The 1153433-nt window shown below is 44.8% G+C and overlaps 2 protein-coding genes across 12 annotated transcripts in view; one reads left to right on the forward strand and one right to left on the reverse strand.

The window, feature by feature from the left end:
- The first annotated feature begins 59423 nt into the window (after positions 1–59423).
- On the forward strand, positions 59424–538150 carry PAPPA2 (pappalysin 2). Of its 9 annotated transcripts, XM_068239635.1 has the most exons (28): positions 104934–105174; positions 107079–107195; positions 118914–118959; positions 131887–132075; positions 142704–142844; positions 155112–155237; positions 188813–190660; positions 281224–282265; positions 302050–302195; positions 315108–315401; positions 328348–328540; positions 331006–331127; positions 333360–333852; positions 353778–353906; positions 355619–355710; positions 355797–355993; positions 366677–366766; positions 370968–371103; positions 411793–411997; positions 414355–414493; positions 421928–422102; positions 426353–426566; positions 462268–462430; positions 488092–488224; positions 492568–492677; positions 506108–506179; positions 534061–534159; positions 537501–538150. In XM_068239635.1, the coding sequence occupies exons 7-28, from the start codon at positions 189964–189966 to the stop codon at positions 537648–537650; spliced, it is 5091 nt and encodes a 1696-aa protein (XP_068095736.1). In that variant the 5' UTR covers positions 104934–105174; positions 107079–107195; positions 118914–118959; positions 131887–132075; positions 142704–142844; positions 155112–155237; positions 188813–189963; the 3' UTR covers positions 537651–538150. The 9 variants fall into 9 exon arrangements, with proteins under 9 accessions (XP_068095735.1, XP_068095736.1, XP_068095730.1 ...); XM_068239629.1 differs by lacking the exon at positions 155112–155237; XM_068239632.1 differs by lacking the exons at positions 118914–118959; positions 155112–155237.
- Positions 538151–641576: 103426 nt separating this feature from the next.
- Positions 641577–1153433, reverse strand: part of ASTN1 (astrotactin 1) — an 842387-nt gene continuing 330530 nt past the window's right edge. Inside the window, exons 3-24 of one of the 3 annotated variants that reach the window (XM_068239639.1) lie at positions 1073583–1073770; positions 981062–981458; positions 953122–953295; positions 886957–887064; positions 878117–878266; positions 869318–869485; positions 861556–861640; positions 860355–860429; positions 858114–858251; positions 857544–857694; positions 809481–809647; positions 804015–804209; positions 788933–789060; positions 746689–746793; positions 744317–744505; positions 729579–729850; positions 713023–713156; positions 671560–671711; positions 667147–667282; positions 666511–666611; positions 653821–654004; positions 641577–647861 (exon numbers count right to left, since the gene is read on the reverse strand). In XM_068239639.1, coding sequence (XP_068095740.1) covers positions 647624–647861; positions 653821–654004; positions 666511–666611; positions 667147–667282; positions 671560–671711; positions 713023–713156; positions 729579–729850; positions 744317–744505; positions 746689–746793; positions 788933–789060; positions 804015–804209; positions 809481–809647; positions 857544–857694; positions 858114–858251; positions 860355–860429; positions 861556–861640; positions 869318–869485; positions 878117–878266; positions 886957–887064; positions 953122–953295; positions 981062–981458; positions 1073583–1073770 — 3635 coding nt within the window. In that variant the 3' untranslated portion in view covers positions 641577–647623. Of the gene's footprint in view, positions 647862–653820; positions 654005–666510; positions 666612–667146; positions 667283–671559; positions 671712–713022; positions 713157–729578; positions 729851–744316; positions 744506–746688; positions 746794–788932; positions 789061–804014; positions 804210–809480; positions 809648–857543; positions 857695–858113; positions 858252–860354; positions 860430–861555; positions 861641–869317; positions 869486–878116; positions 878267–886956; positions 887065–953121; positions 953296–981061; positions 981459–1055565; positions 1055608–1073582; positions 1073771–1153433 lie in introns of those variants that run through there. The other 2 variants (XM_068239641.1, XM_068239640.1) reach the window with 2 other exon arrangements.

The raw sequence follows: 1153433 nt of genomic DNA on the forward strand, positions 1-1153433 counted from the left end.
GATTGGCCCAATCACTTGACAGGCAGCCTATTGGGCCAATCAAAGTGCGGGGATAATGTCCTTTAAAGTGATTGGACCCACAGGGGCTCAGGGCAGGACGAGTGGAGCTCTCGTTAATGCCAATTATCAGGCATAAGTTCCTAGCGCTCGCTATGCTACTCTGATAAGGCATGCTAACTCTGATAAGGTGCGTTAACTCTGATATCAAGCCCAGAGTGTGGTATTAAAACTGCAAATGTGACAGTATGATGCAATGTGATGCGTGAGACTCTTTTCTTTGCTACTAATGTTCTATTCATTGTACGTACTACACGTACAATGTATTATATCATAAGTTGTTTTTTTCACTATAGTGTCACTTTAAAGACAGTAAAGCAATAGACATTAAACCATTAGAGTGAAAGTTTCAAAGCAAATAGATAGTTATTTGTTCCCATTTTTCAGGCTGTTCGTATCTTCGGGTGTTTTGTAAGTTGGGGATCACCTGTATTTGTAATTCTGCTTGAAACTAGAGCTATGTTGATGATGTCTAGATCTGTCCAGCCCAAGCGCCTATAAACTAATGTACGTGGCGCAATCATGCCTATATGCAGTCTAATGATAGTCTAACAGAGCTAAGACTGCCAGAGGATTACCAAATGTGGTTCAAGATCCATGCAGAAGGACAGACACCAGGGGAACGGACTACAGACCCACAACATTACTAAAAGTTAGGTGTTGTAACAAATATGAGAGTTATTTGTCTCTATCTTTGAGCAGAGAGGAAGTTCTGAGTTCAGGTCTACTTTAAAATCAGGGTGTAGGGCCTTTTTCCACTACACAGCTGAATAAAAATCGGTAGTGATTTTTAAATCGCTAGGGTTGCTACTTTATCATAGAAATCATGAGAAGTATTTACCACCATAGTGGTTTGATTTGTAAATCGCAATTGCTTTCTGGAGCGATTTTAATAGAGATAATGCAATGCAAATGAAAAATCGCAAGCGCATAACAAAATCAATGAAAAATAGCAATCGCTGGTGTTTGTGATTTGTGATTGCTAGTGGAAAAGGGCCATAAATTTGCTGAATCATTGTGTTATTGTGACACAACCACAATGGCACTCATTTGAATATAATTTTTCCGCTCATTAACCACTTGCCGACCAGGGGATATTACAGTGATCGGTGCTGCGTGGGCTCTACAGCCCGCAGCACCGATCAGGAGTGCAGCAGGGCGATCAGACTACCCCCCTTTTTTCCACACTAGGGGGATGTCCTACTGGGGGGGTCTTATCGCCGCCGGCTGCATTTGCTTAGCAGGGGGGCTCTTCAAAGCCCCCCTCCGCAGCGTTCTCAGCCGTCTCGCCGCTCCCTCCCTCTCCCTTTCCCTGTGAGCTGCGCAGGACGGATTTCCGTCCTGCGCATTGAAGGATAGGCTTCAGCCTATCATATGCCGGCGATCCCCGGCCAATCAGAGGCCGGGGATCGCCAATATGCCTTACGGCAGCAGCGCCAAATGATGTAAACAGCGGGGATTGTGTACATTTTGCCGACATCGAGCGGCCGTTTCCATGGTAACCCGCAGACGACCAGATTACGCCAATCGGCGTTAGCTGGTCGTCAAGAGGTTAAAGGGGCACTATGGTGAAAAATTTTAAAATTTAAAATATGTGCAAACATAAACAAATAAGAAGTACATTTTTTCCAGAGTAAAATGAGCTATAAATTACTTTTCTCCTATGTTGCTGGCACTTACAGTAAGTAGTAGAAATCTGACAGAAGCGACAGGTTTTGGACTAGTCCATCTCTTCATGGGGGATACTCAGGGATTTTTTTATTTTCAAAAGCACTTAGTGAATGGCAGTTGCTCTGTCCAACTGCCAAAAAACTGTGTAGCGAGCAGGGAAGCTGGCCAGCATCATTGATGAAATCCTTGTCGCTTCTGTCAAATTTCTAGTACCTACTGTAAGTGCCAGCAACATAGGAAAAAAGTAATTTGTGACTCTGGAAAAAACATACTTCTTTTTGTCTATGTTTACACATATTTTAAATTTTACAATTTTTCACCATAGCGCCCCTTTAATGTCAGAATTTTTGATGGAATTTATATTGCCATGCTGAAAGCTATCAATCACATGTATGTGTTTATAACACAAAATTTCATTTTTGAATGCGTGAAAATAAATAGATCTGCAGATATCATAGACTATGAATGCCATTTGCAGTAACGGATCTTTGGCAGGAACAGATTTTTTGCAGATAGTGATCTTTTGTGTCTGTACAGCATCTTTGTGTGCAGCATCTTGCAAAGATTTTTTTCTGATGGGGAGTTCAGCTCCATAGAATAGACTGTGTAGGTATGGCTCTCATACTGCATGGAAGCAGTGGCGGCTACAGCTTCAGATTTTTGGGGGGGCTCAAAGGGGGCACAAGGGCTGGCAGGCCGGGCTTGGCGGGGGTAATTTAATTGGGCGTGGTCATGATGTCATGTGGGCGGGGCTAACTGTAATGTAGTTGTACCAGCTAACGTAGTTACATAAAAAAAAATTAAGTAAACGCACATAATGACAGATAGCCTTTCACCAGTAAATGCACATAAGAGTCAGCTTTTCACCAGTAAATGCACATAATGACAGACAGCGTTTCACCAGTAAATGCACATAAGAGACAGCTTTTCACCAGTAAATGCACATAAGGACAGACATCTTTTCACCAGTAAATGCACATAAGAGACAGCTTTTCACCAGTAAATGCACATAAGAGACAGCGTTTCACCAGTACATGCACATAAGAGACAGCTTTTCACCAGTAAATGCACATAAGAGACAGCTTTTCACCAGTAAATGCACATAAGGACAGACAGCTTTTCACCAGTAAATGCACATAAGAGACAGCTTCTCACCAGTAAATGCACATAGACCGCTTTTCACCAGTAAATGCACAAAATGACAGACAGCCTTTAACCAGTTAATGCACATAAGAGACAGCTTTTCACCAGTAAATGCACATAAGAGACAGATTTTCACCAGTAAATGCATGTAAAGACAGACAGCCTTTCACCAGTAAATGCATGTAATGAGAGACAGCGTTTCACCAGTTAATGCACGTAATGACAGGCAGCGTTTCCCCAGTAAATGCACATAAGAGACAGCTTTTCACCAGTTAATTCACATAATGACACAGCGTTTCCCCAGTAAATGCATGTAATGAGAGACAGTGTTTCACCAGTTAATGCACATAATGACAGACAGGATATGTAGCCAGGCGTATAGCTGTCCCCAGTATATGTAGTCAGGCTAGTGATGGTGGGCTGGGGGCCCCAGGGCACCTTAGGCCTGGCTGGTGGTGGGCTAGAGGCCTTAGGCCTGGCTGGTGGTGGGCTGGGGGCCCCCCAGGGCAGCTCAGGCCTGGTTAGTGGTGGTTAACTGGGGGCCCTGTCCCCCAGAGCAGCTCAGGCCTGGCTGGTGGTGGTGGGCTGGAGGCCCCAGGGTAGCTCAGGCCTGGCTGGTAGTGGTGGGCTTGGGGCCCCAGCTCAGCTCAGGCCTGGCTGGTAGTGGTGGGCTGGGGGCCCCAGGGAAGCTCAGGCCTAGCTGGTGGAGGTGGGCTGGGGGCCCCAGCACAGCCCAGGCCTGGCTGGTGTGGTAGTGGGCTAGGGGCCCCAGCGCAGCTCAGGCCTGGCTGGTGGTGGGTAGGCCTCAGGCCTGGCTGGTGGTGGTGGGCTGGGGCCCCCCAGGAGGGTGCTCAGAGTCAGGCCTGGGGGTTGGTGGTGGTGCTGTGCCGGGCTGTGCTCAGCTCAAGGCAGCTCAGGCCTGGGTGGCTGGTGCAAAAAAAAAATTGGTAGTTGGCTGGCTGGACAGTGGACACCCACCCACTTGAGCTGCCTTGAGTCGGAGTTTCGAGTCCTGCTGTCTGCTGCTGCTGAGCTCTGGCTGACTGGCTCGGCTGAGTCCGCTCCAGTCCGACTCCCGAAGTGGCACGGAACGTCGGACGTTTCCGGTGCTGCTGTCTACCGTGGGTGCCTGGTTGGGTATGACTGCCTCTTCGGCCATCAGCGGTCAGCGGCAACTTGCTGTCTGAAGCTGTGCAGGCGGGCAAGGAGAGGGCGCTGCACGCAGTGTGTCATGTGACGCTGGACGTCGTCACGGGACACACATTTATACGCCACAACGTACCCTTATCCCTTGCGGGCCGCACTGCGTGGCTCAGCCAGCACCCAGGCCAGGGCGGTGACTGATTGCTGGTGACTGCGGTGACTGATTGCCCAGGCTTGGCTCCTTGTGTGACAGTGTGCAGGTCGAAACTTGCGGCGGCCACGGTGGGGGGGCTTTAGGGGGGGCTAAAAAGTCGCCAGCTAGGGCTGAAGCCTGGGTAAGCCCCAGTGTGGCACCGCCCCTTTATCCCAATCAGTAGCTGATACCCCCTTTTACATGAGAAATCTATTCCTTTTCAGAAACAGACCATAAGGGGGCGCTGTATGGCTGATATTGTGGTGAAACCCCTCCCACAAAGAAATTCTGAGTACGTACTCTTGGCAGTTTTCTGTCTGTGAACCTTGCTGCATTGTGGGATATAGCTGTTTACAGCTGTTTCCAACTGCCAAAAAAGCATGCAGCAGCTACATCACTTGCCCACAGTAAAAATGTCACCATGTAATAAGTGTCAGAATGTAAATCAGAGATTTAAAAGATTTTATAATGGGCAAACACTGACTAAATCATTTATACATAATTATTGTAAAAATGAAGCACTTTTTTATTACATTATTTTCACTGGAGTTCCTCTTTAACTGCCAAAATATAAGATACCAGCCAACCTCCCTACTCACTTGCACACTATTTTGTCAGTCAGTTAGACTTAGCATATGCCATTCAGGAAATGCTTTTGAAAACAAAGAAAACCCAGAGAATCCTCCAAGAGGAGATAGACTAGTACAAAACTTGTTGGTTCTGCCAGATTTTTACTGCTTACTTTTTTGCTGGAGTGGTCCTATAAGCTCTGACAATCAAACAATCCTTAAAAAACACAATTTCATATTTGTATCTACCAGAATTGGAATCAACCTATTGGAAGGAAAATAAAAAGTAATGCCATTTCAGTCAGTAGCTTAAATGTATTTGGTTTTCTTTGCAAGAGTTAACTGGAGTGAGCTGCGAGTACCTTCTCCAGTGGATCATATTTAGTTTCATCACTCTGCCATGACATGCTTGTCTGGATGACCCTTCACAATATAGCTCATAGCTTCCTGGATTTTGACTACTCTCTGCCTACCACCTGCACCAGTGTTGCCAACTCATCCCTTTAATCACTGACATATATGAATTATACAGGTTTTGTGGCTAGGTAGGTGCAGTTAAGGCACTGATTATGTGCAAATAGCTCCAGAACCTGTATAACGTAATGTGTCAGTAATTAACCACTTCACCACTGAGGGGTTTTACCCCTTGAACACCAGAGCAATTTTCACCTTTCAGCGCTCCATCCATTCATTCATCTATAACTTTATTATTACTTATCGCAATGAAATTAACTATATCTTGTATAGCTATAGTTATAGTTACAGTGAGTCTGTTTACATGCGACCTGTAAGCGTCCGGAAGGACGCTTACAGGAAGCAGTAGGAGGCTGGGAGAATCACAATGATTGCGCTGTTTCTAATAGAAGCAGCGGATCATTGCTGGGGCTCAGATCAACGAACGGGAATGGATTTTCCCGTTCATTGATCTCCGGGCGAGCGGGCGGCGGCGTGCATGAGCGGCGGGTGCACGCGCACGAGCGGCGGGAGCGCGGACCGCGGCGGTAGCGCGGAAGGAACGGATTTCTCCGTCTCCGGGGGTCAAAGGATGGAAAAAGGGACGGAGAAATTCGTACCGCCGGGGGTAAAGTGGTTAAAGGGATGAGTTGGCAACACTGACCTGCACCGATCTCTGCCTTGATTTTGACTACTCTCTGCCAGCTGCCTGCACCGACCTCTGCCTGGATTTTGACTACTTTCTGCCGTCTGCCTACACCAACCTCTGCCTGGATTTTGACTACTCTCTGCTGGCCGCCTACACCCACCTCTGCCTGTATTTTGAGTACTCTCTGCTGGCCGCCTACACCCACCTCTATCTGGATTTTGAGTACTTTCTGCCGGCTGCCTACACCGACCTCTGCCTGGATTTTGACTACTCTCTGCTGGCCGCCTACACCCAGCTCTGCCTGTATTTTGAGTACTCTCTGCTGGCCGCCTACACCCACCTCTGTCTGGATTTTGACTACTCTCTGCCGTCCGCCTACACCGACCTCTGCGTGGATTTTGACTACTCTTTGCCTGCCGCCTAAGACTGATAGCAAAGGTAAAAAAGTCCGAAACGAACCACGCTTCATTGCCTCATAGCTTCATTGAGGTACACAGACTCCTTTACGATGGCCAGGTAATGATCCAGAAGGAGATAGAAATTGCCAAGATGGATAAATAACATATAAACATGTATATGCTCTGCTAATAAGCTAACTTTACCATGACAAGGTTCTGCTTAAAGAGATCCTGTAAGGAAAAAAGTGCTCCTATGGGGTACTTATCTCAGGGGAGGAAAGCCTCTGGATCTTAATGATTCTAATGATCCTCTTGTGTAGCCCCAATCCAGCTCTGGCACCCCCCAAAAATCAACTGACAAGATTTTGGTGGATGTGCGCAGGCGCAGTAGTGCCTGCAGCACATTGAGATATTTTCCTTTGGGAACCAGCGCAAGTGCAGTACCACTTTGGGCTCTGGAGAAAATAGCGAAATGCCTGCACAGTAGAGCAGGACCGAGTAGTCTCAACTATTTCCGCTGGAGCCCGAGGGTGAAAGCTGGTACTGCATCTGGGCTGGATCCCAAAGGTAGATATTGCCATCTGCTGCAGATCAAGGGAGCCAGCGCTGGATGGGTGCTTTACAGGAGTAAGAGGGAAGCCCTTATTAGTGGGGATGCTCATTCGGATTCTGCAGAAATGCAATTTCCGAAATTCCGATCGGAAATTGCATTTCCGCATCGGAATGCGGAAATCGGTAATGCAAGTGCGGTAGGCGGATTTCCGCCGGAAATCGCAGAAATTTCCGCCGGAAATCGCGGAAATTCCGCCCGAGTTTAACATTGATTTTCTCAAAAACTATAAGGTCTTTTTGAAAACTTTTTTTTGCATGTTGTTCACAAGATTCAGTTTAATAACCCCTGAAAATGGTGTTTCTAGGACTTATGGGGGCTTTGCTATTAACCGCTAAAGTCGGCAGATTTTTACTGTAATGTAAAATGCAGAAAATCTGCTTCTGCCTATTTTCTGCATTTACATTACAGGAAAAATCCGCCGACTTTAACGGTTAATAGCAAAGCCCCCGTACGTCCTAGAAACACCAAATTTTCAGGGTTTATTAAACAGAATCTTCTGAACATGCAAAAAAAAGTTTTCAAAAAGACCTTATAGTTTTTGAGAAAATCGATGTTAAAGTCGGGCGGAATTTCCACGATTTCCGGCGGAAATTCCGCATTGGAATGCGGAAATTGGTAGCGGAAAGCGGAATCGGTATTTGGCAATGGCGGAATGCGGAATTACCGTGGAATCGGAAATTGGCATTTCCGACCATCCCTACATTAGTCTCCAGAGGCTTCCCCCTCCCGAGGTAAGTACCCCCCAGGGGCATTTTTCTTTATTACAGGTTTTCTTTGCAAAAAAGCTGTACATGGACCTTTTCATATTCTGTTGATATGTACTGTATATGGGAGAGAGATCCAACTATATTAGATAGTCATATCCTCTTGGTGTTCCACCACAAATTATCCAGTATATTTTTATGAGGATATATCAATTGCTTTGTAATGAGGCATCCGTATATTTGGCATTAGTCTATATCAGTCACTTTCCTTGTTTCAGAATCCCTGGACAAGTTTAGTGATCATGTATCTGCAGGTCATGTGACAAAAAGGTGTATTTAGCAAAGTATTGTAACTTTGTAACAATTGGCATAAACCTAGGCAACGTTCAATGTTACCAGAGTACCGTGCAATATGCTAGTACATAGCGCATGGTACCTTGGCCAGGGTACCAGGAGCAACATGGCAATTTACCATACTTTGCTGAATACACTCCATAGCTACAGAAGATGGTTTATTATTAATGGCCTAAGAGCCCCCCATGGTATAATTCTATTTTATAATGCTGGCATGAGCCTTATTGGATGCACAATCTGTGTACACAGCAAGAACTATCCAAAAACATGAAAGCTTTTTGGGATCTGAGTACATTTCAAATTGCTACCTTAAAGCACACTGAGCAATGTTCAACATAGCAGCCAATTATGGTGATATCCTTCTACAATGTAAATGTTATTTCCTGTGGGTGAGGAGAAAGGTGAGTACACCAGGAACACTTTTTTCCGATCCAATACCTAGCCAGACATGTTATTTTCTCTTACTGAAAGACCCTAATAGCTTGCCTGTGTTAGTCTTGGCTCAGGAAGCAAGGGTATCGTAAAGAAACAAACCCTTGTAATTTTGTGGTGTGCAATCTACATTCTAAGGATATTTGGGAAGGACAAAGTTTATGTACTCTGTGGTCATAGTGGATGCAAAAAAAAACAAAAAAAAACACAGTTTGGTTTCTGTCGTGCCCTTAATGCAAAACAACACAGGTGAAAACGCAGCCAATATGGGTGCAATTACGTGTCGCTGTCCAAGGTGCTAAAAAGACTGTCCATTGTCATCAGCAGCTTGGGAGAAAAGGAGAGGAGGTGATCAGAACTTTGTACAAAAGCTGAGATAACTCAAATACACACGCTGTTTAATTTTACAGTGGAACCATGAAGAGGTTAAATTGAATCCTCCATCCACCCCCACATTCCCTCCACAAAGTTAACCTTGACTTTCTTGATTATAACATTTGTGCCAAACCTTTGTTTTCTTTTTCTTTTCCCCTCTCTCGCTCTTGTATTCTCTCCATCTTCTCTCTGTCTTGAGTTTATCCTGCAGGATATTGCCAGAGCTATGCCATATTTCATTTCATATTTGTTTTCTGCCTTCAGCTCCTTCACTGGTTTAGAGCCAGAAGCAAAACCACCAGTCCTGCCAAGCAACATTGTTCTCTGAAATAATAATAATAAAAAAAATTAAAAATTGGCTAAAACACCTCTATCAATTTCTTTCCACATTCTGGGTTGCTTCGCCTGTTCTATACATTTCTCAAATGGTTGTTTATAAAATGCCCATTGCAACCAACTAACCAGGCATACATTTAGTTTATGCACAAATGGGTTTGGGTGGTAACTGGATAATAGTAATACCAGTAACATTATATTACTGATCCTTTCCTATTCTCTCACACTAACCCTCCTATTCTCTATCTCTCACACTAACTTAAAGAGAATCTGTACTTTAAAATTCTTACAATAAAAAGCATACCATTCTATTCATTATGTTCTCCTGGGCCTCTCTGTGCTGTTTCTGCCACTCCCTGCTGCAATCCTTGCTTGTAATTGCCAGTTTTAGGCAGTGTTTACAAACAAAAGACATGGCTGCTAACCAGCATGTGATAGGCTGAGAGAAGCTCAGTCTGTGACCCATACAGAGCCTGGAGGGGGCGTGGAGAGGGTGTGTATAGCTTCTTCCTATCACAAGCAGAGCAGCACATTCCAGCCTGAGCCGACAAAGCTGACAAAGGAAAGAAGATTAGATTATATAACAGAGATAATACAGCCACTGTGCAACTAGGAAAGGCTGCAGTAAGACAGACCACATTAGAACAGGTATAGGAACTTATAGGATAGAAGAAATAAGGCTGACATTTTTGTTACAGAGTCTCTTTAACTATTGTAAACACCTAACACTAAACTTCCTACTGGTACAAGTAACACTATCTTTCTAATGGCTACACCTAACCTTAATCTTGCTGGAACACCTAATGCTAAGCTTCCTTAAAGGACAACGGAAGCGAGAGGGATTGCTTTTAAGCAATACCAGTTGCCTGGCTATCCTGCTGTTCCTATGCCTCTAATACTTTTAGCCACAGACCCTGAACAAGCATGCAGCAGATTAGGTGTTTCTGACATTATTGTCAGATCTGTCAATATTAGCTGCATGCTTGTTTCTGGTGTTATTCAAACACTACTGCATTTAAATAGATCAGCAGGACTGCCAGGTAACTAGTATTGTTTAAAAAGAAATACATATGCCAGTCTCCATATCCCTCTCACTACAGTTGTCCTTTAAAGTGGATCTGAGATGAACTTTTACTCATTGCATAATTGAGTTCCTTTCCATTTGTTCATAGAGCATTCCTTAAGCAAAACACTTTTTTTGCTTTTGTTTTAACACTCTAATTCCCTATAAACTAAACAAGCCTCGCCCACAGTTTTTCAGAGAGCCTTGGCATTTTCAGACAGCAGCAAGGGCTCATGGGAGCTCAGTCTGGGCAGGAGGAGAGGGAGGTATTACTAGCCAGAGATTTCAGAGGCAGAGGAGAGGAGGGAGGAGGAGGGGGGGATTAGGTTTTTCACAGAAGATGCAGATAAGCTTACCTGTTTGTAATGTTTACAAACAACATGGCTGCTGTCATTGTATCACAGGAAGAAATAATCATATTCTAATGAAGCTGTTTGCAGCTAGATTTGCTGTGTAAACTATCTAAACTTTAGATAGGATATATAGACAAGTTACTTGTTATAGTTAGTTTTTCATCTCGGATCCGCTTTAAGCTTCCTGCTGCTACGACTATCGGTAACATTCCTACTGCTGTGTACTTTGTTTTCTGGTTGAACTCTATGGACGTATGTCTTTTTTCAACCCAAGTAACTATGTAACTATGCCTAAGGGCTTATTCACAGTGGGACATTTTCTTAAAACGCAGCTTACCGCACTGCAATTATAAGCCTTTGGGAGGTACACAGTGTGACTTAACCACTTCAGCCTTCAGTCGTTTTCACTTTATGCATCCGAGCAATGTTCACCTCCCATTCATTAGCCTATAAATTTATCACTACTTATCACAATGAACTGATCTATATCTTGTTTTTTACGCCACCAATTAGGCTTTCTTTGGGTGGTACATTTTGCTAAGCGCCACTTTACTGTAAATGCATTTTAACAGGAAGAATAAGAAAAAACGGAAAAAATTCATTATTTCTCAGTTTTCAGCCATTATAGTTTTAAAATAATACATGCCTCCATAATTAAAACTCACGTATTGTATTTGCCCATATGTCCCGGTTATTACACCATTAAAATTATGTCCCTATCACAATGTATGGCGACAATATTTTATTTGGAAATAAAGGTGCATTTTTTCCATTCTGCATCTATCACTATTTACAAGTTTAAAATAAAAAAAAAATATATAGAAATATTTCATCTTTACATTGATATTTAAAAAGTTTAGACCCTTAGGTAAATATTTACATTTTTTTTTTTATTGTAATTTTTTTTTTTTTATATTAAACATTTTATTTGGGTATTTTTGGGAGGGTGGGATGTAAACCATATTTTTTTAATGTAATTGTGTGTTGATTTAAAAAATTTTCAGTTTTTGTTGTAGTTTTACTTTTTGGCCACAAGATGACGGCCATGAGTTTGTTTACATGACGTCACTCCAAGCGTAACACACGCTTAGAGTGACGCATCGGGGGGGGGGGGGGGGGAACAGCCAGAAAAGGCGCAGCTTCCGAGAGAAGCTGTCGCTTTTTCAGCGGGGGAGAGGAATCAGTGATCGGGCACAATAGCCCGATTCACTGATTGCCTGGCTAACGAACCGCGGGCCGGGAGCATGCGTGCACGCGCGCGATCGGCCGCGGGACCGCGCGGTAGCGTGCATGGTTCCTGGACGTAGAAACTACGTCCAGGAACCAAAATAGGTTATGGAGGCAGAGCTATGAGCCGCAGCTCTGCCTCCATGCCCGTCTATCAGCGGATCTCCGCCTCTCCCTGCCCCTCTCAGTGAAGGAAGGCTGAAAGGGGCGGGGAGGGACGGCGATCAGCGCTAATAGACGCGCTGAGAGGCAGAGCTACAGCCATTAGCTCTGCCTCAACAGGAAGCGCTCCCCGGGCACCACGAAGGGGATTTGGGGGGTAAAGACCCCTCGTTCTGCCGTGGGATAGCGGCGCTTTAGCAGGGGCAAACATGCCCCTGTTGAATATAAGGTAAAAAGCTATTTTTAATCTCGCTTCAGAGTCTCTTTACGCGTCACATTGTAACGTGTAGCGTTATGGTAACACACTGCTACAGTAGGTTACCTTTAAACACACACATTACCAGGTACAGGAAAGCATACTTTTCATTGCCTGTATGCTTTACAGTACCTACTGTATGTGACGGTAACGCAGCGCTAATGTGCATTACCAACCTTTTTTTGTGTTGCGTTGTAATGCTGCATTGTGACTTTAACATCGTATTACAACGCAATGTACAATATTGAAAAGAGAGAGACTGGCACTAGATGTGGATGACAGGATGCTGGGTTCACCGGATAGTGTACTCCATGCTTCAACGTGCAACTCAGAGACAGTCAATGCAGTAATCAATAGAGAAGAAAAGGAGGCACTGTTGTTGCAAAAAGAGGTACCTTTCAATCCATGGTGCAAGGACACACCACGGTGTACAGTGGGGGTGAAGGAAGACCCGACAGCTGCCTCACCTAAAACAAAAGCCTCCTTAGAGGCCAATCAGAGGAATGAGAGGTTCCTCTGATTGGCCTCTGAGGAGGCTTTTGTTTTAGGCAAGGCAGCTGTTGGGCCTTCCCTCACCCCCACTGTACACCCTGGTGTGTCCTTGCACCATGGATTGAAAGGTACCTCTTTTTGCAACAACAGTGCCTCCTTTTCTTCTTTATTGATTACAACGCAATGTACCACTGTGAATGTAGCCTGACACTTACCGCTACATGCTTGCCGATCGTTAGGCCAATCCTAGACAACCGTTACTACTGCTATTATGCTTGTGCCATTTGCCAATCATTACAGTTGTCACAATACCAGTTACTGATGGTCATATTAAGCCAAATTCAAACACCCAGGGACAAGGGCGTAGGGGCCACGGTCGCAGCAGTCGCCTGTGCGACCGCCCTGGGGTTCCCCTTACGTGCTGCCGCTGAGGGAGTCATCAAATACTCACTTGCCACGATTCCAGAGGAAACTTGATCCTCCGCCACATGTGCTGTCAAATGAATTTGGGGACATTGACTACTCAATTCTAACAAGAAAGCATCTAGGGTCGAACGCGGCCCCTCCCACACGCAAAAAATATAATCTATAAATCTAAGCCAGCATTTAGCATGCTGGCAAAAAACGGCACTACTGTATACGAAAGCCTCCTCATACTGGCCCATAAAAAGATTTGCGTAGAACGGAGCCACATTCGACCCCTTCGCCGTCCCCCTACGCTGTACCAAAAACTGTCCCTCGATCAAAAAGTAATTCTCTTTGTAAAATTATCTTCAGTAATGCAACCACAAATACCCTCTGGGGGCTAGATAGGTCAGAATACACCATGAAATACCATTCTATAGCCTCCACACCTCCATCATGAGAGATGGAGGTGTAGAGGCTCTCAATGTCAAGGGTCACCAACAAAGAGTCTGCAGTTGATGCTGGTAGCTGTTTTAATTTGTCAATAAACATATTGGTATCTCGCAGATATGAGGCGATCAATTGAACCAACGGCTGAAATAGTCTATCTACAAATTGAGCCAGTGGTGCATCCACATACATTTTTTATTAAATAAATACATATTATTACATTTAAAATTACCTGTTTACCTCCCACACCAAAAATTACCCAAATAAATTTTTTTATAAAAAAACAACAAAATTACAATTAAAAAACAAACAAACAAACATAAATAGTTACTTAAGGGTCTGAACTTTTTTAATATGCATGTCAACAGAGTATATTCCTATAATTTTTTTAATTTTAGACTTGTAAATAGTGATGGACCCAAATTAAAAAAATGCACCTTTATTTCCAAATAAAATATTTCGGCATACATTGTGATAGGGACATAATTTAAACGGTGTAATAACCGGGACAAATGGGCAAGTAAAATACTTGGGTTTTAATTACAGTAGCATGTATTAATTTCAAACTATAATGGCCAAAATCTGAGAAATAATAAATGTTTTCTATTTCTTTTATAATCTTCCTGTTAAGATGGATTTAGAATAAAATAATTCTTAGCAAAATGTATCACCCAAATAAAGCCTAAATGGTGGCAAAAAAAAACAAGATATAGATCATTTCAGTGTGATAAGTAGTGTTATTGGCGAATGAATGGGAGTTAAAGTTGCTCGGATGCATAAGGTGAAACAACACTGTAGGCTGAAGTGGTTAAAAAATAATATAATTAATCCCTTTCAAAGCCCCTGCTCCAATTACCAAGCAAACAGATGTTAAAGGGGATAAAACAGTAAAAAAAATCATAAATAGTTGCCTTAAGGACAGAGAACCTAAAGTAAAAAAAAAACAAAAACGAGATGAACTCACCTGGGGCTTCCCTCAGCCCCCTGCAGACGATCGGTGCCCTCGCAGCTCCGCTCCGATGTCCCAGGACCCGCCGGCGAGCACTTCCGGTTTCGCCGTCACCGACCGACAGGCATGGGAACACGAGTGATTGTTCGCGTTCCCAGCCTGTATATCGCCCCCTATGCTGCTATTGCGACCTCCTGGCCGCAATAGCAGCATAGGGGGCGATATACAGGCTGGGAACGCGAACAATCACTCGTGTTCCCATGCCTGTCGGTCGGTGACGGCGAAACCGGAAGTGCTCGCCGGCGGGTCCTGGGACATCGGAGCGGAGCTGCGAGGGCACCGATCGTCTGCAGGGGGCTGAGGGAAGCCCCAGGTGAGTTAATCTCGTTTTTTTTTTGTGACTTTAGGTTCACTTTAAGGACTTAGCTTTTTTTTTTTTTTTTAATGTGTATGTCATGATGTCATTCCAAATAATATATTGGTGCCATACATTGTACTAGGAACATAATTTAAATGTTGTGATAGCTGGGACTAATGGGCAAATAAAATGTGTGGGTTTTATTGATAGTAGCATTAATTATTTTAAAACTATAGGGGATGGATTTGGAGAAATAGTGTATTTTATTTGTATTTTTTGTATTTGCTTATAAAGTGCACAGAAAATAAAGTAATTACTGAAAACAAGTATCACCCACAAAAAGCTTAATTTGTGGCAAAAAACAACAACGATAGAGATAATTTACGTGTGATAAATAGTGATAGAGTTATTGGCGAATGAATGGGAGAAGCGCTGACAGGGGAAGACTGCTTCCGTCCTTGAGGTGAAAACACCTGTAGGCTGAACCAGTTATATAAAAAAAAAAGCTCCAACATTTGAACCACAGATGCAGCATGCTCTATACTGTATAATAATCATAATAAAAATAACAATGCAGTACAGACATGATGATGAGTTGATACATCCCATTTGCAGTGCATTTGCACCGAAGCCCACGTACGCTAACCCTCAACAGCCCTTTCTCGCAAAATCTGTTTTAAATCACAAGTAAATCTAAAATTGAAGTTGTTAAATTCTGAAAGCAAACATGTTGTTTAGTGTAAATTCAAGGTGTTACTTTTGGCACTGTACTTTTAACTTGAATGTACTGTTTCATAATTGTGCAAACATGCACCTGCACACTTATCCAAACACATTTAATACCCCAGCCTCTGGCCTCCTCCCTGTCTAAAAAGAGAGGTCATAAAATGATGTGTCATGTGAAAGACTACTTCTAGTGAGACATAGAGAGTCTGTAATGTAAGGCTTTTTATTACTGCTGCACGAACCATACAACCATTTTTGTGAAGATCTCAGAAGTTATTTGGCCACCCCTACAGGGCCGATTCTAGCACACACACAGGGGCATACCTAGAAAGCCCCGGGCCCCCATGCAAAAAAAAATTCCGGGACCCCCCCCCCGTGTGTTTACACAGGAAGTTCCATAAAGCACTTAGTGATCGGAGACCGGCCAAAAGGAGGTATGTGCTCAGCTTGCCTGCCGCCAATGATTGCTTGCAGGAGAGGAGCGCTGAGAGGAGAGCCCGAGGTGAGGAAGGGGGGGGAATTTCCCCCCTCCCCACCGATCTGTGATCGCAGCTCTCCTCTTATGCTGCGACCCCTCCTGCCCCCAAAAAGTCCCCGAGCGGGCCCTAGGGGGGCCCGGAGCCCCCCCCCCCCCACGACGGCAGGGGTCGCATCCCCTATTGTTACGCCAGTGCACACACACGCAAGCACACACACACACACACTAAAATATATACACCATGTACCATATAGGGTGGGTGCATAAAACATGGTGTCCCTGAGATACAAACAACCCGCCGATCCTGACACATTTCATTGCACACTCCCTTCCTGCACTTGCCCAGCCCAGTGTGTAAATTAAGAGTATAGCGCAGCAGAAGCTGTGCTCTCACGTCACTGCTGGAGTCCAGTGCTGTGCCTCCCCCTGTCCCCTCACCACTCGTCCTAGTGCCCAGCATCTCCTACTGCATATAGCATCATTACACGTGACATGAGGAAAGTGAGGTGCCAGCACTAGAGGGAGCAGGAGGCAGACGGGATGGTCGCACAGGCACAGCCCTGGGCTCCGTCAGGGATGTGAGGGCACTGCTTCTGCTTTGCTATACTCTGTGTTTACACACTGGGCTGGGGAAGCGCTGAAAGGAAAGGAAGACAGGAAGCAAAGGAAGACAGAGAGAGGCACAAAGGGGGACAGAAGGAGGCACAAAGGGGGACAGATGGAGGCACAGTGGGATAGAGGGATGCACAGGGGGAAGAGGCAGCACAATGGGACAGAAAGAGGCACAGGGGAACAAAAGGGGGCACAGGGGCCAGAAGGAGTTGCAAAGGGTGACAGAAGGAAGTACAAGGGGACTGAAGGAGGCACAAAGGGAGACAGAAGGAAGCACATTGGTGGACAGAAGGAGGAACAGGGGGATCGAAGACAGCATGGGGGACAGAAGAAGGAACATGGGGACAGAAGGAGACACAAATGAGGACAGAAGGATGCAAAGGTGCCAGAAGGAGGGGCACAGAGGGGTGAACGGGGCAGAGGTGGCACATGGGGACTCAATGTGGCACAAGGAGACAGAAAGAGGCACAAAAGGGGACAGAAACAGGCACGGGACAGAGGGACACACAGGCGGACAGAGGAACTCAGGGGGGAGGGGGGAAGGTGGCACAGGGGACCAAATGAGGGACAAAGGAATACAGAAGGAGGCATAAACACCCGCTGCGGTGTGGCTTTGTTTGGAAAGCATGGCTTCATTCGGGGGTTTAGCTTAAGGGCAGGACTTAATTAGGACATGACTCCCCCAGCACCAATGGCATCTGGCCTGGAATGCCTTTGCTTAAAAATCGCCCAGCACCCCCACCTGCAGTGCCACACTCTGCCCCTGCTTGGAATCCAACAATTAGGCCCTGTCTGCCAAGCTGGGGGCAGGGTGAGGTGATAGAGGGGGAGATGGCCACAGCTTCGGAAGAGTCTAGAAAAAAAATGTCATGGGCTGAAGTGGGGTAGGAGTTTCAGCCAATAAGGAATTACGAACGGTTGAGAGATTAACCCTACCACTCGCCGATGCTTGCAGCAGTAATAGAGAGCCTTGCATTGGAGGCTCTCTGTTTTTTACTCTTTAAAGAGAAACTGTAGTGAATGTTATGAATAAAATTGCTTATTTTTTTACAATATTCATTCAAAAGTATTTATTCAGTGTTTGCCCATTGAAAAATCTTTCCTCACCCTAAAGATTTTACATTTGCAATAAATCTGCAGTGAGTCTACTTACTGCTTTCATGGAAGCAACATCCTGTGTTTACAAAGTAGCTGTGTCTGCCAAGGACTTCAGAATTTATGTGCTGACACAGCTGTGCTGACACAGCTGCGAGATCAAATTAAACTTGTGATTAATTGAAGATGAGAGGGTAATTAGACAGGCTCTTCTCTCTAAAAACACACAGGGTGCATTTCTTTCTGTTTTCCTTGCGTCCTGTGCAAGAGTTCAGGTCCACTTTAAAGTCCTGCTCTGGGCCCAAATATTTTTCTAGTCGCATGACAGCAACTTGGCTGTTTTTGTCTGTAACCTTTCAAACAGGCTGCTGACAGCATCCTTCCAAAAGAGCTCTATTTTCTACCTGCTCCTTTGCTGCCTGAATAGCATGATGCTGCCTCCTGTGCCTTCTATCAACTCATTCAGCTGGACTACTTCAAGACTGCAGTTTTAACATAGGATTTTTAGCTGCAGAAACCTCGCAAACAACAGTACCATTTGGACACTAAATTATCTTTCAGATTGTTCATTCAGATATGAGCCTGAGGGGACTTTAAAGTGTACTCGAGATGACATGTGACATGATGAGATAGACGTGTATATACAGTAGCAAGCAAGCACACAGACACTTATGCTGTGCTCCTTATCTTTTTTCCCTGCCTGAAAGAGTTAATATCCAGCTATGCATCTGACAGTTTTTCTCCAGGCGGGATCCAGTCGGACTCACTGATAACAATTTATAGCTATAAAACACTTTCCTAAGCAGATAACTGGGCTTCTGACTTCAAGGGTAAGATAAAAAGATCAATAGTTTGTGTATTTTCACTCTGGAACTCTTGAGATACTGCAATTGAGCAGAGACTATAAAACATTAAATCTGCTTTATCAATGTTTATACCATAAAATAAAACCTTGAGAGGACAGATCCAATTGTTTATCTCAGTTTATTTTCATCTCTGGTTCACTTTAAATGCCCACATAATAAGCAGAAATAAAGTTTTTGCAACTAAACAACACTGAAACGGACGCCGATGTATTTATTCTGTAAATATTAATAGTATATTTTTACTAATAGTAGAAGACCTTGTTGGTGTTGGTGTAAGGCCATGGGCAGAGCTATCCTGAGAAAGGTACTTCTAAGAAAAAAAATAACTTTTGACTCACAAGGGATGTTGGAAACAAGTGACTCAGACCATTTATTTATCCAGGACAACCTAATTTTATTACAAAAATGTCTCACAGCGCATGACCGCAATCCCATGACCAGTGTCAGTAAACATTCAGCAATATACACTGTGGTCCGCTATGACCACGCCTGGACTTCACAATGTTGACAATAGCAAACATGTTTTTAAAGGAATACAGTCCATGTTTGCTGGATGACGTAATGCCCTAGTTGAGCGAGTTACCGCAGAGACTTGGGCCCATATGCAATTCCCTTTTCTCCTAAGTAATATTTTCACAATTTACCTATAAAAATTCCATTTAAGCAACCAGCAAGCAGGATACTTAGAATAATTTTGACAGTAATTTGCCATTGACTTATTGACTTAAGGAGACTCTAACGTCAAAAAGATCCCCTGGGGGGTACTCACCTCGGGTGGGGGAAGCCTCCGGATCCTAATGAGGCTTCCCACGCCGTCCTCTGTCCCACGGGGGTCTCGCTGCAGCCCTCCGAACAGCCGGCGACAGAGCCGACTGTCAGTTCAATATTTACCTTTGCAGGCTCCAGCGGGGGCGCTGTGGTTGCTCTCGGCTCCGAACTACACGGAAATACCCGATCTCAGTCGGGTCCGCTCTACTGCGCAGGCGCCGGAAACTTGCGCCTACGCAGTAGAGCAGACCCGACAGCGATCGCGTATTTCCGTGTAGTTCGGAGCCGACAGCCGTCAGAGCGCCTGCGCAGGAGCCAGGAAGGTAAATATTGACGTCATTATTCTCGGAGGGCTGCAGCGAGACCCCTGAGGGACGGAGGATGGCGTGGGAAGCCTCATTAGGATCCGGAGGCTTCCCCCATCCGAGGTGAGTACCCCCCAGGGGATCTTTTGATGTTACAGATCCTCTTTAATGGTTATATTTCAATTGCAGAGTGCTGAAAAGTGACAAAAAGTGAATAATTATCTCCTAGGAGAAAGCGCCTTATCTGCGGCTACTGGTACTGCTTGGCACAGCTATTTGACCTCAGGAAGTGGGTAAGTACCCACGAAACGCGTTGTCAGTGCAATAAAAGCTCTTCTATTAAGTGAGTTTTTCTTTCTTGAGGTAAGCCCCCTCACCTTTTTTCATTTTATTTTTTTTCTAAAAGTATTTTATTACTCCTGGGCCCCCAATATCTTGTCCTAGGAGAAAACTTTGGAGGAAAAGTAAATTAAAGAGACTCTGAAGCATTAGTAAAAATTGCTTTTTACCCTATATTCAACATTGGCATGTTTGCCCCTGCTAAAACGCCACTATCCTGCGGCAGAATGAGGGGTCTTTAACCCCCAAATCCCCCCCTGCGAAATCCACAACCAACTTGGTCGTAGATTTTGCTGCTCATGGAGGCAGAGCTAATGGCTGTAGCTCTGCCTCCATGCGGGTCTATCATCCAGCGGATCTCCGGCTCTCCCCACCCCTCTCAGTGAAGGTAGACTGAGAGGGGGGTAGAGGCGGCGATCAGTGCTGATAGACGCGCTGAGAGGCAGGGCTGCGGCCATTAGCCCTGCCTCAACAGGAAGAGCTCCCCGGGCACTACGGAGGGGATTTGTCATTTAGAACTTTGATTCACCAAACAGTGGTAAGATTGATGTGTGCTGGCAGCTCATGGCAAATGCACTGGTACTGGTACTAATGTTTGGTGAGAACCATCTGTTAACCTCCCGTGCTCCCCTGTGATTAGGCAAATCCCTATCTAACCTTGGCACCCACTCCACCACCGCCATCACGGAATGTATGTATATGCGTATGCTTAATCTTTATGCACTACGTGACATCACCCCGGTATCTATATAGCATGTATCTGAAGCAATAAATCAAGTCATTTTAGATGGATGGTGCACACTGCTGCTTCTTTGATACAAAATTGTTGCAAGATCCTTCTTTCCTGTCTTCTTTGATTTCATGTGGAGCACACAATTATGACATAATTTGATTACATGGAAATGTGAGAACGGTGAATGTACATTGGCCCAACCATTTCTACGTACACCAATCCTCTATGCTTGGAATTGCAAGGGAGTGCCACACTATACTGCTTCCTTGAAACCAAGTTCCGTGCTCCCCTGTGATTAGTACCAGTAAAATTGCATGGCAATCTTACCATGGTTTGGAGAATCAGGTCGCATGTTACTTGTCACTTCAGGTTCCATTCAACAGTTGTCCCCTATTGACCCATTTTTGCTCCAGTTTACTTTGAATTCATCTTGATAAATCAGCTAGAGTCTACAATCACCTGCCATGGACACACAAAGGTAAAAATTGTCCCTTTATTCCTTTATTATGTCTTTAAAGCAGTAGGATTAGCCATACTATGACAGGGAAAAAAAACCCATATGTAAGTAGATAAATACTTGATCTACTTGCATAACACATGTATTGTACTGTCCACGTTTTGATTTCAGTGAATTCTATATAGTAAATAAAGAGAATTCTGTTCCTGGTGGGGGCCATGTCTTTTGCCCACAGTTTAGGCTAAATCCTGATATTATTTCTGCCCTTTACTTTTTTCTTTTCTCCTCCAATCACTGAGTCACCTCAGCCTTGCTTGTAAACACAAGTCAGCAGGGGATCAGGTTTCAGATAAGCGCTGGCGGGGAAATAAAGGGAAGAGGAGGAATATATTATAGATAAAAAGAACCCCCAGCATGCAACTTTTTGGCAACGACTACTAAAGGGCCAGTGCTCCTTAACCACTTTCCCCACCACTACAGTATATCTACGTCAGCTGTGGCACTCTCCAAGCCACAGCCACGTAGATATACCGACCTGCCTTAAGCCCTTTTGTGCAGGGACAGGTGCGCTTCAGAGCGCACCCCCCGGCACTGTCGGTTGCCTTACTAATTGGCAAAAGGGAACATGTTCCCTTGTAGCCAATTAGTGACCCCCCCGCGGATGAACGATCACCGCTGTAACAAACAGCGTGATCCTTCATCTCCCCCTCCTCCGTGCACAGATGGCTAAAAAAATGTAAATAAAGCCGCCTCTCTCACCTTACCTCGTTCCAGCGATGAGCCTGCAGCCTGAGCATCCGATCCCAGCTCTGAACTCAGCCGCATATTGCCGGTGACCCGGGTCCCGGCTTGATGACGTCATCAAGCCGGGACCCGGGTCACCGGCAATACGCGGCTGAGATCAGAGCTGGGATCGGATGCTCGGGCTGCAGGCTCATCGCTGGAACGAGGTAAGGTGAGAGAGGTGGCTTTATTTACATTTTTTTAGCATCTGTGCACGGAGGGGCTGCCTAATGGGGGGGGGGGGTCATACATCTGGCTACCCACACTGGGGGGGGGGGGGGGGTTGGGGGTGCAAAAAACTGCCAGGCATCTGGGTAACTGGGGGGATGACATCTGACAATGGGGGATCATTTGATTATCTGGGGGAGGGGGTAACCTAATACTGGGGGCACATCTGGCTATAATTGGTGGGGGGGGCAATTCTGGGGGTACATATGGCTATAAAGGGGGAAATTTTATCCAGGGGACACAACTGCCTATAATGAGGGGTGCCAATCCTGGCGGCGTTACTGTCTCTCTGTACTGGGGGGTGGTAGATACATGGGACACATCTGACTATACCGGGGTGCCGATATTGGGGTCAAATCTGGCTAAACTGGGAAGGTTGGGCTGATACTCGGGGCACATCTGACTATATTAGGGGGGACATTAACTGGTGGAATGGTTTTATAAACTGTGGTACTTTTTATTTTTAAACTGGAATTGTTAAAAACTGAGAAATAATGCATTTTTTTAATTTGTGTTCCCTTTTTTCAATTAAAATGCCTAGAAAACAAAATTGTTCTTGGGACTAAATACCCCCCATTGAAAGCCTGGTTTGTCTTGAAAAAAACGATATATAGATCATTTAGGTGTAGTGAGTCACTACACCTAAATGATCTATATATCGTTTTTTTCAAGACATAGTGAGTAGGGATAAAGTTATTGCTGATTGAATAGGGACACCGCTAAAGCGTCAAAACTGCTCTGGTCAATAAGGGGAAAACAAGGTCTGGATGCGAAGTGGTTAAGTATGTGATAACTCCAAATCCTAACAGCAGAAAAAGTTTTGAAAGCAGGATTAGCATCTTTATCACTTAATACACTCAGACCAGTTGCTGTTGAAATTTGATTTTTATGGTGACGATCCTGCTTTAAACCTATGCCCTGATTTTATGCTTCAGATGTAAAGTGTACCTGAGACGGGGGTGGGGGGAAAATGTATACATACCTGGGGCTTCCTCCAGCACCTACTGACCTTTTGCTTCCTCGCTGTCCTCCCAGGCCATCTCGAACTGCTGCTAGGGTCCACTGAAGCTTCTCCAATCGGTGCATGCGCAGTTCAGCTGCGCGTTCGCTGCCATTGCGCTCTCATCACCAGAAGCATTTTGCTCCCTGACCAGAGAAACTTCAGGTCCCAGGTATGTATGAATTTTCCCCCTCCGCCATCTCAGGTTCCCTATAAGCAACTAAGGGCCTGATACAGGCCTGCGTTGCTATGGTGACGCGAGTCAAGCTACCCTCACAAGTAGTGTATTGCGCATTACCATAGCAGTGTGTGCGTAACCACGGTAACGTGTGTTGTGTTAAATGCATAAGTGCGCAGCAGGTCCAATAGGATGTAAAGGGTACCTGAAGCCAGGGGGGGGGGAAGTTGAATACTTACTTTAGTAGAGGGAAGCTTTTGGATATTCCTGAGGGTTCCCCAGTCTCCCTATATCCCTTAGTTCCTGTGCCTGGACCCTTTTTACAATGCGTGAACCCTTCATAAACATTTTTGTTGTTTTTCTTCAAATTCTACTAAAAATAGAAAACTATGTTGTTTGTAGCAAATGATCATATGTTTGTTTTCAATTTCCAACTCACTCTTCCAACATACTGGAATTCGATAGCTAAATGCAGCACAACTATTTAAAAAGCAAAAACAAATAAAGTCCTCCTGCGTCTAAGGGAATTTACTACTTAATATTGCTATTTAGCTGTTATTGACCCTTCTAGAGATGTGGCTTTAATACTAAAAGCATGGGTGGTGACTTCATTCTCAGCTACAAAAACCTCTCAGTACTAGTCCATATAACACACAAAACAGTTATGCTGTTTAGCCAGCACAGACAATCTTGGTATTGTGCTATTAAAGCGAACCTGTAACTTAAAAAAAAAAAAAAAAGAGTTAGATACCTACCCAAGTAGATGCTGGACAGGACCCTGTTTTTATTTGTGGCCTCGCAGCGAGACATCTATGTGCAAGCGTGGCCATACTGCTCATGTGCACAGTAGTAGGAGACACTTGTGAATTAACAGCTTTGGTTACTGTACAGCTTCCTCCAGTCTCAATTTGAGTTCAGCTCTCAGTAGTCAATGTTATATCAGCAATGGAGGTCAGGACCCAGAATGCAGCTGGAGGACTTCAACAGCAGGGGGCCCAGAAGATGTGGTGGCAGAAATCAAGAGGAAACAGGTACCGGCAAAGACATAGAACTCAGAAATGGAAAATATTACTGTCCCTCTCCAGCACATTTCACTAACAGTATTCTGCATTAGGGAGTCGCAGGGAACACTGGTAGCCTGACAGGACTTAAAGTGGACCCAAACAGTTGTGCAGTACACATTGAAAAGTCTTCAGTCCACATATACGGTAGCTTCTTATGAAACTCACTGCTGCTGTGTTGTTTGTTTAGCCATATCAAACTGGCTTATCAGTAGCTGTGAATACACTGTAGGACCTCTTCCAGGATCTCTCTGGGCTGACTCTTCATACATAAACACTGAGGCTTAACCATTTTCAGTGTCCCCTGGAAAGTGAATCCAAGTTAAAGCTTTATTTAGTTATTTATTTTTTTAGCATTTCCATAAATTGTAATGAATATTTTTTTTTCCATAAAGGTTATCATGTGGTGGCTAATCTTTTAGAGCAGAGAGGAAGTTCTGACTTTAGTTCCACTATATAACGTTTCTTGAAAATAAATATGTATATGATAAAGGGATTATATAGAATACTATGCTATCTAGAGCTGTGTAATCTGGTCTTCCATTTACAAATGTAACTTGAAAGGTTAAGCTTCAAGTAAGCATAAGGTCTGTAGGATCACCCTAACTTGTTACAGTTTACTAAAATGTTTTTTTAATCCTACTGCAGTATTATTTTATTCATTCCTTTAAAGGACACCTGTAAGGATTTAAAAAAAAAAAAAAAAAAAGTTTATCTTACCTGGGGCTTCTACCGGCCCCCTGCAGACATCCTGCGCCCACGCTGGAAAAAAACCATCCTCTGGTCCCCCGCCGTTGCTCACTTTCATTTATCCCCAATTTTAATGTCACTGCGGGGGGGGGGGGGGGGGGGATGGGAGGGTTTGGGGGTAGAAGCGGGGGGCACTACTGGGGTGCTATACTGGGCACTACCTACCTATACTGGGCACTATACTTGCTATACTGGGGCACTACCTACCTATACTGGGCACTATACTAGCTATACAGGGGCACTTTACTAGCTATACTGGGCACTATACTAGCTATACTGGGCACTATACTAGCTATACTGGGCACTATACTAGTTATACTGGGGCACTTTACTAGCTATACTGGGCACTATACTAGCTATACCGGGCACTACCTACCTATACTGGGCACTATACTAGCTATACTGGGGCACTTTACTAGCTATACTGGGGCACTATACTAGCTATACTGGGCACTATACTGGCTATACTGGGGCACTACCTACCCATACTGGGCACTATACTAGCCATAACGGGCACTATACTAGCTTTACTGGGCACTTTACTAGCTATACTGGGCACTATACTAGCTATACTGGGGCACTTTACTAGCTATACTGGGCACTATACTAGCTATACTGGTGCACTTAACTAGCTATACTGGGCACTATACTAGCTATACTGGGCACTACCTACCTATACTGGGCACTATACTAGCTATACTGGGGCACTTTACTAGCTATACTGGGCACTATACTAGCTATACTGGGCACTATACTAGCTATACTGGGGCAGTACCTACCCATACTGGGCACTATACTAGCCATACTGGGCACTATACTAGCTATACTGGGCACTACCTACCCATACTGGGACTATACTAGCTATACTGGGCACTATACTAGCTATACTGGGCACTATACTAGCTATACTGGGCACTTTACTAGCTATACTGGGACACACTAGGGGAATAAGGCAACCAGCATTTCCTACCCCGGCTTACATGGGGGTCAATCCTTTTTTACTGATTTTTTAGGTAAAAGTGGGGGGGTCGGCTTATATGTGGGTTGGCTTATATGCGAGTATATACGGTATTTTCTTGCTTGCTGGTTGTTCAAAACGCATTTTATTGACAAGGTATCACCTAAGAGAAAACTCAAGAGAAATGGTAAATTGCATATGGCCTCCAGACTCTTTCCCTCCCTCTCTCTTATATCTCTGTAGACATTTCTCTCAGGCAAGACATCCTTTCTGTTGTACTGCCTCTTGCATTCTCTGTTGGCTCCTTTTCATTTCTTTCTATAATTTGTTCTGTATTTCACAAAAGCCCAAAGAGACTTGATGGCTTCTGAGGTGGAGTCTGGGGTTTGAGATGTATGGAGCTGCCATGTTTTGCTATATTTTGGCCAATGCCTGGCCTAACTACTAAAGCATAGCTTGCAGAAAAAGGCAGCTGGATCCAACCAAATAATAACTGTCCAAACACACAAGGCTCGAAATAGCTTTTGAGGCGATAGTGGGGGTTTGACTATGATCTGCTGATGGCAATTCCCTTACAACACATGCTAACAGTTTCATCTAATAAACATATACAACACAATTCAGTAAAGGAGATCACTGACTGGTTGTTGCTATATGCTGCAAAAGTCACCAAATTAGAAATACATTTTCATTAGACTACACTGAATTGTTGTGGTTATTGGTTTGCCTTGGTCTACTTACATTGCTTTGCCCTTGTTAACCGCACCAGTCTGTTTTTTCACTTTTGTGCCGTGGTCAATTTATGTGTGTGAAGAGATGTAACTGTTATGATGTACCTCCTGGTAGACTTACCAGGAAGCCACTTGAATTATGTGATTCAGGCAGCAAAATCTTGGGGACGGCGTTTGGACAAACAGTTTGGACTACCAGGCACCTGCCTCCTCTTGGCTCTTCCTCCCGCCTTCCTGGCTCACACACTACCCTCCTCATCCACACATCTTTGAATCCCCATCCTCAATTGACCGGTGGCACCTGCCTTGACCAATCAGGCTGGCACCAGGTGGCCAATTACAGCCACCTGCTGCTACTTTCGCTAACTGTTGCTGATGGTCATTGGACCAATCACTGTACTCAATCAGTAGCATTGACCTATCAGCTGTCACTGCTACTGGTCGAGTGCAGTGATCGGCCTAATGATAGTGCAGTGGTTGCCTAGATTATACTCCTGGATACTAGTCAGTGTTTCAATCATGTTTGGTTACGGTCACCACTGTTAATGTCTTAGCACTGGGTGTCTGCAGGGGGAATCTTTTATGGCTTCTCACAACCTCTATTAGGAGAGGTGGAAGCATTGGTTGACTGATAGCGCTGAGAGCACCTTGGCTGCAGTATTATCATCAGAGTTAGGAAGTGCTTGTACTGATACTTTTTGGTTTTTTTAGACGTGTCATAAAGGCAAGCACCCTCTGGTCAGAAATGTAAAACCAGACCTGACCGTTGCGCAAGTCAAGACCAGAGTTGACTTATTAATGCATATTGACTACTTAGCTCATCTCACTAGGGACCCTCTACAACAGCATGAACTAGACTGGGAAGATTAGATAACATCCAGGTGCCTTTAAAAAATAAAGGTGTTCTCCCTTTCCTTCCTTCCTTTTTACCCCTTGTGTCCTTTACCTGTAATTGGATGACAAGAATGGGGTAGTAATCAATATTCATACACACATGTACAAACAGACACATTTTTGTTTATGCTGTCACCTTTTCAACAATAAAAAACAAAATTATAATATTCTGTACAATTGATCTTGAAATGAGGACTATTTATTTTTTTTATATCTGATAAATTCATTGAAGTAAATACAAAACTACATAGTAAATCAAATATTCTTTGATTTTTTTTTTTTTTTGCTCTATCATGAAATTGAATTGTAATGTGTGTGTGGCCAGCATGAGACAACATCAGAAAATTGGCTATTCAAAATATATATTTACTCATAACAGAGAATTTTAGACTACTTCAAAAGGGGTTAGGATGACTACAAAAGGGGTTAGGATGACCAGCATACAAAGATGAACAGAAGGTAGGTATCAGCTAGGATTAGTTGTTAAAGTACCGTAAACCTGTGACATTTCAAAATCACAAAACCGAATACTTACCTCAGGAGAGGGATCCTACAGAAGCTTAGCCCGTCCTCCTCCGCCAGGCCATTCCAACAATGAGACCCTGGAAGCTTTCAGGTGCACTGCCCTTGTGCAGTAGCATGGAGCCGCTCGGGCTCCACCAGACAAAGCCAAGCATTTTTGGGCCTATACTACTGCACAGCGCAGATGGCACGCACATGCACAGTAGCACAAATCTGATTGGGCTTTGGCAGAAAAATCAGTGCCTGATTGGGTCCATGCTTCTACGCATGCAGGAGCGATCGATAAGCCCTTGTTGATGGTTTTGAAGATGGGACAGCGCTGAAACTGTCCAGAGGAGGAGGCAGGCCCGGCCCGCTCATGAGGCGGGGTGAAACTTTTGCCTCAGGCGGCATCTTTCTAGGGGCGGCACCCGCCCGTCCTTGGGTGCGGGGAGCCGGCCGCCGAGCTGGAGGGGTAGCGGGCAGGACGGGGGTATTGGGCCTAGCGGCGGGGAGGGGGGTCGGACCCCCCCTCCCTCGCCTGGGTCCCCCGATCTGCGCTCCCCTCCAGCCTTACATAGTGAAGCAGCCAGCCGCTACTCGTAAGAGGCACGGGCGGGGAGGACTCACCTCTTCCTCGTTCCAGCGTGCGCTCCACTGACGTCACTTCCTGCAACGCTGCAGGAAGTGACGTCAGTGGAGCGCACGCTGGGAAGAGGTGAGTCCTCCCCGCCCGTGCAGCAATTTTTTTAGAAATTTGCCTCAGGCGGCAAAAAGTGTAGGGCCGGCCCTGGGAGGAGGAGAGATGAAGCCCCTGGATTATCAGGAGACTTCCCTCTATTGAGGTGAGTACCTTTTTAGGGAACTTTATCCCTACTGTACAAGTACACTTTAAAGTGAATTAGAGCAACAAAGTTAGATTCTTAATTCATGGTGGGAAGCCTCTGGATGGTGGGTTGTCCAACTCCAGTCCTCAAGGGTCAAGGTCCTTACATATTGGCACAGCTCAAATTCTTTGGTAGATCTGAATCAGGAAAGGTGTGGTTCATCAAGAAGAACACATTTTTTTCATTTCTCAGTCCTTTCTAAACACTGGCATAGAGCTTTTGAGGACTGGGAGTTCGACACGTGTGGCTCTAGAGCAGTGATGGCTAACCTTGGCACTCCAGCTGTGACAAAACTACAAATCCCATCATGCCTCTGCCTCCCCGAGTTATGTTTAGAGCTGTCAGAGTATTGCAATGCCTCATGGGACTTGTAATTCCACCACAGATAGAGTGCCAAGGTTAGCCATCACTGCTCTAGAGACTTATCAGATCCTTCTCAAGCACACTGTTCCAGACCTGGGTCCCTCCAAACCTAGTCATCAAAAGCTTATTGAATAGGTTTCTTGTGTGGCTGCACTGTGGCCACAGCTCCGTACAAGTCTATCTAGACTGGGCATGCAGGAATAACGTCCAGTAGAACAAAGTGCTCATGCACAGAGGAAAAAAGCAGTGTACAAGTGGCTTTTTTCTACTAGGCATGCATGGACCTTAACAAGATGCAGCTAGCGCTCCATTTATAATATTCAATTTCTCCACCAAGGTAGGAAGAATGCACTGTCACCCTGTAAGGTTGTGGACTTACCTATTTGGCTAGACTACCATTACAGCAATCAGCCCAAGTATATCTGGTATTCAGTAGGCTCCTCACATCTCAAATTGATCTCTTCGATGTACAAAATCAGCACATATAAGTACAGTACGCAGTCAAAAAAGTTTTCCATTGTGACCTCCCAGCAGTCCACAGATGACAGTAGTTTGTTGACGAATAACACCCTGTGAAGTCATCTGGGGTGATCCCCACCACGTTAGCTTGTTCCCCTTCCAACTACCTCCCCACACTGTGGTCTGTTACAACCTCGTAGTTCTTTGCGCCAAGCTCTTCCTTATCAGTTTTGTTACTGCCACACATGATGGGTCAGTGTTTCTGATGCTGAAAACAGGAAAATTATTGTAAAAGTGTGTGTGCTGAATAATTTACTGCATTCTTCTTTATGTCACTACAGTGCCCCTTTAAAGGGAAACCTAGGTGAATGTGAAATGGGGACTGCCATATTTATTTCCTTTTCAAGATTGCAAATTGCTGTTTAGCCTGAACAAGCATCCAGATCAGATGTTCTGACTCAAGTCTGACTGGAATAGCCACATGCTTGGGAAATATCGGGCATTGCTGTCTATTGAATATCTGATGTTTTTTGTACATCTCAGAGGACATACAGGTCCTTCTAAAAAAAATTAGCATATTGTGATAAACTTCATTATTTTCTGTAATGTACTAATAAACATTAGACTTTCATATATTTTATATTCATTACACACAACTGAAGTAGTTCAAGCCTTTTATTGTTTTAATATCGATGATTTTGGCATACAGCTCATGAAAACCCAAAATTCCTATCTCAAAAAATTAGCATATTTCATCCAACCAATAAAAGAAAAGTGTTTTTAAAACAAAAAAGTCAACCTTCAAAAAATTATGTTCAGTTATGCACTCAATACTTGGTCGGGAATCCTTTTGCAGAAATGACTGCTTCAATGCGGCGTGGCATGGAGGCAATCAGCCTGTGGCACTGCTCAGGTGTTATGGAGGCCCAGGATGCTTCGATAGCGGCCTTAAGCTCATTCAGAGTGCTGGGTTTTGCGTCTCTCAACTGCCTCTTCACAATATCCCACAGATTCTCTATGGGGTTCAGGCCAGGAGAGTTACCAGGCCAATTGAGCACAGTAATACCATGGTCAGCAAACTATTTACCAGTGGTTTTGGCACTGTGAGCAGGTGCCAGGTCGTGCTGAAAAATGAAATCTTCATCTCCATAAAGCTTTTTAGCAGATAGAAGCATGAAGTGCTCCAAAATCTCCTGATAGCTAGCTGCATTGACCCTGCCCTTGATAAAACACAGTGGACCAACACCAGCAGCTGACATGGCACCCCAGACCATCACTGACTGTGGGTACTTGACACTAGACTTCAGGCATTTTGGCATTTCCCTCTCCCCAGTCTTCCTCCAGACTCTGGCACCTTGATTTCCGAATGACATGCAAAAGTTGCTTTCATCCGAAAAAAAGTACTTTGGACCACTGAGCAACAGTCCAGTGCTGCTTCTCTGTAGCCCAGGTAAGGCGCTTCTGCCGCTGTTTCTGGTTCAAAAGTGGCTTGACCTGGGGAATGCGGCACCTGTAGCTCATTTCCTGCACACACCTGTACACAGTGTCTCTGGATTTTTCTACTCCAGACTCAGTCCACTGCTTCCGCAGGTCCCCCAAGGTCTGGAATCGGTCCTTCTCCACAATCTTCCTCAGGGTCCAGTCACCTCTTCTCATTGTGCAGCGTTTTCTGCCACACTTTTTCCTTCCCACAGACTTCCCACTGAGGTGCCTTGGTACAGCACTCTGGGAACAGCCTATTCGTTCAGAAGTTTCTTTCTGTGTCTTACCCTCTTGCTTGAGGGTGTCAATGATGGCCTTCTGGACAGCAGTCAGGTCGGCAGTCTTACCTATGATTGCATTTTGAGTAATGAACCAGGCTGGGAGTTTTTAAAAGCCTCAGGAATCTTTTGCAGGTGTTTAGAATTAATTAGTTGATTTAGATGATTAGGTTAATAGCTTGTTTAGAGAACCTTTTCATGATATGCTAATTTTTTGAGATAGGAATTTTGGGTTTTCATGAGCTGTATGCCAAAATCATCAATATTAAAACAATAAAAGGCTTGAACTACTTCAGTTGTGTGTAATGAATGTAAAATATATGAAAGTCTAATGTTTATCAGTACATTACAGAAAATAATGAACTTTATCACAATATGCTAATTTTTTGAGAAGGACCTGTACATGACGGTGTGTAATGTGAGAATGAGCCCTTAGGACCTATTTCCAAATTACATCCAGTCTGACCCTAATACTATATACTATTTTAGAGCCACCTCTTTCTGAGAACTCATAAGATATACAGTCACTGGTAAACAAATAGTCAATTCTTTATGTACAGCAGCCGGCTAATGAGATTCAGCAAACTGCTGGCCAATTAACACACGGCTAATCAGATTCAAAATCAATACGCTGCCAGTTAATTAACTGTCAAATGTTTAATCTGATTAGCGTACTGCAGTTTCATCACAGTCCCTGCAAATTCCAGATCTATTCACATTGAGATTTGCATATTCTTTAAATTACCTGCTCATCACTAATCTTCACAGGTACCATTTATTCTGGTGTATAAGACGACTGGGCGTAACTTTTCCAGTTAAATTATAGAGTTTAGGGTATACTCTCCGTATAAGACTATCCCTCTTTCTATAAAAGATTTATCATAGGACATAGGTAAACAAGACACGTATATAATATTGGTATTGTAGAAAAGATAGTGGCAACCGGCTTTACTGTGTGCTGCAGTCATCCGGGGAGGGAACAGAGATCGCGCTGTGCTAGGCAAAGCTTGCAGTTCCCTGTATTATTCCCTGTAGCTTTTTGCGAGCAGCCGCTCGCGTGAGTAGCAGAGCAGCTTCCTGGCTGTAGGGTCATCTGACCAGTGACGTGTGCGCTCCAGAATACAGTGTGTTCTGCCGGCAATCTCTTCCAGCGTGAGTGCACAGTGTAGTACACACGTCATCAGTCAGGTGAACCTTGAATCAGGAAGCTGGTCTTTTACCCGCGTGAGCGGCTATTCGCAATATGTGATGCCTGCAACATTTCCCCAATGACTGCGGCACACAGAAATTTAAGGTCAGCCTGGCACCCGGCGTATAAGACAACCCCTGACTTTCCAGAAGATTTTCAGGGGTTAAAAAGTAATCTTATACGCCGAAATATATGGTATATATGAAGCTGCAGAACATAACTAACCAACATCAAATATTTTTCCTTCCCCCCTCCCAGGTAGCAAAGCCATACTCACACCAACACCCACAAAATGCTACCCCCTCCACCTCATACATAAGACCCATAACCCTCTCCCCACCACTACCATACACATACTAAGTACTATTCCCCCACTCCCAACTTTTGAAACTAAGCCATAGCCCCCAAAATTAAACCCCCCCCCCCCCCCCCCACTTAAACAATACCTCTCCCATATCTAATCCATAATCCCTCAACATTACATACTATTCTCCCCACACACACGCAAATACTGGTAACCAGGAATAATTCCCTCACCCCAAGAATTAAATACAATTCCCCAGTAGCTAACTCTTATATCCCCCACTCCATATTAAATACTACCCCCTGTACACAAACTATAAATCCCAAACATTGAATACTACTTCCTCTCCCCTTTGACCAAGCCATTACCCCAACACAATAAATACTACCCCCCCACCATCCCCACAATCATGTCCTACTTTCCCCACATGTCTTTGTAGCCAACATATAAACCACACCCACTCTTTATTATTTTCCCACAGTAGCTACGTCATAACCCCCCAACATTAAATACAATCTCATCTCCCCCCACCTCATAATCAAGATATAACCCCTCAACATTAAATGCTACTCCTGCCTCCCCCCCCTGTAATCAACTCATAAACCCCCAACATTACACATTATTCCTCCCCCTCCCTCTGTAATCCCCAACCCCAGTAACTAAGCTACAAAACTATAACCCCAAACATTAAATAAAAGCCCTGCCCCCTGTAGCTAAGCTATAAACCTTGAACATTAAAGTTTAGTTCAAAATATTTAGTTCCACCACTCTGACACATACAAAGATAAATAAACACTCCTTCAAGCCTATGAGCATTTCAGTGCATGATTTTCAACCTTTTGTTTCCATAACTAGGGTTATGCAGGTGGCAGCCATTACTTCTGAGCTTAGTAGGAGGTTTTAGATCATGGGTGTGTTTGTCATCAGCTACCCTCCCTCACAGGGGCATCATCTATGTGAAATCTCACACAAGCTTAAATCACCTCCCCTGTGACATCATCAGGAGCAGCCTGTCTTTTATTTTTTGTTTTTATCTCCTCCACCAGTTTGCTGAAAAAATCCCGGCAACATGAAAGGAAGGGAGGGGTTCCTCCAATAAATGTAAAATATTTTATATTTGTCATCATGCAGCTGAAAAAAGGCTGCTATTTTTCATTATAATTTAGAAAATAGATTTTATTTCTGAAATCTTGTATTTTTAATTTGGGTCCACTTTAAATACAATCTCCATCCCTAGTAACTAAGCTATAACCCCCCAACAACAACAAAAGAAGACAACTCCAGTACTAAGCAATACAACTATAATCTATTAAATATTATTTCCTCTCCTCTGTAACTGAGTTATAACCCCTCCAAACACTAAATACTATTCCTCCCTTCCCAACCAAGCCAAATCTTGCCTGTCTTAAATATTACTCCCCTTCTATGTCCTGGTAAAAACCTCCTGCATAATTTGGCATCCCTTTTTCCACCCTACCCTACAAACATAAATAAAACTATTTCTCCTTCCGTGTCCTCCTGGCACACCCTTAACAAAATTACTGTGCCCCTGTCCATTACTTACTGTAGCCGCAATCCCAAATAAAGTAAAAATGTTCCATCCTCTCTAGCAGCTTCGCATTTTCACAATGACCGGATCTGCTCAAATGCAATCACTTGCATCAGTGTATTTCTGACTAGTCTGCAGTCAGTTAGGTTCAGAAGTTGATTGAAATTAGCAAAAAGCAGGTCCGCTTTTAGGCATAGGCAAACCAGGCAGATGCCTGGGGTGACATCTGTGGGAAGGGGCACCACAGAGCTAGTCTTAGCACTTTGTATGGAATTCTTATTGCCAACTGCTGATTCCAATAAGAAAGGGATGGATGGACTACAGACATACTGTATGTACTATGTTAGCTATGTTCCATGGTATGTTCATATATTGTGCACTTGTTGTACTGTTATCTTTTTTAAAAATAAATCATCTTTAAAAACAGTATAATGTTTATAAAGTGGATACACACCCCTCAAAACAAAAAGGGTATGTAATATGAGTTCAGTGAGTTTGGTCCATTGAGATGTATAATGATGTTATCCATTCAGTCGTATCCGACTCTTGGTGATTCTATGGGTTAGCTCTCTCTCTATGCTGTCTGATCTTGTACCATTTCTGCCAGTTGCCTTAAAGAGAACCTGAACTGAAAATAAAATGTCAAAATAACCATACACAGGTCATACTTGCCTCCTGTGTAGTCTACTCCTTAATCTCTTTCTCCTCTCCTGCATCCCATTTGTCCACTGTGATCAATGGATTTCTCCGTCCTCCATTTTAAAAATGGCCATTACACCCTAACAGCTTCCTGGTCAGTACACTGTTAAACTGTAATATCACCCACTTGAGCCATAGGGAAACATGGGAATTACCTTGCACATTCAGTTGTAACTGACAGCTGCTGATATTTAACTGACAGCAACTGGTATATTTCAGTTCTGACAAAAAATTGGCAGAACTGGAAGGGATCACTGTAAGAAGAAAATGGTGAGCTTCTGAGAGGAATTGACGGTGAGTATGTAATATTCTTACTCGGTGAAAGTGGTCAGAAACAGAGGGACATACGTGTCTGTTTTTCTAGAATCAGCTACTATATAATCACAAAGATGCACCAGATATCTATAGTAAAAAATACAAATACTTTATTAATCAAAAATTACAAAAAAGTGCTTTAAAAACAGCATGGGATGGCCACCCCGCCACAGCCTATCACAATCCTTCCACATACACCCACACACAAGCACACCACGGCCGTATGTCAGGCACGCCAGAGGGATCTTATGGTGTATGATGAGGAAATATATACGGGACACCAGTCCCAAAATAGCTCTATAGATTGGCACCTCCACAGCCAGGTATTGGTTAGTTCAGCAGGCTCATTTGCAGCTATGTCATGTGTTTATTTTAAATAATTTTCCTCACTTCAGGTTCCCTTTAAGCTCAATCCTGTGTCGACTTTGATGGTGTCAAGCCAACACGTTCTCTGGCGGCCTTGTCGCCTTTTGCCACTGAGCAGTCCTATCATTAGGTTTTTCTCTATGGAATTTGATCTCATCACATGGGCGAAATACAGTATGTAAGTCTGAGTCTGGTGATCTTGCCTTCCAGTGACATGTCTGGTCTTATACGTTCCAATACTTCTTTGTTCATCCTCATCCTTGCTGTCCATGAAATGTGAAGCAACCGTCGCCAGCACCACAACTCGAAGGAGTCGATTCTTCTTCTATCTGCTTTTCTTAGGGTCCAACTTTTGCAGCCATACATGGTTATGGGGAAAACGATGGCATGAACCAGTCTACATTTGGTCGTAATGCTAATGTCTTTGCTTTTCCATTTGGTTCATGCTTACCATCGCGATTCTGCCGCAGGTTATCCAACTTTTTGTTTCATGACTACAATCTCCATTTCGATTGATCTGAGAGCCGAGGAAGGGTGAATTCCTGCACACACTCAATCTTTTCATTGTAAACAGCTATCTTGATGTTGCTGATGTATGTATATTGAGATGTACATGGCCTGGTAATGATTTGTGTATCCTTTACAAACTTATTTTGAGAAACAACATTATTTCTATGTAAACTATTTCTTATTGGTGCCCACAAAACTAATTGATGTAAGTTATGATCTCACTAGATTAGGGTACGGAGAAAAATGATGCCATGCCTGGGGCACCAAAATGGTCAAAACAGCCTGCTCTTTTGCTGGCATGAATTAGGCTCTCTTATATTCGGTCTATCAGCTAATACTGTAGAAATGGTTAAAGTCAGCTTAAAGGACCACTATTATGAAAAATTGTAAAATTAAAAATACATGTAAACACACACATATAAAAAGTATGTTTCTTCCAGAGTAAAATGAGCTATTAATTACTTTTCTCCTATGTTGCTGTCACTTTTAGTAGTTAGTAGAAATCTGATGGAACTGACAGGTTTTTGATAAGTCCATCAATTTATGGGGGAATATCAGCATTTAATTTATTATTTACAAAAACTCTCCCAGAAAAAGATCTATACAAAGACGCAGGCTGCCCCTAGATCTATTTGCACACTATTCTGACAGTTGAACTGAGCAATTGCCGTTCACTAAGTGCTTTTGAAAATAAAGAAAACTCTGAGAATCCCCCATCAGGAGATGGGTTAGTCCAAAACCTGTCAGTTCTGTCAGATTTCTATTAACGATAGTAATGTAATTGCGCTCTTGACAAAACAGTTTATGCATCCACCTCTCCCCCCTTCATGGACTCACTCACCAGGGGTTGAGGTCTCAATAAGACCACTCTGCGCCTTCAGGGTGTATGGCCCCCCATCACCTTACGAACTCACTGTTGCTCTTCCTTATCAGGTGCAAGACTGATCCGTGCCTGGTTTGGTCCTTGGAGTTATAGGGCATGCGGGGAGAAAAACACAGGAAGACCAGCCTCCTATAGTGTAATTCTGGTTTATTTAATAAAAAGTTTCCATAATAAAAACCGATAAAAAATGAGCCAGCACTAATCGGTACAGGTATGATTTAGGTGCAATCAAATCCTGGGTGGCCACCAATGACCCACGTTTAATCTCGGTGTAAACCGCCGTGCGCTGCTCAATGCCGCTGAGACGCTAGACCTTAATAGATTTCTATTAACTACTGTAAGTGACAACCACAAAGGAGAAAATTAATTTATAGCTCATGTTACGCTGGGAGAAATGTACTTCTTATTTATGTGTTTTCATGTATTTTACATTTTACAGCTTTTTTTCAGGATAGTGGTCCTTTAAGAAAAAGAAAACTGAAGGGACTCAGATTTCGTCCCTAATGATATTACACATCCCATGCTAAAATCATAATCTGAAAAGGCACTTTGAGCTCTTCAAGTTCAAAGACAAACAACGATCTCAATTTCCTATGCGCATCCCAAAGAGCAGCTCTAATCCTATTGATAAATAGGGGTCTATGACAGCAATTTGACAACGTACAGCATGTCCTCCCTTCTTCAAAGCGTCCCTTTGGAGCTGCAGACTGGCGATCGATGCCAGCTCGTCACGACTAAAAGCTTCTTCGAGTGCAGCAAGGGGCTAATTACTAATCAATCTGTTTCAAGGGGTGGGGAAAAGTAATTGAACAGTAATGCACAGAAGGAGTCGGGAGTGTGAATAATCTGCGCCGTGTCTCAGACCCCACTAACAAATTCACATTGAGAATCGTTAGATCACCTCAAAAGAACTTTCACCCCACAGTACCTCCTTTTCCCTGTGGCTGGCGGGCTCGTGAGCAGTGTGGGGTCCGCAGATGTATAGCGCTGTTAAAATAACTCACGCTCTTCAACAATGCTTCCCACTGCTAACTTTGCCTGGGGGGCTTAATGTTGTTTTACTGGCACTCCTGTGTAAGAAACACATAAATGAACTGGGGAAATTATCCCTTAATGACTTGACTACATAGGCAAACAGTGACCTAGTCTGCAAATTGCCTAACAGCCTGTGTAAGTGAACCATAACTAAAGGGATTTTAAAGGAAAATATAGCGGGTTTTGGTCAACTGTGTTTACATTTTTTGGAGCTTTTACAACTTTCAAGCTGCGGTTTTATTTTACTTGTTTTGCAGTTATTTGTATGAAAAGTGTTACTTTACAGAAATAAAAAAAAAATTACAGGAAACCTTTAGGAAGTGTTTTCTTGCTGCGCAGCGTTCCATTTGCCTGCCCATTGTTCTGATGCCCTGGATTTCTGAGTCATTGAAATAGGACAAGTATGCAGGTCAGGTATTCTGAATTCCTTGGCTGCATGTTTGTTCCAATGTAGTTGAAAAGGAAAAAAAAAATGAAAAATACACACGCCCTGAGAGTTAGGTTTTGTTTTTTTAAAATGAGGGATAAAAATTGCATCATCCTAGAGGTGTCCATTAACCCTTTTGGGGACCAGCTGCATAACCCCCCTTAAGGACCAGGCCATTTTGCATGCGGGGGGGGGGGGCACATTTGGGGGAGGGTCAGCGGTCCCCACAAGGTTAATGATACAATATTTTCCTCAGATGCGATCTTTCACTGCACTTTTTCCAGTCATAAGTCATTGGAAGGTAATTATCGATTGTTCCCATAAACCGGACAATTACAGTTTCTCTCTTCAGAAAAAATCGTAAAATCCAACTTTCGTATCGATTACATTTTCTGTTCCGATCGACCAAAGAATTGTTTTACATTTATTTTCGCCACACACTGCACAGTTTTCTGTACAATTTAATCATAAAAATTGCGTCAAAAGATCCCATCTGATTAAAAAAGTGTACTGTTAACGTGCACCTTAAAGAGACTCTGTAACAATTTTTTCAGCCTTAGTTCTTCTATCCTATAAGTTCCTATGCCTGTTCTAATCTGCTCTGGCTTACTGCAGTCTTTCCTAACTGCACTGTCTCTGTAATAAATCAATGTATCTTTCCTCTGTCCTGTTTGTCGGGCTAAAGCTTGATTGTGTGGAATGTGCAGGGCTGCTTGTGATTGGTAGAAGCGATACACACCCTCTGCAGGCCCCCTGCATACTCTGAATGACTCATACACTATGCTTAGCTGAGCCTATTAGAAGCTGGTTAGTTTGTTTGTAAACACTGCCTAAAACTGTTAATTACAAGCCAGGATTGCAGCAGGGAGTGGCAGAAACAGCACAGAGGGGCACAGGAGAAAATAATGAATAGAATGGTATGCTTTTTATTGTAAGAATATTAGAGTACATATTCTCTTTAAAGCCTTGTACTGCAAACTCTTCACTGGTTGCCAGTAAAATGGAGAATCAATTTTAATGATCCGAGATAAATGTTTAATCATTGCATAATTGTGTTCCTTTCATATAGTTTATAGGGCATTCCTCAAGCCAAATACTTTTTTTTGTCTTTTTTTAATACTCTAATTCCCAATTAACTAAACAAGCCTCGCCCACAGTTTTTCACAGTGCCTTGGCAGTGTAGCAAGGGCTTATGGGAGCTCAGTCTGGGCAGGAGGAGGAGGAGGTTACTAGCCATTGATTTCAGAGGCAGAGGGGAGGAGGAAAGGGGAGTGAATTTACACACAGGGAAGCTGATAGCATCTCCAGCCTCAGCTGGGCACAATGTGACAAACAGAACATGGCTGACCTCATTGTATCACAGGAATAAATAATCATAAACTTTTGAAGCTGTTTGCAGCTAGATATGCTGTGTAAATCGTAAAAACGTTATCAAGTCGGGACCTGACACTTACGTCAGAGCGAGCAGGGATGCCGGCCAGAGCTGAGGGGAGCGACGACCGCCGGGGGAACATCAGGAAGGTGAGTGGATCCTCTTGTTCCCCTCAGACCGCTGCTGCTCTGTTAGTGATCACTATGATCCGCCGGCAATTGTAGTTATCACGTGATCAGGAGCCAATAGTGATGGCTCCTGATAACTGAGGGAGATGTCAGCTGTCATATGACCGCTTAATCTTCGCTCTCGGGAGCGAACGATCGCGTCGAGAGCAAAAATGTCAGGTGGCATAAATCCTACGCAGCATCAGGCTTAGACAGCCACAAGTGCGGCATAGGATTTACCATCAGCGGTCCCCACAAGGTTAATGATACAATATTTTCCTCAGATGCGAACTTTCAATGCACTTTTTCCAGTCATAAGTCATTTGCAGCTAGATATGCTGTGTAAACTATCTAAACTTTAAATAAGATACAGTGGTGTGAAAAACTATTTGCCCCCTTCCTGATTTCTTATTCTTTTGCATGTTTGTCACACTTAAATGTTTCTGCTCATCAAAAACCGTTAACTATTAGTCAGAGATAACATAATTGAACACAAAATGCAGTTTTAAATGATGGTTTTTATTATTTAGTGAGAAAAAAAACCTCAAAACCTACATGGCCCTGTGTGAAAAAGAAATTGCCCCCTGAACCTAATAACTGGTTGGGCCACCCTTAACAGCAATAACTGCAATCAAGCGTTTGCTATAACTTGCAATGAGTCTTTTACATCACCTGATGAGTCAAATGACGAAACGCGTAGGGCGGAGCTTAGGAGTCACGTGGGACGGAAGGAGGAAGTAAGCGGGGACTGTGGCGTACAGCGGAGATCCGACCGCGGCGGTGCTGACACACACAGATAAGCGCTTATGAATTGAAATCTGGTACGCATGTTTTAAACAGTGTTTTAGTAATAAATGTAAAAAGTTTTTACGCTATGCGAGTCCCGCTTTTTATATCGGAAGGTCCTGAATTGTTGTTGCCCAGGTTGGAGGGCTTATATGTTTGAAATTCAAGAAGCAATCTGGTGAGTGAGACTCACTAAGGGGGTGAAAAGTATTCCCCTGTGTGTCCTCTGTACCTGGGTGGAGGCTATCTTTTACACAACTGTGTGAAGTGAATCACTGGGTGGTTCATGATAAGCAATAGTGCACTATATTCGGATTCTTTACAGGGAAATCCTATACTACGCTGAGAGGTCAGGATTGTGATCGCAACTTTTTTTTGTGGACTGGACTTGTTATAGTTAGTTTTTCATCTCGGATCCGCTTTAAAGATAAACTCTGACCAAGAATTGAACTTTATCCCAATCAGTAGCTGATACCCCCTTTTACATGAAAAATCTATTCCTTTTCACAAACAGACCATCAGGGGGTGCTGTATGGCTGATATTGTGGTGAAACCCTTCCCACAAAGAAATTCTGAGTACGTACTCCTGGCAGTTTCCTGTCTGTGAACCTTGCTGCATTGTGGGAAATAGCTGTTTACAGCTGTTTCCAACTGCTAAAAAAGCATGCAACAGCTACATCACCTGCCAACAGTAAAAATGTCACCATGTAATAAATATCAGAAGATTTTACAATGGGCAAACACCGACTAAATCATTTATACATAATTATTGTAAAAATGAAGCACTTTTTTTATTACATTATTTTCACTGGAGTTCCTCTTTAAGATCTGCCTGCTGACAAATACCTAGAGGATCTATTGGAACATTGGAACTATATGTGCCTCCGTGCACCCTCTGCTCTGCCAATCAGATGAATCTGGTTATTCCCAATATCCACTTAAAAACATTTGGTGCTCGGGCCTTTTCCTATGCCACCCCTACTCTATGGAACTCACTTCCACAATCAGTACGAGAGGCTCCTTCTCTGGACAGCTTTAAAGAGAAACTCCGACCAAGAATTGAACTTTATCCCAATCAGTAGCTGATACCCCCTTTTACATGAGAAATCTATTCCTTTTCACAAACAGACCATCAGGGGGCGCTGTATGACTGATATTGTTGTGAAACCCCTCCCACAAGAAGCTCTGAGTACCGAGGTACTTCTGGCAGTTTCCTGTCTGTGAAACCTGTTACATTGTGGGAAATAGCTGTTTCCAACTGCCAAAACAGCAAGCAGCAGCTACATCACTTGCCAGCAGTAAAAATGTCACCATGTAATAAATGCCAGAATATAAATCAGGGATTTAAAATATTTTACAATGGGCAAACACTGACTAAATCATTTATACATAATTATTGTAAAAATGAAGCACTTTTTTTTTACATTATTTTCACTGGAGTTCCTCTTTAAGAAAAGGCTCAAAACCCACCTCTTTTCCTGAGCCTTTGAGATTGGAGAACACAGGGTTACAGCGATTTGAGTCCCCAGGGAGAAAAGCACTATAAAAATAGTATTGATATTATTATTGTACACGCGTTAGATCATACATGTCAAATTACATGCCACTGGGTCTTTTCCCACACAGAAGTTTGTCTCTAATCTTTTCCAACAGTTTTTAGTATTTGATATGAGAAGGGATATACACATTTAGGTTTTTTATGGGGGGTTTTGTATTTTGTATTGTGTTTGTGTTATAAATTTTTTTTTTTTTCGGGATTCACATGCACCCAAGAGTCAATCTTTTTTGAATAAATAGTTGTATGTCATATTGTTGACATGGTGCATGTGAATATTTAATATTTTCTATTTTGATTATTAGTTATTACAGAATACATTTTTGGTCCTATAGATCCCTAGTCTGTCATATTTAAGGAATCTTTCTTACTTTTGTATTTGAGTTTGACACCTCTGCGATAGATTAAACTTGGCTGAGGCCAAGCAACCACCTCAGTCTCCTTGAGTGATCCGCCCGGTGGATTGACACAGCCAAGCACTGGATTTGGTTCTGCCCACTCACCTCGCCTGTTCTGTGACGCCCTTCATGTGCCACTCCTAGGTGCTAGTGATGCATTTGTACAGCTTCTGTATAGCTTTGGCCCTGCACTGTTGCCTGAGGGATTTAGTCACGATTTCTGCCAGGCAGCCTCCACACCTCCCAACTTAATGAGATGAGAAAGAGGGACACCTAAGCCATGCCTCTGCCACACCCCTAATCAAACCCCCACCACTCATTCCTAATCACACACACCCTTCCCCAGAAACACCCCTAGTCATGTGTCCCATAAAGATTTCATAAGAAAAATGCTTTTTTAAAGTTCAAACTACATTGGTCCTTTCTATCCTGGTTCATTTTCCTTCATATTACCAATTAAAAGTATATACATTTAAATGATGGAAATAAAGTTTAGAGTCAGTTAAATACATTTTCAGTAGACAAATACATATATTTACATAGATCTGTACATCAGTCCTGAAAGAGGAACAAATGAAAAAGAAAGCGGGGCAGAGGGATTCACCGTATTTCCCAAAGAGTCCCTCTAAGAAAAGGACAGTTGGGAGCTCTAAATATGCCTTGTATGTGTGGTAGAGGCTAAACTTTTCTCACTTTTGCAATAACGAATTTGCATTGAATAAAGTGTAAGTTTAAATCTGCAGCTAGCAGTGGTGGTTCCAGCTCTGGATTCTTGGGGGGATCAGGTTGCAATCCGGATCCGGTTAGTGCTGCTGGGGCCCACTGGGGCATATAACAGGACAAAAATATAATCTGTTACCGATGCATCCGGACTGGATCCGGACGGAACGGATCCGGATATCTGGTCCGTTTTGGTAAAAAACGCAAATGTGAACTGGGCTTTAGCTAGGTAGTACTATTGTACTTTGTATTTATAATGCAGCTGGTGCAATATAGTCAGAGTTCTATGGTTTTTTTGTTTGCCTGTTTTTTTGTCTTGTTTTGTTTTTTTTAGTTTGGATCCACTTTAATCTCAACCAGACTTGCTACTTGGACCCTGCCCAAGTTCATCATACAATACTCTGGCCTGTTTGGATAGGCATTTCACAAAATAGTAATTCAACTGTACCTTGCAAGCAGGGAGGTTTCCTATTTCTCTAAAAGAAGGAACCATCATACCTTTTCTCAAAATGCCCTCAATGGACCTAGATGGCATGAAAAGCTACAGCCTTGTCTTCAATCTTTTTCTTTTAGGCATTAATTAACATTATTGATAATGCTTCCTACTGAAGCCAGGATCTAAGGAAACAACATCATTGACCCTCTACAATCTGACATCAAGAAACTTTGCTATTTTCAACCTACATGCTAATACATGTTAATAAAAATTCATCCAACAGCATGGCCTAACATACCACTGTTATGCTGATGACTCCCAGCTATGCTTAGCCTTCAAGCCAGGTGGGATGAATCATATGCAGTGGCTTAACAAAAGGGGATGCAAGGGATGCAGCCGCAGGGGGGCCAATGGGAGGAGTGGGAGGAGAAAAAGCTACAGGGACCCGTGGGGTAGAAACTTATTTTCCCTTCCCTGGGTTACTGACAAATAAGGGTGCAGAGAGAAAAATATTTCTGCTCTCTGCACAAACGTTCTAATGACTGCATTTTGTCAGTAGACAAAGATTAGTAGACAGTCCCTATTTAGTGTGCAGCAGGGACTTGGGAGGAGAAGCCACAGGGGGTCCCTGGAGAGACTGACAACTAAGGCCTTGGAGAGAAAAAGCTTTCTGCTCTCTGCACAATTGGTCTAATGATTGCATCTGTTCAGCCACTGATGATGAATCATGCAATGATTTGTAGAGAGTCCCTATTCAGTATGCAGCGGGGTCTTGTGTACAAAGCCCTGGCCCCAAGCTCTCTACCCCTCCCCAAGTGTTTGTAGTGATGCTGCCGAGAACGCTGCAGAACCAGTTCTGCTCTATCAGAGGTGGACAGAGTAAGTGTAGTATGAAGCTGGAGCTGGAGCACACTTTTCTGTCAGTTTTCTGTACACCATGTGTGTCTGTATGTGTGAAAACATGCATGTTTTATCACAGGAGCTAATGTAATTGATAGAGAAAATGTGTGCAGTGCTTTACTGCTGTCAGTTTTTATCTGCATACGGAAAACACATTCAAGTGTGCACTAGCCAATTGAATAAAATTGATCCTCAGTTTACCTGTGCAGAAAGTTGGGAGGGGAGGGGGCCGTGGGGGCCCCATGCAAAGTTTTGCAGGGGGGCCCAGTGATTTCTAGTTACGCCCCTGATCATACGTTGACAAAACTGAGGTGCTTCAGAAAATTTCCTCATTCAATCAGCACCACTGAAGATAGGAAGCTCAACTGTTATTGACCTTGTATGCAGCCTGGGTGTACTGTTAGCGTAAATATGGATGAGCAAAACTTATGCTGGCAACACACTTGCAAGATTTCTTCCAACTGTTCACAAAAACTTCAATTAGTTTCTTAAACTTGCATTGAAGTCAATGGTGCCAAACTTCTGACATCTTGTTAAATGCAAAGTCACCACACATGCTATAATCACTAAATCTGTTAAGTAAGTTAGGGAGAATAGTGGGAACAAATAAAAAAAGACCTTTTTTCTTTAAATCAGTTTTGTGTGGGGACGTGGCTTTGTTTGGGGGCAGGGCTTAGTTCAGGGACAGAGCATAATCAGTGGCATGATGCCCCCCCCTCCCCCCGGGACCAAAGGCACTCCAGGCAATGACCTGCAATGCCTACTCCCTGGAGGTGTCCAAAAGCTGAAAGAACACCTGGTCTGGAACATGATTATGCACTTTGAGTTCAATGGGAGAAATTCACTTTACATAACATACTCAGACGTACGTGTATGTCAGCACTCGTATTATTTAACCACTTGCCGACCGCCCACAGCGGATGGGCGGCGGCAAAGTGGTGCGCAGAACGACCGCAATACACCCATCGGCGGCGGGTCGTTCTCTGGCTGGGGATCGCACGCTCATTGCGCGCGCATCCGCCGGCAATAGGCACCGCCCACCCGCGACGTCAACCCGCCGGCCGTTCGGAAGCGCCGGCGGGTTGTTAACCCCCGATCTGCCGCATACAAAGCGTATGATACGAGGTATGATGATATGATATGATGATCGAGGGACCACCAGGGCAGTCTGCAGCCCTCCCTGTCTGCACCCAAACACACTGATCCTGCCCCCCCCTGCCCTCTGATCGCCCACAGCACTCCTCAGACCCCCCCCCTTCCCACCCCCCAGACCCATGTTTGTACCCAATCACCCCCCTAATCACCCATCAATCACTCCCTGTCGCTATCTGTCAGCGCTTTTTATTAGGTTAGGTCCTAAACCTTCCCCTGGGGGCTCCTGATACCCCCCCCCCCACACCCTCAGATCCTCCCCAGACCCCCCCCCCCCCGTGTACTGTATACATCTATTCTTCCCTGTAATCACTCACTGATCACCTGTCAATCACCCATCCATCACCCCCTGTCACCACCTGTCACTAACTCCCATCGGATCAGACCCTAACCTGCCCCTTGCGGGCACCCTCAGATCGCCCGCACCCTCAGATCGCCCGCACACCCGCCCTCAGATTGCCTCCGAAGTGCATTGTTTACATCTGTTCTCCCCTCTAATCACCCATCAATCACTCCCTGTCACTATCTGTCAACGCTATTTTTTAGGTTAGGTCCTAAACTGCCCCTCTGGGGGCTCCTGATCACCCCCTCCCCCCACACACCCTCAGATCCTCCCCAGGCCCCCCCCCCATGTGTACTGTATACATCTATTCTTCCCTGTAATCACGCACTGATCACCTGTCAATCACCAGTCAATCACCCATCAATCACCCCCTGTCACCACCTGTCACTAACACCCACCAGGTCAGACCCTAACCTGCCCCTTGCGGGCACCTGATCACCCGCCCGCACCCTCAGAACGCCCGCAGACCGCTCTCAGATCGCCTCCGAAGTGCATTGTTTACATCTGTTCTTCCCTCTAATCACCCACTGAACACCCATCAATCACTCATCAATCACCCCGTCACCACCAGATATTTCTCCCACCCAGCATGAGTATGTGTAAAAATACACCCCAAAACACATTATACGATTTCTCCTGAGTACGGCGATACCACATGTGTGACCCCTTTTTGCAGCCTAGGTGCGCTAATGGGCCCAAAGTCCTATGAGCACCTTCAGAGCCCGTTTCCACTATCGCGAATCCGCATGCGTTGCCCGCATGCGGATTCGCACAGTCAGTACAAGTGGATGGGACTGTTTCCACTTGTGCGTTTCCCCGCACGTTTTTCTGTGCAGAAAAAATCTGCAGGGTAGGGCCCTCAGAATTCGCCTGCGTGTGGAATGCAGGCGAATCGCACGCAATGTATTTAATAGGGAAATCGCATGCGTTTTCCCCATGCGTTTTTGCCGCGATTTCGCATGCGATTTCGCATAGGTATTAGTGTTAATTTACACAGGCAGTGACATGGTTAAATTCGCATACAGCCTTACCTATGCGAAATCGCGGCAAAAAACGCATGCGGAATCGCACCCGCATGCGATTTGCCTGCGGTGATTCGCCGGCGATTCCGCAACGCTATAGTGGAAACGGGCCCTTAGGCTTTACAGGGGTGCTTACAATTTAGCACCCACCAAAATGCCAGGACAGTAAACACACCCCATAAATGACCCCATTTTGAAAAGTAGACACCCGAAGTATTCAGAGAGGGGCATGGTGAGTCCTTGGCAGATTTAATTTTTTTTGCGTCACAAGTTAGCAGAAATGGAAACTTTTTCTTTCTTTTTTTTGTCACAAAGTATCATTTTCCGCTAACTTGTGACAAAAAATAAAATCTTTTATGAACTCACCATGCATCTTAGTGAATACTTTGGGATGTCTTCTTTCCAAAATGGGGTAATTTGGGGGGTATTTATACTATCCTGGAATTTTAGCACCTCATGAAACATGACAGGTGCTCAGAAAAGTCAGAGATGCTCCAAAATGGGAAAATTCACTTTTGGCACCATAGTTTGTAAACGCTATAACTTTTACCCAAACCAATAAATATACACTGAATGGTTGTTTTTTTATCAAAGACATGTAGCACAATTAATTTGGACACAAATGTATATAGAAATTTTACTTTATTTGAAAAAAATGTGAGCGCAGAAACTTAAAAAAATATTTTTTTTTGACAAAATTCATGTCTTTTTTGATGAATATAATAAAAACTAAAAATCGCAGCAGCAATCAAATAGCACCAAAAGAAAGCTGTATTAGTGACAAGAAAAGGAGGTAAAATTCATTTGGATAGTCGGTTGTATGACCGAGCAATAAACCGTTAAAGCTGCAGTGGTCTGAATAGAAAGAAAAACTCTAATTAGAATAGATAGGTAATATAATCTCTTACCCACCCTGTTTTAAAAGAACAGGCAAATGTTTGTGATTCATGGGGGCTTCCATCTTTGTCATGTGGGCAGCCATCTTTTTGGTTGAAAGGAGGTGACAAGGAGCAGGAGACACAGTTCCAACTGTCCTGTGTCCTGATTACCCCTCCCAGCTGCACATGCTAGGCTTCAAATGTCAAATTCAAAATGTAAAAAAAAAATAAAAAATTGCACTATAACAGCAGAACGAGAACAACATCATCAAAATCCCATCATGCTTTGCACAGCATCAGGGGGAAAAATCAGGGGGAAACAAAGTTCTGATGCTGTGAAACTGTTAAATAAACACCAAGCCTTTTCAGTGCTGCTGAGTCGATTTTTAGTCCGGAGGTTCACTTTAAGTGGTTAATAATGTACACTTAATTTTCAGTGTGCTTGCCTTTTAAAAAAGTAAAAGATCTCGGTGAACTCCAAATATAAAAATTATTTTTTTCCATAATTTTTTTTATTTTACGCATCACACATATCAGTGAGTATGTCTGCCATGGATGTCAAATCACGTCAGAATGATTAAAACAGGACTCGGTTGATTTGTTGCAAAGCACAGGCTGTTTCAGATAAGTTTGGAATGTCTCATAGCCTGCATCGTGTGTTATTCTTAGGAACTCCTGTTTGTTCAACTGCAAGTTTGCTGGGGATTGGAGTTTCCAATGTACCTACTAACTGGCAACGTACCAGGATGATGTTTACGGAGTCTACTGGAAAACTCTAGTGAACTTCATGGGAGAAACAGATCTGAGGTAGGAATTTTTCACGTTAGAATGTTACGTGGATGTTCAGATTGAAAATGAAGTTTCTGGATGTTAGCGGGAATGCAAATTTACTGCTGTCTGCTTTCAAAACATCTGGCTTCATTACACGCCTATGTCATGTTTAAAGTCCATTTACCCATAGCTTCCACAAGAAGAATTATGATCGATGAGGCCTACGGTGACTGAAGCCAAGTGTAGCTTATAGATTCTGGATCTCCTAAGGGAAAAACTATTCTTAAAATAGACAAATGGTTAAATCTGAAGTTGTCTTCTTCATCCTGACCTCCCTGCTGCTCCAGCTATGAAAGGTAAAATGCAACCTTCCCAGACACACGGCAACCTATTGAGATTACTAGATTACTAGATTACTAGATTGAAAGCCTTTGGGCAGGGTCCTCCTCCTTTTGTGTCCTACCTGATCATGCACCTCTATTACTGTGCACCCATGCTATGCATCTGAGTGAACTTAACTTGCCTAATCTCCATGCTCCTCTCCAGTGACTGACTAAGCATTACCTTGTATTCATACTGTGCTGCATGATTTGGTCTAGATGGTTGCCCAATGTACCTGATTGGGCTGAAGCCTCAATGCACCACACACAAAGAAAAAAAAGTATGGTATAATGAATTGTATGTGTAGTACAGATAACGAATAGAACATGAGTAGCAATTTCAGTTATATAACTTTTTTTTCATAACATTGCATCATTCTGTAATATTTGCCATTTTAAGACCACATTCTGTCTTTTAAGCTATACAACAAAGCAGAAATAATGACCCTTTGTACTTTCCTGCAGTAAAACCTTATCTCAAGCTGTCTCTCACTGTTTCTTGGCTGTTTCAGATCTAAACAAAAGTAGAGTGCTCCATAGTGTAATAACTTCTGAATGTTTTATTCATAAAGTATAAGTTCTATTTACAAGATAAAAACTTGTTAAAATCGCATATCTCAGTAGCCTGGCTTGCAGTCCCAATGTCTTTTTAGCCTCCGTGTGTGGCCAGCAGTGCGGCGTCCGATGGTTTGGATTCGTAGCTCGAAGGAAAGTGGGCGGATCCTACTCTGTACAAGCCTCCAATGTATTTAAGGACAGGAAGGAGAATGGCTGCCAGCATCTGGATCCCCTAGGAGGTGAGTAAAAACACTGCTGCGCACCATTGCTCTGCATTGAGCTCCCGGCGGCCAAGCGTAGCTCGGGGTTACCGCCAGAGAGGTTAATAATGAATTTTGTATTGAGCATATCTGAGCCTGGAATAGTTGTCCCTCAAACGGATATTTGTTTAGATAATTTATTTGGTAACACAATAGGGGAGATGATATTGCTTAATGTTTCTAGTTCCTTTGAGCTGCCACAAAGGATCCTTGAGGGCAGCGGTGTAACTAGAAATCACTGGTCCTCCCTGCAAAACTTTGGATGCACCACCCCCCACCCCAAAACCAGAAATTGGAAACCGCAAGGCAGGCTATTAAAAAACTAACAATATAGGTGGCCAGTTATAGGTGCCCCCTGTATAGGTATCCAGTTATAGGTGCCCGCTGTATAGGTATCAAGTTATAGGTGCCCCCTGTATAGGTATCCAGTTATAGGTGCCCCCTGTATAGGTATCAAGTTATAGGTGCCCCCTGTATAGGTATCCAGTTATAGGTGCCCCCTGTATAGGTATCAAGTTATAGGTGCCCCCTGTATAGGTATCCAGTTATAGGTGCCCGCTGTATAGGTATCAAGTTATAGGTGCCCCCTGTATAGGTATCCAGTTATATGTGCCCTCAGTATAGGTAGCCGCTGACTTTAATTCCTGAATAGCGCTGCTCCCCCTTCCTGCACTGCGTCTCTCCTGCCCCTAAAAATGGCCCTGGTCGGGCCCCAGAGCTGTGGGACCCGCCACGCTTTTCCTCCCACGGGCCTCCCCCGCGGCTGCTTCCATAGAGGGAGTAGCAGATATGACCCGAATATGCACAATCCGTAGCAGAAATGACCCCAATATGCACAATCCGTAGCAGAAATGACCCCAATATGCACAATCCGTAGCAGAAATGACCCCAATATGCACAATCAGCACCACCTGAAAAAGAAAAGAAAAACCCATTTACTCACCTACAGCCAGAAGACCTTCTTTCCCGACCTCCTGTCCCGACCTCCTTGTGGCGCGCAGCGCCCGCGCGCCCACGATCCTCTTCCTTCCCGACGTCACGAGACTTCCTGCCTGCATGCTGAGAGCAGGGCTACGGGAAAATGGCCGCCCGAAGCCATGCACTGCAGACTTTTCGAGTCTGCAGAACAGGGCTTCGGGCGGCCATCTTACCGTAGCCCTGCCTGCTGCTCCGGGCTGCCGCTGTGTGAACTGACTTGGCGTCTTTTAGACGCCTGAAGTCAGTTCACTCCAGGGGTTGCTTTGGGGGTGCTTGGACAATTCTAGGGGGTGCTCGAGCACCCCCAAGCACCCCCCTGGCGCCGCCCCTGTCCCCCCTCAACAGTGCTGTCAGGGTATATCACACAATTCTGAGATGGGGTCATTAATGTAATTGTTTGCTCATGACACTATGATGTATTTACTTACTGATGATCTTTCTCAGCGCAATCTGCTTGTATTGACTCCTCTCATTACTTGATCTGCTGTCAGTCTTGTGTATGCTTTGTTGTCAACTTTTTGTATTGCTCATTCTTTGTGATACTATTGTGAACTTTTGTATATTTTATATTGCATATAAAACTTTTTGCATATTCACTTCCTGGTGTGCGAGTCAACATTTTATCTAACCCTGGTTGAGAAAGCTTGGTTTAGAGGGATTTTTGTTTTGCTCATATGGTCTCATACTGCACACTGGCTTTGACACTTGGCCTTGATAAAAAATAAAATATATATATATATTTTTTTAGATATCTGAATTTGCAGACTCCACCTTCTAGCTTTTGAACACCTTCTTGGCATTAGAGCTTGTTGGGATATAGAGTGGAAACCAACGATGTGTGCTGATTCCGTTCAACTCCCACTTCTACTACTGTATGTGAAGCACTGTGCAGTGTAGTGAGGACCCATTCAATATGATTGAATGGACCTGTATGTCCACAGTGTCAATATACATGACTCAATAGGCTTGCGTGTCCAGTGTATTAAAATGCTGACAAGTCCAGGGCTGGATTTCCGGAACGGCCACAAAGGTCCGGGCTTTGGGGGGCTATTGGCCAATTTGTGGATGGACTTGGAAAACCATTAAAGGGAACCCTAAAATAAACAAAATGTAAGTACTTTCATATATAACTTCATTTCCCAAAAATGTGAATTCTCTTGTTTGTTGTGACTTTTTTTTTTTTTTTAGCTCCAGCTGCTTCTCAATTACACACCTGCAACAAGCTTGCAGCCTGCAAAGTCTGATATGATAGGAGCATGATCATATAACCACTGTCTTTTTCAGTTTTTAATGTCACCTGGATGTGAAAGCTAAAAATCACTGTCCAAGGAACTCAGGTTAAAAGTCGTGTGTGCAGGGGTATAAAAGAGAGCTCACAAGTGACCTCATGCTAATACCAATTGTGAAGGCCTAGAATGTACACCAAACTCTGCCTTGTTTTGAACAAAACAGAGCATTTCACTCTGCATGACGTCCCCAGGTAACATCTGCCAGACCAGGCCTTAGGGCCTGTTTCCACTAACAAGTGATGCAAGTGCAGCTATCTAGTAGCTCCCCCCCCCCCTCCCAAATTCAGCTGCCAACTAAGTTCACAAGCGCTGCTCCTTCAACACTGAACACAGTGTTCACGATAGCAGCAGGTAGCCAGGTATACACCAATAGTAGAAAAGAGACGGCACACCACTGGCTCTGCAAACTTTGCTGTGTATTGGCGAACAAACACTACATGTTACGGATCATCGATCCTTCATCAGGTGTATAACAACAGTGAAATGAGTACAACCTCATATAAATACACAATCAGGTTTGAGCCACCACACCCTTATCAGCTCCACCCACCAAACCATTTGACCCCCTGATCCCAAGTACATAGTTTCATTATAATTAAGTCCCATTAAAACAACCTGGTCATATGGCACTCCATATTGGCTACCAAAAAAATGTCCATCAAGACTGACCGTACTTTCTGGCACTTCCCCTCGAGGACTGCCACAGAACCACCTGTGAAAAAACATGGGGTTATAAATAACAGGCCTATTATCTACGAAACGCATCCTATATGGCACTTTGTGACCAACTATTGGTATAAGTAAGTTACAAGAAACATTTTAGAGGCAGCCTTTCATTCATGCCTCTAGGAGTCACTACATCCAAATTATGGATCCACCTTGATTCACGTTGTTTTAATAATTTCTCTTGATTTCCTCCTCTTTTGGAGGTAGCGATAGCCTCCAACACACACCACCTCAGTTGCGCAGCATTATGACCCGCAGAAAAAAAGTGTCTAGCCACTGAGGTATCGTAACTTTTTCGTTCACCCTCAGCATACCTAGTGATGGCCCTTTTGTGTTCTTGTATGCGGGTCCTGACAGCTCTAGTGGTCTCTCCCACATACATGAGGCCACACGGGCACTTCAGCCCGTATACCACCCATGTAGTGGAGCAATAGTGCCTGCCTTTAATGGGAACCTCTTGACCCGTGTGTGGGTGACCAATCTTCTCCCCCCTGATGATGCCACTGCATACATTGCAATTGAGGCAAGGGTAAGTCCCCGCCCTCCCTGTGGTTGTGTTTACAATACTGGGGGAAGTGTCTGTGCGTCTCACCCTGTCATAAACAGTCCTACCTCTTCTTGTAGAGAAGAGAGGCTCCTCACCAAATAATGACCCTAACTCCCTGTCATTTCTTAACATAGGCCAAAATCTCCGTACTGTTTTTTTGATGAGCTCTGTGTTTTTGCCCAAATTCATAACAAAAGGGACCCCTTTCTGTTGCCCCCTATGGGTTTTGCTGGTTAACAGGGTAGACCTACTAATTGCCTTTACTTCATCATTGACTGCTGCGAGATGGTGTGCGTTGTAGCCCTTCCGTGTGAACTTGGCGGTCAATTCTTGACCAGCCTTCACGTAATCCTCCTCTCTGGTGCATATGCGTCTGGCCCTGAGGAATTGCCCCCTTGGTATGGCTTTGACCACATGTCTTGGGTGGTGGCTATCAGACCGCAATAGATTGTTGCGGTCTGTAGGTTTCCGAAACAACTTGGTGGCAAACCGACCGTCAGCAACACCAAGGGACACATCCAAAAAATTTATAACATCCCTGGATACTTCCAGGGAAAACTTAATCGTCGAGTGCATTGCGTTAGCTTCATTCACCATCTCATGGAGCAACTCCTCTGGACCCCTCCACAGAAGTAATACATCATCGACAAACCGGAAATACTGATAAATATATCCATTAAACTTTGGATTACACAAAAACATAGTGCGCTCCAATGATTCAACGAATATATTAGCAATAGAGGGAGCAGCCGGAGATCCCATGCTTGCCCCTTGACGCTGTATGTAAAAATCATTGTGGAACCTGAAATAATTAGACTTGAGAATGAGTTCCAAACAATCTAACAAGAAATATACCATCCCATTAGGGAGACTGGTTTCTAGTAGCTTATCTGCAATGACAGCAATAGCCTCTTCCTGAGGTATTGCTGTGAAGAGGCTTTGGATGTCAAGACTGCAAACTATGATATCACTTGGTACCTCATTCAATGCCTCCAGCCTCACCAATAAATCCGTGGTGTCTTTTAGGCAATGAGGAAATGAATTAACAACCCTTTGTAAATGCATATCCAAAAAACCTGCCAACGGGTACAATACTGACCCCCTACTGGACACAATTGGGCGCCCAGGGGGGTCAGTAAGCTGCTTGTGGACCTTCGGTAATAGATATAACAAAGGTATACTGGGATGTTCAACTGTCAAGCTCTTGGCCAGCTTTGTATCAATCACCTCATCCTCCACTGCTGCAGACAATAACCGATCCACCTTTCCTTTTACAATCACAGTAGGGTCCTCGTCACATTTAATGTAATGTAATTCATTCTGCACCTGTTTGAAGCCCTCTCTAAGATAGCTACTAACATCCTGTATCACAGTTGCCCCCCCTTTATCTGCCTTAGTGATTATAATGTCAGCATTATCAGCTAGCCGCTTTAAAGCTGCATTCTGGGTTGCAGTTAAATTGGGATGGATGTATCTGCTACTGTCCCAGTTCCTAATGATTTCCTGTCTGACCGCTTTTTCAAAGTTTTGAATGGCTGGAAATTCCTCATCAGGGGACCAATCAGACCGCTGCGTGTACCTAGACAATCTATTGTCAGTCCCACTCTCAGGCAAACTGTCTTTGAAAAAGGCCTTCAATTTTAGCCTCCGTATAAATCTGAACCAGTCCACTTCCCACTCAAACATGTTGTCAAGATGGGTGGGCACAAACCCCAATCCTTTCTCCAAAACAGATAGTTCCATTGGGTCAAGATTATAAGAGGAAATGTTTATGATGTTGCTCACCTGGCCTAGGTTCTTTTCCTCAGCTGGTAATAGTCCCTCTGCTGGCATGCGTTCGATCTGCTGGGGGCTGAACTGGCTCCTCTTTGCCCTGCATCTTCTGACGCGCCCCCTGTAATGGGAGCGCGGGCCTCTCGAAAATCCTGCTGGTCGGAGTCATCAGTCATAGACTCTGCAGTGTCCCATCCCCTTTCGTACCGGCTTGGCCGACCTCTCTCTCTACCGCCTCGCGGCTTGCCTCTACTCCGGGTTCCTCTGCGGCGACCTCCGTATCTCTGTCCGTATCTCTGTCCGGAAACCGGAAGTGCGTCAGCTCTGCCCCGTCCGCCCGGATACGCTGCCTTCCCGGAACCAATGTGTTGGTTCCCCTCAGCTTCACCTCCGGATACTCCTCTCGCGGTGGGGGCCCCGCCGCGCACTCTCCTCCTCTCATCTTTCCAGGAGTAAACGCGATCTGCACTATAGTCATCGGCATCGCGTTTCAACTTCATCTGTTTCCTTGCGGCCAGCGTGCGTTTTTCTGCGTTTATACTATCCTCAATCTCCAGCAACATCTCATTGTATTCCTCCAGGTTAGTGCTGTTTTTTAGTTTGTCATCTGCGTTACTGATCTCACCTCTGAGCTTGATAAGGTGAACCTGCAGTCGTTCAATGGTTAGCACCATGACGTCTATGCTGCACTTATTCAGAATTTTTGGTAGCCAATATGGAGTGCCATATGACCAGGTTGTTTTAATGGGACTTAATTATAATGAAACTATGTACTTGGGATCAGGGGGTCAAATGGTTTGGTGGGTGGAGCTGATAAGGGTGTGGTGGCTCAAACCTGATTGTGTATTTATATGAGGTTGTACTCATTTCACTGTTGTTATACACCTGATGAAGGATCGATGATCCGTAACATGTAGTGTTTGTTCGCCAATACACAGCAAAGTTTGCAGAGCCAGTGGTGTGCCGTCTCTTTTCTACTATTGATGTTCTATGCGCTGTACAGGCAGTCCAGCTGAGACTAGGCACCGGCTAATGTGCAGGTACTTCACAGACCTGAGATACCGTTTATTCATACTTTCACTGGTTGAGCCAGGTATACACCTAGATTTTATTACTAGATAGTCAGATGTAGCCCCAATAGTATTTGGTAGCCAAATTAGGCCCCAAAATTTGGTAGTCCCACCCAGTATAGTTCACCAGATGTGTCTGCCCCCTATACTGTAGCATTAGGTAGCCCCCTCAGTATAGGTAGCAGATGTGCCCCCTCTCTGTATAGGCGAGTTAACCAGTTGTGCTCCAGCATTAGGTAGGCCCTCCAGTATAGGAAGCCAGATATCCCCCCCCCCTCTGTGTAGGAAGCCAGATGTGCCTCGGTATTAAATACACCCCAGTAAAGGTATCCAAATGTGCTCCCATCAATTACTTCTCCTGTATAGGCGACTGATATCCCCCAGCATTAGGTAGGCTCCCAGTATATGGAGCATATGTGCCCCCTTTAGCATAGGTAGCCAGCTATGCCACCAGTATTATGTGGCCCCTTTCCCCACAGCATAGGCAGCAGATGTGCCCTTTCACCAGTATTAAATAGTTTTCCCAAGTATAAGTATCAGATAACCCTCCCCCCCCCCCTTCCCCATGCAAAGTCGTGAGTGGAGGCATGAGAGGATACTTACCTTTCGGCATCCTGCTCTATCAGCCATGTATCCAGAATCCCCTCTACCGCTACAGCAGCATTGCTCCTTGTGTGACATGCCAGTACATACCGGTGGGTCACATGAGGCCATTTAGACAGAACACTGGATAAGCAGCTGGTAGATAGCTTTTGTCCCTGGGCACAGAGAGGTGAGAGATGGGGGCGGGGTTGGACCCTGCTGGTGCCCCTGACTAGGTGGCCCCCTGGCCCTGAGCAAAGGACAGCCATGCTGCCAGAGAACTGCAAGCTCTGTAGCCCGCACTAGCCTCAAGAATCAAACACGAGTGTATTAATGTACAGCATGCATATGTGCAAAAGAGTTAAGTAGCAGGTTCAGTAACTTATCCCCTAAACATACCAATATGAGTCAATATTGGGTCAGAAATTGCGGTGAGTGAACCACAAACGGGTTAGGAGATGGCCTGTTCATATAGGAGGGAAGTGACCATTGAACTACCTAAGGAAAAGGAAGGATTGCTGTTTGTTGGAATAGTGGTGCAAGTGGAATTGAGAGGACTGGTTCACACTGGCCGTTGCTGAACTCTCTATGCCGCGAGTGCAATTGGCATTTTTTAGGATATAATATACTAGATGTAGTTTTATGGACTGGATTTAAGTGGATAGTATATGCAAACTGTGAGCGCTACCTCTTGAGAATTGAATTTAATTGTATATAAGAGGAGGAAAACCAGTTTGTGCTGATATCATTATAGCTGTGAGCGCATACTTCTTTTATAAATACCAATATGAGTACCTGACAGCAGTAGCTTACCCCTACCTGATCCCCCCTACCCTCTATTGCCCTGAAGCCAAGCAAGTGTCTGAATCAGGAATCACTTGTGCTAAAAGTGCTTCTTTTCTGACCCGGTTAACTTTCTGCATCATTACAATTCTCACTCAGCTCAGAAACTCCCTTGTCCAGTACTGCAAACTCTGCACAGCCTGCAGCCAAGTCTATTCACCGTACTGCATTACACACTGGCTGCTTCCACTTCACCACAATGAGAGGTGACTCCAGCCAATACAAGGCAGAAATGTATCGCAATGTCACAGCCAACCCAGCACTCCTACACAGCCACTAACGTCTGCGGGTTCATAGGTCTAGAAAGTAACTGACGGCCGCACTGGCACAGAATAAGTTAAAGGATAGGTGTTAGTGTGTGTGTGTGTGTGTGTGTGTGTGTGTGTGTGTTTGTGCACTGCACGGGGCCAATTACAGCCCCGATCAAGTGAACTGAGGTCTCTTTGGAACATTAGACCATAGGCTTAAGCTTACGTTTCCTTATGCCTAGAATCTCTTCTGCCCATACCCCCCTCCTCTATTAAAATCCTATTCAGATCATTCCCCATGGCCAGGAATCCTCGACTCTGTTCAGCCTGTGCTAGTGGAAGATTTTGAGCCAGTACCCTGCAATGGGCCCCTAGCACTTGCTGGCAGAAATGACTTGCTCTGATCAGCACAGATAGTACTTCAGAGGGGGAGAGAAAAAAAGGGAAAAACAATGAGGGGGGGGGGGGGGGGGTACAGGGTAAGGAATACAGGGTGAGAAGTGAGGGGGGAAAAAGTCTAAAGAAGACAGAGAGGAGAGGAAGAGGTATGAGAGCGAAAGGAAAGGCAAGACGAGGAGAAGAGAGAGGTGTTCAGAAGGCAAAAATGTAAAAGCTGAAATATAGACAAGCACAGGGCAGCACGTGGATAAAATGTGCTATCAGAAGAAGAGCCAGCAGTAAAGAAGGAAAAATAAATCATGACAGTATACTGTATGTCTACAATGGGTGGATGAATGTAGAAAACAGCAGAGAAGGTGAAGGTAAGAGTTACAGTACAGGCCTGGATCTGTGTATGGCAGCAAGTACCTTCCTGTATATACCATCTAACAATATGCTCCTGCATCTTCCCATTCCTCCTAACCAAGCACTTCAGTCTGCAATACAGATGATCAGACTTAAAACAAACCTGAAGCAAAAAAACAAACAAACCTGAATTGTATTTGTAGTACAGATAATAAATAGGACATTAGTAGCAAAGAAAAGAGTCTTATTTTTATTTTCAGTAATATAGTTTTTTTTGTAGCATTGCATCATTCTGTCATATTCACACTTTAGAAATCACACTCTGTATTTTAAGTTATGAAACGAAGCAGAAATAATGACCCTTTAAACGCTCTTGCAGTAAAACCTTATCTCAACCTGTCTCTCACTGTTTCTTGGCTGTTTAAAGAGAAACTCCAACCTAGAATTGAACTTTATCCCAATCAGTAGCTGATACCCCCTTTTACATGAGAAATATAATGCTTTTCACAAACAGACCATCAGGGGGCGCTGTATGACTGATTTTGTGCTGAAACCCCTCCCACAAGAAGCTCTGAGTACCGCGGTACTCTGGGCAAACTGCCACAATGTAACAATGTTCACTGACAGGAATTAGCTGTTTACAGCTGTCTCTAACAGCCAAAACAGCTAGGAGCAGCTACCTAACCTGCCCACAGTAACAATGTCACCATGTAATAAATGTCAGAAAGTGAATCTGGGAGAGGAAAGATTTTACAATGAGCAAACACTGACTAAATCATTTATACATAATTATGGTAAAAAATTAAGCACTTTTTTAACTACATTATTTTCACTGGAGTTCCTCTTTAAGTGCTTCAGAAAACAGGACTGTATTCGACCCAGTAGCTCAGAGAAGCTCTTTAAACATTTCTGCCACTTGGATGTGAGTCTCATGTCCGCAGCAGCAACTGCTACCGCCGCAGGGACACGCTTGTCACGTCCCTGCACTTTGCTGTGCTATGCGGGAGATTGTGTGGGCAGATGCCCATGATCACGATGTTACCGGGAACAGGGGGGATTGGCTGCAGGGGAGAAAAGTTCCCTGAGCCAATCCGCACATGTCAGCCGAGAACGATCACTGTTTTATTTCAAAAACAGTGTTCATTCTGAAATATGTTATAATTTAAGTAGGCCTCAGTTATTTGGACTGAGTTAGTCAAAAAGGCTTGATGAGCAGACCTGCCCTTTAAGGGGATTTTCTCTTAGAGAGAAAATCTGCAGTTCTGTCAGCAGAACTAGAACATACCAAGAAGCTGTTCTATGGACCAGGCCGCAGGTCTCACTGACCGGGGCATGTACCGCCACTAGAACAATAAACATCAGCCATGTTTTGTAAATATCCACATTCCTGCATGTATGTCAAATGCCTCATTGATTATTAATCGAGTAGGTGTGTATGATGACACCACGAGTGGGTCCACCACGAGTGGGTCTGATTTAGGGGATGGTGAAGATGATGTCATATTTAACTCTTTCCTAGTCGGTATTAAAACCGAGGTGGGCGATCAGAGCGCACTCGGCTTCTTACTTTCGCACTAGCTCGCAAGGCTGACTGGGACCTCTAAGTATGTTAATTCCTTTCTGTAATCTGATATAATGTATGCTGTACATAGGTAGTCTAGTGTAACTTAGGTTAGAAAGAAGGTACCTGATTGACTTCAGCAGGAAGTCTAATCAAGAAGCTTGTAACGCAACATGAAGATTGGCGTGGCTAGGATATGATGAACTGTGTCTATCTGTATTTCTGTTCTTGAATAAACAACCTAAACTTTGAAGAAGCCTGAGAAAGTCTATCTCCTGCTTGCTGTGGTGAGAGTCAAGTGGTCTCACAGTCTGTGAGACGCAACTGTAAGAAGTTAATGGTGTCGAAGCAAGGTGATATAGAACAGTTTATAACAAAATAGAGCTGCCGCACTTCCTACCGCGCTGATTTCCACCGCCTTCCACCGCTGATCGTTAGATTTATGAATGAGAACAAAGTTCTCATTCATTAATCTCCCCGCAGGCCACCATGATCGCAGGCATCCATTGATGCCTGCGTCACTTCCCTAGTTACAATGTAGCAACACATTGCTTCCTATTGTGTACTTATTGTACGCTAATAGGAAGGACATCTTGTGGCCAAATAGTAAAATGACACCTACTGATTTTAGGGAATAAATATTTTTAGATGTATGTCAAGAGGGCATATTGTTATTAAATTATGGGCTAAAAGTTAATAATGGATGTAAAACTGAGAAAGTGCACCTTTATTTCTAAATAAAATATTGTCAACATACATTTTACTAGGGATATTGTAACGATTGTGGAACTTTCTCCGTGATCAGCGCACAACGCGTGCGCTGACACGGCGGAAATCCTCCACAAGCGTATATTTGCAGGCACCCAGCAAAAGGTGCTACGCACCTGTAGAGGGAAATTCCTGTCGGGAAATGGCGCTGGGGAGTGCAGAGGAACCAATCCTCTGTACCTCCACAAGTGCCAGACAGGAATTGTACGAAGCGCAGAACGCAATCGCAAGAGAGGCGATTGCGAATGAGATTGAGCAAAGGGATAGGTTGTATGTGTGTGCGCCAATCCAGTCGCCACCCCGCGACCGCGCACACACAACAGCAGATACGAAATAGGAACGCGATCGCGAGAGGTGCGATCGCCAGACGTGACACAAGGCAGATCAGAATAGAATACGAGGGTAGCAAAGGCACAGCAAATACAATAAGGAGATACGGAAAATAATAAACGCTAGCTAACCGCGAACACCGCACTCATTCGCAACAGTGCACGCGGTTATGCGCGATCTCCACGTGATAAGCACAATAGAGACAAGCACGCCTAACTAACCATTAACAGACAAACATGAAACAGAGGACGCGAGCGCTTGCTTAACGGTTACCTCACCGAGCCTGCAGCAAGCGTAGCGGACAAGACAGACACACGAAAACAGGGACAAACGAGAGATAGGATCCACAGCACTAGCGAAAAGTGGCCAGCGTGATCCAGGTACAGAGTAGCAGAACAGAAGGATCCCCAGCGCTAGCGAAAAGTAGCTAGCGCGATCCCAGAAGACAGAACAGAAGGATCCCCAGCGCTAGCGAAAAGTAGCTAGCGCGATCCCAGGAGACAGAACAGAAGAGATAGCTGGTAGCAACCGCTGCACCAGCTATACTCCAAGAACAGAGATCAGAACCATTTCCTGTCGACCACCTTTGGGGCAGGACAATGGCAACAGGCAAGACAAGACAGAACAGGCAATACAGATAATACAACCTGACTGGGCTAGAAGGGGAGCCTAAAGCAACCCCCAGGAATTAACTATACTAGATAGCAATGGCTGACACTCCAGCAGTGTCCATCAGGAACAGAGCATGGAAGGGAAATGACCAGCAAAGCCTTCTGGGAAACATAAAGCTCTTATAGTGCCAGTCATCAAAGAAGGCAGGTAGGGGATTTGCATAACGAATGTATGCAAATTCCCCAGCAAGAGAACAGACCAGAAACTTGCAATGGAAAGACAGGTCTCTGTTCCAGAGACCTGCAGCCCACAGACTAGAGGAATGGACAAACAGCTGTCTGCCTGTGCAGCCAGCTGAGCGGATCATCACAGTACCCCCCGCTCTAGGGATGGATTCCAGACATCCCTCAAAACTGGTATCATCACAAAACTCTAACTGAAGACTCATGAAGGTCGGGGCAGCCCGACAAGGCCCAATTCCAGAGTCAGTCCATCCGAAACCGACCTCATCGGAAGCAGAAGCCACAGAAACATGCCCATCAGCACTACAAGTCTCAGCGTAACACCCATCAGGACTGTGGACACCAGAGAAGAAGCCATCGACACCCTCCAGACAATACCCACCACCTTCCAAGGAGCGTCCAAGAATACCAAACCTGCCGCAATACCTGTTCGAAGTGTCCCTTACAACACCAAAGCCATTGCTGATCGTATTCAGGGCACCAAGCAAAACCTTTCCCGGAATCTCCCAGAACGCCTTGAAGATCCCAAGAAGCCAGAACGCTCACCAGGCTCACATGGAGAACCACCAAGAACCCCTATGGAACCTATGATCATTCCAGACTCAAAATTAGTAAGACACCCATCAAGATCAGGACTTTCAGGGACCACTTCCGGGCATGCAAGCAGGCAGGCTATATCAGAACATGTCTCCACTGAGGAAGCATCTGAGTACGCTGGTAACCGAGGCACACTTGGGCTGTCTGGGTCACAGAGCACATCGGGGTACACCAGTACAGGAGAAACCTCAGGACATGTCGGGGAACTGCCAACCTCAGAGTCCGACACGACAAGACCAAAACCAGTACCGGGCAGAAAATCATCACGAGTAAAGGTCACAGATACTGGTCTTTCAAAAGAAGACTCGGACTCAAATTCAGAATTTTCTGTAACTGTAATATCATCATTGACTACACATGAATGAAGCTCCACAAGAGCTGCAAAAGTAGTCAGCAAGGCAGCAATGCCTACTGAAGTGGGCAACACCTCAGAAGGACCTGGGGGGCAGGAGACATCTCCTACAAGTTCTGCACCCTTTGGGAGGAACTCGGAGACCTTCAGATCATCAAACAAGACCTCAGGAACATCATTTTTCAAGTTGTCTAAGAAGGATTCTGTACTATCCATGTTACAGGGCAAAACTGGAACTTCACTTTGAGAACAGGGCAGATGTCCCAGGGAAGGTTCCACCATAAACTGAGACTGAATTTCATCATCATGAGTGGAACGTACAGGAATATTCACTGGACCACACACTGATTTCCTAACTTTAATCTCGCTGCACCCAGAACTCTGCGTAGCAGTCAAACTAGCTTGCAACTCCAAAACTGCAGAAAGACAGGTAAAAATAGCAGCAATACCTAGACGAGCCTCTAGGGGCAGGGCAGGAGATATTGTACAAGGCAATATTGACTCATCCAGAGTACTGGGTGGAGAGTCAATACTTTCTTCAGAATCAGACTCGCAAATGTCAATGCAAGTGGACATCATGCCTTCATTCATGGTACAGGGCAGGTTCAGAGAAAGCTTCTCTGGACAAGGCAAAGAAGCTTCAGCATCAGATTCGCAAAACCAAAGCGCTGTCTCACTCTTAGATTCGGCTAACAATGTAGAATCCGAGGAGTCAGAACGCAAAATTTGCGGATCCAAGATCGCTTTAGGTTGCGAAACCGGAAAATTTATACTTACCTACCGGTAATTTTCCTTTCCTGTTGAATCTTCATGGCAGCATACTACGGGGGTTAGTCCCGCCCACTAACCCTGCCAGGACCAGTCACTATAAATTTTTGCTGCACCCCACCCTCAGTGCTTTTTGTTTCTAGTACTACATTTAGACTGTTGAATTTAGGGTGGGTCCCTCGTATGCTGCCATGAAGATTCAACAGGAAAGGAAAATTACCGGTAGGTAAGTATAAATTTTCCGGTTTCCTGTAGAATCCATGGCAGCATACTACGGAACTTAACTAGAACAAAAAAAATGGGAGGGAGTCAGAATGTCATGCTTAAAGAAAAAGAAATAAATTTATTAATCATTCCATCATTAACCTTGCATGTACTAGAAGATCATTTGAACATATGTTTTATACAAGATTCTACTCATAAGTCAGGTCCCTGTTGTCGCCAGGTGTGTTAAAGAAAGTACTGTCCTCCCAAACTGGGCCGTAGAGGATGCTCCCGGATCTACCCTGTAATGGTTGATAAAGGTGTTGGCTGAGGACCAGTTTGCTGCTCTACATATCGTCTCTGACGAGACTCCTGCCAGAGCTGCCCATGAGGTGGAGATTGCTCTGGTAGAATGTGCGGTTACGTTTTCAGGTGGTTGCTCCCCTGCTGCTCTATATGTCTCTTTAATTGTTCTCACGAGCCATGAAGCGATCGTTCTTATCGCCGCAGGTTGACCTCTGCGGTAGCCTGTGGGTATTACAAATAACCTGTCTGTCTTGCGTATCCCCTTAGTTTCAGTTAAATATCTTCTTAGCAGTATTGGTATGTTTAGTGAATTTGGTTCCGCCGCTGATTCATCAACAAATACAGGTAAATTCCACTCTTGGTTGAAGTGAAAGGCAGATGAGACTTTTGGAACAAACTGTAGATTAGGTGTTAATGTCACTCTGTCAGGGAAGAATTGAAGGTGCGCCGGATCGATAGTAAGAGCCTGGATCTCGGATACTCGGCGTGCAGAAGCAATTGCCACCAAGAAAACAACCTTGAGCGTCAGGTTTACTAAGTTGCAACTTTCCAGAGGCATGAAAGGTGCTTTTGACAGTCCCAGAAGCACTGTGGGCCAGTCCCACTGTGGATATTGGTTACGTCTAGGTGGTCTCAACTTGGTTACCGCTCTGATAAATTGTAACACCAAAGGGTGGACTGCCCATCTTTTATCTGTTAGTGCGGAAATGGCCGAGATTTGGCCCTTTATTGTCCTCACTCCAAGGCCCATGTCAAGGCCTACCTGCAAAAATTCCAATATAACCGATATTGGTGGGTCCATTGGATCTATACTTCTCTGTGTCATAAAGGATGTGTATTTGTCCCACACTCTATGGTATGTTCTATTTGTAGACAGCTTCCTTGCTCTCAACAAGGTTTCGGTAACCGCGACAGAGCATCCTATTTCCGCCAGTTTCCTCCTCTCAACTTGCACGCCGTCAAATTGAGAATTTCGGGATGTGGGTGGAGTATCCCCCCTTGGCTGAGCAACTCTCTGGGACACGGTAGTTTGAACGGAGGTTCTACTAACAGTTCTTGCAACAGGGGGAACCATGGCCTGCGTGGCCACCAAGGAATGACTGCTAACACCGTCATCTCCTCCTTCTGTATCCGCTTGAGAAGATGGGGAATCAGTGGTGTTGGTGGGAACACATATGCGAGAGTGGAACTCCATGGTGCAGTTATTGCATCCCAAGCCTGGGCTTGTTTGCAGCGAAACCTTGTTATGAACAATGGGCACTTCGTGTTCTGTGGCGTTGCCATTAGGTCTATTTGTGGTTTTCCCCACTTGTGGCAGATCAGTTTGAAGATGCGAGGGTTGAGTGACCACTCGTTGTGATCTATCCAACCTCGACTCAGGGTATCCGCTGTCAGGTTTTGAGCCCCTGGTATGTGTATAGCTGATAGTAATATCAGGTTCTCCTGCGCCCAGTTCATAAGTGGTGCTACTTCCCTCAGTAGTGTTCCACTGCGAGTACCGCCCTGATTTCTGACGTAGGCCACAGCCGTTGTATTGTCCATTCTGAGGGTGACCGATTGTCCCCTTACTTCCTCCGCGAAGTGTCTGACTGCGTTCCACGCTGCCCGGATCTCCAGTATATTGGCAGGTGTCCCCCTCATGGGTGTTCTCCATTTGTTCTGAACATATGAGTGGCCTAGATGAGCTCCCCATCCCCATAGGCTTGCGTCGGTCGTGATATATAACGGGGTTTGCTCCCGAATTCTGTGATGAACCTGCAGGTTGCTTGCTTGTTTCCACCATTCCAACTCGTCTCTCATACATTGTAGGATTCGTATCTTCTGTTCGTAATTCTGTCCTGTCCACTGATTCAGAAAAACTCTCTGTGATCTCCTCATGTTCCATCTGGCCCATTTGACCATAGGTATAGCTGCCACCATCGTTCCGATTATTCTCATACACTGCCTTGCTGTCAATATCGCTACTGTGTCTGCCTCTGATATTCTCTGGATGGTCGAATCTATCTTTTCCTGAGGCATTCTGATTGCGTTGTCTACTGTGCTTATCTCTGCTCCCAGGAAGACTAGAGTTTGTGTTGGCACAAGTTTGCTCTTCTTCCAATTTATTAGCCATCCTAGAGCTTGTAGGGTATCGAGTAAGGTCTTCCTGCTCTGTATGAGCTTGTCCTCTGAGGATTCTATTAGCAAGATGTCATCTAAGTAGTGATGCGTTCGCAGGCCCTCCTCCCTCAGGGCTGCGATTACGTTTACCAGAATTTTCGTAAATGTTCTCGGTGCTGTGCATATACCAAAGGGCAGTACCCTGAACTGAAAATGGAGATCTCCTATAGCGAATCTTAGGAACCTCTGAAACTCTTGGTGAACAGGTATGTGTAAATACGCGTCTTCTAAGTCGACTGCTAATAACCAATCTTCCAGGTGAATTGAGGGAATTATGGATTGTAACGATTCCATCTTGAATCCTTCTTGTAGGATATAACTGTTCAGTATTCTCAAGTCTAGCACAGGCCGTAGCTCTCCTGACCTTTTTGTAACGAAAAATAAAGGGGAGTAGACTCCCTTGTTCCTTTCTTCGTACGGAACATGAATTATTGCTTGTTTCTTCAGCAATTCCTCTACATATGTCTGAAGTACCTGCAGTTTGTCCTGCACTGTAGGTATTCTTGTGGACACAAACAAGTCTTCTGGTGGTTGGGTTCTGAAAGTCCAAGAGTGTCCCTCTTGTAATGTCCTTGTCAACCACCAATTTTTGAACTTTCCCGCCCACAGATGGGCATAGTTCGCTAATCTGCCCCCTACTGCCTCTCTGTGAGCGGTCGTATATTCAGAAGGATTTCTGATCCTGAGTGCCGGTGTTAGTGCGTTTCTTATTGTATCTTGAGAGGGCTGATTGTGTGCCTGCCCATTTGCGACGAAAATTATGAGATGATCTATTCGATCTGAAGTCTCTTTGTCTGGATTGGAAGGGTCTTTTATCCCCCGGCCCCTGTCTTCTTAGGCGCCTATCCTGAGGGAGAAGCCCAGACTTGCCTCCTGTTACCCTCGATATAGCGGAGTCCAACTTGCTTCCAAATAAATTCTGACCGTCATAGGGAATTTTACACCACGTAATATGTGAATTGGGGTCGGCTGACCATGGCTTTAACCACATAGCGCGCTTCATAGTAACCGTATGGAGCATGGCGCGGCCAGAGCATCTTAACACGTCGAATGCGGCCTCGCCTATGAAATCGGAAGCAAGTTTAAACTCATCGAGAGCAGAACAGATAGTCTTATTGTCTACTCCTGCCTGGACTGCCCCCTCAAGATTATCCGCCCAGGTTCTTATGGCCCTTGCCACGGATGTAAGTGCTATTGCCGGTCTGCAGGCATTTCCCATTGCAACATAAGCCCGTCTAATGTCCTAAACCATTCTCCTATCCAATGGGTCCTTAAAGGATACCGAGTCTTCAGCCGGGAGGGTAACATGTCGTGCGAGCCTGGTTACTGCCGCGTCTACTACTGGTGCCCCTTCTAGTTTATTAATTAGTTCATCCTCCATGGGATATAATTTCCCTAACCTATTCGCCAATGGCGGTTTCCTGTCCACCTTGGACCATTCCTCCTGAAATATGTCCTTCACCTCTTCCATAATGGGGAAAGATAGTACCCTCTTTTTGAGATGCGGGTAATACGTCTTAGATTTGCTAGGGGGTTCCTCTGGCTCCTCCCATTCTATCGCCTCCCGGACAGATTTCACGAATGGGGGCACAAGTGCGAAATCAAATCCTATTGCAATATCGTCAGTGTCTTCAGTGTCGTCTATTGGGGTATTATCGTCCTGATCTGCAGGATTTAGGTTAGCATCCGTAGAGGTACTAGCTTGTTCCTTAAGTGTCTGCTGCACTATATCTTTAATAAGTGAGGGGAGATCCTGATCCTGAGGTATTTCCTCTACTGGAAATGCAAAAAAAACAGTCCGAGCAAACAAGTTTCCCCGGCATTGTCTTGTGTCCACATGCCCAACACTGATCGGCGTCAGGTTGTTTACAGGGTCCTCTTCTACTCTGTGTCTTCTGAGAAGACTTGGAATATTGAGTGGATGAGGAAGAGGTTCCCGGGTGTGGTTCATTGCTGAAAAACACATAAGAATATATTATATTCTCAGTGTGTGACTGAACCTCCTTAAAAAAAAAAAAAAAAAAAAAACTATCTATAAGTATCTAAAAAACGCTGCCTACCTAGGATCATGAGGCTGATCTGTTTGCTGGGAAGTCTGATCCATGATTTACACAGACCACTGAAAAACAGAGGATATACACATATCAAAAACTGCTATTTTTCCTGTAATAAAGTGTGCAGGGATAAACCTCTAGTTCATCATACCTGTAGCGTTGCTGTAGCTGTGTTTGGGAGAGAGGAAGGGATGCAATACAGCTGTCCTAAAAACACAGACATTACCACATTAGGTCATACTCTACACTCCTTAGAAGCATATGAAAACACGCAGGGCTGCATAGCCCTTCTCACCAGATCCACGTGTGCTTGCTCCGTCTGTCTCCCCTGCTACAGCGTTAGTTCCCAGTCGTCGCTGAGCTAAATGGGGATGTGAGGTCGGCGTCCTAGGTCACTTCCTGTTTACCCGGAAGTGAAGGCTGGAACGCATAGGGGAAGTCCTCCCTGAGCAGTGACATGCTGGAGCGCATCCTCGTAGCATTGGCTATAGCGCGGAGAGCAGGGTCTCACCAAGTTGTGCGGACATGCTGATTTACAGCATATAGTCTTCCTGCGCCCCCGAAAAGATCAGCAGAAAAGGGGGCGACTTCCTCTGACCTCTTGCCACCTTTAGTGGCTCTGGTCAGAGCTTCGCATAGCGGAGGAAACCATGCGGAGGCTGCCAAGACAACAGCAGGTAGGCAGAAAGAAAAAAAACGAGAAAAAAAAAAAGAGAGAAGAAAAATCTCGACTAGTCCTGGCTAGGACGGGAAAAAAAAAGCACTGAGGGTGGGGTGCAGCAAAAATTTATAGTGACTGGTCCTGGCAGGGTTAGTGGGCGGGACTAACCCCCGTAGTATGCTGCCATGGATTCTACAGGAAACTGACGCTTCCATATCGCAAACCTCCGCGATCTGCGGAGCAGACTGCAAGGCATCTAGGACAGAAACACTGGAGCAACTGTCATCAGGCAACAGGCCTGCACAGGTGCAAACAGAATAAGACATAGGCCTCGATTCATAAAGCATTTCCGCATGAGGAAATGCAGAAAGCCGCTCGCTTTACCGACCACACAGCAAAATATGTATTCATAAAGGCTTTTTCCGCATGAAAAGCCGACATCCACGAGCAGAGTGATCAATCACCGCCTTGCGCGGTGATTATCACAGCAAAAGTAACAAATGTCAATTCATAAAGATTAGAGGTAGCGGTATGCGGACGGGTATTACCGCTACCTCTGATGTGGCGAGAAGCGTGCGGAATCCGTTGCAGTGAATGGGACAGACCTCCCAAGCAGCTGCAGAGAGAACACCGCACGGAGGGATTCCGCCTGCTTCTCCGGCTTCCGCATGTCTCCCGACAGCCTAACGCCTGCCTACAGCGGAGTATCTCCGCACGCCTGTCACAACAGGAAACATTTTTATGAATTAACACCCTGAAGGCGGAAATACCGACAGCGGTGTTTCCCCGCTCCACTTTCCCCGCTCGCAGGCTCTTTTATGAATCGAGGCCATAGATTCATTTGCAAAAGAAGTGGCGACAACAACAGGAGAAACTTTATTAGACACATCAATAATTTTCTTAAAGTTGCATAACTTAGGAATTTTCCCCATGGCAGGCTCACAAACGGACGATCTTAGAGAACCTGAGGGAAAAAATCTGTCTTCCTTAGACACAGGACCACACAGACCTTTTGCAGCCATACGTGCGGTGGCGACATCAGACCGCACTGGTTCAACTTCCACACAAGCAACTGCTCTGAACGACTTGCACTCAGACTTCAAACACTCAGTTGCTTTGGGAAAGGGAATGCATTCAAAACTCACTTTCTTTAAATCCAGAGGATTGGAACAATCGTCCGCTGACAATGTGTTTTTAGCAGATTGAAGCGCATGTAGTTCATCCAAAATCATTCTCCACACGTCAAACAGCGGAGTCACAAAGTCAGAGATACATTCACCAGTCTTGATTAAAGTGCACGCAGACTCAATGCACGCATACAAAACTGCTTCGTTTTTAGAACGGTAATGATTGCAAAACGATCTCCAATCACATTCCAATTCATAGACCAGGAGCTCGATCTCCCATTTCTCAAACGGGGGCTCCCATGCACACTTAACAAAGGATGAACAATCATTGTGCGCACAGTCTACAGATGGAACTGGAGCAGGAACGGAACGGGAATCTTTTACCTCTTTATTGGGATCAATTAATTGGTGTGTGTGTAATTCATCCAAAATGATCTGCCACACATACATCACCAGATCCACAACACACTCGTCACATTCATCAGAATCAATCAAAAGGCACACAGAGTCAAGACAATCGTTCAGGACATCCGCGCTTTTTGCGATGTAAAAATCGCAAAAGGCTTTCCAATCCAAATCAAATTCCTCCACCAAAGCCCCGATTTCCCATGAGGCAAATGGCGGTTCGAACAACCCAGTATCTAAATAATCTCCATATGGGTGGGGATCAGGAACGAGTACAGATTTTTTAACTGCTTTAATATAGTGTGCAATCCTACCTATAGCAGGATCCACATAAGCTTTGGATTGGGGCAAAAAACCTGGAAACTGATCAGCAGATGCATTATAAACATCATTATCATACTGCATGGTTTTGCCCATTTCAGACTTGACAGAAATAACCTCTCTATCTGTGGTTGCCATGGGCAACGGATCTTTCCGCTGGGAAGCCTTCCTAGATCTTTTACGTTTAGACTTAGAGGCTTTGGATGGCTGCTTTATGGATGAAAGAGCAGATGGAACAGCTGATTGAGCTGCTGACAACAACTCATTAAGGGGGTATGGTAATTGAGGTAATCTCAGCCAATTGTGAATTAAAAAGGCCAAGAATTCCAGGGGTCTTTGACTCAGGGTGGTATGATCTAACACATCATAACCCCACATTGACATTTCGCCCCCCAACAGAATGTAGACCATTTGGGGGGCCCAGGTAGACACTGGGGTGCATTGGAATTCAGGGTTCGCTAACAGTTTCGTACACCCAGACAAAAATTCGTCTGCTGATTCAGGTTCAAGTTTTTTAAATCTCTTAAAGGTACAAGAGCCATATTCGACAAAATCGTACAAATCGGAAATTCCGTCTACACTGGGGTTTTGGGTTGGGCTGGTCATTGTGTAACGATTGTGGAACTTTCTCCGTGATCAGCGCACAACGCGTGCGCTGACACGGCGGAAATCCTCCACAAGCGTATATTTGCAGGCACCCAGCAAAAGGTGCTACGCACCTGTAGAGGGAAATTCCTGTCGGCAGATGGCGCTGGGGAGTGCAGAGGAACCAATCCTCTGTACCTCCACAAGTGCCAGACAGGAATTGTACGAAGCGCAGAACGCAATCGCAAGAGAGGCGATTGCGAATGAGATTGAGCAAAGGGATAGGTTGTATGTGTGTGCGCCAATCCAGTCGCCACCCCGCGACCGCGCACACACAACAGCAGATACGAAATAGGAACGCGATCGCGAGAGGTGCGATCGCCAGACATGACACAAGGCAGATCAGAATAGAATACGAGGGTAGCAAAGGCACAGCAAATACAATAAGGAGATACGGAAAATAATAAACGCTAGCTAACCGCGAACACCGCACTCATTCGCAACAGTGCACGCGGTTATGCGCGATCTCCACGTGATAAGCACAATAGAGACAAGCACGCCTAACTAACCATTAACAGACAAACATGAAACAGAGGACGCGAGCGCTTGCTTAACGGTTACCTCACCGAGCCTGCAGCAAGCGTAGCGGACAAGACAGACACACGAAAACAGGGACAAACGAGAGATAGGATCCACAGCACTAGCGAAAAGTGGCCAGCGTGATCCAGGTACAGAGTAGCAGAACAGAAGGATCCCCAGTGCTAGCGAAAAGTAGCTAGCGCGATCCCAGAAGACAGAACAGAAGGATCCCCAGCGCTAGCGAAAAGTAGCTAGCGCGATCCCAGGAGACAGAACAGAAGAGATAGCTGGTAGCAACCGCTGCACCAGCTATACTCCAAGAACAGAGATCAGACCATTTCCTGTCGACCACCTTTGGGGCAGGACAATGGCAACAGGCAAGACAAGACAGAACAGGCAATACAGATAATACAACCTGACTGGGCTAGAAGGGGAGCCTAAAGCAACCCCCAGGAATTAACTATACTAGATAGCAATGGCTGACACTCCAGCAGTGTCCATCAGGAACAGAGCATAGAAGGGAAATGACCAGCAAAGCCTTCTGGGAAACATAAAGCTCTTATAGTGCCAGTCATCAAAGAAGGCAGGTAGGGGATTTGCATAACGAATGTATGCAAATTCCCCAGCAAGAGAACAGACCAGAAACTTGCAATGGAAAGACAGGTCTCTGTTCCAGAGACCTGCAGCCCACAGACTAAAGGAATGGACAAACAGCTGTCTGCCTGTGCAGCCAGCTGAGCGGATCTTCACAGATATAATTTTAACGTTACACTAACCAGGACAAATGGCCAAATAAAATGTGGGGATTTTAAAGAGAATCTGTACTGTAAATTTCTTACAATAAAAAGCATACCATTCTATTCATTATGTTCTCCTGGGCCCCTCTGGGCTGTTTCTGCCACTCTCTGCTGCAAACCTGGCTTGTAATTGCCATTTTATGCAGTGTTTACAAACAAAAGACATAGCAAGTGATAGGCTGAGAGTAGCTCAGTGTGTGAGTCATACAGAGTGTGCAGGGGGCCTGGAGAGGGTGTGTATAGCTTCTATCCAATCACAAGCAGCACAGCACATTCCAGCCTGACTGCTTGAGCCTGACAGACCTGACAGAGGAGAGAAGATTAGATCATATAACAGAGATAACACAGCCACTGTGCAACTAGAAAAGGCTGCAGTAAGACAGAGCACATTAGAACAGCTATACGAACTTATGGGATAGAAGAAATAAGGCTCAAAATTTTGTTACAGAGTCTCTTTAATTATGGTAGTATGAATTATTTTACAACTATAATGGCTGAAAACTGAGAAATAATGATTTTTTTTCTTATTATTCCCATTATAATGCATTTAGAATAAAATAATTCTTAGCATAATGTACCACCCAAAGAAAGCCTAATTGGTGACGGAAAAAACAAGGTGTAGATTATTTTGTTGTGATAAGTAGGTATAAAGTTATTGGGGAATGAAAGGGAGGAATGCTGAAATGTGAAAATTCCTCTCGTCCATAAGGTGAAAAATGCATGCGGGCTGAAATGGTTAACATAGATAACAACTGAAAAACATTTCCTGTACTGGAAAACAATATGAGACCCTTTTTTTTTGCTACTAATGTTCTATTTTTTAGCTGTACTGCCCATACACCTCATTATCTCATAAGTTTATTTATGCTTCAGGTTTGTTTTGAGAATTGTATAACTATTTTCTTTCATTTCCAATTTTGGCAGTGGCATTATAGAGGCCTGGATTCCAGGAAATGCCACAAAATGGTGGTAAAATTACAGTGAGCAGGGAGAGGTAGCCTGGCATTACCTAGATAATGCAGAGCTTGGGGATGTGCGCTACCTTGCTGTCAGAAGTATTGGTAAAGCTGCTGATGTTGTGGGATTGCACCTTCATTTGTTATACAATATTTCATATGTGAATTTTAAAGCTAAAGAGGAGAAAATGATGTTACTTTCATATGAAAGTTTTTACTAGTGCGAGTTTAAAGGATTTCCGAGGTGACATTTGACATGATGAGACAGACATGTGTATGTACAGTGCCTAGCACACAAATAACTAGGCTTTGTTCCTTTTTTCTCTTTCTCTGCCTGAAAGAGGTAAACATCAGGTAAGCAAATAACTGACCAGGTCAGGACTGGTTTGGACTGGGTCAGACTTCATTGATAAGTAATTACAGCCATACAACACTTTCCTGTCAGTAAATGGTTTCTGAGAGCAGGATACAAAGAGTCAATAATTAATACATTTGAGCGCTGGCATACTTCAATAAAGGTGTTATTGGGCAGAGACAATGAAACAGTAAAAACTAAATTTAAATATAAAATAAATCTGTAGGATATCTAAAAAAAAAGTCATTTTTAGGAGAAGGGGGATAGATACAATTGTTTTTCTCATCAGTTTATTTTCACCTCGGATGTCCTTTAAAGCAAAAGCAAGCAGACTTAAAGTCCAGCTCCAGGAACCAGTTCTTAGGCTTGTATAGTAGGGAAAGGGGTTAGAAGGCTTCTGTGTCCCCTTCAGTAAATTTCCTTTTAGTTCTTGTCTTGGAACCTCCATGGTACTTATGGGAATACTAGTGTTCCTTCAGTCTCCAAAATAATAAAACCAATGCAGTGGCTCCACTTCTGCCCAAGTAAATACAATAAAATAAAAAGTTTAATTTGTTGCTGTCTCTGTCACTAACAGTTTCCATACTTCCTGTCAAAACTGAAAACATAGGAAATTCTCACAATGGACAGAAGTATAAACCCAAAAGATATTCTAACCTATTTCCACAATATCAGAATCTACTACTTTTCTGGTAAAGAGGTTTTTTTTTCAGTATTTTTATTCACTTTTTTTTTCCCAACAACAATAAAGGTATAACATTATACTTGTTTTGTGCCATATTAGTACATTCTTCAGTCTCAGACTAATATATTATGTGTGACATTCTGAAGTTTACTGTTGCAAACAGACAGCGCTAAGTGCAAGTTACTCCTCTTGTCACCCATCCCAATGCTCAGGGGCAGTTCTTCCGTGAAGTAACATGAATCACGTGCTTCAGGGCAGCAACAATTAGAGGGCAGCAAGAGGTGCATCCCTCCCCAAATGTCCCCCTCCTTGCACTCCCTGTCTCCCTCTTACTAGATGCGCGGTGCCTCTTCACTCACCTGCTCTTAGTGTTCCAGGATGTGATCTCAAACCGCCTGTCCAGTGTTCTGTATCCATGGCTACAGCAGTGTCCCATGTGATCAGTTACATGCTGCTGGGTCACATGAGGCGCCGCTGTAGTCGGAGAGGAAGCAGGACTTCACATGTGGCTGGTGATCCCATTGCTAATCTGCCGAAAACGGGTGAGTGATGCGGTGCCGCTGCAGCACATACCCAGCATCCTGGAGATCAGATGCTGCCAGTCAGCAGGGAGGAGATGCTGTTTTGAAGGAAGCAGAGGGAGGTAAGTGTAGTGCCATTGCCTGCAATGCACAGCCCAAAATGTCTCTCCGGTCTGGCTTTGCGCACATAGGTGGTGTGGTGGGGGGGCGTCCTCACGATGCATTATTTTAGGCGGCAAAAAGGCTAGAGCCGGCCTTGTCAATTCTCTTCCTCCTTCTCCCCTGTGCTGCCCCCACATGTCTTTACATATAAATCAGCATTAATGCAGAAGAGGATTGCCTTTATAGTAAATGGTTGCATGAAATTACATGCAAACATCCCAACTTTTTGAAATAAGAAACAGAGATACATTTAACTACCTAATGACCGCCTAATGTCCTGGAGCTGCAGTTTACCAGGGAACGGTCATGCGCAGGTGCGATCGTTCCCTGCCGGTTCACAGAGATCAGCCTGCTAGCAGCGATCGCGGCTAGCAGACTGTTTAGAGCCGAAAGGGGAAAGTATTCCCCTTTGTTTACATTTATACAGCGCTGCAATCTCCTGCAGCGTTGTATGAGGGACACTCGGCTGTCCCTCAGAGCAGCTCTGATTGTATGTCCTCTCATAGGCTGATGCCTATGAGAGGCGGGGATGAGTGTCGATCGCCGTCCTATGGCGATTTCGGACAGAACAGGGAAGTGGGAGGCAGAGGGAGGGAGGGAGGGAAAAGCTTCCCTTTTTTTAATAAAAAAACAACAACACAGGATCGCAGCAGCGATCAGAGTCCTCCAAAAGAGTGTCCTATTACGGACAATAAAAGGAGGAAAAATCCATTTGTGTGCTGATTTGTAGGGCTGTGCAGCACACTGACAAAGCTGCACAGCCCTATGTTGTGAAAAATGGCCTGGTCACCAGGGGGGTGTGAGCCTGTAGTCCTGAATGGTTAAGACATGCCCCTGCCAGACCTAATCATGCCCACACCACATTCCTGGTTATGCATGCTGCAAAAAAATGAATAAACCAAAGATGTAGTTTTATCATTCGAAGCGCATTGCCTCTTTCTATAATCATTGGTTTTCCTTCATATGAAAGCACACCTGACCCAAATCAAACCCACCCAGGGTAAGCACAGAGGTATATTCATGCTGGATCCATAAGCCTCTGTGTATCTTCTAATTCTCCCTGGTCTCCGTAATCACCCCTTTTTAAATGTTGACTTTTCTTTTGGCTAAAGATACATTTTTAGACAGGAAGAAGCAGGCTTGTCATGCTGTTCCCGCCAAACCAGGGCTGGATTGCCAACCAGGCAACAGAAGCAGTCGCTTGGGGCCCCATTCAGAGTCAAAGGGGCCCTATCAGCACATAATCCAGCCTTCGCCATCCTAACAAAGGACGCCGCCCGCTGCTGACTGTCTTCAGAGCCGGGCTCTCCTCCTGGGTCCCTCTCCTGCTACTGTGCATTCTGCCGCTGCCCGCTCCTCCCTCCCTTCCACAGAGAACCACAGCTGCAGCGGGCAGGAATGATAGCAGCAGATGACAAACTCACCTAGATAGAGGTCCCATCATCCGAAACCCATCTGTCTCCTCTACGGTGCCGCCACTTGCTCTGAACTTCCTGATTTTCAGATCAGACAGGAAGTAGGAAGTAGTAATAGTAGTAGTAACAGAGCAGCGGCACTCTAGAGGAGACAGATGGGCTCCGGATGACTGGACCTCTATTGCTTGGATCGCAATAGGTGAATGTGAGTCATCTGGTGCTGTCATTTTTCCCCACTGCGGCTGCCCTTCTCTGCAGGACTACCGTATTCACGGGGGTGGAGGCTGCATGGTGGATGTGGCTGTCTAGTTTGGGAGGAAATTGGTAGTTCGGGTTTTGGCGGGGGCGTTATGTAATTCTGTCTGGCAAAATTTTGCGTAATTACGACTATATATGAATTTTAGATATGATTATTTTCATGCCAAAATTTGTGAAATTTTAATTTTTTACATTTAATTATGATTATTTTCATCACACATTTTCGTGTAAATCACATAAATTACGATTTTGTGTTACTCGTAATGACCCAACATTAGAAGTAACCCAAAATTAAATACAATATTGCAATTTAGCGCAAATTATTACACAAAATGAATTACAACAAAATTAATTATACATTTTCTGAAAATTCGGAATTACGATTTTGTGCTGTAACTTCAAGTTTTGTGTTATAATTACACAAATGCGAAATTTCAGCTCATCGCTACTCCTAAATCATGTCTTTGATTCTGCCCCCAGCAACCCACCTTTGTGAGTAGCCCTTATATTATTATATTGTTTTCAGTGTTACTAACGCCATTTAGGCTCCTGATTTTTGTTTTGTCTCTTCTTTCCAGGGTGCCCCGACACCCCATCCACTAGGTAGCCAGATGACTCCCTTAATCCCTTTATTCCCCCCCCCCCCCCCCACCTTTCAGTATAGGTAGCCAGCTCACCTTCACACCGCAGCAGCCATCAGTGTCATTCATTTCTCCGCTCGTCTCCAGTGCAGAAGCTTCCTCTTCCCCTCTGTCTCCAATGCTGCCCAAGTCCATAGCCACCGACCACAATGCAAATGTGAGAGCAAGGTGGCCACTGCACAGGCCGCTGGCAGCAGAGTACCTTGGTCAGGCGCTCGCCTGTTCTCCCTGCATTGCAGCATTTGCAAGTTTGCAAATGCTGCATAAATTCAGCCCGCTGCTTTGGTGCCCTTGCTCCTGTGGTGCCCTAGGCCATGGCCTAGGTGGTGGCCTTGGCCTAAATCCGGCCCTGTGTATGGTGCAACATTGAAAGAGTATGTTTTCTTTGCATTTGAGATCATTGATTTGTCTAAACAGTCCGAATACTTTGCCTTCAGCACTGTGGGCAGCATTTTTTCACCATGTCCCAAGTAGATTTATTATTATTATTACGGTATTAGTCTGAGATTGTGTTCCACTATACATATATTTATCAACTTGAGCAGTGGAGTTTCATTTTCAATACACCTTGCTGTATTGATTCAGCTGGTACTCAGATTGTTCTGCTGTAAGCATTTTCCTATGTCATCGATTTTGTTAAGCCTATGATCTATTGACGTTTATTACGTTCCTTATTGTCACACTTACTACCTTAAATTTGTAATCACTCATAGCTAGTCACCCTCTTGAAAATGCTATGAGAACTCTTTTAACAGTAAAGAAAATATCTGACAGAGGCTCTTTCATGTTGAGGGGAGCCACACCCACTTCCTGCTCATGTCAATATGGTCATGACCACTAATTTGTATGAAATAGGGGACACAGCAGGAAACACTATCCACGCCACCAACTGCATTAGATTTAGGAAACGTGTGTGACCAGAGGTGGTAGGCAAAGCGAGTGCCTTGCTTACAGCCCAGCGGGCGAGGGTCCTGGTGCTCAATTTTAGCATTAGTGTTCCCCCTGGTGCCCCTATTTCTTACAAATTACTGGACACAACCAATTTGCTGCAAGCAGGAAGAGACCTTGGTCTATGATGGTCTATGGTTTCCTGCTGGGTCCCCTCAACTAGACTAGTCCAAAAATTTCTATTAAGGTTGGCAAATTTAGAGATCTCGGTTTTGCTACCACCTAAAAACATATATGAGACCTCACTTTTTCCTGTGTTGGTCTTGTTCCTGTGTCCAGTCTGCCTACTGTACAAAGTTAGTGTCTGGGTGGAGAGCTACATGTTCTTCTACAGAGACAGGTGTCATCTTGACTGGGGACCTGGCTTCAGATTTTTTCACTTTCTTAGCTAAGAGAGCAAGGTAATGCTCCCTACACTCTACCCACTGGTATTGTGGAGTGCTCTGCCATTCAGAAAGTCCTACTGTGCACTTCTGGAGTAGGTGTTCACCTCTGTCCTACCTTCTACCTTTATCCTACCACATGTGAATCAGAAATAATAGTCTCTTCAGGGATTTTGAAGCTGTCAAAGGTTCTTGGATTGAACTTGGTCCTAATGGTGTTAAACTGAAGAAACACTATGGCTATCATTCATAAAGGAGCTGTCGGTAAGGGGAATCAATGCGGGAAAACACCGCTGGTGGTGTTTTAGACTTCTGGGTGGGCATTCATAAAAATGTATCCATGTGCGGTAGCAGTGCGGAGATTCCCCGAACTAGGCAAGCGGTAGGCAGGCGGTAGGCTTGCGGAGACACGGAAACTGCCTAGTTGATACATTTCTCTGTGTTCCGCTCTGCTGCAGCTGCCTGGGAGGTCTGTGTGTCTCCATTCACTTACATTGGTATCGCCACATCAGAGGGAGCGGTACTTCCCGACCTCACACCGCTTGCGGTGATCTTTATGAATTAACAATTTGCTACATTTGTTCCGATAATCACCGCACAAGGCGGTGATTTATCACTCTGCTCGGTAGTGTCATTTTTTCATGCGGAAAGAGCCTTTAAAATACGCAATTACGCATAGTGCAAAACGTAGTTTATGCGGATGCTTATGCCCGTATGCAGAAAATTGTACGCATTAATTCCTCTTTAAATGCTTATCCCGGGACGCGAGTAACGCATTCGTAGTTCACTACGCAATACACTTGTTAACTATGCAAATGGCGTAGTTTCTGCTCATCCGTGATTTGCAAGACGAAAAACATCTTTAGGCATTTTTGAATGTTCACATCTATACATCACATACATAGTTTTGGCGAAGATACGCCTTTAGATGTTGTGGCGTATGGAGGCAAACGTTCTGAAACACATAAATGCCTGGAATAGCTGGCACAAGCATTTAGCTTTTTTCAAAAATGAACAGCAGTCTATGGGTTAAAGCTCCTGTCCACCTTCACTTTTTATTGAGCTAATGCTTCTTTCCATCTATCTTATTCTACTTATGTGGGTTAAGTATAACCAACTAAAACTATTCCTGAATATATTCAGGGTCCCTTGACATCCATCTATGCTATCATGCTAAAATTCACAACTATACACAGACCTTCCATAGTAGAACCTGTCCTCTCTCCCCCTGCTTAGACCTCTCTATCATTGTGAAGAGCCAAAAAAAGGAGGGAATCCAACAAAGGCAAGCGCTCAGACAGTACCAGAACCAGCAGTGTAACAATACGCATATGCGCAGCTCCAAAAAAGTCCTCTGGTCAGAGACAAGCAATCTGTATATGTAAAGAGAAGAGCGCTATATAGTGCATTAAAAGTGACACCTGGATGCCCGCACCGCCGGCCACACAGGACTGCAGCGTGAGGCAGAGGGGAGCCTTCCTTTCTATCTTGATACGTGTTTTCTTACTTACATCTTTTAAGTTTTATTCAGTTTTTATGCAGAAAATAAAATCACTTTTAATGCACTATAGAGCGCTTCTCTCTTTACATATGCTCTCTAACATTGTGGCTGTCTTCGGATGGTAGGCTCTGGAGCTCGATAGCATTATATAAATGATGCTAGCGAAGGGCTCAGTGTAAAACGTGTAATGTGGTCCCTGGCTTTTGAGCTATACTGATGTTGCTTACTCACAAATATCTGGGCATTGCGTGCTGGTATTAAAACATGCACATTTATATTACCTATTAAGTTGTGTTTAGAGTGTTTACTCCAAATTGTTGAAATGGCTGAAAGTCACATGGAAGGTGTCAGAGGATCACTTTCAGTCCAAAAACGATTGAAAGCAAGACTGTGCTATAATAAATAAATACTGTATAAAAAGTTAAATGGAGATTGGAGATGAGAGAAATCCAAGATGGATGTACTTTGGCCAAGTCAATAAAAAAATGGATGACATGACAGCCAATGTTCTAAAATGCAAAGCAATAAAAACTAAAAATAAAATTAGAGTGAGCATTAAGACTTTAGAGATATCAGTTTAAGCAAATAGCAAGCCCTGCCTAGAAATAAGCCTTCCCTTGTCAGCAGGCACTTGTCAGCGGCTGGCTTCAATCCAGACAGCTTTTTATCACCTGCATGATGGATGTTTGCTGAGATCCATAGCCTGGATTATTGACGTTGCACCCAGACTTTGGAGACAAAAATTGGATTTGCCTCACGAAAAAGAATATGTGGCTTGCTTTGAACGTCAGATATCATCATTATTTTCACATTTTTACTGACAAGTCCATTAAACCTTGCTTTCTGGGCTTCAAACTCTGTTTCAATTGAAATACAAATTCTTGCTCAGGGTTAGGATTTTTTGTTTTTGTTTTCAAGGCTGACTTAAAGGAACACTGTAGGGGGGTCAAGGGAAAATTAGTTGAACTTACCCAGGGCTTCTAATGGTCCCACACAGACATCCTGTGCCCACGCAGCCACTCACCGATGCTCCGGCCCCGCCTCTGGTTCACTTCTGGAATTTCAGACTTTAAAGTTTGAAAACCACTCCGCCTGCGTTGCCGTGTCCTCGCTCCCGCTGATGTCACCAGGAGCGTACTGCACAGGCGGGCCAGTATTGTCTGTGCCTGCACAGTACGCTCCTGGTGACATCAGCGAGAGCGAGGACACGGCAACGCAGGTGTAGTGGTTTTCAGACTTTAAAGTCTGAAATTCCAGAAGTTAACCGGAGGCTGGGCCGGAGCATCGGTGAGTGGTTGCACGGGCACGGGATGTCTGCGGGGGACCATTAGAAGTCCCGGGTGAGTTCAACTCGACCTCCTTACAGTATTCCTTTAATTACTAGTATATATAGTATAAAAAAGAAAATTGACAAAAATTAAAGAGGCACCACAACGATATATAGTAGTATGTAAAGGATACCTATTTGTACATCAATTATACTGGTTTATTCATAGGAGGTAATTTTTATATTCACTTTAAAATACGTTTTCAGCATTTTACAGTTGAAAAAGTACCCAAAAGTTGGGGAAAAAAGTACCATCAACATTTTCTTGCTTGCTGGTGGTTTAAAGGGCATTTTTTGTCAAGGTGTGAAAATATCACCTAGGAGAAAACTTAGGAGAAAAAGTGAATTGCACATGGGCCCAGGTGTTGTTTCTGCACACTTCGGAACACACAATAAACAAACATTCAAACAAAGAGATGCACTTTAAGAACAATAAAGATGTAGCCACCTGTTTAAAATGAAGAATGTAAATTAGAGTGAGGATAGATTTTAAAATGGGCAAATACTGGCTAAATAATGTATACATTAATATTGTAAAATGTTAGCAATTTGAATGATTAAGTTAAGTTCCTCTTTAAAGTGGATATCCAATGTACAACACATATTCAATGGATCCTCTTCTCCTGTAAATGTATAATTACCTGCCGGGTCTTCCTCTTGTGAATCAGTCTTGGGGCTCTTTGTCCGCCAACATCCAGTGCGTAGCTCCACCCCATATGAAACATGGCATCAGGTTTACTTTAACTTGAGTAGAGAGAATGCCATCGCGTTTTTCAGCTGGGGTGGGGCTGTGCGCAAGAAGTCAGCTGACAGGGAGCCCCAGGCTGATTCACAAGAAGAAGGTAATTATAATTTTACAGGAGAAGAGGATCCATTAAATATGTTTTATATGCTGGATATCTTCTTTAAAGTAAACCAGAGATCAAAAAATGTGTACTTACCTGGGGGTTCCTCCAGTCCCATAAGCATGTGTGAGTTCCTCGCCATCCTTCCGCGGTCTGCTGTTCAGCTGCGATCAGCCCCAGTGACTGGCTCAGTCACGTCAGTCCGGGTCTACTGCGCATGCGCAGAAGACCCAGACTGGACCCGACTGAGTCAGTTAACAGGGCTGATCACGGCTGAATAGCAGACTGCGGGAGGACGGCGAGGAACTCACACGTGCTTATGGGGTGGGAGGAAGCCCTGGGTAAGTATCAATTCTTTATACTTTTTGATCTCTGAAGTCTCCAAAAAATGAGGTTGGGAGTGATTGATGGAGTTTTCACAGTTACACGGCCGGCCGTGTCTGACGTCACTGCTACTGAGAGTACTAGGCTGCTATACACCTGCGGAGGAAGCGTGGGAGCGAGATCTGGGTGTCCAGAGACAGCTAAGGGGAAACAGGATGCCATCACTCCTCACCTCGGTACCTGGACAGACCCCGCTGCTAGGATGTATATGATACGCGCTGTAACAAGACGACACACGTGAGTGCGCAATTTGTGCGCAGGTGAGCTATCCTTGTGCAAGCAGTATTACGTTATGATGGTTTTTATGTTTATGTATTTTATGCTATGAAGCTTTTATCTGGAGTATTAAAGAAGCATTGAAGAGTCTACAGTGCCAGTGGTGATTTAAACACATATGCTAGATCCCTGATGTTTGAGGTGGTGACAATTCGGTGAGCGCAATCTGCATTGGGGAGAGGAGACACGAGTGCTGCACTGTTTCACTATCACCAGGGTGTTGTGTGGATGGTTTATACAGAATTACGCTATGTGTACTATGATTTTCTTCTTATAGGAAACTGGGGAGCGCAGCTCAGTGTTGTAAACTTTTGGAATCCTGAAAAGATGAAGCAGCGATCCCACCAGTAACGTTATTGAAATCTGGAGTTTATGCACTTGTGTATTGAGACTGTTTGGCTGCAGTAAGGTCTGAAAGGACATTAAGAAGCTTGGTGCTAGCTGCAGCAAGGGTTGATAAAGTCAATGTGGTTTTGAGGATAACTCAGGAACTTATTCTATATAGGCCTGAATATCCCTGATACCATCAGACTCAACAGAGGTATTATAGGCAGTGCAGCCCTGAAAGACATTTTCATTGTAAAGACAGAAGAAAATCTTGCACTTAATACTTAATATCTCAGCCTTAGTTTGATCATTCATAATCAGGTTTCCTTCCAAATCTTGAAAAAAAATAAAGGAAACAAACAAAACAATGTAACTCCAAGTCAATCACACTTCTAGTGGAATCAAACTGCCCACTTAGGTAGCAACACTGATTGGCAATCAATTTCATATGCGGTTATGAAAATGGAATAGACAACAGGTGGAAATTATAGGCAATTAGCAGGACATCCCCAATAAAGGAGTGGTTCTGCAGGTGGTGACCACAGACCATTTCTCAGTTCCTATGCTTTCTGGCTGATGTTTTGGTCACTTTTGAATGCTGGCAGTGCTTTCACTCTAGTGGTAGCAAGAGGCGGAGTCTACAAACCACACAAGTGGCTCAGGCAGTAGCGTCCCTACCATAGGGCGGCAGGGGGCACCCCGCACCGGGTGTCGGGTGCCCCAGGGGGTGTCATCAGGCCTCCCACAGAGGCCTGTGCAATGTGCAGGACAGGAGGGGGAAGCAGCACGGAAAGGAGGGGTGGCGGGGAAAGCGGCGGGGAGGGGGGCCGGACCCCCCACCTCCCTCACCTGGGTCCCCCTCCTTCTGGCGCTTCCCCCTCCTAATTGGCAGCAGCGGGCAAGAGGACTTACTCACCTCCTTCCTGCGTTCCAGGCGATGGCAAATAGCGTCATCGACCCGTGACGCTGGTCTCCGCCTTCTCCACCGCTCACTGTGCTTCCTGATTGGCGGAAGCACAGTGAGTGACAGAGAAGTCGGAGACCAGCGTCGCGTGAGGATGACGCTATGCGCCGCCGCTATCGCCAGGAGCAGGTGAGTGAGTCTTCTTCGCCGCTGCTGCTAATTAGGAGGGGGAAGCGCCAGAAGGAGGGGGACCCAGGTGAGGGAGGTGGGGGGTCCTGCCCCCCTCCCCGCCACCCCTCCTTCCAGGCTTTCCTCACACTGGGGGCAACTAAACTAGCTATACTGGGGGCAATTATACAAGCTATTCTGGGGGCAATTATACGAGCTATTCTGGGGGCAATTATACTAGCTATTCTGTGGGCAACTGTACTGGCTATACTGGGGGCAACTAAACTAGCTATACTGGGGGCAACTAAACTAGCTATACTGGGGGGCAGCTATACTGGGGGCAACTTAACTAGCTATACTGGGGGCAGCTATACTGGGGGGCAGCTATACTGGGGGGCAGCTATACTGGGGGCAGCTATACTAGCTATACTGGGGGCAACTAAACTAGCTATACTGGGGGCAGCTATACTGGGGGCAGCTATACTAGCTATACTGGGGGCAGCTATACTAGCTATACTGGGGGCAGCTATACTGGGGGCAACTATACTAGCTATACTGGGGGCAGCTATACTAGCTATACTGGGGGCAGCTATACTAGCTATACTGGGGGGGCAGCTATACTAGCTATACTGGGGGGCAGCTATACTAGCTATACTGGGGGCAGCTATACTGGGGGCAGCTATACTAGCTATACTGGGGGCAGCTATACTGGGGGCAACTATACTAGCTATACTGGGGGGCAGCTATACCAACTATAGTGGTGGGCAGCTATACAAGCTATACTGGGGGGCAGCTATACTAGCTATACTGGGGGCAACTATACTAGCTATACTGGAGGGCAGCTGTACGGGGGCCACTATACTAGCTACACTGGGGGCAGCAACACTACCTACATTGGGGAATGCAGCTATGCTGCCTATCCTGGGGGCAACTATACTAGCTATATTGGGGCAACTATACTACCTTCACTGGGGGCAACTAGCTACCTATACAGGGGGCAACTGCTAGCTACCTATACTGGGGGCAGTGGCAGCACCGGGGGGGGGGGGGGTGCTTTGGGTGCTGAAGCACCACTTAAAATTCTCCAAGCACCCACCAGCGTGAACTGACTTTCGGCATATAATAGATGCCGTATCAGTTCACCGCAGCGGCAGAGCAGGGCTATAGTAAAATGTCCGAAGCCCTGCTCTGGAGACTTTGGGAGTTGCTGGCTGCAGAGGATCGTGGGAGCTGCGCACTGGACGGAGGCCGGAACAGGAGCTCTGCTGCAGGTGAGTAAATGTTGTTGTTTTTTTAAATTTATATTAGCAGCCAGGGGTAGCGTTTATGTTCTGGCCAGGTCTGCTACACGATTGAAGTGTTTTGTGGACAGGTCTGCCACACGATTGCATGTATTTTCTGGTCAAATCTGCTACATGATTGCATGTATTTTCTGGGCAAATCTGCCGACATGATTGCATGTATTTTCTGGGCAAATCTGCCGACATGATTGAACGTATTCTCTGGGCAAATCTGCAGACATGATTGCATGTATTTTCTGGGCAAATCTGCCGACATGATTGAACGTATTCTCTGGGCAAATCTGCACACATTGCGTGTATTTTCTTCAGAAAACCTGCACAATTATGTGAATTTTCTGGGGAAAGGGTCACCAAAACTTGGGTCCACTGTCTTTGCATTGCACTTTTAAAGGGAACCCGAGGTGAGAATAATATTGAGGCTGCCATATTTATCTCCTTTTAAGCAATACCAGTTGCCTGGCTGCCGTGCTGGTCCTCTGCCTCTAATTCTTTCAACCACAGACCCTGAACAAGCATGCTCGTTTCTGGTGTGATTCAGTTCACTACTGCAGCCAAATAGATTAGCAGGGCAACTAGTATTGTTTAAAAGGAAATAAATATGGCAGCCTCCATATCACTCTCACCCGGGTTCACGTCAAATTACAGTTAGCTCCGCCCTCATCCGGTCATGGCCACGCCCATTTTTTGCCGTGTTATAGCGTCACCCATTTTTTGCCCCTTTACTTTTTTTTTGGGGGGGGGGGGGGGGGTGTCTTATAATACCCAGCACCGGGTGTCAAATGCCCTAGGTACGCCACTGGGCTCAGGTAGCGCAGCTCATCCAGGAAGGCACATTAATGTGAGCTGTGGCAAGAAGGTTTGCTGTGTCTGTCAGCATAGTGTCCAGAACATAGAGGCACTACCAGGAGACATGCCAGTACATCAGGAGATGTGGAGGAGACCGTAGGAGGGCGACAACCCAGCTGTACCACCGCTACTTCCACCTTTGTGCAAGGAGGAACAGGAGAAGCACTGCCACAGCCCTGCAAAATGACCTCCAGTGGGCCACAAATGTGTATGAGTCTGCTCAAATGGTCAGAATTAGACTCCATGAGGGTGGTATGAGGGTCTGGCATCCACAGGTGGGGGTTGCGCTTACAGCCCAATACCGTGCAGGATGAGAACACCAAGATTGGCAAATTTGCCACTGGTGCCCTGTGTTCTTCACAGGTGAAAGCAGGTTCACACTGAGCACATGTGACAGACGTGACAGAGTCTGGAGATGCCATGGAGAATGTTCTGCTGCCTGCAACATCATCTAGTATGACCGGTTTGGCAGTGGATCAGTAATGGTGTGGGGTGGAATTTCTTTGAGGGGGCCACACAGCCCTCCATGTACTCACCAGAGGTAGCCTGGCTGCCATTAGGTACCGAGATTTGGGAGCCAAATTTCCCTGTCCCTCTTTCTTCCTCATTTCTCCCTCTCTCAGGACTGATGTACAGATCTTTCTAAATAAAGTGGGATGCGAAAGTTTGGGCAACCTAGTTAATTGTCATGATTTCCCTGTATAAATCGTTGGTTGTTACGATAAAAAAATGTCAGTTATATATATCATATAGGAGACACACACAGTGATATTTGAGAAGTGAAATGAAGTTTATTGGATTTACAGAAAGTGTGCAATAATTGTTTAAACAAAATTAAGCAGGTGCATAAATTTGGGCACCACAAAAATAGATTAAATCAATATTTAGTAGATCCTCATTTTGCACAAATTACAGCCTCTAAATGCTTCCTGTAGGTTCCAATGAGAGTCTGGATTCTAATTGAAGGTATTTTGGTCCATTCCTCTTTACAACACATCTCTAGTTCATTGAGGTTTAATGGCTTCCGAGCATGGACAGCTCTTTTTAACTCACACCACAGATTTTCAATTATATTCAGGTTTGGGGACTGAGATGGCCATTTCAGAACGTTGTACTTGTTCCTCTGCATGAATGCCTTAGTGAATTTTGAGCAGTGTTTAGGGTAGTTGTCTTGTGGAAAGATCCAGTTTTTCTTTCTTCTCCATGCATAACACCCCTTGTTATGCCCAAATAACTCAATTTTAGTCTCATCAGTCCACCACAGCACCTTATTCCAAAATGAATATGTTCCTAACTGTGGAAACAGACAGCTGAAATCTCTGAGACAGCTTTCGTTATCCTTCCCCTAAACCATGATGGTGAACAGTCTTTGTCTTCAGGTCATTTGAGAGTTGTTTTGAGACCCCCATGTTGCTACTCTTCAGAGAAAATTAAAAGAGGAGGGAAACTTACAACTGACCCCATAAATACTCTTACTCATAATTAGATTCACCTGTGTATGTAGGTCAGGAGTCATTGAGCTTACCAAGCAAATTTGAGTTCCATTAATTAGTTCTAAAGCTTTTGGAATCTATAAAATGACAAATGTATGCACCTGCCTAACTAAACAATTATTGCACACTTTCTGTAAATCCAATAAACTTAATTTCACTTCTCAAATATCACTGTGTGTGTCTCCTATATGATATATTTAACTGACATGGTTTATCATAACAACCAACGATTTATACAGGAACATCATGACGATTAACAAGGTTACCCAAACGTTCACATCCCACTGTATATGCATTTTTCTACAAAAAATGTGTTTAATAGATTCCAGATTTATTCCCATCCTTTAAATTGATATATTTCTTCATTTAAAATGTTATTATGACGGAAAGCTAGTGATGAAAGTAAGGACCAGTGTGGTTTGAACTCTAAAATGACATCTTTTGCTTATTCATTTTTAGTAGTATGCAAAATTATTTTAAAAAGAAGCTGAAAAAAGTATCTCCTAGGGAAAAAAAAGTCAATTGAATATTGGCCAAGGAGAGATAATTCGGGACATAAATAGATGAGGGCCCATATGCAATTCACTTTTTCGCCTGAGTTTTATCCAAGGAGGTAATTTTTTATCTTGTTAAAAAAAATTCAGCAATTTGCAATTAAAAAAGTACCAACAAGTAGGTGAAAAATATTATAAAAATTATTTTGAGTATTTTCTTGCTTGCTGGTGGTTTAAAAGGCATTTTATTGACAACTTTTTCACCACCTTTTTCTCCTAGGTGATATTTTTATATTTGTCAATAAAATGCCTTTTAACCTCCCTGGCGGTGCATTTCTGTCAGAAATTAGGAGTCAAAAGCGGTACATTTTTTTTCATGAATTTTAGGCCTCCGATTTTTTAAGTCTTAACTCACCAAAATACATCAGAATAAAAGTGTGGTAGACATTCTGCATATAAATAAAAGTCAGGAACACAAAATTGTTGAAGTAAATAAATGTATCAATAATCTGAAATAAAACTGTATAAATAAGGCAGCAGATTATGCAGTATGTACATATATACTCCTAATACACCTCCCGTGTGTGGTATATTTTAACCTCCCTGGCGGTTTATTTATTTTGCCAGGGAGGCTGCAATGTGTTTTTTTTTAAATTAAAAAAAAAATATTTCATGCAGCCAACTGAAAGTTGGCTGCATGAAAGCCCACTAGAGGGCGCTCCGGAAGCGTACTTTCGATCGCCTCCGGCAATCGAAAGTAGCGGCCTATCTTGTTTCGCTTTCCTCGTCGCCATGGCGACGAGCGGAGTGACGTCATGGATGTCAGTCGACGTCCTGACGTCAGAGCCGCCCGATCCAGCCCCTAGCGCCGGCCGGAACTGTTTGTTCCGGCTGCGCTGGGCTCGGGCAGCTGGGGGGACCCTCTTTCGCCGCTGCACGCGGCGGATCGCCGCGGAGCGGCGGCGATCGGGCAGCACACGCGGCTGGCAAAGTGCCGGCTGCGTGTGCTGCTTTTTTCAAAACGAAAATCGGCCCAGCAGGGCCTGAGCGGCGACCTCCGGCGGCATACCCCGAGCTCAGCTCGGGATTACCGCCAAGGAGGTTAAAGCAAGGAATTGCACACAGGGCAACATCACAGTCTGGACAGTAGAATCGTGATTCTTTCCTGATTCTTTTCCCCTTCTCGTCGCTTTTGCTGCAGCACACATGACATGTCCTAGTTGGGGCATTTTTTTGGGGAGTTGGTGGAATGTATTCCATAAAATGGCGGCCAGTGAGGCGCTCCGGATTTACCACATAAGAGGCACGGCGTCCAACTCTGGCATCTGATGCAGTCTGGTACCTTAGACAGATACATTCGCACAGTTTCCAGATGAAGTCAGCGTGCGTCACTGGCCTGTCACTTCCCTGCTTGTGCAGAATGTATGCATTCCAAATGCTTTGTTCCAGTAGGTGCCGGAAAATCTTTTTATAATACTTTTTCTGCTGTTTCCTGACAGCAGGATAAAAGGTCACCGCCTGGTCAGCTTTGTCCACACCACCCATGGTGTGGTTATAGTCCACCACGACCTGCGGTTTAACAATATCTTTTCCTCCTCTCGTTCTGGTGGGGACAGTGGAGGTGTCATGAACAGTAGAGAGGAGACAGACGTCTTTTTTGTCCCGCCACCGGAGGGCTAACATCTTCCCTTTCTGCCAAGCAGCTATGTCCCCAGTCTTCAGCTTCTGCTTGGCAAAGGCCGACGGCATCTCCTTCCTGTTAGCCCTAACAGTGCCATAGGTGTCAGTCTTATGCTTTATAAGAATCTCAGACAGTTCAGGGGAGGTATAGAAATTATCTGTGGTGAGACAGTAGCCTTTGTCCAACAAAGGCTCCAGAAGGGACAATACAGATGATGTCGCCACTCCAAACTCGCTAAACCTGGGACAAAATTTTGTGCCTTTTCCCATATACAAAATAGTATTCCAGATGTATCCGGTACTTGACTCGCATAGAGTGTATGATTTTATCCCAAAGCGGGCCCGCTTGGAAGCAATATACTGGAGCCAGCTCAGCCTCCCCTTATAGGCCATCAGGCTCTCGTCCATGCTGATGTCCCTCTGTGGCACATACGTGGTTATAAAATTTTCCACCACCATCTGGTAGACCTCCCAGATTTTTTTTTAGTTTTGCAGCAGGGTGGGTCGACTCCTCAAAAGTTTCATTGTTAGAAAAGTGGAGAAATTTCATTATAAGGGAAAAACGGTACTCGGACATAACTGTACCGAAGAAAGGGGTTGCAATGATCTTATTCGTGCTCCAGTACCATTTCTGCAGGGGCTTCCCCACCACTCCCTACAGAATGATCAGGCCCAAAAACAGCCAAATATCCGCTGCTGTTACCGGCTCCCAGGTCCTGCTTCTGGAAAGGGTCCTTGAGGAGTAGCCAATTGTTGGGTGGCATAGCGATTAGTCTCCTCCACTATACTCTCAATAACCGCCTCCGAGAAGAAAAGCTGCAGGTATGCCAGGGGGTTGCACTCGCACTCCTTCTTCAGGCCAGGCTCCCCAGTAAAAGGGAAACGTGGGGGCGGTGGCGGAGCCTGAGAAAGGTCGATGGGATACCAAACCCGGACATCACTAACTTCGCTGGTGATGGAGTCGCTGTCGCTATCTGGGTCGGATGACAGATCCCCAGGTGCGTCGCTGTCACTGGAGTCCGCCAGTGACTGCAGATCGCTGTCCTCCAACTCCGCCAGCGCTTCCGCGGTGAGACGCCTTCTGGAGGATGATGCCATAGTAAATCCAGGCAGAGGTCGGTGCAGGCAGCAGGCAAAGAGTAGTCCAAGTCCAGGCAAAAATCGTCAACGGGTAATCAATCAAATTCAGGCAGAAGGCAGAAAGAGTAGTCAAAGTCCAGGCAAAAATCGGCAATGGGTAATCAATCAAAATCCAGGCAGAAGGCAGAAGGCAGAAAGAGTAGTCAAGGTCCAGGCAAAAATCGGTAACAGGTAGGCAGAAATCAGATAAGATAAGCACTCACAAATCACAGCCAGCTCCTCTCCAGCTCAACAGCCACAACTCCTCTCAGCAATCCAGGAAGCAAAAGGCAACATTGCATTGGATACAAAATCCAATTGTATCCAATACAATGCTGTTTTGGCCCAATCAGAAAAGTTTATTTTATTTATTTTTTTTATACTCCCTCCCTCCCTCCCCTCCCTCCCTCCCCTGTGACCCTACGTTGCCCCTACGTCATTGACTCTGCCGCTGCTATAATGGGCTAATTGGCCGACGGGTCCCCTAAGATCAGAGCGGTAATGGGGACTCCGGCGGCCGGGTGGAAGAAGCCTGGGTCCCGCTGATAAGCGCTGATCGCGCGCGGGACCCAGGAATTGGCTGCAGGCACTTTTTTTTTATCTCCAGCCTCCCTCCCCGATGACTTCTCGCCACCCGCGACGTCACGACGCACCGCCGATCCTCCCTGCTAATTGGCCGCCGGGTCCCGGAAGATCAAAAGGTAATGGGGACTCCGGCGGCCGGGGGGAAGAAGCCTGGGTCCCGCTGACAAGCGCCGATCGCGCGCGGGACCCAGGAATTAGCTGCAGCCATTGATTTTTGCCCAAACGAGCAGAGCTCGGGCTTACCGCTCCTGACATGTGTCAGTCAGCCCGAGCTCTGCTCGTGAATACCGCCAGGGAGGTTAAGCCACCAGCAAGCAAGAAAATACTCTTATAATACTCAAATAATTTTGGTAATACTTTTGTACTTACTTCTCAGTACTTTTTCGGTTAAAGGGCAGGAAAATTATTTAAAATAGAAGATGAAAAATTATCTCCTAGGAGAAAACATAGGAGAAAACTGGAATTGCATATGGGCCAAGGGGCAATTCACTTTTTCACCTGACTTTTCTCCTAGGAGATAATTTTTCATCTTCAATTTTGAATACGTTTTCAGCAATTTGCAAAGGAAAAAGTACCAAAAAGTAGGAGAAAAGGTACTATCAAAATTATTTTGAGCATTTTTTTGCTTGCTGGTGGTTTAAAACGCATTTTATTGACAAGTTTCAAAATATCACCTAGGAGAAAATTCAGGTGAAAAACTGATGGCCCAAGGTGTGAAAATATCACCTAGGAGAAAACGTTCTCTTGAGTTTTCTGCTGGGTGATATTTTTATACCTTTTTACACCTTGTTGATATAACACTTTTTAAACCACCAGCAAGCAAGAAAATAATCAAAATAATATTGATAGTACTTTTTTACTTACTTTTTGGTACTTTTTTTTTAGTTGAAAAGTGCTAGAAAGTTAATATAAATCGAAGATGAAAAATCATCTCCTAGGAGAAAACTCAGGAGAAAAAGTGAATTGCATATGTCCCAAGGAGGGATAAATCATGAGTAAAGACAAATAAAGAGAGGTAAATCATGACATGAACAGATAACTAAGGTGCAATTGCACAAGATGAAAAAAAAACAACAACAAAACATTAGGAACATTAATCTCTTGACATTGTACATGAGTTATAGGGAAACTCAATTGACGTCTAGTTGCCAATGTCTATGCAAGGTTAGCCTCGCACAGCCACAGACAAATCAACTGAGCACTGCAGAGAAGAAGCCAGGCGACTTGTGAGTGAGATGCAGTGCTGTGGAGCTGTCTTCAGCACCGCCAGGATGGCTGAGCCAGACAGAACCATACCAGCCTGCATGGTGCATGACATGGAACACATTCTGCAGGAGAGAGGCAGAAATCTTATACCTCTCATGCAAAGCCCTCAACCATGTCAAGTACAAGGGGTACAAGGGGCTCGTCCTCACATAATGTTCATTTTTTTCCCTTTAATAATCCTTACATTTTGCTACTTTCTACTAAATCGAAAGGGAGTAACAAATGACCCCCTTTACCTAGGAGTCTGAGAGTCCCCTTATTATTAAAGGAGCTCTCTGATTTCATTATAAGTGCCCAAAGGACCTATCCTCACATGCATGGGTGTAATTACCCCCTACTCCCTAATCGTGAGGTGCAGATGAGCCTCTTGCCCTTAACACAGGCAATGTTTTGTGGGAGAAAACATGCTCCTCTTCTGCAGAACCCCTCCATGTCATTGACTGTGTGAACTTGTATAGCTCAGTCTGTGTTGTCCAGGAACTAGGGGGAATATGTTTATGACTAAAGGACTTGCTGAGACACAGTAAGCAAAGAGGAGTAGTAAACAGATCATACTGAAAATGGGAAACTGTTAGCACTGCGGTTCCGCAAGGGTAAGGACTGGGTCCAGAGATATTGGATTTATTAATGAGAGCAATTTTGCTATCTTTACAGATGATATAAAAGTTATATAGAACTATCAAAACCCAGCAAGATAGTGACACAAAAGTGACAAGTTAAATTCACCATGAAAATTGAGCAGTCTTTACAAAAGCTGGCAAACTTTTTTTTCATCTTTCTGTGGGGCCCAGCTAGGAGATTTCATTTGACAGCACTTGGGGAGTCACATGCTTGCTAACTCTTATCTAGAAAGGTCAACGATACAAAGGTCTCAAGATGAGATGAACCAGAAAATTATCTAGTTCACAGTAATTGTATTGCTGTGATGTCAAGGGCGCCCCGGAGACATCTAATTAGGAAAAAGCTTTGGTAGATCTTGTATGTGGTAGGAAGAAAACATCAAACCTGCCATTATAACAATTCTGGGTCTTATGCTGGGAATACACGTTTCGTTTTTGCCTTCGTTTAAACCTTCGTTTCGATTGTGCCTTTTGTCCTTTTCGATACCGAAATAATCGATCTTACTGTTAATATCACCACCCACGGTTTCATTTTTTTTTCGATTCTGATGGTTTCGTTTTTCCAATGATCGAAGGCTGCAAAGAAACGAAACGTAGTACAGGGACGGACGGCATAAACGAATATATAATCGATCTGAACAGCCATCAAGCCTAACAATGGCTCGATTAGCTGGATAAAGAGAGATAATATCAAACATGTTCGATCACTAGTCGTTCGTTTTTGGGGTCTATTAATCGAAACTATAATGAGATTATGACTATTTTCACATACGTTTTCAACACTCGATTCGTTTACTGAACGAATCGAAGGCTAAAACGAAGGCAAAAACGAAACGTGTATTCCCAGCATAAAGCAAAGATTTTATCAGTGGACATCTATCAACTTTTAGTAATACAAACATAACAAATACACTTGTTTTGAATTTCATATTGGAACATTGTTAGAAAAATACAGTTATTTAACTTGATTATGTTAAATAGCTTGACACCAGAATAAACAGGAAAGTGTGAGAAAACGCGGAAAAGCTGCCGCGTGTGTTCAGAACAAGGCGGCTGATTCCGCGTCCAACGCGGCGGTTTGCACGCGTAGGCCTACATCTACCATTATGGCTGAACGAGGAGAAACCGCCGCATGCCCTGATAGCGGTGCGGCTGGTTCCGCGTCCAGCGAGGCAGGTGGTACACAACACATGGCTGGTGTGGCTGGGACTGATAGTCCACACAGGTTCAGGAGGACGCGCGCGCTGAGAGACAGAACTTTTATGACAGCCAGAAGGGAGTCAGCTGACCAAGCCGATCAGCTGATGATTCAACCAGTTCCCATTGGTCCAGCACTTAGGGGAGGCGCTGGAGAGCGCTGTGCTATATATACTGGGTGCTGGTCATTCTCTGGTTGTCTGCCGTTGCGATCACTACGTGGAAGCACTTAGACCTTTTGTTAGATTCTGTGTTACCAGTTGTTATTTCCAGATTAGTTCCAGGGTGTTGATGATCAAGGACCTCACACCCAGATTAGGGACTTGTATTACCAATCTGTTATACTTCAGACTAGTTCCAGGGTGTTGATGATCACGGACCTCACACCCAGACTAGGGAATTGTATAAGCATTCTGTTAAACTTCAGACTAGTTCCAGGGTGTTGATGATCACGGAGCTCACACCAAGACTAGGCATTGTTTATTATCTGTTATGACCTTCTGCTTTCCTGACCACTCTTCTGATTACTGATTTGGTACTTCGCTATATCTGATATTCTGTTGCCAAACTCTGCATGTCTTAGGATTACTGAATCTGTCTCCTGTCTTTGTACTTATCTGTCCGTGTGTTGCCAACCTGGCTTGCCCGACCTCGAGAGCTATCTCCCTACCTTAGAGATAGTTCACAGATCATTAGTGACACTCTCCTATTGGTGTCACTAACGCTCTGGTCCATCCATCTCCTGGCCTGGCTCCTCCCTTCGGGAGATTCTCAGGTTACTGGAAGGCACTTGTTCTCTTTTGCAGTATAGCCTACTGCTCTAATACCTGTTCTCCAGGTATTGCTCTCAACGTATTTACTGTTGCACCAAAACACTCATATCTCTCTGGTGTCCAGAGGTTAGTGATATATCTGATTATCGGTGATACTGCAGATCATCAATAATCGGGTATATATATGTATTGTTGGTGATACTGCAGATCACCAATAATCAGACCCTCTCTGTGTTACACCGATCGTTACAGAAAGTTAATAAGAAGTATTGATAGTATTGTCATGGTTGGAATAAAGAGACTGAGATGTTGCCATGTCCCAGTTATCCAGAATTCAACTGACCAGCAGTCTAAACCAATCAGAACAATTCGCCAACAGTACTCACAGTGGTAAATGCCAACTTCTTAGGCTGTATGTGGGCTGTGCTGTGCTTAAAGACTGAGTTCCACAGAGCCCCAGAGGTCAATATACTTTCAATTACTGTATTTAAACATTTAATACAGAGTTCATGGTATGTATATAGAGTGGGGTATAGTACTGTGTTAGCTATGCCTATTTTTAACATTGAGTCTGAAACAAACAGAGAGCACACACTTCTCCAGCATCAGCCAATTCCTTTGTCGGGTAGCCAAGACTCTCTACTGTATCTCTTAAAATTGATATCACTTGATTTTAAGGCAAACCTCTAATACTTGCAAGTTTGTCCTGGTATGACAATGTTTTTTCAGTATGGCAAAATCTGAGGATGAGGACATGTGCTAGCTAAGTGGATTGTGGAACCCATGTAATATGAGACAGATTAACCTTGTAAATTTTGCTTGAAAAATACCTTGTCTGTGTTAATAGGAGAGGCAAAAAAGCCAGAAGGATCCATAGATGGAGCACCCTTGGCAGATGCACAATGTTCTCCATGCGATTTTGGAACAGCCTTAATGTGAGACTAAACCCTATCATCGGCCTGGGAAAATGTTTCCGTTAGAAATGGAGTGCCTTATTGTATTGATGATATGATAAAGATCCTCCATTTTGCAGAAAAAAATGATTTGCTTTAACATGTTGACAGTACAAAAGGTAAAGTGGTCAAACAGTTCCTAGTACCACATTGCCACTGCAGATTTGTGTTGGACATGGCTCACAAATACCCTATGGGAGGACAACTCATGGCAGAAAAGACACTTCCAGAGGTTTGTCTGGCCTAGGATTTATGCAGAGATGGACAAATACTGTAGATTTTTCCCAGAGTGTTAGTTGATGTTATAGCCCATTATCAGCGTCCCCTATCAGGTCACCGGTAGCAGGTCGAGTTGTCATTCATCTCACCCTGCACCAAAGTGACCAAGCGGCCAAGTGCCATGTACGCTGCCACCCGTAATGGGTAACAGACTACTTGGTGACTCTACATGAGATTCTAGCCAGAGGTTAGGGCAGGCAAGTCAATCATAATGAAGTACCAGGGGGCAGGCAGGAACATATTCAGGACAAGGAAAGTAATCAGGAATCACTCTCTTATTGCCTCCTCTTCCTCACCCCTTAAAAGAAACCCAGGACTTAAAAAAAAAAGGTGATATACCCATGTAGAGGAAAGCTTCTGGATTGTCCAGTGACTTCCCAATCCTCCTTGGTGCCTATTGCTGTGCAGGATCCCTCCAAACATATTCTACAAGAGCTTGTCAGATATGTTCTCCTGGCCACGTTCCCCATCGTGTACGAGCATGGTTGTACTGCGCATGTATGATTACACAGTACGGACGAGCTCATACATAGGGCCTGATTCACAAAGCGGTGCAAACAGTTAGCACGCTGGTGAAAAGCCCTTTATCATGCCTAAACTCAATTTAGGCATGATAAGTTTAGGTGTGATAAGTTTAGGTGTGATAAGTTTAGGCGTGATAAGTTTAAGCACCAACTGGGTTAGCACCGCAGTGCACAGCTGATCAAAAGTTTTGCGCTAGCAAAGTCTGGTGCACTTCGCATAGAATTTAATGGCGCTGCTTTGCGTGCTGGACTTTGCGCGCGATCTAAACTTATCTAAACTTATCATGCCTAAACTTATCACGCCTAAACTTATCATGCCTAAACTGGCTTTTCACCAGCGTGGTGCAATGGTTATCACTTCTAAAGTCTCTAACTGGGTTAGCACCGCTTTGTGAATCAAACCCATAATGTTGAGCATGGTGGCAAACTAGAAGAGGGTCCTAACCAGCGGCATTAGTGTTGAGAAGGACGCAGGATGACTCTGGACTATCCTGAGGTTTCCCCTATGAGGGTGAGTATTTTTTTTACAGGTTCACTTTAAAGAGAATCTGTATTGTTAAAATCGCACAAAAGTAAACATACCAGTGTGTTAGGGAACCTTTCCTATTCCCCTCTGTCACAATTTTGCCGCTCCCCACCGCATTAAAAGTAGTTAAAAACTGTTTTAAAAAGTTTGTTTATAAACAAACAAAATGGCCACCAAAACAGGAAGTAGGTTGATGTACAGTATGTCCACACATAGAAAATACATCCATACACAAGCAGGCTGTATACAGCCTTCCTTTTGAATCTCAAGAGATCATTTGTGTGTTTACCTTCTGTCCCCTGCAGCTCTCATGCACTGAAGTGACAGGCTTCCTGCAGACAGCTCTGCCTGTGCCCCTCTCTGTAATTCCTAAGTATGTGTCAGCCAGCTCCTTTCACAGCCTAACCGAGGAGGATTTTTATCCAGCTCTCTTTCACTGATAAGCAGAGACACTGCTGGCTTATGTAAATAACACACACACTGAAGTGTGCATAGAGGGGCCTGAAGAGGGGTGTGCATAGCAGATTAGCACGGAAGAGTTGGCAGCCTTCCAGACACAGGATGACAAGTCCGACAGGGGAAAGATACATTGATTTATTACAGAGACAGTGATAGTAGAAAGTGCTGCAGTAAGCCAGAGTACATTAGAATAGGTTTAGGAACTTGTAGAATGGTAGAACAAAGCATGACATTTTTGTTACAGAGTCTCTTTAAGAGCAATGAATGAAGCAGGGAATAGGAGGGTTACAAGATGGAACATTGCACCATGCCTGCCACTTCCTGTTAGAAAATTTGACTTTAGTCATAGGTCAATTTTTTCAACAGATGATTGCGGGGACTGGTAGCAATGAGGAGAGGAAAAGACAACGCACAGACTTATGTGGATCCAACATGAGCATACTTTTGTGCTTACCTTAGGTACATTTTGCCTTGGGTCAGGTGTGCTTTAAAGGGTCCAGGGAACAATAAAGGTATTCTTTTATTGAAGGTTTGGCCCCCAAAAAAACCCAAAACAGTTTAGGGTTATGAAGCTAGCCAGGAGAGCTAGCCAGGCGGAGATATGCCCTGACCCCAGGTTTTGTTTACCTGTGCAAGGTTAGAAACAGGTGTGCAATATATAGCCAGCAGGCCTGTGTGAGCTGAACTTTCTCCAGTCTGTGTATGGACATTGAGAGGACAAGAGCTCTCCTCTGCTGGTACTGTGAGAAGACCAAGCTCTGTAGATGGGCTTGCTTTTTCAGTAGTTAGGCAAAGCTACAAGTGAGTTGGCTAGAAGTTGCACATCTGGTGTTTATTTTTCTGTTTGTTATTTCAAGGCAACTTGCAAAATAAACTGCAGGCAGCAGCCTGAGCACCAGTGACTAGAAATGGTCAATGAGATGATTGTTATTACTGTTGATTTTCATAGTGCTGACATCTTCCACAGTGCTTCTCACAATCCGGTCCCTACCATAGTCATAGTCTTATGTCCCTATGATAGACTAAAGCTAGGTACACACGCACAATTACTGTCATCTTCAGGAATCAAGACTCAATCTCTCGGGAGACAGTTGAGGCAGAGATGGATTAAGGTGTAATGGGGCCCTAGGCAAGGCAACAGCATTGGCTCTCCTTGGTTTGAACCTGGTCATTTTGGTAATCTGGGATAGGGCTGATACTCAAGAGTAGATTGCAGCCAGGCCCCTTGACATCCACCAGGCCCTAGGCACCTGCCTAGGTTGCCTTTGGATGATCCGGTCCTGAGTTTGGGGCCAAGTGCTGTAAAGGCATGCCTTCAGCCCAGAGGCTAGTGATGGGTATGTTGCTGTGGAGTAGGAAGGAGGGACAATGAGGTGGAGAACAATATGCTTGGGGGTCAGGCATTGTTGCCATTAATCTGGTGTGTGTTTATATATATATATATACAGTGGTGTGAAAAACTATTTGCCCCCTTCCTGATTTCTTATTCTTTTGCATGTTTGTCACACTTAAATGTTTCTGCTCATCAAAATCCGTTAACTATTAGTCACAGATAACATAATTGAACACAAAATGCAGTTTTAAATGATGGTTTTTATTATTTAGTGAGAAAAAAAACTCCAAACCTACATGGCCCTGTGTGAAAAAGTGATTGCCCCCCTTGTTAAAAAATAACTTAACTGTGGTTTATCACACCTGAGTTCAATTTCTGTAGTCACCCCCAGGCCTGATTACTGCCACACCTGTTTCAATCCAGTGCTGGGCCGAAATTACGCATGAGCGTAATTACGCATCGTAATTCAATGTAAATTTACGCGTAAGCGTTACGCGTAACTTACGGTCTTACGCGTAATTATTTACGCGTAAGACCGTAAGTGGTATCGTAATTACACTGTCTACCGTAATTGCTAGGCATGCGTAATTTTACGAACACTTACGCGTAATTTTACGCGTAATTACTAACGTAAAATCTCCCATTTTCTAAGAGTAGCCAATCAGTCAACATCCTAAGCAACCAATAGTATCTTCTCCCGCCCTTCAGTATAAGCGTACGTTTTGACGCATACGAATGATATGTACGCAATAACTGTCACATTGACGGCTATTGCGTACATATCGTCCGTATGCGTCCAAAAATACGCATTAATGGTTATTACGGCACTACGCGTAACATCGTAGTGTAAGCGCCTTCATTACGGTATCCTTACGCGTAATTGCGTAAGTTTACGCGTAATTACAGTGATGTACCGTAGATAATTTCCTACGCCGTAACCGTAATTGCGTAATGCGTAATAGCATAAAATTACGCGTAATGATCCGTAAGCGTAGATTTTTCCATTACGAGCAGCACTGTTTCAATCAAGAAATCACTTAAATAGGAGCTATCTGACACAGAGAAGTAGACCAAAAGCACCTCAAAAGCTAGACATCATGCCAAGATCTAAAGAAATTCAGGAACAAATGAGAACAAAAGTACTGTAATTGAGATCTATCAGTCTGGTAAAGGTTATAAAGCCATTTCTCAAGCTTTGTGACTCCAGCGAACCACAGTGAGAGCCATTATCCACAAATGGCAAAAACATGGAACAGCGATGAACCTTCCCAGGAGTGGCCGGCCGACCAAAATTACCCCAAGAGCGCAGAGAAAACTCATCCGAGAGGCCACAAAAGACCCCAGGACAACATCTAAAGAACTGCAGGCCTCACTTGCCTCAATTAAGGTCAGTGTTCACGACTTCACCATAAGAAAGAGACTGGGCAAAAACAGTCTGCATGGCAGACATCCAAGGCGCAAACCACTTTTAAGCAAAAAGAACATTAAGGCTCATCTCAATTTTGCTAAAAAAACATCTCAATGATTGCCAAGACTTTTGGGAAAATACCTTGTGGACCGACGAGACAAAAGTTGAACTTTTTGGAAGGTGCGTGTCCCGTTACATCTGGCATAGAAGTAACACAGCATTTCAGCAAAAGAACATCATACCGACAGTAAAATATGGTGGTGGTAGTGTGATGGTCTGGGGTTGTTTTGCTGCTTCAGGACCTGGAAGGCTTGCTGTGATAGATGGAACCATGAATTCTACTGTCTACCAAAAAATCCTGAAGGAGAATGTCCGGCCATCTGTTCGTCAACTCAAGCTGAAGCGATCTTGGGTGCTGCAGCAGGACAATGACCCAAAACACACCAGCAAATCCACCTCTGAATGGCTGAAGAAAAACAAAATGAAGACTTTGGAGTGGCCTAGTCAAAGTCCTGACCTGAATCCTATTGAGATGTTGTGGCATGACCTTAAAAAGGCGGTTCATGCTAGAAAACCCTCAAATAAAGCTGAATTACAACAATTCTGCAAAGATGAGTGGGCCAAAATTCCTCCAGAGCGCTGTAAAAGACTCGTTGCAAGTTATCGCAAACGCTTGATTGCAGTTATTGCTGCTAAGGGTGGCCCAACCAGTTATTTGGTTCAGGGGGCAATTTCTTTTTCACACAGGGCCATGTAGGTTTTGAGTTTTTTTTCTCACTAAATAATAAAAACCATCATTTAAAACTACATTTTGTGTTCAATTATGTTATCTTTGACTAATAGTTAACGGTTTTTGATGAGCAGAAACATTTAAGTGTGACAAACATGCAAAAGAATAAGAAATCAGGAAGGGGGCAAATAGTTTTTCACACCACTGTATATATATATATATATATATATATATATATATATATATATATATATATATATATATATACATACATACATATACACAGTGGGGTGCAAAAGTTTGGGCAACCTTGTTAATCGTCATGATTTTCCTGTATAAATCGTTGTTTGGTAGACCATGGCTAAACATTAGCTATCAAGAGGGTTTCAGGGGAACGATTGGTAAACTGGCCCCACAAAGCACTATTAAACTCCTGTTGCAAAGCTGATAGTAGAATATTAGAATGTTACCAATAATCGACCATTTGACATCACCAAGGCCCACATTACCTTTTAAAATAAATATTGGGTACTATTCCGTTAGCAACTGAGCTAAGTAATGTACCGATTCATGTTTTTACTGGCCGTCTCGCTGCGGCCAAATGTATCAAAAGTAAGATAATTAAATTAAATTAAGCCGGCGGCAATGTAACAGATGAAGCTGCCGGCTTCGGCTCTGCCTCCTCACCTCCCCCTGCCTCGGCAGCCGAGTGTCCCCGAGAGTCGTTCGTCGCAAGAAACAAGCAGAGCGGGGAGGCTGCAGACATTGCTTCTGCCAGCACCCGCTCTGCAGGAACGGCAGGATTACCTGCCGCGACGAACGACTCTGGGGGGACACACATGTCCCTGGCTGCCAGTATTGTATAGGAAAGAGGCAGCGGGAGGAGAGAGAGCTGAAGCCGCTGGCTTAATTTAATGAAATTAACTCACTTTTGATACACTTGGCCGCAGCCGAGACGGCCAGTAATCGTTACATTGCAGCAGTGATCCTTGCTACACATTCACCACTATGAAACATGACCAGATTATCCAGTAGCCAACCAAGGCAGCTACTTAGGGCTTGGCTGGTTTCTGGGGCCCTAGCTGCAGGGCACTGCAGATCAGCTGCCTTGTTTTTAGAGCAGATAATACAGCTCATGCACCCACAGTATGTGGTTAGTTTTTCTTTAGGCCAGATACACAGTGCACTGTTGCACAGTGTGTGTAAAGCATGCTTTCAGCAGGCTGATGCTACTGGATGAGTGTCCATCACTCATTTCCTGTTAGCACTGCACTGAGTTCCTCAGATGATCTCTGGCATGAACCCCTGCAAGCACACTGTCAGCTCCTGGATGTATACAGAGACAGTCTACTTCCATTACAGGAGTGACACAGGAAGTGGTGTGATGTCGCTCTGATCTCCTCCCTCTCACCCAGACACCCACAGCTGAGTCCACTACTTGTGAACTATACTAAGTCTGTGGCAGGAAGCTGAGAGTGGTCCAAGAAGTGATTTAGCAGCAAGCAGTGCCTGGAAGAGGCCAGAGCCAGCAGCACTCCACCACAGCAAGCCATGATTGATGAGACCCCTCAGTACAACACTGTGCTTACAGGTATGCAGGGCACTATGGGAGCTCTGTGTTTATGGTTGGAGGGAGCAGGCCAAAAGGAGGAATAGGGCAGGGAAATGTGCACAACAGCACTCAGGATTGTTTGTGGGGTAGGGTGACCAGGTACCTGGAGCCTAAGTGCCACCATAACCATAACTCATAGGCCCTGCAAGCAAAACGTTCATAAGACCACCAAGCTCTATGTCCTGTACACCCAGGACTAGCTTGTAGCCCCCACCCCTAATACTATATTCCCCTGTATTACAGTATTACCCTCTTCTCAATGAAGTCATGCCCCTGCGACACTGCAATTATCCCCCCCTCCCCCCTGGGCTTGATTTTCAAAAGCGTGATAACTGATATCACGCCTGGGTTTTGCAGTCATCACGCGGTCTGCCGCTGCGCGCGTAAAGGATTGCATTCGTGCATAAACGACGGTTTGCACGCAATAACATACGCGTTTGTGAGAATGTATGCGTCATCACGCGCAAACCTTCATTTAGCACAGCGAACATAATTCTTTACATGTGCAAAACTTCACATTCGGCAGATCGCGTGATAACTGCATAGCACGGTCGTGATATCAGTTATCATGCTTTTGTGGATCAAGCCCAATGAGGGAAGTTATGGCACCAGTTTTACAATTAACTTTACAGCACACAGAGGATCTCAGCTCCCAACTATCCCTCTCTGAGAACACTGTCCCTCTGACCCTCTTTCTCCCTAATTTGTCCCTCTTTCAGGACTTATGTACAGATCTATGTAAACATATGTATTTTTCTACTGATAATGTGTTTAATTGACTAAATGTTACCCCCATCCTTTAGATTGATCCATTTCTTTTTGTATGCTAATATGAAGGAAAATTAACCAGGATAGAAATGACCAGTGTGGTTTGAATTGTAAAACAACACATTTTTCTTATGAAATCTTTATGGTGTGCGTGACTAGGGTTGTGCCAGGGGCGTGGTTAGGGGGGTGGCAGAGGAATGGCTTAATTGTCCCTTTTTTATCTCAAAAAGTTGGGAGTATGCCAGTATGGCAGTGGTATGATGCCAGCATCAGACTACCACTGGAACAATGCTGTGTAGACACAATAAGAGGTAAAGTGGAGCAGAAAGGAAGAGGAGACCTCAGTGCCCTGTGAGAGGCAAATATTAAATTGGTGCCAGAGCTTCCCTGTGTGCACTGCATGGTGGTTACTGAGGGGGCGCCAGTGGAGAAGCCTACCAGGTCCCCTCTTGCCCTGACCCACCAGCAGCCACAGCGCCTGATCTTTCAGAAATTATGCCACAGCTAGGGATGCTCATTCATGATGAAATGTCCACATAAGAACTTGGAAATCAGATTTAATATACAAAATTAGGAGGGACTGAGAAGTGCAAAACGCAGACCCCACTAAATAAACATGTAAATTACATGTTTATTTAGTGGGGTCTGCGTTTTGCACTTCTCAGTCCCTCCTAAGGCTCATATATATATTTCCTCCCTCTATACCCTGGTTGCCAAAACAGGATCCCCTTATTCTGTACATGTATGTCTTGGGGCCCGATATAATACACACTACGGCTATCCAGGGGCATGGACTAAAGTTATAATATATATTTTCTATACTGTATGGATTTTAAGGTTTACCCAGGCATGCCTTAGGGACCCAACTGGTGTATGCATATGCGGGCGCGTGGATACGTCTATGTGCCCACATACCGCTGGGGGGACACATGCCATGATTTTAATTTATGTATATTTTTTTTCCCATAAGGACATATGCTTTGCTTTTATACATTATTGTTGTATTATGAAGTTTTGTATTATGATGTTTTTTAATACCAACTATTGACTGGAATATTATTGTACAATGTTTTAGCTGTATGTTTGTTCTGACTGTGGCCATATTGTATCTTAAGGCACATCTATAGACCTGAGGAAGCGGCTCGGCCGCGAAACGCGTTGTCACTTGTGCCCGAATAAAAAGCTTGAAAAACTCCAACCACCACTGTGCGTATGAGTCCTACTGTTATAAGGTAGGAAAGGCAGTACCTTATTCCAATTATTATTTAAACTTACAGTCATAAGTCCACGGGCGCCTCCCATCCTTTTTTTCCCAGTTTATCCTACCCCTGTCTAGGGGAGTGCACACTTGGAAGGCTTTTCCAGTGGCACATTTTTTCTGTGGAGCTGCGACCAACTACACTGCTAGAAGCAAGGCCGAGTGAGGACGGTACTTCCTCACATGCGATCAAAAGTGGTTGCATATATATAGCAACCCAAACTTTGTGAGTATATTTCCTCCCACGTGCACATATATTCTGGTGTCCCTTTGGTAATACACCAGATCGGGCTCCTGGTCTCTCTGTGTCTTTTTTTGTCTTTTACAAAGAACCCACTCTAAGCATTACTTTGTACTCATACTGTGCTGCGTGATCTGGTTTGCATGTATTCTTGTATTGTCTTATTGCTGTATGTCACCCCTAAATATTGTCTATAACCTTAACTAATGTCCAGCGCTGTGTAATATGTTGGCGCTTTATAAATGCAATTAATAAATAAATTATAAATAAATAAATGACCGCAACTTGGCAATATTAGCCCACTCACGGAACTTGGAAGCATTGGACCAATCAGAGAATGCAGAGTCAGTTCAGAAATGTTTGGCCAATTAGAGAATGCAAAAAATTATCAAATCAAGACTACTTGGAAATCTGTGGGATCGGTAATCGACATTGGTGGAAATCGTAATTTACGTGGAATCAGAAATTGGAATAGGTTTGCAGAGTTCTGCTAATTGATCTCACTAGGCTTAAACTATACAGTTTGTAGTGGAGCAGGTAAACAATTTATCTTCCACATACTGATTGTTAACCTGGTGTACCACCAGTAGCAGAAATCTTGTCTTATATTGTTCTCACTGCTACTACTGCTTAATACAGTACAAAGCCATGCCAATGTCACTGCTGCCCCTGCAGTCACCCCAACACCCTGTTACCATTAGTTTGTGAATGTAGTGTGATAAAACGCGGAAAAGCCGCCGCATGTACTGGCGGCAAGGCGGCTGATTCCGCGTCCAGCGCGGCGGTTTGTCCGCAGCAGCGTGCGTCTGGTGTTGCTGGGTCTGTTAGTTCACACAGGTTGAGGATTACGCGCACGCGTGCTGAGAGGCAGATCTTTTATGACAAACGAGGAGGGATCAGCTGACCAGCTTGGTCAGCTGACCTCAAGGCAAGTGACTATTGGTCGATCACTGATGGGTGGCGCCAGAGAGCGTTGCGCTATATATAGTCACTGCTGGTCACTTTCAGGTTGTCTGCCGTTGCGAACACTTACGTGGAAGCACTCAGACCTCAGTCAGATCCAACAGTGTGTTAGAACCAGGAGGACCTGGGAATTCACACTGAGCCAGATTACCTCTGTTATTATTGTGTTATCATTCTGTTATACTTCAGACTAGTTCCAGGGTGTCGAGACCACGGACCTCACACCCAAGACTAGGGACTCTGTGTTATCATTCTGTTATACTTCAGACTAGTTCCAGGGTGTCGAGACCACGGACCTCACACCCAAGACTAGAGACTCTGAGTTATCATTCTGTTATACTTCAGACTAGTTCCAGGGTGTCGAGACCACGAACCTCACACCCAAGACTAGGGACCCTGTGTTATCATTCTGTTATACTTCAGACTAGTTCCAGGGTGTCGAGACCACGAACCTCACACCCAAGACTAGGGACCCTGTGTTATCATTCTGTTATACTTCAGACTAGTTCCAGGGTGTCGAGACCACGGACCTCACACCCAAGACTAGGGACCCTGTGTTATCATTCTGTTATACTCCAGACTAGTTCCAGGGTGTCGAGACCACGGACCTCACACCCAAGTCTAGGAATACTTTGTACCATCATATTATACTCCAGACTAGTTCCAGGGTGTCGAGACCACAGACCTCACACCCAAGACTAGGCATTGTTGATATCTGTTATGACCTATTGCATTCCTGACTATCCCTCTGCTTTCTGATTCAGTACCTACGTATATCTAATTACCTGTTGCCAGACCCTGCTTGCCTTGGATACCGAATCAGTTTTCTGCCTTTGTACTTTGTCTGTGTGTTGCCGACCTGACTTGCCCGACCAAGAGAGCTATCTCTCCCCTTAAGAGATAGTCTCCAGAGCTGCTAGTGACGTCCACCTTTCAGGTGTCACTCACTCACAGGCCCTTCCTATCTTCACCATGGGACTCCACCCCTTTGGAGGTCTCAGGCTGCTGGAAGGTTTTTGTACTTCCCAAAAGGCGGTATCGCCCGTACTGCCAAAGACCACCTGCTCCTCGGGTGGTCTTACTCAAAGTCATTACTGTTGCACCAAACACTCACACTATAAAGGTGTCCAGAGGTTAGTTATACTTGGATTATCTGTGATTCTGCAGATCATAAATAATCAGGTATAATCTGTATTCTTGGTGATACTGCAGATCACCAATAATCAGATTCTCTCTGCTGACACCGATCGTTACAGAACGGCAGACCAAAACCAAATGGACGCACTTAACAGCCGTCTTGATGCACTCACCACTACGGTGGAGAATTACACCCGGGTGCTGGACAGTCATCAGACCCATATCAACGCTTTGTCTGGGTCTGTACAAGTCTTTCAGACGGCTGTAAATACAGTGTGATCTCCTCCAAGTACAGACTTACGTATGCCTGTACCCGAAAGGTTTTCTGCTCACAGATCGGACTTTCAGAATTTTAGAAATCGAGTGTTATCGTACTTTGAGTTGAGACCTACCTTGTCGGGAACCGTGGCACAGAGAATCACGTTCATTAAGACTCTGTTGTCAGGGGATTCCCAGACCTGGGCATATGGTCTTCAGATAGGGAATAAGGCCCTAGCATCGGTTGAGGAATTTTTTAAAGCTATGGCTATAATTTATGATGATCCGGACATCGCCTCTACCGCTGAGCGGATGCACTCACCACTACGGTGGAGAATTACACCCGGGTGCTGGACAGTCATCAGACCCAGATCAACGCTTTGTCTGGGTCTGTACAAGTCTTTCAGACGGCTGTAAATACAGTGCGATTTCCTCCAAGTACAGACTTACGTATGCCTGTAACCGAAAGGTTTTCTGGTCACAGATCTGACTTTCAGAATTTTAGAAATCGAGTGTTATCGTACTTTGAGTTGAGACCTACCTTGTCGGGAACCGTGGCACAGAGAATCACGTTCATTAAGACTCTGTTGTCAGGGGATTCCCAGACCTGGGCATATGGTCTTCAGATAGGGAATAAGGCCCTAGCATCGGTTGAGGAATTTTTTAAAGCTATGGCTATAATTTATGATGATCCGGACATCGCCTCTACCGCTGAGCGGAAGCTCAAGACTTTGCGGCAGGGCAAGGATCCGGTTGAAGTTTACGCAGCTGAGTTCAGGAAATGGGCAGTTTCAGCTAGATGGGGGTCATTTGCACTTCTGGACTGTTTTTTGTCAGGCTTGTCAGACGCAGTATCTGATCTAATGCTGGGTCATCCAGAGCCGAAGTCTATTGATGAGGTCATTTCATTAGCAGTCAGATTTGATCATCGTCTACGGTACCAGAAACAGACTCGGGGTAGGAACAATGTGAGATATGTTTCTTACGCCTCTCCTCCACCCGTTTCACCTCCACCGGAACAGATGCAGATTGGTCGGTCGAAATTGTCCTGGGTGGAGCAGAATCGCAGAAAAACTGAACAGTATGTATTTATACTGTGCAGAGGAGGGTCACAGAGTGCAGAATTGTCCCAAGAAGTCGGGAAACGCTGCCGCCTAAGTGTAGTCGGAGGTAATACCCTAGGCGCGCAGTACTTACCTCTAGACGATAAACGTTTGCTCCTTCCTTGTACTGTATCTTGGGGAGATCAAACAGTGACCACCGAGGCCTTCCTAGATTCTGGCTCAGCAGCTTACTTCATGGATTACGAATTCGCTAAGAAATTAGGGATTCCTATTTCTCCTCTGAATCAACGGATTCTGGTCACTGCAGTGGACGACTCTGCTCTGCAGAGTGACTACCCTCTGTCTCAGACCCCAGAGTTAAGGGTTACGGTGGGGGTGTTACACAAAGAGAATTTACAGTTTCTGGTTTTGCGAATGACAACTTCCACGATCATTCTTGGCATGCCATGGTTACAACTTCACTCTCCTCAGATCAATTGGGCTTCAGGTCAGCTAACAATCTGGTCTAACCATTGTCATCATCATTGTTTAGCGAAGGTAACCTTGGGTAACACCAAGATTCAAGTGGAGGGTTTGCCAGGTCAGTATTCAGAATTTTCAGACGTGTTTAGCCCCAAATCAGCAGATAAACTCCCTCCTCGCTGTCCTTTTGATTGTCCCATCGATCTCAGGTCTGGTTGTATGCCCCCTAGAGGTCATCTCTATAATCTGTCTGGGCCAGAGAAATTGGCCATGCAAGAATATATCCGAGAAAATTTAGCTAAAGGTTTTATTCGTCCCTATCGGTCACCAGCAGGGGCAGGGTTCTTTTTCGTGAAAAAGAAGGATGGAGGCCTCCGTCCATGCATCGATTATCGGGGCTTGAATAAGATTACGGTAAAAAATCGTTACTCTTTGCCTTTAATTGACGATTTGTTTACCCAGGTCACCAATGCTAAGATTTTCTCGAAGCTGGATTTAAGGGGTGCATACAACCTTGTGCGTATCAGGGACGGTGATGAATGGAAGACGGCCTTTAACACACCCGACGGGCAATACGAGTACCTGGTGATGCCCTTCGGGTTGTGTAACGCTCCGGCCGTCTTCCAAGAGCTCATTAACGAGGTGTTCAGAGAGGTGTTGGGCAAATTCGTCTTGATATACTTAGACGATATACTGATTTTTTCTTCCAACCTCTCAGAACACAGGAAACATGTTGGGTTTGTGCTTCGGAAGTTAAGACAGAATATGTTGTATGCTAAACTGGAAAAAAGCATTTTCGAAGTGACTTCTGTCGCCTTTCTGGGGTACATAATCTCGACCTCTAGCCTCTCTATGGACCCTGGAAAGATTTCTGCTGTCTTGGAGTGGCCTCAGCCTGTGGGACTGAAGGCACTCCAGAGGTTCCTGGGGTTCGCCAACTACTACAGGAGGTTCATAAAGGGGTACTCTACGGTGATATCGCCTCTCACCAGTCTCACCAAGAAAGCGGCAGACACTCACCACTGGTCCCCAGAGGCCCATGCTGCTTTCTCCACTCTGAAGAAATTGTTCTGTTCTGCACCCATATTGAGACATGTAGATGTCACCTTTCCCTTTATCGTGGAGGTCGATGCCTCAGAGGTAGGGGTAGGGGCTGTGCTGTCTCAGCGTTCTGGGTTGCAGGGGAAACTTCACCCCTGTGACTATTTTTCCCGTAGATTTTCACCCGCAGAGAAAAACTATGATATAGGCAACCGGGAACTTCTAGCCATCAAGTTGGCCTTCAAAGAATGGCGTCACTGGCTAGAAGGGGCAGAACGCACCATTACAGTTTACACTGACCACAACAATTTGGAGTACATTGAGGGCGCTAAGAGACTTAGCCCGGTGGTCGTTGTTCTTTTCGAGATTCAGATATGTAATCACGTATACCCCTGGTAGTAAGAACATCAAGGCTGATGCCTTATCCAGGTGTTTCGAGCCCAAGACAGCGCAGCCCTCAGCCCCTGAGACCATTATACCGCAAAAAATGGTCCTGGCAGCCACTGAGACCTGGAAAGACTGGACTGTCACTCTGAGTCCATTCCAACAGGATGTTCCTGAGGGGAAGCCTGAGGGGGTTTTGTTTGTGCCCTTGCCTTTTCACCTACAACTGTTGCAACTGTTCCATTCCCACAAGAATGCTGGGCATCCTGGGGCCACTAGAACCCAGGATCTACTTGCTAGATGTGCTTGGTGGCCGTCATTGGCAACAGACTGTAAGGAGTTTGTGAGAGAATGTGCAGTGTGTGCTAGAAGCAAACCTTCTCGTCAGGCACCTGTTGGAACATTGCAGCCTTTACCAGTTCCGAGTGAACCTTGGACCCATTTGTCCATGGATTTTGTGGGCGAACTCCCCAGGTCTGAGGGCATGACGGTCATTTGGGTGGTAGTCGATCTATTCAGTAAGATGGCCCATTTTGTCCCTCTGAAAGGACCTCCCTCGGCCCAGGAACTGGCTGATCTCTTCATCCAGTACATTTTCCGGCTGCATGGCATTCCGGAAAATGTAGTGTCAGATCGGGGACTCAATTTGTATCAAAATTTTGGAGGGCATTTTGCCATCAGCTTGACATGGATCTTTCATTTTCATCAGGCTACCACCCACAGACCAATGACCAGACCGAAAGAGTCAATCAATCCCTGGAACAGTTTCTAAGATGTTATGTTGCAGATGCACAAACTGACTGGGTTAAATTTTTGCCGTTTGCAGAATTTGCACACAACAATCTGAAAAGCTCCTCTTCAGGATTTTCCCCATTTCAGGTGGTGACCCATTGCCAGTAGCTTCTACTCCGTTTCCAGCCCTGAAGAATTGGCGGAGGTCCTTGAAGCAAATTTGGGGGATAGTTAAGACAAATTTGGGGAGGGCTTTTCAGAATCAGAAGAAACAGGCTGACAAGAGACGTTCCATAGAGTGGGAATTCTCTCCAGGGGACTTGGTCTGGGTGTCCACACGACATTTGGCTCTAAAACAACTGTTACCCAAAGTAGGCCCTAGATTTGTGGGTCCTTTTCCAGTGACCAGAAAGATCAATAATGTCACTTATGCCATTGATCGCCCTACCATATCAAAAGTCAGGATCCGCACCGTCTAAAATGGGTATTTATTAAAGCTCTTAAAACATTACAAAAATGTAAAAAATTGTGTGCCGGGTCACCATTGACACACGGCGTTTCGGATATGCTCCTTCTTCAGAATGGTTCCAGTACACACTCGCCCTACCAGCATGCGTGGTGTGAGATCATTTCATGTGTCCTTGCTCAAGCCGGCAGTGCACGTGGATTCCGCTCCCCCCCCCCCCCTGTGTTGGTTGATGATCAACCTGAGTATGAGATTGAAAAGATTCTGGACTCACGGCTTGTGCAGAACTCCGTGCAGTATCTGGTTCACTGGAAGGGATATGGCATAGAGGAGAGAACTTGGGTGCCAGACTGTCGCATGCACGCAGAAGAATTAAAGAAGGAATTCCACAATCTGCATCCTGGAAAGCCTGGTGGGAAGTGTCCGGAGTCCACTCCTCAAGGGGGGTACTGTGATAAAACGTGGAAAAGCCGCCACGTGTACTGGCGGCAAGGCGGCTGATTCGGCATCCAGCGCGGCGGTTTGTCCGCAGCAGCGTGCGTCTGGTGTGGCTGGGTCTGTTAGTTCACACAGGTTGAAGAATACGCGCTGAGAGGCAGAACCTTTATGACAAACGAGGAGGGATCAGCTGACCAGCTTGGTCAGCTGACCTCAAGGCAAGTGACTATTGGTTCATCACTGATGGGTGGCGCCAGAGAGCGCTGCGCTATATATAGTCACTGCTGGTCACTTTCAGGTTGTCTGCTGTTGCAAACACTTACGTGGAAGCACTCAGACCTTAGTCAGATCCAACAGTGTGTTAGAACCAGGAGGACCTGGGAATTCACACTGAGCCAGATTACCTCTGTTATTATTGTGTTATCATTCTGTTATACTTCAGACTAGTTCCAGGGTGTCGAGACCATGGACCTCACACCCAATACTAGGGACTCTGTGTTATCATTCTGTTATACTTCAGACTAGTTCCAGGGTGTCGAGACCACGGACCTCACACCCAAGAATAGGGACTCTGTGTTATCATTCTGTTATACTTCAGACTAGTTCCAGGGTGTCGAGACCACGGACCTCACACCCAAGACTAGGGACTCTGTGTTATCATTCTGTTATACATCAGACTAGTTCCAGGGTGTCGAGACCACGGACCTCACACCCAAGACTAGGGACCCTGTGTTATCATTCTGTTATACTTCAGACTAGTTCCAGGGTGTCGAGACCACGGACCTCACACCCAAGACTAGGGACTCTGTGTTATCATTCTGTTATACTCCAGACTAGTTCCAGCCAGGGTGTCGAGACCACGGACCTCACACCCAAGTCTAGGAATACTTTGTACCATCATATTATACTCCAGACTAGTTCCAGGGTGTCGAGATCACGGACCTCACACCCAAGACTAGGCATTGTTGATATCTGTTATGACCTATTGCATTCCTGACTATCCCTCTGCTTTCTGATTCAGTACCTATGTATATCTGATTACCTGTTGCCAGACCTTGCTTGCCCTGGATACCGAATCAGTTTTCTGCCTTTGTACTTTATCTGTCTGTGTGTTGCCGACCTGGCTTGCCTGACCAAGAGAGCTATCTCTCCCCTTAAGAGATAGTCTCCAGAGCTGCTAGTGACGTCCACCTTTCAGGTGTCACTCACTCACAGGCCCTTCCTATCTTCACCATGGGACTCCACCCCTTTGGAGGACTCAGGCTGCTGGAAGGTTTTTGTACTTCCCAAAAGGCGGTATCGCCCGTACTGCCAAAGACCACCTGCTCCTCGGGTGGTCTTACTCAAAGTCATTACTGTTGCACCAAACACTCACACTATAAAAGTGTCCAGAGGTTAGTTATACTTGGATTATCGGTGATTCTGCAGATCATCAATAATCAGGTATAATCTGTATTCTTGGTGATACTGCAGATCACCAATAATCAGATTCTCTCTGTGTGCTGACACCGATCGTTACGTGTAGTAAGTGAATATACCCCCATTTTGAAGTCCAAGATAGTAAAGATTGTCTGCTAGCTCCTCTGCAGTGAAAGAGGTGGAAATGATGCCATATCGGCATTTGTTATTGTGATGACTGATGTGGTGACAGATCCTGACCGCTGTCCCCCCAAGTGTGAAATTTACAGCGACTCCGGCCTCCTCCGCTGTCACCCCGTATGGCACCAGGCACGTGTGTGATGTCACCACTTGGTGCAAGCCCCACAGGATCACTCACCACATGGTACATACGCCACGTGTTGGCACTCGTGATAATGATGGTCACGGGGATGACAGCGGAGGATGTCTGGAGTCGTGCCAGTGAGACAAGTGAGAATTTACAATAGGGAAGGGCATTTTACATTGGAGGGGGGAGGGGGGAGCAGCCAGGCAGGTGGTGGCATCGCTAGGCCAGTTCTGGATAGATGTCATGCATCCCATTCAGCTGCAGTGAGCAGAGGCAAGGAGCACAAACGCAGCCTAAAACTTATGAGGGGCATAAACAGTAATGTCCAAGGGGATTATTGGCTACCTATTTGCTGTAATCTGGTGGTGGTGGGGGCACACAAGAGCTACCATATACAAACATCTAGGGCAGCCTTTCTTACCCTTTGTACCCTGGGAAAACCCTTCAATTCATTTTTGGATCTCAGGGAACCCCTGTATTAGCGGAAGGATTTATTTTATTGTTGTCTTTAAAATGGATGTGGATAAACACTTTTTATTATTGAAACAGTCGGCATTCTGTGTTTATCCTGTACAGTGCACCTATTTCTTGCCCTCCATTATTGGGCTTCCTTTTGTAGTTGTCTGGCATAAGTGTTTATTTGATTTCTCTATTTCCTCTTCATCTGCTGTACACATATTCCTTGATCTGGCATTCCAAGTGTCTGTTCATGATTACAGCATAGTGGTAATGGTTCATGTGATCAATTGTGCCAGCGATGAACAAGTAGTGAAGTTAGAATTCAGGATGGGTAGAACAGTGTTAAGAGGACACAGATTTAAGAGAGGTAGTTTTGAAAGATTCTCACCCTGCCGGCTCAGTCCACTGTCACCCGAGGGAAAAATGCCAGCATTGCCAGGAAACCCCTGAAAAGTTCTTAACCACCCTGGCGTTCTATTAAGATCGCCAGGGTGGCTGCGGGAGGGTTTTTTTTTAAATTAAAAAAAAACTATTTCATGCAGCCAACTGAAAGTTGGCTGCATGAAAGCCCACTAGAGGGCGCTCCGGAGGCGTTCTTCTGATCGCCTCCGGCGGCCAAAAGTGACACGGAAGGCCGCAATGAGCGGCCTTCCGTGTTTTGTTTACTTCGTCGCCATGGCGACGAGCGGAGTGACGTCATGGACATCAGCCGACGTCCTGACATCAGCCGCCTCCGATCCAGCCCTTAGCGCTGGCCGGAACTATTTGTTCCGGCTGCGCAGGGCTCAGGCGGCTGGGGGGACCCTCTTTCGCCGCTGCTCGCGGCGGATCGCCGCAGAGCGGCAGCGATCAGGCAGCACACGCGGCTGGCAAAGTGCCGGCTGCGTGTGCTGCTTTTTATTTGATGAAAATCGTCCCGGCAGGGCCTGAGCAGCAGCCTCCGGCGGTGATGGACGAGCTGAGCTCGTCCATACCGCCCGGCTGGTTAAGGAACCCTGGCTAAGAAAGCCTGATCTAGAGGCACCAAGACTATCTAATACTTTGGGGATGGGGGGTGCCAAGGTTAGCTAATACTGCAATTGGAGGGGTGGCGTCCAGTTCTAGACTTTTTTGCTGCCTGAAGCAATACATTGTGAGGATGCCCCCCCCCCCCCCCCATCCCCCCACAATGTATTTGTACATAACCAGACTGGAGAGGAGAGACAATGGGTTGGGAATTGCAGGCATTCGCACATCTCTTACCCCCTCTGCCTTCTCTGAGACAGCATCTCCTCCCTGCTGGCCCGCAGCATCTGATCCCCAGGATGCCGAGTATGTGCTGCACCTGCGCTGCATTACTCACCCACTCTAAGAAGATTAGTGATGGGATCACCAGTCACACATGAAGTCCTGCTTCCCCTCTGACTACAGCGGCACCTCATGTGACCCAGCAGCATGTAACAGGTCACATGAGGCACCTCTGTAGTCATGGATACAAGACGCTGGACGGGCCATGGGAGCCTATAGGCATAGGCAGTACAGGCCATTGCCTGGAGTGTCATTGGTCCAGGGGTGCACCATGTTGCTTGATTAAGCCCCATCCCCAAATCAAGCCCCGCCCCCAGACTAAGCACTTCCCCATAGTTGTTCTGTTACTTGCTTCTGCTGGATCTACTTAGCGTAAGATGCAAGCAGCTGCCACATCTGTGCCTTGTGCATCCTTTTTTCCCCCTTTGTGCCTCCTTCTGTCTTCTTGTGCCTCCTTCAGTCCCTCGTGCCATGTCTGACCCCCTGTTTGTCCTCCTGTCTCCCTTCTGTCTCCCTTTGTGCCTCCTTCAGTCCCCCTGTGCCACCTCTGTCTCCTTCTGTGCCCCTTTGTGCCTCCTTGTGTCCCCTTTGCCTTTATTTGTTTTGTCTCGCCTGGGTTTTCTCGCCTGGAGTGACAAAATGGCTAGAGGCGCCCCTGGGACAGGCGAATGGAGATCCCATCGATGGAACGCTGAGAGCAGGTGAGTGAAGCAGCGCCAAGCATGATCTAGGGAGGGGGAGACAGGGAGCGCTAGGAAGGGGGCATTTGGGGAGGGGAGCCGCCTCTTGCTGCCCTCTAATTGTCGGTGTCCTGAATGGTGGGCATCAGAAGGTTGCTAAGACAACCCTTATACTAGTAATTTGGGCTGGGGATAGTGGTAGCCCCATCTAAAGGTTTGCAGGGGTGTTTGGTGATTTCTAGTTATGCCTGTGCAAAGTTGTGTTGCATAAAGCACAATAGAAAGTGAAGTACTCAGTAGTGTTGTGTTCAGTAATCACAGATGCAGAGTAACCGGAACGAAGTTTATTTGCAGGATTCAGCAGCTCTCTACAGGCCAGATGTATGAACACCACTCATAGGTAGGCCGAGTCCCATGACTGAATTTAATTACAATATTTTGATGCTATACAAGAATTAGCTTTAAAAGTCATTTTGCAATAATAATTAAGAAATGACTTATTGTTAATGATTGTTATGCTGAGTATTAGTTCATCCTCATCCCACAAATAGACACACTGTTCCCAACTGTTCTTATTTTATTGGTTCTTCATAAACTATTTGGATGAATGAAAATGTGTCATTACCATACCTTTATGAAAGCCTATTAAACGTTTATACCGTTGGTTTTAGAACTAATTGCTATGTTTTATAGATAATACTTTGTAAACTAGCTAAATACTGTTTCAATGTTTAAGAGAAAATAAATAATTGCTTATATTGTGTTTTTCATGTAACAGTGAACTGTGTAGAAAGAACAAGAAAACCTTCCAAACAAACTACAAAAAACAAAACTAAAACAGCCAATAAAAAAGGTGGTATGATGAAATAATAGAAGCGATACTCACAAGCCCTAGTTGCATATAAATGACCAATAAATGTGCTCACTCAGGTAAACCAGGAACTCCACCAGAACAGATTTACGTCAGATAAGCCTAGTGGCACAGATGTCCTGACACCCTAGCCTTCACCCTCCATGAACCTGCAAACACCCGACGAACCGCACCGCAAGTGTACTGGCTGGACCAGCTGTCAAACCTCCCTTATTTCCCCTGCCCGTCATAGGTCCCCCATAGTATTGGGTAGCTAGAGGTGCCCCTGACTGAAGTGAGAGCTGGTCAGTAGAATGCTGAGACTTGAGTAACCTTTCATTTACCCTCTGCTCGGGATTCTGCATAGGAAAGGAGGGAGGGAGGCACTTGGGAGGGGAGTGAGCTGCATTTCCGTCATTAGGCGCCTGTAGGCATGTGCCAGCAGTGCCTTATGGTAAAACCAGCACTGGTTGCCCTCCGAAAGGATATAATGTGGAAGAGAATAAAATATCAACCTTCCTGCCAGGGGTGTAATAACAACACACAGGGCCCTTCAGCAAAATTAGCATGGGACCCCCTGAGTTCTTAAACTCCCCCTGCCACTCCCTCCCGCTCCCCCTCAGCATGTACACCCCTCCCCTTCCCCCTCCCTATCTTGCAGTGATGCTCCACTGCTGAGTTTGGGCTCCTCCATTGTTTGTGGCAGTCGCATGCTCTATGATTGCATATACTCCAGCTCCCAGTTGCAATAAGAAGACTTACGTCCAATTTTCATCGACCCAGAGATCATTCTCCAATTAATATAGCCTGTGTATAGCTGAACTATCCTAGTGCGACACCATATTTAATATTTTATCATTTTAATAATTAATCTGCATTCAGTAAAGTTCCTCTTTATGTCATTGGCCCAGAATGTGCATGCAGATCAGATGCTATTGGTGGCCACACACCATGCAATTGTCTATATTTCTTTTCAAACTGAGAATTCCGATCAATTTTTTCTGGTTGGTTGTAACATTTAAAAAAAAAAAATCTGACCAATATATCACACCCACGTGTTCAATTTGTGAAAAACTGTGAAAAACGTGCATGGGTCTATACATCAACAAACTGACAATCTACCCTACACCATTAAAGGCCAACTGTGGTGAGAGAGCTATGGAGGCTGCCATATTTATTTCCTTTTAAGTAATACCAGTTGCCTGGTGTGCTGCATCCCAACACACTACATGCAGTGCGTTACTGCAAAAACCATGTGTTAACGGTGGCAGTAAGCATACTTTTCATTGGCTGTATGCTTGACTGTATGCGACAATGCATGGATAGCGTGTGGCACGACTTTCCCCTTCCGTTGTGTTCCTACGTTATTACAGGAAGTGCAGCACAACACCTACTGTGAATGTAGCCTTAAAGGACAACTGAAGTGAGATACAAGGGCGTTGCTAGGGTCCTAAGAGATCGGGGCACTTTTGGGCACTCCAGCCAAAAAAGGGTGTGGCCACACACCAGAATGTAGGTGTGGCCATAGGTGGAGCCACATTTACATTAACATAAAAGTGGTCTAAGTAGGCCTGCCCAGCAAACTGTTGGATGAAGCCCCCTCTCCATTAATGCAAAAAAAAAAAAAAAACACTAAGGGGAGAAGCCCAAAAGAGAAGATGTTTGCAGAATCTGGCCACAGGTGAGTAGAGTTTGACTCTCCCTGGGGGCATTCGGGGCACCCCAGAATAGATCCGTGGCACTTGCCGCTAGTGTTGGGCGAACAGTGTTCGCCACTGTTCGGGTTCTGCAGAACATCACCCTGTTCGGGTGATGTTCGAGTTCGGCCGAACACCTGATGGTGTTCGGCCAAACTGTTCGGCCGTATGGCCGAACTAAGAGCGCATGGCCGAACGTTACCCGAACGTTCGGCTAGCGCTGTGATTGGCCGAACGGGTCACGTGGTTCGGACCCGAACGCGCTCTGATTGGCCGAATGGGTCACGTGGTTCGGGTGAATAAATACCCGATCCACGTCATTTCTCCGCCATTTGTCTGTGGGTTTAGCTTTGGGTAGGCAGGCAGGGTAGTTCTCTCTCCAGCCAGGCTAGCCAGGGTCCCCCGGTCATTGTGTCGCTGCTGGGAATAGTAGTACACCGCTCACCCACACTATATAGCATTGTGTTTACTGCCACTCTGTGTGTCTGCTGGGAACAGTAGTACACCGCTCACACTGTATAGCATTGTGCTCTGTGTCGCTGCTGGGAACAGTAGTACACCGCTCACCCTGTATAGCATTGTGCTCTGTGTCGCTGCTGGGAACAGTAGTACACCGCTCACCCACACTATATAGCATTGTGTTTACTGCCACTCTGTGTGTCTGCTGGGAACAGTAGTACACCGCTCACCCACACTATATAGAATTGTGTTTACTGCCACTCTGTGTGTCTGCTGGGAACAGTAGTACACCGCTCACCCTGTATAGCATTTTGCTCTGTGTCACTGCTGGGAACAGTAGTACACCGCTCACCCACACTATATAGCATTGTGTTTACTGCCACTCTGTGTCTCTGCTGGGAACAGTAGTACACCGCTCACCCACACTATATAGCATTGTGTTTATTGCCACTCTGTGTGTCTGCTGGGAACAGTAGTACACCGCTCACCCACACTATATAGAATTGTGTTTACTGCCACTCTGTGTGTCTGCTGGGAACAGTAGTACACCGCTCACCCTGTATAGCATTTTGCTCTGTGTCGCTGCTGGGAACAGTAGTACACCGCTCACCCACACTATATAGCATTGTGTTTACTGCCACTCTGTGTCTCTGCTGGGAACAGTAGTACACCGCTCACCCACACTATAAAGCATTGTGTTTACTGCCACTCTGTGTGTCTGCTGGGAACAGTAGTACACCGCTCACCCACACTATATAGAATTGTGTTTACTGCCACTCTGTGTGTCTGCTGGGAACAGTAGTACACCGCTCACCCTGTATAGCATTGTGCTCTGTGTCGCTGCTGGGAACAGTAGTACACCGCTCACCCACACTATATAGCATTGTGTTTACTGCCACTCTGTGTCTCTGCTGGGAACAGTAGTACACCGCTCACCCGCCACTGTATAGCATTTCTGTACTGCCACTGTACTGCTGCCAGTCAGCGTGTACTTTAAGGATAAGTGAAATGAGGAAGAAATCCTGTGAAAGAGGGAGGGGCAAGGGAAGAGGTGTTCCCCCTGACGGTTCACGTACAGGCCACAGTGGAGCACCGAAGAAAACCCACTCAATACCGCCCATGTGGTCCAGGAAATCAACCCTCACCAATCCAAAAGAACAGGGCCAGATAATTAATTGGATGACCTCTCAAGCGTCCAGCAGTGGGTTAAGCAGCACCAGCACATCACGCACGAGGTCCGAGTCCTCAGCCAGTTACAAGGAGCCAGTGGGCACAAAGCTGACACAACCGGCAGCGACACCACGCACACAACTGCCAAATAACCAGTCCGAAGAATTTCCTCAGGACACAATGGGGTATTCGCAGGAGCTATTCCCAGCCCAACAAACTTCCACCTTTCAAACGTCAATGGAACAGCCAGAAATTTTGTGCCCGGATTCACAACCATTGACTGTGGGAAATGCACCGCGCACTGAAATGCAAGGCAAGTCCGAGGAGGACTTTGAAACCCAAATCCCAGAGCAAGTTGGGCAGGAGGGGTTTCAATTGCAGGAGGTCGGCCGAGAAGATCTTGAAGACGACGTTGGAGTGTGCTGCGCAGAGGTTGTTGTGGGGAGCTCTACTCCACGGCGGCGGCCCACAATCACATATGACGAGTTTGAGGAGATGGAAGAGGAGGAGGGTATGGACAATGTTGACAGAGACCCAGATTTTGTATGTGAAGGAGAACATCGCCGTCGTAGCAGCACAGATGAGTCTGTTGAAGAACCCACTGCTGCACGAGTTCGCCTTGTGCCACAAGGTAGGCGGCGTGAAATTTCAGGCACCACAAGCGTGGAAGTTCAAGTGAGATGCAAAAGAGGCGCAAACAGAAATCGCCAGCAAGGCAGGTGCTCCAAAGTCTGGCCTTTCTTTGAAGACTGCAGTGAGGATGGTACCATGGTGATTTGCAAGGTGTGCAAGACCCGCCTGAGCAGGGGGAAACATATTAACAACCTCTCCACCACCAGCATGACCCGCCACATGGTATCCAAACATCCCACTCTGTGGCCGCTAGGACAGGGTACCAGCAACACTGCCTCCCTTGGGGTCACCAGACTCACCACCAGACCCTCCTCAGCAGCAGCAGTAGCCCAGCCATTGCGTGGTTCACAACAACATTTACAAACATCAGACGACGCTGACACTGTCACTTTCCGGAATAGTGCTCTTGAGGTCTCCCAGTCATCAAACACAACAACCAACAGCCGTTCAGTGTGCAGCCCTACGGTTCAGTTGTCTGTCTCGGAGATGCTTGAGCGCAAGAGGAAATTGCCAGCAAATGACCCCCGGGCCGTGGCACTAACAGCCAGCATAGCCAAGCTTCTGGCCTGCGAAATGCTGCCATATCGAGTGGTGGAGACAAACAGCTTCAAGGGCATGATGTCAGTGGCCATCCCACGTTACGTGGTTCCCAGCCGCTACCACTTTGCGCGCTCTGCAGTGCCTTAGTTGCATGAGCACGTGGTCAGCAAAATAACCCGAAGCTTGAAGAATGCCGTTGCCTGCAAGGTTCACCTCACCACTGACACCTGGACGAGTGCGTTCGGTCAGGGTCGATACATCTCCCTTACCGCGCACTGGGTGAACCTTGTGGAGCCTGGCAGCGATTCCTCACCTGCTACGGCGCGGATGTTGCCCACGCCGCAAACAGCTGTACCGCCGTCCCTCCCACTGGATAACAACAGCAGCACCTACCTCTCTGACTCCTTCTCCTCCAACGCATCTCAAAGCTGTACCTCATCCGGAAACGCTAACCCAGCAGCAGTAGGATCGTGGAAGCAGTGCAGCACAGCTGTTGGCATGCGCCAGCAAGCGTTGCTGAAGCTGATCTGCCTTGGGGATAAGCAGCACACAGGGGAGGAAATTTGGAGGGGAATAAAGGAACAGACGGATTTGTGGCTGGCACCGCTGGACCTGAAACCGGGCATGGTTGTGTGTGATAATGGAAGTAATCTCATTCGCGCTTTAAGGTTGGCTAAGCTGACACACATCCCTTGCCTGGCGCACGTGATGAACCTAGTAGTTCAGCGGTTCCTGAGGACATACCCAGGCGTGGCCGATCTTCTGTTGAAGGTGCGACGAGTGGCCAAACATTGCAGAAATTCCAGTACTGCTTCGGGGGCACTCGCCAAGATGCAGGAGCGCTTCAATCTCCCCCACCATCGCTTGCTGTGTGATGTCCCTACGCACTGGAATTCTACGCTGCACATGCTAGCCCGCTTTTGCGAGCAGAAGAGTGCAGTGGTCCAGTACATGACGGCGCAGTACCGAGGCGCATCCGGACAGCTGCCAAGCTTCTGTGGATCCGATTGGGCCAACATGTTGGACCTCTGCCAAGTCCTCCAAAATTTTGAGCAATCCACGTTGCTTGTGAGCAGTGACAACTCTTCAGTCAGCATTACCATACCACTGCTGTGTTTACTGAAGAAGTCAATGTTGAAAATCAAGTAAACAGCTGTCATGATGCAACTGGGGGAATCTGAAGGAGAAAACGATCAGCGTGATGGTACCAACATCAGGCCATCCGCCTCAGGAAACGCTGGCCCCAGCAGCTATGACGAAGAAGAGGAGGAGGAACAGCTGAAGTTGGAGCAGGAATTTCATGCCACCACTGACGAGGGCCAGAGCGGTGCACGTTGGACTTCCACAATTCAGCGCGAATGGTCAGCAGAAGCAGACCAGGAAGAAGGTGACGACTATGATGCATCACAACAACTATCACAACGCTCACAAGAGGATGATGAGGATTCTGGCAGGACTCTGGCACACATGGCTCAATTCATGCTAGACTGCATTGAACGCGACCCACGCATTGTGCGCATTCTGGACAACACCAATTACTGGGTTTATACCCTTCTGGATCCACGGTACAAACACAATGTTCCAAAACTGCTTGAAGAAAGAGTCAGACAGGTCAAAATGGAAGAATACCAGCAGGCCCTTGTGGAGACTTTAGAGAGGAGATTGACATCCTCCCCTCCTCTAGCCAGTTGTACGCCGACAGACTGACTTCTGCAAACCCAGGACGACCAGGAGGGCAGCAAACAACACAAGCCGCAGCTAGTGCCCAAAAGGAAATGGTATCGGCAGTGTGCTTGGAGTGGGAAAATTTTCTGACACCCATGCAGCAGCCCACAGAACAGCAAGCGTGCAGATCCACCTCCAACACCGATCGCCTGGAGAAGATGGTCAAGGACTACATGTCAGATGGCGTAGCTGTGTTGAACAATCCATCTGCACCCTTCAACTATTGGGTATCGAAGCTAGACACCTGGCACGAACTGGCAATGTACGCAATAGAGGTGCTGGCTTGCCCGGCAGCCAGCGTTATGTCGGAACGCTGTTTCAGTGCTGCCGGAGGCATCGTCACATATCGGCGTATCCGCCTCTCCACAGAAAATGCAGACCGTCTGACTCAAATTAAAATGAATCAATCCTGGATTGGAAACGACTATGCAACACTCCAGGACCCCAACCAAGTAACATGAACAATGACCATCTGTGATGGGTTAGCGTTTCCGGTCCCTGGTTATTGAACCTCTTATCTGTATTACATTTATGACTGCATGGCGGTAAAAAGCATGCTATCCGCACGCTTCTTGTCCTCATGCAAGGCATGGGTTGTTGTGTCTGAAAGCGTGGCCTTCTCCTCCTGCGCCTCCTCCTGTTCCATCACGTGTGCTGCTGCTGGGTTAGCGTTGCCGGTCCCTGTTTATGGAACCTCTTATCTTTATTACATTTATGACTGCATGGCGGCAAAATGCATGTTACCTGTGCAAAGAAAACAGACATTTCCCGCATTTAAAAGACAGTTTTCCCTTTGAAACTTTAAAATCGATTTTCTCAAAAACTATAAGCTCTTTTTGCTAATTTTTTTTCCTCTTGTACCCACTCCCAAGGTGCACATACCCTGTAAATTTGGGGTATGTAGCATGTAAGGAGGCTTTACAAAGCACGAAAGTTCGGGTCCCCATTGACTTCCATTATGTTCGGAGTTCGGCGCGAACACCCGAACATCGCGGCCATGTTCGGCGAACGTTCGCGAACCCGAACATCCAGGTGTTCGCCCAACACTACTTGCCACTGATCTTTGGGGCTAGCAACTCCCCTGGTGAGATAGATATGGAGGCTGCCATATGTATTTCCTTTTAAGCAATATCTCTAATACTTTTAGCCATAGAGCCTGAACAAGCATGCAGCAGATCATGTGTTTCTGACATTGTTGTCAGATCTGAGTGAAGCAGATTAGCTGCATGCTTATTTGTCATGTGATTCAGACACTACTGTGACCAAATAGATCAGCAGGGCTGCCAGGCAACTGGTATTGATTAAAAGCAAATAAATATGGCAGCCTCCGTGTACCTCTGACCACAGTTGTGAGAAAAATCTACCACAAATCTAAAATTGATCAGAAAAATCTACCACTACCATTTGATTTATCTTGAACAAAATGAGAAATTTGATCAAATTTCTTGCTTGAATAGGAAAAAAACGTTCGATTTTTCTGTACAGCCGATTGTTTTCATCAAATTGGTGTAAATTTGGATCTTTTTATTTGTATGGTGTATAGCCACCTTTGGACTCTGGGCTTATTTTACTGGCTGCATGCTTGTTGCAGGTGTGGCTCAAAAACCTCTAACTCCAAAATCATGACCGCCAGCCAACTGGCATTGTTAATAAAAGAATGGAGATAGCAGCCTCCGTATTTCTCTCAAATTAGGTTCCCTTTAAAGAGAGTCTGAAGTGTAAAAAAAACAACCAAATACTCAGAGAGGCGCTCGGCTGTGATACAGACCGGTAGTAGTTCCTTTTCTCCGTTGATTGCCTGATGAATTGGGACTTTGTCCGTGAAACACGTTGCATACTGCAGCTACAATTAAATGTTATTTTTGTATTAAAATAACAAATCTCTGTCTGTTTGTCCCCGAGGGAGGTAAGTTTACCAACTTCCCCCTTTTCAACTGCTTTCAGACATTTTTATTCTACATTGGCACCTCTGTTCATAAATTTGTAAATACTCACCTAAGGAGAGGGAACCTCCTGGGTCCTATAGAGCCTTCCCATTCCTCCTACGGTCCCTGTGCTCCACTGCTGAATCACCCGTTAGCAGTCTCTGACCGATGGGTCGGAGACTGCTCACTAGTACCGCTGCTGAGAGAGGCTTCGGCAATCTTCAGCAAACTTTGTGTGCAAATACGCATTCTCACGCATGAGCAGTACGGAGAGCGGCCCGTCAACAGGAGCATTTGAGCTCCCGAAGATTGCTGAAGCCTCCAGCAGTGGCAAAAGTGAGCAACCCATCGGTCGGAGACTGCTAAGGGGGGATCCAGCGCTGGAACGTGGAAAATGTAGGAGGAGCAGGAAGGCTCTATAGGACTCAGAGCCTTCCCTCTCCTTAGGTGAGTATGTTTTTTTTTTTATTATTTACACTTCAGACTCACTTTAAGGCAGTGGGTGACTGAGCTTTCAGGATCCCACCCAGCCATTAGGTTTAAGTACATGCTGAACCACATTCCTACATCCCTGGAATGAGAACCAAGCATATGCCCTAATATGTCCATGAAACAATGGCCGAGGGAAATCGCCCGTCTGTCCTTGCAGCCAATTTGTTCCTGTGTGTCCACAATTAACAACTCTATCTGCTCCCACGTAGATTGGACAGCTTCACCCTCAATGGCAGCTAAAATAAAGCATCAGACCCATAAAAAAAAACAATCTGGTGGGAAATAGGGCAAAACACTTGGTTCGCCGCGTGAAACAAACATTTCTGAGCAGAACATTTTTCAGACATGACCGTTCCTCTGTGTGTAATCATTTCAGAGCATAATGCCCAGTTCATCAAGCTCCAAACTTTCTCACTGACAATCGCCTCTCATAACATGCTGGCGGGGCCAAATCCACTGTTTACACGAGTTATGGCTGGTGTTTTGCTATTAACTTTTAATGAATCCTCCTCTCTGCTCTTTCTTTCGAGTAATTCCTCGATAATGTTAACAGTGGCTTTAAAAAAAGCCTTCCCCTTGTGCATCCATCACCATCTGTCCAACAGATGAACATTACGGCTGACAGCCCTAGAGAGAACAGATATAAAGTATACTTTCATATATAAATAGTTTACATGCTATTATCCTAAAGATGGATCGTTTATGTACTGTTAGAGAAAAAAGCACCAGGGTACTTAGAAGAGGAAATGCATAAATCACTGGTAATCTAGCAGCCAAATGTAATACTGCTTTGCTAGAACTATTATGTATTAGTTAGGATTTCACAGAGTGAACGGAATGCAAGCAGGCACAGGTACAGTAATTATCAAAATACTGGTGATCAATGCACAACACTACTCCAGCAAAATCTTCACACCAGCTTTGAACAGAGGGAAGGGTTGAGGGTCACGTAAATTTGAGCACAAGAGGGACAGAGTAAATTTGGTGCAAGTTGCGAGTTTGATATCTCCCGAACCAGGGCAATCTGGCAATTCCCGGCACTCGGCAACTCTCAGATCCACTAGAATAAGGTGAAAAAGACAAGAAAAAGAGAGCACTCTGAGCAGTGTAAGCAAGCTGGGCAATTGCCCTGCAGAGGACAGGTCTCACTTGGTATTTGTGTGGCTGTGTTGGTAAGAACAACCTATGACAGCAGTTGTCCTGCTTTGGACAGCCGAGGACTGGGCTCAAGCTGGTATACAGAGTAGTGCATCAACCACAGGATCCACCAGCAGATGTCAGAAGGCAGTGGGTGCTTGCTTACACTGCACAGAGCGCTCGCCTTTTCTTGTCTTTTGCACCTCACAAAGATAATTTGGGCACCAACCGAAGTGCCCATGTGAGAAGCCTATAATAGCGTTTAAAACAGTACATTTGGTGCCTGGTAAAAAACAGCTGGTGCCCTTCTATAGAAACTGCTGCTATAAATAGCTGGGCACCCATATTTGCTTTTTTTGCATAGACACCTATGGCGGCGCCCATTAGTGTTAGGTAAAGATAGGGGAAGTTAGTGTTAGGAGGAGGTGAGGGGTGGTTAGTTTTAGGCATATATAGAGGAAAGTTAGAGTTCGGAGTAGGTGAGGGTGGTGGTTAGGGTTAGGCATATGTAGTGGAACGTAAGTGTTAGGAGTAGGTGGGGGAGGTTAGGGTTAGGCATAGGTAGGTAAGGTTAGTGTTAGGAGTGGGTGGGGGTGGTAGGGGAAGGTTAGTGTTAGGAGTAGGTGAGGGGTAATAAGTGTTAGGCATATATAAAGGAGAGTTAGAGAGGAGAGAAAACTCAGGAGAAAAGAATAATTGCATATGGGCCCAGGGGCCATAAATCGTGGAGTGGAGGAGCACTCAGTAAAAGGAGAAATTCCTGCGTGCCCAAGTCAAAGGTCACAGTACCAATGAGGCCCATACAGCATGCATACAAAAAGGGCTGGCACCACAGAATAAAAATAAGCTCTTTATTTATTGTATGTAAGCTTGTAAATAGTGATGGACGCAAATTGAAAAAAATGCACCTTTATTTCTAAATAAAATATTGGCGCCATAAATTGTGATAGGGACATAATTTAAATGGCGTAATAACCGGGACAAATGGGCAAATAATTTACATGAGTTTTAATTATGGTAGCATTAATTTATTTTAAACTATATTGGCCAAAAAACTGAGAAATAATGATTTGTTTTCCATTTCTATCTTAATCTTCCTGTTAAAAGGGATTTAGACAAAAATAATTCTTAGCAAAATGTACTACCCAAAGAAAACCTAATTAGTGTTGGAAAAAACAAGATATAGATCAATTAATTGTGATAAGTAGCGATAAAGTTATTGGCGAATGAATGGGAGGTGAACGTTGCTCGGATGCATACGGTTTGACACTGTATGCTGAAGTGGTTAAATACAGATGTTTTACTATAAAAGGGTAAAATATCAGTATCAAATACCAATATTTTACTATGTTCAAACCTAACCCTACTCTCACACAGAACCCTCCCCCCTGACACCTAACCCTTAACCCCCACAGCATAAACTACCTACTTAACGCCCACCCCTTAACTCCCCCCGCACAAACTACCTCCCTAACGCTTAACCCCCTCCCCCCCGCACACACTCCCTGCCTAGTGCCTAACTCTTAATCCCTCCTCCACACAGACTACCTCCCTAAGGCTTACCCTTCCCACCCGCATACACTACCTGCCTAATGCCTAACCCTTACCCCTACACACACACTACCTGCCTAAACCCCCCACACAGTAGCTACATAAGGGCCCATCTCCTCTACCTCCAGTATGGTGCGCTGCAAAAAAAAAAAAACCTGCAAATTCCCGGGCGTCAATATAGGCGCTTAATAAAAGTATATGCATTTGGGCGCCCGCGGTGCCTGATATATATAGCCCAAATTTCCGATATTTAACCTTGGCGCCTATGGTAGCGTCCAGATAGTCCACTTGCCGCATGCACCATTTTTTTTACTGTCTTGGAATAACACACCTGCATCAAGCATGCAGCTTATCGGGTCAGACTTGAGTCAGAGTCTCTGATCTGCATGCTTGTTCAGGGTCTATGGCAAATGTATCAGAGGCAAAGGATTAGCAGGACAGCCAGGCAATGTGCATTGTTAAAAAGAAAAAGATGTGTCAGCTTCCATATCCCTCTCAGCTCAGGTTCCCTTTAAATTAATTTTGTTGGAGAGATTTGAAAAGTATTATGGAAAGGATCACCACCGGTAAATGTTAATCTTTTCGAAGGGAATCAGGAATTACAGCCTCCATATATCATTGACACATTTACGGTACATTTAAGAAAAAGAAGTTCTTTAAAAAATTCATAAACAAACCATATGTTCTTTGAAGAGGACCTTTTAACCAAGGATTGAAGTTCATTTCAGTCAGTAGCCGATACCCCCTTTTCCACAAGAAATCTTTACCTTTTCTAGATTAGATCATCAGGGGGGTCTGTGAGGCTGATATTGTGGATAAACTCCTCCCACAGTGTGATGTCATGACCGTGGTCTTGATAGTTTGCTGTCTGTGAACCTTGATTCGTTGTGGTAAATAACGGCTTTTTCCAACTGCCAAGCAAGCAATATCTCCCTCTCAGTAACAAACATTCCGTACAGATCACCTGGCAGAAGTAAAGATGTCACTACCAGTGATAAATTTCAGCATGCAAATCAGGGAAAAAGGAAATGGGCATTGACTAAATCTATAAATGAATATTGTAATTAATAACCATTCTTATTTCATTGTTGTTTTCACTACAGTTCCTCTTTAAATGGTGTGTGTATCCCATGGTTTTGTTTTCCCAGAATTCCATACCTCCTGGCTGATCTGGTCCTGGCGGGACTGGCTGGACTTCTGTATGTTGGAAGAGGCGGGACTATAAAAAGGGATCCTGGTTGGACTTAGCTCTAGTTTGTTCCTGGTCTTAGCAGGATTTGGATGATCAGAGCCGGGCTTTACAAGTGTCCCAGTCTGGCACGTGAAATCTTTGGAAGGTAGGATGATTCGATGATCACATTACCTCAGTGGTTCAGTAATCAGCTAATAAACGTCCATATAAACTTACATAGGCTTATGTAATACCACGGACTTCCATTCCATGCTACTGAGCACATCAGACAGCATTGCAATTTCTGCCGTTTCCCAAACAAATATTGTTTTTTATAAGGCCGTAGTGCTAACTCTGTGCGCAACACGTCTTTCTCTCAGAATGGGATTCAGACCAACCATGGCGGAGTTAGAAATTCACATCATTTATCTACTAGCATATTTTTTTTCTTCCTGGAAATCCATACAAGTATGAGGAAAGCAAACAAACTCTCAGAGCAAACTGAACTGAGGACACGATTAGAAGAATGCGCAAGTGCTGAAACGTTTGCCAGGGTGCCCTTGATGTGCTCGGGAAGACTGTGCTATAGGCACGGTTCATGCAGGCAGAATAGACAGGAATGAGTACAACAAAATGATTTGAACATCTGGGACATCTTCCTTGGAAGTTACGCTGTTCCCTGCTTTGTTATTAGATAGGCTGTTGTATTGACAGTTCATTATTGGCTGCTGGATCACTGCGCTAACAATACAGAGGAAAGGGGAAAAACTAACAAAGTCCAAAAAAATAAAACCTCCAAGCTGCATAGTGCTGGCGCTTAAAGCAGACCTGCAAAAGCTTGGACAGTTCTGATGCACAAAAAAAGGAAAGAAAATACGCACGTTAGGCAACTGTAGGGATTAACCACTTCGGGATCACGCTGTTGGGTATCTACATCGGTAACAGTAAAAAAGGGCACAGGAGGCTAGTGGACAAATCGGGCGCCGCCATTCACTCCCATAATAAATATCGTTTAATGGGCGCTCGATAGGAAAAAAGGGCGCCGGAGAAAAATAACGTTTTAAAAGCGGCGCCCGGAGACTTAATGTTTTATTACTGCTTCTCATGATTACACATTATTTATTGATTTATACATTTTTTAATATTATTTTTAAACGAAAAACAGTACAATATTTTTTTCAAACATTATTTTTAAACGAAAAACAGTACAATTTTTTTTTTTTACATTATTTTTAAACGAAAAAACCGCACAATATGTTTTTGAAACTTTATTAATGCTTATCACAGGGGGGTCTTAGGTTTAGGCACCAACAGGGGGGTCTTAGGTTTAGGCACCAACAGGGGGGTCTTAGGTTTAGGCACCACCAGGGGGGTCTTAGGTTTAGGCACCACCAGGGGGGTCTTAGGTTTAGGCACCAACAGGGGGGTCTTAGGTTTAGGCACCAACAGGGGGTCTTAGGTTTAGGCACCAACAGGGGGGTCTTAGGTTTAGGCACCAACAGGGGGGTCTTAGGTTTAGGCACTAACAGGGGGGTCTAGGGGTTAGGGGTAGGTACAGGGGGGGTTACTTAGGCACCAACAGGGGGGGTCTTAGGTTTAGGCATCAACAGGGGGGTCTAGGGGTTAGGGGTAGGTACAGGGAGGGTTACTTAGTAATTTTTTTTTAAACGTTATTATACGTTTCACTATTTAAACAAAAGATTTTAACGGTTTTACAATTGCCGATTTAATGCACATTATTTAATGATTTATAACTTTATAAAACATTAATTTTAAACGAAATACAGTACAATACATTTTTAAACGTTATCCATGCTTATCGTTAAAAACCCCGCGCCCTTTTTTCCCAGCGCCCCTTTTTAACGTACGCATCTACATCATGTTTGTGGATGTTACTTTCTGATGCAGATTTTTCCCAAATCCGGATTTATACTTTTTGTGCCCCTAGGCCAAGTATGTTGTGGCTATCCTTTATTGTGCTGCACTCCCCCTCCCATTCCTTGTGCAGCCCCTTCTTGTATTTCTATCATCTATGTACAGCATCCCCTCTCTTTCATGAACAGCCCCCTTGGGCATCATTTTCCCTTTCCATGTGTTGCTTCCTATTTTCAGCCTCGTATGTAGTAACACATCTTTCATGTCCAGGTGACCCTTGGCTCGCAGCCGCCCAAGGCCTCGGTCTTTGCAGCCTTTTCAGAAGTCCGGCCCTGGTGGTCCCTCCTCCACTGAGGCAGGGGTGAGCAGCAGGGCACAGCGACAGCGGGACCGCTGCTATGGTTAAGGTCAGTGTGAGGCACATTTATTTATGGAGATTAGTCATAGGACTAGTTTTTAGGGTTAAAGATAGTTTTAATGGTTAAAGCTAGCATTAAGGTGGCCATACATTATTCGATATTGTGGGCCGAACGACCTTTCGATCTGATTATTTTATCAGATCAACAGAGAATCGGTACAGCAGCATGGCAAGGAATTGGTCTGAAGGATCGATCGGGAATGCTGGAAAATCTCGGTCACAAGGGCTTGATCGGTGAGCAATGGTAACGGCGTTTGGCAGCTCAGTGATCACCGGGCCCCCGTGTCCTTCCAAGTGTATATGTGTCCCCCCCATGCTTGGCTGCATTGTTAAAGGCTCACCTATCCGTGTGACAAATACACATATCAAGCTTCAATCTTCTGGAAGTTGCTGGGCAGTGTAGTGTGTTGGCACTGCAGGTAACAGGCTTCTCTCTGATCAGATTAGATCAGAGAGGGATTTATCTAATGGTCGATCTGGCCATACATTGAGTGATATATGGCCACCTGTACAAGGCCGATTTATACTTTTTGTGCCCCTAGGCTATGTATGATGTGACTCCGGCGTGTACAGGAGCGTCCCTCCCATTCCATGTGCAGCTCCTCTTCCATGCGTTTCATCCATGTGCTGTAGCTCCCTCTTTTATTAACAGTTCCCCTGGACATCAGCTTCCATTTTTCATGTGTTGTTCCCCATTTTCACCCTCCTGTTTTATACGTAGCAACCCCTCTTTTATTTTCAGGTGCCTGATTGGGCTGCAGCCGCACAAGGCCCAGGCCTTTGTAGCCTTCCCAGAATTCCGACTCTGTAGGCTTACAACTAACATACACTTTTTTTTTAAAGATTGATGTTCAATCTGAAAAAGCCATCTAACTGAATGAAAATATATGAAAAACTAGGGCCACTTCAATTGATTTTCATTCAAACATTGATCGAGCAAGACCATTGTTCTATCAGTTCTACATGGGTGGGACATCTGATGGCATACTAAGAAGTAAACAGGGATATCAGTCAGATATCAATCATTTACCTGATCTAAAGCTTCATAATGGTGTATGGTGGACTTAAAGGGGAACTGAAGAGAGAGCTATATGGAGGCTGTCATGTTTATTTCCTTTTAATCAATACCAGTTGCCTGGCAGCCCTGCTGGTCTATTTCTCTGCAGTAGTATCTGAATAAAACCAGAAACAAGCATGCAGCTAGTCTTGTCATATCTGACTTTAAAGTCTGAACAACTGAAACACCTGATCTGCTGAATGCTTGTTCAGGGGCTATGGTTAATAGTATTAGAGGCCGAGGATCAGCAGGGCAGCCAGGCAACTGGTATTGCTTTAAAGGAAATAAACATGACGGCCTCCATATACCTCTATCTTCAGTTCCCCTTTAAGGGCAAAGATTAGTATGAGGATGAAGGTCTAAACCACGCATGTCAAACTCCGGCCCGTGGGCCAAATCTGGCCCTCAGAGCCATTAAATTTGGCCCCCAAGTGGTTTCCCCACTGTGCATTATGTTTGGCCCACTCTAGACCACCAGAGAAGCTATATTGGAGTTGAAGCCATAGAACACCAGGGAAGCCATATGGGGGAAGTAGGGGGAAAGCACTAAACACTAGGCAACTGTACAGGGTAGGGTGGGGGGCACTAGACACCAGGGAACTGTATAGGAGAGGGAGGACCACTTGACACCGGGGAACTGTATAGGGGAGGGAGTAGAACCACTAGACACCGGAGAACTGTATAGGTATTGGAGGGGAGCCATTAGACACCAGGGACCACTTTATAAAGGAAGGAAGGTGGCTACTAGTCATTGAGGTTGGCCGGCGACTTGCTTCCAGTGTTCAATTTCGGCCCACTTTGTATTTGAGTTTGACACCCTTGGTCTAAACACACCTTCAGTTAAAGTTACTTGTAAGGATTCTGCCTCTTAAGGCAACACTGTGAGTAACAAGCGCCTTACTAATACATCTCGTGTATATAGCCAGGCGACCTGTGCTGTTTCTATGGAGACAGCAGGTGGGACGATGGATGGCACATGGTAAAGCTGCTTCCGGTGGATGCCAGGTGGCTCGGATCTATTTATTGTGTGTTGGAGGCTTAGGCAACAGGGCAATAAGGAATCAGTGTTGTGAATCAGAGCTGCCCCAGTCTGCATCCAGGCATTGGCCATGCACCCACACTAGATTAGAACCATTTTTTACAGTAAAGATAATAAATCAGCAGGCAAGAATGACTTTAATGTTCATAGTGTATGTTGCTACTATGGTTTAGTTCGGCTTTTTGTCTGTTTATGTATATCTATATGGAGCCAGGTGTCCTAGCTCTGAACTGCTACTACTCTCCGCTATCCCTGTTCAAGTAAATGGTGCGAGTTTAAATATTAATTGCTCTCTCCTGCCAACGAGGTATAATGCACTGAACTTCTGCTTACAGTGCTACACATGAAGCAGGATTGTTGCAGGTAGTCAGGGCCAGCGCTTCCATAGAGGCAAATGGGGCAATTGCCCTAGGGCCCCAGAGCCTATGAGGGCCCCCCAGGGTGCCCCCTCCAGCTATGGTGACCCATGAGAGCTGGGATGATTTGGTTCCAAAGTGCGCATCAGGGTGGCCCCCCAAGAACTAAAATTCTCCATTTATCTCCATCATCAGAAATGCTTTTATTGCATGTACATTTAACCCATTAGCAGCTTTAATTGGATTATCTCGTTTGAGATAACTGCACTGCTTTTGACTTCAGTCAGCAAAACTTGTGAGTAGAAAATATAGAAACTGAAAGCAGAAGTCCTCTGTTATTCTCCCACACTGCACCTTAGTGACAAGCGACTATAAATACATATTTAGCAGTACTAATTAGAAGCAAGAAAATGTAACAAAGGAAAAAAAATCTGCTCAAAATAAATTGGCCTGGAGCACTTGCAAGTCTCTAAATAAATTGGCTGCTAAAGGGTTAAAAAGGCTGCCCAGTAAAATAGGCATGTGGAAATCCCAATAGAAGAATATAGAGATATAATAGCATCCCTCACTGTAACGCTATTCTCACACTAACCTACCCCACCTGCTCCTAACACTAGCCTCCCCCCCATATATGTCTTACACTAACACCCTCTATCTACCAGGATAACCTGGTGCCTTAAAGGGAACCTAAATCCTAGGGAAAAAATGAGTTTCCCTTACCTGGGGCTTTTACCAGCCCCCTGCAGCCATCCTGTGCCCTCAGCATCACTCCTGGATCCTCTGGTACCCGCCAGCAGCTAATTTTGTTTTTGCTGCGCGTATCATTACACGTGTTACTGCGGTAACAGGACGCTATAGCAGGTGTCAACGCGTATTAAAATCCGGCTATATTTTAGCTGAGTGCCTAAATCCCTATCCCGATGACTAAACTTTTCTCTGCTTACAACTGTCACGCATTGGCTGTCTTTGGAAAGCTGCTTTTTGGTGGTCTGTATCATGCAAAACAGTGCTGGGTGGATTGTAAAACCTGCGACCCATCCTCCTTTACCTTACTGGTCCATAGCATTCTCATAGTTCTTTATAGTAGTAGTGATGGTAGTGGCACTGGCAGTAACACCAGCAACACTAGTATTCTACGACAGAATAATTAACATGTTATTGAATTGATAAGGCTACTTTCACGCGGGCGCATTGGCCTCAATTCACTAAGCTTTATCAAACACTATCGAACGTTTGATAATTTACCTCATGGGTAAAATCTAATTTTGAATTCACTAAGGTGTTGTAGATTTATTGAACATTTTATCGATAAAACATTCGATAAATATATAACACCTTATTGAATTCAAATATAGATTTTACCCATGAGGTAAATTATCAAACGTCTGATAAAGTGTTTGTTAAAGCTCAGTGAATTGAGGCCAATTGTGTTGGAAAATATAATGGCATTGTGTATTGATATGTTCACAGTGGCGTGTTAGCAGTGAGGTGGAATCCATAGGCATAACTCGGTGAAATGGAATATGGTACCGCATAACATGAGTAATAACAGTTGCAATAAAGCATACTTTTCATGGACTGCAGGCTTCACTGTATGCGTCGCACAACACGCATAACGTGCCAGGTGACTTTTCCACTCCACTTTGTTGCCATCCTGTTCTTACAGGGAATGCAAAGCCCCAGCGTGATAGTAGCCTGAATCTCTGCCCGCCTGATTCATTCATGTCACTTTTGTGTAAGTATGCAAAAAAAAAATTCTTAAAGAGGAACCTTAACCAAGGATTGAACTTCATCCCAATCAGTAGCTGATACCTCTTTTCCAACGAGAAATCTATTCCTTTTCTTAAATAAATCATGGTTGACATTGTGGTGAAACCCCTCCCACAGTATGATGTCATAACCATGGTCCTGACAGTCTGCTGTCTGTGAACTCATTGCATTGTGGAAAATAACAGCTGTTTCCAACTTCCAAGCAAGCAGCATCTCCCTCTGTGCATAGGACTCTCAGTAAGGAACATTCCGTACAGATCACCTGGCAGAACTAAAGATGCCACCACCAGTGATACATTTCAGAATGTAAATCAGGGAGAAGAAAGATTTTGCAATGGACATTCATTGACTAAATAATCTATGAATGAATATTGTAAAAAAAACAAACAATTTTATTCATCATGTTATTTTCACTATTTCCCCTTTAAAGGACGACTGAACTGAGAGGGATATGGAGGCTGCCATATTTATTTCCTTTTAAAAAATACCAGTTGCCTGGCTGTCCTGTTGATCCTCTGCCTCTAATACTTTTAGCCATAGACCCTGAACAAGCATGCAGCAAATCAGGCGTTGCTGACATTATTGTCAGATCTGACAAGATTAGCTGCATGCTTGTTTCTGGTGTTATTGAGGGCTCGTTTCCACTATCGCGAATCGGCATGCGTCCAACGCATGCGGATTCGCACATGTAATGCAAGTGGATGGGCCTGTTTCCACTGTAGCGTTGTTGAGGTGCGTTTTTTTCAGCGGTGAAAAAACGCACAAAAGAGCCGCAGAATTTGCCTGCGAGTGGAATGCATGCGAATCGCATGCGAATCGTATGCAATGTATTTAATAGGGAAATCGCATGCGGTTTCCCCATGCGTTTTTGCCGCGAATTCGCATGCGAATTCGCATAGGTACCAATGTAAATTCACTCAGGCAGTGACATGGTTAAAATCGCATATACCCTCACCTATAAAAAACGCATGGGGAATCGCATCCGCATGCGATTTCATCAGCGGTGGAATCCAGGCGATTCCGCACCGCAATAGTGGAAACGAGCCCTCAAACAATACTGCAGCCACATAGATCAGCAGGGCTGCCAGGCAACTGGTATTGATTAATAGGAAATCAACATGGCAGCCTCCATGGTCTTCTCACTTCAGTTGTCCTTTAAAACACATCTTCACAATATTGTGTTACCCACCGAAGGCGTGCAGACGTCATTATTTAGTGCATGAACCCACTTTACATTTTATTGCAGCTGCTGTGCAATGTCTGTATGTAAGTGTTGTGTATTTATTTACTACAGCTAGCTATTCTTCATAACGTAATGCATTCATTTTAATAGCAAATGTATAGCCGGTAGATGTGAATGCACTTTGGAATGCAGAGCACAAAACAAATGTATTCAGATCTGTTTCCAGCATGTTGGCCATTGTGGTCTCCATTAGCATGTGCTTATCTTATACAAATGTATTACACAGCGCCTGCACCGCATGATGTGTCCATATCCCTATGCCTGCCGTCATTAATGTCTGGATGTAAATGCACATGATGTATGCAGAACAGAGCAGCAGAGGCACTTGCAATACATTAACCTTCCTGCTAGAGCATGGCAGGAGCCCCACACATGCAAATAGAGACTTTCTTAGGAAGGTTATTCTTCAAGTCACCCCTTCTGAGCCTCACCATAGGTCATAGAGATTGCCCTTCACTGTGATAGGTTAAAAGGAAGACAGCCGAGAGCTGGGCAGGGGTGACTGCATGAAAGTCAGGAACTGAAATGAACCCTGGATTCCCAGACTGCTTCGGCATTCTTGAAGGAAGCTGAAAACACCTCTGAACTCAAACATAGGCAAATAGCAGCGCCAGTATATTGCTAATTATATCCCTGAATTAAAGGAATACTGTACGGGGGTAGGGGGAAAAATAGTTCAACTTTCCCGGGGCTTCTAATGGTCCCCCGCAGACTTCCTGTGCCCACGCATCTACACAGGGATGCTCCTATCCCCGCCTCTGGTTCACCTCTAGAATATCTGACTTTAAAGTCGGAAAACCACTAGGCCTGCGCAGCCATGTCCTCGCTCCCGCTGACGTCACCAGGAGCGTACTGCGCAGGTGCAGACCGTACTGGGCCTGCGCAATACACTCCTGGTGATGTCAGCGAGAGCAAGGGTGCGGGCGCGCAGACGCAGTGGTTTTCCAACTTTAAAGTTGGAAATTCCAGAAATGAACCGGAGACGGGGCCCGGAGCATCGGAGAGTGGCTGTGTGGGCACAGGATGTCTGCAGGGGCGGATCAGCTGATTTTGGTGCGCGGCTCTGAGAGCCGAGCGCCGAAACTGGGCGCCCCATAGCAGCAATGCTATGCTGCGTGGAGCGTGTAGCGGTAATTCGGGGCTCTGGCAGCTGCCAGACCCCGAATTACATCTCCCTCCGAGTTGCGACAACTTGGAGGGGGAATAGTATTTAACGCCACCTCAGAGTTTAGTGGCACCGATGAGAGCCGTCATTCGGCTCTCAATGCGCCGAACTGTGTGGCGCCAAATTAATATGCACCCCTGTAGGGAGTAGGGATTAGATTGTGAGCTCCTTTGAGGGACAGTTAGCGACAAGACAATATATATATATATATATATATATATATATATACACTGTACAGGGCTGCGTAATATATTGGCGCTATATAAATAATAAATAATAATAATAATAATATATATATATTTTCAGTGATATAGCTTTATTTAGACATTGCATCATTCTGTCATATTTGCAGTTTAGAAACCACACTAAGCTGTGCAGAACTAATGACCCTTTGCTGCAGTAAAACCTCAAGCTGTCTCTCACTATTTCTTGGTTGTTTAAGCTATTCAGAAGACAGGACCGAGTTCCACCAAGTTGGTCAAATAGCTCAGAGATGCTCTTTTGCATAGATAACAACTCAAGTGTTTTAACTCTTCCTGTACTGGAAAACAACACAAGACTTTATTTTCTTTGCTACTGATGCTTTATTATTTATCTGTACTACACATACAATTCATTATCTCACAAGTTTATTTTCACTTCAGATTTGCTTTAACCCTCTGGGCGATACAATTATATCGCCCAGGAGGTGGCGCAGCACTATTTTTTTAAATTTTTTATTTTTTAAATCATGTAGCGAGCCCAGGGCTCGCTACATGATAGCCGCAGCGCAGCGGCATCCCCCCACCCACCCCGATCGCCTTCGGCAATCAGAGTAAGCAGGAAATCCCGTTCAGAACGGGATTTCCTGCTGGGCTTCCCCGGTCGCCATGGCGACGGGGCGGGATGACGTCACCGACGTCATGGACGTCGTGACGTCGGAGGGAGTCCAGATCCACCCCTCAGCGCTGCCTGGCACTGATTGGCCAGGCTGCGCAAGGGGTCGGGGAGGGGGACTGCACGGCGAGCGGCGGCGGATCGGTGGCAAGCGGCGGCGATCGGAAGTTACACGCAGCTAGCAAAGTGCTAGCTGCGTGTAACAAAAAAAAAAATTATGCAAATCGGCCCACCAGGGCCTGAGAAATCCTCCTGCGCGATATACCCCGAGCTCAGCTCGGGATTATCGCTCAGGAGGTTAAAATGAACACATCTAATGCCCATGTTTTCATGTGGGAAAAATCTCCCGGCTTGCAGCATTTTTGGCACATTGCATGCATTACCACTAGTGTTGGGCCGAACAGTTCATGACGTCACGCACATGCGCAGAGAGTGCCCGGCAACGGGAGCGCGATCTAGGACGCGCTCCGCCGGGCCAGCGCAGACGTACTACTCCGGGTCATTGCGACCCGGAAGTAGTAAGAGGCCCATGGATTTAGAGATGTTCGCCGGCGAACGGTTCGGGAACCGTTCGCCACATCTCTAATTACCACTGTTTTTTTAACTATTATGAATAAAAGCCATTGCTTTTCAGCATACAAACTTGCGTATGGGGCAGAAGAACACATGCGAAAATACATGTGCATTTTTCTTCCATACAAGTGTGATCTCTCCTTTAGGGCCCATTCACATGTAAAATCACAAAATGCTTTGCGCTAATCACAAAACGCCTGCGATCGGCGCCAATCATGACAGTGAGAACACTGCCATAGGATAACAAAGCTTTAAAACACGCTAGCGCTTTAGCGATTACCGGGAATCGCCCGCTAATCACATAAGTGTGAATTGGGCTTATGTTTATATCAAATCTACTGTTGAATCTGTTAAATTGTATAGTGTTTGGGCACCTTACACAGAAGTGGGGCTCACAATCTGATGTTCTTGCCACATTTTAGGGACAATGCTTTGAGGAGTGAATGGACCGGCCAGTATGATTTGTGCTTGTGAAAAGAAACCAGAACACCTGAAGGAAACCCACGCAAACATGGGAAGAACATACAAACTCCATGCAAACACTGTCCTGGCAAAGAATGAAGGTGAGTGCACTGTTACTGCCACTAAAACTAGGCTTACCTTTTCAATATATCGTTGACTAGAAATCGATCAGAGCGTATCAATTATTTCACCACCTTGAATACTCAAATTTCAAACAGTTTTCAAAGCGGCCTTGAACTCAGAACTTCCTCTCTGCTCTACAAGATACGCAACAGCAAAATAACTTTTAGTTTCAAAGTCTTTTATTGTGAAATCAATAAAAACGGTACATAGTTAGCCAAAGGGAGTCGACACCACCCAACATGGGCGGGGCGACTGCATAAGAAAAAGTGTACAAGATTACAGTCATTACATAATTAAACTGTGTATAGTACATATAACAAAATTGTTTAGCAGCAACATTTCTGGAAGGAATAAGAATGTAAAGAAACACGGTGCATTCGGTAACATTTGGGGGTAACAGGCTTGATAATGGTAAAGGATATCATAGAGTAAATATGAGATTCAGTTATAGAGTCATAATATCATAATAGGAGAAACAGAGGTACACTGCCTGGGGTCACCAATTGTCATTATTGTCATGTCTATAGTTTTTAACTTGAGCCTCCAGCGTGTGTATATTTAGAAGTAAACTACGCTTCCAAGACTGCTGATAGACTGAGGTTCCCTCTAAGCTCTATCCATGGTTCCCAAATATTTATGAATTGATCCATTGTATCTCTAATTAAGGCATTAAGGCGCTCACACACCATTATGTGGTCAATTCTTTGTTCCAATACTGCCAAGGACAGTGAGGGCTGCAGCCATTGGGAAGCTATATAGGTTTTAGCTGCTACAAAAATATATTGTAAAAGTCTGTGCTGTGGGTTTGTGAATTTTGGGGGCTTTAGTCCCAACAGGTAAACCTTAGGGTTTTTGACTACACGGGGAGAGAATAGGCTTGATATTTTCCTGATTAGTTTTGACCAAAATAATACGACTTTTGGACATGTCCACCATGTGTGGAAGGTAGTCCCATTTGCAGTGCAGCCTCGGAAGCATTGCGGGGGGTGAGTTGGGTCAATTTTGTGTAAGCGTACTGGATCTAGATATGATCTATGCAGGAGCCTAAGGGCCCTTTTCCACTAGCAATCGCTAGCGTTCACGCTGAACGCTAGCGATTGCTGAATCGCAATTACCGGCGATTCCCCGACGTTCGCGGCTGCGATTTTGCTATGCTATGCACTGCATAGCAAAATTGCGGCAAATATCGATCCGCCGCGCGTTCGCATTCCCGGCAAAAAACGAATCGCGGTAGTGGAAATGACCTACCGCGATTCCTATGTTAAAAAGCAAACCGTAGCGATTGTAAAATCGCTAGCGGTTTGCGTTTTTGCGCGATGAACCTATGTCTTTTTCCCAGTCTAACATGTATGAAAATTTATAATCAGGGGGTGGCTGGTTAAAGGTACAATATAGAAAAGACAAGATTCCTTTACGCAACGGGTCATGTAGGCAGATGTTCTCAAAAGAAGATTGCTGTATATCTTGAGCTAATGATGTTAAACGTTTGTAGTAGTGGAAGATTTGGGAGGCCCTGAAATATTCTAAAGATGGCATATTTTTTTCAGCAGTGAATTGGTTTAAGGTACAGAGTTTACCTCTTATCATCAGGCTTCTGAGCGAGGTTATACCATTTAGCTGCCACCAATGAAAAGCCCGCAGGTCATGGCCAGGTAGAAAGTCTGGACTTTGGAGAAATTCTGTTCGTGGGGAAGGTTGGGATTGCAGGTTCCATTTAAAACGGTGTCTGCGCCAAATAGCCAGTATGAAGGCAGATATGGGAGAGTTAGTAGCTATATTAGCTGGGAGAGGTGTTTTTGCCCACAAGGCCCCTTTCCAAGAAATTGGGGATAGAAGGGCGTTCTCTAAGGAAACCCACAATGGTGTGTGAGGGCCTGCATAAATAAGTGGGAGGGAAGCTAATTGAGAAGCATGAAAATATCGTTTCAAGTGCGGAACTGAGAGACCCCCATCCTTCCTGTGCCAGTGCATAACTTTTCTTGAGATACGAGGGCGCTTATCTCTCCAAATAAATTTGAATAGGGCCGTTTGCAGTTTTTGCAAGTCTGGAGTTTGTACTTGAATAGGTAGTACCCTAAAAAAATATGTAAGTTTTGGTAGCCACGTCATTTTTATAGCTGTTACTCTTCCAAGCCAGGAAAGATGGGGGAAATCCCATTGTGATAGGAGGGTCATAAGCTCCTGCACCAGAGGTCTATAGTTCCATTTATACATTTGGGAAACGTCATTACATAATTTAACGCCCAGATATTGGATGTAGTGAGGTTAAAATTGAAATCGAAATATTGAGGCCATCATTCTACCCATATCTTTGGGATAGTTACAAAACATGATTTCCGACTTATCAATATTGAGATGTAAGCCTGATACCAGGCCAAAAGAGCGAAAGGTCTTCAGGAGATTAGGGATCGAAATCATAGGATTGGTGAGGGTAAGAAGGACATCATCTGCAAACAGACTCAGTTTTGCTGTGAGAGGAGGAATGGTGTATCCTGAAATATCAGGGTGTAATCTAATGTATTCTGCAAAAGGCTCCATAGCTAACGCAAAAATGGCAGGTGAAAGGGGACAACCCTGCCTTGTGCCCCTAGAAATATTAATAGGTTGGTAAGAAGTACCTGGAAGTTTTAGGGTAGCTTGGGGTGAGGAGTATAGTAGTGTGAGCCAGTGGAGGAAGTTCCCCTGCATACCCAATCTCCTGAAGACCTCAAACATGTAAGGCCATGTCACAGTATCGAAGGCCTTTTCAAGATCTAGGGCCAATAGCACTAAAGGTGCCTTGGTCCTCTGCGCGTGCGCAATAATATTGATGTTTCTTCTTAGATTATCGGAGGCCTGTCTGTGTGGGATGAAGCCCACTTGGTCCCTGGAGACTAAACGGGGGAGAAATTTGTTCCAACGGGCCGCTAGCATGGTTGTCAGGATCTTATAATCTATGTTTAAAAGGGAAATGGGGCGGTAGTGTTTTGGATTAAGGGGATCTTTGTGAGGTTTAGGTATAATAGTGATTGTAGAGGCCAGAAATTCAGAAGGAATATGATTTAGTTTACGTAGTGAATTTAGGGCCCTAGTTAATGGGGTAATTAGGTGTGGAAGACATTTTTTATAATATAATGCCGAAAGGCCGTCTGGACCTGGAGCTTTATGCAGTTTGAGTTTTTGGATAGTTTTAGTTACTTCTAGTTCAGTGAAAGGGATATTGAGGGACACTAAAGCTTCTGAGTTAATTACAGGAAGGTGGACACGATCCAGGAACTCATTTATTTTATTAGGGTCTTGCTGTACGGGGGGAGTATAAAGCTGGGAGTAATATGAATGGAAGCAAAATAACTTTTAAAGAAAAACATTTATTTGTTACAGCTGATACAAATCCTGCAATAAATATGAAGTGTGTCTATTTCCTGTATTCAGGGAAGCAGACATATTGTTAACATCCTGTGTTTACTAATTAGCTCTCTGCTTTGGTGGCTAGCTGACGCAGCTGAGGGATCAAATTACACTTGTGCTTAGTCACAGATAAGGGGGAATTAGGGAGGTTAAACTCTCTAAATACATACATGGGGCATTTCTATGTTTTCTTTCTGCCCTGTGCAAGAGTTCAGTTCCACTTAGGCTACTTACACACCAGGACGTTGCGTTTAGGGGACGTTATAGGGCACATAATGTGCCCCTAACGCAACGCCTGATGGTGTTGGAGCAGGACGCTACCAAGAGCCGCATTACAAGCAGCTCTTGGTGCGCCTGCTCTGTCGGAGGCACTGCGGAGACCACGTGAGCGGAGCTCTCCGCATCACGTGGTCCCGCCAACCAATCCGCGGTCACTCCAGGATGTAAACACTGCAAGTGCAGTGAATAATAAGTAGCCATGTGCCTGGCTACGTAGCGGCCTCTCCCCGCCTCCTCTCCGCCCATAAAATGAAAAAAAAACCCGCGTGTAAAGTACTGCATGCAGTACGTTATGGAGGCGTGCTGCATTACAATGTAACGCAACGTGGGCACTGTGAACAGCCCATTTATTTTTCATTGCTGTGCATTGGGGTGCGTTACAGGCTCCTCTAACGTGCGCCTGTAACGTCCCACTGTGAAAGCAGCCTTAAAGGAGAAATCTTTTTGAATTTTAGTTGAACTGCTGCCCTTGCTGCTGCCCTTGCTTTGTACAAACTGATGACTTCAAATTCCTCACAGCTCCATGCTGATCAGCACGATTATCAGCCTGTTCTGCTCACGTTTCAATCGATATTCATTCAAAGTTGAATTAACTGGGTCCTAGCTTTTAATACATTTTTATTTGAGTCAATGTTATTATTAGATCAATCGTGGTTGGGGTGTCTTGGCACCCTATGGGAAAAAAAAAGATACAGGAGACAAAAAAGGGAGCCCGATAGTGCAGTATGTCAATAGTAGGTGTGTGGAGAAATCAATTGATTGAAAGGGCTACTCACAAAGGAGGGTTGCAAGGGGCAACCGACCACAGGAAGCAGGTGGAGACCATAAACCCGACTCCACTCGGGGTGGTCCTGGACGGACCTGGTTGCGGTCGCTCTCTTAGATGAAAAAGGATGCACAAAACATTAACCGTGGTAAAACAACGGGTGTTCTGTCACCACCCCTCGGACAAACATGTACGGGGGTATAACTATGCACAATAAGGGAAGAGGCTCCCTATGCTACATGATTTCTGTCATTTGGCACTGTATTGGCCTGAGGAAGCGGGCTCAGACCCGCGAAACGCGTTGCCTGTGCTCAAATAAAAATTCTTTTGTAAGTTTACAGAGATTTCGTCATTGAGGTAAGATACCTCATTTTTCTTTTTCGTTTTTAAACTGGTTTTAAAAGCTTTTATTCAAATCAGGGCGCCTCTTTCCCTTATTGTGCATTATTATTAGATCAGACAACTAATGTAACTGATTAATAATGTTGCATGGTGTATTCAAAACTTTAGCCACTGTCCAGGGTGTGTAGCTACAAATCATGGGGCACCCCTGCAAAACTTGATGGGCCCCAATATTTACACCCTTTCCCCAGCCTACCCCTAGTGACCCTCATATAAGTGTAGGCACAAAAACACCTGTTCTGAACCCCTTTATCAGAGGGAGCCCCCTTAAAGCTCTGGGCCCCCCTGCGGTTGCACTGGCTGCTCCCTTGTGACCCCCCGCTGACAGTCCCTGGATGTCATATGTGTAAGATTTACATGTTCTCCAGGGAAATTGCAGCTTCTTAAAGTGGAGGAAACCATCAGGCTGGTTTCACATTGTGGGGATGTGTGCCTTGTAAAAACGGAATCTCAATGCAAAGGAGGGGAAAGACGTATTGCAGGGTACGTGGGCTTTGCATACAGTGAAGAATACAGTACATGAAAAGTACGTTATGCGGAACCGCAAAGCATGCCTTGCGGATTCTGTACCGCCGCCCAGCTAAGGCGCCGATGTGAACATAGCATTACAATATAAACGCATTGCATTAGGAATGCAGTTATATCAGAGCAGGGACAAGGTCCTCCAGCATCCAAGGCTGAGACACCAAAGTGCGCCCCTCCATCCATATCACCCCAGCCGTCACACACTGATTGCTATTAGACTAAGAGGGCCACAGGGCCCACAACCTCCCCAACACCTTAATATCTAGTTATCTGACTTGCAGTCACTGCTATGTATCCCCTTTTCTTATTTCTTTCTGCTTCATACACAATTAGGAATGACAGCTGAATGAATTGTGCGCCCCCTCCTACACTGCGCCCTGAGGCTGGAGCCTCTCCAGCCTATGCCTCGGCCCGGCCCTGAGTTATATTGTCCGACGCAACACAGTACAACAATCCAGTGTGAAGGTAGCCTTAGGGCCCTTTTACACTGGGGCGTTGCGGCGTCCCCGAGCAATGAAAGTCTATGGGGGAGTTCACACTCCCCACGTTGCAGTACGCTGCGGCGGAAGTTCCCTATCTAACGCAAGCGCATATCTACTTTACCGCACAGCACCTGCGGCGGACCGAAAGTCATGTAAGTCTATGTTGACGCGGTCTTTTAAAAAAAAAGTTGGCAGCAGTGCGGCACATGCGCAGAAGCGTATTTGTTTCAATACGTTTCAGCGCACTTCCGTACACCCGAAACAGGAAGTGATCGCAAATGAGCGTCACTTCCTGTTTGGACCCTGGCCAGACGGGGATTATCGCTACTAGCTAAACTGCAGTGTGATACCGGCCTGAACGTGGCCAAACACTGGTCAATATTTTCCGTCGCTATCCAGTCAATTGAATCTGCTAATTGATGCCACAAATGGTGCACAATTGATTTTTGGTTGAAAAGGGTAGATCTAGACAGGAAAAAGATATCGGCGGGCAGGTAAGGAGCTCGAGGGTAGTGACTTTTTTTTTTAATGAAGCGCAGTGTGGACAGCAGAGCTTACGTTCACTTGTCACTTCCTGTGTCTTCTCTACAGCGGCGAATGCTTCTCCTTGTCTCTTCTCTCCTGGGGCGCCTGTGTTTGGCCTCTAGCGGTCAGGGTCGGAGCTACTATAGAGGCAAAGGGGCAATCACCCCAGAGCCTGTTGTCTCCCTCCCATCTTATCTATTGCTCCCCGTGGCCTCTGCTGAGTCTTTGGCACTGCTTAGGTATTGCCAAAGACTCTACAGGGGCCTCAGAAAGCAAAGGTAAGTTGGGAGCTGATTTTCAGGGAGGGACAAAAGCTGGCTCAGGAGGGAAATTTGGCTGCAAAAAAGGGCCCCTAATGCCGCTTTTTGGACGGAGGGATGCCTGTTGGGGGGCCCCTGGGCTAATTTTTCTCTGGAGCCCTATTCTTACCAGCAGCGTACAGTGAACAGGATAGGTTCTGTAAAAAAAACTCTCCATGTCAGCTTGAGTCTATGTAGGTGTTAAGTAAATCAAGGGTCTTATCTACAATATTTGCCATAGATACCTCACAATCCTTGCATTATCCCTTGTAATTAATGTATCTGGATGACTCTTATATTTGCAGAAAATCTCTCTACCTCCTTATGATTGTATGTTTTATTGTCAGTCAACAGGAATAGAGCCTAAAAATGGCTTACAAGCTGGAAGATTACTGTTTTTTTTTTTTTAAATCAGCCAATAAACTACAGTAAAGCTTTTTTTTTTACAGACAGGAAGTTTTTAATCAGGATAATAATCCTGATTCAAAACTTCCTGTCTGTAAAATACAAGCTCTCTAGTCTCCAGCAATGCTTATCTACTAAGATAAGGAATTACACACACAGTGTTTCCCTCCCTCCTGCTTATTCACTTTCCCCTTGCTTTTAGTGTTGTCAGACACAAGGCTTGAATGATTTGTCTGTGATCTGTCCACACAAGAGCAGCTTGCTAGCAAGAGAGGACTAAAGCATGCCAGCAAACTAGTTAAGTACATCCGTAGGTAACTTTTCTTCAATAATAGCACCATCATTTGGACAATCTGCTCTGCTCAAAAGCATCTGAGTTCTCTTTGTGATGTTTAAAGAGACTCTGAAGCGAATAAATGTTGCCATTTTTACCTTGTAATTCGCTTCAGGAGTCTCAGCAGAAGTAAACCGCCGCATCCCCGCCACAAATCGAGGGCTGTAGACCCCCCAAATCCCCGGAGGGCAATCCTGGCAGCGCTTCCTCAAAAAGGCAGAGCTTTCAGCTGCAGCTCTGCCTCTCGTGATGTCAATCACCGCTGATCGCCCCCTCTCCCTGCCCCTCTCAGTCTTCCTTCACAGAGAGGGGCGGGGGGGAGGCGGAGATCCGCACAGCGATTGACGTCAGGAGAGGCAGAGCTGCAGCTGAAATCTCTGCCTCTCAGGGCAGCATAATCCACAACCAAGTTGGTCGAAGATGTTTGCCCCTGGATTTCGGGGGTCTAAAGCCTTCGTTTTGCGGCGGGGATGCGGCGGTTTACTCCTGCTGAGACTCCTGAAGTGAATTACAAGGTAAAAATGGCAAAATGTATTCGCTTCATTGTCTCTTTAAATTTGGTCCCTGTCATTGCTGAACTAGTTAGCCTTAATTTTATCACCTGAGTTAGTCAAAAAATATCTAAACCTCATTATACAAACATCGATTTTCACCAGCCAGCTATCGTGCCCTCTTTGTGCCTTCCCAAAAGTTTGAAGCTGGAGCCACCACTGAATTTTGGATACCTGGAGTAAGAGGTTTCATAAACTGAGGAGCCAGAAATCGGATAATTTTTGTACCAACTCCACAGCCCTGCGTACAACCGAGTGCAGAAACATTTCTAAATATTTAACAAGTCATTACAAAGCAGGTCTGGCTCAAGTCAGGTTTTCAAGTGAGCCAGTAATGGCAGCCCCCATACTTCTTTAATACAGCTTTAAGTGGAAACTTGTCGTATTTGACTGGAGTTATGACATAACGGAAGGAATGATACGCTCACTAGAGTTTGATGATTTACTAGAAGTCGGGATTTTAGTACTGCGCTATAACGGCTATGCCAGTTGAAAGGAAATGAACAGAAGCTACTGGCTAGTCTTGAATGCCACCTTATCCCCGCCTGCAATATTATGTCCTGGTTAAGGCATCAAATAAAATTCTGGCCGAAGCGCCGCACACCAGGAAAAGTAACACTCCTGCGTCATTTTGGCCGTCATCGCCGGTGATGTCAGTCACTGGAAGTTCTCCCATCAAAACGCAAGTTAAGCAAATATTTGTCGAGTGCCTCTGTGCGCCAGTGTACAGCTAATCTAAACAGCAATGAAAATAGAACCAGCCAATCATTCATTCCGTTTTCTCTTTTCTTTCTTGATATTTCCAAAGTGGAAATAAATTAGGAACTGTCACTGAGAGGAGGAAAAAACCTAAACAACAACATATAAAAATCCTAGCCACAACACTAACCAACAAACTTAACGGATGAAGGATCAGGAGCACAGTGGTCAATTAAAGTGGACCTAATCTCTTGCACAAGATGGTGGCGTAGTGGTTAGCGCTCTCGCCTAGCAGCGCTGGGTCCCCGGTTCGAATCCCAGCCAGGTTAACATCTGCAAGGAGTTTGTATGTTCTCCCCTTGTCTGTGTGGGTTTCCTCTGGGCACTCCAGTTTCCTCCCACATCCCAAAAAAACATACAGATAAGTAAATTGACTTCCCCCTAAATTGGCCCTAGACTATGAAACATGCAGTACATGATACATCATACATAGATATATGACTATGGCAGGGACTAGATCGTGAGCCCCTCTGAGGGGCAGTTAGTGACAAGACAATATACTCTGTACAGCGCTGCGTAATATGTCGGCGCTATATAAATACTTAAAGACAGAAGAAAAACGGAGAGAAATGCACCCTGTATTTAGAGTGTTTAACCTGTCTAATTTCCCCTCATCTGTAATTAAACTGTAATTTAATCTTTCAGCTGTGTCAGCTGGCTACCTCGGCAGAGCAGCTAATTTGTAAGCACAGGATGCTAATCCTATGACTGCTTTCATGAAAGCTGGAAGTAGACACACTGCAGATTTATTGCAGGAGTTCTGTAAGCTGTAACCAAGAAATGTTTTTCTAAATTGTTAACCTCCCTGGCAGTCTATTAAAACCGTCAGGGGGGCAGCGCAGCACTTTACATTTTTTTTTTAAAGCGGCATCCCCCCACCCCCTCCGATCGCCTCAGAACGGGATTTCCTGTTTGGCTTCCTCCGTCGCCATGGCCAGCGATCGTCATCGAAGTCATCAACGTCGTGACGTCATCGGGGGTCCTGATCCACCCCTCAGCGCTGCCTGGCGCTGATTGGCCAGGCTGCGCAAAGGGGTCTGGGGGGGGGCGGCGCGGCGGGTAGCGGCGATCGGTTTGTACACGCAGCTAGAAAAGTGCTAGCTGCATGTACCAAAAAAAAATTATGCAAATCGGCCCAGCAGGGCCTGAGAAATCCTGCGCGGTGTAGCCTGTACTGAATTCGGGCTTACTGCCAGGGAGGTTAATATGCTGTTGTGTTTCTTTTAGAGCAGAGAGGAAGTTCTGAGTTTAGGTCTGCTGTAGCAGAAATTAAAGGACAACTTAAATGAGAAGAATATGGAGGCTGTCATATTTATTTCCTTATAAACAATACCAGTTACCTGGCAGCCCTGCTGATCTATTTGGTTGCAGTAGTGTCTGAATAACACCAGGAACAAGCATGCAGCTAATCCAGTCAGATCTGACAATAATGTCAGAAACACCTGATCTGCTGCATGCTTGTTCAGGGTCTATGGCTAAAAATATTAGAGACAGAAGATCAGCAGGACAGCCAGGCAACTGGTATTGCTTAAAAGCGAATAAATATGGCAGCCTCCATAGCTCTCTCACTTCAGTTGTCCTTTAAGCACAGAATGAAATGAAACTGTGCGGGAGGTAGAGGGAAGTGCGAGGAGACAGATGGAGTAAAGAGATGCAGTGTGGTGGTGAAGCAGGTCTGGGATGGGATGTCAAAACAAAATTACAAAATGAGGAAAACACTGAAATGTTTGAACATTTTTTTGTTGTTCGCTTTAAGCTGCCAAAAATGTGAAAGTGAAGAGTGGTGAGCTTGGGAATGAAAGAGGGAGAGAGAGAAAGGGGTGGAGAGTACGAGAGAAAGAGAGGGAGAGAGAGAGGGAGACAAGAGACTAAACAGCCCGTGATCTTGATGTGGAAGCGATCAAACTTGTTATGAATGGATTAGTAGCAACAGCAGGAGAAGCTACACAGCCGGATCACGCAGTGCCAACCTAGGTAATATAAGCGCTTGCGAGCCTAGGTAAGAGCATGCTGCTGATTTTATGAATGGGGTGCTGTCCTCCCAGTCTCAGCTGACTGTCTGTGAACTGGTGACCCTGCATCTCTGTCCTATCTCACACTTCCAAACCACACCAGCAGCTCCTTCTGCTTTCTGTTTTCTCTCTACATTTGGGTTTATCCTTGATCCCCCCCTAATCCTACCTCTATCCTCTCTGACTTTATCCCCCCTTGTTTCTATGCATTGCGTTCAACTACTCTTCGTGGAAATTCGCTTCTGTCGAATTAAAGAACAAGTGTTCAAAGCTTCGCCCTCACCGGGGGAAACTTTACGAGAGGCGCGTTACCCTCTCGCTGCTGCAGATCTGATTGCAAGCTCTTGGGCGCAGAGACGTCCACAGCCGCCCAGCAGCTCACACAGGTGGAACTTTTTTCTTCAGCAATTTTGTTCTTTTTTTTGTTATGTTGCCAATGTAAAACGATCGCCTTCCACCGCAATCCCCATATTAGCGTAGCAGCGCAATCGAAAATGACTGGTTCCCTTAATCAAATAAAATATATTTTTTCTGTCAACTCGATTAAATGAAAAAATCGACTAGGAGATAGAATGCCTGGATTGCCACGTGAGTGGGAAGCCAATCAATGACACCAGCTGTATAATACTGATCTGCGCTGACAGGCAGTTACCTCATGTAGGTAAATGGGAGCCGCACAGCAAAGCCCTCTATTGAGATTCATATTCCACACAAGTGAAGTGACCACTCTGTTTACCCTTTATTTCCATCAAACCTATAATTGCTCCTGCCTGAGTCTACTTTTTCTTCTTCCTTCTGTTTGTTTTAGCAACACCTCCATGTGTCCGTCTTTCCAGTATCTTTTTTTTTTTCACTCCTCTTCTCGCTCTCTTGCCTTTTTTCCTGGTGGAGAATGAATAAAGTAGTACAGTATGTGCAAACGTACATCAGAGCTATGCGTGGGGGTCTGAAGAGGGGCACAGAGACTTTATTTTTGTACTCTGCAACTGTGGCTCGTCCCCTGTTGCAGGACAAACAGGTGTGAAAACAGACATGCTCTGTGGAGATCTGAGGAGCCCTCGTCAAAACAAGTCGTGAGGGAGCGTTGTAAATAGTGATTTATTAATTTATTTTTAGGGCAACAGAAGGGATTACATCATCTTGATATAAAAAGCCCACCTGAATAGAGACCTGCTGCAGGGAGGGAGGGGGGGTGTCATAGCGAATAGGGAGGAGCTTCAAACTGACAAAAAAAAGGGGCGAAATGAGGAGAGGAGATCCTAAGTATGAATTGGAGGAAGGGGGGACATAAAAAGGGGCGCCTGGAGGGGGCAGAAGGGAACATGAGAGGAAAACTGAGATAAAAGGGGGCACAGAATCGTAAGACGTAGAGGAGTCGAGAGAGAAGCTTGTGAGAGAGTCCACCTAACAGGAACCCCAGGTAGGTCACTAGACACGTGCAACTTTGTGTGCAACATGATGCTGAAACAGATACACGGCCAGACAAATGAGATGCGCTGGCTGTCTACTCATTTTCCAGATGAAGAGAGCCACTAGAGCTTATTCATGTGCAGTGTGTCCTTCTGACAGCATTGATCCCCGGCTGTCGGGCTGTTTAAGAGCTTATTAAGCAACTGATGGAAGCACTTGGCTGACTTTGTCCCAGGTATGTGGAGCATGTTCTTGTGCCATTGCTGAGAGATGTTCTGAATGTGCATGTCAAGGATGGGAGCAATCTCTATGTAGGGTCTCGTGTTTTTTTTTAAAGGACACCTGAAGTGAGAGGGATACGGAGGCAACCATATTGATTTCCTTTTAAACAATTCCAGTTGCTTGGCTGTCCTGCTGATCTATTTGGTTGCAGTAGTGTCTGAATAACACCAGAAACAAGCTTGCAGACAATCTTGTCAGATCTGACAATAATGTCAGAAACGCCTGATGTGCTGCATGCTTGTTCAGGGTCTATGGCTGAAAGTATTAGAGGCAGAGGATCAGCAGGACAGCCAGGCAACTGGTATTGCCTAAAAGGAAATAAATATGGCAGCCTCCATAGCTCTCTCATTACAGTTGTCCTTTAAAGCAGCGATAAGATGATGTAGAGGGCAGAAGGTCTTCAGCGAGGGACCTGTTTTATCTGCGCTGTCAATCTGTTATTGCTGTAACCTTTCAGGGGGTCTTCCGTTTACAGTTTTCTATGCCGCATAATGACAAGCAGAGTGAATTCGGCGTAGCCCCATTGTAAATTGTTTATATAGTCCTGTAAAGTGACTGGGTCACACTTGAAGCAAGATCAAAGTGTTGCTGAGCCGACAAATGCCATATAGAAAGCACTCTTGACGTTTTAAATTAATGATGCTTTTTGCAGAGTAATAAGCAGTGGAAAATCAGAAGTTTTCATGCTTTCTATTTTAATCTTTCACTTTGTGGCAGAAAGCTACAAAGGGTCGGGACCACTTGACAAGGATCTGCGCCCGGGTGAACGGAGTTAAGTAATCGAGAAGGCTGAACCCACAATGAATTTAGCACCATGGTGTTAATCTGACAATGACAGAGGAGAGCAAAAATGTTCCTTTAATCACTGAACTAATGGCTGCCCAAGTGCTCTTTATATGGGGATAGATTGCTTGTAAAAAGTGTTTAACTCGCATTGTTTACTAACCTGTTTCCTTTTTGGACCTGCTCCTTTTGGGATGGGATTGAGGAGGTTGCAAGATCCAATCATGTTGGTTATTTTAGAGGTGTAACCAGTCACATGACGATCTGCCTTGTTGTGAGTGACACAAGACAATAATAAAGGAAGGACTTTTAAGTTAGCAGATAATGCAGGACTTGGGTTCGCTGTAGCTGTAATTTGGCAGATGGCGTACTAGGAGGTATCAGTCTGGGTACACTGTCTGCTGGCTGCCTGGAACGTTCAACAGCTGAAAGAACATTTGCTGGAATCGTAAGACTGCATTGACTAATTTACTACATAAGTGACTATGAGTTCATAGCATTGTTCTAGGGGAAGCACAGGGGGACAAAGTAAACAATACTACAAATTCACGGACATAGCTGAGAAGCTATTAAAGGGACATGTGACATGATGAGATAGACGTGTGTACAGTGCCTATTACACAAATAAATATGCTGTGCTGCTTTTCTTTTTCCTCTTCCTGAAAGAGTTAATATTCAGCTCTGCAACCGACCTTTTTTTTTCTAGTCGGGACCCAGTCGGACTATATTGTCCCTCACTCATAAGGCTTTATAGCCATAAAATACTTTCCTGGCAAAGAACAGGGCTTCTGAGAGCAGTGGATAGATTAAAAAAAGGTCAATAGTTTATATATTTTAGCACTTTGAGACGGGGACAGACTGTTTTATTGAGCCGAGACAAAACAATAAATCAACTTTAAGTTTTTAAAGGTAACATAAAACTGCCAAAGCTCGGGTACACAACATCAGATACTTACTTAAAGGAACTCTATCAATCCAAGTGTTCTAAAAGGACAATGTACAAATAATGTCTAAGTAGCTGTGTAAACATTTTCCTACTTTCCATGTTAAATATCAGAGGCAAAAGCTTTAATTCATTGTGTGAAGATTTTAGCTACGTTTGGAATGTCTCATTTGCAGAGGTATGAATCTCCAAATATCTCTGCAACTTTAAAGTCATTTTTAGGAGGAGGATAGATACGATTGTTTTCTCATCAGCTTATATTCAATTAAAGTGACACCGAAGTGAAAAAAAAGCAGCTTACGATGTAATGATTTGTATGTAGTACTGATACTTAATAGAACATTAGTAGCAAAGAAAATAGTACCATATTTGAATTTTTAGATATATAGCTTTTTTTACAACATTGCATAATTCTGTCATATTTGCATAATAATAAGCAACACTCTGCATTTTAAACTATAAAACAAGCAGAGCTAATGACCCTTTCAACTTCCCTGTAGTAAAAATCGTATCTAAATCTGTCTCTGGCTGTTTCTTTGATGTACAAATGCTCCAGAAAACAGGACCCAAGTTGGCTTGCAGAGCTCATAGAAGCTCTTTTGCATAGATAACAACTGAAGTTTCTTAACTCTCCCTGTACTGGAAACAATATGAGACTCATATCTGTGCTACTAATGTTCTATTTCTTAGCTGTACTACACATGCAATTTGTTATCTCATAACTTTATTTTCACTTCAGATCCCCTTTAAGTTTCACTTCAAGTAGCATGTGAGGCAAATAGAAAAGTGATTGAAATTGTCCCGATGAAAACGAAGGTAAAAAGTGAATGATTAGAAAGCTTGTCCATTCATTCACCTCTTGAACATCTCACTGCCCTTGCAGGGATGAACTCCGTTACCTTATATGCACTTTGGGATACTTGCTCATGTCAGGCTTGCCGTTTTCCAACACAATAATGGTGGGGACTTGAGGAAAAGGAGATGCCATCAGCGGTGTAGCAATAGGGGGTGCAGAGGTTGCCATCGCATCGGGGCCCTTGGGTCAGAGGGGCCCCAAGGGGCCCTCCCTCAACTGCAGTATTAGCTCTCTATTGGTCCTGTGCTCATAATAATCACTTCTATAGATACTTAAAATAGTGGTAATCATTGACAAAGTGCTCCCCATCTCCTTCTTGCACCTCTGACACTGTAGTTGCCATTGGCAGGTTTTTGTGCGCCGTATCAATTGTTATGTATAGAGTGCTTGGAGGGCCCCATTGTAAAACTTGCATCGGGGGGCCCACAGCTCCTTAGCTACGCCACTGGATGCCATTAGATGCGTCACCTGAAAATGACAACAAACACCTGACTGTTGGTACGCCGCTATTTTCTTCCAACACACGAAGTTACGTCATCATATTAAATGAAAAAAAATAGTCTAGGTCTTGCCCAGAAGTGTTTCACTTCTGATATCCGATCTCCTCACCCAAACGCATTAGCGGATGAGGTGAATTTCACCTTGAGCCTAAATTTAGCTCATCTGGAAGTTCTCGTATAACCGTCAATTTACTGTTGCCTGGTACAGCAATTGGCGATCGTGACAAGTGACAGTTATAAGATTGATCACTCTACAAACAGCTTTAACGGCTATAGCCAAACAGCCTGTTCTGTTCTATGGAGTCGCTGAGCAATAGTGATCACATTATCCATATTCACAAAGTATTGGTAAAGTTGCTAAAGATGTAAGTGTTAATTACGCTGACGTGTTAGTGGGCGTTATACAATTAGCACAATCTGGGCAGCACATTGGCGTAGTGGTTAGCACCCTTGCCTTGCAGTGCTGGGTTCCTGGTTTGAATCCCGGCCAGGGCACTAGCTGCACAGAGTTTGTATGTTTCTGCATGCCTGCGTGGGTATCCTCCGGGCACTCTGGTTTCCTCCCACATCACTAAAAACACATAGATAAGTTAATTGGCTTCCCCATTGATTGGCCATAGACTACAATACATACACTACATGATACATACATAGACATTTGACTATGGTAGGGATTAGATTGTGAGCCCCTCTTATGCTGGGCACACACGGGGTTGAGGCAGGCTTATCAATCGAGCCGCTAATGGCTCGACTGATAATATCCAACAGGTCCGATGACCCGCCGGATAGATTCCCCGCTCGATCCCCGAGCAGGGATGAGCAGGAATCAATCCGGACGGTGGCGGGGACGAGAGGGGACACGGCGGGGGTCGATCCGGCGGCTAATCGAGCCGCCGGGTCGACCCGTGTAGCATTAGGGACAGTTAAGTGACAAGACAATATACTCTGTACATCGCTGCATAAGATATTGGTGCTATATAAATACTAAATAATAATAATCTGCATTACCTAGGTAACGAGAGTATTGTTAAAGTAACGCATGCTACCATAACAACGCTCATATTGACACAACCTGCACTGCCTCATTACAGTAAAATTGCTGTGCGCTCCCTGCTCATGGCAAATGTACCAATGTTTTGTGAATATGTCCCTTAGTGATTTGGCACTGTATGCTGCTTAACTATGGGCTACTACTGTACTACTACTGTGCTACTACTGTACTTATGCTAGATCTCTTATTTTTTTGTATTTGTCCAAAGTGCATGTGAATATGAACACGGTATGAGAGCACTGCACCTTCAATATGCAGACACACTACGCTCATACTGAGATTGTCCTGCATTCACAATTTTACAAACACATTGAAACGCCAGTGAAATTGCCATCCTTGTTAATTGCAGCCGAAGTCACAACATGTTGTAGTCTGAATAATGCATGCTTCAAGAGACACCTCAGTCACACAGAACAAAACAGTCATATTGAGGCCAGACTAATCATCTCATTAATGGTAATGTTTTAATTAAATCCAGCACTAGCTGTCCACAACCCACTGTACTTTTTATATGATAGCAACAATAGGCATACATGCAAAACGGTAAGATGAATGATATTCTACTATTTGAGCAGTTGTAATACCGATAGTAAAATATTGGTAAAGGTTACTGTTATTTTACTATCGCTAAACCTAACCCTATTCTCACACAAGCCCTCCCTCAACTGATGCCTAGCCCTAACCTACCGACCCACCAATGCCTAACCCTTTCTGACCACTCCACAGATGTATAACCTTACCTGACCTGCCCACAATGCCTAACCTTTCCGACTACGCTACAGATGCCTGATCCTAACCTACCCCACCACACCGATATCTAACCCTTACCGACCCCCCTCCCATGCCTAACCTTAACCGACATCCCTGCCAAAAACCTTTGCCACTATATATGATTAATATCGGGCACTGCAGAAGTTTGGCATCCCATATGCTCCCATGTTAGGATCAGCTATTAAGGGAAATTTGGGTGGTAGAGGTGCTCAATAAAATAGCAGGCACTGGGGCTGCCTGCTGCACAAGCTAAGGCTTCAAATAGTGGATGCCCAAACTTCTGCAGCACCTTCGACACCCACATTTCCTGTTTCCCAACAGTAGTTATGTTTGATGCTTGGGGACTGCAGTATCTGAATCTATTTTGTACATATTGTATACAATGAACAGAGGCGCCAAAAGTATAAGATTAGATTAAATGAGCTTAAAAACCAACTTAAATGGCAAAATTGAAGGAGGAAGTGGTGGTCTTACCTCCCTCAAGCAGACACGACAACGACTGCGATTCAGACAGTCAAACACATTTATTAGGAACTCCAAAAAGAAATGCAACGCATTTCGCAGGTTCAACCCCGCTTCATCAGGCAATATAGGGAGGAGTATCAAACAATCTGCACAAGGATTCAAATTAAGCGCCTCTGGACAACACAAACTTTGTGCAGTACAAATTACACTATTGGGGCTCTTGGTGTTTCCTGTTTTTATTTTGTACATATGTCTGCCTGTTCATGACAGACTCTAAGTTTCAATTGCACTATGGTCTATCCTTGATTGTGCACACCCGCCGTCAGTGACTCAGCTGTCATGTGACCAGGACCGGATTTACCATAAGGGACTGTAGGCACATGCCTACAGGTGCCTGATGGAGGAAAGGTGCCTCACTCCTCTCCCCACACACCTCCTTCCCTAAGTCCTGATGAGAGTGTAAATGAGAGGTTACTCACCCTGCTCTCGGCATTCCACTGACAAGATTTTCCTTCAGTCAGAGGCGTCTCTAGCTACTTAATAGTGAGGTCCTTCTAGCTACCTAATACTTGGTGGTACCTCTAGCTACTTAATGTTGAGGGTACTACTTCCTGCAGGCTAAAGGCCCATACACACGTCGGATGTTTGCGAACGACCCGTCGTTTGAACGTTCCGTCGTTCGCACGTTAAATCCGGCGTGTGTACAGACTATCGTTCGGGTGATAAGACTGGTTTTCACCAGTCTTATCACCCGAACGATAGTCTGTACACACGCCGGATTTGACGTGCGAACGACGGAGCGACGGAACGTTCAAACGACGGGTCGTTCGCAAAAATCCGACGTGTGTATGGGCCTTAATGCTAACAGGAACAAGTAAGTACCTATGATATGCAAGAGAAGTAAGAGAGAGGTGACAGTTGGGACAGCCAACACAGTTGCACTGCAGTTTGGTAGGGGTTTGTAGGTTTATGGAGGTGCCAGGACATCTGTGCCTATAGGCTCCGGTGAGGTAAATCCGGGCCTGCATGTGACAGATGATATATTCTGGATAGCAGAGATCAGGAGGCAAGCTCACTGGCCCCTAACGTCATAATCACTATGACAACATGATTGATCGTAATGATCCCCTACTGAGGTACAATTGCCATGCCTGCCACATTAAAGTTGGCTGAGGCTGCCAATAACGACCGCCTCAGCCAACAATCAGGCGTATGTACGACCCTCGAGGATACACGATGACCAACCCGCGAGCGATCCGCTGCAAGAAATTACTTGATCACAGCAACGCCAATCCCATTGTTCGCGACTCGGAGTTATATATAATATCTGAACTCCTGCACTGATAATGCACCCTCGCCGCCTGTTATAGCAGCAGCCAGAGGTCCGCTATATAATAACCCTAGCTCCCAATTTACATGTAGTCTATGGTAGTCCCTAATTGAATGAATGGGCTGTGCACCAATATTTTGAAAATTTCGAAAAAGGAAATTTGGGTGCTGGAGGCACTGTGGAAGTTTGGGTGCCCCGTAGGCAACCATATTCATATCAGCTATAAATGGAAGTTTGGCCACTGTGGCCATCTGCTATTTGTAGCCATAGTTTGTTTAGTGGGCGACCCCAGCACCCGCTGTTTTATATGTTGTCACAGGAGCCCTAGTGGCTGACCGCACTTAGCCTTCTAAACGGTGCCAGCGCACAGATCGTGCGAACTCTGGTCGCAGTCAATGCGCAGGAACCGTTAAGAATTAGCCGCAGACAACTCGGAAGGGAGCCTGTGAGACACGGGTGATTACAACTTCACCCACTGGTTCAGAGTAAACTGCCACCACCGCGGTTACCATGGGACCGTGGAGCCCACTAACTGACTGACTAGTCCTGCGAATAAAACGGTTAAACACACGGTATTCTGTCTAGCCAACAACAAACAAACAGTAGCGTATCTTCAGAGACCCGGGATCAGTTCTGTGTGTGCTGATAAGCAGGGTAGCGGACAGTGAATGACTTGGAGAAAGTCGTTTATTCACGCAATATAAATAATTAATATATACAGACAATTATTAAAATCACAATTATTAAAACAGTAATAGCCAGTATAAAAAAATAAAAGAAGGGAGAAAAATACTTAGTTCCTGGAAAGATGTCCTTTTTGTGGGAAAATCAGAGTTCTGGGTTTCAATCTGAGTTCAGAGTTCAGACCAGGTGGATGCCAGCATATCCTCAAGCTGGCACCTGATGAGGTCAAGATGTTTCAGTGTGGAGGACACTGAGTTTGGCTCCTCTGCCATTCTTATGCCCCTGATTCAGTAGGAGGGAGTGAGGGCGGGCCCACACCCCCCCCTTAGAACATGAGATGAGTCCTCCCCTTGTCCTGGGGCCAGAAATCATGCCTTAACCATATATGGGCTCTATCTCACAGAACCGTACAGGTCAGGGCAGATTTATTAATATTTTCAGGTCTGCCTCGATGTACCCAGCAGCCTGATACCAAACATGAGGGGTGGGACCCTTGTGGTATCAGCAGGGCACTTCCGAACTGCCTAACTGGCAGTCTTTCCCTCAGGATGGTCTGAAATTCCTTCAGAACCAGTGCCAGATAGGGTCAAGCCTGCTCTGTTAGTTTGGAGGGTCTGCCAGCCTGGCAACACAGAAAATATGATACATATAGCAGTTTATGGAATATGAGAGACCCCTGGGATTTATACCAGGTCATTCCCAGGCAAAGGCTCTTTGAAGTTGGCAGCAGCAAGCCACATGTCGGCTCCCTGCTGGGAAAAGGAGTCGGAGTGTCTGAGTTTCCTCACTCTAGATTGGTTCTGTCATGGTGCTTGTCACCTTATACCTGATGGATGGGCCATCAGCACAGCTTGAAGCCAGGGACTCTCTGGGCCCAGGCTCATTAGCATATCAAAAGAGCCATCCAGCCTGTAGGATGGTGCTCTCTCTCTGCTAAGAAAAGGACTTCAGCTGCCCCTACACACTCAACCCAGATTGTATCGATTTGAAGCGTAATCGATGCAGGGAATCGAGTGCGATCGCTTTTTCTTCACGGGCGGTTCCAGGACGCGCCTGCGGCCCCGCAACTGTCCGTGACAGCACCCCCTGGGGAGAAGGCAGATAGACATGCATCAGCAAGATGTGTGGCGGCGCCGCTAACCTGGCTGACGGGCCTCGAGTTGCCGGTACGGCGGGAAAACCTATTGGAGCCTGTGGCTCGGTTCCCCTGGACCGGTCGCGGTCTGCTACCCTCAGGGTTGACCCGACATGGACCGTTCTGGACAGGGCGTTTGCGCCTCTGCAGTCGGACGTGGTGTCTGCCGGGACTGCTGACAACGGGCAGTGGGTTGGTTAGGTCAACAGCCAGCCCACGCAGGGTTCCCCTGCTAAGTGGCTGTGGACCTAAGGGAACCCCGCGGGAATCCCTGGACCTTCCCAGCTCCTGACAGACGGCACATGCCCTGCAGTAGTTTGCTACATCCCTGTTCATCCGGGGCCAATAAAACTGGTTCCGAATACCGGCAAGTGTCTTGCGGACACCCGAGTGCCCTGTCAGAGGATTACCATGTGCGGATTTCAGCACATGTCCCCTGAACGCACTCGGGACCACAAGCCATTTGGTATTCGCGTGGGATCTACCTGTAGGGGGCTGTACAGACTCACTGTACAGTCTCCCACCTTCCCAGTACACCTTGAAAGCGGCCCCGTCTGCGAGGGGCTCAGCGGCTTGCTGCCTGAGCACCTCCAGGCTTGGGTCACGTTGTAGTGCGGCTGAGAATACGGCGCTGTCAGTTTCAGCCAACTGGCTCATGTCACACGAGGCCAGCGGCTGAAAGGTCTCATCCCTGCGGTCAGAGGAGGGGGAGGAGGCCGGAATCCCCTCCACCTGTTCTGAGCTCGGGTTCTGAGCAGTGCAGCTGCGCGGTACTGCTAGCACAGGTACACTGTCAGAATGGCACAGACGGACATTACTCAAATCATCATTGCATGCAGTAATGACATTGACAGGTATAGACATTTTTTCATTACAGACAGGTTGTACAGTAAACTCAGGTACAGTTACAGCATCATCACAACAGACAGTCTGTACATCAAACTCAGGTGCCTTTGAAGCAGGCACTAGTGAACCTGGTACCCTTGAACTGGGCACATTCAACCCACCTCCCCCTGGTGCTCCCCCAAGTGTATAAAGTACCTGGTGGTGGGTGGAGAGTCCGTCTCCTTCCGTGAGCGACAAGGCGGTCGTGGCAGGTTCATAGTAGGACACAAGCTTGCCCAAATCAGTCCCCAGCAACACAGGGACTGGGAGATCCTTCATAACCCCAACAACCCTTTCTTGGATTCCTCCCACTCCCCAATCCAGCTTCACTGTTGCGTGGGCTATGTGAAAAAGGGTGCCCTCTACTCCAGTAAGGGCAAGGGATCGGCTGGAGCTGATGCTCTCCTTTGGCACAAGGTGTGAGTGAACTAACGTGATGTCAGCTCCGGTGTCTCGGAATCCGGTGACAACTTTGCCGTTCACTCTAACAAGTTGCTGCTGGTCGGTTCAGTCGCGGATTTCTTTTCCGCGGGCAAACAGGACAAAATCTGATGATCCAGGCTGTGGTTCGCTGGCGCGTTGCCTCTGCTGTGGGTGAGGTACAGGTGATGCAGATGATCCAGGTGCGGGTGGTGTCTGTCTCCGCTCCGGACAGTCGAATTTCATGTGTCCGGGCTGGCGGCAGTAGTGACAGGTGACCTCTCCAGGCGCTGCAGGCCTGGGTGCAGCAGCTGTGCTGGATGGCCTCTGTGGCTGACGGCTCACAGGGGCTGGAGAGTCTGCCGAGGTATTGGGCTGACCTCCTCTCCAGCTGGATGGGACAGTTCTGCGGGTATCAGCCACCCGGGTAGTTGCAAAAGTCTCAGCAAGGTCTGCAGCGACAGTGGCTGAAGCCGGCCTGCGTTCTAGCACAAACTGTCATACATCAGCAGGGCAAATGTTCAGAAATTGTTCGAGGACTATCAAGTCCTCCAGGACATCATAAGACCCTTTGGTGAGGCCTAGTGTCCACTGGCGGAGTGTGGTGAGCAAGCTGCTGACCACATCTCGGTACGAATCAGAAGACTTTTTCTGCCAGGCCCTGAACTTTTTCCGATAGGCTTCTGGCGTCAGCTGGTACTTAGTAATGATAGCGTCTTTTATAGCAGCATAATCATTATTCTTCTCCGCAGGCAATTCTGCGAAGGCATCAAGCGCTTTGTAGCGCAGCAAAGGTGTCAGATGTCTGGCCCACTGGTCTTGGGACAGACGATACTGACGGCATGCTTTTTCAAAAGACCGCAAAAACAAGTCAATGTCTGTGTCTTTTTCAATATTAGCAAATTTAAATTTTGCACTTACGGGTGGTGCAGTTCCTTCAGCAGGGAGGCTGGGCGGTGAACTCCGGCTGGCCTGTTGAACCTTTGCCATGTTGAGCTCATGCTGTCGTCTCTCCCGCGCCTCTGCGGCATCCCTCTCCGCGTGGCGTTCAGCAGCAGCAGCTTTGCGTTCTGCAGATTGGCGCTCCTCACGCATGTACTTGTCCAGGTCAGTCTCCATCAGCTTTTGTAATGCCTGCTGCATTACCGGGTCAGCACCCATGGACAGTCCAGTACTGGCCGGTTCCAGGCGAGTACTTTCAGAAACTCTGGGATTGGGGTCCATACTGACAGTCTCTGGCGTAACTGTTGCAACAGGGCCCGCAGGATGCTCAACCTCTGTACGCCTAGGATCTTCAGCCTCTGGTTCCCCTTGATTGTCAGATGGGCTGGTATCCACCTCAGCGGACACTCCCGGCTCCTGCAGTTGCTGGGTATCCCATCTGGACAAGTCTGCTATCAGGTCCTGTTGTTTCCTGCGGCCGACGTCAATGCCTCTCGCTTGGCAAAGATTTTGCAGGTCCGACAGGCACATGTTCTGGTAATTCCTGGACATTTCCATGCCAAATAAAATAAAACTTTTGGGGAGGGGTACTGGCTACACAGTCTCTCTGTATATATAAAAAATATATTGCCTTCCAGCTACACCAACGAATTAGTTCGTTTCTTGATAGCGCTAGCGCTATCTTAGATACTTTCAGCACAACACAGATCCCAACCGCTGCCTAACACTGTCACAGGAGCCCTAGTGGCTGACCGCACTTAGCCTTCTAAACGGTGCCAGCGCACAGATCGTGCGAACTCTGGTCGCAGTCAATGCGCAGGAACCGTTAAGAATTAGCCGCAGACAACTCGGAAGGGAGCCTGTGAGACACGGGTGATTACAACTTCACCCACTGGTTCAGAGTAAACTGCCACCACCGCGGTTACCATGGGACCGTGGAGCCCACTAACTGACTGACTAGTCCTGCGAATAAAACGGTTAAACACACGGTATTCTGTCTAGCCAACAACAAACAAACAGTAGCGTATCTTCAGAGACCCGGGATCAGTTCTGTGTGTGCTGATAAGCAGGGTAGCGGACAGTGAATGACTTGGAGAAAGTCGTTTATTCACGCAATATAAATAATTAATATATACAGACAATTATTAAAATCACAATTATTAAAACAGTAATAGCCAGTATAAAAAAATAAAAGAAGGGAGAAAAATACTTAGTTCCTGGAAAGATGTCCTTTTTGTGGGAAAATCAGAGTTCTGGGTTTCAATCTGAGTTCAGAGTTCAGACCAGGTGGATGCCAGCATATCCTCAAGCTGGCACCTGATGAGGTCAAGATGTTTCAGTGTGGAGGACACTGAGTTTGGCTCCTCTGCCATTCTTATGCCCCTGATTCAGTAGGAGGGAGTGAGGGCGGGCCCACACCCCCCCTTAGAACATGAGATGAGTCCCCCCCTTTGTCCTGGGGCCAGAAATCATGCCTTAACCATATATGGGCTCTATCTCACAGAACCGTACAGGTCAGGGCAGATTTATTAATATTTTCAGGTCTGCCTCGATGTACCCAGCAGCCTGATACCAAACATGAGGGGTGGGACCCTTGTGGTATCAGCAGGGCACTTCCGAACTGCCTAACTGGCAGTCTTTCCCTCAGGATGGTCTGAAATTCCTTCAGAACCAGCGCCAGATAGGGTCAAGCCTGCTCTGTTAGTTTGGAGGGTCTGCCAGCCTGGCAACACAGAAAATATGATACATATAGCAGTTTATGGAATATGAGAGACCCCTGGGATTTATACCAGGTCATTCCCAGGCAAAGGCTCTTTGAGGTTGGCAGCAGCAAGCCACATGTCGGCTCCCTGCTGGGAAAAGGAGTCGGAGTGTCTGAGTTTCCTCACTCTAGATTGGTTCTGTCATGGTGCTTGTCACCTTATACCTGATGGATGGGCCATCAGCACAGCTTGAAGCCAGGGACTCTCTGGGCCCAGGCTCATTAGCATATCAAAAGAGCCATCCAGCCTGTAGGATGGTGCTCTCTCTCTGCTAAGAAAAGGACTTCAGCTGTCCCTACACACTCAACCCAGATTGTATCGATTTGAAGCGTAATCGATGCAGGGAATCGAGTGCGATCGCTTTTTCTTCACGGGCGGTTCCAGGACGCGCCTGCGGCCCCGCAACCGTCCGTGACATATGTTTACTGGCATACATATCTACTGGCATAATATTGTGTAGTGCATAGCAGTACATAGTAAATCATCTGTATCAAGCCAATATCATTTTTTATCTATAGGAGACCTTAACGTCGCATCAAACGCAACGTCCAAGTGTGAAAGAGCCCTAATGTTAGCCATGGGGGAAGGGGTGGTTAAGGCTAAGGTCAGTAGACGGAGGGTGCAGTGTGAGAATAGGGCTAAATTTAGATGTCATTGCTGAAAGAAACCCTTTTCGGCTTCACCAGAGGCCCTTTTTTCCTCTTTGTCCTTTTTGCATATACAGTATGCGTTAAGAGTGTTTAGCCTTAAATTTACTTATTTTTAGGACATTAGGCTAAACTTGACTGTTTTGTTTGACTGACTCATTTGCACAAATAACAACTCTAGTTATTTAGCACTTGCTATACAGAAAAACAGAAAGGGACTTTGGACAATTTCTTATTAGGGCTAGTACTATATGTACCCATGTTTACCTCATCATGTCACAGACCTGAACTAAGAACTTCCTCTCTGCTCTAAAACATAAGCAACAGCATAATAACCTTTTAAAAAATGTTTCTTTGTTACAGCTGATACCAATCCTGCAATAAATCTGCAGTGTGTCTACTTCCTGTTTTCATGGAAGCAGACATAGGGTTAACATCCTATGTTTACAAATTAGCTGCTCTGCAGAAGCAGCCAGCTGACACAGCTGAAAGATCAAATTACAGCTGTGATTAGTCACATATTAGATTCCACTTTAAGCACACTTAAGTACACGGATACATTAAAGGATGTACAGGCATTGAATGACTGACATCTAAATGATCAGGAAGCAATTCAATGTCTGTAGGACTGCAAAAACTCTGCCTGACCTCTCATCCTTGAGACCGCTAAGGTAAAAAAGCAATTGGTGCTGTTGCAGTTTCCTTGCCAGTTGCTGCAATTTTCCTCTGAGAAAGATCTCCTGCTCTGAACGCAGCTTTACTAATGAAAATGGATGCAGTTCATCAGATGCATTCATATGTGTACATCTACAAGACATACAATCCATTAGATAATGTAGGCCAGTTACATTTATCACTGCAGGCTCTCTTCAATGCTTTATGCCTAATGTGCGATATGTAGGGTTCTTCTTAGGATACCGGCATACAGGGCCAGATTTGTACTCTTTACTGCTCAAGGCCACTGTCAGAAGCTCCCCCCTCCAGTATAGGTAGCCAGATGACCTTTCCCCTTTCCTCTACTATAGGTAGCCATATGACCCTTCCCCTCCCCTCCTCAAGTGTATATAGCCTAATGGCCCCCTCCCCCCCTTCCCTTAAAGTGGACCCAAACTAAAAATACAAGATTTCAGAAATAAAATCTATTTTCTAAATTATAATAATAAATAGCAGCCTTTTTTCAGCTGCATGATGAAAAATATAAAATATTTTACATTTATTGGAGGAACCCCTCCCTTCCTTTCAAATTGCCGGGACAAAATCCGGCAAACTGGTGGAGTAGATGGTGTCCGGCAATGGAGGAATTGCTAATGGCTGCCACCTGTATAACCCTGGTTATGAAAAGAGAAGGGTGAAAAGCATGCACTGAAACGCTCATAGGTTTGAAGGAGTGTTTATTTATCTTTGTATGTGTCAGAGTGGTGCAACTAAATATGTTTAATTAAAAAAATGTTTGGTTTGGGTCCGCTTTAAGGAATAGGTATCCTGATGACCTCTTCCCTCTAGTATAAGAAGCCAGATGACCCTTCCCACTTTCCGTATGGATAGCCTGATGACCCCCTCTCTCCAGTATAGGTAGCCTGCTGACCCTTCCCTTCCCCCTAGCATAGCCTGCTGCCCACCCGCCCTTGATCCTGTGGTGCCCTATATGGCCTTGGCTTAAATCCGGCCCTGCCGGCATATAGAAAAGCACCTTCTAGACTTATGACTCTCATCTTATTTTAAGGGTTTCTTGTGAAATATTTATACATAAACATTTTTTTTAAATTTTAAGTGATTTTCATCCAGACACATGAATTCTGCGCAGTAGTTTGGCAATAAAAAGTATACAACAAAGATGAAGTGATTGCAGTGTGGTGGGTCTTAGTGACGTAACACACTGCATGCATCGGGCAACTTGCACATATCATATACCCCAAAAGTGGTAAGTATGCCTTACTTATTAGATTGCACTACAGCTATAACACGCAGCACAACTTCTTGGGCGAGGTGTGGTGGGTTTACAACCACACCAAGTATAAAAGGAGCATAAATGGTGATATTTTTTGCAAGCAATCATATTTTTGATAAAATCATTAAGATCAAAAGAAAAAAAAATATTTAATCGACCCTCAGCATTAAAGTAAACCTGTAGTGAAAAAAATTGCCCCTACAGGGTACTTACTTCGGGAGAGGGAAGCCTCAGGATCCTACAGAGGCTTCCCCTGTCTTCCAACCAGAGGGGATCCAGTGCAGGGACCCCCAGAGATGTCCTTGTTGGCCACTTGTTGGCGTGAGCGCATGTGCACTAGTGGCTTCCTGCTTGGGCTCCGGCGGAAATAGCCAATCCCGATCAGGTCCGCTCTGCTGTGCAGGCGCAGTCACCTACTTCTGCCGGAGCCTGGGTGGTAAGCAGCTAGCGCACCTGCGCACAGCAGCAAATAGGATTGTTGTTGGTTTTTTTGTCTAACCCAGGATCGGCTGACTCAGGAGGAAGGAAGGAGCCACTTTAGGATCCAGAGGTTTCCCCCTCCTGAGGTAAGTACCCCCCAGGGGCTCTTTACAGGGTTTAACTGTAAAAAGTCCTTAACTTCTTCGCGACTGCTCCGCGCCAATTAGCGTGAGCAGCGCGGCAGCCCCTGGACCACCCCATGCCGATTGGCGTGAATGGCTGTGGGCGGAGATTGCAGGGGATCGCACGTTCATCCCCACTTGAATGATGGAGCGGAACTCCGTCATCAGTCTCCCAGCAGCGGTCGCTGCTGGGGACTGATAGACAGCGAAACCACCGTCTATTAACATTGTACAGTGCTGCGATCTAAGGCAGTGCTGTACTGGGGACCGCCGTTTGACACGGCTGTCCCCCTGGGAGGAAAAAAAGTGATCCGCTGTCATAGGCTGAAGCCTATGACAGCCGATCACGCTGATTGGCTGGCGGGGGGGAAGGGGAAATTTAAAAAAAAAATAGGAAACTGTATTTAAAAATAAATAAATAAATATTTATAAAAAAAAATAAACAAGGCAGGAGGAATCAGATGCCACCAACAGAAAGCTCCGTTGGTGGGGAGAAAAGGGGGGGAATAATTTGTGTGCTGAGTTGTACGGCCCTGCAGTGAGTCTTTAACCACTTAACGACCGCCTAACGCCGATAGGCGTCGGCAGGTCGCAAGTGGTTTCCCATGGAAACGGCCTCTTGATGTCAGTTCCCGAAGGGTGTCTCCGTGAACAGTCTGCGAGCCGCCGATCGCGGCTCGCAGGCTAAATGTAAACACAAATCCCCGCTGTTTACATCATACGGCGCTGCTGCGCAGCAGCGCCGTAAAGGAGATCGGCGATCCCCGGCCTCTGATTGGCCGAGGATCGCCGGCAACTGATAGGCTGAAGCCTATCCTAGGCGGCGCAGGACGGATATCCGTCCTGCGCAGCCCATACCTAGAGGGAGAGACACGGAAGGGCAGAGAGGGCAGAAATCGCTGTGGAGGGGGGCTTTGAGGAGCCCCCCCCCCCCCCGCAGCACGCAGAGAGCCGGTGGCGATCAGACCCCCCCAGCAGGACATCCCCCTAACGGGGGAAAAAGGGGGGAGGTCTGGTCACCCTGGCTGAAACCTAATCTGTGTTTTGGGCTGGAGAGCCCACGCAGCACAGATCAGTCGGAGAAGCCCTGGTCCTTAAGTGGTTAAAGCTGCAGTGGCCTATTTTGTTAAAAGTGGCCTGGTCAATAGGGGGGTTAAACAACGCGGTCCTTAAAGTGAACCTCCGGACTAAAAATCTACTCGGCTGAACTGAAAAGGCTTGGTGTTTCTTTAACAGTTTCACAGCATCAGAACTTTGTTTTTCTTACCAAAGCATCAATTTTAGCTGCATTTTTAGCTAAGCTCCACCCATAAAAGAAAACTGCCCAGGCTTTTTTCCCTGATGCTGTGCAAAGCATGATGGGATTTCCTATGTCGTTATTCATGTTGCCTAGCAACTGGTAGGGGTGATCAGCACACAGGACAGTTGGAACTGTGTCTCATGCTCCCTGTCACCTCCTTTCAACCAAAAAGATGGCTGCCCTCATGAAATCAAACATTTGCCTGTTATTTAAAAACAGTGGGGGTAAGAGATTATATTACCTATCTATCTAATTAACATAACTAATGTAACTTAATGACAGTATGTTTGTTTAGCTTTAAGTGGTGAAAGGGTACCTGAACTGGCATGTGACATGATGAGGTAAACATGGGTACATATAGTACTAGCCCTAATAAGAAATCGTCCAAAGTCCCTTTCTTTTTTTCTGTATAGCAAGTGCTACATAACTAGAGTTGTTATTTGTGCAAATGACTCAGTCAAACAAAACAGTCAAGTTTAGCCTAATGTCCTAAAAATAAGTAAATTGAAGGTTAAACACTCTTAACGCATACTGTATATGCAAAAAGGGCAACGAGGAAAAAAGGGCCTCTGGTGAAGCCGAAAAGGTTTTTTTTCAGCAATGACATCTAAATTTAGCCCTACTCTCACACTGCACCCTCTGTCTACTGACCTTAGCCTTAACCACCCCTTCCCCCATGGCTAACATTAAGTCCATGGTCACCTAAAGCTGAAATCTTAGTACCCAGTTAAAACTGGCATATTGGATTTTGAATATCTTCCCAGTTACCAATATGTCTCAGTGTCTCACAGTGTAATTTTCCAGCTATATTTTTACATCACAGCCCTGCATCAGCACCATCATAAATGAGTCACTCTTGTGTTGTTGGACAGGATGACTGTACAAGCTTTAGCAAACACCATGGGTGGGGTATAAGGCGGAGCTAAGCTCAGTGTCTTCACTATTAGCTTCACTAAAAGATGCAGTAAGCCAGTGGGTGAATCAATCTGTCAATATCAGTTCCAAACCAAAATATCATTCTTAGACTGGTGAGCATTGTAAACTTAACTCCAAATATACAGCTGAAATGCAGCATATATAAAATGAATCAGGTAAATATTTTTTTTTTTAATCTGTTCAGACAATTCTCTCATTCTGTGACAGGTTTTATTTCAGTTGATATGTGGGTTGAATTGGAACTTTTTTTGTTTGCCTGGAATTAAAGCTCAACTGTAATAAAAAAATATGACTTTCACTGCCTATTCAATTCTATGCAGAGCCTGGACAAGGTCCTCCAACACCCAAGGCTGGAACACCAACGTGCGCCCCGAGATCCCTCCCACCCCAGCCGTCACACACTGATTGCTATTAGACTAAGATGTGCCCCAGGACCCCCAACACCCCCTTCCCCCAAAACAAAAAATTTGGCATGCCGCGGGAGCGGCTGACCAGCTTCTACACCGCAGCCATTGAATCAATCCTCTGCTGCTCAGTCATTGTCTGGTATGCTGGTGTGACGGCCTGCGATAGGTATAAACTGCAGAGGGTCATAAATGATGCAGAGAAGATCATCGGATCTCCACTGCCACCTCTTGATCTCCTTCACTCTGCTAGGATGAAGTCGAGGGCCACTAGCATCTCTCGCGACCCCTCCCACCCTGGCAGCAGGTACTTCGAGCTTCTCTTGTCGGGTCGCCGCTATAGAACTATCCCATCCAAAACTACCAGGCGCAGAAACTCCTTCCCACAAGCAGTACATCTAAACTAATGGGGGACTCCCATTAGCTGAAGATATCCTCCCAGCCGCTACCAGCTTGGTTGGAATCTGAACTGTCCTTAAATTTCTGTGTCATGTGCAAAGTCCGGCCTGGGGGCCCGCGGAGCCATTTCTGGTGGCCCCCAAAGCTCTCCCACAGGCCGTAGCCATAGCAGGAGCCACCTTGTATTGCCATTCTGCCTCCCCCTTTGTTCTCCTGCAGGTTATCAGCCACCACTGTAGCAGTAATTGCCACTGATTAGCAGCTGCCCCTATGCCAGTAGCATTAACAGCCACTGATTAGCAGCTTCCACTGTGCTAACTGCACAAAGTATATGTTTTTTTTTCTATGGAAATGTTTTATTTGACAAATTGTCACAGGCATAGTGTACCTAACAGCAATCAGTAAAGATTGTGTTTAATTTCGCTAGTTTGGCCTTCTAGCACTCTTAAAGGGAACCTAAACTGAAAAGGATATGATTTTTTCCTTTTAAAATAATACCAGTTGGCTGACTCTCCTGCTGATCCTGTGTCTCTAATACTTTCAGCTACAGCCCCTCAACAAGCATGCAGATCAGGTGCTCTGACTGAAGTCAGACTGTATTAGCTGCATGCTTGTTTCAAGTTTGTGATGCAGCCACTACTGCAGTCAAAGAGATCAGAGTCTCATACAAATGCTAGACGTAACTTGGCCAAGATGGCTATTCGATGCTGTCTCAGTCAAGCATTTCCCATGTGTACAGGTTTCTTATGACATTTCTTAGATATATGGCACACTGGATCTCTAAGCAGCACCCATGAACAAGTGACCCCAGTCTTGTTGCACTCCCCCACCAGGAATCCTCTACAGTGCACCATCGTCCCTCCTCCTCCCTCAATCAAATAATGCATGTTGCTGGCCTGTAGCTAAGCCACATGTCTGTACAGCACACATGCTCTGCAGAGGTGCCCTAATACTCAGAATAGTTATGGGAAAAATTGATTGTGCATGTGTATGCACTGCAAACCTGGAACAGCTGGGAGTTGTGAAAAGATCAAGGTTCTTAAGCCTGATACACAATTTCAATTATGATTGGTCAATCACTGACCAATGTTACCACCTCCATGTAATATGAGGGTCCACAGATATTAAATACTATGAATAGAATGTGTAGGTAAACCCTCATATTATATGTAGGTGGCAAAATTGGTCAGTGATTGGCCAATCATAATTGAAAGTTTGTACCAGGCGTAGTGTTGGTGGGTATATGTGATGCTGATGTACTATCAAAGAAAGCAATTCACCATAGTACCTGGATAGTATACTGGTCAAAGCCAGCACCTTTAACACAGGAGACCAGGGTTTGAATGCCTGTACCTGTTTAGTTAGGTATCCTTGAGCAGGACTCCCTAACAATCCAGGATTGGCTGCCGAACACATCCTTAAGCTGGCCACTAACGGTCCAATTTCTAGTGAAAAATTGTTAGAGCGATCAGAAATTCTGATCGGACGAAAAATCGTTCACTACACCATCAACTAACCAATCATTGCTTCCTATCTATCACGACCACCAAGAAAGTCCAAATTTTCGTTCGACGAAAATTCATTCGGGCGACATTTTTTTTCACTCGTTCATAATCGATTGTGTCCACCAATGGAGATTATTTACAACCAATCCGATCAGAATTTCTGATCGCTCGAACGATTTTTCACTAGAAATTGGACCGTTAGTGGCCAGCTTTGGTGGCTCTTATAGTGGACTGGAATTAAAAGAAAATATAATACCAATTACATAAAAACATGATCAATATTAGTACTCTAATGAAAAGAAACTTACTGTGGGGCGGTGCTGGTCTCCCATCAGATGTCTCTTTGGGTGGTGGATCAAACAATGCTGGCTAGATATAGCAAGTACTGGTGTAATTCAGGGTCGACCAAAAACTAGGAGGTCGGTGAAGGGAGATGAGGTAGTGGAATTCCAAAGGCTACGGTATAGAACCCCCACAGAAAATCAGTGTGCCTGGAAGCTTTAGGTGGCAGCTCCACCAACAGGATCAGGTGCTGAAGGCTAATAACATGTGCACATTAAAGACCACCTCCAGCCAAAAAAAAAAGGTCTGAATGGCAATACATACACTCACCTAAAGGATTATTGGGAACACCTTTTCAATTTCTCATTAATGCAGTTATCTAATCAACCAATCACATGGCAGTTGCTTCAATGCATTTAGGGGTGTGGTCCTGGTCAAGACAATCTCCTGAACTCCAAACTGAATGTCAGAATGGGAAAGAAAGGTGATTTAAGCAATTTTGAGCGTGGCATGGTTGTTGGTGCCAAAGGGGCCGGTCTGAGTATTTCACAATCTGCTCAGTTACTGGGATTTTCATGCACAACCATTTCTAGGGTTTACAAAGAATGGTGTGAAAAGAGAAAAACATCCAGTATGCTGCAGTCCTGTGGGTGAAAATGCCTTGTTGATGCTAGAGGTCAGAGGAGAATGGGCCGACTGATGCAAGCTGATAGAAGAGCAACGTTGACTGAAATAACCACTCGTTCCAACCGAGGTATGCAGCAAAGCATTTGTGAAGCCACAACACGCACAACCTTGAGGCGGATGGGCTACAACAGCAGAAGACCCCACCGGGTACCACTCATCTCCACTACACATAGGAAAAAGAGGCTACAATTTGCACGAGCTCACCAAAACTGGACAGTTGAAGATTGGAAAAATGTTGCCTGGTCTGATGAGTCTCGATAGAGTCAGAATTTGGCATAAACAGAATGAGAACATGGTTCCATCGTGCCTTGTTACCATTGTGCAGGTTGTTGGTGGTGGTGTAATGGTGTGGGGGATGTTTTCTTGGCACACTTTAGGCCCCTTAGTGCCAATTGGGCATCGTTTAAATGCCACGGGCTACCTGAGCATTGTTTCTGACTATGTCCATCCCTTCATGACCACCATGTACTGATCCTCTGATGGCTACTTCCAGCAGGATAATGCACCATGTCACAAAGCTCAAATGAGTTCAAATTGGTTTCTTGAACATGACAATGAGTTCACTGTACTAAAATGGCCCCCACTGTCACCAGATCTCAACCCAGTAGAGCATCTTTGGGATGTGATGGAACAGGAGCTTCGAGCCCTGGATGTGCATCCCACAAATCTCCATCAACTGCAAGATGCTATCCTATCAATATGGGCCAACATTTCTAAAGAATGCTTTCAGCACCTTGTTGAGTCAATGCCACGTAGAATTAAGGCAGTTCTGAAGGCGAAAGGGGGTCAAACACCATATTAGTGTGGTGTTCCTAATAATCCTTTAGGTGAGTGTATATATAGTCTATGCACTGTGTACAGTTAGATGAACATATAAAGATTGCATATGGTACACTGTCTGTCTGCCTAGATTAGATCACATGGACATGAGGGGTGGATTTATGACATCAATCCCCCAGCCAGGGCCGGAGCTACCATAGGAAAAAATAGGCAACTGCCCCAGGGCCCCAGAGCCTTTAGGGGTCCCCAAGGTGTCCCTCCCCATGTTAACTGTTGCTCCCCAGGGTCTCTGCAGAGTCTGTTAAGTTGGGAGGTGATTGGGGTAGGGTCACCAGCCAGCTCAGGAGCCAGGAGGGAAGTTTGGCAGCAACAAAGGGCCTCTAATGACGCTTTTTGGTCTTTGTTGGGGGCCCCTAGGCTAATTTTGCCCTAGGGCCCAACTGTTACTTGAACCGGCCCTGCCCCCAGCATCCTTTGCACCTATGATTTGGAAAGAAAAAAAGGCATGGGCCCAACTTCACAGTGGGGGCGGGGATTCCAGGACTTTATGTGGAATACGGACCCTGAGGGTGAGAAAATCACACTTTATCATGTGTGATTTTATATATCTTATCAACTTATTAGGTTTAAAGCAAACTGTAATTCATAATTTAGGTACTCTTTAAACAAATTATTACTGAAACCGAAGTGAAGGAAATCCAGACAGATCTTACTATAGGTCTTCACGGATGCCTTGTGCTCCACTGGGAGTAAAAGTAACAGATCAAGGTGATTATGCATGAAAAAAAAGGAATACAAGTATTATTGTACTGTTTGGATGTGGGTATTTCCATATGCTGGTTGGTATGTGTCAATGGTCACCTAGCTGTTTCCTTCAGCCACTCCTCCCAGAATATGCCTATTAGCTGTGGTAGAGTACACATACACAAGTTTTTTCTTCCCCGTGATATCATATGGCTCTGAGCATTCTTATCTTTTATAAAAAACAAAGAAAGAAGATCCAGGAGGCGGGCTATAGGAGAATCTTTGAATATCACGGTAAGCTGTCCAGGGTACTACTACATGAGTCATGTGTGTCTCCCCCTGGAACCCACTGCACTGGGTACCATGCCTCTGCAGCATGTCATGGGGGAGTGATTTATATTCACATTTTTTTTAAGAACTGCAGATAGTCTATGCAGATCATAGACTGAATGCATTTTGCAGGAACAGATCTTTTGCAGATACTGATCTTCTGAATGTCTACAGCATCTTTGTGTGCAGCATCTTGCAACGATTTTATCTGATGGGGAGTTTAGCCCAATAGAACAGACTGTGTAGAGTATGGCTCTCATACTATATGGAAGGTGGTAAAATTGGTCTGTGATCTTTCATTAATCTTTCAAGTGTGTACACAGCTTTACAGGAGAAACATTAATGAGAACCCGAGGTGGGGTTCTAACAATGAAATCCCCATACAGAGGCTGGGTCTGCCTATAGAGCCCAGCCTCTGTTGCTATTCAGATTCCCCCTAAGCCCCTCCCCCCCCCCTGCGCTCTGCGAGACCCCATAAATTACAGCCGCGCTGCTCACATGCAGCTTGTCAGAGCGGGTCTGTGTTTACCTCTGTAATGCCAGTCTCGCCGCTCCCCCGCCTCCTGCATCGCTCCAGTCCCCGCCCACGTCCTGTCCCTCCTCGCTGATTGGAGGGAAGGGACGCGGGCAGGGACCGGAGCGATGCAGGAGGTGGGGGGAGCGCCGAGACTGACAGGAGGAGGTAAACACAGCCCGCACAGCGCGGCTGTGATTTATGGGGTCTCGCAGAGCGCAGGGGGGGCTTAGGGGGAATCTGAATAGCAACAGAGGCTGGGCTCTATAGGCAGACCCAGCCTCTGTATGGGGATTTCGTTGTTAGAACCCCGCCTCAGGTTCTCTTTAAACTAATTTCCCCAACTATGTGACATGACTCAGGTTAATAGTTAAAAATGTTTGCAAACCAGACAATTTTTAACAAATCCAGAGCAGGTTTGCAGGATTACATCTGTCCTCAGGCTCAGAAGGATATTTGAAAATTAGGTCCCATGCATTACAATTTGTTTATGTGCATTTTCTGTGCAGTTGCTCTGTCAAGCACATCATGCACATCTGACACGTTTATGAAAAGTATTCTATTAGTCTCAGGGGAAAATGCACATTACTGTAGTGCTGAAAGCTGAGTGTGCCAAAAATAAGTCTGGAAACATTTCTGGATGTGATAATGTGTACAGTTCATGCATTTCCCATCAAAACTAATGGGACACATTACAGAAAATAGCCAGATGCACTTAATGCTTCTCAAATGTGTGGTAGGTAAGCAGCTCAGCTACTGTATAGAAGAGCAAAGAGCTGAATTTATTACAATTCACCTGGACTAGACAACTTAAAGAGGGACTGTCGTGAAAATAACACAGTGAATAAAATTGCTTATTGTTTACATTAATTTATAGATTATTTGCGTACGTTAAAAAGGGGCGCTGGGAAAAAAGGGCGCCGGGTTTTTAACGATAAGCATGGATAACGTTTAAAAATGTATTGTACTGTATTTCGTTTAAAATTAATGTTTTATAAAGTTATAAATCATTAAATAATGTGCATTAAATCGGCAATTGTAATAAAAGTTAATCTTTCGTTTAAATAGTGAAACGTATAATAACGTTTAAAAAAAAAAATTACTAAGTAACCCTCCCTGTACCTACCCCTAACCCCTAGACCCCCCTATTGATGCCTAAACCTAAGACCCCCCCTGTTGGTGCCTAAGTAACCCTCCCTGTACCTACCCCTAACCCCTAGACCCCCCTGTTAGTGCCTAAACCTAAGACCCCCCTGTTGGTGCCTAAACCTAAGACCCCCCTGTTAGTGCCTAAACCTAAGACCCCCCTGTTGGTGCCTAAACCTAAGACCCCCCTGTTGGTGCCTAAACCTAAGACCCCCCTGTTGGTGCCTAAACCTAAGACCCCCCTGTTGGTGCCTAAACCTAAGACCCCCCTTTTGGTGCCTAAACCTAAGACCCCCTGTTGGTGCCTAAACCTAAGACCCCCCTGTTGGTGCCTAAACCTAAGACCCCCCTGTTGGTGCCTAAACCTAAGACCCCCCCTGTTGGTTTTTTCGTTTAAAAATAATGAAAATAAAATTTTTTTTACTGTTTTTCGTTTAAAAATAATGTTTGAAAAAAAATATTGTACTGTTTTTCGTTTAAAAATAATATTTAAAAATGTATAAATCATTAAATAATGTGTAATCATGAGAAGCAGTAATAAAACATTAAGTCTCCGGGCGCCGCTTTTAAAACGTTATTTTTCTCCGGCGCCCTTTTTTCCTATCGGGCGCCCATTAAACGATATTTATTATAGGAGTGAATGGCGGCGCCCGATTTGTCCACTAGCCTCAGGCGCCCGAATTTACTGTTACCAGATTATTTAGTCAGTGTTTTCCCATTGTAAAATCTTTCCTCTCTGATTTACATTCTGAAATTTATCACTGGTGGTGACAGCTTTAGTTCTGCCAGGTGATCTGTGCAGAATGTTCGTTACTGAGAGTTCTATGCACAAAGGGAGATATCGCTTGCTTGGCAATTGGAAAAAGTTGTAATTTCCCACAATGCAGTGAGGTTCACAGACAACAAACTGTCAGGACCTTGGTCATGACATCACACTGTGGAAGGGGTTTCACCACAATATCAGCCATACAGACTCCCCTGATAATCTATTTGAAAAAAGGTAAAGATTTCTCATGGCAAAAGAGGTATCTGCAATAGCTACCACCGCACAAAAAAGTTTGAACAGGCCTCACTTGCCAGTATAAAAATGTACTTTATTGTGAATGAAACAATCAAACAGCGTGTAACAATCTCCATATATAAAAACCATTAAAACACTTTAGGAGCCTCAGAGATTTGCACAGCACGCCCCCACTTCACTTCAATATCCACTCCATCCATACATGCACACGCCATTCATACCACAAAAGGGAAGTGCATGCACTTGTAGTAGCTAACAGAGCTCTGAAAAATAATGCACGTGCTGATCAAAAAACACTATTGCTTGCAAGACTTATAGGTTTAACAGAGTCCAATAGACCACTGTCTCCAGAGTTAAGAATATCCATTTGTTGCTTGTGTCCACAGACTTTAAAGAGAACCCGAGGTGAGTTTGAAGAATATTATCTGCATACAGAGGCTGGATCTGCCTATACAGCCCAGCCTCTGTTGCTATCCCAAACCCCCCTAAGGTCCCCCTGCACTCTGCAATCCCTCATAAATCACAGCCGTGCTGACAAACAGCTTTTCAGAGATGGCTGTGTTTATGTCTATAGTGTCAGTCTGCTGCTCTCCCCGCCTCCTGCAGAACTCCAGTTCCCGCCTGCATCCCTTCCCTCCCTGCTGATTGGAGGGAAGGGACGGGGGCAGAGACTGGAGCTATGCAGGAGGCGGGGGAGAAGCTGAGACTGACACTACAGATGTAAACACAGCCTCACAGCACGGCTGTGATTTATGAGGTATTGCAGAGTGCAGGGGGACCTTAGGGGGGTTTGGGATAGCAACAGAGGCTGGGCTGTATAGGCAGATCCAGCCTCTGTATGCAGATAACATTCTTTAAACACACCTCGGGTTCTCTTTAAAAGCCAGTACTTAGCACAGTATGTGCATCACAGAACCAGTCCAGTCTCCATAGTAAGCAACCTCAATGGGTAACATAACATTCCGAGTTAGTAAGCCTAGATAAGCAGCATAGCGTAAAGTTAGTGTCTCTTGCATACACAGAGTCGGAGTCCACAACAGTGGCAGGCATGCTCAGGGGATCTGCATGTCCCCGTTTTACTCGTTCCTACAAGAATATATGCGGCATCTCCGTTTTAAGAGTACTCACAAGGCAGCACGACTGGCTGTGGCTGAAGGCGGTGGCTGATGCTGTGGATCTACCCGCTCGCGCTCGTAATCAGCGCACCGGCGGGGATCGTACACAGAGCGGCGTGGAGTTGGCGTGATGGGTGAGGCCGGCCTCATGTAGCTCCTCCCACCAAAAGGGGTATCTGCTACTGATTGTTGTAATGAGGATGAATTCTTGGTTAAAGTTCCTCTTTAAGGCCTTCATATACTGTAGATTTTTTTCAATACTGTAGATAATGATACCTCCAAATTATTTGGTATTTTACATTGAGGGACCTTAACCTTAAACTGTTGTAGTATCTTCCTGCACAATTTTTTAGGCAGGAAACACACTTAACAGTTTTTGTGCACATTTTCTGCACAGAAAAACTGAGAACTCATGTTAATCAATGGGCTAGTTCACACTTAATATGTTGTTCGCACGCAGAAAAAAAAACTGACATTCTACATGATGATTCTGCACATTTTGTCAGTTTTCTCTATCAATTACATCAGCAGCTGTGAAAAAACGTGCGCGTTTTCCTGCATAGAAACACAATTGGTGTGCAGAAAAAGTACGCAGAAAAACGCGCTCAGAAAACTGAAAGACAAGTGTGTTCCCTGTCTCAGAGTGGTGCACTCCTCCTCATCTTTACTTCTGACAAATTCAGCCTCTTAGGGACATTCTCTTTCTTTACAAACTTTTTGGAAACAGGTTGCTAACAATACATTTAAAATAAGCATAGGTTTTACTTGCAGAGACTCTGAAATCTCTAAAAAAAGTCTTTTTATTTCATAAATATGTTTAATATGTTATCCCTAACTAAACCGCCGCATTCCCGCCACTCTAAACTATCTAAATCCCCCTAACTCGCCCTCCCTCTCCCCCGCAAAATCCACGACTTTCTTGGTCGTGGATTTTGCTGCCCTAAGCGCTTCCGTGTGAGGCAGGGCTATGATCTGCAGCCCTGCCTCACATGCGTCTGTCAGCGGCGGATCTCCGCCTCTCCCCCGCCCCTCTCAGTGAAGGAAGACTGAGAGGAGTGGGGGAGAGGCAGAGATCCGCTGCTGACAGACGCGTGTGAGGCAGGGCTGCAGCTCATAGCCCTGCCTCACACAGAAGCGCTGCAGATAAGGGAGGGGGTATAGTTGTTCAACTGGAGAGTGACTACAATAGGGAGGCACTTCACCTCCTAAGTGATGCCCATACGTATAGACATTTGAAAAGTGATCCAGGTAAACGTTTTGGAGAGGAGTTGGAACACTTATTAAAGGAGGCCCATCAGGAAGGAATTCTAAACAAAAAGGAATTTGAATTTGTGAGTATGCCCCATCCCAGGACGGCGATATTCTATCATCTCCCAAAGCTGCATAAAGGTTTGACTGATCCCCCGGGGAGGCCTATCATTTCTGAGGTGGGGTCCATCACGTCCAATCTTTCCAGGTACGTGGACACCTTCCTTCAGAGATACGTGAGGTCCACTCCGGCCTTTTTGGAGGATACCAGGCATGTCTTGAACATCCTGGATGGACTATCATGGGAGGAAGGCTGGCTGTTGGCCACCCTTGATGTAGCCTCGCTGTATACCGTAATACAGCATGAGGAAGGTTTGAAGGCCGTAAATCATTTTTTGAATCTGGACTCGACTATGAGGGAAGAACAGAGAACCTTTATCTTGAATGGAATAGAGTTCATATTGACCCATAACCACTTCAGATATGGGGAGGATTTCTACCTCCAGACGAGCGGGACAGCTATGGGGACCCGGTTCGCGCCGGGATATGCAAATCTCTTCATGGCCCATTGGAAGATGACCCATGTATACGGGCATGGGGGGCCCGGCGCGGATCTGGTCCTCTGGAAAAGGTTTATTGATGATGTCCTGCTCGTCTGGAGGGGGTCAGAAGAGTCCCTAAGAGAGTTTATAGATGAATTGAATTGCAATGCTGTGAATCTGAAATTCACGTCTGAGATTAGCGATAAAGATATTAATTTTTTGGATATTAACATATATGAGGAGAATGGGAAAATAAAAACACGGACATATGTCAAGCCCACAGATGTGAACAGCTATATTTTAACCACGAGTTGTCACTTTCCCCCCTGGCTGAACACAATACCCAAGGGTCAGTTCATACGTTTAAAAAGGAATTGTGCTGAAAACGACGAATATCAGAGGGAAGTGGAAATACTCTCAGTAAAATTTGACGAGAAAGGCTATACTGATGGCATTATTGAGGAGGCAAAAAATGAAGTGGAAGGTATTGAGAGAAAAGATTTACTCATTAAAAAAATTAGAGAAGATCCACAGGATTATACCTTGAGACTGAATTTGAAGTATGGTCCACGTAGTGGAAAGGTGCGCGATATTATCTCCAAACATTGGACAGTCCTCAGGCAGGATAAATTATTAAATGAAATCCTACCCGCAAAGCCTCCAATTACCTACAGGAGGTCCAGTAATATAGGCCTTAAGGTGGCAACAGCAGCTAGTAGCTATATACATACCCCAAAAGTGGAGGGGAATGGAGGGTTTGTGAGGTGCGGGAGGTGTATTAACTGTAACAAAACTAAGAGCTACAAGAAGATAACGGAAGTAAAAGAAGGGGGTGACACATTCAAAATTAGAGAATTAATTACATGTGACACTAAAGGGGTAATTTACTGCCTGATATGCCCATGTAACAGGAGATATATCGGTCGCACCAAGAGAACACTATCTAGCAGGATTGGCGAGCATTTAAATAATATTGGGAAGGGATGGGAGGGGCATCCACTGTCCAAACATTTTAGGGATTATCACAATTGTAGTACACACGATGTGGTTTACTTTGGTTTGGAGGTGGTACACAGAGATATAAGGGGAGGGGACTACATAGCTAAAATGTCGCGACAGGAGAGCAGGTGGATATTTAATTTAGATACTTTAATACCCAAGGGGTTAAATGACGAAATGGAACTCTTTGGTTTTATGAATTAGTATATTTCTTGTTGATATATGAGCATTTTGGTTCCCCAGTGAGGTGCTGGATCCCTTAGTTTTTTGAAATTTTGAATAAGTGATATATAATGATTTTATTGAATAGGTCATTGAGGGGTGTGAATTGTTTATTCTCACTGGAAGAGATTCTGTGACGTACAAAATGGAATTGCCTATAGCAACATGCTATTTAATAGCGATGAAGTGTGGAGAGGAGTGCCACTTTAAAGAGACAGGAGGGGGAGGAGTTAAGTGATGAACATTGCCATATAAAGATGGCGACTTCCAAACCGTCCTATAGATTCTGATGAAGACGGCCGCGCCGTCGAAACATGTTAATCAAGCCGCACGTTGTAACTGTGTAGGGGCGCCCCGCATTAGTACAGAGTGACCTTCCGCGATTATCACCAGCTACTTATCAATTGCAACATTTAGAGAGGTATCCGAACGGTGAAGCGCAAGGAAGTCATTGTGGCAACTGGGTTGAGGCGCACTAGGAAGTGACGCCACTACCCTTAGGACGAGGAACCGGAAGCCGACCATCCAACCTGGTTGCGCAGTAGCGTTGGACCAGAGCAGCTAACCGCTGGAGCGGCACTGCGAGTTACATCTCCGGAGTGACGCTGGAGATTCAGAAGAGAAAATCCAGGTTGGAGCAAGTGTCCCGGGCCAAGGACTTTCCGGCATCATTGGAAGTGGTGAGACTCGCGGCAGAAGTCCGCCATATACCTATTATTATTGCGGTAAGAGGTCCGCGTTGCACACTACTTTCCGCTTGTTTATAGCATTGAGGAACTAATATCAGCTGGAGAGCTGTACAGTTTGTGAGACCCTCTATTTCCTAATAGGGATTATTTTAGCCAAACAGCCCACAACCATTTTTGTGGACCTATTCCCTAATCAGGTTTTTTTAGCTAAATTGTTTATAACTAAAGAATTTTTTATGTGAAATCACATCAATTATTCATTTTTAAGGGGAACCAGCATGCTCTTTGTGTGAATGTATGGATGTGTGGATGAGGTTGAATATACGAGACATAATATGTATTAATTGAATATGAATTGTAACATATGTATTGATTGAAGACTTATTGTAATAAATACGTTTTTAAACTATTTAAGTCCAGCGCACGTTCTACTGTATTGTAATATCTTCCTGCACAATGTTTTAGGCAGGAAACACACTTAACAGTTTTTGTGCACATTTTCTGCACAGAAAAACTGAGAACTCATATTAATCAATGGGCTAGTTCACACTTAATATGTTGTTCGCACGCAGAAAAAAAAACTGACATTCTACATGATGATTCTGCACATTTTGTCAGTTTTCTCTATCAATTACATCAGCAGCTGTGAAAAAATGTGCCCGTTTTCCTGCATAGAAACACAATTGGTGTGCAGAAAAAGTACGCAGAAAAACGCGCTCAGAAAACTGAAAGACAAGTGTGTTCCCTGTCTCAGAGTGGTGCACTCCTCCTCATCTTTACTTCTGACAAATTCAGCCTCTTAGGGACATTCTCTTTCTTTACAAACTTTTTGTAAACAGGTTGCTAACAATACATTTAAAATAAGCATAGGTTTTACTTGCAGAGACTCTGAAATCTCTAAAAAAAGTCTTTTTATTTCATAAATATGTTTAATATGTTATCCCTAACTAAACCGCCGCATTCCCGCCACTCTAAACTATCTAAATCCCCCTAACTCGCCCTCCCTCTCCCCCGCAAAATCCACGACTTTCTTGGTCGTGGATTTTGCTGCCCTAAGCGCTTCCGTGTGAGGCAGGGCTATGATCTGCAGCCCTGCCTCACATGCGTCTGTCAGCGGCGGATCTCCGCCTCTCCCCCGCCCCTCTCAGTGAAGGAAGACTGAGAGGAGTGGGGGAGAGGCGGAGATCCGCTGCTGACAGACGCGTGTGAGGCAGGGCTGCAGCTCATAGCCCTGCCTCACACAGAAGCGCTGCCCGGATTGCCCCCCGGGGAGTTTGGGGGTATTTAGTTTACAGCGGCGAGAATGCGGTGGTTTAGTTAGGGATTTTTGAAATAAAAAGACGTTTTTTTAGATACTTCAGGGTCTCTTTAAAGTGAATAGAAACTGCATTTAAAAAAATGAGACAGATACGTCTTCGGGAGGACACGGCTCCCGAAGACTTCCAAATACCCTTTCGGCAGGGGATTGATACCGGGGGGGGGGGGGGATGTTGCCAGCACAGGATAGAGAGCACCGAGATAGGTGACAGAAGGCTCTATATGACCCAGACCCTTCCCTCTCCTTAGGTAAGTATTTGCTTCATTTTTAAAAAATGCGGTTCCCATTCACTTTAAATAGAAACTGTATTGAAAATAACAATGAATAAAATTGCTTATTTAATCACAGTTTGCCTGTTGTAAAATCTTTCCTCTCCCCCATTTAAATTCTGAAATTTATCACAGGTGGCAACATCTTTAGTCCTGTCAGATGATCTCTGTGGAATGTTTGGTTACTGAGATTTCCAAAGCCAGTAGAAAATATACCTGTCTCCCATAATGCTGTGGGTATCCTGAATATTTTACTGCATTCTACTGTATGTTGTTACAGTGCCTTTTTTAAAAAATTCCCATTTTCAGCCTTTGATGTGTTGAATTGAATATGGAGTTTACATGATTCGCAAACCATTTGTTCTAGTTAAATTTTTATACAGCTGCCCAACTGTTTTTGAACTTTTTTTTGTATAGCACACAGTGAGAAATAGTCACTAAAGGCCGGTAAAACTTACCTATGCATATAATGTATTTAAGGTTTATTGGGTATTGTGCAACGTACGTAAGGGATGTTGTACAAATAGCGCAACCCATGTTACATACACAACATGCATGCTGCTTTTATACTGCGTAATATGTTATTTAATCACATTGTTTGTATAACACCCGTTACACTCTTAGTGGCAACACACTCATTGGTACAACACTTTGCAAACAGTACGACATTACGCGAGGAGTCTTTTTATACCAATATACTTTATTGGTATTTTTTATACCAATATACAGTGATGTGTACAGGGGAAAAAGTTGTGTGATCATAAATGCCAGACTAAACAGGTGGCTCTTCAGTTTTGATTTAAAGTGAAGGTACGAGCCCCCCCCCCCACCCCCCCAAAAAAAGATCTACTTACCTTTGGCTTCCTCCAGCCCCTGGTAACCTACGTGTCCCTCGCTGCAGCTCTGGTGTTCTGGGATCCCTTCCGTTGCGAGCACCTGTGCAGAACATTCCAGACCATGTGAGCGCGATCATGAGCAGTGCAGCCACGCACTCGCGCAAAAGATGCCGACCTCTAATGGAGGGGATCCCGGGTCACCAAAGCTGTGGAGAGGAACAGATAGGCTGCCAGGGGCTGGAAGAAGGCCCGGGTAAGTAGACTTTTTTTTTTGGGGGGGGGGGGGGGGGAGCTCACACCTTCTCTTTAAACTTATCTAGGGCTGGAGCTGTCTTAATTACGTTTGGCAAGACATTCCGTAAGGTAGGGACTGCATGAAAGAAAGCTTTCGCTTTAAGAAAACTGATATGTTCAATTTAACCATAGCAATGTAGCATTTCCCTGTTTTCCATCATTTGAAGCTTTGCATGTGGTTTCGTTATTGTTTTACTTATTTAATTATTTCTTTGCTTTTCAGGGAATTGAAAGAAAACAAATGAAGAATATGTAAAATTTAGACTAACAGAGGGCAACATCAAGCTAGTGCAGCTCCCGGCCGGCCAAATCTCTTCTGATGGTTTTCATCTTGCCCTTGTCTCAAGTAGTAAGAAGTCTAAACAAAACAACGTAAACTGCACTCATCCTAAACATCCACAATTCAAATGGAAAAACTTCATTTAGATAAACAGGAATGATTGCTACGGCTGCAGGCGTCTTCGCCCTAACTCCACTGCTGATCACCTAACAGTCTAACACATCATTTAGCTGTACCTCTCTGATATGCTTGGAAGGACCAATTTTACTCAATACTTCCTGTGCCTCATGTTAGAATGTACTGTCTCAGTACTGATCTCTCATTCTAGTGTCAGCGTCTGCATATTTGTTCTAACATAACAGTTGCAGCCCACTTTAGGCCTCCTAGCTACTGTTTCTGCACACCTGCTCGTTCCTTGACCTCTCTGTGTGTCGATATTCAGTCAGCTTTAAAATAACACTGTATGTTCTAGCTAACCACTGGCCCCGGGAACAGAACTCATCTTACGAAATGAAGAGCTGAGAAGAAAGCAAAGACATTTCTTGCAAGAGATCTATACGTGAAGTTTGCAAAGCGGAGAAACATGGTCTTAGCAAACATTTGCTAGACACATGTTACGTGTCCTGGTTAAGCATCTGGCTAAGCAACATATGTTAAGAATCCACTGCGGGCCATAACATCACATCGACATCAAGCAAGAATCTTTATCCCTCAGCTCCTGCACTACGCACACAGATTAGACTGCTAGTGCGGGCTAAGGCCTAGAAAGAACTGTTAAAGCGCCCGGAAGAAACAGAAAATGTAGACGCAAGAGAGGAGATGAACCACTAAATGCATGGACAGTGCCGCTAAATTTGAAATTTCATAATGGTAGACGTCCAAGTGAAGACAGGAAACAACAGCTTTCTCAACAACATGGAGGTCATACAAGAACGTATTGATGCAGAATGAGGCAAGGAATGCAAACATTTTACACAGGCTATTGACATGCTATAAGAATAAGAGGTAATTTTTGTTGTTGAGAACCCTTTCCTAACCCTGTATGCAAGATCGCTCACTTATTGCATCAGAAAGCTTTGGTAGTGCAAGCCAAGATGCAATGCTTGGAGATACCTCTTTTGGCTTTATTTTTCTTATCATGTTGGGCAAGACCCCGTAAGATAGATACTATCCTTCAGCAGAAGCAAGAATTGGTGTTAAGAGCTGAAAACCTCAGGTTACTTTCCGTGAAAGAACCCTGCAGACTTACTCAGCACAGAACTGCAGCAGGCCTTCATCACCAACCTCAAGAAGTCTATTCCTCGCAAGGAGAAGGCTACAGAGAGGAAGACTTGGACTGTGATAAACTTGGATCAGATAGATGCAACTTTGAAATACAAATGAGAGACAGAACTGATGATCACACTAGGGGCATGTTATCTAAATTAGAGGACAACCCTTACTGGAATAGGACTTATTATAATAAACAATATAGACATACTTCAAAAAGACCCAACAAAGATATTCTTAGAAGAAAACCTAGAGCCGTAAAAAAATTACATACTAAGCAAAAAGCAAAAAAGAGAAATCCCAGAGAATCCGAGTTATACGGCTCACAAAGATTATCGAATTTCTCTGTACTGTTTGCACTTCAACAAAAGAATCCTGTTGAGGGTACTTTCTACTTTCATAGCGCACATAGCCAACTGGTGTTAAAACCAGAAGCTGGGCAGAAAATACCTCAAGAAACTTTCACTGTAGAACTGTGGGTGAAGCCAGAAGGAGGACAAAATGATCCAGCAGTCATAGCAAGTAAGAATTTTTTTAAATTCCCTGTTCATTAAACATTGTATTATGGGAACTATTAGGGGCATAACTACAAATCATAGGACCCCCCAGCAAAACTTTGATGGGCCCATGTTCATAATGTTCACACCCTTTCCCTTGCGTACCCTGGTAACCCTCACAATCTGGAGGCCTATCTTGCAGGGTCATAACGTGTGGACATCGTAATCTTCACACCCATAGCAAGTGTAACCACACCTATAACTCTTGATCTGAAGAATGAACCCCTTTATCGGAGGGAGTAAAGTAGTAGTTGGGACCTGCCTACAGCTTTGGGCCCCCCTGCGGTAGCTGGGGCTGCTCCCCTCTAGTTACGCCCCTGGCAACGATCAAAGTGGGATGTCAGTCTCAGCAACATCTATACCGCTATAATCCCTTACCAGCCAGCTAAATTAAATTATACTTATGCTTGGTCCAGACCATGCAATCTCTCGTCAGATTGATGGGTCCAACCGATAATTTCCGACATATCCGATCTGCTCCTGATCGATAACTGGATCGATTTTCAGATAACTTCTGCACAAAATCAATCTGTTATTATTCGGGAGCAGATTGGACATGTCGGAATTTATCGCTTCAACCCGTTGATCTGATGGGAAATTGCATGGTGTGTACAAAGACAAAGAATTAAAGATGAATCAAGTCCAACCAGAAAAAAAAAATAAAAAATGTGGCAATTACACTTTTTTTCATTTGATGGCTTTATTATGTGCAGGTACTGTGGGATATATTCAGCGAAATGCAGTTTGCCGGTACTTACGCCTGTTCCATTGCATATGTTGTGTGACTAGCCTAACTAGATAACGCCAGCTTTGCTCCCCAGGATTAAACTTCTTCCCAATCAGTTGCTGATACCTTCTTTCCCACGAGAAATCTTTTTTTTTTCATCAAGGACTTCTGTATGGCTGAGATTGTGGTGAGACCCCTCCCACAGTGTGATGTCATAACCAGGGCCGGCGCTACCATAGAGGCAAAGGAGGCAATTGCCCCAGGGCCCCATAGCCTGTTGGGGCCCCCAGTGGCTACAAGCGGAATTTTTTTTTTTCAAAAAGACCTTATGGTTTTTGAGAAAATTGATTTTAAAGTTTCAAAGGAAAAAAATACACATTTAAAAGCCCACCGACTTTAATGGTTAATAACAAATCCACCTTAAAGGCTAGAAACCCTAAATGTGCAGGATATGTTAAGGAGATCATTGGGAATAAGAGGAAAAAACTATTTTTCAAAAAGACCTTATAGTTTTTGAGAAAATCGATTTTAAAGCTTCGAAGGAAAAAAGTATACTTTTAAATGCGGTAAATGTCACTTTTAGTAGCAAACCTAACGGTAGTGTAATTTTACATGTATCAAAAGAAAGAGCAATCAATTTCCTGATGGGGTTTCCAGGGGGTCCATACGCAGTCGCAGCGCTTTGGCCAGGGATCGCTATACAGCTGCAATATGGCTGTATGAAGATCCCTGGCATTTTTTCCTATTTTCCCATTTTTTTTTTTTTAATGTTTAGAGTGTGGGAATTTTTTTTTTTAAATTATGTGGGGTCCCCCCTCCTGAAACTTTTTAACCCCTTGTCCCCATGCAGGCTGGGATAGCCAGAATGTGGAGCTCCGACCGATTGGGGCTTCACACCCTGACTATACCAGCTGCAAAAAAAGGTCCCTTAATGCCGATTTTTGTTTCGGGGTATCTGTTGGGGGGGCCCCAGGTTTATTTTGCCCTGGGGCCCCATTGTTGCTTAAACCGGCCCTGGTCATAACCATGGTCCTGACCGTTTAAAGATAAACTGTAACCAAGAACTGAACTTCATCCCAATCATTAACTGATACCCCCTTTCCCATGAGAAATCTTTTCCTTATCACAAACAGATCATCAGGGGGGTCTGTATGGCTAATATTGTGGTGAAACCCCTCCCACAGTGGGATGTCAGGACCATGGTCCTGAAAGTTTCCTGTCTGTGAACCTCATTGCATTGTGGGAAATAGCTGTTTACAGCGGTTTCCAACTGCAAAAAAGCAAGCAGCATCTCCTCCCACTGACATCACCTGCCAGCAGTAAAAATGTCACCATGTGATAAATATCAGAATGTAAATCAGGGAGAGGAAAGATTTTACAATGAGCAAACACTGACTAAATCATTTATACATAATTATTGTAAAAATGAAGCATTTTTTTTATTACATTTTTTTTCACTGGAGTTCCTCTTTAATGTGTAAACTCGTTGTATTGTGGGAAATAACAGCTGTTTCCAACTGCCAAATAAGCCATATCTCCCTCTGCGGAATGTTCGTTAACTGAGAGTTATATTCACAGTGATGCACTTGCCCCTACTAAAGATGTTACTACCTGTTATAAATTTTAGAATGTAAATCGGGGCGAGGAAAAACTTTACAATGGGCAAACACTGACTCAATAAAATAGGACATTTTATTCATTACGCTATTTTTGCTACAGTTTCTCTTTAAATTAAAAAGTACGGTAAGTTCAGCAAACTACATTTTACCAGTACTTACACCAATTCCACAGCATGCGTTGAGCAAAAAGGCTAACTTTGTAATGCAAGCTTTGCTAGCATAATATGCATTATACTTGCAACATACACGTTAATTACCTACGTAATCCAAGTTGGGCTATAAATGCTGCTGAACTAAATAAGGAGAGTTAAATCAAGAGTTAAGACGGATAAGGGGACAATTTTAAAAGTACTTACACCAGTTATGTAGTGTGAATTGAATTGCGCAAATAATGCAACTCATCTTACCTAAGTTGCACAAGTAGTGTAATGTGCGATATTCTAGCAAAGTGCACTTCCTAGGTAGTGAGGATTGCACATGTGCGCTATGTAACTGGCGAAGTACTGGTAAAATCACTGTGTGCTGCTTGCAAGTGGTTACTTTACAGGCATTTGCTGAATATGCCCCAAGAAGAGATAAATCACGAGTTAAGTTGGATAAGGAGAGATAAATTAAGAGTTCAGACAGATGGGGAGTTTGATTCACATAACAAAATAGCTGTGCACAGTAAGTGCAATTTACTTGATACTTGCAACCATGCGCAAATAGCGCAACTCACGTTACTTAGATAACACACAGTTTGTTAGTATACTGCACATTATGTCACTTGCACACCAGACTTTTACTACTTCCAAGTGAATCAACTCCAATGGGGGATAAATAGGAGCTTAATAGGTTAGGTGGGATATGTTCTGAAATACATTTTGTGAATTAACCTTTAAGGTGTAATTCTTCTCCCCGTTTCCGATTTCCTGTTGCCTGTTTTACCTGCATTGTAGCTGCAGTCTTAAATGTGATGTTAGCACTTTGCTAGAGCTCTATGCTACATCTCTATCCTGTGATGCAGTAGTTGCTATGCTAAATGATATGCAGCTGATACATGCACTCATTTATTATTCATGATGTGTACATATAATTAGGCAATGTTTGGCCATTAAAAATATATGAATTGCTCTCTAAAACATGCACTTTATCTACAGAGGTGAGCCACATAGTGTCCACCAGGCTTGGATGTGCCTGTCAATTGTGTATTTTTTTTTACTGTGCAAATCAGCTAATATCTATCAAGCAAGGTAGTCATTAGTTTTTGTGTCTCACGTAAGTCTCACGGCTGCGGCTGCTGCTGCTACAGCCGCAGAAACGTAAGACTAACATCCGTGCCGTTTGCGGGGCTGTGCGCGCGATCCGAGGATGGAAGCCCACGTTCATGATGGTCCTGGAGAAGGGGGTTGGTGGCAGGGGATTATTCTCAATAAAATGCATTTAGAATAAAATAATACTTAGCATAATGTACCACCCAAAGAAAGCCTAGTTGGTGGTGAAAAAAAGAAAGGTATAGATCATTTTGTTGTGATAAGTAGTGATACAGTTATTGGGGAATGAATGGGAGAAGCACTGAAATGTGAAAATTCCTCTCGTCCATAAGGTGAAAACAACCCGCAGGCTAAAGTGGTTAATCAGCATTTCGGAGTTTGACAACCATAGCATACCATTGTCTGTTAAAGAGGACCTCTAATAACACCCCCCCCCCCCCCCCCCCTGCAGGGATACTTACCTCGGGAGGGAGAAGCCTCTAGATCTTAATTAGGCTTCCCCCATCCACCTCTACCCCTCGGTTCCCGCACTGGATCCCCCTGTAACCACATCCTTGTATGGAGGTGCTATCTTGCAGTAGCGCCTGCAGTATTTACCTTCCCCGGCTCCAGGGCAGGCTCAGTAGTGGCTTTCCAATCAGGCTCAGGTGTAAATAGCCGAGCTCGTTAAGGTCCAGTCTACTGCGCAGGTGGCTTGTGCCTGCACAGCAAACGGAAAGCCGCTACTGCGTCTGCACTGAAGCTGGGCAAGGTAAAAATGTACATGTCCACTGTTCGGGTGCTGCCAGCGCTGCAACCGAGGGCAGAGGAGGACGGGGGAAGCCTCATTAAGATCCAGAGGCTTCCCCCTCCTGAAGTAAGTACCCCCAGGGGATGTTTTTATTTTTACAGATACTTTTTAAATTTCTACACAAGCTTACCTCATTCTGCCTTATAAAGTACTCCTTAGGTGATCACCTAAATCAAATACTATTTAACCTCCTTAGCGGTAACCCCGTGTGTGACACGGGGTAAGCCGCCGGAGGGTGCCGCTCAGGCCCTGCTGGGCCGATTTGCTTAATTTTTTTTTTGCTGGACGCAGCTAGCACTTTGCTAGCTGCGCCAGCACCCCGATCGCCGCCGCCGCGCGCCCGATCGCCGCTATCCGGTGCGGCGCGCGGCCCCCCCCCCCCAGACCCCGAGCGCTGCCTGGCCAAGCCCTCCAGGAAATCCCGTTCTTTGAACGGGATTTCCTGATCGCCTATCGCCGGAGGCGATCGGCGGGGCTGGGGGGATGCCGCTGAGCAGCGGCTATCATGTAGCGAGCCATCGGCTCGCTACATGATTTAAAACAAAAATAATTAAAAAAAAACTGCTGCGCTGCCCCCTGGCGGTATTTTTCATACCGCCAAGGGGGTTAATGAAGAAAAGTCTAAAAAACACTGATTTAATTAACACTCTTCTCTTGCAGTGTGACCAACTGGTTTTCAAAACACTGCTAGAAGTACATCTAAGATAATTGTGGTTTTTGAAATAACTATTGATCATACAAAAACAGGTGAAAATAAAGGTTTTGGGTGGGGAAAAGAAAGGCACAATCCTGGCATTAGTGGCACAAGGAAAATGTGAGTGTCATGTTCCTTCCATCCTTAAAATTTCTAAAAGGGCAGTACACAAGAACAAAGTCAAGCAGCAGACGCCGGGGACAACAAAGCTGCAGCCAGGCAGCGGGGGGGAATTAATCAGCACTGAGAGGTCCATTTGAAAGACAGCACATCTATAAGTTATTGGAGGCTGGTGCAGGATTCCTAGGCAAACGTAAATTCAAAGAGCAAAGAAGGAATCTGCACACATACTTTTTGGAACATCAAGTGAGCTTTCTTGTCCCATCACACACGTGCAATATCTGACTGTAAAACCGTTGATCGTTTCGGGGCCTATATGGTGCCCTTTGTCAAGGCAAGGGGCAGACAAACGTTCCAAAAAGGCCAAAAACTCGGTGTGCGGATTCCTCCTTTGGACTCAGCTCTGAGAGGGATGTGAGCAATTGAAGTGCCACTCAAAAACTGTAGGCTGAAATCAAGTAGCCTTTAAACACAATGGCAAACTAAGACTTAAGGTGAAGTACACATAAAGAACAGGCTCCTTTAGGCAGGGCTGAGTTCAAGCACAACCAGAAAAAAAACCTTCATCAGTGAGAAGCAAAGAAGAGTCAAGCTGAGGTTTAATAAAGACCACAGAAATTGGACTGTAGAGTATTGGAGTAAGATCATCTTCTATTATGTGTTGTTTTTCATCTTTACCCCATGCCTGGCCATCTAATGGTGGCCATACATGGTACAATTTTTTTCATACAATCTTACCAATTATATGTAATATAAGGGAACTGCCTAAATTATCCTTTCAATATATTCACTTAATTTACCCTTATACTACATAGAAATGGTAAGATTGTATGAAAAAATTGTACTATGTATGGCCACCATTATAGTCAGATGGAGAACTGGAGAATATCTCACACAAACTGTAAAATATGGTGGAGGGTCAGTGATGACCTGGGTGTGCTTCAGCAAGGCTGGAATCGGGCAGATTTGTTTGTCGTTGTGAGGGATGCAGGAATTCACATACAAGGGTATCCTAGAAAAATTAATGCTTCCTTGTTCTAAGAGTATGTTCCCCTACTCAGAAGATTGGTATTTTCTGCAGGACAAAGCTCAACTGAGCCAGTACATCAGGTTCACAAAATCAAGAGTCGGTCTTGGTCTGCCCGATGGACATGAAGGAAAAGATCCCCCTGCTGTATGACCTCTGCTTGATTGAATATTTATTTGGCTAAAAGCAGCTGCATACAATATAGGAGCAATGCGTTTCACACTACGTGCTAACTCATGAAATGCATTGGACCCTTTGTACCAACATTTTCACATGCACCTGGTGCGGATGTGAAATCCCAGTGGAGGGCATGCCAAAACAGACAAAAGCTGCAACTGTAATTTGGGTTTTTATACCAAATACTGTTTTCTGAATGTTCTTTAGTCAAACATTATTGCAATTTTGAACATGGGTTTTTTTTTTTTACTTTTTCAGGTTCTGCAAACATTGCTTAATTTCTCTCATTCTGAAGTTGTGTCACTTCCTACAGAGCAATATTTTGGGGGGGAAATCAGGAGAAATATTGTCAGCAGTTCTTAAAAAAATAAGACAAAGCAGTTCAGCTCAATAACTGTACCAGCAAAAGATAAAACCTGAGAAACTGATCATATTTGCAGTGGTCTCTTATTTTGTTTCCAGAGCTGTTTATGCTGGATAGGTATTCTACAGAAGTCGCTATGTACTGTATGTATCCACTCAAGCAGAGTTCACATGTATTAAAGAGACTCTGTAACCTCAAAAACATCCCCTGGGGGATACTCACCTCGGGTGGGGGAAGCCTCCGGATCCTAATGAGGTCTCGCTGCAGCCCTCCGAACAGCCGGCGACAGACCCGACTGTAAAATCAATATTTACCTTTGCTGGCTCCAGCGGCGGCGCTGTGGCTGCTTTCCGCTCCGAACTACACGGAAATACCCGATCTCAGTCGGGTCCGCTGTACTGCGCAGGCGCCGGGAACTAGCACCTGCGCAGTAGAGCAGACCCGACGGCGATCGGGTATTTCCGTGTAGTTCGGAGCCGACAGCCGTCAGAGCGTCTGCGCAGGAGCCGGGAAGGTAAATAATGACATCATCTTGTACGGAGGGCTGCAGCGAGACCCCCGTGGGACAAAGGACGGCGTGGGAAGCCTCATTAGGATCCGGAGGCTTTCCCCACCCGAGGTGAGTACCCCCCAGGGGATCTTTTGATGTTACAGAACCTCTTTAAAGAAACACTGAAGCGAAAGAAAATATATGATATAATGAATTGGTTGTGTAGACGGATAATTAGAACATTAGTAGCAAAGAACATATTTTCATATTTTTATTTTCAGTTATATAGTGTTTTTTTTTACAACATTGCATCATTCTCTAATATTTGCAGTTAACACACTACTCAGCATTCTAAATGATTTTACAGAGTAGGCCAGTGAACTATCGACCTGTGTTATGCATAGAAAAAGAAAATACAATGACTGACAGTTGAGATAACAAGCTTCAGAAGACAGAGCTCTCTGCGACTTTGAAAGTCGTGGAGCTCAATGGCTCTTTTGCATAGATAACAACTGGAGTTTTTTAACTCTTCCTGTGCTGGAAACAATATTAGACTTAGAGTTAGGTCTCTGCTCCTAATGTTTTATTTCTTAGCTGTATTACACATACAAATCATTATATCATATTCATGTCTCTTTAAAGTTTGCATGCAAACTTGGAAAAATGTGTTTGCCACAAAAGTAATGGACTTTAATTGTGTCATATTGTACGTCTGATTGTGTTTCAATTTGTGTGTGCAGATTTGCTGTGTTCAAATATTCATATGCATGTTTGTAGTGGCTGGATAGTGTAATGGTTAAGCGCTCTGCCTCTGACACAGGGGATCAGCGTTTGAATCTCAGCTCTTTCTGTTAAGTAAGCCAGCACACGTTCAGTGAGGAGACCTTGGGCAAGACTCCCTAACACTGCTACCGCCTATAAAGCGTGCCCTAGTAGCTGCAGCCCTGTCGCTTTGAGTCCGCCAGGAGAAAAGCACGACATAAATGTTCTGTGTCTTGTCTTGCATGGGGTTTGGAAGTTAATTAGATGTATTTTTTATGTCAATTAGCTTCATTGGTATTCATGCAGAATTCACATAGCAGTTTTCCAAATAAAAAATTTGCAAATTCGCACACAAGATTTGTACAAAAAAAAATTGCAAATGCAGAATTGTGTATGCTAAAGAACTGCATGCTTTTTTTCTGCAATGGTAAGTGCGAATTCTACCTAAAGGGAGTCTTTCAGTAGGAAAAGTCCCCAAAAGTGACTTAAAGTGGTCTGAAAGCCAGCATTTCCTCTTAAAGCAGGTGGGAGGTATGTCCACCGATTACACAGCATGGAGAGACAAAAGGGGAAAAGAGCCCTGGCGAAAAGGCCTTACAGTCTAAAGGTTTAAGGTATAGGACAGTAGGTAAAGGAAAATTGTGTATTGGGTGGTAAAGATGGTGGTCAGTTGGCAGTGTCCTAGGTAGGAGAGTATACTTGCCTGAAGAGGGGAGTTTTCAGATTGCGCCTAAAAAGAGTAAGTGTGGGTGAGTGGCGGATGTGTTGAGGGAGAGGATCGAGAGAAGTCTTGTAAGTGGGAGGGGGAAGAGGACAAAAGGATATTGTTAGTAGAGCGGAGACTGTGTGTAGGATGGTATCTGAAAATAAATTGATTTAGATAGGAAGGGGCTAGGTTGTGGTGGAGAGCTTTGTGGGCGACAGTAAGGATTTTAAATTGTATCCTTTGTGTAACTGGCAGCCAGTGAAGGGACTGACAGAGAGGGATTGGGCTGGAGAAGCGGGAGAAGAGGTGGATGAGTCGTGCAGCAGAGTTCTTGATGGACTGTAACGGAGCTAAACGGTTGGCAGTGAGGCCGCAGAGCAGAGAGTTGCAATAGTCTAGTCGTAAAATAATCAGGCCATGCACCAGAAGTTTAGTAGTGTCCTGTGTGAGAAAAGGGCGGATGCGGGAGATGTTTTTTTAGGTGGAGGTGATAAGAGGAGGATAGTTTGTCAATGTGTGGTTTGATTGAGAGACTTGAGTCCAATATTACACCTAGGCAGCGAGCCTGGGGGACAGGTGTTATGGAAGTACCATCAACAGAAATAGTGATGTCAGGCAGAGGCATTGAATTGTGAGGTGGAAAGATTACTGTTTCAGTCTTGTCCATGTCCAATCTTGTCCATTTCAGTCTTGTCCAATCTTTTGAGTTTTTGCTCTAAAAGATTATTTACAGCATAAAATCTACTACCACAAAAACATTTGTAGCAGAACAGCATTCAAACAGTTAAACACATCACTTTTTTTCTTCAGTGGAAAGCTCCTTGCTTCAACGGGCAGCTTCTGGCCAGCTTCTGCTGAAGAGGTGATAACAATTTCTGTTTACATTACATTTATCATATACATTTAGTAAACTGTCGAAACTGAGCTCTACTGAGCTGAGAAGCAGAAAGAGCTGAGAAGTGATCACTTGATAGATTTTTATATATAAATTCAGCAGCTATGCAACAACATGCAATGGCAGCTTTCAGAGCAGATAAACTGTACTTTGGTAATTCAAAATTTGTAGACAAGCAAGATTACTTGTGCACAGACGCAAATATGATAAATGTATGGGTAATAAAAAGTAGGAAAACACATGTTTATCGAATGTTATGTCAGAGTTTTATCCCGCTTTAAAAAAATCAGACCAAGGCTGAAGAAAACTACACCACAGTTCGGATGCCCAGAAGGAAGTGGAGAGAGGGCTGTAGGGGCATAATTGCATTTTATCTTTCCACTACTTGGGGAATGTCTATGCTCTTAAGGTTCCAGAAAGAAAAAAAGAAAAAGAAAAAGAGAGCAGATATTTTCAGTAATCGCCTCAGACATGCTCCAATCATGTTGAGCTCCCAGCCTGCATCCATTGGTTCACTCATCTCTGCTACATAAAATTCATCTGCTAAAGTGCAGAAATAAATAAATCAGAAATAAGTGTTGGTAGATCTAACTCTCTGTAGGAAGGTATGTGTTTATTTGGAGTTAGATTCTGGTATCGAAGGATATGGAGTCCACCTGGAAACTATTGGTCCCAGAGCCTGCTGTCATGCCGCTCCCACATTATGGAACTCCTTACCTCTGCAGATCAGGACAGCTCCATCTCTGGATGTGTTTAAATCCAGACTGAAAACCCACCTGCTCAGTTTGGCGTTTGCAGAAATATAATTTCTGTTGTGTTCAGGGCAGTTTCTAAAATGCACCCAAGGCAAGGGTGTAAAAATTGCGCCCCCCGCTGTGGAGCCAGGTATAGGTGCCCGCAGTATAGGTTAGCCAGGACTAGTTGCACATAGTATAGGTAGCCAGCTACAGGTAGCCAGGTGTATAGGTGCCCTGGTATAGGTAGCCGACTATAGGTCCCCCCAGTATAAGTAGCCAGGCATCGATACCCCAATATAATTGCCCCCAATATAGGTTAGCCAGGTAGGTGCCTCCAGTATAGGTAGCCAGTATAGTTGCCCCCAGTATAGGCTAGATAGGTAGGAGCCCTCAGTATGGGTTAGATAGGTAGGTGCCCCCAGTATAGGTTAGCCAGGCAGGTGCCTCCAGTATAGGTAGCCAGTATAGTTGTCCCCAGTATAGGTTAGTGCCCCCGGTATAGGTTAGATAGCTAGGCACCCCCAGTGCAGGTTAGCTAGGTGGGTACCTCCAATATAGGTAGCCAGAATAGTTGCCCCCAGCATCGGTTAGATAGGTAGGTGCCGCCAGCATAGGCTAGGTAGGTGCCTCCAATATAGGAAGCCAGTATAGTTGCCACCAGTATAGGTAGGCGCCCCCAGTATAGGTTAGCTAGGTAGGTGCCCGCAGTATAGGTTAGATAGGTAGGTGCCCCCGGTATAGGTTAGATAGGTAGGAGCCCCCAGTACAGGTTAGATAAGTAGGTGCCCCCAATATAGGTTAGATAGGTAGGTGCCCCCAACATAGGTTAGATAGGTAGGTGCCCCCAGTATACAGTATAGATGGATTACTTGTTACTTGCACTTCTTCTCACTTGCTGCTGTGGTTGAAGCAAAATAACTGGGGTGAAGTATTTCTAATACGGACTAACACAGCAGTCCAAACTTGATAGAAGTTGTGTATTCAAGATAACTTTTGTTCCTTAATAAAAAGCAATCCAAGAAAATATGAGGGTCGTCCACAACACAACAGCTGTTCACTTTTACCTGCCATGCAAGGTATTCTTTCTGTGCAGTTTAATTTGCTTCTGTCACATTATTCTGTTCTCCCTCTGCACTGCTTGTTACATGACTGCAGAATGCCAGTAACTGTTTGTTCAGTAGCATTACCATGAAGCCCCCTCAATTCCTTCAACTCAGGTGAGGAGTGTGATACTGCTACATCAGAGAGATTGAAAATCTTGTAAAAAGATATGACAAATGCTTAAAGAGAGACTGAAGTCTAGCAAAATACATATTTTTCTTTTTAAAACCTCTTTAACATCAATGCCCTAACTGAAACGCAGCACCCCCACGGCTGAACACTCAAGAAATCACCCGAAAGTCACTGGGGCACCTTGCGGGGAGCGCTTCAGTGCTGATCGCTGCTTCTCCCCGCCCCACTCAGTCTTCTTTCACTGAGAGGGGCGGGGAGAGGCGGCGTTTAGCACAGATTGACGTGCATGGAGGCAGAACTACAACTACAACCCAAAACTCTGCCTCCCCGGGCAAGTCTTGGATTTTTGCCCGGGAGTTTTAAATAAAGGTGGTGATCATATGAAGAAATAGTCAGAAGATGCAGTTTGTCTAAAATAAAATAAATAAAATGTTTCTTTAAAGAGAACCCAAGGTGGGTTCTAAGAATCCTAATAGCAGACAGAGGCTGGCTGTGCATATAATCACCAGCTTCTGTTGCTATATTTCGACCCTCCAGGGCCCCCCTGCGCTCTGCTCTGCCCCGCCCCGCATAAATCACAGCCGTGCTGTGGATATGCAGCGTGTCACCAGCCGACTGTTTACAATTGCCTATCAATCTCCGCCACTCTCCCGCCTCCTCCATAGCTCCGGTCCCCGCCCGCGTCCCTCTCCCTCCAATCAGCGGGGAGGAAAGGGACGCGGGCGGGGACCGGAGCTATGGAGGAGGCGGGGGAGAGGCGGAGATTGATAGGCAATTGTAAACAGTCGTCTGGTGACACGCTGCGTGTCGACAACGCGGCTGTGATTTATGGGGGGCAGAGCAGAGCACAGGTGGCCCTGGAGGGACGATATATAGCAACAGAGGCTGGTGATTATATGCACAGCCAGCCAATGTCTGCTATTAAGATTCTTAGAACCCACCTCGGGTTATCTTTAATTTATTTATGGAAAACGCCTGTTACTTTCCGGACAACCTAAGTATGTGAGAATAGATACAAATACCGTATAGTCCGGCGTATAAGACGACTGGGCGTATAAGACAACCCCCCAACTTTTCTAGTTAAAATATAGAGTTTGGGTTATACTCGCCGCATAAGACTACCACTCTTTCAATGCACACCACATAAATATTTAAAAAACATCATATACTGGTGCTATGTATGCACTGGTGCTGTATTGTATGTGATACCCAATATATAACACTGTATAGGCAATTGACTGGTTGGATTGGTCAAATCTCCCTCTCCCTAAGTGGATTGGTCAGCTCTCCTTGTCTACGTGCTTATCAGAGGTATGGTATGGAAGAATAGATTGCGCTGTGCCCATAAAACACGCCTCTTTCACCCGTCTGGCCCGCCCTTGTATCCTATTTACCTCCTTCTCTGCCTCTCAGATCTCACACATGTGCGCCTGTGCCGCTTCACTACAGTCCTCAGCAGGGATGAGAATCGGTAACAGGACAGGTCGCATCACCCGGCATCAATGACACCTGGCGTATAAGATGATCCCTGACTTTTCAGATGATTTTCAACGGTTAAAACGCCAGAATATACAGTATGTAGAAACTTAGAAGTGTTCCTAGTGACAGCAACATCAAGCTGTATAACTGATGCTCACCTTCCAAAGGTCAGCACACATTGTTGAGCAATTTAAGAAAAAAGCATCCCCTCACTAAACAAACAATTCTTTCATTTTTTTCGGGACAGCCTATTAAATTTATCGAATTGGTGTAAAATTGGGTATTTTAATGGTATGGTGTGTGGCCACTTCAAGGCAAACCTTCTTAAAGAGGACCTCCAGGCTGAAGTACAAAAACCTGCAGCCTTGCTGTAAGAAAAAGTTATATTCACCTGTGGTGTGATGTCCCACGAAGCTGTCCCGAAGACCCCGCATCACACCACTTCCGGCACCTGGCCCCGCCTTCTCTCTCCTAGGAGAAAAAAACGCCTGGCTATTTAAGGGTCCTGTGTCCCCTTGCAGAGCTGGCACAGTGGTGCATTTTTTTTGTAAATCTCTCACCTGTCCATGCGACAAGTCCATGCTTCTTGGCAGCCGGCTCCTCTTTACTTCCTGTTTCCCTGCGCGTCATGCAGGATTGATGTCAGCCCCACTCGACACTTCTGCTGGGCTTGTCACCCCTTCCAAGCCCGGCAAGGGGGGGGCAGCAGCAAGAAAAAAATTGGCTTCAGGTGGCAAATAGTATAGAACAGTGGATTGTATTTCAGTGGATTGTCAGAAAAGTGCTGTTATTTTTGCAGAAGAAACATCATTTCTCTGGCAATCTCTTGATCTTCACTTTTTATTGAATAGGCCCCTGAATTTCACCTGCCTTGACTTCCGCCATACCTATTAAATACAGCTTCCTTGTTTTAAACTGCATCTCCGGTGAGGTAATGCTGGGTTTCACTAATGTAGACAGTTTATGTTATAAGCTCCTGCTTTTGATCTATGTTTTCTTAGGTGAAGATTAGATTTGTAATTAAGAATGCACTCCCTTGATTAGCTTTGTTTATGAAGGCCATCTAACCAGTAGATGCTGTATTTCATTTTGGACTGCTTTGGCTCCTAAACTGTGTTACTAATGTGTAATGAGCCGTTAAATGAGTGTACTCTCTCTTTCATGTTGTATCTGTACCTTACACTTTGTATTTTATATTGAAATCAGATCAATAAAATATACAGCACAGTCCCCATTATCCGGAATTCAGGCAACCGGAAGTCTCAATTAACCGGCATGCCTGAGGAAGATAACGTCAACAGAAATTTTGGGGATTTCAGGGCATTGTAGGACAGAATTAACTTAAAGAGGAACTCCAGCCTAAACAAACATACTGTCATTAAGTTACATTAGTTATGTTAATTAAAATAGATAGGTAATATAATCTCTTACCCACCCTGTTTTAAAAGAACAAGCTAATGTTTGACTTCATGATGGCAGCCATCTTTTTGGTTGAAAGGAGGTGACAGGGAGCATGAGACACAGTTCCAACTGTCCTATGTCCTGAGCACCTTTCCCTGTTGCTAGGCAACGTGAATAACAACAGGAAATCCCATCATGCTCTGCACAGCATCAGGGAAAAAAAGCCCGGGCTTTTTTCTTTGATGGGTGGAGCTTAGCTAAAAATGCAGCTAAAAATGATGCTTTGGTAAGAAAAACAAAGTTCTGATGCTGTGAAACTGTTAAAGAAACACCAAGCCTTTTCAGTTCTGCCGAGTAGATTTTTAGTCCGGAGGTTCACTTTAAGGATAACTTTGGGCTAGGCGTCCTGCAACTCCACGTGGCCTGATGCATGTAAGGTGAAAAGCTGGGAGAAATACACAGAGGATGTCCAAAAACCTGCTGTGAGCTGTAGGATGTGTAGCAGATGGCGCCCAAAGGATTGTTAAGTTGTTGCTGCTGAACGGAGGGGAGATGTGCTATTTATCCATTTGCTCAAGCAACCAGCAAGCACATGTATCCGGCATCAGGCAATCACTTTATGATATACTCCAATGTGCAATGCGTTTTGCAGGTGTGACCCTCTTCTTCAGGCAGAATAATGTGTAACTGATACCAACCCTTTAAAAGCAGAGGTGCTTGGGTTTTAGACTGTTTTTAGTGAATGTTAATCTTTTAGGCTCCTCTATTGCATATTCTGTCAAGCATCAGTTTACTGTTCATCCAGAACCTGTGTCCCAACCTGCTGCCCAATCAGACTATGCCAAGTCCCAGACTGCTGCTCAGTCATATTCTGTCAGGTTCTAGAATCTAGCCTCATGTTCAGACACACTTTGCCAAGTTTCTGTCCGTTGCCTGGTCAGACTATGCTTAGTCCCTGCCTGCTCAGTCAGCAGATTCTTTCAAGTTCCAGCCTGTTTGCTTAGCCTCTGTTGATACTCCACCTTCTGAGTTATTGTATCCTGATCTTTTGACCTCAGAAATTCTGCATTTTACTCTTCTAACTTCAGAACTCCTGAAACCTGATTAGCTGGTTACTGAGATCTTGCATCTTCCTACTCTTGTTTCTAAAGTGTTCAGTGTTTATCCTCTGGCTTCCAACTTCCTGAGCATACAGTAGATACTCTGGCTTCTAAATTCCTGCGCCCAAATCCTAAAGGATTTCATGCTCACCTAGATCCCCTGGTTTCTGAGTTCCTCGCCACAGACTTACATTACTTTCGGTCCTACTGACTTCGCCACAAGTTGACGCATAACCGTGCGGTAACTTAGGTTTATCCAAGCGTCGGGGATGCAGCGAAAACATCACTTCCATCACATTGCGTCGTACAGCGTCAGTATGAAAGTCTCCATAGACTTTCATTGCCCTGCGGTGGGGGGTGGTAAAATTACCACACCGCCCTAGTGTGAAAGGCCTCTGAATTGACAACTTCTATTGCTGCTATTTAGACCTCGCAGACTCTTGCCTAACATTACCATAGTTACATAGTTATTTGGGTTGAAAAAAGACATACGTCCATCAAGTTCAAGCAGAAAAAGAATTTCTGTCATTTTAACAGCCTCCTTCTGATTCTCCTGCCCACCCTCAATAGATGGCATCTGCCACTCTTACCAGTCTCACTAGATGATTATGGCAGCTCCTGCCCAACTTAACCAGATTTCTTTTGCTCCCCTTGCTTAGCCTCACCAGATTACTCCAGCTCCACTCCAGTCTCCATGGACAACTCTTGAACCTCCCACTCAATCTCCTTTTCCTATGGTGTCTTGTATTGTTCTTGTATTTGGTATTGTTCTGGTCTTTCAAGGGCCTGTATTTTGCAGTATTCCAGTTCCATTCTTGGGGACAAGATTATTCCTATCACCATTCTTTCTGGTAGTGCTGTAAGAAAGAAAACAGTCCTGGCCCAGAATTTGCAATCTGCTAAGGAGTCATGTGTCATGTCTCAGAGCTCTTAACCTGTACTGTTAGGACCTCCTGGCTGAAAGAGACCTCTCTTTTTCTTCTTATTAGGTATCTAAGCTTTTACTAATAGAGTCATTATTTTAGGGTCCTGCAGTGCCAATGGCTGGGGATTAGGATGTCTTAGCTAACCCTGGTAGTGGAGTTTTCTGTGTGGACTGGTGCAGCCCTGTTGCTACATAAAAGATACAATGTAACTCGTGCCATGAGCATTGCATAACTAATAGCAGTGACTGTTCGACTTATTCATTTGAAATGTGACATGTGGTTGCACTACTCTCCTCTGTTTTCCCTTCAAGTCACCACTGATCTATACATCTGTTGTGTAAAGGACAGCTTTTCTAAGCTAGACATCCACACTGACAACAATGTATTTAATGCAATTGGAAGGTGGGGGATATGTTTAATACAGCTGCTGCTGTATTTGGGTACTGAGTGAGGTAGATGGACTGTCTTATTTTACTCTTTTTTTATTTCTCACAATGCAACAAGGTTCGCAGACAGCAAACTGTCAGGACCTTGGCCATGACATCACACTGGGAGGGGTTTCATCACAATATCAGTCGTACAGATCACCTGGCTGAACTACCTGATGATCTATGTGAGAAAAGGTAAAGATTTCTCATGGGAAAGGGGTTATCAGCTACTGATTGGGATGAAGTTCAGTCCTTGGTTAAGGTTCCTCTCTAAGCAGCAAAGCTGGGAAGCAGAATAGACTGGGAAACTGTCCATATGCTTTAAAGAGGAATTTTAACCCAGGATTGATCATCATCACCCCAATGAGTAGCTGATGCCCCCTTTCTCATGAGAACTATTTACCTTTTCTCAAGTAGATCATCAGGAATGTCTGCGGGACTGATATTGTGGTGAGACCCCTCCCACAGTGTGATGTCATGACCATGGTCCTGATAGTTTGTTGTCTGTGAACCTCGTTGGGAAATCACAGCTTTTTCCAACTGCCAAGCAAGTAAGTAATATCTCCCTCTGTGCATAGAACTCTCAGTAACGAACATTCCGTACAGATCAACTGGCAGAACTAAAGATGTCACCACCAGTGAGGCATTCCCGAATTTATAAGAGGAAAGATTTTACAATGGGCAAACACTGACTAAATAATTGATAAATGAATATTATAAAAAATAAGCAATTTGTTTTATTGTGTTATTTTCTCTACAGTTCCCCTTTAATGGATTGTAGAGGATGAAACCAGATGGTCAGTGCTAGGTGAAATGTTCTATGTGAGATTATTGTCAGATTATTTACTTTCCTGAAGAAGTAAGACTTTGGGTTGCATCTGAAGATTTTATTGGCGTGTGAGCGTCCAACATATTGAGGGAGCTTTTTTCCCAGAAGGGAAGAGACTTGTTGGAAAATCCTGTATTCAGAAGCAGGAAGTAATGCTTACAGTGGATACGAGACAGAAGTGCCCAGAACTGTTCACTTGGCGTATGTGTGGCCATTTTCTTTTTGAATTAACAGATTGTGTATCTTTTTATTTTACTGTAAAAACTCCCAGCAATAAAACATATTGTCCAATTTCATCTATAGTCAGCTGTTACATGCTATAAAGTCAGTGAACTAGTTAAAACTTTGTGGCTCAAAACGTTATATTTTAATTGTTTACTCCTTACACGTGTAAAGACAACAATATAATATTTTCCAAAAAGCACAAGCTAGACACATGAAATGGTTATTGGCCCTATCCTATCCTGTTCCTGCTGTGTTCCAGTTTTAATGGTACAACAATAAAACTTTTAGACAGCTATCCTTATTGAGGGAATGGATTATTTTTCTTCATAATCCCACCATAAAACATGCTCAATTTCTTGTTGTATTGCCTGAGAACTGTTTTTTTTAGCTTGCCTCTGTGGTCAGACAATCAACCTCATTATAGAGAATATTGTTAAGAGTGGGATAGACCTTCTTCAGCACTGTTCAGACAGTTCCCATCATCGACAGACCAAATCAGTAAGGTGCTTACTGCATCCAATTAAGACCCAGTTGATGAGGTCTGACAAAATAGTCAGGGTTCCCCTTAACACAACATCTTTAAAGGGACACTTAAGTCAAACAAAAAAAAATGAGTTTTACTCACCTGGGGCTTTCAATAGCCCCCTGCAGCTGTCTGGTGTCCTCGCTGTCTCCCTCCGATCCTCCTGGCCTTGCCGGCAGCCACTTCCTGTTTCGGTGACAGGAGCTGACAGGCTGGGGACGCGAGTGATTCTTCGCGTTCCTGGCCACAATAGCGCCATCTATGCTGCTATAGCATATATCATATACCATATAGCAGCATAGAGGGTGCTAATGTGTCTGGGAACACGAAGAATCACTTGCGTCCCCAGCCTGTCAGCTCCTGTCACCGAAACAGGAAGTGGCTGCCGGCGAGGCCAGGAGGATCGGAGGGAGACAGCGAGGACACCAGAAAGCTGCAGAGGGCTATTGGAAGCCCTAGGTGAGTAAAACTCATTTTTTTTGTTTGACTTAAGTGTCCCTTTAAGCCACCAGTGCCTTTCAAAAATGCAAATAGATTTGCCTCTCCAAACTGTAGGGAGAAGGAGCACTCACATGTATTTTTTCAAGGTGTGCCTAAACCAGTGCCCTGGTATCGTTAGGCTCCACAAATCCAGTGAAATCAAAAGAGGTCGGCACCACCAGCATTATAAAAACTCAGTTACATTTATTAGTACGAGACAAACACATGACTACTGTATGTGAGTAGTAATATATAAACAAAATTGCTTACCTGAAAGCAGTAAACCACTAAAATTAATTTCAGTATTCTTTACCAGCACTGGAAACAACACATTTGACGGGTCGCCGCCTGCTTCATCAGGTTTAATACTGACAGGTGCTCCTACTGATAGATTACTTCATTTTAGAGACACTGGTCCATATGCAATTCACTTTTTCTCATGAGTTTTCACCTAGGTCAGTGATGGCTAATCTTGGCACTCCAGCTGTGACAATGTTAGGCTTGGTGGTGTATTCTCCACAGTCAGCATGCAACACATGAGCTGACGTGAAGGAGGTACACACACTAGCACAAGGAAACAGGCTATCCCTAGTATAGTGGAGGGGAGGACTGACTCCAATAGGAGATTGTGGCGCACAGAGCCGGTGCAGATCCGACAGCCACAAACAATACTTTCGCGATAACGTCTCAGCGCAAGGTAGCGCTGAGCGCATAAACCAGAACTGAGGAGATCAGGACAGGTAGACAGAATGAACGCTTGCTAGCTAGCCGCTACTTAGTGACAGCAAGCATCCACAACAAGACAGACTGGAATGAGGCAGCCAATGCGTTGCAGCGATGGCGTGCCTCACAAAGACAGGACAGGATAGTCAGGAAATAGCAGGATCAAGATAGATGAACGTAACACAGACAAATATACAATAAGTATGTTTTCCTAGCGTATTACAATTACAGCTATCAATGAAACTATTTGTAACGTCTGACTAACATATGTATATATCGGCAATGAACCGATATATGACATAAGCAGGAACACTGACTAGGACTGGAGCAATACAGGGAACAGGACTCAGAAGGATTCGCTATCTCTTCACAAAGATGAACGCAATCCACAAACGGTAACAGAACAGGATTCAGAAGGATTCGTTATCTCTTCGCAGAGATGAACGCAATCCACAAACAGAACCAGGAGCAGGATAACTAACTCAGCACGGGTGATCACGATACGCGCAAACTACCAAAACGTGCTGGAAAGCTGACTAACTGAACACAGGATATAAACAGTTCGTGTACGTATAGATCAGCGACACTGATGTATCAACGTAACACGAATACAAGGAAAATAATAAACGTGCTGGTATGCATATATATTGGCAATGAACCAATATATGATGCAAGACCAGCAAAGTATCTTTAGAACAAGAAACACGATCTGGGGCTGAAGCAACAGCAAGACAGGCTTAAACTGAAGCTATGATAACCCGAGGAGTCCTGCAGGAAGCAGATCTTTATACTGAGGTCATCCAATGGGAGCAGACATGCAGATTCCCACACAGGTGAATGATAATCAGTCACAAGCTGACAGCAGGGAAAGGCAGACAAAGCTATGCAGCTTGCATGGAAAGAGATCAGAACTGCCTGAGCTGCAGCACTACTACTGCCAGTAGTACCTGCTGCAGCAGTGATCATGACAGTACCCCCCCCTTAAAGGCGGATACCAGACGCCTCTCAAAACTGACATTCCCAAGGAGACAACCTAACTGATAATTCATGATGACCGGGACAGCCCGGCAAGACCAAATTCCAGAATCAGTCATCACAAGACTGGACCCATCAGAACCAGAACCTACAGAACCATGCCCATCAGTACTACAAGTCCCAGTGTGACACCCATCAGAACCATGATTTCCAGAAGAAAGCCCCCCGAAGCTCTCTGAGCGATACCCACTCCCTTCCAGGGACCGTCCAAAAAAGCCAAAGCCTTTGCAATGCCCACCGGAACTGTCTTTACCAACACAAAACCCACTGTTGAACCAGTCCAAGGTACCAGGACAAGCTTCCTCAGAGATCTCCCAGAACACTTTGAAGCTCCAAAGAGATCCCAAAAGGTCAGAACGCCCTTTAGGCTCACATGGAGAACTATCAAGAACCCCCATGGAACCTATGGCAATTCCCGAGTCAGGGTTACAAGGACAAACATCAAGATCAGGGCTTTCAGGGACCAGAACCATCTCTGGGCATGCAGGCAGACTGGCAACATCAGAACATGTCTCCCCTAAGGAAGCATCTGAGTACGCTAACACCTTAGACACACTTGGGCATTCTGGCACACAAAGCACATCTGGGCACACTGGCACAAGAGAAACCTCTGGGCATGTCAAGGAACTGTGAACCTCAGGGTCAGCCAAGATAGGACCGAAACCAGGACTGGACAAAAATTCATCATGACTAGACTTCACAAGCACTGGACTCTCACTAAAGAATGCAGGAACAGACTTGGATGTTGCTGATTCTAGCAAGGTTATTAACAAATCAGGTTCAGGGGCATAAACAAGACAGGACAAGTCTTCTGATGTATGAACTGAGCTAGATAGGGATTCCACAACTTCCTCTGGACTGGACAGAGACTCATCTAGTACCTGGGATTGGGGCTCCAAAGTAGCTGCAAAACAAGTCAATATTACAGCATTCCCCACTGAACTGGGCAAATCTGAGGAATTCACTGGACAGGAAGGGAACTCCGGAATCTCTGCCACACCGGCCAGAGAATCAGAATTTTCCAAGATACAAGGCAGGGTTTTAGGAACGCTCACTAAATCAGACTGAAATTCTGAGACTTCTGTTATTTTGACCAGAGAATCAGAATTATCCATGTTACAGGGCAAGACTTCTAAAACATTCAGAGGACAGGGCTGGAGTTCCTCGGCTGTTACAGCACTGGAGAGGGACTCAACAATATTGGTTAAATCAGACTGTGTACAGGGCACGGTATCTAAGACACTTGCTGACAGGGACAATATTTCAATGACTTCTGCTTCCTTAGACAAAGATTCATCAAGTTTATTTAGAGTGGACTTTAATTCTAAGACAGCTGCTAAACAAGTGAATATTGCTGCAACACCCACTGAGGTAAGCCGTGCCTCAGAGTCTTCTGCTAGAGGGTTTGAAGTATCCAAAGTACTGGGTGAAGCATAGGACTCTGCGACCCCAGCTTCACTGTACAGGATCACTGAACAGTCCATATTGCAGGGCAAAACCATGGAAGCACCTGCTGGACAGCATAAGGATTCTGTGACCTGAGCTTCATAGGAGAGATCTACTGCACAATTCATGGTACAGGGCAAATTTACTGGAACATTTTCTGAACAAGGGAATAATTCTGTGACCTCAGGTTCACACAGCAGATGCTCTGAGCTATTCACGATAAAGGGCAAATTTACTGGAACATTTTCTGAACAAGGTAATAATTCTGCGATTTCAGGTTCACATAGCAGATGCTCTGAGCTATTCACGATACAGGGCAAATTTACTGGAACATTTTCTGACCAAGGTAATAATTCTGCGATTTCAGGTTCACATAGCAGATGCTCTGAGCTATTCACGAAACTAGAGCGAGGTGTAGAAACAGGAAGATCAAGACACAATGTTTGCGCATCTGAATCACCATTCAATTGTAAAATTGGGAAATTCAGATGCTGGGGTTCTGAGGTTTCTAGACAGGATTGCTGGGACTCAGAAGATAATGTAATGCATCTATTGGCATCTGCTGGATCAGACAGGAGCTGAACTTTATTAACACAGGTAATTTCTGCAGAAGTGTTTGCAGAGGCAGGCAAGATTTTTCTGATGTCTGTTTCACTAAACAAAGAGTCATGAGTACTGGCTAGGCTGAACTCAGAAGTCAGCAGGACCTCTGGATTCTCTGCTGAGAAATTTGCGCAGGGTAAGGTTAAGAAAGTATCAGTGGCTTCTGTTTTACTGGGAAGTAACACTGAGTTATCCATGGTACAGGGTGGAATTGCAGGAACTTCAATTTCACACAAAAAGAGCTCCGAATCACCTGCTGAATCAGCCAAAAGGTGCTGAAGCAGGCGGGTCAGAACGCCAAATTTGCGAATTCGGAGTCACATAAAAATCATCCAAAATCGGTTCCCACACATCAATCAATGGAGCCACAAAGTCATACCTACACACACCAATCTCTATTAGGTTATAGGCCGACTTAATGCATGCATTCAATATGAATTCACTTTTTGCACTGTAAAATTGACAAAATGAACTTGAATCATTCTTCCATTCACAGACCAGGGCTTCCATCTCTCCCTTCTCGAATGGGGGATCCCATGCATACTTAACAGCTGAACATTCAGGCTGATCACAGTTTGCAGATATGATTGTGGCAGGAACATGTATTGGGTTAATTAGCAGGTGATTGGCAGATTCCTTATTCTTAAGAATCTCCAATACCTGTAGCAAGTGTTGAACTGTAGTGTATGCAAACTTCCCTTGCTTCACAAATAAGTTGATTTGTTCAATACTCTGTAATATCTCCTCATAATCATACTCAGATAATTCTTTTAAACAAAAATCTTTATTTTCCCTAGCCAGGGATGAAAGTTCATTAGTAGTTTCATAAGTCCATTTAACTCCCCTGAAAGACATTTGCATTTCATTATCCGTTAATGGCAGAATCTCATTACAGGTCTGATGCGCAGTCGCTAAAGATAACGACTCTGCAGATCGGACACATTTCTTTTAACGTTTGCGTTTGGCCTTAGACCCTGCTGCCTTTGGTGATTTATTCAAAGCTGCAGGAAAATTATCAGTAATACTCTCTGCTTGCTGATCATTTTTGCAAGCAATTGAAGGAGTAGCTGATTGGCCTGCTGCCAGGAGTTCATTAAAAGGGTAAGGCAAATTAGTTTTGCGCAGCCAGTTATGGATCACAAACGCTAGAAATTCCAGCGGTCTCTCTTTCAAATTGGTATGATCGAGGACATCAAAAGCCCACTGAAACAATTCCCCTTTAAACAAGATATAACTTAGCTGGAGTGCCCAGGTTGAAACAGGAGTCGCTTGGAGATCGGGATTGGCCAGGAACCTGGCACATTCAGAGAAAAACTCATTTTCTGTTTCAGAGTTAAGTTCTTCAAATTTCTTAAAGGAACAGGAACCATAATTAACAGTGTCATACTTTCTGGGAATCCCCCCCACAATGGGGATTGGTAATGGGGTTATCATAATGTTAGGCTTGGTGGTGTATTCTCCACAGTCAGCATGCAACACATGAGCTGACGTGAAGGAGGTACACACACTAGCACAAGGAAACAGGCTATCCCTAGTATAGTGGAGGGGAGGACTGACTCCAATAGGAGATTGTGGCGCACAGAGCCGGTGCAGTTCCGACAGCCACAAACAATACTTTCGCGATAACGTCTCAGCGCAAGGTAGCGCTGAGCGCATAAACCAGAACTGAGGAGATCAGGACAGATAGACAGAATGAACGCTTGCTAGCTAGCCGCTACTTAGTGACAGCAAGCGTCCACAACAAGACAGACTGGAATGAGGCAGCCAATGCGTTGCAGCGATGGCGTGCCTCACAAAGACAGGACAGGATAGTCAGGAAATAGCAGGATCAAGATAGATGAACGTAACACAGACAAATATACAATAAGTATGTTTTCCTAGCGTATTACAATTACAGCTATCAATGAAACTATTTGTAACGTCTGACTAACATATGTATATATCGGCAATGAACCGATGTATGACATAAGCAGGAACACTGACTAGGACTGGAGCAATACAGGGAACAGGATTCAGAAGGATTCGTTATCTCTTCGCAGAGATGAACGCAATCCACAAACAGAACCAGGAGCAGGATAACTAACTCAGCACGGGTGATCACGATACGCGCAAACTACCAAAACGTGCTGGAAAGCTGAATAACTGAACACAGGATATAAACAGTTCGTGTACGTATAGATCAGCGACACTGATGTATCAACGTAACACGAATACAAGGAAAATAATAAACGTGCTGGTATGCATATATATTGGCAATGAACCAATATATGATGCAAGACCAGCAAAGTATCTTTAGAACAAGAAACACGATCTGGGGCTGAAGCAACAGCAAGACAGGCTTAAACTGAAGCTATGATAACCCGAGGAGTCCTGCAGGAAGCAGATCTTTATACTGAGGTCATCCAATGGGAGCAGACATGCAGATTCCCACACAGGTGAATGATAATCAGTCACAAGCTGACAGCAGGGAAAGGCAGACAAAGCTATGCAGCTTGCATAGAAAGAGATCAGAACTGCCTGAGCTGCAGCACTACTACTGCCAGCAGTACCTGCTGCAGCAGCGATCATGACAGACAAAACTACAAATCCCATCATGCCTCTGCCTCCCTGAGTTATGCTTAGAGCTGTCAGAGTATTGCGGTACCTCATGGGACTTGTAGTTCCACCACAGTTGGAGTGCCAAGGTTAGCCATCACTGACCTAGGTGATATTTTCAAACTCGTCAATAAAATGCCTTTTAAAACACCACCAAACATATACTCAAAATAGTACGTTTTCACTTGCTTTTTTGTACTTTTTCCATTGCAAAGTGCTAAAAATTATTATAAATCGAAGATGCAAAATTATCTCCTAGGAGAAAACTCAGGTGAAAAAGTGAATTGCATATGGGCCACTATATTAATCTGATGAAGTTGGCAGCGACCCATGAAATGCTTTTTTTCCAGTTCTACTAATAAAGAATATTGAAATGATACGTTTTAGTGGTTTACTGCTTTTAGATAAGACATTTTGTTTATATATTACTACTCACACAAGTTCCTTTGGGGCTCCTCTTACTTCTCAATGATAGCCCCACTCCCCAGGTGTACTTGGGGGGTGTGAGGATCCGCTCGGCTGCCTGCGCAGGCAGGCAGCCTTTTGACCACTGTTCAGGTCTGCATTCTGTAGGTCTCTGGAAGAGAGACCTTTTGTCAGTTTGGCAGCTTGCTGCTGAGGAATTTGCATACGTTTGTCATGCAGATTGCCTAGCCACATCCTTTGTAGGCTTGCTCTATAGATACCATGTGATATCACAGATCTGCGCTGGTCATAACGGTTAGTCCTGTGGTACACTCCTGAGTGTCAGCCTTGCTCATTGTTTGAAGATTAGTCTAGAGTAATTCCTGGGACTGCACTAGGCAGGTTCCCTAGTGCAGTTAGGATTGCATATCTGTTTTGTTTGTCTGTTGCGATTGTCCTGTCCCAGCGGTGGTCGACAGGAAGTCGTTCTGATCTTTGTTCTTGGAGTATAGCTGGAGCAGCGGTTGCTACCAGCTATCTCATCTGATCTGTCTTGCCAGGATCGCACTCGCCTTGCGCTAGTGCTGTGGATCCTTCTGGTCTGCTACTCTCTTGCTGTACTTGGATCGCACTCGCCTTACGCTAGTGCTGTGGAACCTTCTGTTCTGTCTTCCTGGATCGCACTAGCCTCTTGCGCTAGTGCTGTGGATCCTATCTCTCACTTATTCCTGTCTTCGTGTATCTGTCTTGTCTGCTACGAACGCTTGCTGGAGGCTCGGTAAGGTAACCGTTAAGCAAGCGATCGCGTCCTCTGTTTCATGTTTGTCTGTCGGTGGTTAGTTAGGCGTGCTTGTCTCTGTTGTGCTTATCACGCGGAGACTGCGCATAAACGCGTGCACTGTTGCGAATGAGTGCGGTGTTCGCGTTTAGCTAGCGTTTGTTATTTTCCTTATCTTCTCACTGTATGATTTTCTGTGCCTTTGCTACTCTCGTGCTCTGCCTTGCTGTAGCCTTGTGTCACCTCTGGCAATCGCCTCTCTCGCGATTGCGTTCCTACTTCATATCTGCTGTTGTGTATGCACCGTCGCGGGTTGGCGACTAGTTTGGTGCACACACATACAATCTGTCCCTGTGCTCTCTCTCCTGCAGGGCTATCTTGCCCTGCGTTTCTTCCCTTCGTGCAATTCCTGTCTTGCGTCTGTGGCAGGGCAGAGGAGCGGTTCCTCTGCACTCCACAGCTCCACCTGCCGACAGGAATTTCCCTCTACAGGTGCATTGCACCTTTTGCTGGGTTCCCTCAAATTATACATTTGTGGAGGATTTCGGCAGTGTCAGCGCACGCCTTGTGCGCTGATCACGGAGAGAATTCCACAATCGTTACAGGGGGTTAGTTGAGTTAGAGTCCTTTGGACTTTCTAACTATATATTTTCAAGAGAGCGACCCAACTGCTGACTGACGACTCAATACCCGAGTGAGGATGGGATTTCCTCACCCGCATGATACTGTGATAGCTGGTTTTGCAACCCACCTTCGTGAGTAATAATACTTATATATTATTCACATCCTTTGCTTAATATACTATACCATAAGGGGCTCCTGTGTCTTCTCTGTGTTTTTCTATCACTGGAAGTTTTTTGGGGATTCTCACCAGAAGCCTGTCGTGGATAATAAAGTCAGGTGACACAACATCAATGGCATTACAAACCCTTGCATATTTACATACAGTATATTTGCCTTTCAGTGCCTGGGTTGTGACTATATTTTTCCGACCACTAGCTACCCAATGTTTTTGGGATGGCACTGCAGTGGGCTGGCTGCAATTTGCAGAATTTGCAGAGCTGGTGCCCTTTTGTTTCAGGTTCCATCACAGATTCTGGTCTATATTTTGACTAAATAGGAAAATCCCACTACGAGGAGTTTTTCTTTCCTTGGTTTGAAAAATATAGGCTATGATTTGCTGTGCCTTTGCTACTCTCGTGCTCTGCCTTGCTGTAGCCTTGTGTCACCTCTGGCAATCGCCTCTCTCGCGATTGCGTTCCTACTTCATATCTGCTGTTGTGTATGCACCGTCGCGGGTTGGTGACTAGTTTGGTGCACACACATACAATCTGTCCCTGTGCTCTCTCTCCTGCAGGGCTATCTTGCCCTGCGTTTCTTCCCTTCGTACAATTCCTGTCTGGCGTCTGTGGCAGGGCAGAGGAGCTGTTCCTCTGCACTCCACAGCTCCACCTGCCGACAGGAATTTCCCTGTACAGGTGCATTGCACCTTTTGCTGGGTTCCCTCAAATTACATGCTTGTGGAGGATTTCCACAGTGTCAGCGCACGCCTTGTGCGCTGATCACGAAGAGAATTCCACAATCGTTACAGTATGACCAGCCAAACCGAAATTCCCAGTGTAGAGGGAATTTCCGATTTGTACGATTTGGTCGAGTATGGGTCCTGTGTCTTTAAGAGCTTTAAAAGGCTAAACTCAGAGACTAAAGCGGAATTTCTCTCTGAATGTGTGAGGTTTTGCCTGAATCCCACCTTTCAGATTACTGATCCGTCTACGTCGGCTCTTCAGTTTGCCTATGTGCTCTTAAAAGGCAATTTGTTCACCTGGGCGTACAATGTGTTGAAAGACAATTCTTGGAATGATAATCTGTATCAATTTCTTACATTGATCTTCTCTCACTGGTTTAAGCTGCCTTGCTTACCACCTGCTCTGTTTGGGTCTATAGCTGTTAATGAGTCAGCTGATCTATCCCTTCCAGGCAAAACCATTCAGTGTGATAATCAGTTCAATGTTTCTCTTGCCACTTCAGGTTCTAAACAGCAGACTTGCAAAGTTGCTAAAAAGAGAAAAACTAAAAATCGCAAGCATCTGAATAAAACACTCCCTAATGATGTTTACAATGATGTTGCTCAGTCTCCGGGTTTTTTGCCCCAATCCAAAGCTTTTGTGGATCCTTTGATAGGCAGAATTATTTTCTATATTAAAGGAGTAAGAAAGTCTATGCATGTACCTGACCCCAACCCGTATGAAAGCTACTTAGATACAGGGTTATTTGAGCCCCCATTTGCTTCCTGGGATATTGGGGCCTTGCTGGAGGAATTTGATTTTGATTGGAAAGCCTTTTGCGATTTTTACATCGCAAAAAGCGAAGATGTCTTGAATGATTGTCTCGATTCTATGTACCTTTTGATTGATTCCAATGAATGTGACGAGGGTTATGTGGATCTGGTGATTTGTGTGTGGCAGACGATTTTGGATGAGTTGCACACACACCAGTTAATTGATTCCAATAAAGAGACATCGGTGTCGGATGATTGTTCCTGCCTTTCTGGGGTAAAGCATGTGAGTCTTGACTTTGTGCGATCTGAAATGAATGGGAGTACCACTGTGCTTGATTCCTGTGCGAATCCTGAAAGATTCTCTCCTGACTGTGTGCAGTTTGAATCTATGCGATCTGATGCCTGTTTCTCGGATGTTCCTGCCGATTGTGATCAGCATGAATGTGCCAGTTTTCTCAAGGATGTGTGGGATCCCTTGTCATTTAGAAACAGACCTTTAAGATCTTCCATCTGTGATCCTGCTATGGGGAAAATTCCTAAATTATGCAGCATCAAAAGTAAAATTAATATGTCTAATAAAGTTTTTCCTGATGTTGTCTCTGACTCCTCGGATTTGACATTGTTAGCCGAATCTAAGAGTGAGACAGCGCTTCGGTTTTGCGAATCTGATGCTGAAGCTTCTTTGCTTTGCCCAGAGAAGCTTTCTCTGAACCTGCCATGTACCATGAATGAAAACATGATCTCCACTCGCACTGACATTTGTGAGTCCCTTTCTTGTTCTGAGGAAAATGCTGATTCTGCACCCTGTACACTGGATGAGTTAATATGGCCTTGTTTAGAGTCTCCTGCAGTGTCCCTAGAGGCTTGTCTAGGTATTGCTACTATACTCACCTGTTTTTCTGCCGTTTTGGAGTTGCAAGCTAGTTTGATTGCTACGCAGAATTCTGGGTGCAGTGAGATTAAAGTTAGGGAGTCAGTGTGTGTTCCAGTAAATATTCCTGTACATTCCGCTCATGATGATGAAATTCAGTCTCAGTTTATGGTGGAACCTTCCCTGGGACATCTGCCCTGTCCACCAAATAAAGTTCCAGTTTTGCCCAGTAACATGGATAGTTCAGAATCCTTCTTAGAAAACTTGAAAAATGATGTTTCTGAGGTCTTGCCTGATGTCCTACAGACCTCCGAGTTCCTCCCAAAGGGTGCAGAACTCGTAGGAGATGTCTCCTGCCCCCCAAGTCCTTCTGAAGTGTTGCCCACTTCAGTAGGCATTGCTGTTGTGCTGACTACCTTTGCAGCTCTGGTGGAGCTTCACTCATATGTAGTCAATGATGATATTACAGTCACAGAAAAATCTGAATTTAAGTCCGAGTCTTCTTTTGAAAGACCAGTACCTGTGACCTCCACTCATGATGATTTTCTGCCCGGTACTGGTTTTGGTCTTGTCGTGTCGGACTCTGAGGTTGGCAGTTCCCTGACATGTTCTGAGGTTTCTCCTGTGCTGGTGTTCCCCAATGTGCTCTGTGACCCAGAAAGCCCAAGTGTGCCTCGGTTACCAGCATGCTCAGATGCTTCCTCGGTGGAGACATGCTCTGATATGGCCTGCCTGCTTGCATGCCCAGAAGTGGTCCCTGAAAATCCTGATCTTGATGGGTGTCCTCGTAATTCTGAATCCAGAATAGTCATTGGTTCCATAGGAGGGCTTGATAGTTCTCCATGTGAGCCTGGTGATTGTTCTGCCCTCTTGGGATCTCTGTGGAGCTTCAAAAGGTTCTGGGAGATTCCGGGAGAAATTTTGCTTGGTACCCTGGATAAGATCAACAGTGGCTTTTGTGTTGTAAGGGACACTTCGAACAGGTATTGTGGCAGGTTTGGTATTTTCAGACGCTCCCTGGAAGGTGGTAAGTATTGTCTGGAGGGTGTCGATGGCTTCTTCTCTGGCGTTCACAGTCCTGATGGGTGTTATACTGAGACTGGTAGTACTGATGGGCATGTTTCGGTGGCGTTTGCTTCCGATGAGGTCGGTTTCGGCTGGACTGACTCTGGAATTGGGCCTTGTCGGGCTGTCCTGACCTTCATGAGTCTTCAGTTAGAGTCTTTTGCAAATATCAGGTTAGAGGCTCGTCTGGAATCCGACCCTGGGGGGGGGGGGGAAGGGTTGTACTGTGAGGATCCGCTCGGCCACATCCTTTGTAGGCTTGCTCTATATATACCATGTGATATCACAGATCTGCGCTGGTCATAAGGGTTAGTCCTGTGGTACACTCCTGAGTGTCAGCCTTGCTCATTGTTTGAAGATTAGTCTAGAGTAACTCCTGGGACTGCACTAGGCAGGTTTCCTAGTGCAGTTAGGATTGCATATCTGTTTTGTTTGTCTGTTGCGATTGTCCTGTCCCAGCGGTGGTCGACAGGAAGTCATTCTGATCTTTGTTCTTGGAGTATAGCTGGAGCAGCGGTTGCTACCAGCTATCTCATCTGATCTGTCTTGCCAGGATCGCACTCGCCTTGCGCTAGTGCTGTGGATCCTTCTGGTCTGCTACTCTCTTGCTGTATTTGGATCGCACTCGCCTTACGCTAGTGCTGTGGAACCTTCTGTTCTGTCTTCCTGGATCGCACTAGCCTCTTGCGCTAGTGCTGTGGATCCTATCTCTCACTTATTCCTGTTTTCGTGTATCTGTCTTGTCTGCTACGAACGCTTGCTGGAGGCTCGGTGAGGTAACCGTTAAGCAAGCGCTCGCGTCCTCTGTTTCATGTTTGTCTGTCGGTGGTTAGTTAGGCGTGCTTGTCTCTGTTGTGCTTATCACGCGGAGACCGCGCATAAACGCGTGCACTGTTGCGAATGAGTGCGGTGTTCGCGTTTAGCTAGCGTTTGTTATTTTCCTTATCTTCTCATTGTATGATTTGCTGTGCCTTTGCTACTCTCGTGCTCTGCCTTGCTGTAGCCTTGTGTCACCTCTGGCAATCGCCTCTCTCGCGATTGCGTTCCTACTTCATATCTGCTGTTGTGTATGCACCGTCGCGGGTTGGCGACTAGTTTGGTGCACACACATACAATCTGTCCCTGTGCTCTCTCTCTTGCAGGGCTATCTTGCCCTGCGTTTCTTCCCTTCGTGCAATTCCAGTCTTGCGTCTGTGGCAGGGCAGAGGAGCTGTACCTCTGCACTCCACAGCTCCACCTGCCGACAGGAATTTCCCTGTACAGGTGCATTGCACCTTTTGCTGGGTTCCCTCAAATTATACGTTTGTGGAGGATTTCGGCAGTGTCAGCGCACGCCTTGTGCGCTGATCACGGAGAGAATTCCACAATCGTTACAGGGGGATAGTTGAGTTAGAGTCCTTTGGACTTTCTAACTATATATTTTCAAGAGAGCGACCCAACTGCTGACTGACGACTCAATACCCGAGTGAGGATGGGATTTCCTCACCCGCATGATACTGTGATAGCTGGTTTTGCAACCCACCTTCGTGAGTAATAATACTTATATATTATTCACAACCTTTGCTTAATATACTATACCATAAGGGGCTCCTGTGTCTTCTCTGTGTTTTTCTATCACTGGAAGTTTTTGGGGGATTCTCACCAGAAGCCTGTCGTGGATAATAAAGTCAGGTGACACAACATCAATGGCATTACAAACCCTTGCATATTTACATACAGTATATTTGCCTTTCAGTGCCTGGGTTGTGACTATATTTTTCCGACCACTAGCTACCCAATGTTTTTGGGATGGCACTGCAGTGGGCTGGCTGCAATTTGCAGAATTTGCAGAGCTGGTGCCCTTTTGTTTCAGGTTCCATCACAGATTCTGGTCTATATTTTGACTAAATAGGAAAATCCCATTACGAGGAGTTTTTCTTTCCTTGGTTTGAAAAATATAGGCTAATCCCTTTTTGGGCATTTTTATCATTTGGTCTGAAATAAATGGATTGATCTCATTCCAGTTGGCCTACTAACATGGCTTGCCAACTCCCGGAAATGACATTCTGGCCGCATGTTAGTGCTAATACTAGTTCATAAATCTGCCCTGGCTGTGTGTGCCACATAGGCGCTGTTTAAGCTTCCAGTTTTTGTGGACTAGCCCAAAGAGCTATCTATCCATAAACAATATTGTATGTCGGTCTAGCGTGCTGACGCTTTGCGGATGAGGCATTTACTTGCACAGCAGCAAAGAGTCTTGGGAAATTTCATACAACTGTTGACAACCATGGGCCCCCGGTCCACAGTTTATCTCAACGCAGCTTCCAGGTTTGCCAATTAAAACCCGATGCTTGAACACTGAAATCAAAGAAGCCATAGCTGCCTTTGCCACACCACAAGGCAACGCTGCACTCATTCATATTTGTTTCAGTGTGTTTTGACAACCAGAAAAATTAATGTGACAGAACATAGGAAACAGAGAATGTGTATGCCAGCCGTCTGTCAAGCAAGAAGCTCGCTCAGGCTCCACATCAAGTGCTAAGAAAATAGCAGTAGCCATACCCTGGTCGCTTAGGCATTAAATGGAAGCAGAGCCATAACTGTAAATGTCATGAACTTACAGCAGAGGAAGCCAGGAAAAACCACAACCTATTTATGCCTGATTTTACAAAATGAATTGGAGCTGGCGTCAGATTTCAGGGCTCACACTTGTTTCTTATGTTAAAGGAAACACGAGGTGAGAGGAAACTGATGAGATAAACAATTGTATTCCCCCTTATTTTAAAAATGAATTTTATAGCTATCCGGAAAAAAAGGTCCTAAAGGACAAAGCCCTAGAACTTTCAGTTCAGGACCATAGTCTTACACCCCCCTAGTGACCAGGCTAATTTTTACAATTCAATGCTCTGCAGTTTTAACTGCTTGCTGCAAAGCCATACAACTAAGCACATAAAGTGATGCACCCTCGGAGATTTCTGTTGGTGGGCTCTGATCACTGGTGCAATGTTTATTTTTTTTTTATAATTAATTTTTTTTAAAATAAAATTGCCTATTCTTCTATTTATTTTTCCCCTCCCCCCCCCCTCACCTGCCAATCACTGTGATCCTCTCTCATAGGCATCAGACTATGAGAGGGGATAGGGATCGGAGCCTCTCCAGGGGACAGCCGAGTGACACGGCTCTCCCCATTACAGCGCTGCAGTAGATTGCAGCGCTATACAATGTAAATAGAAGGTAGTTTTGCCGTCTAACAGTCTGCTAGCAGCGATCACCACTGGTAGACTGATGACGGAGCGGGAATGTGCACGCGATCCCCTGTAAAACCCCGCCCCAGGACTTGATGACTTTTGGCTGGGGCTGCCAACTTCCCGACGCCTATCGGCGTTACACTATAAGGCTTCTTGCACACTACATGCGATTCTGATTTTTTTATATGATCCAATTTTTGATACCGATTAAAAAACGTAGCAGCATGCAGTACTTTTTTAAATCTTAATAAAAAATCGGATCGTTTAAAAAAATCGTAATCGCATGTAGTGTGCAAGAGGCCTAAGCTTTATTAGCAAAAATGTTGTACAAACAGGGATCATGGTGTGAGCCATGGCCCTAAAAACCACAATGGATGTGCGTGTAATCAATCAGTATTTTGGGGGAAAAAACAAAGATAGGGGTCCTTGTTGATCCCCCACCACACCTTAGTGATATCGGTGTGGGGTGTAACTATCTACCTATGACTCTCTGATAGCGCACATTAAAGTGAGAAAGCCTAGTGAAGAGTGGGATGTCTGGGCAGTATTTGTGCCTGTATGAGACTGTCAGACCTCTAGCGCTGACTCCTCACATATGAAAGTCTTGTAAATGTCACTAGCCAGGGTAAAAGGCTGCAACTTCTATCTAAGAGGTGCTAAATACATACTGTATATAAAGTGACAATACACCCACAAACTCTCTATGTTTAGCTATGCCACAGTTTTATTTAATTTTTAAATCTACATTTTTACTGTTCAATAAAAATTTTCTCTGCTCAATAACACACTCATCGATGTATGCCAGAGTTTAAATCTATGATCTAGAATCAGAATCACTTTTATTGGCCAAGTACAACAGATGCTGTACTCTGAATTATTTGTGGTTCGCATGGCATAGCCAGAGTACATAAGACAGGCATTTACAGATGTGCAAGACAGACATTTACAGATGTGCAATAGTATATATGACCTTTACATTGGCATTTGCTGGAAATTTATAGTCAGAGCGACCTGTGGGGCCAGCATTTAGTCATTTAGCTCAGGCTGTGGGGCAGTACTGACCCAAGGTGCTCTGAGGGTCGGGTGAGCAGCTGAAAGGTTGAGCTGACCAAAGGGAGTGGGGTCATACCAGAGGACGGAAATGACACGGGGAGGCTGGTGTTCAACAGCAGAACTGCTTGGTTGAAGGAGTTCCTGCGCCTGCTGGATTTGGATGGAATAGTTCTATAGTGGCACCCAGACAGAAAGGCCTTGAAGTAGCGACTGCCTGGGTGGGAGGGGTCACAGGAGATCCTGGTGGTCCTCGTCTTCATCCTAGCCGAGTGGATGAGATCGAGAGGTGGCAGGGGAGATCCAATGATCTTCTCTGCATCAGTAATAACTCTCTGCAGTTTATACCTGTCGCTGGCCATCGCACCAGCATACTAGACAATGATTGAGGAGCAAATGATGGATTCTGTCGTAGCGGTGTAGAAGTTGGTCAGCAACTATTGACCCTTTTTATCTTTTTTGCTGCTCTCAGAAGCTATTTTCTGCTAGGAAAGTGTTTTATAGTTGTAATTCTTTATCAGTGAGGGTTACGCTATAGCCCGAACCAGTACTGTCCTGGAAAGAAACTGTCATTTGCATACCTGATGTTTAACTCTTACAGGCAGAGACAGAAAAAAGCAACACAGCTAAGTTATTTGTGTGCTGAGCACTGTACATACACATGTTTATCTCATCATGCCACATGTCACCTTGTATATCCTTTAAAGAGACTCTGTAACAAAATTTTCAGCCTTATTTCTTCTATCCTTTAAGTTCATATACCTGTTTTAATGTACTCAGGCTTACTGCAGCCTTTCCTAGTTGCACAGTGACTGTGTTATGTCGGTTATATAATCTAATCTTCTTTCCTCTGTCGGGCTCAGGCACTCAGGCAGGAATGTGCTGCTCTGCTTGTGATAGGATATAAGTTATACACACTCTCTCCAGGCCCCCTCCAAGCTCTGTATGACTCACACACTGAGCTACTCTCAGCCTATCACATGCTGTTAGCAGCCATGTCTTTTGTTTGTAAACGCTGCCTAAAACTGGCAATTACAAGCCAGGATTGCAGCAGGGAGTGGCAGAAACAGCACAGAGGGGCCCAGGAGAACATAATGAATAAAATGGTATGCTTTTTATTGTAAGAATTTTAGAGTACAGATTCTCTTTAAAGAGAGCCTGAGGTGGGCTCATAAAATTAAAAACATTTGCTGTGCAGATCAGGTAGCCACCAAAACCGCCGATCTCCGCCGCTCCTGTGGGCTGCACTGGCCCACATTCACTTTTGTGACCTCTGGGTCACGACGCTGGAAGGAGAGATTGTGTCTCTCATTCACAGCATGCAGGGAGGCGGGGGAGTGGCAGGGGGCACAGCCAGGGGGAGGGAGCTGCCCAATGGCAGCTCTGAAAAGCCTGCAGGAACACCCCTAGTGGGCTTTTGAGCAGGGAATCCTTCCTCCCCCCATGTTTACCTCCGGGATAGCGACAAATAATGTTGTTAATTTTGGGGGGGCCATAGCGCAGCGGTGGGGGGGGGGGGCAGAGAGCGATGGTGGGGGGGGGGGGAGAGAGCGGTCGGGGGACACAGAGGCATGTCGTGAGGCAGAGAACATGCCTCTGTGTCCCATCTGCCCCACCCCCCACGAACTACCTCACGTTCTCTTTAAGGTTATAATATAATGAGTTCAGTTGTTGGTCAAACATTCTGTCTCCTTACCAGTCAGGTGACTGCATTGAAACTGTCTAACTGTCTACTGATAGACTTTTTCACTTGTCCTTGTCATTTTGTAATTGAAGCTAGCTACAATAGTATTAGGAATGCACGAGGTATGAGGAAAAAAGCTGAAATTTGTATGATTTTATTGTTTTTTTTTACATGGAGGAGATGCAAAATCGGAAACATGAACTAATGAAAAAATAATCCTGAATTGAGAACGGCCCACTGACTTTCATTATTTGTGCAGAAGTGCACAATTTACGCTATGCAACAAAATGCGTGCAACTTCAAGAAGTGTGAGCTCTGCCTAATGGTCCGCATACATGGTATACAGTTTTTGATTTTTTTTTTCCGATTAGATAATTTTGTTTGATCATTCCGTTAGATCGAAAAAAATCACATGGTTGTTTTTGAGGTACCATACACGAACGGTTGATGTGTCAGAAAATCTGGAAAACATTATTGAATATAAAGCTTTTTCCAACATGTCCGATTGAATTTTTATTTTAAAGAAACGGGATAACTGTTCGTTTTTCTTGATCGAAAAAAAGATTATTTTCGACTTTCATTCGATTCGATCATTTTGGTCAGATAAATGGGAAAATCAAACGTTTTTATTGTACCGTGTTTGGGCACCTTAAGTGTGATCCTTATTAGCAAGGAAATATTATGAATAAGAAAAAAATAAAAATTTGCCAAATTAAATTGGCCCCAAGCACTTGCAAGTCACTAATTAAATTGGTGGATAAAAGATTATATGGAATAGGGATAATTGAAAGCTGGCGGGAACACCAAGGAGTGGGGACGTCTCACTGCTGGAGTCCAAATGAAACCAGCTGTTGACGCAGGCAATGAGATCCCTCCTAGAATTGAAATATTACTTATTTTTCAAAGTAGACTTCATAGACTTCATATAGAGAATATCACCTTTCTGAGGTAGAAAATATCCCCAATATAGAAAAATGTTCTGTACTGAGAACAAATAAGTAATATTAATACAGGATATAGAAGAGAGAAATAGCAGATATGGCCATTCCCATTGTTACCCCAGTTTACACTAATGAGTTTCTTAATGCAACACTTTAATTTCAATTAGACCATGTCACCTATTCTATGCATCCCATGAGCTTATCATTTATTTTTTTAGGACTGTTTCTGATTAAAACAAGGACATTATTCTTCTCGATGAATAATTCAGAGGCTATTGATCAAACTTTGAACATTTCAGAGAAATTAAATTCCAGGTCGCTGTACTTTCTTGAATACAACAATGTCTCCAATAAGAGATATAGCACTCAATTCAGCCTAAGTGCAGGACAGGTATTCCACATATACAACAGTGCTACTAAAATATAAATAAGAATGAGCTTTTAAAAAGATTTGACACATTTTTTGTGGAAATTTCATTTATTACAATCAGTGATAAAATGTTGATTTACTATTTATAAAATCGGTTAATTATGAAATATTTTATAATTATTATTTGGAGGCAGAATGTAAACCTGTGGAGCAGAAATGAATTGTTATAAACTTATCTGACGCTGCTGCCCTTGGCTCCACTGGCGTTTCTGGGCAGCGGCAGAGGCTGCTTATTTCATTTCCATCTGACGGCATCCCAGGCTCCCCTGTGCATGTGAGTCAGCGCGGCGGTTCCGGCCGTGTCTCTAGGTGGGCGCGCACGATTCAGAGTAGCCTTTATAGGCTAATGAGGTGGGTGTGAGGCGTGTCAGCTTACGTAATAGTCAGCTGACACTGAATTCCGCAGAAGCGCTGCTGATTGGCTGGAATTTACGGGGGTGTGGTTCTGTACTTACCTCTGTATTTAAGTTCTGACTTGTCAGTTGTCCAGTGTCCGTTATAGCTATCAGTTCGCTGAGCGCTGGACCTTGCTTTACTACTGTGCCTAGTCAGCTGGCTTGCAGAGCTATATATATATGCAGACACTGCAGATATATATGTACTCTAGTTACTGTAGATCAGTATTGTATTTGTATTTTGTAATATCTGTTATCTACCTTATTCTTCTGATATATTATATTCTGTGTATGACCCGGCTTGCCCCTCACTTTGATTTTGTCTCATTCTTCTTGTACTGCAGTCATCTGATAATTGTTATGATCTCGGCCTGTTAAACGACTCTGTCTCTGCCTTATCCTTTGGTACCTCTGTTTCTGATACGTGTATGACCTTTGGCTATTCCTGACTTCCCGATATCTTACATTCTAAGTATCTAGTGTTCAGGCATTACACGAATAGTGCTAAATATATTACCGTGTATTAGTGATGCTCGGATACCCCTTTTTATTATTCGAGTTTGGTCGAATTCGAATAGTAAATTATTCGTGTTCGGTCGAATATTCGAATCAAATTTTTTTTACTATTCGATTCGACCTCGGACTTCGAGCTCACTATTCGAGTCGGTATTCGAGCTCATTATTCGAGCTGACTATTCGAATTGGCCTTAAATAGCTTCCAACACTTGTTTTGAGGGTGAATGATGCAAGAAACATCTTTTTTTACAAGTAACAACAGCAAGTGAGTATGTGGGGATGTTCCTTTAAAAAAAAAAAAAAAGGTGGAAAGAGAAGTTGTGTCCAAAAAGTTGTTCAGTACTGTATATACTTCTTCTTCTTCTTTATCTTCTATATCTTCTTCTTCTATATCTTCTTCTTCTATTTCTTCTTCTATATCTTCTTCTATATCTTCTTCTATGTCGTCTTCTTCTTCTTCTTCTTCTTCTTCTTCTTCTTCATCATCATCTTCTTCTTCATCTTCTTCTTCATCATCTTCTTCTTCTTCATCTTCTTCATCTTCTTCATCTTCTTCATCTTCTTCTTCTTCATCTTCTTCTTCTTCATCTTCTTCTTCTTCATCATCATCTTCTTCTTCTTCATCTTCTTCATCTTCTTCTTCTTCATCTTCTTCATCTTCTTCTTCTTCATCTTCTTCATCTTCTTCTTCTTCATCTTCTTCTTCTTCTTCTTCTTCTTCTTCTTCTTCTTCTTCTTCTTCTTCTTCTTCTTCTTCTTCTTCTTCTTCTTCTTCTTCTTCTTCTTCTTCTTCTTCTTCTTCTTCTTCTCCTTCTTCTTCTTCTCCTTCTTCTTCTTCTTCTTCTTCTTCTTCTCCTTCTTTTTCTATATCGTCTTCTTCTTCTTCACTTATTTCTCTTTTATATTTTTTTTTAAAGAAATGCAGCTATTTTTGAGCGTAATAAATAGCTGGTGGCGCATGCATGTTGGAAGCGCCATTATATGTGCTCCCTGGCAGTGGAAACACACAGACAGCAGAAGGTAAATTCAGCAGCAGGAGGAGGAGGATGATTGTGTGGCAGCAGGCAGTCAATGAGGCAGGCAGCGAGACGAGACATAATAGGCTGTGGTAGCTAGCGGTGGTACCAGGCCGTAAATACACAGCATGAGGTTCCAGACAGCGGTCGTGAAGCCCACATCATGTCCAATACACAACTGGGACAACACAGTTTTCAACCCGGACACCTCTAAAAATAATATCACACAGTATTAATAAAAAGTATATATAATTTTTTGGTTTTTTTAAAGAAATGCAGCTATTTTTGAGCGTAACAAATAGCTGGTGGCGCACGCATGTTGGAAGCGCCATTGTATGTGCTCCCTGGCAGTGGAAACACACAGACAGCAGGAGGTAAATTCAGCAGCAGGAGGAGGAGGATGAGTGTGTGGCAGCAGGCAGTCAATGAGGCAGGCAGCGTGACATAATAGCCCTGGTACCTAGCGGTGATACCAGGGCTGTAAATAAACACAGCAGGAGGTCCCAGACAGCGGTCGTGCAGCCCACATCGTGTCCAATACACAACTGGGACAACACAGTTTTCAACCCGGGCACCTCAGAAAAATTAAACCTTTTTTTTTTTTATGGTTTATTTGTTTTGTTTTTACAACAAATTACACAGACAGATATAGCTATTGTTTGACGTAATAGCTGGTGGCAGAGTGGCAGCAGAAGTTAAATCTGTGTACCCTGGCAGTGGGAAACACAGACAGACAGCAGAAGGGCAGTACACAGCAGCCCACTGTAGGTGTAAAATGTGTGGCTGCAGGCGACGTAATAGTCAAAGTGAACCAGGCTGGCTTAGTGAGCAGGAGCCAGGAGGTGGTAAAGAGTGGTAAGGCACATTAACGATGGTTCTTCCGGTAGCCAGTTCATGTCCCCCTCTCGCCGACAACAGGGGCCAGGAACTCGCCTTCCACCCATGCCTGGTTCATCTTGAGAAACGTCAGTCTGTCCACAGACTTGTGAGACAGACGTGAGCGTTTCTCGGTGACCACGCCACCAGCTGCACTGAAGCAGCGCTCGGACAGCACGCTGGAAGGGGGACAGGACAGCACTTCCAGGGCGTACTGCGCCAGCTCGCTCCAGATCTCCAGGCGCTTGACCCAATACTCCATGGGATCAACAGGGGCATCGCTGTCAAGCCCGCTGTAGGACCCCATGTAGTCAGCCACTATTCGGGTCAGGCGCTGGCTGTGACCGGAGGAGGATGCTGCTGCATGCACCTCCTCTCTAGTCACTGCTGCCGGAGCCTCTACAGTCCTGTAGAGCTCGTTGCTGAGAGACAGCAGGTCTGTGGGGCGCTTGCTGCTGGATGCAGGCACCTGCTGCTGCCTCTGTGCTGGCTGGACAGTGGGGGTGGAAGGCTGGGTGAAGGCTTCCTCCAAGCGCTCAACAAGGGCCTGCTGCAAGCTCCTTATTTGTTGCGCTGGGTCTCCTCCTGCAGGCGGCAGGAACTGGCTCAACTTCCCTTTGAGGCGTGGGTCCAACATCATGCTGATCCAGATGTCCTCCCTCTGCTTCATCTGGATCACCCTGGGGTCCTTGCGCAGGCACGTCAGCATGTGCGCTGCCATTGGGAAGAGGCGGGCCACGTGTGCTGGCACATCGACGGCAGTGCTGTCCTCATCCTCCTCCTCTGCCTCCTCAGCCTCATCCTCTCTCCACCCCCGCACCAACTCAGCTGCGCTGTGCTGATCCCCCTCATCAGCAGCAAGGTCAGGGACCTCCACCAAGTCCTCCTCCTCCTCCCCCTCAGAGGTGGACTGTGCAGCTGCATGACGCTCCTGCTGGTCCAAGGCTGCTGCTCCCTGTTCCAGCAAAGCATCGAGGGCCCTGTTCAGCAGACAAACCAGGGGCACCCACTCGCAGACCATAGCATGGTCCCTGCTCACCATGTTAGTGGCCTGCAGAAAGGGAGCCAGCACTAAGCACACCTGCTGCATGTGCCTCCAGTCATCATCGGGGACGATGGACGGGATGTTGCTGATCCTGTCCCTTCTCTGAGCGGCGGACACAGTGGCCAGGGCAAGGTACTGGTTGACAGCGTGCTTCTGTTCAACCAGACGCTACAACATCGCCAGGGTGGAGTTCCAGCGAGTCGGAACGTCAAGGATCAGCCGATGGCGTGGCAGCTCCAGCTCCTTTTGCACGTCTTCCAGGCTCGCACAGGCTGCAGCCGAGCGCCGGAAGTGACGCACAACGTTCCTTGCCGTTTCCAGCAGTTCGCCCATCCCCTGGTAGGTGCGCAAGAACTTCTGCACCACCAGGTTCAGCACGTGGGCAAGACAGGGGATGTGGGTCAGGTTTCCCCTGTCTATTGCAGCAACCAGATTGGCCCCATTGTCGGCCACTACCTCTCCGACTCTGAGGCCTCTGGGGGTCAGCCAAATCCTCTCCTGCTCCTGGAGTTTGGCCAACACATGGGTTGCCGTCAGTTTGGTCTTCCCAAGGCTGACCAAGTGCAGCAGCGCTTGGCAGTGGCGGGCCTTCACGCTGCTGCTGAGGCGGGGGGTTTGGCCAGGTGTGCCGGAGGATCGGAGGAACCTGCTGCAGTTCCCCTGACCCTGCGGGGTGGCACCACCCACTGTGTTGCTGCTGCTGCTGTGCCCGCTGCTGCTCTCCCATCCTCACCCCCTTCCACCAAGCTGACCCAGTGGACAGTGAAGGACAGGTAGCGGCCTGTCCCGAAGCGGCTGCTCCAGGAGTCTATGGTGACGTGGACCCTTTCACCAACCGCGTGCTCCAGCCCTCGCTCCACACTGGCCATCACAAAGCGGTGCAGTGCAGGAATGGCCTTGCGGGCGAAGAAGTGTCTGCTGGGGAGCTGCCGCACGCGACGGCTGCTGGGAGGCAGAGCCCTAACCACCCCCTGGAAGGACTCGCTCAAAAGGCTCTGGCGTGGCCTTTTGCTTGCACGGGAATCAGCAGACACAGCAGAGGAGGCCACTGAGGACTGGCTGCCAGAACAGGCCTCAGTGTCGGTGGCAGGAGTTGCAGAGGGGGGAGGAGCACTGCGTTTCCGCACTCCTGCTGGTGCTGCTGGAGGAGCAGGAGGGCGGGTGGCTGCTGTTGCTGCTGCTGCTGCTGCTGAAGGCTGTGCAGTGATGGGTGTGGTGCCACTGCCAGCACCAGATGCCTTCAGCCTCTGGAACTCCTCATGCTGGTGGAAATGTTTCGCAGCAAGGTGGTTGATGAGTGAGCTGGTGCTGAACTTTAAGGGGTCTGCACCTCTGCTCAACTTCCGCTGACAGTGGTTGCAAGTGGCGTACTTGCTGTACACTGTGGGCATGGTGAAAAACCGCCAGATTGGTGACAAAAACAACCCCCTACGGCCTGGAGCCGCTGCTGCCTGTCTCCCTGTGGTGGTTGGGGCGGGGGCTTGGGTGCAGCTGGTGGTGGTACTGGCAGATGCTGCTGCTGCTGAGCCTGAGACACCAGCAGGCTGTGGGACCTGCCTACTGCTGCCAATGCTTGCAATGATGCACCTCCTTGCAAGGCCCACAAGCGCATCCTCCTCCTCCTCAGAGCTGCTGATGACGACATCCCCTGGAGCTGGTGGCACCCAGTCTTTGTCTGTCACCGTGTCATCATCATCCTCCCCCTCCTGAAACATGTCCTGCTGGGATGATGACCCCCCAAACTCCTCTCCTGATGCATGGATGGGCTGCTTGACTGTCGCCACAGTCTTGCTGTCCAATCCCTCCTCCCCCAAAGTGCCCATCAGCATCTCCTCCTCAAAATCGCCAACAACAGCAGACAATACCCTGATGGTGCCTGGGGTCAAAAAACTGCTGAATGACAGGTCGGCGACTGACGGTGAACTTGCCTCCTTCCCAGGCCCTGCTGGGCGGCTGCTGCGAACAGGGGTGGTGGTGGTGGTGGTGGTGGTGGTGAGGGTGGAGGCCTCGGATGCAGAGCTGATGGCGGGCTGCTCATCCTCTGTCATCAGTTGCACCACAGTGGCTGCATCCTTTTCCTCAATGGGACGTTTCCGACCCGGCTGGAGGAAAATCGGAGCAGGTGCTACACGCTGCTGCTGCTGTGTCTCTGCAGCGTGAGTTGCAGATGCTCCTGCTGGGCGGCGCCCAAGGCGTCCACGGCCAGTGGCTATAGGAGGAATGTTAGCCACTGACGCTGCTGCTGCTGCTGCTGCGGAACTGTGCATGGTGGCGCGGCCGCGGCTTGCCACAATGCTGCTCCCTCTCCTCCTGATTCCCTTGCTGCCCTTCCCCTTGCCCAAACCGCGCTGGCTGCCACTTCCAGACATCTTAGATGTTTTGGGCGTAAACACAAAAGTTTTTAAAAAGGGCGGGTGAAAAGTGGGGTACTTTAATGGAGTGGGTTGGTGGGTGAGGTGACACTAATCACTAACTGATTAGATCGCTAACTGATTAGTACAGTACAAATACAAAATACAATAATCGGTAATCAGTAAGTGTGAACAGTGAACAGTGAGTGTGTCCCCTAGTACACTAACTAGAAAATACAATAATCAGTAGTAATCACTCAGATTCAGTAGAAGGAAATAGAGTGTGTGTACACTACAGACAGTGAGTGCACGCACGCGCACACACGCGCAGGAGCTAGCCTATGAACAGTGACTGAGTGAGTGTCCCTACCCTAGTACAGTAAGTAAGTAGTAACAGTCAGGAAGTACAACTAGAAATTACAATAATCAGATTCAGTAGTAATCACAAGGAAATAGAGTGTGTGTACACTACAGACAGTGCACGCGCACACACACGCAGGAGCTAGCCTATGAACAGTGACTGAGTGAGTGTCCCTAGTACAGTAAGTAAGTAGTAACAGTCAGGAAGTACAACTAGAAATTACAATATTCAGTAGTAATCACAAGGAAATAGAGTGTGTGTACACTACAGACAGTGAGTGCACGCACGAGCACACACGCGCACACACGCGCAGGAGCTAGCCTATGAACAGTGACTGAGTGAGTGTCCCTAGTACAGTAAGTAAGTAGTAACAGTCAGGAAGTACAACTAGAAATTACAATAATCAGTAGTAATCACAAGGAAATAGAGTGTGTGTACACTACAGACAGTGAGTGCACGCACGCGCACACACGCGCAGGAGCTTGCCTATGAACAGTGACTGAGTGAGTGTCCCTACCCTAGTACAGTAAGTAAGTAGTAACAGTCAGGAAGTACAACTAGAAATTACAATAATCAGATTCAGTAGTAATCACAAGGAAATAGAGTGTGTGTACACTACAGACAGTGCACGCGCACACACACGCAGGAGCTAGCCTATGAACAGTGACTGAGTGAGTGTCCCTAGTACAGTAAGTAAGTAGTAACAGTCAGGAAGTACAACTAGAAATTACAATATTCAGTAGTAATCACAAGGAAATAGAGTGTGTGTACACTACAGACAGTGAGTGCACGCACGCGCACACACGCGCAGGAGCTAGCCTATGAACAGTGACTGAGTGAGTGTCCCTAGTACAGTAAGTAAGTAGTAACAGTCAGGAAGTACAACTAGAAATTACAATAATCGGTAGTAATCACAAGGAAATAGAGTGTGTGTACACTACAGACAGTGAGTGCACGCACGCGCACACACGCGCAGGAGCTAGCCTATGAACAGTGACTGAGTGAGTGTCCCTAGTACAGTAAGTAAGTAGTAACAGTCAGGAAGTACAACTAGAAATTACAATAATCAGATGCAGTAATCAGTAGTAATCACAAGGAAATAGAGTGTGTGTACACTACAGACAGTGCACGCGCACACACACGCAGGAGCTAGCCTATGAACAGTGACTGAGTGAGTGTCCCTAGTACAGTAAGTAAGTAGTAACAGTCAGGAAGTACAACTAGAAATTACAATATTCAGTAATCAGAAGGAAATAGAGTGTGTGTACACTACAGACAGTGCACGCACACACACGGTCACACGCAGGAGCTATGAACAAACAGTGACAGTGAGTGTCCTAGTACAGTTATATAACTACAATACAAAATACAATCACTCAGTACTAGTAAAGGACAGCAGAAATACTGGTATAGATGAGAAATAAACTAACAGAGGACAGGAGAGAACAGCTGAGCTGCCCACACAGGCAGGCCCTGAGGCCTAAAGTTGTGTAAGCTTGCCTGCAGCAGCTGGCTCTCTAGTAGCACACAAGCTACTAACTAAAATACAATGTCTATCTAACTAACAACAATATAGGTGTATATAGGAGGTGTATGTGAGCAAAAACGCTAGGTGAATGACCACAATAAAGCTCTTGCTAAGCCAAAGCACAAAGGAGCAGATCTCTCTCTGTACAAAGTCAGGCAAGGACGGAAAAACCGAACATGGCGGCCGCTATTTATAGGGTAGGGGCTGGCCAGGGTCCCCCTCAGTGATTGGCTGCCATCAGAGGGCCTGGGAGCCCTCTGATTGGCTCTGAGGACATCAATCTGGGCTATGACGCTATTCGAGCTCGGTATTCGAGCTCGAATAGCGCTGTTAGCTCGAATAGCGCGAATAGTGAATGTGCTATTCGAGTTTACTCGAATAGCCCATTCGAATATCTCCAGCTATTCGGAGCTCGAATACCGAGCTCGAATAGCTGAAAAAGAGCTCGAATATTCGAGCTACTCGAATATTCGAGCTCTGTTGAGCACCACTGCCGTGTATTCCGGCATGTAAGACGACTGGGTGTATAAGCTGACCCTCCAACTTTTCCTGTTAAAATATGGAGTTTGGGATATACTCGCCGTAAAAGACTACCACTCTTCCAATGCACACCAAATAAAAATAAAAAAAACATATACTGGTTCTATGTATGAACTGCATTAGGTAACTCCAGTTGTTTTTGAGATAAATTACAAACAGGTGAAATATAATCCAAACCAATTAGCCAATCCCCCATCAGATTAATTTTTTGGGGAGCGTGGAAAGGGAAGGCGGAGAAAAGCTCTATGCAAATGTTAGCATTGTTATTAATTTTTTAAACTTCTAAGGTAAAATAATCATAGTTAAATGGTCTTACAGCAGATGGACAGGAATTTCATCTCCTGGCTTCCTTTAAATAACATACCACAAATGTTCTATGAATCTGCACGGGTGATCACTGCTGCTCTTCTGCTGAATATTACTGGAGAGGGTGTAGCTATGGGTGCCACTCACCCTTCCTATCATTGTTACCTTTAGAAAGGAGTGGGGCAATGCCTTCTACTTAACACCCCCCCCCCCCACACACACACACACACACACTGACACACACGCCTCCCAATATGACAACAGTGTCACAACAGGGCTTGTGGAATGCAATGTGAAAAGTTGTGTGACAAGATGTCCCTTGTCTTCTTCTTCTTAAAGAGAAACTCCAACCTAGAATTGAACTTTATCCCAATCAGTAGCTGATACCCCCTTTTACATGAGAAGAAGCTCTGAGTACCGCGGTACTTTTGGCAGTTTGTTACAATGTAACAAGGTTCACAGACAGGAATTAACTGTTTAGAGCTGTCTCTAACAGCCAAAACAGCTAGGAGCAGCTACATAACGTGCCCACTGTAAAAATGTCTCCATGTAATAAATGTCAGAATGTAAATCGCGCAGAGGAAAGATTTTACAATGAGCAAACACTGACTAAATCATTTATACATAATTATGGTAAAAAATGAAGCACTTTTTTTACTACATTATTTTCACTGGAGTTCCTCTTTAAAATTCCTGGCCTGTTTTTAAAGGAAGGAGCAATGTCCGAGGGTACAAGAGTGTTTTCTGGACAACTGAATCTAGAGTTAGTGTAAGGAGGGGTAGATGTGATACTACCACTAACATTTAAAAAGTGTAAGGTCGGTATTTGGGATGGTCAACTAAATGCAAATAATTCTGAGTTGATGCAGCATATTATTATGCAAATTTGGAAAATAGACTTAGATTATGAAAATGGATTTTGACATGTTTTCTTAGGGCAGGTTTTCTGCCATTAAAATAAATATATATTTTTAACTGGGCATTATTATTTTAATACTTTATGAGATAATAAGTAAAGAATTAGAAAATTACCTTTTATACTTATTTGGCTGGGTAGGGATAGTGATCTGGTTGTATGTGGTCCAGTGTTAGCCATGGATAGTCATGGAGAGTGCCCCGGACCTTTCCAGATCCTAGCAATGGCCCTGGCTTTGAATACGGTTGTTTTAGTTCCAAAACACGAGATTCCAAATTCAAACACCAAAACTTCCCCTGATAACCACCACAAAGCCACATGTTAGCGTCTGTGAATGTGTACACGGCAGTGGCTGATAACTTGTGGCTGAGAAGTGGTAACCCCATTGCTTCCCAACTATCCTTGTGAGCTGTCTTTAAATACATTTCCAAGGCTAAAGCCCCACCTGATAATTAGGAGCGAAGTGCCACCATCAGGCATGGGGCTGCATAATACTGATGCAGAGGAGAAGAAAGTTCACACTCCCAACTGGCAAGGAACGTGATCGCTCATGGGCACACCAAGTGGGTGAGTATTGTGATAAAACCAGGACATGGTCAAGGTAACTCAGTGTACTGCTGGAACCCGATTTCACACAAAGCATCCCGATGCAGCTTCTATGGCCAGAGTCACCCATCAAAGGCCCGTTTTTTAACTTTATAAAGTTCTGTCACTAGTTTCATTAATTGAAACTAGTGACATGGTTTAGAAAAAGGAAAAATCGCTCAACTCTTACTAAGACCTGGACAGTGCCCGGCCCAGGACAGCCAGTCCAATATAAACAGTGAAGAAGAGGAAGGTCCGCACTATGTCTAAAAAAATGCAAAAACTTTATTTTGGACGTATCCAATAAAATTGACCGGCAATCACAACATGCTTACATGTTTCAGACCAATGTGGTCCTTAGTCATAGCCAGAGGCATAGCTAGGGCGTTCAGCGCCCGGGACAAAGACTATTAATGCGCCCTCTAAGGAGTGTGCGCCACGCCAAAAAGGGGCGTGGCCACACAGCAGAATGTGGGTGTGGTAATGGATGGGGCCAAATATACATGACCTTAGCAGTGGTGTAAAAGGTCTGCCAGGGAAGTTTGAGCTCTGCCATAGTGTTCCCCCCCCCCCTCCCCCCAATATACATGTAATCTGACAGCATTTCACCAAAAATACATATAATTTGTCAGAGGTTCCTCCAAAATACAGATAATATGGCAATAGTTCCCCCAAAATAGACATAATCTGGCAGCAGTGGTTTCCCCAACATACATATAATCTGGCAGCTGTTCCCCAAAATACACTTAATCTGGCAGCAGCGGTTCTCCAAAAATACAGATAATCTGGCAGCAGTTCCCCCAAAATAGGTGCCCCCAGTATAGGTAACCAGGTCTATAGGTGTCCCCAGTAGAAGTAACCAGGCCTATAGGTGTCCCCAGAATAGGTAGCCAGGTGTATATGTGTCCCCAGTATAAGTGGCCAGGTGTATATGTATCCCCAGTATATGTAGCCAGGTGTATATGTCCCCAGGGGTATAGGTGTCCCCAGAATAAGTAGGCAGGTCTATAGTAGTCCCCAGAATAGGTAGCCACGGGTATGAATGTTCCCAGTATAGGTAGCCAGGTGTATAGATGTCCCCAGTATATGTAGCCAGGGGTATATGTCCCCAGTATATGTAGCCAGGGGTATATGTCCCCAGTATATGTAGCCAGGGGTATATGTCCCCAGAATATGTAGTCAGGGGTATATGTCCCAGGATATGTAGCCAGGGGTATATGTCCCAGTATATGTAGTCAGGGGTATATGTCCCCAGTATATGTAGTCAGGGGTATATGTCCCAGTATATGTAGCCAGGGGTATAGCAGTCCCCAGTATAGGTAGCCAGGGGTATATGTCCCCAGTATATGTAGTCAGGGGCATATGTCCCCAGTATATGTAGCCAGGGGTATATGTCCCAGTATACGTAGCCAGGGGTATATGTCCCAGTATATGTAGCCAGGGGTATATGTCCCAGTATATGTAACCAAGGGTATATGTCCCAGTATATATAGCCAGGGGTATATGTCCCCAGTATATGTAGCCAGAGGTATATGTCCCCAGTATACGTAGCCAGGGGTATATGTTCCAGTATATGTAGCCAGGGGTATATGTCCCCAGAATATGTAGTCAGGAGTATGTGTCCCAGTATATGTAGCCAGGGTTATATGTCCCAGTATATGTAGCCAGGGGTATATGTCCCCAGTATATGTAGTCAGGAGTATATGTCCCCAGAATATGTAGTCAGGAGTATGTGTCCCAGTATATGTAGTCAGGGGTATACGACCCCAGTATATGTAGTCAGGGGTATATGTCCCAGTACATGTAGCTAGGGATATAGTAGTCCCCAGTATAGGTAGTCAGGTGTCTTTGAGCAGACCAGACTAGTGGCGCAGAGCTAACTCCGGCGGCTGCAAGAGTAGCGGTAAGTCCCCGCCTGCTGCAGCCACCGACACTACACTGTACAGAATTCTGGGAGATGAGAGAGAGGGGGAAGGGGAGAAGGGGAGCCCTAAGGTGAGGGAAGGGGCTGCTGCTGTGCCCGCTGCTCCCCATTCACTGCGCTCCCCGCAGGCCAGGGATATATATATATATACAAGGAGTGCAGAATTATTAGGCAAATTAGTATTTTGACCACATCATCCTCTTTATGCATGTTGTCTTACTCCAAGCTGTATAGGCTCGAAAGCCTACTACCAATTAAGCATATTAGGTGATGTGCATCTCTGTAATGAGAAGGGGTGTGGTCTAATGACATCAACACCCTATATCAGGTGTGCATAATTATTAGGCAACTTCCTTTCCTTTGGCAAAATGGGTCAAAAGAAGGACTTGACAGGCTCAGAAAAGTCAAAAATAGTGAGATATCTTGCAGAGGGATGCAGCACTCTTAAAATTGCAAAGCTTCTGAAGCGTGATCATCGAACAAACAAGCGTTTCATTCAAAATAGTCAACAGGGTCGCAAGAAGCGTGTGGAAAAACCAAGGCGCAAAATAACTGCCCATGAACTGAGAAAAGTCAAGCGTGCAGCTGCCAAGATGCCACTTGCCACCAGTTTGGCCATATTTCAGAGCTGCAACAACACTGGAGTGCCCAAAAGCACAAGGTGTGCAATACTCAGAGACATGGCCAAGGTAAGAAAGGCTGAAAGACGACCACCACTGAACAAGACACATAAGCTGAAACATCAAGACTGATTTTTCTAAGGTTTTATGGACTGATGAAATGAGAGTGAGTCTTGATGGGCCAGATGGATGGGCCCATGGCTGGATTGGTAAAGGATAGAGAGCTCCAGTCCGACTCAGACGCCAGCAAGGTGGAGGTGGAGTACTGGTTTGGGCTGGTATCATCAAAGATGAGCTTGTGGGGCCTTTTCAGGTTGAGGATGGAGTCAAGCTCAACTCCCAGTCCTACTGCCAGTTTCTGGAAGACACCTTCTTCAAGCAGTGGTACAGGAAGAAGTCTGCATCCTTCAAGAAAAACATGATTTTCATGCAGGACAATGCTCCATCACACGCGTCCAAGTACTCCACAGCGTGGCTGGCAAGAAAGGGTATAAAAGAAGAAAAACGAATGACATGGCCTCCTTGTTCACCTGATCTGAACCCCATTGAGAACCTGTGGTCCATCATAAAATGTGAGATTTACAAGGAGGGAAAACAGTACACCTCTCTGAACAGTGTCTGGGAGGCTGTGGTTGCTGCTGCACGCAATGTTGATGGTGAACAGATCAAAACACTGACAGAATCCATGGATGGCAGGCTTTTGAGCGTCCTTGCAAACAAAGGTGGCTATATTGGTCACTGATTTGTTTTTGTTTTGTTTTTGAATGTCAGAAATGTATATTTGTGAATGTTGAGATGTTATATTGGTTTCACTGGTAAAAATAAATAATTGAAATGGGTATATATTTATTTTTTGTTAAGTTGCCTAATAATTATGCACAGTAATAGTCACCTGCACACACAGATATCCCCCTAAAATAGCTAAAACTAAAAATAAACTGAAAACTACTTTCAAAAATATTCAGCTTTATATTAATGAGTTTTTTGGGTTCATTGAGAACATGGTTGTTGTTCAATAATACAGTTATTCCTCAAAAATACAACTTGCCTAATAATTCTGCCCTCCCTGTATATATATATATATATATATATATACACACACACACACACACACAGTGGGATGCAAGAGTTTGGGCAACCTTGTTAATCGTCATGATTTTCCTGTATAAATCGTTGGTTGTTACGATAAAAAAATCAGTTAAATATTTCATATAGGAGACACACACAGTGATATTTGAGAAGTGAAATGAAGTTTATTGGATTTACAGAAAGTGTGCAATAATTGTTTAAACAAAATTGGGCAGGTGCATTGTCATGATCGCTGCTGCAGCAGGTATTGCTGGAAATAGTAGTGCTGCAGCTCAGGCAGTTCTGATCTCTTTCCATGCAAGCTGCATAGCTTTGTCTGTCTTTCCCTGCTGTCAGCTTGTGACTGATTATCATTCACCTGTGTGGGAACCTGCATGTCTGCTCCCATTGGATGACCTCAGTATAAAGATCTGCTTCCTGCAGGACTCCTCGGGTTTTCATAGCTTCAGTTTAAGCCTGCCTTGCTGTCGCTTCAGCCCCAGATCGTGTTTCTTGTTCTAAAGATACTTTGCTGGTTTTGCATCATATATTGGTTCATTGCCCATATATATGTATACCAGCACGTTTATTATTTTCCTTGTATTCGTGTTACGTTGATACATCAGTGACGCTGATATATACGTACAGGAACTGTTTATATCCTGTGTTCAGTTAGTCAGTTCCAGCACGTTTTGGTGGTTGCGCGTATCGTGATCACCCGTGCTGAGCTAGTTATCCTGTTCCTGGTCCTGTTTGTGGATTGCGTTCATCTCTGCGTAGAGATAGCGAATCCTTCTGAATCCTGTCCTGTTTTCGTTTGTGGATTGCGTTCATCTCTGCGAAGAGATAGCAAATCCTTCTGAGTCCTGTTCCCTGTATTGCTCCAGTTCTAGTCAGTGTTCCTGCTTATGTCATATATCGGTTCATTGCCGATATATACATATGTTAGTCAGACGTTACAAATAGTTTCATTGATAGCTGTAATTGTAATACGCTAGGAAAACATACTTATTGTATATTTATCTGTGTTACGTTCATCTATCTTGATCCTGCTATTTCCTGACTATCCTGTCCTGTCTTTGTGAGGCACGCCATCGCTGCAAACGCATTGGCTGCCTCATTCCAGTCTGTCTTGTTGTGGACGCTTGCTGTCACTGAGTAGTGGCTAGTTAAGCAAGCGTTCATTCTGTCTACCTGTCCTGATCTCCTCAGTTCTGGTTTATGCGCTCAGCGCTACTTTGCGCTGAGACGTTATAGCGAAAGTATTGTTTGTGGCTGTCGGATCTGCACTGGCTCTGTGCGCCACAATCTCCTATTGGAGTCAGTCCTCCCCTCCACTATACTAGGGATAGCCTGTTTCCTTGTGCTAGTGTGTGTACCTCCTTCACGTCAGCTCATGCGTTGCATGCTGACTGTGGAGAATACACCACCAAGCCTTACATGCATACATTTGGGCACCACAAAAAAGAAATGAAATCAATATTTAGTAGATCCTCCTTTTGTAGAAATTACAGCCTCTGAACGCTTCCTGTAGGTTCCAATGAGAGTCTGGATTCTGCTTGCTTATTTTGGACCATTCCTCTTTACACAACATCTCTTGTTCATTCAGGGTTGATGGCTTCCAAGCAAGGACAGCTCTCTTTAACTCACACCACAGATTTTCAATTATATTCAGGTCTGGGGACTGAGATGGCCATTCCAGAATGATGTACTCGTTCCTCTGCTTGAATACCTTAGTGGATTTTGAGCAGTGTTTAGGGTCATTGTCTTGTTGAAAGATCCGGCCTCGGTGCAGTTTCAGCTTTGCCACTGATTCCTGAACATTGGTCTCCAGAATCTGCTGATACTGAGTGGAATCCATACGTCCCTCAGCTTTGTCAAGATTCCCAGTCCCTGCACTGGCCCCCACAGCATGATGGAACCACCACCATATTTTACTGTAGGCAGCTGGTATTTTTCTTGGAATGCTGTGTTCTTTTTCCTCCATGCATAACGCCCCTTGTTATGCCCATATAACTCAATTTTAGTCTCACCAGTCCACAGCACCTTATTCCAAAATGAAGCTGGCTTGTCCAAATGTGGTTTAGCATACCTCAAGTGGCTCTGTTTGTGCTGTGGGCAGAGAAAAGGCTTCCTCTGCATAACTCTCACATACAGCATCTCCTTGTGTAAAGTGTGCTGAATAGTTGAACGATGCACAGTGACTCTATCTATCAGCAAGATGATGTTGTAAGTCTTTGATGCTGGTCTGTGGGTTGACTCTGACTGTTCTCACCATTTGTCGCTTCTGTCTATCCGAGATTTTTCTTGTTCTGCCACTTCGAGCCTTAGCTTGAACTGAGCCTGTGGTCTTCCATTTCCTCAATATGTTCCTAACTGTGGAAACAGACAGCTGAAATCTGAGACAGCTTTCTGTATCCTTCCCCTAAACCATGATGGTGAACAATCTTTGTCTTCAGGTCATTTGAGAGTTGTTTTGAGACCCCCATGTTGCTACTCTTCAGAGAAAATTAAAAAAGGAGGGAAACTTACAATTGACGCTCTTAAATACTCTTTCTCATAAGTGGATTCACCTGTGTATGTAGGTCAGGGGTCACTTAGCTTACCAAGCCAATTTAAGTTCCAGTAATTAGTTCTAAGGGTTTTGGAATCAATAAAATGACAACAGTGTCCAAATGTATGCACGTGCCTCATTTTATTTAAACAATTATTGCGCACTTTCTGTTAATCCAATAAACTTAATTTTACTTCTCAAATATCACTGTGTGTGTCTCCTATATGATATATTTAACTGACATTTTTTATCATAACAACCAATGATTTATACAGGAAAATCATGACTATTAACAAGGTTGCCCAAAATTTCGCACCCCACTGTATATAAACACCTCACAGTCACGGTGGGGCATCCCTAGGGACCCAGTGCCCGGGGGCACATGTCCTACCCCGCCCACCCCAAGCTACGCCCCTGGTCATAGCACAAGCTTGTTGCAATTGCTGGTCAATTTTATTGGATACGTCCATAATAAAGATTTTGCATTTCTTTGGACATAGTGCGGACCTTCCACTCCTTCACTAGTGACATGGTTGCTGCAGCCTTCATAATTATTATGCCCTCTTTTAATAAACTGCAATACGCAGCCTAAATAATTGCTTCTTTTTTCCTCTACTGTGTTTCTTAATACGACTTTGGCTCACTACTCATCTCAAGTAAACACAAACAGCCTCGGAAAAGCTCTTAGTATATAATAGGCTTCTGTGCTCAATAGCACATAACATGCTAATAGCTAGAGTGCAGCCTTCAGTTAAAGGTATCAAGAGGCTGTATGTCACTAAGTGGCTGGAGTCTTTCATCGACTCAATAGCTACAAGTAAACAATGTTTAACTAACCCTTATTACAAAACACTAATCCCTGAAATGGTGAAAAAATACTAATACAAGCATATATTCATTACTACGATGCAATTTATAGGCAGTCATTACATTTTTTAATTAAATAATGATAAATTACTTAGCAGTGATCATTGAAGGGACAAGAAATGAGGGCCAGTTACAAATTATGAAGGGTTCAGACTCTTCTCTATCTGGCAGAATGGTTTTATTTTTTGCTGTCACTGTCCTAGGTAGTTCTAGTACTAGTTGTGTAACTACAAATCATGTGGCCACTCAGTCAAACTTTTATAGGACCCACCAATGTTTACACCTTTTGCCTTGCCTACCCCTGGTGACCCTTCCACTTAAGGTGCCTGTCTTGCAAGGGTTATAAAACAAGTGCGGCCATCATGATCTTCACACCCATAGCAAGTATAGACACAAAAACACCTGATCTGAAGGATGGACACCTTTACTGGAGAGAGTTAAGTAGTAGTTGGGGCCCCCTTACAGCTCTTGGCTCCCCCTGCGTCTCTGGGACTGCTCCTCTGTAGTTATGCCTCCGACTACTACTGTCGTGTACAGTGGTCAGGTCATGTTAGGGTAAGTAATATTCTATACATGTACACTGTAGTACTGTCATGTACACTAGTCAGGTCATGTTAGGATAAGTAATATTCTATACATGTATACTGTAGCAGTGTTCTCCTCAGAATTTTTTTCCAGCCGGGTGGCATGAAAAAGTAGCCGGGTGGCATGAAGTAGTAGCCGGGTGAGGTGAAATAAGAGAATGCAGGGCCGGCACTTCTCTGCATAACTCTGCTTACAGCATAGGAGGAGGTGAGCCGATGACAGCCGGGTGCTCACCAAAACTAGCCGGGTGGAGCACCCAGGTAATAGAGCCTGGGGAGAACTCTGCTGTAGTACTGTCATGTACACTAGTCAGGTCATGTTAGGATAAGTAATATTCTATACATGTATACTGTAGTACTGTCATGTACACTAATCAGGTCATGTTAGGATAAGTAATATTCTATACACGTATACTGTAGTACTGTCATGTACAATAGTCAGGTCATGTTAGGATAAGTAATAGTCTATACACGTATACTGTAGTACTGTCCCGTACACTAGCCAGGTCATATTAGGATGAGTAATATTCTGTATGTTTATACTGTAGTACTGTCATGTACACTAATCAGGTCATATTAGGATGAGTAATATTCTATACATGTATACTGTAGTACTGTCATCTACATGAGTCAGGTCATGTTAGGATAAGTAATATTCTATATGTCTGTACTGTAGTACTGTCATGTATACTAGTCAGGTCATATTAGGATAAGTAATATTCTATACATGTATACTGTAGTACTGTCATGTACACTAGCCAGGTCATGTTAATATAAGTATAGTAAGTACATATACTGGGACATATACCCCTGCCTACATATACTGGGACATATACCCCTGTCTACATATACTGAGCACATATACCCCTGACTACATATACTGGGCACATATACCCCTGCCTACATATACTGGGCACATATACTCCTGACTACATATACTGGGACATATACCCCTAACTACATATACTGGGACATATACCCTTGACTACATATACCCCTGACTACATGTACTGGGCACATATACCCCTGACTACGTATACTGGGCACATATTCCCCTGACTACATATACTGGGCACATATACCCCTGCCTACATATACTGGGCACAAATACTCCTGACTACATATACTGGGACATATACCCCTGACTACATATACTGGGCACATATACCCCTGGCTACATATACTGGGACATATACCCCTGGCTACATACAGTGGTGTGAAAAACTATTTGCCCCCTTCCTGATTTCTTATTCTTTTGCATGTTTGTCACACTTAAATGTTTCTGCTCATCAAAAAACGTTAACTATTAGTCAAAGATAACATAATTGAACACAAAATGCAGTTTTAAATGATGGTTTTTATTATTTAGTGAGAAAAAAAACTCTAAACCTACATGGCCCTGTGTGAAAAAGTGATTGCCCCCCTTGTTAAAAAATAACTTAACTGTGGTTTATCACACCCGAGTTCAATTTCTGTAGTCAGCCCCAGGCCTAATTACTGCCACACCTGTTTCAATCAAGAAATCACTTAAATAGGAGATATCTGACACAGAGAAGTAGACCAAAAGCACCTCAAAAGCTAGACATCATGCCAAGATCCAAAGAAATTCAGGAACAAATGAGAACAAAAGTACTGTAAAGGTTATAAAGGTTATAAAGCCATTTCTAAAGCTTTGGGACTCCAGCGAACCACAGTGAGAGCCATTATCCACAAATGGCAAAAACAGGGAACAGTGAAGCTGCCTGCCAGGTTTTCCGTATTTTGGGGAACTGCTTCCAAATTATGTGTATGTTGGGGGAACTGCTGCTGCCACATTGTCTATTTTGGGGGAACCACTGCCGTATTATCTGTGTTTTGGAGGAATTTCTACCAGATTATGTGTCTTTTTGGTGAAATGCTGTCAGATTACATCTATTTTTGGGGGATACACACACTACGGCAGAGCTCAAACTTCCCGGGCAGACGTTCTACATCACTGCTAATGTCATGTATATTTGGCCCCACCCATGACCATGTCCACATTATGCTTGACCACGCCCATTTTTTGGCATACCCGTGAGTCCACTCACCTCTTTTTCCAGGACTAGACCCCTGTCTGGGCCCCATAGCAAAACGAAATGTATGCCGCCCCCCCCCCCCCCCACGACCTTCCAACCCCACGGACCTCGGACCTCCCACACAAACATTTTGTGGGGAAATCTTATTTCCCCACAAAATGAAACCAGATTGTCGGCAGATTTCCCTACAACATGCAACCAGATTGTCGGCAGATTTCCCCACAAAATGCAACCAGATTGTCGGCAGATTTCCACACAATATGCAACCAGATTGTTGGCAGATTTCCCCACAAAATGCAACCAGATTTTTGGCAGATTTCCCCACAAAATGCAACCAGATTTTAGGCAGATTTCCCTACAATATACAACCAGATTGTCGGCAGATTTCCCAACAAAATGCAACCAGATTGGCGGCAGATATCCCCAAAAATAGCAACCAGATTGGCGGCAGATTTCCCCAAAAAATGCAACTAGATTGATGGCAGATTTCCCTACAAATTGCAAACAGATTGTCGGCAGATTTCCACACAATATGCAACCAGATTGTCAGCAGATTTGCCAACAAAATGCAACCAGATTGGCGGCAGATTTCCCCACAAATTGCAACCAGATTGGCGGCAGATTTCCCAAAAAAATGCAACCAGATTGGCGGCAGATTTCCTAAAAAATGCAACCAGATTGGCGGCAGATTTCCCCACAAATTGCAACCAGATTGTCGGCAGATTTCCCCACAAATTGCAACCAGATTGTCGGCAGATTTCCCCAAAAATTGCAACCAGATTGGCGGCAGATTTCCCCACAAATTGCAACCAGATTGTCTGCAGATTTCCCCACATAATGCAACTAGATTGTTGGCAGATTTCCCCACAAATTGCAATCAGATTGTCGCCAAATTTCCCAACAAAATGCAGTATATGTAGCCAGGTCTATAGTGGGCTAACATTAATTACCTGGAGGGAGGGTGGTTGAGCAGGCTGGCACACTATTTGCGGAGCAGGCACTGCACTAAGTAGGCAGTTAAGTAACCGGGTGGCAGGGTAGGCAGATAGGTAGACGGGTGGGAGAGTAGGCAGATAGGTAGCCAGGTGGGCAGTTAGGTAGCTGGGTGGCAAGGTAGGCAGATAGGTAGAGGGGTGGGAGGGTAGGCAGATAGGTAGACGGGTGGGAGGGTAGGCAGTTAGGTAGCAGGGTAGGCAGATAGGTAGCTGGGTGGTAGGGTAGGCAGATAGGTAGCCAGGTGGGCAGCTAGGTAGCTGGGTGGCAGGGTAGGCAGATAGGTAGATGGGTGTGAGGGTAGGCAGTTAGGTAGCAGGGTAGGCAGATAGGTAGCTGGGTGGCAGGGTAGGCAGATAGGTAGACGGGTAGGCAGTTAGGTAGCAGGATAGGCAGATAGGTAGACGGGTAGGCAGTTAGGTAGCAGGGTTGGCAGATAGGTAGCTGGGTGGCAGGGTAGGCAGATAGGTAGCTGGGTGGCAGGGTAGGCAGATAGGTAGCTGGGTGGCAGGATAGGCAAATAGGTAGCTGGGTGGCAGGGTAGGCAGATAGGTATCTGGGTGGCAGGGTAGGCAGATAGGTAGCTGGGTGACAGGGTAGGCAGATAGGTAGCTGGGTGGCAGGGTAGGTAGCTGGGTGGCAGGGTAGGCAGATAGGTAGCTGGGTGGCAGGGTAGGCAGTTAGGTACCTGGGTGACAGGGTAGGCAGTTAGGTAGCTGGGTGGCAGAGTAGGCAGATAGGTAGCTGGGTGGCAGGGTAGGCAGTTAGGTAGCTGGGTGGGCAGTTAGGTAGCTGGGGTGGCAGGGTGGGCAGTTAGGTAGCTGGGTGGGAGGGTGGGCAGTTAGGTAGTTGGGTAGGCAGTTAGGTAGCTGGGTGGGAAGGTAGGCAGTTAGGTAGCTGGTTGGCAGGGTGGGCAGTTAGGTAGCCAGGTGGGAGAATGGGCAGTTAGGTAGCTGAGTGGGAGGGTGGGCAGTTAGGTAGCTGAGTAGGCAGTTAGGTAGCCGGGTGGGAGGGTAGGCAGTTAGGTAGCCGGGTGAGAACGTAGGCAGTTAGGTAGCCGGGTGGGAGGGTAGGCAGTTAGGTACCTTGGTGGGAGGGTAGGCAGTTAGGTAGCCGAGTGGGAGGGTAGGTAGCCGAGTAGTTTAGTGGGGTAGGGGCCCGACTCCTATCCCCCCTGCCTCAGCTGGGGTCCCCCGTCCATTTATCAGCGGTGGGAGAGGTGAGGGAGGGGGGCCCCCGAGGTGAGGGAGGGGGGCCCTGGCCGGCATAATTAAAAAAAAAAGTCCTCTCAGCAGCGGGCCCCCTGTGACGTAGGGCTGCCGCGGGCCCCATAGCAACGCTATGTTTGCTATACACATTGCTACACCACTGTGCCTGCGTCTGCTTGAAAACCTGAGTGCTGCATTGGCTGCAATGTGAATTTGTAGTCCATCCTTTATTTCTGAATGTGTAGGATGATCTGTCTATCTTCTACCCAAGCAAATTCTTATTCTATTTGGTGACTTTAGTGATTAATTCTTATCTGAGTAACAGTCTGCAAGAAAGGCTTTCTTCTAATTAATTAAAAGCAATTTATTAGATCAATGTAAAAAATTCTTGGTCTCTTTTAATTTGTTTGATCAAGAATTTGAACACTCTAATGAACTAATGTTTTAATATTTAATTATTACAAAGTCTTCTTTGCAGCCTCTCTAACCACTCATTGATTTTGTGTTTATACAGTATATTTAAATTTGTGCCTGGAGTTGAGGTTTAAAAAGGGAATTACATTCCGGTATAGTATACAAAACTTGATTTTCCTACTTGTTATTGGCCATAAAATAATCCTATTGGCATTTGTCCTGAAGTAATGTGATCTGTGTAAAAATCACAGGTCCCATATGCTTAGAGTACAGCATTGCTAGTAATTTTCATTAATATTTTATCTCATCAAACTTATTCTAGAATTTGGAAACTTCTGTTTGCTAAGCTTACAGACCTATTCAGTCATTGAATACTGCAGAAAAAAACTTCTATGTGCTGTGTTTGCTTTATCAACTGCAACTAGTGTGTCAGTGAAAAACTGGGGCGCTTCCATGACAGTGATAAGCTTCCATGGCATGTGATTGATAAGCTTTAACCAAAGTGAAACACAGTCTATAAAACCTTTCTGTAACTGTTTTGAAATAATGTAGATAAGACAACAGGCATATACTGGGCACAAATTCATAAAGGGACACTGTATGGGGGTCGGAGGAAAATGAGTTGAAGTTACCCGGGACTTCTAATGGTCCCCCACAGACATGCTGTGCCCGCGCAGCCACTCCCCAATGCTCCGGCCCCGCCTCTGGTTCACTTCTGGAATTTCGGACTTTAAAGTCTGAAAACCACTGCGCCTGCATTGCCGTGTCCTCACTCCCGCTGATGGCACCAGGAGCGTACTGTGCAGGCCCAGTATGGTCTGTGCCTGCGCCGTGCGCTCCTGGTGGCATCAGGGGAAGCAAGGACACGGCAAACCAGCTGCAGTGGTTTTCAGACTTTAAAGTCTGAAATTTCAGAAGTGAACTGGAGGCGGGGCCGGAGCATCGGTGAGTGGCTGCACGGGCACAGGATGCCTGCGGGGGACCATTAGAAGCCCCGGATAACTTCAACTCATTTTCCCCCGACCCCCTGTAGTATCCCTTTAAATTAATTTAACCGGTTATGGACCAGGGTAGTTGAAATCTATGTCCTAAGCCTGCCAGGGCATAGATTTCAACTTCCGCATTCTGCACGTCCGCTGTTCCCATAGTTTGCGCCAATAGTGCAACGCTGCAGCCCACTCGCTCTGCTGTCACGGTGACGGCAGAGCTCTGTATCTCAGCCAATTTAATTGGCTCCTGACCTTGTAATTACTATGAACCAATCACAGTAATTATAATTTATAAAGGGAAAGGGACAGTGAGTGGAAAGCTGCTAGTGCGCCTGCGCTGTCAGGCAAGTGTAAATACTATTGTCGCTGGAACAAGCAGTCTGAGGAGGACAGCAAAGCCTCATTAGGATCCAGAGGTTTCCCCCTCCCGAGTTAAGTATCAGTTGTTTTATTTATATAAAATTACAGGTTTCCTTTAAGCCTCTAACAATGCAGGGAACAGCATGACCTCTGCAGTAAAATGGGATCCCAGTTAAATAGCCCATTTCAATTTACCAACCTTTAAATTTTAATTTTACAAATATTCTGCTTCTCAAGCACTTTTTAGGAAAATAGAAAACAATACCTCTCTTGTAGAATGCTAAGTCTCCCGAGCGTAGTGTAATTTGCCACAATTACGAGAAAAAGTTGGATGACTTAGCAGCACTCTTGAACAGCTGCATGTGGAAACAGAAAAATGTTGACAGCAGTAGTAATCCTGCAAAACAGCGGACTGGGGCATTTGTCCCAGGTAGCAGGAAATCAATCCTAAAAATGTATGTTTTCTTCCTGCCATTGTGTAAATTACTGGTTTCTGCTACGGTGAAAGTTCAGATGGAAAATAAAATGATAATATGTGTGGGATAGCAATATACTGAGCTGAAATCCATCTTTACGTTTCTTTGTGTAAAGACTAAAATGGGTTCATTGAAGTCAAAGTCTGAAGAGAATCCTAAGGTTCACACATGGCCAACAGTACAAAAAGATGAAATTTCCCATCATAAGTATAAAGAGTAACAATCACACTCACTCCCCAATATGTACTTTTACAGAGGCAGGTAAATATCTCCAATGCTATAGATAGATTGATAATTCTGGTAAGTAGTGATTCGCTTTTTTGACCTCAGTCTTTTCAGTTCATGTAAGTATAGCATCCAGCTGAGTGCGTGTCCATTGAACACCATACAGATTATAGTAGTAAGCGTAAAAAGTTAAAACAGAACTCCTGCTGAATCTCTTCCCGGTTTTCCTGCTGTGTCTACCTTTATAGGGAAAATATCGCCATTGCTGTCCTAGGTTTTTTTTACAGGTGCCGTAACAGTAACTATAAAAACTGTCCTAGATAGAAGTTTAGAAGATTTTATCCCATGGCCCTCTCAGAGCCCCTCAGACCCCCCCCCCCTACCCCCTCAAGATCGTTGCTGTCATATTCACATCCAGGTTGTTGTAGGCAAAATATCGCCATTGCTGTCCTAGGTTTTTTTACAGGTGCCGTAACAGTAACTATAAAAACTGTCCTAGATAGAAGTTTAGAAGATTTTATCCCATGGCCCTCTCAGAGCCCCTCAGACCCCCCCCCCCCCCTACCCCCTCAAGATCGTTGCTGTCATATTCACATCCAGGTTGTTGTAGACATTAGTCATCTAGCTTCAGCGAGTAGAATGAAAGCCACTAAAACCAAATTCTTCTAAATTTTTGTGGCATTTGCGTTTGGTATATATTAATTTTTTTTTTAAAGCTAGTTCTTTGTTTAAAGAAGCCAACTAATTTTTCTTCGGAGGTGGTTTCATCCTCTTTTAACAATAAAGTTTCAGTTATCTACAATTGAAAAATTTCCAAAAAGTAGGACAGAAAGTACTGTCAAGTATTTTCTTGCTTTTTGCAGGCTTAAAGAGAGTCTGAAGCCAATTGAAATACTTGTTTTTACCTGTTATTTATGTTAAGGAATATAAGGAGTGCTAAAATGCCGCATTCCCGCGGCAGAATGAGGGCTTTATACCCCCAAATCCCCGGGGCAAAAATCGGGGAGCGTTCCTGGTAGAGTCAGAGCTTTGCACTGTAGCTCTGCCTCTACTGAAGTCAATCTCTGCCGATCGCCGCCTCTCCCCACCCCTCTCAATCTTCTTTCACTGAGAGGGATGGGGAGAGGCAGAGATCCACACATAGATTGACTCCAGTAGAGGCAGAGCTACAGCACAAAGCTCTGCCTCCCCAGGCAGCAAAATCCACGACCTGGAAAGTCACCATCCTTGGAATGGAACATCTGTTTAGAAATGTCCCCTGCATCAGGCATGTCATAAAAGTATAACTATTATATGTCCATGTTCTGTTTAGTATATATAATTATTTGATTATTGTGTAATTACTGATCCCAGAAGTTACATGACATGGAGGCTGCTATCTTGGTTTCTGCAAATTGTAAAAAAAAATATGAGATTACTTGCATCATAACCAACTTTTTGTTGCTCTAAACAATTTTTTTCTGCCTCTAAGGGGGTTTCACACTTCTTGCTTTATGTTATAATGCCGTTGTTCATCAGTCAGTGATATTGTATTGGGAGAATACAACAAGCAAATAGAGATGGCCCGAACGGTTCCAGGCGAACTTTAGGTGGTTCACATTCGCTGGCGAAGGCGAACTTTTGCGGAAGTTCGATTCGCTCCATAATGCTCCATTGCGCAGAACTTTGACCCTCTACATTACAGTCAGCAGGCACGTTATCACCAATCAGACTACACTCACTCTTGCAGCCCCACCCCCTCTTATAAAAGGCAAGGTTCTCCTGTCGTTTTACTCACTCGTCTGCCTACAGTAATTAGTTAAGGGACAGCTGCTGACAGACTCTGCTAGGGAGAGTTTAGTTAGGCTCTTGTGGCCTTGTTCTTAGCTGATTGTTATTCCTTATATTACCCTCTCTCCCTCCCCTCCCCCCGGAGGGAGGAGGGTCTCGTCTTCCAGGGAATTGTAGCATTTCAAAAGCCAGCTTACATACCGTGGCTGGGAATTAAACTCAGGTCTGAGCGTGTGGTAGGTAACTCACTAAACCACTATACCACCACCAACACTACATGCTGAAGCCAGCCTAGCATGACCATTATGATCAATCCAAGAGAAAAATTAGCTTGCTTAAGGATTTCTATCATGTCAAAAGCCAACACACATTGGCTGGGAATAGAACCCAGGTCTAAGTGTGTGGTAGGTAACTCACTTAAAGAGAAACTCCAACCTAGAATTGAACTGTATCCCAATCAGTAGCTGATACCCCCTTTTACATGAGAAATATAATGCTTTTCACAAACAGACCATCAGGGGGCGCTGTATGACTGATTTTGTGCTGAAACCCCTCCCACAAGAAGCTCTGAGTACCGCGATACTTTTGGCAGTTTGTTACAATGTAACAAGGTTCACAGACAGGAATTAGCTGTTTACAGCTGTCTCTAACAGCCAAAACAGCTAGCAGTAGCTACATAACCTAGCCCACAGTAAAAATGTCACCATGTAATAAATGTTAGTATGTAAATTGGGGAGAGGAAAGATTTTACAATGGGAAAACACTGACTAAATCATTTATACATAATTATGGTAAAAAAATGAAGCACTTTTTTTTTACTACATTATTTTCACTGGAGTTCCTCTTTAACCACTATACCACCACCAACACTACATGCTGAAGCCAGCCTAGCATGTACCATTATGATCAATCCAAGAGAAAAATGAGCTTGCTTAAGGATTTGTAGCATGTCAAAAGCCAACTCACATTGGCTGGGAATAGAACCCAGGTCTGAGTGTGTGGTAGGTAACTCACTTAACCACTATACCACCTCCAACACTACATGCTGAAGCCAGCCTAGCATGTACCATTATGATCAATCCAAGAGAAAAATTAGCTTGCTTTAGGATTTGTAGCATATCTAAAGCCAACTCACAATGGTTGGGAATAGAACCCAGGCCTACCGCTCTGTAGGCTGCTATCCTAACCATTATACCACCAACACTACATGCTGAAACTTCTCCCTCCAAAAGACACACATACATCCCCATAAAATCATTCAACAGCAACTGCATGCACAGTCTTTGTGGTAAACAGTCTGTGTGGCACAATTGGTTAGTGCGTTTGGCTGGAAACTGCAAGGTTGGTGTTTCAGGCCCACCCAGGCATAGCCTTGCCTTTTGTGTTCAACAGTTGTCCGAAGAGAATACCAGATAGCCAGGTAGATTCATCTCTCTCTCTCTCGCTCTCTCTTTCCCTAGTAGGGATGGTGACCGCTTTCCGCGGAATTGTATTTTCCGCAATTTTAGACGGAAATTGGTCATTCCGTTCTGTGAATGGAATTGCTTTTTCAATCTGGCGTAATTCCGAAATTCTGTGAAATTCTGCTGGTATCCGTTGATGGTTTTAAGCTGAACATTCACTTCAATGGCATCAAGTCCTTGAGAGAGAGCTAATTTTTCTCTTGGGTATATCACAATGGTACACGCTAGGCTGACTTCAGCATGTTGCATTGTAGTGTGTTGTGTTGGTGGTATAATGGTTAGGATAGCAGCCTACAGAGTGGTAGGCCTGGGTTTGATTCCCAGCCAATGCGAGTTGGCTTTGACATGCTACAAATCCTTAAGCAAGCTAATTTTTCTCTTTGATATATCATAGTGGTACATGCTAGGCTGGCTTCAGCATGTAGCATTGTAGTGTGTTGTGTTGGTGGTATAATGGTTAGGATAGCAGAGTGGTAGGCCTGTGTTCTAGTCCCAGCCAATGTGAGTTGGCTTTTGACATGCTACAAATCCTTAAGCAAGCTAATTTTTCTCTTGGATTGATCATAATGGTACATGCTAGGCTGGCTTCAGCATGTAGTGTTGGTCTTGGTATAGTGGTTAAGTGAGTTACCTACCACACACTCAGACCTGTGTTCTATTCCTAGCCAATGTGAGTTGGCTTTTGACATGATACAAATCCTTAAGCAAGCTAATTTTTCTCTTGTATTGATCATAATGGTATATGCTAGGCTGGCTTCAGCATGTAGTGTTGGTGGTGGTATAGTGGTGAAGTGAGCTACCTACCATGCACTCAGACCTGGGTTCAATTCCCAGCCAAGGTATATAAGCTGGCTTTTGAAATACTACAATTCCCTGGAAGACAAGACCCTCCTGCCTTCGGGAGGAGGGAGGGATTCCTGGTGTTATAAAGCAGTGTAGGCCTGCAATTGAACATTCAATGAGATTTCTGACCTTAAAACACTGCTTTGTATTAAATCCATTTTTTTTCTGGGACTTTTGATGTGTATTTCACTCAACCATGTCTTCCTCCATGTATTACACCCCTTGAAACATCTTTTCTATCATTTTTGCAGTCAGCAGAAATTTTTCAAAATTTTAAAATTTGCCTCCCCATTGAAGTCTTCGAAAGTTCACGAAAATCGGACGTTCGCGACATCTCTACAAGCAAAACAAAATCCCTGTAGGTGCACCACAATCACCCCCACAAGTACTATTTTATACTCCGGGATATGATCAAAAACTCAGGAAACCAAAAGTTGCAAAATGTACTTTTTTTTTTAATATTCCAAAAAGTGCAGAAATGTGTATACAATAGCTTCAATCGCTTCAATAGCTTCAATCGCGTGGTAAAGTGCATATAATTTGTAGAAAAGCCAACAACATCGATTTATTTCGGGTCCATGACCCTTCTTCAGGCCTTTATACGTACAATGAATATCTACAAAATTTAAAATACAGTACAATTAAAAAATACAGTAAAATACCACAATGTACTAAGGTTATAGTAACAAGGTCACCACCTTAGAGGAGAAAACGCCCAGGAAAGTGTAAACAGAGTGAAAACTAGAAAAGCACCACACGCAAACAGCGTGAAATGGAAAACACTGAGAGAGGATGAAACGCAGTGAATAAAATGAAGTGTTACCACATAGTGTAACCCAGAAAAAGCAGAGTAAAACTGTACCTGCACAATCTAATTATACAACAGCATCTCATCTGGACAACAATTAAGCCAGGTTACATTTTGCAATTTTTGGTTTCCTGGGTTTTTGTTCATACCTCTGAGTATAAAATTGTTCATCAGTCACACTGCAACGGTTTCAAAAAGTGGCATCGCACCTTAACAGTGCGGCGCTAGCAAACAGTGAGGCGTAAATTACCATGAGCGTAAGCCTCCCTGCCAGGGCGTTGTCCTGTATCGCAAGAGTATCCATTGCATTGCAACGCGAGCCATGTGATAGCCCAATAGGACTATTATTGCTTCTGCATCTCTATGCACTGATTTTGTGTGACGTGACGCAACGGCGTAAGTGTGAAAGGAGCCTAATGTTCACATTAGTTGGTGATAGGTGGGAGGAAACAGAATTCAAAGGGTTAACTTTTGCCGTTAAGTTAGCAGTAAATCATCAAGCATAAAATGGGAAACTAGGAGAAATGGGGTTCATAGAGACAAGGTATCTAGCTAATCATAATTAAGAGGTTTACATAAAACACATTCTTATTAGAAAGGACATTCAGACTTCAAGTACATTGTAAGGAGGCACAAGACAAAAAAGTTAGGTAAAATAGAGTTTTCTTTCCACAAAATAGTGGACTCCTGGACCACATGACAGCTTACCACAACTATCAGGGCTTACTTCAATCATTCACTGTCCAGAAATGATTACATGACAGCTTCAAGATGAGAGTGTGATTCTCAGAACATAACGTTAACAGCATGATATCCTAAGTACAACCAAGTAATATAAAAGACTTTCTTGCTTCGCTGCTCCTGAATGAGCCCAGTGAGATGTCTAACATAAATTAAAAATATTAGGAAATACCTGAATTTTTAATGCGGAGCCTGAAGTAACAAGTCAACTTACTGGGCTATTGTTGTGTGGACTACAAATTAACATTCTGGTAATTCTGAGCTTTTAAATTATTTGAGAGCCTTCTCTAGACTGCTTTAAAGGATACCCAAAGTGACATGTGACATGATGAGATAGGCATGTGTATGTACAGTGCCTAGCACACAAATAACTATGTGGTGTTCCTTTTTTTCTTTCTCTGTCTGAAAGAGTTAAATATCAGGTATGTAAGTGGCTGACTCAGTCCTGACTCAGACAGGAAGTGACTACAGTGTGACCCTCACTGATAAGAAATTCCAACTATAAAACACTTTCCTAGCAGAAAATGGCTTCTGAGAGCAAGAAAGAGATAAAAAAGGGGAATTTCTTATCAGTAAGGGTCACACTGTAGTCACTTCCTGTCTGAGTCAGGACTGAGTCAGCCATTACATACCTGATATTTAACTCTTTAAGGCAGAGTAATAAAAAAAAGGAACACAGCATAGTTATTTGTGTGCTAGGCACTGTACATGCACATGTCTATCTCATCATGTCACATGTCACTTCGGGTATCCTTTAAAGAGGAACTGTAAACAAGGACTGAACTTCATCCCAATCACTATCTGCCACTCCTTTTCCCATACAAGATCTTTAACTTTTTCTCAAATAGATCATCAGGAGGGTCTGTATGGCTTATAATGTGGTGAAAACACTCCCACAGTGTGATGTCAGGACCTAGGTTCTGACAGTTTCCTGTCTGTGAACAGTGTTGCATTGTGGGAAATAACGTCTGTTTCCAACTGCCGAGCAACCATCTCCAGTATATCTATATAAAAAAAAAAACATTTTAGCCTATCGCATTCTTAGGGGGTGTGGTTATAGATAATGGCAGTTGGTGCTCTCTAGTTTTTTTTCATGTCAGCCAGTAGTAAAGATGATGATGTGCAGGCTGAATGTGGATCAAACAATATGAACAAATTACATGGCGAATATCAATCATTTCTTGATCTCTCTTCTATTTTTAACTTCTCACTTTGCAATATGTTTATTTATTTTTCCCCTTTTTGCTAAAGTTCTATCCATGCCAAAGATATTGTAATTCTCACTGATAATTAAACTTAATTAAAACTTAGACAGTGCTTTCTGTGACTTGATGTCTATGTGGTGACAGAACTTTTAATCCATAATGGGTGATGCCTGTTGATTCCTCCTATGCTTTCTGCAGATGTATGCAATATTCATAGACCTGGTTTTGAACTTACTTGTACGTGTAGAGCGCATATATTCTGGTAGCTGGAAGAGATCCTTTTTGACTAAGTCCCGTGCTTTCCGTAAGGCTCAGTTTTCACAGCATGATAAGTGCACACAGCTGTTTTTGATTCCACCTTTTGCTCCATCGTAGGAGATTAAAGGAGAGAGGACACTGACTTTCAAATCTTTATTTCTGTACTATAACAAACCCCTGTCAACATGGTCACTAGTAAAGATGGATGTCTGGACACTAAAAAACTCTTGTCCTATTAGTCAGACACTTCCCGCACATCTGTCTTCTACAAGCAGCTCTGAGGACAGAAATCTGTTAGCACACAGACAGCACTAAGGATGGGTTATCATTTTCCCAATTCGAGCTATATTGAGAAGGCAAACCTGCTTTGTGGTTACTGGTTCTATGGTTAGGCAGTCTATGATCATTTAAATATGCATTTGCTCCATAGAGTGCTAACTGGAACATGTTGCCCAAACTCATACAGAATACTGGTCGAGACATTTAACCACTTCAGGACCGCAGGCTTACATCCCCCTAGTGACCAGGCCATTTTTCACAATTCAGTGCTGTACAGCTTTAACAGTTCGCTGCACAGCCATACAACTTAACACACAAATTAATCTTACCTCCTTTTCTTGTCACACACAGGACAGTCTTTTGGTGGTCTCTGATCGCTTTTACAATCGTTAGTTTTTTGTTTTTTTTATTTATAAAAAAAGTATCCTTTTTAAAAAACAAAACACAAAAAAAACCTTATTTCCTTTAATCCCCCTCCCCCCCTCAATTGTCCCTGAACAGCAATCGGCGCTCAGTCCTATGTCTACAAGGCATAGGACTGTGGCAAGTACTAGATTGTGCGTGCATCTGAGGGACAGTCAAGTGACAAGGGAGAGCCACAGCGCTGTTTACATTTAATTAACATTACCTTTACATTTGTAGCTATGATCAGAAGCCTGCCAGCCGCAACCGTGGGCTGGCAGGCTTACCACTGTGGCTCCCTCTCTCCCCCTGCCAGGGCCGGTTCTAGCAACAATGGGGCCCTAAGGCAAAAGTAACTTGGGGGCCCTGTCGACCCTCCCTTCCAACCACTGTCATGGGTTACCATAGCTGGAGGGGCACCTTGGAGGCCCCCACAGGGTCTGGGGCCCTGGGGCAATTGCCCCCTTTACCTCTATGGAAGCACCGGCCCTGCCCCCTGCAGGAAACGGCAGTTGAGCGAGCGCTTGTTCCCTGCAAATCTTGCGCATCGCGAGGTGGCACAATTCCGCTTTAGGTGGTCCTGGGGGAGCCACTCTGCGGCTGCAATTCTGCGTTAGGCGGCCGCAGAGTGGTTAAGGTATAGTGTTGGTGTTTGAATTTGGCACTACGTGGTTTAGAACCCAAACACACATTCTGCACTATTTCAGCTCCAAGCTGCAGGATAGTGTGCGCTTCACTTACTGTAACTATGATGCTTCCTCCTTCCAAGCTGGATGGAGGAAGTATCGGAGTTAAATTAAAGCAAACCTGAACTCAGAACTTCCTCTCTGCTCTAAAAGATACGCAACAGCATAATAACCTTTAAAGAAAACTTTTCTTTGTTACAGCTGATACAAATCCTGCATAAAGCTGCAGTGTGCCTACTTTCTGCTTTCATGGAAGCAGACCTATTGTCAACATCCTGTGTTTACCAATTAACTCTCTGCCATGGCAGCCAGCTGATGCAGCTGAGGGATCAAATTGCAACTTGTGCTTAGTCACAGATGAGGGAATTAGACAGGCTAAACTCTCTAAATACAGACATGGGGCATTTCTCTCTGTCTTCCTTCTGTCTTGTGCAAGAGTTCAGGTCCACTTTAAACACACCCTGTCCTGCTGTACTTTGGTCCTGAACCACGTACAGTAGTGCCAAATTCAAATACCACCACTATTGAGAAACCTCAGGGAGGGGGGGGGGGGGGGGAGGGAGCACAGGACTGCCAAGAGTCCAGTATAGTGTGACTTGCATTACGTGAGTAATAATAATTGCTGGAATAAAAGGTGCTCACAAATCCGGGTTGCTGAACCAGCAACCACCATCAATGCATGTGGGGAACATCCACCATCCACTCGGGCATGTGGTCCCTCTCAGGTCCTAGGTCACTCATCAGATGAGATAAATAATCGACTGTAAAAAAACCTCCAAAGGAAGGTGAGACTATAACAAGGAGGTGGAGGCACCCAGGGTGTGCTAAAATATTTAAAAAATATTTAAGAACAGTTGAAAAAAAAGGGTAAGTGATTTCATACCTCAAGGAAGAGAACCATATATGGTGCAAGGTTTATTGCACAAGGTAAGGATTACGTGTTTCAAGGGTTAGATGCAAGGCTTTCTTGCGTCAGTACTAAAAGTTCCTATAGCAAGCACCCAATTTTACCACCCCCTGGTGCCTCCACATCCCCTTTACAGAATACTGGGGGCTATAAGAGCGTAACTCAGTACCCCTGTGTCCCAATCCAGATGATTCAATTTGGGAAAATATTGTATATAATTTGAATTAAATATCAACTAGCTGTCCAGTGGACTGCTACAAAGCCCTTTAGTAAGCAACCTTGCCAACAATTAATTTTTGCAGTCCCACTTCAAGATCGTTTTAAAGAGACATATGAAGGCTGACATTTATTTCCTTTTAAAATGCACATTGCCTGTCTGTCCTACCGAGCCTTTGCCTCTAATACTTTTAGTCATATACCCTGAACAAGCATGCAGATCAGATGTCTCTAACTCAAGTCTGACTGGATAGCCAATGCTTGTTTCAGGTGTGTGATTCAGACAGATGCAACTGTCCAGAAAGTTGATGTAACGATTGGTGTCAGCACGCAGAGAGAATCTGATTATTGGTGATCTGCAGTATCACCGATAATACAGATATAGTGCTAACCTCTGGACACCTATAGGTATGTGAGTGTTTGGTGTAACAGTAATACTTTGAGCAATGCACCAGCAGTGCTGGAATATTGCTCGGGAAGGCACAGGAGCCTTTCAGCAGCCTGAGGCTCTCCAAGGGGAGGAGTTAGGCTGGAGGTAGGTAGGACCTAGGAGTGAGTGACACCCGAAGGTGGATGTCACTATCTGATCTGGAGACTATCTCTTAAGGGGAGAGATAGCTCTCGAGGTCGGACACGCCTGGTCGGTAACACACTGACAGGTAAAGTACAAAGACAGAAGGCTGATTCGGTATCCAAGGCAAGCAGGGTCTGGCAACGGTATATCAGATATGCGAGGTACTGAATCAGAAGACAGAGGAGTAGTCAGAAAAGCAATAAGTCATAACAGATATCAAACAATGCCTAGTCTGAGTGCGAGGTCCGTGGTCTCAGCACCCTGTAACTAGTCTGAATAAATACACAGATTAACAGTACAAGTAAACTGGCTAAGTGTGAATTCCCAGGGCCACCTGGTTCTAACACACTGTAGGATCTGACTAAAGGTCTGAGTGCTTCCACGTAGTGATCGCAACGGCAGACAACCAGCAACTGACAAGCAAGTTGTATATATAGTTGCAGGACTCTGCCGCCCCGCCCGAACCACTCAGCCAATCAGGAGTCCAGCAGGAATCAGCTGATCATCCTGATCTTCTGACACATCTCCTGCTGGCATAAAGGTCCTGACTTCTGGCGCACGCGTGCGTAGCTCTAAATCTTTGTGAACTAACAGGCTCAGCCACACCAGCTGCACGCTGCTGCGTGCAAACCGCTGCGCTGGCCGCGGAATCAGCCGCCTGACTGTTGTTGCATGCGGCGGCTTTTCCGCGTCCCGCTCTGCCGCCAGACACACGCTTCCGCGTGCAAACCGCCGCACTGGATGCGGAATCAGCCGCCTGCTCAGTAGCACTCGCGACGGCTTTTCCGCGATCTCTCACAGTTGAGAAAGATTACCTGGCAACTGGTATTGTTTAAAAATTGAAATAAATGTGGCAGCCTCCATATCCCTCTCACCTCGGGTTCCCTTTAACCACTTGCCGACCGCACGCTTATACCGTGCGTCGGCAAAGTGGCAGCTGCAGGACCAGCGACGCAGTACTGCGTCGCCAGCTGCAGGCTGATTAATCAGGAAGCAGCCGCTCGTGCGAGCGGCTGCTTCCTGTCAATTCACGGCGGGGGGCTCCGTGAATAGCCTGCGGGCCGCCGATGGCGGCTCGCAGGCTAAATGTAAACACAAGCGGAAATAATCCGCTTTGTTTACATTTGTACGGCGCTGCTGCGCAGCAGCGCCGTAAGGCAGATCGGCGATCCCCGGCCAATCAGCGGCCGGGGATCGCCGCCATGTAACAGAAGACAGCCTGTCACTGGCTGCACAGGACGGATAGCGTCCTGTGCAGCCCAGATCTCCCGGGGGAGCAGGTAGGAGAGGGAGGGGGGAGAATGTCGCCGCGGGGGGGGGCTTTGAGGTGCCCCCCCCGCAACATGCCTGCAGGTAGGAGCGATCAGACCCCCCCTGCACATCATCCCCCTAGTGGGGAAAAAAGGGGGGCGATCTGATCGCTCTGTGTGGCCGCGGATCTGTGCTGGGGGCTGCAGAGCCCACCCAGCACAGATCCAAACAAACAGCGCTGGTCCTTAAGGGGGGGTAAAGGGTGGGTCCTCAAGTGGTTAAAGGGTGCTGAACAGTACTGACTTTCATTTTGAAGTAAGAAAAATGTATAATGAACTGCTAAAGAGATGTAAACTTAAATCTATATTTATGAATTTCACTACATTTGTGAATTTATAAGTCAGTGACATAGTTGGGAGAGTCAATAAAGATCCCATGTAACCAGTCAAGATACAATTAGAAGAGATTTTGTCTGTGTAGTTCAAAACTAATAATAACCAAACCCAGAATCCAGATACAAAACAAGTGAAATATCTAATTGCCCTGTACACATTATGCTACAGCTCAACAGAAGGAACATAACAACATGATTAATGTTAGTAAGCTGGTCTCTGTCAACTGTTCCCTGAAAACATGTGTTTTTTTTTTATTTTCTGAGTCACTGTACCCGAGGCAGATGCTAATGAAAAACATACCCACGAAAAAGGGATGCCTCTGGATCTATCTGGAAGCCGTGTCTTCTTGCCCCAATCATTTCCACGTGTGAACACCCAGGAACATAGCCCAGAAGAGTTTGTCAGATATATTATCATGGCCACACTCCTCTCCTTGTACGACCACCTGCACAGAGAGCATAGCCGCTCATCCATGAGCGGTGCTGTGTTACTACGTGGGAGCAGCTGTACTTGCACAGGTGCAGCGGGTGGTTGTGAACCTCCAGGGGGTCCTGGGCAGCAGCGATAGCCTTGTGGAGGACAAGAAAAACCTCTGAAGGATCCAGAGCCTTCCCTTATTGTAGGTAAGTTTCATTTTCATCTGCCTCAGGTTATCTTTGATAGAGTATTTAAAAATGTTCTACCAATGGCAGTCAAGCTATTATGACTATAAAAGAATGCATTCATGAGAATAATTGCTTGTGCACGTGTTGCTGTGCTGCTTTCAGTAACGTGTCTCAGTATGCAATACACAAGAACATCAGGTGCACACAGTATTTTCTGATGGTCCACCTGCATTGCGGGCAGGGGCGTAGCAATAGGGGCTGCAGAGGTTGCGACCGCATTGGGGCCCTTGGGCCAGAGGGGCTCCGAAGTTATCTTCCTCAACTACAGTATTAGCTCTCTATTGGTCCTGTGCTCATAATAATCACTTCTGTAGATACTTTGAATAGAGTGATCATTAACAAACTGTTCCCCACCCCCTTCTTGCACCTCTGACACTGTAGTTGCCATTGGCAGGTTTTTGTGCGCCATATCAATTGTTATGTATAGAGTACTCGGGGGGCCCCATTGTAAAACTTGCATCGGGGCCCGCAGCTCCTTAGCTACGCCACTGATTGCGGGGCAATGGGAATATGTGCACAAGCATTGCTGTGGCATGACATGGTGACACAAGCATTTTTCCAGTTTAATTAAAATTAACTCTCTATTGTAGCCTGCGGACATTTATGGTCCACCATTGCTGAGCCCAGGGCTGACCCTCTGCAGACGCACCCAGTTACCTCTTCGTCTCAGTGCCTGAATCCAGACATATGTATTACCAGCTGAAACAAAAAAGAAAAACTGCAACAAACAGGAGAGCTGCTTTTGTTTAACTTCCTAAAATCCTCAAAGAGTACTTATTTGACCTGAAAGTAACAGTTTTCTTTCCTCTGTAAAAGTGCAGCTACAGCTTAACTGGTCCAAAAGCTACAATATTAGTTAACCCTTGGTTTGTTGCAATACTTAACTTGTACCACTAGAGGGAATTATTGCTCCAAGTATCACACTTTGAGGGATTCACGTCAGCAAATATTGTTTTTTTTCTCTGCTTTTAGCTTTTAGAAGAAAGGGAATCTAATATAAGCAGTAATGAAGCAAGGCCTCTATTCTGTGACACTGGTATCTATAGCTTTGAAGTGACCTTTTCCCGACTTCTATTTATGCATGGAAATTGACACAAGTCCCCGGCTTGTTAAGACATCATATTACTTCGACTGCCAGCGAGGTCCTGTGGGTTCTGTGGTCCACGCAAGCAGACGATTGGAGGGAGGTGGGGGGGTACTCTTGGATATCTTGACATATCGTTACTTTCATTTTGCAGGCAATAATATTTGTCATTGTCTAATGTGTTTCAAGCTCATGCTTTGGTAATGCTGCTGTTCTGTGAGGGAACCTGCAGGGGGCAGTGTTTCTTTTCGTATCTCTCTGTGTTTCGTACATTTTTAGAATCTGCTGCTATGGGTAAGTTTTAAAAGGACTGTATTTTTTCTTTTAGATCTAATAGATATTAACGCTGCAGACTTTCAATATAATTTGTAAGACAAATAATGGGCACTGCGAACATCTGTAGCATGTAGGACAATGACAAAAAATAACTTGGCTATTAGAATAAATCAACTTAGCATGCCTCAAAATGGTAAAAGCACAATTTGGTATGCATTATCTCAAAGTAATGTTTTTTCTGTTGTTACATAGGTGGCTTAGGCTCGTTACTGTAGTTGAACGAGAAATAAGATTAACTGAAACTTGCTGTTTGAGATTAAATAGAATCTCATGTACTTACAACAAAGATGTACTAAAGCATCCCTAAACTGCACAGCTACCAATAAAGCAAATGTAACACATTACTGATTTTGTCTGTTTTCCCAGCGCAGCAGCCTGTGTATCGTGTACAGTACACAGTATTCCATCACTACTGCTGCTGTACTCTGACAGCTTCCCACCTCTCACCTGCTGGCCACCCATGTGCTTTATCCACATTTACACTGAGTGGCTCAAAAATTTGACACACCCCTTATCTGAACGTAAACCAGTCCAACAGTGACGTAGAGTGACGTTACAATGCAGAGTTGCTTATATAAGGAACGTTCAGCTTCGAACAATGTAGTTATCATAGAAGTTAATGTCAAAATGGGTAAGATGAAAGAGTTAAGTGACTATGAATGAGGGATGATCTTCTGTGCAAGAAGAACTGGTGCTAGCATCTCTGAAACAATGACTCTTAGTATTTTCTCGCCCAACAGTATCTTGGGTGTTTAGAGCATGGCAGTTGAGAAAAAAACTTCAAGCAATAAGGACTATTATGGTTGAAAAAGGCTGGTGGACAAGAGGCGAAAAGCAAGTAGCATGCAGAGTCCGCAGCAACAACTCAACATATTACAGCTGAATTCAATGCAGGTACATCACAAAGCATATCCAAACACACAACAAGATGGACTTTGCAAAGAATGGGCTTTAGCAGCAGGAGACCATCAAGAGTGCCTTTGGTATCACTGAAAAAATAGGAAAAGATGACTGATGTGGGCCCTTGTCACTGTGCTCAATTGGTCTCTGAGGAACATCAGATTTTAACATGCTTCCATGGCCAGCTCAGTCCTCTGACTTCAATCTTATTGAGTATTTGTGGGATTAAGTCAAAAGATCACTTCAAAGCTTGGACATGCAACCATCCAATCTGACCCAACTTAGAGTTGCCATTATGTCAGCATGGGCCAACATTCCTTAGAAACGGTATCAGCATCTTGCTGAATCCATGCCAAGAAGAATATCGGCTATGATCAAAGCTAAAGGTGGACCAACTCGCTATAAGAGGGTGTCTCCATTTTTTTTCGCCACTCAGTGTATTTGACCCCTGTTCTATGCTGCTATGCATCTATTAAGCTATGCACACTAAACTCCACTGATGCGGCCAATATACAGTGGATTGCAAAAGTATTCGGCCCCCCTGAAGTTTTCCACATTTTGTCATATTACTGCCACAAACATGAATCAATGTTATTGGAATTCCACATGAAAGACCAACACAAAGTGGTGTACACATGAGAAGTGGAACGAAAATCATACATGATTCCAAACATTTTTTACAAATAAATAACTGCAAAGTGGTGTGTGCATAATTATTTGGCCCCCTTTGATCTGAGTGCAGTCAGTTGCCTATAGACATTGCCTGATGAGTGCTAATAACTAAATAGAGTGCACCTGTGTGTAATCTAATGTCAGTACAAATACAGCTGCTCTGTGAGAGCCTCAGGGGTTGTCTAAGAGAATATTGGGAGCAACAACACCGTGAAGTCCAAAGAACACACAAGACAGGTCAGGGATCAAGTTGTTGAGAAATTTAAAGCAGGCCTAGGGTACAAAAAGATTTCCAAAGCCTTGAACATCCCACGGAGCACTGTTCAATCGATCATTCAGAGATGGAAGGAGTATGGCACAACTGTAAACCTACCAAGACAAGGCCATCCATCTGAACTCAAAGGCCGAACAAGGAGAGCGCTGATCAAAAATGCAGTCAAGAGGCTCATTGTGATTCTGGACGAGCTGCAGAAACCTACAGCTCAGGTGGGAGACTCTGTCCATAGGACAACTATTAGTCATGCACTGTACAAAGTTGGCCTTTATGGAAGAGTGGCAAGAAGAAAGGCATTGTTAACAGAAAGCATAAGAAGTCCCGTTTGCAGTTTGCCACAAGCCATTTGGGGGACACAGCAACCATGTGGAAGAAGGTGCTCTGGTCAGATGAGACCAAAATTGAACTTTTTGGCCAAAATGCAAAACGCTATGTGTGGCGGAAAACTAACACTGCACATCACTCTGAACACACCATCCCCACTGTCAAATATGGTGGTGGCAGTATCATGCTCGGGGGGTGCATCTCTTCAGCAGGGACAGGGAAGCTGGTCAGAGTTGATGGGAAGATGGTTGGAGCCAAATACAGGGCAAACTTGGAAGAAAACCTCTTGGAGACTGCAAAAGACTTGAGACTGGGGCGGAGATTCACCTTCCAGCAGGACAATGACCCTAAACATAAAGCAAGGGCAACAATGGAATGGTTTAAAACAAAACATATCTATATGTTAGAATGGCCCAGTCAAAGTCCAGATCTATATCCAATCGAGAATCTGTGGCAAGATCTGAAAACTGCTGTTTACAAACGCTGTCCATCTAATCTGACTGAGCTGGAGCTGTTTTGCAAAGAAGAATGGGCAAGGATTTCAGTCTCCAGATGTGCAAAGCTGGTAGAGACATACCCTAAAAGACTGGCAGCTGTAATTGCAGCAAAAGGTGGTTCTACAAAGTGTTGACTCAGGGGGCCGAATAATTACGCACACCCCACTTTGCAGTTATTTATTTGTAAAATTTTTTTGGAATGATGTAAGATTTTCGATCCACTTCTCACGGGTACACCACTTTGTATTGGTCTGTCATGTGGAATTCCAATAAAGTTGATGCATGTTTGTGGCAGTAATGTGACAAAATGTGGAAAACTTCAAGGGGGCAGAATACTTTTTCAACCCACTGTAGACCGCCTTTGGCAAGAATCGTGCATGCATCTGTTGTGTGTACAGCAGCCGCCAAATGTTGTGTAAAGAATGAGTGTGGCGGATCCTTAGTGACACCTGAGGAACCCTTGATTGTATTGTTCACACCGCTAACCCTGCTCTGCGATAAACTACTCCATTGTGTGCCACTCATCGCCCCCTTGCCTCTCTCCATAGCAACTGACGCTTTGCTAGCCTGTCAACCATAAGCTGGCCCCTGAGGTATCGAGACTGCCGGGTAATAAGAATTGCAAGTGTACATTTAGCTTTGGAATTCCTGTCTGTGACAACTCAACAGAACATAAATGGATATGCAGCCAGCGAACCCGGTAAAAGCTCCCTGGTAATATTATCATTGCGTAGGTGGCAATGGTAATAGCTGTGATTAGCGGCATTAGAGGAAATTCCAGCCAGGCCAGCATCTGCAAAGAGTTTGTATGTTCTCCCCGTGTCTGCGTGGGTTTCCTCCAGGCACTCCGGTTTCCTCCCACGTCCCAAAAACATACAGATAAGTTAATTGGCTTCCCCCTAGATTGGCCCTAGACTATGATACATACACTACATGATACATACATAGACATATGACTATGGTAGGGACTGGATTGTGAACCCCTCTGAGGGACAGTTAGTGACAAGACAGTATACTCTGTACAGCGCTGCGTAATATGTTGGCCCTATATAAATACTTAAATAAAAAAAAAAATTTGGGTAACCAAAGGCACCCGTTTGCAGCAATGATTATAGCCACGATTAGGGCATTAGGAGGATATTAGGTGCACGGAGGTGCCAAATAAAATAGCACCTAAATGTCCTAAATATGCTGCATATTGTGAATTTTCAGCAGAGGGGAGTTAAGCATTAGGCACACTAGAGTGGGGAGGGGTCAAGGGCTAGCCACCCCAGGGGGGTTAAGGGTTAGGCACCGCTGGGTGATATGGGGTTTAGTGTTAGGCACTACCTAAGGGTTAGGGAGGGTGAAGGGTTAGGCATTGGTAGAGGGAGGATGAAGGGTTAGGCATCAGTAGAGGGAGATTTAAGGGTATGGCATTGGGAGAAGGAGGGTTAAGGGTTAGATATTGTTAGAGGGAGGGTCCTGCGTGAGAGTAGCATTAGCTTAGGTCATAGTAAAATATCGGTAAAGATAACCAAAATAGTACTACTGCCAATTTAATTTTTTTTCCCCAAGAGCCTTTATTACATGTACTCTGTTGATTAGACCAGATGAACAGATCATAGATATTTGAGTAAAGCTTTGGAGATGGAGCAAGAACCAGGTAGAGGCAAGTGAAGCTGGTAAAATGTAATGCTCTTGTGAACACAGTACTCAGGCTGCTAGGAAGGGGAATGTTTGTGAACTGGCAGTCAGCACACTCAGAGATGTCTTCAGGAGGGCAAAATCAATAATGCAGTACAATTGCATTATTAATGTAGGGCTGATTTAATAGATTTATAAGTACTTGCACATTGCCTACAGTTTTTAAGCGCAAAGCCCCATGCAGGTTAAAATTAACGATAGTACACCAACTGATTATATCAGTATTACTAATATCAGTTCAATCAATACAGCTTTTCAAATAATTCAGAATAAAACCAAGTAAACATATCAGTGCGGCATTATTGGTAACTGTGCTGTTTTTCTTTATTGTCTATATCCATGTTGACCTTACTGATTCTCTCCCCAAAGACAAAAAAGTATTAAAATGCGTTTGCAGTCAGATTCTAAGTATCATTTTTCTAGTGCAAGAGCAAAATGAAATCTGTAAGTGCACTCACGTCAAATTTTGAATACATCAGAGATATTGATTGAACAGATTCATAAACATATTGCAACAGTAGAAAGCTAAGGTGTGGACCAACTATGTTACCAAAACAGCTGACTACAGGTCACTTAGAGGAAATCTGAAGTGAAAATAAACTTATGATATAATGCATTGTATGTGTAGTACAGCTAAGAAATAGAACACCAGTAGCAAAGATATGAGTTTCATATTGTTTCCGGTACAGAAAGAGTTAACAAACTTCAGTTGATATCTATGCAAAAGAGCTTCTCTGAGCTCTCCGACCCAACTTGGGTCAAAGACAGTCCTGTTTGCTGAACCACTTATACTTCAAAGAAACAGTGAGTTGCAGCTTCAGATACGGTTTTACTGCAGGGGAGTTCAAAGGGTCATTTGCTCTGCTCTGTTTCATAGTTTAAAATGCAGTGAGTGATTTGTAATTGCAAATATGACAGAATGATGCAGTGTTATAAAACAAAAAGCTGTTTAAACGAAAATAAAAACATGAGACTCTTTTCTTTGGTACTAATGATCTATTTCTTCGGCAGAGGGGAGTTAAGGGTTAGGCACCCGAGGAAGTGTGTGTGTGTGTGTGGGGTGGGGGGATTTTACTATACATTGTAATGATCTGCGGTCGATTTCCACCGTCAGCACATTCCAGGTGCGCTGAAGCAGATGGGAATCCCCACAATCACGGAAGGAGTGTACCCAGTATGTGCAAATACATATGCAGACGGAAAGTCCAACCAGCAGGTGGAGCTGTGGAGTACAGAGTAGCAGGTTCTCTGTACAACCACAGATGTCAGATTGAAATTGCACGACTTGAAACAGAACAGAGTAAACAGAAACAAGATAACAAGATAGTAGAGAACAGGAAAAGAAACAGACTATGAATGTCTACCAATCTAGTCGCCCCCCGGCGACGATAGACATATGAAACAGACCAGAGTGTGAAAACCAATCGCACAAGAGGCGATTGCTATCAGAGATACAAGACTGAGTAAAGACAGAGCATAAAGGAAGATACAGCAATAGGTACAATGTGAAGGCCAAGGAAAATAGCAAAGCACTAACTAAACGCGGTCACCGCACGTTATGCGCAACAGTGACAAAACATGTTAATGGCACGGTCACTGCACGATAAGCGCAACAGTGACAAAACGTACCAACCCTGACTAACAAATGAAGACAGAAAGTAAAGACAAACAGACAGTGAGAACGCTTGCTAATCGGTTGTCTAATACCAGACAACAGCAAGCGTTCCTTCCCTGCAAGACAGACAGATGGAGTAACCAGTAGCAACCGCTGCCAAGGTATACTCCACGACACAAACAAGGGAGGTCCACCACCTCTAACGCTAGTGTAAGTGCGACCAAGGAACAGGACTGAACGATTCACTACCAACCACCGCTGGAGGTAGTGCAATCGCAACAACAGGACAAGACAAAACTAGACAGAACAATTCGCTACCAGCCACCGCTGGAGGCAGCGCAATCGCAAGTTCAGGACAAGACAAGATAGACAGAACGATTCGCAACCAGCCACCGCTGGAGGCAGCGCAATCGCAAGTTCAGGACAAGACAAGATAGACAGAACGATTCGCTACCAGCCACCACTGGAGGCAGCGCAATCTCAAGTTCAGGACAAGACAAGATAGACAGAACGATTCGCTACCAGCCACCACTGGAGGCAACGCAATCGCAAGTTCAGGACAAGAAAAGATAGACAGAACGATTTGCTACCAGCCACCACTGGAGGCATCGCAATCGCAAGTTCAGGACAAGACAAGATAGACAGAACGATTCGCTACCAGCCACCACTGGAGGCAACGCAATCGCAAGTTCAGGACAAGAAAAGATAGACAGAACGATTCGCTACCAGCCACCACTGGAGGCAGCGCAATCGCAAGTTCAGGACAAGACAAGATTAGGCAGTACAAATATTACACAATACTAACTGCACTTATAGAAATGCCGAATGCACTCCCCAAGATAAACTGCACTAGAATATAGACAATACGATCCAAACAGGCTGAGGCTCAAGGTCAGTCTATCAAACAGAACCTATGACGAGCCAGGAACTCTGGGAGGAAGTGACATTTATACTGAAAACCTTCCAAGGAAGCAGACAAGCAATTTGCATGACAAGTGGATGCAAATCAGTCCACAGCAGCAAGCTGACAAAAAAAGGCCTCTTTTCCTGGACTGCATTATGCAACCTGCATAAGAAACCAACCAAATGTCCAGGGAAACACGGCCAGCAAAGCTGATTCTAACATACATACAATTCATTATATTATACTTTTTTTTTTTTAGCTACAGTGTCACTTTAAAGCCAGCTCAGGTACTGAATGGACCAGGGCAGAGTCCATTCAGGTTCTTAATGGACCAGGACACTCAAGTATGACAGGACACAGGTCAGAATTAGGGATGACAACAGATCTGGTTATGGAAGTGTCTGTGCACAAAACTGGGTCATTAAAACCTGGACACATAGGATGGAATCTAAGGAAAAAATTTAGCACTCTTCAATTATAAGCAGGGTGTCGCTTGCTTGATTAAGATCACACCAATCTTTTAAGAATCCTTTAAGATATCAATTTCTAACAGTTAAGCAGCGCTCTGATCTAAATACACTCCAATCTGTGTCTCTTGCACATTTACAGAATTCAGAAAGATCACCCTGCAAGAAATATATGCTACATATATTGCATGAATCCATCTGGGTATAAGCACCACCATGTGATAATCACACTGCAATCCAGGGGTGTGCCCACTCCAAACACAGGAAAAGACACAAAAGGGGTACGTATGGCAACCCCCCCCCCCCCCACAAGTAGATTGTGATCACCGTATATCCACTTGTGTAATTGCTTATAAGATCTGGGCAGGATAGCTTCAATCAATACCTTAAAACATAATAGGAACCTCTATAGCGTAAAACTGTATTTATTATAAAACCAATCCCCTTTTTAAAAAAAATGCCCATGCAATGTATAAAGGAAGAGATCAGTTTATCTGGGTACAGTGCCTCCGTCCGCTGCGGTCAAATCAGCCAGCACACCTCTACCAGCCCATCCAGTGCACGTGTACGGGGCCGGATTTAGGACAAGGGCACCACAGGACTGGAGCAAGGGCACCAAAGCAGCAGGCTAAACTGGTGCAAGCTTGCAAATGCTGCAATGCAAGGAGATCAGACGAGCGCCTTACCTCAGTACTCTGCTGCTAGCCGCCTGTGTAGCAGCCATCTTGCTCTCTGTGCACGTTTGCATTGTGGCCGGCGGCTATGGACTTGGACAGCATTGGAGACGGAAAGGAAGAGGAAGCTTTTGTACTGGAGATAAGTGGAGAAATGAGTGACACTGATGGTTGCTGCGATGTGAAGGCGATCTGGCTACCTATACTGAAAGCGATGTGGGAAAAGGAGGGATTAAGGGAGTCATCTGGTGTACCTAAACTGGAGGGAAAGATGGGAGGGGTCATCTGGCTACCTATACTGGGGGGCTCATCAGACTACCTATACTAGAGGGAATGGGGGGAGGGGTCATCTGGCTACCTATACTGGAGGGAAGGGGGGAGGGGTCATCTCACTACCTATTCGAAGGGGGGCGGCTGGTGACAGTGGCCTTGGGCGGTAAAGAGCACAAATCCGGCACTGCACGGGTATCTCACTCCCGGGTATGACCTTGCATCCACATATCAACGCCCATAACATTTATATTGCACTTTTCTCCTGGTGGACTCAAAGGGCTTGAGCTGCAGCCACTAGGGTGCACTCAGTAGGCAGTAGCAGTGTTAGGGAGTCTAGTTCGGGATTTCTTATTGAATACATGCTGGCTTTCTGAACAGGAAGTGCCGAGATTTGAACCCAGGTCTCCTGTGTCAGAGGCGGAATCCTTAAACATTACACTATTCAGTACATGGATTTAACAATTACATTGCGCTTTTCTCCTGGCGGACTCAAAGCACCTGAGCTGCAGCCACTAGGGCGCACTCAGTAGGCGGTAGCAGTGTTAGCATACCTCCCAATTTTTTGAGATTAGAAAGAGGGACACTTAAGCCACGCCCCTGCCACACCCCTAATCACACCCCCGTCACACCCCTAGTCACGCATACCAAACAGATTTCATAAGAAAAATATGTTGTTTTATAATTCAACCCACACTGGTCCTACCTATCCTGGTTCATTTTCCTTCATATTAACATTCTAAAATTAGTAATATATCAATTCAAAGGATGGGAATAAAGTTTAGAATCAATCAAACACATTTTTTAGACGATAAATATATATATTTACATAGAAAGAGGGACAAAGTCCTGAAAGAGGGACAAATGAGGAGGAAAGAGGGACAGATGGACAGGGCTCCCAAAGAGGAACTGTCCCTCCGAAAGAGGGACAGTTTAGGAAGTCTAGCCCAGGACATCTTATTCGATAGGTGCTGGCTTACAGAACAGGAAATTATGAGATTTGACCCCAGGTCGCCTGTGTCAGAGGCAGAGTCCTTAACCATTACACTATCCAGTATATGGGCCATGCACCTTACGTGCCCAGGAGTATTCTGCGTAAGCCCAGTCACAGTCTTAATGAACTGCGATTGTGCAGAACTCTCCAAGCCAAGGGACCGCTATTGAGGGTGTGTGTCTGGGGAAGCCCATGCGACTGAGGCGAGTTGCGGACTTTACGGGGCTGACAGCGGCACAAGCAAGGGGACCAGGAGGATGGCTAGGAAGCAGAAGCCCCAGGTAAGTAAAAATCCTTTACAGCAGTTCATCTCATATACACTTTTACATTTCAAAAGCTTTCAAGGAAATCTCGTACAGTTAGCCATTAAAGGTATTACCTAAAAAACTTTTTTTGTTATGTCTTCGAATTATAATTACTAACACTAAACCACAGACACTGATGCAGGAGATCCTTTCACCTGAACCACTTTCTCCCTTAGGGCTCATTTCCACTATAGCGAATCCGCATGCGGGCACTGCATGCAGATTCGCATACTCAATGTTAGTGGATGGGGCTGTTTCCACGTGTGCGGCGGCGGCGTTTTTCGGTGCGGGAAAAATCTGCACGACAGGGTCGTCAGATTTCGCGTGCGGCAGGAATGCGGGCGAATCGCCGCTAATGCATTCAATAGGGAAATCGCATGCGGCTTTGTCATGCGGATTTCCCCGCGATTTCGCATGCGATTTCGCATGAAAGGCAATGGAACTTTACACAGGCAGTGACATGGTTAAATTCGCCTGGCTCCTTGCCATGCGAAATCGCGGGTAAATCCGCATGGGGAAACGCAGCCGCATGCGATTTCTTCAGCGGTGGAATCCAGGCGATTCCGCACCGCTACAGTGGAAACGAGCCCTTACCCTCCTATGCTGTTGGGAGCACTGAGGACCAGAAGGTGGATGCTTGCCTCCATCCGGTACCCCAGGTGTACCCAGTCAAAGTCAGCACAACAATGCTTGCAATTGCTTATACCATTCACACAGAACAGATACAAAATACATTTTAAAAGAAAGGAACTTTTATTCTGAAGAACTGTCAAGACCGCTTGGCAACTGCTGTATTAACGTCTGCCATTTAGCAACAAAAGCAAGCTTCAAAAGTTGACAGGACTGTACTTTAGTGCTCCAGACACTTGGCTACACAGAAGAATCTCTTTCTATTGAACTTCAAAATAAGACATAAAACTGAAAGCCTAACTGGTGTCAGCCAATAGATCCAAAAATACAGCATATGTAAAAAATGACAGGAGAACATGTAAAGCACGTAAGCATTCTGTGTTCATGGTGTGCTGATCCCCCCACCTCTCTCTCCCCCATGGAAGCTGCTGTCAACAGTTTCAAGCAGTGATCCAAAAAGAGGTATCTCAGAAATTACTGTTGAAGATGTTGAGGTGTGATAATAACTCTCTATTATTTCCGTTTTAGTCCAAAATGGGCTTAGAACCGATTTGCCCTCACCCGTGCTACTAAAATAAATTAATTAATTAATTTCTCCAAAGCAGAGCAAATCCAATCCATTATCTCTCTATAGAGCCATATCAATCCCTGCCATGCACTGAGAAGGACCGACTGTCTGAAACAGGCTGTCTGCATGTGGGGTTGGTGTGGTGCTGTAAAATTTAAAGCTATAGGCTTGCTATGAACCAGCGGTTCTGGATGTAACCCTGGCTTTAGGGGCATAGAGATCATTTGCATATTCAGTCGTGGTGCATTGTGGGTAACCTTAAATCTGAATTATTGCAAATACCTTCTGTTCTAAGAAGGCAAACCACACTAAGCATTATCTCTGCGGCTCCCTCTTTTGCTTCCACGTCATGTGTCCATCAAGCATATGAACAGGACAGTCCAAGGTCAATGGCCCAGTACAGACGGCATAGGACATTGGATCCCAGGTCGTGAAAGGCTATGGTGAAATCTATCATATACAGTATATTAATTGAATAAGCTGATATCAAAATATGTACTGTATATAGAAAGCTGAGAAATAACCTTATTGGCTAAAGGAGAACATAAATATAAGTGTGCAAAATATTAAAAAGGCTCCATGTCAGTGCAGTTATTTGCCCGAGTACCATTGTCAACCTTTCATTTTTGTATATCCAATTGAAAGGCTCTGCACTTTCTCAGTACCAACCCCTCCCTATGTAACACCTTAATCCCACAGTGAAGAACTGAAGGGAGGTTAAAGTACACCCAAGGCAAACCTCAGGTCAAAAGTCAAATACTTGGAAACCTCTGGATCCTGTAGCGGCTTTCCATGCCATCCTCCGGTTGTTGCTATAGACAAGAGCTTGTTGGATTTTAAGCACAAGCGTGGCCGTACTGTGCCTACACAAGCTCGGACACACCTGCGCATTAAGCTGTGGCAGCGCGGACTCCAAACTAGTGACCATGCTCCTCTTCAAACACAAGCGCGACTGTGTTGCACAAGTGGCTTCGTGCACAAGTGGCTTCATGCTACGTGTGCACAAGTGGCTTCGTGTGCACAAGTGGCTTCATGCTACGTGTGCACAAGTGGCTTCGTGTGCACAAGTGGCTTCATGCTACGTGTGCACAAGTGGCTTCGTGTGCACAAGTGGCTTCATGCTACGGCGCCAATGTGGCCCTTCTCACGCATGAAGAGGAGTGTAGTTACAGTTTGTGCGGGACGATCTGGGGCAACGGTGGAGGTCCAGAGGTTGGCATGGATAGTCTCTGGAGGATCCACAAGCTTCCCCCTCCTTAGGTAAGTATTCGTTTTTTGACCCAAGGTTCCCCTCAGGTTCACTTTAAGGATGCCCTGCCCCCTCACCGCTCACAATCCCTCCACCACATCTCATAAGCTCCCACACTGCTATCCTCCAACTTGCTCAGTTTGCTACTATGCCTTATGCAATACGTGCCCCCCTTGACTTCAGATATCGTCTCATCAGTCCTACAATGTGCATAATGTGCATCCTGCCCACCACCACGTCAGTCTAGTCTTGATTGACATGGCAGGCATGACTATATATAATGAACTGTGCAGCACTTATATATGTCACAGCAATTTTCTTCATTTTGCAAAGGTGGGATTTCATTTTAAAGAATGTGTTGAAAGTACCCTTTCAGTCTACACTGTAGTAAAATATGTTTGGAGTATTCTCATGATACACCTGTCTTTCCCCTTCTCTCTCTCTCTCTCTCTCTCTCTCTCTCTCTCTCTCTCTCTCTATATATATATATATATATATATATATTTATACTCTATATACAGGCAGTTCCCTACTTACAAAGAGGTTAGGTTCTGGGGCATTGTTTGTCAGATCAATCTGTATTTATACACAGGCTATGTAGCAACACTTATCAGAACCTTGCCACTAGATGGGCTACTAACTGTAACCTTAAGAGGAGAATTCCTCTCTACAGAAAATAAACTTACCGTTTGTCCCAAATCAACATAAACAATTGTAAAAACTGTAGCCAGTCTTATGCAGCACAAATATCAGATACCTGTTTTGTCTTTGTGCTTCCCATGGCTATGCTGGACTGAGTTTGGCTTTCTCTCTGATAGAACACCAAATCCCATAGTGCATTTGAAATGGCACCTCAGAGGTCAGAGATCTGGGACTTACATTGATATTATAATTGACTTTCTCAGACACACACACACACACACACACACACACACACACACACGCACGCACACACACACACACGCACGCACGCATACACACACACACACACACACACACACACACACACACACACACACACACACACACACACACACACACACACACACACACACACACACACACACACACACACACTGTAGATAATAAATACCATGTATAACATATGTCACTATTAGTAAGACAGTCCTATTTTGTGGGAATTAAATCTGCTTTTCAACAAGCCATCACTGCTGCTGGGATTTCCACACTGTCTTTCTTCCACTTAATTTGTGAATTACAGTCACTTACATACCTTGACATTGTGAAAATGTGCACAACATATGCCTTAACCGGTTTCTAAAGGAAGTACAGAACTGGAGGCAAAAAAAGTGTCAGTTCAGAAGACAAATTGCCAATTGTCATGCTGTTTTGACATGCTAGGAAAATGTTTAGAAAATCCTGAGATTTCTGTCGCTTTTTTTGCTTTTTAATTTTCAGTCGGCAAATGCACTTTTTAGAATGTGTTGATTAGGTCCTTGAGAAAGTAATGATAGCATGAATCCTGCAGACTACCTGCAACTGCATGATATTTGTGGTTTACTGTGAAGAGATATATTTTTTTTAATGCAGTTAGTGGGATAAAAGTCAAATCTGCATTATTACACAGTAATGTCTGTCATTGACTTTCTGATGGTTGCAGGTGAAGATAATTTTTCTTCATCATGTACATTAATGACAAAATGCAATGTACATATTTAGCTGTGCAAGTTTCTTATTGGCTGTCCTTTTTTGTGTCTTCTACCAGGCATGTTTGATAATTGCTCTCATGTGGTGAGTGACCGTGGTTGGTCTTTCGGTATACGTCCAGTTGTGCTTGGTTCTAAAAGAGATGCTCGCTTCTACTTCTCACTCCGGACTGACCGATCTTCAGATGCTACTATATTGCTGTCTCCACGGCCCTACAGCCCCAGAACATGGACTCATCTAGCTGCCAGCTACGATGGACAACAGACGTTGCTTTATGTTGATGGCGTACAGGTTTCCAGAGCAAAGGATCAAATGGGTCCTCTTCATAGCACGTATATATCCAAATGCAGATCCCTCTTGATTGGCAGAGACAATTCAGAAACTGGTAACCACTATCGAGGTCATCTCTTCTCCCTATATTTGTGGTCAGAAGTTAGGAATCAAAGTCAGATAAGGATGGAATCCTTGAGGAGGTCATCTCAAACTAGCTTCTCATTATTGTCCAAGAATATCTGGAATATTTACAGAGATGGGGTGACTCCAGAATTTATATCAGGGCTTGTGCCATGGAAGGCCATGATTTCCTCCATCATGCTCCCTCTTTGTGGGAAAACCCTATGTGATTTGCCAGATGTGTCTGCAGGGTATAACTGGTCTGGAGCAAAAGGAGAAAAAGTGCTTCACTACCGGGTGGTTAATTTATTTGAAGATGATGGTTCTAGGCCACTGGTAAGTGTTGAACAAATCAAGAGGCAACATCAGGCTTTATGTGATGCCTACAGTCCACATGGCATTAATTGGCAGCTTAATGTGGTGGAAATTCATAACTCCAGCTTACGAAATCGAGCGGTGCTCCCTGGTTGTGAGCCAGGAAAAGTTGGAAATGAACACTGTGATCCTGAATGTAAGCACCCCCTCACTGGGTATGATGGTGGTGACTGTGGCTTCTTCAGGCCTTGCAGTCCCAGAAAGAAGGGTGATGGAGTTTGCCATCTTGAATGCAACACTGGAAGAGATAACTATGATGATGGAGACTGCTGTCTTACTAAGCAACCTGGAGATCCTATCAAGACCTGCTTCGATCCTGATGCACAAGGGAGGTAAGGAAGTTCTGATTATTCAGCAAGAAAGGACAAAAGCAGAATTATATACAGTATATACTGACTGAGGTGCCTTAAGCCTAATGCCAACTTAAAGGACAACCGAGGTAAAAATAAATAAATGAGATAAACAATTGTATCTCTCCTGCTCCTTCTAAAAATTACTTTTTTTAGTTATCCCACAGTTTCATTTTATAGTTAAATCTCCTTTCTAAGTTTTTACTGTTTCATGGCATCTTCTTAAAGAGAACCCGAGGTGGGTTTGAAGAATATTATCTGCATACAGAGGCTGGATCTGCCTATACAGCCCAGCTTCTGTTGCTATCCCAAACCCCCCTAAGGTCCCCCTGCACTCTGCAATCCCTCATAAATCACAGTCAGGCTGCTGACAAACAGCTTGTCAGAGCTGGCTGTGTTTATCTCTATAGGTTCAGTCTGCTGCTCTCCCCGCCTCCTGCAGAACTCCAGTCCCCGCCTGCATCCCTTCCCTCCCCGCTGATTGGAGGGAAGGGACGGGGGCAGGGACCGGAGCTATGCAGGAGGCGGAGGAGCAGCTGAGACTGACACTACAGATGTAAATACAGCCTCACAGCATGGCTGTGATTTATGAGGGATTACAGAGTGCAGGGGGACCTTAGTGGGGTTTGGGATAGCAACAGAGGCTGGGCTGGATAGGCAGATCCAGCCTCTGTATGCAGATAACATTCTTTAAACACACCTCGGGTTCTCTTTAATGACACATTCATTTAAGTATGCCAGAGCTAAAATCTAGGAACTATTGATCCCTTTTATCTCTTTTCTGCTCTCAAAAGCTATTTACTGGCAGGAAAGTGTTTTATGGCTGCAATTCCTTATCATTTAGGGTTATGCTATAGTCTGACCCGGTCCCGACCTAGACAGAAACTGACACTTGCATACCTGATGTTTAACTCTTTCAGACAGAAAGAAAAAAAGTAAACACAGCAAAGTTATTTGTGTGCTTGGCACTGTACATACACATGTCTATCTCATCAGAGCCGAGAGAGATTTAATCCCAGGTCTCCTGTGTTAGAGGCACAGCCCTTAGTTATTACACTATCCAGCCACCAGTTATAAGCATCTTCAGTCAGTTACCTGAATTTACATTATTATTCCTGTGCCTGTACAGCTACTCTTAACCTTCTGGCCGATACAATTACATCGCCCAGGAGGGGGCGCAGCACTTTTTGTTAAATTTTTTATTTTTTAAATCATGTAGCGAGCCCTGGGCTCGCTACATGATAGCCGCTGTGCAGCGGTATACCCCCACCCACTCCGATCGCCTTCGACGATCAGAGTAAGCAGGAAATCCCGTTCAGAACGGGATTTCCTGCTGGGCTTCCCCGGTCACCATGGCGACCGGGCGGGATGACGTCACCGACGTCATGGACATTGTGACGTCAGAGGGAGTCCCGATCCACCCCTCAGCGCTGCCTGGCACTGATTGGCCAGGCTGCGCAAGGGGTCGGGGAGGGGGGGGCTGCGCGGCACGGCGGGTAGCGGCGGATCAGCGGCGAGCGGCGGCGATCGGAAGTTACACGCAGCTACCAAAGTGCTAGCTGCGTGTAACAAAAAAAAAATTATGCAAATCGCCCCACCAGGGTCTGAGAACTCCTCCTGCGCGACATACCCCGAGCTCAGCTCGGGATTATCGCCCAAGAGGTTAATTTCCTTCTTCTTTTATTTACCTGGCCTGTATATCCACTCCAGATCTCCTGCTCTGGTTACCTAGATAGAATATCTGGTTTAGTTGACACTTGATATGTTTCTGGAAAACCAATATTGGCCTGTAATATGCCTGTGCTTACCTGAACACTGCCCTGACTTTTGCTTTGCTCTGTGTTTTTCTTGTCCATCTGTTGTCAGCCCAGACCTCAGCCTGGGTCAATTACTGCACTTTATGCCTGGTGCAGACCATGCAATTTCCTGTCAGAAAGACTGTCGAATAGATCGTTTCTTACAGGTCCGATCTGGGTTCTGATCATTTTTCTGATCAATTTTCCAATCACTTCCATACAAAGTCGATGAGAAAAAAATTCGGAAATTAGATCATACCTGAAGGGAAATTGTATGATGTGTATGAGGCATTAGACTTTTTTTTACACCTCAGAGTCACCCTGTTCTTCCGTTTTCCAGTGGGGTAGTTCCAGGGGTGCTGCTAAGGTTTTTGTGGCCCCAAGTTGCACATTATTTGTGGCCCTGCCCCCCACATCAGAGACCCCCTTCTCACATTATATAATAAGTAGCCAAAGGTGCCCCCCATATAGGGAGCCCTCCAGTATAGGTACCGTAGGTAGCCAAAGGTGCAACCCCCCCCCCCCCCCCAGTATAGGTAACCACCCCCTGTATAGGCAGCCAAGGTGTCCCGTCCCCCCGTATAGATAGCCACCCACAGTACAGGTAGCCAAAGGTGCCCCCACCCCATATAGGGCATTGGTGTCAGCGCATAGTAACCGCGTGGCACACTTCAAATGCAGTAAATAAGCAATGACCTCACTTCGGCATCTGCAGTGTACTCCGTGGTCACTGTGCTGCACTCCCTCTGTTCACTTTGTTGCTAATCTAAGGTCTTTATGTGAGGGACGGGAAGCCAGGGACGGCCATACAAATCTCAGACAGGGTGGCCCTGGCAGCATGGGAGACCCCTGCTGTGGATGAGGCTAGTTGCACCCTTAGCAGTCCATTGTAGGGTGCTCAAACCTCAATAGAGTTGTGACATCACCCACCACATTATCACATTTCTGGGACACAGGCACCAACGCAATTAATAAAAGTGTGGACGAAAATGGGCGCCCTCTACAACCACCGGCGGTTCCAGTGCCTACTATTTAGCGGGCAGCCCCGAATAGCTGTGGGGGTGTTAATTTGTTGCCGGGAGGAGGGTTATTAGTTGCCAGGGAGGAGGGTTATTTGTTGCCTGGGAGGGAGGTTATTAGTTGCCTGGGGGTAGCTTCTTAGTTGCTCGGGGGAGGGTTATTAGTTGCTGGGGGGCGAGTTATTAGTTATCCAGGGGGACGTTATTAATTGCCTGGTGGAAGGTTATTAGTTGCCTGGGGGGAGGTTATTATTTGCCCGGGGGAAATGGTCATTAGTTGCCCGGGGGAAGGGTTATTAGTTGCCTGGGGGAGGGTTATTAGTTGCCCGGGGGAAGGGTTATTAGTTGCTGGGGGGCGAGTTATTAGTTATCCAGGGGGACGTTATTAATTGCCTGGTGGAAGGTTATTAGTTGCCTGGGGGGAGGTTATTATTTGCCCGGGGGGAGGTCATTAGTTGCCCGGGGGAAGGGGTATTAGTTGCCTGGTGGAGGGTTATTAGTTGCCCGGGGGAAGGGTTATTAGTTGCCCGGGGGAGGGTTATTAGTTGCCTGGGGGAGGGTTATAAGTTGCCTGGGGGGGGTGGGGGGGGGGTTAGTTGCCTGGGATGGAGGGTTCTGTTTGAAAGTAGGGAGAGGTTAGGTCATAGTGACTACTGTATTATAGTCACTATATAAAGCAGGATGTAGAATATCGGTAATTCTACCGATAATGTACCTTCGCTATTAAATTGTTATTTATCTTTTTTTCCTTTAATTAGTGCACGGCTTTTTCAAATGAATGCCACAGGCGCTGTGTTCATACTACAGTCCTGTGGCGGGGCAGGGGGCTGACAACTGGAGTCAGGGTACGCTATCGTATATATATCACCAATGATGCATACAGGGAACCCGATTACCCCCGAGCAACCTCAGACCACACTAGCATTTATATACACACATGAAAACAACCTAAACAAACTATTTGAATGCCTAATTTGTACATTGTAACTGAGCCTCAGTCTTGCATGAAATGGGTGTCTATGACAAATATGCTGACACTTTGCTGTTTTCTTTCAAGCCAGATGATATTTCACTGAGTTTTCACATTTATTAAATTGAATGCATGTATTAATTCTGCTGAAGCCAAAAAAAAATAGATTAATCACGTCAGCAATAGTTTTCTGGCCAATTGCTGGATGTTCAACAGGTTCTGCATAACAATAAGGCCTCTGGGTGTGATTAAAGTGGAAATGCAGCACCTTGTATAACTATTCACTTCCCTTTGGACTTTTCTACATTTTGTGCTGTTACAACCTGGAATTAAAATGGATTTTATGTCAGTGATCAACACAAAATAATTCACAATGTTAGGGTGGAAAAAAAATTGAATTGTTTTCAGAATTATCTACAGATAAAACCCCCTGAAAGGCTTTGGTACATCCCTTGAATAAGCTCTGCTGCATCCTGTCGCTTTCACAAGCCACATCATTTTTTTTTTAATGGAGTGCTTCTTAGGAATTAAAGGGGTTCTCTGGCCAAAACATTTATATTAGCTGTAAACAGGGTTATGAAGATTTAGAACAGCTGTATCAAGTCTACCAGAGACGGGTGATTAGGAATAAAATATACATAGTTGGGTCTTCCATTAGCCCCTCCGGCCTGATCACTCCCACGGCATCCTCTTCTCCCTCTCTGTTCGCCCGCTACCGGCCCCCGGAAAATCTGTCAGTCTGGGCCAGTCAGCGCATGCGCTGTCCGGCCAGGCACGCTCCCCTGTCTTGCTTACATCACTAGCGCAGGCGCAGGACACTCCAGGTGATGTGCACATGATGGGAGCACGAGTGCGGCTGGGCCGCTCATGCACAGTTGGCTCTGGGCCGGAGGACTTTCCGGGGCTAATTGCGGGTGAACGGAGAGGGAGAAGAGGATGCAGTGGGAGCGATCAGGGGGCTGGTGGAAGCCACAGGTATGTATATTTTATTCCTAATCCCCCATCTCAGGTTCCGTTTAACTATTATTTCTAGGCTGTTGTTAGCGTACACAAATGCGTTAACTGTCGACCACAACGACCGATAACGACCTTTTCAGCGGACGCTCGTTGTGTGTGCACATTGGTCGCCGATCAGTCTTGCTCGGGCATTGTTAAAGTGTACCCGAGATGACACGTGACGTGATGAGATAGACATGTGTATACACAGTGACACGAACACCTATGACTGTGTTCCTTTTCTTTTTTCCCTGTCTGTAAAGAGTTAATATGCAGCTATGCCAGTTGGGACCCATTCAGACTACAGCTCCCCTCAGTGATAACAAATTACAGCTATAAAACACTTTCCTAAGCAGATAATCGGGCTTGTGCCTGCAAGTGATAGATAAAAAGGTAAATAGTTCATGTATTTTCGCTCTGGGACTCTTGAAGCACTGCAATTGAGCAGAGACACTAAAACATTATATCCACTTTGTAAATGTTTATACAGAAAATAATACTGCAGGATTCTAAAAATAAGTCACCTTTAGAAGTAGGAGGACCGATCCAATTGTTAAGTTCATCAGTTTATTTTCATCTCGGGTTCACTTTAAGGGTCTGTCCTGTCGGTATATGGAGGCTGCCATATTTATTTCATTTTATGCAATACCAGTTGCCTGGCTATCCTGCTGATCTTCTGCCTCTAATACTTTTAGCCATAGACCCTGAACAAGCATGCAGCAGATCAGGTGTTTCTGACATTATTTTCAGAACTGACAAGATTAGCTGCATGCTTGTTTCTGGTGTTATTCATACACTACTGCAGCCAAATAGATCAGCAGGGCTGCCAGGCAACAAATATGGCAGCCTCCATATCACTCTCACCTCGGGTTCACTTTAAAGGACACCTGAAGTTAGAAAGATATGGAGGGTGTCAAATGTATTCCCTTTTACAATACCAATTGCCTGGCATCCTGCTGATCTTTCATACATCTGTAGTGTCTGAATCACACATCTAAAAAAACCATGTGGCAAATCCAGTCTAGTCAGACTTCAGTCAGAAACGTGATCAGCATCACATGACAATTTGCATTGTTTAAAATAAAATACATACTGTATATATGGCACCCTCCATATCCCTCTCACCTCAGGTGTGTCCTGTAAGTTTTCATAACAATCCTGCATCTACTACAATCAGAAATATCAATTTTGAGTGGAGTCATCCCTTAATAATGCTGATGTAGCTGAGCAGATTTCAGAAAACGGAGATTCAGACATTTGAGTCGAGCAAACGCGATCTCTTTATTTGTTTTTTCCTTATATATATATTACAGCGCACGTAGAAAGAATTCTTGCGATTTCAGAACTATGCGTTTGGTGCTCCATGTGCCAGGTTGGCAAAGCTGGCTCCAGGAAGTCTGCTGTTGATTCCATGGGGTTGTGGTGAGATTAGGGGTTGGGCTCTGTCCCAGCACCCATTCTTATAATTCCCTAGAAGGAGGAAGAAACAGCATCCAAAGAATGTAGTAATAGAAAGAGAATAATGAAAGTCTGACCAATTCTGATACCGCTGCAGTAACATTAGACTCCGCAGTGGGCCTCCTGGAGTCTTGTATGAGCAACGCTAGCCAGCACTGGGGTTAGACAACATAAAGCTTGGGCTATAAAAGGAATGAGGTACTCTAATCCTTAATGCTAAGCAAGTGCCAGTAGAACACAGAACATGTCATTATTTTATACTACAAATATGCTGCAGATTTTCAGCACCATGGCCATATTTTATGAGAGCTGTGTCACAAGGGGTCCATACCTAGAGCAGTTTTGTTGCACCCTTTATTTGCTGCAACATTATTTTAATGAAGTATCTGAGCTTGTATGTAACCTGCCACATGCCGCGCAGTTCCCTAGCAACCACAATTTTTAAAGAGGAACTGTAACTAAGGATTGAACTTCATCCCAATCAGTAGCTCACACCCCTTTTTTTCATGAGAAATCTTTATCTTTTCTCGAATAGATCATCAGGGGGATCTGTGTGCCTGTAATTGTGGTGAAACTCCTCCCACAGTGTGATGTCAGCACCTAGGTCCTGACATCACACTGTGGGAGCCTTGTTCCATTGTGGCAAATAACATCTGTTTCCAACCAGAGCCGGGACAAGGTCCTCCAGCACCCAAGGCTGAGACACCAAAGTGCGCCCCTCCATCCCTGCCACCCCAGCCGTCACACACTGATTGCTATTAGACTAAGAAGCGCCACAGGGCTCACAACCTCCCCAACACCTTAATATCTAGTTATCTGGCTTGCAGTCACTGCCATGTATCCCCTTTTCTTATTTCTTTCTGCTTCAAACACAATTAGGAATGACAGCTGATTGAATTCTGCGCCCCCTCTTACACTGCGCCCTGAGGCTGGAGCCTCTCCAGCCTATGCCTCGGCCCGGCCCTGTTTCCAACTGCCTAGCAACCAGTATTTACCTCTGTCTATATGTACTGTACAGTATATCTATAAAAAAAATAAAATAAACATTTTTGCCTACTGCATTGTTAGGAGGTGTAGTTGTAGATAATGACAGCTGTCTGTTTTTTTTTCTTGTCTGCCAGTAGTAAAGGTGATCACGTGCAGGCTAAATGTAGATCAAACAATATGAACAAATTACATAGCGAATATCAATAATTTCTTGATCTCTTTTCTATTTTTTAACTTCTCTTTTTGCATATATTGATTTATTTTTTCCCCTTTTTTGCTATAGTTCCTCTTTAAAGCGGAATATAACCCTGCATTTCAACTTTGCTCTAAAACATTATTTACAGCATATTATATGCAAAAAGCATTTTTTTTACTAGACCAGCATTGGAAGGGTTAAACACAGAGGTTTAAAGTTCCATGGAGCGATATGCAGAAGTTCAGATTGTTACATTCTATTTAGTTAAATGTATCTATTGAGAAATGTTACACACTCTTTGGCTGTCCTCCAGCTCTTTCTCAGTCAGAGAGAGTGAGTCACATGCCTCACTTAGATACATTTATGTAAACAAAATGTATCTATGTCAGCTTCGGATGTGTCTGCAGAAATCTCCAGGAACTTTAAAGCCCTGTGTAACCCTTCCAATGCTGGTCTAGTAAAAAAAATGCTGGTTGCATATAATATACTGTAAATAATGTTTTAGAGCAAAGTTGAAATGCAGGGTTATATTCTGCTTTAAGCAGTAAGTGCTGCCAACTGCCTGTAATATTCTATTTATAGCTGCCAATTGCCATCCGGGAGCGACACAAACTTGTGTTGAAAATTAGGAAACCCTACAGTTCACTATAGATTACTAGCAAGAGACATTTGTTGCGGCCACTGATCTCTCCTACAGGCTTCCAATGTGGCACAGCTACACAGTTTTGAGATGTGAACTTTATGCTAGTTTAGCAATCGAATGGTATATTGACATTGTTCTACGAGCCACATAACTTACTGTAGATCTCCTCTTTTCAAATTGTACAGACACCAAGGGCCTATTGCAATTCACTATGGACTTGTATCACTCCGGCATTACATCCGTTGTGTGCCGATGGCTGTCGGGACCACTCATCACTTGTCCGCTGCCTCATGGAAGAAACTGCTCCTTTTGCCAATGCAGTGGCTGATCATGCTACTCTAGAGCTGCCTTCCACTTTGAGTAATACGCATGCTCAGTGCGAACTTTAAACAAATTATCCCAAATATCTCCATAGCCACGTCTCCTACACTCCCTACATTTTGAACTACCTCTGTGCCAAACTGCAGCCCCCAAAACCAAATGGTTCCTGAGACAGAGTAAATAAACCCATCTCGGGAACCAGCGGGGCTGGGAAACTGTAATTTAAAACAAAGGTAGTTCAGGACCCCCCCCCCCCCCCTCCATACCGTCAAAATTTTGGGGTGTGTAGGAGGCATTGCTCTGCAGATATTGCCAGTAAAAGAAGAGCAAATCTTGCAGCGCAGGATCATACTGCGCATGTGGGGCAGTGTACATTTTAGAATACCACAATCAGACACAGCACCGGCTCTCTGACTACACTGTATGAGGAGCCCCAGCAAAGGCATCTTTGAGCCTCCTGCCTGGGCTTCCCTTTGGTCTTGAGTTTAGCCAATGACAATCCTGCATGTGGAGGATTTTCAATGTTTAGTTTACATTAAACTGATATAGGATAACACTAATAATGAGGAGCCCTAACAGGAGGCTCAACGATGCTTTTGCTCTGGCTCCCGGCACAGTGGCTGGTCATATGGATGTTGGTGGGCATGTTGGCCCATCTTGTCTGGTTCCTGTGTGTTGGGGTCTGGCAGTTTGCATACATACGTGTTACCTGGCCCAGTGTAAGCATTGGCGCTGTAAGGTGTGTGAACTTGTGAAAAGATGTCTGTTTTCAGCATTGCCTGTGTGTTTGCTCACTTGCGTGTACATGCTTACATGTGACGTGTTACCCGATTCGTGTCAAAAGGCCTATTCAGTCTGGGAAGTGGCACTCCCGTGTATTTCAGCTTGTTGTGGATGAATGCTCTTCTACCTGTTCTTGTGTTTGGATGTTGACCTTGACCCGCCTGACTACCTCATCCATTGCTAACCTGTGCTGTGTATGATGACTGCCCGATTTGTTACCGACTTTTACCTGTCTTGAGAACCTGCCTTGTTGCCTTTCCCAGAGACTGATCTGTTTCCAACTTCTGCCTGTCCAAGAGCCTGATTTGTTGCCGATTTCAAGAGCCTGGTCTGTTACCGACTTATGTTTGTCAGAGAGTCCGATTTGTTGCCGAACTCCTCCGATCCTCAGACCAACCTGGCTGCTGAGACATTGCAGTTCCAGGCTCAGTTTGTGGGAGCTCTACAGTGCCACTTTAGTGTCACGCCGGGTCATCATGCCATTGGTCCTATGAATGCTCCTGCCCCTTGTTCACTGGAGGGCTCTGTTTAAAACCCAAATCCATCAGCTGAGAAGCCACAAGAGTTGCAGTCCTTACTACATGATATGGAGGTATATAATATGATGATAGATTTTTAAAGCTCTGATTCACTATCACTTTCTACATTAGCCTACACAGAAAAGAGAAGCAGCACATGATTATGACCAGCAAATTAGAGCCTTATATGTTTATCACCTGAGGGATTGCACCTTAAAATTATGTTACTCTAGCAACGCAACCCTTTCCTAGATAACCTGGTTTGTGCTAATTGCGAACACTTGCTTCATAGTCTGCGTAAGTAACGGTAATATTTCTGTATGCTTTCTGCACACAGCAACTTTACAGATATTTAGTGAAATGTGGTCTGATGTTCTCCACATGGAGAAACTGAACTGTAGTTCCCCTTTAAAATGAGCTTCTCTGTCCAGCAATCAGGATCTCTAGAGGAACAATACGCTGAGGCAGAGGTGTTTTTGTAAATCTAATAAATGCAAAAAAACAAAATCAAATGTCTTTCTGCTGAGCGGAGAGAGAAAGTTTTATTGTGGCACAATGTTATTTACAGAGTTTACCTGCTCTTAGTCCTGCACACAACATATAGTTAGCTCTTACCTTGTGCACTCAGAATTCACTTATCTCTGACAGAGCTGCAGACTGTGCAGTGTTCCTGCTATTAAACTCAAATCCTGCAATTTCCCTTTTGAATTAATGGGCGTTGCTAACACCAATGAGCAATTGATGAAGCTGTATGGGTTCTGAAGCTGTGCTGGCCACTAAATACACCACAGGTACTATATTTGCTTGCTAATTGAATATGTAATAGCTCCTTTTGCTTACATAGAGAAGGTGGCCCTACAATACAATAGATCCAAGCTATGAGACTGCAATCCCTCTAGCCACAATGTCAACTTGATATCATGATATTGATTTTCATACTTTAATCACTTCAGCCCATGGGTTGTTTTTACTTTAATGATGCAAGCAATTTTCACATTTCAGCACTCCTCCCTTTCATTTGCCAACAACTTTATCCGTACACACCTAAATTATCTTTTTTTTTGCCATGAATTAGGCTTTTTGGGGGTGATACTTGTTTTCAGTGATTACTTGTTTTCAGTGATTACTTTTTTTCTATGCATTTTAAAGGGGAAAGTGTGACGATAAATGCCACTACTCAGATAACTGATTATTGGTGATCTGCGGAATCACCAAGAATACAGACGCTATACTCGATTATGTGTGATCCACAGAATCACCAAAAATACCAGTATAGCAAGAACGAGAGCAGAGCGTAAGTGTGTGTCTAATGCCACCGTAACTCTAATGGTTATACAGGACCTTGCCACAGGAGTTGGCAAGGAACCCTCAGGACACCAACAGAACAGACTAGACACAAGGCCCCCAAGTGGGGCTGGAAGGTACAGACAGAGAAATACGGTTCTAACGGTCACCTGTGGAGCAGGTGATTCAGACTTGACTGCAGTCTAAGAGATACAAAAACACGGCTCTAATGGTCACCTGTGGAGCAGGTGATTCAGACCTTACTGCAGTCCAAGAGATACAAATAACACGGCTCTAATGGTCACCTGTGGAGCAGGTGATTCAGACCTTACTGCAGTCTAAGAGATACAAATAACACGGCTCTAATGGTCACCTGTGGAGCAGGTGATTCAGACCTTACTGCAGTCTAAGAGATACAAGTAACACGGCTCTAATGGTCACCTGTGGAGCAGGTGATTCAGACCTTACTGCAGTCTAAGAGATACAAATAACACGGCTCTAATGGTCACCTGTGGAGCAGGTGATTCAGACCTTACTGCAGTCTAAGAGATACAAATAACACGGCTCTAATGGTTACCTGTGGAGCAGGTGATTCAGACCTTACTGCAGTCTAAGAGATACACATAACACGGCTCTAATGGTTGCCTGAGAGAGTGTAAGTGTTAAGGTGTGAACAGTAATACTTTGGGGACCGCCCCTGGAAGACAGGAGCAAGAGCAGATAGGAATACTGCTCAGCAACAAGTTCCTTCCGTAGTCTGGACTCTCCACGGGGATGAGTCAGACGGGGAGAGGGAAGGACAGAACGTGAGTGACACCAATGGGGAAAGTGTCACTGACAGATCTGCGAACTATCTCCTAACAGGAGAGATAGTTCTCGAGGTCAGACAAGCCAGGTCGTAAACACACGGACAGACAAAGTACAGAGACAGGAGGCAGATGCAGAATCCAGAGACTAGTCGAGTTTTGGCAACAGAGTATCAGAATGACAAAGGTACAAAATCAGAGTTCAGAGGAATAGTCAGGCAGGCAGAAGGTCATAACAAATAATACAGTTCAATTCCTAACGCTAAGGTGTGAGCTCCGTGATCATCAACACCTTTGGAAACTATGCTAGAACACAGATACAATTAGTACTTTAAGCTATCAACAGAATCTGGCTAAGTGTGGAACCCCGGCTCCGGCCGGTTCTAGCACACTTTGGGATCTGACTATGGTCTGAGTGCTGACACACAAGCGTTCACAACGACAGACAAAGACAGAGTAACAACTCCAGGTTTAAATACTGACAGCAGATTCAAGCAGCCCCGCCCGAGCGGCTGAACCAACCTGCAAAGAAGATTGACAGGTGGAAGTCAGCTGACCACAAAGTCAGCTGATCTGTCTCCTCTGCCCATAAAGGTCCTTTAGCTCCATGTAAAAGTCCTTTTGCTCCATGCGCAGGCGTGTGGACCCAAGCTGCTGCAACAGAGATCCCTGTCCCAGCTGAGTCGGGAAGCGACACCCGGGATGGCTTGGCCAGAGAGGTGACATCAGGTGTGAAAGCAGCTTCGCTGCTTTCCACCACAGAGGTAACGTTTTAGATCGTAACAGAAAGCCAGGAAAAAAATACGCTATTTCTCTTTTTCCATCCCCTTTGGTTTTACAACAAACAATGCTACTATAGATAAAACCGGCATATTTTGTTTGCCCATTAGTCCTGGGGCTTTCACAAGATTTATATTATGTTCCTAGTACATGCTTTTTTGCTTTCTGACTGTACCTTATAAATAATTATAAGCTCTTATTTGCAAAAATAACCGTGCTATACCCTCATGACATACATATTAAAAAAGCTGAGTCCCTAAAGTAACTATCTATTTATTTTTTGTAAAATGCTGACACTTAGCTTTGCTGATTGTAGTCATGTTCATTCATTCCCAGGCACATGTTCCCATTCATCAATCTCCCCCGTATAAGTCCCGCTGTGACTGACAGGATGCACTTGTACGTTCTGATTGAGTTAGGAAGGCTCAAACTGGATGTGTATGTACGTCCAGTTTGAGTTAAATAGTTCAAAATTAGGTCTGTTTCAAATACAAATGTATTCCGAATAGTGTTGATTGTAATGGATAATTGAATTTTTGTGTAATTTTTGCAATTACTAACTTGATTGTAATTACGATTTCACATGTAATCTTAATTTTACGCTAAATTAAGTTCACCAAATTCACGAATGTATTTTGAAGACATATTTGCATAGATGAGTATATGTGTGAAAATGTATGGGCATACATGTGAAAATTCATTTTCACCAAATGCATTGAAGTCAAAGGGCATGAAAACTCTTATGTGAATTATGAGTCAATGCAAAGTTACTCTTCTGATTACATGCAACATTAATTTTGCAGTAGCTGCTTTATAATGTCATCATTAGGAATTTCGCTGCAAAAATTTATGAGCGAAATGTGAGCTTATCTCTAATTTTAAATTCAAGGCTTGCCAAGGACAGGCTGATGTTTCACACATGGCCACATCTGGAAGGATCTAAATTAATGATGAATCTGAATGATCTGGGGGCAGCCTGGTGGGATGATAGATAACACTCTGGCCTTGCAATGCTAGGCCCTAGAACCCCTGCCAGGGCACTGTCTGCACAGAGTTTGTATGTTCTCCCCGTGTCTGAGTGGGTTTCCTCCCACATCCCAAAAACTTACAGATAAGTTAATTGGCTTCCCCCTAGACTATGATGGACATTTGACTTTGGCAGGGATTAGTCTGTGACAAAAATGAATACTCTTACCTATAGTTTGGTTTGCAAAAAGACCTCTGCCCATCAAGTCCAACCAGGAGTCTTTAACGGCTGGTTCAGAGGGGCTTCTGCGTTTACCACTGCGATGGACAATGCCCCCATTGGGAGCATTAATCTCAATGTGTTTACCATCTTTTACCGGTGATTGCACGAACATTGTGGTCCATCAATATTCCAGTGGAGCATTCAGGGGCGGTTGCATTTGGCGGTTCGATGTCCCCTGTAGAGCTCAAAACGGAACAATGGGAATCAATGTGATCTGATGCCAAACTTTTTTGTCCTTGGTTGCAGAAAAGCATTTAGCATTGGCAAAGTCTGCACTACGATATATGTCAGCGCTATATAAATAATAATAAAATATTAAAATCTATTAACAGATTGAGCTGGTAATGGAATGCATAGCATCAGCCCATTTGATTCATTCTAATCATTCTGGCATGGTGGACCGATTAAAATCAATGTTCAGATATATCGGACCAATAATTTTGCGTCAGAATTGTCATTCATTTCCATTCCATCTGTGCAGATTCTCTGGTAGCCTTAACTTCTGTGATGGTCCAAACCCATGTTTAGTGTTTCACCTATTCCTGTGAAGGAAATCTGACTTGGATCACTCCTACTGTAAACATAGTTCTTGGCATCACTACTTTGAAAAAGCTGCCTCAGTGGAAATGTGTTATTCAGTGGGAAGAATAAGCAGCAGTCTGCCAAAAAAACCCGCTACTTCTGTATAGTTTTCTGCTGTCCATGTTTTGGAAGAAAAATCCTTAATTTGGAACTGAATCCCAGTGTCCTGCATTTCCTCCTCATTTGTCTCCTTTCGGGTCTTCTACATTGGCCCACTTTAATAAGTTCTGTCTCACTGCGATAAGTATCTACTGGAGTTTTTAAAAGTGTCAAAGCTATACTTTTTTTCCGCTAAATTTGTATTATTATTGTTCATTTATAAAGTGCCTTACCAAACACACAGGAGATACGCACTTCCCAAACAGTTCTCTGCTGCTTATATAAAGCCTGCAGGCTGCTTGTAAGCCAATCAAGAAGTGCACACACACGTTACACCTAGTCTGCAGTAATTAATTTAAACAGAAGCTGAGCAAATTCAGCCAGTTGTTGGAGAGGGTTTCAGTTGCATATAGACAATGGCTATATGGCCAGCAGGGGGCACCAGTGTGCAGGATATACCCTCTCATCTGCCCCCCTCCTAACTAAACTGCATGGGAATCTACAATAAAATTAAAAACAATAATGGTGCACAAGCCAGCCTGGGGCCCCAGGAACTCTCACTGCCCGGGGCCCCAGAACCAGCATGCAACACCATATGTGAGCGCAGCCAAGCCCTGGATCTGCCACACCCAGGAGCTTGTCCCCAACTGCTCTGAGACTTACCAAACACACAGGAGATACTCACTTCCCAAACAGTTCTCTGCTGCTTATTCAGCCAGACGCTGGTGCCCCCTGCTGGCCATATAGCCATTGTCTATATGCAACTGAAACCCTCTCCAACGACTGGCTGAATTTGCTCAGCTTCTGTTTAAATTAATTACTGCAGACTAGGTGTAACGTGTGTGTGCACTTCTTGATTGGCTTACAAGCAGCCTGCAGGCTTTATATAAGCAGCAGAGAACTGTTTGGGAAGTGAGTATCTCCTGTGTGTTTGGTAAGTCTCAGAGCAGTTGGGGACAAGCTCCTGGGTGTGGCAGATCCAGGGCTTGGCTGCGCTCACATATGGTGTTGCATGCTGGTTCTGGGGCCCCGGGCAGTGAGAGTTCCTGGGGCCCCAGGCTGGCTTGTGCACCATTATCATTTATAAAGTGCCAACATATCTTCTGTAGCTCTGAAACAAATTAATGTTTTACAGCCACAGACAATAGACAAGCAGGATCAAAACAGGTAAAACATGGAGGTGTAGTGCACCTTGTAAGATACTAGCGACCTAATGGTGTAAAGTCCAGTAACGTTGGCATGCACAGGGAGCGTACAGCAGTTTTAAGGTTACCAGATCAGGGGGAGCACTCGCTGTTAACTTTTAGCACCGTGTTACACCACGTGTTACCATAGCAACCTGCACTGGTAACGGTACACTTGACGTGCGCCCCAGGCCTTGGTTTAGCAATCCTTAGGGTTTTGCGCAATTTTAATCAGTACACAGAAAACTCCATAAATGGTTACAATCTGAGCAAATTAAAGTGAAATTTAAGTTATAAAGTGATAAGATAAACATTTGTATCTATCCGCCTACTTTTAAAAATCTCTTTTTGATAGCCCACAGTTTTGTTACCTTTAAAAACTTTAAAAAAAACATCAGCTTTATTGTTTTGTCTCAGCTCAATTATACAGTCTGCCCCTGTGTCTCAGTTTGCTCAAATGTATGAACTATTGACCTTTTTTATCTATCCTCTCCTGGTAGACAATTGGGACTCTGAGAGCAAAATATTTTATAGCTGTAGTTCCTTATCAATAAGGGACACTATTGTCTGACTGGATGCAGACTGGAGAATAACTGAATATTTCTTTCAGGCAGAGAAAGATGAAAAGCATCACAGAAGATTTATTTGTGTGCTTGGCACTGTACATAAACATATATCTCATCCGGTCCCATGTCATGTGTCCCTTTAACCACTTAAGGACCAGGGGATTTTGGTGTGATCGGTGCTGCGTGGGCTCTCCAGCCCGCAGCACCGATCAGGATTTAGCCAGGGCGACCAGACTTCCCCACTTTTTTCCCCACTAGGGGTATGTCCTGCTGGGGGGGGGGGTCTGATCGCCGCCGGCTATTTCTGCGTAGCGAGGGGGGGGCTCCTCAAAGCCCCCCTCCGCAGCTATTTCCGCCCTCTCTGCCCTTACCTGCTTCTCCCGCAGGCTATGGGCTGCGCAGCACGGATATCCGTCCTGCGCCGTCTAGGATAGGCTTCAGCCTATCAGATGCCGGCGATCCCCGGCCAATCAGAGGCCGGGGATCGCCGATCTCCTTTATGATGTGAACAGCGGGGAATTCTTCCCCGTGTGTTTACATTTAGCTTGCGAGCCGCGATCGGCGGCTCGCCGGCTGTTCACGGAGGCACCCTCCGTGAACTGGCATGGAAAGGCCGCTTCCATGCTAAACCACTAACAACCCGCCGATGCCTATCGGCGTTAGCCAGTCGTTAAGTGGTTACAGTGGACCCGAACCCTTGCACAGCACAAAAGGAAAAAATATAGACATGCACCCTGTATGTATTTAGAGAGTTTAGCCTGTCTAATTCCCCCTCATCTGTGACTAATCACAAGTTATTTGATCTCAGATGAGTCAGCTAGCCTGCCATGGCAGAGAGTTAAAGTGGATCCAAGATAAACGTTTACTCATTGCATAATTGTGTTCCTTTTATATAGTTTATAGGAAATTCCTCAAGCCAAATACATTTTTTTTGTTATAATACACGAATTCCCTATAAACTAAACAAGCCTCGCCCACAACTTCCCCAGAGTGCCTTGGCACTCTCAGCCTTAGTAGCAAGGGCTTATGGGAGCTCAGTCTGGGCAGGAGGAGGTCACTAGCCAGATATTTCAGAGGCAGAGGGGAGGAGGCAGGAGGAGAGGGGAGTGAAGTTTTCACAGGCTGAGGGCTGGAGATACAGATCAGCTTGCCTGTGTGTAATGTGACAAACAGAACATGGCCGCTCTCATTGTATCACAGGAATAAATAATCATAAACTGTTGAAGCAGTTTGCAGCTAGATTTGCTATGTAAACTATTTAAACTTTAGATAAGCTATATATACAAGTTATCTCTGCGCTCTCTCTTCTTATATAATATAAAGCAGTAAGAAATCCCCTTGCGGGTACAGACTCACCAGATCCAAACGGTCAGATTGACCAAGTCTCGCATTCGGGGGGGTGCCCCCCTCTCCCCCCCGTCGCCTCTCTCGCTCTTATGTGATGTCTCCTGCTTCTTCCGTCTGTTATATGCTCCAGGCAGTCCAGTGAGGGGGAGGAAATGCAAAAAAGAGGACCCCCCTCTAATAGTGCATTACTCCTTTTATTTAAAATTGTTTAAAAACAAAACAGCAGCAATCGGAATAAGCAGCATCTATATACAGGCATAAGCTGGTAAGGGGACTTCCGGGTGGCTGCCTCACTCACCGCCGCTGCCTCTTAGTACGCCGCAGCTGCATGAAAAAACCCGCGCTGCGGCTCACATCCAGTGACGCCGCTCAGCTCCAGTGTGGTTGCGTACGAGTCACACCTTACGTGTCCACGCGCCTGCATCACTCCCAAGCTCTTCCCTATGCGTTTCGCTAGTAACAGCTCATCAGGGGCGCCTGATGAGCTATTACCAGCGAAACGCGTAGGTCGGCATCACGGGATGTGGAGCTGAGCGGCGTCACTGGATGTGATCCCTAGCGTGGGTTTTTTCATGCAGCTGTGGCATACTAAGAGGCAGCGGCGGTGAGTGAGGCAGCCACCCAGGAGCTAAGTCCCCTTACCAGCTTATGCCTGTATATAGATGCCGCTTATTCCAATTGCTGCTATCTTGTTTTTAAACAATTTTAAATAAAAGGAGTAATGCACTATTAGAGGCGGGTCCTCTTTTTTGCTTTTTCTCCCCCTCAATGGACTGCCTGGAGCATATAACAGATGGAAGAAGCAGGAGACATCACATCAGACCCCCGAATGCGAGACTTGGTCAATCTGACCATTTGGATCTGGTGAGTCTGTACCCGCAAGGGGATTTCTTACTGCTTTATTTAATATAGAAGAAGGGAGAACGCAGAGATTACTTGTTCCTTTGGATGTTCCTTTGGATTTCTGGCCTGACCTATCTGGCAAATCCTGCAGCACCCCGATTTGTACTAATGAACTTGGATGTAGAAAGTTGTGAACTTGCTTCTGTTAGCATTCAATGCTGACAGGGCCTAGCTAAAGAGGACTTTTAATTTAGCTATCTGAATTGCATTTAAAACAGCATACCAATAGCTGTGAGCGCTGAATGTGATTGTTGGTATATTAGACAAGTTACTTGTTATAGTTAGTTTTTCATCTCGGATCCGTTTTAATTGGTAAACACAGGATGTTAACAATATGTCTGCTTCCAGAAAAGCAGGAAGTAGAAAAACTGCAGATGTATTGCAGGATTTGTATCAGCTGTAAAGAAATGTGTTTCTTTAAATGTTAATTTGCTGTTGTGTAATTTATAGAGCAGATTAGCAGTTCTGAACTCAGGTCTGCTTTAAAGAGACTCTGTAACAAATTGTTTATCTTTATTTCTTCTATGCTATAAGTTCCTATGCCTTTTCTAATGTGGTCTGGCTTACTGCAGCTTTTCCTAATTGCACAGTAGCTGTGTTATCTCTGTTATATGATCTAATCTTCTCTCTATAGTCGGCACAGTCAGGCTGAGGCAGTCAGACTGGAATGTGCAGGGCTGCTTGTGATTAGCTAGAAGCTGTACACACCCCCTGCAGGCTCTGTGTGACTAACACACTCTGCTTAGCTGAGCCTATTAGAAGCTGGTTAGTTTGTTTGTAAACACTGCCTAAAACTGGCAATTACAAGCCAGGTTTGCAGCAGAGAATGGCAGAAACAGCACAGAGGGGACCAGGAGCACATAATGAATAGAATGGTATGCTTTTTATTGTAAGAATTTCAGAGTACAGATTCTCTTTAAGGTGACAATTTGAATCTGCACAAGTAACATCTGGAACAGAATTTGCATTGTGGAATCATCTCTGTTTATAGAACTGGCCTCTTGTTACCTCTGTGGCATATTCAAAGTTAATAGCATTGGTTCTTTTTGGCTTCCTGACAGCCCTTTTTAGACATATTTATTACTGTTGCATGACAGCATATTGACTGTTTTTCCACTTGACATTGTTATCATGATCAATAGATACAGACGGAGAACGTCAATTTCTTTGTGCTCATGAGCAAAATGTTTAATTGCATAAAATAAATATTCTGCAAAGATGTTGAAGTACGTCCTATGCTGCAACTATTTATTGTGTCTCCTTTCTGTCCCCCTAATAGGGCTTATATGAGTGTGAAAGAACTGAGGGATGCCTTGCAGTTGAACAACACCATGTTCCTGAACATTTTTTTTGCTGGTTCCGCGGGGGAGGAGTTAGCTGGTACAGCCACCTGGCCATGGGATAAAGATGCTCTTACTGTGCAAGGTAAGTCGGATGTTATCGGTATATTTTATTTGTGATATCCCCAAACCCTGCTCATCCAATCTACTCTGTTCAAGACTGCTGAAGACTTCTATGGGTGTTTGATATTACACGAAAAAGAGATTATAATAAAAACAAAAATAAAGCTGACTTTAGATGGGTCTAGATTTCTGCATAGGCCAAATAGGTCCAGGCTAGGGCAGCAGGTGAGCCAGGGCGGCAGCTAACTATTACACATTATTACAGTAGAATCCTTTTATAGTAAACTTGAAGGACTAGGGAAAGTAGTTTACTATATCAGAATTGGTCATGCATTGTTTATTTATACAGACACATTTGCTGGGACCTGAGGACGGAGTTTACTATATCAGTGTTTACTATAACGAGATTCTACTGCATTCATTTTATTTTATCATTCATCCAAGCTTCCCTTTGTAAGGCCTAGCAGATCACCTGCCTTCCTTCAGTCTTTATACCCCAATTTAATTTCACGCTCTTCACCTATAGACAAGCCCCCGCGTGAATGGGAGACAGAAATATGTCTACCCGACTGCGGTTACCCTCAGGACTTAGGCCGCTTTCCCAGTGCAACGTTAAAGTCGCACATTAGAAAATGTTTTAACGTGCAGTAACGCACAGCAATACTAAGTCTGTGCAACATTCACAGTGCACACGTTGCGTTTGTGTGTAACGTGTAGCATTATTAGAAAGTGCTGCATGCTGTGCATTATACACGTTATTAACTGCGTTGGTCTGTTTGCACATGCTCAGTAATGACCTGGAAGCATACTTTTGATTGCCTGTATGCCCTACTGTATGCGACGATCACGGGGCATAGAGTTGTGGTGCGACTTTTTGGGGGCGTTGCGTTGTTAGTTTGCATTGCATCAAAACGCAACGTCCCACTATGAAAGTAGCCTCAGAGTGCAAGGTATAAGGACTGAGGCCGAAAAGGCAGAAGTACTACTAGAACCAAACTAGCAGACACAGGAGGCAGTAAAAGTCCAGACAATATGAAGTCAACAATCAGGTCAAAGACAATTTGAGGTCGGTCCAGGCAGCAAGGTTCAACACGAGTATTCAGGCAATAGGTCAGTCCAGGCAGTAAGGGTGAACACGAGTAATCAGGCAAAAGTCAGTCCGGACAGCAAACAGGCGAAGTCAATAACAAGTAGAGGTCGATATCCAAAGGTTCAATCAAAAGGTTATGCATCTGCAATACAGGTAGCATCCAGCAGCCAGCAAGCTAACGCTATCACAGGCAATGTGATACTGAACCAGCAGAGTTTAAGTATGGTCAATCACCCAATCAGTGGCTGGCCACTAACACAGCAACCAATCAGATACACACAGTATAGTCCTGCTAAGCATCAGCTGACACTGTGTTACAAACCTGCCTGAACGTCAGCTGACTAATCGTGTCAGCTGACAATATACCCTCCGGCGCCTAATGGAATAGGACGGGCGCCTGCCGGAAAGCGCCACCCACCCTCTACTAGGAGATGTGTGCGCGTGGTTGCTATGGACGCGCCAACGCGAAGAGCGTACTGAGGCGGAAGTGGAGGAATCTGTCCCTGTCTCCGCGGTGATGGATACCTCACGGGATCCCAGAGGTAAGTTGCGGTTGGCACATTATGCTTTGTTCATGTTTAGTGATAGAGTAAAGGTGGCCACACATGATTCAGTGTTGGGGGTATTTGACCTGAGAGATCTGATTGATTTTTCTGCTCTCTATTAAACCAATATACCATACATGTATGATCGATTTTTTTTGGAAGTTACCCCCCCAAAAAAGAGGATTGAAAAAAAACCATAAAATGTATGCTTTTATCATGTGATTTTTAGTCAGATATTTGTAGAAAAATTCTGAAAAATCCCATTTTGTATCAGGCCGGGCCATTGTGGCTCTTCCAGAAATCCAGCCCTGCACTTAATGCTCTTGTGGGCCACATAAAATGGCGAGGAGGGCTGGGTTCGGCCCGCATGCCTAGAGTTTTCCACCTGTGTACTAGAGTGTCTTGCTCCTACAGTAGTGATTGATATTTTCATATTTTGAATATTATTTAAAAAAAAATGAATACACTGTATATATATATATATATTGCATGCATGGCTTGTTTGAACCTTATTCCTATCATTGAAAATTTCTGGGTATTTTTGCATCTCAAGACACGGCAAGCTCCAGGCAACTCAACAGATGAAGACATTGCATTTTTAACAAGTAGATTCAATGAAATCTATTCATGTTATCTAACTCCTGTGGCTTTTTTTATAGAGCCATAAACTTCATGAAGCTCAGTCTACATATGTGCGTTTGCGACGTCAGAGTTAAGCAGCTCCCATTGTCTGTTCTACATTTTTTAAAGAATAAACAAATCTCAGCATCAGTTTTAATATTGTGTTTTTAAAAGAGTTACAAATAACCTTGCGTTAAAGTGCTATTTGCATCATTGTCAAATGTTTATATATCATTTTTCATGTTGTGTTTGGTATTTTAAAAAATACTTATTTTTGCAAAACAATTTTCTTGAGTGTTCTAGTATTCTTTTGTTTGGCTATTGAAATACACAAAAGAGCATCACTTAGAGGTAGTACAGTCCGCGGAACGCTGAGGGGCATTATTTGAGCCTACTGCAGGCAGCATCCTAGGCTGTCTATTTTTAAGTGCGTCTGAAGAGATTCATATTCTCAAATAGATGCAAATGACTCACAAAGCCCGTACCAACGCTCTTCAAGGTAAATGTAACAGAAGAAGCCTCATTTTCCGAGCTTCGGTACTAAGCAGCAGGGAAGCGACACACAAAAGCACATTGAAGTGCAGCTGTCTAAATTTGCTGTAATTGAATGGAAGGAAGGTCTGTAGAGCTATGAAAAATATCTAATATCCATGTTTATTTTTTTTTTAAGTTTTCAAGTCAAATCCAATCAAAATATTTATCACCATTTATCATAATTGTAAATTCTGTCTTAAAATCTTTACCCAGACATTGTTAAGACCACACACACCTTTAGTCAGGTCACATTAACAATTAACCCTTTATAATCCTATGGCGGACTATGACCGACATTGGCATTTTCCCCTACAGCACCAATGACGGCTGTAGTCCAACATAAGAAATGTGGCTGTCACTAGATGGCGCTGTTGCTGATAAAATCCGGCACAGCGTCATCCGTGTCAGCTCAAAGTGTCGGACAATGGCCTCAATTCCCTAAGCTTTATCAAACACTTTATCAAATGTTTGATAATTTACCTCATGGGTAAAATCTAATTTTGAATTCACTAAGGTGTAATATATTTATCGAATGTTGTATAAAACATTTAATAAATCTATAACGCCTTAGTGAATTCAAAATTAGATTTTACCCATGAGGTAAATTATCAATCGTTTGATAAAGTGTTTGATAAAGCTTAGTGAATTGAGGCCAATGTCCGACACTCTGATCACAGCTGTCCATCTCCACCGCCCCCCCCCCCCCCTGCCCCCGCCACCTTCCCCACTGCTGGTCATAAGGGCATCGCTGCCAGAACTGGTCTTGCACAATATCCCCTATGTGGGACACTTTGACCCCTCCATCAGTATGGAGTGCCACATAACAATGAAATTACACTAGCATTCATGCAAGGGGGCATGGCCCCATCCTTCTGCCACTGATGCCAGTTATAGAGCCTCCGGGCCACCGATTACCCAAGCCCCCCCCAGCATCCTGGAAAAATAATATGTATGAATAGATGGGGGGAGGTTAGTGTTAGGAGTAGATAGGGCAAGGTTAGTGTGAGAATAGGAATAAAGTGGGGGATAATAGAATATCGGTACAATTATCAATATTCTACAACCTATATTATCACGCACCCATTTTACCTTTATAAAAAAAATGGTCTTGCACCGGATACAAGTATGCACATTATTTTGCATAGACTGCATTAAATTTGCATGCAAGTCATAATTATTAGGAGCTCATTTACCATCCCTACTCATTTTCCGTATATGGGCTAATCCATTTAGTAGATGCAGAGTTGGACACTTCCCTATCAGGGCCTATGTAAAGAATCCTGTAGTGTAACTGTGCTTTGTGTGCATACCTGTAAGTAGTGTATGTATTAGTATGCCAAAGGTGAGCTGGCTGCTGCCCCTCTAATTCCCAGCTATGTAAAATACTAATCCCCCTCCAAGTCATACCAGCTCATAGAGAGGCGTAAATTGTTGTTCGGCGGTTGCCAGAACCCTGAATTACCCTTGCGCAAGGTGCGCACTATAGCGTTAGTGCTCACCTGCTTCAGTGTAAGAAAGCTAGTATAAGGCTAACTGTCTTTCATTCCTTTAAAGGGGCACTATGGCGAAAAATTGTAAAATTAAAAATATGTGCAAACATATACAAATAAAAAGTATGTTTTTTCCAGAGTAAAATGAGCCATAAATTACTTTTCTCCTATGTTGCTGTCACTTACAGTAGGTAGTAGAAATCTGACAGAAGCGACAGGTTTTGGACTAGTCCATCTCTTCATAGGGGATTCTCAGGGATTTATTTATTTTCAAAAGCACTTAGTGAATGGCAGTTGCTCTGTCCACCTGCCAAAAAAACTGTGTAGCGAGCAGGGAGGCTGGCCAGCATCATTCTTTAGATCCTTTTTAGGGAATATCTTTATAAAGAATAAAAGCCTTGCTGAGAATCCCCTATGAAGAGATGGACTAGTCCAAAATCTGTCACTTCTGTCAGATTTCTACTACTTATTGTAAGTGACAGAAACACAGGAGAAAAGTAATTTATGGCTAATTTTACTCTGGAAAAAACGTACTTGTTATTTGTCTATGTTTGCACATATTTCAAATTTTACAATTTTTCACCATAGTGCCCCTTTAATGTATAGACCTGAACAGGGTTGAAATTCGTTAATAAATAAAGCATTTGGAACTAAAATGATGCTAGTATCTAAAATACAATACAAAGTGTAGCAAGGTTTTGAGCAATCCAGACTATAGACCCGTAGCGGTTTCTGTTCTGTAGATAACAGAGTAGATCTTGCCAGGGCAATACTGTAAGGGAATGCTAAGTTGAAGAGCCTGCCTTGATCAGTCAGGGTTGTGGTAAGATATTTTGAGGTACTGTACCATTGCAAATGTCTTTTAAAATATGAAAGCCTCAGCGAAGGCCATTGTTGGACATGCTGTCAATTTCACCTTCAGTTCTGAGCAGACTTGTGAAAAAAGCAGAGAGGCAATTACATGAGAACAGGAGATCGCGTCTAACTGTGGACTACTGTTGCTATAGTTGCAAGGTGGAAACATTTCAATTGATTGTGCCAGGAATCATGGCAGGTTACAGATTGACTGTAATGAATTATAAATTACAATGAATTTCTATGACACTTATCTATAGCATATTTAATGAGAAAAGTAACTTTTCTGGATGTTCACCTGCATGTTCTACTAGAAGTATTCCCAAGTCCATTAGTAGTGGAAAGCTTAAGAAAATATTAATTTTACTTAAAGATTACGTTTAATAGTCCAACTAAAGCCACTCTTTAATCTAAAGCTTGCCATACATCTGTCAATATTGCAGCCGTTCGACCATCCAATTAGATTATTATCGGATAAAAATCGGTGTGACAACAAGCCCAATCAACAATTCAAGCAATATCGGGCTAAAATTAGTTGAATGTAAAAATCAGACATGCTGGGAAATCTCAGGCCGCCATGGTTGAGCGGGTTCGCATTGGTAATGGCATGCAATATCACAAGGAGGTTAAAATATGGCGCCCGATAAATAGCGAGCACCTAGCGCCCGCTATTTATTGGGCGCCATCATTTAACCTACTTACCACTAATCATGTCTTGTAATGTTGCCGCCTATGGCAGCAAGGAGTAGATACACTTAGGTAGGGAGGTTAGGGTTAGGCAGCTGGAGTAGAGTGGCTAATGTTAGGCAACGGGGTAGAGTGGCTAGTGTTAGGCATAGGTAGAGGGAGGATTCAGTGTGAGAGGCAGCGGTATAGCTATACATTACGTGGTCCCAGGCGATCAAATCTCCTTTACTTCCTAGTTAGTTTGCATTAGTCCTGCATCCATGCGGCTTCAGTCCCCACATGGTGATTGGCTGGCTGCAGGACTCCAGCAAACTGACAAGGAAGCAGAGGAGGAGACGTGATTGCCCGGGACCAGGTAATGTATGGTACTGTAGATGCTGGTAATTACATCTTAGTACTAATGTTATTTAAAATGTTAGGACATTTCTAAAACGTTAAATAAACTCAATAGCAAGATGTCATTATCGGCACGGCATCAACCTTTGCCATTATTTTTCGGTGCCTTTTTTAAATGTACACTTAAGCTAGGGCGCATAGCAGATGTGGTAGAAGGTGATGGCAAAGGGCTGTCACGAGGGCCATGATAGAAAGAATAAACATTGAACTAGCACTTGCACCTGTCCTCTGCTCACTGCCTGTTTTGTCATTGCTAGATCTTGGTGGAGTGGTGAGCAGGCGTGCTATGTGTGTAAGTTATGCTGCCGAGGGAAATAGGAAGTATGTGTATCCCAGATTGCATGAGAACTACTCCCCACCTGTCCATTTACCTCATCTGTATAGGGGGGGGGGGGGTGAGAGCAGACTGAGTAATGTGATTCAGGGCAGCAGACTGTAGGGGGCAGCATCATCTCTACACTCAGCTAATCTTTTTTCACTCTCCCCCTCTGCTCTGTTGCTTCTGCTTGACTCACAGAGCACAAAAAGTCCCTGTGTGGTTTTCGCTGGTCCAGGTGAATGGTGCTATAATGTTGACAACCAGGGGCGTTGCTAGCCCCAAAGATCAGTGGCACATGCCCCAGATCTATTCTGAGGTGCCCCGAAGTCCCCCAGGCAGCAGGTGGCAGTACTCACCTCTGGCCATTTGGTCTTCAGATTCTGCAGACAACTCCTCTTCTGGGCTTCTTTCCCTTCTCCACCACAACACCCAGCATGCCCCAGAGAGGCACCACTGCACCCAGCATGGCACCACACAGGGCATCTATGTGGGCCTACTAGGTGCCGAGGTGCCATGCTGGGTGCTTTGATGCCTTTATGGTGGTATGCAGGGAGCTATGGTTATTATATAGGTGCATTCTGGGAGTTGTGGTGCCTCAGTGGGCGGCACATGAGAGCAGGGGAGGGGGTCCACTAGAAGGCCTGGGAATGCTAATGGGGGGGAGCAGGGAGTGCCAGACAACCTGGCATCAGGCCAGCCTGCCCAGCAGAAAGCCAGACCAGCCAGCACAGGAGCCAGGTAACTCTACCTAGTTATGTTTAAGTGACACTGCCTATTTATGTCATATGCTGCATTTTTTTTGTATTAATGGAGAAGAGGCTTCATCCAACATTTTTCTGGGCAGGCCTTCTTAGACTGCTGTTAAGTTCATGTAAATTTTGCTCCACCCATGACCACACCCACATTCTGGTGTATGGCCTTACCCATTTTTCGGCTGGAGTGCCCAAAAGTTCCCCAGATCTCTTAGTATCCTAGCAACGCCCCTGTTTGACAATGTAAACCTTAACCTGTTATATTGTCTTTAAAGAGTAACTGTCAGGCTGCAGAAGCTAATTTAAACCTCTATTCTCCTGTGTTAAACAGTTTAGAAGGAAGCCATAAAGCAATTAGTGAAGATAAAAATCTCAGTTACCTTTGATGTGTGCTTATCAGCAAGTCTGTTACAGAGCCATAAGGACGCAAGCCGCATACTAAACTGCAAAGCATTCTGGGGCCCTCCCCTCGGCTGCTAATGAGACGGTACAGGAGCTTCTAAACAGTCCAGCGTGTAGCACTGATAAATATCCGGGCAGAGTACACTGCAGGAGTCAGCTATTGTTCCTAGCCACATGGCTCATTAATATTCACTGCACACTGTGTTGTTCAAGTAGGAGCTTATCTGTGATCAGGAAGCAGGCAGGACATGACAACACATTTGACAGAAAAACATGGAGCCTGCCATGAGCTGTCAGGAGCATCTATCTCTGCATATACTATATACAAATTCTGTGAAATCCAAACGTGGACAGTGAAATGCATATGTAATGTAAGTACAGCCAATCTTTAGCTACTGATATATGTGTTTATTTTCTCTGAGACCTTATACCTAACAGCTCCTCTTTAAAAGCCTTTTCAATAAAAATTTGATACAAAGAAGGGTGACACTGTTACATTACTGTTGACTACGCCCATGTCATGGTCATGGCCAATTTACACTTTACAAACTCTATACTCAACCTTTTTCCTTGGTGTCCCAAGGTGCCCCGGATCTTTTAGAATGCTATCAACGCCCCTGTTGGCAACAACTGCAAGTGGATGCTCTCTTCATTTACTTATTATATACAAAGCTAAACTATAGATAATTTGAGATTATTTTCCAGTAGAATACATTTATAATATAATAAACAAATATTTCATGTTTACCATTTGGAGCCAGCACTCTCAGGCAAATACATTGATAAGTGTACCAGAGACGAAAAAATAAAAAAGTTTTATACATACCTGGGGCTTCCTCCAGCCCCATGCGCATGGATCGCTCCCACGCCGGAGAGATACGTAGAGGGCGCACTTCTCTTGCGCAGACTGGCTGCGACTGAAAGTAGATATGGACCCGGTACCGGAGCTGCAGACAGAGGAGGACGGCGGCGTGGGAGCGATCCGAGCTTATGGGGCTGGAGGAAACCCTAGGTTTGTATAAATTTTTTTTATTTTTTCGTCTCTGCTTTCCTTAAGGGCCAGTTCACAAGGCTGGCTGCCGGCAGCTAATTTTTTCGTCATCATATTTTGAGCCCCTGGAGGGATACCATAAATGTAAGACTTCAGAAGCTGCCTGCAGCATCTCAGAAAATTTGATTGAACGCAGTGCGTGTGCAATCAACTGTGACGCTCCCATTCATCTCAACACGCAACGCACTGGTTCCTGGCACTAAACAATGGGGACGGACACCGATACAACCGGCCCTAAGTCATTATTTATAGCCTGGTCTGACATCAGGAAATAGCACTTTTCTGAAATCCCATAATCAGATTTTGGTTTTAAAAAATTAAAAACTTGAATCGAAGGAATCGATCGGGGGTCAGTGTCGAACTGGGAGCTGGGAATGTTGAGGAAATCCACCTGCTGGCCAAGCAGCAGTAACCCTGTGTTATCACTCCCAATAGAAACCTGCAGCAAGTCTTCACAGTGAGCAGCATCACCTGATTACTGCTGCTTGGCCAGCAAGTGGTTTTCCTCAGCTTTTACAACTCCCAGTCCGACACTGTCGGAGGTGGCCACGTTGCAGAATCAATCTCTGACAGATTTGATCACTATGTTTAAATCAGACAGATATCTATGTCGAAAGTCAAGTAATGTTTGGGAACCTTTAAAGTGTAATTTACAGTCCTGGATTATTAAACCATGCAGTGAAAAAATGGAACACAGGCTAGTTCTAAGTAGGATTGAGCCCGTACATACACAGGCAAATCTCATCCTGTCACACGTCACTTAAAGTGGACCTGAAACATGCACAGGACAGAAGGAAAACATAAGAGAAATGCACCCTGTATGTAGAGTTTAGCCTGTCTAATTCCCCTTTATCTGTGACTAATCACAAGTTGTATTTTGATCCTGCAGCTGTGTCAGCTGACTGCCATGGCAGAGAGGCTAATTTGAAAACACAGGACCTTAACAATATGTCTGCTTTCATGAAAGCAGGAAGTAGTCACACTGCATATTTATTGCAGCTGTAAGAAAGAAATGTTTCTCTTCAAAGGTTATTATGCTGTTGCCTATCTTTTAGAGCAGAGAGGAAGTTCTGAGTTCAGGTCCGCTTTAAACTACTGAACTATCTCTGAGCACACTTCTGCTCTCTAATCAGAAAACCCATAAGGCTGTGTAATGACTGCCCTGTGTATTTAGTATTTGTTTGCAAAACCACATTGAGTGGTCTACTTGTAAATGTTCCAAAAAGAAAATGAGTAAGATGAAAGACCAATATGCTTTCTCTTTGCCAGCCCGGATAGGCATCTGGCAGGACCAGCCCTACCATACAACTCCTGTGTACAAATCCTAAGTGAGGGATCACATCTATTACCCACAAATCCCGGCCCAAGTGTCACTCTGTCCGTTTGTTTTGTTTTATGAGGCGTCTCCCTAACATTCATTTTTGCTTGGCTACTTGCCGCAAGCGGCGGACATATTCATTACGCAGCAATTGTTTTATGCCAGCCTGTGCCCTCTTATTCAAGAAGCGAATAGGAAAGTCACAGAAATGTCTCAGCGGGCGAGATAACGGCCAAAACAAAAACCCTGGGTCTTTAAGCACGGAGTAAACGTCCCCCCACCGTAATAAGTAATGGTTATCTAAGTGCCTGGTGATTTATTTGGCCGTATTCCTCAGTCTTCTTTTAGAAATGTCCCTATTTAAATTATAGACGGGCTATTTAATTTCACACATCTAAAAGAAACACTGACTCTTGTGTAATTACAGCTGGAAGGGAAGTTACTGGAATATGACCAGATCAGTGGACAATGTAGAGCCAATTTAATTACATCAAGAGGAATGGATGCTCGAGACATTAAGCATTTGATCGCGGTTAAAAGTCGCTTTGTATTGGGCTAAATGACCATCAGGATGCATCACGCCGAACTAAATGAAACTTCAAAGTCATACGTAGCGTCCCTATCTGTTTTTATTAGCGCTCCGGTCGGTTCAACTATGAATGGACTGTCATGAGTAGCTTGTTTCTGATTCAGATCATGTTTTGCAGAACCTGTTTGGGTAGGCGCCAGTAGGAATAATCTACAGACAGGTGGCCAAGTGTAAAATGAATGCTTGAACGACTGCTTGAGAACGGAAGGACGAAGTGAATTACTTAGACTGGCTGAACACTATTTCATCCATTTTTACTTAGCGGCACACCAGGCTCCCCGCAGGGCCGCTTCCATTGTCCAGAGGCCTGTGCAGGGCAGAGTCACAAGAAGCTAAGAGGCATGACAGGAAGAAGGAAAACAACCATAAACAAAAGAAAATGTATGTTTCAATATATAGTAGACACACATTTTTTCTTTTATCTTTTTTTTTTTTGCTATACGATACTAACAGTCACATAGCATAAAAACTGCAAAAAATAATGTTTTAAAACAAGGTTTTGACAGAAGCAAAAAGGAACTAAACACAAAGATTGTTCTGTTTGTAATCATTCTAAAAAGGATACCAATATGCCCAGAAATGCACCTGTGATGTGAACTTGAAGTGAGAAGGATATGGAAGCTGCCATATTTATTTCATTTTAAATAATGCCAGTTGCCTGATGATCTCTTTGGCTGCAGTAGTGTCTGCATCACACACCTGAAATGATCTGATGCATGCTCCTTTATGGCTAAAAGTAGGGGCAGAAGAGCAGCAGGACAACCAGGCAGCTAGTATTGGTTAAAATTAAACAAATATTTCAGCCTCCATATCCTTCTCACTTCAGATTGCCTTTAAAATGGACCTGTAAGAACAAAATTGCCCCTATGGAGTACTTACCTTGGGGGGAAGGGAAACCTCAGGATGCTAATGAGTCTCCTCCCGTCCTCTTGAGCCTCAGGAATCCAGCGCTGGCTTTCCCCAAAATCCCTTGACAAGCTCCAACAAGCTGTGCGCAAACGCAGAAGTGTGCAGCAATATTTACACTCTGCGCTCCTCCGCAGGCGCAGCATCAGCTTTCCAATTGGGCTCAGGCGTGAGTCGCCTGTGCAATAGAGCGGACCTGATCGCGCTTGGCTATTTCCATCTGAGCCCAATCAGAAAGCCGATACTGTGGGTGTGCAGGAGCGCAGATTGTAAATATTGCTGCATGTGATGTTTGGGGGCTGGCGGCGCTGGATCCCGGAGGGGGCAGGAAGCCTCATTATTATCCGGAGGCTTCCCTCTCCCGAGGTAAGTACCCCCCAGGGGCAGTTTTTTTCATTACAGACAACAAGCAAGCAATGCATGCAATCCTAAGTGAGGAAGCACATGTATGACCTACTAAATCCTAACTAACTGGTTTGCGGTAGTGGGAACAGCAAGATAAGCTTTCTATGAGAAAGCCCATGTCACTGTGATTCCCCAGTCGCCTGGGTTTTGACAATTGAATTGGATTGCATGTAGTGTGTACCAGGCCCTAAAAGACAAATATAATTGCCAATCTAATAAATTAGTACTATCACTTGTGTCATTTTCAGGGGCAGATTATAACCCATTCTTCTCCCTTTGCTCCATAAAGACTTCCTTCTTGCTATCCAGACGATTTGTTCATGTTTGATATAATGCAATATGCTTTGCTCTAAACGTGTGTACACATGCGCGATCAGTGATGCTCGCAATCTGAGCAATTATTAGGGAGACACTGCGAGGAACAGCACTTTAGAGACTTGTTGCTTGGATAAAACCAAGGGAGGGCCCTATCACACCAAGGGCATCCTGATTTGATTTTCAGAACGTTGTGTTTTCCTGATCGCAAGGTCAGCTCCTTTAAAATGGTAATTGTGAGAATACGTTCACACTTAATGCATTCCAATTTTTTTTCCAAAAGGCAATCGCTGGCTTGCTGCATCTTTCCTGTGTTTCGATTGAGGCCAACATAGAGAAAATCGCCAAATGTAGCAAAATAGATTTTCTTTGCAACTGCGTTTCGTTTTGTGATTTTTGGTGTGAAAGAGTCCTTACCTAATAAAACACCTTCAATTAATTTATTAAAGGAAGGTGTCTCCAGAAGGGAAATAGAGCAATACTAAAAACACCATTGTGTTAAAAAGTTACATTCCTGCTTATACTGAAAATATTAAATACGGTGATTAGTTTGAGTGATGACACATGAAATACTACATTGTTCATATTTTAAGGTCTGTGCTGTGAATAAACCATAACTTTGAGAACTTCCTCTAAAGACCTGTTCTTGTTCTTTACAGGGGGAGTGATTTTGAATCCTTCCTATTATGGAATTCCTGGCCATACCAACACAATGATTCATGAGGTGGGCCATGCCCTCGGGCTCTACCATGTTTTCAAGGGTGTGAGTGAGCAGGAGTCATGTGATGATCCCTGCCGTGAGACTGAACCATCCATGGAGACGGGGGATCTGTGTGCCGACACTGCACCCACCCCAAAAAACAAATTTTGTCGTGATCCTGATCCAACCAATGACACTTGTGGGCCAAGATTTTACACTGGAACGCCATATAACAACTATATGAGCTACTCGGGTAAGAAATTAGAATTCATTTCTGCAGTATGATGGGAAAGTGATTTTATTGTTCTACTGAATGCCTATAAATGCTGTTAGGCTGGATTACTTATTTGCTTTCTTATGAGCACTTTTGTCAATGCATTTTTCTGTGGTCTTTACAAAAAAATGAATAAAAAAAAAAATAGGTGTACATTTGTATTTGGAGTGGTTGATTTGGGGGCAGGCATCACTCTGACTTTGACGCACACACAGCCAGTCAGTCACACACACACACACACTCTAAAGCTCAGTACTCATCATTCGAAGGGTCCTGCGATGGCCCCTTGATGATGGTCGTCAAACGACGCCTCTTCCTGCCAGCGGGTATGCATGATGTCACGCGACGCTACATGACGCGAGTGAACGAGACTTCAAGCGATCACGGTACTTTTTGTGGGAGCCGCTGGGGATGTTAGCGATCCGATCTGCCGTGGCGGTCATTATTGCGGTGTGACACTAAACGACGTTCGCGTGCTCGTGTGACCCAAGTCGCGATACCGCAGAAACTACCAATCGGTGCTCAAAAAATCGTTAGGAAAATTGGCGGCAAAATCGACGCGACGTGGTTACATAGCTTAACTCCTATCTAACACCTGACTCAAATCCTCTAACTTATTTCCTGATTAAATTCCCTTTTTTATACCTAAGCTTAACATCCTTAACATCCTACCCTTAGCTGAGAAAGCCAATCTTCTCCAAGGCCAGATTTATACTTTTTTCCGCACCTAGGCCAACTTTCTTGCAGCTTCCTTTCCATGCGCAGCAGCCCCCTTCCCATGTACAGCCCTCTCTTCCATGTCTAACATTAATGTACAGCAGCTGCCTTCAGTTACATACAAATCCTGTGAGCAGCAGCTCCCTATTTCTATGTGTTGCTTCTTATCTGAAACCTCTGTATTCCATTTGCAGCCTCTTCTTTCATATGCAACAATCCCTCTTCCGTGTCCAGCCGCCCCTTGGCCAGCTGCCACCCAAGGCCTGGGCCTTGGTGGCCTTTCCAGAAATCCAGACCTGACCTCCCCTACCCTGACCACAGCACTAACATTCGTAAATGATGCCTAACTCTGACTGACAACCATCTCCAAATTCCTTACAGTCCTGCACTGAATCCAAGCACTGGGTGCAAATTCATGAAAGTTACCATTTTGGCTACAAAATAGTGAAAGACTCACTAATCAAGAGAGAAGTTTAAAGGGACCCCGGCTCAAAATCATAGATAGCCACAGAAAGTACACAACCTGACAGGATAAAAAGCCTGAGAGCAGACTTACCTGAGGTTGTCTCCATGAGCCCCAAAGCTTGTGGGGTACAGTCAGGCGTCAGGGGGGACCACTGCAAAAAAATCAGCCTGATGACTAACATATGAGTAGCTCAAGAGGCTGGACAGAAGCAAAGAGCAAATTTCAGAGCTCACAAATGAACTCTTCACAGTCAAACACTTGTACATGATATACTCCTCGGCACCACTCCAAATCTGCTTTGTAAAAATCACGTCATTCCAGGATGTCTTATTTTGTGAACACCTGTCTCTAACTTATTCTTTTTTTCTTTTTAGCTCTAAATAGTTTTAGGAAGGGGTGGTGGCTTAACTAGAAATAATGAATAATGAAAACTTTGATGGGACCCCCCCCCCCCCAATGCTCACTTCCCTTCTCTTGCCTCCCCTTTGTGCCCTTCAGGGCCTTGGGGCACATCCCACAAGGGTCATAAAACAAGTGTGGCCTTCATAATCTCCACACCCATAACAAGTGCAGCTACAAAAATCACCTGATCTGAAGTATAGTCCCCTGTATCGGAGGAAGGGAAGATTAGTAGTTGTTCCCCCCCCCCCCCTCCCACCCACCCACCCCCCCACACACACACACACACACACACACACACAGCTCTGGGCCCTCCTGCAATCCCAGGGGCTGCCCCCTCTAGTTACGCCCCTGGAAGGAGGTTATGATCTCTTTTAGGGTGTCAGTGCTGTCTGTTCTTTAATTGGAGAAAGGTTCCCTCATTTCCTTCTCTGAATGGTTTGGAATTTACTGGAAAAGAAAATAAAGGTCAGCAATGGATACCTGATGGAGCCTCTTTTTTCCCTCCTTTTCTACAACATTAAAACCAAGGTTTTTTTTTATCCTATTGCTGTCTGTATTCTTGTTGGAGGGATTGACTTCATCTCCTGGCACAAAGCTTAACCACTTCCCAACTGAGGGGTTTTACCCCCTGACCACCAGAGCAATTTTCACCTTTCAGCGCTCCTTCCATTCATTCGTCTATAATTTTATCATTACTTATCGCAATGAAATGAACTATATCTTGTTTTTTTTGCCACCAATTAGGTTTTCTTTAGGTGGGACATTATGCCAAGAATAATGTTATTCTAAATGTGTTTTAATGGGAAAATAGGAAAAAATGTGGGAAAAAATTTATTATTTTTCAGTTTTCGGCCTTTATAGTTTTTAAATAATGCATGCTACTGTAATTAAAACCCATTAAATGTATATGCCTATTTATCCCGGTTATAAACCCGTTTAAATTATGTCCCTATCACAATGTTTGCCGCCAATATTTTAGTTGGAAATAAAGGTGCATTTTTTTCAGTTTTGCGTCCATCCCTAATTACAAGCCCATAGTTTATAAAGTAACAGTGTTATACCCTCTTGACATAAATATTTAAAAAGTTCAGTCCCTAAGGTAACTATTTATGTATTTTTTTTAAATTGTAATTTGGGGAGTGTGGGAGGTAAGGAGTTAATTTTTTGTGTAAAACAAGTTTATTTGTGTGTAAAAAATGGTTAGGGTGTAGTTTTACTATTTGGCCACAAGATGGCAACATTACAAATTAGTTTCAGGCGACCTGCAAGCGTCCTTCCGGACGCTTGCAGGAAGTAGAAAGAGGCTGGGACTTTGTTATTTTTCACAATGATCGCGCTGCTCAGTCGAGCGGCAGCAGATCATTGCGGGGCTGAGATCAACGAACGGGAATGGATTTTCCCGTTCGTTGATCTCTGGGCGAGCGGGCGGCGGCGTGTTTACTAGCGGCGGGCGGCGTGTTTACAAGCGGGAGCGCGGACAGCGGCGGGAGTGCGCAGAGTACGGATTTCTCCGTCCCTGGGGGTGAAAGGATGGAAAAAGGGGCGGAGAAATCCGTACGCGCGGGGGTAAAGTGGTTAATATATTCTCCAAAACATAGAGACAAACAGTAATCTCACTACTATTATAAAAGTGAAAGTTTGGATGTTTGTTACTCAATCACGCAACAATGGATTTGAATGAAATTTGGAACACACAAAGTACATTACCTGGAATAATATATAGGATACTTTTTATCCCCATAACCCAAAAGTGGGCGGAAACAAATACAAATTTCACTGGGAAAATGTAAACTGCAGCCATTCTTACACTGTTTATGGCTGGGTTCTCAAACTTTGCACAGTTGGTCACTGGGTGACTGGGATTTATATTCAGAAAAGTGGGTGGAGCCTACAAAAGCCAATCAAAATTCACCTATTGATTTTCAAGGGAAATATTGAATGGCACAAGCCGCAAACCTGGTACAGTTGGTCATTGGTTGACTGTGGTTAAAATGAATAAAAGGGGGTGGAGCCACAAGCAGCCAATCAGATTTGTTACAATGCAAATTATTGATTCCAAAGACCGCAAAGCTCACAAACTAGGTCATTGAGTAATTGTGTGTTAGGGTTAGAAAAAGTGAGCGGAGCCAACACCAGCCAAATACATACCCGGGCAATGCCGGGCCATCAGCTAGTACAAATCTAAAAGTCATTTTAACTCTATTCTATGCTGCCCAATCTTAAAATAAGTGTTTTGGCTTGAACGTTTTTTCCTCTAGGAACCATGGACAACATTATGACATGTCTAATCGTCTCTGAATTCTGGATTCTAAAATAAGGGCCTAGCTGATAAATGTGTAGTGACAGGTGCACTTCAAGGATTCATACGTACTGTGATCTGCTTTTAGGCCTGACAGTTCTTTTCATGCAATTCTTCACTGAAGATCGCCTTGAAATGCTCATTGTTATTCTGCGCATTTTGCTGTAAGTCCAAGCACTGACCTTCATTCGAAAGTACACACATTTTTAAAGAAAATATAAACTTCCTTAAAAAAATACCCTTCAGGATAACTAACTATACTGCAAAGGTTTTAGGAGGCATAACAGCACCCTGTTACCATGTGACAGTCCACAACACTGCTGTGTGACATAGGTGAGCTGATTGCACACCTGAACAGAGAGTGATAACTGGATGTGTCTACACATAAACGGCTCTGAGTTGATGCAGAAGACATTTGGGGTCGTCTGTTCAACAAGGAGTGTGGGTTATTATGGCTGTAGCTAAGGACATTTGAATTAGCTGCAGGCTAAAATGAAAGGATGATTTTTAATATGTTTTATTATAAATGGATTCTGTAGCACTGATTTATGTTACAACAATTTTTCAAGCAAAGTTTAGCTTTCCTTTAAAGGACAACTGAAGCGAGAGTGATATGGAGGCTGCCATATTTATTTATTTTTAAGCAATACCTGTTGCCTGGCTATCCTGCTGTTCCTCTGCCTCTAATCCTTTTAGCCGTAGACCCTGAACAAGCATGCAGCAGGTCAGGGGTTTCTGAGATTACTCACAGATCTGACAAGATTAGCTGCATGCTTGTTTCTGTAGTTGAATAGACCAACAGGGCTGCCAGGCAACTGATATTGTTTAAAAGGAAATAAATATGCCAGCCTCCAAATGCTTCTCACTTCAGTTGTCCTTTAACAGTCTGACTGCACATGCTTTGTAAGGTTTTTGGTTTCTTTTGTCTTTTGCATACATACTGTATATATTGCATTTTATTGTAAAAATGCAAGAACAAATAATTGAATGGAGAGTACCAGTATACAGTGTAATGTGTGTGTCTGCATAAAAATCTTCTCTGAGGCCTCATTCACATTGCGTTCTGATCATGTTAGCGTTCGCGTTGGGCGTTTTTTTTTAAGCAATTTTTTTCCCTTCCTGGCGATTTCTGTTTGTCGGACGTTTTTGGTAAGCGTTTTTCTAGGCGTTTTTGCAGAGGGATTGCGGTTTTTGATCTCTTGAACTCTTTGATGCGGAAAATAATAAATACAATGTATTGATTCTTAAGAACGCGAACACAATCACTGCACAAAGCGATTTTGTGAGCATTTTGCGTTTTTCCTATACCTTCCATTGAGGCAAAATCGCCTCAAAAATGGTACATGCAACGCTTTTCTGAGCGGATCGGTAACTCAGATGTGAACTCTCTCATAGAGAATCATTGCACAAGCACTTTCTGGGTGATTTTGAAAAATCACAAGCGCTTAAAAAAATTACAAAGCGCCTCTAGTGTGAATGAGTCCTGAATTGGGTTACCTCAGCAATATTTTAAAATAACATTGAATCCTATGGAACCCAACACATTGTTAGATTTCTAACTTGAGAGTCAAATGGGCAAGATTGAAGTCTCAGATAGTTGACAAAGCATCCAGTTCTTCTGCTTGATGCACATGGGAACCTGGGGAAGAGTTGCTGGTATTGGTTGTTGTTCTAGATTGCCATTACTTTGATCTCTGTGGTTCCCCAACATTCATGGATTGGATGAAAAACATCTGATTGTAGCTCTGTACATATACCAGTCCCACTTTTATGGACCACACATGTACACAGTGTGCAAAGTAGGTAAAGCTATTTTTGTGGCTTGATCCAAAATAAAGTCAGAGACAGTCCTGGCTGGAGTGCGTACATCAGGTGGCCAGGGGGTGAGTAGGCAGGAGCTCTGGAAGTGAGCACACTGAACTAAAGTAGCCTCCATCAACTTGATACCTGTTAGAAATAAAGAGAAAATAGCTATAACAAGGCAAGACATGAAAATAAACCTCACATAAACTTAAAAATCTTCAATTTGACCGAAATTGGTATTTATGATAGGTTCAGATTAGAAGGCATAAGCATATGGCCATCAAGACCAGCAGAACAGAGCTCCCCTGAATGAGGTAACCAAAGCGGACTTCACAGCACGAGAGCCTGAATCTGTGTGGAGGAGTGCAGGACATCACTTAGGCAGCAGTAAAATGTTAGGCCATACAAACATACTGGTTCCTTAGAGGAGAGGATTGCCAGAGCCATAGCAATAGGTGATGCAGAGGTTGCGACCGCATCGGGGACCTCCTTCATCCATCTTATTAGCTTTACATTGGTACCACACTGGTAATGAACAACTCTAAATGTGCACTGAATAGCAATCATCCTTAACAAACTTTGATTAACCTTCTTTAACATTGCAGCTGTCCCTTTTTGAGGCTCCATATCAATAGAGTTCTTGGAACCCCATGTCAAATTTTCATTGGGTCTCCAAGCTTCCTAGTTACGCTGGCAGAGGCATAACTACAGGGAGACCCAGAGCTGTAAGGAGCCCCCAACTACTACTTCACTACCTCCAATTAAGAGGTCCATCCTTCAGATCAGGTGTTTTTGTGGCTACACTTGTTATGGGTGGGAAGATCATGCTGGCACACTTGTTTTATAACCCTTGGAAGATTGGCCTCCAAGTTGTGAAAGTCACCAGGGTAGGCAAGAGAAAAGGTGTGACTGTGACCATTGTGGATGGGGGGGGGGGACATCAAGGTTTAGCTGGGGGGGTTGTAGTTTCACCCCTGCTTACCACACTATCTAACACTAAGATACACATTTTTCCTGGTGTTGAGCTAAGATAACATATCTCCAGAGGCACCGACCTTGGCATACAGCAACTCAGCAAGAGAATGCAAAACACCATTATTTCTATTAAACCTTTGTGGATTTTTAATACGGTGCTAAATAAATGAAGAAAATAAAGTTCTTTTTTTATTTTGTTAAAATCCGGAGTGTATTAATTCCCTGAGAGATTCAAGATGAAGATAATGTGTACAAAGAGTAAAAGTGACACTTTTATATACTGGAACAGTGAACCCCGTGACATCGCTGTAGATCTGAAGACGGACTGCACAATAAAATTGTTTTCATTACAGATTCCCGTTAATGATACACAATAAGCAATAATAGTTTTCATTACCTCATGGAGCTATTATGATTTGCCATGCTGTGTTACTAGATAGTCGTTTTTTTTCATTCTGAGTCTGGTTTCTAGTCCTGCATTGCTTTATTTTGGAAATGGGAAAATTCCTTGCTTTGCTGTAAAATACTTTGTGAATAAACAATGTTGCTGCTGTCTTTTCCGAAAGTTTTAAAGTACATTAGAGCTGAAAAGTTAAAGGACAACTGAAGCCAGAGGGATATGGAGGCTGCCATATTTATTTACTTTTAAGCAATACCAGTTGCCTGGCTACCCCGCTGTTCCCCTGTCTCTAATACTTTTAGCCATAGACCCTGAACAAGCATGCAGCAGATCAGGTGTTTCTGGCATTATTGTCAGATCTGACAGATTAGCTGCATGCTTGTTTCTGGTGCCATTCATACACTTCTGCAGCCAAACAAACCAGCAGGGCTGCCAGGCAACTGGTATTGTTTAAATGGAAAAAATATGGCAACCTCCATATACCTTCTACTACAGTTGCCCTTTACATACTCTACGACCATGTCACGCCGATGGGCGTGGCCACGGCGGAAGCCCCAGGACCGCCTAAAGTCGATTGGCGTAAAGTCCTGGGGCTGCAGTTTGCAGGAGATTGCGCGCAGGATGCACGCGCATCTCCTGCTTGGTTGATCGGAGTGGAGACTGTTAGACGGCGACACCGTAGATCGCAGTGCTGTACTGGGGACTATGTGCTCAGAGGTGATCGGCTGTCATAGGCTGAAGCCTATGACAGCTGATCACAGAGATTGGCTGGCAAGGGGGGAGGGAGGGCTGGTAGGGGAGGGAAAAAAAACAAAAACACAAATTTATTTAAAAATAATCACACAAATATTGATAAAAAAAAACATCTGGGGGGCAATCAGACCCCACCAACAGAGAGCTCTGTTGGTGGGGAGAAAAGGGGGGGAATCACTTGTGTGCTGTGTTGTGCGGCCCTGCAGCTTGGCATTAAAGCTGCAGTGGCCTGTTTGACAAAAAATGGCCTAGTTACATAGTTACATAGTTATTTTGGTTGAAAAAAGACATACGTCCATCGAGTTCAACCAGTACAAAGTACAACTCCAGCCCAAAGTACAACTCCAGGCTTTAGTGGAGTAAAGCCTGTGGTCCTTATGTGGTTAAAGGGAATCTGAAGTGAAAATAAACTTATGAGATAATGAATTGTATGTGTAGTACAGCTAAGGAATAGAGCATTAGTAGCAGAGATATGAGTCTCATATTGTTTCCAGTACAGGAAGAGTTAAAAAACTTCAGTTGTTATCTATGCAAAAGAGCTTCGCTGAGCTCTCTGATCCAACTTGGTTTGTGGACAGTCCTATTTTCTGAAGCATTTATACATCAAAGAAAAAGTGAAAGACAGCTTCCGATAAGCTGCGGTAAGCAATCTTTCTGAGGGGCTAAAGTTGCACTGGAGGGCAGAATAACAACACAGAGTTACCAGATAGACTGCCAGGGGCTGGAAGAAGCCCCAGGTGGGTAGTTCTAATTTGTAACATTTCAGTTCAGACGTCGTTTAAGTATAGCCCTTACTTAATAATTAAAATAGGCTGTATTATACATTTCTCACAAAGGGCCATATCCTATTCAAGGTGATAAGTAGCTTGCAGATGCGAGCTACTTATCACCTTGCCATCGCGCGAGGATTACCGGCAAATCCTATTGCCCATATCCTTCGCGCGATGGCCGATCGTTAGGGAGCATTACTCAGGCGAAAGCCTGAGCGATGCTCCCTTTTACCGAGCGATGGGGAGTGAGGTTTACGCTGTGGTGCTGTCCATCAGCACCACGGCCTCACTCCCCACACATGCGCACTGGCCCGCCGCCATCTTCCGCCGCTGCATCTGGGGGTCTCCTTTAATAAGGAGACCCCCAGAGCTCCCCGTCGGGTCGCCGCACAGTTTAGAATCCCCCGCGCAGCTCTGCACCGGCACCCCTGCATACATACCGCCGCAGATCACCCGCCGCCTCTCGCCGCAAAATCCGTCGCGTAATTACAGTGTATCTAACACTGTAATTACTGTCGGCATAGAAGGAGCCCGGGCAAAGCATCTTTGAATCTGCAGCCGGGGCTCCCCATTGGTCCGCTGTCTGAGCCATTTTATTGGTTTAGACAGCGGACCAATGGGGAGCCCAGGCTGCAGATTCAAAGATGCTTTGCCCGGGCTCCTTCTATGCGGACAGTAATTACAGTGTTAGATACACTGTAATTACGCAACGGATTTTGCGGCGAGAGGCGGCGGGTGATCTGCGGCGGTATGTATGCAGGGGTGCCGGTGCAGAGCTGCGCGGGGGATTCTAAACTGTGCGGCGACCCGACGGGGAGCTCTGGGGGTCTCCTTATTAAAGGAGACCCCCAGATGCAGCGGCGACGACGTGCGTTAGCTAGTTTAGACCTGCTTTTTGCAGGTCTAGGCTAACGCTCATGTCTGCCGGGAAGCATCGCTTCCCGGAGACATGATAAGGGTGATTGGATTCGGTGTTAAGAACTCGCTGGGCGATTATATCGCCCAAGCGAGTTCTTTTCCGCCTGGGGGGGTCTAAAGTTTTATTAGATTAGGCGATGCCCCCATCGCCTAAGTTAAGAACTCGCCAGTGCTTAGCGCTGGCGAGTTCAGCAATAGAATATGGCCCAAAGAGTTCTGAGAAGACAGCAAAACTTGTTGTTTGCATCTAGCGGCAACACAGAGCCCTGACTGCATTTCTGCAACTTGCTCTGCTAACATATACATGACAATACTACTACATTACCTATAACTTTACAACACCATTACCTTATACCCACTGATTTCAGTCCAGTTCCGAAGCTCTCCGATTTTCCAGCAAGGCAGTAGCTTATGGTGCCCATACATGGCACAATTATTTTTCATCCAATCTTACCATTTCTATGTAATATAAGGGAATTGCCTCAATTATTCTCTCAGTATATTCACTTAATTTACCCTTATACTGCATGGAAATGGTAAGATTGAATGAAAAAAACTGTACCATGTATAGGCACCATAAAGGTGGCCATACATAGTACAATGTTTCATTTTTTTTTTATTAGATAATTTAGTTCGATTATTCCGTTAGATCGAATATAAAGATTTTCCCAGCATGTCCGATCAGATTTTTCTCAAAAAAAAACGGGATAATCGTTCTAATTTCTTGAACGAAAAAAAATATTTTCAACTTTCATTCAATTCGATCATTTAGATTGAATAAACGGGAAAATCAAACATTTTTATTGTATCGTGTATGGGCACCATTAGACTGCATTTCTACTGAGTTTCTTGTGTTTACACAGGATTTGGAAGCAGCATTAAATGCTTGTTAACTGAAATATGCAAGTTATAATTTCATATTTGTATACTATTATAGTCAATGCATTGCTATTAGGGCAAGACAAGGAGTGAAGGCAATACAGTACTACTTTTGTGTATGTGTTAGTATTTTCTTAGCATTGGTAATAAGCATGCTGGCAGGATCACTGTGTTTGTGGCCTATGTAATATAACTGTATGTAAACAAATGGTTTATCTTGCCTTTTCATATCTGCTTATAGCAGTAAGATCTATAATTCACTAAATTTGCTTCATTGAGCAGGAGAAAGTAGTAAGCTTCCAATGAAAAATAAGCACTTGAAAGTATATTTTCTTTTATTGCTACCATAACTAAAAAAAAGGCATGCCTCTGCGCATAGAATGCCATTTTCTCCATTACTTCTCTTAGACGCACATCACCGGAGAAAACATTGACCTGTTCCTAAAGGGTCAATGTTGCCTTGGCAAAATATACATCACTTTGTTGTTCCAGCCATCCAATCTCTGCAGCGGCAGGGTGGTCTGTAAACAGTGCAGTAGATCTGAATTTCCTATTACTAGTCACAGCAGGCACACGAGTACTTGTGCAATTATTGGAGGCCCTTTCCTAGAACTACAGCTACCACTGTTGGGGGGGGGGGGGGGCACATGCTTCTATTGGCTGATCCCAGATCACTAATAAACCACATGATTTTATTATGGCTAGCATTGTGGTAACCCTTTCACTGCCTTTGTAACCTATAGATATTCATTCCTTAGTCTTTGTCACCCATACCACTCTATTGCCCTTTTTGTGCCAACCGTCCATTTGCTTTTTTTTTTTTCTAGCAAATGCTGCACAAGGCCGTGGCTTGGGAGGTGGAGTGTGTTGATGGGTGGGGTTTAATGTACTAGGATTTGCATCTTCAGGCTCTTGGCATTCAAGTCTCTGTGATGTTTTTTTTTTGTAATCCCAAGTGGCTAATGACAAGGTGGGACCTCACCTGAGCACTTATTATAAGATCTTGCAGTGATTGGTGCTGTCCCATTGAAATAAACAGACATAACCAACTTGTGTTACATTAACACAGTTTTGTAATGTGGAATTAGCCAGACAACTGTTTAAACTTTTGACTTTAGTCATACTTTACTTCTTTAAAGAGCAACTGTCAGGCTGCAAAAGCTAATTTTAACCTCTATTCTCCTGTGTTAAACAGTTTAGAAGGAAGCCAAAAAGGAAATACTGAAGTTAAAAATCTCTCTTACTTTTGATGTGTGCTGAACCAATCGTGTGTTTTTAAACGTTTTTTTTTTCAGCTCTAGGACATAGCGGACAGGTGAGCGGTTAGGGAGGGACCCCTGTGGGAGGGATGCCTGCACGGGGCGGTCCTGCTAGCGACGCAATCTTGCGATTTGCGTCCAACTGAAGCCTCCCACCTGAATGCTAATGGCTGCTAGATGTGGTATGGCAGGTAAAGGGTGTATGACAGTGCATCCTGATTGGCTGACGAGCACCTGCTGACGACTTAAATGTAGCTGGATGCATGTATTGCTGTGTTCTATTGCTTGTGTGTGTCGGATGTGTGCTGAACAGCAAGGCTGTTATTCCCAATCCCTTAAAAGGATGAGAGACCGCATACCATACTGCAAAGCATTCTGGGGCCCTCCCCTCGGCTGCTAGTGAGAAGTTACAGGCTCAAGTTACAGCAGCTTGTAATGCAGTCCAGCTCACAGCACTGAAAAATCACAGGGCAGAGTATACTGCATGAGTCCGCTATTGTTCCTAGCCACATGGCTAATTAATATTCACTGCACAGTAGTGTTGCCCATTAGGACATTTTTTGTGAGTCGAATCATCAGGAAGCAGGGAGGACATGGCGACACAATTGGCTTCATAGGAGACAGACAAACATGGAACCTGCCATGAGCTGTCAGGAGCATCATTTTCTGCAAATACTATATAAAAATTCTGTGAAATCCAAACGTGGACAGTGAAATACATATGTAATGTAAGTACAGCCAATATTTAGCTACTGATATATGTGTTTTTTTTCTCTGAGACCTTATACCTAACAGCTCCTCTTTAACACCTGTATAACATGAATATACATTGTTTGCCTGGTCTACAGGGTATGTGACCAAGCCCGGATTTATACTTTTTGTGCCCCTAGGCCAAGTATGTTGTGGCTCCCCTTTCTTGTGCTGGAGTGCCCCTCCCATTCCATGTGCAGCCCTCTCTTCCATGCGTATCATCCATGTATTGCAGCTCCTTTATTTAAAGAGGAGCTCCCTTGAGCATCATTTTCACGTGTTGCTCCTCAATTTCAGCCTCTTTCGCATCATTTGTAGCAAGCCTTATTTCATGTCCAGGGCTGCCCAAGGCCTGGACCTATGTGGCCTTTTCCAGGAATCCAGCCCTGTATGTGACTGCCTGGAGTTACGTATGACTCCAACACATACTATCACACGATCATGAGCTACACGCAATCTAGCTTGTTTATTTAACTGTCTGTCCTTTAGAGCCAAGATCTGTAATTCATTCTGCCTCATTTCTTTCTATGTCAGATGACAACTGTGCCAACAGCTTCACGCCTAACCAAGTTGCCCGTATGCACTGTTACCTCGACCTCAAATATCAAGGCTGGACCCGGACGCAGCAACCGTCACCTGTTCCTCTGGCGCCAACAGTCATCAGACAGAGTACAGGTTCCCTCACTATTCACTGGCTGCCTCCTATCAGTGGAGAACTCTATGAAAGGTAGCAGATGCAGACTGTTTATTATTATTGTTATTATCATCAGTGTTGAGTTATATATTATCTTCTGTGACTCTGAAGTAAGAAACAAAAATGGATATACATTTATAGAACATTTGGTACTTGTCTTTTAATAGCGCTGTTAGATTCCAATGTGATAAGATTAATCATTTTTTATTAATTGGAGATTTTCAGTGACAAGAAGTCTGTAATACCTTGTAGAATTTTGATAAATACCATATTTTTCAGACTATAAGACGCTCCTGACTATAAGACGCACCTAGATTTAGAGGACAAAAAACAGGGGAAAAATACTAAACCTGGTGCATCCCTGGTGAAGGAGCATCTTGTGGATTATGCCACCTTTGTACCTCAAGCCCTTTTGTACCTCTCGTGTCTCTGTGTCCTCCTCTGTCCCCCTAGTGTCCCTCATGTGTCCGCCTCTCTCATCCTTGTGTCCTCCTCTATTCCCCTTTGTGCCCCCCTTGTGTCCTCCTCTATTCCCCTTTGTGCCCACCTTGTGTCCTCCTCTATGCCCCTTTGTGTTCTCCCTGTGTCCTCCTCTATGCCCCTTTATGTTCTCCCTTGTCCTCCTCTATGCCCCTTTGTGTCTCCCTGTGTCCTCCATTTGTCTCCCTGTGAGCTCTTCTGCATGGGCACAGTACAGGGAGTCCCCAACATTGTGGCAGGTTAAAAGGTCATATTGGCAGGCGTTCACAAGTCAGGAACTCCCTCCATTTGGACTATAAGACGCAGTGACTTTTTCCCCAACTTTTGGGGGAGAAAAAGTGAGTTTTATAGTCCAAAAAATACAGTACATTGTTGACAGCAGTGAAGTATTGCTGCTAATTACAACCCCATAAAGTACAATTCTAAGTGTTGTCTTGCTGCATTTCTGTCTTTTTTTCTGCCCTTTTGTGCTTCCCCATAACTTTTTTTAATAGTTTGTGTATATACATTAGTACTTGTGATCCCCTTTAGAGTGCAGAAATCAAACACTTTTGATTGTACTTCTGCCATATGAGCACCATGAATCAGAAGAGATGGTAGAAAGAGCTGGAAGAAAATGGCTTTCTTATTTTCAACCCACTAGCAACTTTAATAGAGCTATCTCGTTTGAGATAAATGCACTGCTTTTGACCTCAGTCGGCAGAATGTCATGCTGTAAATTCTTGGAATGCTTACATCTCTCTCTACTAGCAGAAAAAAACTAAAAGCAGAAGTCCTCTGTTATTGTCTAAATCTGTCCCTAGTGAAAAGTGGCCATTCATGCACATTACAGCAATACTAATTGGAAGCAGGTAAATATAACAAATAAGAAATAAAAAAATGTGCTTAAATAAATTGGGCTGGAGCACTTGCAAGCATCTAAATACATTGGCTGCTAAAGGGTTAATAGCTTCCATTGTTTTTCAAAAAGTAGCCGAGTGAACCATTGTTGATTTTCGTGCCATATCCACTTATGGGAAAATACATGTCCTGTGCTTTTCGTACGCATGATTTTGGCAACTTTTGCAATCATACTGTCTCGGACAATTTTTACAGAGAATATACGTATGCACCTTTACCTGGCCCCCCCCCCCCCTGGGACTCAGTCATGGGAAGGGCGGCCCGACTTCTCCCTCCCTTCCTCTCCCCTGGGCTGCCCTCAGTGCTCCCCCCTCCGCTGCAGAGTAAGCACAGGAAAGCCTCTTGTATTGAGCAACTCACTTCCCTGCTGTGCTAATCGCCATTCACTTGCCGCTGGTCTCCTTTATATAGCCGCTTATACACACTGTTAATCGGGAAGTAGAGCGTGTATCAGCTGCTTTGCAGAGGAGATCAGCGGCAAGTGAGTGGCAATTGGAACAGCAGGGAGGTGAGTTGCTCAATACGAGAGGCTTCCATGCGCTTTCTCTGCAGCAGAGGTGGGAGCACAGAGGGCGGCCCCTAGGAAAGGAAGGGAGGGAGAAGTCGAGCCGCCCTCCCTGCGGCTGAGTTCCAGTGAGGCCGCAGCCCTTCCCTTTATCACAGTGCCCCCCTCCTCACAGCACTCAGGGTGGTCACATGCCTTGCATGCCGCTAAAAACGGGGCTGGCTCACAGACAGGAAACTGCCAGGATCTCGGTCCTAACATCACACTGTGGGAGGAATTCACCACAATATCAGCCACACAGACGCCATGATGATCTATTTGAAAAAAGGTAAAGATTTTATCAGTTACTGTTCTAAGTGCTAGAATTCTGAGACAGTTATCGCAAGCCTAGTGGGTAATTACATTTTAACCAATCCCATTAGGAAGTGATATCCTTATAAAAGTGGTAGCAAGATCAGGATAATGATATAGCAGATAACAGCAGGGTAGACTAAGGAAAGGGTCAAAATAATGAATGAAGCACATATTATGTGGTGTATTATGTCCTTTTAAGCACAACAAAACTGTATCTAGTTATCTAAGACTTGAAAGAACTTGCCTTTATCTTCTGCAGAGAGTTAGGATCTATGTGTGGGTTGTGTGCAGCTGATGGGTCTTTCCAACAATATGCTCACCAGGCTTCCTCCCCTCGTGTGTGCGACAACTCCGGATACTGGACTCCAGAAGAGGCTGTTGGTACGGATCTTGCAATACTCACCATTCTAAATAAATGCTGAACATGATTTACAGGTACTGCTTTGTGTGCAAACTAGTTTGTAGCTATGGTTTTGTAGCTATGATTTTGCCTAGCACAGAGCTCTGGTGGGCTGGTCTAGAAATGTTCCCCTTTGTAGAATGATGATATCCCAATATGCCAGTTTGCTTAGGAGCAGTGTGTTACTTTCTATTACTCTAAATTACTCTAAAATCCAAGATTTTGTCTATAGCATCCATCTACTCTCACTCCATAGCATCCACCTCAATGTGTTTCATAACTGAGCTAGGATAGGACCAGCATTAGTGGTGCAAACTGGGTAATTGCCCTAGTCCTGCATGCTTTTTTAGAAGTTCTGTAAATAGCCCTAGTTACTGTTATTGCTTGAGGGTCTGTAACTGTTGCAGGGTGGGGGGAGGGATGGTGGTGGTTAGGCTGCTCTTGGCTGCCTCTGCTTGTATGTGTGATGGGGGGTGCCTGTGCTCGTTCCCCTATAGTTACCGGAGCCCTCCTAGAGTAAAATTATCCACGCAGCAGTCACAGGAATACTTATGCAGTAACAGTAGCTTCCAAGTAGCCACAGGGGACCTCATTCAGTCAAAAGAAGCTCACCGCCAGTTTCAAGAACCCCCCAGATATAGTCATATGGGTTCACAGAAGTTTTATCCCAATGCCATTCACTGTAGTCTGTGTCCTAAAAGCCACAATGTAATTCTCACAGTAGTCACATGAACACCTTTGAAAAAGTCACATATGGCTGCGTAGTGCCCCAGTCTTTACTCCCAGTCTCTGTCAGCAGTCTCATATAGACCTCTGTCACTGTTATTGGCAGTATACCCCCCCCCCCCATCTCTTTTTAGTCTCTTTTCAGTAGTCAGTCCAGTTCACCAGTGTTTGTTAGCAATGTGATAAACTGGAAAGCTGCTAAACATTTTAGATGCACCAGCAAACTGGAACACACTTTGAAGCACTTGGAAAACTGAGGTACACTATCAGGGCCCTGAAAGTTACAGCACATTATGGGTCACTGCACAGCTGAGGCATACTGTAGGGCAGTGTTTCTCAACTCGGTCCTCAAGTACCCACAAGAGTGCATGTTTTGCAGAAAACCACAAGCAATTATAGGTGAGGTAATTAGTGTTTCAGCAGTACTAATTAACTACCTCTGTGGTTTTTATAGGCTAGCATCCTCCATTTGCTGCATCTGTTTTGAATGCAAGTTGTGTAATCTGTACAGCAGGAGACATTGGCAGTGCTTCTAGACAGAGGCTGTACCCGAATTACCTACCAGCATAGATGTGCAGAGCTCTAGAATATGGACAACATTACACAACTTGCATTCAAAAGTTTGATGTCAAGTTGTGTAATCTGCCCGTGTTTTTGGCTCTGCACATCAGTGCTGCTGATCAAGTAGGGTGCAGCCTGCATTTGGAAGCACTGCCAATATCTCCTGTTGTACAAAAATGTAAGTCTACTTATGGCTAGCTGCATCCATATGTATCAGTTTGCATTCAATGTATATAGATTAGGATTTAGTGCATAGTTTTGCATCTGATTTGTATTCAAGATTAGTACCTAAATCCCTGGGGGGCGCTGGACACCTCTTTTGGCTTCATTTCAGTTGAAACCTGATTAAGAGTACTGCCAATTTTTCCTTTTCTGTCGGTGCATTGGCTGCTCTTACTTGGCTTGCATTGTCAGTTTGTTCAGACTGCAGTTGGATGGGTCATAAGCTAGCCATTAATGATCGTTTGTGCCCACTAGCACTGCTATCCAATTTGATCAGATTAGTGGAATTGATCTGAAATTCAGATCAATTTGATCGATATTACTATCTAAACAAAGAGTCGACTGTACAAAGAACCATATCGTTAATAGCCCCTATAGAATATACTTGCCAAGATGGTTGCAGCCTAAGCTTATAAAACCTGTGTTGGATGAGGTAACTGATATAGGGACTCCAAACTGAATAGTTTAAAAGAGATTTATTTTGATGTCAGCTATTTTTATACTGAAGGAAAATAGAATCTCTACGACTGGGTGCCTACACTAGTCTGGTAAAACATTTGTATCCTAAGTTAGATATTAGGTCCTGATGACCACCAGTACTAAATTTGGCTAACAAAAATGTGTTGATATATTTTGTGTGTGAAAGGCCACTTGGCACCGAGATAATGTACAGCCTACGTAACATTTATCTTCTCTTGGTGTAGGTCCTCCAGATGTAGACCAACCTTGCAAGCCAAGTTTACAAGCTTGGAGCCCCGAATTGCACATCTTTAACACCAACATGCCAGTCCCTTGTACTCCACCACTAGGATGTATGCTGGAGTTGCTTTTTCTGAAGGCCGTTCAGCCCCAGAGCCTCACCATCTGGACAACTTTCCTATCTCCTAACATATCCACTCCCTTGTCTAATATAGAGTTAGTGACAGAAAATAATGACTCATTGCATCTGGGAAGTATGGAAGCCTACTGCGATACCCCCGTGACCATAAGACTCAACACAGACCAGAATGTAACTGCAGTCCGTATTTACACGTTTGATGCAAGAATGGAAATAGATGCGGTTCTTCTGGTGTCCGTACCTCTTAATCCCATGTGCTCATCCTGCAGGCCTGTAAAATACCGGATCAACCGAAATCCACCTTTCCTGAGAGATTTCCACCTCCCAAGGATGCAGACTGAACGCTGGTTTACTGACACGTGAGTACTGGATGCACGTGAGGACATTGGGCTTGTTTTGTTAAGGTTTTACAGGGCTGGAGAACACAGTAGAACATAATCTAGCAACCTTGGCGTGTATTTTCTATTAAGTGTCTGCTTATTAAAGGCAAAAGTGAGCGACTCTCACATGGGTTTTGGTAGAACATAGTAAGGTATGATTTATGTGAGATGCAATTATGCACAATTTTGTGCATATCTGTTCATTTATTAGGTGAAGGTATCGATGATATTGCTTTGGTCTGCTCAGGATGTTTTTGTAGAGCTTCTGGGTAGGAAATCAACCAGACACTATCATCATCCACATGCATAAGGGGGATAGACCAGCCATACTGCAGAGGGGGAGGAGGCATTGTGTCTCCATCTAATTGAAAACTGGTTGGATGTAGCTGGCTGGTATGTTTTGTTTTTGGTGAGGACACAAGAGCATGCTTGGACTTTGACAACTTTACTTACAATGACATGGTCTTGATGTTGTGTGGTAGTGCACATCAACATTTTATTGAGTGAGTCTAAGATTACCAATCCTTCATTTTGAAAGGTACTTGGTGATGCTGCTCACAGAACACCATTACAGGTACTTGGGTGAAATCAAAACTAACAAAAGCCTAACAGGGAAAGTGTGTCTAGATTTCAGGCTCTAGAGAAAGGCCTCACCTTGTTGTCGAGTATTCCTAGAAGAAGTTGGCACACCGTCAATTGCTTTGGGTGCTTGACAAAGTGGCATAGTCAGTACCACAACATCAGAACAGTTCGCAAGGATTGTCAGCACACCACTTGTTACAGCACACACTTTATTGTGCCAGTTTAGAACATTGTGGAAACTGGCATAATAAAGTGTGTGCTGTAACCAGTGGTGTGGTGACAATCCTTGCAAACCAACCTGGTTGTCGAGGCTGGAGAAACCTACTGTATATAGGTTTGCCAGCTGTTATGCTTATGTCCCTCTTATGCTGGGGACCTAGTTTGCATGGTTATCCTTGCGGTCTTGGATGGTGATCCGGTTGGGATTCCATGATGGTTGTTTGGAACATGTATACTTTTTTTGTTCTCGGCTGTTACAAGCCTGAATCCCCGGCTATGAGTGTAGTAGGAGATAGAGAAAAGCTAGCAAAGCAAGGTGCTGTTAACCACAACGATATGCAAAGGCTGTGTTTATTATAGCACAGTTATGTTCAACTTAAAACCAGAAGCCCATTTCTTGTAGGTGTTCCCCTTTATTCATTCTATTGTACTTGTTGCCCTGCCGTGCTCCTTTAAATAAACCAATGTACATTTATGGCACATGCTGTTTTAACTTCCCGTTTTTCGATCTCTTGTATTTGAACAGCACTGAAGCGTGGATATGGGAGTCACGGAATGTCCTATGATACATTTCTAAAACTCCTCCAGGGTAGAGCACCTGACAAGGCAGAGGCAGGGGGGTTAACACATCGGAGATTGTAAGAAATGGAGAACATATGACAGAGACAAATGCCAGCCCATTATTAGACTGATGTGAATGACTAATGTGTCTATGTATGAGGAATAGTGTAGGACACAGTGGGTGGGGATCTGGGATGAAGATAATAAGTCATTATCCTTGAAGCTAATGAACCATACTGAAGGTGGGTGGTATATTTTTTAAAATAAATTCTGTGATTAATTTCATTTGAAAGTGGTAATTGCATTACTTCTCCTAAATAATGCAGCTTAAACTGCAGGCTGGAGACCGGGATCCGTAAGATGTACAGCACGATAGAATGCTTTTCTTGACAATTACTGAATATAAAACATGATGGCTTCACTAAAGCTAGCTTAGACTACCTGTAGTCTTCCTGCATGTTAGAAACTGGGCAGGAACACCTCGTCCAATTCTTCTGCCGCTACTGTGGAACTTCTAGTAAGAGTAAGACGTATATCTGGCAGGGTTTATACTTTATGAAATTTAAAGGTACCATTATTATTTATCTTTGAAAGTGACGGATGTTGAAGAGCTCTTGTCTTCAGGTTTATTGATGTCATAGTTTACCAGTGGAGGCAAGCAGGAGACGAAGACGAATTTATCTTAGCGGCGTCAGGATAAAACTTTATAACTTATTTTTGTGGTGTGTCTGCAGACCTTGGTTTCATTAGATTAAACAAAACTTAAACTCTACAAAACATGGAAGGAGTTATCGCGGACTTCCTTTTCAAAATGGTACATGTCTAGAGGTTGGTAGGTCCTCAGAATTACTAAGAAAAATATGTAGATCAGGTACTCATGACTCCGCTGGCTGCATGCCTGTTGCAGATATGAATTTCATAGAAACTGAAAGATCAATACAAAAGTTGGCCATCAAACTTATTTTCTTAAAAAAAAATAAAGATGGCAGCCTCCATAGTATCTTAGTTCAGATTGTTTTAAAGCGAACCCAAACTGAAAATTCAAAGTCAAAATAAACATACATAGATCATATTTCTCTCCTGTGTAGTCTACCCCTCAATCTCTTTCTCCTCTCCTGCATTCTGTTAGTCCACTGTGATCAATGTAATTCTCTGTCCTCTATTTTAAAAATGGCAATGACCCTATAACAGCTCCCTGGTCAGCACACTGTTAAACCGTTGCTCACTTGAGCCATGGATATTACCTTGCACATCAGTCGTCCTTTTAGCTATTACTGACGGCAACTGATATATAACTAACAGCAACTGATATATTTCAGTTCTGACAAAATCCTGACAGAACTGGAAGGGATTGCTGTTAGATAATGTTTTCCCCCTTTTTTCAATAAAATTCATCTTTCCAAAGCAACATTTGTTCCACAGTTGAATGGTTAATGGTAAAATTGTGTAGCTGCATGGTCCATTGCAGTCATGATATTGCTGTGTCTTTCTACTGGAGTTTAGTTTTTGCTATGTCCGTGGAGTACAACCCTTCACTGTTCTTCTCCATTTATGTCACCAGTTTGCTAAGGGTGATCAGTGGTACCAATATGCACATATGCAGTGGCGTAGCGAAGGCATTCTGGGCCCTGATGCAAGGTTTACAATGGGGCCCCCCAAACACTCTATACATAGCAATTGATACGGCATGCCAAAACCTGCCAATGGCAACTACAGTGTCAGAGGTGCAAGAAGGGGCTGAGGAACAGTTTGTTAATGATTACCACTATTCAAAGTTTCTATAGCAGTAATTATTATGAGCACAGGACTAATTAAGAGCTAATACTGTAGTTGAGAGAGGGCCCCTTCGGGGCCCCTCTGTCCCAAGGGCCCCGATGCAGTCACAACCTCTGCAACCCCTATTGCTATGCCCCTGCACATATGTTCATTGACTCGGTCACCAGGGCAAACTCAATCTAGAGTATATTGACGATTGCAACCAATCAGACCTTAGTGTAAAGGTCATGCTAGGGCATTATGGGACAAAAGGTCACTGTTGACGACCATGCATAATAGTTTGGGAATGCACATTGGCAGATGTGATTGCAGAGGGCAACCTTCTTTCCCTAGTTAGCTGCAGTTTATGTGAGTACTTGTGCCACCCACATACACATTTTATCTGGAGGGCATGACCAATTTTCTCTCAAAGGACAAAAAGCAATAAGAGGTTCATAGGGATGGGGGCAACCCTAATTCTCTCCCCGTGCCCATATAATGGTTACCTTATTTCCTGTAGTTTGAATTAGTTACAGTTGTATGCAAATATTTGGCCACCCCTGACAACTACTGTGGTTCATAAACAATAAATGTGTCCAAAAGTGTTAATGCAGTTACTTCTTATTTTACAAAGGCCTCATTTGTAATAGTGTTTATGTAGGTGGAAAACCGCAATGTTTTACCACCCTCTAAAACCGTGCACTGTTAACCATATGGCCCTACACATGTCTGAATTTACAGAATGGAATGGCCCTTAAAAAACGTATGCTAGAAAATCGAAATTTAGTGACACCCACCTCAGTAAGCATTGCAGCTTGTGAACACCTTTTGTATCAAGAGTTTAAGTTCTTGCTGTAGGCAGTTCGTCCATAGATTACTTCTGATTCTGAGATATTTGTGGCCCTTCTTGGCTATGCCCACACAATTCCAATCACATTTAATTAAGGGAACTGTGAGGGATATTTCAGATACTTCAGATTGCTTTTTCTTCAAGTAGCTCAAGGTGGATTAAGCCAGAGTTTAGGATCTGTAATGTCTTACTGTAGAAGTAATTTCATTTTCAGCTGCAGAATCTTGACTGATGATTTAACATAGACACAGTGAATTTGTTGACATCTGCTGAATCTATTCTTCCCTCTTCTCATATAATATCTGCCACATAGCCTCAAAAAAAGAACAAGCCCACCACCATGTTTATCAGTTGGCAAGGTATTTTTTCAACCAATGCTGCTCCTTTGTTTCACCAAATAAGACCAAATATTTCTGTAACGATTGTGTAACTATTTCCGTGGTCAGTGCACAGGATGCGCGCCGACACTGCAGAAATCCTCCACAAGCATATAATCGGAGAGAACCCAGCAATGGTGCTATGCACCAGTATAGGGGAATTCCTACCGGCAGATGGAGCTGTGGAGTGCAGAGGAACAGATCCTCTGCACAGCCACAGATGCTAGATAATGATTGTACGTAATGGGGCAGCAAAGCAGGGCAAGATAGCCCTTAAAGAAAGAGAGCACAGAGACAAACCAAATGTGTGTTCCCCAATCTAGTCGCCACCCGGCGACGGGGAACACACATCCACAGAAACAAAGCGGGAATGCAATCGCAGGAGAGAGGCGATTGCCAGAAGTGACACAAGGCAGAACAGAACAGAGCACGAGAGTAGCAAAGGCACAGCAAACAACAATCAGAAGGTAAAGAAAATAACAAACACTAGCTAAACGCGAACACCGCACTCATTCGCAACAGCGAACACGTTTACGGTGCGGTCTCCGCACGATAAGCGCAACAGAGACAAGAACGCCACCCTGACTAACCAATGACAGACAAATGAACAAATAACAGGAACGCTTGCTAAACGGTTTACCACAGGCAACCGCAAGCGTTTGCTCCAGACAGACAGACGAATGATCAACAGGAATAGGTCAGATAAGATCCACCGCTCTTCCGCCAGAGCGAGTGCGATCCGGGTTCAGGGATAGGACAGAAAGGATCCACTGCTCTTTCCGACAGAGCGAGTGTGAACCAAGTAGAGAAACAGAACTAGCATGATCCATTGCTCTTTTCCATCAGAGCAAGTGTGATCCAAGTAGAGAAACAGAGCTAGCAGGATCCACTGCTCTTTACCACCAGAGCAAGTGTGATCCAAGTAGAGAAACAGAGCTAGCAGGATCCACTGCTCTTTTCCACAAGAGCAAGTGTGATCCAAGTACAGCAACAGAGCTAGCAGGATCCACTGCTCTTTTCCACCAGAGCAAGTGTGATCCAAGTACAGCAACAGAGTTAGCAGGATCCACAGCTCTTTTCCACCAGAGCAAGTGTGATCCAAATACAGGAATAGGCCTAGCAGGATCCACTGCTCTTACCGCCAGAGCGAGTGCGATCCACACGGCAAGACAGACAGAAGGAGTAACCAGTAGCAACCGCAGCTACGGTAAAACTCCAAGACATAGACTAGAGAGACACACTGCCACTAACGCTAGGGCAAGTGCGATCCAGGTACTGAACCAAACGATTCACCATCGCCAACCGCTGGCGACAGTGCAATCGCAAGGACAAGACAAGACAGGCAATACAGATAATACAACCTGACTGCACTAGAGGGATGCCTAGTGCAGTCCCCCAGAATACTCTAAGATAATCTTTAGCAATAAATAGCAAGGCTGACACTCCAGGAGTGTTTTAGCTGTAACAAACCATCATGACCAGCAAAGGATTGTGGGATCACATGGTATTTATGCTGCAAGCCTTCAAAGGAGGCGGCTAGGCAATTTGCATGACAAATGTATGCAAATTCCTCAGCAGCAGAGCAGGTCTGAAACTTGCAAAGTGAAGACAGGTCTCTCTTCCAGAGACCTGCAGCCCACAGACTTGAGGAATGGTCAAACAGCTGTCTGCCTGTGCAGCCAGCTGAGCGGATCATTACAATTTCAAATTCAAAAGTGTGTTTTGAGTTTTGTGCTAAGATTTCCTTCTGAGATATTTTTCATGCTGATCATGTTTGTGAAAGCTACAATGCACTGTTGAATGGTCCACCACCAGACTTGTGTCAGCCAAACCTGGCTGCATGCCCTTGGCACTTAACTGAGGGTCTGTTTACTGGCCAGTGCACAGGCAGTTTCCTCTAAAAGTTTCCTTGTTTTTCTTGATCTTACCTTGACAGTCTTTTTTTATAGTCTTACTGCTTTGTAAACATGGTTTAGTCTTATTTTCAGATCCTCACTCAATTGCTTAGAGGAGCCTATAGAGGTTGAGTGACAGCCAAAAGATTCAAGTATTAGTAAATTTATTGAACTTTGCTGTTGTAAGCAGGTGACAACTCTGAGTAGTTACAGTAGAGTCCCTTGTTACTAGCCAGCAGTCTCAACCAACCAGCACAAATTGCCGGCAGTACTCACAGTGGTGAAGGCCAACTTATTAGGCTGTTTGTGGGTTTTGTTGTGCTTAAAGACTGGTTTTCACTGCTTCCCAAAGGTTAGCATACCTTAAATTACTGTATTTTAACATTTAAAGTGGATACAAGATAACATTTTAAGCATTTCATAATTGGGCCCCTTGCATATATTTTATAGGACATTCCTCAAGTCAAATACTTTTTTTTTGTTTTCATGCCCTAATTCCCTATAAAATAAACAAGCCGGGCCCACAGCTCCTCCAGCATCTAGGCACTCTGAGTCCCATGTAGCAAGTGCTCATGGGAGCTCAGTTTGAGGAGGAGGAGGCTTTTCCCGAAGGAGGAATAGGAGGCGTTACCAGCCGGGAGCTGCTGAGATTTCAGAGGCAAGGGGGCGGAGAGAGGAGTGGAGCTTTCATAAGCTGAGGGTTGGAGATACAGATCAGCTTGGCTGTGCAAAGATGACAAGCAGAATATGGCTGCTCTCATTTGATCACATGAAAAATTAATCATATACTGTTGAAGCTGTTTGCAGCTAGATTTACTGTGTAAACCACCTAAACTTTAGATAAGATATATAGACAAGTTTCTTGCTATAGTTAGTTTTTCATCTCAGATCCGCTTTAATACAAGGTTCATTATATGTATTTAGAGTGGAGTATACTATCATGACAGACACATGAATAGTTCTGTGTTAGTTATGCCTTTTTTTAACATTGAGTCTCAAGCAACCAAAAAGCACAATGATCCGGCTTCAGCTGATCCTCATCGGTGCTGGATGACCGAGACTCTATTGTACTAAAATCTAATAAGATAGTGTACTTAGAAAAAAAAGCTGATGTAAAATCGACTCTTTTATTTGTTTTAATTTGCTTGAAATAAAAGTAACTGTGCAGGTATGCTTGCAAATATGATGCTTTTGTCAGCACACTATTTCCCACCATAGTTGTTCACTTAGAACATTAACCAAGCATGTAATTTGGCGTGGGGTACCAAGCATGTGCATAAAATGACAGAAGCGAGGAAGGTCGGCACTTGCCCATAAGACTTCTCTATTAAAGGATGTATCCAAAATAAAACTCCATACACATCTAGACAGCTATGATAAAGGACTTGTTTGTCAGAAACATATCAGCCTGTTTGTGTGAGCTGTGTAGATGTGTATGGAGTTTTATTTTGGATACGTCCTTTAATAGAGAAGTCTAATGGACAAGTGCGGACCTTCCTCGTTTCTGTCGTTGATAAGTGGGCGTTGCTGACCCGGGCGAGCACTGTCCTGGAACGGAAAGGGGTGAAGCGGTCTTCCACCTTTTACTATTTGCATAAAATGGTATGCGAGAACTGTGTTATTATTATTTAGTATTTGTATAGCGCCAACATCTGCCACTGTGCCACAGCACTGTACAGGGTATATTGCCTTGTCAATTAAAGAGACTCTGTAACAAAATTTTCAGCCTTATTTCTTCTATCCTATAAGTTCCTATACCTATTCTAATGTGGTCTGTCTTACTGCAGCCTTTCCTAGTTGCACAGTGGCTGTATTATCTCTGTTATATAATCTAATCTTCTTTCCTCTGATGGCTTTGTCGGGCTCAGGCACTCAGGCAAGAATGTGCTGCTCTGCTCGTTATAGGCAGAAGCTATGCACACCCTCTCCACGCCCCCTGCAGGCTCTCCATGAGTCACATACTGAGCTCCTTTCAACCTATCACATGCCATGTCTTTTGTTTGTAAACACTGCCTAAAACTGCCAATTACAAGCCAGGATTGCAGCAGGGAGTGGCAGAAACAGCACAGAGGGGCCCATGAGAACATAATGAATAGAATGGCATGCTTTTGTAAGAATTTTAGAGTGCAGATTCTCTTTAAACTGTGAAAATAATGTAATAAAAAAGTTCTTCATTTTTACAATAATTATGTATAAATGATTTAGTCAGTGTTTGCCCATTGTAAAATCTTTACTCTTCCTGATATACATTCTGACGTTTATCACATGGTGACATTTTTACTGCAAGCAGGTAATGTCAGCGGAAAGAGAAGCTGCTTGCTTTTTTTGGCAGTTGGAAACCGCTATAAACAGCTGTTATTTCCCACAATGCAACAAGACTCCCACAGTGTGATGTCAGGACCATGGTCGTGACATCACACTGTGGGAGGGGTTTCACCACAATATCAGCCATACAGAGCCCCCTGATGATCTGTTTGAGAAAAGGAATAGATTTTTGGGGGAAAAGGGGGTATCAGCTACTGATTGGGATGAAGTTCAATTCTTGGTCACGGTTTCTCTTTAACTGTCCCTCAAAGGGGCTCACACTTTAATCCCCATCATAGACATTTGTCTATGTATGTATCGTGTAGCATATGTATCTTAGTCTAGAGCCAATTTAGAGGGAAGCCAATTAACTTATGTGTATTTTTTATTGTGTGAGGAAACCGGAGTGCCCGGCGGAAACCCACACAGATACGGGGAGAACATACAAACCATGTGTAGATTGTGCCCTGGCCGGGATTTGAACCGGAGAGTACTAACCACTACGCCGCCGTGCTGCCTCTTGTCTTTATCGGCATGTTCACGCTTCTTTTAGCCTTCTTCCCCTTCTCAATTCTTCTTCTCTCTCTTTTTTGTAGCCTATATTTGTTTTGTAGATTGAAAAGATTGTTTTTTGTTTTGTTTTTCCACAGATTTTGGTATGTATGTCACCTTTAAAAATATATACATATAGCGTGCGCTTTCTTGTGTTAGTCCTTTAATGACACGCATATGCTGACATGTCAGCTGTAAACAAATGGTTTGGTAGCACCTGTTTCACCCTCTGTCACACACCAGTAGGTACATTCATGTTTTACATAATAAATGTTGTCATATGCAATAACTTTAGAATTGGCAGTGACTTTAAATGCACCGCTGAGATACTTAACCTGTTTTGTGTGCATTGTAACCACAGGGTATGATTTTATTTTACTTGGCACTTCATCCCTTGCCATCTTTAAATAATACTCCCCGCAGCTCTTGTCATTCTTTCATCTTTAAATGCATTTGTACAGTTAAGTACATCTGTAACACAGAATTGTAAATGCACAATAACCGCACAAAAAAGTGAGTGGTATATTAGCTGAATGCCATCCTTTTGGATCAGGACTATTTTAGGCTACAGAGAATTTGTCTTCGATCCATTAGGCATACGATGAAATGACTCAAGTTTATGGCTCTATAAACAGACCATATGGTCAGAAGATGCTTTCAGTTTATAAATGGCTAGATCTGCACTCTATGTTAAGAAGCTAAGCCATTTGTTTTCATATAAAAAGATTCATGTTTGGCAGTTTCAGACCATGGGATCAGCGGGTGCTGCGTGGGAGAAGTTGCTTTATCGTTATCACAGAACTGTGGGGGTGATTCCCATTTTTCTTTTTTCTTGAGTTATCTCATCTTAGTTATTGTTACTCAAGGCTGTGCTCCCACTTGAGCTGAGAACATTTTTTTTTGTCCATTCTCCGCTCATCTCTAAGCTGCTACCGGATGGCTCCTATTTTATAAACAAGAGCCGTTCACACGTGTCAGTCTGCAATGGATCCGGGAGATCTATTGTGGTAAGCAAGCAGCACTTCTGTGCAGTGCACGATAATCCCAGGCAGGGCGGATGCATTCCCCCATATAGCCTATGGGGGTAAAGCATCTGCCCCGGGCTCCAGTCTGACCACGAGTCCTGCTGTCAATCGTCACCACCCGGTCACTGTACACAGCCCGGTGGTGGGCAGAAGCATGGGGATGTCCATTGGGCTACAAAAGACCAATGGGAAGCATCAGCAACAGAGAGAATTCTCATTGGTTCATTGTGGACCAATAAAAAGTCTCCCTGTTGCTAGGGAGAATTGGTCTATTGCATCCTATGGAGAGCCCCATGCTACTGTCAGCCTGCAGGCTGAGCAGAGAGGGACCAAGCGGAACCGATCGGCGGAGGGACACGTGAAGGGTAATTGCAGCGGGTGAAATGGATGGGCAGGTGCAGATGGTGCAGTGTTTATGCAAAATGGACGTAGCACATACCATGCCCGTTTTGCATCCTCTCAGGTGTGAACCAACCCTAAACTATAATGAGAGCTTATTCTTGAGATTAACTGATAAGTAGAGATGCAATATGAGATAAACAGTTAAGGAGAGATAAAACATGAATTAAGACATATAAGGAAAGATGAATTGTAGGTTACTAAGTAAGGTGAGACAATTCTTGAGATAAGTTTTGTGAACTAACTCTATTTCATTATGTCCCATCATTTCAGGTACAATTGCATCCTCAGACATAGATTTAAAAATACCATCGAAAATGAATAATCGGAGTGCTCAAATGTTACCCATCTGATATGCAGCTACTACAGTTAAAAGTCTTGTTTAAAATTCTGATCACATAACAAGAGGAAGCTTGGTTGAGGGACCTGCTTTCAAGCCCTGTGGTTGTGGCTAGGGGCTGGATTGCATCATCCTGCAGTGGAGACTGCAGGGGCTAATGCTATGTACACATGCTTGGTACAAGCAGTTGGAAAGTATGTCTCTCATTGAGGGACATCTGAGCTGTCCAGCTTTGTAAAAGAGTAGGTTCTATGTAAGCTGTCCACACTTATGAGAACTGTCACCATCAGGAATCAGGATTTGATCTCTTGGGCAACAGTTCAAGTACTGTACAGATGGGTCACTAGCCTGCAGGCAGACAACCTGTTCTGTTGCTAAGGAGGTGGTAGGAGGGATAGACACAGCACAGCAAAGTGGGAGGGGTTAGGAGATTGCTCTTGGGTTGTACTTGGTAGATGCGATTAGGGATCGCTTGTAATTGCATTAGGGCTTCCCTACACATCTCAGTTCAATATAGGTCAGCACGGGTCATGATAATTCAAATGTTGCAAAACAGCATCACGTAGCATTGCACCATGCAGAATCTTTAAGCATGTTAGTTGTCACACCATCGCTGACAATAAAAATAAAGGCTTACCAGTCAAAATCAACCCACCTTACAAGAAATCCACAATATAGAATCAAAGGTCTCTCTCTGCAGGTTTCAGGATAAAGGTCCCTCCGGATCTATACATGCTAGACTCTCAGCAAAGGATTCCCTGACCAGCCACCACAGCCAAGAGCCATCTAGCATCTGTACGAACCTTTAGCATTGTGCTCTTTTCCTTTGTAAATCAGATTTTTTTTTTGACTTTAAAACAAAATACAATTAGTGTAACGGTCTGAAAAGCGCAGCTTAGATCTGCATACATTGACAGTCATTGGAGGTCTGCATAATACAGTGGCTCATTGAAAAAAAAATCTCTTCATGTTTACTTGTTCGCAGCTTCAGTTATTGCATTAGTTTAGGGTCTTGTTGTTACTGTTTATTTTCACCTTTGTTAAACACATCATGATATCCAGAGTTTGCCACATTCCTCTGCTGCTCCGGAAAGGAGTCCCTGTAGCATGAAGAAGGGGATTGACAGACAATACTAAATAACCATATGGTGCATATATGCCCTCACTTGTGTATGTGTCAGTACGCCGCCGGTCAGTTGGGTGCAGGGCGAGCTGAATGATGGCTCACCCTGCAGCCGCTGAAATACATTTCCGGAGGCATAAAATATTACCCCCGAGTTGCAGCAAATCATGGGGGAAGGGTTGACACTTAATTCGGAGTCTGGCCATCGCCGGCACCTGAATGACAGATCTGCGGGTGCGGACTATAGCATTGCACCTATAGCCACACCGATATCAGGCACTACGCTGCGCCATCTCGGTGGCAAAGGGACCTGCTTTGCTCTCACCTCCTGAGGACACGTTAAAGGGGCACCGTAGCTACTTACAGTGGAATGAAATACATTATTCAGGATAGTCAATTTTGTATTAGTTAACTTGGCTTCAGCTTCAGAAACATTTCCTATATCAATGTATATTGGCATTACAGAATATCCAGATAGTTCATGGTGACCCAGAACCACTAGGAAAGTATAGGAAGCTAAAAGAGACTGAAACGCACCCTCTCAGGGATGCTTAGCCTAGGCTATTTAGTTATATAGCCTTCTGCCCCAGAGCACACTGGGAGAGCAGGTGTTGTTTCTGCTTACTTCCTAACGCACATGACAAAATATAAAAAAGTAATTGGAAAACATAAAGAAATGTGTCTGCACGGGAGAGGGAATAAAATGTGGGAGCTTAATAGAACATGGAGGCGGTAGCATCAAAATCTAGTTTTGCTTTGTGCAATTAGGAAACCTAAGGCCGGCCCTGCAATTATTAAGTTGTTATGATGCAGCCGGTATGTAACATGCAGCTTCCTGCATCACCCAGGTAGTCAATGAGCAAGGCCTGCAGGAGGATTGGTCTTCTGGCAGCAAGGGATGAGTTATGGTGGTAAGTATGGTTCCTTTTGCAGGAACCAGGAGCATATGGCCCCCAATCTAAAAAGTTTGAACATCCTTGGTTTACACTGACAACCTTACAAAAATGTAAGCAACATACATTTGTTAAAGTAATACAGTGCACATGAGGTAGATTTAGCAATTATTAAGATAAGTTTGATTCATCCACCAATAACAGACCTGGCAATTATGCAGGCAAGCAAAGTTTGTGTCAAAAATTCATCACCAAAACTACACTTACAATCCCATGATGGTAACTGTCCATTACCGAGCTCATTGTCATTCACCTGTGTGGTGTGAAAACTGTCCTTCTTACAGGGTCTATGCCTCCCTAACTCTCTGCTCGATACATTCACAACACATACACCATTGCCGTGGCAACATGGTAGTTGGGTTGCTGTTCATCTTTACTCTCTAAACGTAGATCAATCTAAACAAGTTGGGTTGTCAAAGATCACATGTTCCATTGTAGCTACAGGTGTCAATTAAGGCTTTTATTTAAGGAAAAGGGCAGCTTATGTTGCACATGCTGGTTATAGTGCATTTCTCTCTGGACATCGAAGTAAAGCTGCCCAGTAATGATACAATCTTGATTTTACAAAAATATGTTTTTCTTTAAAGGTTATGCGTTGGTTTATCTTTTAGAGCAGAGAGGAAGTTCTTAGTAGAGCAGTTTCGGTCCACTTTAAAGTGAACCGGAGGTGAAAATTAACTGATGAGATAGCATTTGTATCTATCCTCCTACTCCTAAAAATTACCCTTTTTGAGGTATCCTATGGGGTTTTTTTTATGTTTAAACATTTCAAAGTAGATGTAATGTTTTATTGGCTCAGTGGCAGTATCTCAAGAGTCCCAGAGTTAAAATACATGAACTACTGACATTTTCTTATCTATCCCATGTACTCACAAGCTATTCCCTGCAGGAAATTTTTTGATGGCTGTAATTCCTTGTCAATGAGGGTTACATTATAATCTGCCAAAGGTCCAACAAAAGAGAAGTTGTCACTTGCATGCCTGAGGATTAACTCTTTCAGGCAGTAACATTAAAAAAAGGAGACAATCTGGTTTTTAATGTGTTTGGCACTGTACATACACTTGTTTATCTCATTATGTCACGTGATGCCTCGGGTATACTTTAAGGTATACAGGCGAAACTTGAATATCATGCAAAAGTCCATTTATTTCAGTAATTCAACTTAAAGGTGAAACTAATATATGAAATAGGAACCCTTTGCAGGTGTTTTGGATTAATTAGCTGATTAGAGTCCAGAATATTTAGCCTAGAATATTGAACATTTTCACAATATTCTAATGGTCTGAGATTTTGATTTTGGGGCTCTCATAAGCTGCAATGCATAATCATCAACATTATAACAAATAAAGGATTGAAATATCTCGCTTTGCATGTAATTAATGAGCCTGTTTCATATATTAGTTTCACCCTTTAAGTTAAATTACTGAAATAAATGGACTTTTGCACAATATTCTAAGTTTTCAAGTTTGACCTGTAAACCAAAGTTGATGAGTTTCTAAGTTCATGTTTTGATTTGGAATAGAATATGCCGTGTTTCCGATGCATTTGCAAGTATGGAAATAAAAGCTATTGTAGGGATTGTCAACTTTATGCACTTTTTTTAAACACACTGCTATTATTCGGAGCACAAGTGTATACCGGTAATTCTATATGTGGTGTTGATGAGTTTGTTATGTTGTCAGACTAGATCTTGAAGGGTATGATAATTGTTTTTACGCTCGCTGTTATAGTTTTTATCTACGACAGTTTTTCTAAGCTGATGCGTGTTTTTATGGAAAGTAAATACAATGTATATATCTTTAATGTCTATTCCTTTAACATTGACTAGATAGTGTTATATAGGACCTACATTTTTACTTCATTGTTTCTTTTTCTTCCTCACAATAACTGCCTTTGCCCCTTTTTCTTGATTCCTTCACAAGTTTTTTTCCTGTGTCCTCAGAGGGGAAGGCCTTTTATACTCTGCATGGTGACTTGCCATTGTTTGCCAATGTTTCATTTCATCCTTTATCTTGCAAAGGCTCATTTCCTCACAGACAGAAGAAAGTAACAAACACTGAATATCCTCTTGTCTTAAAGGGATCTGAGCAGTAAATTACAAAAAGATATAAAACAAACCTCTCCTATGCTCCTTTCACACTGTGCAGGTTATGTTGTGATATGATTGCATTGCAACGGAGCCGAAAAGTCGCATCACGCGGTATCATTGCGGAGCGACCATACAGTGAGGTATACAATACAATGAGAATATGCCTAACTTCCAATGTAAATGCACACGGTGCCTTGTAAACGCACTGCAAGCTGTGTGTGCATTACCCTGACTGAACACGCTACATCAGAATCAATGTGATAGCCCCATAGGAATATCATTACATTGTGCTGTGACGTGAGGATATTGTCCACTGCGACACAATGAACATAAAGTGAAAGAAGCCCAAGGCTGAGGACATCTCCGAAGCATGCAATGTGTCAGCCAGGAAAGCACAACACTACATCACCCCCCCCCCCCCCCCCCTTTTCCCCTCCCAATAGCACACACTATTTAAAGGGGGATTCATTTTATATATTTTTGTAACTTGGTCCTCAGTGAAAATAAACATAATATAATACTGAAAACTAAAGGTAGCCTTGTGGCTAAAAGATCCACCCATCTCTTATCGGAACCCCATTAAAGAGGGATGGATCCCTTCCATTGGCACTATTATATACACTCAAGGATATAGCAGAAAAACTCAGAAAACCAAAAATTGCAAAATATACTTTTTCTTTTAATAGTCCAAAAAGTACAGAAATGTGTATACAAAATCTTCAAACACGTGGTAAAGTGCATATAATTGATATATGAACTATGTATGCAAATGTGCATATAATTGATGAATTGCAAAAGTATATTTTGCAGTTTTTGGTTTCCTGAGTTTTTCTGCTGTATCCTTGAGTATACAGTATAATAGTGCTTGTGGTGGTGATTGTGGTTCACGTACAGGGATTTTTTTTTTACTCTACCATATACAATATCACTGATCCCTTTCATTGCACATAGATTTTCAATATATTTCAGCATGAACTCCATTGAAATCGATCAAACGTTTCAATGTCAATATACTGCCATTACTGACCTGCCCTAAATTGATGGTGATTTTCTTGCATGTCCAACCGATAATTCCAATCTATTTTCTGTAAGAATCAACCAAAATGATGATCTATTTTACATTATGGGGTATATATTTCCGGCAGATTTGGACAGTGTGTTCTGTCGAGAATCAAACTAGTGTCTGGTACACACAATGCAATTTCCTGTCAGAGAGATGGGGAGAATAGATAATTTCCGACATTTGCTTTCCATAAAAAATCGAACAGAAAAACGATCAGAAATCAGATCAGATTGGTCAGAAATTATTCGACCCGTCTATCTGATGGGAAATTGCATGGTGTGTACCAAGCATAAAAAAATCTATAAATGTTTGACTACCTTAATAAAATAACTGTCTGAAGATGTGAAAAATTAAATATAATGAGACAAAAGGGAAAGGAATGCAGATGTTTTTTAATGTAAAATTAGTGGCAGCTCGTCAAATCATAAATTAAATTGCCATAGGCAACATTATATTATGACACGTGGATATATACATGTTATTTTATGGGCGTAAACTTTTAATGCTCTAAACATTAATGCCCATTAACTATGTAATGACTAAAATAACAGGAGCGTAAGCAGGTAACAGGTGCAATATTTTTGCCTGCTTAGGCTTAATGTGCTTGCTCCCCCAGTGGTAAGAATGTGGTAAGAATGTCTGACTGCAAGTCAATGGCATTGATTTGACATGCTTTGTTGTACAAATCTTGCAACGGACATGTGACTTGCAAATGTCGCAAGTCAATGGAAATTTTACTTTCTTATTTCAAATGCCAAAGTTTGCATGAGAATGTGCTGTTAAGTACATACAGTTTTATGTTAACTTTATTGGTATGCACAGAAAACTCAGAATGCAAAAATTTGGATTAAACCGCAAACAAACAAAAAAATCGGATGCAAAAGTTAGCAAAAACGCAAAATCGCAATTGTGAAAAAAGGGTGCAGAAATGGCAGGGATAAAGGCCTATTTGCAGTGGGTGCCGTATCCGTTTCCAAATCTGCTGTTACAAAGCCACAGCTGAATAGATATATCCGTGAATACAGCTGGCACTATTTTTTGGGGGGCCACACACAATTCAGATGCAGCCTATTGATTGCGATAGGCTGTGATTACACATCCGAAATTGCATGCAAAAAATGGCCGCGATTTGCTACTAGTGGAAATAAGCCCTAAGTGTGAAGGCACCCTTAGTTGTATAGAATAACGTGCATAACTCCATGCTTTAGAGCATTAGGCCTGGAGCCCCTAGCAGTACGTTACTAAGCCGTTACTAAGTGCTCGTGATTTTAAAAAGCACAAGCACATTCCTAATGTAATGCAATGGGTGTGATCCCACTTGAGCGATGTGAATTTATAATAATCCCCCATAGCATTGCATTAGCAAGAGCTTTACAGATCCGTAGTGCTTAGAAAAGGCTACTAGTGAGTTTGAGCCCTAAGGCTGTTTAGTGAAACCACTTAAGGACCGGGCTATATTTCAGAAATCTGTGCTGCGTGGGCTCTCCAGCCCACAGCACAGATCAGCAGGCACGCAAGGGCGATCAGACTTCCCCCCCTTTTTTCCCCACTAGGGGGAGGTCCTGCTGGGGGGTCTGATCGCCGCCAGCTGTATGTGTTTAGCGGGGGGGCCTCCTCAAAGCCCCCCTCCGCAGTGATTTCCATCCTCCCTTTCTTTCCCTCCCTCCCCTCCTCTCTCTGGGTGGCACAGGACGGCGATCCGTCCTGCCCCGCCTCTGATAGGCTTCAGCCTATCAGATGCCGGCGATCCCGGCCAATCTGAGGCCAGGGATTGCCGATCTCCTTTACGGTGCTGCTGCGCCGTATGATGTAAACACAGGGGATTTCTTCCTCGCGTGTTTACATCTCCCCTGCGAGCCACGATCGGAGGCTTGCAGGCTGTTCACGGAGACACCCTCCGGCCATTTTCATGTAAAACAACTTACGCCCTGCCGCCGCCTATCGGCGTTAGGCGGTCGTTAAGTGGTTCTCACAGTGCCTCACTTGCATGTTATGCTGGCACTCAGTATACTATGTATGTCTGTGTATCTCTAGCGGATGTCTGTGGCATAATAACAAAGTTATGTGACTAGTGTCTTATCTAAATGAAAAGCAACAATTTTTGGAAACTACGCTCCACCACAGACATGCAAGAGCTAAAGACACTAGATGGTGTCAGAAGGGCCAATGATACTGCTTTAGTGGGCAATTCTCACTTTGTAGAAATGCTTACCTGTCGTTTTAGCAGATTAGACAATATTGGCGCCTCTGGGAATCCGAGGAGATGATTCTAGCCTTCTGGCGCACAGTGGATCTGACAGTTACAGAGCAGCAGTCATAGTCATACTTTACAACCACAAGGGAAAACAACAAAAATGGCAAAAACACCGCTCAGAATGGTTATTCTGTTATAGTTCTCTCTGGCTGTGACCCGAACAACGATTTCTTGTACAGATTTCTACATGTAACGCCTCACGTTGCAGCATTGTAGAGTGAGGAATATCAGGTGCTCCCCTGAGAAACGCCTGTCCACATCCAGCTACACAGAAATAAAACGTGGAAGGCACATTACAGATATACTATCTTCTGTTTCCTACGCTTCTCAGTATTATGTCTGGCTGCTTCCCTTAGGACTCTGGGTTTTCTTTGACGGTTTATTCCGGTGTTGGGTAGATTGGTCTCTGTGAAACTGAATCTGCAGTGGGAACAAGTAAACTCTCTGTGACCCAGTACTTTATAGGGTCTCCATGAATCCAAGGAATATCAATAGTTTGATGAGATAAACCTGTGTAGGTACAGTGCTAAGCATACAAATAACTAGGCTGTGTCTCTGTTTCTTTCTCTGCCTAAAAGAGTTAAAATTCAGGTATGCAAATGACAGTTTCTCTTCTATCCAGTCGACTACTGATAAGGAATTACAGCCATAAAACTCTTTCCTCACATAGGACAGCTTATGAGAGCAAAAACTATTTCTCATAGACTTTATCTCTGGCATACTTCAAAGAAAGTGATATTGAGCAGATACAGTCAGGGCCCATTCACACTAGAAGCGCTTTTCTGAGCGTTTTGCGATTGATTCGCGTATTTTAAAATCGCTCCCATTCATTTTCACTGAAATCGGATACGCAATCGCAAAATTGTGATTTTTCCACGATATTTACTGCGATTTTAATGAAAGTGAATGGGAGTGATTTTAAAAACGCTAATCGCAAAACGTTTAGAAAAGCGCTTCTAGTGTGAATGAGCCCTAATAAAACAGTAAAAGTAAAAGAAGATTTAAGTAGATTTAAACATAAAATAAAACTGAGATATTTAAAAAAAGGTCATTTTTAGGAGAAGGAGGATAGATACAATTATATATCTTATTAGTGTATTATTATTTTCACCTTGATGTCCTTCAGGCATAAAATAAAACTTTGGGATATCTCCGTAAGTCATTTTTAGTAAGTCATTTTTCTTAATAAGTAATTTTTGGGAGTCGGAGGATAGATACAATTGGTTATCTCATCAGTGTATTTTCACCTTAGTATTCCTTTAACAGTGCATTTAAATATACTGTCAAGTGTCCATTGTAAATGCTTACCTTTATAGACTTTATTATTTTGTTGTCAGCGGGTAAGAAGGTGATTTTCAGCTCCTCTGTGTTGCAGAACGGTCACGACCACGTCACTTGCATAAGTTGGGGTGTCATGTTTTCATCTAATAATTATTAGATATAGGTAAAGCCAGTGCTAAGAATGCCCTACTCACTCATCAGGTGCAGTAATACGCAGATCTCGCTTGGTGACACCAAAACAAATAAATCTGTGCTAATATGTGCATTTCTTTACCCCTACAGGGAGGTGACCCCTGGCCAGAAGTACCAATACCAAGTTCAGGTTGTCACTGGGAAGGAGCTTGGAGAGCCTTCACCACCCCTGATTCACATACATGGCGCCCCTTTCTGTGGGGATGGAGATGTGAATGAGTAAGTCAGACAAGACTGATAATACATACCTCCCAATTTTTTGAGATGATAAAAAGGGACTCTTAAGATACCCCCCTGCCACACCCCTAATCACACCTCCACCACACCTCTAATAATGCCCCTGGCACAACCATAGTCATGCATACCATAAAGATTTCATAAGAAAAATATTTTCACATGCCACTGGTCCTTCCTATCCTTGTTCAGTATCTTCGTATTAACATATGCAAATAAGAAATATATTGATTTAAAGGATGGGATTAAAGTTTAGAGTGAATTACTGTATATACTCGCGTATAAGCCTACTTTTTCATCACAAAAAAAGTGCTGAAGAGTTACCCCCTCGAATTATATGCGAATCGGTTGAGCAGAATGGATGGTGTAGTCTGATTTGTTACTAGCAGAGGAGCATAAGGATTGTGCACTAGTAATCCTGCTTTTGCCAGCTGGCTCCTTGCTGTGTCCATGCCCCCACCCCCCTCCCCTGAAACATGGTGTGCAGAGGACTCTGCTCAAGATTACCTGTGTCCCCTGGCTTGTGGAGCAGAGCGTGCAAGCAACGTGTCAGCGGTGCAGCAGGATTCTTCCTGTGTGGCAATTTCTGTATCTCATATCCATGACCCCATCTAGTGATGTCTTGAGACACAACTATCATCCTTGTGGCACATCTGGCTATTAGGAAAGGGTGCTGACTTGTACTGGGGCTCATCTGGCTACTGTGACGTGGGCTATACTTGAGGATGGAGCTTATAGGTGAGTCAATCGCTTTTTCCTGATTTTTGAGGGTAAAGTGGGTACCTCGGCTTATACGCGGGTCGGCTTATATGTGAGTATATACGGGTACACACATTTTTCAGAAGAAAAATACATATATTTACACAGATCTGCACATCAGCCTTGAAAGAGGAACAGAGGGATATGATTGCCAAAGAGGGACAGTGCTGGCTCTGCGGAACACTACTGTTTACACTGTGCTGGTTAGAGAGGGATGAGCTGCAGGATGTAGCTGACATTTTTTACATGGGGGAAATAATGAGAAATCCAGATATTCCAGCTTGTCTGCTCACATCACCCCCTGCACTGCACAAACAGAACGCTAAGGTACTCACAAGTGGAAACTACGTGGGGACAATTCCATTAGTGCGCTGTGTTTGCAATGCGATTTTTCCCGATCACAATTTTTGCATTGCAATCGTGCCATACATCTGATGGAACGCTGTGCAGTCATGGTAGTGAAAAATATAAGAAAGCCTATTGCACTATTTCATAGTGGAATACAGCCCTAGCGGCTTATACTATACATACTGGATTTGACATGCCTGCAAGGCTGGATTTATACTTGTTGTGCCCCTAGGCCAAGTATGTTGTGTCTCGCCTTTCATGGGCAGCAGTGCCCCTCCCATCCTATATGCCGTCCCCTGTTCCATGTGTATCAACGATGTACTGTAGCCCCCTTTTTCATATGCAGCAACCCCTCTTTCAAGCTCAGTTGCTGCCTCGGGCTGCTGCCACCCGAGACCCGGACCTTTGCGGCCTTTCCAGAAATCCAACCTGCATGCCTGTATCCTAGAAAATAGTGAGATATGAATCATACACGTGTGCTGCATTATTGATCCGTACGATATTGATTATTGATTTTAAATACACAGTATGCTGATGAATTAAACCCGAAATGTACTCGGTGTTAATAAAGGTGTGTTTTGTGAACACAGGGAGCTGGGAGAGCAGTGTGATGATGGAGCCCTACAGGATGGAGATGGCTGTTCTCAAAGGTGCCGACTGGAGCCAAACTATGTATGCAAAGGTGCGAGCAGTACCTCGCTTCTAGCAGAAGTGAGACGCCACAAATACAACTGACCAGTTTTATCTCTATCACATGTGTTTTGACAGGACAGCCTAGCCTCTGCTACGTAACCAGTGAAGATACTGCTGATGGCTCTCCTGATGACAACATTGAAGTGTCTGTGAACTGCCCTGGGCAAAACTCCCAGGAATACATTGATCAGTGGGCATCTCAGGCTATAGCTTCACATGAAGATCCTAGGAAGTGTCCAGTGTCTGTACTTATAGGGGAACCAGCACAGAAGGTAAGTCACACATTTATCACAAAACTTAAATACAGTACACATAGGTGATTGCATTCAATAGTAAACTTGCCTTAAAGGACAACTGAAGTGAGAGGGAATATGGAGACTGCCATTTTCTTTTAAGCAATACCAGTTGCCTAGCTATCCTGCTGATCCTCTGCTTCTAAAACTTTTAGCCATAGCCACTGAACAAGCATGCAGCAGATCAGGTGTTTCTGACATTATTCACAAACACTGGTCCACATGACAGCCCAGGGGCCCCAGGTCTCTCTCACTCACTGGGGCCCCCAAACCACCATGCGACACCTAGAGGGAAGTGCGGGCAAGCCCTGGACCTCTCACCTCCAGGGAACTCACCCCACCACCTCTAAACTGAATGCCAACTGCAACAAACACAATTGCTAACTTCCAGTCAGAGCAATATCCTGCCTCTATCTGGCCAGCAGACGCTAGTCAGCCAATCAGGTGCACTGTCATACACCCTTGACAGTGCACCTGATTGGCTGACTAGCGTCTGCTGGCCAGATAGAGGCAGGATATTGCTCTGACTGGAAGTTAGCAATTGTGTTTGTTTCTGACATTATTGTCAGATCTGACAAGATTAGCTGCATGCTTGCTTCTGGTGTGATTCAGACACTGCTGCAGCCAAATAGATCAGCAGGGCTGCCAGGCAACTGATATTGTTTAAAAGGAAATAAATATGGCAGCCTCCATATACCACTCACTTAAGTTGTCCTTTAAAACGTGGGCCTGAACTCTTGCGCAGGACAGACAGAAAACAGAAATGCATCCTGTGTGTATTTAGAGAGTTTAGCCTGTTTAATTCCCCTTCTGTGTCTAATCACAAGTTGTAATCTGATCTCTCCCCTGTGTCACATGTTTGCTAATGCCAATTGCCAGAGATGGCAGATAAGCCCATTTAAAAGCACAGGAGGTTAACAATATGTCTGCTTCCATGAATCATAAAAGTAGAAACAGTGCTGATTTATTTTAGGATTTATATCACCAGTAACAAATAAAATCTTTTTTGTTTAAAGGTTATTATGCTGTTGCGTATCTTTTAGAGCAGAGAGGACGTTCTGAGTTCATGTCCGCTTTAAAAAGGAACTGTAGTGAAAATAACATTTTGAATAAAATTGCTTTTTTTTTTTTCAATATTCATTTATAAATGATTGTCAGTGTTTGCCCATTGTAAAATCTTTCCTCACCCTGATTTACATTTTGAAATGTATCACAGAAAGGGACATCCTGTGCAACTCTGTGGAATGTTTGTTTCTTAGGCCTCTTTTCCACGGACAGTTCATAGGCTTGCTGCTGCCTTGTAACTGCTCACTCCTGCCTGGTAACTGCTTGCTGAGCACACAGCTCAACCATTAGTGGAAAAGAGGCCTTAGAATTCCAAAGCCAGTGAGAATAATGCCTGGTCTCCCAGAATGCTCTGGGAGAAGAATTCAACATAATCCAGGCTAAGCATCACTGAGAGGGGGTGGGGCTGCATGCCAATATTATGCAATATATAGATACTAGCCTGTTTCCAAACGGGCTAGGTCTGTCATTTCTTCGCCGCGCGCATCCACCGCGCGCACATGATGCATGCGCACGACCGCCACAAGCACGTGATGTGCACGCGCACGCCGCACACACATGCCCACCCTTCTGCCCCGTCCTCCTCCGGCTCTCGGCAGTGTCTCTGCGTCTTGTCCCTGCAGATGCGCAGGGCAAAAAAGCACTGACACAGGGACAGACGCAGGGACACTTGCATATTATTATAGAGGATAGGAAGTGTCTCTGGTGCTGAAACCAGGAAAATGAACGTACAAGTGGGTATCCTGAATCATTTACTGCATTTTACTATCACTATGATGCCTCTTTAACAAGTAATGCTCAAAGTTTGCAATGACTATATTCAATATAGAAAGTACCTGTGTGGCTTTTTAATTTGACTTTCTAATTTCGCTCCAGAATCGCTGGCAAACCGCTGCAGGTAACGCGTTTGCAACTAGCGATAATCGCAAAATGCCTTCTATCGCGCAATGAGAACACTGCCATAGGGTACAATAGTTAGCGGGAATCGCACGATTCCCGCTTAGGTGTGAACAAGCTCTAATGCCGCATTACTGTTGCTTAAAGTAGGTACAGTAATGCTGCTGCATACAGGCATGGAAAAGTATGTTTTCCTGTACCTGATAACGTTTGCATTTAGAGGTAACTAACTGCAAGTGAGTTACCATAACGCTACACGTTACAGTGCAATGCTAATGTCACACTGTGAAAGTCCCACAGGCTTATCAGTGCAGTGCGATAAGCTGTGTTATAAGAGTTTATAACGCAGCTCCACAATGTGAATGAGGTCTGACAGAGATCAGCTTGTATATTACAACAAAAGCAAAATCTGTTATAGAAGTACATTACATTATTGATAAATGGCTTACTACTTGGTGCAAGCACACTTAAAGAGAAACTCCAACCAAGAATTGAACTTTATCCCAATCAGTAGCTGATACCCCCTTTTACATGAGGAATCTATTCCTTTTCACAAACAGACCATCAGGGGGCAGGCACGTGCAGAGGGGGGTGCTCGGGCGCTCCAGCACCGCCCTTTGTGGGGCCCACTGCTCTGGGCCCTTCTTTCTTATTGAGTTTCCAACTGCATGTATTTGCACTGGCTGTCTGTTATTTCGGGCTGCTTATACTTGTGCCTCATTTGTTTGCACGAGCTGATACAAAATGTATACATTTGAGCTGCTAAGGCACCTATACCAGCCCCTTTTCTCCAGCCTGAGCCTGAAACAAACTGTGGCTCTATGATTGGTGCTGGCACGGAAGCTCCGCCCTCCCTCTCTGCTTGTTTGCACTCTGATTTGTTGCACCTCCAGCTCTCCCTAGAACCGTATAGCTACTCCCCCCCCCCCCCACGCGTGGCAGTGGACCGGCTCTTGGAGTGGTTGGAGGAAGAGGCACAGTCAGTGCAGGAGGTATAATCGAGCACACAGCAGCCTTGTCTGACCCTCATCAGTGTCATTAGGACCTTCTGAACTACGCATAGCCCCCAACCGTCCCGTTTTCGGTGGGACAGTCCCGATTTGGGGGGCTGTCCCGCTATCCCGTAATGACCCCCCAGTGTTCCGGGCGGCTGGGGGGGTCAGATGTGCAAAAAAAATGATCGAGGCGCCAGCCGGCGGATGCGGTGTGTGGGATGCGGGTCTGGGATAATATTGTCCCTCCCTCCGAATGTGCCCCCCAGTGTCCCCCTGTATGTAGAAATTAGGAGCGCAGCGGAGCGGGCAGTCTTACCATTCCTCCTCGTACCGGACATCTTTTGCTTCCATCTACTTCCTGTGAAGTCACAGGAAGCGGAGAAGACCAGATGCCCGGTACGCGATAAGGAATGGTAAGTGCCTGCCCGCTCCGCTGCGCTCCTAATTTCTACATACAAGGGGACACTGGGGAGCACATTCGGAGGGAGGAAGGGACAATATTATCCCAGACCCACATCCCACACACCGCATCCGCCGGCTGGCGCCTCGATCATTTTTTACCTCCTCACCCTGGGCACCCTCACCCTTCTCTCCACCCACAATTATTTTTTTAATAAAGGAGATATATATATATATATATATATATATATATATATATATATATATATATATATATATTATAAAATGATTGACTAGGGGTGTGTCAGGGGGTGTGGTTGGGGTGTGTGTCGGGGGTGTGGTTTAAGTGTCCCGCTGTCTCATCTCAAAAAGTTGGGAGGTATGCGCTACGTATGCTGTGCCCCGATCCCCCTCCTCTCTCTCCTCACTAGAGGCTGCCAGCGTGTTCTGCAAGGAGACTATTGCTTTTGAAGAAAACTGACAACTTACTGAATTGCATAGGGTGGGGGTTCCTGGCTGCGGGAGACACTGCTAGCACAGATCACACAGGCAGAAATCATGCAGAGAAGAGAGCCTGCTTAGATGCCCCTCTGACTAGCCTTGACCTGGGGTCACTCAGTCATCTCTCCTCTGGCCATTTGTCTTACCACAGCATTCTTAACCCTTAAGAGGCAAATACTAATTATGCCTCTGGAAACATGGGCCAGCCAGTCCTCACTGAGCATGCTGAGACTTGCGGTTCCTGAGAGTAGTGTCAATATTTATAACTGAATGAGCTGCAGCTCCTCGATGATCTGACAGGGCATGCTGATCCTCATGGTTCCACACAGGCTCCATTTGTCATAGGTTTGAAGGCAAAAACGAATGTTATTTGTGGCAGAAAGCAAGACAAACTTCCCAACTAACACTAAGCCCCTTTCCATAGGCTTGTGATCCGATTCAAAAGCGGATTCACAGCAGTTTTCCGATCGCTACAGCGACCAATAACATGTAAATCGCGGTGCTATCGCCAGCCAGCGCGATTCTCGTTGCAATCGCATTACATTCCCGACAGCTGTGAGCTAAACAATAATAGTGGAAATAACAGTTTCCATGATTGCAATCGTGCTTACTAATGGAAAAGGGCCCTTACATGTCTAAAGGTTAATAAGCACAATGCAATTTTTGTGTCAGACAGATCATTCAATCATTTCCAGCATGTTCGATCTGCTTTGCATGATCAAGATAGGGATCAATTTTGAGATCAGTACTGTACAAAATCGATCCCTTTCTCAATTAGAAGCAGATTGGAATTATCTGATGCAAAAAGTGCTGTAAAAGACATCAGTGCTATATAAATACATAATAATAATGTGGTAGGACATTAGACTATGACTATGTTAGGATTAGATTGTGAGCTCCTCTGAGGACAGTCAGTGACATGACTATGTACTCTGTAAAGTGCTGCAGAAGATGTTAGTGCTATATAAATACATAATAATAATATGGTAGGACATTAGACTATGGTAGGGATTGGATTGTGAGCTCCTCTGAGGACAGTCAGTGACATGACTATGTACTCTGTAAAGTGCTGCAGGAGATATCAGTGCTATATAAATACATAATAATAATAATAATATGGTAGGACATTAGACTATGACTATGGGGTATGGTAAGGTTGTGAGCTCCTCTAAGGACAGTCAGTGACATGACTATGTACTCTGTAATGTGCTATATAAATACATAATAATATGATAGGACATTAGACTATGACTATGGTAGGATTAGATTGTGAGCTCCCCTAAGGACAGTCAGTGACATGACTATGTACCTTGTACAGTGCTGCAGAAGGTGTCAGAGCTATATAAATACATAATAATAATATGGTAGGACATTAAACTGACTATGGTAAGATTAGATTGTGAGCTCCCCTAAGGACAGTCAGTGACATGACAATGTACTCTGTACAGTGCTGCAGAAGATGTCAGTGCTATATAAATACATAATAATAATATGGTAGGACATTAGACTATGACTATGGTAGGATTAGAGTGTGAGCTCCTCTGAGGACAGTCAGTGACATGACTATGTACTCTGTAATCTGCTGCAGAAGATGTAGGTGCTATATAAATACTGGATAATTATAGCCACACTTTAGCCCCACCCACAACTCTTAAGTGTGCTGCTGACCCCTTTTCTGTTCAAAATTTGTTTTTTTTTGGCTTTTTGACCGTAAAAAGTCCTGTCACTGCAAGGAAAGGGGGTTTGGGGTAAGGTTTCCTACCACTTGTTGGTACTACTGTGCGGGGGGGGGGGGGGGTTTAGAAATGTGAGCACCCCCCACTTAAGGACCCTCTGCACGGCCCTGTCAGGGGGTGCTGTATGACTGATATTGTGGTGAAACCCCTCCCACAAGAAACTCTGAGGACCGTGGTACTCCTGGCAGTTTCCTGTCTGTGAACCTTGTTGCATTGTGGGAAATAGCTGTTTCCAGCTGTTTCCAAATTCCAACTGCCAAAAAAGCATGCAGCAGCTTCATCACCTGCCAACAGTAAGAATGTCACCATGCAATAAATGTCAGAATGTAAATCAGGGATTTTAAAGATTTTACAGTGGGCAAACACTGGCTAAATCATATATACATAATTATTGTAAAAATGAAGCACTTTTTTATTACATTATTTTCACTGGAGTTCCTCTTTAAGTATTGGCACACTTACATCTTAAAGCGAACCTGAACATACATACACATGTCATGCTTACCTCCCGTCTACTCATCAATCTCTTTCTCCTCTCCTGCATCCTGTTTGTCCACTGTGATCCATGGAATTCTCTGTCCTCCATTTTGAAAATCACCATTACCCCATAACAGCTTCCCGGCCAGCACACTGTTAACCTCCCACTTGAGCCATAGGGAAATATGGACATTACTTTGCACATCAGTTGTCCTTTCAGTTATAACGGACAGCAACTGATAATTTTGAGTTCTGACAAAATCTTGTCAGAACTGGATGGGGTCATTGTTAGAAGACAATGGTGAGCTACTGAGAGGAACTGACGGCGAGGTTAGTATGTACTATTCGTTTGCAGGTACATCATGTGTTTATTTTAAATAATTGTACTCGGTTCAGGTTTAGTTTAAGGCAAAGTAAGTCAAGAATAGGTTAATTATCCTTTGAGACACACATCTGAGTTGTGAATGGTTAGAGTATCTATTGTGTGAAGGCTGGGATTCAGGCAGTGCTTTGTGCTGGCGTAATGACAAACAGGGATTTTTGCTCTCTTGTCTTCAAGGAAAAAGAGGTGAAAATGTGCCTGAAGCCTGTGTGACAAAAAACATTTATTTTCTCTCTGAAAAAAAACCCCAACCACATGTAAAAGTATTTCTCAAACTGTTAGCAGCAGAAATGTTGGCGTCTGCTACATTGCAAAGCGATTATCACCCCGCCTATCACCTGGGTGACACATTCCCGCTTCTCTCTGCTGTCGCTGCAGCATTTTCTCTCCGCTCGATTGTAAAACACAATTCAACTTCAACTTGAACTAGGCAAATTTGCAAAGTGATTATGTTAATTAGTGTTACCTTTGAAACTAAATTTTACAGAACTATTGTGAATATACCACATTTACATGTACTGTAATGCAGGTAATCTGAGTAATGTAGGTTGTCATCTACAGTATTGATGCTTTAAAAGGAACCTAAACTGAACGTAAAAAAAAAGAATTTAACTTACCTGGGGCTTTTACCAGCCCCTTGCAGTCGCCCTGTGCCTTCGCCATCACGGAACGATCCTTTGGTGCCCCGTAGCTGCTCAGTTTCGTCTTCGGCGACTCAGGCAGTGGAAGGCCAGTGCGTCTGCGCAGCCCTGGCAGCGCACGTCCTCAGTCACGCTGCCGCCGCTGGGAGCGTCCTGCATGTGCAGGGGGCTGGTAGAAGCCCCAGATAAGTTGCTTTTTTTTTCCTTTAAAGTGAACCTAAATCAAATAGAAACCGTCACCGCCCCCGAGCGTTCCCCCAGTACCTCGCAGCGCCCCTCTTTCATTTGGATGCATGACCCTAGTCTGTGTACCTCCTGTTTTCACTCCTGTGGATAGCTCTGCGCATTTGCAGTACAGGGAAATCTCTACTCCGCATGCACAGAATGCTCCCGGCAACGGACGCAATTGAGGACGCGCACTGCTATGGCTGTGTATGCACAGTGTCCGTTGACGACTAGCCAAGCCGCCCGAAAGAGGGGCGCTGTGGGGGACTGGAGGATCACTCGGTGATGGCACAGGCACGAGGCAGTTGTAGGGGGCTAGTAGAAGCCCCAGGTAATTTAAAGTCATTTTTTTAAGTACTTCACTTCACCACTGAGCGGTTTTACCCCCTGAGCACCAGAGCAATTTTTACCTTTCAGCGCTCCTTCCATTCATTTGTCTATAACTGTATCATTACTTATCACAATGAAATGAACTATATATTGTTTTTTCCGCCACCAATTAGGCTTTCTTTAGGTGGGACATTATGCCAAGAATTATTTTATTCTAAATGTGTTTTATTGGGAAAATAGGAAAAATGTGGGAAAAAATTAATTATTTTTCAGTTTTCGGCCATTATAGTTTTTAAATAATGCATGCTACTGTAATTAAAACCCATGAAATTTATTTGCCCTTTTGTCCGGGTTATAAAACCATTTAAATTATGTCCCTATCACAATGTTTGGCGCCAATATTTTATTTGGAAATAAAGGTGCATTTTTTTCAGTTTTGCGTCCATCCCTAATCACAAGCCCATAGTTTATAAAGTAACAGCGTTGTACCCTCCTGACATAAATATTTAAAAAGTTCAGTCCCTAAGTTAACTATTTATGTATTTTTTTTAATTGTAAATTTTGTAATTTTTTTTTTAATTACAAAAAAAAAAAAAAAAATGGGGAGTGTGGGAGGTAATGAGTTAATTTTTTGTGTATAAGTAATTCATTTGTATGTGAAAAATGTTTAGGGTGTAGTTTTACTATTTGGCCACAAGATGGCAACAGTAACTTTTTGTTTAATGCGACCTCCAAGCGTCCTTCAGGACGCTTGGAGGAAGTACTAGGAGGCTGGGTAAGGTTTTTTTTTCCACAATGATCGCGCTGCTTAGCGGAAAAGCAGCAGATCATTGCGGGGCTTAGATCAACGAACGGGAATGCATTTTCCTGTTCATTGATCTCCGGGTGAGCGGTGGGCAGCGTGTTTACCCGCGGGAGTGCGCGCTAGAGCGAGCAGGAGCGCGGACAGCGGCGGGAGCGCGGAAAGTACGGATTTCTCCGTCCCTGGGGGTTAAAGGATGGAAAAAGGGACGGAGAAATTCGTACGGGCGGGGGTAAAGTGGTTAAATTTCGATTTACTGTAGGTTCCCTTTATAGGTTGCCATACATCTAGTGATTTTGCTTCGAGCAATTAAGCGCCACTAGCCGAAAAATGATCAACTAGCCTACACACTATAAGCGATATCCTATGCGATTGACATTAACTAATCGATCTGAACGATGTTATGCTTCTATGCTCTGAATCCAATCATCAATTCTTTGTTGTATTAAATCACGTGAACAGTAGCCGATTCCTTTACAATCGACTGATATCTTCCATCCTGCTTAATCGACAAATTGACGTGGTTGACCCAGATATCAGTCAGTTATTGTCAATAGTACTGGAACTCACTCGATTCTACCACAAGTCAATAAAATTATTGAATTAGTTGGTGGCTCGGGCTGCCAAGTCTCTAAAGGCTTTCTCAGCCATGACCCACCCATCAACTTTATCCAGAGAGGACAGGAAGCAAGCTGTACTGCTGTTCCAAGGGCATAAGAGCCTTGAAAAAGATATAATGTCCACCTCTTGGCTTCTGTACACTGTGTATATTCATTTGTCTACATTTTAGTTAGTGACACTGAAGCGAAAATAAACGTATGATATAATGAATTGTATGCGTAGTACAGCTAAGAAATAGAGCATTAGTAGCAAAGAAAAGAGTCTAATATTGTTTTCAGTACAGGAATCGTTAAGAAACTTCTGTTGTTATCTATGCAAAAGAGCTTCTCTGAGCTTATACATCAAAGAAACAGTCAGAGACAGCTTCAGATAAGGTTTTACTGCAGAGAAGTTGAAAGGGTAATTAGCACTGCTTGTTTTATAGTACAAAACACAGAGTGGGGCTTGTAATTGCAAATATGACAGAATTATGCAATGTTATAAAAAAAATAGCTATATACCTCAAAATAAAAATATGAGACTATTTTCTTTGCTACTAATGCTCTATTAATTCTGTAGTATGCATACAATTCATTATCTCATAAGCTTCTTTTTTATTTATGTTTTTTGCTTCAGGGATGCCTCTAAAGGAATACAATAACAATCAGCTGAAAAATTCTAATATGACTAGATGCTATTCTTCCAGGCTTGGTTGGTAGCAGGAGATTCGGAGACACAGACAAGGTCATAAATGAGAAGGGATGGTCATTGAGATGCAAATAATTCAGAATAGATGAAGCAGCGAACATTTTTTATGCAAATTTAAACAGCTTGGAACTGGACTAATCAGATTCCACCTTGGGGAGATTCTACCGGTCTGTGTTCATGCTGCATAAATGTAATAACAACATTTGTATAATCCTACATCAACTTGGAATTATTTGCATTGCATTAATTATCCCTATAAGTGATCACTAGAGATTGGATAATGGAGGCGCTCAAGCTTGAAGAACCCCAGCCGCTGGCACTTTGCTGTCTTAAATCTGAAGAAGTGGGACAGCCCCACGAAACGCGTTATCCTTGTGGGTTTTTTTTAAAGTGTGTGCTTATAAAATTTAAATATTCCTGGTATGTATCTTCGAGGGAGTTAAGCCAACATTACCTCTCCTTTTAAACTGTTTTCTTTTAATTATTTTATACCTTTTTGGGTATCCCCACCTAAGAATGTAATAATTCTAAGGTGATGCAAGATTATGCAAATTTTGTGTGCAGATGTATGCAGCTTGAAAATGAACCAATCACATTCTGCCAAGAAGGAATTGGATTAGTGCATTTTCAATCTGCATATAATTGCATCCAGAATTTGCATAATCCTGCATCAACTTTGAAGGATTTGCACTTCTTTGACCATCCCTAGTGATCACATTAATTGACAGGACAAGGCTTTAGCTATTGTAGTTCACAAACTTTGTTTGAGACAGTATGATCTGCTTAGATTCACTTGCCTTTGTTGCCTCTGCATAGAAGTGCTTGAAGAGAATGTTAACACGCTGGCATATATGATAGTGATGAAAGATGATCTTTTAGACTTGCATTCCTTTTTTTCCTTTAGAGCTGTCTGCCTATCAGTGGGATATCTGGATCTCAAGTGGCTGGTTGGTTCCCTTGTAATGCGTTTGCAGAGCAAAGTGTCTGGGTAAAGGTAATATAGCCGCTATTCATCTTGCCTCTTTAACATCACAACACTTTCTTTTCTTTAACTTTTAACTAGAAGACGTCAGATTCTGACAACTTTCATTATTGAGACTACAGGCTTAGAGGAGGCATGGCGAGATTTCTGTAGGAACAGTTTAGGTGAGAAGAAGGCTTCTGTATACAAGGTCTCCAGTCAAACTTTTCTTTTTAGTTTTGGATAAAGTGAGGATAGATTAGAACATCTGTCACACATGTGTGTCCCCTGTTGGGGCAATTTTACATTACTTCCTGTTCTGTCTGACCTGTCGCTATGGCAAAAAAGTGACCAGCATCCAGATATATAGAAATGAAGACTTCACAGTTGTTCTAACACGGCATTTCTTGCTATTAAAATGCTTTTATGGTTGCGTGCATTCCCCTTAAAGTGGTATGAAACCCAAAATTAAAAAAAAAAATGTCAACAAAACCTAAAAAGACTGGTCTAACATCACTTGAAGGCATATTTACACTTCAATTCAGCTAATTGATAACATTGTGAGTTTGCTGAACAACTTAGCTGATTGTCTTGGAATTAACTAATTGCTGTGCAAGCTTTTCTGCCTTCACCCTGGGCACAGCAGAAGCTTTTCCAGATTGTTTACCCAACTCAGTACACTTCAGCACAATCTGATCCTTTTTTTTGCATAGTTAATCAATTACTGTCAATTACTGTAAAAAGTTAGAGTATTAACCCTTTCCGTAACTTGGAAACCGATTATTTATTTTTAGCTATTAGCTGTGGTTATTGCTTTAGCGTTTTTAGACCATATATGAAATTTGAAATTTTAGTTTCTTCCCACTTTAAACAGCATTACCCAGTTAGGGAGTAATCAATGTTTTTTTTGCAAAGCTCTGGTGGTAAAAGAATAGGTGCCTGAAGGGAAATTTTGTTAAAATGTGTTTGGTAAGTTTTTAACTATTATTTCACATATCTAACCTTTATGTGTGATCAGTGAGAATGCGTTCCTTCATGTGACTCCCTCAGTATATAAAACAGCGGCTCACCGCTTCCAGTGAATCTTCAGTCTGTTGGAGTGCCTGCTTTTTCCATTTGTAAATTCTTTATTTAGTAGCAACAGTTTTCTTCTCTCCCAGAAAACAAAAAAGGCTTCAAAGATGATTGCAAATTCAACTGCTATTTTTAGAGTGCTAATTTGAAGGTGACATAAGGAATCCGACTGGTGTTTATGAGTAGCGAGGTTATATGACACTTGAGAAGAGATCAGCAAAATGACTTCTTTTTATCTTTAGCGTGTGAGCTCTGGAAAGTAAAACCATTCTCTGACACTACCACAGTTTTCCTCTAGAAGTGTTAACTTGTTGTTTCTTGGTCTATATACTTACTATATAAGACGCAGCAAGGCTCCGGATTACTGCCCGTCAGCTACTATTTTTTCAGAAATGGCAGCTTCCTTTTTTTTTCCCTTAAAACTTTTATTTAAAGTGGAAGTCTTGCCAAAACGTTTTAATATTGTCCAACACAAGCGAATTAGAGCTTATTCAAAGGTTTTCACTGCTGTCTGCAGGGCCGGGCTGAGCCAGAGGCAAGAAATGCTCCAGCCTAAGGGCACAGTGTAGGAGGGGACACACAACTTACTCAGCTATCATTCCCCTATTGTGTTTGAAGCAGAGAGAAATAAGAAAAGGGGACACATGGCAGTGACTGCAAGCCAGATATCTAGAGATTAAGGTGTTGGTGGGGTTGGGGGCCCTGGGGCGCCTCCTAGTCTAATAGCAATCAGTGTGTGACAGCTGGGGTGGGAGGGATGGAGGGGTGAACTTTGGTGTGTCAGCCTTCTGTGCTCGAGGACTTTGTCCCGGCTCTGGCTGTCTGCATCCCCCATAGGAGAGGGGGGGGGGGGGACTATCTCCAGGACTAATGGTGGGCGCTTATGTTACAATTTAAAAAAAAACTAGATTCAATAATTTTCGATAGTTTTTTTTCACTCTAATGAACATTTAGTTTCTTCTAACCAATGTACCACACAAGTTTGTTCAATTTTGACACAAACACAACAAAAACGATCGAAAAAAAAGATATAAATTAGATGCAGTAGTATATAATTTTTAATTTATAAATGTGTATTGGGTGACCTGTGCCATCACAGCTGTGTATAAAGGCACACAACACAAACAACCTTAGACAATTTACCTGACATGTTCCTCATTTATTATTATCAACAACACACATTTATTACAGTGAAGAAATGCAGTACATTTTATTTAATGTGTTGCTTCAACAAATAAAGTTTCTTTTTTTATATATAAATTTAAAATTATATTAACTTACTTTCATACAACCCACCACACACCAATCAGTTTCTGACAAAATTGATCTGATTGTTCCAACCTTTCTGATCGATTTTAATTAAAATTAAAAAAAATAAAATTTATTGATTGAAAAAAAAAAGTAATTCTCACAATTTTCCCTGAATTGATTGTTTTAATCGAATTTGGGTAAAATCGAACAAAAAATTGTAACATGTGGCCACCACAAGGGTAATGCACTTGCAATGACATCTTATTGCCGGTTTTTGTTGCCTGCATTTTTATATCTGCAGCATAAAAACTGACAGCTTGCTGCTTTATTTTGCTTGCGCCCTGCATTTCACTTTCAATGTACAGTATGCCCATAAGCAAGATGTTAGTGTGAACATAAACTCATGAACATTGGAGGATGTGTGTTCCTGAGTTGCACAGAAAAGGCAAGCGTGATCCCTAAGTGGGTGAATTACAGAATTTAAAGCAAACCTATGAGATCCACAGGTCAAAAAGTTATATGCTTACCTCGGTAGATGGAAGCCTCTGGATTGTCCGTAGGCTTCTCACATACTCCTCCTGACCACCAATCCAGTGCTGGGATTTTCAGAAGGTTGTGCCCATGCTCCTGTACGTGAATGAGCGTGACTGCACCGCACAGGTGCAGGACAGTTGGAAACCTGTGCAGTAGCATGGAGCTGCCGCTTAGCTTTCCCTGCCGAGCCCATTCAGCTCTGTGCTACTGCTCCGGTGTGAGCCGTATACGACTGCACAGTGTGACCAAGCTCCATTGACAAGCCCTTGTCGAAGAGCTTTAGGGGTCCCAGCACTAAAATAGTGAGGTGGAGGGAGACGGGGCAGCCTCTGGATTCAGGGGTGTAACTACAGGGGAGCAGAGGGGTCCAGAGCTGTAAGGAGGCCCAAAATACTATTTTGCTCCCACTGATAAAGGGGTCCATCCTTCAGACCAGGTGTTTTATGAGTAGACTTGTTATGGGTGTGAAGATTGTGATGGCCACACTTGTTTTATGACCCTTGAATGATGTGTGAAAATTCAGGGGCCCCATCTAAGCTTTTCTGGGGGCCCGAGCAGGGCTGGATTTACCATACGGCACTGTAGGCATGTGCCTACAGGCGCCTGATGATAGAAAGGCGTCTCGCCCCCCTCCCGAAGCGCCTGCCTTCCACCTTCCCTTTGCAGAGTCCTGATGAGAGTGTAAATGAGAGGTTACTCACCCTACTCTCACCATTCCACTGAGGAGATCTCCTTTCAGTCAAAGGCACCTCTAGCTACTTAATACTTGGGGGAACTTCTAGCTACTTGATATTGAGGGTACTTCTGGCCACCTAATACTAACGTGCCCATGTAACTACCTATGATGGATAAGGGAAGTAAGTAGAAGTGACAACAGGGACAGCCAGCACACTTGAGGTGCAGTTTGGTGGGGGTTTGTAGGTTGATGGAGGGCGAAGTCAAAGGTGCCAGGACATCTGTGCCTATAGGCTCCTGTGAGGTAAATCCGGGCCTGGGCCCGCGATTTGTAGTTACGCCCCTGTCTGTATTATCCAGAGCCTTCTATTTACTTATGTAAGTTCTGTATGCATTTGGGAACTTCTTTGCCTTCAGGAACAATTTAAGGAGTTGGAGATCAATCTCTGATGCCCAAAGTGGGATTTTTTTCCCCCCGATTTTAATAGATTTCCTCTAACCTCCTGTTTTGTCTTTGGAACAGGAAGTAAGAGGAAATGTTCCTGAGTAGCATACAGACAGCATGAATAATATACCGGAGGTTCTAACCCTTCTCTGCGCTATTCAAAGCATAAAAAAGTGAGCTTTTCTCTGTAAGTACATAGATCATGATTTTAAATATTAGCTGTTGCCTAATTATAATTTATCTTCCTGCACTTAGGTGAGTTTTGAAAAGCCAAGCCTCGCAGATTCGCTCCGCATCTACTTCGCCCATGATGGCAGCTTTCCTGGCAGCACCTCGAAGGCCATTGTCAGTGCTTATCTGACTGATGTGACGGGACAGAGCCATTCACTCGGTGAGTCAAATGGATAGAAATCACCATTCATTAAACCATGTCACTTCAGAGCAGGAAGAATTGCAGCTGCCAGTACACTTGCTGCCAGTCACTAATATGACAATACATTTTCCTGCGTTGGTATAAATAATAGGAGCAATAAAACTCTGATACTACTGGCACGGAATGGGATTGCCAGGGCATTCAATTTGCTTTCCTTTTCAGCTGTAAACTTCTTTGAACAGAACCTGTTGAATAGGAACACACAATAGGGATAAAGAGGCGCCCAGATGTGAATAAAACAAAAAGTTTAAAAACAATAATAAAAATGAAAAAGGTGAGGTGGCTTATCTTAATGCCGACCGTCTCATAAGACAAAAACGAATTTACTTAGCAAAGGAAACGCTTTTCACGCGTCACAGCCCGCTTCCTCAGGCCAATAAAAGTGCCAAACAAGGAACAGTCAGGAGCATTAGGCGCCTCTCTAAAATATGCACTTGATGGAAATTAACGTAAGGCCTGTTTTAGAATGCATGCTTTTTGCAAATTGGTAGAACTCATATTTTACTATGTAGATCGTGCTGCCCCAATCCCACTATGGGACTGGGGCCTGATTCTCTGCGATTAGAAAAAGTGTTGCTTGCTGTAGTTTAGTGCATTTGCCTTTCCATTCAGTGTTATTGAAATGGGATCTGCAAATGCACTACAAAACATTTGGAATCACACTGAAAAACCACATGCATTTCCGATTTGAGTTTTGTAGTGGAAGCACCCTAGACTGTCCAACTTGTACTGCATGGACATAGTTTATTTACTGAGTAGTAGGACTTTTAAAGTATTCAGTGGGATTACTTATCAGTCACACTGGGTACTGGGTCCAGTGCTCTTCAATGTATTTATTAATGACCTAGTAGATGCAGTAGAAAGCAATGTTGCTATTTTTGCAGATGATACAACATTGTGCAGAATCATCAACTCTCAGGAAGATAGTGACATATTGCAACAGGATCTGGATAGGATGGCTATATGGGCACATAAATGGCAGATGAAATTCAATGTTGAAAAATGTAAAGTCATGCATTTTGGTTGTCCCAATGGTCTAGCACCATACAAAATAAATGGGATACAGTTGGGGACATCAAACTTGAAAAAGGACTTAGGAGTACTCATCGACAACGAGTTAAATAGTCGTATTCAATGCCAAGCCGCTGCCACTAAAGCTAATAACATTTTGGGATGCATTAAAAGGGAAATACAAACTTGAGATGCTAGCATAATATTGCCCCTGTTTAACTCTCTAGTAAGGCCACATCTGAAATATGGAATTCAGTTCTGGGCACCTCATTACAGGAAAGATATTGCAGTTTTAGAGCAGGTGCAGAGACAAGCAACAAAATTGATACGAGGGATGGAAGGTCTCACTTACCAAGAAAGATTAGATAAACTGGGTTTATTTAGTCTAGAGAAAAGACGCCTTAGAGGGGATCTAACTAACATGTATAAATACATCAGAGGGCAATATAAAAGCTTGGCGGATGAGCTTTTTGTCCCTAGGCCTTCTCAAAGGACTGGTGGACATGATCTGCACATGGAGGAAAAAACGTTTTAGCCATTTATTTAGGAAAGGGTTCTTTACAGTAAGAGTGATTAAGATGTGGAATGCATTGCCACAGGAAGTAGTTATGGCAAATTCTATACCTGCATTTAAAGGGGGCTTAGATGCTTTCCTTGCATTGAAAGACATCCATGGCTACAATTACTAGGTATTGCCCAGTGATGTTGATCCAGGGATTTTATCTGATTGCCATCTGGAGTCGTAATTGGAGAAATTGGGAGACCAAAAACCATATCCTCAATGGTGCGCCACAACACCAATAATATAACCATATATAAGTACAAGGATATATAGTAAAAAAAGTATTTTTGAAGAGAAAAAAGTTTCAAGATGATCTTAAATTTTAATGTATCAAAAAGTTATTTTGTAAAAACAGAGTTCACAAATCTTAAAGCCAATTCATCTTTGCAAACAACATCCCATTATCAAGTACCAAAAACATATGTTGAAATATGCAATTGTTTAAAAAGGCTCTGGCCTTCTGGAGTCGGGAATGATTTTTTTTTCCTTTTTGGGGCTAATTGGAGCATGCCTTGTAAGGGTTTTTCGCTTTCCTCTGGATCAGCAGGGATATGTGAGGGAGCAGGCTGGTGTTGTCCTTTGTTCTCTGGTTGAACTTGATGGACGTATGTCTTTTTTCAACCCATGTAACTATGTAACACCATAGCTCCAAACTTTCCCTGTTTTGGAGGGACAGTCCCTCTTTGGGCACTCTGTCCCTCTGTCCCTCTTTCCTCCTCATTTGTCCCTCTTTCAGGACTTTGTCCCTCCTTCTATGTAAATATATATATTTCTCTACTAAAAAAATGTGTTTGATTGACTCTATACTTTCTTATCCTTTAAATTGATATATTACTAATTTTAAAAAAGTTAATATGAAGGAAAATGAACCAGGATAGAAAGGACCAGTGTGGTTTGAATTATAAAACAACATATTTTTCTTATAGAATATTTGTGGTATGCGTGACTAGGGGTGTGCCGGGGGTGTGATCAGGGGTGTGGCTTAAGTGTCCCTCTTTCTCATCTCAAAAAGGTGGGAGGTATGGTCACACTGCAAGCTCTGAAAAAGGACAAGAGCTGGTGCTGACTGGCACTTTTAGCAGCTGCTGACTGGCATTTTAATAGAAGTTAAAAGACAACCATCAAAGTAATCACTTAGTCTAGAACCCAAGAAATGAATCACCTATGAATAGTAATAAAAGACAGAGGTAGTAAAAGGCTTTCTTTCTTTATGTTTTTACTAATATACCTAAAAGATGGCATTCCGTAACGATATTGACGGTGGCGGACTGAGGAACAGTGTATGGTCACGGGGTGGGGGGGGGGGGGGTCGCTCGTGGAAACAAGAGTGGAATAATCTGCTGCTACAGAATGCTACTGCTACAGAATAGTATGAGGAGCCCAGAGACAACCACTCTCGCTCCTATTCTGGCCAGCAAATTGTTTATTAGAGGAATGGCGCTCCCTATGTAGTAACATGATCAGATGTTAGCCATTGACATAACTGTCACTGTGAGCCATCCAGCACCAGACTTGTTGAGGGAACTGTCCTCACTGCGAACAATTGAGTTTACAATGTCCCAGCATTTTGATACAGTAGTAAAGCGCCACTTAATTTCCTAAAATTACTTGCAGTATGAACTAACCCTCAGCGATTACAATAGCTTTAGCCAACAGCATGCAGACATCTTGGCAACTTGACCCATCCCCTGCCTGCTTTCCCCCCTGGTCAGACAGCTGTGTGTGAAAGAGAAGCTGCGACATGATCCACTGAAGACATATGGCTTTATTTATGTGTTATTTGTTTCTTGTTGTTGCTGGTGGTAGGACATTGTCTTGAACGTATCATGTTTTATAAGGTCGTTTGGGACTGTTTTGGAGGTGTTTCCTGAAGACCTGCAGATTTTATTGTTCCTGCTGTTATTTGTGTGATTACGGTGGTGTTTAGTGAATACCCCCACAGAGATGGGCTCTGATATTCTGACCTCTGTATGCTCTCTGGGATCCTGTTTCATCACAGACTAGCTGGCAGCAGTGAGAAGAGAGCAGAATATGGAACAGGACAGCTTTCAGAGAACAGGAGTTGGACTGTGATCAGCCTGCAAGAGAAGGCCAGGGAATTAGGCTTGAACTGTACGGGATTATCCACAGAACAACTAATTGAGAAGCTGCCTGCAAGAGGTTTGCCTCCATGAAGGAACAGATCACAGTGACCCACAAATGTAGCAAGTGCACTGCCAGGCAGAGCCTAGCGGGAGTTCTCATTACAGTCAGTGGATGTACTGATATGAAGAACAGATGATATTACTAGGCTCAAAAGCTAGCACATAGGACACAAGGGATGCCATCTGAAGGCAATTGAGGCTAAAAAGACCTGCAAGCCCAAATCTCACACTAATGGGGAACTAGAGAATGTACCAAGGAGTTCAAAAGTTTGAATGAGCTCACAGTAAATGATAGTGATGGCTTTTTCCAGGATCTTGTGTTATTCATTTGAATTACTGTCCACAGAATGATTCTGCCATCTAGTTGGGCTACTAGAGTGAGGTGAAACGGCAGCTTATAGAACTATAGACCATAAGATGACATAAAGATTAGGAGTCTTCCAGGGGCAAAGTATTGGAACTACAAACATACAGGAAATAGTTCCATATCTTGTCATGTGATGGGGAAAGTACTTTTATCTGAGCACATAAAATTAACAACGCATTTCACAGGTGCTTGCCGACTTCCTTAGGTCAGTGAAAAACAGGTGCCTATAATAGATTGTATACATAGTCTTAAGAATTATTATATAAAAACAGCATCTAATAATTCTTAGAATCTGTTTCTATAATAATTTTTAGAATATGTATACAATATTATAAACACCCGGTTTTGTCACTGACCTGAGTAAGTGGGCAAGCACCTGTTAAACGCATTGTCAATTTTATCTGCTCAGATAAAATACCTTTTTTCAATAGACTAGTTTAAATTCTTCAATATAGGTAAGATTATCTCTTTGTAAGACCAACAGCTTTATTAGCCTATCTTTCATTTATGGGTGCCCCCTCCTCCCCTGTTTTAGTGTCTCCTTTAGAGACAGGCCCGGCCCTAGACTTTTTGCCGCCTGAGGCAATTTTTAAAGAAATCGCCGCCGCCGCCCCCCCCCCCCCCCCAAGCCGTTGTTGTGGGGGGCCGCCCGAGCTGGAGGGGATAGCGGGCAGGATGGGGGTATTGGGCCTAGCGGCAGGGAGGGGGGTCGGACCCCCCCTCCCTCGCCTGGGTCCCCCATCCTCCGCTCCCCTCCAGCTTTAAAAAGGTCCGTGCTGTGGCTGCAGCTATTCGTAAGAGGCAACGGGCGGGGATTACTCACCTCTTCCTCGTTCCAGGCCAGCGTGCGCTCCACTGACGTCACTTCCTGCGGAAGTGACGTCAGTGGAGCGCACGCTGGAGGGGAGCGGAGGACGGGGGACCCAGGCGAGGGAGGGGGGGGTCCGACCCCCCTCCCCGCCGCTAGGCCCAATACCCCCTTCCTGCCCGCTATCCCCTCCAGCTCGGGCGGCCCCCCACACACATGGACGGGCGGGTGCCGCCCCCCCAGAAGTGCCGCCTGAGGCAAAAGTTTCACCCCGCCTCATGGGCGGGCCGGCCCTGTATAGAGATGATAGTTTTTTTAGTTTGTTCAAAAGAACATTTGGAGCTTGACTGACCAGTTCTTGTTACAGACCTGAAAAACCAAGTGGGGACAGTAAATTTCCCTCCTGCTCTGACGGTGATTGCAAGAACTTGCAACCCTCAGTGGCGTAGTAATAGGGGTCTCAACCGCACCGGGGTCCCCTCTCTAAACCACAGTATTAACTCTTTATTGTTCTGTGTTGTTAATGATCACGTCTTTAAATGCTTTGTGCCTGATGCACAAAGCGGTGCTAACAGTTAGCACACTGGTGAAAAGCCCTTTATCATGCCTAAACTCAGTTTAGGCATGATAAGTTTAGGTGTGATAAGTTTAGGTGTGATAAGTAGCAAAGTCTGGTGCACTTCGCATAGAGTTTAATGGCGCTGCTTTGCACGCGGGACTTTGCGCGCGATCTAAACTTATCTAAACTTATCATGCCTAAACGTATCCTGCCTAAACTTATCACGCCTAAACTGGCTTTTCACCAGCATGGTGCAATGGTTATCACGCCTAAAGTCTCTAACTGGGTTAGCACCGCTTTGTGAATCGAGCCCTTTGAATGATAATAATAATCATTAACAAAACTGTTCCCCATCCCCTTCTTGCACCTCGGACACTGTGGTTGTCCTTGGAAGGTTTTGGTGCGCCATATCATTTGTATAGTGTGCTTAGGGGGGCCCAATGCAAAACTTGGATCGGGGCCCATAGCTCCTTAGCTACACCACTGGCAACCCACCTTTGTGATTATATACATACAGTACAATTTGCTTCGCAATTTTCTTTTCTGAATCTTATACAATTCTGTACCATTGGACTCCTGTTCTCTTTTTGTCTTTTAGATAAGCCTGGGGTTGTTACAACCACAGGAACCATCGACTTAAGGTATCATTTGCCTAGTTAACAGCTCTACTCTTTTACCATGTGCCGCACTAAAAATTAGTAAGGGACTTCAGGCAATTTCTCAGTACTGCTAGTTCTATATGTACCTATGTTTTTCTTACTATGGCCTCAATTCACTAAGATCATGCTGGAGATAATAAGGGAAGAGAAAACGTACCACCACACAGTAAGAGAGTTATCTTATCTCTTCATTCCTTAATTTACCTCCTCTGTAGTTAATTTACCTCCTCTGTAGTTATTTTCACACGCAGTTAATTAACAGCCTGTCTTTAACTCTGGAGTTATTTTAAGGATTGAAGAGTTAACTTTAAGACAGAAGAGTTAACTTTAGGTTTGCCTGAGGTAAAATGTTTCCTGAATACGACATGCCTGCCTCATCACCATGGTGACCACTCTAGAAACGTTATTAAAGACAGGAGATAAGCTTAGTGAATTGAGGCCTATGTTGCATATCACTTGAGGTGTGCTTAAATGAGTATCTGAGGCAGAAAAAAAAAAGATACTTATTGTAATGCTCCGCTCAGCTGCCTGCGCAGGCAGGCAGCTTTTTGACCACTGTTCAGGTCTGCATTCTGCAGGTCTCTGGAAGAGAGACCTTTTGTCAGTTTTGCAGCTTGCTGCTGCTGAGGAATTTGCATACGTTTGTCATGCAAATTGCCTAGCCACATCCTTTGTAGGCTTGCTCTATATATACCATGTGATTCCACAGTACGTTGCTGGTCATAAGGGTTTGTCCTGTGAAACACTCCTGGAGTGTCAGCCTTGCTTATTGTTTGAAGATTAGCTTAGAGTAATTCCTGGGACTGCACAAGGCATCCTTGCTAGAGCAGTTAGGATTGTATTATTTGTATTGCCTGTTCTGTCTGTCTGTCGTGCTTGGCTCACACTAGCCTCTAGCAGTAGCGGCTGTGGATCCTTCTGGTCTGCAACTCTCTTGCTATACTTGGATCGCACTTGCTCTGACGGAAAGAGCAGTGGATCCTGCTAGCTCTGTTGCTTTACTTGGGTCGCACTCGCTCTGGCGGAAAGAGCAGTGGATCGTATCTCACACTTATCCCTGTTTTTGTGTACCTGTCTTGTCTGTTACGAACGCTTGCTGGAGGCTCGGTGAGGTAACCGTTAAGCAAGCGCTCGCGTCCTCTGTTTCATGTTTGTCTGTCGGTGGTTAGTTAGGCGTGCTTGTCTCTGTTGTGCTTAACACGCAGAGACCGTGCAGAAAACGCGTTCGCTGTTGCGAATGAGTGCGGTGTTCGCATTTAGTTAGCGTTTGTTATTTTCCTTATCATCTCATTGTATGATTTGCTGTGCCTTTGCTACTCTCATGCTCTGTCTTGCTGTAGCCTTGTGTCACCTCTGGCAATCGCCTCTCTCGCGATTGCGTTCCTACTTCATATCTGCTGTTGTGTATGCACCGTCGCGGGTTGGCGACTAGATTGGTGCACACACATACAATCTGTCCCTTTGCTCATTCTCATTCGCAATCGCTTCTCAGGCGATTGCGTTCTCACTCGGTTTCCTCTGTTGTGTGTCCACCGTCGCAGGTTGGTGCACACACATACATTCCTCCTCTGTGCTTATTCTGTCTTGTGTCGCTGTTAGCAATCGCCATCTCTTGCGATTGCCTTCTCACCTGATCTTCATGGTTGTGTGTTCATCGTCGCAGGGTGGTGATTAGATTGGTGGACACACATACCCTCTGTTGCTTTGCTCTCTCTCTTTCAGGGCTATCTTGCCCTGTGTTTCTTCCCTTCGTACAATTCCTTTCTGGCGTCTGTGGCAGGGCAGAGGATCTGTTCCTCTGCATTCCACAGCTCCATCTGCCGACAGGAATTTCCCTCTACAGGTGCGTTGCACCTTTTGCTGGGTTCTCTCAAATTATACGCTTGTGGAGGATTTACGCAGTGTCAGCGCACATCCTGTGCGCTGACCACGGAGAGAATTCCACAATCGTTACACTTATCTAAGAAGAGGGAAGCCTTTGGATCTTCCAGAGGTTTCCCACATCCTTCTGGAGACCAACACTGCTGCCCGGGTCCCTCTTAATGATCCCAACTTGCACCTATGCAAGTATGGCCGCGCCTGTGCAGTAGTACAAGCAGCTTCAGCATTCTGCGCAGGTAAGATTGTACTACCGCAGGCCCAGTATAGCCATACTCATGCATGGAGAGGTGAGCGGCTACAATAACACATCCGACAAGATCTTGTTAACTATGTTTTGGGGTCAATGCGTGGCAATGGTGGGAGCCAGGAGGACATGGTTCCTCCAGGGACATCCCTCTTAGGTAAGCATATCCATTTTTTTATTTGCCTCAGGTTCCCTTTAAGGCCTAAATTACAATAGTTGCAGGCAAATGCATGCAGATATTCTGAAACCTTAGACCACCCCCTGCATCAGCATGCTCTTCTCACCTAGTCAGAAAGCTGAGATGCACAAATGAGGATCTAAGTCTTTACTGTTGAATTCATTCTTTCTTTGTTGCTGGGGTGGGATTGTTTCTTGAGCTTATTATTTTTATATGGACATTTTAGACGGTTTTGGATTTGATTCCAAAGCCTGTAGATTTTATTTTTCAATACATTCCCCAAGGATCTGGGTTCTGGTGTCCTGACCTCGGAGTGTTCTCTGGCCCTCTATTTCATCACCGGCTGGCTGGCAGCGATAGGACGAGAGTAACTGAGAATGCAGAGCAGGAAACCATTCCCACGAGAGTTGTGACCTCTGAAATTGGACGTTGTTGTTGTATTTGTGTTTTTGTGTGCTGTTTGGGATCCTATTTCATCACATGCCGAACTGGAGCTTTAACAAGGAATAGCAATCATGTGAATGATCTGGCCCTGCTTACGGGTCATATTATTTTTCAGCACTTGTTTAGTGGACAGGACCCAGCCTAAGCCAGTGACACAGAGCCTAAATACATCTTCTTCCATAGCTGGAACCTCTCAATGTTAAAGCGGAATATAACCCTGCATTTCAACTTTGCTCTAAAACATTATTTACAGTATATTATATGCAACCAGCATTTTTTTTTTTTACTAGACCAGCATTGGAAGGGTTACACAGGGCTTTAAAGTCCCTGGAGATTTTTGCAGACGCATCCGAACTTGAGTTAGATACTTTTTGTTTACACAAATGTATCTAAGTGTTTATTGTGACTCATCTCTCTCACTGAGAAGGAGTTGGAGGACAGCCAAAGAGTGTGTAAAGTTTATCAATAGTTACATCTAACTAAATAGAATGTAACTATCTGAACGTCTGCACGGAACTTAAAACCTCTGTGTTTAACCCTTCCAATGCTGGTCTAGTAAAAAAAATGCTTTTTGCATATAATATACTGTAAATAATGTTTTAGAACAAAGTTGAAATGCAGGGTTATATTCCGCTTTAAAACAGAAGCACCACATAATCACTACTTCTACATTTACATTTAGTTATTGTTATATTCAATGGGACAAATGGACACCTGGGTGGTGTAATACTATAGTAAATTGTAAATGTTTCTTCTGTTCCTCACTCTTACAAGTACTTTTCTTAGACAAACATGAGTCTTACGATCTGCAATTAAGTCTCAGTGAGATTTATGCTGTTATGACTGCAGTCTGACTGTCTCACATACATGAATGTACTCTTTCAATGTTATTTAGCTTCCATGCAGGCAAACCTAGAGCTATTGAACTTATGTTCCTAGCACTCAGGTGTTTTTCTCAGCCACAAAGAGTTTTACAACCTCCAAATGCTTATCACTTATGTTACAGTCAGACTGCAGTTCACCTGCAGAGAAGTGGTCATTTACAGCCCTGAATTCTTAACCATTACAGTAAGGAAAAAAGGAATACAGCTTGGTTCTATGTAGGACTAGGACTGTAAATACAGATTTGCATATGTGGTATAAGCCTCTTCGGGTAAATTTTAAGAGGAGTATTTGGAGCTTAGAAACTTATACAATTTGAAATGTTTCAAGTCTCTAAAGTCCATAGAGGAGAATAAAGCAGGAGGAAATAATAAAGTATGCTGAGATCTGGAAGTGTACCCACGGGCATGAGGCCATCTGTAGTCAGCGCCGGATTTATACTTTGTATGCCTAGGTCAAGTAGGTTGGGCCTCCCCTTTCATGTGCAGCAGTGCCCCTCCCGTGCCATGTGTAGCCCCCTCTTCCACGTTTATTGTTCAGGTACTATAGCTCCTCTCTTTAATGAACAGCTCCCTTGGTCATCAGTTTCCCTTTTTCATGTGTTTCTCCCCATTTTCAGCCTCCCATGCATATGTAGCAGCCCCTCTTTCATGTTCAGGTGCCCCTTTGGGCTGCAGCTGCCTTTGCAGCCTTTCTAGAAATCCGATCCTGTCTGTAGTCTGGAACTTTTGACCAATCTGAGAAGAAGTTCACATCTGCAGCCAAACTCTTTGCCATAATTTTACAGTGACAGAATGGCAATTTATATAGACTGAAATCGGAACTAAAATGTAGGGTAGCTTCTATTATGGCAGAATGCAAATTGCATGTCTCTGCAGGGTCAGTAATGGAAATCTCACACAGTAAACCACAAAGATAATCATGAAACTGGAGAGAGAACTCTTTAAAGTATTAAGATGAATATAAATGACAACTTGTCTTCTTATTAAACCTATGTGTGAGAACACTATAATGAGAAATTACATTGGGGAAATCGTTAGATGTCATAAACAAAAGACAGTAAAGTAATGGAATTATTCTATACGCCACAGTTGAAGGGGAACATTCACAGTAAACGTTATCTGTTTTTAGCCCTGCTTACTCTCACCACTACATCATGAGACAAACGGCTATATTACTTGTAGTGCACCTGTATAAGGATGCGAAGCAGGAAAAAAGGGCACTTGAGTCCTTTCAGAAAAAAATGGCCCTGCCATAGGCGCCCATAACTAAAGACGCATTTTGCGGCATAACTGGGAAATTTAGGCACATGGCAGCGGCCACTAGCGCCGAAATGTACTTTCTTTGCAGCAAATTGCTGGTTTGATAATGGCTGCGATATGCGGCTATAAAGGTAACTTGAGGCGCCTCATTAGCGGCAAGAGGGTGCAATATTAGCTGGCAGGCTTGGGGAAAACCAAATTGCATTGCATAGCGGGTGCCGAAATTGGGCTCTCTTTAATTCACCCTCTGCTGCAAAGCCGCAATTTGCGACAAAGAAGGTAAATTTAGGCGCCGGGAGTTGCGCAACAGCAGGCACCACCGTGCGCCAAGATTTCTGTATTTTGCCGCAAATTGTAGCTTTTACAATAGGCGCCTATGGTGGCGCCTTTTTTCCGTAAGAGCTTCTGCACCCTTTTTACTGTTTTGCCCCCTGACACCCACTAAGCCTAGGTTGCCTTGTGGATAATCCTGCTCTGCTACTGAGTGTAGCTTTGTCAACCTGTCAACTAATTATCAGTCACAAGAGCAACAGTTTCTTATCTCTTCTTTGTTAGTAGAAAAGAAGGTGGCTTTAAAGCCCATACACACACGCTCAACAAACGTCTTTTAAATGCACAATTATCAAACAACTTTTGTTGTTGAAACAACCAAAAAAGTTGTTTTCTATTGTTCAAACAACTGATAAGATGCAGCTGAAATCAATCCAACAGTTGGATTGATTTGAGCTGCACCTTATGAATTGTTTGAACAATAGCAACATTTTTTTTTGGTTGTTTCAACAACAAAAGTTGTTTGATAATTGTGCATTTAAAAGACTTTTGTTGAGTGTGTGTATGGGGCTTAAAGGGGTTCTGTTGACCTTTTAAAAAACAAAAACTGCCACTTACCTGGGGCTTCTATCGGCCCCCTGGAATGTCCCATGCCGTCCTCCTCCGATGGTCCGTTCCCTGCTGCCAGTCCCAGTGTAATTATTCGTCTAACTAGACGAATAGGAGTGTGACTGCATGGCCATGGCCGCGCGCGTGCTCACTCCCACACGCGTCAGCGGGAACTTACTGCACAGGCACAGTACAAAGTTTTCCATTGCTGCGTCTGCACAGTAAGCTCCCGCTGATGCGCATGTGCGCGACCACGGCTGCGCAGCCGCACTTCTATTCGTCTAACTGTTGGATTGATTTGAGCTGTGTCTTAAAAGATGAACAGAACTCCTTTAAGTCCTAATTATTAACTTCTTTCTGCACAGGATGTTGATTAATGTTAATCAGCACTTCTTTGTGTTGAGTCTTGTGTTATTTAATTTATTTATTTTTTAATTTCTGTCAGAATGTACACATTACGATAAGTACACAGATGTGAGGATGCAGGAATGAACTGACAGTTTGGCATTGTACCTTGTGTCTGGTCTGCCTCTACCCAGCAATGCAGTTGTAAGGGAGGAAGCTTGGTTGGGTAAAGCAAAAGTGATCTGCCAAGAAAATTCTCAGGGCTGGGGGAGATTTACCAACTTCATATCCTGTTGATGCCTTTCACTGGCTCTGAGGTAAGCAGGAGGAAGCCTGCTGACGGCAGGAAATACCTCTACTCACACTAGAACGTCACCAAAGATGATTCAAAATGATAGTTTTGGTAGACTATGGTAATTTACTTTGGTAAATTATTGTGTATGTAGCTATCATTAGCTGTAAAAAATACACATTTTTAAATGTGCCCTGTCTTCACCTCCACTTGGAAATTCAGTCAGAAATTATCTTGAACCTTTGTTTTTAGTGACCTAAGTGACAGCTGTTTACACCATATACAAAGCTGGAGTGTAAACCTGAAAGCAGATATCACATTTTTCTTTTATGATTGGTAATATTTCTTCTGATAAAATATTTACAAAAAAAAATCAATGTGTAATACAAACCTGCTAAATAAATAAAACAAAAATGTAAAAAAATAAATACATTTTTTTAACACCATGGTTGCCATAGATTCTCATGTAATCAGATAGACAGGCGGGTTGCATGTTGTGTTTACAATGTTATACTGTATATAGTTTAGGGAACGCTCCTTTTTGACATAAAGGGCAGAAAAACCATCCTTCCCAGGGCAGTCCACATCACCCAAACCGAACAGCCCATCTAGCTGCTGTTTGTATTATCACTGAGAAAACTTGCTTTCCTCCCCTGCCCAGTAGAAACATCTATTTCTACTTCCTGTCCCAGTGACATGTGCCCTTGGAACATGTAGTGAGTGGGAATCTTTCTTATGGGAACCAGGAACCACATTTGCAGCAATTAAAGAAATAGATGAAATATATTTATTAAATGCATATATACAAATAATTCCTGTGGCCAGGTAAACTCACAAAATAACAACCGATCCCTAACTGGTGCAAAGTAACAAAAAACGAATAGGCAACAATATATACACGTATATGCAGCTGGGTATACAATACACAAACAGGAACCAGGGATATTGAGTCAGAACCAACATAAGCAGATATATATTACAAATCAGCAAGTAAAAGCTAAATCTAGGATAAGCCTAAGATCAGTTTTTGGAAATCTCAGGAATCAGGCAACCAGCAACACACAGAGAGAACCACAGTATCCTAGCAGTTTGTTGAGTGTAATCCATTATTATATAGGGGCCAAAGAGGTGGTCTGCTGATGGCAGGGTGCTAATCTGTGGAAGGGCAACTGCTGGTGGGATGTGGAAGTCCAGGATTGTTCACAAACCAGGCACCGCCCATAGGTGAGGCAAGGAACTGCAGGCCAGTCAAGGATAATGGATAGTCACCTTCTGGACGGGACAGTAAAAGTTCAGCAGTTTGGCAAATAATGTCACCAGCAGCTAAGACAAAGCATTCCACAGTTTCTAACAGAGGAGAAGTGGCAACGCATCCTAAGACCAGGCTGCATCTGAATGACTTACAGCAGAGGCGTGCAGAGCCATCTAGAGGCAACATACACACCTTGTATTCAAAACAGATGCTACAATTATGCACTAGAGCCCTAACCTTTGATAGAAACAGAGTGCAAACATAAATATCAAATAGAAAGCAGCTAGCCAAAAGATAAAAAATTTTTTGGACAGCAGGGAGAGGTGGCAGGCTGCAAATGAATGACTACCAGCATTGGTGTGCAGAGTCTACTTATAGACAGTGTACACACCTTGCCTTCAAAACAAATGCACCAAATTAACATTCATGGAGAATGTTAGCTTCCAAAGTTTCTAGCAGCTTCTTTTCGAGTGTTGAATGGTTAGAAACCTAGAACGTCCATCAAGGTTTTAATGTTGACGATGTTTTGTGTCTTTGGGGAGATTTCCTCTCACATTCAGTTCTCGCGCCTAGGCATTGGTCATACAACTAGTACTTAAATGCCAACGAGAAATGATAATGTATTATTAGTCTTACCTTATTAATGTTTAATCTGGGGGTTGAAGTGTGTTCTTTAGCATACTGTCGATCTCGGGACACAAAGCTGCAAACTCTTCTTTGCAGAGCAAGTGTTGTACAGCAATCAGTACCCTGTGAGGTGAATGGCGGTGAGAGGTCACTGCACCTTCTTCTTTGTTGTACCTGTAAGGATCATATTCTCCTTGGTATCCTGGCGCTTTTCTCTGCTAGCTGGTCTAAAAGATTCAACAGCTTCTGCTATTTTCCCGCTGAGCCTCACAAGCTTTTGTGTAGCTTATAAAGATGTTATTTACCGAGGCCAGCGGGAGTTGTTTTGCAACATGTATTGTGATTCCTTATGCAGTTTGCTAAGGAAATGCTTTAAACTCGGAATGTTCTATTAGTCACACATCAAGTTGCCAAATGTCACACTCGGCATATAGAAGTCAAATAACCCTCTTTATATGCCTTTTGAGTGTTTACTTTATAAAGAGGAATGTTGGCTTGCTATTTCCTTCATCGGCAGAAAAGGGGGAGCTGAGAGATATGTCTGCAGAAAGTTAATGCTGAGGTATCCACTCAAGGCTATAGCTGCAAATCAGCACACTTGTATCATCGCCTGCATGTTTCAGTACTTTCAGACATACCGTACATATGAAATCAAGCTCTTTTTATCTATTTAAGGAGGCACCGCAACAATGTATAAAAAAATGTACTAAATCAGTGGTCCCCACCTTGTCCTCAAGGCTCACATGTACTGTTGGGGGGCCTTGAGGACAGGCTTCAGAAACTAAGTACTTAATTATTCATGATACCACATTTTACATGAAGTATCCTGGTTTCAGCATCAGAAACCCTTTATATGTACCCCCTTATATTTACTGTATGTATTGCTATATATTGGGATGTAGCCTTGACCTCCCAGTGATGTTTAGCCTATGCTATGATGTTACAGAGCCCTCTCCACCCAGTGCACTCTGGGACACAAGGTGTTGTTTCTGCTCACTTCTGAACGCACAACAAACAAACATTCCACAGTGGTTCACCTTACCAGCAGTAAAGATGTCACCAGCTGTGATGAATGGAGAATGTAAAGCAGGGTGAAAAAAAGATTTAACAGTGAACAAACACTGACTAAATAGTTTCTAAAGTTATATTGTAAAAAAAAAAAAAATCTTATTCAGTAAGTTTTATTCACAAGTTCCTTTTTAAGCATAGGGCCTCCTGTAAAATGCGTTTGCCTAGTTCCCACACATTAATAAAAGTCAAGAATGATGTGATATGAATCCATATTGACCTTTGGATACATTTGAAAGATGGTTGATCAGTGACCAATCTGAACCTCTCTGGTCAGTTTCACACTTAAGCTGTGCATTTTGGTGCAATGCCCTTCCCCCTTTGCATCGCACTACAAAGCACAAAATCACAAACATATGACCCTGTGGCAGAGTCCACCGATAGGGTCATATGTATAGCGCTGCCCCCACATCCCTTGCTTAGTGACATACTCCCCACTGGACAGGATGTACATAATTGGGATTCCCAGGGATCCCTGTGGTATTTCCACCCTTGTGTGCATGCGCGCTGCATCGCCAACCTTTTTAAAAGGTTTGTGGCGCCTACTGACTTACATTACTTCAGCTGCCGTCCGGTGGTAACCCTTTGCGGCGGCTCGGCAGCGGAACGTGATGCGGTTAGTGTGCTAGGCCCCATTGCCTTACATTTCTTTAAAGTTACCCTGTGGGAAAACAGGATAACACAATGCACACTTGCCATGCAAGGGGCCTCTAACAACCATAGGAGAGCATATTGAATTATTGACCACCTGCCTGAGAAGGTGATGGCTGTATAATTTATCATCCCATCTGTTTTATGTTTGATTATGATGAGAAAATATCACCAGACCAAATTAGCCATCATACCCACTGCACAAGATTAGATCTAAAATGAGGTCTTGATCCACTGCTTTGTAAGTTATTATAAAGATTTTGGCCCATATCCTATTAACGTTTATCTCGAGTTTTCTCTGCAGAGATATTTTCACACTTTAACAATAAAATACCTTTAAAGTTTCTAGCCATCAGGATATGACTCAAAATAAGCGTTATATTACTTTTTACCTACTTTTTAGCTTTTTTTTTTTTTTTTTACTATGTGCTAAAAACTTATTTGTAGATAAGATGAAAAATTATCTCCTGGGAGAAAACTCAGGAGAAAAAGTTAATTGGATAAGGCCCTTTGTATTGCTAGAAAACATCAGTTGAAATGCAGCACTAATTTATTTTAAAATAGACTTACCGGTAAATAAATCAGTAATAGGCATCTGAAAGTAAGTGGCGCCAAGCCAGCCATAGCTGGTAGATGAGTTGTAGGTAATTTTATTGGCTGACTAAATATATTTCGGAGAGCAATCTTTAGAGAACACTCAGTTCCCTTCCTAGGGCATAATAAACTAAGATTGCTTCTTAAATATATACAATTATAAAAGGTACTACTGGCAACAAGCTAAATACGCATTTGAATAACTTGAATTTCTGCTATGGAAATTGCTGTAACTTGGATTCCTATTATAGGATTACATTGTAATACAAAGTACACGGGGTAGCTAAGAAGTTAGTGTACCTGAAGTGATGTGCAGCAGGCTGAAATTTCCCCTTCTTTCCCATTGTAATGGTAATAAAGTTATTCAGGGGCATAAATCACTGTTTCTCTGCAGTCAGGGAAGTTTCTGTAATTCTCCATGGTAACTGATCTGTATCAATACTAGACCTTAACTGTTGATCACTGCATCAGCGGTAACCCACCATTGTCTTGTATTGTTTTAAGAGAAATCGTGACCAAGAATTGAACTTCATCCCAATCAGTAGCTGATACCCCCTTTCCCATGAAAAATCTTTTCCTTATCACAAATGGATCATCAGGGGGCGCTGTATGGCCGATATTGTGGTGAAACCCCTCCCACAGTGGGATGTCAGGACCATGGTCCTTACAGTTTTTTGTCTGAACCTCATTGCATTGTGGGAAATAACTGTTGTTAACAGCTGTGTCCAACTGCCAAAAAAGCAAGCAGCATCTCCTTCCACTGACATGCTGTCTGTGGTGTCTATAACAGTTCATCAACTTCTGAGTAATAACAATGGACTTTTAAAGAGGAACTGTAGTGTAATTAACATAATGAATAAAATAGCTTATTTTTTACAGTATTCATTTATAGATTATTGAGTCAGTGTTTGCCCATTGTAAAATCTTTCCTCTCCCTGATTTACATTCTGAAATTTATCGCTGTTGGTGAGATCTTTAGTCCTGCCAGGTGATCTGTATGGAATGCTCGCTACTGAGACTTCTATGCACAGAGGGAGATATTGCTTGCTTGGCAGTTGAAGAAAGCTGTTATTTTCCACAATGCAATGAGTTCACAGACAGCAAACTGTCAGGACCATGTTCATGACATCACACTGTGGGAGGGGTTTCACCACAATACCAGCCATACAGACCCGCTGATGATCTATTCCAGAAAAGGTAAAGATTTCTCATGGGAAAGGGGGTATCAGCTACTGATTGGGATGAAGTTCAATCTTTGGTTACAGTTCCTCTTTAAGTGGTTATGGCTTGATCTAGTCTAAACACCTGTCAATCTTCAACCTTGGCCAGTAACAACTACTACTTTTATTGCGTTAGCAACTGCACTGAGGAAATGGGGGTGTTCCGGATTCCATATCTCTGGACAAGAACACCTCACTGATAGAGTATACATTACAAGACTATTATTACACATTAATCGCCTCAATTCACTAAGCTTTATCAAACACTTTATCAAACGTTTGATAATTTTCCTCATGGGTAAAATCTAATTTTGAATTCCCTAAGGTGTTATAGATTTATTGAACGTTTTATCGATAAAACATTCGATAAATATATAACACTTTAGTGAATTCAAAGTTAGATTTTATTCATGAGGTAAATTATCAAACGTTTGATAAAGTGTTTGATAAAGCTTAATGAATTGAGGCCATAAGGTCTTGAGGTTTATGCTGAGTGAAGTACATTTATAAAATTGTTTTACATTTTAGGTTTAGGTTGGCTTAAAATATTGCAGATGCCATCCTGATTTACGACTTTAAGCATCATTTTTTCAAACGCTTGGGGCATTGTTTTCCAAGCCTCCAAACCTCAACACATATGACTTGACCTTTTCTGATGTACACTATTACACAGGCAGCTATACCACACTGTTATGATTAGCATATGTGTAATAGCGAAAAAAGGATATTTCAAGTGACAGTGAGCAAAATGAGACATTTCAAATGCCTTCCATATGCTTGACTTGGGAGAGGAATGCGGTTTCACAGAAATCCTAGAGAAAAAAAAAATTGGACAATGTTTATACTTTGGCATATTGGGAAACTCAGGAGGCATGAACTGCCCAATAAATTCAACATTAATTAATAAACAGCAGAATCACAATTATCTCAGAGATTCTGGAGAAAAGTCAAGTTTCCGATGTGATAAATAAGACCTAATTATGTCTGTAAATAGAGTTGCAAGGTTGCACTTCTTGAATAATGTGCAGGGTCGAATGGTTGCTTAGCAACCTCCCAGGTACAGTGTATGCTCCATGTCATAGGTGTCACAACATGGTCTCAGATATTTTTTAATAATTAAGTCCTGCCATCTGGAGGAGATATTTTGGTTTGATTAGTGTCACATGTTTAGTTATATTACTTAACAGCTCGTGAAGGTGTTTACAGATATAAATGCAATAACAAAACGCCATGTCATTGTCAGTAAATTGCTAACATTGGGGAGACATCTGTTCAGTAGGAAGAGTAGTAAGTCCGGATTCTCGTTTACAGGTTCATTTCAAATAGCGTGCCAAAAACTGGTGGGGAATATGTCTTCCGGCTCTTCACAGCCCAGAGCAGCTCATTATGGGACTCCTGTATGAAATCTGTTCTGAAGAAAGTACTTTCTTTCTCTTATTATCCAGTCAACTTATTAGGATAATTTTACAGCCCTCATTGGAACTGTACCATGCAATCTGATTGGGAGATAATGTAAACAATAATTTAATTTACTGAAAGTGGGAGTTGTGAGGTCTAGAAGTCACTTAGGGCCTATTTCCACTACTCACGGATTCTGGATGCGATTTTCTGATGCAGATTTCCCATAGGCATTCATTGCAGTCAGTTTTTCTGCATCCAGAATCCGTGTGTAGTGGAAATAGGCCGTTGAAGAGGAACTTAAACCAAGGATTGAACTTTATCTACATCTCATCTACAATCAATAGCGGGGGGGAGGGTGATGTCATGACCAAGGTCCAGAAAGTCTCCGGTCTATGAACCTCGTTGCAATATGTGAAATAATGGCTTTTTCCAACTGCCAAGTAAGCAATATCTCCCTCTGTGTATAGTACTCTCAGTAATAAACATTCCGCACAGATCATCTGGAAAACCTAAAGATGTCACAACTCGTGATAATGTAGATCAGATAGAGGAAAGATTTTACAATGGGCAAACACCAACTAAATCTATAAATGAATATTGTAAAAAATAAGCAATTTTATTAATTATGTTATTTTCACTACAGTTCCTCTAAGAACAAAAATATAGGCGCCACATCTGGTATAGTGCTTATAGGCCAACAAAGGGTAGAAAAAAAGAATATAGAGATGGGTACTAAAAGCCCCCCTCCACCTAATGCCTAAGCCTAAACCCTCCTACCTGTAAGTGTCTAAAGTGGACCTTCTAACCCTGACGCCCAAACTGCCGCTAGTTGTAGTTCTGCGATCAGCTACAGCCATTAATTCTTTATTATTTAATAGCTGATTGGCAACTAGCCACATTGGACGCCCAATAGGTGTGAGTAGACTAAACACAGCTCACCAGTGCCTTGGCTATAGAGGCACATTTTAATGCCCAGATTTAATTGTTTTCATCAGTTAATCATAGGTTTAGAAATCAAACTACAAAGGGAAAGATAAGTCCTTTGATATTCTGAATTACACAGATGCAGGATGCATTGAACAGAAGCGCTGCACAGATGGTGATCTCTCAGCTATCTAAAAATCCTAGTGCAGACCACTTCTGTGTGGTCTGGCAAAAGTAGGCACAGCCACAACAAGCAGTGACCGTAGCCAATGACAGTTTCCTAGTAAAAGTGCAGCCCAAAGTCATTGGTCCCGTGTTTCCTCCCCAAATATGAGTAAAGTGACACTCAAACAAGTAAGTAGGATGTGTTCTCACCATAAATCATATCTTCAGATATTTTGAAATACGTGCCCACCATCACCAAACAAGAGAATCAGGTCTTACCAGCCAGAAACAACCCATGTTATAAGGTTGTATACAGGGGTTGAGCAATCAAGAATGCCAGCCCCGGCACTCCTGCAGCCTGCCTAGAAGTGATGAGCGGTCTGTAGTTTGGGGACAGAGCTTTCACTCAGGAAACCAGCACCACCACTCCCCTGCCCGCTCACAGCCACCAGCTCCCCCATGTAAGGACACCACTTACAAACAACAAGAACAAAATGAATATACCGACAGCTAAGCTGTTGTCACCCCCTTGAAGGTGCCACTAGGGGCATGGACCCTCAAGTGCCTTGCTTGAGATATGGCCCTGGTAGGGTATTTCTGTGGTGCTATTCTATCGCCATTAAAGGAAACGTGGAAGGTGCCATTGCTGACTTTCACATAAAAGTGCTCCTGCAAGTGTATTGGACCATTTTGATTAGTTCTCAGTCACTAACCCAGAATATGCAGATCAAGTGTACTAACTTCTCTCTTACTCAGCTGTCTGCATTGTAGCTGAAGATGTATAAATTAGAATCTCACCTTTTTGTGTTTTGGATTTTGTTACTGATCTATTCATATTAATTCTGTCACTGTTATTACCGATCTTGTACTTTGTACTGATTCTGTATTCTTTCCCAACTCTGCATTATGTATATTGGTGTACAGTATATCACTGTCGGTATTATTTTGTACTCCATGGAATATGTCAGCACTTTATAAATTAATAATAAAAAATAATAATATGAAGCATTTTTAAATGGAGGTAGATATGGTAGCCCCACGTTGCTATTAGTGATGACCACACATTTTGCATAATAATCATTTTACATTGTAACAATAATCTCCAAATTTCGCATAATATTAATGTAATTTTGCGCCAACTTTGTCAGTTAATAGCAAAGTCCCCATACATGCTATTGTCACCAAAATTGCTTGCTAAATCAAGGGGAATAATGGGAACAAAAAACAATTATTCAAAAATACCTTGTATTTTTTGAGAAAATCGATATTAAAAATGAAAGAATGTTAAAAAAAACATTTATCCACTGGAAACTGTTGACTGCTTTTCAACCTACTCAAAGGGGGGAGTTTGGTTGGTAGGTCCACATTCTGATGAGCGAAGGGCTTGGCACAAACACCGTTACTTTTACTTTTTTAAATTCAAGTTCTTTTGCTTGGATTGAGTGCACAGGTCAGTTTTTACAAGAGTTGACATCAAATGAAGCAAAGCCTTGCCACGACAAGGCCTACTTATTAAACAGAAAAAGTGATCCGCACTAGTTCAAGCTGATCCAGAACTTTATTAGAAACGTATCATAGGTCACATCTGACCTATGATACGTTTCTAATAAAGTTCTGGATCAGCTTGAACTAGTGCGGACCACTTTCTCTGTAGAATATATCTCTTGGATTTAGTCTCCAGGTACCAGCACTGTTCTTTACGGGGGGTGAGCGGTTCTTTTAACAATTACTACTTATTAAACTTAGTTTAAGTCATTGAAGTTAAAGAAAAGTGAAGTTTGGACTGGATTTTTTTTTAAAAGAAGCGCAACATGAATTTATTTTTGAAAAAGGTTCTTACTGCAGCTATATGTGCATGACTGAGTGTGTACAGCTTCTAGTTTACTAGCCTTTGAGCAAATCCCACTATGTTCTGATCTGTTTCAGGTGAGGATTGCAGTCTTTTGCCGCCTACTAGCAGTTTTTTTGATTAAAGAAAAAAAAAGATCTTTGGTGCACATTTTGCAATTTTTGTATGCGTTTGCACCTAAATTTTCATTTTGCAATTATTCTGTGCATACCAATAACTAATTTACATGAAAATGTGTCTAACTTCAATATTGCTCAAGACATTTTGTCACAAATACACAATTTTGATGCGATTTTTAGGCATTGCTGTTCGCTTGCATTGAAGCATGAATCACACATTGCACACAAAACAAAAGCAGGCAAACGTGATTTTGGCAAAGTGCACGTGAATTTAAATAACCCTGCTTTATGTTCTCCTGACTCTTCTCCCATTCTGATTCATTTTCATACAATATCCTCTTTTTTAGGAGACCCTTTAACCCACAGAAAGCAAAACAGTGCTCAAATGAAATTGTCCCAAATGAAATTAATTTTGTATTACATATACCATCTACTATGCAGTACTTTTTCACTTGTTTCTGAAAAGTTATTTTGTAGCTAAATTAGAAAATATCACCTGTGAAAAAACTCTTTTGAATCAGAACTATATAACCCATGTAGCATTTTTTTAGGCATCCAGCCTAGTCTGGGTACATAATAATAAAAATGAAAAGGAAAAAATGCAGTTTATAATCCGTTGGTTGCCCCAGTGTAATTATATCTGTCTTTTGCTTGTTATTGGGGGACTGACGGGCTTCAGACGTCTCACTACTGAGCCACACGAAAACTGTAAAAAATATATATTTTTGATATATCCAGCTTACTTGATTTTTTGTTTTCCTCCAGCCAAAAATAATTGATTTCCCAACATTATTTGTTTATTTTCTACTGGAGAAGTGAATAAAGAGAACCTCGAGTTATAGTTCCAGTTACTCTCTGAGCCATGTCAACCTGAACATTACTGGGATCTGAATACCATACTAAAACAATATAACAATAATGAAGAACAGAGGCACCAACAAGGTAAAAACAATTCTTAAAACTTTTAAAATTGCTTAGGTGGACTCACCCCCCGCAAGCAGACACAAAAACTGTGCAATCCAATTTATTGGTACACTCCAGGGTTTTTTTGCAACGCGTTTCGCAGGTTTATTCCCGCTTCCTCAGGCAATAAAAAATAGGAGTACACACAGTACAGTCTCATGGTCACGATAAGCGCCTCTGCCCAGAGGCGCTTATCGTGACCTTGAGACTGTACTGTGTGTACTCCTATTTTTTATTGCCTAAGGAAGCGGGAATATACCTGCAAAACGCGTTGCAAAAAACCCCTGGAGTGTTCCAATAAATTTGATTGTTTTGAATACACAGTTTTTGTGTCTGCTTGAGGGGGGTAAGTCCACCACTGCCTCCTAAGCAATTTTAAAAGTTTTAAGAATTAATTTTATCCTGTTGGCACCTCTGTTCTTCATTACGTTATAATTGATATCCACCCCTGGTGGAGGGGGATACCCCTTTCTTTCTCCTGTCTACAGAGAGCGACTTCTTAATCCTGAGTGAGGACAGGCTAATCTCCTCACCTGCCTGTACAGTGGTTTTTTGGAGGTAACCCTGGTTTGTGAGTATATATTATACTCGTTTCATTTACCCAATTGTCAATACTTACTACCCTATATTGGGCTCTCGGTTCTCTTTTTACATATACTAAAAAAATACATCTTTTAGAAGCACCTACAGTATACATTTCTTTACATTACCAGTCACTAGAGGAATCTCTATAAGTACACCCTGTATGGGAAAGTAACCTGAGAAGCAAGGAAAGTCTTGGCCTTGAACTTTGTGCTTGGCATAGTTTGGAATGTCAACACAGTCAAATCAGAAAGAGCCAGAAAAAAAATGTTCTCAAGGTCATTTTAGTTGTGGTTAGATTGTTAAATCTGACACCGCTGTTGATAAGTTTTCTCTGGTCTGTTCCTTATGTTTTCAATTTTTAATCCAATAGATGTAATGGGATGCGGTTTCTGTCATTTGGTAATTCTGGGTTGAGAAATTGTTTATTTCAGTAAGAAGCAGACTCCACAATTCTTAGCATTTTTCTGTGCTGTTTACAGACTGTTGTTGCTTGAGTCAAATAACACTTATATTTTTTAGCACAACATGAAGTTTATTGTTTTTCAGCATGGGTAATACGTGGTCATTTTAATCCCAAGGACATTCAAAGGGACAAAGCACAATGTGGAGGGCTTCTGCTCAATAGAATCGTGGCATATGCTTTACTACTTGGACTTTTAGGATTCTTTATGAGACTCCCAGGGGCCCTTATTCAATTCACATTTTCTCCTAAGTTTTCTTCTAGGAAATCATTTTCTGTTAAAATAACTTTTTTGCACTCTACAACCGAAAAGGTACTATGCGGAAAAGTATTGTCAAAAGCATCCTGGGTATTTTCTTGGTTGCTGTTGTCTTAAATCGGAATATAACCCTGCATTTCAACTTTGCTTTATTACATTATTTACAGTATATTATATGCAACCAGCATTTTTTTTTTTACTAGACCAGCATTGGAAGGGTTACACAGGGCTTTAAAGTTCCTGGAGATTTCTGCAGACGTATCCGAAGCTGACATAGATACATTTTGTTTACATAAATGTATCTAAGTGTTGAATGTGACTCATCTCTCTGACTGAGGAGTTGGAGGACAGCCAAAGAGTGTGTAACATTTCTCAATAGATACATATAACTAAATAGAATGTAACAATCTGAACTTCTGCATATCTCTCCACGGAACTTTAAACCTCTGTGTTTAACCCTTCCAATGCTGGTCTAGTAAAAAAAAATGCTTTTTGCATATAATATGCTGTAAATAATGTTTTAGAGCAAAGTTGAAATGCAGGGTTATATTCCGCTTTAAAGTGGACCCGAACTTTTGCACAGGACAGAAGGAAAACATAGAGAAATGCACCCTGTGTGTATTCAGAGAGATAAGGCTGTCTAATTCCCCCACATTTGTGCCTAATCACAAGTTGTAATTTGATCCTTCCCGTGTCACATAACTGCCTATGGCAGATAAGCAGATAAGCCCATTTCAAAGCACAGGCTGTAAACAATATGTCTGCTTCCATGAATCAGGAAGTAGTAACTTTGATTTTAGGATTTGTATCAGCGGTAACAAATAAACGTTTTTTGTTTAAAGGGTATTATGCTGTTGTGTATCTTTTAGAGCAGAGAAGAGGTCTGAGTTCAGGTCCACTTTACCAGGTATTTTATTGAAATCTGTGAAAATATCATGTAAGTAGGAGAAAAATTGTAAATGATTGTATAACTGTAATGCTGGGGGGTCATACTTTCTGACCACCCAGTGCAACAAGGCTAAGAGCTGGATAATGGAAGAGGTTACACAGGCTGCCCAGAGCAACTGCAGCTCTGGGCTTCCGATATCGCTACAAATAAAACACAATGGCAGCGCAGTGTGATGTTGCGCTGCCTTAGTTCGCACTGTGCTGCCTTAGCAATAGCAAGTATTCAGACAGGTACAAGACAGGACTATAGATTGGAGCGTAACTAGTAGCAACCGCAGCTCACAGTCACGTCCACAGAAGTAGAGCAAGCTGGCTAACAACAGTCACCAGCAAGCATCCACCCAGGCAAGACTACAGGATAGAACGTAACTAATTGCAACTGTAGCCTATAGTTATGTTACCAGAAATTAGAGCAGCAGGAATACTACAGCTACAGTCACCAACGTGGTGATGGCAGAATTCAAGCTATCTGGATAATGGACTTCAGTGATCCACCGCGGATGCAGAGAACGTCCATCAAGCATGGAACTAGGCAATACACAATGATAAGAAAAACAACAAACGGCTCAACTAACGGAGAAATATATATTAGCAAGTCTGCATATATATTTATCAAGAACTAGCTAAAGCACAAGTAAAAAGGTCGCAGAGAACTACAATAACAGAAGTGAATGGATGCAGGTATGCAAATCTCCACACAGCTGAATGGTAATCACTCAATCCTGAGCTCGCTTGATTACCATTTGCTAGCTGGCTGTGAATGCAAAGGACCCCCATAAGAAATACATGCAGAATTATGTAACAACATGCATGCAGGAAATCCAGGGCTATCTGGCTGCAGCTCAGCTGCAACAAGCAATTGGTGGAATGATGACAGCATCCTGAGCTGCCCAGAACTGCAGAGCGATTGCAAATGACAATGTGACCCATTGCAAATGCACAACCGAATGCAAGCAGATAAGGCAGAACTGTCCGTTTGCAGCTCCACTGCAATGAACAGAACACGCTACAGGAGGGATACTTACAATAACATGTATAAATCCTCACCATATTTTAACTTTTGGCCTCAATGGCTGGTTTCACAGTGGGACATTAAAGTCCCACGTTACAGCAGCCAGTAACGCAGCCTAACTCACACCACTGTAAAATCAATGTGCTGTTCACAGTGCACATGTTGTGTTACATAGTAACGCAGCACGTTAAAGCAAAGTGCTGCGTGCTGTACGGTATACTGGGCTAAGCCACGTTAGACTGTTTGCACATGCTCAGTAATGTTGGAGGAGGAGGTCTCCCCTCCTCCTCCGCGGCCAGCCACATGGCTAACTAATATTTCACTGCACTGTGGTGGCTCGTGGTGGGACTGTAGTGTTGTCCGGATCATGAACGAATCATCCGGATCATCATAATGAAAGATTCGGTTCACAGTGGATGTCTGTCTGGAAGAAACAGGAACATACAGAATGTACAGTGCAGGGAAAGTCCTGTCCTGCTAGTCATTTCACCCAGTCTGCTTCCCTAGTAAAATGATTCAAATGATTCGGTTCAAAGATCCAGATCTTTTCAATGATCCGATTCAAATGATCCGAATCCTTAAAAAGATCCGGACTTCCTATCACTAACCTGGAGCGGCTGCTTTGAGATCTGCATAACGCAGCTCAATCTGACGTCCAACTTCAACACCACCATGCGTTGCGTTAGGGGCACGTTATGCGACCATAACGTCCCCTAAAACGCAACGTCTTGGTGGGAAAGTAGCCTAAAACACACCCTTTTTATATAACTTTATAGTACTACCATTATAAAGCCCTCATTTCATGTAACGTTTTCTAAATGCCTAACCTCCTCACCCTAATTCTTACCTCTATCTTTGCACTATCCTTCCACTATCCTATCGCCAACACTTACCATCCTAAAACTACTCCTAACCTTAACCTATATCCTGTTAATCCAATATCCGGTGCTTAAGTATATAATAGACCATTAAACCTGAAATACCAATATCTAGGCGTGTGTACAGCAGCACCCGACCAGCAACCATTGCCTGGCCAGGTATCCGACAGGTGCATCAACTCAGTCAAGAGATGGCCGACTATTTTTAACTTACTGCTGCCCCGCCCGCTGCATGAGATCACGTCTTCGCCGTTTCCCCAGCCATCCGCCTTCCCACATTGAAATAGCACATAGTCAGCCTGCATATTAATATGTCAGTCTCCATATGTCTCTCACATCCTGGTGAAGACCAAAGACGTCATGCTTAGAGCGACCGTTCTATAACATACTTAACAGTGTTTCTAAGGTGTTCTTAATGTTGTTTGTTGGCATCCATCCATATCTAGGCATTCATCAGCTTCATTCAGTATATAAGATTTATTGGCCTTGCCAGAAGCGACCCTGAGCTGTGAAACATGCCTCAGGCTATCCATAATGAAATAATGTTGTTACAGCAGTGGCGGGATGCAAATGCTCTATTACTTGATCCTTTTTTTATGGATATAGATTGAATAAGGTCATTGGATAAATGTTTTTTTCTGGTGAATGTACATTGTGTGTGTGGCTTTTTAAATGGTTATTCATAATGGATTATGTATATGTTACGGCCAGAACCCGTAGTGTGGCCACTTCGGGTTCTGGCCGGCCACTTCGGGTTCTGGCCGGCCAATGTGCGAAGTGGCCGCAGCGCAGTGGCCAATGTTAGAAATGTTATGTTTACTCCGTCTCTCTGCGGCCAAATTTATTACAACTTGCTTAATTTAATTAAATATAGCCGGCGGCAATGTAATAGATGAAGCCGCCGGCTTTCGCACTGCCTCTCTCCTCCCCCCCCCCTCTCTCCTCTCCCCGCCTCCCATACAATAAGTAGCAGCCGGGGACATGCAGCCGGAGAGTCGTTCGTCGCAGCAGGGCAGCAGAGCGGGGAGGCAGCAGACATTGCTTCTGCCAGCACCCACTCTGCAGGAACGGCAGGATTACCCTGCCGCGACGAACGACTCGGCTGCTACTTATTGTATGGGAGGCGGGGAGAGGAGAGTAGGGGGGGGGGGGGGGAGAGGAGAGAGGCAGTGCAAAAGCCGGCGGCTTCATCTATTACATTGCCGCCGGCTATATTTAATTAAATTAAGCAAGTTGTAATAAATTTGGCCGCAGCGAGACGGCGTAAACATAACATTTCTAACATTGGCCGCTGCGCTGCGGCCACTTCACACATCGGCTGGCCAGAACCCGAAGTGGCCACACTTCGGGTTCTGGCTGTAACATATACACTATTTTACTACTAACAATTCCAATTTGGATATTAGGTTTTGGACTTTATTTATGCAAATTATGTATGCAAAACTATGCATCATGAAAACAAGCCAATCAAATCCTGTTATGGTGGAATGCTATTGGTCCATTTTCAAGCTGAATACATTTGCGTACTCATGCATTTCATTACATAGTTACATAGTTAGTTTAGTTGAAAAACGACATTCGTCCATCAAGTCCAACCAGAAAAATTAAATATCCCAAAACTTTGGTTTGGCGTGCTGGTGAGCAATTTAAACTTTATCCACCAAAAACACATTCTAAACAGGCCTGAAAAAAAACTGATGAGATCTGTATCCTAAAGAGGATTTTCCTATGTGTGGCTGTTTGTTTATCAATGTGATTCTGTGAACATATCGTTACATGTTTCTTGTGTATAGCCAGTTGACGCTCGGATGCAGTTTGGCACAAAGTTGCCTTATCTCAAGAATGACACATTGAATTATTCAAAAGAGGAGTGCAGCCTTGCTTATCTAAATTCTACTGGATAACAAATTGGCTTTAGCTCACAATGGAGTATATACACTATATAGTGGTGACACGGCCATGTGCATACAGTGCACTGTAGTTTTACAGGTATTTAAAGCTTGCCTGACCTTAACTACATTACCTAAGATAAGAACAGAGGTATGTTCATGCTAGATCCATGTACCTCCTGCATTGTCTGTTCCTCACCTCTTTCCTCCTAGTCCCCATAATCACTCACTAATAATCACTGAAAAACGATACTTTGGCCTACAGTTACATTTTCAGACATGAAGAGCCACAAAGGGCAGGCTTGCTGTGATGTTCCCTCCTCTCACCCTCCCATCTATTCCTCTTAAAGTGAACCTTAAGTGAAAAAAATGCCCATTTATGAACCTGGGGCTCCTTCCAACCGCAGAAGTCCTCCTGCTCCCTTACCGTAATTCTACACTCAGTTCTTCCTCTGCTGTCCCCTTCTGTAATCCGGCCAAATGACGAGTCGCCTGGCCACTGCACATGTGTGGTGATGGCCCAGCACATCCTATATCGTGCTCCTAGCATGCTCACTAGCTGCTTACTGCGCATGCACAGAGCACTCCCAGGTACGAAAGCACATTGCAGGAGGTGTGCGGTACAAGGCTGTGCTTTCAGAGTTGGAGGGGGGACACTGCAGGGAACAGCGGAATGTGGTATGACGTTAAGGGACCAGATAGACTTCAGGGACTGGAAGAAGGCCCAGGTAAGTAAATGGGCAATTTTTTTTTTCACTTCAGATTCACTTTAAGCAGACGGGGTGATAGGAGGAAACAACACAGCAAGCCTGCCTCTCTCTGTCTGAAAATGTAACATTAGCCAAAAGTTTTGTGTAGAGTGCTTGGGGGAGCCCAATGTAAAACTTGCACTGGGGCCCATAGCTCCTTACCTATGCCACTGGTTGCCCCCCCCCTCCCCTCCACCAAGCTCCCTGAACATAACAATTGATATGGAGCACCAAGACCTGCCAAGGACAGCTGCAGTGTCAGAGAGGTGTAGACTGGGGAGGAGAACAGTCTATTAATGGTTACAACTAATCAGAGCACATATAGAGGTGATGATTACCAGCTTAACACCAATAATTAGCAAATAAAGTGGTTGAAGGAGGGCCCCTACTGGGCCCATCTGGTCCAGGGGCCCTGGTGCCGACGCTACTGCTGCATCCCCTATTGCTACGCCACTGATTATAAACTTAACATAATCAAAACTATCTAAAATAACCAAAGCAGTAATATTGTCAGTTACAGGCACTTTTGTTGAGGTTTACTGGACTTTAAAACTTCATAAAAATTGCTCAATTAACTGAACCAATAAATATAAATAAACAGTATAAAATACCTAGCTCAGTCACTGGACTCAAACTATAAATCAAAATCAGTAATTAGCCCATCCACTATGATGAGTGACTTTAACCCTCTAGTACTCTTGTCTATTGCTGAATACACACCATGCGTTTCCGCGTTCGATGCGTCCGTCGATACGCGTCGATTCGATTATTTCTGACATGTCCGATTCAAGCTTCGATGGATCGTTAGGTCGATTTGCCATACTTTACATGGCAATCGACCTAAAAATCATCGAAATTCGTTCGGCAATGCTCGGAAATAATCGAATCGACGCGTATCGACGGACGCATTCGACGCGGAAACTCATGGTGTGTATCCAGCATTAGACAGATAAAAGGGCGGGGGGCCAGGTGAAAACTGCTCACTGCACAGCTTGAAGAAAATATCACCATGAAAACTGCACACCCGGTATATAAATAAAGCAATAGTCCAACCTGATTGGGTCAAAGGGGGGACCACCCTCCGCAAAGAGTATCAATCTTCACACTGCCTGCTCACAACCAGGTAGCAACAGCCTTCCTGAGGTAAATTCTCCACAGCAACATCTTAAGAAGCCTGAAAGGAGAAAAAATAACAGCACAGCAAAACTAATAGCCCAAACTGGATTTGGTTTACCCGCAATACAATCTCAGTAATCCCATGAGTCCCTCACTCCATACTGTCGCTCACCCTCCTAGGTGCAAACCTAAATTTTCTTTTCAGTTATATAACTTTTTTTTTTTTTAGAACATTGCATTAATCTTTAATATTTGCAGTTTACAAACCGCTCTCTGTATTTTAAACAGCAGTGCTAATGACTATTTGAACTTCCCTGCAGTAAAATCTTATCAAAACCTGTCTCTCACTGTTTCTTCAATGTATAAGTACTTCAGGAAACAGGACTTTCTTCAACCCAAGTTGACTCAAGTTAGGTTGAACTGTAGTTTCTTAACTCTTCCTGTACTGGAATACAATATGAGACTCCTTTCTTTGCTACTAATGTTCTATTTCTTAGCTGTACTACACATACAATTCATTACAGTGTATCTCATAAGTTTATTATCGCTTCAGGTTGGCTGTAAATCTTTTTTTGATATACCGGTAGCTTGGAACTGAATTGGCCATCTCTACACACCTGAGCAGTGAGCAACACTATCCAAAATAAGCAAATAGATTTAGACGAAACTGGACTTTAAAAGAGAGACGCCCATCAGGAAAGTGGAAGTTATTTCACTTAGCGTGCTTTAGTCGCCTTGACGTGTGTCATATTGATTCATGTGATGTGTGAATTTTAATGATAGGTCCACTTTGCAGCAATTTTTTCCAGTCTGGCCCCAGATATTAATAGGCATTTCCTCCGAGGTTTTGCACCCCGAAGCAGTAGACTTTTGCTAGTACACAGTCCAATTACTGGCGGAGCCGTTGTTGTATGAGGCACTCTGGGGGCACCTCAGGAAAGGTGTTAAAGCACAATATGAAACCGGCAAACTCTAAAAACCAGATTCCAGGCCTGTTATCCTGCTTCATGTCATATATTCTCTTTGTTTACCATTCTGAGAGTGTAATTATTTATCATGTTTTGTTTTCTACATGCCACACTGTCCTGCAGCATCAAATTAAATCAATATCATTAGATGTATGCAATAAATCATGCTGTATCAGCGCTCATTGTGCAACTGACAAAAATGTTTCAGAGGCTTGTTGAGGAGTTTTATCAAAATGAAGAATTATAAATAGAGGATTGTCAGTTGGGAAAAATCACAATTGTTCCGCAAAAGTACAGCATAGTAAAGATGAAACCGGAAAACTTCTAAAAGAATAAGCTGCAATGTACCAGAAGATGTAAATAATGGAGACAGCGCTTAAAGAGAAACCTTAACCAAGAATTGAACTTCATCAGTAGCTAATACCGCCTTTCCCATGAGAAATCTATTCCTTTTCTCAAACGGATCATCAGGGGTCTCTGTATGGCTCATTTTGTGGTGAAACCCCTCCCACAAATGATGTCAGCGCCTCACAGCACTAAGGTACTGACATCACACTGTGGGAGCCTTGTTTCATTGTGGGACATAACAGCTGTTTACAACTGCCAAAAAAGCAAACAGCATCTCTTTCCAGTGACATCACCTGCCAGCAGCAAAATGTCACCATGTGATAAATGTCAGAATGTAAACTAGGGAGAGGAAAGATTTTACAATGAGCAAACACTGACTAAATCATTTGATACATAATTATCGTAACAATTAAGCACTTTTTATTATAATATTTTCACTGGAGTTTCTCTTTAAAGGGAGCGTTAAAGAGAACCTGTACTGAGTAAAAATATTTAAAATAAGCACATGAGGTAACTTCAAATGAACATTACATAGTTACCTTGCCATCAGTTCCTCTCAGAAGCTCACCATTTTCTTCTGACAATGATACCTTCCAGTTCTGACAATATTTTGTCAGATCTGAAATATATCAGTTGATGTCAGTAAAATATCAGTTGCTGTCAGTTATAGCTGAGAGGAAAACTGATGTACCAGGTAATGTCCAGGTTTCCCTATGGCTCAAGTGGGCGATGTTACAGTTTAAGGCTCCCTGCACACTGCAAATCCGTTTTCCGATTCCGATTCCGTTTCCGATTCCGATTCCGTTTCCGATTTTCCTTGAATACATTCAACAGAAAAACGGATCAAAAAACGCAGCATGCAGTTAAGATTAAAAATCTGAATCGGAATCGGATGTAAAAACAGATTAAAAATCTGAATCTGAATCTGATTTGCTTGCAGTGTGCAAGAGGCCTAACTGTGTGCTGACCAGAAAGCTGTTATGGGTAATGGCCATTTTCAAAATGGAGGACGGAAAATTCCCTTGATCACAGTGAACAAACAGGACGCGGGACAGGAGAAAGACACTGAGGAGTAGACTACATGGAAGGGAAGTATGACTTGTGTATACTTATTTTGACTTTTAATTTTCAGTTCAGGTTTTCTTTAAAGCTGGCCATACACTAGGCTGATTACCCGCTGATCGACAGCAGATTCGATCACTGGGATCGAATCTGCTGTCAAATCGTTCACGCAACACGCTAACGATTTGACAGCAGATTCGGGATCGAATCTACTGTCAAATCGTTCACGCAACACGCTAATTTTCGATCTATTTCGGCCCGAAATAGATCGGTCCCGTCGATCGCGGCGTGCGGAAAATTACCGTCGATCGCCGCGGTTAAGAAGTGCATCGCTAGCGCCGTACGACCGACGCAGGTATACATTACCTGAAGCTGGCTTCCGGCATCTTCTCCGCATCACCTCCCGGGTCCTGGCTGGCATCTTCTCCGCATCAGCTTTCGCATCCCGGCATCTGGCATAACTTCCTGTGTCACTGCAGTGACAGCGGAAGTACAAATAGAGGGCGCTCTATTTGAACTTCCGCTGTCACTGGAGTGACAGAAAGTTATGCCGGATGCCGGGATGCGGAAGCTGATGCGGAGAAGATGCCCGGCGGGAGCCGATGTGGAGAAGATGCCCGGGACCAGGCTTCAGGTAATGTATGCGGGGGCCCGAGTGGCGACAGCTGCAGCACAGCAGATGATGAATCGGTTTCAGGCTGAAATCGATTCACAATCTGTTTGCAGTAAAGGCAGCCATACGATACCTCTCTGATCAGATTCGATCAGAGAGGGATCTATCTGTTGGTCGAATCTGATGGCAAATCGACCAGTGTATGGCCACCTTAACTCTTGCAGAGGACAGAAGGAAAACAGAGAGAAATGCACCCCGTATATATTTAGACAGTTTAGCCTGTTTAATTCTCTCTTATCTGTAACTAGTCACAAGTTGTAATTTGATCCCTCAGCTGTGTCGGCTGGTTGCCATGGCAGAGATCTCATTTGACGCAAAGTTTCCAAATGGGAGTCTGGATAACACCCTTTGAGGTGCGATCAGGCAGCCATGTTTTAGGCATCTCAAGAAATCCACTGTGTAGGAAAGAGAGAGAACGCTCTAAAAACACCTGGATTCAGATGGCTGTCGGTGAAATACAGCCTGTGTACGCTTGTGTCCCTGGCTTTTCAAAGGGACACAAGCGTACACAGGCTGTATCTCACTGACAGCCATCTGAATCCAGGGGAGACCTGTCTTGGACAGTGAAACGTGCTTTGTATTTACTGTTTTTAGAGCGCCCCCTCTCTTTTCTCTTTTCATTTGTAAACACATCCCATGTGTCTGCTTCCATGAAAGCAGGAAATAGACTTCCATGAAAGCATGGAAATAGACAAACTGCAGATGTATTGCAGGATTTCTATCACCTGTAACAAAGGAATGTTTTTCTTTAAAGGGATACTGTAGGGGGGTCGGGGGAAAATGAGCTGAACTTACCCGGGGCTTCTAATGGTCCCCCGCAGACATCCTGTGTTAGCGCAGCCACTCCCCAATGCTCCGGCCCCGCCTCCGGTTCGCTTCTGGAATTTCTGACTTTAAAGTCAGAAAACCACTGCGCCTGCGTTGCCGTGTCCTCGCTCCCGCTGATGTCACCAGGAGTGTACTGCGCAGACACAGGCCATACTGGGCCTGCGCTGTGCGCTCTTGATGACATCAGCGGGATCGAGGACACGGCAACGCAGGCGCAGTGGTTTTCTGACTTTAAAGTCAGAAATTCCAGAAGTGAACCGGAGGCGGGGCCGGAGCATCGGTGAGCGGCTGCGCCAACACAGGATGTCTGCGGGGGACCATTAGAAGCCCCGGGTAAGTTCAGCTCATTTTACCCCGACCCCCCTACAGTATCCCTTTAATGGTTATTATGCTGTGGCTTATCTTTTTGAGCAGAGAAGAAGTTCTGAGATCAGGTCCACTTTAAGACAAACATCTTTGCTTACTTTTCTTTCTGATTTGCTTTCATAAACGTTTCCAAGATAGAAATACAGAATCGGGAGTACACAATGAGCAGCCTCAACATTACACCTGCTGACTAGCACACCTGAACTCAGAACTTTCTCCCTGCTCTAAAAGATAAGCAATAGCATAATCACCTTCAAAGAAAAACCTTTCTTTCTTGCTGCTGATACAAATTCTGCAATAAATCTGTAGTATGTCTATGTCCTGCCTTCATGGAAGCAGACATAGGGTTAAACATCCGGTTTTCAAATTAGCTGCTCTGCCAAGGCAGCCAGCTGACACAGCTACGAGATAAAATTACAGTTGTGATTAACCATAGATATGAGGGTATTACATCAGACAGGTTAAACTCTCTAAATACATACAGGGTGCATTTCTCTGTTTTCCTTCTGTCCTGTGCAAGAGTCCAGGTCCATTTTAAACAGACTGAAGCGAGGGAAATATGGAGGCTGCCATATTTATTTCCTTTTAAGCAATACTAGTTGCCTGGCAGTCTAGAAGATCCTACTTCTATGAGAAATCGACCCAAAAAATGATTGGAAGGAATATCGGACATGTTGGAAATTATTTATAGAACCCATCTATCGAGCGGGTGTATTCCTAGCATAAGAGAGCCACAACGACACAAGATTAGCTGTAGATTTTTAACATAAACTTTAATGCCGGGAATACACCATACGTTTTTCCGCTCGATAGATCATTTCCGACATGACCGATATTCCTTCCGATCGTTTTTTGGGTTGATTTCTCATAGAAGTGAATGGAAAAAGATAAGAAAAACGAGCTTAAGGTTAGAGAATCAAGCGCAAAATCGAGCGGAGAATCGAGTGGAGATGAAAATTGAGCGGAAAAACGTATCGTGTGTACCCAGCATAGCAGTATTCTCATTCACAGGGGCGTTGCTAGTCCCAAAGATCAATGGCACGTGTCCCGGATTTATTCTGGGGGGCCCCGGGTGTCCCCCAGGCAGAGGATGGCAGTACATATTACCGGCCGCTTGATCTCCAGATTCTGCAGTCATCTTCTCTTCTGGGCTTCTCCCCCTAGTGTCTGAGAATGAATCATAAGCTATAACTCCTAGTGTCTTATTCTCAGATACTAGGGGGAGAATCGCCAGCTACAGAGGATATCTCCAGACTTGGAGAGCAGATGGTGGAGATGAGTAGTTCCTCCTGCTGTGCTACTCTGCTGGAGGGGGGAGGAACAGTGAGGACACACACATAAAGATACATGCTCCCTTCAGGCACCACAGTGCCCCGCATGGCACCACACAGCACCCAGAATGCCCCATATTTTTAAGTGACACTGCCTATTTATGTGATATGCTGCATTTTTTTCTGTATTAATAACCCCGTGTGTGACACGGGGTAAGCCGCCGGAGGGTGCCGCTCAGGCCCTGCTGGGCCGATTTAAATAATTTTTTTTTTGCTGGACGCAGCTAGCACTTTGCTAGCTGCGCCAGCACCCCGATCGCCGCCGCCGCGCGCCCGATCGCTGGTATCCGGTGCGGCGCGCGCCCTCCCCCCCCCCAGACCCCTGCGCTGCCTGGCCAATCAGTGCCAGGCAGCGCTGAGGGGTGGATCGGGTCTCCCAATGACGTCCCGACGTCGGTGACGTCATCCCGCCCCGTCGCCATGGCGACGGGGGAAGCCCTCCAGGAAATCCCGTTCTTTGAACGGGATTTCCTGATCGCCTATCGCCGTAGGCGATCGGCGGGGCTGGGGGAATGCCGCTGAGCAGCGGCTATCATGTAGCCAGCCCTGGGCTCGCTACATGATTTAAAAAAATAAATAAAAAAAAAACTGCTGCGCTGCCCCCTGGCGGTATTTTTCATACCGCCAAGGGGGTTAATGGGGGGGGGGGGGCTCATTTAACATTCTGCTCGACAGGCCTACATAGATCGCTGTTAAGTTCATGTAAATTTGGTCCCACCCACGACCACACCCACATTCAGGTGCATGGCCACACCCATTTTTTGGCTAAAGTGCCCAAAGTGCCCCAGATCGCTTAGGATCCTAGCAACTCCCGTACTCCTTCATGAAGGCAGTAGTGATGGCAGAACAGACCATCGGGAGAACACTTCCCTAGGAACTTCCGCCGTTCGCCACAGATGTGAACAGTACGGGCCATACCCGCCCACCCTACACTTTCCCATAGGACCATTTTTGACAGTACTCCCCCCCCCCCCCCCAATAAAAGGCGCAATCCTGGTGGCCATTTAGTCAGTGTAGGGAGAGGAGCTGCTGCTGATACAGGGACAATGTTAGATAGGCTGTATTGTGATATTGAGCTATGTAGCTGCTTGTTAGGTGCTCTGCTTTATGTAGTCCAGTGGCTAGGGTCCCCCAATAGTCCATTTGAGGGCTCTTCCCGACCACACAGGCTGCATTTGTGATATTGTGCTGTGAAGCTGCTTTCTAGGTCCTCTGTTTCTTGTTGTCCACCATCTAGGGGCCCCTCAGTAGTCCATTTGAGAACTCATCCTGACCACAAAATTATTTTTTTGTATTGACATTGACCCTGCTGTACTGATATTTTGTTGTTGCATTGTGGTGTGGTGTGTGTTGTAGCATCACAACACTCGTATACAGTGTAGTGTGTGGCTGTCCGCCTTACCGTTATATCCTGCTGTCACTGGGCATAAGTGATTGATACTTCTCATTCAGCTACACCAGTTTGCGCCAGTTCAACGACACCACGTGACATTAAAGCGTAACCAAGAGCCCCTGTCACTGTTTTCCTGTTGTGTGCTGCAGACCCTCTGTATTTATATATTTCTTATGGAGTCTGAGGACCTCCAGTGCTGCGTGCATGCTTTGCATAGAATTGCATAAAATTTGGTTTGTGCTGCTCACCCCTTGGTATTTATTTACTGCGTGACATTAAGTGATGTTACACGACAGGCGCGATCACGGTACTTTGCGCAGAGTTATTGGCGATCTTAAAGATCCATTGTGACAGTCGTTAGCATGCATCACTAAACATCATTCGCGCAATCGCATGCCTGTACCCACTTCTCTGCTCACTGCTCAAAAATCCACTGGTCAGAAAAATCATCAGGAAAATCTTGTTGTGGGTACGGGCCTTTAGGTTGCAATGCAGATCCTCATACTAACCTAGCAGACAGCTTCCATCTTGTTTGGTATGGAAGTGTAACGCTGGCCATATAATGTAAAAAAAAATCACCAATTTGACGTAATATTAATCAAAAGCAAAATTGAATAGTGTGTAGCCAGCTTAACTCTGTCAGGGGGTGCACAGAGGAGATCACAGTTGTGACAGGAAATGTGGACACCAGAGGCTCCATAGACGTTTGGGTGCTCCATAGGCACCATGTTAATACTGGCTTGTAACAGAAATTTGGTCACCAGGGGAGGTACCCAAAATGCAAACTGCAGCTACAAATAGAGGGTGCCTTGCAGAAATTTATCAGGTGGCGGATATTAACTTAGGCACCTGTAAGTAAATTTCAGTGGTGCCCGATATTTATTGTTTATAGCAGTGAAGGCAACTCGGTTATCAGCAGGTTTGCAGCAGGGGAGGGCAGTTAGGGCTCTTTCACACAAGCTATCGCGTGCACAAAACCAATTTCGTGTATGGGTTATAAATCACAGCATGGCATCAGGAAGTTGCAGTTTGACGTGTATCAGCGGCACTAGTTGTAATTCACCCGATGGGAAAACGCTGCGGTTGGACGATTAAAATCTCCCAGCAGCGTTACAACATAACGCTCCGGAACACTTTGTCAAATGTGAACAGTAACATGAAAGTAAATAGACTTTCATATTACCTTTCTTACAGCATTCTAGGTGTGTTCCATCAAAACGGATGGAACAGCTCCTAGTGTGGAAGAACCCTTAGGGTTAGGCATGGGTGGGTTTGTCAGTTAAAGAGAACCTGAACTGAAAATTAAAATTTAAAATAAACATAAACATGTCATACTTACCTCCAATGTAGTCTACTCATCAATCTCTTTCTCCTCTCCTCCGTCCCATTTGTCCACTGTGATCTATATAATTCTCTGTTCTCCATTTTGAAAATGGTCATTACCCCTAACAGCTTCCTGGTCAGCACACTGTTAAACTGTAATATCACACCACTTGAGCCATAGGGAAACATGAACATTACCTTGCACATTCAGATGTAACTGACAACTGCTGATATATAACTGACAGCAACTGGTATATTTCAGTTCTGACAAAATATTGTCAGAACTGGAAGGGATCACTGTAAGAAGAAAATGGTGAGCTTCTGAGAAGAATTGAAGGTGAGGTAAGTATGTAATATTCATTTGCAGCTACGTCATGTGTTTATTTTAAATAATTTTACTCAGTTCAGGTTCCCTTTGAGGTTAGGCATCATTGGAGAGGTAGGTTAGGGTTAGGCATCTATGGTGGTTGGTTAGGGTTAGGCATCAGAGGGGACGTAGGTTAGGGTTAGGCAAAAGAGGGGACATAGGTTAAGCATCTATGGGGGTTGGTGAAAGGGCCCTTAGGCATGGGTAGGGGTGTCAGTTAAGGTTATGCATCATTGGAGAGGTAGGTTAGGGTTAGGCATCTATGGTGGTTCGTTAGGGTTAGGCATCAGAGGGGACGTAGGTTAGGGTTAGGCATCAGTTAGCATCAGTTAGGCACGTCCCGTAGGTTAAGCATCTGTGGGGGTTGGTGAAAGGGCCCTTAGGCATGGGTAGGGTGGCGGATAGGCTTAGGCTTCGCTAGAGGGAAGGCTCGTGTGAGAATAGTGTTAGGTTTAGCGATAGGAAAATATCGGTAAAATTTACCACTGCCTAGTAGTAAAACGTCAGTAATTACCAATATTCTTCCAGCAGCTATTTCTGGCTCCCAGATTTCCCTCATGCCCATTTTGCATGTACACAACAGTGGGTACGATGAGAAATTCATATCATCCCAGGGACTAAACCATCTTGTAGGTCAGCTCTGCTTAGCTTTAGTTCATGTATTCCAACACTAGAAGGACTTGAATCTAATGCCGATTGCAGAGAAGCTACATATGGAGCTAAAGCTGTTCTGTTTTTCTAGGAACGCACGAGCTGTCATGTCAGAAGAATCCTCTGGTTTTGAATGCGTTGCATAGCCCTAGGAGCCCGATGTATGAAACAGACTCAGTCATACTGTACTTCTCTTCCTCCAATGTTGGAGTGCTTGGAGTAGCCTTGAGGTCCCCAGCTGGTGCCAGCCGTTCAGGCATTGACAGCGATCAGACAACATTTGGACAAGGCTGCAGGTACTGAATATGACATTTTTTATAACAGATTTTTCACTGAATAATTCTCAGCTCCAGGGTTTGTTATATCGTTAAATAAGTATATTTAGATGCTGATGTAAAAAATGAGAAAAAGACCCTCACCAGTTACTCACTGTAGCAAACTTCCATAGCTGCAGGCTATGTTTTTCTCACACCACACTGTCTGTGCCTATTTCATGCAGGGCAATGATGCTGAGCCAAGCAGAAGCGGAAACCACAGAGCCTGTTTTTAGTTTCAAATGTTTTTTATTTGTCAGAAGACAAAAAGATAAGCATAGTAAAGACATTTACATTCCCATGTGGGGAGACTTACATAATATAGCTTACATAGTAAAAATTACAAGACAAACAGTAACATTAAAGGTGGTAAACATATCAGGCAGTCACAGATATCAATCATATCAAAAATTCACAGGAGGATACAGCAGGTAGGATATACATGTTGTAGTTCATATGTCCATGTAAAGGGGGGAAAAGGGTATCAAATAGAAAGAATGCAAGGCCTGAGGCCTGTGTTATCAGAGAATGAAAGCCAAGTCTGACAGCTTTTTGTAAATGTAAATGCCACAAACTTCCCACCCAAAAATGTCCATGAACTGCTAACTCGCTGCACCCCATCCTGTGTCCCCCATTCCCCCTGCTTTGGGAATGCCTGTATTGAAGCTTGGTCATGCCAATAAAGCTATCCCTGATTTGATTTGTGTACATTGTATCATTACCTATGGTCAGTAGTCTCTCAGCGATCATAATATCTATAATAATGGATTTTGTCAATTCTAAAGAGAGGGTGGGTTGCTCCCACTGCCTTGCTATATGCAGCCTGGCAGCCTTGGCGATGTGTTGAGCCAATATATGTGGCGGGAATTTTCATTCCCATGGTTTATCGGCAAAAAGGAGTATCATGGGGTCAGGAGGAAGAGATAGGTCCAACACTGTACTAATAAGGACAGCCACCTCAGACCAAGCCTGTTTTTAAGGTCTTCAACTGAGTATATATTATTCTGGCGCCGTTCAGTTCGGCCCAGAGAGAGGCGAATGACGGCTGCCGCTAAACTCCCGGCGGTGTTAAATACCATTCCCCCTCCTAGTTGGCGCAACTCGGAGGCGGATGTAATTCGGGATCTAGCAGCACTTACGAGAGGAATCGCTGCCGGGAGACTTGGGCGCAGGATACAGCCGGTATGGCTTATCCTGCTCCTGCACAAGTTCCCGATGAAGTTAAATACTATTCCCCCTCTAGGTCGACGTGGATAGTGGGGAATGAAATAATTATAGTGTTTTATAAGTAACTTCAGCTCCGTCTTCTGATGACGCTGAAGTTACTCACTGTGCTCTGCTATAGCCGTAATTCCTATTACGGTCTATGGTGGCGCCGGCTGCGCCCAAATCTTCCTGCGCTGGATTGGAAGTGTTTGCTGGTATCTGCCACAGCTGTTACCGGAAAAATTGCAGCCTCCCCAAACTTGTGCTCCATTTGGCAGAATGGACCAAACTGATCCGTTTGAACAGAGAAATTAGCCTGCATTGGTTTGGAACCGTTCTGTTTGTTATACTTAACAGACCGTTTTTAATTCCAGTGTGAACCAACCCTAAATAATTTAGAAATGAATGTAGTAATATATAAGCAATTTTAATCATTAAGTTACATTCAGTAAGGTTCCCCTTTAGCCACCAATTTATTTAAAGGCTAGCAAGTGCTCCAAGCCAATTTATTTTAGCACATTTCTCTGCTTCTAATTAGTACTGCTGTAGTGTGTATTTATGGCCACTTGTCACTAGGGGGCAGTGTGAGACAATAACAGAGAACTTCTGCTTCCAGTTTCTATATTTTCTGCTAGTAGAGAGATATCAAAGCATTCTAAGAATTTACAGCACAACGAGTTCTGCCGACTAAGATCAAAAGCAGTGCACCTATCTCAAACAAGATAACTCTATTGAAGCTGCTTATGGGTTAAGCCTCAATGGATATGTGGGTAGGTTTAGTTAGAAATTTAGGCTGAATAGCATGATTGCTTTCAGGATTTGTCTTGTTCAGTTTTGGATCCATTTGCCCTTTAAATTTTATAAGAAGTACAGGTCAATCTATAATTGATTCTTTAGTAAGGAACACTGCATCAGATACTATATACTAACAATTTAATGATGGAAAACAGCATTGGCTGTGTGCAGAGGAGTCAGTATAACCTTACTTTTACTGTAGTCAAATCAATAAAAAAAAAAATTAAACCTAATTGGTTGTTTTGGGTTAACGCTCTTTGCACAGCTTTAATAAAAATTTATAGGATGTCTTAAAAATCTGTTATGAGCTTACATGTTTTTTCAAATCCATCATCCAGTTCATGCTCCCCTCTGCATGTGACACACGGCTCAACTCACTGCTCTGTAGATGCGGATGGCGTAACTCAGTGCTCAGTGACATGCGATGAAGGTCGCGTTCTTCACGCTATCAGTAAGACAGGACGTAAACTCTTACAGGTAAGATAATCAGAGTCTTGGATGCTGAAAACGTAACGCTTGCTTGCTATTCTTCTTATTAATAAATGCAGTATGTGCTTTCCTAATAAAATGTTCTTTACTTTATTCCCTCCATATTGTGTTGTCTATTTTCAGGAGTGCACTAGGCATTTATATATTCAAAAGAGTCTACAAAAATGTAACGTCTCCAGCTAGCCAATAAAGACAAAAGCAATTACAATACCTTGAGTATAATAAATATGCTAAATATGTGTTTTAACACCATAAAAACACAACTACACTCCTCTGCCTCTGCTTTCCCTTGCTGTAATGTGTGAGGAGAACCTGTCTCCTCTCTATGACTCCTTCACGACAAGTAATTAGAGATGCCACTGGTCATAGAGTCATAGAGAGTAGATGCTGTGTGAGAGAGGCTGAAGAGCAGTAATGCTTGCAAATTTTCCCCAATTGTCTTTATTCTCACACATATTAATCAGAAAGATTCACGAATCACTCCGAGGAGGTTGATTCACAAAATCTCGGTAATGATGCTGTGCACAGACAGAGCATGGGAGTATTAACCTTTTTTCCAGCCCCAAGTATCAGAAGTGCCACGAGTTATGCTATAAGCGCGACCCGTGGTACTCGAGTAGCGTGACTGTTGCTATGATAACGCTTGTTACTAACAAGCATTATTGTAGCAACGGTCGCACTACTACAGTAGTCAGTAGTAGTCAGTCGTGCTCATAGCCTAACTCACGGTCAGGAAGAAGGGTAATGCTGCCGTGCCTTGTTTGTGTACAGCAGTATTCAGTGGTGTATCTAGAGGGGTGCAGGCATGGCTCCTGCCATGGGCACCACAGCACCAAGGGCGCCATGCCTGCCCCTGTGCTACACCGCTATGGCTGCCCCTGTGACTCAAGTGATTAATTCTGTTATCTGGGGAACATGGCTACTTAATTTATGTAGGTAGAGCTCACTTGACTAAGTGTTAAAAAAAGAGGACAGAGAGGGAATAAGAAGAGATATTTCCCAAAAAGTAACTTCAGCAATATCCCAAGCCAAAAATACAGACAACCATAACACATGCATGGAAGAAAGGATGCTGTTTCAGTGTTTGCCATAGGCTCTATATTATCCAGATACGCCTTTGGCAGTGTTACCACGATTTTGTGAATCAACTCCCTAAAGAGCAAGCAAGGCTATATTTTGTCCTTTGTCTAGCAACACTACACTACTACATACTCAGTATACCCAATCTGATTGACTGATATGGGTAAGTCAAAACTGGTGTTTGTTTCTTTAGGAGACTTGCTACCTCAATACATGTAGCCGATAGTGGCTGTGGCTTGATGTAACTGTGCTGTTGTAACAACTAACTGCTGCTAGGTGGCAGTCACGTCACTCGTAGAAATAAAGATTCCAAGTTATAGATTCTGGCAAAGCCTTTTGAGAAATTGTTATCAAAGGTGCCCACTGCCCACAGACATGGGTGACCAGAAGAGAAGGTCCAGCAATTAAATACATGTTCTTTAAAATGAATATTGTGGAAATATTCAGGAAGGAAGTGCACATTTATACTCTGAGCACATATTAATGGAGACAGTGTATTTTTAGGGTTCCTGTCAAGATCAGGCAGGAAAATCCCTCATTCTCACAAGATCAGTTAGTTCTTGGTGTCTCCTTACTTCATATAAAACCATATAGACGTGCAGCATCACCTCCTCCATGCCTTATTAAAAGGAACCCGAGGTGAAAGACATATGGAGGCTGCCATTTTTATTTCTTTTCAAACAATACTAGTTGCCTGGCAGTCCTGCTCATCTATCTGGTCAGTAGGGTCTGAATTAAACATATGTAACAAGCATGCAGCTAATCTTTTTGTCAGAAACGTGTTCTGCATCCTTGTTCAGGGTATGTGGCTAAAAGTACTAGAGGCAGTGGACCAGCAGGACAACCAGGCAATGAGCATATTTTAAAAGGAAATAAATGTCAGCCTCCGTATCTATCTATCTACAGTGGGGTGCGAAAGTTTGGGCAACGTTGTGAATCGTCATGATATTCCTGTATAAATCGTTGGTTGTTGCGATAAAAAATGTCAGTTAAATATATCATATAGGAGACCCGCACAGTGATATTTGAGAAGTGAAATTAAGTTTATTGGATTTACAGAAAGTGTGCAATAATTGTTTAAATAAAATTAGGCAGGTGCATAAATGTGGGCACTGTTGTCATTTTACTGATTCCAAAACCTTTAGAACTAATTATTGGAACTCAAATTGGCTTGGACCTACATACACAGGTGAATACAATTATGAGAAAGAGTATTTACGGCGGTCACTTGTAAGTTTCCCTCCTCTTTTAATTTTCTCTGAAGAGTAGCAACATGGGGGTCTCAAAACAACTCTGAAATGACCTGAAGACAAAGATTGTTCACCATCATAGTTTAGGGGAAGGATAAAGAAAGCTGTCTCAGAGATTCCAGCTGTCTGTTTCTACAGTTAGGAACATATTGAGAAAATGGAAGACCAAAGCCTCAGTTCAAGTTAAGGCTCGAAGTGGCAGACTGCGAAAAATCGGTGAGATCAGTCAGAGTCAACACACAGACCAGCACCAAAGATCTACAACTTCATCTTGCTGCAGATGGAGTCACTGTGCATCATTCAGCCATTTGGTGCACTGTACACATGGAGATGCTGTATGCAGAGGAAGCCTTTTATCTGCCCACAGCACAAACAGAGCCGCTTGAGGTATGCTAAAGCACATTTGGACAAGCCAGCTTCATTTTGGAATAAGGTGCTATGGACTGCTGAAACTAAAATTGAGTTATTTGGGCATAACAAGGTGCATTATGCATGGAGGAAAAACAACACAGCATTTCAAGAAAAACACCTGCTACCTACAGAAAAATATGGTGGTGATTGGGGCTGTGTGGCCAGTGCAGGGACTGGGAATCTTGCCAAAGTTGATGGATGCATGGATTCCACTCAGTATCAGCAGATTTTGGAGACCAGTGTCCAGGAATCAGTGATAAAGTTGAAGCTGTACAGGGGCTCGATCTTTCAACAAGACAATGACCCTAAACACTGCTCAAAATCCACTAAGACGTTCATGCAGAAGAACAAGTACAATGTTCTGGAATGGCCATCTCAGTCCCCAGACCTGAATATAATTTAAAATCTGTGGTGAACCAGAATCCAGACTCTCATTGGAACCTACAGGAAGCGTTTAGAGGTTGTAATTTCTTCAAAAATGTACTAAATATTGATTTCATTTCTTTTTTGTGGTGCCCAAATGTATGCACCTGCCTAATTTTGTTTAAGCAATTATTGCACACTTCATGTAAATCCAATAAACTTAATTTCACTTCTCAAATATCACTGTGAGTGTCTCCTATATGATATATACATAACTGATATTTTTAATTGTAACAACCGACGATTTATAAAGGAAAATCATGACCATTAACAAGGTTGCCCAAACTTTCGCACCCACTGTATCTATGTATCTAGGCTATCAGACCCATGATGAGATCAACATGGTTGCATGTTGTACTATTCCTACGAATTACTTTTCTGGGGTCACTTTTTAATTTTTAGTACAGTAAGTATAAAAAAGTGCTGCTATCTATGCAAAAATTGAAATTTGTGAGCCAGGTGACACATGACAATTTTTTTTTTTTTTTGCAGGGTTTTTTCTCTGGGCGACAAAGAGGAAATTCGGGTGCCAGGCGGTGCCTGTTAATTATCGTATTTTGCTGTTTTTTTTTTTCCAGTTCTTTATGCAGAGGGACTTTTAGGGTTAAAGGACAACTGAAGTGAGAAGAATATGGAGGCTGTCATATATATTTCCTGTTGAACAATACCAATTGCCTGGCAGCCCTGCTGATCTATTTAACTGCAGCAGTGTCTGGATCAAGCATGCAGTTAATCTTGTCAGATCTGACAATAATGTCAGAAACATCTGATCTGCTGCATGCTTATTAAGGGTCTACGGCTAAAAGTATTAGAGGCAGAGGATCAGCAGGGCTGCTGGGCAATTGGTATTTCTTAAAAAATAAATATGGCAGCCTCCATATCCCTTCATATACCTTACACTTCAGTTGTCCTTTAAATGTCAGGAAGGGTGTTTGTGCAAGGGGAGGTAGTGGTTAGGGTTAGGTGTTGGGAAGGGGGTTTGTGCAGGTGAAGGGGGGGTGGCGGTTAGGGTTAGACCTCAAGAAGGGGGTTTGTGCAGGGGGTCGGTTAGGGTTAAGCCCACCACCAGGGGGTCTTAGTGTTAGGCACAAGGGGGGTTAGCAGTAGACATTGGTAGTGGAGGGTGTGAAAGTAGGCTTAGGTTTAGCTATAGTAAAATATCAGTAACAATTACCAATATTTTACTAACACTTTAAATAGTAGAGAATCGGTAAATTTTTATATATATAGATAGCGCTCGATTTTCCATGGCACTTGAAATATGCATACGCATCCTTTATAACTAGAAAGGTTTCTCAGACTCAGAGCTACTTATTTATTTTTGTCAGGAGCTGAATGAACAAGGTTTTACCTCACACTGATTTGGCTGCTGTGCACACTTCACAGTCAAAATTTAAAGGGAACCTTAACTGAGAGGGGTATGGATGTTTCCTTTTAAACCATACCAGTTGCTTGGCAGTCCTGCTGATCTCTTTAGTTGCAGTAGTGGCTGAATCACACACCTGAAACAAGCATGTAGCTAATCCAGTCTGACTTCAGCCAGAGCCCCTGATCTGAATGCTTGTTGAGGGGCGGTGGCTAAAAGTATTAGAGACACAGGATCAGCAGGAGAGTCACGCAACTGCACTGGCGTAACAATAGGGGAAGCAGCCCCTGCCGCCGCAGGGGGCCCAGGGCCCCCCTGGGGCCCGCTCATGGTCGTTTTGTGGGGGGCAGGAGGGGTCACAGCATGAGGGGAGAGCTTGGTAGCACGTTGGTGGGGAGGGGGGACGGTCCCCCCCTCCCTCACCTCAGGCTCTCCCCTCTGCGCTCCCCTCCTGCCTCTATGTAAGCGTCAGCAGCGGCAGCTATAATTACCTCCATCCACCACGGAGGTTGCCGATCTGCAAGGGCTTCATATTACTTCCTGTTAAAACAGGAAGTGATGTGAAAGTAAAGTGAAGCCCTTGCAGATCAGCGACCTCCGGTGGTGAATGGAGGTAATTATAGCTGCTGCCACCGCCGCTGCTGACGCTTACATAGAAGCCGGAGGGGAGCGCAGAGGGGAGAGCCTGAGGTGAGGGAGGGTGGGGACCATCCCCCCTCCCCACCGACGTGCTACCAAGCTCTCCCCTCATGCTGCGACCTCTCCTGCCCCCCTAAAATGGCCATGAGCGGGCTCCAGGGTGGGGGTGGGGGGCGCTCAAATTCTTGCAGGGGGGCCCGGGGACTTCTAGTTACGCCCCTGCGCAACTGGTATTATTTTAAAAGGAAAAATCTATATCCTTCTCAGTTTAGGTTCCCGTTAACCTCATACAATAAAAATAATATCAGACATCAGTACATTTTCTACTGCCAATACAATTTATTGTATTTTCAGTTCAGGTTTGCTTTAACTGATTCAGACTTGAGCCACAAAACATGATCTGTATGTTAATTTTGGGTCAATGAGTCATAGTATTAAAGGCAGAGGATAACCATGACCCAATCATATGGCCTTTGTAAACAGAATGGTGCCTTTTATATTCTGTCAGTTGAGATTTCCTTTTTTTCAATTTTTGTTCAATTATTCCGTTAGATCGAATGCAAAGATTTTTCAAACATGTCTGATTGGATTTTGTTTGTTTTTCTTGATCGAAAAAAAAAAAAGATTATTTTCAACTTTCATTCAATTCGATTGTTTTGGTCGTATAAACGGGAATTTTTTTTTATTGTACCATTAGCCAGTGAAGGTCAGCTTTTATGGATGCAATGGCTAAAAGGTGACATCACCATTCCAAATAATGAATCCTAACAAATGCCTGCAGTCCTCTTCAAAGACTGTTATTAACACCAGTGTTTTGTGGGACACATAGGACTCCACAAACAGTACACAATACACTTTAAGTCATAGGCCCAGAGTCTTACCTAGAGGGAAGTAGCCCCATGATCGCAGGGGGGCCTAGAGCTGTGGGCAGGGGGGGGGGGGGGGCAACTACTAACCTTCCCTTCCTCCAATACAGGAGACTATACTTCAGATCAGGTGTTTTTGTGGCTACACTTGTTATGGGTGTGAAGATGCTGATTGCCACACTTGTTCTATGAGCCTTGTGAGATTGGCCTCCAGGCTGTAAAGGGCACCAAGGGAGGCAAGGGAAGGGTGTGAACAGGGGCATAGCAATACAGGTTGCAGAGGTTGCGACCGCATCGGGGCCCTTGGGCCAGAGGGGCCCTCCCTCAACTGCAGTATTAACTCTCTATTGGCCCTGTGCTCATAATAATCACTTCTATAGATAATTTGAATAGTGGTAATCATTAACAAACTTTTCCCTACCCCCTTCTTGCACTGCTGACACTGTGGTTGCCATTGGTAGCTTTTGGTGCACCGTATCAATTGTTATGTATATAAAACTTGCATCGGGGCCCACAGCTCCTTAGCTACGCCACTGGGTGTGAACATTGAGGGGGCCCTATCAATGTTTCGCAGGGAGGCCCCATGACTTGTAGTTACGCCACTGCATTGGCCCCTGTTTGGATGTCTGGCATTCACTCCGTAATGTACCCTGTGTGAGGCACATAGCAGAATGAGTCACGGAAATCCAAGCCGGAGCTCATGGCTTAAAGCGTATTTTTGTCCTTGATAAAGGGCTCCTATGTGTCCCCAAAACATAGGAGTAAAAAAACAAAATGTTGAAGAAGAGTGCTGGCTTTGTTATTATTCTCCAATGGTCATTGTGGAACCACTGAAGTTTCTTGCTGTGCAATCATAACTTACATTATAATGCACCACATTACACACAGTGTAAATCACTCTTACAGGCCATCCTATAATCAGCAGAGACACTACAGAATAAAAACTTTAATGTATTGTAACATACAGAGCATATGAGTTATTCTTTTGAATTCAATTTGAGTATATACTGTACATATAACTTGCTGGTTGTTACATGACTACATCATGTGTATTATAGCATATTTCTCAGTGTAAAGCAAAACACCAGTCAGGAAAGTCTTCTTTAGATCTGGTAAGGAAGTGTAGAATGGTTGTAACCAGTGATTAGCAAATTTGTTTTTCACAAAAATGATGTTATTTTTGCATTCTAACTTAGTAGTGACATCCAAAACGGTCAGGAAATGTTTCTCAAAGATTTTGGGATTCAAAAGCATACAGTGTTTCTAGGAATTACCTATAGCAGCTTTTTGCATCCCTACAGGACCAGTCAAAGGATGCAAATAAAAGCAAAGGTAACGGCAGAGTAGTGTGTAATTTGCCTCTGTTGTCTTATGTAATCTCATCCAGGATGCAGTACTTAAATGTTCTTCTGGGAGATGGAACCAGACAATAACCTGTGTGCACATGGATTGCGGAGCTCCTCCTACTTCACTTGTATTCCATGCCAGCTTTACCTGCCCAGAAGGAACAGCCCTGGGGAAACGGTGCTTCTTCTCCTGCTTGCCACCTGCAAAATTCCAAGGTACCTTTGTATAGAGATGTTGAGACCAGTTTACAAAGTCTGGACCATAAGTGGAACCAGTCATTTTATAAACTCTGGACCATAAATGGAACCAGTAAATTTATGAAGTCTGGGCCATAAGTGGAACTAGTCAGTTTATGAAGTCTGGAGCATAAGTAGAACCAGTCAGTTTATAAAGTCTGGACCATAAGTGGCTGGATGGTGTAATGGTCAAGGGCTCTGCCTCTGACACAGGAGACCTGGGTCCGAATCTCGGCTCTGCCTGTTCAGTAAGCCAGCACCTATTCAGTAGGAGACCTTAGGCAAGTCTTCCTAACACTGCTACTGCCTATAGAGCACGCCCTAGTGGCTGCAGCTCTGGGGCTTTGAGTCCGCCAGGAGAAAAGCGCGATATAAATGTTATTTGTCTTGTCTTGTATAAGTAGAACTAGTCAGTTTATGAAGACTAGACCACAAGTGGAACCAATCAGGAACCTACAATAATCCCCAAATCACAAATTGTTTACCCCAGGGGCATAAACTTTGAAGTGGCTCTCAATTTTCTAACTTAAACCTAAGTCCTGCCTATTGCTGTGCTGAAACTGCTTAGCTGAAAACAAGAGCTTTGAGGCCTTTGTTTGCACTCAGCTTTTTGCAGGTGCACAGAGCACAGAAATTGATTTAAGAATAATCATAGGTCCATGCAGGCACATGTTAGCGTTGTTCAGCTGTCCATTTGTCAGACTTGACACAGTGCTCACTAATGGTAAGGCTGTAGTCAATGTAGTTTAACCAACCTCCCTGTAGAGGCTCCTCAGAAACAAGTCTGTGGGAAGTTCTGCCTGTGTAATCTGTTGTCAGAGTTTCCTGGTACTTCCTGGTACCACAGAACCTAGATTCCCTGTCTTTCCACCTGTCTCTGTTTCGGAATGGGGCTATAATCATGTGGGTGACCTGACACAAAGAACCTAGTTTCAAGTAAGGTGGATGATGGATTGTGGCTTTGAAGGTGCCACTTTTCTCTGTATAAACTAGTCAATAATAACAGATGATGGTATCGGCACAACAAACTGCAGCCAAGTGGAAACTGAGTTAATCGCAACACTAGGCAAAGCATACAAATTCAAGAATCAGTAGGTTCCCCGGTGCAGCAGGTACGTCTTACCACCTCTGGCTATACATAAATAAGGCAATAGATACACTGATTCAATGATCTGATGATACTAGCCTCCAACTTGTTCCTATTAGTCTGCTGCCAAAACTATCCTCCTGGCCTGCAAGGTTCCTGATAATGCTTAGTAGGCATCTCAATACAGCCATCCATGCTCTCCTAGCATGGACAATCTCTGGCTACTCCTCCAAACACAACGAAGCCAAGGATGGCTTCCCTGGGCTGCTAGTGTGGGAGGAGACAGTTGTTCAGAATGCACTTACAGATGGAATCATGCACAAACAGTTGCACTTCCGAGATTGCTTCTTGTTTATTTAGCATATGAAAGACTTGGTTTACAAAGCATTACCGAATTCAGTAATGCAGCAAACAGCAAAAAAAAACTTGCTGAATTTAATAAACATTTTATCAAATGTGAATTCACTAAGGCTGTTACTGCATGGCAAGCTGAAATTACCGACCATTAAATTACTTGTGTGGTAAACACCTCTAGAAAAGTCAATTCACAAAGCATTCGGTAAAACCAAGTGAGAAGTGAGGTATTTCTCTCCAGGCTGCAGTTGTCATTAACCAACAAACAGCATTCCATAAAATGACAAAGCAAGGAGCCAGCCAACAGAGGGTGTCACCGCATCCTGCTACTCCCTCCATTGGTCCACTGCTGGGTGGGACAAGTTTCTCTCCCTGAGTCAGACAGCAGAGAAGAGAGCTGACACAGAGGAGATTTCCCCTGCAGCCATTTAGATTTGAACCCTTTAGACTCCTGCTCCAAGATGCCAAGGAGGAACTGGTGAAATCATCCATGCTTAGTGTGTCTTATGTTTATTGAAAGTCCATGTAAACTCAGGCTATTAAAAAAATGTTAAAGGGGAACTTCAGCCTAAACAAACATACTATCATAAAGTTACATTAATGATGTTAATTAGGTAGCGCAAGAGCTGCAGCCACTAGGACGCGCTTTTTAGGCAGTAGCTGTGTTGGGGAGACTTGCTCAAGGTCTCCTACTGAATAGGTGCTGGCTTACTGAACAGGCAGAGACAAGATTTGAACCCAGCTCTCCTGTGTCAGAGGCAGAGCCCTTAACCATTACACTATCCAGCCATCCTGTTTTAAAAGAACAGGCAAATGTTCGTGATTTTATGGGGGCAGCCATCTTTTCATGGGGCAGCCATCTTTTTAGTTCAAAGGAGGTGACAGGGAGCATGAGACACAGTTCCAAATGTCCTGTGTCCTGATCACCCTTCCCAGCTGGGCGCTTGGCTTCCAATCTCAAATTCAACATTAAAAAAACCATATCTGCACAAAAACAGCAGAAGGAGAACAACAACATCAGAAATCCATCATGCTTTGCACAGCATCAGGGGAAAAATGCCCGGGCAGTTTTCTTCTGTGCAGTTAAAAATGAGGTTTGGATAAGAAAATCAAAGCTCTGATGCGGTGAAACTGTTAAAGAAAGACCAAGTCTTTTCAGTGCTGCTGAGTAGATTTTTAGTCTGGAGGTTCACTTTAAGAAAGACTAATAGACAGATTCAGAGGGACTAGAAGGGGACATGCAAGTCTAAAGGAATGCTGGGGATGCCTCTTACTATTGTAGTGCTGTCACAGCACAGACGTGGGGAAACATCACTGTAGCAGAACACAGCTTGCTGCCAGACCTACTGAACAACTGTTTAGACTTCTACTACTATGGGTCTTAGTGAATTGAAGCCATGTTTTTCAGTAAATAACAGAACTACTACCGCATGTGTAAAATCTTATTGAGTACTAAAACATGTTGATCTTAGAAAATCAAGCCCAAATGTGTTTTCCCAACCCAGGGTTCCGATAATGTGCTTTCCTTAGCGAAAGCCCACTCAACATTATAAGGAGCTTTGCAAGCCAGGAGGATAGTGTCTCCAGCGGGATGACAGGAATCATATGGAATCCAGTAACCCATTGAGTCAGTATATCTATTGAATTATTCATGTACCGCCAGAGGTGGTAAGACTTACCTGCTGGCCCAGGAAACTTCCTGTTTTTGTACGTCTATAAATCATCATCCACATTAATGCAGAAGCTAGGGTGTAGCTGGGTGGCCATGGGGACATGGCTACACTTCTCCAATACCATGAAGTACTACAAATATAAATTCCTGATACAGCTCCCTATCGTTTTTTTTTTAAATTGGCACTATAGAAAGAATGTTACCACTGCCTAGAATGCAGCCTTTATAATACATGATGCAATAAATAGATATGTCTTTATAGAAATTCAATAAAACGGATTTATTGTACAGAGAAGTTAAAAGGGTTTATTTTTGTTTTGTTTTTGTTTTTTAACTCAGGGGAAAAAAATCTGAATGAATTTCCCATTTTTATCCATATAAGTTAATCGGGAGTGGCTTATTTTTGCACATGTATTGTATTGTATTGTAGTGTGTTATATCATAATCAGTGCTGCTCGGATACCACTTTTCACTATCTGGATCTAATTTGGATCCGGATACCTAGATATCCGATCCGGGTCGGGTATCCGAGTTTAACATATTCCAATCCGGATCCGAATCGGATATCCGACCTCAGTATCTGGCCGGATCCGGATAGAGAACCGGAAGTTACCTGAAAATGGCAAAAAAACCCTTTCGGAGGTCTCTCTCTCTCTCTCTCTCTCTCTCTCTCCCTCTCCCTCTCTCTCTCCCTCTCTCTCTCTCTCCCTCTCTCTCTCTCTCCCTCTTTCTCTCTCTCTCTCTCTCTCTCTCTCTCTCTCTCTCTCGGCCTGGATGCCTTCGAAAGGCATTTTTGCCATTGAAGGTGATTTTGGCTTGTGCTCGGGTATCTCAACTAACTATCCGCCCGGATTTCGGATTTCAGATATGAAATCCAAGTTTGCTCGGATAGTCTATTCGGATTTTAAAAAATATCTGAATTGCTATTCAAAGTTCGGATAGAGGAAAAAGTTCAGATTATCTGGGAAGTTCGGATATCCGGAATCCGGATGAGCACCACTGGTCATAATACTGTTTGAATGTCAACGTTAAGTTTTCTCCTTCAAGCTTTGACAATTCCTGTTCTTTCATTGGGTAAGAAAAATGACCAGCTATTGTCTCTTCTGTGGGTTTCAGGACAGAGCCAATGGGTGACCTGTATGGAGGATGGTCTTTGGTCCCTTCCAGAGGGCTACTGCAAGATTGAATGTGATGCTCCTCAACCCATTCCTAATGCGAAGCTCATCACAACTCATTGCCAAAGAGACAACCATGATGTGGGATCAACGTGCAGATATAGGTGCAAGCCTGGCTACTATGTGGCCGATGCACCTGAGCGAATCACTAGGAGGTTGGTCAAATTATTTTGTACTTTAGTAATTTTACCACCAGCAAATAGTCCCTGTACTTCAAATAGTGCCTCTAGAGTTTTTGGCCCTTATTCAATTCATGTTTTCTTCTAAGTTTTTCCTAGGAGATAATTTTTTCATCTTCTTTTTAAAATAACTTTTCAGTACTCATCAATTGAGCAAGTTACAAGAAAAAGCAGGTGAAAAAGTTCTGTCAAAATTATTTGGAGTATTCTCTTGCTTGCTGGTGGTTTAAAAGGCATTTTATTGATAAGGTGGGAAACTATCGCCTAGGAGAAGACTTAGGAGCAGTGGTGCTCAGCAGAGCTCTTTTTCAGCTATTCGAGCTCGGTATTCGAGCTCCGAATAGCTGGAGCTATTCGAATGGGCTATTCAAGTGAACTCGAATAGCCCATTCACTATTCGCGCTATTCGAGCTAACAGCGCTATTCGAGCTCGAATACCGAGCTCGAATAGCGTCATAGCCCAGATTGATGTCCTTAGAGCCAATCAGAGGGCTCCCAGGCCCTCTGACGGCGGCCAATCACTGAGGGGGACCCTGGCCAGCCCCTACCCTATAAATAGCGGCCGCCATGTTCCGTTTCTCCGTCCTTGCCCGACTTTGCACAGAGAGAGATTTGCTCCTTTGTGCGTTGGCTTAGCAAGAGCTTTATTGTGGTAATTTACCTAGCGTTTTTGCTCACATACACCTCCTATATACACCTATATTGTTGTTAGTTAGATAGACATTGTATTTTAGTTAGTAGCTTTTGTGTTACATAGAGAGAGACTCAGACAGCTGCTGCAGGCTTACAGCTTTAGGCCTCAGGGCCTTGCCTGTGTGGGCAGCTGTTCTCTCCTGTCCTCTGTTTATTTCTCATCTATACCAGTATTTCTGCTGTCCTTTAGTACTGATTGATTGTATTTTGTATTGTAGTTATATACTGTAACTGTACTAGGACACTCACTCAGTCACTGTTCATAGGCTACTAGCTCCTGCGTGTGCGTGCACTCACTGTCTGTGTACTGTACACACACTCTATTTCCTTCTGAATAGTTATATACTGTAACTGTACTAGGACACTCACTGTCACTGTTCATAGGCTACTAGCTCCTGCGTGTGCGTGCACTCACTGTCTGTGTACTGTACACACACTCTATTTCCTTCTGAATAGTTATATACTGTAACTGTACTAGGACACTCACTAACTGACACTGTTCTTAGGCTAGCTCCTGCGTGTGCGTGCACTCACTGTCTGTGTACTGTAGTGTACACACACTCTATTTCCTTCTGAATAGTTATATACTGTAACTGTACTAGGACACTCACTCACTGACACTGTTCATAGGCTACTAGCTCCTGCGTGTGCGTGCACTCACTGTCTGTGTACTGTAGTGTACACACACTCTATTTCCTTCTGAATAGTTATATACTGTAACTGTACTAGGACACTCACTCAGTCACTGTTCATAGGCTACTAGCTCCTGCGTGTGCGTGCACTCACTGTCTGTGTACTGTAGTGTACACACACTCTATTTCCTTCTGAATAGTTATATACTGTAACTGTACTAGGACACTCACTGTCACTGTTCATAGGCTACTAGCTCCTGCGTGTGCGTGCACTCACTGTCTGTGTACTGTACACACACTCTATTTCCTTCTGAATAGTTATATACTGTAACTGTACTAGGACACTCACTGTCACTGTTCATAGGCTACTAGCTCCTGCGTGTGCGTGCACTAACTGTCTGTGTACTGTACACACACTCTATTTCCTTCTGAATAGTTATATACTGTAACTGTACTAGGACACTCACTGTCACTGTTCATAGGCTACTAGCTCCTGCGTGTGCGTGCACTCACTGTCTGTGTACTGTACACACACTCTATTTCCTTCTGAATAGTTATATACTGTAACTGTACTAGGACACTCACTCAGTCACTGTTCATAGGCTACTAGCTCCTGCGTGTGCGTGCACTCACTGTCTGTGTACTGTACACACACTCTATTTCCTTCTGAATAGTTATATACTGTAACTGTACTAGGACACTCACTGACTGTCACTGTTCATAGGCTAGCTCCTGCGTGTGCGTGCACTCACTGTCTGTGTACTGTACACACACTCTATTTCCTTCTGAATAGTTATATACTGTAACTGTACTAGGACACTCACTCACTGACACTGTTCATAGGCTACTAGCTCCTGTGTGTGCGTGCACTCACTGTCTGTGTACTGTAGTGTACACACACTCTATTTCCTTCTGAATAGTTATATACTGTAACTGTACTAGGACACTCACTCACTGACACTGTTCATAGGCTACTAGCTCCTGCGTGTGCGTGCACTCACTGTCTGTGTACTGTAGTGTACACACACTCTATTTCCTTCTGAATAGTTATATACTGTAACTGTACTAGGACACTCACTGTCACTGTTCATAGGCTACTAGCTCCTGCGTGTGCGTGCACTCACTGTCTGTGTACTGTACACACACTCTATTTCCTTCTGAATAGTTATATACTGTAACTGTACTAGGACACTCACTGACTGTCACTGTTCATAGGCTAGCTCCTGCGTGTGCGTGCACTCACTGTCTGTGTACTGTAGTGTACACACACTCTATTTCCTTCTGAATAGTTATATACTGTAACTGTACTAGGACACTCACCCACTGACACTGTTCATAGGCTACTAGCTCCTGCGTGTGCGTGCACTCACTGTCTGTGTACTGTGATGTACACACACTCTATTTCCTTCTGAATAGTTATATACTGTAACTGTACTAGGACACTCACTCAGTCACTGTTCATAGGCTACTAGCTCCTGCGTGTGCGTGCACTCACTGTCTGTGTACTGTAGTGTACACACACTCTATTTCCTTCTGAATAGTTATATACTGTAACTGTACTAGGACACTCACTGTCACTGGTTATAGGCTACTGGCTCCTGCGTGTGCGTGCACTCACTGTCTGTGTACTGTACACACACTCTATTTCCTTCTGAATAGTTATATACTGTAACTGTACTAGGACACTCACTGTCACTGTTCATAGGCTACTAGCTCCTGCGTGTGCGTGCACTCACTGTCTGTGTACTGTACACACACTCTATTTCCTTCTGAATAGTTATATACTGTAACTGTACTAGGACACTCACTGTCACTGTTCATAGGCTACTAGCTCCTGCGTGTGCGTGCACTCACTGTCTGTGTACTGTACACACACTCTATTTCCTTCTGAATAGTTATATACTGTAACTGTACTAGGACACTCACTGTCACTGTTCATAGGCTACTAGCTCCTGCGTGTGCGTGCACTCACTGTCTGTGTACTGTACACACACTCTATTTCCTTCTGAATAGTTATATACTGTAACTGTACTAGGACACTCACTGACTGTCACTGTTCATAGGCTAGCTCCTGCGTGTGCGTGCACTCACTGTCTGTGTACTGTAGTGTACACACACTCTATTTCCTTCTGAATAGTTATATACTGTAACTGTACTAGGACACTCACCCACTGACACTGTTCATAGGCTACTAGCTCCTGCGTGTGCGTGCACTCACTGTCTGTGTACTGTAGTGTACACACACTCTATTTCCTTCTGAATAGTTATATACTGTAACTGTACTAGGACACTCACTCAGTCACTGTTCATAGGCTACTAGCTCCTGCGTGTGCGTGCACTCACTGTCTGTGTACTGTAGTGTACACACACTCTATTTCCTTCTGAATAGTTATATACTGTAACTGTACTAGGACACTCACTGTCACTGGTTATAGGCTACTGGCTCCTGCGTGTGCGTGCACTCACTGTCTGTGTACTGTACACACACTCTATTTCCTTCTGAATAGTTATATACTGTAACTGTACTAGGACACTCACTGTCACTGTTCATAGGCTACTAGCTCCTGCGTGTGCGTGCACTCACTGTCTGTGTACTGTACACACACTCTATTTCCTTCTGAATAGTTATATACTGTAACTGTACTAGGACACTCACTGTCACTGTTCATAGGCTACTAGCTCCTGCGTGTGCGTGCACTCACTGTCTGTGTACTGTACACACACTCTATTTCCTTCTGAATAGTTATATACTGTAACTGTACTAGGACACTCACTCAGTCACTGTTCATAGGCTACTAGCTCCTGCGTGTGCGTGCACTCACTGTCTGTGTACTGTACACACACTCTATTTCCTTCTGAATAGTTATATACTGTAACTGTACTAGGACACTCACTGACTGTCACTGTTCATAGGCTAGCTCCTGCGTGTGCGTGCACTCACTGTCTGTGTACTGTACACACACTCTATTTCCTTCTGAATAGTTATATACTGTAACTGTACTAGGACACTCACTCACTGACACTGTTCATAGGCTACTAGCTCCTGCGTGTGTGTGCACTCACTGTCTGTGTACTGTAGTGTACACACACTCTATTTCCTTCTGAATAGTTATATACTGTAACTGTACTAGGACACTCACTGTCACTGTTCATAGGCTACTAGCTCCTGCGTGTGCGTGCACTCACTGTCTGTGTACTGTACACACACTCTATTTCCTTCTGATTACTGATTGATTATTGTAATTTCTGGTTGTACTTACTGTTACTACTTACTGTACTAGTAGGGACACTCAGTCACTGTTCATAGGCTAGCTCCTGCGTGTGCGTGCACTCGCTCACTGTCTGTGTACACACACTCTATTTCCTTGTGATTATTACTACTGATTATTGTAACTTTTAGTTGTACTTACTGACTCTGTTACTACTAACCTACTGTACTAGACACTCACTCAGTCACCTCGCCCACCAACCCACTCCATTAAAGTACCCCACTTTTCACCCGCCCTTTTAAAAAACTTTTGTGTTTACGCCCAAAACATCGAAGATGTCTGGAAGTGGCAGCCAGCGCGGTCTGGGCAAGGGGAAGGGCAGCAAGGGAATCAGGAGGAGAGGGAGCAGCATTGTGGCAAGCCGCGGGCGCGGCCGCGCCACCATGCACAGTTCCGCAGCAGCAGCGTCAGTGGCTAACATTCCTCCTATAGCCACTGGCCGTGGACGCCTTGGGCGCCGCCCAGCAGGAGCATCTGCAACTCACGCTGCAGAGACACAGCAGCAGCAGCGTGTAGCACCTGCTCCGATTTTCCTCCAGCCGGGTCGGAAACGTCCCATTGAGGAAAAGGATGCAGACACTGTGGTGCAACTGATGACGGAGGATGAGCAGCCCGTCATCAGCTCTGCATCCGAGGCCTCCACCCTCACCACCACCACCACCACCCCTGTTCGCAGCAGCCGCCCAGCAGGGCCTGGGGAGGAGGCCAGTTCACCGTCAGTCGCCGACCTGTCACTCAGCACTCTTTTGACCCCAGGCATGATGAGTCAATTGTCTGCTGTTGTTGGCGATTTGGAGGAGGAGATGCTGATGGGCACTTTGGGGGATGAGGGATTGGACAGCAAGACTGTGGCGACAGTCAAGCAGCCCATCCATGCATCAGGAGAGGAGTTTGGGGGGTCATCATCCCAGCAGGACATGTTTCAGGAGGGGGAGGATGATGATGACACGGTGACAGACAGAGACTGGGTGCCACCAGCTCCAGGGGATGTCGTCATCAGCAGCTCTGAGGAGGAGGAGGAGGATGCGCTTGTGGGCCTTGCAAGGAGGCGCATCATTGCAAGCATTGGCAGCAGTAGGCAGGTCCCCCAGCCTGCTGGTGTCTCAGGCTCAGCAGCAGCAGCATCTGCCAGTACCACCACCAGCCGCACCCAAGCCCCCCCCCCCCCCCAACCACCACAGGGAGACAGGCAGCAGCGGTTCCATGCCGTAGGGGGTTGTTTTTGTCACCAATCTGGCGCTTTTTCACCATGCCCACAGTGTACAGCAAGTACGCCACTTGCAACCACTGTCAGCGGAAGTTGAGCAGAGGTGCAGACCCCTTAAAGTTCAGCACCAGCTCGCTCATCAACCACCTTGCTGCGAAACATTTCCACCAGCATGAGGAGTTCCAGAGGCTGAAGGCATCTGGTGCTGGCAGTGGCACCACACCCATCACTGCACAGCCTTCAGCAGCAGCAGCAGCAACAGCAGCCACCCGCCCTCCTGCTCCTCCAGCAGCACCAGCAGGAGTGCGGAAACGCACTGCTCCTCCCCCCTCTGCAACTCCTGCCGCCGACACTGAGGCCTGTTCTGGCAGCCAGTCCTCAGTGGCCTCCTCTGCTGTGTCTGCTGATTCCCGTGCCAGCAAAAGGCCACGCCAGAGCCTTTTGAGCGAGTCCTTCCAGGGGGTGGTTAGGGCTCTGCCTCCCAGCAGCCGTCGCGTGCGTCAGCTGAACGGCTTGCTGGCACGGGCCATGTGCTCCCAACTCCTGCCGTACACGCTCGTGCAGGAGGGGAGCGACATTCGTGCGCTGCTTGCTTGCGCAGCCCCAGACTGGCAGCTCCCCAGCAGACACTTCTTCGCCCGCAAGGCCATTCCTGCACTGCACCGCTTTGTGATGGCCAATGTGGAGCGAGGGCTGGAGCACGCGGTTGGTGAAAGGGTCCACGTCACCATGGACTCCTGGAGCAGCCGCTTCGGGACAGGCCGCTACCTGTCCTTCACTGTCCACTGGGTCAGCTTGGTGGAAGGGGGTGAGGATGGGAGAGCAGCAGCGGGCACAGCAGCAGCAGCAACACAGTGGGTGGTGCCACCCCGCAGGGTCGGGGGAACTGCAGCAGGTTCCTCCGATCCTCTGCCATCCTCCGGCACACCTGGCCAAACCCCCCGCCTCAGCAGCAGCTAGAAGGCCCGCCACTGCCAAGCGCTGCTGCACTTGGTCAGCCTTGGGAAGACCAAGCTGACGGCAACCCATGTGTTGGCCAAACTCCAGGAGCAGGAGAGGATTTGGCTGACCCCCAGAGGCCTCAGAGTCGGAGAGGTGGTGGCCGACAATGGGGCCAATCTGGTTGCCGCAATAGACAGGGGAAACCTGACCCACATCCCCTGTCTTGCCCACGTGCTGAACCTGGTGGTGCAGAAGTTCTTGCCCACCTACCAGGGGATGGGCGAACTGCTGGAAACGGCAAGGAACGTTGTGCGTCACTTCCGGCGCTCGGCTGCAGCCTGTGCGAGCCTGGAAGACGTGCAAAAGGAGCTGGAGCTGCCACGCCATCGGCTGATCCTTGACGTTCCGACTCGCTGGAACTCCACCCTGGCGATGTTGGAGCGTCTGGTTGAACAGAAGCACGCTGTCAACCAGTACCTTGCCCTGGCCACTGTTTCCGCCGCTCAGAGAAGGGACAAGACCAGCAACATCCCGTCCATCGTCCCCGATGATGACTGGAGGCATGTGCAGCAGGTGTGCTTAGTGCTGGCTCCCTTTCTGCAGGCCACTAACATGGTGAGCAGGGACCATGCTATGGTCTGCGAGTGGGTGCCCCTGGTTTGTCTGCTGAACAGGGCCCTCGATGCTTTGCTGGAACAGGGAGCGGCAGCCTTGGACCAGCAGGAGCGGCAAGCAGCTGCACAGTCCACCTCTGAGGGGGAGGAGGAGGAGGACTTGGTGGAGGTCCCTGACCTTGCTGCTGATGAGGGGGATCAGCACAGCGCAGCTGAGTTGGTGCGGGGGTGGAGAGAGGATGAGGCGGCAGAGGAGGAGGATGAGGAGGACAGCACTGCCGTCGATGTGCCAGCAGACGTGGCCCGCCTCTTCCCAATGGCAGCGCACATGCTGACGTGCCTGCGCAAGGACCCCAGGGTGATCCAGATGAAGCAGAGGGAGGACATCTGGATCAGCATGATGTTGGACCCACGCCTCAAGGGGAAGTTGAGCCAGTTCCTGCCGCCTGCAGGAGGAGACCCAGCGCAACAAATAAGGAGCTTGCAGCAGGCCCTTGTTGAGCGCTTGGAGGAAGCCTTCCCCCAGCCTTCCACCCCCACTGTCCAGAAGCCAGCACAGAGGCAGCAGCAGGTGCCTGCATCCAGCAGCAAGCGCCCCACAGACCTGCTGTCTCTCAGCAATGAGCTCTACAGGACTGTAGAGGCTCCGGCAGCAGTGACTAGAGAGGAGGTGCATGCAGCAGCATCCTCCTCCGGTCACAGCCAGCGCCTGACCCGCATGGTGGCTGACTACATGGGGTCCTACAGCGGGCTTGACAGCGATGCCCCTGTTGATCCCATGGAGTATTGGGTCAAGCGCCTGGAGATCTGGAGCGAGCTGGCGCAGTACGCCCTGGAAATGCTGTCCTGTCCCCCTTCCAGCGTGCTGTCCGAGCGCTGCTTCAGTGCAGCTGGTGGCGTGGTCACCGAGAAACGCTCACGTCTGTCTCACAAGTCTGTGGACAGACTGACGTTTCTCAAGATGAACCAGGCGTGGGTGGAAGGCGAGTTCCTGGCCCCTGTTGTTGGCGAGAGGGGGACATGAACTGAAGAACCATCGTTAATGTGCCTTACCACCCTTTACCACCTCCTGGCTCCTGCTCACTAAGCCAGCCTGGTTCACTTTGACTATTACGTCGCCTGCAGCCACACATTTTACACCTACAGTGGGCTGCTGTGTACTGCCCTTCTGCTGTCTGTCTGTGTTTCCCACTGTCAGGGTACACAGATTTACCTTCTGCTGCCACTCTGCCACCAGCTATTACTTCAAAAAATAGCTATATCTGTGTAATTGGTTGTAAAACCAAAACTACAAAACCATTAAAAAAAAAAAAAGGTTTAATTTTTCTGAGGTGCCCGGGTTGAAAACTGTGTTGTCCCAGTTGTGTATTGGACACAATGTGGGCTGCACGACCACTGTCTGGGACCTCCTGTTGTGTTTATTTACGCCCTGGTATCACCGCTAGGTACCAGGGCTATTATGTCACGCTGCCTGCCTGCTGCCACACTCACACTACTCCTCCATTCCTCCTGCTGCTGCTGCTTTCTGTCTGTGTTTCCCACTGCCAGGGTACACAGAATTACCTTCTGCTGCCACTCTGCCACCAGCTATTACGTCAAACAATAGCTGCTCACATAATTACTCCTCCATTCCTCCTGCTGCTGCTGCTGTCTGTCTGTGTTTCCCAACGCCAGGGTACACAGATTTACCTTCTGCTGCCACTCTGTCACCAGCTATTACGTCAAACAATAGCTATATATATGTGTAATTTGTTTTACAAACAAAACCAAAAAACCATAAAAAAAAAAAAGGTTTAATTTTTCTGAGGTGCCCGGGTTGAAAACTGTGTTGTCCCAGTTGTGTATTGGACACGATGTGGGCTGCACGACCGCTGTCTGGGACCTCCTGTTGTGTTTATTTACAGCCCTGGTATCACCCGCTAGGTACCAGGGCTATTATGTCAGGCTGCTTGCCTGCTGCCACACTCACACTACTCCTCCATTCCTCCTGCTGCTGCTGCTGCTGTCTGTCTGTGTTTCCCACTGCCAGGGTACACAGAATTACATTCTGCTGCCACTCTGCCACCAGCTATTACGTCAAACAATAGCTGCTCACATTACTCCGCCATTCCTCCTGCTGCTGCTGCTGTCGGTCTGTGTTTCCCACAGCCAGGGTACACGGAATTACATTCTGCTGCCACTCTGCCACCAGCTATTACGTCAAAAAATAGCTATATATATGTGTAATTTGTTTTACAAACAAAACCAAAAAACCATTAAAAAAAAAAAAGGTTTAATTTTTCTGAGTTGCCCGGGTTGAAAACTGTGTTGTCCCAGTTGTGTATTGGACACGATGTGGGCTGCACGACCGCTGTCTGGGACCTCCTGTTGTGTTTATTTACAGCCCTGGTATCACCCGCTAGGTACCAGGGCTATTATGTCACGCTGCCTGCCTGCTGCCACACTCACACTACTCCTCCATTCCTCCTGCTGCTGCTGCTGTCTGTCTGTGTTTCCCACTGCCAGGGTACACAGAATTACCTTCTGCTGCCACTCTGCCACCAGCTATTACGTCAAACAATAGCTGCTCACTTAATTACTCCTCCATTCCTCCTGCTGCTGCTGCTGTCTGTCTGTGTTTCCCAACGCCAGGGTACACAGATTTACCTTCTGCTGCCACTCTGTCACCAGCTATTACGTCAAACAATAGCTATATATATATGTGTAATTTGTTGTACAAACAAAACCAAAAAACCATAAAAAAAAAAGGTTTAATTTTTCTGAGGTGCCCGGGTTGAAAACTGTGTTGTCCCAGTTGTGTATTGGACACGATGTGGGCTGCACGACCGCTGTCTTGGACCTCCTGTTGTGTTTATTTACAGCCCTGGTATCACCCGCTAGGTACCAGGGCTATTTTGTCACGCTGCCTGCCTGCTGCCACACTCACACTACTCCTCCATTCCTCCTGCTGCTGCTGCTGTCTGTCTGTGTTTCCCACTGCCAGGGTACACAGAATTACCTTCTGCTGCCACTCTGCCACCAGCTATTACGTCAAACAATAGCTGCTCACATTACTCCTCCATTCCTCCTGCTGCTGCTGCTGTCGGTCTGTGTTTCCCACTGCCAGGGTACACAGAATTACATTCTGCTGCCACTCTGCCACCAGCTATTACGTCAAAAAATAGCTATATATCTGTGTAATTTGTTTTACAAACAAAACCAAAAAACCATACAAAAAAAAAAAAAGGTTTAATTTTTCAGAAGTGCCCGAGTTGAAAACTGTGTTGTCCCAGTTGTGTATTGGACACGATGTGGGCTGCACGACCGCTGTCTGGGACCTCCTGCCTGCTGTGTTTATTTACAGCCCTGGTATCACCGCTAGGTACCAGGGCTATTATGTCACGCTGCCTGCCTCGTTGACTGCCTGCTGCCACACACTCATCCTCCTCCTCCTGCTGCTGAATTTACCTCCTGCTGTCTGTGTGTTTCCACTGCCAGGGAGCACATACAATGGCGCTTCTAACATGCGTGCGCCACCAGCTATTTGTTACGCTCAAAAATAGCTGCATTTCTTTAAAAAAAAAAAAATTGAAAAGAGAAATAAGTGAAGAAGAAGAAGACGATATAGAAAAAGAAGGAGAAGAAGAAGAAGGAGAAGAAGAAGAAGAAGAAGATGAAGAAGAAGGAGAAGAAGAAGAAGATGAAGAAGATGAAGAAGAAGAAGAAGAAGATGAAGAAGATCAAGAAGAAGAAGATGAAGAAGATGGAGAAGAAGAAGATGGAGAAGATGAAGAAGATGAAGAAGAAGAAGATGATGAAGAAGAAGATGAAGAAGATGAAGAAGAAGAAGATGAAGAAGAAGATGAAGAAGATGAAGAAGAAGAAGAAGAAGATGAAGAAGATCAAGAAGAAGAAGATGAAGAAGATGAAGAAGAAGAAGATGAAGAAGATGAAGAAGATGAAGAAGAAGATGAAGAAGATGAAGAAGAAGAAGATGATGAAGAAGAAGAAGATGAAGAAGATGAAGAAGAAGAAGATGATGAAGAAGAAGATAAAGAAGAAGATGAAGAAGATGAAGAAGAAGAAGATGAAGAAGATGAAGAAGAAGAAGATGAAGAAGAAGATGAAGAAGAAGAAGAAGAAGATGAAGAAGAAGAAGAAGAAGAAGACAATATAGAAGAAGAAGAAGAAGATGAAGAAGATATAGAAGAAGAAGATATAGAAGAAGAAGAAGAAGAAGATATAGAAGATAAATAAGAAGAAGAAGAAGAAGAAGTATATACAGTACTGAACAAAATTCTGGACACAACTTCTCTTTCCACCTTTTTTTTTTTAAAGGAACATCCCCACATAATCACTTGCTGTTGTTACTTGGAAAAAAAGATGTTTCTTGCATCATTCACCCTCAAAACAAGTGTTGGAAGCTATTTAAGGCCAATTCGAATAGTCAGCTTGAATAATGAGCTCGAATACCGACTCGAATAGTGAGCTCGAAGTCCGAGGTCGAATCGAATAGTAAAAATTATTCGACTCGAATATTCGACTGACCTCGAATAATTTACTATTCGAATTCGACCAAACTCGAATTTTAAAAAGGGGTATTTGAGCACCACTGCTTAGGAGAAAAAGAGAATTGAATAAGGCATCACGCATACCCGCCAGCCGAAAGTTGGATTAGCGGAGCACTCGTTGTCAGAGAGACGTCGCTGGATCCATCTCCCTGCATCACTAGGTGAGTACTTGCCTTAAGTGTAGTATTTTTTTTTCTTTGCGTGTGTTAGATCAAAGTCAGCTGAGGCAGCCAGTCATGACCACTTCTGCTGATAATCCGGCGTGTGTGCAGCATGTTCCACTGCCACCTGGCAAGCGAACCGCCAGGCAGATCATCTTGGCAGAACGATGGCCGATAGCTTTGTTCTCACTGCTCCCCCTGTCCACCATGTGATGTCACATCTGTGCTCCTCCCCCTCCTTCTTTGCATTGCAACAGAATGCATAGTTGACCTGTAGGCTGACTATGTATCTGTACAGTCTCAGCCCAGCGATGTCACCCGAGAGATCGGTTCCCTATACCTTTTGGCCAACATCTATTGTGTATGGGCCTTTAGATTATGATGGACATGTTACTAGAAGGGACTACCCGAGGTGACACGTGACACGATGAGATAGACATGTGTATGTACGGTGCCAAGCACACTAATCACTATGTTGTGTTCCTTTTTTTCCTTTCTCTGCCTGAAAGAGTTGAGTGGCAGTTCCTGTCTGAGTCAGGACTGAGTCAGACTACAGTGTGACCCTCACTGATAAGAAATGACAACTGTAAAACACTTTCCTAGCAGAAAGTGGCTTCTGAGAGCAGGAAAGAGATAAAAGGGGTGAATAGTTGATAGATTTTAGCTCTGGCATACTTCAATGAATGTGTCATTGAGCAAAAACAATAAAACAGTAAAAACTTAAAAAGTAGTTTTAAATATAAAATAAAACTGGAATATCTTAAAAAGAAATTTTTAGGAGAAGGAAGATAGATATAATTGTTTATTTCATTAGTTTATTTTCACCTCAGCTGTCCTTTAAGCCCCTCTGAGGGATATATAGTAACAAGACTACACACTATGTGAAGGCTGCTGAATATATAGTATTAGCTCTAAATAAATACAAACAAAAAGGAAACCTGCTGAATATATTAGCTTTTAAAAATGAAATATAAATAGGCTTATTATCAAGTATATACAGTATAGTGAGGTATGTGTAAAAGGTGTAATAAACTTTAATTAAATTGTGTTTTGAAAAGCTAATAGTGTCACCAGCGTCTGACCTTAGCACTTTCTGTAAAGTTAAGGTGGCCATGCATCAAGAAACCTGGCGGCCGATTGACCATTCGATTCGACTATTATTAGGGCATCAAGTTTACGCATTCCCGTGCCTTATGACATCATGGAGAATATAAATAAAATATGAGATGTCTTTAATACATTTTTTTCAGTTGTTAGATTGAACAAATACTACCCAATACCATTATCATTTCTCTGGCAGAGACTGAGCATGGAAGAGAGCTTTTGCGCACTAACGCTAGTATTGTTCACAGTGGTGTGTTGCAGTGTGGTGTATTGCTGCAACATGGAACATTGCACAGCATTGCACTTCCGGTGTGCGGCATCCCATTGCACTGCATGGAGTGCGTTACTGCAAAACACGCACTTTGACAGTGACAGTGAAGCATACTTCTTATTGGCTGCATGCTTCATTGTATTTGGTGCAATATGCAGATAATGTGTGGCATAATTTTTCTTTTCCGTTGCGTTCCAGCTATTACAGGGAGCGCAAATCATTGTCCACTGTGAACCTAGACAAAGTATTAAACCCCATTCACACTTTCCATTGAAAAATGCAATCGTAATCAGTGACTTGTCAGCGATATTGAAAACGCTCCTGAAAAAAAAAATCTATGTGAACTGGCCCCTAGCTCTGACCAAATAGGAATTGTTTTTGAATAAATATGAACGTTTATAAAGTTTTTGGGCACTGCAGTACAAAACAAACCAATTTTATCAGCCATAACGAGAATGGCCTTCTCACAGGAGGTGTGCTGTACTTACCAGTGACAGTTCCAGACTCTCACAGCAATTATGCCAACTTGTACTTATGCTAAGCATTTCTCACCTTTCACTGTAACATCTGCACTCTACACAAATTTAATTCTCTCCAACCTACTTCCATCTCTTCCATGATACCAACTGTTATAGCTCCTGAACGATTAATAGCACATTAACACTTGCAGAATGAGATTTTTTTTTTAAACTCAAACTTTAACTCTCTTGCAGTGTCACACTAATATAAATAACTCCTCTTCCCACCCACCTCCCAAGCCAACTGTCTGAGCGTGTCAGGTTTTATTTCATAGAGTTATTTATTAATCACTCTCAGATGCTGTCAGTTACACTTATGGAACTTGCTGAAACAAAAGAACTTCATAAAGCATGATTATCGCTGTAATGACTTCACATATTATCTAGTGTAACAATAGAGGTTTACGTAACTCGGTTACCCTTTGGGCTTTTGTGAACTTTTGACTGTAGCCTTACCTCTTGTAAAGTCATTTTTATCTCATGCAATGAGGCTAGGTTTAGACTAGGTCCACAGTAGGGCTGCACGATTTTAGGGAAAAATCGAAATTGCGATTTTTCTCTCAGAAATTGCAATTTCGATTTTTTTCCCGACTTTTTTCAAAACATGCTTTTGCACTTTAGGGCAGCGGGGGGTGGGGGGTGGGGGGCAGTTCATGTTGATGATCTGGTGCAGCAGCAGCTTTCATAGTGCCCGCACTGCCCGATTCTTTGATTATTGATAACTGTCGCAGCAGCAGTGTGCAAAGTGGTTCAGTGAGTGGTCTGTGTGAATGGAGGGTTGTCTTGTGAGGATGTCTGAGGTACCTCGGGGACCCTGAGGTTTTAATTGCTTTTAATATTGGTTGCTGTGTTTTTTTGTATCCGGAATAAAGCATTATATATTTTTTATGGATCTGTGAGGCCTCTGTGAGCTTTTTGGAAATTTGTTGTTTAGACTTGGTGCTTGAGTTTTGAGGCCCATGGTGAGCTGGCTATTTAAGAGAGCTGAATGCTCCCCAGGATATTTGCAAACCTGGATCCATGTTTTGAGGGCTGCTTTCTAATAATTGTTGAGTCACAATGAAGCAACAACCTTATTATCTTCGATGTGCCCCCCCCCCCCCCCCCCAGACACTCATATAGCCGGCGGTCATTGCTTCGTTGTAAAATGCAAGCCCCTTCACCGCGGCAAGGTAATGAACACGAAGGGGAATTGGCACATGTGCATGCCCTTTGTTTTGTTGTTGCAGCCGCCCGCAGTGCAGCCAGAAAAATTAGGCAGGCATGTACACACACCAGAAAAATTATTATAGCGGCTGCTGCTAGCAGAGGCCTTAACAAATCAGGAATCCACCTGGAGTCCTGGACCCTGTTGGTGGTGGCAGAGAAGGCAGTCAAGCGGCCTGCGGGCAGAGGTGCTGTGTGGGGAGCGACTTAGTCTTGGGGGAGGCAGTCACACGGCGTGCAGGCAGAGATGCTGTGTGTGGGGACTGACTTAGTCTTGGGGCGGGCAGTAGCCCTCCGGGATCCATGCCTCATTCATTTTGATAAAGGTCGGGTACTGAACACTTTTGTGACTTAGGCGACTTCTCTTCTCAGTGACAATGCCTCCAGCTGCGCTGAAAGTCCTTTCTGAGAGGACGCTTGAGTCAGGGCAAGACAGAAGTTGAATGGCAAATTGTGACAGCTCTGGCCACAGCCAGGTCAAGCCTGTGCACCCAGTAGTCCATCGCTGCTGATACTGTCGATGGTTCTTTCTCTACCATTGTTAAAGAAAGCGTACGGCCGGGGAGTCAGGGTTCGATTCCGGTCCGGAGTTGGAGCCTGAGAAACAGCTACCACCACACATCCAAGGAAGGCTGCAGGCATGGCATGCAAGTCCCGAGGTAGTGACAAAAAATAACAATACAGGAGGACTTTCGAGGCCCTGCTGTATATGACACTGATCGACTTTACTACCTTTAATCTGTTATGGAGAATCTGTTATGGAGGGCAAGTCTGCAATCCATTCAAGTGAAAGGTATGCACTGACTGCCAGGTATAATACAATGTGCAGTCACAGATGCAGTGAAAGGTATGCAGTGACTGGTATTACAATACAATGTGCAGCTGTCACACAGGTGCAGTTAACAGGTATGCTCTGAGTGGTATATTACACAGTGTGCGGTCACACAGGTACTGTGAACAATTATGCAATGACTGGTATTACAAATGTGCACCTGTCACACACAGGTATCGAGCAGGTACAGTGACACTGCGTGCGCTCACATAGGTAGGTGGGTGCACTGAAGTAAACAACAGGTAGTAGGTATATGCAGTGATGGGTGTGAGGATATATGTGATGATGATGATATGTGCGGTAATATGCAGAACATAGCAGCCACATGATATCGCAGCTAGTTATGATGTTGGGATAATAGGGAAGCATATGTTTTATTTTTCTGCCTGTGTTACGTGTATGTCTGCTACGAGGAAGCTGTTACCTTGGGTGCTAGCCTGGGGCAAGGAAATGGCTCATTAGGACACTAGCTGTCACCTTTGATCTGCTGTCTCAGGTGTGATTGTCTGTGAAACTACATTTGCTTTGTGTTCCTGGGTTAGCAGGGAACTGCTAATTAGCAGCCACTCGAGGAAGCTAACACAGGAATGTTTGAAATTTGCATATGGCAGCCTGATGGAATGTTCAAAAGCCTCACTTCCCAATCTTTTGATGTATGGACTAGACCTCTGGAACTGTCAACGTTTACCTGTGGGAATTGGATTTTGAACAAACACGGGATTGCTTTGAAGTCTGCGAAGTGTGACAGGAAAAGCCTTGAAATTCGATGTCACAATCTGGGAAATTGCGTTAGTTTTGGGGACGGAACAGTACATGCCCCAGGCCACCCAGCGCACTATAAAACTTCAGCTAGGATAGTCACAACTGGTAGTCTTTGGAGATAGCACAACGCTAGGACTAACCCGGTTCCTGACCAGAAATTGCGTCCTCCCGCAAACAACGCTCAGATCGATATGCTGGTAAAGTTTTTCCCTTTTATTTTTGCAACTTGTCTTGTGTGTATCTTTGTAACTTTTATCATTGTAATTTTTACTTTGCTTTTGTAAATCTTTTGTATATAATATTTTCTGCATTGTTCCACTTTTTTCCTGGAATATTAAATCGTTATTTAATAAGTTTGACTTCTGCTCTACTAAACTAACACTCATAGCCTAGAAGAGACTGAAGTGTAACTGTGTATAAGTCCATGCCTGATTGTACATTTGGGCAACCCTACCGTATGAGATTGTAATTGCATTGTGTGTATGGGCACTGTTGTGCTCGACAGCAGAGTGGCTAACAGTATCGTTCGGAACGACTGTTAGTGGTTTTGCTGCACTACAGTGTAACTTGCATTACAAGTCAGTGCCTTATTGTGCCGTGTTACTGTACAACTGTACTGTGTGTGTGTGGCGTTCCTGTATTCGGCCTAAAGGGCAAAGCTGACCCGAATACGAAAACGCAGATTGCGTGCTGAGCACTCGACAACCGAGTGGACGTGTCTAGCAACAGCTAGTGGTGACAGTAAGAAGCGTTTGAGGGGTCACAACCTTGTTTTTAGCTTGAATAAGGCTGCACCCCACTTGACCTGGTCAAACCCGCAGTCGGGAACCGTATACGCAGGCGTGCCGCGGGCCGGTTCTTGACAATGGGTATTAAAATGTGCACCTGTCACACACAGATAGGTACCGGACAGGCACAGTGACACTGCGTGCGCTCACGTAGGTGCGTGGGTGCACAGTGAACAACAGGTAGGTACATATGCAGTATTGAATATTACAATGTGCACCTGTCACACACACAAGTAGTGACTGAATGTGCTGGGCCTGGCAGTGGCACACACAGTAGGAATTACCAAGGCTGTCTATGCAACACAAGTGTCAGTGGGACTAGAGTTGGGCCGAACAGTTCGCCGGCGAACGTGGTTCGCGCGAACTTAGGTGGTTCGCGTGCGGGTGTCGCACGCGAACGTTTTGCGGCAAAAGTTCGCAAAAAATCGGTTCGCCCCATAATGCACCTGAGGGTCAACTTTGACCCTCTACATCACAGTCAGCAGGCCCAGTGTAGCCAATTAGGCTACACTAGCCCCTGGAGCCCCACCCCCCCTTATATAAGGCAGGCAGCGGCGGCCGTTATGGCCACTCGTGTGCCTGCATTAGTGAGAGTAGGGCGAGCTGCTGCAGTCTCTCATAGGGAAAGATTAGTTAGGCTTAACTTCTTCCTGGCTGCATACCTGTTCTGTTCAGTGAGCCCTCAGCCCACTGCATACCTGTACTGTGATCCTGCCACTGCATACCTGTTCATTGATCCTGCCACTGCATACCTGTTCATTGATCCTGCCACTGCATACCTGTTCAGTGATCCTGCCAGTGCATACCTGTTCATTGATCCTGCCACTGCATACCTGTTCAGTGATCCTGCCACTGCGTACCTGTTCAGTGATCCTGCCACTGCATACCTGTTCATTGATCCTGCCACTGCATACCTGTTCAGTGAACCCGCCACTGCATACCTGTTCTGTTCAGTGAACAGTTTGGTGTGTCAGTGTGAAGCAGTACCTTAATTACACTACCTGATTGATGTATACACATGCAAGATGTTTTAAAGCACTTTAGGCCTGTCATTTAGCATTCAATGTGATTTCTGCCCTTAAAACGCTGCTTTGCGTCAAATCCAGATTTTTCCCGGGGACTTTTGGCATCTATCCCACTCCGCCATGCCCCCCTCCAGGTGTTAGACCCCTTGAAACATCTTTTCCATCACTTTTGTGGCCAGCATAATTTTTTTTTTTTCAAAGTTCGCATCCCCATTGAAGTCTATTGCGGTTCGCGAACTTTAACGCGAACCTTCCGCGAAAGTTCGCGAACCCGGTTCGCGAACCTAAAATCGGAGGTTCGGCCCAACTCTAAGTGGGACACAAACACACACAAAAAAATAGATCACAAGAACAAGATTAGCTCTCAAAAGAGCTGTTGTGGGGTGCTTTTTTAGCAATAAGAATCAGCAAGGAGCAAGCTAAGAAGCCTACAAGAGCCTAACCAAGCTTTCCCTATGAGAGTCTGCAGCAGCTTTTCCTTCTCTAATTAATGCAGGAACAGGAGTGAGTCCAATGCCTGATGCTGCCTGCCTTTTATAAGGGGGGGGAGTGGCTCCAGGAGGGAGTGTAGCCTAATTGGCTACAATGTGCCTGCTGACTGTGATGTAGAGGGTCAAAGTTGACCCTCATGATGCACTATGGGGGCGAACCGAACTTCCGGAAAAGTTCGCGGTTCTCCGCGATCGCGAACCACAGAAGTTCGCCGGGAACCATTCGCCGGCCAACCGTTCGGGCCATCTCTAGTTACCATCTCATACAGTAGGTTCAGTAAAGCATACAGGCAGTGAAAATTACGCTTTCCTGTACCTGGTAACGTGTGCGTTTAGAGGTAACGCACTGCAGCAGTGTGTGACCATAACGCTACACGTTACAATGCAACGCTAACGTTGCATTGTGAACGTCCCATAGGCTTATCATTGCAGTGCAGTAAGCTGCGTTATAACATTTTATAACACAGCTCTGCAACATCCCACTGTGAACCTAGCCTTAGAGAAATGATTATAGCTGTCCTAATGCACTTGCAGCAACACAAACTTGAGTACTGAATGTAGTATATTTTTTCTTTGCACTAACATTTTATAGATGTTCTTTCAAGAGATGCTTTCTCTCTTCCTGTCTGTATCTCTCCAAGCTTCTCCATAAAAAATGAATTGGTTGTGCTGATAAATAGCTCATCATTTTTCAGTATAACAATAAACAAAAATAGTCTTCCGCAATAAAAACACTTTATTTGCCAATTAGCAGAGTAATGGGTCAGGTAGCTTGTGCAAAGACTCAATCAAAGTTTTATAGCGATATTCATACGGGTTATACAAAATATGCATTTAAATTGATGTATGCAATTTTTCACACATAATTATGTAAAAATCCAGATCTGACTTATTTGACTTGCATGTTTTGATTATTTGTACTGTTCATGTCAAATCTGGTTAGGGTTGGTTCACACTATGGGGTTGATTCACTAAACCGTGCTATTACAAATAACACACCTTATCAAAGTTATCAAGCGCCTTATCAGAGTAGCACAGCGAACATTGATAAGGCGTGTTAACTTTAATAAGGTGTGCTATCTTTGATAAGGTGTGAAATCTTTGATAAGGTGTGATATTTTTGATAAGATGTGATATCTTTGATAAGTATAAGTATATTAAGTATATTTGTCATAGCACGGTTTCATGAATCAACCCCAATGAGCGATTGCAGTCAGTTTTCTGATCACCAGCGACCGACAAAGCACACAATAGTGTCACCCTATGAGGGTGTTCTCACTGCAGCATTTCAATTTTAAGAAAAACGAAAACGCGCTGCCTGTACCATTTTTAGGCCTGGGACCCACTACAAAGCGCAAATCACTATCGCAATCACTAGCGATTTGTGGTAGCGTTTTGCAAGCGATTTTTGGAGTGATTTCCCTGCTCCTACACAATACATTAGGATGGAAACGCTCCCAAAATGATGCGTGTCCTTCAATTGCGATTTGCCTAATCGCAATCACTCTAGTGAAATCTACCCCATCCATTTACATTGGCAGAGCGTTTAGGGAGATCACTAGCGATTGAAAATGATCCCTAAATGCTCAAAAAAAGTGCTCTAGTGGGTTACTGCCCTCAGGGCAATTTTCCTTAAAGGAATGTGCAAAAACGCACATTCCTTTAAAAATCACTCTGAATATCAGTTTGCAAAATTGCATTTGGTAAACGCTTAGTGATTGCGATTCCATTTTTGTATTTTGAACTAGGCCTTTATAAGATGCAATTTTTTACAGGTTAAAAAAAATCTACTTCCACCATGGCAAAAGTTGATTGGTTCAAACTACAGCTGCATACATTTGCATACAAAAATTGCTTAATCCTGTATCAACTCAGAATTATTTACTGTACATCTCATTGATCTGGGAGAAATCAACATTTTATGTGTCTATACAGGTATTTAAAATGTTACTTTTTTCACAATAGTTATCCTTTAACTAACTAACCAACCAATAAGCATTTCTGCTATTTGCAATATTATTTCATAAAGCAGGTGGAACATTTGACAGCTATTCTCAGGTGAAGTCCACAGTTATCAAGGATAAGGTCACTTTGACCACACTTCTTTCAAGTAAGGCAGCCAACATGCCTATAAATAAATTAGGGCCAAGGTAATCAACATTGAATTTCCAGTCACATACTGTTTGTGTCTATGATAAAGGTATACATTTTCATTTTATATCCCTCGTTAAAGATTGGGCAAAGTAATGTGTAAATCACTTCAAATTATGAAGTAACTTGAGAAAAAAATAATACAGTTCTCAAAATGTCTGGCAAAAATACCATAGATGCAACTGGAATAGCTATAGTTGGCAATATTGGTGGGACGATTTTTGCTCCCCTGCAAATTGTGCTTACCCATTGTCATTATGGCATCAGCCACCTATGGAAAAGGACTCTTTTCCAGAGGAGGCTGTACTGCACACTTGCAGGGCCACAAGCTCCCAGCCACTAGTGCCATTTGTCCGCAATTACATGCAGCTGAATGGCAGCATTTGGTAACACCACGTGTATCAGGTGTGACACAAGGCAATGTTAGACAGCGGCCACAAACTCTCACATGCCGCATCTGAGGACGGCAACCCCTGTGCCCAGATGCAGCTTCATGGGGGACACCTGTCTACTGCCCATGCTATGCAATCAAGTGTTTATGGATGGGCAATCCATCTGATAAATTTCGGGTGCCTGATACTGTGGCATAGGGCCATAGGCAATGCCCCTGCAATAGTCAATAATCCAATGTATCAGCACACCGTTTTCCAGAAACCACGCTCTTTATTGAGCCATATGTTTCCTCAAGAAAATAGCTGACAATTGTTTCGGGGGCCATGCAGGTAGCATGGCCACCGGACGATGTATACATTTGAATTGACTGATCAATTAACCATTTTTCATATACAGGGTGCAACAGGAAGAAACAGGGACAGGTAAGTCCATATTGATACAGTAGCGCTGAGTGCATTGTGACATATAACATGGTAGTTATTCCTTTTTTCATTGCAAGCTTGGATAAAGTTATGTGCATGTTTACTATGTAATGATGGGAGATGACATAACTGCTTTGGTCATGTTTAGGGTGGGGTATTAAGGATTATGTAAGTATATTTTATTTGACAATCTTGGATGTTTGTAACCACACGCCTTGATAAAGGGGGACCTTGCATTGCCCCCGGAAACTATTGTCGGGTATTTTCTTGTGGAAATAAATGGCTCAATAAAGAACGTGCTTTCTGGTAAATGGTGTGCTGATACATTGAATTCTTCACTGCCCATGCTAAGCGCTGGCAAATGCCTGGCCAGTGAATGGGAGCAGCTGACAGGTGGTAAATTCACCACCTGTCAGCTGCTCTCCTGCACCAGCCGTGCATTTGTTAGAGCCCGGTACTGGCCCTAGACAGGCGTCCCTCCATGGAGTCAAATCTGAGCATGGCCACAGTGACGCTCAGTCTAGATGTGTTGTGGTTCTCTGCTGCCCTGTTACACCACCGAGTGTCAGTGATTGACACGCGTGGCATTACAACCACTGCAATTCAATTGCATTTAAATTGCACCCGAATTGCACTGGCAGACAGCAGAGGGGAGGCGGAACTGCTTGGCAAGTGGGCAGATTAGTCGTCCTTCTGAAAGAGGCCTAATTCGTAAATAAATCAAGGAATGATTGTTCATCACTACAGCCAATAAACTAGTACCTTCCCAAATATGTGTGGCTGAGGTCCACTACAGGCAATGGAATTAGGAATGGTCGGAAATGCTGATTTCCAATTCCGAGGAAATTCCGATTCCTGACTATGCCAATTACCGATTCTGCAGATTTCCAATTTCCGTTTTTACGATTTCTGATTTCCAGTTAGTCCTTTTTTTTTGGTAGTTTTTTGCATCTTCTGATAGGCCAAATACCACTGACTTGAATCTGCATTCTCTGATTGGCCTAATGCTTCCGAGTTCTGTGGCTGGGCTAAAATTGCCGTATTTAGGCAGAAATCCAATTTTCATTTTTCGATTGGAAATGCCGATTTGGAAATGTGGAAATTTAAATTCCGCAAAATCTGAATGAGCATCCCTAAATGGAATACTTCACCTGGGAGTTAACGTTAAAAAGTAACTTATAAGCTTTTTGTAGTTGGTAGACTATCGTAGTAAAAAAAAACAAAACACAAAATATTCTTGGCTATGGGGTGCTTTCTTAAGTTCTAAGAAATACCGTAAGAACAAATAATAATATTCACATCAGTTGCACAATCACACACCTAAGAAGGTGGGCACATAATCTTCAAATTTCATGCAGGCATAAATTCTAAAACTAATAAAAACAAATACATTGCAAAAAACATCTTAGGCTTAACTCCCCATTTAATCACAGTGGTACACGGAGGCTTCATCTGTAATTGTAGAATGACTTCCTTTGGTGCAAGATCCTGTTTGGACCCATGCCTAACTGAAGATTTATTTTTTCGAAAATACATCAATGTAAATCACTCATCTTGTGGTGACAATCAAAGAATTGTCTCTCCAGCAATAGGGCATACTTGGTATCGTTATCTCTTTCGAGGTGTGAATAGATGTTCTTTGTTCATTAAGCTTCACTCATTACATTCAGGACATCTGGCCAACATACACATGCACACTGTTAGATGGATAACAATCATTGGAGTTTACTCAGTAACCTACAGTAAAATTGCTGTGAGCAGGGAGCGCAAAACAATTTTACAGGTAATCCTCACAGATGATCAAGAACTAGAATTAAAGAAGGAAGAAAGAAGTAGGAAGTGACTGATTAAAATCAAAATAAAGAAAAATGTCCCCCCCCCCCCAATAAAGTTTTTATTCTACTGCTGTACATTAAATAGGTATAGGGTCAAAATTGACCCTATTTACCTGGATGGGGCAGGACATCTGGCGGTCCCCTTACTAAAGTGGGATCCTCCATTCTGCATAAGCCCGCAAGGACATATACACACCCAGCTCCGGAGGTGGAGAAGAGCACCTTGTCCATGATATGGACCAGGGCTGTGTAGCAGAGGGGGGCCCCCAGATGTCCTTCATTTTCCATGGAAAATAGGTATAGAGGGTACGTTTTCCCAATACCTATTTAATGTACAACAGTAGAATAAAATCTTTATGGTGGATGTCTCTATTCTTCTGTTTTCATCTGTCACTTCTTTCTTCTTTTACGTCTTTCTTCCTTCTCCTTTAATACTTGATTTAAAGGTCTTTGCCCAATGGTCTCCACCACTCGGCAGACATCTGCACTGTATGTGAGGCATGTCACTTTTGGCTGCTTGCTGCCCTCGGTTCCAGCCATGATCTCCGCCGCTGCTATCCTCTTCTGTCTTCTTCGCAGCCCCAGCAGAAGCATCTTTGAATGTCCCTGTGATGATCCGCTCAGCTGGCTGCACAGGCAGACAGCTGTTTGTCCATTCCTCTAGTCTGTGGGCTGCAGGCCTCTGGAACAGAGACCTGTCTTTCCATTGCACGTTTCTGGTCTGTTCTCTTGCTGGGGAATTTGCATACATTTGTTATGCAAATCCCCTACCTGCCTTCTTTGATGACTGGCACTATAAGAGCTTTATGTTTCCCAGAAGGCTTTGCTGGTCATTTCCTTTCCATGGTCTGTTCCTGATGGACACTGCTGGAGTGTCAGCCATTGCTATCTAGTATAGTTAATTCCTGGGGGTTGCTTTAGGCTCCCCTTCTAGCCCAGTCAGGTTGTATTATCTGTATTGCCTGTTCTGTCTTGTCTTGCCTGTTGCCATTGTCCTGCCCCAATGGTGGTCGACAGGAAATGGTTCTGATCTCTGTTCTTGGAGTATAGCTGGTGCAGCGGTTGCTACCAGCTATCTCTTCTGTTCTGTCTCCTGGGATCGCGCTAGCTACTTTTCGCTAGCGCTGGGGATCCTTCTGTTCTGTCTTCTGGGATCGCGCTAGCTACTTTTCGCTAGCGCTGGGGATCCTTCTGTTCTGCAACTCTGTACCTGGATCACGCTAGCCACTTTTCGCTAGTGCTGTGGATCCTATCTCTCGCTTGTCCCCGTTTTCGTGTGTCTGTCTTGTCTGCTACGCTTGCTGGAGGCTCGGTGAGGTAACCGTTAAGCGTCCTCTGTTTCATGTTTGTCTGTCGATGGTTAGTTAGGCGTGCTTGTCTCTATTGTGCTTATCACGTGGAGACCGCGCATAACGGCGTGCACTGTTGCGAATGAGTGCGGTGTTCGCAGTTAGCTAGCGTTTGTTATTTTCCGTATCTCCTTATTGTATTTGCAGTTCCTTTGCTACCCTCGTATTCTATTCTGATCTGCCTTGTGTCACGTCTGGCGATCGCACCTCTCGCGATCGCGTTCCTATTTCGTATCTGCTGTTGTGTGTGCGCGGTCACGGGGTGGCGACTGGATTGGCGCACACACATACAACCTATCCCTTTGCTCAATCTCATTCGCAATCGCCTCTCTTGCGATTGCGTTCTGCGCTTCGTACAATTCCTGTCTGGCACTTGTGGAGGTACAGAGGATTGGTTCCTCTGCACTCCCCAGCGCCATCTGCCGACAGGAATTTCCCTCTACAGGTGCATAGCACCTTTTGCTGGGTGCCTGCAAATATACGCTTGTGGAGGATTTCCGCCGTGTCAGTGCACGCGTTGTGCGCTGATCACGGAGAAAGTTCCACAATCATTACAGAATGACCAGCCCAACCCAAAACCCCAGTGTAGACGGAATTTCCGATTTGTACGATTTTGTCGAATATGGCTCTTGTACCTTTAAGAGATTTAAAAAACTTGAACCTGAATCAGCAGACAAATTTTTGTCTGAGTGTACGAAACTGTTAGCGAACCCTGAATTCCAATGCACCCCAGTGTCTACCTGGGCCCCCCAAATGGTCTACATTCTGTTGGGGGGCAAAATGTCAATGTGGGGTTACGATGTGTTAGATCATACCACCCTGAGTCAAAGACCCCTGGAATTCTTGGCCTTTTTAATTCACAATTGGCTGAGATTACCTCAATTACCATACCCCCTTAATGAGTTGTTGTCAGCAGCTCAATCAGCTGTTCCATCTACTCTTTCATCCATAAAGCAGCCATCCAAAGCCTCTAAGTCTAAACGTAAAAGATCTAGGAAGGCTTCCCAGCGGAAAGATCCGTTGCCCATGGCAACCACAGATAGAGAGGTTATTTCTGTCAAGTCTGAAATGGGCAAAACCATGCAGTATGATAATGATGTTTATAATGCATCTGCTGATCAGTTTCCAGGTTTTTTGCCCCAATCCAAAGCTTATGTGGATCCTGCTATAGGTAGGATCGCACACTATATTAAAGCAGTTAAAAAATCTGTACTCGTTCCTGATCCCCACCCATATGGAGATTATTTAGATACTGGGTTGTTTGAACCGCCATTTGCCTCAAGGGAAATCGGGGCCTTGGTGGAGGAATTTGATTTGGATTGGAAAGCCTTTTGCGATTTTTACATCGCAAAAAGCGCGGATGTCCTGAACAATTGTCTTGACTCTGTGTGCCTTTTGATTGATTCTGATGAATGTGACGAGTGTGTTGTGGATCTGGTGATGTATGTGTGGCAGATCATTTTGGATGAATTACACACACACCAATTAATTGATCCCAATAAAGAGGTAAAAGATTCCCGTTCTGTTCCTGCTCCAGTTCTATCTGTAGACTGTGCGCACTATGATTGTTCATCCTTTGTTAAGTGTGCATGGGAGCCCCCGTTTGAGAAATGGGAGATCGAGCTCCTGGTCTATGAATTGGAATGTGATTGGAGATCGTTTTGCAATCATTACCGTTCTAAAAACGAAGCAGTTTTGTATGCGTGCATTGAGTCTGCGTGCACTTTAATCAAGACTGGTGAATGTATCTCTGACTTTGTGACTCCGCTGTTTGACGTGTGGAGAATGATTTTGGATGAACTACATGCGCTTCAATCTGCTAAAAACACATTGTCAGCGGACGATTGTTCCAATCCTCTGGATTTAAAGAAAGTGAGTTTTGAATGTATTCCCTTTCCCAAAGCAACTGAGTGTTTGAAGTCTGAATGCAAGTCGTTCAGAGCAGTTGCTTGTGTGGAAGTTGAACCAGTGCGGTCTGATGTCGCCACCGCACGTATGGCTGCAAAAGGTCTGTGTGGTCCTGTGTCTAAGGAAGACAGATTTTTTCCCTCAGGTTCTCTAAGATCGTCCGTTTGTGAGTCTGCCATGGGGAAAATTCCTAAGTTATGCAACTTTAAGAAAATTATTGATGTGTCTAATAAAGTTTCTCCTGTTGTTGTCGCCACTTCTTTTGCAAATTAATCTATGTCTTATTCTGTTCGCACCTGTGCAGGCCTGTTGCCTGATGACAGTTGCTCCAGTGTTTCTGTCCTAGATGCCTTGCAGTCTGCTCCGCAGATCGCGGAGGTTTGCGATATGGAAGTGTCAGTTTCGCAACCTAAAGCGATCTTGGATCCGCAAATTTTGCGTTCTGACTCCTCGGATTCGACATTGTTAGCCGAATCTAAGAGTGAGACAGCGCTTCGGTTTTGCGAATCTGATGCTGAAGCTTCTTTGCCTTGTCCAGAGAAGCTTTCTCTGAACCTGCCCTGTACCATGAATGAAGGCATGATGTCCACTTGCATTGACATTTGCGAGTCTGATTCTGAAGACAGTATTGACTCTCCACCCAGTACTCTGGATGAGTCAATATTGCCTTGTACAATATCTCCTGCCCTGCCCCTAGAGGCTCGTCTAGGTATTGCTGCTATTTTTACCTGTCTTTCTGCAGTTTTGGAGTTGCAAGCTAGTTTGACTACTACGCAGAGTTCTGAGTGCAGCGAGATTAAAGTTAGGGAGTCAGTGTGTGGTCCAGTGAATATTCCTGTACGTTCCACTCATGATGATGGAATTCAGTCTCAGTTTATGGTGGAACCTTCCCTGGGACATCTGCCCTGTTCTCAAAGTAAAGTTCCAGTTTTGCCCTGTAACATGGTTAGTACAGAATCCTTCTTAGACAACTTGAAAAATGATGTTCCTGAGGTCTTGTTTGATGATCTGAAGGTCTCCGAGTTCCTCCCAAAGGGTGCAGAACTTGTAGGAGATGTCTCCTGCCCCCCAGGTCCTTCTGAGGTGTTGCCCACTTCAGTAGGCATTGCTGCCTTGCTGACTACTTTTGCAGCTCTTGTGGAGCTTCATTCATGTGTAGTCAATGATGATATTACAGTTACAGAAAATTCTGAATTTGAGTCCGAGTCTTCTTTTGAAAGACCAGTACCTGTGACCTTTACTCGTGATGATTTTCTGCCCGGTACTGGTTTTGGTCTTGTCGTGACGGACTCTGAGGTTGGCAGTTCCCCGACATGTCCTGAGGTTTCTCCTGTACTAGTGTACCCCGATGTGCTCTGTGACCCAGAAAGCCCAAGTGTGCCTCGGTTACCAGCGTACTCAGATGCTTCCTCAGTGGAGACATGTTCTGATATAGCCTGCCTGCTTGCATGCCCAGAAGTGGTCCCTGAAAGTCCTGATCTTGATGGGTGTCCTGCTAATTTTGAGTCTGGAATGATCATAGGTTCCATAGGGGTTCTTGGTGGTTCTCCATGTGAGCCTGGTGAGCGTTCTGGCTTCTTGGGATCTCTGCGGAGCTTCAAGGCGTTCTGGGAGATTACGGGAAAGGTTTTGCTTGGTGCCCTGAATACGATCAGCAATGGCTTTGTTGTTGTAAGGGACACTTCGAACAGGTATTGCGGCAGGTTTGGTATTCTTGGACGCTCCTTGGAAGGTGGTGGGTATTGTCTGGAGGGTGTTGATGGCTTCTTCTCTGGTGTCCACAGTCCTGATGGGTGTTACGCTGAGACTTGTAGTGCTGATGGGCATGTTTCGGTGGCTTCTGCTTCCGATGAGGTCGGTTTCAAGTGGACTGACTCTGGAATTGGGCCTTGTCGGGCTGTCCCGACCTTCATGAGTCTTCAGTTAGAGTTTTGTGATGATACCAGTTTTGAGGGATGTCTGGAATCCATCCCTAGAGGGAGGGGTACTGTGATGATCCGCTCAGCTGGCTGCACAGGCAGACAGCTGTTTGTCCATTCCTCTAGTCTGTGGGCTGCAGGCCTCTGGAACAGAGACCTGTCTTTCCATTGCAAGTTTCTGGTCTGTTCTCTTGCTGGGGAATTTGCATACATTCGTTATGCAAATCCCCTACCTGCCTTCTTTGATGACTGGCACTATAAGAGCTTTATGTTTCCCAGAAGGCTTTGCTGGTCATTTCCTTTCCATGGTCTGTTCCTGATGGACACTGCTGGAGTGTCAGCCATTGCTATCTAGTATAGTTAATTCCTGGGGGTTGCTTTAGGCTCCCCTTCTAGCCCAGTCAGGTTGTATTATCTGTATTGCCTGTTCTGTCTTGTCTTGCCTGTTGCCATTGTCCTGCCCCAATGGTGGTCGACAGGAAATGGTTCTGATCTCTGTTCTTGGAGTATAGCTGGTGCAGCGGTTGCTACCAGCTATCTCTTCTGTTCTGTCTCCTGGGATCGCGCTAGCTACTTTTCGCTAGCGCTGGGGATCCTTCTGTTCTGTCTTCTGGGATCGCGCTAGCTACTTTTCGCTAGCGCTGGGGATCCTTCTGTTCTGCAACTCTGTACCTGGATCACGCTAGCCACTTTTCGCTAGTGCTGTGGATCCTATCTCTCGCTTGTCCCCGTTTTCGTGTGTCTGTCTTGTCTGCTACGCTTGCTGGAGGCTCGGTGAGGTAACCGTTAAGCAAGCGCTCGCGTCCTCTGTTTCATGTTTGTCTGTCGATGGTTAGTTAGGCGTGCTTGTCTCTATTGTGCTTATCACGTGGAGACCACGCATAACCGCGTGCACTGTTGCGAATGAGTGCGGTGTTCGCAGTTAGCTAGCGTTTGTTATTTTCCGTATCTCCTTATTGTATTTGCTGTTCCTTTGCTACCCTCGTATTCTATTCTGATCTGCCTCGTGTCACGTCTGGCGATCGCACCTCTCGCGATCGCGTTCCTATTTCGTATCTGCTGTTGTGTGTGCGCGGTCGCGGGGTGGCGACTGGATTGGCGCACACACATACAACCTATCCCTTTGCTCAATCTCATTCGCAATCGCCTCTCTTGCGATTGCGTTCTGCGCTTCGTACAATTCCTGTCTGGCACTTGTGGAGGTACAGAGGATTGGTTCCTCTGCACTCCCCAGCGCCATCTGCCGACAGGAATTTCCCTCTACAGGTGCATAGCACCTTTTGCTGGGTGCCTGCAAATATACGCTTGTGGAGGATTTCCGCCGTGTCAGCGCACGCGTTGTGCGCTGATCATGGAGAAAGTTCCACAATCGTTACAGTCCCACTAGGGCACCCCATCTGTCCATTAGGTGGACCAATAAAAATCATCCTGAGTTTTCATTCTTCCGATGAGAATCAGGATGATTTTTGTTGGTCCACTTAGTGCAGAGATGGCGAACCTATGGCACTCGTGCCAGAGGTGGGCACATGCTGCATCTCACCACTGCCACTATATTGCAGAGTTGGGGTTTTTTCTTTTTTTTTTTTTTATTATTAAAATAAATAATTCCCCCCTTATACCTTCTCCCCTTTGAAAACCTCTAGTCTAGTACAGCGTAGAGAGGCAGGCAGGTGAAAGAGGACTATATTTTCACCTGCAGCCTCACTGCACATTGATACCTCCCTGTTCACCTCCTGGCAGTTAACGTCTAGTTCTGCCTGGGAACTGCAGCAAAGACAGAGGCACACTTGAGTAGTTAGTAATTTCTGCATTTCATACATGGAGTAATTTCTGCATTTCATACATGAGGTAATTACTGCATTTCATACATGGGGGTAATTGCTGCATTTTAAAGGTAGAGTGGCCTTTAATGTATGAGTTGTTTTTTCTTAACTAAAACCCAGTGTTCAGTATAAATTGCCATCTGACACTCTGTGATAAATAAGAGGATTCTGGGTTGCAGTTTAGGCACTCTGCCTCTAAAAGGTTCTCCATCACTGGCCTAGTGCATTGGGGAACCCCAGCAGGACATTGATGCTTCTGCTAGTGCTCCAAGTAAGACAGAAGAGGACAGCAGTGGTGGTGATTAGGCAGCAATGCCAACAGTGCCTGGCATATATAGTGCCAATATTGGGTTAATGGCTATGATGAACATGAGGTGTGTGCACAGTTCCCAGGTAGTGTGGCAGCAGTGTCGTCGTGCTGAAGGTCAGCACCACAACACAAGACCTCACTCCCCACCGCCCAGGATATGCCATCAGATTCGACCAACAGATAGATCACTCTCTGATCGAATCTGATCAGAAAGGGATCGTATAGCCACCTTTACTGCAAACAGATTGTGAATCGATTTCAGCCTGAAACCGATCACAATCTGTGGATCTGTGAATCTGCTGTTCCGGCCCGCGCGAGTCCTCTGGTCTTCTTCTCCGCTCCGGGCTCCAGACCGTTCCTGCAGCTACTGAACTTCCTGTCCAGGGGAAGTTTAAACAGTAGAGGGCACTCTACTGTTTAAACTTCCTGCCGGGACAGGAAGTTCTGTGTAGCTACAGCCAGTCCGGAACCCAGCGCGGAAAGAAGACAGCGGGGACAAGGGGACTCGCGCCGATCGGAACAGGTAATGTATACCCGATGTATTGCGTCGTTCGTCGGGCATTTGAACGATGCTATCGACGCACTCCCGACCCGCCGGCGATCAAGAAAAATCTTCCGCACGGACGTATCGACGGGAATCCGTGGGAACGATCAATTCCGGATGGAAATCGATCGTTCTGTCAGCGGTGTGTGCGGCGATTTCACAGCCGATTCAATCACTGAGATCGAATCGGCCGTATATCGGTGGGAAAATCGTTAGGTTTATGGGCCCTTGGAGTAATGCTCCTCGCATTCGCCCATTGCACAAGTGAAATTGGCAATTGTACAGTTCAATGCTCAGTACAGGCACCACTCAAACTCAAATATAATTGTAATAAAGTCCCACGTATTCCACAGCATAAAGTCCTTTTCCTCCTCTGCAGAAGTTTTCAAGGTCCCTCTTCTTGCATATCACAGTACACCTCCACCACACCTCACCAGATGTGATGGCCACCAGGGTCTAGTAGTGTGTTGGGGATAATCCCAGGTCACCCCCGCCCTCCACGATCTGATACAATCTACTACCTATTCCACCTTCAATACCCCACTCATGGCCAATGTGAAAGCCTCAAATAAAAACCTCTCATAGTGTAATACTGTAAAACTATTTATTAGTATAAAGGGTATTGCACTCACATAAAGTCACCTGTAAAACAGCGTAGAGTTTTATGTACAAGCTCTCCACTGAAAAGTGCAGAGTTCATACATAAAACTCTACGCTGTTTACTAGTCATTTTGTGTAAGTGCAGTTGTTAAAAAGAGGAGGAAAAGCGCCACCAGCAAGCAGACTGATGGTGCCCATAGACTACGTTGATTTCCTGTCGATATACAACAGATATGTTCACTGTGATCGAATCTGCTGTGAAATCATTAACACAAATGTTGACTGATCGACCGATTTCCATCCGAAATCGATCGATTCAGTTGATGTGTCCAGGCGGAAAATTTTGCTCATTTGCCGGCAGGTCTGGAGCGCATCGTTAGCAGCGTTTGATTCGGCGACGACCAATGCAGCAATAATATCACCTGTCCACCGATGCGAGTCCCCGGCTCCGTGCTGTCCCTTTCTCTGGCTGCATTTCCTCGATGTAGATATTGAGATCAAGGGGAGTAACTTTGAAACAGATTTGTTTTTCGCAAAAGTGCAGATAGGAACAACTCACTACTGGCTAATAGTTGTCACCCACCATCTCTGATCAGGGGACTTCCAAAAAGTCAATTGATTAGAGCCCGTAGAATTACATCTAGTGATGAGAAATATGTGGCACAATCTAGGAGGATGGTGGGTGAGTATGTAGATTGGGGTTACCAACGTAAGGAAGTGGAAAGAATAGCAGCTGATGTAGCTAGCATGGATAGAAAGGAGCTGAGAAAGAGGAAAGAGAGAAAAGATGATTACCAGGAGGGGGTACAATTTATATTGACGTATGATAATCATGCAGCAGACATTAGACGATGTCTGTTGGGTGCCTGGGCAGTGGTGGAAACTGACCCATTGCTCTCTAGGGTATTTTGTGCCCCCCCTAAAATGGTTTTCAGGAAGGGGAAAAGTGTCAGGGACCAGCTAGTGAGGGCTGACCTAAAGGATTCGAGGAACGCTGATGCCGCGTTTGTCCCTCGCCGCAGGGGCACTTTCCCATTTATGAATTGCCAGAACTGTTCCTCAATTATGCTTGGTGACTATGTCACACATACCACTAAGGGAACAAGAATTAACATCAAAGGAAAATTTTCGTGTACAACGTTAAATATTGTTTACTTGCTGAAGTGCCCCTGCGGCATGGGTTACGTGGGCCAGACTACTAGGGATGCTAGGAGGAGGATAAATGAGCATAGGAGTAGCATTAGGAATTACAAAAAGGAGGATAATGAAAAATCCAAGGATAAATTTGAATCCCCTGTGGGTCGTCATTTTTTCGAATGTGCTGGAAAAGGTGTTCTCGCAGGAGGGTGTGGACCCCCAAGCCTCCTTGTTGCACAGGGAGAGTAGGTGGATTGATGACCTCGGCACTTTGGCGCCAAATGGCATGAATGAGGCATATAATCTAAAATGTTTCCTGTGATAATAATAATACAACGTGGCTTGTCTCTTTAAGTGTTGTGCCCGCCCCTTAGTGGGGTGTGTTTTAATTGTCTATATATGTGATTGTTGCACAAATACTTGGTAAGCACTTGATAAAGACCATCTGGTCGAAACGTTGTGCTCTAGCACTGTGGTTCTGCAACTAAAAATTGGCCAATTGGCCTAAAATCCAGGTTAAGACCCGGTCTTTCTTCGTTTGGACCTTTCTCTGACTGGCCTTCTTCTCCATCTCCTCTTCACTTCCTGTCCCATCCTGTGAGAAGGCGAAGTTCAAACAGTAGAGCACTTGTCACAGGACATGAAGTGAAGAGGAGATGCAGAAGAAGGCCACCCAGAGAAAGGGACTGCACGGATCCCGGGACTCGCACCGGTGGACAGGTGATATTGCTGCTGGCCAAAGGAGCACTAAAGGAGGAAGGCCTGGGGGCATCGATTTCATGCTGAAATCAATTCAAAATCTGTGTGCAGTGTATGGGCTGCCAAATGTGCCTCTCGATCAGATTCGATCAGGGAGGGATCTATCTGTTGGTCGATCTGGTGGCAATTGACCAGTGTATGGCAGCCTTAAAGAGAAACTCCAGTGAAACAATGTAATAAAAAAGTGCTTAATTTTTACAATAATTATGTATAAATGATTTAGTTAGTGTTTGCCCATTGTAAAATCTTTCCTCTTCCTGATTTACATTCTGACATTTATCACATGGTGACATTTTTACTGCTGGCAGGTGATGTCAGTGGAAGGATATGCTGCTTGCTTTTTTGGCAGTTGGAAACAGCTGTAAACAGCTATTTTGCACAATGCAATGAGGTTCACAGACAGGAAACTGCCAGGACCATGGTCCTGACATCACACTGTGGGAGGGGTTTACCCACAATATTAGCCATACAGACCCCCCTGATGATCCATTTGAGAAAAGGAATAGATTTCTCATGGGAAAGGGGTTATCAGATTGGGATGAAGTTCAATTCTTGGTTATGGTTTTTCTTTAAGATGCAAATGGAGACAGCTAATGCACATCAGATATTGTGTATTGCTAAACTGGCAATTGTATTTGTTGGTAATCCTTATGGGATGTCCAGGTGATATGTAGTTCACATGATGCAAGCTACTTATCCTCTTAAATAGGTACAGGCCCAGCACGTTTTCCCATTGAAATACGATTGAATTGAGTGCGAATGATGTGTAATGCGAACAAGTAATGCATGTTGCAGAAAAATCACAATGCAGAAGTTGCTAATGGTTTTACAAATCACGGTATGCCTTTGGAACACACATGTTTAGCAATAGATGATTTTGCTTTACGTGAAAACACATTCTAATTTGCCAAACCTAAACCTTGCCTTAAGGGAACGTGAGGTGAGAGGGATATGGAGTCTGACATCCCTATTTCCTTTTAAACAATGCACATTGCCTGGCTGTCCCCTGCCTCTAATACTTTAAGCCATAGACCCTGAACAAGCATGTCTATGACAAAGCTATGACAAAGATTTGTGACAAAGATTTATCTAAGTCTGTAGGCATGTGATGTAAATCCGGGCCTGCCTCCGGGTTCATTAGTTCCTAAGTGAGGCCTAATATGTGTTTTTACAACTGGATTGCAGGGACAGATTAAGGTGAAATGGGGCCCTAGGCAAGTAACAACTTTGGGCTCACCCTAGATGGCCACCAGTTTTTTTTCTGTAAGACTAGGCAACTTTAGGCTACTGCATACATTGCCTTGTGGATCCAGCTCTGTTGGATTTCATATAATTGGTGAGCAAGGGTTTTTTAGTTGAACCCCTAGAAACATCTTGATTGTGTGTACCTAAGTTATCCCAATATCAAAATACCTGTGGAATTTTCTCATTTTAAGTTTCCTTTAACATTTGTATTTTGCAGGAAGTTCCTGAAAATCCACTGTCTCCAGACTGGCCTTTGGGCTGTTGGGCACTGCATTCCTATCCTGTGTGACCCCTTACCCATCATCCTCCAGGGAATGTACAACTGTACCCGTGGACTAGAAGTGGACAGCAAATGTACCTTGTACTGCGGATCTTACACGGTATGGTTCACTAATAGGGAAGAGCAGATTGATCCCAATTTAATAATTTGAACTACAATGGGCAGAGCTGTAGATATTTATAAATCCTGTCCTGTATACCAGGGGAACCATTCTATGTTCTTTTGACATACAACAGTTAAATTTCACATATCTAAAGGCATGTGTACCAACATCTTCAAACGTGGACTCTTCAATCAATGTCTTGGTTAAAGCAGATGGAATTCCTGGTTTATAGGGACAAGGTAGTGGAAGAGGCTCATAGGGCCAAATTTATCAAGAGTGTCTGAGACAAAATATTGGCAGGTTTTTAGAAATTCATGCAGAACTGTCTCAGGCATCTTAAGAAATCATTAGATAGAGCATATTCCGTCTAAAACTGTTGTAAAATAGGAGGAGCTAGGAAAGTCTCTCAGACAGTGCAGTATGTGAGGGGAATTGCTGTTGCTGAGGTAACCAACACCTGCTGTATTGATAGCAGCAGGCTCTGAGGAGGAATTCAGCAGGGGGAAGGAGCACATCACAAATCATATCTAGCCTGCTCTCTGTAATGATTTATATCCTGCAGTTCTACATCTGTAGAACTGCTATTAAGCACTTCTTAATCTGTGCCAGTTTAGGTATGGATTTGCACTTTTATTAACTGTAGTGCAGCTCTAGAAATTAATGCTAAATTGCCACTATTACCTAGGATTTAAGAAGGTTCTTATTATCATGCAGAACTGTTCTCCCCGCTGGTTAGAACAGATTAAAAAGAAATAAACTGTTGGTAATGCGTTGATAAATCTCCCCCAGAGAACTGTATATGCACTTTATACTTTTAGTGCCCCTAGGCCAAGTATATTGTGCCTTGCTTTTCACGTGCAGCAGCACCCCTCCCATTCCATGTGCAGCCCCCTCTTTCATGTGTATCACCCATGTACAGCAACTCCTTTCTTTCATGAACAGCTCCCTTGGGCATCAATTTTCCCTTTTCATGTGTTGTTCCCAATTTCACCCTCCTCTTTTATAGCAACCCCTCTTTCACATCCAGGTGCTCCCTTGTGCTGCAGCCACCCATGTCCTGGGCCTTTTTTGCCCTTCCTAGAAATCCAGCCCTGTGCTTATGGAGAAGAGAAAAGAAAGGAAATAGGGAAAAAAGCCAACAGTTACAGAAATAACTAGTACATCTACAGCAAGATGATTTCTTCTCACCCGTGTTCGCACATCATTTTTAGACATCATTTTGCTAGCATTAGGCATATACAATTGACGGGGCTTTAACTTTTAGTGTTAGCAATGTTTTTTTTCTGACAGGGTGGCAGAGAAATATTCATCGTTTTCTGTAATGAGGGTGTTAAAATGCCTCTCTTACCGTTCCTTTTCACGTATCATAATTAAAAATAAGTGACATACAAGAAACACCATCTACATAGCATAGACATATAAGCACCTCAAAGACATTATACAATGTAGTACATATAGTAGAATGTAATACATTATTCCATTTTTTTCTGAACAATTTGTAGTGATTCATAGCAACTCTTATTAACAAACAACAAAAGATAAGGACAAGTGTTACTTTTGTCATTAAAATTTGATTGTTGGCACAAACCATGCTAAACCAGAGTTTTAACTCTAGGAAGACAAAAAGTCTTAAAGAGTAACTGTCAGGCTGCAGAAGCTAATTTAAACCTCTATTCTCCTGTGTTAAACAGTTTAGAAGGAAGCCAAAAAGGCATTACCGAAGATAAAAATCTCTCTTACCTTTGATGTGTGCTTATCAGCAAAGCTGTTAGACCCAAGCAGGACGTAAGCCGCATACCATACTGCAAAGCATTCTGGGGCCCTCCCCTCGGCTGCTAATGAGACTACAGGATTGAGTTTCAGCAGCTTGTAATCAGTCCAGCGCATAGCACTGATAAATCTCCGGGCAGAGTACACTGCAGGAGTCCGCTATTATTCCTAGCCACATGGCTAATTAATATTCACTGCACACTGTGTTATTCAGTACGAGCTTTTCTGTGACCAGGAAGCAGGGAGGACATGACGACACATTTGGCTTCATAGGAGACAGACAAACATGGAGCCTGCCATGAGCTGTCAGGAGCATCAATCTCTGCATATACTATATAAAAATTCTGTGAAATCCAAACGTGGACAGTGAAATGCATATGTAATGTAAGTACAGCCAATCTTTAGCTACTGATATATGTGTTTATTTTCTCTGAGACCTTATACCTAACAGCTCCTCTTTAAAGGGAACCTGAAGCAAGAGGTATATGGAGGCTGCCATATTTATTTCCTTTTAAGCAATACCAGTGGCCTGGCTATCCTGCTGATCCTCTGCTTCTAATACCTTTAACCATAGACCCTGAACAAGCATGCAGCAGATCAGGTGTTTCTGACTTTTTTGTCAAATCTGACAAGATTCGCTGCCTGCTTGTTTCTGGTGTGATTCAGACACCACTGCAGCCAAATAGATCAGCAGGGCTGCCAGGCAACTGGTATTGTTTAAAAGGAAATAAATATGGCAGCCTCTATATACTTATCACTTCATGTTCCATTTAAAGAGACTCCGTAACAAAAATTGCATCCTGTTTTTTATCATCCTACAAGTTCCAAAAGCTATTCTAATGTGTTCTGGCTTACTGCAGCACGTTCTACTATCACCATCTCTGTAATAAATAAACTTATCTCTCTCTTGTCAGACTTGTCAGGCCTGTGTCTGGAAGGCTGCCAAGTTCTTCAATGTTGTGGTTCTGCTATGAACTCCCCCATCCAGGCCCCTCTCTGCACACTGCCTGTGTGATATTTAGATTAGTGCAGCTTCTCTCTGTTCTATTATCTTTTACAAGCTGGGTAAATCCTCCTCTGAGCTGGCTGGGCTTTCACATAATGAGGAATTACATACAGGCACAGCTGTCTGCACTCTGCAGGAAGAAATAGCTTGACACTTCAGTGGAAGATAGCTGCAGGGGGAAAGAAACACACAAATGATCTCTTGAGCTTCAAAAGGATGGCTGTATACAGCCTGCTTGTGTATGGATGTATTTTCTATGTGTGGACATACTGTACATCAATCTACTTCCTGTTTTGGTGGCCATTTTGTTTGTTTATAAACAAACTTTTTAAAACTGTTTTTAACCACTTTTAATGCGGCGAGGAGCGGCGAAATTGTGACAAAGGGTAATAGGAGATGTCCCCTAACGCACTGGTATGTTTACTTTTGTGCGATTTTAACAATACAGATTCTCTTTAAGCTATATATCAAACAATAAGTTATAATCCATATCTATTATGTAAATATTGCTTTACACACACACCACACACACACACACACACACACACACCACACCACACCACACCACACCACACCACACCACACACACACACACACACACACACACACACACACACACACACACACACACACACACACACACACACACACACACACACACACACACACACACACACACACTATATAATATATTATAATTTATAGTATATTGGTTGGTAGCCCCACCTTCCCAGTGATGTTAAGCCTAGACTGCCTTTTGCCCCAGAGCAGGGTGTTGTTTCTTCTTACTTCAGAACACACAACAAACAAACATTCCGCAGTGATTCTCCTTGCCAGCATTAAAGATGTTGCCACTTGTGGTAAATTTATGAATGTAAATCAGGGAATGGAAAGATTTTACAATGAGCAGACACTGATCAAATAATTTATACATGAAAATTGTAAAATATAAGCAAATTTAATCATTAAGTTACATTCAATAAAGTTCCTCCTTAACCACTTGAGGACCGTAGGCTTACACCCCCCTAGTGACCAAGCTATTTTTTGTTATTTAGGCCACTGCAGCTTTAAGTCCTCGCTGCAGGGCCGTGCAACTCGGCACACAAGTGATTTCTCCCCCCCTTTTCTACCTACCAACAGAGCTTTCTGTTGGTGGGCTTTCATCGCTCCCAAGATGTTTATTTGGTGTTTTTTTTTTTAAATGTATTAATAAATTGTACTACTTATTTTTTTAAACCCCTCCCTCCCCTGTCAGCCAATCAGCGCAATCGGCTGTCATAGGCTTTACGGATCGCTTTCCTGCCTCCAGAGGGGACAGCCGTAAATAGCAGTGCTGTACACTGTAAATAGACTGTAAGTTTCGCAGGCTAACAGTCTCCTATCGGCGAATGGCGCTGGGAGACTGTCGACGGAGCCGAGCTCTATCATTCAAGTGGAGATGTGCGCGCGATGTCCTGCAAATTCCCGCCCCAGGACTTGATGACAACTGGAGTTGAGGCGGCCGTTTAAAGGGCACGGTCAAGTTAATTCCACGTCGCCTAGTCTTAATAAGCCAACCAGCAGGCTCGCTCCTCCACTCCCTGTAGCCTGCATGCTTCCTGGAGAGTCGCCCTATCCATCCTGATGGGAGGAGCCTTGAATGGCAGCTCAGCTGAAAACTCCCTATTCCAGTGCCTAATTGAAAAGAATGGTGAGTGGCAGCTGAGCCAAACCCACTCCCATAGACCAATAGGGCCAGCAAATCTAAGACCAAGGCTAAACTACAGCACAGTTACACAATTATGATTTTTAAGCAGAAAATGACAGAATTTATTCAATTTTTTATACATTTAACTGATGTTTAATTATTATTGGAGGTACGAATAATAACATGTTGTTAAGCACTTTTCTCCTGTGGAACTCAAAACACTGGATAGCTAAGGAGGGCTGCAGCCCCTCAGAGTAAGCTCAGTAAGCCAACCTGGCAGGCATTAAAAGCATTTGCGATGCTCACCTAAGGACATACTTTTAATGTACAGATTTCAGCTAGGCACGAACTGGCGCGCGTGTGCGTGTGTGTGTGTGTGGTGGGGGGGGGGTGGTTGGGATATTTCCCCTCGGGCTGCCTTTCCCTAACACAATCATGGCTGGTGCAGTGCTGTGGTTACAATTAATCAGATTAGTTCTGCATGGCTGCCCATGGCCACTCGATTCTTAGCACTAGGCTTAGTCGCCTGGCTGTCATCATGATGTATCTGGGTGGCACTGACTGCCACTGTGGTGCACACTTTCCCCTCCCGACTAGGAGCCTTTAGATTGTTGCAACCAGGTGCCAGCACACTCTGGACCGGTAAGCATTTGCAATCATTGGCAGCGAAGTGACAAGGTGCTGCCCTTGAGACTGAGAGCAAGGGGAGTGGGGAGCGGCTGGGACCTTTGCTGCCTGGCACAGCCATGATTTTTTAACACTGGTCTCCTACATCAGATGTCATGTTCTTAAAGTGTAACTGTCAGGCATAAAATCAAAAATCAATTCTTTATATTTATCTTGTAAACAAGTAATAAGGAAACTACCCAGGCAATGGAAAAAAAAAGTTAAAATCACTATTACTTTTCTTGTTGATAAATGATCATTCCCCAGTTCACCTGACTTTTATTTGGTACACACAAAATGTGGTACACAAAAAGGAAGTTGCAGGGCATGCTGGGTTGTCCTTTTTTGCTTCTCTACTTTCCCCTCAAACTTAACTAATGCAGCCTGATTGGCTGAAGCCTCTTTCCCTCCTGTTTTCCCCTCCCACCCCTCTGTTCCTCTCTGATTGGCCAATAATTCTCATCCTGATACAATGCACTTTCTATAGTGAAAGGCGGGCAAATCAGGCAGAGGAGAGTAAGGGAGGAAATGACATCAGGATTGGCTTCAAAATAGCCACAGTTAAAATGGGAAATTATAAGGATTTTCTCTTTTTTTACTGTAGAAAAATCACTAAAATCAAAACATGGACAGTGCAATACATTTGTTATGTAAGTAGAGCAAGTATTTAACTACTTATATATGTGTGTTTTTTTCTAAAATAGTATGACTGACAGCTCCTCTTTAATACTCTGATGGGGACATTAAACTGTTTTTGCCTGTAGAGGAACACTCAGCATTATCACATTGGCATCTGCTAACACTGGGTGTAACTAGCTACAGCTACAGCATGCTGACTGAGAAGAAGAAACTGCTGCAGTCTAAAATGAGAATTTCAAGGTACAGGGAGTTTCCAGCTTACATCAGTGTTCTGTTCTAGAATTGTGTGTAATGTAAGCAATGTATTTCCACTGTAGACAATGAAAACCTATAATTGCATTCCATGTGCATATTTTTACTTGAACCTACGTCTGTCAATACAGATCATTGATTGTAATGAGAATCCTGCAGTACAGCCCTACAGTGCATGTCAAATCTCAGTGAATCGCTGGAAGGTACCAAATTACAATGACTCTCTGTCAGGGGCGTCTCTAGCCATTTTGTCACTCCAGGCGAGAAAACCTGTGACGCCCACCCCCCCCTGGGTTGCCCCCCTGATGAAAAGAATTGTAACGCAGCAATGTTTCTTCATGAGATAAAAGTAATGCGGCAATCTTTCACCAGAAAATAATCATAACGCAGCAACGATTCGCCATAAAATAATCGTAATGTGGCCAGCATTCACCATAAAATAATCGTAATGCGGCAGCGTTTCCAGAAAATTATTGTAATGTGGCCAGCGTTCACCAGGAAATAATCGTAATGTGGCCAGCGTTCACCAGAAAATAATCGTAATGTGGCCAGCGTTCACCAGATAATAAATCATAAAGTGGCCATCGTTCCCCAGGAAATAATCGTAATGCGGCAGCGTTCCCCAGGAAATAATCGTAATGTGGCCAGCGTTCCCCAGGAAATAATCGTATGTGGCCAACGTTCCCCAGGAAATAATCGTAATGTTGCCAGCGTTCCCCAGGAAATAATCGTATGTGGCCAGCGTTCCCCAGAAAATAATCGTAATGTTGCCAGCGTTCCCCAGGAAATAATCGTAATGCGGCAGCGTTCCCCAGGAAATAATCGTAATGTGGCCAGCGTTCCCCAGGAAATAATCGTAATGTGGCCAGCGTTCCCCAGGAAATAATCGTATGTGGCCAGCGTTCCCCAGGAAATAATCGTAATGTTGCCAGCGTTCCCCAGGAAATAATCGTAATGCGGCAGCGTTCCCCAGGAAATAATCGTAATGTGGCCAGCGTTCCCCAGGAAATAATTGTAATGTGGCCAGCGTTCACCAGGAAATAATCGTAATGTGGCCAGCGTTCCCCAGGAAATAATTGTAATGTGGCCAGCGTTCCCCAGGAAATAATCGTATGTGGCCAGCGTTCCCCAGGAAATAATCGTAATGTTGCCAGCGTTCCCCAGGAAATAATCTTAATGTGGTAGCGTTCCCCAGAAAATAATCGTATGTGGCCAGCGTTCCCCAGGAAATAATCGTAATGTTGCCAGTGTTCCCCACGAAATAATCGTAATGTGGCCAGCGTTCCCCAGGAAATAATCGTAATGTTGCCAGCGTTCCCCAGGAAATAATCTTAATGTGGCAGCGTTCCCCAGAAAATAATCGTATGTGGCCAGCGTTCCCCAGGAAATAATCGTCATGTGGCCAGCGTTCCCCAGGAAATAATCATATGTGGCCAGCGTTCCCCAGGAAATAATCGTATGTGGCCAGCGTTCCCCAGGAAATAATCGTAATGTTGCCAGCGTTCCCCAGGAAATAATCTTAATGTGGCCAGTGTTCCCCAGAAAATAATCGTATGTGGCCAGCGTTCCCCAGGAAATAATCGTAATGTTGCCAGCGTTCCCCACGAAATAATCGTAATGTTGCCAGCGTTCCCCAGGAAATAATCTTAATGTGGTAGCGTTCCCCAGAAAATAATCGTATGTGGCCAGCGTTCCCCAGGAAATAATCGTAATGTTGCCAGCGTTCCCCACGAAATAATCGTAATGTGGCCAGCGTTCCCCAGGAAATAATCGTAATGTTGCCAGCGTTCCCCAGGAAATAATCTTAATGTGGCAGCGTTCCCCAGAAAATAATCGTATGTGGCCAGCGTTCCCCAGGAAATAATCGTCATGTGGCCAGCGTTCCCCAGGAAATAATCGTATGTGGCCAGCGTTCCCCAGGAAATAATCGTAATGTGGCCAGCGTTCCCCAGAAAATTATCCTAATGCGGGCAGTGTTTCACTAAACCTGTAAAAAGAAAAGTATTTACTCACCTGCAGAAGACTCCTCTCCCCGACCGACGATCTATCTGCAGCGGCGGCGACCACGTGTGACAGGCGGGGGGCGGAGGTAGGGGCGACGCCGACGTGTCAAACTAGCGTGCGCCGATCGCACGCTCTGTACAGAGAGGGGGCGGGTAGAGGGGGCGGACCAGTAGGCGGCGGCATCGCACATAATACCTAACGTGCGTGCTGCTCGCTCTGAGGAGGAGAGGAAGGGGGCGGACCAGTAGGCGGCGCCGGGCACAGGCTGAGCTGCCTGTCACAGCCGGCGCCGACCTGGCTGAAAGAGAAAAAAAAAAAAACACGCACAGAGCGGCGAAAGAGTGCCCACTACCACCAACGGCGCCATAGGCAAAAATCTATAGTTGCCTAATGACACAGACGCCCCTGCTCTCTGTAGAGCACCAAATCTTAGCTAATGGCCTTGATTCACTAAGAAAAATAGCACGCCTTATCAAAGTTAGCACGCCTTATCAGAGCAGCATAGCGATCGCTACGAATTCGCAGGGGCTCAGGGCAGGACGAGTGAAGATCTCGTCATTGCCAATTAGCAGGCATAAGTTAGCTATGCTACTCTGATAAGGCTTTTTAACTCTTGATAAGGCATGCTATTTGTCTTAGTGAATCAAGCGCAATATGTGCAGAGTATTATGTTCCTGTGAATCTGTTTAGAGTTCCAAATCTCAATGGATTGTTCTAAATACAGTTAAAGTGTATGGCTCTTGCTGTGCTCAGATGTTACTCATGGGGGGGGGGGGGGCTGTTCAGTGCCGGTACCGAGCGCTAGCAAGTGCCTGAGCCATTGCACTAGAGCAACTGACAGGTGGTGAATTCTGCGCTTGTCAGTTGCCCCTCTGAAAGAGGCCTTAACGTAAACGCACTGAGTAATTTATTGCATTCTACTATATGTCGTGACGGTTATTTTTGAAATATTAGGAAATACTGATTACTCACCTGATTTATCATAAATTGTAAAGTGTATGCCTGCCTAGCATTCTAAGAGTCCAGCAGTATTGTGGAACATCTGAACACCAGTTGTGTGCAGATCTTCCAGAAACAAGAAAAAACTCTGACATGACAATGTTTGAGGGCAGACCATTTAGACCCCCATTTGCCTGCATGTTTAAGCACCTCCTTTTTCTTCTTTGTAATGCTGTGAACTCCATCTTTGAAGCATTTTATAAGATTTAGTAATCAGTAAGAGATTACAAGGGCTCTTTCCCGACCTTGAGGTTTGGTGCAGCGTGTTACAATACATCCATAGTGCTTTGCCTGTGTTCGGAAAAACAGCTCAGCTCGATTACAATGACACGGTAACCCCAACTTTGCAGCTAACTTAATATTCTTGCCTATCTTGCGAGCAGTTTACCTTAAGTAGCGATGAGCTGGATGGCTCCTGGGTTTCGCAATTTTGCAGGTGCAGAAAATAAGATAATACAAAATGTGTTATTTTCCCAAATTGCCTATCCAGCACAAATGGTTATTTTTCCATATTGTTCGGGGGGGAAAAAAGCGCAGAGGATGCTTTGATCATGTCCTCCACGTACAGCACTATGTAAAAATAGCTGTTCTTGTGCTTCGATAATATAGCTAATTTTTGATTGTGTGCAGATATTATAGTCACATTGCATTTTAACAGTGAAATGTAATTAACACCTAATTAAGTTGATTATCTGTGACAGTGATGAGAGTGTTGGAATAAATTTGTTTTTCACACCTTTTGTAGAAGTGCTTACTTCACAATGTGCCGAACCAGATCTTTAATTGAACTTTGTGTCCCTTGTCATTTAAATCTTTTAAATTGGATTACAAGAGGTACCATTTCACAGAAAAAAGTATAACATGCAATTCAGCATATGGACTCTTTATTCTGTTAGTTGGAAGCATACTACAATTTCTGATCACCCGTTATTGAGATTAAAACAGCAACCAGTGATGCAATTCAGGATATTCGTTGTGGCCACCTGCAATGTTTTTCGAACAGTAACAGGTGCCAAATTGAAAAGGGCACTTTGGTCACAAGCGGTAAACGTTAACACCATATTGCTGATGTGTTATGACATACCGGTCAGCGGTTTTGGTACATCGGGGAATGAAAAGTGGTCATTCAGAGAGGAAGACAGACACTTTGATCTGGGAGGGAATGCTAACACTTGTTTTCAGTAGTGGAAAATCTTCTTAGATGCTAAGGGACCAAATGGACTCCTTTACATTTCTTAACCCTTTAGCAGCCAATTTATTTAGAGACTTGCAAGTGCTGTAGGCCAATTTATTTTAGCACATTTTTTTATTTCTTATTTGTTACATTTCCCTGCTTCTAATTAGTACTGCTGGAATGTGTATTTATGGCCACTCGTCACTGGGGACTCAGACACTTTGCAAGTGCTCACTTGGAAAGGTCCCAGAAACATTGTGCTTTTGTACTGTAGCACTCTTTCAATAAATGAGTCTGCCTTGGCCCAAGTCCAGATGGAGACCCAGTTGCTTTTTTCTTTTCCCAGCTTTATATCCCCAATTTACACAGAGAATCCTTCAACCAATCCTATACATAATTCCAGTTCAGATAAACACAGCCCCTCAGCACTAGTTATGCTGAGCGTAACGCTTTGTTTTAGCGAAAGGGCAATATTAGTAACATGATTTATTGGTGGACTCTGGTTAATTTTTGGGGCTAGACTCAGGTTGAGGATAGGCTTATGGGTAGATTCAGGTTAAAGCACTCCTGAACTTAGAGGGATATGGAGGGGGACACATTGATTTCATTTTAACCACTTAAGCCCGAAGGGTTGAAATTTTTTTACATCCGAGCAACTTTCACCCCCCATTCATTTGCCAATAACTTTATCACTACTCATCACAATTAATTGATCTATATCTTGTTTTTTCCGCCACCAATTAGGCTTTCTGTGGGTGGTATATTTTGCTAAGAGCCACTTTACTGTAAATGCATTTTAACAGGAAGAATAAGAAAAAAATGGAAAAAATTCATTATTTCTCAGTTTTCAGCCATTATTGTTTTAAAATAATACATGCCTCCATAATTAAAACTCACGTATTGTATTTGCCCATATGCCCCGGGTATTTCACCGTTAAAATTATGTCCCTATCACAATGTATGGCGACAATATTTTATTTGGAAATAAAGGTGCATTTTTTCCGTTTTGCGTCCATCACTGTTTAGAAGCCCATAATTTATTAAATCATATTGATATACTCCTTTGACATGAATATTTAAAAAGTTCAGACCCTTAGGTAACTATTTATGTTTTTTGGTTTTTTTTTATTATTGTAATTTTTTTTTTTAATTTAAACTTGTATGTGGGTATTTTTTGGTGTGGGAGGTAAACAGGGTTTTTTTTAATATCTTTATAGGTTTACTCTTAAAACTTTTTTTTTTTGGGTGTAATTTGCTATTTGGCCACAAGATGGCCAGAATAAAAAAGTCCTGGGAACGATCCATCTCGCTCCCAGGCAGAAGAAAGGAGACCAGAGCTCAGAAAAGCCGCAGCGTCTGAAGAGACGCTGTCGGCTTTTCTCCAGGGGGGTCCGATCAGCGAAAGGGATTTATAATCCCTTTCACTGATCGGTGGGCTAGCGGCCAGCAGCGGGGGCGCGCACGGGGGGGCCCGCGGGCGCGCGCGCGACCCGCGGGAGTGCGCGCAGCCCAACTGGACGAGAAATCTCGTCCAGTTGGGCTTAAGTGGTTAAACAATGCCAATTGCCTGGCCGTCCTGCTGATCCTCTGCCTTTAATACCATCTAATTAGCCGTAGACCCTGAATAAGCATACAGATCAAGTGTTTCTGACTTAATTCTGACTAGATTAGCAGCATGCTTGTTTCAGGTGTGTGGTTCTGACACTACTTCAGCCAAGGAGATCAGCAGGACTGCTAGGCAACTGGTATTGTTTAAAAGGAAATAAATATGGCACCCACCATATCCCTCGCAGTTCGGGTGTACTTTATTGGTAAACTTTAACTGTTTTGATACTCCTTTGACTGTAAGTTTTGTGCAGCAAGTTTCCCACTAAGTTCTGGCTATGACTGAGCTAAAGGGGGGCGGTTACAACTTAGTGGGATCAATGTACCTGACCCTCCTTTAAAGCCATATAAATTGGATGAAGCAAAAAAGTTATGGTCCATACAGCATCTTCAAAAAAACAAGCAATCTTTATTGTAATAAGTTAATATACATGCTGGTCAGGTAGCTACAGCCTGCTGTTTCAGGACTTTTACTTTTGGGTAGGTCATAAAAGGGCAAGAGTCCCGAACCAGTGGGCTGTAGCTACCCGAACAGCATGAATTTTAATTTTTTACAATGAAGACTACGTGTTTTTTGAAGAAGCCATGCGGACCATAACTTTTTTGCTTTGGATTTAACCCTGATGGTACACAGGGCTGGTCATCGCACTGCTTGAGCATTTGATTCCTGTGTGCTGTTCCCAACTCCATACTATAGAAATTAGAGGCAGCATCTAGAACAGTTACATGACCTTATTTTCCTCTGGAGACCCCATATGCCCGTGCGTTAAATAGTGAAAGGGAGCTATTTCTGACTCCCTATTTATTTAGTGTTGAAGAAAAGTAAAAAAAAACAAAAAACCCTTTCTTACCACCACCTACTGGGACCACCCATCATTTGCCACTGGAACTTTGTCTCTCTGCTTTTTTCCACCAGGGCACACGCCACACACTGCTCCTTCTTCATGCCAGCTCGTTGGCTACACTGTTCAGGGAACCACCAGCAAAGGATCTTTGAGCCTGGCTTCCCATTGGTCCAGGCTTTTAACCAATGAAAATCCTCCTTCGACAGTTTAGAAGACCAATGAAAATCCTCCTCGGGGAGGATCCTCATTAGTTAAAACCCTGAACCAACGGGGAACCCCATTGGGAAGCTGAAAGCTGCTTTTACCTGGGTTTCCTAAACAGTGTAGTCAGAGCTCACCGGCAGACACACCTCACTCCTTATTGCTTGGCATCACTTGGGACACAGGAGTATCACTCAGGGGAATAACTAGTATTTGAGTTATATTCTTTACGCTCCGGCATTGCTCAGGTGAAGCTGGCAATTGAATTTGCTGGTAAATCCTGAGCAATGTGAGGTGATAGGAAGCTTGCACATTTTGAGCTTCTTAGCACCTCAAATTGCATAAGGCTCTTTGGATCTAAATAAGGTAGATAATATGAATGACATGCTTGATTTCGGGTCATTTTGTTCGACTACCCATAAGAAAACGTGCATTATGGAAAAATGCATGTCTCTAAAGCCATTTATAGAACAAGTCATGATACCTGAATACCTGAGAGCACTCTTATTCTAAGGCACTAAAAGGAAATCAGCTTGACGCTAGTGCAAGTGGTGTAATTGCTGTGGAGCTAGTATGGAAGCTGGGAATTTATTGATAGCTGTTTCAGCAAGAGGCTTCAAAGACAGGTGTCTAACAGGTTCATGTTATTCTGCAGTTCCCTGTTTTGTATATTGTTCTCATCCAGGCATTGTTCTGAGCAAGATTCTTTGGTTTAGCTAACATATTCATCTTCTTGTGTCAGGTAAATAAGAAAAAAACCTGTAGAGAAATGTTGAGATAGCCAAGCTGAATAAGAAGGAAAATTACGTGTTTTGGTCATTTGTGATTGGATAAGGCCCAAACTCTTGTCTCAGGTTCTTTATAGGAATTTCCTGTCAAATGCATGCTTTCCCCCATTCCTCATTCCTCCTCAGGCCCAATAGTAGGTGTATGAGCAGCAGTCAGAACTCAATACTAAAATTAGTGGTGGAGGCGCCCTTAATGAATAACAATAACTATATGCTGAGCAGTGAGAAGTGTATGTCTTACCTTCTCAGAAGAATAAACCAACTAAAATAGAAAAAACATGTATCGTATTCATGCACGTGCTTGTAATACGTGGTTTATTCTTCTGAGAAGGTAAGACATACACTTCTCAATTATACCTCAGTATATAGTTGTTATTATTATTATTCATCACAGGCACCTTCACCAGTGTTTAGTATAGATTATACCCTTTAGGGCTCAAATAGTCATGAGGATCTTTTTTAGCCTCTACACTGTCCAAGGAGAGCGACCAACCAACATCTGCAGCAACAGACCTGGGATACCGAGCTGGGACGGTTTAATTATCTGCAGGCTCTGACGGTGGTTGCAGGTTCTGTGAGTATAATTACGTAGACTTATCTCATATACCAACCTACCCAGAAATACTGCACCGTTGGGCTTCTGGTTTCTCTCATCTTACAGATACTTGGAAGTTACGGGTAACCATCAAGAATTGAAAATCCTAGTCAGAACTCAACTTACTCAACTTGCATGCGGGTGGGAGGAGAAGTAGGCCACCACAGACTTTGGCAACAACCCCTCCTCCTTGCAGTCACATGGGTCGCTGGGGTTGTTACATCCCTGTCTGGAATATTGACCTTGGACTACAATAGGATCATACAGTAACATAATATCAGGAACAACAAAGGGAGGGTTTGCATATTCAGCAGTGATGTACTGTGGGACACCTCAGGAGCTCACGCCAACCTGAATAATCACACATACCATCTGTTTTAAGAAGGCAAATTTCTGCTTTACATAGCATTTTAGTAAGGAGGATTTCAGTGAGAAATGTCAGCACTATTTTAAAACACATACTATACAATACTAATTTCCAGGGTTTGAAGCATGAAGCTCGGCCCTAATATAAATTACTGGTCCGTACATGGCAATTAACTGACATTGCACCAGTAAACATAGTTAGTGAGTGGCTAGACAGGTGATATTTTGACATTGCTGACACTAGTTTTAGATACAGTAGCTCTCAGGATATAGATTAGTGGCTTGGACACTTGTGCATAGAAATAGCCCTGGAAAGGATAGTTTTCACATTGTTATACTCTAATGCTGAATTTATGATATTTTTTGGGATGCCTTTATTAAGGCTGAATTTTTTCTGCCCTTAGGCTAACTTTCCCTTTTCTCCCTATCCATGCATTACAGCGCCCCTCCGATGTGCAGCCCTTTCTTCTGTGTGTAACATTCATGTACAGCAGTCTATCTTTCATGTCCAGCTTCCTTGAGCAGCATCTCTACTCTTCTATATTCTGCTCCCCATTTGCAGCCTCCCTTTTCCATTTGGAGGGTTCTCTTTAATATTTAGCAACCCCTTGTCAATGTCCAGCCACGCCCAAGGCAGCGGCCGCCCAAGGCCCAGGCCTTTTTTAGCCTTTCCAGAAATCTGGCCCTAGCAGTTACGTGTCTGTGATGTGCCTCTGGATTTGCAATGCATTGGTACTGGCAGCAATAAAAGTTGCAAGTGGCAAGCAACAGAACAGGACAGGACTTGTTGCATTTACAACAGCAAAGCCACAATAAAAGCAAGGTTTTCCGCTCCATAAGATCCTATTCAAAATGCAAATACTAATCAAGAACCTTCAAAATGGCTTAGAAACACATGTGAGAAATACATTGCATATTTGAAAATATGAAAGCACATGAGCAATATCCACCATTGTCTGTAGTTTTCCTGCCCCCTGACAGACACCACAAGTACAGAAACTTATAATGGGGCCAATTAAACAACGGCCTTCATCTTATTTCATCTCGCAGGCTATGTTACCCTCTGGCAGTTTATTGATTCTTAGCTACGTGTTTGGAATCCAGTTGAGACCCATTTAAATGGTGTTCTTTTATATGAATATACACCATGAGTGAAAAAAGGCACGTTGTAAACCATAAGATCAACCCATTTATAGAAGTAAAATCTATGAAAAATTGACAAGAGACAGAAAGGGAAATAGTCCTGTGGACATCTCTTGTCTCTCCGCGCAGAAACCGCATCCTGTTGTGTAAGTGTTTTTAATAAGTCTTGCATGCTGTCTTTAAGTCTATTTGCTTTTCATAGCCTATTGTGCCCTATTGACTCCTGACAAATGTGTTCAGGATTAATGTGAAATGCTGCTGCTGCTAGACTCAATCCTTTCTGCTAAATGCCCGCTATTGCCACCTGCATTTTTCCAATCCTGACATTGACAACATTTAACATAGGTGATTAGTACAAGGATACACATCTTTAAAAGGTAAAAATACCCACTGTCATTTTGCAGGTTGATCCACTTAAAAAACTCTACACAGTTCACATGGATTCCTCAAGGCATTTAACTACTGCAGATGTTTCCTATGTGCCCTGCCCAGAATGCACTTAGTACCATAAGCAAGGGTTGTACAGACTCATTGTACAGCTTCCCATCTTCCCAATACACCTTGAAAGCAGTCCCATCTGCAAGTGACTCTGAAGCAGGGCCAGATTTACCATAAGGCACTGTAGGCATGTGCCTACAGGCACCTGATGATGGAAAGGCGGCTCACTCCCCTCCCCTAGCGTCTCCCTCCTTCCCTATGCTGAGTCCTGAGCAGAGCATAAATGAGAGTTTAGTCACCTGGCTTTCGGCATTTCATGGATGAGATCTCCCTTCAGTCTGGGCACCACTAGATACTTAATGCTGAGGGTACTTCTGGCTACCTAATGCTCAGTGAAACCTGTAGCTACCTATGACGGGTAAGGGAGAAGTGACAGCTGGGCCAGCCAGCACACTTAAAGTGCGGTTCTGCGGAGGTTTGAGGGTTCCTGGAGGGCTAAATTTAGGGTGCCAGGACATCTGTGCCTATAGGCTCCTCTGAAGTAAATCCGGGCCTGCTCTGAAGCCTTTCTTCTGAATGCCTCTTGACTATGGTCACTTTGTAGGGATTGCATGAATGCAGCACTATCAATTTTAGCCAGCTGTACAGCTTCATACAAGGTTGGCAGCTGAAAGTCATCACCCCTGTGGTCAGGAAAGGGTTGGAGGACAGAACCCCCTCATGCTCCCAGCTCAGGTTTTGAGTAGCGCTGCTGTGAGTCACTGCTAAGATGGTTACAACCTCAGAATGGCAGTTATAAGCATTATCCAGGTCATTTCCTCTTGCATGTACAACAGTGACAGGTTCATCAATGTAAAAAGCAAATGGCCCAAACTACAAAAAAAAAAAAAAAACTATGCCAAATACATTTTTACCTTCCTAAAACAAGAGGTATTCAATAATTCAGCTTCACATGAGCAGCCTAGAAGCCACTCCCATCGTTCAGTCCTGGCCAAAAGTTTTGAGACTGTCAAAAATATGAGACAAAGTTTCACAAAGTTTGCTGCTAAACTGCTCTTAGATCTTTGTTTCAGTTGTTTATGTGATGTACTGCAATATAATTATAAGCACTTCATATGTTTTAAAGAGAAACTCCGACCAAGAATTGAACTTTATCCCAATCAGTAGCTGATACCCACTTTTACATGAGAAAAATAATGATTTTCACAAACAGACCATCAGGGGGCGCTGTATGACTGATTTTGTGCTGAAACCCCTCCCACAAGAGGCTCTGGTACCGTACGGTACTCTGGGCAAACTGTCACAATGTAACAATGTTCAGACAGGAAATAGCTGTCTGTTAAAGCCAGACCAGCTAGAAACAGCTCCATAATCTGCCCACAGTAACAATGTCACCATGTAATACATGTCACAATGTGAATCTGGGAGAGGAAAGATTTTACAATGAGCAAACACTGACTAAATCATTTATACATAATTATGGTAAAAATGAAGCACTTTTTTTATTACATTATTTTCACTGGAGTTCCTCTTTAAAGGCTTCTATTGACAATTACATGAGATTTCCGCAAAGAGTCAGTATTTGCAGAATGGTGTTGGCCCTTCTTTTTCTGGACCTCTGCAATTCGACTGAGCATGCTCTCAATCAACTTCTGGACCAAGTCCTGACTGATAGCAACCCATTCTTTCATAATCACTTCTTTGAGTTCTCAGAATTAGTTGATTTTTGTTTGTCCACCTGCCTCTTGAGGAATGACCACAAGTTCTCAATGGGATTAAGATCTGGGAAGTTTCCAGGCCATGGACACAAAAGTTCAACGTTTTGGTCCCCGAGCCACTTAGTTATCACTTTTGCCTTATGACACGGTGCTCCATCGTGCTGGAAAATGCATTATTCTTCACCAAACTGTTGTTGGTATGTTGGAAGAAGTTGCTGTTGGAGGGTGGTTTGGTACCATTCTTTAATCATGGCTGTGTTTTTTGGCAAAATTGTGAGTGAGTCCACTGCCTTGGATGAGAAGCAACACCACACATGAATGGTCTCAGAATGCTTTACTGTTGGCATGACACAGGACTGATGGTAGTGCTCACCTTTTCTTCTCCTGACAAGCCTTTTTCCAGATGCCCCAAACAATCGGAAAGGGGCTTCATTGGAGAATATGACTTGGCCCCTGTCCTCAGCAGTCCATTCTCCATACTTTCTGCAGAAGATCAATCTGTCCCTGGAGAAGTGGCTTCTTTGCTGCCCTTCTTGACGCCAGGCCATCTTCCAAAAGTCTTCGCCTCACTGTGCGTGCAGATGCGCTCACACCTGCCTGCTGCCATTCCTGAGCAACCTCTGCACTGGTTGCACTCCGATCCCGCAGCTGAATCCTCTTTAGGAGACGATCCTGGCGCTTGCTGGACTTTCTTGGACGCACTGAAGCCTTCTTAACAAGAATTGAACCTCTTTCCTTGAAGTTCTTGATGATCATATAAATTGTTGATTTAGGTGCAATCTTAGTAGCCACAATATCCTTGCCTGTGAAGCCATTTTTATTCAACGCAATGATGGCTGCATGTGTTTCTTTGCTGGTCACCATGGTTAACAATGGAAGATCAATGAGTTCAAGCATCACCCTCCTTTTAACATGTCAAGTCTGCCATTCTAATCCAATCAGCCTGACATAATGATCTCCAGCCTTGTGCTCGTCAGCATTCTCACAGCAATGAGATGCAGTGGAGAGGTTTTTTTGGGATTCAGTCAATTTGCATGGCAAAGAAGGACTATGCATATGCAATTCATCTGAACACTCTTCAAAACATTCTGGAGTATATGCAAAAGCTATTATAAAAACTTAGAGCGGATCCGAGATGAAAAACTAACTATAACAAGTAACTTGTCTATATATCTTATCTAAAGGTGGCCATACATGGTACAATTTTTCAATTAGATAATTTAGTTCGATTATTCCATTAGATCGAATATAAAGATTTTTCCAGCATGTCCGATCATTTTTCCCGAAAAAACGGGATAATCGTTCGAATTTCTTGATCGAAAAAAAAATATTTTCAACTTTCATTCAATTCGATCATTTAGATCGAATAAACGGGAAAATCGAACATTTTTAGGTGAAGTATGGTGAATGGACTGCTGAGGACTGGGGCCAAGTCATATTCTCCAATGAAGCCCCTTTCCGATTGTTTGGGGCATCTGGAAAAAGGCTTGTCAGGAGAAGAAAAGGTGAGCGCTACCATCAGTCCTGTGTCATGCCAACAGTAAAGCATCCTGAGACCATTCATGTGTGGGGTTGCTTCTCATCCAAGGGAGTGGACTCGCTCACAAGTTTGCCAAAAAACACAGCCATGATTAAAGAATGGTACCAAACCACCCTCCAACAGCAACTTCCTCCAACATTCCAACAACAGTTTGGTGAAGAATAATGCATTTTCCAGCACGATGGAGCACCGTGTCATAAGGCAAAAGTGATAACTAAGTGGCTCGGGGACCAAAACGTTGAACTTTTGTGTACATGGCCTGGAAACTCCCCAGATCTTAATCCCATTGAGTAGCAAGGGCTACTGCCAAGGCTCTCTGAAAACCTGTGGGCGTGGGGTATTTAGTTTATAGGGAATTAGAGTATTAAGACAAAAACTAAAAAGTATTTGGCTTGAGGAATGCCCTATAAACAATAGGAAATGAACACAATTATGCAATGTGTAAAAGTTCACCTCGGATCCACTTTAAGCACCAACTTTTCTAATTTTTCAAATATTTTTGACAGTCTCAAAGCTTTTGGCCAGGACTGTACATTACTGTAAATCAGTGAGGGAATATACATATGATTCCTTTATGCCCATGAAAGAGAGAGTAAAGAAAGAATAGAGGCCAATGTTTCCTAGACAGTGGCTTTAATATTTCATATGTACTTGATCACAAGAATAATGTTAACCAATAGGTCTGAATGTAGTAAGTAGCTAAACATTTACAGTATGGATTACTTTAACCACTTGAGGACCCACCCTTTACCCCCTCCCCCCCCTTAAGGACCAGCGCTGTTTTAGCTGATCTGTGCTGGGTGGGCTGTGCAGCCCCCAGCACAGATCAGGGTGCAGGCAGAGCGACCAGATCGCCCCCCTTTTTTCCCCACTAGGGGGATGATGTGCTGGGGGGGTCTGATCGCTCCTGCCTGCCTGGGTGTTGCGGGGGGGGGGGGGGGGCACCTCAAAGCCCCCCTCCACGGCGAAATTCCCCCCTCCCTCTCCTCCCTCCCTTCCCCGGAGATCCGAGGCTGCACAGGAACGGATCTGTCCTGTGCAGCCTCTAACAGGCTCCTGCCTGTCATGTGACAGCGATCCCCGGCCGCTGATTGGCCGGGGATCGCTGATCTGGTACAACGCTGCTACTGTTAGCAGCGTTGTAAGAATGTAAACAAAGCATATTATTTCCGCTTGTGTTTACATTTAGCCTGCGAGCCGCGATCGGCGGCCCGCAGGCTATTCACGGAGCCCCCCGCCGTGAATTGACAGGAAGCAGCCACTCGCACGAGCGGCTGCTTCCTGATTAATTAGCCTGCGGTCCTGCAGCTGCCACTTTGCCGACGCGCGGTATGAGTGCGCGGTCGGCAAGTGGTTAAGCATGGCAGCCAGGAGGGGGATTAGAGGGAGGCCAACAATGGCATATTTCTGTTAGCAAGGGGTTTTCACTAATTTTTAAACCCTAATTTATTGCTAAAGTTAAACAAGAAGAATACTCTCTGTGATACATTAAAGTGGACCTGAACTCAGAACCTCCTCTCTGCTGGAAAAGATAAGCAACAGCATAATAACCTTGAAAGAAAAAAATATTTATTTGTTACAGTTGATACAAATCCTGCAATACATTTTCAGTGTGTCTACTTCCTGCTTTCATGAAAGCAGACATAGGGTTAATTACATCCTGTGTTTACTAATTAGCAGCTATATATAGCAGAGGAGATTCCAGAGCTGACACAGCTGAGAGATCAAATTACAGTGGTGATTAGTCACAAATGAGGGGCAATAAGACAGGCTAAACGCTAAATACATACAGGGTACATTTCTCTGTTTTCCTTCTGCTTTGTGCAAGAGTTCAGGTCCACTTTAAATGTTTCCTTAGTGTGAATGCCAGGATCATAGAGCATACCGTTCACCATTTCATAAAAACTGTAATGACAAGAATTGAATCAGAATATTGAAATTATTAATAAACATAACTGAGTCATAATGGATGTTATGTAAATAGAAGAAAGAAATAATGGCGCAGTCATCAAGGTCAGGAGGAGACTGGCGACAAATGCCATCTGCATATCTCTTCCGTCCGACTGTCACATTTAGTGATAGTGTTCCTGTAACATGGACCACTTAATAACAGCAGGAGGGAGGTGTTCAGAGCGATATGATTTTAATATAACAGTTTTAGCACTCAAGTGTCACCACAGCATGATATATCTGAACTGTGGGATAATTTAGTGCTTTTTTATCTTCCTGTCATCTAAAGGCAGCCGAGAGTTATGTGAGACGATATTGATGTTTATATGCGGCAACCTCTAGCGTCCTGTTTTAAAAATGAAATTGCTGAACCAATAATATAGCAACACATTGATATACCGAGATGCTTGTCACTTAATGTGTTCTGTTTACAAAATACTATAAAGGACTGTTTCACCTTTTTACTAATTGTATCTAATGGAGCTCTATTCATACAGTGGGGTAGCTAACAGGGAATGCAGAGGCTGCGAGTGCACCAGGGTCCCTGGACCTGAGGGGCTCACATTGGGCCTTTGTCTTGTTGCTGCATTAGCTCTGTATTTGGGAAGCAGGGTATTTGGGCGCCTATTAGCACGAAAAATCTGAGCGATGTCATAGGGTTCCATTACATTTATCGGCAAGGAAGGGAACTTTGGCCACCCATGGCATCTGATAAATATCAGGATTCGGGGCCTACGGCGGCACCAATATTTTTCTCGCTAGCGGGGCAGAAGTTTAGGCATCAAGAAGGGTGTATGTGCAAGGGGGGATGGTTAGGGCTAGGCATCAGGACAGGTGTTTGTGCGGGGAGGGGGGGGGATTAGGGTCAGGCATCAGGAAGGGTGTCTGTGCAAGGGGGGATGGTTAGGGCTAGGCATCAGGACAGGTGTTTGTGCGGGGGGGGGGGGGGAATTAGAGTTAGGCATCAGGAAGGGTGTCCGTGCAAGGGGGGATGGTTAGGGCTAGGCATCAGGACAGGTGTTTGTGCGGGGGGGGGGGGAGATTAGAGTTAGGCATCAGGAAGGGTGTTTGTGCAAGGGGGGATAGTTAGGGCTAGGCATCAGGACAGGTGTTTGTGCGGGGGGGGGGGAATTAGAGTTAGGCATCAGGAAGGGTGTCCGTGCAAGGGGGGATGGTTAGGGCTAGGCATCAGGACAGGTGTTTGTGGGGGGGGGGGGGGAGCTTAGAGTTAGGCATCAGGAAGGGTGTCTGTGCAAGGGGGGATGGTTTGGGCTAGGCATCAGGACAGGTGTTTGTGGGGGGGGAGGGGGGATTAGAGTTAGGCATCAGTAAGGGTGTTTGTGTGTCAGGAAAGTTAGTTAGGGGTCAGGGGGAAGGGTTCTGGTTGAGAATAGGTTTAGGTGTAGCTGCTGTAAAATATCGGTATGTAATACGGATTTTTTACTATTGTTTTTACACTTTAATTTTAAAATATCTGTATTAGATACCAATATTTTACTATCAGGATTACTATTTTATCCATTATTTATATAGCACTGACATATTGCACAGCGCTGTACAGAGTATATTATCTTGTCACTAACTGTCCCTTTCACAATCGAATCCCTACCATAATCATATGTCTGTGTGTATCTCGGGCCAATTTTTAGGTGGAAGCCAATTAACTTATCTGTATGTTTTTGGGACGTGGGAGGAAACCAGAGTGCCCAGAGGAAGCTCACTCAGACACGGGGAGAACATACAAATTCCTTGCAGATGCTGACCTGGCTGGAATTTGAACCAGGGACCCAACGCTGCAAGGCGAGAGCGCTAACCACTACGCCACCATGCCGCCCACATTTCTGAGTGCCCTTTTTTGATGTATTATGTGTTATTTTGTGCTGTAGTAGTAATGATCACCTCTGTAGTGGTAATGATCACCTCTAGAGTCTAGGGCAACAAAAAGTGAATTTTTATTGCCCTAGACTTTACGGCCTAGAGTGCCACAGTCTGGTGTTGTAGATGAGGTCTCAAGGGGGAGAGGTTTCCCAATAATTCTCTCTGCTGAGCTGGTGACACTTTGGATTTTGTATGTATCGCTGGCTGAAGAGCCGGCATACCAGAGCACAATAGACGAGCAGTGGACCGACCGTCGATGGTGGCAGAGTAGAAGGTCCCCAGAAGTTCCTGGGCCATGCCAAACTTCTTAAGTTGGCGAAGGAAGAAGAGACAGTATGAAACAGCAATCAAGTAAAAGTGCAAAAGTCTAATTTAAATGCTCTAAATAGCATAACATATTGTATGATAATTCATGGCAATCACAGAATTCACACCAGCCTTTGTGAAAGCCTAGTTACATTCATCTTAGGAACACATCACTGAAAGTGACCTGGAAGCCAGAAAATGTGGGTGCCCGCGATTGGCGGAAGTTTGGGTGCCGCCATAGGAGCCCCATATAAATAAACGTTATGGAGGAAATGTGGGCGCCTGCAACACTCGCGCACTATTTGTAGCCGTATTTTGCACTGTATTTTTTGTTGATGGATTGGCAGTGGGGGGTGATTAGGCATGGGGGGGGGGGGTTGGTTAAGGTTAGCTGTAGGGGGACCACAGTTACGTTTAGCCACCGGGGGCGGTTAAGGTTAGGCATGAGGGGGGAGGTAAGGTTAGGTGTCCAAGGGGAGTGGTTAAAGTGTAGCAGAGACAACGTAATACAAAGAATCAATACTTACCCAGGGCTTCCTCCAGCCCCGTAAGCACATCTGAGTCCCTCGCCGCCCTCCAGCGGTCTGCCGTTCAGCTGCAATCAGTCCCGGGACCTGCTTCAGTCACCTCAGTCGGGGTCTTCAGCACATGCGCTGACTTCCTGCGGAACCCCCGGGTAAGTATTGATTCTTTGTATTACCTGGTCTCTGGTTTACTTTAACCTTTTGCGGACCACCGTATGTAAATCCTATGCCGCACTTGTGGCTGTCCTAGCCTGATGCGGGGTAGGATTTATGCCGCCTGTCGTTTCCACTCCCGACGCGATCGTGCACACCTGAGAGGGGACTTTAAGTTGTCTTATGACAGCTGACATCTTCCTCAGTGATCAGGAGCCATCGCGATTGGCTCCTGATCACGTGATCACTACGATCGCTGGCAGATGGTTGTGATCACCATTAGAGCGGCGGTGGTAGGGGAGAAGAAGAGGATCCACTCACCTTCCTGATGTTCCCCTGGTCATCGGCGCTCCGCTATGGTCGGCATCCCCGCTTGCCCTGACATAATTGTCAGGTCCCGGCTAGATAACGTCATCAAGCCGCGACCCGGAACTTAGCGTCAGTACGAGCGGGGATGCCGGCCAGAGCGGAGGGGTCCGCAGCTGCTCATCGCTAGAGCCTGGGAGGTGAGTAAAGGCTGCTGGCTACAGGGGGGACACCTGGCTACACCATGGACACCATGCCCAGTTAGCCCTACCAGGGATCCGGCTACCTGACCCCCCGCCCTCCAAACTAGACTATTTCTGGGCAGCCTAATTTCTGGGCACCTTTTCTCATGTATGCCAGATGAGATTGTATCTAGTATAAGCCAAGTTTCCTAGGTACAGGAGCACAAAATCACTTATAGCTCTATATCTGCTATTACACAAACCTGAAGTGTAATATTTAGGTATAAATATTTTCTAGGCAGTGCTGTTTGAAGGTGGATGCTTGCAGGATAGGGGACTCATGCGTGGTTCAACTGATCAACACATATCTGCATCTAGGGAACTGGCAATCAGACATGTTAGCAGATTGACCACAATTCATTTCAAACTGGTCATTCCAATTCAAAATATTTTCATCTCAAAATGGTAACTAAAAGATACAAATCCAACATTGGTGAGACAATCTGTTCCACGCTAAAAACATGTTGCAGCATTCTTCCCTATGCATATCTAATTTTTTAAAGGACAACTGAAGCGAGAGGGATATGATGGCTGCCATACTTATTTCCTTTTAGGTAATACCAGTTACATGGCTATCCTGCTGATCCTCTGCCTCTAATACTTTTAGCCATAGACCCTGAGCAAGCATGCAGCAGATCAGGAGTTTCTGACATTGTCAGATCTGACAAGATTAGCTGCATGCTTGTTTCTGGTGTGTTCCAGACACAACTGCAGCCAGATAGATCAGAAGGGCTGCCAGGCACATGATTTTGTTTAAAAGGAAATAAATATGGCAGCCTCCATATCCCTCTCACTTCAGTTGTCCTTTAAATGTTATAGATGATATTCCTTGATGAGTTACTCATATAGATGTTTATTTTTAGGTGACTACAGTGTGCAGTAAAGACGGTACCTGGACAGAAACACTAAGCCTCTGTGAAGGACTTCAAGGGAAGTGCCCACCACCCCCAGAACTCAATGACATCAGCTACACTTGTGAGAACGGACACAGCATTGGTAATGATGGAATTTTACATGCATGTTTATTGCTAAGAACAATGTCTTTCCATGGGCTGTATATGTTTGATTTTTTTGTGTGAGTTAAGTATTTCACCTAAAATCACATCAAAATGATTATTTTTTAAATAAAATTAATCCAGTCAATCAGTTTCATTCTTTGAAAGGAAGAGTGAACTTTTACTGTGAACCCTTCAAACATCTGGTTATGGCAGAGAACGTTGTATCACCAGCAATTTTGGCCAATTTTACCACTTCTATGGAGTATGAGAGTTTTACCTACACAATCTGTTCATAGTTTTCAAAATCTGTTGACCCTCAAACTACAGGTGGTAAGATTGGCTAATCAAAATAGAATGTGTGTATGCACGGTTTGGGGACATCTTTAGGAACAATCACTGAGCAAAATATAAACGCAACACTTTTGGTCTGGTTGGGTGGTCTCAGACGATCATGAACGTGAACAACATGTTGGATGTGGAGGTCCTGGGCTGAAGTGGTTACACGTGGTCTGCGTTTGTGAGGCCGGTTGGATGTACTGCCACATTTTTTGAAATGCCTATGAAGACGGCTTATGGTAGAGAAATGAACATTCATTTCATGGGCAACAGCTCTGGTAGACATTCCTGCCGTCAGCACGCCAGTTGCATGCTCCCTCAAACGTTGCAACATTTCAACAACTGTGGCATTGACAGGGCCGTTTCTAGACTTTTTGCTGCCTGAGGCAAACTTGGAGGATGCGACCTTCCCCCCCCCCCAATTTGGAATTATTGCCCAACTCCCAACAATTTGCACCACTTATTATAGTTTTAGTGCAACCCCCAAAAAACACGCTCAGTATAGGTAGGTAGCCAGGTATAGGTGCCCCTATATACCGTAGTACGCCAAGTATAGATGCCCCCAGTATAGGTTATCCAGGTAGGTTCCATAACTCCCAACTTATAGAGGCAGGAAAGACGAACATTGCAGCAAAAACTGGGCATGGTAATAAAGTTACTGTGGGTGGCGCCAAATATACATGGGCAGCGGGTCGCAACCAGTGCTGGTCGTAATGGAAAAATCTACGCTTACGGATCATTACGCATAATTTTACGCTATTACGCATTACGCAATTACGGTTACGGCGTAGGAAATTATCTACGGTTCATCACTGTAATTACGCGTTAACTTACGCAGTTACGCGTAAGGATACCGTAATGTAGGCGTTTACACTATGATGTTACGCGTAGTGCCGTAATACCCATTAATGCGTATTTTTTGACGCATACGGACGATCTGTACGCAATAGCCGTCAATGTGACAGCTATTGCGTACACATCATTCGTATGCGTCAAAACGTACGCTTATATACTGAAGGGCGGGAGAAGATACTATTGGTTGCTTAGGATGTTGACTGATAGGCTACTCTTAGAAAAGGGGAGTTTTGACGTTAGTAATTACGCGTAAAATTACGCGTAAGTCTTCGTAAAATTACGCATACCTAGCAATTACAGTAGACAGTGTAATTATGATACCACTTAACTGCTTACGCGTAAATAATTACACCTAAGACCGTAAGTTACGCGTAGCGCTTACGCGTAAATTTACATTGAATTACGATGCATAATTACGCTCATGCGTAATTTCGGCCCAGCACTGGTCGCAACTGATCATGAGAGAGGTCTGAAAGCAGACATGGGGGACCCGGCGAGACTCTCCCACTGCAGGAGGTGGATGTTGCTTGTTTCAAGAATGTAAACCAGCAGCGGCCAGGAGGGAGGGGAGTGGGCGGGATGCCACCTGAGCAAGCGGTGTCACCTGGAGTTATGGGCGGCCAGGGGCTGGGCATTGTGCTGTGTGATCAAACTGCACATTTCAGAGTGGCCTTTTATTGTGGCCAGTCTAGGGCACTCCTGTGAAATATTTATGCTGTCTAATCTGCACCTTGACGAGGTGGGATGGATTATCTCGGCAAAGGAGAAATGCTCTGTAATGCTAGGTACACACGATGCATTTTTTTGGCCGATTTTCCGTCCGATCGATTCTCCGCTTGATTTTCTACTCGATTCTCTTATCTCAATTTCCATTCACTTCTATGAGAAATCGACCAGAAAAATTATCGTAAATAATATCGGACATGACGGAGTTTATCTATCGGAACCAAGTATCTGCCGAGAAAAATGTACGGCGTGTACCTAGGGTCCTAGGATAACACAGATTTAGAAAGGTTTGTGAACAATATTTGAGAGTAATGGGTCTTCTGTGTATATAATCCTCTTATCCTAATATTTGTATAGCAGATTTGATAGTCGCGCTCATAAACAGTCCATCATATTTCAGCAGTAATGCATAGATCCCCCCCCCCCCTTCATAGAGCAACTCACCGGAAGGTGCGGCCTAATATCGACCCCATATCGCTTCTGGGGTATAAGGCCACCCCACTGCCTCCAACCGGCAATCACCAACAGCTCACTGTCGTCAGGATGTGTAGGCTTGGCTTGTCCACATTTACTGCTGGGGTTGGTGACTCCTGGAGGCTCGACACTTTTGCTGTTTGTTTTAGAAGGAAACAATGTTTCTGGGTCTTTTACTGTGACGTCCAGCAGAGAAAGATTGTTTTGGTTTGTCCACAGCAACAGTCCAACATTTGGGAGATGGATAAAAAATCCCCCTTCAGATCTGTGTACAGAGAATCCCCAGGTTGGCTTCTGCCCAGGTGTGTGCTAATTACCAGCCCACAGCAAAGGTGTCAAGCCTCCAGGGGGCACCAACCCCAGCAGCAAATGTGGACAAGCCAAGCCTACACATCCTGACGACAGTGAGCTGTTGGTGATTGCCGGTTGGAGGCAGTGGGGTGGCCTTATACCCCAGAAGCGATATCGGGCCAATATTAGGCCGCACCTTTCCGGTGAGTTGCCTTATGAAAGGGGGGGGGGAACCTATGCATTACTGCTGAAATCTGATGGACTGTTTATGAGCGCTACTATCAAATCTGTTTAATGTACTTGAAGATCTGCATGCATCTTAATAGAGCGATCCGCCCATGGAGTGGGTGTCAACAGTCCTATAGTATCGACTTATCCATATATCAATTGTAGTTCATTCTATGATATATATGTACAGTTCAATCAGTGACTTAAAATATAGGTCGTACAAAATGGACTCATCTATACGTCACTGGTGGTTCACTTTGTGACATACATATACAATTGAGCGCTGCTGTATTTTTTTAGTAATATTTGTATGGCGTTTTTCTCCTGTTGGACTCAAAGTGCTCAAGAGCTGCAGCCACTAAGGGCACACTTAAAGGGCCACCCTGAAGTAATAGGAAGTCTTGCCCAAGGACTTCTTACTGAACACTGTAGAAAATGTTTTGGATCTTGGAGTTCAGCTTATGCAAAATGGGAGCAAAGCTGAAAGTGTTGCGTTTATATTTTTGATCAGTGTAGATAAGTGAACATTTTATAAACGATGCTTTGAGTCTATGTAAAAATAAGTAGTTGGCCTAGAAAATACTTTGTTTTATTGTGAAAAAAAATTAAATTTTTGTTATACTTGTAAACTAAATAAGGATTTCAAAGGGTGTGACAGGAGATAAACATGTGAACGTATAGTGCCAATCCTGCTTACAACTTGCTTGTGGTCACTTTTTTATTCTTTTATTTTTCGATTGCACGGCTTAATAACCCAGTTATTTATCTTTGCAGTCAGACTGCAGTGGCAGCGATTAGGCAGGCCGGTCATCATCTTTGTATAGATTGTTTCCAGTGATTGCTTTTGTAAAGAATAAAAGTAATACTATGTATCTCCTATGAGGAGATGGACTAGTCCAGAATCTATCAGATCTGTTAGATTTCTGCTACCTAAAAAGTTATTTATAGTGCATTTTACTTTGGGAGAAATCTACATTTTATATGTATGTATTTTACATTTTATAATTTTTCACAACAGTGGTCATTAAAGTAGAGAAGGCAGCATTGCGGAACTGTCATCCCTTCCAAGAGACCCTTATTAGTTTACTGAGAGAACTGAATGATGCACAGCATTTCTCTTTGACTGTGGTTGGCCATACCTACTGTGATTGCTTTTGAACAAGAAAAACTCTGCACACACTAATAATTATTAAGACTTCAGCATTATTCATAACAACTGAGTCATGTTTGGAAATGTGGGCCTGCTGCATTCCACAATCATAGCTGATGGATGTCAAAGTACCTGCTGTTGCCAGACCGTGCACCAGAAAAATACGCCTTTGCAAATATGAATCATGGCTGGTGGCCTGTTTGTTTTATTTTTATTTTTATCTGTTTTTTTTTATAAATAAATTCTATTTAAAAGTGTTTCTTCATGTTATCTGCCCATAGGAGCTAATTGCACAGCCTCTTGTGCGTCTGCAGCCAATGACCCAGTGATTCTACCAGAGAACATGCAGGCTGACGCTGTAGAGCACTGGATGAATCCTACCAAAGTGCAGGTATGCGGTGAAAACAACAGGTGATGACATGAAATTCTATTCCAAGAAGGGACTAAGGAGCGGAGATCCAGTGGAGATGAGATATATTTTAGAATGGTTTATAGCTGGCACATTGATGATATACATACCGTGTTTTTTGCTCCATAAGATGCACCTCACCATAAGATCCACCTAAGCTTAGAGGAGGAAAGCCAGTAAAAATATTCTGAACCAGGTGCGTCTTTGGGGTGCAGGGGGGTCTTCTGGAGGATCTCTCACTAAGCCGTCTCCTACCCCCAAGATGACAGTTCTCCCCATACAGAATAGTGGCAGTGGAGGGCACTCACCTATGTGGCTGGTGTACTCCTTCCTGTCTGTGTATTTCTATTCCTCATCACTGGTGCTCCCTCTCTGTGACCTGACAGAATGTATGTGAGTACGCACATGCTGCTGGGTCACAGAGAGGGGTGCCAACAATGATGAACACAGGAGGACACAGGCAGGAAGGAGCGAGCCAGCCGAACAGGTGAATGTTACTAGCTTGGGGTTGGGGTGGAGAGAAACAGCTTTGGGGAAAACCCCAAGATAAGGAAGATAAGCAACAGCATAAGAACCTTTAGGTCGCATTCACAGTGGGACGTTTAATGTGACGTTAAAGTCGCAACGTGTCTGCGTTAAGAGGTATCGCACTGCAAGCAGTGAGTTACCACAACACAACATTTTTTAACGCGACTTTAACCTTGCACTGTGGCAGATAGGATTAGCATTGCAGTACAGTAAGCTGTGTTACAAGTCTTTATAATGCGGGACCATAATGTCCCACTGTGAATGCGACCTTAACCACCTGAGGACCGGAGGCTTTACACCCCTTAAGGACCAGACCCTTTTTATCCATTCAGACCTCTGCAGCTTTCACGGTTTATTGCTCGCTCATACAACCTACCACCTAAATGAATTTTGGCTCCTTTTCTTGTCACTAATAAAGCTTTCTTTTGGTGCTATTTGATTGCTGCTGCGATTTTTACTTTTTATTATATTCATCAAAAAAGACAGGAATTTTGTCAAAAAAATTATTTTTTTAACTTTCTGTGCTGACATTTTTCAAATAAAGTAAAATTTCTGAATACATGCAGCACGAAAAATGTGGACAAACATGTTTTTAATAAAAAAAACAACCATTCAGCCTATATTGATTGGTTTGGGTAAAAGTTATAGCGTTTACAAACTATGGTGCAAAAAGTGAATTTTCCCATTTTGAAGCATCTATGACTTTTCTGACCACCTGTCATGTTTCATGAGGGGCTAGAATTCCAGGATAGTATAAATACCCCCCAAATGACCCCATTTTGGAAAGAAGACATCCCAAAGTATTCATTGAGAGGCATGGTGAGTTCATAGAAGATTTTATTTTTTGTCACAAGTTAGCGGAAAATGACACTTTGTGACAAAAAAGAAAAACAGAAAGTTTCCATTTCTGCTAACTTGCGACAAAAAAAAAATGAAATCTGCCACGGACTCACTATGCTCCTCTCTGAATACCTTGAAGTGTCTACTTTCCAAAATGGGGTCATTTGTGGGGTGTGTTTACTGTCCTGGCATTTTGGGGGTGCCTAATTGTAAGCACCCCTGTAAAGCCTAAAGGTGCTCATTGGACTTTGGGCCCCTTAGCGCAGTTAGGGTGCAAAAAAGTGCCACACATGTGGTATTGCCGTACTCAGGAGAAGTAGTATAATGTGTTTTGGGGTGTATTTTTACACATACCCATGCTGGGTGGGAGAAATATCTCTGTAAATGACAATTGTTTGATTTTTTTTTTACACACAATTGTCCATTTACAGAAATATTTCTCCCACTCAGCATAGGTATGTGTAAAAATACACCCCAAAACACATTATACTACTTCTCCTGAGTACGGCGATACCACATGTATGGCATGTTTTTGCACCCTAACTGCGCTAAGGGGCCCAAAGTCTAATGAGTACCTTTAGGATTTCACAGGTCATTTTTGTTTCAAGACTACTCCTCACGGTTTAGGGATCCTAAAATGCCAGGGCAGTATAGGAACCCCACTAATGACCCCATTTTAGAAAGAAGACACCCCAAGGTATTCCATTAGGAGTATGGTGAGTTCATAGAAGATTTTATTTTTTGTCACAAGTTAGCGGAAATTGATTTTAATTGTTTTTTTTTCACAAAGTGTCATTTTCCGCTAACTTGTGACAAAAATTAAAATCTTCTATGAACTCACCATACTCCTAACGGAATACCTTTGGGTGTCTTCTTTCTAGAATGGGGTCATTTGTGGGGTTCCTATACTGCCCTGGCATTTTGGGGGCCCTAAACCGCGAGGAGTAGTCTTGAAACCAAATGTCGCACAATGACCTGTGAAATCCTAAAGGTACTCATTGGACTTTGGGCCCCTTAGCGCACTTAAGGTGTAAAAAAGTGCCACACATGTGGTACCGCCGTACTCAGGAGAAGTAGTATAATGTGTTTTGGGGTGTATTTTTACACATACCCATGCCGGGTGGGAGAAATATCTCTGTAAATGACAATTGTTTGATTTTTTTTTTACACACAATTGTCCATTTACAGAGAGATTTCTCCCACTCAGCATGGGTATGTGTAAAAATACACCCCAAAACACATTATACTACTTCTCCTGAGTACAGCGATACCACATGTGTGGCACTTTTTTGCACCCTAACTGCGCTAAGGGGCCCAAAGTCCAATGAGTACCTTTAGGATTTCACAGGTCATTTTTGTTTCAAGACTACTCCTTACGGTTTAGGGCCCCTAAAATGCCAGGGCAGTATAGGAACCCCACTAATGACCCCATTTTAGAAAGAAGACACCCCAAGGTATTCCGTTAGGAGTATGGTGAGTTCATAGAAGATTTTATTTTTTTGTCACAAGTTAGCAGAAATTGATTTTAATTTTTTTTTTCACAAAGTGTCATTTTCCGCTAACTTGTGACAAAAAATAAAATCTTCTATGAACTCACCATACTCCTAACGGAATACCTTTGGGTGTCTTCTTTCTAGAATGAGGTCATTTGTGGGGTTCCTATACTGCCCTGGCATTTTAGGGGCCCTAAACCCGTGAGGAGTAGTCTTAAAACCAAATGTCGCTAAATGACCTGTGAAATCCTAAAGGTACTCATTGGACTTTGGGTCCCTTAGCGCACTTAGGGTGTAAAAAAGTGCCACACATGTGTTACCGCCGTACTCAGGAGAAGTAGTATAATGTGTTTTGTGGTGTATTTTTACACATATCCATGCTGGGTAAGAGAAATATCTCTGTAAATGACAATTGTTCGATTTTTTTTACACACAATTGTCCATTTACAGAGAGATTTCTCCCACTCAGCATGGGTATGTGTAAAAATACACCCCAAAACACATTATACTACTTCTCCTGAGTACGGCGATACCACATGTGTGACACTTTTTTGCAGTCTAAGTGCGCTAAGGGGCCCAACGTCCTATTCACAGGTCATTTTGAGGCATTTGTTTTCTAGACTACTCCTCACGGTTTTGGGCCCGTAAAATGCCAGGGCGGTATAGGAACCCCACAAGTGACCCCATTTTAGAAAAAAGACACCCCAATGTATTCCATTAGGTGTATGGCGAGTTCATAGAAGATTTTATTTTTTGTCACAAGTTAGTGAAAAATGACACTTTGTAAAAAAAAACAATAAAAATCAATTTCCGCTAACTTTAAAAAAAAATAAAAATCTTTTATGCACTCGTCATACACCTAACAGAATACCTTGGGGTGAATTTTTTCTAAAATGGGGTCACTTGTGGGGTTTCTATACCACCCTGGCATTTTACGGGCCCAAAACCGTGAGTAGTCTGGAAACCAAATGTCTCAAAATGACTGTTCAGGGGTATAAGCATCTGCAAATTTTGATGACAGGTGGTCTATGAGGGGGCGAATTTTGTGGAACCGGTCATAAGCAGGGTAACCTTTTAGATGACAGGTTGTATTGGGCCTGATCTGATGGATAGGAGTGCTAGGGGGGTGACAGGAGGTGATTGATGGGTGTCTCAGGGGGTGGTTAGAGGGGGAAATAGATGCAATCAATGCACTGGGGAGGTGATCGGAAGGGGGTCTGAGGGGGATCTGAGGGTTTGGCCGAGTGAGCAGGAGCCCACACGGGGCAAATTAGGGCCTGATCTGATGGGTAGGTGTGCTAGGGGGTGACAGGAGGTGATTGATGGGTGTCTCAAGGTGTGATTAGAGGGGGGAATAGATGCAAGCAATGCACTGGCGAGGTGATCAGGGCTGGGGTCTAAGGGAGTTCTGAGGGTGTGGGCGGGTAATTGAGTGCCTTAGGGGCAGATAGGGGTCTAATCTGATGGGTAGCAGTGACAGGGGGTGATTGATGGGTAATTAGTGGGTGTTTAGGGTAGAGAACAGATGTAAACAATGCACTTGGGAGGTGATCTGACGTCGGATCTGCGGGCGATCTATTGGTGTGGGTGGGTGATCAGATTGCCTGCAAGGGGCAGGTTAGGGGCTGATTGATGGGTGGCAGTGACAGGGGGTATTTGATGGGTGGCGGTGACAGGGGGTGATTGATGGGTGATTGACAGGGTGATTGACAGGTGATCAGTGGGTTATTACAGGGAAGAACATATGTAAATAATGCACTGGCGAATTGATAAGGGGGGGGGTCTGAGGGCAATCTGAGCGTGTAGGCGGGTGATTGGGTGCCCGCAAGGGGCAGATTAGGGTCTGATCTGATGGGTAACAGTGACAGGTGGTGATAGGGGGTGATTGATGGGTGATTGATGGGTAATTAGTGGGTGTTTAGGGTAGAGAACAGATGTAAACAATGCACTTGGGAGGTGATCTGACTTCGCATCTGCGGGCGATCTATTGGTGTGGGTGGGTGATCAGATTGCCCGCAAGGGGCAGGTTAGGGGCTGATCGATGGGTGGCAGTGACGGGGTGATTGATGGGTGGCAGTGACAGGGGGTGATTGACAGGTGATCAGTGGGTTATTACAGGGAAGAACAGATGTAAATAATGCACTGGCGAATTGTAAAGGGGGGGGGGGGGTCTGAGGGCAATCTGAGCGTGTAGGCAAGTGATTGGGTGCCCTCAAGGGGCAGATTAGGGTCTGATCTGATGGGTAACAGTGACAGGTGGTGATAGGGGGTGATTGATGGGTGATTGATGGGTAATTAGTGGGTGTTTAGGGTAGAGAACAGATGTAAACACTGCACTTGGGATGGGAGGTGATCTGACGTCGGATCTGCGGGCGATCTATTGGTGTGGGTGGGTGATCAGATTGCCCGCAAGGGGCAGGTTAGGGGCTGATTGATGGGTGGCAGTGACAGGGGGTGATTGATGGGTGATTGACAGATGATTGACAGGTGATCAGTGGGTTATTACAGGGGGGATAGAGGCATACAGTACACTGGGGGGGTCTGGGGAGAATCTGAGGGGTGGGGGGGTGATCAGGAGGGAGCAGGGGGCAGTTTAGGGAATAAAAAAAAATACTGTCGACAGATAGTGACAGGGAGTGATTGATGGGTGATTAGGGGAGTGATTGGGTGCAAACAGGGGTCTGGTGGGTGGGCAGGGAGGGGGGGGGGTCTGAGGGGTGCTGTGGGCGATCAGGGGGCAGGGGGGGAAATCAGTGTGCTTGGGTGCAGACTAGGGTGGCTGCAGCCTGCCCTGGTGGTCCCTCGGACACTGGGACCACCAGGGCAGGAGGCAGCCTGTATAATAGGCTTTGTATACATTACAAAGCCTATTATATGTAATGATCGGCGGATTTCTGTATTCCTCCGCTCGCCGGCGCTGCTAAGTGGCCGGCGAGCTGGAGGCTAAATCCCCGGCCATCGATCCCCGGCAGAGGATCGCGTCACGGATGACGCGATTGCTCCGCCCATGCCCGTACAAGGACTGCCGCCTCTGTGCATGCGGCGGTCCTTGCGGGATCCACTTTCCGGCCGCCCCTGTGCAGTGGGCGGTCGGCAAGTGGTTAAAGAAAAAACACTTTCTTGTAACAGCTTATAGAATTCCTACTGAGATTCTGCAGAGTGGTGTCTTCCTGGGAGCACAGAAAGTGTTAACCTCCTGTGCTTTACATATTAGCTCAGCAGACAACTACCAACTCAAAATACACTAGTTCATTACTTGCTAAGAAAGGAAAATTAGACAGCATTTCTCTATAAATGCACACAGGGTGGACACAGGGTGGATTCCTCTGTGTTTCTCCTTGTCTCCTGTGCAAGAGTTCAGGTCTGCTTTAAACAATGCAGATTTCCTAGCTGCTCTGCTAATGCTCTGCCTCAAATACTTTTAGCCATAGACCCTGAACAAGCATGCATATCAGATGTTTTTGACTGTCTGACTAAATTACCCATGCTTGTTTCAGGTGTTTGATTTAAACACTACTGCGGCCAGAAAGATCAGGACAGCCAGACAACTGGTATTATTTAAAAGGAAATACACATGGCAGCCTCCATATACCTCTCACTTCAGTTTCTCTGTAACCACTGTGTTACAATTTTACTGGAGTTCAGTAAATCAACCTCCATGCTCCTTCCCTTCACTCTTGTTTTCAGTAGTGCTTATCATTCCTGTGCATAGTGTGTGTGTCAGCAGCACATGATGAGTAAGGGGGTTCTGACTAGTGGTGATGATGACTTATTTCTTACTATGAAGCTTTGTATGCATGCTAAGTGGTACTCAGTCGTGGCATCTAGCATGTGTGCAGATGTGAGATCCTTCTTCTTCTCCTTACACATATCATCGACATCGTGAGATCCAGAGTGTCGGATCATCTTGCCCGAGTCCCACCTGAGGCTATTATTTTCCTCTTTACCACTCCCACTCCATGCCGCTCCGTCATGTGCCATACCATTGTATCTCCTCCTCCCTCCATAGCAACAGAACACTTTGCTAGCCTGCAGGCTAGTGATGCCTCAGTATGGGACTCAGTATGGGACTCAGCCTTGAATTGTCACCCAAGGGATCAGGTCCCGAATCCTATGGGTGACAATTGTGTATGTGTATACTCCTTATACAATGTAACTAGGTGCCAGTAATTTAAAACAAAGTTTCAATCAGCGATATAAGTATATTTAGTTGTGTTATTGATTGAAGACTAATTTCAAGATATTTATAGGTAATTCAAATATAAATACACTAACATATGGATCACACAGACAGTAGACTTTTATGATCTGTAAGTTTGATTATTAGGGTGACAATCTGCTGCCCATATGGATATTCCCTGATAATTGCTGCCACTTCTTTGTTCCCCTCACTACAGGACAGTACATGCTACTCAGTGGGGAGATAAGCAAGCATGACTGTACAGGGATCGCTGGACAAATGCTGTCCAAAACAGTCACAAAATATTGGTTTCTGGCTAAGTTACTCAACAGTGTGAATGTAGTTTTGCTTCCACCCCTGGAGGAGAGCGTATTGTTGCTGTGGATAATCTCAGCTGAATGGTTATAAATTAATGTCTTAAGTGTTAATGCTTATATGGCTCCTGCCAATCCCACCTGGGATCCGCTATACTCCCTGCAGCCTTGAAAGGTCATTTTTAATGATTAAAAGAACAGATGGCATGTGCACAGAAGCATCTTCTCACCCACTTCTCACTATCAAGGTTCTGTGAAAATCACAGGGGAGAGAGGAGGGAGATGTGGTGCCCAGAGGACTTGTCAGATAAGAGTTCTCAAAGGAAAATGAATCTGCTGAGCCTATTGTGCCTAGCTGATGAAGAAAAAAGTCAGAGAGAAGTGCAGTGTGCCTTACATCTCCTGGGTCTATACTGACCAGGGGAAACCTCAACAGAGGCAGTGCATAGGACATGTTAGAGAATGCCAGTTCTCATTTCATGATGCGATCTTCTATTCACACAGCCTGACTGCAATAAAACAAAGTAAAATGTATTTTTAAGTGACAGCTAGGCTAGCTTTCTTCTATGTAGCTGTCACTTACAGTAGGTAATATAAATCTGACAGAAATTAGAGGTTTTGGACTACCCCATGTCCTCATAGGGGATTCTCATGCTTTTCTTTATTTTCAAAAACACTTGGTAAATGACAGTTGCTCCATTCGTCTGCTAAAAAAAAGTGTGCCGTGAGCCGGGAGGCTGACCAGCATCTTTGTACAAATAAAGGCTATGCTGAGAATCTCTCGTGAAGAGATGGATTAGTTCAAAGCCTGTTGGCTCTGTCAAATTTCTACTACGCACTGTAAGTGATAGCAACATAGGAGAACATAAATTTATGGAAACATATGTTTTATGTGTATGTGTTTAAATGCATTTTAAATTTTACATTTTTTCATGATAGTTGCCCTTTAAATGTTCACATCTTCAAAAGCTGCTGTATTATGCCTTTTAATGTTTTTGTGTTAACCTTACTTTACCGGTAGATCTTTAAAGCAAACCTGTGAGGTTTGCTGAAAGGAAAATGAGATCCTTTGGGGCACTTTTCCCCCCCTACAGGTTTCCTTTAAAATATGTGCAGCTATCTTGCTAAGTTTGCAAAAAACTAATTTGCCATTTTTTTTCCTAGCAAATAGTGTTTAAGGATATGCTTTTCTCAACTGATTGTTCCTAACCAGGGCCGGCCTTAGGTTTCACAGCGCCCTGAGCGTAACCAGATTTTGGTGCCCCCCCCCCCATTCATCCTCTTCTTTCTTTTGGTTCATGTGCTAGCATACCATTTAGTAATCACAAGCCCCAAAAATGCCAAACACGGCAACAAATAACCCCAAAGTAAATAATAAATGCAACAAACGTTACCTCCAACACATAGAATGTAGGAAATGTTACCTCCGACACATGCAAAACCGCAAATGTTACCTCCAACACATGGAATGCAGCAAATATTACCTCTGACACAAAGTGCAGCCAAAGTTACCTCTGACACATGGCATGCAGCAAACATAACCTCAACACATGAAATGCAGCAAAAACTACCTTCCACACATGAAATTACTTCCGATACACGAAATGCAGCCAAAGTTACTTCTGACACATGAAAAGCAGCAAACATTTCCCCTACAGATAGTGCAAAGTGACTGGTAGGAGGTAGTGGATGAGTCACAGGTAGAGGTAGCGGCACATAGAAGGTGGCGGGTAGTGGGAGATAGTGGGTGGAGGGTATTGACAGGTAGTGGGTAACAGATAGTGGGAGGCTAGTAGCAGGAAGTTGGTAGTGAGAAGTAGTGACAGGTAATGGCAGATAGTGGGTGGTGGGTAGAGGGCAGTGGCTGAATGGCAGTCCAGGTAGTGGGTGATGGCAGGATGGCAGTGCAGGTAGTGGCAGATAGTGGTGCTGGGTACTGACAGGCAGATGGTAGCTGGATGGCAGTACATGTAGTGGCAGAGAGTGAGTGGCAGGTAGTGAAAGGCAGAGGGTGGTGGCTGGATGACAGTACAGGTAGTGGTAGATAGTGGGTAGCAGGTAGCACCAGGTAGTGTGTGGTGACTGGGTGACAAATAGGGTGGGTAGTGATAGTAAGTGGATTGTGGCTGAGTAACAGTGCAGGTAGCGACGGTGACAGACAGTGCAAGTAGTGACGGGTAATGGGTGGTGGCTGGGTGACAGATGTGTGGGTAGTGGCTGGTGGCTCGGTGACAGATAAGTGCAGGTAGTGGGTGGTGGCTAAGTGACAGCACAGGTAGTGGATGGTGGCTGGGTGACAGCACGAATAGTGACTGATAGTGGGTGGTAGCTGGGTGACAGATAAGTGCAGGTAGTGGGTGGTGGCTGGGTGACAGTGCGGGTATCGACTGGTAGTGTGGGTGGGTGGCTGAGTGAGGGTGGTGGCTGGGTGACAGTGCTGGAAGCAACAGGTAGTGGATGGTGGCTGAGTGCCAGATAGTGGGTGTTGGCTGGGCGACATTAGAGGAAGCGAAGAGTAGTGGAGGTTGGCTGCCAGGTACCAGATATTGGGGGTGGCTAGGTGACAGTGCGGGTAGTGCAGATAGTGGGTGGTGACTGGGTGACAGTGCAGGTGGCGACAAGGAGTGGGGGGGTGACTTATGACAGTGCAGGTAGTGACGGGTACCTAAGGGGTGGCTGGATGACATTGCAGGAAGCGACAGGTAGTGTGGGGGGGGGGAGGCTGGGTGACAGTGCAGGTAGTAACAAGTACTTGGGGGTGGCTGGATGACAGTGCAGGAAGCGACAGGTAGTACGTGCGGGGGGCTGGGTGATGTTGCAACCTAGTGCAGGTTGCAACAGGTTCTGGGGGTGACAGTGCGGGTAGCGACAGGTAGTGGGGGTGGCTGGGTGACAGTGCAGGCAGTGGGGGTGGCTGGGTGACAAATAGTGCAGGTAGTGGGGGGTGGCTGGGTGACTAACAGTACAGGCAGTGGGGGTGGCTGGGTGATTGACAGCACTGTGCAGGCAGTGGAAGTAGCAGTACAGGCAAAGGGAATGGCTGGGTGATAGATAATGCAGGCAGTGTGGGTCACTTGGTGACAGTGCTAGGAAGTGGCATAGTGGGAAACATCAGAGAATAGGTGACCTGGTCCTACCTTTCTCTGGTGGTAGTCAGTATTAGGACTGCCAGTGTGCCAGGCAGCAGTTACAGAGCCTCATTTCCCCTCCAGCCTCGCAGCCCAGCTCTTCTCCATGTGCAGGGGGCTGACCCATTTTCCCCAGGCTGGCAGCTGGGCGGGCTTCAATATTAGAGTGACAGCTCCCTGGATGCAGGCAGACATGAGGGAGGCAGATCCTGTTATTCCTTAGCCCCCGTCCAGCCTGCCGTGTTACCCAATCACGTGGCGGGGGCGGGGCTTAGGAGGTGGAGCTAGCACCCGGGAAAGTGCTATTGGGTTTTCTCGTGGGTTCATAATTCAACCCCGCAGCAGAATGTGGAAGGCTGCGTTTAGAATTGGCGGCTGCCACCGCCGCTGTGCTGCACATTGTGACTTTTTTTTTTAAATCCCCCTTTGCACAGCCACAAGTCTTCGCCCCCATCACCCCCAGCGGCACCAGGGGGTGGGGCGAAGTGCGGCAAGAGCGAGATGGACCCAGCTGGAGCCCGCAGCTAGGAGCCAAATATGCAGCAGGAGCGCCCCCTGGAAGCCGGCGCCCTGAGCGATCGCTCCGGTCGCTCAGGTCAAAGGCCGGCCCTGTTCCTAACTGCAGTATAGGACCTGCCAAGGGGTCACTTGTCCCCTTACTAGTTCCTGCGTCTGGCTCTCACCTTTAACTGGAGCTATACTACGGTATGTAAAGGCAGTGTTAAGCCTTGTATACATGCTAGAACTCATCTTAGGGCCTGTACACACTGCTGCATTTGCGCTGCGCTTTTCAAATCACATGCGCTTTTTAATTGCAAGGTCTTTTAAAAAATAATGAAAATCGTGAAGACCTGTACACACTGGTGCGATGCGCTTTTCCTATTCTCATGAAGGCTTGCGATTTAAAAATCGCATGCGATTTTAAAAGCACAGCAGTGTGTACAGGCCCTTAGGGGAAAGTGTGGCAACTGGCATCAAGTCTTGGGATGAACAGGACACTCAACCGCATATGAATAATGTCGCCACGGGTGAGCTTAGGCGCAGGGTGAGCCAAATGGCTCACCCTGCTGCCGCTCAAATCCCCTTCCAAGTTAAATACTAGGGAGATGTAATACAGAGTCTGACAATCACCAGATCCCCAAATTACCGTATATTCCGACGTATAAGATGACTGGGTGTATAAGATGACCCCCAACTTTTCCAGTTAAAATTTAAATTTTGTGATATATTTGCCGTATAAGACTACCCCTCTTGACTGTTGGGCATTCATATACTGTGCTATACTGTATAAACATGTACAGATACTGGTGCTGTACTGTGTGTGGTACCCAGCATACAACAACCAGCCAATCACGGCAAGCGATGTACCTTACCGGCGATTGGCTGTTGTTGTATACAAAACCTGCTTGGATTAGTCAGCTGTAACTGTCTCCAAGACTACTTGTACAGCACCGCCCTTGCTGCTTTGATATGGTCGCTGCATACGGCGGGGATGCGACTGCAGACGTTCTTGCCCCCCCCCCCCCCTTTCTCCACATATACGGGAACCGCAGATTCTCCAGTTTGGCTCAGAAGTTTCAGCACATAGGCTGCCCTATAAGATGACACCCGGTGTATAGATAACCCCCCCTCCCCCACTTATGACAACATTTTCCTGGGTTAAAAAGTAGTCTTATATGCCACAATATATAGTACTCATGCGCGGAACGCTCAGCATAGCACTAATGCTATGACAGTGCCCAGCTTTAGCGCTGGGCGCCAAAATAACCTGCTTTGCACTCAACCTGTTTGTTACCACCTACTTCACTAGAAAATTGCAGGACAACTGCATGTTTGGATGGTACAGCTATTATTGTTGCATCCACATTATGTATAAATAAAAAATATATGGAAAAAACTTCCATCAAGAGCATGTTTTGGGTCATTTTAAATTATAGTTGACCCAGTGCTTGAAGAAACTAAATGATGTTGACTAATCTGGTAAATTTGTGTTGGAGCACACAATGGGACTGATCCAGGGACAGTTGGGAGCTATACCAATTACCCATTTTGATAAAAGTTGATCGGGAGTGGCAGATTTTCCTGATTAACCTTTATGTAAATTGAACGCTGTAGAGTAGATTTTCAAATTCTTGATTTAAAGAACTAATTTTTTCAGAGTTTTCAATAATTTATTGTGATAATTGGGGAAAAATGTAACACGTGTGTAGTGTGTGGCACATTAGTTGAATTCAAGGAACATAAAAATTATATGGTGTGTGACCATCCTTAGCCTTAGAAAATGGAGAAAAAGACTAATGCCGGCAATCTTAAACTGTAGGCTATACCGGGGGTCCGGTCACATTTGTAGTCATCTACATGGTCCACTAGCTCTGAAAATTGGGTCTGTTTGCAGTCTGAGCGACTTGGCTGGGCCATCTACAGACATCTGAATCAAAGGGATGGCCCAACAGTATTAGAAGTCTCTTTTTTTGTTCAGATTACAAATTTCCCACATTCTGTATTTGAGCTGTGCAATTTGTGGTCTGCTTGGACTTCAGTCGTCTGTAATTGAAGTCCGTGCACATGGCTCTCTCCAACTGTTTAAGAATTAGCCAGCTCTTGCATCTTTTGTTGTACTGGCTGAAAGATCACTGCAAGCGTGCCTGGGATCATTTGCTAAAGCCATTACAGAGGAGAACACAGCGGCATTGAACTTGCATCTCTTGATCTTTCGTGTCTGCTCTGTTCATTAAAATAAATAAATAAGTAAAAAACTCCTACTGTCTCCTCTAATCACAGGCTAATTGCACCTTATGTTAAACCCGACTCTGGCAGACACGCATGTGATGTCTCAGGATCAAACATTTTTCAGCGGCGGAACTCAAATGTTGCCAGTGATGTATTTACGTGCTTGCTAAAATATGCGTTTTGTCTTCTTCACCAACAGAGTATTATGTGTACAGGAACTCTGAGATGGCATCCCAATCCAGCCACTCTGCACTGCATCCAGGCTTGTGAGGTAAGGATACTGGAACTATTGAGTTGCATTTTACACCTTCTGTACCTCTTAGTGGGACTATCAATATACACATTTTTCAAGGTTCTTGTCTCACACACACTAAAGTATTACACTTAAAGAGAACCCGAGGCAGGTATTTGGGTATTTGAAATCTTAAGAGACCACAGAGGCATGTCCTGTGCATAATGAGATGCCTCTGGGTCTCGCTATTGCCACATTTAGTCTACCCCCCCCCCCCCCCCCCCGGGTCTCCTGTGCCCCCTGTAAAAAGTGCCTTGCTAGCGATAGTCTCCTTGTCGCTGGCTGTGTATTTATTTTCTGTATGTCATTCGATGCGTGCTCCCCCGCCTCTGTCCGTGCCGCTGCCCGCCTCCTGTGAGCTTCCTCCAATTGAAAGCTAAGCCGCGACCCAGGAAGTAAATCTCAGGTTGTGGCTTAGCTACCGATTGGAGGAAGCTCACAGAAGGCTGGGACAGAGGCAGGGGGAACGCATTGAATGACATACAGAAGGTAATTAGACGGCTAGCGACAATGAGATGTTTTTACAGGTGGGCACAGGAGACCCCAGGGTGGACTATGCCTCTGTGGTCTCTTAAGATTTCAACTACCCGCCTCGGGTTCTCTTTAAGTTCATACAGGGAGTGCTGAAGCTGAAAAAGGAGATGACGCCCTGTGTTGAACATATATATATATGAAGAAGCTAGCACATCCAAGATTTATATTTATTGTTATTTTGCAAATAAGCCAACATTTCGGAGCCAGGGCCCCTTTATCAAGGCACCCGTTGCTCTAGGCAACAATCTGTCTGCCGCTTCAGGGTAAACCTAAAAGGTTAAGTGGGGAGTCTCTGCTCCTATTCGCACTCACAGATGTGATGTGCATCCAGCAGGCGGCTATTCTTGGATGCTGTTAGTGGGACCAGCAATTAGAATGATTGGGGCCCCCGCAAAAAAAATAGCATAGGGTCCCCTGGGTCCATAGGCTCCTCTTCTCTCACTCGCAAGTTAAGCCAGACAATAAGCAAAATCCATCCCCCGCCACCTCCTCCTGCCATGCAGAGTAGTGCAGTGAGCATTGTAATATTTACCTGCCCAAGGTTTCCTCCATGCATCACAGCCACACACTCTGGTCTGCCATGCTCTGGCTCCCAATCACGTGACACGCATTGGTCATGTGATTGGGAGCCAGCAAATGGCAGCACAGAGTGTGCGGCTGTGATGCATGGAGGCGACCCACAGTGCTGGAGCAGGTAAATATTACTTTTCTCCCTGTACTACTCTGCATGTGGATGGGGAGAGGGAGGAGGGACCAAGGACGGGATAAGGAGGAGGACTATGCACTTGCTCGTCTTCGATGCATGTTTGAGATTTAGCATGCTAAATCCATAAATTACATCAGGAGAAGCTGTACATATGCTAGCTTCCCAGATGAGATGGTGCTAAAAAGAGGCCTTGGATTAGGAATATGTTCAGCTTGTATACAAGGTGTATTGAGTTTCAAGCCTGATAAGTAAGTATCACTAAAATCTCAGGTGAAGAAGCTTAGCACACATTTCACCAAAAATCTTCAAATTTACCAGAACAAAAATAAACTGATCAATTTATCTATCTCCGAAATGTAAAATAAAATGACTTTTAGATTTATGTTCAAAAATTAAAACATAGCTTTAATGTTTATTGTCTCTGCTCAATAATACAGTCTTTCCATGTCCCAGAGCTAAAAAATATGAACCACGCACCTTTTTTCTCTATTCTCTGTACTCAAAAGCTGTTCTCTTCCAGGAAAGAGTTTTATGTCTGTAATTCCTAGTGAGGGTTACCTTATAGTTTAATAGGGTCCTGATTGGAGAGAAACTTTCACCTGTAAACCCTAATACCTGAACTTTTTCAGGCAGAAAAAAAAGGAACACAGTCTTATTTGTATGATTCTCACTCTGCATAGACATGTCTATCTCATCATTTTACATGTCACCTCGGGTACATATTAATGTTATGATTTCAATTAGTGTTTTAGGGTCAGGTTAGAGTTAATGTAGCATTATCCTTTGAAGCTAGCTGGACAAATCAGAAAAGCATTGGCAACACTTGGTGTTACAGAAATTAGGTGAGAGTGTGTTCAGGTGAACGGTCAGGGAAAGGAGTACACACATCCCACTCAAAGCAGCCTTTCCGTTCCTCTCCACTGCATATTACTGCCTCATATTTCCCTTTTAAAGTCTCTAGACTGCCCCTTCCCATCACACATACATGATGATGTCATCACACAGAGTATGTCATCACATAGAGTACGTCATCACACTGAGTAGGGTTTAACGCAAACCTGAAGCGAAAAAAAAACCTTGCGATATAATGAATTGTAAGTGTAGTACGGATAATGAGTAGAACATTAGTAGCAAAGTAAAGAGTCTCATATTTTTATTTTCAGTTATATAGCTTTTTTTAATAACATGGCATCATTCGATCACGGTTGCAGTTTTGAAACCACACTCTGTCTTTTAAACTATGAAACAAAAATAAATAATGACCCTTTGAACTTTCCTGCAGTATAATCGTATCTCAAGCTGTCTGTCACTGTTATTTGCTCTTTTGCATAGATAATAACTGAAGTTTTTGTTTTTAACTCATGCTGTTCTGGAAAACAATGAGACTCCTTTATTTGCTACTAATGTTCTATTTCTTAGCTGTACTACACATACAAATCATTATCTCATAAGATTATTTTCGCTTCAAGATTGCTTTAAGGCTGCAGGACCATCGGCATTTCTGTCCCAGGCATGGCATCAGGGGGCAGGCAAGAATTGGCATACCTTCTGAATACTTTAAAACTGTGATTTTTTTTTTAAATACGACATGGACAGCCTGGATAGATTTAAAGGACAAATTCATGTACCGCTATTCAGCAATCATTGCTGTGGTCTGATATAACCCAGGTGAGGTTAGCGGACTTTTGCCTGGCAATTTTTTATACATCTTCAGTGGTTTTGTGGGAACCTTATGATCTTAACCTCCCCGGCGTTCTATTGAGATCGCCAGGGAGGCTGCGGGAGGGTTTTTTTTCAATAAAAAAAAAACTATTTCATGCAGCCAACTGAAAGTTGGCTGCATGAAAGCCCACTAGAGGGCGCTCCGGAGGCGTTCTTCCGATCGCCTCCGGCGCCCAGAACAAACAAGGAAGGCCGCAATGAGCAGCCTTCCTTGTTTGGCTTTCCTCGTCGCCATGGCGACGAGCGGAGTGACGTCATGGACGTCAGCCGACGTCCTGACGTCAGCCGCCTCCGATCCAGCCCTTAGCGCTGGCCGGAACTGATTGGTCCGGCTGCTCAGGGCTCGGGCGGCTGGGGGGACCCTCTTTCGCCGCTGCTCGCGGCGGATTGCCGCAGAGCGGCGGCGATCAGGCAGCACTCGCGGCTGGCAAAGTGCCGGCTGCGTGTGCTGCTTTTTATTTGAAGCAAATCGGCCCAGCAGGGCCTGAGCGGCAGCCTCCGGCGGTGATGGACGAGCTGAGCTCGTCCATACCGCTCAGGAGGTTAAAGGGAACTCGAGGTGAGAGTGATATGGAGACTGCCATATTTATTTCCTTGTAAACAATGCCAGTTGCCTGGAAGCCCTAATGATATTCTGGCATAAGTAGAATCAAAACGAGCAATCCAGTAAAACCTGGGTCAGCTGAGTCAGAGCCCCTGATCTGCTGCATGCCTGCACGGGGTCTATGGCTAAAAGTATTAGAGACACAGGATCAGGAGGACTGCCAGGCAACTGGTATTGTGTAAAAGGAAATAAATATGGCAGCTTCCATGTACTTCTCACCTCAGGTATCCTTTAAATACTATTCACCCTGGAAATATATACAGTAGATGTCTTCTTTGACTTTTTGAAAAAAGAAAAGAACAAAAAACACAGGAGCCACTGTATATAGTATTTTTTTTATTTTTTTTTTTAACTAAGAACTTTGTACTTAAGATTTGAACCAGATTTAGAGGGTTTTAGTAATTTATTACTCACAGGAGTTGTTCACTCTTGTTTGCAACACTAATTCAGACCTATGAGGAATAGAAGTCCGTCTCCACTTGGGTTCGTTAGGAATTATTCTTCTTCATACTCAGTTGCTTTCCAGTGTGTGATTCTGGCAGGATGTTCACCCAGCCAATGAGAGATCTGTTCCACCAGGGAACACTCGATAAGGGAGGGGGAGGGTGGTTCGAAGGCAATTAAGGTGAGGTGATAGGAGTGTGGTAAGTGGCCACCTAACTTTTAATAAGGACAATAAAAAAACAGTAAGGTTTAAAAGTATTATTGGAGCACCAACATGACGCATTTCGGGGGTTAAACCCACTTCCTCAGGTTACACAAGTGCTGCAATTAGTAGAAATCGTCAGAATCCGCCATTTGCCTACTCAAAGGGTTGTAAAAAACAGTGGGGGCTTAAGCATTAATGGAGCATCACAACAACACGTTTCATATGGGAATCCCACTTCCTCAGGGTATAAGTGCTGCAATTAGTAGAAACAATCTGTATATCAGGAGATTTCATACTGATGGTTTCTGCTAAATAAAAAACTATTGCTTTTTATTCTCCTTACTTAAAGAGACACTGAAGCGGAAAAAAAATGACGATATTATGATTTGTATGTGTAGTACAGCTAAGAAATAAAACATTAAGATCAGATACATCAGTGTAATTGTTTCCAGTACAGGAAGAGTTGAGAAACTCCAGTTGTTATCTCTATGCAAACAAGCCATTAAGCTCTACGACTAAGTTAGTCGTGGAGAGGGCTGTTATCTGACTTTTATTATCTCAACTGTTCCTGGATTATTTACTTTTCCTCTGCTAGAGGAGAGGTCATTACTTCACAGACTGCTCTGAAAGACTCATTTTGAATGCTGAGTGTTGTGTAATCTGCACATATTATAGAATGATGCAATTTTAGAAAAAACACTATATACCTGAAAATAAAAGTATGAGAATATTTTCTTTGCTGCTAATCTTCTAGTAATTATTCATAGTACACAAACAATTCACTATATCATATTTTTTTTTCCGCTTCAGTGTCTCTTTAAGAGCCCACTGACCACACTCCTATCACCTCACCTTGGGCACTCCCTGACTACCTTCTCTCATTCTGGAAAGCTGAGACTTTTTTTCTCGAAATCGGGACTGATGTATATGTTACGGCCAGAACCCGAAGTGTGGCCACTTTGCGTTCTGGCCGGCCAATGTGCGAAGTGGCCGCAGCGCAGCGGCCAATGTAAGAAATGAAATGATGACACTAAGTAACAATGTATTTTACGGCCGTCTCGCTGCGGCCAAATGTATTAGAAGTTGGTTAATTGAATGAAATATAGCCGGCGGCTATATAATAGATGAAGCCGCCGGCTTTCGCACTGCCTCCTCTCCTCCTCCACCCCCCCCCCCCCCCCCGCCTCTCTCCTCTCTCTGCCTCCTATACAATACGGAGCAGCCGGGGACATGCGTGTCCCGGAGAGTCGTTCGTCGTGGCAGGGAAAGCAGAGCTGGGAGGCTGCAGACATTTCTTCTGCCAGCACCCGCTCTGCAGGAACGGCAGAATTCCCCTGCCGCGACGAACGACTCTCCGGGACACGCGTGTCCCCGCCGGCTGCTACTTATTGTAAAGGAGGCAGGGCGTGGAGAGAGGCGGGGGGGGGGGGGGGGGTGGAGGAGGAGAGGAGGCAGTGCGAAAGCCGGCGGCTTCATCTATTATATAGCCGCCGGCTATATTTCATTTAATTAACCAACTTCTAATACATTTGGCCGCAGCGAGACGGCCGTAAAATACAATTGTAACTTAGTGTCATCATTTCTTACATTGGCCACTGCTCTGCGGCCACTTCGCACATTGGCCGGCCAGTACCCGAAGTGGCTGGCCAGAACGCGAAGTGGCCACACTACGGGTTCTGGCCGTAACATATACATTTAAACTGTGATCCAAGCTTTACAGTTCTATACAGTTCTGCTTGTGCAAGAGAAAATAACTTTCCATAAAACCTATGTAGCTTCTCTTCTACAGCATGTTGACTCGTGTTCTTACCAGCTTCTGATCTGTATTTTGTTTTAATATTTTGGTACAGGATCTGTGTTTTGTTAATTCTAGCATATTCATTTCAGCACAAACCTTTTGTATTTCTGTGGTCTTGAAGCCGCTGAACTTGGGGAGAAAAAATTAAAACCTCAGTGCTGACAAAGAAGCGACTTTCTGGCAGTGGTACAAATTTCAAAGTACGGAGCCATATGTCAGCTGAACTGACGGCTTTATAAGCACATGTTCTGGGATTTACTAAGTGTCAATGACTTTGGTGGCAATTTATTTCCAAATCGGGGTGTGATATCTCTCATTAGTGCCTGGTGAATCTACTCCACAGAGAGTGATTTACTCCTGCAAAGAGATCGAATGATCTTTCAGAAAGAAATTAAACACAACCTTCTTTTTTTCTCTCCCTGTGAAATCTTACCATGTTTTAGAAGAATATAAATTTTCTGAAATAGGACCCATTATTAAATGAGAATTTTTGGTATGGAGAATTGTATTGATGCTGGCTGGTGCTGTATATTACTTGCCGTGTATTTAATTTTTTCGTAGGAGCACGAGACCCATTAACATATTTTAGGTGGTAATTATGGAACTTTATGTCTAGTTCATCTTCGATTCAGCTAGGCTGGAAATGCCAGTCGGTAATTGTGGTGAGCAGCTGAGGGGAGCAGAGGGACTTTGGGTGCCGAAACCTGTCCGGGGCAAATCATTATCTATGGAATCTGAACTACTATAAAAGGGCAAATCACTGGGACATCTGTGTTTAACCTCCCAAACTCTTGATGGAACAGATTAATTCTTAGAAAGACACAAAAGAAATTTTGAGTTAGTCTGTTCTCCTTTTTAAATACACCTGTTAGAAGCCAGTACATAGAAAAAGGGCATTGCGGTAATTTGGGCGGCGGGGATAGCCGCTGGTAGAATATTACATATATTGGGCTCTTGCTAATTCCGATATTAAAATATTGGTACTTTTTTCTTTTTCACCAATAATTTACTATAGCCCAACCAACCAACTTGACCTTATTCTCACTTGATCCCTCACTCTAACGATGCCTAACCATAACTGACCCCCTGTGCCCCAATCTCCACCGGTATAAACACCGCCTATGCTGCTAAATTTTCCTTCCTCTAAAAGCCATAGTAGCAACTTATGTTAATTAGCCCGGGGTGCCGGCATAGCTGGAATTAACATTGCGGCCTGTGCTCCGCCCATTTTACCTGCTTCACTCACATACTACCTGGAGTAACTAGGGCATCAAAAGTAGCTCCAAAAATATGGGTTGCTGATTGTATCTTTTGTTGAATCTAGCCCTCATTTCTACCTTGGCTTAAGTGGTGTAGCTAGACATTATGGGGCCCCATAGCAAAACTATCATGGGGCCCTCAGATGTAGGGACTCTTAATCCCCCTGGCGGTATAAAAATTTCCGCCAGGAGGCAACGCAGCAGTTTTTTTTTTTCTTATATCATGTATAAGATATATCATGTAGCGAGCCCAGGAAATCCAGTTCAAAGAACGGGATTTCCTGGAGGGCTTCCCCCGTCACCATGGCGACGGGGCGGGATGACGTCACCGACGTCAGGACGTCATTGAGAGTCCCGATCCACCCCTCAGCGCTGCCTGGCACTGATCGGCCAGGCAGCGCACGGGGTCTGGGGGGGGGGGGGGGGGCGCGCGGCGTGACGGATAACAGCAAAAAAAAAAATTAAACAAATCGGCCCAGGAGAAAACCTCCTGCGCGGCTTACCCCGAACTACGGGGTTACCGCCAAGGAGGTTAAGGAATGCAATCTGCCCCTACCCTATGCATATGAGTTGATTGGGAAATTTACATTCCCATGCAATCAACACGTTACATAGTTCAAGGGCACTGAGGCAAAGTTTGAGGGTGGAGGAACACAAAAAAAGTTAATGGTGAATACATTAAGTACCACGTAAGCTTCCTGTGCTCCAAGGCCCATAGCAGCTGCTATGGCTATTGCTATGCCCCTGCTTGGCCTCATTTATACCTTTTTAGCCAGACAATTAAAAGACCAATATTACAAAACTGCACTACAATTACTTTATTCAAACGTCAATGTCACTTATAGCTAGTAAAATCTGATAATGTGCTTGGCTATTGCCATCGTTCAAAGATCGGGGACACCTGCTGATTTTTGGCCAAAGTGATACTGAACAGTCACCTCGGCTGGGTTCAGTCTAACATGTGTATTAAGCTTATCTACTTTATTAGTGATTCAGCTGAGCAACTACATAGTGCAGAATTCTGTTCCTCAAAATCGATGTTAAGAGAGGAGCCTCCAGGCAATCAGATGTTGCCAGGCTTCGATTTGTTAGATCCAAAAAACTCAGCAGCCTGATCTACATGGCCATGATTGATGTAAACATTTATTAGTAAAAGGGGAGTTTACAACAACTAAAAACAATGTGCTTGTGATTATTCAAAAGAATAAAAAACTCCCTGAAAATTGGTTTTGTTTCTTTGAAACGGTGGTATTTATTTCTAAACCCCAAAGCTTGTTGGTTTCTATTTGCATTTTCAGCTTTTCCAATAAAGTCATGGAAGATTAATGTCCAATTTGCCACTAAGAGTTCCCCTCTCCCATGGTTTGTTATCATATAGGATGGCTTGGGGTGCTCTAATGAAATTTCCATTCATGCTGAACACATAATTGAACAGAAGTGTTCAAACATCTCCTAGTGTTATTCCCGGGTGGTCCATCATTTTTGGACCCTAAATTATGAAGATCGGATAAACAAAACCCCACATAATAATCTTGGACCCACCCCCCAACATGGTGCCCAAATAGGCATTATGGTGAAAAAACATAAAACAATTTAAATGAACACTTGATTTGAGTAAGCTATAATAGTCATATTGTTACAAATCAAATAAAACAACATGACACATTTGGCTGGTAACAATGAACCATTTGAGCAGTCTTTTTATAGAACAGCTGGCCAGAACAATTAAATCAAATCTATGAGAAAGGATGATGTTATTCATCTAATTTGTTGCTGATCTGAACTATTAATAGATTGTTCAAATTGATTGTTTATTTAGTTCATTGTTGGGATAGCCACCGTTAATCACTCTCGTGCACGCACAGTGTACATCCTCGTCCTTTGAGACCGGAGATGTAATTAGCCATCTTATTAATTTTTCTTGCAGCGAGACTTCTGAACGTACTATGATGACAATTCTGACACTGTTGATTACCTTGAGCATTGATTATAGGATCGATTACTAAGTAGATAGCTGCCTATTGCTGACTGTAATCTCTAAATGCAAAACATTGATCCATACATCCAACAAGAAATTACTACATCGAGCGATCATCATTTATTAGGACCAATTAAAGTCAGACTAATAAATGAGCATTTGTGTAATACTCCCAATAGCTCTTTGCCTAGGCTATGTGCACATAAAATGATTGGCCAGTCTGGATTTCTTTAGCCAAGTTAGCCCCATCTTCATTTCTTGGCCATGGCTAACCCTACTTATTGGTGGTAGGATTGGTCAGATTGGGTTCTACTGTAGTGAAAATAATATAATGTATAAAATTGCTTATTTTTTACACTATTAATCTTTAAATTATTTAGTCATTGTTTGCCCATTGTAAAATCTTTCCTCACCCTGATTTACATTGTGAAATTTATCACAGGTGGGATAGTCCTGTCAGGTGCAGCTCTGCAGAATGTTTGTTTACTAAGAATATTGAAGCCTGGTCTCCCAGAAGGCTCTGGGTGGAGCATTCCGCACAGCTAAACAGCCTAGGCATATACGTGCCAATATACAGCAATATATAGCTGAAGTACTGTAAGTGTTTCTAATACTGAAACCAGGCAAATTACAATGAGAAATGAATACTATAAATCATTTACTACATTCTACTATATGTCACTACAGTGCCTCTTTAATTGTTCAGTACTTTCCTGAAGATAGCTCAAAGCAGAGACATTTTCTCTCTCTGTTTCCCCTCTTCTTGTAAAATTAACAACCTTGCCCAGCCATCTGAAGCCTTTACATTGAAATATTAAATATATGAAATATATGAGTCTGATTAAATCTACTGTAGCTGCTATAGATATCTAAAATACATTTTATACTGAATTAACTCACACAAGCAGAATATTAAAGTGCTATCCCCCATCCCACCCTGCCGGTGGAATAGTAGATAGATGGCACTCTTGCCATGCAGTGCTAGGGTCACCGCTTCAAATCTTGGATAGGACACTACCTGCATGGAGTTTGTGTGCGTTCTTCCTGTTTCCGTATGTTTATTTCATATACTCCAGTTACCCCCACATCTCAAAATCATAAAATCATACAGATAGTAATCCCCCCCGCCCCAATAAATAAATACATTAATAAATTGCCCTCAGACTACAATAGAAACTTATGACAATTGGCCTCAATTCACTAAGCTTATCTCCTGTCTTTAATAACGTTTCTAGAGTTGTTACCATGGTGATAAGGCATGTAGTATTCAGGAAACCGTTTACCTCAGGCAAACCTAAAGTTAACTCTTCCGTCTTTAAGTTAAAGAGAGATCTCTAAAGTTAACTCTTCAATCCTTAAAATAACTCCAGAAAGTTAAAGACAGGGGCCCATATGCAATTCACTTTTTCTCCTGAGTTTTCTCCTAAGTGATATTTTTACAACTTGTCATAAAATGTCTTTTAAGCCACTAACAAGCAAGAACTTTTTTTTACCAACTTCCGGGTACTTTTTCAATTGTAAAATACTGAAAATTTAGTTTAAAGAGAAGATGAAAATTATCTCCTAGGATATAACTCAGGTGAAAAAGTTAATGGCATATGGCCCAGGCTGTTCATTAACTGCGGCCCATATGCAATTCACTTTTTCACCTGTGTTTTCTCCTAGGAGATCATTTGTCATCTTCTATTTAAAATAATTTTTCAGCACTCTGCAATTGACAAAGTACCAAAAATAGGTGAAAAGGTACTATCAAAATTATTTTGAGTATTTTTTTGCCTGCTGATGGTTTAAAAGACATTTTATTGACAAATTTGAAAACATCACCTAGGATAAAACTCAGGTGAAAAAGGGAATTGCACATGGGCCTGCATGTGAAAATAACTACTGAGGAGTAACTTAAGGACTTAAGTGATAAGATAACTCTCTCACTGTGAAAACATGGCCCATATGCAATTATTTTTTTCACCTGAGTTATCTCCTAGGTGATATTTTTAAACGTTTCGATAAAATGCAGGTGAAGCCACCAGAAAGCAAGAAAATACTCAAAATCATTTTGATAGTACTTTTTCATTACTTTTTGGTACTTTTTTAGTTGAAAAGTGCTGGAAAGTTATTTTAAATAGAAGGTGAAAAATTATCTCCTAGGTGAAATTGGTGAAAAAGTGAATTGCATATGGGCCCATATCTCTACACCTTAATAAGGCAAGATCGATGTGCGGAGGTAAGTTTTCTCTTGCCTTATTATCTTCAGCATGATCTTAGTGAATTGAGGCCAATGAATGGCTATGGTAGGGATTACAGTTTAGTGCTATATGAATATGCAGTAATAAAAATAAAAAATAACAATAAAAAAAATCAGTCCTGAACTGCCATCTGATTTATACAGTAATATAGTTATAGGGAAATATTGAACTGGAAAGATGATCAAACTCCCCAGCTGCCTATTATTTGCAAACACATTCCCCTAATTTATAAAGTGGCAGACTACTACATGCTGTACACCAGCATTATTGTTCACAAGCTCTTCTCTTCTGACAGCTTCTCCAGTGCTTCTCCCTGGAGACCCCATCCCCTACTATTGCCCATCACTGTACAAAAGCTTGAATCACCTATCTGTGATTTGTAGATCAATTCTGATTGATGGAACAGATGATTTGTGTGCCGGCCTCAGCATGACTTTATTAGATCCTAATGTTAAATTGTGTTCTTACGGTGCTGAGCTAGTGATTCAGGTGCCCAATACTAGATGATTAGCTATCAGTAGCCGATCTGCTTATACCAATACTAGCCATTTTGCTATCATTAAGCAATATGCTTGTAGTTTTGAAAATGCTTTCAGGCAATACTAGCCGTTCGGCTACTAGTGGTAGACAGCGGGTTTAGTGGTTAGTGACATTAGGAGAGGGGTTAATATACGGCATGGGGAGGGGGTAGTGTTAGAATAGCAGACAAGGGTAAGTATGTAACAAAATATTGGTGATATTACATTACTGATATTTTGACAATAGGCATAAAGTGGCACCCAGCTCAACGTGACCTTACCTCCTGAGGCTACGTATTACGAAGCAACACAGAGGCACATTTGCGTATCCCATAATTTTACCAGTATTCCTGATAGCAAGGTACTGCATGCTGCACAGTTAGCATGACAAGCGTGATCGAAGTATTGTGCAATATCTTGCTGTTTGCAAGATAACTTTACTGTACTTTTTGCTGAGTGCACCTCATGTTTATGCAATTGGTACAATCCCACCAGTTCCAGGAGACCTAATGCATTGGGAGGTGTATTTATTTATTACTGTATTTTTGGGACTATAAGACTAACTTTTTTTCCCCCAAAGTGGGGGAAAAAAGTCACTGTGTCTTAAAGGTCTAAATGTGGGGAGTTCCTGACTTGGGAACGATACGATACGAACCTCAAACTCGCCTCAATGTCGGACTCCCTGTATTGAGCCCATGCAGAGGAGGACACCGGGGACAAATGGAGGACGCAGGGGCACATAAAGGGGCATAGAGGAGGATACAAGGAGGACAGGCGGACACAGGAGGACACAAGGAGTACAGAGGCGGACACAGGCGGACACAAGGAGGACAGAGGCGGACACAGGTAGACACAGGAGGACACAAGGAGGACAGAGGCGGACACAGGAGGACACAAGGAGGACAGAGGCAGGCACAGAAGGACACAGGGAGGATGGAGGCGGACACAGGAAGACACAAGGAGGACAGAGGCAGACACAAGTAGACACAGGAGGACTCAAGGAGGACAGAGGCGGACACGGAGACACAGGAGGACGCAAGGAGGGCACAGGGAGACACAAGAGGTACAAGGGGGCATGAGGTACAAAGGGGGCATAATCCACAAGATGCGCCTTCACCATGGACACAGCAAGTTTAGTAGATTTTTTTTCCTGGTTTTTGTCCTCTAAACCTAGGTGCGTCTTATGGTCAGGAGCATCTTATAGTCCGAAAAAAGGGGCTTTTTTTAACTCTTTTTGTAAATTTGATGTGTACATACTTTTCTTTTTGCCATTCCTTCATCACTTCTGAGGTCGCTCTTCCTCTGCTTCTTTTTTTTTTTAATTTTGTCTTTGTATGTGCTTCTCTTGTTGCATTTATTTAAATCCAGGTTTTCCTATTAACTTGCATTTGCATTGCATGGATGGGTTTTACTTTTAAAGGGTTTCTATACAGCATCTCTTAGTAATGTTTTAATGTCTGGCTATTAGTATAAGGGCCAAGCTAAGGTCTGAAATATGTCTGCAGTGTGAACAGAACACGCAGCTTCTGCAATAAGACTGTTAAGGAGATCAGTGGTATGCTGGAATTCTATTTGCGAGCTGTAAATGCACTTATTCCTTAAAATTTGGCTTACAGTTGGAATACCTTCAATATAAATCAATAAGCGTAGGTGGAGGAGCTTAGATGAGCTTACTAGAATCTGAGAGCTCTAGACAGAATCTCCAGAGGAGTGATGTTTTCTCAGTCAGGACAAAGGCAAGAACTGCAGATTCTGTAAAGTTATGTTACCCAGACATGTGTACAGCACAGCAATGATGTTATTATACTCGAGCATGAGGCCTAGCTGTGTTAATTTATCATATACAGTACTACGTGCAAAGGTCACCACTGTACTTTTTTGTAGGGATTTCTGATTTCTTTCTCAGTTGTCCCTCCTTGATCGATTTAGGTTTTATGTCTCGTTTGAATAACTTAACCAGCTGGGCGGTATGGACGAGCTCAGCTCGTCCAGTACCGCCGGAGCCTGCCGCTCAGGCCCTGCTGGGCCGATTTGCCCCAAATAAAGTGCAGCACACGCAGCCGGCACTTTGCCAGCCGCGTGTGCTGCCCGATCGCCGCCGCTCTGCGGCGATTCGCCGCGAGCAGCGGCGAAAGAGGGTCCCCCCAGCCGCCTGAGCCCTGCGCAGCCGGAACAAAAAGTTCCGGCCAGCGCTAAGGGCTGGATCGGAAGCGTCTGACGTCAGGACGTCGGCTGACGTCCATGACGTCACTCCGCTCGTCGCTATGGCGACGGTGTAAGCAAAACAAGGAAGGCCGCTCATTGCGGCCTTCCTTGTTTATTCTGGCCGCCGGAGGCGATCGGAAGAACGCCTCCGGAGCGCCATCTAGTGGGCTTTCATGCAGCCAACTTTCAGTTGGCTGCATGAAATAGTTTTTTTTAAATTTAAAAAAAACCCTCCCGCAGCCTCCCTGGCGATCTTATCAGAACGCCAGGGTGGTTAATATGTTATGTTTCAAGTAAAAGTATCCAAACTTTATGTGCTGGAAAAATAGTAGAGGCACTCAGTGAAGATAAAACCTGTTACAAGTGTAAAATTGTATACTTATTACCCCCTAGAAAGTCATGTGGTTGTTCAGTGTTTAGCTAGCTTTCCAGTGGCATCCAATGCTTCTGCATGTGGGTGAGAATACATATGCATGTGAGTGACCATGTGAGTGATGGCTGTTGGTGAACACATGGGCAGTTGTACACCACCGCAGAGGACGTGGTTTTCACTCTTGTCTGAAGTGGTGGCTTAGCAATCATGCCTCCCTGAGGCTCTGTATTTCAGGAACATAAGTGACAAGGCGGGTACTTAAGCCACTTTTTGCGAGCTTCTTTTGCATCAGTGTGCCCGCTGCTCCCCCTTCCTGCACTGTAATCCCAGCCTGCTGCCAAAGCTCTTTGGGTAGGGGGGCCTATACGTGGCTAACTATGCTGGTGGCACATCTGGCTAGCAGTACTTGGGGGGCTCCTATGCCTAGCTACCTATACTGGGCGTACATCTGGCCACCAATACTATGGGAGAGAACCTATACCTGGCTACCTATACTAGGGCACATCTGCTCACCAATATTCCAATATTGGGGGGGGATTATACTAAGGGGACAGATAACTACCTATACTGTTGGCACCTTTAGCCACTAATACTAAGGGGGGGGGGGGGGGGGGGGGTCACCTATACCTTGCTACCTAAACTGGGAGCACCTCTGGCCATCAATACTGGGGGGGGGGGGGTCTTCTTATACTAAGAGGACACCTGACTACCTAATACTGGAAGGGGGGGGGGGGGGGGGGGGCAAGTCTAGCTACCTAATACTGGGGGCTGCAAAATACCAGCTACGCAGCTTTTACACCCTGACCCTGGGAGCAATTTAGCCTGAAGCAACCCTGGAACCCATATAGCACCAATTAGCAAAACAAGGGGATTGGTAGGAGGAAGCAACCCTGGTAACCATATAGCACCAATTAGCAAAACAAGGGGATTGGTAGGAGGAAGCAACCCTGGTAACCATATAGCACATAAGTGTTAGGCAGTTGTATTATATGCAGCCATATAGCACAGCTAAGTGATTGTGTGATATGTGGCCATATAGCACAGCTTAGTGTAGTGGCGTAACTACAGTTCATGGGACCCCCAGTGAAACTTTTATGGGGCCCCCTCCAGTGTTTACACCCCTCCCCTTGGTACCCTTAACGGCCTTGGGGCCCATCTCACAAGGTATCATAAAACAAGTGTGGCCATCATGATCTTCACACCCATAACACGTGTAGCCACAAAAACACCTGATCTGAAGTATAGTTCTCCGTATCAAAGGAAGGGAAGGTTAGAAGTTGGGCCCCCCCACAGCTCTGGGCCTCCAATGCTATTGCAGGTGTTGCTCCTCTCTAGTTACGCCCTTGGCTAGTTGTGATATAGCACAGCAGAAATTGACAATTATATGATGATAGATAAATCTGAAAAGCATGTGGATCCATTTACAAAACTTTTCTGTAGTAAACAGCACCACCCAACTGTATTTTATCCATGTTCGGCAGGACCTTGTTTATGATGTATGCGTAACTAGTGTGTTGGCTATAATTTCTAATAAATATGTTTTTGATAAGCATGATTTCTGCTGTGGAGTCGGTGAAAGAAAAAAGCACTTTTTTTGTGTGGAAATCATTGCTACTCTTGCTGGTACAACCATATTTTTTGCATTTGTAGCCCGAAGCAGAATTGTCTTGTTTCAATGCAGAAGATCTTATGTGAGCTGAATACAAATGTGTCATATTAGCTTCAGCTAATACATTTTCTGTTCAGAGATCATTTGCTTGTTTACAGTGTTTGATTTCTGAACAATCTCTGTACATTGCAATGTTCTGTAGTGCAGCACATTCATGGTGATGTAGATGATATAGCGGAGCTGTTTAATAAATAAGATACACAACGGGCAGGTTGTGCGCAAATAAGATATACAAAAACAGTCTCAAGACTATAGGGGGTTTTAGTAGCAACAGCAAAAAATCTTTATTCTTCAATGGTATAAAAATCTTCTCGATTGCAGTCGTGAAATGTAGACAATTCATACAAAGATCCACATAACAGAACCAATAGTTGCCTGTCATGTGTTTTACGGCCAGAAGCCGCTTCCTCAGAGGCACACAATTGTGTAAATATCAGGATAAAACCCAAGGTTAGGAGACCACAATCTAAAGTGCCACAATGCCTCTGAAGACGCTACTGAACCGAAACGGACGTTAGGCGGGCCGTTCCTACCACCATGCCCCACAGCCTTCACTAACCACAACGGGTATGTGCACCTTGCATGTTTTTACCGCATGAATATTTTTTTATCACCTTGTTGGAAACCTGTTGGAAACTTTTTTGCATATTGAAAGAGCCGCTGGCAATAAAGCTCTTTTTAAAAGCTAGAAGCAGTGCCGGATCTTCATACATCTATGTTGTGAATGAGCTTGATACCTTTGTTTCTTGATCCTGAGCACGCTGTGCTGTACATGTGCAGATACCTGGTGGAATCTATGCCTCTTTGTCTTGCAAGTTGTGACATATTTTGAGTGCCGCCGTAGTGCTAGTCGCTGTACTCTCCATTGTTACTAAAGTGCAGTGTCTAAAAAGCCACCTAGATGCGCTGTCCTCAGTCACAAGCAAAGACGATTCTACTCGTCTCTGCTTGTGACTTAGGACAGCGCATCTTGGTGCCATTTTAGACACTCTGCACTTTAGATTGTGGCATGATGTCACATACCCGCCCCCCTCCACCCGCCACATAGCAATAGGAAGCATCGCCAACTACATAGCTGGCACACATTGGGGTGGGGGGCGGGGCTGCCATACACAGGTCTGATTAAGCCAGGTGTGTGAACGGGTCTTTAAAACATGATTTAAATGGATAAAGAGAGATATATCACAAGTAAAGACTCAGTGTTCTCCCCAGGATCAATCAGCCGGGCGGAGCGCCCGGGTAAATTTAATTACCGCCCGCCTGGTGTGATTGCATGCCCCACAGTCACCGTGCCCAAGTAGAATAAATTATTGCCCGGCTGACGTTGCGTGCCTGTCATTTGTGCCTACACGCAGCGCTGCATCTTGCAAGTCAGCAGCAGTTGCGAGCATAGGCATCGAGGGGAGGAAGGAGGAGGGGGCGGGGGATCGGATCTGCGCGCTTTTGAAAGTTTGCTGCCTGCTGGGCTGGGACTCCTCGGAGAAACCACGTGGATGGCCAGGCTCTGTGCAACACTCACCAGGCTCCGTTACAGCGGCCCCGCCCACAGACCTCTAAGCAGAGTGTGTTTCCTGCCTGAGCCTGACCCACTGTTAGATCGCACAGTATACAGTGGTCGGGACTCGCCAGGAGAGATGAATGAGATTGTGGGTGGTCTGTGGATGCAAGAGTCAAAGCCCCTCCCTGACAGAAAAGGTAACTTGTGCACATGCACCATCGCCAATCCTCCTTTCCACCCCTTACACAGACACTCACTTTCTTGCTGTCTCTCTACCTTTCTCTCTCTTTCTCACTGTCTCTTTCACACTCTTTTTTTGCTGTCTCTCACTCAGTCTCTCTCCCTTTTTCTTTCACGCTCTCTCTCTCACGCTGTCTCTCTCTTCTCTCTCTCTCGCTGGGTCTCTCTCTCGCTGGGTCTCTCTCTCTCGCTCTCTCACACTAGGTCTCTCTCACACGCTGTGTCACTGTCTCTCTCTCTGTCTCTCTGTCTCTCTCTCTCTCACGCTGTCTCTCTCTCTCACGCTGTCTCTCTTCCTCTTTCACGCTGTCTCTCTCTCTTTCAGCTGTCTCTTTCTCACTCTCTTTCACGCGGTCTCTCTCTCTCTTTCACGCTGTCTCTCTCTTTCACGCTGTCTCACACTGTCTGTCTCTTTTTCGCTGTCTCTCCCTCTCTTTCGCGCTCTCTCTGTCCCTCCCTTTCTTGCTGTCTCTCTCTCTTTCACTCTGTCTCTCTGTCCCTCTCTTTCTTGCTGTCTCTCCCTCTCTCACGCTGTCTCTCTCTCTCTCTTTCACGCTGTCTCTCTCTCTCTTTTTCACGCTCTCTTTTTCTCGCTGTCTCTCCCTCTCTTTCAAGCTGTCTCTCTTTCACACGGTCCCTCTCTCTCGCTGTCTCTATCCCTCTCTCGCGGTCTCCCTCTTTCACACTGTCTCTCTCTCTCTCCCTCTCTTTCTTGTTGTCTCTCTCTCCTTCTCTCCCTTTTGCTGTGTCTCTTCCCACCCCCCCCCCCCCTTTCACTTTCTCTCTTTTCACCTTATCTCCCCCCTAGCGCTTTCTCTTCCTCTCTCTCACTCTTCCTCTCTCTCACTCTTCATCCACTTATCTCCATCTCCCTCCCCACCTCTCTCTCTCTCTCCTTTTTCTCCTCCCCATTTTTCTTCCCACAATTGTTCTCACCAGGATCAATCAGCCGGGCAGAGCGCCCGGGTAAATTTAATTATCGCCCGCCTGGCGTGATTGCATGCCCCGCTGTCACTGTGCCCAAGTAGAATAAAGTATTGCCCGGCTGACGTTGCGTCCCTGTCACCGCAAGCCGTGCTCGTCGTTGACAAGTGCCCGGCTATCAGGATGCACTGCTTCTCTGTGCATGAGATCTCGCGCTGCCCGGCGAGCTCGTGCTTTGATTGGCTCAGCGCATTAGAGGCGTGACCATTAGCGCTGGCCGCCGACTGCAGAGCCATGTGTCTGTGAGCTGTACAGAGACGTGTATGGAGACAGAGGTATTGGCAGTGTTCACTGATGGCTGAAGGAATCAGATTCTATATGCAGGCTGTGAAATATAAATATATATATATTAATAATTCACAGCCTGCATATAGAATTTGATTCCTTCAGCCGTCAGTGAACTGTGCGCATACCTCTGTCTCCATACACGTCTCTGTACAGCTCACAGACACATGGCTCTGCAGTCGGCGGCCAGTGCTAACGCACACACACACAAACACACGATGCCCCCATAATATGTGGCCCCTGCACACTATCTGCAATACCCCACGACCAATGCAACTGGAAACTAAATAGTAAAAGTGGACAGAGATAGAGAGATGAGCGTACGCTAGGCTGCGGTAGTGCAGCATAGCGTGCTCTGGTAACTTGCGCACGCCACCAAATTTCCCCATGCCTACCCACCCGGCTACTTTTTCATGCCACCCGGCTGGAAAAAAATTCTGGGGAGAACACTGAGACTAATATAAAAACTTAGGTTTTGAGATAAACAAATAAGGAGATATGTTTAATGAGTTAAAGAGGAACCATGACCAACTTCATCTCAATCAGTAGCTGATACCCCTTGTCCCATGAGAAATCTATTCCTTTTCACAAATGGGTCATCAGAGGGCTCTGTATTATTATCATTATTATTATTATTTTTTACTTATATCGCGCCAACATCTTCTGTAGCGCTGTACATTATACAAACAAATGATGGGGAACAAATATGCATAGGAAATACAAGACACTGTACCGTCATGACATTGAAAGTAGAAATACAAATACATACATAGTTGATATGTAGTTGGTACATGTGCATATGTTAAAGTTACAGCAGTATGAGAAACACTAGGAGGAGGTCCCTGCCCTTGCGAGCTTACAATCTAGAGGGCTGATATTGTGGTGAAACCCCTCCCATAGTGTGATGTCAGGACCATGGTCCTGACATTTTCCTGTCTGTGAACCTCATTGCATTGTGGTAATTAACAGCTATTTACAACAGGGTCCAACTGCAAAAAAAGCAAGCAGCATCTCCTTCCACTGACATTACCTGCCAGCAGTAAAAATGTCTCCATGTGGTAAATGTCATAATGTAAATCAGGGAGAGGAAAGATTTTACAATGGGAAAACACTGACTAAATAATTTATACATAATTATTGTAAACATGAAGCACTTTTATGTCTACATTGCCTAAACATGCAACATGCTGGATCGTTAGCGACATCCCACACCCAACACACCTGCATGCACACTGTTTTCCTCTTCACCCCGCCCACCAAAAGATGCTCCACCATGTGCTGTGCCCCCTTCACCTCCCCAGTGGCAACAGAGGCTAGGAAAGTGTCTGTACCACACTCTATCCTGAACTGTATTTGTGTATAAGACTTTAAAGGTGGCCATACATCAGGCGACTTGGCGGCCGATCGACTATCCGATTGATTATTAAAATCGAATCAGATGAAAACTGGTGCCGCCAAGTGCATGCCCGAGCGGCAATGCGACCATTTTCAGGCTGAAATTGGTCGCACCAATCAGGAGGATATGCTGCAAGATGTTGGCCTGACTTGCTTGATCGGGTGCACGTCAGTGGCGGCGAGCGATATCGGGACGAGCGATGAAGGCGACGGAACCCCCAGCGCTGTTCCTGCAGTGTATAAATGTGCATGTACAGTATGTGTGCGTATATACATTACCTGTCCTGTGTCGTGGTGCCCATCTGTCTTCCGAATCCGCCACTCTTCCATTAACCACATACATAGTGTTGGGCGAACAGTGTTCGCCACTGTTCGGGTTCTGCAGAACATCACCCTGTTCGGGTGATGTTCGAGTTCGGCCGAACACCTGACGGTGCTCGGCCAAACCGTTCGGCCATATGGCCGAACTAAGAGCGCATGGCCGAACGTTCCCCGAACGTTCGGCTAGCGCTGTGATTGGCCGAACGGGTCACGTGGTTCGGACCCGAACGCGCTCTGATTGGCCGAACTGTCACGTGGTTCAGGTAAATAAATACCCGAACCACGTCATATCTCCGCCATTTGTCTGTGGGTTTAGCTTTGGGTAGGCAGGCAGGGTAGTTCGCGCTCCAGCCACGCTAGCCAGGGTCCCCCCTGTCATTGTGTCACTGCTGGGAACAGTAGTACACCGCTTGCTCAGCCACACTATATAGCATTCTGTTTACTGCCACTCTGTGTACCTCGCTCAGCCACACTATATAGCATTCTGTTTACTGCCACTCTGTGTCTGCTGGGAATAGTAGTACACCGCTTGCTCAGCCACACTATATAGCATTCTGTTTACTGCCACTCTGTGTACCTCGCTCAGCCACACTATATAGCATTCTGTTTACTGCCACTCTGTGTCTGCTGGGAATAGTGGTACACCGCTCGCTCAGCCACACTATATAGCATTCTGTTCACTGTTCTGTGTCTGCTGGGAATAGTGGTACACCGCTCGCTCAGCCACACTATATAGCATTCTGTTTACTGTTCTGTGTCTGCTGGGAATAGTGGTACACCGCTCGCTCATCCACACTATATAGCATTCTGTTCACTGTTCTGTGTCTGCTGGGAATAGTGGTACACCGCTCGCTCAGCCACACTATATAGCATTCTGTTCACTGTTCTGTGTCTGCTGGGAATAGTGGTACACCGCTCGCTCAGCCACACTATATAGCATTCTGTTCACTGTTCTGTGTCTGCTGGGAATAGTGGTACACCGCTCGCTCAGCCACACTATATAGCATTCTGTTTACTGTTCTGTGTCTGCTGGGAATAGTGGTACACCGCTCGCTCAGCCACACTATATAGCATTCTGTTTACTGTTCTGTGTCTGCTGGGAATAGTGGTACACCGCTCGCTCAGCCACACTATATAGCATTCTGTTTACTGTTCTGTGTCTGCTGGGAACAGTAGTACACCGCTCACTCAGCCAGAGTATATAGCATTGTGTTTACTGCCACTCTGTGTACACCGCTCAGCCAGACTATATACCATTGTTTACTGACACTCTGTGTACACCGCTCAGCCAGACTATATACCATTGTTTACTGACACTCTGTGTACACCGCTCAGCCAGACTATATACCATTGTTTACTGACACTCTGTGTACACCGCTCAGCCAGACTATATACCATTGTTTACTGCCACTCTGATTCTGCTGGGAACAGTAGTACACCGCTCGCTCAGCCAGACTATATACCATTGTTTACTGACACTATATAGCAGACTATATAGCATTGTGTGTACACCGCTCAGCCAGACTATATACCATTGTTTACTGACACTCTGTGTACACCGCTCAGCCAGACTATATACCATTGTTTACTGCCACTCTGATTCTGCTGGGAACAGTAGTACACCGCTCGCTCAGCCAGACTATATACCATTGTTTACTGACACTCTGTGTACACCGCTCAGCCAGACTATATACCATTGTTTACTGCCACTCTGATTCTGCTGGGAACAGTAGTACACCGCTCGCTCAGCCAGACTATATAGCATTGTGTTTACTGCCACTCTGTGTACACCGCTCAGCCACACTATATAGCATTGCGTACTCTGCCAGTCAGTGTGTATATTGCTGGGATCAGTAATACTCCACTCACCGTCAACCACTATATGAGCTCAACATGAGTTCCCCAGAGACCTCCGCTGTGAGCAGCACTCCCAACAACAGCAACAGCCAACGCCCCACGCAAGCTATAACATCCACCCCAGCAGCCAGTGGTCAGCAGCAGCCCTCCCCGGAGGAGAACGTTGTGTCCATCAGTCCGTCGCCAGAGCGATTAATGAGGGCTGCCATTGAGGAGATGGTGGGGCCTGATGTGGAGGAGGAGGTCTGGCTCAGGCCAGCATCCCAAGTTAATGTTGAGGACGATGAGGGGTCTGTGTCTGGGGATGTTGGGGTGGCAGAGGTGGTGGGTGGGTCAGACTCAGGAGAAGAGTTGTATGATGAGGATGATGATCGGGACCATCTGTATGTGCCTCAGAGTCCGACCCCGGAAAACATGTTGTATCGTGTGTTTAGGTACTAAAATCTGCGTTCCCTCCCAGTAGTGTTGGGCGAACAGTGTTTGCCACTGTTCGGGTTCTGCAGAACATCACCCTGTTCGGGGTGACTATATAGCAGACTATATAGCATTGTGTTTAATGCCACTCTGTGTACACGGCTCAGCCACACTATATAGCATTGTGTTTACTTCCACTCTGTGTCTGCTGGGAACAGTAGTACACCGCTCACCCGCCACTGTATAGCATTGTGCTCTGTGTCACTGCTGACAATAGTGGTACACCGCTCACCCACCACTGTATAGCATTTCTGTACTGCCACTGTACTGCTGCCAGTCAGCGTGTACTTTAAGGATAAGTGAAATGAGGAAGAAATCCGGTGAAAGAGGGAGGGGCAAGGGAAGAGGTGTTTCCCCTGACGGTTCACGTACAGGCCACAGGGGAGCACCCAAGAAAACCCACTCAATACTGCCCATGTTGTCCAGGACAACAACCCTCACAGATCCAAAAGAGCAGGACCAGATAATTACTTGGATGACCTCTCAAGCGTCCAGCAGTGGGTTAAGCAGCACCAGCACATCACGCACGAGGTCCGAGTCCTCAGCCAGTTAAAGTCTGGGCTTTCTTTGAAGACTGCACTGAGGATGTTACCATGGCGATTTGCAAGGTGTGCAAGACCCGCCTGAGCAGGGGGAAAAGTATTAACAACCTCTCCACCACCAGCATGAGCCGCCACATTCTATCCAAACATCCCACTCTGTGGGCAAACGCGGCAGGACAGGGTACCACCAGCAACACTGCCTTTCTTGGGTTCACCAGACTCACCACCAGACCCGCCTCAGCAGCAGCAGTAGCCCAGCCATTGCGTGGTTCACAACATTCACAAACATCAGACGATGCTGACACTGTCACTTTCCGGACTAGTGCTCTTGAGGTCTCCCAGTGTTCATCAAACACAACAACCAACAGCCCTTCGGTGTGCAGCGCTACGGTTGAGTTGTCTGTCTCTGAGATGTTTGAGCACAAGAGGAAATTGCCAGCAAATGACCCCCGGGCCGTGGCAGTAACAGCCAGCCAGCATAGCCAAGCTTCTGGCCTGCGAAATGCTGCCATATCGAGTGGTGGAGACAAACAGCTTCAAGGGCATGATGTCAGTGGCCATCCCACGTTACGTGGTTCCCAGCCGCTACCACTTTGCGCGCTCTGCAGTGCCTGAGTTGCATGAGCACGTGGTCAGCTAAATAACCCGAAGCTTGAAGAATGCCGTTGCCTGCAAGGTTCACCTCACCACTGACACCTGGACGAGTGCGTTCGGCCAGGGTCGATACATCTCCCTTACCGCGCACTGGGTGAACCTTGTGGAGCCTGGCAGCGATTCCTCACCTGCTACGGCGCGGGTGTTGCCCACGCCACAAACAGCTGGATAACAACAGCAGCACCTACCTCTCTGACTCCTTCTCCTCCAACGCATCTCAAAGCTGTACCTCATCCGGAAATGCTAACCCAGCACCAGCAGCAGTAGGATCGTGGAAGCAGTGCAGCACAGCTGTTGGCATGCGTCAGCAAGCGTTGCTGAATCTGATCTGCCTTGGGGATAAGCAGCACACAGGGGAGGAAATTTGGAGGGGAATAAAGGAACAGACGGATTTGTGGCTGGCACCGCTGGACCTGAAACCGGGCATGAAGCTAGACACCTGGCACGAACTGGCAATGTACGCAATAGAGGTGCTGGCTTGCCCGGCAGCCAGCGTTATGTCGGAACGCTGTTTCAGTGCTGCCGGAGGCATCATCACAGATCGGCGTATCCGCCTCTCCACAGAAAATGCAGACCGTCTGACTCAAATTAAAATGAATCAATCCTGGATTGGAAACGACTACGCAACACTCCTGGACCCCAACCAAGTAACATGACCGATGAACATCTGGGATGGTTTAGCGTTTCCGGTCCCTGTTTATTGAACCTCTCATCTGTATTACATTTATGACTGCATGGCGGCAAAAAGCATTGCTGCTATATCCGCACGCTTTTTGTCCTCATGCAAGGCCTGGGTTGTTGTGTCTCACAAAGCGTGGCCTTCTCCTCCTGCGCCTCCTCCTGTTCCATCACGTGTGCTGCTGCTGCTGCTGCTGCTGCTGGGTTACCGTTGCCGGTCCCTGTTTATGGAACCTCTTATCTTTATTACATTTATGACTACATGGCGGTACAAAGCATGCTATCCGCACGCTTTTTGTCCTCATGCAAGGCCTGGGTTGTTGTGTCTCACAAAGCGTGGCCTTCTCCTCCTGCGCCTCCTCCTGTTCCATCACGTGTGCTGCTGCTGCTGCTGCTGCTGGGTTAGCGTTGCCGCGTGGTCCCTGTTTATTGAACCTCTTATCTTTATTACATTTATGACTACATGGCGGTACAAAGCATGCTATCCGCACGCTTTTTGTCCTCATGCAAGGCCTGGGTTGTTGTGTCTCACAAAGCGTGGCCTTCTCCTCCTGCGCCTCCTCCTGTTCCATCACGTGTGCTGCTGCTGCTGCTGCTGCTGGGTTAGCGTTGCCGCGTGGTCCCTGTTTATTGAACCTCTTATCTTTATTACATTTATGACTACATGGCGGTACAAAGCATGCTATCCGCACGCTTTTTGTCCTCATGCAAGGCCTGGGTTGTTGTGTCTCACAAAGCGTGGCCTTCTCCTCCTGCGCCTCCTCCTGTTCCATCACGTGTGCTGCTGCTGCTGCTCCTGCTGGGTTAGCGTTGCCGCGTGGTCCCTGTTTATTGAACCTCTTATCTTTATTACATTTATGACTACATGGCGGTACAAAGCATGCTATCCGCACGCTTTTTGTCCTCATGCAAGGCCTGGGTTGTTGTGTCTCACAAAGCGTGGCCTTCTCCTCCTGCGCCTCCTCCTGTTCCATCACGTGTGCTGCTGCTGGGTTAGCGTTGCCGCGTGGTCCCTGTTTATTGAACCACTTATCTTTATTACATTTATGACTGCATGGTGGTACAAAGCATGCTATCCGCACGCTTCTTGTCCTCATGCAAGGCCTGGGTTGTTGTGTCTCAAAGCGTGGCCTTCTCCTCCTGCGCCACCCTCCTCCTGTTCCATCACGTGTGCTGCTGCTGGATTAGCATTACCGGTCCCTTTTCCTGGAACCTCTTATATGTATTACATTTATGACTGCATGCCGACAAAAAGCATGTTACCTGTGCAAAGAAAACAGACATTTCCCGCATTTAAAAGACAGTTTTCCCTTTGAAACTTTAAAATCGATTTTCTCAAAAACTATAAGCTCTTTTTGCTAAATTTTTTTTTCCTCTTGTACCCACTCCCAAGGTGCACATACCCTGTAAATTTGGGGTATGTAGCATGTAAGGAGGCTTTACAAACCACAAAAGTTCGGGTCCCCATTGACTTCCATTATGTTCGGAGTTCGGGTCGAACACCCGAACATCGCGGCCATGTTCGGCCTGTTCGGCCCGAACCCGAACATCTAGATGTTCGCCCAACACTACGTGACATACACGACGCCGACACAAAGCACGCTGGCACGCGTGACATCTCGCACTCACGCCACGCCGGTGTGGTGTATATGGCTAATGAAGAGCCACGGATTTGGAAGACGGGTGGACACTTCGACACAGGACTGGTAATCTGTAAACGCACACACACATGCACGTTTATACATTAGGGAACAGCTGCGAGGCTGCGGACGCAGCGGACTCGGACAAGTCCTGAGAGATTGCATGCTGAAACTGATCGGGAGTAGGGCTTCGGTTTATGGGCAACCGACAGATCTCTCTCTAATCAGATTCAGTCAGAGAGAGATTTGTCTCTTGGTCGCATCTGCCCATCATTGCCTAATCTATGGGCACCTTTAGACAGGAAAGTAGAGAAAATAAAGGCTGTGGCTAAAAAAATAAGCATAAATATGCAATTCAGTTTAATGTGGAAGAGTATTGGAGAACAAAAGGATGGGGCCAAAAAGGCAAGTAAAGGAAGTGACAGGCTATCTGCAGGACTATTTATAGTATTCCGATCTCCCTGTATGATCTAACACTCATTAGAATATAACTATCTGTGCGAGACTCACAAAGTCTGTCAATAATATAACTATCTGTGCGAGACTCACAAAGTATGTCAATGACCGACTCTTGGTTTTGGGAACAGGTTTTCTTATCTAGTTCTCACAATCCTGCCATTACAGCTAGAGGAACAGATTGCTGCAAACTATTTATGGGGTGGTCTAAAAGTTTAAGTTTCACCGTTTGCTAAAAATGTAACTTGCTTTGCTCTGTTGTCTGTCACACCATCGAAGTTGCCGTATTTTCTTCGGCTTCTTCTTCTTCTTTTTTTTATTTTTTGTCTTTTGCGGTATGAAAGGCGACACAGCAGCAGATGCTACAGCTCTTAGTCTGCTAAAAGCGTCTCACATTTATCCACCTACACATTGGAAATGTATCTAACAGACAAAGCATTTCATCTCCGCAATTTTCTGCAAGCCAAGACAAAAAATATTGTTCTCTCTATACCCTCCGAGTCAAAGCTGTAAAGGTTACGTTCGTTCTATTGATTTCCTCCGTGTATTGTGGTGACTGACTCTGTGTTCCTGTGTAGCCCTTTCAAGCAGATGGCTGGTGTGACACAATTAATAACCGTGCGTATTGTCAATATGACGGAGGAGACTGCTGTGCCTCTACCCTGTCCTCGCACAAGGTAAGGAAACAATTCAAGGCATATCCTATCAAACAATGAGCCCTCCGCCGACAGACACAATGGTGCATGCTCAAATAACCATTTAACAGAGAGAAAATAAATGTCTCCTTTTCTTTATCCGCATCAGCAGAATCAGGAATTGCAGGTGCTTCCTTTACTTAGTAACATTGTTAGTAAGTCTTAAAAAGGCCAGAAGTCCAGTAAGTTGTATTCTCAACATGCTGATCCAAACCAAAATCAAAGTCCAGCATGGAAACTTCATGTTTATGTTCAGAGTATGGGAAACATTCTAATTGCAGGTGCTTCCTTTTCGAGGTAATATTGTGTTAGTACCTTAAGTCTTAAAAAGGACAGAAGTCCAGTCAATTGTATTCTGAACATGTTAATGCAAACAAAATCAAAGTCCGGCATGGTAACCTCCTGCTTATGTTCAGAGTATTAGAAACATTCTAATTGCAGGTGCTTTCTTTTCTTAGTAATATTGTGTTAGCAAGTCTAAAAAAAGACCAAAAGTCCAGTTAACTGTATTCTGTACATACTGATCCAAATTAAATCAAAGTCCGGCATGGCAACTTTCTGTTTATGTTCAGAGCGTGGGAAAATGTCTTCCTGACCAATCAAAACAAAAGTAAAATCTGGAGTCTTGCTATAGTGAGAAATGTATGGGGAGCGTGGCCAGATCTATATGGTTCAGAGATACCACAGAACTGACACGTGGGCCCATACGCAATTAACTTTTTCTCCTGAGTTTTCTCCTAGGAGACAATTTTTCTATTTAGAATTAGGCCGAACGGTTCGCCTGCGAACGGTTCCAGGCGAACTTTGGGGGTTCGCGTTCGCCTGCATCAGGCGAACTTTTGCGGAAGTTCGATTCGCCCCATAATGCTGTATTGAGCAAAATTTTTAGCCTCCATTTCACTGTCAGCAGACATGTTATTGTCAAACACACTGCTTTCAGTGCTAGAGAATCCGCCCACCCTCCCTTCAAGCTAGGTCCTTTATACCATTTGACTCAGTTGTCTGCCTACACTAATTAATTATGGGACAGCTGGTACACACTCTACTAGGGAGATTTTAATTCCTCCCTCCTCCCACCTCCCACCTCCCTCCTCTTCTACCTATTCCCTCCTACCAGAGGGAGGAGGGTCTCTTCTGCCAGGGAATTATACTATTTTAAAAACCAGTATACATCATACCATAGCTGGTACATCATACCATAGCTGGGAATACATACATGAGTATACATCATACCATAGCTGGGAATCGAACCCAGATCTCACTGTGTGGTGGACACGTCACCCTAAGCACTATACCACTACAGAAGTAAGTGAAGCTAGCCTAAAATTTAACATTTATGCTCAATGCAATAGAACCATTAGGTTGCTTAAAGGAGAACTGTAGTGAGAGGTATATGGAGGCTGCCATATTGATTTCCTTTTAAGCTATACCAGTTGCCTGGCAGCCCTGCTGATCTATTTGGCTGCAGTAGTGTGAATCACACCAGAAACAAGCATGCAGCTAATCTTGTCAGATCTTACAAAAATGTCAAACACCAGATCTGCTGCATGCTTGTTCAGGGTCTAGGGCTAAAAGTATTGGAGGCAGAGGATCTGCAGGATAGCCAGGTAACTGGTATTGCTTAAAAGGAAATCAATATGGTAGCCTCCATATACTTTTCACTACAGTTCTCCTTTAAAGGGAACCTTAACTGAGAGTGATATGGCTGTTTCCTGTAAACAATACCAGTTGCCTGGCAGTCCAGCTGATCTTTGTGACTGCAATAGTGGCTGAATCACACCCTGAAACAAGCATGCAGCTAATCCAGTCTGACTTCAGTCAGAGCACCTGATCTGCATGCTTGTTCAGGGGCTGTGGCTAAAAGTATTAGAGACACAGGATCAGCAGGCAATTCAGGCAACTGGTATTATTTTAAAAGGAAAAATTAGCTGCATGCTTGTTTCTAGTGTGATTCACACTACTGCAGCCAAATAGATCAGCAGGGCTGCCAGGCAACTGGTATAGCTTAAAAGGAAATCAATATGGCAGCCTCCATATACCTCTCACTACAGTTCTCCTTTAAGCAACCTAATGGTTCTATTGCATTGAGCATAAATGTTAAATTTTAGGCTAGCTTCACTTACTTCTGTAGTGGTACAGTGCTTAGGGTGACGTGCCCACCACACAGTGAGATCTGGGTTCGATTCCCAGCTATGGTATGATGTATACTCATGTATGTATCCCCAGCTATGGTATGATGTATACTCATGTATGTATTCCAAGCTATGGTATGATGTACCAGCTATGGTATGATGTATACTGGTTTTTAAAATAGTATAATTCCCTGGCAGAAGACACCCTCCTCCCTCCGGTAGAAGGGTAGGAGGGTGGAGGGTGGAGGGAGGAGGGAAATTAAAATCTCCCTAGCAGAGTGTGTAGCAGCTGTCCCATAACTAATTAGTGTAGGTAGGCAAATGGTATAAAGGACCTTGCTTGGAGGAGGGAGGGTGGGCGGGTCCTCCAGCAGTGATGTGTATTTCACTCAATTAGGTGTGGCTCCAGGTATTAGCGCTTTTGAAACATGTTTTCTATCATTTTTCCAGTTGATAGAATTTTTTAAAACTTTGAAAGTTCGCCTCCCCATTGAAGTCTATTGCGGTTCGCGAACTTTTTCGCGAACCGAACCTTTCGCGGAAGTTCGCGAACAGGGTTCGCGAACCTAAAATCAGAGGTTCGGCCCAACTCTATTTAGAATAACTTTTCCGGACTTTGCAATTGAAAAAGTACCAAAATTAGTAGGTGAAAAAGTACTATCAAAACTATTTTAAATATTTTCTTGTTTGTTGGTGATTTAAAGGGCATTTTACTGACAAGTTTGAAAATAACTCCGGAGAAAGGTGAATTGCATATGGCCCCTGGGCCCATATGCAATTCACTTTTTCTCTTGAGTTATCTCCTAGGAAATAATTTTCATATTTTTTTAATTAATTTTCAGCATTTGACAACTAAAAAAGTACCCATAAGTTGGTGAAAAAGTACTATGAAAATTATTTTTAGTATTTTATTGCTTGTTTGTGGCTTAAAGGGCATTTTATGGCAGGTGTGAAAATATCACCTAGGAGAAAACTCAGGAGAAAAAAAATGAATTGCATATGGGCCCTGTGCAATTAAAGTGTGCCTTGGGTACACTTTAAGGAAGATTTCTTAGTAACACCAAAATCATGTTTTACTCTTTAGACTGATGTAATGAGATGTGAAATGTGATTAATTGATGTCAGTTACAGTATAATTACATACTGTCATACTTAAGTCAATTTCTAAAAACACCTACACTTACTTTCTAGGGGCAGGTGGTTCCTTTTGGGGCAGAATGTGAGGAAGATGAGTGTACCTGTCGTGACCCAGAGGCTGAAGAGAACAAACGTCACAAAATAGATTGGCCTGGATTCTCACCATCGGTGCCTGGGGACATCTACAATGCACCAGCTACTTGAGGGACATCTCGAAAAGAAGTCACGGTCAACACTTGTGTTATCTTCATCAAAGCCATTGGGGCCACTTGGAGCCTTTGGCAGTGCAAGGATCAAACAGAGCCCTCAATGTGGATGATTTGGATGAAACATGGAAGTATTAGACATTTGTATGACATTGCGTCCATGTTATGACTGAGCCTTATATACAGGACCATCTTATCACCCTGACATCTGTCTGATAGCTACCAAGTATAGACTGAAGTCCCAGAATGCTCCTATTCACTGCACAGCATTCCATCATCTGCCTGCTTTATATAAACTAAGCCTAGTACTTAAAGGCAGATATCATTCTGTACATCTGTCTTTGTGTTCTCCCATCACTTGCATGTCCACAGTACATTGTGTATAATGGATTTATATATATTGGATTAGCAAAATGCCAGTATTGCTGCTGTCCAAGGTATTTTATAAGATTATAATATATGAATAAATACCAGGGTATAAATGTATTTTTGGGTAAATGCTTTACATGTGTGTATATATATACATATATATATATATAATGTTGATGATAACGCGATCATTTTGTAACCCGAAGTGGGAGACATAATATAGATGCTGCCATATGTATTTCCTTTTAAACAATACCAGTTGCCTGGCAGTCCTGCTGATATTTCTGGCAAGCAGGGTCTAAATCATGCACCTGAAACAAGCATGCAGCTTATCTGGTCAGATTTGTCATAGACATCTGATCTGCTGCATGCCTATTTAGGGTCTATGGCTATTAGCAGAGCTGGGACAAGGTCCCCCAGCACCCAAGGCTGAGACACCAAAGTGCGCCCCTCCATCCCTGCCACCCCAGCCATCACACACTGATTGCTATATTAGACTAAGAAGCGCCACAGGGCCCACAACCTCCCCAACACCTTAATATCTAGTTATCTGGCTTGCAGTCACTGCCATGTATCCCCTTTTCTTATTTCTTTCTGCTTCAAACACAATTAGGAATGAAAGCTGAATGAATTGTGCGCCCCCTTCTACACTGCGCCCTGAGGCTGGAGCCTCTCCAGCCTATGCCTCGGCCCGGCCCTGGCTATAAGTATTAGAGGCAGAGGATCAGCAGGAGTGCCAGGCAATGTGCATTATTTATAAGGAAATAAACATGTCAGCCTCCGTATGCCTCTTACCTGCTTGGGTTCCATTTAAGTAAGCTAGAATGCTAGATTTCAGAATTGAGTTGCATATTGCAGCTAGTTTTATCACTCCTTTCTCCCATATATTCCCATGGAAAGTGTACTGGTAGAGTTTCTACAACTATTTGTGGATGTGTCTTTCTTCCAGCACAGCTGTGTATTAAGGCAGATGAAAGAGCCTCTCTGAGGTTAACACGGAACATGTGCCAGGACTCTCTCGCTCCAGTTTCATTTTAAACCTAACTCCAGGAAAATAATATTTGAGTGTTCAGTTGTAAGGAAAAGGATTATAAACGCTTTACTTCTGCCTGTGTTCCCGTTGTGGAGATGTTCCTTCACTTCCTGTCCCTGGCATCCTTATGAACTTCCACAGTTTTAACAGGAAATCCTGGTAATCTCAGGAGGAATAGTAAAAGACAAAATAATAATAAACACAGACAACAAAAAAACAAACAAACTTGGAGGAGGAGTTTGGAGAATTTGCTCTACAAAAAAAAAAGAGAAGCTTTATGATTTTTTCCTTTTTGGCTCCTATTGTTAGGATAGGAAATTATAAGCGGATCTGAACTCAGAACTTATTATTAACAATACAATCCTACCTATTAACAATACAATCCTGTGGATGATTGATCATTTAATTAGATCATTATAATCGGTAAGAATGTATTTATCATGCCCACTAACGCACAAAAAACTGCTATCCAATTTGATCAGCTTTATGGAATTGATCTTTTTTTTTTAATCGATCCCATCAATCTGATCAATTGAATTGATCCAAATCTGTAAGGCTAATAAGCTACCTTTAGTCTCAGAGTAATATGGAGGAGATGCATCCCTATAATGACAGCATTCACATTTCTAAAGACTTGCTCCATCTAAAGCAAGTATTTCAGTTTTGGTTGGGGGTGCATGGGTTCACCACTTTGTGCCATATTAGGTGTCTCTATGTTTTCCATGGTGAAAATTTGCCCTGTAATAGAAGTTTATAAATCATTGTTATGCTTTTCAGACCTCTCTTGTTATACCAGTGAGCGGTGCCCATTTAGGTTTACAAATTACCATCTATACCTTTCATAATGGAACTAGCAGTTGTGTTTAAGAATTCCATAAAGCACAGTGTGCTAAGACTAGCACATCTGCCTGGTTTGCCTGTGTCTAAAAACTTCCTTGACTGGCGGCACAATCTGACTCACACTTGTTTGCTAGTGAACAACCTAGAATAGCTGTGTTTTTTTCTGCAAGCACAACAAGGTAAGGAAACTAAAACATTGTTTAGCTATACAGTATGGATTTAATTGTTTGGTAGAAATGAAGCAAATCTGTAAATACAGTATACGCATTCACCCTTTCCCCATCTTCAATGCTGAGATCCCGAGCCAATCTACCAGCACAGAATCTCTACCTTGTTAGCAACTAAACCATTTACAGACATCTTCAAACACAGGGCTGGTTTGCTTATGTCTGAAAACGTCCTTGGTTGGCCGTACAATCAGGCTCACATTTGTTTGCCAGTGAACCAGTATCAGTGCCGAGGAAACTGAAACAATGCTTAGCTATACACTATGTATTTCATTTTTTTGTGGAATTCCTCTTTAATACATACAATGAAGCAAATCTGTAAATATAATCAACTGAGTTTGATGGTACAGAGGTGCCAAATAGGATAAAACAGTTTAAAATTGTGGACTCTTTTTTTGCCTGGGGATAAGTGGTGGACTTACTACCAAGCAGTCGGACACAAGTTGTCTATTTTCAAAAAGCAGATCTTTATTATTCAAAAGAAACAGCATCAACCGTAGTAACTCCACTGCTTTTTGACAATAGACAACTTGTGTCCGACTGCCTGGGAGTAAGTCCACCACTACCTCATTTAATGATTTGAAACTGTTTTATCGTATTTGGTACCTCTGTACCATCAAACTCAATTGCTTCAGTGAACCACCCTTGGTGGAAGAGTGTATCCCCATTTTCTTTCTACTACAGAGAGTGACAATTTTACCTGTGGGACAACAGGTTTATGATTCTCACCTGTCTTCATAGTGGTTACCTGGAGGTAACCCTTGTTCATGAGTATATCTAATGATAACTTGACATGATTCTTTCTTAACCAGAACGTACTACACCATTAGGGCTCTCAGTTTCTTTCCCTTTTTTGTTTTACTGTAAATATAAGCATTCACCCTTTTCCCGTCTTCTGTGCTGAGATCCTGAGCCATTCTACCAGCACACATTCCCTGCCTTGTTGGCAACTAAACCATTTACAGACATTCTTCAAACACCGGCCCGATTATGCTAAAGAAAGTAACACCAGCATGGCTCTAGATCTTCCTGCTCACAGTCCCGGATGCCCTGCAGGGAGGAGCAATGATCAAGAACATCTTAAGGGTTTCTGAGGATGTCCTCCTTCACACAAAGATTGAAATGCAGCCCGAGTGACTCTCCACCCCCTCTCAGTAGGACTTTCTTCAGTTTCATCTCTTCGGCTGCCAGTCACTGCTGTTTCAAGTGAATTTTCTAAAGTACAGAAATGATTTCAGGATTTCAAACTCCTCAACGCATCAGTTGGAAAGTATCTTTCCTTTTTTAAAAAAAAAAAATATACTTGGAGAAATAGAACTAGAAGCTTAGCATAGGCACTTTATACATTGTCGTTATCAGTCATGTTTAAAACTTCAGTCTGAGCCCTGCCCCCCCCTCCCACCGTACCGCAGACATCTGTTTACCCATTATATTCAAATACTATTTCAGCAAATTAAAAATTCCATTTGAAGAAATGTGAAATTGCCCAAGTACAGCTTGTGCCAATGGGAATACTCCATTGATAACAGGGAATTATTCATCTGATAGAGCAACAATGTGCTTAGCAAAAACTCATGTGCAGCTGATCCCCACCGCGGGTTATTTCAAGGGTTGCAGTACCTTTGAGACCATTACTGGTATCTTATATTTGTTAGTGGAGTCATACCGTGTGTGTTTGTGTTCAGAAATGAGAAAACAACGAGGTAGGGGGCAAATAATCTGTTGTTTATTTACAAACTACATTTCGATCTGTTTTAATAGAAGAGTATCCGATCTGGCTTCGCTCCACGACTGGAGACAATCACTTGATTCTTGCTACAAATATTTCATCTCCCAGTATAACATATCCCAATGTGCTGCCAAAATAACATGCATAAAATAACAAAGCTTTCTACATAAGTGCCAATTACCACCCCAAATATAATGAAAGTGGACAGATTGTTGTGGTGTTTACCACTTTGCAGCTATTGTTGTGCATTTGATGGATAGACGTCACCACAGACGTGACCTTAATTTTTTAATTGACACAAAGTGGTCTTGCAGAATATAAAATACAGAAAAAAAGAGGAAGTTCTGCTGTTTATATTCAATGATTTTTTTTGACATATAACAAGGATCTGCTAACATTGACCACTTCGGGACCAGATGATTCTGGACCACTATCACCAAAAATTGTAACATTTGAAGAAAACCTGTAATGGAAAAAAAACTCTGGGAGGTATTTACCTTGGGAGGGGGAAGCCTCTGGTCTCTGAAGAGGCTTCCCCCGTCCTCCTCCACCCCTCCATTCCAGGGATGTCAGCCCCTAAACACTGACAAGGTAAATATTTATCTACCGCGATCTAACACAGGCGCAGTAGTAGCTTTCCGGGCAGGAATAGCCTAAACCTCATCGGGTCTACTCTACTGTGCAAGAGCAGGTGGCTCACGCCTGTGCAGTAGAGTGGACCCGATCGGGCTCAGCTATTTCCATCTGAGTCCGATCGAAAAGCTACTATGCCTGCGCTGGAGCCAGGGAAGGTAAATATTCGCTTGTCGGCCGTGGTTTCTGAAGAGCCAGCACTGGAACTGAGGGGCAGGCTTTGGACTAGCCCATCTCCTCATGGGGGGTTCTTTTGGTTTTCTTTATTTTTAAAAGGCACTTATTGGTAGTTGCTCAGTCTAAATTTCAAATAGCGCAGTCCGGAAGAGATAAAAGAATACCTGACCCAAGGCAAAGTTACTTAAGGTAAGCACAGAGGTATATGCGATCTGCAGGATGAGAGCCGAAACACTGTGCTGTCAGAGTTAGGGTACCACCCCAGGGATGGGGTGAGTATGAGAATCTACTTCAGTTATATGTAGTCAGCGAGCTGATTTACTGTGTGCTGTCATGCTTAGAGGTACCACCCCATGGATGGAGGCGTGTCTTGGGATCCACTTCAGTAATCAGCAGCCAGAAAAACCCATACTCAAGATTAGTGATCACAGACCAGGGATGAAGGTGAGCATTAGCATACACTTTGTCATCTACAGCCAGAAGGCTAATATACTGTTTGCTGTCAGTGGTAGAGAATCCCTCTAAGGATGAAGGTGAGTATGAAGATTATCTTTAGCCATCTGCAGCCAGAAGGCTGGTAGATTGTTTGCTGTCAGTGTTAGAGAACCCCTCTAAGGATGGAGGTGAGTATGAAGATTATCTTCAGTTATCTATAGCCAGAAAGCTGATATATTGTGAATTGTCAGGGTCAGGGGACTGTGGACTGACCTTGGTCATTCTGAAATGAAAAGCTAGTACACTCATTTAAGTCAGGGTTAGTGGAACATGAGAAAATAACCCCATGCCTCCAGTTCCCACTGAAACATGACAGAATGAATTGTTGTTAGTTAAAACAATCCTGTAAATACTTTATTTTTTATTTTACCTGACACCTGCATGATGGTTCTTCCACTTTGCAAGAGTCCCTTCCCATGTGGAGGCAGGCACTTCTTCACAGGTCAACAATGCAATGCCCTGCTGTGCCTTGTTAAGGCGCGTACACTCACCAGACTTTTTTAAACTACAGGTCGTTAGAACCGCCTGTGGGGCGGTCGTTCTGACGACAGTCGCATGTGAGTACGCCGAGTGGCGGATCAGTCAAAACCAGTCTTATCAGTCTGACGACTGTCGTCTGAACGACCGCCCCGCGGGCGGGTCTGACGACCCATAGGTTGAAGAAGTCTGGCATGTGTACGCGCCTTAAGAAGTGCTATAGCCAACTGGGGAAAGGATGACATCGACCTTTTGGAAAAAAGCACAAAGACAACAAGGCCTGTATGCAATTAACTTTTTTCTCCTGAGTTTTCTCTTAGGAGGTATTTTTAATTGTATGTTTAAAATCATTTTCAGCACTTTGCAATTGAATTAATATTAAATAATAGTTAAAAAAAAGTCATACCAAAATTAATCTGAGTATCTTCTTGCTCGCTGTTGGCAAAAACTTGGGAGCAAAATGTAATTGCATATGGGTCTAGGAGTCCTAATGTTGTAATAAATCATGTTTTTTGGGGGTAGTAAGAGAACAGAATGCACTTACAAAATGAGGTTGCTTGTGAGGGCAACGAACCAAAAGGCATGTGAAGATTTTGGCCTATCTCCACTCGGGTGGTAAGAGAATTTTTTTTTTTTTTGTTCTTCAAATCTTTGTTTTTATTGAGTCCGAAGAATATACAATCACTAAAAGAAATCGGTAGAAAACTTGACAGTACAAACATAACTCAATGGCAAAACCACAATACTGGGTATATTCTCTATAGCTAAAATCTTGGTGATCCGTGAAATACTTCAGGCCCAAATTTAAACAAGAACAAACAAAACGCATACACCCAATCACAAAACAATATAAAACAACACACACACAAAAAAGGGGGGGGGGGAACAAAGGAATGCTAGTCAGTCCAATTGGATTCTTCAACCAAATGCACAGCCTTCAGATCCTACTACATATTATCCTCCACCAGCTTCCCACGATCTCCAATCGAAGTCATCACCCCGAGCCTCTCTCTGAACTTCAGCCAAGCTGCCTATTGGCTATAAAACTTCCCCATCTTATTTTGTGCCGACATAACTAATTCCTCCAACCTCATTGTGTCATTGAGGGCTTCAGCCAGGTCTACTGCCCCCAGTTGGGCATCAACTTTCCAATTTTTGGCTATCATATACCTGACTGAGGACATCAAATGGCCAAGAATAGATCCCTTTGAGTTTTTTATTGAACCTGTAAACATTTAGAGTAACACAATCTCTGGGGAGTGGGCTATATGGCATAAGTTCATTTCCTCCAACCACTCAAAAGCAAGTCTCCATAGGTGAGAAATGCTATCACAACCCCACCACATATGTAAATAATCCCCGGGCTCTTTCCCACATCTCCAGCATATGTCGGAGCCACCCTCCTGCCATTTTGAAATCTGTGCTGGAGTACGAAACCATCGTATCAGGATCTGGGATTCTAGCTTAACCCATTGCTTTGTTTCATGACTGTGATACCAGCCTATTATGTGGGACAGTGCTATTGCCCTATGGTACAATTCCAAGTCGGGTAGGCCCAGTCCCCCCCCCCCCCCCCCCCGCCATTTTCTCTTTGAAAACAAAGCATACCGGAGGCACGGGATCTTCTTATGACCCCATGTGTATCTAATGAACATTGATCTAATTGATTTAAAGGTTTCTTTAGGAATATCCAAAGGAACTGCCTGCATTATGTGTAGAAACCTAGGGAGAATGTCCATTTTGAGTACAATAAAGATTAGAGAGACATGAGGGGATCTGAATTCCCAAGTATTTAATATGATGCTCTTGCCACTTAAAAGAAAAAACAGTTTTCAATTCAAGCAACATCTTTTGTGATAGGTTGATATTTAAGACTTCAGATTTAGAAGTATTTATTTAAAAATTGCTAAGATCTCCAAAGATTCGGATTTCAGAGAGTACATTTGGGAGCGAGATCTTTGGCGACGTGATGAATAAAGCACATCGTCCGCGTACAAAGATATCTTATGGTGACCAGTCCGGGTTCGGAGCCACATTATAGAAGGATTTTGTCTAATAGCATTTGCGAGATGTTCTATAGTTAATATATAGAGTAACGGAGATATGGGACACCCCTGCCTGGTATCATTGTGGATGCCGAAGGCGTCCGACAGTATGCCATTCACTCGCACTCTTGCTGTCGGGAGAGTATATAAGGACATGATCCTCTCGTCCCAGAATTCTTTTTGACTGGTTGCTCTCTCACACACACCAGCTCCAAAGTAGGAGCTGGAGGCCACAACGTCTTGTGGAGTTATAAAGATTGGTATAAAGCTGTGTTAAAATCTAATGAAAAAGCAATGCGTTTCATGGGCTTACCCTACTTCATCAGGCCAAATTTTAGTTTCAATGCAATAATGCAGTTAAGCTTTGAGGTGCTCAAAGCTTGAATGCATTGTTGCATTGCCATGAGAATTTGCCTGAGGAAGTGTGTTGAGCTCACGAAATGCATCTCCGCTGTCTAATAAAATACCTCTTTTATTACAATAAGTGTCGTATTTGAGCTAAGCCATCTATTCATTATTTGTTTTATTGGTTTTAGCAAAGTTTATGCCATAGCCAAGACTGCCATCATTCGTCCTCCCCTAACATAGGTCACTTTGGGGCAGTGAACTGCAAACTTGGCTCTCCAGCTGTTAAGGAACCACAATGCATTGCAGGAGTCTGAGAGCCATAGTCATGATTCATAAAGGCAAATTCATTGTGGGACTTGTAGTTCCTTAACTGGATAGTGTACTGGTTAAGGGCTCTGCCTTTGACATGGGAGACCAGGGTTCGAATCCTGGCTAGGTCAAGTACCTATTCAGTAAGGAGTTCAAGGCAAGACTCCCTAACATTGCAGGGTGGCCTCTTGAGCGCGTCCCAGTGGCTGCAGCTCTTGAGCGCTTTGAGTCCAACAGGAGAAAAGCGCTATACAAATGTTCGGATTATTATTAACAGCTGGAGAGCCAAGTTTGCAGATTACTGCTTTAGGGGAAAAGTTGGGTCTGCCACAGCTGGCACTCGAAACAAAAACATGCCTTCCAGGATAAAGGTTAAAATTAACAATCATTCGATGTGACCAATATGAACCCTTTGCACACAAAAGTACATACATGCAACAATCTATGACACAGACAGTGACGAAAGCCTACAAAAGATATAAACGGGGGGCTATTATTTTCCAAAAATACTGTTTTCGTTATAAACACTCTACCTTTTGCTGATAAACTGACTCTAGAAAAAAGTTTTTTTTACTGCTGTTTTTGTCTCAGATTGCTACTCTTATGTACTATTGAATGCAAGAGGTTAATAATGTTTACTGCCTTTCAGTATAACATGTAAGGGGACTTACAATAAGGGGTTGAGTGGGGCGTGGACGCGGGTGGATGACGTCCACCTGCTTTTTTCATAGCGTGGACGACGTCCACCCTAGCATGTGTGGAGGTAGAAAGTGCAGAGAAGAGGGATTGGAGGGCACAGCGGGGAAGGGGGGACATTTCCCCCCCTCCCTCACCTTGGGGATTCCTCTTCCTCACTCCCCCCCCAGGACTAAAATTTGCGGGCTGCTGGCAGCGGGCGGGAGTCGGGACTTACCTCCATCTCCAAGCACTGGGTAAGTAGTAGTGTCCGGTTCATTTGAGCCAGTTCTTTCCTTTGAGTTAAATGATCCGGCTCATCACACTGAACCGAATCAGTTCAGTGAATGAGACAGGAACTGCAGCTGAACACAGTGTGCAGCTGCAGTTCCTGTCTCATCCACTGAACTGATTTGGTTCAGTGTGATGAGCCGGATCACTCAACTCACAGGAAAGAACCAGCTCAAATGAACCTGACATCGCTACTTACCCAACACTTGGAAGGAGGTAAGTCCTGCTGCTGCCAGCCACTTGCAAACTTTAGTTCTGGAGGGGGAGAGGGAGGACGGGGGAGCCCTGAGGGGGGGAGGAGACGCTCCCCGCTGTGCCCACCAATCCCTCTTCTCTGCGCTGCCTCCCCTTCTTGTGGGGACATCTGGCTACCTATTCTGGGGGCACCTATAGACCTGGCTATACTGGGGACACCAATACACCTAGCTACATATACTGAGCACATCTATACACCTGGCCACCTTTTCTGGGGACATTATACACCTGGCTACCTATTCTAGGGACAACTATACTTATAGCTACTTATACTGAGGACACCTATAGACCTGGCTACCTATGCTGGGGGTACCTATTTTGGGGGAACTGCTATCAGACTATCTCTATTTTTGAGGAACCGTTGTTAACAGATTAAGTGTATTTTGGGGAACAGTCTGTCAGATTATGTGTACAGTGGGTTGCAAAAGTATTCAGCCCCCTTGAAGTTTTCCACATTTTGTCACATTACTGCCACAAACATGCATCAATTTTATTGGAATTCCATGTGAAAGACCAATACAAAGTGGTGTACATGTGAGAAGTGGATCGAAAATCATACATCATTCCAAACATTTTTTACAAATAAATAACTGCAAAGTGGGGTGTGCGTAGTTAATAGTGAGTTAATACTTTGTAGAACCACCTTTTGCTGCAATTACAACTGCCAGTCTTTTAGGGCATGTCTCTACCAGCTTTGCACATCTAGAGACTGAAATCCTTGCCCATTCTTCTTTGCAAAACAGCTCCAACTCACTCAGATTAGATGGACAGCGTTTGTGAACAGCAGTTTTCAGATCTTGCCACAGATTCTCGATTGGATTTAGATCTGGACTTTGACTGGGCCATTCTAACACATAGATATGTTTTGTTTTAAACCATTCCATTGTTGCCCTGGCTTTATGTTTAGGGTCAATGTCCTACTGGAAGGTGAACCTACGCCCCAGTCTCAAGTCTTTTGCAGTTTCTAAGAGGTTTTCTTCCAAAATTGCCCTGTATTTGGCTCCATCCATCTTCCCATCAACTCTGACCAGCTTCCCTGTCCCTGCTGAAGAGATGCACCCCCCGAGCATGATGCTGCCGTCACCATATTTGACAGTGAGGATGGTGTGTTCTGAGTGATGTGCAGTGTTAGTTTTTCGCCACACATAGCGTTTTGCATTTTGACCAAAAAGTTCAATTTTGGTCTCATCTGACCAGAGCACCTTCTTCCACATGGTTGCTGTGTCCCCCACATGGCTTGTGGCATACTGCAAACGGGACTTCTTATGCTTTTTGTTAACAATGCCTTTCTTCTTGCCACTCTTCCATAAAGGCTAACTTTGTGTAGTGCATGACTAATAGTTGTCCTATGGACAGAGTCTCCCACCTGAGCTGTAGATCTCTGCAGCTCGTCCTTAGTCACCATGGGCCTCTTGACTGCATTTCTGATTAGCGCTCTCCTTGTTCGGCCTGTGAGTTTAGGTGGATGGCCTTGTCTTGGTAGGTTTACAGTTGTGCCATACTCCTTCCATTTCTGAATGATTGCTTGAACAGTGCTCCGTGGGATGTTCAAGGCTTTGGAAATCTTTTTGTAGCTTAAAGTGTAGAGAAACCGAGAGCCCAATATAGTGTAATATGTTAAGCATAAATGAAGTAAAGGTTATCGTGAGAAAATTATACTCACAAACATGGGTTACCACACAGGCAACCACTGTATAGGCAGGTGAGGAGATTAGACCTGTCCTCACTCAGGGATAAGAAGTCGCTCTCTGTAGATGCAAAAGGGGGTAGATCACCCCTCCACCAGGGGTGGACACGGTATAGCAGTAGGAGAACAGAGGCGCCAGCAGGATAAAAGTGGATAAAAACTTTAAAATTTGCTGGGAGGAAGCGGTGGACTTACCTCCATAAAGCAGACACGAAAGACTGTCTGAATAGTAGTCACATTTATTAATTAGTACCCCAAAACAGTGCAGCGCGTTTCGCAGGCCCAGCCCGCTTCATCAGGCAAATAAAAATGGGGACAAGACAGAATTTCAGCAATAGCAGGTGTAGCGCCTGTAGCTTAAGCCTGCTTTAAATTTCTCAATAACTTGATACCTGACCTGTCTTGTGTGTTCTTTGGACTTCACGGTGTTGTTGCTCCCAATATTCTCGTAGACAACCTCTGAGGCCCTCAGAGAGCAGCTGTATTTGTACTGACATTAGATTACACACAGGTGCACTCTATTTAGTCATTAGCACTCATCAGGCAATGTCTATAGGCAACTGACTGCACTCAGATCAAAGGGGGTCGAATAATTATGCACACACCACTTTGCAGCTATTTATTTGTAAAACACGTTTGGAATCATGTATGATTTCCGTTCTACTTCTCATGTGTACACCACTTTGTGTTGGTCTTTCATGTGGAATTCCAATAAAATTGATTCATGTTTGTGGCAGTAATATGACAAAATGTGGAAAACTTCAAGGGGGCCGAATACTTTTGTAACCCACTGTATGTTAAGGGAACGGCTGCTGCCAGATTACGCGTATTTTGGGGAACTGCTGTCACATTGTGTATGTTAGGGGGACCACAGCTGCCAGATTACATGTATTTTGGGTGATCCATTGCCAGGTTTCGCGTATTTTGGGGAACTGCTTCCAGATTGTGTGTATGTTGGGGGAGCTGCTGCTGCCAGATTGTCTATTTTGGGGGAACCACTGCCATATTATCTGTATTTTGGAGAAACTTCTGCCAGATTACGTGTGTCAAGATCGGTGTCAGCACGCAAAGAGAATCTGATTATTGGCGATCTGCAGTATCACCAAGAATGCAGATATATACCCGATTATTGATGATCTGCAGTATCACCGATAATCCGATATATTGCTAACCTCTGGACACCAGCAAAAGAACACAATAAAGACAGTAATATATCAGATAGTGTGGAAATGTCCACCACACGGCAATTCCTCAGAGGTGTGGTTACCTCTGAATGGGAAACCCGTGAGTGAGATCCTCTAACCAGGCTGAGTGAGGAATCTCGACCCCCAGCAGTAATCGTCTGCTTGGGGCAGGCGTCTCGGAGAGGCAAGCCTCAGAGATAACCCTCCAGTGGGAGACGTTCCACTGAAGGGAGAAAGGTCAGACAGGCAAGGGTACGGCAACAGAGATGTCGGCGGCAGTACAGGAGCGGAAGGCAGAAGAGTAATCGTTAGACAGGCAGAGGTCGGCAACAAGAATCAGATAGGCAAAGGTACAAGATCAGCAAGAGATAGAGTAGTCAGGGATAGCAAGGGTCAAAACACAGATCAATATACAACAATATTCCTAAGCTAAGGTGTGAAATCCTTAGTATCAACACCAGGGAACTGCACTAAGGTCTGAGCGCTAACACAGAATGTGTATTCACGACAGCAGACAAGGAGCAACTGACAGAGAGCTCCTTTTATGCTGGGGAACGCTCTAGCAGCGTCCCCCAGCTGCCCAGCCAATCGCTGGCCCTGCTGGAGTCAGCTGACCAGCCTGGTCAGCTGACTCCTCTTCGGGAACGATAAAGTTCCTGTCTCCTCGCGTGCGTGCGCGCCAAGCGCCGGGTGAGTGCCGGCGAAGGAGACCCCACGGGAGGCAACTGCGCGGCGGAGTCCGCCGAGCATACGGACTCCGCCGACCGCACAGCCCCTCCCCCTCTTGAGGAGTGGACTCCGGACACTTCCCACCCGGTTTCTCTGGATGTGACTGATGAAACCTCTTCCTTAATTTCTCAGCATGCATGCGATTCTCTGGTACCCAAGGTCTGTCCTCCACCCCATACCCTTTCCAATGGACCAGATACTGTACGGAATTCTGTACCAGCCGGGAATCCAAAATCTTCCCAGCCTCGTACTTTGTCTGGCCCTCCTCTATCACTGGGGGGGGGGGGGGGGGGGGGAGAGGAATCCACATATACTGCTGGTTTCAACAAAGAAACATGGAACGATCTCCCACCTCTCATGCTGGCGGGGAGATCAATCACATATGAGACTTCATTGATCTTTTTGGCCACCGGATAAGGCCCTATGAACTTGGGCCCCAATTTGGTGGACGGTTGTCTGAGTGCCAAATGTCTTGTTGACACTCACACCATGTCTCCAGGAGAAAAGTGCCATTCAACAGACCGTCTCTTGTCGGCCTGTCTCTTTTGATTCTGGAAGGCTACTCCTAAATTCTCCTTTACTTGTCCCCAAAGTTTCTTTAAAACCCTCTGCCACTCTTCCAGGGCTGGGAAGGGAGAGGAGCACACCGGCAATGGGGAAAATTTAGGAGACTTTCCTGACACAACCTGAAAAGGGGACAAGCCCGTTGAAGCGCTTCTCAGGTTGTTGTGTGCAAACTCAGCAAAGGGCAGGAATTTAACCCAATCTGTTTGTGCATCTGCCACATAGCACCTCAGAAACTGTTCTAGTGCCTGATTCACCCTCTCGGTCTGCCTGTTGGTTTGTGGGTGATACCCAGACGAGAAGGACAGGTTCATACCCAAATTATGGCAAAAAGCCCTCCAAAACTTTGATATAAATTGGACTCCTCTATCCGATACCACATAATCTGGAATCCCATGTAATCGGAAGACGTGCTGTATGAAGAGGTCGGCTAAGTCTTGAGCTGATGGGAATCCTTTAAGAGGAACAAAGTGGGCCATCATGCTGAACCTGTCCAAGATCACCCATATCACAGTCATACCTTCTGACTTGGGAAGCTCGCCAATGAAGTCCATGGACAGGTGGGTCCATGGTTCATTTGGAACTGGCAAGGGTTGTAAGGTACCCACTGGAGCCTGGCGAGACGGTTTACTCCTGGCACACACCACACACTCTCTGACGAATTCCCTGAAATCTGAGGCCAACGAAGGCCACCAAACACACCTTGTGAGTAGATCTAGAGTGCGGGTGACCTCCGGGTGACCTGTGTTCTTATGGGTATGGAATAGCTGCATGCAGTGGCGTTCCTACCATGGGGCGGCAGGGGGCGCCCCGCTCCGGGTGTCGGGTGCCCCAGGGGGTGTCATGAAGGCCTCCCACAGAGGGGGAAGCAACACAGAATGGAGGGGTGGTGGGGAAAGCGGCGGGGAGGGGGGACGGACCCCCCACCCCCCTCACCTGGGTCCCCTCCTTCTTGCGCTTCCCCCCTCCTAATTAGTAGCAGCTTTAGATATGCGGCAGGAGCGGGCGGAGAGGACTTACTCACCTGCTTCCTGCGTTCCAGGCGATGGCGCACAGCGTCATCGTCACGTGACGCTGCTCTCCGCCTTCTCCACCGCCCACTGTGCTTCCTGATTAGCGAAAGCGCAGTGAGTGACAGAGAAGTCGGAGACCAGCGTCACGTGAGGATGACGTGTGCGCCATCTCCAGGAAGCAGGTAAGTCCTCTCCGCCCGCTCCTGCCCGCATATCTTAAGCTGCTGCTGATTAGGAGGGGGGAAGCGCAAGAAGGAGGGGGCCCAGGTGAGGGAGGTGGGGGGTCTGGCCCCCCTCCCTGCCACCCCTCCTTCCAAGCTTCCCCCATACCGGGGGCAACTATACTACTGGGGCAACTATACTGGGGGCAACTATACTAGCTATACTGGGGGCAATTATACTAGCTTTACTGGGGCAACTATACTGGGGGCATCTATACTAGCTATACTGGGGGCAACTATACTAGCTATACTGGGGGCAACTATACTAGCTATACTGGGGCAACTATACTGGGGGCATCTATACTGGGGGCAACTATACTACTGGGGCAACTATACTAGCTATTCTGGGGGCAACTATACTAGCTATTCTGGGGGCAACTATACTAGCTTTACTGGGGCAACTATACTGGGGGCAAGTGTACTAGCTATACTGGGGGCAAGTGTACTAGCTATACTGGGGGCAAGTGTACTAGCTATACTGGGGGCAAGTGTACTAGCTATACTGGGGCAACTACACTAGCTAATACCTTAAATTACAGTTAGCTCCGTCCTCATCTGGTCATGACCACGCCCATGTTTCGCCGCGGGTTGTGGCCACGCCCATTTTCCGGGGGTGGGGGGTGGGGTGTCTTTTAATACCCAGCACCGGGTGCCAAAAGCCCTAGGCATGCCACTGGCTGCATGATTTGCAAACGGAACGGGAGTGGAACAAAGAGGACCCCTTCCTGTTTCCCTTCTGGGGTATCTAGCTGGTGAGGTTCCAGTGTGACCGCCCAGTCCTCCCAGGTCTCAGTGGCTGCCAGCACCACCTTGTGTGGTACAATGCTCTCGGGGAGTGCGGGCTGAGCTGTCTCTGGTTCAAAACATCTGGAGAGAGCGTCTGCCTTAATGTTCTTGGAACCTGGAGTGTACGTGATAACAAATCTAAAACGCAAGAAAAATAGGGACCAGCGGGCCTGACGAGGAGTGAGCCTCTTAGCCCCTTAAATGTACTCCAGGTTCTTATGGTCAGTGTATACAGTAATGGTGTGTTCTGCACCTTCCAGCCAATGGCGCCATTCCTGGAAGGCTAACTTGATGGCCAACAATTCCCTGTTGCCCACATCATAGTTTTTCTCAGCAGGAGAGAACCTGCGTGAGAAATAGGCACAAGGATGTGTCTTGCCCTGCAGACCCGAGCGCTGAGACAGCACAGCCCCCACCCCGATCTCTGAGGCATCTACCTCTACTATGAAGGGAAGAGCGATGTTGACATGTCTCAGTATGGGTGCCGAGCAAAACAGTTTCTTCAGGGTATTGAATGCGGCCTGGGCCTCCGATGACCACTGGTAAGGGTCAGCCCCTTTCTTGGTTAGACTAGTCAGAGGGGCTACTACCGAAGAGAATCCCTTAATAAATCTCCGGTAGTAATTAGCAAAACCAAGGAATCTCTGCAGTGCCTTCAAGCCCACCGGTTGCGGCCACTCTAGGACAGCCAAAACCTTTTCTGGGTCCATAGAGAGCCCTGACGTTGAGATGATGTATCCCAGAAAAGGAATTCGAGTGACCTTTAAAGAGGCACTTCTCTAGTTTTGCATACAGTAGGTTTTGTCTCACCCTCTTCAACACGTATTTGACATGTTTGCGATGTTCCACGAGGTTTGGGGAGAAAACCAATGTCATCAAGATATACCACGACAAACCTCCCCAACACCTCCCTAAAAACCTCGTTAATCAAGTCCTGGAAGACGGCCAGGGCGTTACACAACCCGAAGGGCATAACTAGATACTCGTAATGCCCGTCGGGTGTATTGAAGGCCGTCTTCCACTCGTCACCAGCCCTAATGCGTACCAGGTTGTATGCCCCACGTAGGTCCAATTTTGAAAAAATAGTGGCATTGGTAATCTGGCCAAAGAGATCGTTTATCAGAGGTAATGGATAACGATTCGGTAGTCAATACAGGGTCTAAGACCACCATCTTTTTTTTTAACGAAAAAAAAACCCGCCCCGGCCGGTGACCGAGAAGGGCGGATGAACCCCTTTGCCAGGTTCTCCGTAATGTACTCCCGCATTGCCTGTTTCTCCGGACCGGAGAGATTATAGAGATGACCCTTAGGAGGCATACAACCAGCTCTTAGGTCGATAGGACAATCGAAACTCCGATGTGGTGGGAGTTTATCAGCGGATTTAGGACAAAACACATCCGCAAACTCAGCGTACTGTGTGGTTATCCCCTTGACCTCTACCTTGGCAGTGCATATGGCAACCCTCCTCAAACAATGGGTATGGCAATAAGGTGACCAGCTGAGTAACTGACCTGAGGCCCAATCTATCTGTGGGGAATGGAGCTGTAACCAGGGCATACCAAGAATAACGGTGGAGGTTGCCATGCGCAAAACAAGAAACTGTAGGCTCTCCTCATGTAGAACCCCTATCGTACATGACAACCTTGGGGTCTGAGAGAGAGGTGATCTACACTGTAGAGGAGAGTCATCTACTGCGGTGACGACTATCTGTCGGTATAAGGGTTGTAAGGGAACCCCCAGTCCCTTCACAAAATCATAATCAATAAAATTGGTTGCGGACCCTGAGTCCACAAAAGCTTCAGTACAAACCGATTATTCTGATTTAGAGGTAAGTTCTGTGCGTCTAGGGTATTACCTCTAACTACACCTAGACAGCAGCGTTTCTCGATTTCCTGGGGCAATTTTGAGCAATATGACCCTGCTCTGCACAATATAGACAAAGGTTCTCTGCCTTTCTACGCTCTTTCTCGGCTCGAGTCAACCGAGAATGTCCGATTTGCATCGGTTCGTCGGTAGAAGGAGCAGGCGATGAGGACGCATGAGAAAAAAGTCTCACTGCATTCCTGCCTCTCGATTGGCGCTGATAGCGCAATCTGCGGTCCGCCCGTATCGCTAAAGAAATGGCGTCGTCCACGGACTTGGGCTCTGGGTGTCCCAACATTAATTCAGAGACTGAGTCTGATAAGCCTGACAGAAAACAGTCTAACAAGGCGTAAGATCCCCACCTAGATGACACAGTCCACTTTCTGAACTCTGCTACGTAAACCTCAACCATGTCTCGACCCTGCCTGAGAGTCTTGAGCTTCCTCTCGGCAGTGATCAAAGCATCCGGATCATCATAAATTATTGCTATTGATTTGAAAAATTCCTCAACTGACGTGAGAGCCATATCTTCGGGTGGAAGACCATATGCCCAGGTTTGCGAATCCCCGGACAATAAGGTCTTAATAAAAGTCACCCTTTGCTGCTCAGAACCTGACTGGGTAGGTCGTAACTCAAAATAAGATAACACCCGGTTACGAAAATTCTGGAAGTCAGATCTTTGCCCTGAAAACTTTTTGGGCACTGACATGCGGAGATCTGTGACCGGAGGGGATTGCACTGTGGCCACAGTCGTCTGCAAGACCCGTACAGACCCAGCCAACTGGTTGATCTGAGTCTGTTGTGTATTAACCACCTCGTTGAGGTTATTAAGCGAGGTGGTTAGAGTCTCGATCTGACTGCGTAGTGCTTCCATACCAATGGTCTGCTGTTCTGTCATGATCGGTGTCAGCACGCAGAGAGAATCTGATTATTGGTGATCTGCAGTATCACCAAGAATGCAGATATATACCCGATTATTGATGATCTGCAGTATCACCGATAATCCGATATATTGCTAACCTCTGGACACCAGCAAAAGAACACAATAAAGACAGTAACATATCAGATAGTGTGGAAATGTCCACCACACGGCAATTCCTCAGAGGTGTGGTTACCTCTGAATGGGAACCCCGTGAGTGAGATCCGTTAACCAGGCTGAGTGAGGAATCTCGACCCCCAGCAGTAATCGTCTACTTGGGGCAGGCGTCTCGGAGAGGCAAGCCTCAGAGATAACCCTCCAGTGGAAGACGTTCCACTGAAGGGAGAAAGGTCAGACAGGCAAGGGTACGGCAACAGAGATGTCGGCGGCAGTACAGGAGCGGAAGGCAGAAGAGTAATCGTTAGACAGGCAGAGGTCGGCAACAAGAATCAGATAGGCAAAGGTACAAGATCAGCAAGAGATAGAGTAGTCAGGGATAGCAAGGGTCAAAACACAGATCAATATACAACATTATTCCTAAGCTAAGGTGTGAAATCCTTAGTATCAACACCAGGGAACTGCACTAAGGTCTGAGCGCTAACACAGAATGTGTATTCACTACAGCAGACAAGGAGCAACTGACAGAGAGCTCCTTTTATGCTGGGGAACGCTCTAGCAGCGTCCCCCAGCTGCCCAGCCAATCGCTGGCCCTGCTGGAGTCAGCTGACCAGCCTGGTCAGCTGACTCCTCTTCGGGAATGATAAAGTTCCTGTCTCCTCGTGCGCGCCAAGCGCCGGGTGAGTGCCGGCGAAGGAGACCCCACGGGAGGCAACTGCTCGGCGGAGTCCGCCGAGCATACGGACTCCGCCGACCGCACAGCCCCGCTCGGCGGCACGCCGGCGGTGGGAGTCCGGGATGCGGAGCCCGCTGCCTCATGCCTGTTGGCAGCGGGTCCGCTATCCCTCACAACGTGTCTATTTGGTGAAATGCTGTCAGATTACATCTAATTTTGGGGGATACACTACGGCAGAGCTCAAACTTCCCTGGCAGACCTTTTACACCACTGTTAAGGGGTAACGAATGGTGTCAGCACACAGAGAGTATCTGATCATTGGTGATCTGCAGTATTACCGACAATACAGATATATACCTGATTATTAGTGATCTGCAGAATCACCAATAGTACAAGTATGGCTAACCTCTGGACACCAAATAAAGTGTAAGTGTTTGGGTGCAACCGTAACTTTAATAGTTTGAAGAAACCTTACCAGAGGGGCTGGTGAGGTACTATCAGTACACGAAGCATGCACTAGCGTACAAGTTCCAGCAATCTGGAAAAACAATACTGAAGAGGCTGACTCTCCCGAGGAGCGGGTGATGCACAATATACTGCTGGCAAATGAACACCCAAGAGGCGGGTGAGTCAAACTGTACTGCAGCCTAAGAGATACAGTAATACTAAAATGACAGATACCTAGTGAGCAGGTAATTAAGGCTGAACTATAGCCTAGCAGAGTTGCTTAACCAGCGGAGCTGGCGCAGTAAACACCTCACCAGTGTCGAGGGCCCACTGGCGAGCAGAATGGTCAGGCAGGCAAGGGTCGGCAACAGAGAAGTACGTATCGGTACAAAATCGTGAGACAAGAGAGTAAATGGTAATCAGGCAGAGGTTCAGCAACAGGTAGGCAGATAGGCGAAAGTACAGGATCAGAAGGCAGGATCAGAGTCAGAGGTAATAGCTAAGAGTCATACACAGGAGATCAATACAGTAGTAATATCCTAGTCTGGGTGTGAAATCTGTGGCATCAACACCCGGGAACTAGTCTACAAGTAACAATAGCAATACAGCAATATCCTAGACTAGGTGTGAAATCCTTAGTATCAACACCAGGGAACTAGCCTAAGGTCTGCGCGCTAACACGCACGTATTCACGATAACAGACAATCCTATAATGAAGCCCGGAGGCTTATGAAGCAGAGGAGACTCCACTGGCACACCCCTCCAGGATCAGCCAATCCTGGGCGGCGTGGGAGTCCTCTGATGTCAGCCAGGCAGCTGACGCCTGTCCTCCCAGAAAAAAGGACCTGTCTGTGCGTGCGCCCGCGCAAGACAGCGACCCTGTGTGCGGAGGGAAGCCCCGTCCTCGGTGTCTTACACGCCGAGAAGACGGGCAGGGGCACAGAGACGGCTGCGGCGGCGGAAGCGTTCACCGCAGCCGACGTCCCCCAGGTCACCTCCGTGGAGGCAGCTGCAGCGGCGGTGCCGCTCGCCGCAGCTGCCATTACATAAGGTCATGTATATTTGGCCCCACCCATGTCCACGCCCACAATATGCTTGACCACACCCATTCATTCGGATTCCGCGGAAATGCAATTTCCGAAATTCCGATCGGAAATTGCATTTCCGCATCGGAATGCGGAAATCGGTAATGCAAGTGCATTAGGCGGATTTCCGCCGGAAATCGCGGAATTTCCGCCGGAAATCGCGGAAATTCCGCCCGACTTTAACATCGATTTTCTCAAAAACTATAAGGTTTTTTTGAAAACTTTTTTTTTGCATCTTGTTCAGGAGATTCTGTTTAACAAACCCTAAAAATTTGGTGTTTCTAGGACTTACGGGGGCTTTGCTATTAACCGCTAAAGTCGGCGGATTTTTACTGTAATGTAAAATGCAGAAAATCTGCATCTGCCTATTTTCCTCATTTACATTACAGTAAAAATCCGCCGAATTTAGCGGTTAATAGCAAAGCCCCCGTAAGTCCTAGAAACACCAAATTGTCAGGGTTTGTTAAACAGAATCTCCTAAACAAGATGCAAAAAAAAGTTTTCAAAAAGACCTTATAGTTTTTGAGAAAATCAATGTTAAAGTCGGGCGGAATTTCCGCGATTTCCGGCGGAAATTCCGCGATTTCCGGCGGAAAATCCACATCGGAATGCGGAAATTGGTAGCGGAAAGCGGAATCGGTATTTGGCAATGGCGGAATGCGGATTTACCGCGGGATCGGAAATTGGCATTTCCGACCATCCCTACGCGCTATGCGCGGCACAGGGGGTTTTCGGGTGAGTCCACTCACCTCTTTTCCCAGGACTAGACCCCTGCTTACAATCCTAAGGATAGAATAAAGAAGCCAAAAGCTCATATAATGTGTGCTTTATACACACTTTTTGTAGGTTTGATAAATGTTGTAGATGTCAGTTCAGATAAAATAACAGAAGTTTATCTGGTAGAGAATTTTTTTCCTTTAAAGAGAATCTGTACTCTAATATTCTTACACTAAAAAGCATACCATTCTATTCCTTATTTTCTCCTGTGCCCCTCTGTGCTGTTTCTGCCACTCTCTGCTGCAATCCTGGCTTGTAATTAACAGTTTTAGGCAGTGTTTACAAACAAACTAACCAGCTTGTAATAGGATCACATATACAGAGTGTGTGAGTCATTCAGAGCCTGCAGGGGGCCTGCAGAGGGTGTGTATCGCTTCTATCCAATGACAAGCAGCCCTGCACATTCCACACATTCAAAGCCTTAAGGCCCATACACACGTCGGATTTTAGCGAACGACCCGACGTTTGAACGTTCCGTCGTTCGGACGTTTCCGCGTCAAATCCGACGTGTGTACAGACTATCGTTCGGGTGATAAGACTGGTTACCAGCGATCCGCCCGGTGGATCGTTGGTAACCAGTCTTATCACCCGAACGATAGTCTGTACACACGTCGGATTTGACGCGGAAACGTCCGAACGACGGAACGTTCAAACGACGGGTCGTTCGCTAAAATCCGACGTGTGTATGGGCCTTAAGCCTGACAGACACGACAGGGGAAAGATACATTGATTTATTACAGAGACAGTGTAATTAGGAAAGGCTGCAGTAAGCCCCAGCACATTAGAACAGGCATAGGAACTTATAGGATAGAAGAAGTAAGGCTGAAAAAATTGTTACAGAGTCTCTTTAAGTCATTTAGTGGTAAAGGGCTCAGGTAAATCTTTCTAGCAATAAATAAAGCATAGTCTGACAACTGCCTAGTAAAAAAAAACCTTCATGGAGTGCACTGAGGAGAAGTAGTAATGACATGGCATTTTGCATGAAAGCTGTCTTTTTGTTTTTACTTTGCAACAGGGCTGTGGAGTCGGAGCAATTTTGGGTACCCAGAGTACCCAGAGTCGGAGTTGGTGATTTCATAAACTGAGATGTCGGGAGTCGGATGATTTTGTACAAAATCCACAGCCCTGGTAAGTATTAAACTAAGGAGTCGGAGTTGAGGAGTCGGAGCCATTTTGGGTACATTTTGTCGGAGTCAGTGGTTTCATAAACTGAGGAGTAGAGATGCGGCGAACTGTTCGCCCGGCGAACATCTCTGGAGCACTTACTACTTCCGGGTCGCACTGACCCGGGCTAGTACGCCTGCGCTGCCCGGCGGAGCGCGTCCTCGATCGTGCTCCTGTAGCCGGGCACTCTCTGCGCATGAGCGTCGAACGTCGTTTGTGACGTCACGCACACGCGCAGAAAGTGCCTGGCAACAGGAGCGCGATCTAGGACGCGCTCCGCCGGGCAGCGCAGGCGTACTACTCCGGGTCAGTGCGACCCAGAAGTAGTAAGAGCCCCAGGGATTTGGAGATGTTCGCCGGCGAACGGTTCGGGAACCGTTTGCCACATCTCTACTGAGGAGTCAGAGTTGGAGTCGGAAGATTTTTGCACCGACTCCACAGCCCTGCTGTGTACAACTTGCAATTTTACTTACTGTCATGGCTGGTGAAATGGTGAACCTCTATAATGTTCTTAGCACAGTGGCGGAGATACGGCCGTGCAGGCCCCTGAAGTTCCGTTGCTTCAGGGGCCCATTAAGTATTGCTGTTTTTTTTTATTTTTTATTTATTTATTTATTTTTTCCTGAGGGGCCCCGACTCCTATCCTCCCCCCCCTCACCTCGGAGCCCCCCCTCATGCGTCGGGAGAGCGGCAAATACAGGAAGTCTCCGGGGCTCCAGCAGGCGCTAGAGCAGGCTTTCTCAACCAGGGTTCCCTGGAACCCCAGGGTTCCTTGAGGACTCTGCAGGGGTTCCTTGGCATTTTACCCCATCGTGGGGGAAGTATAATAGAGCACACTATAATAGGTGGTATTGTAACACGAAGCACTAAATTTGGGGTTCAGGAGACAGTATAATGAGTGGCAATGTAATAGGTGATAGTGAAATTAGCAGCCTAACCTACTTAAAGACCATGCCTCCTGAAAAATAAATGCAGGGGTTCCTCGAGACCAAAACATTGTTTGCAGGGGTTCCTTGAGATCCAAAAGTTATTTACAGGGTTCCTCCAAGGTAAAAAGGTTGAGAAAGGCTGCGCTAGAGGCTCAGCCGCTTGGTCTCCGATGTCTCCAACTCTGTAGACTGCTCGCTACTAAACCAGGAAGTAGCGAGCAGTATACAGAGGTGAGAGACATCGGAGACCAAGCGGCTGAGCCTCTAGTGCCTGCTGGAGCCCCGGAGACTTCCTGTATTTGCCGCTCTCCCGCCGAGCATACCGGGAGGGGGGCCCCCCGAGGTGAGGGAGGGAGGATAGGAGTCGGGCCCCCCACCTGGATAGCTACCCACCCACCCGGCTACCTACCTACCTACCTACCCACCCGGCTACCCACCCACCCGGCTACCTAACCACCCACCCGGCTACCTACCCACCCACCAGGCTATCTACCTAAAGACCCACCAGGCTACCTACCTACGAACCCGGCTACCTAACCACCCATCCGGCTACCTACCCACCCACCGGGCTACCTACCCACCCGGCTACCTAGCCATCTACCAGGCTACCTACCTAAAGACCCACCAGGCTACCTACCTACCCACCCACCAGGCTACCTACCTACCTACCCACCCGGCTACCTAACCACCCACCCACCAGGCTACCTACCCACCCACCCGGCTACCTACCTAACCACCCACCCACCCGGCTACCTACCTACTTACCGGGCTAGATACCAACCCACCCACCAGGCTACCTAACCACCCGGCTACCTACCCACCTGGCTACCTACCCACCTGGCTACCTACCCACCCACCAGGCTACCTACCCACCCACCCACCAGGCTACCTACCCACCCGGCTACCTACCCACCAGGCTACCTACCTAAAGACCCACCAGGCTACCTACCTACCCACCCACCAGGCTACCTACCTACCCACCCGGCTACCTAACCACCCACCCGGCTACACCTACCCACCCACCAGGCTACCTACCCACCCACTACCTACCTAACCACCCACCCGGCTACCTACCGGGCTAGTTACCAACCCACCCACTAGGCTACCTAACCACCCACCCACCAGGCTACCTACCTACCTACCCACCCACCCACCCACCAGGCTACCTACCTACCCACCCACCAGGCTACCTACACACCCACCCACCAGGCTACCTACACACCCACCCACCAGGCTACCTACCCACCACTAGGCTACCTACCCACCCACCCTCCCACCAGGCTACCTACCCACCCAGCTACCCAGCCACCCACCCGGCTACCTACCCACCCACCCACTAGGCTACCTACCCACCCGGCTAAGGGCTACCTACCTACCCACTCACCAGGCTGCCTACCTACCTACCTACCCACCAGGCTACCTACCTAACCACCCACCCACCCACCAGCTTACCTATCCACCCAACCACCCATGGGAGCTGCGTACCGGATGGAGGCTGGGACAGGAGGTCTGCTTCTGCAGGTGAGTAAATGTTTTTTTGTTTTTTTTATATTAGCAGGTGTATGTTCTGGGCAGGTCTGCCACATGATTGCATGTATTTTCTGGGCAAATCTGCTACGTGATTGCATGTATTTTCTGGGCAAATCTGCCGACATGATTGCACGTATTTTCTGGACAAATCTGCCGACATGATTGCACGTATTTTCTGGGCATATCTGCCAACATAATTGCACGTATTTTCTGGGCATATCTGCCAACATAATTGCACGTATTTTCTGGGCATATCTGCCGACATGATTGCACGTATTTTCCCAGAGAAGTCAACGCTTACATCTTGGTCCAAGAATGATTGATCACCAGTTTTGATAATTATTAGTGAATCGGATGAAAATTGGTGCTGCCAAAAGCATTCCCGATTGATGATGCAACCAATTTTGGGCCCAAATTAGTCGCATGTATCGATCGGACATGCTGCAAGATGTTGGTCCGACATGCTCAATTGGGTGCACAGCGTTAACGGCGTGCAATAATTGCAAGCGACAAATGCGATGGAAACCCCTTGGCCTCTATCCCTCATAGTGCAGAATGTGCCCCCTCAGCAGTGGCGTTCCTACTGTAGTGAGCAGGGGGGCGTGGCGCACCGGGTGACAGACTGCTAGGGGGGTGTCGCCACGACCCCCCACAGCAGCAGGGGGGAAGCAGCGCTAGAAGGAGGGGCAGTGGCGGCAGCGGTGGGGAGGGGGGAAATATCCCCCCCCCCCCCCCTCCCTCACCTGGGACCCCTCCTTCTGCCTCTCTACCCCTCCATAGATTAGCGGTGGCAAGTGTGGGCTCGGCGGCGGGGAGACATGCACAGAATTACTCACCACTTCCGCGTTCCAAGCACCGGCAGCTTCATGTCGTCACAGATCTCCGCCTTCAAAGCCGCCCACTGTGCTTCCTGATTAGCGGAAGCTCAGTGGGCGGCATTGAAGGCGGAGATCTGTGACGACATGACGCTGTCAGCGCTTGGAACGTGGCGTGGTGAGTAATTCTGCGCATGTCTCCCCGCTGCCGAGCCCGCAGTTGCCACCGCTACTCTATGGAGGGGTAGAGAGGCAGAAGGAGGGGTCCCAGGTGAGGGAGGAGGGGGGGATATTTCCCCCCTCCCCACCTCCCCACCGCTGCCGCCACTGCCCCTCCTTCTAGCGCTGCTTCTCCCTCCTGGGGCATCTATACTGGGGGCAACTATACCAGCTATACTGGGGGCAGCTATACTGGGGGCAACTATACTGGGGGCAACTAAACTAGCTATACTGGGGGCAACTATACTGGGGGCAACTAAACTAGCTATACTGGGGGCAACTATACTAGCTATACTGGGGGCAACTATACCAGCTATACTGGGGGCAGCTATACTGGGGGCAACTATACTGGGGGCAACTATACTAGCTATACTGGGGGCAACTAAACTAGCTATACTGGGGGCAACTAACTAGCTATACTGGGGGGCAGCTATACCAGGCCAGCTATACTGGGGGCAACTATACCAGCTATACTGGGGGCAACTAAACTAGCTATACTGGGGGGCAACTAAACTAGCTATACTGGGGGCAGCTATACTAGCTATACTGGGGGCAGCTATACTAGCTATACTGGGGGCAGCTATACTAGCTATACTGGGGGCAGCTATACTAGCTATACTGGGGGTAACTATACTAGCTACACTGGGGGCAACTATACTAGCTATACTGGGGGCAACTAAGCTAGCTATACTGGGGGCAACTATACTAACTTCATTGGGGCAACTAGTTTCACTGGGGGCAACTATACTAGCTTCACTGGGGGCAGCTATACTGGGGGAAACTACTAGCTATACTGGGGGCAACTATACTAGCTATACTGGGGCAACTATACTAGCTAATACTTAAAATTACAGTTAGCTCCGCCCTCATACGGTCATGACCACGCCCATTTTTGCCGCGAAGCATGCCGCAGGTTGTGGCCACGCCCATTGTTTAGGGGGGGGGGGTGTCTTTTAATACCCAGCACCGGGTGCCAAATGCCCTAGGTACGCCACTGCCCCTCAGTACCCTGTGCAGTTATACTTTACCTGCCACCATCCGCCGCTGTCTCCACACTCCTTCTGGATTTGCGCCCGACGTGGTTGCACACGTGCCCCATGTGTTATAACCTTTAGAGCACAGACAAGATTAATAGACTAAAAACAGTGAACAAACCTACTAAAAGAGATGTTTTATTCCAGGATTCAGTTTGACTGTAAGCAGAGAAAAGAAAGTTTTCCTCACTGTAAGATTTTCTGAATGAATGTTATATGTATGTTTTGGCAGTTACCAGCCCTGCTGCATGTAAGATAACTGTATGGACAATAAAAAGCAGGGAAATTAGCTTTTATTGAATGTAGAGATGTCGCGAACCTCCGATTTTCGGTTCGCGAACAGGGTTCGCGAACTTCCGCGGAAGGTTCGGTTCGCGGAAAAGTTCGCGAACCGCAATAGACTTCAATGGGGAGGCGAACTTTGAAAAATAGAAAAAATTATGCTGGCCCCAAAAGTGATGGAAAAGATGTTTCAAGGGGTCTAACACCTGGAGGGGGGCATGGCGGAGTGGGATACATGCCAAAAGTCCCGGGGAAAAATCTGGATGTGACGCAAAGCAGCGTTTTAAGGGCAGAAATCACATTGAATGCTAAATTGCAGGCCTAACGTGCTTTCAAACATCTTGCATGTGTATACATCAATCAGGGAGTGTAATTAGAGTACTGCTTCACACTGACACACCAAACTCACTGTGTAACACACCGCAAACAGCTGTTTGTGTAGTGACGGCCATGCTGGACTACTGCGCAACATGGCGAGATTGCTCTTCCTCACTCAGTGATGTCAGGTAATGTGTGACTTCCTTCTCAACTTTCCATGGCATTGTTAAAAAGCTTACGTTTTGTTTTTAAATTACATTTTCTACTTGCTGTGTACTTGTTCAGTACCGCTACAATGAGAATCCTGTGGAGGCGGGCAAGTCTGCCATTGTGACCCCGGGTAATGGCCGGGGAATGAGGGGTTTGAATCCGGTGTGGAGCCTGAGCAACGGCTACCACTACACATCCAAGGAGGGCAGCAGGCAGGCATGCACGCCCGCCCGCCCCGAGGTAGTGACCAAAAATAACAATACAGGAGGAGGACTTTCGAGGCCCTGCTGTGTATTTGAAATGAATGTACTTTAAATCCTTTAACGAGAACCAGTTATGGCGGGCAAAGATGACACCACATTCCTTTCACGAGAATCATATGGAGGCGGGCAAGTCTGTCATTTGTGACCCCGGGTAATGGCCGGCAGGCTTGCTCAGATGTACCAAAATTCGGTTCGGGTACATTCGAATTCGGGTCCGCATGACATTCGAATTCGCCTTCGACCACGAAATTCGGTTCGAGTTCATATTCGGTTCGAGGTTACGCCTCAAAATTCGTTAAAAATTCGTATTCGTGAATTTGGGTTTTTTTTGTGTTTTTTTTAAAGGTGAATTCACATTGAAATAGGTGTACTTAAAAAAACAAAACTGAAAACGTGACGTGTGGCACTGGCAGCAGGCAATGCATTGTGTGGACCCTGGCGGTGGGACCACTGACAGCAGCAGGATAAATACAACAGCAGCAGTAGGAGGAGGTGGAGTGACGTGTGGCACTGACAGCAGGCAATGCATAGTGTGGACCCTGGCGGTGGGACCACACTGACAGCAGCAGGATAAATACAACAGCAGCAGTAGGAGGAGGAGTGACGTGTGGCACTGACAGCAGGCAATGCATAGTGTGGACCCTGGCGGTGGGACCACTGACAGCAGCAGGATAAATACAACAGCAGCAGGAGGAGGTGGAGTGACGTGTGGCACTGACAGCAGGCAATGCATAGTGTGGAACCTGGCGGTGGGACCTCTGACAGCAGCAGGATAAATACAACAGCAGCAGGAGGAGGAGTGACGTGTGGCACTGACAGCAGGCAATGCATAGTGTGGACCCTGGTGGTGGGACCACTGACAGCAGTAGGATAAATACAACAGCAGCAGGAGGAGGAGTGACGTGTGGCACTGACAGCAGGCAATGCATAGTGTGGACTCTGGCGGTGGGACCACTGACAGCAGCAGGATAAATACAACAGCAGCAGGAGGAGGTGGAGTGACGTTTGGCACTGGCAGCAGGCAATGCATAGTAATTCTTTATTAAAAAGACTGCAACTTCTATATACAAAAATTGCAAAAATAACCAAATAAATAACAAAAACATTAGGCTAGCCGCCTTAAGTACCTTAGTACTTTTAGTCTCTAATAAGTCCATACCTGCAATAACTGAAAATAAAAAAAAAATAAAAAATAAAAAAACACATGCCAATATATACATAATTTAATCCATTTTAAAATTTATACTTGAAGAACTGAAGGCTTCAAATTAAATCTTGCCACCTGGGCTTACTATACACTATATTACAACACTATTATACACTTTACATTACAGCAAGAAAGACTAAGCAACCTTACTCCACCTTATGCTTGCAAACCATTTCCCAAATTTAGATCATCTAGCTAAGTGAAGAGAAAAAGAAAGCTCACCAAAGAGAAGGTTTGGCCAAGTCATGGAGGCTTAATGTTCCGCCAAAGCAGACACCATTCCTTCCGACTTAACCTTCCCTCCTCAAGACCCCGAATTTTCCCAACCTCACCAATAATGCCATGCACCACCACCTGGACAGGGAGGACTTTCTGATGGATCGCAATTTGACACCGGGCATTCCAAGTGTAATACCGAATCACTAAGCTAACTAAAAACAAAGTGCCCAAATTAAATGACCCCCGGTTATTGAATGCCCCATATGTCCACTCCGCGTAACTAAGCCGCTCTAAGAAAGGAATACCTAAAGCCCTACCCACCTGTTTATATACTTCTTTCTTAAAGGAACAGTCCACCAGGAAATGATCCATGGTCTCCTCCACACCGCCACACTCCTCATGAGGACAACCACGATCCCTATCCCCAATGAACTTCAAATTTCCTCTAACAAACAGTCTGCCGTGAAAGGAAAGCCAAGCCAGGTCCCTGAATTTGTTAGGAATCCTAGGAGAACATAGCAAGCGCAAACCCTCCTCCATAATTGGGCTTGGGCAATCTCTCAGGGCCAATGGGTCTTGAAAGAAGGTCTCAATCACTCTCTCCTCCAGGGCTTTCCTAGGGATTGAAGTGATCTCCTCCCTCGTCAGTTCCCATTGCCTCATCACTTTCAGACACGGTGCAACATAGGCCGGGAGATAATCAGTACCAGCTCTCTTTTCACCAAACCACCACTTTCCCATTGCCTGAGAAAAGGCTTAAACCAGGACTGGAAAATACCCATCCATCCAGGCAGTTCCTCCGCATACATTTTACCAAGATTGTGCTTAATAAATAACAGAGAAAAGAAAACCACTGGGTTGACCATCCCTAAGCCACCCTTCTGCCTTGATTGATAAGTGACATTCCTCCTAACGTGGTTCATCTTATTTCCCCAAAGCATCTGGAAAAAACAAGCTGTAGATCCTTGTGTGAAGAGACACTGGCAAAATACAGACAAAATTGACATACAACATGATTGGAATCAGATAGGTCTTGATTATGTCAATCCTTTCTCTGAAAGTCAATCGCCAACCTTTCCAGCGGACCACCTTAGCCTCGGCACATTTTAGTCTGCTTTCCCAATTTTGGTGACCATAATCACCCAGGCCAAATTCTATGCCAAGTATTTTAATCTTTTCCTTTGGTGCTGTAAAAGAGACCGGAAGCAAGAAGTTCTCATTTTCCTTACCCATCCAGAAAGCCTCACATTTGTCCTGATTGATCTTGGAACCTGATGCCAACGAGTAACGGGCAATCTCTGCACAAACGCCTTCTGCCTCCTCTTGCCCAGAGACCACCACAGTCACATCATCAGCATAGGCCACAACCTTGAGAGGAGGCACACCAGCAATGCCCGACGGCACCCCACACAAAGCTCCACCCTCAATCCTCCGTATGAAAGGATCAATGGCAAAAGCATATAGCAGGGGACTCAAGGGACACCCCTGGCGCACCCCTGATCTAACCTCAAAGGTCTGTCCAACCCAACCCAACCATTGACAAGCGGGAAACTTTCAGCACCTTTGTACAAAACTTTCAGCCAATTGATAAACCTCCCCGGCAGACCATACTTACTAAGGAGCATCCACAGATACTCATGATTGACACGATCAAAAGCTTTTGCCTGATCCAACGCCAGTAAGTACTTTCCCCAACCAGCAGCCCTGCACCTCTCCAGAATCTCCCGGACTGTTAATACGGCAGAAAAAGTGCTCCTCCCCTAAACAGAACAATGCTGCTGGCGAGAAAGCACCCCATTTGCCACCTGGCTCAGACGCCAAAAAATTATTTTAGCCAGAATCTTTCGATCAACATTGAGAAGGCTGATGGGCCGCCAATTCTCAATCATTGAAGAATCTTTACCCTTTGACAGAAGAATAACTGCTGATTCTCTCATAGAGGGAGGAAGCTCATCCTCTGCAAGGCTGCGATTGTAAACCTCTGCTAACTCAGGAGCCAGAATGTCTTTGAAGACTTTATAAAACTCTGCCGTCAGTCCATCCGGACCCGGAGTCTTCTTAACAGCAAGACATTCTATGGCTTTTACCACTTCCTCAGCAGAAATTCTATCCGTCAAAAATGCAAGGGGAACATCTACATTTTCCAGTCCTGGAATATTACACAAGAAAGACTCCATCACTGTCTCATCAAGAGGTCTGCTACCCAACAGTTCAGCATAAAAGGATCTCACGATTTCCAGAATCCCTGCTCTGGACTGCACCAGAGATCCTGTACTATCCTTGAGACCATAGATGACCTTAACTGCTACACTTTGTTTGCAATTCTGATAAGGGTCCGGCGAGTGACTTTTACCGTAATCCCTTTCCAGGAGCAAAGAAGCATGCTGGTCATACTGACTTTTGCGCAACAAATCCTTGATCCTTTTGATCTCCTCAGGATCACCATCCCCCGAGACAGCGATTTAAAGTTTCCGCCTCAGACGCTGGTAGGTAACATATCTACCAAAAGCTCTCTTTTTTGCTATGTTCTTGAAAAGACCTACTGCCCGCCTTTTGACCATCTCCCACCACTCTGACCTACTGCTGCAACAGTCCAGCAAAGTAACCTGTGCCTGAAAAAAATCCCTGAAGGATTGTCTTATACTTTCTTCTTTCAATAGCAACGAATTTAATCTCCAGATACCCTTTCCTTTTGGAGGGACATCTGCAACATTCAACACCATAGACAGAATACAGTGGTCAGAGAACTCTACCACCTGCACCCCTGGAGATGAGGTAGCAGAGCTCTCCTTAACAAAAAACCTATCTATCCTACTCTTACGCTCTCCACAGAAATAAGTGAACCCTGTGTCATCTGGAGTGTGTTTTATATGCACATCTACCAGACCAGCATCTCTAACCATATTATTCAAAAAGTTACTATCGTAGCCCAGGGGGGTCTTGGTACCTCTCCTGTCCCTTAGCCTGACTACGGTATTGAAATCACCACCAAAGACCACCTCCTGGGCTGTAAACAGAAATGGCTTGATCTCTGTAAAGAGGCGTTTCCTCTCTCTCTCGGATTGAGGTCCATAGATGTTAATTAGCCTCAAATCCTGCCCCCTTACAGAGACGTCCATGACCAAGCAACGCCCCATCTCAACTTCACTTACTCGCCGGAAAGTTACCATGTCGGTCTTAAAAAGGACCGCCACCCCAGTATAAGGCTCAGCCGCAAGAGACCAGTAAGAGAGACCATAATGCCAGTCCCTCTTAGCTTCATGGATGTCAGACAGCGTTTGAAGCCTGGTCTCATGCAAAAATAAAATGTCGGCATTAAATTGACCGAGAAAAAATATGGCTTCTCTTCGAACACTTACAGATCTCATACTAGCAACATTAATGGTTGCCAGTTTCAAAGGGGGGGGGAACCTCCATCAGAATAAATGAAAAGAGATTGCCTAGCCTTCCGTAAACTGCCTCTCCCGCCTCCCTACCAGAGGATATCTCCATACCCTCCGTTTTCCCATCACCATCAAATTCACCTTCTGTTTCACTATTTACAGTATTACTTTCAGACATATCAGATTGATGAGATAACACATCAAACTTATTTTTGACCGAAACAGATTTCTTTTTCTTGATCTCCTCTAATTTTTCAATTGCTTTTTTTTCCGTCACCACCCTCCTTCTTTCCTTCCTTCTTTCTTTTGCAGACTTGACCACTGTGAAATTCTCTGACTCATCCACCTCCTTCTCTTTCACCTCCCCACTTTGTTTATTCCTCCCTCTCCCTCTGCCTACACCTTCTGGTTTTGTTTCTTTTGGGGCTCTGACATTAGCTTTCCTCTCCTCACCCTCCTCCCCTTTAGAAACTTCTTCCATATTATTCTTTTTCCCAGAAGGTGTCTCTTTCCCCTCCTGAGAAAACGTTTCTTTGTACACAGAAAATATGTTTTTCCCTCCACCAGGTTCTGCAATCTTAAAAATTGCTTCAGCTCCCAGAGCCGCCTCTCTCATCCTGGCGGCCACTTGAACCAGGGAAGGAGGAGGAGAAGGTGGAGGCATTGACTTCAACACCGATATAAAAGGCGCCAACACACCCTGTGATTCCAAGGCGGCGGATCCCGATTGTGACGGTCCACTACCAGGGGCCACCTCTTCACAGTCCTCTAAAATTTTCTCCATCTCTTTCACAACTTCCTCATCCACATTGGCCCATGCTTCAGGACACTGCAAGTATGGGTGACCCAACTTAAGACATATGCTACAACGAATATCCTTGCAGTCTTTTGCTAAGTGCCCTAAAGCATGGCAACGTGAACACTTCAACTCCTTACAGGAGATACTGTAGTGACTGCGAGAGCCACATTTGTAACACGCACGAGGCTGCCCCTGATAGTAGACCGCCACTCTGTCTTTTCCGATAAAGACAGAGGTAGGGATGTGTTTCACCACATTCCCCACCCTGTCCAATCTTACCACCAGCTCCCAACCTCCCCCCCAGATCCCGAACTCATCCATCACCTTTTTTGGCTCATTCAATGGTTTCCCATAGTTTCTTAGCCAGACCATGAGATCATGCACAGGTATGGATTCATTCGGGACCACGATCGTCACCCTTTTGTCCAGCGACCGACCAGACACAGACTGGGGAACTAACCCAGACCACTCCTCGCTTGCTTTCCAGGTTTTTTCATACTTCTCCCAGAATGTGTCCAGGCCAGTCGGGGACAAAAAGCTGACATCGAAAAAGGAAGGGGGGCTTTCAGGAGCCAAGATGGCATAGAAGTCCACCGCCTTGAAACCCATCTTCAACAACAGCTGAATAAATGTTTTCCGTGTGTATGTCACACTATCTCCCCTTCTGTAGCTCACTCTCACCACATTCCTTCTATTCCCTGCTGACTGACCAGCCACATCATGGACAGACTGTTTTGACATTTCATTACTCGCATTTTTCTTTAACATATTTGCATACGATACATTTTTCACACCAGACACTGCTACCACATTTTGTTTACTTACAGGCATTTTATCAGTGGCATTAGGATTCCTCCCACCCTCCTCCTCCGTCTGTACACTTTCTACACTCTTTTTGCTTACCCCCTCCAGACCATCCTCCGTCCTTCTCTTTGCTGCCTGTATAACTCGTACATTTGAATACGGCGCTGGACTTGGGCGCAGGATCCAGCTGTTAAATGGCTGGTCCTGCTTCTGCACAAGTCCGGGGCGTTTTAATTACTATTCCCCCTCCAGGCCGACATGGATAGTGGGGGAATGAAATAATTCGGCTTCCAGCGATTGCTGGAGGCCGAATTATTGTGCTTTTTAAACAACTTCGGCTCCGTCTTCTGACGGAGCCAACCTTCCTCACTGAGCGCCGCTATAGACTGATTCCCATTACAGTTTATGGCGGCGCTGGCTGCGCCCAAAGCTAGCAGCGCTGAAAAGCACTGCTCCGTGTATAACTAGGGTTGCCACCTTTAGGGTAAAAAAATACCGGCCTGTGGGTGTGGTCTAAAAGTGGGAGTGGTTTGTCGCAGACTTTTTAAAGGACAACTGACCTGAGAGGGATATGGAGGCTGCCATAATTTATTTACAAATGCACATTTCCTGGCTGTCCTGCTGATCCTCTGCCTCTAGCTATAGCCCCTGAACAAGCATGCAGATCAGATTTTTCTGACTAAAAGTCTGACAAGATTAGCTGCATGCTTGTTTCGGGTGTTTGATGCAGATATACTAATGCCAGAAAGCTTAGCTGGAGAGCCAGGCAACTGGCTTTGTTTAAAAGGAAATCAATATGCCAGCCTCCTTATCCCTCTCTCAGGTCAGTTGACCTTTAATGCTAGGTACACACTATACAATTTTCTGACTATTTCCAACAGGTCCGATCGATTTTCTGATTGATTTTCTGTTCATTTCTATGGAAAAAAATAGTCAGTCTGACAGTAAATCAGTCAGAAAATGGTATAGTATGTACCTAGCATTAGGCTAGATCTGGGTCTCTTAGAGGCAGCATTAAAGGGTACCTACACTAAGAAGGATATGGCTTTTTCCTTTTAAAATAATACCAGTTGCCTGACTCTCCTGCTAATCCTGTGTCTCTAATACTTCTAGCCACAGCCCCTGAACAAGCATGCAGATCAGGTGCTCTGACTGAAGTCAGACTGGATTAGCTGCATGCTTGTTTCAGGCATGTGATTCAGCCACTACTGCAGCCAAAGAGATCAGCAGGGTTGCCAGGCAACTGGTATTGTTTAAAAGGAAACATCCATATACATCTCAGTTTAGGTTCCCTTTAATGGGTGTATTTATACTGTATTTACCTGGGGAGCTTCCTCCAGCCCCATGAGGTGCCTGGGTTCCCTAGCCAGCTGCTTCATTCACTTGATATGCTCCCCCAGTAATATCTGGCTGGCCTCGCTCTTCTGTGTCATGCGTCTACCCCTGTAGTGCTCCCGCAGCGGAGAGCATTCTGCTCCTGTGCAGTAGCGGCCGGGTCGTGTATATGCAGAAGCACATGGCTGGCCGTGATTGTCCAGATTACCGGGGGAGGCGAGAATATCAAGTGAACAGAGAGGCTGCAAGCAAGCCCACACACCTCATGGGGCTGGAAAAAGCCCCCAGGTAAGTATAAATACACCCAATAATAACATTTCAAGCATCAAGTCCTGGGGGAGGATGCTGAATGATGGAGTGGAGTTCCGAGATTAGCCTGCCTGCTTGCGATCGTGGGCGGCAGGCTGTTACACATAAAAAAAAAATATTGTTTATTTACACAGGGGCAGGGGAAGCGGGAAGAGCAAAGTTTCAACTCACCTTCCTCATTCCCCACACACAGCCTCTATCTTCTTCCTGTCCCGGCATCTGTTGCATTGGTAAGAGCTCCCCCTGTGATGACATGCTGTTACGTCATCACAGGGGGCACTGTTACCATCGCAAAAGATGCTGGGACAGGATGAAGATAGAGGCTGCTGTGCGGGGATCGAGGAAGGTGAGTTGAAGCTTCGCTCCGGCCGCTTCCCCCACCCCTCCTGCCCAGGGTTTGGACTGGGACACTAAGGGTCCACCAGATAAGTTTAAGCCTGAGGCCCACATGCTCAGCCCCCTACCTACCACCTCCCGATTTGGAGCTCACATACGGATTTTGAGCAGATGTCAGAGCTATATAAATACATAATTTGGTAGGACATCAGACTATGACAATGGTAGGGAATAGGTTGTGAGCTCTTCTGAGGACCGTCCATGACAAGGCTATGCAGGTGCTGGATTCACTGTCGTGGGATATGGTTACCTGTGGCGTGCGCATGTAACCATCAGATTCATACCTCAGATCAGCAGCGAGTCCAGCGACCAGAGAGAGGCAGAGTAGGGTGCACACTACCCACCTGGACCTAGTGCACTTCACATGCAGAAAGTGACCAATTACGTCACTTCCACATTTGAAGTGTCCACGTCCTGCACATAGTGTGCGCCCTGCTCTGCCTCTATCTGGTCGCCTGAAGTATAAAGAGAGGCAGTGGGGATTGGGAGCCACACTACGCGGGGGATGGGGGGAGGCGCCATAAGAGAGCAGTGCTGGTGCTATGGCAACTGGCACCTGCACCATTTTTAAAGCATACCTCCCAACAGGACAGGAAAAAAGGGCCAAAAGTGCATACTAGCAGCGGTGACCGGGGGACTGGAGTCGCACCGGCGGAGCAGGTAATGTATGCCGCTCTATTGTGTCGGTCGTCGGGCACTCGAACGCCGCTAGCGACGTGTTCCCTACCCGCGGGCGATTGACGGTAATTTTCCGCACGGAGCGATCGGACGAAATGGATCGAAATTCGGCGTGTAGAGCGAACGATTGGCAGCAGATAGTGTTGGGCGAACAGTGTTCGCCACTGTTCGGGTTCTGCAGAACATCACCCTGTTCGGGTGATGTTCGAGTTCGGCCGAACACCTGACGGTGCTCGGCCAAACCGTTCGGCCAGATAGCCGAACTAAGAGCGCATGGCCGAACGTTCCCCGAACGTTCGGCTAGCGCTGTGATTGGCCGAACGGGTCATGTGGTTCGGGCCCGAACGCGCTCTGATTGGCCGAACGGTCACGTGGTTCGGGTAAATAAATACCCGAACCACGTCATATCTCCGCCATTTCTCTGTGGGTTTAGCTTTGGGTAGGCAGGCAGGGTAGTTCGCTCTCCAGCCACGCTAGCCAGGGTCCCCCCCAGTCATTGTGTGTCGCTGCTGGGAACAGTAGTACACCGCTCGCTCAGCCACACTATATATATAGCATTGTTTACTGCCACTGTGTACCTCGCTCAGCCACGCTATATATAGCATTGTGTTTTCTGACACTCTGTGTACACGGCTTAGCCTGGCTATATAGCATTGTGTGTACTGCCACTGTGCACCTCGCTCAGCCACGCTATATATAGCATTGTGTTTTCTGACACTCTGTGTACACGGCTTAGCCTGACTATATAGCATTGTGTGTACTGCCACTGTGCACCTCGCTCAGCCACGCTATATATAGCATTGTGTTTTCTGACACTCTGTGTACACGGCTTAGCCTGACTATATAGCATTGTGTGTACTGCCACTGTGCACCTCGCTCAGCCACGCTATATATAGCATTGTGTTTACTGCCACTCTGTGTACACCGCTCAGCCAGACTATATACCATTGTTTACTGCCACTCTGTGTACACCGCTCAGCCAGACTATATACCATTGTTTACTGACACTCTGTGTACACCGCTCAGCCAGACTATATACCATTGTTTACTGACACTCTGTGTACACGGCTCAGCCTGACTATATAGCATTGTGTGTACTGCCACTGTGCACCTCGCTCAGCCACGCTATATATAGCATTGTGTTTTCTGACACTCTGTGTACACGGCTTAGCCTGACTATATAGCATTGTGTGTACTGCCACTGTGCACCTCGCTCAGCCACGCTATATATAGCATTGTGTTTTCTGACACTCTGTGTACACGGCTTAGCCTGACTATATAGCATTGTGTGTACTGCCACTGTGCACCTCGCTCAGCCACGCTATATATAGCATTGTGTTTACTGCCACTCTGTGTACACCGCTCAGCCAGACTATATACCATTGTTTACTGACACTCTGTGTACACGGCTCAGCCTGACTATATAGCATTGTGTGTACTGCCACTGTGCACCTCGCTCAGCCACGCTATATATAGCATTGTGTTTACTGCCACTCTGTGTACACCGCTCAGCCAGACTATATACCATTGTTTACTGACACTCTGTGTACACCGCTCAGCCAGACTATATACCATTGTTTACTGCCACTCTGTGTACATGGCTCAGCCAGACTATATAGCATTGTGTGTACTGCCACTCTGTGTACACCGCTCAGCCAGACTATATAGCATTGTTCACTGCCACTCTGTGTACACGGCTCAGCCAGACTATATAGCATTGCGTACTCTGCCAGTCAGTGTGTATATTGCTGGGATCAGTAATACTCCACTCACCGTCAACCACTATATGAGCTCACCATGAGTTCCTCAGAGACCTCCGCTGTGAGCAGCACTCCCAACAACAGCAACAGCCAACGCCCCACGCAAGCTATAACATCCACCCCAGCAGCCAGTGGTCAGCAGCAGCCCTCCCCGGAGGAGAACGTTGTGTCCATCGGTCCGGCGCCAGAGCGATTAATGAGGGCTGCCATTGAGGAGATGATGGGGCCTGATGTGGAGGAGGAGGTCGGGCTCAGGCCAGCATCCCAAGTTAATGTTGAGGACGATGAGGGGTCTGTGACTGTGTCTGGGGATGTTGGGGTGGCAGAGGTGGTGGGTGGGTCAGACTCAGGAGAAGAGTTGTATGATGAGGATGATGATCGGGACCATCTGTATGTGCCTCAGAGTCCGACCCCGGAAAACATGTTGTATCGTGTGTTTAGGTACTAAAATCTGCGTTCCCAGTAGTGTTGGGCGAACAGTGTTCGCCACTGTTCGGGTGCTGCAGAACATCACCCCGTTCGGGGTGACTATATAGCAGACTATATAGCATTGTGTTTACTGCCACTCTGTGTACACGGCTCAGCCACACTATATAGCATTGTGTTTACTGCCACTCTTTGTCTGCTGGGAACAGTAGTACACCGCTCACCCGCCACTGTATAGCATTGTGCTCTGTGTCGCTGCTGGCAATAGTGGTACACCGCTCACCCACCACTGTATAGCATTTCTGTACTGCCACTGTACTGCTGCCAGTCAGCGTGTACTGTAAGGATAAGTGAAATGAGGAAGAAATCCGGTGAAAGAGGGAGGGGCAAGGGAAGAGGTGTTTCCCCTGACGGTTGTGCTGGGGAGCTGTACTCCACGGCGGCGGCCCCCCACAATGACATATGACGAGTTTGAGGAGATGGAAGAGGAGGGTATGGACAATGTGGACATAGACCCAGATTTTGTTTGTGAACGAGAACATCGCCGTCGTAGCAGCAGCACAGATGAGTCTGTTGAAGAACCCACTGCTGCACGAGTTCGCCTTGTGCCACAAGGTAGGCGGCGCGCAATTTCAGGCACCACAAGCGTGGAAGTTCAAGTGAGAGGCAAAAGAGGCGCAAACAGAAATCGCCAGCAAGGCAGGTGCTCCAAAGTCTGGCCTTTCTTTGAAGACTGCACTGAGGATGTTACCATGGCGATTTGCAAGGTGTGCAAGACCCGCCTGAGCAGGGGGAAAAGTATTAACAACCTCTCCACCACCAGCATGAGCCGCCACATGCTATCCAAACATCCCACTCTGTGGGCAAACGCGGCAGGACAGGGTACCACCAGCAACACTGCCTCCCTTGGGTTCACCAGACTCACCACCAGACCCGCCTCAGCAGCAGCAGTAGCCCAGCCATTGCGTGGTTCAAAACATTCCAAAAAATCAGATGACGCTGACACTGTCACTTTCCGGAGTAGTGCTCTTGAGGTCTCCCAGTGTTCATCAAACACAACAACCAACAGCCCTTCGTTGTGCAGCCCTACGGTTCAGTTGTCTGTCTCGGAGATGTTTGAGCGCAAGAGGAAATTGCCAGCAAATGACCCCCGGGCCGTGGCAGTAAGAGCCAGCATAGCCAAGCTTCTGGCCTGTGAAATGCTGCCATATCGAGTGGTGGAGACAAACAGCTTCAAGGGCATGATGTCAGTGGCCATCCCACGTTACGTGGTTCCCAGCCGCTACCACTTTGCGCGCTCTGCAGTGCCTGAGTTGCATGAGCACGTGGTCAGCAAAATAACCCGAAGCTTGAAGAATGCCGTTGCCTGCAAGGTTCACCTCACCACTGACACCTGGACGAGTGCGTTCGGCCAGGGTCGATACATCTCCCTTACCGCGCACTGGGTGAACCTTGTGGAGCTTGGCAGCGAATCCTCACCTGCTACGGCGCGGGTGTTGCCCAGTGCCCACGCCGCAAACACCTGCACCGCCGTCCCTCCCACTGGATAACAGCAGCACCTACCTCTCTGACTCCTTCTCCTCCAACGCATCTCAAAGCTGTACCTCATCCGGAAACGCTAACCCAGCACCAGCAGCAGTAGGATCGTGGAAGCAGTGCAGCACAGCTGTTGGCATGCGTCAGCAAGCGTTGCTGAAGCTGATCTACCTTGGGGATAAGCAGCACACAGGGGAGGAAATTTGGAGGGGAATAAAGGAACAGATGGATTTGTGGCTGGCACCGCTGGATCTGAAACCGGCCATGGTTGTGTGTGATAATGGGAGTAATCTCATTCGCGCTTTAAGGTTGGCTAAGCTGACACATGATGAAGAAGAGGAGGAGGAACAGCTGGAGTTGGAGCAGGAATTTCCTGCCACCACTGACGAGGGCCAGAGCGGTGAACGTTGGACTTCCACAATTCAGCGTGAATGGTCAGCAGAAGCAGACCAGGAAGAAGGTGACGACTATGATGCATCACAACAACTATCACAACGCTCACAAGAGGATGATGAGGATTCTGGTAGGACTCTGGCACACATGGCTCAATTCATGCTAAACTGCATTGAACGCGACCCACGCATTGTGCGCATTCGGGACAACACCAATTACTGGGTTTATATACCCTTCTGGATCCACGGTACAAACACAATGTTCCAAAACTGCTTGAAGAGTCAGACAGGTCAAAATGGAAGAATACCAGCAGGCCCTTGTGGAGACTTTAGAGAGGAGATTGACATCCTCCCCCTCCTCTAGCCAGTTGTACGCCGACAGACTGACTTCCGCAAACCCAGGACGACCAGGAGGGCAGCAAACAACACAAGCCGCAGCTAGTGCCCAAAAGGGAATGGTATCGGCAGTGTCCTTGGAGTGGGAAAATTTTCTGACACCCATGCAGCAGCAGCCCACAGAACAGCAAGCGTGCAGATCCACCTCCAACACCGATCGCCTGGAGAAGATGGTCAAGGACTACATGTCAGATGGCGTAGCTGTGTCTAACAATCCATCTGCACCCTTCAACTATTGGGTATCGAAGCTAGACACCTGGCACGAACTGGCAATGTACGCAATAGAGGTGCTGGCTTGCCCGGCAGCCAGCGTTATGTCGGAACGCTGTTTCAGTGCTGCCGGAGGCATCGTCACAGATCGGCGTATCCGCCTCTCCACAGAAAATGCAGACCGTCTGACTCAAATTAAAATGAATCAATCCTGGATTGGAAACGACTACGCAACACTCCAGGACCCCAACCAAGTAACATGACCAATGAACATCTGGGATGGTTTAGCGTTTCCGGTCCCTGTTTATTGAACCTCTCATCTGTATTACATTTATGACTGCATGGCGGCAAAAAGCATTGCTGCTATATCCGCACGCTTTTTGTCCTCATGCAAGGCCTGGGTTGTTGTGTCTCAAAAAGCATGGCCTTCTCCTCCTGCGCCTGCTCCTGTTCCATCACGTGTGCTGCTGCTGCTGGGTTAGCGTTTCCGGTCCCTGTTTATGGAACCTCTCATCTGTATTACATTTATGACTGCATGGCGGCAAAAAGCATTGCTGCTATATCCGCACGCTTTTTGTCCTCATGCAAGGCCTGGGTTGCGTCTCAAAAAGCGTGGCCTTCTCCTCCTGCGCCTCCTCCTGTTCCATTATGTGTGCTGCTGCTGGGTTAGCGTTTCCAGTCTCTGTTTATTGAACCTCTCATCTGTATTACATTTATGACTGCATGGCGGCAAAAAGCATTGCTGCTATATCCGCACGCTTTTTGTCCTCATGCAAGGCCTGGGTTGCGTCTCAAAAAGCGTGGCCTTCTCCTCCTGCGCCTCCTCCTGTTCCATCACGTGTGCTCTGTGCTGCTGCTGCTGCTGGGTTAGCGTTACCGGTCCCTGTTTATTGAACCTCTCATCTGTATTACATTTATGACTGCATGGCGGCAAAAAGCATTGCTATATCCGCACGCTTCTTGTCCTCATGCAAGGCCTGGGTTGTTGTGTCTCAAAAAGCGTGGCCTTCTCCTCCTGCGCCTCCTCCTGTTCCATCACGTGTGCTGCTGCTGCTGCTGGGTTAGCGTTACCGGTCCCTGTTTATTGAACCTCTTATCTTTATTACATTTATGACTGCATGGCGGTAAAAAGCATGCTATCCGCACGCTTCTTGTCCTCATGCAAGGCCTGGGTTGTTGTGTCTCAAAAAGCGTGGCCTTCTCCTCCTGCGCCTCCTCCTGTTCCATCACGTGTGCTGCTGCTGCTGCTGGGTTAGCGTTACCGGTCCCTGTTTATGGAACCTCTTCTCTTTATTACATTTATGACTGCCTGGCGGTAAAAACCATGTTACCTGTGCAAAGAAACATGACATTTTCAGCATTTAAAAGACAATTTTTCCTTTGAAACTTTACAATCAATTTTCTCAAAAACTATAAGCTCTTTTTGCTAAATTTTTTTTCCTCTTGTACCCACTCCCAAGGTGCACATACCCTGTAAATTTGGGGTATGTAGCATGTAAGGAGGCTTTACAAAGCACAAAAGTTCGGGTCCCCATTGACTTCCATTATGTTCGGAGTTCGGGTCGAACACCCGAACATCGCGGCCATGTTCGGCCTGTTCGGCCCGAACCCGAACATCTAGATGTTCGCCCAACACTAGCAGCAGATTCGATCCAAGTGATCGAATCTGCTGTCGAAACGGCGGCAAATCGGGCCAGTGTATGGCCAGCTTAAGGGGTGCTTTTCTTCTAAGTGAACAACAGTGACCAGTTAAACAGCAAGTGGGATGGAATACTATAAATCAGGTCTTCCTTTTTCTTAGTGATAAAACAAGTTTGTGCCAGAGACATTGGAACACTTGATTAATGTGTATCCCATTCTCAAATTAGCTCACTGCAGGGGTTCCCTTTACAACAGGACCACAATGCTGAGAACAAGCACTCTCCTCTCCATGCAACAACACATAATCTCACCCTGAAAAGCTATAAAAAAAAAACCGGCAAAGCTTATCAGCTGCTGTTAATGAAAGCAGCAGCACTTTGAAGGACTTTACCTACTTCCAGGCTCTCTCCTCCAGAGTGACAGCAGCACATTGAGCCAGGCCAGATCACAGCAGGGACTGTGAAGTCTCCATTCAGAAATCGCTGCCCGGGCATTAACGAGGGGAGAGGGGAGGGCCCTCCTGAATCTGCACTCACTCTCACAGCTCACTCTGTCCTCATGTGAGAGAACTGCAAGCAGTGCAGGGCAGAGGTGATCCCAGCTGACTTCTCTGCAGTGCACATGATTTCTGTAGTGCAGAACTGCGCGGGCTTCTTTGAAATGCTGCCCCTCCCTCCACTTCTTATTGGACATTTGGAGCCACAACAGCAACAGCATTGGCTAGTCGTAATCTGCTGCTGCTGCTGCTATTGGCCAAACTCCAGATCTGTGAGGAGAGGAGGGCGGGTCTAGTCTCTGCTCCGTGACAGGGAAAATGTGACATTTGTGCGGAAGAGGATTCTACCGCATCTTCAGCGTCTCCCCCTCTGCACTTGTGGAAGTTGGAACAGTCTGTCCAAATTACCGGGCAGATACATTGCCGGTAAAAACATTTTTCCGGCAGCGGCTTTTTAATTGATTTTACGGCTGGGCCGGGGAGATACCGGCTGGGTGGCAACCCTATGTATAACCCCTTTTGCAGTAATGCCCATTACCTTTTCAGCTGTGTTGTGAGCTTCCAGAGCAGCATCAGATGATTCTCAATGCCTCCACCTTCCATCCTCACTTCCAGAAGCCCGCAGGGAGGAGCACTGGTGCCTCCTTCCTGCAGTCCATCAGCCTTCACTTCCCTGCTGTTTGCTGAACCGGAAGTGAACCCTGGAGCAGAGCTGACATCACTTCCGGTTTTGGTATGCCCGATTTTCACACATTCCACCGCTGCTGGGGCATTGGGGGAGCTCTGCCCACCTGCCAGAACCTCTGCAGATGCTCCCCCAGCCCCCCCCCACCGCAAAAAACACGCTTTCCCCCCCCCTTTCTGGTCGCTGCCGTTAGGCCACGCCACCTCCACCGTTAGGCCACGCCCCTCGCCGTTAGGCCACGCCCCCACGCCGACTCCAGGGACCGTCGCCATCTTGGGTAAAGGCAAAGCTTGCCCATTCCCTGCCAAACCAAAATTTGCACCATTTCTGGACATCATTGTGTTATCACACACAGGGGAAGGACTCACAAGGTAGGGATTTGAAACATTTGGAAAATTTACACTGGGAAATAGGTTTGGAGACACATTAGGAAAAGGGGAAGGGGATTGGGACAAAGACAAACTTTGCTGCAACAACTGATTGTTCATACTATTAACATAACTTTGATAATGTAAATTAGGATACATTCCGTATTGCTGTAACTGACCAGGAAATTGCTGTACATTCTGTCCATACTGAGGGGAAAAAACACTGTTAAAACTCTGTTGCATGTAATTTGAACCAGCAGAGTCCTGCACTACATGCGACTTCATACTGCTGCTTCCAGGCGTTACAGGTAACTCAGTTCCTTTCAAACCATCTGCAACCTGCACAGCACTAGGTTTTTGCCCTCCACTTGCGCTTTGCACACTCGCATTTGCTTTCCCGGCCTCCATTTCAGCAAACCTCATCTGGTTTTTTAACCCTTCGGCAAACATACCACCGCCTGCCATTAACTCCTCCAACTGCTTCTTCTTCAGCTCAATCTGCTCCTGCAGCTTCAATAACTGTGAATTTGTTTTTAAAAAAGCCGGCTTCCAGGACTGACCGTACTTATTAATGCGCTTTTTCAAGTCATATTGTAAGGAGTCCAAAGTCTCCTGCACAGTTTTGACACTCTTGTGCCACTCCACTACCGTACTCACAGTTCCGCCAGCCATTGAAACACTATCCCCAGCTTTATGAGCCTCCATCTTGGAGGACAGGGATGCCTTCTCAGGGCCCAGGCCCCCCAGAGCTGTCCAGCCCAGGGGAGCCCAAAACCTCCACACACGAAGTCCTTCTCCCCTCCTCACACGCTCAGCCTTGACAGGGTCCCGGGTCCTGGGTAGAAATCAAGGAAATTCACTCCAGCAGCCGGATCTGCTGGAGCTCAGCAGGAGAGATCCTCTCTCCTCGGCAGCCACACACACACTGACCTCCAAGGGGCGGGGCAATGCATAGTGTGGACCCTGGCGGTGGGACCTCTGACAGCAGTAGGATAAATACAACAGCAGCAGCAGGAGGAGGTGGAGTGACGTGTGGCACTGACAGCAGGCAATGCATAGTGTGGAGTCTGTGGACCCTGGCGGTGGGACCTCTGACAGCAGCAGGATAAATACAACAGCAGCAGCAGGAGGAGGTGGAGTGACGTGTGGCACTGACAGCAGTCAATGCATAGTGTGGACCCTGGTGGTGGGACCTCTGACAGCAGCAGGATAAATACAACAGCAGCAGCAGCAGGAGGAGGTGGAGTGACGTGTGGCACTGACAGCAGGCAATGCATAGTGTGGACCCTGGTGGTGGGACCACTGACAGCAGCAGGATAAATACAACAGCAGCAGGAGGAGGAGTGACGTGTGGCACTGACAGCAGGCAATGCATAGTGTGGACTCTGGCGGTGGGACCACTGACAGCAGCAGGATAAATACAACAGCAGCAGGAGGAGGTGGAGTGATGTGTGGCACTGACAGCAGGCAATGCATTGTGTGGACCCTGGCGGTGAGACCTCTGACAGCAGCAGGATAAATACAACAGCAGCAGCAGGAGGAGGTGGAGTGACGTGTGGCACTGACAGCAGGCAATGCATAGTGTGGACCCTGGTGGTGGGACCACTGACAGCAGCAGGATAAATACAACAGCAGCAGGAGGAGGTGGAGTGAAGTGTGGCACTGACAGCAGGCAATGCATAGTGTGGACTCTGGTGGTGGGACCACTGACAGCAGCAGGATAAATACAACAGCAGCAGGAGGAGGAGTGACGTGTGGCACTGACAGCAGGCAATGCATAGTGTGGACCCTGGCAGTGGGACCTCTGACAGCAGTAGGATAAATACAACAGCAGCAGCAGGAGGAGGTGGAGTGACGTGTGGCACTGACAGCAGGCAATGCATAGTGTGGACCCTGGCGGTGGGACCACACTGACAGCAGCAGGATAAATACAACAGCAGCAGTAGGAGGAGGAGTGACGTGTGGCACTGACAGCAGGCAATGCATAGTGTGGAGTCTGTGGACCCTGGCGGTGGGACCTCTGACAGCAGCAGGATAAATACAACAGCAGGAGGAGCTGGAGTGACGTGTGGCACTGACAGCAGGCAATGCATAGTGTGGAGTCTGTGGACCCTGGCGGTGGGACCTCTGACAGCAGCAGGATAAATACAACAGCAGCAGCAGGAGGAGGTGGAGTGACGTGTAGCACTGACAGCAGGCAATGCATAGTGTGGACTCTGGCGGTGGGACCACTGACAGCAGCAGGATAAATACAACAGCAGCAGGAGGAGGTGGAGTGACGTGTGGCACTGACAGCAGGCAATGCATTGTGTGGGCGGTGGGACCACTGACAGCAGCAGGATGAAAATGAGCGCAGTGTAATATGTTGCCGCTTTAGAAATACAATAAATACATAAATAAATTGATAGGTAAATCAATGCAGCAGCCCTGCAGGAGCAGCAGGAGTCCGGTAGAAATACACTAAATTAATAAATACATAAATAAATTCATAGGTAAATCAATGCAGCAGCCCAGCAGGAGGAGGAGGAGTCCGGTAGAAATACAATAAATTAATAAATACATAAATAAATTCATAGGTAAATCAATGCAGCAGCCCAGCAGCAGCAGCAGGAGTCCGGTAGAAATACAATAAATTAATAGATACATAAATAAATTCATAGGTAAATCAATGCAGCAGCCCAGCAGGAGGAGGAGGAGTCCGGTAGAAATACAATAAATTAATAAATACATAAATAAATTCATAGGTAAATCAATGCAGCAGCCCAGCAGCAGGAGTCCGGTAGAAATACAATAAATTAATAAATACATAAATAAATTCATAGGTAAATCAATGCAGCAGGCCAGCAGCAGCAGCAGGAGTCCGGTAGAAATTGTGAGGAATCGCGGAAGAGCCGCCGCCATGAGCCAGCGGCGGGCGGCTCTTTCCGCATCGCACGGAGAGGCAGCCGCCTCCTCGCATCATGAGACGGCTGCCTCCGTGCAGCATGTTGCGGTTCGCGCACATGCTCCGGCGGCAGAGACTCGGAGCGGGGCTGCTGTAGCTGGGACATGTGGTCCCTCGAGATTTAGAGTGATGCGCGCGCGCGCACTCAGGCAGGGCCTTTATGGTAGCCAGTAGTAGTCAGCTGACTCTGGCTTCACTCCCCATTGGTCCAGCACGGTTGGAGGTGCTGGGGAGTGAAAGGGGTATACAGTGGTGTGAAAAACTATTTGCCCCCTTCCTGATTTCTTATTCTTTTGCATGTTTGTCACACTTAAATGTTTCTGCTCATCAAAAACCGTTAACTATTAGTCAAAGATAACATAATTGAACACAAAATGCAGTTTTAAATGAAGTTTTTTATTATTTAGTGAGAAAAAAACCTCAAAACCTACATGGCCCTGTGTGAAAAAGAAATTGCCCCCTGAACCTAATAACTGGTTGGGCCACCCTTAGCAGCAATAATTGCAATCAAGCGTTTGCGATAACTTGCAACGAGTCTTTTACAGCGCTCTGGAGGAATTTTGGCCCACTCATCTTTGCAGAATTGTTGTAATTCAGCTTTATTTGAGGGTTTTCTAGCATGAACCGCCTTTTTAAGGTCATGCCACAACATCTCAATAGGATTCAGGTCAGGACTTTGACTGGGCCACTCCAAAGTCTTCATTTTGTTTTTCTTCAGCCATTCAGAGGTGGATTTGCTGGTGTGTTTTGGGTCATTGTCCTGCTGCAGCACCCAAGATCGCTTCAGCTTGAGTTGACGAACAGATGGCCGGACATTCTCCTTCAGGATTTTTTGGCAGACAGTAGAATTCATGGTTCCATCTATCACAGCATGCCTTCCAGGTCCTGAAGCAGCAAAACAACCCCAGACCATCACACTACCATCACCATATTTTACTGTTGGTATGATGTTCTTCTGCTGAAATGCTGTGTTACTTCTACGCCAGATGTAACGGGACACGCATCTTCCAAAAAGTTCAACTTTTGTCTCGTCGGTCCACTAGGTATTTTCCCAAAAGTCTTGGCAATCATTGAGATGTTTTTTTAGCAAAATTGAGACGAGCCTTAATGTTCTTTTTGCTTAAAAGTGGTTTGCACCTTGGATATCTTCCATGCAGGCCGTTTTTGCCCAGTCTCTTTCTTATGGTGGAGTCGTGAACACTGACCTTAATTGAGGCAAGTGAGGCCTGCAGTTCTTTGAATGTTGTCCTGGGGTCTTTTGTGGCCTCTCGGATGAGTTTTCTCTGCACTCTTGGGGTAATTTTGGTCGGCCGGCCACTCCTGGGAAGGTTCATCACTGTTCCATGTGTTTGCCATTTGTGGATAATGGCTCTCACTGTGGTTCGCTGGAGTCCCAAAGCTTTAGAAATGGCTTTATAACCTTTACCAGTCTGATAGATTTGAATTACAGTACTTTTGTTCTCATTTGTTCCTGAATTTCTTTGGATCTTGGCATGATGTCTAGCTTTTGAGGTGCTTTTGGTCTACTTCTCTGTGTCAGATAGCTCCTATTTAAGTGATTTCTTGATTGAAACAGGTGTGGCAGTAATCAGGCCTGGGGGTGACTACAGAAATTGAACTCAGGTGTAATAAACCACCTTTAAGTTATTTTTTAACAAGGGGGGGCAATCACTTTTTCACACAGGGCCATGTAGATTTGGAGTTTTTTTTTCTCACTAAATAATAAACCATCATTTAAAACTGCATTTTGTGTTCAGTTAGGTTATCTTTGACTAATAGTTAATGGTTTTTGATGAGCAGAAACATTAAAGTGTGACAAACATGCAAAAGAATAAGAAATCAGGAAGGGGGCAAATAGTTTTTCACACCACTGTATATACTGCTGGCTGGTCATTTCTCGGGTGTCTGGCGTTGCGATCACATATGTGGGAGCACCCAGATCCGTAGTCAGATCCGTTAGTGTGCCGGGACCAGCTGGAGCTGTAATCCTACACTAAGCTAGATTCTGTTGATAGCTTAAAGTACTAGTTTGATTGTGATTATCTGTTATGACCTTTGCCTGCCTCGACTATCCTCCTGAACTCTGACCTTGTACTTCGTTATATCTGATACTCCGTTGCTGAACCCTGCCTGTACTTTGACTCCGCCTCTGCCTCCTGATTTTGTACCCCGATATATCTGATACTCCGTTGCTGAACCCCGCCTGTACTCTGACCCTGTCTTTGCCTACTGATATTGTACTTATCTGTCCGTCTGTATACGACCTGGCTTGTCCGACCTCGAGAACCGACCTCACGATTGGAGGCGGTTCCCCGTCCTGTTGGTGACACTTCCTCCTGAGTGTCACTTTCGGACTTCCCTTCCCACTGTCAGTCTGACTCCTCCCGTCTTGGAGAGCTCAGATCTGCGGAAGGAATCTGTGCAGTTCTCCTTGCTGCACTGAGGCTTGTCCTCTGTATTACTGTTGCACCAATCACAACACTCTACTCAGGTGAACAGAGGCTAGCTAGTATATTGGATTATCGGTGATACTGCAGATCACATATAATCTGGTATACGTCTGTATTTCCTGTGATACTGCAGATCACCGGTAATCAGACCTCTTTGTGCTTCACCGATCGTTACAGAACGCCAGACCCCAAAACCGATGGAATCACACGCTGATCCTCTGACTGTGCTTGCCACTTTGGTGAATAACATTCATCAAGCACTGGGCCAGCACAAAGCCTTAATCGATGCTCTATCAGGCTCTGTGAAAACCCTCCAGACGTCAGTTGATTCAGTGCGATCCCCTCATAGTGATGACATACGTATGCCTGTACCTGATAAATTTTCCGGCCACAAGTCTGACTTCCGGAATTTCAGGAGTAGAGTGTTGTCGTATTTCGAGTTGAGACCCCGATCCTCGGGGACTGAGACCCAACGGGTCATCTGTATTAAAACTTTGTTGACTGGGGACTCCCAGTCCTGGGCATATAACCTGCCTCCTACCGATACCGCTCTGACCTCGGTAGAGGAATTCTTTAAGGCCATGGCCATAATCTACGACGACCCTGACCTTGCTGCGTCCTCAGAGCGGAAGCTCAAACTTTTGCGGCAAGGCAGAGGTTCGGTCGAGGATTATGCGGCGGAGTTCCGTAGGTGGTCAGTCACCTCTAGATTTGATAACTTCGCCCTAATGGATTATTTTTTGTCTGGGTTGACGGAGGAGGTCTCCGACTTAATGTTAACCGTACCCGAGCCCAAGACAGTTGATGAGGCCATATCATCGGCCATTCGAGTAGATCGCAGGCTACGCCATCAGAGGCAGGCTAGGGGCAGTCACCGCGTCAGGGTGACTTCGTACGCGGCACCGGTTGCTGCATCCTCTGTAACAGCATCTCCGCCTGTCTCACCCTTTCCGGCCTTGCCTCCACCAGAGCCGATGCAAATTGGTCGATCAAAACTGACCCAGGTGGAGCGAAGGCGGAGGATGACGGAACAACTGTGCCTATACTGTGCAGAGGCAGGACATAGGGTGCGAAACTGCCCCAACAGGGCGGGAAACGGGTCTGCCTAGGAGTAGTGGGGGGTGACACCCTAGGCACACAAACCTCACCCCTTAAAGAGAAAAAATTACTTCTCCCTTGTACGGTCACATGGGATGATAAGTCTGTTGCCACTGAAGCTTTTATTGACTCCGGCTCAGCGGCTAACTTTATGAACTTTGAGTTTGCTCAGGAGTTGGGTCTACCACTCACTCCCGTGAGACCCCCCATTCAGGTCACGGCAGTTGACGATTCCCCTTTGCAGCGGAATCGTCCCCTGTCACAGACTCCGCTTGTGAAGCTCACCATAGGGGTATTGCACGGGGAGCAGTTACAATTTTTTGTTTTACACATGTCCACCTCCACTATTATCCTAGGCATGCCTTGGTTGCAGGTTCATTCCCCGCAGATAGACTGGGCCACAGGACAGTTGACAGCATGGTCACCTCATTGTTTCCAGCAGTGTTTGGGGAGACTGACATTAGGTCTAACTAAGGTACAGGTGGAAGGGATACCGGAACAATACTCAGATTATGCCGATGTGTTTTGTCCCAAGGCCGCGGATAAATTACCCCCGCATCGCCCATTTGACTGTCCCATTGACCTTCGTTCCGGTTGTATGCCTCCTCGAGGCCATTTATATAACTTATCTGGTCCCGAGAAACTCGCCATGCAGGAGTACATCCGTGAGAACTTGGCAAAGGGCTTCATCAGGCCATCCCGGTCACCCGCTGGGGCAGGCTTCTTTTTTGTTAAAAAGAAAGACGGGGGTTTACGGCCTTGCATCGATTATCGTGGCCTCAATAAAATCACAGTGAAGAATCGCTACCCGTTACCACTCATAGACGATTTATTCACACAGGTCACTGAGGCTAGGATATTTTCAAAACTGGATTTACGGGGGGCATACAACCTGGTGCGTATAAGGAAGGGCGATGAATGGAAGACGGCCTTCAATACCCCTGATGGGCACTACGAGTATAGGGTGATGCCCTTCGGTTTGTGTAATGCCCCGGCCGTCTTCCAGGAACTCATCAATGAGGTTTTTCGGGAGGTGTTGGGAAAGTTCGTTTTAGTCTATCTAGACGACATTCTCATTTTTTCTAACAACCTCTCGGAACACAGAACCCATGTCAGGATGGTATTAGACAAACTGAGGCAGAATCTGTTATACGCCAAACTCGAGAAATGTATTTTTGAGGTCACATCGGTTGCCTTTCTGGGGTATATAATCTCCACCTCAGGTCTGTCTATGGACCCTGCCAAGGTCTCCGCGGTCCTGGAGTGGCCGCAGCCGGTGGGGTTAAAATCATTGCAACGGTTCTTGGGGTTTGCGAACTATTATAGAAGGTTTATTAAGGGGTACTCCACAGTAGTCGCCCCTCTCACTAGCCTTACTAAAAAAGGGGCAGACACCACTCATTGGTCTCCCGAGGCCTTACAGGCTTTTTCTAAGTTAAAGGGGTTGTTCTGCTCAGCACCCATACTCAGACACGTGGACACTTCTTTTCCGTTTATTGTTGAGGTAGACGCCTCAGAGATCGGGGTGGGGGCTGTGCTGTCCCAGCGTTCTGGTCTCCAGGGTAGACTACACCCGTGTGCCTATTTTTCCCGAAGGTTCTCTCCGGCAGAGAGAAACTACGACATAGGCAACAGGGAGCTCCTAGCCATCAAATTGGCCTTCGAAGAGTGGCGTCATTGGCTAGAGGGAGCTGAGCACACTATCACGGTTTATACCGACCACAAAAACCTGGAATACATCGAGGGGGCTAAAAGGTTAAGCCCAAGGCAGGCTCGATGGTCGCTATTTTTCTCGAGATTTACATTTTTGATCACGTATACGCCAGGTAGTAAGAATACCAAGGCAGACGCACTCTCTAGGTGTTTTGAGCCGGAGACAGCACAGCCCTCTGTTCCCGAGACCATTGTTCCACGAAGTGTGGTGTTAGCCGCCGCCGAGACTTGGGAGGACTGGAAAGAGACCTTGAGTCCTTTTCAGCAGGATATCCCGGAAGGGAAACCAGACGGGGTATTATTTGTTCCGTTACCATTCCGTCTCCAGATCTTGGAGATGATCCACTCTCATAAGAACGCGGGACATCCGGGAGCGTCTAGAACGCAAGATCTCGTGGCCAGATGTGCATGGTGGCCTTCGCTAGCCGCTGACTGCAAAGAGTTTGTCAGGGAATGTGCGGTGTGCGTGAAAAGCAAGCCCTCCCGACTGGCATCTGTAGGTACTTTGCAGCCTTTGCCCACCCCGAGTGAACCATGGACCCACTTGTCCATGGATTTCGTGGGAGAGCTTCCGAGATCTGAAGGCATGTCAGTTATTTGGGTGGTGGTTGACCGTTTTAGTAAGATGGCCCACTTCGTGCCTCTGAAAGGACTCCCCTCGGCCCAGGAACTGGCCGATTTATTTATCATCCATGTCTTCAGACTGCATGGCATTCCAGAAGACATAGTATCCGATCGGGGAGTCCAGTTTGTTTCGAAATTTTGGAAGGCATTCTGTCACCAAATGGGCATGAAATTGTCATTTTCCTCGGGGTACCACCCACAGACAAATGGCCAGACGGAGAGGGTCAACCAATCGTTAGAGCAATTTCTGAGATGCTACGTTGCCGAGGCACAGAGTGATTGGGTTAAATATTTACCTTATGCAGAATTTGCCCACAATAACTTAAAGAGTTCGTCCTCAGGTTTCTGTCCATTTCAGGTTGTGACAGGTAAACTGCCTAAATTCTCCCCATTGCCAGTTGCGGCCACTCCGTTCCCAGCCTTGGAGGCGTGGCAAAGGTCGTTTAAGGACATGTGGTGGACCATCAAGAATAATCTTGTAAAAGCATTCCAGAGTCAGAAAGGTCAGGCTGACAAGAGACGCTCGTTAGAGTGGAAATTCCAACCAGGAGATTTGGTTTGGGTGTCAACCCGTCACCTGACCCTAAAACAACCCTCTGACAAACTTGGTCCCAGGTTCGTGGGTCCATTCCCAGTTACTAGGAAGATCAACGATGTCACATATACCGTTGATCTTCCCACCAGCATGCGCGGAGTAAGGTCTTTCCACGTATCACTTCTCAAACCCGCAGTCCAGGTGGGTCCCACTCCTCCTCCTCCTGTCTTAGTCGATGCCCAACCTGAGTATGAGGTGGAAAAGATCATAGATTCACGTACTGTACAGAACTCGGTGCAGTATCTCGTACATTGGAAGGGGTACGGGATTGAGGAGAGGCAATGGGTACCTGGGAACCACATGCATGCGGACGAGTTAGTGAGGGAATTTCATGCGGTACATCCAGAAAAACCTGGAAGGAGCTGTCCAGAGTCCACTCCTCGGGGGGGGGGGGGGGGGGGGGTACTGTGAGGAATCGCGGAAGAGCCGCCACCGTGAGCCAGCGGCGGGCGGCTCTTTCCGCATCGCACGGAGAGGCAGCCGCCTCCTCGCATCATGAGGCGGCTGCCTCCGTGCAGCATGTTGCGGAACGCGGCGAAACCGCCGCGTTGGACGCGGCGGTTCGCACACATGCTCCGGCAGCAGAGACTCGGAGCGGGGCTGCTGTAGCTGAGACATGTGGTCCCTCGAGATTTAGAGTGACGCGCGCGCGCGCACTCAGGCAGGGCCTTTATGGTAGCCAGTAGTAGTCAGCTGACCAGGCTGGTCAGCTGACTCTGGCTTCACTCCCCATTGGTCCAGCACGGTGGGAGGTGCTGGGGAGTGAAAGGGGTATATATACTGCTGGCTGGTCATTTCTCGGGTGTCTAGCGTTGCGATCACATATGTGGGAGTACCCAGATCCGTAGTCAGATCCGTTAGTGTGCCGGGACCAGCTGGAGCTGTAATCCTACACTAAGCTAGATTCTGTTGATAGCTTAAAGTACTAGTTTGATTGTGATTATCTGTTATGACCTTTGCCTGCCTCGACTATCCTCCTGAACTCTGACCTTGTACTTCGTTATATCTGATACTCCGTTGCTGAACCCTGCCTGTACTTTGACTCCGTCTCTGCCTCCTGATTTTGTACCCCGATATATCTGATACTCCGTTGCTGAACCCCGCCTGTACTCTGACCCTGTCTTTGCCTACTGATATTGTACTTATCTGTCCGTCTGTATACGACCTGGCTTGTCCGACCTCGAGAACCGACCTCACGATTGGAGGCGGTTCCCCGTCCTGTTGGTGACACTTCCTCCTGAGTGTCACTTTCGGACTTCCCTTCCCACTGTCAGTCTGACTCCTCCCGTCTTGGAGAGCTCAGATCTGCGGAAGGAATCTGTGCAGTTCTCCTTGCTGCACTGAGGCTTGTCCTCTGTATTACTGTTGCACCAATCACAACACTCTACTCAGGTGAACAGAGGTTAGCTAGTATATTGGATTATCGGTGATACTGCAGATCACATATAATCTGGTATACGTCTGTATTTCCTGTGATACTGCAGATCACCGGTAATCAGACCTCTCTGTGCTTCACCGATCGTTACAGAAATACAATAAATTAATAAATACATAAATAAATTCATAGGTAAATCAATGCAGCAGCCCAGCAGGAGGAGGAGGAGTCCGGTAGAAATACAATACATTAATAAATACATAAATAAATTCATAGGTAAATCAATGCAGCAGCCCAGCAGCAGCAGCAGGAGTCCGGTAGAAATACAATAAATTAATAAATACATAAATAAATTCATAGGTAAATCAATGCAGCAGCCCAGCAGGAGGAGGAGGAGTCCAGTAGAAATACAATAAATTAATAAATACATAAATAAATTCATAGGTAAATCAATGCAGCAGGCCAGCAGCAGCAGCAGGAGTCCGGTAGAAATACAATAAATTAATAAATACATAAATAAATTCATAGGTAAATCAATGCAGCAGCACAGCAGCAGCAGCAGGAGTCCGGTAGAAATACAATAAATTAATAAATACATAAATAAATTCATAGGTAAATCAATGCAGCAGGCCAGCAGCAGCAGCAGGAGTCCGGTAGAAATACAATCAATAAATAAATACATAAATAAATTCATAGGTAAATCAATGCAGCAGGCCAGCAGGAGGAGGAGGAGTCATCACGTATGGCAGGCAGCAGGCAATGTATTGTAATTCCCAGGCAGGCACCTCATGTCCTCCTTTCGCTGACAACAGGTGCCAGGAACGTGCCTTCTATCCAGGCCTGGTTAATCTTCAAAAATGTCAGTCTGTCCACGCCCTCTGTGGACAGACGAGAGCGCTTCTCGGTGACCACGCCACCGGCCGCACTGAAGCACCTCTCAGACAGCACGCTGGAAGGGGGGCAAGACAATACCTCCAGGGCGTACTGCGCAAGCTCCCTCCAGATGTGCAAGCGCTCCACCCAGTACTCCATGGGGTCCACAGGCTCTTCGCTGCCGGTGTCAAGCCCACTGAAGGACCCCATGTAGTCGGCCACCATCCGGATCATGCGCTGGCTGTGACTCTCACCGAAGGTGGCTGCTGCCCGCACCTCCTCTCTCGGCTGCTGTACCTTCATGTAGAACGCCTGCGTCAATGACAGAAGGTCTCCTGGGCACCTGATGCTGCTGCTAGCCGCAGGCACCTGCTGCTGTGCTGCTGGCTGCTGGACAGGGACAGAGGGAGTGGAAGGCGGGGGGAAGGCTTCCTCCAGTCGCCGAACAAGGATCTCCTGCAACTCCCTTGCTCGCTGCTCACGGTCTCTGGCAGGCAGAAACTGATCCCACCTCCCCCTCAGCCGTGAGTCCAGGATCATGCTGATGCAGGCGTTCTCCCTCGCTTGCATCCGCTTGACCCTGGGGTCTGTGCGCAGGCAGCGCAGCATGTGCGCTGCCATAGGGAACAGGGTGGACCGTCTAACAGAGACATCAGGGTCAGCGTCCTCCTCCTCCTCTTGCCCCTGAGACTCTTCCTCCTCTCTCCACCCTCGCACCACTGCTGCGCTCCGATGTTCCCCCCCAGCAGCAACGTCAAGCACCTCCAACTCCTCCTCCTCCTCCTCCAGGGACTCAAATACCTGCGGAGCAGTGGACTGCGCAGGCGGCTGCTGTTCCAGCTGCTTCAGGGCCTCCTCTCCCAAATCCACTAAATCGCCAAGTGCCCTGTCCAGCAGACAAACAAAGGGCACCCACTCGCAGAGGGATGCCCGTTGTTCATTCACCAGGTTGGTTCCCTGCAGGAAGGGAGCCAACACCAAGCAGACCTGCTGCATCTGCCCCATTGCGCGTTGGTGAGGAGCTGGAGTGTGGTGCTGCTTCTGCTGCCGGTGCCGGCGACAGTGGCATCATAGATGTACCGGTTGACAGCCCTCCTCTGCTCAACCAGCCGCTCCAACATCGCCAGGGTGGAGTTCCAGCGAGTTGGCACATCTATGATAAGGCAGTGTCGTGACACGCCCTCCTGCTGCTGGATGTCTGCCAGTTTTGCTGCGGCAGCTGCTGAGCGGCGGAAAGTGCGCACAATTTTCCGCGCCGCTTCTAACAGCTCCTTCATCCCCAGGTAGGTGCGCATGAACTTTTGCACCACCAGGTTCAGGACGTGGGCCAAGCAAGGGACGTGCAGCAAGTCTCCACTGCTGATGGCAGACAGCAGGTTGGCGGCATTGTCGGACACCACCAATCCCACAGTGAGGCCTCTGGGGGTCAGCCACGTCCTCTCCTGCTCCCTGAGGTACCGGAGCACATTAGTTGCCGTCAAGGAGTGTTTCCCCAGGCTTTTCATCTCCAGCAGCGCTTGGCAGTGGCGGGCCTTCACGCTGCTGGAGAGACGGGATCGCTTGGCGGTGGGAGCTGCTGCTTCTCCCCTGACCCCGCGCGGTGGCACCACGTAGTGGGCGACTGGTGCTGCTGTGCCCGAGGATGGACCTGCTGCTTCCTCGCTCGGGCTTTCCACCAGGCTGACCCAGTGGGCCGTAAAGGACAGATAGCGCTCTGTCCTAAAGCGGCTGCTCCAGGAATCCATGGTTATGTGGATCCGCGCACTGACAACGTGATCCAGCGCGCGGCCCACGTTCTCCACGGCAGAGCGGTGCAGTGCTGGGATCGCCCTGCGGGAAAAATAGTGGCGGCTGGGGACTTGCCACTCCGGGATCCCAACCTGCAGCAGCGCTCTCATGTCACTCCCCTCCTGCACAAAGGAATATGGCAGGAGCTGGGAGCACATGGCCCGGGCAAGCAACCCGTTCAGCAACCGGATGCGCCTGTGGGCGGGAGGCAGCACCTTGGTCACACCGGGAAATGCTTCGCTGAGCAGGGTCTGGCAGCGTTTGCCTGCACGGGAGGATGAGGAGGCCACTGTGGAGGGAGCTGATGAGGCCACTGAGGACTGGCTGCCGGGAGGGTGGGGGGGTGGGGTGGGAGTGAGTTGCTGCTGTGCTCCTGCTGCTGCTGCTGGATGGGCAGGAGGGTCGGCTGCTGCTGCTGCTGCTGCTGAAATCTGTGCAGTGGCTATCTGGCTCTGACCACTGCCTGCACCACTTTGCATAAGCTTCTCCAACTCATTAAAGTCCTCAAAATGTCTGCTCTGTAAGTGGGTCTGCAGGCACGAGGTACTCAATTTGTGGATATCGCGACCTCTGCTGAGACTGAGATTGCAACTGTTGCAAATTGCACGGGTCGGGTCCACTGGGCACTTGGTGAAGTACCGCCAGACTGGGGACTTCAACCTGCTCTTTGCGCTTGAGGGTTGGGGTTTTTGGGTGCCCTTGGAGGATTGTGCCTTTTTGGTTGTAGTTAGAGGTTTGCTGCGAGTGGTGGTAGCGACTGAAGCAGTAGGCTGTGGCTCCTGCCTTCCACGCCCTGTGCTGGCCGCCTTGCTGCTGCCGCGCCTCTGCGCCAGAGACGCCTCCTCCTCCGATGATGAGCTGCCTTCAACCAACTGTGCTGGTGGTACTGGTGGCACATATGAAGGATCTATCAAGTCATCATCATCAACCCCAAACAAATCCTGTGAGCCCAACTCAACCAACTCCTCTACCCCAACATCCCCTGCATCACGACCCTCCTCCTCAGCGCCAACAACAAACTTCTGCACCTCAAACTCCTCCTCCTCCTCCTTGGATGGCCCCATCATGTCCAACTCATACTTCTCCAAAACATCCCTGTGCATGGTCACAGTCTCAGGGGAGAAGAGCGTGCTCATTGAGGGCAGGCTGGTCGATGGGGTCACCGTGACCATGGCCTCAAGCGCTGGTGGAGGCCTGCTGCGGACAGGAGTGCTGGTGGCACTAGTCTCGCTGGTGCTGGAGGCCTGGCTGGAAAAGGTTGCTCCCTGCCCCGCCATCATTTCCACCACAGCCTGCACCTGACTCTTCCCAATGGGCCGTGGGCGACGACCCGTCTCAAAGATGGGCGCAACACGCTGCTGTTGCACCTCTGCTCCCTCCTCCCTGCGGTCAGTGGCTGGCGGCGCACCAGTCCCAGACCTGCTGCTGCTGGCAGTGGCTCCTGCAATGGCGCTGCCTCGCCCTCTACCTCTGCCAGTCATAGTGCACTATACAAATACAGTAAAAAAAAATAAGTAGAAGAGGGCGGGAAAGGGTGTAAACTTTAATAAAGTCTGTGTTGGTGGTGACTTGGTGGTGACTAGTAGTACAGTAGTAGAGACTAGTAGTATGCACGCACGCAGGTAACTAAGAAACACCTAGCGTACTACGCTACAAGTAAGTCGTGCGTCAGACAATCGGTGACAATTAATAACGGTCACACACGGTCAGACGCAATCAATCAATAGGCTCGGGCAGGTGAGGTGACAGACAGTCACAGGTCACTCACAACGGATGCTGGTGTGGTGGCCTGTATGTGTTGTAAGTAACTCTTATTTATTACACACACTACGGATGATAATAAAATCACACAGTAACATTGAAAAAAAAATTAGTGAACGGGTACTAGTCTAGACTAGTAGACTAGTAGTATAGTAGTAGACACTAGAAGTATGCACGCACGCAGGTAACTAAGAAACACCTAGCATACTACGCTACAAGTAAGTCGTGCGGCAGACAATCGGTGACAATTAATAACGGTCACACACGGTCAGACGCAATCAATCAATAGGCTCGGGCAGGTGAGGTGACAGTCACAGGTCAGGTCACTCACAATGGATGCTGGTGGTGACCTGTCACTCACAGTCAGTAACTAACTAACACAGTACTGAAACTAATAAAGTAACAGACTACTACAGCAGTAATAATTAACTAAACTAGTAGTACACAACTAACTAGAATCCCTAACCTACCTAAGCTAGTAGTAGGCTAAGGCTACCTAGGCTAGCAGGCCTAGCCTGCTCACAGACTAACACTAGCCTAGCACAGTATACACTAGCTGACTAAAAACAATCAAAATACTAGCTAACTATATAAGACAACAATAAATGTGTTTAGGAGGTGTTTAGGAAGCAAAACGCTAGGTTTAGCAGTGAAAAGCACTTGCTCAGACACAGCACAGCACTGGAGAATCTCTCAGTACCAGCAGCAGTCACACAAGTGCGTGGCTCCGCAACATGGCCGCCGCCTTATATACAGGAGGGGAGGGCCAGGCTCTTCTCCTCTGATTGGTTGTTAGGGTTGCCAGCTCCTCGGCAGGAGGACTTCTGATTGGCCCAATCCCGTCATCCCCGAATCCCGAAGCCGAAACCGAACCCACAGCTCCATCCGGCCGAATTTCAGTGCGCACATTCGGCTGGCTTCGTATTCGGGTTCGGCTCGGAATCGCAGCATTCGGGTTCGGGTTCGCATGCAGCAAACCAAAAAAACACCCGAATTATTCGGGAAAACTTCGAATTCGGGGTCCTGCTGAGCAACCCTGACCGGGGAATGAGGGATGGAATCCGGTGTGGAGCCTGAGAAACGGCTACCACTACACATCCAAGGAGGGCAGCAGGCAGGCATGCACGCCCGCCCCGAGGTAGTGACCAAAAATAACAACACAAGACTCAGGAGGACCTTTTGCGGCCCTAATTGAAATGAATTAACTTTAAATCCTTTAACGGGAATCCGTTATGGAGGGCAAGTCTGCCATTGTCACCGCGGGGAATGAAGGTTGGATTCCGGCCCGAAGTGGGAGCCTGCTGAGACCCATGCTGTAGCTGCCCTGACCGTGCTTTGCAGACCAGGCATCTGTGGTCAGTTGGACCCTTGAGCCAGCGGAAGACAAACCAAGTCGAAAGCATTTGCCAAGAATGTTTTACGGAGGGCAAGTTTTTTTGCCCTTTTTTTAAATTGTTTGAAAATGAACGATGGTTGTATTTTTAAATTGTTTGAAAGTTTAGATGGCTGTATTTTTAAATTGTTTGAAAGTTTAGATGGTTGTTGTATTTTTAAATTGTTTAAAAGTGTATCCATTCTTCCTCCCCCCAGCCGCGAACAATACCATGGGAACGTGGAGCAGCAGAAGCCCCCTGTGACGGCTGCCACGGTTGTTCTCCGCGGCTTGTCTTTTGAGGGGTGCTGCTTTTCCTCAGGTGTTCTTGCCATAGCTGTTTGTGCCTTCGCTCCAGGTGCCTTCGTAAAGCACTTGTCCCTACGTGACAGTTGGCCTTTCCACGGCTCAATTTTGGCTGGCAGAGACAACAGATGGCTTTTCTCCGATCTGAGACACACACGTTAAAAAATGTCCAAACTGCTGAGCCCCCCTGGGCTGATGGCGCTACGGTGGCATCAGCAGCTGACGTTGAAGGGCATGTTGGCTGTCTGGCCATAGCGGGTGATACATGGCGCCGGACACTGCCCCCAGCTGTTTCTGAGGACGAGCTCCCTCTTGTAATGCGTTCCGGAGTTGGAGCCTGATCAACGTCTACCACCACACATCCATGCAAGCAGGGAGGCAGGCAGGCATGCACGCCCGCCCCGAGGTAGTGATCAAAATAACAATACAGGACTCAGGAGGACCTTTTGCGGCCCTAATTGAAATGAATTAACTTTAAATCCTTTAACGGGAATCCGTTATGGAGGGCAAGTCTGCCATTGTCACCGCGGGGAATGAAGGTTGGACTCCGGCCCGAAGTGGGAGCCTGCTGAGACCCATGCTGTAGCTGCCCTGACCGTGCTTTGCAGACCAGGCATCTGTGGTCAGATGGACCCTTGAGCCAGCGGAAGACAAACCAAGTCGAAAGCATTTGCCAAGAATGTTTTACGGAGGGCAAGTTTTTTTGCCCTTTTTTTAAATTGTTTGAAAATGGTAGATGGTTGTATTTTTAAATTGTTTGAAAGTTTAGATGGTTGTATTTTTAAATTGTTTAAAAGTGTATCCATTCAAGTGCAAGTTATGCACTGACTGCCAGGTATAATGTGCAGTCACAGATGCAGTGAAAGGTATGCAGTGACTGCAAACAGCCGTTTGTGTAGGGACGGCCGTGCTGGACTGGTGCGCACCATGACGAGAGTGCAGGTGATGGTGGCTTTTCAGCCCATATGCTCGCCCGGCTGATGTAGCTGAATGACAGAACAGTGACTGTCCAGCTGATCAAATTTGGTCTGACCACAATGAAGCAACGACCTTATTATCTTTTGTGTGCCACCCCAGACACTCAAATAGCCGGCGGTCATTGCTTCATTGTGATGCGCAAGCCCCTTCACCGCGGCAAGGTAATGATCACGAAGGGGGATGGGCACATGTACACGCACCAGAAAAATTAGTGTAGCGGCCGCTGCTAGCAGCGGCCTTAAAAATTCAGGAATCCGCCTAGAGTCCTGGACCCTGTTGGTAGTGGAGGAGAAGGCAGTCAAGCGGCCTGCAGGCAGAGATGCTGTGTGTGGGGACTGACTTAGTCTTCGGTCGTGCAGTAGCCCTCCGTGATCCATTCCTCAATCATTTTGATAAAGGTCAGGTACTGAACACTGTCGTGACTTAGGCGACTTCTCTTCTCAGTAACTATGCCTCCAGCTGCACTGAAGGTCCTTTCTGACAGGACGCTTGCGGCAGGGCAAGAGAGAAGTTGTATGGCAAATTGGGACAGCTCTGGCCACAGGTCAAGCCTGCGCAACTAGTAGTCCAAGGGTTCATCGTCGCTTTTCGCAGAGTCTACATCCACACTCAAGGCCAGGTAGTCGGCTACCTGCCGGTCCAGGCGTTGGTGGAGGGTGGATACGGAAGGACTATGGCGAGGAGTTGGACTAAAGAACGTCCGCATGTCCGACATCACCCTGAGATCGCTGGAGCGTCCTGTTCTTGCCTGCGTGGACTTGGGAGGAGGAGGGTTACTGCCAGTGGTACCTTGATTGCGTTGTGCAGCCACATCACCCTTAAATGCATTGTAAAGCATCATCGACAGCTTGTTCTGCAAGTGCTGCATCCTTTCCGCCTTTTGTTGAGTTGCTAAGAGGTCCGCCACTTTGTGCCTGTACCGAGGGTCTAGTAGCGTGGCCACCCAGTACAGGTCATTCGTCTTGAGTTTTTTGATACGGGGGTCCCTCAACAGGCTGGACAACATGAAAGAGGACATCTGCACAAAGCTGGATGCAGACGTACTCTCCATCTCCTCTTGCTCTTCCTCAGTGACGGGACGCAACTCCTCTTCCTCCCCCCAGCCACGAACCATTCCACGGGAACGTGGAGCAGCAGAAGCCCCCTGTGATGGCTGACGCGGTTGTTCTCCTTCCGCCGCCTCTTCCTCCTCCACAGAAACACCTTCCTCATCATCACCATCATCAGAGTCTGACTCCTCTCCTTCCCCACACGACTCCTCTTCTTCCTCCTCCTCCCCCCTCTGTGCTGCCGCCGGTGTTGTGGAAACATCGGGTTCGTGTGTAAATGGCTCCCACGACTCCTGCTGCCCTAACTCTTCTTGTTCACGCTCCTCCACAGCTGTATCCACCACTCTACGCACGGCACGCTCCAGGAAGTAGGCGTAGGGGATCAAGTCGCTGATGGTGCCCTCATCGCGACTCACCAGTTTGGTCACCTCCTCAAAGGGCTCCATGACTCTGCATGCATTTCGCATCAGTGTCCAGTTGTTGGGCCACAACATCCCCACCCTCCCAGATTGTGTCCTTGTACTGTAATGATACAGGTACTGGGTGACGGCTTTCTCCTGGTCTAGCAGGCGAGAGAACATCAGCAGGGTGGAATTCCAGCGAGTTGGGCTATCGCAAATCAGGCGTCTCACCGGCAAGTTGTTTCTACGCTGAATGTCCGCAAAGCGTGCCATGGCCTTGTAAGAGCGCCTGAAATGCCCACACAACTTCCTGGCCTGCTTCAGGACGTCCTCTAAGCCTGGGTACTTGGACACAAATCTTTGCACGACCAGATTAAGCACATGTGCCATGCAGGATATGTGTGTCAGCTTTCCCAAATTCAATGCAGCAATGAGATTGCTGCCGTTGTCACACACCACGTTGCCAATCTCAAGCTTGTGTGGGGTCAGCCATTGCTCCACCTGTTTGTTAAGAGCAGCCAGGAGAGCTGCTCCAGTGTGACTCTCCGCTTTCAGGCAAGACATGTCTAACACTGCATGACACCGTCGCACCTGGCATGCAGCATAGGCCCTGGGGTGCTGGGGCTGTGTAGCTGGAGAGGAGATGGCGGCACCAGCCAAGGAGGAGGAGGAGGAGGATGACGACAGTGAAGCGGAGATAGCAGGTGGAGAGGAGGTGGCTGGAGGCCTGCCTGCAAGCCGTGGAGGTGTGACAAGTCGGTCCTCTGCGCAGCCACGTACTCCCTGCTTGCTGCCATCGGTCACCAGGTTGACCCAATGGGCTGTGTATGTAATGTAGTGGCCCTGCCCGTGCTTGGCAGACCAGGCATCCGTGGTCATGTGGACCCTTGACCCAACGCTGTGTGCCAGAGATGACACCACTTGCCTCTCAACTGCACGGTACAGTTTGGGTATGGCCTTTTGTGAAAAATAATTGCGGCCTGGTATCTTCCACTGCGGTGTACCAATGGCCACAAACTTACGGAAAGCCTCCGACTCCACCAGCTTGTATGGTAATAGCTGGCGAGCTAATAGTTCCACCACGCCAGCTGTCAGACGCCGGGCAAGAGGGTGACTGGCAGACATTTGCTTCTTACGCTCAAATACTTCCTTCACGGACAGCTGGGAACTGCTGTGGGCAGAGGAGAAGGAACCGCTCAAGGGAAGAGGCGGTGTGGAGGAGGGTGGCTGTGAAGGTGCAAGGGAGAAAGTGGATGAAGACGATGCACCTGAAGGAGGAAGAGGAGAAGGAGGGTGGCTTGTCTTTTGAGGGGTGCTGCTTTTCCTCAGGTGTTCTTGCCATAGCTGTTTGTGCCTTCTCTCCAGATGCCTTCGTAAGGCACTTGTCCCTACGTGAGAGTTGGCCTTTCCACGGCTCAATTTTTGCTGGCAGAGACAACAGATGGCTTTGCTCCGATCTGAGACACACACGTTAAAAAATTTCCAAACCGCTGAACCCCCCTGGGGTTGCCTATGGTGGCATCAGCAGCTGACGTTGAAGGGCATGTTGGCTGGCTGGCCATAGCTGGTGATACATGGCACCGGACACTGCCCCCAGCTGTTTCTGAGGACGAGCTCCCTCTGCTTCTATCATGGAGTCGTCTCCTCCTACTCCTCTCTGACTCCTCCTCTGAACTGTCCTCCTGGTCATCTCCTCTACCGGGAACATATGTGGTATCCGTATAATCGTCATCATAATCCTCCTGGCCAGCTGCACTTTCCTCAGACACCTCCTCAAGTGCACCAACTTCAGGTGGTCCACCATCATCCCCATCCACACACGTTACGTCCATACTATCGCCACCTAACTCAGACGTATGAGGTGATGTACCTGCGCCTTCTTGTTGTTGCAGTAGTGGCTGGGAATCAGTGAGTTCACCACCACCACCAAATAACTCCTGCGAAGTGTCAAATGCAGCGGATGTGGTGCTGGTGGCTGCGGGAGATGAGGTGTTCTGTCTTAAATACTCAATCACCTCCTCACGATTTTGGGAAGTGATGGCACGTGCCTTCTTCTGAGCACTGTATTTTGGGGCAGGTCCGCACAAAATCACAGCAACACCACTTCGCACAGCCACAGACCTGCCGGTGCCTGGTGGCCTTCCTCTGGGTCTGCCTCTACCTCTTCCTCTACCTGGTTTGTCCATTTTGTCCATCTCGGGGGTATGCTAGCTATATGCAGTGAGGTGGGTTCTCACTCAACACAACAGGTAGTTAGATGCAGTGAGCTGGGTTCACTCAACACAACGCTAGGTATATGCAGTGATGAGGTGGGTTAAGTAAACACAACAGGTACTGGGTAGTTAGATGCAGTGAGCTGGGTTCACTGAACAGTAAAGGTACTTAAGATGCAGTGAGGTGGGTTCTCACTCAACACAACAGGTAGTTAGATGCAGTGAGGTGGCCAGGTGGGTTCTCACTCAACACAACAGGTAGTTTGATGCAGTGAGCTGGGTTCACTCAACACAACGCTAGGTATATGCAGTGATGAGGTGGGTTAAGTAAACACAACAGGTACTGGGTAGTTAGATGCAGTGAGCTGGGTTCACTGAACAGTAAAGGTACTTAAGATGCAGTGAGGTGGGTTCTCACTCAACACAACAGGTAGTTAGATGCAGTGAGGTGGCCAGGTGGGTTCACACTCAACACAACAGGTAGTTAGATGCAGTGAGCTGGGTTCACTCAACACAACGCTAGGTATATGCAGTGATGAGGTGGGTTAAGTAAACACAACAGGTACTGGGTAGTTAGATGCAGTGAGCTGGGTTCACTGAACAGTAAAGGTACTTAAGCTGCAGTGAGGTGGGTTCTCACTCAACACAACAGGTAGTTAGATGCAGTGAGGTGGCCAGGTGGGTTCTCACTCAACACAACAGGTAGTTTGATGCAGTGAGCTGGGTTCACTCAACACAACGCTAGGTGTATGCAGTGATGAGGTGGGTTAAGTAAACACAACAGGTACTGGGTAGTTAGATGCAGTGAGCTGGGTTCACTGAACAGTAAAGGTACTTAAGATGCAGTGAGGTGGGTTCTCACTCAACACAACAGGTAGTTAGATGCAGTGAGGTGGCCAGGTGGGTTCACACTCAACACAACAGGTAGTTAGATGCAGTGAGCTGGGTTCACTCAACACAACGCTAGGTATATGCAGTGATGAGGTGGGTTAAGTAAACACAACAGGTACTGGGTAGTTAGATGCAGTGAGCTGGGTTCACTGAACAGTAAAGGTACTTAAGATGCAGTGAGGTGGGTTCTCACTCAACACAACAGGTAGTTAGATGCAGTGAGGTGGCCAGGTGGGTTCTCACTCAACACAACAGGTAGTTTGATGCAGTGAGCTGGGTTCACTCAACACAACGCTAGGTATATGCAGTGATGAGGTGGGTTAAGTAAACACAACAGGTACTGGGTAGTTAGATGCAGTGAGCTGGGTTCATTGAACAGTAAAGGTACTTAAGATGCAGTGAGGTGGGTTCTCACTCAACACAACAGGTAGTTAGATGCAGTGAGGTGGCCAGGTGGGTTCACACTCAACACAACAGGTAGTTAGATGCAGTGAGCTGGGTTCACTCAACACAACGCTAGGTATATGCAGTGACGAGGTGGGTTAAGTAAACACAACAGGTACTGGGTAGTTAGATGCAGTGAGCTGGGTTCACTCAATACAAAGCTAGGTATATGCAGTGATGAGGTGGGTTAAGTAAACACAACAGGTACTGGGGTATATGCAGTACTGGGTAGTACAATGTGCAGCTCCCTGTCACACACACAGGTAGTCACTGAATGTGCTGGGCTGCTGGCAGTGGCACACACAATATCAATTAGCAAGGCTGTGCATGCAACAAAAGTGTCAGTTTGACACACAGATAAAAAAAAAATGTACAGGTTGAGCTCTGAAAAGAGCTGTTGCTGGGTGCTTTAAAAGCAATAATAATCAGTCAGGAGCAAGCAGAGCAGCCTAGAACCTAACTAATCTGTCCCTAGGAGAAAAAGTCTGCAGCAGCTGTCCCTTTCCTCTCTCTAGCAGGCACACGAGTGAGGCTAATGGCCGCCGGACCCTACCTTATATAAGGGGGGGTGGGGCTCCAGGGCTTAGTGTAGCCTGAATGGCTACAATGTGCCTGCTGACTTTGATGCAGAGGGTCAAAGTTGACCCTCATAGGGCATTATGGGGCGAATCGAACTTCCGCAAAAGTTCGCCTGGTGCAGGCGAACGCGAACCCCCTAAGTTCGCCTGGAACCGTTCGCCGGCGAACCGCTCGCTACATCTCTAATTGAATGTTATGCCAAAATGTAACTCCGCTTAAACAAGGTGCTGCAAATTTAACAGATCAAGGCTGTATTTATAAAACATGGTGCAGAGAAAATTTCTCAGGGAGGCTCAGAGCTGTAAGGGGGCCCAAACTACTAGTTCACTTCCTCCAAAAAAGGGGTCAGATTTTTTTGTGGCTAAACTTGTTATAAGTGTGAAGGTTACGATGTCCACACTTGTTTTATAACCTTTTCAATATGAGCTCCCTGGCTGTGAGGTCAATAGCAGTAGGTAAGGAAAACGGTGTACAAATTGGAGGGCCCCCATCAAAGTTATTCTGGGGGGGCCTCATGATCTGCAGTTATGCCCCTGGTCAGGGTAGTGGTTTATATACTGTGGTACATTTCTATAATGAGAGCTAAATAGATTATGTGTGTGTTGGGTGAAAGAGATCCTTAAGGATCTTGTTCTCTGCGAACTACCTGAATGCATTTGTTCTATGACTAGCTGTAAAGTCCTAATCTGTGTTTAATGACTGTTGTGTATTGAACATGGCCGGCTCAAACACTGCACAACTAACTCAATTTAGACAAAAAGAAAACAGCAAAGCTGTAAAAGCTCCTGGGAAATCTCAGCTGAAATGAATTCTAGGCTATCTTCTAGAAAAAAAAAATCCCTGTAGGAAAACTATATCTGTTGCAAGGATTTCAGCAAACCTTACTTCAGAATACTACTCTGTTCAGTAGGACAGATAGACGTATGAGAGCAATCAGCTGCTGAGAGGAAGAGGTAACTGGGTGTTTCTGCACTAGAGCAGCCCAGGGTTGTGAAAAAGAAATGATCAGAACTGTGTGGTGTTCCACAAATCAAACCTTCCTATGGCGACAAGAAAGCATTTACTGGATCATTTGGCGTGTCAATAAAATCTTACTTAGTGACTAACTGAATTGGAAAGATACTTTTTTCATAACATTTAAGCATACCTGATAAGTATTTAAACAAATCCTCAGTAAACATCCAGCACTATCAAGTGTGAACCGTGATAGATACTCCACTACTCCATTCCAGTATTGCTGCTACAGAAGTTTATTGTTTGTACATGAGCAGGCTATTTCTGGTCTTGTACAGAGCAGTACCTTCCTGTTGTGTGACATGTGGTATGCCTGCCTGTTACTAGGCCTGAGTGTGGTTGTAGAAGTGTTAGGACACGTATATACAAATAATAACTATGGAGGTTTGGAGCTTTGTTTTGGATAGTTGGAGGTTGCTGCCAAAGTGCTGTATGTCTCTCTTTTTTCTGTAAATATAGATTAAGGGACCCTGTAGTAAGCATAGGCAAACATGTTTGGGGGAGGGGGGGGCGCTGGGGATTACAGCTGCCCGGAATCCCCCATCAGACCAGGGCCGGTGCAGTGTCTGGGGACAGGTACAAGTTGAGACACCAGAATATCTGCCGGTATCCTGCAGCTCACAGCACTGCCCCCTTTCTTTCCCTGCTACAGTTGACTTTGGATGGAGCAGCAGCGTGTGTACAGAGCATGGAGCTGCTCTGGGGAAGTAACAGAGCCAGGTATGAGCACAGCCCTGTGCCCTGCAGTGTGAATGTTTCACTTTCCCCTTCATTAGCAATGTTGGCTGTCCTCATTATTATCTGCTTCCAAACTGTTCCTGATCGATCCCGTTGTCGATTGGGAGCAGATCGGATATTTTGGAAATATTTGTTAGATCCTGTTAATCGGATGGGAAACTTGTGTGTACCCAGCAAGATGTCCTACAATATTATTATATTGTATTGTGCGTAGCTGAGGGAGACCTTTCAGGAATCAGTGCCATCAATTACCTGATTTGCAGTATCATCGCGGCCTATCCTTCGCTGTCAAACGCTGTGCATATTCAACCGTCAGTCTGGCTACTCTAAACTTGATTTGCATGCAGTGACTGGCTCTGCCCCCTTCATTGACATTGTTACATCACTCCTGTCCCACCTCCCCCTCGCCAGCCTGTCTGATTGTCTACAGGGATGCTCATCCGGATTTTGGATATCCGAGCATTTTTACACTATCCAGCCGGATCCGGATTCTGGATAGTTGGGCAGAAATCCGGATAGCTATCTACGGATAGTTTGACGGCCGACCGGGAAATCCACAGATTTCTACCAGAAATCCGAATTACAAGTTCGGTGGCAAAAAGGACCCCCACACACCCCCTCCTCCTCCTCCTCAGAAAGGTTGGTGGTTCAAGCCCACCCAGGGATGGCCTTACCTTTTGTGTTCAACAGTTGTCCAAAGAAAACCCCAGATAGCCATTTAGCAGCAATTGTGTGCACAGTGTCTGTGGCACAATTGGTTAGCGCATTTGGCTGTTAACCGAAAGGTTGGTGGTTCAAGCCCACCCAGGGATGGCCTTGCCTTTTGTGTTCAACAGTTGTCCGAAGAGAACCCCAGGTAGCCATTTAGCAGCAACTGTGTGCACAGTGTCTGTGGCACAATTGGTTAGCACATTTGGCTGTTAACCGAGATGTTGGTGGTTCAAGCCCACCCAGGGATGGCTTTGTGTTTTGTGAAGGGAACTAATGTACCCTTCTTAAAATTGAAGATTGTATACAAATGTAAGCAGACTGCAGAGTGGTGCAGCTGAAGTGTGCTGGGCCCATAACCCAGAGGTTGATGGATTGAAACCATCTTCTGCTAGGCATGATTTCATTTTTGCACCTCGCTTTATCGCATGGGCAAAACGGTTTCCAAAGCGTAAGAGAAAGTGTAATAAGGGCCCTGCCATAACATAGATATTACGGTAGCTAAGACTACTCCTGGGCCTTTCTTGCAGTTGAAGAGATGAGTGAAATGGCTGGCTTCAGCCTGTAATGTTAGTTGACCTGGGTTCAATTCCCTGCCAATGGTGGTATAGCGGTGAGGAGAGCTGCCTTCCAAGCAGTAGACCTGGGTTTGATTCCTGGCCAATGTATGTGAGCTTGCTTTTGACAGCCTACAAATCCCTGGAAGACAAAATCAGAGAGAGAGAGAGGGAAGGAGTGGAGGAGGGTAGAGGTAGAGAGGGTAAGAGGATAGAAGGTGTTTTTGAAGGTTAAAAAACGTTTTGAAAGCATTTTGAAAGGCACTTCCGGTTTGTCTATCTGGATATCCGAATAGGTCGGATATCCGCGTATAATGCGTCCGGATATCCGCGTTCACGTGGATATCTAAAAGGTCGGATTCAGATATCCGAACCGGATCCGGAAATCTGGATATCCGGATCCGGATCAATTCGGATTTTAAAAAGTACTATCCAAGCATCCCTGATTGTCTATTAAGGTGTATTTAATCAACTAAATTGCTTTTGTTTAAAACTTAGTGTTTTGGCAAACTTGTCCAGCAACTGAGAGGTAATATTGACACCACATAGACTGCAATGTTAATTGCGGCTATAGCGGCGTCCCCTGAATAATTTGGCCAATGGGGGCATATGCTAGAAATGAAATTTTACAGCATTTAACAGCGGCGGAGGGCGGCACAGATATTGATGGAGGGACAAATTAGTGTCGTAGATTGTGGCGCAGATATTGGTGGAGCAATAGGCTAGTGTTAGGAGTTGGCAAATCACCATGGTGCCCTTTTTCAGTGTATGCCCCTATACTCTCCTCTTACTCACAAAATTCTCCTGAGATTCTAGTGATGACATCATGCAGCAAATTTCACCCTGCAATTTGTTTTCATTGTAGTGCCCCATCCTCCCGCAGGTCCTTGACTCTGGGGATGATGCATGAGCCAATTATCTTCACCATGATTGAAAAGGGTGTGGTCATTACAGCCACTAACCACCCCTTTAATATTGGACAATTGAAAGGACAGGACACCAGGAATAGTGAGAGGAAGAGCAGCACTGTGTGCATAGAGGTGGGGAAAGAAGTGGTCCCCAAAGTTAATACCTGTGAGTGTGAAGGAAAAGTTATGGGAAGGAGCATGACCATTTTTTGTGTTAGCTTGAGATGGGGGAAAAAGAACAGGTAAAAATAACTTGTGCATATAGGCTTTAAATGACCAATGCAGTGAGAAAGATATAAAGCCTGCCATATATTTACCCTTTAAACAATTTTGATTGCCTAGCTGTTTTAAAATGTTTATTATGGGAAATAAATATGGCAACCTCCACATCCCCCTCAATACTTTAGATTCTCCAGTTCCCAAATGGTTTTTAGTCCAGAGAAGTTTAGTAAAATTTGTACAGTAGTCTCTGAAAATGATCAAAACAGATAAACAGGGTTATGTGATTTCTGATCCATCCTTACCTGCAGAGAGCTGGGACTATAAATCAAAGTGTTTTATGATTTCTGCACTTAAAGTGAACCTCCGGACTAAAAATCTACTCAGCAGAACTGCAAAGGCTTTTTGTTTCTTTAACCGTTTCACAGCATTAGAACTTTGTTTTTCTTATCAAAGCATCATTTTTAGCTGAATTTTAAGCTAAGCTCCACCCATCAAAGAAAAATGCCTGGGCTTTTTTTCCCTGATGCTGTGCAAAGCATGATGGGATTTCCTATGTTGTTATTCACGTTGCCTAGCAACTGGGAGGGATGATCAGGACACAGGACAGTTGGAACTATGTCTCATGCTTCCTGTCACCTCCTTTCAACCGAAAAGATGGCTGCCCTCATGAAATCAAACATTTGCCTGTTCTTTTAAAACAGGGTGGGTAAGAGATTATATTACCTATCTATTTTAATTAACATAACTAATGTAACTGAATGACAGTAGGTTTGCTTAGGCTGAAGTTCCTCTTTAACTTGAGGACAACTTTCAAAGTCTTAACTTTATGACTGCACTTGCACTTGTGTCTAGCTTTGTATGGACTCTGTGCACGTTGTGTGTGTGCATTGGTGACGATACTGGAGCAGTGGTCTCTTTGTACTGTGTACACATGTAAATTAAATACATTACTTGTGATTAGCCCATTTACAAAAACATGGGAGACCTGGTACTGTAATAATAGATGTTTTACAGAAGGGACTGTGCCAAGACACAGGGAATGATAAATCGAAGCTAAGCATGGTTTAACACCTCTTGTTGTAATATTTTCAATACGCGACTTTGAATGTAAACCCCCCCCAACTGTCTGTTCTCTCCCCGACCTTCATTAAGAGATCTCCTTTTTTGTTTCATTACCCGACTCAAGAGCTCACGCGTCTTAAATTTCCAACAAACAGCCATAAACAGAGATGCGGTTTATTGCTTCTGAACATGAAAATCCACCAGAGAATCGGATACTTCATCATCTAAAATATCCATGAAAATGTGAAGTATTCCGATTATTTATTTACAATTTAGCAAATGTACAGGGAATATCGTACACTTTTTATAGAGTATACATAAAACAATCAAGATTATAGAAAATTATATAATACACTAACACTTAGTAAACAGTTTAAACAATGCAGAACTATAAAAAGCATCACAAAGTGTCTCGAATGGCGGAGTAAATCGATCGAATGTAAATCTGCTCACAGCAGAAATTAAAGGGGTACTTAAGTCAAGACAAACATAACCGGTTAAGGTACGTAACATCACTTTATGCCCACTTCTTCCTTGCTTGATATATGAGGTCCTAATTGTAAGAGTAAAAACTCAGGCAACGTCAATGTGGGTGTATTCAGTTTTGGCTATGACAAAGGCCTGATTTAAGGATATAGAGCTTTTAGCCAGAAACTCCTTAAAGTGAACATGTAACATTATGAAATAAACTTGTGCAAAACACATTAATAACTAGGCTGTATTACTCGTTTTATTTTTCTACCCGAAAGAGTTTTAAGCATGGAAGTGACAGCTTCTGTTTTGTGGGTACCATGTCAGGAATATAGTAAACATCACTGAAAAGAAAATTACAGCCATAAAAGGTTTCCTGGCAGAATACAACATTTGAGAGCAGAGGGAGATAGGAAAAGGTCAATAGTTCATATGTTTTCATTTAGGGACATTTAATAGGCTTCCACTCAGCAGAGACAACAGAACCCTCATTCTACTTTGTAGATTTTTAACCACTTGAGGACCCACCCTTTACCCCCCCTTAAGGACCAGCGCTGTGTTGAGTGATCTGTGCTGGGTGGGCTCTGCAGCCCCCAGCACAGATCAGGTAGCAGGCAGAGAGATCAGATTGCCCCCCTTTTTTCCCCACTAGGGGGATGATGTGCTGGGGGGGTCCGATCTCTCCTGCCTGCATGTGGCTGGCGGGGGGGGCACCTCAAAGCCCCCCTCCGCGGCGAAATTCCCCCCTCCCTCTCCTACCTGCTCCCCCCCCCCGGAGATCGGGGCTGCACAGGACGCTATCCGTCCTGTGCAGCCAGTGACAGGCTGTCCCTTGTCACATGGCGGCGATCCCCGGCCGCTGATTGGCCGGGGATCGCCGATCTGCCTTACGGCGCTGCTGCGCAGCAGCGCCGTACAATGTAAACAAAGCGGATTATTTCCGCTTGTGTTTACATTTAGCCTGCGAGCCGCCATCGGCGGCCCGCAGGCTATTCACGGAGCCCCCCGCCGTGATTTGACAGGAAGCAGCCGCTCGCGCGAGCGGCTGCTTCCTGATTAATCAGCCTGCAGCTGGCGACGCAATACTGCGTCGCTGGTCCTGCAGCTGCCACTTTGCCGACGCGCGGTATGAGTGCGCGGTCGGCAAGTGGTTAAATATAAAATAGAATCATGGAATATCTAAAAGAAACGTCATTATTATGAGTAGGTGAATAAATACTCATCAGTTTATTTTCACCTTGGGTTCACTTTAAGCTAACCCTCTTTAAGCAAAATATGACACACCCTAAACTACGCCTCTTGCCTGTGATCACATTGATCCTTCACCATCATCACAGTTAATGCCACTGCAGGGGTTAGTACAGCAAGTGCTCAAAGGCAGCTGCAGCCGTGAGGCAGTCCCCTCACCAACACTGATATATCTAGAGACATGCCTAATGTGTCTAGTAAGAAACCCGGGCTATGTTCACACAGTATTGGTCCAGAACACTTAAAATGTCTTATATATAGGTATTTGGAAAAAAAAGTAGGCTGAATTCCAATATAGATACAGTAGAGTGCCAGATATCCAGAGCTCAACTAGTAAACAGCAGTCTCAACCAACCAGCATAAATTGCAGGCAGTATACAGTGCTGAAGGCCAACTTCTCAGGCTGTTTGTGGGCTCTGCTTAGCTTAAAGCATGGTTCCACAGCTTTCCCAAGGTTAATATACTCTTAATTATGGTATATTAGCATTTAACCTCCTTGGCGGTAATCCCGAGCTGAGCTCGGGGTATGCCGCCGGAGGTCGCCGCTCAGGCCCTGCTGGGCCGATTTGCATTCTGAAAAAAGCAGCACACGCAGCCGGCACTTTGCCAGCCGCGTGTGCTGCCCGATCGCCGCCGCTCCGCGGCGATCCGCCGCGTGCAGCGGCGAAAGAGGGTCGCCCCAGCCGCCCGAGCCCAGCGCAGCCGGAACAAACAGTTCCGGCCGGCGCTAGGGGCTGGATCGGGCGGCTCTGACGTCAGGACGTCGACTGACGTCCATGACGTCACTCCGCTCGTCGCCATGGCGACGAGGAAAGCGAAACAAGATAGGCCGCTCATTGCGGCCTATCTTGTTACTTTCGATTGCCGGAGGCGATCGAAAGTACGCTTCCGGAGCGCCCTCTAGTGGGCTTTCATGCAGCCAACTTTCAGTTGGCTGCATGAAATATTTTTTTTTTAATTTAAAAAAAACCCCATTTCAGCCTCCCTGGCAAAATAAATAGACCGCCAGGGAGGTTAATACAGAGTTCATGGTATGTATAGAGAGTGAGGTATAGTACTGTATTAACTAGGTCTATTCTTAACATTGAGTCTCAAGCAACCAGAAAGCACACTGACCCCTGTCGGCGCCGGATAACTGAGACTGTAAGTAATACTGTATTAACTTTTCTGTTGAAAAACAATATGCTGACACAAGTAAGCAAAAACTCATAAAACTTAAAGAGGAACTATCCAATAAACTGTCCTTCTAGAAACCCCACATGCCTATAGAGCTTTTAGCCAGTAAAAATAGAAAGCTTTTCAGAAGTCTCTGATCACAGCCTGTGTGAAAGGAATGCCTTGTTTATCAGCTTTTTGTTACGGTGGTGGCGTTGAGGCTAGAGCTGTACCATGTAGATAGGTTCTACTTCTCTGTCACTATTCACAGAAGAATGATTTACTGTTTGTTTCTTCCCTGCCCCCCACACACGCACACTGCTTTCTCACAGATCATATGAGAACAGCTGAGAGATTTTTCAGCTACAGAGAAAAGTTCTGAAGAGAAAGACCTGTACTTTTTCCTGTACTTGCATGCTTACACCCCCAATTCAGAATAATGAGCTCTTCCTGACTGTAATCTCTGTTTACTTTACACTGCGTGAGGCAGAGAGAGAGAGAGAGACACAGGAACAGCTGACAAGTTATTTACACACTATTTGAAGCTATATTTCTGCTCTTTCTATCATTCTGAAGAGATTCCAGTTACAGCATTAGAGCATGTGACTATTGTTTCTGTATGCTGGATGTGCTTTACACAGTCCTCCATAGTAATGTTCACAGTGAAAACTGTCCTCTGTAAATGTAATATTTTCTTCACATACAAAATGAAATGATTAAAACAAAAAGCCTTTGCCTATTTGCTAATAATTACTGGAAATGTATGTGGCATTTAGAATTTGTAGTTAACTTTGATAGTTGTCCTTAATTTTGTTTGTTTCCTTTAAGGGCTGTGCCACAATGCCGAGCACTTTTCGATGTGTTTTTATTTTTTAAAAACACACCCATTGACTTGTATTAAATTTGCAGCAAAACTGCCTCAATCGTGATTTTTAAAAAAAATTGCAAGTCAATTTTAATTCTAATGCAAGTCAAAGGGAGCATTAAAAAAAAACAAAAAAAAAAACTATTGTGTGCAGAATCACTACTAACTCTCGCGTAGAGATGCCTGATCTCCTCTCTCTAATACTTTATGACTCCTTGACCCAAACCATGCATGCAGAGCCACTGATTTTACGCATGTGCAGGAGGCTCATGGTGACGGGAGGGTGATTGAGAAGGCGCACAACCAGGGTCGAACAGGCGCAGTGGCCAGCGAGAGGCTCAGTCACCAGTAACTCAGCCACGGCGGAGGACCAGAGGATTGGTTTGTCCCGGTGCAAGCACAGGATGGTTGCAGGGGGCTGGTAGAAACCCCAGGTAAGTTAAACTCTTATTTTTTCACTTACATTTCACTTTAAAGTGGTATTGCCACCATAAAGATCACATTTCAACAGCAACTGGTCTGAGTGTATTAAGTGATAAAGATGCTAATCCTGCATTTAAAACTTGCAAAACTTTTTGTGCTGTTATGGTTTGGAGTTATCACATACTTTAGGAGCACTGGCTTTAGTGCCAAACAGTTGAATTCTGGGAGTTCTTTTTATCTATAATGTATTTCTCCTCTTCCATTTATTTACATGCCTAGCTGCTTATCAGAAACACCCTCTGATCACTTGTGTTTACAAGCAAGGCTGAGGTGACTCAGGGATTGGAGGATAAGACAGTGCAGTTCCTAGTATACACCTCAGTGGGAGTGTCTGAAGACTCTGGGAGGAGGGCAGCTAATGAATACACAACGAGCAAGAGAAGGGAGGGGGGAAAACATGAGTCAGGGAGGATATGATGTCAGCATTAGCTTGGCAAGATGGCCACTGCCTAGAATAGGATTTTCTGCTTTTCCTTTATAAAATGTACAGGAATCATTATGTGGATAACACAATACATCTGTTATGTAAGTAGAAGTAGTATTTATCTACTTATATATGTGTTTTTAATTTCTAGGTTAGCATGGGTGTCGCTTGTTCTTTAAAGTATTAGAGGCAGAGCATAAACACAGTAGCCAGGCAACTTACATTGTTTATTACAGAATGAAAATGGTAGCCTCCATATTCCTCTCACTTAAGGTTCCGTTTAAAAAAAAAATCTATAAGCAGAAGAAGCAAATGGGTAATTCAGGCTACCAGAACCCACTCAAAGCTAAAATGCGTTTTGGGTGAACAAATCATTTAAGACTTAATTATCACAGAACCTTATGCTTTGCCTGAAGTTCTTTCAAATGAGCCTGTGAAGATACAGATGTGAGAACTGCCTTTGCTGAATTGTTTTTTTTTAATGAGCCAGCTCTCAGTCTGTCGTCCTGTACACAGCTTCACTACCTAGCGGGTCCTGGTGCTGTAAAGGTTGTCACCCTCCAAAATGAAGGAAAAACAAATGAGGGGGTGGCTCCTGGCTCGATCCACCCAACAGTGCGGTTACGGTAAACAAAGTAAATAAGAAGGTTCCAAAAGGTGGTAGCAAACTATGCAATGAAAACTAACAGAATCAAAATAAAAGGGCAGCAAACAGTGTACCACAAAACACATAATCATGAGTCAATAAATGTTTAAAGAGGAACATTAGCAAGAAGGGGAAAAAAATAAATCAATACATTGTGAGAAGTTAAAAAATAGAAGAGAAATCAAGAAATGATTGATATTCGCCATGTAATTTGTTCATGTTGTTTGATCCACACTCAGCCTGCACATAATCATCTTTACTGCTGGCAGACATGAACAAAACTATACAGCACCAACTGCCATTGTTTATAACCACACCCACCAAGATTGTGATTTTTTTTGAATAGCTATACATACAGTATACACAGAGGGAGATACTGGTTCCCACAATGCAACAAGGATCACAGACAGGAGACTGTCAGGGCCTAGGTCCTGACATCACACTGTGGGAGGGGTTTCACCAAAATATCAACAATATAGACCCCCCCCCCCCCCCCCCCGACGATCTATTCAAGAAAAGGTAAAGATTTCTCATGGGAAAGGGGGCATTAGCTACTGATCGGGATGAAGTTCAGACTTTGGTTACAGTTCCTCTTTAAATTAGTTCAGTTGTGCTAGAAGCTGATACACTACTTTATGCTCTTTTATTTTGTTTTGTTTTATTTTCTTTCTTTGCATAGATGGCCTCCTTAGGTGGTAAAGCCAGGATCAGTGTGACAAGGCATTTCAATCGGGGAGTCTTTTGTGTAGTAAAATCTGTTTTGTCACAAGTAGTGTTGGGCGAACAGTGTTCGCCACTGTTCGGGTTCTGCAGAACATCACCCTGTTCGGGTGATGTTCGAGTTCGGCCGAACACCTGACGGTGCTCGGCCAAACCGTTCGGCCATATGGCCGAACTAAGAGCGCATGGCCGAACGTTCCCCGAACGTTCGGCTAGCGCTGTGATTGGCCGAACGGGTCACGTGGTTCGGACCCGAACGCGCTCTGATTGGCCGAACTGTCACGTGGTTCGGGTAAATAAATACCCGAACCACGTCATATCTCCGCCATTTGTCTGTGGGTTTAGCTTTGGGTAGGCAGGCAGGGTAGTTCGCGCTCCAGCCACGCTAGCCAGGGTCCCCCCCAGTCATTGTGTGTCGCTGCTGGGAATAGTAGTACACCGCTCGCTCAGCATTCTGTTTACTGCCACTCTGTGTACCTCGCTCAGCCACACTATATAGCATTCTGTTTACTGCCACTCTGTGTCTGCTGGGAATAGTAGTACACCGCTTGCACAGCCACACTATATAGCATTCTGTTTACTGCCACTCTGTGTACCTCGCTCAGCCACACTATATAGCATTCTGTTTACTGCCACTCTGTGTCTGCTGGGAATAGTGGTACACCGCTCGCTCAGCCACACTATATAGCATTCTGTTCACTGTTCTGTGTCTGCTTGGAATAGTGGTACACCGCTCGTTCAGCCACACTATATAGCATTCTGTGTACTGTTCTGTGTCTGCTGGGAACAGTAGTACACCGCTCGTTCAGCCACACTATATAGCATTCTGTGTACTGTTCTGTGTCTGCTGGGAACAGTAGTACACCGCTCGCTCAGCCACACTATATAGCATTCTGTTCACTGTTCTGTGTCTGCTGGGAATAGTGGTACACCGCTCGCTCAGCCACACTATATAGCATTCTGTTCACTGTTCTGTGTCTGCTGGGAATAGTGGTACACCGCTCGCTCAGCCACACTATATAGCATTCTGTTTACTGTTCTGTGTCTGCTGGGAATAGTGGTACACCGCTCGCTCATCCACACTATATAGCATTCTGTTCACTGTTCTGTGTCTGCTGGGAATAGTGGTACACCGCTCGCTCAGCCACACTATATAGCATTCTGTTCACTGTTCTGTGTCTGCTGGGAATAGTGGTACACCGCTCGCTCAGCCACACTATATAGCATTCTGTTCACTGTTCTGTGTCTGCTGGGAATAGTGGTACACCGCTCGCTCAGCCACACTATATAGCATTCTGTTCACTGTTCTGTGTCTGCTGGGAATAGTGGTACACCGCTCGCTCAGCCACACTATATAGCATTCTGTTCACTGTTCTGTGTCTGCTGGGAATAGTGGTACACCGCTCGCTCAGCCACACTATATAGCATTCTGTTTACTGTTCTGTGTCTGCTGGGAATAGTGGTACACCGCTCGCTCATCCACACTATATAGCATTCTGTTCACTGTTCTGTGTCTGCTGGGAATAGTGGTACACCGCTCGCTCAGCCACACTATATAGCATTCTGTTCACTGTTCTGTGTCTGCTGGGAATAGTGGTACACCGCTCGCTCAGCCACACTATATAGCATTCTGTTCACTGTTCTGTGTCTGCTGGGAACAGTGGTACACCGCTCGTTCAGCCACACTATATAGCATTCTGTGTACTGTTCTGTGTCTGCTGGGAACAGTAGTACACCGCTCGTTCAGCCACACTATATAGCATTCTGTGTACTGTTCTGTGTCTGCTGGGAACAGTAGTACACCGCTCGTTCAGCCACACTATATAGCATTCTGTTCACTGTTCTGTGTCTGCTGGGAATAGTGGTACACCGCTCGCTCAGCCACACTATATAGCATTCTGTTCACTGTTCTGTGTCTGCTGGGAACAGTAGTACACCGCTCGTTCAGCCACACTATATAGCATTCTGTGTACTGTTCTGTGTCTGCTGGGAACAGTAGTACACCGCTCGTTCAGCCACACTATATAGCATTCTGTTCACTGTTCTGTGTCTGCTGGGAATAGTGGTACACCGCTCGCTCAGCCACACTATATAGCATTCTGTGTACTGTTCTGTGTCTGCTGGGAACAGTAGTACACCGCTCGTTCAGCCACACTATATAGCATTCTGTTCACTGTTCTGTGTCTGCTGGGAATAGTGGTACACCGCTCGCTCAGCCACACTATATAGCATTCTGTTCACTGTTCTGTGTCTGCTGGGAATAGTGGTACACCGCTCACCCGTCACTGTATAGCATTGTGCTCTGTGTCGCTGCTGGGAATAGTGGTACTGTATAGCATTTCTGTACTGCCACTGTACTGCTGCCAGTCAGCGTGTACTGTAAGGATAAGTGAAATGAGGAAGAAATCCGGTGAAAGAGGGAGGGGCAAGGGAAGAGGTGTTTCCCCTGACGGTTCACGTACAGGCCACAGGGGAGCACCCAAGAAAACCCACTCAATACCACCCATGTTGTCCAGGACAACAACCCTCACAAATCCAAAAGAACAGGACCAGATAATTACTTGGATGACCTCTCAAGCGTCCAGCAGTGGGTTAAGCAGCACCAGCACATCACGCACGAGGTCCGAGTCCTCAGCCAGTTACAAGGAGCCAGTGGGCACAAAGCTGACACAACCGGCAGCGACACCACGCACACAACTGCCAGATAACCAGTCCGATGAATTACCTCAGGACACAATGGGGTATTCGCAGGAGCTATTCCCAGCCCAACAAACTTCCACCTTTCAAAGGTCAATGGAGGAACAGCCAGAAATGTTGTGCCTGGATTCACAACCGTTAACTGTGGGAAATGTACCGCGCACTGAAATACGAGGCGAGTCCGAAGAGGACTCGGAAACCCAAATCCCAGAGCAATTTGGGCAGGAGGGGTTGCAATTGCAGGAGGTCGGCCGACAAGATCTGGAAGACGACGTTGGAGTGTGCTGCGCAGAGGTTGTTGTGGGGAGCTCTACTCCACGGCGGTGGCCCACAATGACATATGACGAGTTTGAGGAGATGGAAGAGGAGGGTATGGACAATGTGGACAGAGACCCAGATTTTGTTTGTGAACGAGAACATCGCCGTCGTAGCAGCAGCACAGATGAGTCTGTTGAAGAACACACTGCTGCACGAGTTCGCCTTGTGCCACAAGGTAGGCGGCGCGCAATTTCAGGCACCACAAGCGTGGAAGTTCAAGTGAGAGGCAAAAGAGGAGCAAACAGAAATCGCCAGCAAGGAGGCAGGTGCTCCAAAGTCTGGGCTTTCTTTGAAGACTGCACTGAGGATGTTACCATGGCGATTTGCAAGGTGTGCAAGACCCGCCTGAGCAGGGGGAAAAATATTAACAACCTCTCCACCACCAGCATGAGCCGTCACATGCTATCCAAACATCCCACTCTTTGGGCAAACGCGTCAGGACAGGGTACCAGAAACAACACTGCCTCCCTTGGGTTCACCAGACCCGCCTCAGCAGCAGCAGTAGCCCAGCCATTGCGTGGTTCACAACATTCACAAACATCAGACGACGCTGACACTGTCACTTTCCGGAGTAGTGCTCTTGAGGTCTCCCAGTGTTCATCAAACACAACAACCAACAGCCCTTCCGTGTGCAGCGCTACGGTTCAGTTGTCTGTGTCGGAGATGTTTGAGCGCAAGAGGAAATTGCCAGCAAATGACCCCCGGGCCGTGGCAGTAACAGCCAGCATAGCCAAGCTTCTGGCCTGCGAAATGCTGCCATATCGATTGGTGGAGACAAACAGCTTCAAGGGCATGATGTCAGTGGCCATCCCACGTTACGTGGTTCCCAGCCGCTACCACTTTGCACGCTCTGCAGTGCCTGAGTTGCATGAGCACGTGGTCAGCAAAATAACCCGAAGCTTGAAGAATGCCGTTGCCTGCAAGGTTCACCTCACCACTGACACCTGGACGAGTGCGTTCGGCCAGGGTAGATACATCTCCCTTACCGCGCACTGGGTGAACCTTGTGGAGCCTGGCAGCGATTCCTCACCTGCTACGGCACGGGTGTTGCCCACGCCACAAACAGCTGCACCGCCGTCCCTCCCACTGGATAACAGCAGCACCTACCTCTCTGACTCCTTCTCCTCCAACGCATCTCAAAGCTGTACCTCATCCGGAAACGCTAACCCAGCAGCAGTAGGATCGTGGAAGCAGTGCAGCACAGCTGTTGGCATGCGTCAGCAAGCGTTGCTGAAGCTAATCTGCCTTGGGGATAAGCAGCACACAGGGGAGGAAATTTGGAGGGGAATAAAGGAACAGACGGATTTGTGGCTGGCACCGCTGGACCTGAAACCGGGCATGGTTGTGTGTGATAATGGGAGTAATCTCATTCGCGCTTTAAGGTTGGCTAAGCTGACACACATCCCTTGCCTGGCGCACGTGATGAACCTAGTAGTTCAGCGGTTCCTGAGGACATACCCAGGCGTGCCCGATCTGCTGTTGAAGGTGCGTCGAGTGTCCAAACATTGTAGAAATTCCAGTACTGCTTCGGGGGCACTCGCCAAGATGCAGGAGCGCTTCAATCTCCCCCACCATCGCTTGCTGTGTGATGTCCCTACGCGCTGGAATTCTACGCTGCACATGCTAGCCCGCTTTTGCGAGCAGAAGAGTGCAGTGGTCCAGTACATGACGGCGCAGTACCGAGGCGCATCCGGCCAGCTGCCAAGCTTCTGTGGATCCGATTGGGCCAACATGTTGGACCTCTGCCAAGTCCTCCAAAATTTTGAGCAATCCACGTTGCTTGTGAGCAGTGACAACTCTTCAGTCAGCATTACCATACCACTGCTGTGTTTACTGAAGAGGTCGATGTTAAAAATCAAGGAAACAGCTGTCATGATGCAACTGGGGGAATCTGAAGGAGAAAACGATCAGCGTGATGGTACCAACATCAGGCCATCCGCCTCAGGGAACGCTGGCCCCAGCAGCTATGACGAAGAAGAGGAGGAGGAACAGCTGGAGTTGGAGCAGGAATTTCATGCCACCACTGACGAGGGCCAGAGCGGTGCACGTTGGACTTCCACAATTCAACGCGAATGGTCAGCAGAAGCAGACCAGGAGGAAGGTGACGACTATGATGCATCACAACAACTATCACAACGCTCACAAGAGGATGATGAGGATTCTGGTAGGACTCTGGCACACATGGCTCAATTCATGCTAGACTGCATTGAACGTGACCCACGCATTGTGCGCATTCTGGACAACACCAATTACTGGGTTTATACCCTTCTGGATCCACGGTACAAACACAATGTTCCAAAACTGCTTGAAGAAAGAGTCAGACAGGTCAAAATGGAAGAATACCAGCAGGCCCTTGTGGAGACTTTAGAGAGGAGATTGACATCCTCCCCCTCCTCTAGCCAGTTGTACGCAGACAGACTGACTTCCGCAAACCCAGGACGACCAGGAGGGCAGCAAACAACGCAAGCCGCAGCTAGTACCCAAAAGGGAATGGTATCGGCAGTGTCCTTGGAGTGGGAAAATTTTCTGACACCCATGCAGCCGCAGCCCACTGAACAGCAAGCGTGCAGATCCACCTCCAACACCGATCGCCTGGAGAAGATGGTCAAGGACTACATGTCAGATGGCGTAGCTGTGTCGAACCATCCATCTGCACCCTTCAACTATTGGGTATCGAAGCTAGACACCTGGCACGAACTGGCAATGTACGCAATAGAGGTGCTGGCTTGCCCGGCAGCCAGCGTTATGTCGGAACGCTGTTTCAGTGCTGCCGGAGGCATCGTCACAGATCGGCGTATCCGCCTCTCTACAGACAATGCAGACCGTCTGACTCAAATTAAAATGAATCAATCCTGGATTGGAAATGACTACGCAACACTCCAGGACCCCAACCAAGTAACATGACCAATGAACATCTGGGATGGTGTTGCGTTTCCGGGCCCTGTTTATTGAACCTCTCATCTGTATTACATTTATGACTGCATGGCGGCAAAAAGCATTGCTGCTATATCCACACGCTTTTTGTCCACATGCAAGGCCTGGGTTGTTGTGTCTCACAAAGCGTGGCCTTCTCCTCCTGCGCCTGCTCCTGTTCCATCACGTCTGCTGCTGCTGGGTTAGCGTTGCCGCGTGGTCCCTGTTTATTGAACCACTTATCTTTATTACATTTATGACTGCATGGCGGTACAAAGCATGCTATCCGCACGCTTCTTGCCCTCATGCAAGGCCTGGGTTGTTGTGTCTCACAAAGCGTGGCCTTCTCCTCCTGCGCCTCCTCCTGTTCCATCACGTCTGCTGCTGCTGGGTTAGCGTTGCCGCGTGGTCCCTGTTTATTGAACCACTTATCTTTATTACATTTATGACTGCATGGCCGTACAAAGCCTGCTATCCGCACGCTTCTTGCCCTCATGCAAGGCCTGGGTTGTTGTGTCTCACAAAGCGTGGCCTTCTCCTCCTGCGCCTGCTCCTGTTCCATCACGTCTGCTGCTGCTGGGTTAGCGTTGCCGCGTGGTCCCTGTTTATTGAACCACTTATCTTTATTACATTTATGACTGCATGGCGGTACAAAGCCTGCTATCCGCACGCTTCTTGCCCTCATGCAAGGCCGGGGTTGTTGTGTCTCACAAAGCGTGGCCTTCTTCTCCTCCTGCGCCACCCTCCTCCTGTTCCATCACGTGTGCTGCTGCTGGGTTAGCGTTACCGGTCCCTTTTCCTGGAACCTCTTATATGTATTACATTTATGACTGCATGCCGACAAAAAACATGTTACCTGTGCAAAGAAAACAGACATTTCCCGCATTTAAAAGACAGTTTTCCCTTTGAAACTTTAAAATCGATTTTCTCAAAAACTATAAGCTCTTTTTGCTAATTTTTTTTTCCTCTTGTACCCACTCCCAAGGTGCACATACCCTGCAAATTTGGGGTATGTAGCATGTAAGGAGGCTTTACAAACCACAAAAGTTCGGGTCCCCATTGACTTCCATTATGTTCGGAGTTCGGGTCGAACACCCGAACATCGCGGCCATGTTCGGCCTGTTCGGCCCGAACCCGAACATCTAGATGTTCGCCCAACACTAGTCACAAGTACAAGTCTTTATTTCAAAATTAGGTGAAGGAGATACATGTATTAACCTCCCTGGCGGCAAGCCCGACCTACGCTCGGGCTAGCTTCCGGAGAGGATCACATGGCCCCCGGAGGATTTTTTAAAATAAAATATGCATTATATGGTTAAGCTAGCACTTGGCTAGCTAACCATGCCCCCCAAGTTTCGCCGCTCTGCTCCGATCCCCTACGATCGCCGCCGTTATACGTACCCCCAGGGATCCCACGATGGTGCAGCCTCCCAATCAGCTCCAGGCTTCGCTATGGGGAGGATCGGGACTGCGCATGAAGTCATGACGTCGATGACTTCAGACATCATGTCCGATCGTCGCCATAGCGACGAGTGAAGCTAAATGATGAAGCTGCAGCTCTTGCGGGATCGCGAAGGGGTAAATAATGCCGGCGGCGATTGGGGGTTTAGATAGGTCCCGCGGGGCTTGTGGTCAGGCCCGGGCCGAGGCAGAGGCGAGAGAGGCTCCAGCCTCAGGGCGCAGTGTAGGAGGGGGCACACAACTCACTCAGCTATCATTCCCCTTTTGTGTTTGAAGCAGAGAGAAGTGAAAAAAGGGGATACATAGCGGTGACTGCAAGCCAGATAACTAGAGGTTGGGGGGCTGGGGGCCCTGGGGCGCCTCTTAGTCTAATAGCAATCAGTGTGTGACAGCTGGGGTGGGAGGGATGGAGGGGCGCACTTTGGTGTCTCAGCCTTGGGTGCTGGAAGACCTTGTCCCGGCTCTGCTTGGGGTGCATAGTTAGCTAGCGAAGTGCTAGCTTAAGCATTTAAATTACATTTTATTTTTTAAAATCCTCCCACGGACACAGCCTCTGAAACTGCGTACTGCCAGGGCGGTTAATATGCACAAATAATTCAGTTACTCCAGGCAAAAAAAAGTCTATCCTAATTTACACTCATTAGTGTCTACACTGATAAGATTGCTCATGTTTCAGTTATGCTCAGGGTCATAACTACAATTCATGTGTTGCCCCAGCAAAACTTTGATGGATCCCCCATTGATAAACCCCATTTGCCCTCCCACTTTTGTAGCCCCCAAAGCTTGGTAGCCTATCTGTCAAGGGCCAACAAGTGTGCCATTATAATTCCTCCCTATCAATGTGGCCACCATGACTCCCCACCCATAATAAGTGTGGCAGCAGCAGCCCCCGCTATGGAGAAGAGAACCCTGTATCAGAGGGTTTAGAGTGAGAGTAGTTGTGGCTCCTGGCCTGGAGCCCTGTGGCTGCTCTCCCAAATGTTAAGTCTTTGTTGTCTGGTGTAAGTTAACCATCTGCATGGATAAATTCTGAGAGTTGTCTTAAGGCTAGGTCAGACATGGGCAAACTTGGCCCCCCAGCTGTTAAGGAACTACAAGTCCCACAATGCATTTGCCTTTATGAGTCATGACTGTGGCTGTAAGACTCCTGCAATGCATTGTGGGACTTGTAGTTCCTTAACAGCTGGAGGGCCAAGTTTGCCCATGCCTGGGCTAGGTTCACAGTGGGATGTTACGTTCCTTATAAAGCAGGAAGGCAGTGAAATGTAAAAGTCTTACTGCACATTATATGCACGTTGCGTTTCATTCCACGAAGCATACAGACAATGAAAAGTATGTTTCACTGTCACTGTTATTGTGCACGTTTTTTGATAACCCACTGCATGCAGTGCATTGGGATGCTGCATGCTGTTATACTGCAACAAACCCGTCGCACTGTGAATGCTGCATAGGTTGTGCATTGCAATGCGGCAAGCAAGGTTAAAAATCACTCCTTGTGCCGCACTGCAAAGCATCACTGTAACCCTAGTCTTAAAGTGGACCTGAATTCTTGCACAGGGCAGAAGGAAAACATATAGAAATGCACCCTGTATGTATTTAGAGAGTTTAGCATGTATAATCCCCCCTCATCTAATCTGTATCTAATCACAAGTTGTAATTTGATCCCTCAGCTGTGTCAGCTGACTGCCATGGCAGAGAGCTAATTGGTAAACACAGGATGTTAACAATATGTCTGCTTCCATGAAAGCAGGGAGTAGACACATTGCAGATTTATTGCAGGATTTGTATCAGCTGTAACAAAGGAGTGTTTTTCTTTAAAGGTTATTATTCTGTTGCTTATCTTTTAGAGCAGAGAGGAAGTTCTGAGTTCAGGTCCACTTTTATCAGAATTATAGTCAAGATTCCCCTCTGCTCCAACAGATTTGCCCCATCATGGAAATTGCAAAGAAAAAAAATCCTGTTTAACTATATGTACTACTAACAGTACAACCTAATCTCAATACCAGGCCATTTTATAGCTCTAATGTAGTTTACCCAATACTATCATCATTTATTTAGAGCACCATTATTTAAAAAAAATACAAAAAAGCAAAATGTTGGCAAAAATGCAATTATTGGCAACACAAAAATGATTTTAAAATGACGGGTAACATGCACTTGTATTCATATTCTTACTATTTTCTTGCTTATAACAATAAAAATAATACCAAACAACAACTATAATAATAATAATAATTAATAATATAAGAAGTCAACATGTATTAATGGATTTGTACTGATTTATGCATTATTGATGTAACACTGAGTTATTTATTGCTACTTTGTATTTGTTACTTTTAGGTTAATAAATTCATATTTCTTATTAATAAATAAATCGTGTCATGCTCAGCTTTACCTTTTTTGAAGCTAAGAACACATGCTAGAGTAGTAGGTACAGGAGATAAAAGAGACCACAGGGCCGTTTTGGCGCCCAGACATTTGGTGACAGTCTCAGCACGCTAAATTGACCTGAGGAAGCGGTTTGTGCCGCGAAACACGTTGTCGGAAGTGCTTATGTCAATGAACTACTTTATTCATCGCAGTAAGTGAAGCCTCCTGATTTATGATTCAAGGTAGGAAAACTTCTTGCGTAACTATACACAAAGAGCGAACACAGAATACACCTCAAGGGCGCCTCCTACCTTTTTTTTCCACATGCTAGAGTGTTGTTGATTAGGGATGATCAACAAGATGCATATTTTCCAAGTTCATGCAGGATTATGTAAATTTTTATGCAAATATATGCAGTTTGAAAATGGACCTATCAATTTAATCCTGGGTGGGACTTGATTGGTCCATTTTCAAGCTGCATATATTTGCATAAACATTGACATAATCCTGCATGAACTCGGAAATATTTGCTTCTCATTGATCATTCCTGTTGTTGTTGTGGCTGTTTCTGCCAAGGATCTCTTGTTCCCCTCCTTGTTCCCTATCCATGACCTGGATAAATCAGATCCTTCACAGACATTTGGCAGCTTCGATTTCTCTATCCTATCTAGTTCGCTTTAATGTCATCATATAGAGGTTTGTGACTCCATCTTATCAGCTGTGTTCGTAGAATATGAAATAAAATAAAAAGATATCTAACAATTACACAGGTTTATAAAAAGAAAAGCCTAAGCTTCTCACTGAGATCCCCCATTACCATATTGTTGGAAAAGACAGAGCCTTTTAAATTCTGTCACTAGGCACGGGCTGCGCCGACAGGTGCTCCGATCCATAGCAGGTTGTCAAGCGTAATGCGCTATATCTGAAATTTTAAGCAGGAGTTTGAGCAGAAAATTCATATTCATCTTACAGTAAGTTGTCATTGTTTGAATATTACAGTGACACGACTGTCAAAGTCTTTGTATTCCGAAAACTGTGCACACAGAATATTTCTGTGGTTATCACATCAACTTAAGCATGCATATACACCTTTGGGAATAAGAATCCCTTTCCTATAGCTATAAAACAAAAAAAAATATATAAGAAAGATATGTAGAATACATTTAATAAGGGTACAAGAAAAAAAGGGTGCGTGGCAAAGACGAAATGTCAAAATATTGTCTATAACAATGTTTTTTTTATCGTTTCTTTAGCTGTCTTAAAATAATAAGTATGTTAAAATAACGGTATTAAAAAGGGCGCAGAGTGAAGCCTAAATGGCAAAATATCCTCTATAACAATGAAAATGAAAAAAATATTTACTGTCATAATGAAGATAGTAAAACGTTGTTAAATATTCCCAATATCACTGATACCCCCTTCCTAACGCCTAACTCTAAATCCCCCCTTCCTGACGCCTAACTCTAAATCCCTCCTTCCTGACACCTAACTATAAATCCCCCCTTCCTGACACCTAACTCTAAATCCCCCCTTCCTGACACCTAACTATAAATCCCCCCTTCCTGACACCTAACTCTAAATCCCCCCTTCCTGACACCTAACCCTACAACCTCTCCTCCTGATGCTTCACACTTAGAACCCCCTTCCTGACACCTGACCCTAAAACCACTCTTTCTGATGCCTAACCCTAAACCCTCCTCTATTCTGATGCCTAACTTTACAATCCCTTCCTCTGTCACTAATACCATAAATACAAAAAAACAATACATTTCTAAAACAATACATTTCAGAACAATAATTTACAATGATCTTTTTTTAAAACAAATTTTAAAACAATAAGGATTTTAAAATGATAATTTTCAAAATGATGAATCTCCCCCCAAAAAATGAAAGACTACCCCCTGCCAAAAAAGGTCTGAATGGCAATACTTATCTGTAGTCTTGGCACTGTGTACAGTTAGATGAACCTATAAAATTTACATCTGGTACATCATATTTGATAGAACAGACTCACATTTATATCTGAATGTAGCACTTCCTTATTCCTCCTGAAGCTGAAAGCATTGTGCCCTCCTCTTCAGCCTAGTTAACTCCCCTGCCCCTCCCTCCCCTGCTCTATGCCTGCCTGGATCAATTTACTTCTCTTTTCACAAACTGTAGTACACAGAAAAGACAGGGAAACTGCAGGAGCCTATCTTATCATGTCTGTTTGCTATAATTTTTATTTCAGATGTCTGTCTGTCTGCCTAGATTAGATCACATGGACATCAGGGGTGGAGTTATGACATCAATCTCCCAGCATCCCTTGCACCTATAGTTTGGGGGAAAAAAACTGCCCCGGGCCCAATTTCACACTGGGGGCGGGGATTTCAAGATTATATGTGGAATACGGACCCTGGAGGTGAGAAAATCACACTTTATCATGAGTGATTTTATATATCTTGGCAATTTATTAGGCTTAAAGCAAACTGTAATTTATAATGTAGGTACTCTTTAACCACTCCCCTGGTGGTGCCTAACCCTATCCCCCCCCCCCCCCCCGTGGTGCCTAACCCTAACCACCCGGTGGTGTCTAACCCTAACCACCCCCCTTGTGGTACATAACCCTAAACTCCCCCTGCTGTTGCCTAACCCTAACCGTCCCCTGGGTGGCACCTCACCCTCACCACTCCCCCTGCAGAAACACTCTTTTACACATAGAAATGATAATTTCCCATTCCGATTTTCCCTGTATGCTGTTAAAACAAAAAGAAAAACGCAGAAAAAACTCAGCATACAGTACCGATTAAAAATCGAAAATCAGAATCGCATGTAAAATCGATTCAAAACCGCAAATCGGAATCACATGTAGTGTGCAAGAGGCCTAACAATTATTACTAAAATGAATCGTTTTGTTGCTTAATTTGTGATTTTCCTTTTTAGCCATGCCTCTATCTTGAAAAGTGCATAGTTGCTTAAGCCCCCGTACACACGGTGGGGTGGGGCAAAGGGAGAACAAGCGGCATGCAGCAGAGCAGATTCCTATGGGCTGGGTAGAGGGGAAAACGATGTGATTGGGCGGGGCTTGGGTATCAGGGATCTTTAGCAGATGTTGTGCAGCTGCTCTACACATGCAGCCACAATTCTCGGCTGCAGTGGTCTCTTTATCATCTGCCACAGCCGAGTTCAAAACAAAATTAGAATCAGCTTTATTCGCCAGTGTGTTTATCACAAAAGTGACAGGAGCGTCAGCCTGGACACCATCTATCTGAGCACGCTCAGCAGTTTGGTGCCATAGCATCAGAGAGGGGAGGAGTCTGGATGGAAGAAGAAACAGTATTCAATTATGCCACAAAACCCAACATGGGAGCAGGGGCGTAACTACAGGAGAGCAGCTCCTACAACTGCAGGGGGGCCCAGAGCTGTAAGGGGCCCCAACTACTACTTCACTGCTTCCAATAAAAGGGTCCGTCCGGGATGTTTTTGAGGCTACACTTGTTATGGGTGTAAAGAGCATGATGTCCACACTTGTTTTATGATGCTTGCAAGATGACCCCTCAGGCTGTGAGGGTCACCAGGGGTAGGCAAAGGTCAGGGTGGGAACATTGTGGGCCCATCAAAGTTTTGCTGGGTGGCTCCATGCTTTGCAGTAATGAGCCTCCCCAGGAGCCACTGCTGACAATCGATCGGCTGGTTCTACATCAGATGGGAAGGAAAGGCACACCATTAGTGACATTGTGCCTCATTTGTATTCTGTTCTACTCCTGAGGTCTGCTTTGTAATATATGATAAACAAAAGGTTATTAGCCCCAGGAAACAGAAAATCACACAGCTCAACTGCTTTGAAGATAGTGTGTGAAATCAGTTGTGACATGCAGCACCTACATACAGAGAGAATGTACTGCATATCATTCATAATGATGACCTCATCAGGAACGGTAATGCATCTCTTCCCGTACGCTCGTCTGTTTGCTGGCTTCAGTTTTCTTATTGTTAACAAACCACATACCATGTAATATTAGCCAATACTCTACATGTTGAACAGCATCCTTTCACATACGCTGGAAAATGAATTAAATGGCCTAATAGGAAGAAATGGAATACTTTTTCAATATCTCAGTTCATTTGTTGGGCAAGTTAGGCTAAAATGTAAATCAAAAAAGACTTCAAATGGAACTCTAAGGAAAATCTGTATTTTACATTTCAGATGTGATTGTACTATAATAGCAACAGTTTTGTTCCAGGCTTTGTAAATCTGGATGCCAAATATAGCGCTGAGAGGGACATGGAGGCTGACATATTTATTTTCTTTTAAACAAGTATATATACTTCCTGGACAGAACTCCTCACCTGCGTCAGTTCCTTTGTGCACGGTTCAGTCTGTTTGGCTCTACAGACTATTATCTTCAATCAAACACCATAACCAGCACTGAAGATTTTCAAGCTGTTTGTTTATTCGCTGAACTAACAAACACCTTCAAAATATTCAGTGCTAGTTATCGTGTTTGATTTTTCTTTTAAACAATGCACATTGCCTGGCTGACCTGCTAGTCCTCTGCGTCTAAAGGTGGCCATACATCAGGCGACTTGGCGGCCGATCGACAATCTGATTTGATTATTGTAATCAAATCACATGAAAATCGGTCCCGCCAAGTGCATGCCCGTCAATGATACAACCAATTTCGGGGCAACATTGGTTGCAGTAATCGGTCACACATGCTGCTAGATGTCGGGCTGTCGTGGTTGGTCGGGTACACATCAGTAATGGCGAGCGAAAAACGTGATGAAACCTCCGAAGCTGTCCCCCCTGAAGGTGAATGTGCTCCCCCCCCCGGTGCCAGGTGCACTATACATCACCTGCCAGTAATCGCCACTTCCTCCGGGCTCTGTCCTCCATCCATACATGTGCCCCACGTGGTTGCCGGCGTACACGCTGGCATGTGTGTGACATTACACACGCGTCCAACATTACTCCAGCAACCACATGGGGCACGTGTATGGAAGCAGGAGCCCGCAGCCAGTGGCGGACAAGCAGCGGACGCAGACAGGTAATGTGTAGGGCACTGGGCACCAGGGGGAGCACATTCACCATCGGAGGGGGGGGCAGTGTCGGACTGGCGAGGCAGCGGATGCAGCGTCACTAGGCAGATTTTGGATCTATTTCAGCATGAAATTGATTGGGAATTGGCCTGTGGTGTATGGGCAAGCAACAGATCTCTCTCCAATCAGATTTGATCAGAGAGAATTCTGTCTCTTGGTCGATCTGCCCATACAACGTCTGATGTATTGGCGACTTAATACATTTAGCTATCAACCTTGAATATACATGCAGATCAGATATTTTACAAAAGTTTGACTGCATTTGCCGCATTCTTGTTTCAGGTGTGTAATTCAGACGCTAATGCAGCCAAAGAAATCAGCAGGATGCCAGGCAACTGGCATTGTTAAAAGGAAATAAATATGGAGGCCTCCATATCCCTCTCAGGTCAGTTGTCCTTTAACTGAGTGTCGGCAATGATTCTCTCAGTCTGGAGGCTGCTATTGTTGCAGGGCTGTTATGTGTCTCAGGTCAAGTCTCAGTCAGCCCAGATCTGCTTTCTCCTTTTAGTGCCCTAAGCAAAACACCCATTCACCCCCATTCCACCCAAAAAAATGGTTTAATTATTTCCTATACCCACTGTATTTACTAGGTGAGTGTGGTTTCTAGTCAATTCCAGAAAATGATCAGTTAAAACTTTTAAATGTATTAGACTTTGCCAAATATCTCAGGATGGAGCAGCTAAAACATTTGGAAGTTCTTTGAAAGTATCCCCTGAAGTAAGGCAAATACTATGTATACGACTGATTTCATTACTTAGGTATGAGAAGAAACCAGTTTTAAGATCATTCATTCCAATTTGCTCAAAATAAATAAGAGGCACTGGAATGTATGTATGTGAAATACCCTCCCCTTAAAGGGCATCCACCTGCCAAAAACCAAAGTCATTGGACACATTTTTCACATTTCATTTTTCTCTCATGTAGGGCCATATGCACAAAAGTACAATAAGGTTGCTGTGTGGAGGGAGTGCAGAGCTAGTTTCTAATGGTAACAAGGTAGCATGTGTTGCACTTTTAGCACGATCCACGTTACCAAGGTAACCTAAACCTAGCTAGGGTTCATGCTGCTTGTGTAACGCACGCTACTCTAACAGCGCTCATGTTACCTAGGTAACGCTGGTTATGCCAGTTGCGCAAAACTTGCTACCTTGTCACTAGGGACGAGCTTCCAAATTGTGTTGAATTTACAATTTTCTAGTTTCCAAACAGAAATTGGCTTTCAGCAGTGGAAATTGGTTTGTGGAAATCAGTAAGAGGAAATCGGAATACCACGAAATACCGCATCACCTAGACTCAGAGATGTTAGGCTAATCAAAAGACTTGGAAGTAGTAGGCCAGTCAGAGAACTTGAAAGTGTACCGCTGTTGTACATTCGCAAAATATAGTGGATTCCGCAAGATACAGCGGAATCCACTATATCCACTCTATTAACAACAATGTTAAAGAAAAGCCTTTCTGCAGAAATCTTAAGTCAGAAATCTGAGTTTCTTGTAGGAAGGCAAAATTCCAGCAGAATTGGAATCAGCATTCCCGACCAAACAACAACTTTACCATATTTTTGTGCATACATACAGTATGTCCTGGCTGTAGCTGTAGTCTAAGAGTAAGACACTTAACATGGCTAATAATTGCCATCATCATATTTTATGGGAAAGGAGCAGAGTTATACGTTTGACTAATAGCTCCTGAAGTGCTTGAAAAATAAAAAAAAAATTGGACACAACATTAAATTCAATCAAAAACTAAATGTGGAAATCTGGGCTCAATGTTTGTTTGGATAAACTAAAGAAGCAGTTAAACCTCCTATGAGTTTACAATCTCTATTGGGGGAAGATGTTTGCAATCTCAACATCTCTCCCTCTGTTTTGGATTTATATTACTGTTTTTTTGCATACTGTCCTTGCCAAATATCTGTGAAGAATCCATTGAAGAAACAATGACAGTGTCCCTATATGCATTCCAGAGGAGAAACTAATGGCTGGAAAGTCTTGGAGGTCACCAAGGTAGGAAGTCAGAGGAAAACTCCTCAAAAGTAAACTATAATACAGTACAGAAGCCCTAATTCTGGGTACATGTGATTTTGGTGCCATGAAATGCAGAATGAGAACCTGATACACAGCGTATCAGTAAAATGGGCATACTAATACTCCAGTCTCCACTAGTCTTGGGCAAGTCTTCCCATCACTGCTACTGCCTATAGAGTGCGCCCCTAGTGGCTGCAGCTCTGGCGCTTTGAGTCCACCAGGAGAAAAACGTGACAAATGTTCTGTGTCTTGTGTCTAGTTTTGCTATGTAACACTGCTTTTCTTCGATGATTATGGCATATCTCCGCCCCCATTTGCCTATCTCTGACCACTGCCCTAAATGTTTAATCTATCCTATACTTCCCTTTAAAGTGAACTTCTTTCTGATGCGTAATCATAAGCTCTCCCCTCACCTAGCCCCTTCCTGATACCTTACCCAAACATCCTTCCCAAGCAACCAAAGGTAGCCTCCGCATATCCTATCCCCTGATCCCCATCCTCCTCCTAACTCCCTCTTTTATAGGGTTCAGTGGCAATCTCCTGAAGCCAAAATGAAGACAGTACACAGCATTTTTACCGAACGTAACACTACGCGCAACAAAATATGGGTAACACTTGTGTTTATATGGTGATGCGTATTACATTACTTGCATAATGCGCATCACTATAGCAATGCGAGCTTGACCCATGTACTGTGGGTTATGCTGATTGCACAACACATGCCACTGTAGTGGTGTTAAAGTAGTACAGCTAAGAAATAGAACATTAGTGGCAAAGATATGAGTCTCATATTGTTTCCAGTACAGGAAGAGATTAAAACGTCAGTTGTTATCTATGCAAAAGAGCTTCTCTGAGCTCTTCGACCCAACTTGGGCCGAAGACAGGGCTGTGTTCTGAAGCACTTATACATCAAAGAAACAGTGAAAGTCAACTTAAGATAAGGTTTTACTGCAATGGAGTCATTAGTTCTGCTCTGTTTCATAGTTTAAAATACAGGGTGTAGTTAGAAAACTAGAAATATTACAGAATGATGCGATGTTATGGAAAAAAAAAAAGCTATACAACTGAAAATAAAAATATGAGACTCCTTTCTTTGCTACTATTGTTCTATTTATTATCCATACTACACATACAAGTCATTATTTCATAAGTATTTTTTTGCTTCAGTGTCACTTTAATACCAATGTTTTTTCTGTGCACGCTACTTTTACCATTGGCTAGTGAATGAACAACACCAGTGTGAGATGGACCCATCAGTTAAAAATTGTACACCACTTTAAAACAATAATTTATTGCGCATGCTTTTTACATACTGTTATTAGTAATTATAGGTCAGAAATATTAAGGTAAGTGAAAAATACAAATTGTCTTTACATAATAATCTAAATGTTTTTTTTTTTCAAATATTTAAACAGGATGAAAAGTTAACAAAAAAAATTATTTTCTGGCACGAAACACATAGAGGAGGCCCCATACAGGTAGCTTGAAAGTCTGGCACAGCCCACTGTAACCAATCAGCTTCTGTCTAATATTTTTTATAGAGTAGCTTAACATAAACCACTGACTAACTATTAAAGCTATTCTAGCATGATGGTGTGTTATAGCTATTCTGCATGATGGTGTAGTGGATAGCACTGTCACCTACCAGTGGTTCTTAAAGAGGAACTCCAGTGAACATTTTACTGTTGGCAGGTGATGTAGCTGCTGCATGGTTTTTGGCAGTTGGAAACAGCTGTAAACAGCTATTTCCCACAGTGCAACAAGGTTCACAGTCAGGAAACTGCCAAAAGTTTGAACTTTTCTTGTGGGAAGGGTTACTTGTGGGACGGGGTTCACCACAATATCAGTCATACAGCGCCCCCTGATGGTCTGTTTGTGAAAAGGAATAGATTTCTCATGTAAAAGGGGGTATCAGCGACTGATTGGCATAAAGTTCAATTTTTGGTCGGAGTTTCTCTTTAACGGTTCTTAGCCAAGACACTGTCTACATGGGTTTTGTATATTTCTAAGATATTTGCATGGGTTTCCTCTGGGCATTCTGGTTTCCTACATCAACCGAAAATCATATTGGTAGATAAATTAGCCCCCCCCCCCTCCCCCCGGTTGTAAGCTCCTTTGAAGGACAGTTAGTGTCATGAAAACTGATTGTGCTCTAAAAAGTGATGTAGGAAATGTCAGCTCTACAGAAATACACAATAATAATAGACCTCAAAAGTGCTTCTTCAGTGAAATTCCATTATTTAAAAAAAAGCTATATTTGCCTCGTGTGCATTACACTAGCAATGTGAGTGTTACCTAGGTGCAAAACAGCAACTGCGCACAGCACTTTTACTGCTGAATATTAAGTTTGGGGCATACACACAAAACTTTGGAAAAGTTGCCATGCGCAGAGAGCGTGCAGCAATTTTACCAGTTATTATGCTGACAATGTAGTGTGTATTGCACAACTGGTGCAACCAATGTTACCCAAGCAGATTTAATAGCAAATAATAATATCTAAACATAATCTTTTCACCAACAAACATCTTGATATGTTATTTGTTGCCTGCCCCTATTTGTTTGCTATCCAAAATCATTTTCCGGCCACAAAATTCCATCTCTGATGCCTACCCATAATGACCTGACTTACAGTATTCTTAATACCCTCCTATATGCCTATCCCTAGGTGCCCTGTCCAATGTAGTCCACATCCTGATGCCTAAATGTAACCCCCCCCCCCCCTCATGATCTACAAAAGACCAAAGCCTAACATCTTGGCTTAACCTAAGAATATACTCAGAATGATTTTGGCAGTACTTTTTCACCTATTTTTTTGTTTTGTACTTTTTTCATTTGCAAAATGCTGAAAAGTTATATACACAGAAGATCAAAAATTATCTCCTAGGAGAAAAACCTTTCTTATTGAAGACGAGAAACCCCGTGTTCTTCCTGTAGCCTCTAATGATCTAGAAATGTCAGCATTCACTGGTTACCGGGGACCACACGACCTTTGTCTAAGCTCTAGGTCACATGAGAATTTGTAAGATTTAAATTTAATGATGGGTCTTCTTTCATATACTAGTGATTAAATCCCAGGCTCTATTTGGTCAGGATGAAGAATACTTGTTTTCTATGGAAATAATTTTTTACACGGATGTACACTAATTTACAAAAATATTTCTGTCTATGTCCAATGAGGATATCCTGCATAATTCTGCAAACTTAGAGTGCTTTGATGGAAATTGTCTTCTATTATGTGACTACTGCAGCTTTATCCTAACAGATACTAGTCAAGCATGCAGAGAGGTCTAATGGTGGCCACACACCATCCAATTTTTTTTAAATATCTGTTCAATTCAAGAATTGCAATACATTTTTCTGACTGATTGTAACATTTTAATAATATGACCAATGTACCACACACCTATGTTAAATTGTTCCCCAATTATGATAAAAATGATTGGAAACTCTAAGAAAATTGCTAGGATATGTTTATTAATTAACATTGACAATCTAACACACACCATACAATCTTTAGAAAAATTGAAGAAATATTTCCAGCATTCCGTATCGATAAAAATCGAAAAAAAAGGGGGAATCCGATCTGATTTTTCAGTCAAATAAAAAAAAAGCTTTCGATTTTTTGGGGAGATCTGATCATATTTATCGAATTGCCGTAAAGTCGGATCAATTTATTGTATCGTGTGTGGCTACCTTAAGAATTAGCGGTGGTATGATCACAGTTGCATGCAGCCCAAGTAGCAATTCAATTGCTGTTTATGGCCTTATTGTGGGCTCCTGCATGAGACTCATAAGAGCCCAGCCATACAAATGCTTAATTAACCTGAGGAAACCTCTGGAAACGCATTGTCCAGTGTTGTTGAATTCATTATTTTTGTATCTTATATCAGTCCTTGTCTTGGGGTAAGTTATTCTTGCCTTTAAACTGTTTTTAATAATTTGACATATCCTTTGGGGCACCTCCAAACCCCTGTGGGAGTTTTAAGTTTGGGCAATTGTTTGTTTTTACAATTTCCAATATACTATACTTTTTTTTTAGTGTGACCTAACCACACCGAAGCAAGTCAACCCTCTCTTGGTGGTCGGTGACACCACCTTCAAGTGAAAATCTGATGTTGGCATTCTGCAACCCGTTTTTGTATGTACCCTATTTGTTTTCTTTCATTTCTGCATTACTTTACATAGAACCCCATAAGGGGCTCCCAGTTCTCTCCTGTTTGTTTGTTGTCTACGCCTGGAACAATGACAGGTACTCCAGACCACTATCCAGGGCCGGCCCGCCCATGAGGCGGGATGAAACTTTTGCCTCAGGCGGCACTTCTGGGGGGGAGGCACCCGCCCGTCCGTGGGTGTGGGGGGCCGCTCGAGCTGGAGGGGATAGCGGGCAGGAAGGGGGTATTGGGCCTAGCGGCGGGGAGGGGGGTCGGACCCCCTCCCTCGCCTGGGTCCCCCATCATCGCTCCCTTCCAGCTTTAAAAAGTTACGTTGCTGCAGCTATTGTAAGAGGCATGGGCGGGGATCACTCACCTCTTCCTCGTTCCAGCGTGTGCTCCACTGACGTCACTTCCTGCTACGCCGCCCACTGTATTGTGAGTGGACGGCATTACAGGAAGTGACGTCAGTGGAGCATACGTTGGAACGCGGAAAAGGTGAATGATCCCCGCCCGTGCCTCTTACAATAGCTGCAGCAACGTAACTTTTTAAAGCTGGTGAGGAGCGGAGGATGGGGGACCCAGGCCCGCCGCTAGGCCCAATACCCCCTTCTTGCCCGCTATCCCCTCTTGCTCGGCAGCCCCTTACACTCACGGGGGAAGGGGGAGGGGGGCGGCGATTTCTTTAAAGATCGCCTCAGGCGGCAAAAAGTCTAGGGCCGGGCCTGCCACTATCATTTGCCTTTTCTAATTGTAGTGGAAGCAAGCCAAGACCTGATGCCGGATGCATGTGCTTGGTACATTGCAAACCGGCAGAAAAAGCACAACCCCCCAAGCATAAAATACGCACCAAGCCTCCAGCAACATTTTCTAGCCTTACGGTAGCTCCTAGCGGCTTTCTAGTGTCCTCCATGTATGGCTCCCGGCATGTCACCTGACACGCGGGGAGCCGTGCACGAATGCCAGAAAGACGATAGGCGCTACAGGAAGGCTAGATGACATCACTGGAAACTCAGGCATGCCGGTTAGTTGACACTTCCAGTTGCTTGAGTTCTGGATAACGGGCACTGTGCTGTATTGTGATAGCGGCCCTGTTTTCCACTGTTTTGTTGCTCTATTCTCTTATGAAATCTCCTCTCAGCAAACTCATTGAAATGCTGTTTTCCCTTTTAGCACTTGACATCGGAGTATTTGCCTAAACAGGTCAACAATTATACCAATTTATGATAAAATATGATTTAGAAGAGAAGGTGTAAATCAGTGTTACAACAGACGAGGGGAAGGTTAAGCCCCCTCCTCTTCTCGCCCGTTCAGCTCAAGCGTTAGAACGTAATGTGTTTCCTGGGGACGATTATCCAAGGCTCCGAGCTGCTGTTAATGCCACTTATTTGCTTCAAAATAGTTGCAAAGCAAAGAGGAAAAAAAAGGAATTTACACAGGCTTTTAGCGGATAATCCTGTCTCCAGAAATGCTATATTATGCTACTTGCTCTCTTGTCTGAAGTCTGTGCCTGTGAAAGGAACTTGTTCCCATTGCAATCCGAGTGATTATATCCTGGATCTCCCAGGTCTGACTTCATAGCCTCATAGAAAAGCTTTCAGTTCAAAGTTGCTAATTCTTTTTTTTTTTTTAAATCATCCCATAGCCTCGGGTTTTTGAAAATGATTAATGTACTGCTTTTAGACTTAGCACAAATTAGGAGATATGGTAAATATTATGATCACAGTTTTGCTTCCTTATGCCTTAATTTGAAAGGTCCATCAAGTGCAAGCCTCTTCATGCTCAGGGCTGGATTACTGGCCTATTACTGGCCTATGGATTAATGTGCAGCCCAAGGGCGCACCTGAGCAGGAGCATAAAAACAGAGAAGAACACCTGAAAAATGGAAACTGATGCTCAAGAGAGCTGTTCATTAAATAAAGGGGCTGGTGTACATAGATGATACACATGGAAGAGGGGGCTGCACACGGAATGGGAGGGGTGCTGCTGCACATGAAAGAGGAGCCACAACATACTTGGCCTAGGCACACTCTCTAACAATCCAAGCAATATTTTACCACTTATTGGTGGTTGGACTTCTGTCCAACCACATATAGGATGCCAAGGAAACAGCTGCTCAGGTGTATGAAACCTGCTGATAAGCCGGTACCAAATCTCAACCGGATTGCTCAAAGCGGTCCTGGAACAAACCACATCAAAGACGAGACAGCACACCACTGGCTGCAAAAACATTGCTGTGTATTGCGGAACAGGAGCACTTCATGTTACGGACACAAATCCTTCATCAGGTGCACCTGATGAAAGATTTGTGTCCGTAACGTGTAGTGCTTCGGTTACACAGCAACGTTTTTGCAGCCAGTGGTGTACCATCACTTATTAAAGTGTACCTGAGACAATCACAGCAATAGGATTCATACCTACTTAGGATTTCATCCACCATGCCCCCTCCCCCCCCCCCCCGTGTGGCCCATTAGCTCTCTTGCCATCCTACCAGTCCCCTCGATTGGGCAGCTTTAAGCCCGATCATGGGGGACTACTGCACATGCTCATCCATGGCTGCTCGCACCCCCATGGTGCTCCGGTGGCCTGGAGTGTTCTGCATGCTGTTCTTTAAGACTGTAAATGGGTTTGCACAGAAGGCTCCCATCAATGGGTGTGCAATGGGGAGGTGTGCGTGACCAGAACCACACATGTGCAGTAACCCGCAACCTGGCTGGATCATGGATTCCACAGCAGTAGAGCGGAGGAGACTGGACATACATCCAAATAGCCAATAGACTACAGGGGGTTGAAGGAAGTCCCATGTAAGTATAAATCCTTTTGCTATGATTGTCTCTGTCTACTTTGAAGACCATCAAAACCAATGCCAATTCCCAAAAGCCAAGCTTTTCATAATTTTCATGAGCATAGGCCCCACTCATGTGACTGCATTCATGTGACTGCATTTACACCTTGTGATAAGCCCTGCATCAGGGGCGTAACTAGGGGGGAGCAGACCCTGTGACTGCAGGGGGGCCCAGAGGTATGGGGGCACAACTAATAACCTTCACTTCCCATCAGGGGCATAACTATGGGGGAGCAGCCCCTGTGACTGCAGGGGGGCCCGGAGGTGTGGGGGCACAACTAATAACCTTCCCTTTCTCTGATACCTCAGATCAGGTGTTTTTGTGGCTACACTTGTTATAGGTATGAAGATCATGATGGCCACCCTTGTTTTATGAGCCTTGTAAGATGGGCCCCCAGGCTGTGAGGGTCATCAAGAAGAGGCAAAGGAAGGATTGTGAACATTAAGGGGCCCATAAAAGTTTTGCTGAGGAGCCAATGATTTTTAGTTATGCCCCTATCCTGCATAATGAAGGCACGGACCCTAATTCACACAACTAGGGGGTTGTGCAGGGGCTGAAAATGAAATTGTGGCTGTGATGGGGGACATGGATGAAGGTAAAAGGCAGCTGGAGTTCACTCTGTTCAGCTCAAATTTTGTAATGTTTATGGTTCATCTTAAACTAGAGATAAGGAATTCTATTCTACCCTTGATAACTATCTTGCTCTTTGATTCTCCTAAAGTGGATGTCAAGACAACCCTTTCGTTCAGCACTTTGCAACTAAAAAAGTAGCTTAAAGTAGTTGAAAAAATACCATCAAAAGTATTTTCTTGTTTGCTGGTGGCTTTCAAGGCATTTTATTGAAAGGGTTTGAAAATATGTCGTAGAAGAAAACTTAGGAGAAAAAGGTAATTGTATTTAGGCCAATGTGTACATAAGGTTTTATTTTGATGGGTAGAATCGGTAAATAGCTATTTGAAGTCCAAAAGTTCCAAAGAAGACTAATATTTTGGTCACAAAGGGAGTACATTTGAGAACATTTTATCAAATCGTGCAGATGTTTTAGTACTTTAATGAGCTGGTGGAAAAATTTAAAATGACCATTTAGTGGGTTATTTCACTCAGTGGGTCTGAATAATAAAGACAGCGGTTACAAGTTACAGTGGGGACATGCTTGAAGATGTGTCTTAAAGTGAACCTGAGGCAAACCTCAAGTTATAAACCAGAATGAACCTAAACCTGAATGAACCAGAATGAACCTAAAAAAACAAGTTTAACTTATCCGAGGCTTTTACCAGCCCTCTGCAACTGCCCTGTGCCCACACAATCACTGATTGATAGTCTATCCCCCCGCAGTGCCCCTCTTTCTTCTGGATGCACAGCCCTGCTCCGCGGGGCTCCTAACCACGCTCCCGTGGATGGGAGAGCTCTGTGCATGCACAGTACAGGGAAATCTCTACCGTGCATGTGCAGAATGCTCCTGGCAACGGGAGCGTGGTCGAGTACAGTGGGGGCACATGCACAGTGGCCTTCGACTTGCTGAGTCACTCAGCGAAAAGGGGTGTGCTGCGGGGGACTGGAGGATCCCTCAGTGATGGTGCAGGGCTGGTAGAAGCCCCAGGTAAGTTAAACAGTTTTTTTTTTCTTTCTATTTAGGTTCCCTTTATCTAAAAAGAAGAAAGCCTTGGGATACTGTAGAGGCTTCCTGTGTCCACCTCGCCACTGCCGCTGCTTGCTGGGATCTTCTGGAAGATCTGTGCTGCACTCCTATTCATGTACGAGTACAGCGGTGCTGCACCTGCGCGAGCATGACTGCGTCTGCCCAATAGCATGGAACCACTTGTGCATGAGAGACTCCGGCTTACTGCACAGGTATGGCAGTACTCAGGATCTTCACTCCAACAACCTCTTTTCAGATGTCTTTGAAGGGTCTGTGAGAGGCAATGGAGGTCTGAGGGATGGCATGAAAAGCCTCTACAGAATCCAGAGGCTTCCCTCTTCTTAGGTAAGTATGCATTTTTTTACCTTAGTTTCACCTCAGGTACACTTTAAGTAAGCTTACAAAGGAAACAACATGTAGCAGTAGAAAAGGTAAGACTGTATTCCCGGCACAATGCGAGCTCTGTCATATTCCAGTAACAGGTGCATCAAGAAACTGGCTAGTAGGTCACTACTCAGAGATCCAGACTTTCCACATACAGGATCAGATGTGCCAGTTATGCCCTTTACAAGAAGGAAAGTAATGATGATGCAAAGGACTTAGAGTGTTTACCACTAAAACTGAAACAACACCCTTATGTTTTATGCCGTTAGGGTAGAAATATATTCTATTAATACAGAAAACAAATATTTATGATTGTCTCAATAGGTGATCAGACAAAAGTTAAATATGTGGTTGACCTTCAAGGCCCCAAGTAAGATTTTGTTCTCTGCTTCTAGTCATACTTATTTCTAATGAAATGTGTTATGTCATGCTATATAACTACGACCTTCCTTGACAGGATGTGTCAAATGTCCTCTTGCCTATAAAAATATTTGCTCATCAGCATTTTCTGGGTACTGTACAATCTCACCATCTAGTTAATGACACAAAAGTCCACCAAATTCTACAGTGCATAAGTCACACAACCGGATTCTTCTACTTATTATAGCTAGGAAAAAGGGGCGCAGGAGTCCTTACAGAAAAAATGGTGCCGCCATAGGCCCCAATGATAAAAACTGCAGTGGGCTCCTCAGGGCGCCCAATTTTACCTTTTTTGCTGCAAATTGTGGCTTCCGCAATTAACCTGCATGGCCGCATTTTGCGACTTTGCAGAACTGGGAAATTAGCTTAAGGAGGAGAATTTAGGGTTAGGCGACATCAGGGGGGGTTATACTAAGGCACCACCAAGGAGGAGGTATTAGGGTTAGGCACCACCACGGGTATTTTAGGGTTAGGCACCACCAGGGGGGTGTTCTAAGGGTTAGGCGCCATGGGAGGGGGGGTTCTATGGGCTAGGCACCACCAGGGGGGTCTTAGGGTTAGACACAACCGGGGGGGGTCTTAGGGTTAAGTACCACCACGAAGCGGTTATGTGTAAGAGTAGAGTTAGGTTTAGCCATAGTAAAATTTCTGTAAATATAATCGATTTCAAAATTCCCTAGTACAATATCATTAACCTTAGCAATATTTTACTAGCGGCAATCCCCACGCCCTTTTTTCCAGGCGATTTTATTTCATGCATGCCTACTTATTGGTGTCAACTACTGAAAATTAACCTTTTGCAGAGAACAAGAAAATTTCCAGATTGACTGACAATATGTTTATACGTATTCTGGCACATGTTAATGAAAAGTTTAGGAAGTGCTGTGAGGGTGGAGGCTAGGAATAACGTGTAATTTATGTTTTTGTTCTTTCTAATGTTACCAGTTGCTTAAATTAAAAGTATCTCAGTCTCTCGCCCTTCTGACAGCTTACTGACTTATGCAATTTGAACGTATTAGAATGATTATTGGAGAAAGATTATCCATGCTTAATGGCTCAGAGAATAATTCAGCTATCTTTACATTGCTCAACTATTTCCAAGCAATGTTTAATCTCACTATGAAGATGCAAAAAGGGATCATGGTGCAGAGCACAGCAGAGTGGCTTGTGGCAGGTGAGGTAAGTAGGTAGGCGAAAAATGGGTGCATTGACAAAACATTGGTAAAATTGCTGTGCGCACAAAGGGCACACAGCACATCAAGGTAGAGTGTGTTGCATGCAAGACCCTGCCTATGTACTTGATACCTAGATAACATGGGTCGCGCTAATTGCGCAATGCACACTTCTTTACTGTCAGAAGTACTGGTAAAATTGCCATTTACATTCTGCGCACGGTAACTTTACTGATGATTTGTTAATTCACTCCTATGTGCTCAGACATCATTTAACCTTTTCCAGATGGCCGTAGTTGAAATCTACACCGTTTGTAGCAGCTTATTCCTGCCAGGGCATAGATTTCAATTTGTGTTTTTGAGGGCCCACACCATTTCCATTGTTCTCACTGACAACCCACTAACTCTGCTGGTACACTGACAGCAGAGCTGCATTTCTAAGTGCCGGGATTGAATTAGCTCCTGAGCCAATCACAGTAATGCAGCTAGTTTTACAAGTCTGTGGTCCTTAAGGGGCACATTCTAAAGTGGTTGAAGATGAGACCTACCTGATCTTTAAAGAAAACCTGTAACTTAAAAAAAATAAAAATCAGATACTTGCCTCAGGAGGGGGAAGCCTCTGGGTCCTAATAAGGCTCCCCCATCCTCATCTGCAGCCCTGATCTAGCACTGGCACTCACGAACTACCAATACCAATGATAGTGTCCTGTTTGTGCAAGCACACTAGCAGCTTTCCGCTTGGGCTCCGGTGGTAATAGCCAAGTCGATTGAGTCTACTCTACTGTGCAGGCACAGACAGCTCGTGCCTGTGCAGAAGAGCAAACCTAGAGCCCGAGCAGAAAGCCACTAGTGCACATGCGCGCAGCACTGACAATTGGACTTTCGAAAGGTCCTGGTGCTGGATCCCCTGTGCTGAGGAGGTTGGGGCAAGCCTCTTTAGGATCCAGAGGCTTTCCACCCCCTAGGTAAGTACCCTCCAGGGGCACTTTTTTCTCTTCCAGGTACACTTTAAGCGAGCAGGGATACCTGTACACATGCTAGATTCTGGTCCAAGATGGCCCCAGATGGACACCTTGGCCAAGTTCTATCTATCCTGTGTACTTCAATATATTCAAATTGCATGAGTTAGTAAGAGAGTCTGAGGAACATTAAAAGTTTTGCACCTTAAATCTTTTGAAGGACAAGACATTTCAAAAAGGTATAAATTACAAATGTCATTCCTAGTCAGTTCCCAATCCAATGAAATGTCAAGGTTTCCTCCTTTAATGAAGGCTTCATATTTTCATATTAGATATTTTAGTGCATTTAACCAAGACCTTCTTCTGAGGGCAGAGCTGCAACTGTGTTTGATGTTCTAGTTCTGCAGCTGGAAGACACCTGAAGACACAATAAGCTGATCATCCCCGATGAGGACCAGGCACTGTGTGAGAGGACCTTGGGCTCTCGTACGTGTGTGAAGGCAGTTGAGGCAAAGCATGCAGAACTAATGAATTGAGTAAAAGAATTTCAAGTGCAGTATTTTCTAAGTGTTTTTTTTCCAACTGAAAGGAGTGGACAATATTCCTTTAGAATGTGGTGCTGGTCTGCATCCTACGTCAGTCATCTGTCTAAAACACGGATCCTATCTACCACTACATGACAGAAATGGCAAGGGGTATGACCCCCTGCCACTCTTAATCCTTTCTTTACATTGTACTGACCTCATAATATACCAAGGTAAATAACTCTGCAACTTGACACATGCCCATCACAATAGGAAAAATACTGTAGGACATTAAATGAGATACAGTAGGTTATTGGGGCTCAGTTATAATGCTTGTTTTATGTATAGTGCACCATGATCTAGGTTTCCTTCAGATCTCTTGCCAAAAACCATAATTCTTGAAGCTAACCAGTGGCAGGCAATTATCTTCTGATCTGAGCTCAGAAGATAAAAGGGTTAGATCACCAGCAGGCCTCTTTTTATACAGTGGCTCATTCCAACTGCTTGTTAGTTCAAGCACAGTCTGTTCCTGAGTCCTGGTACAGTGTGGAGTACCAGTGACCTTCAGTAGTCCTTGCTGTCTCCAAAGTCATTGCTCAACACAATAAGTATTTGTTCCTCACAGTTTTTCCGCAGGTCTCTACTTAGTTCTGTCCAGTTAAAGGCGTGAGGTTTTGGCTCGCTATAGCGGCAAGCCAAGTAGCGCAGGGTAGAGCGTCGAAGGCTGATACGAGGTTCTCCCAAAAGATAGCTACAACGAGGGCTCAAGGCTTCCAGCTGAGACAGTACTAAGCCAGCTTTCCTATGAGATGGAGAAATAGAGATAAAAATAAAAAAAATGTTACCTACATCATAATTCACAGGTTCAGTTTTATCTTTACTATCAACAGAACAAAAATCAGAAACAATTTTATCTACTGACTTTGACATTTTTTTTTGTCTCTCTTCCACTATTCCCTCCAGAACTTACAAGCTCACTTAAAAAGAAAGCCAAAGCTCAAATACTTTGTGACTATGTGACTAAACTCACTGTCATGGTACCTGAGCAGAACTAAGCAAAGCAACTGCTGAGAAGTGGCCTAACATTACAGACCTTAGCAGAGAGTACAGCCGAAGCAGCTCAACTCGGTGCACACTATAGTATCGGCCACTCCGTTAGTAGCAGTGAGTGCACTGATTGGCCCCAATGATGGAGCCGTGGTCTCGCCTTCGAGACCATCCACTCCGGTTACAAAACGAGCAAGGAGCAGCCAACAACATGATTGGCGGTCTGGGGCAGCACCCCCACCTTGGAAGATGGCCCACAAACCAGCACGGCTTCTTCCTATTTATTGAGCCTTGGCTGCAAGTATGTATATACACCAAACACAGGAGACACAGAGGAACGAGGGACATGGGGACACAGGGAAATAGTGGACACAGCGGGACAATGAAAGGGGGATGGAGTATACAGAGACATCAGAGGACAGGGGGATGGAGGACACACATGTTGGGTGACACCCAGGGAAATAGGGGGACACCAAAGGACACAGGGGAAGACAGTGGACACAGGCGGGACAGTGAACACAGGTGGACACCAAAGGACAAAGGGGGACACCAGAGGACAAAGGGGGGCTCTGGAGGATTGGAGACAGAGAAGGACACAGAGGGACATAATAATTTGGGGTAAAAGATCCATCAGATTCCCCTGGACGATCCAGATTTAGTATGTATTTTTTTCATTGCCATTCATTGTCGCCATTCAGGATGCCTTTGTTTTTTTAGTCAGTAGTGCCCATTTGGGTGTTAAAATTACCACTCATCCCCATCTTAATGGAACTAGCAGCTGTGCATAAGAATTCTATATTGCACATTCTGCTAAGAATAGCTTCTTGGTCCTTCTCCAATCTCCAGCAGTTGTCAGCCAAGGCATCTGCCTGGTTTGTCTATGCCTAAAAATGGTCCTGGCTAAAACCTCTGGATGGGTGTTGAGTTTTTCTCACAAGTGAATATGTAAACCATGCTCAGATAAGACAGGTAAAGCGAAAGAGACTTTCTTCTGACTTGCTCCATTCAAAGGCTTTCCACGATGGACTGTTTACTTCTAGTGGTTTATTGCCAGGCCACCATGCATAATCTAAGCTAACCATTTCAGTTGTACTATTCCCAGTTGTCCTTCATGAAATGTATCAACTTCACTCTTCATTGCAACTATCTCAGAACAATAAAACCAACCCTTCAAGTTTTGTTACTTCATGTCTTTGAGACTAATATGTGCACTTCCAGCCTTCTACAGTTTACTCAGTCTTGGGCCAGCATGGGGTCTCTTTTTGTTTTGTTTTCCATTCAATATTTTGTCACGTTAGCACAGTGGCATAACTACAAATCATGACCACCCCCCCCCCCCCCCCGAAAAACTTTGATCCCCCCAATATTCACACCTTTTCCCTTGCCTTCCCTTGGTGACCCTCACAGCCTGGGAGTCCATCTTGCAAGTGTCCTAAAAAAGTGTGGATATCATCATCATCTTTACACCTGTAACAACTGTAGCCACAAAAAACCCTCATCTAAAGGATGGATCCCTTTATCAGAAGGAGTGAAGGCGTAGTTGGGACCTCCTTACAGCTCTGGGCCTCCTGCATCCGCAGTGGCTGCTTCCGACCTCTAGTTATGCCCTTGTGTTAGCAGTAAGCACCAAATCTGATGTACATTAATATAATCTGCAATTTTAATAGCCTGACCAACCAACAGTGGTGGATGAGACAGTCTGTCTGCATTTTCATGTGTTGACATTTTCTTGCACTAAATGTTACTGTATCAACTAGCAATGTGTTGTATTCATGCAGCAGTTGTAACAGGCACTCCTTTATCATAGCGTAGGATTGCAGCTAATGGCGGAATGTCTCCGGTAAAGGCATTGATTAAATCAAGGCAAGGCTTAATGCCTTGTGTATCTGTGCATAATGCCTCCTAGCCCTTCATAGCGACCTTGAGACAAATACATCTGGCTGTTCAGGTTTGTCTCGAAGAACATGACGTACAGCTGCTCTCAGTCCAAACAGGGATACATCACAAGCCAGTTTTACTGTCCACAGAGAATTGAAATTGCATGAGCGTACCATTAAATGTCACCAGTCTCATTGCTTCCTAAAATTCCTCACAACATTGCTTAGTTTACTCCCATTTTTGTTCCTTATGCAGGAAACAGTTCAGTGAGTGCAGCACCGCAGCCAAGCTCATCTCAAAACAACTCTTTGGAAATCCCAAAAAGGATTGGAGTTGGGTTCCATCCCTAGGTAATGAAGCCTGTCACACAGCTCGGCTCATCTCTGGAGACCTGAGTAGAGTTGGGCCGAACCTCCGATTTTAGGTTCGCGAACCCTGTTCGCGAACTTCCGCGAAAGGTTCGGTTCGCGAAAAAGTTCGCGAACCGCAATAGACTTCAATGGGGAGGCGAACTTTCAAAGTTTTAAAAAATTCTATCAACTGGAAAAATGATAGAAAACATGTTTCAAATACCTGGAGCCACACCTAATTGAGTGAAACACATCACTGCTGGAGGACCCGCCCACCCTCCCTCCTCCAAGCAAGGTCCTTTATACCATTTGCCTACCTACACTAATTAGTTATGGGACAGCTGCTACACACTCTGCTAGGGAGATTTTAATTACCCTCCTCCCTCCACCCTTCTCCCTCCTACCGGAGGGAGGAGGGTCTCTTCTGCCAGGGAATTATACTATTTTAAAAACCAGTATACATCATACCATAGCTGGGAATACATACATGAGTATACATCATACCATAGCTGGGGATACATACATGAGTATACATCATACCATAGCTGGGAATCGAACCCAGATCTCACTGTGTGGTGGGCACGTCACCCTAAGCACTGTACCACTACAGAAGTAAGTGAAGCTAGCCTAAAATTTAACATTTATGCTCAATGCAATAGAACCATTAGGTTGCTTAAAGGAGAACTGTAGTGAGAGGTATATGGAGGCTGCCATATTGATTTCCTTTTAAGCTATACCAGTTGCCTGGCAGCCCTGCTGATCTATTTGGCTGCAGTAGTGTGAATCACACCAGAAACAAGTATGCAGCTAATCTTGTCAGATCTTACAAAAATGTCAAACACCAGATCATACCATAGCTGGGAATCAAACCCAGATCTCACTGTGTGGTGGGCATGTCACCCTAAGCACTGTACCACTACAGAAGTAAGTGAAGCTAGCCTAAAATTTAACATTTATGCTCAATGCAATAGAACCATTAGGTTGCTTAAGCAACCTAATGGTTCTATTGCATTGAGCATTAATGGTACATTTTAGGCTAGCTTCACTTACTACTGTAGTGGTACAGTGCTTAGGGTGACATGCCCACCACACAGTGAGATCTGGGTTCAATTCCCAGCTATGGTATGATGTATACTCATGTATGTATTCCCAGCTATGGTATGATGTATACTGGTTTTTAAAATAGTATAATTCCCTGGCAGAAGAGACCCTCCTCCCTCCGGTAGGAGGGAGGAGGGAATAGGTAGAAGGGAGGTGGGAGGAGGCCAATTAAAATCTCCCTAGCAGAGTGTGTAGCAGCTGTCCCATAACTAATTAGTGTAGGCAGACAACTGAGTCAAATGGTATAAAGGACCTAGCTTGAAGGGAGGGTGGGTAGGTTCTCAAGCAGTGTGTTTGACAATAACATGTCTGCTGACAGTGAAATGGAGGGTAAAAATTTTGCTTTATGGAGCGAACCGGGCGAAGCGAACTTCCGCAAACGTTCGCCTGCGGCACCCGCACGCGAACCACCGAAGTTCGCGCGAACCGTTCGGCCCAACTCTAGACCTGAGCAGACCATGGACATCAATGAAAGATACTTTGTTAGGCCATAGGTCATAGTTTTTAAATAATTCCATAACTTGTTAACTCTTCCTCTTGTTCTCAGACACAGAACATTTATATTGCGCTTTTCTCCTAGTGGACTTAAAGCGCCAGAGCTGCAGCCACTAGGGCGCACTGTATAGACAGTAGCAGTGTTAGGGAGTCTTGCCCAAGGACCCTTACCAAATAGGTGCTGGCTTACTGAACAGGAAGAGCCGAGATTTGAACCCTGGTCGCCTGTGTCAGAGGCAGAGCCCTTAACCAGTACACTTGTGCCACCTACAGTTACACCATCTCAGTAACACCCTGAGGAATGCTATCCATCTGTTGTACTATACTTGTATAGCTTGCGCTACCATAGCAATTTTCGCATTACCCATGTTGTACAGGTTGCGTTAATTGCGCAACACATGGAACTCTGCTTGCATTAGTAGCAGTTTTACCACAGCTACGTGAATCAAGGCCTTTCTAAGCCGTTTGGTGTCCTGGACTATAATATCTTAAAACATTTGTATTTCCTGATTGTGCCATGACTGAGACAGCTCGTGTGGTGCCTACCTCTATCTTAGCAGGAATTCCTGCTGCTTTTGGTGTCCCCACTAGCAGCATGGCAGACATCAATACTTGCTAGTTCTGACACATCAGGGTTAGCAACATGATCAAGGTCATGAATCTTATTAGAAACTTTTATTCCAGAAACACTTAACCTGTCCGCCTGGCAAACTACTTGAATCTGACCTTTCTTATTACATTTCCTGGCAGTACACATCTTTAAATCAGCACACTGAACCATAAAGGCAATCTTTTTGACATCTGTAGCAAGATTTTAAAATTGTGCCCCTTACTGAGGACCACACTGAGTTCATGTACATTTCTAGCCACTATTTTGCACCTTTTCGCCTTTACTTTTGTTCTGCGGTTCAAGGGTGTCTTAGCAGCAGTCTCTATTGATAGTGCAATTTAAATGACTCTTTAAAAACTAATGTTATCTTCTGCCAGCAGCCTTTTTTGTATGTGCCCATTGTATAACCCACAAATAAATACTGTATGTCTCTTAGTGCATTATTCAGCTCCTCTTTGAAATCACAGAGCTCGGCAAGTTCCATAGCTCATTCTCTTTTTTGGCTTCTTTTGTGAAGTCAAAATCTTTCAGCTGTTTATAAAGACTTCATTGACAGGTCCTCTACCATAGACTTTTTTTCTCTCTTTCTTTAACAGATTTAATGTCGTTAGGCTGTGCACAAGGCTTTCTCCCATCACAAATAGCAAAGGTTCACAATAGCAACACCTTAAGCACCCCCCCCCCCCCCTCATTGCAGAGCGATGATTCATGGCGAGAAAGTCAATTTGGGTGCCCGGAGGTGCTGCCACAAACCCACGATACAATTGTGGGTTGTGGTCCATGCCTGCTATGCAGTGTCGCAATTTGCATATTTACAAGCCCCAATTGCGATTCATTGGGGCGCTTCTGGGCACCGATAGGGGCACCCAAATCGCCGTTATTTGCCCCTGATTGCGGCTTTTATAATAGGCGCCTATGGCAGCCCCGTTTTTTCCATAAGGGCTCCCCCTTTTCCTGTTTTGTTTTTCCACATATTATGTGCTCTGCTTGGCTGAGTACACTGAACACACAGATCAAAAGAGGGCAACGCGCATGCAGCTCTCTCTGCCCCCTCTAGGTTTCCCCAAATGCTCGCTTGCATGTTTACCCTTTGGCCGTTGAATTGCATTGCAAGAAGTAGTGAGGTCTTGTAATGAGGTTTTCAGCCAAAAAATGCAGTTCTACACAGCATGCTCAAGCTAAAGTTTAACTACATCAGGCTGTATTTGAGCTGGAAACGTAGATTTCAAATACCGTAAGCAATCAGCATAATAACAACAAACACAGATAGCAAGGGTTACCTGGGGCCCAGCTCATCCTCACAGCGCCAGGTGAACTCCCCAAAACTCTGGAAGTGCTGATTGTAGTGGAAGCGGACTCGGTGGAGGCTGGGGGAGCCGAGCTCCAGCAAGGTGTTGTACGCCGTCTGTTGCTCTTTGCCGCTGGTATAACCATTGAAAAGGTTGTAGATTTTATCGGCCACCTCTAGGGGAGAGTAAAGTTAGCGACTGCAGAAGCCAGAAAAGTAAAATATACATTGCCTACTTAATGGCCCATGCATCTTAACTATCTCCATCTTCATAATGACCACAACGGAATCTACAGTGGCTCACATCAACTCTTAATACTTCCCAGCTTTCTCAAACTCATTAATTTTTTTTTTTATCTTAACGGAGGAGATTAAAAGTGCAGAAGAAGATATAGAAGAGAGGCACTGAAACAAAACAATAACACATTCAAAACATTCTCTATCATCTTTAACAGTTTATTAACTCCAGCCTTAATTATATTTAATTGGTTTAGCCAAAGCAGCTAAACCGCGGGAATCACTGCAACAAATATCACTGAATATACAAAATATAGCACTTAAGGTCACGCCACCGAAGGAAAAACGTTCAAGCAATTTATAACGTTTAATTAATTAGAATTGCCAAGCAATCCGTTCTCCGTAGCTGGAGAAAATTCAGACATTTGGGGATTTCATGAGGCAGAAACGTATCAGAGATGGGAGAACCGGCTTGTCCTTTCCAAAGCCCCCTCGTATGATGAGCTGCTGGATATAAATCAGGCATTGGGGGCTCATTACACGAGAGCTAGTACCACGAGGCAGGAATCCGCTAGCATTCAGCTATGGTGCTGGCGGTGGCGAATATTTAGCCTGATAATGCAACCAAACTTTATAGGACACAAAAAACTGCTTTTCAGTTTATTTCATAAACGTGTTAAAGTATTTTTAGTGTGAACACGTACACTGAACTTTGCCTTCTTAAAAATGAAGGTATTTGCAATTATTCAGTTTGGAGTGAGCTTTTGAGGTGTCCCACAATGCACCACTGCTGAATATGCAAATCATCCATTTGTTGTCCCTGATAGCTAAACACACTTCCAGAACAACTGCAATGCAATGATGTGTCAGCTTGGCTCTGTAATATTAACAAGCTGACACATCATCACATCCCAATGGTTCTGCTATTAGGGACAGCAAAAGTTCGGTTGTCTTAAAGTAAAACTGTTCCTTCACGAAAAATAAACTGCCGAAAAAATGTTGTTGTTTTTTGGCGGGGGGGGGGGGGGGGGGGAGCGATTAATTAAGTTCAAGTTTAGGCTTGTGTTTTTTGATGCATATTTAAAGAGAACCCAAGATGAATAATAATAATACATTCATACATACCTGGGGCTTCCTCCAGCCCCCTTTGGCCTGATCCGACCCTCGCCACTGTCCTCTGCCTCCTACATCCTCCGTTATGGTTTCGGTAACTTTGGGAGTCGGGGCTTATTGCACATGTGCAACCCGGCTGCTTGCATGTGCCCTGCTGTGCTCCCATCGCCGGGAGTGTTCTAGGTCTGTGCAGTACTACTGCGCAGGTGTAAAACTCTCCCAGCCCCAGAAGCGTGACGGGGGAGCGTGCGCAGCTGCACTGCGCCTGCACTGACTGGCCCAGACTGGCCGAAGTTACCCGGAGCCATAATGGAGGATCCAGGAGGCGGAGGACAGGGGTGAGGGACGGATCAGGCCGAAGGGGGCTGGAGGAAGCCCCAGGTATGTATGGCTTAAAGGGCATTTTATTTTAAGCTATGAAAACATCACCTAGGAGAAACAAGTGAATTGGCTCAGGTCTAATATGCATTAAAGTGTACCTGAGATGAATAATACTATTATTCATACATTGAATCTAAGCATTGATTCCCCCAATCATGCCCGGAGGAGAACTCCCAGCAGCAGCCATTCAGTCATGCCATGCCCGGAGAATGCCTTTGTGCACCAGACAGTGAAGCAAACCCAGGTGACACCCTGCTGTCCAGTTGGACAGCAGAGTCACCTGATGCAGAATTGGATTGGAAGGCAGCGAATTACTGCATGCTGGCTTCTACAGTATGAGGATGGGTGGTGCCAGCACTGCTATTCTATATGTGGGCTGCTGAAATTTAAAGGTACAGAGAGATGCATCTATAAGTTATATATTTTGTGTTTGAGGGGCCAGTGAAAAAGCCTCGGGGGGCCGCATATTGAACCTGATCCAATTCACTTTTTCTCTAAGGTGTTGTTTTCTTAAAATAAAATGATAAAATGCCCTTTTTTTTTTTTAAGTTAGCCAATAAATGGTATCATCCTGATTCAAAACTTCTTGCTAAAATCCCTTTGAGTGGTTCCATACAGTGCATCTATAGAAGCTTTTCCTCAGAGCTGTCCGGGGTGCTGAAGTTACCTCTGCATGTCAGCCACCTCTCTTTCTTCCCCACTTCTTACATTTCTTATATTTTGAGATGTACTTTAGATGTTTTCACTTTGAACATTGACTACCTATTAATTTATTTACAAGCCAGAGTACTTTGTTATGAAATATGTAGAAGATGGTGGGTGGCAGAGTTTCATCCTCAGTACAAATCCCAAGTTCTGCTCAGTATGCTGTATGGTAAACCCGGAGCTACTCTGAGGACAGTCGTGGAATCCTAAGCAAGAAGCAGCGTACGGACTTAACTGTAATCCAGTGCATAAGTGTACAAGAAAGCATTACAGCTATTTCCCCAGGTGCCATGTTGACCTTCCATCTCCAGGAGGAGAAATGTGTATAATACAGTGTTTTCTGCATTAATAAAGCATAGATCAGGAAAAAGAAAATAAGCAGGCCAGGCACTAAAAACCGGAGCACATGAGAGTCTAAAAGGCATACAAGTGCTTTACAAGCTCAAAGTAAAGCCCAAATGAAAATGTTGAATACGGAAGCAGGAGATTTGGGCGCATGAGACAAGTGGACAAAAAGGGCGCCCCATTCACTCCCATTATAAATATCGTTTAATGGGCGCCGAACAGGGAAAAAAAGGCGCCGGAGATTATTAACGTTTTAACAAACGGCGCCCGGAGATTTTTAAGGATTTATAACTATGTTTGTGATGATTTAACTTTACAAAATGAGCCCGTGACGAATAACGTTTATAAAGATACTAAATCACTATTTCTAAAACATTTCTAAAACATTATTATCCACCCAAAAAAAATATTTACATTTTTTTATTTACATTTTTTATTTGTTAATCTCTGTAAAACATTATTATCCATAGGGGGTCTTAGGTTTAGGCACCAACAGGGGGGTCTTAGGTTTAGGCACCAACTGGGGGGGTCTTAGATTTAGGCACCAAGAGGGGGGTCTTAGGTTTAGGCACCACCAGGGGGGTCTTAGGTTTAGGCACCAACAGGGGGGTCTTAGGTTTAGGTACCACCAGGGGGGTCTTAGGTTTAGGCACCAACAGGGGGGTCTTAGGTTTAGGCACCACCAGGGGGGTCTTAGGTTTAGGCACCAACAGGGGGGTCTTAGGTTTAGGCACCAACTGGGGGGTCTTAGGTTTAGGCACCAACAGGGGGGTCTTAGGTTTAGGCAACAACAGGGGGGTCTTAGGTTTAGGCACCAACAGGGGGTCTAGGGGTTAGGGATAGGTACAGGGAGGGTTTTTAATAAACGAAAATATAAGTTTCAGTTTACAAACAGGGAAGATTAACGTTTTAAGAATTGCCGATCTCATACACATTATTTAGTGATTTATAAATTCTTAAAACACTATTTGTAAACGAAATTCTACACAATATTTCTATAAACGATAATACTGTTTATCGTTTACACCACGCGCCCTTTTTTCCCGACGCCCTTTTTTGATGTACGCGTTGAATACAGGGATAAACACACACACACACACACACACACACACACACACACACACACACACACACACACACACACACACACACACACACACACACACACACACACACACACACAGAGAGAGACACAGACACACACAGACACACACAGACACACAGACACACACACACACACAGAGACACAGACACACACACAGACACACACACAGAGACACAGACACACACACACACACACACAGACACACACAGACACACACAGACACACACACACACACAGACACACACACACACACAGACACACTCACACTCCATAAACAAGAACTTAAAGGACAAGTGAGAAATACATGGAGGCTGCCATATTTATTGCCTTTTAAGTAATACCAGTTGTCTTGCAGCCCTGCTGATCTATTTGGCTGTAATAGTGTTTGAATAACAACAGAAAAGAGCATGCAGCTAATTTTGTCAGAACTGACAATGGTGTCAGAAACACTGGATCTGCTGCATGCTTGTTCAGGGTCTATGGCTAAATGTATTAGAGGCAGAGGATCAGCAGGAAAGCCAGGCACCTGGTATTGCATATACCGCTCACTTCAGTTGTCCTGTAAGTGCTGCTGTAGTAGTCAATGTGACATAACCGATCCATGAAAGAAGGAATTGACAGATAGTATGGAAGTGATGCATAAGGTCCAATTAACTGAAATGGCTTCCAATTCACTTCAGAATCAGCTTCAAGATCCTATGTTTGGCATACAAATCTATACACAAGTCCTGCCCAAGCTACATCTCTGACCTGGTCAGCAGATATACACCTGGCCGCCCACTTTGCTCCTCCAACAACCTCCTCCTATCCACCCCACGCATCTCGCATTCCCATGCACGACTACAGGACTTCACTAGAGCTGCCCTCATCCTGTGGAACTGTCTACCACTGCCAATCAGGCTTGCCCCCACCTTCAAGCACTCAAAACTCACTTCTTCAAAGAGGCCTACATCAACTCAACACTGCCCTAACCCTCTCTGCCAAGAACTTCTTGATGCAACCCCTCCTTTTGTGTCACCAACCCCTCCCTCTAGACTGTAAGCCTTTGGCAGGACCCTCTCCCCTTGTGTATCATACATGACTGTGTACACTTTACCCAGAATTATGGGAACTTATATTTTATCACTACCACTCCAGTGTATGATTTGGCATTGTATTACTATCTGCATTGTGTTGTGTATCTTATTGCTATTACCTGTATTGTTCTATCTACTGTCTATTACCTGTATTGTGCTGTCACCCCTGTTATTATTGTCTGTAATCCTATGTATTGTACAGCGCTGCGTAATACTGTATGTTGGTGCTATATAAATCCAATAAATAATAATATATCAGTACAAACATGAGTGATTATGAACGATCGGCTGTGGTGCATTTGCTGTGTACAACAAGATCGTTATCGGGCATGCTCGAATGTACCCAAATTCGATTCGAGTACATTCAAATTCGGGTCCGGGTCAAATTCGGATTTGGCTGGTTCGAATGGACTCGAATTCGATTCGGGTGGATTCGAATCCGGATCAGGGGAAAATTCGGCCGTGATCACGAATTCGTGAATCAAAACCCACCGACTTTAAGGGTTAATTGCAAAGCCCCCTTAAATGACAGAATCACCAAATTTGCAGGTTATGTTAAGAAGAAAAGTGGGAGCAAGGGGAATTTTTTTTTCTCCAAAAAAACTTTATACTTTTTGAGAAAATTGATTTTAAAAGTTCAAAGAAAAAAACGATACATTTAAATGCCGGTCAATGACAGATCGTGGGAAATATTTTCCAGCAGTTATTAGCAAAGGCCCCTTACATCCTAGCAACACCAAATTTGCAGGATATGTTAAAAAGATAGTGGGAAACAATATTTAAAAAAAAATTAAAAAAAAATATTTTTGGGGAATGTTCTGTGTGTGGGAAATCTGAAAAAAATGGCGTGGGGTCCCTCTTCCCGAGCCTCTGTAACCCCTTGCCCCTCATGCAGGCTGGGATAGCCAGAATGCGGAGCCCCGGCCGTCTGGGGCTTCGCACCCTGAGCTATACCAGCCCGCATGGTTCATGGTATGGGTGGGCTCCTGGGGAGAGGGGCAGCCAAGCCTTCCCCTCTCCCCCCGAGCTCTTGTCCAATCCATGGACAAGGGGCTCCTGGGGCACCGGAGGTGGGGGCGATGACTCCCTGGGGGGGGTTCATGGTGGCATATGGGAGTCCCCTTTAAGAAGGGGACCCCAGATGCCCACCCCTACTCCCAGGAGAAATGAGTATAGGGGTACAAAGTACCCCTTACCCATTTCCACAAAGGGTTAAATTAAATAAAAACAGAACCAGGAAAAAAGTATTTTAATATTCTTAATTAACCAAAAATACTTACCTGTACCTGCTGCACCATGGGTGCACTGGGTGCCAGCCTAGGTGAGGGTGACAGGTGCAGGCAGGTGGGGAGAGACCGCGGGAGCCACAGCTATACGTCCTGCACAGGACACATTGTAAGCCTATACTAACCGGCTCTAACCGGCTCATGAAGGAGCCGGTTCTTTTTGTATTGGATTGAATGAATCGGCTCTGAACCGATCCATTCGATTCAATACAAAAAGAACCGACTCATTCATGAGCCGGTTAGTATAGGCTTAGAATGCGTCCTGTGCAGGACGTATATAAAAATATTGTTTCCCGCTATCTTTTTAACATATCCTGCAAATTTGGAGTTGCTAGGATGTAAGGGGCCTTTGCTATTAACTGCTAAAGTCGGTGGGTGATAAATCAACCAGAGTTATGGGGTGCAAACGTGCTGATTTTTGCCATTGGCTTTTATTGGAATTCCTATTTCACTTTCCAAAATATCACATTTTTTCAAAGGACGATGGCTCAGCAGTGGCAAATTTTCTAGCATTGTAGGGGCTCTTAGGGGGCTCAGGACTGGTGAGTTTCGGGCCCCTAGGCCAAAGAGATCATAGCCTAAAGTCACAAAAACCTGTTTAGGGACTCAGCTTTTTTAATCTATATTTTATGAGGGAAAATTACTTTAACTTTATTACATAGGGGCTTGTAATTATAGACCGGACAAAAAAAAACAAAAACAGAAAAATAACACCTATATTTCAAAATAATATATTGTCGCCATACATTGTGATAGGGACATAATTTAAACGGTTTAATAATCGGGACAACTGGGCAAATAAAATGTGTTGGTTTTATCCACAGGAGAACGCTTAATTTTAAAACTATAATGGACAGAAACTGAGAAATAATTAATTTTTTTCCATTATTTTCTTATTTTTCCTGTTAAAACACATTTATAATAAAAAAATATCTTAGCAAAATGTACTACCCACAGAAAGCCTAATTGGTGGCGTCAAAAACGAGATATAGATCATTTTGTTTTGATAAGTAGTAATACAGTTATTAGGGAATAAAAGGGAGGAGCACTGCACAGCTCAGCTCGTTGGCCATTGCAACGTGTTGAGTCAGAATTCCTCCAAAGGCAAAACTATTATTCAGGATGACCCAGATTTAAAGCGCCTTAAGATTTGGAAAGTAAGTGAAAACCAACAAATGCTAAGGCGCACGCAGCGCAATCTGGATTTTTTTTTTATTCTCTCTAATTGTGGGCTTTCAAGTGTTTTGCATTTAAGTGAAAAAAGCACACAGCGGCTACATTTCTTCTCTTTTCTTTTTAAGTTAGGTTGATTGGATTTATAATTAGTCAAGTGGGGGATGTTTGTTACTGAGAAAGCACAATATAAACTGTCCCTTCTACAACCAGAGAGTTCTATGTTTATTTTTAAATGGATAATATGCTGGCCACATACAGGTCATCAATGCAAACCGACTTTACATCAATATTCATCTGAGATTTGGCATAATTTTAGAATTATATTCAGGATCCAATAATAAAAAAAATGTTTGATATGCATTTCCAGTCTGGGATCCAGGAGTACTACTGCATAGCTGGATTGAGCAGCTTCTTGCTTGAAGGATAACCGAGGCGACATGGGACATGATGAGATAGACATGTGTATGTACAGTGCCAAGCACACAAATTACTATGCTTTGTTCCTTTTTTTCCTTTTCTGCCTGAAAGAGTTAAACATCAGGCATGAAAGTGACAGTTTCTGTCCTGGTCGGGACTGGGTCAGACTACCGGGTAACTCTCACTGATAAAGAATTACAGCCAAAAAAACACTTTCCTGGTAGTAAATGGCTTCTGGGAGCAGCAAAGATATAAAAAAGGCCAATAGTTCCTAGATTTGAACTCTGGCATACTTTAATGCCTGTGTCATTGAGCAGAGACAATGAAACAGTAAAAACATAAAAACTAGATTTAAATATAAAATAAAACCACGGGATATCTAAAAAAAAAGTCAATTTTAGGAGAAGGCGGATAGATACAATTGTTTATCTCATCGTTTAATTTTCACCTCGGATGCCCTTTAACATATGGGCTGGGTCAGAACCAGCAACCTGCAGCAGTCCATCGTCAAATGCTGGGGAGCAGCACAGTGGCACAGAGGCACAGAGGTTAGCACTCTCGCCTTTCAGCCCTGGGTCCCGGTTCGAATCCCAGCCAGGGCACTATCTGCATGGAGTTTGTATGTTCTCCCCTGTCTTTGTAGGATTTCTATGGCCACTCTGTTTCCTCCCACACCCCAAAAACATACAGATAAGTTACTTGGCTACCTACTAAATTGGCACTAGACTATGATACATACATACACAAATGACTATGGTAGAAGTTAGGTTGTGAGCACTTCTGAGGGACAGTTAAGTAATAAGACAATATATAATAATAGTAATAATAATAAATGCTTTTCTACAACGCATTTGCCGAATACCGGTGAAGGTTTTCAAATGCATTTCTGCTCCAAAAGCATTTTGGCAACCTTCCCCGGGGTTCAGCAAATGCTTGGCATTTTGACCCCCATAGGGGAACATGGAAGCATCGAAATTAGCCAATCCTGGTGCTGAAGGTAGCATCCGTGACAAATGAGACAACAGGAACAAACATGGCGTTTGCACAAATTACAGTAAACAATCGTACTGATGGCTGTCAATTGACATGCACGCAATGGACAGTGTTTAAATGACCAGTGTAGCAACCAGCATTTAAAGTGTACCTGTCGGGCATAAAATCAAAAATCTATTTTTTATTTTTATCTGGTAAACAAGTAATAAGGATGTTAACCAGGCAATCCAGAAGTTAAAAATTACTATTACTTTTCTTGTTGATAAATGATCATTCCCCAGTATTCCTGACTCTTATTTGGTACATTGCCACACAAAGGAAGTTGTAGGGCTTGCTGGGTAGTCTTTTTATTTTGCTTTATTACTTTCCTCTCAGACTTAGCTAACGCAGCCTGATTGGCTGAAGCCTCTTTCCCCTCTATTTTCCCCTCCCACACCTCTGCTCCTCTCTGATCTCATGCTGAGACAATGCACTTTCTATTGCAGAGCTGGGTGGGAGTGCCTGAAGACTGGGAGGAGGGCAGGCACTGCATACACAATCAAGCAGAGGAGAGTAAGGGAGGAAATGACATCAGGCTTGGCTTCAAAATAGACACAGTTACAATGTTTTTTTTTACTATAGAAAAATCGCTAATATCAAATTGTAGACAGTGCAATACATATGTTATGCAAGTAGAGCAAGTATTTATCTACTTATATATGTGGTTTTTGTTTCTGAGATAGTTTGGCTGACAGCTCCTCTTTAAAGCTGTTTAGACATCCATGGGAATTCTTTTTATAGAGAGGTTAATGCATTGCATACAGATTGTGATTGCTCATACATCAAAGTCTGTTTATAATATTGCTTTATGTGTAGAACACATAAGGAGTCACAAATGGGGATAATGTTAATGTACAGAGATATAATCAGTATATGACCCTAGTGCACTGGTGTCAAACTCAAGGCCTATGGGTCAAAGCCGACATGTTAATTTGTGTGGCCCGCAAGAGCTTCAAACTCTCAAATAAGGTCTATGCTACTTTGAAACACATATTGCCCATAAACTATAATTTCATGACCCGCAAAGTGACGTCCCGCTGCTAGACTGCTGTGTTACATGGCAGTGTTTCATGGCTGGCTTTTCCAGAAGGAGAGAATGGAAATATCAGTAATCAAACTAAAAATGTCTAAGGGCTGGTGCACACCAAGAGCACTTCTGAGAGCTTTTAAAAATGCAAGCACTTTGAAAAGTGCATGGCTTATGTATTTGTATGGGATGGATCACACCAGAGAGATGTGATTATTTCTCAAATGGAAACGCGGATCCTGCAGCATTTTGGAGGCGATTCAGCCTCAATGTTAAGTATAGGAAAAGTGCAGAATCGCTCTAAAAAACGCTAGAACAGAGCAATTTTCCAAGCGTATTTTTGAAAAAGCTTTTCACTTGCAGCCCAAACTGTACAGAAAACTAAAGATTGCGACACCAAAACGCTCCAAATATTGCTTGGCACATGCCTGAAATCACTTTGAGAAATCACTTTCAAAAACGCTTAGCGTTTGCAATTCTGCTAGCACTTTTAGGTGTGCACCAGCCCTAAACTCGCTCCTGCGACGTCCCCTTGATGACGGTCATCAGCGACGCCTTTTCCTGTCGGCAGGTTAAAGCGCGAGGTCACGCCACATACACGATAGCGCGAGCAAGACTTCAGTGATCGCGGTACTTTGTGCTGTGTCGTCAGGGATCTCAAAGATCCGATCCACCATGTCAGTACGTCATCATTGGCGCAACACTAGGTGACATTCGCAATCATACGCCTGTACCCACCTCGCGACTACATTTGAAAATCGTCGGTCATAGGGGAGTAGATGGAAAAGTGAATGTATAACCATTCTTCGAGAAGAAAAAAACGATGTGTAGATTGTGTAATGAGGTAAAATTGGTGGTGAAAGTATGGTATACTATATAAGTTGGCATTTTGACACCAAACATGGAGCAAAGTATTCAAAATATACCTTTCAAGATAAATATTAAATTGCACCCCTTGAGGTGTAGCTTGCAGAGCTCCTGTTTATGGTAAACAAGTATTTTATTTTTTTTCAATTATCAGACTTCTAGCAGGTATTAATTGTTTTATATAACTTCAAAAGCTATTATTTCGCTATAGTGCCCCTTTAAAGGCAAAAGAACAGTCCCAAAAGCCTCCATCTCACTACAAATTGAGTTTAAAGCGGATCCGAGATGAAAAACTAACTATAACAAGTAACTTGTCTATATATCTTATCTAAAGTTTAGATAGTTTACACAGGATATCTAGCTGCAAACAGCTTCAAAAGTTTATGATTATTTATTCCTGTGATACGAGGGCAGCCATGTTCTGTTGTCAAAGGCTAAGGGGGTTGGAGATGCTATCAGCTTGCAGGTGTGTAAATTCAGTCCCCTCTCTTCCTCCCTCCTCCTCTCTAACTCTGAAATCAATGGCTAGAAACCTCCTCCTCCTCCTGCCCAGACTGACCTCCCATAAGCCCTTGCTATAGTGCCAAGGCACAAAATAGCTGTGGGCGAGTATTAAAACAAAACAAAAAAAGTATTTGGCTTGAAGAATGCCCTATAAACTATATGAAAGGAACACAATTATGCAATGAGTAAAAAGTTTATTTCGGATACACTTTAAAACATTTAAAGTGGACCTGAACTCAGAACTTCTTCTCTCCTCTAAAAAGATAAGCAACAGCATAATAACCTTAACCTCTAGCCGACCGTGTCACCCGATGGGCGTGGCTGCGGCGGCAGCCCCAGGATCGCCTAACGCTGATCGGCGCAAAGTCCTGGGGCTCTGTTTTCGCTCTGTTTTGCAGGAGATCGTGCACAGGGTGCGCGCGTCTCTCCTGCTTGGTGGGCGGAGTGGAACTTCAGTCTCTGAGCGGCTGAAGCCTATGACAGCTGATCATGGGGATTGGCTGGCTGGGGGAGGGAGGGAGGGGGGTTTAAAATGAAATAAAAAAACACACTTTTTATATAAAAAAACATAAATAAACAAATGCAGACAAACAAACAAACATTGGGGGGGGGGGGGCGATTAGTCCCCCCCAACAGAGAGCTCTGTTGGTGGGGAGAAAAGGGGGGGAGGGGGGAAATCACTTGTGTGCTGTATTGTGCGGCCCTGCAGCTTGGCCTTAAAGCTGCAGTGGCCAGTTTAATGAAAAATTGCCTGGTGTTTAGGGGGGTTTAACACTGCGGTCCTCAAGAGGTTAAAGAGAATCTGTACTCTAAAATTCTTACAATAAAAAGCATACCATTCTATTTATTATGTTCTCCTGGGCCCCTCTGTGCTGTTTCTGCCACTCCCTGCTGCAATCCTGGCTTGCAATTGCCAGTTTTAGGCAGTGTTTACAAACAAAAGACATGGCTTCTAACCAGCATGTTATAGGCTGAGAGAAGCTAAGTCTATGACTGTCTATGACTCATACAGAGCCTGGAGGGGGCTTGGAGAGGATGTGTATAACTTCTATCCTATCACAAGCAGAGCAGCACATTCCTGCCTGATCCCGACAAAGGTGACAAAGGAAAGAAGATTAGATTATATAACAGAGATAATACAGCCACTGTGCAACTAGGAAAGGCTGCAGTAAGACTGACAACATAAGAACATGTATAGGAACTAGGATAGAAGAAATACGGCTGAAAATTTTGTTACAGAGTCTCTTTAAAAAACAAAACATTTCTTTGTTACAACTCACAGAACTCCTGCAATAAATCTGCAGTGTGTCTACCTCCTGTGCAAAAGTTCAGGTCCACTTTAAATAAGCTCCATTAATGACATCTGGAGAATGGTATTGACTTTTCATGGCAGGTGGCAGAAAAACGTTACCTTGTGACTTTACGTCATCCACCTCTGGACAAGGCATCCGGACTATGACATGGCTAGGTTCTGAGCGTCGTCCAGTGTTATCCACTCCCCACAGGGTGAACCTAGACAAGGTATAGAAAAACAAACCGTTATGTTGATTCACATTCTGGGAAGCACTCTGTGATATAAAACACAATGGGTTAAATTACAGAGAGTTGTAATAGAGATGCCCATGGTGGAGTCTGTAATGATATTTCCATAGTGCAGTTTAAATTGAGTAGGCCTGAGGCAAGGTGCAAAGCTTATCATACCTTGGCCAAACTAAGACCTCCACTTGAATAGATATTACCATAGATGATTAAATGGGAGCCATATGAAAAGATTCATTTACCAAACTGGGGTTATTAACAGGCCCACAAGTCCCAAGGCAACAGGATGTCACCCGTTAAATAATATCGGGTCTATTAATAGCAAAATCTATTAACCTTTTTTCCCATAATGCCTCCTAATAATTCACTTCACTGATTCACTTAGCTAATGTTAAAGATGACCAATTTAAATGAAAATGGAATCAGAGCGCTTTTAACCGGGAGAATTTGACTCCATTATTGGCCTGATTATAAAGAGAGAGGACAGGCGGGAGAGGAAAGGACTCACGTGTAAGAAGTGTCAGATTCCAGGCATCGGACCACTATGGATATCACAGAGGAATGTTTGTCAGGTACTTGGGCTGGCATGACACAGGGAGACTTGGCTCCGGAGATGATGTCTTCAACAAAACTCAGCACAGTCTCTGCAATGCCCATCATGGAAGAGGAGGGAAGAAAAGAAGATTAAACAAAGACTTTATAGGTTCTAAAATTACTCAATGTGCTCTATAGGGACACTGAAACCTCTCAATTGTTTTTTACATGTTTGGTAATAGCTAATTTATATGGCCAGCTGGGTGTCACTTATCTTATAGAGGAATGGTAATGACATATAGTAGAATGCAGTAAATTATTCAGGAATCAGGATACCCATTTTTTGTTAAATATCCTAGTTTCAGCTATATATTGTTTTATATTGGTAAGCAGCCCTGCCCTCCCACTGAGGTTTAGTCTGGGCCAGCAATGTCCAAAGTCTAGCCTGGGGCCAAATGCAGCCGCCAAGCCTTTTCTGGTGTCCCCCAAAGCTCTCTACAGTTGTTAATTCCAAGTGGGCCGCAGGCAATAGCCGCAGTGCCCCATGCAGGGGCCACCTTGTGTCGCAGCTCTGCCTCCTTGTTTGCTTACCTGTTGGTTATCAGCCACCACTGTAGCAGTAGCAGCCAGTGGCGTAGCAATAGGGGGTGCAGAGGTAGCAACTGCATCAGGGCCATTGGGCTAGAGGGGCCCGAGGGGCCCACCCCATAAACACAGTGTTAGCTTTTTATTGGTCCTGTGCTGATAATATTCACTTCTATAACAAAGTTTCCCATCCCCTTCTTGCACCTCTGACACTGTGGTTGTCCTTGATTGGTTTTGTTGTGTTGTATCAATTGTTATCTATAGCATGCTTAGGGGGCCCCAATGCTAAACTTGCACTGGGGCCCACGGCTTCTTAGCTACGCCACTGGTAGCAGACACTTATTAGCAGCCGCCACTATGCCAGCAGCAGTAACAGCCACTGATTAGCAGCTGCCACTGTGCTAACTGCACATGGTATATATGGGTTATTACCTATGGGAATGTTTTAATTGACAAAATGTAAAAGCCATAGTGTACCTAATGGCAATTAGAAAAATTGTGTTTAATTTCACTAGTTTGGCCTATTAGCAATGTCAAAAATGGTGTCATCAACGGTGATATGGCCCTCTGCCTATCACAGGAAGTGACTATAGTGTGACCCTCACTGATAAGAAATTCCAACTATAAAACACTTTCCTAGCAGAAAATGGCTTCTGAGTGCAAGAAAAAGATAAAAAGGGGAATTTCTGATCAGTGAGGGTCACACTGTAGTCACTTCCTGTCTGAGTCAGGACTAAGTCAGCTACTTACATACCTGATATTTAAATCTCTCAGGCAGAGAAAGAAAAAAAAAGGAACACAGCATATTTATTTGTGTGCTAGGCACTGTACATACACATGTCTATCTCATCATGTCACTTAGGGTATCCTTTTAGGCAGGTATACACCACTCATTTTATCAAATAGTATAGGTCTAATTAAAATCTACAGCACAAAGTAGTTGATTTGTGATTGTTAGTTGGCCTAATCTTAGTTGATTTGTGATTGTTTTGTTGATTGGCAAAATCCCACCACCCACTTGATATTACAACAGAGGACAGCAGACTCCTTATTGAATGTCAGTGTGAGCACTATCACTGCCAAGTCTGTACTGCTGAATGCCATGCAAAACTATAGGAAAAGGCACTTGAGCAAAGCATCAGGCTACCACCATCTTTCAAAATGAAAATTGCGAACCAGGGCAGTTTCTAATCTAAATTGCACCCAGGGCGAAGGTGTCAAAATTGCACCCCCTTCCCCTGTGGAGCCAGGTATGGATGCACGCGGTATAGGTTAGCCAGGTCTAGTTGCACCCAGTACAGGTAGCCAGGCATAGGTGCCCCAGTATAGGTAGCCAGTATAATTGCCCCCAATATAGGTTAGGCAGGTAGGTGCCTCCAGTACAGGTAGCCAGTATAGTTGCCCCCAGTATAGGTTAGATAGGTAGGTGCCCACAGTATAGGTTAGCTAGGTAAGTGCCTCCAATATAGGTAGCCAGTATAGTTGCCACCAGTATAGGTTAGATAGGTAGATGCCCCCAGTATAGCTTAACTAGGTAGGTGCCTGCAGTATAGGTTAGATAGGTAGGAGCCTCCAGTATAGGTCAGGTAGGTAGGTGCCCCCAGTATAGGCTAGATAGGTAGGATCCCCCAGTATAGGTTAGATAGGTAGGTGCCCCCAGTATAGGTTAGATAGGTAGATGCCCCCGGTATAGGTTAGATAGGTGCCTCCAGTATAGGTTTACCTCGGTAGGTGCCCACAATATAGGTTAGATAGGTAGGTGCCCCCCATAATGGGGTGGGAGTCAGCCGACTTTTCCCTCCCTTCTTCTCCCCGGAGCCGACCTCCTTGCTCCCCCCTGGACTGCAGAGTTAGTGTACTGAAGCGTTATATAGAGCAACTCACCTCCCTGCCATTCCAATCGCCGATCACTTGCCGCTAGTCTCTGCATAGCCGCTGATACACGCTCTACTTCCTGTGCTAATCAGGAAGTGAAGCGTATATCAGCGGCTATGCAGAGAGCAGCGGCAAGTGATCGGCGATTGGAACGGCAGGGAGGTGAGTTGCTCTATACAGCGCTTCCCTGCGCTAACTCTGCAGCATAGGGGGGAGCACGGAGGACAGCCCTGGGGAGAGGAAGGGAGGGAGAAGTCAGGCCACCCTCCCCGCAACTGCGGTTCCCCCCTCCATCCCTAGATACTCAAGGCGGCCGCACGGCCTGCATGCCCCTAGAAACTGGGCTGTTGCGAACACATGCAATTTTTCTCTGATTTTGTTTGCGTTTGCAATTCTCTAAACCTGTGTAGCAGTTGTCCCAGCATGCATTACGATCCTGCCTCAGCATTTAGTTAAATTAATGTTTACAGTATACTTAAAAAATAAATAAATCAGGTTTTCATATTCAAATGTAATGTAATTATTTTGTGAGACATGGTCAGTTTTTAGTTTGGATCCGCTTTAAATGTAACTTTTCAAACCAGCCTTTCACTGGAATCCTTTTTTTTGAATCCTATAGGAGAGCGGTAGATTGGAAGCCGGGCCACGCCTTCTCCTGCATTCTGATTGCGAGGGGTGGTAACCCTCCCAAAATGTATTGCTCCTCCACTTGTGAAGTAGGAAGAGGGGGACAATAAGCAGTAACTTGGACCAGGAGACTGTGCTACCAATCAGTGATGTTATGGTATTTAGGAACCTGTGCTCATTTACTGGGTGAGGAAGTGGATGGAAAAACAGGCAGAGGGACTTTAAAAGACATTATCCCGCCATCCGTAATTAAAGGTACTCCGAGCACCTCTCATTGGTATGACTTTAAGACTATGACCAGTACTGCAAAGTACTTAAAGAGGATCTGTAACATCAAAAGATCCCCTGGGGGGGTACTCACCTCGGGTGGGGGAAGCCTCCGGATCCTAATAAGGCTTCCCACGCCGTCCTCCGTCCCTCAGGGGTCTCGCTGCAGCCCTCCGAGAATAATGACGTCAATATTTACCTTCCTGGCTCCTGCGCAGGCGCTCTGACGGCTGTCGGCTCCGAACTACACGAAAATACCCGATCGCCGCCGGGTCTGCTCTACTGCGCAGGCGCAAGTTTCCGGCGCCTGCGCAGTAGAGCGGACCAGACTGAGATCGGGTATTTCCGTGTAGTTCGGAGCCAAGAGCAGCCACAGCGCCCCCGCTGGAGCCTGCAAAGGTAAATATTGAACTGACAGTCGACTCTGTCGCCGGCTGTTCGGAGGGCTGCAGCGAGACCCCCGTGGGACAGAGGACGGCGTGGGAAGCCTCATTAGGATCCGGAGGCTTCCCCTACCCAAGGTGAGTACCCCCAGGGGATCTTTTTGACGTTACAGAGTCTCTTTAAAGATGCATACCTTCCAGTAGCTTGTGCTCTCCTCTTTCGCAGTTCTACACCAAATAGTTTTCATTCAATTTCAATTTAAAAATCATATCTACCATCTTGGCTATGTTATAACTTCTGGGTAACCCCTGTCTTCTCTGTTAGAGAAGTGCTTAACTGAATGAAGCAGGAAGAGGAAGTGACACGCATGGCCATTGCAAGAGGCTCCTCCAGAGGAGTCATAGCACGACTTTGTTGGAAGTCGTCTGGCTTAAAGGGTGCTCGGAGTCTCTTTAAGGATCTTCTAAACAGGTTAAAATGAGTTGTACCTAAAAACAGAATTTAAGAATTTCAGCTGCATTTAATTTCTAAGAGGAGACCTGCAATTCTTGTGCAATTATTTTCTTTTTTTCTTTTTTTTTACAACTTTATTTGTATTTGAATTTTTTCAACATTTTTTTCCACAAACAAAAAGGAAACGAAACACTACCTGTTTCCATCTTGGAGTGGTCCATCTTGTCTGCATTTTTCTCCTGGCTGATAATGTAGTCCACTATCCTTGCTCCTATAGGGGACTCTGAGTGCTGCCACTCCAGCACCAGGAGGGTACTGCTGGGCTCCTGCAGCATAGACAGATGTAACCTGAGAGGAAGGGAAACAAAGACTTGCAGCCTAGCTGAATGAAGAAATAATTCACTTCGAGGTGAAGATGACATTTACCATATCTGACAAATAGCTCTGTATGTGGCATGTTCAGCAGAACATACAAAATCAATCTCAGTGGCTTGAGGCTAAATCACTGGATCACAAGCAGCAGATAGTAGACTGGCCGGGGCCCAAGGGAGGATAAAAACAGTGTGTCTAATGGTTCTCAAGTGCTGTAACAGGGAGTAATGTGAAGGAGGCAGAGGCATCCTTGATGTATAACAAGTCTATTCAACTGCAGGGACGTCATTGTTCTGAAAAACTAGAGAAACTGTAAAATTGTTGTATTTTTACAGGTGAATATCATCAGTGAAACAGCTATACTGGTATTCTGTTCGGAGACCATTCATAGCTTTATTGAGTACTTATAGCTTTGAAGAAGGTGTTTTTTGCCACACAAGTGCTATACAGGATGCATGTGATTTTTTTTTAAAGAACCCATTTAAGCCTTGTTTTTTTTACAAAAATGATGGGTTGCAGATCCTACTCATACCTTAAAGCCTAGTAGTCTACTGTATGTTCAGCATTAAATGCTAAGATGTATGATTGGTGACAGGTTCAATAAGGGCACAAACACAACAATAAGTGCAATGGATGAAAACATTCAGTTAGGCGCACTCAAGTAGATTGTTGATAAATGAATGGGCTAAGATCAAAATACTGAGGCATTCCCAGTGTCCAATAACAATCCATGCTTTTATTCCTTAACTATACATCTCAAGAATCATTCCCATTACTGCAGAGTGTTGTACAATGCAGGCTGAAGGAACACTCCTAGAATGGGTTTCAAAGACATTTACTGATAAAATGATACATTTTTTTTTTTATAAGGAATGAAAAGACAAAGAATAGAATGAGCACCAATTAGAACCATGAACATATAGTTTGCAGCAAAAAAGTAGAATTATTATTACTATTTAACCTGTTCCAGACCACATTGGTTGAAATCTACGTCCTGTTTGTGGCTAGAGATGTCGCGAACCGAAAAACGTTCGCGGAAGGTTCGGTTTGCGCAAACTTTCGCGAACCGCAATAGACTTAAATGGGGAGGCGAATTTAAAAATTTAGAAAAATTTCTGCTGGCTAGAAAAATGATAGAAAAGTTGTTTGAAGGGGTCTAATACCTGGAGGAAGACATGGTTGAGTGAAATACACATCAAAAGTCCCAGATAAAAATCAGGATTTGACACAAAGCAGTATTTTAAGGTCAGAAATCTCATTGAATGTTCAATTGCAGGCCTACACTGCTTTACAACATCAGGCAGTGTATTCCTTTCCTCCTCCCCTCCTTCCCGGAGGGAGGAGGGTCTTGTCTTCCAGGGAATTGAGCATTTCAAAAGCCAGCTTACATACCTTGGCTGGGAATTGAACCCAGGTCTGAGTGCTTGGTAGGTAGCTCTCTTCACCAATATACCACCACCACCAACACTACATGCCGAAGCCAGCCTAGTATGTACCATTATGATATATCCAAGAGAAAAATGAGCTTGCTTAAGGATTTGTAGTGTGTCAAAAGCCAGCTCACATTGGCCAGGAATAGAACCCAGGTCTACTGCTCTGTAGGCTGCTATCCTAACCATTATACCACCATCACAACACACTGCAATGCTACATGCTGAAGCCAGCCTAGCATGTACCATTATGATATATCCAAGAGGAAAATGAGCTTGCTTAGACCTGGGTTCAATTCCCGGCCAAGGTATGTAAGCTGGCTTTTGAAATCCTACAATCCGGGAGGAGGGAGTAATATAAGGAATAACAATCAGCTAGGAACAAGCCTACAAGAGCCTAACTCCCTAAGCTCTCCCTAGCAGAGTCTGTCAGCAGCTGTCCCTTAACTAATTACTGTAGGCAGACGAGTGAGTAAAACGACAGGAGAACCTTGCCTTTTATAAGGGGGGGGTGGGGCTCCAGGAGTGAGTGTAGTCTGATTGGCGACAATGTGCCTGCTGACTGTGATGTAGAGGGTCAAAGTTGTGCTCAATGGAGCATTTTGGGGGCGAATCGAACTTCTGCAAAAGTTCGCCTTCGCCGGCGAACACGAACCACCTAAAGTTCGCGGGCGAACCGTTCGGGCCATCTCTATTTGTGGCCACTTACTTCTGACAGGGCGTAGATTTCAACTTCCCCACCGTGCACTCCCGCCGCTACCACCAATCACGTCGCTCTCTCACTGCTGCAGCTCACTAGCCCTGCAGTCATTTTGACAGAAGAGCTCTCCCGCTCACATTGATCACAGGGTCAGGAGCCAATGAAATTGACCCAAGAGATGGCGTGAACAGCGACAGCGCCAATTTTATGCAGCGTGACCTTGGCGAGCCCTTGTATTTAGTACTAGCGGTCTCTGGTCCTTAAGGGGCCATAGACCGCTGGTACCGAAGTGGTTAAGTCACTTACAAGGATAAGTAGATTTCACTGCTTTTGATTTGCCAAACGTTTATGAATTTTGTGTAAATTTTGCTAAAATGTCTTAAATGATATTGAGGTCCATGATTATGAGCAACTGAAGTGAAGCATCCACCATTACCTGTACAGACATCACACCAGCAAACATTGATTCCGGTAATACCTTTAATGACTAACTGTACAGATTCTGATCCAGTTGTAACGATCGGTGAAGCACAGAGAGAATCTGATTACCGGTGATCTGCAGTATCACTGGGAATACAGATATATACCAGATTATATGTGATCTGCAGTATCACCGATAATCCGATATACCAGCTAACCTCTGTTCACCTGAGTAGAGTGTAGTGTTTGGTGTAACAGTAACACTAGAGGACAAGGCCTCAGTGCAGCAAGGAGTACTGCACAGATTCCTTCCGCAGACCTGAGCTCTCCAAGACGGGAGGAGTCAGACTGACAGTAGGAAGGATTGGCTGAAAGTGACCCTCAGGAGGAAGGGTCGCTAACAGAGCGAGGAACCGCCTCTAACGGCAAGGTCGGTTCTCGAGGTCGGACAAGCCAGGTCGTACACACACAGACAGATACAGTACAAGATCAGAAGACAAAGGCGGAGTCAAGGTACAGGCAGGGTTCGGCAACGTGGTATTAGATATATCGAGGTACAGAATCAGGAGGCAGAAGCGGGGTCTAGGAACGAGCCGAGGTTCGGCAACAGAGTATCAGAAGTATCGAGATGCAAGATCAGAGTTCAGGGGGATAGTCAAGGCAGGCAAAGGTCATAACAGATAAACACAATCAAACTAGTACTTTAGCTATCAACAATCTAGCTAAGTGTAGGATTACAGCTCCAGCTGGTCCCGGCACACTTGCGGATCTGACTACGGATCTGGGTGCTCCCACGTAAGTGATCGCAATGCCAGACACCAGAGGAATGACCAGGCAGAAGTATATGTAGCCAGGTGTCCCCCCAGCACCTCCCTAAGTGCTGGACCAATGAGGATTGGAGCTAGAGTCAGCTGACCAGCCTGGTCAGCTGACTCCTTCCTGGGTACCATAAATCTTTTTCCTGAGTGCGCGCGCGCGCGTCACTCTAACCTCAGAGGGACTACGAGTCCCAGCCACAGTAGCCCCGCTCTGCGGTGTCTCCGCAGCGGGGGTATGCGTGCTAACCGCCGCGTCCAACGCGGCGGTTTCTCCGCTCTCCATGTGTCCCTGCACGGAGACAGCCGCCTCATGCTGATAGGAGGCGGCTGCCTCTCCGTGTGCAGCAACACCGCGCGTGGAAAGAGCCGCCTGCCGCTGGCTCATGGCGGCGGCTCTTCCGCGTTTACTTACAGTACCCCCCCCCCTGAGGAGTGGACTCCAGACAGCTCCTTCCAGGCTTTTCTGGATGTAAAGCATGAAACTCCCTCACTAACTCATCCGCATGCATACGGTTCCCAGGTACCCATTGCCTCTCCTCAATGCCATACCCCTTCCAATGTATGAGATATTGTACCGAGTTTTGTACCATGCGTGAATCTAATATCTTTTCCACTTCATATTCGGGTTGGGCATCCACCAACACGGGAGGAGGAGGAGTGGGACCCACCTGGACTGCTGGTTTAAGAAGGGACACGTGGAAGGACCTTACCCCCCGCATGCTGGTGGGAAGGTCAACGGTATAAGTAACATTATTAATCTTTTTTGCTACCGGAAATGGACCGACAAACCTGGGGCCCAATTTATCTGAGGGCTGTTTCAGGGCCAAATGACGTGTGGACACCCAAACCAAGTCTCCTGGCTGGAAGCTCCACTCTACTGAACGTTTTTTGTCAGCTTGACCCTTCTGACTAAAAAACGCCTTTCGTAAACTATCTCTCACCGTGCGCCAAATGTCTTTAAAAGACCTCTGCCAGGCCTCCAGAGCTGGAAACGGGGTGGAGGCCACCGGCAATGGTGAGAACTTGGGCAGTCTTCCAGACACAACCTGAAACGGAGAGAATCCGGTGGAAGAGCTTTTCAAATTGTTTTGTGCGAACTCCGCGAAGGGCAGAAATTTGACCCAGTCGCTCTGTGTCTCCGTAACATAGCACCTCAAAAATTGCTCCAATGACTGGTTGATTCTCTCCGTTTGCCCATTGGTCTGTGGGTGAAAATGACAGCTTCATGCCCATTTGTTGGCAGAATGCCCTCCAGAATCTAGAAACGAACTGGACTCCCCGATCCGACACTATGTTTTCCGGAATGCCGTGCAGCCGGAACACATGTGTAATAAACAGGTCAGCCAATTCCTGGGCCGAGGGGAGTCCTTTCAAGGGCACGAAATGGGCCATTTTACTGAAGCGGACGACTACCACCCAAATGACCGACATACCTTCTGACTTGGGAAGTTCACCCACAAAATCCATGGACAAATGAGTCCATGGCTCACTCGGGGTGGGTAAAGGCTGCAAGGTACCCACAGGTGCCAGCCGGAAGGGTTTACTCTTGGCACAAATCGCACATTCCCTCACGTATTCCTTGCAATCTGCTGCCAAGGACGGCCACCAGGCGCATCTAGATACCAGATCCTGTGTTCTAGATGCCCCAGGATGCCCAGCATTTTTATGCGCATGGAACATCTCTAGAACCTGGAGACGGAACGGTAGTGGAATGAACAGCACCCCTGCGGGCTTCCCTTCCGGGATGTCTTGTTGAAAGGGAATTAAAGTCCCCTTCCAATCCTCCCAAGTCTCTGTTGCGGCTAGTACCAACCTCTGGGGAATAATAGTCTCTGGAATGGAGGGCTGTGCTGTCTCTGACTCGAAACACCTGGATAAAGCATCCGCCTTGACATTTTTGCTACCCGGGGTGTACGTAATAATGAAAGAAAACCTAGAGAAAAATAATGACCAACGAGCCTGACGAGGGCTCAACCTCTTAGCCCCCTCGATGTACTCTAGGTTTTTGTGGTCAGTGTAGACCGTGACCGTATGCTCCACTCCCTCTAACCAATGTCGCCATTCCTCGAAAGCTAATTTAATGGCTAAGAGCTCTCTGTTGCCAATATCGTAGTTCCTTTCCGCAGGGGAGAACCTACGGGAGAAGTAAGCACACGGGTGCATTCTACCCTGCAAGCCAGATCGCTGAGACAGCACAGCCCCCACCCCGACCTCCGAGGCATCCACCTCAACAATAAACGGAAAAGACGTATCCACATGTCTGAGGATGGGTGCAGAACAAAATAGGCCCTTCAGGGTGGCAAAAGCCTGTAACGCCTCAGGAGACCAGTGAGTGGTATCTGCCCCTTTCTTGGTGAGACTGGTAAGTGGAGAAATGACCGTAGAGTACCCCTTTATGAACCTCCTATAATAGTTGGCGAAGCCAAGAAACCGCTGAAGAGATTTCAAGCCTACCGGCTGAGGCCATTCTAGAACAGCGGAGACCTTGGCAGGATCCATCGACAGGCCTGTGGTGGAAATTATGTACCCCAGGAAAGCGACAGATGTTACCTCGAAGATACACTTTTCTAGTTTTGCGTACAATAGGTTCTGCCTTATCCTGTTCAAAACGAACCTCACATGGGTCCTATGTTCAGAGAGATTGTTGGAGAAGATAAGAATATCGTCTAGATAGACTAGAACAAATTTCCCCAACACCTCTCTGAAGACCTCGTTGATGAGTTCCTGGAAAACGGCCGGGGCATTACATAACCCGAAGGGCATCACCAGGTACTCATAATGCCCATCTGGTGTATTAAAGGCCGTTTTCCACTCATCGCCCTTTCTTATGCGTACCAGGTTGTATGCACCCCGTAAATCCAGCTTAGAAAAGATGATCTGTGTGAACAAATCGTCTATCAGGGGTAGCGGATAGCGATTCTTAACTGTAATTTTGTTGAGACCGCGGTAATCGATGCAAGGCCGCAGGCCTCCGTCTTTCTTTTTTACAAAAAAGAAGCCTGCCCCAGCAGGCGACCGGGACGGGCGAATGAAACCTTTGGCCAGATTCTGCCTGATGTACTCCTGCATAGCCAATTTTTCGGGCCCCGACAAATTGTACAGATGACCCCGGGGGGGTACACAACCAGAACGGAGATCAATGGGACAGTCGAAAGGGCGATGTGGAGGTAATTTATCGGCTGCTTTGGGGCAGAATACATCAGAATATTCAGCATACTGGTCTGGTACACCTCCCACCTGAACTCTGGTTTGCCCCAATGTTAACTTCCCCAAACACTGTTGAAAACAATGAGGAGACCAAGAGGTTAACTGACCCGTGGCCCAGTCTATGTGCGGTGAATGGATTTGCAACCACGGCATGCCTGAGATAATAGTGGAGGTTGACATGTGAAACACAAAAAATTGTAACTGTTCCCCATGCAATACCCCTATGGTGAGTTTCACCACCGGAGTCTGTGACAGAGCACGATTCCGTTGCAGAGGGGAATCGTCCACTGCCGTGACCTGAATGGGGGGGTCTCACGGGAGTGAGTGGAAGACCCAACTCCTGAGCAAATTCGAAGTTCATAAAATTAGCCGCTGATCCAGAATCAATAAAAGCTTCAGTGGATACAGATTTATCCTCCCATGTAACAATACAAGGGAGAAGCAATTTTCTCTCTTTAAGGGGTGAAATTTGTGTGCCCAGGGTGTCACCCAGGGCCGGATTTCCGACCAGGCAACTAAAGCTCTTGCTTGGGGACCCAGGCCAGGGTTGCCAAGAGTTGAGCATGTCCCTTTGTTTTGTGATTTTTTTTCCCCCACCGCACTCTCTTGTGCATGTATAGCGCACAGTGACCACAGCTTGTAAGTTGTTTCAGGCGTGACAGTTAATAATGGCGCACAGCGCCAGGGGAATACAAAGGGCGCCCCATAGACTTACATTATATAACGCTATTTAGCGTTATAAGTGTTAAAAAATGGCGCAGGTAGTTTTCCTTACACTTATAACGCTAAATAGCGTTATAAGTGTTCAAAAATGCAGCGGGGGTCGGGGGAGGAGAGAGTCAGCGGGACACTGGAGGGCATAGGCAGCGGGGAGGATGTGTGCAGAAGCATACGTTACCTTGTCCCGGGCCGCCGATCGCTCCTTCCCTCCGCTCCTTCACTTCTTCCATTCGTTTACTGTAGTCCTGCAGCCGGCCAATCACCATGTGGCTTCAGTCTCCGCATGCTGATTGGCCGGCTGCGGGACTACAGCAAACGAATGGAAGGAGCAGAGGGAAGGAGCGATCGCTGGCCCAGGATAAGGTAACGTATGCTTCTGCATACATCTGCTGCCTATACCCTCTAGTCTCCCGCTGCCTCTCTCCTCTAGTCTCCCGCTGCCTCTCTCCCCCAGCCCCCGCTGCCTATGCTAGCCCGCATGTTTATCATGGCGCACCGCTCTGCAATCATTAATGTAGCATAAAACGAAATTTACCGTTTTATTGTATTTACATTAAAACGGTAAATATCGTTTTATGATACATTTATCGGCAGAACGGTGCGCCATTTTTCTCCCTGCGCCATTTTCAGATGTACCCGTTTCAGGCGTTGCCTCCCCCTCCCTCTAGCCAGTATCTTTCATTCTTAGGTTGGCACCTCTCTTCAGCCAATGAAAGCGAGAGAGTGAGCCAGCCGAGCCTGCCCCGCCTCCATCCCGGCCAGCGAGAGAGGAGAGCTCTACTTTAGTGCGGATGACATTACTTCTCCTGCTCCAGCCTATGCCTAATTTACACTTATGCCAGCCATGAGTTACCTAGTGAGACTTCAGCTGCAGGTACAGTTGGAGGATGGCTCAAGCTGTGAGCTGCGTGACTCGCAGGAGGGATGGGAGCCTTTCTCCAGGGCATTAATAGCCAGCAAATTCTCCTTCCTTTCCTTCACTTGTTTGATGCAGTAGATTAGAACTGCGGTTTCTCTCGCTGGCTGACACTCGCTTCCTCCCCGACAGCAATGCTTCCCTGAGCTAGACTGCACACACACAGGGGGTGAGCATTGCAGCCAGGCATCCCTTCTTCTGGTTGCTCTTCTCCGGGGGATGGGGTACTTAACCCATTCAGCAGCTCAGCAATGCCACTTAGTTACAGGGTGTTGGCAAATCACCAAAGAGGTTCTCCTGTTTTGTAAGAGGCATATCTCTCTCTCTCTCTCTCTCTCTCTCATTCTCTTTAGACAAGAAAAAGTTTTGGTATTTCGGTAACCCACTCCCTGTTGCAAGTAGCACCTAATGTCACCCTTTCTACTAGCTGCACCCAGTGTGAAAAATCCTCTCTCTCGCTATATGCCAGTTGCTAAGGTTCTCTCTGGCTACATACTGGGGCTCAAATATACTATTGTAGTGGGATATCAACCTATATTCCTTCTAGAGTCTCACCTAAAGTATATCGTACAAAAAATAGGGATTTTAGGGAACCTCTTAATCATAAAAAACACTTTATTAATATTGCACACACAGATGAAAAATCCCTGTAACCCTCCCATTAAAAGCAAGATTGGCTGTTTATATAGCTGAGCTATAACCCTGAGCTAAAGGAGTGCACTCCTAATGTCCATAACAAAAACGTTATCTTCAGGGCCCCCTTTGACAGCGTTTGTTAAGCTCAGTACAATGCACAGTGATAGCGTAAAAGTCTCCAAGCAGCGTGTATGATTATGCAGTACTCCAACAACAAGCAGCAGCAAGCAGTAAGCAGAATGCTAGCCTCAAAAACCCCTCTTTAGATGCGTGGCTGTAGCAATGTGATCAGCTGTCTCCACTGGCCTCCACAACCTGCCTCCACCCGCTCCCCGACCGAGCAAGGACCGCAACGCGGCGCCCCTAAGCGCACGAGAGTGCTTTCGTCAAGGGCACGCTGGGAACTCGGTTCGCTAGCCGTACAGCACCGACAGTACCCACCCTACAAGCTAATAGCCACATATCTGGACGCGTGAGTCCCGGCGCAAGCCGGAGGGCAATCAATGCATGGTCGGGTATGCGAATGGCAGCAACAGCCACGCATCTAAAGAGGGGTTTTTGAGGCTAACATTCTGCTTACTGCTTGCTGCTGCTTGTTGTTGGAGTACTGCATAATCATACACGCTGCTTGGAGACTTTTACGCTATCACTGTGCATTGTACTGAGCTTAACAAACGCTACCAAAGGGGGCCCTGAAGATAACGTTTTTGTTATGGACATTAGGAGTGCACTCCTTTAGCTCAGGGTTATAGCTCAGCTATATAAACAGCCAATCTTGCTTTTAATGGGAGGGTTACAGGGATTTTTCATCTGTGTGTGCAATATTAATAAAGTGTTTTTTATGATTAAGAGGCTCCCTAAAATCCCTATTTTTTTTACATACTGGGGCTCTCTCTGGGCTAGCTCACACTGGACACTCGGAGCGTCTCGCGATTCTTGTGCGCTTTGCTCTTGTGATTCCCGTTCAATAGAACGGGAATCACTGAGAAATTCCCCCCAAAACGCTGCATGCAGCGCATTTGCGATTGATCTAAATCGCAACCGCTGCAGTGTGAATGTATCCATAGGGATACATTGTAGCAGCGCTTTGCTGATCGCCGGTGATCAGCAAAGTGCTAAAGAATTGCCCCAATGTGACCCAGTCCTCTGGCTGTATACTTGGGCTCTCTGCACAACTCCCCATACACACATAAGACATCCTTTTTTTAAATAAAGTACATTTTTAATAACATTTTTAAAACGGTGGTTGAGGGAGGGGGGCCCAAATCTGCAACTCTGCTTAGGGCCCCATTTGGCCTTAATCCGGCCCTGGTGTCACCCCCCACTACTCCTAGGCAAACTCGTTTCCCGACCTGTTAGGGCAGTTTCGCACCCTATGCCCTGCTGCTGCACAATACAGGCACAGCTGTTCTGTCATTCTCCGCCTTCGCTCCACCTTGGTCAGTTTCGATCGACCAATCTGCATTGGTTCGGGCAGAGGCAAGGCCGGGGAGGGTGAGACAGGCAGAGAAGGTGTTACTAGGGGAGTAGCGGATGGTGCCGCGTACGATGTCACCCTGACACGGTGACTGCCTCTAGCCTGCCTCTGATGGCGTAGCCTGCGATCAACTTGAATGGCCGATGATATGGCCTCATCAACTGTCTTGGGCTCGGGTACGGTTAACATTAGGTCGGAGACCTCCTCCGACAACCCAGACAAGAAGTAATCCATCAGGGCAAAGTTGTCAAATCTAGCGGTGACTGACCACCTACGGAATTCTGCCGCATAATCCTCGACCGAACCTCTGCCTTGCCGCAAAAGTTTGAGCTTCCGCTCAGAGGACGCGGCAAGGTCAGGGTCGTCGTAAATTACGGCCATGGCCTTAAAGAATTCCTCTACCGAGGTCAGAGCTGTATCAGTAGGGGGTAGGTTGTATGCCCAGGACTGGGAGTCACCAGTCAGCAAAGTTTTAATAAAGATGACCCTTTGGGTCTCAGTCCCCGAGGATCGGGGTCTCAACTCGAAATACGATAACACTCTACTCCTGAAATTCCGGAAGTCAGACTTGTGGCCGGAAAATTTATCAGGTACAGGCATACGTATGTCATCACTAGGAGGGGATCGCACTGAATCAACTGACGTCTGGAGGGTTTTCACAGAGCCTGATAGGGCATCAATTAAGGCCTTGTGCTGGCCCAGTGCTTGATGGATGTTATCCACCGAAGTGGCAAGCACAGTCAGAGGATCAGCGCGTGATTCCATCTGTTTTTTGGTCTGGCGTTCTGTAACGATCGGTGAAGCACAGAGAGAATCTGATTACCGGTGATCTGCAGTATCACTGGGAATACAGATATATACCAGATTATATGTGGTCTGCAGTATCACCGATAATCCGATATACCAGCTAACCTCTGTTCACCTGAGTAGAGTGTAGTGTTTGGTGTAACAGTAACACTAGAGGACAAGGCCTCAGTGCAGCAAGGAGTACTGCACAGATTCCTTCCGCAGACCTGAGCTCTCCAAGACGGGAGGAGTCAGACTGACAGTAGGAAGGATTGGCTGAAAGTGACCCTCAGGAGGAAGGATCGCTAACAGAGCGAGGAACCGCCTCTAACGGCAAGGTCGGTTCTCGAGGTCAGACAAGCCAGGTCGTACACACACGGACAGATACAGTACAAGATCAGAAGACAAAGGCGGAGTCAAGGTACAGGCAGGGTTCGGCAACGGGGTATCAGATATATCGAGGTACAGAATCAGGAGGCAGAAGCGGGGTCTAGGAACGAGCCGGGGTTCGGCAACAGAGTATCAGAAGTATCGAGGTACAAGATCAGAGTTCAGGGGGATAGTCAAGGCAGGCAAAGGTCATAACAGATAAACACAATCAAACTAGTACTTTAGCTATCAACAATCTAGCTAAGTGTAGGATTACAGCTCCAGCTGGTCCCGGCACACTTGCGGATCTGACTACGGATCTGGGTGCTCCCACGTAAGTGATCGCAACGCCAGACACCAGAGGAATGACCAGGCAGAAGTATATATAGCCAGGTGTCCCCCCAGCACCTCCCTAAGTGCTGGACCAATGAGGATTGGAGCTAGAGTCAGCTGACCAGCCTGGTCAGCTGACTCCTTCCTGGGTACCATAAATCTTTTGCCTGAGTGCGCGCGCGCGCGTCACTCTAACCTCAGAGGGACTACGAGTCCCAGCCACAGTAGCCCCGCTCTGCGGTGTCTCCGCAGCGGGGGTATGCGTGCTAACCGCCGCGTCCAACGCGGCAGTTTCTCCGCTCTCCATGTGTCTCTGCACTTAGACAGCCGCCTCATGCTGATAGGAGGCGGCTGCCTCTCCGTGTGCAGCAACACCGCGCGCGGAAAGAGCCGCCTGCCGCTGGCTCATGGCGGCGGCTCTTCCGCGTTTACTTACACCAGTTCTGTATAATGCCTGAAGAAGAAACTTAATGATTCGAAAGCTTGCAATAAACCATGTACAGTTAGTCATTAAAGTTATTACCGTAGTAAACATTTGTTGGTTTGATGTCTACATCTCTGCCCCTCGACTAACACCAGACCACACTTGCATTACTTATGCCAGAACTGTTATGTCTCCTAACCCTAATTTACTAAACCCCAGTCCTCCCAACCCTTGTTCCACTAACCTTAATTCTGTGATCACTAGCTCTTCTATATCAAATTCTTGTAGCTGTAATTGTAACTCTAGCTTTCCTAACCCTAGTTCTCCTGATCCTAATTCTCCTACTCCTTACTCTTCTATCCCTTGGAGAGTTAGAGTTTGGAGCATTATTGTGAAAGTAAGGTAAAGATATAGGGTTGGGAGAAAAATAGTAAGGAACTTAAATACTTAAGGACCGGGCTATTTTGGAACGATCTGTGCTGGGTGGGCTCTCCAGCCCACAGCACAGATCGTAATTGCAGCAGGGTGACCAGACTTACCCCCTTTTTTCCCCACTAGGGGGATGTCCTGCTGGGGGGGTCTGATCGCCGCCGGCTACCTGCGTGTTGCGGCGGGGGCTCCTCAAAGCCCCCCTCTGCAGCGATATCGGGCCTCCCTCTCTTTCCCTCCCTCCCCTCCATCCCCTGGGCAGCACAGGATGGCGATGCGCCTGCGCCGCCTCTGATAGGCTTCAGCAGTGCCATATGATGTAAACAGCAGGGATTTCTTCCCCGCGTGTTTACAATTAGCCTGCGAGCCGCGATCGGAGGCTCGCAGGCTGTTCATGGAGACACCCTCCGTGAAATGACATGGAAAGGCCGCTCAAACGAGCAGCCGTTTCCATGTAATACCACTTACGACCTGCCGCCGCCTATCGGCTTTGGCGGTCGTGAACCTCCGGACTAAAAATCTACTCTGCAGAACTGAAAAGGTGTTTCTTTAACAGTTTCACAGCATCAGAACTTTGTTTTTCTTGCCAAAGCATAATTTTTAGCTGCATTTTTAGCTAAGCTCCACCCATCAAAGAAAAAAAGCCTGGGTTTTTTTCCCCGGATGCTGTGCAGAGCATGATGGGATTTCCTATGTTGTTATTCATGTTGCCTAGCAACTGGGAGAGGTGCTCAGGACACTGGACAGTTGGAACTGTGTCTAAAGCTCCCGGTCACCTCCTTTCAACCAAAAAGATGGCTGCCATCATGAAATCAAACATTTGCCTGTTCTTTTAAAACAGAGTGGGTAAGAGATTATATTACCTATCTATTTTAATTACATAACTAATGTAACTTAATGACAGTATGTTTGTTTAGACTGGAGTTCCTCTTTAAGGATTACATAATTAAAAGTTAGGGAAGAATTAAAAGATACCCGAAGTGACATGTGACATGATGAGATAGAGATGTGTATGTACAGTGCCTAGTAGAGATGTCGCGAACTGTTCGCCTACCAAACGCGAACTTTTCCGGAAGTTCGGTTCGCCCCATAAAGCTCTATTGAGCAAAACTTGGACTCTTTATATTACAGCCAGCAGACACATTATTGCCATACACACTGCTCTCAATGCTGGAGGCCCACCCTCCCTCCCTCCTCCTCCTCCTCCTCCTCCTCCTCCTCCTCCTCCTCCTCAGGTCCTTATACTGCCTACACTTATTAGTTAAGGGACAGCTGCTACACACTCTGCTAGGGAGATTTTAATTAGCCTGTTTGTGGATTCCTCCCTCCTCCCTTCTACCCATTAGGAGAGTCTCATCTGCCAGGGAATTCCAGTATTTCAAAAACCAGCTTATATACCATGATGGGGATTTGAACCCAGGCCTCAGTGTATGGTAGGCAACTAACATATCCATTGTACCACCAACAATACTAGCTGAAAGTAGCTGAAAGTAGCTGAAAGTAGCTGAAAGTAGCCTAGCATGTACCATTTATGCTTAATGCAAGAGAAAAATTAGACAAGACAAATAACATTTATATCACACTTTTCTCCTGGCAAACTCAAAGCACCAGAGCTGCAGCCACTAGGGCACGCTCTATAGGCAGTAGCACAGATATGTAGCCAGACATGGCCTTGTATTTTGCGTTCAACAGTTGTCAAGAGAAAAATTAGACAAGATAGCAGTGTTAGGATGACTTGCCTAAGGTCTCCTACTGAATTGGTGCTTGCTTACTGAACAGACAGAGACAAGATTTGAACTCTGGTCTCCTGTGTCAGAGGCAGAGCCATTACACCATGCAGCCACTGCTTACAGACATGTAGCCAGACATGTAGCCAGACATGTAGCCAGACATGGCCTTGTATTTTGTGTTCAACAGTTGTCAAGAGAAAAATTAGACAAGACAGCAGTGTTAGGAAGACTTGCCTAAGGTCTCCTACTGAATAGGTGCTGGCTTACTGAGCAGACAGAGACGAGATTCGAACTCTGGTCTCCTGTGTCAGAGGCAGAGCCATTCACCATTACACCATGCAGCCACTGCTTACAGATAGAGTTGGGCCGAACGGTTCGCCTGCGAACGGTTCCATGCGAACTTCAGTGGTTTTTGCGGAAGTTCGGTTCGCCCCATAATGCACCATGGAGGGTCAACTTTGACCCTCTACATCACAGTCAGCAGGCCCAGTGTAGCCAATTAGGCTACACTAGCCCCTGGAGCCCTACCCCCCTTATATAAGGCAGGCAGCGGCGGCCATTACCGTCACTCGTGTGCCTGCATTAGTGAGAGTAGGGCGAGCTGCTGCAGACTGTCTCTCATAGGGAAAGATTAGTTAGGCTTAGCTTGTTCCTTCCTGGCTGCATACCTGTTCTGTTCAGTGAGCCCACTGCATACCTGTTCAGTGAACCTGCCACTGCATACCTGTTCTGTGAACCCACCACTACATACCTGTTCTGTGAACCCACCACTGCATACCTGTACTGTGAACCCACCACTGCATACCTGTTCAGTGAACCCACCACTGCATACCTGTTCAGTGAACCCACCACTGCACAGTGCATACCTGTTCAGTGAACCTGCCACTGCATACCTGTTCTGTGAACCCACCACTGCATACCTGTTCTGTGAACCCACCACTGCATACCTGTTCAGTGAACCTGCCACTGCATACCTGTTCTGTGAACCCACCACTGCATACCTGTTCAGTGAACCCACCACTGCATACCTGTTGTGTTCAGTGAACCCGCCACTGCATACCTGTTCTGTTCAGTGGACCCGCCACTGTATACCTGTTCTGTTCAGTGAACCCACCACTATATACCTGTTCAGTGAACCCGCCACTGCATACCTGTTCTGTTCAGTGAACCCGCCACTGTATACCTGTTCTGTTCAGTGAACCCGCCACTACATACCTGTTCTGTTCAGTGAACCTGCCACTGCATACCTGTTCTGTGAACCCGCCACTGTATACCTGTTCTGTTCAGTGAACCCGCCACTGCATACCTGTTCTGTGAACCCACCACTGCATACCTGTTCAGTGAACCCACCACTGCATACCTGTTGTGTTCAGTGAACCCGCCACTGCATACCTGTTCTGTTCAGTGGACCCGCTACTGTATACCTGTTCTGTTCAGTGAACCTGCCACTGCATACCTGTTCTGTGAACCCACCACTGCATACCTGTCCAGTGAACCCACCACTGCATACCTGTTGTGTTCAGTGAAGCCGCCACTGCATACCTGTTCTGTTCAGTGAACCCGCCACTGCATACCTGTTCTGTTCAGTGAACCTGCCACTGCATACCTGTTCTGTGAACCCGCCACTGTATACCTGTTCTGTTCAGTGAGCCCGCCACTGTATACCTGTTCTGTTCAGTGGACCCGCTACTGTATACCTGTTCTGTTCAGTGAACCTGCCACTGCATACCTGTTCTGTGAACCCACCACTGCATACCTGTTCAGTGAACCCACCACTGCATACCTGTTGTGTTCAGTGAACCCGCCACTGCATACCTGTTCTGTTCAGTGGACCCGCTACTGTATACCTGTTCTGTTCAGTGAACCTGCCACTGCATACCTGTTCTGTGAACCCACCACTGCATACCTGTTCAGTGAACCCACCACTGCATACCTGTTGTGTTAAGTGAACCCGCCACTGCATACCTGTTCTGTTCAGTGGACCCGCCACTATATACCTGTTCTGTTCAGTGAACCCGCCACTGTATACCTGTTCTGTTCAGTGGACCCGATACTGTATACCTGTTCTGTTCAGTGAACCTGCCACTGCATACCTGTTCTGTGAACCCACCACTGCATACCTGTTCAGTGAACCCACCACTGCATACCTGTTGTGTTCAGTGAACCCGCCACTGCATACCTGTTCTGTTCAGTGGACCCGCTACTGTATACCTGTTCTGTTCAGTGAACCTGCCACTGCATACCTGTTCTGTGAACCCACCACTGCATACCTGTCCAGTGAACCCACCACTGCATACCTGTTGTGTTCAGTGAACCCGCCACTGCATACCTGTTCTGTTCAGTGGACCCGCCACTGTATACCTGTTCTGTTCAGTGAACCCGCCACTGTATACCTGTTCTGTTCAGTGAACCTGCCACTGCATACCTGTTCTGTGAACCCACCACTGCATACCTGTCCAGTGAACCCACCACTGCATACCTGTTGTGTTCAGTGAAGCCGCCACTGCATACCTGTTCTGTTCAGTGAACCCGCCACTGCATACCTGTTCTGTTCAGTGAACCTGCCACTGCATACCTGTTCTGTGAACCCGCCACTGTATACCTGTTCTGTTCAGTGAGCCCGCCACTGTATACCTGTTCTGTTCAGTGGACCCGCTACTGTATACCTGTTCTGTTCAGTGAACCTGCCACTGCATACCTGTTCTGTGAACCCACCACTGCATACCTGTCCAGTGAACCCACCACTGCATACCTGTTGTGTTCAGTGAAGCCGCCACTGCATACCTGTTCTGTTCAGTGAACCCACCACTGCATACCTGTTCTGTTCAGTGAACCTGCCACTGCATACCTGTTCTGTGAACCCGCCACTGTATACCTGTTCTGTTCAGTGAGCCCGCCACTGTATACCTGTTCTGTTCAGTGGACCCGCTACTGTATACCTGTTCTGTTCAGTGAACCTGCCACTGCATACCTGTTCTGTGAACCCACCACTGCATACCTGTTCAGTGAACCCACCACTGCATACCTGTTGTGTTCAGTGAACCCGCCACTGCATACCTGTTCTGTTCAGTGGACCCGCTACTGTATACCTGTTCTGTTCAGTGAACCTGCCACTGCATACCTGTTCTGTGAACCCACCACTGCATACCTGTTCAGTGAACCCACCACTGCATACCTGTTGTGTTAAGTGAACCCGCCACTGCATACCTGTTCTGTTCAGTGGACCCGCCACTATATACCTGTTCTGTTCAGTGAACCCGCCACTGTATACCTGTTCTGTTCAGTGGACCCGATACTGTATACCTGTTCTGTTCAGTGAACCTGCCACTGCATACCTGTTCTGTGAACCCACCACTGCATACCTGTTCAGTGAACCCACCACTGCATACCTGTTGTGTTCAGTGAACCCGCCACTGCATACCTGTTCTGTTCAGTGGACCCGCTACTGTATACCTGTTCTGTTCAGTGAACCTGCCACTGCATACCTGTTCTGTGAACCCACCACTGCATACCTGTCCAGTGAACCCACCACTGCATACCTGTTGTGTTCAGTGAACCCGCCACTGCATACCTGTTCTGTTCAGTGGACCCGCCACTGTATACCTGTTCTGTTCAGTGAACCCGCCACTGTATACCTGTTCTGTTCAGTGGACCCGCTACTGTATACCTGTTCTGTTCAGTGAACCTGCCACTGCATACCTGTTCTGTGAACCCACCACTACATACCTGTTCAGTGAACCCACCACCACTGCATACCTGTTGTGTTCAGTGAACCCGCCACTGCATACCTGTTCTGTTCAGTGAACCTGCCACTGCATACCTGTTCTGTGAACCCGCCACTGCATACCTGTTCTGTTCAGTGAACCCGCCACTGCATACCTGTTCTGTTCAGTGAACCCGCCACTGTATACCTGTTCTGTTCAGTGGACCCGCTACTGTATACCTGTTCTGTTCAGTGAACCCACCGCATCAGTGCGCATACCTGTGCAGTTAAGTGAACCCACCTACCTACGTGAGTGCACGCAGTGTGATATACCACTCCGTGCATACCCGATATGGACAAAACAGGTAGAGGAAGAGGTAGTGCCAGAGCCAGAGGAAGGCCACCCGGCAGGTCTGCGCGAGGTCGTGTAAATGTAATTTCGTGTGGACCTGGCCCACAGTACAGTGCTCGGAAGAAGGCACCTCCCATCACCTCCCAAGATTGTCAGGACGTGGTTGAGTATTTAGCGACACAGAACACCTCATCTTGCTCAGCCACCAGCGCTACTACTAGCACCACTTCCGCTGCATTTGACACTTCGCAAGAATTATTTAGTGGTGAAATCACTGATGCACAGCCATTGTTGTTACAGCCAGATGAATTTTCACCAGCTCATATGTCTGAGTTACGCGGCAACACTATGGATGTAACGTGTGAGGAGGATGAAGGACCTACTGATGGTGCATGTTTGCATTTGTCTGAGGCAAGCGAAGCTGGGCAGGATGATTACGATGATGACGATGATAGGGATCCTCTGTATGTTCCCAATAGAGGAGATGAAGAGGGGGACAGTTCAGAGGGGGAGTCAGAGAGTAGTAGGAGGAGAGACGTTGCTGAAAGAAGCTGGGGCAGCTCTTCGTCAGAAACAGCTGGTGGCAGTGTCCGGCACCATGTATCGCCACCTATGTACAGCCAGCCAACTTGCCCTTCAGCATCAGCTGCTGAGGTCCCCATAGTGCCCACATCCCAGGGTGGCTCAGCGGTGTGGAAATGTTTTAATGTGTGTGCCTCAGATCGGACCAAAGCCATCTGTTCGCTCTGCCAACAAAAATTGAGCCGTGGAAAGGCCAACACTCACGTAGGGACAAGTGCCTTACGAAGGCACCTGGAGAAAAGGCACAAACAGCAATGGGATGGCCACCTGAGCAAAAACAGCAGCAGCACACAAAAGAAAAGTCACCCTCCTTCTCCTCTTCCTCCTTCAGGTGCATAATCTGCTTTTGCCGCTTTCTTCCTTCCACCTTCACAGGCACCCTCCTCCACTCCGCCTCTGCCCTTGAGCGCTTCCTGCTCCTCTGCCCACAGCAGCAGTCAGGTGTCCGTGAAGGAAATGTTTGAGCGGAAGAAGCCAATTTCGGCCAGTCACCCCCTTGCCCGGCGTCTGACAGCTGGCGTGGCTGAACTGTTAGCTCGCCAGCTGTTACCATACCGACTGGTGGACTCTGAGGCCTTCCGTAAATTTGTGGCCATCGGAACACCGCAGTGGAAGATGCCAGGCCGCACTTATTTTTCGAGAAAGGCCATACCCCAACTGCACCGTGAAGTTGAGAGGCAAGTGGTGTCATCTCTTGCGAAGAGCGTTGGGTCAAGGGTACACCTGACCACGGATGCCTGGTCTGCCAAGCACGGGCAGGGCCGATACATTACGTACACAGCCCATTGGGTCAACCTGGTGGTGAACGATGGCAAGCAGGGCGCAGCGGACCAAATTGTGACACCTCCACGGCTTGCAGGCAGGCCTCCTGCCACCTCCTCTCCTCCTGCTACATGCTCTTCGCTGTCCTCCTCCTCCTTGGCTGAGTGGCAGTTCTCCTCTCCAGCTACACAGCCCCAGCTCCGCAGGGCCTATGCTGCATGCCAGGTACGACGGTGTCACGCAGTGTTAGACATGTCTTGTCTCAAAGCGGAGAGTCACACTGGAGCAGCTCTCCTGGCTGCTCTTAAGAAACAGGTGGATGAGTGGCTGACCCCGCACCACCTGGAGATAGGCAACGTGGTGTGCGACAATGGCAGCAATCTGCTTGCCGCTTTGCATATGGGGAAGCTGACACACATACCCTGCATGGCACATGTCATGAATCTAGTTGTTCAAAGATTTGTGGCAAAGTACCCTGGCTTAGCGGATGTCCTGAAGCAGGCCAGGAAGTTCTGTGGGCATTTGAGGCGGTCTTACACAGCCATGGCACGCTTTGCGGAAATTCAGCGGAAAAACAACATGCCGGTGAGACGCCTCATTTGCGATAGCCCAACTCGCTGGAACTCGACCCTGCTCATGTTCTCCCGCCTGCTAGAACAGAAGAAAGCCGTCACCCAGTACCTCTACAACTACAGTAGAATGAAACAGTCTGGGAAGATGGGGATGTTCTGGCCCGACAACTGGACACTGATGAAAAATGCATGCAGGCTCATGCGGCCGTTTGAGGAGGTGACCAACCTGGTGAGCCGCAGTGAGGGCACCATCAGCGACTTAATTCCCTACGCTTACTTCTTGGAGCGTGCTGTGCGTAGAGTGGCGGATGAAGCTGCGAATGAGCGTGACCAGGAACCGTTACGGCAGGAACAGGCATGGGACCAATTTTCATCAGACCCAGCTGTTTCCTCAACACCTGCGGCAGCACAGAGGGGGTAGGAGGAGGAAGAAGAGAAGTCGTGTGCAGAAGACGAGTCAGACTCAGAGGATGATGAGCAAGGTGTTTCTTTGGGGGAGGAGGAGGAGGAGGGGACGGCGGCAGGAGAACACCCGCAGCAGGCGTCGCAGGGGGCTTGTGCTGCTCAACCTTCCCGTGGTATTGTTCGCGGCTGGGGGGAGGAGGTTGACTTACGTGACGTCACTGAGGAAGAGCAAGAGGAGATGGAGGGTACTGGATCCGACTTTGTGCAGATGTCGTCTTTTATGCTGTCCTGCCTGTTGAGGGACCCCCGTATAAAAAACCTCAAGGGGAATGAGCTGTACTGGGTAGCCACACTACTAGACCCTCGGTACAGGCACAAAGTGGCGGACCTGTTACCAACTCACCTGAAGGTGGAAAGGATGCAGCACATGCAGAACCAGCTGTCAACTATGCTTTACAATGCCTTTAAGGGTGATGTGACAGCACAACGCCAGCAAGGTACCACTGCCACTAATCCTCCTCCCGTGTCCACGCAGTCAAAGACAGGACGCTCCAGCGATCTCATGGTGATGTCGGACATGCGGACGTTCTTTAGTCCAACGCCTCGCCGTAGCCCTTCCGGATCCACCCTCCACCAACGCCTGGAACGGCAGGTAGCCGACTACCTGGCCTTAAGTGTGGATGTAGACACTGCTGTGAACAGCGATGAGGAACCCTTGAACTACTGGGTGCGCAGGCTTGACCTGTGGCCAGAGCTGTCCCAATTTGCCATCCAACTTCTCTCCTGCCCTGCCGCAAGTGTCCTGTCAGAAAGGACCTTCAGCGCAGCTGGAGGCATTGTCACTGAAAAGAGAAGTCGCCTAAGTCACAAAAGTGTTAAGTACCTCACCTTTATCAAAATGAATGAGGCATGGATTCCGGAGGGCTGCTGCCCGCCCCAAGACTAAGTCAGTCCCCGCACACACAGCATCTCTGCCTGCACGCTGTGTGACTGGCTGCCTGGCCTGCCCCAAGAAGACTAAGTCGCTCCCAGTCACTCCACACAGCATGTCTGCCTGCAGGCCGCTTGACTACCTTCTCCGCCACCACCAACAGGGCCCGGGACTCCAGGCGGATTGCTGAATTTTTTAGGCCGCTGCTAGCAGCGGCCGCTGTAATAATTTTTCTGGTGCGTGTACATGACTGCCTAATTTTTCTGGCTGCACTGCGGGCAGCTGCAACAACAAAAGAAAAGGCATGTACATGCGCCCATTCCCCTTCATGATCATTACCTTGCCGTGGTGAAGGGGCTTGCGTATCACAATGAAGCAATGACCGGCGCCTAGATGAGTGTCTCGGGGGGCACACAAAAGATAATAAGGTCGTTGCTTCATTGTGGTCAGACCAAATTTGATCAGCTGGACAGTCACTGTTCTGTCATTCAGCTACATCAGCCAGGCGATATGGGCTGTAAAGCCACCACAACCTGCACTCTCGCCATGGTGCGCACCAGTCCAGCACGGCCGTCACTACACAAACAGCTGTTTGCGGTGCGTTACACGGTGAGTTTGGTGTGTCAGTGTGAAGCAGTACCTTAATTACACTACCTGATTGATGTATACACATGCAAGATGTTTTAAAGCACTTTAGGCCTGTCATTTAGCATTCAATGTGATTTCTGCCCTTAAAACGCTGCTTTGCGTCAAATCCAGATTTTTCCCGGGGACTTTTGGCGTGTATCCCACTCCGCCATGCCCCCCTCCAGGTGTTAGACCCCTTGAAACATCTTTTCCATCACTTTTGTGGCCAGCATAATTTTATTTTTTTTTCAAAGTTCGCATCCCCATTGAAGTCTATTGCGGTTCGCGAACTTTAACGCAAACCGAACCTTCCGCGAAAGTTCGCGAACCTAAAATCGGAGGTTCGGCCCAACTCTACTTACAGACATGTAGCCAGACATGGCCTTGTATTTTGTGTTCAACAGTTGTCAAGAGAAAAATTAGACAAGATAGCAGTGTTAGGAAGACTTGCCTAAGGTCTCCAACTGAATAGGTGCTGGCTTATTGAACAGACAGAGCCAAGATTCAAACTCTGGTCTCCTGTGTCAGAGCCTTTCACCATTACACCATGCAGCCACTGCTTACAGACATGTAGCCAGACATGGCCTTGTATTTTGTGTTCAACAGTTGTCAAGAGAAAAATTAGACAAGATAGCAGTGTTAGGAAGACTTGCCTGAGGTCTCCAACTGAATAGGTGCTGGCTTACTGAACAGACAGAGACAAGATTCGAACTCTGGTCTCCTGTGTCAGAGGCAGAGCCATTCACCATTACACCATGCAGCCACTGCTTACAGACATGTAGCCAGACATGGCCTTGTATTTTGTGTTCAACAGTTGTCAAGAGAAAAATTGGACAAGAGAGCAGTGTTAGGAAGACTTGCCTAAGGTCTCCGACTGAATAGGTGCTGGCTTACTGAACAGACAGAGACGAGATTTGAACTCTGGTCTTCTGTGTCAGAGCCATTCACCATTACACCATGCAGCCACTGCTCACAGGCATGTAGCCAGACATGGCCTTGTATTTTGTGTTCAACAGTTGTCAAGAGAAAAATTAGACAAGACAGCAGTGTTAGGAAGACTTGCCTAAGGTCTCCGACTGAATAGGTGCTGGCTTACTGAACAGACAGAGACGAGATTCGAACTCTGGTCTCCTGTGTCAGAGGCAGAGCCATTCACCATTACACCATGCAGCCACTGCCATGCAGCAAATTTTCTAGCATTGTAGGAACTGTTAGGGGGATCATAACTGGTGAGTTTCGGGCCCCTAGGCCGAAGAGGTCATAGCCTAGGGTCACAAAAACCTGTTTATTTGGGCAATTTCAATGGTGGCAATTCTGAGGTACATAAATCGCAGCCATGGCCGTTAGCAACGTCTGAATCTCACGAAATGTCTCATGCAGGTAGAAGACATATTGTTAGACTTGGGCTCCAAAGATGGGTTCCATACATCTCTGCAAACCAGAGTTACAGGGGTCCAAAATTGGTAAAATCCCCCATAGGCTTTCATTGCCTCCCTATTTCACTTTCCAATATCTCACATCTTTTCAAAGGGCAATTGCTCAGCAGTGGCAAATTTTCTAGCATTGTAGGGACTCTTAGGGGGAACATGACTGGTGAGTTTCGGGCCCCTAGGCCAAAGAGGTCATAGCCTAGGGTCACAAAAACCTGTTTATTTGGGCAATTTCAATGGTAGTGATGCTGACGTACATAAATCGCAGCCATGGCCGTTAGCAACGTCTGAATTTCACGAAATGTCTCATGCAGGTAGAAGACATATTGTTAGACTTGGAATCCAAAGATGGGGTCCCTACATCTCTGCAAACCAGAGTTACAGGGGTCCAAAATTGGTAAAATCCCCCATAGGCTTTCATTGCCTCCCTATTTCACTTTCCAAAATCTCACATCTTTTCAAAGGGCAATTGCTCAGCAGTGGCAAATTTTCTAGCATTGTAGGGACTCTTAGGGGGATCATGACTGGTGAGTTTTGCCACTGCTGAGCCATTGCCCTTTGAAATGGTGTGAGATTTTGGAACGGTAAATAGTAGGCCCAATGAAAGCCTATGGGGGATTTTACCAATTTTGGACCCCTGTAACTCTGGTTTGCAGAGATGTAGGGACCTCATCTTTGGAATCCAAGTCTAACAATATGTCTTCTACCTGCATGAGACATTTCGTGAAATTCAGACGTTGCTAACGGCCATGGCTGCGATTTATGTACGTCAGCATCACTACCATTGAAATTGCCCAAATAAACAGGTTTTTGTGACCCTAGGCTATGACCTCTTCGGCCTAGGGGCCCGAAACTCACCAGTTATGATCCCCCTAACAGTTCCTACAATGCTAGAAAATTTGCCACTGCTGAGCAATTGCCCTTTGAAAAGATGTGAGATTTTGGAAAGTGAAATAGGGAGGCAATAAAAGCCTATGGGGGATTTTACCAATTTTAGACCCCTGTAACTCTGGTTTGCAGAGATGTATGGAACCCATCTTTGGAGCCCAAGTCTAACAATATGTCTTCTACCTGCATGAGACATTTCGTGAGATTCAGACGTTGCTAACGGCCATGGCTGCGATTTATGTACCTCAGAATTGCCACCATTGAAATTGCCCAAATAAACAGGTTTTTGTGACCCTAGGCTATGACCTCTTCGGCCTAGGGGCCCGAAACTCACCAGTTATGATCCCCCTAACAGTTCCTACAATGCTAGAAAATTTGCTGCATGGCAGTGGCTGCATGGTGTAATGGTGAATGGCTCTGCCTCTGACACAGGAGACCAGAGTTCGAATCTCGTCTCTGTCTGTTCAGTAAGCCAGCACCTATTCAGTCGGCGACCTTAGGCAAGTCTTCCTAACACTGCTATCTTGTCTAATTTTTCTCTTGACAACTGTTGAACACAAAATACAAGGCCATGTCTGCTACATGTCTGCTACATGTCTGCTACATGTCTGTAAGCAGTGGCTGCATGGTGTAATGGTGAATGGCTCTGCCTCTGACACAGGAGACCAGAGTTCAAATCTCATCTCTGTCTGTTCAGTAAGCCAGCACCTATTCAGTAGGAGACCTTAGGCAAGTCTTCCTAACACTGCTATCTTGTCTAAAATTTCTCTTGACAACTGTTGAACACAAAATACAAGGCCATGTCTGGCTACATATCTGTGCTACTGCCTATATAGAGTGTGCCCTAGTGGCTGCAGCTCTGGTGCTTTGAGTCTGCCAGGAGAAAAGTGTGATATAAATGTTATTTGTCTTGTCTAATTTTTCTCTTGCATTAAGCATAAATGGTACATGCTAGGCTACTTTCAGCTACTTTCAGCTAGTAGTGTTGGTGGTACAATGGATATGTTAGTTGCCTATCATACACTGAGGCCTGGGTTCAAATCCCTATCATGGTATATAAGCTGGTTTTTGAAATACTGGAATTCCCTGGCAGATGAGACCCTCCTCCCTGAGGGAGGAGGAGTAGGTGGAGGAGGAAGGTGGGAGGCCAATTAAAATCTCCCTAGCAGAGTGTATAGCAGCTGTCCCATAACTAATTAGTGTAGACAGACAACTGAGTCAAATGGTATAAGGACCTAGCTTGGAGGAGGGTGGGTCCTCCAGCAGTGATGTGTATTTCACTCAATCATGTCTGCCTCCAGGTATTAGAGCCCTTGAAACATGTTTTCCATCATTTTTCTAGGTGTCAGAATTTTTTCTGTTTTACAAAGTTCGCCTCCCCATTGAAGTGTATTGCAGTTCGCGAACTTTTTCGCGAACCGAACCTTTCGCGGAGGTTTGCGAACAGGGTTCGCGAACTGAAAATCTGAGGTTCGCGACATCTCTAGTGCCTAGCACACAAATAACTATTCTGTGTTCCTCACTGATAAGAAATTCCCCTTTTTACCTCTTTCTTGCTCTCAGAAGCCATTTTCTGCTAGGATAGTGTTTTATAGTTAGAATTTCTGAGTCAGGACTGAGTCAGCCACTTACATACCTGATATTTAACTCTTTCAGGCAGAGAAAGAAAAAAAGTAACACAGCATAGTTATTTGTGTGGTAGGCACTGTACATACACATGTCTATCTCATCATGTCACATGTCACTTCGGGTATCCTTAAAGGACTTACGAGGTGAAAATAAACTTCTGAGAATAACAATTATATCTATCCTACTTCTCCTAAAAATGACTTTGTTAGATATCCCACGGTTTTATTTTATATTTAAATCTAGTTTTTAAGTTTTTACTGTTTCATTGTCTCTGCTCAATTACACATTCATTGCAGTATGCCAGAGCTCAAATCTATGAATTATTGACCCTTTTTATCTATTTCCTGCTCTTAAAAGCCATTTACTGACAGAAAAATGTTTTTTGGCTGTAATTACTTATCAGTGAGGGTTATGCTATAGCCTGACCCAGTCCGACCCGGTCCCGACCCAGACAGACACTGTCACTTGTATACTTGATGTTTAACTTTTTCAGGCAGAGAAAGAAAAAAAGGAACACAGCCTAGTTATTTGTGTGCTCGGCACTGTACATACACATGTCTATCTCATCATGTCACATTTCACCTCGTAAGTCCTTTAAGGTTAGGAAAATTAAGGTTAGCACAGCCTTAGCTCTAACTCTCCTAAACTAACTCCTAACTGCAAATTGCAGTCATGAAAATCACAGATTTTAGGTTTAATATCCCTGAACTCAAAAGTGCGATATTCCAGATGACTGACATGAACCAAAAGAAAAGCAACACCAATTATGACAACTGACATTTACTGTTTGGTTGCTAGTTTCTGTTGATGTAAGCAAACGTATTTGTAACCATCTAAACTCCTAAAAAGGAAAATGTTCTGCTTATCAACCACTAAATGTACCTAATCATACGAATAAGTTACTTTCTCTGGTGAAATTTCCAACAGCAACTTTGACATTGGCAAGTTTTACGTGTGTGTGAAGTCACACATGCGCACACGTATACGGCGGCAACCACATGGAGCGTGTGTCTGCGGATGGCGCCTGGAGCCAGAGAAAGGCAGACACGGACAGGTAAAGTATAGCGCACCAGGCACCCGGGGGGCACATCTGAAATTAGGGGGACATCGTTGGACCGACGAGGCGGTGGATTCCTGATCAATTTCGGTGTGACACATCCCTCTTTAATTATATTTAATCAGATAGTCTCTTGGTTGAAACTGCCCATCATCGCTAGATGTATGGCTACCTTTAGATTCTGAAGCTGCTGGTTACCTCTGTGCAAAGATCAGTTCAGACCATGGGAGTTTCAGCTCATCATACAGCAACGAAAAGATAACTGCCTCTTTAAATGATCCCTCACACATCTCTGTTTTCTCAGTCATGTTGCTGTAGCTGGCCTGGTACTCCATGCATGTGTCCTGCATCAACAATTTTAAGGACACAGCCTGTAGGACTTGCATAGTCTCTTTAAAAGTTAAAGCTATAAGGTCCAATGTCCCAATGCTTAATTCCTAAGACAATTTTTCTGTTTGCCGAGCAACTGGAAATACTGCAGTTCCTTTGCTGGGTGGTTGCTAAGCAACTAGAAACACCTACACCTGTCGGACGTCAGTCAGGGCAGCAAAACAAATGTAGTTCAACACTACTGCCTCTTTAGAGCGCTGATTGCTTCTTGTTATATCTTTGCCAGTTAGAAGTGTATTATTTACTATTTGTGAAGTGTGATAAATTACATAAATGATTCCTAAGCGCATCGGAAATAATAGCAGAAGAATCTCATAAAGGAAATATTACTTTTTCTAGGCAGTATGTAAAAGATTTTTGTAATTCGATTGTAAGCGCCTTCAGATGGAAAACTTTTGCTGATTATATTTGAATGCATGAATATTAAGCAGCTTGGCGCTTTTTCTATAAAGAAAAGCGATAGTTCTGCATAGGCCGTAAAACAACAGATTGCACACTTCCTCCTTATAATTGATGAAAAGTGTATGTGCAATCGTTATTTTCTCTTTTTATTAACATAACTGTCTGACCTCCGGGAATCAGTAATGGGATACAACGCCGTGCGGATCCCCAGGAATACACGCTAGGCAGCTTTATAGCACACGCAACACGCAAAGCTGGAACACGCAGACACACACAGATTACAAAAGAGGTTTGGCAGGCTGTGATCCATAACTTAATAAAAAGAAAGATTATTGCTCATATCCCACAAAGCTCAGAGAAGTGTGACACCGAACATGAGACAGAGGACTGTGGAAACATAATTATCAATAAAACATGGTTTATGGCATCATATAAAAGATGAGACAGCTACAAACAATAGTCTGTTAGAGAGATGGGAGCTATGACATGGGCCTACCCTCCGGGAACTGAAGATGACAGTGATTGCAGGGAGCAGGTGAAGGGAGAGAAAATGGAAGGAAGTAGATCTGTATGAACATGGGAGGAACATTAAATGGACATATTACATTTACTGCAGAAGTACAGCTGACCTTTTCATTATTTTTTCTCTCTCTTTTTTTAGAGGAACCTGTAAGGCAATATTGGAAAAAATGTCCAATTTATTAGCAGGACTCTAATGGTTTCTGCTCCTCTTATACCTGCGATGATATATGTTGTTCAGACCGCATCACCCTCTGCACTCTGTAAAGCATTGTCTTCTTAAAACAGAATATACAGGGGCGTAAAAATAGACCCTGCAAGGGATGCAGCCGCAGGGAGGCCCAACAGCCACATGGGGCCCTGTCCTGAGAGACTGACAACTAAGAGCAAGGAGAGAAAAAACACTTGCTCTCTGCACAATTGTTCTAGTGATTGCATCTGCTCAGCCACTGATAAGGAATCATACAAAGTTTTGTAGACAAAGATTTGAGGACAGTCCCTATTCAGTGTGCAGGGGGAAGGGGCCCCCATCCAAAGTTTTGCAGGGGGACCCAGTGGTTTCTAGTTACGCCCCTGAGAAGATAGTTGAATGTTATAACTTTACCTGTCTGAAATGAAACACCCATAAAGCATCACTTGAGATCTTTGTCTTTGGGAGATAGGAGTGCATCCTGCTTGTATTTAGCACACATACAGATACTTGAGGCTAAAATTGACTGTCTGAATAAAATTGGATGAGGATGGTCGGAGTTGTTTAGATATGTACCTGTCTTGACATCTTCAGGGCACAGGTGAACCGCCCCCCCCCCCCCCTCCCCAGCAGTGTGGTGGTGGCCATGTTTTTGAAGATTGCCAGAAAACCACCTTCTGGATGGTTGTGGGCCCACTCCCAGCTCGGCAGCCACCCATCAGGTAGCGGCTGTCAAGCTGGGGGTGGGCCGCTGCCACCCAGGTGGGTGTGACCAGAGCATTGGCGTTGATTTAAATAAAAATTACCAGGGCTCATTCTGAAAGGGAGGCAGAGTGATCACCTGCCTGAAGGCAAGACAACAGGACAGGTGAGTATTTAACCCCGCAACACCCCCAATCCTCCATTATTTAAACTCATAATAACTGGAAAAAATAAAATCATCCAATAAGAAATTACTTATTAAGTTCACCTATCCTCTTGTTTTTAGTGTTCACTGTCAGATTTAGGAGAATATTTCTGATGGTTTCCATCTTTACTGTTTCTCTGTGATGCCAAATGTGACATCATTTCTGGCTTTTTCTTTCTTTCTTTTTTTGTTATTTTTTTTTTATTTAACCAAGCTTTGTTAATTTTTCCTCCCTACTGCCACAGCACCTAGACAACAAAAAAGTGTAAGTGGATGGAAAAACAGGCAGAGGGACTTTAAAAGATATTATCCCGTCATCTGTAATTAAAGGTACTCCGAGCACCTCTCATCGTTATGCCTTTAAGATTATGACCAGTACTGCAAAGTACTTAAAGATGCATATCTTCCTGCAGCTTGTGCTCTTCTCTTTCGCAGTTCTACACCAAATAGTTTTCATTAAATTTCAATTTAAAAATAATTTAAAAATCGTGGCTACCATCTTGGCTATGTTATAACTTCCGGGTCACCCCTGTCTTCTCTGTTAGAGAAGTGCTTAACTGAATGAAGCAGGAAGAGGAAGTGACACGCATGGCCATTGTAAGAGGATCCTCCAGAGGAGTCATAGCACGACTTTGTTGGAAAAAAAAATGGGGGGCATATAGTGACCTATCTTTGGATGTTACAACCCAATTTAATAAAACAGAACCATTAATCCAAATTACATACAGCTGTTTCAGGGTATTTGTTACTTTTTAGTGCTAGATGTAGATTTGCGATTCAGGAAAGGCTCACAGAAATGGAGACTAGAGTTTACAAGCTTGGACATTGTCCTGCCTATACCTTTCTAACAAAAAAGTGGTGAAACAGTTTAAGGCTACTTTGCTTTGTCTTCAAATCACTTCACAGCTCCTGTCTAATCTACATTTTTTAATGCATAAACAATACAACCCTAGTCCCACTCTGCGTTCCTTCAATGGCCTCACAATGTCTTCCACACTCATATGCATAGCTCCAAGACTACTATAGCACTGCTCCCACTCTTTGGGACTCTCCTGTTAGGTTTGCTCTTTCCTCTAACATACCGTAGTCAGATATTCTTCTAAAGCCAATTTCTCTAAACTTGTCCACCCATCCTCTTCTGAGCTTAGCCTTCTTACTGATAAGCTACAGCCCTATTTTGTTTTACCTATCTATCGTTTTACCTAAATTTACTATTTGTTTTACCTATCTATCGAATCCCTATACATCAAATCATCTTAGATAGTAAACTAAGATTACAATAGCTGCATGCTTGTTTCTGGTGTGATTCAGACACTACTGCAGCCAAGTAGATCAGCCGAGCTGCCAGGCAACTGGTATTGTTTAAAAAGGAAATAAATATGGCAGCCTCCATATCCCTCTCACCTCGTGTTCACTTTAAGCCCTTCACTACCTCTCCTAGCCATCCTCTCCTTTTCTGACCCTGAGCTAGCTGTAGCTTTATTACCTTAACACCATTACGTTTGCCCTTGACTTCATTGCTTCCTTCACAAACCACTGGCCTCGTCCTTGCCTTGCTAGGTTACAACCCTGGCAAACCAGTCAGACTAGACTCCTGAAAAATCAGCCTCAGGTGGCTGAACAGCACTGATGAAAGAGCAACTCAAGTGAGGTACACATTTATCATACATCCGGTCAAGAATACATTATTACCTGCAAAACAATCATACTTTTTTTTTATTATAACTTCAGAGTCCCATGACTTACACAGCAGTTAAATATAGTACACTCCTTATTCTGACTTCAAAACTCACTTCTCTTTTACTGGCATCATTCATTTCCCTGAACAATGGCCACTGTGTCTGATCTTCGAGGTACAGCCTACCACCAGCTGCCTAGATCCCATTCCTTCTCAACTCATCCCATCTTTCCTCCTCTCTTATACATCTTACTGATCCCTTTTCATGGGCATTTCTTCCTCTTCATAACTTCAATTCTCCAGGAACCATCTCTGGAGCCTTTAACCCTCCCTAACTACTGGCTTTTTCTCTTCTTTCCATCTCGCTTAGCCCAATATAGTGACATATTCATTCAAACTTGGTAAACTACCTCTCTACTTAAACTCCCCCTTTGATCACCTTCAATCTGGTTTCCTCCATAACCACACTGCCGAAAGTGTCCTTGCTAAAGTAGCTAGCGGCTATTGTTCTTCAGCATTTGATAGTGTTGACTACTCTATACTACTCCTCATTCTCGTCTCTTCAGGCATGCAGGGGTGTGCTTTGTTTCGGCTTTCCTCTTATCACAGTGGAATGACTTTTAGCATTGCCTACTCCAGCACCATATCCTATCCTCAACCGCACTCTGTTGGGATACTACAGGGCTTATTCCCTTTTCTTATTAATCTACATCTAAGGCTTCTAACAGCTTAATCGTTCTTTTGATGTCCAATATTATCTATATGTGTCATGGTAGCATAGTGGATAGTACGCTTGACTTGCAATGCTAGAATCCCAAGTTTTAAACTTAGGATACTAGCTGCATGGAGGTTGTATGTTTTGCTAGTTTGCGAGGGTTTCTTCTGGACACTCTGCTGTATACCTACATCACAAAAACAATTAAATGAATTGATTCCCTTCCAAAAGTTGACCTTAGACTATGGGAGGGACATTAAACTATAACTATGGTAGGGATTAAATCGTGAGCTCCCCTTAGGGAAAGTTAGCGACATACAGGCAGCCCCTGGTTAATGATCAAGGTAGGGACTATAGTTTTTCTAAAGTTGAATTTGTATGTAAGTCTGAACTAGTGTTGGGCGAACATCTAGATGTTCGGGTTCGGGCCGAACAGGCCGAACATGGCCGCGATGTTCGGGTGTTCGACCCGAACTCCGAACATAATGGAAGTCAATGGGGACCCGAACTTTTGTGCTTTGTAAAGCCTCCTTACATGCTACATACCCCAAATTTACAGGGTATGTGCACCTTGGGAGTGGGTACAAGAGGGAAAAAAATTTAGCAAAAAGAGCTTATAGTTTTTGAGAAAATTGATTGTAAAGTTTCAAAGGAAAAATTGTCTTTTAAATGCTGAAAATGTCATGTTTCTTTGCACAGGTAACATGGTTTTTACCGCCAGGCAGTCATAAATGTAATAAAGAGAAGAGGTTCCATAAACAGGGACCGGTAACGCTAACCCAGCAGCAGCAGCAGCACACGTGATGGAACAGGAGGAGGCGCAGGAGGAGAAGGCCACGCTTTTTGAGACACAACAACCCAGGCCTTGCATGAGGACAAGAAGCGTGCGGATAGCATGCTTTTTACCGCCATGCAGTCATAAATGTAATAAAGATAAGAGGTTCAATAAACAGGGACCGGTAACGCTAACCCAGCAGCAGCAGCAGCACACGTGATGGAACAGGAGGAGGCGCAGGAGGAGAAGGCCACGCTTTTTGAGACACAACAACCCAGGCCTTGCATGAGGACAAGAAGCGTGCGGATATAGCAGCAATGCTTTTTGCCGCCATGCAGTCATAAATGTAATAAAGAGAAGAGGCTCAATAAACAGGGACCGGTAACGCTAACCCAGCAGCAGCAGCAGCACAGAGCACACGTGACGGAACAGGAGGAGGCGCAGGAGGAGAAGGCCACGCTTTGAGACACAACAACCCAGGCCTTGCATGAGGACAAGAAGCGTGCAGATAGCATGCTTTTTACCGCCATGCAGTCATAAATGTAATAAAGATAAGAGGTTCAATAAACAGGGACCGGTAACGCTAACCCAGCAGCAGCAGCAGCAGCACAGAGCACACATGATGGAACAGGAGGAGGCGCAGGAGGAGAAGGCTACGCTTTGAGACACAACAACCCAGGCCTTGCATGAGGACAAGAAGCGTGCGGATATAGCAATGCTTTTTGCCGCCATGCAGTCATAAATGTAATACAGATGAGAGGTTCAATAAACAGGGACCGGTAACGCTAACCCAGCAGCAGCAGCAGCACAGAGCACACGTGATGGAACAGGAGGAGGCGCAGGAGGAGAAGGCCACGCTTTTTGAGACGCAACCCAGGCCTTGCATGAGGACAAAAAGCGTGCGGATATAGCAATGCTTTTTGCCGCCATGCAGTCATAAATGTAATACAGATGAGAGGTTCAATAAACAGGGACCGGTAACGCTAACCCAGCAGCAGCAGCAGCACAGAGCACACGTGATGGAACAGGAGGAGGCGCAGGAGGAGAAGGCCACGCTTTTTGAGACGCAACCCAGGCCTTGCATGAGGACAAAAAGCGTGCGGATATAGCAATGCTTTTTGCCGCCATGCAGTCATAAATGTAATACAGATGAGAGGTTCCATAAACAGGGACCGGAAACGCTAACCCAGCAGCAGCAGCACACGTGATGGAACAGGAGCAGGCGCAGGAGGAGAAGGCCATGCTTTTTGAGACACAACAACCCAGGCCTTGCATGAGGACAAAAAGCGTGCGGATATAGCAGCAATGCTTTTTGCCGCCATGCAGTCATAAATGTAATACAGATGAGAGGTTCAATAAACAGGGACCGGAAACGCTAAACCATCCCAGATGTTCATTGGTCATGTTACTTGGTTGGGGTCCTGGAGTGTTGCGTAGTCATTTCCAATCCAGGATTGATTCATTTTAATTTGAGTCAGACGGTCTGCATTTTCTGTGGAGAGGCGGATACGTGAACCTTGCAGGCAACGGCATTCTTCAAGCTTCGGGTTATTTTGCTGACCACGTGCTCATGCAACTCAGGCACTGCAGAGCGCGCAAAGTGGTAGCAGCTGGGAACCACGTAACGTGGGATGGCCACTGACATCATGCCCTTGAAGCTGTTTGTCTCCACCACTCGATATGGCAGCATTTCGCAGGCCAGAAGCTTGGCTATGCTGGCTCTTACTGCCACGGCCCGGGGGTCATTTGCTGGCAATTTCCTCTTGCGCTCAAACATCTCCGAGACAGACAACTGAACCGTAGGGCTGCACAACGAAGGGCTGTTGGTTGTTGTGTTTGATGAACACTGGGAGACCTCAAGAGCACTACTCCGGAAAGTGACAGTGTCAGCGTCCTCTGATTTTTTGGAATGTTTTGAACCACGCAATGGCTGGGCTACTGCTGCTGCTGAGGCGGGTCTGGTGGTGAGTCTGGTGAACCCAAGGGAGGCAGTGTTGCTGGTGGTACCCTGTCCTGCCGCGTTTGCCCACAGAGTGGGATGTTTGGATAGCATGTGGCGGCTCATGCTGGTGGTGGAGAGGTTGTTAATACTTTTCCCCCTGCTCAGGCGGGTCTTGCACACCTTGCAAATCGCCATGGTAACATCCTCAGTGCAGTCTTCAAAGAAAGCCCAGAATTTGGAGCACCTGCCTTGCTGGCGATTTCTGTTTGCGCCTCTTTTGCCTCTCACTTGAACTTCCACGCTTGTGGTGCCTGAAATTGCGCGCCGCCTACCTTGTGGCACAAGGCGAACTCGTGCAGCAGTGGGTTCTTCAACAGACTCATCTGTGCTGCTGCTACGACGGCGATGTTCTCGTTCACAAACAAAATCTGGGTCTATGTCCACATTGTCCATACCCTCCTCTTCCATCTCCTCAAACTCGTCATATGTCATTGTGGGGGGCCGCCGCCGTGGAGTACAGCTCCCCAGCACAACCGTCAGGGGAAACACCTCTTCCCTTGCCCCTCCCTCTTTCACCGGATTTCTTCCTCATTTCACTTATCCTTACAGTACACGCTGACTGGCAGCAGTACAGTGGCAGTACAGAAATGCTATACAGTGGTGGGTGAGCGGTGTACCACTATTGCCAGCAGCGACACAGAGCACAATGCTATACAGTGGCGGGTGAGCGGTGTACTACTGTTCCCAGCAGACAAAGAGTGGCAGTAAACACAATGCTATATAGTGTGGCTGAGCCGTGTACACAGAGTGGCAGTAAACACAATGCTATATAGTCTGCTATATAGTCACCCCGAACGGGGTGATGTTCTGCAGCACCCGAACAGTGGCGAACACTGTTCGCCCAACACTACTGGGAACGCAGATTTTAGTACCTAAACACACGATACAACATGTTTTCCGGGGTCGGACTCTGAGGCACATACAGATGGTCCCGATCATCATCCTCATCATACAACTCTTCTCCTGAGTCTGACCCACCCACCACCTCTGCCACCCCAACATCCCCAGACACAGTCACAGACCCCTCATCGTCCTCAACATTAACTTGGGATGCTGGCCTGAGCCCGACCTCCTCCTCCACATCAGGCCCCATCATCCCCTCAATGGCAGCCCTCATTAATCGCTCTGGCGCCGGACCGATGGACACAACGTTCTCCTCCGGGGAGGGCTGCTGCTGACCACTGGCTGCTGGGGTGGATGTTATAGCTTGCGTGGGGCGTTGGCTGTTGCTGTTGTTGGGAGTGCTGCTCACAGCGGAGGTCTCTGAGGAACTCATGGTGAGCTCATATAGTGGTTGACGGTGAGTGGAGTATTACTGATCCCAGCAATATACACACTGACTGGCAGAGTACGCAATGCTATATAGTCTGGCTGAGCCGTGTACACAGAGTGGCAGTGAACAATGCTATATAGTCTGGCTGAGCGGTGTACACAGAGTGGCAGTACACACAATGCTATATAGTCTGGCTGAGCCATGTACACAGAGTGGCAGTAAACAATGGTATATAGTCTGGCTGAGCGGTGTACACAGAGTGTCAGTAAACAATGGTATATAGTCTGGCTGAGCGGTGTACACAGAGTGTCAGTAAACAATGGTATATAGTCTGGCTGAGCGGTGTACACAGAGTGTCAGTAAACAATGGTATATAGTCTGGCTGAGCGGTGTACACCGAGTGTCAGTAAACAATGGTATATAGTCTGGCTGAGCGGTGTACACAGAGTGTCAGTAAACAATGGTATATAGTCTGGCTGAGCGGTGTACACAGAGTGTCAGTAAACAATGGTATATAGTCTGGCTGAGCGGTGTACACAGAGTGTCAGTAAACAATGGTATATAGTCTGGCTGAGCGGTGTACACAGAGTGGCAGTACACACAATGCTATATAGTCTGGCTGAGCGGTGTACACAGAGTGGCAGTACACACAATGCTATAGAGTCTGGCTGAGCGGTGTACACAGAGTGGCAGTACACACAATGCTATGTAGTCTGGCTGAGCGGTGTACACAGAGTGGCAGTAAACACAATGCTATATATAGCGTGGCTGAGCGAGGTGCACAGTGGCAGTACACACAATGCTATATAGTCAGGCTGAGCCGTGTACACAGAGTGGCAGTACACACAATGCTATATAGTGTGGCTGAGCGAGCGGTGTACTACTATTCCCAGCAGACACAGAACAGTAAACACAATGCTATATAGTGTGGGTGAGCGAGCGGTGTACCACTATTCCCAGCAGACACAGAACAGTAAACAGAATGCTATATAGTGTGGCTGAACGAGCGGTGTACCACTATTCCCAGCAGACACAGAACAGTAAACAGAATGCTATATAGTGTGGCTGAGCGAGCGGTGTACCACTATTCCCAGCAGACACAGAACAGTGAACAGAATGCTATATAGTGTGGCTGAGCGAGCGGTGTACTACTATTCCCAGCAGACACAGAACAGTAAACAGAATGCTATATAGTGTGGCTGAGCGAGGTACACAGAGTGGCAGTAAACAGAATGCTATATAGTGTGGCTGAGCGAGCGGTGTACTACTGTTCCCAGCAGCGACACACAATGACTGGGGGGGACCCTGGCTAGCGTGGCTGGAGAGCGAACTACCCTGCCTGCCTACCCAAAGCTAAACCCACAGAGAAATGGCGGAGATATGACGTGGTTCGGGTATTTATTTACCCGAACCACGTGACCGTTCGGCCAATCAGAGCGCGTTCGGGCCCGAACCACGTGACCCGTTCGGCCAATCACAGCGCTAGCCGAACGTTCGGGGAACGTTCGGCCATGCGCTCTTAGTTCGGCCATGTGGCCGAACGGTTTGGCCGAGCACCGTCAGGTGTTCGGCCGAACTCGAACATCACCCGAACAGGGTGATGTTCTGCAGAACCCGAACAGTGGCGAACACTGTTCGCCCATCACTAGTCTGAACACTGTGCCCCCTAAGCCTCCAGTGTCCTCCTATGTCCCATTGTGCCTCCACTATGCCATCCTGTATCTCCAGTGTTCCCCTCTGTCCCCCTCTGCCTCCACTATGCTATTCTATGTCTCCAGTGTCCCCCTGTGCCTCCACTATGCAATCCTGTGCTTCCAACGTGTTCTTCTCTGCCCCTCTGTGCCTCCACTATTTCGCCCTGTGTCTCCAATGTCCCTCTCTGTCCCCCTGTGCCTCCACTATGCCATCATTTGTCTCCAGTGTCCCCCTCTGTCTCCATGTGCCTTCATTTTGCCATCCTTTGTCTCCAGTGTCCCCCTCTCTCCCCCTGTGCCTCCACTATGCAATCATTTGTCTCCAGTGTCCCCCTCTGTCCCCCTGTGCCTCCACTATGCCATCCTTTGTCTCCAGTGTCCCCCTCTGTACCCCTGTGCCTCCACTATGCCATCATTTGTCTCCAGTGTCCCCCTCTGTCCCCCTGTGCCTCCACTATGCCATCCTTTGTCTCCAGTGTCCCCCTCTGTCCCCCTGTGCCTCCACTATGCCATAATTTGTCTCCAGTGTCCCCCTCTGTCCCCCTGTGCCTCCACTATGCCATCCTTTGTCTCCAGTGTCCCCATGTACCATCTATTCAAGTATCCCACACAGCTCTGACAAGTTCTCATTCCTCTTCTTCAATGTGGAAGTGACATCACTGTGGCAGGTGTGCTGTTTATATAGGTGTGCTGTTTATATTGTTGTAACCCAGGACTACCGGTATTGACATGACTGTGCACTCAAGTACTGCACTATATAAATGCTCAAGAATAATAATAGATATAATACTGTATGTAGATGAGCCCTAAATCTATCATGCTGCTACTTCTCATTCTGCTGTAACTTCTCATTTCCCTGGCTGTCTTTTTTTTTTAACTCAGTATGAACAATACAGTTGTGATCTTTCCCACTTCTGAATCAACTTCTCTACCAAACATAACTATTAACATTCACAACACAGCAATAACTCCGGTTTGCCAAGCTTGTTAATGATGGGTAACATTTGATTCAGCACAATCATTCAAAACTCACATTTACTGGTTGGTTAACCTCCTGACATCTCCACAAATAAGATTTTTCAAATCCATTACTATCCAACAAGTGATGAGACTAAAATGTTAGCGGATGCCCTCACAATATTTAAACCGTTATTGTTGTCTACTTAATGCTAGGTACATACGATATGCAGAGGCGTAGCTATGGATGGGCCCCGGCCGCAGCACTGTGAGAGCGCTCGGCATGGCTGCGTGCATCCCCACATTTGTAACAGGTGGCTTGCCACCTGAACTGCCACCGCTTCTCTCCCTTCCACCCTCTGTAGAGGAGTGAGTAAATGTTAACACCAGAAGACTCACCGGCTCCGACGTGGATATGACCTCATCTCTCCTCTGTTACTAAGGAGAGGACGCTGGGCACACTGCAGAGGGCAGACGCACTGGCTCCAAAGTTCCAGCAATGCCATCATCTGCCAAGCAGATGATGGCATTTCTGGAACTTCGGGGCCAGTGAGTCTTTTGCTGTTGCATCTGGCATCTGTAGGGGGCACACTGGCTATCTGAACGGGGAAAGGGGGCCCATTTAGCTATCTAAACAGTATTTGTACATTTGGCTCAATGTATGACCATTTACACATTTGGATGCGTGGTCACTCCAATATTTATTTTGGGGGGTGAGGTCTTGCAAAAAACGGTCTTTGTTCCCAGGTGCTGAAAACCCTAGCTACGCCTCTGATGATACAATTTTCTGTCAGATTTACCTGCCAGATCAATTTTTTCCAACATGTCCCATCTGAATTTCCGATTGAATTTCCAATCGATTTCCATAGAAGTGAACGGAAAATCGATTGGAAAATTGTATCATGTGCACCTAGCATAAAAACTAGCTGGCATCTATCTCTACCCTGAACTCTGCTGCTGGATTAATTCTCTCCCCTCCCTTCTTGCTCCTCAGATACTGCTCCTCTCTTTCACTCCCTCACATTGTTGATGTGCAAATTTAGGATTTAGTTGGAGCTTCTACCTCTTAAGGAGGCACCACAGCCACATACAATGTCGTAGAATGAAATACATTATTCAGGATACCGGATTTTACATTAATTATTCTGGTTACAGCATCATACACACTTCCTATATGTATATACAGCAGACTATCATCCCTCCTGCATCTTTGTATAGATCCTTTCCAGGGATTGCTTTTGTAAAGAATACATTTACTGAGAATCCCCCATGAAGTGATGGACTAGTCAAAAGCCTGTCAGATCTGTCAGATTTCTATTAACTACTGTAAGTGACAGCAACTTTGGAAAAATGTATTTTATAGCTCATTTTACTCTGGAAGAAACATAGTTCTTAGTTGTATGTGTTTACATGTATTTTACTTTTTGCAATAGTGGTCCTTTGCTAGTTAGTTTACTATAAGGGGATTTTAATGTATTGCTGTACATTTGTATGTAGCCCCACCCTAAAAGTGATGTTCAGCCCGGACTATTTAGTTATGCAGCCTTTTGCCCCAGAGCACTCTGGGAGAACAGTTGCTCTTTCTGCCTATTTCGGTACACACAACACACTGTAGTAATGCCTTTTGCCAGCATAAATGATGTTGCCACATGTGATACAATTAAAAATGTAAATCAGGTAGAAATAAGATTTTACATTTGGCAAACACAAACTAAATCATTAATATCATTAATTAATTCATAGTGTAAAATAAAAGCAATTTTAATCATTAAAGTGGACCCAAATTAAAAATACAAGATTTCAGAAATAAAATCTATTTTCTAAATTATAATAATAAATAGCAGCTTTTTTCAGCTGCATGATGACAAATATAAAATATTTTACATTTATTGGAGGAACCCCTCCCTTCCTTTCAAATTGCCGGGATTTTTCCGGCAAACTGGTGGAGTAGATGCGGTGTCTGGCAATGGAGGAATTGCTAATGGCTGCCCCCAGTATAACCCTAGCTATGAAAAGAGAAGGGTGAAAAGCATGCACTTAAATGCTCATAGGTTTGAAGGAGTGTTTATTTATCTTTGTATGTGTCAGAGTGGTGCAACTAAATATTTTTAATTTAAAAAATGTTTGGTTTGGGTCCGCTTTAAGTTACATACAGTAAGGTTCTTCTTTAAAAGTAATGTCCGAGGAAATGGAAAAAAAAAGATCAACTTACCTGGGGCTTCATCCAGCCCCTTGTAGCCATTCTGTGCCCTCGCCGCAGCTCCATTGGCTCCCGGTCCCCTCCGGTGCAGGTGCATCATTTTCTTCATTCTTCATTGTCCAAGCTGGAAAAGGATGAACTTTCATTCATGATATGTGTTCCTGTAAATCATTGCTCTGTGCCCTGACTAAATAAACAAGCCCAGGTGATAATTACTGACAGATGTAGAGAGGTCGAGAAACAAAATCTTACACAGGTTGCGGCAAAGGGGCGCAGGTTGGAAGTCCATCCACACCAAAGGCAGTAGAGTCACATCGACACCAATCTTCAATTACATCTCCGCGTCCGGAACACCAGAGAGAGCTGAGCACAGCTTCCTGCAGCAACTGAGAGACAGACAGACAGACAGCTGAGCACTGAACCCTGCAGTAACAGAAAGACAGACAGACAGCTAAACGCTCAACCCCTACAGGGAAACACAGACACACATAATAACAAATACACAGAACGGAACACACAAATGCCCAACTGAAATTAAACAACTCATACTAACGCTTATTGTTAGTTGACTGAGTCCTCTCTCCCTGTGTCATGTGACAAAAACTGGAGTTCGAACACTGGAAGTCTGGCGTGTATGCTAGCAGACCTCTAGTGTTTTAACTCTTGCTTTTGTCACATGACACAGAAAGAGAAGACACAGAGAGGAGCAGCGTGGACAAAAAACACTGGACATGGGGGAACAGTGAGTGCCGCCAGTGAGTTGAGTGCATGGTGAGCCGAATGATGGCTCACCCTGCTGCTGCTCAAATTCCTGGTGGTGTTACATGTTATTCCCCATCCGAGTCGCAGAAACTCAGAGGGAGAAGTAATTTGGCGTGCGGCAATTGCCAGAACCCAGAATTACCCTTACATGCCACACACACGATAGCATTAGTGCTATAGCAGCGCTCAGCTACGCAGCGCTGAGCGCTGAAACCACTTGCTTCATAATAGATCACTCTCTAATCGGATTTGTTCAGAGAGGGATCCATCTGATGGTTGATCTGGAGGCCATCTATTAGTGTATGGCCACTTTATAGCTAGTTCCTCCTTTTTCAAAGAATAATAAAACATTTAAACTTTGCACAACCTCAACTTTGTTTATGAAAAAAACACACAAAAAAACCCATTGAGAAATGGCGTCTGATAGTAAACAGTGCTATGAGAGATACACATTGTTATAATAAAGCTGCAGTGCTGGCAACAAACCGATAAGCCATTCAAGCAATGGAAGGAGGTGGGCTGTGTCAGGTGATCTGCTTTGTGCTAGGGAAGGAACTCCCACTCTACTGGCAATAAAGAGCTACTGGATGAAGCCTGCAATTCAATATATTTATTCAAAAAGTACAGACTTGCAACACACAAAACTTTGTCCCTTACTAATTTATGTAAATTTACAATCATATACACTACAAATAATGGGAGGCAAAACTAGGTGTGATGATTTGCTCAGCTGCCTGTGCAGGCAGGCAGCTTTTTGACCATTGTGTAGGTTTGCATGCTGCAGGACTCTGGAAAGAAGAGCTTCTGTCAGTTTTGCAGCTTGTGCTTGCTGAGGAATTTGCATACGTTGTCATGCAAATTGCCTGGCCACATTCATTGGAGGCGTGTACTATAAGTACTATGTGTTTCCCACAATGCTTGGCTGTTCATATGGATTCCTTCCTGTGAAACACTCTGGAGAGTGTCAGCCATGCTCTTTGTTTGAAGTTCAGCTTAGAGTAATTCCTGGAAAACTGCACTAGGCAGGTTTCCTTAGTGCAGTTAGGATTGCTTATCTGTTTGTTTGTTCTGTTGCCATTGTCCTGTCCCAACGGTGGTCGACAGGAAATGGTTCTGATCTCTGTTCTTGGAGTATAGCTAGTGCAGCGGTTGCTACCAGCTATCTCTTCTGATCTGTCTCATTGGATCGCGCTAGCCACTTTTCATTAGCGCTGTGGATCCTTCTGTTCTGTCTCATTGGATCGCGCTAGCCACTTTTCGCTAGCGCTGTGGATCCTTCTGTTCTGTCTCCTTGGATCGCGCTAGCCACTTTTCGCTAGCGCTGTGGATCCTTCTGTTCTGTCTACCGGGATCGCGCTAGCCACTTTCCGCTAGTGCTGTGGATCCTTCTGTTCTGCTACTCTGTACCTGGATCGCGCTAGTCACTTTCGCTAGTGCTGTGGATCCTATCTCCCGCCTGTTCCTGTTTTCGTGTGTCTGTCTTGTCTGCTACGAGCGCTTGCTGGAGGCTCGGTGAGGTAACCGTTGAGCAAGCGCTCGCGTCCTCTGTTTCATGTTTGTCTGTCAATGGTTAGTTAGGCGTGCTTGTCTCTATTGTGCTTATCACGTGGAGACCGCGCAAAACCACGTGCACTGTTGCGAATGAGTGCGGTGTCCGCGGTTAGCTAGCGTTTGTTGTTTTCCGTATCTCCTCATTGTATTATTTGCTGTGCCTTTGCTAACCTCGTATTCTGTTCTGATCTGCCTTGTGTCACGTCTGGCGATCGCACCTCTCGCGATCGCGTTCCTGTTTCATATCTGCTGTTGTGTGTGCACTGTCGCGGGGTGGTGACTAGGTTGGCGCACACACATACAACCTGTCCCTTTGCTCGTCTCATTCGCAATCGCCTCTCTTGCGATTGCGTTCTGCGCTTCGTACAATTCCTGTCTGGCATTTGTGGAGGTACGGAGGATTGGTTCCTCTGCACTCCCCGGCGCCATCTGCCGACGGGAATTTTCCCTCTACGGGTGCGTAGCACCTTTTGCTGGGTGCCTGCAGATATACGCTTGTGGAGGATTTCCGCCGTGTCAGCGCACGCGTTGTGCGCTGGTCACGGAGAAAGTTCCACAATCGTTACAGTATGAACAGCCCAACCCAAAACCCCAGTGTAGACGGAAATTCCGATTTGTACGATTTTGTCGAGTTTGGGTCCTGTGTCTTTAAGAGCTTTAAAAGGCTTAATTCAGAGACCAAGGCGGAATTTCTTTCTGAATGTGTGAGGTTTTGCCTGAATCCCACCTTTCAGATTTCTGATCCGTCCACGTCGGCTCTTCTGTTTGCCTATGTGCTCTTAAAAGACGATTTGTTCACCTGGGCGTATGATCTGTTAAAAATCAATTCTTGGAATGGTAATCTGTATCAGTTGCTTGCAGTGATATTCTCTCACTGGTTTAAACTGCCTGGCTTACCACCTGCTCTGATTGAGTGTGTAGCTGCTGATAAGTCAGCTGATCTTTCCCTTCCATGCAAAACTTTTCAGTATGACAATCAGTTCAATGTGTCTGTTGCCACTTCAGGTTTTAAACAGCAGACATGCAAAGTGGCTAAAAAGAGAAAAACTAAAAAACGCAAGCATCGGAATAAAACACTCCCTATTGATGTTTGTAATGATGTTGTTCCGTCTCCGGCTTTTTTGCCTCAATCCAAAGCTCATGTGGATCCTGCTATAGGTAGGATCGCACACTATATTAAAGCAGTTAAAAAATCTGTTCTTGTTCCTGAACTCCACCCCTATGGAGATTATTTGGATACTGGCCTGTTTGAACCCCCATTTGCTTCCTGGGATATTGGGGCCTTGCTGGAAGAATTCGATTTTGATTGGAAAGCCTTTTGCGATTTTTACATCGCAAAAAGCGAAAATGTCTTGAATGCTTGTCTCGATTCAATGTACCTTCTGATTGATTCCGATTAATGTGACAAGGATGATGTGGATCTGGTGATCTATGTATGGCAAACGATTTTGGATGAGTTGCACACACACCAACCAATTGATTCCAATAAAGAGACATCGTTGTCGGATGATTGTTCCTGCCTTTCTGGGGTAAAGCATGAGAGTCTTGACTTTGTGCAATCTGAAATGAATGAGTGTGCCGCTGTGGTTGATTCCTGTGCGAATCCTGAAGGATTCTCTCCTGACAGTGTGCAGTTTGAATCTGTGCGATCTGATGCCTGTTTCTCGGATGTTCCTGCAGATTGTGATCGGCATGAGTCTGCCGGTTTCCTCAAGGATGTGTGGGATCCTTTGTCATTTAGTAACAGATCTTTGAGATCTTCCGTCTGTGACCCTGCTTTGGGGAAAAGTTCTCGACTATGCAGCGTCAAAAGTAAAATTAATATGCCTAATAAAGTTTATCCTGTTGATGTCACTATTTCTTCTGCAAATTAGTCTCTGTCTCACCCTGTTCACACCTGTAAGGGCCCGTTGCCTGGGGACAGTTGCTCCAGCGTTTCGGTCCTAGATGCCTTGCAGTCTGCTCCGCAGATCGCGGAGGTTTGCGCTATAGAAGCGTCAGTTTCACAACCTAAAGTGAATTTTGATTCGCAGGTGTTGCGTTCTGATTCCTCGGATTCGACATTGTTAGCCGAATCTAAGAGTGAGACAGCGCTTCGGTTTTGCGAATCTGATGCTGAACCCTCTTTGCCTTATTCAGAGACGCTTTCTCTGAAGCTGCCCTGTACCATGAATAAAAACATGTTTTCCTTTCACACTGACGTTTGTGAGCCCCTTTCTTGCTCTGAGGGAAGTTCTGACTCTCCACCCTGTACTCTGGATGAGTCAATATTGTCTTGTAAAATATCTCCTGCCCTGCCCCTAGAGGCTCGTCTAGGTATTGCTGCTATTTTTACCTGATTTTCTGCAGTTTTGGAGTTGCAAGCTAGTTTGACTGCTACACAGAATTTTGGGTGCAGTGAGATTGAAGTTAGGGAGTCAGTGTGTGTTCCAATAAATATACCTGTACATTCCCCTCATGATGATGAGATCCAGTCTCAGTTTGTGGTGGAACCTTCCCTGGGACATCTGCCCTGTTCACAAAATAAAGTTCCAGTTTTGCCCTGTAACATGGATAGTACAGAATCCTTCTTAGAAAACTTGAAAAATGATGTTCTGGAGGTCTCCGAGTTCCTCCCAAAGGGTGCAGAACTTGTAGGAGATGTCTCCTGCCCCCCAAGTCCTTCTGAGGTGTTGCCCTCTTCCGTAGGCATTGCTGCCTTGCTGGCTACCTTTTCAGCTCTGGTGGAGCTTCAGTCATGTGTAGTCAATGATGATATTGCAGTCACAGAAATTTCCAAATTTGAATCCGAGTCTTCTTTTGAAAGTCCAGTGCTTGAGACCATTGCTCGTGATGATTCTCTGCCCGGTCCTGGTTTTGGTTTCCTCGTGTCGGACTCTGAGGTTGGCAGTTCCCCAACATGTCCTGAGGTTTCTCCTGTGCTGGTGTACCCCAATGTGCTCTGTGACCCAGAAAGCCCAAGTGTGCCTCGGTTACCAGCATACTAAGATGCTTCCTCGGTGGAGACATGTTCTGATTTAGCCTGCCTGCTTGCATGCCCAGAAGTGGTCCCTGAAAGTCTTGATCTTGATGGGTGTCCTCGTAATTCTGAGTCTGGAATTGTCATTGGTTCCATAGGGGTTCTTGATAGTTCTCCATGTGAGCCTGGTGATTGTTCTGCCCTCTTGGGATCTCTGTGGAGCTTCAAAAGGTTCTGGGAGATTCTGGGAGAAATTTTGCTTGGTACCCTGGATAAGATCAACGGTGGCTTTTGTGTTGTAAGGGACACTTCAAACAGGTTTTGTGGCAGATTTGGTATTTTCGGACGCTCCTTGGAAGGTGGTGGGTATTGTCTGGAGGGTTTCGGTGGCTTCTTCTCTGGTATCCACAGTCCTGATGGGTGTTACGCTGAGACTTGTAGTGCTGATGGGCATGTTTCGGTGGCTTCTGTTTCCGATGAGGTCGGTTTCGGGTGGACTGACTCTGGAATTGGACCTTGTCGGGCTGTCCCGACCTTCATGAGTCTTCAGTTTGAGTCTGTTGCTAATAGCACTTTTGAGGGTCGTCTGGAATTCGACCCTGGAGGGGGGTGGGGTACTGTGATGATTTTCTCAGCTGCCTGTGCAGGCAGGCAGCTTTTTGACCATTGTGTAGGTTTGCATGCTGCAGGACTCTGGAAAGAAGAGCTTCTGTCAGTTTTGCAGCTTGTGCTTGCTGAGGAATTTGCATACGTTGTCATGCAAATTGCCTGGCCACATTCATTGGAGGTGTGTACTATAAGTACTATGTGTTTCCCACAATGCTTGGCTTTTCATATGGATTCCTTCCTGTGAAACACTCTGGAGAGTGTCAGCCATGCTCTTTGTTTGAAGTTCAGCTTAGAGTAATTCCTGGAAAACTGCTCTAGGCAGGTTTCCTTAGTGCAGTTAGGATTGCTTATCTGTTTGTTTGTTTGTTCTGTTGCCATTGTCCTGTCCCAACGGTGGTCGACAGGAAATGGTTCTGATCTCTGTTCTTGGAGTATAGCTGGTGCAGCGGTTGCTACCAGCTATCTCTTCTGATCTGTCTCATTGGATCGTGCTAGCCACTTTTCGCTAGCGCTGTGGATCCTTCTGTTCTGTCTCATTGGATTGCGCTAGCCACTTTTCGCTAGCGCTGTGGATCCTTCTGTTCTGTCTCCTTGGATCGCGCTAGCCACTTTTCGCTAGCGCTGTGGATCCTTCTGTTCTGTCTACCGGGATCGCGCTAGCCACTTTCCGCTAGTGCTGTGGATCCTTCTGTTCTGCTACTCTGTACCTGGATTGCGCTAGTCACTTTCGCTAGTGCTGTGGATCCTATCTCCCGCCTGTTCCTGTTTTCGTGTGTCTGTCTTGTCTGCTACGAGCGCTTGCTGGAGGCTCGGTGAGGTAACCGTTGAGCAAGCGCTCGCGTCCTCTGTTTCATGTTTGTCTGTCAATGGTTAGTTAGGCGTGCTTGTCTCTATTGTGCTTATCACATGGAGACCGCGCATAACCATGTGCACTGTTGCGAATGAGTGCGGTGTCCGCGGTTAGCTAGCGTTTGTTGTTTTCCGTATCTCCTCATTGTATTATTTGCTGTGCCTTTGCTAACCTCATATTCTGTTCTGATCTGCCTTGTGTCACGTCTGGCGATCGCACCTCTCGTGATCGCGTTCCTGTTTCATATCTGCTGTTGTGTGTGCACTGTCGCGGGGTGGCGACTAGGTTGGCGCACACACATACAACCTGTCCCTTTGCTCGTCTCATTCGCAATTGCCTCTCTTGCGATTGCGTTCTGCGCTTCGTACAATTCCTGTCTGGCATTTGTGGAGGTACGGAGGATTGGTTCCTCTGCACTCCCCGGCGCCATCTGCCGACGGGAATTTTCCCTCTACGGGTGCGTAGCACCTTTTGCTGGGTACCTGCAGATATACGCTTGTGGAGGATTTCCGCCGTGTCAGCGCACGCGTTGTGCGCTGGTCACGGAGAAAGTTCCACAATCGTTACACTAGGGTTGTAAACTGTGCTAACACAGGCCAAGCAATGGATGTAGTATACAGGTGGCCATACGATCCCTCTCTGATCAGATTCGATCAGAGAGGGATCTATCTTTTGGTCGAATCTGATGGCAAATCGACCAGTGTATGGCCACCTTTAGTCTCATGTCCTGTAGCTGTACCTGGATCTGCAAGTGTAGTACTTGGCTTACCAAAGTTTAATGATCTGGCACCAACCTTAGGAAATAGTTGTTTTACCACAAAATGCTTTGTCTCATATCAACATCAATACATTTTGTGGCCGATGAGCCTGCTTGATTTTTCTGCTTGTTCTCTCCATTTCACAGTTTAAAATATTCTATCACATTAAACTGCTCCAGAACCATATTTGTTACTAATAACATATACCTTTAGGAAGTCTCCAGTGTTTTATTATCTTCCGTCCATAGAATTACCTTTTTCCTGGGTTGCAACCATCCATCTGTAATCCACACCTCCAATACTGGGATCGGGTAATCTCCCCAACTGCATCAGCAATGGTTGCCTTAGTGGTAACCCTTATACCATTCCCAAACCCTATGAACTACTGTATATACCCCTTAAACTGTCACCTATTTCCTCCCCATGCCTATAATACCACAGCCACCCCTTCCCATGCTAACACTAAAGTTTTGCTTTGACATGCGAAATGTATATTGGTCCTGCCAATAACGATTTTTTGGGATTTGGATTTGGTAACCTGTATTTTTGAGCGTAATGGTACTCATCTATACCACCCTTTTCAACATACCGTGTTTCCCTTAAAATAAGACCTACCCTGAAAATAAGCAATAGTGTGACTTTTTCTGTATTTTTCCAGATGCTCATAATATAAGCCCTACACCAAACATAAGCCCTATGTTTTTATATTAAGATATATTAGAGCGTTGCTGCTGCTTCTGCAGAAGATCAGTTAAAATGTGCCTGGCTGTGATCAGACCTGTGTGAGATATTCCATCCATGTGGCACCCCTAATCAGGGCCGGCCCTAGACTTTTTGCCGCCTGAGGCAAACTTAGAAAAAATTGTCGCCGCCCCCCCCCCCAAGCCGTGGGTGTGGGGGCCGCCGAGCTGGAGGGGTAGCGGGCAGGAAGGGGGTATTGGGCCCAGCGGTGGGGAGGGGGGTCGGACCCCCCCTCCCTCGCCTGGGTCCCCCGATCTGCGCTTCCCCTCCAGCTTTAAATTGTTACGCAGCTGCTGATAGTAAGAGGGACGGGCGGGGATCACTCACCTCTTCCGATTCCAGCGTGCGCTCCACTGACGTCACTTCCTGCAACCCCGCCCACTTACAATACAGTGGGCGGCGTTGCAGGAAGTGAGGTCAGTGGAGCCCACGCTGGAACGTGGAAGAGGTGAGTGATCCCCGCCCGTCCCTCTTACTATCGGCAGCTGCGTAACAATTTAAAGCTGGAGGGGAAGCGAAGATCGGGGGACCCAGGCGAGGGAGGGGGGGGGGGGGGTCCGACCCCCCCTCCCCACCACTGGGCCCAATACCCCCTTCCTGCCCGCTACCCCTCCAGCCCCCCCGCACCCACAGATGGGCGGTTTCCGCCCCCCAACAAGTGCCTCCTGAGGCAAAAGTTTCACCCCGCCTCATGAGCGGGCCGGCCCTGCCCCTAATTGTTTTCTTTCCTTGGTGGAGGGTCTGTCCTGTGGCATGCTTTTGCCAAGTAATTTTTTATGTGTGCATATACAGTCTGATAATAATAATTATCGTTACTTAAAATTCTGATAGTCTACTATTCTCCCGTGTAACCTCTACTTTTATGTTTAGTAAAATGGGCAAAAGGAAAAGTGATAAAATATCATTTAATTTACTGATATTTTCCTACTTCATTCATATGGTAAAATATCAGTAATATTTACCAATATTTAGCAATGACCTACTGCCTAACCTTAACTCACCCAGTGGTGCCTAACTTTACCCCCCCAGTGGTGTCTAACCTTAACCCTCCCTGATGGTCCCCAACCTCCTTAACCCCTCCTGGTGGTGTCTAACCTTAACTCCCCCTGGTGGTCCCCCCAAACTTAACCCCCCCCCCCCCCTCGGTGGTGCCTAACCTTAACCCTCCCCGGTGGTGCGCAGTCTTAACCTCCCCCGTTGGTGTCTAACTTTAACCCCCCTGGTGGTGTCTAACCTTAACTCCCCCTGGTGGTCCCCAACCTTAGCCCCCCCCCACCCATGAAACCTAACCTTAATACTCCCTGGTGGTGCCTAACCTTAACACCCCCCTCCCCTTCCCCCAGTGGTGTCTAACCTTACCAACCCCTCCCTTTCCCCAGTGGTGTCTAACCTTAACACCCCCTGGTGGTGCCTAATTGTAACTTTCAAATGATAATTGAGGAGACACAAAGCGTAAAAATAAGCTTTTTTTAAATATAAGTTTAAAAGTTTAAGCGTGTTTTTGAAAAACAATCATTTGTAGCATAGTTGAAAATCGCGGAAGCAGCTCATTGTGGTACAAAAAGTTGAAAGGTAAGCAATTTTTTTTCTAAAACTAGATAGGGAACAGTTTTAGATTTGATTATACAGTTTTAGAAATGATTATTTGTTAAAAAAAATGGGTTAGATTGTTCATGAAAAAATATAAGACATCCCCTGAAAATAAAACCTAGGTTATATTTTAAAGCAAAAATTAATATAAGACCATGGAAATCGGGTATTACATAGGTATTACATACTTCAGCTCTTAATTTTACTGAGTAAATTATTAAACTATTTTAGGCTATTTTGGCCTTCATCCGTGCAAGAAACTGTACAATGCAGGCTATAGGGGTGCTATAAACCAGTGATAGCAGGTATGACTACTAGTAGTCTATAGTACTGAATCTATTTAAGGTACAACAAGCTTAGGATGTTATATCATCATGTTATATCATCATGCCTACAACACTCTTTCTCCACAACTATCTCTCGTCAGTCCCAACAGACTCCAAATATCAGCCAAGCCCTGACTTTTTGGCCATGTTCTGTCCTCTGCATTGGTGCAGAGGTTAGAGAGAGTATACCACAGGTGAGTGAGCATGAATGCATTTTAATATTACGGAAGGAATGAGGGCCTGCTAAGACTTGCAGGAGTCCCACTCCCAGCATGGCTGGATTTCAGGAAAGGCCACAAAGGTCCAGACCTTGGGCAGCAGCTGCTTAAAGTGAACCACAGACGAAGCACCCTCATGTATTTTACCATATATATCAGTGGGAACATTAGAGAAAACACCTACCCTGCTCTCTGTTTCATTTTTCACTTCTCAGCCTGCTTGTTATCAGCCCTGATAAAATCCGTGACTGAGCATTCAGTCTGGCTTTGCTCAGGAGTCATTATAGCTAAGTCTGCCTTCTCTGATGTCTTTTCAAGCCCAAGCCGGCCCCCTTCTGGCTCTGCTATAATGACTCTGCTACAATGATGGCTGAGCAAAGCCAGACTCAGTGCTCAGTCGGGGATTTTATCAGGGCTGATAACAGGCATGCTGAGCAGTGAAGAATGCAACAGAGAGCAGGGTAGGTGTTCTCTGTAATGTTCCCACTGATATATATAGGGTAAAATACATGAGGGTGTTTCTTCTCTGGTTCCCTTTAAGGAGGCGGCAGGATATTAACCACTTAATGACAAGCTGACTTGAGCCTCTTGATGGCTACAGGACGTTTTTATAAGTCAGACAGTGCTGCTGCCACTGTGCGCAATCCCGTGCGTGCACGTGCATTCCTGTGCACGTGCGTGTGAAAATAGTGAAAAAAAAAAAACACCAAAGAAAAATACACCTTTATTTCCAAATACTATATTGTCACTTTGTACTAGGGACATAATTAAAATCTTGTGATAACGACGACAAATAGGCAGATAAGATGTGTGGGTTTTATGCACAGTAGCAGTGTTTATATTAAAACTATAGGGGATGAAATTGGAGAAATAGTGTATTTTTTCATTTTTTCCTTGTTTTTCCCTTTTAAATGCATAGAAAATAAAGCCATTACTGAAAATAAATATCAACCCCAAAAAGCCCAATTGGTGGTGAAAAAACAAGAAATAGATCATTGCATTGTGATTAGTAGTGATTAAGCTATTGGCAAATGAAAGGGATGAAAGGTGAAAATCGCTCTTGTCCGTTAGGGTAAAAACGCCTTTGGCGTGAAGTGGTTAAAGAAAGTAATTACTGAATATGGAAGAAAAGCCTGCAAATTAAAAAATGAGGCTGACAATAAAAGCAACATAAGGAACATATTCCTTTATCTCCTTGCTGCAAACTCATTTTATAGTCTACTCTTTTTTGTTAAAACTATTTTCTCGCATATACAGTTATGTAACCTTAGTATAGGCCAGCTTGTAAGAAAAGAACTGTTGTCAAGGTGAAGGCATTAAGTGATCCTTACATGTTTTTTACTGCCTGTACTGACTGCTTTTATTTTGTTTTTTCTTTTTTTGTACACTTGATGATTGGAGTTTAATTTAAATGCTTATGTGCCTTTACACTTGTCCTCTCATTGTGATATATTCATCTTACTCTAAGCTTTTTGTGTACCGAGCATGCTGCTATGATTATTCTGTGCTATTATCTTTTTTTATCATGCAACATTTTATGGCTATGCTAGTTTTTCTTTTAATCGTGTATGCATTTTATATCGCCACATGAACTCTGCTGTTATAGTGTTTACAGCCTTTTCTTATACGCATTCCATCATTTTATATCTTGGACGTTCGTGTATGGTTATAATCATATGTCTTTATGTCATGCTTCAATTTCTCTTCAAGTGCAGCCAATCATGTAAAATTATGTATAAAATAACATCCTTTTGTGTTCTAGCTTGTGTTATGAGTCTAACATTGATAATATTTTTAACCATTCATTTTCTAGTCCTTATTATTCACATTAATTGTCCATACTGTATTTTTCTGCTAGCGGCTGAGCCAGTATCTTCCTCCTGGTGATGATATGCACAGTGCTTGAGTATGAAGGGTGCGTATTTCACTAATCCCTGCGTCACTTTTCTACCTGGCAAATTGAAGTAACATGTCTGGCCACCTTCCTGCACAGAGTTACCCATCTGCCCACAAGCTCAAGGCAGCAGAATATATGTGATTGTGGGCAATGTGCTGAGATGTCATGGTTGATGCAGAAAAGGCGGGTAATAGTACACACCGTGCGGCAATGTTACCGGACTGTACTGAACCTAGTAACACGCGCTGCGCCGACAGTGTGACAAGCGCTACCATAGCAACACGCATAAACAGTGTACACACAGTACGGCAGTAGTGTAGCGCATGCTGTGCTACTCCTCTACTCCGTGTACACGGTTTACGCGCATTGCTATGGTAACACCCATCACGCTACCAGGGCAACTAGCGTTACTAGGTTCAGTACAGGTCGGTAACATTGCCATACTGACCTTTTCTGCAACAACTCTTTGATGTCTACAGCTCCTTCCTCATCAGGAAGAATGAAAAGTGTACAACCAGCAGTGTAAAAGTGGCCATACACTGGTCGATTTTTTTCATCGATACCTGGCCTATTAAATCATTGGATCAGATCTGCTAGAATGATTCTCTAATGATTCTGCTACAAACGATTCTCGAACGATAAATTTTTACCCAAAATCGATTGATTTGGCTGATCTTGTTGGTTGGTAGATTTAGCTCAATTGGCAGTGGGTCAGGAGGTGGAGGTGATTTTACCATGAGTGATGTGCGGTGTACGCAACAAAGCTTACACTCACCTGTCTGCTGGCGCATGTCCTCTCTCCACTGCTGGGGCGCTCCCCCGTCTTTTCACTCCCAGTGCCCCTGGCACTGGAGGCCACTATTGGTCACGTAAGGCTCCTGCCACTGTGCCTCTAGTGTTTGGCCTCTAGCACTTGTTACAGAGCACCGGAAGAGAAGAGACAAGGAGGAGAGCCTGACAGCGAAGAGATGACAGGTGAGTGTAAGCTTTTCTGCTTAGACTCTGCGCCTGTCCCTCCCACATCTACAAAACACTATCACTCTTGAAAAGAAGCACCTAGCCCTACCTGCAAAAATCTCACAAAAAAATCCACCACCACTTTCTCATGCCATGCAGACAAGTGCATGAAGCCAGAGAGTAATGCTTGCTCCAGTGTGGTGTATCTCCTCCATGCATCACAGCTGCACACACTCTGCTGCCATCCTCTGGCTCCCGATCACATGCCTTACATGACAAGGAGCCGGCGAATAACAGCAGAGAGAGGGTGCAGCTGTGAAGCATGGAGGCGATCCACAGTGCCGGAGCAGGTTTTTATTGCTCCCGATCCCTGCACTACTGTAAGGATCCCTCCTGTAGCGTATTCTGTCCGTTGCAGTGGAGCTGCAAACGGACAGTTCTGGCTTATCTGCTTGTATTCGGTTGTGCATTCTTCGCAATAAGTCTCATTGTCATTTGCAATCGCTCTGCAGTTCTGGGCAGCTCAGGATGCTGTCATCATTCCACCAATTGCTTGTTGCAGCTGAGCTGCGGCCGGATAGCCCTGGATTTCCTGCATGCATGTTGTTACATAATACTGCATGTATTTCTTATAGGGGTCCTTTGCATTCACAGCCAGCTAGCAAATAGTAATCAAGCCAGCTCAGGATTGAGTGATTACCATTCAGCTGTGTGGAGATTTGCATACCTGCATCCATTGGCTGATGCCAGCATAAAAGTCTGCCTCCCATTTCATACCCCGCCCGTCATAGCGGTCAGTACGCTGATCTACTGGGCACCTTGTTACTCTGTATAGTTCTGTTATTGTAGTTCTATGCGACCTTATTACTTGTGCTTTAGCTAGTTCTTGATAAATATATATGCAGACTTGCTAATATATATTTATCCGTTAGTTGAGCCGTTTGTTATTTTTCTTATTATTGTGTATTGCCTAATTCCATGCTTGATGGACGTGCGCTGCATATGCGGTGGATCAGTGAAGTCCATTATCCAGATAGCTTGGATTCTGCCATCACCACGTTGGTGACTGTAGTATTCCTGCTACTCTAGTTTCTGGGAACGTAACTATAGGCTGCAGTTGCTATTAGTTATGTTCTATCCTGTAGTCTTGCCTGGGTGGATGCTTGCTGGTGACTGTTGTTAGCCAGCTTGCTCTACTTCTGTGGACGTGACTGTGAGCTGCGGTTGCTACTAGTTACACTCCAACCTATAGTCCTGTCTTCTACCTGTCTGAATGCTTGTTATCGCTAAGGCAGCACAGTGCGAACTAAGGCAGCGAAACATCGCACTGCGTTGCCATTGTGTTTTATTTGTAGCGATATCGGAAGCCCAGAGCTGCAGTTGCTCTGGGCAGTCTGTGTAACTTCTTCCATTATCCAGCTCTTAGCCTTGTTGCGCTGGGTGGTCAGAAAGTATGACCCCCCCCCCCCAGCATTACAACTACTCTGCATGCGAGTGAGGAGAGGGGAGAGGGAAGAGGGTCCCACATCTGCTGGAACCATCGCGGGGGCAGGGGCTACTGTTACGCCCTGTGATAAGCTATACAGCAACCAAGTGTTGTTGCCCAAACATTGCAGCTGACTCCAAATAGCGTCTTTTTGACAATGTTGATCACTAAATCTATGGTGGAGCCTAACTGAACCTGGGTTTAAAGCTTGCCTTGCTTTGAGGTTTTGGTACCTGCACTTAAAGAGGAACTGTAGTGAAAATAACATAATGCATAAAATTAATTATTTTTTACAATATACATTTATAGATTATTTAGTCAGTGTTTGGCCATTGTAAAATCTTTCCTCTCCCCCTGATCTATATTCTGAAACTTATCACTAGTGTTGACATCTTTAGTTCAGCCAAGTGATCTGTGCGAAATGTTTGTTACTGAGAGTTCTATGCGCAGAGGGAGATACTGCTTGCTTGGCAGTTGGAAAAAGCTATTATTTCCCACAATGCAATGAGATTCACAGACAGCAAACTCTCAGTACCATGGTCATGACATCACACTGTGGGAGTGGTTTCACCACAATATCAGCCATACAGAACCCCCGATGATCCATTTGAGAATAGGTGTACAGTATATTTCTTGTGGTAAACCGATAGCAGCTATTGATTGGGATGAGGTTTAATCCTAAGTTAAAGTTCCTCTTTAACATGCACTGTCACTTTCTAGATGCTGCTGACACGTTTTCTTTGTAAGATACAAGTGTCAATGCGGAATTCTGCTGTGTCTCTTAGATGTGACACTTTACAGTTACAAACAGGCAGATAGGTGAAGACATAACCAAATATTTCCACACAGAATCTAGCACTTCATACAAAACATGTCAATCTGCATTGTCACAGCGATTCACACACAAATTAGAAATATCTCATTAAATGAAAATGTTATTAATCACTCTGTTTGTCAATGCTTGTATTTAGTAAGAATAGTTTCATGCAGTGTTGATGTCATATGGCCATGCAGAAATCCTAACATGATAGAGATAGGAAACCTTCCATTGCTTATATTTATTTGAGTTGATATTTTCCTAGCATGTTTGTCCCTGGGCTGAATATTTATGGTATAAGTGCCCTGGAACAAGCATATAGGAAAGGAGGACTTTTTGGGTAACTTGCCACAATCATCATGATGTCTGGGAAACGAATAATGAGCATTAAGTGACTGCACAATATACTCTGTACAGCGCTGCGGAAGATGTCCGTGCTATATAAATACTAAATAATAATAATAATAATTGACTTAGCTACGGTGGGCTGCTTCATAGCTCTCTGCCTATATAGAGGCATCCATCTTCTCTTGCTAGGTGCCACAGAATTACGGTCTGAAAAAGATATAGCACCTATCCTGGCTGGAAGATGTAATCGCATCAGTGAACTACATCTCCCAGCATGCATCATGGCTGCTGGGGACAATGCGGATATTGTTGTTAAGCTGCGGCACCAAGCTAGAGAAGATGGAGGCTTCCATTTAGGGTGGGGGCTTAGGTAAGTAGGTAAATCAGGGCCGGGCCGAGGCATAGGCTGGAGAGGCTCCAGCCTCAGGGCGCAGTGTAGGAGGGGGCGCAGAATTCATTCAGTTGTCATTCCTAATTGTGTTTGAAGCAGAAAGAAATAAGAAAAGGGGATACATGGCAGTGACTGCAAGCCAGATAACTAGATATTAAGGTGTTGGGGAGGTTGTGGGCCCTGTGGCGCCTCCTAGTCTAATAGCAATCAGTGTTTGATGGCTCGGGTGGCAGGGATGGAGGGGCGCACTTTGGTGTCTCAGCCTTGGGTGCTGGAGGACCTTGTCCCGGCTCTGAGGTAAATGCTTGCTGCTGAAAAACCCACACAGTTTACAAACCTAACTTAGGGGCGGGTTCATTTAATTAGATTGATACCCTTTTTTACACTTACTCATTTAACTCACACGTCCAGTATCTGTTCGTATCTTTATTTCATAAACACTCTCTTCTTGTAGTTAAGGTGAAAAATAAGTAAAGTGAGGTAATTCAAGAGATAAAATGTATGAATGAACTCCTTTCCTTCAATGCTTTCATGTAAGTAAAGCCTACCTGTTGGGTGGCATTGTTGTTTGTGACCAGATCGTATATGGGCAAGGCTTTTGTGACTTCCAGAAGAACAGGTTCCGGTGGAGCGTCGGGGCTGGAAGTGACGTGGCAGAGTTGACAGTAGGAGGAGCAGCGACCATGGCTCTGGCATTCCATCCGCAGGCCTTGTACAAGCCGCCTGGTACCGGTGTCTAGCAGACTGTTGATGTATTCAGGGAAGGTCAGCACTTTTGGTTCTTTCTCTCGCTCCTCCGATTCATCTGAAGGGGTGTTTCCTGTAGATACAAATTTACTTGGATTTATGTTTGGAATAGCACACAATCCCTGAAGTGATGGAATTATTGCTTGAATCTTTGAAGTGGTATGAAACTCAGCATTTCCTCGTTGCTCTGAAAGATTATTTACAGTATAATATCTACTACAACGAAAAAAAAAAACAACTGTGGCAGAACAGCATTTAAGCAGTTAAACACAGGACTTTGTTCTTCAGTGGAAAGCTCCTTACTTCAGTGAGCAGATTCTGGCTGCATCCGAAGAGGCGATAACATTAGCTTTTGTTTACATTCCTTAGTCAGATACATTTAGTAAACATTAACAAACTGATGAAACTGAGCTCTACTGAGCAGAGAAGCAGAAAGAGCTGAGAAGTGATCACTAGACTCATTTTAATAAAATGCAATGGCAACTTTCAGAGCAGATAAACTGTACTTTGGGAATTTGTAGGTTGTAGGCAGACAATATTACTTCTGCACAAAAGCCAATATGATAACTGCATGGGTAATAAAAAGTAGGCAAACACATTTTTATTGAATGTTATGTCAGAGTTTATCCCACTTGAACAGGATTATACAATCAAGATTTTATACAGTAGTATATGACTATCTTAGATTCTACTAGTTTACCCAGCAAATAAGATCCGTAATGAGATGGCACTATGCTCTAATTACTTCATCCAAAACTCCAGCCTACATGTCATTGGCTCTTTGAACTGACAGGAGGAACTTGCACTCAGGTGTAAGCCAGTACCAGGATTTTTGTCTGTGTAAAATATTTAATTGACACATGAAGGAAAAATGTCTGTTTGATAAAGAACTTTAATCCAACAGATGAGTTACCAACAGCACAATCAATTCTGCAACTCCAACTACTGTGGGATGGCAGTGAAAAAAATCTAGATAAAAGAGGAACGCTCAGTCATGATCTGACAAAGGTCTAGCAATGCCAAAATGTGTAATGGCATCCCCAGCATGTTGAGAGGTGCCATGCTTCACCCCAGCCTGTCTGGTACGGATTTCCCTGCTCTTGACATCCACGTTGCTGGGCCGGCCACAGTGTTCTCAGAAGAAGGAAGTGATTTGTGGCCCAAATTTTATGCTCCGAATAGACCACTGTCCATAAGAGCAATTTTATTGGTTAATTTAATACTAAAAAAGATAACACACAATTGAGCACTCTTCTTTTATCTAGATTCTTTGCCAGCTCCAACTGGAAACTCAGTATAGAATCTAGGTTCTCATTCAACACGTGGTACGGCTACCCCAGAGGGTCATTTAATGGACTTTAACCACTTAAGCCTACCGGAAGAGGGGTAGGAATATTACACAGTAAGGGCAAAGGTGATGTCACTGGCTCAGATATAACAAACTGTGTTAATATGCTGTATAATAAATGTGTGAAATGATCTATATCTGATTTACCTAATATCTACTCTCCTTTCATATTCTCTCAGTTTTTATTAAAAGATGCACAGGATCAGACACTAATCTCGAATAATGATTTGAAATAACACTAAAATAAAATATCGTTTTTAGAACTAATTAGAGTTTGAGGAGTTCACATATTTCTCATCTCGTTATAACAAGTTGGAGGAACAAAAAGTTACACATGCAAATAATCCGCTGATGCAACAGTCACAGATGAGCTGGAGACAGATGTACAATATGGGGGGTTTATATTTTAGGAAGTGCCTGTGCGGGAAACAGTAGAAGTGAGATGTCTCACTGCTGGATACCAGGACTCAGCCAGCTCTGACACCTTAACAGCATGCAGGCAAAAATCACCGCAAGTCTGCAGAAAGCAACACTCTTCATGTTGTTACGCTCTAAGCTGCGTGCCTTTTTTTAATGTACAAAAAGAACAGATGACACAAAAGAACAGAAGAGATATCGCATTTATCAATTTCCTGTATCTGTATAACGCTGCTGACATATTACACAATACTTTACAGATTGCATGGAGCCATTCGCAACTTTCCCCAATGCCAATGAAGCAAACAATAAGGGCCTATTTCCACTTGTGCGGAATCCGCAGCGATTTCCTGCAGTGATAGGAGCAAGAAAACGCTGCCTATTCTTCCAATAGCATTGCTTTCCGAATCGCATGTCTACTTGTTTTGGGCGGCATCAAGGCCAGATTTCTGGAAAGGCCACCAAAACCCGGGCCTTGGGTGGCAGCTGGCCATGGGGTGGTTGGGCATGGAAGAGAAATTGCTGCATATGGAAGAAGAGGCTGCAAATGGAATACAGAGGTTGTGTGTCCTGACATAGGACAGGTAATGTATCAATGCATTCACAAGGGGGCTACATTTATACACAAGGGGGACAGCACCGGGGAATTCGTTGTGTTTGTTGCTAGTTCTGATATTGCTTGCCATTACCACTGCACACCTGATCTACCACAACGACCCGACATCTTGCAGCATGTCCGATCAATAGATGCAACCAATTTCTGCCCAAAATTGGTTGCATCGTTGATCGACATGCTCTTGGGGGCACTGATTTTCTTCTGATAACCCGCCAAGTCAAGTAGTGTATGACCAAGACGAGTAGTGTATGACCAAGTCAAGTAGTGCATGACCAAGTCGAGTAGTGTATGAACAAGTCGAATAATGTATTACAAAGACGAGTAGTGTATGACCAAGTCGAATAGTGTATGACCAACCAAGTTGAATAGTGTATGACCAAGATGAGTAGTGTATGACCAAGATGAGTAGTGTATGGCCAAGTCGAATAGTGTATAACCAAGTCAAGTAGTGTATGACCAAGTTGAGTAGTGTATGATCAAGACTAGTAGTGTATGACCAAGATGAGTAGTGTATGACCAAGTTGAATAGTGTATGATCAAGACTAGTAGTGTATGACCAAGATGAGTAGTGTTTGACCAAGTCGAAGTGTATGACCAAGACGAGTAGTGTATGAACAAGTCAAGTAGTGCATGACCAAGTCGAGTAGTGTATGACCAAGATGAGTAGTGTATGACCAAGATGAGTAGTGTATGGCCAAGTCGAATAGTGTATAACCAAGTCGAGTAGTGTATGACCAAGTCGAGTAGTGTGTGACCAAGTCAAAATAGTCTATGACCAAGACGAGTAGTGTATAACCATGTTGAATAGTGTATGACCAAGACTAGTACTGTATGACCAAGATGAGTAGTGTATGACCAAGTCGAAGTGTATGACCAAGACGAGTAGTGTATGAACAAGTCAAGTAGTGCATGACCAAGTCGAGTAGTGTATGACCAAGATGAGTAGTGTATGACCAAGATGAGTAGTGTATGGCCAAGTCGAATAGTGTATAACCAAGTCGAGTAGTGTATGACCTAGTCGAGTAGTGTATGACCAAGTCGAAATAGTCTATGACCAAGACGAGTTGTGTATAACCAAGTTGAATAGTGTATGACCAAGACTAGTAGTGTATGACCAAGATGAGTAGTGTATGACCAAGTCAAAGTGTATGACCAAGTCGAAGTGTATGACCAAGACGAGTAGTGTATGAACAAGTCAAGTTGTGCATGACCAAGTCGAGTAGTGTATGACCAAATCGAATAATGTATGACAAAGACAAGTAGTGTATGACTAAGACGAGAAGTGTATGACTAAGTCGAATAGTGTATTACCAAGACGAGTAGTGCATGACCAAGTCGAGTAGTGGATGACCAAGTCGAGTAGTGGATGACCAAGTCGAGTAGTGCATGACCAACTCAAGTAATGTATGACCAAGTCGAGTAGTGTATTGCCTCCCTTTACTAAATAAAGTGAGATTATTTCATGAGATCAGTTTTGTAAATAACCTCCCTTATTTGTTTATCTCATGCATTATCCTTCCAGTTGAAGTAACAAATAGGTAAGGTGAAGTAATTGATTAAATCAGTTTTGTGAAACCACCATTATATCTATCCACCTTTTCCAAGGCAGTATATAGTATGTGTATTCAATATATGTCTAAATTAAAGCCATTGGGAATCATTTTTTTTAAATAACATGGATGTGTTGCAAATTTAAAATATTTTTTCGCAGCTCCCCCCCCTGGATCGGTAAATATTGGCCCAGATCGATGGTTTATAATTCCAAGCCGACCTTTGGCTTTGTCTTTCGGGTTGGCAGTCTCTTCCTTTCTCATGCCTCTTACTCTCAAGCTCCGATAAAATAGCGCGAGAGAAAGAGATTTTGGGTGCGCGGCCATGAGCGCTGCCTGTATCGTCACTGAGCGTGCTCTGTGATAGCAGGGAGCCGCGCATCAGGATCTGGCTGCAGCGATGCTCGCTCTTGGAGTAAGAGCAGGGGAGCCGCGCATCATTGTGAACGCGACTCAGAAAGGTGGAGAAAGGGGAGGAGATGGCCGCGTATCACGGAGGAGTGACAGAGCAGGGGAAATAAGCTCTGCCTCCTCTCTCGTGTTGAAATATTCAACGAACTGGTCAAATTAAAAAAACAGGGATTTTGGGGGTCAGGCTGCAGAAAGAGCAGTGAAATAGGCACAGAGCATGAGAGGACAATGAGGTAAGTGGTCCTCTATAGTAAAACCCTTAAAAAAAAAACGTTCCCATTCACATCAAGCCTTGTGACCCTCTAGTGTGCAATACCGGCACTGCAAGCTATTCTTCCAATCTGTTTAATTCCAAAAGAGTTTTACTACTGAGGCAGCACTTAACTGTCATGTCATTCAGTATTACAGCTTTATCATATTTCTCAGCAAAGCTTCCTCCAGCTTATGGTGAAGTTCCTGAAATAAATGAGAGCAGTTCCATTTGTCAGACTACTTCAGCTCGGTTCCATGTTCCGGGTGAATTTACTGCCACTGCTAATAAAGAGCAGATATGTCTTGTGAGCAGCTGCTTGATATGCATTGGAAGCTGCCTTTTAGTCTTTCAATAGTGGCAGTGTAAACAGTGTACCCTCTGAGGTTTATCCAAAAGAATGTTTACAATAGAGGCAGACAGAGCATTGTCAATGCTGCCGCATCATCTGATAGCAGGATTAATGAGATAGGGCATTTGAGATAGAGCTAAGAACAGACAATTCCGGTGTGACAGCCATTCCAGAATTACTGACTCCCGCAACATGATTCATAGAGCTATCTACAGCACTAGCCAAGATTTGTTCGATGCTGGTTTTACATAATCTACAGTAAAAAAAATCAGCGTTTGTACACAGAGTTGTTACGGCTTACAAACCAAAAGATAGATTGTGTAAAATGATCAATAATGGTGGCCATACCAAGCGACTTGGCGGCCTATTGACCATAGGATTCAATTATTTTACTCGGATGAAAATCGGTGCCACCAAGTTCATGCCCGATCAACAATGCGACTAATTTAGGAGCAAAATTCGGTGAGCGATATCCGGATGAGTAACGAACTCAACAAAACCTTCGGCGCTGTCCCTCCTAATGTGCAATGTACCCCCAGGTGTTCAATACACTATACATTAGCTGTCCGTGGCTGCTGATTGTCCTTCGCTGGCACCGGGCGCTGTCCACGTGGCCGATTCCGGAACAATTTCTGCATGAAATTGATTGGTAATCGCCCTGTGGTGTATGGGCAGCCAACAGATCTCTCTCTAATCAGATTCGATTAGAGAGAGATTTGTCTCTTGGTCGAATCTGCCCATCATCACTAGATATATGGCTACCTTAAAAGATCATTTCACAATCTATCTTTCAAAGTATCAACGCAATGTAATGTGAATGTGTTTAAAAGACCACGGACAATATGCAAAACATTCAGATTATTAAATGATGGTGGATCTAGGTGAAGCGCCGTCGAATTCTTGGACACACAGCTTGATAATCGTTCGTAGCTCTGTACGCATCGCTGACTATTAACAAGTAACTACCATAGTGTTCTGTCATGACTGTCGTTCCAAATGCATTACAATCGGTACAGATTGTTCATTTATTCTTTATCTACTGCATGATATCTGAAGGATGAGTCGTTCATTGTTCATTTCATATGATGATTTTTGCCCCCTGTGTGTCTGAACTTTATGGTAGCCACACACATACTTCACAAAAGTACATCATGGCAATTTTACCATAATTTCCGACAGTAAGGTAGCATGTGTTGCCCAGTTAGCATGACCTGCGTTACCTAGGTAATCAGTGCTTTGCCAGGGCACTGTGCACTATATTACCTAGCGTGGGCCACACTGATAGCAAAATGAGTACTATCTGTCAGAAGTACCAGAAAAGTTGCTGTGCGCTCCCTGTGCATGCTATTTTTTCCGACATCCAGCAAATACACACCATAGATTGCAACCTGATGTGGCAAAATAATCGATTCTTCTCTGATCGGAGTATCATCAGAGAGGGATTGGAGGAGGGAGGAGTTTTTTATATAGCAGTGGGACTGGAAAGAGTGGCTGAGTTAGGGAATGGCTACCCGGGACTGACGCCTAGTCCCACTTGTGAGCCACTTACCAATCTGCCTCCAAGTGTTGTTTTTATAGTGACTTTGTGCAATAAATACTGCTTGGTTTTACATTATTGAAAGCCATTTATAGTTTTTGAGAATACTGGACTCGTTTGGTTGATATCAAGCAGAGGAGGAGGAGACTTGCCAGAGAGGTGACGGGGGAGCTTACATTCCGAAGGCGTGACTAGGTCTGTCAGAACTTAGGAGCTAGTGAGTCATTAACAAGAGTAAAAGAACCCGACCAGCAGTATTTGACTTGCTCACGTGGTGTTTTTTGGTGGATGAGATTTTGCGAGTGACTTTTGCGGTTTAGAGGATTCATCTCAGCCTAAATACATTCATTCATTTTAGCACCAGCAAACTGTAGTCACTTGCCTACTTTGTCTATCGGTAAACCTGACCCTTATCAAACTATTTTATCTTCCTTCCAACCCACCCACTTGATGTAAGAGTGTAAAGGGTGCCCTACAAAATACCTTGTTGCCAGATAAATTTCAATAGAAACAATGCTAATTCTAATAGAGGTGATGCATGCCCAATATTTGAATCAACTCCTGCTTATACACTAGGTGCAATAAACGTTCTCTTTTCTCTCACTTTGTACAGCGCCACGGAATATGTTGGCGCTTTATAAATCAATAATAATAATAATAATAATAATAATGAGATGAGTTTTCATCTTATCTAACAAAAAGCCTTTTTTTAGTTCCTAGCAAGTAAAAAGTAGTGTTGATGTTCTCATTCACAACCGAACACTACACTTCAGTACCATTCAGCACTGGACCCATGGACAGGGTCGGAGGAGTTCACTTAAAGGATACCTTAGCGCAACATAAAATTAAAAAGTTGTGACGTCACAACTACATAGTGTGCCTGCTCAGAGCACTCATGGCCACGGGTGTGCGAACAAGGATGGGAGTCGCCTAACAGCGCTTGCCGCAACCACCCACCAGGAAGTAGATTCAGGGGGGTCATTAGGCTGTTCCGGAGGGGGATGGAGGAGAACGGGGGGAGTGGTGGAGATCTCACTAAACATGCCTGCATCCCCTGTTTTTAATTTTATGTTGCACTAAGGTATCCTTTAAACCTGGTACATCCATCCAATTTTGATTGGCTAATCATTGGCAAATGTTACACTACCATGTAGTTTGAAATCTTACCTACATAATCTTTTCATAGCATTCAAAATCTGTTGGCTACATTGGCATAATATATGGCGGTGGCAAAATTGGCCAGCCATTTGCCAACCAAAATTTAATGTGTGCACGTTCTAACGCCAACTCTAGCGAAAAGAGCTAATAGGAGTATAAGAAAAGTGATAAACTATTGTGTTAAGAATAATTTACAATATTTTTAGTCCTTTTTGCTTCATGGGGGCAGAAAAGGAGTTTTATTTATAAAGTTTACAATCTTGTGAAAGTTTAAAACATTGAGGCCTACAGGGTTAATTTGCTCTGTTTGTTGAGAACTTGAGTAATCAGGCAAACTTGGAGTAAATATTTATAGCATCTCTGGAATTGATTGGCATATCAGAAAATATGGGATTATATCAGAATATAGTGAAAACTGATGAATTAGTGACCTTTTAGAAGCTTATGCCATTTTCTGATACATAAGGGTTGGAAACTTTTAATCACCACAGAATAGACAACTTCCAAAAATGTTTAAAAGATCTACTCCCGGTTTGTACTTTTGTTTTCCAACTCTTGCAAATCAAGTCCAATCTATTTTTCAAAAACCACAAATTACATCCGCTACCTCAAAACACTGTAAATCTCCCATGATGCCGAGCATCTGAATGAGAGAGGAGTGGAGTTGAAGCGTTGCCACCATCACACTCTGCTCAGCTCCTCAACCCTCTAAGGGGAGATCTGAGACTTGGGAACTCAGTTTGAGGCCGGAACAAATTCTCCAAGGAGAAAACATGAATCTCCAGGCTGACAGAAACTCTGCTGAGAACCAATTTTATGGAAACCACCGTGATCCTGGTGCGACTCATGTTTATAAAATACTCGTAGAACTCGAGGTAAAAAGTGAAAAGTATTTTTTGCCTGGAATTCTGCCAGGAATTACATTTAATTAGAACTACATTACATAAGCTGTGTCTTGCGGATGCTTAGGACATCTACATGTGTAAGTACATGCGTGACAACCTCTCTTTATCCTCGTGGATGAACATAGCTGTCATTCGGCAAAATGCAGCCAAGCTCGCTAATGAGCATTAGCATGCACAGAGGCATATACCTGTGCATTGCTTGACAGCTGATGCCCATTTTGTTATAGCCCATGCTGGGTGTGAGTGACAGCTCCAGAAGATCCAAAGAGCAAATACAACTTGTCACCCATACAGAATAGGCCTACATATAGCGATGAGCTATGCTGCGCCTCTCTGACTTTCCTGCATGAGCCTTAAAGTGAACCTAAACCGAGTAAAATGATTTAAAATAAACACATGATGTACCTGCAAAAGAGTATTACATACTTACCTTACCGTCAGCAGGGATGGATTTCTGGAAAGGTCACAAAGGCCCGGGCCTTGGAAGGCTGCAGCCCAAGAGGGCAACTGAACATGAAAGAGGAGTTGCTGCATATAAACAAGGCTGAAAATTGGCAGCAACACATGGAAACTGATGCACAAGGAATCTGTTAAGGAAAGAGAGGGGCTACAGTACATGGATGATACACATGGAAGAGGGGGCTGCACAGGAAATGGGAGGGGCACTGCTGCATATAAAAGGGGCACAACAACATACTTGGCCTAGGAGCACAAAAAGTATAAATCTGGCCTTGGCCGTCAGTTCCTCTCAGAAGCTCACCATTTACTTCTTACAACGATTCCTTCCAGTTCTGACAATATTTTGTCAGAACTGAAATATATCAGTTGCTGTCAGTTATATATCAGCTGCTGTCAGTTATAACTGAAAAGACAGCTGATGAATGAGCAAGGTAATGTTCATGTTTCCCTATGGCTCAAGTGGGTGATATTGTAGTTTAACAGTGTGCTGACCAGGAAGCTGTTATGGGGTATTGGCCATTTTCAAAATGGAGGATGGAGAATTCCATTGATCACAGTGGACAAACAGGATGCAAGAGAGGAGAAAGACAGTGACGTAGCTAAGGAGCTGTGGGCCCCGATGCAAGTTTTACAATGGGGCCCCCCAAGCACTCTATACATAACAATTGATACGGCGCACCAAAACCTGCCAATGGCAACTACAGTGTCAGACGTGCAAGAAGGGGATGGGGAACAGTTTCATAATGATTACCACTATTCAAAGTATCTATAGAAGTGATTATTATGAGCACAGGACCAATAGAGAGCTAATACTGTAGTTGAAGGAGGGCCCTTTGGGGCCCCTCTGGCCCAAGGGCCCCGATGCGGTCGCTACCTCTGCAACCCCTATTGCTACGCCCCTGGAGAAAGAGATTGAGGAGCAAGATCTCTGGGAGGTGAGTGTGACCTGTGTATGTTTATTTTGACTTTTAATTTTCAGTTCAGATTTGCTTTAATAATTGCTAGTACTGCAACCATACTCGGCCTAGGTGGAAAAATGTGGCGTCCTATTTACATTTAGCACATAAGTTCTATTTTTTCCTGCACTAATATGAAGAGATGAAGGTTTAGCATCTTTTGACCTGAAATGTCTCTGTTTTCCTGCATTTTCCCGCCTGATATCTGCAGGCTACGACCACTGTTAGGATTGCAATTATGACTGTCCCAATTGCTGCTAGTCATTATAGATAAGGAGGATTCGAGTGAACAAAGAGATATGTATCTTCAGAAGCCTCGAAGAAGAACAGAAGTGACAATTAAAGCCCCAGAATATACCCAACAATTTGATGTTTCCTAAAGAATCAGTGTGCGCTTCAGTGGTGGAAAACTGTGATATTTGCCCAGAAAAAAACAGAATAGTCTGCTTTGTCTTTTTTTCTGCTTTTTTTCTGTATAAATAGAAACTAGTTTTGTCCCGTATAATGGTGATTCATTTATTTAACTTTTGTACAGATATATTGAGGCAAAAGGAGGACGACGTTCATCCATGTCTTACTGTACTGAGATAACCTCACCGGTAATCATACCAGCAGAGGTTTCCTATAAGTGGTTTTGCTCCATGCAATGGCGTACCAAGGGAATTTGACACCCGGTGCTGATTTACAGCACTCCACCTCCTACTCTGCATGCACAAGTGTCCTGCACTAACTGCTTCTCTACCTGCACAGGTGCCCTGCACTCAACCTCCTACTCTGCATGCACAAGTGTCCTGCACTAACTGCTTCTCTACCTGCACAGGTGCCCTGCACTCCACCTCCTACTCTGCACACACAAGTGTCCTGCACTAACTGCTTCTCTACCTGCACAGGTGCCCTGCACTCAACCTCCTACTCTGCATGCACAAGTGTCCTGCACTAACTGCTTCTCTACCTGCACAGGTGCCCTGCACTCCACCTCCTACTCTGCATACACAAGTGTCCTGCACTAACTGCTTCTCTACCTGCACAGGTGCTCTGCACTCCACCTCCTACTCTGCATACACAAGTGTCCTGCACTAACTGCTTCTCTACCTGCACAGGTGCTCTGCACTCCACCTCCTACTCTGCATGCACAAGTGTCCTGCACTAACTGCTTCTCTACCTGCACAGGTGCTCTGCACTCCACCTCCTACTCTGCATGCACAAGTGTCCTGCACTAACTGCTTCTCTACCTGCACAGGTGCTCTGCACTCAACCTCCTACTCTGCATGCACAAGTGTCCTGCACTAACTGCTTCTCTACCTGCACAGGTGCTCTGCACTCCACCTCCTACTCTGCATACACAAGTGTCCTGCACTAACTGCTTCTCTACCTGCACAGGTGCTCTGCACTCCACCTCCTACTCTGCATACACAAGTGTCCTGCACTAACTGCTTCTCTATCTGCACAGGTGCCCTGCACTCCACCTCCTACTCTGCATGCACAAGTGTCCTGCACTAACTGCTTCTCTACCTGCACAGGTGCCCTGCACTCCACCTCCTACTCTGCATGCACAAGTGTCCTGCACTAACTGCTTCTCTACCTGCACAGGTGCCCTGCACTCCACCTCCTACTCTGCATGCACAAGTGTCCTGCACTAACTGCTTCTCTACCTGCACAGGTGCCCTGCACTCCACCTCCTACTCTGCATGCACAAGTGTCCTGCACTAACTGCTTCTCTACCTGCACAGGTGCTCTGCACTCCACCTCCTACTCTGCATACACAAGTGTCCTGCACTAACTGCTTCTCTACCTGCACAGGTGCCCTGCACTCCACCTCCTACTCTGCATACACAAGTGTCCTGCACTAACTGCTTCTCTACCTGCACAAATGCTTTGCACTCAACCTCCTACTTTGAATGCACAAGTGTCCTGCATTAACCATTTCTCTGCCTGCATAGTGGCTCTGCACTGCCCCTTTTCTCCTTGCACAGGTGCCTGGATCTAATCCCTTCTCTGCCATGCAATAACCCCTTCTTGGCATCTGTAGGTGTCCTACATTAATCTTTTTTAGCTGGCACAGGTGATTTGCCCCAAACCCTTAAACTCTTGCTTTTAGCCCTTAGTGAACTGTAATTTTACAAACATATTCAGCTGTGCAAACCATTCTTTTTTTGAGGAGCAAAAGGGACCATTATCCAGATGGATGACACTTAAAAGGAATCTGTTATGTAACAGCTGCCTGCTGCTTTACTGTTATTAGAGAACGGACAGAAGAGATTCAGAGGAGTTACATAAGAGAGCTGGCTCCAGCAGCTTGGCAGCAGGAGTCCATTAGAGACAGCATAGGACTCTACCATGCTACTTAAAAGAGAATTGTGGCCTTTTTAATGCTGTTAATTTTACGCCTGAAAGTAATGGGTCTGTGTAAATAAATGCATGAATGTCTAGTTATCTCAACAACTTGGGGCTATATTTATACTGTACATGGACACATAGTTATACATGGACACAGAGAAGACATAGGTAGTGATTACATAATAGTATCAGTTTAATAGGGTATATCTGACTGAAAGCAATAGACTCTTTGTGTTAGGTTTGTTGCACCTAATGACTAATGGCCCATACGCACGGGCAACTGTTTTGGCCTGTCGCCAGCACACGTGAGCGTGTGCGCGACAGGCCGGCGACAGCTCGTCACCAGGTCCCTCCGCATACACACGGCGGAGGGACCTGGCAACTGATGCAGCGGAAGCTGTCGCTGTTGCTCCTCCCCCCGCCAGAAGCCCAATGTATCCCTATCTTGTTGCTGTTGCTAGTCCGCGTACTCACGCGGACTAGCGACAGTTGCGGCGGAGTTGCGACGGCGACTGTCGCCAGGCGATTGAGCGGTTCAATCGCCTGCCGACATCAGCGACGAGCGACAGTTTGGGGTGCGCGCCCGTGCAAAGCCGCATACTCACGGGCGACCTGTCGCCGCAACACGCGTGCGCCGCGTGTTGCGGCGACAATTGTAGCCCGTGAGTATGGGCCATAAAGATGGCCATACATCAGGCAACTTGGGCCAAAATTGGTTGCATGTATGGAATGGACATGCTGCAAGATGTCGGGTCGACATGCTCGAATAGGGGCGTGGTAGCGTGTTATATCAGGACAAGCGATCAACATGACGGAACCCCCGGTGCTGTCCCTCCCACTGTAAAATGTGCCCCCCAGTTCCCCATGCATGAATACTTTACCTGTCGGTGTCAGCCACTGTCTCTGTCCTCTTCCTCACATACATGCACCCCACGTGATTGCCAACGTATGGCACGTGTGTGATGTTGCACATGCACTGATGTATACGCCTGCAACCTTGTGGGGTGCATGTATGTGAGGAAGAGGAGGGAGACAGCGGCTGACACCGACAGGTAAAGTATTCATGCACGGGTCACAGGTGGGCACATTTAACACTGGAGGCCGGTGCTGGGGGTGGCAAGGCGATAAGGTGGCATCACTAGGACAATACCCCAAATATTTCATGCTGAAATTGATTGGGAATCGGTCTGTGGCTTATTGTGCCCAACAGATCTCTCTCTGATCAGATTCGATCAGAAAGAGATCTGACTCTTGGTCGATCTGCAAATACTTTGACTGATGTAGCATCCTGGTTAGCGTTACATTTTGTTGCTCTGGAGGGGGGGAGGGGGACTGATGGAGCTACCCATAATGCAACAGGCAGGGAGAAGGTAAGAACTATGCCATTGGCCAAGTTGATCTTCCACAGGATATCGACCACTGACTTATCAAGAAGGGTTAGGGGCCACTGTACTCATGACAAATTCTCGGCAGAGGCGGTGCCTCTACCCAGAACCATTGTGTGTACGTAGATCAGTGTTCCCCAAAACTGTCCTCCAGGCCCACCAACAGTGCATGTTTCGTGGAAATCCACAAAGGTAGTTAATCAGCTCTGCTAAAAAAACTAATTACCTCACCTGTGGATGTTTGTGGTTTCCTGCAAAACATTTACTGTTGGTGGGCCTTGAGGACAGGGTTGGGGAACTCTGAGTAGATTGTGTAGAGTGTAATGGGACGTCTTGGCCAAGAATCTGATTTGTGCATAGCTGCCTGGTTACGGGGTTTATTTTTCCTCTACTGAGAACCACTGTGTGTACGTAGCTTTCGGATAAGTGTAATGGGACGTCTCGGTTAAGACTCTGATTTGTGCATAGCTGCCCGGTTACCGGGTATTGTTACCCTCCGTAGCCCACCTGCTGTCATGCACCATGTCATAGTGCCTCCTCCCCCCCCACAGTACGCATTGCTGAGCTGTAGCCTTGCAAATAGAGGCAGTAGCCATTGTCCACGCGTATACACTTTGTGAGTTATTCTTTTTTATTTATATAGCGCCGAGATCTTCCGAAGCGCTATACATAGTACACAACAAACAGTGGGGAGCATAGACAACCTTGAAGTCAAGCTGAATTTACTGTACGGCTTAGGGTAAGGAAAAAGCGTAGTTAGGGTTACAATTAAAAGATCCAAAACAGTACTGAGCTGCCCGTGCCAAAAATATAAAAATAAAAACAGTGGTGCCTGTGTCAGGATGATTACCATCTTACCTTTGCTTATGTCTTCAAATTCAAGCCACAACTGCCTCTGAACTTGCCGGTTGGGGTACCAGATGGCGCACGTCTCCTGAAAGCCATAGACGGCCTCTTGTATATAATGGTTACCAAATTGTTCTAGCAGTGGCATAAACTCCATCCTGGAGGTGGCTCCATCCAAAGAATGAAGAGTGTGAGTAAAGGCTGCAGCAGAAGAACCAAAAAGAGGTACAATAAATATTCAGAAGATTCAAGAGGTTAATGCATCTATATATTGCCTGTTAGACAGAACAACTTTACTACAAAGCTGTTTATTGAACTTCTATGATAATGTGAAATCACCAGTCTAGATAGGGTTAACAAGTACTGATCAACCAACTAGGTTTACATTAAATAAAGATTCTGTTTCATTACCAACAGACCAACCTTTCCTTCAGTTTAGCTATGTTATTTTCTTGTCATTGAGCGCCATAGAGATGATAGGATGCAAAGTGGTGATAACATTATATTTTGTTTACATTTCTCTGTTGCTACAATTAGTATACCATTAGCATACCATTAGCAGCGTGCTGAAACTGAACAGGACTGAGCTGAGAAACAGAGAGAGGTGAGAAATGATCACTACTACATTTTAATATATAAATACAGCAGCCATGCAATAAAATGCAATAGCAGCTTTCAGAGCAGATAAACTGTACTTTGGGAACTTCTAGTGAGCCTGCTGATCCTGGTGAGTTACGTCATGCTGCAGTGCCAATATTTTGCTTCATCCCCCTTTACAAAACATTAATTGTGCACAAACGCAAATATGGTAGCTGTATGGGTAAAAAAAAGTAGGAAAACACTTTTTTATTGAATGTTATGTCACAGTTTTTTCCCACGTTAACCATTGCATATCTACGTTTATATACATTTGTTACTTTATGTAACAAAATATAGTGCAGCCAAGTATGGCAAATACTTTGGCCCAATTAAAAAAAATGTTTTTTGAAACTATAAATTCAAACAGAAGAGCGTATTCACTGTTGGTAACAGGTCACTGACCCACTTACTTAGACTTAGTAGGTAACACATGCAGGGTGTATTTGGGTAATACACAAACTATATGGCTTGGAATATTGCTGAAGTTACTTCTTTGGAAATATCTATTCTTATTTCCTCTCTGTCCTTTTTCTAACACTAAGTTAGGTAGTCATGTTCCCTTAGATAACAGAAATAATCTGATCGGAGGTTGGAGTGACAGGGAGGCACAGGGACAAGCATAGTGGCGCAGCACAGGGGCAGGCATAGGGGCGCAGCACAGGGGCAGACAGGTAGGCGCAGCACAGGAGCAGGCATGGTGCCCTTGGTGCTGTGGTGCCCATGGCATGAGCCATGCCTGCACCCCTCTAGATACTACTCTGAGCACAGGTTGCGCAATTAATGCAACTGAGGTTATCCAAGGTAATGGAAGCATCAGATTTAAAGGTAATGAGACCCCTTTCCCTTTGAAAACTACATAGGTTTCCATTGCAGATCTTGTGACTTGGACGATAAAAGCATATAAGGTTACTTGGATCTTTCCAAATACCCTGCCTAATTATGTGTAAAAAGAAATTTGTATAGACCGGCGACTGCATAAAAAGTGATACGGCTGTAAATTCCCACACAAAGAGTGTCTGCGAAGTTTCAGATGTCAGCGGAGGTTATTTGCCGGTTCAATCTTTTGATGCCTCCAGAATTCCTGGCTCGGGGACACAAAAAAAAGCAGCGTGCTTTTTACGAATTAGCTCCCCTTTCATTTTTCATGTGTTTTGGTGCAAACAGCTCATTAATGTCACCACAATCATGTTTTATTTGCTGAAAAATAAAGAGAACACATTTCTTCCTAGAATAAATATGTTATAATTGATCGGCCCTTTCCCTCCGCTGTATTTTTTTTTGCTTTTCTGCATCCAAGAACACAAGGTCAATTTTAATGAGTGCGAATATTTCATCAAATAGCTCACATCCTCATCAAGAAGACTTAGCTGGCCAGGTTACACGATGCACGCCGGCAGTGCTGGACCAATTAGTGGCTCTGACATTTTCACTCATTTATTGTGGTTTTAGGAATACTCTGTAAAGAATATATTACATTTTCTTCTAAAAGTTTATTCGCATTGGTCAAGGTATGCTGAACTTACTGAATGTATCAAGCCACAGTTCCGGAAGGTTATCTGTGGTCACATTTAAGGCATCATTAAAACTAGACGGCCGATGTGCTCTCCTAAGGGATTATTGATGAGGTGTTCAAATAATGCTGACCGGTGACAGGTTACTGCATCTTATTTGTGGTGATATTTGTCCAGCTTTTGTAGTAAATAGATTTCTATTTCGGTATTAATTATTTTATAACGTTTTCTTACCTTGGGAGACCACTGGCTGGTTGAGTCGGACGTGGTACATGATAGACCGCACCGTCCAGTGTTGAACCAGAGGGTAGCCAGTCACCTCGCTGAAATTGACCATGCCTGAAAGAAAGGATACATGTTATAGTCTAGAATGTGTATGTCTCTGTTAGTACATTGCTGAACACACACACTTTTACCTTGCGGTTCTTTTGAAGTACTTGATTTTTTTTAACAAAATAATCTACAAGCAGTCTGATTAGACAACCTGACACAAAAGGTGAATGACTTGGGTTCCGAGGACACATCAGACCTCGAGTGTCCAAATACCGCATCCACACTCAGTAGAGATGGCCCGAACCTCCGATTTTCGGTTCGTGAACTTCCGCAAAAGTTCGGTTTGTGCGAACTTTCGCAAACTGCAATAGACTTCAATGGGGAGGCAAACTTTGAAAACTAGAAACACTTATGCTGGCCAGAAAAGTGATGGAAAAGATGTTTCAAGGGGTCTAACACCTTGAGGGGGGCATGGCGGAGTGGGATAGACACCAAAAGTCCCGAGGAAAAATCTGGATTTGACGCAAAGCAGCGTTTTAAAAGCAGAAATCACATTGACTGCTAAATTGCAGGCCTAAAGTGCTTTAAAACATCTTGCATGTGTATACATCAATTAGGGAGTGTAATTAGAGTACTGCTTCACACTGACACACCAAACTCACTGTGTAACGCACCGCAAACAGCTGTTTGTGTAGTGACGGCCGTTCTGGACTGGTGTAAACCATGGCGAGAGTGCAGGCTGTGGCGGTTTTCAAGCCCATATGGTCGCCGGGCTGTGGTAGCTCAATGATAGAACAGCAGTGACTGTCCAGCTGATCAAATTTGGTCTGTCCACAATGAAGCAACGACCTTATTACCTTGGGTGTGCAACCCCCCCCCCCCCCCCCGAGACACTCATATAGCCGCCGGTCATTGCTTCATTGTGATACGCAAGCCCCTTCACCGTGGCAAGATAATGATCACGAAGGGGAATTGTACATGCCTTTTGTTTTGTTGTTGCAGCTGCAGTGCAGCCAGAAAAAGTAGGCAGGCATGTACACACACCAGAAAAATTTGCGGCCTTAGAATTTCAGGAATCCACCTGGAGTCCTGGACCCTGTTGGTGGTGGCGGAGAAGGCAGTCAAGCGGCCTGCGGGCAGAGGTGCGGTGTGGGGAGCGACTTAGTCTTGGGGCAGGCATGCAGGCAGAGATGTTGTGTGTGGGGACTGACTTAGTCTTGGGGCGGGCAGTAGCCCTCCAGGATTCATGCCTCATTCATTTTGATAAAGGTGAGGTACTGAACACTTTTGTGACTTAAGCAACTTCTCTTCTCAGTGACAATGCCTCCAGCTGCGCTGAAGGTCCTTTCTGACAGGACGCTTGAGGCAGGGCAAGACAGAAGTTGGATAGCAAATTGGGACAGCTCTGGCCAAAGGTCAAGCCTGCGCACCCAGTACTCCAAGGGTTCATCGCTGCTCACAGTATCTACATCCACACTTAAGGCCAGGTAGTCGGCTACCTGCCGGTCCAGGCATTGGCAGAGGGTGGATCCAGAAGGGCTAAGGCGAAGCATTTGACTAAAGAATGTCCGCATGTCTGACATCACCATGAGATTGCTGGAGCGTCCTGTCCTTGCCTGTGTGGACATGGGAGAAGGATTACTGGCAGTGATACCTTTATTGCGTTGTGCTGTGACATCACCCTTAAACGCATTGCAAAGTATAGTTGCCAGCTTGTTCTTCAGGTGCTGCATCATTTCTGCCTTCAGGTGAATTGGTAACATGTCCGCCACTTTGTGCCTAAACCGAGGGTTTAGTAGCGTGGCCACCCAGTACAGCTCATTCCCCTTACGTTTTTTTATACGGGGGTCCCTCAACAGGCTTGACAGCATGAAAGACGCTATCTGCACAAAGTTGGATCCAGACGTACTATCCATCTCCTCTTGCTCTTCCTCAGTGATGTCATGTAAGTCCTCCTCCTCCCCCCCAGCCACGTACAATACCACGGGAACGTTGAGCAGCATAAGCCCCCTGCGACGCCTGCTGCGGTTGTTCTTCTGCCACCGCCTCCTCCTCCAAAGAAACACCTTCCTCATCATCCGAGTCTGACTCCTCTTCCCCACACGACTCTTCCTCCTCTTCCTCCTCCCTCCTCTGTGCTGCCGCAGGTGTTGAGGAAACATGTGCTTCTGATGAGAATTTATCCCACAACGCTTCCTCCCGTTACTGTTCCTGTTCACGCTACTCCACAGCTTGATCCACCACTCTACGCACGGCACGCTCCAGGAAGTAAGCATACGGGATCAAGTCGCTGATGGTGCCTTCACTGCGACTTACCAGATTGGTCACCTCCTCAAACGGCCGCATGAGCCTGCATGCATTTCGCATCAGTGTCCAGTTGTTGGGCCAGAACATCCCCATCTCCCCAGACTGTGTCCTTCTACTGTAGTTGTAGAGGTACTGGGTGATGACTTTCTCATGTTCTAGCAGGCGAGAGAACATAAGGAGGGTCGAATTCCAGTGAGTCAGGCTATCGGAAATCAGGCGTCTCACCAGCAACTTGTTTCTCCGCTGAATGTCCACAAAGCATGCCATGGCAGTGTAAGACCGCCTGAAATGCCCACACAACTTCCTGGCCTGCTTCAGGACGTCCTCTAAGCCTGGGTACTTTGACACAAATCTTTGAATGACTAGATTCAGCACATGTGCCATGCAGGGTACATGTGTCAGCTTTCCCAAATTCAAAGCAGAAATGAGATTGCTGCCATTGTCACACACCACGTTGCCGATCTCCAGCTGTGCGGGGTCAGCCACTGATCACCTGTTTGTTAAGAGCAGCCAGGAGAGCTACTCCAGTGTGACTCTCCTCTTTGAGGCAAGACATATCTAAGATGGCGTGACACCGTCGTACCTGGCATGCAGCATAGGCCCTGGGGAGCTGGGGAGGAGATCGCAGAACCAGTAGAGTTGAACTGCCACTCAGCCAAGGAGGAGGAGGACGACAACAGCAAAGAGGATGTAGCAGGAGGAGAGGAGGTGGCTGGAGGCCTGCCTACAAGCCGTGGAGGTGTCACAAGTTGGTTCACTGCACAGCCACGTGCTCCCTGCTTGCCATCGGTCACCAGGTTGACCCAATGGGCTGTGTAAGTAATGTACCTGCCCTGACCGTGCTTGGCAGACCAGGCATCCGTGGTCAGATGGACCCAACGCTGTGTGCCAGAGATGACACCACTTGCCTCTCAACTTCACGGTACAATTTTGGGTATCGCCTTTTTAGAGAAATAATTGCAGCCTGGCATCTTCCACTGCGGTATCCCAATGGCCACAAATTTACAGAAGGCCTCAGAGTCCACCAGCTGGTATGGTAACAGCTGGCGAGCTAACAGTTGCGCCAAGCCAGCTGTCAGACACCGGGCAAGGGGGTGATTGGCAGAAATTGGCTTCTTCCTCTAAAAGATTTCCTTCACAGACACCTGGCTGCTGTGGGCAGAGGAGCAGGAACCGCTCAAGGTCAGAAGCAGAGTGAAGGAAGGTGGCTGTGAAGGTGCAAGGGAGAAAGCCGCTGAAGATGCTGCACCTGAAGGAGGAAGAGGAGAAGGAGGGTGGCTTTTCTTTTGTGTGCTGCTTTTCCTCTGGTGCTCTTCCCATTGCAGTTTGTGCCTTTTCTACATGTGCCATTGTAAGGCAGTTGTCCCTACATGGGTGTTGGCCTTTTCACAGCTCAATTTTTGGAGGCAGAGAGAACAGATGGCATTGCTCTGATCTACGGCAGACACATTAAAACATTTCCAAACCACTGAGCTGGGGTGATGGCATTATGGTGGCATCAGCAGCTGACGTTGAAGGGCATGTTGGCTGGTTGTCCATAGGTGGCGATACATGGCGCCGTACACTGCCACCAGCTGTTTCCTCCTCACACGTTACGTCCATAGTGTCGCCTAACTCAGACATATGAGGTGGTGTAACTTGCTTAGCGCCTTCATCTGGTTGTAACAATAATGCCTGTGCATCAATGATTTCCCCACCAAATAACTCCTGCGAACTGTCAAATGTAGTGGATGTGGTACTTGGAGTAGCGCTGGTGGCTGCGGAAGATGAGATGTTCTGCGTTAAATAGTCAACCACGTCTTGACAATCTTGGGAGCTGATGGGACGTGCCTTCTTCTGAGCACTGTATTTTGGTCCAGGGCCGCACGAAATCACATTAGCACAACCTCGCACAGACCTGCCGGGTGGCCTTCCTCTGTGTCTGCCTCTACCTCTGCCTCTACCTGTTTTGTCCGTTTTGTCCATATCGGGGGGGGGGGGGGGGGGGGTGGTGAAGTGAAAGGTATGCACTGACTTGACTAATACAATGTGCAGTCACCCAGGTGCAGTTAACAGGTATGGACGGAGTGGTATATCACACTGCATGCACTCACATAGGTAGGAGGGTGCACTGAACACAACAGGTAGGTATATGCAGTGATGGGTATTACAATGTGCACCTGTCACACACACACAGGTACCGGACAGGCACAGTGACACTGTGTGCGCTCACGTAGGTAGGTGGGTGCACTGTGAACAACAGGTAGGTATATGCAGTGATGGGTATTACTAATGTGCATCTGTCACACACACACACAGGTACCAAGCAGGTACAGTGTGTGTGCTCACATAGGTAGGTGGGTGCACTGAAGTGAACAACAGGTAGTAGGTATATGCAATGATGGGTATTACAATGTGCACCTGTCACCCACAGACAGGTACCAGACAGGCACAGTGACACTGCGTGCGCTCACGTAGGTAGGTGGGTGCACTCAGGTGAACAACAGGTAGTAGGTATATGCAGTGATGGGTATTACAATGTGCACCTGTCACACACACACAGGTACCTGACAGGCACAGTGACACTGTGTGCGCTCACGTAGGTAGATGGGTGCACTGTGAACAACAGGTAGGTATATGCAGTGATGGGTATTACAAATGTGCATCTGTCACACACACACACAGGTACCGAGCAGGTACAGTGACACTGCGTGCGCTCACGTAGGTAGGTGGGTGCACTGAAGTGAACAACAGGTAGTAGGTATATGCAATGATGGGTATTACAATGTGCACCTGTCACCCACAGACAGGTACCGGACAGGCACAGTGACACTGCGTGCGCTCACGTAGGTAGGTGGGTGCACTGAAGTGAACAACAGGTAGTAGGTATATGCAGTGATGGGTATTACAATGTGCACCTGTCACACACACACAGGTACCGGACAGGCACAGTGACACTGCGTGCGCCCACGTAGGTAGGAGGTGCACTGAAGTGAACAACAGGTAGTAGGTAAGGTATATGCAGTGATGGGTATTATAATGTGCACCTGGCACAGCAGTAATTGAGGGGTGCTTCTTTAGCAATAAGAATCAGCAAGGAGCAAGCTAACAAGCCTACAAGAGCCTAACTGAGCTTTCTTTATAGGTCTCTGCACAGCAGCTCTCCCTTTTATAAGGGGGGAGTGGCTCCAGGAGGGAGTGTAGCCTGATTGGCCACAATGTGCCTGCTGACTGTGATGTAGAGGGTCAAAGTTGACCCTCATGATGCACTATGGGGGCAAACCAAACTTCCGGAAAAGTTTGCGGTTCTCCGTGATCGCGAACCCCGGAAGTTTGCCGGGAACCATTCGGGCCATCTCTAACACTCAGTTCCTGGAAATTTTCTTTTACACTCTCTATTTCACTGTCATCATTTTTACCTTTTCACGCATTCTACCAAGATTGCTTACTGTGAATGAAAAATTGTGATCATAATGTCTTATTTTTTTCTAAAACCCTGTTTAGTTTTAATATGCCTCTGCTTCCACTCAGTAGGACATGCTCTAAAGCAGTGGTGGCCACCAGTGATGAGTGAAAATGCGCATATTCTATTCGCATTTATTTTCATGAAAATAATGTTAGAGAAAACCAAAGAGAAATAGTATTAAAAGATTAAAAGATTTATACATACCTAGGGCTTACTCCAGCCCTATCCGCATGGATCCTTCCCACGCCGCCGCTCTCAGTCTTCTCTATCGCCGGTACCGGGTCCCGTAATTTCGGCCAGCCGCGGCCAGTCTGTACAAGTGCAGTACACTCTCTCCAGCGGAGAATAGTACCCCGCCTGCGCAGTACTATTCTCCGACAGAGAGAGTGCACTGCGCTTGCGCAGACTGGCTTCGACTGGCCGAAATTACGGGACCTGGTACAGAAGACAGGGAAGACTGAGGACGGCAGCGTGGGAGCGATCCGTGCGGATGGGGCTGGAGGAAGCCCTAGCTATGTATAAATCTTTGAATATTATTTCTCTCTGATACACTTTAAATTCAACTATCAAGCAAAAAATGCCATAGAAAATAATTTTGTAATAATTTTTTTTTTCAAATTTTTGGCAAATTTTTGTGCTAAAATAAACTATTTTTTTGCATCTCCGGGCTAAAATAAACGTCTTTTCGCGTTTTCACAGAAAAAATAATGTTCTGAGGTTTTCGCAAATTTTTACCATATTGCAAAAAATGCAATTTTTATTTTCGTGAAAATGTTCTCAAAATCGAAAATGGCATTTTCGATGCAAAAATTAGTTTGGCAAAAATTTGTCTTTCTAGGTACAAATGTGACCACTGAGATCACTAGGGCCATGCATTATACTATAAGGTGACCTCAACTGGTCTTAAACTGTGACCAAGCCCCATAAGAATTCCTGCAACTCTACAGGAAGTAATATTGAATTAGTTATTGGCGCCCAGGACCCCACACAAAGTTTTAACGGAAGACAAGAATATTCTCTGACCGCTATGTCGACACCTATAGTAATTTTCAAAAATAGTAATATGAATAGGTCAAGTCAAGCGTTTCTGCCTATTGCAATGCCAGCAGTTGAGATGCCCTGAGGGCAGCTGGAGGGGTACCATTAGTAGAGCTATTTTTTATCAGTTATGAGTATAAATAAATAATAATAATAATAATAATAATAATAATAATAATAATGAGTCAGTCATGAGTAAAATGCCAATATTCTTTTTCGCATAAAATTTTGTGAAAATAATGTTACCGAGCGAAAATGCTATCGAAAATAATTTTTGTTATTTTGAATGTGAATTTTTGTGGTAAAAATGTGAATTTTTGCATTTTCACGGTAAATATTTTCAATGTAAAAATTTCGTTTTCATGCTTTCTGTGGTAAAACAATGATTTTTTGCAAAAAACACGAAAATGCAAGCTATTTTCGCAAAAATGTTCTCAAAATTGAAGACAGCATTTTGGATGCAAAAATGACATTGATGAAAATTCGCAAGCAACACTGATTTTTATATAAAGTATTAGATTACATAAATTGAATGCATTTTTCTTAAAGCACTGATCACAAATAGCAGCAACCTGTTATCAAAGATAGGTCTATAATAGCTGTATGTTATTAAACAGGGTAATATGGAAATGGTACAAAACATACAGCATGTTCCCAAAAAGAGTGCTGTGAAAGAGCAACAAAAACACTCAATTTTTTTACAAGGGTCAAACATTTTTTGGGGGGATACCGAGTATATAATGATTCACTGCATACAGCCATGACCTGTGATCAGCTCTCCCTCTATAGGGTATATGCACCCAATTAGACTTAATATGTGAAGGCAATGCAAGGTAACTTCACTGTGCTTTATGCAAATGGCGTAAATCATTAAATCATTTGCATAACTCACATTATACATGCAACACGTTGCTACGTTGCTTGTGTAAAAGGCAAACTAGTTTTGCATGTTTAATGTGAATTACCCAAATTAGATAATTAGTACCATGATTTGCGAAAAAGAAACCCTGTAAAAATGTATGCGCGCTGCCTGCAGTTTAACAAGGTATAATGAGTATATTCCATATCACCAAAATACATTTTCCACTGAAAAATGTGATTTGGATTCTGATAAATACATCAGGTCAAAGATACATCAGGCCAGAGTTCGTAATTGTCCTCCTTCCCCGAAAACTAGACTTCCCCCTATAATAAGCCCTAGCATAATCTCGTTTAGGATTTTTGTTGGCAAAGCAGGTAAAAAAAGGTACTGGAGGCCCGTGTTAAAAAGGCACCTGTGGCAATGTTAAAAGCTGCAATTAGCAGCTATAAATGGTAATGTGGGCTCCCGAAGGTGCCTGAGGTTTTAGCTGCTATTTTTCCTATTATAGTCGCTAATTGCGTCTTTTAACATTGTTGTCTCTGCCGGTGAGAATATCAGGGGCTAGGGCTAGGCTACGGGGGTCTTTAGTGTTAGGAGTGTGTGTGTGTGTGGGGGGAGGGGGGGGGGGGTCCTTAGGGGTTAGGGTCAGGTGCCACAGGGATTAAGATTAGGCATAAGGTAGGGTTAGGTTTAGGCAATGGGGTTAAAGTTAGGCACCACCAGAGGGAGTTAAGGATAGGCAGTGGGGGGAGGGGGTTTAAGGTTAGGCACCACTGAGGGGGGGGGGGGGTAAGGTTATGCATCAGTAGAGGGAGGGTTTTGTGTGAGAATAGGTTTAGGTTTAGTTATAGTATAATATTGGTAAATATTACCAATATTTTACTGTTGTAATTAAGTAGTAGAATATCAGTAATTTTACCAAAACTCTACTTGCAGCTAGCTCTGGCGCCCTTTCTACCGGGCACCGAAGTACAAGTACACTTTTGAGAATGCTCTAAATATAAGCCCTACTACAAAAATGAGCCCTAGCTACAGTTCATAAAAAAGTCTATGGAAAACTCCACAAAACCCAAAACAATACCATAAGGGGTGGCAAGTGCTGGGCTCTCGCACACAGATCAGGAAGTACCACTAGCTGCTTCCGGTCGGTCACCAAGGGTATTTGTTTTTTGTTTAAAAATAGAATGTAGAGTGTTGCTCCTAGAAGCATAAGGCATCCCCTAAAATAAGCCCTAACACATCTTTTGGAGCAAAAATTAATATAAGACCTTGTCTTGTTTTGAGCAAACATTGTATATGAAGTAGCTGCTGTGCTTACATTGAGAACAACAAAGCCTTTCTCAAATAGCAACCTACTATTTGTAGCCAGAAGGTGGTCATTAAAGGACCTGTCATGATCGGTGTCAGCACGCAGAGAGAATCTGATTATTGGCGATCTGCAGTATCACCAAGAATGCAGATATATACCCGATTATTGATGATCTGCAGTATCACCGATAATCCGATATATTGCTAACCTCTGGACACCAGCAAAAGAACACAATAAAGACAGTAATATATCAGATAGTGTGGAAATGTCCACCACACGGCAATTCCTCAGAGGTGTGGTTACCTCTGAATGGGAACCCCGTGAGTGAGATCCTCTAACCAGGCTGAGTGAGGAATCTCGACCCCCAGCAGTAATCGTCTGCTTGAGGCAGGCGTCTCGGAGAGGCAAGCCTCAGAGATAACCCTCCAGTGGGAGACGTTCCACTGAAGGGAGAAAGGTCAGACAGGCAAGGGTTCGGCAACAGAGATGACGGTGGCAGTACAGGAGCGGAAGGCAGAAGAGTAATCGGTAAACAGGCAGAGGTCGGCAACAAGGATCAGATAGGCAAAGGTACAAGATCAGCAAGAAATAGAGTAGTCAGGGATAGCAAGGGTCAAAACACAGATCAATATACAACAATATTCCTAAGCTAAGGTGTGAAATCCTAAGTATCAACACCAGGGAACTGCACTAAGGTCTGAGCGCTAACACAGAATGTGTATTCACGACAGCAGACAAGGAGCAACTGACAGAGAGCTCCTTTTATGCTGGGGAACGCTCTAGCAGCGTCCCCCAGCTGCCCAGCCAATCGCTGGCCCTGCTGGAGTCAGCTGACCAGCCTGGTCAGCTGACTCCTCTTCGGGAACGATAAAGTTCCTGTCTCCTCGCGCGCATGCGCGCCAAGCGCCGGGTGAGTGCCGGCGAAGGAGACCCCACGGGAGGCAACTGCGCGGCGGAGTCCGCTGAGCATACGGACTCCGCCGACCGCACGGCCCCGCTCAGCGGCACGCCGGCGGTGGGAGTCCGGGAAGCGGAGCCCGCTGCCTCATGCCTGTTGGCAGCGGGTCCGCTATCCCTCACAGTACCCCCTCTTAAGGAGTGGACTCCGGACACTTCCCACCCGGTTTCTCTGGATGTGACTGATGAAACCTCTTCCTTAATTTCTCAGCATGCATGCGATTCTCTGGTACCCAAGATCTGTCCTCCACCCCATACCCTTTCCAATGGACCAGATACTGTACGGAATTCTGTACCAGCCGGGAATCCAAAATCTTCCCAACCTCGTACTCTGTCTGGCCCTCCACTATCACTGGGGGGGGGGGGGGGAGAAGAATCCTCATATACTGCTGGTTTCAACAAAGAAACATGGAACGATCTCCCACCTCTCATGCTGGCTGGGAGATCAATCACATATGAGACTTCATTGGTCTTTTTGGCCACCGGATAAGGCCCTATGAACTTGGGCCCCAATTTGGTGGACGGTTGTCTGAGTGCCAAATGTCTTGTTGACACCCACACCATGTCTCCAGGAGAAAAGTGCCATTCAACAGACCGTCTCTTGTCGGCCTGTCTCTTTTGATTCTGGAAGGCTACTCCTAAATTCTCCTTTACTTGTCCCCAAACTTTCTTTAAAACCCTCTGCCACTCTTCCAGGGCTGGGAAGGGAGAGGAGCACACCGGCAATGGGGAAAATTTAGGAGACTTTCCTGACACAACCTGAAAAGGGGACAAGCCCGTTGAAGCGCTTCTCAGGTTGTTGTGTGCAAACTCAGCAAAGGGCAGGAATTTAACCCAATCTGTTTGTGCATCTGCCACATAGCACCTCAGAAACTGTTCTAGTGCCTGATTCACCCTCTCGGTCTGCCCGTTGGTTTGTGGGTGATACCCAGACAAGAAGGACAGGTTCATACCCAAATTATGGCAAAAAGCCCTCCAAAACTTTGATATAAATTTGACTCCTCTATCCGATACCACATCATCCGGAATCCCATGTAATCGGAAGACGTGCTGTATGAAGAGGTCGGCTAAGTTTTGAGCTGATGGGAATCCTTTAAGAGGAACAAAGTGGGCCATCTTGCTGAACCTGTCCACGATCACCCATATCACAGTCATACCTTCTGACTTGGGAAGCTCGCCAATGAAGTCCATGGACAGGTGGGTCCATGGTTCATTTGGAACTGGCAAGGGTTGTAAGGTACCCACTGGAGCCTGGCGAGACGGTTTACTCCTGGCACACACCACACACTCTCTGACAAATTCCCTGCAATCTGAGGCCAACGAAGGCCACCAAACACACCTTGTGAGTAGATCTAGAGTGCGGGTGACCCCTGGGTGACCTGTGTTCTTATGGGTATGGAATAGCTGCATGATTTGCAAACGGAACGGGAGTGGAACAAAGAGGACCCCTTCCGGTTTCCCTTCTGGGGTATCTAGCTGGTGAGGTGCCAGTGTGACCGCCCAGTCCTCCCAGGTCTCAGTGGCTGCCAGCACCACCTTGTGTGGTACAATGCTCTCGGGGAGTGCGGGCTGAGCTGTCTCTGGTTCAAAACATCTGGAGAGAGCGTCTGCCTTAATGTTCTTGGAACCTGGAGTGTATCCATAATAAATCTAAAACGCGAGAAAAATAGGGACCAGCAGGCCTGATGAGGAGTGAGCCTCTTAGCCCCTTCAATGTACTCCAGGTTCTTATGGTCAGTGTATACAGTAATGGTGTGTTCTGCACCTTCCAGCCAATGGCGCCATTCCTGGAAGGCTAACTTGATGGCCAACAGTTCCCTGTTGCCCACATCGTAGTTTCTCTCAGCAGGAGAGAACCTGCGTGAGAAATAGGCACAAGGATGTGTCTTGCCCTGCAGACCCGAGCGCTGAGACAGCACAGCCCCCACCCCGATCTCTGAGGCATCTACCTCTACTATGAAGGGAAGAGCGATGTTGACATGTCTCAGTATGGGTGCCGAGCAAAACAGTTTCTTCACGGTATTGAATGCGGCCTGGGCCTCCGATGACCAATGGTAAGGGTCAGCCCCTTTCTTGGTTAGACTAGTCAGAGGGGCTACTACCGAAGAGAATCCCTTAATAAAACTCCGGTAGTAATTAGCAAAACCAAGGAATCTCTGCAGTGCCTTCAAGCCCACCGGTTGCGGCCACTCTAGGACAGCCGAAACCTTTTCTGGGTCCATAGAGAGCCCTGACGTTGAGATGATGTATCCCAGAAAAGGAATTCGAGTGACCTCAAAGAGGCACTTCTCTAGTTTTGCATACAGTAGGTTTTGTCTCAACCTCTTCAACACGTATTTGACATGTTTGCGATGTTCCACGAGGTTTGGGGAGAAAATCAATATGTCATCGAAATATACCACGACAAACCTCCCCAACACCTCCCTGAAAACCTCGTTAATCAAGTCCTGGAAGACGGCCGGGGCGTTACACAAACCGAAGGGCATAACTAGATACTCGTAATGCCCGTCGGGTGTATTGAAGGCTGTCTTCCACTCGTCACCAGCCCTAATGCGTACCAGGTTGTATGCCCCACGTAGGTCCAATTTTGAAAAAATAGTGGCATTGGTAATCTGGCCAAAGAGATCGTCTATCAGAGGTAATGGATAACGATTCTGTATGGTGATCCTGTTTAGACCTCGGTAGTCAATACCGGGTCTAAGACCACCATCTTTTTTTTAAACGAAAAAAACCCCGCCCCGGCCGGTGACCTAGAAGGGCGGATGAACCCCTTTGCCAGGTTCTTGTTATAATTTAAGTAGGCCTCAGTTATTTGGCCTGAGTTTTATGTAAAAGGCTTGTCCGCAGAGTATGCCTTTAAAATAAATAGAGTTTCTTGTGATGCAGGCAGAGCCATCTCAGTGTCTGCTTGAATAAACAAGCAGATACTGAGAACATCTGAGAACATGTTCCTGAAAGAAGGCCACAGGCCTACACTGACCTCAACATGTACACCACAAGAACAGTAAACATAGGCCATGTTTTCTAAATACCAAATTCCTGTAAGTATGTCAAGAGCCTCATTAAATATTAATCGAGTAGGTGTGTATTATGACACCACGAGGGGGCTAAGCCAATAGTCGTGGCGAAGATGATGTCACATTTAACTCTTTCCTATCCGCTATTAAAGATCCGGGACGGGCGGACAGAGGGCATTCTCTCTCTGATTCCTGCTATGCTTCCTACTTTAATGCTGACTGGAACCTCTAAGTATTTCATTCCTTACTGTAATCTGATATAATGTATGCTGTACATAGGTAGTCTAGATGTAACTTAGAATAGATCTAAGAAGACCTGATTACAGTCACTAGGAAGGAAATCAAGAAGCTTGTAACGCAACATGAAGATTGGCATGGCTAGGATATGATGAACTGTATCTATCTGTATTTCTGTTTCCGGAATAAATAACGTGAATATTGAAGAAGCCTGAGAAAGTCTATCTCCTGCTTGCTGTGATGAGTCGTGAGTGCAACTCTTGCTGATGAGTTGCTGGTGCCGAAAAAAGGTGATTTAGAACAGTTTATAACAGTTCTCAGTAATGTACTCCCGCATTGCCTGTTTCTCCGGACCGGATAGATTATAGAGATGACCCTTAGGAGGCATACAACTAGCTCTTAGGTCGACAGGACAATCGAAACTCCGATGTGGTGGGAGTTTATCAGCGGATTTAGAACAAAACACATCCGCAAACTCAGCGTACTGTGTGGGTATCCCCTTGACCTCTACCTTGGCAGCACATATGGCAACCCTCCTCAAACAATGGGTATGGCAATAAGGTGACCAGCTGAGTAACTGACCTGAGGCTCAATCTATCTGTGGGGAATGGAGCTGTAACCCGGGCATACCAAGAATAATGGTGGAGGTTGCCATGCGCAAAACAAGAAACTGTAGGCTCTCCTTATGTAGAACCCCTATCGTACATGACAACCTTGGGGTCTGAGAGAGAGGTGATCTACACTGTAGAGGAGAGTCATCTACTGCGGTGACGACTATCTGTCGGTCTAAGGGTTGTAAGGGAACCCCCAGTCCCTTCACAAAATCATAATCAATAAAATTGGTTGCGGACCCCGAGTCCACAAAAGCTTCAGTACAAACTGTGGAATTTCCCCAGGAAATGGAACACAGGAGAAGTAACCGATTATTCTGATTTAGAGGTAAGTTCTGTGCGTCTAGGGCAGTGATGAGCATATCCGATCCGGATGCTACTCGGATAGTAGCTATCCGGATTTCTCCCAGTAATGCATTGCGGCCTGGGCGGGGGGTTTAATCCTTACCCATCATGACGTCTTCTTCGTCCGTCCTCCGGCGCCTCCCACGATGCGTTCCACTCCGGCGTCACGTGACTACACACTTCCTCCTTCAACCCGGAAGGAGGAAGTGTTTTTTAGTCACGTGACGCCGGAGTGAAGCGCATCGTGGGAGGCGCCGAGGGACGGACGAAGAAGACGTCATGATAGGTAAGGATTAAATCCCCCGCCCAGGCCGCAGTGCATTACTGGGAGAAATCCGGATAGCTACTATCCGAGTAGCATCCGGATCGGATTTGCTCATCACTGGTCTAGGGTATTACCTCTAACTTCACCTAGACAGCAGCGTTTCCCGATTTCCTGGGGCAATTTTGAGCAATATGACCCTGCTCTGCACAATATAGACAAAGGTTCTCTGCCCTTCTACGCTCTTTCTCGGCTGGAGTCAACCGAGAATGTCCGATTTGCATCGGTTCGTCGGTAGAAGGAGCAGGCGATGAGGACGCATGAGAAAAAACTCTCACTGCATTCCTGCCTCTCGATTGGCGCTGATAGCACAATCTGCGGTCCGCCCGTATCGCCAAAGAAATGGCGTCGTCCACGGACTTGGGCTCTGGGTGTCCCAACATTAATTCAGAGACTGAGTCTGATAAGCCTGACAGAAAACAGTCTAACAGGGCGTAAGATCCCCACCTAGATGACACAGCCCACTTTCTGAACTCTGCCGCGTAAACCTCAACCATGTCTCGACCCTGCCTGAGAGTCTTGAGCTTCCTCTCGGCAGTGATCGAAGCATTTGGATCATTATAAATTATAGCCATTGATTTGAAAAATTCCTCAACTGATGTGAGAGCCGTATCTTTGGGTGGAAGACCATATGCCCAGGTTTGCGAATCCCCGGACAATAAGGTCTTAATAAAAGTCACCCTTTGCTGCTCAGAACCTGACTGGGTAGGTCGTAACTCAAAATAAGATAACACCCGGTTACGAAAATTCTGGAAGTCAGGTCTTAGCCCTGAAAACTTTTCGGGCACTGACATGCGGAGATCTGTGACCGGAGGGGATTGCACTGTGGCCACAGTCGTCTGCAAGACCCGTACAGACCCAGCCAACTGATTGATCTGAGTCTGTTGTGTATTAACCACCTTGATGAGGTTATTAAGCGAGGTGGTTAGAGTCTCGATCTGACTGCGTAGTGCTTCTATATCAATGGTCAGCTGTTCTGTCATGATCGGTGTCAGCACGCAGAGAGAATCTGATTATTGGCGATCTGCAGTATCACCAAGAATGCAGATATATACCCGATTATTGATGATCTACAGAATCACCGATAATCCGATATATTGCTAACCTCTGGACACCAGCAAAAGAACACAATAAAGACAGTAATATATCAGATAGTGTGGAAATGTCCACCAAACGGCAATTTCTCAGAGGTGTGGTTACCTCTGAATGGGAACCCCGTGAGTGAGAACCTCTAACCAGGCTGAGTGAGGAATCTCGACCCCCAGCAGTAATCGTCTGCTTGGGGCAGGCGTCTCGGAGAGGCAAGCCTCAGAGATAACCCTCCAGTGGGAGACGTTCCACTGAAGGGAGAAAGGTCAGACAGGCAAGGGTTCGGCAACAGAGATGTCGGCGGCAGTACAGGAGAGGAAGGCAGAAGAGTAATCGTTAGACAGGCAGAGGTCGGCAACAAGAATCAGATAGGCAAAGGTACAAGATCAGCAAGAGATAGAGTAGTCAGGGATAGCAAGGGTCAAAACACAGATCAATATACAACAATACTCCTAAGCTAAGAAGTGAAATCCTTAGTATCAACACCAGGGAACTGCACTAAGGTCTGAGCGCTAACACAGAATGTGTATTCACGACAGCAGACAAGGAGCAACTGACAGAGAGCTCCTTTTATGCTGGAGAACGCTCTAGCAGCGCCCCCCAGCTGCCCAGCCAATCGCTGGCCCTGTTGGAGTCAGCTGACCAGCCTGGTCAGCTGACTCCTCTTTGGGAACAATAAAGTTCCTGTCCCCTTGCGCACGTGCGCGCCAAGCACCGGGTGAGTGCCGGCGAAGGAGACCCTACGGGAGGCAACTGCGCGGCGGAGTCCGCCGATCGCACAGCCCCGCTCGGGCATTGCGTTACCCTATTTTATCAGCGCTGCGTAATATGTCGGCGCTATATAAATACTAAATAATAATAATAATAAAAGAGGCCACAACAGTAATGGACGTCTATGAAGACTTTCACTCTTAATGCGGTCCATTGTGGTGCATCGGAAATATCTGAGCCAACCCAAGGGCTGCAGCATGTTACTGTAAGTACTGCGCTTATTGCACGGTGCTTGGGGGAAATGGAAGTCTATGGGTGACACATAGGTATGGAGGGATGTTTCCTGAAGTCTACAATCAGCACAAAAGTTTTTGCTGTATTGAGGACAAGCTTTTTGTCCTTGCATCATCTGCATATTCTCCCAATCTCAATACGGATGAGTGAGCAGTTTCACGAGAAGTGAAACTGCACCCGGTCATGTTCTAGCTGCACCCCCTCCTCAAACACAGGTGGGTACAGCTTGGGATCTCACAAAAGTGTGCTTGCCCATCCACAATATCTTTGTAATTACTAATCTATATATATAATAGAGTAAGTGCCTCAACCTTCAAACAAGAAGAAGAAGTAGCGCCCTGCCCCCAGGGCCGGTCCAAGCAAGAATAAGGGGCTGGTCCAAGCAAGAAGAAGAAGTAGCGCCCTGCCCCCAGGGCCGGTCCAAGCAAGAATAAGGGGCTGGTCCAAGCAAGAAGAAGAAGTAGTGTCATATCAAACCAAGGGCAAAGAGGGATAATTTGCATATTCAGTAGCAGTGCATTGTGGGTAACCACAAATGTTCACTTATAGCGGAATTATTGCAGATTTGCTTCTGTTTTAAGAAGGAAAATTACACCAAGCTTTGCTTTTTTTTAATAGGAGGGATTTTTGGTCTATTTTATCCCCCTATACATTCTTAGTAGTTTGGGTCACCCTGAGCTGCTTGGATACTCTGTTGTACTGGTCCAAGCCCAATCTCATACAGCTCTATCAATTCCTGCTATGTACTGATGAGAACCAAAGGTCTGAAATAGGCTGTCACATGTGGGTTTGATATGACTGTGTAAAACTTAAAGCTATAAGCTTGCTTGGCTTACTAAGGGTGAAAAGGAATAATTTGCATATTTAGTAGCGGTGCATTGTGGGTAATCACAAATGTTCCCTTATAGCTGACTTATTGCAGATTTTCAGCTGTTTTAAAGGACTTCCGAGGCCAAAATCTGCCCCCAAAACGTAAAAAAAGTTAACTACCTGCATGAATTTGTAAGGCACGGAGGACGCCGTCCGCGCCCTCCGTGCTGTTCTGCCTGGTCCCCTCTGCTCAATAGCCCCCCGAAAGACTGCGACCTCACGGTCCGGGTCGGTATCTGCAGCCTGCATAAAGATGGCCGCCGGAGCTGGCCACGGCTGCGCAGTCCGCATAGCCGCTACTGCGGCTGCGCAGCTCTAGGGCCAACCCTCCGTTCCACGCTGCCTGTTACGTGGATCGGGGGTTGGCCCTAGAGCTGCGCAGCCGCAGTAACGGCTATGCAGACTGCGCAGCCGTGGCCAGCTCCGGCGGCCATCTTTATGCAGGCTGCAGATACTGACCCGGACCGTGGGGTCACAGCCTTTTGGGGGGCTATTGAGCAGAGGGGACCAGGCGGAACGGCATGGAGGGCGCAGACGGCATCCTCCTTGCCTTACAAAGTCATGCAGGTAGTTAACTTTTTTTACGTTGTGGGGGCAGATTTTGGCCTCGGAAGTCCTTTAAGAAGGCAAATTACACCAAGCTTTGATTTTTTTAGTAGGAGGTCTTTTTGGTCCCTTTTATCCACCTATACATTCCGAGTGGTTTGGGTCACCCTGAGCTGCTTGGTTACTCTGTTGTGCTGGTCCAAGCCCTATCTCATACAGCTGTATCAATCTCTGCCATGTACTGATGAGGAACAAAAGTCTGACACAGGCTGTCACATGTGGGTTTGATATGGGCTGTGTAAAATTTAAAGCTATAGGCCTGCTATACACCAGTGGTTCTGGATGCTTGCTTGGCTTACTAAGGGGAAAAAGGAATTATTTGCATATTTAGTAGCAGTGCATTGTGGGTAACCACAAATGTTCACTTATAGCTGAATAATTTCATATTTCTTTCTGTTTTAGGAAGGCAAATTACACCAAGCTTTGATTTTTTTAGTAGGAGGTCTTTTTGGTCCCTTTTATCCCCCTATACATTACGAGTGGTTTGGGTCACCCTGAGCTGCTTGGTTACTCTGTTGTACTGGTCCAAACCCTATCTCATACAGCCGTATCAATCCCTGCCATGTACTGATGAGGACCAAAAGTCTGAAACAGGCTGTCTACATGTGGGTTTGATATGACTGTGTAAAATGTAAAGCTATATGCTTGCTATACACCAGCGGCTCTGGATGCTTGCTTGGCTTACCAAGGGGGAAAAGGGGTAATTTTCATATTTAGTAGCAGTGCATTGTGGGTAACCACAAATGTTCACTTATAGCTGAATTATTGCAGATTTCCTTCTGTTTTAAAAAGGCAAATTACACCAATACAGTTTGCGGCATTGCAGGAAGTGACGACAGTGGAACGCACGATGGAATACGGTAGAGGTGAGCCATCCCCGCCCGCTGCCTCTTACTAATAGTGGCGGCTTCTACTGTGCTTAAGCAGGAGGGGGAGTGCACATGGGAGACCCAGGTGAGGGGGGGGGGTTCCTCCCGAGCTTAAGCTGGAGGTAGAGCACACATGCCCAATACCCCCTTCCTGCCCTCTACCCTCTTATGCGGCGTATGCTACGCCGCGGGTCGGCTAGTAAAAAATTAAAACAATAAAAATATCCCCATTCCTATAATTCATAGGGCCCATGCCAAAGCATAAAATGAAAGGCAATTTTAAACGACTGGATGATCCTCCTGCATGAGTTTGCATGCGCTGAAGTGAATCTATTCCATATGGAGTAAGTAATCACATTCTCAAGGCTTCTTTGTAGAGCATATAAGGACAGGCAATCACACTTACGAGATTATACACACTGTGTTCTTTTACTGGTAGCTGAATGAAATGTACTGCGCAGCCGACACCAAGAAGCCACCAGAGACTCATTCACCACGTGAAGTCATGTGTGACATGCACGGACCAGTGAGAGATTCTAGATAACTTTATGATACTCATTGTGGGGATAAATGCAAAGAACTGTGAAATTACCCCTCGCAACGCAAATAAGATTAGGAATTAATTGCCATTCATTTAGCTCTTAATTGATCAGAATTAGGCAAACGTACAAGACACTCTACAAATCTGTGATATCGCGTAATCCATCTGAAAAACGGTGTGTGAAATACCTCTAGAATTATGATTCATATTGCCACTAATCCGATTGAGGTAATGCCATCTCCACGCACATCAGAAAGATAAATAGCTGTATTGTTGGGAAGGGATTCCGGCACAGAATACATGAAACAAAAGGCATCTACGTTCAGCATTTTTGCATGAATAATAGCTCTAATTAGTGACACGAGTTCTCACTGCGCTCAATTATCATAGTTGTAAAAAGTACCTATTTTAATATATATTCTTAAACTAATTATAACCGTAAATACAGAAAGCTAAAAGCAGCCTTAAAATTCATATAGTGGTTGGATGTGCAGTAAGACTGTTTTTTTTTAACTATCTTTATTTTTAAGATCCAATGAAATAACTTTTAACTGTGTATTATTGCTTTCAACAACAACAAGCCAATAAAAGAAAATGTCTCCGTTCATTGAAGTTTCAATTAGTCAAACACTCCAAATTTGCATTAGATTAAAATAAAAGTATCTATCGAAAATCAGTTATTTCTTCTGAACAATGTATAGGTGCCCATACACTTATCAATTTTCTCATTCGATTCCTTGTAGATACAACTCATCTGCAGGGAATCTATTCCCCAAAACATCAAACTGATCGACTCTTGATCCATTTTAAATAAAAATAATTTGAAAGAATCGATCGGACAGAATCAGGACTGGATTTAACTGCAGGCACGTGCCTACAGGCGCCTGATGATGGAAAGGCGGCTCACTCCCCACCCGAGTGTCTCCCTCCCTAACTATGCTGAATTCTGAGCAGAGTGTAAATGAGTGGTTACTCACCCGACTCTCATCATTCCACTGATGAGAGCTACTGTACCTTCAACTGGGAGCACTTCTAGCTACTGAATTCTTTGGGTCACCTCTAGCTACTGAGGGTACCTTAAATATAACCACGATGTCTCAGCCACTTTTGACGCCATAGCTCCCTTAAAGATTAAACGTTCCGCACCATTACATCACGCTCGCTGGTTTGACAACTCTATAAAGGAACTAAAGAAACAGGGACGCAGACTGGAACGAAGGTGGCGCAAACATCAGTCTCCTGATGACAAACTTTCCCTAATTGCTCACCTGAAAAAATATCAAACGATGATTAACAAAAAGAAGTCCTTATTCCTGTCTCACGAAATTGCAAATGCAGCCAACAGACCTGCCCAACTCTTCCGCACGGTTGACAGTCTCTGCAATCCATCTTGCAGGAAATCCAGCATCAGACCTTCACAGGAACTGTGCGAGAAATTTGCCCAATTCTTCTCAGACAAAGTCTCCTCCATACAATCTGCCATTCAATTCACAGCCCCAGAAACCCATGCAGAGCCATATAACAGGTGCAAAAATAGCCTACCACCATGGTCTGATTTTAAGGTAATCACTGAAAAAGACATCTTGGATATTCTCTCAAACCTTCGCCAGACTACCTGTGATCTGGACCCTGGCCCCACTAAGTTCATGTTGAAATGCCCTGAACTATTTACACCGGCATTCCACAAAATAGTCAACGGCTCCTTACAAGAAGGGTGGTTTCCCTCTACTCTGAAAGAAGCAATCGTCAGGCCTCTACTCAAGAAACCATCCTTAGACCCAGATGCTCTAAACAGCTACAGACCTGTCTCAAACCTCCCCTTTCTGGGAAAAGTTATTGAAAAGGCTGTCTACCTCTAACTTGAATATATATAATTGGGTGTTATCCTTTTGAAAAAGTGAAGGATCAAAAACACAAAGTCCTCTTAAGGGCAGTCCACCTTGCCCACAAGACCTAAATAATTTATAGAAAAGGACTTATAAAAATAAAAATAAACAGGGAGATACAGTGCAATTTAGGCAATCTGTAGAAAAACTTTATTGATACAAAATATCGAAAAATTCCTTAAAAGCTTCTTCAATTCCACATAATTAATTAGTCTTCGTATGATCAATTAAGTATCACAAAACATGGATAATCAAAGCTGATTAATTGGTATTATATTCTGGCTTGATGCGAACTTGAAATAGATTTTTTGTATTTTACAGGCTACGACACATGTTCGTTTCGGGCTCCTTATATTGTAAATGTGCCCTTCATCAGGCCGTAATACATATTTCTAAAAAAACAAGCAATAGAAAAGAGCATTAAAAGTCAGGACTCAAAAATAATCAGCTCAAGAAAAAGAGCAGAAAACAGAAAAAGGAAAAGGAAATTCCACCATTGTGATTTTAGGTATGTCACACACCAGGTTCACTATAAAATTCTGAACCTACATACCCAAAGAAATTGAAAAGTAGACACCAAACTTTTTAGTGATCAGAAAAGAGCTCATGCCACCATAGAGAAAGACCATAATTATCCCATAAACATAAATCCTAAAGCCAGTGGCGTAGCTACAGACCTCAGGGCCCCGATGCAGAATTTGGACATGGCCCCCCCCCCCCATACTTACTCTGCCAGTGCCCTATGTATTCTTTCAAGTGATGTGGAAGCAGACAGCAATATAGCTGTCACCTGTAGGCCAATATAGCTGTCACTGCAGGCCAGTGTCCTCAGCAAACAGGCGTGTGCACCATGTGACGCCGGTAGCATTGGATCTGGGGGAGGGAGGGTAAGGAATATTGAGGGGGTAGTGAGAAGAGAGAGCGGGATTATTAGGGGTCTGGGAAAGGGCGGGTGGGGAATATTGAGGGGGGAATGAAGAGAAAAAGGGGGGTTATTAGGGGGGGTGAGTGAGGAGAGACAGGGGGGTTATTAGGAGTCTGGGAAAGGGAGGATGAGGAATATTGAGGGAGGAGTGAAGCGAGAGAGGGGAGCTATTATTAGGGGTCGGGGGACAGTGAAGAATATTGAGGGGGAAGTGAGGAGAGACAGGGGGGTTATTAGGGGTCGGGGGAGTAAGAAGGGAGAGCAGTTAGGAGTCTGGGAAAGGGAGAGTGAAGAATATTGAGGGGGGAGTGAGGGAGGTTATTAGGAGTCTGGGGGAGAGAGGTTGAGGGGGGGCTAGTGAGAATTCTGGGGGGTGGATAGAAAGACAGGAAATTACTAGGGGTCTGGTGGAGGAAGGTTAGTGAGCACTGTTGCGGGCTCTGGATACAGTAAAGGCTGATAAGCAGTGACAGGGAAATAAAGAGGGAGACAGCACTCACCTCTCATACCTCCCGCTCTGTTTGCCTGGGGGAAGGGAGCTCTTGGCTCATCTCCATCTTCTCCCATGCTCTGTCCTTGCTGTGCCAGCCAATGGGATTTGCAGGGGCAGGGCTCCGTGAAAGAATCAAGCAACTCACAGGAACGATCCTGTGAGAGGCGGAGCTACCCGCGATTTGGGGCCGGAGCTACCCGCGATTTGGGGGCGGAGCTAAGCGGCTGTCACGGAGGGCCTGGGGACAGAGGAGAATGCGGGGAGCAGGGGCCGGTACGGGCCCTAGGAGATCGCGGGCCCCGTCGCCAGTGCGACTGCTGCGACCCCTGCTCCTACGCCAGTGCCTAAAGCAGATCTGCACCATGGGCTAGTCGATATTTTGTATCAATAAAGTTTTTCTACAGATTGCCTAAATTGCACTGTATCTCCCTGTTTATTTTTATTTTTATAAGTCCTTTTCTATAAATTATTTACCTCTAACTTGAAGCCAGGCTCTCCAGAAACAACATCCTTGACCCTCTTCAATATGGTTTCAGGAAATATCACAGCTGTGAAACAGCCTTCACCCAGATTTGCAATGATCTGCTCATTGCAAGAGACAAGGGTCAATGTTCCATCCTGATTTTGCTCGACCTCTCAGCGGCTTTTGACACAGTCGATCATGAAATCTTACTCAACAGGCTACAAGAGTACTGTGGCATAGATGGCATTGTTCTCCGGTGGTTCAACTCCTTCCTGGCTGGCAGAACACAAAGGGTAGCCTTAGGGCCCTTCCTCTCCAACCCTGTACCACTAAAATACGGTGTACCTCAGGGCACAATATTATCCCCTTTACTGTTCACCATAGACATGCTGCCACTTGGAGAAATCATACAAAAACATGGCCTGACATATCATTGCTATGCTGATGACACCCAGCTATATTTGTCATTCAAACCTGATGTCACAGACCCTACTCCACAAATAAACACATGCTTAGCTGAGCTTCAGGAGTGGATGAATAATAATTGGCTAAAACTTAATGCTGACAAAACTGAGGTTCTTGTTATCGAGGGCCAGGGCTCAACAGCAAAGCAGCTCCAGTCTCAACCAACACCGCTAAGGATAGGGAGCTCAGACCTGAACAACTCAGACTGTGTGCGCAGCCTGGGAGTACTGATTGATGGGAAATTAAGCTTCAGGAATCAAATCTCAGCTGTTGTGAAACATTCCTTCTTTCACCTAAGGAATATTGCAAGGATTAAACACCTAATTCCTTCAGAGGATCTTCCAAACCTAGTTCATGCCTTTGTCACATCAAGGTTAGACTACTGCAACGTCCTCTACACAGGCCTGCATAAGAAAGACTTACGCCGCCTGCAATTAGTACAGAATGCCGCCGCAAGGCTGTTAACGAGCCAACCCCGCCATTGCCACATAACACCAACCCTGAGCTCACTCCACTGGCTACCGATAAAATGGAGAATTCTGTTTAAGATTGGCTTACTGACATTCAAATCCTTGCACAATCTGGGCCCTGGATACCTGAAGGACTTGTTGCAACTGCATCACACCCCCCACAATCTTAGATCAAAAGGACGTAACACCTTGGTCACCCCCAGAGTCCACCTCAAAACCTTTGAAGACAGAGCCTTTTGTCATGCTGCCCCTACACTTTGGAACTCCCTGCCACACCCAATCAGGACAGCCCCATCCCTGGAAGCATTTAAGTCTAAACTGAAAACCTACCTTTTCAGTCTGGCATTCATGAACATCTGACTATCTCCTCTGTAACACAACCCAGCCTGAAACCCTGTATTAATCTGAGACACAGCTATGCGCTTTGAGTCCTATGGGAGAAAAGCGCTTTACAAATGTTATTGTATTGTATTATTATTATTATTATACCTCTGGTTACCGAATACTAAATGGCACCTGTAGCTACTCACGCTGGGCAAGGGAAGTAAGGGAGGAGTGACAGCTGGACCAACCAGCACACTTGAGGGGGATTGTAGGTTCATGGAGGGTGAAGTCTAGGGTGCCAGGACATCTGTGCCTATAGGCTCAAGTGATGTATATCCGGGCTTGGACAGAACTAAGAAACAATCGGCATGGGCAAGAGCATTGGCTTATAGATTTGCACTGCATCGAACAGTGCAACTCTGCTCCGGTCAGGAGGGACAATGAAAAATGTGATATTTTAGTGTTGCTCGGATACCTCATTATCCTATTCGAGTTTGGTCGAATTCGGATAGTAAACTATCCGAATGAACTTGAAGTTCAATATCCAAGTTAATCGAATATCCGATTAGACCTCGGATATCCGACGTCACTATCCGAGTCTGTATTCGAGTAAAATATTCGAGCTGGCCTTAAATAGCTTGTAAAACTTGTATTGGAGGTCAATGATGCATGAAACCACCTTTTTTATGAAGAAAAACATCAAGTGATTATGTGGTGATGTAGTAGTTATAAAAAAATGTATAAAAAATAGTAAATTAACTTCATGAAAAGTGTTTGCATGAGAAGGTGTGTCCAAAATGGTTGTTGTAACAGTCTTCATTTACGTCGTCTTCATCTTGTTCTTCTATATCTTCTTCTTCTTCTTCTTCTATATCTTCTTCTTTTTCTTCTTCTTCTATATCTTCTTCTTCTTCTTCTTCTTCTTCTTCTTCTTCTTCTATATCTTCTTCTTCTTCTTCTTCTATATCGTCTTTTTCTTCTTCTATATCTTCTTCTTCTTCTTCTTCTATATCTTCTTCTTCTTCTTCTTCTATATCTTCTTTTTCTTATTCTATATCTTCTTCTTCTTCTATATCTTCTTCTTCTTCTTCTTCTATATCTTCTTTTTCTTATTCTATATCTTCTTCTTCTTCTATATCTTCTTCTTCTTCTATATCTTCTTCTTCTTCTTCTTCTTCTTCTTCTATATCTTCTTCTTCTTCTATATCTTCTTCTTCTTCTATATCTTCTTCTTCTTCTTCTTCTTCTATATCTTCTTCTTCTTCTTCTATATCTTCTTCTTCTTCTTCTATATCTTCTTCTTCTTCTTCTTCTATATCTTCTTCTATATCTTCTTCTTCTTCTTCTTCTTCTTCTTCTTCTTCTTCTTCTTCTTCTATATCTTCTTCTTCTTCTTCTTCTTCTTCTATATCTTCTTCTTCTTCTTCTTCTTCTTCTTCTTCTTCTTCTTCTTCTTCTTCTTCTTCTTCTTCTTCTTCTTCTTCTTCTTCTTCTTCTTCTTCTTCTTCTTCTTCTTCTTCTTATTCTTATTCTTATTCTTCTTATTCTTATTCTTATTCTTCTTCTATATCTTCTTCATCTTCTTCTATATCTTCTTCTTCTTCATCTTCTTCTTCTTCTCTATCATTATATTATGTGTCTTGGTTTTCCTTTCTTTTGTAATATTTTGTTTTACTTCATTTGTGGAAATATTTTATTTTAATAACACCATAGTTATATTTGTGTTGATGGCATAATAGGTAGGTAGTGGCACATTGCAAGCCACAGCGCCTTTTTCTGTGTACCCTGGCGGTGGTAAAACACAGACATCAGCAGGAGGAGGAAGTAGTTGCAGGCTTGCAGCTATATGTAGTAAGTGGTAATTAGTTGGTACTCAGTAAGAGAGTGGGTGGGCAGGGGGCAGCAGAAAATATTTCTTCTTCTGTTCTCCCTGGCAGTGTTAGCAGCACACAGACAGCAGAAGCAGCTACAGGAGAAGGAGTAGTGTGTGTCAGGCAGTGTGATGTGACTGACATAATAGGCCCTGGTTCCTAGCGGTGGTACCAGGGCTGTAAATAAGCAGCATGAGGTTCCAGACAGCGGTCGTGAAGCCCACATTGTGTCCAATACACAATTGGGACAGCACAGTTTTCAACCCGGACACCTCTAAATTAATAACAATTTTTTTTTCAAAATAATGCAGCTATTGTTGAGCGTAATAGCTGGTGGTGCATGGGCAGCAGCACCTTGTAATGTGTTCCTTGGCAGTGGAGAGGAGACACAGACAGCAGGAGGAAATATAACAGCAGGCAGCGTGAGGAGGATAAGTGTGTGGCAGACTGGCATTTGGCAGCAGGCAGGAGGGCAGGCAGCGAGACATAATAGGCCCTGGGTCCTAGCGGTGGTTCCAGGGCCGTAAATAAACAGCATGAGGTTCCAGGTAGCGGTCGTGAAGCCCACATTGTGTCCAATACACAATTGGGACATCACAGTTTTCAACCCGGACACCTCAAAATTAATTACAATTTTTTTATTTTTATTTTTTCAAATTAATGCAGCTATTGTTGAGCGTAATAGCTGGTGGCGCATGGGCAGCAGCACCTTGTAATGTGTTCCCTGGCAGTGGAAACATACAGACAGCAGGAGGAAATATAACAGCAGGCAGCATGAGGAGGATAAGTGTGTGGCAGACTGGCATTTGGCAGCAGGCAGGAGGGCAGGCAGCGAGACATAATAGGCCCTGGGTCCTAGCGGTGGTTCCAGGGCCGTAAATAAACAGCATGAGGTTCCAGACAGCGGTCGTGAAGCCCACATTGTGTCCAATACACAATTGGGACATCACAGTTTTCAACCCAGACACCTCTAAATTAATTACAATTTTTTTTTCAAATTAATGCAGCTATTGTTGAGCGTAATAGCTGGTGGCGCATGGGCAGCAGCACCTTGTAATATGTTCCCTGGCAGTGGAAGCATACAGACAGCAGGAGGAAATATAACAGCAGGCAGCGTGAGGAGGATAAGTGTGTGGCAGACTGGCATTTGGCAGCAGGCAGGAGGGCAGGCAGCGAGACATAATAGACCCTGGGTCCTAGCGGTGGTTCCAGGGCCGTAAATGAACATCATGAGGTTCCAGACAGCGGTCGTGAAGCCCACATTGTGTCCAATACACAATTGGGACAGCACAGTTTTCAACCCGGACACCTCTAAAATAATTACATTTTTTTTTCAAATTAATGCAGCTATTGTTGAGCGTAATAGCTGGTGGCGCATGGGCAGCAGCACCTTGTAATATGTTCCCTGGCAGTGGAAACATACAGACAGCAGGAGGAAATATAACAGCAGGCAGCGTGAGGAGGATAAGTGTGTGGCAGACTGGCATTTGGCAGCAGGCAGGAGGGCAGGCAGCGAGACATAATAGGCCCTGGGTCCTAGCGGTGATTCCAGGGCCGTAAATGAACATCATGAGGTTCCAGACAGCGGTCGTGAAGCCCACATTGTGTCCAATACACAATTGGGACAGCACAGTTTTCAACCCGGACACCTCTAAAATAATTACATTTTTTTTTCAAATTAATGCAGCTATTGTTGAGCGTAATAGCTGGTGGCGCATGGGCAGCAGCACCTTGTAATGCGTTCCCTGGCAGTGGAAACATACAGACAGCAGGAGGAAATATAACAGCAGGCAGCGTGAGGAGGATAAGTGTGAGGCAGACTGGCATTTGGCAGCAGGCAGGAGGGCAGGCAGCGAGACATAGTAGGCCCTGGGTCCTAGCGGTGGTTCCAGGGCCGTAAATGAACAGCATGAGGTTCCAGACAGCGGTCGTGAAGCCCACATTGTGTCCAATACACAATTGGGACATCACAGTTTTCAACCTGGACACCTCTAAATTAATTACAATTTTTTTTTTTTTCAAATTAAATGCAGCTATTTTTGAGTGTAATAGCTGGTGGTGCATGGGCAGCAGCACCTTGTAATGTGTTCCCTGGCAGTGGAGACACAGACAGTAGGATGAAATACAACAGCAGCAGCAGGTGTATGTGTGTGTGCCAGTCGTCACTTCATGTCCCCCTCTCGCCGACAACAGGGGCCATGAATTCGCCTTCCACCCAAGCCTGGTTCATTTTGAGAAACGTCAGTCTGTCCACAGACTTGTGAGACAGACGAGATTGCTTCTCAGTGACGACTCCACCGGCTGCACTGAAGCAACGCTCTGACAGTACGCTGGAAGGGGGGCAGGAGAGCACTTCCAGGGCGTACTGCGCAAGCTCGCTCCAGATCAGCAGGTGCTTGACCCAATACTCCATGGGATCAACAGGGGCCACGCTGTCAAGCCCGCTGAAGGACCCCATGTAGTCAGCCACCATGCGGGTCAAGCGCTGCCTGTGACTGGAGAAGGATGCTGCTGCAGGCACCTCCTCTCTAGTCCTTGGCAGCTCTACACTCATGTAGAGCTCTTGGGTCAGAGACAGCAGGTCTGTGGTGCGCGTGCGCTTGCTGCTGGTGGATGCAGGCACCTGCTGCTGCCTCTGCGCTGGCTGGACAGTGGGGGTGGATGGCTCAGGGAAGGCTTCCTGCAAGCGCTCAACAAGGGACAGCTGCAAATCCCTCATTTGTTGTGCACAGTCTCCTCCTGCAGGCAGGAACTGGCTGAGCTTCCCCTTCAGACGTGGGTCCAGCATCATGCAGATCCAGATGTCCTCCCTCTGCTTCATCTGGATCACCCTTGGGTCCTTGCGCAGGCACCTCAGCATGTGCGCTGCCATTGGGAAGAGTCTGGCCACGTCTGTTGGCACATCATCAGCATCCCCAGAGCCGAGAGTGCTGTCCTCCTCTTCCTCTGCCCCCTCCACCTCATCCTCTCTCCACCCCCGCACCAGTCCAGCTGCGCTCTGCTGCTCCCCCTCATCAGCAGCAAGGTCAGGGACCTCCACCAACTCCAAGCCCTCCTCCTCAGAGGTGGCCTGTGAAGCTGCCTGCAGCTCCTGCTGGTCCAAGGCTGCCGCTCTCTCTTCCAGCAGTGCATACAGGGCCCTGTCCAGCACACACACCATGGGCACCCACTCGCACACCATTGCATGGTCCCTGCTCACCATGTTGGTGGCCTGCAGGAAGGGTGCCAGGACTGAGCACACCTGCTGCATGTGCCCTCAGTCCTCCGTGGAGATGATGGACGGGAGGTTGGTGGCAGCATGCCCAGTTGCAGTGAGGGAGGCAACTGTTGCTCGTGCAACATACTGGCTGACAGCCTGCCTCTGTTCAACCAGACACTCCAAAATCGACAGGGTGGAGTTCCAGCGAGTTGGAACATGGAGCATGAGCCGGTGCTGTGGCAGGTGCAGCTCCTTCTGCACCTCTTCCAGGCTCGCCACGGCTGCAGGTGAGTGCCGGAAGTGACGCACAACCTTCCTTGCCACCTCAAGGAGTCGGTCCATCCCCTGGTAGGTCCGCAGGAACTTTTGGACTACCAGGTTTAGGACGTGCGACAGGCAGGGGATGTGGGTCAGGTCTCCCCTGCTGATTGCAGCAACCAGGTTTGCCCCATTGTCGGACACCACCTCTCCGACTCTGAGGCCTCTGGGGGTCAGCCAATTCCTCTCCTGCTCTTGGAGTTTGGCCAGGACGTGGTTCGCCGTCAGTTTGGTCTTCCCCAGGCTGACCAATTCCAGCAGCGCTTGGCAGTGGCGGGGCTTCACGCTGCTGCTGAGGCGGGGGGTTTGGGCTGGTGTGCCGGAGGATGGAAGCGGATCAGAGGAACCTGCTGCTCTTCTGCTGACCCTGCATGGTGGCACCACCCACTGCGTTGTTGGTGCTGCTGCTGCTCTGACAGTGCCGGCCGATGCTGCTACCCCCTCCTCACCCCCTTCCACCAAGCTGACCCAATGCGTGGTGAAGGACAGATAGCGGCCTGTCCCAAACCGGCTGCTCCATGAGTCCATGGTGACGTGGACCCGTTGACCCACCGTGTGCTCCAGCCCTCTCCCGACATTGGCCATCACAGAGCGGTAAAGTGCAATATAATGTCGGCTGGGGATTGGCCAATCGGGGGCTGCACACATCAGGAGCGCACGCATGTCGCTCCCCTCCTGCACAAGGGAATAAGGCAGGAGTTGGGAGCACATGGCCCGTGCCAGCAAGCCGTTCAGCTGACGCATGTGGCGGCTGCTGGGAGGCAGAACCCTGACCACCCCCTGGAAGGTGTCGCTGAGCAGGGTCTGGCGAGGCCTTTTGCTGGCACGGGAAGCAGGGGAGGGAGCAGAGGAGGCCACAGAGGACTGGCTGCCAGAACAGGCCTCAGTGGCGGCGGCAGGAGTTGCAGAGGGAGGAGGAGCAGTGTGTTGCTGATGCACTCCTGCTGCCGACGGCTTCGCAGTGGTGGCGGGTCTGCCACTGCCAGCTTCCTTCAACTTCACGAACTCCTCATGCTCGTGAAAGTGTTTCCCTGCAAGGTGGTTGACCAGAGAGGTGGTGCCAAACGCAGAGGGCTCCTTCCCTCTGCTGAGCTGCTTGCGGCAGTGGTTGCAGGTGGCATACTTGCACTCCAAATATGGAAGGGTGAAAAAATTCCATATTGGGGAGGTGAAGTTGCCCCTTCGGCTGGAAGGTGCTGCTGCCGCTGGTCTCTCTGTGGTGGTTGGGGGGTTCTTGGTGCGGCTGGTGGTGGCACTGGCAGAACTCGTCTCCTGATCAGCACGCTGTGTGGCCTGCATACCACGCCCACTTGTGATCCTGCCCATGCCTGCGATGCTGATCCTTCTAGCAAGGCCCACAGATGCATCCTCCTCCTCCTCTTCCTCAGAGCTGATGACATCCCCACTCCCAGGACCTGGCACCCAGTCTTTGTCCTGCTCCCTGTCATCATCATCCTCCCCCTCCGCAAACATGTCCTGCTGGGATCCCCCAAACTCCCCTTCTGCATGCATGGGCGGATGGACAGTCACCACTGTCTGACTGTCCAAAGCATCATCCCCCAAAGTGCCCATGAGCATTCCTTCCTCTGCCAATTCTTCTGCAACAGCCCTCCATACCTTCTCTGTGCTTGGGGTCCATAAGAAGGTGCTGAGTGACAGGGTGCTGGTGTCGCCCGCTGGGGCTGGAGAACTGCACTCCTCCTCCTGCTCACCAGGCAGTGCTGGTCGGCTGCTGCTGCTCTTGCGAACAGGAGTGGTGGCGAGTGTGGAGGACTCGGTTCCAGAGCTAATGGTGGCCTGCTCATCCACCATCAGCTCCACCACAGCGTCTGCGTCCTTCTCCTCAATAGGACGGCTACGACCTGGCGGTGGGAGGAACATCTGGGCCACACGCTGCTGCTGCTGCTGCTGTGTCTCTGCAGCGTGACTCCCAGCTGTTGGGCGGCCAAGGCTTCCACGGCCAGTGGCTAATGGCGGAATAGCCACTGGTGCAGACGCAGAACTGCGCATGGTGGTGGCACGGCTGCCACGCCCACGACCTCCTCTCTTGGCGATGCCCTTGCTGCCCTTGCTGCCCCTGCCCAAACCGCGGCTGCCAGTTCCAGACATTGTATATTTTTAATATTATACAAATGAAAAAAAAAAACGTATGTATGTAAAGGCGGGTGGGACAAGTGGGGTACTTTAATGGGGTGGGACTGGTGGTGGTGGGTGTGTGAGGTGACGGACAGGTGTACTGTACTCTACAGCAGAGATCGGTGTAGCGCTAACGAGAGAGTGCGCACTGCGCACACAAAGACCCTAGCTGACGCTGACTGGCGGTGTCAGATCACAGTAATATTCAGCTAATAGTACACAATAAAAGTAGTATATATAAACAATAGGAGGACGGGTGTAGGACTAACTGGAGGGTGCTGACAGCGCAGATGTGCACTGCGCACACAAAGACCCTAGCTGACGCTGACTGACGGTGTCAGACTGCAGTACAATTCAGCTAATAGTACACAATAGAAGTAGTATATATAAACAATAGGAGGACGGGTGTAGCACTAACTGGAGGGTGCTGACAGCGCAGATGTGCACTGCGCACGCACACTAAGATAGAGTGACCAGACGTCCCGGATTGCCCGGGACACGTCCTGGATTCAGGGTCCGCTGTCCCAGGCTGCATGAGGTCCCGGGAAACGTCCCGCTTTTAGCAGCAGGACGTCCCGGCCTCGGGACTCTGGCCACTCTATCCTTATGAACTGGCAGCGGCGTCTATAGACGCCGTGCCAGTTCATTGTCCGCAGCCCCGCACCAGCCTGCTCTTCCGGTGTCTGTTCCGACACCGGCAGGCGAGCAGGGCTATGGCAAGATGGCTGCCGAAGCCCTGTACTGGAGACTATTTGTCTCCAGTACAGGGCTTCGGGCGCCATCTTGCCGTAGCCCTGCTCTGCCAGGCTGTCAGCGTGGGAGACTTCAGGAGGAAGGTGGTCCCGGGAGCAGCGCGCCAGAGGCCGGAGACTTCTGCCAGGTGAGTAAATGCTTTCTTTTTCAGGTGAAATGTTTGCCCGCATTGTTTCTTTTCTGGGGAAATGTTTGCCCGCATTGCGTTTCTTTTCTGGGGAAATGTTTGCCCGCATTGCGTTTCTTTTCTGGTGAAATGTTTGCCCGCATTGCGTTTCTTTTCTGGTGAAATGTTTGTCCGCATTGCGTTTCTTTTCTGGTAAAATGTTTGCCCGCATTGTTTCTTTTCTGGTGAAATGTTTGCCCGCATTGTTTCTTTTCTGGGGAAATGTTTGCCCGCATTGCGTTTCTTTTCTGGGGAAATGTTTGCCCGCATTGCGTTTCTTTTCTGGTGAAATGTTTGCCCGCATTGCGTTTCTTTTCTGGGGAAATGTTTGCCCGCATTGCGTTTTTTTCGGGTGAAATGTTTGCCCGCATTGCGTTTCTTTTCTGGTGAAATGTTTGCCCGCATTGCGTTTCTTTTCTGGTGAAATGTTTGCCCGCATTTTCTTTTCTGGTGAAATGTTTGCCCGCATTGTTTCTTTTCTGGGGAAATGTTTGCCCGCATTGCGTTTCTTTTCTGGGGAAATGTTTGCCCGCATTGCGTTTCTTTTCTGGGGAAATGTTTGCCCGCATTGCGTTTCTTTTCTGGGGAAATGTTTGCCCGCATTGCGTTTCTTTTCTGGGGAAATGTTTGCCCGCATTGCGTTAATTTTCTGGTGAAATGTTTGCCCGCATTGCGTTTATTTTGTACTGACATGTTTGCCCGCATTGCGTTTTTATTTTGTACTGACATGTTGCCCGCATTGCGTTTATTTTGTACTGACATGGTTGCCCGCATTGAGTTTTTATTTTGTACTGACATGTTGCCCGCATTGCGTTTATTTTGTACTGACATGTTGCCCGCATTGCGTTTATTTTGTACTGACATGTTTGCCCGCATTGCGTTTTTATTTTGTACTGACATGTTGCCCGCATTGCGTTTATTTTGTACTGACATGGTTGCCCGCATTGTGTTTATTTTGTACTGACATGTTTGCCCGCATTGCGTTTATTTTGTACTGACATGTTGCCCGCATTGCGTTTATTTTGTACTGACATGTTGCCCGCATTGCGTTAATTTTGTACTGACATGTTGCCTGCATTGCATTTATTTTGTACTGACATGTTTGCCCGCATTGCGTTTATTTTGTGCTGACATGTTGCCCATTGCATTTAGTTTCTGGTGTCCGGGGTAACTGTTACTGCATTTATTATTTAATGGTCATAGATGGCTATGTTTGCTGCTTTGTGGTTACGGTATACTATTAGCATCACACAGTTTCTGCACACCCATGATGCAAAGTCTTGTTTGTCCACATCATGGCGTAAACACTGCTTTCTTATGCCTCGGTGTTACATCATTACGTTAGCTCCGCCCATATAATGTCATGGCCATGCCCAATTTTCGCCGCGGCGCCCCCCCCCGGTCTTCATCGCTGTGCACTCTTTAGTCCTCCCCACTTTTTGCCGCGGCGCACTATGCGCGCCGCCCCCCCCCCCCCCCCCTTGCACCCACCCTCCCTGTCCCAGGTTGGACCTACAAAAATCTGGTCACTCTAACTAAGACCCTAGCTGACGCTGACTGACGGTCCCTAAACACAGACTAGAGTACAGTGAGTGAGTACACACAGTAAGTACTACTAACTAAACAATAGAAGAATCGAGCTAAATAGTAGAACAGGTGTGACTAGATTACTGAGAGCAGATACAGCAGGACAGGTATAGCAGTAAAGCTGGGCCTTGCTAACTACAAAATAGTACAATAATCTATCTAACACAGGAGTAGTAGTAGTAGTACAGGAGTAGAGTAGGACAGGTGATAGCACAGGTAAGGTAACTAGAGACTAGAGCACAGAGCAGGGCAGGCTGGCTTGCCTAGGCACAGGGCCTAGCTGCTGGCTGCAGGCCTGCAGCAGCACCAGTGACAGTCTCCCTCCCTAGGCCCTAATCACACTAACTAAACTGCCTAAAATACAATATATCTACAATACAAAGCAATACAGTTGAATATCAAGTGTTGGAGTGTAAAAACGCTAGGTTTAGAGCAATGGAAATGCACTTGCACACAGATAAAAAGCACTGGAGCAGTTCTCTCAGTACAGTCAGTCAGTAAGTCACAAGCAGGACGAGTGAGGCAAGATGGCGTCTGCTATTTATAGAGGGGGGCTTGGCCAGGCTCCCCCTCTGTGATTGGCTGCAGTCAGAGGGCTGGGAGCCCTCTGATTCGCTTGTGAGGACTCGAGGTGACGTCTGGCGTGACGCTATCCGAGCTCGTGACGCTATCCGAGCTCGGATAGCTAGGATATCTCCGGATATCTGATTGCTATCCGGGTGCGCTCGGATAGCACAGCCCGGATAGCTAATACTATTCAAGCTCGGTATTCGAGCTCGAATAGTGAAAAAAGAGCTAGGATATCCGAGTAACTCGGATATCCTAGCTCTGATGAGCACCACTGATTGATGTTACTCAGTTTTACCCAATATCCTGCACATAGTAAAACAAGACAAGCATCTTTATATTGGCATAGGGAAGTGATATCTGCTTGTTCTTAGGTGACCATCACTTAGTGCCTGCCTATTTTCATCTTTATATGATCATAGCATGTAGAGAGATCATCTGACCTGGATTTGGGCAGGAAGTGGAAAGCGGTATGTTTGAGGGACAGGCAGGAAACCTGTAAAAGTCAAAACACCATTGCTCTTCTTTTTATCATTCTTTTATCATATTAACAGAAGGTCAACCTCATCTGTTTAAGTCATGTTACTAATTTACATAAAGGGTAGATAATGTGTGTACGTGTAAAAGGTTACAGCGGGAGCAGAGCGGGAGAATTGCGGACAGCTCTAGTGAGAGGTGAGTGGAGAGCTCAGAGCAATGACAGATTCCGTTTATCTATGAAAGCTGCTAATTAGACGGGGTTCATACAATATCGGAGAGCTGACTACACAGCATATGTTAGAGTGGGATAAGAAGATGTCTAAGAAAAGCATAATGGTTCGATAATGTCACCATGCTGATTAGTAATGTCTTCAACGGGAATCATCTGACTTTGAATTTCTTACGCTGAGCATCCTCACTCTTAACTGTTTACTGGCAAAGCAGCATTTTGTGAATTCTAGGAACTAAGAAAATTGTATTTTTTTAAAGGGTAACCATGGAAAAATGTTAACCTTCAAAGAATCCCCCCCATCCTCAAACTTAAAGGACAACTGACCTTAGAGGGTTATGGAGACTGCTATTTCCTTTTAGACACTGTAAATTGCCTATCTCTCCTGCTGATCCTCTGCCGCTAATACTTTTAGTCATTGACCCTAAACAAGCATGCAGATCAGATGTTTGACTAAAAGTGGACACGGTCTCTTGCACAGCACAGGATTAAAAGTCTTTATTCCACAAATAGTTGCTGAAGAAATTTACTTCTCTGTGTTGTATGTTTTTTTAGGCCAGGAGTGGGCAAACATTTTTTTTAGTTGGGCCACATTCCTCTTGAATGCAGCCCATGGCATGAATATGTGTCTCCCTCCTTTCCTCCGTCCGGACTTCTGCAGCCAGAAATGATTTGTTGTAAGTCACCCAATCGCCCATTCTAGCAGTGATTGCAGCTGCAGGTATTTTTTAACAGTGGGAGGGATCAGGGGAGAGGATCAGAATGTGTGCCATAGTTTGCCCAGACCCGGTTTAGGCAGATCAACATATCTAATTAGTTCTTATCAGCAACTTTGAATATATTGCATGGAGAGCTCTCTTCTCTTATGTATATGCAATATTGGCTGTTGTCAGACCAGCTGTGGCAAGGGATGATCCTCGCTGGCTGGATAGCGTAATGGTTAAGGTGACATAGGAGACCTGAGTTCAAATCTCGGCTCTTCCTACTCAGTAAGACAGCGGATCCATCTGAAAATGGCGCCTGTGTATAATGGCGCACGTGTTGCTGCTAATCCGTTTGCCTCTTATCGTTATTTAACGTTAAAGCCTTATTGTTATTTAGCGTTAAAGCCTTAGCGTTATTTAACACACAGAACCCTCTCTGTACCTATCCCTAACCCCTAAACCCCCCATGGTGGTGCCTAACCCTAACCACCCCCCTGGTGGTGCCTAACCCTAAGACCCCCCTGGTGGTGCCTAACCCTAAGACTCCCCTGGTGGTGCCTAACCCTAAGACCCCCCTGGTGGTGCCTAACCCTAAGACCCCCCTGGTGGTGCCTAATCCTAACCGCCCCCCCTGGTGGTGCCTAACCCTAACCACCCCCCTTGTGGTGCCTAACCCTAAAACCCCCCTAGTGTTGCCTAATCCTAACCACCCGCCCTGATGGTGCCTAACCCTAAGACCCCCCCAGTGGTGCCTAACCCTAACCTTGACAGTGTTACATTAAATCCATTCACCATTTTGCAGTTAAATAACATCTGCAGTTTGGCTTATATAGGGCGCTATTGATAAATAACGTTACTGTGGGCAATAACGTCTGCTGTTTGGCTTATATAGGGCGCTATTGATAAATAACGTTACTGTGGGCAATAACGTCTGCTGTTTGGCAAATGAACGGCACTATTGATAAATAACGTTAGTGTGTGCCGTTTTTCTTCTTTTTTCCCTGTGCGCCATTATTATGCAGTACTAACGATAAATAGTTATAAGCGTATCTTTTTAATGTGGCACCATTTTTATGCATAGCCGCTGTGCGCCATTATTCACTGGCAGGAAGACAGCACCTACATATTCAGTAAAAGTTCTTGGGTGAGGCTCCCTAACACTGCTCCAGCCTACTGAATGAGTGCACTTTAGTGGCTGCCTCGCAAGCGCTTTGAGTCCAACAGGAGGAAAGCGCAATACAAATACTGGAATTATTATTACCCTGGCTGATCCTAGGCAACACTGGTTATTCAGGCCTTTTCTTAACCAAGAGAGAGCTATTCAGAGGAACACAAGGCACTGATTGACCAGAACTACTAAGCATTCAAAGTGTGGCCCAGGGATAGGTGTTCTGAGTAATCAGGGCCGATGCAAACGGGTTTGTGTACCTCTGAATGGCCAGGTAGTGTTATGAAAGGATGCTAATCAGCTAATCAGCACTGCTTGTGGTGTTAAGGAGAGGAACATACTAAAATCATGGCCAATAATAGCATTGTGGATGTTGATTTTTCAGGTCTTCAACAGTGGATGGTATTCATGGGGCAACAAAGCAGATCTTAAGAGTCTACATTTGACCCCAACTCCCAGTACTCCCTCCTTTTGATTTTAATTCACTGTTTTAAAGGTTATCTATTTATGGCAAATTGTTCGCAGCCAAATTATGGTAACGTAGTCTATTGTGAAGGGACGAGCAGTGATGCCCTTCCTATGCTGCTGGGTGGCGGAAAAGCACCCAACTTGATGGGATACATAAGAGCAGCCTCGCGGCTCACAGCGTTTGTGAGCTACTAGAAGAGGAGTTTATATATAATGCGTTTTTTTCATCTACAATGCTGCCATTCAGTTCTAAATTAGAATCCCAGTCTGGATACAAATTGCCAGTAAACTTGCATAATATCAGGTTATATACATATGAGCTTTCTTTTTTTAATGAGTTTTGCAGCAGGTGTTCTGATGTCAGTTGGAGTATTGTGTGGATGGTGGGGGATGCACTGCTGGGTGCAATTACATCATTTGCTGTTACTGTTGCAACCAGGCTTCAGCTCCTGCCAGACAAAGAAATGCTGTGAAAAGCAGTTTATTTTTCATATATTTATCTATTTCCTTTAAAGAGGAACTGTAACCAAGGATTGAACTTCGTCCCAATCAGCAGCTGACATCCCCTTTCCCATGAGAAATCTTTACCTTTTCTCAAATAGATCATCGGGGCTGGGGACAGACGGACGGTCTGTTTGGCTGATATTGGGGTGAAACCCCTCCCACAGTGTGATGTCAGGACCTAGGTCCTGACAGTTTTCTGTTTGTGAACCTTGTTGCATTGTGGGAAATAACAGCCATTTCCAGCTGCCAAAAAAACAGTATCTCCCTCTGTGCATATGTCAGTGGCGTAGCAATAGGGGGTGCAGAGGTAGCAACTGCATCGGGGCCCTTGGGGCCCCGTGGGGCCCACCCTCAACCACAGTATAATGCCTGGCACAGACGGGTCGATCCGGCGGCCGATTAGCCGCCGGATCGACTCCAGCCGCGTCCCCGCTCATCCGCGCGTGCGCGCGGATCGATTCCCGCTCGTCCCCGACGGCGGTCCTTATCAGCCGCTCGATTCCCTGCCATTGTCCGCCGGCGGGAATCGAGCGGGCGCGGGTCGAGCGGCATGATGGGGTGAGCTGAATATTATCAGCTGGCCGGATCAGCGTACCGCGTATCCCCAGCATTAGCTCTTTATTGGTCCTGTGCTGATAAAATTCACTTCTGTCGATTTTTTGAATGATAATGATTATTAACAAGCTGTTCCCCATAACCTTCTTTTACCTCTGACACTGTGGTTATCAGTTATTGGTTTTGGTGAACCGTATCAATTACTATGGATAGCATGCTTGGGGGGCACCAATGCAAAACTTGCACCAGGGCCCATAGCTCCTTAGCTACGCCACTGGCATATGTATAGCTATACAAAAAACCAACCTTTTAGCCTATTGCATTCTATAAAAAATGTTTAGCGCACATCCACAATAAGTATCTGCAAAGTTTATGTGTGAACTGCCTATGCTTCAGTTATATGTGAATTGAACCTCCACCATAGACAACCGATAGCATACAGACTCACCAGATAATTTAGCCACTGCTAGACTGGCCAAATGTGCACATATCCAGGAAGCCTAGGAGCCTCAGGATCCTGGTACCATCACAGGTGGATGATATTGGACTGCAAAATGGATTCCCACAGTATAGAATCTTGTAGCACAGTACCTCAAAGGAATACTTCTCATAGCGTAATACAGTAAAACCAAAAATCTTTATTTTAAAATTTCACTCACATGTTCTTGCGTGAATATAAGCACATAGAGTTTTTCCCATGGGCTCTCCCCCGTTGCCCTGCTGGGCTAGGCTGGACCACGGCTTCCTCTTTCCCCACCGGCCGTTCCACCTCAGCGTGTGCCTCTGCTCTCCTTGAGGCGGCGTGTATTTCCTGATAAGTCCAGTCTCCGCCCAATCAAAAAAGATTTTATTGGTTTTACTGTATCATGCTATGAGAAGCATTTCTTAGAGGTACTGCACTGCAAGATTCTAGCAGCGAGGGAATGAAGAGGAGGAGAGAAGACCTGGAAGGCTCTATGGTATCCAGAGCCATCCCTCTAAATAAGTGAGTATATAATTTTTTTTAGTTTCAAAGTCACTTTAACTACCTGCGGACCGAGCGAGTATAAATCTACGGCGGGCAGGGGGCACTGCGGTCCTGACCGGATGTAAGCTCTACGTCCCATTGACCGCGCGCCCCCGCCCGTCCCCGTCGCTCGGTCCGCTCTGCCCCCGCCGCAATGTGATGCCCTGCCGCCTCTATGACGGCAGAGCACTGTGAGCCGGGCAGGAGCCGTTTTCATTGGCTCCTGGCCCTGTCATTCATGTAAGCCGTTCCCATTGGCTTACATGGAATGACAGGGTCAGGAGCCAATGAAAGCGGCTCCTGACCGGCGCACAGCGCTCTGCCGTCATAGCGACGGCAGAGAGAGCAGCCTGCGGCGGGGAAAGAGCGGCGTGTCTGGCGGGAGCGACGGTAACTTGCGGCGATTCGTCGGGAAGCGGCGGTTTGCTGGACCAGCACCCTCTGGTCCTTAAGGGGGCAGAGGGTGCTGGTCCAGAAAGGGTTAAAGATTTATATTTTCTTTACGCACTTTGCCTGTGGATGTTTCTGCAGCTGAGAAAATGTCCTTATAGTCTTGTCAAGAAAACCCAAATATAAGAAACATTTTTTTGGGATTATCGACTGAAAGATGGTGTGTTGATTCTGTAGGATGGCCCTGAGGAACAGCTTGGTGAAATGATTGATGACGCTATCACCCCCATTCCACTATAAAATTTACAGCAGAACTCTCAAGGGAGACCGTCAGTTATTTGGATGTCGCTATCTCTGAAAGGAGTGGGAGGCTCCATACACGTGTGTATAGAAAGCCAACCACGGGAATAACTTGCTGTGGCATAACAGCCTTCATGACTGCACTACTATGTGGACAGTCCCTTAAGGGTCGTTCCTCAGGGCCAGATGTGTTTTTTCTACATTAGAGGATGCAAGCAGGCTTCTGATGGTCTGATCAAAATGTTGTCTCAAAAGACAGTTAAGTAACAAGACTATGTATTCCGTACAGAATAGAAGAAATTGCAGAAGATGTTGGTGCTGCTTTATCAATACTAAATAATAATAATAATAATAATAATAATAATAACAAAGGTTATATTATAAGATATAACAATTATGCTGGTAGAACTGATAGCAAGTAACTTTTTCATTTAAAAACAAGATTAACATAAGGAACAGGGTACCTTTGTCATGACATTTGATAGGAATAATAATGAATGCAGGCCAAATATTGTAGGCCCATTTTAGCATGCGACTATAAGGCTAGATATTTGTTGAATGAATTTCCATCATTTTCTATGAAGACAGGCAAGATAATTAAAAATGTGTGTCAGTGGAATGAACATGACTTTAAAATAGGAAAAACTAATCAAAATGAAGTGTACCTATACATCTTCCTCTTCTATGTGTACACATGCTACTCTTCTATGTGTTGCTTCACATTTGCAGCTGCTTCTTCCACATAGAGCAGCTCTACATTCATGTTCAGCCACCCCCTTAGCTACCTGCTGCCCAAGGCCCTGGCTTATGTGGCCATTATAGAAATCTATCCCTAATTCTGCCTCAACTCTACACTGAAAAATGAGTCTACTTTCTTTAACATGATATAAATTCTAGTCAGCATTAGCTGTATCACAATATAGAGTCATGTCTGGCTGAAACATTTACTTCTTACACCTGTCTACCACATCACTACCACGGGGAACTTTTATCGATCTGTAGTTTATGTGCTATCACTCGATATTATCACCTTTTAATAGTTTATCAGGCATCCTCCTCACAAACAAAAAACTAACAAGTAAGACTGTTCTGCGATAACTCATTAAAGGGTGATGAAACAGATTTAAAACACACAATGAACAATGTGCTAATAGAACATAGTTAATAACGCTATGATAGAGCAGAAAGAGCACTGAAGCAATCTGCATTGACGCATGCCATTGACAACCTAATTTTCCCTCTTCCGTTAAGCATGCAATTTCCAAATCTAGTAGACATCTCTTGATCTGCTCTCCCGCTACAGCAGATCGAACCAGCGGAGAGTGGGTAAATAGATGGATTTACTGACCTGTCAGAAAATCAGGGTCCGGAACAGGCTCGGATATCTCTTCATGACACTGTGTTTCTGATGGTACGGTGGTAACAAGTAGACCGTCTGGCAGCTGGTGCTCCAGGCCGCGAGCAAAGTTATTTTGTCTGCAAAAGAAGAAAGAGGAATGTCAGCAAAAGACGGGGCAGGGATATTGTTTGTACCTTTGTAGATGACTCCGGGAGAGGTCACATTTATCTTCATAGCAAAGACATAAGGTATTGAAGCCCAGCACAAACATTCGTAAGCAGCTACTGCCATTTTCCTTATTTTTCTCTCTGCTTATTGGACACATTTATATAACGCTGACACATTTTCTGTGTTGCTTTACAGAGAGCATCCACAACTGTCCATTGGCAGGGCTTGCAATCTTATGTTTCTATCTAGGACGCCTCTTTAGGGGGGGAGAAACCAATTAATGTATCAATATAGTTTATATAGTTTTGGCTTGTGGAATGAAGTCCACATTAACTCAAGGAGAACATACAGTATACACTCCTTACAGAGTGTGTCTTAGCTGGTTTTGGTTCCCTCCTTAGAACTGGACCCTAACCTTAAACTGCATAAACTGGATTAAACTCAGCTGGGGTGTCCAATGAGGATCGCTTGGGGCAAGAATATACCAATTGCACCGGAGTCCTCCGATGATGCCTGCCTGACCCCCAAGCCCATAGTTCTCCTTCCCACTCCACCCACCACTGAGCATCATCCCCCCTCCCCGCTCCACAATATCAGGCCAGTGACACAACCATATTGAACGCAACCCCAAAATGTTACCCAAGGGATTGAGTCCCAAGTTTTGTGGATGACAGTTTTCATATGTGTAAACTTGGGTTAACACATGTCAATCCACATACAAGCAGACATTTCAAGCAAGACCACCACACCTTAGCACCATTCAGTAGTCTCACTCTCAGTAGTCTCATCCTTGGGTGCTCATTCAGTAGAGCACCCAAGGATGAGACAGCAAAGTGTGCCCCTCCATCCCTCCCAACCCAGCTGTCACACACTGATTGCTATTAGACTAACACCTTAGGGCCCGTTCACACTGCACGCGTTTCCAGCCGCGTTTTGGAAACGCGTGCAGGTGGCCAAAACGCACGACATCAGACATTGCATAGAGTGCAATGTCTGATGTTCACACTGCATGCGTTCCGGACCTGTGCGGTCCGGGGACGCATGCTGCACGCAGATTTTGCAAAAACGCGTGGCTGTCCCATTCACTTTCAGTGATGGGGTCAGCCACGCAACGCACACAAACGCGGATGGCCATGCGTTCGTACGCGTTGCGGTCCGCACGCGTTTCCGCACGCATGGCCATCCGCATTTCTGATCTGAACGGGCCTATCTTTAGTTATCTGGCTTGCAGTAACTGCCATATATCCCCTTTTCTTATCTCTCTCTTTTTCAAACACAATAGGGGAATGATAGTTGAGTGAGTCGTACGTCCCCTCCTACACTGCTCCCTGAGGCTGGAGCATCTCTTGCCTCTGCCTTGGCCCAGCCCTGCCATTCAGCACTGAATCTGTGGACAGGGTCAGGGGGAGTTCACTTCAGGATGCGTTTCAATTGATTCCATACTTCTTCATTCCAAAGCAGAAAGGAGGAAGTATCGGCGTTACAAGAAGCACCATTATGTTCAAGTAAGCGATAGGGATGGTTGGAAATGTTGATTTCCGATTCCGCAGAAACTCCGATTTCTGCCAATGTCGATTTCCGATTCCACGGATTATGATTTTAGTTCCCGATTTCCGAGTTCAGATTTCCGATATCTGAGTAGTTTTTTTGGGTCATTTTTTGCATTCTCTGATTGACCAAATATTTCCGAGTTGACTCTGCATTCTCTGATTGGTCCAATGCTTCCGAGTTCTGTGATTGGGCTAAAATGACTGAGTTGTGGTAATGCGGTATTTCTACAGAAATTAGGGAAATCCGATTTCCGAGTTCAGATTTCCAATTTCCAAGTAGTGTTTTTTTTTTTTGGTCATTTTTTGAATTCTCTGGCCAAATACTTCCAAGTTGTTTCTGCATTCTCTGATTGGTCCATTGATTTCGAGTTCTGTGATTGGGCTAAAATCACAGAATTGCAGTAATGCAGTATTTCTGCAGAAATCCGCTTTCCACGTTCCAATCGAAAATATGTATTTCCGTTCAGAGAATCGGAAATTTAAATTCCGCGAAATCCAAATGAGCATCCCTAGAAAGCGAGCTCCCCCGACGCTGCCCGCAGTTTCAGTGCTGAACGCTGCTGAAGTGTGGGGTTCGGGTTCATCCTTCAAACACCAACACCACTAATGGAATCAATAAACACAATTCCACAAAGAAATCCCAGCAATCTCTCAGAGATCTATAATAGGCAGCCTATGCCCAGAACCCTCATATACTTCACAGTGTCCTGCAAGATCACTTATAAAAGTTACACATCAATATTACACCATTTAAATAAAAGGGAAAATCACTTATACTGTAAATCGATGCATACACACTTCACAACTTAAACAAAGTGATTTTTACCACAAAAACAGGCAGCCCAAGATTTGAGGCATATTTGATGACAATTATTGAATCTGTAATTTTTTTTAAATAATCATTTTTAACAAACTCTTTATGGCCTCCTCAGAGTGAACCATGCAGCATTTTTAGCCCCCAGGGCATCTCAATAGCACATTAAAAATGTATGTCAACAACATGCCTCGTTACTAAAAAAATCATTCTATCTCCTCTTTTTACATTTAAATGTTTGTTAGAGACTTTTATTACCTTACTTCCTCGGCCTTCCATCCACAGAAAGAGAAGGCAGATAAGGACTGCTGTTATTAGCAGTAGCAATAAGCAAATAAAAACTTTCATCAGAGGGGGTGGGGAGATTTCAGAAAAAAAAGCTTCCTGGAACCCTTTAGGGTTATAAAATTCACAGACAGGGCCGACACTTTCATGAGGTCAAACTGGGCAATTTCGCAGGGTTAAACTTGAAAGCTCCGGGGCGGTAGAGGTTATAATTTTACTGTCAGTACAGTTTGAGAATGTAAGTGGCCCCACATTAATTTATTAATTTTTGCCCAGGAACTCATTTTACCCCAAAACATCCCTATTCCCAGGGATTTGTAGCTGGTTAAAGTACAAGTCTACACAATTAGAAGTTGTTGTTAATCATATGACATAAGGACTAAATTCGGCACTAAGGTGACTATAACAAAAGTAGAGCTGTTGCCAATGGCAACAAGTATGGTTTTAGCTGTGCAATAAAACGGTTTAGTTTCATTTTCATCTGTAATGATAGATGAACCCTGTTTTTGCTGGTATCTGCATTAGGTTACACTAGCAGCAAGTGCAGCCACAGATTTGTAGCTGCTGCAAAGCTCTGTGTGTGTTTTAGTCCTAACAGTGATGTAAAAAGCTCCTAACAACTTTATAGAGAGATAATAATCATGAGTTTTATCACATACTATTAGTGAGCTGCATGAGGGAGGCATACATGTTCTGCAACTGATAAATCGTGGAACAGTGTTTCTCGTTTATGATAACAGTAATTCAAATTCATGTCTTTCCAATTTTTGTAACTTCTTCTAATTTTTCTTTAGTACTTTAGTCAAGAGAGCAAATAAACCAAAAATAAACAAAAATGCAAATCAATCGTTGTGGCAATAAAATAAATTAAATACAGGAATGCTAAACATTATTATTTCCACAGCTCAATGACCCGCTCTGCTGTAGTTTAGGTTCTGTGAAAAACAGTGGAAGCAATTCTAGGCAATAAGGTGAATGGGTATGGGGACCAAGAGACTGCTGTGATGGATGCTGTCTCAGGACCAGCAACAGCCTAGGCAGACATATCAGCAGGGTGGATGTAAACAAGCAGCACAGGTGTGTCAACAGAAGGATGTATGTAATACAGCAGCAGGAAGGCTTATATAAATAGCACACCCATATCAGTGCTATGGAATTGCACAGACTTATCTGCTTGAAGTTGTAAACAAAGCACAGGAGGTATTAACGGAGGATGTAAACAAACAGCAACGATCTGCCAGCAGAAATATGTAAACAAACAGCAAAGGCCTGCCAGCAGAAATATGTAAACTGACTGCAAAGACCTTCCAGCAGACAAATGTAAACAAACAGCAAATACCTTTCAGCAGACAGATGTAAACAAACTGCAAAGACTTACCAGCAGAAAGATATAAACAAACAGCGATGCCAGGCCAGCAGAAATATATAAATGAACAACAAAAACCTTTAAGCAGGTAAATGTAAACAAACAGCAAAGACCTACCATCAGAAATATGTAAGCAAACAGCAAAGCCTGGTCAGCAGAAATATGTAAACAAACAGCAAAGACCCACCAGTAGAAAGATGAAAACAAACAGCAAAGACCTACTAGCAGAAAGATGTAAACAAACAGCAAAGACCTACCAGCAGAAAGATGTAAACAAATCCCACATAGTAATCTGTAGGAAGAAACCTACAAGCAGAAAAATGTAAACAAATCCCACGTACTGATCTGCAGGGAGAGACCTACTGACAGAAAAATCTAAATACATCCCACACACTAATCTTCAGTAAGAGAGTGTAACGTTTGCAGAATCGTTTTCGTGGTCAGCGCACGAGATGCGCACTGACACAGCGCAAACCTTCCACAAGCGTATAATTGGGTGAACCCAGGCTAGGTGCAATGCACCAGCAGAGGGCAATTCCCACCAGCAGATTGCGCTGTGGAATGCAGACGAGTACAATCGCTGCACGGCCACAGATACCAGATGGGGATTGTACAGATCAAGACAATGCGGGGCTGAACAGCCCATAAAGAAAAAGAGCACAGGGACAGGACGAATGTGTGTTCACCAATCTAGTCGCGACCCTGCGACGGTGAACACACCTCAGCAAAAACAAAAGTAGGAACGCGATCGCGAGAAAGGCGATCGCCAGAAGTGACACAAGACAGACTAGAACAGAACACAAGAGGAGCAAAGGCACAGCAAATAATACAATGAGAGTAATAATGAAAATAACAAACGCTAACTAAACGCGAACACCGCACTCATTCGCAACAGCGAACACGTTACAGCGCGTGTTAAGCACAACAGAGACAAGCACGCCTAACTAACCACCGACAGACAAACACGAAACAGAACGTGAACGCTTGCTTAACGGTTACCTCACCGAGCCTAAGGCAAGCGCCCGTATCAGACAAGACAGACAAACGAGAAACAAGAACTAGGCAGAAAGGATCCACCGCTCTTCCGCCAGAGCAAGTGTGATCCAAGCAGGAACACAGATCAGAAAGATCCACAGCCGCTATCGCTAGCGGCTAGTGCGATTTAAACTCAGGAACAAGAAAACAGATCAGAAGGATCCACAGCGCTAGCGCTAGAGGCTAGTGCGATCCAGGAAGACAGAACAGAAGGATCCACAGCACTAGCGCAAGGCGAGTGCGATCCAGGCAAGACAGATCAGAAGGGGCTACCAGTAACAACCGCTGTTCCGGTTAGCACCCAGACACACAGAACGATTTCCTGTCGACCACCGCTGGGACAGGACAATCGCAACAGACAAACAAACAGATATGCAATCCTAACTGCACTAGGGAAACTACCTAGTGCAGTCCCATGAATTACTCTAAGCTAACTTTCACAAGAAGTAGCATGGCTGACACTCTAGGAGTGTTTACTACAAACCCTGAAGGAATGACCAGCAAAGGACTCTGGGAAACATAGCTCTTTATACTGCCAGTCATCAAAGGAGGCAGGTAGGGGATTTGCATAACGAATGTATGCAAATTCCTCAGCAGCAGAACAGACCAGAAACTTGCAATGGAAAGACAGCTCTCTCTTTCAGAGACCTGCAGCCCACAGACTAGAGGAATGGTCAAACAGCTGTCTGCCAGTGCAGCCAGCTGAGCAGATCATCACAGAGAGTAAGTAAGCAAAAAAGTAAGTAAAGTAAACAAATGATCGCGGCATCTCTGTGACCATTCATACAGGGACAGAGAATTCATTAATCTCCCGTCTAACGATCAGCGGCAATAATGAGCATAAGAGCGCGGGGGGGGGGGAGGAGAGTGCTTTGCGGTAAGGGCCAGGGTTCGAAATCTTGGCTCTTCCTGCACAGTAAGCCTGCACCAATTTAGTAGGAGACCTTAGGCAAGACTCCATAACACTGCCACTGCCTATAGAGCACACCCTAGTGGCTGCAGCTCTGGCACTTTGAGTCAACCAGGAGAAAAGCACAATATAAATGTTCTGTGTCCTGTCTGTTTTAACAGGAAAAAAGAGGCCACATGGAATATAAAAAGAACTTCACTACTCCACACTCCTATTATGGCTCCTGACTCTTCATATGCTAATTCTGAATCTTTGGGGTTTTGGAATAACCACCTCAGATGACCACGCTCCTACCTAATGATTGGCTGAATTTCTTGCATATTACCATGCTGTAGCTGTATCAGCAGTGCAGGACATCAAAATATACATTTGCCCCAGCCTATGATTCCCCTCAACACCTTGATAATTAAAGGGGCACTACAGCGAAAAACTGTAAAATTTAAAAGATTTGCACACATATACAAATAAGAAGTACATTTTTCCAGAGTAAAATGAGCCATAAACTACTTTTCTCCTATGTTGCTGTCACTTACAGTAGGTAGTAGAAATCTGACAGAAGTGACAGGTTTTGGACTAGTCCATCTTTTCATAGGGGATTCTCAGCAAGGCTTTTATTCTTTATAAAGCTATTCCCTAAAAAGGATTTAAACAATGATGCCGGCTAGCCTCCCTGCTCGCTACACAGTTTTTTGGCAGTTGGACAGAGCAACTGCCATTCACTAAGTGCTTTTGAAAATAAATATATCCCTGAGAATCCCCTAAAAAGAGAGATGGACTAGTCCAAAACCTGTCACTTCTGTCAGATTTCTACTACCTACTGTAAGTGACAGCAACATACAGTAGGAGAAAAGTAATGTATGGCTCATTTTACTGTGGAAAAAATGTACTTATTTGTGTATGTTTGCACATATTTCAAATTTTACAGTTTTTCGCTGTAGTGCCCCTTTGATTAAAGAGTTCAGATACCCTGAAAGATGCAGTTATCCTAAAAGGCTGGATGTCAGTTATGTCACTCCCTCCTACCCCCACTCCTCCTAAGACACATGTATTGTGCTACCATACAGCTCTGTATGCCTCAATACATACACATAAAGGCACCTCGTACATGCAAAATCATTACTTCTTCTGTTTTTGTCCGCTAAGAACACTCATTGTGAGACAGGACAATGGATGACCTGCAGCAGAATTGACTTTAACAGCTCAATTTTCCTTAATTCACAGACAGAAAGTCTGACTACACTAAAAGGCTGTAAGGCCGAAATTACATGTTGGCAATGTACAATGGTAAAACTATACAAATAGAGCCCCTGATGTACAAGGCAAGCTTGACGAAACAGGTTGTTGAGTTTGTTAGGGTGCTGTCATGCAGTAATAAAATATCCAATGCTAAGGCTCATCCACACGTCCAACATAATGCACACCCAACCGCACAACATGACCAACCACACAACAAGTTGTTTACACGACAAGTACGTAAACAAATGCTAACCAACTAAACAACCAACTCACTTAAATACTGCGTGTGCAAGCTAAAAACAACAAAGAAGACTTGTACACACGTGGCCAACCTGCAGGATAGTTGGGCAGGTTGATCCACCAGTTGGATCTGGCAAACAACCTGTTATCAGTTGGTCGTCTTGTTGTTTGCCAGCTCTACACACACCCAACAGACCACGTTTAGAAGATGGTTGGGCAGATTGTCTGGATGTGTGTACGAGCCTTTAGCTACATACTGTATATACCCCAGAGTGTTGTCATTGGTTTGGAGTAGAGTTTTCAGGAGAAAATGGCAAAGTTAGGTACTGGCATTTAACCATTAAAGAGTCAAAAACAGTTGTTAAAGGACAACAGAAGTGAGAGGGATATGAAGGCTGCAAATGTATTCCCCTGATCTTTCATGCATCCATAGTGTCTGAATCCTGTACCTGAAACAAGCATGCTGCAAATGCAGTAAAAGGTGTGTTCTGCTTACTTGTTCAGGGTCCATGGCTAAAAGTATGATTGTTGGGAAGAGTTATAGATTAGGTTTAGGCACTAACTTGGAGGATTATGGGCTTGGGTAAGGGGAGTTTTAGCTGCTAGAGTTAAAAGGTTAAGTCTAGGCGTTAGGAAGGGGTTATTGCCAGAGGGTAGATTAGGAAAGGGATTAACAATGAGGACGAGGTTACTATTAGGCATGATGATGAGTTGTTATGGGGATATATTAGGGTTAGGCTTTACGAAGGAAGCTCTTCTGTAAGGAGATTGGAAGTCGATTTGCATTTCACATACAAAAGTACCTGAGTACTTGCAATTGAATCCAATGATCCCTTACCTATATGTACCAAAGGATAGATCTATTCATGCATTCATTGTATACAGACGTATGTATGAAGTCTTTGTACTACCAGGATCTTAAGGTTCAACTTTCATAGCTGGATACAATTTTCTATAATGGTTTTCAAAGACCACATACATTGTGCTCAGAGAAGAGTAAACTCAGCTTGATCCAGGATGAGAATAGACCTCATCATGTGCGTATATTCACTGTATGGATACCAAAGAAAGGACACATGTTGTAAGTTGCATGCTGTCTTTTTCTGTCTATTATGTTTTTTTTACGTGACAACATAGACATTTGTTGTTGTTTTTTTAACCAAAGGCCATAATAATCTATATTTTAACTCTGCCTGGGCTGGAACAGGGAGGCTGTGAATAAAGGGCAGGGCGCCAGCGGACGATGTTGAACTGGTAAAGTGATTGTCAGAGTTGCTATGCATTCTATTATAGAACACTTTGAACATGTCTGGCGTGATTTGGATCAGGCCTGTTTGATGAACACAAATGGACAGGCTGGACAAGCGTGGTAGGTGCTTAGAGAGGGAAATTGATGAAAACAGGTAACATTACGCTACATCAATAGTAACCACTCAAACTTTACAACAATTAACTAAAGTGACAGCTAGAGTCTAATTGGTTATGTCACATTCCCTGCAGTTATTTACGCAGAAAACTCCACTCTTGTATGTCTGTGGTATTTATTCACACTTTTTCAACCGCTCATTGCAAAGAGCACTGAACCGTTTACATCAATCACTGTCATCATCAGAGCTTACCGTCAAGTGTCTCAATGGTATTCACACATGCACAGCAAGGTCAAGTTTGGGGGGAAGCTTATTAACCTACTGAGTATATTTTAAGAATACAAGTACCCAGATAAATTTAATTTTGCCTTCTTAAAACAGCTTTAAAAAAAAACAAAAATTTCCTTTCCTAAAACAGAAAGAATTTGCGATAATTCAGGTTGGAGTGAGCTCGAGATGTCTCCCAGAGCAACACTGCTGAATATATGCAAATTAACCATTGTACCCTTAGAAGCTAAACACACCTCCAGAACCGCTGGAATGCAATGATGTGTCAGCTTATTAAATTGTACAGAGCCATAATAATCCAACATGCATACAGACTGTTTCGGATTGTTTGATTTAAAACAGCTTTAAGTGAGCAACTCTGGTTTCCCATGATGCATCTCTCCTGAATATGTACAATTACATTTAGGTTTTTGATTGAGGCCTTTTTGGTCTCTTTTAGCCCTTTATACCTTCCAGCTGGTCCTGGGTCACCATGAGCTGACTGGTATTCCTAAGTACCCAGATATAACCCAGAAACTTGTATTTACTAAATTGCAGTAAGCAGGATAACGTGTGTAAAATATTACCGTGCAATGAGTAATGCGTTATGCAATACATCACATGCAATGCATTATGCTGTATTCATCGTATGGTAAGACTTTACATACATTATTCTGCTCACTCCAGTTCGTGAATGTTCCCAATAGTAGAGACCTATGCGGGTCTTTTTTTTCAGACTCGCACCCAACCTGCACCTTGCGCCGGACCCACGGCCCACTTTCCGGGGTATCTGTCACCCACACTCTTCCGGACCCGCAACCCGACCCGCAAAACGCTTTTCGGCTGCCTGATGCAGCCATGAAGAGTGGGAAGCTGGGAGCTCCTATAATAACCTGTCCAGATGTCTGGAACGGCTTCTTCTCCTACTCTACCTGGGGCAGCACTACACTAACAACATGTCATCTGGCTAATGATCACATGATATGATATGTGAAAGGTAGCACTACCAGAGCATGGTGTGAAGTCAACGTTACAGCCAGTGACGTAACTAGAAATCACAAAAACTTGGATGGGGACGGCTCCCCCCTCTGCACAGGTAAACTGAGAACCAATGCAATTCAATTGTCTAGTGCACACTTGAATGTGTTTCCCCCATGCAGATAAAAAGAGACAGCAGTGAAGCACTGCACGCGATTTCTTTATGAATTACATTATCTTCTGTAATAAAACATGCATATTTTAGAATTGCCTCGCACTTCATGCACAAGACAACTTTACCATAATTTTGTGCATATGCCCCACATTATTTCACCTTACTGTTCACCTCAACCATAAAGAAAGCTGGTTCATGAGCTAAACTGACAAGGAGAGATAATGCACAAGACAAAAAAGAAGGATAAAATATGAGTTAACTTAAAAACAAATAAAGAGAGATAAATTAAAGCGGAATGAAACCCAGCATTTCTTCTTTGCTCTAATAGATTATTTACAGCATATTATATACAACCAGCCATTTTTTTTACTAGAACAGCATTAAAAGGGTTACACACAGGACTTGAAGGTTCAGTGCAGAGAAATCTGGATGCATCCGAAATTTTAGATAATGTTATCTTGTGTTTAATTGTAGCAAGTGAAGGATTGTAAATCAACACTTCTCCTACACTGCTGGGTCCCCTGAACAAAGTCAGACAATTTAGAAAGCATTTAGAAAGCATTTCTGCTTGTTAGAACATGAATAAAGCAGTTATAAATAAAATGCAAAGTCAGCTTTCAGAGCAAAAAAAGTGTATTTTGGGAGCGTATAATTTCTAAATGAATACTAATACTTATGCACAAAAGCAAATATGATAACCATATGGCATATACAAAGTAGAAAAACATGTTTTTATTGAATATTATGTCAGGGTTTTATACCGCTTTAAAAGTTAAGACAGGAAAGGAGAGAAAAATCACGAGTTTAGGCAGGTAAGGGGGTTGAATAATCGTCGTAATATTGCTGTGCACCGATACTGCATGGCAGTATTACTCTTATAGCCATTAGAATGACCCGCAGTACTCAAGTAGTGCGACCATATATACAGTAACGCTCATTACTAGAGGTAATGTTTGTTAGTAACGCACGTTACTGTAGTTACGGTCGTGCTACTCGGGTACCGCAGGTGGCACTAATAGCGTAACTTGCGGTACTTGTGGCCAGAAATAAGGGTAATAATGTTGTGAGCTGTCTGTGCATGGCAGTATTATGAAGATTTTGTGAATCAACCCCAAGGAAAGATGAATCATGAGTTAAGACCGACAAGAGCATTGATTCACTTACAGTGGTGTGAAAAACTATTTGCCCCCTTCCTGATTTCTTATTCTTTTGCATCTTTGTCATACTTAAATGTTTCTGCTCATCAAAAACCGTTAACCATTAGTTAAAGATAACATAATTGAACACAAAATGCAGTTTTAAATGATGGTTTTTATTATTTAGTGAGGAAAAAAAACTCAAAACCTACATGGCCCTGTGTGAAAAAGTGATTGCCCCCCTTGTTAAAAAAATAACTTAACTGTGGTTTATCACACCTGAGTTCAATTTCTGTAGTCACCCCAGGCCTGATTACTGCCACACCTGTTTCAATCAAGAAATCACTTAAATAGGAGCTATCTGACACAGAGAAGTAGACCAAAAGCACCTCAAAAGCTAGACATCATGCCAAGATCCAAAGAAATTCAGGAACAAATGAGAACAAAAGTACTGTAATTGAGATCTATCAGTCTGGTAAAGGGTATAAAGCCACTTCTAAAGCTTTGGAACTCCATAACGTGCACCTAATGCAACGTATGGTGGTGCGGGAGAGGACGGTAGAGTGAGCCGTTAGGCGGCTCTATCCGTATAAGGTCTCCCAGAGTGGCGCTGATTGGCCGGCGGGACCACGTGATGCGGAGCGAGACACTCCGCATCACGTGGTCCCGCCAGCCAATCAGCGGCCGCCAGTGCAGTGAATATTAAGTAGCCATGTGCGCGGCTACTGTAGCTGCATCTCCCCGCCTCCTCTCCGCCCCCCACAGAGCACGTGCAAACAGTCTAACGTGGCTATAGCCGCTCTAACGCCGTAGCATGCTGCACTTTCCGAACAACGTGCAGCGTTACATGTAACGCAACGTGGGCTGTGTGAACAGCCCACTTGTGTTACATTGCTGTGCGTTGGGGGAGCGTTACAGGCGAACTAACGTGCGCCTGTAACGTCTTATTGTGTAAGCAGCCTAAACCCAGGTAAAATTGCTATGCACTGCCATAATTGCCATAGGGCTCTTTTCCACTTTGTTTCTTTCTATTTTGTATTATATCAATATTGCCGCAATCATGATTTTTCTCTTCTTTCCTCACTACTTGGTATACCGTGATTAGGGTTTGCACTTGTGATTTGCGATGGGAGAAAAAAAAAACAGGTGGAAAATATTTTGAATTGCCAGATCAAAGAAAAATTGCATAACGGTGCAATCGCCATGCGATTTTTCTGTGCAATCACATGAAAAATGGTGCAGGTACAATGATTGCAATCGGGAAAAATCACATCGCAAATGCAGCTAAATAATGGAAACATTGCTGTGCAGCTTCCATTAGTTAAAGGACAACCGTAGTGAGAAGAAAATGGAGGCTGCCTTATTAAATTCCTGTTAAACAATACCAGTTGCCACGCTGCCCTGCTGATTTATTGGCTGCAGAAGTGTCTGGATCACACCAGAAACAAGCATGCAGGTAATCTTATCAGATCTGACAATGTCAGAAGTATCTGATCTGCTGCATGCTTGTTTAGGGTCTATGGCTAAAATTATTAGGCCTGGAACCCTCTAGAGCATGTTTTTTTTTAGCGTTTAGGGAGCGCTTTCAATCGCTAGCGTTTTCCCTAAATGCTCTGACAATGTAAATGGATTTGACAGATTCCACTAGAGCAATTGTGATTAAGGAAATTTCAATAGCAGAACATGCAGCATTTTGGGAGCCTTTTCATTCTAATGAATTGGATAGGAGCAGGAAAATCGCTCCCAAAATCGTTTGAAAAACGCTATCACAAATCGCTAGCGATTGTGATACAGTTTTGTGCTTTCTAGTGGGTTCCAGACCTCAGAGGTAGTGGATCAGCAGGACAGTCAGGCAACTGGTTTTAGTTAAAAGGAAATAAATATGACAGCCTCAATATCTCTCTTACTTCAGTTGTCCTTTAACCAAGTACCTAGCGCTCTGCAATCCACAAGCGATCGGAATCAGATCGTAAAATACACATAGTGGAAAAGGGCCCTTAAAACGGTTTAAAACTCTGACAAAATTTTCAACAAAAATGTGTTTTCCTACTTTTTATAACCCATACAATTATCATATTTGCTTTTGTGCACAAGTATTAATATTCATTTAGATATTATAACTTCCCAAAGTTCAGTTAATTTACTTTGAAAGCTGCTGGTGCATTTTATTTATAACTGTTGTCATTCTGTTGTAAATGCTGCCAGCAGTTATTTCTGATCTCTTTTTTACTTCAGCACTCATCAGCTGAAGTCCTGCACAGCCAGAGAATGTTTACATAAATGTATCAAGTAAAGAATGTATACATAAGATAAGATTATAAGCAGTTCGGATGCGGGTTCTCCCTGCAGAAGAAAGAGTCAGCCCTGTGATGTAACCCTTTGAATGCTGTTTTACTAAAAAAAAACAACAACAAAAAAAACATTGTGTTAGTATATTATATGCTGTAAATAATCTTTTAGAGCAAAGAAGAAATTCTGGGTTATATTCCGCTTTAAGCAACTGTCAAATAAGGTAAAAAGTGCACTGTGCAAAAGATGCTTCTTGTAAACTTGTGAACTACACAGAGAGAGTTAAAGAGAAACTCCAACCTAGAATTGAACTTTATCCCAATCAGTAGCTGATACCCCCTTTTACATGAGAAATATAATGCTTTTCACAAACAGACCATTAGGGAGTGATTTTGTGCTGAAACCCCTCCCACAAGAAGCTCTGAGTACTGTGGTACTCTGGGAAAACTGCCACAATGTAACAATGTTCACAGACAGGAAATAGCTGGTTACAGCTGTCTCTAACAGCCAAAACAGCTAGCAGCAGCTACATAACCTGCCCACAGTAAAAATGTCACCATGTACTAAATGTCAGAATGTAAATCGGGGAGAGGAAAGATTTTACAATGAGCAAACACTGACTAAATCATTTATACATAATTATGGTAAAAATGATGCACTTTTTTTACTACATTATTTTCACTGGAGTTCCTCTTTAAGCTAGGTACGCACCTAATTATTGTGAAAAAAAAATAATTTATGGAAAGATTGTTTGCTAATCTAGTCTGAGTACACATGTCCCCCATGCCATTGATGATGTCAAATGCATGCAGCTAGAAAATGGATCAATCAAATTCAGTCACTGCTGCATTTGATTGCTTTATTTCCAAGTTGCATAAAATTTGCATAAAATTATCATCATATTTCCATCAGCTCCTAACTGATAGCATCTCATCGACTGACCATCCCTAATTTGGGGGCTGTTCTGTTCACCAAACAACATGCTATCATGGTGATCATCATGGTGCTAAAGACTAAAATCGGAAAATATGAACTTCCGGGCAATTTTAGGAAGACACAGATGGCAATAAAGTGAAATGGAAAGGCCATTTTATTAATGTTATATTACAAAATTAAAGTTGTTTTTTAATCCAGAGTTTAAAGTAAACTTTTAGTCTGCAAACCATTGGTAGGAAGAACTAGTATGAATACCCTTATATACACTGTAACTGATGCTTTCATACAAATGCACACACATGTGTTTCTTCAAGGTGAATAAATACAGTCATTGTTCACCTGAAGGTTCCTTTCAGCAGCTGCCCTGGTGAAATTTCTTTGGTCTGATTATTGTAGCCATAGAAAAGCTCTCCAAAGAGGGTCTGGTTCATTGGCATCTCTGGACTTTCTCCACAGTGTGCTCCTCCGGGACAGGACTCTGTGACCAGGTGACACGACAGTCCATCAGGGCCTAGTTTATAGTCCTCGATACAGCTGCAGGAGAAACATACAAAGGATCAGATCAATTATTGATTTGTTAATTTTAAATTACTCAGGCTTAATTATTTATTGCCGTCAGCAAACATGCTCCCTCATTGTTTCATTAGGACCAGTGACCTGTGGAGCAGCAAAACGACCATAATTGCTGGGTAGGCCCAAAAGGAGTGGAAGGAACGTGAGAACAGGGAGGAAATTAAAGGGATGCCACTCCAGCTTCCTAGTTGGACTGGAATGGTGGGGAGCTGGGAAAATCGATCTGTAGCCAAGTAGCAGTAACCATTTCTTATCCTTGTGGTAAAAAAGTCTGCTCAACATCCATGTAGTGCACAAATGCAGCAATCTTTATTAAGTTGCCGGATAACACAGCAAATAATGGGGTACAGTCAGAAGCACCCCCCACAACAGCGGATGCATTTCTGATTATTTCGGGTGCTTAGTTGTAGCTCTTTAATTATCTCATCTTACTAATTCTTCACAACAACCATAAGCAGGGCTACTTCATGAAATAAACAGATAAGGAGTTGTATTCACGTAACACTGGTAAAATTGCCATGTGCAAGCCACACACTGCACTTTTGCTAGTATGTGTGACAGCTACATAGCATGCGTTAAGCAACTGGCACAACCAACACATTAGTCATGAGTTATGACAGACAACAGGTTGTATTCACTAACATCCAGTAAAGCTGCTGTGCATAGAAAGCACATGGCAATTTTACTGGTAATTTCATTAGTTAGTTAACGCATGTGCATTAAGTGTGACCTTCTGTCCCCTGTGTTAATTGTAAGTTGGGTAAATCTCATTACACTCAACATGTGCTATCTACACACCCTAAAAGTGCCCATACATCAGCCGATGTATGAGCAGATCTAACAAAAGACAGTTTTCTCTCAGATCGAATCTGCTCGAAGAGAGATGTATTGGGCGCCATACACCGCAGGCCGATTCCCGGATCAATTTCCCATAAACGTACCGCATGTGCAATATGATGGCAACCATGTGGGTCATGTTTATGTGAGGAAGAGGACGGAGACAGCGGTGGACACTGAAGCTACGTACACACATACGACAACGATCGTTCGTTGTGAACGACGAACGAACTTTTAACTGACGAAAGAACGACCTAAGTAAAGTTAGCTTTTAAAGGTGTGTAACGATCTGATCGTTAGAACGAACGTTACATCACGTAAAGTAACTATTGCGCTTGCGCATAAAAATGAAAAGTTCCATGGAGAAATAGCGAAATGCGCTTGTCAAGCCTAGTACGAATGATGTACTACTTTTGCAAACGATCGTCATTGGAAAAAATCCGCCAAGCTAGATCGTTCGTTTTTAACGATCTAGCTCGTCCGTCGTTAGACTTAATGGTTGTTGGCTGCTTTTTTTTAAACAATCGTCGTTTGAAAATGATCGGGGAGCGATCGTTTCAAACAACTATAGTTGCATGTGTGTATGCACCATGACAGGTAAAGTAACCTTGCTCGGAGCACCTGGGGGCACATTTTACAGTAGGGTGACAATGCCTGGGGCTCTTTCGTGTTCGTCGCCTGTCCCAATATCGCTCGCCATTACAGCCGCACACCTGATCGAGCATGTCAGCTCTACATCTTGCAGCATGTCAGATCGATACATGTGACCAATTTTGGCACGAAAATTGGTTGCATTGTCGATCCGATGGTTGAGCGGCTGCTAAGACGCTTGATGTATGGCCACCTTAAGTTTAGAGTTCTTTTGTGAATATACCCCAAGGTTAGGTCATTTGTGAGATACAAAAATACAGAGAGGTAAATCACAAATTAAGATCGATACGGAGAGATAAGTCAAAACTCAAAAACATGTTGCGAACCAACATGAAAATGCCTTATCTCGGCATAAAACGCATCTCTGCAGGTATGTAAAGGAGTCACTACACACAGATTGTCTCTATCTGCCAAAGAAAATCTGATGCCCTTCGCTGAATTCCTGTGCCCATTTTTCCTGTCGCCCTTTCCTCATTTTCATCTGCGAATATTTTGTCACTGTTGATTAAGCGCCAGTAATCGCTAAATTTCAAAAATCCATTGTGTGTGAATTTATTAACAGTAAGCTGATTTAGCCTGACCTGCTGTTTTCCTCAGAGACGAAAGATACCTTATTAAGTTCAACATTGAACTAATTCCTGCTTCAGTACAAAAAGGTGAATCTTCGTCAGCGGCAGTTTAAAAACGCCCTTGGATCGCAACACAATTAAAAAATGCCATTCAGCTATTAAATTCGCTGAGATGAAGGGGAAAAAAAGTCAGACAGTCCTCTCAATATTACAGAATGCATAATAGCAGCAAACTAGGATGGAACACTGAAGGCATGTAGGAGGAAATGATGCAATGATAACACTGAAGGAAGAGTAAAATGGAGTGGCTCTTATTGTTTTCCAATTACAGTGCCTGCAAGTATTTTTTGTTACACTCCAATTCCTTTCCAGTGCACCAGAAGTCTCTGTTACAACAAGATGCTAACTAAACTGAGGTCTTGACTTCTATACCTTGCATATATTTTAATCCATTTATGCAGGTAGTCCCTGGTTAACAAACAAAATAGGGACTGTAGGTTGGTTCTCATGCTGAACCGGAACACTGTGCCATCTGTGTCCCCTGTACCTCCCCTGTGCCTACAGTGCCCCCATCTGTTTCAGCTTTGTTCCCCTGTGCTTTCAGTGTACCCATCTGTGCCACCTCTGCTCCCCTACTGTGCAGTGGTGTAACTATAGGGGTACGGGCATGGCCATGCCATAAGCAACACAATGCAAAAAATGTACTGCAACTTCGATCACATGGTGCCGGTGCCCGTTGCCATGGCACTGGCGCTGCTTACCTCAACCCGCCCTCCCGTGCTAGCTGTCCCGGTTTGTCCTCCCCTTTTTCCCATTCAGACCTCTAAATCAGCGTGGCGACAGATGGAAACCTTCACAACAGCGCGCAATCTGAGGGCAAGGCGGTGTACAGTTACGCCGGACGTCTTGTCACTTGTCACAGTCACTTCCTACATTTGAAGTGATTCGTGCGGTTTCCGTGTGCCGCTCTACCCTTGGGTCCTGTGCTGATCTGTAGGTATCACTGTCACTGCACTGATCTGGAGGTTTGAGAGTCAGCGTGAGTGGTGTGTGGGGGATGGGGAAAGGAGGACACCTTTAACTATCTAACGAAGGAGCTACCTATACATGGGACACCTTAATACCTATTCTGGGGACACCCTACTACTTATACTAGAGGCACCTTGTTACTTATACTGGGGGCACCTTATGACTCATAAATCTTCAAAGTTGCGGGCACAATGTGCGGACACAATTTCAGGACTCCAAATCACAAAAGAGACTGCCTGACACGTGTTTGATTTGGAATCCTGAAATTGTGACCGTGCACTTTGCCTGCAACTTGGAAGATTTGTGATTGAAGAATAAGAGAACTTGTTCATAATAATAAAAACATTTCTTGCTAATGGAATTTGTATATTGTTGTACTTAGGGGTGGAACAGAACTACTTATTTTATTGTAGTCATTTATTACCTTATTACTCATACTAGGGACACCTTACTACCTATACTGGGGAAACCTTATTACTTATACTGTAGGCACCTTAATACCCATACTGGGGCACCTTATGACTTATACTGGGAACACCGTAATATCCTATACTGGAGGCACCTTATTATCTATACTGAGGGCACATTACCACCTATACTGGGGACACCTTACTACCAATACTGGGGATACCTTATTACCTATACTGGAGACACCTTACTACTTATATACTGGGGGCACCTTATGACCTATACTGGTAACACCTTATTACCTATACTGGAGGCACCTTATTACCAATACTGGGCACAACTTACTACCTATACTACCTTACTACCTATACTGAAGGTCCCTTATTACCAATACTGGGCACAACTTACTACCTATACTGGGGACACCTTACTACCTATACTGGGAGCACTTTATTATCAATATTGGGCACAACTTACTACCTATACTGGGGGCACGTTACTACCCATACTGGGGGCAACTTATTACTTATACTGGGGACACCTTATTACCTGTACGGGGGCACTTTATTACCTATACTGGGGACATGTTTCAGGTTATACTGGGGGCTCCTTACAACCTATACTGTGGGTACCTTATTACCTATACTGCGGGAACTTTATTACCTACATTGGGGGCACCTTACTACCTTTACCGGAGACATCTTTCTACCTATACTAGGGGCACCTTACTACCTATACCGAGGACACCTTATTACCTATACTGGTGACACCTTGCTACTTATGCTGGGGACCTGGGGGAAAAAATAATGTGCGCTTATGTGTGTTATCGCTATATGTTTAAAAAGTCCTGTCCAATAAGTTTGAAAAGGGAGTAGATTATAAACGCAAGACAATCCAAAAAATACCACGCAGCAGCAGCAACAACAACATTTGTAAAGTGCTTTCCTCCCACAGGACTCCAATGGTATATCTCAGACCAGTTATAAGTAGCAATTTTATAAGGGAAGAGGAAAGTCAAGAATGTCTGTAAATTCCAGACTTAACAGGTGTTTTTTTAGTCGAAATTCAAGCATCTCCAGGAATGGAGTTGCCCTGATTGATTGTGGTAAGGAGTTCCAGATGTTAGGGGTAGCATGACAGAAGGGTATGGTTCAATTGTGCAATTATTAGTTTACAAATGAAATTATGATTTTTCCGAAAATTTTATATTACAATTTTTGCCTTGTAATCACGAATTACGATTCAAAATTACGATTATGTGAAATTCGTGCTCATCACTAATTGAATCCACTATGTGTATCTAACTTATACCTTTCACTGACTTTGTATGCCTTTGTTAAAGAAATTGTGGCTGGAGAGATGCCCTGAGGGTTTCAAAAGTTTGCCTGTAATTAAAGTCAAAGGGGCTTGCATTCGTGAGCATGAAATCCTGATGTTTGGCCATCCTTAATAGATGTCAGTGGCAGTCTACTGGTTAATAAAACACAGTCTGACGTTATATTTTGTTGGAATCTCAACTTTTGCCACCAAATAGCACAAACTTTTTAGAAAGCCAGTCCAGCTTTGCTGGGTCTTTTAAGTTCTCAAGAGTTCTCAAGCGGTCTCCAAATCAACCCCAAAGTCTTTTGAGCTCTTCTGAGTTAGAAGACAGCATATTTGGAGATGCTGCGAAGATGAAAGCTGCAAGAGCTGAAGATGTAAACATCGAATAAACATTTGCACTCCAGGTGCTTCTTACCCGCAAACCATGAGGATGTTATACATTTCTGGATCATCTGGAAAGGGCACTTCTTTCTGAAGACAGAGCTGTTCACAGCCACCATTAAAGCCATCCGAGCAGTCGACCCCCATCTGGCGATTGTAGCAGCCTGATTGGTCCTTCATTGGGCTGAGTCCTGGAGGGCACTGCAGAGAAAAGATTGATGCTTCATGGTTCTATCATAAAACCTACCAATGTATAATCTCCAAATCTGATTACATTCCACATATGCTACTCGGCTTTCATTCATTCAACAGCCTCTATCAAATTCCTCGCTACGTTTCGAGAGAACATTAAAAAGGGAGGAAAAAAAACTTGAAGTGTTTATTATTTATTTGTATGTTGCTGTACTCAATATAAAACATTTTAATCAAGTGCCTGACAATTGATCTGCTTGCTGGGGAAGTTCATATCATTTCTTTCCAGGCTCGAGAGTTTGGTTTATGGAATATAAACTGCTTTTTAGCAGGACTCAGATGGCTGGCGGGAGCAGATGAGGTTGCTAAGCAACGGCTTTGCAAACTTCAAGAACAAGTTTGGCTACACGCAGCATAAAATAGTCAAAGTCTACAATAATCACATTGAAATGGAGCTGAGATAAAAAGAAAAGAAAAGATGAAAAAAAAAAATTACATTACAGTTGCACTGAAATATCTGGATAATATACTGTAAATTAGCCACGCTATCAGAAATAAAACAAGATTTCCTACCCTAACATTTTGCTGCACAGTGTTACATTTATGTTCCCTATTTCAGTTCCTCACTTTGGTGCTTTTTGCCCCACTGCTATTGCAAGTTTTGCTGGTTGCTACGGCGATCACAGGATGAACAGGAAAAGGAAAACGTCAGCGAGTCTAGATTAAAAATCATAGCCATGCATAGATCAGTAACCTCAACTTTCAGTGCCTGCAGGAAGGTTTGTAGGCCATTTGTATACTTAAAGTACAACTCCAGACTTCTTGTTTTTTTTGTTTTGTTTTTTGCTTTGTAGTATATTTAAAAGCATCATTAGTTTTGTTTCTCCTGTCTGCATTCCTGAAAAGAAAGGTCTCATCATCACACCCTGTTCCAGCTGGCATGTCAAAAAAAAAATCACAAAATCCCTCCAATCAGTATTAACACTGACACACAGCAATCACTGAAACACTTCCTGACGTTATGTTGAAGAAAGTATAACTTTAAAGACCACTTGAGGTCAAAGGGACATGTCATGACAGCAGGACCGGATTTACCATAAGGCACTGTAGGCATATGCCTACAGGCGCCTGATGGTGGAAAGGCACCTCACTCCTCTCCCCACACACCTCCTTCCCTAAGTCTTGATGAGGTGAGAGGTTACTCACTCTGCTCTCGTCATTCCACTGACAAGATTTCCTTCAGTCAGAGGAGTCTCTAGCTACTTATACTAAGGTTCATCTAGCTACCTAATACTTGGGGGCACCTCTAGCTACTTAATTTTGAGGGTACTTCCTGCAGGCTAATGCTAACAAGCACATGTAGGTACCTATGATGGGCAAGGGAAGAGAGAGGTGACAGCTGGGACAGCCAACCCAGTTGCGCTGCAGTTTGGTGGGGGTTTGTAGGTTTATGGAGGTGCCAGGACATCTGTGCCTATAGGCTCCAGTGAGGTAAATCCGGGCCTGCATGACAGGACAGGCTCTGTCTAAATGATGGCTTGCAGTTGTCTACCTGGCTTATTCGCTGGAACATGTGGTTGCTTGTGGACTCTTTGACAAATGAAATCTCAGACAGGCTACCAAATGCAGTTAAATTAATTTTGCATGAAGGCAAAATGGTGGCAAAGTATACTATGCAGCATTGCCACCTCAGCAGTGCAGGCTGCTGTCCCTAACAATGGTCTGCTGAGTCTCAATTATTCTTTGTGTTTGGTTAGGCCCTTTAGTTCAGATGCCCAATCATACCAGTCTTGCTCTTTCCATACCTTCACCTACTCCACACCACGCCTTCACACCCCATCTATGCTTCTAATACCTTCACCTGCTCCACACCACATCTTCACACCCCATCCATGCTTCTCATACCTTCACCTGCTCCACACCGCATCCATGCTTCTCATACCTTCACCTGCTCCACACCATGCCTTCACACACCATCCATTCTTCTCATAACTTCACCTGCTCCACACCACGCCTTTACACCCCATCCATGCTTCTCATACCTTCACCTGCTCCACCACACCACACCTTCACACACCATCCATGCTTCTCATACCTTCACCTGCTCCACACCACGCCTTCACACCCCATATATGCTTCTCATACCTTCACCTGCTCCACACCACGCCTTCACACCCCATCCATGCTTCTCATACCTTCACCCTCTCCACACCACGCCTTCACACCCCATACATGCTTATCATACCTTCACCTGCTCCACACCACGCCTTCACACCCTATACATGCTTCTCATACCCTCACCTGCTCCACACCACGCCTACACACCCCATCCCTGCTTCTCATACCTTTACTTGCTCCACACCACTCCTTCACATCCCATCCATGCTTCTCATACCTTCACCTGCACCACACCACACCTTTGCACCCCATCCATTCTTCTCATGTGGTAGCTGCACACCCTTTCCCGGCCCCTAGTAATGTCATGGCTTGGTCTCTACACCAATACTGAGGCTAAGCAGAAGTCTAATGGGATGAAAGTACATAGTAGGTCAATACTAGCAAACTCATATGTAAACGGAAGTTAATGCTAATTAAATAGTTAGCATGCATACTGTGCAGCCTTATTGCTGTGACCCACTAATGGGTAACTTTCAGATCTGATGCTTACAGTATAGATATGAGAAGAGAGTTGCCAGAATCTGCTGTTCCCAGCCAGATCAGGTAACATCACATATAAATTCAAACACATGTCACCAAGTTTAAACAAAATGGAAAGCATCTATTGATTGCTATTTCCAAAAATGAAAATGATTATGCTCTGCAGTGCCCTTCACTGCAGAAAGAACAACAAACAAGCTAAAAGCTCTTGTCTAGCTCTTTGGACAGATCAGGTCCCCGGAGGTCAGTGTGTTGTCGGTCTTCAGTTAATTATAATTCACTGCTCATTGAAGGGAGTCTGAAGCCTAATTAAATAACATAAAACAAAAAAAAACAGATACTCACCTAAGGAAAGGGAAGGCTCTGGGTCCTATATAGCCTTCCCGTTCCTCTGTTCAAATCCCCCACTGCGGGAGGCTTCTGAAATCTTCGGGAGCCCGAGTGCTCCTTAAGACAGGTGGCTCCATACTACGCATGCACATGCTCCCAAATACTTTCGAAGCCTCCCGCAGCAGCAGAGAGCAGTCAACGACCCATCGGTTGAGGACAGGTGGCGCGCGTGGGCCTGCATCTGCTGGCATGACTGAACGTGGGGAAACCGCTGCATGTCCTAAGAACAAGGCTGTGGATTCCGCGTCCAACGCGGCGGTTTGCACGCATAGGCCTACATCTGTCGGTATGGCGGAACGCGGAGAAACCGCCGCATGCTCTGATAGTGGTGCGGCTGGTTCCGCGTCCAGCACAGCGGATGGGTTACAACACATGTCTGGTGTGGCTGGGACTGATAGTCCACACAGGTTCAGAAGGACGCGCGCGCGCGCGCTGAGAGGCAGAGCTTTTATGACAGCCAGAAGGGAGTCAGCTGACCAAGCCGGTCAGCTGACAATTGTATCAGTTCTCATTGGTCCAGCATTTAGGGGAGGCGCTGGAGAGCGCTATAGTATATATACTGGGTGCTGGTCATTCCTCTGGTGTCTGTCGTTGCGATCACTATGTGGAAGCACTCAGACCTTTTGTCAGAATCTGTGTTATTCTCTAGACCAGTTCCTGGGTGTTGATGATCACGGACCTCACACCCCAGATTAGGAATACTGTATTTCATCTGTGTTATGCTCTAGACCAGTTCCAGGGTGTTGATGATCACGGACCTCACACCTCAGACTAGGAATACTGTATATTATCTGTGTTATCCTTCAGACTAGTTCCAGGGTGTTGATGACTACGGAACTCACACCCAAGACTAGGAATTAGCGTTACCATCTTGTCATATTCAGACTAGTTCCGGTGTCTTGATGATCAAGGAGCTCACACCTAAGTCTAGGCATTGTTTGATTATTTGTTATGACCTTCTGCTTTCCTGACCACTCTTCTGATCTCTGATTTTGTACTTTACTATATCTGATTCTCCGTTGCCAAACCTTGCTTGCCTCAGGATTCCGAACCTGTTTCTTGTCTCTGTATCTGACCTGTCTGTCTGTTGCCGACCTGGCTTGCCCGCCCTCGAGAATTATCTCCTCTGTTTAGGGATAGTTCACAGATCTGTCAGTGACACTCCTCCATTGGTGTCACTCACACTCTGGTCCTTCCCACTCTCAGCCTGACTCCTCCTATTGTGGAACCTCAGGCCATTGAAGGGAGCCTGTTCTTTAGGCAGTATCTCTTACTGCCTTGCACCCTCTATACGGGTTCTCTCCTCAAAGTATTACTGTTGCACCAAACACTCATATTACTCAGGTGTCCAGAGGTTAGAGATATATCTGATTATCGGTGATACTGCAGATCATCAATAATCGGGTATATATCTGTATTCTCGGTGATACTGCAGATCACCGATGATCAGATCCTCTCTGTGTTACACCGATTGTTACTGTTCCCCCTCCTTAGATGAGTATCTTTATTTTTATTTTATTAGGCTTCAGATTTACTTTAAAAGACAGTTTTGCTAGACAGAGCTCGGCAGAGGTGCCCAGACTGCAGCTGTATGTTGTGAGAGCTGCTGATGGGCTGGGAGGCACACCTAGGCACTCTCTTCATACCTCACAACACAGGAAAGCTGTTAAGCACTCCCAGGTGGGATTACATCTATAACTCAACTTACATGCAGTTTCGCTTTCTTTGCTGCTGTTAAGAGTAGCAATTATTAAATCATTAATATTGGGAATTAGCTAAGTGTGAGAGATTTTTCTTTCCACTGCTAATTTATTAACTCCAAAATGCTAATTTACCTGCTGCAAATGTCTAGGAGGAGAGCATGGCTTCTATGCAGCTGTGTCTTTGAGACTGTTACGCGGGAGATCGTTGAAGAACAACTCCAGCCTAAACAAACATACTGTCATTAAGTTACATTAGTTATGTTAATTAAAATAGATGGGTAATATAATCTCTTACCCACACTGTTTTAAAAGAACAGGCAAATGTTTGATTTCATGAGGGCAGCCATCTTTTTGGTTGAAAGGAGGTGACAGGGAGCATGAGACACAGTTCCAACTGTCCTGTGACCTGAGCATCTCTCCCAGTTGCTAGGCAACGCGAATAACAACATAGGAAATCCCATCATGCTCTGTACAGCATCAGGGAATAAAAGCCCGGTTTTTTTTTTGATGGGTGGAGCTTAGCTAAAATGCAGCTAAAATGATGCTTTGGTAAGAAAAACAAAGTTCTGATGCTGCGAAACTGTTAAAGAAACATCAAGCCTTTTCAGTTCTGCTGAGTAGATTTTTAGTCCGGAGGTTCACTTTAAGTAATTTCTGATCCTGGGAAACAACAATACAAGTTATACTTTTTGCCTCCCTCACCACTCTTAAAGTGGAACTAAATTCAGAACTTCCTCTCTGCTCTAAAAGATTAGCCACAGCATAATAATCTTTTTGGGGGAAAAAAGTTTCTTCATTACAATTCATGGAAATCCTAAAAAAAACTGAAGTTTTACTTGGTTTTACTCTTGCAGAAGGCACTGAAAGGGTTAAGCTTTAGTGTTTACTGTATGGAGAGCTGCCTCAGCAGAGCTCTCCTGCAGTCTATTCACAGTTTCCGATATAGTCTATCTGCCTAAACCAGGGCTGAGCAAACTTTGTGCAGACCACATTCCTAAAATTCTTTCCATCCCCCCCCTGGAGAGTCATGAGCAAAATGAAACCAAGGGTTAACAGTCACCTCCTTGCTGCTTCCTGCATTGGGTCTCCATGGCCACAGGGTGTCATTTGACACGCATCACATAGTTACATAGTTATTTTGGTTGAAAAAAGACATACGTCCATCGAGTTCAACCAGTATAAAGTACAACACCAGCCTGCTTCCTCACATATCCCTGTTGATCCAGAGGAAGGCAAAAAACCCTTACGAGGCATGGTCCAATTAGCCCCTAAAGGGAAAAATTCCTTCCCGACTCCAGATGGCAATCAGATAAAATCCCTGGATCAACATCGTTAGGCATTACCTAGTAATTGTAGCCATGGATGTCTTTCAATGCAAGGAAAGCATCTAAGCCCCCTTTAAATGCAGGTATAGAGTTTGCCATAACGACTTCCTGTGGCAATGCATTCCACATCTTAATCACTCTTACTGTAAAGAACCCTTTCCTAAATAAATGGCTAAAACGTTTTTCCTCCATGCGCAGATCATGTCCTCTAGTCTTTAGAGAAGGCCTAGGGGAAAAAAGCTCATCCGCCAAGCTATTATATTGCCCTCTGATGTATTTATACATGTTAATTAGATCCCCTCTAAGGCGTCTTTTCTCTAGACTAAATAAACCCAGTTTATCTAACCTTTCTTGATAAGTGAGACCTTCCATCCCACGTATCAATTTTGTTGCTTGTCTCTGCACCTGCTCTAAAACTGCAATATCTTTTTTGTAATGTGGTGCCCAGAACTGAATTCCATATTCCAGATGTGGCCTTACTAGAGAGTTAAACAGGGGCAATATTATGCTAGCATCTCGAGTTTTTATTTCCCTTTTAATGCATCCCAAAATTTTGTTAGCTTTAGCTACAGCGGCTTGGCATTGAGTACGATTATTTAACTTGTTGTCAATGAGTACTCCTAAGTCCTTCTCCAAGTTTGATGTCCCCAACTGTATCCCATTTATTGTGTATGGTGCTAGACCATTAGTACGTCCAAAATGCATGACTTTACATTTGTCAACATTGAATTTCATCTGCCATGTATGTGCCCATATAGCCATCCTATCCAGATCCTGTTGCAATATGACACTATCTTCCTGAGAGTTGATGATTCTGCACAATTTTGTATCATCTGCAAAAATAGCAACATTGCTCACTACCGCATCTACTAGGTCATTAATAAATAAATTGAAGAGCACTGGACCCAGAACAGACCCCTGTGGGACCCCACTGCTAATAGTCTCCCATTTTGAGTACAATCTATTGACCACAACTCTTTGTTTTCTGTCCATTAGCCAGTTCCCTATCCATGAACACAGACTCTTCCCCAGTCCTTGCATCCTCAACTTTTGCACCAGACTTTTGTGGGGAACAGTGTCGAAGGCCTTTGCAAAGTCCAAGTATATCACATCTACAGCATTCCCAATATCCATATTAGCATTCACTACCTCATAAAAGCTGAGCATGTTAGTCAAACAGGACCTGTCTTTAGTAAACCCATGTTGATGCTGAGAAATAAGATTATTTTCTACTATGAAGTCATATATAATATCTCTTAGTAACCCCTCAAATAGTTTGCATACAACTGATGTTAAGCTTACAGGTCTATAATTTCCTGGATCTGATTTTTTGCCCTTCTTAAATAATGGCAAAACGTGGGCTGTACGCCAATCCACTGGGACTCTGCCAGTTGCAAGAGAGTCACAAAAGATAAGATAACAGGGTTTATCTATAACTGAACTTAATTCCCTTAGGACCCGAGGATGCATGCCATCCGGGCCAGGTGCCTTGTCTATTTTTAATTTATTTAGTCTTGCCTTCACTTATTCCTGCGTTAAGTATTTAATATTACAGTTAGAAGATTGAGACTCTTCTGCCTCTGTAGTTTGCAACAGTGCTGTTTCTTTTGTGAAGACAGAAGCAAAGAAAGCATTTAATAACTCTGCCTTACCTTGGTCATCCACCATTGAGTTCCCACCCTCATCCTTTAGGAGTCCTATACAGTCAACCTTTCTTTTTTAGAGTTAATGTACTTGTAAAACTTTTTTGGGTTAGATTACGCACTTCAGCGTATTACGCACTGGCAGGACATGCCAGTGCGTAATATGCTGAAAGATCCTGACGGCGTCTCACGTCACGTGAGACGCCGTCAGGATCTTTCAGCGTATTACGCCCAGTGGTCATGGAGACCCAACACAGGAAGTGGCAAGTAGGTGAGTGTTAACTCCTGGTTTCCTTCAACACGCTACTCTACAGGGAAGGAAGGAGGGAGTAGAAGAATCCGGCTACCTGCCAGTGGGTTGGGCTTACAGCACATCCGTATCCGGCCTGCAGAACATAATTTGCCCAGCGCTGGCATAAAACAAACACAGATACACTTTTATTTAGCAACTATATGTGGAATAAAGATTTTGTGTTGTGCAAGAGTTCGGGTCTGCTTTAAGCTCACTGCCTCATGCCACCTGCCCCTTACCATGTAAAGCAGCTCCCCTCTGCTATGTTCACCCATTCAGTCAGACTTCATGAACAACAGCTTCTCCCTTCCAATGATATTTTTCAAACATTGGGTCATATTCACTAAATTGTTGTAAAAAGGCATTGTGCAGGCAACGTACAGTAATTCTAATGGTATTTCAGCCAGTTACACAGCATGCATTGCTCAATAACTGAAACCCACATTACATCTGTAATACATGCAGTGTATCTGTAAAATTGCTGTGTGCTACCTCCACATGACAATTTTAATGTAGTTTTGTGAACCAACCAAAATTCCCCTAATAAAGGGAGGGGGGACACCAAGAGCCCAATAGTGTGATATTAAATAGATGACAATTAATAATGAGTAATATAACAATTTAATACTCACAAACCAGGGTTACCATTAGGCAACCACTGTGAAGGCAGGTGGGGAGATTAACGTGACCCCACTCAGGATTAAAAATCGCTCTCTGTAGATGGGAAGAAGATGGGTACAACCCTCCACCAAGGGTGGACTTAGCAATATGTAGAAGCTTTCCAGAGGCGCCAATAGAATAAAAGTCACTTAAACGAGCTTAAAACCGATGGGGCAGAGGTGGGCCTATCCCATCCATGCAGACAAAGCAAACAAAGGAAGGACTGTGGCATCAACAGTCAAACAACAATTTATTTATACTCCACAGTAAAAATAGGCAACGCGTTTCACTGGCTCAATCCCGCTTCATCAGGCCAATCAAAAAGGAGCATACAGCTGAAAACAAAGTGTCAGAGGACATAGTGTAAGGCAGGTTTTGTGAGTATCACTCATGTTCACAAACAATTCAATGTCAAAACATACCTATATGAACATCGAAACATATTCAGAGGTACTTATTATGCAACACTCTTAAATCATGCAATTCTATGCAAAGTGATTTTATGCAGAACATTTTCATGTAGAAAACTCTGGATTTAGCCTATTAGCTCTACTGGCCACTGTATTCCTTTTGCTTTTCATGCAACAGCTATAAATAGAGGTACATTTGATCAGGTGAAATAAATGCATGTAAATTAATATGTTCCTTAATGGGATCAAGTGGTATATAATAATAAATGGGAGCTACCAGTTGATTCAGTATTGGGTCTAAATTTAAAGAAAGACGGGGAGGGCAAACGTGTCACCAAGAGAGGTAAAAACGTATTTGCAGCTAAAAGGACAAAGAGTAAAAATATATAGAGTAAAAATATGGAGTAAAAATACAGAACAAAAATATAAAGTAAAAAATATATATATATATACATATTATTATCTATAGAATATAGGGCAAACATATGTATTATTACCAGGGCGAGGACGAGGTCAATCAAAGTATAATAGTACTAGAAATGGTAGTGATAATGATCTCTGTTAAACAATAAAACAATAGAACAATAAGACAATCAAACAACAGACCAGCGTTGCCTGAACACTGGCTTACCTTAACAGCATCAAAACCACACTGAGCGCCTCTGTAATCACATAGAATGCTCCAGTGTCTTAAGAAGGGGGAGTGTAAGCTTTTCCACCAATCAGCAACTGCCATGTGGAACGTATGATGTCATTGCTGTGGGGCGGAGTAGAGATGGAAAAGTACCAAGTGTGAAAACTTACACACTGGCGTGATGGCTGCTGCCTATAGCGGCTATATAGTGTAATGGTCAAGGGCTCTGCCTCCGACACAGGTGACCCGGGTTCAAATCCCGGCACAGCAAGCCAGCACCTAATTTAGTTTTTGGACATCAGTAATAATGAGGTAAACAAACATTTTGCAGAGTGAGGGAGATAACGTGGTAATAAAAAGTTTATAAAAAATGTGTAAATAATAATAATAATAATAATATATATATATATATATATATATATATAATAATAATAATACATAAAAAAATTAAAAAAATAATAATAGTAATAATAATAATAATAATAATAATAATAATAATAATAATAATAATAATAATAATAATAATAATAATAATAATAATAATAATAATAATAAAAAGAGAGCGACATTTAAAAACTATAGCGGCTATATGTGGATCCAACATTCAGTAAACCTTTTCCAGTACTTCATTCAGTCCTTCTGGAATAAGGGTTTTGAGTACTTGGATCCAATACATTTCTCTTTTTTTGAGATTTTCATGGGCGTTGGGTGAAGTCTCACCAATAGAGTCAATCAAGGTTATGGAGAAGGAGTCTGGGTTACTGTGGTGGTGTGAATGAAAATGCCTGGAGACACTGTGGAAGGGAAATTTATTTAAGATGTTTCTCTTGTGCTGTCCTATCCTGTTACGTGCCATTTGTGTTGTCCTGCCCACATACTGGAGACGACAGGCACAGGTTATGACGTAAATGATATATTTTGATAGGCAAGTGTTGTTCTGTTTGATGGAATATTGAATCCCTGTGGCTGTGGAATGAAACACTGGGGTATTGGTAACAAACTGGCAGGCAGAACATCTGGGGCTTCTACAAGGGTGAGAGCCTGGTTCGATTGGGGACATGGTAAGAGTGGGAGCTGGAGGTGGTATATGGAGACGACTGGGGGCTAGGAGATTCCGAAGATTGGGAGCTCTCCTATAAGTGATTGCTGGTTTGGATGGTAAAATTGTTTTAAGATAGGGGTCTTGTAGAAGGATTTCCCATCTATTATGAAGAATCTTTTTAATGTTTTGATGTTCTTTATTGTATCTTGTGATAAATCGTGGTGGTGGGTCAGATGCGGTCGGAGAGGAGGACGGTGGGACTAGGTTCATAGATTTTGCTCTCCGACTGGCATCTCTAATCAGTTTTCTAGGATATTTACGAGCTGTGAATTTTTTGGTCAGTAATTTAGATTGTTCCTCATAGTCAATATTTTCAGTACAGTTGCGGTAAATACGTTTAAACTGACAATATGGGGTATTCCCCTAATGTTTTTGTATTTGCTACAAGCAAAGAAAAAAAAAGGGAAAAGAAGTACAAAGAAGTAGTAGACAACAGAGGATTTACAGAAAAACAAAAACAACATGACAGAAGAAGGCAGAAGTATACAGAAGGAGATCAGAAGTAAAATGTATGCAGATCACATCACAAGGCAGAAGTACAGAGATGAAGAAAGAAGCATGGTATTCGGAGGAATACAAATGAAAAATGATAGTAATTTTTTGTTAATGGTTTTTATAAATTATTTTTACCATTGTGTGTTAATCAATTAACAATTCATTTAAATATATTTTACAGTGTTTCAAAAAGAACCAAGTAGACAGGAGTGCAAGAGTTTGCTTTTAGTCAATGGATTAGTCTAAGAGCTGAAACTGTGTAACAAACGGTAGATTCACATACCAGTATTATGTTGTAATGCATTGCATTAAGTATAGGGAGGGAGGGAGAATCATCTAAAGTGAGGGAAGAGGAAAATTTGGCTAACTTTTGGGGGGGGGGGGGGATAGGGGGGGTCTGGCTACCTATGGTGAGGGGGGTGGAGAATCTGGCTACCTATAGTGGAGGGGGGGGGGGCGGTTAAGAGTCTGGCCACCAATAGTGTGTGGGGGGGGGGAGAATAATCTGGCTACCTAATTTGAGAATTATCAGGCTACCTATATGGGAGGTGGGGGGCATCCGGGTACCTACAGGTAAGGGGGGGGGGCAGAGAAGCATTTGGCTATCCATGGGGGCGGGGGGGGAGGCATCTTGCTACCTATGGGGGGGAAGAAAGGGGGATAAGCATCTGGCTTTCTATAGGGAGGTAGAGGGAACCATCTGGGTACCTTATGAGGGGGGGAGCACCTAGCCACCTATACTGCAAGGAGGTAAGGTGAGCATCTGGCTACCTATGGGGGGGGGGGGGGTATTGGTTGAGAACTTGAGATGCTGTTGGAATGCAGGCAGCTGGTGTCAGTTGGCCTTGGGCAGTGAAAAGTGCACATCCGGCCCTGCTGGGGAGGTTAAAGCTCCTCTGATCCTAGTCATGAAGATAATAGACTTTTGGTACTCTGTTTCTTGCCATGCAATTCCTGTCAAACAGTTGTGCTATCTTGGTTCTTCACAATTGGATGAACTCACACGGGTGAACGAATATATGAAAGAGCCGCAGCTTACTTTTGCTCGGCGCGTTGATGAACATTAGTACAGGGGAGATGGTAGCCTCTCCAACATGACAGCTTCATCAGGCAGAAAACACTTTGCTCTTGAACTTCTCTACCTCTCTGATTAAAATCACATAACATTTATGGTAGTTCTTCACAAGCGTTCATTGACTAAGCCCAAGGGATCTTAAAGTGACACTCCGCTTCTACTGAAAATAGCTACAAGCTTATACTGTATCACTGCAAGGCAAGACTTTTTCTTGTAATTTAATGTTATGAAACGAGTATCTTAAAATGAACCCGAGGTGATATAAAGTGATGAGATAAACGATTGGAACTGTCCTCCTACTCCTAATAATTACTTTGTTAAGATATTTGTTTTAGTTTATGTATAAACTTTTTACAAAATAGATTTAAAGTGGACCTGAACTTTTGCACAGGACAGAAGGAAAACAGAGGAATGCATCATGTATGTATTTATATAGTTGAGCCTGTCTAATTCCACCTAATCTGTGAGTAATTTGATCCCTCAGCTGTGTCAGCTCAGGAATCTCCTCTGCCGCAGCAGAGCTGCTGATTTGTAAACACAGGTTGTTAACCCTATGTCTGCTTCCATGAAAGCAGGAAGTAAACACACTGCAGACATATTGCAGGATTTGTATCAGCTGTAACAAAGACATGTTTGTATTTAAAAGTTATTATGCTCTTGCATATCTTTTAGAACAGAGAGGAGGTTCTGAATTCAGGTCCTCTTTAATGTTTCATTGTCCCTGATTAAAGGACAACTGAAGTGAGAAGAATATGGAGGCTGCCATCAGAAATTTTAGGGCCCTTCACACATCATCAGGCCTGGACCCATCCACTGGCTGCTGTGCCCGCCCACTAGCCACCCCACCCCGTGCCTGCTAATAAGTGCTTTCATAGGATAGTATTAAGGATACTTTAATAGAAAATAAAAGGAAAAAAGCGACCCCCAAACTTATTTCCGGGTCGGGGTGGTCATGGCTTACTGTGCAGGCGCTGCTCGGCAAAGCGTATCTTTACAAAATATAGGTAAAAGGCTGCGCATCCCTGACCCAATACTGTACAATTGAATGGTTAATCGCTGTGGCGCACACTGCCCCCCCCTGGACTAAAATGTACGCCCGCATCCAAACAATGCAATACTGGTCTATGGAGAAATTTTAGCTTCCATCATAGTTTTGCATGCAAAAATATAGATATACTGGACATCTGCACCAACGTTGAGGTAAATCTCCAGAGCAGATGTCCTAACACTAAACTGACCTAAGTTAAAAGCAAATGTCTTTACCCTGGCAGCAGCTACGCTAAAATGTGTAACTTACATTCAGTACAGACAGCAGAAAACAAAGCAAGCGCTCACCAATATGGGCCGCATCTGAATGACTCACCACCTCATATGCACCGCTTAAATAGCTCAAATACACACTCAGCAATCAGACAGATGCAAAACATATGCAAAACTAAACTAAATACTTACCATGCAAAACAGGATAGCACAATGGGTGCTGCTAGCCTGGTAGTTACAGAACTGTGGATACAAAATATAGGTAAAAGGCTGCGCATCCCTGACCCAATACTGTACAATTGAATGGTTAATCGCTGTGGCGCACACCGCCCCCCCCCCCCTGGACTAAAATGTACGCCCGCATCCAAACAATGCAATACTGGTCTATGGAGAAATTTTAGCTTCCATCATAGTTTTGCATGCAAAAATATAGATATACTGGACATCTGCACCAACGTTGAGGTAAATCTCCAGAGCAGATGTCCTAACACTAAACTGACCTAAGTTAAAAGCAAATGTCTTTACCCTGGCAGCAGCTACGCTAAAATGTGTAACTTACATTCAGTACAGACAGCAGAAAACAAAGCAAGCGCTCACCAATATGGGCCGCATCAGAATGACTCACCACCTCATATGCACCGCTTAAATAGCTCAAATACACACTCAGCAATCAGACAGATGCAAAACATATGCAAAACTAAACTAAATACTTACCATGCAAAACAGGATAGCACAATGGGTGCTGCTAGCCTGGTAGTTACAGAACTGTGGATACAAAATATAGGTAAAAGGCTGCGCATCCCTGACCCCATACTGTACAATTGAATGGTTAATCGCTGTATTCATATTGGTATCATATTGGTGAGCGCTTGCTTTGTTTTCTGCTGTCTGTACTGAATGTAAGTTACACATTTTAGCGTAGCTGCTGCCAGGGTAAAGACATTTGCTTTTAACTTAGGTCAGTTTAGTGTTAGGACATCTGCTCTGGAGATTTACCTCAACGTTGGTTCAGATGTCCAGTATATCTATATTTTTGCATGCAAAACTATGATGGAAGCTAAAATTTCTCCATAGACCAGTATTGCATTGTTTGGATGCGGGCGTACATTTTAGTCCAGGGGGGGCGGTGTGCGCCACAGCGATTAACCATTCAATTGTACAGTATTGGGTCAGGGATGCGCAGCCTTTTACCTATATTTTGTATCCACAGTTCTGTAACTACCAGGCTAGCAGCACCCATTGTGCTATCCTGTTTTGCATGGTAAGTATTTAGTTTAGTTTTGCATATGTTTTGCATCTGTCTGATTGCTGAGTGTGTATTTGAGCTATTTAAGCGGTGCATATGAGGTGGTGAGTCATTCAGATGCGGCCCATATTGGTGAGCGCTTGCTTTGTTTTCTGCAAAGCGTATCTTTGTTTGCGTTCAAGCAGCAGGGGGCGCTCTGCACAGGCACACTACGTAATCTTTACGTCACAACTACATAGTGCGCCTGCGCAGAGCACTCCCTCCTGGCTGCATGAACGCGTACAGGGATCTACTTCGTCGTGCAGCGCCTGAGCAGTAAGCCATGACCACCCCGACCCGGAAGCTTGGGGGGTCGCTACTGACTAACAGAGGGGGAAGGAGGAGAAGGGGGGTAGCGGTGGGCATGAGGAGAGCCCACTAAGCATGCCTGCTCACTGTTTTTCATTTTATTTTCCATAAGGAATCCTTTACTTTTGTAGTTTTTACTGCCCAAAGCTCAATACCTCCCGCCGCCCCACAAAAACAGCTTGACTATGATGGTTATCGTACATAGAAAAAGGAAGGGAGTTAGAGATACTGATGGATCAGGTTACTGTATTAGGTACCCTGATCTATCAGTATCTCTAACTGTATTAGGTATTTACAAAAAAACGTGGTTAGGAGAGATTAAAGGCTAGGTCTTTGCAGAAGATATATAAAATGCATACATGTATACATGTATATAAATACATAATAATAATATGGTAGGTAGAATATTAGACTATGACTATGGTAGGATTAGATTGTGAGCACCTCTGAGTACAGTCAGGGACATGGCTATGTACTCTGTAAAGTGCTGCAGAAGATGCCAGTGCAATATAAATACATAAAAAATAATATGGTAAGACATTAGACTGACTATAGGGATTAGATTTTGAGCTCCTCTGAGGACAGTCACTGACATGACAATGAACTCTGTAAGGTGCTGCAGGAAGGAAGGCTCTTGATCCTGTAGAGCCTTCTTGGTCCTTGCCTAATCCCATTGTTCCACTGCTGCCCCCCCCCTCTGGAAAGTGCTGCGGAAGATGTCACTGCTATATAAACACATAATAATAATATGGTAGGACATTAGACTATAGCAGGGATTAGATTGTGAGCTCCTCTGAGGACAGTCAGTGACATGACTATGGTCTCTGTAAAGTGCTGCAGAGAATGTCAGTGCTATATAAATACATAATAACAGGGGCGTTGCTAGGATCCTAGGAGATCCAGAGCACCCATGGGCTGCGTCATTGCAAAAATGGGAGTGGCCATGCAGAGAGTGGGCGTGGCCAAGTTACAGCAGTGTAAGGTGAAGATAATGGGCCTGTCCATCGAAATGTTGGACGGAGTCCCTTATCAGTGAGGGATACCGACAGGGTACCAACAAGAGAGAAGCTGTCACTTGCATGCCTGAAGATTAACTCTTTCAGGCAGGAAAAGAATAACAATAAATGCAGCCTAGTTATTAACTTGTTTGGCACAGTACATACATGTTTATCTCATCATGTCATGTCACCCCGGGTACACTTTAAATTTCAATTTGCAGCCAGTCGTGAATTTCCAAAACTGATTTAAAGATGAAAATATGCTTCTTTGCAAACTTGGAATCTGCTCATTCTTCATGCAGTGTTCCCCAACCCTGTCCTCAAGGCCCACCAACAGTGCATGTTTTGTGGAAAGCCACAGAGGTAGTTAATTAGCTCTGCTGAGACACTAATTACCTTACATGTGGATGTTTGTGGTCTTATGCAAGACATGTACTGCTGGTGGGCCTTGAGGACAGGGTTGGGGAACTATGCTTTATGGAGTATGGACTGCGAGAAACTGCCCAACTTTAGTTTTAATAATTATCTGCCCAGTGAAGGAGCTAGTTACACTTGCACATTTTATAACCCTGAATTAAACGAGTTACTTCCAAATAAGAGTACAGACATTGGGACATTGGGATGCAATCACTGGGTGGGATTTCATCACTAGGGATGATCAATGAGATGCAAATTTTTCCAAAATTATGCACATTTCTATGCAAATGTATGCAGACTGAAAACAGACCAATCAATTTAAACCCAGGTTTAAATTGATTGGTCCATTTTCAAGTTGCATATATTTGCGTAAAAAATTGCATACATTTGCATCAACTCCGAAAAATGTGCATATCTGTGACCATCCCTATTCATCACATATTTCCCCAGCATTGACGTGGCAGCAATGTGCACAGAAAAACAAATTCTAGTGGTTTTCAGCACAATCCCTAACACTGTGCATGTAAAAAATTGTAACCCCCCCTCTTCTCCCCACACACCCTCTACACACTTCTTGCAAAGCACCCTAATCATCTAGGGCAAGTAGCTGTTGGCACTTTGTCCAATCCCGGGGCATTAATGTTACAGATTAATATCACATGGGGAGAGGGGTGATATGGCAGCACGATGACGAGTACCCTGGGGGGGAGTTGGAAAGTGAGGCCACCACAGCTTTGCAGCATGGTGGCATCAGCATCTGGAGAAGGATCTAGAAGTAGCATTGGAGGAAAAACTTCCCTTTTAGGTAGGTATGTGTTTTTCCCCAGGTTTTGTGTAATTTACCTGTAAGTATCCTGGTTTCTTTCCAACAAAAGCAAGTAAGCATGGTGAGAATAGGCCCCCTTTAACATTAAACACCAAGCACATTTTTTTTCCAGTAAATATGAATTCAGAGCAGGAGCTTTATTTTATTTTATTATTTTTTAAATCTGATTAGCTGCTTGATTACCTAAAGGCATATACTCTTATGGTGGCCATACATCTATAGATTGGGTGGCGAATTGACCATCCGATTCAATAATCCTTATCGAATCGGATAAAAAGCTGAGCTGCTAAAAGCATGCCCGATCAATGAATTGACTAATTTCTTCCCGAAGTGCTGACATGCCGGCAACCATGTGGGGCTTAAACCCGGAAGAGGAGTCCGGACACAGCAGCGGATGGTGTGACAGGTAAAGTATTAATGCAGAGGCACGGTGGGGGTGGGGTACATGTACACTAGAGGGGAACACAGGGTGGGGGCAGCGAGGCAATGACGCGGCATCACGAGGTCGATTGCCAAAAGATTTCATAATGCAATATTTTCAGTATTTCATACTATCCCAGGAAAACAAAATATACATATATACAGTAAGTAGATACATACTTATTCTACTTACATAACATACAGTGTGTATTATACTGTGATTTTATATAGTAAATAAAGAGAATTCTGTTCTTGGCAGTTTTCATTTTTATTTCCTTTGACTGAAGCCACTCCTGATGTCATTTCCTCTCTCAATCTTTTTTTCTCCTAGAAACTGCATTGTCATATCTAGCTTGCTTTGGTAACACATGTGAACACAGCATAGATAATATTTCAGCAGCTTCTGTAGAGAGGTGAGGTGTATTTCCCTACTCAGCCTCGTGTCACACTGAACTGCTCTCAGTGAGGAGCAGGAATGTGGGAGGAGAGATAACAAGCTTCCCTGTCCCCAACAATGTACCAGAATAGAGCCAGGCTGACTGAGGGCTGGTGTACATCAAGAATGGTTCTGAGCTTTTTTTTTTAAAAACGCTTGCGGGTGGAAAACTGCTTGGCTAATGTATGTCAATGGGCTGGTGCACACCAGAGCGGCTCGTTTTTCACCCAAACGCAATCTCGGGTCCTGCAGCATTTTTTAGATTTCTGCCTTAATGTTAATTACAGGAGAGTGGAGAACTGCTCTGAAGAAAGTTAAATCAGAGCGGTTTTCCAAGTGTTTTTGTTACAGAAGCTGTTCAGTAACAGATTTACTGTAACAAAATATGAAATCTGCTACACAAAAATGGTTCAAAAATTGCTAGGCAAACATGCCTAGAATCGCTCTGAAGATCTGCTTCAAAAACCTCTAGCGTTTGCAGATCTGCTAGAGGTTTTTGGTGTGCACTGGCCCTTAGATAAGATTCATTACAGCAGACACATTTACCATTATATTGGAATGCTTGCAATGCAGGGTCAAGTTGTAGACTACATAATAAACACAGAGCAGTGGGTTATGGAATTTAATTTTGTGGCCGACAATCCCGCTTTAAAGGAAATATAATGTATATCTTTTGGCGCACTGTCTATAATATATATTTATAGATTCTTACATATGTTAACCTGTTAGGTAAAATAAGAGTTGTATTGCAGAACATATAATGCACATATTATGGCGCACTGTCTGTAATGTGTGTCGATTGTCCCAGCTACAGAGAAGCTGAATGTACACATGTCATAGCGGTGAATGTGAGAAAGTTGCCTTTTCTCTCCCCCTCCCTGCGCCTGACTTTTATTCTGTGGCTTTTTCCTCCTCTTGTCATCATCTGAAAGTTGCACGCTGAGCTCTTTTCTATTTGCCTGCCACGCAATCCTTCATTTCTAAATATATACTTCTGTTCTCTCCTGGCTTTTTTCTTACAAATATCATTCTCACCTCCCTTCCCCTGTTATCCTGCTCTCTGTTTCACAATCACAGGCTTCTTGTGATTCGATTTCTCTTGTTAACAGATCGGGTCCCCTCAGAGGGGAACAAAATACCACAACACTCTTTTCCTTCTGCGATTGCCTGTCTTTGACAGAGCAGGTGCACCGAGGTGTCACATACTAAATAAGGGGATGTGTGATCGCAAGTCCCCCCCCCCCCACACACACACACACTTTACCAGAGCAGCAGTGTCAACACACACACAGCCAGGTGCTACACATCTCTACCGCAACAGGGTGCATTGTGGTCCTTTATGATCTCATTTAACTAGAACATGGCTTTATTCAAATGGGAGAACTTAAATATATGGATCCAAATAGTTTGAATTGCTTAAGAATACTGTTCACTTATAGCAGCCGGTCTTTTGTTCGCATTTCAGAAACATACGCTTGGAAAGGTAGCAGATATTTGGCTTGATGTGGTATGAAGCTGTTCCACGTACACAATGGAAGGCTGTCAGCCATTCTGTTGGCTAGAGGACGATCAGGTTGCTGTAGGATTTATTGAGTTTGCAGGGACAGGGCCCAACTGAATTAATAGCATTATGTTGTAATGTTTAGAGCATGTGGTATGTTCCAGGAAAAATATAGTAATTTATTATATTCAGCACACAAAAAAATAATAATGGAATACCGGTAGAACCTACAAATATTCCCTATGTAACGTGGAAAACCAGAAGGTGGCGCCCCAAACAATTCAACCAAAAAAACAAGAAATGCTGACATACTGCTATTATAAAATCAGATTAGCTGGTGGGCATAACTACAAATCACGGGGCTCCCCAGCAAAACATTGGTGGGTTCCCCCAATGTTCACACCCTTTTTCTTGTCTACCCCTGGCAACCCTCACAGCCTTGAGCCCATCTTGCAAGGGTCATGATCTTCACACCCATAACATGTGTAGCCACAAAACCATCTCATCTGATCTTGAGGATGAACCCCTGTATTGGAGGGAGTGACATAATAGTTGGGGTCCCCTTACAGCTCTGGGCCCCCCTGCAGTTGCAGGGGCTGCTCCACTGTGGTTACGGCCCTTTTAGCTGACAATATAAGCTACTGAATGATTCAGCTAAGCAAAGGTACAGAATACTGTGTTCACTGAAATCTATAAGCCCGTCCCCACTACGCGATTTCTATGACTACTTTACTGATGACTGGCAATTTTCTGAGCGACAAGGGATTGTTTCCACAATCTCCCAATGTATGTACAGGAGCGTGATTACGTGAACAACACTTGGCTGCGCGCTGTCAATCACCGCCACGTGGGGCGGAGCGGACTGCGCAGTACGCTTCAGCCCACGTGGCGGTGATTGATAGCACCGCTCGCGCAGGCGCAGTACAGACCGACCTGGAGGTCGCTCTGACGTCATCGCCGGGGACCGGGACGGACCTGCAGCTAACGGCTGCGGGGAGAGCTGCGGCGAGGGACATGCTGGGAGCTTGGAGCTGGAGGAAGCCCCCGGTAAGTACCACTTATTTTATCCTTTTTCCCCTGATGACTTTAAAGGGGAACTTCAGCCTAAACAAACATACTGTCATTAAGTTACATTAGTTATGTTAATTAAAATAGGTAATCTCTGGCCCACCCTGTTTTAAAAGAACAGGCAAATGTTTGTGATTTCATGGGGGAAGCCATCTTTTTGGTTGAAAGGAGGTGAGAGGGAGCATGAGACACAGTTCCGACTGTTCTGTGTCCTGATCACCGCTCCCAGCTGCACGCGCTAAGCTTCAAATTTCAAGTTCAAAATTGAAAAGAAAAAAAAATTGCACCAAAACTGCAGAAGGAGAGCAACAACATCAGAAATCCCATCATGCTTTGCACAGCATCAGGGGAAAAATGCCTGGGCAGTTTTCTTCTGTGCAGCTAAAAATGCGGCTTGGGTAAGAAAAACAAAGTTCTGATGCTGTGAAACTGTTAAAGAAAAAACAAACCTTTTCAGTGCTGCTGCGTAGATTTTTAGTCTGGAGTTTCACTTTAACTACTTAATGACATGCTGACTTATAAAAACTTCCTGCTAGAGCAGGCATGGGCAAACTTGGCCCTCCAGCTGTTGAGGAACTACAAGTCCCACAATGCATTGCAGGAGTCTGACAGCCACAGTCATGACTCATAAACGCAAATGCATTGTGGGATTTGTAGTTCCTTAACAGCTGGAGGGCCAAGTTTGCCGCTGTGCGCACGTGAGCGCTCCCGAGGGTGCATGTGCATATCCTTGCACGTGAAAATTGTGAAAAAAAAACCACCCAAAAAAAAAATATACCTTTATTTCCAAACGATATATTGTCACCATACTTTGTACTAGGGACATAATTAAAATCTTGTGATAACCAGGACAAATGGGCAGATAAAATGTGTGGGTTTTATGTACAGTAGCAGTGTTTGATTCATGTGACCACACCAGGGCCCCTTGGACCTGACAAGCCCACCAGGTCTCTCCAACTGCTGTACTAGATCATCTATGCAAGTAATAATGTGGTTTGAATAGTGTTGGTGTTCGACATAAGCTGTAAGAAGGAAGTATCAGAGTCATGTGAAACGAGCCTTGAGGCAGAAATAGTGACCTCCCGCTGACCCTTTCAGCTTGTTCGGTACTGAAATGGTGCTGAAGTGCTGAAGTCTGGTGTTTGGCAGTATTTGGGTGTTCCATACTTGTTATGCCGAATTAAAAAACCAACACTAGTGGTAACTAGACATGGTTAATGAGATGTGAATAGTGCATACAGAAGTCAACATTATTTGCATCTTATTGACCATCTCTGGTGGCAATTATTAACAAACTGTTCCCTCCTCTGCTTATACCTCCATCACTGACACTCTATATTGTCCTTGGCAAGTTTGCTGCTCTATAGCAATTGATACAAATGGACTGCTTGAGGTGGCCCAATGTAAAACTCACGGCCCATGATATGTTTTGCTATGCCACTGTGCCTGAAGCCAGTTGAAGCCAGTGGCGCTTTGGGCCCCGTTGCAAGTTTTACATTGCCCCCCCTCAAGCATTCTATACATAACAGTTTACATGGCGCAATCAAACTTGCCAAGGACAGCCACAGTATGAGAGGTGTAAGCAGTGGAGGGGGAGGAGAACAGTTTGTTGATGATTACCACTATTCAAAGCATATATAGAAGTGATTATTACCAGCAGAAATCCAGCCCTGTTGAGAACTAGTGTGCTATGAAACATCAACTCCACAAATGTCTGACAAGACAGAGCCAATTTCCTGGCACAAAATAACTAGAAACAAAAACAAGAGCTCCTGGCAAGTACTTCCGCCACATGACTTGTATCTGCATTACTCATAGCAAGATGAGGTAGCTCACGTCGCAGCAAGTCATACAAGACTGCTGATTATGATTCATAGAAGAATCGCTGCAGAGGTGGATTGGGTGTTTAATGTCTATTAAATAGTGTAATATGTAACAGAGTACTAGATTACTCCTGGTGCATGCCACATGACCCAGTTAACTGAACCAGTTGACTGTGATGTATTAAAGCCATTAGAAGCCACATATTGTGGAAGACTTTGCAAGTTTCCCAGTATCTAGCCCTTCAATGTCAAGGGGACAGCAGAAAATTGCTCTGACTGCAGAACCCCCCGCTGCTGATGTGAAGGGGTTAATGCTGCTCTTTATTGGGACAGACGTTGGGTCTATTATAAGTAAATTGACTTGAACTATTCCCATGGTGCTTCAGGGCAGCACACTGAAATGTTATCCTAGCACCTTCTCAGGTTTGTTGATTGTATGCTACAATGGTATTGTGTCTTCTGTGTTATAGTCATCCCATAACCAGTTCTCTGTATCAACATTTAAAGGGGAGTATACTCATTTGGAGCCAATTATAGTCAAATTAGTTTGCTGTTATGTAGACAGTAGCTCAGCATGTACTTGGATTATGGGAATCAAACAATTTAAAGTCTTGCATTTTAAAATGATACAATTTTCCAGATATTGTTTAGAACTCTGTGGAAGAGTCTGCCTGTGGTAATTGATGTTTACTTCTGCCTGAGGTAATTGTTGTTTACTTCTGAAGTGGGAGGACCCAGTAATAGCTCCAGAGTGTGTTGCAGCAAATTTTGACTGAAATGTTTACTAGATACTGTTGTTCTTCCCTGGTATTTATTTGTGGGGCCATATATTACATATTCCACAGTCTTGTACCACGGTAATCTTACTGACCACTCTCAGCAGGCACTGCAGCCAGCAGCGGTGCCCCCCATGAACAACTGCGCTCCAGGCAATGGCCTGGAATGCCTATGGTTAAAAACGGCCCTGACTATCTTCAGCCCTTTTTTATTACAAATTCTATTTAGAACAGTTGTATAGTCTCTTGTCCCAATACAATAAAAAATAAATATTGGTAAACATTTTCTTACATCTTGTATATATACCGGTCAGCCAGAGCCTTAAAACTATTTGCCTATTTCTGTGTAGGTCTCTGTTGTGCCACCAGAGAAACAGTTCTAAACTAACAAGTGTAGACTCCTCAAGATCTTTGAAAGGTGTATTGTGGTATCTGGCACCAAAATGTTAGAAACAGATTATATAATTTCTGTTTGCTGTAAAATGAAGCTGTCATGAATTAGTCTTGTTTTTCCAGGGGTGCTGAGCTGTGGAGGGAAAGTCTTAGCTGTGCCTCCTCTCTCCCCCCCCCCCCCCAACACACACACACTTTACATGCTTTTATGCTTTACTATCGTGTAAGGGCAAATTGAATCCTGTTTGGAGTAATGCATTGAGGTTAAAGCACTCACTAGGTGAGTAAAAAAAAACACCTTTTACTTACCTGGGGCTTCTTCCAGACCCCATAAGTCACACGTGTCCCTCGCCGCAGCTCTGGTCTTCCACCATCTCCTGCTGGCAGAGTCCCAAGTAAGAATAGTTTTTTTATACTCACCTCATGAGTCCTTTAATACACTATTAGTGTGCTCTGTTCCCCTCCATTGTTTTTTTATGCAATAACCCTTATTTCTGTATCTTTTATGTCTATTCACAACATACTTACATAAACCACCACAAGGGAGACGTCATATTCATGAGAGATGGCCATTCACAGAATAATACAGTTAGAGATTAATCTAGAAGGGCTTTCCTTTAAAGAGGCACCGTAGTGACATATAGTATGTAGAACATATTACATTATTCAGGATACACACTTTTATGTTAATTATCCTGGTTTCAGCATCCAAATCACTTCCAATATTTATATATTGCTGTAAATTGGACTGTAACCAGTGATGTCACAACCTAGGCTAATTAGCTATGAGGAATTCTCCTCCCAGAGCATTCTGGGAGACCAGATATTATTTTCCCTGGCTTTGGAATTCTCAGTAAAAAAACATTATGCAGAGATGCACTTGACAGGACTTAAGATGTCGCAATCTGTGATACATTTGAGAACATAAATCAGGGTGTGGAAAGATTTTACAATGGGCAAACACTGACTAAATGATTAACAAAGTCATATTGTAAATATATATATATATATATATATATATATATACAGTGGAGGAAATAATTATTTGACCCCTCACTGATTTTGTAAGTTTGTCCAATGACAAAGAAATGAAAAGTCTCAGAACAGTATCATTTCAATGGTAGGTTTATTTTAACAGTGGCAGATAGCACATCAAAAGGAAAATCGAAAAAATAACCTTAAATAAAAGATAGCGACTGATTTGCATTTCATTGAGTGAAATAAGTTTTTGAACCCCTACCAACCATTAAGAGTTCTGGCTCCCACAGAGTGGTTAGACACTTCTACTCAATTAGTCACCCTCATTAAGGACACCTGTCTTAACTAGTCACCTGTATAAAAGACACCTGTCCACAGAATCAATCAATCAAGCAGACTCCAAACTCTCCAACATGGGAAAGACCAAAGGGCTGTCCAAGGATGTCAGAGACAAAATTGTAGACCTGCACAAGGCTGGAATGGGCTACAAAACCATTAGCAAGAAGCTGGGAGAGAAGGTGACAACTGTTGGTGCGATTGTTCAAAAATGGAAGGAGCACAAAATGACCATCAATCGACCTCGCTCTGGGGCTCCACGCAATATCTCACCTCGTGGGGTGTCAATGGTTCTGAGAAAGGTGAAAAAGCATCCTAGAACTACACGGGAGTAGTTAGTGAATGACCTCAAATTAGCAGGGACCACAGTCACCAAGAAAACCATTGGAAACACATTACACCGCAATGGATTAAAATCCTGCAGGGCTCGCAAGGTCCCCCTGCTCAAGAAGGCACATGTGCAGGCCTGTCTGAAGTTTGCCAATGAACACCTGAATGATTCTGTGAGTGACTGGGAGAAGGTGCTGTGGTCTGATGAGACCAAAATAGAGCTCTTTGGCATTAACTCAACTCGCTGTGTTTGGAGGAAGAAAAATGCTGCCTATGACCCCCAAAACACCGTCCCCACCGTCAAGCATGGGGGTGGAAACATTTTGCTTTAGGGGTGTTTTTCTGCTAAGGGCACAGGACAACTTAATCGCATTAACGGGAAAATGGACGGAGCCATGTATCGTGAAATCCTGAACGACAACCTCCTTCCCTCTGCCAGGAAACTGAAAATGGGTCGTGGATGGGTGTTCCAGCACGACAATGACTCAAAACATACAGCAAAGGCAACAAAGGAGTGGCTCAAGAAGAAGCACATTAAGGTCATGGAGTGGCCTAGTCAGTCTCCGGACCTTAATCCAATAGAAAATCTATGGAGGGAGCTCAAGCTCAGAGTTGCACAGAGACAGCCTCGAAACCTTAGGGATTTAGAGATGATCTGCAAAGAGGAGTGGACCAACATTCCTCCTAAAATGTGTGCAAACTTGGTCATCAATTACAAGAAACGTTTGACCTCTGTGCTTGCAAACAAGGGTTTTTCCACTAAGTATTAAGTCTTTTATTGTTAGAGGGTTCAAAAACTTATTTCACTCAATGAAATGCAAATCAGTTGCTATCTTTTATTTAAGGTTATTTTTTCGATTTTCCTTTTGATGTGCTATCTGCCACTGTTAAAATAAACCTACCATTGAAATGATACTGTTCTGAGACTTTTCATTTCTTTGTCATTGGACAAACTTACAAAATCAGTGAGGGGTCAAATAATTATTTCCTCCACTGTATATATATTCATTATGCTATGTTTAGTACAAGTCCTCTTAATGTGGTTACAGTACTTTGGGGTTGATGCACTAAAGTGAGGTAACCGTCAGCAGAGGAAGCTGAGAATTTCTATATAGCACATAAAACTGCCGAAGCCTATGACCAATGGCAGGCATCCCTCCTGTCACTCTCCGCAAAACAATCTGACTACACTAAGAGGGGAATCCAAACAAAAAATGTGAGAATTTTTGAGCATGGGGACAAGACGGGAAGGATGCTAGCCCAGCTGGCCAGCCAGGAAAGGGGAGCTGCCCAAATAGCTAAAATAGTTACAAATACAGGAGTGGAGCTTACGCATCCGGGGGACATCAATGCCGAGTTCAGCTCCTACTATCAACAGCTATATAGATCCAAAGTCACTAAGTCCCCCTCTGACATTGCGCGGTACCTAGCAGACACTCTACTACCCACGCTATCTGCTTCAGATGTGGAAATGTTGGAGGCTGACATATCTCTCACAGAGGTCCAACAGGCCATTTCATCTCTCAAAACTAACAAAACGCCTGGCCTAGACGGGCTCCCCTCTGAGCTCTACACCAAATACAAAAAACAGATGGCCCCTAGACTTCAAAAATTATTTAAAGAAGTAATTAGAACAGGCACAGTTTCCCCCTCTATGACGGAGGCATTGATAACCGTAATTCCTAAAAAAGGGAAGGACCCCTCCCTATGCTCCTCATACAGGCCAATTTCCCTTTTAAACGTCGATAGTAAAATCCTAGCTAAGGTTTTGGCCCAGCGATTAAATGAAGTCATTATTTCCCTGGTGCATAAGGACCAATCCGGGTTTATACCTGGAAAGGGATGTGACATAAACCTCCACCGGCTCTTTACAAACCTGTCCACTCGGCACGTCAACGCTGGATCTAGAATAATAGCCTCCTTTGATGCCGAAAAGGCGTTTGACAGTGTCGAGTGGGCATACCTTTGGGAGGTCCTGCGGAGATTCAACTTCGGACCTAAATTTATAACCTACATCCAGGCGTTATACCACTCCCCTAGAGCTAAAATCCGAACGGGGAACCGACTTTCTCCCTTCTTCTCACTCAGCCGGGGCACGCGGCAGGGATGCCCGTTGTCCCCAGCACTTTTCGCGCTGGCAATGGAACCCCTGGCGACGCGACTGAGAGCCTCTAGGGAAATAGTTGGATTTCAGCTTGCAGAACTGGAGGAGAAGGTGTCACTGTACGCCGACGACCTCCTTTTATATCTGGCAGATCCCCACCAATCCCTCTCTTCAGCACTATTCTTAATTGAGGATTTCGGTTCCTACTCCGGTCTTAAAATGAACTGGGACAAATCACTCCTACTTTCATTGGATCCTTATGTTGCTCCTGATCCCCCCTCACATCCCTTACAAGTAGTCAACAAATTCCGCTACCTCGGCATCGATGTGTCCCCTGATGTTACACAGTTCTACGCTCTAAATATCACTCCAACAGTGACTACAGTCAGAGATAAGCTTAGGGCATGGAAAACTCTGCCAATCTCACTTATTGGTCGCTCAAACCTGGTTAAAATGTGTATACTACCTAAATTCCTTTATCTTTTTAGAAATACTCCGGTATGTCTTCCCGCCAGTTTCTTCTCAGATATGGACAAACTTATAGGCTCCTTTATCTGGGGAACATCTCCGCCGCGCATTGCATTAAATAACTTGCAGCTTCCTGCGGACAGGGGTGGGATCGCGCTCCCCAAACTGAAATTCTACTACTGGGCAGCCGTTCTCACATCAGTCTACTGGTGGTTTGCCCAATCACAATATAATCCAGCCACAGTACTTGAAGCAACTATTGTGGGATCCTTCCTGGCACTCTCTAGCTTGCCATTCTGTGGGCCCAAAGCCCTACCAACTCTTACACCCTCTATGGTAACCACAATTAAGGTGTGGGAGGCCGCTGGGGCACATCTGTCCCCTAAGGGCCAATGGTCTCCACACACCCCCTTGTGGAATAACCCCAAACTCAAGGAATTTATCACTATCCCTGACCCATGTCTCTGGGCTGATAGGGGAATTGTTAAATTAAGGGACATCACTGCAGACAACTCCCTTCTGCAATTTAATGACCTTAAAGATCTTTTTTCTTTACCCAACTCCATGTATTTTAGATTCCTACAGCTCCGCCACGCGTTCAACTCGCAATTCCTAAGTGCTCCATTGACAGTGCGCTCCCACCCCTTGGAACTTCTCTTAGCCCATTCAGGTCTGACGGGGATTACATTCCAGATATACGCAACCCTTATGGATAAAGAAGCCAATTTAACCAATCGTCTTCTCTTCAAGTGGCGGGTAGACATACCGGAACTGACGGATAAAGAATGGGTAGACACTCTTGTACACTTTGTCTCCACTCCGATTGCTGCTAAGCACAAGTTAACCTCTCTCAGGTACTTATACCGAACCTACCTTACACCACATAGGTTATTGAAGATGGGTAGGACGGGGGATGACCTCTGCTGGAGATGTGGTACTCACAATGCCTGTTTTTTCCATATGTTTTGGGATTGCTCACATATTAAGTCTTTCTGGAAAGACGTTCACAAAATGCTGACCTTAGTAATTGACCTCAGAATTCCCTACACTCCCATGGCCATGCTCTTAAACATATTTGGCACCCTTCCTCTTGCAGAAAACAAGCTATACCTAGCGAGACTCCTACTAATGTATGCCAGAAGGGCGATAGCCTTAAAATGGAAAAACTCCTCCCCGCCAACCAGTGCAGAGTTTAAATCACATGTCAATGCTGATCTGCCTACCTACAGGAGTGTTTATGACAACAGGGGTTCATGCAAAAAATTCTACAAGTTATGGCCGAAGTGGCTAAAGCTGCTTAAAATTGAAATGTAGTGTACCTATGTCTCTGGCACGTCATTCATATACAACTCTAGATGCTGTCTGTTTATGTCTGTATTGCTGGGGGGGGGGGGGGGGGACCGGGAACTGGACCACCTTGGGGAACGAAATATGTACTGTTCTTTTTCGTTGTATGTTTGTTAAAAAACTAATAAAAATTGTTTAAAAAAAAAAAAGTGAGGTAACCGTTATTACTAACAGCATTGTACTGCAAGGTACGCTATCAGCACAACCCAGAGTACTCGAGTAGTGCAAGCGTTACTACGGTAACGTTTCTTAGTAATGCACATTACCATAGCAGCGCTCGCACTACTTGAGTACCAAGGGCCGTGCTAATAGCAGAACTTAAGGTAGTGATGGTAATATTGCCGTGCGCTGTCTGCGGACAGCAGTATTACTGCACTTTAGTACATTAAACCTCTTTGTGAGCTACAATCACAGCAGAGCCGGATTTACCATAAGGCACTGTAGAAACGTGCCTACAGGCGCCTGATGATGGAAAGGCATCTCACTCACCTCTTTGAGTGCCTACCTCTCTCCCTCCCTATGCAGAGTCCCAAGTGGAGTGTAAATGACTCGAGGTAACTCACCCGACTCTCAGCGTTCCAGTGACTAAATCTACCTTCAACTGGGGCACCTCTAGCTACCTAATACTTTGGTTCACCTCTAACTACTTAATAGCTAATACTAAATGGCACCTGTAGCTACCCATGGCGGGCATAGGAAGTAAGGGAGGAGTGGGAGCTGCGGTGCGATTTGTAGGTTAATGGAGGGTCGAAGTCTACAGTGCCAGACAGGACATCTGTGCCTATAGGCTAATGTGATGTAAATCTGGGCCTGAATCACAGTGTGAAATGTAAACATTTCAAATAATGATATGTATTATATCAGGCTGTAGAATTCCAGCCTGACTGGCCACTTCAACAATTGTACAGTCCATTTTCTGACCAAGTTCTATGAGTTACATTTTAAGTAAATGGAAGCAGAACTAGCCTAATCTTAGTAGCTTCATCTTAATAGATCTTGTTTACTATTTTGTGAGGTAAATAATTAGTAATACTGTGTGTAGCCACAAGGTAGAGTGTATTTTCTCAGCTTGCCCTAGTTTTATCGATATCCCCCGGTGTGCCAGAGGCAGTATGGGGACACCTGTCAGGAGGCGCTGTGTGTGTTTTCTTTTTTCCTTTACCTGGAGGGTAGTGTGGAAATCAATGAGCTCTGCAGCATCAATGCCTGGCACCACACAGAGTACAATGGCTTTCACACAGAATACAGGATAAAGGAAACAAATGCTCCTGTGTACTGAGCCATGCAGCTCAATACAATGAGGGCTGGTTTACCTTAGCAGAAGTGCAGGGCACAGAAACTGGTCAAATTTACAGTTGTGCAAAGATGCTCTAATTTTTATTTGTAAAGCAGGTGATTGGATATGAGCAGTAATTTTAAACACAGCTTCACATTCCTTTTGGAGAGATTTCTTCTTCAGTCTACAGGAACTATCAGACCTCATCAGTAAACCAGAGCAAGTTTATTCTTAAGGCCTGGGGCCTTATGGATGTCAGGGGGCCCAATTGCAACATACCCTGACCTCTCTTCCATCTAAGGTTACCAAAAGGAGCACAAGGGCAAGCCAAAGCTTCTACCTAGCCTACGGCCCCATTTAATTTTCCTCCATCTCTGTTTCAAAAAGAGGTGTATCTACAGGGGTGCAGTTATGGGTGCATGTAGTGTTGGGCGAACATCTAGATGTTCGGGTTCGGGCCGAACAGGCCGAACATGGCCGCGATGTTCGGGTGTTCGACCCGAACTCCGAACATAATGGAAGTCAATGGGGACCCGAACTTTTGTGGTTTGTAAAGCCTCCTTACATGCTACATACCCCAAATTTACAGGGTATGTGCACCTTGGGAGTGGGTACAAGAGGAAAAAAAATTTAGCAAAAAGAGCTTATAGTTTTTGAGAAAATCGATTTTAAAGTTTCAAAGGGAAAACTGTCTTTTAAATGCGGGAAATGTCTGTTTTCTTTGCACAGGTAACATGCTTTTTGTCGGCATGCAGTCATAAATGTAATACATATAAGAGGTTCCAGGAAAAGGGACCGGTAATGCTAACCCAGCAGCAGCACACGTGATGGAACAGGAGGAGGGTGGCGCAGGAGGAGAAGGCCACGCTTTGAGACACAACAACCCAGGCCTTGCATGAGGACAAGAAGCGTGCGGATAGCATGCTTTGTACCACCATGCAGTCATAAATGTAATAAAGATAAGTGGTTCAATAAACAGGGACCACGCGGCAACGCTAACCCAGCAGCAGCACACGTGATGGAACAGGAGGAGGCGCAGGAGGAGAAGGCCACGCTTTGTGAGACACAACAACCCAGGCCTTGCATGAGGACAAAAAGCGTGCGGATAGCATGCTTTGTACCGCCATGTAGTCATAAATGTAATAAAGATAAGAGGTTCCATAAACAGGGACCGGCAACGGTAACCCAGCAGCAGCAGCAGCAGCAGCAGCACACGTGATGGAACAGGAGGAGGCGCAGGAGGAGAAGGCCACGCTTTGTGAGACACAACAACCCAGGCCTTGCATGAGGACAAAAAGCGTGCGGATATAGCAGCAATGCTTTTTGCCGCCATGCAGTCATAAATGTAATACAGATGAGAGGTTCAATAAACAGGGACCGGAAACGCTAAACCATCCCAGATGTTCATCGGTCATGTTACTTGGTTGGGGTCCAGGAGTGTTGCGTAGTCGTTTCCAATCCAGGATTGATTCATTTTAATTTGAGTCAGACGGTCTGCATTTTCTGTGGAGAGGCGGATACGCCGATCTGTGATGATGCCTCCGGCAGCACTGAAACAGCGTTCCGACATAACGCTGGCTGCCGGGCAAGCCAGCACCTCTATTGCGTACATTGCCAGTTCGTGCCAGGTGTCTAGCTTCATGCCCGGTTTCAGGTCCAGCGGTGCCAGCCACAAATCCGTCTGTTCCTTTATTCCCCTCCAAATTTCCTCCCCTGTGTGCTGCTTATCCCCAAGGCAGATCAGCTTCAGCAACGCTTGCTGACGCATGCCAACAGCTGTGCTGCACTGCTTCCACGATCCTACTGCTGCTGGTGCTGGGTTAGCATTTCCGGATGAGGTACAGCTTTGAGATGCGTTGGAGGAGAAGGAGTCAGAGAGGTAGGTGCTGCTGTTGTTATCCAGCTGTTTGCGGCGTGGGCAACACCCGCGCCGTAGCAGGTGAGGAATCGCTGCCAGGCTCCACAAGGTTCACCCAGTGCGCGGTAAGGGAGATGTATCGACCCTGGCCGAACGCACTCGTCCAGGTGTCAGTGGTGAGGTGAACCTTGCAGGCAACGGCATTCTTCAAGCTTCGGGTTATTTAGCTGACCACGTGCTCATGCAACTCAGGCACTGCAGAGCGCGCAAAGTGGTAGCGGCTGGGAACCACGTAACGTGGGATGGCCACTGACATCATGCCCTTGAAGCTGTTTGTCTCCACCACTCGATATGGCAGCATTTCGCAGGCCAGAAGCTTGGCTATGCTGGCTGGCTGTTACTGCCACGGCCCGGGGGTCATTTGCTGGCAATTTCCTCTTGTGCTCAAACATCTCAGAGACAGACAACTCAACCGTAGCGCTGCACACCGAAGGGCTGTTGGTTGTTGTGTTTGATGAACACTGGGAGACCTCAAGAGCACTAGTCCGGAAAGTGACAGTGTCAGCATCGTCTGATGTTTGTGAATGTTGTGAACCACGCAATGGCTGGGCTACTGCTGCTGCTGAGGCGGGTCTGGTGGTGAGTCTGGTGAACCCAAGGGAGGCAGTGTTGCTGGTGGTACCCTGTCCTGCCGCGTTTGCCCACAGAGTGGGATGTTTGGATAGAATGTGGCGGCTCATGCTGGTGGTGGAGAGGTTGTTAATACTTTTCCCCCTGCTCAGGCGGGTCTTGCACACCTTGCAAATCGCCATGGTAACATCCTCAGTGCAGTCTTCAAAGAAAGCCCAGACTTTAACTGGCTGAGGACTCGGACCTCGTGCGTGATGTGCTGGTGCTGCTTAACCCACTGCTGGACGCTTGAGAGGTCATCCAAGTAATTATCTGGTCCTGTTCTTTTGGATCTGTGAGGGTTGTTGTCCTGGACAACATGGGCAGTATTGAGTGGGTTTTCTTGGGTGCTCCCCTGTGGCCTGTACGTGAACCGTCAGGGGAAACACCTCTTCCCTTGCCCCTCCCTCTTTCACCGGATTTCTTCCTCATTTCACTTATCCTTAAAGTACACGCTGACTGGCAGCAGTACAGTGGCAGTACAGAAATGCTATACAGTGGTGGGTGAGCGGTGTACCACTATTGTCAGCAGTGACACAGAGCACAATGCTATACAGTGGCGGGTGAGCGGTGTACTACTGTTCCCAGCAGACACAGAGTGGAAGTAAACACAATGCTATATAGTGTGGCTGAGCCGTGTACACAGAGTGGCATTAAACACAATGCTATATAGTCTGCTATATAGTCACCCCGAACAGGGTGATGTTCTGCAGAACCCGAACAGTGGCAAACACTGTTCGCCCAACACTACTGGGAGGGAACGCAGATTTTAGTACCTAAACACACGATACAACATGTTTTTCGGGGTCGGACTCTGAGGCACATACAGATGGTCCCGATCATCATCCTCATCATACAACTCTTCTCCTGAGTCTGACCCACCCACCACCTCTGCCACCCCAACATCCCCAGACACAGACCCCTCATCGTCCTCAACATTAACTTGGGATGCTGGCCTGAGCCAGACCTCCTCCTCCACATCAGGCCCCATCATCTCCTCAATGGCAGCCCTCATTAATCGCTCTGGCGACGGACTGATGGACACAACGTTCTCCTCCGGGGAGGGCTGCTGCTGACCACTGGCTGCTGGGGTGGATGTTATAGCTTGCGTGGGGCGTTGGCTGTTGCTGTTGTTGGGAGTGCTGCTCACAGCGGAGGTCTCTGGGGAACTCATGTTGAGCTCATATAGTGGTTGACGGTGAGTGGAGTATTACTGATCCCAGCAATATACACACTGACTGGCAGAGTACGCAATGCTATATAGTGTGGCTGAGCGGTGTACACAGAGTGGCAGTAAACACAATGCTATATAGTCTGGCTGAGCGAGCGGTGTACTACTGTTCCCAGCAGAATCAGAGTGGCAGTAAACAATGGTATATAGTCTGGCTGAGCGGTGTACACAGAGTGTCAGTAAACAATGGTATATAGTCTGGCTGAGCGAGCGGTGTACTACTGTTCCCAGCAGAATCAGAGTGGCAGTAAACAATGGTATATAGTCTGGCTGAGCGGTGTACACAGAGTGTCAGTAAACAATGGTATATAGTCTGGCTGAGCGGTGTACACACAATGCTATATAGTCTGCTATATAGTGTCAGTAAACAATGGTATATAGTCTGGCTGAGCGAGCGGTGTACTACTGTTCCCAGCAGAATCAGAGTGGCAGTAAACAATGGTATATAGTCTGGCTGAGCGGTGTACACAGAGTGTCAGTAAACAATGGTATATAGTCTGGCTGAGCGAGCGGTGTACTACTGTTCCCAGCAGAATCAGAGTGGCAGTAAACAATGGTATATAGTCTGGCTGAGCGGTGTACACAGAGTGTCAGTAAACAATGGTATATAGTCTGGCTGAGCGGTGTACACAGAGTGTCAGTAAACAATGGTATATAGTCTGGCTGAGCGGTGTACACAGAGTGGCAGTAAACACAATGCTATATACTCTGGCTGAGCGAGCGGTGTACTACTGTTCCCAGCAGACACAGAACAGTAAACAGAATGCTATATAGTGTGGCTGAGCGAGCGGTGTACCACTATTCCCAGCAGACACAGAACAGTAAACAGAATGCTATATAGTGTGGCTGAGCGAGCGGTGTACCACTATTCCCAGCAGACACAGAACAGTAAACAGAATGCTATATAGTGTGGCTGAGCGAGCGGTGTACCACTATTCCCAGCAGACACAGAACAGTGAACAGAATGCTATATAGTGTGGCTGAGCGAGCGGTGTACCACTATTCCCAGCAGACACAGAACAGTGAACAGAATGCTATATAGTGTGGCTGAGCGAGCGGTGTACCACTATTCCCAGCAGACACAGAACAGTGAACAGAATGCTATATAGTGTGGATGAGCGAGCGGTGTACCACTATTCCCAGCAGACACAGAACAGTAAACAGAATGCTATATAGTGTGGCTGAGCGAGCGGTGTACCACTATTCCCAGCAGACACAGAACAGTGAACAGAATGCTATATAGTGTGGCTGAGCGAGCGGTGTACCACTATTCCCAGCAGACACAGAACAGTAAACAGAATGCTATATAGTGTGGCTGAGCGAGCGGTGTACCACTATTCCCAGCAGACACAGAACAGTAAACAGAATGCTATATAGTGTGGCTGAGCGAGCGGTGTACCACTATTCCAAGCAGACACAGAACAGTGAACAGAATGCTATATAGTGTGGCTGAGCGAGCGGTGTACCACTATTACCAGCAGACACAGAGTGGCAGTAAACAGAATGCTATATAGTGTGGCTGAGCGAGGTACACAGAGTGGCAGTAAACAGAATGCTATATAGTGTGGCTGAGCAAGCGGTGTACTACTATTCCCAGCAGACACAGAGTGGCAGTAAACAGAATGCTATATAGTGTGGCTGAGCGAGGTACACAGAGTGGCAGTAAACAGAATGCTATATAGTGTGGCTGAGCAAGCGGTGTACTACTGTTCCCAGCAGTGACACAATGACAGGGGGGACCCTGGCTAGCGTGGCTGGAGCGCGAACTACCCTGCCTGCCTACCCAAAGCTAAACCCACAGACAAATGGCGGAGATATGACGTGGTTCGGGTATTTATTTACCCGAACCACGTGACAGTTCGGCCAATCAGAGCGCGTTCGGGTCCGAACCACGTGACCCGTTCGGCCAATCACAGCGCTAGCCGAACGTTCGGGGAACGTTCGGCCATGCGCTCTTAGTTCGGCCATATGGCCGAACGGTTTGGCCGAGCACCGTCAGGTGTTCGGCCGAACTCGAACATCACCCGAACAGGGTGATGTTCTGCAGAACCCGAACAGTGGCGAACACTGTTCGCCCAACACTAGGTGCATGTAGCATCCTTGGCATTCTCCATACAGATTCTACTTTTTATCTGAGGGATTCTGCTGCCTGGTTACGTTATTTGGGGGACACGCTTCCTCATTTTTATTTGGGGATATGTACAGGCTGACCTATTGCCATACTTAATTCGTACACTCTATACGAACACAATCAATTCAACTGAAACTAGACCTTTCATTTTTTCGATGGTGCTTCAGGGTGGATTTCAGTGTTAGCCATGCTCCTCTGGTTTCAAACCCACTTTAAGAAGTAATCCAGCTGAGAAAGCCTGTCTGAAGAAGCATGAGTATCTGACACAGCCCAACTACTTCACAACTAAAGGCTGCTACAAGAAAGCAAAGCCAATATTTCACTATTTCTGTTTGAACTGATTAAGGGTTATTTTCCACTGACAACTGCAAACATACTGCAATGTGATATATATTTAAAATGTTAACGTTTTTCCATGCTCTTCCATGCAATTTTCATGTGCTTTAAAATGTTTACGGTACAATTGCATTTTTTCAACATTCCGTCTTGTCAAGAAAGAAAACAAAAATAGTAAAATCGCAAGGAAATCAAATAGCACAACATTTTGTATGCTACTTTTCTGTTTTCCCATTGATGACGCAATCTCATTAAATGTACAGCATGCACTGCGTTTATATTGGGGAAAAGATCAAATCACGAAATGGCATCAGCAATGGAAACAGATCAAATCCCGAAACGGCATCAGCAATGGAAACAGCGCACCACATTATTCCAGTGGTGTCCCTGTGACTGGCCAAACGTGTTCTGAAAACTGGAAATGGGTAAGGAATTGGAGGAGGGCCCTTACTAAGCTTCCTGTTCCCACTATAGTTGGGGTTGGGGTTTTCTTTGGTACGTAATAAAGAACCCACCAAACTCATGTTTGATCCTCTGTCAATATATACATGGGTAAGATATTCCACAATCTATGGAAATCTGTGCCCTGACATCACTGAAGATGAAACCCCTATGCTCTCAACATACGATACATATCACATAGAAAGGTTCAGTTGGTAACTGAAAAAAACTTGTTGTAAGCTTTGAAATGAAAACAAAAATAATAAATCATATATAAGGTAAGTCGTTTTGTCAATTTAAAGATAAGGGAAGGTTAACAAATGTGGACACAATTATGAAGACAGGATTTTTAGGATTATTTTATGTACAATATTATGCATGGTAGGTGGGTCTCTGGCAAGCCCAGTCTTTTCTTTTATAATGGGTGGCACACTGGTGGACTGGAGAGAACACTTGCCATGCATTGCTAGAGGATTGCATGTTAGCCCGGGTGCTATCTGCATGGAGGCTGAATGCTTTCCACACATCTTAGTGGGTTTCATCCCACCTTCCAAATACATAATGATGATTTAATTACGTCTACCCAAGAAATTACAATGAGGCGATACCTGAAGAAGCAAGGACGAACCCTTGCGAAATGCAGTGTATCAAAACATTTTTTAAAGGAACACCAGGGTGTCATGACAAGCTTCACCTTACAGGCTATAGAAAGAGTTGCCCTTTCACCTAGAGGGGGCGATCTACATAGGCTGTTGCTAAAACGGGAGGCCTTTTGGATATGGAAGTTGGGCACACGTCTGCCTTTAGGATTGCATTCAAAAATGGATATTAGTCTAACATATGATGTGAGAGTATAACCTCCCTTATGTCATTTATGTCCATGTGGTCTGATACTTGCACCATGTCATACTAACTTTCACGAAACTGGAGAATGCAGTGTATGTTGTGCTTATATATTCTTGATGCTTAACCATGTCATCTTTGGTTTTTTAACCCATTGCATTTTATGTACTGATATGTGCTACTATTTTATATGCAATATTTATGTATGTCTCTTTAAGAATGATGGCCACGCCCCTAGTGGGCGGGCTATTGACTACTTAAACCTGTGATATGTTTGTGTAAGCTGGCTATGATTAAGGAGCCTCTTAGAGCTCCGATACGCGTCAGCCTTTACATGTTCTAATGATGTGCTAATAAAGTTGAAGAAAAGTTTTATACCCAGCCTTGGTGTAGCGGAATGCCTTTTTCCTCCTTGCGAAATGCATTGTAATCTCTTTATACTATTAAATTATAACCTTAATATTAGCCCTCAGGTGGGTGCATTCTTACACACTGCACCAGCAATTACTTGCAATGCATGCAGATTACCTGCAAGTTCACTTCACACCAAGCAAGATCCTGATTGCTGCCCTATACTATTTGGTCTACAGATCATTGAGCACCAGGTCCCTGGCCACATGAGGGATGCATGTGCTAAACAGTTGATTCTTATTTAAACAGCCCACCAAAACCATGTGATAGCTGTCCAGGCAGCCATTTGGCTACCTCTAGTACACACAGTGAGAAACAGGGGCGTAGCAATAGGGGGTGCAGAGGTTGCGACCGCATCGGGGCCCTTGGGCCAGAGGGGCCCCAAGGGGCCCTCTCTCAACTGCAGTATTATCTCTCTATTGGTCCTGTGATTATAATAATCACTTCTATAGATACTTTGAATAGTAGTAATCATTAACAAGCTGTTCCCCACCCCCTTCTTGCACCTCCGACACTGTGGTTGTCCTTGGCAGGTTTGGGTGCGCCATATCAATTGTTATGCATAGAGTGCTTGGGGGGCCTCATATAAAACTTGCACCGGGCCCTCAGCTCCTTAGCTACGTCACTGGTGAGAGAATCTTCTTTTTTGTCTTTCTATCTTTAGCAACTGCACCTGTGTGAAATCAGTCGCTGATTGCACAACGCCAGAGGGAGATCCCACCCCCACCGAGGATTAATTGGCACCTTATGGCCCTGATTATCTATCCAGTTGTTCCCCTCACCCTTTTTCTTTCTTTAGTTCAGGTCAGATTCAAAGCCCAAGTAAAAGTTTGTCAAGAAAAAAAAATGGTAAAAAAATAAGCACAACACATAGGGCCTGATCCAATTCACTTTTTCTCTTAGGGTGTCCATACATGGTACAATTTTTCATTTTTTTCGATTAGATAATTTAGTTTCGATTTTTCAGTTAGATCGAATATAAAGATTTTTCCAGCATGTCCGATCTGATTTTTCTCAAAAAAACGGGATAATTGTTCGAATTTCTTGATCGAAAAAAAAAATATTTTTTCAACTTTAATTCGATTCGATCATTTAGATCGAAAAAATGGGATAATTGAACGTATTTATTGTACCATGTATGGCCACCATTAGGTTTTCTCCTGGGCGATAATTTTTCATCCTCTGTTTAAAATAACTTTTCAGCACTCTGCAGTTGAAAAAGCACCAAAAAGTAGGTGAAAAAAGTACTGTCAAAAATGACTGTAGTATTTTCTTTCTTCTTGGTGGCTTAAAGGACACATCCGAGCTGTATAAAAATAAAAAAAAAATCCACTTACCAGGGGCTTCCTCCAGCCCCTGCCAGCCGTTCCGTGCCCTTGCTGCAGCTCCGTGCACTGCTGGTGACCCAGAGTCCCCTCTGGCGCAGGATGTCCTCTGCGTCTGCGCGAGCGGCTCTCAGAGTCACACTGACATCTTCTGGACTGTACTGCGCAGGTGCAATCCGGATGACGTCAGCGCCACCACTGAGCTGCGTGCTGGAGTGCAGGAGAAGCCAACCCAGATGCCGACCTGGTGAGGACGGCATCTGCACCGGAGTGGACCGGGAGTCACTGGAGCTGCAGTGAGGGCGGCTGGCAGGGGCTGGAGGAAGCCCCTGGTAAATGGATTTTTTTTATTTTTAAAGTGCTCTGACCTTCCCTTTAAATGGCATTTTAATTATAAGATGTGAAAATATCACCTAAGACAAAACTTAGGAGAAAAGTGAATTGGATCGTGCCCATAATGTTTTCCTTGGCCTAAAGGTGCTTGATACTTCAGTACAGCTTGCTTCATTTCTTTTCTAGTTTCAGCTGGGGAGCAGGTTAATCTGGTGTGCAAAATGGAAGAGTGATAGATGCCAGACTACATTTCTCAGAATCCCTAGAACATGAAATGTTTGGCTACATGAGGAAATTGGACTCGCCTCTTGAAGTAGGCGATCAGCAATTGCGAGACCTCAATTTGATAACAGGAAACCAGATGCAAGAGAGGACTTAGGCCTGTACGGATCGGTGCACAGCTGCAGACAAGCACAGTTACACAATCGGTTTGTTCCACCTGAAAAGTTTAGTTTCAGCGTTAAGACTTCTAATTTGCACTAATCAACAAGATTGCTTTGGGAATTTGCCTTGTTCAGTTTTGGGTTTAATTGGCCTTTAAGCTAACGAATGCCTTTCCGAGGAAAGTAACGTTGGTAAAATATAACTGAAGACCGGTTAAAGTTTTTTTTCTAACTAATGCTGTCGTACAGCCATTCAATTTTTACAACAATCTTAAAAAAATATAAAGCAATCATTTATTTATTATATACATGATCTTTTTCCTGCAGATCCTATTTTATTCGGGTTCTGAAAAATAAAATTCAAAATTGTGCTAGATTGGAAAAATGATCAAAATGAATTGGTTGTCCATAAAGGGAACCTTAACTGAGAGGGATATGGATGTTTCCTTTTAAACAATACCAGTTGCCTAGCAGTCCTGCCGATCTCTTTGGCTGCAGTAGAAGCTGAATCACACACCCTTAAACAGGGCCGGATTTAGAGCTGAGGAGCCTATAGGCACACAGGATCTGGCGCCCTAAACCCCGCCCCTAGGCACAGGCCACACCCCAAGTCACACCCCCTTTTGTTACAAAACAAAATTATGCAAGGCATTGAAAAAGCAGCAGAGTGATAAAAAGCAGCCTATCGGTCCAGTACCCGATATTCATTGGGTGATCAAATTACTCCTCAGTACCACTATTACAATAGGTCTATGGCAGCGCATGAAAAATCATGTTTTTCTTTTTCTGTGGCGATTGGTGGTGGGGGCACGGTTAAGGTTAGGCGTCAGGTAGGGTGTTTGTGTGGAGGGGACAGGGCAGTTAAGCATCAGGAAGGGTGTTTGTGCGAGAAGGGGGCGGTTAGGTAGGGTGTTTGTGCAGAATGGGTGTATAGAGTTATGTCAGTAAGGTGTCTGTGCAGTGTGGGATGTTAGGGTTAGGTGTCAGGTGGATGGTTCTGTGCGAGAGTAGGAGTAGGTTGAGCTATAGTAAAATATTGGTATTTCATACCGATATTATACTTCTTTCATTTCCTTCTTTACTCTTTAATAGTAAAATATTGGTAAATCTACCGATATTCTACAATCAGCTTGCCTGAGCACCCACATTTTCAGGTGCCCTTTCATTGCGTACACCACACACACACACTAACACTCAGAGATCACACACACACACACACACACACACACACAGATTAGGGCCCGTTTCCACTAGGAGCGGTGCGATGCGACTACGCAGGTGTGCTAAAAACACATGCACGGCAATGGAAGAGTTTCCACTGCGTGCATATTGTGCGGAGCGGTGTGGAGCGATCCAAGAATCTGCAGCATTCTGCAGATTCTCGTACGGCCGCATCCGCCTGCAGCAGCGTCCCATCTCAATTCACTTCCGCATCAGGAGATGCGGAAGTGATGCGATGCGGCTAGGTAGCCGCATTCGCATCACTTTTGTAGTGGAAACAGGCCCTTACACTCACCCAATCACACACACTCACAGATTAAACTCACACACACACAATCACACACACTCACAGACGTACAGACTCACATACACAGATCATATACACACAGAAAACACCCCCCCCCCATCCCATTTCTCATACACACATAAAAAAACAAAACCACCACTCCCTCTACTCCATTCAATGAGCTAGCTAACTTTACACGAAGGGAAAGTACCGTTCACAGCATCTTGAGCTGAAGTTTCTCGCAGCCAGGTGACATGTCTCTAACAGGCTGGAACCGAAGCAGCAGGGAATCCATCACGCTGTCAGCAAACTCTGCACTGCAGATGTGGGTGCCCCTGGCCTGACCCCTTCTCCCTTGTGTCACAGGTCATATGGGAAAGATCAGATACAGCCAGCGTGCCCCTCAAGCCCCCATAGCATACACACACAGGGGGCGGAGCTGTAGCCTATACAGGACAAGGCTTTCCCATACGGCTGTTTCCTCTGCCCCCCTCCCCGCCTGTCACTTCAATAAACATGCTGGCTGGCTGTGAACAGGACAGGAGAGGGGAGCAGAGCGGAGCTTTATGTCACTATGCCACACAATACAGCTTCAAGACCCGACCTGACCCGACCCCCCCCCCCCACACACACACACACACACACACTATACCACACAGGACAGCTTCAAGACCCGACCCGACCCCCCCTCCCCCACACACACACACACACACTATGCCACACAGCACAGGACAGCTTCAAGACCCGACCCCCCCCACACACAGACACACTATGCCGCACAATACAGCTTCAAGACCCGACCTGACCCGACCCCCCCCCCCCCCCCACACACACACACACACACTATACCACATAGGACAGCTTCAAGACCCGACCCTCCCCCCCCACACACACACACTATGCCACACAGGAGACAGCTTCAAGACCCGACCTGACCCGACCCCCCCCCCACAAACACACACAATGTCACACAGCAGGACAGCTTGAAGACCCGGCGGAGCTGTAACTATGCAGACAGTGCAGCCAGCCAGGGCTATCTCCCGTGTCCTACTGTTGCCTCCGCCCCCTCCCCGCCTGTCACTTCAACACATCAGCTAACTTAATGGACAGCCAGGGGTCGGAGCTTCTTCTTACCTGGCTGAGTGGCTGGGCTGCACCAGGACAACTCGTCCTCCTCTCTGTCCCCGATGATCACACAGGCGCAGGCAGGATAATTTCGCCGCATAAGCACCCGGCCGTCCTCTGGTAAGTCAGAGCCGCCCTGAGATCTCCAGCGGGCTGCAGAGACAATCGCGCTGCCCCCCCCCCCCCCCGCCGCATATGCACGCAGCAGCTGTCGTCAAGTTGCAGCGCTGCGTGCAGGCATGACTATGGCGGCCGATGGGCGGGGAGAGCGGCATCACGTAAGGACTGACTGAGTATGTCAGTAGCCGGCCGCCGCCGCTTCTCACTGTAGTTGAGGCCGCCGCCGAGCACGCGTCTGCCGGATCCGACACAAAAAAGAGGCTGGCGGCGCTGGCTTAAGTGTTTACTTTTTCTCTTCCCATCTTAAAGGGACATACTTTAAACCCGCCCCTTGGCCAATCAGGCGCCTGTAGGCACGTGCCTAGGGTGCCTTATGGTAAATCCGGCCCTGCCCTTAAACAAGCATGCTGCTAATCCAGTCTAACTTCAGTCAGAGCACCTGATCTGCATGCTTGTTCAGGGGCTGAGGCTAAAAGTATTAGAGACACAGGATCAGCAGGAGAGTCAGGCAACTGGTATTATTTTAAAAGGAAAAATCCATCCAATCTTTTCAGTTTAGCTTCCCTTTAAAGTGGTACTTCAGTAAGTTTGCCATCTTGAAATAACACATTATTAGGTTTACTAGGTTTATTAGGTTTACTAATCATTCACTTTCATTGTACATACTCTTGACTTATCTGTTCTGTTTGTTCCATTATTCTGCTGCAGAACTTCTTAAAGAGAGTCTGAAGCCTTCCAAAAATCCTCTTTTTATTTGACATTTATGTTAAGCACTATGAGCATAGCTAAAACGTTGCATTCCCGCGGCAGAACGATGTAATTAAACCCCCAATACCGGGGCAAAATTCGACTACTTTCCAGGTCGTGGATTTTGCTGCCCGGGAAGGCAGAGCTTAGTGCTGTAGCTTTGCCTTCATTAGCACCAAGCTCCACTGATCGCCACCTCTTCCCGCCCCTCTCAGTGAAAGAAGACTGAGAGGGGCGGGAGGAGGCGGAGATTGACATGAGTAGAGGCAGAGCTACTGCACAAAGCTCTGCCTCTACCAGGAAGGAGCCCCAAATTGTGCCACAGGGATTTGGGGGGTTTAATTACATTGTTCTGCCACGGGAATGCTGCGTTTTAGCTAGGTTCATATTGCTTAACATAAATGTCAAATAAAAAAAGGATTTTTGGAAGGCTTCAGACTCTCTTTAACAGGTGGGTGTAGATAGGGTTAGGAAACGAAAAGCAAGTTTTCGGTATGGACGATAAGGTAGTTAGGGCCGGTTTGTACTGAGTCTTGCAGTTACCCGAGTACACATCCGAATCGCTTAGCTATGCCATGCACGGGATTCTGGGTGTGTGCTGCGTGAAACTGCACTATGCCGTCCAGAATCACACTGGAGCCAGGCAGCGTCTCCCCATCTGATTCGTCTGTGGGGAAACACTGCCTATTCGGCATAGCTCTGCAGCTAGTGGAAATGGACACCCTAATGGAATGAGTGTGCCCCCCTCCCCCCGCAAGTACAATGGGGTTGATTCATAACACGTGCTCTGGTTGTATACCTTCCATTACACAAATATCATAATGTGCAAATGTGATCAGAGCGCATTACATACATAATATGAGTTGCACAATGCACATTACATCCGAAGTGCAAGCACTGGTAAAATTGTTAGCGCATGACAGTTCTACCGGAGTGTCATAAAACAACCCCAACATGTAAAAGGATGTAGAGAAAACAGAAGCGCCAACAGGATAAAAATCACAACGATAAAGAGTTCAAAAGTGCTTGGGAGGTAGCGGTGGACTTACCTCCTGTAAGCACTAGCAGCAGACACTAGAAACTGTCTATTCAAGCAAAAAAGATTTTATGGGTACACTCACAGCCCATTTGGAGTGTACCAATAAAATCTTTTTTGCTTGAATATACAGTTTCTAGTGACTGCTTACAGGAGGTAAGTCCACCGCTACCTCTCAAGCACTTTTAAACTTTTTATCATTGTGATTTTATCCTGTTGGCGCCTCTGTTTTCTCTATATCGTATTATTATCCACCCTTGGTGGAGGGGGATACCCCCTCTCTTCCTATCTACAGAGAGCGACTTATTAATCCTGAGTGGGGACAGGACAATCTCCTTACCTGCCTACACAGTGGTTATAAATAGCACTGACACAATAAAAAATAGTACAGTTCTACCCCTAAATATGCAATATTCCAAAATCACTCAAAGAAGACCGGAGTTTTTTGATGAACCAAAGTTCTCTTATTTATTCTTCTTCATACGTTATCTCTCACAGCCCATTCAGCCATGGGATCTCCGCTGATTTTAGCTTCATTTTAGACTTCAGATTGCGGCTAAGAGTTTGTCGTAGGCCCACGGATGTTTTGTATACGGTGTGCCTTTGGGGAGGCGGCTTTTGGCCGTGAAACACGTGTCAGGCATTTTTGTGATGTGAAGTGAAGGTCTGATGTTGTAACTACACATTGGTTGCCTGGAGGTAACCCTGATTTGTGAGGATATTTATTGTACTCCTTTCATTAATCCAATTATTACAGAACTAACTACACTATATTGGGCTCTCGGTCTTCCTTTTTTCCAACATGTAATGTGAGTCTTCTAATGGACCTGTTAATAGGAAGCTTCTTCTCATCTGGGCCATATGCAATTCACTTTTTCACCTGAGTTTTCTCCTAGGTGATATTTTCATAACGTGTAAATGAAATGCCTTTTAACTACTTGTCGACCGCGTCATGCTGATTGACGTGAATGCAGTGGCAGCTCCAGGACTGCTCCACGCTGATTGGCATGAATGGCTTCCTATGGGGCTAGCAGGAGATCGTTCGCGCCGCTGCGTGAGCATCTCTGCTTGGAAGGCCGAGCAGAGCTCCGCCTTATGTCTCCCAGCGGCAAGCGCCACTCGGAGACTGTTAGATGGCGAAACTGCCATCTAATTAGGCTGTACAGTGCTGTGATCTAGGGCAGCCCTGTACAGGGGACAGCCGTGTGACACGGTTGTCCCCCGGGACACAGGACAGGCTGGAGCCTATGACAGCCGATCGCTGTCATTGGCTGGCTGAGGAGAGGGAGGCAGTTAGGGGGGGAAATAAATAAATAAATACGTACATTTATAAAAAAAATAACAACTATTTATTAAAAAAATAAACATGGGGGATCATACCCCACTAACAGAGAGCTCTGTTGGTGGGAAGAAAAGGGGGGAGGGAGGGGATCACTTGTGTGCTGTGTTGTGCGGCCCTGCAGCGAGACCTTAAAGCTGCAGTGGCCTATTTACAGAAAAATTGCCTGGTCTTTAGGGGGGTTTACCACTGCGCTCCTCAAGTGGTTAAACCACCAGCAAGCAAGAAAATACTCAAAATAATTTTGATAGTTCTTTTTCACCTACTTTTTGTTACTATTTCAGTTGCTAAGTTATTTTAAATAGAAGATGAGAAATGATCTCCTAGGAGAAAACTCAGGAGAAAAAGTGAATTGCATATAGACCCTTGTCTTCTTTAAAGAGGCCATTCAACTTTTGTGTAGCTGCGAAAGCACTTGTGAGAGCAGGATAGTGTGAAAAGTTCAATAAGTACCATTTCTAAATGTAAGAGTCAAATAAACCAGATTTAATGCCACACTGTCATGGCTGCTGTTTAAACTTCAAACCTACATTCTCGGCTCTTAAAATGAAAATAAGGGATTCTTGGAAAAATAAGGCTTAATTCTACAAATACAATTGCTGCTAATCTCATAAATGAGTTTTCACTTCAAAGTTGCTTAAAGTCTTCCTTCATCCTGCAGCCAGCTATCATTTTCAGACATGGCCTTTGATTCACAATATGCTTATTGGCAACCATGATGGCAGTTCACTGTCTAGTGAATGACACACCCAACATTTTATTCGCACACTTAGTTGACACTTTCAATTCAGGTGCTCAGTTATTTCATCTGCCTCATCTTGCATGTGTATCCCCATTGCAGACAAGGTAAGCTAGTTATGTTTCCCGAAATAAGTGTAATTATATATAATTTTGGAAGGCTTTTTTTCCCCAAAGTATGTATTGTGGTGGTACAGCTTGAGTTGGGCTGTTTTAGTGCCTAAAACAGAACGCCCACCCCCCTGCCCCCCCAAGAGTGCCTAAAATGAACCTGCTAACCCTGGCACCCAAACAACCACTCAATGTAGCTGATCGTCTACAATCAACTACAACCGTTAATTCTTATGCAGTAACCGATTGGGAACTAGCTGCATTGGGTGGCCAACTCGCTGTTTAGGTGCTTGATTACCTCTAATTACCATAGGCGTCTATTAGACGCCTGCCGATCCCCATGTCCAAATGATCTGATCAGTTTTTCGCCACAAAAAAATGTATAGATTTCCTCTAAAATCTTTAACATTGTTCAGTATTGTATGTATGCACGACTTACATAGCTTGGAATAAGTTGTATGTAAACTATGAATATCTACTCACCACACAGCCACTGGAATCCAGCTTGCGGTCAGAGACACATCGGAAATTCTTGCTGCATCCCCCATTTCCCTTGGAGCAATCCCGAACAGGACCGAAGGAGTCTAGCAGAATCTCAAGGTTATCAAACGAAGAAGAGGTCATAAGCTCCTCTCTGTAGGCCAAGCAAACAATAGGAGAGGAAGCAGGAGGGAGAAGATGATAGATAGGGTGAGACAGGGAGGAAATATATCAAATCAAGGCAAGCTAAAAAAAAAGGAGCTCTAGTCAGTGAAGGGGGCAAGAGAGAGGTCAGGGTGAGGGGAAAATAGATTACGGGAATAGGAAGGATTGAGACACAGGCAAAAAGTGAGAGATGTGTTGATAAGAACATACAAATCACCTGGCAGAATTGTGCTGCCTTTGTAAGATACTAACTGTTTATGAACAAGCGCCACAAGGAATGCATTCACCGTCCGGCCATTATTTACCAGAACAACGTGTCCCTGATACAAGAAGGCCCATTAATCAGAGCATGGGGAGATGAGCTGCACAGTGACACTATGTCTCCCCTGTGGATCCCCACTCACTCACCTGACCTCAACGGCATCCTCCATGACAGTCATGTCTGTTTTACACTTGGCTGATGGATTAATGGCGAGTTCAGCAGGGGGGATGACAAAGCTCTTACTGAGAGGAAGCCACATGCCCTCTCCCAGCGTGTACGTAAATCTGTGGAGAAACAAGGTGTCATTACCTGTCTGTGTACAGTTATGGAAAATACATGCCTTCAGGTAAATATAACCATTGCATCTCCCTGCATGGGGAATGTCTACTATGTTGCCTTAAAATATTGTGTTATAGGCCATAATTATATTCAATTCTAGAGATGAAAATCATTATATTAACTACATTCAATTTTAGAAAATAACTTTTTGTAATTTCATAAAGCACATCTCTTGAATAAAAATATTTTTAAATATGAATGTGTATACATATGAATGTGTGTATAGGGGTTTTTATTGGTTTTGTCCACATATAGGAGAATTTGCCAGACTTCCTGTTCAGACAGGAAGTGGACAAATATCTGCAAAAGGGACAGAAACAAATAAACCTATTTTTTGTAGAGTGGTGAAGAGTTAGTATTCCTATCAATACAGTGTAAACAGAGGTGCCAAAAGAATAAAAACAACTCTAATTAAAATGAATAAAAAGGGAGGCAGTGGTGGACTTACCTCTCCAATAGGAGACACAAATATGTCAGTTTTAGTCCAATAAAAAACTTTAGTCGACTACTTCACAATTCAGTGCGTTTCACAGGTGTAATTCTACTTTACCAGGCAACTAAGGCACAACTAGATTAGGTCCTCAGGAAGCCAAGCACCTCTGAGGACATAATATAGTTGCTCCTTAATTGCCTGATGAAGCAGGATTGCACCTGGCTGTGAACACATTGCATCGTGAAGTAGTCAAAGTTTTTTTTAATTGAACTGAAACTGACAATTCATGTCTTCCTTGGGCGAGGGGGGGGGGGGGGTAAGTCCACCACTAACTCCCTTTTTATCATTTTTTACTAAAAGTTGTTTTTATTATTTTGGTTCACTCTCACTCCGCCCACTCTGTATTTTCACTTTCTTTGCAATCCTCCTTCCAGCACAGCAGCAGAATACGTCACTAGCCTCTAAGCCAGTCTCCTGGAGTCTCCTCCATAGCGGCCAGCCCACCAACCTACCTGGGTCGTGGCTTCTGCGCATGGGAGCATCCTGCGCATGCACAGAAACTGGGACCTGGCTGGGTTAGTGGCCCCTATGGAGGGGACTGCGGGAGACTGGGTGAGAGTGAAGACATGGCAAGAGACGCATTGACTTCTAGGGGCTGGAGGAAACCCAGGTAAGGAAATCTGATTTTTTTTCATTTGCCTCATGTATCCTTTAAGGTTAGGCTATGGGTGTTTGCGGTTAGGGTTAGGCATCGGAGGGGGGGGGTTCTGTGTGAGAGTAGGGTTAGGCTTAGCCGTAGTAAAATATCGGTAATATTTACAGATATTTTACTAACAAATATTACTACTCTAAATAGTTGAATGTCTGTAAATATTACCTATATTCTGCTATCGGCTCTTGCCCAAAGTCCACATTTCCCGGTGCCATTTTTTTGCATCCGGAGCCTATCTAATTGCCTATCACTGATGAGCAGTTTCTTAAGCCGAACATGGAGGCTGGTAGTGCTCATCAGGCATGACTTTTCTTGGGAAACTTTGTTTAAGTATATTAAAGTGATCTGGGCACTTAGAGATTGTCTTATGAGAACATTTCTTTATTACTATTAATTAGCATTTATATACATTATTACATTTTTTCCTGCTTGTTTAAGCTCAGCATATTTTAAAATATTGCATTTTTTTTTCCAACAGCCACAATAACGGATACAATTTTATCTTTTTTTATCTTTATTTCCTATTTTCCTCAGTGGCTGATACAATGCACTATGCCTTTGTGAATGTTTTTCACAGAAGGCATATAAATATCCTGGCTGCTCCTATTGACTGAGCAGAGCTTTGGGAATGGAGGTCATGAGTGAAATTCCAGACCTTGACCCCTGTCATCCTCTCATATACCAAATGAGATGTGAGGGTGGCTGCTGCTGGAAGGAACACTTGGCACATATGTGGATAGAGGGAGCTGGAAGCTGTGAAGGTCACCAGCTGAACTTACTATACAGCCTATACCTCCTAAATGCCAGTTGTCCCCACACATCATCTCCTGCCTGCAGAGGCCAAGTATGTCATGTGTGTTATACACTGAATGACAGAGCGTTGCCAATAACATGAAATTTTACCTGAATATTTTGTCAGCTGGCTGCTCCCCCAAGACCAGGTCAAATCCTCTCTGGAACATCGTGTAAGGCCAAGGGCTGCATGAAATGGCAAGAAGCACATGGGTTAGCCAGAGATATAGATACTTGGCATGCTATTGTATTTCTGATAAGACTTTATTATTATTATTATTATTATTTAGTATAGTATTCATATAGTGCTGACATCTTCTGCAGAGTATATTGTTTTGGCACTTAACAGTCCCTCAGAAGGGCTCACAATCTAATCTCTACCATAGTCATATGTCCATCATAGTCTAGGGCCAATATCTGTAAGCAGGGCCTGTGCTGCCATACAGGCAAAGGGGGCAATTTCCCCAGGGCCCCTGACAACTCCAGGGACCCTCCACTTCCGGACCCCGGCCTAAAAAGAGATCTTGCCGGGTTGAGGCAGAGACTCGAGTGTAACGCCTCCCCCAGTCGTGGCAATTGCAGAGCTGCCGCGTCTTTCATTATGTGGCTCGTCAATACACCCTAGCAAGTCACATGATGAGAGCCGCCATCTGTAGCAATGAAATCCGGCCACTAGGTGGCAATGAGGACAAGACACTGAAAATGTTGGGAGCCTGAAGAGGTGAGTTAAGGGGATTCTGCCTACAGGGGTCAGGGACTCTGCTTATCTATAAGACAACCCAGATTAACCTGATTGCACAGTTAAGGAAAGAGAATGAAGGCAGCTGATAACAACCGCCTCAGCCAATAGTCAGGTATGTGTACAGCAACTGTCGACCCCCAAACCCACAAGCAAAATAACTTACCCCCATGATGGCTGATCGCATTGTCTGGGTCGCTCCCCCACCATGTGACGTCGCTCTTGCGCCACTTCATTGTCCCTCCGCCCCTCCACATAGCTGACATGTGTCTATACAGGCCGGCCAGTGATGTCACCCTGGTGGATCCCCATCCTCAACGGGCGACAGGTTTGTACGCACCTTTATACCCAGTTTGCAATCAAAAAAGGTCTTAAGATAAAATGCATGATGTGAGCATACTGTAGCTCTGCTGCGGCTCTCTGATCTTAGCAGTTGGGATAGTCAATAAGCGAGTTATTAATAATAATTGATATAAGGTAATGCAAATGATATGCTACTTTTATGCAAATGTATGCAGGTTGAAAATAAACTAATAGAAAATACAGCAGCTGCTACTTAGCAGTAGCACTTACCCCTGATTGGTTCCCCACTCATTCCGTATGCAGAGATGTTTGTGGACGGGATCCCTCATGTACCCTTCATGACACAGGCACTCGCCTGAAACAGAGAAAGCAGTTGAATGTATGAATCTTTCCCACAAGCATAAGTAATAAGATAAGAAGTATCTATATATATATAATAGAGTAAGTGCCTCAACCTTCAAGCAAGAAGAAGAAGTAGCGCCCTGCCCCCAGGGCCGGTCCAAGCAAGAAGAAGAGTAGCAGTGGCTGAATAGAGTACTGGTTAAGGGCACTGCCTTTGATATCGGCGGCCAGGGTTTGAATCCTGGCTAGGGTCAGTACCTATTCAGTAAGGAGTTCAAGGCAAGACTACCTAACACTGCAGGGTGGCCTCCTGAGCGTGTCCCAGTGGCTGCAGCTCTTGAGCGCTTTGAGTCTGACAGGAGAAAAGCGCTATATAAATGTTTGGATTTTTACTATTATTAAGGAGCGACCTGCCCCCAGGGGTGGTCCTAGACTTGCCGCCGAGCTAGAAGGGGTAGCGGGCAGGAAGGGGGTATTGGGCACAGTGGCAGGGAGGGGGGTCGGACCCCACCCCTCCCTCACCTGGGTCCCCCATCTGCGCTCCCTATCTAGCTGAAGTTCAGCAGCAGCCGCCGCTATTAGTAAGAGGCAGTGGGCGGGGATGACTCACCTCTTCCGCGTTCCAGCGTGCATTCCACTGTCGTCACTTCCTGCAATGCCATCCACTTAAAATACAGTGGGGGGCATTGCAGGAAGTGACGACAGTGGAACGCACGCTGGAACGCGGAAGAGGTGTGTCATCCCCACCCACTGCCTCTTAATATTAGCGGCAGCTGCTGCTGAGCTTAAGGGAGGGGGAGCGCACATGGGGGACCCAGGTGAGGGAGGGGTGGGTCTTTTTATTTTGCTGTTTGCAGGTTAAAGTGGACCTGATCTCTTGTGCAGGTTAGAAGGAAAACATAGAGAAATACAACCTTTATGTATTTAGAGAGTTTAGCCTGTCTAATTCCCCCTTTAACTTTACCACTGTAATTTGATCTCTTAGCTGTGTTGGCTCAGGAATCTCCTCTGCCATGGCAGATCCGCTAATTTGTAAACACATGATGTTAACAATATAACTGCTTCCATGAAAGCAGGAAGTAGATACACTGCATATTTACTGCAGGATTTGTATCAGCTGTAACAAAGCAATGTTCTTCTTTAACCACTTGCCGACCGCCCACAGCCCATGGGCGGCGGCAAAGTGGATGCCTTAAGGACCGCAATACGCCTTAGGGCGTTGCGTCCTTTTCCTATGCCGGGGGAGCGATCGCGTCATTGATGACGCGCGCTTCCCCCCGGCAACTGGCTCCGCCCACCCGCCGTAACATCCCGCCGGCCATACGGATGTTAACCCCGCGATCGCCGCTACAAAGTGTATAATACACTTTGTAATGTATACAAAGTGTATTATACAGGCTGCCTCCTGCCCTGGTGGTCCCAGTGTCCGAGGGACCACCAGGGCAGGCTGCAGCCACCCTAGTCTGCACCCAAACACACTGATCTCCCCCCCCCCCCCGCCCACTGATCGCCCACAGCACCCCTCAGACCCCCCCCTGCCCACCCCCCAGACCCCTGTTTGCACCCAATCACCCCCCTAATAACCCATCAATCACTCCCTGTCACTATCTGTCAACGCTATTTTTTTTTTATCCCCCCCCCCTGCCCCCTCCTGATCACCCCCCCACCCCTCAGATTCTCCCCAGGACCCCCCCAGACCCCCCCCCCCTGTGTACTGTATGCATCTATCCCCCCTGATAACCTGTCAATCACCTGTCAATCACCCATCAATCACCCATCAATCACCCCCTGTCACTGCCACCCAACAATCGGCCCCTAACCTGCCCCTTGCGGGCAATCTGATCACCCACCCACACCAATAGATCGCCCGCAGATCCGATATCAGATCACCTCCCAAATCCATTGTTTACATCTATTCTCTCCTCTAAACACCCACTAATTACCCATCAATCACCCATCAATCACCCCCTATCACCACCTGTCACTTTTACCTATCAGATCAGACCCTAATCTGCCCCTTGCGGGCACCCAATCACCCGCCAACACGCTCAGATTGCCCTCTGACCCCCCCTTATCAATTCGCCAGTGCATTAATTACATCTGTTCTTCCCTGTAATAACCCACTGATCACCTGTCAATCACCTATCACCCATCAATCACCCCCTGTCACTGCCACCCATTAATCAGCCCCTAACCTGCCCCTTGCGGGCAATCTGATCACTCACCCACACCAATAGATCGCCCGCAGATCCGACATCAGATCACCTCCCAAATCCATTGTTTACATCTATTCTCTCCTCTAAACACCCACTAATCACCCATCAATCACCCCCTATCAACACCTGTCACTGTTACCTATCAGATCAGACCCTAATCTGCCCCTTGCGGGCACCCAATCACCCGCCCACACGCTCAGATTGCCCTCAGACCCCCCCCCCCCCCCCTTATCAATTCGCCAGTGCATTAATTACATCTGTTCTTCCCTGTAATAACCCACTGATCACCTGTCAATCACCTGCCAATCACCTATCACCCATCAATCACCCCCTGTCACCCCCTGTCACTGCCACCCATCAATCAGCCCCTAACCTGCCCCTTGCGGGCAATCTGATCACCCACCCACACCAATAGATCGCCCGCAGATCCGACATCAGATCACCTCCCAAATCCATTGTTTACATCTATTCTCTCCTCTAAACACCCACTAATTACCCATCAATCACCCCCTATCACCACCTGTCACTTTTACCTATCAGATCAGACCCTAATCTGCCCCTTGCGGGCACCCAATCACCCGCCAACACGCTCAGATTGCCCTCTGACCCCCCCTTATCAATTCACCAGTGCATTAATTACATCTGTTCTCCCCTGTAATAACCCACTGATCACCTGTCAATCACCTGCCAATCACCTATCACCCATCAATCACCCCCTGTCACTGCCACCCATCAATCAGCCCCTGCCATTGCCACCCATCAATCACCCCCTGTCACTGCCACCCATCAATCAGTCCCTAACCTGCCCCTTGCAGGCAATCTGATCACCCACACACACCATCCGATCGCCTGCAGACCCGCAGTCAGATCACCTCCCAAGTGCATTGCATCTGTTCTCTCCTCTAAACACCCACTAATTACCCATCAATCACCCCCTGTCACTGCTACCCATCAGATTAGACCCCCATCTGCCCCTAGGGCACCCAATCACCCGCCCACACCCTCAGACCCCAGCCCTGATCACCTCGCCATTGCATTACTTGCATCTATTCCCCCCACTAATCACACCTTGAGACACCCATCAATCACCTCCTGTCACTACCTGTCACCCCCTAGCACACCTACCCATCAGATCAGGCCCTAATTTGCCCCGTGTGGGTTCCTGATCACTCGGCCAAACCCTCAGATCCCCCTCAGACCCCCTTCCGATCACCTCCCCAGTGCATTGAGTGCATCTATTTTCCCCTCTAATCACCCCCTGAGACACCCATCATTCACCTCCTGTCACCCCCCTAGCACTCCTATCCATCAGATAAGGCCCAATACAACCTGTCATCTAAAAGGCCACCCTGCTTATGACCGGTTCCACAAAATTCGCCCCCTCATAGACCACCTGTCATCAAAATTTGCAGATGCTTATACCCCTGAACAGTCATTTTGAGACATTTGGTTTCCAGACTACTCACGGTTTTGGGCCTGTAAAATGCCAGGGCGGTATAGGAACCCCACAAGTGACCCCATTTTAGAAAAAAGACACCCCAAGGTATTCTGTTAGGTGTATGACGAGTTCATAGAATATTTTATTTTTTGTCAAAAGTTAGCGGAAATTGATTTTTATTGATTTTTTTTTCACAAAGTGTCATTTTTCACTAACTTGTGACTAAAAGTAAAATCTTCTATGACCTCGCCATACACCTAATGGAATACCTTGGGGTGTCTTCTTTCTAAAATGGGGTCACTTGTGGGGTTCCTATACTGCCCTGGCATTTTAGGGGCCCTAAACCGTGAGGAGTAGTCTAGAAAACAAATGCCTCAAAATGACCTGTGAATAGGACGTTGGGCCCCTTAGCGCATCTAGGCTGCAAAAAAAGTGTCACACGTGGTATCACCGTACTCAGGAGAAGTAGTATAATGTGTTTTGGGGTGTATTTTTACACATACCCATGCTGGGTGGGAGAAATCTCTCTGTAAATGGACAATTGTGTGTAAAAAAAATCAAACAATTGTCATGTACAGAGATATTTCTACCACCCAGCATGGGTATGTGTAAAAACACACCCCAAAACACATTATACTACTTCTCCTGAGTACGGCGGTACCACATGTGTGGCACTTTTTTACACCCTAAGTGCGCTAAGGGGCCCAAAGTCCAATGAGTACCTTTAGGATTTCACAGGTCATTTTGCGACATTTGGTTTCAAGACTACTCCTCACGGTTCAGGGCCCCTAAAATGCCAGGGCAGTATAGGAACCCCACAAATGACACCATTCTAGAAAGGAGACAACCAAAGGTATTCCATTAGGTGTATGGCGAGGTCATAGAAGATTTTATTTTTTGTCACAAGTTAGCGGAATATGACACTTTGTGAAGAAAAACAATTCAAATCAATTTCCGCTAACTTGTGGCAAAAAATAAAATCTTCTATGAACTCACCATACTCCTAACGGAATACCTTTGGGTGTCTTCTTTGTAAAATGGGGTCATTAGTGGGGTTCCTATACTGCCCTGGCATTTTAGGGGCCCTAAACCGTGAGGAGTAGTCTTGAAACAAAAATGACCTGTGAAATCCTAAAGGTACTCATTGGACTTTGGGCCCTTTAGCGCAGTTAGGGTGCAAAAAAGTGCCACACATGTGGTATTGCCGTACTCGGGAGAAGTAGTATAATGTGTTTTGGGGTGTATTTTTACACATACCCATGCTGGGTGGGAGAAATACTTCTGTAAATGACAATCTTTTGATTTTTTTACACACAATTGTCCATTTACAGAGTTATTTCTCCCACCCAGCATGGGTATGTGTAAAAATACACCCCAAAACACATTGTACTACTTCTCCAGAGTATGGCGATACCACATGTGTGGCACTTTTTTGCACCCTAACTGCGCTAAAGGGCCCAAAGTCCAATGAGTACCTTTAGGATTTCACAGGTCATTTTGCGGAATTTGATTTCCAGACTACTCCTCATGGTTTAGGGCCCCTAAAATGCCAGGGCAGTATAGGAACCCCACAAATGACCCCATTTTAGAAAGAAGACACCCAAAGGTATTCCGTTAGGAGTATGGTGAGTTCATAGAAGTTTTTATTTTTTTGTCACAAGTTAGCGGCAATTGATTTTAATTGTTTTTTTTCACAAAGTGTCATGTTCCGCTAACTTGTGACAAAAAATAAAATCTTCTATGAACTCACCATACTCCTAACGGAATACCTTGGGGTGTCTTCTTTCTAAAATGGGATCATTTGTGGGGTTCCTATACTGCCCTGGCATTTTAGGGGCCCTAAACCACGAGGAGTAGTCTTGAAACCAAATGTCGCAAAATGACCTGTGAAATCCTAAAGGTACTCATTGGACTTTGGGCCCTTTAGCGCAGTTAGGGTGCAAAAAAGTGCCACACATGTGGTATCGCCGTACTCAGGAGAAGTAGTATAATGTGTTTTGTGGTGTATTTTTACACATACCCATGCTGGGTGGGAGAAATAACTCTGTAAATGGACAATTGTGTGTAAAAAAAATGAAAACATAGTCATTCACAGAGATATTTCTCTCACCCAGCATGGGTATGTGTAAAAATACACCCCAAAACACATTATAGTACTTCTACTGAGTATGGCAATACCACATGTGTGGCACTTTTTTGCAGCCTAACTGCGCTAAGGGGTCCAAAGTCCAATGAGCACCTTTAGGCTTTACAGGGGTGCTTACAATTTAGCACCCCCCAAAATGCCAGGACAGTGAACACACCCCACAAATGACCCCATTTTGGAAAGTAGACACTTCAAGGTATTCAGAGAGGGGCATGGTGAGTCCGTGGCAGATTTCATTTTTTTTGTCGCAAGTTAGCAGAAATGGAAACCTTTTTTTTTTTGTTTTTTGTCACAAAGTGTCATTTTCCGCTTACTTGTGACAAAAAATAATATCTTCTATGAACTCACTATGCCTCTCAGTGAATACTTTGGGATGTCTTCTTTCCAAAATGGGGTCATTTGGGGGGTATTTATACTATCCTGGAATTCTAGCCCCTCATGAAACATGACAGGGGGTCAGAAAAGTCATAGATGCTTGAAAATGGAAAAATTCACTTTTTGCACCATAGTTTGTAAACGCTATAACTTTTACCCAAACCAATAAATATACACTGAATGGGTTTTTTTTTTATCAAAAACATGTTTGTCCACATTTTTCGCGCTGCATGTATACAGAAATTTTACTTTATTTGAAAAATGTCAGCACAGAAAGTTAAAAAAATCATTTTTTTGCCAAAATTCATGTCTTTTTTGCTGAATATAATAAAAAGTAAAAATTGCAGGGGAATTCAAATAGCACCAAAAGAAAGCTTTATTAGTGACAAGAAAAGGAGCCAAAATTCATTTAGGTGGTAGGTTGTATGAGCGAGCAATAAACCGTGAAAGCTGCAGTGGTCTGAATGGAAAAAAAGTGCCTGGTCCTTAAGGGGTAGAAAGACTGTGGTCCTCAAGTGGTTAAAGGTTAAGTATAATGTTTTCTATCTTTTAGAGCAGAGAGGAAGTTCGGAGTCCAGGTCCGCTTTAAAGCAACACTCTAGTGAGAGGCATGTGGAGGATGTCATATTGATTTGCTTTTAAACAATGCATATTGCCAGGCTGTCCTGGAGAGTCTGTACCTCCCTGACTGTGTCAATCACAGACTGATCTGTCACTAAGGGATCTGTCAGTATGGGAAGTGATGCAAATGGGTATTTCACAAGATAATACGAGGGTGTCTGTTGCTAAAGGGTCCATATAAAGGTGGCCACTATCCATACCATATTTTTCATCCAATTTTACCAAATCTACGTAGTAGAAGGGTAAACTGAGTGAATATATTGAATGGATAATTCAGGCAGATACCTTATATTACCTAGAAATGGTAAGATTGGATGAAAAAGATGGTACTGTGAGTGGTCAGCTTTAGGGGAATCTGTTGCCATGAGGATGGCATGGGGATTGTCACTGAGAGGTCTGTCACAAGACAATTTGTCTAGGCAAACCTAGGTTGTTGCCTAGGGTCTGGAGAGAGTCTAGGGGCCTGGTGGACACACTAGCCCAGGCATGGGCAAACTCGGCCCTCCAGCTGTTACGGAACTACAAGTCCCACAATGCATTTGCCTTTATGAGTCATGACTGTGGCTGTCAGACTCCTGCAATGCATTGTGGGACTTGTAGTTCCTTAACAGCTGGAGGGCCAAGTTTGCCCATGCCTGCACTAGCCTCTCTCTAAAACTAAAAAGCCAGGTGATCATCAGCAGTTGGCAAAAACTGCTATCTTGCCTACTGCCCCATTTCATCTTAATGATTTTCCGTGCATGGTCTGCTATGGCTTCTTTTTTAAACCAAAATGAAAATAAATGTACATTTATATAACGAGCTAGAAAGTCTAAAAAACATACCATTATACCATCAAAATGTAGCAAAGAAAGGATATGAAAACATATTATGATCATTCCAAAGTAAAGTTACCTGTTTCAGGGTCACATAAGTGCTCACAGGGGTCCAGGATCCTCTTTGCACAAAGGTCCATAGCCCACGGGCCGCTAGAGTTCATCTGTGAGAAGAGCACCACCTGAGCAGGGTTCAGCCAATCACTGGCATCCAACTGACTTCCCTCCAGCAGAATGAAGCGGCTGCCTGAATTAAACAGCAAACACCAAGACGGCTATTCAGCATTAGGGATGGTCGGAAATGCCAATTTCCGATTCCGCGGTAAATCCGCATTCCGACATTGCCAAATACCGATTCCGCTTTCCGCTACCAATTTCCGCATTCCAATGCGGAATTTCCGCCGGAAATCGCGGAAATTCCGCCCGACTTTAACATCTATTTTCTCAAAAACTATAAGGTCTTTTTGAAAACTTTTTTTTGCATCTTGTTCAGGAGATCCTGCTTAATAAACCCTGAAAATTTGGTGTTTCTAGGACTTACGGGGGCTTTGCTATTAACTGCTAAAGTCGGCGGATTTTTACTGTAATTAAAATGCAGAAAATAGGCAGATGCAGATTTTCTGCATTTTACATTACAGTAAAAATCCGCCGACTTTAGCAGTTAATAGCAAATCCCCCTTAAGTCCTAGAAACACCAAATTTTCAGGGTTTGTTAAGCAGAATCTCCTGAACAAGATGCAAAAAAAAGTTTTCAAAAAGACCTTATAGTTTTTGAGAAAATCGATGTTAAAGTCGGGCAGAATTTCCGCGATTTCCGGCGGAAATTTCCGCGATTTCCGGCGGAAATCCGCCTAACACACTTACATTACCGATTTCCGTATTCCGATGCGGAAATGCAATTTCCGATCGGAATTTCGGAAATTGCATTTCCGTGGAATCCGAATGAGCATCCCTATTCAGCATAACAATAGAATTCTCCCATAAAGAAGGAAGTATTATTGTAAGGTCATTCTACAATGCCTCTGCATGAAATATTGAAATTGAAAGAAATTCATCCTTTTACTTCCCTTTAAAGGAAAAGTACAATGTTTCCGGCAGCTTTACATTTTTGGAAAGGTCTCACGTTGATATATATTTTTTTAATGGTAAGTATTATGCTTTTATTTTTAATGGTCTAATTTTATGAAAATGTTTGACATAGCCTACATCCAAGATACTCATTTTGAAAAAGATTTCTAATTCATAAATGTAGCATTGGCTGCAAGCCGTAGGAAATTCTCTGCGTACCTAAGTAAACCTGAAAAGTTAGTCTGGCTAAAAGTGTAGAAGTGGCGATAAATCAGGTGACTTGGTGGCCCTGGAACCATCCGATTGAATTGTTATAATTGATAATTACAACAGAGAGAAAATGTGTGCATCAACCAAGTGAACCTGAGAAATCTGGCTTTGCAAATTTGGCTTATTGGCTAATCACGAGACATTGCTCATGCAACCGGGGGGCAATGGGAAGCCTCCTCGTGGCGCCCCTGGATAGTGCTATGTAGCATGAACTAATTCCCGCAGGGCGATTGTTTTGCGGTTTTTGGTTTTTGACCCTGCATATTTAGGCATGCGAAAGCAAATGCATATTTGCATGAGCAATGTCTCGTGATCAGCCAATAGGCCAAATTTGCAAAGCCAGATTTGTCAGGTTCACTTGGTTGATGCACACATTTTCTCTCTGTTGTAATTAGCATTGTTATAATTGAATTGGATGAAAAACGGTCCCGCCAAGAGCATACCTGATCGACAATGCGACCAATTTTAGTCCAAAATTGGTCGCATGTATCGATCGGACATGCTGAAAGATGTTGGGCCGACATATTTAATTGGGTGTGCAGCAGTAATGGAGCACAATTTCGGGACGAGTGAGGATAGCGACAGAACCCTCGACACTGTCCACCCTAGTGTAAAATGTGCCCTCCCCGGTGCCCCGTGCAGTATACTTTACCTGTTGGTGTCCACCGCTGTCTCCAGGCTCCTTCCTCCATCCACATACACGTGCCCCATGTGGTTGTGGTGTATACGTGAGTGCGTGTCTGATATCACACACATGCCCATGTTACGCCAGCAACCATGTGGGGTGCGTCTATGAGGACAGAGCATGGAGCCAGCAGCAGACACTGGCAGGTAAAGTATACTGCACAGGCATCGGGGGAGGGCACATTTTACATTATAAAAAACAACAAGGGGGGGGGCATCATAAGGCCAATTCCAGAGAAATTTCATGCTGAAATCGACCTGCGGTATATTGGCAGGCAACAGATCTCTCTCATATCAGATTCGATCAGAGAGAGATCTGTCTCTTGGTCTATTTGCCCATACATCATCTGTTGTATGCGTACCTTTACACTACTAGGAGTGAGAAGGCAATGTGTATTTTTTTTACAAATCTGTGAACAATTAATTTTGGGGCGTTTGTTGTTTCCTCTTTTTTTTTTTTTGTAACGTTTGCAAGTTAAACATTTATGAATAATATTTTTGTAGTAATTCAATTAAAAGCGTGCATGAAAAAAGGGCGCCGTGAAAAAAAGGACCCAACTTAATAAAAATGGCGTCGGTTATTAACCACTTGAGGACCCAGCCTTTACCCCCCCCCCCCTTAAGGACCAGCGCTGTATTATGTGATCTGTGCTGGGTGGGCTCTGCAGCCCCCAGCACAGATCAGGTGGCATGCAGAGCGATCAGATCGCCCCCCTTTTTTCCCCCCTATGGGGATGATGTGCAGGGGGGGTCTGATCGCTCCTGCTGGCTGGCATGTTGCGGGGGGGGGGCACCTCAAAGCCCCCCTCCGCTGCGAAATTCCCCCCTCCCTCTCCTACCTGTCCCCCCTGGTGATCGGGGCTGATTGGCCGGGGATCGCCGATCTGCCTTACGGCGCTGCTGCGCAGCAGCGCCGCTCAATGTAAACAAAAGAGACAAACGTCTCCTGGGTTTACATTTAGTCTGCGGGCCGCGATCAGCGGCTATTCACGGAGACCAGCTCCGTGATCTAACAGGAAACGACCGCTCGCGCAAGCGGCCTTTCCTGATTAATTAGGGAGGCACCTGGCGACGCAGATGTGCGTCGCTGGTCCTCCAGCTACCACTTTGCCACCGAACGGTATGAACGGTATGAGTGTGTGGTCGGCAAGTGGTTAACAAAATCTGATAACGATAAAAACAGACAAGAAGTATATTAGCGAAAGGGTATTAATGTTATATATTGTTACGTAATTCAACAGTACAGCTTAACCCAACCCTACCCACACACAACCCTCCCCTGGTGGTGCCTAAAACTAACTACTCCACTAGTGGCGCCTGACCCTAATTACCTCCCTGGAGGTGCCTAACCCTAACTACACCCCCCGGTGGTGCCTAACCCTAACCACCCCCCCCCCCCCGGTGGGGCCTAACCCTAACCCCCCGGGGGTACCTAACCTTAACCACCCTCCTGGTGGTGCCTAACCCTAACCAATCCCCCTGGTGTTGCCTAAAACTAACCGCCGCCCTGGTGGTGCCTAACCCTAACAACTGCCCCTGGTGGTGCCTAACCCTAAGCACTACCTCTGCAGAAACACCCTTTTACACATAGAAATGATAATATCTTTGATAACGTAAAATCTGTACATATAGACAAAATAATATGACAAAAACGATAACATTGCAAGCTTCTAAAACGATAACATACTTCAAAAACTATAATGTTCTAATGTTGTTAACGATATTTATTGTGGCACCTTTTTTCTGCTTTTTTTCGCCATATGAACGATAATTGCATTACAGTCTATGGCGGCGCCCTTTTCGTCAACACTCAGCTGGTGCCCTTTTTTCCTGCTACCAATTAAAGTTAAAAAATACATGTTTAATAGGGGGATCCATAATACTTAGTTTTCAGGGCACACTAAAGGTGGCCACTTCCAGATGGATTTCTAAACATTTTAATGTTCCAGTTTTATTCACAACCAGTTCCATAAAATACTTTCCACAAAAAGATTGCATTCTGATTGATGCCAATTAAAAATAAATAAATAAATAATAATAATAATAATATTGAGGAAAGGAAAATGTTGCTCAGCTACAATTTTGGTTAGTTATTTTAATCACTTCCATGATCAGACCAGGAACCCCTTGCTATTCTAGGGACTTTCTTACAAGCTTTAAAAAGTTTAAAACTTAAAACTAATATTGTTAGGAAAATATTGTGATAAATACATGTCCCTCCTGTGTGAGTAAGACTGCAGTGTGTATAACTTTATCTGCCTATTTTCTAGATTTCTAGAAGCATTTGTTAAGTAAACCTTAACAGCAGTTGCTCTTGCTTGGAACTTGCTTAGAGCAAACAGCTTGCTAGTCACTTGGTCAAACCTGTCAAATAGTTATCCATGGGTTCTCCTTAAATGAAACCAGAACTGAAAATAAACGCAAGAGATTATGAATTGCATGTGTGGGAGCACTGGCATATAGAACTTTTTTGGTGCAACATACTATGTTTTTATGGTAAGGAGTTACACTTTAACCCTGAACTGAGCACAAATCTGGTTCATGAAGCTTTGAATAAAAATTAAATAAATAGCATTTATGTTTTTGTAGCTCTGTATTACTACCAGGATTGTTTGCACAGCCAGATAAAAGTGTTTACATTTTTTTCAGAAAAAAATCCAGGCTGCATTCAGGTGTAATTTGACTAATGCATACATAAAGCACTGAGGTTTTTTAACCCTTGCAATTGGGAAAAAAGTGAACACGGGTAATGTTATAAGTAGGATAGGGACTATATTTACTCATGTGTACCTCATCATGGGCGTTATTCATTAAATATTGGTAAAATTGCCATTTGCAGGGAGTGCACAGCAATTTTACCATTACTTACACTGACTACATAGTGGGCAATGTGTAATTAGTGCAACCCATGTTAGTTAGGTAAAGCGAGCATTTTTAGGGAGTCTCTACACAAATATGTTAATGTACCTTACCCTAGGAATACTCAGGTTACCTAGGTAACATGGGTTGCACTAATTGTTCAATTCATGCTATATAGTTGGTGTGAGTATTGCTCACTGCACACAGCAGCGTTGCCAATATTTAGTGAATATGTCCCGGGGGGAGGGGGGGTTGATGCTCTAACCGCTGGTAAAACTGCAGTGCAGAAGCAGCATACGACAAATGGACAATATTACCATTACTACCATCTGCAGTGTACTGTGCATTACACAATACCATAGCAACACTTGTGTTACCCATGTAATGTGGGTTTCCCTAATTGCCTATCCACTAATTGGGTAACTAATTGCGTAAGTCACAGTACACTGCTGGCAGTAGTAATGGTAATAATGACATACACCGCCTGTACATGGCAATATTACCGGTGGTTAGTGCTTCAACCCCTATGTCACATGTCAGTTCAGGTACGCTTTAAAGCAAACCGAAAGCAAAAATAAACTTTATGAGATAATGAATTGTATGTATAGTATAGCTAAGAAATAGAAAATTAGTAGCAAAGAAAAGAGTCTCAAATTGTTTTCTAGTACCGGAAAAGTTAAAATCCTCAGTTGTAATCTATGCAAAAGAGCTTCTCTGAGCTATTTAACCCACTGGGTCAAATACAGTCCTGTTTTCTGAAGCAATTAAACAGCCAAGAAACAGTGATAAACAGCTTGAAATAAGTCCAAAGGTTTATTATTTTTGCTTTGTTTTATAGCTTAAAAGACAGAGTGTGCTTTTAAAACTGCAACTGTGACAGTATGGTGCAATCAAAAGGGGAAAAGGACCCGCAACATCCACACACATTTAGACCAAAGGGAGCAAGGAACCAGAAAGCTCGAAAAGTCCAGTAGAAAAGAAAGTTCCGCTACACCAGTGGCTGGGTGCAAAAGGTTTCTCCATTTATTTTTTCATCAATCAGTGAGTACAAAAGTTAAAAAAGCTCACGCGTATCGGAGCTCATGGCTCCTTAGTCATAGCTTGTACATTGTTATAATGCATGAGTTTAAATAGTGCACAACCCTCCCACCCCAAGGAGGGAGGGAGACGTGGCCTGCGGCCTTAAAGTGACACATATGTATATATACCACATTAAAATTGCAAGAATATGAAATAACATAAAATAAAATCATGTATACACAGAGACATGCATAACACAACTATGTCAAAATGTCCAGATGCCCTAAAGAACATAAACATGACAAAAAATGGCAAAATTCGTGTAAAGATGCTGTTAAGTACCAAAATAATTATGACACTAAGAATTGAGGTCATATGTTAAATTAACATCCATTCTGGAATTTAAGCCCTGTGGAATCCTAGTCCCCAATTTCCAAATCCAGAAAGCCTCTCTTTTTCGCAAAACCCTGTACATATCTCCCCCTCTAGCAGAACGTAAAACCCTTTCCACCCCATGGAAAACAAAGCTCCTCATGTCTCCCTGGTGTGCATGAAAAAAATGCTTAGACACACTAGAGACCTGGGAGATGTAGGACTTGTTCCTGAGGCATCTGGAGGCTCCGTTATAATGTTCGGAAATGCGTTAGCGTAGAGGTCGTGTGGTGCAGCCTACGTATTGCAACCTGCAAAGGGTGCAGCCGACAAGATAGACCACATGATTCGTACCGCAATTAATGTATTGCTTGATACGAAACTTGGTCCCATTGGACATGGAAACTATCTCGCGGGTCGCACCATGCACAGTACAATACCTGCAGGTATTGCACCCACATTTGAAAGAACCTGTATAAGTTAACCACGTAGGAACCCTCCTCTCCGAACTGGAGAAAAGGCTCGGGGAGAGCTGGGACCCCAGGGTAGGGGCTCGGCGTGCGGAAAAACCACAACCTTGGCTCAAAATTTCATGTCCAATGGGACCAAATTCCAGAATGGATGTTAATTTAACATATGACCTCAATTCTTAGTGTCATAATTATTTTGGTACTTAACAGCATCTTTACACGAATTTTGCCATTTTTTGTCATGTTTATGTTCTTTAGGGCATCTGGACATTTTGACATAATTGTGTTATGCATGTCTCTGTGTATACATGATTTTATTTTATGTTATTTCATATTCTTGCAATTTTAATGTGGTATATATACATATGTGTCACTTTAAGGCCGCAGGCCACGCCTCCCTCCCTCATGCATTATAACAATGTACAAGCTATGATTAAGGAGCCATGAGCTCCGATACGCGTGAGCTTTTTTAACTTTTGTACTCACTGATTGATGAAAAAATAAACGGAGAAACCTTTTGCACCCAGCCACTGGTGTAGCGGAACTTTCTTTTCTACTAGTATGATGCAATGTTATAGAAAAAAAAAGTTATATAACTGAAAATACAAATATGAGACTCTTTTCTTTGTTACTAATGTTCTATTCCTTATCCATATTATACATACAATTCATTATATGGTAAGTTTTTTTTTTCTCTTCAGGTTTGCTTTTCGTAGAATAAATTGATCTTTTCCACTTGCCATGGAAAATGCTAAATATTTTTGTATAATGTTTTAGATTTCTTAGTTTCAAACAAACTAACATGTAATCATGTTTAACTATATTAAGCAACATTAAAGCGGAATATAACCTTGCATTTCAACTTTGCTCTAAAACATTATTTACAGCATATTATATGCAACCAGCATATTTTTTTTACTAGACCAGCATTGGAAGGGTTAAACACAGAGGTTTAAAGTTCCGTGGAGAGATATGCAGAAGTTCAGATAGATACATTTTAACTAAATAGAATGTAACAAGTGAGAAATGTTACACACTCTTTGGCTGTCCTCCAGCTCCTTCTCAGTCAGAGAGATGAATCACATTCCACACTTAGATACATTTATGTAAACAAAATGTATCTATGTCAGCTTCGGATGCGTCTGCATATCTCTCCAGGAACTTTAAAGCTCTGTGTAACCCTTCCAATGCTGGTCTAGCAAAAAAAAAAAAAAAATGCTGGTTGTATATAATATACTGTAAATAATGTTTTAGACCAAAGTTGAAATGCAGGGTTATATTCCGCTTTAAGACATCTGACAATTCGCACACAGAGTTATTAATTTATTATTCAATTCACTTTTTCTCCTAATTTTTTCCTAGGTGAAATTTTCACACCTTATCAATAAAATGCCTTTTGAGCCACCAGCAAAAAAAGAAAATACAGTGCTTAGAATAATTTTGACAGTAATTTTCCACCTACTTTTTGGTACTATTTTAATTGCAGAGTGTTGAATAGTTATTTTAAGCAAAATATGAACATTATCTCCTAGGAGAAAACTTAAAGGGGAACTTCAGCCTAAACAAACATACTGTCATTAAGTTACATTAGTTATGTTAATTAAAATATATAATATAATCTCTTACCGACACTGTTTTAAAAGAACAAGCTAATGTTTGTGATTTTATGGGGGCAGCCATCTTTTTCATGGGGCAGCCACCTTTTTGGTTGAAAGGAGGTGACAGGGAGCATGAGACACAGTTCCAACTATCCTGTTTCCTGATTACCCCTCCCAGCTGGGCGCTTGGCTTCAAATGTCAAATTCAAAATTTAAAAAGACATATTTGCGCCAAAACAGCAGAAGGAGAACGACAAAATCAGAAATCCCATCATGCTTTGCACAGCATCAGGGGAAAAATGCCTGGGCAGTTTTCTTCTGTGCAGCTAAAAATTAGGCTTGGGTAAGAAAAACAAAGTTCTGATGCTGTGAAACTGCTAAAGAAACACCAAGCCTTTTCAGTGCTGCTGAGTAGATTTTTAGTCTGGAGGTTCACTTTAAGAGAAAAAGTAAATTGGATCAGGCCCAATATACCTCACAGACAGGATCCCTTTAACACTGTATAGATAAGAGTGAGAATCAGCATTGTATACATACCATCGGCAATGAGGTGCTCTGGCACATGTAGGGTTATCCTCACTATCAAAGGGCAGCTGATGTGGGAGGAGCACACCAAGCCAATAACACAGCTGGTGATGCTAAGGAGAGTCAGCGTCATCTTGTTCACAGGACTTCTGGGTGAGCCAACTGTCACAAACAAAACACAAGGCTGACATAAACTCTACAACTACACATATTATACACGGGCTAAAATCAAATTATAGACCACACTGACCACATAGGGAGCCAGTCAGGACAGTACAGTAAATTCTACTGACTTGTTTTTGAAGTCCAAGTTTCATGGCTGTGGTCTTGGCCCTTGCAAGTCACTGACATGGAACAAGGATGCACATCTTGTGTCCTTTCACTTCTCTCTACCTATATGCTAGTTCCGGATCAGAGACAGCCTAAGTAGTTAGGCCAGGATAAGGATAACAGCATTGAAACCTTTCAAAACAAGTCAGCAGTATCAGTGTTTCTACTTAATTGTGTGAAAAACAGTTAAAATATAATTGAACTGATAACCATCCTTATAATGTACCATTCCAACAGTTACAGGAAAATAAATATAATAATGTGGAACTATAAATCTAGGTAAAACAAACTATATCCAAGACATGATGCCTCTATACAAAGCTTCAGGGGGCATGTGCAGAATTCCCATAGAAACAAGCAGACTCATTAGACAGGAGGATAACTCAACAACATTTTAGGATGTGCCCCTCCCCCTAAATTTGTGTACCCCTTCACACATGGTAATCGGATCCCCATGACCAGAAGGGCCCTCTGCAAAGAATCATGTAACAAGAGTGGCCACCATGACCCTCACCCCAATAATTGCACCTTCTCTGTAGGGTAGGCTGCTATCAGAGAGGAGGAAGATAAAAAGTGTGGAACCCTGATGTCTCTCAAATCTTCAAATAGCTGCAAGGGCTGCCATTATTCAGAAGTTAGCCCCCCTGCTATTTTACCACTGCCTTTATCCAGGCTAGGTGTGAAATTCTTCAACTGTAACTGTATATAGAGCTGCCCTGAGTGTTAAAAATGATGCTCGGCTCACTTTAAATCATGGCTGTTTGCGTAGTAGATTTGGAACCCCCTTGTGGTCTTTTTGGTAAGCTGACGTTCAGAGAGGTCAGAGAAGGTGGCTGGTGGACTACTTGATACCCACTATGCACCAGACGCCAGAGAGAGTGTGAGAGGGGGGAGACCTACTCCAAAAATAGGCACTAGCATGATGTGCATGACTTCTGGTGCATTCGATATCACATACCACAGACGTCACAATAAGCCCTATTTCAAAAATAAGCCCTAAATATAGATCATAAAAAAGTCAATCTAAATAGCTACCAGGAAGTTATGGTATACATATAAAAAAGGAAAACTCAATTCTTGAGAGAAGAATGCAGCAGGACACAGACCCCTCACAATGGTAAGCAAAGCAAAAAATAAAAAATCATACCCAAAAGAATCCACAAGGCCCAAAACAATGAGGGTTGGCAAGTACCAGGCTCTCTGTAAATGTAGATTGTTGTACTTTGATGCCTGCGCAGTAGAGTGGACCCGATTGGGCTCAGCCATTTCTGCTGGAGCCCGAGGGGGAAGATGGTGATGCCACTGTGCTGGATTGTAAAGGTAAATATTGCCGTGTGATGCTGTCTGGGGTTCCCAGTAGTGATGCTCGGATACCCCTTTTCAAAATCCGGATCCAATTCGGATCCGGATACCCCGATATCCGATCCGGGTCGGATATCCGATTTTAAAATTTTCCGATCCGAATCCGATCTGCAAATCGGATATCCGACCACAGTATCCCAGCTATCTGGGCAAATTCGGATATCCGGAAGTGGCCTTTAAATTGCTTTAAAAACGTTTTTAGGGTATATGAGGCATGCAGCATCATTATTTTGTAAAGGGGAACACTAATTGATGATGTGGGGACTTAAAATCCCCCCCCCCCCCCAAAAAAATAGCTGTAAATTAACATCAGGCCTAGGTTCCAGACAGCAGTCGTGCAGCCCACATTGTGTCCAAAGTCCAATCGCACAACTGGGACATGACAGTTTTCACCTCAGACACCTCCAAAAAATTACGCAGCAATTGTGTTTTGGGTTAAATAAAGGTGGTATCAGTGGCCCGTGGCACCCTGGTGGTGGGAGCTGCACAGGCAGCAGGAGCAGGACAATGCAGCAGCAGCAGCAGGTGTAACGTGTGCCAGGAGCATGCCGGATGTGGCACGTGCCAAGTGCCAGTCAGACAGCAGAGGAGAAGACACTAGTGCACACTAACTGTCACACTGGCACTGCTCACAGCACAGCAGTTCTGTAGAAAGCTAACACAGTAGTACTACTACTCTAACAACTACTAGCACTGACTGCAGTACTACAGTACTAACTAAACAATAGAAGACTTGTATGAGGGAGGGAGGCAAGGTGAGGCCAGCACTGCGATTCAAAGTATTTATTAGGATAATCAATGGTTAAGATCACTTACAGTCAGCATTTGGTCGGGTGCAAAGCGGATGTAGTGGGCGCCAGGTCTAGATCCCCCCTGCGGACGTCCGGGGGAACCCCATTGCGGTGAACAAGCGCTAGACGCGCGAAACGGACGTCTGCAGGGGGATCTAGACCTGGCGCCCACTACATCCGCTTTGCACCCGACCAAATGCTGACTGTAAGTGATCTTAACCATTGCTTATCCTAATAAATACTTTGAATCGCAGTGCTGGCCTCACCTTGCCTCCCTCCCTCATACAAGTTTGCTGATTGCTATTCAGCCTATGCACGCCTTTCTACAGGATTAACACTTGCATCCAATACAGCGTATTTAGGTCTAGTCTACATCTCCTGCTGCCATCTTTAAGAGTGCTGGAACTTTGCTTTCCTTGCTTTGTATAAAAAATAGAAGAATCTAGCTAAACAATAGAACAGGTGTGACTAGATTACAGAGAGCAGATACAGGACAGGTATAGCAGTAAAGCTGGGTCTGCTAACTACAAAATAGTACAATAATCTATCTAACACAGAAGTAGTATAGTAGTAGAGTAGGACAGGTGAGAGCACAGGTAACTAGAGACTAGAGCACAGAGCAGGGCAGGCTGCCTTGCCAAGGCACAGGGCCTAGCTGCTGGCTGCAGCTGCAGCAGCACCAGTGACAGTCTCCCTCCCTAGTCCCTAATCACACAAACTAAACTGTCTAAAATACAATCTATCTACAATACAAAGCAATACAGGTGAATATCAAGTGTTGGAGTGTAAAAACGCTAGGTGTATTGAACAATAAATGCACTTGCACAGACAAAAAGCACTGGAGCAGTTCTCTCAGTACTATCAGTCAGTAAGTCGCAAGCAGGACGAGTGAGGCAACATGGCGCCCGCTATTTATAGAGGGGGGCTTGGCCAGGCTCCCCCTCTGTGATTGGCTGCAGTCAGAGGGCTGGGAGCCCTCTGATTCGCTTGTAAGGACTCGAGGTGACGTGACGCTATCTGAGCGGATGACGCTATCCGAGCTCGGATAGCTAGGATATCTCCGGATAGCTGCTTGCTATCCGAGTGCGCTCGGGTAGCACAGCCCGGATAGCTAATACTATTCGAGCTCGGTATTCGAGCTCGAATAGTGAAAAAAGAGCTAGGATATCCGAGTATCTCGGATATCCGAGCTCGGATGAGCATCACTAGTTCCCAGCACTAGTTCGGTGCTGCACAAGAAGAAGGAGGACACCTCATTAGGATCCAGAGGCTTCCCTTTCCTGAGGTAAGTAACCCCCAGGGCTTCTTTTTTTCCCTTACAGGTTCTCTTTAAATCAGCTTTGGAAATGCATAACTGGCTGCAAATTGCAATGTAGAAGAACTTAATTACAAGAGTCTTGCGGAGCACTGAATACTTACTGTTTGTAGCAATTTACAGTGAAAGCAGAGTTTCAATTATTAATATTATATTTGGCTTCAGCAGGAGCAGTGAGACTCCATCTTGAAGAAGGCAAAGTGATGTAAGTTCCTTTGAGAGACAACCCACCCAACTAATCATAAACAGCACATCAGTCTTTCTTGGAATGACACTTTAATCGAACGTGATAAAGGGCTACTTATGTTCACGAATGTGAATAATATGTAAAGCTGTCCAGAGATTGAGATATTACCCACTATCAGTTTCAGAACAGACACGTTGCAACTTGCAAGCTGACATTAAGCACTCCGCTCTCAGCAACATAGGTGCAGACCAGTTAATCTGCCAGTCTGACAGCACTGAAGCGTGAAGGAGTGCAAAAACTCATGCAAACATCATTTTTCACCTTCCTACCCACACACAGTTGCTTCTCTATGAGGCCAATAAGCAGGGAATAAATGTCTGCAAAGACATAACTGTATTGAACTGGCCACTTCTGAAAGGAATAACCAAATATTACTTTATCATCTCTTTTGGAAGTCACTCATATATTTGGACAGAGAAGACCAGTACTACACCCAAAGATGATGAATGGCTAATATAACTTTGTGTGCAACTGCCATCGCTATTTATACCTTGCGACAAGCGTATTACACAAAAGCATTAGCACATATTTGTACACTAATCAATGCATTGCGTTATGTGTTAACTAGTTACGTGCATTAACTTTTGTGTTTTCTGACTTAAGGTGTGTACACACTACTCGTGTCTCATGTTGCCTGTCAGAGATCAGGATCCGATCCCTTTGGGCGGCATCTCTGGCCATTCTGTACAGACGCGTTTAAGATGTGTAGCTGACAAGGCGTTCTGTAGCTATGAGAAGGGGGCGGAGCCACGTGTGCATGACATCACCAGGCAAGTGGGGGAGCAGCACAGACAATGCAATTGGCCGTTGCGGGGGTACGTTCATCCACTGGGCAGATCACTCTTGGGTTGGGTATACACACACCTATCGGCTGAGTCGGTCGTTATCAGCAGCAGTCTTTACTGCTCCATTCTGTTCACCCCTACTTATGGGGGGGGGGGTCACATCTGGCTCCCTATACTGGGGGATGCTACCTAATACTATGGGCTACCTATACTGTATGCTACTTGTACTGGGAGGGGGAAGGGGAGGCGTGAGGGTCTACTTCAAGCCTCCTAATTCTGGAGGCACCTCAGGCAACCAACTATTGGGATGTACCTAATCCTAGGGGTACCTTTGGTGACCTATATTAAAGGTTACATCTGGCTACCTACACTGGCTGATTCTACCTAATACTGGGGGCTCCTCTTACTACCTATGTTGAGGGGCTACTTTGTCTATTTTCCCTGCTGTTTTTGATAAATTAAAAAAAAATCAAACTGTTATCCCAGTCAAAATTTTTTTTTTTACCTTAGTTAACCTTTGGTCATTATCTAGTTTAGTTTCCTAGGCACAGGGGTGACAAATTGGAATAATTTTACCACTGAACAAACTGAGCAGTGTGACTTACATTTATACAATTTATGAGGTCAACAAGGATAGGCCTAATCTACAAACAGTTTTACTAAACTTCAACAAATGTAACGATATCAGAAATCTATACAAAATGTCTAATTGGTGAAGACATTTACTCACTTGGAGGTCATCCATTTAAACAACCACTTGATGCACAAAAGAGTAAATTATACATTTGACTATGGAAGTGCTGCAACATTCAAATAAGACAACAAACAACTTTTTAGGGACCTGATCAAAAGATTCCAGTGCTGCCAAATGCATAGGAAAAAATAAGGTCTCCATTATTTTTGCCTAGCATTGATTAGCTTTTACATTGTGGAGCTAAGTTCCTGCTCATGAAGGTAAATAGTACAATGCCTAAACCAGTCTGAAAGTAGTAACTAATGATGCATTATCAGCCCTGGCTCTGACGAAAACCCAGCTGAGCAATGGATATTAGCAGTCGTGGATATTTCTGTTGTATTTCATGAAGTGTAACAGTAAAATGTAGTGAAGACCACACCTAATGGACCACAAAAGTCTACAGGGGATATTGGAGAATAACCACCATCATGTACAGGTGTAGCAGGATAATATCAGCATCCCAGAATCCTCTCTGTCTAGCCACTGATTCATCCTTTGCTTGGCGGTCTCAGAAGATTACATTTAGGGAAATGCAATCCTTCCAGAATGCTTTTAGTTTGTCCTACAGTAGAGGCCTTCTCCGTCCAGAATGTGCCTATCGAGATCCTCCCAGGTGGCATCTCAGTTGGCAAAACTCCATATGAAAAGGAAGAAGCAATTCTCAATCCAAATTCACATAACATTATAATGTTACCTTTTATCATAAAAAGCATTTAAATGTAAACCCACATGATTTGATGATGGCCATCTACAGCGCTGCGTAATATGTTGGCGCTTTATAAATACAATAAATAATAAATAATAATAATCTTCTTGCAATACAATCAGATAATATTCATTTTTGTTGAAAGTATTGTAAATACATTAGGGATAAATGAACTTACAAATGTGAGTTCACACATGCTTTTACCCTTCAGAAGTGCATCAACATGTGAACGTCACTCCCTGACTGTGTGGATGCTGCCATTTTCTAATGCAAACACCATGGCTGCCTATTGAAGAATAGGCCAACCAATCCTACACAGCATATAGAATGTTTCTAGATTATAGTGGTTTTAATTATTAGAGGTAGAAGCAATGAAGCACAACTGCCAATATTCGCAAAAGTGCCGTAAAGTTGCAATGTGCAGGGAGCACAAGGGAATTTTTACATTACTTATGGTGACAAGGTAGAGTAATGTGCGCTACACTACTTGCATGCTGTGCATTACCCTAGCAATGTTTACCTACATAGCTTGAGTCACACTAACTAAGCAAAGTGCTCTACCTTGTCACTGTAAATAACAGTAAAATTGCTGTGCTCTCCCTGCACACGGAATCGTTACCATGCCTTTGCTTGGAAACCATTACTCCTGTTAATTGCCTGAAGAAACAAGGTGAAATAGCTGCGAAACGCGTCACATTGTTTTGTGGAGTAGACAATAACATTTTCCTGAATTAGACAATTCGAGTCTTCAATGGGGGAGGTAAGTCCACCACTACCTCCCGTTTTCAAACTGTTCTTAGGCCTCGATTCATCATTGTCTTTGAGATAACTTTTTCCAGTTCGTTAAATTACTGAATTCGAAGTTTATCGATTTTTAGTTGTATTCATCAAGGTTTTTCCACATTCGGTAACGTGTCGGTAATTGATTCGATAAGTCTTGATGAATCGAGGCCTTAGTGTATTTTATTCTTCCTGGCGACTCTGTTTTATCATATTACCTGTAAGTTTGTCCACCCTTGGTGGAGAGGTGTTGCCCCCTATTTTTCGATCTACAGAGACTGTCATCTTAACCCGAGTGAGGTTGGGTGTAATCACCCCACCTACCTATACATTGGTTACCTTAGCAGTAACCCTTCCTTGTGAGCATTATTTATTCAATTAAAATCATGTAACAGGACTTTAACATACTACCAGGGGCGGCGCCAGGGGGGTGCTATTGGGTTCTGAAGCACCCCCTAAATTTGTCCAAGCACCCTATTAGCACCCCCTAAAAAACAGGTGCTGATTTTAATTTTTTAAAACAATTTTTTACATTTTGTTATTTTTTATTTTGTTGTAGCAGCAGCTGGCGCCGCTCTGTTGCTTTTATTTGAGCCGGCCCAGCCCTGCCTGCCAGTCACTATCCCCTGTATCCCCGTAGCCCAGCCCCAGCCCCGTCTCCATGGCACTCACGCGCTGTCCTTGCTGTGTGCGGCCGACGTCAGACGTTCCGTGCACAGAGCGCGCTGACGTGACGTCACTCGGCCAGGCAGCATAAAACTGCGCACGCCGCGTGTGTTGGCGTGGTGAGGGTGGAGACTAGAGCCGAGACGAGAGCTGAGACGAGAGCCGAGAGCCGAGACGAGAGGAGCCAGTCGGCGGATTGTTGTTTTGAGTCACTCTGTCCCTTTCTGTTCAGCGCGGGCATCGGGCGGGAGGGGTTGGGTCCCGCCCAGGGTCTGGGGACTGGACTGGGCCCTGGGGTATTTGCCTGCCTGCCGCCCGGCTGCCGCTACATATTATATTTATATAGCAGTAACATCTTATCAAGAACTTTACAGAGTACATAGTCAGGTTCTCGGAAGAGCTCACAATCTAATCCGACCATACTCTTATATCCTACCATATCATTATGTATTTTTATAGCACTGGAATATACTCCAGCACTTTACCACGCCCCTCTTTTGATGGCCACGCCCCCTATTTTGTTGACCATGTCCTCTTTTTGGCCACGCCCCCAAATTTTTCACAATACTTAGCCCCCCCTGCAAAATTATCCAGCACCTGTAGAGCACCCCCCCAAAAAAAATTCCTGGAGCCGCCACTGCATACTACACTATTGTGGGCTCTTGATTTCTTTTTGTTTTTACAAATTTGCTGATCGTGCTCTGCTTATGCACACTACAGTCTATTTCATATTATGGATGTATACTAGATCATCCATTATTCCTTATTTCTCTTCTGATGATATTGATATGTATCACAGTAGTAGTGGCAGATAGATACATTTATAAGAATAAGACTGTCCTTTCTGGCCCCCATTGTACCCAATGATATCACCTTTGTAAAAAGTCTGTATTTCACAAGAGTTTTCATTTTATTTTTTACTGATATTACAAAAATGCATCAGGAGAAATGAGACTCCCTAAACTGCAGCAGAAGTAATGAGACTCTACCGGATGGAATGAAATGACAAGAAGCACTTGATGTTGCTTACTGGTGTCACCAAGAGGCAAAAAAAAAGAAGCGGAATTAGCCAGTTGGATGGGTGGAATGACTTTAAAACACCAATTCAAATAAAAGTCATCCTTCTAGACTGACCTCGACTACGTCTTCGGCTCCGAGACGGGTCCGTATAGAACGTTAGTTGAGTGTCACTATCCATCTCCCCTCCGCACTCTCCTTCGGGGTTAAGGAAGGCCGAACCCGCTGTAAGATATAATTCATTGTCTTTTGATAAGCAAAAAAATAAAATAGGGCATCTCAGAGAAAGGAGGGTTGTGTGGGGATCGATGCGGTAATCTGATGAAATCTAAATAAGCTCTCGCAAAACATATTCCACAGCTTTAGGGGCCAGCAACAAATTGCAAAACGGCATACTTCCAAAGCCGGAGGCACACGGGAGATTAAACGAAGCACAAAAGAATATGTCAAGATATCTCATGTAGCTGGTAGCATTTGTCTCTTCATTTCGTGTCTCCCACCGGATCTTTTCTGTAGAATCGCTGTCTACAGCGGCTCCCCTCTGCTACCCTTCGGCCTAATGCATGATCGCCACTGGCTACCTGTTGAAATGTTACAATGCCACAAAGTTCCCCCCATTAACACATACCGATTCTTCTTCTTAATTATATTCCATTCAAGGGCAACGGAAGGACAGCAGGCTGCTGCACCAACAAGAAGAGCACTAAATCGTGGCCTTGACACAACACTGAATAGGACTCTTTTCAAGTGTGTATTATTCTTGGGAAAAGCAAATGAGCCTGAAATAATAATAATAAAGAGATAAAACAAAGATCCTTGTAGATTAATATTCACGATTACAGCATCGGTAAACACTTAGCAGAAGTTGATATAGGCGCTGACGTCTTTAGGTACTTCGTTGTAAATAAACATGAAGTCTTTGTTTTGCTTCGGATTCCATTATTTCCTCTCCTGCCTGATTCTAATAAATGGCCTTCAATCTGTTCCCTTACAGGGGGAACAATAGGTGTTTTAGCTAAATAGATCTGCAGACCGTTGTTGAGAGAGCGGTTCACTGGAGTGTCATGGCAGCAATTCAGACCTCTAATTGTCACGGTTGCTTCTTGCTGTCCTTCTGCTGCTCTTCAATTGAATATAATGCCACCTTTATAGAATAATTTCGAGTCTGCGTTTCTGAAATAAAAGTATTACAGAGGGCAGCATTGTCAGCGTAAAGTGTGTTATTGTGTAAGGAAGGATGAATTGATCATGCGTCTGGGCGCATTCGCAAGGCACTCACAGCTGCCAATAATGTCACATCATTACCAAGGACACTTGCTGCAGAGGGTTTATCTGCCTAATCTAACTGATCCAGACCCTGTCACAAAGAAACAGAGCTGATTGTATTCCTTTCAAGAAACAGATTTTTCCAAGCAAGCTTGACCATGGAATATGGAAAGTGCCAACTGCCAAATTATTATTTTTATTATTATTTGGTATTTATACAGCGCCAACATCTTCAGCGGCGTTGTACAGAGTATATTGTCTTGTTACTTAACTGTCCCTCAGAGGGGCTCACAATCTACAGTAATCCCTACCATAGTCATATGTCTATATCGTGTATGGTTCTGGGATTTGGGAGGAAACAGGAGTGACCAGAGGAAACCCAACCAGACATGGGGAGAACATACAAACTCTGTGTAGGTAGTGCCCTGGCTGGGATTTGAACTGGGGACCCAACGCTGCAGGGCAAGAGTGCAAACCACTACGCCACCGTGCTCGCAATGACGGCAAACTTGCTTTTGAGGATCTCTGTCATTTACAGACAGGGACGGATCTAGGGGGGCAGACGGGTCTCTTGCCCCAGGCACAGTTTGTTGAATTCTTAAAAAGGCAGCAAAATTTGGATGGGGAATGGCAGTTTAGGTGCCAAAACCTGACGTTTAGGCGCCAAAACTGGATGGGGAATGGCAGTTGAGGCGCCAAAACCTGACCTTGCCCCAGGTGCAACTTGGTCTAGATCCGTCCCTGCTCACAGATGGCTTAAGGGGCCCTTGGCAAGGCAACAGTCCTGGCATATACACAAAGCACTTGCCTAGGTTGCCTTACGGCTGATCCTATTCTGCTGTTATTCTTCACATTCAGTGGGCTGACATGAGATTCGCCATCCAAGAGAAATTAGTGAGGCTGCATACTTACTGCAGGAAAAAAATGTTTGTTTACAGGGTAACAAGCCTGATATGGCTCATTCAGAATGAAGCTTAATCCTGCTGAATAGAAATACACTAGAATTAGAATTAGAAATACACTAATTACAATATTTTGAATCAACTTCATTGTGTGTTTCAGGATCATAAAAACAGGCAGGCAAGAAGCGTTTTTGTTTATTAAACTAATGCCTCCCCTTCCCTCTCAGAACTAGATTACATGCACAATTCAACCTAGGCTGGTGCTTAGGACCTGCTGATTTTCCAGGTGTCTGGTTGACACCTTCTCTGCTCTCCGTCCCTACCTTCCCTTTCCAAAGAGGCTAGATATCAAGCAGAGGAGGCCAAAGTTATTGCCTTGCCTAGGGCCCCATTTTGCCTTAAAGCGGACCCAAACCAAACATTTTTTTAATTCAAAATATTTAGTTGCACTACTCTGATACATACAAGGATAAATAAACACTCCTTCAAGCCTATGAGCATATCAGTGCATGCTTTTCACCCTTCTCTTTTCTCAACTAGGGTTATACAGGTGGCAGCCATTAGCAATTCCTCCTTTGCTGGACAACACCTACTCCACCAGTTTGCCAGATTATGTCCCAGCAACTTGAAAGGAAGGGAGGGGTTTCCTCTAATAAATGTAAAATATTTTATATTTGTCATCATGCAGCTGAAAAAAGGCTGCTATTTATTATTATAATTTAGAAAATAGATTTTATTTCTGAAATCTTGTATTTTTAATTGGGGTCCACTTTAAACTCTGCTTGTGTTCTAGTCATTTAAGGTCCATGTAGATAAACATCTTTATATTGAAATAAACTGTGGCAGTCATGGCTGCAACTTCATACTTAAAGTGGACCCAAACTAAAAATACAAGATTTCAGAAATAAAATCTATTTTCTGAATTATAATAATAAATAGCAACTTTTTTTCAGCTGCATGATGACAAATATAAAATATTTTACATTTATTGGAGAAACCCCTCCCTTCCTTTCATATTGCCGGCAAATAATCCAGCAAACTGGTGGAGTAGATGGTGTCCAGCAAAGGAGGAATTGCTAATGGCTGCCACCTGTATAACCCTAGTTATGCAAAGAGGAGGGTGAAAAGCATGCATTGAAATGCTCATAGGCTTGAAGGGGTGTTTATTTATCTTTGTATGTGTCAGAGTGGTGCAACTAAATATTTTGAATTAAAAAAATGTTTGGTTTGGGTCCGCTTTAATTTTCTTCCTCCCAGATTCCACCTAATTTCCCCCTTCTTGATTGACACCTGCAGGAGGAAGATGGAATGGTAGCTCTGACCTTCTGTGTAATGAATGGGTGGAATAGTGTGCAGCAGATTGGTCTTATAATCTCTTTGCTACCAGAAAATAGACCAGGACCCAAGGACAACGTAGAGTAGTGGTTCTCATGAGACCGCTGTCCAATCACTGGTAAAAGGAGGGGGTAAGCTCCTGGCCTCCTCCCAGATGATGGCACTGTCCTGCCTCCAAATGTCAACAGGGACCCTGACTGTTCCTCCAAAGTCCAAAAGTCAACAGCCCCAGCCTGATGTTATTTTTGGAGCTTTCGGGAGGTGGGCAAAAACGCATCATTGTAACTGGTAATTTATCATGTAATTTAATGTGAGTATGCAGATCAGATTTCCTGACTTCTCCACTGGCTGCAAGCTGGCTGCAGGTATATGACCAGTGGCGTAGCTAAGGAGATGTGGGCCCCGGTGCAAGCTTTACATGGGGCCCCCCCAAGCACTCTATACATAACAATTGATTTGGCGCACCAAAACCTGCCAAAGACAACCACAGAGTCAGATTTGCAAGAAGGAGATGGGGAACAGTGTTTTAAGGATTACTACTATTCAAAGCATCTATAAAAGTGATTATTACCAGCACAGGACCAACAGAGAGCTAATACTGTGATGAAGGGTGGACCCTTCGGGGCCCCTCTGGCCCAAGGGCCCCGATGCGGTCGCTACCTCTGCACCCCCTATTGCTACGCCCCTGTATATGACCCAGAAACTACGCAGCCGAAAGATCAGCTTGACCGCGGGGAAAAGGGTATGTATTTTTTAAAAGGGCCTGTAGTAGTGGCAACTTCAATATTCCATTCTTTAAACAGATTATAAAATATCTTTTGTGGCGTGAAAATGCATCGCCTTAAAGTTAAACCCTGTTGCATAAGCCCAACTACAAGTACGGTCCCAAAAACACTATCTGATAGCTTAGTAAGCAGCGTGTCAGAATGTTACTTTTTGTCCTTAATGAGGCTTTGTCATTAATAAATAATTAAATCAAAAAGCTAGTCATGTGACATTAAGTAACCCGACTGAAGGAGTTAAAAACAGGCTCCATAGGTGACTAGGTGAGGCTGCTGCTTGACTTAGCATAACCAAGCTGCAGGAAATGTCTGGTGAACACACTTCTGACCAATTAATTGTAATTGGGCTTAGAGGGCACCTGAAGTGGCATGCAACATGATGAGATAAATGTGTATGTACTATACGGTCCCAATCCTACTTAGAACTAGACTGTGCTCCTTTTTTCTTATCGTAAGGGTCACAAAATCTAGGGCTTTAAATGGCAGTTTCTCGGCAGTCAGACTGTGGCAGGCAGACTGAAAAATTAGATGTTGCAAAACCCTGTGTAGCTGATAAAAAGACATCTGGGAGGAGCTAAATTAGAAGTTCAGGATTTGTATGTATGGGAGCCGTATAACATTAAAAAGCTACTCAAGTACCTGAGATGATCAAACTTTTAACCTTTAGATACAAAATAAGACCGTGGGATTACAGAAAAGTCCTGTTTAGGATTATGACTATAGATACAATTTTTTATCTTATCAATTTGTTCCCACTTCAGGTTTGCTTTAAGTAAAAACACAAGGCACACTTAAAAGTTAGCAATAAAACAGATATCTAAAACAACAGCTTTCATTGTAAAGGTAAGCAAGAGTAAGCAAAGAAATTGCTAAACCCGAAGCTGACTCAGAAAGCAACACACAGACACAGCCCTATAAAATTAGGCAGGAACAGCTTTCAGCAAATATTTTAGGATAACACCAACATATGCTCAATACAACTGCTGCTATCAGGCTATAAAAGTTATAGGTTTTCTGCAATGTTACATCTTAGAAAAGACACAAGTCTCATGGTCACATTGCTCTAAAGCTGAACTTCAGGCAATGTTTTTTCTCTTTTAAGTTACCATTAAATCCAGTTATGTATTCAATAAACAATGATTGAATAACTATTACCTACGGCCAATGTAATCTGTCCATATTTCTCCTTTTTTATATATAGTTCCCTGTACACTTTCGCTCACACTGGGATAGGGAAGATTTCATTCTGCTAGGTTGCACAGTGCTTTCACTCTAAAATTGGCAATACACAGTACAATCTGATCTTTCACTAGATCGATCACTTTAAAGCGGAATGAAACCCAGTATTTCTTCTTTGCTCTAAAAGATTATTTACAGCATATTATATACTACCACCATATTTTTTTTTTACTAGAACAGCATTCAACTAGTTAAACACAGGACTTCCAAGCTCCCTGCAGGGAAAGCTGGACGCATCCAAACTGGAGATAACATTATCCTGTGTTTACTTAATTGTATCAAGTGAGGAATGTAAACACTTCTCTGACTATGCAGACACTCCTGAACACAGTCAATCAACCAGAAAGCATTTCTGCGTACGTTACAAGATGAATAAACCAGTTATGAATAAAATGCAAAGGCGGCTCTCAGAGCAAAAAAAAAGTACTTTGGCAACGTGTAATTTCTAAATGAATTATAATACTTATGCAAAAAAGCAAATATGATAAGCGTATGGCATATAAAAAGTAGGAAAACATGTTTTTATTGAATATTATGTCAGGATTTTATACTGCTTTAATAATTTTGTCAAATCGAAATTTCACATTATCTTTCTCCATCAGCATCAATTGATTCTCATAATCAATACATATAATATGTATGATCATTTGTGAGTGGGCACACATATTGGTTTTCCAATTATCAATAAATTGATTAAAGGATTGCATCAAGTATGGAGATCTTTATAGGGTCACCTTGATTACAAGGGATGGAGAGGCAACATCAGGATTTGTTACTTTGCCTGATCTGTTCTGCCAAATTGAGGATAAAACACGGCACACACATCACATTTTGATTGGCCAATGACTGACCAATTTTACCACCTCCACGTAGCATGAGGGCCAACAGATTTTGAATACTATGAATAGATTGTGTAGGTAAGATCTCATACTACGTGGAGGTGGTAAAATTGGTCAGTTATTGCCCAATCAAAGTTAGATGTGTGTACCAGGCTTTAAAGGGTAGACCAGGGAACTAACTATGCTGGGCATGTTAGTTGGCTAGGATAACTATATTAACCAAACTAACCACCAGCTCGGCATGTTATTGTTGCATCCTAACTGTGCATTAAAAGAACAGTCAAATTGAAGTTTCCATTATACAGCTCAACCAGCTCATTGCTGGTTATTGGTAATGGTTATGAATATATGTGTATGCTACATTTTTATAGGGAACCCAAGATGAGAGGGATATGGAGGCTGACATGTTTATTTCCTTTTAAATAATGAACATTGCCTGGCTGCCCTGCTGATCCTCTGCCTCTAATACGTTGATCTTTTACTCATTGCATAATTGTGTTCCTTACATACGATTTATAGGTCATTCCTCAAGCCAAATACTTTTTTTGTTTTGTTTTAATACTCTAATTCCCTATAAACTAAACAAGCCTCGCCCACAGCTTCAGAGTGCCTTGGCATTCTCAGACTCATGTAGCAAGGGCTTATGGGAGCTCAGTCTGGGCAGGAGGAGGTATTACTAGCCAGAGATTTCAGAGGCAGAGGGGAGGAGGGAGGAGGAGAGGGAATTGAGCGGAGGGCTGGAGATGCTATCAGTTTGCCTGTGTGTAATGTGACAAACAGAACATGGCTGCCCTCATTGTATCACAGGAATAAATAATCATAAACTGTTGAAGCTGTTTGCAGCTAGATTTGCTGTGTAAACTATCTAAACTTTAGATAAGATATATAGACAAGTTACTTGTTATAGTTAGTTTTTCATCCTCTATCCGCTTTAAGCACCAAAGACCCTGAACAAGCATTCAGATCAAATGTCTATGACAAATCTGACAATATTAGCTGCATGTTGGTTGCAGGTGTGTGATTTAGACCCTACTGACCAGAAAGATCAGCAGGACTGCCAGGCATCTGGTATTGTTTAAAAGTAAATAAATATGGCAGCTTCCATAGGTCTCACGCAGCTTGGGCTCCTTTTAAAGCATATTTACATTTGTTTGAAAACTGTATACAGGAATATGGCCTTCGGGAGCAAATTAAAAGGTCTCTCAGACTGCCTTAAGCTAGGCATACAATTTGATCTTTTTGGCTCAATCAATCACTTTGATCAAATATCTTGGGCATCTATTGCCTTTTTGATTCATGGGATTTAGGCAGGTTATCAATCAGAGATATGATTGGACATATTGCACCAAGCAGTATAATGGTAGTGGTTCAGGCAATGCTTGCTGAAATCTAATCAAGACTGAGTGTGCAGTGTGGAAGGAGTCAATCACTAAGTGATTGATTTCTGATCAGCTCGCCATATAGGGCCATTATTGACCAATGGATGCCCAGCTTTAGTAGTTTTGCAGTATATCTCACTGTTCCTCTTCTAAGGGACATAGTGTCCCTTAGAAGAGGAACAGTGAGATATACTGCAAAACTACTAAAGCTGGGCATCCAGGTCAAGTTTTCATACTGATCTACAGGACGGGAAACTTGACCTCCGGGCAGGATGGTCACCTTTAACCCAGAAACAGAAACCCACTCCCCCTATTCATACCCTGCCAATTATATTGTTCCCCAGGAAAGAAGGGAAAGGTGCATGCTGGATCTTTAGCAACCCTTGCGCGCAATATTCTCCCCACTCACCTCGCCCATGGGAATCTACTCCATAATGTGTCACTTTTTGTTCCTTAGACCTCCTCCTTAGCAACAGACATGTTGCTACCTGACAGGCAAGTGACACATCTGTATAGCATCGGGTTCTGAGCTGTCCCCGTGAGTATGAGTTTGGGAGACCTTTTACCAGGCTGCTTGGGAGCATGTTTAGTTAGATAGGCTTCAAACCACTTCAGGAACCCTTTAAATTATATTTCCACCATGTGGGTCATCAGCATCAACAAGTGCTAGAAAAGAAAATGTAATCTGGCCCATAGTGGTCACATGACAATTTTCATTTTCTAAATTACAGTTGTAGTCATGTAATCTGATTGAATGCTATGGGGTAAAATTTTATTTTCGAGCCGCCATGAATGAAAGACAGCAATAAGCTGTGTAAACCACGGCATCCAATATAGAATGTGCATGTACTGCGAGAAATTGTGATCTAGTAATTCCAGATATGTATAATTGCCGTGGGTCAATAATAACTGGGTACTATTGTGTGGATACAGTCAGCACGTGTAGTTTCCTAATGTATGTGAGAGCACTTCCATGCCTGGCCAGGACAATAGTAATTTGAGAAATAGGCCACAAGCTGCATGATTTCCCTTTCCTTTCTTCATACCCCAGGCTGACTGTGGATCTGTGAAATAAGAGTGCAGAACTGCCTCTCAGAAGTGCCTTCGCCAGGCTGGAGACGGACGTTCTTTCCTCGGCTTTTATGTGTCTTCAGTCAACTCTCAATCAGCTTCTTGCAGGCTTTTGGAGCTGAGCAGAGTGTGATGATCTCACCATATAACCCCTCCCTGTATCTTCTGAGATATCATTTCTATTCCCATATGCCATATTATGGGAGGCTTGTTTTTTATCGGGCTTCTGAAGACCCGACGGTAACGTTGTAATTTTCAGGGAGTTCTTTTAAATCAAAATACGGATTGCAATAGAACATAGCAAATTGTTTTAACCTTGACTTTTACTTTAAAGTGACACTGAAGTGAAAAAAAAATATGATATAAAGATTTGTATGTGTATGTGTAGTACGGATAATTAATAGTACATTAGTAGCAAAGTAAATTGTCTCATACGTTTATTTTCAGTTATATAGTTTTTTTTTTTATAACATTGCATCATTCTCTAATATTTGCAGTTTACACACTACACTGAAATTTTGAACTTTCCTCTGCAGAAAAGGCAAAATACAGTGACAGACACTTGAGATAATAAGCTTCAGAAGACAGAGCTCTCTGCGACTTTGAAAGTCACAGAGCTCACAGAAGCTCTTTTGCATAGATAACAACTGGCGTTTCTTAACTCTTCCTGTACTGGAAACAATATTAGACTCATATCTCTGCTGCTAATGTTTTATATCTTAGCTGTACTATACATACAAATCATTATAGCATAAGTTTATTTTCCCTTCAGGTTCCCTTTAAAGCAGGCTTAGCACTAGATGTATCAGTCACATTATTTTTTATTAGGCCACATGTCAGTGAGGGCTGTCATGTTTTCTAGTTACATTAGAAGCCCTTAAAGCGGACACAAACTGTAGCACAGCGCACAAGGGAAAGTCTTTATTGCACGAACAGCTGCTGTTTGTTTAGGCAGATCAGCCTGTCTAATAAGTTCTTATCAGCAACTGTGAATAGTCTGCAGAGGCAGCTCTTCATACAGTAAACACTAAGGCTTAACCCTTTCAGTGCTCCCTGCTAAATAAAACTAAGTAATACTTCAAGTTATTTTTACGATTTTCATAAATGGCAAAATATATATATTTTCCCCATAAACATTATCATGCGGTTGCTAATATTTTACAGCAGAGCAAAAGTTCTGACTTAAGTTCCACTTTAAAGTGTATCTGAAGCTAGCACAATCTATTGCACTGTAATTATAGTCCTACAGACCTTGTTTTGGATACCTTAGCTTCAGTTTTCAGTTTGTGGCCACTTCAGGTCAATGCTAAGCTCTGTCAAGGCAGGTACCTGATCCAGAGCCTACAAAAAGATATTTCGCTGATGATCAAACTAATATTATGGGATCTGGAAATTTTGATCTAGGCCATTTTGATTTATGTGAAGTGCGATTGTTAGACACAGCTAGCTAGGTCCATTTCTGGGCAGAAGCATTGAAACTGGTCATTGGTATATGAATAGTGCTTACTCATTGCCAAGCCCTGAATGCAGTAAAATAAACAAATCACTTCAAATATACAGTAGAATAAGATCAGTAGTCTAGGCATGCTAAGTTTCATACTTTTTTTTTAAACAAAAGCAACATCAACTTGTATTGACTAGTCAGACACAAAAGAAATGGCAGACCCCCTTTATAACTAGATGAACTGTGTGACCACAAGTGCAGGCATGCTAAGCTGTATATTTATTCATGAATATTAATTACAGTAATACTGACCTGTAAGCCATAAACTTTATAACAAGACAGACTATATGACTACAACTGTATACAAATTAACCGCTTCATAGCCAATGGTTTTTCCCCTTAAAAAAACTGAGCCATTTTCACCTGAAAAACGATCCTTCAATTCATTCGCAAATGACTTGATTACTACTTATCACAACAAAATTATCCATACCTTGTTTTTTTCACCACCAAGTAGGCTTTCTTGGGGGGGTGTGGGGGGGTACTTTTTGCTAGGAATTATTTTATTCTAAATGTGTTTTATCAGGAAAAATAAGAAAAAATGGAAAATAGTCATTACTTCTCAGTTTTCAGCCAAATCAATGACTGGGAACTGTGTTCCCATCCATTGATCTTCCGGCTAATGATAGGCGGCAGTGTCAGCGGCAGGACATGACAAGCAGCACTGGTAGCCGGTGCCTGCTGTAATATGCTGCATTTGCAAATATAGTAGAACAAGCCCTACAGTTCAAAGTAATGAACAGTAAGAGAGGATTAGAACACAGCTATCCTAGCCCCTACTTGACAGGTGCTGCAGAATGTGTTATATGCAGCAGTAGAAGACGGTTATGTTCCCCACCAAACTTGCCTTCTATCTAATCATCACAGATCACTAAATAGACTCCCAGGCTACAAATGTCTGGTGGATGTAAAGTGGACGGTATTTGGAGATGCTTGTTCGGGACATATACCAAATGATCACAGGCCTTGAATAGGAGGCCTATTATCACAAATATGGTGTCCAGAGCCCATGTTGGAAGACATGTTTCCAACTCTCTGCAGTGCTCAGCCCTAGCTGCTAAAAGCTCCAGGGCATTATGGAGTTTTTTTCAAAAATACCGCAGTTATTAAGTCCAAAGCATTCCTCAATGGAATACACAATACTTTGACTTTTACCCAACAACAGCAATGCTACTCATTAGTCTAAGGGCTGACTGAAGCCTTTGTCAGTGAACTGTGTCAGAAATCTCTGGATCTACACAGGGTTATTACAAGTGTCAGGTGTCAAGAGAGATCTTTTGGAAGGGTGCTAACACCTGTCAGAAGTCAGAAGAGACTTTTCTGGCATTGGACATAGACTGAGTCTGTCTGTCTGTCACAATACCTTCCAAGACTGTGTCATACTGTTAAACACTTCAGTTACTGTAAGTACACTACAGCACCCATGTGAGCTTTAGCTCTGTTTCTAAGACCATGTGCAGTTAGCTGATAAACATATGTAGAAAGCACAGTCAGTGTCCCATATACTGTAACTGCAGTGCACTGTATTGTATTGCAATGCACACAAATGAAGCATGGAATGATTATATGGGATTGAAGAGGTAATGGGGAGGAGTACAGACAGATACCTCCTGTCCTAATCTCAAATGAAACAACAGCTGTTGGACAAACCTTCCTCAAATGTGAAATCTACTAGATCTATTTTCCCCAAACATGATATTGGCTCACTAGGCATTTCTACATAACTATGAGGGGCATTCAAACATTTCAAATTCTGGAAAGTTTAAAGAAGACGTTCAGCTTTATGGTGTCCTCTTACCCAAAAGTGGGAAAGAGGAAACCTGCATGGGAAAACACTAAGACTAACTTTGCAGTAGGATCTCTCAGTGAGTGGTTTCAGAGCCAGGAGTTAGATGTTAAATCCAGGCTTATTAAAGGACACCTTACACAAGGCAAAGCGACCTCAGGCAAGCACACAGTATATTCATGCTGCATCCACATACCTCTATGCTTTGTCCGTTACTCTCCTCATGCCCCCTAGACTCTCTAATTTTGACTTTTGGCTAAAGTCAAATTTTCAGACAGGAAGAGGCAAGCTTACCACAATGTTCCCTCCTATCAAACTCCCAATCCTTACTCATCCTGCCCCACTCATCCCCCTTAGAAGGAGGACATGGGAGCAGTGTTGCTTGCAATTTTTTGCCAGTCTTTTCAATTTTTTGAAAATACATTGTATTGAATACATTGAATATCAACATTTTTACTGATCACTGAAGGGGAGGATGATAGGAGGGAACATAACAGCAAACCTGCCTCTTTGCGTCTGAAAACTTGACTTAAAGCAATGTTGTGATAGCAGCGACCAGGGGAAATGATCGAGGAACAGACAATGCACAGAGGTATGTGGATTCAGCAGGAACATACCTCTGTGCTTTCTTTAGGTAGCTTTGCCTCAGGTCAGGTATCCTTTAATACGCCTGAATGAAAATCTAAGTCTTTTGGTTCCTATGTCAAAGCAATGAGCCTCTGTCTCACTGACAGAAGTAAACACAGATCAGAGGTTTTCTACTTCACTACAGTGGAGTATGCTGGATCACTATTATCCATTGTTTATACCAGAGTTTCTCAAACGTATTAAATATTATGTTTGCCAAGTATGCCTTAGTAAGGTTAAAAATATTGTAGGCACCCCCTGAACCCCTTAACAAATACAGTATAGTTTTTATAAGTACATGTTGCTTGTTTATCATTTTGAGACAAGAAAGAGGGACACTTAAGCCATGCCCCTTCCACAACCTAACCACGCCCCTGTCACACCCCTAATCATGCCCCCGACACACCTCTAATCACGCATACCATTGAGTTTTCCTAAGAAAAATATGTTGCTTTATATTTCAATTCACACTAGTCCTTTCTATCTGGTTCATTTTCCTTCATATTAACATTTTAAAATAAGAAATATATCAATTTAAATGGGAATAAAGTTTAGAGTAAATTAAACACGTTTTCAGTAGAACAATACATACTGTATATTTACATAGATCTGTAAATTAGTCCTGAAAAAGGGACAAATGATGGAGAAAGAAGGACAGTGGGACATGGCTCCCAAAGAGGAACTGTCCCTCCAAAAGAGGGACTGTTGGGAGCTATGTGTTTATAAATGATTTTCAAATATCCCCTATTCATTTTAAATAGCTAAAATACTTATTCGGACTTGTTTATAATATACAATTTTCAAAATGTCAACATTTTTGTACTTAGTTGATTATGCCATGCCCAAGCACTCATTAAAGCCATCAGGAGTACCATCTGAGGTACATGTATATGTTTATAACCTAGGATCTACACCACGGATGTCTAACTCCAATCCTCAGGGGCCATATCCATGCCAGTGTTTAGGATGGACAGAGAGATGGAGAAATGTGTACTACTTCATGAACCACACCTTTTCTCATTCACTTCCATCATTCAATTTGACCTGTGACAAAAATGCGTGAGGACCTCAGCCCTTGAAGACTGGAGTTGGATATCCTTGGTCTACACCAGTCTTTCTCAACCTTTTTACCCTGGAGGAAACCTGCAAATAATTATTGGATCTCAAGGAACCCCTGCATTTATTTTGCAGGAGGCATGGTCTTTAAAAGTAGGTGTGGCTGTTTATTTTAATAACTCCTATTACACCGCCAATCATTATACTGTCTCCTTGTTCTAGTGCTTTTTATTAATGTGCTCATTATTATTGTGACCCCCGAATTAGTGATTATTTTTACAGAACCCCCTATTATAATGTGCTCTATTATACTTCCCCCCACGATGGGGGAAATGCCAAGGAACCCCTGCAGGGTACTCAAGGAACCCTGGTTGAGAAAGCCATATCTACATGAGTCTCCAGAGAGTGACTTCTAAAACAAAACAGTCTCTCAATTTAACAGATTTGCAAACAGTATAATATAACACAATACAGATTGATTCACCTAACAGCAGTAAAATTACAGTTTGCAGGCAGTGCACAGCAGTTTTACTGGTATCTACAGAAGTTACATGGGAGCGTTATCTAGGTGTGTTGCAAGGGCACAGTCTACTAGTAAAGAAATGCTACTTAGATACCTGGAACAAAACTTTTATTTTGGGCCGAAGTGATGAAACAAGCTCAATTTAAGCTAGAAAATGTTCAAAAAGTACAACAGATTTGCATGTAATTCTACAATTAGCTACACCTTCATCCTCAAATAAATACTGCATATTGTCATTCAGGACAGTGGACATAGTTCAGCAGCTGGAACTAAAACTGCTCAGATATTTGTGGGCAGTTATTTGCCTGCTCCAAACACTTTGTAATGTAAATACTCATTCTACACCAACAACGTGTCTCCACCATACTCAAGTGTGAGCTTTCTGACAAAGATAAGGTCATATTCAGAGGTAGTTTTTACACTATAAAAAAAGTTTTGCTTCATGTTTAAAAATATTAAATGTAATTTTAGGGCTAATTCAGATATCAAACCGCACTGTAAGGGACCCCCGAGGAGTAAAAACAAATGAAATCGCTACTTACCTGGGGCTTTCTCCAGCCCACCATAGGTCGGGAGGTCCTCCATCGTCCTCCTGGCTCCTCTCCCGATCCCGCTGCCGCTCGCAGCACCGACGACACCCAGGCGGGTGTTGGGCTGCCGCTTCCTTATCTCTGACGCTGCACGTCATCACGCCGGCCGATGCGCGTCATCACGACAGCCAGCGTGACAGCACTGCGCACGCGCGGTTAAACCGCACATGCATTAAACCATTAAACCGCAGTACTGTCACGCTGACCAGCGTGATGACGCACAGCGTCAGAGATAAGGAAGCGGCAGCCTGACACCCGGCCCGGGTGTCGCTGGTGCTGTATGTGGCAGCAGGCCCGGGAGAGGAGCCAGGAGGACCTCCCAACCTACGGTGGGCTGGAGAAAGCCTCAGGTAAATAGCGATTTCATTTAATTTTACTCCTCGGGGTCCCTTTAAATTAGTATTTCTTCTATAATTAGCTGGTGACAAGCAATCTGAATAAAATCAATACATGGCTAAATAATCAATCTAGTACATTTATTTCTGCACAAACAATACAAACAAATAGTAGCTTAATTGTATATGGTTATCATATGATTATCAGTGTTGATAATCATATGATAACCATACACAATTAAGCTACTATTTGTTTTTATTGTTTGTGCAGAAATAAATGTACTAGATTGATTATTTAGCCATTTATTGATTTTATTCAAATTGCTTGTCAACAGCTAATTATAGCAGAAATACTAATTTAAGCGTTGTTTGATATCTGAATTAGCCATACTTACCTTGAATGGGGAAGGGGTAACCCCAATACCTCAAACCAGCTGCTGAAATATAGATTTAAAGGCGCAAATACCATACTTTGATTATAAATGTAATTTTACCTTCCTAAAACAGAAGGTATTTATGATTATTCAGCTTTAATTGAGCGACTGTAGTTTCCCATGATGCATCACCTGAATATACAAATCATCTATTTATTCTCCTGAAGGCCAGGTACACATCCAGAACCGCTGGTGTATAGCGAGCCTGTAGCTACTACATTTTACAGAGCCACATCATTTCAACATGCGTATAGCCTGTCTCGGACTTCCTGGTCCTCAATCAGTGTATGGCATGGATTGATGTTGCTCTATGGGATAGGGCTTGGATCAGTACTAAGGTATACCTAGACATCTCAATGCCAAGCATCCATAGCATTTCGCTGCCCGGTCTTTTTGTGCAGGGTTTGCCGAATGATGGCTTACCCTGCTGACACACAAATCTCGGGTGGCGTTAATTACTATTAAACAACCTGCTTTGACCCAGAACTACCTGAAAGGTATAAAGGGCTAAAAGAGACCAAAAAGCCCTCTATCAAAAAGCATCGGTAAATGTAATTTTGCCTCCTTAAAACGGAATATATTTGTGATAATTCAGCTTTAAGTGAGCAACTGTAGCTTCCCATGACGCTTCACTGAATTCGCAAATCATCTCTATTAAAATATGAGCATTTTCAGACTCAATGAAGGGAACTTAGTCTGGAGTGCTACTTTAGTTGTTTCACTTTGAATGTGCACAACATCCATAATATAAGGCTTGCAAGTATTGAAAATCCCCTCATAGTAATTCAACACGTCTTCTATTGCATCGAGAAACCAAAGTTTTGTCTGGAGTTGGTCTTAAATAAAGATCTACCACTTAATCGCTATGGGCACCTTAAGCTAGTGCAAAGAGGTTGAGTGATTTAGTACGATGATTAAATAAGAAGAGGTCACACGATTAACAGAATATGTAAAAGTTAAGCAAAAAACAGTCCAACAATTTGCGCATTGCATTAATGAAGGCACAAAATTATGCACAGAATATTGGGGGCGAGAGTGATTTAGTAATAGTCTGCGCTTAACAATGTTTTTTTCTGCAGCTGGACAAGCCAGGACCTAATTAGATTTTTAATATCTCCGATAATGTGCCAGAATATAAGGCAATACAAGGCATTAAACAACGGGAGGAATGGTGAATTAGGGGTGGCCAGACGCTAGGCAGAAATCCGCTAGGAAGATGGCGGGAAAATGATTAATTTAGTTTTGGCGGATTTAATTTGAGATAATTGGAAGACATCCAGGAAGAGATGGATTTAAGACAATTTGCAATAAAATAAGGAGATATGATGCGAGTGGAAATATACATTAATGTAACATCAGCATATAGATGGTAATTTAAACCGTAAGAGTTGATTAGTTTGCCTAAGGAGTGTATGAAGAAACAGGAGGGGGCCAAGGACAGAACCTTGATAGATTCTAGGTGATAAATGGAAATGCCGACACCGAGACAAGTACAAGATGGAAGCTTTATGGAGAGGCAGCCAGAAGTATTATCAGTGATGCTGTCTAATCTAACTATGTAAATTACGGTATTTGTAATTATTACTAGGTAGGTGTAAGAAAGTTTATGATCATTTTGAGGTCAAGGCCAATTAACGTAGAATTGCCGGTCAAAGGAAATTTTCTAGCTTGATACAAGTGCACTTATTCCTACTCTCGATAGATAGACTCTTTGTCCAGTATTAATATACAGTCATACAAATGTATTCCTAATCTGAGTAGGTACTTCTCCCTATTCTAATGTATAGGGTCATATTCAGTAAACTTCAGTAAAGTTGCCTTGTGCTTACTACTCTAGCAACACATGCATTTCCAATGCAAGGCATGTTGTGCTAATTGCGCACAGTGTGCTAGGCAGTCTGCAGAAGTAATAGTAAAATTGCTGGATTTACTGAATAGGGCCCATAGTCACAACTATCACCTCTACCACATAGGTGTTTATTCCAGTGCTAACATGTAGACATGCATACAAGAAAAAAGGGTGTGCGTAAAAATGGGTGCGTAGAAAGCCGATAGAATATCGGTAAATTTACCAATATTCTACTCTTACAGTGCAAATGACAATAGAATGCTTTACTCTAATATACAGGCATGTCTCCCTATTCTAATATATATGTTTAATTTGTCGACCTTCTTAATATTTAAGTGGACCTTGTAGCTAATAGTTTTGGTTCTGGACCAAAATAATTGATAAAGAATATAGTGTGGTTATATTGCTTATTTATATTCTAATGTACAGTATAAGTCACTCATTTTTCCTTATTTTATACTGGATGAAAACTTTGTCCTAGCTCGAATATTTAGGTTATTTTTTCCACCCCAACTAAAAGATACCTGCCTGTCTCCACTGTATTGTAGATACATCTTCCTGCTCACATACATAGATACTGAATTGTATCCTAATTCACAGCCACTTCTCCCATTTGCAATACAGTGGCACTTTCCATACATTGGGCCAGATGCAATAAACGGTGTTAACTTGCCATGCGCAGTGATAGCATGGCGATCCTGCTGTTACCACCGTAGGTGGAGCATCCCCCATTAACCCTGTTAGCGCCATGGGTGTTACCGCGGTAATGCCTGTGGTGCTAACCAGTGGTGCTCAGCAGAGCTCGAATATTCGAGTAGCTCGAATATTCGAGCTCTTTTTCAGCTATTCGAGCTCGGTATTCGAGCTCCGAATAGCTGCAGCTATTCGAATGGGCTATTCGCGTACACTCGAATAGCCCATTCACTATTCGAGCTATTCGAGCAAACGACGCTATTCGAGCTCGGTACCGAGCTCGAATAGCGTCATAGCCCAGATTGATGTCCTTAGAGCCAATCAGAGGGCTCCCAGGCCCTCTGACGGCAGCCAATCACAGAGGGGGACCCTGGCCAGCCCCTACCCTATAAATAGCGGCCGCCATGTTACGTTTCTCCGTCCTTGCCTGAGACTTGCATAGAGAGAGAGTTGCTCCTTTGTGCTTTGGCTTAGCAAGAGCTTTATTGTGGTCATTTACCTAGCGTTTTTGCTCACATACACCTCCTATACACACCTATATTGTTGTTAGTTAGTTAGACATTGTATTTTAGTTAGTAGCTTTTGTGTTACATAGAGACAGGCTAGCTGCTGCAGGCTTACAGCTTTAGGCCTCAGGGCCTGCCTGTGTGGGCAGCTGTCCTCCTGTCCTCTGTTTATTTCTCTCATCTATACCAGTATTTCTGCTGTCCTTTACTACTGATTGTATTAGTATTGTAGTTATATACTGTAACTGTACTAGGACACTCACTGTCACTGTTCATAGGCTACTAGCTGCTCCTGCGTGTGTGCACTCACTGTCTGTGTACACACTACACACACTCTATTTCCAAGTTCTGATAACTGATTGATTATTGTAATTGAATATTGTAATTAGTTAGTTGTACTCACTGTTACTACTTACTGTACTAGGAGTCTCGGACACTCAGTCACTGTTCATAGGCTACTAGCTCCTGCGTGTGTGCACTCACTGTCTGTGTACACACTACACACACTCTATTTCCTTCTGATAACTGATTGATTATTGTAATTAGTTAGTTGTACTTACTGTTACTACTTACTGTACTAGGAGTCTAGGACACTCAGTCACTGTTCATAGGCTACTAGCTCCTGCGTGTGTGCACTCACTGTCTGTGTACACACTACACACACTCTATTTCCTTTTGATAACTGATTGATTATTGTAATTAGTTAGTTGTACTTACTGTTACTACTTACTGTACTAGGAGTCTAGGACACTCAGTCACTGTTCATAGGCTACTAGCTCCTGCGTGTGTGCACTCACTGTCTGTGTACACACTACACACACTCTATTTCCAAGTTCTGATAACTGATTGATTATTGTAATTGAATATTGTAATTAGTTAGTTGTACTCACTGTTACTACTTACTGTACTAGGAGTCTCGGACACTCAGTCACTGTTCATAGGCTACTAGCTCCTGCGTGTGTGCACTCACTGTCTGTGTACACACTACACACACTCTATTTCCTTCTGATAACTGATTGATTATTGTAATTAGTTAGTTGTACTTACTGTTACTACTTACTGTACTAGGAGTCTAGGACACTCAGTCACTGTTCATAGGCTACTAGCTCCTGCGTGTGTGCACTCACTGTCTGTGTACACACTACACACACTCTATTTCCTTCTGATAACTGATTGATTATTGTAATTAGTTAGTTGTACTTACTGTTACTACTTACTGTACTAGGAGTCTAGGACACTCAGTCACTGTTCATAGGCTACTAGCTGCTCCTGCGTGTGTGCACTCACTGTCTGTGTACACACTACACACACTCTATTTCCAAGTTCTGATAACTGTTTGATTATTGTAATTGAATATTGTAATTAGTTAGTTGTACTCACTGTTACTACTTACTGTACTAGGAGTCTCGGACACTCAGTCACTGTTCATAGGCTACTAGCTCCTGCGTGTGTGCACTCACTGTCTGTGTACACACTACACACACTCTATTTCCTTCTGATAACTGATTGATTATTGTAATTAGTTAGTTGTACTTACTGTTACTACTTACTGTACTAGGAGTCTAGGACACTCAGTCACTGTTCATAGGCTACTAGCTCCTGCGTGTGTGCACTCACTGTCTGTGTACACACTACACACACTCTATTTCCTTCTGATAACTGATTGATTATTGTAATTAGTTAGTTGTACTTACTGTTACTACTTACTGTACTAGGAGTCTAGGACACTCAGTCACTGTTCATAAGCTACTAGCTCCTGCGTGTGTGCACTCACTGTCTGTGTACACACTACACACACTCTATTTCCTTCTGATAACTGATTGATTATTGTAATTAGTTAGTTGTACTTACTGACTGTTACTACTTACTTACTTACTGTACTAGGGACACTCACTCAGTCACTGTTCATAGGCTAGCTCCTGCGCGTGTTTGCGCGTGCGTGCACTCACTGTCTGTAGTGTACACACACTAAATTTACTTGTGATTACTACTGATTATTGTAAGTTGTAACTGCTAGTTGTACTTCCTGACTGTTACTACTTACTTACTGTACTAGGGACACTCACTCAGTCACCTCACCCACCAACCCACTCCATTAAAGTACCCCACTTTTCACCCGCCCTTTTAAAAAACTTTTGTCTATACGCCCAAAACATCGAAGATGTCTGGAAGTGGCAGCCAGCGCGGTTTGGGCAAGGGGAAGGGCAGCAAGGGAATCAGGAGGAGAGGGAGCAGCATTGTGGCAAGCCGCGGGCGCGGGCGCGCCACCATGCACAGTTCCGCAGCAGCAGCGTCAGTGGCTAACATTCCTCCCATAGCCACTGGCCGTGGACGCCTTGGGCGCCGCCCAGCAGGAGCATCTGCAACTCACGCTGCAGAGACACAGCAGCAGCAGCGTGTAGCACCTGCTCCGATTTTCCTCCAGCCGGGTCGGAAACGTCCCATTGAGGAAAAGCATGCAGACACTGTGGTGCAACTCATGACGGAGGATGAGCAGCCCGCCATCAGCTCTGCATCTGAGGCCTCCACCCTCACCACCACCACCACCACCCCTGTTCGCAGCAGCCGCCCAGCAGGGTCTGGGGAGGAGGCCAGTTCACCGTCACTCGCCGACCTGTCATTCAGCAGTCTTTTGACCCCAGGCATCATGAGTAAATTGTCTGCTGTTGTTGGCGATCTTGAGGAGGAGATGCTGATGGGCACTTTGGGGGATGAGGGATTGGACAGAAAGACTGTGGCGACAGTCAAGCAGCCCATCCATGCATCAGGAGAGGAGTTTGGGGGGTCCTCATCCCAGCAGGACATGTTTCAGGAGGGGGAGGATGTTGATGACCCGGTGACAGACAGAGACTGGGTGCCACCACCTCCAGGGGATGTCGTCCTCAGCAGCTCTGAGGAGGAGGAGGAGGATGCTCTTGTGGGCCTTGCAAGGAGGCGCATCATTGCAAGCATTGGCAGCAGCAGTAGGCAGGTCCCACAGCCTGCTGGTGTCTCAGGCTCAGCAGCAGCAGCAGCAGCATCTGCCAGTACCACCACCAGCCGCACCCAAGCCCCCCAAGCCCCCCCCCAAACCACCACAGGGAGACAGGCAGCATCGCTTCCATGCCGTAGGGGGATGTTTCTGTCACCAATCTGGCGCTTTTTCACCATGCCCACAGTGTACAGCAAGTACGCCACTTGCAACCACTGTCAGCGGAAGTTGAGCAGAGGTGCAGACCCCTTAAAGTTCTGCACCAGCTCGCTCATCAACCACCTTGCTGCGAAACATTTCCACCAGCATCAGGAGTTCCAGAGGCTGAAGGCATCTGGTGCTGGCAGTGGCACCACACCCATCACTGCACAGCCTTCAGCAGCAGCAGCAACAGCAGCCACCCGCCCTCCTGCTCCTCCAGCAGCACCAGCAGGAGTGCGGAAACGCACTGCTCCTCCCCCTTCTGCAACTCCTGCCGCCGACACTAAGGGCCTGTTCTGGCAGCCAGTCCTCAGTGGCCTCCTCCGCTGTGTCTGCTGATTCCCGTGCCAGCAAAAGGCCACGCCAGAGCCTTTTGAGCGAGTCCTTCCAGGGGGTGGTTAGGGCTCTGCCTCCCAGCAGCCGTCGCGTGCGGCAGCTGAACGGCTTGCTGGCACGGGCCATGTGCTCCCAACTCCTGCCGTACACGCTCGTGCAGGAGGGGAGCGACATTCGTGCGCTGCTTGCTTGCGCAGCCCCAGACTGGCAGCTCCCCAGCAGACACTTTTTCTCCCGCAAGGCCATTCCTGCACTGCACCGCTTTGTGATGGCCAATGTGGAGCGAGGGCTGGAGCACGCGGTTGGTGAAAGGGTCCACGTCACCATGGACTCCTGGAGCAGCCGCTTCGGGACAGGCCGCTACCTGTCCTTCACTGTCCACTGGGTCAGCTTGGTGGAAGGGGGTGAGGATGGGAGAGCAGCAGCGGGCACAGCAGCAGCAGCAACACAGTGGGTGGTGCCACCCCGCAGGGTCAGGGGAACTGCAGCAGGTTCCTCCGATCCTCTGCCATCCTCCGGCACACCTGGCCAAACCCCCCGCCTCAGCAGCAGCGTGAAGGCCCGCCACTGCCAAGCGCTGCTGCACTTGGTCAGCCTTGGGAAGACCAAGCTGACGGCAACCCATGTGTTGGCCAAACTCCAGGAGCAGGAGAGGATTTGGCTGACCCCCAGAGGCCTCAGAGTCGGAGAGGTGGTGGCCGACAATGGGGCCAATCTGGTTGCCGCAATAGACAGGGGAAACCTGACCCACATCCCCTGTCTTGCCCACGTGCTGAACCTGGTGGTGCAGAAGTTCTTGCACACCTACCAGGGGATGGGCGAACTGCTGGAAACGGCAAGGAACGTTGTGCGTCACTTCCGGCGCTCGGCTGCAGCCTGTGCGAGCCTGGAAGACGTGCAAAAGGAGCTGGATCTGCCACGCCATCGGCTGATCCTTGACGTTCCGACTCGCTGGAACTCCACCCTGGCGATGTTGGAGCGTCTGGTTGAACAGAAGCGCGCTGTCAAACAGTACCTTGCCCTGGCCACTGTTTCCGCCGCTCAGAGAAGGGACAAGACCAGCAACATCCCGTCCATCGTCCCCGATGATGACTGGAGGCACATGCAGCAGGTGTGCTTAGTGCTGGCTCCCTTTCTGCAGGCCACTAACATGGTGAGCAGGGACCATGCTATGGTCTGCGAGTGGGTGCCCCTGGTTTGTCTGCTGAACAGGGCCCTCGATGCTTTGCTGGAACAGGGAGCGGCAGCCTTGGACCAGCAGGAGCGGCAAGCAGCTGCACAGTCCACCTCTGAGGGGGAGGAGGAGGAGGACTTGGTGGAGGTCCCTGACCTTGCTGCTGATGAGGGGGATCAGCACAGTGCAGCTGAGTTGGTGCGGGGGTGGAGAGAGGATGAGGCTGACGAGGCAGAGGAGGAGGATGAGGACAGCAGCACTGCCGTCGATGTGCCAGCAGACGTGGCCCGCCTCTTCCCAATGGCAGCGCACATGCTGACGTGCCTGCGCAGAGACCCCAGGGTGATCCAGATGAAGCAGAGGGAGGACATCTGGATCAGCATGATGTTGGACCCACGCCTCAAGGGGAAGTTGAGCCAGTTCCTGCCGCCTGCAGGAGGAGACCCAGCGCAACAAATAAGGAGCTTGCAGCAGGCCCTTGTTGAGCGCTTGGAGGAAGCCTTCCCCCAGCCTTCCACCCCCACTGTCCAGCAGCCAGCACAGAGGCAGCAGCAGGTGCCTGCATCCAGCAGCAAGCGCCCCACAGACCTGCTGTCTCTCAGCCACGAGCTCTACAGGACTGTAGAGGCTCCGGCAGCAGTGACTAGAGAGGAGGTGCATGCAGCAGCATCCTCCACCGGTCACAGCCAGCGCCTGACCCGCATGGTGGCTGACTACATGGGGTCCTACAGCGGGCTTGACAGCGATGCCCCTGTTGATCCCATGGAGTATTGGGTCAAGCGCCTGGAGATCTGGAGCGAGCTGGCGCAGTACGCCCTGGAAGTGCTGTCCTGCCCCCCTTCCAGCGTGCTGTCCGAGCGCTGCTTCAGTGCAGCTGGTGGTGTGGTCACCGAGAAACGGTCACGTCTGTCTCACAAGTCTGTGGACAGACTGACGTTTCTCAAGATGAACCAGGCGTGGGTGGAAGGCGAGTTCCTGGCCCCTGTTGTCGGCGAGAGGGGGACATGAACTGGCTAAGAACCATCGTTAATGTGCCTTACCACCCTTTACCACCTCCTGGCTCCTGCTCACTAAGCCAGCCTGGTTCACTTTGACTATTACGTCGCCTGCAGCCACACATTTTACACCTACAGTGGGCTGCTGTGTACTGCCCTTCTGCTGTCTGTCTGTGTTTCCCACTGCCAGGGTACACAGATTTACCTTCTGCTGCCACTCTGCCACCAGCTATTACGTCAAACAATAGCTATATATCTGTGTAATTTGTTTTACAAACAAAACCAAAAAAACATTAAAAAAAAAAAAAGGTTTAATTTTTCTGAGGTGCCCGGGTTGAAAACTGTGTTGTCCCAGTTGTGTATTGGACACGATGTGGGCTGCACGACCGCTGTCTGGGACCTCCTGTTGTGTTCATTTACGGCCTGGTATCACCGCTAGGTACCAGGGCTATTATGTCACGCTGCCTGCCTGCTGCCACACTCACACTACTCCTCCATTCCTCCTGCTGCTGCTGTCTGTCTGTGTTTCCCACTGCCAGGGTACACAGAATTACCTTCTGCTGCCACACTGCCACCAGCTATTACGTCAAACAATAGCTGCTCACATTCCTCCTCCATTCCTCCTGCTGCTGCTGCTGTCGGTCTGTGTTTCCCACTGCCAGGGTACACAGAATTACATTCTGCTGCCACTCTGCCACCAGCTATTACGTCAAACAATAGCTATATATCTGTGTAATTTGTTTTACAAACAAAACCAAAACACCATAAAAAAAAGGTTTAATTTTTCTGAGGTGCCCGGGTTGAAAACTGTTTTGTCCCAGTTGTGTATTGGACACAATGTGGGCTGCACGACCGCTGTCTGGGACCTCCTGCCTGCTGTGTTTATTTACAGCCCAGGTATCACCTCTAGGTACCAGGGCTATTATGTCACGCTGCCTGCCTGCTGCCACACTCACACTACTCCTCCATTCCTCCTGCTGATGCTGCTGTCTGTCTGTGTTTCCCAACGCCAGGGTACACAGATTTACCTTCTGCTGCCACTCTGCCACCAGCTATTACGTCAAAAAATAGCTATATCTGTGTAATTGGTTGTAAAACCAAAACTACAAAACCATAAAAAAAAAAAAAAAGGTTTAATTTTTCTGAGGTGCCCGGGTTGAAAACTGTGTTGTCCCAGTTGTGTATTGGACACAATGTGGGCTGCACGACCGCTGTCTGGGACCTCCTGCCTGCTGTGTTTATTTACAACCCTGGTATCACCGCTAGGTACCAGGGCTATTATGTCACGCTGCCTGCCTCATTGACTGCCTGCTGCCACACACTCATCCTCCTCCTCCTGCTGCTGAATTTACCTCCTGCTGTCTGTGTGTTTCCACTGCCAGGGAGCACATACAATGGCGCTTCCAACATGCGTGCGCCACCAGCTATTTGTTACGCTCAAATATAGCTGCATTTCTTTAAAAAAAAAATTTTGAAAAGAGAAATAAGTGAAGAAGAAGACGATATAGAAGAAGATGAAGAAGATGAAGAAGAAGAAGATGAAGATGATGAAGAAGAAGAAGATGAAGAAGAAGAAGATGAAGATGATGAAGAAGAAGAAGATGAAGAAGAAGATGAAGATGATGAAGAAGAAGAAGATGAAGAAGATGAAGAAGATGAAGATGAAGAAGATGAAGAAGAAGAAGATGATGAAGAAGAAGAAGAAGATGAAGAAGAAGATGAAGAAGACGAAGAAGAAGAAGAAGAAGAAGATGAAGAAGATGAAGATGAAGAAGATGAAGAAGATGAAGAAGAAGAAGATGAAGATGATGAAGAAGAAGAAGATGAAGAAGAAGATGAAGATGATGAAGAAGAAGAAGATGAAGAAGATGAAGAAGATGAAGAAGATGAAGATGATGAAGAAGATGAAGAAGAAGAAGAAGATGAAGAAGTTGAAGATGAAGTAGATGTAGAAGAAGAAGAAGAAGAAGATGAAGAAGATGAAGAAGATGAAGAAGAAGATGAAGAAGATGAAGAAGAAGATGAAGAAGAAGATGAAGAAGATGAAGAAAAAGAAGATGAAGAAGAAGAAGATGATGATGAAGAAGATGAAGAAGAAGAAGACAATATAAAAGAAGAAGATATAGAAGACGATATAGAAGAAGAAGATATAGAAGAAGAAGATATAGAAGAAGAAGAAGAAGATATAGAAGATAAAGAAGAAGAAGAAGAAGTATATACAGTACTGAACAAATTTCTGGACACAACTTCTCTTTTCAACTTTTTTTTTTTAAAGGAACATCCCCACATAATCACTTGCTGTTGTTACTTGGAAAAAAAGAGGTTTCTTGCATCATTCACCCTCAAAACAAGTGTTGGAAGCTATTTAAGGCCATTTCGAATAGTCAGCTCGAATAATGAGCTCGAATACCAACTCGAATAGTGAGCTCGAATTCCGAGGTCGAATCGAATAGTAAAAATTATTCGACTCGAATATTCGAATGATCTCGAATAATTTACTATTCGAATTCGACCTAACTCGAATTTTGAAAAGGGGTATTTGAGCACCACTAGTGCTAACCGGCTGTAACGGTAAAACCGCTGTGCTCTCCTTGCTCATGGCAACTTTATGCAGTTTATTGCATTTGACCAATAGACACTTACTCTATTCTCCTAACACATTTGCACTTCTACCTGTTCTAGTATAAAAAAAACTCCTGTCCCAATACATAGGCCCCTCTCTGTACATTAATACATAGGCACACCTCTCTGCTCTAACACATAGGCATACTGTATCCTGCTTTTACAATACATAAATCACACATTCCCTAGTCTAATATATGAGCATTGTTCTCTGGCTCTTTTACTTAGACACTTCTTCCTATCCTTATAAAGAAGCACTTATTTCCACTCTCCAGTCGTATGCACAAGTTCCACTTCTTGCTTCTATACATACACACTTATTCCTATCTATTACACAGTCACTTCTGACTATCCTAATACAGTGGCACTCTCCATACTCTAATACAAAGGCACTCGTTCCTAATCTAACATGTACGCACTTTTCCCTGCTCTAATATATAAACAGCGCAAAGGTGGATCAGCGCATCACCAGACCGCCTCCGAGGCGGCCTGGTGATGCGCTGATCCACCTTTGCGCAATTTTGAATTTTTACTTGGTAGCGCACCCAGGCTATGCACACGCATAATTTAGGATTAGTTAGTGTTAGGGCCCCTCCCATGGGGGATGACTTCTTCGCAGTGGGAGGGTAGAGTACTTAATAAGTTGCATGCAAGCTATTACAGAAACCAACATCCTCCAATGGTAGACAGGTGCATTTTATTTGAATGCTGGGTGTGCATTTTATTCCACTAGTGGGGCTTGCACTCTCAAGCAGGTAGTCATAAGGATGCAATCTGTTTTTAAGTAGCGCTGTTCCTTTCCTTGCCATGTACAAATATATAAACAGCGCTCTCTACTCCATTGACACTTAGAATAGGCACGTTTTCTTGTCCAAGTACATAGGAGACTCTCTATACTCTAATATGTGGGTGCTTCTCTCTGCTCATACACATAGCTTAGGCATGGGCACATCTTCCTTCTCTGATAAAAAGACGGGAAGGTCCGCACTTTTCCAATAAAACGTTTTATTGCTGGGCATATCCAGAACGCCACAAAATCACAGCTGGCAAGTTTCGGACATCTAGTCCTTAGTCATAGCTATGACTAAGGACTCGATGTCCGAAACATGTCAGCTGTGGTCATAGCTATGACTAAGGACTAGATGTCCGAAACATGTCAGCTGTGGTCATAGCTATGACTAAGGACTAGATGTCCGAAACATGTCAGCTGTGGTCATAGCTATGACTGAGGACTAAATGTCCAAAACATGTCAGCTGTGGTCATAGCTATGACTAAGGACTAGATGTCCGAAACATGTCAGTTGTGATTTTGTGGACTCCTGGATACGTCCAGCAATAAAAAGTTTTATTAGACAAGTGCGGATCTTCTACTCTTTTTCTTGATGTCAAGTGGGTTTGCTGACCCCGTCGAGCACTGTCCTGAGAATGCGTGACGTACAGTAGAGCGGTATCCACACCTTTTCCTTCCTTTTCTAATACATGGGCACCTCCTCCAACACTGATACACAATACAACTTCCTTCTTCAATACATAGCCACTTCTCCCTACACTAATGCACAGGAACATCTTCCTTCTCCAATACATGAACACTTTCTCTAACACTATTGCACAGACACATCTTCCTTCTCCAATACATAGACACTTCTCCCTAAATTAATACACGGGCACATCTTCCTTCTCCAATACATAGACACTTCCTCCTACACTAATGCACAGCCAGATCTTCCTTCTCTAATACATAGACACTTCTCCCTGCTCTACTGCACAGGAACATCTTCCTTCTCCAATACATAGACACTTCCTCCTACACTAATGCACAGGAACATCTTCCTTCTCCAATACATGAACACTTTCTCTAACATTATTGCACAGACACATCTTCCTTCTCCAATACATAGACACTTCTCCCTAAATTAATACACGGGCACATCTTCCTTCTCCAATACATAGACACTTCCTCCTACACTAATGCACAGCCAGATCTTCCTTCTCCAATACATAGACACTTCCTCCTACACTAATGCACAGCCAGATCGTCCTTCTCCAATACATAGACACTTCTCACCATTCTACTGCACAGGCACATCTTCCTTCTCCAATACATGAATGAACACTTCCTCTTACACTATTGCACAGACACATCTTCCTTCTCCAATACATAGACACTTCTCCCTACACGAATGCATGTTCCTTCTCCAATACATATTTTTTTATGTATTTATTTATTTATTGTATTTATAAATCGCCAAAGACATTACATAGCACTGGACATTAGTTAATGAGACGCTGAAGCCAGTTAAAAAACGGGTTTTTACCTTTTATATTAAGCATTTTGGTCCCTGCTAAAATGCTGCTATCCCATGGCAGAACAAAGGTTTTTACACCCCAAATCCTAGGGCAAAAATCCATGACTTTCCTGGCTGTGGATTTTGCTGCCCGGGGAGGCAGAGTTTAGCTCTGCCTCCATTCGCGCCAATCTGCCCACAGATCTCCGCCTCTCCCTGCCCCTCTCAGTGAAAAGAGAGGGTTGGGGAGAGGCGGAAATCAGCGGGGATTGATGCAAGTAGAGGCAGAGCAACAGCCCAAAGCTCTGCCTCTATCAGGCAGTGCTCCCCATTTTTTTACCAGGGGATTTGGGGGTTGGAAAACCCTAATTCTGCCGCGGGATAGCAGCGTTTTAGCAGGGACCAACATGCTTAAGCTAAATAAAAGGTAAAAACCTGTTTTTAAAACGGCTTCAGCAGGGGCGTAACTAAGAGCCCCCGGGCCCCCCTGCAGAAAATGTGAGCGGGCCCCCCTCCCCTCCGCCCCCCCCCCTAGGCTGTTTTGGGGGGCTGGAGGGGTCGCACCATGAGGGGAAAGCTATGGCCACACTCGGCGGGGAGGGGGGAAGGTCCCCCCCCTCCCTCACCTCGGGCTTTCCCCTCTGTGCTCCCCTCCAGCTTCTAGCTAGTAGCTATAGAAATGCAGCGAGCGGATCGGCGGGCAGCGGCAGGCAAACATACCTTCCGTGCGTCCGGATGCTTCTCGCTCTAGTGACTGATGCGACTTCCTGTTTTATACAGGAAGTCGCGTCAGTCACTAGAGCGAGAAGTGTCCGCGCTGGAACGCACGGAAGGTATGTTTGCCTGCCGCTGCCCGCTGCACCGCTCGCTGCATTTCTATAGCTAAAAGCTGGAGGGGAGCACAGAGGGGAAAGCTCGAGGTGAGGGAGGGAGGGGACCTTCCCCCCTCCCCGCCGAGTGTGGCTATAGCTTTCCCCTCATGGTGAGACCCCTCCAGCCCCCCAAATCGGCCACGAGCGGGCCCTAGGGGGGGCCCGGGCCCCCCCGCGGGCACATGGGCTGCATCCCCTATTGTTACGCGCATGGGCTTTAGTCTCTCTTTAAAGAGTAACTGTCAGGCTACAAAAGCTAATTTAAACCTCTATTCTCCTGTGTTAAACAGTTTAGAAGGAAGCCAAAAAGGCGATACTGAAGTTAAAAATCTCTCTTACTGTGATGTGTGCTGAACAGCAAGGCTGTTATTCCCAAGCTCGTAAGGAGGCCGGCAGGATGCATAACAGATACTGCAAAGCATTCTGGGGCTGCTTCTCCCCAGTGCACTACCTTGGGTCATCCACTTAATTTCCCTATCACGCCCTAAGGCTGCTTTCACAGTGAGAAGTTATAGGCTCATGTTACAGCAGCTTCTAACAGCAGCCTAAACTCACAGCACTGAAAAATCACAGGGCACATGTTCCGTTAGAGTATACTGCATGAGTCCGCTATTGTTCCTAGCCACATGGCTAATTAATATTCACTGCACAGTAGTGTTGTCCATTAGGATCTTTTTTTGTGAGTCGAATCATCAGGAAGCAGGGAGGATATGACATCACAATTGGCTTCATAGGCGACAGACAAACATGGAACCTGCCATGAGCTGTCAGTAGCATCATTCTCTGCAAATACTATATAAAAATTCGGTGAAATCCAAACGTGGACAGTGAAATGCATATGTAATGTAAGTACAGCCAATCTTTAGCTACTGATATATGTGTTTTTTTCTCTGAGACTCTATACCTAACAGCTCCTCCTTAAGGACACTTCTCCCTTCACTAATACACAAACTCATCTTCCTTCTCCAATACATAGACACTTCTCACTAAACTAATACAAGGGGGCACATCTTACTTCCGCAGTACATAACCACTTCTCCGTATACTAATACATAGGCACATCTTCCTTCTCCAATAAATAGACACTTCTCTCTAAACTAATACAAGGGGGCACATCCTACTTCTCCAGTACATAGCCACTTCTCCGTACACTAATCCATAGGCACATCTTCCTTCTCCAGTACATAGCCACTTCTCCGTACACTAATCCATAGGCACATCTTCCTTCTTCAGTACATAGCCACTTCTCCGTACACTAATACATAGGCACATCTTCCCTCTCCAGTACATAGCCACTTCTCCGTACACTAATCCATAGGCACATCTTCCTTCTCCAGTACATAGCCACTTCTCCGTACACTAATCCATAGGCACATCTTCCTTCTCCAGTACATAGCCACTTCTCCGTACACTAATACATAGGCACATCTTCCCTCTCCAGTACATAGCCACTTCTCCGTACACTAATACATAGGCACATCTTCCTTCTCCAGTATATAGCCACTTCTCCATACACTAATACATAGGCATATCTTCCTTCTCCAGTACATAGCCACTTCTCCCTGCTCTAATACAAGGGGGCACATCCTACTTCTCCAGTACATAGCCACTTCTCCGTACACTAATACATAGGCACATCTTCCCTCTCCAGTACATAGCCACTTCTCCGTACACTAATACATAGGCACATCTTCCTTCTCCAGTACATAGACACTTTTCCGTACACTAATACATAGGCACATCTTCCCTCTCCAGTACATAGCCACTTCTCCGTACACTAATACATAGGCACATCTTCCTTCTCCAGTACATACACACTTCTCCGTACACTAATACATAGGCACATCTTCCCTCTCCAGTACATAGCCACTTCTCCGTACACTAATACATAGGCACATCTTCCCTCTCCAGTACATAGACACTTCTCCGTACACTAATACATAGGCACATCTTCCCTCTCCAGTACGTAGCCACTTCCCCGTACACTAATACATAGGCACATCTTCCTTCTCCAGTACATAGACACTTCTCCGTACACTTATACATAGGCACATCTTCCTTCTCCAGTACATAGACACTTCTCTGTACACTAATACATAGGCACATCTTCCCTCTCCAGTACATAGCCACTTCTCCGTACACTAATACATAGGCACATCTTCCTTCTCCAGTACATAGCCACTTCTCCGTACACTAATACATAGGCACATCTTCCTTCTCCAGTACGTAGCCACTTCTCCGTACACTTATACATAGGCACATCTTCCCTCTCCAGTACATAGCTAGGGATGCTCATTCGGATTCCGCGGAAATGCAATTTCCGAAATTCCGATCGGAAATTGCATTTCCGTATCGGAATGCGGAAATCGGTAATGCAAGTGCCGTAGGCGGATTTCCGCCGGAAATCACGGAAATTTCCGCCAGAAATTGCGGAAAATCCACCCGACTTTAACATCGATTTTCTCAAAAACTATAAGGTCTTTTTGAAAACTTTTTTTTGCATCTTGTTCACAAGATTTGGTTTAATAAACGCTGAAAATTTGGTGTTTCTAGGACTTAAGGGGGCTTTTCTATTAACCACTAAAGTCGGCGTTTTTTTTACTGTAATGTAAAATGCAGAAAATCTGCATCTGCCTATTTTCTGCATTTTACATTACAGTAAAAATCCGCCGACTTTAGCAGTTAATAGCAAAGCCCCCGTAAGTCCTAGAAACACCAAATTTTCAGGGTTTATTAAACAGAACCTTCTGAGCAAGATGCAAAAAAAAGTTTTTAAAAAGACCTTATAGTTTTTGAGAAAATTGATGTTAAAGTCGGGCGGAATTTCCGCGATTTCCGGCGGAAATTCCGCCTTGGAATGCGGAAATTGGTAGCGGAAAGCGGAATCGGTAATCGGTACATGACGGAATGCGGAATTACCGCGGAATCGGAATTTGGCATTCCGACCATCCCTGTACATAGCCACTTCTCCGAACACTAATACATAGGCACATCTTCCTTCTCCAGTATATAGCCACTTCTCTGTACACTAATACATAGGCACATCTTACTTCTCCAGTACATAGCCACTTCTCCGTACACTAATACATAGGCACATCTTCCTTCTCCAGTATATAGCCACTTCTCCGTACACTAATACATAGGCATATTTTCCTTCTACAGTACATAGCCACTTCTCCCTGCTCTAATACAAGGGGGCACATCCTACTTCTCCAGTACATAGCCACTTCTCTGTACACTAATACATAGGCACATCTTCCTTCTCCAGTACATAGCCACTTCTCCGTACACTAATACATAGGCACATCTTCCTTCTCCAGTACATAGACACTTCTCTGTACACTAATACATAGGCACATCCTACTTCTCCAGTACATAGCCACTTCTCCGTACACTAATACATAGGCACATCTTCCTTCTCCAGTACATAGCCACTTCTCCGTACACTAATACATAGGCACATCTTCCTTCTCCAGTACATAGCCACTTCTCCGTACACTAATACATAGGCACATCTTCCCTCTCCAGTACATAGCCACTTCTCCGTACACTAATACATAGGCACATCTTCCTTCTCCAGTATATAGCCACTTCTCCATACACTAATACATAGGCATATCTTCCTTCTCCAGTATATAGCCACTTCTCTGTACACTAATACATAGGCACATCTTACTTCTCCAGTACATAGCCACTTCTCCGTACACTAATACATAGGCACATCTTCCTTCTCCAGTATATAGCCACTTCTCCGTACACTAATACATAGGCATATTTTCCTTCTACAGTACATAGCCACTTCTCCCTGCTCTAATACAAGGGGGCACATCCTACTTCTCCAGTACATAGCCACTTCTCTGTACACTAATACATAGGCACATCTTCCTTCTCCAGTACATAGCCACTTCTCCGTACACTAATACATAGGCACATCTTCCTTCTCCAGTACATAGCCACTTCTCCGTACACTAATATATAGGCACATCTTCCTTCTCCAGTACATAGACACTTCTCCGTACACTAATACATAGGCAGGGCCGGATTTCTGGCTAGGCCACATAGGCCATGGCCTAGGGCACCAGCAATTTAGGGGCGGCTCAGTGAGGGACCGTAAAGCTTTTCAATGCAGCCATCCCTATCTACAAGGACAGCTTTAACCTTTGAACTCTCTGTCCTGTGTACTTGTGTCGTCCCTGCAAGACCTGTAAGCTCTATCCTACAGGTACACTTCAGCCTAACTCACATGGTGGCACAATGGGTTAGCAAACATAACGTAAAAGTTCTTAAGGAAAATATAACTTATAATTTATACGCGTATTACTGAAATAGTTATTGTCTGTGACATCCAATCATGTAAGTAGAATTCTCATTGGGGCACACGGAGATAACAACCATACAGATGGTATAATTGGCCTTGGGCGGTAAAAAGTACAAATCCGGCCCTGTACATAGGCACATCTTCCCTCTCCAGTACATAGCCACTTCTCCGTACACTAATACATAGGCACATCTTCCCTCTCCAGTACATAGACACTTCTCCGTACACTAATACATAGGCACATCTTCCCTCTCCAGTACGTAGCCACTTCTCCGTACACTAATACATAGGCACATCTTCCTTCTCCAGTACATAGACACTTCTCCGTACACTTAAGGTGCCCATACACTCGTCAGATTGGCAGCAGATAGATAAGAAATGCATCTGATGATCTATCTGATGCGTTTTTAGAACATTTTTTACCAGGATAGAATTCCAATAGATTTCAGTTTGAAATCTATTGAAATTCGATCTGATGGCATTTTTTTGCCATCAGATTTCCATTAAGGCCAATGCAAACTGATAAGCAATCTCATCAGATCGACCTAAATTTTCCACCCTGCAAGTTCGATGGAAATCCATCGAAATCGATCGAAATCGGCCGTCGATCGGTCGATTGGCCAACCGATTTGCAATCGATTGATCGATCGATCGATCGGGATCGATCGGTCTGCCAGAAAATCGGCTGAGTGTATGGGCTGCTTTATACATAGGCACATCTTCCTTCTCCAGTACATAGACACTTCTCTGTACACTAATACATAGGCACATCTTCCCTCTCCAGTACATAGCCACTTCTCCGTACACTAATACATAGGCACATCTTCCTTCTCCAGTACATAGCCACTTCTCCGTACACTAATACATAGGCACATCTTCCCTCTCCAGTACATAGCCACTTCTCCGTACACTAATACATAGGCACATCTTCCCTCTCCAGTACATAGCCACTTCTCCGTACACTAATACATAGGCACATCTTCCCTCTCCAGTACATAGACACTTCTCTGTACACTAATACATAGGCACATCCTACTTCTCCAGTACATAGCCACTTCTCCGTACACTTATACATAGGCACATCTTCCTTCTCCAGTACGTAGCCACTTCTCCGCACACTTATACATAGGCACATCTTCCTTCTCCAGTACATAGACACTTCTCTGTACACTAATACATAGGCACATCTTCCCTCTCCAGTACATAGCCACTTCTCCGTACACTAATACATAGGCACATCTTCCTTCTCCAGTATATAGCCACTTCTCCGTACACTAATACATAGCCACATCTTCCTTCTCCAGTATATAGCCACTTCTCCGTACACTAATACATAGGCATATCTTCCTTCTCCAGTACATAGCCACTTCTCCCTGCTCTAATACAAGGGGCACATCCTACTTCTCCAGTACATAGCCACTTCTCCGTACACTAATACGTAGGCACATCTTCCCTCTCCAGTACATAGCCACTTCTCCGTACACTAATACATAGGCACATCTTCCCTCTCCAGTACATAGACACTTCTCCGTACACTAATACATAGGCACATCTTCCTTCTCCAGTACATAGCCACTTCTCCGTACACTTATACATAGGCACATCTTCCCTCTCCAGTACATAGCCACTTCTCCGTACACTAAAACATAGGCACATCTTCCTTCTCCAATACATAGACACTTCTCCGTACACTAATACATAGGCACATCTTCCCTCTCCAGTACATAGCCACTTCTCCGTACACTAATACATAGGCACATCTTCCCTCTCCAGTACATAGCCACTTCTCTGTACACTAATACATAGGCACATCTTCCTTCTCCAGTATATAGCCACTTCTCCGTACACTAATACATAGGCATATCTTCCTTCTCCAGTACATAGCCACTTCTCCCTGCTCTAATACAAGAGGGCACATCCTACTTCTCCAGTACATAGCCACTTCTCCGTACACTAATACATAGGCACATCTTCCCTCTCCAGTACATAGCCACTTCTCTGTACACTAATAAATAGGCACATCTTCCTTCTCCAGTACATAGACACTTCTCCGTACACTAATACATAGGCACTTCTCCCTGCTCTAATACAAGGGGGCACATCCTACTTCTCCAGTACATAGCCACTTCTCCGTACACTAATACATAGGCACATCTTCCTTCTCCAGTACATAGCCACTTCTCCGTACACTTATACATAGGCACATCTTCCCTCTCCAGTACATAGCCACTTCTCCGTACACTAATACATAGGCACATCTTCCTTCTCCAGTATATAGCCACTTCTCCGTACACTAATACATAGGCACATCTTCCTTCTCCAGTATATAGCCACTTCTCCGTACACTAATACATAGGCACATCTTCCTTCTCCAGTATATAGCCACTTCTCCGTACACTTATACATAGGCACATCTTCCCTCTCCAGTACGTAGCCACTTCTCCGTACACTAATACGTAGGCATATCTTCCTTCTCCAGTACATAGCCACTTCTCCGTACACTAAAACATAGGCACATCTTCCTTCTCCAATACATAGACACTTCTCCGTACACTAATACATAGGCACATCTTCCCTCTCCAGTACATAGCCACTTCTCCGTACACTAATACATAGGCACATCTTCCTTCTCCAGTATATAGCCACTTCTCTGTACACTAATACATAGGCATATCTTCCTTCTCCAGTGCATAGCCACTTCTCCCTGCTCTAATACAAGGGGGCACATCCTACTTCTCCAGTACATAGCCACTTCTCCGTACACTAATACATAGGCACATCTTCCTTCTCCAGTACACAAACACTTCTCCGTACACTAAAACATAGGCACATCTTCTCTCTCCAGTACATAGACACTTCTCCGTACACTAATACATAGGCACATCTTCCCTCTCCAGTACATAGCCACTTCTCCGTACACTAATACATAGGCACATCTTCCCTCTCCAGTACATAGCCACTTCTCCGTACACTAATACATAGGCACATCTTCCCTCTCCAGTACATAGACACTTCTCCGTACACTAATACATAGGCACATCTTCCCTCTCCAGTACATAGACACTTCTCCGTACACTAAAACATAGGCACATCTTCCTTCTCCAATAAATAGACACTTCTCCCTAAACTAATACAAGGGGGCACATCCTACTTCTCCAGTACATAGCCACTTCTCTGTACACTAATACATACGCACATCTTCCTTCTCCAATACATAGACAGTTCCCCCTGTTCTAATGCACAGGCACATCTTCCTTCTCCAATACATAGACACTTCCCCCTGCACTAATGCACAGACACATCTGCCCTCTCCATTACATAGACACTTCTCCCTGCTCTAATACAAGGGCACATCTTACTTCTCCAGTACATACAGTGGGTTGCAAAAGTATTCGGCCCTCTTGAAGTTTTCCACATTTTGTCATATTACTGGCACAAACATGAATCAATTTTATTGAAATTCCACATGAAAGATCAACACAAAGTGGTGTACACATGAGAAGTGGAACAAAAATCATACATGATTCCAAACAGTTTTTATAAATAAATAAATGCAAAGTGGTGTGTGCATAATTAATCGGCCCCCTTTGATCTGAGTGCAGTCAGTTGCCTATAGACATTGCCTGGTGAGTGCTAATGACTAAATAAAGTTCACCTGTGTGTAATCTAATGTCAGTACAAATACAGCTGCTCTGTGAGGGCCTCAGGGGTTGTCTAAGAGAATATTGGGAGCAACTAGGGCCGGCCTTTGCTATGAGCGACCTGTGCGGTCGCTCAGGGCGCCGTCGTCTCAAGGGCGCATGTGCCCTGTCGCCCCTCGCCGCCCCGCTGTCTCCCGGTGTCCTCTCAGTCCATATTTAGAGCAGGACTACAAGAAAATGGCCGCCGATGTCCACAAATGCAGACAAACTGCGGCCATTTTCTTGTAGCCTGCTCTAACTATAGATGGAGCGGAGGCGGGGAGAGAAGAGTGACGTCGGCGCTGGAGCTGGATGTCAGGTGAGTGAGTCGGTTTCTGCCACATAAAGGGGGGGCATACTGGGGCAAGCTACCTACGCTGGGGCAAGCTACCTACACTGGGGGCATACTGGGGCAAGCTACCTACGCTGGGGCAAGCTACCTACACTGGGGGCATACTGGGGCAAGCTACCTACGCTGGGGGCAAGCTACCTACGCTGGGGGCATACTGGGGCAAGCTACCTACGCTGGGGGCATACTGGGGCAAGCTACCTACGCTGGGGGCAAGCTACCTACACTGGGGGCATACTGGGGCAAGCTACCTACGCTGGGGGCAAGCTACCTACGCTGGGGGCATACTGGGGCAAGCTACCTACGCTGGGGGCAAGCTACCTACACTGGGGGCATACTGGGGCAAGCTACCTATGCTGGGGGCATACTGGGGCAAGCTACCTACGCTGGGGGCAAGCTACCTACACTGGGGGCAAGCTACCTATGCTGGGGGCATACTGGGGCAAGCTACCTACGCTGGGAGCATACTGGGGCAAGCTACCTACGCTGGGGGCATACTGGGGCAAGCTACCTACACTGGGGGCATACTGGGGCAAGCTACCTACATTGGGGGCATACTGGGGCAAGCTACCTACGCTGGGGGCAAGCTACCTACGCTGGGGGCATACTGGGGCAAGCTACCTACGCTGGGGGCATACTGGGGCAAGCTACCTTCGCTGGGGGCATACTGGGGCAAGCTACCTACATTGGGGGCATACTGGGGCAAGCTACCTACGCTGGGGGCAAGCTACCTACGCTGGGGGCAAGCTACCTACACTGGGGGCAAGCTACCTACGCTGGGGGCATACTGGGGCAAGCTACCTACGCTGGGAGCATACTGGGGCAAGCTACCTACGCTGGGGGCATACTGGGGCAAGCTACCTACACTGGGGGCATACTGGGGCAAGCTACCTACATTGGGGGCATACTGGGGCAAGCTACCTACGCTGGGGGCAAGCTACCTACGCTGGGGGCATACTGGGGCAAGCTACCTACGCTGGGGGCATACTGGGGCAAGCTACCTTCGCTGGGGGCATACTGGGGCAAGCTACCTACGCTGGAGGCATACTGGGGCAAGCTACCTTCACTGGGGGCATACTGGGGCAAGCTACCTACGCTGGGGGCAAGCTACCTACGCTGGGGGCATACTGGGGCAAGCTACCTACCTACGCTGGGGGCAAGCTACCTACGCTGGGGGCAAATTACCTACACTGCTGGGGGCAAACTACCTACACTGGGGGCATACTGGGGCAAACTACCTACACTGGGGGCAACCGTGCTACTACACTGGGGGAAACTGTACTAGCTACACTGAGGGCAGCTATGCTACCTATATGGGGCAACTATACTACCTACACTGGGGGCAACTATGCTACTTATATGGGGACAACTATGTTACTTATGGGGGGGGGGCAACAAAATCCGGTTTCGCTCAGGGCGCTGTGAAACCTAAGGCCGGCCCTGGGAGCAACAACACCGTAAAGTCCAAATAACACACAAGACAGGTCCAAGACAGGTCAGGGATCAAGTTATTGAGAAATTTAAAGCAGGCTTAGGCTACAAAACGATTTCCAAAGCCTTGAATAGCCCATGGAGCAATGTTCAAGCGATTATTCAGAAATGGAAGGAGTATGGCACAACTGTAAACCTACCAAGACAAGGCCATCCAACTAAACTCACAGGCCGAACAAGGAGAGTGCTGATCAGAAATGCAGTCAAGAGGCCCATGGTGACTCTGGACGAGCTGCAAAGATCTACAGCTCAGGTGGGAGACTCTGTCCATAGGACAGCTATTAGTCATGCACTGTACAAAGTTGGCCTTTATGGAAGAGTGGCAAGAAGAAAGGCATTGTTAACAGAAATCATAAGAAGTCCCGTTTGCAGTTTGCCACAAGCCATGTGGGGGACACAGCAACCATGTGGAAGAAGGTGCTCTGGTCAGATGAGACCAAAATGGAACTTTTTGGCCAAAATGCAAAACGCTACGTGTTGTGGAAAACTAACACTGCACATCACTCTGAACACACCATCCCCACTGTCAAATATTGTGGTCGTAGCATCATGCTCGGGGGGGTGCATCTCTTCAGCAGGGACAGGGAAGCTGGTCAGAGTTGATGGGAAGATGGATGGAGCCAAATACAGGGCAAACTTGGAAGAAAACCTCTTGGAGACTGCAAAAGACTTAAGACTGGGGCGGAGGTTCACCTTCCAGCAGGATAATGACCCTAAACATAAAGCCAGGGCAACAATGGAATGGTTTAAAACAAAACATATCTATGTGTTAGAATGGCCCAGTCAAAGTCCAGATCTAAATCCAATCGAGACTCTGTGGCAAGATCTGAAAACTGCTGTTCACAAATGCTGTCCATCTAATCTGACTGAGCTGGAGCTGTTTTGCAAAGAAGAATGGGCAAGGATTTCAGTCTCTAAATGTGCAAAGCTGGTAGAGACATATCCTAAAAGACTGGCTGCTGTAATTGCAGCAAAAGGTGGTTCTACAAAGTATTTACTCAGGGGGCCGAATAATTACGCACACCCCACTTTGCAGTAGTGTTGGGCGAACACCTGGATGTTCGGGTTCGGGTCGAACAGGCCGAACATGGGCCAGATGTTCGGCATGTTCGGCCCGAACGCCGAACTCAATGGAAGTCAATGGGACCCCCGAACATGCCCATTTTGGGGGCCCTATGGGGCCGCAGGCACAAGGGGGGAGCATGCCCCGATCGCGGGGGGGGGGGGGGGCAGAAATTCCCCCCACCCCCTCCGCTAGCGCTCCCCCCTCTAAACGCTTCCCCATAAAAAAAGTTTAAGGCAAGTTAAATAGTACTTGGTGGCTGGCACTGGCAGTGGAGTGAGGAGGAGGAGGAGTCCGAGTAGCAGAGTGACGCGTTGAGGCCGGGCAGCGGGCGGTTCAGTGGTAGTACCCTTGTGGTACTTCCGCCCTTTCTCTGACCTCACGTCCTCTACGTGATGACGCATACGAGGGTACGCGTGACGCGTACCCTCGTATGCAGAGGACGTGAGGTCAGAGAAAGGGCGGAAGTACCACAAGGGTACTACCGCTGAACCGCCCGCTGCCCGGCCTCAACGCGTCACTCTGCTACTCGGACTCCTCCTCCTCCTCACTCCACTGTCAGTGCCAGCCACCAAGTACTATTTAACTTGCCTTAAACTTTTGTATGGGGAAGCGGGCAGAGGGGGGAGCGCTAGCGGAGGGGGTGGGGGGAATTTCCGACCCCCCCCGCGATCGGGGCATGCTCCCCCCTTATGCCTGCGACCCCATAGGGGGGCCGTATTGCGGCATGTTCGGGCGAACAGGGCCCTGTTCGGCCGAACAGGGGCCCTGTTCGGCGGCCATTCAGTAGTTCGGGGCGAACCCGAACTTAAAAGGCCGAACACCATCAGGTGTTCGGCCGAACTCGAACATCACCCGAACAGGGTGATGTTCTGCAGAACCCGAACAGTGGCGAACACTGTTCGCCCAACACTACTTTGCAGTTATTTATTTGTAAACAATGTTTGGAATGATGTATGATTTTCGATCCACTTCTCACATGTACACCACTTTGTATTGGTCTTTCACGTGGAATTCCAATAAAATTGATGCATGTTTGTGGTAGTAATATGACAAAATATGAAAACTTCAAGGGGGCCGAATACTTTTGCAACCCACTGTACATAAACAGTTCTCGCGATTCTCTTACTTAAGCACTTTTCCCTATTCTAATAGTGATACCAGAAACCAGTGACTTCTCTCAATGTATATAAAGTGCTGAATGTGTGAACTTAACAGGAAATATTTTTTTTACACTACTTAAAAAGTAATTAGAAAACTTTAATCATTAGAACTTTTATAATGATATCATGATCTGATTTATAACTTCTACATTAAGATATGTGTTATAAAGAGTAATCGTCTCACCTCCTGGACAAGGCGCAAAGCTTTGTGTTATCACTACCAGCCAAATGTGGATGATGGGTGAACTGTGCCAGTATGTTACACTGGAGCACTTAATACATCTGATAATGATGACATAGTGTCGGAACGGGTGATTGTAATTACCGCCTTCTTAATTTAAGTGTAGGTGTCATAATTGGTGCACAGAGGATCGCAAAGCTATAAGAACTAATCAGAAAGAATGTATAGCCTATTATAACCTGACTTTAATGAGGGTATTTTAAGTTCCTAACCTGCAATTCATACACCTTGCTCTTCATGTAACGCAATAGAAGAGTATTTCATTTAAAATTTATGGACCTTCCAATTACATGTGGGAATGCTGAGATAAAAGGGTATTTGTTGGTGGAGAAATAGCTTGGTATAGAGTTCTCAGGTTGGTCTGATGGGAAACAAGAAAAAAGGGCGCATGCGGCGAGTGGACTAATTGGGCACCGCCACAGGCGTCAATACAAAATATTGGTATTTGGGCGCCACAGCGGAAGTTTGGGGACCTGGTAAATAGTGGGTGCTGCTACATCGCCCGCTATATATCGGACAACACGGGCACCCAAAAGCCGGTATTTTGTGGCAACCAACCAATATGCATTTTTTTTTCTGCTAGGCAATGCAATCATCACACCGCAGCTAGTAGGGGAGGGACGCTGTTTGGTAGGTAGTTTGTGCTGGGGAGTTTAAAGGTTAGGCGTTAGGTAGGTAGTTTGTGCAGGGAGAGGGGTTTAAGGGTTAGGTAGGTAGTTTGTGCGGTGGGGCGGTTAAGAGCTAGGCATTAGGTAGGTAGTTTGTGTGTGTGTGCGTGTGTGTGTGTTGGGGAGGGGGGGTAAGGGCTAGGCATTAGATAGGTAGTTTGCGTGTGTGTGTGTGTGTGTGTTGGGGGGGGGGGGGTAAGGGCTAGGCATTAGGTAGGTAGTTTGTGTGGTGGGGGGAGGTTAAGGGTTAGGTAGGTAGTTTGTGTGTGTGTGTGTGTGTGTTGGGGGGGGGGGGGGGTAAGGGCTAGGCATTAGGTAGGTAGTTTGTGTGGTGGGGGGAGGTTAAGGGTTAGGTGTTAGGTAGGTAGTTTGTGCGATGGGGGGGGGGGGGGTTAAGGGTTAAGAGTTAGGTAGGTATTTTGTGCGGTGGGGGTTAAGGGTTAGGCTAAAGTAACATTCTCTCAAAATATACCTATTTAGACAAAGCCTATAATTTGCTGTAGGTTGCAGTGGAGGCTCACTGCCTCATCCTCTAACTCCTACATCTCCTTCCCTAGTGTCTCCACCCCACTACCCTCTTGTAAGCTTGCAAGACCTCCACCTATTGTTTCTTATTATTGCTGATGTCTCAAACCATACATTAACTATGTATGTATTTGTACTTGTATTACTGGATGTCCCGTCCTGTACAGAGTTTCTTACTTCTCATATCTATGCTCCCCACAATTTTTTATGTACTATGTACAGCACTATAGAAGATGTTGGTGCTACATAAATATATAATAATACTAGCCACATGTCTCACTAGAGCAGGGGTGCAGGTGTTGCTTCTTGTGGCAGGTAGGCTAGAACCTGCCCTGAGCATGACTAGTTACATACCTTTACATGCATTGTGCATGCCTATATGGCAGTCACCCCCCCCCCCCCCCCCGACTGTCACCTTCAGGGATCGGGAATCAATCTTTGGGCATGTGTATGCACCTTTGAAGCCTCAGCAGACACATGGCTTAGACTGGACTATGACTGCCTTACAGCCTGCTCTTTAAGATTTACAAGCATCTTTACTCCCTATAAAGCCTCCTACAGACATTGCATTACTGGCACTTGATTACTTATGATTATAATTAATTATGGTATGAATTATGAAGCTGTTTGATTTCAGCACACCCTCCCGGTAAAAAGATACATTTTTGGGGTACATGATTAGAGTGCATGGTTTGAACAACAGATTAGAGTGTTATTGGTTTGCAGTGGGGTAAGCTGATAACAGAAGCAACATGTAATGATAGCATGCTAAAGCCACAGTGGACAATGGATGGAGAGTATTGCTTAGGGTTGTTGGTTAGGGCTAGGAACGGAGATTAGGAGGGGTAGTGTTGGGGGGTTAGCATTAGTTGTTGGAATTAGAAGAGTTTATGTATGGAAGTAAGTTAGGGATAGGCGTCAGGAAGAAGTTCATGTTAGGAAGCAGGTTAGGGCTAGACGTCAGAAAGGAGTTCATGTTAGGAAGCAGGTTAGGGATAGGCGTCAGGAAGGAGTTCACGTTAGGAAGCAGGTTAGGGATAGACGTCAGAAAGGAGTTCATGTTAGGAAGCAGGTTAGGGATAGGCATCAGAAAGGAGTTCATGTTAGGAAGCAGGTTAGGGATAGACGTCAGAAAGGAGTTCATGTTTGGAAGCAGGTTAGGGATAGGCGTCAGAAAGGAGTTCATGTTAGAAGCAGGTTAGGGATAGACGTCAGAAAGGAGTTCATGTTAGGAAGCAGGTTAGGGATAGGCGTCAGAAAGGAGTTCATGTTAGAAGCAGGTTAGGGATGGGTGTCAGGAAGGAGTCCATGTTAGGAAGCAGGTTAGGGATAGGCATCAGCCATCAGGAAGAAGTTCATGTTAGGAAGCAGTTTAGGGATAGGCTTCAGGAAGAAGTTCATGTTTGGAAGTAGGTTACGGATAAGCTTCAGGAAGAAGTTTATGTTAGGAAGCAGGTTAGGGATAGGCGTCAGGAAGAAGTTCATGTTAGGAAGCAGGTTAGGGATAGGCTTCACGAAGTAGTTCATGTTAAGAAGCAGGTTAGGGATAGGCTTCAGGAAGTCGTTTATGTTGGGAAGCAGGTTAGGGATACGGGTCGGGAATGAGTTCATGTTAGGAAGCAGGTTAGGGATAGGCATCAGAAAGGAGTTCATGTTAGGAAGCTGGTTAGGGATAGGGGTCAGGAATGAGTTCATGTTAGGAAGCAGGTTAGGGATAGACGTCAGAAAGGAGTTCATGTTAGGAAGCTGGTTAGGGATAGGGGTCAGGAATGAGTTCATGTTAGGAACCCGGTTAGGGATAGGCTTCAGGAAGAAGTTCATGCTTGGAAGCAGGTTAGGGACAGGCTGCAGGAAGAAGTTCATATTAGGAAGCAGTTTAGGGATAGATATCAGGGATGAGTTCATGTTAGGAAGCAGGTTAGGGATAGGCTTGAGGAAGAAGTTCATGTTAGGAAGCAGGTTAGGGATAGGCTTCAGGAAGAAGTTCATGTTAGGCAGCAGTTCAGTCAGGTGCTATTCACTGACAACTATCATCTCATGCCTGCACACGTGCAAATTACCCCTTTCAATATTACAAATTAATATTTGAATATGTAAACTGTGACAAAGGAAGTGAGGCAGCCAATCACATTCCATCATTCAGTCTGTAACATGCATGGGGCAATCCAAAAGACCACTCCAGACAGTTGCTCTGTGTAGGTGCTCTGCTTGCCAACCCCCCTATAATTTGATCCCCTGAAATGTACGTTCAGTACAGTTTTCATTTCATCTTCAGATAACGTTAGATCTAAGCAGAAGCTTCAGATATAGTCATGTTTCAGTGCTGAGACTAAACATGTTTTACTCATCAATTACAGCACTTAAATATAAGTGTTTTGTGACAAAAGGTTAATAACCCTTTTATAATAAGATATGGCTGTGTGGCGTGGAGATAATTTTCCTCATATACAACTGATCCATTTACATTTTAAAAAGGCAAAGTGTTTGCTATTACCAATCAATAAATGCTGCGCACATCCAGCAGGACAAATAAACGGCAATACCGTCAGAGTGCAGTGAGCAAGCTTAATACACTTACAGGTGAACTCTGCCAAGTGCTAAAGCCGAGTACTCACTGCTCAGTTAATATGACTGATTAAGACTAGATCCCATTAGTGTGAGTATATGTTGTTTTGTTCATACAGCAAAATAAGGGGCACTGGCTAATTTGCATACAGAGATGTCTTCCTCAAAGTCATCTTGGGGTAGAAAATGAGTGTAAACTTTTAACTCCAAATATTATTACCATTGCCTAGCTGCCTAACCTACTCTGACCTTAATCCCCACCAGTTCAGGTGTACATGCAAATTGGGTGCACAGAAATTTTGGGTGCCAGAAATAGCCGCTAGAAGAATATCGGGAAATTTACTGATATACTATTATTTTGCAGTGATACTTCTAATAGTAAAATATCATTCACTGATATTGATATTTTACTACGGCTAAACCTAACCCTACTCTCACACAGAGCACATAGTTACATAGTTATTTTGGCTGAAAAAAAGACATATGTCCATCGAGTTCAACCAGAGAACAAAGTACAACACCAGCCTGCTCCCTGTTGGTCCAGAGGAAGGCGAAAAAACCCTTACAAGGCATGGTCCAATTAGCCCCAAAAGGGAAAAAAAATCTTTCCCGACTCCAGATGGCAATCAGATAAAATCCCTGGATCAACATCACTGGGCATTACCTAGTAATTGTAGCCATGGATGTCTTTCAACGCAAGGAAAGCATCTAAGCCCCCTTTAAATGCAGGTATAGAATTTGCCATAACGACTTCCTGTGGCAATGCATTCCACATCTTAATCACTCTTACTGTAAAGAACCCTTTCCTAAATAAATGGCTAAAACGTTTTTCCTCCATGCGCAGATCGTGTCCTCTAGTCCTTTGAGAAGGCCTAGGGACAAAAAGCTCATCCGCCAAGCTATTATATTGCCCTCTGATGTATTTATACATGTTAACATTTCATTTTATCACTCTAAGCAGTGTTTTAGCAATAGTGGGGTTGTGACTGCACCAGAGCCCTTGGATAAGAGGGGCCCCTAGGCTAGGGTGAAGTAGGTAATTTGGGTGCAGGGATCAGAAGGTGTCTAATGGAGAGCTGCACCAAGGATCCGTAATTGGGCATCCCGATAGTAAGTTGGGTGCCCAATGCAGTACTAGTAACCGATCACCTACAGACATCTATTTTGTAGATTATTGGCTACAATAGCAGTAATTTCGGCACTCTGGGGGGATTGGGGGGTAGTGTTAGGCACCTGGAGGATGGTAAATGTGCTAAGCATTAGTCTCAGTGGGCGGGCAGGAAGCGGCTGCACACTCTGTGCACTCTGCTCTGAGGCTGGCACGCTGTCTTCTTCCTTCTCTGTGACCCCCGGAGCGTAATGTGTAAACATGCGCCGGGTCATAGAGTGGGAAGAAGACAACGTGCCAGCCTCAGAGTGTGCACGATATGTGCAGCCGCTTCATGCCTGCCTGCTGAGATAATTACAGGAAGCAATCGCAGGGACCCGGGGAGCAGCATTGACAGGGAGGGCGGCGCAAGGCCCCTGCAGAGGTCAGGCCTCGGGGCAATTGACCCCTTTGCCTCTATGGGAGTGCCGGCCCCGCTTTTAACATCTCGACATCTCGACCTCTACCAAGGACAAGGTCTCCTCCTGCCTATCAGCCATCTCCTCCTGGATGTCCGCTAGGTTCCTGAAACTAAATCTAGACAAAACGGAATTTATGATCTTCCCACCCCGGCCATCCCTGAACCTTCCAGATGTGCATGTCACTGTTAACCACACTACCATTCGCCCTACCTCTCATGCCTGCTGTCTGGGTGTCACCCTGGACTCCGAACTCTCCTTCGCTCCCCACATCCAAAACCTCACAAAGTCCTGCAACTTCCACCTTCGTAATATCTGTAAGATTCGCCCTTTCTTGATCTCTGCCACCACCAAACTTCTCATCCATGCCCTCATAATTTCCCACCTCGACTACTGTAATGCCCTTCTGTCTGGTCTCCCTATGACCCGAATAGCCCCACTGCAGTCCATCATGAATGTGGCAGCCAGAATTATCCACCCCTCCCATCGCTCCACCAGGCCGGCTCCCCTCTGTGAATCCCTCCACTGGCTTCTTATCCAGTCCAGAATCAGATTCAAGATATTGTGTCTGACCTACAAATCTGTCCACAAAACCTGTCCAACCTACATTTCTGATCTTACTCAGAGGTACACACCTAGCCGCTCACTCCGTTCCTCCAATGAACTTCGCCTGACCGCCCCCGCATCACACAGTCCCATGCACGCCTTCAGGACTTTTCAAGAGCTGCTCCAAAACTTTGGAACTCTCTACCTCCACCCATTAGGGCAGCCCCCTCCTTCAGCATCTTCAAGAAGGCCCTCAAAACTCACGTTTTCACTCTGGCCTACCACCGCTCACAATTGCTCTAAACCCACAACGGAACTCTGATCCCTACCTTTCGTGTCTCTACCTCTTCTTCTAGTTTGTAAGCCCTTGGGCTGGGTCCTCCTCCTTTTGTGTCCTACCTGATCATGCACCTCCATTACTGTGAACCCCTGCTATGCACTTGAGTGAACCTAACTTGCCTAATCTCCATGCTCCATCCAGTGACTGACTAAGCATTGCCTTATGCTCATACTGTGCTGTGTGATCTGGTCTTTTTTGTTTTCCTGTATTGCCATATTGCTGTATGTCACCCCTAAATATTGTCTGTAACCTAAATTAATGTTCAGTGCTGCGTAATATGTCGTAATATGTTGGGGCTTTATAAATACCATAAATAAATAAATAAATAAAATAAATATATAAACTTGACAAGTAAATAAAAATACACAATTAATCATGGTAATATCATTGGGTGCAGCCTAATATAAATTACCAATAATTTTACCAGAGGCACCACCCGGTGACCAAATCATGAGGCGGCGAAACAATATGTACGGCTACTAGGGACCCTCCTCTAACTTTGTATTAGCTCCTCCTTGGTGCTTTGCTGGTTTGACACTTTGATGGTACTTGGCAGGTTTTGGTGTTCCATACAATGGCATTGTGATGTGCAGAGAAATTGAGGGGGCTTAATGTAAACATCATACTGGGCCTATAGCGCCTTAGCTATGCCACTGACTGAAATCGATCCCTAAAAGTAACTTTTCGCTCAAAATATTGCTAAGAAAATGGAAAATTCCAGGAAATAAAGCTTGAAATATCCGGCACAAACTATGTTAATTTTGCAAAGACACCTTTAACACATCCTCACAGGAGACAGACAATGCAGTGTGTGCGGTCTGACAGCCGTTTCACAGGCTATACCTGTTTCATCAGAGGCCTAAGGTACAGTTAGCAACTGTACTTTTAGCCTCTTATGAAGCAAGTTTAGCTTGCGAAACGACTGTCAGGCTGTACACACTACATTGTCTGCCTCCTGTGAAGATGTATTAAATGTGTTCCTGCAAAGTTTATGTGAATGGTGCCTGGATCTTTGAAGCTGTATTTCGTGGTACTTATAATCTAATTGCCCAGAGGCACAGCCGCACACCTGTTCAATCTGGATCTAATGCTGACCTCCAGCAGTTGTCTACTATTTAAACTGAAAATGTTATTTAACCTTAGTCAATGACCTTACGAAGCTATAATGTGACACTAATACTAGCCTCCACCCCAAATCTCAGTGCCCTGAGTAAAGATCTTCTGCACCAAATGGTATCATAGAAAGACTTACAAAGATGTATTTTTGTCTTGGTTCATGCAAGTTCAGCCAAGACATGCCATAGACGGGTCCTAATGTTCAGGGCTAGTTCTAATGATGGGACCCCCGGGCAAAATTATTCCAGGCCCCCCCAATAGATGCCCCCCAACCAATGGCAGTAGAGGTCCTTTGGTGCAGCCAATTTTCCCCCCAGGACGCCTGAGCCAGATGCTGACAACCCCCAATCATCCCTAACTTAACTATGCTCCCTGGGGCCCCTGCAGAGTCTTTCGTAGAGTAGCGTGTTGCCTGTGCTGGTGGTCGCCCTCTTCTGTCAATCTGTGGCTCTGCCTCCATGCAATCCCCGACTTCATTCTCAGTAGCTAGCCTCTCCATGACCCGGCACAAGCTATAACGTAATAACGTGCTGCAGGTCATAGAGAAGATGCAGCCATCGGTGTATGAAGACAGAAGTGAAGGGAGCCACAGACCAAAAGAGGAGTGCGCCCACTGGGGCAGGTGAGACGCTACTTTGCCAAAGACTCTGGAGGGCCCCCGGGTAGCAATAGTTAGGTTTGGTGGGGACAAACCTTAGGGCCCCTACAGGTTCTGGGGCCCTGGGGCAATTGCCCCCTTTGCCTCTATGGTAGCGCCAGCTCTGCTTATGTTCTTGACATCTCCATATATATATATATATATATATATATATATATATATATACACCTTATCACTAGCAGATGGGAAACCCCAAAACACAAATAATCTTCTGAACCCGCATTATGTTATGCAGTCAATATAGATGCAGTTTTTTCTTTAGCTGTTCCGAGTCTATAGCAGTATTATGTTAGTAAACTGCGAGACAGAAAGCATGGCCTTGCCTGATTACACCTGTCAAGAAGCATAATACAAATGATATCAGGTGTATATGTGTATTGCTGCTATTACTTTCGTCTGAGTTTTCTGCACAATTTACAGTTCTAATCTCTAGGCGATCAGCTTTACAATGCCTCCGGGGAGCGGAATACAATGTATGGTATCTACATTCTTCAGTCTGATGTGTTCCAGGTCAGTAAACATGAATGGCGAGAAACATGAAGACTGGAATAGGGTTAGAATAGATTTGCCGTACCCAGGCAATTCCCATAAAAGCAGCTGATTTGTCCACAACATGTGTTTAAAAGAAAAGAGAGGAAAATAAATATAACTGGCCAATTACTATTGACTGTTTTCTCAAACACAGCACATTCGGATAAACTGAAAGGGATTTACTGTAGTTAAAAAGTTGCAGCTTAAAGTGGCCCTAAACTCTTGAACAGGACAGAAGGAAAATAGAGAGACATGTACAGTACCCTGTATGTATTTAGAGAGTCCATCCTGTCTAATTCCCCTTCATCTCTGACTGATCACTAGTTGTAATTTGATCTCAGCTGTGTCAGCTGACTGCCTCATCAGAGCAGCTAATTTGTAAACACAGGATGTTAACCCTATGGGCTTGATTCACAAAGCGGTGCTAACTGTTTAGCATGGGTGTGGTAAACAGTTAGCACGTGAAGTGCCGTTCGCGGACTTTTGCGCGCGCAAAGTGCTGCGATTCACGCTATCGCGGACTTTTGCGCGCTCAATTTGCCGCAAATTGCTTGTGCAAAAGTCCGCAAATGCGCGAATCGCACCACTTAGCGCGCAAAAATCCGCGAACGGCACTTCACGTGCTAACTGTTTACCACACCCATGCTAAACAGTTAGCACCGCTTTGTGAATCAAGTAGGAAGTTTGCACATTGCAGATGTATTGCAGGATTTGTATCAGCTGTAAGAAAGAGATGTCTTTCTTTAAAGGTTATTATGCTGTTGCTTATCGTTTAGAGCAGAGAGGAATTTCTGAGTTCAGGTCCACTTTAAAGGATGTACACACTTTTTGTGATCGCTGCGATCTGAAATCTAAAGTGTTCCTTGCTGCCCTCTGCTTCTTTCACAGATAGCTTTGTGTTCATGTTTACATTGTTTGGCAGTCCGAAGGTGACTGAACACACATTCCAGGGGTGTAACTAGGGGGGAGCAACCCCTGTAACTGCAGGGGGCCCCAACTACTATCCTTCCCTTCCTCCAGATCAGGTGTTATTGTGGCTACACATGTTATGGGTGTGAAGATCCTGATGGCCACACTTGTCAGAGGAGTAGCTATGGGTGGGCAAGGGGGGACACATGTCACCGGGCACAGCACTGTAAGGGTGCTCAGCACGGCCACTGCAGCTCCACATGCATGAGAGGCGGCTCGCTGGCTGGCCGAAGTGCCCCTGCTTCTCTCCCTGCCTCTGCACAGGAGTGCAGAAGCATTAACAGCAGCAGAAAAAGCAGGACACGTCTGGCTATCTAAAGGGGGTTACATCTGGCTATCTATAGGGGGGGGGGGGGGCACACCTCACTATCTAAATGGGGAAGGGGGGCAGTATAGCTATCTAAAGGGGGTTACATCTGGCTATTTATAGGGGGGCACACCTCACTATCTAAATGGGGGAAGGGGAGCAGATATAGCTATCTAAAGGGGGGCACATCTGGCTATTTATAGGGGCAGGGGGCACACCACACTATCTAAATGAGGGAAGGGGGCAGATATAGCTATCTAAAGGGAGGCACATTTGGCTATCTATATATACGGGGGGCACACCTGGCTATCTAAAGGGGTGGCACATCTGGCTATCTATGGGGGACACATTTGGCTATCTATAGGGGGGGCACCTGGCTATCTACAGTAAAGAGGGGCACATTTGGCTATCTATAGGGGGGAACACCTAGCTATATACAGTAAAGGTGGGCACATCTAGCTATCTATAGGAGGGGGAACACCTGGCTATCTATAGGGGGAACCCCTGGCTATCTACAGTAAAGGGGGGCACATTTGGCTATTTGAAGGGGGCACATCTGAACAGGGGAAGGGGGCACTTTTGTCTAAACAGCATTTGTACATTTGACTTCACCCATGACCACAACCACATTCTGATGTGTGACCACACACATTGTGCCCAGGTGTGTGTGTGTCTTTATCCCTGGGCGCTGAAAACCCTAGCTAAGCATCTGACACTTACCAGCTAGGTAGCTAGGAAGGGTTGTGAACATTGAGGAGGCCCCATGGTTTGTAGTTACACCCCTGACACGTGCACGAAAACGTGATTATGAATGCGGTTTCGCTGTAGCCTAGGGTTCTCTACAGATCGCTAGTCGCAGTCATAATCGCTCAGCGAAGCTATTTTGCTAGCCTTTTGTAAAGCGATTTCAACAGCCATTCCCTGCGTTATTTTTCAGTGATTGTGAGTTGCAATTTTTTCAGTTGTTCGGGTAGCAGAATCACTGCAAAATCGCTTTCATACAGCGATTACAAAGCGATTTTTCAGCAATCCTAAACTTCACATTGACTCCAAATTGCTAGAAAATGCTGCAGGCCAGAGGGCTCGCCTCCATCCACTTTCATTGGAATAGTGATTTTTGGAATCGGCGATGATCATTGGCAATTCCAGATTGCTGCTGAAAGCACTCTAGTGGGGCCTAGGCCTGTGAGCCCTGCCTGAGGGTCAGAAGGTTGGAGTTAGCACTGGAGACTGGGTGGAAATTTGGGGTATAAGGTGAATGGATGGTCATATATTCACATTGCATGGGACTTGAATCATTTGCTGTTTAACAATAAAGACTCAATCATCCCATTCACCAGCAATGCTGATCCTGCTTTGTGTATCTACCCACCAGAGTTAAGACTTTCTGCAAGATTCAGCAGCTTAAAGGTCATGTGACCCCAATTAAAAATGTATTATAAAGTACTTGTTAAGATAATTGTATGTTTTAATGCTGGATGTGGGGTCATTTAACTAGAATTACAGTATTTTAATTGGTGCACGGTGTGAAGCTTGAAACCCCCCACGAAACCCTTGCAGCTGTTTCCAGATGCCTCACAGCGGTCCTGCTCTCATTCACAGCTAATAGGATCTGCCTGCAACGTCATGCTGGTGAATGAGAGCAGGACCGCTGTGAGGTGGCTGGAAGCATCTCTCAGTGCTGCGGTCCTGTTATGGTGGGAGGGAGCTGCTGCCACTGCACTGGGGGCCCTGCCTGTATCCAAGTGTAATACATGGACATTTAAGAATGCTTTATTCTCCTGGTCTACATGTGATAAAAGTTCAGTTGGGGTTTAAAGTGGAGTCCATGCAAAAAGGATATCGGGAAAAAAAGGGCGCGTGGTGTAAACAATAAGGGGTAATAGCGTTTATAAAAAATATTGTGTTGTATTACATTTACAATAATGTTTTACAAATTGAAAACCTTCAATAATGTGTATGAAATTGCAAATTGTGAAAATGATAATCTTCCCTGTTTTGAATATAAAACGTATAATTACGTTTGTTAAAAAACGATAATATATGTATAATCGTTATAATTGCATAATATTGTGTATAACCTTCATTTATCGTTTCTTCATATTATATAATCTGAAAATATTGTTTATAACAATGAAAAAAAAATGTAAGTACGTTCGTAATAACTGTAGTAAAACATTAGTTAATATTACTAACATTTTACTACAACTAAACCTAACCCTACTGTCACACAGAACCCTCCCTTTACCTATCCCTAACCCTTAGACCACCCTGGTGGTGCCTAACCCTCAGACTCCCCTGGTGGTGCCTAACCCTAAGACCCCCCTGGTGGTGCCTAACCCTAAGACCCCCCTGGTGGTGCCTGACCTTAAATCCCCCTGGTGGTGCCTAACCCTAAGACCCCCCTGGTGGTGCCTAACCCTAAATCCCCCCTGGTGGTGCCTAACCCTAAGATGGTGCCTAACTCTAAATGCCCCCGGTGGTGCCTAACCCTAAATCCCCCCTAGTGGTACCTAACCCTAAGACCCCCCTGTGGTGCCTGACCCTAAGTCCCCCCTGGTGCTGCCTAACCCTAAATCTCCCCTGGTGGTGCCTAACCCTAAATCCCCCCTGGTGCTGCCTAACCCTAAATCTCCCCTGGTGGTGCCTAACCCTAAATCCCCCTGTTGGTCCCTAACCCTAAATCCCCCCTGGTGGTGCCTAACCCTAAGACCCCCCTTAGTGATCACTTTTTTTGTGTGGATAATAATGTTTTACAAATAATGACTGTAAAAAATATATTACAATTCACTTACTGATTGCTTTATTATGTGGATAATAATGTTTTACAAAGAGTAAGTGATACAATTTTAAATAACATTTTAGTTAAATACAATGTAATTCGTCACAGGTGCATTTTGTAAACTTAAATCATCACAAGCGCAGTTTGAAAACATTAATAATCTCCAGGCGGCGTTTGAAAACGTTAATAATCTCCGGGCGCCCTTTTTTCCTATTCGGCGCCAGTCAAATGATATTTACTATGGGAGTAAATGGTGGTGCCCTTTTTGTCCACTTGCCTCATGCGCCCAAATTTCCTGCTTCCTTTAACCTTCCTGGCGGTAAGCCCGAGCTGAGGTCGGGCTATGCCGCCGGAAGGCACCGCTCAGGCCCCGCTGGGCTGATTTGCATAATTTTTTTTTTTGGCTACACGCAGCTAGCACTTTGCTAGCTGCATGTGCAATCCGATCACCACCGCTCCCCGCCGATCCGACGCTATCCGTCGCGCCGCAGCCGCCCCCCCCAGACCCCGTGCGCTGCCTGGCCAATCAGTGCCAGGCAGCGCACGGGGTGACGTCATCCCGCCCGTCGCCATGGCGACGGGGGAAGCCCTCCACTGATCTCCGATTGCCGGAGCCGATTGGAGGGGCTGGGCGGATGTCGCTGAGCAGCGGCTATCATTTAGCGAGACCTTGTCTCGCTACATGATATAATTTTTTTTTTAAAGGGCTGTGCTGCCCCCCTGGCGGATTTTAATAAACCGCCAGGAGGGTTAAAGTGAACCCAAAGGTGAAAATAAACTGATGAGATAAACAATTATATTTATCCTCTTACTCCTAAAAACAACTTTTTAAAGGATCTTTTATATTTAAACATTTACAAAATAGGTTGAATGTTTTACGGTCTCTAATCAGTGGCAGCCTATTTAGTGTCCCAGAAAAAGGTCAATAGTTCATATATTACCTGGGGCTTCCTCCGATGTCTGCAGCTTCGGTACCTGGTCCCCGCACTTCCGTCAGTCGGAGCCAGTCTAATGTAAGAGAAGTGAACCCTCTACGTATCTCACCAGCAGCAAAGAGCGCACTTCTCCTGCGTAGACTGGCTCCGACTGACGGAAGTGCCGTAACCCGGTACCGAAGCTGCAGACATCGGAGGAAGGCGGCGTGGGAGCGATCCAAGCGGATGGGGCTGGAGGAAGCCCCAGGTATGTATAAATCTTTTTGTTTTTGTGAGCTCTGGTTTCCTTTAAGCGCACAATGCTGAAAAGAAAGTAAACTGTGCCATTCTTTTGTTTGACTTAGCTATGCACATTTTGGGAAACTGTAAAGTGAAATCTGATTGGTTGCAATCAGTAACTGCATTTTGCATATCATCTTTTATTCTGTATTGCTTTTTCCTTAATGAATTACAGAAAGAAACATTAAAAAAATAGAAGCTGTGTATAATAAACCTAATACCTAATTTAACATTTATATTTCAAAAATGCGCAAAAATTAAGTTTTTCGAAGTAAATGCCCATTTCCTAAATAATAACATTAGAAGCCCTAATTAATCTGCAGTGTACCCGCCAGAGCTATAGTCATTTCATCCTACACTCATTTCATTGTACAATATTATTTCCATACCACGGCAAGCACATGGCAGACCAATTACGGGACGCCAAGCTGAGATAATGCCAGCCTCTCTCCCACTACCCCAGTCAAGATATTCATTTTGCAGACAGAGATTAACGCTTATAAGAAGCTTTTATAAATAGATGAAATAATATATTCCTCCTGTGCCTTAATTATTCATTAAAAGGGTAAAATGCCTTGTGTCACCGATATCACAAATACTGACAGCTTCAAGAAAACATCACACCAGTCAGATTGTTAGTGTAGATTACAGTGCAGATTATTAGGTTTGTAACCGAGACACGGGGAGTCTGTGACATGCTAATAACAATTGCATAACCAGGATTGGCAGAATGGGCGTTGCCTTTTCCACCAGGGACCCTGTTTCTCGGTTTCAAAATCAGATCTTAGCACAAAAGCGAATATTGTTTAAAAGGGAACATTTTTTTTTAAACTTATTTTTGTTTATTAGGACTTGTACTGAAAACAGGCTTTTTCATTGTGAAGTACTCTGGATATTGTACTGATTAAGGGTTCTTCAATTGACATGGGAGAGCTGGGTTTAAAATCCTGGCTAGGGTCTGTAGCTATTCAGTTAGGAGTCCTTAGGCAAGACTACCTAACACTGCAGGGTGGCCTCTTGTGTGCCCCCTTTGTGGCTGCAGCTCTTGAGCGCTTTGAGTCCAACAGGAGAAAAGCACTATATACAAAAGTTAGGATTATTAATATTGTTAATATTATTACTGACATTTCCAAGAAGGCAATTTTTTTCAACAGTGTGGTGAAGATAAGATGTAGAAAAGACAACAATCTCTACTTATCAGTCACCCAAGTCCGGGGACCTTGTTTTTGTAATGTTAGAGACTTCTTGAATGCCACAAGCCAACTAAAACCAAAACAGAACAACTATAACTAAACTATAAACTATAAATATTACTTTTGAATTTCAAGTTTTCGAATTGAAATAATTTTTTGTGTAGCCACATTTGCCTGCAGATACACACCTATTCATACAAACCCTCTACAGCCAGTTATTTCTCGTTTCCAGAGCAAAGGTCTTAATGTTTGTTAAACCTACTTCCTGTGAACCTAAAAACCTACCTACTCTTGTAGACACATAACGATCCAATGCTGTAGCAAAGGAGCAACGTTTACATTGGGCCCCCTAAGGCACGATACACATAACATTTGATATTGAGCACCAAATCCTGCCAAGGAGCCATGGATAACTGCAGTGTCAGAGAGGTTTAAGCAGAGGAGGTTAACAGTTTGTTAATTATTACCACAATTCAAAGCACATATAGAGGTGAACATTACCAGCATTACATCAATGAAATACTATTACAGAAGATAAACAGTGGCCTTTCCTGTGGCCCTGGTGAGGTCACTAGCCCTGCATCCTCTATTGTTTGATACATGGCTTTATATTGCTGCGTGGTTGCATTGCTTCTGTGAGCATTTCCTGATTACCCTCATGCTCAGAGTATGAACAACTTCCATGTACAAGGATTTTAGGGGACTAGTCACTAATGGTGGTATGTGTGCAGGTAAGGGCCCGTTTCCACTATCGCGCATCTGCATGCGTTTCCTGCATGCAGATTCGCACAGCCAATATAAGTGGATGGGCCTGTTTCCACTAGTCAGTTTTCCTGAGCGTTTTTCTGTGCAGGATTTTTCTGCACGGCAGTGCCCTCAGAATTCGCCTGCATGTGGAATGCATGCGAATCGCCGCTAATGTATTTAATAGGGAAATCGCCTGCGGCTTTGGTTTGCGAATTTTCATGCGAATTCGCATGGAAATCAATGGAAATGCACACCGGCACTGCCATGGTTAAATTCGCATACTTCGTCATTCATGCGAATTTTTATGCGAATTCGCATAAAGATTCGCATACACCCGCATGCGAAATTCGCATCCGCATGTGAATTTTTACCGCGTCGATTCGCACCGCACAAGTGGAAACGGGCCCTCAATGCTATCAGTTGTTGCTGCAAACTACATAATGTGTATTTTGTAGTTTGCGTAACTCACGTTATACATTTAAGGCATAGGTTGCTTTGTAACATGAGCCATGCAAATAGCATAACGCATATTAAACAGGCAATGCAGGCCTTGTGTGTATAACCCAAGTTATGCAAACTATGTAATGAGCAGTGCATAGTTTGCTTAGTACCCAGCAAACTTTACTAGGGATGGTAGTGGGTAGGATGGAGGCGCCCACCGGCGTAACAATAGGGGATGCGACCCCTGCACCCCTAGGGCCCGCTCAGGGACTTTTGGGGGGCAGGAGGGGTCGCAACATAAGAGGAGAGCGTGGCCGCAGATCGGTGGGGAGGGGGGACATTCCCCCCCCCTCACCTCGGGCTCTCCTCTCAGCGCTCCCCCTCCTGCAATCATTGGTGGCAGCGGGCGGGGGGCGGTAGACTGAATACATACCTCCTTAGCGCCGGAGGTCTCCCATCAGTAAGTGCTTCATGTGACTTCCTGTTATGTTACTTATGTATTCAGTCTACCGCCGCCCGCCCACTGCCGCTAAATATTGCAGGAGGGAAAGTGCTGAGAGGAGAGCCCAAGGTGAGAGGGGGGGGAATGTCCCCCCTCCCCACCGATCTGCGGCCACGCTCTCCTCTTATGTTGCGACCCCTCCTGCCCCCCAAAAGTCCCTAAGCGGGCCCTGGGGGGGGGGGGGGGGGCCGGATTTGTTTTGGCAGGGGGGCCCGGGGATTTCTAGTTACGCCCCTGGAGGCACCCAATGTATGTTCTATTTTGGTATTTTTAAATGCAAATTAAAAAATCATATAATAAAAAGAGAGGTAATTGCTTACCTCTTAAGAAGATTTAGACACCTGATCAACTGGAAAAAAGTTTTTACTGAAAAAGCAATCTGACAACACGTTTCACTTGTCATGGCCTCCTTCCTCAGGTCAATACCAGGGGTGCTCATTTGGATTCCACAGAATTGAAATTTCTGCATTTCCGTTCAGAATTCGGAAAACGGAATTCTGCGGAAATCTGGTTTGCCGGAACGCTGTAATTTTAGCCCAGTCACAGAACTCGGAAGCATTGAACCCATTAGAGAATGCAGAATTTTTCTGCGAACATCGGATTACTGCGGTCATTTTAGACCAATCACAAGATTACAGATTTCTGATTTCCAATTTCTCTTTAACGGAAATTTGAAAATAGAAAATCAGAAATTGGCATTGACAGAAATCGTAATTTCCGCAGAATCGGAAATGGGCATTTCCAACCAACCCTAAACTTTATGTGTACTGTCTGCAGACATAACATTTTGAAAAGGAAAGGAATACGGATGATGTCATCTTTTTTTTACTTTAAAAATAGCTAATTGTCTGTCTGCAGTTTTCTCCTGACGGACTCAAAGCGCTCAAGAGCTGCAGCCACTGGGACGCGCTCAAGAGGCCACTCTGCAGTGTTAGGGAGTCTTGCCTTGAACTCCTTACCGAATAGGTACTGACCCTAGCCAGGATTCGAGCCCTGGTCTCCCATGTCAAAGACGGTGTCCGTAACCAGTACACTATCCAGCCACTACTTGCTGCCACTCCCCGATGCACTGCACGTGACATCTTCCTGGCAATTCCATCTTCAGATGGAATCTGTATGCAGCACATCAGTGAGAGGTGGTGACATAGGTGAGATAATCTTGTGTGCCGCAAACTGTACCCCCCTTCATGCTGGGACAGTTTTACGGTGGGGATATGAGAAGTTAATGGGGTTTGCGGTGGGAATGCTTTTTTAAAAAATTTTGATAGCAACTACCACTGGTGTCCCAAGGACATCTTGTAAAAATAGAGTTATGACATAAGTAATTGTATCTCTAATACTGCACAAAAGTTTCCTTGATACCCTTATTTTAATATTCAGGGATTAAAATATAGGTTTGAACTTTGCGCCATATTTAGCATCACACTTATATTACTATTGCTCATTCAGCTGCCGCACAGAGAAGTGATGACCTACTAAATCACTACCCAGCTATATTTTGGGGTCTCTAGTTAGTTACCATGAGAGCTACTGCTGCAGTCTAACTGTCACCGCTGTTCTCGCAATGAGAAAAAAGTAAACACTGGCAAGTTCTTTATAGTATGATTATTATGCATACACATGGTTATCTCATCATGGCACATGTTACTTCATGAGCCCTTTAAGGACTACATTTGATTGCAGAATTAACCAACCATGGATTCATGCGATCTGCTTTGGTTCGGATCTGCCTGCCCCACTTAGAATCCCCAGCTTGGACTTGAATTACAAAGCAGGTTGAACTGAGCTACAAATCTTTAGACAGGTAAAACAACTCACATACACATCTCAACTGTATTGTGCTGTTAGGTGGAGGATCCACTTTAAATGCTAAATAGAGTGCTTCAGGTTTTATGGTTATTACCCCCTATAATTTGTGCCTATTCCTCTCTGCAGTGTAATTGTTAAGGAAGGATGGAGAGAATGGAAGACTGTAACAAATGGAATTTCTCTATACTTAACTGTGATTCCAACACATGGGTGCTCATGTCAGCCTGACACAAGCTTATTACTCTGCTAACAAAGGCACACAAAAATAGTACAGTTGAAATAAGCATTGTTTATTAATGGATCCTTACAGACAGCAACAAGTGATGGAAGCGCATTAACGTCACACAGAACTAATAAACTGGTCAATAGATTCTCAAGGCGGAACAGTAATGTTTGACAGGTACAAAAACATGATACAAAACATTACAGAAGACCCAATGGTAATAAGAATCAGCTAACCCTCATGATTCTAAAAATGATGCACCAGCTTGGCCTGATGGGCCCTCCTACATGCAGTGCAGTGGGGACTTTCTGTAGTCCTAGTTCCAACCTGTTCTTTTTGAGCACCTGATCAGATCACTGTGAGGGGCAAGTGGTGAGTTCCTTAGATTTCCATTACCTGAAATCTGTGGACACTGTTCGAAAGCCTACAGTCTTCCACCAGGCCCTCTTTAGTAGGTGAAAAGAGGTTAGTTGAAAGGAAGTTGGACTTTTACCTATGTAGTTGGTAGGCTCTGGATGGTCCACAGGCTTCCCGGATCATCCTTGAGTCCACTGTTCTTGCCTAGGACCCTCCTCTTCATGGCCAAGAGCTGGATGAATATGCTCTTGTTGCTGTGCTCCCATCTGTGGATGAGCCCATCTGTACTGGGCAAGTGTAAATACCAAACAAAGCTGCTTGTGCAGGGAGGAGAAAGCCATGCACCAAACTTTTCATTTCACTGGGCACATGCAGAATGTGCTTGCATACCCAGTATGGATGCACTCGGTCATGGACTGGAGCGTGGCTATGAGAGCATATTCAACAAGCTCTTGTAGAATATCATCAGATGGTCCCAGAGTTTGAACTGTGAGCTCAAGGAGAATTGTGGAAGCCGCTGGACTATCTGGAGGCTTTTAACTACTGAGGTAAGTATGTATTATTTTAACAATTCCTCACTTAAACCTCACTTCAAAAAGCCAAGCACCAGCCTCCGCTAACAAAAAAAATGCAAGCTACCCTCAGCCACTCTCTATGTGGTGGAAGAGGTGTACCATTTTATCAGCAAGTATCGGATACCTTAAATCCAACAAAAATAAAAAAAATTAAGCAATGCGAATTCGTAAAGCAATCGTGTTGACTAGTGTAAAATATACATATGGCCTTTAGAACTTTTCATATTGAAAAATGATTTGGATACTTGTGCGTGCCATAGTTGTGTACCTATCTTTTCAATTTTAAGAACTCTCCTGCTTGTTATTTCCTGCTAGCTAGCTCTATGGCACACCTACGTCTTGTGCACTACAAAGTCCCACCACTGGAATGTAGGGATTCTGGGAAATGTGTCCACAAAGGGGAGAATGCAAGTACTACTACAGTTTCAAACACATTTGTCCCAATAATTTGGTATTCCATCTAGCAATTTCTTTCCCTACACTGTTTATTTAATTTCTTGTCTTACTTGCTGTTGGAATTAGCCTTGGGTTAGTTGGGATTTATTGCCGTCAACTGGAACATATCTACAAAATACACATTTTGTAGATGGTTACAAATCAAGTGGTTCAAAATATTAGTGGCAGCCACATGAGCACTCTGGGCACTGCCATGTGTCTCCTCCTTTAGAAAGTCAGCGTCAAAGGGAGGGCAGCCTGAACTTCCACAGAGCCAAGAAAGGCAAAACAGGACTGTTCCAGTTTTGGCAATGCTGAATTCATGATCAGAAAACTGAACATTAAAGCTTAAAAAAGATATTTTCTTATATTTATTTTTAATGAAACTATTGCAGAACAGTGGGGTATGGGAGAGGGAGATAAAATGACCTTATTTAATCTATTAGCAGAGTTTAGCATATGGGTTCTACCCATCCACTGACACACAAAGCCGTAGATGTCCCAGGCACCTGGTTCCAGATTATGGACACTTCACAGCCTAGCTAGATATGGGCTTCTCCAGTGAATGCTGTTGTTGGCAGGTGTTGCAGCTTTTTGTGGCCACTAGGTCCTACATGAAAATCCTGCTGCCTGTCCATCATGTTGGTTTAGCAGGTCCCTGAGCCTGATGCCACTGTTAGATGAAACCATGTGCCTGGGGCTCCTAAACTTAGGCTACAGGACATGAGGGAGGATACCATGTGGATAGTGCATAATAATAACTATCAACCTTTCATTTTTAACATCAGATTAAGGATTGCAAACTGATATTACCGGTACTGTTAGGTATATAGCACAATTTATTGTTTTACTTACATAAAAAAAGAGCCAAAAATCTACTTGCATAAGCAATGTACAAATAAACCAGCTTGTTCAGTTATTTCACAAATGCCTCCCCTCCATATTTGCCACACATGCAATTTTTATTTATCATCCATCCTACGGTAGGTGCATTTCGCCCCTAAAGTCATAAAGTGTTTTTGGATCATTTATGTTTTGAAAAAACAAAAATGTAATAAGACACAGCATTGACACAATACAATTTACAGTTATGCGAAAAAGAACAATAAATCACGTCACAACAATCTTGACATTCTTTACAGTTTGTTAAGGTTGTTTATGCATTTGTTTTTTCAATGGCAAAACTGGTTATTAATTAGAATACAACAAATTTTGCAACCTAATAAGTGATACTTATAAAAGAAAGAGAGAAAGTTTGGGGCAGCTAATCGAGACTCTTTGCCTGAAAGTAGAGGTCATTGGTTGTGGGCCTCCTTCTCTGTCCCGTCAGTTGTATCTTTTTACAAGCTTTAAAAATTGGGGAGTTCTAAAACATTTTACCGATAGAGTATGCATATCCAAAGCACACATAAAAGCAATCACTATCATAGCACCAATGAAGAGCTATGGCAGCGGCTGAAGGAAGGCCCTACATGGGTTCTCAAGTCAAGGGGCCTCAGTACCGTCACAACCTCGTACCGTCTGATGCTATGCCACTGGTCTCATAACAACAGAGTACAGAGAGTATCACTACCAAAGTTGCAGTGAAGAGAGATTGAGCTTGTTGTTAGCATTAGATATTCTTAGCTGGCTTCAGATCAAAATTAAAAGATCATTTTGAAGAACATTAAATTTTGCAAGCACATTTACAGCAGCAATCTAGATTCATGCAATCTTATTTATTTTATAAGTTATGCATGCTTCATGCATTGTTGAAAACCAGTATACCAATGTCTGGCCTCCAGTTTAGCCTGAAGTGAGGATCAGCAAGCACAGATTCAAGAGAACCTACCCATTGTCTAGAGGGAGGCTGTGGCAAAAAGTGTTTATTGACCCGGATGTCCACCTCATGTCACGATGCTCCATACTCCCTTTACTTCCTGTTTCACAGCTGGAACTTCCTCTATAAAACATGATGGGCTAGATTCAGTAAACGGTGCTAACCCAGTTAGCATGCCTAAACACTTTGGGCGTGTTAACTAGGGTGCTAACTAGGTTAGCAACTTTTCCAAATCAGTCCGCGCACAAAGTCCCGTGCGCAAAACTTTGCGTGCGCAAAGTCCGGTGCGCGCAAAATGTTGCATCGCGATGGCCCTATAACGTCGCATTGGATGTGACTTTAACGTTGCATGCATGCGACTTTAACGTCGCATACGTGAGACGTTAAGGTCGCATCCAATGCGACGTTACAGGACCATTAGGTGCAACATTTTCATTGCACCGCGATGCAACGTTTCGCGCGCACCGGACCTTGTGTGCGCACAAAAGTTTGTGAGCGGGGCTTTGCGCGCGATGCGTTTTGCACGCGTTTTAATGCGCGAACAGCTGGTTTAGGCGTGAAAAGGCGTGCTAAGTAGGCGTGCTAACACTTAGCACCATTTACTGAATCAAGATCGAAGTGTTGAGAGGATGGAGTGCGGTTCTTGTGGAGTAGACGCAGCCCTGCAAATAGCAAATGACAGTCTCTAGGCTGACCTTAAAGCGGATCCGAGATGAAAAACTAACTATAACAAGTAACTTGTCTATATATCTTATCTAAAGTTTAGAGTAGTTTACACAGCAAATCTAGCTGCAAACAGTTTCAATAGAATATGATTATTACTTCCTGAGATACAATGACAGCAGCCATGTTGTGTGTAAACATTACACACAGGCAAGCTTATCTGTATCTTCAGCACACAGCCTGTAAAAAAAACCTAATTCCCTTCCTCCTCCCTCCTCCCCTCTGCCTCTGAAATCTCTGGCTAGTAATACCTACCCCTCCTCCTGCTCAGACTGAGCTCCCATGAGCCCTTGCTACTGTCTGAAAATGCCAAGGCTCTCCGATAAACTGTGGGCGAGGCTTGTTTAGTTTATAGGGAAGTAGAGTATTAAAACAAAAACAAAAAAGTATTTGGCTTCAGGAATGCCCTATAAACAATAGGAAAGGAACACAATTAGGCAATGAGTAAAAGTTCATCTCGGATCCACTTTAAAACCTGTAATTTAGATGGGAAGCGTAAGAAGCAGAAACAGATACCCTCACTTCCGGTCATCTGAGCTTATTGCTTATAATGAAACATAACTGAAGTTGTGAAATTTGTTGTAATCTAATTGGCCAGTTTAACTGTTGATCAACATTGTTTTCAGACGATTAAATGTTATGCATTTGTACTTCCTCACATCTTGAAGGATGTTTGCTGTCTAAACATTTAATAACACATATGCTACATAACACATGTATGTATGTACGTACACTTCTCTGCCCTGCCTAAGACATAACACAAACACACACATGCACCTACGCACTTCGCATGCAAGTTGTTCATATGATTTTATAAAACAGCTGCAAGAAATGTTTTTTCTTAGTGAATCTGATGTCTTGAAGTGAAAGACTTGCTGTTGTAACAGCTTTTCTGCACAGCATCCGAAAGTTGCAAAACTATGCAATACGAACAGCCGCAGCTGTTTTTTGATACAAAAAACAAACATTTCATACAGCAAGAAGCAACATATCACATATCCCCATAGAACAGTGCAGTCTAAAGTAATACGAAACAACACGTACTACTCTAGACGCCACAAGAAAAAAGAAAAACATCTTGCACACACACAGATTTTTGATTCAGCTCAACATATGTACTGAAATTAATTAGCTAAACAGGCTTTTATGCAACACAAGATATACACCCACGCAGACTCTCTCACACGCGGGCACCTCGTGATTTGCTGTTGATTCGCTTGTGCTGCATGGATGCACCATGTGACAGCAGCGTTGAGGGCTGGTTGTTGGGGTCTGAGGAACTATTGGATATTATGCTTTCCTTGTACTTGCTCATCAGAGACATCTTTGCGTTCTCGCCTCCCGAAGACGCAGAATTCAGGGCGAATACTGGAACAACAACATGTGGAAAAAAAGCAAAGAAAAATTACTTGTGTGATTGGCAGGCTGAAACCAGAACAGTCATTCAAGGACGTTAGAATTGACAAATAATATGGCAATGCTACAACAGCGCATGAAGGTAAATTAAATTTTATTCCAAGAAGCTGTCAGCCTAACAGGTAGTAATTGCTGCAGCCTAACAAGATCCCCTAATTGTGTATTCAAAGGTAACGCTAGCAAAAAAGGAGAAGTGTGGATGGTTCTATTATTTTGGATGTTACACATTTAGAGGTTTTTTGTTACCTTATGAAAGTAAATGTTGCTAAATTAGGCTATGTTATGAATAATTACGCCACATAAAAATTCAAAGGATATACTTCAACAGATATACTTTAAGAGTAAGTCCGCTAAATCTGGTTGTGTGGGAGAAATTTGCACCGCAGGATCAGCAATCAACTAAATGGCTAGACATCAAAACCCTAGCGGGTGATAAGAAGTCTTTAGAATCCTAATTTTACCCAAAGTCCCAAAAAAGGTATGAGGGAAAAAGACACTCTAGATTTATTTGCTTTTATTGCTATTACCGGTACCCAGTGAAATGAAAACTTGGCTCTCCAGCTGTTAAGGAACTACAAGTCCCACAATGCATTGTGGGAGTCTGACAGCCACAGTCATGATTCATAAAGGCAAAGGCATTGTGGGACTTGTAGTTCCTTAACCGCTTGCTGCCCGCGTCACGCCAGTAGGCGTGGCCGCGGCGACAGCCCCAGGACCAGCTAACGCCAATTGGCGGAAAGTCCTGGGGCAGCAGTTTACAGGAGATCGCGCGCGCATCTCCCGCTTGGTGGGCGGAGCTGAGCTCCGCCTTCAGTCTCCGAGCGGCGATTGCCGCTCTGGAGACTGTTACACGGCGAAACTGCCGTGTATTTACATGTGCAGCGCTGCGATCAGCAGCAGCGCTGCACTGGGGACAGCCGTGTGACACGGCTGTCCCCATGGGGGACAAGAGAGCGATCGGCTCTCATAGGCAGAAGCCTATGACAGCTGATCGCTGTGATTGGCCGGCTGGGGGGAGGGAGGGGATTTAGAAAAAAAAAAAAAAGAAAATATCAAAAAATATTAAAAAAACAAACAAACAAATATTTATAAAAAAATAAATAAACACAGGGGGGGCGATCAGACCTCACCAACAGAGAGCTCTGTTGGTGGGGAGAAAAGGGGGGGGGGGAGATCACTTGTGTGCAGAGGTATACGGCCCTGCAGCTTGGCCTTAAAGCTGCAGTGGCCAGTTAAGGTAAAATTAGGCTGGTCACTAGGGGGGTTTACCACCATGGTCCTCAAGAGGTTAAAGTGAATGGGAACCGCATCTAAAAAAATGAGACAGATACTTACCCAAGTAGAGGGAAGGCTCTGCGTCCTATAGAGCCTTCCCGCTCCTCTCCTGGTCCCCTCGTTCCAGTGCTGGCTCGCCCGGTAGCAGTATTTGACTAATTTAGTCAAATACTGCTTTACCCGGCCGAAGGAGGCTTCAGAAGTCTTCAGGGAGCCCAAGTGCTCCTGAAGAAAGGCGGCCCTGTACTGCACAAGAACGCTCTCTTGCACGCTCACGCCTGTGCAGTATGGAGTCGCACGTCTTCGGGAGGACACGGCTCCCGAAGACTTCCAAATACCCTTTCGGTGACGGATTGAAACGGGGGGGAGGGGGGGGGGGCAGCACAGGATAGAGGGCACCGAGAGAGGAGACGGAAGGCTCTATACAACCCAGAGCCTTCCCTCTCCTTAGGTAAGTATTTGCTTCATTTTTTTAAAAATGCGGTTCTCATTCACTTTAACAGCTGGAGAGCCAAGTTTGCAGATCACTGCCGGTACATAATGCCGGTATTACTAATCAAATCTTATCAAATCTTGTCTCTTCCTGTTTCAGTAAGCCAGCACGTATTCAGTAGGAGTTCTTGGGCAAGACTCCTTAACATTGCCACCGCCTACCGAGTGCTCTCCAGTTGCTGCCTCGCAAGCGCTTTGAGGCTGAAAGGAGAAAAGCGCTATACAAATATTGTAATTATTATAATTACTAATAACGAGGTGAATTCACAAAATGATGGTAGATGCCAGATGTGCACAAAGCGCACATAAAGTTCACCAGGCTATAACTGTAACGCGCACTACACAAATAGCATAAAACACATGCAACATCTATAACGTGCACGAGCAACACACATGAATAATACACTTCAGTGCTTTCAGAGTTTCTGCTTTCCTGTAGTAATACTGCAGTTCAGTGGTGCTCGGATCATTTCCGTGATCACGGAATAGCCATGATTCACCAGCACTTTTTCAATATTCGAAATCCAAATCATTCACGGAAAAAATCCGGGTCAAATTCATAAATCCGTTTCAAATCCGGAAATGAATCACAGATTTTTTTTTCAATCACGGCTGAATAGTGGAATCCGTGATTGGGGGGTATCCGAGCATCACTGCTGGAGTTAAATCATAAATAATCTTGAATTATCTTGCCTTACCTATTTTTTTAAACTCAACTATAAAAATAAGCAATTCAAGAGATAAACAGATCGGTTTTGGTGTGGTGTGTTGATTCAATAAAAGTCAGACAGCACTCTCCAACTTCATCTTTGTAGGGGCGCCTCTCCTCCATGACCTGGTGGCATATTACTATGTTATAACATGTTATGGGTCACAGAGAAGATGTGGCCAGTAGTGGATGAAGTTGCAGAGTGCATAGAGCGAGGGACTGACAGAGGAGCACGTCCACCCACACAGGTCAGCCACCACTCTGTAAAAGACATTGCAAGGCCCCCGGGGGAGCACAGTTAAGTTGGAGGGTGATTGGAGGAGGGGGGGGGGGGGGGGCAGCAGCTGGCTCTGGAGCCCTGAAGGGAAATTTGTCTGCAACAAAGAGCCTCTAATGCGGCTTTTTGTTTGGGGGAGGGTTTGTCGTGTGCCCCATTGTTACTAGAACCGGCCCTGGGTATAGTTTGTACGTTTGCAGAATTCTCACTTGTTCTTTGCTGCAGACCAGACACTCACGCCTCTTCCTGGCAGCAGGCCCTTATACTGGTCTCTGGCTGCAGGCTCTCTCACCTGTTCATGGCTGCAGACTCTCTCACCTCTTCCTGGCAGCAGGCCCTCCCACTGGTCTCTGGCTGCAGGCCCTCCTACTATTCTCTGGCTGCAGGGATTCTCACCTGTTCCTGTCTGCAGGCCCTCCCACCGGTCTCTGGCTGCAGGCCCTCCTACTATTCTCTGGCTGCAGGCCCTTCTACTATTCTCTGGCAGCAGGGATTCTCCCCTGTTCTTGTCTGCAGGCCCTCCCACCGGTCCATGGCTGAAAGCCCTCCTACCAATCTTAAGCTACAAGCTCTCTCACCTGTTCCTGTCTGCAGGTTTGCAGAAGTGACCTGCTCTGCTCCCATCATTCTCTGTTTCCAGGCTCTCCCACACTTGGCAGCTGTCTAAGGCCTGACTCTTGCCAAGTGGTGAGTTGGGATAGCTGAACCCACTATCTCTCCAAGTCTAAAACCCTATATGTTAATTGCTGGTATAAATCTGAGAAACCCCTGGAACTGAAAGAGCAACATGACATACAGGCCATTCACTTTTTATTTTAGAAAGTATGAAATAAGTTTCGGCCACTTCGCTGTTAGAGGTTAATGCTCTTTGGTCATTATCCATATACTTTGTACTCAAGCATAAATTAAACAGTACCCATCATGAAAAAGGAAGCAAAAGGTTTGACTAAAACATCACCTTCAGAAAAGGGGCAGTGGACTGAGCTCCCAGCTATGATGTTGAAATTTCTTTTGATGTATGTGGCTAACCAGAGGTTGGTAAGAAGGGAGCAGCATATTCGGTAGTGTAACTGGAGCCTAATTTTTCATGTGTAGATAAGGGAAGGATAGGGTTTTTTTGTTTTTTTTAGGGTTAGATGGTTTAGGTTAGCCATCCGGCAGGTATTACTTAAAATGGAACTAAACTCAAAACTTTTTCTCTGCTCTAAAAGATTAGCCACAGCATGATAACCTTCATGGGAAAAGAATTTCATTAACATGTATGAAAATTAAAAAAAAAAAAACCTAAACACAAAGGGCTCGATTCACAAAGCGGTGCTAACCCAGTTAGAGACTTTAGGCATGATAACCATTGCACAACGCTGGTGAAAAGCCAGTTTAGGCGTGATAAGTTTAGGTGTGATAAGTTTAGGTGTGATAAGTTTAGGCATGCTAAGTTTAGATAAGTGTAGATAGCATGCAAAGTCCCGCACGCAAAGCAGCGCCATTAAACTCTATGCGAAGTGCACCAGTCTTTGCTAGCGCAAAACTTTTGATCAGCTGTGCACTGCAGTGCTAACGCAGTTGGTGCTTAAACTTATCATGCCTAAACTTATCACACCTAAACTTATCATGCCTAAACTTATCACACCCAAACTTATCACACCTAGGGCCTGATTCACAAAGCGGTGATAACTCAGTTATCACGCCTAAAAGACTTTAGGCATGATAACCTTTGCACCACACTGGTGAAAAGCCAGTTTAGGTGTGATAAGTTTAGGCATGATAAGTTTAGGTGTGATAAGTTTAGGAGTGATAAGTTTAAGCACCAACTGGGTTAGCACCGCAGTGCACAGCTGATCAAAAGTTTTGCGCTAGCAAAGTCTGGTGCACTTCGCATAAAGTTTAATGGTGCTGCTTTGCGTGCGGGACTTTGCAAGCGAACTAAACTTATCTAAACTTAGCATGCCTAAACTTATCACACCTAAACATATCACGCCTAAACTTATCACACCTAAACTGGCTGTTCACCGGCGTGGTGCAATGGTTATCATGCCTAAAGTCTCTAACTGGGTTAGCACCGCTTTGTGAATCAAGCCCGATAAGTTTAAGCACCAACTGCGTTAGCACCGCAGTGCACAGCTGATCAAAAGTTTTGCGCTAGCAAAGTCTGGTGCACTTTGCATAGAGTTTAATGGCGCTGCTTTGCGTGCGGGACTTTGCATGCTATCTACACTTATCTAAACATAGCATGCCTAAACTTATCACACCTCTAGGGCTCGATTCACATAGCGGTGCAAAGTGTTAGCACCATGGTGAAAAGGCCCTTATCACGCCTAAAGTCACTTTAGGCATGATAAGAAGAAACTCGCGCGAAGTTGCCGCGCGTACGCGCGTAAGTGCGCGCGCAACACCCGACGCTTCGCGCGAAGCTCCCATTAAACCCTATGGGACTTTGCGCGCGCTCTTACGCGCGTACGCGCGAACGCGCTTACGCGCGGTAACTTCGCGCGAAGAGCAGGAAAAATCGGTGATAACTCAGTGGTGAAAAGGTCATCACGCCTAAAGTCTTTTAGGCGTGATAACTGGGTTATCACCGCTTTGTGAATCGAGGCCCTAGGGCCTGATTCACAAAGCGGTGCTAACAGTTAGCACCCTGGTAAAAAGCCCTTTATCATGCCTAAACTCAGTTTAGGCATGATAAGTTTAGGAGTGATAAGTTTAGGTGTGATAAGTTTAGGCATGATAAGTTTAGGTGTGATAAGTTTAGGCATGCTAAGTTTAAGCGGCAACTGCGTTAGCACCGCAGTGCACAGCTGATCAAAAGTTTTACGCTAGCAAAGACTGGTGCACTTTGTATAAAGTTTAATGGCGCTGCTTTGCGTGCGGGACTTTGCAAGCGATCTAAACTTATCTAAACTTAGCATGCCTAAACTTATCACACCTAAACTTATCAAACCTAAACTTATCATGCCTAAACTGGCTTTTCACCAGCGTGGTGCAATGGTTATCACGCTTAAAGGGCCTGATTCACAAAGCGGTGCTAACCCAGTTAGAGACTTTAGGCATGATAACCATTGCACCACTCTGGTGAAAAGCCAGTTTAGGGGCTCGATTCACAAAGCGGTGCTAACCCAGTTAGCATGCCTAAAAGACTTTAGGCATGATAACCATTGCACCATGCTGGTGAAAAGCCAGTTTAGGGGCTCGATTCACAAAGCGGTGCTAACCCAGTTAGCATGCCTAAAAGACTTTAGGCATGATAACCATTGCACCATGCTGGTGAAAAGCCAGTTTAGGCGTGATAGTTTAGGTGTGATAAGTTTAGGTGTGATAAGTTTAGGCATGCTAAGTTTAGATAAGTTTAGATCACTTGCAAAGTCCCGCACGCAAAGCAGCGCCATTAAACTTTATACGAAGTGCACCAGTCTTTGCTAGCGTAAAACTTTTGATCAGCTGTGCACTGCGGTGTTAACGCAGTTGGGGCTCGATTCACCAAGCGGTGCAAAGTGTTAGCACCGTGGTGAAAAGGCCCTTATCACGCCTAGGCCTCGATTCACAAAGCGGTGATAACCCAGTTATCACGCCTAAAAGACTTTAGGCGTGATGACCTTTTCACCACTGTGTTATCACCGATTTTTCCTGCTCTTCGCGCGAAGTTACCGCGCGTAAGCGCGTTCGCGCGTACGCGCGTGAGAGCGCGCGCAAAGTCCCATAGGGCTTAATGGGAGCTTCGCGCGAAGCGTCGGGTGTTGCGCGCGCACTTACGCGCGTACGCGCGGCAACTTCGCGCGAGTTTCTTCTTATCATGCCTAAAGTGACTTTAGGCGTGATAAGGGCCTTTTCACCATGGTGCTAACACTTTGCACCGCTTTGTGAATCGAGCCCCTAAAGTCACTTTAGGCATGATAAGAAGAAACTCGCGCGAAGTTACCGCGCGCAAAGTTTTGCGCGCGCAACCGCGCACGCGCGCGCGCAGCGGCCCCCGCTTCGCGCGAAGCTCCCATTAAGCCCTATGGGACTTTGCGCGCGCTCTCACGCGCGTACGCGCGAACGCGCGTACGCGCGGTAACTTCGCGCAAAGAGCAGGAAAAATCGGTGATAACTCAGTGGTGAAAAGGTCATCACGCCTAAAGTCTTTTAGGCGTGATAACTGGGTTATCACCGCTTTGTGAATCGAGGCCATCATGCCTAAACTTATCACACCTAAACTTATCATGCCTAAACTTATCACACCTAAACTTATCACACCTAAACTTATCACACCTTGGGCCTGATTCACAAAGCGGTGCTAACAGTTAGCACCCTGGTGAAAAGCCCTTTATCATGCCTAAACTCAGTTTAGGCATGATAAGTTTAGGTGTGATAAGTTTAGGTGTGATAAGTTTAGGCATGATAAGTTTAGGTGTGATAAGTTTAGGCATGATAAGTTTAAGCGCCAACTGCGTTAGCACCACAGTGCACAGCTGATCAAAAGTTTTACGCTAGCAAAGACTGGTGCACTTCGTATAAAGTTTAATGGCGCTGCTTTGCGTGCGGGACTTTGCTAGCGAACTAAACTTATCTAAACTTATCATGCCTAAACTTATCACACCTAAACTTATCATGCCTAAACTTATCACACCTAAACTGGCTTTTCACCAGAGTGGTGCAATGGTTATCATGCCTAAAGTCTCTAACAGGGTTAGCACCGCTTTGTGAATCGAGCCCCTAAACTTATCATGCCTAAACTGAGTTTAGGCATGATAAAGGGCTTTTCACCAGGGTGCTAACTGTTAGCACCGCTTTGTGAATCAGGCCCAAAGTCTCTAACTGGGTTAGCACCGCTTTGTGAATCGAGCCCAGTGTTTACGTATAAGGAGATAGCCACCAGAGATCCTGGCTCTTTTGTGTTTACAAACAGTTTGATCTGACTAATCAAACAAATAACACATCCACAGTGATTTATATATTCAGAATGTTGTAGAGTTTGGATCCACTTTAATAAAGTTAAGCTGGCCATACACTAGGCCAATTCCCCGCCCATCGACAGCAGATTCGATCACTGGGATCTAATCTGCTGTCAAATCATTAACATTAACGCTAAATTTCGATCTATTTCGTCCCAAAATAGATCAGTCCCGTCGATCGCTCCGTGCGGGAAATTACCGTCGATCGCCCGCGGGGAGTGCGTCGCTAGCAGCGTTCGAGTGCCCGACGACAGACGCAATGCAGCTGCAATACATTACCTGCTCCGCCAACGCCACTCCCCAGGTTTCCGCTGTCTTCTTCTTCGCGCTGGTCTCCGGATCCAGCAGGCTTCACTTCTTCCTGTTCCGGCAGGAAGTTTAAACAGTAGAGGGCACTGTACTGTTTAAACTTCCCCCAGACAGAAAGAAGTGAAGCCTGCCGGACCTGGAGACCAAACCAGAGCGGAGAAGAAGACAGCGGAGACCGGGGGGAGTCGCGCCGGCCGGAGCAGGTAATGTATGTGGGGGGGGGGGGGGGGGGGGTTGGAGCGACGGCAGCACCACCACCTCCACAGATTGTGAACGGTTTCAGGCACGATTCACAATCTGATGCAGTAAAGGCAGCCATACGATCCCTCTCTGATCAGATTCGATCAGAGAGGGATCTATCTGTTGGTCGAATCTGATGGCAAATCGACCAGTGTATGGCTACCTTTAGATGTCATTAAGGACAGGTGAGATTAGGTGGCCAAAAAAAGCCTTGGCTTTTATTAGAGTGGTAAGGTAAGGATAAAAGGCTTCTAAAAGGGAGGGATAGATTAAAAAATAATTTAAGATTAGCTGACCAACAAGGTAACAAACACTAAAACCATCAGCCAATCAGTGTCACTAAGCTAAAACAATGTACAATCACAAACCAAATGAAGTAAATCCAAATGTATGCAGTATAAGAATCTGTAAGCACTAAGCACCACCATTTATGATTTTTTTGGAAGTTCCTTGATCACATTTCTCTTTTAGCTACATGTGAAGTTTATACGTTCTGTGGGCCTGATTCACAAAGCGGTGCTAACAGTTAGCACGCTGGTAAAAAGCCCTTTATCACGCCTAAACTCAGTTTAGGCATGATGGGCTCGATTCACAAAGCGGTGATAACTCAGTTATCACGCCTAAAAGACTTTAGGCATGATAACCATTGCACCATGCTGGTGAAAAGCCAGTTTAGGCGTGATAAGTTTAGGCATGATAAGTTTAGGTGTGATAAGTTTAGGCATGCTAAGTTTAGATAAGTTTAGATCGCTTGCAAAGTCCCACACGCAAAGCAGCGCCATTAAACTTTATACAAAGTGCACCAGTCTTTGCTAGCGTAAAGCTTTTGATCAGCTGTGCACTGCGGTGCTAACGCAGTTGGTGCTTAAACTTATCATGCCTAAACTTATCACACCTAAACTTATCATGCCTAAACTTATCACACCTAAACTTATCACACCTAAACTTATCATGCCTAAACTGAGTTTAGGCATGATAAAGGGCTTTTCACCAGGGTGCTGTTAGCACCGCTTTGTGAATCAGGCCCGATAAGTTTAGGGGCTCGATTCACCAAGCGGTGCAAAGTGTTAGCACCGTGGTGAAAAGGCCCTTATCACGCCTAAAGTCACTTTAGGCATGATAAGTAGAAACTCGCGCGAAGTTGCCGCGCGTACGCGCGCAACACCCGACGCTTCGCGCGAAGCTCCCATTAAGCCCTATGGGACTTTGCGCGCGCTCTCACGCGCGTACGCGCGAACGCGCTTACGCGCGGTAACTTCGCGCGAAGAGCAGGAAAAATCGGTGATAACTCAGTGGCGAAAAGGTCATCACGCCTAAAGTCTTTTAGGCGTGATAACTGGGTTATCACCGCTTTGTGAATCGAGGCCAAGGTGTGATAAGTTTAGGCATGATAAGTTTAGGTGTGATAAGTTTAGGCGTGATAAGTTTAAGCACCAACTGGGTTAGCACCGCAGTGCACAGTTGATCAAAAGTTTTGCGCTAGGAAAGTCTGGTGCACTTCGCATAGAGTTTAATGGCGCTGCTTTGCGTGTGGGACTATGCGCGTGATCTAAATATCTAAACTTATCATGCCTAAACTTATCATGCCTAAACTTATCACGCCTAAACTGGCTTTTCACCAGCGTGGTGCAATGGTTATCATGCCTAAAGTCTCTAAATGGGTTAGCACCGCTTTGTAAATCGAGCCCTGTGTGTGTGTCTGTGTGGGTTTCCTTCGGTCACTCTATCTTCTTCCCACATCCCAAAACATACAGATAAGTTAACCACTTCACCCCAAAGGGGTTTTTACCCTAACGGACAAGAGCGATTATCACCTTTCAGTGCTCATCCCTTTCATTTGCCAATAGCTTAATCACTACTAATCACAATTAAATGATCAATATCTTGTTTTTTTCAACACCAATTGGTCTTTTTGGGGTTGATATTTGTTTTCAGTAATTACTTTATTTTCTATGCATTTTAAAAGTAAAAACAAGAAAAAAAATGAAAAATACACTATTTCTCCAATTTCATCGCCTATAGTTTTAATAAAAACACTGTTGCTGTGTGTAAAATCCACACATTTTATTTGCCTATTTGTTCTGGTTATCTCAAGATTTTAATTATGTCCCTAGTACAAAGTATGGTGACAATATAGTATTTGGAAATAAAGGTGTATTTTTTCATGTTTTTTTTTCACTATTTTCATGTACACGTGCATGCATGTGCACGCGTGCGCGCGCGCACAACCGCACAGTGGCAGCAGTACTGACTTATAAAAACGTCCTGGAGCCATTAAGAGGCTCTAGCACAACATTTTTATAAGTCAGCTTGTCATTAAGTGGTTAAATGGCTCCCTTGATAATTGGCCCTGGACTACAATGGACATAAGACTATGGAAGGGATTAGAATATGAGACACTCTGAGGGACAGTGAGCGATATCACTGTGTACTCTGTATAGCCCTGCAGAAAATATCAGCACCATATAAATAGAAAATACATAAAATAATTGAAAAAATATCTTATATTCACATTTTTGCATGTGCATTTCCTGACACATTCCTATGCATTAAAAATGGCACATCCACGTAAAACACATCAGACACACGAAAACAAGCATATTGCCCTACAAAATGCAGCATGCTGTCAACAAACATGAGAACACATTCGATGTGAATGAGCCTATTGATTAGCAAGGGCTGTCAGTTCTAATGTGGTAAAACGTGTAAAAATGGACGTCGTGTGAAGGAGGTCTAATGGTTGAGTTATTGACCAGAAACAACTTTATTAGTCGGGCATTTGGGAGTCCTTTGGGTGCTTGCTTTTTTGAGTCAGTGACTGACTAAACAGTGCAGTTACAGAAATGACAGCAGTTATATTATAACAAGATGCACTTCCAGCTCTGGCAGAGGTTCCGGAAGCATATGGGCTCGTTTATGAAAACAGTTCATGTGCCCCAAGGAATCTATGAATTGTCATAAAACCCAACGGGTCTACAACATATAACAATGCGGAACTCTGTAATAACACACAAGAGAGCTGCAGCAATCTACTGCCATGTCAGCGTAATCCTTACTTAATAGAGCATTATAGTTTATTTCTTTTCTCAACAATTCATAAGACTTTTCATGTGACAAAACCTGCCTTTAGTTTACAGTAATCAAATGCCTACTCTCCTTTATCATGCGGAATACAAAGCAATCAAATACGATGGGGGGATCCCAGCATGAAAGAGTTAATCTGCTTAAAAAGGGCTTCACTGTGAGTCAAACGGGTGACTTATAATAACCAGAAGATTAAAAGACCATAATGCTAATGCTACAAAATGACAGCATATTGGAAATATCAGCACTTTTTCCTCTGCATTTACTACTGTGAACATTTATTCATGTGTTTGTGCCTTTCGTGGTGCTAGTTCTATTTGTTTGTATTATGCCAAAGTAATTTAGGTTACTTATAGACATGAGATTCCAAATGAATGGCATTAAGTTTTCTTTTTACTTCAGCTTCTCGTTTTTATTAAGGCAAATTATAGTAAATTTGCTGTAATTCCCTGTGCATGATGTTTAGAGCATTGTATGCTGTACTTTTTGCAGTAAGTATATTGAAAGTACCTGGCTGGCTGTTGGTTGTTTGCCCTGCTTGCGACCTTATTTTCTAAGTACCCTCATGTTAATAAGCTTCTTCCATAATCTGAAAATGCTACACCAGTTGGGCTCCTGCTATCCCTGTGTTTATTTTTTGAAAGGTCATATTGCCTTATATCGCTCAAGTTTTGCAATTATTTTGCATTTCTAGGGAGCTACCTTTGTTTTCTTTGGTCAGCTGTGAATTTTGGTAAATGTTTGTTTTGGTAAATCTGGGAAATACCATGTCATTATAGCAGGTGACCACTTTCAGGACATTTCATGAGGAGGTCACAGCTGCACGATGGATCGGGGATCCTCACAGTGACGCCTACAGAAGAATGAGGTTCCCCGATCCATCTTCCTGCCCATGGGAACACGCGACATCACATGACTTGCACAAATGAGAGTTCAAGCATATCTCACAACTTTTTGAGATAAGAAAGAGGGACACGTAAGCCACACCCTGCTCCTAATCATGCCCCCGACACACCACTAGTCACGCATACTATAAACTTTTCATGAGAAAAAATAGTTATAATTCAAACCACACTGGTCCTTTCATTCTGGTCCATTATCCTTCACATTAACATTTAAAAATAAGAAATATAGCTATTTAAAGAGAATCTGTATTGGTAAAATCGCACAAAAGTAAACATACCAGTGCGTTAGGGGACATCTCCTATTCCCCTCTGTCACAATTTCGCCGCTCCCCGCCGCATTAAAAGTGGTTAAAAACAGTTTTAAAAAGTTTGTTTATAAACAAACAAAATGGCCACCAAAACAGGAAGTAGGTTGATGTACAGTATGTCCACACATAGAAAATACATCCATACACAAGCAGGCTGTATACAGCCTTTCTTTTGAATCTCAAGAGATCATTTGTGTGTTTCTTTCCCCCTTGAGGGGGGAGTGCATAGCAGAACCACAACACTGAAGAACTTGGCAGCCTTCCAGACACAGGCTGACAAGTCTGACAAGGGAAAGATGCATTGATTTATTACAGAGACTGTGATAGTACAAAGTGCTGCAGTAAGTCAGAACACATTAGAATAGCTTTTGGAACTTGTAGGATGATAAAAAACAGGATGCAATTTTTGTTACGGAGTCTCTTTAAAGGATGGGAATAAAGTTTAGAGTCAAGCCGCGCAGGAGGATTTCTCAGGCCCTGCTGGGCCGATTTGCATAATTTTCTTTTTGTATGCGCAGCTAGCACTTTGCTAGCTGCGTGTACTGCCCGATCGCCGCCGCTCCGCGCCGATTCGCTGCCGCTCGCTGCGCCGTGTCGCCCCCCTCGCCGCGCCGTGTCGCCCCCCCCGACCCCATGCTCTGAGGGGTGGATTGGCACTCCCTTTGACGTCACGATGTCGATGACGTCATCCCGCCCATTGCCATGGCGACGGGGGAAGCCCTAATGGAAATCCCGTTCAGAACGGGATTTCCGGACGGGCTGGCTGGGAGGATGCAGCTGCACAGCGGCTGTCATGTAGGTATCGCTAGGCTAGCTGCATGATTTAAATAAAAATATTAAAAAAAAATAGTGTTGCGCTGCCCCCTGCCGGTTTTAATTAACCGCCAGGAGGGTTAAACCCATTTTTCAGGAGAAAAATACATACACTTACATAGATCTGTACACCAGTCCTGAAAGAGGGACAAATGAGGGAGAAAGAGGGACTAGGCTCCCAAAGAGGGGCTGTCCTTCCAAAAGAGGGACAGCTGAGAGCTATGGTTCAAATTATCACGTCACTTTGCACTGGAGTCATCAGTGATCTTAAATGGAACCTAAACTGAGAGGGATATGGATTTTTCCTTTTAAAGTAATACCAGTTGCCTGACTCTATCACTGATCCTGTGTCTCTAATACTTTTAGCCACAGCCCCTCAACAAGCATGCAGATCAGGTGCTCTGACTGAAGTCAGACTGGATTAGCTGCATGTGTGTGATTCAGCCACTGCTGCAGCCAAAGAAATCAACAGGACTGCCAGGCAACTGGTATTGTTTAAAAGGAAAAATCCATATCCATCTCAGTTAAGGTTCCCTTTAAAGATCTGATCCTCCGTGATGATCGCTATCACCGTGCATCGGCAAAGCGTTGTTTGCTTAATCGCGCACTTGTACCCACCTCACGAGATCGCTGAAACGATCGCTCGTCGCTCAGAGGAATTATGTGAAGAATTGCGAGGTGTGTACGAGCCTTTATTAGTATATGCACAGAATAAGGTAAGGATCTATTAACATTTTTTGCAAAATTCCTTTCTGTTTTTAGCTTTATTGTGGGAGAATTGCTTTATATTTGCTTTTTGTCCGTTATGTCCTCAATAAAAGTGGATTTTCACTTTAAGGAAGAAAGTGACAGCCAGTGAAAACAGGCTCACATGTGTTACTTTGCTAAGCAGCACATTCCGTGCCATGTTATTTCATCCTAATTCTAACAGGTATGTGGATAATGCTTTACAAGGTATTGTAGTGCTACCCTCTAATTACTGAGACTGCAGCATATAGGAGGTGAAAGCTAACGTCTGCAAATACCAGATGTTAGTCTTGATGAGATGCAAATGATGTGATAATTAGTCCTAAGCGTCCCCTTTCCATTGACATACACAGGTGCTAATGCCGGGAAATAGCATCACACTTGGAAGTATGGACATCGAAATGCTTTAATGCATTTAAATCTGCGGTATCTCCTGATCACACAACTCCTAACAGGATAGAAAATGATAAAAATTAAAAATAAATACATAAATAAATCACTGCTTTGCTGTGAAACAAGTGATGGCTTATCAGTATGAGTTTTAAGAACCCCTCAAGTCGCATTGATGAAATATTTAAATGGAATGAACAGGAAACTACAGAAGATCAAGCAGATATGTGAATGTTTGCTGCAAATTCCCCTTCCTCTCATAACCTAGTGAACCAAGTTGCTGTAAGAACTGGTTAAAGCCTGAAATGAAAATAAAATGAGGAGATAAACCATTATATCTATCTTCCTACTCTGAACTGAAAATTCCACAGTTTTATGTTCTTTGTAAATGCTAAAAAAGTAGGTTTAAAGGGACACTTAAGTCAAACAAAAAAAATGAGTTTTACTCACCTGGGGCCTCCAATAGCCCCCTGCAGCTGTCCTGTGCCCTCGCCATCTCCCTCCGATCCTCCTGGCCCCGCCGGCAGCCACTTCCTGTTTCGGTGACAGGAGCTGACAGGCTGGGGACTCGAGTGATTCTTCGCGTTCCTGGCCACAATAGCACCATCTATGCTGCTATAGCATATATCATATACCATATAGCAGCATAGAGGGTGCTAATGTGTCTGGGAACGCGAAGAATCACTCGCGTCCCCAGCCTGTCAGCTCCTGTCACTGAAGCAGGAAGTGGCTGCCGGCGGGGCCAGGAGGATCGGAGGGATACGGCGAGGGTACCGGACAGCTGCAGGGGGTTATTGGAAGCCATAGGTGAGTAAAACTCATTTTTTTGTTTGACTTAAGTGTCCCTTTAATGTTTAATTGTCTCAGGTGAATGACAAATGGGTTGATTAATTATCACTACCGCAGGGAAACAGTGAAAGTAAACTCCTATTACTGGCACTAATAAATCAGCGTGACTTTCTGATATCTCCTGCACAGTATGCACGCTAGTGGTATTGTAGCGTGCGTTGCATAGCAACAGCCGAGGCTTTATCCTGCAATGCGGTAGTGACGTATCGCTACTGACGTATCACTAGTAGTGGCCACACTAGTGAAGTATTGCTGTAGCGATACGCCACTACCGCTCAGCAAGATTAAGCATCGGTTGTTGCTAAGTAACAAATACTATGCTGCCACTAGCGCGCAGGAGATATCAGTATCACGCTGATTTATTAGCGCGCAGGAGATATCAGTAAGTCACGCTGATTTATTAGCGCAAGTAATAGCAGTCTGTGCGCTTTTTCCCTGTGTGCTTTTCTGTGCCACTATATGGCCTCGTGATTTGTCTGCTGTATTTACCAGGAAAACCCCTGATTCTCAAAAGAATTACGTGCAGCATGCACACCACTCTAAGCCGCAGCCGCACTAAGTCTCCACCCACACTAAGCCACTGCCCACAACTGCACTGCCCACACTAAGCCGCCACCCACATGGTCTGTGTATACTTACAACCTTTGGTTAGTATATAAGACCCCTACCTTACAATCTGAGCAACATTGTTTTACTATTTTGTGTACCATTGTTAAATGCTGATTTGTCCCGTGTTATGTTGTTTGACGTTGTATTGTCTCCCCTATCTGTACAGCGCTGCTTAAAGTGTTAGTACTTTATAATAATAATAATAAAATACTAAGCCATAAGGCTCCCTCCATCCATTTGTCTCTTGTCCTCCCACCTCCTACTAAGGGGTTTTCTTTTCTTCTTTACGTGGATGACAATGGGACAGGGGGAGGAATCTGGATAACTTTCTGTCCTGTAAAACTGCTTTGTCGCCTCAAAGGGAAATGGAGCTATATCCGTCCCCACTAGGTGGCAACAGCTCTCTCTGTGTTTGTCTGCCGCTGTCTATAACGATCTGGACTGATCCTACCCACTAAAAAGCCTCCCTTGTGTAGAATACAACAGGAAGGAGAGGCACCAGTTAGAATAAAACACTTTAAGCACTAAAATTTGGCTCGAGGAAGTGATCCAATAATGTTCACGAAACACATTGCTATAGTGCAATTACATTTTATTTCTCCCCATCATTGGTGTCATCCCTGAGGTAAGCCACATCTCAATTATTTTGATTTTATTGTTCTTAAAGTGTTTTATTCTCCTGGGTGCCCTTTCCTTCTGTTGTAAAATAATTGCATGCTTTTGCAGGAAGAGGGGATGCTGAAGGTGTACTGAAGAGAACAATCTGTATTCTACATAGTGTACTAATATCAATGAAATTTGGACTGCATAGACATTTTAAGGAATTTGACATCACCATAGTAGGCTGCAAATTAAAATGGAGATTTACTTTTAATTTCACTATAGCGTTAAAGCACTCAAGTAGATGGAATTGTATGCCATTGAATACAGCATTAGTTTTGTACTCATTGAGCAGTACAAAGCTGCTGGTGGCAGCAATACTAATGACTATTTGCACTGAAAATGTCCTTATTTTCATTGTCTATAGTGTGTGAGGAGGTTAGAGACTTGGGGGAGTTGTTACCTCTCATGTGCCTATTGGACAGCATTGGACAGGGGGTGGGGGTTGCAGCCGACGTGCTACTTAAACTGGCCCTATTCATCACTTACTTTAAGTGGTACATCCATGCAGCTCTGTTGTTTATTATAAAAACTGGTAGTTTTTGGAACAAAAAATGAGGGACAGCAGTGAAAACTATTTATGGATTTTAACTCCTCCCCCATTCTTCAGAGGTAAAAAAATATATTTTGCTGAAATTTCTGCATTTCTTGTCACAGACGATGAGGAAACTGTACACAAATGGGAACACAAGAGGCAATACAAATCCCTAAAAGAGGCTCTAACCCATTATGCTAATCCCCCCCAAAAATTAAAATATTTTCTTAAAATTAGGCTTTAAACTATAGCTCCCGCCTCCCAACTGTCCCTCTTTCGGAGGGACAGTCCCTCTTTGGGAACCAAGTCCCTCTGTCCCTCTTCCTTCCTTATTTGTCCTTCTTTCAAGGCGTGCATGAAAAAAAGGCGCAGTGAAAAAGGGGCTTGGCTTGATAATGAAATGGCGCAGGTTGATAACAAAATCTGATAACGATAAACATAGTTGTCAAACTTGGTTAACAATAAATACCATTGTAATGACAGACTGAAAATAATGAAAAGATATTAACCTTAAAAATTGTTACGTAATTCAACAATACAGCTTAGCCCAACCCTGCTCTCACACAGAACCCTCCCCTGGTGGTGCCTACAACTAGCCACTCCCCTGGTGGCGCCTAACCCTAATTACCTCCCCGGAGGTGCCTATTCCTAACTACACCCCTGGTGGTGCCTAACCACTCCCCCTGGTGTTGCCAAAAACTAACCGCCACCTGGGTGTTGCCTAACCCTAACCACTCCCTCTGCAGAAACACCCTTCTACACATAGAAACGATAATATCTTCGATAACGAAAAATCTGTACATATAAACAAAATAATATGACAAAAACTAGTGGTCTGAATGATAAAACTATAGCTTTTGATTCAGAATTCTTTGTGATATGCATGATGAGGGGTGTGGTTAGAGGTGTGGCAGGGGTGTGTAGTAAAGTGTCCCTTTTTATCTCAAAAAGTTGTGAGGTATGTTTAAACTAAGCAGTGGAGCATCAGGAAGGAGGTGTAGGATGTGTGTATTCTGATGATGGGGTAAGTCAGAAGTAGTATTAAGTTCCTCCACTGCAGGAAGTGACATCACTGGTCACAAAACCTTACAATAATAGTTACACAATCATGTAGGATTTGTTGCAGCTGCATCACACCTTCCACAACCTGAGAGCAACACCATCTAATACAGTAATTTGGTCATCTCCATCGTGTTCCTCAAAATGTCTGGAACCCAAGCCTTCTGCTCTGCTGTGCCTACTCTGTGGAAAACATTTTCACACACAGGACAGGTCCATCTCTGGAGGTGTTTTAGTCTGACTAAAACCCTGCCTGTTTGGTCTGGAATATATTTATATTCATATTTAGCGCTATTATCTCTGACAAAATCTATCCTGCCACTTTGAGCCGTATAGTCGAAAGGCACATTGCAGTTGGAAGAGGGGGAAGGAGAGTACTTCCAAAACAGGTAATATGGACACCAGCAGCTGCCTGGTAAAATGGGTGCCGCATGGACTGCAATGCTTATTGCCGTTATGCGGGCGCCTACCAGGTAATTTGGCAGCCGGAGTTGCTGAATTCCAATGGTAATCGCAAAATTGAGGCTGTTGTCAGCACCTGTCTATAGCAAGTGCCAGCAAAGCAATTTGGGCACCTGATATTGGGGGCGGCAGTGGCAGCGGCGAAGGCAGCACGTACTGTATATCGGCTGTCTTTTCAGCAGGAAGGGATGTTCATCAGTTAGGGTTAGGCATCGATAGAGGGAGGGCTTGAGTGGGGATAGATTTTGGTTTAGTGTTAATTACTAGCAGGGAACAGTTTTAGTAGGTGTTTTACAACTCATTAATTACCAGTATTTTACTATCGGAATTAGCTGCTGACTATAGTGAAATATTGGTAATTTTACCTATATTCCACAAGCGGCTTTCCTCGGGGCCCAAATTACAGTGTCGCCCTTTTTAAATGTAGGCAAATGCTTCACCTCAAGTATGCCTGGGCTGGAAGCCTGGTCAAAAATGTTGCTGTGGGGTCCTATTCATTCTAGGTACACCTCTATCCAGACCATTAAAACATGATACACCAGTGAGCTTTTATGGGCTTCTATAATGTAGCAGCTGGGTAAGTGGTAAATGGGAAATCGTATTTCAAATCTACAGTTTTTATCTGTACAACTGCAGACCAGCATCAATAGCAATCAGACACGACAAACTTCCCCGTTCTGTTCATCTCTATTCAGGAAGATGAAGATGAACAGAGATAACCTAGCACTTGCTATTACTGACTGGCTGCCTCTTAGGGGATTGCAGTGCAACAGAGACATCCAGTAAGGGGAAACATGACAAATGTGTGTATGAAATAAGATGATAGAAGTGAGATTGGAGCACACGCCTGCAGAATATGAACATCATCACATGAAAGTTTACTTTATGGTAAACATTACGCTGATCACTTACAAATAACCTTATGTATCAGAATGCCACTCAATGTCATTGCTTAGAAGAGGAGTTAGCGTACTACTGCCACAATCACAATGGACGTTCGGTCACTTTCTTCAGGTTTCATAAGTGTTTATTAAAAGTATTTACAGTCATTTACCTTTACCATTGTGCAGCGGTTCCCAACCTATATTCAGATAGGAAGAGGGCTGTAAGGACTCCTTCCCTGCCTGCTACTGTCACAGTCTTTTGACCTAGGACCACACCATTGCCACCAAGTCCTAGCTCTCACAGACATGTGCCTGTGCACATTTTGCCTAATGTTAGCCTGTGAGAGCTATTACCATTACTAGGTAACTTGTTGATGTAATTCTACCTTCATCGATAGGAGAATGACAGGGGGAGGAAACAACAAACATCGCTACCTACAGACAAAGCAGCAGCAAGGGGTGGACCTAGCAGGGCAATGCTGAACTAGTCAGTACTTGTCCTTTTCTGGATCTTTCAAATCAGAGTTTAATAAGGTCCTTGTTTAGCAGTGTTGCTTGTGAATTTTTCACATTGAAAACGCTATTTTCGATTTCGAGAACATTTTTGCAAAAATAGCTTGTGGTTTTTGCATTTTTGCAAAATGTGCAAAAATGCAGAAAAACTATATTTTAACCACACACATTTTTTATCATGAAGCCGTGAAAGATGAAAAAACTTGGAAAGTGCCAAAAATATAAAAACTTATTTTCAATGGCATTTTCACTCGAAAATGTTACATTCTTTTTGCAAAAATAAATGCAAAAAAGAATCTTGGCATTTTTGCTCATCACGGTTGTTTAGTCGCAAGACCAAGCTTGCTTGGTGAAATTTCAAAGAAAACATAACATTATAGACTAGCATAGGAATGTTTTAAAGACAATGGGGTATATTCACTAAATTGCAGTATGCAGAATAACCTGCGTAAGGTCTCACCGCATAACATGCAGTGCCTGCCTCCCGCAGACTCCCATCTAAACTGGGCCTATTGGGTTTGCACAGAGGGAGATACCACTTCCTTGCAGGGGGATAACTAGAAATCACTGGGCCCCCCTGCAAAAAATGTTGTAGGCTAAGCAGATGGCTGAGCAGATGCAGTCATTAGAACAATTGTGCAGAGAGCACAATTACGCCCTTAGTTGTCAGTTTCTCTGGACAGGGAAAAGAAACTCCTTCCCCGCAGGCCCCCTGTGGCTTCTTCTCCTCCCAAGCCGCCCCCCCCCCCCCCTGCAGCTGCATCCCTGATTGTTACGCCCCTGCTTCATTGGCAGATGGAAACAGCTGTTATTTCCCACAATGCAAGGAGGTATACAGTGAGCAAACTGTCAGGGCCATGGTCCTGACATCACTCTGTGGGAGGGATTTTTCCACAATATCAGCCACACAAACATCCCTGATGATCTATTTGAGAACAAAGTAAAGCTTTCTTGTGGGAAAGGGGGTACAGGCTACTACTGACTGGTATGAAGTTTAATCCTGTGTTAAAGTTCTCTCTTTAAGGTACATAGCAGAGAGAAATGTTTCAGCTTTTAACAGGAGCAGGAAGAGGGAAAAGTACCATATACTTATCTTTGCAGAGGTGTTTGAGAAAACAGCTCAGCTTTTTCCAATTCTAAGTGTCACTGACAGCCTTTCAGTAGAGCATAATTGAAGGCAGCGCACTTCCATCAAGGACACAGGGCAAACTGCGAATCTTTCAGCCAACTCTTTCTTAAAAATTGATACAAGAAAATCTGTGCAATTCTGTTTGCTATCACAGGAAATTCTAAATCACGGTTCTGCCATATTAAAAATGCATTTCTTATGCTAAATGATATTCCAGACGAGAATAATTACTTCTGAGCCCAGATAAGTCTTTTTTATCATTTAGATTTCAAAAAGAAAAGAAAAAAAGGAAGAAAGAGAGAGAGACCTGGTAACTTTAATCATGTTAATTACAGGGACGGGGAGATGGGACTGGGTAGTGTAAACTAACAGAAAAAGACAGTACACAAAATACAGTTCTGAAAAATTAATATATAAATAAAAATCAGAAATTATTAGATAAAGAGCTAAAAACCCATAATCTAAAATCAAAACAAGCAAGCCTAACATACAAAAACGGATAGGCGCAGGACGCTATTGCGGACAGGAAACCGAAGAAAAATACACATGGCCAGGCCTGTTAGCAAAAACGAAATTAGCTGGCGGCGGGGGACCGGAGGCTCCATGAGTGACTGCGAGGGCACGGGAAGGCTGGAGGGGGCTCGTAGAAGCCCCAGGAAAGTAAAACTGATTTTTTTATACTGGCTTAAGTGTCCTTTTAAGTAGCCTACTCCAAAGTCAAAAAAGATCCCCAAAACATTAAAGTAAACCTGCGACGAGAATAAAGAGGACGGCGAGGGACTCAGTGGTGCTTTTGGGGCTGGAGGAAGCCACGGGTAAGTATCAGATCTTTCTTTAGTCTCGTCTCAGGTACACCTAAAGCAACTATGCATGACTGCTATTGCTTCATTCCACTACAGCTCACACCTGCTCACCTGCTCATTCTCCCCCTACCCTCTCCAAAAGCCAGAGCTGACTGTGGAGCAGAGAGCCCAACAACTTGTTGTATGGGTTTGTGTATGTAAGAATCAGCTATGTTCTTGCAATGCTCTGCTCAAGGAACTCTTAGGACCCATTCACACTAGAGCGTTTTGCATTACGGCAAAACGCTCAAGCGCTAGTGCTTTTTAAAGTGCTATGGCTATAATACCCTATGGACCCATTCTTACAAACGCAAACGTGTAGCCTGCACCATTTTCAGGCGATTTCCTGGTGATCGCGTTTCAGTGCTATAGAAGCACTAAACGCGATCGCATGAAAATCGCTGCAGTCTCCAGTGATTTTTCCGTGGGTAATCGCGGAAAAATCACTCCCGTAGTTTTGCACTTTTAAGTGTGAATAGGGCTTTAGGCATAGGTAGGAGTGGGTTAATGTGAGAATAGATTATAGAGGGTGATCCTATATAATAATCTCCTATTCCTATGTCCTCCTGTAAAAAGTTCTGGGGTAGTGAGCCCCTCAAGGTGCGATCTGGCCACCCGACAATCACTCGGCTGCTCCCATGTTAATCACTAGAGGAATATGTAAAAAAGAGAGGAGCGCTCTGAGATTTCCAGCAATGATAGATCAATTAACACTAGGAAAGGTCTCACCTAGTATTAGTGTGGCCGGTACAGCGTACTCAGCCGCGATTCGCATGCGTCCCTCTTAGGCAGCCGGGGACCGGGCTCTCCGTGGCAGCAAGGCAGAGACAGGGCGGAGGCGACGTCACCAGCTCCAGACCTCCTTAATAAACCTTTATTTTATAGTCCCATATGTATTTTGTGCCATATTGTAACACTGTGGCCAGTCTATTCCCCTGCCTCTATTTTTACCATTCACGGACAATTGGACGCTGCTCACCACGCCTTTCAGCGTGTGTTTGAACAGACGTCCTCGCTACCATCGCAAGGAGGTCTGGAGCTGGTGACGTCGCCTCCGCCCTGTCTCTGCCTTGCTGCCACGGAGAGCCCGGTCCCCGGCTGCCTAAGAGGGACGCATGCGAATCGCGGCTGAGTACGCTGTACCGGCCACACTAATACTAGGTGAGACCTTTCCTAGTGTTAATTGATCTATCATTGCTGGAAATCTCAGAGCGCTCCTCTCTTTTTTACATATGTCCTCCTGTGTCCCTGTGTCCGTGCCAGCTGCCTGGTCCTCATGTGCGGCATGCAGGTGAGGCCAATCTTTGGGCAGCGGTCATGGACCATGTTGTGGAGGATCGCAGCTGTGCGCGCACGAGGTTGCAGGCTCACATATGGCACGCAGCTTCACATTTTGTGTGGACTAGCACCAGAATAATGTACGATTATCTAAATTATCTGACAACCTTTTTACCGGAGACCTTTATTAAATGTATACTGCAGAGTGAGAGGACCTAGTGACCAGAAGATGCAGTTTCAGTGGTGATCTTTGCATGGAGTTTCCAGGAGTAGACCAGTCCAGCAGCATCACTGCCACAGAACAATGGCAGACAGAAGCGAGGCAGGGCAGCAATGCTATAGTCCGAGCTTTGGGTACAGGTAATTCAGGGATCTGGTGATTGCCGGACCCTGAATTACTTGTCCCTCTGAGTTGCTGCGGTACGGAGGGGGAATAGTAATTAGCACCACCTCCAATATGTGCAGCAGCAGGGGGAGCCGAATGACTGCTCACCCTGCGCCTAAATGATATATGCCCCTCTGTTCCACAAGAGGTGGGAACAGACCTGTTTCCACAGGTGTTTTGGTATTTTTCCATTTCCCTTAATGTTCTATTTTAAAATGTGCAGCCGAGTATAAACTAGTTAAAACATATGAAAATGAAGCACACACATTGCAATGTTCCCAAACAACAAATAAGCTGGCACCATAGTTCAATGGGATGCTTATCTCAGCCAGCCAAGCACATAACTGGTTACTCTGTTCTTTTTCCAGTCCGACAAACGTAAAAACTTAATCACTCACTGGGGTGCTGTTTAGGGACGGTTGGCATACTGCAGTAATGGCACAATACATTATACAACGCCACCCCACTGCGTGCTTGCCTGTGGTGTCTATTTTATGCTACGTCGGTTTGGAGTAACTTACACATTTAAATAATACCTAATTTAAGAATCTCCCCCTCATAACAGGAGACAGCTGACTTTGGCCTTTGCAAACTTGAATCTCGTCAAGGCAGGACCTCCTGACTCCTTTAACTCCTGAATCAGTTGAGGTTAGAGTTTGGAGCCTGTACTAGGAAAGAAGTGTTCCCTTTTGTAAGGAGAAAAGGAAATTGCTGGCATAAAAATCACAGACGTCCCCTCCTCCTGCTGAGCTGCATCTGTGCAGCCTAGAAATAAACAAAAACTTTTGTCTACCTTTTTCAAATTGCTGGGGACAACGATCCACTACATGAAACGCAGCATGAAGTGGACTAGATAGGTTTTAAGGTAGCCATACCTCAGGAGACTTGGCGGCCGAATGATCATCCAAATTGATTATTATAATTTTAATCGGATGAAAATCGATGCCCGATCGACATGCTACAAGATGTCGGTTCGTCATGGTCAATTGGGTGCGTGGTGGTAACAGTGAGTGACATCGGGACAAGCGACGAAGGTGATAAAACCCCTGGCGCTGTTCTCCTAATGTATAAATATGTGTGCATTTCTACATTACCTGTTGTGTGTTGCAGTGCCCGTCCGTCTTCCGAATCCGCCACTCTTCCGTTACCCGGAGCCGACACATACCACGCCGGCGCGTGTGTGATGTCACACGTCACGCCAGCGGTGTGTATAGGGCTAATTGAAAAGCAGCGGATTCGGAAGATGGACGGATGCATTGCGACACGACGGGTAATGTATAAATGCACACATGTACATTAAATGAATAGCGGTGAGGGGGCAGACGTGGCGTGCTTGGCGAATTCCGGAGACATTTTATGCTGAATTGATTGGGAATCGACCTACGGTGTATGGGCAGGCAACAGATCTCTCTCCGATCAGATTTGATCAGAGAGAGATCTGTCTCTTGGTGGATCTGCTCATACATGTATGGGCACCGTTACCCATGCTTGTGTGACAGCAGAAGAAGAATGGTGCTGCATAGGAGAGATACACTGATCTGGAACACTGCATGTTGGGTTGATGTGACTCTGAAAAATGTATAAGCTATAGGAAGACAAAAACACTTCCTATACACTCCTATCTATATTTTGCTGTATATTGGTATGTAACTCTACCCCACCCCAGTGATATTTAGCCTAGGCTACAATGTTTAACGGCCTTCTCCACTCAATGTACTCTGGGAGACCAGGTTGTTTCTGCTGACTTCGGAACACACAAACATTAATATAACATTAGTAGCAAAGAAAAGTGTCTCATACTTTTTATTTTCAGTTATACAGCTTTTTTTTTATAACACTGCATCATTCTGTCATATACTGTATGCAATTTACAAATCCCACTCTGTATTTGAAACTATGAAACAGAGCAGAGCTAATGACCCTTTGAACTCCCCTGCAGTAAAACCTTATCTGAAGTTGTTTTCACTGTTTCTTTGATGTAAAAGTTTTTTAGAAAATAGGACTGTCTCAGACCCAAGTTGGGTTGGAAGGCTCAGAGAAGCACTTTTTTAACCACTTCACCACTGAGGGGTTTTACCCCTTGAGCACCAGAGCAATTTTCACCTTTCAGCGCTCCTTCCATTCATTCATTCGTCTATAACTTTATTATTACTTATCGCAATGAAATGAACTATATCTTGTTTTTTTTGCCACCAATTAGGCTTTCTTTAGGTAGGACATTATGCCAAACATTATTTTATTCTAAATGTGTTTTAATGGGAAAATAGGAAAAAATGTGGGAAAAAAATCATTATATTTGTATAAGAAAAATGTTTTGGATGTAGTTTTACTATTTGGCCACAAGATGGCCACAGTAATTTTTTGTAAATGCGTCCTGTAAGCGTAGGAAGTACGCTTACAGAAAGTTCAATGAGGCTGGGAAACTTTTTTTTTTCACAATGATTGCGCTGCTTCTCATAGAAGCAGCCGTTCATTGCTGGGTGGCTGAGATCAACGAATGGGAACGGTTTTTCCCATTCATTGATCTCCGGGCGCGCGGCCGGTGGCGTGCACGAGCTGCGCGCACGAGAGCGGGAGCGCGGACAGCGGCGGTAGCGGTGGGAGGTGCGTATATCTACGCTCCTGGTGAGCAAAAGGTGTTAAAAGGAGCGTAGATATACGCACCCGTGGTGGTAAAGTGGTTAACTCTTCCTGTACTGTAATCAATATGGAACTCTGTTCTTTGCTACTAATATTCTATTTCTTAGCTGTACAATACTTACAATTCAATATCTCATAAGTTTATTTTCACTTCAGATTCCCTTTAAAGAGCAAAACTTAAACAGGTTCTCACTGTAAGAAGATAAAAGTAAATCAACTTGCGCTGAGTATTAAGCTACTATTATAGCCCATTGTGAAAAGTTTTTGGTGTTTGGAGCAGCTCCCTCCACTGGGTGGCGCCAGTGACTATATATTATCAAACGACCACCAGCGGGTTCTCTCTAGCTGCCTAAAGCCTGGCCAGGGCTGACAGTGTGATGGAGTTTGCGAGAGAAACGTCTCGCCGGCAGGAGCTGGGCGCACGGAGCCGTCTGACAACACTACGCGTTTCGGTGTTGTCCGCGCATTCTTCCGGAAGAAGGCGTGGACAACGGGACCCGCTGGTGGCCGCTTGATGAGCGCTTATCTACACGTCAATTTTGTAAGTGAAAATCTTAATGTGTTTAATTCATTGGAAAGGTTAATGCATTATTGGAGCGCTCCCCTCCCCTCTTGTGTTTTCTCACTGTACGAAATCTTTGTTTTGTATAACAGATGAAATGTGATTGATTGGTATGTGTAAGAGTCCCACTTTGTATCTATCCTCCTACCCTATACATGACTTTTTTTGGAATGTCACAGTTTTATTTTCTTTGCATCAGCTAATAAAAGTATGCTTAATGTTGTATTGTCTCATATGACAGATACAGTCTTTTAATGTCTCAGAAGCTGAAATATATGCGCTATTGACCGTTTTCATCTATTCCATGCATTCAGGAGCTGTTACCTACCAGGAATGAGTTTTATGGCTGTGAGGACTACAAAGTCTGACTAGGTCCTGACTGGAAAGAAGCTATCATTTGCATACCTAAATGTTAACGCTTTCAGGCAGAAAAAAAAAGACAAGAAATCCTAGTTATTTGTATGCTTGGCACTATCCATACATACATCTATCTGATCATGTTATGTGTCACCTCAGGCACCCTTTAGGCCTCGTTTACACTATATGGGCTGCCGTGCGCATTTCGGCAGCGTGTATAGTATGTGATCAGCAAGAACATGCATAGAGAGCACTTCTGACGTTCATACTATGCACGCTGCGGCACACATTTTTTACAAAGCACGTTTCTGGTCCCATTCACTGTAATGAATGGGATCAGCTGGGCAACGTGGATGGCGTGCGATCCGGTGCGCTTGCGTCCCGAACGCACGGCCATACACGTTGCCTAATGTGAACGAGGCCTTAAAGTCATTGCCTTGCATTCTGACCCTTTCAGGTGTTTGCTGGTGTTCATACCTGGCGTGAGGTCCATGGTGTTCTTATCATTGCACCCATGAAGGGATTCCAGAGTCCGGGACATTTGGCTGCTAAAATCTTCCCCCCCATTCATGCACTCCCGTTGGAGGTGATGACGGAGCTCGGTGACATCGTACTCATAGCCATCTAGAATAGGGGTCTCACGGATGCCCAGCGTGCCACCAGGGTGGGTAGACTGTCCACGGGAATTGTGGAGACTTTCTCTGCCATGGCCACCTCCAATGAGCACTGATGGTATATAATGGATCTCATTGGCTGCTTCTGCACTGGCACTTTTCTGTGGTTGTGGAGCCCGCCTCCTCTTACACCAGCGACGCCTTGTGTACAAGATAAGGAGCAAGCACAAGATGCAGAGTAGCAGGGCAATCATTCCACCCTACAATGAGAACAAAAATAAAGATCAAAGTCAGCAAATTACGGGCCACCTGAGGAAAAAAAAGATTAGTATTTATAAAAGTTTTTTTAAAGCTGAATTTCAAACAAAATCTAAATTTCAAACTATAAAAAAAAATCCTTAAAGCAAACCTGAAGTGAAAATAAACATATGAGATAATGAATTACTGTATATGTAGTACAGTAAAAAAAATAGAACATTAGGTGCAAAGAAAAGAGTCTCATATTGTTTTCCAGTACAGGAAGAGTTAAACAAAAACTACAGTTGTTATCTATGCAAAAGAGCTTCTCTGAGCTATTCGACCCTCTGGGTTGAGTACAGTCCTGTTTCATGAAGCACGTAAACAGCCAAGAAACAGTGAAAGACAGCTTGAGATAAGGGCTTACTGCAATAAAGTTCAAAGGGTCATTATTTCTGCTTTTGTTTTATAGCTGAAAAGACAGAGTGTGGTTTGAAAACTGCAACTGTGACAGTATGATGCAATGTTATAAAAAAAATAAAAAAGCTATATAACTGAAAACAAAAATATGAGACTCTTTTCTTTGCTACTAATGTTCAAATTTTTTATCAATACTACCCATACAATTCATTATATCATACTTGTTTCCACTTCAGGTTTGCTTTAGAAAAAAAAAAGTAAAAACAAAGCAAAGCAAGTAAAAGCACTTTTAAAAACTGTTGCTGAAAATACCTAAATCTTTTTAAATTGAAATTTCACTTCTGACCCTGTAGTAAGTCCATGCAAATATATATACAATTATACCCTGAAACAAGAGGTTAAAAAACACCTAAAGGTAATGCCGTTTCTAGGCATAGGCAAAGCATGCAGACACCTGCAGGAGGGGGCACCACAAATCTCAGCTTACAGTATCTTACATTTTGGCTGTATTGATTTATGCAAATCCTCTGGGGTTTTTTTTCAGGACAGTAACTATTCCATCTTGTTCATTAAAAGTGTAATGTTTTTATTAAGTGGTTACATACCCCTCAATCTTGCAGGATGGACAATTTTGCTTGGTTTGCTGTGGGTAAGGAGCATGTTGTCAGCATCGTTTGATTTCGTGACAACCAGCGCAGAGCAATGGTAGCACTCTCACCTGTCCACTGGCTGCATGTCCTCCTGGGTCCAGTGGTTTAACAGCGGGTCTCCTCCGTGTCTTCTTCTCTTCCTGGTCATGTGACACAAGTCAAAGTTCAAACACTAGAGGTTCAGCAGCATCCTTCAGCTTGTGTCACATGTCCAGGAAGAGAAGAGTACATGGGGCAGAGGAGACCCATGGCATGAATTAAACAACAGAGACGCACCAGCGGGACATGTAAGAAAATAATTCTGCTGCCGGCTGGGGAAGCATAGGGAAGCATAGATCGTGGGGTGGGAGACGGGGGAGACCTGAGCGGCGAGGCAGACGGTGGCTCCACAGATGCTGAAATCAATTCAAAATCTGTGTTCAATGTATGGGCAGTCATTAGATTGATCAGAGAGGGACCTATCTGATTGTTGATCTGGTGGCCATCTATAGATGTATATGAGAATGAGATTCCAGGAAAGTCCTATTTAGTATTAGAACTATAGTTACATTGATTATCTAATCAGTTTTTCCTAACTTCAGGTTTGCTTAATAAAATAAAATAGTTTCTTTCTTACCCTGACAATCTCTGCTTCTTTCTGCACAACCATTTCAGAAATGTAGTGAAATTCAACAATAGCAATAGTCTAAAGTAGCTCATCCTAGCCTACATTTTTTTAAAATATGTATGTCAAGAGGGTATACTATTAAATTTTGGACTTGTGATTAGTGTGATAGATGTAGAACAAAAAAAATGCACCTTTATTTCCAAAGAAAAAAATTATCACAGCACATTGTACTAGGGATATAATTTAAACGTTGCAATAACCGGGACAAATGGGCAAATAAAATGTGCGGCTTTATCAACAGTAGAACGTTTTGTTTTAAAAATATAATGGTCACAAAATGAGAAATTATGATTTTTGTTTCTTATTATTCCCATTAAAATGCATTTAGAATAAAAATTCTTAGCATAATATACCACCCAAAGAAAGCCTAATTGGTGGCGGAAAAATAAGGTAAGATCATTTCATTGTGATAAGTAGTGATAAAGTTATTGGGGAATGAAAGAGATGATCGCTGAAATGTGAAAATTCCTCTCGTCCATAAGGTGAAAACAACCCGCGGGCTGAAATGGTTAAATTAAACCTGAGACAAATGAAAAAGTTGTCTCTTACTTACTTACCTGGGGCTTCTTTAGACTACTGCTCGTCCCCGGCCCCTGCCACGTGCCTGCTCAATTGTGCTCCAGTAGTCAGGACTCAGGAGCATTCTTCAAATTAGCAGTTAGAAGTCTTAACCAAATGCACAGAATGCTCCCAGCCACTGGAGCGCAATCGAAGAGGCACGCAGCCGGGACAGCGCCTGTGCAGTAACCCACAACCCAGCTGGGGCAGACAGTGGAATGACATAGGGAACCGATGGACACAACAGACTACGTGGGGCTGGAAGAAGCCCAAGGTCAGTAAAAATGTTTCATTCTTCTCAGGTTTATTTTACCTAATTCTTCTCACCAAATACTTTTTGGCTAACTAGCCCTTTAAGCATGTAACAATTTTCCTGTAAACAACCCAGATAGACAATACGAAATCCCAATAAATGAATTTTTCAAGCCATGCTTTGCATAATACAGGCACACGGAACATCTTTTGATATCCGGATAGAATGAGACTGAATAATAGAAGATCAAGTAAAGTCGGCTCGAATAAGAAAAGTTATCATATCGCTTTATTTGTATATTTCATGTTAAATTAGTTCTCAGGAACAACCGAAACCATATTCTGTTCAGTATCTAGAGGATGCTTATATTACATTAACAATGGAGGCATTTTGTATTACAAGGAGAGGCAATGCCTGCATTATCTTGCAGCATTTCCCATTCAGTTTCTGTTCATCATATTTCTTCGCCTTCCCTCTAAAAATGAAAATGCAAGTTTTGGCCAGGAACGCATAAAAATCAATTTTGGGGGAAAAAGGCTCATCTTTTCTAGAGTTCAGCTAATACGACAAAAGCATCTGCGTTCGCCGCAACAAGACATTAGCTCCAGTTTATAGAGCCAGCAAGAACCAAATATCCAATCTCGTTAAGTTGTTCACATGAATGCTGCTGCAAATTGTGCACAAATAATTTAACACTGTTGTAAATATGAGATGTTAGAAGCACAATACAGAAACGGTACCGCAGAAGATTCGAATTCCAGACAAAAAAACAGGGAAAGTTCTTATTGTAACGACTACTAATTACCCACTGTTGTCTGTCCATGTGGTTACGATTTAGCCACTTCCTGTCTGGACAGGAAATTAGTAAAATGCCCTCCAACTAAAGATGTATAAACTTTCACATTATGTATTGCCAAAATAAATATTTTGGTGGACTTGTGCTTCAGTAGCAGTACAGAGCAGAAGTTTGGTCAAAAATAAATAATAATAATAATTATAATAAACTGACACTTTTTCGGAAACAGAAGATTTGGGTGCCTGCAGCAAATGGACTGTTTGGGTGCCACTATTCACTATAATGTTACATGTTGGCTAGCTGGCAGCATAGAAGACATTTGGGCACCCGGTAAAAATGCTTAGTTCTAGGCATATATACTTATATTTTCCATTTATACTTTGGTGTAAAGCAGAAATTTTGGTTTCATCACACAAACTTATATTTTCTCTTTATACTCCACTATTCCCTACAATGGTACAACAATGTGGTAGGGTTTTTTATTTGTTGGGGGGGGGGTGGGGGTGGAGCGGTTTGGTCGGTTAGATTTTAGGTACGGTGTTGGAGCGGGGTGGAAGGTTAGGGTTAGGCGTCCTCTGGCTGCATATGAGTTGTGCCAAGCTTCTTTCATTTTTTTGAAAGAGTGCATACAGGTTATAAGTTGGATTAAGAAGACCACTATACTCTTTTTTTTCTGTATTGCAGGGTTTTTTTCCTGGGCGACATCAAAATGCTTCAGCACTGTCTGAAGAAACATATTGAAGTTAGGGGAGTTTAGAGTTACGATACAAATATGTATTGAATCTGAGAGTTTTCTTTTTGTGTGAGCCTATGGACTTTTGGATGAGCCTCTTGTACAATAACTCCTTGTAGATCACTCACCAGGAAGTAATATGTAATCAGGTGGCTTGGCTTTCCTGATGTATATGCTAGTTAGATGAATGGCATAAAATGTATTATACCCAGAAGTTCTATAGTATAGTCAGGCAGCCAGCATTTCCAGAGGTCCTGTCACTGTGTGTATTTTTCTCAAGGCAGGTTTACTTTAAAGTCACTCTGAGCTAAAATAAAGGGGAAGAAAATATGATGTGGTCAATGGGACAGTCAATCCCACCTTCACTTGTCACTTGCTCATACTCATATGATAAATCAAATACCATAAGCATAGATGTACGCTCACCCCACGCATGGCCTAACTTGCCATAGCTATGGGGGGGAGGAGGAGCTTCCGCACACAACCAGGAAGAGTTGGACTTGGCAATATGTGCCGCCTTTCTTAGCAATGACATTGTTTTTTAATGAAAGGGACCCTGAAGTAAGAGTAAGGCTGCCATCTTTATTCCCTTATAAACAATGCCAGTTGCCTGAGATCCGTATAGATGCTCTACCTCTAATGGCCCATACTCACGGGCTACAATTGTCACCGCAACCACGTGGCGCCCCGAACCGTCGCTCGTCGCTGCTGTCGCTAGGCGATTGGCGCGGTCAATCGCCTAATGACAGTTGCTGCCGCAACTTCGCCGCAACTGTCGCTAGTCCGCATGTGTATGCGGACTAGCGACAGCAACCTGATAGCCAGAGAACTGAGTTTCCGGCTGGGGGGAGGAACGTCGGTGACAGCTTCCGTCGCACACCTGATCCCTCTTCCGCGTGTGTACGCGGAGGGACCTGGCGACGAGCTGTCGCCGGCCTGTTGCGCACACGCTCACGTGTGCTGGCGACAGGCCACAAATGTAGCTCGTGAGTATAGGCCATAATACTGTAATGCACAGCTGGTCTGGTAATACCCGTGAGTTCTTCCGCGCCCTCATAATCTTAGTGCCCCCTCAGCTTAGCCAGCCTCTCCTCCATGTCTGTGCTTTCCCTCTCCGTCTAACGATCTCACTGAGCCCAGTCACAGCAAGGGCTCATGTTCTAATTGCTCATTTTAAATGTGATTCCATACAGCTGTGAATCGCACCATCAGCTGGGAGCATTCTGGGCATGCGTGGCTCAGATACATTTGTGCTCCTGACCGAGGCTCCAGGACACAGTCTTGGGGAAGTACACCTAGTACAACAAGGGAACTGAACATGCACCCTTCCCGCAAGAATAATGGGGCAAAGCAGGAAGACAGGGGGGACATCAGCTAAGCTGGGGGGGACAACAAGATTATTGGGGAATTAACCCCCAGGTATGGCCAGCTCTGATATTTATTTTTAGTTCAGGTGTCCTTAAAGTTGGTCTTAAAGCACATCTGAACTAACCCCAAATATCCTAAAATAAACATCAGAACATGTCTATTATGAGGTCCTAATATTTCACCAGGCTCCCACCCATTGCACCGCTCCTCCACCTCTCTCCCAGACTGCAGCCTGTCTGTGTATAGCAGCCACGGGCATGTGCATTCTGTGCATGCGCACTTGAGAAGAGATACTTGTGTAATGGAGCATCAAAGGGTTATAACGGTACAAAGGAGGGAAACCCAGTAAAACTAGAGTTCCTACAAGTATCAGGACCCCATAATAAACACACTTATGTTAGTTTAGGATTTTGAGAGTCAGTTCAGGTGTCAAGAATAGTATTAGTTTTCTAATCTAAAGAGTCCCATTTCATCCTCCTAACACATACTTATTTTTGATGGAAAGCTGTAAGCGCCTCATCACTTCTCCATACTCTGTACCTGAAGCGTGGAACACTCCAGCAGCAGACAGGAGAGAGCAGATAGCATTTTGTGGGAATCACGCCTATACTTTGTCTTTTATTTCAACAGCTGCCAGAGCAGACTTTCCCACTGTGAGCTTGATTTGAAATTTAACTTGATTTGCAGGGCATGAGAGCAAAGTAATATAAAGAAACATGACAAGTAATTACAGGAGGAACATTAAAAATAAACACAATGTATGTAGGCCAAATAGATTTTTTATATTTATCTGGGGTTTATCTCGAAAGCATCTAGTGGGCAGTGTTTGACAGAGTTTGCACCAGTGCACAACTTCCCCTGCCATAGACGCCTATTAACCCACATTAGACAAACGGTACATGTCCAAGAGACATAATACAGTCCAATTATTTTTCTCCTGACATGCTTATTGAATGTGGGTTCAGTGTTTTAATAGAGACTTAAAACTGCTGGTGGGAAATGTCCTCACTGTTCTAGACTCTTTAGTGCAGAGTTCCCCAACCCTATGCTCAAGGCCCACCAACAGTACATGTTTTGCAGACAGAGCCGCCACAAGGTCCTCCAGCACCCAAGACTGAGACACCAATGTGTGCCCCTCCCTCCCACCCCAGCCGTCACACACCGATTGCAATTAGACTAAGAGGTGCCACAGGGCCTCCAACCCACCCAACAACTTAATCTCTAGTTATCTGGCTTGCAGTCACTGCCATGTATCCCCTTTTCTTATTTCTTTCTGCCTCAAACAAAATAGGGGAATGATAGCTGAGTGAGTTGTGCACCCCCTCCTACACTGCACCCTGAAGCTGGAGCCTTTCTTGCCTCTGCCTTGGCCCTATTTGCAGAGAACCAAAAACATGCACAGGTGAAGTAATTAGTGTCTCACAGAGCTGATTAACTACCTGTGTGAATTTCCACAAAACATGCACAGTTGGTGGGCCTTAAGGACAGGGTTGGGGAACACTGCTTTGGTGATTAACCACTTCCCAACTGAGGGGTTTTACCCCTTGACCACCAGAGCAATTTTCACCTTTCAGCGCTCCTTCCATTCATTCGTCTATAATTTTATCATTACTTATCGCAATGAAATGAACTATATCTTGTTTTTTTCGCCACCAATTAGGCTTTCTTTAGGTGGGACATTATGCCAAGAATAATTTTATTCTAAATGTGTTTTAATGGGAAAATAGGAAAAAATGTGGGAAAAAATTTATTATTTTTCAGTTTTCGCCCTTTATAGTTTTTAAATAATGCATGCTACTGTAATTAAAACCCATTAAATGTATATGCCTATTTATCCCGGTTATAAAACCGTTTAAATTATGTCCCTATCACAATGTTTGCCGCCAATATTTTAGTTGGAAATAAAGGTGCATTTTTTTCAGTTTTGCGTCCATCCCTAATTATAAGCCCATAGTTTATAAAGTAACAGTGTTATACCCTCTTGACATAAATATTTAAAAAGTTCAGTCCCTAAGGTAACTATTTATGTTTTTTTTATTGTAAATTTTTTATTTTTTTTTTAATTACAAAAAAAATAATAATTGGGGAGTGTGGGAGGTAAGGAGTTAATTTTTTGTGTAAAACAAGTTTATTTGTGTGTAGAAAATTGTTAGGGTGTAGTTTTACTATTTGGCCACAAGATGGCAACATTACCAATTTGTTTCATGCTACCTGCAAGCGTCCTTCCGGGCTCTTGCAGGAAGTAGAAAGAGGCTGGGACTTTGTTATTTTTTCACAATGATCGCGCTGCTCAGCCGAGCGGCAGCAGGTCATTGCGGGGCTTAGATCAACGAACGGGAATGGATTTTCCCGTTCGTTGATCTCTGGGCGAGCGGGCGGCGGCATGTTTACTAGCGGCGGGCGGCGTGTTTACGAGCGGGAACGCGGACAGCGGCGGGAGTGCGCAAAGTACGGATTTCTCCGTCCCTGGGGGTGAAAGGATGGAAAAAGGGGCGGAGAAATCCGTACGCGCGGGGGTAAAGTGGTTAAAGAGGCACCATGTTGACATATAGAATAATGTACTACATTGTTCAGGATACCCACTTTTACATTAACTATCCTGGGGTCAGCATCAGAAACACTTCTTATATCTATATATTGCTGTATATTGGTTTGTGTGAGATGCTTAGCCTAGGCTTTTTATCTATGTGGAATTCTCCTCCTAGAGCATTCTGGGAGACCAGGTAATATTTTCACCAGCTTGGGGACTCTCAGTAAACAAACACTCAGTAATGATGCACGTGACAGCACTAAAGATGTTGCCAACTGTGATCAATTTAAAAATGCAAATCAAGGTGAGGAATGATTTTACAATTGGCAAACACTGACTAAGTAATTTGTAAATGAATATTGTGAAAAATAAACAATTTTATTAATAACATTATTTTCACCAGTAGTAGCAGTACAGTACTGTATCGTGTTAAGCTATCAGTCAAAGCAAGACGTTTTGAATCAGGATGATGCCGTTTGTTGGCCAAAGAGTAAGCTTTCTTCAGACTCCTATACTGAAAGCTTACTTCTTCTTTTAGTTAGCCAATAAATAGTTTTATATATTATGTTTCTTTAGATTGTAAGCTAGCAAGGGCAGGGCTCTCTCACCCTCTTGTGTATGGAATTTGTTGATCATTTTGTGTATTGGAATTTGTTATATACCAGTGATGGCTAACCTTGGCACTCCAGCTGTGACAAAACTACAAATTCCATCATGCCTCTGCCTCCCCAAGTTATGCTTAGAACTGTCAGAGTATTGTAATGCCTCATGGGACTTGTAGTTCCAGCACAGCTGGAGTGCCAAGGTTAGCCATCACTGTTATATACTGTATTTTATTTATCACGTTACATTTGTCACTGTAATTTGCTGCTATGTCTACTTATTCTGTATTTTGTACCAGTGTCCATATTTGGTGTATTCCATTGTCTGTATTATTATGTACCCCATGTTTGTTTCTTACTTTGTACAGCACTACGGAATATGTTGGTGCTTTATAAATCAATATAGATCATAGTAATTCAATTTGCGTAATGCTCAGTAAACGTAACATCTGCTGCCTACACACATAAAGTAATTACCGGGGTTTGGTGAAAATACTCCATACTATGAATATATTGTACCCTTAAGGTGGCCACACACCATACAATTAAAAGATCCAATTTTTCACCAATTTGATAATTTTGATTGACTGTCCCAAAAAATCGAGAGCTTTTCTTTGTTTTTGTTTGATAAATCCGATCAAATTCCCCGTTTTTTTATTTTTGGAGATTGAACATGTTGGAAATTTCAGCCCAACTTTATCTTGAATGATATGGTGTGTGATGGAGTGTCAATTACTTGATGTACAGTCCCAATCAATTTTTTCTGAGCTTTCAATTATTTTATTCATGATTGAAGAAAAATTGAACATATGTGTGTGGTACATTGGTCAGATTTATGAAATGTTACAATCAGTCAGAGAAAAATTGATTGCTATTCTTGAATTGAACAGATATTTAAAAAATGTATGGTGTGTGGCCACCTAAGGTCCTTTTACACTTAATCTGCTGCTGTCAGTTTTAACAGAAAAGACAACTGAGACAACTGATGTGTTGTCTTTTCCAGTGTAGTCTTCTCCACAAGGAGGCTATGTAAAAACTTCAGATCTCCTGTTAAGTAACGGAAGCTTTCTTCCAGCAGCGTAACTTCAAATCTTGGGGCCCCCAACAAAAGCTTTATGCCCCCCTACAATGTTCACACCCCTTCCCTTGCCCACCCCTCGTGTCCCTCAGAGCCTGAGGGTCATAAACAAGTGTGGACATCGTTATCTTCACACCCGTAGCAAGTGTAGCCATAAAAAAACCTGATCTGAGGGAGTGAAGTAGTAATTTGGGCCCTTTTACAGCTCTGGGCCCCCCTGCAGTTGCTGGGGCTGCTCCCCTGTAGTTACGTGCCTGCTTTCTTCTGACCTGCTATATTCAGGGGCAATGCAAGCAGAAATCAGGGTCAGAGTCAGATAGCAGAGGAAAGGTTACAAAGATACAAAATATATAATCAATTGAAAACATTTTCAGGTAATAGCAAGTTATTGTATTTTAACCTCTTTTAACCTCTTGAGCCCCAGAGGTTTATACCCCACTAGTGGCCAGGACATTTTTTACAATTCAGCACTTCACATCTTTAACGGTCAGTCATACAACTTAGCACCCAAATTAATTTGACCTCCTTTTCTTCTCACCAATAGAGCTTTCTTTTGGAGGTATTTGATTGCTGCTGCTATTTTTAGTTTTTTTTTATATTAAAAATGACCAACATTTTATAAAAAAAAAACATAAAAAGATATATACACTACAGGATATATACATAGACATATGCCTATGGTAGGGATTAGATTGTGAGCCCCTCCGAGGGAGTGTTAGTGACAAAACAATATACTCTGCACAGCTCTGAAGGAAAAGTCAGCGTTAGATAAATATTTAAATACCTGCTTAATAGAAAAAAACCCAGCCTGCCAGCGCAGATCATTGGCTGGCAGGCTGATGGCTGGGTCCTGTTGTGCACAGTGATGGGAGCTTGCTCTCGTGCATCTCTCGTTCCTCGCTAGATGACGCATATATGTGTTGCGGAGGAGTGAGAGAGCCACTGTACCGCCACCATTACAAGTTAGGCAGTCTGGAAGCAGTTAACCAGGAGACACTGAAAGCTGTACAGTCCAATCTGTGTGACTAGCAGCAATAATGGGCTCTCCCTATCAACGAAATTACTTAGGGGTGTTATAATGTGCAGCAGCACGAGTGCAACAGTACAAATCTGGAAATGTATTGATGGTGCGCATCAATAGCTGTGAGATATGCTGAAATGCAAGAGAAAAAAACATATGTTTTAACTGAAAATGCCCCTAGCGTTTGACCTCTAGCATTTAGTCACAGGACACACAGCTCCCTGGGAGTGAAGAGACAGGGAGACGCCCCAGCAGTGGAGAGACATGGGAGGAAGCACTGGTGGACAGGTGAAAGTAGCTCTGCTGTGCTGCTCCTACACTCAGCAGGGGGGAGGGGAGTGGCACTGGGAGACCTGGGGACCCAGCAGGCATCAAGCACAGATTTTCTATAGATGTCATGCTAAAATCTGTTAAAATGTGTGTACTAGTGTGTGGAGCGATTTGATTGGATAGATTCCTTTCTGGTAAGATAAAGATGATCTAATCATCTATCTGCTGGCCACATCGTCCAGCAGAGCAGAATTATCTACAAAGCAAACTAGGCAGGTGCTTAGGGCCTGGTGGGATTCAGGGGGCCTAACTTCCACTTTCTCTGTTCCGTCCTACACCTCAGAATGCCAAAAGGGCCATCCAAAGCTACTACCTTGCCTAGGGCCCCATTTCATCTTAATCCATCATTGTATAGCCAGCCTTAGAAGATGGAGGAATTTAGCCTGTTAAATGTAACCTGAGGTGAGAGAGATATGGAGGCTGCTGTTTTTATTTCCTTTTAAACAATACTAGTTGCCTGGCAGCCCTGCTGATCTATTTAGCTGCAGTAGTCTCTGAATAACACCAGAAGCAAGCATGCAGTTAATTTTGTCAGAGCTGACAATAATGTCAGAAACAACTGATCTGCTGCATGCTTGTTCAGGGTCTATGGCTGAATGTATTAGAGGCGCAGGATCAGGGCAGCCAGGCCACTGGTATTGCTTATAAGGAAATAAATATGGCAGCCTTCATATCACTCTCAACTCAGTTTCACTTAAAAGGTAAAAGAGAAATTGCAGGATGGAAATTAGAGCCATTCCTTGGATAGATTACGATTTCCTGCTTAAATGTAAAAGGTTTTATGTGTGACCGGAGCGTACCTTTTATAGATATATTCCCATCTAAGCTATCTCAGTTTGGTTTGTTTTGTTCCTCTGAAATATACGGCCCTATAAACGTTACTGATTAGCAATCTCTATCAAACGTAAGATTAGTTATTAAAAAGCGTTTCACATCTGACCCTGCAGCCAGCAAGAGCCTGATTCTCACAAGGCACAGATCTGATACGGTTTGGCATGGTTTATCTTCAGCCTCTACTATTTTTAGTGCCGAGGACTCCAAATCCGAAGCAATCCTGGTATTTTAATTAAACATAAGATATCGTTTAATTGAAAAGGGGTAGAGAAAAAAAAGTGAGACAGTGAGCTAATATTCCAGCTTCTGAGTGCTGGGGAGCTGTCCGCAAATTGTGGTGCTGAAACCGCTTGCTCTATAAGTGGATATTTAAAAACTGTTTACTCCAGTATAATGTCTCTGTAATTATATTCTTCATACAAATAGGTTTCCATGCTGTCAGCAGTAATGGCTGGATGGTCCAGGATGAAATGAGCTGCTTTCACTTCACAAGAAAATTATAGCTAAAATAGAGGTTGTTCCTATATAATAATATAGCAGAGAAGGGAGAGAGGGAGAGCGCACAGGAGAGAGGAAGAGAGAGAGGAAGATATGCAAGAAGAAAAGCAATGAAGTCATTATGTGACATGAAATGCAATAAAGGGGACGGAAGGGGGCTGGAGAAAGGAAGCTGGAGGCTGCAATGAATAAGATTTGCGGCACAGCTTGAGTTAATATAAAGCGACAGTGACTGGTGTTCAATTGGCGGTGTGCCCTTGGTGGTGTGCAGTCAAGACTTGCTCTGTCTTTACCCAAGTGGAAGGAGAGTGAGGAAAATTGATCCATTTGCTGTGCATTATAATTTTATGTCCTCTGGAGCTCTCAAGACGGGTCAAAAAGAGTCTGCGTTGCCCAACATCAAGAGCACGCCAGCCAAGAAGCACTTCAAAGCGTTCCTATCAAGCAATCACTTTGTAGCAAGACACAAGACTTCAAAGGTCATTTCAGCAAGAACTAGTATCTCCATTGTAGATGGATGCTGATGGTTCTGAATTAACTACTGTCTTATTGTGTTTCTCGGGGCTTCAGTTTAGCAGGAATCACAAATCTTGTTCATTAACATTTCCCATAATTTGAAATAAAAATAAAGAAATTATTAAGGGGAACTCATCCTTGTGTAATGGCCAAAACTGCTGGGTAGACATACTTGCAGGCATGAGCCAAGTCAATCGGTACATTCTGGTATATTCTATTGACATATACATTTAAAACTAAAGTACCAGTCCAAGGCTGACTGACCCTTTATAAGATTCAAATTCAGATGTATTTGTTCACTGTGTACTTCCTAATAAACTATAGAATGGTCATTGTAGCTGTCCAGTACTCACCTGGTACTTAGGCAATAGTGATGATCCTATCTAGGAGAATTCATGGAGAAGCATGTGATTTGTTTGATCAGCTGACAGGTTTACAAAGCTCTGATTTGCTGTGACCGCATCCTGCTTAAGTACATGATATTGACTTACATATCTATCACCTGACCAAACTGATTGCATGCTTCTCTATGAGTTCTTCTAGACATGACCATCAGTGTTAGGCAAATGTGGCAGCACTAAGCCCAGGGATTGCAATGTATAATTCCTCAGTTTAGTGAATCAGGGGTCTTTATGCTATCAGTACACATATTTTATGGTCTAATTGTGCAGCTCTGCAGCACTATGGCTAAATACATAACCGGATAGAGCAGCCATGGGCAAACTTGGCCCTCCAGCTGTTAAGGAACTACAAGTCCCACAATGCATTTGCCTTTATGAGTCATGATGTGGCTGTAAGACTCCTGCAATGCATTGCGGGACTTGTAGTTCCTTAACAGCTGGAGGGTCAAGTTTGCCCATGACTGGGATAGAGTCTAAAGCTCATATCTTGGCCAAGGCACAATCTGCATGGAGATTGTAAGTTCTCACTGTCTTTGTGAGGGTTTCATCAAGGCTGGGATTTTCCCACATTCCATATTAGTAGGTTAATTGTTTATTACCCAAAGCACTTGCCAGTACACTTTCTCTTCCTATGTAGCATATTATGTTAGGAACTTTACATTTTGAGCTTCTTTGAGGGACAGTTAGTGATTTGAATTATTAAAGGACCACTATCAAGAAAAATTGTAAAATACATACATATACGATGTACATTTGTCCCAAAGTAACATACACTATAAATGATTTTGTTTGTTATGTTACTGTCACTTACAGTAGGTAGTAAAAATCTAACTAGTAAGCCACTTTATTGTTAAGAATGGTGTGACACTGACAATGAATTTTTGTAGTTACATAACCACTTCCTCTGGTTTGTGAAAGTATTACAGCAACATGCATTATAATGTATTTATACATATTTATACAATAATAAATTAATTAGAAAAAAACACCTACTGATAATAAGATAGCCAATGTAAATAAAAATATGAACAAACTTTCAGTAAATAATGATTCAAAGGAGCAATAAATTATTTATTTAAACATGGTACATTCATCAGCATTATTTACTGCTGCTAAGAATCAACATTTACGATACATTTTTGTTCTGTTTTTAATTATCTATTTTTAGTTTCGATCATTAGTTAGATATTTAATTATTATTAATTAGATATAGAATGATTTAGATATTTATTTTTAATTAAAATGAATCATTTATTTTCTGTTGGTATAGTCTAGCAGTTACTGCTGCCATACTTACTACTAGGCCGACGAAGTGGCTTCATAATCAAAAAAGACATAGGGGTATATTGACAATATAACTGTGGCCTACCAGCCTTTGTCATCTCTGTCTTTACAAACCCTAACTTAAATGCTAATAATTATATTCTTTTTGGGCACCTCCATCAGTTCTAGTTACTGTTTTTCAATTATCCTGATTTCAAAGCCCTATTCACAAGCAAATGTAACAATAGCACCTGTGATCCCCCCCGCCCCAGGAGGTGTTAGGGGGCAGGACCCTCTTCTCCTCCTTCTCCCCCCGGTATGCAGGGTAACTCAGGGAGCGGTGTAATATTTACCTGCTCCAGCTTCACAGCTCTTTGCTGCCATTTGCTGGCTCCCGATCACATGACCCATGCGAGTCACATGGTCTGTAGCCAGTACAGCATGGAGTAGACCTGCAGCACTGGAACAGGTAAATATGGTGTGTGTGTGTGTGTGTGTGTGTGTGTGTGTGTGTGTGTGTGTGTGTGTATGTGGGGGGAGGGTAAGTATACATATTTATTTATTTACTTTTCCTAGCTGCAATTACAGGGGGAAGTGAGTTGAGGGGCCTGTGAACCCAGGGGTCCCCATGTTATCTTTTTTCAAGGAAGGGGGGGGGGGGCAGGAGGAGGGGGTATACATTTTAGGTACAACCCTGCAAGCAGATTACATTAACACACTCTGAGGATTTAACAGACTCTCATGTGATCAAATTAAAGAGAATCATTTAGACATGAGATATAGAGCAATACTATTGACTGGAGTCACACTTTAATCTTTAGTATCCACTACACATTTTTCAGTGTCCAGCTGCTGAAGACTCTATTATATGCTCAGAAAGATAAAGCTAATCAGATAACACAGCACAATGAGGCCACAATGTGCTCCTATTGGGCTGGTGAGAGACCAGCACTCGGTGTCTTTATCCCTCCTATCTGTCGCATTCATGTGAGATCGCTGATCATAGCCGAGGATGGGATCAATGGCTCCATCACCGTACATGATGTCCCCAGACTGCTCACATTGCGCAGGAAAAGGTTGTAACATACTTGTCATACCTCTGTAGCTTTTAACATAACACGAGGGCAATGCAATGAAGCTGCTGGAGTGCAGTATGTGAGAGAAGCCTGGAATCCCTGGTGATTTGCTCCTGGGCAGCAGCCACTGACAGTGCTAAGACTAGCAGAAAGTGAATGAAGACAGACAGGCAGGGAAGAACAAATATCAGGCAGAGAGCAGACTGGAATAGTGAGCGGACGGTTTCATAATACCATAACTTCTCCAGAGCACATGCTTGCTGATGGGCGTCTCAAGGTAGACATACACCATGCAAAGAGAGGCTGTGAACCGGCACCAAATGCAGCCAGGAGAAGACCACAAAAACCACTGGGGCCACAGCAAGCGTGCTCTTCAAGAGATGACTGCAATGTAACAAAAAGAAAGAGTGAAGAACCAAGTTGTTCTGCCTCCGAAGAAGTTTGTGAAACAGCTGTCAGGCTCCCTTTTGCCCCCGCTTTTTCTGTTATTACCCATACCACAATAAATATATACAGTATAAATATACACCAGTCTGATTATTTTCCAGAAGATTTGACACCTTTAATAGCATGCAATAGAGTACCTACAATTCATGGGCTCCCCAATGAAATGTTGATGGTGCCCCCCAGTGTTCACACCCGTTAGTGCATTTCACAGCCTTGGGGCCCATCTCACAAGGGTCATAAAACAAGTGTGGTCATCCTGCTATGCACATCCATAACAAGTGTAGCCACAAAAACACCTGATCTAAAGTATAGTCCCCTGTATAGGAAGAAGAGAAGGTTTGTAGTTGGGCCCCTCCTCAAAGTTCTGGGCCCCTTGCAATTGCAGGGGATCCAACCTGCCCCCTCCCCCCAATTACACCCCTGGATGTAACTAAAATCCATAGAAAGACGGTTAGCTTAATATTCTGACACCCCCGCCTAAAAATAAGTGTGGTCAGTATAAACCCCCCTCCCCACTTAGTAAGTACCCCCATTTATGATAAAAATCCACCCCCAATAAGCATGGCCAATAGAAACTTTAGCCCAGGAACTGAGGGGGCAGCCTCTCTTCCCACATCTTAAAGAACAAGCGACACCCATGCTAACCTAGAAATGAAAAACACAATATTAAGTAGATAAATACTACTTCTACTTACATAACCAATGTATTGTGCTATCCACGTAATGATTCCTGTGAATTTTACAAAGGAAAAGCAGAAAATCCTATTCTAGGCAGTGGCTATCTTGCCAAGCCAATGCTGACATCATATCCTCCCTGACTCTTGTATTCCCACCTCCCTTCTCTTGCTCACTGGCGTCAATTCACCAGAGGTTACCAACCTATTTATCTCTTGGGAGGTAATTTACCTCCTGTGATATCTCCAAATAGCAATTCTCCAGAAGTATAGGGGAAAATATCGACAGAGAGAAATGCAAGAGATAAATGTGAGATAAGTATGAGATAAATAAGTGATAGTTAGTAGTTCGTTTTTCTCCAAATCACAATTCACCAGGGAAGAAAGGGGGTGTGGCCATTCGTTATTTTTTCTTCTCTTTATCCCCTGAATGAACCTGGAGATATCGTGGTTTTCACACAGCAGCTGCTGCTGTGGAAGATGGAGCCTTTTGAGCTTACTCTGTTAGGCCTGGTGCACACCAAAAACCGCTAGCAGATCCGCATAATGCCAGCAGATTTTGAAACGCTTTTTCTTATTTTTCTGTAGTGTTTCAGCTAGCATTTTGCGGTTTTGTGAAGCGTTTTTGGTGCAGTAGATTTCATGTATTGTTACAGTAAAGCTGTTACTGAACAGCTACTGTAACAAAAACCGCCTGGCAAACCGCTCTGAAGTGCCGTTTTTCAGAGCGGTTTGCGTTTTTCCTATACTTAACATTGAGGCAGAAACGCTTCCGCAATCCAAAATCTGCAGCAGCCCGGGAGTATGCGTTTCTGCAAAACGCCTCCCGCTCTGGTGTGCACCAGCCCATTGAAATACATTACCCAAGCGTATCCGCAGCCGCAAGCGGATCGCAAAACACAGCCAAACCGCTCTGGTGTGCACTAGGCCTTAGAGCTTGCTTCTATTATGTGGAGAGGAAGGCACAGGAGGAGGATCTGTTTAATCGCCCCTCGTATTTTTCGTGAGAGAACAGTTCTTGATAATTTTACTGAGACAGAGGTGGTGAAGAAGTTCAGACTCACTCGTGATATGATTTATGAAATGATCCGGCAGTAAAAGGCGGGAATACTCTGGTAAGGTAGTGGTAAAACTCCGCCTCCTACCCACAATGCTTCACTTTCAAGCTTACAGAGAGGAAAAGTATCCCATGTAAATCATTAATACCGATTACCTAACTCTCTGCTTTCTCACACTTTCCTCATGCATATCTCTCCATTATCCCCTGCTATCGAACACTTTTCTCTCTGTCCTCTCACACTGGTGAATTGACTCCAGAGTGTTAAAATACCTCATGAGATAAACTACCTACCTTTTTTCTCTTAGTAAATCCTCTCTGGTGAATTGACGCCATTGTGTATTCATTGTGTATTCATTAGCTCCCTTTTGCAAGTTTTGAATGCAGGATTAGCATCTTTATCACTTAATACACCCAGACCAGTTTCTGTTGAAATTTGATGTTTATCGTGACAATACCGCTTTAACAGCATAGGAACACATATACCTACTCCAGCGCTGGGTCCTCTTCACTGGAGTCGGTCTGTGTGCTGCAGCATCCCCCCGTAGGCTCCTGGTGCATGTCACATGACATTGGAAGAGTGCTGCTGCACACTGACCGGCTGCAGTGAAGAGGAGGAGAGGACCCAATGTTGGAGAAGGTATTAGGGCTGTGCTTCGCAACCCCCCCTCCCCTTCCCACCAGGGCTCCTGGGGCTATAGTTATACCCTTGTTCTGTAGTAATCTTTTCACTGCTACCTATCCAGGTGATTCATACTGCTCAAGTTTTAACTGCAATAAGGGATGCAGCAATTGTGGCTGCACCAGGGCCTGTTGACCTGAGGGGTCCACATGGGGCCCTCCTCCGGTTATCGCATTGCTGCTGTAATAGTCATGATTGATAACCTCTAAATATGCTTTGATTAATCATAATCCTCAATCCATCCCTTGCCTCTTTTTATTCCTTTAACATAGCTCCCAACTGTCCCTCTTTTGGAGGGACAGTCCCTCTTTGGGAACTCAGTCCCTCTTCCCTCCTCATTTGTCCCTCTTTCAGGACTTTGTCCCTCTTTCTATGTACATATATGTATTTCTCTACTGAAAAATGTGTTTAATTGCCTCTAAACTTTATTCCCATCTTTTAAATTGATATATTTCTTATTTTCAAATGTTAATATGAAAGAAAATGCACCAGGATAGAAAGGACCAGTGTGGCTTGAATTTAAAAAAACACATATTTTTATTATGAAATCTTTACATTTCTCTTACCCCTTGACTAGGGGTGTGCCAGGGGCGTGATCAGGAGTGTGACAAGGGCGTGGCTTAAGTGTCCCTCTCAAAAAGTTGGGAGGTGTGTTTCTAATATAATGGTTTTCCTAGTTTTCCTGGTCTGTATCGTGTGATTTTTTTACCCATGGGGAGGGGTGCACTGCAGGAAAACATGGCTATATAGTTCTTAAAGAAAATATTATTGTCTTATACAAATTATTTTTGTTTGTAGAGGCGAGTCGTTCCATGCAGGGTGCAGAGAGGAGGGTGGTGTGTGAGAGGCCTGAGCAGCCCTGGGAGATGGGCAGCACACACACTGATTCCTTTAACTACTGACACATATACTGTATATTATACATCTCTCATGGCTAGTTAGATGAAGTTTAGGTACTATATGTCAGTAGCCCCAGAACCTGCATAGTTTAGAACAATGTGAAGAAGAGTGTGTTTGCAGCAATCATCCATAGAGAAACTCTTATTATACTTTTGGCTGAGAATTTCTTGAGATTCTGCTAAATCTCAAAGAAGAGCACAACCGTGAAGGAACTGGCATTTTTAAAGGCTACACAGATGACAATCTCCATATTTGGCTCTTCACAAGATTTATTATGTAAGCTTTATCACAAGCAGACTAAGACATACTGTATACCGTATCTCACTGCTGAGTAGCCTGTTGAATTTGGATGTATAGTACATCCATATAGTATTTATAGTCTCTTAATGGTTTGCCTTATGTCGCTAATCTGAAAGCACATCTTTTAAAAAATGTTCAGTATTGGAAAAGGCCACAGAGGTGACTGTACTGTAGGAACAAGAGGTACAGCAACAAGCAGGTCTATAGAGGTGGATGGGCACAAACTGAAATACCTGTATCGGAGTAGGACAATAGGTCCATTGCAAGCTTTTTCTACCTATACACCGGCTTCCAATTAACCCTACTGTAAATGGAGGTCATCTGATACCTTAAGGAGCAAAGGAATAGCACACAGAGGTCTCGGATTCATACAACCTCCCAAGGTCCAATCACACTATGCTTGACAAGACATCAATCACTTTGGGCCACAGGACCAGATTAGAGAGCTTTTATGTGCAGTGAATGCACCCACGGGCAGATAAAGTTGTCCTATGAATGCAGCTACTATTTTGGCCTTAAAGAGACTCTGTAACAAAATTTTCAGCCTTATTTCTTTTATCCTATAAGTTCCTATACCTGTTCTAATGTGGTCTGTCTTACTGCAGCCTTTCCTAGTTGCACAGTGGCTGCCTGTATTATCTCTGTTATATAATCTAATCTTCTTTCCTCTGACGGCTTTGTCGGGCTCAGGCACTCAGGCAGGAATGTGCTGCTCTGCTTGTGATTGGATAGAAGCTATACACACCCTCTCCACGCCCCCTGCAGGCTCTGTATGAGTCACAGACTGAGCTTCTCTCAGCCTATCATATGCTGTTAGCAGCCATGTCTTTTGTTTGTAAACACTGCCTAAAACTGGCAATTACAAGCCATGATTGCAGCAGGGAGTGGCAGAAACAGCACAGAGGGGCCCAGGAGAACATAATGAATAGAATGGTATGCTTTTTATTGTAAGAATTACAGATTCTCTTTAAGCATCAATGGAATTTAGGTATAATCTCTATACCATACACAAGACAATTACTGTGAGATGGGTATGCATAGACCTACTGGATGTATCATAAAGTCTTCTGAACCTATTAGCCATTTCATGGGAAGATTTATATGTGTATATCACAGCTACCATGAAAGACACGTGGTTTCTGACCTCACAACTTTTTTAGATGGGAAAGAGGGACATTTTTTTCTGTGTTCAATTTGCCACAAAAGGTTTGTGTCACTGTTGCTAAAAATAATAAAAATACACAGGATGGTGTTTGTACAACTGTAGCCTTCTATTCCATCCAAGTATAAAGGGGGGGGGGGGGGGGGGGGTCTGTCAGTCTTTTTTCCCTTGCCTCTGTTTTGTTGCAAGAATGGAAACAGTTACCATTATTAAAAAAAACATTAAAAAAAAACCTCTTAAAGAGGTATACAACCCTGACATAATATTCAATAAAAACATGTTTTCCTACTTTTTAGATGCCATACGGTTATCATATTTGCTTTTGTGCATAAGTATTATTATTCATTTAGAAATTATACGTTTCCAAAGTACACTTTTTTTGCTCTGAGAGCTGACTTTGCATTTTAATCATAACTGCTTTATTCATCTTCTAATGTAAGCAGAAATGCTTTCTGATTGTCTCACTATCTTCAGGAGATATTGTAGTGTCAGAGAAGTGTTTGCTTACATTTCTCACTTGATACAATTAAACACAAGATAACATTATAACTAATTCAGATTAATCCAGTTTTCCCTGCAGGGGAGCTTCTAAGGCCTGTGTTTAACCCTTTGAATGCTGTTCTAGTAAACAAAAAATGCTGGTTGTATATAATATGCTGTAATAATCTATTAGAGCAAAGAAGAAATGCTGGGTTGCATGCTTTTTTTTAAAAAAAAGTGTTGTAAAAGCAAATAAGTACAATCATTTTCTAAGACGTATCTATTAAAGGACACTGAGGTGAAAATAAACTAATGAAATACATGATTGTATCTTCCTTCTCCAAAGAATGCATTTTTAAGATATTCCCCAGTTTTATTTTGTGTTTAGAAAGATTGTAAGCCTTTGGCAGAGCCCTCCCCCCTTGTGTATCATACTTGACTGTGTGCACTTTACCCAGAATTTGGAACTGGTAATTTTTTACCACTACCATTACAGTTTATGATCTGGCATTGTACTATTATCTGCATTGTGTTGTGTATCTTATTGCTATTACCTGTATTGTTGTATCTATGGTCTGTTACCTGTATTGTTCTGTCAACCCTGTTATCATTGTCTGTAATCCTATTTATTGTACAGCGCTGCGTAATATGTTGGCGCTATATAAATCTAATAAATAATAATAATAATGTTTAAATCTACTTTTTAAGTTTTAACTGTTTTATTGTTTTTGCTCAATGACACATTCATTGAAGTATGCCAGAGCTAAAATGTGTGAACTATTGACCCCTTGTATCTCTTTCCTGCTCTCAGAAGCCATTTTCTGCTAGGAAAGTGTTTTATAGTTGGAATTTCTTATCAGTGAGGGTCACACACTGTAGTCACTTCCTGTCTGAGTCAGGACTGAATAAGCCACTTACATACCCGATATTTACCTCTTTCAGGCAGAGAAAGAAAAAAAGGAACACAGCATAGTTATTTGTGTGCTATGCACTGTACATACACATGTCTATCTCATCATGTCACATGTCACCTTGGTTATCCTTCAAAAACATGCTTTCAGGCAGACTTAAAAGAACTTAAAAGAATGGCCAATAGTGATTGCTCTGCTGCAACTGTCTTATCAAAAAAAGTGCTGAGCACAACTGGAGCGATGGTGAACAACACTCGTAGTGGTGACCATTTTATTAAAATGAAGGTGTTGCTCTCAGATGACTTCTATGGCTTCTGGTGGCTTCCAAGCCTTCCACCAATCAGCTGTCTCATGTAGTACAATCAACGGTGACACAGCATATTTTTACACATTTATGGGCACACATTGTTCCTGCTGGGTGGTGGTGGTTGCATTGATGCTGCTGTTACTGCTGCCTCCTGGTAGCTTCCTCTGGGTAGCTGCATGCAATCAAGTCTCTACAGCTGTGATGAAGCAGATCTTTACAAGTTCAAGAGAAAACACTGTGTTGGTCACCACCCCTCTGTGTACACTAAACACTCTTTCGAAAAAGACACTTGCAGCAGGTCAGGGCAGCGTCTCTAGTGCATTTTCTGCATGTTCCTGCCACAAATCCATCTTTAGTGGTTGTGCTGCTATTGCTGATACTGTTGCCTCTGTGATTCTCTCCTCTTAAGCCAGAATTATTAAATAAATATATAGATATATTAAAAAAATAAACGTAAATAAAAGACATTTTAAAATGTTGAAATTTGAAACTTTAAAAAACGTATTTTTTTAAGACACCTTCCATGGCTCTCTGCTTGATCTTTCAGGGGTGTTGGTCCTGCCATCTAAACATGGTACTGTTGCTGAACTAATTGGAAATGTACACTTAAAGTGGATCCGAGATGAACTTTTACTCATTGCATAATTGTGTTCATTTCCTATTGTTTATAGGGCATTCCTCAAGCCAAATACTTTTTTTTTGGTTTTAATACTCTAACTCCCTATAAACTAAACAAGCCTCGCCCAAAGCTTTTCAGAGAACCTTGGCATTTTCAGACAGTAGCAAGGGCTCATGGGAGCTCAGTCTGGGCAAGAGGAGGGGGAGGTATTACTAGCCAGAGATTTCAGAGATAGAGGGGAGGAGGAGGGAGGAGGAGGGGGGATTAGGTTTTTTTCACAGGCTGAGTGCTGAAGATGCAGATAAGCTTGCCTGTGTGTAATGTTTACAAACATGGCTGGTGTCATTGTATCACAGGAAGAAATAATCATATTCTATTGAAACTGTTTGCAGCTAGATCTGCTGTGTAAGGGCCTGTTTCCACTACACGCAGATTGGATGCAGAATGGATGCAGAAAAACTGACTCCAATGAATGCCAATGAAAAAATCTGCAATTGCGTTTAGTGGAAACACACCCATAGGCATTCATTGGGGTCAGTTTTTCTGCATCCATTCTGCATCCAATCTGCGTGTAGTGGAAACAGGCCCTAAACTATCTAAACTTTAGATAAGATATATAGACAAGTTACTTGTTATAGTTAGTTTTTCATCTCGGATCAGCTTTAAGTACTGATGCTATCATTTTATTTTACTATAAAAAAAGCTATTTGTGCTTTGCTATTGCCATTAGAGATGTCCCGAACGGTTCGCCGGCGAACGGTTCCCGGCGAACTTCGGTGGTTCGCGTTCGCCTGCGCCTGCCAAGGGCGACCTTTCCCGGAAGTTCGATTCGCCCCATAATGCTCTATTGAGCAAAACTTTTACCCTCTACATCACAGTCAGCAGGCACATTGTTGCCAATCAGACTGCACTCACTGGTGGAGTCCCACCCCCTCTTATACAAGGCAAGGTCCTTGAGCCATTTGACTCACTCGTCTGCCTATACTAATTAGTTAAGGGACAGCTGCTACACACTTTGCTAGGGAGAGTTTAATTAGCCTCTTGTAGGTTTCTCCTCCCTCCACCCTTCTACCCTCCTACCGGAGGGAGGAGGGTCTCATCTGCCAGGGAATTCCAGTATTTCAAAAGCCAGCTTACATACTGTGGCTGGGGATTGATCCCAGGTCTCAGTGTATGGTAGGTAACTAACATATTCATTATACCACCAACACTACTAGCTGAAGCTAGCCTAGCATGTACCATTTAAGCTCAATCCAAAAGAAAAATTAGACAAGACAAATAACAGTTGTCTAATTTTACTCTTGACAACTGTTGAGCACAAAAGGCAAGGCCATGCCTGGCTACATATCCTTAAGCAGTGGCGGGATGGTGTAATGGTTAAGGGCTCTGCCTCTGACACAGGAGACCAGGGTTTGAATCTCAGCTCTGTCTGTTCAGTAAGCCAGCACCTATTCAGTAGGAGACCTTAGGCAAGTCTTCCTAACACTGCTACTGCCTATAGAGTGTGCCCTAGTGGCTGCATCTCTGGCGCTTTGAGTCCACCAGGAGAAAAGCGTGATATCAATGTTATTTGTCTTGTCTAATTTTTCTCTTGAAAACTGTTGAACACAAAAGGCAAGGCCATGCCTGGCTACATATCCTTACGCAATGGCTGGATGGTGTAATGGTTAAGGGCTCTGCCTCTGACGCAGGAGACCAGGGTTCAAATCTTGGCTCTGTCTGTTCAGTAAGCCAGCACCTATTCAGTAGGAGTCCTTAGGCAAGTCTTCCTAACGCTGCTACTGCCTATAGAGCGTGCCCTAGTGGCTGCAGCTCTGGTGCTTTGAGTCCACCAGGAGAAAAGTGTGATATAAATGTTATTTGTCTTGTCTAATTTTTCTCTTGGATTGAGCATAAATGGTACATGCTAGGCTAGTTTCAGCTAGTAGTGTTGGTGGTATAATGGATATGTTAGTTACCTACCATACACTGAGACCTGGGTTCAATTCCCAGCCACGGTATGTAAGCTGGCTTTTGAAATACTATAATTCCCTGTCAGATGAGACCCTCCTCCTGTAGGAGGGAGGAGGGAATAGGTAGGAGGGTGGAGCTCCAGGTATTAGAACCCTTGAAACATGTTTTCTATCATTTTTTTAGCCAGTAGAAATTTTTTTAAATTTTGAAGTTCGCCTCCCCATTGAAGTCTATTGCGGTTCGCAAACTTTTTCGCGAACCGAACTTTCCGCGGAGGTTCGCGACATCACTAATTGCCATGCTATGAAAATGGGGTGCCACATGGTACTTATAACCTTCAAACCTTCAGGATCAAAAATCTAATTTGTGGTTATCATAATAGATGCCTCATGCATTGTCCATTGTTGCTTCTAATGCTAAAGCTGTGTACACACACTAAATAAAGTTGACCAAAACATCAGATAATAACTACTTTGGCTGATGATTGTTCACTTATTTAGTGAGTGTACAGTGGCCGCCCAACGTCGCTTTAATGATCCTACATGTTGGATCCATATCGACGCCTGATATCTGAGCAGCCCCAATGGCATTGCTTTTCTCGTTACCCCAACTCTGGGAAGCTGCTCCGTTGTACACTACTTGCCCCTGCTCCGCCCCCCATAGCAACAGAATGCGTCGATAGCTATCCCCACCAGGCAACAATAAAATAATTTGTGTACACAGCTTTACAGCTACTTAGGAAACAAGGTCTATGGCCACCATCAATGCTGAAACAAGGGCTTATTTGGTAACTGACCAATGCACAACCCTTTCTATTCGACCGGCATATTTTTTTTGAATATACATACACTCAAACACAGAAGAAACCCCTACACACAACCACACACACCTGGTGTAACGATTGTGGAACTTTCTCCGTGATCAGCACACAACGCGCGCGCTGACAAGGCGGAAATCCTCCACAAGCGTATATTTGCAGGCACCCAGCAAAAGGTGCTACGCACCTGTAGAGGGAAGTTCCTGTCGGCAGATGGCGCTGGGGAGTGCAGAGGAACCAATCCTCTGTACCTCCACAAGTGCCAGATAGGAATTGTACGAAGCGCAGAACGCAATCGCAAGTTAGGCGATTGCGAATGAGATTGAGCAAAGGGACAGGTTGTATGTGTGTGCGCCAATCCAGTCGCCACCCCGCGACCGCGCACACACACAACAGCAGATATGAAATAGGAACGCGATCGCGAGAGGTGCGATCGCCAGACGTGACACAAGGCAGATCAGAATAGAATACGAGGGTAGCAAAGGCACAGCAAATAATACAATAAGGAGAAACGGAAAATAACAACGCTAGCTAACCGCGAACACCGCACTCATTCGCAACAGTGCACACGGTTATGCGCGGTCTCCACGTGATAAGCACAATAGAGACAAGCACGCCTAACTAACCATCGACAGACAGACATGAAACAGAGGACGCGAGCGCTTGCTTAACAGTTACCTCACTGAGTCTCCAGCAAGCGTAGCAGACAAGACAGACACACGAAAACAGGGACAAGCGAGAGATAGGATCCACAGCACTAGCGAAAAGTGGCTAGCGCGATCCAGGTACAGAGTAGCAGAACAGAAGGATCCCCAGCGCTAGCGAAAAGTAGCTAGCGCGATCCCAGAAGACAGAACAGAAGGATCCCCTGCGCTAGCGAAAAGTAGCTAGCGCGATCCCAGGAGACAGAACAGAAGGATCCCCAGCGCTAGCGAAAAGTAGCTAGCGCGATCCCAGGAGACAGAACAGAAGAGATAGCTGGTAGCAACCGCTGCACCAGCTATACTCCAAGAACAGAGATCAGAACCATTTCCTGTCGACCACCTTTGGGGCAGGACAATGGCAACAGGCAAGACAAGAAAGAACAGGCAATACAGATAATACAACCTGACTGGGCTAGAAGGGGAGCCTAAAGCAACCCCCAGGAATTAACTATACTAGATAGCAATGGCTGACACTCCAGCAGTGTCCATCAGGAACAGACCATGGGAAGGAAATGACCAGCAAAGCCTTCTGGGAAACATAAAGCTCTTATAGTGCCAGTCATCAAAGAAGGCAGGTAGGGGATTTGCATAACGAATGTATGCAAATTCCCCAGCAAGAGAACAGACCAGAAACTTGCAATGGAAAGACAGGTCTCTGTTCCAGAGACCTGCAGCCCACAGACTAGAGGAATGGACAAACAGCTGTCTGCCTGTGCAGCCAGCTGAGCGGATCATCACAGTACCCCTCTCTCTAGGGATGGATTCCAGACATCCCTCAAAACTGGTATCATCACAAAACTCTAACTGAAGACTCATGAAGGTCGGGGCAGCCCGACAAGGCCCAATTCCAGAGTCAGTCCATCCGAAACCGACCTCATCGGAAGCAGAAGCCACCGAAACATGCCCATCAGCACTACAAGTCTCAGCGTAACACCCATCAGAACTGTGGACACCAGAGAAGAAGCCATCGACACCCTCCAGACAATACCCACCACCTTCCAAGGAGCGTCTAAGAATACCAAACCTGCCGCAATACCTGTTCGAAGTGTCCCTTACAACACCAAAGCCATTGCTGATCGTATTCAGGGCACCAAGCAAAACCTTTCCTGGAATCTCCCAGAACGCCTTGAAGCTCCGCAGAGATCCCAAGAAGCCAGAACGCTCACCAGGCTCACATGGAGAACCACCAAGAACCCCTATGGAACCTATGATCATTCCAGACTCAAAATTAGTAGGACACCCATCAAGATCAGGACTTTCAGGGACCACTTCTGGGCATGCAAGCAGGCAGGCTATATCAGAACATGTCTCCACTGAGGAAGCATCTGAGTACGCTGGTAACCGAGGCACACTTGGGCTTTCTGGGTCACAGAGCACATCGGGGTACACTAGTACAGGAGAAACCTCAGGACATGTCGGGGAACTGCCAACCTCAGAGTCCGACACGACAAAACCAGTACCGGGCAGAAAATCATCACGAGTAAAGGTCACAGGTACTGGTCTTTCAAAAGAAGACTCGGACTCAAATTCAGAATTTTCTGTAACTGTAATATCATCATTGACTACACATGAATGAAGCTCCACAAGAGCTGCAAAAGTAGTCAGCAAGGCAGCAATGCCTACTGAAGTGGGCAACACCTCAGAAGGACCTGGGGGGCAGGAGACATCTCCTACAAGTTCTGCACCCTTTGGGAGGAACTCGGAGACCTTCAGATCATCAAACAAGACCTCAGGAACATCATTTTTCAAGTTGTCTAAGAAGGATTCTGTACTATCCATGTTACAGGGCAAAACTGGAACTTTACTTTGAGAACAGGGCAGATGTCCCAGGGAAGGTTCCACCATAAACTGAGACTGAATTTCATAATCATGAGTGGAACGTACAGGAATATTCACTGGACCACACACTGACTCCCTAACTTTAATCTCGCTGCACCCAGAACTCTGCGTAGCAGTCAAACTAGCTTGCAACTCCAAAACTGCAGAAAGACAGGTAAAAATAGCAGCAATACCTAGACGAGCCTCTAGGGGCAGGGCAGGAGATATTGTACAAGGCAATATTGACTCATCCAGAGTACTGGGTGGAGAGTCAATACTTTCTTCAGAATCAGACTCGCAAATGTCAATGCAAGTGGACATCATGCCTTCATTCATGGTACAGGGCAGGTTCAGAGAAAGCTTCTCTGGACAAGGCAAAGAAGCTTCAGCATCAGATTCGCAAAACCGAAGCGCTGTCTCACTCTTAGATTCGGCTAACAATGTCGAATCCGAGGAGTCAGAACGCAAAATTTGCGGATCCAAGATCGCTTTAGGTTGCGAAACTGACGCTTCCATATCGCAAACCTCCGCGATCTGCGGAGCAGACTGCAAGGCATCTAGTACAGAAACACTGGAGCAACTGTCATCAGGCAACAGGCCTGCACAGGTGCGAACAGAATAAGACATAGATTCATTTGCAAAAGAAGTGGCGACAACAACAGGAGAAACTTTATTAGACACATCAATAATTTTCTTAAAGTTGCATAACTTAGGAATTTTCCCCATGGCAGGCTCACAAACGGACGATCTTAGAGAACCTGAGGGAAAAAAATCTGTCTTCCTTAGACACAGGACCACACGGACCTTTTGCAGCCATACGTGCGGTGGCGACATCAGACCGCACTGGTTCAACTTCCACACAAGCAACTGCTCTGAATGACTTGCACTCAGACTTCAAACACTCAGTTGCTTTGGGAAAGGGAATGCATTCAAAACTCACTTTCTTTAAATCCAGAGGATTGGAACAATCGTCCGCTGACAATGTGTTTTTAGCAGATTGAAGCGCATGTAGTTCATCCAAAATCATTTTCCACACGTCAAACAGCGGAGTCACAAAGTCAGAGATACATTCACCAGTCTTGATTAAAGTGCACGCAGGCTTAATGCACGCATACAAAACTGCTTCGTTTTTAGAACGGTAATGATTGCAAAACGATCTCCAATCACATTCCAATTCATAGACCAGGAGCTCGATCTCCCATTTCTCAAACGGGGGCTCCCATGCACACTTAACAAAGGATGAACAATCATAGTGCGCACAGTCTACAGATGGAACTGGAGCAGGAACGGAACGGGAATCTTTTACCTCTTTATTGGGATCAAATAATTGGTGTGTGTGTAATTCATCCAAAATGATCTGCCACACATACATCACCAGATCCACAACACACTCGTCACATTCATCAGAATCAATCAAAAGGCACACAGAGTCAAGACAATAGTTCAGGACCTCCGCGCTTTTTGCGATGTAAAAATCGCAAAAGGCCTTCCAATCCAAATCAAATTCCTCCACCAAGGCCCAGATTTCCCATGAGGCAAATGGCGGTTCGAACAACCCAGTATCTAAATAATCTCCATATGGGTGGGGATCAGGAACGAGTACAGATTTTTTAACTGCTTTAATATAGTGTGCGATCCTACCTATAGCAGGATCCACATAAGCTTTGGATTGGGGCAAAAAACCTGGAAACTGATCAGCAGATGCATTATAAACATCATTATCATACTGCATGGTTTTGCCCATTTCAGACTTGACAGAAATAACCTCTCTATCTGTGGTTGCCATGGGCAACGGATCTTTACGCTGGGAAGCCTTCCGAGATCTTTTATGTTTAGACTTAGAGGCTTTGGATGGCTGCTTTATGGATGAAAGAGTAGATGGAACAGCTGATTGAGCTGCTGACAACAACTCATTAAGGGGGTATGGTAATTGAGGTAATCTCAGCCAATTGTGAATTAAAAAGGCCAAGAATTCCAGGGGTCTTTGACTCAGGGTGGTATGATCTAACACATCATAACCCCACATTGACATTTCGCCCCCCAACAGAATGTAGACCATTTGGGGGGCCCAGGTAGACACTGGGGTGCATTGGAATTCAGGGTTCGCTAACAGTTTCGTACACTCAGACAAAAATTCGTCTGCTGATTCAGGTTCAAGTTTTTTAAATCTCTTAAAGGTACAAGAGCCATATTCGACAAAATCGTATAAATCGGAAATTCCGTCTACACTGGGGTTTTGGGTTGGGCTGGTCATTCTGTAACAATTGTGGAACTTTCTCCGTGATCAGCGCACAACGCGCGCGCTGACAAGGCGGAAATCCTCCACAAGCGTATATTTGCAGGCACCCAGCAAAAGGTGCTACGCACCTGTAGAGGGAAGTTCCTGTCGGCAGATGGTGCTGGGGAGTGCAGAGGAACCAATCCTCTGTACCTCCACAAGTGCCAGACAGGAATTGTACGAAGCGCAGAACGCAATCGCAAGTGAGGCGATTGCGAATGAGATTGAGCAAAGGGACAGGTTGTATGTGTGTGCGCCAATCCAGTCGCCACCCCACGACCGCGCACACACACAACAGCAGATATGAAATAGGAACGCGATCGCGAGAGGTGCGATCGCCAGACGTGACACAAGGCAGATCAGAATAGAATACGAGGGTAGCAAAGGCACAGCAAATAATACAATAAGGAGAAACGGAAAATAACAACGCTAGCTAACCGCGAACACCGCACTCATTCGCAACAGTGCACGCGGTTATGCGCGGTCTCCACGTGATAAGCACAATAGAGACAAGCACGCCTAACTAACCATCGACAGACAGACATGAAACAGAGGACGCGAGCGCTTGCTTAACGGTTACCTCACCGAGCCTCCAGCAAGCGTAGCAGACAAGACAGACACACGAAAACAGGGACAAGCGAGAGATAGGATCCACAGCACTAGCGAAAAGTGGCTAGCGCGATCCAGGTACAGAGTAGCAGAACAGAAGGATCCCCAGCACTAGCGAAAAGTAGCTAGCGCGATCCCAGAAGACAGAACAGAAGGATCCCCTGCGCTAGCGAAAAGTAGCTAGCGCGATCCCAGGAGACAGAACAGAAGGATCCCCAGCGCCAGCGAAAAGTAGCTAGCGCGATCCCAGGAGACAGAACAGAAGAGATAGCTGGTAGCAACCGCTGCACCAGCTATACTCCAAGAACAGAGATCAGAACCATTTCCTGTCGACCACCTTTGGGGCAGGACAATGGCAACAGGCAAGACAAGACAGAACAGGCAATACAGATAATACAACCTGACTGGGCTAGAAGGGGAGCCTAAAGCAACCCCCAGGAATTAACTATACTAGATAGCAATGGCTGACACTCCAGCAGTGTCCATCAGAAACAGACCATGGGAAGGAAATGACCAGCAAAGCCTTCTGGGAAACATAAAGCTCTTATAGTGCCAGTCATCAAAGAAGGCAGGTAGGGGATTTGCATAACGAATGTATGCAAATTCCCCAGCAAGAGAACAGACCAGAAACTTGCAATGGAAAGACAGGTCTCTGTTCCAGAGACCTGCAGCCCACAGACTAGAGGAATGGACAAACAGCTGTCTGCCTGTGCAGCCAGCTGAGCGGATAATCACACCTGGCTTGTACACATTAAACTTTTATTGGCCTTTGTTTTAATTTTTAAATGCTCTTGTTTGGCGTAAGAGATCTGCAAGTTGTGTGACATTTCATTTTTCGACATGTTTAGATTTTGGTTCTCCTAAAATGTGAAAGCCCCTTATGGGGCTGTACAAGGCAGTAAAATTCCTTGTCTTATAACAATGACTTTATGTGGGTAAGATGGACAAGTAATCAGGGACTACTTTTTTGCCCCTTGTCTCTATATAGTTGAATCTTATAACAATGACCCCATCACCTTTGACGGGAGATCCCTCAACACGGATTATTTTGACATTTTTTGGCATTTTGTGAAAAAGTGTGTATCAGAAAGAATCTGAAATATGAAGAACCCTGAAGAGGTTTCGCGTGTCAAAGAAGAAAGTAGGTTTATTAAGCATTCAGTGAGTTTATTTATGTTTTTTTTTCTTCTAGCATTTCTCTGTGAATGTATACGTAACAAATATAAAAACATTTTCTATATCTTAAGGAGACAGCTGCCTCTTAGGACATTTTCAATGTGTTTCAGTAACGGGATGGTGGTAGTTGTTAAAGTGAAGCAAGCACCATTTTTAGCACGCAGGGCAACTTAAAAGCACATTAAAAATGCATACTAACAATGGAGCTCATTACTAAAAGAAACTTTATTTTTACCTCATCTTTGTACTTTTAAGTGTTAATTACAGGCATTTTCTTCTACTTCCACTACTTCCTCAGTCCGCAAACCAGTCGCAAGCCACAGAAAATGGAAGGCAGTTAAGGACTCTTTTAATAGGACTTAATTGCCCAGGAGCTAAGATCAAACAAACCCATTCAGCATTATGCTCAACACACACCATACAATCTTGGTTGTACAGATTTACCAAATCTATGTAGTATAAGGGCCAACAGATTGAAAATACCTTGAATGATTAATTGGTTAAAAAAAAGTGGAAATGAAAGTGGTAAGATTGAACAACCAAGATTGTATGGTGTGTGTTGAGCCTTAGGGAGAGGGGAGGAAGGGGAATACGTTGCTTCAAAGAGATAAGATAAGTCACACTTGATGAACTTCACACCAACCCTGGATAATGGCAGTGAAAAGGGAGCAGGGGGGTTACTTCCCAAACATGGCAGCCCTTTCAGTTATTTGAAACCAGGTGCTGCTAAGCAGGGCTGCTCAAATCCGGAAACGGGAGACTTCCGGATAGTTCTATCTGGAAATCTCCCACTAAACCTGTGCGGGGTGGGCGGGGGAGTCAATATTACCTGTCTGACATCTTCTTCGTCCATCCCTCAACGCCTCCCACGATGCGCTCCAAGCGGCGGTCACGTGATTACAAACACTTCCTCCTTCCGGCTTGAAGGAGGAAGTGTTTGTAATCACGTGACGCGCGTGGAGCACATCATGGGAGGTGCCGAGGGACGACCGAAGAAGACGTTAGACAGGTAAGGGCCTGTACACACTGCTGCGCTTGCGCTGCCTTTTCAAATCGCACGCATTTTTTTATCGCAAGGTCTTTTGAAAAATAATGAAAATCGTGAAGACCTGTACACACTGGTGCAATGCGCTTTTTCTATTCTCACGAAGGCTTGCGATTTTAAAATCGCATGCGATTTTCAAAGCGCAGCAGTGTGTACAGATCCTAAGATTGACCCCCGCCCACCCCGCACAGGTTTACTGGGAGATATCTGGATAGTAATTAGCCCTACTGCTAAGATCCCTTTAAAGGGATTTTCTGCTATAGCTGAAGGTTTATCTAATCCCCTTTCTGAACTCAATAGTTAAAGGGTGCCAACTCCTGAAGAATAGAGGTTCTCATATTGTTACGCAAGCCAAATGAGCTACCCATTTATGGCAATTTTGATTATCCATCACGGAGCAGCCATAAATCAAATGGGAGTGACTACGGCATCTAGAATATTTTATGATGCCAAATGAGTCAAGTCTGGAGCAGACTTGTACAAGAGCCAACCGGGTCAGGACCCAAGACTGCTGGTAACAATAAAGCATTTCTGTCTGGTGTTTAAATCATCTTTGTTTCATTTATCTTACACTGTTAAAAATTAATGTATTCAAAAACCCTATTTTGACTGCCAACTATGTAATAATTGTTCTGAATGTATTCAGGCACCTATCTAAACAGTTCTTCTTATTTAAACAAGGCATATTCTTGAATCAGGTGTGTTAAGTTTTGAGCTTGTTCAATAAAGATTTATTGAAAGAGAAAACTTCAGCTGCTGTTGAGAGGCAGAGATTGGGTGGGGCTACCTGTTCCGGAAACTGGAAATTTTGCAGTGATTATGGCTAGGGAATTTAGATGCCAGAGCAAAACAGCGGCAGTGGAGTTCTGCTGCTGTCTAGCAAGACTCTGCAGTGCCAGCGCCAGGCGAATGACTACGAGCTCACTGGGATATGTATATATGCCGTTTGACTGCATGGCAAGGGACATGGATAAAATCTATGTTAGGCCCAGTGCACACCAAAAAGCTCTAGCAGATCTGCAAAACGCTAGAGGTTTTTGAAGGAGATTTCAGAGCGATTCTAGGCATGTTTAGAGACGTTTTCTAAACATGCCTAGCATTTTTTGGAGCGTTTTTGTGTATCAGATTACAAATATTTCTATAGTAAAGCTGTTACTGAACAGCTTCTGTTTCAAAAACACCTGAAAAAAAGCTCTGATCAAGCGTTTTTCAGAGCTGTTTTCCACTTTCTTATACTTTAACATTGAGGCAGGAACGCCTCAGAAATCTCAAAAATGCTGCAGCCCCTGAGTTTGCGTTTGTGGAAAAAACTAACCGCTCTGGTGTGCACCATCTCATTCACTTTCATTAGCCAAGCGGTTTTCCCCCTGCAAGCATTTTAAAAAACGCTCCAGAACTAGTGTTGGGCGAACAGTGTTCGCCACTGTTCGGGTTCTGCAGAACATCACCCTGTTCGGGTGATGTTCGAGTTCGGCCGAACACCTGACGGTGCTCGGCCAAACCGTTCGGCCATATGGCCGAACTAAGAGCGCATGGCCGAACGTTCCCCGAACGTTCGGCTAGCGCTGTGATTGGCCGAACGGGTCACGTGGTTCGGACCCGAACGCGCTCTGATTGGCCGAACTGTCACGTGGTTCGGGTAAATAAATACCCGAACCACGTCATATCTCCGCCATTTGTCTGTGGGTTTAGCTTTGGGTAGGCAGGCAGGGTAGTTCGCGCTCCAGCCACGCTAGCCAGGGTCCCCCCCAGTCATTGTGTGTCGCTGCTGGGAATAGTAGTACACCGCTCGCTCAGCATTCTGTTTACTGCCACTCTGTGTACCTCGCTCAGCCACACTATATAGCATTCTGTTTACTGCCACTCTGTGTCTGCTGGGAATAGTAGTACACCGCTTGCACAGCCACACTATATAGCATTCTGTTTACTGCCACTCTGTGTACCTCGCTCAGCCACACTATATAGCATTCTGTTTACTGCCACTCTGTGTCTGCTGGGAATAGTGGTACACCGCTCGCTCAGCCACACTATATAGCATTCTGTTCACTGTTCTGTGTCTGCTTGGAATAGTGGTACACCGCTCGTTCAGCCACACTATATAGCATTCTGTGTACTGTTCTGTGTCTGCTGGGAACAGTAGTACACCGCTCGTTCAGCCACACTATATAGCATTCTGTGTACTGTTCTGTGTCTGCTGGGAACAGTAGTACACCGCTCGCTCAGCCACACTATATAGCATTCTGTTCACTGTTCTGTGTCTGCTGGGAATAGTGGTACACCGCTCGCTCAGCCACACTATATAGCATTCTGTTCACTGTTCTGTGTCTGCTGGGAATAGTGGTACACCGCTCGCTCAGCCACACTATATAGCATTCTGTTCACTGTTCTGTGTCTGCTGGGAATAGTGGTACACCGCTCGCTCAGCCACACTATATAGCATTCTGTTCACTGTTCTGTGTCTGCTGGGAATAGTGGTACACCGCTCGCTCAGCCACACTATATAGCATTCTGTTTACTGTTCTGTGTCTGCTGGGAATAGTGGTACACCGCTCGCTCAGCCACACTATATAGCATTCTGTTCACTGTTCTGTGTCTGCTGGGAATAGTGGTACACCTCTCGCTCAGCCACACTATATAGCATTCTGTTCACTGTTCTGTGTCTGCTGGGAACAGTAGTACACCGCTCGTTCAGCCACACTATATAGCATTCTGTGTACTGTTCTGTGTCTGCTGGGAACAGTAGTACACCGCTCGTTCAGCCACACTATATAGCATTCTGTGTACTGTTCTGTGTCTGCTGGGAACAGTAGTACACCGCTCGTTCAGCCACACTATATAGCATTCTGTTCACTGTTCTGTGTCTGCTGGGAATAGTGGTACACCGCTCGCTCAGCCACACTATATAGCATTCTGTTCACTGTTCTGTGTCTGCTGGGAATAGTGGTACACCGCTCACCCGTCACTGTATAGCATTGTGCTCTGTGTCGCTGCTGGGAATAGTGGTACTGTATAGCATTTCTGTACTGCCACTGTACTGCTGCCAGTCAGCGTGTACTGTAAGGATAAGTGAAATGAGGAAGAAATCCGGTGAAAGAGGGAGGGGCAAGGGAAGAGGTGTTTCCCCTGACGGTTCACGTACAGGCCACAGGGGAGCACCCAAGAAAACCCACTCAATACCACCCATGTTGTCCAGGACAACAACCCTCACAAATCCAAAAGAACAGGACCAGATAATTACTTGGATGACCTCTCAAGCGTCCAGCAGTGGGTTAAGCAGCACCAGCACATCACGCACGAGGTCCGAGTCCTCAGCCAGTTACAAGGAGCCAGTGGGCACAAAGCTGACACAACCGGCAGCGACACCACGCACACAACTGCCAGATAACCAGTCCGATGAATTACCTCAGGACACAATGGGGTATTCGCAGGAGCTATTCCCAGCCCAACAAACTTCCACCTTTCAAAGGTCAATGGAGGAACAGCCAGAAATGTTGTGCCTGGATTCACAACCGTTAACTGTGGGAAATGTACCGCGCACTGAAATACGAGGCGAGTCCGAAGAGGACTCGGAAACCCAAATCCCAGAGCAATTTGGGCAGGAGGGGTTGCAATTGCAGGAGGTCGGCCGACAAGATCTGGAAGACGACGTTGGAGTGTGCTGCGCAGAGGTTGTTGTGGGGAGCTCTACTCCACGGCGGTGGCCCACAATGACATATGACGAGTTTGAGGAGATGGAAGAGGAGGGTATGGACAATGTGGACAGAGACCCAGATTTTGTTTGTGAACGAGAACATCGCCGTCGTAGCAGCAGCACAGATGAGTCTGTTGAAGAACACACTGCTGCACGAGTTCGCCTTGTGCCACAAGGTAGGCGGCGCGCAATTTCAGGCACCACAAGCGTGGAAGTTCAAGTGAGAGGCAAAAGAGGAGCAAACAGAAATCGCCAGCAAGGAGGCAGGTGCTCCAAAGTCTGGGCTTTCTTTGAAGACTGCACTGAGGATGTTACCATGGCGATTTGCAAGGTGTGCAAGACCCGCCTGAGCAGGGGGAAAAATATTAACAACCTCTCCACCACCAGCATGAGCCGTCACATGCTATCCAAACATCCCACTCTTTGGGCAAACGCGTCAGGACAGGGTACCAGAAACAACACTGCCTCCCTTGGGTTCACCAGACCCGCCTCAGCAGCAGCAGTAGCCCAGCCATTGCGTGGTTCACAACATTCACAAACATCAGACGACGCTGACACTGTCACTTTCCGGAGTAGTGCTCTTGAGGTCTCCCAGTGTTCATCAAACACAACAACCAACAGCCCTTCCGTGTGCAGCGCTACGGTTCAGTTGTCTGTGTCGGAGATGTTTGAGCGCAAGAGGAAATTGCCAGCAAATGACCCCCGGGCCGTGGCAGTAACAGCCAGCATAGCCAAGCTTCTGGCCTGCGAAATGCTGCCATATCGATTGGTGGAGACAAACAGCTTCAAGGGCATGATGTCAGTGGCCATCCCACGTTACGTGGTTCCCAGCCGCTACCACTTTGCACGCTCTGCAGTGCCTGAGTTGCATGAGCACGTGGTCAGCAAAATAACCCGAAGCTTGAAGAATGCCGTTGCCTGCAAGGTTCACCTCACCACTGACACCTGGACGAGTGCGTTCGGCCAGGGTCGATACATCTCCCTTACCGCGCACTGGGTGAACCTTGTGGAGCCTGGCAGCGATTCCTCACCTGCTACGGCACGGGTGTTGCCCACGCCACAAACAGCTGCACCGCCGTCCCTCCCACTGGATAACAGCAGCACCTACCTCTCTGACTCCTTCTCCTCCAACGCATCTCAAAGCTGTACCTCATCCGGAAACGCTAACCCAGCAGCAGTAGGATCGTGGAAGCAGTGCAGCACAGCTGTTGGCATGCGTCAGCAAGCGTTGCTGAAGCTAATCTGCCTTGGGGATAAGCAGCACACAGGGGAGGAAATTTGGAGGGGAATAAAGGAACAGACGGATTTGTGGCTGGCACCGCTGGACCTGAAACCGGGCATGGTTGTGTGTGATAATGGGAGTAATCTCATTCGCGCTTTAAGGTTGGCTAAGCTGACACACATCCCTTGCCTGGCGCACGTGATGAACCTAGTAGTTCAGCGGTTCCTGAGGACATACCCAGGCGTGCCCGATCTGCTGTTGAAGGTGCGTCGAGTGTCCAAACATTGTAGAAATTCCAGTACTGCTTCGGGGGCACTCGCCAAGATGCAGGAGCGCTTCAATCTCCCCCACCATCGCTTGCTGTGTGATGTCCCTACGCGCTGGAATTCTACGCTGCACATGCTAGCCCGCTTTTGCGAGCAGAAGAGTGCAGTGGTCCAGTACATGACGGCGCAGTACCGAGGCGCATCCGGCCAGCTGCCAAGCTTCTGTGGATCCGATTGGGCCAACATGTTGGACCTCTGCCAAGTCCTCCAAAATTTTGAGCAATCCACGTTGCTTGTGAGCAGTGACAACTCTTCAGTCAGCATTACCATACCACTGCTGTGTTTACTGAAGAGGTCGATGTTAAAAATCAAGGAAACAGCTGTCATGATGCAACTGGGGGAATCTGAAGGAGAAAACGATCAGCGTGATGGTACCAACATCAGGCCATCCGCCTCAGGGAACGCTGGCCCCAGCAGCTATGACGAAGAAGAGGAGGAGGAACAGCTGGAGTTGGAGCAGGAATTTCATGCCACCACTGACGAGGGCCAGAGCGGTGCACGTTGGACTTCCACAATTCAACGCGAATGGTCAGCAGAAGCAGACCAGGAGGAAGGTGACGACTATGATGCATCACAACAACTATCACAACGCTCACAAGAGGATGATGAGGATTCTGGTAGGACTCTGGCACACATGGCTCAATTCATGCTAGACTGCATTGAACGTGACCCACGCATTGTGCGCATTCTGGACAACACCAATTACTGGGTTTATACCCTTCTGGATCCACGGTACAAACACAATGTTCCAAAACTGCTTGAAGAAAGAGTCAGACAGGTCAAAATGGAAGAATACCAGCAGGCCCTTGTGGAGACTTTAGAGAGGAGATTGACATCCTCCCCCTCCTCTAGCCAGTTGTACGCAGACAGACTGACTTCCGCAAACCCAGGACGACCAGGAGGGCAGCAAACAACGCAAGCCGCAGCTAGTACCCAAAAGGGAATGGTATCGGCAGTGTCCTTGGAGTGGGAAAATTTTCTGACACCCATGCAGCCGCAGCCCACTGAACAGCAAGCGTGCAGATCCACCTCCAACACCGATCGCCTGGAGAAGATGGTCAAGGACTACATGTCAGATGGCGTAGCTGTGTCGAACCATCCATCTGCACCCTTCAACTATTGGGTATCGAAGCTAGACACCTGGCACGAACTGGCAATGTACGCAATAGAGGTGCTGGCTTGCCCGGCAGCCAGCGTTATGTCGGAACGCTGTTTCAGTGCTGCCGGAGGCATCGTCACAGATCGGCGTATCCGCCTCTCTACAGACAATGCAGACCGTCTGACTCAAATTAAAATGAATCAATCCTGGATTGGAAATGACTACGCAACACTCCAGGACCCCAACCAAGTAACATGACCAATGAACATCTGGGATGGTGTTGCGTTTCCGGGCCCTGTTTATTGAACCTCTCATCTGTATTACATTTATGACTGCATGGCGGCAAAAAGCATTGCTGCTATATCCGCACGCTTTTTGTCCACATGCAAGGCCTGGGTTGTTGTGTCTCACAAAGCGTGGCCTTCTCCTCCTGCGCCTGCTCCTGTTCCATCACGTCTGCTGCTGCTGGGTTAGCGTTGCCGCGTGGTCCCTGTTTATTGAACCACTTATCTTTATTACATTTATGACTGCATGGCGGTACAAAGCATGCTATCCGCACGCTTCTTGCCCTCATGCAAGGCCTGGGTTGTTGTGTCTCACAAAGCGTGGCCTTCTCCTCCTGCGCCTCCTCCTGTTCCATCACGTCTGCTGCTGCTGGGTTAGCGTTGCCGCGTGGTCCCTGTTTATTGAACCACTTATCTTTATTACATTTATGACTGCATGGCCGTACAAAGCCTGCTATCCGCACGCTTCTTGCCCTCATGCAAGGCCTGGGTTGTTGTGTCTCACAAAGCGTGGCCTTCTCCTCCTGCGCCTGCTCCTGTTCCATCACGTCTGCTGCTGCTGGGTTAGCGTTGCCGCGTGGTCCCTGTTTATTGAACCACTTATCTTTATTACATTTATGACTGCATGGCGGTACAAAGCCTGCTATCCGCACGCTTCTTGCCCTCATGCAAGGCCTGGGTTGTTGTGTCTCACAAAGCGTGGCCTTCTCCTCCTGCGCCTGCTCCTGTTCCATCACGTCTGCTGCTGCTGGGTTAGCGTTGCCGCGTGGTCCCTGTTTATTGAACCACTTATCTTTATTACATTTATGACTGCATGGCGGTACAAAGCCTGCTATCCGCACGCTTCTTGCCCTCATGCAAGGCCGGGGTTGTTGTGTCTCACAAAGCGTGGCCTTCTTCTCCTCCTGCGCCACCCTCCTCCTGTTCCATCACGTGTGCTGCTGCTGGGTTAGCGTTACCGGTCCCTTTTCCTGGAACCTCTTATATGTATTACATTTATGACTGCATGCCGACAAAAAACATGTTACCTGTGCAAAGAAAACAGACATTTCCCGCATTTAAAAGACAGTTTTCCCTTTGAAACTTTAAAATCGATTTTCTCAAAAACTATAAGCTCTTTTTGCTAATTTTTTTTTCCTCTTGTACCCACTCCCAAGGTGCACATACCCTGCAAATTTGGGGTATGTAGCATGTAAGGAGGCTTTACAAACCACAAAAGTTCGGGTCCCCATTGACTTCCATTATGTTCGGAGTTCGGGTCGAACACCCGAACATCGCGGCCATGTTCGGCCTGTTCGGCCCGAACCCGAACATCTAGATGTTCGCCCAACACTATCCAGAACCGCTCTGGTGTGCACCAGCCCTTAGTGGCATGCTCATGAGATTTTTAACTCACGACTGATTTTTTACCGAATACTTTAGGAGATGTATGCAAAGACTCCTTTACTTATTCACCAAAAAGGGACTGTCTAGAGATGAGCGTAATGACCTAATTACGATTTAGCGAAATTTCGCGTAATTAGTGTAATTACGATTATGGCCGTAAGTACATAATCGTAATGAAGAAGGATTTCGCGAAATTTCGCGTAAGCGTAATTTTCGCGTAATTTTCGCATTACAGTCGTATCATGCCGTAATTTCGCATTAAACGCTACCGTAATTTCGCGTTAAACCGTAACGCTCCGTATAATATAAAAAAGCCGCCGACTTTAAGGGTTAATAGCAAAGCCCCCTTAAATGCTAAGAGCCTCAAATTTGGAGAATATATTAAGGAGATCAGGAGGAATAAGAGGAAAAATTTTTTTTTCAAAAAGACCTTATAGTTTTTGAGAAAATCGATGTTAAAGTTTCAAAGGAAAAATGTAAACATTTAAAAACCCGCCGACTTTAACGGTAATAGCAAAGCCTGCTTAAAGTTTAGGAACACCAAATTCCCAGGGTATATTAAGGGGATCAGTGGGAATAAGAGGAAAAAATTTTTTTTCAAAAAGACCTTATAGTTTTTGAGAAAATCGATTTTTAAGTTTCAAGGACGAAAATGTCTTTTAAATGCGGAAAATGTCAGTTTTTTTTGCACAGGTAACAATAGTGTATTATTTTCATAGATTCCCCCAAGTGGGAAGAGTTTTACTTACTTCGTTCTGAGTGTGGGAAATATAAAAAAAAAACGACGTGGGGTCCCCCCTCCCAGACCTCTTTAACCCCTTGTCCCCCATGCAGGCTGGGATAGCCAGAATGCGGAGCACCGGCCGCGTGGGGCTCCGCACCCTGACTATACCAGCCCGCATGGTCCATGGATTGGGGGGTCTCGGAAGGGGAGGGGCAGCCAAGCTTTCCCCTCCCCCTCCGAGCCCTTGTCCAATCCAAGGACAAGGGGCTCTTCTCCACCTCCGATGGGCGGTGGAGGTGGAGGCCGCGATTTCCTGGGGGGGAGGTTCATGGTGGAATCTGGGAGTCCCCTTTAAAAAGGGGTCCCCCAGATGCCCACCCCCCCTCCTAGGAGAAATGAGTATAGAGGTACTTGTACCCCATACCCATTTCCTTTAAGAGTTAAAGTAAATAAACACACCGACACTTAGAAAAAGTATTTTAATTGAACAAAAAACATAACCACGAAAAAAGTCCTTTAATATTCTTAATTAACCATTAATACTTACCTGTCCCTTTAAATAAATGATCCCTCGCAATATCCTCGGAAATGTTCTATCAGTTACAATGTAACAAAGTTATTACAATGTAACAACTTTGTTACATTGTAACTACGCCGCACCCGATGCCACTCGCCGCTCAGCCGCCGCATACGCGTCCGTGCAGGACGCTAAGTCCCCGCAGCTCCCGCTGTCCACCCCGCCCACATCTGTCACCCACATGTCACCCACATGTGGGTGACATGTGGGTGACATGTGGGAGAGGCGGGGAGGGCAGCGGAGCCGGCGGGGACTTAGCGTCCTGCACGGACCCGACAGAGCTCTGAGCTATATAGCTCAGAGCTCTGAGAAGCATCTTTGTATTTGGGCTCCAAGGAGCCCCATTGGTCCTTAGCAGACCAATGGGGTTCCTTCAAATCAGAAGGAACCCCATTGGTCTGCTAAGGACCAATGGGGCTCCTTGGAGCCCAAATACAAAGATGCTTTCGAGAGCTCTGAGCTCTGTCGGGTCCTGCAGCGCAGACGTGGCGGCGGCGGCAGCGGTGAGTGACGTCGGGTGCGGCGTAGTTACAATGTAACAAAGTTGTTACATTGTAATAACTTTGTTACATTGTAACTGATAGAACATTTCCGAGGATATTGCGTGGGATCATTTATTTAAAGGGACAGGTAAGTATTAATGGTTAATTAAGAATATTAAAGGACTTTTTTCGTGGTTATGTTTTTTGTTCAATTAAAATACTTTTTCTATGTGTTTGTGTGTTTATTTACTTTTAACTCTTAAAGGAAATGGGTAAGGGGTACAAGTACCTCTATACTCATTTCTCCTGGGAGGGGGGGTGGGCATCTGGGGGACCCCTTTTTAAAGGGGACTCCCAGATTCCACCATGAACCCCCCACCCAGGAAATCGCGGCCTCCACCTCCACCGCCCATCGGAGGTGGAGAAGAGCCCCTTGTCCTTGGATTGGACAAGGGCTCGGAGGGGGAGGGGAAAGCTTGGCTGCCCCTCCCCTTCCGAGACCCCCCAATCCATGGACCATGCGGGCTGGTATAGTCAGGGTGCGGAGCCCCACGCGGCCGGTGCTCCGCATTCTGGCTATCCCAGCCTGCATGGGGGACAAGGGGTTAAAGAGGTCTGGGAGGGGGGACCCCACGTCGGTTTTTTTTTTATATTTCCCACACTCAGAACGAAGTAAGTAAAACTCTTCCCACTTGGGGGAATCTATGAAAATAATACACTATTGTTACCTGTGCAAAAAAAACTGACATTTTCCGCATTTAAAAGACATTTTCGCCCTTGAAACTTAAAAATCGATTTTCTCAAAAACTATAAGGTCTTTTTGAAAAAAAATTTTTTCCTCTTATTCCCACTGATCCCCTTAATATACCCTAGGAATTTGGTGTTCCTAAACTTTAAGCAGGCTTTGCTATTAACCGTTAAAGTCGGCGGGTTTTTAAATGTATACATTTTTACTTTGAAACTTTAACATCGATTTTCTCAAAAACTATAAGGTCTTTTTGAAAAAAAAATTTCCTCTTATTCCTCCTGATCTCCTTAATATATTCTAAAAATTTGAGGCTCTTAGCATTTAAGGGGGCTTTGCTATTAACCCTTAAAGTCGGCAGCTTTTTTATATTATACGGAGCGTTACGGTTTAACGTGAAATTACGGTAGCGTTTAATGCGAAATTACGGCATGAACGAAACGCGAAATTTCGCGTTGAAAATTACGCTTACGGTATTTTCAATTACGATTTTAATGGCAATTTCGCTACGCTAATTTCGCATCGTAATCGCAAATTTCGCATGCGTAATTATAGTAATGCGAAATTACGAAAATTTCAGCTCAACTCTAGGACTGTCTGTCTAGTCCCGTGCATTAAGGGTGGATGACCAGATAGTACATAAGCACTGTCACCCCATACTACCTATACCTTTTCTTAGTTGGAAAATAATCCCTTGTCCCTTACTATTTGGTATACTGTAAGGGTGCTTGGCAAAGCAGGGGGTGGATTCACCACTCCCACCTGCAAGGGGGGTGGGGCTATAAACTTTTTTTTCACCTCAACCTACTTTATAATTTTGTCACTAACACACTTTTGTCACTAACTAAATTCTGATATGATGTATGTATGTGCTAAACTCTTTGTTTCTATTGCGGTGCTCAAGGGATGATCTTATCTGAAGATTAGCGTAGGACAAGATCTCCCAACTTGTGGAGCGCACATTAATGAGAGCAATAACTTTCAATTATTATTGCATGTATCCTTTTATGAAAGTCTACATTTACCAAGTACCCCCTGCTGTGAGAAACATTGTCTCAAGTGTCTCCTGCAACTTACATATTTGCTAGCAATAGTCCATAATTGTGTATAGTTTTTTTATGTATTCCCTTGTGCTATTAATCATTTAAAAGTAAATCCCACAGCTGCCGCCTGGTCTCACTTCTCCCTTTCTCATCCAAAGTAATGGAATGGCTAACTATCAGTCTACTTACTCCCTTATTATCTTCAGTCTGGCTTTTGCCCCAATCACTCCACAGAAACAGCATGCACCAAGTTGTTAATGATCTCCTAATGGCTAAAACCAACTGCCACTGTTCCATATTCACTCTTTTTGATCTGTTCTCAGCACTGCCCTTCTGCTGTATCTTTAATCATTTATTCTTGCCTAACATGAGCAAAACTGAAATGATAATTTTTACACTATCTCAACTCCCTTCTCAACCTGCAATAATAACAAATGCCAGGGCTTTTTTCCACTTAGAAGCGAGATCCCAATCATAATCGTACTGTTATCTGATTGCCTTTCTTCTTCATTTCCAATTCCACATCAGCGATCAGTTGTAATGCAAACTGATCACACCTATGAAATGGTCGCTGCAGCCTCCATTAGTGTTAACTGTACCTGGTGTTCTGTGGAATCGGATCACAAAACACTTGTAGTACTAGTGGACAAGAGGCCTTAATGTAAGCCACATAAGTTCAGCCTGCAATCAAGATACTTAAAGAAAAGTCCTAAGGAAGGTGTGGAATATGCTGAAACCGTTACTGACGTATCGGCACCAGCGTCCTGAGGACACGCCCCCTGCACCTCTTGCTACGCCAGACGGACTTCGTAGAGTGTTTCTACAGCAATCCCTGGTCCTGGCCAGACCAGAGAAGGGAGGATCAGTAGTGGGTGGCCTCTTACATGCACTTTTACCTACAACTTGAGGTAAGTGCAATATATTTTGCGTTTTCAATAAAGAAAGTTGAATGCACTATTGGAGCGCTTTTCTCTCTCCTACACTTTCTACAGTGCTCTGGAACCACCCAACTGAAGAGCCACACCACAGTGTATACGAACTAAAGGGGTAATATTTCTATTATAAATACCCTATTGTGGAAGCCATCCAGCGGCAACGCAGTATAAAATTCTTTTTGTCTTCTGCTTAAAGAAAAGTTCCTTTTTTTATTATTTATCAAATGTTAAATGTAATGCTCTGTCTCAGCACCTACAAGGATCGGTGGATGACAGCTGCACTAACTCACCTGCCTGCATTGGGAGCCCCATAAATCATCAGAGGTCTGAAACTCCACCCCATCAGCAAAAACGCCACAGTGTTTTTTTTTCTAAAGTGAGAAAGAGGAGAACCGAGAGCCCAATATGGTGTCGTATGTAAAGGCAATTGGATAATTGGAACGAGTATAAATTGAATACTCACAAACCAGGGTTACCTCCAAGTAACCACTGTACAGGCAGGTGAGGAGATTAGCCTGTCCCCACTCAGGATTAAGAAGTCGCTCTCTGTAGACTTGAAGACAAGAAGGGGTATAGGAGGTGCCAGGTGCTACCCAGACATACTGCTGTTGTGTGCTCCTTCCTGTATTTGCCTGATGAAGCGGGTTTGACCTGCGAAACGCGTTGAGATCCACTTTTGGAGTATACCAATAAATATCTCTTTTTGTGAATACACAGTTTGTTGTGTCTGCTTGTGGGAGGTAAGTCCACCACTGCCTCTTAAGCAAAATTTTAAACTTTGAAATACTGTTTTTATTCTTTTGGCGCCTCTGTTCTCTATTATAACACATTTTTTTCTAAAGTGTTATGAAGCTCGGCCTTCAGAACTCTTTGGTTAAAAATGACCATGGCCATCTAGGCAATGTAAGTGGGAATAGGGGCGGAGTTGAAGATCTCTAATGATTTACAGCCAAATGGTTGAGTCACTGACGCTGACAAACGCCAATCCTTGAAGCTTTGAAATAAAGCTTTACATTAAACATTTTATAGACTAAAAAATATGTAATTTTTTATCTCCATTCCACTGTCATTTACAACCGTAGCCTATGCCTTTTAAACTACCTTATTGCGTGCAGGAAAAAAGGATGTGCAGACTGCAGAAAAAAGGGTGCGGCTGGATAACAAATTGGCGCAGGTGGATAATGATATCTCAATAACGATGAACATCGCTATTGAAATTGGTTAAGGATAAATACCCTTTTTAAAACAAATGTGAAATCAAAATGAAAAGATATTTACTTTAAAAAAATGTTAACCACTTGCCGACCAGGGGATTTTACACTGATCGGTGCTGCGTGGGCTCTACAGCCCGCAGCACCGATCAGGAGTGCAGCAGGGCGATCAGACTAGCCCCCTTTTTTCCCCACTAGGGGGATGTCCTGCTGGGGGGGTCTGATCGCCGCCGGCTGCAGTTGCTTAGTGGGGGGGGGCTCTTCAAAGCCCGCCTCCGCAGCGCTTTCAGCCCTCTCGCCAGCTCCCTCCCTCTCCCTTCCCCTGTGTGCTGCGCAGGACGGATTTCCGTCCTGCGCATTGAAGGATAGGCTTCAGCCTATCATATGCCGGCGATCCCCGGCCAATCAGAGGCCGGGGATCGCCGATCTGCCTTACGGCGCTGCTGCGCAGCAGCGCCGTATGATGTAAACAGCGGTGATTTCTTCCCCGCCTGTTTACATTTTGCCGGCGAGCCGCCATCGCCGGCTCTCCGGCTGTTCACGGAGACACCCTCCGTGAACTGACATGGAAAGGCCGCTCGATCGAGCGGCCATTTCCATGGTAACCCGCAGACGACCAGTTTACGCCAATCGGCGTTAGCTGGTCGTCAAGAGGTTAAATAATTCAAGAATACAGTTTAACCTAACCCTACTCTCACACAGAACCCTCCCCTGGTGGTGCCTAAACATAACACCCCCCCCCCCAGTTGGTGCCTAACCTTATTCACCCCCTGGTGGTGCCTAACCATTCCCTCTGGGTGTACTTAACCCTAACCACCAGATCCCTGCAAAAAAACTCTTACAAACATAGAAACAATAATATATTTACATAGTTACATAGTTATTTGGGTTAAAAAAAGACATACGTCCATCGAGTTCAACCAATTTGATAACGTAAACTCTGTACATACAAACAAAATAATATGACAAAAACTATTGTTGCTAGTTTCTAAAATGATAACATGTTTCAAAAACTTAAATGTTGAAAACGATATTTATTGTGCGCCCATCTGCTTTGGGTGTCGTATATTAGCTATAAATGCATTGGAGTCTATGGCGGCGCCCAAATCGCCCACTAGCCACCGGCACCCTTTTTTCCTGCTACCACCTTATTTATTCTCTACTAGAATCACTTCCTCCTCATATCCACAGGCTCTCAAGGGCTTCTCCCTTCCACTGGAATAGCCTACCCAACACACTTTCCATTTCCCAACTCTTGAAACTTTAAAGAACAAATTTTAAACTCACCTTTTCAGGAAAATTAACTTGTTTACTCTAGGATATTTCTTTACCCTTCTGAATAAGGTTTACTTCCTACAGAATATGGAACTCACTGACCACCCATCTATAGCTTGTTCACTAGTTCACTTTGTAGTTTATCCCTATCCCTCTTGATCGTAAGTTCAGCAGGGCAGGAATTTTTTTCCCAACTGTTTCTTGTAACCACTGTCTGCTAGCGTACCACAAGGTTCCATTCTTGCGCTCCTTCTCTTCTTCATCTACACTCGCAGTTTAGGACAATTTAGATTTCAGTATGACTTAAACACCTTGGGAAGATGTTTTGAATCAGGATGAAACCATTCATTGGCTATTGCTTACTTAAAAGAAAAAGATAAAGGGTTTTGTTTTTCTTTTCTTTTTTTTTTTACCAGAAGGCCTTCTGCAGACTCTGTTCCTGTATACAGCAATAGAACACACGGTCCTGAACCAGCCCCTACCTTTATACCTCTGCATGGCTTCTGTAGTCGCTCTCCACTGAAAAATCTTCTAATTTCTCACGAAAGAGAAATGTCTGGAATTCACTACAACACCTTGCAAGAGACAAATGTAAACCTTATTTCAAAGAGTCTCTTAGACTGCAGGAGCCCCATAGACTGCAGCCCTGATTCTTGCCCCACTGGTGACAGACAGGCAATCATGTGAAGGGAAGAAGTAAATTGTAAAGCTGATTCATAGGTGGGAAAAGGGGGGTAGTGGGGGAAGGTCAGGATGGTGAGCAGACAGGTGGAGTCAGCAATCAAAGCATGTAGGCAAAATAGACTTTAATGCCAGCATGAGAGGTAACATGATAGCAAATACCAGCCTGATGGAACCTCTGCTGGCGCCCTGTTATGAAAGTTCTCCCCTATTTCATGCCTCCTTCCCAGTGGGGTTCCCCTTGCTTCTTTGAGAAACTTTGATACCATGATTTACCAAGCTGGGGACTTGACAGTGACCAGCTAATTGCTTAGATGCTTAGAAAGCTGGCTATGAAGAAAAATAACAACTTTCTTAGCCAGCTTTTAAGAGCTGCTATGAGAGTGCCTAATTTTTATGCAGAGATCTCGGGAACTTACATGGGAAAGAGGAGAAAGCTTATTATTACCAATGCACATAAGAAGAAAATGACATAAAATGACAGATTCCCACATCCTCGCTTAACATGTGAAATGATACTGTGAAATTCTTTATTTCTTGAATCAAATCCATTATAAAGTTCAAGGGTATGTGGGTCCAAGAATGCCCAAGATCTGATAGTAGATGTTGGATTCCCGCATTTCAACCTTAGGGACTTTGTGATAAACAGTGCCTGTACAGATTTCCAATTTATCAAAAAAATTGATGAATAAACTTGACCCAAACCACGATACAAGTGTTGTTAAAGCGATCTGTTTACCTGAGGCAGAATTTCAAGGGCTCCTTGGATGTGAGTTTGCAAAGACCTTGGTCACCGAAAGTAAACATATTGATAATATTATATTAGCAATGTTTTACCATAGACTTTCCCAGTCCCCTATTCTAACACTATCCATCCCTCCTAATGCCTAACACTAACCCCCTTACTACTGATATAGTAGACAAATAGCTACTCACAGGGGAACATATTTTAGGCCCACTTAACTACTAGCCATTCAGCTGTTAAAAGCAAATGGTTAGTATTGCCAGAAACCCGTATAGTAATTGGCTAGTGATAGCTGATCTGCTAGTATTGAGCACCCAAATCTCCACCCGGGCACCGTATCTCCGCAATTTAGAATCGGGGTCCATTACATGCCCCTCCCAAAGCCGCTGCCCAATTCAACTGATCAGGTACTTGCACTACAGTAGCAGTCAGCAAAATACAGTTATTTCTCTTGTTAGCGCAAAATACATTTTGAAACATCAGTGGGGTTGCAAAGTGCAAAATGCACCTCTCTAATTTAGCACACAGACCTTTGTCCTGAAGATGCCCAGTTCTATACATATTTACAATGAAACTGAGGATCTGTTGTGTAAATTAACAAACAAATGGAAAGCATGACCAAAAAAGATGTAATTGAAAGACAGTTAGGCACTACAAGCATCAAAAGGCATTGACCAAGAATTCACATAGATCATATCACATATTAAAGGCCATCATCCACTCCTTGCCCTCATTTATGTGAATTTGATCTAAGACTGAACTTAGATCAAGACTGAAGAACATGGCAAGCCCTTCCAGCTGATCAAAGATCAAAGAACTTCATGATCAAAGGCTATGTGTTTTTATGTTTAACCGCAATCTTTTTGAGGTTATGAAAGTCAATATAAGGCTGGAAAACAATCTTTCTTTTCTACAAAGAAAAACTTTGCTCCAGTGGGAGATGTAGTCTTTAGAATAAAACCTCTTTCAAGGTTTTTCTGAATAAAGACCTTCATCATTTGTGCTTTATGTTGCGAGAGAGGACATACTTGCCCATGAAGTGGAATCAAAATCTCAGCAGGCATGGACTCAATGGCAAAGTCATAAGATGGAATTGGAGTAAATGTTCTACTTGTGTTCTACAGAGCAAATCAACAAAGATTCTGTATAGCTGCTGGATTCCAGGCAACAAGATGGCTTTTGCAGCACACATAGATGAAGCAAGAAGTGCAGTTAAGAAAACAGGAAGTGTTTAGTGCCTAGACTATTCCCCGAAAGGCAGACTGAGTCCGTACGAGAGATCCAGCAGTAAGACTTTGGCCCTCTCTAGCCGGGACAAGGTATCTCAGCAGCTGGTGCAGTGTCCACGTCTCCCTTGGTTGGTAGCTGTAGGTTCTCACGCTCCCGAGCTGGCTTCAGTATTGTTTGTCAGGGCTGTGTGGGGACAAATATAAGTAAGAGGACAAGGACTCGCCGAGTATAGGATCAATACACAAATGAAAGTTTAATCCTATACACGATAAGTCCATGCCCCAGACTTTTGTCTCTGCGCGGCTCTGAGATTAGCAGCTAAACAACGCAATGGATCCCACAGAAGCCAGCTCAGGAGTGGATAGGACAGGTTGATCTACATGGACAATAACTGCTGTCTTTTACCATCATTGGGACATGTTTTTAAACTGATTCTTGGCCAACCAATTATTAATTCCAGACGTTGGTGGTCAAGCATGCGTACAGAGCTAAAAGCAGAACTGTAGTGAAGATAACATAATGAGTACAAATTGCTTATTTTTTACAATAAACATTTATATATTATTTAGCCAGTGTTTACTCATTGTAAAATCTTTCCATTGTAAAATCTTACACATCTTACACACAATCTTACACATTGCAAAATCTTTCCTCTCCCTGATTTACATTTTGACATGTATCACTGGTGGTGACATCTTTAGTTCTGCCAGGTGTTTTGTACGGAATGTTCGTTACTGAGAGTTCTATGCACAGCGGGAGATATTGCTTTCTTGGCAGTTGGAAAAAGCTATTATTATATTAAAAGCTATTATTTCCCACAATGCAACGGGGTTCACAGACAGCAAACTGTCAGGACAGTGGTCATGCCATCACATGGGAGGAGTTTCACCACAATATCAGCCACACACTAATGATCTATTATAGAAAAGGTAAAGATTTGTCATGGGAAAGTGGGTCTCAGCTTGGTTAGGATGAAGTTCAAGCCTTGATTACAGATCCTGAACCAACCTGAGTCATACTAGTTGGTTGGGGAAGATGGCAGAAAATCAGGACACAGCTGCTGAGCTTCAAAGCTAGAACTTGAGCTCAGAATAGCAACCACCAGTGTACTGAAACTTTTTGAATAAGTACTGATACAGCATCCTGAGCTTTCTTTCAAACTTTCAAAATGATGTTTTTAGTATTTTGGGAATTTTCTGCATACAGTACAAAAAGTCAGTAGATTTGGCAGCGGACTGCACACAGGGAACATAGGTTCAAACAACAGCTTCTAAAGCCTGAGCTGTGCTAGTTCCATTTGAGAAATAGGAGGAGGTGAAGATAGCCAACAGTGCCAGCAGGGAGCTTTGAAGGACCAATACTGAGACCAAGCCTACTTTTTAGCACAATAGTTGACATTTGCTTATTACAGTTTACAACCACAAAGCTGCTGATGGATTCAACATGCTGAGCTTCTATTATGCAGATTAATTATGACAAGTGTACACAGGCCTCACTTGTTTGATTTGCTGTATAGAGTCATTTCAATCGAAACCCGTTATTTTCCAGGGAAGTGGGGGAAAAATATTTTCCTGCATAATCATTCTCTGCTAAAATAGCACCTTTAGCGAAAGCCAGCAGGATGATGTTTAATCTGCCCCTATTAAGACGCATTAATATTCCACAAGAAGGTAATGGGACAAAATGACATAATATTATTTCACGCAAACAAAGGCTTAATCCCACAGACAGTGGGGTTGAGAGAGACAAAGTGATCGGCATTGTCTACTATAAGGACCTGGAGACGTGTTGACAGCTCATTGCCTTTGTTCTAATTATGCAGATAATATATTAAGATGTGAGCTGGGAGCATGATAGATCGTAAGGGAAATAGAATGTGGAGAGGGGAATTCAGACAGCTTGTTATCAAAATTAATTATCCAAGAAATAAATATCTACCGAGATTGCCTGAAAGCGAGTGACGAGGGGGATCCTTCCCGTTTCACGAGGAATAGGAAAAGTCACAGAGAAGCCCCCAGGCTCTGACCTATTCTGCAAATGACAATACTCAGTGTCCCAATTTATTACATGCAAGAGAGTCTACGGGGCATCCATCCATCATACTCTTCACTGGTGGGAGATTATTGAAGATTATTAATGTCATTATTGTCTCATACCTACTTGCAAACAATGCTGCAGCGATTTCACAGGAAGGAAGATAAGCACACAGCATGGAGAGGGTATAGCAGTCAATGGAAGGACTTAAAGAGTACCTATATCTTGAAAAACCACCAGCAGCCATGTACATTGGGTTCTGGTATCTATTTTGTTAATTGAATATAGTTTTTCAGAAGCAGTTTATTGGGGTCCCGGCTTCATTAACACGCTTAGCAGACCCTAGCAGACCACAATGTAAATTGTGGTTATACGGCGCCAAGTCGGTGAGTTTGGCACCGAATACTAGTCAATCAACCAAAGGTGTGGAGGGTGTTAAAAGAGCACCCTGAAAGGAAAAAATACAGAGAGAAGCCCCGATGGTGCTTACATAAAAATAATAATTGGTGAGAGTTGTGGAATTCGGTACTCACAAGGAGAGGTTTCAGATAGGCAACCAACCAATGCAGGCAGATGGAGATGAACAAACCCGACTCCACTCGGGTATCCAGACGAGCTGGATGCGGTCGTGCTCTTGCTACAAAATGGTTAGATGGTTCAAGGAGTGGCTAGGCCACAGTGGACCAAATAGAATATCCCTTCAAAGGAGGGTGAGAAGCACAAAGGGGGGGAAGAGGCACCCAAGGTATCAATAAAACTATGTTAAAAACAGATAAAATAATACAATTAGGTGTCTTACCTCAACAGGTACGACAAATTTATATAATAAACAATGAATACTATGATGAAACGTGTCCACAGTACTTATAAAAATAAATGATTTATTATATGAATTTGTCTTCATTAAGATAAGGCACCTCATTTTTTCAAATGTATCTGTTTTTAACATAGTTTTATTATATCTAGGGCACCTGTTACCCTCCTTTGTAGTCAATCAGTTATAGTTTGACTAGCCAACCGACTATTCATAGTCAATCAGCTAGTACTTCAGATACCGCTTAACTGTAATACTACCCAATTAGTTAGTAGCTGAATGACCAGTAGGTCAGTCACTACTTTGGTACCTGGGGTGTTCATGTCAGGTAAGGGGCAGTATTAGACATTAGGAAGGGTGGAGTGTTAGGCATAAGGAGGGGGAGGGGAATAGTGTTAAGCATTATGAGGGGGGTTAGTGTGCTAGGCATTAGGAAGGAAGGTAAGAATGGGGACCAGGTGAATCAATAGTAAAATATCGGTAAAGTTACATTACTGATATTTTAACATCACCATCACCCTGCGCCCAATATAACTGGTGACACTGTTAAACGTGCTTAGTTTTTCTTTCGTCATTGCTCAAGGCAGTCAAAATTGTTAATGTAACTGGCTTGTGTCTGATTCTGAGTAGGTCTAGGGCAAAATCTCAGCTGGTGAGAACAGCAGTTTCTGCTGTTGTTTGAATTGGCAACAAACTGAGACAATGCACTTTTCAGAACTTTCTGCAGGTAAGCATTACTCTTATCATAACTTGGGAACTTCAGGAAAGTTTAGGGTTAGGGAAGGTAGGTGTTAAGCTTCAGAGCTGTTTAGGGTTGGGTTAGGTATAGGCTAGGAATAATAATAATGGTAACAGGACAGCACTGAGTTAGAATAAGTCTACCAGCAGTTTGGTATATAATTTAGGATTAGGCAGGGTTTAAAAAGTATAAAGTAAGCTTAGGCTTTGCTGAATGGTTTGGTTAAGGTTAGGTACTTGGAAGAGAAGGGGTTAAGAGTTAGCACAAGGATGCACACAAGGAACTTGTGGGGGCTAATGGTTAAAATAAGTTTTAATTAGCGTTAGCCAAATGACAGCTGAGAGGAATATCCCAGGGATGAGTTTAAGGATAAGCTATATTGGGGACAGAAGAAGTCCTATTACCTGTGGCGTAGCTAAGCAGCTACAGGCCCCAGAGCAAGTTTTATATTGTGCCCCTTCCAGGCTCTAGGGATGGGCAAAATTGCCAATTTCCACATCTGACAGAATTCTAAATTCCAAATGGCATTGCGAATGGCCATCTACATTGGAGAAAATACTGCCAAATTTCAGAGTTAATCTTCACCAAAATTTGCCAGGTATCTTAACTACTTGCTGACCTCGTCACGCTGATGGGCGTGGCTGCAATGGCAGCCCCAGGACCGCCTAGCGCCGATCGGCGTAAAGTCCTGGGGCAACAGTTTGCAGGAGATTGTGCGCAAGGTGCGCACGCATCTCCTGCTCGGGGGACGGAGGTCCGCCCCGCTTTCAGTCTCCGAGCGGCGATTGCAGCTCGGGAGACTGTTAGATGGCAAAATTGCTATTTACATGTACAGCACTGCGATCAGCAGCAGCGCTGTACTGGGGACAGCCGTGTGACACGGCTGTCCCCCTGGAGCACATGAGATCGATCGGTTCTCATAGGCAGAAGCCTATGAGAGCCGATCGCCACTATTGGTTGGCTGGGGGGTGGGAGGGATTAAAAAAATAATAATAATAAAATAGTAAAAAAAATACAAAAATATTAACATAAATATTTATTTAAAAAAAATAAACACGAGGGAGATCACTTGGTGGGGGGAAAGGGGGGGGGGGGGGGGGGAGGAATCACATGTGTACTGTGTTGTGCGGCCCTGCAGCTTGGCCTTAAAGCTGCAGTGGCCAATTTTGATAAGAAATAGCCTGGTCTTTAGGGAAGTTTACCACTGTGGTCCTCAAGTGGTTAAGGAGCATAGTGGGAACAAGTGATTAAAAAAAAAAAAAAACAAGACTTTGTAGTTTATAGACAACTGATTTAGAATACTTCAAAGAAAAAATGTTTTTTTTAAAGTCATCAAAATGACATTCTGCACAGTTATTCCACTATTTAAAGCAGAAATCCATCATTTACATTAAATGGCATAATTCTGCTGCAGAATGACATTTTAAATACCATTTTATGAATACTTATTGATAATCGATTTTCTCAAAAACTACAAGGACTTTTTGGATTGTTTTTTACTTGTTCCCACTATTCTCCCAAAGATACGTGGAAAATCTGGTGAAGATTGCATTTATTGGGACTTTGCAAATAACCATGGAAGTTGGCGGTATTTACTCAGATGTAAATGGTGGAATTCTGCTGCAGAATTTTCAAAAACTACAATTTTCTCAAAAACTACATGGTATTTTTGTTAAAAAAATTCAATTGTTTTCACTATTTTTCCAAAGATACCTGACAAATTTAGTGAATACTGCATTTTTACATGAGGGCTTTGCAATTGACCGAAGTAGTCGGTTGTATTGACTCTAATGGAATGGAGGAATTCTGCAGAATTTACCTTGGCATGCAGAAATCATAAATCTGCGTGAATCCACAAAGGCACACAGACCACATAATAAAAAAATAAATACAAAAATTAGGGAAGATATAAGGACCTATGTTAGAAAAAAGAGGTTTACAGATATATTTAGAGTACTAACTATTTTTAGGCGTTTTTTTTTTCCTTTTTGGATGTTACAACCCCCTTTAAACCACATTTTTCTTTCTACAGAAGCATCATCCAACTCAAAAAGTTAACATGTAGCCACACTGCTTACTTAGCTATCAGATGGTAAATTTTAGCCTGTGAATGGAATTAGAGTTTAATTATTACTGCCGGCTTAAGACATCATTGGGAGCACTTCTGCATGTTTAATCCGTACAGGCCCAATTTTCTTTGTCAAAATCATGAATAAGTGCTACTTACTTCACCTCTCATTAGACTCCCATTATTCTAAAATGTTACTACTCATCCAATTGTTACATTAGAGTGTGTTTTTTTTGTGTAGCCGGGCGATGTAGCCAATTTAGGTGTCAGGTATAATATTACCTATACTAAGAAGACGGTTATAATAAAAAAGTATTGTTTTTAATTCATTAGCCACAATGTATCTTTCAATAGACATGTCAGGATGCGAACTGCCAGGCGGCCAATGCAAGTGCCAAAGCTATATAATTGCTATTGTTTGAATACGAGCAACTTCAAAGATAAAGAAGGGCCCTGCATGGCTTTGCCGGATGTACGTTTCAGGGGGGATAAAAGGGAAGAAGATTCTAATTGTCTTCCACTCACAATTTCTGACTGCTAACTGGGGCTAACTAAGCACCTCATTAGGGAGGAATGGAACGGGTACACCTAAAGGGACGCTTTGCTCGTTAAGTTTGACTGGCATAACTTATTCTGTGACGGGTACAGAGAAGAGTAGATAGCGGCATGATCTTTCATCTCAAGTCAGCTGAAATGTTTGGCATCTATAAATACAACAAAGAAGTGGGAGTGAGGCTGGCAGTAGAGGTTCAAAGAGAATCCAGTAATGACTGACTGCTCGAAAGATTTGCCTGGCTTGTTTGTGTTATTGTTTAAAGGTTTCTAGACTAGAACACTCTATACAAAGAGAAGGTCTGTATTCTGCCCTGGTAGATTCTATATTGTTTTAACAAAATTAATCAGTATTTGAATATTTTTCTTAAGACCTCTTCAACTAAAAGAAACAAAAAAATATGTCATTAACGTATTGCGACCCCTTATTAAGCCCCTGGCAAGAAAAGCAGAGCTGCACTTGCTGACGGAAGCAAGGAAAAGGGGGCGCACAAAGGGGGGTCCCCAGTGAGGACAACAGAGCTGTTTCTGAGATTTTACATTAAAATATGAAGAAGAAATAAAAATAGCAAGGTCAGAATCTTGTGCTGAGGGCTGCGAGTGACATATTTTTGATGAGTCCACCATGAAATAAAAATAAATTGCCTGCTGTAACTACTTAGCTTTGCATACGAAAAGGCCCTTTTTTTTACTTTTTAAGGCAACCTCGAAGTAAAAATAAATTGAGATAAACAATTGTATCTGTTGCCCTAATCCTGAATAGACTTTCCTGGAATTCCTTTCTTATTTTGCGCTTAAAAGCTAAACATCTGAGTTTGAAGTTTTTATTGTCTCAGCCAAATGTCAAGTTTTTTTTCTTATGTTTTAGAGCTCCAATCTCAACCACTTCAATATCAACAGGTCCTGGGCCCTTAAAGTGTACCGCAGATGGTACACTGGGCTTGATTTACTAAAGCTGCACTAAAGGTGGCCATACACTTATAGATTTGCAGCAGATTCGACCATCAGATAGATTTCAGATGTTTGTCAAGTCGAATCTGACAGGAAACTATCTGATGTGTGCCACACACTAGGAACAGATTTCCAACAGATTTCAGAATTAAATCTATTGGAAATTGATCTAAATGCATTATTGGACCATTAGATCCAATGCAACTCTATGGGCCATCGATCTTCTGCCAGCAGCAAATTGACCTAGATTTTCCATCCTGTCAGATAGATCAAATTGATCGAAATCGGTCACATATCTATTGATTGATAGATTTGATAGAATCGATTTCCGACCGATCGAAGGCTGAAATCGACCAGTGTATGGGCCCCTTTAGATAGAAGTGTGCCTTACTTAGATAGGAGCGTGCCTTCCTATACATTGTCATTATGTATAGGAAGGCACACTCCTATCTAAGTAAGGCACGCTCCTATCTAAGGAAGGCACGCTCCTAAGTAAGGCTCGCTCCTATCTAAGGAAGGCACACTCCTATCTAAGTAAGGCTCGCTCCTATCTAAGGAAGGCACACTCCTATCTAAGTAAGGCACGCTCCTATCTAAGGAAGGCACGTTCCTATCTAAGGAAGGCACGCTCCTAAGTAAGGCACACTCCTATCTAAGGAAGGCACGTTCCTATCTAAGGAAGGCACGCTCCTATCTAAGTAAGGCACACTCCTATCTAAGGAAGGCACGTTCCTATCTAAGGAAGGCACGCTCCTAAGTAAGGCACACTCCTATCTAAGGAAGGCACGTTCCTATCTAAGGAAGGCACACTCCTAAGTAAGGCTCGCTCCTATCTAAGGAAGGCACGTTCCTATCTAAGGAAGGCACGCTCCTATCTAAGTAAGGCACACTCCTATCTAAGGAAGGCACGTTCCTATCTAAGGAAGGCACGCTCCTAAGTAAGGCACACTCCTATCTAAGGAAGCAGCCAAGCTTAAAGGGAGTCATAGCCTAAGAACGGAGTGGCCGAAGAGTAAGGCCACGGTCCTCATGGGGCTGGAGGAAGCCCCAGGTAAGTATGTATACATCATATTTACAACTTTTGGTTCTCTTTAAGTCCTACCTGACCACCTAACGCCGATAGGCGTTCGGAAGGTGGAAGCCCATGGACCAGCTAATGCCGAATGGCGTCATGTTCTGGTGCGGGGTTTTGCAGGGGATTGCGCGCTCCGTCATCAGTCTACCAGCGGCATTCACCATCTATTTACATTGTACAGCGCTGCGATCTACCACGCTGTATTGGGGATGGCCTTGTTACTTGGCTGACCCCTGGAGAGACTGGCAATGTGATCCCCTGTCATAGGTTGATGCCTATGCGAGTGAATCGCTCTCATTGGTTCACGGAGCGAGGAAGGGACCGGGGGAAAATAAATAATAATAAAAAGACATTTTTACATAAAAAAAATACACAATTTAACTAGAAGCTGGAGCAGCGATCAGAGCCCACTAACAGAAAGCTCTGTTGGTAAGCAGAAAGGGGGGGGGGGCTCATTTGTGTTCTCAGTTTTATGGCTCTGCAGGATCGGAGCTTTCTTTTTTGTCAGAATTCCTGCTGTGATCACTGTGATTGGCTCACTGGGTAAGGAGTCAATGAAATGTCTGAGGTACGGAGCTCAGCTGTCATGAGGGTTCAGCTGGGAGAGTGGGCTGCCGCAGTGCCAACGTGCCAAAGGCGATGGGACCCTGCAGTGAGAGTAAGAAACCGTAAACAGGGCATAGATTTCAATTAGTTAAGTCCAGAAGAGGTTAAACAGATGATGTTTGTTACCACCAATTATGCTAAGTATACACACAATCTAGTGTGTGTACAGGTGCCCCTGATGGTGGTATATCTTTAAATGTCATTGACCGCTAAATGCATTGTTCCCCTTCTTGAACTGCTTGCCTGAAGTCATCAAGTGCCACTCCTTCCTTCTCCATAGAAACATGCATGGCTGTAGCCATTGGACATCTCTGTACTAAGCCCATACACCACAGCATCAACTGCAAGATTGAGCTCTTGCCACTATTCTAGCATGTGCACATAGTTTTGGAATTGTTTCTCTGCCATGCAAAAGTTTTATGGCCTGTAATTTGTTATAAGTAAGAGTTACACTACAGAGCGGCACAAGGCAGACCCACAGAGAAACGGTTATCTGCCGTGCTGGATTCTTAACCCTTACAGTGAGAAAAAAGAAAAAAGGAACACAGCCTAGTTCCATGTTGGCTTGGGACTGTACATACACGTTTATCTTATGTCATTTGTCACTTCAGGTAACCTTTAACCCTTTCTAATCCCTCTTTCCGGTCACCCATGTCCCCTCCAGCACTTATTTTTCTTTTCTGCTGTGTGGGCAGGATGTACCCCTTTGCTCTAGAGCAAGGAGACGACCCAACATTAGCTGGAGCCAGCACCAGCTTGCTCACCTGTGTAATTGCATAATTACATGTAGCAGTGGGGTGCCAGAGGGAACCAAAGTGTTGGACTTGGTCCGAGACTTCAATCCACACAGGCTAATGCAGTGCCAGTCTAGATTGAGCAACGGCGCCCCTAGCGGCAAACCCGAATGCAGAAACGTAATATTTAAATTACAAAGTGCAGTGGCTGAGTATGTGTGTGGGGGAGGGGATTGCTGGCAGAGGTCAAAGTAAAGTGTCGGATTTAGTCCAACATTTTCATAGTGGTACCACATTTTTCTATCACTTAGTCTGACATTGGTGCTGAACTGGAAAATGCCAACAGAGATAAAGAAAATCTATCTTGCACCCAAAAAGTTTTGCTGAGCGTTGTACATTTTGACTTACAGCATTGTTACCCCAACCGATCCTGAAGTTTCAACAAACAGTTCTTGTTTAGGTGATATGCAACCATTGTAAATAAATCCCAATACTGGGATGTTCATTATTGAACCAGTGCGTCTATGTAGTTTTTAGGAAAGACTTTGACTTTTGACTACCTGTTAGGACACAAACGCAAATATTTTACCCCTGTAAAAGTTCACAGTGCTGTCAATGTTCCAGGCTAGGGGCAAAAATGTTTTTTTCTCGCTCTCACACATGAAAATATATAAACTCTGCTAACTCTTTAAGCAGCGGCATCGTTAAGAAGTAATTTTTAGGTGTTTTTTTTTACACTTAGGTTAAGGGCTCTAATAATATATTTCATACCTGTGTGTGAAATATATTATTAGCTGGATAATTGTGGTGGTGTCAATCACTAGAACATGGGAAAATGCATGTTTTGCTGAGAATCGGAAGTGAAAATAGCCAGTTTTCACAGGGAAAATGATTTAGAGAGAAATGCTGGCATATCCCTAATGCTTATCTGTTGTGTTAATTGAGACAGATCGGCTAGAAATTCTGTGATCTGTTCAGTTGGGATTGGAGCTGTCAGCAGAGCAATCCAAGGGATTTCCTAGCTTGTCTTAATGACATAACCAGTCAAGAGATTTGCGTTTGCATCTAATGACGTGCCGTCATGATAGGGTCAGACCCGCCAGTGAAAATGCTGGCTTCCGCATTCAGTAATAGGCTAAAGGACCACTATCAAGAAAAATTGTAAAATGTAAAATATTTAAAATATGCATGCCTGAATACACATAAGATGTACAGTACATTTCTTCTCCTATGTCACTGTCACTTACAGTAGTTACAGTAGTAAGTACATTTTTGACATATTTGACAGGTCTTGGGATAGTCGATCTCTTCATGGGGGATTTACATCTTTATCTTTAAATGCACTTTCTGAACATCAGTTGATCAATGTAGCTGCCACATTAGAGAGCAAATGACTAGGGAGGCCAGCTGAAATCTTTTCACAGGTCCATTCTAGAGAGTGCTTTTGTAAAGAATAAAGAATGTATCAAGAATGCCCCATGAGGAGATGGACTAGTCCAAAACTTGTCAGATTCTTTATATATTTCCTACCTACTGTAAGCAACAGCAAAAAAAAAAGAAGTTTATTGCTTATTTTATTCTGGTAGAAATATACTATTTTATAAGCAAGTGTAAACATGTATTATACATTTTTTGCAATAGTCAGCTGGTAATCCCTCACGTATTGATAGATTAATGCTTGGGAGGCCAGATCCCCTGTTAGTTATCGGTCTTTCAACTACAGTAAATGGCTTAAAGAGAACCCGAGATGGGTTTTTGCAATCAATAGAGGACACAGAGGCACATTCTGCATACTGTCACCAGCCTTTGTGTCCTTATAGTGTGCCCCAGCCGCCCTCCCCCTGTGCTCTGCTGTCCCCCTTATAAAAACCACCAAGCTAGCGACACACAGATTGTCACTAGCAGGCTGTTTACATTGATGCTGACACTCACTGCCGTTCCTCTGCCTCCTTTATAGAGTGGCTCCCCACCTGCGTCCCTTCCCACCCCACCTCTGTAAGCCGATTGGAGGAAGCTTACAGAGGCGGGGAGGGAAGGGATGCAGGTGGGGAATGGTGATATGCAGGAGGCGGGGGAGAGGCAATAGTAATATATCAAAATTTTGCGTCATTTTTCGCATAATTTTTGTGAAATTATAGGCAGACTTTAGCGTTTAATAGCAAAGCCCTCATACATGCTATTGCTACCAAAATTGCTACATGTGTTAAAGTGGATCCGAGGTGAACTTTTACTCATTGCATAATTGTGTTCCTTTCCTATTGCTTATAGGCCATTCCTCAAGCCAAATAATTTTTTGTTTTTGTTTTAATACTCTAATTCCCTATAAACTAAATAAGCCCCACCCACAGTTTTCAGAGAGCCTTGACAGTAGCAAGGGCATATGGGAGCTCAGTCTGGGCAGGAGGAGGGGGAGGTATTTCTAGCTAGAGATTTCAGAGGCAGAGGGGAGGAGGGAGGAGGGGGGATTAGGTTTTTTTTCAGTCTGAGTGCTCAAGATACAGATAAGCTTGCCTGTGTGTAATGTTTACAAACAACATGGCTGCTGTCATTGTGTCACAGGAAGAAATAATCATATTCTATTAAAGCAGTATGCAGACAGATTTACTGTTTAAACCATCTAAACTGTACATAAGATATATAGACAAGTTACTTGTTATAGTTAGTTTTTCATCTCGTATCCACTTTAAGGAGAAGAGTGGGTACAAGTAAAAAAAAATAATTTTTCAAAAAGACATTGTAGTGAGAAAATCCATTTTAACCACTTAACGACCAGCTAACGCCGATAGGCGGCACCTGGTCGTTTGTGGTTTTGCATGGAAACGGCCTTTCCATGCCAGTTCACGGAGGGTGTCTCCGTGAACAGTGTGCGAGCCGCCGATCGCGGCTCGCACGCATAATGTACACACGCGGGGAAGAAATCCCCGCTGTTTACATCAATACGGCGCTGCCTCTGATTGGCCGGGGATTGCCATCATTTGATAGGCTGAAGCCTATGCTATCTGGCGCAGGACGGATATCCGTCCTGCTCACATCAGAGGAAGAGGGAGAGGGAGGGAGAGGAAGGTATGGCGGAAAACATTGCGGAGGGGGGCCACACGGAGCGGCGGCGATCAGACCCCCCCAGCAGATCATCCCCCTAGTGGGGAAAAAAGGGGGGGAAGTCTGATCGCCCTGCCTTGCACATGATCTGCGCTGCGGGCTGGAGAGCCTATGCAGTGCAGATCACACAGAACAGCCCCGGTCCTTAAAGGGAACCAGAGGCCCCAGGAAAAAGAGACTATACATACCTGGGGCTTCCTCCAACCCCATACGCACAGGTCGCTCCCACGCCGCCATCCTTTGCTGCCTGGATCCACCAGTACCTGGTCCCGTCATGGCCGCCAGTCGGCCGGTCGGCCGGCAGACGCGGCCAATTGTCCGCATCACACGGCACTCCCTCTATACAAGTACGCATGAGGCTGCCTACTGCGCAGCCGCATGCGTACAGGTATGGAGGGAGCCACTGTGATGCGGACAATTGGCCGCGTCCGCCGGAAAGGACGGGCCCGGTACCGGCGGTTCCAGGAAGCGGAGGATGGCGGCGTGGGAGCGATCCAGGCTTATGGGGCTGGAAGAAGCCCCAGGTATGTATAAAAGCTTTTTATTTTTATTTTGTAAGTTCCTCTCTGGTTCCCTTTAAGTGGTTAAATATGCAAAGAAACATTATTTTTAAACTGTCATTTTTTAACCATTTTTTCTTTGTATTTTTAAAATCGATATTCTCAAAAACTACAAGGTCTTTTTGGAAAATTCTTTTTTTTGACCTGTTCCCACTATTCTCCTTAACATATGTTCAATTTTCTCACTACCATGTATGAGGGCTTTGCTATTTACTGCCAAAGTGGGCACGAAATTAAGCAAAAATTACGCAAAATGTTAGGTGAAATTACAAATGACTATACGAAATCAATTGAATTTACAAATCGTAATTACGTATAGGCGTAAATGCGAAAATTTCGTAAGCTGATAACGATCATCACTGAGGCTTAGTAGGTTTGGGAAGTAATTAGCTAAATGGCCATAACTGTAGGTCATACAGTATTGTGTGCATGAGGCCCTTTCTACTGTTCAGGCAGGATTGGAAAAGAGACGCTCCAGGGGAGAGACTGGGAGAAAAGAGACGCTCCAGGGGAGAGACTGGGAGAAAAGAGTCGCTCCAGGGGAGAGACTGGGAGAAAAGAGGCGCTCCAGGGGAGAGACTGGGAGAAAAGAGGCGCTCCAGGAGAGAGACTGGGAGAAAAGAGGCGCTCCAGGGGAGAGACTGGGAGAAAATCGGCGCTCCAGGTGAGAGACTGGGAGAAAAGAGGAGCTCCAGGGGAGAGACTGGGAGAAAAGAGGCACTCCAGGGGAGAGACTGGGAGAAAAGAGGCGCTCCAGTGGAGAGACTGGGAGAAAAACGGCGCTCCAGGGGAGACACTGGGAGAAAAGAGGCGCTCCAGGGGAGACACTGGGAGAAAAGAGGCGCTCCAGGGGAGAGAGTGTAAAAAAGGGTGAGAAACATGAACTGAACTGTATACTAAAAAAATAAAAAATAGCCCCAATATTGCTGAACTGAAGCACCATGTACAATGCATTTTATGAGTGAACCCAGGGCTGGTGTAATCCATGTGGAGGCCCCAGGGCAAAAGAATCTTGAGCCCCCCCTACCCCCAGCAAAGGCAGCCCCCAGGGCCCCTGCGCCGCTGGACTCCTTAGGTGACCTGCCAATGACTGCTCCCCGTTGCCCCAGCACGTTCTGAAGCTAAGCTGGCTTTGAATACCTCACCTGTCCCAGCATCTACTCCGTCCTGCTCTCAGTCGTTATCCACTCTACCTGTGTCATCTTCATCCTGCGCATGTTATGTGTAAATAACATGGCTGAACATACAGAAGATGGAGATAGCGTGGCTGAAGACACAGATCGTAAAGAAGCAGCTGCTGGGACAGGTGAGTTATTACAAGGCAGCTCAGCTATGGAACATGCAGAAGCCATGGGGAGCAGCCAGCGGGAGACCACCTGGGGGGTCTGGCAGAGCGGGGTCCCTGGAGTGGTCAGGGCCTTGGGCAGTTGCCCCCTTTGCTTCAATGGCAGCGCCAGCCTTGTGTGGACCCTCCTCCTCAGTTAGACTCCACTAATAGAGCTGTACTGAGTGCATGTGGACCTTTAGGAAATACATGGTACTGCAATAAATGTGTTGGTCAAATTGTCATAGTATACAGTTGACTGGGAGTTAAGTGGTTTTTGCATACTCTCTCATCTGGGTCTCCTCCAGCTTCTGGAAAAATAGTCATTTTTGGCTTCTGGCTAGAATACAAAAATAAATATTAGGAAGCAACCTAAAAAGGACAGGAATTGATCAAGACAAGCAGGGAGATATACTAGTTTTCTCCACAGGCCCTAGCAAAGTCAAAAATTGATGCAGTTATGAAATTAATACTGTAATAGCTATACTTAAGCTGGCTAGCAGCCTCCCCCCAGGTGTAAAGTGGTCCCCATGGCCGCTACAGAGAATTCGACAGAGGAGAAACACACTTGTCCAACAGGCACGCTCCAATATCAGTCTACTTGCTTCCTGTCTTCATCCCTGTTGGTGACTCCTCAGTGACCCGGCACATGTAACATAACACGCCCCCAAGTCATTAAAATGGGTAAGGCTCAACACACACCATACAATCTTGGCTGTTCAATCTTATCACTTTCATGTAGTATAAGAGCTTATCCAATCAATCATTCAAAGTATTTTCAATCTGTTGGCCCTTATACTACATAGATTTGGTAAATCTGTACAACCAAGATTGTATGGTGTGTTTTGAGCTTAACAGAGATGTAGATAGGGAGCATGCAGACTGATGGAGGAGTATGTCGGCCGGACTGTAAGGTCTGCTCCCATGCCAAATTCTCTGTAGGGGCCCCAGGGACCACTATACACTCAAGTGGCAAATTCACTGGCTTCAGCTTCACATGGAAAAGAAGTCTCACTTTGATTGAAAATGCAAAACAGACATTTGCCTTCTTAAAGTCATTGGGTTTGGGTACTGGAAAAAAAATAATCAGCCAGATACTTACCTAAGGAGAGGTAAGGCTCTGGATCCTATAGAGTCTTCCCGCTCCTCTCACGGTCCCCTTGTTTAAGCGGCAGCTCCTCTGTTTAAATTCCCCACCGTGGGGGACTTTGGAAGTCTTTGGGAGCCGAGTCATCCCGAAGACAGGTGGCTCCATACTGCCCAAGTGCGAGTTTGTAAGAAAGGAGGCTCGCACGTGTGCAGTGTGGAGCGGCCTGTCTTCTGGAGCACTCGGGCTTTCGAAGCCTCCTTCGGCGGTGGTAAGCAGTATTTGAATACGGGGCACTGGAATACGGGGACCGTGAGAGGACCAGGAAGGCTCTATAGGACCCAGAGCCTTCCCTCTCCTTAGGTAAGTATCTGGTTTATTTATTTATTTTATCTCGGTTCCCATTGAATTTAAAACAGAAGATGTTTTCAATGTATTCTGGTTGGAGTGAGCATTGAGATGTCCCACAATGCATCACTGCTGAATATACCAATCATCCCTTTGTTGTCCCTGTAAGCGAAACACACCTCCAGAACCGCTGGAATGCAATGATGTGTCAGCTTGTTAATTGCCAGACATCTATAGTCACCAACATATGCAATTCATAAGATTTCAACTGATACCAGAAAGGTTGTCAAGCAAAATTGATAAGACGTGTAGAAAAATGACCATCAAACAAGTGTGTGTTGTGGGAAAAGGGGGTGGCAAGCAAGAAGGTAAGGTGGGGTCAGAGCCGAATCATCCACAAGGCAATTCTAGGCAGCTGCCTAGGGCCTGGAGAGAAAATAGATGCCTGGTGGATACTAGCCCTCACCAAATCTAACTAAAAAAGGCAGGTGACCATCAAAAAATGATATCTTGCCCTGGGCCCTATTTTATCTTAATCTTTTTCTGAGTGGGGGAGGGGGACAAGCAGGACTGTAAGGTGGGGGAGGGGATTTGACAGCAGCACAACATTGTACTACAAAACTACATTGAGCTGTACAGAGATAGCCATTCGATACATTCACAACAGATTTCTGCTGGAAACTAATTAAGTGGGCAGTGTGGTAGAGTATCGATCACCACCCAATCAATTACCCATCAGGGAGGGATCGATTGTTTGCCACATCGGCCATTATCAACCCTTGTTTGGCTAGCTTAAGTACTTTAGTCATTCATTCATTGTGACAGCGTGAAAGCAGTGGGGTAACATTCTCAGAAGGCGCTTAGCAAAAACAGCCTCCATATTTTTCTCAGTAAGTTCTAATTGAACTCTGAATAAGTTGAAAGGGATAATCCGGGAATTAAACTCCTTTCCACTTACACAGGTAGAGGGTTTATTCAGCGATCTCCAGCCCTCTGCTCATTCGCTTGCACAGGCAATTAATGAGCTAAGGACCGTACATCAGCCCTAAGAGCAGCCCTGCTGGCAGGCGCAGGTTGTCAGGGAAGACGCTGCCATAGGTTCTCATCAGTTCTATAAGTATCTATGGCAGCATCTCCGCTAACAACCAGTCTGTCTCAGCAGGCTGATTTTAAATAAGGCCATGACTTCACACAACCCTCACCTTTTACATGGGAGTTAATGAGCTGGGGCCTGAATATGACAGAACAGCATCCTTCTGTGGCAAGTCAGATGCCTCTAAAGGGAAATTGTATTGAGAAAATTTCAGTCTTTTCATTACAACTTTTCAATTTTCAAGGATAAATTTTAAACGCTTATTTCAGCTTGATTACTCAGTGTTTGTGTGCATATAAAACACATTTCACAGTCCATGTCCACGTGCTCCCTTCCTTTCCCACCTCCCCCACTACTTCAACTACATAGTACCCCTGCCCACACTCTAGTTTATTATGAGCAAAACTTACACCTTTTCCCCTATTAGGAGGTAGGTTTTAATAACCATATGTACCATACACACTAACACTAATTCTAATACTAAACTATAAAGCATTATTTAATTGTTAATATGGTCATTGGTCTGATATATCCATTTGTGTCTCTGGTTTTCAGTAAAATACTTTGTTGTTTATTGCCTGATGAAGCAGGACTATATCTGTGAAACGCATTGCAGCACTGTTTTGGAGTATGTTAATAAATCTATTTTTTTTGAAAACTGACAGTTTCATGTCTGCATCAGGGAGGTAAGTCCTCCACTGAATTTTTAAGTTTTTAGTATATTTTATCCTGTTGGCGCCTCTGTTCACTTCGTACGATCCTTGTGTCCACCCCTGGTGGAGGGGTGATATACCCCCTTATTTATGATCTACAGAGAGTGACTTCTTAATCCTGAGTGGGAAGTGGACAGATCTTAATCTCCCCACCTGCATTTACAGTGGTTGCCTAGAGGGTAACCCTAGTTTGTGAGTATTGTTTGACTTACCTACAGTACATTGTCCACCCTTATCCAATACTTACTACACTATATTGGGCTCTCGGTGTCTCTTCATTTTGTACATTTCACAGTGTTTCTGCCCAGTGGCGTAACTAAGGAGCTTGGGGCCCCAGTGCAAGTTTTAAATGGGGACCCAAGCACTCTATTGATATGGAGGGCCAAAACCTACCAAGTACAGCTGCAATGTCAAAGAGCTGTATTTAGAAACAGTTTGTAAGTGATTAAAACTATGCAATGCACATATAGAGGTGTTCATTACCAGCATAGCACCAATGAAAAGCTAATTTAATAGACCAAGGAGGGCCCTTAGTAGGCCCCTCTGGTCCAGGGGCCCTGGTGCGGTCGCAATCACTGCATTCCCTATTGCTACGCCACTGCTTTTACAAAAAACTAGGAGACAGATGTGCCAAAGTTTGCGGTTAGCCAAAGGGTTTATCCATGTGTTGATAATGAATAGCAAAAACTTGCCCTGCCCAACCCATGACTACCGCAGTAACGCAAGAATTTCTGGAGAGTCTCATGTCAACAGTAATCCAAACAGAGAACAGAAAGCACTGTAGCCAAAGATGCAAAAAGGGGCAGTTTTGAACATTCTTAGCTGGTTGAAGACTAATAGAAATATAGTTTTTACGGCAATAATAATAAACTGCAAAAACACTTAGCAACAATCTATGTACACAACAATTTTCTGAGAAAATTGCCAAGAAAAATGCCAAGAAAAAAAATCCATCTGCCTTAGGCCCAGTGCACACCAAAACCGCTAGCAGATCCTCAAAACTCTAGAGGTTTTTGGAGCAGATTTCAGAGCGATTCTAGGCATGTTTAAAGACGTTTTCAAGACATGCCTAGCGTTTTTGGGAGCGTTTTTGTGTAGCATATTACAAATATTGTTACAGTAAAAGCTGTTACTGAACAGCTTCTGTAACAAAAACGCATGGAAAACCGCTCTGATCTAGCGTTTTTCAGAGCGGTTTGAGCTTTTCCTATACTTTACCTTGAGGCAGAAACGCTTCTGCAAACCGCAAACGTGCAGCAGGAGGCCTGTTTGCGGTTTGCTAAAAAACTTAAACCGCTGGTGTGCATCATCCCACTGAAATACATTAGCCAAGCGTTTTCACCGGCAGAAGCGGTTTGCAGATCGGTGCAAAAACCGCTCGGTGTTGACCAGGCCTTATTTTATGGGAAGTGTTAATTGAACACATTGTGGTCCTCATGCACGTCATCCTTTGCGAATGTTCACTTCTTTAAAGCTTTTGTGAAAAATCTGTTAGGGCCCGTTTCCACTATAGCGTTGCGGAATCGGCCGAAATCACCACTGATGAAATCTCATGCGGGTGCGAAATTGCATGCGTTTTTTGCCGCGATTTCGCATGCAATTTCGCATAGGTTAGGGTATATACGAATTTAACCATGTCACTGCCTGTGTAAATTAACATTGCTTCCTATGCGAAATCGCGGCAAAAAACGCATGCCAAAAATGCATGCGATTTCCCTATTAAATACATTGCCTGCGATTTGCCTGCATTCCACACGCAAGCGTATTCTGAGAGCTCTGCCGTGCAGAAAAATCCTGCGCAGAAAAATGCTCAGAAAAACTGACAAGTGGAAACAGGCCCATCCACTTGTATTGGCTATGCAAATCCGCATGCAGGAAACGCATGCGGATTCCCGATAGTGGAAACTTTAAATTCTAAAAAATAGAAATGACTCAAACAACCAACTTAAAAAGTCTATTTTTCAATTGATCAATTTGACATTCTGAAAATAATGCATGTTCCTCTAAAACTCATCACTTGCAATTGCCAATAGCAGCCACCTAATAAGTGTGGACTGCATGGGCTACCATAGAGAGGAAATTACATAGGAACCAGGATATGCAGGTGGAACGCATATGCGTTCCACAGCGTTATTGGCCATTAGAACTGGAAATAGGCGGATTTTGACGGCGCAGTCACGCCGATTGCCTCCCCGATGGCCTTCTTATACCTGGTTATGTCGCAGCCTGCACTTAAGCCTCCGTGGAAGCGCAAGTTCAGTGCGAAACGGCTGTAAGGCGTCAGTGCCCAGCACCCACAGCACTCATCACACCTCGCAGCACTGATATGTTCACAGATGTATAGCTGTTGCATACAAATTGTATTAAATTGTGCCTCATCTTTTTGGATAATAAATGTATCTCTCCTCTTCTGTTATATTCCTCTAAAATAAGAAACAGCATTCAACCTTAAAAGAATAAAATATAAGAGAAGTTTGATTTTTTTATTATCCAGCTATACACACACTATTACACACAGATGCACACTTGTATAGTATAATGTTTGTATGGGAACAGTAAATTCGGGCGCCTGAGGCTAGTGGACAAATCGGGCGCCGCCATTCACTCCTATAATAAATATCGTTTAATGGGCGCCCGATAGGAAAAAAGGGCGCCGGAGAAAAATAACGTTTTAAAAGCGGCGCCCGGAGACTTAATGTATTATTACTGTTTCTCATGATTACACATTATTTAATGATTTATACATTTTTAAATTTTATTTTTAAACGAAAAACAGTACAATATTTTTTCCAAACATTATTTTTAAACGAAAAACAGTACATTTTTTTTTAACATTATTTTCAAACGAAAAAACCAACAGGGGGGTCTTAGGTTTAGGCACCAACAGGGGGGTCTTAGGTTTAGGCACTAACAGGGGGGTCTTAGGTTTAGGCACCAACAGGGGGGTCTTAGGTTTAGGCACTAACAGGGGGGTCTTAGGTTTAGGCACTAACAGGGGGGTCTTAGGTTTAGGCACCAACAGGGGGGTCTTAGGTTTAGGCACTAACAGGGGGGTCTAGGGGTTAGGGGTAGGTACAGGGAGGGTTACTTAGGCACCAACAGGGGGGGTCTTAGGTTTAGGCATCAACAGGGGGGTCTAGGGGTTAGGGGTAGGTACAGGGAGGGTTACTTAGTAATTTTTTTTTTAAACGTTATTATACGTTTCACTATTTAAACGAAAGATTAACGTTTTTACAATTGCCGATTTAATGCACATTATTTAATGATTTATAACTTTATAAAACATTAATTTTAAACGAAATACAGTACAATACATTTTTAAACGTTATCCATGCTTATCGTTAAAAACCCGGCGCCCTTTTTTCCCAGCGCCCCTTTTTAACGTACGCTGTTTGTATATGATTAACCACTTCAGGACGAGAACAATTTTCACATATCAGCACTGCTCCCATTCATTCGCCAATAACTTTATTACTACTAATCACATCTAAATGATCTATATATTGTTTTTTTTTCAGGACAAATTAGGCTTTTAGGGCTGGTGCACACCGAGCGGCTTTTTCCGCGTTTTCAGATCCGCTTGCGGCTGCGGATCTGCTTGGTCAATGTATCTCAATGGGGTGGTGCACACCAGAGCGGCAGGCGTTTTGCAGAAACGAAAAATGCCTGGGTGAGGCATTTTTTGGATTGCGGATGCGTTTCTGCCTCAATGTTAAGTATAGGAAAAACGCAAACCGCTCTGAAAAACGGCACTTCAGAGCGGTTTTGCAGGCGTTTTTGTTACAGAAGCTGTTCAGTAACAGCTTTACTGTAACAATATATGAAATCTACTATACTGAAAACCGCAGCAGCAATCCGCAAAACGCTAGCAAAACGCCTCATAAAAATAAAAAAAAGCGTTTAAAAATCTGCTAGCGTTTTGCGGATCTGCTAGCGGGTTTTGGTGTGCACCAGCCCTTAGTGTGTGAAAATTTTGTTTAGTAATTACCTAATTTTCTATGTATTTTAAAGAAAACCTGTACTGAAAATAGTCTGGGGGGTACTCATCTCAGTAGGGGGAAGCTTCTGGACCCTATCGAGGCTTCCCCATCCTCCTCCGTCCCACGGCGGTCTCGCTGCAGCCCACGGAACGCACAGGTGACAATTTGTTGGCCTGTGCAATATTTACCTTTTCTGGCTCCAGCGGGGGCGCTGTTGCAGCTCTTCTGATGGAGCAGGCGGAAATAGCCGATCTCCGTCGGGTCCGCTCTACTGCGCAGGCACAGGAGACTTACACCTGCGCAGTAGAGTGGCCCGACGGAGATCGGCTATTTCCGTCTATCTCCGTGGGAAGAGCAGATACTGCGCCTGCGCTGGAGCCACGGAGGTAAATATTTACATCGCCGCCGCTCCTGGAGGATTTTCGCTGCCACCGTGGGACCGAGGAGGACGGGGGAAGCCTCAATAGGATCTGGAGGCTTTCCCCCACCCGAGGTGAGTACCCCCCCAGGGGATGTTTTTTCGATTTCTAGTTACACCCCTGACCATATACATAACAATTGATAGGGTGCAACAAAACCTGCCAAGGACAACCCCAGCATCAGAGCTGCAGGAAGGGGATGGGGAACAATGTGTTAATGATTATTATCATTCAAAACATTTATAGAAGTGATCGTTACCAGCACAGGATGAATAAAAAGCTAATACTGCAGTTGAGGGAGGGCCCTGAGGGGCCTCTCTGGCCCAAGGGACTCGGTGCGGTCAAGAGTCAAGACCTGTGCAACCCCTTTTGCTACACCACTGCTGCTCTCCACATGGGCTGGGATTTTTTACACCTTGCTATCATCACAAAAGCCTTTGGTTGTTATGCTGAAACTGGAGTTCACAGTAAACCAACTTTTAAAAAATAATTGCGTTTGTGACCCATCAACACATATCAGCTGCAAGAATCAGCAAACGATCTGGCAATAAAATGTTAGAAGGCCTATCTGTAGTGACAGCATAGCATCGCTAGAGGAAACCTCTCTCCATGCAGGGAATATGTACAATATCCTTCACTAGTAAGCTTGTTCACAGGGGCGGAGTGGCCTGGGGGGACAGGGGGCGATTGCCCCCCGGGCCGCCTCCTGCACCTTTCATCAGGGCCGCCAGGATTTTTTTCCTACTTGTCATATAAGCGGCTCCCTCTCCCAGCCTGAATGCAGTGAGTGTTGGTGAATCGTTCGAGGTGCTGCTAGGCAACAGAGGTCCTGCCCCCTGCCTGTAATACCAGCCAGCCAGTGAAGAGAGAGCAGAGGTGGCTCTAGCGCGTCATTTGAAGTGGCCAGGCTGCCGGAGGATTCCAGTGCTACCTGGTGAAATGAACGCTGCAGTTTCTCCCTCAATGCCAGATTCCCAGCCTCCTGCCCCTTGAAGCTGGAAGGGACAGGACACAGATCACTGCAGCCAAACATCAGCGACCAGACAATGTTCTTTGTAAGCAGACACCTCCTCTTCACTTGTTTGCTCTGTTTTGAACTGGCCAGCTCTGTGTACATGTAACCCTTTCACTGCTGCCTGCTAGTTTTAGCTTTTTGCAGCACTGGCTCTTTGTATGCATATTTATATATTCTTCTAGTTTGACTGCACACTGATATACTGTACTATATCACTAACACTTACTACTTTACTTAAAGGGAAGGTTCAGGGAGGGTGGGTTAAAAATAAAAATCAAATTCCACTTACCTGGGGCTTCCTCCAGCCCGTGGCAGGCAGGAGGTGCCCTCGCCGCCGCTCCGCAGGCTCCCGGTGGTCTCCGGTGGCGCGCCCGACCTGGCCAGGCCGGCTGCCAGGTCGGGCTCTTCTGCGCTCCAAGGCCCGGAACTTCTGCGTCCCACGTCGGCGCTCTGACGTCATCGGACGTCCTCCGGGCTCTACTGCGCATGCGCAGAACTACTGCGCATGCGCAGAACTACTGCGCATGCGCAGTAGAGCACGGAGGACGTCCGATGACGTCAGAGCGCCGGCGTGGGACGCAGAAGTTCCGGGCCTTGGAGCGCAGAAGAGCCCGACCTGGCAGCCGGCCTGGCCAGGTCGGGCGCGCCACCGGAGACCACCGGGAGCCTGCGGAGCGGCGGCGAGGGCACCTCCTGCCTGCCACGGGCTGGAGGAAGCCCCAGGTAAGTGGAATTTGATTTTTATTTTTAACCCACCCTCCCTGAACCTTCCCTTTAAAGAACTTCCGATGGTTCCGATGCACAATAAAAAAAAACTATTTTTTAATCACGCTTCTCCTGGCCGCGAGCAGCAGTCGCAGTCCCTTGCCGCAGCCCTGGTCCTCTTCAGTGTCCCTGCTGGCCGTCTGCAATGATGTCTACCTGCTGGCAGGGTTGGCTCTTCTGTGCATGAGTCCACGTCATCTGGCGCATACTGCACCTGAGCATTAGTTTTGCACACGCCCAGTATGCGCCAGATGTGGACGTGCAGGCGCAGAAGACCCGACCACCTGGCGGGTAGCCATCATTGTGGATAGCCAGCAGGGACATTGAAGAGGACCAGGGCTGTGGCAAGGAACTGTGACTGCTGCTCGGGGCCAAAAGAAGCCCTAGGTGATTAAAAAATAGATTTTTTACTTTGCATCGGAAGTCCTTTAACCTCCTTAGCGGTAACCCCGTGTGTGACACGGGGTAAGCCGCCGGAGGGTGCCGCTCAGGCCCTGCTGTGCCGATTTAAATAATTTTTTTTTTTGCTGGACGCAGCTAGCACTTTGCTAGCTGCGCCAGCACCCCGATCGCCGCCGCCGCGCGCCCGATCGCCGCTATCCGGTGCGGCGCGCGGCCCCCCCCAGACCCCTGCGCTGCCTGGCCAATCAGTGCCAGGCAGCGCCAAGGGGTGGATCGGGTCTCCCAATGACGTCCCGACGTCAGTGACGTCATCCCGCCCCGTCGCCATGGCGACGGGGGAAGCCCTCCAGGAAATCCCGTTCTTTGAACGGGATTTCCTGATCGCCTATCGCCGGATTCGATCGGCGGGGCTGGGGGGATGCCGCTGAGCAGCGGCTATCATGTAGCGAGCCCTGGGCTCGCTACATGATTTAAAAAAAAATAAATTAAAAAAAAACTGCTGCGCTGCCCCCTGGCGGTATTTTTCATACCGCCAAGGGGGTTAAAGGAAACCTTAAAGTGTACCTGAGTTGTGTACTGGTGTATTTATACTTACCTGGGGCATCCTCCAGCCCCATGAGGTGCTTCCTCGCTGGCCGCTTTGTTGTCTTGTAATATTACACAACCCCCTCCTGGTAATCTAGCCAGTCGCAGCCAGTCATGCGCTTCTGCACATGCCTGTTTCCCTCACCATTCCCTCTCCCTGCTGTCCTCCTTGTCCCTCTCTGATATCCATTCAGCAGCTGTTCCCTCTGAAAGTTGCATGTGCCTCCTGAATTGTGCTCCCACAGCCGGGAGCATTCTGCGTTTGCGAAGTTGCTAAAAATTGGTACTGCGCACGCAGCGAACATTTCCAACTATGGAAGTGTGATCAGGGAGGCGTGTGGCCATGCCTGGTCCCTCACCCTCTGCAGGGGCCTCAGGCTGAGCTGTCCCTGTGCTCCACAGCCCCTCTTAAGAGTAGTAATCACATGTCCTCGATCCAATGGCAAATCTCTCTGCTCTCCTCAAGCTGAGAGTAACTATGGTGGCTTTCCTGTCACTTAGCCTCCAGGTACCATGGTTACCTGATGATAAGCGTTCTCCTATCTTCCTCACTGGTACCCCCTACTGCTGGATTATATTGATCACATCATTACGCGACACCGGCATTAGGAGGGAGCAGGCAGAGGAGGACGCATATCATGCAGACACCTTGGAGTAGGTGAGATGACTGCTGCTCTTCCCGCTGCGGGGGGTGGGGAACCAAAGGAGCCACGGTGGGGGGACACAGGAGCCATGGGGGTGGGGCACAGGGGGAACAAAAGTGACACAGGGAAAAAGGAACAAGGGACATGAGGGGACACAGAGGGAGATAAGAGACAGAGGGGGACGAAAAAGGCACAGTGGGAATAGGTGACATAGAGGGGGACAGAAGAGGCACAGAAATGAGTGTTCTGACTTAAGAACAGATTTAGATTAAGAACAAACCTACATTCCCTATTTCCTCCATTAACCAAGGACTACCTGTATTTCACAAGCCACTTTTATTAGGTACAGTATGTCTTGCTAGTACTGAATATATTCTGTTTTTGCCATCAGAACTGCCTTAATTTTAATTCTTTATGGCATTCCTCTGAGATTTTTGGTCCATACTGACATGTTATGCAGTTGACTCCACCCACAGCATGCCATGGTCACGCCCATTTTTGTCATCTGTCGTTACCCCCCCCTCAAGGGCCTCTGGGTTTCATTTTCCCCCCAGGCCAAAAGGTCCCAGTCCTCCCCTGCTTGTTCAGTAAAAGGGCGATCAGCCAAGAAAATTGAACATTTTTTCACACTGCACAGACGCCTGCTGTAAGGGGAAAAAAAGCAAATCGTTTGAGCTAAAAGAAAAACTGCATTCTCTACAGGTACTTAGAGGTTGTTTATTGCACAGGAAATTACTGGATTCTCTTTTTTTTCACCTTTCATTCCATTAGCGCATATCTAGATGCATATGTGGAGCCTGAGCTAGTGGTTGACCTCCGGTTATTTAGAGAATGCGAGTCTTAGTTTGGAGACAGTGTTTCTGCAGACTCGGTGGGAATTGTGGTGGTTTTTGTTTTGTTGTTTGAGGCCAGTTTTATGCTTATTTTTAGCATTGCATTTGCGGATGCGATGCTCCTGCTGTATCCTACCGCAACAACTGACAAACATATGACCCTGCAGCAGAGTGTGCCGACAGGGTTATAGGCATAGCGCCACCGGCCGCTCAGTGACGTCCTCCCTGCTGAGTAGAAAGTATGTCACTGGGATTTCAGTCGGACCATGCATGTGCGCCGTGACACACTGCATTCCCATTTAATACATTCCTACATCGCAAATTAACTCCAATGACTTCCGCCGCCACTGTGTAAAGTCATACGGTAACGTCCTGCAGACTTTGCATTGGATCTGCGGTGATTCGGGAGATTCCGATGAAAAGTGGTAAGTGTGCAAGGCCCCATACACTTGCATTGCTGTTTTACCGCAGGGTAACGCAACGCACACTTGCAATGCATGTGTAAAAGGGGCCAGAAATTGTTCAGTCGTCCCACTGATCAGAGCAAACTGTATTTATTTATTTTTTTAGCTTTGGAGCATTGTGCCTGACTAGCTACACCCTGCAATAGCTATTTAAGTACAGCTGGTATCTGACTAAACTCTGCAGCCCAAGGTGGAAAGTAGGGCGGCCTTCAGGTAGGTCTGCTTTGAATGCCGCTGCCTGGATATGCCCTATTGTAAATGTTTTAATCACAAATAAGAACTGCAGTTACAAAAATAGGTTTTAGGGAACTCTGCAGCTTCCCATTAAAGGACAACCGAGGTGAAAGGTGACATGATGAGAGAGACATGTATGTACAGTGCCACAACTATATTGTGTTCCTTTTTTTTCATTCTCTGCCTGAAAGAGTTAAACATCAGGTATGCAAGTGACAGTTTCTATCTGGGTTGGTACCATGTTGGACTGAGTCAGACAATTGCATAACCCTCACTGATAAGTAATTATAGCCATACAACACTTTCCTGTTAGTAAATTGCTTCTGAGAGCAGGAAAGAGATAAAAAGGGCCAATAGTTCATATATTTCAGCTCTGACATATTTCAATGAAGGTGTCATTGAGCAGAGACAATGAAACAGTAAAAACTTAAAAAAATAAACTAGATTTAATTCCTACTAATATAATAAATGGGAAAGTTCCGATGTTTGGATGTTTGTTACTCGATCACGCAAAAATGGCTGAATTTGAATGAAATTTGGCACACACATAGTACATTACCTGGAATAAAGTATAGGATACTTTTTATTCCCATAACCAAAAAGGGGGCGGAGACAAATACAAATTTCACTGAGAAAATGTAAACTGCAGCCATTCTTACACTGTTAATGGTAGGGTTCTCAAACTTTGCACAATTGGTCACTGGGTGACTGAGATTAATATTCAGAAAGTGGGTGGAGCCTACAAAAGCCAATCAAAATTCACCTACTTTCAAGGGGAATATGTAATTGCTACCATTCTTGCACTGTTAATGGCACAAGCCTTAAACCTGGTACAGTTGGTCATTATGTCACTGGGGTTCAAATTTAGACAAAGGGGTGGAGCCACAAACAGCCAATCAGATTTGTTTAATCTCAATGCAAATTATTGATGCCAAAGACTGCAAAGCTCACAAACTTGGTCATTGAGTATATGGCCTCAATTCACTAAGCTTATCTCCTGTCTTTAATAAAGTTTCTAGAGTGATCACCATGGTGATGAGGCATGTCGTATTCGAAACATTTTACATCAGGCAAACCTAAAGGTAACTCTTCTGTCTTTAAGTTAACTCTTCAATCCTTAAAATAACGCCAGAGTTAAAGGCAGGCTGTTTACTAACTGCATGTGAAAATAACTACAGAGGAGGTAAATTAACTACAGAGTAGGTAACTTAAGGAATGAAGAGATAAGATAACTCTCTCACGGTGTGGAGGTAAGTTTTCTCTTCCCTTATTATCTCCAGCATGATCTTAGTGAATTGAGGCCATTGTGTGTTAGGGTTAGAAAAGGTAGGCTGAGCCAACACCCGACAAATACATACCCGAACAATGTCAGTAAATCAGTGGGTGGAGAAAAATGCAAATTTCATTGGGAAAATGTAAACTGCAGCCATTCTTACACTGTTAATGGCAGGGTTCTCAAACTTTGCACAGTTGGTCATTGGGTGACTGGGATTAATATTCAGAAAAGTGGGTGGAGCCTACAAAAGCCAATCAAAATCCACCTATTGATTTTTAAAGAGACACTGAAGCGAAAAAAAAAATATGATATAGTGAATTGGTTGTGTACTATGAATAATTACTAGAAGATTAGCAGCAAAGAAAATATTCTCATACTTTTATTTTCAGGTATATAGTGTTTTTTCTAACATTGCATCATTCTATAATATGTGCATATTACACAACACTCAGCATTCAAAATGAGTCTTTCAGAGCAGTCTGTGAAGTAATGAACTCTCCTCTAGCAGAGGAAAAGTAAATAGTCCAGGAACAGTTGAGATAATAAAAGTCAGATAACAGCCCTCTCCACGACTAACTTAGTCGGAGAGCTTAATGGCTTGTTTGCATAGAGATAACAACTGGAGTTTCTCAACTCTTCCTGTACTGGAAACAATTACACTGATGTATCTGATCTTAATGTTTTATTTCTTAGCTGTGCTACACATACAAATCATAATATCATCATTTTTTTCCGCTTCAGTGTCTCTTTAAGGGGAATATTTAATTGCTGCCATTCTTGCACTGTTAATGGCACAAGCCTCTTGCACTGTTAATCACCTGTACCTGGTACACTTGGCCATTGGGTGATTTGGGTTCAAATTCAGAAAAGGGGTGGAGCCACAGCAAATCATATTTTTTTATTTCAATGCAAATTATTGATGCCAAAGACCGCAAATCTCACAAACATGGTCATTAAAGGGGAACTGAAGAGAGAGGTATATGGAGGCTGTCATGTCTATTTCCTTTTAGACAATACCAGTTGCCTGGCAGCCCTGCTGATCCTCTGCCTCTAATACTATTAGCCATAGCCCCTGAACAAGCATGCAGCAGATCAGGTGTTTCAGTGGTTCAGACTTATAAGTCTGATCTGACAAGACTAGCTGCATGCTTGTTTCTGGTTTTAATCAGATACTACTGCAGAGATATAGACCAGCAGGGCTGCCAGGCAACTGGTATTAATTAAAAGGAAATAAACATGACAGCCTCCATATACCTCTCTCTTCAGTTCCCCTTTAAGTAATTAAGTAATTGTGTGTTAGGGTTAGGAAAAGGGGGCGGGGCCAACACCAGCCAAATACATACCCGGGCAACGCCGGGCGTCCAGCTAGTCTAAAATAAAACTGTGGGATATCTAAAGAAAAGTCATTTTTAGGAGAAGGAGGATAGATACAATTGTTTATCTCATCAGTTTATTTTCATCTTAGATGTCCTTTAAGGACTGTTTTATATTGCAAAACACATTTGCACGCGCAAAAACAATTCAGTTTTACAATGTGACTTTCCTGCGATTGTGTATTACAAGTTCAAGGCCCAATTGCCACTGGCTGTGTTTCCCTAGCAACTGCACTGCATTTGCCTTTTGAAAAATGTGGCTGAATAGTCTCATTGTCTACACTTCATATAATAGGGGAAACAACCATCCCTAAGGCCTGGAACCCACTGAAATCAGCAAACGCGAAACGCTACCACTAGCGTTTTGTCTGAGCGGTTTGCAAGCGGATTAATGCGCGTTTTCGGTGGCGTTTTGCAACATTGTATTTTTTTGCTCAGCGGTTGCGTAGCGTTTTGCGTTTTGCGTTTTTATCCTGATTGGTCCTGTGAATTATTTTTCATTTTGTTACAGTGTGCTGAACCGCAAAACGCTAGCAAAACCGTTCAGTTTAGGTTTTGCTGAGCGTTTCCGCTAGCGTTTCAATACTTTACATTGAAGCGCTAACGCTCCCAAAATGCTGCAGGTCCTGCGTTTGCGTTTCTGGGAAACGCAAACGCTCCTGTGGAAGTTGCCCCATCCATTAACATTAGCCCAGCGTTTTGGCAAAGTGCTAGCGTATCGCAGCGCTGCCAAAACGCTGCCAAAAGCGCTCCTGTGGGTTCCAGCCCTATGCGTTTCTCTGAAGCTGCATGTTAGATGTGGGCCATGTGGGTGGAAGCGACATTGTTGCATTTCTGCAATAACTGCTGCATTTCATATGTACCTTACACTTCCATTGACATTTTTTTTGCACACAAGAATGATATGAATTTGAGCTTGAGCTGTGGTGAAAAGGCCAGTAGGCTATGTTTTCCCCAGTCCAAAAAGTGTCAGTCCTCCTCTGTCAGGTTTTATTAATAATAATGATAATAATAATTATTATTATTTTAGACTTATATAATGCTGAACTATTGCTTGTAGTGTTTCACAAAGAAATATTACTCTCAACATGTGAATTACATCATTAGGCTAAATATACATTCTTCCTCATTGGCCAATCAGGGTGCGCTTTGTGAGTGGCAGAACTCCTTTAATTGTCCCCTTAAATAAATCTTTAGTGTTCACGCATGACTACATTCCAAGAATACATAGGCTGGCTTCAGCCAATAAGTATTTGTACAGTTGCAGATAAGCTGAGGTTAAAAATCTCCAACCCCAGTCACTGTGAATATTTTGTTAAAAGAAACCTAAAGTGAGAGGGATACGGAGGCTGCTATATTTATTTTCTTTTAAAGGAAACCTAAACCCACTGAAAAAAAAAATGAGTTTAACTTACCTGGGGCTTTTACCAGCCCCCTGCAGCCATCCTGTGCCCTCGGCGTCACTCCTGGATCCCCTGGTCTCCCGCCACCACCTAGTTTCGTTTTTACCGATGCCGTCGCGCGTATCATTGCACGAGTTACCACGGTAACAGGACGCTATACGCGTACAAAGATACATTTTGTCACCCGCTATAGCGCCCTGTTACCATGGTAACGCGTGCAATGATACGCATGGAGGTCCACATTTGTTTTATGACCCTTGCAAGATGGTTTGTGAGGGTCACAGGAAGTAGAAAGGGGAAAGGGTACCATTATTTGGAGGCCCCAGCCCCATTAAAGTGCCCCTGCAGCTGGTATTTATTACAGACATATGTCAGCCTCTATATCCTTCTCACTTCAGGTTCCCTTTAAGGTTTTTTTTTTTACTTGTAAAAGTTATATGTAATGACTATGTTATGTATGTGTGCGGGAGTTTAGATTTTAAACCTCAGGCAATATTCTGTGGTAAAAAAAAAAAAAAAAAAATTCAAAGCAGAATTTCTGAGTTCACAAACCAAGACTCCATTAAGAAGCATTTACTTTTAACTTTAGTCCCATTTTAGCAAAAGCCCATTTCCTAATGCTTGCAGGACACAAAGCTTCAAAGCTCGGGCACAGCTAAGCTAGAAAAGCACCAAAGTGTATATTGTTCTCTCTCCGCCCAGCTACTCAGCATCGGTTTTCAGGTCACATGCTAATTGCTGAAGAAAGTTTCACAGGTTTCTCTCTGAGTATATTCTTGCAGATCAAGAAAATATATTTTATACTTTTATGTGCCAGGCTAAAAGTCAAAAAACTTTTCTTTTGTTTAGTAGTAAGTAGGGATTAGGTTGAATTCAAATGTCCGCCTTACCACAACTCTGTAATTTTAGCCAAATCACAGAACTCGAAGTATCGAACCAATCAGAAAATGCAGAAAAGTATTTGGCCAATCAAAGAATGCAAAAAAAGTCTCCACAGAAAACGGAAATGGAAATCGGATTTCCATGGAAATCACGCATTACGGCAACTTGATAATTCTAGCCCAGTCACAGAACTCGGAAGGATTGGACCAATCAGAGAATGTAGTGTCAACTCGGAAGAATTTGGCCAATCAGAGGATGCAAAACATGACCAAAAAAAGACTCCAGAGAAATAAAAAATCGGAAATCCGCGGAATCGGTAATCAGCATTGGCAAAATCCAAATTTCCGAGGAATCGGAAATCGTCATTTCCAACCATCTCTAGTGATAAGCAACCCAGCTCTATGCATTGCTAGAACTGAACCTATCATGTATATCATCTGCCTATCAGGATCCTAAACAGGATATTACAAACATATAGCAGCACAGCCAGCACGGTGGCGTAGTGCTTGGCTCTCCCTGGTTCAAATTTCAGCCAGGGCTCTATAAGCATGGACTTTGTATGTTCTCCCCGTGTCTGTGTGGGTTTCCTCCTGGCACCCCGGTTTCCTCCCACATACCAAAACACACACACATAAGTTAATTAGCCTTCCATAAATTTGCCCTAGACTATGATATAAGCACTACACGATACATACATAGAAACATACATAAATAGGGATTAGATTGGAAACCCCTCTGAGGGACACCTAAGTTACAAAACAATATACTCTGTACAGCACTGCAGAAGATGTTGGCGCTATATAAATGCTAAATAATAATAATATATTATGAAAAATGTTGCACTAGGGATATGAATGTTCTATTTTTTTTTAATGTGTTAATCTGATGAAGTTCAAGCATTCAGAAAACCTGTAACTAAAAAGAGTTCCCCTGGGGGGTACTTACCTCGGGTGGGGGACGCCTCCGGATCCTATCGAGGCTTCCCCCGTCATCCTGTGTCCCACAGCGGTCTCGCTGTGCCCCTCAGAACAGCGGGGATGTAAATATTTACTTTCCCGGATCCCGCGCAGGCGCAGTATCGGCTCTCTGCTCAGAGATAGGCGGAATCGATCCCTGTCGGGCCACTCTATTGTGCAGGCGCAGTAGAGCAAACCCGACAGAGATCAGCTATTTCCACCTATATCCGTGCTGAGAGCCGCAACAGCACACAGCTCTGCCTCTAACAGGAAGGAGCTCTGCAATTAGCCCTGGGGATTTCGAGGTGATTAACCACTTGAGGACTGCGGTGTTAACCCCCCCCTAGTGACCAGGCCATTTTTACTTAATTGGGCCACTGCAGCTTTAAGGCATAGCTGCAGGACCGCACAACTCAGCTCACAAGTGATTCCCCACTCCTTTTCTCCCCACCCACAGAGCTCACTGTTGGTGGGGTCTGATCGCCCCCACATTGTTTATTTATTTATTTTTTTAATAAATATTTATGTTTTTTACTTTTAAATAAATTTTACTAATTTTTTTTTTTTTTGCTTTAACCTCCCTCCCTCCCCCTCCCCTGCTGGCCAATCACGTGATCAGCTGTCATAGGCTTCTGCCTATGAGAGCCAAACGCTCTCTTGTCCCCCAGGGGGACAGCCGTGTCACACTGCTGTCCCCAGTACAGCGCTGCTGCTGATCGCAGCACTGTACAAAGTAGTTAGACGGCGAAACTGCCGTCTAATAGTCTCCCGAGCGGTGATCGCCGCCCATGTATACAAGCCCTCTGACTCTTGTTTGCCTGTAGTTTTCTTTTAAATTATAAATAATAGTCTCCTTATTTTTCTTGTTTTCTTTTTTTTCAAGTCATTCAGCATTTTCCTACCCAAAAACTGATGTTTATGAATAAATGATCAACACATTTTTAGCCATTTTTATTTAGGTTTTTTTTTCTATTCGAGCGAGAAATCTGATCCAATATATGTTTTTTTCCCGATATATGCTGATCAAGAGTAGTGGATTTTTCTGATCAATTTTTCTGAAAATTGAATGGTGTAGGGTAGATTGCCAGTTTACTAATGTATAGACACAAGCACGTTTTTCAGAGTTTTCAATCATTTTTATCATTATTGGGTAAAATTGAACATGTGTGTAAAACTTTGGTCAGATTTTTTACATGTTACAATCTATCAGAAAAATTGTTTGGAATTCTCAGCCTCATTGGCTGCCGGGTAGCTTATGAGGGAAAAGTGAGGCTCACTCTTCCCTCGCTGGCTGCCCGGCCCCATGTGATGTCTGCTGCTGTGCAGTGGAAGGCATCTGTAGCTCCGACCCTGCACGCTTCGGCCCCCTGGATACCGGGTAAGGATTTCTGGGCACTGCTGTAATGGCCCACTGTAAGGCGGTGGCGTTGTGCCATAGCAACAGAGATGCCGCTCAGGGCATTGTGGCAGGGAAACACTGCAATAGATTTGGGAAGGTGCCTCGAATCAATCCGCCTAATGACACGCCTGGTGGGGGCTGTACCAAATTACTGATATGGGTCCCAAGCAGTGCCCAAAGCACTCCACAGAGAAAACACAGTCATCATGGATTTTGTGAACAAATAATAACAACAACATAAAAGTACATCACCCCAGATTACAGCCTAGCTTTAGACCATAACTATGGCACAGCTTAGATTATAGGTAAGCATCTCTGGGGGAACCCAACCAGCAGTAGGAGGCACACACTGTTCTGAGGTAAATGAAGGCCAGACAGTTCCCCAACAGCAATCCCTCCCCAGAACTAGTCACCACCAGCATACAGACTGACCTGAAAGAGTCACAGACTACGTGTTCACAAGCTATCTAAATGTGCGTACACAGATTCAATTTTGATTGGCCAAATTTACCATTCTATGTAGTATGCGGTCCAACAGACTTGTGTAGGTAAGCTACTTGGAATGGGTAAAGCTGTCCAGTCAATATTGGATGTGCATACCCATATTAGTCTTAGGGCCTGTTTCCACTTGTGCCGGCATCTGTCTTCGCAATGGACGCCGCCACTTAGTCTGTTGCATAGGCAAGCGCAGGGGGGGGGGGGGGGATTACAGCTGCCCAGAATCCCCCTCAGACCAAGGCTGGTGCAGTGTCTGGGGAAAGGCACAAGTTGAGACACCAGAATATCTGCATGCATCCTGCAGCTCACAGCACCGTGCTACTGCCTGCACTCTCTTTCCTAGCCACAGTTGACTTTGGATGGAGCAGCATGGACCAGCTTTGGGGAACTTAACAAGGTCAGGTATGAGCACAGCTCTGTGCCCTGCTGTGTGAATGCTTCACTTTCCCCTCCATTACCAATGTCGGCTGTCCTCATTATTATCTGTATCCAAACGTTGTCGATTGGGAGCAGATTGGACATTTAGGAAATAATTGTCATATCCTCTCAGTCAGACGCGAAATTGCATTAGAGTATGTGTACCCAGTATGATGTCCTACCATATTATTATACTGTATTGTGCATGGCTGAAGGAGTCCTTTCAGGAATCCCCACCTTGAAAATCCTGGGTTTGCCCCTGTGTTGCAAGTACACATCTGAGCCCTTCTGGTCATGCTATGCCTGGATATAGGAATTTGCATGCGTGATATGAAAAAATTCTGCCGACCTTCCGTTTTTCCCCCTGCGCATGAATTTTGAAGCAGCCTATTAATTTCAATCTGTTGCAATTACCCGTCCAAATTCACATGTGGGGAAACACGCCGCCCCGCCTGTAATGGAAACGAGCCCTCAGGCCCTGAGCAAACTTTTTTGTGGAAAAAGCTCTGTGTGATGGGCACATACATGTGCTGTGCTGCCACACTGCTGTATGCATTTCTGTGTGCAACGCAATCCTGTCCCATCTAATGTAACTGAATCACTGCTACAACACAGAGCAAGACAGGTGCCATCCATTCCTGTAACACACAGGACACCTGCGTTGCTTAGCAACATGAGTGTGACTTAAAGTGAACCTCCAGACTAAAAATCTACTCAGTAGAACTGAAAAGGCTTGGTGTTTCTTTAACAGTTTCAGAGCATCAGAACTTTGTTTTTCTTACCAAAGCATCATTTTTAGCTGCATTTTTAACTAAGCTCCACCCATCAAAGAAAAAAAACCCGGGCTTTTTTCCCTGATGCTGTGCAGAGCATGATGGGATTTCCTATGTTGTTATTCACGTTGCCTAGCAACTGGGATAGGTGCTCAGGACACAGGACAGTTGGAACTGTGTCTTATGCTCCCTGTCACCTCCTTTCAACCAAAAAAGATGGCTGCCATCATGAAATCAAACATTTGCCTCTTTTTTTAAAACAGTGTGGGTAAGAGATTATATAACCATATATATTTTAATTAACATAACTAATGTAACTTAATGACAGTATTTTTGTTTAGGCTGGAGTTCCTCTTTAAGCCTGGCACACACTTTCAATTATGATTGTCCAATCACTGACCAATTTTACCAACTCCATGTACTATGAGGGTTTATCTATACAATCTACTCAGTATTCAACATCTGTTGACCCTCATACTACATGGTGGAGGTAAACTGGTCAGTGATTGGCCAATCATAATTGAAAGTGTGTACCAGGCTTAAAACAGGATAGGCCAGTTACAGCACAGACACACACAGCACTACTAATCCCAGATTTCCCCATGCAGGCTATCTACGCTTACAGCTCAGACACCCACATGACACTACTAGTCCCAGACTCTACCACATAAGCTATCTAAAGCCCTGTACACACATTCAATTTTGATTGGCCAATGACTGACCAATTCTGCCACCTTCATGTAGCATGAGGGCCACCAGATTTAAATACTATGAACATATTGAGTAGGTAAGCTCTCATACTACATGGAGGTCGTAAAATTGGCCGATCATAGGCCAATAAAAATTGAAGGTATATACCAGGCTTGTCTAAAGGTACATGTACACACTAGATAAAAGATGGATGAAACTGCAGATAACGACCAGCAATTTTTCTTGTGTATGTACAGCATCCACCCTTCATTGCTTAATAATCCCCAATGCCTCAGCAGCCCCGATCGCATTGTTATTTTTCGCTCCACCCTTATCCTGTCTCTGCCCTCTCCATAGCAACAGGATGTCTGTACAGCAGCAGGCCCTGAATTGTCTCCTGAGAGATCATTTCCTGATCCCCGACAGGAGACAATAATCTAATGTGTGTACATAGCTTAACGTAACCTTAGATAGCCTGGGGAGGTCTTAAGGTGGCCATAAAATGGTCGATTTGCCATCAGATTCGACCAACAAATAGATCCCTCTCTGATCGAATCTGATCAGAGAGGGATCGTATGGCCACCTTTACTGCAAACAGATTGTGAACCGATTTCAGCCTGAAACCGTTCACAATCTGTGGTGGTGGTGCTGCCGCCGCTTCCTGCCCCGCATACATTACCTGCTCCGCCGGCGCGAGTCCCCTGGACACTGCTGCTCCGTCTCCGCGCTGATCTGGTCTCCGGCATGCTTCACTTCTTCCTGCCCGGCAGGAAGTTTAAACTGTTTAAACTTCCTGCCGGGCAGAAAGAAGTGAAGCATGCCGAAGACCAGACCAGCGCGGAGACGGAGCAGCGGTGACAGCGGTGACAGCGGGACTCGCGCCGGGGGAGCAGGTAATGTATTGCGTCGGTCGTTGGGCATTCGAACGCCGCTATCGACGCACTCCCGACCCGCCAGCGCTCGAAAAAAATCTTCCGCACGAATTGATCGACGGGAGTTGACGGGAACGATGTATTTGCGCGGCGATTTCACAGCCGTTTTGATCACTGTGATCGAAACGGCTGTATATCGGCGGGAAAATCGTTAGGATAGCCTAGGGAGGTCTGGAACTTGTAGTGCTGCGTGTGTGTCTGTGCTGTTACTGGCCTGTTCTGTTAGGCTTAGATAGCCTGTGTGGGGAGGTCTGGAACTTGTAGTGCTGCGTGTGTGTCTGTGCTGTTACTGGCCTGTTCTGTTAGGCATAGATAGCCTGTGTGGGGAGGTCTGGAACTTGTAGTGCTGCTTGTGTATCTGTGCTGTTACTGGCCTCTTCTGTGAGGGTTAGATAGCTTGTGTGGAGAAGTCTGGGACTAGCAGTGCTCTGTGTCTGCCAGTCTGTCACCGTGACAGACTGTCTGTGCTCTGTGCATCATTGGCAAGCTCTCTCCTCATCACTCACAGACAAGCCAGGTGCCGGATTCAGTGACCAGTACCTCTCCGTGTCCCTGTGCTGTAGTGATGGGTCGTTCGCGAACGAGCCGGCTCTAAGAGCCGGCTCTTTGCTGCGAACGACGAGAGCCGGTTCTCAGTTTTAAAAGAGCCGATGCCTCAGCCGCCCCACAGAGCTCTGATTTGCTCTTTAATAAAGGGCGCTGAGGCATGCTGGGAGATGTAGCACTCCTCTTGCAGCTTGTAGGAGTGTGTGGTGTGGAGCAGAGCAGTAGCAGGAGGGATTGCCCCAGTCAGGGAAGCAGTCTGGAGACGTCATGGAGACGGGGCGGGGCTTCTACTCCGATTCTTAGTGATATTTAATGAAGAGCCCATTCAGAGCCGTAAGAGCCGGCTCTTTACTGAGAGCCGATTCAGACGAGCCGATTCTCCGAGAAGAGCCGGAATTCCCATCACTACTGTGCTGTGGCTGGACAAGATGGCTGCCGCTGGGCTGAGTGTCATAGCTGAGCTGTTGTGGGCGGGGCTGCTCTACTGCTTCATTCCAGAGGGGAGTGGGCTGGCTCTGGCCTGGCTGTGCAGTCAGATGGATCCATTCAGGTACCATTAAAATTTGGTTTTGATCGATATAACAATCAGCACAAATCTAATCAGTAGCGTAGCGATAGGGGATGCAGCGACTGCACCGGGGCCCTTGGCCAGAGGGGTCCTGAGAGGTTCTACCTCAACCACCGTATTAGCTCTTTATTGGTCCTGTGCTGGTAATGATTGCCTCTATAGATGCTTGGAATAGTAGTAATCATTAACAAACTGTTTCGCATCCCCTTCTTGCACCTCTGACACCGTGGTTTTCTTGGCAGGTTTTAGTACACTGCATCAATTGTTATGTTTAGAGTGCTTGGGGGGGCAATGTAAATCTTGCACTGGGGCCCATAGCTCCTACGCCTCTGGACAATAGCAAGGGAGACCCTTATAGATCGCAGATCACGTCACTGAGGTAAGCATCACACTCACATGTTCATTAATACATATAATTCTAACTAAAACAGGAGGTTTTTAGGTCAGGAACAAAATATCCCAAAGCAATAATTTTATTTACTGCAAAGGCTGGAATCTAGAATAAATAAATTATGAGGACAGAGATACAACAGTCACATTGAATTATTTCAAACATTTCAAGCTCTAACAAGAGACAATAGTAATGCTACAAATAACATATGAGGCTATAAACGTAAAAATATTATCTCCAAACTGTAAGGCAAGTCTAAACAGGAATAGTACATTGCAGAGTGTTATTTTAGAACAAAACTATACCAGAGTAAGGCTCGGTTCACACTTGTTTTAAAAAGTATCAGCGGGACAAGTTTTTAAAGCTCTGCAAAAACGCAGGAAACAGATCCTTTGTTAAAAATAGGACCCGCTTCCACTTGTGCATAAACACAGATTGCACGCGGATCTGTGTGGCACGGAAGGAAAACCTCCGGATGTTACACTTTTTCCCAGACTGGACAGGAAAATGTGTGCATTGCAAGCCTATGAAAATGGACATTGTCCGCTCTCACTATGCTAGTCGCCGCATTTGCGTCGCCCGTTTCGGCTACATCCGTGTCGCCCATTTTTATCGCACCGCCACCGTGACGTAATACTCAGGTGTCCTGCCGCCCATCGCCGCGGATCGGTCCATTCTGAACAGCCCGGTGGTCGGGGATTCTCCATTGAGCTGCAGCAGACCAATGGATCCATGTTGGACCAATGAGAATTCTTCCTGTTGCTAGGGAGACTTGGCCTGTTGCAGCCTATAGAGAGCCATGCTTCTGCAGGCCCACGGGCTGCTGAAGAGGCCGAGTGCCGGACGAGCGGCGGTGGCCAGACAAGTGAGCGGCGATGCGTACGGGCCGACGTAGCGACGCTGCGGACACGGAAGGGACGGAAGGTGTATTTGCACAGAGCGGATGCCTGTTCCGTTTCCATTTTGCTTATGCACAAGTGTGGACCGAGCCTTACTGCTATAATACAATTTACATTGCTAAGGTGAACCTTTGTTTGGTTGTGTGTTTGGCTGAGACCTGACACATAACATGTGCCTGCCCCGTCCTCCCTTACTAGGCCGCTCCTATTGGCCAACTGTCATCATCTCTTTTTATATGATAAAGCTTTATTAGTAGGCAATGGTGCAGTCATAACTTAGTTGGTCTATAGAAGCAGGTTGGAAGTGATCTCACTCTATAAACAGGTGAACAGTTTTACTTTTAAAGGTTCCCAGAGCTCAAAATGTTTGGTGAAATGGGGGGAGCAGGCACATCCTACCACCTCCCTGATGCCCACTGGTCCCCCCGTTCTCCTCTCTGCCACCATAGCTCATCTAAAAGCCATCCCCCCCCCCCCCCCCCGGGATCTTCTTCCAGCCGTCAGGGTAGGGCTTACTGCGCAGCCGCCGCAGCACGTCCTACAGCACATGCACATGGCTGGGAGCACACTGCGCATGTGTATGACATCACTTCATATGCATGCGCAGTGTGCTCCCAGCCATGGGTGCGCGCTGTAGGATGCGCGCAGCCCGGCCGGTGCTTGTGCAGTAAGCCCGACCTTGGCGACTAAGCTAATATGCAAACACAAGATGTTAACCCTTTGTCTGCTTCCATGAAAGCACGAAGTGGACACACTACAGATTTATTGCAGGATTTGTATCAGCTGTAACAAAGAAATGTTACTGACACTGACTTACCATGACAGAGATGTGCAGTATCCTCAGCTCTTCCTCGGCCATCTCCCCTTGTGGCTCTTCAGTGGCCTCTTGCCCTGGCAGATTTGGTGCACCATCCTGGTGGTGAATATGGAAGAGGAGTGTTCCATTCTCAAGCCATTGCTGCCTCCAGCGTACCATTGGGATGTCATCAGTGTTCCCTGCAATTTCTGAAAGAATAACATAAGGAAAGGAGGAAAGAAAATGCATCTGTTTTACTAGGTACAATGAATAAATCTGCATTTAATAGATCATAAATGTACTTTGAAAAAAAAGACAGATGTGGGTGGAGTCTCAGATCTGCACATGACCTTCCTTATTGCCCCTCTAGAATTACGTCCTCTCATTCACGTATACAAGACTTCACCCCTACTCTGGAATGTCTTCCCAGAACACCTCCATCACTCTCCAACCTTTGATATCGTTAAACGCTCCCTCAAAATTCGCATTCGCTCTTCCTTAGGCCATTCTCCCTCGGATATAAGGCCAAGTTGCATTTCTATTAGATAGCCTAAATACACACTCACTCTAGGTATGAAAATTGTATACTACCCCACATCTTGTCTCCCCCCCATCTCTTTAGATTGTAAGCTCACAAGGGCAGGGCTCTCTCACCCTGTTGTGTCTTGGAATTTGTTATACATTTTATTCATCATGTTACTTTTGTCACTGCAATTACTAATTCTCTATATTGTACCGACTAGCCCAAGGCCACCTAGGCCATGGCCTAGGGCACCACAGGAGGAAGAGCACCAAAGCAGCAGGCTAAAATGGTGCAGCATTTGTAAGCTTGCAAATTCTGCAATGCAGGGAGATCAGGCGAGCGCCAGCAGCCACCTTGCTCTCTGTGTACGTTTGCATTGTGGCCAGCGGCTATGGACTTGGGGAGCATTGGAGATGGAAAGGAAGAGGAAGCTTCTGCACTAGATATGAGTGGAGAAATGAGTGACACAGATGGCTGTTGCGGTGTAAAGGTGAGCTGGCTTCCTATACTGAAAGATGGGGGGTGGAAAAAGGAGGGATTAAGGGAGTCATCTGGCTACCTATACTGGAGGGAAAGGGGGGAGGAGTCATCTAGCTACATATACTAGAGGGAAGGGGGAGGAGTCATCTGGCTACCTATACTGCAGGGAAAGGGGGAGGAGTCATCTGGTTACCTATACTAGAGGGAAATGGGAATCTATACTGAAGGGGGGGCGGCTTGTGACAGTGGCCTAGGGCGGTAAAGAGTACAAATCTGGCCCTGGTATTGAGTACTAGTTCTGTATTTTGTATAATGGTATACTCTTCCATTGTCTGTATTATTCTGTACCCTATGTTTGTTTCTTACTTTGTACAGCGCCACAGAATATGTTGGTGCTTTATAAATCAATAATAATATGGAGGCAGCCATAGTGTTTTTAATAATTACGCTGCTTGTCTGGCAGTGGACATCGTCTGCCATTAGGGCTTTTTTTTCCTTCTTTTTAAACACACAAGACAGGACAAGTATTTAGATTTAGTACAATTGGTGTCTGAATGTTCTCAGTGCAGTGAATTTTTTTTTCCAGCTATTTGCAAGAATATGAGTATCTTTCAAAATGTGCTTTACCAAGCAAGGCTTTTTACTACACTCTGCCATAAAGGTCTAAGAAGCCTTTAGCATACACGGTACTTACAAGCCTATTTAGAGACGTGCTTTGAATGGGGATAAATACCTTTCACCGTTTTACTGCAAAGCGATAAAAGCAGCATAATCATTATAAATTGGCCCCGTAAAGTTTAGAAATGGGTGTTCTGCAGACTTCGTATACAGCTCCACCTTATATTACTCAGGCAGCCAATAGCTGGCTTCGCCCAACGATAACCTCTTTCTGATTGGCTGCAGTTAAATACTCTCAATAAGACCATCACCTAAATTTAAGGGGCCCATACACTTATACTATTTCCTGCCGATATACAGCAGATTTGATAACTGTGATCGAATCTGCTGTGAAATTTTTACGCAAACGCTGACCGAACGATCGATTTTCGTCCGTCAATAGTGCGTCAATAGCGCCGTTTGAATGTCCGATGACCTACGCTAGCGGTAATACATTACCTGTTCCGCCGGCGCGTGTCCCCACTGTCTCTTCTCCGCGCCTGTCGGGGGAAGTTTAATTGAACAGTAGAGCGCCCTCTACTGTTTAAACTTCCCCTGACAGGAAGTAAAGTGAAGCTGGAGCCCAGCGCAGAGAAGAGAGCAGAGAACTGGCAGCGGAGATCTGGGGACTCGCGCCGGCCGGATCAGGTAATGTATGCGGGGGGCAGCTCCACAGATTGTGAACCGGTTTCATTGTGAGATTGATTAAAAAATTGTTTGCAGTGTAGGCATCCAATAGATCCCTCTTTGATCAGATTCAATCACAGAGGGATCTATCTGCTGGTTGATCTGGTGTCAATCGACCAGTGTATGGCAGCCTTTACTTGTACAAAGTTATTTTCATTATATAATAAATTATAACATGACAAATAGTCTTAATTGTGAGGGTAATATATCAAGCTATGAAGAAGATGAGTGAAAATCTTGAATATGTTCATATAACTCTAGTTGACTCGCAATTGATTATCACAGTAAATAAAAGTAAACAGAACAAAAATCACATAATTATAGTAAAGTGATGACTGCATAAATCACAAAAACATAGTGCTATAATAAGTTTAGGAATTGTATTTTTTATTACATATATATTAAGTGTGTGTGTGTGTGTGTGTGTGTGTGTGTGTGTGTGTGTGTGTGTGTGTGTGTGTGTGTGTGTGTGTGTGTGTGTGTGTGTGTGTGTGTGTGTGTGTGTGTGTGTGTGTGTGTGTGTGTGTGTGTGTGTGTGTGTGTGTGTGTGTGTGTGTGTGTGTGTGTGTGTGTGTGTGTGTGTGTGTGTGTGTGTGTGTGTGTGTGTGTGTGTGGTGTGTTAACCTTGCCACTGTTTCTGTGCACTTCACTCCATGTCGAGTTCAAGCTCCCATATACTTCCTCCTTCTGGCTGTGGCTCGACTTTTGTTTAAAGGGAAACTAAGGTGAGAGGGATATGGAGGATGCCATATTTCTTTTTAACCTCCCAGGCGGTAAGCCCGTGCTGAGCATGGGTTATGCCGCGCAGGAGGATTTCTCAGGCCCTGCTGGGCCGATTTGCATGATTTTTTTTTTGCAACACGCTGCGTGTTGTAGCACTTTGCTAGCTGCGTGTGCATTCTGATCGCCGCCGCTACCCGCCGATTAGCCGCCGCCGCTCCGGGCCCCCCCCCAGACCCCGTGCGCTGCCTGGCCAATCAGTGCCAGGCAGCGTTGAGGGATAGATCGGGACTCCCAATGACGTCACGGCGTCGATGACGTTGGTGATGTCATGCCGCCCGTCGCCAGAGGCGATCGAAGAGGGCGGGGGGGGGGGTGCCGCTGCACAGCAGCTATCATGTAGCGAGCCCTGGGCTCGCTACAGGATTAAAAAAAATAAATAAAAAAAAGCTGCTCTGCTGCCCCCTGGCGGATTTTAATAGACTGCCAGGGGGGTTAAACAATACCAGTTGCCTGGCAGCCATCCTGATCCTCTGCCTCTAATACTTTTAGTTATTAACCCTGAACAAGCATGCAGCAGATTAGGTTATTTGACTCAGCTGACTCAGGTTTTGCTGAATTAGCCACATGCTTGTTCCAGGGTTCCAGTGTTTTGACTTAGACAATACTTATGCCAGAAGATCAACAGTGGGCTTGATTCACTAACCGGCGCTAAGTGATAGCGCCGGAGTGAACAGCCACTTAGTGCCCCATAAGTAGCTTTGCGGGCACTAATAGTCCCGCAAAGCTACATCGCGCACAGCCCAGGGCAGTGCGCGCACAGCTGTAAATAGTGCGATAACGTTGCACCACAGCGTTAGGTGGTTTGCTCCCACAGGACCACTTACGTCGCACCCGCTGCCCTGAAAACGTTGCACCCCATGCAACGAAAACGGCGCATCGGGTGCCCCCGACACAGCACATCAGCGCTGTTTCGGGGGAACCCGATGCACCGTTTTCGTCGCATGGGGTGCAATGTTTTCAGGGCAGTGGGTGCAACATAAGTGGTCCTGTGGGAGCAAACCACCTAATGCTGTGGTTTGCGCCCATATACTATTAAGGCCTTCTAACCGGCTTAGCGCCGGTTAGTGAATCGAGGCCAGTGTGGTCAGACAACTGTAATTGTTTACAAGGAAAGAAATAGGCAGCCTCCATATCCCTCTCACATCGTGTTCCCTTTAAAAAAATAATAGGTTATACCACATAGGATTAATTGCTCCACAGTAGAAACAAAGCACACTACAGGCCAAAATTGCATTTCAAAAGTGTATTAGATTAGGACAGCACGCTACCTGTTTCGGGCTCCATCCTTTATCAGGTGCAGAGCCTGAAACAAGTACCAAATAGGGATGGCGATCCTTAGGAGAACTCATGGAGAAGCCTGTGGTCAGCTTAATCAGCTTATAGATTTGTAAGGCTCTGATTTGCTGATCAAGATTGTGTGTTAAACCAGGAAATCCTTACAGCAAATCACAACCTTACAAATCTATCAGCTGATCAAATTGATCACGTGGGCTACTAGGGATGGCAATGCTTAGAGCTCATTCTCCATGAGTTCTCCTAACTAAGCACTGCCACCCCTGGTAGGAAGCAGTCATAATCTAATACACTTTTGAAATGCAAGTTTTGGTCTGTGGGCAGCTTCTTTCCTTCAGTGGAACAATTATTGATGAGTGCAGGAGTAGTGTACCTGCCAGGGAATTGAGCACTGACTACTACTTTGGTTCAGAGCAAAGTCTAATAGGGAACTCTGTGGTTGAATATGTTGACATATAGCATTAATAAATAATGCATTCTGTAATTTTAATGTTATTTAAAATTACGTTTACATTCCACTTTGCAGCACGCCTAATAACGGCAAAAGATTAAAAAATTATGCTTTCTAACCAAAGCAACAATCCAGCATTTTATTTCTCTCATTGCCTGACTGGCTGAGGACACAGGATGCTTTTCACATCCATGGCTACAAATCCGCAGGTTTTCTGAAGTGAGTATTTCACTTAACCGCATCTCATGCATCCGAGCAAAGCTCACCTCCCATTCATTCGCCTATAACTTTATTGCTACTTATCACAATTAATTGATCTATATCTTGTTTTTTCCGCCACCAATTAGGCTTTCTTTGGGGGGGGTACATTTTGCTAAAAGCCACTTTACTGTAAATGCATTTTAACAGGAAGAATAAGAAAAAAACGGGAAAAATTCATTATTTCTCAGTTTTTGGCCATTATAGTTTGAAATTAATATACGCTACCGTAATTAAAACGCATGTATTTTATTTGCCCATCCTTCCCGGTTATTACACCGTTTAAACGATGTCCCTATCACAATTTATGGTGCCGATATTTCATTTAGAAATAAAGGTGCATTTTTTCAATTTGCGTCCATCACTATTTATAAGCTTATAATTTTAAATAATATAATAACATATTCTCTTGCCATGCATATTTAAAAAGTTCAGACCCTTGGGTAACTATTTATGTTGTTTTTGTTTTTTTTTAATTGTATTTTTTTTTTTAATAAAAAAAGTGTGTGTGGGTAATTTTTGGTGTGGGAGGGAAACTGCTAATTTTAAATGTAAAATAATATTTTTTTTTATTAAAAATGTATGTGGCCACAGTGAAAAAAGTCCTGGATGCGAACGATCTTGCATCCAGGAACTAAAATGCTGGGGAGAAGTTTCCTGGGGGCAGAAATACCGCACTCTCTGGAGAGAAAGCGTCGGAATTTCTGCTGGGAAGGTAGATCGGTGAATGGGAATTATATTCCCATTCACTGATCGGGGGGCTAGCGGCGGGCAGCGGGAGCGCGCATGGGGGCGCGCTCGATCGCGCGCACGAGCCGGCGACAGCAGCAGTGCCTATCTGGACGAGAAAGCTCGTCCAGATAGGCCGAACCGGTTAAAGCGGAATGAAACCCAGCATTTCTTCTTTGCTCTAAAACATTATTTACAGCATATTATAGACTACCACCATTTTTTTTAATAGAACAGCATTCAATTAGTTAAACACAGGACTTGCAAGCTCAGTGCAGAGAAAGCTGGGCGCATCCGAACTGGAGATAATGCTATCTTGTGTTTACATTCCTCAATTGATACAATTATGTAAACACTTCTCTGACTGTGCAGAAGCTCCTGAACACAGACACTCAGAAAGCATTTCTGCCTTCAATACAAGATAAATAAAACCAGTTTTGTATAAAATGCAAAGGCAGCTCTCAGAGCAAAAAAAATGTACTTTAGGAACTTGTAATTTCTCAATAAATAAAAATACTTATGCACAAAAGCAAATATGATAACCGTATGGCATATAAAAAGTAGGAAAACATGTTTTTATTGAATATTATGTCAGGGTTTTATGCCGCTTTAAAGGGAACCTAAACTGAGGGGATATGGATGTTTCCTTTTAAACAATACCAGTTGCCTGGCACTCCTGCTGATCTCTTTGGCTGCAGTAGTGGCTTGATCACAGACCTGAAACAAGCATGCAGCTAATCCAGTCTGACTTCAGTCAGAGCATCTGATCTGCATGCTTGTTGAGGGGCTGTGACTGAAAGTATTAGAGACACAGGATCAGCAGGAGAGTCAGGTAACTGGTATTATTTTAAAAGGAAAAATCCATATCCTTCTCAGTTTAGGTTCCCTTTAAATGGATTGGGAAACTGGGCTCCTACAAGGAGATGCAATAGATTTATAACATTATGCTTCTATAGCACAGAGCTTTTCCTCTCAACCAGTATTCATTTTTCCTCAGTGACTTAGGCTTACCAGCTGAGACAAACAGTCAAATACAAAAAGACATGTTTATTAAAGGAGCACTATGACGAAAAATATAACATGTAAAACACATGTGTACACATACATATAAGGTGTAGGTTGGTCCCAGATTCATTACATTGTAAATTATGCTTTCCTATGTAGCTGTAACTTACAGTAAGTAGTAATACTCGCTGAATATGCTGAACTTGAATTTTGGACTAAACTATCTCCTCATGGGGGATGCTCATGATTTCATTTATGCATTGCAAAAGTACTCCTTGTCAAAAAATATATATATACAAAGATGCCAACTGGCCCGTCTACTCCTGTACCCACTGTTCTAGTTGGTGGGCTGTCCCACTGCTGTTCAAGAAGTGCCTTTAAAAAGGAAAACCTTAAGGTTCTCCTACGAGAAAGTGGACTAGTCCAAAATGTGTTCAGAGCCTTCAGATTATAATACCTAATGAAAGCTAATTAACATGAAATTGCTTCTAAGTAACTTCAAAATTTCATGTAAATGAAAATGTAATTTTTATGTATTTCCACTGACACAAAACAATGGAATCGATGGGGGAAATCGGCATTGCTACATTTGGGTAGATCTGTCCGGCACATCGCTCGTTGGTTGGGCATCAGGATTATCTGATTATCGGCTGTGGCGGTTGTTATCGGTCGCCTCAGCCAACTTAAACAAAAACCATAACCAAGAATTGAACTATATCCCAATCAGTAGCCGATACCCCCTTTCCCATGAGAAATCTATTCCTTTTCTCAAACGGATCATCAGGGGGCTCTGTATGGCTGATATTGTGGTGAAACCCCTCCCACAGCGTGATGTCAGGACCATGGTTCTGACATCACACTGTGTGAGCCTTGCTGCATTGTGGGAAATAACAGCTGTTTACAACTGCCAAAAAAGCAAGCAGCATCTCCTTCCACAGACATCACCTGCCAGCAGTAAAGATGTCACCATGTGATAAATGTCTGAATGTAAATCAGGGAGAGGAAAAATTTTACAATGAACAAACACTGACTAAATCATTTATACATAATTATTGCAAAAATTAAGCACTTTTTTAATTACATTTTTTCACTGGAGATCATCTTTAAGTCGGTTATGTACAAGGCTTTACAGATATCCTTATATCAGAAAGGTTATTAGCTATTGTTAACTACACAATAGAGGTGTTTACCAAGACCTGGCAGCCTTGGCTCTCCTGTACAGACCTACTTAGTCTCCGTTCTGTGCCGTATTGGTATAAGGCATATCAGTATTGGTATAATTCTATGCCTTTTTGCTCTATTACCACTCTTTGCTTTATTACCACTCAATATACTCATTGTGCCTGTTTAATATTTTGCTGGGATTTCCTATGCTCTCTAATGAGGCACTATTTACATCTCCTTTAGAGGCTATTGATGACTATGTGACGTTGCTATGTTTTGATTACAATGTTCTTATCTGTTCATTTTTGTGCAAGCTATAATATTACTCTGTCCCTTCAGGGCTAATAATTGCATGTTTGTTACTTTTTGTCTCATAAACTATTTGAAACTAAAATGTGATTATATAAATCTTACAAAGGTCCACCTGTATAGTTACTCTAGAGGGCATTTTTTTCTTACAGTACCGGTACGACTATATATTCACTAAACAAACTAGGCTTCAGTATACAACGCTTACATTAAATCTTCTCATTATTGTTTTCATGCAGCTCTTCGCTGCCATAGAAGCATGCTGGTTATTTTTTTTCAATATCTTACTTAATCCTCTTAAATCCTATGTCAGACTATATCCAACAATGGCCCTTTCGAGCCTAGGTCCAATGTCGGACATATTATTATTTTTTATTTATATAGCACCAACATCTTCCGAACTAGAGTGAGCAAGCTGGTTGCTGCTTCAGCCCCCCAACACCCCCCCCCCCCAATCCCGTAGTTAGCTCCAGACTCCAGTACAAGGAGGTAGAGTCTCCCCACCTCTTTCCTCTGTAGCACACAGTTGTCACCATGTCCCCTGCATCACAGTAGCAAAAAAGTAAATGCTGGGGTGTGGGGGGAGGGGGACAGACGTGATTGCTAAATTGGATCGTAAAGAGTTAAAAGATTATTTTTCACTATAATCTGGTTAGCTGTTGCTGGAATAACAGTTCTCATTTTACAAGCTTTAGAACATCTGGATATCACACTTTTGATAGGCATTTTGCCCACTGAAACGTTTAACCCAAGGCTCCATAATTATCTAAACAGCTTCAACTCCACAGAATTAATTAGACACAAAAGTTCACAAATGATTATTAGATTTTTTTTAGGAAGTTTCTCCCCCTAACACTAACACTTTCCAGATGATTAATTTATTACAACCTCGGGATAAAAATGCTTCTTATCTCGTGACTTTGGTATAATATATCTTTTTTTTTAAATCATTGCAATGTGCAAAAACTGAAAGAAAAAAAACCATGAGGCAAGCAGGACGGTGCTTTAGAGGGAATTGCTAATGCTAAAGAAACCATTTTGCAATTGAATTATACTGAAAATCGTCTTTTTATTTCAGCCTGCTATGAGCAGTAACTTTCTAAAACAGCCAAAAAATTCAAACAGCAACTCACTTAGGTGTCCTCTGCTCCTAATCTGAGCAAAACCCTAGAAATCTGTGACAACAAATGAGGCTTATGGAGTACCACTATAGTGAAGATTTTGACATTCTGCTACTCCTATCAGGGGCAAACACAGGATTTTCAAGGAGGAGAATTCCTGAAAGGTCTCCCTCAACCATACACAATATAGTATAATAATATGGTAGGACATCATGCTGGGTACACACAATGCAATTTCTCGTCTGACTGACAGGATCTGACAATTGTTTCCTAAATGTCCAATCTGCTCTCGATCGACAACAGGATCGATCAGGAGCAGTTTGGATACAGATAATAATGAGCACAGCCGGCATTGCTAATGAGGGGGAAGTGTAAAAGAAAAGGACCAAAGGAGAAAAAGAGGACCAGTTAGCTACAAAACAAACTATGGTAAAAAAAAAAAAAGTATTTTCCTAGATTGCTCAAGAGGAGATAATACTTCCGTTTCCATAACCTCACATTCACAGTTATTTTGATTCCACAAAAAGTGTAACAGCATTTCTTCAAATGTGTTTGTGTTTTTGTGAAAACAATGGCAGAGCGAAAACTTTGCATTTCCTTGTCCTTCCCCAGGATTGTTTCTTAAACAAAAGTTAAAGATCTTTAATTTATTACTCACTTGTGTAAAAGGAAGAGGAACAAGTATATAAAACTCAGGGCGGAGATGTAAGTCCACCCTAGTATGCGCCCCGGGGCCGCCTTGGCCCCATACCTCTGGGGGCCCAGTCACCCATCAAACCGCCATCCCCAGGGCACCACGCGGCCCGGACCAAGGGAACGGAGGGAGACCACACCAATAGATTCAAATACCTAAAGTATATAGAATACATGCAAACCCTTAGGAAGCTCACTCACATATAGGGAGCATGTCAATAGTACTCTCAGGCGTGGTACTCGCCCCGGCCATCAAGCCGAGCCACACAGACACCCCAAACCAGGGAAAGAGGGAGGGGACAAAGGCAAGGACCCCAGGGGGCCATAACGATCACACCACAGGGAACCCACCACATTGTCAATATAGTACTAATAAAATAAAACAAAAATCAGAATACATCCATTATCCTATAAATTCATTAGTTGACTAACATCATGTGCAGCAACCAATTAACATTCACATTTCTAATAAATGGTGACAATAAACTACAACACTATCCCTACATGTGGGCAGTTGTTCTTGGTATACAGATAATTGAAAACCATAAGTCTCGTTCTGGTTGCATCCATGGGGCCAGCGGGGTACCATCCCCGATCCCCCATAAGGGGAGACAGCAGTCCTGGCCATGCAACCGCCAAACCTCAGACAAGGTGGCACAACAAAGCTTGCCCAAACAGGAGGACAAAATCATCTATTTGTATCTATAACTATATAAAAGTTCTGATCTCGATGTGTTACTTGCTCTGTGATAGGCCTTTTTAAGATATCTTTTGGGATAACCCCTAGCTTTGAAACGTTGTTGCAGATCATCTGCTGAGGATTGGAAATCCAGATCCTCAGAACAATTACGTCGTACACGAAGGTATTGACCAATTGGAATACCTCGTATCTGGTGTGTAGGGTGAAAACTCCCAGCATGTAATAGGGAGTTAGCAGCAGTGGGCTTTCTGTATAATTTGGTCTGAAGCATACCAGTCTCATCAATGCAGATTGTTACATCTAGAAACGGGATGCTATACCGATCCTTAGACATCGTAAATTTTAAATTGAAAAGGTTGACTCCGAGCAGTCCCACCAATCTGGTCAGATCTTGCTCTGTGCCTGTCCATATTAAAAATATGTCGTCAATAAAACGATGCCAGGTGAGTATATATTGTAACAAGTCACTTAGATCTTCATCTGCAAAAATACATCTTTCCCACTCCCCCAGGTACAGGCACGCATAGGACGGGGCACATGTTGTCCCCATCGCTGTGCCCTGCACCTGGAGGTAGTGGGCGGAGTCAAATGTAAAAAAATTGTTTGTCAAAATGAACCGCAACAACTTCAAGAGAAAGATATTATGTGGGATGCTATCAATCGGCAGACTGGTTAATACCGATCTAATGGTCTCTGCAATATGTACGAAACTATCTAATATCCAGGATCCTCCATTCACTGTGACTAATAATTACTTTGGGAACTGTGAACAGTATCTTGATCCACATGGAACTGAATTTTTATGCTGAGAGCTCCAGCTAAAATGTTTTTTGGAACATCTGTTGCCATATGGTTTGCATTGGTCAAGTTTTTACCCCCCGGTTGCTAGGAGATAGGGCTCTGGTTTTTAATGGAATCTATATTTTTTATATATGTAGTGATCTATAATAAATGATATATATTTTTATATACTTGTTCCTCTTCCTTTTACACAAGTGAGTAATATGTACATTTTGAGTCTTAGACTCTAAGGAAGCACCTTGACTTTATACTCAGACCCATAGTGTGAATAAAGATCTTTAATCACAAGCTTTGGATTGCACATAAATTTCCAGCACAAACCATTTTGTAATTCAGTGCTAGTGAAAAAACACCTTTTCATTTCAATCTGCTGCCAGCAAAGGTTTGGTAAGACTGCCAAAATATTCATCTTATCCTCTAAGTGACCTCAAATCTTTGAATGAGTGTGGCATTTTAAGATCACAGCTAAGGAAAATAAATGTTGATATATGTTGATATAATGGGCCAGCCAATCAGTGTTATTTTTTTGTTTTTACAACAGCCAGCAGGTTAGGCAATCCAAGCTTTGTGCAACAGCATTCTAGATGCAGAAGTTGGGAGCATTTTTTCTATGGATCAAGCAATGTGAGTCCAAGACCAGAATTAGAAAGGTTGAGTTCTTTGGAGAATACCGTATACCGTAGGCGATGCAGCAAATCTCATCTCAACCTATAGTAAATAAGCTACTTAGCAATGGCAAATATTTGCAACCTAGATAAGATCATATAATCGTCTGCTAAATAATAGAGTTATCTAATTTGAGATAAGTGCTCTGCTTTTGACCTCAGTCAGCATAACTCCATGTGCTGTAAATATCTTGGAATGCTTTCACCTCTCCCTGTTAACAGAAAGTACATGCACTGAAAGCAGAAGTCCATTATTATTGTCTCACACTGCCCCCTAGTAACAAGTGGCCATGAATACACATTACAGCAATACAGCAATAGTAGCAAGCAAATGCAACAGATAAGAAAGAAAACATGCGCTAAAAAAATTGGCCTAGAACACTTGCAAGCTTCTAAATAAATCGGCTGCTTAAAGGTTAAAAAAAAAAAAAAAACAGGTTCTCACCATGGGCACCTGCTAAGAACTGCAGTCACATACCCACTTGCTATGATCTGAAATGATTACCGCCTAATAGCAGATACTTTTTAAAATAGAACTCCACTCATCACCATATACTGGCATGTGAAGACGTAAGACTGATGGTCTCTTGATAAAAAGGCTTTCTTATTATCTTCTTTGAAAAGCCTGTTCTGTGACAACACATGTCTACTGCACTCAGCCCCACACTTCCTCCCGCTGTGCTGCCTTTGCAAGACACTAAGACACTAAATTCATTAGTGTGGTTATTTTGGCACTGTAGGCACATGCCTACAGACTCCTGATGGTGGAAAGGTGAATCCTTCCCTTCTTCCCTATGCAGAGCCCTGATGAGAGTGTAAATGAGAGGTTACTCGACCAGCTCTCTGCATTCCACTGCTGAGATCTCCCTTCAGTCAGGGGCACCTCTAGCTCATAATACCTGGGGCACCTCTTACTACTTAATAATGAGGGTTCTTCTGGCTACCTAATACCAGTGCTGCTCGGATACCCCTTTTCAAAATCCGGATCCGATTCGGATCCGGATACCCCGCTATCCGATCCGGGTCGGATATCCGAATTCAAAATTTTCCGATCCGAATCCGATTCGGATATCCGACCCTAGTATCCGATCGGATTCGGATATCCGTGTTTAATCCCGGAAGTGGCCTTTAAATTGCTTTAAAAAGGTTTTTTAGGGTATATGAGGCATGTAGCATCATAATTTTGAAAATGGAAACACTGATGATGTGGGGAGTGGACTTAAAATCCCCCCCCCCCCCTAAAAAAATGGCTGTCAATCAACATCAGAGTGGTATCAGGAAGCAGTCGTACTGACGCAGTTGGGGCCTCCCCACAACTCGGACAGCAGACACCTCCAAAAAAAATTACACAGCTATTGTGTTTAGATAGTTGACCATGGCACTGTTGTAGGTACCACGGCACAGTAAAAAATTAGGAGAGGTTCCAGGAAGCGGTCGGTCGTACTGCCGCAGTTGGGGCCCCACAACTCGGACAGCACAGACACCTCCAAAAAAATTACACAGCTATTGTGTTTACATAGTTGACCATGGCACTGTTGTAGGTACCACGGCACAGTAAAAAATTAGGAGAGGTTCCAGGAAGCGGTCGGTCGTACTGCCGCAGTTGGGGCCCCACAACTCGGACAGCACAGACACCTCCAAAAAAATTACACAGCTATTGTGTTTACATAGTTGACCATGGCACTGTTGTAGGTACCACGGCACAGTAAAAAATTAGGAGAGGTTCCAGGAAGCGGTCGGTCGTACTGCCGCAGTTGGGGCCCCACAACTCGGACAGCACAGACACCTCCAAAAAAATTACACAGCTATTGTGTTTAGATAGTTGACCATGGCACTGTTGTAGGTACCACGGCACAGTAAAAAATTAGGAGAGGTTCCAGGAAGCGGTCGTACTGACGCAGTTGGGGCCTCCCCACAACTCGCACAGCACAGACACCTCCAAAAAAATTACACAGCTATTGTGTTTACATAGTTGACCATGGCACTGTTGTAGGTACCACGGCACAGTAAAAAATTAGGAGAGGTTCCAGGAAGCGGTCGTACTGACGCAGTTGGGGCCTCCCCACAACTCGCACAGCACAGACACCTCCAAAAAAATTACACAGCTATTGTGTTTACATAGTTGACCATGGCAGGTACCACGGCACAGTTCAAAAAATAAGAACCTGGCTTCATGAAGATGGAGTCAGGAGGTTGTGGTGGTAAAGGGTGGTTAAGCAGCAAGCAGGCATAGTGATAACCACTCAGCCACTTCATTTCCCCCTCTTGCCAACAACAGGGGCCAGGAACTCACCAATTGCCCAAGCCTCGTTCATCTTTAAAAAAGTCAGTCTGTCCACAGACTGGCCTGACAGACAAGAGCGCTTCTCAGTGACCACGCCACCGGCCGCACTGAAGCACCTTTCCGACATAACGCTGGAAGGCGGGCAGGACAGCACTTCCAGGGCGTATTGCGCCAGCTCGCCCCAGATATCCAGGTGCTTCACCCAGTACTCCAAGGGGTCCACAGGGGTGTCGGTGTCAAGCCCGCTATAGGACCCCATATAGTCGGCCACCATCCGGGTCAGGTGCTGGTTCTGGCTTTGAGAGCCGGATGCTGCTGCAGGCACCTCCTCTGTAGGCAGCGGTACTGGTGTGGCATAGAGCGCCTTTGTCAGAGACAGCAGGTTTGTTGGGCGCCTGCTGATGCTGGATGCAGGCACCTGCTGCTGTGCTGGCTGGACTGAGACAGCAGGGGGGGTGGGAGTCCGGGGGAAGGCTTCCTCCAAGCGCCGAACCAGAATCCGCTGCAAGTCCCTGATTCGGCGCACAGGGTCTCCTCCTACAGGCAGGAACTGAGCCAGCTTCCCCTTCAGCCGTGGGTCCAGCATCAGGGTGATCCAGATGTCCTCCCGAGCACTCATCTCCTTCACCCTTGGGTCTTTGCGCAGGCACTGCAGCATGTGCACTGCCATGGGGAAGAGGGCTGCCATCTCTGCTGACCTATCATCTTCTGCACCGCTGACAGTGCTGTCGTCCTCCTCTGATTCCGGAGCCTCATCTTGCTCTCTCCACCCCCGCACTACTGCAGCTGCACTCCGCTGTGCCCCCTCCTCTTCAAGGACCAGGTCAGGGACCTCCAACTCCTCAAAGTCCTCCTCCAACTCCTCCGAATCCTCCTCCTGCTGCACAGAGGTGGACTGTGAAGTGTGCTGCTGCTGCTCCTGCTGCTGGATCAAGGCTTCCTCTCCCACTTCCAGCAGAGCATCGAGGGCCTTGTCCAGCATGCACACAATGGTCAACCACTCACACAGCGACGCATGGTCCCGGCTGACCATGTTGGTGGCCTCCAGGAAGGGTGCCAGCACAAAGCACACCAGCTGCATTTTTCCCCACTCAGCAGGGCGGATGATGTCTGGGAGGTGGGTGGTGCCGGTCCCCAACAAGTTGGCATCCATGGTGGCTCTGGCCAGGTACAGGTTGACAGCCCGCCTCTGTTCAACCAGACGTTCCAACATCGCCAGGGTGGAATTCCAGCGTGTTGGAACGTCTATAATGAGGCGGTGCTGTGGGAGGTTCAGCTCCATCTGCACGGCTGTAAGGGTCGCTGTGGCACCACCCGAGCGGCGAAAATGACCCACCGTTTTCCTTGCCGCTCCCAAAAGAGTGTCCATCCCCTGGTAGGTGTGCAGGAATTTCTGCACCACTAGGTTCAGGACGTGGGCCAGACAGGGGATGTGGGTGAGGTTTCCCCGCTGGATGGCGGCAACCAAGTTTGCACCATTGTCGGCCACCACCTCTCCGACTCTGAGGCCTCTGGGGGTCAGCCAACTCCTCTCTTGCTCTCGGAGCTTGGCCAAGACGTGGTCTGCCGTCAGCTTGTTCTTGCCCACCGTGACCATCTGCAGCAGCGCTTGGCAGTGGTGGGCCTTCACGCTGCTGCTGAGGCGGGGTTGTTTGGCGGCGGATGGAACCGGATCAGAGCTGGAAGCTGCTGCACTTCCCCTGACCCTGCTGCGGGGTGGCACCACCCACCGTGGTGATGATGCTGCTGTCTCCTCTTCACCCCCTTCCACCAAACTGACCCAGTGCGCGGTGAAGGACAAATAGCGGCCTGTCCCGAACCGGCTGCTCCATGAGTCCATTGTCACATGGACGCGCGCACCAAGCGCATGATCCAGCCCACGCTCCACGTTGGCCTTTACAAAGCAGTGCAGTGCTGGGATGGCCTTGCGTGCGAAGTAGTGCCGGCTGGGGATTGGCCAATCCGGCGCTGCGCACTGCAGGAGCGCACGCATCCGGCTCCCCTCCTGCACAAACGAGTACGGGAGGAGCTGGGAGGACATGGCCCGTGTAAGCAAGCCGTTCAGCTGGCGTATGCGACGGCTGCCGGGAGGCTGAGCCCTGACCACAAAAGAGTCACTCAGCAGGGTCTGGTGGTGGGGGCGTTTTAGGCTTGCACGGGAAGCTGAGGAGGGAACAGAGGAGACCACTGAGGAGGACTGGCTGCCTGAACAGGCCTCAGTGTCAGCAGGAGTGGCAAAGCTGGTTATAGTGCTCTGACCTCTGCAAGGGCCAGCGCCAGCTTCCTTCAGCAGCTTGAATTCCTGATGCTCAGGTTTGTGCTTATTGCCCAGATGGTTGATGAAGCTGGAGGTGCCATAACTGGAGGGGTGAGACCCTCTGCTCAGCTTCACATGGCATAATTTGCACGTTACAAATTTGCTATCCAGTGAGGGCAGATGGAAAAACTGCCATATTGGGGATTGGAGTTTTCCCTTACGTGGCTCAGAACGGGATGCTGCTGTGGATTTTCTCCCGGTGGTGGTTGGGGCCTGGGGTTGAGTGGTGCGGCTGGTGGTAGTCGTGCCACTGACAGATGGAGCAGCAGCCTGCGGGTCACGTACTCCATGCCCACTGCTGCTCCTGCCAATCCCTGCAATGCTCAACCTGCGTGCCATACACACTGACTCCTCCTCCTCAGAGTCAGAGCTGACATGCCCCTCCGGTCGCTGGTAGTCCGGGTCCTTCACCTCATCATCAAACTCCCCTTCGTAAAACTGCTGGGATGATGAGCCCGCCTCAAACTCCTCTTCTGCTGACACATCATGGACGGGCTCCCCCCCAACAATTACTGTCAGCATCTCAGACTCTTCTGTAAAGCCAATTTTGCTGAGAATATTTTCTCTAGGGCTAGGGCTGGTGGTGGTGGCCTCACTGTCACTGGCTTGCTCCTCGTCATGCGCCATCTGCTGCATCACAGACGCGGCGTCCTTCTCCTCCAATCTGCGCCGCTGACCCTGCTTGAAAATTGACGCAACACGCTGCTGCGTCTCTGCAGCGTGACTGCCAGTGGGTAGCGGCGGAATGACTGATGCGGCAGAACTGCTGCCAGAGGCCGCAATGTTGCTCACTCTCCTTCTGGCCTTGCCCCTCCCCCGTCTCACACTGCCAGTGCCAGACATAGTACAAGACTCACTGTCACTGATGAGTCGACGTCACAGATGATGTGTGTGGGGTACTTGGTGCACTTTTATTATTGGCGGCGGGCTTGGAAATGATCAGCAGATTGACAGACAGGAGTACAACAACTAAACACACTGACACTGCTCACTCAGCAGCAGCACAGCAGCAATAATCTGTAGTACTAGCACTGTCTGCAACTACACAATATAAAACCACAGTAGCAGTAGTAATAGCAGCCCAGCCAGCAGCAAGGAGCCTGGAGTGTGTGCACACAGACACAGCACACACAAAGACACAGGACCTAGTAGCAGTAGTAATAGCAGCCCAGCCAGCAGCAAGGAGCCTGGAGTGTGTGCACACAGACACAGCACACACAAAGACACAGGACCTAGTAGCAGGCACAGGCAGCTGCTGCAGCTGAAAGACTGACTGACAAGACTGACTGACACTAACAAATTACACAGACTAGCTAAGCTAACTACAACACAGTAAAACAGTAAAACCAGAAGGTGTTTTAGTGTTAAAACGCTGGGTTATCACTGGGATAATGTACTTGCTTCAGCCAAACACACTGGACAAACTATCTCAGTGGCAGTCACAAAGCAAGGACGAGATTCTTAACATGCCCCCCTCCTTATATACAGGAGGGACTGGCCAAGGTTCCCCTCTGTGATTGGGTGCTTGGGCTTAGGCTGGGAGCGCTCTGATTGGCTGAATGACGTCATGGACATCATGTCCATGGTTACAGTACCCGGATTCGGATATCCGATCGGTATCCGCGGATATCCGGGTTATGCGACCAACTATCCGCATAGAGCTATCCGGATTTCCGTCCAGCTATCCGGAATCCGGATCCGATCGGATAGGCCTAAAAAGTTCGGATATCCGAGTCTATTCGGATATCCGGTATCCTGATGAGCAGCACTGCCTAATACTAAGGGGCACCTGTAGCTACCTATAAAGGGCAAGGGAAGTAATTGAGACGTGACAGCTGGGACAGCCAGGACATTTGCAGTGCAGTTTGTTGGGGGTTTGTAGGTTCATGGAGGCTGAAGCTTAAGGTGCCAGGATAACTGTGCCTATAGGCTCCTGTGAGGTAAATCCGGGCCTGATGGCAGGACACTTTCTACCTTGTTAAAGAGTACCTGTATGGAGAAAAGTGCCCCAAATGAGTACTCAATGAAATAGAGGAAAGCATCTGGATAATTCACCTGACCTCCATCAGGAAATCAAGCGCTAACACCACCACGGAACCTTTGAAAAGAGGTTGTCGACAGATTGTACATGTGCAGTAGTATGAACCAAATCGGGCTTGGCTTTTTCCGCTAAAGCCTGAGCGGGTCTGTGCTACTGCGCAGTCGCAGTGCGGCCATGCCCACGCAGGTTTCAGGGCCTCAGCCCTGGAGCAGCCTGGCGCAGAAGGACGAGGTAGGCCTCGGGAGGATTCAGAGGCTTTCCTCTTCTGAGGTAAACTTCTAACTTTTTTAATCTCACAGGTTTGCTTTAAGTTATCTTCATATTGTAAATATAAAAACTTTGCAACCCAACAAGAAAAGATATAAAATACTGTATGCTGTTATGCAAAAGATTCCCACAATGCCTTTCTTCACTTCAAGCGGAGATGCAGAGGGTAAAAAAAAGCAACTGACTTAACATTATCGATTTCTGCAAGCACTTGATTGTTTTCAGAAGTCTTTATTTCCACAGAAAATCATTTTGCTCTCTTTACTATTAACTTCAAGAATTTTTCATGGTGCATTTTACCCCCTATCGTTAAATAACTGCTTGATAAGTCTTGAATATTCCTTTTTTTTTTTTATCATGTTTCATGCAGAGTGTCAAAATGAATAAAAAAAAAACAGAACAGTTTCGCCCTAGGTAAATAGCAAGCATGATATAAACAATATTTTTTCGGTTGTAAAAATGAGAAAGGTTTGTTCTGCCAAACATCTGGCATCCTGGCACTCGGCCTAATTAATCATCCTCATTATTAACTTATCTAGATTGACTTGTTTTAAACCAAATTGCCGCAAAAAAACAAACAAAAAAAAAACAAAAAACGAAAACACAAAAAATGACAAAAGTCATCCACAGAGTAATGGAATGGTTTTTGCACTTCTACCATTGTGAATAATTTTAAGAGGCATTAGGTGGCCATACATTCATCGATTTTCTCATTCAATTCCTTGCAGATTCGATAATTTTTTTTTACTAATACTCGATCCAAAGGATTGATCGGACAGGATGGAAAATGTATAACAATTTGGGGCAGGGGAAGAGCATTGGCAGATTGATGGCCTATAGCTTTGCATTGCATCGAACAGTGTTACTGTGCAGATCGATTTTCAATAGATTCCCTGCTAGAATCTATTGGAAATTGATGTGCAGTGTATGGTAGGAATCGATTCCTTCTGAATAGATTATTTTCAGAAAGGAATCAGTTGTTTTGGAACATTGGGTGGAAATCCATGAAGGTGCCCATATATCTCGACTTGGTGGCCAATTGACCATCCAATTCGATAATTATTATCGAAGAGGATGAAAATCAGTGCTGCCAAGAGCATGCCCGATCGAAATTGCGACCAATTTTGGGCCAAAAATTGGTCGCATGTATCAATCAAACATGCTGCAAGATTTCGGGCCATCGTGGTCGATCAGGTGCACGGCGGTAACATGAGCCACAAATGTTAAATAAAACCCCCCGGGCACTGTTCCCACCGTGTGTGCATTTATACATTATCTGTCCTGTGTCCCCCACCGCACATGGCCATCCGTCTGGGGACCCCCACTCTTGCGCTGCGTGCTTTGCCCCGATGGCATGTATACCGCTAATAGAAGGAGGATGGATGGGCACCCTACAGTGGGTGACAGGACAGGTAATGTTATGTATAAATGCACACATTGGGGGTGCATTTATACACTGGGGGGGGCACGATGGACGCAGCAGACTCGGCCGATTCCCAAGAAATTTCATGCTGAAATCGATCAGGAATTGTCCTGTAATGTATGAACAGACCTCTCTCTAATCAGATTAGATCTGAGAGATCTGTCTCTTGGTCAAATCTGCCCATCATCCCTAGATGTATGGCTATCTTAAGTGTATGGCCAGCTTTACTTATTGATGCAGTACTATCAGGATCACAAATGTTTATGCTCACTCCCTGCTGAAACATGATAATTAAATGAGCACCTCTAGCGTGCTACAGGTAACAAGGCAAAGCCTCCTAGCACATATCGGTGTCCGCAGTATGACTGCAAATGCTGGTCACATGACCAAGCTGGGGTTAAAGGGTGAAGAATCCCTCAGGACCCATTAGGTGCTTCCATGATGGCACGCCAGCAATTCTGAGCTATTATGACAGCTGCTTCAGAAATACATTCTAACCAAAACTAATTACCCGTTATGATTAAGTCAGGAATTTTACTTCATCTTTGATTAAGCGACTGCCAGTTTTAAAAGTAAATATGGAGACTCATGTACACAAAATTCTCTATTAAACTGCCACTCTGTAAACCATCTGAGGATGTGTTACATTTTACCCCACTATGACACTGGCTACATTTTAAAAGTATAATCTTACAATGAACATGACTAGCTTAAAGGGACCTGAAGTGAGAGGGATATGGAGGCTGCCATATGTATTTCCTTTTAAACAATAACAGTTGCCTGTCTGTCGTGCTGATCCTCTTCCTCTAATATTTTTAGCAGAGGCGTATCTAGAGGGGTGCAAGCAGTGCCACAGCACCATGGGTGCCATGTCTGTCCCTGTGCTGCGCCCTATGTCTGCCCCTGTGCTGCACCCCTATGCCTGCCCCTGTACTGTGCCCTCATGTCTGTTCCTGTGCTGCACCCCCATACCTTCCCCTGTGCTGCACCCCAATGTCATCCCCTGTGCTGCACCCCCATGTCTGCCCCTGTACTTCACCCCCATACCTTCCCCTGTGCTCCACTCCCATGTCTGCCCCTGTGCTGTGCCCCCATGTCTGTCCCTGTGCTGCACCCCAATGTCTGCCCCTGTGCTGCGCCCTCATGTCTGCCCCTGTGCTGTGCCCCATGTCTGCACCTGTGCTGCACACCCATGCCTGCTCATGTGCTGCGCCCCCATACCTTCCCCTGTGCTGTGCCCCCATTCCTTCCCCTGTGCTGTGCCCCCTTGTCTGCCCCTGTGCTGCACCCCAATGTCTGCCCCTGTGCTGCGCCCCCATACCTTCCCCTGTGGTGCACCCCAATGTCTGCCCCTGTGCTGCTCCCCCATACCTTCCCCTGTGGTGCACCCCAATGTCTGCCCCTGTTCTGCTCCCCCATACCTTCCCCTGTGCTTCACCCCAATGTCTGCCCCTGTGCTGCACCCTCATGTCTGTCCCTGTGCTGCGCCCCCATGTCTGTCCCTGTGCTGCACACCCATGTCTGCCCCTGTGCTGCGCCCCTATACCTTCCCCTGTGCTGCACCCCAAATGTCTGCCCCTGTGCGGTGCTCCCATGTCTGCCCCTGTGCTGTGCCCCATGCCTGCTCCTGTGCTGCACCCCCATACTTGCCCCTGTGCTGCACTGCCATGTTAGCCCCCATGCCCCCCGTCACTCAAACCTCAGATCGGTTTAGATCTATTATCTGGGGAACTTAGCTACTTAATTTATTTCTGTAGGGCATACTTGGCATAGTGTTATAAAAGAGGACAGGGTGGAAATAAGAGATATTTCCCCCAAAAAGTAATATTCCAAGCTATAAAACATAGGCAACCACAATACATGTACGTGAGAACAGTGGTGCTCATCTGGATGCCCCACCTGACCTCATTGAGCCAATCAGAGGGCTCCCAGCCTAAGCCCTGGCACCCAATCACAGAAATGAACACTGGCTAGCCCCCCTGTATAATAAGGAGGGCTGCCATGATGAGAAATCTCGTTCTTGCTTGTGAATGCTCACTGAGAGACATGCTCCAGTACTGCTGGCCTAGCAAGTGCTGTACACAGTGATAAACCTAAAGCTGTTCAGTGATTAACCCCTTCATTATCACTACACTATTGTTGTATTGTTAATTAGCTTAATTTCATTGTGTGACAGTCAGAGTGTGTGCTGCAGGGCTGCTGCAGCTGCTATGTGTCTGTGTGTGTGCTGTGCTCAGACCAGGCCAGCTACTGCCTGCTGGCCAGCTATTAGCCATAGCTAGCTACATATAGGTTAGGTTATGGATTAGGGAATAGGATTACTGTGTTATTGTGTAGTTAGTACTGTAGTATTGCAGTCAGTGCTAGTAGTTGTTAGAGTAGTAGTACTACTGTGTTAGCTTACTACAGAACTGCTGTGCTGCTGAGCAGTGCCAGTGTGACAGTTAGTGTCTTCTCCTCTGCTGTCTGATTGTCACTCGGCACGTGGCACTTGGCACGTGACCCTTGGCACATGGCACTTTGCACTTGGCACGTGGCACTGTGCACGTGGCAAGTGGCAGATGGCACTTTGCACGTGGCACTTTGCACTTGACACTTGGCACGTTACACTTTGCACTTGGCACGTCGCACTTTGCACTTTGCACGTGAAATCCCAACTATAAAACACTTTCCTAGCAGAAAATTGTTTCTTAGAGCAAGAAAGAGATAAAAAGGGGAATTTCTTATCAGTGAGGGTCACATTGTAGTCACTTCCTGTTTGAGTCAGGACTGAGTCAGCCACTTACATACCTGATATTTAACTCTTTCAGACAGAGAAAGAAAAAAGGAACACAGCATAGTTATTTGTGTGCTAGGCACTGTACATACACATGTCTATCTCATCATGTCACATGTCACTTCGGGTATCCTTTAAGTACCACTTTCAGCTCCTCATCTAGTAATCTCGCATCTCTATAGTAATTGCATAGTTTTTAGTATGTGTAATTGCCTTCAGGTTTGCATTAACCCGTAGACCCGACCTTTTGCAGTCTTCACTGGAAGTACCTGCTGCAGTCCCAAGGAACTCATATACAATATGCTATAACTGTTTATTGCTTGTCTGGATCAGATAATGATGGTGATTAAATCATCTCACTTTACAAAGTAAAAATAATATTCTATGTGAAACAGCCTGTCTTCCTCTTCATAATCGGCAACACAATTAATAAGATCATTTGGAAAGGGCAGATGCCTGTCTTCCTGGTACGCTGATGCTCTGGGCTCCCGTCTGTGGGTGGTTTGGAAACTTGGGCTGGGTCATTAATGTTACAAAGGCTGGAGAGGTAGATCTTTCTCTAAAACCACATTTCACAGAAATCAATAGGTCACATGTCACCATTACCAACTCACATTAATATCTAAAGTGAAAAGTATCTCATTCTTTTCATACATAATAGAAACTTGTCTGCAAGACTTTGACTCACTGATCCAACTAGGCTCACAAGAGACAGCAAGCTGAAGAGGGGCATAAAGAAGAACTGTCGCAAAAATCTTAAATTGTAAAACACATACAAATATGAAGTATATTTCTTCCAGAGTAAAATGAGCCATACATTACTTCTCTCCTATGTTGCTGGCATTTACAGTAGGTAGTAGAAATCTGACATTACCGACAGGTTTTGGGCTATTCCATCTTTTCATAGGGGATTCTCAGCAATGTCTTTATTCTTTATAAAGACATTCCCTGAAGAAGATTTATACAATGATGCTGGCCAGCCTCCCTGCTCACCGTACACTTCTTTGGCAGTTGGACGGAGCTGTACAGATGTTTTAATACACTAGATGATAACACCGGTTCTGTTGTTATGAGGGGGAGGGAGGGGGATGCAGAGCAAAGGATGGAACAGCTTCCATTGGGTTTAGGGGACCAGAGATGGTGTAAGATGTAATGGGGCCCTAGGCAAGGTAGTAGATTTGGGGCCCCTTGTGGTCCTTTTGGTAAGCTGAAGTGGAGAGAGGTCAAAGATGGTGGCTGGTGGACCCCTTGACACCCACCAGGCCCCAAGCACCTGCCTAGACCGCCTGGTGGATGATCCTGCTCTGAGGGAACAATCTGCTCAGGGGTCACTCAGCTACTGGTTTCACTAAAGATCTTAAAGGACAGCCGAGGTGACAAGTGACATTATGAGATAGACATGTGTATGTACAGTGCCTAGTACACAAATGACTATGCTAAGTTCCTTTTTTTATTTCTCTGCCTGAAAATGTTAAAAATCAAGTATGCAAATGACAGTTTCTGTCTGGGTCGGGACTGGGTCAGACTATAGCATAACCCTCACTGATGAGTAATTACAGATAAAAAGGGTCAATAGTTCATAGATTAGAGCTCTGGCATACTTCAATGAAGGTGTCATTGAGCAGAGACAATGACACTGTAAAAACTTAAAAACAGGGTTTAAATATAAAATAAAACTGTGGGATGTCTAAAAAAAGTCATTTTTTTGGAGAAGGAGGATAGATACTATTGTTTATCTCATCAGTTTATTTGCACCTGGGATGCCCTTTAGGGCAATGTAAGGGGCTCCTGTATACACACAAGATTCTCACCTGGGGTGAAGCAAAACAGAGAAAAAGCAAAGTAAAGTAGAAATTCTGAAAATAATAATAATGTCAACATTTGTGTGGTCCTTATCTCCGTTGGGCTCAAAGCACTTGACAGCTGCAACCACTAAGGACGCACTCAGTAGGCCACCTTGGAGCATTAGGAAGTCTTGTCCAAGGACTCCTTACTGAATAATTAGTGGGCTCCAGCTGGGATTTGAATCCTGGGCTCCTGTGTCTATGGTGGTGGCTTTAGCCAGTACGCTATATAGCTAGAGAAGAAGGCAAAAGAGTATATTGTCTAAGTAGATCCAAGTTTTACCATACATCTATTCAGGTCCCATCAAAGGGAAAATCTGGAACAGGTCCTAAATTGGGGTTTTTAAGCTTCAACCAAGCCTGTCTGGCAGCTTATTAATTATTGCTGTTCCTCCGTCCTCATCTTTTTCCGGGAACACCTTGTGTTACATAGTTACATAGTTACATAGTTATTTTGGCTGAAAAAAGACATACGTCCATCGAGTTCAACCAGTACAAAGTACAACTCCAGCCCGTCCCCCACATACCCCTGTTGATCCAGAGGAAGGCGAAAAAAACCCCACCAGGCATGGTCCAATTAGCCCCAAATGGGAAAAATTCCTTCCTGACTCCAGATGGCAATCAGATAAAATCCCTGGATCAACATCATTAGGCATAACCTAGTAATTGTAGCCATGGATGTCTTTCAACGCAAGGAAAGCATCTAAGACCCCTTTAAATGCAGGTATAGAGTTTGCCATAACGACTTCCTGTGGCAATGCATTCCACATCTTAACCACTCTTACTGTAAAGAACCCTTTCCTAAATAAATGGCTAAAACGTTTTTCCTCCATGCGCAGCTCATGTCCTCTAGTCCTTTGAGAAGGCCTAGGGACAAAAAGCTCATCCGCCAAGCTATTATATTGCCCTCTAATGTATTTATACATGTTAATTAGATCTCCTCTAAGGCGTCTTTTCTCTAGACTAAATAAACCCAGTTTATCTAACCTTTCTTGGTAAGCGAGACCTTCCATCCCACGTATCAATTTTGTAGCTCGTCTCTGCACCTGCTCTAAAACTGCAATATCTTTTTTGTAATGTGGTGCCCAGAACTGAATTCCATATTCCAGATGTGGCCTTACTAGAGAGTTAAACAGGGGCAATATTATGCTAGCATCTCGAGTTTTTATTTCCCTTTTAAAGGGGAACTGAAGAGAGAGGTATATGGAGGCTGTCATGTTTATTTCCTTTTAGACAATACCAGTTGCCTGGCAACCCTGCTGATCCTCTGCCTCTATTACTATTAGCCATAGCCCCTGAACAAGCATGCAGCAGATCAGGTGTTTCAGTGGTTCAGACTTATAAGTCTGATCTGACAAGACTAGCTGCATGCTTGTTTCTGGTTTTAATCAGATACTACTGCAGAGAAATAGACCAGCAGGGCTGCCAGGCAACTGGTATTGATTAAAAGGAAATAAACATGACAGCCTCCATATACCTCTCTCTTCAGTTCCCCTTTAATGCATCCCAAAATTTTGTTCGCTTTAGCTGCAGCGGCTTGGCATTGAGTACGATTATTTAACTTGTTGTCGATGAGTACTCCTAAGTCCTTCTCCAAGTTTGATGTTCCCAACTGTATCCCATTTATTTTGTATGGTGCTAGACCATTGGTACGACCAAAATGCATGACTTTACATTTGTCAACATTGAATTTCATCTGCCATGTATGTGCCCATATAGCCATCCTATCCAGATCCTGTTGCAATATGACACTATCTTCCTGAGAGTTGATGATTCTGCACAATTTTGTATCATCTGCAAAAATAGCAACATTGCTCACTACTGCATCTACTAGGTCATTAATAAATAAATTGAAGAGCACTGGACCCAGTACAGACCCCTGTGGGACCCCACTGCTAACAGTCTCCCATTTTGAGTACGATCCATTGACCACAACTCTTTGTTTTCTGTCCATTAGCCAGTTCCCTATCCATGCACACAAACTCTTCCCCAGTCCTTGCATCCTCAACTTTTGCACCAGACTTCTGTGGGGAACAGTGTCGAAGGCCTTTGCAAAGTCCAAGTATATCACATCTACAGCATTCCCAATATCCATATTAGCATTCACTACCTCATAAAAGCTGAGCATGTTAGTCAAACAGGACCTGTCTTTAGTAAACCCATGTTGATGCTGAGAAATAAGATTATTTTCTACTATGAAGTCATGTATAGTATCTCTTAGTAACCCCTCAAATAGTTTGCATACAACTGATGTTAAGCTTACAGGTCTATAATTTCCTGGATCAGATTTTTTGCCCTTCTTAAATAATGGGAAAACGTGGGCTGTACGCCAATCCACTGGGACTCTGCTAGTTGCAAGAGAGTCACAAAAGATAAGATAAAGGGGCTTAGCTATAACTGAACTTAATTCTCTTAGGACCCTAGGATGCATGCCATCCGGGCCAGGTGCCTAAGACTTAGTGTTCACATTCTAAGAACACTAGCCTGGTGGACCTATGTGTCACCAGAAACCAGAACAGGAAGTGAGAAGAGTTATTCACAACACCGACAACAGCAACAAAGCAGATGCTCTAAAAGTTCCACATTCTTTGCAACAACATTTTGCTGCAGTTAACTTCTGAAGAGATATCAGATGTGGACAGTAAGTTTTCTGGCTTTCTCTCTGCTGTCTTGGTCTACCACCTGCCAAAGCTCTTGAAGACAATCTGAATTAAATTACGCAGTGTTTGTCCTTAATAAACATTCTGTGATTTGTTACACAGCTGCTCATAAGCAGTCTCCTGGCGTGATGCAATTTTAATTGCTTTGATGGCATGTTCCCCTTCAAAATTCATTTTCCAGGTGAGTTTTGCGCAGATCGCTCTCCCAGTGCTTCCTTATAATACGCGCATTATGTGCGGAATGAAAAGTAAGTGGGACAGAGCTGAGCAGCACATGTTCAGGGGAAAATGTGGACCTGCTGAAGGCCCGGCGGAGCTATTACTGGCTAAATATAGATGATATTAAGAGGCACAACTGTTTATCTTCTCTGCATAGAGGGGAAACTTGGCCACACTAAAGAGCCCCTTTGGGCACATGTTCTACTGTATGCAAAGAAGATGGCTTTCGCAAGACATAAATGAGGAACTTTCACTGGGGTATAGTGTGCAGTTAATGAGAAAGAAATGAAATGGTGATGTTAAAACTGTAAAAATACCACTAAATTAAACTGGATTTAGATGGTTTCCTTCCGTAATAAATCATTTTCCACTTGCAAGGCGCAGCACATTAAAGAGGATGCAAAATACACAACTTAAAAATGATTATTTATTTTTAACTATACTTTTGAGATTGCATACAAATGGATTGTTTCATTAACTTTCTTTTTTTTTGTGTACCTCTATCTAATAGCGAGACAGCTGATTTATGTGTAGTTGATGATGATTTGGGTGCCCCCATAGGCCGTAACTTACGGCTACATTGGCGCTCAGTGACTAGTTTAGACACCGGCGATTGTGGGTGCTCAAATTAGAAAAAAAAGTCATTCGATTCGCCCCCCCCTCCGCCTTCCAATTGCTGCAACTCGGAGGGGGAATAGCATTATCGCCACCCCAGACTTTCAGCAGGCACAGGGTGAGCCGTATTTAAGCTTAACCCCGTGCCAAAATTTGGCTACGGCAAATTTAGATGCATACTCACTTAGGACTGAGGCGCTCAAACCTACTGCTTGACCCACTGAGTTGTGCTCCCTTTTTTGCCTGAGGAAGCGGGGTCACGCCCGCGAAACGCGTTGCATTTGTGGAGTTGAATAAATTATTTGTCAATTCTGTTTTATCGAGACTCAAGTGAGTTTTCTTTTTTGTAAGAGGGAGGTAAGTCCACCCTAACATCCCCCTCTGCTTTTAAACGGTTTTTAAAACGTTTTACTCTACTCTGGCGCCTCTGTATACCAAGCTTTTGCTACTCACTTAGGACTGTCATGCTTTGATAAGGAAGGCAAGGTGAGGCTGCAACTTCAGGCGGTGACACAAAGTGGGACGGGGGAGGGGTGAATGCAATTTTCAACATTCACATCACGTGATGCAGAGTAGCCAATGATGTGGGGAGGAAGTTCCAGGCATTCCCTGCCCATGGCAACATGGTGTAGATCAGCGGGAAAGACTAAAATCAGATGCTGAACTTGGAAGTGGGCAGTGTAATGCAATAAGAATCTTCACTGCCAGTTGCATTACTCTGGCAAATCGCCAGCCATGCATAAAACGGACAGAAGATTACCCACAGGAGCGCCGAAGATACCGGGAAAATAAGCTTACAGTTAAAAATAAATGTGTTTTCTTTGTTATGGGGAATCTGGTTGAATTTTAAGCAGCTTAACAACGGAGGCAATGCAGCAGAAGTAACAGCGTAAGCGAGAAGGAAAAAAAAAAAAAGAAAGCATGGCATAAATATCTTGCAGAATAGTGACAATACCATTATTATCAGCATGCATTTATTACCTTCATAATGGGTGCAATTTTAATTGTGATAGCAGTTAATCATTTACCGAATACGTGTGAATATGCTGCACTAATTATGCATTTTAGGTAATTATATAGTTTGGTGTGTAGGTTTGATACAGCAGTATGAAGCAAATACAATATGTGCCAGGAAGAGTAGACAAATGTTAACTTTCATGTAAATTGTAGTTTTGTTAAAACTGAGCCGTATGTACAGTAGTGATAACAGCAATGTGTAGATGTTTGTTACTAATAACAGTAATTAACTTTCTTTAGTCTATAAGCTCATACAGATGCTGAATAAGCTCTACAGTACATAGAGTTTGAAAGCTCTAGTTCTAGCTTGTGTTGTTTTGTATTGCAAAAGTTTTGTGTAATGCACATAATGTTTGTTTGCATTATTCATTTTTATTTCCTGCAAAACGTACTTCCTGTGTGAATGACAAAAACAGTTTGGACATACTGAACAGCAGTGTTTAAGCTGTTCAAGCTCCTCCCCTATGCCATCATTGCGCACATGAGGCAGCATAACTAGGGAGGACCTGGAAGGGAGACCAAATAGTGAACATCTGTGATTACCCACAATGTACCACTACTGAATATGCAAATTATCTCTTTATGCACTGAAAGCCAGGCTAGACACCAGTGGTTCTGGATACTAGCCTGGCTTTTAGGGGCAGAAACAGATCATTTGCATATTCAGTAGCGGTGCATTGTGGGTAACCACAGATGTTCACTTAAAGCTGAATTATTGTAAATTCCTTTCGTTTTAAGAAGGCAAACCAAACCAAATAGTCTTTCACAGAGCTCGCCATACTCACCTCCTCTCTGTGTTCTTCAGGATTTAGCAGAGGGAGGACGTGGGTGTGGTCAGGTGATGACTGTGCAGATGAAGACATTTCCACTGTGTTGGTAGCGCTATATTTTGTGCATACAACTGAGTCCTATGACTGAATTTTTCAAAGGACAGATACAACTACACTCCAGGGTCTCATTTGTGAGAGGTGTCTGTGCTAGCTTCTCAGTAAAACAGATATATTCCTGAGTTAATTACCAGACCAGCTCTGTAAAATGGTGTTGTAAAGCAGCGCATGTTTCATGGCTGCCAACAGTCACTCTTACATTCACTCTTACATACACTGAGAATTACAAATTCAGGGGAAAGACTTCCAATACCCGTATAGATTTAAAACAGGAAGTAGAAAACTTGTAGCTCAATAAAAAAAATGAAGATAGTAAGAGTCCCAACTATAAATTTCTGGACCATATTCGCTAAACTGCTGTAAATTTTACTGGTAATCATGCCAGCTACATGGTGTGTGTTGTGCAATTTGCTTAATCTACGTCACCTAGGTAAAACACACTCGTTGCTAGGGTAGTATGCAGGGGCGTAGCAATAGCCATAGAAGCCATAGCATCCAAAAGACTTAAATGGTTAAGAGTGCTGACATCTAAGGGCCTCATGAAAGTTTTGCTTTGGGGCCCCATGATCTCTAGCTATGACACTGGTAGCATGCACTATGCAAGTAGCACTAGCTAGGTAACGTTGGTTGCGCTAATTGCACAACGTGCTCTATATAGTATATATAACTATATAGTTACCACTATTTATTGAATATTGCCCATTATATCTATACACTTTATACGTGACTGAGCAAATTCTGACACTGGTTTATTTTTAAAAATTATAAACGACAACAGTATTCTAAATATAAATGAAATTAGAGTCACTTTTTGTCCCTCACTTCCACCACTTAAAAGGCAGTGCTAAGACACTCATCACCTCCTGAGAGAAATTCTTATGGGAGGAGTAGTAGTGGTGTCTCAGCACCCTGGTGGAAAAAGACACATGACAGCCCAATAGCGCAGTATGTTTTCATATACAGGATATTAACAGGTAAGGTATTTACTCACAAAGGCGGGTTGCAGGGGGGAAACCGACCACAGGAAACAGGTGGAGACAAAAAACCTCACTCCACTCAGGGTGGTGCAGCCGGACCTGGGTGTGGTCGCTCTCCTTGGTAAAAGTGACAGATTATCTCTGTGGTTTAAACCATGTGTGGTCTATCTTGTTGGTGGGTACGTAAAGCACTCTCAGAGGTTCCCTTTGCTGATCGGCTATTTGTAATAATTGACACTGTTATTGGCCTGAGGAAGAAGACTTAGATCCGTGAAACGCATTGCCTGTGCTAAATAAATATCTCTTTGACTATAGAAAGATCTCGTCACTGAGGTAAGCCACCTAATTTTTTTAAATTTTATTTTGTTTTAATCCAATTTTATTCACACTGGGGTGCCCCTTTACCCAAATTGTGTCTCATGGGAGGAATTGTGGTGCTTGTTCTGGGAATTGATATACTGTATATTCCCTTTACTGCACAATACTCTGCATGAAGTATCTTTTAAAGGCTGGACATGTAAATGGTGGAGGGTGGAAGAAGGAAAATAGAAAAGGCACTTGTTATAGGGAGGGATGGTAGGAGAATGGCAACTACCTTCGCTTAGGGGGGAGGGGGGGGGGGCAGCCACACTAGTATTAGGTGGGGAGGTGAGAATGGTAGCATCATTTGTTAAGGAGGATGTAAGCCACACATATTAAAGGGAAGTGGCTATGGGGGAAACAGTGTCTGGCCTGCATGTGAACATACTGGGTGCTACAGTTGCTATATGTGATATTAGCATGAGTGGTGGAGTAGAAAGCAGAACATGATATAGGGCATAGTGTTGGGCGAACACCTAGATGTTCGGGTTCGCGAACGTTCGCCGAACATCGCCGCGATGTTCGGGTGTTCGCGACGAACTCCGAACATAATGGAAGTCAATGGGGACCTGAACTTTCGTGCTTTGTAAAGCTTCCTTACATGCTACATACCCCAAATTAGCAGGGTATGTGCACCTTGGGAGTGGGTACAAGAGGGAAACAAAATATTTGAAAAAGAGCTTATAGTTTTTGAGAAAATTGATTGTAAAGTTTCAAAGGAAAAACTGTCTTTTAAATGTGGAAAATGTCATGTTTCTTTGCACAGGTAGCATGCTTTTTTTCGCCATGCAGTCATAAATGTAATACAGAGAAGAGGTTCCAGGAAAAGGGACCGGTAACGCTAACCCAGCACCAGCAGCAGCAGACGTGATGGAACAGGAGGAGGCGCAGGAGGAGAAGGCCACGCTTTGAGACACAACAACCCAGGCCTTGCATGAGGACAAGAAGCGTGCGGATAGCATGCTTTGTACCGCCATGCAGTCATAAATGTAATAAAGATAAGTGGTTCAATAAACAGGGACCACGCGGCAACGCTAACCCAGCAGCAGCAGACGTGATGGAACAGGAGGAGGCGCAGGAGGAGAAGGCAACGCTTTGTGAGACACAACAACCCAGGCCTTGCATGAGGACAAGAAGCGTGCGAATAGCATGCTTTGTACCGCCATGCAGTCATAAATGTAATAAAGATAAGTGGTTCAATAAACAGGGACCACGCGGCAACGCTAACCCAGCAGCAGCAGACGTGATGGAACAGGAGGAGGCGCAGGAGGAGAAGGCCACGCTTTGTGAGACACAACAACCCAGGCCTTGCATGAGGACAAGAAGCGTGCGGATAGCATGCTTTGTACCGCCATGCAGTCATAAATGTAATAAAGATAAGTGGTTCAATAAACAGGGACCACGCGGCAACGCTAACCCAGCAGCAGCAGACATGATGGAACAGGAGGAGGCGCAGGAGGAGAAGGCCACGCTTTGTGAGACACAACAACCCAGGCCTTGCATGAGGACAAGAAGCGTGCGGATAGCATGCTTTGTACCGCCATGCAGTCATAAATGTAATAAAGATAAGTGGTTCAATAAACAGGGACCACGCGGCAACGCTAACCCAGCAGCAGCAGACGTGATGAAACAGGAGGAGGCGCAGGAGGAGAAGGCCACGCTTTGTGAGACACAACAACCCAGGCCTTGCATGAGGACAAGAAGCGTGCGGATAGCATGCTTTGTACCGCCATGCAGTCATAAATGTAATAAAGATAAGTGGTTCAATAAACAGGGACCACGCGGCAACGCTAACCCAGCAGCAGCAGACGTGATGGAACAGGAGGAGGCGCAGGAGGAGAAGGCCACGCTTTGTGAGACACAACAACCCAGGCCTTGCATGAGGACAAGAAGCGTGCGGATAGCATGCTTTGTACCGCCATGCAGTCATAAATGTAATAAAGATAAGTGGTTCAATAAACAGGGACCACGCGGCAACGTTAACCCAGCAGCAGCAGACGTGATGGAACAGGAGGAGGCGCAGGAGGAGAAGGCCATGCTTTTTGAGACACAACAACCCAGGCCTTGCATGAGGACAAAAAGCGTGCGGATATAGCAGCAATGCTTTTTGCCGCCATGCAGTCATAAATGTAATTCAGATGAGAGGTTCAATAAACAGGGACCGGAAACGCTACACCATCCCAGATGTTCATTGGTCATGTTACTTGGTTGGGGTCCTGGAGTGTTGCGTAGTCATTTCCAATCCAGGATTGATTCATTTTAATTTGAGTCAGACGGTCTGCATTTTCTGTGGAGAGGCAGATACGCCGATCTGTGACGATGCCTCCGGCAGCACTGAAACAGCGTTCCGACATAACGCTGGCTGCCGGGCAAGCCAGCACCTCTATTGCGTACATTGCCAGTTCGTGCCAAGTGTCTAGCTTCGATACCCAATAGTTGAAGGGTGCAGATGGATTGTTCGACACAGCTACGTCATCTGACATGTAGTCCTTGACCATCTTCTCCAGGCGATCGGTGTTGGAGGTGGATCTGCACGCTTGCTGTTCAGTGGGCTGCTGCTGCATGGGTGTCAGAAAATTTTCCCACTCCAAGGACACTGCCGATACCATTCCCTTTTGGGCACTAGCTGCGGCTTGCGTTGTTTGCTGCCCTCCTGGTCGTCCTGGGTTTGCGGAAGTCAGTCTGTCGGCGTACAACTGGCTAGAGGAGGGGGAGGATGTCAATCTCCTCTCTAAAGTCTCCACAAGGGCCTGCTGGTATTCTTCCATTTTGACCTGTCTGACTCTTTCTTCAAGCAGTTTTGGAACATTGTGTTTGTACGCCGTGTATAAACCCAGTAATTGGTGTTGTCCAGAATGCGCACAATGCGTGGGTCATGTTCAATGCAATCTAGCATGAATTGAGCCATGTGTGCCAGAGTCCTACCAGAATCCTCATCATCCTCTTGTGAGCGTTGTGATAGTTGTTGTGATGCATCATAGTCGTCACCTTCCTCCTGGTCTGCTTCTGCTGACCATTCGCGCTGAATTGTGGAAGTCCAACGTGCACCGCTCTGGCCCTCGTCAGTGGTGGCATGAAATTCCTGCTCCAACTCCAGCTGTTCCTCCTCCTCTTCTTCGTCATAGCTGCTGGGGCCAGCGTTCCCTGAGGCGGATGGCCTGATGTTGGTACCATCACGCTGATCGTTTTCTCCTTCAGATTCCCCCAGTTGCATCATGACAGCTGTTTCCTTGATTTTCAACATTGACCTCTTCAGTAAACACAGCAGTGGTATGGTAATGCTGACTGAAGAGTTGTCACTGCTCACAAGCAACGTGGATTGCTCAAAATTTTGGAGGACTTGGCAGAGGTCCAACATGTTGGCCCAATCGGATCCACAGAAGCTTGGCAGCTGTCCGGATGCGCCTCGGTACTGCGCCGTCATGTACTGGACCACTGCACTCTTCTGCTCACAAAAGCGGGCTAGCATGTGCAGCGTAGAATTCCAGCGCTTAGGGACATCACACAGCAAGCGATGGTGGGGGAGATTGAAGCGCTCCTGCATCTTGGCGAGTGCCCCCGAAGCAGTACTGGAATTTCTACAATGTTTTGCCACTCGACGCACCTTCAACAGAAGATCGGCCACGCCTGGGTATGTCCTCAGGAACCGCTGAACTACTAGGTTCATCACGTGCGCCAGGCAAGGGATGTGTGTCAGCTTAGCCAACCTTAAAGCGCGAATGAGATTACTCCCATTATCACACACAACCATGCCCGGTTTCAGGTCCAGCGGTGCCAGCCACAAATCCGTCTGTTCCTTTATTCCCTTCCAAATTTCCTCCCCTGTGTGCTGCTTATCCCCAAGGCAGATCAGCTTCAGCAACGCTTGCTGACGCATGCCAACAGCTGTGCTGCACTGCTTCCACGATCCTACTGCTGCTGGGTTAGCGTTTCCGGATGAGGTACAGCTTTGAGATGCGTTGGAGGAGAAGGAGTCAGAGAGGTAGGTGCTGCTGTTGTTATCCAGTGGGAGGGACGGCGGTGCAGCTGTTTGCGGCGTGGGCAACACCCGCGCCGTAGCAGGTGAGGAATCGCTGCCAGGCTCCACAAGGTTCACCCAGTGCGCGGTAAGGGAGATGTATCGACCCTGGCCGAACGCACTCGTCCAGGTGTCAGTGGTGAGGTGAACCTTGCAGGCAACGGCATTCTTCAAGCTTCGGGTTATTTTGCTGACCACGTGCTCATGCAACTCAGGCACTGCAGAGCGCGCAAAGTGGTAGCGGCTGGGAACCACGTAACGTGGGATGGCCACTGACATCATGCCCTTGAAGCTGTTTGTCTCCACCACTCGATATGGCAGCATTTCGCAGGCCAGAAGCTTGGCTATGCTGGCTGTTACTGCCACGGCCCGGGGGTCATTTGCTGGCAATTTCCTCTTGCGCTCAAACATCTCCGACACAGACAACTGAACCGTAGCGCTGCACACGGAAGGGCTGTTGGTTGTTGTGTTTGATGAACACTGGGAGACCTCAAGAGCACTACTCCGGAAAGTGACAGTGTCAGCGTCGTCTGATGTTTGTGAATGTTGTGAACCACGCAATGGCTGGGCTACTGCTGCTGCTGAGGCGGGTCTGGTGGTGAGTCTGGTGAACCCAAGGGAGGCAGTGTTGCTGGTACCCTGTCCTGCCGCGTTTGCCCACAGAGTGGGATGTTTGGATAGCATGTGGCGGCTCATGCTGGTGGTGGAGAGGTTGTTAATACTTTTCCCCCTGCTCAGGCGGGTCTTGCACACCTTGCAAATCGCCATGGTAACATCCTCAGTGCAGTCTTCAAAGAAAGCCCAGACTTTGGAGCACCTGCCTTGCTGGCGATTTCTGTTTGCTCCTCTTTTGCCTCTCACTTGAACTTCCACGCTTGTGGTGCCTGAAATTGCGCGCCGCCTACCTTGTGGCACAAGGCGAACTCGTGCAGCAGTGGGTTCTTCAACAGACTCATCTGTGCTGCTGCTACGACGGCGATGTTCTCGTTCACAAACAAAATCTGGGTCTCTGTCCACATTGTCCATACCCTCCTCTTCCATCTCCTGAAACTCGTCATATGTCATTGTGGGGGGCCGCCGCCGTGGAGTAGAGCTCCCCAGAACAACCTCTGCGCAGCTCACTCCAACGTCGTCTTCCAGATCTTGTCGGCCGAGCTCCTGCAATTGCAACCCCTCCTGCCCAACTTGCTCTGGGATTTGGGTTTCCGAGTCCTCCTCGGACTCGCCTTGTATTTCAGTGCGCGGTGCATTTCCCACAGTTAATGGTTGTGAATCCAGGCACAACATTTCTGGCTGTTCCTCCATTGACCTTTGAAAGGTGGAAGTTTGTTGGGCTGGGAATAGCTCCTGCGAATACCCCATAGTGTCCTGAGGTAATTCATTGGACTGGTTATCTGGCAGTTGTGTGCGTGGTGTCGCTGCCGGTTGTGTCAGCTTTGTGCCCACTGGCTCCTTGTAACTGGCTGAGGACTCGGACCTCGTGCGTGATGTGCTGGTGCTGCTTAACCCACTGCTGGACGCTTGAGAGGTCATCCAAGTAATTATCTGGTCCTGTTCTTTTGGATTTGTGAGGGTTGTTGTCCTGGACAACATGGGCGGTATTGAGTGGGTTTTCTTGGGTGCTCCCCTGTGGCCTGTACGTGAACAGTCAGGGGAAACACCTCTTCCCTTGCCCCTCCCTCTTTCACCGGATTTCTTCCTCATTTCACTTATCCTTACAGTACACGCTGACTGGCAGCAGTACAGTGGCAGTACAGAAATGCTATACAGTACCACTATTCCCAGCAGCGACACAGAGCACAATGCTATACAGTGGCGGGTGAGCGGTGTACCACTATTCCCAGCAGCGACACAGAGCACAATGCTATACAGTGGCGGGTGAGCGGTGTACCACTATTCCCAGCAGCGACACAGAGCACAATGCTATACAGTGGCGGGTGAGCGGTGTACTACTATTCCCAGCAGACACAGAGTGGCAGTAAAAAGAATGCTATATAGTGTGGCTGAGCGAGGTACACAGAGTGGCAGTAAACAGAATGCTATATAGTGTGGCTGAGCGAGCGGTGTACTACTATTCCCAGCAGACACAGAACAGTAAACAGAATGCTATATAGTGTGGCTGAGCGAGGTACACAGAGTGGCAGTAAACAGAATGCTATATAGTGTGGCTGAGCGAGCGGTGTACTACTATTCCCAGCAGACACAGAACAGTAAACAGAATGCTATATAGTGTGGCTGAGCGAGGTACACAGAGTGGCAGTAAACAGAATGCTATATAGTGTGGCTGAGCGAGCGGTGTACTACTATTCCCAGCAGACACAGAACAGTAAACAGAATGCTATATAGTGTGGCTGAGCGAGGTACACAGAGTGGCAGTAAACAGAATGCTCAGGGGCGTAGCAATAGGGGGTGCAGCGGTAGCGACCGCATCGGGGCCCTTGGGCCAGAGGGGCCCCGAAGGGCCCTCCCTCAACTACAGTATTAGCTTTCTATTGGTCCTGTGCTCATAATAATCACTTCTATAGATAGCTTTGAATAGTGGTAATCATTAACAAGCTGTTCCCCATCCCTTCTTGCTCCTCTGACATTGTAGTTACCATTGGCAGGTTTTGGTGCGCCGTATCAATGGTTATGTATAGAGTGCTTGAGGGGCCCCATTGTAAGACTTGCATCGGGGCCCACAGCTCCTTAGCTACGCCACTGAGAATGCTATATAGTGTGGCTGAGCGAGCGGTGTACTACTATTCCCAGCAGACACAGAACAGTAAACAGAATGCTATATAGTGTGGCTGAGCGGTGTACCACTATTCCCAGCAGCGACACAGAGCACAATGCTATACAGTGGCGGGTGAGCGGTGGACCACTATTCCCAGCAGCGACACAGAGCACAATGCTATACAGTGGCGGGTGAGCGGTGTACTACTATTCCCAGAAGACACAGAGTGGCAGTAAACAGAATGCTATATAGTGTGGCTGAGCGAGGTACACAGAGTGGCAGTAAACAGAATGCTATATAGTGTGGCTGAGCGAGCGGTGTACTATTATTCCCAGCAGACACAGAACAGTAAACAGAATGCTATATAGTGTGGCTGAGCGGTGTACCACTATTCCCAGCAGCGACACAGAGCACAATGCTATACAGTGGCGGGTGAGCGGTGTACTACTATTCCCAGCAGACACAGAACAGTAAACAGAATGCTATATAGTGTGGCTGAGCGAGGTACACAGAGTGGCAGTAAACAGAATGCTATATAGTGTGGCTGAGCGAGCGGTGTACTACTATTCCCAGCAGACACAGAACAGTAAACAGAATGCTATATAGTGTGGCTGAGCGAGGTACACAGAGTGGCAGTAAACAGAATGCTATATAGTGTGGCTGAGCGAGTGGTGTACTACTATTCCCAGCAGACACAGAACAGTAAACAGAATGCTATATAGTGTGGCTGAGCGGTGTACCACTATTCCCAGCAGCGACACAGAGCACAATGCTATACAGTGGCGGGTGAGCGGTATACCACTATTCCCAGCAGCGACACAGAGCACAATGCTATACAGTGGCGGGTGAGTGGTGTACCACTATTCCCAGCAGCGACACAGAGCACAATGCTATACAGTGGCGGGTGAGCGGTGTACCACTATTCCCAGAAGACACAGAGTGGCAGTAAACAGAATGCTATATAGTGTGGCTTAGCGAGCGGTGTACTACTATTCCCAGCAGACACAGAACAGTAAACAGAATGCTATATAGTGTGGCTGAGCGAGGTACACAGAGTGGCAGTAAACAGAATGCTGAGCGAGCGGTGTACTACTATTCCCAGCAGCGACACAATGACTGGGGGGACCCTGGCTAGCGTGGCTGGAGCGCGAACTACCCTGCCTGCCTACCCAAATCTAAACCCACAGACAAATGGCGGAAATATGACGTGGTTCGGGTATTTATTTACCCGAACCACGTGACAGTTCGGCCAATCAGAGCGCGTTCGGGTCCGAACCACGTGACCCGTTCGGCCAATCACAGCGCTAGCCGAACGTTCGGGGAACGTTCGGCCATGCGCTCTTAGTTCGGCCATGCGGCCGAACGGTTTGGCCGAACACCATCAGGTGTTCGGCCGAACTCGAACATCACCCGAACAGGGTGATGTTCTGCAGAACCCGAACAGTGGCGAACACTGTTCGCCCAACACTAATAGGACATTATGGCTTTCCCTGGGGTTCCCATAAGTTATAGCCCTGTAGGCTTCTTAAACTATATATAATCAAGACTGAACTGTCTTTTCTTAAAGCAGAACTCAGTACTTCCCCTCTGTTCTAAAAGATAAACAACACCATAATGACCTTTAAAGGAAAACATTTATTTTTCTCAGCTGATACAAATCCTACAACAAATCTGCAGTGTACTTCCTGCTCTCATGGAAGCAGACATATGGGCTTGATTCACAAAGCAGTGCTAACTGTTAGCACGCTTGTGAAAAGCCCCTCTTCACACCTAAACTCAGTTTAGGCGAGATAAAACCAACTCGCACGCAAAGTCCCGCGTGCAAAACTTTGCGCACACACAGTGCGGTGCGCGTGAACCATCGCACCGCGATGCGACGATAATGGCGCATCCGATGCGCCTACAAGGTCACATGGGGTATGTCTTATAGGCGCCTCAGATGCGCCGTTATCGTCGCATCGCGCAGTTTTGCGTGTGGGACTTTGCGCGCAATCTTATTGTCAAAACGGTGCTAACCTAGTTAGCACCCTACTTCTCACGCCCAAAGTCTTTAGACTTGCTAACTAGGTTGGCACCGCTTTATGAATCAAGCCCTTAGGGTTAACATCCTGTGTTTACAAATTAGCTGCTCTGCCGAGGCAGCCAGATCAAATTACAGTTATGATTAGTCACAGATGAGAGGGAATCGAACAGGCTAAACTCTCTAAATACATATAGGGTGCAATTCTCTATGTTTTCCTTCTGTACTATGCAAGACTTCAGGTCCACTTTAAGGCCTAGGTTCTCCACCTCGGCAACATAACCCCTGTTCTCTGCCTTATTGTAGTTTATTTTGTCCTGAGAACAATTATGAGATGTGTTTTTAGGTAGGCACCCTGTTCTGAATAGTCCATGCCGTGGGGAATATCTAAACTCTTGAAACCCAAAGAGTTTCCAGTTCCTGGACTTTTGGCATTTGGACAGAAGTAGAGTCTTCGCCCCACACTTTAGATTTGAGCTCACCCAGGAGCATAACTAGAGGGGAGCAGCCACTGCGATTTTGGGGGGCCCAACTATTAACCTTTCCTTCCTCCAATATAAGGACTATACTTAAAGAGGAACTTCAGCCTAAACAAACATACTGTCATTAAGTTACATTAGTTATGTTAATTAAATAGATAGGTAATATAATCTCTTACATACCCTGTTTTAAAAGAAAAGGCAAATGTTTGATTTCATGATGGCAGCCATCTATTTGGTTGAAAGGAGGTGACAGGGAGCATGAGACACAGTTCCAACTGTCCTGTGTGCTGATCACCCCTCCCAGTTGCTGGGCAACGTGAATAACAACATAGTAAAATCCCATCATGCTTTGCACAGCCTCAGGGGAAAAAAGCCTGGGCAGTTTTCTTTGATGAGTGGAGCTTAGCTAAAAATACAGCTAAAAATGATGTTTTGGTAAGAAAAACAAAGTTCTGATGCTGTGAAACTGTTAAAGAACACCAAGCCTTTTTTAGTTCTACTGAGTAGATTTTTAGTCCGGAGGTTCACTTTAAGAACAGGTATTTTTGTGGCTACACTTGTTATGGATGTGAAGATCACACTTGTTTTATAACCCTTGTAAGATGGGTCCCAAGACTGTGAAGGGGAGGCAAGGGAAGGAATGTGAACATTGGGGGGTGGGGGGTCATCAAAGATTCACTGGGGTCTCCATGAATTGTAGTTACATCATTAATCTCACCCACTGACCAAATGGAAATGGGAAAGCTTTTGTAATTTCACAGAAACTGCTGGCAAATACAGAAGGAAGCTGTAACTAGCAACACCAGGTTATTTCTGATCACCTCTGCTTTACTAATAAAGAAGATAAAAAATTACCAAGATAAAATATTCCAACCCATGCAATTTTACACCCCATGCGAGGAGCGATGATGTCATCACCATCGGCCATCTTGTGCGGTGTCTCGCCATGACGAACACTGATTAATGCGGTTTTGCTTTAATTTGAATAATTAATCTTGTTTTAGCTTATTGACTCTCTGCAGGGGAAGCTGGATTGAAAATCTTTACAAGTAGGAAAAAAAAAGAACTATCTGAATGTAAAACAGGCTTCACAGTAGGATATTAATATAAAAATCATCATGAAAAAGAAAAATACAAGAGATGATGAGAGGAGACGTCTTTCATGTCTTTAATAACCTTGATGCCTTTTACGGAGTGGTAATCTGGAATCTTTGAACTGATTTTTGATGATGATGACATTCTTGTTGATGTTCCACCTCAGTCCTGACAAGCATCCCGATATAATTACCTCCAAGACATCTCGAAAAACGCTCCTGGTGTTGTAACGTTGTGTCTATTTTAGCGCATCGGCTGGGATTTAGGTCAAATTACCAAACCTATCTAGCGCTGCAGAGATATATATAAATAACACAGCTGTGAAGTGTTGTTGTGTACGTGGAGGAAGCAGGAGAGCCTGAGATACATAAGCCACAGGGATATTTCTTCAGCTCCAAACCCGAGCGGGTGATAAATGACTGCAGCTTATTCTGAAGATTATTGGGCCCAAAGGGTGCAATCACAGCGGCCCTTATCCGCTAGCCCCAATTGCTAAGCTCGCCAGACGCAGGACACAAGAGCAAGAGAAAGCCCTCGCCTCACAACTGTCCCTATAAGCACTCCCCGAAGGTAGTTATTGCCAGTCTCGGAAAGCATTACAGCCGTAGATGGAATTCACTAATGTGTAATAGAAACAGGCTACGAAGCCCGAGGAAGACGGAAAAAAAGGAGCGGCGGAGTTGCTAAAGAATTCTGCCGCTAATTAGGTGCCAGGAAAGCTCCAGTTATTAAACAGTATCTGTCATCTATTATGCAATAATGTGGCCCTACTAGGCATTAACGCATACTATGCTTTGCAACTTCTTTTAAAGAGCTTGAAGAAAAGTTTATAAACTACCCCTGCCACAAAGTTGTAGGAGCGCGGCAGCCATTAGTATAGCGGTTAATGAGCTGTTACCAATCCATTAGAACTTCAGAGTGCTATAATTTACAATTACAGTGTATCGTTGCTCCAGCGTGACCCCCCCACACTCCGGACATTGTCACACTGGGTTAAATGTGTAAATGTATATGGCACCGCCGTCTTGCAAAGCATTATCAACAATTGTGGGTAGTAAACACATTAAAGTGAACCTCCGGACTAAAAATCTACTCAGTAGAACTGAAAAGGTTTGGTGTTTCTTTAACAGTTTCACAGCATCAGAACTTTGTTTTTCTTACCAAAGCATCATTTTTAGATGCATTTTTAGCTAAGCTCCACTTATCAAAGAAAACTGCCCGGGCTTTTTTCCCCTGATGCTGTGAAAAGCATGATGGGATTTCCTATGTTGTTATTCACGTTGCCTAGCAACTGGGAGGGATGATCAGCACACAGGACAGTTGGAACTGTGTCTCATGCTACCTGTCTCCTCCTTTCAACCAAAAAGATGGCTGCCCTCATGAAATCAAACATTTGCCTGTTCTTTTAAAACAGGGTGAGTAAGAGATTACCTATCTATTTTAATTAACACAACTAATGTAACTTAATGACAGTATGTTTATTTAGGCTGAAGTTCCTCTTTAACAGTTTGGAACTACTACAATAGGTTCCTCCAATAATACAAGCATTTGAATATATGCATTAAAGCGGAATATAACCCTGCATTTCAACTTTGTTCTAAAACATTATTTACAGCATATTATATGCAAAAAGCATTTTTTTTTTACTAGACCAGCATTGGAAGGGTTAAACACAGAGGTTTTAAGTTCCGTGCAGACATTCAGATAGTTACATTCTATTTTGTTAGTGTGTAACTGTTTATCAATAGATACATCTCTTTGGCTGTCCTCCAAGCTCCTTCTCAGTGAGAGAGATGAGTCATAATAAACACATATTTGTAAACAAAAAGTATCAAACTCAAGTTCGGATTCGTCTGCAGAAATCTCTAGGGACTTTAAAGCCCTGTGTAACCCTTCCAATGCTGGTCTAGTAAAAAAAAAAATGCTGGTTGCATATAATATACTGTAAATAATGTTTTAGAGCAAAGTTGAAATGCAGGGTTATATTCCGCTTTAAATATAATATATGTATTCAAAGTGCTACAATACAAGCACAAGCTAAGGCACAACCAGTCTATCAAAGGCAAGAAACAACAGGAGCAGAGCTCTGCCCTTACAAGCTTACAGTCTAGAGAACAGACAGGTGAAGGCAATAGAGTCCTGGGGTGCAATTACAGGGCCTGCAGGGGGGCCCATAGCTGTAAAGGGGCTCCAAATTCTACTTCAATCCCTCCCACCCTCCAGATCAGGTGTTTTGGTGGCCATACTTGTTATTTGTGTGAAGATTATGGTCACACTTGTTTTATGACTCTTGCAAGATGGCCCCCAGGCTGTGAGGGTCACCAGGGGTAGGTATTGGAAAGGGTGTGAACATGGGGGAGGGGACCCCTTCATTGTTTTGCTGGGAGCATCATGACTTATAGTTATGCCACTGCTAGAGACAATGATAAAATGGTAGCAGCAGTGGCATAGCTAAGAAGCTGTGGGCCCCAGTGCAAGTTTAGCAATGGGGCCCCCAAGCATACTATACATAACAATTAATACAACACATCAAAACCAATCAAGGACAACCACAGTGTCAGAGGTGGAAGAAGGGGATAGGAAACTGTATGTTAATGATTACTACTACTATTCAAATCAACTATAGAAGTGAATATTATGAGCACAGGACTAATAAAAAGCTAATACTGTGGTTGAGGGTGGGCTCTAGCCCAAGGGCCCCAATGCGGTCGATACCTCTGCACCCCCTATTTCTACACCACTGGGTAGCAGGAGATACAGAAAGTCTTTCGAGCGCTGTATAGGATCATGCAGACCGGTGTGAAGCTCTCGAGAAGCCTGGGTTATCCTATATAATAATCAGCAAGTGCCTCTGTGTCCCCTGTCCCTGTGTCCATGCATTTGCCCTACTGCGCATGTGTAGCACGGACAGCCATTGCAACAGGAGGAGGACGGGGCCAGGGGGCTGGGTGTGTGTGTGTGCGGGCGGACGTGTGTGCCCACATGCACGCTGACATGCGGTGGTGGCGGCGGTTACAGGGGCGGGAGGGAAGGGGGGTTGTGAGGAAGACCCAGAGCCTGTTATATTAACGGGCAAAGGTCTACTAGTAAGAATATAAAAAGATGAACATGATGAAGAGTAGGAGACAGTCATATGCAAGGTGAAGATTGTGGCTAAAATGTACATGTAAAAGTATTGGCAATGTTCTCAAACTAAGCATCAACTGTATGTATTTGTACTTGCGTCAATTGGTTGTCCTATTTGTACAGTGTGTTGAACTGCTCATGTATCTATGCTCCCCATTTTTGTATGTTTTTGTACTATGTACAGCGCTACAGAAGATGTTGGCACTATATAAATAAATAACAGAGGGGCAGGAGCAAAGGTGAATTTAGTAGAGTTTAGAGAGGCGCCAGTCTGTTTTTTTAGGTAGGAAACAGATTTAGACATTACAGTAGACAAGATGGAATACAATGTTGGCATATAGTGCAGTTATTCCTAACAGTAAGGTAGGTGCACTGTACCCTGGCAATGTGCATTCTACCTACTGTAGCTAATGCAGATTGTGCTAATTACCCAACATGTACAACCTTACACCAATACAATTGCTGTGTGCTTCTTGTACATGGAGTTTTTAACTTTCTTTTCTGAATACACCCCAGTTTATGGTATAACTGCCTGGCCAGATGCTACTTTAGTCCACTTATGGGTAAAGTGATGGGGAGATGAAGTCAAACTGACCTCTCCAAACAAGCATGTTTGTACACATAATTACATGATAAGGTTATAATACACATACCTCCCAACTTTTTGAGATGAGAAAGAGGGGCACTTAGGCCACACCCCTGATCACGCTCTCGTCACACCCCTAGTCACACATACGATAAAGATTTCAGAAGAAAAATATGTTGTTTTATAATTCAAACCACACTGGTCCTTTCTATCCTGGCTCATTTTCCTTCTTATTAACATTTTAAAATGAGTAATATATCAATTTAAAGGATAGGAATAAAGTTTAGAGTCAATCAAACACATTTTTAGTAGATACATATATATATTTACATAGAAAGAGGGACAAAGTCCTGAAAGAGGGACAAATGAGGAGGAAAGAGGGACAGGGCTCCTAAAGTGGGACTGTCCCTCCAAAAGAGGGACAGTTGGGAGCTATGTAAAACAGTCTGTCTCTCCTTTCAGAAGCACTGTCCGCTCGAGCGGAAGATAAGAGAATCAAGCAGAGAATCGAATGGTTAATAAATCACGCGGAGAATCGACCACATACCGTTACATATCGTGGATTTCCAGCATAAAGAGTAGTGAAGGTCAAACACCAGAACTTAGAATCCTTGAAGGAAACACAAAAGGGAAAACTGAGAGCCCGCTATGGTGTAGTATGTTTTGGTAAAGTAAAGTAGCTAGCGGTAGGATCTAATAATAGATCACAAATCTGGATTACCGCAAAGATAACTACTGCATAGGCATGTGGGGAGAACAAACCTCAGCCCAGTGCTAAGGGAGGACCTGCTTCTTCTGATCTCACTTCTTCAGGTGGTAAGGGAGTAACTGTGTTCCCTTACTGCCTGAAGAAGTGGCTCTACCCACGTAATGCATTGCAAAGCAGATTGTACTACAGTGAAGATTGTGTTGCTTTTCTCAAATTAGTCAATTCTTGTCCTCTGTTGGGAAGTAAGTCCACCATTATCTCTCATTTTAAACTGTGTTTAGTGTACTTTATCCTGTCGGCGCCTCTGCTTTTATCCAATTTCTTAAATTCCATAACTTACAACGTCTGAGTGTCAGTTTTCAAAAAATAATTGCAGGATCCAATAAAAACAAATCCTTTTATAATAAGCTAATTGATTCCAGAAGAACCATACTTGAAGCCCAGAAGGGTCCTTTTTATGTAAAGTTAAATAAGCTGGCTAGACATAGGAGGCCTGTTAGATGTGCAGGCAGGCACCATCCAACTAGCCTCAGGGTTCCTGAAGACCGTTCCGTATCTTCATATATTTAAGAATTTGGATTGTCATAAGAGAAGAAAGACAGCTCTGGTGCCTCCTTATCAGCAGAGCAGAGGCAGAGATAAGACAGTTTTCACAATTGTCTGATCAGTAGTTCATTTAAGGATAAGGGTTGTCTGAAACTCGGTACATTCACTTTTGGTTTGTATTTTTTGCACTTATATTGGAAGAAGGATATTGGGCACAGTATATTTGCACTCTGATTTAAAGACTTTGTTATGGCTTTGCTTGTTGTAGCAGTGGTGTTTAGATGTTGGTATAGATAGCACAGCAAAGAGTAATCATACTGTCTGCCCACACATTTCCACATGCTCACCACCACAAACTAGGAGTAACAATAGTCTTAACACTGATGCTGGCCACATGCAGTATATAAGGATGGATGTGATTGTCGGATGAAGCAATAGCTTAGATGAAACAACTGCCTCTATGCAAGATTGAATATAACATTCATAATGGTGATATAAGACTCCCAAGCAAACATCAGTTTCCTTTCAGACCCTATCTCCGCCATGCTATTCACCTATAGCCAAGCCCCTGCTTGAAAACATTGGAGTCTGGAAGCATCTACCAGACTTTGGTTGCCTCCAGGACTTGCAAAATATGTGGTTTGAGGCAGAGAAACCAACAAAGTACCAGGAAGACCAACAGTATCAGAATCGAGGAACTGAGCCGAGGGTTGATACTAGGGATCAGATGACTGACAGTTCAGGGATCAGACAATTCGGGTCAAAGGTAAAGGCAAAGGTCGTACACAGAAGTTCCAACAATCAAACAGATAATACAAAGGAGCAGGCAAAGATGTAGTCAGATAAGGCGGGGTCAAGACAGGCAGCCATCCCAACAATCCAAACAAAAGGTCGTAATCATAAAGGACATCCAGAACACACCCAGCAGTAGAACTAGCAACTATCTGCTATCATAGGTGAGAATGCACTGACAGAGACATACTTTCAAGGGACAGAAATCAATCACACAAGAGCAGCCAACAACAACAGAGTGCCCCATTGGCCACTGCAAAATGCTAATTAACCTCTGTGATGCTAATGCTAACACCTGAGGGAAAAGGATGTGTGCATGGCTGCGTGTGCCCATTCCAGAAGACTTTCGGTCCACGTACATAGGGGGGTGGTGGGGTGCTGACAGTGCTTGAGACAGAGCCCGGTCACACTGCACAGAGCCAGAGGCTGCAGATTCCAGCCGGCTTGTGGAAGTGCCAGCTGAATTGCTGGACCAGAAAGGTAAGTTCCTTACAGATAAATTATGCTTATTTTTTTATCAAATCCAACCAAGTGTAATGGTTGGATGTAGCAACTCAGATGTCTGATTATATGGTGATCTGCAGAATCACCAATAATGCAGACGCTATACCTGATTATGTGGTGATCTGCAGAATCACCAATAATACTGGTATAGCTACAAGGATGCTAAGTGTAGTGCTTGGTGCAACCGTAACTCAATAGTTTAGCTGAACCTTACCAGAGGAGCTGGTAGGTACTATTAGTACTGGAGACTTTATAGTTTGGATAGACCTTTCCAGAGGGGCTGGGAAGGCACCCACAGAAACAGTACAACAACAACAAGGAATCAGGAGAACCCTCTCCAGAAGAGCTGGACAACACTAGCAATAAAGATAACTGGATAGTTTGGCGAAGCCTTACCAGAGGAGCTGGTAAGGCACTATCAGTTAAGTGACAATCTAAGGAGAGCAGACCTTTCCAGAGGGGCTGGAAAGGTAATAGCACACCTCACCAGAGGCGAGGGCCCACTGGTGAGTAGAATGGTCAGACAGGCTAAAGTCGGCAACAGAGAGACAGTATCAGTACCGAAATCGGAAGGCAGAAGAGTAATCAGTAATCAGGCAAGGAGTACAGTAACTTTAGGCAGATAGGCAGAAGTACAGAATCAGTAAGCTAAAGCAAAGTCAGAGTATAGCCAGAGTCAAACACAGGTAATCAATAATGTACAATAATCCTAGTCTTGGTGTGAAGTCCTTGGTTTCAACACCTGGATCTAGTCTAAGGTCTGAGCGCTAACACGTAAGTATTCACTACAGCAGACACCGACTGAATGGCAAACGAAGGCTTAAAGCGGAATATAACCCTGCATTTCAACTTTGCTCTAAAATATTATTTACAGCATATTATATGCAAAAAGCATTTTTTTTTTACTAGACCAGCATTGGAAGAGTTAAACACAGAGGTTTAAAGGTCCTGGAGAGATATGCAGAAGTTCAGATAGATACATTCTATTTAGTTACATGTATCTATTGATAAACAGTTACACACTCTTTGGCTGTCGTCCAAGCTCCTTTTCAGTGAGAGAGATGAGTCACATTCAACACTTAGATACATTATGTAAACAAAATGTATCTATTTAAGCTTTTGGATGCGTCTGCAGAAATCTAAAGGAACTTTAAAGCCCTGTGTAACCCTTCCAATGCTGGTCTAGTAAAAAAAAAAAATGCTGGTTGCATATAATATACTGTAAATAATGTTTTAGAGCAAAGTTGAAATGCAGGGTTATATTCCGCTTTAATCGGAAGAGGGAGACTCTCAGCCACTCCCACCTCGGATTTCCGCCAATCCGAGCGGCGAGAGTCATCCATGACGTCAGCCGACCGGCAGGTCAGCTGACGCGCCTTCTGTTAGCATAAAGGTCCTGTCTCCGCGCATGCCCGCGAGAGACAGACCCCCTGTGAGCCGCAGACAAGACCGTTCCCGGCGTACTAGATGCCGACGGAACGGAGAACACTTGAGAGCCAGGGAGGGAGGCGGCTGCAGACACCCTCTACGTGTCAGCAGCCGCAGATTCACAAGTTGTTACACCAAGATTACTTTAAAGCAGAGCCTTACTGTATCCACTGTAGTGCTGGAAGTAATTATGAGAAATTGTTTAGGCCCCGGTCACACTTTGAGGTGTGTTCACTAATTTACGGTAACGTTGCCATGTGCATATTACCAAAATTAAGGTAGCACACGATGCGCAAATAGTGTGACCTGCGTTAGCTAGGTAACACATGCGTTACAGCTAGTTGCACAATGCGCGCTACCTTACTGTTGGGAATACCGGTAAAATTGCTGTGCACAGGAAGTAGGGAACTTTGCCATACTTTGCAGAATATACATTTTTGAGGCTTTGCATCACACGTGCAAGAAAATATTTTAGCATCATCAAAATTAATGACATAAGGTGCTGAAATCAGGATGCTGAATTTGCAGCATTAAACACTAACGATTTCTCCTCAGCTATAAGAGATAGGTCTCCTAATGACCACAATGGCTGTGTTGGGATATCTTATCTCATGACTTAGAATATATTTACGTTGGAAATTTCCCTTGGTGTTGAAATCTCTGCATGCATTACAATTCATACTTGTCTTTTGTGACCCGTAGACAAAATAATTAAAATAACTATCCATCATCACTGGCGTAAAACTTTGGAGAGTCCAGTTATTGCCTCTGAAAGCCATATTTAAACATCTGATTTATTGCAGAACTATTGCTTAGTCTTTAGCTATACAATTAATACAATTAGCCATACAGTTAAAGTTACCACCCACATGATATTTCACTGGCAGAGCTGGTAAACTGATGTCCACCAGGACAAGCAGGCTCGGATTTACATCACAGGAGCCTATAAGCACAGATGTCCTGGCACCCTAGATTTCGGCCTCCAGGACCCTACAAACCCCCACCCAACCTCACCGCAAGTGTGCTGGCTGGCCCAGCTGTCACATCTCCCATACTTCCCTTGACCATCATAGGTAGCTACAGGTGTCCCTTAGTATTAGGTAGCTAGTGGTACCCTCGGTATTAAGTTCCTAGATGTGTCTCCTGACTGAAGGGAGATCTGGTCAGTGAAATGCTGAGAGCAGGGTGAATAGTAACCTCTCATTTACGCTCTGCTCGGGACTCTGCATAGGGAAGGATGAATGGAGGCACTCGGGGAAGGGAAGTGAGCTGCCTTTCCATCATCAGCCGCCTGTAGGCACGTGCCTACAGTGTCTTATGGTAAATCCGGATCTGAGAACCAGATCAAGTTTTAGATACAGCTCAATTTCCGCCTCTCTGATAACAGTCATAGAATGTCTCCACTGATTATGGATGTATTGGAAATCTGTGCAGAAGAGTGAGCCGACTGTTTGAGGCCATTACAGTGTCCATCTCTGCCACGTTCTAACATCGATCTCTGCGAGATTCAATTGTTTTGATCAAATCAGTAGGATTTTAATGCCATAAATTGAGTAATGTATGGACACCTTTATAATGCCACCATCCCTCAGTATCTGTAAGAAAAATTTAGCTATGAAAACAGTTTCACAAAACTGTACCCTTGGTGTGGCTAAGAAACCTGGTGTATATACAGGGGCATAACTACAAACCATGGGACTCCCTCCCAGAAAAAACCTTGATGGGGCCTCCCTTCAACATTTCCACCCATTTCCCCTTCTAGTCTTGGTGGCCTGGAAATTTGGGTGCCCATCGGCCAGGGCTCAATTGAGAAGTGTGGTCATCATTATCTTCATACCCATAACAAATACGACCTCAACAAGACCTGCTGTAGAGGATAGACCCCTGTATCAGAGGGAAAGAAGGAAAGTAGGTAGGGCTCCCCACAGCTCTGGGCTCCTCTGCGATTGTCGGGACTGCTCCCCCTATAGTTACGCCCCCGTATATATATGCTTTAACTGAGGACATCCATGGTTTCAATCAGATGCAATCTCAGTGTTTCCTAAAATTCTGTACAACAGACAAGCTGAAAATGAAAGAAAGTTTGTTCACTTTCCTGTGCAGACTTAATTAAGGAAATAAGAATAGTTGAGGTTATGCACCCTTTAATAAGTATAAATTTCACAATATTAAGTTATCTATGATTCTTTTCCTGAACTTTGACTTCTACATGCTCTGTAAGGAAATGATTTATGCGAGGTGTAGACCACATCGGATGCATCTTCCAAGTATTCAAATTAAAAAATGGATACTTAATAGCAGTAATTAAGGTAAAAATGAACCCAGCAGAGGACATTTTATTATTTTTCTTCCAGCTCAATATTTTATCCACCCTGTGTACATTAATCAGCTTCCTTGCAATACAAACCTAATTGTGCGTCATGCAAGAAAACCAATGATATTGATCAGGTGTTGCGTCTGTCCCTTAAAGAGAAACTTTGCTCAGATAATTAGAAATAAAAATCACAGATTCTCATCTGTTTATGCCCTGCATTAACTGACACAGGCCAGATCCAAAGAACCTCAAAAAAGGGTCAAGCAATAACCACTAATTGTAGTATTTAGACACCACGGAAGCAGGGCCCGATATGTACTCTTTACCACCCAAAGACACTGTCACCAGCCGCCCCCCCCCCCCCCCTTCAGTATAGGTAATGAGATGACCCCTCCCTCCTTGCCTCCAGTATAGGTAGCCTGAGTGATAACCCCCTTCACTCTAGTATTGGTAGCCTGATGACTCACTTAATCCCTCCTTTTTCCACACCCCCCCTTTCAGTATAGGTAGCCAGCTCACCTTCACACCACAGCAGCCATCTGTGTCACTCATTTCTCATCTCATCTCTAGTGCAGAAGCTTCCCCTTCCTTTCTGTCTCCAATGCTGCTCAAGTCCATAGCTGCCGGGCCAGGGGCATACCTAGAAATCCCCGGGCCCCCCTGCAAAAACAAAATCTGCCCCCCACCTCCCTAGGGCCCACTCAGAAACTTTTTAGGGGCAGGAGGAGTCGCAGCATAAGAGGAGATCGTGGCCGCAGATCGGTGGGGAGGGGGGACATTCCCCCCCCTCCCTCACCTCGGGCTCTCCTCTCAGCGCTTTCCCTCCTGCAATCATTGGTGGCAGCGGTGGCAGGCAGGCTGAGCACATACCTCCTTCTCGCCAGAGGTCTTCCGATCACTAAGTGCTTCATGTAACTTCCTGTGTAAACAGGAAGTAGCATGAAGCTCTTAGAGATCGGAAGACCTCCGGCGAGAAGGAGGTAATGTGTTCAGCCTGCCGCCGCCACTGCCACCAATGATTGCAGGAGGGAAAGCGCTGAGAGGAGAGCCCGAGGTGAGGGAGGGCGGGGAATGTCCCCCCTCCCCACCGATCTGCGGCCACGCTCTCCTCTTATGCTGCGACCCCTCCTGCCCCACAAAAGTCCCTGAGCGGGCCCTAGGGGGGCCCCGGCTCCCCCCGCAGCGGCAGGGGTCACATCCCCTATTGTTACGCCAGTGCCACCTGCCAAAATTCATATGTGCACAGAGAGCAAAGTGGCTGCTGCACAGGCAGCTAGCAGCAGAGTACCGCGGTCAGGCGCTCGCCTGAACTCCATGCATTGCAGCAATTTCAAACTTGCAAATGCTGCACCAGTTCAGCCTGCTGCTTTGGTGCCCTGACTCCTGTGGTGCCCTAGGCCATGGCCTAGGTGGCCTTGGCTTAAATCCGGCCCTGCACGGTAGAGGAGTGCCACTAGAGGTGTTAAGGCTGGAGTACGTTTTGCCTCATGAGTTAAGTGCTGGGTGGTGGCGCTAGTAAAAAAATATTAGTAATTTACATTACAAATACTTTACCATGCACTAAGGCTCGGTTCACATTAGGCTGTTTTCAGCCTACGTTCCGCTCCGATTAGCGGAACGCAGCAGCCGCAGCAATGCCTACCCTATTGGAAATTTCACATTGCTCCGTTCTGCTCCGTTCCCTGAGTACTGCTCATCGGAGCGGACGTTCCCGACATGTCAGGACCTTGTGTTCCCGCTCCGCTAAAGGAGCGGAACACAAGCATACGGGCGGATGCGTCCCAATGTGAACCCGGCCTTACACAACACCCATTCTTACTTGCACTCTCCTCTCCTAGTGCTTTAAACTAACCCCCTACCTAATGCTTAACACTAACCTCTCCCTTCCCTCATGGGCCTAATAGTGATGGACGAACTTTCCAAAAATCAGTTCGCGAATGGTCCGCTAACAATTCCACAACCATTCCTAAACCGGTGAACCACCATAGAGTTTAATGGGCAGGTGAATTTGAACACCTATAGGGACTGTTTCTGGTTGCAAAACTGAGGTAAAAGTTGTTTAAAGGGTCATAACACCTGGGCAGTGGCATGCCGGAGGGGGATCCATGGCAAAAGTTCCACCAAAAATTAGGTAGTGTTTTAATCACTAAAGGGCAGAAATCACAGTACATGCCTACATTTGTGGAATAAAGTCCTTTAACTTTCTGCCGCCCGCGTCACGCCAGTGGGCGTGGCCGCGGCGGCAGCCCCAGGACCGCCTAACGCCAATTGGCGTAAAGTCCTGGGGCTCTGTTTTGCATGAGATCACGCGCATCTCATGCTCGGAGGGTGGAGCTCCGCCCCGCCTTCAGTCTCCGAGCGGCTATTGCCGCTCGGGAGACTGTTAGATGGCGATCACGCCGTCTATTTACTAGGTGCAGCGCTGCGATTAGCAGCAGCGCTGCACTGGGGACAGCCGTGTGACACGGCTGTCCCCATGGGGGACAAGAGAGTGATCGGCTCTCATAGGCAGAAGCCTATGACAGCCGATCGCCATAATTGGCTGGCTGTGGGGAGGGAGGGAGGGAAAAAATTTTAAGAAACAGGGGTTTTTAAAGAAAAACAAACAAACAATATTTATTTAAAAAAAATAAACATGGGGGGAGCGATCAGACCCCACCAACAGAGAGCTCTGTTGGTGGGGAGAAAAGGAGGGGGGGGAATCACTTCTGTGCTGAGTTGTGCGGCCCTGCAGCTTGGCCTTAAAGCTGCAGTGGCCAATTTTGCTAAAAATGGCCTGGTTACTAGGGGGGTTTAGCCCTGCAGTCCTCAAGTGGTTAAAACATCCGGTGTGTACACGTAGATCAGGCAATGTTAGAGTTATGTCCAGTTCACACTGACAGACAAAACGTCGCGTTTACTGCATGCAAACAACTGCAAAGAACGCAAGAAAACCGCAAGAAAAAAAATAGCCCTCACAAAGGTTATCTAGTCGGTGAACTACTGTAGCAGCACTGCACAATTGTCTCCAACAGATACATACATAATCGCTAGTCTAGTTTAGGGGACCCAGCAGGAAACCTCCTTGTGAACAGTTCACCAATCACAGCACCCTCTACAGCACAAAGCATTGTGATTGGCCAAATAGTGTGGGGGTAGTTTACTACAACCTATCTATAAGCTGGCAGCTTAAAAAAGTGTTGGCCACCTAATCTTGTTAGAAGAATTTCCCTATGAGGTTTCCTGGCTGCTTGGTCCCCTAAATTAGACTAGCGATATACAGTATATACTGTGTATATATATATATATATATATATATATATATATATATATATATATATATATATATATATATATATATATATATATATCAGCCTGTTGCATTTTTTCAGACACTGTGTGCACTTTCTCAGTATTTTTACATTAGCAGCTGTGGAAAAATGCTAAACTTTTTCTGAATATAAACAAGCATGGTGTCTGAACAATGCATGCAAAAAATATGAGTGCTTTTTCTGTGTGTACAAGTGTGAGCCTTGCCTGAAGGGGAGTTCAAATTTCATTTAACAATATATCTATATATTCCGCACCGCAGTGTGAGCCATTTTTCAATTAGCGTTATCAACAATTACTTTTTCATTGTAATGTGCATCAGCAATTCTAAAATGGAGAGAAGTCAACATCACGCTTCTCTGCAAACATAGCAACAGCATTCATTCTGACAGGAGAACAGCTTTCTCTCTTTGGTTCTGTCACAGAATGCTTCTGATCTGTAACTATACCCACATTTCCAGTTGAAGTTTCTCTTACTCAAATCGTGTACATTTATTGCTATCTGACTTTCCCAAAAGGAACAGCCGGCACCATCCAGTATGCTCTTTTAGTTTTATTGACAGACTGTCATAAAATAGCAACGTTTCGGAGCGATGTCGTGCTCCTTTATCAAGCCCTGACAGTCTCAAATTACATCACATAACAAGTTTCTTAAATAGTACATCATTATTTCAAACTATCCAATCAGAGGTCTCATGAATCTAAGCGACCAATCCCCATCCGCTGTATCAGGAGCGGACCTTATGGGGAACCTCATCTATATTTAGCTGTCCAATGGTAATCAAGATACTCACCACCATTGTGACACCAAACGTCCATGCGCCAGATTGAACCAGCCTCTTCCGACGTCAGTAAAGATGAACACACCCATCTGGTTCACGGACCTGATGGGGAACTACGCGAACGGGGGCGGAGATGCAACTTCACAGCGTTGCCAGGGAGACGGAGTGGAGGCGTACGCGGAAGTACGTACGCCTACTAAACGGCAGGACAACGTCACTGCCTACGCCAGCCGATCACGTGGGCCCAGCCCACCAATCAATCGGCTGGCCTTCCGTCTCCCTTCATGGAATCTGCGGCCAAAGTCGCGTTACCATAGAGATGTAAACGCTAAAGGCTGAAGGTGCATGGAACATGGTGGCACAATGTGAGATACTAAGAGACCAACCTAGGCGCATGGACGTTTGGTGTCACAATGGTGGTGAGTATCTTGATTACCATTGGACAGCTAAATATAGATGAGGTTCCCCATAAGGTCCGCTCGTGATACAGCGGATGGGGATTGGTCGCTTAGATTCATGAGACCTCTGATTGGATAGTTTGAAATAATGATGTACTATTTAAGAAACTTGTTATGTGATGTAATTTGAGACGGTCAGAGCTTGATAAAGGAGCACGACATCGCTCCGAAACGTTGCTATTTTATGACAGTCTGTCAATAAAACTAAAAGAGCATACTGGGTGGTGCCGGCTGTTCCTTTTGTTCTATTCCTATACTCAGGTGGTGACTGAGTTTGCCTGGGCACATCCGCTTGATCAATAGATGGGGTTGTGCTTGTCTGCACTACTGCTATCTGACTTTCCCAAGCATAAAAGTTTTAAAGTGGTACACAAACTGTACATCAGTTGCTCCCAGCTATACTCATCAAAAGTGTTATCTTATGAGCATCAAGTGGCCTTAAAGTAATTTGGTTGTGTGTTTCTCCAATGAGAAATCCTAGTGACATTTTTAAGTTTTGCATATGTAGACTGGAATAGTATTGTACAGATAATGCAACCTGGTGAAGTGAGTGTGGTGCCCCAAGAAAAATGTGTTGGTCCATGCAATAAACTTGTTTTCAACTTACCTGGCTGTACCATAATAGTCTATCCACTGCTAAGACCTACAGAGAAGACGGCCAACCACAGAACAGACCCCTCTACAATGAGCGATCACACAGATCTCACACAGAACTAATACTGCTGCATTGCTACATGCGAGTCAAAGTATAATTCATGGACCTTGTTCAACAACTGTGGATCTGCTGCCTGCATCACATTTGCAAGCAGATGCAGTAGCTGCAATTTATTACAATATGTTCAAATATCAGGTAAGAAACTATCTGCACAAAGTTTGTATATTCTTTCCATGTTTGCATCGGTTTATTTTGGATATTTCGGATTCCTCCTAAATTTCCAAAACAAAACAAGTTTATTGATCCCTCCAAAAAGGACTCAGGCTCCTTTTACACTTGATCCTCTGCATTGGGCATGCATTTGCATTAGTGCGCGTTAGTGCACATTTTTCCCCAAATGTAATAGAAAACCTATTTGTTACAATTCCCACATGTTGGCATACGCAAAAAAGGGTACAGTACACTAACGCAAATGCATGCTCAAAGCAGTGGATCAAGTGTAAAAGGAGCCTCAGGCTATGGCAGGGACATCAACATATGACTATGTATTATGACTATATAAAGTGCTGCAGACTGACTATGTAGCCAGTAAAGTTTTGAAGACAAACAATGACTATGGGCCTGATTCACAAAGCGGTGCTAACAGTTAGCACGCTGGTGAAAAGCCCTTTATCATGCCTAAACTCAGTTTATGCATGATAAGTTTAGGTGTGATAAGTTTAGGTGTGATAAGTTTAGGTGTGATAAGTTTAGGCATGATAAGTTTAGGTGTGATAAGTTTAAGCACCAACTGGGTTAGCACCGCAGTGCACAGGTGATCAAAAGTTTTGCGCTAGCAAAGTCTGGTGCACTTCGCATAGAGTTTAATGACGCTGCTTTGCGTGCGGGACTTTGCGTGCGATCTAAACTTATCTAAACTTAGCATGCCTAAACTTATCATGCCTAAACTTAGCACGCCTAAACTGGCTTTTCATCAGCATGGTGCAATGGTTATCACGCCTAAAGTCTTTTAGGCGTGCTAACTGGGTTAGCACCGCTTTGTGAATCAGGCCCTATGTATCCAGTAAAGTGCTGTAGACAAACTATGACTGTGTATCCAGTTATGTGCTGTACACAAACTATGACTGTGTATCTAGTTATTTGCCAAAGACAAACTATGACAATGCATTCCTGTAAAGTGCTGCAGATAAACTATGACATGTATCCAGTAAAGTGCTGAAGACAAATTATGACTACCACTATGTATCCTGTAAGGAGCTTCAGACAAACTATGGGCTCGATTCACAAAGCGGTGCTAACCCAGTTAGCATGCCTAAAAGACTTTAGGCATGATAACCATTGCACCATGCTGGTGAAAAGCCAGTTTAGGCGTGATAAGTTTAGGTGTGATAAGTTTAGGTGTGATAAGTTTAGGCATGCTAAGTTTAGATAAGTTTAGATCGCTTGCAAAGTCCCGCACGCAAAGCAGCGCCATTAAACTTTATACAAAGTGCACCAGTCTTTGCTAGAGTAAAACTTTTGATCAGCTGTGCACTGCGGTGCTAACGCAGTTGGCGCTTAAACTTAGCATGCCTAAACTTATCACACCTAAACTTATCATGCCTAAACTTATCACACCTAAACTTATCACACCTAAACTTATCATGCCTAAACTGAGTTTAGGCATGATAAAGGGCTTTTCACCAGCGTGCTAACTGTTAGCACCGCTTTGTGAATCAGGCCCAATGACTCTGTATCCTGTAAATATTTTTGGTGAAATATAAATACACAATAATAATAGTACTTTGCCAATTGAGGCTTACACCAATGTGATATTCCTTTTAGTTACTGTATATACAGTATACAATATAAGACTTATTTTTAACATGAGACAATCTTCTCTGCCAAATATGATAATCTGTACCTGTCACTGTGTTCTTGGAACAGGGCAGTATCCTGCAAATTATTAATACAAGGGGTAAAGGGTACGTGCTGGATAGCAGATGCTGTGAGGTTCTGAATGGGACACGTTTAGATTAATAACATGCAGTTCCTGTAAGTGAAAAATATATGGCTGAGCAGTTAGGAATCCTGTTGTAAAAGGTCTGTGGGTGGATTTATACACTTGAATGACAGTCACTACCTTCCCTTGCCAGCTAAATTTAAAGTGAACCTCGGGACTAAAAATCTACTCAGCAGTACTGAAAAGGCCTGGTGTTTCTTTAACAGTTTAACAGCATCAGAACTTTGCTTTTCTTACCAAAGCATAATTTTTACCTGCATTTTTAACTAAGCTCCACCCTGATGCTGTGCAGAGCATGATGGGATTTCCTATGTTGTTGTTCACGTTGCCTAGCAACTGGCAGAGGTGCTCAGGACACAGGACAGTTGGAACTGTGTCTCATGCTTCATGTCACCTCCTTTAAACCAAAAAGATGGCTGCCATCATGAAATCAAACATTTGCCTGTTCTTTTAAAACGATGTGGGTAAGAGATTATATTACCTATCTATTTTAATTAACATAACTAATGTAACTTAATGACAGTATGTTTGTTTAGGCTGGAGTTCCTCTTTAAAGAGACCTGTAGTGAGGGCAGAAGTTTATCTAGAGGGGTGCAGATATGGCTCATGCCATGTGCGCCACACCAACATGGGTATCATGCATGTTCCTGTGCTGCCTCCTAAGCTCCTGTGCTACCTAAAGCACGTGTAAGGTGGCCGCAATGCATTGCTGGGAGACCCAGAGTGCGGTTCCTCCTTCGGACTAGGCGGAAATTGCCAAGCCGGTTCGTATCCGCTCTTCTGCACAGGCGCAAAAGGACTCGCGCCTGCGCAGTATAGCGGATCGATCGGGTTCGGCTATTTCCGCCTTACCTGAATGAAAATTCAGCATTGTGGTGAGGTAAAGTTACTTCACCACACTTCGGGGGACCTGGGCACTTAACGGATGGACACTGGAGGATGGGGAAGCCTCGTTAAAATCCAGAGGCTTCCTCCTTCCGAGGTAAGTATCCCCCAGAGGGGTATTTTTTTTTTTTATTACAGAATTTCTTTAAGCACCCCATGGTTTCATTTCATATTTAAACATTTTCAATGTAGGGTGAATGTTTTACTGTCTCTCAGTGTCAGCCTATTAAGTGTCCCAGTGTTAGATAAAGTTCAATAGTTTATGTATTTTATCTCTCCCTGCCCTCAGAAATTGTATTCTGCCAGGAATACTTTTATGGCTGTACTTGCTTATCAGTGATGTTTACTATATTCCCGACAAGGTGCTGACAACACAGAAGCGGTCACTTTCATGCCTAGAAATTAACTCTTTCAGGCAACAAAATGAAACAAGCAAAACAGCCTGTTTATAAATATGTTTTGTACTGTACATACACATGTTTATCTCATCATGTCACATATCATTTCAGGTACACTTTAAAAATGGAGGGGCGCCTCCTCCAGGGATGACAATGCATATGTTTCATAAGGAAATTTAATTCAACACAAAACACTATGCGTTTCGCAGGTCTATGCCTGCTTCATCAGTGCAAATAGCAGTGTCTGATAAAGTGCAATGGTCAGTAATGCTTCTCACTGTGAATCTAGTTTTATGTTGGAGGCAGTATGATTTTCACCCATGGGGGCCGGGCCCGGGTCTAGTGACTTGTTACACCCCGGGATTGATACTTCCTATTGGTTACTAGAATAGTGATATCAGTCTCTTAGATAGTGTTCCTTAAACTAGTTCTGAAGGACAACTAAAAGGTCAACTCAGCACTCTGAGTCAGTGCAGCAAATTCACTATGTTTTTTTTTTTTGCAGAGGGTAACATTTGCTTGTTAAATGCATCTTGCTTATGTCATAAAGACACAGCCCAAGTGTTCTGCTGTTCATCTGAGGCACTCAAACATACACTTCAATGCAATGTAATTATTCTTTACATTCTCACTGAGGAAGCTGCCCCACTGTGAAATGCTGCTTTATTTAAATTGATGATCATGGAAAATAAATAGTTTCCCCCCAGTATACACTAGTCAAGAGCAATCATACGCTGGACATAATCCTACAGAGGTTTAATCCATGCTGAAGAAATGAAATGAGACAGCCAATAGCACAAAGACGCGGCGCTCAGAACCAAATTATAGGCAATTAAGAAACCTATGAAAAAAAAAGTACAAACAAAAAACAAAACAGTGGCCGTCAATAAGCATTGCTCTTCTGGAAAAGAACATGAGAAAATAATGCAAAGTAGATTCAAATACGCTTATAAAAATGTACAGGAAATTGTTTAAAGCTGAGAACTAGACAAATATATAAAAGGGATTATGCAATCCAGTTTTTTTTTATTCAGTGATTACGTTCAGTTCAATTACAGCCAATAGTGAAGCCCATTTATGTCTTTGCTGTATATTGGGTTTGTGTAATCCCCTGCATAGCAACATTCAGGCTGGCAGGGGAAGGGCTGTACTGTGAGCCAATCCTTTTTTTAATTTCATTGAGTAAAGCTCCTCTGTGCACTGATACTAAATATCGCCTAGCCAGAACGTTGGGGGAGGGGCTTAGCTTAGGTTATGCTGCTCAACAACAGTGCTGCTCAAATGTATGGTAGTTCCTGTTCATCAGAATGAAAGGACCGGCTGGACAGAATTATAAATATGGCATTTAGAATTGTAGTTAACTTTGATAGTTGTCCTTTAACCCTCCTGGCGGTCTAATTAATTTTGCCAGGAGGGAGCACAGCAGTTTTTTTTTTTTTAAATCATGTAGCGAGCCCTGGGCCGCTGCTCAGCAGCATCCCCCCGCCCGCTTCGATCGCCTTTGGCGATCTCCGATCAGGAAATCCCGTTCAAAGAACGGGATTTCCTGAAGGGCTTCCCCCGTCGCCATGGCGACGGGGCGGGATGACGTCACCGACGTTGTGACGTCATTGGGAGTCCCGATCCACCCCTCAGCGCTGCCTGGCACTAATTGGCCAGGCAGCGCACGGGGTCTGAGGGGGGGGGGCGCGGCGCGACGGATAGCGGCGATCGAGCGCGGCGCGCCGGCGATCGGTGTGCTGACGCAGCTAGCAAAGTGCTAGCTGCGTGCAGCAAGAAAAAAGAGGAAGTAAATCGGCCCAGCAGGGCCTTAGAAAACCTCCTGCGTGGCTTACCCCGAACTACGTTCGGGGTTACCGCCAGGAAGGTTAAGGATCCGGTACAATGGAACCTTAACGACACCCGACCAGGGTTAATTATTTAGGTTATATGTGTGCTTTCACATATAGATGTGAAAAGGTTGCACAGTCAAATAATTGGGAGTGAGGCCATATGAGCCACGTCTGCCAAGAAGTGAAACGTGTACATCCCCCTGCCCCTCCTTGATATGTCAGCAAGAGATTTGGCGCTATTCATGTGACCCTGTCGGCGCACTCTGCCGAAGGGTGAGAGGATTGACGATTTGTGTGTTGCAGTGCGATGCAACAAAGGGCAGGGCTTCGTACCACAAACGTACCGGCCAGGTGTAAAACCGGCCTTAAGCAACCAGAAAGCACATTTATCCGGCATCAGCCAAGCCACGTCAGTGCCAGATAACCGAGACTCTACTGTGTATTTGTAATTAAGTCTAAGGGCATTCAAGCATCTTCTTTTTTTGTAATCATTACGCTATATGAATATGAGATACCCCCCAGACTTCCATTTATCCCTGGTGCCAACCCACAACCTCTTAAAGTGAATGGGAACCGCATTTAAAAAAAAATTAAGGAAATACTTACCTAAGCAGAGGGAAGGCTCTGGGTTGTATAGAGCATTCCGTCTCCTCTCTCGGTGCTCTCTATCCTGTGCTGGCTCCCCCCCGTTTCAATCCCCCGGCAAAAGGGTATTTGGAAGTCTTCGGGAGCCGTGTCCTCCCAAAGACGTGCGGCTCCATACTGCACAGGCGTGAGCGTGCAAGAGAGCGTGCTTGCGCAGGCGCAGTACAGGGCCGCCCTTCTTCAGGAGCACTCGGGCTCCCTGAAGACTTCTGAAGCCTCCTTCGGCCGGGTAAAGCAGCATTTGACTAATTTAGTCAAATACTGCTACCGGGCGAGGCAGCACTGGAGCGAGGGGACCAGGAGAGGAGCCGGAAGGCTCTATAGGACCCAGAGCCTACCCTCTCCTTGGGTAAGTATCTGTCTCATTTTTTTGAATTCGGTTCCCATTCACTTTAATTTGTATTACTGCTAATGTTTGTTTCAATGTTTGTTTTCATGTACTTGCATTTTTTTCTACTTTTTTTTTTTCTATTTTTTCCCTAAATCCTACTTTTGATTCACTGTAAATGTGAGCGCACACGCATAGGTGCTGTCAAAAATGCGAATGCAGCACACAGCCGGCACACATTCATAAACTAAGTGAGCGGCCTGCCTACTGAGATTTGGGGGCCAAGACCCACCATCCCTCTTACATACGACTGTGCCAAAGTGACCTACCAGTCCCATGCAAAACGATGAGAGGGCGAGAGTAGTACATATGTTTCCAGCATTAAGTAAATTAAAGGCACATGTACCTGGAGGCCAGCGCAATGCCTCACAGGGCTAAAGTAATATGTATATCTATCAAATACGCGGTTTGTAGTTAGCATGGGTTGACAGAGAAGGATTAGAGGAGCAGTTCGTGAAATCGGTATGCGGGGGTTAAGCCGCAACGACGCTAGCTATATGGCAGATACGAATTGCATACATTATATGGCCATTGCACTGCAGAACATCTAGATGTCATTTTTAAATCTATTGTTAACATAAAATCTGCTGGGTTTGCGACGGTGTAAATTTCTCCGGGATACGGACACACAGCAAATAGAAGAAATTCGATTAACGAGATTCTGGCACACGATGCAGAAGTAAGCAAGATTTTTTTTTACCTCTTTTCTGCAATGCAAAAGGACACGAGAATGCAGAATGTAATAAACAGATAAAACATCACAAAATGACGAAATTACCATTATTTTTTTTAGATTTTCATTTTGTTTCCTCGCCTTGCCTATGAATAATCTTCATTTTAGGTAGAGTTCTGGCGATAATGCATCAGGCAGATAAATGAAATTGTGTTTGAGAAGCCATGAAGAAAACGTCCCTTTATGTATGTATCAGACATTATAAGCGACAAGAGTGTCAAATGAAGCTAAAAAATGAGTCTCTTAAGGGGAGAGAGAGATTTTTAGGAGATATCCAGATTGAATATTTCAGTGCTGTGTGCTTGTGTTACCAGAGGGCAGATTCAGCCCTGCACTGTGCTCAGTAATATATAGCTTGGCTTTGGAATGTATAGCGGATTCATTAGAAGCAAGTGCAAATACAACACCCAAGGTGACAGTAGGAGTTCTCCGGGGTTAGTAATAGGCCGTGGATTACTGGGAGAGAGGAAAAAGCTCTTATGTAAGCCAGCGCAGTGCTATTATTCTTAATAATAGCCAGTATACAGCCAGGGCTGAATTTACATCATAGAAGCCTATAGAAACAAAACATATATTATTGTGAACCCTAGGCGGACCTTGGGACAAAAATCAGATACTTATCTTAGAAGAGGGAAGCTTCTGAGTCCTCCAGAGCAGAGTTCCCCAACCCTATCCTCAAGGCCCACCAACAGTACATGTTTTGCAGGAAACCACACACAATCACAAGGTGAGTATTTAGTGTTGCAGCAGAGCTGATTAACTATTTTGGATTGGATTTATACAAAACATGCACTGCTGGTGGGCCTTGAGGACAGGGTTGGGAAACACTGCTCCAGAGGATTCCTGAGTCCTCCTTGTCGTCCCTTACTATCCAGGCTGCGCTCCTCCACTGCACAGTAGCAGGGAGCCGCTTGTGCACAAGTGGCTCCGGCTTACTGTGCGGGTGCAATACGGCTGCACTTGTGCATGAAGAGGAGCCTGGATCTGAAATCTGGCAACTTGTGTTGGATTTCTTTCAGGGCTCCACGAGTGTCAATAATGGCAATGGAGGAGAGGCAGCATAGGAAACCAGAATCCGGGGGCATCCTTATTTTTAGGTAAGTGTCCTTTTTTTTAACCTGAGGTACATCTCAGATGCACTTTAAAGTGTACCTAGACGGGGGACTAAAATAATGTATACATATCTGGGGCTTCCTCCAGCCCCCGTCAGGCTGTTCACTCCCAGGCTGCCTGGATCCTCTGCTAGCCAAGCCATACCGGCAGGGGGGTTGCTAGGCTCCTAAGAGATTTGGGGCACTTTTGGGCACTCCAGACGGATAAAGGGTGTGGCCATGCACCAGAATGTGGGTGTGGTCATAGGTGGAGCCAAATTTACCTGAACTTAACAGCAGTCTTAATAGGCCTGCCCAGCAAAATGTTAGATGAAGCCCCCTCTCCATTAATACAAAAAAAAAAATGCAGCTCATCACATAAATAGGCAGTGTCAGTTAAACACAATTAGGTAGAGTTACCTGGCTTCTGTGCTGGCTGGTCTGGCTTTCTGCTGGGCAGGCTGTCCTGTTGCTCAGTTGTCCCCCATAGCATTCCCTGACCTTCTAGTGGACCCCCTCCCATGCTCCCACGAGCCTTTGATTGAGGCACCACAACGCCCAGCATGTCCTATAGGAGAACCACAGCTCCCTGCATGCCCCTATAAAGGCAACACAGCACCCAGCATGGCACCACAGCACTCAGCATGCCCACATAGAGGCACCACAGCATCCTTAATAACTCAGATTGATGCACCACAGCTCTCAGCATGCCCACCATTGAGGCACCACAGCTGACTCTGCTTGGGGGACATCTGGGGCACCCTAGGCCCAGAATAGATCTGGGGCATGTGCCACTGATGTTTGGGGCTAGCATCGCCCCTGCAGCCCGGTAATTCCTCCAACTAGCCTCAACTGGCGCATGTGCAGTCTGTCCGCACGATCGCCCCATTGCACTCCCATCACCGGGAGCCTTCTGCACCTGCAGAAGAGTGCATGCCCAGTACACCCCAACTGTGGAGGACTGACCCCCAAATGCGCAAGACTGCCCCCAGCTGGGGCAGCTAGCAGAGGATCCAGGTCGGCCTAGGAGGATGGCAAGGGAGCAAAAAGCCTGAAGGTAGCCCCTAACCTCTGATGGCAAACCCTTAACCTTACCCCTGGTGGTGCCTAGCACTAACCCCCTCCCCTGGTGGTGCCTAAACCTTAACCCCCCACCTTGCCACTGCAAAGCCATGCATGACTAGCAGCATTGCAGGAAAATGTGTCTGTTGGGGCCATCCGATATGCATACTGCAGGCTATAAATGGCGGGCAAATCATAGCTTTTATCATTGCCACAGCTTGCATGCTGGCGCACCTAAAATTCCCTACATTACGCTACTCACAGCCTTAGGCACTCATCATTCCCATCCGTTTACTGACCATAAATGCAGCTTTTATCATTAGTGTCTGTAGCAACGCCCAGTGGCATAACTACCCCCTAAAGTTCCCTTGCCTCACCTTGTTGTCCCTTACGGCCCTGGGGTCCATCTCACAAGGGCCATAAAACAAGTTTGGCCATCATGATCTTCACACCCATAACAAGCGTAGACACAAAAACACCTGATCTGAAGTATAGTCCCCTGTGTCAGAGGAAGGGAAGGTTAGTTGATGGGGCCCCCAACAGCTCTGGGCCCTCCTGCAATTGCAGGGGCTGCTCCTCTCTAGTTACACACCCCTGACAACGCCCATTCTTCCATGGCAGCTCTCGTGCCTAATTTTCCTGATTCGGAAAAGCATCAGTTGAAGTGTACCTGAAATTCAGGAACCTTCTTGCAAAAAATAAAACAAGATCACCTAAAGGTTTACATGTTTTCAACAAGATCACCTTAACCTCCTTGGCGGTATGAAAAATACCGCCAGGAGGGAGCGCAGCAGTTTTTTTTTAAATTTTTTTTTTTTTTATCATGTAGCGAGCCGAGGGCTCGCTACATGATAGCCGCTGCTGAGCGGCATCCCCCCGCCCGCTTCGATCGCCTTCGGCGATCTCCGATCAGGAAATCCCGTTCATAGAACGGGATTTCCTGGAGGGCTTCCCCCGTCGCCATGGCGACGGGGCGGGATGACGTCACCGACGTCACTGACGTCGGGACGTCATTGGGAGTCCCGGGCCACCCCTCGGCGCTGCCTGGCACTGATTGGCCAGGCAGCGCTGGGGTCTGGAGGGGGGGGGGGGGCCGCGCCGCAGCAGATAGCGGCGATCGGGCAGGGGCCGGCGGCGATCAGAGTGCTGGCGCAGCTAGCAAAGTGCTAGCTGCGTCCAGCAAAGCAAAAATTATGAAAATCGGCCCAGCAGGGCCTGAGCGGCACCCTCCGGCGGCTTACCCCGTGTCACACACGGGGTTACCGCCAAGGAGGTTAAAGGACATCCAAGGTGATATGTGACATATTGAAGTAGACATGTGTATGTACAGTGCCAAGCACACAAATAACTATGCTGCATTCCTTTTTTCCTTTCTTTGCCTGAAAGAGTTAAACATTAGGTATAAAAGTGACAGTTTCTGTCCGAGTCGGACTGGGTCAGACTATAACATCAAGCTCACTGATGGGGAATTACAGCCATAAAGCTTTTTCCTGGCAGTAAATGGCTTCTGAGAGCAGGAAAGAGATAACAAGGGTCAATAGTTGATAGCTTTTAGCTCTGTGTCATGAATGTGTCATTGAGCAGAGACAATGAAACCGTAGTAGATTTATTTTCACCTTGGATGTCCTTTAAAGGGGAACTGAAGAGAGTGGTATATGGAGGCTACCATGTTTATTTCCTTTTAAGCAATACCAGTTGCCTGGCAGCCGTGCTGATCCTCTGCCTCTAATACTATTAGCCACAGCCCCTGAACAAGCATGCAGCAGATCAGGTGTTTCAGACTTTAAAGTCAGATCTGACAAGACTAGCTGCATGCTTGTTTCTGGTGTTATTCAGGTACTACTGCAGAGAAATAGACCAGCAGGACTGCCAGGCAACTGGTATTGATTAAAAGGAAATAAATATGGCAGCCTCCGTATACCTCTTACTTCAGTTCCCCTTTAAGGGCTACTGCCTCTGCTTATATATCTGTTTTTCAGGGAACATCCAAAACCAGAATATTTTCATTTGTCGCCAAACTGCTTTCCAACTGAACAGAGGAATATTTCACCAACATTATTAGAGTGCAGAGCGGACAGTATCTGAAAATTAGTGAGGAAATGGAGAAATGTACAGCAGAGACAGATTGCAGACAGCTTTGTAGATTAGAGTTAATAGACAAGATTAAGCTTTGCAGTGATATGGAGGAATTCATCAGAGGACTGCGACTCACAGAATACTTCCATGCGGAGGAGGCCTGCAGGACAACATATTACGGACTAAAGCTAGACAGACACTTATAGATTACCACTCCATGTGGAAAAACTATCCATTCCTCCCTGAAGGCAATCAATCCAGGAAGGAATCGATTCCTACCACACACTGCACATCAATTTTCAATAGATTTCAGCAGGGAATTTTATTGAAAATTGATCAAACTGCAGCGCTGCACTGTTTGCTGCGGTGGAAGGCTATGGGCTGTCAGTCTTCTGTTGCTTTTGCCCCACCCCCAATTGACATAGATCTTCCATCCTGTCCGATTGATACGTTTGATCGATTTCTAGTCTAAATCGCCCGAAAGTCGACATATTTCTGGAGGTTAGCACAATGCCTCACAAGTAATATGTATATCTATCAAATACACTGTTTGTAGTTAGTATGCGATGACAGAGAAGGATTAGAGGAGTACTTTGTAAAATCAGTATATGGGGTTATGCCGCAAAACAATGACGCTAGCTATTTGGCAGATATGAATTGCATACATTATATGGCCATTGCACTGCAGAACATCCAGATGTCATGTTTAAATCTATTGGCCACAGTGGTGTCTGAATCACACACATGATATAAGCATGCAGCCACTGGGGGCCCCAGAGCTTGTAGGGGCCCCCAGTGGCTACAAGAGGAAAAAAAATGTTTTCAAATCGGCCTTATAGTTTTTGAGAAAATCGATTTTAAAGTTTCAAAGGAAAAAAACAAATACACGTTTAAAAACCTGCCGACTTTAATGGTTAATAGCAAATCCACCTTAAATGCTAGAAACCCTAAATTTGCAGGATATGTTAAGGAGATCATTAGGAATAAGAGGAAAAAACAATTTTTCAAAAAGACCTTATCATTTTTGAGAAAATCGATTTTAAAGTTTAGAATGAAAAAAGTATACTTTTAAATGCGGTAAATGTCACTTTTAGTAGCAAACCTAACGGTAGTGTAATTTTACATGCATCAAACGAAAGCGCAATAAATTTCCTGACGGGGTTTCCAGGGGGTCTATACGCAGCTGCAGCGCTTTGGCCAGGGATCGCTATACAGCCGCAATATGGCTGTATGAAGATCCCTGGCATTTTTTCCTATTTTCCCAATTTTTTTTTTATGTTTAGAGTGTGGGAATTAAAAAAAAAAAAAGAAACTTTTTAACCCCTTGTCCCCCATGCAGGCTGGGATAGCCAGAATGTGGAGCTCCAACCGATTGGGACTTCACACCCTGACTAAACCAGCTGCAAAAAAGGTCCCCTAATGTCGATTTTTGTTCCGGGGTATATGTTGGGGGGGCCCCCCAGGTTTATTTTGCTCTGGGGCCCCATTGTTGCTTAAACCGGCCCTGAGAGCACCTGATCTGCATGCTTGTTCAGAGTCTGTGGCTTAAAGTATCATGCTACATACACACATTTGATTATTATTACTTGTTGGGGATCTAGAAGTGATTCCTCAGGCAACAGTTTGGAGACCAATACTGTATGGACTTATTGCAAGCCTTCAAGCTAGGGCAGGCATGGGCAAACTTGGCCCTCCAGCTGTTAAGGAACTACAAATCCCACAATGCATTTGCCTTTATGACTCATGACTGTGGGTGTCAGACTTCTGCAATGGATTGTGGGACTTGTAGTTCCTCAACAGCCACAGGGCCAAGTTTGCCCATGCCTGGGCTAGGGTCTAGTAGGGATATGTTTTATTGCTATGGATGGGAAGCAGTAGGAAGACATGTGGCTTTCCACAGGTGGTGGTGGGTGGGAGACAAGAAAGATCAGGTCTGCTTGAGAGTCAACGCAACCGCCATACGCACACTAGATGATCATCAACTGAAGCCATTGTTATTACCTGTTTTGGTTGATTTTTATCTAGTGTTTGTATGTAGCTTAAAGAGGAACTCCAGTGAAAATAATGTAATAAAAAAGTGCTTTATTTTTTACAATAATTATGTATAAATGATTTAGTCTGTGTTTGTCCATTGCCAAACCTTTTAAATCCCTGATTTACATTCTGACATTTATTACATGGTGACATTTTTACTGTTGGCAGGTGATGTAGCTGCTGCATGCTTTTTTGGCAGTTGGAAACAGCTGTAAACAGCTATTTCCCACAATGCAACAAGGTTTACAGACAGGAAACTGCCAAGGGTACCACGGTCCTCAGAGTTTCTTGTGGGAGGGGTTTCACCACAATGTCAGTCATACAGTGCCCCCTGATGGTCTGTTTGGGAAAAGGAATAGATTTCTCATGTAAAAGGGGGTATCAGCTACTGATTGGGATAAAGTTCAATTCTTGGTCGGAGTTTCTCTTTAAAGTACCCCTGACCTCGCTGTAAAATTAAACAGTTTTAATGGTTTTTCATTTGCTGTGCTGTGACATTAATCACAGCGCCTTCCTCCCTCTTTAGCGTCCCCCCTGACCCCCGTTCTGCTCAGCTGAAATATTCAACTGGAGCAGAACGTTGATGATGGGCGGGGAGGGAGTGTCAGTATTTCCTCCTCTCTGCCTGTCATCAGTAAGGCCCCCTCCACTTGCTGCTAATAGTTCCTATCTGCACAGCACAGTAGGGAGCTGTGCTGTGTGCAGTCTTGAGGTAATTTAGCTCAGAACAATAGTGTACTAATACAGCTATTAGTACACTATCATTCTGAGGTAAATTACCTCAGGACCACACACAGCACAGCTCCCCAGCGTGCTGTGCAGAAAGGAACTATTAGTGGCAAGTGGAGGGGGCGTTACTGGGGACGGCAGAGAGGAGGAACTACTGACACTTCCTCCTTGCCCATCAGCGAGCGCTGCATTTCGGCTAAGCAGACCGGGGATGGGGGAGGGGGGTGCTAAAGGGCAAGGATGGTGTTGTGTTTCATATGTCACAGCACAGCAAATAAAAAAGGGTTAAAAACATTTTATTTAAAAATGAGGTCAGGGGTACTTTAAGGCCTCGTCTATGTTATACGCTGAAAAACTGATGAACCCTAAGGGTCTTTTCACACTGTGCCCATTACATTCAGTCGCAATGGACAATAATATTGCATTGCGATGCAATGATATGACTATGGTTCTTTCGCATTGACTGCAGTGTGACGGTTTACGACAAAGTAATACACAGCATGCTGTACATTTACCGAGCAATATGCGCATTTACAGTGGCAGGCACAGGAGAACCGAGGTGACATGTCACATGATGAGATAGACGGGTATGTAGTGTATGTACAGTGCCTAGCACACAAATAACTAGGCTGTGTTCCTTTTTTCTTTCTCTGCCTGAAAGAGTTAAACATCAGATATGCAAGTGACAGTTTCTATCCGGGTCGGTACTGAGTCGGACTGGGTCAGACTATAGCATAACCCTTACTGATTAGTAATTACAGTCATAAAACACTTTCCTGTCAGTAAATGGCTTCTCGGAGCAGAAAAGAGTTAAAAAGGGTCAATAATTCATAGATATGAACTCTGGCATACTTCAATGAAGGTGTCATTGAGCAGAGACAATGAAGCAGTACAAACTTAAAAAACTAGATTTAAATATAAAATAAAACTAAATATAAAATAAAACTGTAAAAAAAAGTCATTTTAGGAGAAGGAGGATAGATACAATTGTTTTTCTCATCAGTTTATTTTCACCTCGGATGTCCTTTAATACAAAAAAAAAAGTGGGTAAATATGGGATGATGGGATGGGTGTGGGTTAAAATGGGATGATGAATAATTACAGCCATAAAATACTTTTATGTCAGTAAATGGCTTCCTGGAGCAGGAAAGAGATAAAAAGGGTCAATATTTCATAGATTTGAGCTCTACCATACTTCAATGAAGGTGTCATCGAGCAGAGACAATTAAACAGTCAAAACTTAAAAACTAGATTTAAATACAAGATAAAACTGTGGTATATCAAAAAAGGTCACCTTTAGGAGAAAGAGGATTGATACAATTGTTTTTCTCATCAGTTTAGTTTCACCTCGGATGTGTGTCTTTTAAGCACACTTCCATTGCACCACTGTATAGTCGCACCACATATTTAATGCGCTGGCACTGTTGCATTGGGATCTTACCACAACGCAATGTGTACAGTATGAAAGGGCCTTGAGAAACAGACGATCAGCAGGACACCAAGCAACTGGTATTGATGAAAAGGAAATAAATATGTCAGCCTCCATATCCCTCTGACTTCAGATGTGCTTTAACTGCAGCATATGCATCTAGGGGTTAACTGTATATGCAGTGCGGTATCTTGTCCTGGCCCATGTGCTTTTTTCTCCAGGTACCCTTACTGCTGAGCAGAAGAGCAGCTGCTGCTATAATGTTTCCGCTGCTGGAAGAGTTCAATGATTTTGTGGCGGATTTTTTGTTTGTTTGTCCAATAAAGCCATGGTCCTTCTTCTTTATATAGCTCTTCCCCTCTACCTGTGTCAGCACTCACCTTATGGCCACATTGATATATTTGTATTGATTTTTTAAATCTATTTTTGCAGAAGTGGACTTTTACTTTATTTATTAGAAAGTAAACACTTAGTTCTTCGCCAATCCTTTTGTTCATCATTTTGTTTGTAAGAAATTTCTTTCAAATGTTGTTATTGCTGAGGGAATACAACTTACAATTTTTTTAATTAGGCACTACAGATTATGCATTACAGATTTTAGGTCTATTTAATATACTACCCTGTCAGCGACATTACATTAAGAAATTATTATTACTTAGTATTTATATAGCACTGACATCTTCCACAGCACTGTACAGAGTATATTGTCTTGTCACTTAACTGTCCCTCAAAGGGGCTCACAATCTAATCCCTACCATAGTTATGTCTATGTATGTATTGTGTAGCATATGTATCGTAGTCTAGGATCAATTTTAGGGAGAAGCCAATTAACTTATCTGTATGTTTTTGGGATGTGGGAGGAAACCGAAGTGCCTGGAGGAAACCTATACAGACATGGGGAGAATATACAAACTCCATGCAGATAGTGCCCTGGTTGGGATTTGAACTGGGGAAAAGTTCTAACCACTACACCACCGTCCTGCCCTAAGAAGTAATGTACTCTGTGTGCGCAGAAATGATAAACAGTGCGTGCACAATTTACAAGAAGGGGGAAAGAAAATAACATGTTAGAAATAACAAAGTGGGAAGCAGCTCTGACGTCCCAGCCCCGAAGTCGTACCATAACAGAAGCGCCAGCAGGGGAGAGGAGCCAGGAGAATGCGGTGGGACCTTGCGGCCTACGGTGGGCATGGAGGAAGCCCCAGGTAAGTCACAATCTCATTTTTAATGAGTGCCCAGGGTCCCTTTAAGTACAGTAACCCTCTCAAAGTGAACTCCAGACTAAAAATCTACTCAGCAGCACTGAAAAGGCATTGTGTTTCTTTAACAGTTTTACAGCATCAGAACTTTGTTTTTCTTACCTAAGCCTTATTTTTAGCTGCACAAAAACTAAGCTCCACCTCATCAAAGGAAACTGCCCAGGCATTTTTCCCCTGATGCTGTGCAAAGCATGATGGGATTTCCTATGTTGTTATTCACGTTGCCTAGCAACTGAGAGGAGTGATCAGCACACAGGACATCTAGAACTGTGTCTCCTGCTCCCTGTCACCTCCTTTCAGCCAAAAAGATGGCTGCCCTCATGAAATCAAACATTTGCCTGTTCTTTTAAAACAGGGTGGGTAAGAGATTCTATTACCTATATATTTTGATTAACATAACTAATGTAACTTAATGACAATATGTTTTCTTTAGGCTGAAATTCTTCTTTAAGGAGCACAAAAGGCTATTTTAGTGAAATTCTTTGACATTTTGATTATTACAGTTTGAACAGATTGAACTTTGTTCATTTACACATAAGAAAAAAAAATGAAGTTATTAACATTTCAAACATCAGTGTTGTAAAACTCTTCCAAATAATTACTACTCAGAAAATCTAAAGGTAGCAATACACTGGTTGATTTGCCATCAGATCCGACCAACAGATAGATCCCTCACTGATCAAATCTGATCAGAGAGGGATCGTATGGCTGTCTTTACTGTAAACAGATTGTGAATCGATTTCAGCATGAAACCGATCACAATCTGTGGTGGTGCTGCAGCTGCCGCCGCCCCCCACTCCGAAGGCATTACCTGCTCCGGCCGCCGCGTGTCCCCTGGTCTCCGCTGTCACTTCTCCGCGCTCGGCTCCAGCTTCACTGTCCGGTGAAGTTTAAACAGTAGAGGGCGCTCTACTGTTTAAACTTCCTGCTGGGACAGGAAGTTCAGTGAAGCTGGAGGAGCCGGGCACGGAGAAGTGACAGCGGAGACCAGGGGACACGCGCCGGTCGGAACAAGTAATGTATTGCCGCTAGCGTCGGTCGTTGCGCATTCGAATGCCGCTATCGATGTACTCCTGACCTGCCGACGATCGAGCGAAATCTTCCGCACGGACGGATCGACGGGAATCGACGGGAACGATTGATTTCGGACGGAAATTGATCTATCTGTCAGCGTTTGTGCAACGATTTCACAGCAGATTCGATCACAGTGATCGAATCTGCTGTATATCATCGGGAAAATCGTTAGGTGTATGGGCCCCTTAAGACAAAATAAACCCTCACCAGATGTCAATAATAAATCAATACATGGGTAGATGTCCTGCAGAAGGGAAGGAAAATTTCACAGCAGGAAAGATAAAACAACTCCTATGTGTTACTTTGAAAAAAAAAACACATTTCCCATTGCTCATCTGTGCATGATTCTTTTTATATCTTGTGCGTTTCCTCAAAATTACTCTTTGGGAGCGGAACGGTACAGATGCAAATCTACAGAAATAGCGGTGTCGGAGCTTTGAGGAATGTAGGCCAGTGCTTCTCCTAACACATGATGGGCTGGCAGAAAGCCTGAAATCCCATATCAAACATCCCTGCGAAGGTTGGAGAGAAAGACTTTTGATCATGTTTTCATTAGACATCTAATGTAGGCAAGATGACATTACTGTGTAGCAGAACAGGGAAGATTTTTTTCCGACTTTACACTGTGGCAATTAGATACTTTTCCGCATAACCGGGACCTTCATGGTTTAGGATGGTCATCTTTACTGCCTGGTACTATGCTGGACAACTTGTTTTATTTCAGTCCCGGCTTCTATGTGTAGGAGTCTAGTATACAGTAGAGTTCAGAGAAGTCAGTCAAACAGCAATAAAATAAAAGTTCATCGTTTTTAAGAGTTTATTCATAGATATTTTCTGCATTCTCACTTTACTAATTGTCTTGGAGAAGACCAAAGGACAGTATATAAAAATAAGTATGCTGAGACAGTGTGGCAGTTGGAGATAGCCAACAATGCCGGCTTATCCTTGCTATCATTGCTCACATTTAGGTCCAAGGTCAATTTTACGCAAATGTTGTCCATTTTAAGTCAAATTGCCAAATTTTGCAGTAATCAAATCAGAAATTCAATCCTATATTACTCTGGTGCAGTGGTCCATCAATGATTTCCCAGGGATAAGTAGGGGAGTCTGTGTAGAGTGCCACCATCATGGGGGTGGTTGGCATCTTATAGTACAAATGGACATCTTAATTTACAGGATTTACAGACAGCCAATGTCTGTATCAGGCAGAGAGAGACTACTATACAATGGTTTTGTAAGGAAGCCATCACGAAAATCACTGCTTTTTGCTGCGACTGTGCTTGTAGTTGAGATTGATTGATTAATATCAAAGCGCAGCATATTATCCATAAAAAGATGACAGTTCATTCTTGATTTCTTCAATTGCTGTCAGTGTCACACAACTCTGCTTTGTGTGATCATTGATAAAATAATTTTTGTGCATGTAGTTATAATAGAACAATTTATCCATAAAAGCCTCCCTCTCGTTCCAACGATGAAACCCTCCTTTTCAACACGCCCCCCCCCCTTTCTTTTTCTACCAAAAAAAATCATATTCAAAATTATATGTATATATAAACCAAAGGCTTTCTGTCTCTGCTCTGAGACCTGCCTAAAGTTTGTGAAACCAAACATCTTCCTCCTATGGTCTGAGACCATAACAAAGCAGTTGTGCTGTGTGTGTTTTCCCCAATTACGAAAAAAATTATTCGCAACTCTGAAAAAAAATATTGGGTCTATAACTCAAGATATTTACAATTTCTAAACATTTTCTGAAAAATTTATCAGAATTTTTCACCATGGCCGATTTGCTAACTTGCCACCACTTGAAGCTCAAACCACAAGAAAAACCTTTATTTAAAAATAAATTTTTAAATGTATTATTGGGATGTTGTGAACGTATAAAAATTGCCCATTTGAATCCATAATTGCATGGGTAGGAATTGGGATGGAAATGCCTAGGAGAACTCATGTGATCAGTTTTATCAGCTGATAGATTTGATGATCATGTGTTAAACCAGGAAGTCATCACAGCAAATCAGAACCTTACAAATCTATTAGCTGATCAAACTAATCACATGCTTTTCCGTGAGTTCTCCTAGGCTAGTTAGGAATAAGGTACCCCACCCACAAAGTTGTCAATTGAAGGATTGTTGAAGGATTGTGCCATGTTTTCCATGAAGACAACCCCTTTTTTATGTTCCTATGATATGTGGTGAGATTCCCTTGCTGTTATGCTGCTTTTGACTGTGGTACTTTGGCTTCCACACATTTTTCTACCACTGACTTTGTGTTTGGATCTGAAACCTCCAAATGCTGAATTTTGGGGCAACTTTGGCTGAACTGTCCTTAATATGCATCTAATTGACAATCTTTAGTGTACAAGATTGGTAAAAAAAAAAAGGGTATTTATTAGTAGGGATGGTCTGAAATGCAGAGTTTTGATTCCGATTAAATTTCCACTTAAATTTCCACTTTTCATTAAATGTCTTTCCAATTCCGCTGATTTCCACGGAAATCTGAATTTCGATTTCTGCAGAATGTTATTTTTTTAAGTTAGTAAATTGTAAAAAAAAATTCCGAGGTAATGCAAGATTTCCGCATGCCGATTTCTGCATACCGATTTTCCCTGCAGTAAGCCCATTTCCGATTAGAAACTTGTAAATCTGAATTCCGTGGAAATGTTCTGACCATCCCTATTTGTTGGAAAACAAAATTGAGGAATTTTCATATTAAAGGTTGCACTAGCTTGTAGTTTACAGTCTGCAAGTGAGGAGTACACAGAAGGACAGTTAACCAAGTCACAGCGTGTTGCAACTTATTTTCAGCGAAGGGAAAAGCAATCTTTCAACATAATATTGCAGTGGCACAAACATTAAGATTGAAGATACATTCCATTGACTACAAGCAATAAAACACATATGTGTGTTCATTAGAGTAGATGTATATATATAGCTCTCTAAACTCGCAGAACCCGTGACCTAGAAGAAATCAATAAGAGCGTCTTCCCCTGGACCACAAACCACCGCTGGACAGCTACTCACTACAAGATGCTGAACCTCAAATAATGAGAGGTCAGTGTGCAGCAAACACATCCCTTCCAAGTTACTATAAGGCTTACTTATAAGGTTCAGGAAAATCCGACCAGACTCGCCTATATGAATTCTCTGGAAAAACACACCAGTATTAATAAAGGTGCTGGTGATTTTGAATCCTACAGAATTTAAATGTAGAGAAATATTATAATATCCTTACAGACTGAAAACTGAAACAATTATCCTGTGGACCTTTTCAGATTCAGGGAGTTTGTCTTGAAGAACATTTTAGAAATAGAGTTATCTGATGGACGGTGCAACAAGTCTAGGGTAAGGGTTAGTGTTAGGTGACCCCATTACACATGTATTAGTAGGGATGTTACTGAGGGTGATACGAAAGGAAGACAAGCATGGATCTGACCCCTCCATGGTTTCTTTTAGTGACCCCACTTCTTGCATCATATCACTGATAGCTATAGTCATGTCAACAAGAATAAATGGAATGGCATTGGTTCAGTTTTTATAGGTTTGTAAAACTCTCATATCTATTTTGATTTAGCATGTATTAATCAGGTTTGTAGGCATGTTTGTAGGCATAGACAAACCAGGCAGATGCCTGGAGTGACACCTGCGAGAAGGGGTGCTTTACAGCTGTTCTTAGTACTAAAGTATGCTCTATGGAATTCATATTCAGATGCTCGTTCCATTAAGAAAGAAATAGGTGGTCTAAAGGGTTTTTGTTCATTAGCTGAACAAAGAAAGTCTGAACAGTATAACAATGATATGGAATGTACCATGCTAATTAAATTGTGTTTGTTTCAGATTTGGTTTGTATTAATTGATGTATTTTTTTTTAAATAAAGCAGATACACAACCCCTTTAACTATAGGACGGGTTTGTTTATAGCCAGGGCCATATATATCTGACCTGGTAATAATCTGTGTATCTGCTACATACTTATTTTTGAGAAAAAATAATAATTTATGTACAATTTATTATTAGTGCCCACAAAAATAATGTAGACTAAGTTCTGTCTATTCTCAAGACTGTGGGAAGGAAGGGGGGGGGGGGCATAAGGTGCTTTGCGTGGGGCACCAAATGGCCAAAAAATGTTCCTGGTAACAGTGAAAATGTCTACGATTTCTTCACAATTTATGGGAAGTTTTTCTTACTCCCTGCCATCTCACAAGTGACAGGAATGTTGTATAGTTTTGTGAATAGGGAACAGACAGAAAAAAAGTGAGAATGGGTCAGAACTTTGGACTTGTTTTTACCACTAACTTTGCCTCTGCTGGAGATGTAATACTTTCTTTCAAGTGAGTGTGAGCAGGAAATGATGGTGTGTCACTCCCTAATGGATATAAACAGCAATAAATACATAGAGGGTCTCTCCCTTCCATCACCCCCTACCCTCATTTTTGATTGCAATGTGTTTGGTACAGCTGACTTGATTACTTATTAGCTTTTTGGGGGGCCATTTTGGGCACTAATAATAATGACCTGATAGATTAAGGGATATACAATTAGATACAATTATTTAAACAAAAGTATATTTTATAGATACAATGTTATCTATAAAATTAGATAAAATGTACACGCATTCAATTTTTATTGGCAAATAATTTGTCACTTCCATGTAGTATGATGGCCAACATGTGTTGAATAGTAGAAACAG

Source organism: Hyperolius riggenbachi, chromosome 6, assembly GCF_040937935.1.
Source record: "Hyperolius riggenbachi isolate aHypRig1 chromosome 6, aHypRig1.pri, whole genome shotgun sequence".
NCBI lineage: Eukaryota > Metazoa > Chordata > Amphibia > Anura > Hyperoliidae > Hyperolius > Hyperolius riggenbachi.

Coding starts and splice junctions, on each gene's coding strand:
- PAPPA2 (XM_068239634.1), top strand. CDS start 189,964: ATGCAATGCTTGGAGATACCTCTTTTGGCTTTATTTTTCTTATCATGT. Junction 333,853..353,777: donor GAACGCTGGTTTACTGACAC/GTGAGTACTGGA, acceptor TTACCCCTACAG/GGAGGTGACCCCTGGCCAGA. Junction 355,994..366,676: donor TAGGGGAACCAGCACAGAAG/GTAAGTCACACA, acceptor TTTTTCCTTTAG/AGCTGTCTGCCTATCAGTGG.